This window comes from Rhinolophus sinicus, chromosome 16 (genome assembly GCF_057876585.1).
Source record: "Rhinolophus sinicus isolate RSI-liver-muscle chromosome 16, RSI-T2T, whole genome shotgun sequence".
In the NCBI taxonomy this organism is placed as follows: domain Eukaryota; kingdom Metazoa; phylum Chordata; class Mammalia; order Chiroptera; family Rhinolophidae; genus Rhinolophus; species Rhinolophus sinicus.
The window spans coordinates 164386996-165540428 of NC_142516.1; the positions used below are offsets into that span (position 1 = coordinate 164386996).

The following is a 1153433-nucleotide window of genomic DNA, read 5'->3' on the forward strand; positions in this document are numbered from 1 at the left end:
AGATATGAGAAAGATAAAAACTGAACAACAACAAAAATGAATATTATAGTTAAGAAAAGAAAAATTTTAGCAATATAGTGTGTCTGTAAATTGCCTCATGTGAGACAAGGTCATATAAATTCAGAATAATGCAGCTGGCCACAGTGATCTGTGATTTGAATTACAATGTAGACCCAGAGAATAAGCCAGACTTGAATACAAGTTATATCATAACAAAAAATAGTACTTTTTAATTAAAAATATAAGATAATTCTTCACATTTTTCCCAGACATTTCAAATGCTGAGAAAATTGGATGGATCAAATTCAAAACCAAGTATTGGGAGACTCTACTCTTAAAAAAAAAAGTTTTTTATTAGTTTCAGGTATACAAAACAATGTAATAGTTAGACATTTACACACCTCACAAAGTGATAACGCCCCTCCCCCAATCGATTACCCCTCAGACATCGTATATAGCTGTTACAGTTCCACTGACTCTTATGATGTACTCCACATCCTGTGATTATATATATATATTTATATAAACATATTATATATATAAATATATAAATATATATAATATAGAAACATATTATATATATTTATATATTTATATAAACATATATTATACATTTATATATACATATACATACATACACACACACATATATATATATATATATATATATATATATATATATATATATAAAATTATAGTTGACATTCATTATTATTCAGCTTCAGCCTCAGGTGTACACTGTAGTGGTCAGGCACTGTCCATGAAGTGGTCTCCCTAATAAGACAAGTGCCCATCTGACACCCTACAAAATATTTACAACATTATTGATTACATTCCCCAAACTGCTATTCGTATCCCCGTGGCAATCTTGTGGTTACCGATTGTGATTTCTAATCTTCTCACCTTCCCACTTATCCCCTCTCTCCCATCTAGCAACCCTCAGTTTTTCCTCTGTGTCTCAGAGACTGTTTCTGATTAGTTCATTCATTTATTCTTTTCTTTAGATTCCACATATAAGTGAGATCATATGGTATTTGTCTTTCTCTGTCTGACTTATTTCACTTAGCATAATGTTCTCTAGGTCCATCCATGTTGTTGCAAATGGTAAGATTTCCTTCTTCTTTATGATGAATTAATACTCCATTGTGTCTCCTTACACCATATACAAGAATAAATTCAAAATGGATTAAAGACTTAAATGTAAGATCTGAAACCATAAAACTCCTAGAAGAAAATATAGGAAGTAAATTTGCAGACATTACCCTTAGTGATATTTTTACTGATATATCTCCTTGGGTAAGGCAAGTAAGAAAAAAAATAAACATATGAGATTACGTCACACTAAAAAGTTTTTTCACAGCAAAGGAAACCATCAATAGAGTAAAAAGGTATCCTATTGAACAGAAGAAGATATCTGTCAATGAAACATCTGATAAGGGATTAATATCCAAACCTTATAAAAAAAACTCATTCAACTCAACACCAAAAAAAACAACAACAACAACAACCCAGTTAAAAACTGGGCAGAGGACATGAAAAGACATTTTTCTAAAGAGGACATACAGATGGCAAACAGACATGAAAAAAATGCTCAATCTCACTAATCATTAGAGAAATGCAAATAAAAACCACGATGAGCTACCACCTCACCCCAGTCAGAATGGCCATCATCAATAAATCAACAAACAACAAGTGCTGGCGAGGATGTGGAGAAAAGGGATCCCTCATGCACTGCGGGTGGGAATGCAGATTGGTGCAGCCACTATGGAAAACAGTATGGAGGTATCTCAAAAAATTGAAAACGGAACTACTTTATGACCCAGCAATTCCACTCTTAGGTACCTATCCAGAGAAATCCAAAATGCTAATTCAAAAAAATTTATGCACCCCTATGTTTACTGCAGCACTATTCACAATAGCCAAGACATGGAAACAACAGAAATGCCCATTGGTAGATGACTGGATTAAGAGACTATGGTACATTTATAAAATGGAGCATTACTTGGCCATAAAGAAGATTGAATTGATTTGATCCTCCTCAACGACTTCCTCGTGTGTTCTGTTTCAATAGTCTCTTGGCCCATCCCTTGATTCCTTACTCTACACCAGAATATGCTCAGAGGCAGTGAGATGTAGTGGATAAGAGTGAGAGAGCTTAGTTCAAACTGCCCTGGTTTGAATCTCTGCTTTGCCACTTAACAGTTGAGTGACCTTGGACAAGTTCCTTAACTCATTGATTTTTAAAGTGTGAATAATAATAGTGTTTCATTCACAGTATGATTTGATAATACACTTAAAGCAAGCACTCAATAGATAACTTGATGATGATTTCCAAAATGATCTTCTAAAATATGAATCTGATCCTGCCCCTTTCTTGCTTTAAAAAAAAAAAAAAATCCCTCGAAATCTCTCCATCAACCAAGAAATGCAGAACAAATCCCTCAGCACGCAGGCCCCACGTGATTGATTGGTATCTTCCTTTTGAGCCTCATCTCCCATTTCTCCCCCATTAACCACATATTCCAGCCATACTGCATTACCATGCTTGGACCGCAGCACTCCGTACTACCTTCGTACATACCATTCCTTTCCATTTTGAATTCCTTCTCCCCACTTTGACTTTTCTAAACGGCAAATCTAGCATTAAAAATTTAGCTCAGATTACAATACCCCTTCTCATTGAGGAGCTTTCCCTGAATGAAGATATCTATCTGTCTATCTATCTGTCTATCTGTCTATCTAGCTAGCTAGCTAGCTAGCTATCATCTCTCTTCTTCTCTCTTTCTCCCTTTCATCTCTTGGTTCCCTCAGATCTTTGTACATTTCTCAATTATGACATTTAATTACTTTGATGTTAACTGTTGACTTCTCTGTTCCCCTTCACTGTCATCACTGCCATGGGAGGGGGATCTTCTGACCCTTGAGGACTTGTGTTTCTCAGCTCCACATTCTCATTGCCTAGTGGAGTGACAGGCATGTACTTCACCCCTGATTATTGTTTGTTGAATGAATTTAGGCTTCAAACATGAGTGGTTTTTTTTGTTTTGTTTTGTTTTGTTTTTTGGTTTTTCCCTAAAGGGAAGTTTTGCTTATTAACTGCTATTAAAACGCTGAACAATTTTAAAGATGCTTTGAATTTCACTAACCATTGTGATACCTATGGTGAAGGAAGTGATAAAACAATAATACAAGTATTTATCCTATGAACCCTGAGAAATAATTTGTTTAATAAAAGGCAACTTTAAAACAATAACTATTGCTCAAATGAAACTTGGTAAAAAATTTTTAAACATTGCTATGATTTTGATGAGAGTCATAAAAATAAAGTATAAATTGACTGAATGACAGAATAATTTGTGCAATTAAATGATAAAGCCACAACTACTACCTTTTTTTACTATTAATTTTAGCAGTTAGTCTTTAAGGAACAAGCTTGATATACTGTTCTGTATATAGCATCAACTTGTAGTCTCCAAACATATTCAGAAAGTGTAAAAATCAGAGCAAATTTTTAATAAAGAATTGATCTTTTTTTCCTCTCTTTTCAGAATAGTGAAATCCAGAAGCTGTCTTAAAAAAATTGCACTCTGAAATAACTTAGGTAGAAAATGAGTTCAATTTTAACTGTTTTACTGGACATTTTTAAAATCTCAAGAAAGAATATATATTTGAAATAACAATGCCTTAACGTTTTCAGTATACTGACTTGATTTAGTCACATTAAAATTTTGGGTGTACGATGCCTGTAATTTTTGTATCCTATACTTGTGCAAAGGCTGACTAATACAGAGGTCAATGGTGAAGTAAGCTCTTGTGTTTACGTTATGTAATGCAGGAATTTTTAGAGTCTATTAGTCACTTGTAGGAACAGATAGTGGGATTCTCGATCATCATAGATATCCAAAAGCATAGGGAACCATCCTACTCTGAATGCAGTCGTGTGGGAAGACATACCCACTATTTGCCTCTATGGCCTCCCTGCAAGTCAGTTTGTCCAGCCATGGCCGCAGTGGGGGAGCAATTACTTTCCCTTCTTTACACCTGTGTGAGTGGTGGGCTGTTGACGTCGTGGGAGCTACGTAGCTCCTGGTGCTGGCAGCTCCTTTTGCCTTCCTTAAATCCCAGGAAAAGTGGAGGGAGCCATGTCGGCAGAATGGACCTTATTGGTAACCCTACACCTCAGACTTCCTCTGCACTTGCAATACACATCAAATTATGTAAAATAAGGCAATGGGGAACTTCAATTCACTAAAAGGGAATTGTACCTTCCAGTCGATAATAATGAACATATGCGTATTCTATTCAGTGCACTGAGAAATAATCAGTATAGAGACGCTATGCTAGTAGCACAGAGACAAACAGGAAACTGGAAACGTGTGTGCTTACAAATTCTGGTTAATGCCTATTCCCCATCTGAGATATGCCAGTTATATTGTGCTTATGTTGACACTTTGGTTCTATATCCAGTGATTTATAGGGTAGCAGTCTTAAATTGAGTTAATTTTAGCCAGGTTAAAGATTTTAGCTATACATATGTACATGCAAACATTATACTGGTAGAAAAAAGAGACCTTTCATGTTTATAAATGATGATATTGACCGTAAAGAAAATATCTGTTTTGTGGGGTTTTTTTTCAGGCAAGGCTAATCATTTATTTTATTAACATTTTCTGCATTGATTAAAATAGCTCCCTGAATCAAAGAAAATATTTGAATTTCAAAAATACATTTCAATTTCATAGCCTTGCATTTAACAACGGGTAGAAGGGCTCTGTTCAAACTTCTCTTTGAATAATCAAAATGCAAATAACAGACATATAGTTGCTATGGGGTGAAGGTATGTATAGAACCCTCTTTCTAATGTTTTAGAAAATGTCTTTTTTGAATGGGAAAGCAAGCACAAATACTGTCTACACATAAACATCTGTCTTTGTACACAGTTTACAAAATACAATCTATTCATAGTCCTCAGATAAACAAGGTTTTTGTCAACATTTCTTGGAACTCATAGTCTGTCATCATCAAAATTCTCTATGTTCAGCCTGTCTTCCTTCACCTTCCTGCTCTGAGGGAAACCTGGTTCTCTCTTCTCCCCTCACTGCCTCTCAGGTGGACCTTTTCACTCCCACAATCTTCTTGTCTGTTGCGACCTGCACAACACAAGCCGTGGGAAGGAGAGGGAGGCGGCGAGGGTTAAACTATCATAAAGAGACAGAGACTCAAATATAGTTAAATCACAGAGGACCGAGGGACTCGCAGCCTCAAGGGACTGGAGCCCCAAATCGGGTCGTCTTGGGTATTTATTGATTTCTTACAATAAGCATCGCAAGATTAAAGGCAGGGTCCGCGAAATTCTCATACCACACCTTAAAATTCTTCCAATTCCCAGATATCTGTCCCAAAGCAACCGATGTTTATTGTCCCCAGGCGACTAAGGTGGGTGTGTTCAACCCCCTGGGGGAGCAAGTCTCACAAGGTAAAACCATCCCATGAGCTAAGCAGGAAGAGCGATATCTTATCACTCTAAGAAGTCCTTTGTATAGCAGAGTGCAGGACATTTGGGGCATGCATTAGCAGCTTCCCATAATGGTGAGGAGGAGGGGTATGGCTACCTCCTGACTTTTATTATGTTAACTCATGGGGGTCCCAATGGGGTCCCATCTGGCTTAAGTCGTTCCTCCCCTGAGGAATCATTACTCTTCTTTGACTGCAGACCCAGCTTACAAGGACCAAATAGAGAGACTTAGGATAAATGAACTCAATCCCAAAGAGGGACAGTCCCACAAAGTTTTGTTTCCCTAAGGAAAGATTGGAGGGGACAAATGGCTAGGCTGCTGTGTGACCACACTTGTCTTTAGATCTGGACATGGTTATGTGTGCTTCTCCCTCCTCGTTGCCATTTTCAGATGCTTGCCATTCCTTCCTTACTAAAAACGCCTCATATTTGAAGCTCTTGTCATCATTCAGAAGATGTGTCACTGTACTTTTATTAAACATGTGTACAAATCTCTGCGCTCTTCCTGTCATCCCTTAAAAGTTCTTTCTTTCTTTCTTTCTTTCTTTCTTTCTTTCTTTCTTTCTTTCTTTCTTTCTTTCTTTCTTTCTTTTTTTTTTTTTAGCAGATCACTGTCACTATCCTGTATGATTGTCCTCATTCTTTGTGATTTGAATATTTGCATGCTTACCATTTTAAAGGCTGCCAAAATGTTTTCCAACATAGTTGTATTCCAGTTTCTCTGCATCCTTGCAAATTCTTGGTGTGGTCAGTCATTTCTACTTTTAGCCTTTCTTACAGATGTGTAGTGGTATGTCATTGTGGTTTTCAGGTGCATTTAATTAATGATTAATGTTGAGCATCTTTACATGTGCTTATCTGTCATCTGTATATCTTCTTTGGTGAAGTGTTTATTCAAATATTTTGTCCATTCTTTAAAAATGGCTAGTTTGTTCTTTTAAAATACAATTAATACAATTAGAAGAGTTCTTTTTATATTCTGTATGTGAGTCCATTACCAGATATGACTTTCAAATATTTTTTTTCAGTTTGTGGCTTGTCTTTTTATTCCCTTCATGGTGTCTCTCAAAGGTTAGAAGTTTTTAATATTGTTTTAGTCTAATTTATCAGTTTGTTCTTTTATGGATTGTGCTTTAGGTGTTATAGCTAAGAAATTTTTGCTTAATCTGGGGTTACAAAGGTTCCCTCTTATGTTTTCTTCTAATAATTTTATGCTTTATACTTAGTTTATTACCGATTTTGTATTAAGTTTTGTATATTGTGTGAGTTATGTTGGAAAGAGTATCCTTTTTTCCACTGAACTGCCTTTGTACCTATGTCAAAATCTATTTCTGTATATGGGTGGTTCTATTTCTGGACTCTGTTATGTTTATTAATCTATCTTGATACAGTGCTCTCCTGATTTGTGTAGACTTACAATAAGTCTTGAAATCACAGTTGGTATTAATCCTTCAAGTTTGTTCTTCTTCAAAGTTATTTAGGCTAATCTATATCCTTTGCATTTCCATATTTTCAAATCATTTTGTCAGTTTCTACAAAATAGCCTGTTATGAATTCTATTTGGATTGTATTTAATCTAGATGTATATCAGTTTAGGGAGAATTAACATCTTAACAATATTTAGTTCTAATATTCACATGCTATAGCTGTACATTTATTTTGCAATTATCAGTTGGATTACGCTCAAATCTTTCAACATGCTAAATGTTTTCTATTTGTACCATTCTGTTCTTTGTTCTCTTTTTTCTCTTTTTTTTAACCTTCTTTTTGATTAATTAACATTTTTAATGATTTTATTTTATCTTCTCTTGGTTTGTTTTATTAGTGGATTCTTTAAGTCTAGTAGCATATAATTGTAAGCCTCACAGCTGATCTGTAAGTGATATGGTGCCACTGAACATATATAAGAAACATACAATAGTATAGTCTATTTTTCTCCTACTGACGTTTGTGCTTTTTACATATGATGTAAAGCCCACACAACATTATTACCTTGGTTTAATCTGTCAAATATCTTTGAAAAGTATTTAAATAAGAAAAATGGTTACATATTTGAGTAGGAAGTTACCATTTTCCACTCTTTGTAGATCTACAGATCCTTGTGGTATCATTTTTCTTTTGCAGTAAGGACTCTTTAAATTTCTTGTAGTAAGTCTCTGTTGGCAATGAGTTCTCTCATCTTTTTATATCTGAAAAAGTCTTTTCTTCATCTTCATTTGTGAAAGTATATTTTCATTTGGTGTAGAATTCTAGGCTGACAGTTTTATTTTCTTTCAGTATTTTAAACATATTGCTCCACTGTCTTCTCAATTGCATTGTTTCTGACTATAATCTGCTCTCATGCTTACCTTTGTTTCTCTACATGTAACGTGTTTTTTTCTCTGCCTACTTTTAAGATTTTTCTTTATGACTGATTTTGAGCTATTTGATTATGATGTGCATTGATGTCGTTTATTTTATATTTCTTATGTCGGGTTCATTGAGCTATTTGGAACAATGTGTTTATAATTATCATTATGTTTGGGAAAGTTTTGGCCATTATTTCTTCAAATATTTGTTATATCTCTAGCTCTATCCTCTTCTCAAAGAGCTCCAATTATATATATATGTATATTTTTAAACTCACTTAAAGTTGTCTGGCAGCTCACTAAGGCTCTGTTCGTTATTTTGTTTTGTTTTGTTTTGTTTTGTTAAATTCTCTCTTCTCTCTGGGTTTTATTTTGGAGAGTTTATATTGCCATATCTTCAAGTTTACTCACATTTTCTTTTATAATGTCTAATCACAATCAATCCCATCCAATGTATTTTTTATTTAACACATTGTAAGTTTCATCTCTAGAAGTTTGATTTAGGTCCTTTCTATGTCTCTATTTAACTTTTGAACATATGGAATATCATTGTTTCAAAGTTCTTGTCTGCTAATTTTAACAACTGTGTGAGTTCTAGGTTGCTTTCCACTGATTGATTTACCTCTTTGTTATGGATGGAATTTTCCTGCTTCTTTGCATACCTGGTAAATTTTCATTTGATTCAAGGTACTTTGAACTGTGCTTTATTGAATGCTGTATATTTTGTATTCCTATAAATATTTTTGAGCTCTATCTGGGAGGCAGTTAGGTTACTTGGAACCAGTTTGGTCCTTTTGATCTCTCTTTAAAGATTTGTTGGGTAGAGGTGGAGCCATGCTCAGGCAAGACACTTCTCTATATTTTACCAAAGTTTATGAAATAAGATTGTTCAGTCTGTCTGGTGGGACAGACACGGTTCTCAGCCCTCTATAGGCATCAGGCACTATTATTCTAATCTTTCAGTATGGTTTTAACAGCTCCAACCTCCAGCAGCATGCATAGGCGGACCAGAACTCTGCTGGGAACCCTCTGCATATCTCCAGAGTTCTGTAGCTGTTTAGTTCTCTCCCTTCAGGTAATTTGTCTTGCAATGTCTACTTACCTTAGCCTCATAGGGTTATCAGTTCTGTCTTCGCAACTCAGAGAGTCTGTTGGCTTCTTTCTGAGTTCCCACTTCCTGCACCATGGCTTGGAAACTCTCAACACAGTAATCTCAGGAAATTATAGGACAAGCCGTATTTGTTTCTTATCTCACAGCTATTACTGTCCCTTGATAGCTGATATATAGTGTCTTGAAAAACCATTGTTTCATATGTTTTGTAGATTTTTTAATTGGTTCAGGTGAGAAAGTATATATAGTCCCTATTATTCCATTTTGGCTGAAAGTGGAAGTCTAATGTCCCTAAGTTTTAAATTTCAAGTGTGATATTTTTTTTCTAGAATATCTATTGACTAATTTTCAAATATTTCTGGTTCTTTTTTCCTTCATCTTTTCTTATTTCTTGATCATTTGAATGTTTCCTCCTTAAACATTTCAAATACTCTAATTTTATATTCTATAGCCAATAAATCAATTATTTGATGTTGCCAAAGTGCTAATTCCCTTTTAGCTGTTCCAATTGACTTTGCTTTATAATAGTTTCTTTCTTTATATGTGTTGTAATTAAAAACAATAATTGACTTAATTTTTTTAGAGAACTTTTAGACTTCAGAAAAAATGAACAATAAGTACAGAAAATCTCTGTTTACCTCCCTGCTTCTACCCCACCCACACACAGTTTTCCCTGTGATTAACATTATACCTTAGTGTAGGGCATTAGTTATAATTGATTAAAAAAAAAAAAGTTGATACAGTATTACTAACTAAAGTTCATAGTTTACATTAGGGCTCACTCTTTGTGTTACGCAGTTCTATGGGTTTTGATACATGTATAATGACATGTATCCACCATTACATCATTTTACAGAATAAAGTTTACTATCCTAAAAATCCTCTGTGTTCTACCTATTTACCTCTCCCTCTCTCCCCCTGAACCTCTGACAACCACTGATTTTTTTTTTTTTTTTTTACTGTCTCTATACTTTTGTCTTTTCCAGAATGTCAGTCATATAGTTGGAATCATACAGTATGTAATCTTTTCAAACTGGCTTCTTTCAGGTTCGGCATGTACAGCATATTTGTAAGGTTCTTTCATGTCTTTCCATAGCTTGATAACGCCTTCATTTCTATTGTTGACTACTACATGATTGCATAAATGTATCCCAGTTTGCTTATTCATCTTAGTTGCTTCCAAGTTTGGGCAATTACGAATGAAGCTGCTATAAACATCCATGTGAACATTTTTGTGTAAACATGTAAGTTTTTCAATTCATTGAGTAAATACCTAGAAGTGCAATTTCTGGATCACATGGTAGACTATGTTTATTTTTGTAAGAAACTGCCAAACTGTCTTTCAAAGTAGCTGTACTGCTTTGTGTCCCCACCAACAATAAATGGGAGTTCCTGATGCTCCACATCGTCACCAGCATTTGGTGTTGTCAGTATTTGGATTTTCACCAATCTAATAGGTGCATAGTGGTATCTCGTTTTAATTTGCAATTCCCTGATGACAATGATATCAAGCATCTCTTCATAGCTTATTTGCCATCTGTGTATTTTCTTTGGTGAAGGGTCTGTTCAGGTCTTTTGCCCATTTTTAAGTGCATTGGTTGTCTTTCTTATTGCTGAGTTTTAACAGTTCTTTGTATATTTTAAACGCTTTTTTTTTTTTTATTAAACTTGATGATTTATATCTGGGGATACTGTGAGCTCTAGGCTGAACATGTATTGCTATTGACCAGAATTGTGTTTGCTTCTGTTACGTTCCATGGGACACTATTGATCCCTGATCATTTTAACTTCCTAGCTTGATCTTATCTGGACATTTCTATTGTAGTAAATTCAAATGCTAAATTCAAATGAGGGCAATCTGTGATTGCAGGTAGGTACTTGGGGAAAACTTTTTTTTCCCTATCCTGGGCTGAGGCTGACCCTGATAGAGATCCCTGTCATGTCCCTATTGTGGCAGAGTTTTTTGGTGCACCCTTTCACTAAGGATGAGATGAAACTCTTTGAGACCATTAGCTTTATGCTGGAATCTCAGTTTCATCATCTCATCTTGCTTGGGCTCAAGGCCTTATTTCCTGAGCCCACTAAGCTATTAAAACCCATACGTCTGAGCGAGGTTAATCAGCAAGTTTTACCAGGGTGACCACAGACTCATGTTCAACTTGAATTACCACTTTTGCTTTCAAAGCCCTCTTAGTTTTGTTTTTTGTTTGTTTGTTTGTTTGTTTTTTTTATCTCTGAGGATTCCTCTAATAGGAGCTCAGCTATGAAATTTAAAAAGTAGCTTTGTTACGTTTATCCTTCATTTCTAGATTTTTTTTTTTTGAGTTATTATTATTATTATTTCTAATCTATATATTGCCAAAAACATAAGGTCATATGGGGTTTTAATGGCATGGTTTCAATTTATTTTTCACAAAACAAACAGCCTACCCAAATAGCTGATTGCTGTCTTTAAGAAAGAATTAGATTCCATTACAAACAATAATATTTTCTTGTTAATCTCTCTTAAGGATAGGATCTACATCTGATTTCTCTTTATATACCTCCGCAATTCTTGCACAGAATAGGCATTCAACAAAGGTTGGTTGAGTACATTTTTTTTCAATTGAATGATGAAGTAAATGAATGATGTTGCTTATGCTTGGTATAGCTAAGCCTAATAGACCCTTCAAAAAGGTTCGCTTCTAAGCCAAGAGGTTGGAGTTTCAGTAATTAAAAATGCAGCCTTCAAATACAGCTGGACATTTCTATTTGGGGAAGAGCTTGTGAGGTGCCAGAACAATGTTATATATTAGTTCTTTGGGAAGGTTTGGTATACAACTACCATACAGGTGTTTCCTGTTGAGATTCCAAGTTCCCACACAAGAACTCAGAGGACAGCTGAGAACAAAACTTAGCCCACTTAATTACATTTGCCCAGCGTGCTGCATAAAAAGCCATCGACCAAAAATAACATGTTTAAGTAATGTTTGAGTTGAGATACAAACCAGCAGCAGTCAGGAAATTCAAAATTAAATCTGATCTCCACCCTTCACTTGCCTCATTGTGCCCAGGCAGCACCAAGGTCAGAAATTAATTGGAGGCACTGCAAAACACACAGCCTGCAATATTTCAGCTCAGTGAGGTCACATGGAAAACTTAGTTAAAGCCTTGTTAGAGCAGTTTACAGGAGCACATTACTGTGAATAAGAAATCAGAGTTTTGCCTTGATGGATGTGTCACATACCCAAGGTAATTTGTTGGGAATAATTTGAAAATGTAAGTGAACATAATTAAGCTTCTGTTTTATGGTCGTCTGGTCATTTGTCTCCAGATGCACTTGTCTCTGTAGATCTGACACTGCAAATGCCTAGAATATTATGAGACACATTTCAGCCACTCAGTTTTAAGTTAATATTTGGACATCTGTGAATTAAAAGAGAACTTTAGAATTGATAATAAAGTTGCAATTGATATTTTTATCCAATATTTTCCTCTGTAGAACCATGAGTATAATATAAAATCGCAAAGGCAATATCACCATGAAAATAAGTTGCATACCACCGTATATTCCATACTATAGTGAAGCCCGTGGACAGTCCTCCCCAGAATGAAAGAGGCTACAATCAGCTGGGATTATAAATGCCTACCTGATTGCTAAACTATGTGGAGGAAAGTATTCTCTTCCTTTAGACTCTCCTGTAGGTATATTTGTACTTTCCCTTTAGAAGTCTCTTTAATTCCAGGCTAAATCATTGATTTCTTTCCGTTTTATTAGAGACTATTGCTTAGTGTTAATTAAGGTATTTTCTTAAATAGAGAAAACAATACATCTTTTTTCAAGAAAGAGTAAGGAAAAGACTAAAAAGAAAACGGGCTGTAGAAAATACCAGATAGTACCAGGAATTTTTTTTTTTTTTCCATTCAATGCTTAATCCTCTATGGTATACTAATAGAAGAATAGAACTTAATTTATGCCAAATATTCCAATCATACTTACCAAGATTGGAGCCAAAGATAAATATATCGTTAACTCAGGGTAGCTACTATTTCCTGAGTTATAATTTGTCATTTTTCATTTCATTATATAATTTAACCTAGAATAAATTATTTAAATTTGAATTGAATTTAAACTACTTTTATTTATATTTAGTTATTATACCCCCATATTGTTCCAAAAATAGATTTATGAAACTTTTAAAAAGACATTAATTGATAGTCATATTTATAATGTAACTTTCAAAGTGAGATTGAACATTTCTAACACATTTGCTCTAATTTGCAACTATTCATGGGTGTTGTAACTGCCTCTATTTTTTGGTATGGAAAAGAAAATTAACCAGAAAAAAGTGCAATAATATTAAATATTCCTTTTAAAGTCAAACTGATACTGTGTAAGTAAATGTGTTTCATTACTCTACAAGAGATTTTTAAATATAAATCTAAACTTCTTTTGGCATCAGAGCCGTTTACTTTTTACATTACATGTATGCTTTCGATTTCCAGGGTCATTGTGCTTATTCTTTGCTCAAGAGATCCGGACAAGGGCTTATTATGAGGTTGTGTCGTGTTGCTAGGCAATGAGTTCAGTATTCAGACATGCGAGTTCTTCTAGGGACTTTTCAGTTCTCTGACTTTCCTATTAAATTTTTGTCAATTGCCTTCTATGCTTTCAAACAGCAGACAAGCACATAGTGATAAACTCTACTGAAAAGACTACTTCCCTCACTACGAGGGAATTACCTACGAACAATTCTGTATTCACCATTTTCAGGCACAAAGGACAAACAAAAACCCGCCCCAAATGTGACCTGCTGAACAAAATAACTTTTGTTTTCGACTTAAGTGCTCTTCTGACTCCTCAAACCACCCATTGATAGATTTTTTTTCCCACATGCATAATTTATGTCATCTAATTAATTTTTCATAAGTTAGACAACTGTTAATATTAGTGCCTGGCCTTCATAAATGGCAAAAAATAATAATAATTATTATTTCCCCAAATCCACTTGAAATGCATTCTTTCCTTTCTCCAATGCTAGACAGAGACTTGAATATTTGTAGCCTGAAGTTGAGGAGCAATCTTAAGAGTCCCTGACCAGACAAAAGCTTCTACACTATGAGCAAGTCTTAGCAGAAGATTGCTTAAGGGGAAATCCTATACCACATGATATATCCCTGACCTTTCTCCTCTGTCCTTGTTACACAGAGGACTGAACCCCTCCTCTGTCTCCATTTATAAAGTATTTGACAATGACTGATAGTTTTACTTTTTCATAGCAGTCATTGCATTAAAATGGGGTTGCTGTTACATGGAGCATTGAGAGAGCACAGAGAGAGTCTGAAAGGAGCAGGAAAAAATTTGCACAAAACTTTCATCCGTCTGTCAGGAGGCATCAAGATACACCACTTCAAATGATAAGTAACTTTTAAACTCCCAGAACATAACAAGAATGAGGAGCAATCATATACTACAACAAACAGAATTATTTGAAATGCATACTAGGGCTGTTCTCCTGGCTCCTGGATTGAAGGAGATTAGATGTGGGACTGCATCAGGAGACTTTGATGACTTTCATTTTTACATTTAGGTCAGAGATAAGACTGAAATCCTCAGTTTAGGGTCAGGCTACCGGTTTGCATGAAATAAAGGCCTGGTTCCAAGAGTTAAGTAGAAACCCACTCAAATTTAAAATATGTGGCTATAAAGTACAAGAGTACCTTGACTCCTCCCCCTTCTTTCTAAAGTCACTAAATCCAATTGACGCCCCTTCAAATGTGTCTTTTATCTGTCCATTTCCATCTCCACAGGGACTCCATTATCTCTTCCCTGGATTCTTCCTACTGCTGTTAGCCAGACAAACCACCTCCCAAGCAGCGGGAGGCTAGACTTCTTCCCATGAACACACTTTGCCAAGTTTGCTTGCTCTGATGCAATCGCTCAATAAAAATTTCTCCAATTATTATGTGCAAGTATTTATCAAAATTACATCACTGGTTAGAAAGTCAATAGGTCTGCATTGGTTCTTTTAAAAATAATTTAAAACTGCACAGATTCCCTGACTTAAAATAGTGCTCATGAGAACATTACCAGATCCCAGGTGTGCCGGCCCCAATTAAATGCTGGGTAAGACCCAGGCAGGTTTATCTTCTCAACCTGTTCGTCTTTGTATGTTCAGAAGAGAATGCCGAAACTTCATATGTGGATGCTAGTGTACTTGTTTTGTGCTTATTGTAGATTTTGGGTACTTTTTTTAAATGGTGATTTTGAGCATATGTTAAGTATTGTTCTTCATACAACATTCCAGCTTAAGTCAATGATTCTATATTGATAGAGACAACAAGTTTGTAAGTGCTATATGTCAGTCAATCCTGCAGCTCCCAAGTGGGTGTTGCTCCAGTACAGGGGAAGAGAAAAAGGAATGGGGGCTGTGGCTGCTTGTTTTCACATACAAGAGAAGAGCTGATTGACCTCTTAAGACAGGGTTTAGTTCCACCTCTTCTTTTCCATAAATGAATGAATGACTGAACCATCCTAGGCCTGCATTCTGAAGGCAGGATTCACGCACAGTTATTGCACACCTCGTAGCAGCCTATCACAGTGGCTGGCATATTGTAGGCAGATTCGTTTTTCTAACGCTGCAACAAATTTAGCAGCGTACAGCATTTCCCATTCATTATCTCTCAGTTCTGTAGGTCAGAAGGCTAGGTAGGCTCAACTGGATTCTCTGCTTAAAGACTCACAAAACCGAAATCAAGGTATCAGCCAGGCTGCCGTTATCCGAAGGCTCTGCAGCACACACTTCCAAGCTCATTCATATTGTTGGCAGAATTCAGTCCTTTGTGGTTATTGGACTCAGGCCCCTATTTCCTCGGTGGCTGACATTCCTTACCATGCGGCCCCCTCCATTTTCCAGTAAAGTAATACCTTCTCAACTCCTCCTCACACTCAGAATCTCTCTGACTTCCTCTTCTGCCACCAGGAGAAAACTCTCTGTTTTTGAAGGACTTGTGTGATTAAATTAGGCCCAATTAGGAATCATCTTCCTGTAAGGTCAACAGATTCATAACCTTAATTACATCTGAAAAACACAGTTGTAAGGCCGAGCACAAAGGTCCTGGGGGCCATGTTAGAATTCTGCCTACCACACAAGGGATGGGTTTGTAACCCCTCTTGTTAGACCGTGCTTTGTAGTGCTAGGAGCAAACAAGAAATTCTCCCTGATGTCCAAGTCTCAGGTGTAGGACACAAGTGCCTGTTCTGACTTTTGTGGATTAGTACCACTTATCCCCAAGCAAACAAAAATGTGTGTGTTTCTCCTCTGTGGTGCATAGGGGACATATTTCTCTCCAATTTATACTGAATGGAAAGAGGCCTCTGGAGAGAGGTTGGTTTCTCTGTTCAATGTTCAACATGGTTCTGCCTAGGGATCAATCACTCAGAATCCTTTAAAAGGCTTCAAAACTTTTCTTTTTCTTCTCCTTCTACACGCTTCTTCCTAGGCAATCTCAATCAGACCCTCAGCCTTAAGTACCAGTACACTTGTCCTTGAACAGCACAGGTTTGAACTGCACATGTCCATATATATACGTATATATATGGATGGATGTATATATATATATATATACATGTATGTATGTGTGTGTGTATATATATATATATATATATACACATACATATATACATACTTTTTTTTAAATGGTGATTTTGAGCAAATGTGTGTGTATATATATATATATATATATACAAATTTTTATATATATATACAATTTTTTTCCCCCGATAAACATACAGTTGACCATCGCTGTCCCTGGGTTTCGCATCCATGGATTCAACCAACCCCAGATCAGAGACAGAATTTTCAATCCATGGCTGGTAATCTGCGGATGTGGACGGCTGACTGTCTGCATTGTTCTACCCCATTTTACATAAGTAACTTGATCATCCACGGATGTTTGTGTTTGCAGGGGTCCTGGAACGAATGCCCCATGGATACTGAGGGACGACTCACATTTTGGGGGAGTCCAAAGTTATATGTGGATTTTTGACTGTGCAGTGGGTTGGCACTCCTTATCCCCACATTGTTCAAGGATCAGCTGTATACACTGTGACTATACTATATAGTTCTGATTTCTGAATTCTGTACTGCCTTCTTGAAACACACACTTGGATGTTTAGAATTATATTTATAGCTAATCCTTCACTCTTCATTCTCCATATACCCCAAACCTGCTCTCTCAACTTTCCCCAAGTCAGTAATTGGCAATCCCACAACCTAATTTCTCCAGCCGAAGGCATAGGGGTCATTCCCAATTTCTCTCTTTCTCTGCCTCTCAAAATTCTATCAGCAAGCTTTGTTCATACTATCTCTAAAGTGTATTTCAAAACAATATACCTCTGAATAGTAGTACATAGTGATAATGTATTACCTAATAGATAATAGATTACATAGTACATAATAGATAAGGTATAACACTAACACACTTTGTACCACTGCTTAGGCATCTGAGCAATGATTCTCAACCATTGCTACCATCATGAAAAGAAACAATCTGGTATTATATGCCCCCCGATGGAAGGACACTTGCCTAAGAGAGAAAATAAAAAAATCAAACTTGAATCCAATTAAACTTCTAGCTTTAAATGCCAATTTACAGAAGATACAGGAAATAAAAGGACATGTAAAATGATGCCATTAAGATGTAATTAGGAAAATCCAATAATTGATCAACAGTCTTCAATAAATAAATTATAAGAAAAAGAGTAAAAATTACAACTGGAATCATATCCCATCTTCTTCACCATGTCTCCTTTAATACCCTTCCCTAAGCTTCTAATTCAATTGGAATAAAATCTGAGTTTCACACTTACAAGGTCTTTTGTAACCTGGATCCTGATAATCTCTTCAAATGCATCCTGTGCCATTCGTCCTGATGCTCATGGTCCTGCAGGTACCCTGAGGTTCTTTCTGTCCTTCAAACATGCCATGCTTGTCCCTATTTCAGGGTCTTTGTCCCAGAAATCCCCTCTGCCTGAATGGCTCTTCCCTCGGTCACCGTCCAGACTTCTTGTTATTCTGGTTTTAGGAGGCCTTCATTGGTACCACAAACCGAAAGGAGATATTCTGTCTTTGCCTATCACATCGTCCTGTTTTATTGCTATTATTTTATCACTGGTAGTTAGGTAGCTAGTTTGTTCATCTATTACCATTTTATCCTCTAAAATGTACGTGTTATTAGAAGAGGGACTTTTCTCTTTTTCAATATTGTATCCCCTGTGCCTAGAACTGCCACTCAACAAATATTATTTTAATAAATTGATGAATTGATTTACATAGAATCTAAGTTTCTGTTTCGGTTCCACCTTTGTATAAATCTTGCTTCAATGAGTATGTGATTAGGAAGACTAAACACAAAAGAGTTAATCTTTCATTTTGTAGGCCTGTGACTTTGGGGATTGACCCCTCTAAGCCTCTGTCCATCCCTCTGTGAAATGAGGATCCTACTAGTTTGTTAGGTTGAGTAAATTATTCTCCTATCTCTTTCTCATGATAGTCCAAGCAACTGGTTCCTTAACTAGTTTGTACAGTAGATCCAACCCATTCTTTACACTGCAGCCAGGGTTATCTTAAAATAATTAGATCATGTTAATTACGTTCAACAGCATCCTGTTCCTCCATTAGATACTCTGCTAGACCCTGTGTAATCTGGCCTCTTTCCCCCTTCTCAGCCCTCTTTGTGGAACTCTTCCCTATACTCTCTGGCTCCCAGATCCTGTAAGAACTATTCTCTGTCCAAAGTGCCCACTCCCCTCTCTTCCTCCTGTTCTCTCCTGCTCCTCCTTCACATCGCAGCACTTTCTCAGACCAACTTTGGTCGCCTCGGTCTCCTACGGTTCCATTTTGTTGTTAACAGCACTTATCACATTTTGAATTATATGTATATTCATACTTATTTAGGTTGTATACACCATATGATTAAGTTCTGTCTCATGCTTACTCATGGTCTTTTACTCACCATTGTATCCTAGTAACTATCACACTATGAGACACATTCTATACTCCATGCATTTATAGAATAAAGGAATGATTAAACAAATGAATTCTTATTCTATGTCCTGACACATACATAGTAAGCCCTCTAGGGAAACACTTATGGTAATTAAGGAAATTGTGGTAGTTCTTATAGCATTAACCAAAAGGATCAAGTAAAGGGGGGCACACAGCCAGATCTCTGAGACTGCATGTGTCTCCCGCAACCGCCCGTTGCAGTTAGAGAACTGAACGTGGGCCTCCCACACGCCCACTGTAATCCTGATGCTAACTCCTTGGGTCTGACATCCTGATTCTCTTTTCTTCTGTCTCAGGCCCTGCCGGGACAATCTAGCTCAGCCTGCCTGTTCCTTACTGCTCTCACTTCCTGCCTGCTTACTCATTGTTCTGCCACATCCTGATTTCTATGTTTTCACCTCAGCCAGGTCACCTAGAAATGGCTTTTCTCTGATGAACTCCTGGCTTTCTAGGGTTTACAATCCTGCCCTACACTCTGACTAAATAAGTGCACTACAGGTCCCGGACAGGAATAGTATAATGAAATGGAGTAATAGAAATGAAACACACAGTATTTTCCTTTTGTAAAATAGAGCAATAGGAATGCTTCCTGGTGTCTAACACATTTAGTAGAACATGGTATCATGCCAGCATATTTTATAAAAGCAGTTTATTCATACTTCTTCTTTAGTGAATTAACAACAAAATTTCTTGGGTTATTTTCCCCTACTATATTTGTGTTTAAACTTTTTTGTGCCCCTCAACTTGCTAAATATATTAGCAAGTTATATATTATTATAACTTATAACTTATATATTATTATAACAAGTTATATATTATTAACTTGCTAAATGTATTCTTTTTTAGATTAACCAATTTTTCTCAAGGTCATCTTATATTTTATTCCCGGTTCTGGGACATTAAAATTGCCACTTAATTTAGTAATATCTGAAAATTTGATGAGCAAATTCTCAACTACATATTTTTATATTTATTCATTGCAATTACTGTGAGTTAGATCAGTATGTCTGCCTAAAGTTTGGAGAAGATGAATTGTGTTAAATATTTCAAATATTTGAAAATGGGATTGGAGAATCTTTCAATAATAGAAAAATGTTTTCTCTCTAGAAATATATCCAAAATTGCATCTGTTCAAAGACTTAAATCTAGACCAGACAAAACATAAGTAATGTCATTTAAGGAATGTTTTTTTAATCACCTGTAGGATTAGGTTAAATGATATATTATGTGCTTTCTTTTTACTTTGTAATTTTATAATCCTTTATTTATAGGATCTATAGGATTTTCAGTCTGAATGTAATTCATTTATTTACATTCAAGTTACTATCCTTTTTAACACACAGTAGTTTCCATCCTAATGTAGCATACTGATTTAGCATTCTTTTTCAATATCATTTTAAAATCTCAAGTGTATAAAGGAAAATAGATGTAATATTTTAGTTCTGGCTTATATATATGTTCCACTTGACATTTATATGGAAAGCATGAGAAAACGGCGCCTTTCACTTCAGAATATTTGTCATGTCTTTGATAAGAGAACAAGAAGCCAAACTGCATGCCGGGATGTTGCGTCTTGAAAACAGTCCATGTTTTCATCCAGAGTCATCTGAAGAGGCACACAGACAGCTGCAGACCCGTCTCACAGTTCAGAAGAGCCATCCAGAGTCCTGATGAGGTTGCTTGCAGTCTATGGGGTAATGGCTGACCTCTGACCCCGCCTGACAGCCAGCCCTCTTGTCATCCTGCTGTGCAACAAGTCAAATTAGGCTATAATTACTCTGCAGACAACGGGCTGCAATTATACATTCAAGTCCCAGAGTCTGGAAGGAGGGAGATGACTGTGGTTGGAAGGGGATGAAGAGAAGTTAAAAAGTCACAAGACAAACCTCTTTTTGATACTTTTCTCTGAAAAAAACATGGCTGTAATATGTGCTCCCTGAGGAAGGGCATCAAATCGCACTGGAGAGCAACCGTTCTCTTATTCCAAATATCATGAAGACATTACTTTCATGGACTTTTAATAGATGGATTCACCAAGGGCTATGTGACTATCTAATAAGTAAAAGGAAAGACAACTATGGTTTCCAGAATTTCCTGTGTAAATACTGTTTATTGTTACTGAATAATTTTAATTAAACAACAACAACAAAAATAATAGACCAGATTGGGACTGGGAGATATATGACACACAGTCATATTTTTAAATCTGTTTTAGCAGATCGAATACTTTGTTTTTCCCATTTAATTTATATAAAGTCTAGGAACTGTTCATTAGAGCAAGCCACAGTTATTCTGAGCAAATATTTTTAAAGCCTTATTTTAAAACATGTAAAATATTTTGCACCAGCAAATTAAGTAGGCTGAACAGAGTAGAATTACCAAGAAGTAGCTGCCCTGGCTGCCTTTGAGATAGTCTGCAAAATTATTGGCACCTTCTACCCTCTCTATCTGAAGTTATAGATTGACCACAAATTAGTTTTCTCAAGAATGAGATATCTTGTATTTGTTTACCAAATTTCTGACATTTGCTTGTTCTGTGTCTGCTTGAATGCCTCTAAGATTAAACACCACCTCCTAATGAGCAACCCAGGCCATCTAGAAATAGTGCTATTAAAAACATCTTGCTCATGTTAAAACAAAATGTTTTGCTTTAGTTATCTTTGTATACCAGTCTCTGGCCACATTTCACTTGGAAAATCTTTTAATATTTAAAGATAGCTATATGTTACCCCCAACCACCCTGAACATTTTTTCCCCCCTGTATGACATGATTAGCAACCTTATATAGGCATATATCCATATGCTCCATGGCACCTAGAACTTCAAACAAAATCCCAGAGGTGTTCTGACAAACGTAGAACAGTCTGGTACTCTCTCCTTCTTTATTCTGTTTTTTGTTTTTTTTTCTGTTAATAAGCTTATGATCACTAATATTTGCTAAACACTCACATCAAATTATTGACTGTCTTGGAGCTTACTATAAACTAAAATCGCAGTCTTTTTCACATATGCTCCAATGTGTTGTGTTTTTCCTCACCCCACCAGGCCGTTAACTCAATTCTGACACTATCTACCTGAAGACATCATCAGGTCTCACTCAGTTCCACAGTGCTACCCCCATGTTAGACACCAACTAAGTCCAGGTTCTGTGTCTCTGACTGATTGGCCACAAACTGGATGTTCCCATGACCCCTTCATCGAGTTTGATTACTTTGCTAGAGTGGCTCACAGAACTCATTGAAACATTTACTTCCATTTACCAGTTTGTTATAAAGGGTATTTATAAAGGATATAGATGAAGAAATACATAAGACAAGGTATGTGGGAAGGAACAAGAAGCTTCCACGTGCTTTCTGGGTGCATCACTCTTCCTGTATTTCCACGTGTTCACCAACATGAAAGCTCACTGAACCCCATCCTTTTGGGGTTGTGTGGAGGCTCCATTACATAGGCATTATTGAGCAAATTATTGGCCATTGGCATCAACCTCCAGCCCCTCACCGCTCCCTGGAGGTTAGGGCAGTAGACTGAAAGTTTCAACCTGCTAATAACACTTCGGTTTCCCTGACAACCAGCCCCCTTCCTTGGGTTACTTAGGGCCTTTCCAAAAGTCACCTCATTAACATAACAAAAGATAACTTTCTCACTCTCATCACTTAGGAAATTCCAAGGGTTTTAGATGCTCTAAACCCTACAAAGACCAAATATGTATTTCTTATTATAAATCATAAATCAATATGCTAAGCCACATACATTGCTTCTCTCCTTGGGTGTTCTAACTTTGCTTTCTTGGACCCAAGGGCCAGTTCTTACATTTATCTTTGTTACATTTCATCTTGCTCATTTCAACCGAAAAAAATTCCAATTCTCAGTATCATTCTAGATGCTTATTCTGTCATTCAAAGTGTAAGGGACAAATAAAATGGTATTAATGGAATAAATTAAATAAATTTATCATTTTATATCAATAAGTTTAAATTTTTATGATAATACAATTACATCATTGTAGCATGCCCTCTATATTTTACTCCAGGAAGATAATTCCACTGAACTAAATAGAGCCAAGCTAAACACTAGACTCTTCCATTAAGATTATATTAATCTAGTGATAGGAAGTATGGTCTTAGAGTCAAACAACTTATATGTATATATTGGTACCTCCTTTTACTTGAGTGAAACTGGAAGTTTATTTACTTTATAACCTACAGTTTTTTCATGTGTAGAATTGAAATAGGTTACATTAAATATTACATAACAAAATTAAATGAGATAATGTATATATTTGGTACAATGCCTGGCACATAGTAATTGTTCAATAAGTGATAGCTACTAGATTATTGTTATGTAAACAACTTTTGAATAAAATCATTCCACTCTTTTCAAATTTCTTTGTTTTAAATCTAGTGCATATTTTTACATCTCTTCCACCGATATCGCATAAGAAAATTTATCAGATTCCTTGCTAATGCCTCTACACATTTGTCATATATCTGCTATACATTCCTAATTATTCAGTCAGATAAGCCCATGAAAGATGGACATAAGTTTAATCTGATATGATTGCTTCCAAATGTCTTAGAGAATCCATGTGATAGTCTAGTAATTATTCCTTAAATATTCATTGTCTTTTAAATATCCATTGCAGATCTTGCCTGGAATGAATGTCAAGTTCATAAGTTTGAAATAAATAGCCTTACAAGAAGTTTAACTGAGTTCAAACTTTTTCTCTAAATATTTATTCTCACTTAGAGTTCTTTAACCAAATATCTTGAAAGTTATTTTTAATGACAGGAAGCAGTAAGAGTACATGTAGAATTTTCTAATATCTATAATTCAACTTCCTCACATAACATTCTTTTTCAACCACATTTCTTCTTCTAGAAACCAGAGTAAGTATCCAACACGGATGAATATGTCAATCAGTAGAATTAATTCATGCATTGATTTCAAGGCAATGAATTCATCCTTAATGGAGCAAATGCCAAGACTCAAGAATATTTAAAGTTAAACATTCAGATAAACATAGAACTATATGGATTTCTATCACCAAAAACCTCAAAAAAGCTGAGAAAATATTGTCATATACTGGGGAGAACACTAATTCAGAAGATCTAGTTTTAGCCATTACCTTTCACTTGACTTTACCATTACTTCATCTTAAAAACTGGAATTTCTTTCAATTGACTTTAACATTATTTCATCTTGAAGCCTCATATCTATAAAATGAAATGAGATATTTGGATCAGATGGAATTGAAATAAATATCAATATTAATGACAAAATGAATAATTATTATATAATTACTAAAGCCTCGTCCAGTTCCAAAATTTTGTCTTTGATTTTTTGACTTTCATGGACAAAACAACTCAAAACTGACTAAGCCCAAGTTAGCATTTTTCATCTTGTGCAACATTGATATATCAATGTTAATGAATCCTTCCCTGACTATTCAGCAAAACATGCGAATGTATTATATAAAGATAGATGATCGCAATAACTGTTTGAAAGCAGAGAAAAAGTGGGGGGAAATTATTTCTTAATTGCAAATCCCTCCGTTAATCTCCATTAGTCTTCTCTGGTGAGTCTTTACCTTTCCAGTTCAATACTATCCCCCTTCCCCTTACTTTCTCTACTTCCTTCCCCTTCCGGGTGGCTGCTATTTTCATCCTTAGCTGTAGAAAAGTCAGTATTTGTGGAAAACGGTGTAGCATGATTCAATGACGATCTGGATCAAAGGAAAAATTGATGACTTGTCATGACCATGATTTACTCAACAAAAAAAAGGGGGGGAGTTAATGTTGCAGAACCTTCAAGTCTGGTTGTTCCTGACTAAATTCTCTATAGAAAATGACATCTCACTCTGAAAGAAAAGCTCATTCATTCAGTTACTTTGATAGACAACAAACTTCAAGTGAGGCGTCTATGAAAACCTGCAAGGTGGGGAAAGGCTATGAACAGTACAGGAGCCTGTAGGGCTCTTTGTTTTTCAGGACCCTTTACAAATATCTGGACTGGAAGTTAAATGGGACCACAAGCTCTCCATCATGTGTGATTTAATGACATCAACACTTTAGAGTTAGGCTGGCACGAGTCGATTATATCGTCACTGTGCAAGTTCCTGGAATCCAATCACCTGAAACAATGCAGAAATAAAAAGCACGAATGAAACACAGAAAGAATAATCAATAACCAGGTTTTCTTAGAGCATTAAGATTGTTCAGCTGCTGTTTGGCTGATGCCCCAGACAAACTTCAAGACAGTACTTAGCAGTTGTCAGAGACCTAGCCTTCTTACAGTCCATGTGCCAGTATGCCTGATGTTTCTTCCTGACACTGAGATTAAATATTGTGCATCTAAAAATCTAAAGAAATGAGTAAAAAAGGTGAAAGGGATCCACTGATACCAAGCATAATTGGACAAATCACAAAATGGATGATGCAGATATATCAAATTCTCATTTAATTCTCCAGGTTCACTTCATTAAGCACATGTTTATGGAGCATTTACTCTATATTATGCATTGTGATATGACCTGTGAATAATTGGTAAGATAAGGGTCCTGTCCTTAAAAGCTTACAATCTAGCCAAAGAGTTTAATGTCGCCTCTGGAAAACTACTGATGAAATTGGCATTTACACTTTGCTATAAATTAGAAAAAGACTATTGACTTAGATGAGGCTTCTTTGGTGGCAAGAAACAGACTCACATAATAAATTAATAAGAAGAATGAAAATATTCTAAGGATTCAGTAAAATCTCTGAGACCATCATGGCAAGAACAAAGCCAGGGTTGGCCAAGAGCTACAGCTAGAACTGGGAAACTTTCAGGAACAAAGGCTGCTCTCTAGAATTGAAAATCTAGATATCGTTTTCTTATTGTTCCTAGTTATCCTGTGTCTTGCTGAAGACCAGTTCTCTCTGCTCAGCTCTCAGTGTCTGTTGTCCCAAAGCGGGTGCCCAAATGGCTGCCTCAGCCTCAGCTTCAGCCTCAGCCCTGAGTTTGCGTGTCCTTCAATGTCTGGCCCCCCACATTGACCCGAATTGCTGTGTTCCTATTGCAAAATCTGGGGAGGGAATATAATTGGCTCAGTGATGTCACTATGTTTCAGTCATCTGTAGTGAGCGACAGAGTCACATATTACCAATATCTCACTCCTGTGCGGATGGCAGTTCTGGAAAGAATAAGAACGAACCAGGCAGCAGAAATTGTTTGAGCATCGTGTCCAATCTCCACAACTTCGAACAGATATCTTCTTTGATAAATAATTTATGTTATTTATGTGTTAATATGCAGACTTGATGTAAGTTAAAGAAAAGAGAATAAATCGAAGTTGTTTAAAACAAAGTATTTTTAATTTCCTCATCATATAATCATTCAGGATACTGTTCAAACTTGAAACTGTTTCAAGATGAAATCTCATACTTTTACGCTATTAATGGAAACGCCTTGATTCTAAAAGATTAGATATTTAGAAATAAGATTAATGATTAATGAAGAAAGAATTTGTGATGTTTCCATCTTAAAAAGTGTTCATATGGTCTATAATAAAGAGATTATTTTTCTTGAATGCATTGGTGACACATGAGTACGCTGACATTTTATATCCTTGTAACCATGACTTTAAATATATCTGAATAAAGTATTTATCACAGATTATTATGATATTGTAATGACTTCTTTTTGTGCAATGTATTAACATATCTTTCGCTCACTATGTATAACCTTGAGAATAGTGCCTGTAACCTTTAAGATAAGTAAGTATGCTGGCTTAAATAGATGTATTTACTTTTTCAAATTACATGTTATTCCTTATTTATCTAGGGGAGAAAATATGCAGCAGCCTCAACCATCTATGATAGCTATGATCCTAAAAGTCAGGGAGGAAAACATACCTGCCAGTACTGGCGGCACATAGAAATAATAAAGTACAGAAGTTTAATGCATTTTGTTTCATCGGAGATGAGTAGAGGCAGTCCTTCCCTGTTTCACTTATTATACCTAAGTGTTACGTTTCAAGTCATCAAACTTTCCGGATATTTAAACTGTATTTGAACTTGTTCTGGGTTACAGCCAGGCACTGGGAAAATTAAAAGTGTAGGCAACAGCACAGAAGATGGGGACGTGAATGTACATTTTTAAAAACTGACTTAGAACTTTTAAAATTTTAAAAGTCTTCATCATAGTTCACATTTTAAAGTAATTACTAGCAAAAATAGCTTTAGATTTTGTACTGTATTCTCCAATATATCATACCAACTATAAAATGTCATAGATAAAAATAAACCACTTGAGAAATGGGTTTGTTGCATTGGTATTCGAATGAAAGACTTACCTATAAATTAGATTAATACATAAGAGGTTAATACCAGCTTTCAACAGCAGTAACTTCTTCTCTAAGGAAACAGGCAGTTTGCTTTTTTGAACTAATCCACTCTAACTTTAGAAACTGGAAATGGAAATTAGGAAGAGGAATGCCAAGTTAAGATAATCATTTAATATTTAAATTTTCTCATACAGTAAATGACATGCATTTTGTATTTTAAATACTATTTATAATTCTGATTATGTGGAATTGAAAAAAATGAAGAGTATAAATAACTAGCATGGAATTTTATTTTGTTCCCTTCTTTTACAAGAAAAATGCAAATTAAATTAAGCTCACATCAGGATCCTGTTAAGAAAAGAACCCATAGGAGAAGCACCAAAGTTCATAGAGATTATTATTCCTTCTCGCCTCTGTCAGCAGAGAACTATAAAATGACCAATATTGCTCAAATGGCATGGAAAACACAAAAGGGCCTTTTAAATAATCAAAAGGCATTACTTTTCAATCTGCTTTCTCTGTCTCATCTTTAGAAGAAAAAAAGGATCTTATGTTAAACATTCCATGTCCTGCTCTTGCTGTGCTTCAGTTTTTTCACTTAATATTATACAATGCATTCATCATGCTATTCAAAAGCATTAGTTTTTTTTAGAGACTATTTCATTTATTTCTGCTCTGATCTTTATTATTTCCTTCCTTCTATTCACTTTCAGCTTTGTTCGTCTTTTTCTATTTCCATTAGGAGTGAGATTAGATTGAGATTTTTCTTGTTTCTTGATGTAGGCCTGAATTGCTATGAATTTTCTTCTTAGAACTCCTTTTGCCGTATCCCATAGGTTTTAGGTCATCGTGGTCCATTTTCATTTGTCTCAAGGAATCTTTGGACTTATGCCTTGATCTCATTGTTGACCCATTCATTGTTTAGTAGCATGTAACTTAGCCTGCACATGTTGTAGTTTGTTGTGTGTTTTTCTGTTTTCTTCCTGTAATTGATTTCTAGTTTCATATGATGGTGGTCAGAGAAGGTGCTTGACATGATTCCAATCTTCTTAAATTCAATGAGACTTTTTTGTGGCCTAACATGTGATCTATCCTAGAAAACCTTCCACGTGTGCTTGAAAAGAATGTATTCTGCTGTTTTGGGTGTGAAATGTCCTAAAAATATCAGCTAAGTCCAAAATGTCAGTCTAATGTATCATTTAAGGCCACTCCTTCTTGGTTGATTAAAAACATTCTTTTTAATGGCTATGTGATTATTTTCGGTTTAAAGACAACAAGTTTCTTAATCTTGCCTCTATATTTTGACTTAGTTTATTTCCAATTATTTATTATAAATAAAACTGTGATCAACATCTTTAGACACAATGTTCTCTATTATTTGCTAATGATACATTCTCAAAAGTGGAATTACTTGACAGAGGTGTTTTAGAAGTTTGTGTATTTAAAGTAACTCAGCATAATAAGATGAACAGACATCTTCACTGAAATCTAGAGATGTGAATTCTAATTCCAGTATTTGTTCTAAATTACTTGGTAATATTATTCAAATGAGTTCACTTTGCTTATCTTCCATTTCCTCACCCATAGTATAAGATGGCTAAACTAAGTTATTTTTAGGGTGCCAATTTTGGTTTTCTATGACTGTATCACGAATTACCTCAAAAGCTAGTGGCCTAAAACAATAATCGTCCTATTATTTCTCATGATTCTGTGGGTAGACTAGGCTTAGCTATATGGTTCTTCTGCTAGTCTTGCTTGTATTAAGTTCCTTAAGCAGCTTCAGTCACATGGTGGCTGCATATTCAGTGTCCAAGATGGCTTCACTCATGTGCCTGTCACCTTGGCAGGGAAAGCTGGGCTTAGCTGGGATGCTTGGGACAGCTGAGTCTCTCTCTCTCTCTCTCTCTCTCTCTCTCTCTCTCTCTCTCTCTCTCTCTCTCTCTCATCTCAGGGTGTCTCCTCTTCATATGACCACTCTACATAGTATTTCCGTGTTGTCTCCCCATGTGGTCTGTCCTTCAGAACAATAGGACTTCCTATGTGGCAGATCAGTCTCTCAGAAATGCAAACACATCATCACTTCTATCTCATTATATTGGGAAAGCAAGTCACAGGATCAGCCTAGCTTCAATGTGAGGGGGACAGCGCAAGAGCACAGATATTGGGAGGCATGGTTTATTAGGAGCCATCTTTGGTGAATAGCTACCACATGGTACCTGACTAAAACAGTGTCTTCAGAGCTCTAGGATTTTAATTATTTAAAAATTTGCAATCTATGTGTGGGAAGTTTCATGATAGTCTATGTATCACCTAAAGGACAGTGTGGTACATCTCTGTTGTCAAGGATGCTCATTTTACCAGCACACTCAATTTTCAACCCTTCTGAGAAAAAAAAAAAAAAAGAAAGAAAGAAAATACGCTCTGTAATTTTCACCAAATAATTACACTTTGTGCTAATAATCTCCACATCTACATTGTCAGTCATCAGCTGCACAGAAGATATAACTAGATCGAACAACCCATACCCTTCCCCAAGGAGCGTACCTGGTAGGAAATTCACCAGTGTGTGAGGGTAATTGAATTTCCTCATATGGATTTTAGAGGAAGGTAAATCTGACTGGATTTTATTGATACTGCACATGATTAGGGAAATCAAAAAGAGATTAACCAAAAATGAGTCCCCAGAGTAATGGAAAATGAATCAGCTTTGCCTAGCCTCTCCTAATAAAAGATTACACTCCTTTTCAAAGATTAATTTTATTACTTATAATGGAATATGTACACTAAGCCCAATAGAATTGAGATTGCCAGGCTGTGATAAACCAAATAACAATTGTTATAAACTGATAACAAAGCCAGGCTCAATAACATTTTATTAATCCTCAAAGCAAAATTACATATGCTTTAGAAGAATTTTTTTTCTCCCACCCTACAGAAAATGGCAGCTTTTTATTAAGTTTATGTCTTAAAACTTAAACATTTGCTCTTTCTTCCCACTGCCTAGCAATGAGAGCTAAAGCTTCTGGCGGGGGCGGGGGGGTGGTTATTTATTTACATGGTATTTGCCTTGACGTTTCCCAAGTAATAATACATAGTAACAGTGACAGATGAGACTTCTGGATCATCTTTTCCCTCCGGGCAAACCAGGAGCAAATAGACCTCTAATGAAAGAATCCACAGAGCAGGACAATAAATATTATAAAAGGGCATAAAATGGGGAAAACAGTTTTTGAACACAATCTTCAAAAAATAAAGAAAAGAACAATATTCTTGAATAAAAGAACAATATTCTAGAAAAGGACAATATTCTACTCAAAGTGGGTTAAAGCCTCATCACCTTTCACATCACACAGTAAGTTTTAGCTCCATTACTAGATCCTTTCCCACTAACCAGGTTACTTCTAAATCTGATATCACTTTCTTTGGTTTCAAGAAACAGCAATGACTTTTGGAATGCTTTATTAATAAAATGTTATTTTTCTAAGTAGTAGCTGACATGCAGAGATATGTTTAAATAAAAGATGAATATGATTATTCAAGCTATGCTTATTTTGTACTAAGCAATTATGCATTTAGTCAACAAATGCCTTGCGATTGCCAACTAACTCTATGCCATATACCACACTAGGTCCTGGGAATATATGAGTGAAAAAGATATGGTTTCAATTCTGAGGAAATTTTAGTATAGAGGAAGCAACAGACCCCTATGCAGGGTAGAGCCTACAGAAGTGGTATCCAGTCAGTCTAAACATTCAGGGAAGGATGCTTGGAGATAAATACAGAAGAAAAATACAGAGGGTTTAATCAAGGAAGGGGGTGGTGGTAGTGTTAGGATTCTACAGAACCAAGGGTATACATATATCTTCAAGTATATGTATAGAGATTTACTATAAGGAACTGACTCATGTGACTGTGGAGGCTCACAAGTCCCCAGACGTGCAGTTAAACAGCTGGAGACTCAGGAGAGCAGTAGTGTAATCCAATCCAAGTCTGAAGGCCTGAGAACCAGGAGAGACAATGGTGTAAGTTTGAGTTAGAAAGCTAGCAGGAACCTGGACTCTACAGGAACTGATATTTTAGTTTGAGTCTGAAGAAAGGAAAAAAACTGATGTCCCAGCTCAACCAATCAGGTAGGAGGCATTTCTTCTAACTTGAAAGAGGGTCAGTTTTTTGTTTCATTCAGACCTTCACCTGATTGGATGAGGCCCACCCTCATAAGGGAGGTCAATTTGCTTGACTCAGGTCTACAAACTCAAATGTTAATCTCATCCAAAACATCCCCCCAGATGCACCCGGAGTAATAAATGATCAACTATCTGGACACCTCATAGCCCAGTCATGTTGACACATAAAATTAACTATCACAAGGGATGGCTGTGGGGGCACTGGGCATCAGGGAGGAAGTTTTCAAGCAAAGGAACAGTAAATGTCAGGTGCTAAGGACCAGAGATGGCGCTAGGAGGCCGTTAGACTTTGTTATTCAAAAGATAATACCTACCAGTTTGTACTTCAGAATATTCAATCATATGCTGAGACTGAGAGCAGAAGTCCCACATTCTGAAAAAGCCCTAAACTCGTGTGTGCATAGCCTTCAACTTTTGTATCCTCTATGTGTGACTTGTGTTTGTTTCACCAGTGTGTCCCTCACCTGTTACTGATGGGCCTTAGTTTTCCATAAAGCCCACCCTGTACAATTACTTCTGGAGATCCTCGGAGGGAATTAAATCTGTTCTCGTACATCAATGTTTCTCAACCAGGGAGGATTTTGCTTCCCCCAGGGCATTTGACTATGTAGATAATGACATTTTCAGTTTTCATAACTGGAGGGAGGTGCTACTACCAACTATTGGGTAAAAGCCAGGGATGCTGTTAAATACTCTTTAATGAATAAGACACCCCCATCACAAAGAATTATCCAGCTGATAGACGAGTGCTATCAGCCATCACTGGTACTTCTAGAGTGATGAGACAAGTCTGAACATGGAACTCTTCTTATCTGATATCTCATCTAAGGAATTGTCTCGCACTACTCCTCCAGACACCAGGGCCATAGGCTTCCCCTTATTTGTTCTTGGGTGCACTTTCATGGAAGAGTTTCAGAAACATGCATCCCTGATAGTTTATTCCATTGTGGTCTTCTTGCCTTTGACTTCCTCCAGCAGAGCCAAGACGCAGGGGTGTCCAAACTGTGGCCCGCAGGCCAACTGCGGCTCTCAATCCATTGTTAATTGGCCCGCAGCAAATTCCAAAAATATATTTAGTTTACTTAAATAAACCAGGTGAGGCAATGCGTACTTCACCTCGAGTGAGTGGCCCGGCTGTTTGTGTATTTTACCGCATATGGCCCTTGGTAAAAACCGTTGAAAAAATTTTGGACACCCCTGGCCTAGAGCCTTTGCCTCCAGAGGCATGGCTTGCCCTGAGTACCTGCAATTCTCATCGGCAATGTCTCCAAGTATCCTTTGTTAAGATGTACAATAATAATCAGGGGCATGAATTCCTTAGAAGATTCTGTTCTAAGTGTTTTATAGGTGAGGTCAGGCAATTAAGTTCATGAACCTGTTGCAACGATGTTGCTAACCTTTTTTGATATCAGAGGGATTATTCATTATGAATTTGTACTAACTGGAGAAACAGTTCACCAAGTTTACTATTTGGAAGTGCTGAAAAGACTGCATGAAAAAGTTCGGTGACCTGAACTTTTCGCCAACAATTCATGGCTCTTGCATCACGACCATGCACCAGCTCACAGGGCACTGTCTGTGAGGGACTTCTTAGCCAGTAAACAAATAACTATAGTGGAACACCCTCCTTACTCACCTGATCTGGTCCCCAATGACTTCTTTCTTTACCCGAAGATAAAGAAAATATTGAAAGGAAGACATTTTGATGACATTCAGGACATTAAGGGTAATGCAATGACAGCTCTGATAGCCATTCCAGAAAAAGAGTTCCCAAATTGCTTTGAAAGGTGGACTAGGTGCTGGCATCGGTGCATAGCTTCCCAAGGGGAGTACTTCAAAGGTGACCATAGTGATATTCAGCAATGCGGTATGTGGCACTTTTTCTAGGATGAGTTCGTGAACTTAATTGTCAGAGTTTGTACAGCTGGCATTGAGAAAGATTTGTACAGACAAAGAACCGAGTCAATGAGGACAGAAAGAAAAGCTAGCGTTAAAGCCCACGAGGTGGCACTGAGCAAGTCCTTGGTACCATTCCATTAAATCCTTATATTAAGCTGTAGGGAGCTTAGCAACTCCATTTCATAAATGAGAAAACTGAGGTCCTGCGAGATTAGGTAATTTACCTAATGATCACATCGCTAATAAGTGGAGGAGTCAAGATTTGAATTCAAGTCTGACTATAGACAAGATAAGGTAGGGGAAAAAAGACTAAATATTTATATCAGTGTAATAATATATAATTATTTCCTAGGCACCACTTCAACTGATCATTACAATAATCCTGTGAGGGAGGCGGAGCAGGCATTACTGTTTCTATTTTATAGATGAATAAACCAAGATTGAAGTTAATGATTTACCGGAGGTCACAGGCTGTAAAATGGCCGAGTCCAGAGCCACTGAGTTGAAGTAATGAGATGAAAGTGAAGGAGATCAGTAAGCAGCTGCTGCATGGAGCACATTAGAGCTTTCAGATTCTTGTTTCTGGGACAGCCAGCTAATATAGAGGTTGAGGCTCATTTTTTCAAGGAAGAATTGATAGGACTTTGTAACAAATCATTGTACAAAATGATTAGGAAGAATAGAATAAAGAGGTCTCTCAGCAGGAACAAGAAGGTGGTGTTCTGTTATAAATACATTTCAGGTATTGAGCCTGATCTGAGACGTAAGAGATGCCTCACAAATATGTGTTGAACCAATTGAAATGTCCATTAAGAAGCTGCATAACCAGAACTTGGAAGACGGAGGTGGACTTGACCCATATTTTTAAGAACCAAAAGGAAAGAAATGGAAGTTAATGTCGTAAGATTGAATGAGCTTTCTGAGTGAGAGAGAAGCTATAGAAAAGACAGTCTGCCTCACAAAATAGCATGATTCCCCTGGTTTGAAAACTGTGTGTTCTGAAGACCCCTATTAAAATGCAGAGCAGCAGCTGGTGAGCGGACAGACATTTACACAATGTCAGCTAACACCTCTGAGAGACTTTGCTCCCTACTGAAGGGGGCCACCTAATAATGTTAGGGTAGAGAAAGAATCTCTGGGAAGTCAGGGTATGCGTTGTGAAAGGAACCTGAATAGGAGTTGGGAAGGTGACAAAAACAGACCAAAATAATTTCTCAATTCTATCTTGGACAGGTCCTGCTCTTAAGTGTAATGAATACCATGTTTCCCCGAAAATAAGACCTAGCTGGACCATCAGCTCTAATGCATCTTTTAGAGCAAAAAATAATATAAGATCGGGTATTATATTATATTATATTATATTATATTATATTAGACCTGGTCTTATATTAAAATAAGACCGAGTCTTATATTAATTTTTGCTCCAAAAAACACATTAGAACAGATGGTCCAGCTAGGTCTTATTTTCAGAGAAACACAGTACCATATAGTCTTATCAGAATTTCAATGATAACTAGTAGTCTGCTTTATTTTAGTCAACATTCAGCTCTGCTCAGAGTGTCAACTACATCTTTAAAAAGAAATGACTGTAGCTATTCAAGATGTATGGAAAATTTGAGTTCCTTCTATTTTGGGTTGTGAACGCTGGTTCCAACCTCAGTTAATGAAACTAAGAGGAGTTACCATTTGCTGGAATTTTACCAGGTGCCCCTTCATGTGCCTTGGATAAGTCACCACAACTCTTGTCACAACCTGCTGCATGTAAGTGATGACCACCCCATTCACAGAAGCCAAAGCTCTGATGATACAAATGGTAGTGGTGGAATCAGTACAAATCTGTCAGATTGCAACACTCCTGGAATGTTTTCTTCAAGAGTGAGGGCATCTTTATTTTTGAAATAAGTTGAGGTCCAACTATAGATAGACAATGAGGGAAATGAAAAACTAGAATAAATTTCGAAACTCCCCAGCAACTGCTATCCAGCCTAGCACATCATAGGTGCCTACTATTTATTTATTTGTTGAATTCAGTTGGTAAAGCTTCTGGCTGACTTTAAGCCCTTCTTGACTCTGCTGTGATAATAGATCCCCCAAAATGATTTGGTCAATTAAATCATTTAGCACAACTTTTCATTCTGACAAAAATCCATAAATTAATCACTCTGTAATCTCTTTTGAAGCAATTTATAAGAATACCTTACCCTGGAGATTATCTAGTAAGGGAGAGAGGCAATGCATCCTCCGTACACTTTAGGGATTTGGTTATTATTCTTATTTATTATCTGCAGAGTTCAGAAAATAAGTATGTATTTAGCAAGAACAAAGCATTTGTTCTTTGCGCTACGTAGTTACAGCCTGAACTAGGAAAACAACATGTCAGGCTCAAGACACAATGCCCATGGGAGTGGCTGAATGTCAGAGGTGCAGGCTTCGTGATTATTTATTTATTTTTCTGGCTCTGCTGTGGGAACCTTGGGTCTTCGTTCCTCTGGTTCTCAGAATCACAATCTTCAGGAAGAGATTTCAGCCACGCCCCTCGTCCTAATCCGTAACTTAGTTCAGGAAACCTATAAGCTACAAAGGGACACGCCAGGATGTTTTCTTAACCCTCAGCAGGGACTCCGAGGCAAGAGTGTTATTCATCCCTGTGTTCCCCACAGGGGTTAAGACATTTGACAGGGTGTCACTGTATCCCGGGATAGGTCCCATCTTATTGGCGATCAAATATGTTCTTCATTTTAATATAAAAATGATAACACTCTACCCCTGATCAAAACAGAAGTTTGGTACTCAGAGCCCCGAAGAAAGCACCGGAAGTGTATTATAAACAAAAGGGAAGGAACATATTTTAAGGAGTCCAACAGTTGAAAAAGTGCTTTGCTCTCAGGTAACATTTTGCAAGCAGAAAAAAAAAATATGTTTAATTCCTATGCCTCCCGGAATTCCAAAAAGAACACAAAATCTTCCTAGCAATGATTCTATAAACCATAAAATAGACTTTGTCTTTGAGGCCCTAGGACAAAAATAGAATCTATATTTCAATATTAGTCATTTAAAAGAGATGATCTTTTTAAAATAATGAACCACTGGCATTTAAGTGTTTGCACAATGTCCTAAAAATGTATCCTGAATATTTGAGAGGAAAAGATGCTTGGCAGGGCTACACCTTCCTTTTAATGCAAATCATATGTGCTTTTAAAATAACTTTAATTTTAATTTTTAAATTTATTTCTGCTTTTTCTAGATTTTGTTTTATGAATCATTTCACTTCTACAATATTATTAAGTACTTTTTAAAACCAGGTGGTCAATTGTTTTAGAATTTTTAAAATGCAACTGAAAATTTTAAGCTTTAAATCTAAAATCTATAAAATTCAGTGACTTTTGCAACTCAGAGGCTGTGACCTTATATGATATTCACCCTTCAAATGCTTAACTTTAGTAAAAGGTTACATATGTATATACCTCTATATATACATATATATAATATATATGTATATATAATATATATATATATACAGACATATATAACTAGTCTTACCCATAACACAGATTTTCTTTCCGACAAATCTCTTTAATAATGTCTTAGAAATTATATCTGATAAGAGATTTATTGAACTGTGACACAAGTAGTTTCAGTCAAAAGGAAATTATCCAAAATTGTTTCTTTCTATTTGCATTACTGACCTGTAACTGTGATATCTGTCTGTATACGTATAAGAAATCTAATTTTGGTCAACTGATTACCAATCTGGTAGTAAACCAAAATTACATGTTTAGGAAAGGGAAGAGATGTTACAAATCATGTTCCAGAATATTAGAATTATAATAAAGCTGTCTATATATGGGCAATTGACTTACATTTTGACGAAAGTGTTGCTTAACAGATTTTTTTAAGGCATCTCTTTCTTTACTTGTTTTTACAGTCTATTTAAAAAAGAGAGAAATTAATGTTGTTTTTCCAAGATCTCGGTGTATAAAGAAGTCAACAGCTAATCAATTGCTTAGAGAAATACACGTAGATGCAGCAAAGCAAACACAAACTCCTAATTTTTAGACACTTGGAAGCCATAACCAAGATGGAGACAGAAATAAACATGTTATTTAAATATACAGATGTTACAGTGACAAAACAAAGAAAAAAATTCAGAAGGGCTTGGTTCATCTCCTAGCATGTGTGATAATTTTTAGTAGAGGCCCAAATGCTGTTGTGTATTTAATGAAGAAAGAGTAACACATGTTAATATAAAACAACAGCTTTTTCTCCTTGTGAGAGTCTCTCATTGCAACGTCTCCCTGTTACTTTGGATGATAAACCAATCCTGGAAGGCTGGAGGGAGAATATAGCACAACATGTTAAGGAAGTGTGGATGGAACTGATGTCCCATCAGATGTGCTAAAAATATCACCGTGCTAGGAATTTCTTTTTTTATCAAACAGCACGGGGGCCAGTTTCTCATCCTATGAATGCCGGTGTGCTCTGTGGGAAACAGTCTACCCTTTTTATACTTAAAACTTGTCTTGTGCCTTATCTGGAAATCTGAACAAAAAGTGCTGCTAAATTAAGGGATACCTGGCATCCTCTCTGATAAGAGATTTTTTCCCCTTGAAATAGAGAATATGGCCGTGATAAATGCTGCCTAATATATCTTGAAGGAAACTAAATAGTCACACAGAAAAAAGCTTATTTATACTCTCCTGGAGGAAAGAGGAAATAATTGAAAACTTAAAATATTTTGCAGGAGAAACAAGTCACAAATCTTATCACAGATGACCTAGTAAAAATACTCCTTTTTTCTTGGACACAGATGACATATAATCATGACTTAAGTTCAAAAGAGACCTAAGTTTTATCTGATAAAATAAGATAAAATTTGATAAAACCTGAGTTTATTGGATTAAATCTCCAGGGCAGGGAACTGGATGTCTTATCAGTCCTAAAGAAATGACCCTCAAGCTGTAACCCATAAAATTAAAAACATTTTGCATATGAGAGGAGAATTTCTTAGATGGAGTCCCAAGGCAGATCTGTTGTCTTTTATAGATTTATCAGTGATGAAATTAGATACACTAGAATTTTCCTCCCACTAGTAACATTTGCAGTCAGCGTGAATAGATTTTCTGAGTGCAGAGTTTTCACCTCCTGGTGCCATAGCATCCTCATTTCAAATGATAGCCCAAAACACAGAAAAGTACAGCCTCATTTGTGGGGAAGGACTTTAATTCTGAAACACAGTTTATAGTAATATTCTAAGAGACTTAATAAATTTTGTTTCCAAACTGAAAAAGGAATTTATTATTCATTATTTAATGAACCTTTCGGAGACCAGAAATACAACTATTCTTCATTGTAGGTCACTATTTATTTTAAAAATAGTAGAAACTGAAGAATAGTAACTATAACTTAATTTTATCAAATGCTATTATTCTAGACTGTTTTGAAAGTGCTTCCTATTATTAACTCATCAAGCTATCATAAAACCTGAAAGAGTAGGTACAATGATTTTCAGCATTTTACATAAGGAAACTGAGGCAACCTGCCCAAGATTGCAGGAAGAGTTCAGTAGCAAAGTTAAGCTTTGAAACCAGACAGTTTGATTCCAATGTCCATGCTCTTAGCCACTGTGCTGATTTGCCTATGACTTTTTAAAAGATAATTAATTCCTTATTTTTCTACTTTGTTGATGAGATCACATAGTTCCTGTAAAGCAATTGTTGTTTTCTTTTTCAAAATGCTTCAGATGAGTACATATCATGTGTTCCTCTTTTATTTATGATTTTTATGTTTTATTTTTAATTGGACATGATAAAAAATTACAAATCTTTTTTACCCAAAAGAAAAAAGTTATGGAATGAGCTATTGGGATCACAAATTAGTATTGGCATTATTTTCCATTTTTTGCAGTGTCGTTATCTTACTCTTATAATAAGATTTTTAAGGTTGTAAACTCAGGATTTTGTGTTAAAGAATAAGAATAAAACAATTCCGTGCCATTTCCAGTTCCCACAGGTTGGCTGTTTTTCTTTATAGCACTCACTCCTGTGCTGATCAGGGTTTTAAAAGGATTTTTGATTGATTCCAAGCAATTCACAAAGGGGACCCCTGCATTTTGCCTATTCCCTGTATAGATGAAGGACTTCTGGGTGGTGAGAAACAGGAAAAATACTGTCTGTGAAATCTTGGCTAGGCTGGCTGGTGAGGAGGAGAAAGGGAACTCTAACAGCTTAAACTACTAACTGTGGTTTCTCCAAAAATGGAAGAATCTTCTGTCAACAATCGAAATGGGCAAGTATCTAGTTAGACCACCATGGAAGAGAGACGTGGTGCAGAAGTGCATTATTTCCTTTTATTATACTACATAAATATAGAGACTTGACTTTGGTAGCATTTGGGGTGTTTTCTAATCACTAAATTGTGCACAATTCAGTCATCTATGTTAGAGTATAATCTAGTAAAAAATATGTGTGTTATTTATTATCCCTTTATGCTGCAAATTCAGGAGAGAGGAGCAAGGGAGAGAGGAATATGCTTGTGTTATATTGTTATGAATATAAGAAAGTGTTGCAAATAGTTCCCATTTTCAATAGTTCCAAAACTGTATTTTTTGGTGTTTTTATTATTTAAATTCATCAGACAACAGCTTTACTAAGTATATAAATAGAGAATGACCTTTAGGGCATAATAGATGTATAGATGTGACTAGCAGAGGTTTTTTTTTGTTCTTGTTATTTCTGAGGCTAATCTTCAGCAACTGCAAAACAAATTTTCCTGCACTTAACTCTGTTTAACAAATTTGTAAATATCTTATTCAATTTTTGACCTCTGTCTGTCCCAAACTGTTAATGCCAGTTTTGTTATGATCCCATATGAAGGAGTCTTTTAGGAAGGATACTGTGTTTCCCCGAAAATAAGACCTACCCCGAAAATCAGCCCTAGTTTTAAGATCTCAGCCAGACGGACACATTTAGTATGTTATGACGGTGTTCCAGAAGGTGACATGACTGTATTTGAATAAATGTAGATTGGTGTATTTGAAAAAATAAGACATCCCCTGAAAATAAGCCCTAATGGAGCAAAAATTAATATAAGACCCGGTCTTATTTTCGGGGAAACACAGTAATAGAAGAGATCCTTAAATGTACCTGTTTTGTCAGAGTCATGTGCACACTGTACTGTGATGTTCTGCTTGTGTTCTTCTGAGTTTTCCTAGAGTGCTGGGAGTTTAGAAGATGTAGCCAGTGACAGAAAAGGCTACACTCCACCCTGGCCTTGAACAGACCCAATCCATTCCATGTAGTAGAGCATTCTCATTCATATCTGAGGGAATGGATTGGCATCCAGTCGACACTCATCTCCCCCTGCCCTGCTTTGGCAGGGGTAGCAGTGCACTAGTGATGACTGAGCAGCCATGATTGCAGGGAGTCTGCTAATTCCACTCTTGTGGACACCTGTCTTTAGCATATCATGGGTATTTGGTAGCATATCATGGGTATTCCAATATATGTCATTTCTGTTTCTAAGAGAAGACAACTCCTCGTCAACTAAGCAGGAGTGTGATGAAAGGGTGAGAAATAGGAGTATAGAGTTATGGGAGCTTACTCGGGGCATCTAAAGACAAACTGTAAAGATGGCTGGTGAAGGAGGAGAAGTGGGGAGGCGAGTCAGGCTGCTCAAAGCACAGGCCAGACACACTGATTTCTGCATGCCAGTTATAGGCAATGGCTTTGGGACACTTAGATTGGGGAAGGGAGACAGTGCTCCACCCAAGTCTTCTGACTGCCTCCACCATTGCTACCATCTCCCACATGCCCTGGGAGTACCTCAAAATGCTGTGAAAGCCCTTCTGGAAGTGGGTTGAGCTGCCGTTTGCAGAGCAACAGGTGTCAGGAGATTGGTTATCTACCTGACTGGGATTTATGTAATGTGGATCCAAAATTCCAATGAGCACCTGAGTCTGAGGGTTGATCTGTAAGCTGCAGGGCCCCCAGAGAGCCCAGAGTGTGTTGGCATGCCAGCTGTCACTGTGTGTTCTCTGATGGGCTCATGGTCCAGTCTGCCTCCAGTCACGTAGAGACTGAAGGTTAACGAAGCTGGACAACATCACACTGCAGAACCAGTGCAGGGGCGGCCCACAGAGAGAGCTCTGCATTCATCCTTCAGTTAATCATCACAAGGAAAAGAGATCTCCAGTGCTTTCCTCAAGGCACAAAGTTTCCATTCCAACCTGATATGGTAGCATTTGTTCCACACTTAGTATTTTACATTTAAATTGTTCAGTCCCATATAAAGGATTCCTGATAGCAGGAAGACTCAAAATTGTACTGTGGGCTGAAGGAAAATGCAGGAGCCACCTCTCCTGAGGCTAGACAGTAGGAACCCAACCCTAGGACCCCTGTGGTTTCATAGGAGTTTCATTTCCTCAGTACTTCTGTAATACTTTGTCACTCCCTCTATTATAGTTTGTCACCCTGTATTATGATTTGTTTAGCCATAGACTTTTAACCCCTTTAGAGTAAAGACAGCTTTATTTTTGTGTGCCTACCATCAAGCACTGTGCTTAGTATACAAGAAGCATCCAGTAAATAATTATTCAATAAACCAATGCATGAAAGAATGAATGAAGACACTGCTTGACCATTATGATTTGCTTACATCAACTTTGGATCGATATTACTCAAAATTCTCAAAATACCATATGTAGAGGTATGGATGGAAATATCTTAAAACACTTGACTATAGTAACATTTTAAAATCATAAAATGTTTAGAAATAAATAGAATGAAAGATGCATAAGACCCCTACACTGGAAACTACAAAAAAATCACTGCTAGAAATCAGAGAAGATTTAAATAAATAATGAGATATACCATATTCAGGAATTGGAAGCCTAATATTATAAAAATATCAGGTCTTCCTAAGTTTAGCTCTAAATTCAATGTAATCCTAACAAAAATCACAGAAAGTATGTTGTGGAAATTGACAAGCAAATTCTAACATGTGTTTGAAAATGTAATGGTCTATGAATAGCTCTTGACAAAGACGATTACTATAAGAAGGCAAACCTTACTATAAAGCTATCACACATTAAGACACTGTGATATTGGCTCAAGGATAAACATACATACCAGTGAAAAAGAAGAGCACATCCAGAAACTGACCCATAATTAGAACTGTCACCTGATTTAGATGACAGTGCAGTGAAATGGGGAAAGACGATCTCTTTAAAAACATGGTTCTGGGTCAGTTGAATATCGATATGGGAAAAGGAGAATCATGACCCTACCCCCAACCTCACACAGTACACAAAAATTAGTTCTGTATGTTAAGGAGATCTAAATGTGAAAGTAAAATTATAAATCAGTTAAAAGAAAATATCAAAAATCTTCATGACCTTCGACTAAAAAGATTACTAAAATAAGATAGGAAATGTACTAACCATAAAAGAAAATATTATAAATTAAACTTCTCTATTCTAGTTAAGGATTTATGCTATCAAAACATGATTAATGACTTAAAAGGCAATACATAGAGAGCAGAAGATATTTGCTAGACACATATTCAACAAAAAACTGATTTTGAAGACATATAAGAGCTCCTATAAATCAATAAGAAAATGGCAGTAATGAAATGTAACAATGATTAAAATTCTTAAATAGACATTTCACAAATAAGAATATCCAAGTGGCTAATAAGCATCTGAAAGATATTCAACTTCAATATTCATCAAGGAAATGCTAATTAAAATATACTAATATACCATTTACATATCCACCAGAATGGCAAAAACAAAACAAAACAAAACAAAACATATTTATTGAAGTCACGAAGCAACTAGAACCCTCATATACTGCTATTGGGAATGCAAATCATTTCAAGCAACTTGTGAAACTGTAATATCTACTAGACCTGAATGTACTCATATCCAATGCCCCAGCATTTATTCCTAAGTATATAACCCACAGAAATGTTGTTAAGGACTAAATAAATTGTTTCCCCCACAAAAAATCCATATGTCGAAGTTCCAAGCACCAATGTGACTATTTGAAGATGGTGACTTTAAGGAGGTACCGTATTCTGCTGTGGATAATGTGCCCCTGTTTGGCCCACATTTGTGAGGGAAAAATAAGGATGCACATTATGCATAGGTAGATACTAATTCCGTATCCATATATAAGTTTTTAGTTCTTTTATTTATGCGTATGAGTTAAAAGTATAACTCTAGAAATCAATAACGATATCCGTATGCAAAATAATACCCTGGAATACGATAATCAGTTTTGCTGAACTTACAACAAACTTGCAATGGCACAGAGTTCTTGGCTTTGTGATGCGTAAATATCGTAAATTTGTTACTGGTACATAAAATTTCTTGTACCTTGTATTTGTTCTTGTGTTAATTATTTGTTACATAAAATTTCTTGTACTGTAATATGTTAAAAAATAAATGCTAAAATTCCTTTATAATACAAAAAACAAGTACCTAGATGTAAACAAATAAAAGTTTGAATTAAAAAATTAAGACAAAAGACTTTTCCCCCTGAAAGTTTGGACCAAAAACATGGGCACACATTATCCACGGCACAATACAAAAATTAATGTTAAATGCAGTTATAAGGGTGGGGCCCTAATCCAAGAGGACTGGAGTCCTTATAAGAAGAGGAAGAGACCCTAAGAGTGTGTACACAGAGGAAAGGCCATGCGAGGACATAGTAGCAAAGAGGCAGTTATAATAGTTATCTGCAAGTCAAGGAGAGAGACCCTCTCAAGAAACCAAACCTGCCGACACCTTGATCCTGGATTTCAATTTCCAGAACTGTGAGAAAACAAATTTCTGTTGTTTAAGCTACCCAGTCCATGCTATTTTCTTATGGCAGCGCTAGCAGACTAAGACATTTACATTCAGATGTTCATAAAAAAAAAATAACGTATGAGAATATTCCTAGCAACACTCTGGAGAATAACCAAAACCTAGAAGCAACCCAAATGTCCATTAAGTGTAAATTGTATAAATTGTGGTAATGTACACAATAGAGTATAATTAGGCAGTGAAAACCAATAGATCATGGCGAGAGAGAATCACATAAACATAATGTTGAGCAAAATAATATATATATTGCATAGTTCTGTTCATGTAAAGTTCTGATGAATCAATCAAAATGAATCTGTAGTGTCACAAATCAGGAGAGTGCTCAATCATGGGGGCAATAACAGGAAATGAGTGAAAGGGGGCTTTCTGACATACTTGTAATATCACTTTCAGGAGTACTGCTTACATGGGTATGTATCTTTTGTGAAAAGTCATTGAACTGTACCATTATTTATGCAGTTTTTGGTGTGTATGTTATACTTCGATGACAACTAGCAAGTGGTAAGCCTGGGATTCAAACCCTGGCTGCCTGGCTCCAAATTGATTGATATTTCACTACATTGTTAAATGGTTTTATGTTCAGATCATGTCAGGTAGTCTTAGATATCTGTGTAGATTTTTCCATAGTCTATAATGACAACTTCGTACCATTAAAGATCTTCTAGAAGTTTTGCTCTTACTTACTAGCACCCTGTCATAAAGTTCTCTTCACAGAAGCCCCCTTTATTTTTTCTTTCAGAACATTTTTGTTCTCACCAATTCAGAGAGCAAGTATCTTCCACAGTCACTGTTTTCTCCCATGAAGCTCAGAGGCAGGAAGGGTTTTGCCCCTCACAGAACGCCCTGTGTGCTTACATTGACTTGAAGTTTCCCATGCTGAGTCATCCGGGAATGTTGCAAAGCCATGGCTTTAAAAGTTCTCAGAAACTGTTTAACCTCCAGTTCATCAAACACACTCAGGTTCTAATGTATGGCAAATGTAGTGCATGGATTTTCTATTACTTTTAGCTCATAACTTTCCATTTAAATCTCCCAAATATTTATTCTTTCATTTAATGCTTTTACTTTTGATCTAACCAATTTTTTTCCCCTTGATGAGTCATCTAAGGCATGTTTCTCAACTGAGGCGTAAACCACAGGTAAGCCCCCATGGCCACAGATTTTCTATTCATTTGTTTAAAATTAATTAAACTCCAAAAGTTTTCAAGTCAAAGTATTTAATATGTTTCATTGACTATCAACTGTTCCAATTTCTAAATGTATATTACCTTATGATTAAAAATAATAACTATTTTATCTTGAGGAAATATAATTAAGAAAGCAATATAATGAAAACTCTTGGTAAAAAAATCATGTATTTGTATATGTTTTTTCCTTATCTTCTGTTATATTATGCCACTTTACCAGTTACTGTTTGAAAGTAAAACTTCAAACCTCAGAAGTTGCTGAGTCAGTTTTCATGCTCTTTGCTGTCTTCCTACTGTGAAAGTCACGTTTGCCTCTCTGCCACATTCCCAGAAAAGACATTCATTTACACATATGCTCTCTCAGCTTCTGCACATGTATCCGGCTTCCTGTTACTCTCTCCAACACTGCTGCAGGAAGTCCCCTTGCTCCTGCTGATCAAAGAAAAAAAGTGAAACTCATCTCTCTCTCTCTCTCCCCTGCTGTCTTTCCCCCTCCCCCTCTCTCCATCTTTCCGAAAAACAATTGTATAGGAGATTAGAAAGACCCAAACATATGATATTTTCCAAATTTAACCAAAATTATAGAAGACATACTGTTTTATTTTTGCTTTGGGATGCATAGAACAAATACTCACGTGATAAAATTAAACGCATTACAATGTTTTAACAACAACAAAAATGTAGCTAGACCAGGCATGGTACAAGTCTTAGATGGAATCATTTACTCTTAACTGTCAGGGGCTGTAATCTACAGATCTCTTATTTCTAGCCCATTCTAAAACACATTCCAACTCACTGTTCCAAAATTTATTTTCTTGAACCACTCTTCCCTATCCCATTTTTTATGTTTCTCTTTGCTGCAAATGTTATGGCCCAATTGCCATGTTGCTTACCCTTATCATTTATATCAGCAGATAGCCATTTCCTCAGTGAATCATCAAATATTTATCAAGAACCTACCACACCAGGCATTGTTTTAGGTGGTAGGGCTACAGATTTGAACAATACACTTAAGAAAGAGTCATACTAATAGCTATATGACGTAATATCAGGAAGTGATAAAACTGAAAACCAGTGATAAAATTGAAAAAATAAATGAGTGATAAAATTGAAAACCAATGAATTGAAAACCAATTTGTCATACTAATAGCTATATAACATAATATCAGAAAGTGACAAAACTGAAAACCTATTCTCTATAAGGAAATAGAGAGCAAAGGGGTAAAGAGACTACCTTAGAGAATGCCACAGGGATGGACACCCTCTCTAAGGAGAAGACCTGAGAAGGGAGACTTTAGTGAAGCTGAGGATCAAGACAGTCAAAAATCTGGAGTAGTGTATTTCAGCCTCATGGAGTAGAGAATGGCACAGCAGGAGGGATGCCCCAAGGAAGGATTAGGTTTGGCATCTTCCAGGATCACCAAGGAGGTTGGTGTGGCTGGAGTCGGACTGAGGGAGGGTAGGACAGGAGGTTAGAGAGCTCGTCAGGACAGATCATTTAGATCCATGTAGGCAGTTGCAAAGAGTTAGGAATTTATTTGGCATTTATCTTCCAAGTTATATTTAGAAATATATTTGGACTTTATTCAGTTACTGGAAGACATTGCAAAGTCTTAAAGAGAGGAACAACTTGAACTAACTTAGATATTTATTTGCTCCCCTTGACTGGGGTGTGGGGAATTGGCTATAGGGGCAGCAAAAGTGCAGGAAGACTCCTCAGGAATCCCTCTGTCTCCTGGTCACACAGCCTTGGGTGTTTCTCAGATGTGGTTCCAACACTTCATCTGAGCAGCTCACTCTTTGGCTACTTTAAGTGACAGCCTCCTGCCTCACCCTTCCTTCCTCACTCATACCCAGGACTCTGCTATCGTCCTTCTGCTTCAACAGGGCACTTCACAGCAGATCCCTGCTACTGAGGTGCTACCCACATCCCCACAGCCAATTTACACTTACGGGAATACACCCTACAGCCCCAATACCAGAACACTGGAATGGTTTAGAATTTTTGTTTATTTCTTACATTTGACATTCCTTGTTTTTCAGTGGACTTAGCATTTCAAGCTCTCTAGAGTTCAAACCACCCAAGCTCAATGAACATACATATGAAAACAATTTTGTTTTGGTATCGATTTTAGAAAAGTTTTAAATAAAGCAAATGTTCTTGCCTAAACTTCTACATTGAACAATCTTAATGAGTTGCACAAACCCACTAGAAAATGGAGACACCAGTTCCTGAAAAGTCTTCGAAATTTATCCATAGCTTGAAAAGGCAAGCAGGCATGTTACAGAAACATTCCAATTAATTTTGCACAGGTCAAGAAAAACCACATTTTTTCAAACATCTCTAAACATCGTGTCCCTTAATTTATTTACAACCCCAGATACATGCAGGCTTCTGGTGTTGGTGGAATGCAGCTGACATCAGAAGAATTTCTGGCTGCTCAGTTACACTTTGAAGTTGTTAAAATTTTCCAGAGCAAATATCCCAAATTTCTGATAACACAAGGTACAGTATGTACAGAAAATGCAGTAGGTTCAAACAGAGTCAAACTCTTAAAAACAAAATGGTAGTTTTCCGTCATAAAAACTACTCCTATTATCCTTATGGAATAAAATGAAAGTGGGAGAGGCGAGGGGCAGCTTTGAAAGCAGAATAAGGGTTCCTCATGACTTTTCTTGTGAACAGGGGCCTCAGATCAGCCTGCTGTGGACATCAGAGAGATTCACGTTACCCCAGTGTGATAAATAATGAAACACAATGCATAATTGTCAGCAAGTTCTTAGAACCTTCTCAGACCCAAGCTACCATGCAGAATGCATTACCTCAGGCTGCACAGGGTCACGAGGGAAGTAACCAAGTATTGGGACAAGTAAATAGACATTATTGTACTGAACTCCTGTCGTTATAACAACCCTCTAGAGAAACTGGAATTCCATTTTGCTCAGCTGCTTTCCCAACAGAGTTGGGAAAGAATAAATGGTCTTTGCAAACAGCAATCCTGTGCATACAAATTTAGCTTCTAATCTTACAGTTGCACCACAGCGTTCGCTATAGAATTAACTTTTGAAATAAACATTTTATCTTTTATTCTCACTTACCTGAAAATATTCCTGAAAGATGAAAAATGCTGTATGAAATGTAATATTTACAAAAGAGAGGTGATGACATAGAAGATCCTGCTGACCTTAGGGCCCAGGGAGATGTCATTTCACAATACCTCGGGCTTAAGTAACTCTCAGGATGCTCCATGTTGTGGAAGGGTGAGTGGAGTCTGCTTCCTGTTACTCCTGCCTGTTTATTCAACTTCCAGGGCAATGAGGGGCCTGAAAAGAATGAATGTCATTTCTCAAAATACCTCATTTCTTTTCAGAAGTTTATAATTTTGCCCACGTATCTGTATAAAGTAGTTGATACAGCACCAACTTAGAAAGCAGAAACCATGGGTATGGCTTTAACTCACCAATGACCCTCTGACTATGTGACCAAAGGCCGGGGCTAATTGCCCTGTTTAATGTCATTCTCCACTCCCCCTCATCCCCCAGCATGCATTCTCTTTATTTCCTTCATAGCACTTAATAAAGCTTATAATTATTTTAATTCTCTTATTTACGATCTCTACCACTAACACATACATTACGAAAGGGCACAAAACATGTCTATCTTGTTCAAGTTTCTATTTTCCAGGACCTAACATTTGTCTGGTATAATATAAAATTTTAGTAAATATCTGTTGAGTAAACGAGTCTTTGAACTCAGTTTTCTCAGCTACAAATTGGAGTGGGAGTGGGGAATATTATCTACTTCACAAGATTTTTAATATCAAATGATATCATACATTTAGAGCATTTTATTAAGTAAGTGTATGATTAAAATGAGCTGTTGTTATGATTTACTCCACATAAAAGTCTTCTAATTCTAGAGAGAATAGCATCTCTGTCTCTATAATCAGTGGACAAATAATCATAATATTGCTTAATGTAACAGAGTTGTCAGACATAGGTTTCTGGTTAACTAACCTTCAAATTAAAAAAAAAAAAAAGATAATCTTAGTACAGTAGGCAAATAAATAGGAGAAAATTATCTACTTGTATTTTATGACTTTAATATGATATTTGATTTTGTATAATGTAATACCACTTATAAGGCAATGTTTTATATGAGTTCAAACAATTTTTCATGAATTGAGGGAATGAACTTGAACTGTTCATGGCATACTGTCTTTTTGTCTCATATTTATAGGAGAATGAATTTTGATTCCTCTCTTGTTGGAAACAAAATGTTAAACTCTAATTCAATACCCCTTTGGAAAGTAGACATTTAAAATACAAACTGGAATGTTTAAGCCACAGTTGTTAGTAGACGGACTATTTACAGAATTTCCTAAGAGTCTTGAATAATAAGACATGTCATCCAAGAAAATCTTTTCTGTCCCTTTGGGGATTCAAACTATTTAGGGTTACATAATACTATTTCAATACATATGTAGCTTACTGCTAATAAACTGCACAAATGTCACCATTTCAGCTAGACATTCTCAGAAACAAACATAAATATCAGAGACAGAAAAATAAATTTTTATGCCTCACAACCCAGGCCAGATCTATGCTTATCTATGTTGAAAGACCAATTGCGTAGAAGTTCCAATTTTTATTTTTAGGAGGCTATGAGAAAAGCATCCAAAAGGACATCCATGGGACATTGCTCCCAAGTTTTCATTAAAAATTGGCATTTCACTGCTTAAGAGTTCAGTTACTTTGTCCATTCTAGATAATATCATGTTGAGAAATGCTTGTTAGCATTAGTTATATTTTGTCATTAAAACCTCATTCAGATCAATTAAGTTTCATTCAACAGACATATTTATTGAGCGCTTCATATGTGCTAAGCGCTGCTCTAGACACAGGACAGCGGGAGAACATAGAAGCTTGCAGTGTAGTGGGAAGAAAGGTATGAACTTGGTGTCATGAAAGTACAGCCTGTGCAGCATTAGAAGAAGGAGAGGGTGCTTTGGGGTCAGGCCTTCGGGAGGACCCCACCCCAACTGAGCAGATCAAGAAATGATCCCTGGGGCAAGTGCACCATCCCTGCGTCCTAGGGGCGCATTCTGACTGAGCCCCAGATTGTCATTATAACCAGCAATCCCATTGCTTTCTCTACCAAAGCCTTTCCTGGTTACATTTTAAGAACCCATTTTCAGTATTGAGATCTTCACATTTCCCCATCTCCTGTTTTCCTTAGCTGTGTAATGATTCCAGGCACAATATTTCCAACACAAGCAAACTAATAACCTGACTATTCCCTTAAAGCTCCTACTTTCACCAAAGGGTCTGAAAGAACACAACATGTTTGGGAAGGAAAATTTTAATGTATCTTTGCTCTTCTGATTATTACTTGGGTTACTGGAAATGCCAGGACACATTTTTAAAATCCTAGAGCTCTGGACAATAACAGAATTGCATTTACTAAGCCTGGATTCAGTTCTCTAATCATTCCTATCTGTCTTCTCTCCACATGTGACTTTTTTCTCCTCCTGTTTTAAGCTTCGATTAGTCTGCCTACACCAAAACTGCAGTGTTCTAGCGCATTTCTTAACCTCCCCAGGAAATAAGTAATGTAAATGAAACATGAAAAGAGTCTTTTTATCCAAATGTTCACACTCACCCCTAATGCTTTCCAAAAAACTAACGTCAAAATGTTCCTAACTCTTGATGCTTTGCACAGCTACCACTAATATAGTGCAACGAGACTGAGAGAAGCAGCCAGTGATTTAGGGCTGTGGAATTCTGGGTAGTGTAGTGGTGACTCCAGGAGGACTGTAAAAAAATGATGTACAAATCTTTTTGTGTCTGTGGACATGTGCATTTTCACAGGAGAGATCCATAGCTCTTGTCAGATTCTCAGAAAGTTCTAAGACAGAGGAAAAAAAGTTAAGAATCATTTGATCAGAAGTAATGATGCATAAATAAGGGCACTTAATCATTTGTATTGTGACAATGCTGCTCCATCTTTCAAGTTCTTCAGTTTCAATTCCTATTTACTTTCTCTCTCTGATTTCAGTCCTTCCCCTGTTACCATTCATCAGAGCTAGTCCAGAAGCCAAAAAGTTAGGAAATCACCAGGCACAGAGATGCTACTGAATCTGTATGACTTTCAAGTAATGATGGAGGGTGACCAAAAAGAGTTGCATGTAGGAGGGGCTATATTATCCATGCTCTTCATTATCTCCCTCAGTCCCTCAATAACTGAGGAGACCTGTGGAGGATCATGTGCGCCCTCCTCCTTACTTCCACACCACCCTTCTCTCCCTGAACAAGGCTTTGTCACCACAGATATTGTGCTTCAGCTGCAGGCAACAGACAACCATCTTGTAAATCGATACCCTAGTGCATTCCACTCAAATTACTCAGATCAGATGGGACACTGAAGTAAAAAGATAGTGGTATTTTGGAAAATACACGTGAATATAAACTTTCACATTTACATGAAATTCTTCCTTCACAGCACTCACCTGAGGATGACTCATTGCTCAAAACCTTTGCATCACATCTTCAGATCTGGTTTCTTCTAAATAGTATAAAGCAAAGGTTCTCAGTGATGGCTGCAGTTTGGGATACCCAGGGAAGATTTAAAAATTACTTATGTCAATATTCAGACATAAATATTCTGATTTAATTGGGGTAAAGTAATCGTTCTTACTCTGGCCATACATCAGAATCCCCTGTGGATATTTTTAAAGGTACACATACTTGTTCCCTAACTCCATACAACTGAATATGGATCTCTGGGGTTGAGATCTACACAATCACATTTCTGAAATTTCTCAGGATGTTCAAATATACAATAAGGAGTTTGAGATTCACTATTCTACATTCACACTTCATCATTGGTCCAAAATATTAATAGCCTGCTCTATTCAACAGAATGACTCTATGTGGATCTTGGCTTTTTCCAAAAACTGAAACTACATCTCAGAATTTTTCAAAACTTTGTCTCAAATCCTAGCAATATAGTAAAAAGAAAAAGGTGGTTTTACTGTGAATCCATTTATAATCCTCCTAGGTGATCTATTTTGAGGGGCCAACACTCTAGGAGTTGTAAATATATATTCCTGATCGATATGCCCTGTTCTGAAGCCTTCAAAATTACCCAAATTCATGCATGCTGCCAAAATAATATGGTTTCTTCCATAAAATATATAAGAGTATGAGTGAACAACCACACAAGCAACAGGAAAGAGTTCCTACAGGGCAGTTCATCCAGGATTCCTTATTAGCAAATAAAAATAATAGCTGATATTTATTGAATGATCACTATGTACTTAAGGTTCTCTGAGAACTTTATATGTATTATGCAGTTTATTCTAACAACTGCTTTCTGGGATAGTGTTATTATCCCCAAATTACACACTGGGAAAATAAGGCTTGGGGAATTTAAGTTATAATTCTGCTTGTCATTTTCATAGAACTGTGACGCCTAAGTATTAATAAAATTGTAAATTGCCACATGGAATTAACTTTCTGGATAAAACAAAATAGTCAGAATTATGCCCTGTGTGCCTATAATACTGCTTGCATTCTAGTGAATATGTTAAAATACTAGTCTGTTAACTCTTTTGTATCACATAAATCCATTGACTTCCAAACCTTAAACTTCATGGTGAAGACTTTCCTTTTCAAAGCATGTTATTTTCTTTGTTCTCTCAGTGGGGCTGGTGGAGGACACTTAAGAAGGAATTCAAAGGAAACAGTGACTCAACATTTCTGCAGAGCAGTAGATTCACATTTAAAGAAATACACACATACACACGCTCTCTCTTCAGTGATAGAATTCATTGTTCAATGATTTATCAATATTATATTATTACAGTGGAAAGCATATTGATGGGAAAAAGCGTATTCACTCAAATCTCAAAGACACTGTTGTAGGCAGAATAATGGCCCCCCAAAGATGTCCATGTCCTAATACCTGGTACCAATGAATACGTAACCTTACATGGCTGAGGGACTTTGTAGCTCTGATAACAGTCAAGGACCTAGAGGCGGCAAATTATCCTGAATTTCCCGACTGGGCTCAATCTAATCACATGAGTCACTAAAAATAGAAGAAAAGGCAGAAGAGGGAGTCAGACACATGTGGCTTAAACAAGGTATTACTTGCCTTTGCTGATTTTAAAGATGGAGGAAGAGGCCTTGAGCCAAGGAATGTGTATGGCCTCTAGAAGCTGGAAAAGGCAAGGAAATAATTTTCTCCTAAAGCCTCCAAAACACAGCCCTGCCAATACCTTGATTTTTAGCCCAGTTAGACCTATGTTGTATTTGTGATCTACTGCACAATAATAAATTTGTGCCATTTTAAGCCACTAAATTTGCGGTAATTTATTACGGCAACAATAAAAACCTAATCCAAACACAGTCCTGGATTTGCCATTAAGTCATCTTTAATTGTTGAAGAAGCCTTCATATCACAAAGCCTTCAACTCTGAGTGGAAATAATGTAACATTTTTCAGGAATAAATATACCCATTTGTTAGTTCTTCCCATTTTTTAAATTATATGTTATTCTTTATTTTAAAGTGTCATCAATAGTCATGTCAGTAGTTACAATGTCATTTGTTTAAATTTAGTCACTACTTGAATACCATTCTTATTGTTATTTCAACAGTTAATTGAATAAATGTTTACTGAGTATTTGCACTTGCAAGGCATTTTCACTAGGTATAAATGATTCTTACCTGTAATTAAGTATTCTGTAAAACAATCTTTTTGATCTCAAACAGGAGAAGCAAGCCATTTTCTTGAACTTTTCAAAGTTTTACCTATGTAGCTAGGACTGTTGCATGTCTATTTCTTAATCTCAAATCTTTATTTAAAATAGGCATGTAGGGTAGGGGGAATAGAGTGGTAGAAGAGGGTAAAGGGGGTCAAATGTGATGGAAGGAGAACTGACTCTGGGTGGCGAACACAATGCAATATGTAGATGATACATTACAGAAATGTGCACTTAAAACCTGTATAATTTTACTAACCAATGTCACCCCAATAAATTTAATTAAAAAAATGAGCATGTGCACAATGAATAAAATAAACTTATTTTATAACTGATAAGTTCCAGAAAATTATAAAACTACAACATGAGTTTTGAAGCGAAAGTTAAATAAAATTTATCATGACCACTGTTGAATATTAGTATGGAAAATGACGTATAAAAAATAGGGTGAAGAAGAAGGGGCTATAGATGGGGGTATGACTGATTGTGTTGATGTTGGGTAATGAGTACTTTGGGGCTTATAATAGTCTATCCGCTTTGGTGTAGGCATGAAATTCTCCATGTTATGAAGTTTGTTTAAAAAATACTGCACAATAAAAAGGGTGACCGTATATTTTTTATTTAAAGCAATTGGAAGTAAAGTTGGAAACAACTAATTTTTTCCCCTGTCAATTGATTCTTACATCTGTCCTCTTCATTTCACCTGTCCCAGCCACCCTGGTACAGACATTCGTTACTCGGCCCCTAGATTCCTGCAATCAACTCTTACCTAATACCCACTCTTCAACAGCTCCCCAAATTCATACCTTTTACCACTGCCATACTCTTCTTTGTGCCAGTCCAATATGCAAAAACTTTTTAAGGATCTTCTTTATGGAAATTCCTCCGTCCTATTTTTAAAGTTTTCTACTCTTTGGCCCAAACTGTTTATTTAACTTCTCTCTAACCCAACAAATGCTAGAAAGTACAGTCTCTCATTCCTCTAAAGATGCCATGTTCATAATTTTTGTACATGGACAATCCTTCTCCTCTCCATGTATTTCAATTCTACCAATAATTTTACTATTGATTCATTACCTTGGATATTGAAATAAGTCAATTATAAAAGATACATAAATATAGATTTTAATCTTAAAAATACATCCGTAATATACATATTTTTCATCTTAATAGGCCTATGGCAATTATTTAATTGAATGTACTTAAGAGCATTGATTACTCAGGAAATGATCACTTGAACATTCAATGAAATGAAAGAAACTAATGGAGCTATTTGTTTCCTCAAACCTGGTTTTTCTCAATCTAAAGCAAACAATAAATTCTGCGTTTTGAGATGTTGCTTAGAAGTAGTGGTTTACTTTTTGGTTGTTTCAAAGTATCTTAAGAATAAACAACCAGATGATAAAGATGATGAAAAATACAAGATGAATGTTCTTTCTTTCTCTTACAGTTGGAATCCAGTGCCTATTGGAGATGCCTTTGTCTGCTGAGAATGAAGGCTGCCTACAAAGTGGTGAGCTGGGGGCCTTTGTCCCTTGTATAATGTTTTCCATAAAGCCTTGCCTGGGTTAACCTCAAAGGAATGCAGTTTGCCTGGGGCCAAAACTTCTGCAGCACATCCATGAAAATCAGCAGTGTAGCCCAGGGTACAATTTCAATCTACAGAGCCATACAAGGGCCCCTTGATAAGATAAACATCTTCATTCCAAGGGTATCATGAGATTAAGGATAAAATTGGATTTCTGCTTAAAAAACATAATAACATTATCTAATAAAGGGTCTCTGTCCTCATTAAAAAAATTTTGCTTCATCCAGAATATTTCTATCCTAAAAATACTAAATATTGCTTTAATTTCTACTGAGTTGAATTAACTTCCTGCATATGGACTTTGCCACTCATTTTGCTTTCCTTGGGGTCTTGGCTTCTCAAATACTGGGGGGTGCCAAAACAATGTGTGCAAGTGGACACTTTGGTCAGCGTTACTCAAGCAGTAGTTCGCCGTAATCAGAAATGTCTGGACGCTGATGGTAACCACTTTGAGCACCTCTTGTAATTGCAGAAGTCAAATGTGACTTGTATTAATCTTTTGTTATCAGTGTATATTCAGTATTACAATTTGAATAGTTTTTTCCTTTCTTTAAATGCACATTTTTTGGCACCCTCTGTATTCAAAGATCTAGCAAAATTTATGAACAGCCTTAGTGTGAGTAGGCTACGCTGAAAACCTGTGTGGTCTTGGAGTGCCTTCCACATGTAATTTAGTGAGCCCCTGTTCTTGATCCTTCTTTTGTTTGTAAACCTCTCTCTTGACATCCTTGACACTACTCTTCTTGTTCTCCTCCTACCTCTAACTTCTCAGTCCACCCATTTATGTTGATTTTTTAAAAATACAACCTTTGACATGTGCCCTACAAACTCTCTCACTCCGTTCACTTTCAATTACCTTTCCATTTCGTCCAGTGATCAAGCACCCCATTTTCTCCCAACCAGCTCCCTCCTGGCTTCATTCCCTGCAGTGTTCCACCTGGGCACCTCTGAGATACTCTTTTATCCTCAACTCATTTCTCAAAATACCAATATTGATAGCAAAGATGTGGAGCAGCAAGAACTCTCATTCATTGTTGCTGGGAATGCAAAATGGTACAACTACTTTGAAAGACAGTTTGGCAATTCTGACAAAATTAACATTTTCTTACCATCTGTCTATCAATCACACTGTGGGGATTACCCAAAAGAGTTGAAAAGTTACATCCACACAAAAACCTATAGCAGAGTTATTCATAATTGCCAAAACATGGAAGCAACCAAGATGTCATTCAGTAGGTGAATGGATAAACAAACTGCTACAATGGGTGTATTTTTTTTCCAAGCCAGTGAAAAAAGAAATAGGAAGGAAGATCTTTTTTCTTTCACTTTACTATTTTTTAATTTTATTAAGTTTATTGGGGTGACATTGATTAATAAATTATATAGGTTTCATGTGTACAATTCTATAATACATCATCTGTATATTGCATTGTGTGTTCACCACCAAAATCAAATGGATACCTTATTTAGTGAGAAAAAGAAATGAACTATTAGGCCATGAAAATAAGTGGAGGAACTTTAAATACATATTGCTAACTGCAAGAAGCTACTAGTATGAAAAGGATGCATACTATATGATTCCAACCGTATAATATTCTGGAAAAGGTAAAACTATGGAGACAGTAAAAAGATTAGAGGTTGCCAGTGGTTGGAGGGAGAGGGATGAATAGGTGTAGCAACAGAGGATTTTTAAGGCAGGAAAACTACTCTGTATGATACACATCATTATACATTTGTCAGAAACCAGAAGGTACAGCAAGAGTGAATCCTAATGTAAATTTTGGACTTTGGTTATAATAACGTGTCAATGTAGGGTCATCGATTTTGAGAACGTACCACTCTGGTGGGGCATGCTGATGGCAGGGGAGACAGCGTGGAAGGGGACAGTATGTGGACTCTCAGCTCAATTTTGCTGTAAACCTGAAACTGCTCTAAAAATAGTCTTAGTTTTTTTTTAAAAAAATTAAATCAACTCTGGATCAATGTAGCAGAGGGCTGCTGAGCGCTGCTGGAAAACCAGAAAAGCCAAGTCCGTGGTGCCTCTGGACACTTACCATCTTCTCCTGCTGGGCACCCCATGCACGTCTGCAAGTCCCTCATGGAATCATGTTCACTTTCATCTCCCCACTTATGCAAAACTTTGACTTCTCTTAAAATGTCCTGCATAACCACGTCCTCTTTCACACATAAAATGGTATTCCCTGAGAAAATGAAAGTCAGTAGGTAAGATCTTGTCAACTTCCTTTCTCACAACAGTGTGTTGGCACCTGTTTCCACTCCACCTGCCCCCATTCCTTCTGTGTGCGTGGAAGAGGGGTCCCTCCTTCAGTTCAAGGTTAACCTCTCCATTGTATTTTAGATTCCTTTCCCCATTGCTTCCAGTGGCCCCACCCTGTCACTCATACATATTATTCTGCTGGATCCTTAATCTTTCCCTCTTTCAACTGGCTTTGCCTCCCAGCATAAACATGCTCAAGTCTCTCCCATCTTAAAGGAAATTATCCTTTGATCTCATCACTCTTTCATTTATTGGCAAGCTACAACACAGTTTGGTTGTAGTGGTCAAAACATTGTAATGGCAAATGAAACAAAACCCAACTTGAGCTGACTTAGATGAAAAGAGGAATCTATTTACTTCTACAACCCAAGGAAGTGGTGAACTGCCAAGTGTGAGAAAAGCGGAGATTCAGCCAAGACTCAGGAATCATCAGAGACTCAGTTGTTGCCTGGATTCCCTCTCCGTCTTAGATCAACATCAACCTGTATTTGACTTAATGTTCCCTTGATATAATTGAGCTGTCTTCACATGTTAAGAAACGAGGTTCCTGAATTTTACCACATACAGTTTCTATCATCAGGGAGGGACTGACTGACCTTTTTTCTCTGAATCTCACATTAAAATCCCTGGAAAAGGAGAGAGTGAAGGAAGGAAGGCTGTGTAGGAAGTCTCTGGCTGCAGTGCAGCTCTGAGAAAGTCTCGGCCAGCTCAATAGGGAACTCCATTGCAGACTACTGTAGAAGGGTCATTGCAAAGAATGCTACAGAAAGCTTTGTGTCGGGCAGTGGCCAGGCCCCACTCCTCTTTCAGTGTTCACTCATTTTGGGGGCCTATCCAAAAAGAGTGTAGCATCAGCTCAAATGCTATTAACAGATCCTAAAGTTGCTGCAATTAGAGGCTGTCACCTAAATGACCTCCTCGTTTCAGGTTTTCTCTTGAAGAAAAATCTAAGTGACACACTTGTATGGCTACATACTCTGTGAGACCATATACTGCATAACATTGTCACTTTTGCTTTCTTGTCTTTTCTCCTCCATTAAGTGCCTTAAAAATAAACAGAATTTTAAAAAGCAAGTGATAAACTAAAAAGTATTGATTAATTTAATTTAGTTTGTTAATTTTTCACATATATAGATATTATCTTATCTTTGCATCTCCAGAAAGATGCTCAATGTTTGCTAAGTAAATGAGTGAATTAATAGATCCCATGAAGAACAGTGTGGTAATCTCCATGTTTCACCTCTAAAAGTAAGTATGTTTTTAGCTTTGTGAAAACATTATAAACAATTTAAAAGGGCATATTTTCTTCTCTTACTACCGCTTGTATTAACTTCATCTCACCAACTATTTGGCTGTGAGTTTTTTAGCCATGAAATGTAGAGACGTGACTGCCACATGTCCTGAGCTGTAATAAAAGAAAGCAGAACATCAATATCCTTATAATAAAGACGTCAAGCTCATGTAGACAGGGGCACAAAAGCTATTCTGAACCATCATTTCAATTTTCAGTACATTTGACATTCTTGATAAGCTCCCACTTCCCTGAGAATATAGAAGCCATGTATCAGGTGTGAACTCCTTCAGATTCCCTCATTTATCATTTATTTGAAAAGTTCCTTAAAAATCATGAATATGTAAAGGCATGGAGAATGGCAGAGGCAGCAGGCTCGGAGCACCTTACCATGGACCAAGCACTGCACTGTGCATTTATTCTCAAGCTCTTGTGTGTACATGGGCCTCAGGGAGGTAACCAAAGCCAAGTTAAATCCTATTTTTAGAACAGCGATTTGAAGCCAAATTTCTTTGACTCCCAAACCCAAACATGTTATTCCCACAACACCATTGATTCTAGCATTAAAAATCCTATTTAAGCCCCAAAGAGACCTACTTCAATCGGAAGAAAATCTCTCTTCTCCCTTTCTAGAAGGTTTTTGTCTAGCACATCAGAGACTTTGGGGAGAAGTAGACTGATTCATCCCTAAAAGCAAAATTGTTGGAATGTGACTTGCAAGACACCATTAAGTAGTCTAGTTAAGGCTAAGGTATTTTTTGGACAAAAGCAGTTAAGTTCTCTCTCACAACCTGTACCCACTCTGTTCTATTTGATATTAAGAAAGTTAGAAGTTCACCAAATATATTTGACTGAGATATGTTTAAAAAGTTTTATAGAGCTGAAAATTAACTTGATTTATCTTAAAATTTTTGAGGTGGTCATGCAATTGGACATACAATAAAAACCAACCCCCTTATTCATAGATGAATGCAAAGACAATATGAAATCAATAAAATTACCATTAATGTCATCATATTTTGTGTGTGTTCCTCATAATACAGGGCTCAAATACATCCCAAGTGTAAATCCACATTCTTTAATTTGCTATGCTCAGAGTTGTGAGCAATGTTGACTTTCATAAAATGTCTTTAGAAAGCATTATTAATTAGGTTAAGGCATTTTAAGAATAGTCTAGCATTGCGTTCTCCATCCTCTATCTCCATAGGAATGTGTTTGAATTTTCTCCTCAAGTAAATGCTTGCTTTAAAGAATCATTTCTCACCCTTGCAAGCGTGGAAATAAATCATTTGTATAAGCTTGAAACTGCCTAGTGTGATCCTTATGGAAAGAACAATGGCAGTTCAACAATGGAACTAAGGGTGGGAGTACCGACTGTTCTAAATACATCACTAATCACGTCAGCATGTTTCCCTTGTCTTCCACACAACTATCTCTGGGGAAGTAGCTACTCTGTTACATGCTAACTTGAATTCCTGTCATTGTACTCTCCACATCATTCTCTGTAGTCTCAGGCTTAGAGCCTATGGCTGAGGTTATCATCTACCGGGTCACACCCAGTCACTGACAGAATTGAACTTAATGGAAAGGGGATTTTTTTTTTTTCTAATATAGGAGAGGCAAATGATTCATGAGCTCAGCAATAAAGCAGAGTGAACCAAAAATCAACTGGGCAGTGGGACAAATCTTAGCTGGAAAAACTGGAAGTTTCCAGAGGAAACAATATGAAATAGAAATCCTTTCCTATGTGTTGATAACCATATTTGTTGCAAGTCTCTAAACTATTGAAAGTGATGACACATCTAGCTTCACAACCTGCTAAGGGCATCATTTCCTTCCCTCTTCCCTCGGCACTCTCCCCACCCCAACGTTTAAGAAAAAAGCTGAGGACAGCACACTCTACAATACTGTACTCTAGAACTTTAGTCTGGCTTATCCTGGGAGAGTTTGGCTTTTTCTTTAGATAACAACTGTTCTAGAAGGAAGCAAGTGTACAATTTTTCTGCAGGACTTCTGAATTTGGCTTCTGTGATATTTCTACATGTGTAAAATAGAGATACTTGTGGCTTTTAAGAAAGTCTTTATTTTGTAATTATTAGTGCTTCAAACACGAGTCAAGATTTGTGGCCCAGCAAACCTCAAGGCATGACAAATGATGCTGAGTAACGGCAAAGTGTGACTGTCTTATTAGTGTGATAATTCTAACAGCTGTATCATATCTGAGTCTGGTTCTGATGCCTGCTTTGTCTTTAGATTGTGTTTTATTTCTTGGCTTTTAGCATGCCTTGTAATATTTTGTTGAAAGCTGGACATAATGTATCAGATAATAGGAACTGAGGGAAACAGGCATTTAATGTAATGTTCTCTATTAATCAGTTTAGAAGTTGGATTATGTTTAATATTTGCTGTTGCTGTAGATGCCAGACTTCAAACTCTACTACCATCCTTGATTTTTGTCTTCTCTGTGGATCTGGGTTTCCCTAAGTCCTCTTTCTTAAGAGAGCATCTCAATCTTGCAGCTTGCAGCTATAATCCACTGTTGTTATGCGGGAGCCCAGTCTATGTGGCTTCTGTTCCAGAAAAGCAGATATTGGCTATAGCTCTCTGGATTTACCTGCCTCTCCAGATTTGCATGGGACAGTTTACTGTGTGATTTCAGTTCTCTGACGGGTCCAAGAAAAGCTGATTTTCATTATTTGGCTTTTTGTTTTCTTTTTTTTTTTATTGCAAAGATGGGAGTGATGACTTCTAAGCTCTGGTTTTGGAGCCAAAACCGGAAGTCCACTTTATTGTCTTGGGAATCAGCAAATAGGAGTGTGTATCTGTTTGTGTAATCAAAGTAAGTCCAAATGATTCGCTCTATATATTTTCAAACATAAAATTAAAATCAGCTATACAAAAACACAACACACACACACATCAGTAAGTCATAAATCCCTGAAATTAAAGGTATCAGTGTAGCACTACCACAAGACCCCAGTTATAATCCAACTAATATGTTTTCTAAGACAAAGGGCATTGGGTTCACAGTAACTTCAGGGCATTCACTCCAAATCTGCACCCCTTTCAAGCGTGAGCTTCACTTTTAGATTTTGTTAAGTGATCATTTACCCTGAGCTTGACCATCTTCAGTGTTAGCATTTCATTTTCTCAGGTTTTCTGAAATTTCCTGTGTTTCCCCCAGATTTGTTTTGGTGTAAAAGAAAATAATTATATTATAAAAATTTAACAGTGCTGGTGGCTGTCTTTTTAGAAAAAAAAAATTCTTAAAATTTTCTAGAAACTTTCTAGAAAAATCTATTTACTTACTCAAAAAAAATATGTACCAACTCAGAATAATGGATATATTTGTTATGACTAACATCAAGAAACAGATAAATAATGAACCTTAAAAAGTCCATGGAAGAAAGAAACTAAGATAATGAAGGGGGATGTTGAAGCTTCCGTAAGGAAAGGCCGAAATAATTAGATCTCACAAATCCGAAATAATAAAGGTTTAAAAGGAGGATATGATAAAAATGTATAAAGCCATTAACTTGTTGAACAGAACAAATATGGTTGTGTAAATTTTAGAACAATAAAACTAGGGAACATCCTTTGAAGTTCGATAGAAATCGAAAACAGTACTATTTATCAAATACTTAAACTGGTAAAATTTTTTCAACACACTTGTTTGAAAAATTGAATAGGCTAAAGAAGAGTTTCAGTAAAGCAATAGATGAGCTCCATGGATTCTAAAGAGAAAGATGAAATCCATGAGTATGTAGGAAACTTCCATTGTTATGGATATTACCCCAACAGACTTCTTTAATGCCTTGGGTTTTAACAATAGTCCAGGCTCTATACAGACTCGTAATCCGATGAGATGCATCTAACTTAATAGGTTCAAGTCTGTCTTTATACTAGAGATAATTTAAATAAATCACTGTTCTCAATTATCATATCCACACAGCAAAATATTGCTCTACAGGACAGGGTGTAATACATTTCAGGAACGTTAAATCAAATAACAGCTTTTGTAGGAGGAGTGTTTAACTAGAATGTAATAGCTATAATATGTAGCAATTGCTTAAATCAGGAATTGATTGCTATTGTAGACTGATGTTGCCTTAAATGGCAAGCTAACTAGTTCCATCAAAGAATAAACGTTTATACTTAGCAAAAACAATTTACAATATGTCAGACAGATCTTTGCAAAGGCATAATACTCCCTAAACTAATATTATTCATATAATTAGCATACAATAATTTAAGAATAATGAAGTCTGTTAAGAAAAAGTTTGTGTAATTCAGAAAACAAACGTTTGCTTAGTAACAATGTTTTCAAACAATTCAATTCAATGTTTTCAATTTGTTTGAAAACAATTAACAATATTTGAAAACATTGTTAAAAAATGCCTCCATTCTCAGTTTTCTTTTTCCACTGATTTGAGTCAGTCTTGCTAACCATCTAGACATCTTCGATTAATAGAAAAAAAGTTACTGATATTTTTATTTTTATCTGGATGTTAGGTATGGGTGAATAGAGTCATTACTGAGATTGGATGCATGATTAATTTTTTTCTATGATAATGACAACTGACCTTTATTTGCTGTAAATGATTCAAATTGTCACCCTTATTAATCTGTGCAATGTAATCTAATAAAAAAGGAAAACTATTAGGTAAAGCCTGTTGGACATATCTGAGAAGTATCAGTATCGAATGCTGATAACCTAGTGAATAATGACATGGACCATAGACTCAGGTTTCTTGGGTTTTTGAAACCAGTTTTATCTCTGTACAGCCTTGGGAAAGTTATGTAATCTTGCTTCCCCTGAAATTCTCACCTGGAATTAGCCATCTCTCAGAGTTGTTTGAGTATTAAATAAGATAGCACAGAACGTCAGAAACAGGACTTGGTTCATAAACAGTTAATACATTTAAGATAATATTATTTCAGGCTTTTCCAGTTAATATTAACACACAGTAATAAAGTACTTTGTACAATGATCTTAAAATTGTATCAAATTGCATCATAATATTGACAGTCTCCTTCTATCTCTTTTCATGAATATTTATGAATTGCAACATAATATTGAACTTACCCTATAACTCTATGCTTAAAATGGTGTTTTACATAATTATGTTGGTATTCCCAGCAAGACTTTTTGCTTTATTTGTGCAGTAGTTCAACAAATATTAATTGAGCATGTATCATGTGCCAAATGGATTCCAGGGTATAAAACAATTGTCCTTGTCGTACTGTTCATACTTAGAAGGCTTTCAATAACCAACAACTTATCCTTTAAAAAAAAATTGAAACCGTGGTTCTTGCCATACATTGAACGTTTTTGTTCCTCCCTCCCCACTAAAAAAAAATCGTATGTTGAGGCCCGAACCCTCAATGTGATGGCGTTTGGAGATGAGGATTTTGGTAATTAATGAGGATTTGGGTAATTAATTAGGTTCGGGTAAAGTCATGAGGGTGGCGCCCATTATGTGATTAGTGCCATTATAAAAAGAGGAAGAGACACCAGAGCTTTTGCTCGCTCGCTCTCTCTCTCTCTCTCTCTCTCTCTCTCTCTCTCTCTCTCTGTCTCTGTCTCTCTCTCTGTCTCTCTCTGTCTCTGTCTCTCTCTGTCTCTCTCTCTCTGTCTCTCTTTCCCCACCCCCTCCACCATGTGAGCATTTGGTAAGAAAGTAACCATCTGCAAGCCAGGAAGAATGCTCTCACCAGAACCCAACCATATTAGCAACCCTGATCTCAGACTCCCAGCTTCCACAGCAGTGAGAAGTAAATGTCTGTGTTTAAGCTACCTGCTCTGTGGTCTTTTGTTATAGCAGCCTGAGCTGACTAGACACTTCTGTCCCAGCTTTCCTACCCCAAATCTGATGATCTGTGCCCACTCATGTAACATAGTTTCAGAAGCTTCCTCATCTATAAAAGAATGAGGTTGTTGGGAGAACAGTTAACTAGCCAATGTGAAAACATCTTGTGGACATTATGCAAAGATTAGTTATTTGATACAACACTAAAATAACTTTGACATTGTGTAAATTAAAGAGCAACCAATTAAGATAACAGCAATTCAAACAGTTTCATTTTCCTGTAAATACTGGTTATTTCTAGATATTTATTTTCCTCATAATAGAGAATAGACAAATAGACCGTACCGTCTCTTCTCTTTCAGGATGTTTTTCTTCTAGAAGTCATTGAGTGTCTGTAGCAACTTGAAAACAAACCCAAAAAATTATCCAATGGACTTTTTAATTGCCATCATGCTGAACTTCAGGCTGCTTCTTGACTCTCTTTCCTCCTTTACTTCTCTGACTCCCCTCCTGTCTCTTTGGCCATTTCTTCTCCATCTCTTTGTGGACTGGCTTCTGCACTTACTCCCCAAAACCACCACGGATCAGAGCATCCAAATTGAATGCTGATAACCCCCAAACACATATCTGCATCTAAGGAGTGAGCTCCAGACTCACAACTCCAGTTTTTAACCAGAATTCACACTTGTATATTTCCCAGGCATTATAAATTAAACTAGTCCAAAACTGAACTCATCATCTAAGCCCCCCCACCCCCCAAAAAGCAAACGAAAAACTGGGATTCTTTTCTTAATGAGTAGTACCAAACACGCTTGATGTCAGAATAGCCTCTTCTCATTCTTTTCAACTTATATACCGAGACCACATCTTGTGACTTCTGAGTCATAAATGACCTCCTTAACCTCCATTCGTCTCCTCTCCAGATGTTTGAAGCCCAAGTCTCTTCACCTTGCTCATGGACTGTGACAATTTTATCCCAGTGCTGTCTGTGCATCAGGACTTGCTCCTTCACCACAAATCCAATCCATCATCTACTTGGCTTTGAACGAAATTTTCTGGTAAAGTGAGCTCATGGCGCCCACTGTGATTTCAAATGCTCTTTGAGCCTAAGTGGTAAACACAGTCTTAAGTTGGTGTGCTCACATCTCCATGTCTACCTCACCAAACTTACATCTTTGAATGCCTCTACTATCCTCCATTCTAGCAATACTGACACTGAACTTCCCCGGGTACATTCAAGGTTTTATATCTCTGGGAATTTTGTCAATCTGGCTCATTTTTCTGAAATTCCCTGCCTTCCTCTTTTGCCTAGAGAACATCTGCTCATCTTTTATAGCTCGGATCCATTATAGTCATCCCTATGAAAAATTTCTTAAACTCCTTTCTAAGGTTAGAATTAACAATTCCCTCTTTTGTGCCTGCTCTCTGCCCTTCCTATAACTTTATCACACACCTACAATGAATCTCTTTTATGGTAACAATTGAATCTGACTTCCCTCTGTACATTCAACCCCTAGTGGTTAACGTAATGCATGGAATCTAATGGTTAATCGATAAATATTTGTTTGCATGAATGCATGAATAAAGTAATGAATGGAAAGCTATAGCAATAGTGAATATCAACATGGTGGGCATTCCATTAGAACATGGGTCTGTACATAAGAATTTTAAGTTCAATATGCTACCATAATTTAACCATTTTGCTGCGACTGTCGGATATATCCAAATGAATATATCCGAAATCTTTATCCATAAAAATAATGTCATTTATATACAAAGCAGCTCAAGTTGTTATTATTAAATGCATAACATAGTCAAGATATCAACTTTTTGTGTTTTGTGAATTTCTGACACATTTTGGGGAAAAAAAACTTGAAATCAATTAATGCAGCGAAAGAGTTAAAAGAATGTCTAGGGAAAGAGTCACATACCCTTATTGAGTGCTCACAATGTAAAAATCCTTTAGCAGCATTATCTCATTTAATTTGCACAGCAATCCTTTAAGATAGGCATTGTGGAGCATCTACCATGTACAAGGCATTTTTTTCATGACCTCATTTAATCCTCCAACAAATTTGTGAAGAAGGTATTATTTTGACAAATATACAAATGATAACATGAAAGCACAGAGAGATAAGAAAATTTTTTAAGGCCTCACAAATTAAAAGAACTGAAGTCAGGATTCCAACCTAGTTCTCTGCTCACCAGAATAAATGTTCCACAAGTTAAAATTTCAAGTTCAACCTATCCATGAGATCCACGGGTGTCTTGAAATGCGCATATGAGTTGCTATCATCTTAAGGTTGCTACAGAAACAAATATTTCCAAAAAAGGATATTTGCAGAGTCTTTAAAATAGCCCTGTCATCAACATTTCTTAAATATATACACCACAAGGGAAATTTGCATGTTTTAATACTTGGCAAAACATCAAAGTTTTCTTCTTTAATGTGATGCATCCTTTAGTAGGTCATGACAGATTTATTACAACTGTATGTTTTCCAAAAGCCATTATGCTTCCTAATTTATTCGTTTGTTTTAATCTTGAAGAGATTTGAATTGAACTCTAAATTTGTATATTTAAAACATTAAAGTTGAGCTCTCCCTATAAAGGGATTGAAAGGAAAACTGCTGGGGCCAATACCAACCATTAAAAACAAATTCACTTAGTATTTTTGGTTTTGATTACAGTCATAGTCTTTGCCTATAAGTATGTCAGTGGAAGGCAGACAGAGAAGCTGGGAATGGACCTTGATATGCAGTATCAATGTGAGAATGAGCAAAACATTTGGTTAAGAGCATGGAATTGGAGTCATACAGATTTGGTCTCAGGTTCTCGATGTTTCACTTACTTACACAATGGCCACAGGCACAGGCTTAGCTTCTCTGAGCTTCGGCATCGTCTTTAATGCTGGGGAAATACCTACTTCACAGTGTTGTTTAAAACAAGATTCTAATAAAGTAATATACATGAAGACATTAAGTGAATGATCCATCATTGAGATTTCACTCAATAAATGGAAACTATTTAAATTATAAACCTGCTTAAATAAGCAATAGATACTGATGTTGTCATATCTTTTCCACACGTCACCCATGTAGGTATGTTCTGATAAATTAGACGCAGGGAGAGACACTGCAAAGATTGAGAAAGAGATAAGACTGTCTGTGAGGTTTACTTCATTCCAGAGACTTTGAGTATCTTTGGTCCCCTGAATCTTGGTTTCATCCCCTCATGTTTGCCCCTTCTCCAGACTTTGTTTTCTGAGAGAGACAGTGTGTAAAATTCAGGACATCTATCTCTACCCTGGGTCTATTCCCTCTTCTCAACTGACTCTCTGTTCACATTTTCTGATAATCTAATTCACCAAGATAGTTATGTCTGTGTTATACAATTGGGCTCTGATTATTATTTTTCTTATCTTTGTATATGAGAAATAGAATTGAGTCTTTCAGGAAATAGATGTATAAAATTATTTGTGAGAAGATAATACCTCTTATTAATATAAAAATTATATGTGAGATAATACTTCTTTTTAAAAAGAATAGTTATGGTATGATTTGAGCTACCCTAGCCAATCTATTTAACTAGAGATAATTACATGGAAGGAAATTTAACTGTTATTTAATAATAACATGGAAATTACTTCACTTCAAGTACATATAACTCATCATCCTAGGAAAAGAAAGGACAAAGAAGATACTGAGAAAGCAGTACAGATTTCCTAAAGGTCAGATACCTGGAGGTGCAAACAAATGTCATCCATTTAAATAACTCAGTCCAAGAAGGAAAATAAATTGCTTATATTAGCTAAGAGAAGTAGTCTAAAGGGAATTTGATGCTACATTGCTCTAAAGACTTGGAAGCTAAATCACAATCATGGCACACATTTAGCTCAAAGACATGTCTCAGGGTGAGTTAATAAACAAACATGCTGATTGACAGTCAAGAATAAGATCAAGGTTAAGTCTTATTAATAAGCTGAGGATTAATGCCCAGCTTCCAAATATATCTTAGATGCTTGTTTCTTTAAGTATTTGTTTTAGAAGATGATGTTCTATGCTATTTTGTGTTTTCTCTGTTCAGCTATTTAATTTATTTTCAATTTTTATAAGCTGAGGACAATTTACTGACATACTTCATATCTGGGAAAAAAATGACAGGCCATGTATTGTGGGTCACAGAACCTATGTAGTGGGTGTGTTGAGAACACAAAATAAAATTCTAAGATGATAAAGAAAATTCCCATCTGAAAAGTATAATACTTAATATAAAATTTTGTAGGAATTTTCATGAGTTCCCTGACAGTGTAATTCTCATCACCTCCTTCCCAATATCAACTGTATCCTAATATGTTGTTGTAGGTCAGGTCTCTGTCCCCTCTTCCTACCTTAAACATGGCCACTAGCTCTTCAAGGCAGGCCCTGCTCAAAGGTACCAAATTTGTGATTGGACATGCTTCTCTACCACAGGTGAAAAAGAAAGAGACAGAACTTTCAAAATCTAAAAATTCCAAGGAAAATTTAAAAATGTAGAACATAGCAAAAATGCTCCCAAATGTGAAGATAACTGGCTTCATGGAAATTGATTATCTTGGAGATGGACTGACTTTTTTTTTATCAGCAATTTTAATGAGTGATCACAGAATACACAGAATTCAGTACTGGAAGAAAGCGTCGTCTAACTCAACTCGTACCCAAATCCTGTAGCCAACAGTAAGAAATAACAAAGTCCTTGTCAGACCCATGAAATGACAAAACCTAATGGTTCTGGGAAACTGTAAGTCCCTAAGCAAGAGGGAAGCAGTCCAACATAAAATGTCAACAGAGATCCGAGGACACCACTGAGGGCAGATTAATAAAACTCTAATGTGGGGTCCTGAGGAGCCTGGACTATGCCTGCTTCATAATTTTATTCTTACTGTGCTTGTGGATAGTAAACATTTTTACTGAACACATAATTAAAACAAGGAGATGGGGAGAAACTGTCTAAGATGACTGCATCCATCCATTGGCTAGTGAACTGTTGCCAAAGTCCAGAAAACAGAGTAATATTTAAAACAAACAAACAAAAAACTCATATCTGTGCATGTTTACTCATAGCTGTGATAACTGGAGATCTTCATAACTGGCCGTGCGTTTGCTTTAACACTTTTTCAGTTACCTATTCCACAATATAGTATCTATCTTCTGGTGCTTAGTTTTATTTTAGGGTTTCCCTTACAATGTGATTGCGTCAAATATTTAGAACTGGGAAGAATCTACTTGCAAGCTGGGTTTTCCCGGATAAAAAATGATTGTCCCCAATAGCACAGCATGTACCCTAAGTTAGAGTACATACTGTACTATTGGGGAAAGTTGTGAAAGGAAACACCTGAAGAAACAGTAACCAATTAGGAACAGCTGCATAAATACTCATGGGCCTGACAGATACTCAAAAGTTTCTTGATAAGGGAATGAATGAATGAAATGAAAGCATTAATTTTATTCAATTCAACAAGAATTTTATTAGGAATTTCAGCATCAGGAAAAGAATTATTATATGGGGGAAATATTAGAAAAGTGTAGCACATCATTTGTTCCTCAGATCTGAGATGTATTTTTTTTTAATTAAAATTTATTGGGCTGACAATGCTTAGTAAAATTACAGGTTTTGAGTGTACAATTCTGTAATACATCATCTATATATCACATAGTGTGTTCACCACCCAGAGTCAGTTCTCCTTCTATCACCATATATTTGATCCCTTTTACCCTCGTCTACCACACCCCCACCACCTTACCCTCTGTTAACCACTAAACTATTGTCTGTGTCTATGAGTTTTTGTTTCTTCATTTGTTTGTCTTGTCCTTTGTCGTTTTTAGTTTTATATACCATGTATCAGTAAAATCATATGGTTCTCTACTTTTTCTGTGACTTATTTTGCTTAGCATAATAATCTCAAGATTCACTCATTTTGTCACAAATGACATTATTTCATCTTTTCTTATGGCAGAGTAGTTATTCCATTATGTATATATGCCCCATCTTCTTTACCTAATCATCTATCGAAGGATACTTTGGTTGTTTCCATGTCTTGGCCACCGTAAATAAAGCTGCAATGAACATTGGAGCACATATATCTTTGTGGATAAATGTTTTCAGATTTTTTGGGTAGATACCCAGGAGAGAGATTGCTGGGTCATATGGTAATTCTATTCTTAATTTTTTGAGGAACCTCCACACTGCTTTTCATAGCAGCTGCACCAATCTGCATTCCCACCAACAGTGTATGAAAGTTCCTTTTTCTCCACAGCCTCTCCAACACTTGTTACTATTTGTCTTGTTGATGAGATGTATTTTAAAAACAGCAAGCAAGCTATCATTCACATACCATCACTGCTACACTACCTGTCACCCCCATCCCCAATTAGGGCCACCCAGCATCAAAACAAAAGCTAAAGATATCAAGAAAACCCTCTCCCAAATAACAAAATGACTTGAGTATTCTTACCTAAAGAGCAAAGCCAGGTTCTCATGATAGAAGTTTCCCTCAATCATCGTAGAGCAAATTCTTAGCTGTAAATAGGTGGAATTTTCTAAATGAAATCATATACCTTCCTAATTAGAAAACAAACATTAATGTGTAATGTTTTTTCACTTTTTACTGTAATTGAGACTTTAGTTTATATTTAACTTTAAACAATGTAATTTCTATCAGCATGTCAAATATATGTGTGTCTACGTGTACACACACACATATATCTGGGCTTATGAGTACATATGTTGTATTATAAGTATTTATATATGGCTACATAAAAAGTAAGCCAGTCTACAGAAAGCAGTGCTTTTCTTTGAATCTAAATCAGAATCACTTCAATTTTATAAACAGTGGTGTATGACAATGTTTCTAACCCTTTCAAGTATAATATTAATACCTACAATGTTAATATATTTCCTATTATACATGCTCCCTCCAGGTGACAGGAGTTTTGCTTCTCATATCCATGGATTCTCATATCCACATATAACTACATAAAGCTGCCGTGAATTAAATGTTGTTGTTTTTTTAAACAGTTTTCTCATTCTTTGTATTCATATATATATATTTTTGAAATCAAACTTAATTCAGGCATTTACTTAATACTTACTATTAATAACTATGTTAGTTGCATATTTCTACATAACAAATTCCTCCAAAGTTTAGTAGCCTAAAATATCAAACATTTATTATAGCACATAGTCTCTGAGGTCAAGAGTCCAGGAGTGATTTTGCTGGGTAGTTCTTGTTCAGGGAGTCTCGCCAGACTGTAGTCAAGCTGCGGACTAGAGATTTCATCATCTGAAGCTGACTGAATTTGTGGAATCTACTCCCAAGCTCTTGCTCATGGCTGTTACTAGGCCTCACTTCCTTGCTGGCTGATGGCCAGAGGCTTCAGCTTCTCTATAGGAATCGCATCATAGCATCTCCATAGGGATGCTCATAACATGGCACGGCTGGCTTCTCTCAGATCAAGTGACGAGAGGGAGAGAGAGACCAGAGTGTGTGGAGAAGAGGAAGAAGAGGAGAGGAGAGGAGAGAAGAGGGAAGATGTAGAGTCTTTTATAATCTAATCTCGGAAGTCACATACTATGATTTCTGTCATATTCTATCAGTAACACAGATCAACACTGGTACGATGCAGAAAAGGCCTGCAAACAGATTTAAAACCAGGAGACAGAAACCTTGACAGGAGGAAGGGCTGCCACAGTAACTAATTGCATACTAATTAAAATATATTCTAAAAAAACACATAGTTCTACAACTGAAATGTGAGAGTCCTTCATAAGCTTTCTACACACTTTGCAACCCCAATGTAAGTATTATAAATGATTTGATATATATATTTTTAGATTTTTCTTTATGGTTTTACACATATATTAATACATATATGTGTGTGCATGCCCAGGTGTGTATATAACTCATAGAAATATTCTGGAGCTATACATTTTGTTCTGAAGCATATTTTTCCACATAACAATCTATTGTGGACATCTTTCCATATAGACCTGCTTTATTCAATAATGAGTGACTAGTATTCCATATTAAGAATGTAATAAAATTATGTTTTAACCAATTTTAATGGCTACATGAAGGTTGCTTCTGATTTTTCTCCACTGCAGTTCACTTCAATAAATTTGTATTATGTTAATCACAATAGCATCTATATACATTTGAAATAAAAAATTAGTAAATTTGAGTAATTTCTTTTCCAAAAGAAAAAAAGACTAGAATCTCATAAGGGAATTTTTCATTTAACTTTTAGAGACATTAACCTATATTTTGCTTCAAACTCTGACACACACTAAGCGTATTTGTTCAAAAACTATCATGTTTGTAATGCATGCACATGGCCTCTGATCTCAAGGGACCTACACTCTTTGGAAGTGGTAATGGTAGTGATGGTGATCATGATGGTGAAGGTGATGCTGATGATAATGGTGGTGATGGTGGTGACAGTGGTGATGGTGGTGGCAGTGGTGGTAAGAATGATTGTGGTGGTGGCGGTGGTGGTAATGGTGATGGGCTATAGTTAGGCCTCAAAAAAGCTAGACAGAGGGACTCAAAATCAAAAGAGCTCTTTCCCACCCCTCTAGTTGGCTAGTTGGCTACATTATCTTAACAGTGCCCTGACCCCTGCCATTTAACAGAGGCCACCAAGATCTCCTATGAAAAATTGTTTCCCTGATTTACTTTAAAAGAAACAACAACAAAACTATGAGAAAGACATTGATAGGACATCTTAGGTTTTGTACCTCCCACCAATCAGCTATGGCCACCAAGCCTGGGTCATATGGCACAAAAATGGTCGCTTAGGGAATCCAACCCTGCCTGGTCAATGCAGTTCCCAGAGAAGAAGAGATAAGTATGCATGAAAAAGCTTCTTGAAGAGTATCAATTATACGCCGGTTAATTAGAAGTTTTATTTTTGTTTAGTATGACTTGTTATATGAAATTTGAGAAATTCCTCAACAATGTGAGGAAAGTCAGACTGGGGGGGCATGAATTTAAATATGAACTCTAATACAGCTGAGCCACTTCATCAATGTCCTTACAATACTTATAGTTTCATTTTATTTTATTTCTAATTATGTACATAAGTGTTTTAGATGTTGTATTAAAAATAGAAATCTGGCTTTATAGAATGGCTTTAGGAAAACAGGCTGGAATTATCTTAATCAACAACATTACCATGACATTGGGCAGCAACTATTCAGATGCTGCTTTTCAAAAACAGCATCTGGAGATTGAATTTCTGTTTCTCTTTGGCTTCCAAAAATCATTATTTTGGTGCTAAATATAGGCCTATGTATAATACACATTTAGAATTCGAGTCTTTACCTTATAAGGTAAAAGTAGGTGTGGAAGTGTCATAAAATAGATAGTGCTACAAATTCCACTGGCACCAATAACAAGACCCAGCTGTGCTGGTTAAACTCCTCCAAGACCAAAGTTTAGGCACTGCATGTGTTTCGCCAAGTCTCATTACTTCTGAGAACATCTCAGAATTGCTAAAAGTCCTATTTCCGCACATAACAAATGAATCATTAATGCTGGATTTAAAATTAGCTTTTCGTATGTACTTTTGAAAAGTTAACAAGTTACAAACTATGAAAATTTCTGAAATGATTTTCGTCTGTGCTGATGTGGATGATTTACGTCCACCATTGTGGAAGTTTCTACCTGAAACCATTTTTCCATCACAACACTATTGTCTTCCTGAGAATAAACATCCAAAGAATGAAGAAATCATTTACGCTAATTTGTGGAAACAGGTTACAGATGTTTAATAATATTAAATATAAAATTAAAAAGAAGTATGCTGAAGTAAAATTTGGAAGTCATACCATTGTGGTCCAGTTATCTATATACTCCTCTCCAAAAGTAATTTACTGGAAGCACACTTCATGCATGAATACCAGTGACTGCACAGACTCAGCTATTAATCAGTTCATAAATGCATCAAGTCTATTAGAAGCAAGCCCTTGCTGAAGAGACTCCATTGTGCAGTCTACCAAGTGTACCCACCGTAATATTTACCTTCCAGGAATCAGAAAATATATTATAAAAATGATCTAAGATATTTCCTAGACGGTCATTTTATTCCAGGCATTATACTGAATGCTTTATCAACTTTATAGAATTCAAATTGTTCAGTAGAGTTACTATTCTTATTCCCCCTTTTACCAAGAAGATATGTGTAGGTAAAATGGTGCACATAAGGCTTCTCAGCTAGGTAAATGGCCAGAATTCAGAGTTGCTTATCTTTTTTTTTTGTCTTATCTTATTGCTTATCTTTTTTCCAAGTCACCTCCCTTACACAGGGGCATGATTCTCTCTTGTTTCTAGTCCAAGAGTTTAAAAGGAAGGTTGTTACCAGGATGGTATTTGAAAATGTGCCTAAAGACAAATCAGTCTTTTGAGCCTTGAAATCAAAACCCACATAAGCACTTAGACAATTGATGTCTCATTGCTGTAAACTAGATAAAGCTTAGTCCCAAAATTTAATAGCAAATATTAGCCATGGAAGGGGAAGTCTATTATCATGTACTTTTAGAAAAAAAAAAGGCCGTCTAAAGAGGACAGAAGCTACATTATAAGACCATGCTAAAGCCAATATAGCATTGCTAGGTATCTAGGTATCGACGAATATTCACACATATGTATGGATGAAAAGGTACATCTTACCATGACCAGACCTTATATGTTTATCTTACTCTCCTTTATATTTGTGACTGGAAAGATATTTTGGTCTTCTCACTCATATGCTATGAGGATTTCTAATAATCAAAACACCTCATGGCATTGCTCATGCCACATGCACAAGACTTTTACGTGGTTACTTCCATGGTTCAGTCACTTCCAGAAATCTGTTGTAATAAGCAGCATAATGACAGGAAATGAATCACTAACGTTTTGACAACCAATGTCTGAACCTAAAATGTAAAGCTGATACATGTTGAAATACAACTGAACTACGTTTTCAACTGAAAAAGCCTACCACTGAGTCAGCCATTATTGCTTTGGACTCTACTTCATCTTTTGCTAATGGGCTACACTCTAAGTAAATTTAATACTTACAGAAATTAATTTTAAAGTTGGCATTTGGAAGATGGTTGTTATTGTTAAATTAAGCATTAAAAATATTTTAAGAAATAGTTAAGAAACTCTTCTTAAAGAATTTGGTGAAAATGTTACTAAGACAATGACATTTTGCCTGTGCTTCATATCCTTAAAGCACAGTTAGTGTTTCCCTAGAGGAAAGGTAAGGATAGCATTCTTCTTAGACTAGATCTTCTCTTGATTCTGAGAAGCTCTGTTATGTCTAGAATACCAAAGGAAAAAGGTCATTTTTGTTTTTCAGGCAAATCCATTATATTTCAGATTAAATAACTTAAATATGTGTTTTTAGAGCTAATTTTAAGACAAATACATTACTGATGCCTCCTGTGGTAAACATTTTCAGGAAAAAACATTCCTCTCGAAAACAAAGCTCCTTAAAATATCATGTGCTTTAGCTAATTTTAAACCGAAAAGGAACTGTCATGAAAAAAACCATATAAAATATTTGGTAACAATACCAAAACCACCCGGTGGTAAACAAAAGGGATGAAATATTTTCTCAGAATATTTCTTGGTGGTAAATGAGGACCACCAAAGATCAGGTCACTTAGTTGTTGACACAACACAGTGGTTAACATTACACTGAAAATGTGATACTATATTACAGTGTTAAATAATTTAGATTCAAACACATATGTATATATAATAAAAGTGGTATTTTATTTACCCCCAAATTTTTATAAGATAAAAGGTTAATTTAATTGCTTATTTACCTGCTTGAATAGCAGAGATTAAATATACATGAGTAACAATACTTTTTCTGCAAATACTTAATTCCCTCAAAAGATATAGATTGTTCATCGTGAATATCTGGATGTATGGATGGATAAAGGTGCTAGAAGAAAAAAAAATATGACAGTCTAAAGGTGTTACAGCACTTACTCAGGATAAATTTTATCCAAAGCACTCTAGTGATAATAATCCTTCACCTCCTTTTTCAACTGCTTTGGAATTGGAAAAATAACATAAAGACATTTCTGTGAAGTTCCTGATGGTGAGATTCACCTTAATGTCAGGGCTAGTCTCTCACAAAATCATCAAATTGGGAGAATTTGTATCAAATTTCTACTGAGCACCCTCACCCTTGACCTAGTTCCTTGATACAGACTTCCCCAAGCTTCACACGCCCAGGCGGGTCTGCTAATACCTTTCTTGTGCAATTTCAGGCCTGCACAGCTCCTATACTAATGCAGAAGAAGGTCAGATGTAGTCAAGAGTCCAGCCTTCAACCTACCTCAACTTGGGAATCTCTGCACTTACTCCAGCTCCCAGATCGAGGACCCGATGGCTGCCACAGTGATCCTTACGTCTCAGACTTCTACCACCGAGAATGGAGAACTAGGTAATTAAGAACAACTTTTCTGTTAAAGATGATAGATAATGGAGAGATAGGCAGATACCTTATATCTGTATATGTTCATTTTGATTAGCTTGAAGCCACCAAAGGGTAACAACGTAATGAATTACTGCTCCTCATTCCCAAAAAATTGAGTCTGTCATTCTGAGGCCACTTTTGCTGACCCTGGGCATTTGCCAGTCCAGTTCTGGGAAGAGGCAGCTTTTTCCATCTTTCAGAGCTAGGAGGACAAAAGTTGGAGTCCAGGATAATTTATGGGTGGGAGTCCTGCTAAATGTCCCTCATTTTTATTGTTGCCTCTTAAGAGTAAGGGTGAGCCAGAAGTAAATGAGCTCCCACATAAACAGAAACTCAGCTTCAAGCCATGGGCCAGCAGTATGTGTGAGGGACACCATTGGACCTCACCCTCATGAAAGTTGCTGAAACCCCAGCAAATGGTTCCTGCTTAGCAGTCTTGTGCCAAGACTTTCTACTCTCCTGTCTCTTCTCTGTTTTCCTGGGTGCCAGGCTCAGCATACCTTCTTCTCCCCAGCAGGATGCTTCCTGCATACCAAACTTGGCCAGTGATCCACTCTGGCCCAGGTCAACCAGGTGAACTTCCCCACCACAGAGTGGGCTGCAAGCCTCCCCTCCCCCTTAGGAAGAAGCCCTTTTTCCTAAACGTTTATCCTCCTCGGGTGCTGTCTCTCAGCTCTAGCTTATTCTTTAGAGTTATCTTAATAGATGTAGCAGACAGCCTCTGAAATGGTCCTAATTTATCCCCACCTCCTGTCGTAAATACCCTTGTATAATCTCCTCCCCTGGAATGTGGGCTGGACCTAGTGACTCATTTAATGAATAGAATATGGAAAAAGTGGTGGGATGTAACTTTCAATATTAGCTTACCAAAAGACAGCAACTTCCATATCGGACACTTTCTCTCACCCTTTTGCTTGCTTGATTCGAGGGAAGCTAGGTGCCAGGCTATGAGCTGTGCTATTCAGGAGTCCACATGGCAAGAAACTGATGTCTCTGGCCAGTGAGGACCTGTGACCAGCCAGCAGCCTTGGGAAAGGGTCAGGTGGGGCCTGCCACCTGAGTGAGCTGGAAGCACATCCTCTTCCACTCAAGCCTTGAGATGACTAGCGTCCCAGATGATACCTCATTGTGGCCTTGTGGGAGACTTTCAGCCAATATGGCCCATTACCAGATCCCCCTTTACTATATCCTTCCTTCCTGCCTGGTATTTGCTGCCCAGTATCTTGAATGTTCTTTTTAAACACCATTCTCACATCACCCAACCACTGTCTGTCTCCTCTTGTTAAAACATACAGTTTGAGTACTGTGTTTTTTGTGTTGTCCAAGGAAGATTAAAAACCTGTAGCGTGAATAATATGTTTTCCATTTGAGTGTATTAAATGTATTGAATGTATTGCTCTCAAGAGACTGTGATATTTCCTATTTTGAGTTTTTTTGGGGTTTTTTTTTTAACTGTTGTTTAATACATTAAATGGTGCTGAAAAAGGGCAGGGGGACTTTCTGGCCTTGTCCCTGAAGATTCTCTTTACCTCCTCAGTAGGAAAAACCTGCTCTCAAGAAAGGGCCATGAGCACATTAGTTCTTGACTGTGGAGTACCAGACATCAGGAAGCTGGGGGAAGGTATGCATTTGGGTGATGTAAGAAGGAAAAGTGGTAAAGCTTCACAGAAGCCTTGACGTCCTACTATATTAGAAAGCCAATTACACATCACACTGCCCGAGTGTACATACCTGCCCATTGCAACAACCAAAATTTTCTTTTCTCATATAAGCTCTAGAAGAAAGGATCATCAAGGATTGACGTTGCAATTTATATTGGAAATTAAGTTATGTTTGTTCTTTTGTTTGGCATCAATCCTCTCCATTATCAGACTAAGAAATGAGGGGAGATTTTTGTTTTGTTGTGTTTGTTTTAAAACAGTTTTTTCAATCCTGATGGATTTAAAGAAAGATAGCTATATCATGACATTATAATTTAACTATTCATATTTTCTACTCAATGATTTTATAAATTATTTTCTGAGAGCTAGTTTACTTTAAAATATAAATAGTGCAATTGTAAAAGAGTGAAACTGCTGTGGAAAACAGTATGGCAGTTCCTCAAAAAATTAAAAATAGAAGTACCATATGATCCAGGAATCCCACTTATGGGTATATATCCAAAAAATTAAAAGCAGGGTCTCAACGAGATATTTGCACATCCATTTTGGGACTGCTATGACAAAAATACCGTAGACTGGGTAGCTTATAGACGATAGAAATTTATTTCTCACAGTTCTGGAGGCTGGGCAGTCAAAGATCAAGACTTGGGCAGATTTGGTATCTGGTGAAAACCCACTTCCTGGTTCAGACTGCCATCTTCCTGCTGTATCTCAAACAGCAGAAGGTGTGAGGGAGCTCTCTGAAATCTCTTTTATAAGGGCACTAATCCCATTCATGTGGGCTCCACCTTGAAGAGGCCCACCTCCAAATACCGTCACAAGGGGAATGGTTTCAATGTATGAATTTTGGAGGCACACAAATATTCAGTCTATAGAACATGTTCATTGATTGCAACGCTATTCACAATAGCCAAGATGTGGAAACAACCCAAATATCAATGGATGGATAAATGGATACACAAAATGTAGTATATACATACAATGGAATATTATGGGATACAGTTCAGCCTTAAAAGGGGAGAAAATCCTGTCACATGCTACAACATGGATGAATCTTGAGGACATTAAGCTAAGTGAAATAGCCAGTCACAAAAAGACAAAAACTGAATGGTTCCACTTATATGAGGTATTTAAAGTAGTTGAATTCACAGAATCAAGTAGAATGGTGGCTACCAGGGCCTGTGGGGAGCAGGGATAGGAGAGTTGTTTTTTAATGGGCACAGAGTTTCGGTTTTGCAGGATTAAAAAGTTATGGAGATCTATTATACAACAATATGGATATTCTTAAAACTACTAAATTGTATACTTACAAATGATTAAGACAGTGAATGTTATGTTATATGTTTTTGTTTGTTTGTTTTTTACCACAATAAAAAATAAGCAGTTGTAGGTATCCAAAGGATTAATCACTCTCTGGATTCCCTGTTGCTATATCCTTCCTGCCTCCCTACCTGCTACTTTTTACCCACTACCTCTGCAATTATTTTGATGTTTTAAATAAAATTCTGCTGTGGAAATTCTTCTTTTCCTTATCTCCTACAATGCTCTATTTTGTTTTTTTGTTTGTTTTTTAGAAATCAGACGTTGATAAAATTTAAGAAGTATAGTACCCAGCTGTCACTATACATAGTTATTACCATATTATTGACTATATTCCCTATGCTTTGCTTTACATTCCCATGACTTTTATAACTATGAATTTATACTTAATGCTTACATTTTTCACCCTGTCCCTCAACCACCACCCATCTATCACCCTGATAAATCCAGTCCCCATCTGACACTATACATTGTTATCACAATACTATTGACTATATTCCTTATGTTATACCCTACATCTCCATGACGACTTCTTAACCAATCTGTACTTCTTAATCCTTTCCCCTTTTTCACCTACCCCTTAAACCCCCCTCCCATCTGGCAACTATCAAAATGTTCTCTATATTTATGAGTTTGTTTCTGTTTGATTGTTTATTTTGATCTTTAGATTCCACATATAAGGAAAATCACATTGCATCTGTCCTTCTCTGTCTGACATACTCCACTCAGCAAAATACACTTCAGGTCCGTCCATGCCACTGCAGATGGCAAGATCCCATTTCCTTACCTGGCCAAGCAATATTCCATTGTATATATGTACCACCTCCTCTTTATCCATTCATCCATCGATGGACACCCAGGCTGCCTCCATATCTTGGCCATTGTAAACAAAGCTGCAATGAACATATGGATGCACACATTCCCTCAAAGTAGCATTTTTGGGTTTCTTCAGATAAATACCCAGAAATGGGATTATTGTGTCTTTCTTTGTTACTTCTTATAGCCTTTTTTCAAAGTCTATTTTTGTCTTGTAGAAGCATTGCTGTCCCAGATTTTTTTATTTGTTTGTTTCCATTTTCATGAAATATCTTTTTCATCCCTTATGTTTAGTCTCTGTGTGTCTTTTGATCTGAAGTAAGTGTATTCTAGGCAGCATATGTAAGGGTCTTGTTTTCTTAAATGAATGGATAAGAAAGACCCTTATCTACTTATCTTTTGATTGGAGCTTTTAATTCATTTACATTTAAGGGAATTGTTGATAGATATGTAGTTATTGCCTATTTATTTATTTATTTAGTCTTAAAGCGGTACCTCTAAGAATCCTTGTAACACTGATTTGGTGGTGAAGAACTCCTTTAGTTTTTTCTTGTCTGGGAAGCTCTTTAACTGTCCTTTGATTCTAAATAATAACTTTGCTGTCATGCCAAGCTCTTCTGGCCTGCAAAGTTTCTGTTGAGAAATCAGCTGATGGTCTTGTGGGTGCTTTCTTACAGATAACCAACTGCTTTTCTCATGATGCTTTTAAGATTCTCTCTTTGTCTTTAACATTTGGCATTTTTATTTTGATGTGTTTTGGTTTGGGCTTCTTTGGCTTCATTTTGTTTGGGACTCTCTGCACATCTTGGGCTTGTATGTCTATTTCCTTCATCAGGTTAGGGAAGTTTTCAATCATTATGTCTTCAAATGAGTTTTCAATTTCTTGCTCTCTCTCTTCTCCTTTTCATACCTTGACAATGAGAATGAGGGTATGCTTGATGTTGTCCTGGAGGCCCCTTAAACTATCCTCATTTTTTGGGGATTCTTTTATCTATTTGCTATTCTGATTGTGTGTGTTCAGTGCTTTCCTTCCAAATGATTGATTCGATCTTCTGTTTCATTCTAATCTATTGTTGATTCCTTCCCTCTAATACATTCTTCATTTCATTTATTGTATTCTTTATTTTTAACTGGTTCTTTTTTATATTTTCTATCTCCATTTTTATGTTCCCTATCTCTTTGTTGAAGTTCTCCCTGAGATCATTGAGCATCCTTATAACCACTGTTTTGAACTCTGCATCTTGTAGATTATTGTCTCAATTTTTAGTTCTTTTTCTGGAGCTTCATTCTGTTCTTTATTAGGGACATGTTTCTTTTTCTCCCAATTTTGGCTGCCTCTCTGCGTTTGTTTCTATGTATTAAGTAGGGCTGCTATGTCTCCCTGTCTGGGTGCATCAGGTGTGTTTCTTGGGTGGGTTGTATGTGCCCTGCTATTGTAGTTGAGCCTTGTTTGCTGTTTGCACATCAGTGGGAGGGATTGACCTTCAGGCTGATTGGTTGTGAAGACTGGCCATGACTGCAGAGGAGGAGCTGTTGTGTAGGGGCTGACCTCATGGAGCAGGATTAGCTTTAGCATGGCTCTGATGCTTACCTATTCTGCCCTTTGGGTATATCAACCTTGGAGGCAACTAGGTGGTGTTCCAGCTTGGTCCAAAGCCTACCACTGGGCATGCCAGCTCCAGGGCCTCCTGGGAGAGGCCCTAAAGCAGGCCAAGTTTAGCCTGTGCCCTGCCTGAGGCCACCTGGCATGAGCTGCAAAGAAATCTGCAGATAGTCAACACTTGCGCTGTGTTTGGAGGTGCCTGGAGAAGCCAAGCTACACACAGGCTGGCTGTTGCTAGTGCCAGGCTTGGGGCTAATAGGCAAGAGGTACAAGAAATGCAAAAGCCATATGCTATTTGTTTGGGTTTTGTGAAACTTTGAGAGATTTTAGTAAAGTCTGCAGCATGAGCCAAGACAGCCTGTTTGTATGGAAAAGCCACTAGAAGCAGCTTGGGTAGGCCTGAAAGTTGGGTGTGGCAGAGCCTCAGGGAATTAATGGGATCGGACTAATCAACAGTGTTAGCTACGTTGATAGAGACTCAGACATTGCGGCTGCCTGAGTCTGCGCACTGGGAGTGGGGATGGCTCAACGAAGACACAATGGCTTCTGCGAGCTCCTCAATCCAGGAGAAAGCTGTCCCTCCAGCCCTCACTCTGAAGCCAGACAATTCAGTCCCTCCCTGTATGTCCCTGGTGCCTTTTGAGATGCCGCCCCAGTGATGGAGCTCAGAGCAAGTGAGTCCATAGCGAGTAAGTCTGTGCAAGAGCCCTTAAATGGGAGGACCTGAGACTCCAGCCAACCTTGTCTCACTGAGCCACAATTTCTGCTGGTTTTCACAGCCAGAAGTTATGGGACTTCTCTCCCTGGCACTAGAACCCCAGGCTGGGGGGTCTGGTGTGGGGATGGGGGGACCTCCACAGCTGAGATATCCCTCCCAATTTTTAATGGTACCACGTGAGTGTTGCACCAACCCATTCTGGTCTCTGCCCCACCTACCAGTCCCAAGGTGGCTTTTAATGTATATCTGTAGTTGAAGGGCTTCAGTTCAGTTAGACTTCAAGTGATTCTCAGTATGGTTGTTCTGTAGTTTAGTTCTGATTTTGGATGTGATCATGAGAGGAGGCAAGCACAGTGTTTTAAAATACTCTATTTTGTAATGCAAAGAACTTTTCCTTTTTTAAAAGAAATAACAACTTGCCTTTATTCAACAATAAATTGTTAAACTCCAAAGCTTCTCTTTCTAATTTCCTTTGACTATTTTACATCCCTCTGGACATACCATTAGGATATGCAAAGAATGAAAATAAGGAAAGGTAAAAATTAAAGAATACAGTTAGAGATCCATAAACTCATCATAAATTATAAACCATATAAAATAACAGCCCCCCACATGAGTGCCTTTCATATAGTAGAATTCAAATGTGATACAAGTTTTTGCTCCTATTTACAAATGAAACTTACACAAGATGTTAACTACTGGTGAATTTACAAGTAAATTTATCAATAAGGGATTTTACAAGTCATAAGGTGAAAAAAAACAAAGCAAAACAAAAAGCAACCTTGTATCTGTGGTAGTATTTTGTCCATGATTGAATGGCTAAGAATAATTTACATAAATGTCAAGCATGCACTGACAGACCATGAAAGCACAGGTTGGACTGCCTGTTTAGCCTGAAAAATTTCTAATACATTTTTAAAGTTGTGCCAAAGAGTTCTTGTGAATTCTTTTAAAGAGTTTGTAGACTGGGTTACATTCTTTTTTTTTCACTGATGCTGGTGTAAAAAGAAAAAAAATACATCAGAAAAATGAATATAAAAATGACTTAAGCCATAACCAGGAGAGCAAACCTTTTAATTAAATCCTTTAATTAAAGTAGACCATAGCCCACTAGTAGAAGTAGCTGAACTATGCTGTTTTTCTCAGACAGGAAAAAAGAAAGTGTGATCTTCCTGTTTCTCATAATATTCAGTAAGCAAAAAAGAATGAATTATGCCTTATTTCTAGTTACTAGAAGTCTATCAAATTTTCATGACTTTAGGGGCATGGACTAGAACTAGGCACTATCACACAACCATCAATAAAGTTTCAGATCCTAGATTCTCTCATTTATAATCACACCTCTAATTTATGAATCATGTTTCAGTTGCAGAAGTTGATAATACGTATAAAATAAGTTGCCAAAGCAGAAATAATGTCATAATTAAACTTTTAATAGGAATAGTGTCCAAATCCAAAATAGTCAAATTTTGCTATAATGCTTTAGAAGGATAAATGCATTTTCATAAAAGCCTCATTAAGTGTGCGTCACAGGGATGTACACATTTGTCAAATTTCTTCAAATTGTGTACTTATGCCCTGTCCATTTACCTATATATAAATCATAGCTTAATTTGAAAAGAATTTTAAAACATCCTTAATTGTAGGTTACGAAGAGCTACAGTCAAATAAGAGAAAAATCCAAGAAATAGAAATGCTCAGGCTGTTTTCTGTTGATTTGTGCAGTCATTTTAAATCTTCTTTTCTTCAACCACTATTTGATCATTGGATCTGTTCCTAGGGGAATGTGTGGAGAAGCAATTGAACCAACTCTTTCTGTGTTTTTCACACACCTTGTCCCTCAGCATTCATGATTTAGAGAATGCAAGGTAGATTTTGAAGGGTACATTCATATCAAGGGGACTACATAAAAGTATTAGCTTTTTTTGTGGCTAAAGGGGCTTTCCTTTGTTCTCTTACCAGGGAAAAAAGTTTGCTTTGGGCGAGTTCCCCATGGCAAAGCTCTTTGAGGAATGAATTCTGAAGTGCATTCAACCATTCAACCATGTCTTCAGGACCACCTTTTAGTTAAAGTATTTTAAATGGATACTGGGACATTGTCCTTCACCACCCTTTCTGTCTTTGATGGGTGATTTTAGCCAATCTGAGATTTTGATACACTTCCTAGGACACTTCAAAAAGTGCCTTAATAAAAGTAATTTTGTAAAAGATTCCACATGTACTAAGTCAAAAAAAATTCTTTATAAATGCTAACTACAAAATTAATTCAAACTCAAAAGTTTTCAGTGAAGGAGCATTCAAATGTGATACAAGTTTTTGCTCCTGTTTACAAATGACATTTACACCAGATGTTAACTACTGGTGAATTTACAAATAAATTTATCAATAAGGGATTTTACAAGTCATAAGGTGAAAAAAACAAAGCAAAACAAAAAGCAACCTTGTATCTGTGGTAGTATTGTGCAGGGCATGAATAGAGAAAGCAAAAAACAAGAAGCATGTTCTCACTTTCCTGCTCTTCAGGGTCAGTTTGTCTGTCAGACTGCTGTGTTAGAGCAAGAAGTAACTTTAGAGATCATCTAATCATTTCCGCCATTTTACAAATGCGGAACCTAAGACTGAATTTCTTGTGGCTTGATTAAGGTCATTCACGAGGATCAAATAATAAATCTTTCACATGGTTACCTTTACATTTTCAGTCAATTTAAGATGAAATTTCAAATAAATATTACCGATGTCTAAAACACTGCTCTCTCAAAATAAGAAAAAAATCTGTTTAGACTCTACGTAATTAAATTAATCAAGAATACAGTCTGTGTAACCAGATAGTCTTGGATTCAAATCCTGGCTCCAAATCACAGTCCCACAACTAACTAGCCATGTGCCCTTGAGTGAATTTTTGATACTCTATTCCACTACCTGTAAAATCATAAAAAACAATTTCTAACTCAAAGACTGCTGTGAGGGAGTAAATGAGACCCTGTAATGAGGTGCCCAATATAGATAATAGGCCTTATAATAGGTAGCCGATGATTGTATTTTAAATTCCAGATGAGGAATGTGTATGTTTACCTTAAAATTATTTGGTTTTGCTCTTGAGCCCTGCAGCTAGAGTTACCAAAATATAATTAAATAACTTAAAATGTAATTATCAGATCTATAAAAAAATATTTCTTGAGCTCAACTTGTGGCCCGTATTGTGATGGTACCAAAACAACACTCAGTTTTTCAGGATTGTACCTATCGTGAAAAAGAAATTCACATGAAATCAATAGAAACCCATAAAAATGTCTATGTGATCAAGTGCTCAAAGATGTTTAGCAGTGTTACAGTGCTATGAGAAAAAGGAAGAGGTAGATTTCAGTGAGGCTTAGAATAGACATCTAGGACTGAGTGGAAGAAAGATGAATGCAAGTGGTGGAGAAGATGGAAGAGTAAATGGGAGAGAAAGTGGCCCCATCTGTAGGGTTTCTATGTACGGTGGGAAGAAGGCTTGTATACGAAGGCACGTCCAAAACTGAGCAAAATATTCATACTCCAAATGAATGTATGGCGCACCCATATAATTCCTCATTCACATAACACTGTATATTGTTACTTAGATCGGCTCTGAAGCAACTGAATGTTGACCTTGTTCTTACCCAGACAGGGAGGATAAGTGCTATGCTCAAAATAGCCAGATTTGGAATTAGCACTCACAACCCTAGGCCATATTTTACATTCCTTTCGCCTTACTCCTTAACATGTTCTTCAGACAATATTTCACACTTAAAATTCACCTTTTAAAAATACAAATTGATTTTCCACTTCCACTTTCCCAAAAAGCATTGCATAGGAGTCAAAAATTCAAGATTCTGTCCCATCTATGCCATTACCTAGCTGTCAAGCCAAGAATGAGCCACCTAGTCTCTACATGAGTTGAGTTGCTACATGAAATGGTTCCTTTTGGGTCAGAAATTTCACAGATCCAACAAGTTGACTGCAAGACAGCAGTCAACGTGCATCACACAGGTTGAATCTCTGACTTAAGTTTTATAAAATCGTTGGGAAAAACTGTCAACCTATTGTTTCTCTCTCTCCCATAAAAATTGAGATAAAGGGTGGATAGGAAAAAATTATTTTATGGCTCTGCCTGATAAACATCATCCTGAATTTGTATGGCAGCTTTCTGATTATTTTCCTGTCCCCTGTAGGTATCAGGTCTCTCAACAGTATAAAAATCCCTGAGGTGGTCTGACAATAACACTTCAGGCCATAGCAGGACAACAGTATAGCCGCTGCTAGAGATTGTCAGGGAAGGACTGTAGTCCTCTCCTAGGGTAGTGAGGGGGCTTCAGAATAAAGGGTCAGGCTCTTCCGTGTGGGGAGGGATGTGGACTTGAAATTGAAGAACAAAATAAAAACAGAGCGAAGAGCAGCGCCCCCCAAACCAACCAGGTCTTAGATATCACGAGTGATATTTAATGGAAAGAAAAGTCACAGACATTAAAAGTCCATGTCAACACGTTTAATAGAGAACCCAAGTGCGTCACGGAGTGCGTAGACACTTGTCCTCGTGTGAATAATTCAGAACTGTGACGAAGTGCCTTGCTCATCTCTGGCTGAGAACTGGCTCTCCTCTCCAGAGGGCAGCTCCTGCTGGTGCTGTCCAGGCGTCGCCCAGGGGAAAAGGTTTCTGCGCGGTCGGAAGGCGCGGGAGGAGTCTGGCGGTGACTGATGGGAAAGGGACAAATGAATATAAGTACTTATCTAGGAACAGCAGAGACTGGGAGTCAACTGTAGGGGCTACACGGTCTGGCATTCCCTTGGCGTTTCGTCAGAGCCAGACCCGCCTGCAGCTGAAGGGAGGTGTGTGTGCTCTGCTCCCGGAGCTGGACGGACCGAGCTGTGCGAGCCCAGCACTTTCCGAGACGGAAGTCCTCGCTGGTCGCTCTGCGCCTGGTGCGTCCCATTCGCGAGGTAAACATTCTGGCTTAGTGTTGAATTAAAATCAGTGATTGAACCTTGTCCTGGGGTTTAAACTTGGATTACTAGTTTGGGATATCTATATCTATAGGTATAGATATAGATATCCCAAATTATATATATATATATATATATTCCCCAAATAGTATATTATATAACATACATATATTACAAACACAGCGAGTTGAAGTTGGAGTAAAGGAGGGCGTTTGGAAGGGACAGAAGCTTCGGAATCAATGCTGATAGTCTTCCCAAATCGGAAGGAGTTGGGAAGTCTCAGATTTTCCGAGTTAGCCGGTGCACTCCTGCTGGCGCCGAGGAACCTGCGCGCAGGCAGCCGGAGAGCAGCGGCTTTCACCCACCTGGAGGAGTCTTGGCGTTCAGAGACGCGGTGTCGGAGTTCCCCGCGGAGCCAAATGCAGAAATGGGCACATGCCCTTGGCCTCCTGATGCCTTGATTTCGCCAGGCCCCACGCGTCCTTAGCCAGAATATACAGGCTTACTCAGGGCACATCAAGAAGCCCGAGAGTTTTGCCTTGGATACCCACCCTTTCTTCCCCCACTGGAGCACTGCTTCCCGAGTGCCCCGCCCCACTGCGAGTCATTTACCACCGGGGGGGGGGGGGGGGGAGGCAGGAGGAGGCCGCAGGGGAGAAAAACCACTGGGAAATCTGGTTCAGGAAGGACAGTCGACGGGCGCAGGCAGGTCGCACACGCCAGCTTCCCACTGGCGCCCAAACTAGAGTTACTTTTGCGCGCAGAGTAACGGCGCCTCTGCGCTCGGCGTTAGCGGCTTGCAGGGGCGTGACTGGGATCGCTGACCCAAGTGTCCTGTCTTCCTTCCCCTGCTGGTTTTTCAGACTCTGAAAGCAGCGGAGCGGCCAGCCAGCGCTCACTGGAGCAGGCAGCAGCATGCAGCTGCTGCCAAGCCTGTGCGGACGCGCCCTGGTGGCGCTGATCCTTGCCTGCAGCGCGGCGGGTATCCAGGGAGAAGAGAGGGGATTCCCGCCGACTGGGGCCACTCCGCTCCTTTTGGGGACCGCAGAGATAAGGACGCCCCGCACTAAGGCCTCCTGGCTGAACGGGTCCAACGCCAGCGTGCCGGGGTCGTCCACACCGCCGCAGATGTCTGAAACAGGGACGCCGGGGGGAACCCCGCCACGCGTCCCTCCCCCGTGCCGTGGATTCGTCGAGATCAGACAATCTTTCAAGTATATCAACACGGTGGTGTCCTGCCTAGTGTTCGTGGTGGGTGTCATCGGAAACGCCACACTGCTGAGAATCATTTGCAAGAACAAGAGCATGCGAAACGGCCCTAATATCCTGATAGCCAGCCTGGCTCTGGGAGACCTGATGCTCATCATCATTGACATCCCCATCCACGTCTACAAGGTAAAGGGCGGCCGCTGATATCAGGATGGGAAGCGACAGCTTAGAGGGGGGACGGGAGCGCCTTTGCAGGAAGCTCGCCCCAGGAGATCCATCCCCTCCCGAAAGCCAGTACCCACTGGAACCACATTCCCTTCTGGTCTTCAGTTACCCACTGCTAAGCCTAGAACAAGTATCGTTTCCAGGCCGGTGCATCAACATCACCAGGGAATGTGTTAGAAATGACACTGGGTGGCCTCAGACCTAATCTGGGTGGGGCACTTTTTTTTTTTCCATTTTAAAAGCCCTTCATGTGATTATGATGAACTGTAAAGTTTGAGCATCACTAGTCCTGAAGGATCTTGTTCCTAAGTCCAGCTCACTGGGTACATTCTCTCTAAGGTTTGGTCCAAGGACTGGCAGGCTTGAGAGCCTGTTAGAACTCCAAGTCCACCCCAGACTTGCTAAATCAAGCCTGTATCTTAAGATACCTCGGTGATTTATAGGCACGCTAACCTTGGAAAGAGTTTTCGCGGAGGACCCTGAAAGTAGAGGGGCTGAAATCCATTTTTAGGAAATGGTCTAGGAGAAAGAGACCCAGACCGTTCCCCTGCTGTGAACGACTATACTGTTTTCACTTTTTACTGGATGCCCACAATGGGCCAAGCACTGGGATAGATGTGTCACTTTCCTCCTTCTCACAACAAGTAAATGTCACTTTATGTTAGGATGTTCAAGGTTTCACAATGAGTAAGAGATGGAGGTGGGAATCAGGCTAATCTGTCAGGTTCCAAAGTGCTTGCTGCACCTCGTAGATTACTTCATGGACAAGACCAAGAGAACAAAACTTAAAGTCTATAAAGAATGGTTTCAGTAGCTAACATTATTGTGTGATCACAACCGGCATCAGAGGGAACAGGCGTGGACAGCAAGGGCAGGACATAAACTCCCAGGCTATTGGACTCCAGTTTGCTTTGGAAATCTGGACACATCCCAACATCTCTGGGCTTCAGTTTCCTCAGCTCTACTAAGGCTGCTAGTGTCCGCCTACTAGGGTTTTGTGGTGTTAAGAAAAAGAGTGAAAGAACTGGAAGCTGTTAAAGGGCTGTGCAAATGTGTAAAACTCTGCTTCCCCATCATGAGCAGCAATAAAAAATTACCTATAAAACAGAACCAAAGTGTAAGGGAACGGGAATGTGTTTTACAGATTTTCTTAAAGCTAGTCCTGGATTTGGTACAGGAAAAAAAAAAGGGTGGTTGTAGGGTTGGGAAAGGCTTTTAGTGTATATTTAAATCTTTGTGGCAGGAGACGTTATAAGGAATGCCTTTACATTACCCTTCATGAATCTAATCCAAATAGCAATATTTTAAGGGAAATCTAGATATTTCGGAGGTTAGGAGATAGGATTTGAATTAGGATTCAGGCCCTAAAAGGAAATACTCCCATAAATGAATGATAAATAAAAGAAATTCTAAAATCCTGCATAACAATTGGTTCTTATGAACTCTGAGGGTTACTGAGAGAAGCACAGGCTGAAATGGGTCCCTTATACACAGTCACAGTTCCATTTTGGCCAGATGTGACCCGTTTACTTTTCAAGGAGTCCCATAGATCAAGTCTTACCCTCTCAATTTCGTAGAGGAATTTCAATTCAATTCATTAAAACTGACTTGAGAAACTTTAGAGTACAAGGTTTTGTGAGAAATTTTGAAAGAAGTGAAATACTATCCCTCTCAAAAGGGAAGTTACATGTAGTTTTGCTGGCTCCAACAGAATTTTGTGGAAGGTCTGTTTAGGGAGGTCCCAAGAAGCCCCACACTTCCAGCCCAGTTACAGACCTTCCTAAGTCAGCCAGCACCTGAAGTGCTGTGTGGAAGGTGCTGCTGAGAACATTTTTCCTTTGGTATATTGATTCAGGCAAGATGTAAATCAGCCCTTCCAGGGCCATTTGACTTTCTCGATTGGGTCAAATTATTACACTCATTTAGTCAAAATATTTGACTCCCAAGGGGGAACACAGTTTTTATTTTCATTTCAAATTCCTTGACGATTTTCTAGGAAGTTACATCCTTTGCCTGAAACCATTTAGTCTGTGTTTTTACTTCTGACATAAACAAACTAATGAGTCATTACAAATCAGGCCATCTAGTCTTGTATATTGGTCATAAACAAATCCATTACAAAGAATTAGGTCCCATCTCTAGGTTTACCATCATGGGACCCTACATGGTAGCCTTTGGTTGATTTTTAGAATATGCGTAAATAGGTGTCACTTGAGGCATGATGTAACAGTAATGGTGACTATTTATTATGATACTTGATTTATTTATTAAAGCACTTGCACAAACCTTATGGAGGAGGTATTGTTATCACCCCCCCTTATATGGGGAAACTGCATGTCGGAGAGGTGAAGAAGTAACTTGCCCAGCGTCACACCCTAGAAAGTGATGAAACTAGGCTGGAACCCAGGCCGTCTGGGCCTAGAACCTGTGATCCTCCCCTCCCCCCTGCACTGAGCAAGCTCAGGCACAGCACACCTTTCTCCAACCTGGAGTATTGTTAGGGCCCCATTGGAGTGTGTTAGTGGCATTAAGTGATACACTGTCACACAGTAGGATACTTGGTAAGCGTTTTCGGTTTTAATTTCAGTCATCTGAAGTCATCTTTCTATCTGCTGAAATCCCCTTCAGGGGTTGGTAGTGCATAGTATTGATCACAGCATTGTTTGTTATTCTAAAGGCTTTGTTTTCCAAAAAACGTAATCCAGGACTAGATAAAAGCTATTTATTCCCCTAAATAATTATGACACCATATAAATAAGTTTCTAAAAATGCACTTATCATTTCAGAGTAATCAGGTATTGTACTTCACAGAAAGTTATTTAAGTGAATTATGAATGCCATTTAAATTTATCCTAAAGTGGAGGACTTGAATCTCTAAACCAGTGATTTCTAATTTTCTTTTTGTGGGATGTTACAATTCTCTTTGAGAATCAAGTTATTTGTATTGTATATAATTAGTACATTGTATATAATTTATGTAACTATAATTAATATATAATACCCACACACTCGTGTGTGTGTATGTGTGTGTGTGTACGTGTGTGTATACATTTACAATTTCTGGGGGTTCATAGAATCCTCCAACCCATCTGTTGGCACACCCAAGGGCCGAGAGATATCAATGTAAATCTAGTACATTAATTTGGAGTTCAGTAAATGTGGAGTTTAATAAAATTGACAAACCACAAAATGTCATAGAATCTTGCTGGAAGCCATAGTCTTTGATACTACTATAGAATAAGACAGGACATCACAGGAAGGTGCTGCTGTGAGGGGCTGACAAACCTCAGGAAATATGTCTGCTCTGCCAGACACTCTCAAGGAACTGAATCTCTGGAAACTTCCAGATAGAGTCAATCCTCTCACCAGGTCTCCTGTGTCAGTAAGGGAATCCAATGTAGAAGACCAAAGAAGTATCACAGGACATTCAGCAAACTGAAACTGTTAGAATGCTTCAAATATTCATGTAAGCATGCTGAAAATAAAAGCCTTGTTTAACCTTCTCAGCAACACACACTAGGGCTCTTACGCACTGTATTGCGTAGGACCATCCAGATAAAAATGAAAAATACAGTTATCCAAAGAGGATATTTAAAAAAATATAGTGTATACCGGGGTGCCAAAAAAATGTATACAAGTAGACACTTTGGTCAACATTACTCAAGCAGTAGTTCACCGTAATCAGAAGTGTCTGGACGCTGATGGTAACTACTTTGAGTGCCTCTTGTAATTGCAGAAGTCAAATGTGACTTGTATTCATCTTTTGTTATCAGTATATATTCAGTATTACAATTTTAATAGTTTTCATCTTTCTTTAAATGTGTATACATTTTTTAGCACCCACTGTATATATATATGTGTGTGTGTATGTATATATGTATTTATGTATGTAATGCACATATATAAATATATTAAATGTTATAAGAATGTATAGATGACACATAAGTAGATAGGTGAATATCATTTGGCACAGTGCCTGGCACATAGTAGGCAAATTAATTTGTGTCTGTGTATGTGTGTGTGTGTGAATAAGAATGGAAATTTGTTCAGGGTTGGTTTTTTTTCAGCTTTTTGCCATTATTAACATGACTACAAATATCATCTTTGTACATAGAGCTTTGCACACATGTGCGACTCTATCTAAAGGGTGAGTATCTAGAATGAATTACTGAATCAAGGGTATGTGCATTTGTAATTCTGATAGATATTGCCATATTGTTGTATTCTTACTTTGAATCACTATTTTATACATCTCCATAGAGATATATGTAAATTGATGTCTATCCCTAACATATTCATGGGATACCATGCCAGTATCTGCATGCTTTATGTATGTACCTGATCCAAAAGCCAGGGTTTAAATATCTGATGTGAGAATGTATCTCTCCTTATTCACAAGCCACTTATTTACATCCTTTGTGTATAGACTAAAACAAATGGGGTAATCTAGATATTTGTTGACTGTGATGGCCTATCTGACTATTAAGTTGTAGGAGTGCCAATGTCAAAACTGTGTGGGAAGCAAAAGAGCTGGGTGCAGTTGTGGATACTATGAAGGTTTTTATGTTGTTGGCTGGTTGGTTAGTTGGTTTGGCTTGGTTTGCTTTAGTAGTGATATTCAATAAGCTTGATTTCAGGTTGAAGTTAAAATTTCTTTACCTTTTTTTTTAACTTTTCAAGAAGTTAAAATTCAGCAAATGATGAGTTTTTAAATTAATTATGAATTTTATTTAACAATTTTACTCTGCGATATTTACATGGATAATGGAGTTAATATAGTTAATTCTCAAATAGAGCTGGCTTTATGCACAAGCAAATTGCTTTTGAAAACAAATCTGCTTGTAAACTGATAAAGCAAACATTGATGTGGATATCTGGATCTGAGCATAATCAGATGTCCAGCGGTGGTGGAGAGCTTTTTGAAAACTAGACAGGTGACTCGTTGGAGGGCATTTAGATGGCTTTGCTGTTAAGAGTTGATAGCTGCTGTGAGGGGCAGGGGGACCGCCTTCATCGCTCCAAGAGGCAAAACTGCTGGTCTGTAATGTTTAACTAGTAAGGTGGGGCATCTAACATTAAAATGCTGGCATGTCAAAATGTGGAATTGCTTCACTGAACCCACAAATGAGTTCTGAGTCAAGTGACCTTGTCAGGTCATCAGATATTTTTTGCTTGTGACAATCAAGACTTTCTTTCTGAACAAAGTCACCTGTCTCACTATTTGATCTTCGACTACTTCTAGTACCTAACAAGTTTGTGTATAATTAACTAGTTTCATAGTTAGGAGCAAAAGTGAATGGAACACCATCAAATTTAACTTTTGAAGTTATAATTTTTATAATTAGTAAACAGAAATTTATGTGCATAGAACAATCCAAGAAGTAAAGGTATCATAGTGCCTGCAGCAGTAAATACCAGACAAATGCTTGTTGACCAAAGATGTTATACATAAGACGTGAGGGCAGTGGGGTTTTTCTAACTCATATTTTTATAACTGCCCAGATGACAAAGAAGGGGCAAGTTTGCTCCTCTTTCTCTGTGAGGTTATTTATCATAACTGAATAACAAGTCAATAACAGAGTTCAGATTACCCAGAAACTCAAGATTTCATAGTCTCAATTCACTGCTTCACACATGGATTCCCATGACAGAATGGTTGGCAAACCCTTGACCTTGGGCAATAAAAGTTTCCCTAGGTTAACTCCCTGGTTCTCCTTGTGTTTGCCTTTGATCTGCCACTTGGTTGCTTCATAAATCCAAGCCTCTCAAAAAGCTAAGGCAATGTTTCTTTCAATATCTTAAGGCTTATGTATCAAAGGCTTTACATTTTCTCTTTGCTCACTTTAAGTGAATTGTTCAAGATTGAAGGTATTTCCATAGCTGTACAAGAGGATAACATAGCCAAGACCCTGTTGTTTCAGGGCCAGGGTGACATGTTTTTCATTTCACAAAGAAAACCATATAAGGTTATCTCTGTGTTGCTAACATGTTATAGTTGATTATTTTTATAGAAACATGCCAAATGCTAATAAGTGATTAAGTGCTTTAAAGGGTGTTGACAGTTAAAGCCTGAGCTGAAATCAGATTCAAGATGTAATTTATGATGTGAAACATTCTCTTTCAGTACTTTACAAAGTTAAAAAGAAGTTGGTTATGTTTGGAAAAAAGCTGAGTGTGGTACATGGATATACCTTAGCCAACAGCTTCTCTAATTTTAGACTTCTTTCCTTTTCAATGCTTTTACTTTAGAGAGTTATTATTTCTTTCCCTATAGATCCTCTGGTGTAAATATAAAGAAAGAAGAAAGTGGCCAAAATGTGGTTGTAGAGAAAGAGAGAAATACATTCAGTCAGGAATGTATTAGAAAAGTTGAGTAAGCCATTAGTCAAGCAATTCTCTGTCCCTGAGACTCACAGCCACACTCCTGCCTCCTGACTATGTTCCCTCTCTACTTCTCTCCTGATTAGCTCCATTGTGGTTTCCAGAAGGGAGGAAAACTTATTCTGGATGTTTACATTTTATACTGTCTTCTTCCCCCTCACTCTGTGTTTTCAAATTATTTTAGAGGGCTTTTAGATTCCATAGTAATCAAATGTTTTCTCACCGTAGCTTAGCAATGTCCCGTAAGATCCTCTGTGAATAGAATTAGATTTAAGTAAGACATGAAATGACTTAATAAGATTTGCTGAATTCACTATGCTTGAGAGTCTCTTTCTGAGCCATGAGGCCAGTGGGTTATAATTCTTCAGTTTCTTCACGTGTCCTGGTGACCTTCTCAGAAAAGCCGGTTCACCTATGTGACTCTGATAATAGACTAGGTTTGTAAATAGTATTTCCTAATGCTATAAAGGTGAATCTTTTCAAAATATGTAATGTGTCAGTGAAAGTTTTTAAGTACAAATTGTGGATATATTTTTAAATTCAGATCATAGGAGAGTAGCCATTCATTTATTTATCTGTTACCGACTTGGGAATAAATTTTATTGTAACACTGGTAGGGAAATATGTTTAAGGTGAACTGAAATTTCTCCCAAGACATATTTATTTTTTTATCTTTTTTTCTGTCTCTGCGTCTCTTAGAGATTTTGTTTCAAGAAACTTAATTCATATTCCTGGAGTCATCATTCTATTTCAGCAAGTCATAAGAATCTATCCAGAGTAATGGAAAGCCCTCTGTTTTGTGGGTGTGCATGCAACAGAATCCTAGGGACAGTTTTTGTCTTGCACAACTCCAGGAGCCACTGTTCACTTTCTGGTCTATTTGAATGGACCAGATAAGTCTCTGGGGGATAAGCTGACATTTTTTTTCCTGACCTACATATTACTCATCCACTTGGCCTAATCTTTAAGTGATTAAGTACATTTTAATGGATGCAGGATTGAACTTATATTTTATATTGGTCCCCTAAGGCATGGGTGAAATGTATGTCAAGAAAATATTTTCTATGCACTTGACCAGCAGCTTACCTCAAATTCTCTCTATATGTCTGAAGAAAAAAAGGAAAGGGAGATCTGACATGGGAATCCTTGAATGAGAATTAAAATGCTAGTTCAAATTCATAAAAACTCTTATCTGCTACAGAAAACAGAGATTAAAAACAGAAGAATACACCCTTTTCCAAAGTTGTGACACACAACCACTCCATTATTTCTGTCTTCTGACTCTTACTGTAAAACCATAATACCAGTCATTTGAAAGAAATGTTCACAGTTCATCATGAGATCGAACAGACAACAATCTGGCAAAGTAACGCTGGTTTGTCTTTGTTCACCCTTAAATGATCATCTCTTGCAGTCTCTCCATGCTGACTGCATCCATCTCCACCAAATTTACAACTAAGCTTCCTCATAGAATCCAATTATATAGTGAGAAACACTAAGGGCTATTTTTTATTAGCCATTTCCTTGATAGGTTTGAGTAAGAGAAAGAGGATAGGATAGGAATCTTTGCTTTTCACCATGTCCAGCCTACTTGGAAGGTAGCATTCCACAAAAACAGCCAACCCTCACACCTCCAGGCCCTGGCTCTATGTGTCAGTAAGACCTGATCATCTTGGAAGGGACTAAATGATACAAAAAAATAAATGCACAGTCATCTCAAGTATCTAAATAATTTGTTTCGAATACAAGAACTGAAACACTCATGACAAAAGTTTTATCACAAGATTTCTGCCTTCCAATCAAATTCATTCATTCATCTACTCCTTCATTAACTATTATTCAACGAGTAAACACTGTGAGGCACTGTAGTAGGCATGAATGTCCTATAATATTCTGAGACAAGTAAGCAGTTAAAGCTCATTGTTGATGCTTAGTAAAAAAAAAAAAAGGGAAAAGAAAATGGTACATAGGGTTAATGAGGCAAATGAACCATCGTGAGTTCAAGATGGTTAACTTTGACATTTCCTGACTTTATGGGGCTTGATCCCTTTGGGCATTAAGAGTGGTATGTATTAGAGGGTTTTCTCCATTTGATTTCTCAAGGGTGTGATTTTTAATTAAAAAGAGGAATGAAAAATGTAAATCTTCCAGTTGGACAGATTTTGTAGGGCGCATTTAACAATACCCTTAAAGAAAGGATAGTTATTTCCTGATAGTTTTTTCCTGTTCGGCTACTTATCCTTTAGAAATTAAAAAACAAACAAACAAAACTTTATAATCTAAAAATAATTGTACAATGTAGTATAAAAATAATTTATTTGGATTCTGTTGCCTTTTTTTCCTTTCTCAAGCAGCTGTTCCAACATAAAGTTATGAAATCATGACCATCCCTGAATAGAAATCTTATAATCGTTATGGTCACGTCTGTTTTTTTAATCTAGTGTTTATTTATTTATTTGTGTTTGTTTGCACAAAAGAAATGTGCTAGGGAAGCAGTGTATAGGCCTTAGGGTAAAGGTATTAGCACAAGCATAGGCGATAATTTGTCAAATGGACGCTACCAATGTACATTGCTTAGAGGACCGAAAATAACAAAAGCTCTTCCTTGGATGAGCCATCATGATGTGAAAAACAGGATCAGTTATGGGAGTATTTTCTAACTGGTTCACGTTTGTTAAATGTTAGGTAATATATATTAAAACTTAATTTTAAACAGAACCTAAACAATGGATCTCGAAACAATATTGAACTTTAATACTTTTTTTTTTTGTGATCAGAGAGACTTGTTTGATTACATGATTGATTTGTCTTCAGTATTAAGACCTCACCCTTAAATTGTCTAATTTAATGGGGTAAAGTCCAAAGAAAAAAAACTAAGCATAAGGAATAAGAATGCGTTATTGCTGGGTTTAAAGTTAGAATTGCCCTCTCTTGCAATAAAGAGAGTCAATTTCTGCTATAAAGAGGAAAGCTATATTGTTGGACTTCAGATCATATGTATTGGGTGTCATTATTTTTGTCACTAAAAGTGAAATAATTAATTTCTAGGAATTATCAAAATCTATAATAATTTTTGTGTTGTTTTTTTTTACCAAATTTTAAAGAAGGCATCTTGGTTGAGAGTGATTTTTTTTTTTTAACTTCACAGTTTCCCCCCAACCCAGAGCCTTGTTTACCATTAAACAAGAGGTTGATTTCTTTGCATCTGAAAAAGATCCAAGCACTAACTAACTGAAAGACTTTATTGCTGGAGGCCCCTAAGAGATGAGCATCAGTAGTGGGCATGGTTTCTGTCACAGGCTATCCAGTGTCTCAGTGCTTTCATAAAGGCTTCTGGTCACAGAGGGCAGAGGTTGTCAAAGTTATCTTTCTCACTATAAAATAATAAAACTATCAGTGGGCACTTGGTCACCCATCTTTTGTGGCCACTGAGGACAAGCAGCATCCAGGTCTGACCTGAAATCCTAAAAAGCTGATGAAGCTAACCCTATGTTGTGGTCCCTTTCCCTTTGGAAGGGTAGATTAGAAAATTATAATCTCTCCATTATGATTTGCTGTCTGACTATCACTGTGTTAAATTTGAAGAGAATTGTTATAATTTTCAGTCTGTGTTTCCCTGTCCTCTGTGATAACTTGGGTCAGAGGTTGGGCTGCAGGCCTCCCAGTGGGATGAAGAGCAATAATTCAACTTCTAGGCTGAGCCAAAAACAATAATAACCTCAAAACAGGGCCTTGACTCTGCAGAGCTCATTCTCATTGGCCAGACTTTTTTCCCTGCAGTGGCCTGGACACTCATTCATCTTGATCCATCTGAATGCTGTACCTCTGTAATACGAATATTTGCCTATTGGGAAATAGTTTGAGACAATAAAATCCTTAAAACTATCCAAATTTAAGGATATTATATGAATAAAAGAGTTCTATGACTAGAAGAAAATTTTATTCTCTATCTAGATATTTTACCGTTGTTTGACACATAGCTATGTTCCATACGTAGCAATGGGTTTAAAAATACTAATATTCATTTCATTCTACATATTCTTTTTTTCTAAGATCAGCTTCTCCAAAACACTGCAGACTCTAGAATCAGACCACATGGGTTCACATGTGGATCTATTCCCTAAGTGAGTGACCAAGGACAAATAAATTAGTTGTTCAAGGATGAAGAGCAAATTACTCCAAAACTTAGTGTCTGGAGCAATAAACATTTGTTAACTCACACTCTGTCTGTGGTTTTGGAATTCAGGAGTCACTGGGTCAGGGTCTCTCGAGGAGGGTGCAGTCAAGATATTGGCAGGAGCGGAAGTTCTCTGAAGGTTTGCTTAGGGCTGGAGCATCTTTTCATTCACATACTGGGCAAATTAGTGTTAGCTGTTTTCAGGAGGCCTCGGTTCCCTGCCATGTGGCCTCTGCATGGAGGTATGTGAGTGTCCTCCTGGTGTGGCAGCTGGCTGCCCTCAGAATGAGGGATCCAAGAGCGAGAAAGCAAGGAGGAAGCCATAATACCTATAATGAACTAGTCTTAGACATCACATCTCATCACTTTCACCACATTCTATTTGTTTAAAGCAAATTCAAGGGGAGGGAAGTGAGACTTCACATTTTGAAGGAACGAGTTGCTAAAAATTTGTGGACAAATTTAAAATCAACATAACAAGTTAATAAAATTCTAAATGCCTCAGTTTTATTGTCTATAAAATGGGCGTAATAGTGGTACTACTTCATAGGCTTGCTGTGGGGATTCAGTGATATATATGTAAAGTACTTAAAACAGTGCGTAACCCATTGTGAGTGCCATATAATGTTAGTTTTGCTTTTTATTTTTTTCCTGATATATCTATCAGAACAATCAGAATTATTAAACAAGTATTATCTGGATAATTTATACCAAGCTAGGTCTGGCAGAGTCTGTGTAACTTGTTGTAACCTTTTCATTCTTACTAGTTGTTTCCAAGGGCAATTGGCAGTTCTTTCAAGGCATCTTGAGTTTGTAGCTAGTTCAGACCTGCGGCACCTTGAGTGTTCCCCATTTCAGTAAATGGCTCCACTATTCACATGACAAACCTCTTTGCATTTCCTGACTCCTCACATTTGACATCCAACCCATGGCCAAGTCCTGCTGGCTCTACCTTCAAATATATCCAGTCTCTAAGGCATCCCCCTCAGTCCCAGGGCACCACAGGGTCCAGCTCACCGTGAGCGCTCTCATCAAAGGTTCCTTTCTTGACCCCTTATTCTAGTCTACATTGAGCGGACACAGTGATCTTTTTAAAAACCAAATAAGATTTCCCTATTTTCATTTTCCGAAACCTTACAATGGATTTCCTCAAAAAAAGAAAAAAAAAATCAAACTCCTCCCTCTACGGTGTCATCTAGACACTTGGCCTGGGTCACTCCACTACAGCCCTAAGAGACATGTTCTTGTCCCTTTGGATTACCAGGCTTATTTTGGCCTCAGGACCTTTGCACTAGCTCTTTCCTCTATGTAGAAGGCTCTATGAATGGCGTCTTATTTTAGTTAGGTTTCTACTCAAATGTTACCTCCTCAGAGACCTTGTTGAGAAGCCTATCAGAAAGTACCCCAAATCCCACCACACTCGTTAATATGATGACACCCCCTGTGTGATGCCATATTAAACATATGCATTTTTTTTGTGTGTGTTTCCCTCACTACACTGTAAACTCAGGAGAGCAGCGAGTTTGCCCTTTTACTGATGTACACCCTGTACTCAGACTGGTGTCTGGCACATAGGGGATACTCAATAAATGTTTACTGAGTTAATAAATGAACAAACAGAGTTATAAGTCAATTGATTAATCCAGAAGTCACAAGATAGAAGCTAGTCCAACCCACAGATATATTTTTGTTAATTCAGTATTTTCTTACTGTGTTGTTTTTTTTTTTTTAAACCATCAGATTTAGTTGTCCACTTTGAAAAATTATGAGATTTTATATAAAAATTCCCATTTGGGGCTAGACATCAAGAGATTTCTGTATTTGGACTCTCTTGGCAAAAATCGTGCCAGGTTTATTAGCAGCTGCTCCTTTTAAATAGGATTTATTTATCCCAGACCCTACCACTCCCTATTATCTTCCAGACACCAGTGACCTTCTTACACTTGGCTACCCTGCGGTCCCTGCCTGGTCATGTAGGCTTTCAAAAGCCTAGAATATCCATACTTGTTGTAAGTTTGCCAAGATTTGTCCTACGAGTCAGGGTAACTTTTCATGTCTAACTTAGAAATTAAATTGGTCCGATGTTGGCATTCCAAGTCATACTCATACTGAGGCACATATTTCAGCCCTTGGTGCCATTCTTGTTATAGAACAATCATCCGGCTTGACAAACTCCACAAAGAACCTTCACTAAAGAGAACATGGAAAGAGGCAATTGTGTTTCAAAATAGTTTTCACTTTTGGAAGGTTATTTTTTAAAACATTAAAGAAAGAAACATAGATTTGAAATAGTTTTCTTTATTTTCAAAACCTCATAAACATTCGATCCAAAAGTTTACCTCAAGTGATTCATTTACCAGTTGTCTTAAGAAAGAAAATAACTGAGTTTAATAATACTTGATCTGCGTAGTTTAACAATAACTTGATCTGCATAGTCTGGGCAGATCAAGAGAAATATATGTAAAATAGCCAGAACTCTGTCTTCAGGCCGTTGTCTAGCCAGTGCCTATATATATTAGAGGCTTGAATATTTACCAAGCATCTACTATGTGTCAGGAAGTGTATTAGGCAGTTGCAGAGCCCATATTCTGTCCTATACTCCAGGATTGCCATACAGCAGAAACCGAACAAAACAAATAAGCCATAGGAGTTGATGAGTACTATAGATCCAAAGGAAAGTGGAGTAGGTAAGGGAGATGGGGAGGCCTGCCTCGTTACTCTTCTTCGTAGTGTGGTCAGGGTAGGTCATGTTGAAAATACAAGATTTGAGCAAGACCTGAAGGAGATAAGGGAGTTTGCCTAGTGGATCCGTGGGGAAAGAGCCTTCCAAGATAAGGAAAGACCCAGAAGAAAGCCTGAAGGCAGGCATGTGCTTAGCATGTTCAAGGAGCAGCATGTCTACTCTGGCTGAGTTACTGTGCAGTCAAGTTAACTAGAGTAAAGACTTAAGTTTACCAAAGCACACGCTGTTCTCCGTAGCTGCACTCTATTCTCCCTAGCTAAGGAACATTTATCACCTATTTTTAATTAGACTATATTTTGATTTGGCCATGAGCTGAGCATTGGAGACTCTGTGACGATGTAAGAGACATATTCAGCACTTCAGGTTCAATTTTGTAAGGGAACTTAAGCGACTGGACCCATTTGGCCTGCAGTGGAGACTCAGACCCTAAGCTACTCTAGATGCATAATGAATTCTCGTGAACTGGTTGCATTTTCATTATTACCAACACATTCTCCAGTTCCATATATCGAATACCAGTGCTTTTGGAAAGAGTAGTCCATGAGCAAAAGAATAAGAATTGAAATTTGTTATCTTACTCTGCGTGTTAATTACTCTGCACAAAGAATTGCCGTTTGGAGGGTGCCTCTTGAAAAAAATCGCCTTAATAGCTTTATGTCTCCTCCTAATGCAGCTACTTGTAGAGGAATGGCCGTTTGGAACTGTGGGGTGTAAGATGTTGCCTTTCATCCAGAAGGCCTCCGTGGGAATCACTGTGTTGAGTCTGTGCGCTCTAAGTATTGACAGGTAAGAGTGTATATTTAAGTCATGTATAACGTGAACACTATGCTAGTGATGGTTATGTTACTTAGAAAAGAAACTATGTAGTTCAATAAAACCAGGCTCTACCTGCTTGACAAACAATTCTGTTTTGCTCTTCAGATATCGAGCTGTTGCATCTTGGAGTCGAATTAAAGGAATTGGGGTTCCAAAATGCACAGCAGTAGAAATTGTTTTAATTTGGGTGGTCTCTGTGGTTCTGGCTGTCCCTGAAGCCATTGGTTATGAGATGATTAGCATTGAGTACAAAGGAAATTATCTGCCCATCTGCCTGCTTCATCCCGTTCAGAAAACAGCCTTCATGGAGGTAAATTTTACTTTTTTTTCCCTTTTCTGTTCTTGCCTTGTAAATATTTAGCTATTCACCCCCCACCCCAATCTCCGCTTCTCGGGAACCTATTGATTTATGATTGTCCTTGGTGCAAATTAAGAGTGTAGGTCCCATTATTGCGGAGTTAACACTGACTAATGACCCAAGCTTCAAGAAGCTGGGTCACTACATCTCCAGGAATCCCCTGGCACTCGGGGATAGAGCTAAGCCAGGTTCACATGAGAGAATCGATCTGAATTTATAGCTTTCTTAGTGAAATCCCCAAAAGGACTGACACCTGTTACATAAGACCACACAGGAGTCATTAGAGGGAGTAGATGGTTCAGTGAATGATCAAATGGAACTTGCCCTGGTATGGGTGGATTCTGAATGGCAAGCCTGTCCCCTCTGCAAAGAATGCTGCCATTGTAAAGAGGTTTTCATCTTGGCCATTTATTCAAGAATGTTTCATCAGGAGGAGATCAGAAAAGAATGTCAATGCTGGTCATCAGAAGATAGATCCTAAGTGTAAAAAGGTCTTCCCAACAGAATGGGTAAAGAGGAGTGAATGCAGAGGGGGTGCATCCAAGTGCCACTAGTGATTAGTTTCCAGTTTACATATAAGAAGACGATACAAAACTTTGTAAATTGTACATATCATGGGAAGAATAAAGAGGGACATTAATGTGGAAGGGAGAATGAGATTGCTGTGTTCTTCTTTCTTATTAGTTAAAAGAGAAAAAGTACTGCATAGATTACATAAAGTCTGCCCCAACACAGATATATCTGGAACAACAATTTAAAGAAAAAAACAAACGAGAGAAAAGGCATATGTCCTACGCAGCTTTGATTTTTTAAAATTAATAGGATAGATTTATACATTACTGAGTTAAATGATTAACATAGACCTTTTCATATCTGTTTTTCCCATGAAACCAACTTGCTAACATGTGAAAATTTCCCTTAAACGCTATGATGTCCTTACATATTCAGATGTGACATTTCATACAAAGAATACTGAATTACCAATATTTTGAATTTTGCCCAACTACTTAAATTTCAATGCATAATTAGAACACATTGCCTCAGAGAATTGAAATGCACTTTAGGAAATATTTTTTTCATGTAATTTAATTATTTGTTCAAGTAGATATGGCCTGAAAAATTCTATATAGTATTTATAAAAATGGATCTACTTTAGAATATAATTATTCCTTGATGAATATGATTTTTCTACAATTTAATGTTTTTATATAAGATTTTCTTACAGAGGAATATTAATGATGAAATTCTCTCTTCCCCATAGTTTTACAAGATAGCTAAAGATTGGTGGGTATTTAGTTTCTATTTCTGCTTTCCGCTGGCCATCACTGCATTTTTTTATACACTAATGACCTGTGAAATGTTGAGAAAGAAGAGTGGCATGGACATTGCTTTAAATGATCACATAAAGCAGGTAAGAAAATAGAAATATTTGCTAACTCGCGATTATAATTATGATTATGAAGCAAAAGTATGATAATAAACTGAAATTATTATACACCAAAGCATATCTCCTTTTCCATGTTTCTGTTATTTTTGAATATACAAAGAATATTTTTATATTGTCTATCTAGAGATATTCCATATAATCTAATGGATCTAGAAATTGCCATAACTTTTTAAAGATGAATCTCTCTACCCTTAGTTCTAATTCACATTAACTATTCAATTTAAAGCTCACTGTCCTGAATTTTTACAAATGCCACTGACTTTTTGTAAACAGTATTAAATATTCCTTTTTGGAAAGGAGAATACTATAATTATGAGCCATCTTTTCAGGGTCTGACTATGGTTTTATTTCAGAGACGGGAAGTGGCCAAAACAGTATTTTGCCTGGTCCTTATCTTTGCCTTATGTTGGCTTCCTCTTCACCTCAGCAGAATTTTGAGGCTCACTCTTTATGATCAGTATGATCCCAATAGATGTGAACTTTTGAAGTAAGTAACGTAAAAGAGAAGTAGTTTTGTAATTAAATGCCATGCAGTAGTTTTCCATTGACGCTTTTCATAGGCAGAAAGAGTACCATTTTTCTGATATTAGGAAGCAATTATGATTCCCTTTTTACTTTCACTCCTATTTGAAAAGGAGTAAAGGGACTTAAGAGAATACTGGGATGGGGAGCCAGAGTTGTCCAAATGATGTGTGAGTAGCATGATTGAAAATATCCAGTGTGATTCTCCCTTGCATGTTGTAAATCTTTTGTTTTCAGACAGCCTCAGCACTCCAAATCAGATTTTATTTAAAAAGAGAGAACTGGGCATGATGGGGAAAAAGGGGCCAGTGTATGTAATGATGGAGACAGAGAATGAGAAAGAGAGAGAAAGAAAGGCAGAGAAAGAAAGAAAGGCAAGAGAGAGAAAGAGAGACAAAGCATTATCAGCAAAGACCTATAATAAAGTCAAAACCAGTTTACATGGGCAATTTTTTTTCTTCACAAAAACAAAGAAGTCTGCAAAGGATACATGTTCAGATCAGCATATTTTTCACAGACATGTTTTGGGTTATTTTTGCAGCTTCTTGTTGGTATTGGACTATATTGGCATCAACATGGCCACCCTGAATTCCTGCATTAATCCAATAGCTCTGTATTTCGTGAGCAAAAAATACAAAAACTGCTTTAAGGTAAGTGTATTCTAAAATAAAAAGCTCTTTTAATCTGCCATCAGATATAACACTTCCTATCCAGAGAGCTCTAACAAATTGTTTTACACTTTTCCCTTGCATTACATCATGGATGATTTTTAAAAATATGACTTTTGCTCACAAATTTACGATAGTTGATTTTTGCCAATAAATCCTAGTCAACCACTCCCTATTGCTTCAACCAATCAGTTAAAATCATAGAATTGCACAGAAAATTAATAAAAATTGCATGCATTGATGTCTGACAGACATCATATGATGAATAAGAGCTAAACGTGATTTAAATTCACTGTTTCTGTTTTGGGTAGATTTGGACTATGCAGAACAATTTGGATTATAACTAAATTGGTCTTTTTTTTCACATGGACATGAGAATAGCAAGTCAAACAAAGAAATTTAATTCAGGTTCTATATAATTATTCTTCATGCGGCTGCTTGCATTATAACATCTATCCACCCATCTATTCACTCGTTCAACAATTTAACATGAAATAAAATATTCCCTCACCTTCTGTGGGAATGATCCTTTTGTTCCTGATAGTTCATTATTGGAAAGCCAAGAGTTTAGCTTCTTTGTAAACCCTAAGGCAGTCTATAAAACTATTTGCCCACTTCTAAACTCATGATTTTAGAGCTAGAAAAGAACTCTCATCAAGATCTACTCCCTCATTTTACAGAGCAGAAAAAAATGAAATTCCCTTTTCCTTATACCCATAGATTTTCAGAAAATGAACAGAATGAACAAAGTTTTGAATTTTTAAAAATTCAAGAAAAAAGTGGATAAATAACAGTTGCGTACTTTCTAAACTTTATAATTTTTATAACCTTTATAACCTCTATAACCTTATAACCTTTATAACCTTATTCTGTAATAGCACTGAATATGCATATGAGAATAACAAGTGACTGAAAAAAAAATGGCGATGTGATAGTAAATTCATTGATATGGAAAGATAATTATCATACTATTACTGTTAAGTGAGAAAAAGCAGATCAAACAAATTGTTATAGTACAATTTGTATATATACAGTACAATTTGATTAAAATTAATTATACACACACTTCCACACAGAGGAACATGTACAGTCACGTATATGTATGTATGTGTATGGTAATATTTCTATTTGCATATGAAAAAGTCTTGAGTTACATATTTATCAAATATTAAGAGTATTTCTCAAGTAGTTAAAGTTAAATATCAAGAATTAAGAGTGGTTTTCTCTTTTAATTTTAATTAAAAGGTGGGCAATTTTAATTATACACATTTTTTCTTCTCTGTATTTTCTAGTTTAAAAAGAATTATCATATGCTGCTTATGTAACTGCATGTTTTTAAGGGGAAAAATCAGAGAGCATGGAAAGAAAGTAGCCCAAGAATTCCCAATCATGCAAAGAAATTAAGAACCTTAGAGAATAGGAAGTGTTGTGAATAAAATAACTGATGTAAATATATAATGAGTGACTTTGTTTTATACAGTCATGCTTATGCTGCTGGTGCCAGTCATTTGAAGAAAAACAGTCCTTGGAGGAAAAGCAGTCATGCTTAAAGTTCAAAGCTAATGATCAAGGATATGACAACTTCCGTTCCAGTAATAAAGACAGCTCATCTTGAAGGAAGAAATATTCACTTAATTTCATTTTCTTTATTTTGGCAATGAAGCATTTGCCAAAACAAAACAAAACAACGGTGTGTTTGCACAAAACAATGTAAAAATGTAAGAGTGATTATTTTCCTAACACTCATAGTTACACACATGACATTTTATGAGCTGTTTACAGAATGAGAAGAAAAGCAGTGGGAATTAAGAAAGCTTCACTGTGAAAGCACTTAATTTTTTACAGTCAGCACTTCAGTGTAGTTCTTAATAACTTCTAGTATATTCATACATCTCTTACATTTAAATTGAGCTCACTCAGATTTTCTATTAAAGAGATTTATTTTTAAATTAATGTGAATCTGATATAAAGAAAAAATGTGTCACTGTAAAATGGAATTTTTAAATGAAGTTTAAATCACTTAATTTAAAAATTTTAAAACCCTTTAAAAGAACTCTTTTATTAATAGTATCACACCATTGGTTGGACTATTAGTGAATACAAAATATCTAAGCAGTTTACCTGGTGTCTTTTTTTGACATTAGAAACATTTAAATGATCAGAAAGAAGTATCAGAAAAAGAGACAGAGGTGTTTGAAAATCATTAAACATTTTACATTCAGATAAGAGCAAATGTCACAAAAGGAAAGAGAGAAGAGGTTTGGAACGCTAGCCCAAAAGACTGCTTTGAAATATCCCATTCACCGACTCTGCAAAGAAAAAGCTACCTACAATTTTTTCAAGATTATGAAAACATTCTTCTTTCACTATCACTTTTGTAGTTAAAACACTACTTGTTCGGTTTTGTCATCTGTAAATACTTAGCCACAATACACGATGTAGACTAAACTAAGGGCAGGCCCCGGTGTTCATACTTTGATGATGGAGGGATGCCAGTAACCCCATAAAGGACTGTATGTGAGTTGCCAGGAGCAGGGTTCACGTGGCAAAGGAAACGGCAGCATCCCCTCTCACCCATACTCTAGTTACGATAGTCTCTGGCATATGTAAAATACGGTTAAAATACTGACTATTTTTTAACATCACACAAATTAGTCAATTTGATAGCTACTTGTAAAGCTTGTTACTAATTTTTATATCATTTTTGTAAATAACTAATAGAAAAAAAAGTTCTTGATGTGGTGCTTTTCTGTCACTTACAAGCAAAACTGTTTTTGGAGACAGTAAGAACCTCTTACTTTGTGCATTCTTACCTAATTCTTTCATCTCCCCAGCAAAGTGCCTTAGGTTTACTTGGGATGAGATGTGTGTGAAAGTACAAGAGAAAAACCGAAGAGAGAGGAAATGAGGTGGGGTGGGAGGAAACCCATGGGGACAGAGTCCCATTCTTAGTCTGACGTTCGTCATTGCCCAGTCACATCAATGCAAAAGGTCCTGATTCTGTTCCAGCAAAACACAGTGCAATGTTCTCAGAGTGAATTCAGGAACAAATTGGGCCCAAGAGCTTTAACTCAGTCTTAAAATATAACAGTTTCCACTTTTTTTTTTTTTCTTTTAGTAACGGGGCCACATGTTGGAAATAAGCTAGCATGTTGTTTTCTGCCAGCTTCTAATGTGATGGTACATACAGTAAACCAAAACCCAACAATGTGGCCATAAAGAGAGGACAATAATTAATTCACATGTCACATGGATTCAATCTATTTACAAATCATTCACAGTCTTGTTTATTAAATTCTTCCCAATCACTGTTTCCGATGCTTGTCATCGATAAAGACATTTCAAACTTGGGCTTTTAAGCAAAATCCAAAAACAGACTCATATTTTCACAGTTTAATATATTTTTATTTTTATTTAAGTTTTAGCTCATTTCTATTATCATGTACTGAGTTTTAGTTCTTCCTCCTCATTTACATCCTTAATACTCTTTCTCTATGTCAGAATCGTGGTCTGTCATCATCTGCCAGATTTTGAAACTTCACACAAAGAGTATACATATGCACTATTTATAATGAAATTGTGTTCAGTAGCTTTTCTAAAAATGTTTGGTTCAAAATTTTAACAAACTGATAAAGGTTAGTAAGAAAGAAACATGATTTCGTGACATAATGAAGATCAAGATAGGAAAAGGTGCCACTGTTTAAAACACATTTCCCAGTGTTAAAAACTATAATATAGCAACAGACAAAAATAGTGTTAACATGGATGTTAAAATATAAAAGACTTATAAGCAAATTTAGCCTATTTTCTCCTTTATCCAGTGCTAATAGGGGTGCATGTTCAATACCTTTCAGTATCGACAGCTTACATATGGACAAAGGATATAGTTTATAGCAAAACATGAGTATGCTGTAGTTAACTTTATAAAACTGTAATACGACCTTATAAAATATATATTTTGTTTTTTTATGGTCACTTAAAGTGGCAAATACTATAGTCACAGATTCCTTATTTTGAAAAAAAAAATCAATAAAAATTTAAATTGTTTTAAATAAAAAAGACCAGCCTATTTTTCACTGTGCAGGTAATAATTCATTAAATGCTAATTGAATAAGTGTTAAAGATGTTACAAGTGGACATTATTTGTGTTAAGCATATTATTATCAAGAAAATACGAAAGTTGTTAAATTAAAATGCCCAATTTCTGGTCTCTAGGTTGCATTGTGGTTACATTTTATTGTTGCAAGGAACCAGATATACATACAGATGTTCAGTTATCCAAGGTTGATTATGTGGCTGATAGTTTCCTATGGCACCTTATGTCTGTCTGTCTTTGGTTGCCTGCTTTTGGAGCATTTCATTGTTTAATCAGTATTGTACCGTACGTCAAAGGTGAAAGTTAAAATGAGATTATGGGATTACTCATTTTATTTAACAAGCTTCTTTTGAGGCTTCACCATCTGCAAGATGAGATGAAATTAATAAAATGTAAGGCTCCTACTCGATAGGAGACAGAAATGACAACAAAATTTAACATAAGACAAAACGAAATCAGAACTAAATAACTGCCTACTTACTGCTCTCGAAGTTCTTGTGTCTGTCTCTTAGCACATAATCCCTTTCTTCACCTGCCAAAATAATCAAGAATCATCATTCACTCTTCTTCCATATAATTGTACTAAACCCAGTTCCAGAAGTTTCTGTGATTCATAGGTATAAATGAAACCTTTGCCAGATTTCAGCTTCCTAAACTTAGCTGGGCACTTGGAGATGTAGGTGCTCTGAATTCCAGAGGCTATATGAGAAGTACAGAAAAGAAAAACATATGCGGTACCCTCCTTAAGTAGTCATCGAAAAGAGCTTCTTTTAAACAGTTAGTTGTCAAGTAGCAATAATAATAACAATACCCACACAATTTATTGTAGTAAAAGTAGGCAGAATAAATTTAATTTAGATTCTTGGAAGAAAATCAAGAAATGTGGCAGCCCTAAAATGGAAATATCCAGAAATCCAAATAGTGCAGAGGCTAAGCTTGTAAAGAGCTATGACACTGGACTTACTTGCTCTCAGTCATTAGTCAGCCTCAGAAGTGACAACAGATCAAATAAATATACCCAAATTGGAAAATCCCACTGGACCCACTTGAGCACAGACAATAATTTCATCACGGTAGGAAGGCAGCATGTGGAATGGAAGAAGCAACCTACATCAGTAAAACATAATATCCTTGATTGTTTTGGCAATATGTTTACCTCAGATAATTCCGTTAACATCCCAGAGCCTCAGTTTAATTATCTATAAAATGTAATATTAATATTCCCAGCCTAATTCTTATATGTAATCAACAAATTTTGATTAGACCTAGTATACTGTCTAAAATATAGGTATACAAAAATGCGTTAGTAATACTGTATTTCCCCAAAAATAAGACCTAGCTGGACAATCAGCTCTAATGTGTCTTTTGGAGCAAAAATTAATATAAGACCCGGTTTTATTTTATAAGACCTAGTCTTTAATGTAATATATAATATAATATAATAATATAATATAATACCGGGTCTTATATTAATTTTTGCTCCAAAGGACGCATTTGAGCTGATTGTCTGGCTAGGTCTTATTTTCAGGGAAACACAGTAGTCTGTGCCCTCTAGAAGCTTGCAATCTAATAGTGGAGATAGACATACAAACAAATAAAAGCAATTAACATGTTAGTATATAAATATCTACATGATAAAAATCGGGGAGTTTAGGGAAACTCATCAGAGGAATTGGTATTTGAGATGAGCCTTAAAGGAAGTTTGCCAAACCGACAAGAAGATAATGGCATTGCTGGAAAAAGACTATCTTGTGGGAAAACTGAAATGACTGAAACATCATGGTCAGTTCAGAAAAAGAGCTAAATCCCACCATGCTCAGGGAGGGGTTGTGAGAGGTGAGGCGGGAGAGATAGGCAGGTCAGGGAGGGCCTTGTGTTCCACGCAATGGGATTTGCCCTGTCCCTTGGCCAGTCTTTCTCAAATGTCTGAGGACTGCATGCCACAGATTCATCTGGAATGTTTGTTTAAAATGCAGATTCCTGACTTCCAAATCTGATTTACATAATCAGAGTTCTGAAGTGGAATCTAGAAGTATTTAATTTAACAAAGACTTCAAGTTCTCCTCATGCGCCTAAAGTTGGGGAAGCCCTGCAGTGTAGGCATTTGCAAAGTGCTGAGTATTTTAAAGACGGAATCGCAGGATAACTTCTGTTTTCATAAGACTGATTCAGAAGCATTATGGGGCAGGGATTAGAAGACTGCAAACCAGAAAGCAATGAGACTGGATAAATAGTTACTGCTATTGACAGATGAAAGACATGAGGGTCTGAGAGGAAAGTGTGCCCGGAAGGTGGAAATAAAATAGGTCAGGTCAGATGGAAAGATAGAGTCATCTTAACACTGACCAGATTAAGGTAAAGCTTAATTAAGAGCCTTCTGGCTGGAATGACCATTAACCTAGATCAGAGAACAGCTAACTATGGCCCAAGGGTCAAATCCTGCCTAGTGGTCTGTTTTTGTAGATAAAGTTTTATTGGAGAACAATCACACCCATTTGTTTACATATTGACTGTAGTTGCCTTTCACTATGAGAGCACAATTGAGTAGTTGTGACAGAAACCTTTAGCCCACAAAGCCTAAAATATTTATTTTCTGGCCTTTAAAGAAAATAAAATTGCCAATTCCTGACTTAGATAAACAAGATTAAAGAAAAAGAGAGTCAGCAATTAAATTGGAGGAGAAAAAGAGTCCTAGGATAGAATGGATTCTGTTTTGGATAGAATGAGCTTAAAGTACCATGGAGATTCCTTGGAGACACTTAGGAGATCTACCTGAATTCAAGACAAAAATTTATCTATCATGGTTTACAGGTGCTAATTAAAGACGAATATGAGTGGAAATGCTCAAGGAGAATCAGAAAATGTAGTGGTGGGGGGGAGGAAAGAAGAGATGAAGAATCAAATAAGGAGGGTACAAGAGGAATAGACAGCAAAGAGAAATACAGAAGACACGGCAAAGAACAAGGAAGACCAGTAACACAGAAGTCCAGGGGGAGGTGACACAAAACAATGGAATAGGCAGGGAATCAGAGTAAAATGAAAATGGAAAAGTGACCTTTGAAACTGCCAGTTGATGAAATATTAGAGACCTCCTCTAGAGCAGTGTGTGTGTGTTTGTGTGTGTGTGTGTGTGTATGAGAGAGAGAGAAGATAACAATATATCTCTCTTATCTCTAATTTACTAATGAATATATATTTTGTATATATCAAATCATCTTAGCAATAGAAGGATTAAGCTTTAGGTTAAAAATAAGTGTGCTTATTAAACACATATGCTTTTTTCCTCATCCTCTTCCAAAACTCCACTACAATGACAGAAAAAAAGTAAAATGGTAAATGGTATAAACCCACAGGACAGAGACAAAGAAACAGTCACCAGCAGACGAGAAATGTTAACAAAATTGTGTAAGATGAAAACCAGATAGATGAGCGACAACTTACTCAGATTTCAGCATTCTTTAATAAATGTCTGCCATAGAGACAGCGTGACAAGTTTCACAGCCCAGATGTGACTCAGGAATTGGAGGCAGCCTTGAAGGCAAGGGACTGAAGTGAGGCCAAAAGTGAAAGAATTGATTAAAAGTCTAAGAGATCCGACTCTAGCATCTTGTACAACTGGTGATTGTCCCCTCAACAGATAAAAGACATGTGGCTTATTTTCTGGAGAGGTTGTGCCAGGTTATCCATGAACTTGGTCACAATGAGGACAGCTGGAGGTGATAACGACGTCCACCTTACTGGAATCAAAAGGGTGAAGAAAAACCTGCCTCATAGATGAGAATTTCAGCCCTCATCTCACACTAGGCAGCCAAAAGAGTGCACAGCTTTATACATCCCAGACAAGAGATTGAAGATTCTGTTCTGAGAAAATAGCTAGGTCAAGAAAAAAGTACATACAGGTATCAAGATTGAGAGTGAGGAACGTTCTCACCAAAAGGGGTCATATTCTCCCTTCTGCCTATATACACAGAATTTTGAATTTGCCTCTTAGTGCCACACTTTTAAATATGAATGAGCAGTCAAAGGCCAATAGATATTTTAGATAAACTTCTGAAGTGAAAGACAGGACCTGAAACAAACAATCAAATAGTGGGGAGGCTGAGGAAACTGAAAAATTTCAGGGAACACAAAAAAACTCAACAAAATTATAATTCATTTTCCCAGAGCAATAAGAAACAAGAAGCAAAAACAGGATATTATAAGAACAAAAGGAACATTCAAACATGGAGAAAGTGCTTTTGGAAGTTGAAAATATGTTAGGAAAAATAAAATACAATAAAAGAATGTCAAAGGAGAAATTCAGGAAAAGTAGAATATTAAGCTACTCTGTCAATGTATGCTTCAGCAGAACTAAGGAACCCAGGAAACAGGAGAATCTCAAACAGGAAAGACTTAAAAAATGATTTCCAACATGATAGATGGGAAAAAAAGTACTGTTCAACCTGTCTCTAATGCAATCAATCTGGTTAGGAGCAGAAAAGCAAAGAAAGAGTATCTCCAAGAAAAATATAGAACAGAGAGATGGCCTGTAGTTGTTGACCATAGAAGAGTTGGTAGTTCCATGAAACGTTTAAGGATTAGTGGATAATGGTTCCATAGAAAGTAATCAAACAAAAAGTAATTAGGCAATTATTAATCTCCACCCCATCCCCAATTTTTTTCTTATAGAGAAATAAGTAATCATAGCTATGTGATTTGGATATAAGCAAATTTACCTTATCAAAATAAACATGGAAGATTGTTTTAACCAAAATTGTTATGTAAATAAATTGGAAGAAAAAGGGGAAGGAAAGTGCACATGATGGTTTATGATGCAAGAAAGCTAAATATTAATTTTCTATGGTAAAAATCTAACACTCACTTTGGAAAAAAATTGGAAACTACCTAGGAAAGTTGAAGATATTCCTATTCTATGGCCAAAATTTCTACCTGTAGAGAAATTGCTTATGTGACCAAGATACAGATACCAGAATATTCGTAGAAGTATTGTTTGTTTCTGCTCGAAATGGAAAAATTCAAACTCCACCAGTGATCATTTAAACGGCTGAATTGTGTGGTGTACCTATACAATGAAATGCTCCAAGACAGGATTGACATTTCAGGCCAGAATTTTTTTTTTTTTAATTTTCTTGCTATTCTTTGAACATGCAATTAACTCTTGCCCAACCAAGGCCTTTGTACCTATTCTCTCTGACTGAGTGTTCTCTCTCACTTCCTTGAGGCATCTACTCACATGTCAAGTTTTCCAGACCACCCTGGGTGATACAGCAACCAACCCTCGCCTGGCATTTCCTATCCCCATCTTAGTTTGTATAATAGAATACCATTGACTGGGTGACTTATAAACAACCGACGTTTATTTCTCACTTCTGGAGGCTGGAAAGTCCAAGATGAAGGCCAGCAGATTTGGTATCTGGTGAGAGCCTGCTTTTTGGTTCCTAGATGTCTATCTTCCTGCGTTCTCACATGGCAAAGAGGTGAGAGAGCTCTCTGGGATCTTTCATAAAGTCACTAATCCCATTCCCGCACCCCTCCCCCCCTCAAAGGCCTTGCCTGCAAATACCATCACACTGTGGATTAAGTTCAACATACGAATTTTGGAGGGACGAAGAACTGACTTTGACAAAGAGCCGAACAATGTGCTGCTTATTTTTCACTCTAATCACTACTCCCGGGATTTATATCTTAGACGATCTTTGATAGAATGAGAAATCACTGATATTGAGGTAGTCCAGCTTACCTCCTCTCTCATAGATCTGGAAAAACAGCATTTGCATGCTTATACAAATTAAAATTGAGTTACAGACTCAAAAACTGAAAAATATCATTGACTTCCTTCATGAAGGAAGTCTGACTGGTACATCTGCTATTGAGAGGCACTTTGGATAATTTAAAATATGCCTCATCTTGCTTCCTTCCTTCTTCCAATGAGCTAAATGTTATGGTTACAGGGTACTGGTTGAGCAAGTAACATTTAGTGGTTCCAGATTTTCTTTGGTAAACTCTTCCGTGCAAAAAACCAGCCGTGTGACGTACTTTAATGAAGAGGAATGTATTGTTTATTCTTCTTTCAAGTTTGTCTGGGAGATAACATCACTGTCCTCTTTCAGAAGACTGGCTCTTCAGAGTGCTCACAGTTGCAGGAGATTAAACAGACACAGCATATAGGATAAAGACGTCTACAGAAGTTTGTCTCTTCTGCCATCTATCATTCCTTCCAATCTCCATTGGTTGATTTGGAGCTGTTCTTTACGACTTGTCATCTTGCTTTCCGAATATTCACATTGATTCCAGGAGCTATGGATTGAGACTGGATACAAAACCTCTCAAATAGCAAAGAGGAACCAGTAAAAGTTAAAGATGTTAAAACCCATTCAAATGAGAACTACACTTACAAAGATTTATTTTCTCCACCAGACAAAATTCATTTACATTTCCATAAATAGGAATAATTTACATTGTTGTGGACCTCTGGAGACCCATTTAGCTAAATCATCAAATAAAGTATCTGATAGAAAACTCCTGTGGAGATAACTTGAGACATAAAACAAAGGCCCTGAATCCTAAAATTACTCACTCCTTCACTAGTTTGTAAAGAGCTAGAGCTTTATAGGCTGGTGTTATACTTTAAAGATATTATATCCAAAATATCCTTGTAATAAAAAGTGGAAAAATGCTGTTTTACCACTTTCAGATAGAAAAAAGATAATAATTAGCATATATGGGTTTCTTGAATTTCTTTGTGACAGAGAGCGGGTCTTGAAAGAATGGCCCAGCCTAACCTGGTTATCTTAACAACTTCTTTGAGTGAACATTAAAAGGCCTTATTTCTGTATACAGTTAGTCCCTGCTTATTTGTGGTTTTGCTTTCTGCAGTTTCAGTGACCCATGGTCAACTCTAATCCAAAAATTTTAAGTGAAAAATTCTAGAAGTCAGCAATTCATAGGTTTTAAACTGTGTGCTTTCTGAGTAGCGTGATGAAATCTCGCGGCATCCATCTCCTTCGTAATACCGCCCTTGAGGTGACTCATCCCTTGAGCAGCGTCTCCACGTTATAGATGCTCCCCACCCATTAGTCATTTAGTAGCATCTTGGTTACCAGACTGACTGTCATGATGCTTGTGTTCAAATAAGCCTTATTTTACTTAATAATGGCTCCAAAGCACAAGAGTAGCAGTGCTGGCAGTTCAGATACGCTGAAGAGGAGCCGTAAAGTGCTTCCTCTAAGTAAAAAGGTGAGTACTGTACCATAAGGTATTTTGAAAGAGGGAGCGACCACATTTACATGACTTTTATTATAATATATTGTTATAATTGTACTATTTTGTTATTAGTTATTATTGTTAATCTCTTACTGTGGTAATTTATAAATTAAACTTCATCATAAGTATGTATATATAGGAAAAACAGTATATATAGGGTATATATTGGTACTATCTGAGGCCTCAGGCACCCATTTGGGGTCTTGGAACATATCCCCCATGGATAAAGGATGACTACCGTATACTCATGTATTTGCACAAACACAAGAGCTTTGCTATGACTTGGCACGGTATCGTCAAAAAATTTTAGTTTAACCCAGCCATGCCTTAGCATGAACCCTGAAGAAGTCATGGATATTCTACCTACATCAACTTTATTTCCACGTGAGAGTTGAGGCAGTCCACAACAAAGAATGTATGTTAAAGAAGTTAATATTTTAGAAGTAAGAATATATCAAAAATCTTTAAAATCAATTCAAGTTTATATCTTTTCTATGAATTGGTAGAATTAGTTACGAGCAGGCTAACTTGCCAATATATTATTTTTCAGTATTAGAAAACTAAAATCATAAGGTTATATTAGGGAAGAAAAAGTTATCAGGGGTCCTAAATTATAGGAAATTTTTTATTTAGAACGTATTTAGGAGACATTGACTAACATAGGGGATAAATCCTAAACAAACACTTTAAGAGCAAGTGCAGAATCGTGGCTCATATGATGATTCCATGTACAGATCCCTGAGACTAGGATGCTCCGATATTTGTAAAAGAACAACCCCCACAAAGAACTAACAACACTCTGATGGAAAGGGACAAGTAGGATAACTGTTCACATGTATCCCCACAAAAAATAAGTATGTAAACACATGTGAAAAAATTTTAAGTTATACTTTGGGAAAAAAAAAACACATTTTAAAGTATTTTGATTAACTACAAATTTTACATGAGCCAGTTTTTAAAGCACCATGATTTTAAGTCCATCCTCCACCCAATAATTCATGGAAATTTGTCAATTGTCGTATGCAATGATAAATATTAGTGTCATTGGTTTAAGAATTTATATTCTATTACTTAACATGATTAAGTCATCATAGCAGCGTTTATTTAAGGAAATAAAATTGTAATCTTTTTGACTAGTCTGCATCAAATATAAAATATAAAAAGAATGGGGTCAGAGGAAGCACTTGGCAGGCTGTTCATGGCAGTGACTCAGTGAGCCATGTTGCTAAAAATGAGGGAAAACGGAAGTTTCCTTGCAACATCCTCTTCATTGTAAAGTGATTTTATCTTTTTCCTATCAAGTTTCAGTGTATTCTGATTGAAATTATTAGAGTTGTATGTTTCTTATTAGGAGGCCCATCTTTAAGCTTAGGCTATAGAAGTTCATATTTTTTCTAGCCACCTTAAGTATACTTGAGTTGAAATCATTTACCAGTTTCATTTCAGACATTTATTGCAATCCTCTGTTATAACAGGATATTATTCAGATTCTTTTCAACCAAAAGGGAAAGCTCAAAGAAAACTAGAATTTGTCTCTGTGGTATTTTGTGGACTTTAATTTCCTTTCCATTCAATTTTAGAAAAATGATGATACTTTAATCCTGTTTATGTAACTAGTTTTATTTTTTTTTTACAAAAACATGTTTTAACTTCTTCATTACTAAACTTTTTATTGGAAGTATACATGCTCGTAAGTGCAAAACAGAACTTGGATACTTATGTATGTTCATACACAATAGATATTAGAATAATTCACATACTGATGGCATTAGGCAACTAAAGTATAAACTGGCTAGAATTGGAGGGCTCAAAAGAGGCACATGAATCCTATGGGCAGGCTCCTGATATATCAATGTTTGTTTGTTTTTTGTTGTTGTTTTATTAAATTTATTGTGGTGACATTGGTTAGTAAAATTATATAGGTTTCAAGTAAATAATTCTATAGTACATCACCCGAATACTGCATTGTGTGTTTACCACCCAATTCTCCTTCCAGTACTATATATTTGATGCCCTTTACCCTCTCCTACCTCTCCTACCACCCCCTTACTCTATGATAACCACTAAACTATTGTCTGTGTCTATGAGTTTTATTTGTTTGTTTGCCTTGTTTATTTGTTGCTTTCAGTTTTATATCTCATGTATGAGTGAAGTCATATGGCTTTCGACTTCTTTTTCTGTCTGACTTATTTCACTAAGCATGATAATTTCAAGATCCATCCATGTTCACAAATGACAGTATTTCTTCTTTTCTTAAGTCCAAGTAATATTCCATTGTATATATGTACCACATCTTCTTTATCCAATCATTTATCCAATGACACTTGGGTTATTTCCATGTCTTGGCCACTGTGAATAATACTGCAAGGAACATAGAGGTACATATATCTTTATGAATAAATGTTTTCAGATTTTTTGGGTAGATACCCAGAAGAATTGCTGGGTTACATGGTAATTCTATTCTTAATTTTTTTACGAAACTTCCATACTGTTTCCATAGTGGATATACCAGTTTCTATTCCCACTAGCATTTTATCAGGGTTTCTTTTTCTCCCCAGCCTCTCCAACACTTATTACTTGTCTTGCTGATAATAGCCATTCTAACAGATGTGACTTTATAGCTTTGATTTGCATTTCTTAATAACTAATGAAGTCGAGCATCTTTTCATTTTTCTGTTGGCAGTTTGTGTGTCTTTTTGGGAGAAGTGTCTGTTCAGGTACTCTGCCCATTTTTTAATAGGATTGTTTTTGTTGTTGTTGAGTTATATGAGTTTTTCTATATATTTTGGATATTAGCCCATTATAGGAGGTGTTTGCAAAAATCCTCTCATTCAGTTGGTTGCCTCTTTGTTTTGTTGATGGTTTCTTTTGCTGTGCAGAAGCTCTTTAGTTTGATATACTACCATTCATTTATTTTGTTATGACAATGTTTTTAAAAGACTATCACGAATGAGTCCAAATGCTTGAGAAGTGCAATTCTCTGATGAAAATTGTGGCTCCACGTATAGGATCACTTCTACCCAAAAACAGCAGACATGAGAGATCCTCCCGTGGGTCAAACTAAAGGATTAAATTTGGCATTCATTCAGTGTGGCTCACCTTTAAGTCTATGCAGAATATCTTCTCTACAAAAATCAGAAAGAGAATTTAATTCCATCAAGCATCTGATAAAGTTTCCAAATACCTGAGAGTTGAGAGAAAATCTAAGAGAAGGCTACTTCTGGCATCACTTGGCTCTTCCAAGTTTTTCCTTAAGCCATCTTGCCTAGGACACCAACGCTCTGGTTGCCTACTCATTGGCTCTTTTTCATTTGGTTTGAGTCTACTCTGAATTCCCAGGCATCTAGTCCTACTGGGATTCACCACAGATCCCATAAGTTCTTCTTCAGTGATTAAGAAAAACATTACTTCCCACAAATCCCAATCTAATTTTAACTATTCCCCAGTACTCTCCCTTGCATGTACGTGCGCACACACACAAAATTTCCTTCAAGTGACTCAGTATATTGCGGTAATGGAGAGGTCTGGAGACTCCTGGAAGGACTAGATCTCATTACTAACCCCATCTGCTGCTTCCCATAGCAGCTCTGATCAGCAGGTCAACAGCTGCTACTCTTGCAGTTAGTACCAGGGCTTGGTGGTTTCTCCCTTTTCCCAGCTTCAGCAGCTGTCTCTCTACAGCAGCTTTTGCCAACACACGGGCCCAGCTTATTCATCTGTCTCTTGAGTTGGCTCCTCAACTATCACATCAACACCATTATTATAGGAACTCCAGTGCAGTGTATGTGCCAGTGGAGATTACATCGGTGCACATCTCTTCTACAGAAACGATTTAAAATGTAATGGATCCTAGAGTTCACCAGAGGATTACACTTCCCAAAATTCCCAGAAAAATTCCACTGATGGCAAAGGAGAGAGGATATGTGACTGTGAGGACAGAGCCCCAGAGAGCAGTTTCCAGGCTCTCAGCCTCATGTGGAGGGGTGCTGGCTCGGGTAGTAGATGGCAGCTGTGGCTAGTTGGCCGTCAGCTGTAACCATTGGCCACTCACATAACTGCCGTGGCTACGTTGAGGAGTCGAGGAGAGTCGAGGGAAGTCAGAGAGTCGGTCGGTTGGCAGAAAGCGGACAGCAGGTCGCACGTCGTGTGAATCGAGCCTCCAGTGAGACTATGGCGGTATGACTCCCCTACCTATGGCTCCGTGGGTGTTCCTTCTTGGCCTCCCCATATCCTGCTTTCTTATGTGGAGAGCGGGAGCAGAGACCCTGCAGGCCGCCCCGCATGACCGTGACCTCTGAGATTTTAAGGCTTAACATGAAGTTGCATAGATTTATGAAATTTTGCAGGTATAAATGCCTTTGATGTCTCACATTTTAGCCTAAAAATCTGTGGGATTTTTGAAATTTCTTTCACAATACACTTATGTTTGTTTTAATGGGAAATATTTCCCTCCCCGTCCCAACTCTTCAATCTTTTAATAAAATTGGCCCTCCAGAAATATATGTTCTGTCTATCTTATTGTCTTGCCTACCTAAGAAAAACATTTGTATTTCAGTCCAGGCATAATGATAATGATGATGGTAATAGTGATGATGAAGGTGATGACATTGGTGATGACCACAAAAATGGCTGGTTTTTATTGAGTGATTACTGTGTCAGGAATTGTTTAGTGCCCTTGGCAAGCATTATCACATTTAATTCTTGCAACAACCTTATTCATAAGTATCCTCATTTTGCAGAAGAGTTAAATGAGTCACAAAGGAGTTAAATAACTTGCCACTTAAAAACTTTTAGCTGGAAAGTGAGGATTCACAATATGAACCCCCCACAGTGGTGAAAATTATTGATTTTTTTCTTATTCTTCACTGAGGAAAGGGGCTAACAGTTCCCTACTGTGAATCCCAGTGAGGCTAGGTGCATAGAAATTCAGGAAGGACTCAAACCGACTGAGAAAGATGACCCAACCGTAAGCAGGCAACCAGTGTTACCAAGAGGGCGTAAGGGCAGAACTAATGCCAAAATAAACTTGTCTGTTAGACTCTTTCTCAACTCTCAGATATTGTGAACCCTTATCAAGTGCTGTTTGGAAGTTATTTCATGAAAGATTTCTCTTTCTGGCAGCTGTAGAGCAGATATTTTAGAATGAGCCATATGCTCTCGGGTACATGTGCCTTAGTAAGATTTAGTGTCACACTTCTGGATGGCCAATCAGGTCTCTGTTATTTATGTCCTTAGGCATGACTCTGATCCTTTCAGGTCTTTACCTCTTTCATGTCTCCAAGGTAGCTTTTCCCCTTAAAGCTGTTCACTTTATTTTCATCAGCCTCCCCAGGTAATGGGTGAACATTAAGTAACTAAGGAATTTGGCTAAAGCTGAGATAGATCTTTATATTATCTCTCCATGGAACACTAGGGTACCTGTGCAAATCAGGTCTCAGGAATATTGTTGGCCACTCTATGATTCCCCAAGCTAGATGTGCAAACAAATTCTAATGGAGTAACTGGGATATATATAAATTACATTAATAATTAAAGACTTCCCTCTCTCAGGACTCCTCGCTTCTTTATCCAGTCAAAACTTTTTTCACAGACCCATTTTAAGGATATATCCTTTAATGCTTAACAGATCTCTACAAAAAGCATTCATTTGAGCAGCATGCCAGTGTCTTTTGTAAGGATTTGGTTGAAGCCATGCATCACTACTCAAGACTTTACATGAGAGTCAATCCAGGGAAATTCTATTTTAAATTCCATTCCAGAAATATGTCATCTCTAAAGAAGAGTTTCAAATACTTCATTCAGAAAATAGAAACTATGCAACACGTTCCCCTTTATATTAGTTAGTAGGAACTTTTGCACTCAATTTAATATCCAAATGCATAAGTTTGTGTAAGGTGCTTAGTAGCATGTATTTGAATATTACAATTTGCTTCAAGAGTTCTCAAGCATAGCTGAACATTAGAATCTTGTTTCAAAAACTCTGAATGTGTGGGACAGAGTCTACCCCAGATCTAAGGTAGGGCCAAGGATTAGAATACTTCAAATGCTCTCTGAGTTGATTCAAATGTGGAGAGAAAGTTGAGAAACATTTTTATAGATGCTCTAAATTTGTTGGGGCTATTTTTGTTTTAATTCCAATCATCTTATTTATAAACTAACTTATTTACCCTAAGTCAAGTTCTTTTGAAAGAAAAGATTCATCATGCATAAATACGTACACCATCTTACAATATTGAACAGGACTAGATCTAACCAGTCTTTCTCGACCTTGGCTGTCCTTCAGTATTACTTGTGGAGCTGGTAAAAATTCTGGGGCCCAGACCATACCCCAATCAATTAAACCATAATATCTGAGGAGAATACTGAGGCACTGATCATTTTTAAAGTTCCTCGGGTAATTTGACTCTGAACCAAGGTTGAAAATAACAAATTCATACTCTCTCTTCACTGTTATCTGTATCTTAAAACATGCATCATTTATAGGCAAAATTATTAAACAAGTCAAATTTATGTTTTGTTTCCAACCTAAGCTTTTTGTGGCCTTATTCTCCCCTGGCTATCTAGCACCTGTGTCATGTGTTTTGGCCCTTCAAGCCTGCTGTAGGGGCACTCGCCCACCTCACCCTGATCTCCCTTTTCACTGAATGTGTTCTAAACCCCTAGGAAATGTGTGTTCTCCGTATCTATCAACGTCTGACTAGCTCAGTGCAGTGATGCTCACATACAGAGAGAACCTGCTTTTTCAAATAAATTAAAAATGATGGTACATTTTATCCTCCTCCTCTTTTCAATTTTCTTTTATTTTTCCACACTTTTAACCCCTCCTGACATCTTCTTAGAGAGGTTCTTGGACATCTCTTTTAGCTGACTAAGCTTTAATTGGCTGATCAATTTTGCTATTTAGTTCATTTGTGGACATGGCAAAGTCGCACCCGGATGACAGTGCTTTTTAACTGGGCTCTTTTTGACTGTCTTTTTCCCCTGATCAATTTGTTAAGTTGTCTGCCTCTTTTAGTATCACAACCAGCTGTTGGGCGCCACTAATTGCTGACTGATTGCTCTGTTGTTTAGACGATGCCATAGCCTGATTCAATTAAATTTAGGCCGATTTGCCAAGGTAGTTTTTGAAGTCAGTCTTTGAGGTTTGTTCTGGCCTCAGGAGAGCTCTTTCTATCTCTTTCTCTGGTTCTCGCTGATAAAGCAGCTACACTCCCCATACTGTGTTACAACTACATTGATTCCTTCGGCGAGATTGTCAGTGCTCTTTGTTCTATGGACTGCTTCTCCATCTTAGACAAAGTTTCTGAGCCACTGACCCAGGTTTGAGAGTTGGGTTAGTGCTTGTTGCTCTCAGAGCGACACCTCTGTTTTAGGATCAGGGCTCTAGGCACAGACTATAGCCTCCGGTCTTCTCAGATTCCCTCTCCTATGAGAAGCTGAGGCAAAGGGGATAGGAGCCCCCGTGTTCTCAGCTTGCCACCCAGAATGGAGACTGAATAGAGGAAGGTGAGTGTCCAACCTCTTAGCCACACCCACTTAGAATTTCTCCCTCTGCAACAGAGCTGGGGAGGGGTGGGGAATAAAACATGCTGATGTCCTGTCCCTCCTGAGGGACAGGACACTGTAGCCCTTGACTGGAAGCTTCTGTGTGGGGGGGTCGGGGGGAGGGAAGGTGTAGAAGGAACTCTGTCTTTCTGGCTACACCCATCCAGAGTGGAGCTTCTATCCTCATGAGCTGGGGTGGAGGGGAGAGGAAACAGGTCATAACTCAAGTGCCACAAACTCACTGTTCTTACTAAGATAGTAGATTTTCTTACGTAAATGCTTCTTCATCATCTGTATGACCTTAAAACAATTTCCAGACTTTCTGTTTTCTTTGTCCCTGCTAATTTTCACCAGTGTGGTTGTATCCCAGGGGAACTGGCCTATGAAACTCCTCACACTACCATTCTGGAAGCAATTCCTTGTAGGGCCATCTTGATTCATTAGCTAGGTTCTAGAGTGATTCTCAGAAGAGAAAGCCTGAGGTTCTTGATCCTTTTCCTTCCATGAAGTTTCTTAGAGCTGTATATAAATCTCCAGTACTTTGATACAGTGAGGAGGAATAGCTTTTGTCAAACCCAAAGGAAGTATACTTTTCTGTCCATCTCACAGGACGATAACTATGTACTCTCATTATAGCAACATAACCAAAAATTTACATTCTCTCCATAACAAAGAAACTTAAGAAGTAACATGAGATGTCTATCACAAGACATAAAACTCACTGGCAATAATTAAACTGCAGTTTTTTTTGCTTAATTTTTTTCCATATTCCACATTATTAGTCATGCAGCGATATCTGACCTACTACATTGGTTTAATCCAGTCTTCCTATCTAGAATGTAAGCTCTATGGAGTAGGAACCATTTGGTCCCTAGCTCCTATCATAGAACATCATACGAGGTCTGACAATTAAGTTTGCGAATTCATCTTAAAAAAATCATTACATACCTCATTGCTGAATATCACTATGGTCACCTTTGAAGTCCTCCCCTTGGGAAGCTATACACTGACACCAGCACCTAGTCCACCTTTCAAAGCAATTTTGGAACTCTTTCTGGAATGGCCATCAGAGCTGTCGTCGTAGTACCCTTGATGCCCTGAAAGTCATCAAAATGTCTTCCTTTCAATATTTCCTTTATCTTTGGGTAAAGAAAAAAGTCATTGGGGGCCAGATCAGGTTAGTAGGGAGGGTGTTCCAATACAGCTATTTGTTTACTGGCTAAATACTTCCTTACAGACGGTGCTGTGTGAGCTGGTGCATTGTCGTGATACAAGAGCCATGAATTATTGATGAAAAGTTCAGGTTGTCTAAGTTTTTCATGCAGCCTTTTCAGCACTTCCAAATAGTAAACTTGGTTAACTGTTTGTCCAGTTTGTACAAATTATTAATGAATAATCCCTCTAATATCAAAAAAGGTTAGCAACATCATTGCAACAGGTTCATGAACTAATTATCAGACTTCATATGTATGTATTTATGAATAATAAATGCTAGTTGAATGAACAGATATTAGTAGTAAGAATCAGTATCAGGACACTGATACACTTGAATATTTGGGGGAAATTGGCAATCCTCTTAGGGAACATTTAATTTGAAAGTAGCTTAAAAAGTAGACCATTCCTAAAAATGAATGCAACCTACAGTGTCTTTCATGAGTCTCACCTGCTATGTCCCTATTTCTATACTGTCTTCCCCCTCCATCCCTCCTCTCCCCTCCAAGTAAAATCAGACAACCATTATTATCAAACTTACTCTTAAAAAGGAAACAATATCCCATAACAGATGTCTGGGAAGGAAAGGAAAATCTCATCCACTTGCCTTTGTGACAGCATAAACCTTATGGCTTGATTGTGCATTTGACAAACTCAACGATTTTAAAACAACCTTTTGGCGAAACAAATTTGTTTCCATCATGAGCTCCCTTCTTGATCCACATTTCAGGACCCTGAGCTTTGGATAAATCTGAACTTCCAAGATCAAGATTTTTACAAAATTTGCTGTGCCTGAATGCTATTTGCAGTTCTTCCTCAGAGCCACTTATTCAGCTTTTCTTCCACCTGATTGATTTAGGAACAAATAGCCCCATTCTGAGGTAGGGACTGACGCACAAGATTATCAACACTGAGCCTGTGTTTCACAATCATTGTACTTGTCTTCTGAGAATAGTATGGATGTTTGTTTAGGAATTATTCCACAACTTTCTCAACATTCAGACTCAGCCCAAGTCCCTAGAATGCTCATGATATATACCAGAAACAATACACATCATCCCCAGGGTTATTTTTATGTGGTTTTATTTCTTAGCATGAAATGTTGGAATTGGAAACCCTAAAAGAAACTAATGAATATTAAAATATCAAATAAAATACCAAACAAGCAAGATAACCTGCAGTATATACTTTTATTGTTAATTTGTTAGCTTCTAAAAATGTTGATTTTCCCCACTTAAGAAAAAGGAAAGTGCAACTCTAGTTTATTATGCTACCTACTTAATAAAATGAGAGGAAAAGAATGAAAATTTTTAAGTTAAATTGTAAAAAGGGGAAAGAGTGACAGAGATCACAAGCCAGGCTTCACCTGCTGTGGAATTCCTAGTGTGACGCTCAAAATAGTGGCTAAAAGTATTCCAATGGAACCTCTTTCTCAAAAGATCACAAATGCTACTTAACTATTCTGAGATATTTTATGTTGTTTTGATTTCTACTCTTATACCAAAGCTACCTATATGATACAGAAATAGTCCGTTACTACAATGATTTCAGTCAAATTCATCAATTGGTATGACAGAACTAGATCCAAAAACAAATGGCTTGCCAAAATACCAATTCAAAATCTATAGAAGCATTAATAATATCACCAGTTAATAACTTCTAACAAGGGAAGATGAATTTAAAAATATATAAATAAGCTTGCTGTCTATAAAGATTTTTGCTGTGAAGAACATACAATAATAGTGACATATCTATTTTGGAAATACCACAAATCACAGACAGGCTACAAATTACTTCCAAGGAAAATAACTAGCAAAATAAATCTATGTAAAATAAGGTCTTCATCTTATCTTTTAAGGATTATTCTGGCATTTACTAACTCCAGTTTTTTTATTGCTTCCATTTCTTTCAGCTCTAAAATATTGGACAGTATTTTCTAAATTGCCCCTTCCGATAAATTCTATTTATTTATATTCTGAGACAATCAACAAATGACCAAAAAATTAAATGTTACTGAAAATTACATTACAAATACTTACTGTGGAGAACCTAAATTATCTGTCACCACACAGCATACTGTTTACATCAAAATGACTTTATAATTCTACCGCCTGTTCTAACAAGACTTTACTATTCCAGTAAACTCTTGCCCATGAAGATGAAGTCGCAAATAACTTAATTGTTTTTGGAGCAACTTTCCAAATATCTATTTGTTCCAATAACAGACTATTCAGTTAGCTCTTTTCAGTAAACTTTTTAGAGATTCATGGATTCAGTAATTGGCACTGTAAAGTTTAAATAACCCTACTTTATATTACAAAATCAATGATATTAATTATGTCCATTATTCTCACTTGTGTACTACATTTATAATGATCACTCCCTAGTATGTGTTTTATTGGACTAAGTAGACAAATTTAACATAGAAGCTCAAAAAATACTACATGATAGAATCATCTAATTGCTTTTTACAGGATATAAGGTAATCCATAAAACCATTGAAAGTTCGTCATTGTTTCAGCCTGGGGTTGTTTTATCTACTATTCTTCTAACTTTAATTATAACTCTATTAGGAAATCTGCAATTTCCCTAACTTGATTAACTTACCATAGCAAGCAAATGTCCCTGTGCTTACAGAAGGTATGCAGGGCATTGGACTCACCTTATAATGTAATTCACAGCCTAGTGAAATCTTCTAGACATTTTCTGATATAATATAAATAGAGCAAGGCTTTTGTCTTCTACAATTAAATGTCAAAAGGCTGAACTAGATATTTCTACTCCACAGGGTTGCTCTGTCATGTAACTTTATTCTGAAATCACCTCAATTTCTATTAAACCATTCCTGGAATATATCTTGTTAATTGGTGTTCAAGAATGCCAATAGCAATTTCTGTACTTATTAATATATATGGAAGACTGATAGAGCAGTTCCTTTTCTTAGGTCTAGAGTTTGAGAAAGTAATAAAAGAAGTCCCTTTATTCTCATCAATGTTCTAAACCATTTGGGAGATAGATGCAAATGATAGAACTCAAAACATCGGCATCATTACCGCTAAAGCTCTTGGAAAATGGAGTGTTCCGTCTACTAGACCAGTGAACTTCCCTGGCAAAGCAGATAAATGGTAGCCTCTCATTTTCAGTGCTTACCCCTATGAGTCTCCAAGGTAAAAGCTGCTGATCCTAAAGAGCACAAAGAAAAAGGAGTTCAGTTATGTTCGTTCTGAATTGGGTCCAGTTTTTCTTCCAGTCTCCCAAATCAGATAAGTCAATTGCCCACCCTGAGTGAGGCCTGAGTGAAGGATGGAGCAGGACAAGGTGTATTCCCAATGGAAAATCTCCCTATGCTAACATCAAGCCAAGGAAAACAAGTTTGTGCCTCAGCACACAATACCTACATGGATGACTGGAGGAGTGACAATGGGTAACTACCACTTATTGTTCTACAAGCGATTTCCCTTACTATTTGGGGGAAATGCCTAAGATCTCCGTCATCATACATAGATTTAAAGTAAGTTAATATATCTCCCAAAATTTCCTGTTCATTCGAAAATACATGTTACAAGATAATTTTTAAAGGGGTGAAATCATAACTCTTATATAAAGATAAAAATAAAATGTGTCAAAGAATTTCTTTAACTCATTAATAAGCGAGGGAACCAGTAAGATGCTGCAACCAATTCAAACAACATATGCATATGTAGGAAATCAGGAAGGCTAAAATGGGTGTACACATAGACTTAAAATTGGATAATAGCCACGGGAAAATAACAAATTGCATTTCCACTGATAATATTTATTTGCATTTCTATGGACAAAAGTTATGTCCGTTAGTATACAATTTAGATTGTAAATTAGCTTAAAGACAATGAAAGGCATCGATAACCTCAAAGACTGCACTAGACAGGATACCCAACAATTTTTTTGTATATTTTAAAAGTTCCACAATATTTCTTGACATATCCTATGAATAAGAAAACTAGCACAGTACACTGTTGTCTCTTGATCTACATTATCATGTTAGCATATACTATTTCACAATAAAAAATATGAGCTATGGAAAAAATATGTAAGAACTCCCATCATTTTTTATAAACCACCATGGCCTCCACATTTACTCTGGATTCAGGTTGTCAGTTTGTACTGGTATCAGCTGAGGGTATTCTCTGGCTTGGGGGAAGGAGGATGGGACTGCATGTGGTATTTCTCCCTATCTCTTATCTCCCCAAAAACAATTCTAGGAGAGATTATCTGGCCCTCCATCTGCTCTCTTCCAAAGACAGTCCTGAAACCATTAACTTTATTTCCTGATCCCTCCAGGCCTTTGCTCTTGATACTCAAAACCAAACTTTTACTACTCAAAAAAACCTATCAAAAAGCCCAGTTATTGCAAATCAAAAGCCTTGGCCTTCAACATTGTTTTTTTTGTGTGTGTTTTTTCTTGCTTTTAGTTCAAATTACTATTTGAAAACTGAAGTGAGTAATCCCAACTACTACTTTTTCTTGTCATCTCTGCTACAATACTTATAATGTATCCCAAGGCAATGAATACCTCTGTCAGAAAGGGAAGGCATTTATGTACAAGGAGGTATAAGACTTTATCTTAAGTGCAAAATTGGATTTAAATGATATATTCCACTTGAAAATCTATAAAAATTACTAGTTTTTGAGACATAAAATCTAAACCAAAAATATTTAGAACATGACCAATAAATTTACAAGATATTGAAACAATTACAGAGGGAATAAACATAATTTTAAAAACCTGAAATAAAGTCTATGCACTTGTTAATTCTTTCAATGAGTATTATATAGACAAATTAGGTCTGATAACATAAAAGGAATAATTTATAGATTCAGATAGATGTCAGCTATATTAGTCTGCTACATTGCCCAAAAGAGAAAATCATTTGATTCCACTCTGACAAATATGATTTCCAGGCTAACATTTTTTTCTTTTCAAATGGGTTTTGTTTGGAGACCCTACCTGAATTAACTGTGTTGTTAGTAGGCTAGGATTTGATTCCTAATATCACCTAGCAGATATTACTCACTATGGTAACTGCTGTGATTTACAAAAACTTTTCAGATTTTGAGTTGTCATTATATCTAAGGCAATTGGAGCAAAATAATTAAGGTAAAACAGGAAGATGGAGTTTACAGTTTGAAGGAAGCAACAGCTGTTGGATATCTGGGGAAGGGAATTGAGGACAAAACAAACTTCTGTTGATCGTACATGCAAGCAAAAGAGATAAATGACTCAGTGAAATGACTCACTTCAGTTTTAAGTAAACTTTGTAGCTGTGGCTCCTCTACTACTGTGTTAAATATTTAAATTTATCTTCAATTATAGCCAAAGACTAGACATCAAAACTGAAATTTTTGTAGCTTTCTGCAGAAAAGACATTAAATACTTATTTCCAAAAATAACTTTGTTAATTGCTTTAGTAAGACATAGATTTGGCAGCAGATCCCTTGAAAATAAATATGGCAGAGATCAAATCATCTAATTATTTTAGACAAGCTATAATGTGTTTTAATGTGCCAAAACTGTAAAACTATTGGACACACCCCAGTTTTTTGGGGGGGATTAAGTTACTTCACTTAATTTTTTTTTGCTATCAATAATAGTATTTGTATGTATTCACATAAGACTTGGAACTGTACGCAATATATGATCAAAGAACTCTCAATTTTAAATCGAAAAGAAAAATAAGGAAGTAACGATTAAACACCTTCAAAATGTTTTCATTTTTTAATTTTTGTATTAGCTTTTTTCATTCTTCATTCAACCTTGAAAGCCTCCAACCAAGAGAAAGAAGAACATGAAAAAAGATGGTGGGGAAGCTGAAAGAGGAGGAAATAAGAAGGGAAGCAATACAGAAAAAAAGCAGATGAGTAGTGGATCAAATGGTGTCATTGATTGTAAGCAATGGAAATTGACTTTAGCTAATTAAGCAAAAAAGGGGAAATTATTGGAAGCATATGAGTAGTCCATAGAATGGTGAGTAAAGCTTAGAATCCGAGACTTGGGAAGGAGAGGAGTGAGGGCAGAAATTAATGGCCACATTCTTCCAGGTAGAATAAATCAGTTCCAATGATTTGCTATTCTTCCATCACTGTTGCTTGGTTACAAATATCAGGGCTGGAGAGTCTGACCAACCTAGTTTGAGTTAGCCTATCCCTTGGATAAAGGAGGTCTAGGTGGATTGTCACCCACCAAGACTGAACCAATTGAGAAAATGTAAAAAGAGGAGTAGAAGACAATGCAAAAAAGAAGTGAGAGTGAGAAACAAATAAATAACAATAAGCCTGAGCAAAAACCGTTAGTGAATTCTTTGAACATTGTACACATCCACTAAATTACAGCAAACTTTTTGAGGCTTTTACTTGTTTTTTGGCAGGATAAGCATAGGGAGTTGGGTTGATGAAAATGATCAAAAGATAGGAAGAGGCTAATATTTCTGAGGAAGCGCATCAGTAAAACATTTTTTCAGAATTTTGGGGAAGTAATATGAATAAAAAATATATGTTGTCATTGAAAATTCTGTGTGGAAATTGATTGATATGTGATGAATACCAGAGTAATTTGTAAAATCAGTCTTAATTATAAATTATTTTTTAAAGGAAAGCACTTCTGTTTTGTTCATTTAAACAGTAATTGAGCTAAATGCCAACAAATTTGAAGTTTTCTAGAACTCTGCTGTTTCTGAAACTCTAATTTTGATAGATCATTTAATATACAAATAAATTATACTGAACATATCTATTCTCTTAAAAAGCTTCTATCAGCATTTTTCATTGCATTATTTACTTATTCACTTTTTAAAGGATCTGGCAAAGGTAAACTCCAGCTCAACCTGGATGAAATTTCCATGCCGTTATAATTAGTAGGGTCCAAATTCAAAAGGTTTTATGTTATCTTATAAAAAATACTGAAATTACGTTAAAATCTTTATTTCTTTTAACATAGATTTTAAATATTTTAGAAGCAATTCCAAATATTTGTTCCTTTTCCAAAATTTAGCTTCAAATATTTGGATCTTAAAAAGAAAGTTTCATGAACACAGCCAAAATAATAATAAGACATGAAACAAAAAGGAAAATTATTTTGAAGGACCTCATATAACTAATGTTATTTAAATAGGAGCCACTTCAACAAAGGATGTTGGGTATTATAGGCAAGCTAAAGGAATAGAAGTTGCAAGTGACTGCCTGGTAATTACTCACTCCTTTTACTTCTAGTTATGTAACCTTACTAAGTCACTTAATCACAATGAGCCTCAGTTTACTTACCAGTAAAATAGGAATAATAACATTACTTACCTCATAATGTTGTTGTAATTATTAAGTAATTAAATGTAAAGTGTATATTGCAATGCCTAACACATAGTAAGCATTGGATAGTTATTAAAATTACAAGTGTGACAATATGAAAATGATCTATAGTCTGGACAAAAAAAAAATGAAAAAATGACATCACTCCAGATATGAGATAAAGATATTCCGAACTATGGAACTACAAGGTATGATCAAACTATACGGTGAATGTTTAAATAAAAAATCTTTATTACAGTAAAAGATACATTGCTATTAATCCTCCTCAAAATACCCCCCCCCCTCACTTTGAACACACTTATCCCATCAGTCTTGCCACTTTCTGAAGGAGTTCTGAAAGTCCTCTTTTGTGAGTGTCTCTAGTTACGCTGTCATGGCTACCTTGATGTCCTGAATTATTTTGACTTTGGGGAAGAGCCAGAAGTCGCACGGTGTCAGATCCGGTTAATAAGGTGGATGAGGACACACCATAATATTTTTCTTTGATAGAAATTGCCATATATCAGAAGCAATGTGTGACACGGAGTATTGTCATGATGGAGGATGATTTACGGCACACTTTAATACACACCTTCTCTCAACCATAGCTCACATGTGACTGACTGCACCGAACAAGTTGAAACTTGTCACACATTGTTACTAAGGTTCCACACGCTATTTCCTGTATTGAAGATTCCTGCCTTTCCTTTGGATGGCACTCAGCAGCAGCATTCACAGTATTTTGTGATCACAACGGAAAGGCTCTGTGTCACCCATCACTTCTGGTATAAGGCAATGTCTGTCAAATAAAAACATTACAGTGTGTTCTCATCCACCTTATTCACCGGATCTGGCACTGTGCGACTTCTGGTTCTTCCCCAAAGTCAAAATGACCATGAAAGTAAATGTTTTGACTCAATTCAGGACATTGAGGCAGCCACGACAGCACAAATAAAGACATTCACTAAAGAGGACTTCCAGAACTGCTTTAAAAAGTGGCAAGAACATGGGATAAGTGCGTTCGAAGCGAGGGGGAGTATTTTGAGGGGTATTAATGGCAGTGTATCTTTTACTGTAATAATAATTTTTTTTATTTAAACGTTCGCTGCATTTCTTGATCATACCCATATGTTTCTTATAAATAGTCAATTAATATTTGTCATTGAGCTTGTATAAAATAAAATCTAAGCATACCAAAGCCTCAGTGTAAACTTCCCATCCAGTTCTCCTAATCTTGAACCTAGCAGATGGTGCTAAAATAAACAATGCTGGCAGGCCTTTCTCTGTGTAGCATGAGTATTTCCATTTAATCAGCTAAACATGGTTATATGAATTGCTTCTGATGGGAACCGAAAACCCCTTCATATTCATTCTATCCATGCTCAGCAACTGGGCTATGCTTTTTCGATAATGAAGTCTGTCTCCATTCTCATTCCTAATTGCTAGCTCTTTGAAAACTTTCAGCTTCAAAGTCACTGCAGAGAGTAGCCCCAACACCAAATGCTCTGTTCAAAACCAATAACCATAAATGAGTGTTCTGCCTTGGTGGGAGCTAATTAGCTACTTGGGTGTCAGCTATTTGTTGAACCCTGCATTGCAGGCCCCTTCTATCCATTAGGTACCCTGGGCTCAGTGCCTAGGGCCAATGAACTTGCCAAGGACTACAAAAATGTTTGAGACCTGAAAAGAAAAACCAAAGTTAAAGTAATAAACATTTAAGTAAATGCCAATTTCTATTCAATTGTTATTTCTATTTAATTGTTTGAGTAAATTTATATGTATAAAAATTTCATTATAGTTGCAAAAACCTGCAGATTAGGATTTTGCACTTCACTACTTTACATAACTTTCTGACAATTCACAATGATTGTTAAGGATATCAGCCAATCATAAATTAAATGCATTATTTATAACCAGGTAATTTTAAACTCTATAAAAATTTTTTACAACAAAAATAATCATTTCAATGTGGGGTATGGATGCATTGAAATGCATATGCAATGGTATGGCAAGGTGACTCCAAAGTAAAGTGCTTATGAACCACTCCTGTCTGTTCCTTCTGGCTTGTAGGCTTTTGGAGTACAAGAATGAGACATCTCCTACCGCCTCTCCCCCCCCAACCCCCGCCCCGCAAACTGCCACCAAGTCTAAGAAAAGAGACTGACAAAGAAATCTGAAAGGATTCACAACAGAGGTAAGTACAGTTCTTGTGGCTGTGCATAAGAATTCGACACACACACACACACACACACACACACACACACACACGTGCACTGGAGGAGGATGGAGACAGAAGGCAGGATCCTCAAGTGACACCTTCGTTGAGCTATCAATCCCAATTTTGAAAAACTAAATTTCAGTCTAGTGTGGGAATATTAAATTGATATTGGCATGAATGTGAGTTAAGTGTGATTATAATACAGCATGAAGCAGGAGTTTTCCATGTTGGTTCCTCACCTCCAAACGCATGAATGATGACTCTCCTGTATTTTATTCTTTTATCAGTTAATGTGTATTGAGTACCTACCATGTGAAGCAAGCCTGTTCTAGGTACTGGGAATACCTGTTTGACACTTTCCTATGATTTTGAGGACAGTCCTGCAAATTTTGGAGACCAAAGATAATAGATTTTCACACTGCTTTTTAAAATATGATAGTCCCAAAGCCATAGATTAGTAACTTGCTCTCTAAAGGTTGCAAACACAGATTAAGATCAACTGTAAATTGTGTTCAAGCTCTAGTTCTCTCTCTCCATTCAGGAAAACAAGAGAAAGCTAGTGAGTATTTAGTATTAATAACTCTTTAATTGTAAATAATTTCCAAAAGTCTGTACTAAGTTTTTATTAGCAACACCAGACCCCAGGGCACTTTTTCCTACTGCTCTCAGCTACAAGAATGATAACTATTAAATCAAAAAAGGATGTTGAGAGATAATTAGATTAAGAGGAAGAGGGAACAGATCTGTCCAGTTCCTAGGGTCAGTGGCCATTTGAGTCTTAAGTGTCCCTAAGGACTAAGCAATACTCACTACTGGTGGGCAACAGGAAGCGTAGGGAGGGTTACACCGGGAAGGAAAGAAAGGGAGTGAGAAAGCCAGAGAAGAAGGGAAGAAAAAAATATAGGGAAAGGGAAGGAGAGGAAGAAGAAAACAGGACAGAAAGGAAAGAGACAGAAAAGAAAGGGATGCAGACATTAAAACATTTCTGAGAACTCGGTGGTGCTGAAGTTTACTACCTCCACCTGCCCACCCCACCTCTTCTGTCTACTGCTAAATTTTGCATTTTGTAACGAATGGCAAGAACTAGTAAATACTACCTCCCTCCCCCCACCCCCCGAATTTTTGCAGATAATATGAGAATAAACAAGGTAATAGATATCTAAGTAAACTGAATTCCTGGTCTAAGTTAAATCAAAAGCCTATTTTCTCTAACCTTTCTCTTTTAATGTATTTAAAAGATGGACAAAAGTGGTTATCATCTTCGGTGTTTGGGAGTGAATGCCATTTGATATGGCGAGTTGTATCTTTGAGCCCGGCAATCATCATGGACAGTATGGTTTTATGGAGCAGTGCTTAATAATCATAAAGCAAATGCATTGCTAAATCAGAACAATAGTTATTATTAATCCCCCAAATAAATTAGCATTAGATTCAGTATTCTAAATGGAAATAAACTAATGGGATATTTATCGTATTTGGCGTGGAAAGACATAACTGAAAATGAGTTTTCAACTAGCAAAAGAAAGGGAGATTCTGTCCGGTTTTCTTTTTCAATGTTCCAGTGTATTGAGATTGTAAAATGACATTTTTGTAATAATATGACTTTATTAGCCTTCAAAAAAAAGTGTAAGTTTCACCAGAAGGGATGTTATGTAGGGTACAACATTAATAATATATTATGCAAGGAAACATACAGAAGAAGCCAATAAGTCCAGTCAAAGCTAATTAGTTAGTAGGCAAGTCATCAAAACTGAGTTGAAAGATGTACTCCACACATGAGTTTGCATTTGTGCCTGAGTCCCTGGAGCCCAAAAGGATCACTGCATTGCTCTGTTGGCAGATATATCCAAAGAACTGGCCATGTTGTATCTTGTCACCACAGTGCTTCTTTCTGTTAAATGGTTTAAAATGTTTGACAAGCATATTAAAAAGCTATCCAAGGAAACGCTTCCCTTTCAGGGATTAGATTCTTGAAGCTGACCATTAACACTGGCCTTTGCAGTAATTCAGCCCATATTAACAACAACAACAAAAAAAACCTTCTTACAGACACACTGGACTCTTATGGAGCCTCTAAAGAGAACAGTGAGTGCTTTGTGCTTTGTTACTGCTTCTTCGCGCGTGATTAATGGAGGTTTAACTGAGGCAAAGGGGTTCTCTCCTTGTCCCCAGCAATTTTTTTTTCCTAACAACTATTTCCTATCTTTATCATATTAAGACAGTAGTCTAATCAGATTGCAATGAGACTGATGACTTGATTCCTAATTAAATAGAAAGAAATCATCTAGCAAAATGGTCTTTTTCTCAAGAGTGTACACCTATCAAAAAAAGGCCTTTGGCCAAGTAACTGCCAAAAAAAGAATACTCAAAACCATACAAAATAGGAATTTGGCTCCAGCTGAATTTTTCTCTACATAAGAAGGCAATGAGACAAGAATGGATCCTTAGAGCAGCTCTTCTTTTCACTGAGTATTTGTTACTGTGGAGTAGTTTGATTCTCACTACCAGTGCTTACAAAGAGCAAACTTAATGCAAAATCATAAATTTTAATTTTTCCCAATATTTGACAACTATCTCACTGACATTCAATTCAATATAATTTTTAAATCACTCTTCTTTGTGGTATCTTTCTAATACCCTGAACTTATTTTAAACAGATAATTTCTTTCTTTTCACATTTTATCAGTTTAAATATTTAATTACGTTATCTAATTACAATAACAAGTACATCTAGAATAAACAGTTCAAGGAACTTGCACAACTAACGTACACATTTCTTAGATATGACACAAAAAGCAAGATCTACTTTAAAATATTGATAAATTCAACTTTAAATGAAAAACTTCCACTCTTCAAATGACACTATTAAGAAAATAAAAAGATAAACCATAGACTGGGAGAAAATATTTACAAATTATATATCTCAGAAACCATTTGTATCCAGAATATATAAAGAACATTTATAATTCAATAAGTAAAAGACAAAGAATCCAATTAAAACATAGGCAAACTTTTTGAATTGTTATTTCACTTAAAAAAAGTATATACCAACGTTTAAGGGGAACATGAAAAAATATAGTTTATTATTATAATATCCCTATTTTATGGATAAAAAACTGAATCAGAGAGAGGTTAAATTATTTACCCAAAAGCGTATGGTAAGTAACTAGTGGAGCCAGGACCCAGACAGACTGACTTTCTACTCCCATTTCCAAAGCACTGCATGTATACTGTCTCACTATAAAACAGCCAGCCTGATTGCTTCATCTGCCTTGTAAAGTTTAATGAGATATTTTCTTATACTCCTGATATAAGGTTCCCAATACCTTATATCTTCAACTGTATGAAATTCCTGATAGTGGACCATTCATGACCTCAAAAATGGCAGTTTCATGTGGTTCAATCATAACTTTATTTTTTTTCCAAAGTTTCTGAAACAAGAACCCAAAGTCAAGTACATGCTATTTTAGATTCTAAAACATTCTCATAAATAGAGTCATGCATTGTCTTCCTACTAGGTCCATAAAGCCTTTGGCTTTTTATACAGTGACTGCAAATGGTCCAATCTATTTAAATATGTGACCGCCATCATTGCTGCTTATACAACCTGCTAGTTTGCATGTCTTGGCATTGTCTCTTTTTAGATTTCATTAGTATTTCTGAAGACATCTGCTTTGCCTCTTTTCATTGTTTTCAACAGAAATAGATGGGTGATCGCTAACCAGATACAGTGAAGACTACACCATTAAGGTCCTTCATTTTCAATGACATAGTATTTGGTCACCATTGTTTCTTGAAAATGTTGAATGTTACTTTATAAGCATAAAACTCCGCACTTACTCTTCTCTTATTTCTGGATCTGTTTGTGTGATCTTCTAGATTCATGGTAAGTAAACAAGTCTTCCATTTTGTTACGCTCCTCCACAGACACATGGAGAAGTATTGTCCTATGTTCTATTATTGATACACAATTCAAAATCCTTCCTTAAATAAGCAAAAAGAAAGCAGGTTTTTCTCTCAAATACCCTCACATTTTTGGAATATGCTTTTCAAACTTTTCATTTCATATTCCTTCAACACTTCCAAAACCACTTAAGAACATACAAAATAAAACGTCCAATTTAAAAATATGCCAGTTCTTTTTCCTCTAGTTGCACACTACCTGTTATTTGTTTACACCAAAATTATTCACTATACAGTAAAATTCAATATTGTCCAATCGTGATCGGCACCCTGTTAGCGCCACCACTCACTTCTCGCTCAAGATGTGGACTCTTTAAAAAGAGAGTCTAGGTTTAGGCTTCCTCTTTTGGGGGACCCTCTCTAAGTTCATCCTCTATTTGCCCTGTGGAATAGCTAGTCTTACATTGTAGATTTGTTCCTTTGCCTAGTCTACCTTTGCCCTCTTCGTCACCCTCCCAAGTTTGGAGGTTTTCCATAGACATGTGCAATCTGAAACTGTAGCCATCAGCCACAAGGGGCTCTTGAGCACACGTAATGTGACTATTGTAGATTGGTATGTGCTATAAGTATGAAATACACAATTTCAAATAATTAGTATGAAAAAGGAATGTAAACTATCTCATTCATAATATTTTTATCGATAACTTATTGAAATGGTAATATTTGGGAAAGCTTGGGTTAAATAAAATATATTCTTAAAATTGATTTCACCTATTTCATTTTACTTTTTTAATGTGGCTCTTGGAAAATTCAACATTACATGTTGTTATAATTGTGTATTATATATTTTGTATTATATTTCTATTGGGCAGCACTACTCTATGCTTTCTTAGTAATCAAGCCTCCTTCTTCCCTTGCTCACCAGTTAGTTATGGGATGGCTCCTCATATGCCCCTTTCGAGCCCCTGCTCCCAGTAGCCCACAGTCAGCCAACCCTGTAGCTTCCAGAGCCTATAGTTCAAACATTGTAATATACATACAGTGAAAATTAATCAAGATGAAGTTCAAAGATATGAAGAAGAGACAGGAATTTCGTTTAGTATGTGCAGGAATCTGGCTCTATTCCAGGAGTTTTCTATGAATTGGCTCCTCTGACACTTCAAAGAAGATTCCATGAGGGCAATATTATTATCCCCATTTTACAGAGAAGGGAATAGAGGCTCAGGGAGGTTGAATAACTAATAAAGGGTAAGTGGTAGTGATATGGAAGAGCTCCCTCACTACAAAAGTTTTAAGCCTCCCTCACGATAGAAATTTTAATTCTCCTTTTCCCTAGTTTTTAGTTCCTTAGCCCCTGGCTTTGATTACTCTTCTACTCAGTTTCTGAATCCTAGACTAAAGATTGCTCCTAGCTTGAATCACAGAATGTCTCTCAGATAACTACTTAAAAGCCTGTGACATCCCAACATCCCCCAAGCCATTCCGGACCCCCCAGGCCAGTATACTTGTTGATTGTAATCATTGAAGCCTAATATTATTTCCAACCCATTCTGGGTCCAGCTCCTGGACAATTGATGTCACCTAAATGACTAGTTGAATGTCCACAGGTTCTATAGAGCTAACAGATTTATTAATTAAAATCTACTTTTCCTCATTGGGGGCCTTGGGGATACAAAGGATATCCCAGCAAGATTGCCAATCGCAACCAAGGAAACCAATGCATTCTTCCGGGCGGATCTGGAGACCCCTTCCTCTTATCTAAGACCAGATAGGGCGAGAGTTCTGTGACTTCCCCAATAGGTAGGGACAGCTCTACACCCCTGCCCAGCAGGACGCAGATGCAGAAAAACGTCTTCTGTCCCTCAACTTCCCATAGAGATTTTATGGGGATCACCTTTCAAGGGGAAAACAAGGGAGGCAGTTAGAGATGGACATTGGGTCTCTGCATTACTGCCCAAAGACCTCCCCTCTCAGTCCAAAACTTTCCCTTTCATTGTAAACAAATGGGTAAAAGATACCGAACTAGATCAAACTGGCCACTTACACTTGCGCAGTCTAAAAAGATGAGGTAATAGCCTCTTGTTAATCACAGGTGTCAATCAAGTGGTCCCACTCCCAGAAAGGAATAGCCCATTTGAGGGAAAAAGATGAAAACTGCAAGTCCTCGCCAGTCAGGCCCTTTTTGAGCCGGGCCCTTGGTCCTTTGGGCCTTTTTGCCTTTTGAGCCTCTTCTTTTGTTCAACCTGCTCCAAACTCATTGGAGTGTACTTTTGCTCCTAATAATGCCACCTTGGGCCCTTGAGCCATTCTCTATTACTTGGGTCCAGTTCTGTTTCTTTGAAGTGTACTATTTCCTAAGAAACTACTCTTTCACCACTTTATTTCTGTGTCTCGTTCAATTCTTGGCTCGAGACGCCAAGAACCTGGACATTGTGCCAAGAAGGACTCACTCTCCAGTAACAGTAGGGTATAGACCTCTGTCTGGCTCCAAGCTTATTAAAGTGAATGTTGAAGTACTGAGTTGCTGAGGTGTGGAGAAATAAACTGCTGGAGTGTAGGAGGAATATCAGCAGCTTGGTGTGGTGCAACCATGGCATGCAAGGGAGAGAATGCTAAAGGATGGGAGTAGAGGAGCTGAAATGAGGTGGGATGTGATGTGAGATCTTTTATTTCATGCAAAAAAAAAGGTTTTTAATTTAGTCCGACAGTGATTTAATTTTAACCAGGAGATTAATATAGCCAATCAGATTAACACTGACGTGGCAAGTGTGCCCTGAAAATTTTGATTGTAAGAAAATTTCACAGTAAATTTTCTCCTTAGACTTGGGAATGAGGGGAAAGAAATTGATAATAACTGAACTTCATAAGAGGACACTTTTATCTTAGAGTTTAAATTTATTTGCATTCTACAGTGCTTCCATATTTAAACTTGTACATAGATATTAGTAACAACTGATTAGTTGATTATTGTCTTTTGACTACTTATTAAGAATGATATTTTATTGGCTATTCTCTTTCTCAGTTATCTACACTCGGGATAGTTATACAAGATGGTTAATTGAAGGAAAGTAGTTCTACAAATAAGTATGAATGGCTTCAGGTATCAAATCCCAATGCAAATTTTAAATCTAGTATGTACCAACTGAAATAAAAGAATATCTTGCTAATATAGTTCCTAGGGGATTGTTATTATTGTAATGATATTATTATTATTATTATTATTATTATTATTATTTTGGCTGAAAATTGACCTTGTGGCTTTCATTTAATTTAAGGAGCAAAAAAAAAGGCAAAGTAGACAGTGTTTAATTTTCCTCTTCCATGTATCTCCATATAGAAGGTACTCACAAAATATTTATTTAGTAAGTAAATGAAACTCAAGTCAGGTTGTCTCAAATACTTGGAATTTCAGGATTTGTTGTTGTTACTGTTCTGGCAGAACAAAGATGAATGAGACAAAGTCTCCATTCTATGTTTTAAGTTATCATCAGGCACCAATATTTATTGAAATACTAATTTGGTAAATACAATAAAAGACCGTGGGGGCATAGTTTGGCTACCTAGCCCTGGGCATAAAAAGATCAGAAAAGATTCCTGGAAAAGTTGAAGCATTAGCTGAGTCTTAAAGAAAGGATCAGAGTTAGAAAAGCAATAAGGGAGATAAAGGCAACAGCATGGGGGTATGTGCGTGACCAGTATTAATTTCTCTCAACATTCCAGGAACAAAGATTTAATATAAATTCACTTGGTGCAGATGGTGCATAGTTCACCTGTCAATGCCTGGAGACCATCCCATTCACCCCTCAGTTATCTCCACCCACTCGTACTCCACCACCCCAGTCACAGGGAGTTTTCAGAACCATAAAGAAACTGCTAACATTGATGAGATTTAGAATGAAAGTTAGACTTATACAAAACAAGCAAAGCCACTGGCCTGGAAAAGGTCTTTCTTCTGTGTGTACTCTTCCTACACATCTCCTATAGAAGACAGAGTCCCTTTGGATCAAAGAATCAAAGAATCCTAGAGCAACAAAGAAGAGAGTTCCTTTTGTTTTTGTTCAAAACAGTTCTGGTAAACCAGCCCTAGGCTGCAAATCTCTAAGTCATAAATAATTGCTGTGGTGTTCAGTGAAATGCTAGTGCCTGGGGCAGTCACTAATGTCAGAGCAAAGGAAGATCGAAGTCTGCGCAAGTGTGATCATAAACTTGTCTAAGGATGCAAAAAGTTTGTTGTGGATACATCACTGAGAGAGTAGGATTAGCTTAGGACAAAGGGCACAGGCTTTGGGGTCAGACAAAGGTAGATTGAGTCCTCCTGCTTCTGTAAATAATTATGTAGCCTTGAGCAAATCACTCAACATCCTTGAACTTCAGGGTCCATATCCACAAAATGAGAAGAATAAAAACTTCCTTGCAAGGTTGTTCAGTAATTTAATGAAAGTACATGTTAACCCTACAACACAGGGCCTAGCACAGAAAAGGTTCCTAATAATTGATGACTATTAATTATCATTGCATCACCATCCTAACTAGTTATTCAATAGGCGTAGTTTTGGAGAGGAAGGTAGCAGCCCAGATTCTTCCCTGATCACCTTAACATATTCAGGTTCACTGTCCTAGGCCGGACTTAATCTCCCTTTCTAATTGTCAGTTAATAAAACATCTAGCTAGATCTCATAGAATATTTTCTTACACTCTTGCATAACCTTTCCTCACCCCTCAAACCCTAACACAACACTCACTCTGCTTGTTTGATTAGATGTGGCGTTGGTCTTTCTTTGAGAAAGACTCTTCTCCATGACCCAATTGGCCATGTTACAGTTCAAAGCTTTAGCCATAAGATCTACTAAAAAGACTAACAGAAATTCAGTTTATTAGAACAAAAATTGTTTTATAAAATCAATTCATTAAACAAAATAAAATAGAAAGGGACAATTGCAATCAAAAGTTGGTTTTTAAATATTTTGTTTGGTTTTGTGTTTGCTTTTATTTCACTGAAAATAGAATTAATAGTCAAAGTACCTTCAAGGGAAATTGCATTAAGAAGACTGGGTACCTTCTAGATTTCATATTAAAACAGAATTCATGTCCTTTCAGGGAAAAGTAGCTTCAGTATTTACTTCAGGCCATCTTTTGCCCATTAAATATCTCTGTTTCTACAGTACCATGTACTAAAGAATATACATATTTATCTTTGGGTGATATTTTCTGTAACTTGATTTATCACCTGGAATCTCTTTCCACTCCATTGACTATTTCTATGAACAGATCTGAAAACTGCAAAATAAATATTTGAGGTTTTTTTCTGCTCTATCACTGATCCAGAAATAATCAAACTGTTTTTCCTCCAATCAGTTCAAATTTCTTCTTCTCTGGGGGAAAAAAAATAAAACCATTAATATTATATTTATGTAATATACAAAAAGAGAAAAGCTTATTGTATTTATCTATTTTATATTGTAGTAAGTGAAGTTAGATAATTCAAATTAAAAATCCATGTTAGAGATCTAATGAGTCAGTTGTCTAGGCTGAAGAAATTTGGCAGTTAATTGTCAGATCTGGATATTACTTTATATATTGAAAGCAATCTAAACACTGTGCTTCATAATTTAAACTTTCACTGTTAGTATAGGATGTGTGCCTTGTTCTTAAGCATAAAACAGTGCATCAAAGTTTTACTTTGCAAAGCAAAGGATTTTAATGGTTACATTAACATCTCTCTTGTCTTTCTGACATTACATGATGCTATGGATTGTGGCAGAGAGGACTAGCTGTTCTTCAAGGCTTCACACTCTCTTTCCTTGGAGGAGAGTTGCTGCTGGAACTGGGCTACCCCACCAGAAACTATTATTTCCTTATCCCTCCTCCTTTCACCTACCTATGGGCATGTGATTGACTTGCCCCAGTGGAATAGGAGCAGCAGTGATGTACCTGTACGTATGTGACTGCCCTGCTGGGGTGGTTAAGAAGTGGGTGTGCCTTTCATACTCACTCTCTTTCCCTAGTAGAGAGCAATATCCAAGGAGACCTGGGAAGCCACATGTTGAAGATGGTCTATCCGCCACCCACTCGGACCTTCTCTAATTGAATGGTGCAAAACACCCCACCTCCCCACCAGAAACATCTGCACTGGAGTGTTCCGTGAACAAAAAGAAATAGTTTATCCTGTTAAATGATTAGAATTTGGGAATTTGTGTCTTACAGCAACTAGTATTACCATAACTAAATATGGTAGAGATGTTATAATTGTTCAAAGAGAGAAAGTGAGCTGTAAAACAAATTAATCGCACTCTATCCTTACTGCAGAAGTCAATGCAAATAGAGAATTAGGATTACTGCCCAAAGTGGAGAACAGTGTCAAAGACACCAGCTCAGACAAAGCTTCTTATTGTGTGGTATCTTAGTAGATTCATCATAATACACTTTCTGGTCCTCTGTATTAAGGGGGCAAATTTAACTTTGCTCAGAGGACCTAACTCACATTAGCCAAACACACAGGAGATGAATTTATAAACCAGAATGTCAATATATTCATTCACTATGACACATATACCTATTATATTTTCTTGGTACCCAGAATAACTATTCCTAGAGACATATTCTCCAATTCCAGCTTTTGAGTTCTTTTTCCCCCAGGTTCGATACAAACCACAATTCTGCTAACATAATTATTTTAAATAGTCAAGTTATAGCACAAATGAGTAGATAAATGTTACATCAAATATATCTGACTTACCTAGTAGAAACTTGGAAGTAATTTATTGTAAAATCATATCGTAAGGTGGATTGCTGCACAAACGATTACATGAATCTGCTTTGTGTGTATATTTACTAATTTTTCTCTAAATGACTGACCTTTTCTTCCATTTAAGGGCCACTTTGTGCTGAAAAGAAATACATATGGCTTAAGATCATAGAAGCCAAGAAGTGGGAATGAAGAAAGAGGATTAAACAATTAGATAAGAAGAGATGAAGAGTCCTGAAGAGAGGTGTATATATCAGATTAAAGGGATATTGCCCATGATATCAGCACCTAGTTTGATGGCCAAGAAAACTGAGGTAATTGGATTATTTACAGAATTACTCTGTTTATGTTTGTGATCCGTATTTTGCTATATCACCCTGCATGCCTGAAGTAAATGAACCTTTAGAATGTATTTGTAGAACCACTGCCCCATATGCTATCTCTTCCTAGGAGTCAAAATTCAAGTAAAAAGTGTCTCATCAAAAAGTAAATTTTTCTGAGCCAGGGGATTGGAAGACCAATTTTAAGTGGACAGTTTTTTCAGGATAGAAGAAAAAGGGACAACTGACAGTAAAAATAGTTGCTCTTAATATCAAATATGGGTGACTCCAAGAGAATAGAGCTTATGTATTGAACAGTTCTGAGTGTGCTTGAACTCACTGCAACACGAGAAATATCCTACTACAAATCGAAGTTTTTAGTGAAATATATTTTGAAATCTGTGTTTTTAAGAAAACCCTGTACAAGGACTCTTTCAGTAGAATATGCCATAAAAATATCTTCTCTGTCATTGTACTTCATTGTATTCATCTGGTTTACCAGATAAAACCCAAACTCCATAAAACAGGGACTGCACCTAATTCTGTTATCCCGCATAGCCAAATCTCCAGAATGGAGACAAGGAAGGTAAGCAAGCAATCTACTGGAATGCATGAATCAGAATATTAGAACTTCTATTAACTTACTCTCATTAACTTACTCTATTAACTTACTCTCATTCTTTCACTTATTAAATATGTTTTATAATACAACGTAGTCTTTTATTTATATAATACCTATTTGGGGAGTGCATGCACAAAACTTAATTAATAGTGATGTAGGACTAAAAATTGTATAGACTGCTGTCTTATGGAAATAGTATACTAAAAGAAAAAGAAAAGAGTTGTTAAAATAATGTACTGACTGGGCTGTTGTCATGGTGATGGTGTGGCTACAGAGAAAATGAAATAGATGCCCTTGAATTCATTCTTTCGTTCAGCAATTATGCATTGAACACCTACCGTATGCCAGAGGCTGTGTGGGGCAGCAGCTACCAGAGAAGTGATTGGGTTGTTAAAAATAGAGTGAAGTGACAATAAACCCATTACTATTTTTCCCATTGGGGATTGTCCTTCCCTTTCCTGAAAAGTACTCTGATTTCTTATCTTCACGTAATACATCCCTGCAGGAACCCCACCATTCCTGTTTGGCTGAGAAACTGTAATCTACTGTGGTCACTTAGTGAATACTTATTGACATGATGACAGTTGGATTGTCAATACAGGAAAACAAAAGATAAATTAATTCTATGATTCCAGTATTGCTCAGGATTCTCAAGTGCACATACTTTTCAATTATATGGGCCAGGATCCCAAGAGAGTAAATATGATCCTTATATAGTTGCCATGAATGGTAATTAATAATTCCTCACTATATTCTAACTGCCCTAACAGATACTTGAAAAACCCTAGATGCTACATTCACATATAAACATACAATTAAATATATCGGGGGGGCCAAAAAAGTGTTCACATTGTAAGAGATGTTATCTATGTATTACTTTTCGAAGTTGAATTGAATTACGGTAGCACTGTGTAGTATGACGTTCGCTCAAAAGAAGGCAATAATCAAATGAATGCTGGTGTCACTCATTGTATTACAACTTTAATACAGTTTTTTCCTTTCTTAAAATGTGTATGAATTTTTTGGCACTCTCTGTATATAAATAGAGCAAGATTGTGATATAAGAATTATATAGTAATCCTGAGTTTAATGTGTATGAGGGGAAAAGTCATAATTGACAAATTGCAAACATAAGGCATCCATATGAGATGGAATAACATACTACAAAAAAAGAAATATCTGACACATGTTTGTTTTTTCTTTTGTATTTTCTTTTCTTAAAGAGCATTCACTTGGCTTGCTTAGTCATGTGATTTTCTGTCTTGCAGACATCTGACTGAATACATCATAATGTTGTAATGCATGTTGTGTCTCTCAAAGCAATGTTTCTCTGAAATTCAATCCCTGTTTAAACAAAAGTAATGTTTTCTCTTCTTAGTAAAATTAAGATCCAAAGAAATAGTTTGGGGTATTGTAATGGCCACCAGCATTTCCCATGTCTATAAGTAGGGAACTTTAGCAAGATTTGATCCTTCTTCAATAGATCCACAATACTCAAGGGAAGTCTATTTATATAGAGATCACAGTAATAAAAACCATGTGGTTCATTTGATCACTTTACTAGATGGAAAAGTAGGAATCAGTGGAGCAGTCAAGTTCTACTCCACTCACTTCAAGCATCTAATGGATGGAGACTACGGCAGAAGAATATTGCCTTCCTTGGCTCACAAAGTCTGCCAGTAACATTTTCTGCTATGAAGCACTAGAAAAAAAGAGAGAGAGTTTTGAATGTCACTGGCATTTTTCCATCATACTTTACTAAGTATGTCTGACAGCAATTTTCAATAAATTCTTCAATAAAATTACCAAATAATCTTATCCTATTTGATCCCTATTAGGGGTCCCTATTAGGATCCAATTTGATTTAGAGTTCTGTGTGAATATTCAAAGATATCATAATACTCTTATTATGGAAAGTAATTCAGAATTATCCTATCAAATGTAAAAGAATTGATTAGTAAAAACAGAAACCTATTTCTCAAAAGTATAAGTATAACCTTCAACATACTCCAGTGGATGTATTTATATAAAATAGTGAAAAATAGTGAGTGTGTGTGATACAAATAATATGATATAGACTATGGCTAAAGTTATTTAGTCTTAAATTCCCACAGTCACAAATAAAAAATGCTAGTAGTCTAGCAACATAGTCTTGAAGGAAGGAAAAATGGAAGCAAGCCAACTTAGGAACTGATTAAGTATTCAGCAGAGAATTTTCTGTGGTTTTGTCAAAAGGCTCTGTCAGTGCATTTAATTATCTGGACAAAAAGTTGTCAAAATCACACAAAGCATTTTCCCAATTCAGATGCTGCAAATAAAATGATATTCACAAAGAAGCACACCAGATCTTCAAAGCTTAATAAAGGCCACATCTATTCATCTTATGACTTTAGCTTGTAAGCAGAGTAAAAAAACTGGTATAAAACAAGCATACAGAAATTTCTTTAGGAATGGAATTCCTATTTTTACTTTACATATCTACTTCAAGGCGCACATTCAGGAAGAGGGCAAGTGCTAGGTCAAACATAAAGAAGAGATGTGAGCAGGTTATCTTACCCCAATGTAAGAATAGCATCCATTTGTATCAGGCTTTAAAAGCCTCATTATGTGAAAAGTGGGCAAACACTTTTGTGTTAGAACATTTGTAAAGAGAGATCAGCAGTTTAGCAGAACAGCATGAAAACTTACATTCAAAGCAGGCACATATTCAAATTTGGATAAGGCCTAAAAAGTAAACGAATGACTCCACTATTTAATGACTTTTGGATAAAACTTCTTTACTTTCATGGGTCAGTGGGTACAATAGCTTCAATCAGTATTAACTCAATAGAGGAGGGAAAAAAAACAAGTCAGATTGCCTCCACGAGGTTGGTATGCATTCTGCCATCTTCCTGCTAAGATTCCAGGGCTCACCTTGTAGTTAAATCACGTAAGGTTTCGATTAGAACGACCTTGGTAACATTTAAGAGAGAATTTCTCAAACTATGTCCTACAGACTCCTCAGCTCCACGGGGGCCGGCAGAAGGATGAAGTGAGAGGGAAACTATAAGAGTGAGACCCGAGGCTGGCCTTTGGAGAACCAGAGCAGTTCTTTTATTATTTTTTTTAAACTACTTTGTTGAGATATTATTGACATACAAAAAGCTGTACATATTTAATGTACACAGCTTGATGAGTTTGGAGCTAAGTATACAGCATGAAACCATCACCACAATCAAAGCCATAAACTTGTCAATTACCTCCAAAAGATTTCTCTCCTTTTATTTATTTGTTTATTTCATTTTATTATTTCAATTTTTATTGGGGAATATTGGGGAGCAGTGTATTTCTCCAGGGCCCATCAGATCCAAGTAGTTGTCCTTCAAGCTAGTTGTGGAGGGCTCAGCTCAGCTCCAAGTCCAGTTGCCATTTTCAATCTTTAGTTGCAGGGGGTGCAGCCCACCATCCCATGTGGGAATTGAACCGGCAACCTTGTTGTTGAGAGCTCACGCTCTAAGCAACTGAGCCATCCGGCTCCACATCTGGAGGCTCAGTGGCAGCTGGTTGTCTTCAATCTATTTGTGGAGGGCACAGCTCACTGGCCCAGGTGGGAATTGAACCAGCAACCCTATTGTTCAGAGCTCACACTCTAACCAACTGAGCCATCTGGCCGGCCCATTTGTTTAATTTTTTAAAAAATTTTGTGTTAAGAGCACTTAAGATTTACTCTCTTAGCAAATTTTCAAGTACACAATACAATATTGTTAACCTAAGGCCCTATTTTGTACAGCAGATCTCCAGAACTTATTCATCTTTTATAACTGAAACTTTGTACCCTTTCAGTGACACCGTCCCATTTCCCCTCCCGATAGTCTCTGGTAACCACCATTCTCTTCTCTGTTTCTATGAGTTTGACTGTTTCAGATTCCTCATTAAAGTGGGATCATGCAATACTTGTCCTTCTATGTCTTGCTTATTCCACTTAGCATAATGACACCCAGGTCCATTCATTGTGGTGCAAATGTCAGGATTTTCTTCTTTTTAAAGGCTGAATAATATTCAACTGTATAAATATGCCACATTTTCTTTACCCATTCAGCCATCAATGGACATTTCAATTGTTTCTATATCATAGCTATTGTAAAATGCTGCAGTGAACATGGAAGTGCAATATCTCTTTGAGATCCTAATTTCAAATCCTTTGAATATACACCCCGAAGTAGGCTTGTTGGATCAGATGATAATTCTATTTTTAACCTTTAGAGAAATCTCCATCCTGTTTTCCATAGTGCCTGTACCAATTTACGTTGTACCAATTTACGTGGAGTTTCCTTTTCTCCGCAACCTGGCCAACACTTGTTGTACTTGATTTTGTTTTGTTTGTAATAGCAATTCTAACAGTTGTGAGGTGATCTCTCATGGTTTTGATTTGCATTTCCCTGATGATTAGTGATGTTGAGCACCATTTCATGTACCCGTTGGACATTTGCATGGCTTCTTCGGAAAAATATCTATTCAGTTCCTCTGCTCACTTTCTAATCAGATTTTTTTTTTTTTGCTATAGAGTTGTATAAGTTTTTTATATAGTTTGGAATTAACCCCTTAGCAGATATATGATTGGCAAATATTTTCTCCTATTCCATAGGTTGTCTTTTTAGTTTGTTAATGGTTCCCTTTGCTGTGCAGAAGCTTTTTAGTTTGATTTAGGTCTACTTGTTAACTTTTGCTTTGTTGCCTTCACTGTTGGTATCAAATCCAGAAAAATTATTGCCAAGACCTATGTCAGAGAGCTTCCCCACTATGTTTTCCTCTAGGAATTTTATGGTTTCAAGAATTTAATCCATTTTGGGTTGATTTTTGTTTATGATGTAAGACAGGGGTCCAGTGTCATTCTTTCACATGTGGTTGTCTCATTTTCCCAACACCATTTATTGAAGAGACTATTCTTTCCCTATTATATATATTTTCAGCTCCTTTGGCCCAAACCCATTGACCATATAAGCATGGATTTATTCCTGGACTCTCTATTCTGTTCCATTGGTATGTGTCTCAAACCATACTGTCTTGATTACTATAACTTCATAATATATTTTGAAATCAAGAAATATAATGCCTCCAGCTTTATTCTTTCTCAAGAATTTTTGTCCATTTGGGGTCTTTTGTGGTTCTATACAAATTTTAGAATCTTTTGTTACTTTTGTGGAAAGTATAATTGGAATTTTGATAGGGATTACATTGAATCTGTACATTGCTTTGGGTAGTATGAACTTTTTAACAATATTAATTCTTCCAATCTATGACCACGGAATATCTTTCCATTTATTTGTGTCTTCTTCAATTTCTTTCATCAATGTCTTATAGTTTTCAGTGTACAGATCTTATACCTTTATATAATTTATTCCTAGGTATTTTTTTCTTTTGATACAATTGTAAATGAGATTATTTTCTTAATTTCCCTTTCTGATAGTTTGTTATTAGTGTGTAGAAACACAACTGATTTTTGTATATTGATTTTGTATCCTGAAACTTTACTGAATTCATTTATTACTTCGAACAGTTTTATTGTTTGTTTGTTTGTTTGTTTTGGATGATGCTTTAAGGTTTTCTATACATAATATCATGTCATCTGCAAATAGTGACAGTTTTACTTCTCTCTTTCCACCAATTTGGTTGCCTTTTTTTTTTTTTTTGCCTTGGCTTCCTGTAATATGTTGAATGAAAGTGGAGAGAGTGGGCATCTTTGTCTTGTTCCTGATTTTACAGGAAAAGCTTTTAGCTTCTCACCTTTGAGTACGGTAGCTGTGAGCTCATCATATACACCACTTTTTCATGTTCAGGTATGTTCTCTCTACACCCAGTTTATTGCAAGTTTTTATCATGAATGTATGCTGAATTTTATCCAATGCTTTTTCTGAATTTATTCAGATAGTCATATGATTTTTATTCTTCATTTTGTTAATATGAGGTATCACATTGATTGATTTGTGAGTATTGAACAATTTTTTGATCCTTGGAATAAATCTCACTTGATCATTGTATATGATCTTTTTTATTTTATGTATTATTGAATTCAGTTTGCTAATATTTTGCTGAGCTTATTTACATCTCTGTTCATCGGGAATATCGGCCCACAATTTTCTCGTAATGTCCCTGTCTGATTTTGGCATCAGGGCAATATTGGCCTCATAAAATGAATTCAAAAGTATTTTCTCCTCTTCTATTTTTTTGAAAGAGTTTGAGAAGAAGTGGTATTAATTCTTCTTTAAATGTTTGGTAGGATTCACCCATAAAGACATCTGGTCCTGGGCTTTTCTTTGTTGGGAGTTTTTTGATTACTAATTCATTTCCTTATTTGTTATTGGTCTGTTTAGCCTTTCTATTTCTACTTGATTCAGTCTTAGTAGTCTGTATGTTTCTAAAACTTTATCCATTTCTTTTAGGTTATTCAATTTGCTTGTGCATAATTATTTATAATTATGGTCCTTTTTATCTCTGTGGCAGCAGTTGTAATATCTCTTATTTCATTTCTGATCTTATTTCTTACTTAGTCTTCTCTCTTTTTTTTCTTAGTCTAGCTAAGGGTTTTTAAATTTTTTTATCCTTTCAAAATTAAGTCAACTCCCAGTTTTGTCAGTTTTTTTCTACTTTTTTTTCTATTCTCTTTCATTTACTGCTTTCTAGTCTTTATTATTTTCTTTCTTCTGCTAAATCTGGGCTTAGTTTTTTCTTTTTTTTTATATTTCCTTAAGGTGTAAAGTTTGGTTGTTTATTTGAGTTTTCTTTTTTTTTTAATGTCCATGTTTATTACTATAAACATTCTTCCAGGCATAAGTGAGCCAGAAAACTATATATTCCAATGTGGTAAAAATAAATACATGAAAAAATAGCAAAAATTTTCAAGCTATACAGATCTCAATTTATAGCTGGGCTCTGCTATATCTAAGCTATGTGAATATGGATAATTAGTGTTTTTGAACTTCAATTTCTTCCTCAATAAAATGGATACATTCATAAATAAGAGAGACTATGTAACGGTTTGAATAAATAGGAGGAATTTACTAAATGGTTTTAAAAAGAAAGAAGGAAGGAAGGAAAGAAGAAGGAAGGAAGGAAGGAAGGAAGGAAGGAAGGAAGGAAGGAAGGAAGGAAGAGAAGAATGAAGGGAGGAAGAAATGAATAAATGTATATTTTCCCGTTATTTAGTGTGATACTCTGACTTATATATAAATGTCATATGAGATTGGTTTGGGTAAGACAGGCAAAAATTACCTCTGAAATCAGGCAAATTTTTGTTTGGTGCCCTAATCAATAAACTACCTCAACAGTCTCTGCTCAAGTAGCCATAAGCATCTCAAATGATAGCTTCAGATTGAAAATTCTAGATACCACATCCAATAGCTTTAACAAGTGCTTCATTGTTCTTGAGCCTGTACAAAGAATGACATCAACCAGCTCCCTGACTTCTAGCAGTTATCCTCTGAGATAGTCAACATATACGTACTCATAATAGGTATAAAAATAAAAATAAATCCAAGATGCAAGCAGCGATAGCATGACTAAATTCCAATAAAATATTTTCCCCTCCATTGGAATCTTATTTTGCCTTCCACTGGCAAAATGTAGATTAAAAGTCTAGTCATCTTATTACATCTTGTTACTGAGTATCGTCACAGAAAAACAAACTCTTCTGGAAAATCCATGAATGTAATTAACTAAAGCATGTGGGAGTTTTTATTATGTGTAACAGAGTACAAAATATTTTTCCTTAAGCTAAATAATTTTGCCAAACATCATTTCTAGGTTAAAACAACATTCATTTTGATGTAAGCTGCAAAGAGCGTATTTTGTTTGCAACCTGGCTGGTGGAAGGTGGAGGCACACCACCCATTATTGGGAAAAAAATAAGGGAAAAGACTTTATTCAGACTGGATCACTCCTGCAAACAGCTATCAACCAGGTGGTAGAACAGTAAATTCACAATTTATTAGGAAGATGTAATTGCTGGGCCCCAACTAGTTCCCTAAATAAGATATATTTTTTTTAAAAAAAGGAAACAATAATTAATAGGAATCATAATTACTTGCACAAAGGACAGCTTGATTCCCAATGAAGTGACTTTTTAACATGAATTCAGTATTTTAATAGTTAAAACATTTATCAAACTAACATTTTTCTTCAATGCTTTCTCTTCATAAGTGGAACAATAATAAGTAACTTTACAAAAAAGAGTGGAAAGATCCTTGTAGGATCTAAGCCTGATGAAACAGCATACATTGTTTTACACAACAGTAGTTTATTATGCTTAAAGGAGATTGCTTATAAATTATTATCAGGACAAAAGTATCATAATTTCACCACTGACTCCTCAATTTAAGCTACTATCCTGTCCATAAAACTGTTATATACCTGGGCCTGTGGCTATACAGAAGTAGTCAGTCCATTTCTTAAAGCTGTCATTCACCAAATATTGATAGATAAATCAGGATAGCTAGGTTTCACCTTTTTAATCTACCTCACAGAAAACATCAACACAGAGCCACTACCGGAATTTAGTGTTACAATTAAAAAGATGCTAAACAAACTTTCAAAATTGGGAGGTTTCAGGTAATTCTGCAGCAAGACTTTTTCTTTGACTTGTACATGAAAAACGTAAGAAACCATTGTGCTGTACTGCTGAAAACAGCATTTCCTATCTTTAGGCATATTTAATCAAAATATTGAAGTACGAATATCGCTAAAGCAAAAGGCTCTTTTGATTTAGAAAACTAAATTGGTTATGGATGTTCATTTGTCCATCCTCACCTGATTCATTTAAATATTTGATCTATTTCTACCCACTTCCTCGAAGCAATGCAAGTTGGCTAGGTGATTTTTTAATTTAAATAAGTAGACAGTGGGTTTGACACACATCTCCTCTTATTTTCATTTATGAAATGTGCTTGCTTAACAAAGTAAAAATGCTAGGAGAGATGACAAGTTCAAACTGTGTGGCAATTTGGCCAAATCTGAACTGCAGGGGAAAGATGTAAAAAGGTGGATGAATGAATAAACTGGATGGGCAATTTGGGGTGAGTGCTTTCGGGACGCCAACTGCTAAACACTGAAACCTATAGAAACATTGCTTGTGTGGAGAATGAAGAAGGGTAACCATGGAGAAGAATTAAGAATTGTAGATGAGTCCACTGGATGGAGACAGTTAACAGAGGGAATACACTGAAGTTACCACAGTGAGGACAACTGTCTTGTTAGCACTTAATTAGGATGATAGGTATATCCCTGGTACCCTATCAGGCCCCTTTCTTACTTTTAAATTGTAAGAGTTGGGTTATTAGGCATGGTCTATTTAATTACCTTTATATTCACTTGTCCAATAAAACTGATAACAGTCATAGTGTCCTTCAGACTCAAAACATTAAGTCTACCAGCGGCGCAAATGAGTAAGAGGGAGAGGACCCTGTTCACCTCTAATGGGACTTTTCAACCAGCCCTCTCATCAACTCTGCAGCCTGCTTATTACCGTGAGCCCTGAAGATCGGTAACAATTACATGAATACTGGAAGGGAGACTTTACTTTTTGCCTCATGTGCCCATTTGAAAGCCCAATCTCACCCAATACAACATGTACAAACTATTCAAGAGACTTCTAGGAAAAGAATGCCTGACGAGACCCGGATTCAGTATCTAACATAGAGTCTATTTCATAATATATACTTTAAATCAGAGTTATCAGTTCTTTTGGCAATCAGCGTTATGGCGCTTTAATACTTACCACATGGTTCTGGAATCCAACAACCAGAAGGGATTTTACTGAATAATCTAATTTAAACTTCATCCCATAAGCACTATCCTCCTCAGTCACGTAAAATGAAAGATGAGTTATGCTCAATAAATAAATAAATAGGATTCCATTTCTTTTTTGTCAGTATTAGTGTCAATAGTTTAGCCTTGACTTGATTATAAGTCAATTATGAACAATATAAGCATCAATCTTCTTGTGAGGTGCTATGGCGAATTAAAGTGAAGACGTGATTCCTGACCTCAAGACATTTTCTGTGCAGTGAGAAAGGTAGAGCAAATGTAGGAAGTTAGATATACCAGCTGTAAAAAAGAATTTGCTACCCTCAGTGCTGAAATCTTGATCTACTAAGGTACCCCAGTGTTTATGCTATGGCCAGGTGGCTAAATTTGGCTTCTCTGCACAGCCCCTATTAATTGATGTCTCAGTTGGATTTTCTGTCCCTCGGGATGAGCTCTGCCCCGCCCTGCAGCCATGCCTGGACCAGAATAGTCGTTAGATAGAAAAGATACTTTGGATATAAGAAACTGCAGCCACTGCATCAGAGAGGAGCTGAGATAACAGGGGTGTTTGTACTTTATGCTATTTCCCCAGTGGAAATTAATAAGCAGTGCCTGTCACACCATAAAGTATTTATTAATTGACCCCTCAATCTTCTATTTTCATTTTATACTATCCTAATTCTTATGACGACCCCAGGAAGTTTCCCTATTTCCGGTGTTTTAGTCCCTTTTATATATCTCTTTTAAACTTTTTAAGTCTTCTGTACAACTATAATGTGTATCAACACATATTTATAGCACAAAAAACAAAGTTCCAGCTCTTGTGTGCTATAACTCTAATTCTTAATTGATTAATGCATTGAGTTCCATCATGTTTTGGTAAAATCCAAGAAATTGTCAATCTGGAAGTTCATTCAGTTAGGCTCCTGTCTATAATTCTGTCGGGGGGAAAACTCATTTTATTAGATCAAATAAGATGAATAACTTATTTAAAATAAGCATTATGGAAAAATATCAGATAAGTCTATGCATGGATCGAAATCTAAGATTTCAGTCTAAACAAAGTGTTAGGCATCATTAAAAGTAAATATATTAATAATGTTTCCATATCTGGTCACTATAAAATATGTCACTGAAAAGATCTTTCAGGTCCTTAACCATCCTGTCTGAAGTCTTTAGCGTCGTTATATCATCTACTAACCCTTGTGTGATAAGAACTGTAAATAATGCAATTAACATTTATCTGGGCCACAATGTAATACCAAGGAAGCCCTTACTCTACAAGTATGAAATCTAATAGTAGATCTGGGTCCTACGCCAAATGACCTAAATTCTCAAATTTTGAAACACCTGATTTCAGAGGGTGGTCTTCTGTTCAAATCCTGGGCTCCTTTGGTTATGAGATCTCACTTGGAAGTAAAGGAGTGCTGAGACCAGTATCCATCTGTCCTCAGGGTAACTGTATTAGTCAGGGTCACAGCAAGAAACAGAAGTCACTCCCCATATTGTTCCAATGAAGAGATTTAATACGGGGAATAATTACAGAGTTGAGGGCAGGGTTAAGGGCACCATCAAGGATATTGAGCACTTGAGATATTAACAACGAAAGGAAGTCATTACTATCACTTTGGGTACAGAAGCAAGGGGAGGAAACAGTGTTATCAGCGTACAGTGAGGACTGGAACCACAGGGGAGGATCTGCCAGGCAAGGGCTGTATTTCAGCTCTTGCCAAAGACAAGCCGCCAAAGGGCGGGAATGGAGATGAAATATCCTGACTATCTCTCCTCCAGCCCTTTCATCTTCTGCCAGTGTTTCCCATTGGCTGAACCCAACCAGAATCCAGAAAAGTAACAGTTCCCAGGGATCAGCCTTCTGAGGCACAAAGCAGGGCAGAGAAGAGAAAGGATTGTGGGGAGGACAAATAAACAAACAAACAGAAAAACAGTATAACCACCAAAATTCAGCAAAGCCCAAGAGAAAGCAAAAAACTGTGGAGAGTCTCCCAGGCTGTCTTCTCCAAATTTTTTGAAACTTCAGCTAAGAAAACTCTTATACATACTGGAGAAAATGACCACACCTGTGGACAGAGAGTACTTGAAGATGTTGACCAGACCCATGGAAACAGACACAGTCATCAAATCTAGTTTATTGGTGGCTGAATTCAGAGTTCAGGCTCTTCACACTGAGCAAGCAAGGACCTGAATGAAGATACCTGTCAGCATACTTCAGGGACCTTCTAAAACCTAGAACAACAATTCTATATCTTTTTCTGCTTCTGAACACCTCCATGAAATGGACCATCAGCACTTCCAACTCGACATGTACCAAAAACAAAGTTAGAATTCCTTCCTCTATCTAAACTCTCCTGTGTCATTCTCTACCTAAGTCTACCACCACACTTGCACACACAGGCCACCAACCAAAAATCTCTTCCTCTTAGTGTCTTCCTCATTTCTGTTAATAGACTTTATAATACTTATTCTAAGGAATTTATTGTTATCTCATAATCTTTGATTTCCCCCTTATCCACTGAATCTGGAACCCAATACCTCTAAGAACCAACTTGCCGTTACGTGAGCACCCAACAACAGTAAGCACCAAGCATCGTGCTTTGCTCACCTCATTTTCCTGAAAACTTTTGGTTCTTTCCACTTAAAAATTTCCTTTACAATCTCTTCTGGATCCCATCCATTACTGCTACATCCATTCATTCAAGACCCTGGCCCAGTGGCACACACCTTGTCTCAACTGAGGACATCATTTACGCCTGCCATTCACACTATTTTTGTTTCCAGCATCTCCATGGTAATACACATCCTACCTGATTCTGCCTGATCCAAAAACTGACTCACTTGACTGGTCCTTTCATCAAGTTTGCTCCAGGCTCAGAAAATCAGAACTGAATAATTGTTTCCCACATACGATTATCTCCTAAATTTCATAGATTCTTCGTAAGCAAGTATTCTCTCTACCCACTTTTCTGTATTCCCACTTATTAGCCTTCTTCAAATCTATCTTTACCAATTTTTTTGCCTGCATCCAATTCATCTAACATTATAATGCTGGTGTATCAATCTTGAATGAAGCTCAGCTATAAACACTGAATTTATCCACTCCAATATCTCTCAAGTCTTCCCACCTCTTGTAGACAAAATTACTTAACATGGTCAAAGTCTGGCCTCCACTTACTTTTCAACCTTATTCTCTATTACTTTTCTTTCATCCACCTAATATTTCCAGTCAAACACTAATTTACCATTTATTTCTTAAATATACCTTGTATTTCTGCTTCTAAGATTTTCTTTCCTGTGATGTATATCCTACCATCTTTTTTTTTCTTTAAAGTTTATTGGGGTGACAATTGTTCGTAAAGTTACATAGATTTTTGATGTACAATTCTGTAATACATTATCTATATCTCACATTGTGTGTTCACCACCCAGAGTCAGTTCTCTTTCCATCACATATATTAGACCCCGTTTACCCTCTTCTAGAACCCCACTCCCCCCTACCCTTAACTCTGGTAACTCCTAAACAATTGTCTGTGTCTATGAATTTTTGTTCTTTCAGTTATTTGTCTTGTTCTTTTGTTGTTTTTGTTTTATATACCTCATATAAGTGAAATCATATGGTTCTCTACTTTTTCTGTCTGACTTATTTCACTTAGCACTACCATCTTTATATATGCAAATAATTCTTTTTAACTGGTCAAATCATTCATAGCCTTGCTCAGATGCCACTTCCTTTTCAAAATGTTCTCTGTTATTCTCAGATTTCAAAAAGTTATAAAGTATACAGTACCTGGCATACAGTAGATCAAACGTAAGTGTCCCTTATCCTCTACCACCTTTTCTTATCTGAGGAGTCAAATTATATGGTCCTCTTATAGGATTCATTACTTTCTAAATTATCTCATAGTTACTGATATATTTTATGTACCTCACAAGACTATAATCATAAGAGAAAAAAAGTAGATGTTATTCACTTTTGAATAGTCTACAACATCTAAAAGAGAAAAATATTTAATAGTATTCCTCATACTTTACAAGCATCCTCTCATTTAGGCTCCATAACAACAGCAACTGACACTAATAGCCCTGTTTTGTAGATCAGAAAACTGAATCTCAGAATAGTTAATCAACTTGTATAAATTGGAGCCAGGACTACAATTTATGTCAGACTGTGTAAAAGCTCTTGTTCTTTCCAAAATATTCTGCAGCATTATGTGAATGGCACAGTGATGAATTCAAAGGAAACTTAAGACCCTCTGGTCTGAAGCGCATTTCGATTTACTGGTCATCTTCCGATATAGTTCATCATCAAAGAATTTCATTGATCCTAATGGAAGCAACATCAAGAGATTTGCTTAAAACCAAAATCTGAGTGAGAACATTACAGTCATGTAAAGATATTTAAAAAAATAAAACAAAACAAAACATATTTATTCAAATATAATACACATACAGAAAAAGTTACAGATCATAAGTGTCCAGCTTAATGAATTTTCTCAGTGAATGAAATCCATTTATCAGCACCCAGATCAAGAAACAACATAATCACGTCCTAGAATCCACTCTGGCCACTTCCAGTCACTACTAACATACTCAAGGATACACTGTCATGACTTCTATCACCATGCATTAGCTTTAACTGATTCAAAGTTTATGCAAATGAAAAAAGGAGTATGCACCGTTGTGTGTGCTTTCTTGCATTCAACACTGTGCTTCTGAAATTCATGTATGTTGTTGCATATAGATGTAATGTATGCATTCTCGTTGCTTCATAGTATTAAATTACATGAATATACTTCAACTGATTATTGATAATACTGTTGATGAGCAATTGGAGAAATTTCCAGTCTGGAGCTAATATAAATAATGCCACTATGAACCATTTGGTACATATCATTTCTTTGGGGACTGTAAGTAGAACTGGAATTACTGGGTCATGGGATATGAATATTGATATACCAAATATTTTCCAAAAATATTCCAGTGATTATTTCTACTTACATGCAACCAACAGTGCACAAACATTCTGGTTGCTTTACATCCTCAATACTACTTAGTATTTCTGGTATTTCTTGTTTTTTTTTTTCATTTTAGTCATTCTAGTAGATGCATATTAGATCATACCATGGTTTTAATTTGCACTTTTCTGATGGCTAATAAAATTAAGCACTGTTTCATAGTGCTGGATATTCACTTTTGTGAAGTGCCTATTCTAGGATTTTGTTTACTTTTTTTATTGGTTTTTATACTTATTTCTTATTAATTTTTAGGTGTTCTTACTATGTGATTGGAAATATTTTCTCCCACTCTGTGGATTGTCTTTTTACTCCCTTAATGGTGTCTTGTGATGAACAGAGGTTCTTAATTTTAATATAATCCAATTTATCAATTTCCCCTTTATGTTTTGGAGCTTTTCTGTCCCTTTTTAAGACAGTAACATCTGCTTCAGAGTGGTGAAGATATAGTCCTGTGTTTTTTTCTAAAAACTTTATTATTTTTTTCAACTTGATGTGGAAATTGATTTTTGTGTATGGGTGACGTGGAGTCAAAGTTCCTTTTTTTCCATATGAATATCAGAAACATTTATGCAAAGGATCATCCTTTGCCTATTATGTAGTAGTGTCACCTTTGTCATAAATCAGATGACTATATATAGGTAGGTCTGTTTCTGAACTCTATATCCAGTTACATTGGTCTTTTTCTTTTCATCCTATGCCAGTAACATATTCTATTAATCACTTTCAGAAAGCATGAATGTTTAAACCTGAAAAACCTTACAATGTCTTTTCTCTTAAACAGTACAAATAAGGCAACCATATGTGTCTCTTTATCCTTAACTGTAAAATCTACATTCATCGAGTTACTGAAATCTGTGTTCAGGTGTATTTAGTTAAAGGTTAGCACAGAAGCATCACCATTCAAAGTAGTTGTAGGCTCAAAAGCTGGTCTTGCTTCTCTTGGTCAGAGTGATACTGATATACTAAGTCAGTGTTTTTCTTTTTCATTTAATGAAGACTTATACACAAATATTCCCTGCAACTTGATTTATAACAGCCAAAAAACTATAAACAGTTGTAATACATTTACTAACAGGTTTATCCTCAGCACCTATATATCCATTTTTGACAGGAACCTAGCAATTCATCTACACATAACTGAATCACAGCTCTCCTAAAAGTTCTAAGTTGAAGTAATTTTATGAGTTCTTTTTCTCTCATATTAAAATATGAAGGTTAGAGTCATACAATGCTAGCATTTAAACAAATGAGTTTACTCTCGCACTTCCTAGTGATCACAGACCTTTCTTTGGGTCAGTTGTTCTCAACCTGGGTTGCACATTGGCACCACCAGTGGAGCGTGAAAAAAAATAACTGGTTCCCACACCCACAGATTCTGATTCCATTGTGCTGAATGCAGTCTAGGCAAAGGAATTTTTAAAACCTCCCTTCACCCCCAAGAGACTCTAATGTGTAGCCAAGCTTCAGGATACTTTTGTAGGCTCAGTAAGCATCTCTATCTCTTCTGCAGTGGGCTTGCTCAATTAGAATAATTCACGGGATTATTGTGACAATCAAATGATATCACACATAGAAAACTGACTTACACAGTGAGTGGCACATGGTAGGCACTCAACAAATGTTTTATCCTATGTCCCTACTTCCCTTCCAGTTTTACCCCTAAAATTGCCAGTCTGTCTGGGGGAGGCCATATTCCTTTTAGGTGACAGCTTTAGTATCAAATAATACTCAGGCAAGAACCAACCACTAGAAATAAAAATCCTTTAGGAATTAGAGAAAGAAGAGGCTTGTTCATAGAGACAATGGATAGCTACCAGAACTTGAGTTTACCAAATTCAGACTCCAAACTTATCGTCAGTTTCTTCAAGGAAGTCAGAACTGTGATACATAGAGACCTTTTCCTGGTAGTCAGTTTGTTTCTCAAAGATCCTACCCTCATGGACTCGACTTTGGCCATTAAGAGAAGCATTTTAAACCTGTCACTAAGCAGAAAAAGATGTTTTTCTACAGCTTTCCCACCTGCCTGCTGAAGTCACCTTTCATCCATCAAGGCCCAAGTTAAATCCACACTTTCTAGATCTTCTGGGGTAGAATTATTCTCTCCCTCTACCTTTCCATTGTAACTCTTCATTTATGAGCACAGTATGACTGATCATTAGAGATGTTTATGTGTGACAGTCTCTAACAGACTGTGATCCTAGAAAGCAGTGGCCAGAATTGGTCATCTTTGTATCTTCCACCATGGCTGGTAATGATGCCTGACACATAACAAGTGCTAGATAACTATGGAGTTTAAGAATGTGATGATTTGTATGCCACATATGATTCTTCCATAACGTGATATTGTATATTGCTGTGCTATGCAATATCTTCCAATATAAACCATAGGGCACATGGGAAACTAGGACGTTAGGTATACCACATCAGTGACACGTAAAAACAATATAGGAACTTGGTAAAAACAGTCGCCCAATCTTACACATGTTGAGTGGTTAAGAAATACACAAATACTACAATAAATATGGCACCTTACTTGAAAAAAACCTAAAGTTTGCTGGCAGAAGTGGAGCTGGAAGGATTGCAGCTTGTGAGTCATTGTGGAGTGATGGAAAGAGGGTTTTCTGAAATCAGAGGGAAAGTCATAAAGGTAGCTGTAGACGGGAGTGACTCATAACAGCACAGTGACCAGATAGCTGGGAGATGTTTGAAGTGTGTGAGGTTAAGTTTTATGTATTCCCGTGCTGCTAGGGCCAGCTAAGTGTAGTTTTCTGTGTTGATCTAGTGAAAACAAAATTGTATCTACCTACAGATTTTAAATTCAGAAATCCTCACATTGTTCTCTAATATAGCAGTCATGTTGGAGCAAATTCACATTTTCAAAATAAATGTTATAGCAGAACTGACTTACTCTATTACAAATACAGTGTGAAACATTATTGACTTATATTTAAAAATAGGCAGAAAACTCTGCATGAGTATACATTTTTTTAATGCTTCCAAAGAAAGCTAAAGTAAAATGATAGTGTGAGGTTACGAGCCAAAAATATGGGTGATGATCTCTTTGGGGATGTAATATAGGCAAATCACTTAAGCTCAGTCTGCTCTTGTTTTACATTCTCTAAAACAGGGATATGATGTTTCCTTACCAGCCAGGCGCAATATGGAGGCCGCATAATATTCCACAGACTACTGAAGATGAAAGTCATTCTGATAAACTCTGAGGAACGAGCTTTTATAAACTTCATAACAAAGTTATGTTTTTGCATATTAAAGACTGAGCTTTGTCAACAGATATGTTCTGTAATCTCTAGAAGTTTAGTAGTTCAGCATTTCTATATAAAGTATATAGCCCAGTGGTGCGTTGTCTAAAGACAAATAGCTGGTCATCCAGGGGTCAGTGTATCTTGAGTTGTCCATACTTGCTGTCCAAGTGACCTGGAGCAGTTTGCTTCTCTAGCAGTAAACTTACAGAGTTAGACTATAGTTTAATATTAAATTTGCCTTTTCGTGCAAGGGTCCAGGAGGCAACTTCATTTTCTTTCAGTAAGGAAATGAACTGATGCTCCTCAAAACTGACTTGAAGCAAAAGACGTTAATGGCTCTTCTATTCTCAGAGTAGAAGAAAGTAGAGAACCACATGAATCCTACATGAGATCAGTCAGTCATTTCCTGAGATGCTGGTTTGGATTCACAAGTAATAAAATAGAAAATAACTGTATTGTTTCATCTGTTGGCTAGGATAAGGATATCTGTGTAATAGAATGTTTTATATGTATTTACCATCTACCAAGACATTATTTCTACTGAAATATGGGATGATTTTAATTGTCCTTCATTCTACTCCTTGAAAATTGAGTTTCCTTTGCTATCTATTCATTCCATATTTCTGAGCTATGTATTCTGTATTACTTTCCTAAACAAAGTTGGAAATTTTGTATTGGTTCTTAAAATCTTAAGTTGATATACTTTTCAGAAGTTATTAATTTAGATACTTTAAACTGTTATCTAGAGTCAGTATATTTGTGTTCTAATTTTCATATGACTCCTTACTGATTTTATAGAGAGCTATAGTATTAATAGCAAAGAATTACAAAGTGTTTACTAAGTGATGTACTTAATCTGCTCTATAGTTGCATGTGTAAGGTAATTATTCCTATTTTACAGATGAGGAAACTTACAGATGAGGCATAAAGTAGTTAAGTAACTTGTTCAAAGTCTAAAAGATAGAAGTGTTGGAACTGGTATTTGAAACTAGGCAGCATGGCACCAGAATTTATGTATTTAACTACTGTTATCTTGCCACATACATATTATAAAATAGTATACCTTATTAACTTTTATAAAAGAAAGAAATTTGTAAATTGTTGACAATTCAGGATCTCAATCATGGTTCCAAATCAGCTCAAACAGTTTTTGCCTCAAAACCTACCTACCCTCACTCATGCTTGCACCCCCTCTAAATTTACAGCTCTTGTTTTCTCCGCATTTTAGTTGATTTTGGTGATTAAAGGGAACTGTTCATCTGCAACAAAAGCAAAGACATTTCTGCCAACAGCAAAAAAAAAAAAAAAAAAAAAAAAAAAATGACAGCTGAAACAGCATTTAAAGTACATCTTGAATAAATGTTCAAAAGCGTGGCCTTAGGGCAATTTCCTGTTTTACTGGAAAATCTACTTTGCTAGTGTCTGATAAAATTGTATGAACAGTGGAAGCTTAATTCTCCAAGGCATGTTCTATGAAGCATTTGACAGCTTATCTGATGAAATCCACTCGACTAAGTTCAGAGAGACCACGCGCCCCTCACGACGGAAGCCCAGTCTGAATAGCTCTTGTAGCCTCGGGCTGATGTTATTAGTTCCTAAATGAACTGATTAATGTTTCGTTGACTTATTTCCCAGCAACTGTACATATGCTTGATACACTGAAGGTTTTCCATCTTGTGTAATCGATCCACTGTTTAAAATGACTTGCTTGTGTATGGAAATCTTATTAGAACTATTTAATATTTTGAGCCATTCAGGTGATTCAATAAATTTAGATAAAATTAAATCACAACCTACATGAGATTGAATGAAGTGTCAGTTCAAGCCCGCAATTAAATGTTCCAATTTCGTTAACTGTGGCAGGAATAAGCAATCATTCATAAATGGAGTGCCAAGTGGATGGCTCCAGTGCCTCAGATATGCCACAAGGTGGTAGGAAAGAGTATAACACAGAAACTTACTGTAAACTACTCCCATTGCACAACTAATAATACATTAAGACTAATAACTCTTGAAATTCAAATACAGTTCCCTAAGATTTTCTACCCTAGATCCAGTGATACGTGACAGAGCTACTCGCCTATGCTGAGCTTCATTCAATGTCAAAGTTTATGATTATAGCCATAACCAATATCAGAGTCTTTGCACTCCAGGTAGTTGCCAGAAATTATGCAAGTGCTTGTATATGTGTGTGTACTTGTGTGTGTGTGTGTACTTGTGTGTGTGTGTACTTGTGTGTGTGTGTGTGTATGTGTGTACGTGTGTGTATCCCACCCTCCTTGCATCAAATGCTAACCGGTACTGATCAGCTTGGTTAGAGAGAAAACTATGACCTGCTATAAACCTGATCCTTCCAAAATGGTTTATACTGTATCCTTTGGGTTAAGCTATCCCAGCACTGAGATGGACAACCAAACAGCATTATTTTGGGGTCCCCATAGAATTGTTTCTTACTCACTTAGTCTTTGGTATGCTGTCATATTGTGAGGGAAAAAACATGAAAATTCTGTCTATATTAACCATATAGGTGTTGTAGAGAATATTGTTTCTCACATCACACAGTGTCCTTATTGTGAGAAAAGCCAAGGATACATCACTAAGAGCTCAGAATTGTTTTTCTTTTGAATCGCTGGTTAGTTTTTACCTTAGGAACACTGTGAAAAATGTAATTGTTGTTTCTCTTTTAGACAGTATAAAACCAAAGTTTCAGATCAACTTAGGACATGCACCAGAGATTCTGATCAGCATTTTATGACTGATATCATTCCTGCTTCATCCTACATTTAAATCTCATCCACTCTTGGGATACTTTTCCTCTTTCACTTATTTCACCACGAGTGGCATCAAGCTTCAGAGTGTGTGTTTCTGAGAAATATTTCAGGATATAAACAAATGAATGAGTAAATGTCTTAAGATTAAGCACATCAGTCCTTCACACTCCAAGGTGATTCATGAGCTAGTGTGACAAGAATGAAGATGAGACTGAAGATAGAGTTATTGATGATCATGAAAAACTGACAAATTCAGTGACACAGAAAATTCTATTTGCTGGCTCTCTATCACTAAGAAAATTACTAACTTCCCTGAGTCTCTGTTCTTTATTTTTTTAATGAGAAAGATAGTATTCAATACAGTTGTTATGAACATTTGATGATATAACTCACTGATTCAACCAGTAAAGTTGCTACTATACTATATATGATATATAAAAATAAATATGTATATATTATATGTTACATATTTATATTATATGTATACTGGGGGTACAAAAAATGTATATACATTTTAAGAGATGTTACCTATGCTCAAGCAGTAGTTCGCCGTAATCAGAAGTGTCTGGACGCTGATGGTAACCGCTTTGAGCACCTCTTATAATTGCAGAAGTCAAACGTGACTTGTATTCATCTTTTGTTACCGGTATATATTGAGTATTAAAATTAACACAGTTTTTTCCTTTCTTAAAATGTGTATACATTTTTCTCCACCCTCTGTATATATAAAACAAACTGTTCTACCTGCTGGGACAAAACAGAAAACAAGATAGGAAATGTTTCTTCTCTTCAGCAGTGTATATTCCCAGGAGGGGAGGCAGAAAATAAACACATACGGCAACACATAAACAAAATAATTGCAGATGGTAGCAAATGCTATGAATGCTGTGATAGAGGAGTTGGTCATATAAGTCTTCTTGAGAAGGTGGCATTGAGCTCAGACATGAGTGGTGAGTAGCACTAATTATATGAAGCAGAGGGAGGAGCATTTCAAAGTGGTTCAGGAAAAGGCATCAGAAAATTCAAAACCTGTGAGATGGGAACACATTTGTTCCTATCAAAGGACAGAAAGAAGGTCACCATGCTGAGCATTATGAATGAGGACAGAAGGGTTGAGAAGGAGAATGGATAGATGTGGCCCTTTCTCTGTGCTTGGCACATAACCAGTCTTCTTACAGGATACATGTCAATTAGGGTAGGGCAACATTTTTAAGCAAAGACTGGAAACAGAGATTGCTTAAAGTTATTTTTTTTCATTCCTGGGAGAAAAAATAATACTCCATTTAGTTCCTCCATGAGCCAACACATAAAGCAGAAAATAAGAAGTGTGATGGAAATCATGGGATAATGTTAGCTCACTAAAGAGACAGACAGGAATTGTTCTCCAAGCAAAAGCATAAAGCAAGGGGCCTAAAGGTGTTATCAATACACCTCCAGAGTCTGGACAAAGTTCTGACTCGATGAAGACATAAAACCAGGACTGAGAGCTGAGGTGGGTTCATCCTTAGCCCCACTCCTTCGGTGATAACTGATTCTCTAGTTAACTGAGCTCCAGCTCCTCTTCTGATGAAAGGTAATAAAAGAGAACCGTAATACAGCCTCTACTTTGCAGGTACTTGATAACCACTAAGACAAGACACAGCCACAAGGAAAAATGAAAAATTACTACAGTGCTATAGGAATGATGACTACCCTCCACAAAAGCTGAATAATGATATATGCAGTGCATTCCATGTTTTACTAACACTCTAACTTTGGGGGGGATACAGGGAACATGTCTAGAAAATTCTGTGTAAAATATTTTTTTTTAGAAAAGCAATAGCTATTTATTACATTAATTAACACAATTGTAAGGGACCTTTGGGAGAACATGAAGCCTTTTGATCATTTCAAACCATTTAAACTATAGCCAGCATCCTGAATAGCTTCAAACTCTCAAGTGGCTTTTCTTTGTTAAATGTGAAACGTCGAGTAGCCAAACCTGTATAATTGAACTATCAGAGGCAGCTGGAATTAGGTCCAACATTTTTTTTTTCTGCCATCAACAAGGTGGGCTTTCCCAGTGGTGAGTTTAGTGTTAGAAAACTTCAGATCCCAACCCAGAAAAATGAAGCAACAATTAAGGTGTCACTGCTCATACATGATTCCACTTCCGGCTATAGAAGCGTGTATCTCCCTGAGAACCCCAGGAACTTCAGAGTAGAGGGCACTCCCAACCCTGTTCCCGCAACAGTGTCTCAGAGGCCAAAATAAGCATCTATGGCTGGCGTTTAGGAGAATCTGGTGCCCTACCACTGAGCACTTTGCTCCAGCCATCACACTTGACAATCTCATGAGAAAATACAGTAGATTCCCCTCAGTTCCTAGAGTAGATACATATGTGGACGGAAGAATGTTCTTTATTTCCCACTGGAGGAATAGATAAGTGGTGGAGACAGGACAAAACAAAAAACAACAGACCTGTCAGCTAATGTGACTTCCTGGTATGTATGTGAGTTTTATGAGATAAGAATCATCTGGCAGTTAGTTGTTGGACAGTTTAATTTGGAATTTTGTTCTTATTTCTCTGTTGTTATTGTTGTTCATTTTATGTAGAAAAACAGCAGCCAGAGAGGCTCTTAAGATTTTGCCTTTAACATTCTCCTCTAAAACCTTAGAACTTTCACAGGCAGGGCATAAAGATGATTTATCATGGGGTTCTGAAAACAGTCAAGCCTTTGTTGATTAGCATTCTGCAGAGAGTTGGGTGAATTTGCTTTGGTTCTTTAAAGTTATTGATACTACTTTAAAGAGATCAAACTTAGTCTGAAAATTTCATGTAACCCAGTGATTCACTTAGAACAACAAATACTTTTGTTTGGCTCTTTTACAAACTGTTGAGAAGCTTACACCTGCAGGTTTGTGTTTGTAAAGGGCTGCAACATTTTTAAAATTCAAAGTACTTCCTTTCGTTATAGTTTGTTATGGGAATAAAAAAAAAAGGGTTATTTCTTTCAAATACACAGTTTACTTTGTAAAGATGAGTCTTTCTAATAGGACTTGATTGGAATCATGAGACCCACCACCTGCCACTTGAATTTCTCCCTGCTGCTCAACCTGATGTGAGCTCTGAGATGTAGTAACACTGATGGGTTTCTGTAGTTTCTGTGACAGATGCTTCTTTTCAAAGCATAGATGAAAAATGAAATGCAGGTCGACAAGACTTCAGAGTTTATAAGTTTCTCCCGTTTCAATCTACTCCCTAGCCAGGAACTTCAGCACTGGCTCTGAGTCCATGTTTCTTGAACTTCATATTTCCTGCATTAAACACAACTCAGAGCAATTGCACATCAACTTACATCATTGGTTTTCAAGTAGCCTTCTCCTAGTAAACTCAAAATCTCCCCCACAGACTAAACCAAAAGTTTGCTGCACAAACTTGGGTAAGATTCAAAATATAAATCACAGGTGCTTGTCAAGTTCCTGTAAGCAAGTGAAGGCTCCCCAGGAACTCATGCACAGAAGACCTGCCTGGCTCCAAGAGGCTGAAGACCCCAGCTCCCGTCAATGTGCAGGTCCTATTTCCTTCTGAATCTCTCATCAGTCCTGGGCAAAGCCCACCTCCTTCTTCACAGAGTGGCAGCTGAATGTGACAAACTCAACTTAGGCAAAAACAGAGTCTGTGATCTTGTTCAAGGGATATCTTGGAGCAAGCACATCTTGTCTCTATAGATTTATTTACCTCCAGAAAACAATAAATGAAAGAGTCAGCCCCACCTGCAACTCTCTCAGGAGAGTAATAGCTTTCCCAAGTGCTCTAGGACTCAGCTGTCTGCAATGTCACCATTTGTCACGAGGAACGGAAGTCTTCTACCTCCTGAGCAGGGACTGTGGAGTAACAATGCGAGGCCACAGGAAAGTGTCTTAGAGCCTCTCAGGGCTGAATGACAGACACTCAGGTTAATCGAGCAAGAAGGGTAGGAACTCAGCAGCTCCACAGGTTATTAACTGCTCAAATTGCCCAGCTAAAAACACATTATGCAGAAAGAAAAAAAGCGGTGAGGGACAGGGAGGAGATTGAAAGAGATCACAGAGTTAAGATTCAAAGAAGTTTCCATAGAGTTCTTTTATCATGTTTAGTCACTGTCTGCTAAATAAGAACAGGAATGAGTTCTTCCTGCCTCAACCACACAGAAGCAGGAGCAGCCAGAGGACAGTCCAGAAGTCACCTGGTGGGAAATTCCTGGAAAAAAATCACCTGACACTCTGCCATCTTTGGTTTGAACTATCTCTTTAGGAATTAAAAATGCCCACTTTCCCCCCTAAAACCAACAGGTATTACTTGGAAAGTCAGAAAATAAAATGAAGTAGAAATAAGGAAGAAAAAAGAATAAAAGAGAAATGTACAGAAGGATTAAGGGAGAGAGAGAGAGAGAGAGAGAGAGAGAGAGAGAGAGAGAGAGAGAGAGAGAGAGAGAATACCATAGAATACATTGAACGTCATAGACTAGCTGTGGGGGCAGAGCCCCAGAAAGTAGTTTCCAGGCTCTCGGCCTCACATAGACAGGTGCTGGCTCAGGTAGTAAATGGCCATCAACTGTGATTGCATGGCCATCAGCTGTGGCTAGTTGGCCGTCAGCTGTAACCAGTGAGCCATCGGCCACTAATATAACTGCTGTGGCTACGCTAGAAGAGACAGAGAAGAATGGGGCTAGCAAGAAGATGGCGGCTAGGCTGGCAAGCGTGGATGGCGGTTTGGGGACAGTGTGGATCCAACCTCCAGTGAGAGTATAGTGCCGCCAGAGAGAATATAGTGGTATGACTCCCCTACCTATGGCTCCGTGGGTGTTCCTTTTTGGCCTCACCATATCCTGTGTTATGTGGGGAGCGGGACCAGAGACCCCGCAGGCAGCCCCGCACAACACTAGCCCCTACAGGGAAAGCATTCTCAGCACAGTGACCGTTAACCTTACCCACACTTGGATGAAGCTGAGGCTAACATTTTTAATTGAACTATTTGTATTTCTCCAGGATAAAAGAAGTCCCAGGACATGAAGCCCTTCGCTTTGGCATGAGCTTCAGCATCAGTGACACAGATGGAGCACTGGTGAGACTTTTCAATAACTCCTTAGAGAAGGAAGCTAAGTGACTGTGCCACTAGGCTCTTTGCATACGTTATTTCATTAAATTCTAGCAGTAATTTATTGGCATCGTCAATATTATTCCTACTTTATACAAAGAAACCAAAACTCAAAAGGCTAAGTGAAGGTTGCACAGCTGGAAGGGCAAGGATTTGAACTCAGACCACATGGCCATGGGAATTGCATACAATCTCTTTATCCCACCCTCTCCCTCGAGCCTGAGCACCTGTATCTCAAGAACCCACCTCCTGTGTTCCTTTGTTTTCTAAACTCAAGTTTCACGTAGCCTAACAAACACCTTAAGCTCTGGCAACCTCAGCTATTTTAATTTTAACATTAGTACATTGCTAAACATAAGAAGAACATGGGGGTTTTTGTGTTAAATGCATTTCTTAACCAGCTGCTAAATTGCTAATTAATATCAGTTTGTTCGATATAACCACACCACTACACCTCAGTAACTTGCCAAGGTGACCCATGGTTCCACATTGCCAAATTCAGTTGTCAAGATAGTTCTCACCTCACTTGACATAGTCCACTGCACTTTACACTTTAATTATTTCCTCCATTTTGAAAGTCTTTATTCACTTGATTTCCAGAACATTACACCATCTGGTTTTCCTTCTACCTCAGCTAATAATCCTCAAGAGTCTCCTGTGCAGGCAGTTTCTCCTCTTCTGCCCTCTTCTCTATCCACATTAACTCCTGAGCTGACTTTATCCACTGTTTCAGCTTCAAATACCACCTAGATAGCCTAGTTGCAAACTCTCCCATAAGCTTCAGATTTACATTTTGAATTGCTGAGACATCCTCTAATGAACATATAATAGGCAGCTCAAACTCCACGTATCCAAAATAAAACCTTTGCTTTCCCCTCAAATCATGATCGTCTATCAATCCTTCCAATTTCAGTAAATGGAATCTCCATTTGTCCAGTTGCTGTGGCTAAAAATTCAGGAGTCATTCTTAAGTTCTTTTTTCCCCTTATACACCAAGTAAGACTTTTGACTCAACCTTTAAAAATTTCTGGAATTCAAACACTTCTCCAGAATCTACTTCCATTTTCCTAATCCCAGGCACCATCATCTCTCATGTATACAACTGCAACAACCCCTACACATCCCAGCTTTCTCTCTGACACTTTCAGAGTCTATTCCCAGCACACACAGAATAAAATCCAACTCCTTGCCTACAGGTTCCTACATGATTTTGTTCTGTCTACCTCTATAATCTTATCCCCCATTCTTTCTTCCTCATTCCTTTCCACTAACACTCCCCTTCCTGTTGACCATCAAACTCACACACTCATTTCTACCTCAGGACCTTTGCACTTGTTAGTCCCTTTGCCTAGAAAGCTCTTCACCAAATTTCGTAATTCATCCTCTCATTTCGATGATCCCTTTGCTAAAATGTTATTTCCTTAAAGAGACCTCCCCTGACCACTCAAACCAAAGATATCTTCCTCCATCTTTACCCTAGAGGGCATACATACTGTATTTGAATTCCCTGGAAGTACTCCTAACATATTACATATTGTTTCGTTTATTATCTATCCCCCACTAGTATACCAATTCCATATGGGCAAAGGCTTTGCTGCTTTTGTTCTCAGTGGTATTTACAGTTTATAGAGCAATCCCTAACACGTATTAGTCCCCCCAAATATTTGTCAAGTGAATAAATTAATGAGTTAAAGTAAAAGAATGTAGTACCAAAAGGAAATTGGTGAGAGACAACCTGTAAAGGTAGGACAGGGTGAAGTGACCAGGGCCTTGAAGGCCACAGGAAGTAGTTTAGATTCTACTCTAAATGCAATAGAAAAACCTATATGGGATCTTATAGAGGGATAAGATATCATCTAACTAATGTTTTGAATGATAACTGACTGCTTTGCAGAGAATGATATGCATGATTTCATGCAATTTCTTGAAAATCTGTGCACAAATAGAATTTTGGCAAATTTAGTAATATTCTTAAGGCATTATAGTAATCCTCCATTTTATGAACTAAAGAATCCATGGTCGATGGAACTGCTGTCTATTTTGTTGACACAGATTTTCCTTTTATGGTGGAATAAGAGCAGAAACAATTACAGCTGTGAATTAAGTAGATTTAAAAGAAAAAAAATTTAATACAGAGGAAGAAGAGTTACCCCTCAGTTTTATTCCCTGCAAACTTATGGACCTAAATCTTTTTTATTGCTTGTTTGAACAAACAGATAAACTTCACTTCACTGTCAGACTTTTGAAAGTTACTTTCACCTCTAGCAGGTGGAAAATAATATATGGATAAAGCAGCAAAGGCATAGTGTGGAAAGACCAAGAGAGGGAATTCTAAAGCAAAGGAAGTTATCTTCACGTTTAAGCTTATTTGATCTCATCAGAACAATATAACTTCCCCCAGAATAAGAATGAAGGAATGTAGCTGATTAGTATATTCAAAACAAACATTGAACTACACAGAAGAAACATAAAACATTACATGTTCTTTCTCTGCATCACTGCAATAGGGGAGCCATATTTTGTCATATTCCACCATCTTGAAAATAGTTTAAACAGAAATGGCAACATCCCATCCTATTTATGTACCTCTTTTCTTATCTCCAGCATATGTGAAATAAATAGAGCCATTACTCTAAAAGGGATTCCCAGGATTGGGAAACTGAGGCAAAACACGCCTGAATAGCATGCAAGACACAGCCAATTAATAATGAAATGAGGTCTCAAACTCCAGGTTCTTGCCTTTTTCACATAATTCACATTTCGTTTAAAAATGTTTACATGTAAAAGATGGATTCAATTAAGATAATGGAAGAAACCAACTAAACCCATGAGTCATGCACACAGAAATGTGAAACAGATGAGAAGTTCATTTGCAGTCAGTTGTATTTCAGGGGAAAGGAAGAGTAACAGCTCCCACACCAAAATGATGTGTGGGTTTCAGGCAGACTTCCTAATTAAGGACTAACAAACCCAAACCAAAGATGACGACACATCCCTCTGTGAACAAAAAGGGGGAGTTGAGCAAATGTGAGTGGCATGTGAGTTATAAAAATGTATTTAGAAGGCTTGAATATGACAATGACAATGGTTTTCTTTTTTCACGGAGACAAAGTAGAGCAGAGAATTGAGAATACAATTTTAAATAAAGAGGAAAATGAAAATCTGGGTTTGAAAAAACCTCTTCTCAACTGAATAACAATCTCAAAGTTAAGTGTTATTGTACTGACTGTAAGCTCCTTGAAGACAGGAACTATGTCTTACCATGTTTTTTTAAATTGCAGATATCAGGAAATTAATTAATGTTAAATAATAATAATTTACGAGGAGAAGCAGAGAAAGAGGAAGAAAAAAAAGAAAGTGAAGAAAAACAGTAAGTGTTATTATCAGAGATCCTATCCTTGTAATGAGAAGTAATCAGGGAAAAACAGGGGTTCACAGAAGTATTCACTTAAATATTTGGCCTTAATTGCTAAATTAAAACCACTCTCTTGATAGTGAAGACAATTGTCTGAATCAAAGCAAAGATTTTAAAGTACACATTCCAACTGCAGCTGTCAATTGGCACAGAGTTACAGTTCCTTTCAGAGCTCAACAGACTTAGGACTGTGGTCTGAGTGAAGACCTAGGTGAGGTAAGAGGTGGGACATGGAGCCCATTCCCCTACACCCTGCGAAACTTCCCAGGGTTCCTACCCATGACTTGGCTCCTTCTTTCCCTGACCTTCTCTCTCCACCAAAGCTCTGCAAGGTGGACAGAAGGGAGCTGTCATCATCACTTCTGGAATCATTTCACTCACTCCAAAAATGCTTTACATGTTGCTAAGAAAATGACCAAAACGAATTGTTGATCTCGGTAAGGAAAAACACAACCCCCTTTCACTGGACCTGCATATGTACACAACTCACTGTAGCTGCCTGCATTGCTTCAACTGGATTTGGCTCTGTAACCTGCCAGATGGCAGAATTAGTCTGGCTGCTGTTTTTAAACGCAGATAAGTGTACTCTTCCGTAGTGCGTCTGGATGCTTTTGATGTCAATAATCACACTGAATGATTTGGTTAATCTAGAATAATAATTCTACCCAATGACGCATTACTCGTGTCAGGAGAGACAGGACAGATCAAAAGATTCTAAAAGCAGGAATCTGGTTCAACAGGTGAGCCTGACAGGTACGGCACATCCAGGCAGGCCCTGTTCAAGACCTGTGGCCAGTTAACAGATGAGGAAGAAAGCATGGAGTGCAGATGCAGGTAAGGCACCTGAAATGACTTCTATGAAAACAAGGGGCTGCAATGATCTGGGCTGACATACTCAAGCAGGGATTTCCAGCTAAAGGGACTGGATTAAATAAATGTATTTATGAGTAGCACACACTAAGCCCTAAAATTTAGAATAAAGGATAAAAGTAATACCAATCAATAAGAACAAAAAGAATTGTAGATGAGACGATGTGTCAATAAGAATTTAGGAGTGGAAATTCCAAGGACTAGTTACAACTGACTCAAGGGAGTCCAGAAAACAGGGTCCTACCTGCCTAAGTCAATTCACACCTTAGTTTCCAGCCAGTCGGGCGGGGATATGGGAAGGGGCTGATAGAACAGGACTCATTCAAGTCATTGCAAGAAACAGGGAGACTTCCAAATACACTCACTGACTCTTCCCTCTGGATAACTGTTCCCTCCAACACAGATATGAGACAGAAGGTTTATTCTCTGGTAAAGTTGGACCAAAAAGTCTCTGCTGGGGCAGAGAATAAACAGTGGGTTGTATTACATTCTGTATATTGAACATTTTAATGTTCTGCTCTGTGCGTGAACAAATTTTCCAGGTCTGGGCTTGCAACCTGAGGAGGTGGGCTGAGAATCATGTATAGGGACCAGTAGATATAAATTATCATATGGGGGGAGGGCTCTGTCTTCCTGGGAATCTTACAATGGAGCAATTATACTTCATTTTTCTTGGTTAATTATTAAATAAAATGAGGGGGGGAAATGTAACAAGCAAAACTTTCAGCATACAATTGTTTAATAAATGCTTTATAATAGAGAATTTCAATCACATACAAAAGTAGAAAGAACAGTGGAATGAACCCAGTGCCCACATTCAACAGTTACGAACTTCAGCAATTATTAACTTATGGCCTATTGTGTTTCATGTTTGCACTTCCTTTCTATCCCTTATTATTTTAAAGCATATCCCACTCCTCATGTCATTTTATCCACAAAGAGCTCAGTGCGTTTTTCTAAAACAATAAGAAGTATTTTAAAACCTCACAGATTTAGAACCAGCCTATAGGTATACATATTTATCAATGATCACGTTTATTGGTTGAGTTTTCTATACTCATTTTCTTTTTTAAAAAAAAAAAAGAAAGTAAACCTTAGAGTCAGGATATTACGGTGTTAGAAAGCCACTTAGAGATATCATTTAATTGCCCTTAAATAACCAACACAATATCTTAAGGGCAGGGTGTTTAAGGGACTTCCTGAAGATGAGGTGCTGGTTGGGGGTGAAGTCTAGACTAGTCCGCAGACCTATCTGGAATCAATGAGCTTCAGTTTAGGGCTGTATGGATTGTGTAGTTTAGTAAAATCTGCTATTTACTATGATGACTTGCTATTGTTTAAAATCAGCTAAGCGAGCACCATGTTTCCTTGCATGGTCTGAGTTAGGATTGGCCCAAAGGGAAGTTTATTTGACATTTCCAAGGTGGAAGGTAAGCAGCAGCCAGGGTCACACTGGGAAGATCAGTGAGAGTGAGGCACTGCTGCAACCCATATCGTGCACGTTGTCACCGGTGGGCTGGGTCACCTTGATGGCGTGGGGCAACATCCGTTCTTCCAACAACTCCCTGATCCTCTTCCTCAGCTTCTCCATGGCAAAGCGCACCAGCTCTTTTGCACTCACCCAAATCACCAAAGCAGGAAGCTTAGAAGCCAGGACCACCAGGAGTTCCAGGGAAAGACAGACACAGGTTCCAGTTTATCCTCACAATTTTCACTCTGTTGTTGACCTCCCACACTTCATGCCCGTTTTCCCTTTTCAAATTCCCCCAGCTGACTTAGGCTCAGCACTAGCCACTGAGCAACACACCAGCTCCCATAATTGTATAAAGTCAAATCCTTATAATAAATCCCTTTTATTATTTACTTATTTTTAAAATGTTCAATTACAATTGACATTCAATATTATGTTAGTTTCAGGCGTATAGCATAGTGGTTAGACATTCATATAATTTAAGAAGTGATCCCCTTGGTAAGTCTAGTACCCACCTGGCACCACATAGCGTTATTACCATATCATTGACGATGTTCCCTCTCTTGCATTATCCCTGTGACTGATTTGTAACTGCCAATTTGTACTTCTTAATCCCTTCACATTTTTTCACTCAGCCCCACCCCACTCCCATCTGACAACCATCAGTTTGTTCTCTGTATCTATGTTACATGTATCTATGTTCTATGTTTCTGTTCTGTTTGTTTATTTTGTTTCTTTCAGATTTTACATGTAACTGAAATCATATGAAATTTGTCCTTGGCTGATTTATCTTACTTAATAAGTCTTGGTCCAACCATGTTCTTGTAAGTGGTAAGATTTCACTTTTTTTTTTTTTTTAATGACTGAGCAGTTTTCCATTGTATATATGTACCACGTCTTCTTTATCCAATCATCTATGAATGAACACTTAGGTTGCTTCCATATCTTGTCTATTTATTGTATATGAAATGTCTTTCTTTGTCTATTGTTATAGCCTTTGTTTTAAAGTTGATTTTGTCTGGTATAAGTATTTCTATCTCAGCTTGTATTTGTTTGTTTTCATTTTCATGACATACCTTTTTCCATCCCTTTACTTTCAGTCTCTATGTGTCTTTCAATCTGAAGTGAGTCTCTTGTAGGTAGACTGTGTAAAAGTCTTGTTTTCTTATCCCTTCAGTCACCCTACAACTTTTGATTGGAGCATTTCAACCTTTTACATTTAAAGTATTTGTTGATAGATATGTAGTCATTGCTATTTTATTATTTATATTTTTGATCCCTTTAATATTTCTCGATCCCTTTAATGTTTCTTGTAATCCTGGTTTGGCGGTGACAATCTCCTTCATATTTTTCTTATCTGGGAAACTCTTTATCTCTTCTTCAAATCTCAATTATAGCCTTTCTGGGTAGAGTAATGTTGGTTGTAGGTCCTTGCTTATCATCACTTTGAACGCCAATCCCTTCAGGCCTGCTAAGTTTCTGTTGAGAAATTGGCTGACAGGGAATTCCCTTGTTCGTAACTAACTGCTTTTCTCTAGATGCTTTTAAGATTCTCTCTTTGTCTCTAACCTTTGGCATTTTAATTATGGTATGTCTTGGTGTGGGCCTCTTTGGGTTCATCTTGTTTGGGACTCTCTGCACTTCCTGGACTTGTGTGTCTATTTCCTTCTCCAGGTTAGGGAAATTTTTAGTCATTATTTCTTCAAACAGGTTTTCAATTTCTTGCGCTCTCTCTCTTCTTCTGGTATCCCTATGAGGTGAATGTTGTTTAGCTTGATGTTGTCCCAGAGACCCCTTAAGCTATCCTCATATATTTTTTTTTTTTTTTTTTAAGATTTTATTGGGGAAGGGGAACAGGACTCTATTGGGGAACAGTGTGTGCTTCCAGGACTTTTTTTTCCAAGTCAAGTTGTTGTCCTTTCAATCTTAGTTGTGTTTTTTCCAAGTTCAGGTTGTTGTCCTTCCAGTCTTAGTTGTGGAGGGCGCAGCTCAGCTCCAGGTCCAGTTGCCGTTGCTAGTTGCAGGGGGCACAGCCCACCATCCCTTGTGGGAGTCGAACCGGCAACCTTGTGGGTTGAGAGGGCACGCTCCAACCAACTGAGTCATCCGGGAGCTCAGCGGCAGCTCAGTTCAAGGTGCCGTGTTTAATCTTAGTTGCAGGGGGCAGAGCCCACCATCCCTTGTGGGACTTGAGGGATTGAACTGGCAACCTTGTGGTTGAGAGCCCACTGGCCCATGTGGGAATCGAACCGGCAGCCTTCGGAGTTAGGAGCACGGAGCTCCAACTGTCTGAGCCACTGGGCCGGCCCTATCCTCATATGGTTTTATTCTTTTTCTTTTTGCTGTTTTGAGTGGGTGTTCTCTGCTACCTTGTCTTCCAAACAGCTGATTCAATTCTTTGCTTCATCTATTCTGCTGTTGATTCCATCGACATATTCATTTCAGTTATTGTGTTCTTCATTTTTGACTTCTTTTATGGTTTCTGTCTCTTTGTGTAAGTTCTCACTGATTTCATCTACTCTTCTCCTAAGCTCATTGAGCATCCTTATAAGCAGGTTTTGAACACTGTATCAGATAGATTGCCTCCATTTTGTTTAGTTCTTTTTATGGAATTTTATCCTGTTTTCTCATTTGGCATATGTTTCTTCATTCTGGCTGCCTCCCTGTGTTTGCTTCTATGTATTAGGCAGATCTACTACATCTCCCAGTCTTGGCAGGGTGATCTTACATAGCAGGTGTCATACGAGGCAGAGTGATGCCGTTTTCCTGGTCACCTGAGCCAGATGCTCCGGAAGTGTCTTTTGTGTGGGTTGTTTGTGCCCTCCTGTTGTAGTTGAGCCTTAATTGCTGTTGGCAAGTCAGTGAGTGGGATTGACCCTCATGTTGACTGGCTGTGAGGAATGGCTGTGACTAGAGCAGATGAGCTGTTGTGCAGGGTCTGACCCCACAGAGCGGATTCACTTTATCAGGGCTCTGGTGTCCGCTGAGTCCCTTTGGGTGTGTCATTTGTGTAGCTTATTGGGTGGTGCTCTGGTGTGGTCTGAAGCCAGCTACCAGTTATGTTGGTTCTGGGGCCTCTTGGGAGCGGCTCCGGTACAGGCCCAGGTCAGCGCTGCCTGTGCCCAGCCTGGGCCACCCGGTAGGAGCTGCAAAGTGATCTGCAGTTGGTAGTTTTCTGTGCCAACTTAGAGGCACCTGGGAGAGGCTGTGCTGCAAACTGAGGCCAGCTTCCACTAGTGCAGGGGCTGCTTAGCAAGAGGTACAGAGCATGCTGAGCCCAGCCGCTCCTTGTTTGGGGTTTTTGGATCTTTGAGAGATTTTAGAAAAGTTCACCATGTGGCCCAAAGCTGGCAATTTGTGAGGAACAGCCACTGAAAGATGTTCAGGCTGGGGCACTTGTTGGGTAAGGTGAGTGGTGTACGCCAGGTTAATGGAGAGCACAGATTTGGCACCTGCCTGCGCCAGGCCAGCTGGGTGAGGGGAGGGCTCAACAAAGGGACGACGGCACTTGCCAGCACTTAGTCTGGAGAGAGTGGCCCTGTAGCCCTCCCTAAAGCCAGACAATTCTCTTCCTCGCCATATGTCCCTGACACTTTTCGAGCTGCTGCCCCACTGCTAGAGCTCAGAGCAAGTGAGTCCATTGGGAAGTCAATGTGCAGGCCCTTTAAGAGGAATGCCTGGGACTCCAGTAGCCCTCTGTCTCACCTGGACAAAGTTCCCTCTGATTTTCACGGCCAGATGTTGTGGCTACTCCTCTTCCCAGCACTGATGGTCTGGGCTGGGGAGCCCCATGTGGGATGCGACCCCTCACTCCTCAGAGGGTACCTCTGCAGCAAAGATATCCCTCTCGATTCTTAACTGCCACACAGAGGTGTAGGACCAGCCCATTCCACATCTCTATCTCTCATACTAGTGTTGACGTGACTTATTCCTTATATCCTTAGTTCTAGGAGCTCTGTTCAGCTAGTCTTCGGGTGGTTCTCAAGGGTAGTTGTCCTATAATTTAGCTGTAACTTTGGTGTGATTGGGGAGGAGGAGAGCACAGTGTTTACCTACTCTACCATCTTGATAGGAAGTTCATAAATCACTTATTACGCAGTGTGGTCGCACATCTCTGAACCCTTTCTTATACACCTGCATGGACAATTCCACTGAGATAAATTAAAAATGTATGGTATAGACATATTTGAAAATTGTTATTGGCTACCATGTTGTATTGAAATAGTTCTTTTAAGATAACACATTTCTCAAAATCATGAAAGAAGATGTCTCTGAAATGCACATGTAATTTTAATTTATACAATATTTTAAACTTTCCATAGCCTGCCCACCCCCATTATTTAAATAGATAAATTTGTAAGACTATGTAAGCATTTAGCAGAGGAAGTTTGGGGGGCATCTTGTTAATAATTGTGAACAAGCTTAATTAAATTGAAGTTAGAAAAACTATTTTGTTAGCTCTTTAGAACAGTAGGGTTATTCAGCTTAGTTTCCTATTTGTCCACAGAGACATGGCAGATCTTGAGTGTAGGGGTTTTCTCCATTGTAAATGTGAAGTGTGGGGCCTGGTTGAGAGGATGTACCTAAGGATCTCATGGGGATAAAATACAAAGATTTGGAGACGTGCATTCCAGGTAGAGGGATCAGCCAATGCAAAGGTCCTGATGTAGAAATAAGCATGTGAGTTCAATGTAGCTGAAGCATGAAGAGGGCAAAGAATGTGGAAAGGCAGCCAGCTTACATAGAGTCTTCCGAGCCTTATGACTCTTATGGGAAACTATGAGACATTTTAATCAGGGAAGAAATCTAACCTGATTTACGTACAAATATTAAAGAATCTGTCTTGTTAGAGGAACAAGAACTATAAGGAATAAGACTGGTAAAACATCAGCCATCTTCTTGAAGGCATTCTCCGTGATGTGGTGAATCTTTACAAGAATTATAAAAGACTAGCGCCCACAGGACAGTTTGCCCTCGAGGTTATCCAAACAAAAAGCAGGGTAACAATCTATGGGCATCTTTAACAACTAGGCAGTGGTTGCTGAGTCAACCCCACCACCGTGTAACACTATGTAACAATTAGGCATCAGTGCTGTGTTTCACTGAACTGAGTGGCCAGTGGAAGTGGGTATTCCCCTCTTTGGGGACTGAGGATACCGGCGAGAGCCTGTGAGGCCTGGAGTGGCATTAGAAGGTCACAGGCTCCACTGAGTGTAAGAGTCACTGCTGGAGGGAATTCTTAACCTCTGATCATCGTATGCTAGGCGGGCTCAAACCTCTAACGAATTCCTCTATCCTGAAAAGTGCTGAGAAAACTGTTAGGAACTCAAATGAGGAACTGCCCTTACAGGCAAGGCACTTAATCATTTGAGAACTATCTTATTTACAACTGATTTATCTCAGAAGTAATTTGTTTTGTTACCCTGTTTATTTCAAATATTTTAAGCTCAAGTTTTGCTGTGTAGGAAGACCTCAGACAAAACCTTAATGTCCTTACTTGCAAGGCCTGCTGAGACTTCGAAATGGGTCCTTAGAGATCGGGAAGTGAGCGTGGATCTGCAGAGAATGTGCTAGAGAGTCTAAACTAGCTACAGACTTGGGTCTTGCTAGAATTGCCAGCAGCCCAAAGCACAGTGTCTGAGGGCAAGTAGAAATGCAGATGTAATCCAGGATGCTTTTACTGCTAAGAGATCTGAGCCAGTGGGTTAAGTAGGGCACTTTTTCAGATCCACAAATGGTAGAATCATGGTCCTAAAGACTTTTGAGTGAGGAAGGGAAGGAAAATACACAATCAGAACAGGATATTTGCAGGTATAAGGGCAGGTAGGGGTTAAAAAGTAGTCACAATGCTCGCCAAGTAGATTGTGGTTAGAACTTTATCCCAAAGGGACAAAAGAGGGCAAATTTGGACCCCACTCAGACCAAATCCTAAAAGTACTCCAGAAACCACCTGCTGGTAGGTTTAAAGCCAAATTGGTCAGGATTGAGTAAGGCACTAAGCAAGAATTTAAGAATTCTGCAGTTCCTAGCTGAGTAAAATTAGAGGAGTTATGCCTGAGAGCCACAGGCAGTAGATGCATGCTGACCAGTACAGAAAGCATCCTTTCTTTTGTTGTTCATTATTGCACATTTCCCTTTAGTTTTCCTGTGATAACTCTTTTCCTGCTCATCATGACATATTTTACACAGAACAGGTTGCTAAGATGCAGGATTTTAGGTAATGAGATATCAAGCACTAACTCAAAAGTTGATTTATGATCATTGAGATGAGACAGTGGGCTCTATCCACTTCTAGGCAGAACAGTGATTAAATATCAATTCATGTTGAAGGTGAAAGCTTTTGCTTCAAACTTTTATTGCCTACTTCTACTTCATGGTCTAAATCATGTGGTAGCAAACTTTTTCTGTAAAAGGTCACATGGGAAACATTTTAGGCTTTGCAGGCCTTCTGGTGTCTGTCGCAACTACTGGGCTCAGCTACAGACAATATGTAAACAAATGAGCACATGTTCCACTACAACTTTATTTCTAATATCAGGTGATGGGCCAGATGTGGTCCATGGGATGTAATTTGCTGACCCCTGGTTTATATCAGCACTCTCTAAGCTTGTTTGGTCATACATCTTATATATGCATAAGAACACACACACACACACACACATACTTACATATACTTGATATAACATATGTATGTAATACAGTATACATACCCTGCAGCATGTCCATAAAGTAGTAATTTTTAAAAGCAGAGATTAAAATATAAATGAAAGTTCTCAATTGATCAGCCTGTGTACCCACTGGGGGACAGGCACCCCCCTACGGAAATCCCTTGCGTTAACCCAATGAAAGCATGTGAGTGCACTTGTGTACTGTGCTGTACACATGGAAGTTCTCATGTGCATTATAACCCACTTCATGGTGCAAATGTTGAACAGTAAAATAAAAATAGCTTTGAAGTCAAGTACAAACCTAGATTTAATTCTACCTCCCCCATTTACTAGGTAGGCATGTGACATGGGGGAAATAAATCTCTCCAAGCTTAGTTTTCATCTCTAAAAAAATGAACATAATAATATACAATGACATGTTTGATGAGTAAATTTAGTTTATTTTTAAATGCTCGAGAAGTCCCAGAATACCATGAGAGCTCAAAAACTTAGTCAGTCTCTTTCCTTTCCACCAAAATCAAAAGTAAAGTCTGACTGAAATGTCACATGTATAAGCCACGATCAACAATAGAACTTTCCCATCTTCTTTTTCCAAATGATCGCTCTTCGCCTGCCCCAGTCACTGGCCAGCAGGCCCGCGGACCTCGTTACTCAGAGTAGAAACCACACAGCGCTGCCTCCACTGCAAGGGCTCTGGGGTTCCACTCTTCATCTCTGCCTCCTTAGCCACCCCTACATCATAATTTACTGCCATGTTTCCCCCAAAATAAGACTGGGTTTTATATTAATTTTTGCTCCAAAAGACGCATTAGGGCTTATGTTCAAGGATGTCATCCTGAAAAATTATGCCAGGGCTGATTTTCCGGTTAGGTCTTATTTTGGGGGAAATTCGGTACCTACTATCAATTAAGAGACTGACTGATGTCTTTAATTTCTCTTCATTCTTTAGAACTATTTTTCTTGGCGAGTTAGGGGAGCTGACAGTGAAATTCACATCCACTTGACCACCACTCACCAGCCTAAAGAAGCTGTAAAACTTGAATTATAATCTCCAGGGTGTTTTCTTTATCCTTTGGAAACAATCAAACCATTGGTTGTGAATCAAAGATTGTTATCAGGAATTAGGATGATAATGGCAGAAAGATCTCTGCAGAGTGAACAGAACAAACAGTGTGCAGAAGCTCTCTGGCTCTCTAATAGCTAACCTGTGATATAAATAATCAACTCTAACAGGGCAGTGCTGAACTTGTATTTCTGTCTTCTCTTGCCTAGAGAGAATGACTAACTTGGGCCCATGAGCACCAATTTCTAGTTTTCCCAAATCACCTTGTCGCAGCTCTTAACTACATCCTTCACACAGAGAATCCTCAAAATGTTGGTTTATAGACAAAAACAATGAAAACCCTCAGAAATTTCATGGCAAGCGCTGAGAGAAAATATGCTAATGCTCTGTCACAGAAGTTAATGCCAAGTTCCTCTCAATAACATCCAACAGAGACACTGCCATTGTTCTCGACAGTTATCAATCCACTAATGAGATGAGCCAAAATGCAATCCAGACTAACCTATCTCAGCAGGACTTCCCAGGTCACCTTTCTTAGACCAAAGCCCTTCTGGTTCCGTATTGAACAGGACAAGACTGTTGTCATTAGGCAGAGTGGCACTGGTAATGTGATCTGAATCGGATTCCCGGGACCCCAGCAAGGTGACAGGAGGGAATCTGTGTGAACCTTACTTGAAACTGTTCAGAAGAACAACCAAAAGTTTTGTTACTGATATTTTCAGCTGGATTTGTGTTCCTAGCTGTTGGCTGGATTGGTACAAAAAGATCAAAGATTATCCTTCCCTTCAAAGAGTCTCCTTTTGGGAGGAAATAAAAACCTCCTGGTAGCCAAAGATCTATGTTGGTTTGCATTCCCCCTCCCTCTTGCAGCCTTTCCCAATGATTTCACAGAGGCCACAGCATTGGTTAGGCACAATTTAGTGAAACGGGTTTCTGCTTGAAAAGGCTGATAAACTGAGTCTTTTGACAATAATTTTTATCTGAGGCTTTATTTTTAGATTCATGTCTCTTTAATTTTATTTTTACGTTTTTCAAAATGACCAAAAATTACAAAATATAATACAACAGACATCTGCGTATCCATCACAAAAATTTAATAAATTTTAACATTTTGCCATATTGGCTTCAGAATTTTATTTTTTAAAATATGGCCTTCTAGTTTCAGCTGTACTCTCCATCCCCCATCTGTTTCTCCTCCCACCCCCGGAAAATCAATCTCCTGAACTTGAGTTTTAGCCTTCCTTGTATTTTCAAGTTTTGTAATAATTGTATACAATTTATCATTTTGTTTCAATATTAGCATTTATATAAATGCTATCATTGGCACATATCCTTTGCCACTTGATTTCTTCATTCAAAATTACGTTTTCATTACATGTCAGTTATGTCTCAATAAACTTGAAAATGATAATGTATTCAAGAATTTTTCATGTTACTCCATATATTTTAGATCATTTAGTTTAATCATGATATAGTCTTCCACGGTGCCCCATGTTTTTTCACCCTATTTCTGTTGTTCTTCACCATTTTGAAAAATTACCTCTGTGAGTGTTCTTATACTTGGATCTTTTCATCCAACATACACATGCCTTACTCTGTAGATATTGATTTTATCAGTCTCCTTTTTTTAGGTACAGTTATAAAAAACAAAATAAAAATAGAAATTTCACTTATATGTGGAATCAAAAACCAAAATAAATGAACAAATAAAACAGAAACAGACTCAGATACAGAGAATAAACTCATGGTTACGAGACGGGAGGAGTGTTGGGAGTCTGGGTGAAAAAGGTGAAGGGATTAGGACGTACAAATTGACAGTTACAGAATAGTCATGGGATGTGAAGTAAAGCATAGGGAATATAGTCGATAATATGGTAATAACTGTATGGTGCCAGGTGAGTATTAGACTTATCAGGGGGATCACTGTATAAATTGTGTACATGTCTAACCACTTTGCTGTACACCTGAAAATAATATAGAATGTCAACTGTAATTGAAAAATAGAATTTTTAGAAAAAGAAATTTAAATGCAAAATGTTCAGCTCACCCCTTATTGTGTCATTCACATATGCATCTGTAACAACCTTCTGTGCTTCCCAAACACTTTTTCTGAATTAAGAAAAACTTAGCTTGTTTTCGTCAACTGTAGTATCACCTGTAATGGCAGCAAAGCAACTCAACATTCATCTATTAACTTTCTGAGGGTTGTTATTTTCTAAGGACTTGCTATTCCATGACCAAAGGGAGAATATCTGCATTCACAGGAGAGAAACTATCCAATTTTGAGAATATGGCTCATTTCAAAGTTTCAGTAAAAAGAAAGTTTTTCCAAGAGATCTTCAAACTGTGGTTTTAAAATGGTTGATTCTGGGATCCCTGACTATGGAAATATGTATGATTCCATGTTTCTCTCGTGGCAGGTCCTGAACCACTCTCCTCCACACTTAGACCATAGCTCGAGCAAACTTGTAGTTTGGGATTTTTGTCCCACCAGACAGTGTGTTTCCTCCTCCTCTCTTCCAGGACATAAGGCGCCTCCAAACTCTAGGCAGGGTCCAGGCTGAGCGCCCCATGATCAGAGACCTTTCTGGTGCTGCCCTGCTAAGTTGGCAGCTCCTCCCAAGCCGAAGCAGCTAGCAGGCGTCCTGGGCTTCCTAGAGGTCATGGCACCAGCACAAGGGATGCTAAGCTGAAGACTGGTTGCCTGTCCCTCCCAGAGCCAGAGCATTCAGCTGTATTTGCAACCCACACCGCCCCAAACATCTTCAGACTCTTGTCTTATCAGCAGCGTATTTCGCATTCCCCACAATTTTTTGACCTCAGCTTACCCTGTGTTGGACACTTCTCCCGTCCATACACATCTAATTCCCCATACTCCTGTTTCGTTGGCCTTTTTCTACCTGTAAGACCTTGTCTATCAACTTCTCTATGAGTTACTTCGTCAATCAACTCAAGGTCAACAATAGCATTAGCAGTTTCTGATTTCATTTATACAAAAAGTTTTGTGTGTGCCTACTATGTGCCAGCCACCATGACAGGCTGACAAGTCAACAGGCACCTACAATGCCAGATGATGAGGGGCCATAAAACATGATAGCCACCAGCCAGACTTCCTGAAGCAGGGAATGGAGACAAGGAACGGGCTACGGGAACATTATTTTCAGCAGAGCAAGCCACAAATGCAGAGTCCCAAAGGCAAGAGAAAGCAGGTCAACTGCAAAACCTCTCTAAGTGGCACATTGGTAAGAAGGAAAAATATGAAATTCACATAGTTAGCTGTACTCAATGCAGCTTAGTCTGTTTAAAAAAATGTAGAAACACAATCTGGTTCACCCAAGCCCCCAAAGTAGAACCACCTGAAACAAATACACACTAAGGATCAGTGTTATCACCTGTGACAATACAGGCCTCAGGAAAACAAAGGGCAGGGAATTCATTCCCTATCTAACGACAACATTGAGTTCCTCTTACCCATTTCCTCTTGATTGAGTCACAGGGTGATGTTAAGTCAGACAATGATTTTAAGGTGAAATGTAGTAGTGGGTCCAGAGTAGAGGTGAGAAGAAGGGATTCAAAGCGGTACATTTCTTTCTATAGTCGTAATTAGATTTAAGCCTGAAAGGCCTAACAAATCTAAGAACATTTGATTATGCACCCTGACTCATCTCCAGGCAGGACTCCTTTCTGAGTCTGGCTAAGATAGTGGTATCAATGTACAAAAGTGACACCACAAGAGCCACTGGCTCACTAGGTAGCAAGAGAGGAAGTGGAGGTCATTTCAGTGTGGAAACTGAGAGAGTGATTTTACAATGAATCAAATGTTGATGACTGCCAGTCCCTTAGGGCCCGTGGTTTTTGAGCCTTACCTGACCATCTGTGTAAGGTCATAGGCCTCAGATGGAAAGAGAGGACAAAAAAAGAAAAAGAAAATGGAGGAAAGAAATGCAAGAGGAAAGAAAGAAGGAAGGAATAAAAGAATTCAACTGATTCTCTTGGATCAGACCAAAAAAATAAATCATAGCTCTTTGGATTTTGAAATGAATGATTCACAGTTGTCAAGCATAAACACTTTTTTTCCTATACTAGTACACGATAAATAATTCACTTACCAGAATTCCTACTCACTAGAAAATGGCCCATTTAAGTTAAGCCTAGAATATACCTAGTGCAGATGCTGCCCTCCTGTGGACTGTAGTGGTATTGCTAATTGTCCTGTAATAATTTTAAGCAAACTTTTGAAGATTATGCAATGTGGACCCATTTGCAACCTACAATTTAGCTCATATTAATTTATTCAGAAATAATTACTTTTGCATAAATATATGGGAGGTGTTTTTTTAATAAAGAAAATGTTTTGAGATTACTAATTAAAATAAAAATTTGTCCCTTAAAATCCTTGTTTTTTACATCATGGATCATGAAATACATTTTGTGAAATTCATTTTGAGCCATGATCAGCCTTCTTTTAAAAAGTTATGAAATAGAGCAGAAAAGAATAAATAGAAAATATTAGAAAGGATTGCCCAGATCCTTAGCCCGGGCACACTAAGAAATGGTCATTGTGAAGTGTAAGTGGTGTAACACCCACCTGACAGACTAACATCATAAATGCATGTCTTAGCTAGGAATGGTCATTTGATCTTTTTCTCACTAGTAACTCACTTTATGTTCTGGCGTGTGATCGTTAACTTGACTATCAGCATAAAGGACCAATGTGATAGGCAGAATTCTAAGGTGGCCTCCAAGCTTACTTTCCCCTGGTGGACATACTTTGTATAATTTCCTCTTGAAGGCATTCCGATCACCTGCGTCAAGTGGAGTATCTCTCCCGTGATTATATTACTAACCTGTTGCCTTTCGAGCTAATCAAAATGGAGATCACACAAGTGGGCCCAATCTAATTTAGTCAGCCGTTACAAATACCTGGGCCTCTCCTGAAAGAGGTTTGAGGCATAAGGAGAAAGCCCCACGACAAGGGAGGATGTTTAGGAACTGAGACGGACCCAACACTCATAGTTGGAAGAACAGGGGCCCCGACCCTCCAAATGCAAGGAAGTGAATGAGTGTGCAAGACCCCAAGTTTCAGAAACAAAGGCCGTGGGACATCTTGATTTCAGCACTGAGAAACCAGAGCAGAGAACCTGGACTTAAGACACAAATGGTGAGTTAAAAAACTTGTGTTGTTCTAAGCCCCTGCATTTATAGCAAATTCTTTATGCAGCAATTGAAAACTAATACAGTTAATGTTCCACAGTCTAATTTTATATTTCACAATTAGTTGTAAAGCAAAATGCGGTATAACTTCATCCTCTGTCTGCAAAATTCTCGGGACTTTCCACTGAGTTTGGGTAATGAACTTTCAGTACTTACTTTAGGCTCCTTATCATAACATGTCCTAAGTTCTTGACAATTTTAAGTTCTTCATGATAATAGTCCAATTGCGTTTCAAATTGATAACTTGTTATTAGAAGGTCAAAAAAACAATGTCATGCAAAATACAGAGATATGATTGAGTTCAGATTTAACTGCTGGATCTAAAGATATAAAATATGTATTATAAGAAAAATGTTGACTAACCAGCAAACGTTAACTTCATTTGATTCTTATTATAAAAAAGAAAAAAGTACGGAATTTTAAATTATCTCATTTTTGTTTTATTAATTGTGCAATGAAAATAAACCAGGAGGTACAATCTTTGTTGTATTTAGAAGTATATCATGTAAAGAAAGGAAGAGTAGCTAGCAAAATAAAATAAAATTATCTGACGTGTAGAGATGTTTTATGTGACTTTTCATGCTAAAGAAGATATATGAAAAGCCATATTTGTGGTTTTTTTTTTAACTTTTGACCCCCTTCACCCACTTCTCCCACCCCCCACCCCTTGCCTCTGCCTCTGGCGACCACCAATCTGTTCTCTGTATCTATGAGCTTGGTTTATTTTGGTTTAGATCTGATAGAGCAGTCGATACAATCAGAAACCGTACAGAAGTATTAAAAATCGTTCCAAGCTGTTCACAGTGCCATTTGGAATCACACTGTTAGCCTCTAAAGTATCTAAAGAAATTCTTCTGATTGTCACAGAATATTGACAATCTTAATTTTTTTAAGAGAATCACTGAATAGCCTTCCTTCCCTTTTTATTCAGATTGCAACTAACCATAACCTCTTACTGGATCACATCGAAGTTTTTAGTTGTCATAAGGGACAGCAGAACATGAACTGGATACACAATGCACTTTTTTTTTTCATTGAAGAGCAACATATTTGGATAACAAAATAGACATTTGGTGACATTTTTAACATTTTTAATGAGTAAAATTTGAAATTACAAGAGAAAAATGGTATATTCAGTGGTTCCAAAAGAATTTATTGTAATGTCAACCAAGATTTAAAAAGTAATTATCAAAAAAAAAAATATATATATATATCACCGACAATAAATATGGGAACAGACAAAAATAAATAAAATTAAAAAAATAAAATAAAAAGAAATTATCTAAATTACTATACTCCACATTATTGCAATGTACTCATGAGCATATTATTAATGAAGACAAGGTGAATAAAATAAAATGAGAACATGTTCTATCTCACTTATCAGTCTCTAAGTTTTAATCATTACTTTCTAGAAGAGAAATCTGAACATAAAGAATAAGATAAATATTCATTTTACTTTTCAAAATCTGAAATCAATTATTGAATTTAATTTTCCCAAAGAGAATAAACCATTGTTGCTTGTTTATTAATTTAAACAGAATAACCCAATTATTTATTTACACTGTAAACTAAGTATATCATAATTCTTATAACAGTATATCATCATTTTAGGTTAAGAATGAAGGGGAAGTTCTATAGCTAAATTCAAAAAGACTATACTATTACCATCTATACATAAAAAAGCAAAACACTATACTATTACTACTTGATTAATAAAGAAAAGAAACAAGCTTAGTATAAATGGATTTGAGTGGATTTTTGAACAGTCAGTTCTCCCCATTACACCAAAGGTTTCCTAATTCTTATATTGGATAATTTTATGCTTATTTTTCATTGAGGTATAATTGACATATAACATTAAATCAGTTTTAGGTATACAACATAATGATTTGATATTTGTAGATATTGTGAAATAATCTTCACAATAAATCTAGTTAATATCCATCACAAATATTTACAAAAATTTTTTTCTTGTGATGAGAACTTTTAAGATCTATTAGTAGTATTCAAATACACAATATATGTTATTAACAAGAGTCACCATGCTGTACATTACATCCCCAGGACTTATTTATTTTATAACGAAAAGAATTTATATCTTTTGACCCCCTTCACCCATTTCATCCACCTCCCAACCCCCAATCCCCACCTCTGGCAACCATCAATCTATATTCTGTATCTATGAGCTCAGCTTTTTGTTATTGTTATGTTTTTTGGAGTTTTTTAGATTCCACATATAAAGAAAATCATATGATATTTGAGTTTCTCTGACTTATTTCATTGATTGTTTCTATATCTTGCCTATTGTAAATAGCTCTGTAATGAACGTAGAGGTGCATGTGTCTTTTTAAATGAGTGTTTTCCTTTTTTTTGGATAAATATACCAAAGTGATATTGCTGGATCATATGGTAGTTCTGCTTTAATTTATTGAAGCATCTGCATACTGCTTTCCTTAGGGGTTGCACCAATTTACAATCCCACCAGCGAAGCACAAGTGTTCCCTTTTCTCTACATCCTCACTGACACTTATTTCTTTTTGATAATAGTTATTCTAACAGGTGTGAAGTGATATCTCATTGTGGTTTTTATTTACATTTCCCTGATTAGTGATGTTGAGCACATTCTCATGTACTTGTTGGCCATCTGTATGTCTTCTCTGGAAAAATGTGTTTAGATCCTCTGTCCATTTTTTAATTGGATCGTTTGGGGGTTATTTCGCTGTTGAATTATGAGTTCTTTAAATATTTTACATATTAACCCCTTATCAGATACGTGTTTTGCAGATATTTTCCCCCAATCAGTAGGCTGCCTTTTCATTTTGTTAATGGTTTCCTTTACTGTGCAGAAGTTTAGTTTGATGTAGTCCTACTTGTTTTTGCTATTGTTACCTTTGCTTTTAGTGTCAAATACAAAAATGATTGCCAAGACTTATGTCAAGGAGCTTACCACCTACGTTTTCTTCTGGGAGTTTTATGGTTTTAGGTCTTATGTTCAAGTCTTTAATCCATTTTGAGTTATTTTTTCTGTATGGTATAAGGTAGTTGTCCACTTTTCTCAACACTGTTGAAGAGATGGTTTTATACCCTTGTATAGTCTTGGCTACTTTGTTGGAAGTTAATTGAACATACACAAGTGGGTTTATTTCTGGGCTCTCTGTTCTGTTTCATTGGTCTATGTACCTGTTTTTTTTTATGCCAATACTATATAATTTGATTACTATAGCTTTGCAATATACTTTCAATCAGGAAGCATGATATCTCTACCTTTGTTCTTCTCAATATTGCCTTGACTATTTTGAGAGTTTTGTGGCTCCATACAGATGTTAGGATTGTTTATTCTATTACTGAAAAAAAAAAAAAGCCATGGGATTTTGATACAGATTGCATTAAATCTGTAGATTGCTTTGGATAGTATGAACATTTTAACAACATTAATTCTTCTAATCAATGAGCCTGGAATATCTTTTTATTTATGTCTTCGATTTCTTTCACTGTTTCATCAGTTTAACAGTGTACAGGTCTTTCACCTACTTGGTTAAATTTATTCCTATTTTTTTTCTCTTTTTTTATGCAATTGTAAATGGAATTGTTTTCTTAATTTTTCTTTCTGATAAGTCATTTTTAGTATATAAAAAGGCAACACATTTTTGTATATTGAGTGTATCCTGCAACTTTCCTGAATTCATTTATTCTAACAGTTTTTGGAGGACTCTTTAGGGTTTTCTCTACATAGTATCATGTTATCTGCAAATTGTGACAGTTTTACTTTCCAATTTGAATGCTATTTATTTATTTATTTATTTATTTGCCTGATTACTTTGGCTAAGATTTCCAGTATTATGTTGTAAATATGGCAAGAGTGGATGTTCATGTCCTGATTTTGTTGTTAGAGTCAAAGATTTCAGCTTTTCACCATTGGCTATGTTAGCTGTGGACTTGTCATATGTGGTCTTTGTTATGTTAAGGTACCTTCCCTTTATACCCACTTTACTGAGAATTTTTTTTTTTTAATCATAAATGAATGTTGAATTTTATCAAATGCTTTTTGTACATCTGTTGAGATGATCATATAATTTTTATCCTTTATTTTGTTAATGTAGTATATCAAATTGACTGATTTGTAAATATTATATCATTCTTGCGTCCCTGAAATAAGTCTCACTTTATTATGGTATATGATCCTTTTTATGTATTGTCAAATTTGGTTTGCTAATATATTGTTGAGAATTTTACCATCTATGTTCATCAGGGATGTTGGCCTGTAATTTTCTTGGATTGTCCTTGTCTGATTTTGGTATCAGGATAATGCTGGACTCATAAAATGCGTTTGGAAGTGTTTCCTCCTCTTCTGTTTTTTGGAAGAGTTAGAGGATTGGCGTTGATTTTTTTTTTAAATGTTTGGTAGAATTCACCAGTGAAGGCTTCTGGTTCAGACTTTTGCTTCTTGGGAGGTTTTTGATTATTGATTCAATTTCCTTACTAGTAATTGCTCTGTTTAGATTTTCTATCTCTTCGTGATTCGGTCTTCGTAGGCTATATTTTTATAGCAACTTATCTCTTTCTTCTGTTTGTCTAATGTGTTATCATATAATTGTTCATGGTAGTCTCTTATGATACTTTGTATTTCTGTAGTATCAGCTGACATGTCTCCTCTTTCATTTTGACTTTGAGTTCTTTTTTTTTTTCTTGGTGAGTCTATCTAAAGGTTTGTAAATTTTGTTTATTTTTTCAAAGAGCCAGCTCTTAGTTCATTGATCTTTTCTATTGTCTTGTTAGTCTTAATTTTACTTATTTTTGTTCTTATCTTTGTTTTTCCCTTCCTTCTACTAAGTTTGAGCTTTATTTGTTCTTTTTCTAGTTCCTTGAGGTATAAAGCAAAGGTTTTTAATTTGAGACTTTTCTTGTTTCTCGATGTAGGTATTTATTGAGGTGAACTTCCCTCTTAGAACAGCTTTAGCTGTATCCCATAGGTTTTAGTATGTTGTATTTTCATTCACTTTTCTCAAGGTATTTTTTTTATTTCTCTTTTTCTTTGATCCACTGGTTGTTTAAGCCACATGTTGTTTACTCTGCACATATTTGTGAATTTTCCAGTTTTGTGTAATTGATTTCTAGTTTCATACCATTTTGGTCATAAAAGATGCTCGACATTATTCCAGTCTTCTTATATTACTAAAATTTGTTTTGTGGCCTCATGTATGATCTATACTGAAAAATTTTCTATGTGCTCTTGAGAAGAATGTATATTGTATGCATTTGGGATGAAATGTGCTGTCCACCTGGTCTAATGGGTCGTTTAAGGCAGATGTCTCCTAATTAATTTCTGTTGGGATGATGTATCCATTGATGAAAGTGGAGTATTAAAGTCTACTACTATTGTATTTCTGTCTATTTCTCCCTTTAGGTCTATTAATATGTGCTTTATGTATTTAGGTGTTTCTATGGTGTGGGCATAAATATTACAAATGTTATATCCTCTTGTTGGATTGATCTTTATCATTATGTAATTTATTCCTTGTTTTTTATTACACTCTTTTATTTTTTATATATTTGAATAGTATATTTGACATATAACATTGCATAAATTAAGGTGTACAATGTGTTAATTTGATATATTTACATATTGTAATTGCCACTGTAATGATACCACCTCTATCACATTACATAATTATCCTTTCTTTTTAGTGGCTTGGATAATTAGTTTTAGTCTCTAAATTGTAGTACAGTATAGTTATCTATATTCATTATACAGTGCATGTACAGATCTCTATGGCTTATTTATTTTTCATTGCAAGTTTATAACTCTTAACCAACATAAATCTTATACTCCCAACCCTCCATCTTCTAGTAACCACCATTTTACTGTTTTTTTTTTTTTTTTTTTTTTTTTTTACTAGTTCTTGTTTTAGATTCCACATATAAGTATCATACAGTACTTATCTGTCTCTGTCAAACTTATCTCACTTAGGACAATGTGCTCATTAACTAGCCATGTTGTTGCAAATGGCATGATATCTTCCTTTCTCATGGCTTAGTACTATTCCATTACAATTATATACCACATATTTTATCAATTAATTCATTAATATGGGCATTTAGGTTGTTTCCATATCTTGGATATTATTAATAGTGCCGTACTGAACGTTTGAGTGCATATGTTTCTTATGTAATTCTGTTTTTGTTTCCTTTGATTATATACCTGGAAGTGGAATTGCTGGGTCATATGGTAGATGTATTTTTAATTATTTGAGGAACATCTATATTGCTTTCCATGGTGGCTGTACCAATTTACATTCTCACCAACAGTGCACAAGCGTTTCCTTTTTACTACTACATCCTCACCAGCATCTGTTGTCTCTTATTTTCTTGATGTTAACTATTCTCATGGGTGTGAGGTGATAATCTCCTTGTGGCTTTGGTTTCTATTTCCCTGATTGTTAGTAATGTTGAGCACCTTTTCATATGTCTGTTGGCCATTTTGATTTCTTGTTTGGAAAGAATGTCCTGACCATTTTTTATTCGATTGTCTTTTTGTTATTAAGTTATATGAGTTCTTTATATCGTTTAGATATTAACCCCTTATCCATTATATGGTTTGCAAAATTTTTCTCCAGTTCTGTAGATTCTTTTTATTTTGTTAGTTGTTCCTTTTACTGTGCAAAATCCTTTGAGTCTGATATAGTCCCATTTGTTGTTTGTACTTTTGGCATCATTTCCAAAAATTGTTGCCTCGACCAATATCAAGGAGCTTCTGTTTCTTCTAGCAGTTTTGTGGTATCAAGTCTTATGTATAAGTCTTTGATCCACTTTGAGTTCATTTTTGTTACTGGTGTGCGATAGGGGTCCAATTTCATTGTTCTGTATGTGGTTTTCTGTGTTACCCAGCAGTATTTGTTGAAGAGACTATTCTTTTCCCATTGGGTGTCCTTGGCTCCCTTGTTGAGTATTAGTTTATACTAATTAGTAATACTCCCTTGTTGAGTATTAGGCCATATATGCTGAGATTTATTTTTGGGCTTTCTATTCTATCCCATTGGTCTATGTGTCTATTTTTGAGCCAGTACCATTATGTTTCTATTACTATGGCCTTGCAGTATAGTTTGAAATCCAGGAGTGTGATACCTCAAATTTGTTCTTCTTTATCAAGATTGCTTTGGCAATTTGGGGTCTTTTGTGGTTCTAATTTTTGTAAATTTTCGGATTATTTGTTCTAGTTCTGTGAAAAATACCACTGGCATTTTGATAGGGATTGCATTAAATCTATAGATTGCTTTGGGAATTATGGACATTTTAACAATATTAATTCTTCTGATCCATGAACATGAGCTGTCCTTTCATTTGGTTCTTCCTCAATTTCTTTTAGTAAAATCTTGTAGTGTTTGTTGTACAGATCTTTCATTTAGTTACATTTATTTCTGGTTATTTTATTATTTTTGGTGCTATAGTTGAAAGGGTGAAAGGGATAGTTTTTTTAAATGCGTTTTTTAGATGTTTCACCATTAGTGTAAAGAAATGCAACTGATTTCTGTATGTTTATTTTGTATCCCAAAACTTTACTGAAATAACTTATTAATTCCAACAATTTTTTGGTTGAGTCTTTGGGATTTTATATAGATAAGATCATATCATCAGCAAATAGTGACAATTTTATTTCTTTTCCAATTTGGATGCATTTTCTTTGTCTTGTCTAACTGCTTCAGCCAGGACTCCCGATACTATATTGAAAGCAGTAGCAATGAGAGTGGGCATTGTATGTTGTTCCCGATCTTAAAAGCTTTCAGTTTTTCTCCACTGAGTATAAGGTTAGTTGTGGATCTTTTGTGCATGGCTTTATTATGTGAGGCGTGTTCCTTCTGTCCCCAGTCTGTTAAGGGTTTTTATCATGAAGGGATGTTGCATTTTGTGAAATATTTTTTCAGTGTTTCTTAAGGACTACCCAGGGGCTCCTTCCAGGTGCTGGGGTGGGGTGGGTGCTGCCTTGGAGGAGCTGCTGGGTTCTGTGGGGTGGGGTGCCACCTTGGCATGACTTAGGGGTGTGCTGACCAGGAGGGGCAGGTTGAGCTGGGTGGGTTCTCAGAGGAAAGCCTGAGGGAGGGCAAACTATTAGGAAGTTAATGTTGAGTGCCAGAACTGGCATCCACCAGCATGGGGCCTGCTAGGTGGAAGGAAAGCAAAATAAACCAAATCAAGAGACAACGGCACCTGCCAGTGCCTCCATTCTCAGAAAAAGCTCCAACAGATCCCTGCCCCTCCAACACGTTTTCAAACCACTGCCTCTGTTGAGACAGAGTGAGTTGAGTTTGCATGTGCGCTTTTTAAGAGCATGCTCGGTTTCCCATAACCCTATAGCTACAACGGATGTAAGCCTTGCTGGTCCTCAAATCTAGATGTTACGTGGGCTCCTCTTCCTGGTGCTGGTGCTGGTACCCGGGCTGGGAAGCCTGAAGTGAGTCTCAGATCCTTTACTCCTCAGGGGGGACCTCCTCAGCCATAGTATCCCTCCCACCTATGGGATGCTGCACCGAGATTGTGGTTCCCGACAAGACCATGTCTCTGACACTCTGACCCATCTCAATGTGGTTTTTCTTTACATCCTCAGTTGTAGAGAATCTGTTCTGCTGGCCCTCAGGTTGTTCTCATTGATAGTTGCTCTAGATGTAGTTGTAGTTTTGGTGTGTCATGGGAGGAGGTGAGCCCAGGATCTTCCAACTTGACCGGAGTCCACACCCCAGCTCATTTTATGAATCTAACACTATCTTCATTCCAACACTTAATAGGAACAGTTTAAGACAAATGATAGAATTTAAAACAAAAAAATGGACCAAAAATACCTAAATGAAACATTAATAAATCAAACCCATCTATCTTTAAAAAGAATAACACATTATGACCAAGTTGGATGTATCTCAATAATTCAAGGTTGAGTCAACATTATAAAAACCTATCAGTGAGTCAGCATATTAACTGATTATTAAATGAAATAATCTTATTTTAATAGATGCAGAAAACATTTGTTAAAATTCACATTTTTTACAATAAAAAATACTCTTACAAACTTGAAACAATGGCAAAAGATTGAAATCAGCAAAGAAAGATATGTATTATCATTATTTATATTTAATATTGCATTGATGATCACAGGCAAAAAAATATATAAGAATAGGAAAGGAAGATATAAAGCTAACATTCATACACTTGACTGTGTATGTAAAGACACTAAAGACAAATTTGTATAACATAAATTTAAGGCTGTTGAATAAAACATTCAAACAAACCACTGGAAATGAAATTTTAAAAATATAATTTGCAGTAGTATAAAAAATATCAAATACCTAGAAGTTAATCTGGCAAAAGATGTGCAAATCTTCTATGGAGAACCTGCGTAATTTCATTCGAGTAAGATTCAGGAATATCTCAATAGAAGAGGTACACAATGTTTATGGACTATAAGACTGAACAGGAAGATTTTCTGGAACTTGAACAGCTTGTCAAAAATGTGTGGAAATGCAAAGGGACAAGAATAGCCAAGACAATTGAGAGAAAACAAGATAGCAGGACTGCTCTATTTAGTAAAACTTAATTATAAAGCTATAGTGATTAAAACAATATGCTTCTGGTACAGAAATAGTTCTGGAGACACACAGACATGCATCAAGACATTTGCTTTATGACAAAAAGAAGTAGGGTAAGGATGAAGTTTTCAGTAAGTGTTACTAGAACAACTAGATATCCACATGGACAATATAAAATACAGTTGTAACTCTATCCCATACTATCCACAAAAATGGAATCCAGATGGATTATAAATGTATAGGTGAAAAATAAAATAAAACTTTGAGAATGTATATCAGTATGTGTGTATATACATGTATATGTGCATATATGTGTATATGTATGTGTAAATATTTATATTTATGTACACATAAACGCACATACATTCATGATATACACACACATACATGTAGTCATGATTCCAGGTTATGGAAATATTCTTTAAACAAGATATTAAATGACCTTAAAAATGATAGAATTACTAATCTTAATATAGTACAATTTATCATTAAAACACCCCATATACACAGCTGTCGAATTATAATCTTGTACACCTGAGAATTATTATTAAGCAATGTTACCCCAACAAATTTAATATGAAGAAACACATAAATAGAATTAAAAGGCAATCTACACATTCCAAAAGTATATTTATAACACATATAACTGACAAAAGCCTTATAGCAGACTATAGAAAGAACTACTATGTATTAATAAGAAAACATCAATAAGAAAACAGGCAAAAGACATGAACAGGAATCCATAGAGGATATACGAATGTTCAATAAACAAATGAAAAGGTATTCAGTCTCACTAGCAACTAAGGAAATGTAAAACTAAAACCACAACTCTACTATTACACACCCAAGAGTATGTAGCAAAAGGAATTCTCATGCATGCTCAGACATGTACAGTGGTACAACCATTTTGGAAATTAGGTTAGTATTATCTAGTAATTTATTTTTCCCATTTCACTACTTTAAAATTTTTTTTATTAGTTTTAAAACAATGTACAAAAACAATGTAATAGACATTTATCATTTATATCCCTCATACAGTGATAAGCCCCCACCCCCCCATCTACTACCCCTCTGACATCGCATACAGCCATTACATTTCCAATCTCTATTCCTAATTCTGTACTCCACTTCTTGTGTGTGTGTGTGTGTGTGTGTGTGTGTGTGTGTGTGTATATATATATATATATATATATATATATATATACACACACAAAAGTAGAGTACAGAAAATATATATATATATGTATATAAATTATATACATATATATGTATATAAATTATAGTTGACATTCAGTATTGTTCAGCTTCAGGTGTACAGTGCAGTGATCAGGCATTTACATCCCTGAGGTGGTCTCCCTAACGAGACAAGTGTCCATCGGATACCCTACAAAATCTTCACATTATTGATTACATTCCCCAAATTGACTTTCGTATCCCCGTGGCAATCTTGTGGTTACTGATTGTGCTTTCTAATCCCCTCACTTCCCGCTTATTCCCACCCCCATCTAGCAACCCTCAGTTTTTCCTCTAGGTCTCTGAGACTGTTTCTGATTAGCTCATTCATTTATTCTTTTCTTTAGATTCCACATATAAGTGAGATCATACGGTATTTGTCTTTCTCTGACTTATTTTACTTAGCATATTCTCTAGGTCCATCCATATTGTTGCAAATGGTAAGATTTCATTCTTCTTTATGGCTGCGTAATACTCCATTGTATGTGGTACATTTATCTATAACGTTGGTGGCTGCTTTGCTGGCAGCATCTCAGATGGCCCCAATGCTCCTTGTCTCCTGGCATTAACATCCTCGTGTAATACCCCACCTTCGAATGAGGGCTAGACCTCATTGCTTCCGATCAATAGAATACGGCAAAAGTGATGGGAAATCACTTCTAACATTAGGTTATACAGGACTGTGATTTCCATCTTGCTGGCACTCGCTCTCGGTCTTCTCATTTGCTCGTTCATTCTAAGGAAGCAAGTCACTATGGTGTAAATGCCCAAGTAAGGTCCATGTGGCAAGAAACTGAGGACCGCTTCTGGTCAGTGGCACACAAGGAAAGGAATCCTGCCAACAATCATGTGAGTGAACTTAGAAACAGATTCTTCCCCAGCTGAGTCGCAAGATGAGCGCCGCCTTGTGAAGGATTCTGAGCCAGAGGAGCCGGCTAGGCAGTAGCGAGATTCCAGACTCACAGAAACTGACATAGTATTGCTTAAAGCCACTAAATTTTGTGGGAAATTACTATGCAGCAATACCAATGTAACACAAATGTAAACCGGACCAGGTTGTCCGTGTGGACACAGCACCATGGCTCCTTTCCATGTTTGAGATCTGGGCGTCTCAGCATCTCTTTTCTGCATGAGTCCCACTTTGTTACCAGTACAAGGAACTGACCTAAGATTGAGGGCACCGGTGTCTCAGGCCTCAGTCCTCAGTCCTCTTTTATCTGTCTAAACTCACTTTGGGGATCTCGGCCAGAATCACGGCTTTGAAACCTACTCCACCACAGCTTTCCCCATCTCTGTTGGAGGAACTCCATCCTTCCAGTTGCCAGCCCAAAACTCTTGGCATTATTCTTGATTCTGAACACAGGATATCCAATCCATACAGAAATCCTGATGGTCCTGCTTTTAGAATAGTATCTTGATGTTGGCCATTTTAAATAGCTTAATCTGCATTTGCCATTTTATAGTCTCTTCTCACTAAGTCCAGGGTGAAACTTTTGAAAATAAGTCAAATCATGAACTCTGCTGCTGAAAACCGTGAACAGTTCCCATTCCTGAGTAAAACCAGTCCTCACTGGGGACCACAATGCCCTCCATGATCTTGCCCCGTCACCTTTCCGACCTCATCTCTTCTATTTTCCTCCATGTTCCACCCGCTTGCAGCCACACTGGCTTCTTTGCTCTTCCTCAGACACACCAGGCATTCTTTGCCCCTAAGCCTTTGCATAGGCTGTTCCCTCCTTTCCAGCAGCCTTTCTCAAAGCGGTTTGGCAAATCATCCAGAGGTGTGATTAGTAGGACTGGGAGGGTGGGGTAGGGACTGAGAACCTGAATTTCTAATAAATTCCCAAGAGATGCTGATACTGCTGATGTAGGGAACACACTTTGAGACCCACTACCCTAGGGCATCCGTTGTATGCAGCACAGTGGTACCTCGGTTTTTTAATGTCTCCATTGACGAACATTTCGGTTTATGAACACCATAAATTTTATGGATCTATGGTATCACTAGATAGTAAAATTCATGCTAAATTTGCAGTTTTATGGGTTGATTTTAAAGGTCTGGAACGGATTAATCCATTTTGCATTACTTTCTATGAGGAAACTGTGCCTCAGTTTTCAACCGTTTCAGAACTCAAACGGTCTTTTGGAACTGATTACGTTCGAAAACCGAGTTACCACTGTATATTAAAGTCTCTCTTATGCATCTAGAATAATTGTTATATACCACCCTAGGGAGAATTCACTAACAGCATTTTGTGTTCTGTAGATTCTAGGTGAGAAGGTGAAATAGCTTCAGGACTCTGTTCATCTTGAAATCTTTGCTCAAGTGTCAGTCAACTCCTTAACGAGATCGACGCAGATTACCTACTTATCAGTGTGATCTCTCCCCATCTCCCTTTTCTTTAATTCCTTTTACTTTAATTTCTAACTTTTACTTTCTTTTAATTTCTTTAATTTCTAACTCCCTTTACTTTATTTTCCCTTTTCTCCCATAGCACTTAGGACCTAACATACTGTGATTTACTTGTTTATGGTTTACTGTCTCTATCCCCCAAATTAGACTGTAAAATCTAAGATGCAGGGATCTTTGTTTTTTATTACAAGGGCTGAACAGACTCTTTTGCATATAAGTGAAACATTTGAATTGAAAATGAATCCTTTAACTTCCTCAGCAGAATATAAACTCTTTTAAAAAACGTACTAAACTGTATGTGTTCATAGGATGAGCACAGTTGCGGGGAAAAATAGACTTGAAATCAGGTAAACCTGGACTGAAAAGTCAGCCTCACTATTCACTAGCTAAATGTGTACACAAGGTTAATGTCACATGTCTCAGACTCAGTATCTTTATTTTTAAAAGTGTTAACAGCAGATAATTGTTAGAATTAGAATGTCTAGCTCAATCTTGTCACTAAAGAAGTGCTTCAGAAATATACTTCCTTTCCTCTAGCTCACATTTCATTTAAAGTACAAGCTACTTTAAAGCCAATCTTTTGTAGTTCTAGAAAGAATTATATATAAAGGCACTTTTAAAAAATAAAAATCTTCAATGCTCTTAAGTAAAATGTTTTTTAAACTTGACATTAAAACTTTTGCATAACCTTTCCATAATAGTACCTTCAGGTGAAAAGTTTTCCAGCATATATGAAATATAATATGGAATAATAATATTTTGCTATTTTACTGATACTGAGCAAGCATTTCAAGTTCAACTCCCATAAAATATTAAATGTCCCGACAGTGTTCATCCATAAATGTGTTTCTGGGCAACAGACTACTTGAGTTCTAGTAGCCTTCTAAATGGGACTAATACTAATCCTTACAAGTATTTTAGGGAAAGAAACAATCTTTACAAACATGGATATTCTACCTGCTTTAGCGATAAATGCCCTATACAAGAACATAGCCAACAACACCCACTTTCACGACTGTAGGGAAACATATATACGGGATCCGTACGGTTTATGCTGCACATTCATGCATGACCTGGTATTGCCGAAATAGTCTTTATTTCTGAACATTCCAAAACAGCAGTGTACACTGTAACAAATATTAGGTCATATACCATAAGAAAAGCATCCATTAGTGCAAATGGGTTTTGTAAAAGGTCTATCAAAAGGATTTATTTGCTTTAAAATGCATTCATTTCCAGAAGCATTGTTAATAAAACATTACAGTTTCATCCTCTGTAACAAAGTATTGAAAATCAATTGTGGTACAGTAGCAAACATTGCAGGTATTAAGTGCAATGAGCTTGTGATGCCATTATAAATATGAAACTCATGGAGGAAAATAAATTAATGATGAAAAAGACACCATTTAACTTGCTGTCTGGCTATCTCCTTGTAATGCTTCAGATTACATTGTGCTCATTCAACATAAAATTATGTCTCTCAAATTTTATGGTGGATTTTTGCTGATATATCCCTAGAGCTAAAAAAATAGTACCTTACCACAAAAATATTTTTATGGCACAAAATTTAAGTTGTTCCATAGTGGTTCACAGAGGTGTAAAAAGAAATAGGCACAAAAAATAAAATTCCTGTAAACTATAAAAAAAGGTAAATTTCAATGCATATGTTATAGAACATAGTTGTAAATACGTAAGTATTAAAATACAGAACATGTAATGCGAAGATGTTTAAAACACATGAGTAAATTGAACAAGTTACTTAAAAAAAAACACTCATATGGCAAAGAAAGCATTATTGATACATCTCAATTCTCTCAAAAAGTGTTCAGGTACATAGCAGTTCTACAAAAACTTCCTAGATCTAAGTGTCACAATACTGCAAGCGTGGATTTGGGAGTGCTGCAGTATCTCAGGCAAATACTTAAGTGCAATAATTAGTCTCTGGTGACCGGTCCATTGAAAACAATGCAGTAAGTAGGTTAAAGAATCGCCTGACATCCACTGCTACCCAGCCAGCTAGGTAACACAACCCTCATTTCCACTTCTTTCCCATTCTTCAAGGTACATCAAACTGCGTCAGTAGCAACCATCTCTCCAGTTTCCGTCTCTCAGAGTGCTGAGTGAAGACAGTGGCTTTGGAGGCTGAAGGAAACTGTAAAGGTAAGAAAACAGGAAACTGTTAATAACTCCCTGAGTCACATCCCTTTCTTCCACTTGCTCGCCCACCTATGCTCTTCCACTCCGGTACTGACAACCTCTGGGCCCTTTTCTGCGTGTTCCTTGTGTTTCCCACTTCTGGAGATTCACAACACGCTGCTCTGCAGGAAACCCACTGTCAGCTCAGGGCAATGCATTTGTACATGCACAAGTGGGTCTGCGACATGAGTGAAAGACGCTTTGTATCCTTAAATGTATAAAGGATATTTTTAAATCAGTAAGAAAAAGATCAACTCATTAGTAGAAAAAAGGTCTAAAAATAAGTGTTGCTTCACTGAATACAAATAGCAAATTAATACAAAGAATTTCAATTTTCAATCTTACAAATAATCAAAGATTTGCCTATCAGATTGGCAAAGAATTTAAAAAGAGTAATTTCTAGTAATCCTCTGATAGTCTGGCAGTGACAGTGACACCTTTTCAGGAAGTGAGTTTGGAGACATATATCCAAGGATAAATAGATGGTCCTATTTACATATATGTGTCCCATTCAGCCATAAACACAACACAGCACTGCATTTACTAGGGAAGGGTAAGTCAGAATTTACTGAACATGCACCAAAATCATTTCTATCTGAGCGGTAGGATTATAGGTCAGCCCTTATTTTCTGTTTTTCAATAGTTTCTGATCTGAGCACCTAATCAGAAAATAAAAACTATACAGTGGTACCTTGGTTTTCGAATGTCTCTGTTGACAAACATTTCGGTTTATGAACTCTGTAAATTTTATGGATCTATCGTATTAATAGATTGTAAAATGTATGCTAAATCTGCGGTTTTGGGGGTTGATTTTAAAGGTCTGGAACGGATTAATCCATTTTGCATTACTTTCTATGGGAAAATCATGCCTCAGTTTTTTAACATTTCAAAACTTGAACGGTCTTCTGGAATGGATTACGTTAGAAAACCGAGGTACCTCTGGACATACCGTGTTTCCTCGAAAATAAGACCTAGCTGGACAGTCATCTCTAATGAGACTTTTGGAGCAAAAATTAATATAAGACCCGGTCTTAGCTTAGATTATATATGTAAAATAAGACCGGGTCTTATATTAATTTTTGCTCCAAAAGATGCATTAGAGCTGATTGTCCAGCTATGTCTTATTTTCGGGGAAACACGGTGCCAATGCATAAGGAAAGAAAAATTGTTCCCACATCCCTTTCAAATCTTTACTATGGCTCCCCACCTTATGTCCTCATTTCTTGTAAGAGTTGTCTATATTTACTGCCTCCATGCTCTCATCTCCCAAGCTCTCGTCAACCTTTTATACAATTTTTAAACCATAAAATACAGCAGGATATCCAGATTCAAGAAAGGTACCTCATGACCATGAACTCATCTGACATGTGCCCTAAAAGTAATCTAGAATTTTTTGGAAAAAACCTATCTGGACTATAGCGAACTTACCAACATAAGCTAACAAATCCCATCTAAATATCACTAAGATGCTTTTAAACCTTGAGTGTGAAGGGAAGGTGTGAGTGCATGTGCATATGTACCTAACACAGTTTTGCTCATTTTGATAAAATTATTGATTCAAAAAACATTTGCAATCCTACTGTGTTGGGCATAGCTTTTGGCATTAGGGACACGTGGCAGTGAATCAAAGATCAACTACCTGCCCCTCCACCCCCTGCCCTTTCAGGAAGCTTGAATTGAGGAGAGTCAGACCACACATAAACTAATCAGCAGAATGCACAGTCCAACAGATGGTGATGCATGCTATGGGGAAAAATGGAGAAGGGGAAGGACAAGTTACAACTCTTGCAGGAGTTGCAACTGTGGACAGAGGTGTCATCCGAGCAAAGACCTGAAGGAGGGGAAGCAGGCCATGCAAATAACTTGGGGGAAGGAAAATGCAAGGGCTCTGGAGATGGAGCTTGCTTGGTCAATTAAAGCAAAAGCTAATGGCATCAGAAATTAAGTAACGAGGGAGGGAGGAAGATGCTGACATCAGACAGAAGGGGACCGGAGCACAGGGAGACACCCCCACTCCTCACTTTCAGAGGAAGGCCAGAGAGGGCAGACTGAGACCAACGGACACAAGATGGTGCTGGGAGCAGTTTCTAATTTCAAATTGCAAATGAAGTTACGTAGACCAAGAAACAAAGATTCTTACCTTCTAACAGGTTGTGCAATTTTGCTTCTAGGCAGGTTACTCCCATTTATTGCCAATGAAGGTCTCGGAAGTGCACTGCGACCCATTATCCCAGAAGCTGCAGCTTTGTTTGGTGTGGGGATTCCAGTGTTGGAATATAACGGTAAGCCATTGGATAAAGGCATGTTACTGCTGCCTTGGACAGTGGGACTCACGTAGGCTGTAGCTTTAAGAGGCTGTCGGACGGACACTGGGAAATGTCCCACGCTGTGGATTCTGTGTTGAAGCTGTCCTGGTGATGGAACTAGAAGAGAAAATGACATGTAAGTAAGAGATCATCTACCACTACCCAACTTAGGAAATGTGCATTATATTAAAAAAAGCTTATACTGTCTCCAAGTTATATAAATACAGAGGGTGCCAAAAAATGTAGACACATTTTAAGGAAAACACTATTAAAATTATAATACTCAATATATACCAATAAAAAAAGATGAATACAAGTCACGTTTGACTTCTGCAATTACAAGATGTGCTCAAAGTGGTTACCATCAGCGTCCAGACTCTTCTGATTACGGGGAACTACTGCTTGAACAATGGTGACCAAAGTGTTAACTACTGTTAAAATGTGTATACATTTAAAACGTGTATATATTTTTTGGCACCCCTGCTATACATAAAATGAAATACAAGTTCCAGACAGCATTTAGTACTGAAAATTCTAATTCTTGACAAGTCTTCTATTCTGTCAATCGACAACATTCTTAGTGCCTACTGCATTATTTTATTATATTCTAAGAACAACCTCCTTTTCTTTAACAAATTTGAGTTTTCACAGGACAGTGTCTTCCTTGCTTGCTTGGAAGACATTAGGATTTCTTAATGGTTGCTTTGGGGATTAGTCCATGGAAAATGAAACAAGGGACAATTTAGCTGTAATTACAGAAAGGAAGACAGAAGTGACATTGGTAGATACAAACAGCTTATTACAAATGTGTTTCTTAGGTAAATGCCATAATGAAAACTGTTTACTCATAGGGATGAAGAGATGATTAAATGAGTTAATCTACATGAAGCCTTACAATGGTGCCTGGAACGTACGTAGTAACCACTCAACCTCTTATTACCTTGATAACGACAGCAAAATCCATAAAATGAAGGACACAAATTTCAAAAAGATATTTGTAATTCAATTCTTCCCTTGGAGAAAAAGATTGAAAAATTTGAAAATTTCTGCCAAACAGTTCACTGTTTCTTAATGTGAGATGCTACACACTGTTGGGCCAGTATATTGATGAAGTTTTTAAGGGTTCTTACCCAGAGAGGTATCTTCATTTTATGGATTTTGCTGTCATTATCAAGGTAATGAGAAGCTGAGTGGTTAGGACGTGCACACAGCTCTGTCTGTTTGCTAACTACTCCAGCTTTCGCTGCCTAGTACCTACCATTCGGTTAAAAGGAACACAGCCGGGTTTCTAAAACAGTTTAGCTTATTTTGAACTTACTTAAGCATAGAATATATAACAAATATCTTTTTGAAATAAAAATAGGAGGAGAGAAAAACACTTGAAAATATTTCCTTAAAAACTAGTTTTGCTCAAGAATATAGTAGGTGAAATCTGTATCTAGGAGTGCTGATGTACATGCACAGTAGTCAAAAAGCTCAGTGAAAAATAAAGTCTGTGTAAGATTCTGCTATAGTTCTGGTCCCATCAAGTTTCTGGGACACAGTGATCTTGTATTGGTTGACAAATCATCTTTAAGTTCCTTTCCAACCAATTCTACAATTCCTAATTTAGGTGCTTCTAACCATGCATATTTCAATACATTGGCTTATCAGTTGTAACACATACACCACACTCATGCAAGAAGTTAATAGGAAAAATTGACGGGGTGAATAAGGGGCGGGATATGTGGGGATATATGGGAACTCGGTTTCTTGTTCAATTTTTCTGTAAACCTAAACTAGCTCAAAAAAGTCTATTTTTTTTTAAGTCAACATATGACTTTATCCCAATTTCTTATAAAACAAAAGTACATAAATGTTATGTCTAGAGTACAATGAAATTTCAAAGTGAACACACCGCTGTAACCACTGTCCATATCAAGGTAAAAGCATTAGCAGCACCTCAGCAAGGCCCTCTCAGGCCCCTCCCAGTCACGCCCCCCACGAAGGTGACTGCTGTTCCTTTCCCATTTTGAACCTCATATAAATGGAATTATATATTAGTAGTATGTTCTCTTTGGTGTCTGCCTTCTTTCGCTCAATATGTTTTTGAGATTCATCCATGTTGTTGCATTGCTACATACTATTCTATGAATGTCACACACTACTATTCTTCTGACGATGAAAAGCGGGGTGATTTCTAGTTCAGAGTCTTACGAACTTGCATGAATAAGTGTTGGTGTTCATATGCACTCATTATGTTGGGTATATTCCCAATTCTATTAACTACCAAGGTAAGTAACGTTAGCAAAACTGCTGAATACAGCATCAAAATACAAAAAGCGACTGTATTTCTAAATACCAGCAAACTAGTAGAAACTAACATTTGAAAAAAATATTTTAAAAATCAAATATTTAGGAATAAATTTAACTGTGGATGTATAAAACCTCTGCACAGAAAGCTACAAACACTTTGCTGAGAGACATGAAAGGTCTAAATAAATGAAGGCATATTCCATGCTAATGAATTACAAGACTTAATATAGTTAATGTACCAATTGTCCTGCAATTTATGTACAGAGGCAATGAAATCCCAATCAGTATCATTTGAAATGAAATTATAATAGTCATTCAAGCAAACAGTCCTATTAACTGATATACAATAGATAACCACACTTGACTAAAGTAAGTACCGGTACTCAGAAAACTAAGATATTAAAGAAAGAAACTGAAGAAAACACAAGTAGAAAACTATATATCATGCTCATGGAGAGGAAGAATTAACACCACTAAAATGTCCATACCACCCAAAGCAATCTACAGATGCAAGGCAACCCCTATCAAAATTCCAATGGCATTTTTCAAAGAACTAGAAGAAATAATCCTAAAATTTATATGGAACCCAAAGAAGACCCCGAATAGCCAAAGTAACCCTGAGAAAGAAGAATAAAGTTGGAGACATCATGCTATACTACAAGGCTAGAGTCATCAGAGCAGCAAGGTAATTCACACAGATCAACAGAACAGAATAGAGAGCCCAGAAATAAACTGATGCCTGTATGGTCAATTAACTGATGACAAAGCAGGCGAGAATAGATCATGGAGTAAAGACAATAGCCCAGATAAGGAAGGAACCTAAGTGTCCACTGACAGACGAAAGCACAAGGAGGTGGTACTTATATATGATGGAATAAAACTCAGCCATAAAATGAAATCTTGCCATCTGTGACAACATGGATGGACCGAGAGAGAAGTGAAATAAGTCAGAGAAAGACCATATGATTTCACTTATTTGTGGAATCTAAAAAACAAACAACCAAAACAAACAAATCCATAGATCCAGAGAACAAACTGATAGTTGCCAGATGGAAGGGGGGTTAGGGTGGAAAAGGTGAAGGGATTAAGAAGTACAAATTGGCAGTTATAAAAATAGTCACGGGGACGTAAAGTATAGCACAAGGAATATAGTCAATAGTATTGTAGTAACTATGCATAGTGTCAGGTGGGTACTAGACTGATCGGGGGGGTCACTTAATAAGTTATATAAGTGTCTAATCACTATGTTGCCTACCTTAAACTATTGGATGTCAATTGTGATTGACAAGTAAAAAAAAAAACACTAAAATAGAAACTAGTTAAAATTAAGACATAGTCCCAATTTTACATATGAGAAAATAAGAATCAGAAGGGATCCCTAATTTGCCCGAGATTATGACTAAGAACAAATGCAGCGTTCTTTCTGTGTCGCGCTGCCTTTCCAACTTCCTCTGTCCTTCCTTTGTTCTTTCCTAAAAGTAAAATGGTTCAGAACTAGAAATCTTCGTTATATAATTTGAGAATGTGTAAAGACTGTTTGCTTAGTTAGAATGCTTAAGAATAAAAGTGAGAGTAGAATCTAAGATTTGAATCAAGTTTATGACCGCCTTTCTATCACACATTAATACTCTCCTTGGGTTTTTTCCCCTCTCATTATGATGCTTGGATTACAAACAATGATTTTTCTATTTTCTACATTTCTTTTGCATTTATTAATTGGAATTCTTCCGTAAAGAAAAATTTCCCCTATTCTCCATTTATTTATTCAATTAAATATGGACCCATGGTTATTTATTTTAATCTATGTATTATAATCATTTAATACAATTTATTCTGTGGCTAAAATTGTCCCAGATTTAGTTGGTCATTGGGAGCTCCTTCAAATTGTTTTGTATATCCTTTGGATATGTTCTCATTTTCTGAGCATTTGCATCAAAACTGACCATTCTTTGCAGTGTACATTCTATTCCATTTGGGTTACATACATTTTTCTGGCACTCAAATAATGTTATTAACCCACATAGACTTAACAAAAATTCCTAATTACCACATTTACTACTGTCAAAACCATATTTTCCTATTCTATGCTTATACTATTGACTTTTATACTCAAGCACTCAAGCCTAGAACTGCATATTTATCTCAGATTTCATCACGATCTATTTGGCCTACTGTCCTAACCTCCTGACATAATATTAGTAGTCCTCTCAGTTTCCCACCATTAGCAAATTTCACAGACTGTCATCTGTGTTTTTACACAAGTCATTAATTGAAACATTAACAGATTAAGCCCTAAGATAGAACCCTATAGCATTCATTTATTCATTCAGTCAAACGTTTACTAAGAACTCATTATGTGCTAGGCAGCATAGAGGTGCTCCGGACAGAAAATCAGATAAACTGTGTTCTGAGCCCAGAGGGAGCTGATAATCTGGTGTGAAAGATAAACATAATGACAGCAAAGTACTCGGATGGCAGACTGAATAACAGACGTAAGCACCAAAAACTAATCCGTTCTAGACATGTTTTGGGGGCACAAGAGGGAGTCTATTAGGGTCATCAAGGGAACCTTTTCAAAGTGAGTGGTATTTGGGCTGTATCATAAAGGCAAATAAGAGTAAACTGGTTGAAGAAGGGAAGAAAAGAACAGCATGTCAGAGTCAGAATATCACATTAGTTAAAAGCATAAACTCTGGGGTCATCAGAACTGTTTCCATCTCTGTTCCTTCACCTGCATGGCTTTGGACAAACTATTACTTAACCTATTTAAAAGTTTCCTCATCTGTGAAATGGGAACAACAACAGAAACTACCTCATAGGGTTGTCGACACTAAATGAGAAATGGATATAAATGAGTTAGCACTGTTCCTCGTGTAGAGTAAATGTTGTCATTTTGTCTTTAGGAACTATGACATGAAGAAATGAAAGACCATCACGTGTTGGGGAAATACCATTTGAGCCCCAAATACCATTTGACCTGAGGGAGAAGGGCTACAAACCACTCTGATGCAGCCTTAGACATCATCTGGTTGGTGACTCCAGGCCAGCACTCTGAACACACTTCAGGCCTCCCACTGGGCATATCAACACGACGACTGTGACCTTGAGTCTGCCTCCCAGGGGTGAGTCTCAGACCTAACTCCAACCACCCATATAGACAACATGAGCAGGAATGGGGGGGTTGTGGGGGGGTAAGCCTATAACCACCAATTCCCACACAAAGTAAAAACATGAACACTGGATTGAACGGTCATTGAACTGCTCATTGCTGGGTAAAATGTATAGAGAATGAGTGGCAGACCATGTGCAAGCTGAAAATGAGGAGATAAATAACTACTTTAGACACACTAAAATAACTTCTTTTTTTGAGGAGAAAAGCTATAGACTGGTTAAAAACAACAAGAAAGTAACAGGTAGACAGAATAAGTGCTTTCTTCAGAGTAAGGATATCGAGTAGGTAGTCAGGAAGAGACAGATCCACAACGGAAACAGATTATTTTGTATGATGAGTGGACAAATTACCATTTAGTGCTTCTACTGCTACCCTTAGATATAAAGGATTACATATAATTTACTAATTATTAATTGGTAGCATAGGCACTGAAAAATACTACTCCATTGTAATGGTGAATTATTAAAAAGAAAGTCACAAGACAAGAGGAAAAGTTTCCAGTAGTGGTCTCAAGGAAAACAAAAAGAACAAATAGAATAGTAAGATGTTTTCCTAATGTTGTTACAGCTAATTAAAAAAAAAATCCAAAAAAGTTAAAAACTGTGTACTTACTACAAGACTGTACTCTTGAAATTCCATTCCCAGCGCCATGCAAGCTTGAGTCAAAACTCTGACTATTTCGCACGGTGACTGGAGAACTCACATTGCTACTAACAGCGGTTGTACTTGGCATCCGGGCTAGATTAGGCATACTTCTTCGGAGCTTGTCTAGAAGAGAAAAATATTTTATCCAGTTAAAAATCATAAATTTCATGCCAATTAAAACAACTAGCTTTCAAAAGTAAATACAATTTGTAAATCATATTTTGCTCAACATTATGAATTATAACGAACAGAATTAACACTCTGTATAGGAAAACACACTATCTCCACAAAGGTTCCACCAAACAGACTATTAAAAGAAAACACAGGTTCTATGAAAAGAGGTGGGATTAGCTAATCAGTTATTTGTTCCCATATAATAAATGGATAAAATTGTGTTAAAGTGAGGTTAGACAATAATCTTACACCCATTTAGTTTTTTGAAAAGAACACTAGCAATTATTACATGTTAAAAAAACAAAACCAAAAATCCTAGAGGCGTCAAAGCCCACACTAACTGAATCTTTTGCTAGCATATCAAAATGGAAGAAATTATTAAAATTATAACTTGAGATGTTTTGAGAGAGTCACTGATCACATCAACATGACCACATTAACTTCTGCAACGTTTTATGCACCAAATCTTTGGAGTATGCCACCAAACCTTTGGAGACGTGAGTGCTTCCATTTCTTTGTCCTTGCTACGTACATTTTCTGCCACTAAGGGGCAGCAGAGAGTCACGCACAGATCTCTTGCTGAGAGGTAAAATCAGCGGCAAGACTGCAACACTGCAAGTTAGTTTTCTCTTTATTCACAGACCTCCCCCAAACCATAAAAAAACTAAAGTACATATATCAGGTCACAGAAGCTCAGAACACAAAGGATATATTTGAACACTAAGCCAAAACCCATTCAAGTACAAACCCGGATTCACACACACAGCTCCTACATTATTTACACCTGTTGATAGTAGCCCTGTCTACCAAACCACCTAACCCAGAAATCTTGAGTATCTCCTAAGATGCATGTCCCCTCTACACCCTTGACTCCAAATCCTCATAATTTTGCCTCATAAATATTTAATGAATCTTCCACTAACACCCAGTTCGGACCTCATTATTTATCACACACACTTTCACAAAATCCTCTCAACTAGGTTTGTCTCCCAGCACTTGTTCCTCCAATCCATCTTCCAGACAGCCTGTTCCACTGTTCTCAGAGAACAAGCACACCTCTAGTCACCTTCTAAAAACACTCCAGTTACTCCCTTACCTTCATCTGAAAGCCCAGGCTCCTGGCATGGCCTAGTGAGACCCTACACACACACACACACACACTCGGACACCCTTCCCCACCTTGTGGAGTGAATGAATGAGAAAAGGAACAAATACTGATTGTGATATACTACGTGACAGGTGTGCTAGAAGATGTTGGGGACACCAGTGCATTAGATACAGTCCTCGGCTGTCATTGCGTTTATAGCCTAGGCCAGTGTTTCTCAATCTATTTTTCCATTATCAATCCTAAGGTAGAATACTAAAATTTAACATTAAGTTTAGTTTCTCCCAAATGAGAGAAATTATTAAAGAATAACATTTTGAAAGACTGGGTTGAACTTTGGAGAACCACATACCATTGTAATATCTCATGTAATTCACACACCTCCAACTCTATTAGATCTTTTTATCCTTATTAATAGATGCCCTGAAACACTAATCAGGACACTAAGTTTGTGGTCTTTTTCTCTCAAGCTAAATCAGGAAACAAATGATATATGTGAATAGTAACCCAAAATGTGTTCAAGAGCAAAACTAAATTCTTGCCTCCTTTACACTGCTTATTCAAAGAAGCTCTGTACAGGAAATTGCATGATGACAGGAGACCAGAAAAAGTATTATATCCATCTAACTTTTACTAGTTCTTAAAGAATTAGCACAACCATCCCCTCCTTAGAGATTCTGTATACCACCTAGCTGAGGTACCTACCACTTACACAACTTCCTTACTCCCTGTGCATACGAGTATTTCTAGAATAATAATGCTCAAATACTGCCAATGACTATTAGATTTCTTAACCATTTTCCTAATCACCTCGAGGCCTATTTTTACCAACCATGTCTTATATTCCTAAATTCCTAATAAAGTTCCTATGCTCAAGCAGCAGGCATTTAAAACATTCCGCAAATATTATGTATACATGTGCTGGCAGAGGGTGTATGCACGGTAGGAGTGAGGAAGTAAGAGAGCAGGACTAAAGTCCTAGGCCTACAGCTGGGTCTTCTGAACATCACAATGACTGGCAGGAAACAGTGGGCCTCTATCAATACAGTACGGGACTAAATCACTTTCATCTATTTAAGCAGCAGGAAGGCACAGGGAAATAATTGTATGTTATTTAGAAAATGAAATGAGTTTCTGTATTTTAACAAAATTTCCCAACTATTTATTGTAAGTTTTCATATATGTAAAAGTGTTGTAAAGTAGTACCATAAACATCTGTGTTTCCCACCTAGATATACAACCGTGCTTCCCCGAAAATAATACCTAACCAGAAAATAAGCCCTAGCATGATTTTTCAGGATAACATCCCCTGAACATAAGCCCTAATGCATCTTACAGAGCAAAAATTATTATAAGACTCGGTCTTATTTTCGGGGAAACACGGGAGTTTTCACTTTGCCATATTTAATTCATCTCCATATGTACACATCCGTTTGCTGTTGATAAAGGGAAAAGCCACAGCCCTCTTGACACTGACCCTAAATGCCCTCTCCTTCAACTTTAATATGAGGCTATGACTTTCATTAAACACTGAGTTCCTGATACTACAAGCTTTAATAAATTAGTCACTATGACACTCTTTACCTGCCACTATTTTCTTTTAAATTAGAAACCTGAAGGTACTCAGGTACTTTGAAATCTTAGGTATCTCCTAAGAAAATTCTATAGAATCACAATACTGTCATGACATGTACACATTAACCATAGCTTTTAACAACCCACACACAAAATTTTCCAGCTATCTCAAGAATGTCTTTCATACTCTTTCCCCCTAAACCACAATCCAATCAAAGGTTCACACATTAGACCTGGTTGCTGTGTAGCTCTAACCTGTTAATCCAGATGTATCCATCTCTAACACCTATCTTTACTCATAATTAAGCATCAAGTCAGTTTCACAAAGCTGAAATATGCTCTTTAAAGGCTTCCAAGTGTGTTCCAAATACTTAGAACACTTCTCCTCTGGGGGCTAAGCTGTGATCCCCACGTTATGTCCAGAGAACATCTGGAAATGAGGTCCCCTTTCCTGTGAAACAACTTGGGGTATCTTACTGGCCGCATATACTTTAAATAATGTTCTATTTCTGTCTTCACAATAAATCAGCAATCTATCCTCAAGGACTAAGATGCAGCAGGACACTGGAGGAAGAGATAAAGGAAAGATTTCACAGGAGTTTCCTCATGTGAAAGCAGCAGCAAGACTCACCACTCTGGAACAAAGACTCAAGAATCTTAGGGAATAAAGGAGATGCTCAGTTACTACCAGTTAGCTGTAGCCTCCCAGTCAATACAGGGCCCAGCAGGAACTTTGGGCTAACCTGATCACATCGTGCCACCAACTACCCGTGCCACACCCCAGAAGTTACAGTTACTGCGTTTTCCCCGAAAACAATACCTAGCCAGACAATCAGCTTTAATGTGTCTTTTGGAGCAAAAATTAATATAAGACCTGGTCTTATTTTACTATAATATAAGACCGTGTCTTATATAAGACCGGGTCTTATTTTACTGTAAGACCGGTCTTATATAAGACCGAGTATAATAATAATATAACATAATATAATGCCGGGTATAATATAATACTGGGTCTTATATTAATTTTTGCTCCAAAAGACGCTTTAGAGCTGATTGTCCGGCTAGGTTTTATTTTCAGGGAAACACGGTAGTAAGGATTCTGCAAGATTTAGTCATTTTCCATATCTGGCAAATTACTCCCAATGTGCCTCTTTTAACTCTATGATCTCTTAGAAATATTCTAACAACTTTTAAGAGCTGTCTCTTTTGAACTTAGGCAGTGTAGAAGCTATGGAAGCAGTAAATATAAATAATGCATTTCTGGTTTATTTTTAATTATTTTAAAATGCATCAATGATTCAATAATAATTTCCTCCTATCTATATTATTTTGGTAATTTAGAAAAATATCAGATTAGTTTTATAGTTACCATTCTTATCTCACAATGTCGTTCAAATAATATTCCATGATAACAAATGAAGGCTCTGATAGCTAACTCATGTTTTTTTTTTAAGGGGGTGGCAGAGGAGAGAGACATTTACTCACTTTCATTTACTCCTGGTACTGGACCAGTGATCGTCCCTTAGGTTAGGAGAAGTTATACCTAAGTTTTCTAGGAGAGAGATTTTGTTCACAAAAGTGATAGCCAGGAGGAGCAGTGCTGTGAGCCACGAGGAACCTGTGAAAGCTCCGTGGCAGGACAGGACCTTGTTGGACTTCACAGCCTGTGCTCTCAACCACTGGGCAAATCATCAGAAGCCTAATTCAGAACATTGCTGCTGCGCTCCGTTTCCCTTTGCAGGAGACCAGACTGCTGAGGAACAAAACCACCACAGTGGGACACGAAGCTGTGATCTTCTCCACTTTTCTAATGAGAACCATCACAGCACAGGCTCAGGGAAACCCAGTCCTTTTCATAAGGGTGTTTAACGTAAGGCAAAACCATGTTTCTAAGGCAAGACAAGGATCCTAGACAGTACTAATCGAGACGCAGAGCGAGCACCAGTCTGACAACTAGAACGTGATGTTCTAAGACACCTGACAACACAACCTTCAGAGAAACACCACTCGGTGCCCTCTCCCTTAACCGTAACAGTAGGAAGGCTAGGACTTTCACTGAGCTCATGGAATACTGTCGTCTTCTTGATATTATGAGTGTTACTAAAATAGTCACTATGACATTCTTTGGCTGCCATGGTTTTCTTTTAAATTTGAAATCTGAGGGTACAAAATGAGATAAATTAAGACTAAATTTTTCAATATTTTCAAATCACCTCTCAATTAGCATCAATGAAAGTACAGAGTAATGTAAAAACTAAAAACATGGTTAACAGATAATCACAAATATAATTTGTAAATGGCCTTGCAATATTATAAAACAACCTGCTCGAGCACTTCTGTCCCCAGCTTTGAGAAATGGTGCTATAAAATTAGAAGCTATCCCTGCATTCATATGGTTTGTGCTCCACATTACATGGATTTGTGTGACTGATCATAGCACAAGAACATACCAGGCTTAGAATAGCACATGACTGGTCTCCCTATAGTTTCTTCGAAGTCAAGGAGTATAACTCTTGGGAGTAGAGAAAGAAGACAAATGATGAAGACGGCAGATAGGAAAAACAAAACAGAAAACACCACAAAACAGAATGACACGTTCCAACCCCTGTTGACATTAGGACAGATCAACTTCCCATTAACACGCCAAGTATCAGCCTCCATTTTCCTACTGCTGCACAATCTTAATTCTAGATGTCAGGGAGCAGAGGGAAGGACACATCCCAACTTCCTCTAAACCTGGATGTGACAAGCAGCATCCTCTCCAAGCATCATCGTCCATGCTTCCCATCCATCACTCTGTGCTGCTGACAGGCAGGAAGAGACTGGAGGTTGTGGGAAAGGTGAGGAAAGCGGCAGCTCAGCGCCTCGGGCTCCATGGAGCTCCATCAGATTCCTCAGCTCGCACGACCCTGCCCATCCTACAGCGGAACTAGAGACAACACAAAGGTGCCCCCCCACTTACGACTCATGCTGGGCCAGAAAACCACATCTCGGGGGTTTTCTTGAAGCTGTTACGTCTGTAAATCTGGGACACGTGATCAGAAATTGGTCAATTACAGACTTAAATTCGGACCAAACTGATCAGGTCTTGAGGATGTACTTAATAAATCTGGGAACGTTTACCAGTTATTGTCATTGACCTGAAAAGCATTTCTTGAGCACACATGAAAGACCAACGCACATCAGACACCAAAAGCGCATCGTAAGCTACCTCCATTGGTCCTATTTGGTTGCTGATCTGGAGTCGGGGCTTGAGGTGAATAATACTGTGGCTGCTGGTAATTATTTGAAGGGATATACTGGGAGCTGGGGCTCCGCCTGCACTCCCGAATGCTGGAGAAAGTCTGTGAGTGGGGAATTCCTCTTTGGAACGGCGAACATCTTGGAAGACGAGGCTGAGGTGGTGGCAAATGATCAAATTCTTCCTCATCCTCCAGACTGAATCGATCAAATTCTTGATCGCTACATGTCCCTTTTTTTGCTGAATTCAATGACACACTGGAACTGTGTCTTGACACAGATGCTGACGTGGAAGCATAGTCTTGCCTGAGACCTATAACATAACACGGAACAGTATTATGAGGCATTCCAATACAGCAAAATTAAGTTCCAACTTATCAAATATTACAGGAAAATTTGTGCCAAATGATTCACATGGAGACCCATTATCTCTTTCTTAGTTTATTAAATCCCAAGAAAAGATACATTTATCTACCAAACAGATGTCTAATATTACCGTTCTGTTTTGCAAAACGGTTGTCCCAACTGCAGCGAACATTAACCATTGTACGGCTACAATTCCTCAATCAATGTCTGTCAATTTCCCCCAAATGATCCTTCCTAAAGTCTGGAAGGAGACCTAGGAAGGCTACTTAGTTAAAACTATTCATCGTCATTATAAATACTTTGCTGTGAGTTAGACAATTAAAATAAGCAAATCTCTGCAGCCGTAGGACCCCCTCCTGCTCCCCACCACAACTCTGAAAGTCAAAGGAAAGGTCAAAACCTGCAGTGCAAGTTTTTTCTAACAAGGTCCCCTCTCACTTGTTCTTTTTGCTACTAATATGATCTCTGTCAAAGCATACTGACACTTCAATACGGCAGTAGTTTTGCGTCATCCTAACTGACAACCATCTAAAAAGAGTCAAACTGGAAGTTTCTAGCTCTTCATTTCATTGCAACACCACAATTTTTTTAAAAGTAGTCTATCCCTAACCAGTTAACTTCCGAAAACTGACATCCAATCTTTTAGCCATAGAGACTTAGAGTGACTGTTAGTTTACTGTTACTAAATAATGACACAAAATTATCACTTTTCCGCTCAAAATGTAGCTTATTAAATTCTGCATAAGCGTTATGTTTCTCATAGTAGTACCCTTGACTAATTTTGAAAGCAGGAAATCGTTATGCTCAAATGATACTAGGCTGTTGCCACTTATGTTGGCCTGAAAAGATAACTCCACAACAAGCCGAGCCCAGTTCTGTGAGCTACATCTTATCCGCATTTTGATGTCATTAAAAGCCTTGAAGTAGTTCACTCCCAGATTATTTCTTGTAACTTTGCTGCAGAACCAGGGATAAACTGTCCCATGTCCAATGATCTTCTCTTCCATAATTATTTACCCTGAGAAGTAAATCAAGGCAGTTTAATTGAATTTTTATTATGATCACTATAGACTCACATGCAGTTCTAAGAAATAATACAGAGATCCCTGGTGTACTCTGCCCACTTTCCCCCACTGCTAACATTCTGCCAAATTGGAGAAGTCTATGACAACCAGTATACTAGCAGTGATGCAAACCCATCTCATTTAGATTTTCCCAATTTTATTCATGTATGAATATGTCAGTATTAAGTTTTATGTAATTGTATCACCAGTAGGATCAAATGTCTACCACCAGTGTCAAAATACTGAACACTTCCAAAAACCCACAAAAAAAATACAGAAATCCCTTGTGTTGCCTTTTATAACCACATCCACCTGTCTCCTCAGATCCCATACCATTTCTCTAATCTGTAGCAACCACTAATCTGTTCTCCGTTTCGAAAACTGTCATTCCAAAATGTTATATAAATGGAAGTATACTCTTGGGATCACCTTTTTTCACTGAGCAGAATTCCCTGGAGAGTCATCCAAGCTGCTGTGCTCACCAGCAGCCCGTTCCTTTCTCCTGCTGAGTAGTACCCCTGATACGGAGGTACCACTGTTTGATTAGCCATTCACCTACTGTAGGACATCTGGGTTCATTCCAGTTTGGGGCTATTACAAATAAAGCTGCTATGATCATTCCTGTACAAGTTTTTGTGTAAACACAATTTTCCATTGAGCTGGGATAAATGCCCAAGGGTGAAACTTGCTGGGCCTTATGGAAATTACATGTTTAGTTTTTAGGAAATTGACCATTTCCACAGTGGCTGTACTAGCAATGTCCTTCTATCCATGTATGAGGTCTGCCAATTAAGTTCGTGAACCTGTTGCAACGATGTTGCTAACCTTTTTTTGATATCGGAGGGATTATTCATTATGAATTTGTACCAACTGGACAGTTAACCAAGTTTACTATTTGGAAGTGCTGAAAAGGCTGTATGAAAAAGTTACACGACCTGAACTTTTCACCAACAATTCATGGCTCTTGCATCACGACAATACACCAGCTCACACAGCACTGTCTGTGAGGGAGTTTTTAGCCAGTAAACAAATAACTGTATTGGAACACCCTCCCTACTCACCTGATCTGGCCCCCAATGACTTCTTTCTTTACTGAAGATAAAGGAAATATTGATAGGAAGACATTTTGATGGCATTCAGGACATCAAGGGTAATACAACGACAGCACTGATGGCCATTCCAGAAAGAGTTCCAAAATTGCTTTGAACGGTGGACTAGGCACTGGCGTCGGTGCATAGCTTCCCAAGGGGAGTACTTTGAAGGTGACCGTAGTGATATTCTGCAATGAGGTCTGTAGCCCTTTTTCTAGGATGAGTTCACGAACTTAATTGGCCAACCTCGTATTTTGGTCAGCGTATGTCCTAACACCTTACAATGCTCATGAGAGTGTGAGAAGCATTTAATTGCTTCACCTACAAAGTATGAGAGGAAGAATCTAATTGTTTGCCCGTTACCTGGGAAGAAATACCTGAAAACTCCCCATACCTTTGTATTTCACATAGAAGCCTCTAGTTTAAAAAAGTTATATAGTATAAAAAGAACATACTTTCTTCTTGCAGACGCGCCATGATCTGCACATCAGTGAGGTCCTGTAACTTGTATCCCATGGAGATAGAATCATCTTCCAATTCTGAAGTACTCAGCTCACTGTCTATAGATGACTGGGGGCTGAGAGGGGAGCCCCTGGAGGTGTAACCTAAAAGACAAATGTTTATTATTTAGTCTAAAGAACTGATATCTAGTTATGCTTTATAATTTATGTTATCAACAACCAGAAATTTTTGTCCTGTTTTCTGTCACCAAAAAGCAATCAACACATCACCATTTCATGGTCAGACAATATACACATCTTCATGTGTTTATAATTCATATATATAAAACCATTTATTTTTTCAAATTCAATTTTCACAATTAAAAATAAAAGTCTGTTCTATACACTAAAAACAAAAAACAAACAAACAAAAAAAACTGTTAAGAGGATAGACCTCATGTTTTGTTCTTTATCACAACAACGAAAAAAATGAATGCCAAAATCTGAATCCCATTAGCTAACCATATATCTAAACATATTGTATAAGAATACAAGTTCACTTTCAATTAATAATCAGATATGCTGGTCTCTGGTAGTAATTACTGTATATTTTAAAATTAAATTTTAATCTGGTCTATGTTTTAAATAGTACTATAAATGAATACCACATATAAAAGGCAGGCATACATACACAGAAGCATATACAAATCATTCATAATTGAGAGTAGAAGAGTCACAGGAGACTTGTAATAACTCATGAAAGTGAAAAGGCAATGGCTTGAAATAAGAGAACCAAGGAAGAAAGGGCCCAAAGGACTGGAATCACACCAATGCTGAGACCAATAAGGAAATAGTGGGACCTGCATCTTATAAAAATCTTCTATGGCTATTTTTTTCTATGTAGCACTGACTGCATGCAAAGCTACCAGGAACAAGATATATAATAAGCTTATATTCTTGAATCATAATAAAAAGTACTTGAATCACATTTGCCATTTAATTTTACAAAGTACATTAGGCATTTGGAAACATAACTATATACTGTGTTTCCCAAAAAATAAGACCGGGTGTTATATTAATTTTTGCTCCAAAAGACGCATTAGGGCTTATGTTCAGGAGATGTCATTCTGAAAAATCATGCTAGGGCTTATTTTCCGGTTAGGTCTTATTTTCGGGGAAACATGGTACGTATGTTTTTGCTAACTAGGGAAGATCGCCTACTATACACAATTAAAAGCAACAGATTAATGGAGTTCGAGTACAAATCAATGGTGGCCCTTTTGGTACCCAAAGTAACTGCAGCACAAACTCTCCATTATGATAAGATGACCCTCAAGCTTTTCAGTGAAGATGGATATTTAAGCTGTGTTGAGTGACTGAATGACAAAGCAAGCAGCTAGTCAAGAAGTTGAAATATTACCTGTTCTTTCAGGTGTTAGTATTGCTTTATTTGAGGTTTTAGAGAAGCTGGGTGTATTAATGCCATTGCTATAAGGACTGAGTCTTGCAACAGGACTATAAGGAAAAGCCAGTGAGACATTTGAAGAGAAGAGACTCCGCCATCGGCTAGCTGTCACAGAAGCAGAAAATAAATAGCAGCAATTAGCTATACGGAAGCAGATGTTGATTTGCCAGAGGGAGAAAGGGAAGTGGTTAAAAAAATGAAAAGACAAAGCCACTTTTCATAAGAATATCTTAACTGACTTCCATTTATCTAAGGGAAAATTTGCAAACTAACAAAGGCAATTTGTGAATTAGTGTCCTATTTATAACTCCATCAAGAAAAAGTCAATCAGTCTCACTTTGATTAAAGCCAATATACCCGTATAACAATGAAAATTTGTTTTAAATTTCTATTATTAGAAATGTTTTCTACTTTCTATTTCTGCACAAAGATTTCAGTAGTTTGTAATAATATAAAGCTTGAGTCAAAAGAAAAACTCAAAGAAACTCACAATCTTTACAAACTGTGGGAAATGTTCTTAATATTAATACTATACACAGACTTGTATTTTTTTCCTAAGGTTAATTTTCAACCCATTTAATATCAGAAAATGTTGATTAAAAATTTTTATGGAAACTTGTTCTTAAATTATGGAAGAAATTTGAAATGACTGCTGTGTTTCTGAATGGCCTTGAGTCCCAAAACAGATTTATGGAAAAATGAAACAAAATCACAGAAGGGCACACACATCAAAATTTAATGCCAGCTATTTTTAATGGCAGCAATACAGACTAATTGATCTGTAGGATTTTTTTTTCTTTTTATAAAAAATAGTTTCCAAATTTTCTGTATTGAACATATACTATTTATATAACATTTGAAGGTATGATTATACATATGCTTACTTTAATACTATAAAATAAGGAACAAAAAAGAATTTTACCTGCAATGGGCAGATGATTTAATGTAAGAATCTAATTCTTACATTATGTCTCACCTGGCCTAATTAATACATTAATTACCCTCTTCCAAAATTACCAACCCCTTGCTAGTTCTAAGTTCTTGGGATGATGAAAAAGACTCCAAACTGTAAAAACTGAGTAAGTCACACCAAACATCACTTATTCTCCGTTCAAGAGATGCAGATTACTGTGCTAGTCAAAACCCACTTTCCTCAAAAGCAATCATTTAGACATGTACTAAGCAGGATGAGAGAGAATAAATTAAAAATATAAATTAGGTTAAACTTCACTGTAAACAATAAATAGGTTTATATTCGCTGGAAATTTGACAGAACCTGAAGAAACATATAAAAAGGACTACTTTAAAATGCATTCCCCAAATTACTTTTAATGAGCAATGTTAATGAGCCATCAAACGGATGAAGTGTTTCAAAATGGGCATTGGGGTGGAGAGAAAGAAACTATGGGATGTGGGTAGTCAAGAAAATAATCAGCTCAAAATTGGGATTCTTAAAATCTTTGCAAGATATCACCAAGGTTTATTTAAAAAGAGCAAAATGTTTCCTTTTACTTCAGCAAGAATTCTTGAGATTTAAGTACTATCCCATTCCAACAACCACATAAAAAAAAATACATTTTCCTTTACGTGAGTGAAAGAAGGAGGCAAGGAAACATCTCAATTCACAATGATTACGCTTTCAGAATTCTTAAGTTTCCTTAAGGGGACACTGCCACCCTGGTTCCTAACTGACACCAGTCACATCACTTATCCAATATGCAAGTGTGGCTAGCACTCTTCTCAGTCTGAGCTGAGCAGGGACTTACAGAGCTGGCACTCCCAGCGCCTTCACTTCTAGATAAGTACACCCGACCCCCAAATACACGGAAAAACAGGGTTACTTGGAAACACACACTAGGTAGCTGTTCTCGTATCGTCCATCTCCATTACTCAAAGTTTCTCATTAAAAATTCTATATTAAAAAAAGATCAATAGTTCTTTGTGACTGCTAACTCTCTTCACAGATGATGTTATTTTATACCAGTGTGATCACTCGCCAGGCAAATTACAGTGAATGCGTGTTCTCACTCACAGGTGCAGGCGACGACGCACCAAGTAAACAGCATTCATTTCTCTGCACAGTAACTGCAGTGACCCAGCCTCGCAGCACAATGGCACAGTGATTGTGGCTATGACAGCAAGATCCCAACTAGGCACACAATTAGCATCTATGGCGAGAAAGAATGCTCTACATTGTCTTCTGGCTTTGGAGGCTGTTAAGAAGAGGGAGGAGGGTTATTGCGGGCAAGCTAACAAAACAAAGATACTGTACTGGCACCCAAGGTCGTGGAGGAGGAGAGAGGAAAGGAGCGGAAGCCATCACATCCTACTTATTCTTCACTATGTAGCTGAAGACATGTAACAGGAAGCATTTTCATAGAGAATAAGACAAACAAAAAGCACTTCTCATAGGGCAATTTTATGTTTTTCAAACAATCAATGGATTCTTTTTTTTCATTTAAGGATGTGAAATTATTTGAGGCTCAGGGATGATGACAATGACCCTAAGAAAGGAGGAAGACAACTTTGCTAAAGGAGATAACGCGGGATAAACTTCTGAACAACAGTGACCTAATTCCTATACTCCTAACTCCAAAGTTCTAGCTATAAGTAAGGGGCTTCTCAAACTTGGAGGTGGCATGGACTCTATTTTTTCATTTAATTGCAACCCCTAGAATAGCAGAGAATTGGGCCCACACAGAATGATGCACTGATTAAGCTTCGTTATCATACTTGGCGAGGTTTTCTTTCCCAAATGCCTTAAGTGACACTGCGTCCAGGACACTGCTTCCTGTGTGCTCTCTGCAGTCCTACCGGGTCTGCCTCGGTAAGACACTCGCCACCTCACCACAGATTGCTGCGAGCTGTTCCATGAACTTCCAGCCACCAGCACAACCTTCAGCAAGGCTGTTCTGAACATCACTGCCAAAGCTGTCATGTATTTTAACTGTTACCTTTTCCCATTAAATTACCACATGCCTTTCCATCACACACAAGATCTGAAAGGTACTGCAGACCATCTCATTAGCCATCTAGGCCATGCCCACCTCTGGAGCATTTCCAAAACTTCCTTGTTAAGAATATGCTTGTACTTTTTACTTTGGCTCCTTGTCTAATGAGCATTTTCTATTGAGATAAATGTTATAAATTACTAAGTTGTGGACTGATCCCTCATCTTCCTGCAAAACAAAATAAATAAATAACTTGACAATGTCTAAAGGTCTATTAATTTATTTTCTGTACATCTTCTAAGTTGCCTGACTTAAAAAATAATGTATCTGTGTAGTTATTTTCGTACGTCATTAAGCAAAGTATTACCCCACCCCCAAAAATGGATTTGATAAATGCTCCTGTGATAATATCAAGTGATGAAAAATGACAGAGGACAGGCGGCATGATAGATTTAAGGAAGAACCTAAATTTTTTCAATTCTCCACACTGAGAATTATTCTTTTGGCCACAAAAACAGTTCCCAGAAACAATGCCATTCCTACCATGCCTAGATCATCTTTACTAAGACACACAGTAAACACAATAAATATTCAAATTTTTGTTGAATATATGTCCCTGCATATAATCAAAATCAAATTTAAGAAAGCAGTATGACAATTCACATAAAAGGAAAAAAGGAATTGATCTAATGAAAATCTTAAATGATAATCCTCAAAAGGTCAGTACTGTATCAAGCTAAAAGAGTTCAAAGATAAAGCAACACTATAATATATTTGGAAAACAATTGTTTTCACTCCTTCTTCTCACTAGGGAGATAGCCAGCCCAGTATCTACCTAACACAGTGTCTGGCACACAGGATGCAATCAATACATGTAGAATGTGGTCAAAATCTTGGTAAGTTCACTAATATTTCCTTACTTCAAACTACTCTACCATTGCTACCTTGACATCTAAATGATTTTGTCCAATTTGTTAAACTTACTATAATTTAATATATTTGAAAACACAGGTTAGTCTAGACATTTCAGCCCAGCTAGAGGCTCCATGAAGAAATACACCGACCGGTAGGAGCACTTCGTTAATATTTCCTAGTAACTGCTAAGTTACCGACCTTTATGTGTGCGAATCTTCTGGTTTCCAGCTAAATGATTTTATATTACTAATGACTGAGACCTGTGATTGGGGTAACTAGTTAAACAGGAGTTTAGCCCACCATCTAGGATGAGCTACCATGTTTCCTCGAAAATAAGACCTAGCCGGACCATCAGGTCTAACGCATCTTTTGGAGCAAAAATTAATATAAGACCGGGTATTATATTATATTATATTATATTATATTATACCCAGTATTATAATGTTATACCTGGTTTTATATTAAAATAAGATTGGTCTTATATTAATTTTTACTCCAAAAGACGCATTAGAGCTGATGGTCTGGCTAGGCCTTATTTTCAGGGAAACACACTAGTTCCTACAACGCTGGATGCACAGTTAAAGTGAAGGATTATACCAAGAACACTAGTTGGCAGTAAACCATGCCGGAAGGCAACAAAGCTTCCTCAAATTCTTGAAACGCTACCATGTCTTACAATCAAAGAAGCCATTCACTAAACAGCTGAAAGTGTGTTTAGCGAAACTTCTATAAACCTTACTGTCAGTAATGTAGCACCTGAGCTGGTCTGAGTTGGATGAGGTAGTCCTGGAGGGCACTGCTCTTACTCTTTCTAATGGCTTCTAACACGATGGCCACATTTCTAATCATGGTGCTATGGTCTGAATGTTTGTGTTCCCCACAAATTCATATGTTAAAATGCTAATGCCCAAAGATGCTATTAGTAGGTGGGGCCTTTAGAAGTTGCTTAAGTCATGAGGCTGGAGCCCTCCTGAATGGAATTAGTGCCCTTACGAAGGAAGCTCCACAGAGATCCCTGCCCATTCCACCATGTGAGGATAATAGGGTATCTAGATAGAAATGAGCAGGAGAAGGAGACCTAGGTCCGGTTAGAAAGCCCCTTGCTACACCTCCTACCTGCGTCAAGCCCCCGGCAGCTGCCCAGCAGGACTCCAGGCTCACACATACAGTGGTACCTGTTTTCGAACGTCTCCGATGATGAACATTTCAGTTTAAGAACGCCATCAATTTTATGGATCTATGGTATAATTCGACAGTAAAATTCATTGTAAATTTGCAGTTTTAGGGTTGATTTTAAAGGTCTGGAACGGACTCATCCATTTTGGATTACTTTCTATGGGGAAACCGTGCCTCTGTTTTCGAACATTTCAAAACTCGAACGGTCTTCCGGAACGGATTATGTTCGAAAACCGAGGTACCTCTAAATCAAAAGAGATGTTGTTAGAAGTCAGAGAAGGGGTTGGGGGAGACACAACCTGTTGGTCAGGATCATCAGTTCCTTACTAGCCCAACAGGATTCCAGGTTTTCAAGTCCCCTAAGGGATGTTTACTTATCCCCCAAATCAAGGGGATGTGTTTACTCATACCCTCACATCAAAGATATGCATTGCTAAATGCCAGAGGACTAGGCACCCCGGGGGGAAAGAGACAAGAGAGGGGAAAAGGGGAGGCAATTCTAGCCATAGAAATAAAAGCCTTCATGCAATGTAAGGCGAGGCTGCTTCCCTCTATGGGTCAGGCCATTCCACGTCTCGGAGCCTACTTTCTTTTACTAATAAAACTTTGCTGTTCATGATGCACAAATTTCAGTGTCTTGATTGAATTCATTCCTTTAAGACAAAGAGCCGAGGAATTCAACATCATTTTCCCAGTAACAAGGATACAAGAAGAGGACCCTCACCAGGCCACGCTGGCACTCTGATCTCTGATGTCTAGCCTCCAGAACTGTGCACGATAAATGTCTGCTGCTCATAAGCCACCTGGCCTGTGGAAACGTGTTTCCCCGAAAATAAGACCTAGTTGGACAATCAGCTCTAATGCGTCTTTTGGAACAAAAATTAATATAAAACTTATAGTAAAATAAGACCGGGTCTTTAGTATCATATATCATCATATATAATACCGGGTCTTATATTAATTTTTGCTTCAAAATATGCATTAGAGCTGATTGTCCAGCTTGGTCTTATTTTCGGGGAAACAGAGTATTTTGTGTTATAGCAGCCCAAACAGACTAAGACACAGGGAAAGTTATTCTAGAAAACAAGCCCTATTTCTATCCTTTCACGCCTTTCTCATTTAAGAATAAGATTCTAAAAGGCAAAACTGCAGCTTGCACAAACTATGGCTCACTCTAATTTATCATACTCCATTACCTGTCTCTCAGGCAAAGCAGGTGATCTAGAATCATCACTCCATAGAGGTGGACTGATGCCGGCAGAAGAAATCCGTCTAAAGCAGCTTTATAAATGTTTTCTTTGTTCAGTTTTTATTAAGTCTGATGAAAATTCATTAACAGCAAATTTTAAATTTGTTTCACTAAAATTAACTGAACTTTTTAAATAAGTCATTGTTTTGTATTGCGTTGCTCATGTCTTTCTTCTAGGTTACCCAAATTCATATAATCCTTCATCCTTCCCTATCCCAGGGTCTTCCTTGAGGAGCTGGCCAATTACCATTTAAATCTTAAAAACAAAAAAACCCTGGGTACCCTTGAGCCAAAAAAAAAAAAAAAAAAAGAAGTGCTCCAGAATAATTCAAACCCAAATTTACAGACCACACACAGAGTCATTTCTTCGTTCAACATTTACCAACAGACACTAAAAAAAAAAAAAAAAAAAATGAAAGTCCAGTTTCCAGTAGTTATCTAAATAGCTTTCACAGATACACATAGCACAGTTATTTCCCTGCTCCAGTCATTCTGGGAAATGTGCCTGCCCCCGGTGCTCCCACCTGATTTTTAAAATTCCTTTTTCTATTCATTTGACTAGGTACCCACCAGGGTGGCTATAAAGTACCAGATGCTGAAGATACTGAGATGTGTAAACTATGGTTACTGTTCTCCCCTCCTCCCCACTCCAATTTCTAAAGGCCAGCTAGTGCAGAAGACAGGCAAGTAAGATATGAGTATGATGTGATATGGTAAGTGCAATAAAAGCATCAGGAAGTCCACTTAGAGCGAGGTGAAGACAATGATTGATTTTGAGGGAATCCAAAGACTTCCCTGAAGACATGATATTTAATGTGGCCCTTAAAGGTTGAGGAGTCTACCTCACAGGGGACAATGCAGTCTAGACAGAAATAACATGCAAAGTTATGAGGCATGAAAGAGGAACACATATTCAGGAAATGACAAATGTAGTTAGGATTGAACACGTGGTACACGGGAGAAGGGTTAGGGTTGGAGAGATTCATTAAGATCAATTTCCTCACTGTCACATACAGCATAAGCTTCAATATTCAATTAGCATTTTGACTTTGGGAAGAAGAAAGGCATGGCCAGATATGTATTTTTAGGAGGATAACATAAATAGTCAGACAGATAACGGAAGAATTGGGTGGAGAGTGATGACCAGTTAGGAGGCTTCACAGTAGAGCTGGTGAGACATCACAAGGTATTGAACTAAAGCTTTAGCAGAACGTTTGGTGAGAACAGGTGAAGACACATCTGAGCTAAAGTGGAGATTACTGGTGACCCAGTGACTACAGGGAGTGGAGAAAAAGAAGCTAAAGCTAAAACCATGGTTTCTAAACCACTGATGCCATCTATCCAGTAAGACAGGGAATACAAGCATCCTTCGTGAAAGAAAAAAAAAAAAGGAGTTGAATTCAGGACAGTTATAGTGTTGGTATCCAGTAAGGAGTACCGTGTTTCCCCGAAAATAAGACCAAGCCGGACCATCAGCTTTAATGCGTCTTTTGGAGCAAAAATTAATATGATTTGGTGTTATATTATACTCCGTATTATATTAAATTATATTATACCCGGTATCATATCATATCATATCACATCACATCATATCAAGACCGGGTCTTATATAAGACCCGGTCTTATTTTAATATAATATATTAATTTTCGCTCCGAAAGACGCATTAGAGCTGATGGTCCAGCTAGGTCTTATTTTCGGGGAAACACGGTAAGAGTTCAGGGAAGACTGGTAGAGAGGAAGAGATCAGGGCACATTAACAAATAGGAGTTAAATGAAGCCCAGGTAACATTGAGCTCACCCAAGGAGAATGTAAAGAAGAAAAAGAGGCAGAAGGAAGGACCATTTAAGAGCGGATAAAGGGAGAATAAGTAGAGGAGACTAACAAAGGTCACTCCGGAAGCTCAAGCATCAGTAGAGGCCAAAAGGAACACAGGTACTGAAGAAGAGTGTTGACATGGAAGTGATAGTTCAGAGTGGGAATTACTGCAGAGGTCCTCTAGAATGAGGACTGAAAAACGCTACTGGCTAGGACAGCGGGTCATTTGTGAGAGCAGATTAAACAGAGGAGTTAAAGCAGAAACAGTATTAACAGGTCAAGCAGACAGAAGATGAGGAAGAAATTACTCTTTCTAGAGAGATTTGGCTATAAAAGCAAGAAGAAATAGAGTTGCAACTTGAGGAGCATGAAACGCAAGGGAGGACAGTTTTAAGGATAAAGGAGACCTACGTATTTATAGAACGAGGAGAACGGAACCAAAGGAGACGCGCTTACAGAACAGAGGAACTAAGATCCCAGAGATCAGAAGGAAAGGGACACATGAGGCAGAAGGAAGAGGTAGGGTAGAGGAGGCAGCCTCGGAAAAGGGAGGGTCATTTCTTCCTCTGAAACACAGGTAGACAAACAGTGAGAATGTAGAGACTGAAAAGGATGAAGGTGGTATTTATACCCCGTTTTCTGTAAGTTAGAAAGCAATAAATATGCTGAGAGGCAGGATCTTGTGAAGTAGTCATGGCCTGGCCACCAGTGGGACAAGTAAAAGTGACTGCCTGGGGAGTCTGGTAGCGTGTCTCTGTAACAATACTAATCTCAACACGTAAGCCTAAACAAAACATGTGAAGATATTAGCAAGTGTTTATGTCGTACGAGTCTGTAGAGGGCATTTATGTCTTACAGGTTTAAGCTTAGATAGTTGGAGTGTCGTTGCTGTATTGTTTATAGAGATCTCAAAGTGACCAACTTTGTAACAAATAATTAAAAACAAAACAAAAACCCCTAACGACTGAAGGTTACTTGCCACTGGGAATTTTAGAAATTTAAGGTAAGATCTCGGTAAAAAGAGTTAGATGGTGGTCTGGAAGGGTTGGACCCTGTATTCAATGCCAACGGAAGTCAAACATCACAACAGGCTAACACAAGAGTTGGCAGACGTGCTCTGTAAAGGCCAGCTAGTAACTATGTCAGGCTTTGCTGGCCATGTGGTCTCTGTTGCAACTACTCAACTCTGTCATCATAGCAGTGAAGCAACCGTAGACGATACATAAATGAATGAACGTGGCAAGGCTCCAAGAAAACTTTATATACATGGAGAGTTGATTTTCATAAGAATTATGGGTCATAAAATATTATTCTTTTGATTTGATTTCAACCACTTAAAAATCTGAAAGGGGCCATACAAGAAGAGGTAGAAGGCCAGATATGGACATAGTTTGCCAACCCCAGGGCTAACATACAGACCCGTTTGTCATATTCATGCTGAAACATGCACAAGATTAGAATTCTATTACAACGGTATGTCGGGTATTGAGACATACTAAGGATGGCTGATAGCATACTTCTTTACTGCAATTTTTCCTAACATTGTAAGAAAGCCCGACAAAAGACTACAAGGACACTGGACTAAGAATCCAGACACCAGAGCTCTAGTTTCCATCCTGCCATATGCTAGTATGAGAGTTGGAGCTTGACAATGTAACATCTTGGGGTTGCAGTGTCCCTTTCGGGAAACAGAAAAAAAAAATGTTCGTCAGAGGGTAATAGGCAGAGCTGTGGTGAATATACGACAAAAGTTGACAGCATGCATTCTCAAACTATAAAGCATTAAAAAAAAAACTGCTGAAAAATCACAGCAAATTGTAGCAAAACCATTCTCTAAATTTGGAGGAAAAATGTTCTAGAAGCTAGGTGGGAGAAAGCAGAGTGCAGAAATTTTCTACTGTTTCATTTTCCCTAATTCTTAGGCAGTTTAACTTGTCTTCTCAAAAAGATGGCATTATTTTTACATTGTATGTTATCGAAACAACTTCATAGACTTAACTCAGATGTTACCAACTCAGAGGCAAAGTACTGAACCTTGAACCTTCAACATTTTGATCAGAATATGTCAAAAGTTCTCACTTTTTTATCCAAAAACTATCTCAGAGGAAATGAACGTCCCAAATGCCACATTTTTAAAAAAATATGGTTTCTTTAAAACCACAGGCTCCTAAGGTCGTATTTTTGACTCTTATAAATAATAATGTTCTTTATCACAGAGTCTAAAAGCAAGGTCAAAGGAAGCAAGCTTTCCATCCTTCTGTTTTTATCCTTTCTTTACACAAGAGGGTAGACAAGCTTCAGCTCTAAACCAAACAATTACAGGAATTCAAATACTTGGTTCTTTACTAACACTAGTTACAGAGCTGTCTGAGATCAGTGGAGGGATGGGAGACATCACCTCTTTGTAATGCTTTTTATTCTCCCTTATATTGGCGGGAAGTTTTATCCAGACCACAGCCTTTTGACCTAAACCCACAAACCACCAGGGCAGGAAGACCTTCATTTTCACAACCATCCTCTCCAGTATAAACTTCGTAGGTTTACATCTTTACATACTCAGAGCCTACAGAAATGCTTGGCACACAGATGTACTCAGATGTTTGGACTAAGCTTAAACAAAGGAATTAAGGACTTTAGGCAAAGATAGTATTTTATGGGTTCACTCTTATACACTCTGCACAGACTGAGGTATAAGTTTTCTGGAGAGGCCACACGTTTATATTAAGTAAGCACTGCTGACTTGAATCCAACCTGAGAGTAAGCCCCCTGGAGCAGTAACATATGGTTTGCAGCTTATCTGATCTACTAGTTTTATTGGGTAAACTTGAGTAGCATTAATTTCTCCACAGCGCTCCATGACCTGATAAATAAGCATATGGGATCTAGGAAGTCCTACTACTACACTTTGAAACAGGTGTTCAGAGTGCTCTTCCCAGACACTCACAAACCAAAGAGGGTAAGTTATTCATAACCCTCAAGTCTCTCAATCATCAAATTATAATTGACTCGTTTCCCACAGTTCTAATTCATGCAACCTATGATGACAAATATAATGATTGAAAATTAGTAACCAACACACACACACACACACACACACTACCCTGCCCCATAACATGGTAGATACTCAGTATTTCAACTTCCAGTTGTATTCAAAATGTAACTTACAAAAATATGACTAACAAAAGAATTCATTTATTTTTAAGAAACAGCTAATAAAAGAATTCATTTATCCATTTAAATAATGCCTAGTTAGTCAAGAAAGTCACTTTCAACATTAGGATTAAGTCTTAAAATATATTAGGTTTGAAAGTATACTAGGTTTAAAATATATTAGGTTTGAAAGGGGACCATATACCTCCAATGATTGGCAGATAAATGTTTAATAAATATTCGTTGACTGAGAGTTACAAACTTTCACCACAAAAGAGTATTAATTAAATAACATTTATTCCATAGGGATCAGAGTTTTATAATTGTTCTTCATCTGAAATAGGTCAAATGTTTCCTACGTCTTAACAGTTAAAGTAATCTTACTGGCTAAACTATCTAGCCATCATAATGAAAGCATTAAATCTTTTCTATTTCTCAGACCACGTGCCAAATGCTCTTCTCACTGCCACTCCTGGGTCCTTTGCGGGGTCTTCTCTAACCAGAATGGTTGAAAACTACAGCTGGAAAATGAAGGTTGGGAAAGGGAAATTCTCCGGGTTGTCCACTTGCTTCCACTTAAATCACTGGTCAAACTAAAGGTAAGCTGCCAGCTTTAAGCACACAGACACCAAATACAGAGTTATCTAGGACAGGAGTGATCTCTACAACCTCACAAGTCATAATCACTTTCTATCTGCAGTTAACAGGGGAGATTAAAAAAAAAAATCTAACTTTAGCAGTAATTATACTTCAAAGCATGTTTAAAAATTCCCTTTTATAGAAGCTATTTTCCCCTTAGGCCTGACTGCTAAGAATTAAATCAAATTTAAGGACAGTGACAACAGTCACAGCATGTGACAAGAGGGCCTGTGTGCAAGTAAAAAGAACAAGAGAAAAGAATGACCTAATAATCTGTCATCGATGTGATGTCGTCATGTAGATCCTCGACAGCTTAGACTACAGCCATAATGCCCACTGTGACAATCAGCTGGAATTACTTCCAAGTTCTACACCGCTACATTAGCTCATGTCTAAAAACAGTGGGTTTTCCCTGCCTGAAACAAAGGATAGACTAGATAACCAATAACCAGTAAGAGTACTCCTGCCCTTGACCAAGTACAGTGTGGTAGGAAATTCGAGCCCAGTGGGCTATTAGAAAGCACTAGAAGGTCCTGAATAGAAGAATGATGGAAATGGAATTTGACAATCCTTCCTATTCAGTACTACCTGGGCTAAGTACCGTTCTTCCAATAAGGACACAATGCATGTGGCTTTTATTCCAGTGGCAGAAAAGGCCTCTGACCCACTAATCTTGAGGGGTGGTAGAAAATAAACATATAAACTTAAGAGTGCTGACCAATAAAACACCTGTTTGTTTTTTTGGGTTTGTTTGCTCTAAAACTAATCACTTTCATGATGGTATTACAATATCTGAACACAGAAGAGCATTAAAGTATACATGAAAGTCCACAACAGCCAGACCCACTTTCCAGGAGTTTTGTTTCGGAATTGGAGACAGTTATGCAATTAGTATGTAAGTGTAACATTAAGTAGACAAACCAACACACCTCCTTGTTGGTAGCTGACTCACCAGAGTGCAAAGGTTAGACATGCAGCGCACACATTCCCTCTTGTACCTTCCACTTCCATCTCCAGATTTGACAGTTCTATTTTACACGGTCAAGGTTTATTGTATTTTCATTCTGTTCCATAGCTATGCTTAAGACAGCTTTAAAGGTTCATTAGATGGTAAACCACATAAATGTGGCTCTTCAGTGTTTTGAAATAAATATCGTTAATTGAGGAACTAGATATTATGAAAGAACCAAGAGAAGAGAGGTAATTATTTGGCACTAGACCCTAAGCACTAGCTGAAGAATATCACAAGCCTTCAACCTCAACGCATGTTCTTATTTCATCTTTCCGGGCTCCTCCTAGGCCATCTTGTTGGCTACTGTTTTCTAGATCTCATGGGTCCTTTTCCTTGTACTTTTCCATCATTAAAACAGGGTGCATAAAGTAAAATTTTCTAAGTCTTTGCAAAACGAAAAATCTCTTCCATTTGTCTCCACAATTTGAGATTGCCTGGGTACAAAATCATAGTTTGAAAACAATTTCCCTTCAAAACTTTAGAAAGAGGGGCCGGCCCGGTGGTTCAGGCGGTTAGAGCTCCATGCTCCTAACTCCGAAGGCTGCTGGTTCGATTCCCACATGGGCCAGTGGGCTCTCAACCACAAGGCTGTCAGTTCAATTCCTCGAGTCCCGCAAGGGATGGTGGGCGGCACCCCCTGCAACTAAGATTGAACATGGCACCTTGAGCTGAGCTGCCTCCCTGATGACTCAGTTGGTTGGAGCACGGGCTCTCAACCACAAGGTTGCCAGTTCAATTCCTCGAGTCCCGCAAGGGATGGTGGGCAGTGACCCCTGCAACTAAGATTGAACACGGCACCTTGAGCTGAGCTGCCGCTGAGCTCCCGGATGGCTCAGTTGGTTGGAGCGCATCCTCTCGACCACAAGGTTGCCGGTTCGACTCCCACAAGGGATGGTGGGCTACGTGCCCCCTGCAACTAGCAACGGCAACTGGACCTGGAGCTGAGCTGTGCCCTCCACAACTAAGACTGAAAAGGACAACAAGTTGACTTGGAACAAAGTCCTGGAAGTACACATTGTTCCCCAATAAAGTCCTGTTCCTTCCCCAATAAAAAAAAAATCTAAATAAAAAAATAACAACTTTAGAAACAATATTCATTTTTCACCTAGCATCAAATATCACTTATGAATTGTCTGAAGTCTGTTACCACTGTAGGTAACTTTTTCTTCCTTTGAACATTTTTAGAATTTTATCTTTTTTAAACTTCAGAAATTCAACAAGGATATCTAGTTGTAGGTCATTTTTTTAAATCTATCCTAGTTCATGCTAAGCTTGTCTTTCTTCTACTCAAAGAAATTTTCTTTTTTATTTATTGATACTTTCTTCCCCTCAACTTTCTGTTTCTGCTTCTAAAACTATTAAAGATTAGAGGTTTGGGATCTGTCCTCCATGTCCTCTAACTTTTCTATTTCTATGTCTCTCTCCCCACCCCCTTTCTGATTTCTTTGACTAATTCAGATAAGCAGCTTGTTTTTTAGTCCTGCTCGTTCTTTTAGAATTTTCAAGGAATTAAAAATAACTAAAAAAATGATTTGACTGCTGATTTTCCCAGCAATCTGTTCTTGTCTTAAAGATGTGTTACTCTCTTAAATCAGAGCACAATAAGTTCTCGAAGTTCTCTATCCTCCCAGTTACTTGTTTCCTACAAAGTCAGCTGATCTGTGCATCTTTTTTCTTGCTATTAATTTTCTCAAAAAGCAAGTAGACTTGGTTACTGGTTCATACTTACAAACAAAGACTAAATCCAAAGAGGTAACTAGCATGAGCTTCTTCTGCACCAATGTAGATATTACCCTAATGGGCTTCTAACTTAACAAAAGAAAACTGGCAACAAGCACTAAGCAAATGAGTGAATTAGTCCATAAACAAACTTTCCATACAGTGCCTGGACATGCAGCAGGAGAGTGGCTGCAGACGCCATAATACAAAGTAAGGGTGTTGCTATCCTAGGGGTGGGATGTTTTAGAGTCCGTCTAATATTCCTCCCACCTTCTGCTTAACTAAATGTGGACATATTATGTTACCTCAAACTCTGCTTCTCAATGAGGGGTAGGAATCCCACACTTAGATCTCTTTACCTCCTTTAAAAATAGGTATCTTGTTTTATCCTAAAGACTAGACCTCACCTCATACTTGCAATCATCATCTTCAGCACATGCAAGCAACTCCTACTGCTAGAATATCCTTTCAATGATCCAACTTATCTAAAAAATGCTATGAAAATGGAAGATAACACATAATAATACGCATGTATACATACACACACATGCATATGATTACACACACTATAAATCTGAATTTCAAAAGACCAATACTTTTACACACACACACACACACACACACACACACACACACACCACTCCTTGAAATATAATCTTAACAGCTATGACAGAAAAAAAATTAAACTCACAAGTAGAAACTGACAAGAGCTCCAAAACTTGAATACATGCAACTTGTTAATATATAAAAGTCAAGGCTCCGTGTATTATAAATAAAAGAGAATATCAAAGCCTTATGTTCTCAAAGTAAATTAAGTATCATGAAGAGTTTGGCCACATTTTAAACTACCATTTCTCACGAGGTCATAGAAAAAGTTCAGGGTGTTAATGAGAGAAGCAGAAGAAAAACATTTCCAAATTTATCTAAATTAAAGAATCCCCCTAAAAAATGCTAACACCTAACTAACTTTACTCAAACTCTAAAGAATTTCTACTACTTCATTCTCCACATCTTTCCAGATTTCAAAAACGGCTCAGTCTGGTAACAATTCAGACAATATACCCTGTAGCTTTCCTGTTCAGAATCATGTCACTTCTTTGCTTAAAACTATTCAAAAGCTTCCCCACCATCGTAAGATACAGTCCAGAATCCTTAACTGCCCTGAAAATCCTGCACATCTCTCCAATTTCATCTAGAGTCACGCTGCTCATTTTCTCCCTCTTCATTCCCCTCCTTACACTCCCACCACAACAGTCTGGCAGTTCCTCACATCCTGAGTCTTGTCCCATCTCAGGGCCTTTGCACACGCTGTTCCTGGGGTCGGGGGCCATTCTTCCGCTCCTCTCTCCTACAGAGGTAGCTGCTTAACTCTTGCTGACTCCTCGACATGGGACATTCTTGTGAAAGTATTTCCTGGCCATAGTACTCAGACTCAAGTCTGTTAGCATCATCATACTTGTTTTAAGGGAAAGGAAGAAAAAAGCAAGAGGTGCTATCTTTGTAATCTGTTTGTCGTACTAGACTTCAAAACCTAGGTATTCAATGTGTCTTCCATTGTACCCTGAGTACCTAGCCCTGGGCCTGCACCTAGCAAGTGCTCAATACATTTATTTCATGATCTAGCATTGGAATCGTCTCTCTGACCAAGGCCCAATGTTTCAGAAAAGAAGAGTCTACAAATTCTTGCGTAAATCACTTCTATTTTGTAGCGGTCCCAAGAAACAGGCATGAACATCTACCAAAATAAAATTTTGCTGCCATAGAGGCACAATTATCAGAGTAGTATGAAAATAGTAAACAACTACTTTGGGAGACTCTCTATTTTTTTTTTTTCCTTCTTGGAGTAGGTAACAAAATAGCATTCCAATTATCTATTCGTTATAACAAACATTATGCACTGTCATAAGTTATTGCTTTTATTTTAATAAACACCTTCCATAGTAGAAATGCAAAGCAAAAGCAAAACACAAAGCACACAGAAACGCATGGGATAGAAACTACAAATTTCATAGGAGCACAATTTCAGTTATTTGTCACTTGCTGTACTAAATAGCGTCTCTAATATGGAAGCAAATGTTTGGGGGCTATTCTGAACGTAAGAGCAAAGCAAATGTGATGGAAGCTCACAACCATGCCAACGTCTCTTCAATTTCCAGCACGTGGGAATAGCAAATGTCAAGAGACCCTGTCTGGGCACAAAAATTTCGGTATGGTTCCAAATTATTCTTCCAGTGAGAAAGAATCCTTTACAAAGCTTACCTAAAATGAACTGCACAGACTAAGTTTTAATTTTGTGTTCCAAATTTGACAGAGCACCTCAAGACTGGAAACATGAACTGATGGAGATAGCATCTTGGGCCACGCAAGGAGAGACTGGACAGATGCCAGGAGACAGACACTTGATAAGCTTCTTAATGTCTCGGTTCAATCTGCGTGGCTTTTCCAAATGAAAAGGCCACCTTCAGAGCACCGGATTAGTCGACAACTTTCTTCTTCGTTGGCTAAATTTAGAGAGAAACACTCCATCATAACAAATGAGACAAGAATGGGAACTGGTATCATATGAAGATAAAAGAAAAACTCAAAGAAATAATATCTATCCACATTTGCTTAGCACATAATCCCAGAGGAAATGAGAGGTAGTCATAGGGTAACATGACCCAAGATAGTAATTGTGCAGGGCTTCACCATTTGTGAAAACTATACCCACACTCTTCAAATGTGACCTGTCCTGATTCAATAGTTATGGACATTCAAGTATCTTAAGGCAAGATAAGCTTTTATTAACTGGCCCCAAATTAACTGAGCCACATATTGGGTGTCTCAAATTACTTAGATAAGCTTTTTGATCATTATTTGGTTATTTAACATCCAGGACTCATGGCACAAGATTAGTCTTATTTCAATTTAGGATACCTTGTGAGTTAATGCTACCCATGCAAGTTCTATGGGTGTTTATTATTAATATTCTAAAGGGGTGTGGGAAGTGGAGAATATAGAAAACCACATCAGAAATGGAATATGTACAGATCTAAGAAGAAACAGAAGAAAAGGAATAGATTAACGAGGTTGTCTTGAAGTTTCTACTCTTCTCAAATAAACTACATTCACAAAATTTTTCAATTTGAGATTTTAACTCTAATAAGTATCTTTATGTACAGGTAGAGAAAACAGACACCCCTCAAAGAAAAAATGCTATTAGTTTTCCATAAAGTATAAATAGCCAAACAAAGAGGATTCCCTGTATTATTTGGTTCAGTTTTTGAATAAAGAGTTACATATTAGGAATGTGCCTCTATACTTATATAGCACTTCACATTTTTCAAAGTAACGTCACATTCAACATTTCCTGAAATCTAATATTAGGTTGCTGCAAAATTGTGGTTTTCGCAATTATTTTTAACCTTTTAAACCACAATTACATTTGTACCAACCTAATAGCTCCATGAAATCTGTCAAATGTCTGCACTTACCAAGCGAAATACTAGGAACAAGTGGCACGCTCCGAATCATACAGTTACGTAGAGCTAAGGCACTGTCACTACATCTAACAACTAGATCAAAATCCCTTCCGCCATATTCGTTCATTCAATAATTAGCACTCAACACCTACAATGTGATAGAAGCTATTCTAGGCCCTGGGAGAGGTACAGCAGAGAACAAAACAGACTCAAATCTCCACTCTCAGAACTAACATTTTAATGACCACCACCATGTGACTTTTTTTCTTGGCTTGGCTGCTCGGATACCATTTACAACACCAAACGTTCAATTACTTTTTTTGCTCATCTAAGGAATTTAAATGTTGTCAAATTATTAATAAATCACAAAAACCAAACATTCAGAACTTAAAACACATTCAAAAAGTTATTAAGCTGTTGGCAATTCAACATGAAATTGAGGTATAGGCCCCTAGTCTCAGATGCTTCAAAGTGGAAAATAAGGAACATTGTTAGAACCATTTTCAAAAGAGAAAAAACAATTAAGATATTGAGTTTTGTCTAAGATTGCATATTCAAATCATGCTTTAGTGTTTGGGGGGAAAAGAGAAAATATTATTCTGGGTCTTAATTAATTTTATACCAATAGACTACAGATTTAGAAGTCCCAAAGAGTTAACTTTCAACAATTAATTATTTTACTTTCAACATTATTTTCAGTAGATTATCCAGAAAAGCCATTTACATTATTCAGATATATTAGAAAAGAGACCTACTATTTAAGCTGTTACTATGTCTGCTTTACAAACATCTTTATTTTATCCCTTACAACTCTACAAAATAAATGTAAATGTTAAAGAGGCTGAGAAAACGTAAGTAACTTGCCTATATTGACTACTTGATACCTAAGACTTTATAAATTATGACATTTTGGTATTAAAAAAAGTTTGGAAAAGGGGAAAATTAGTTTGAGATCCACAATAAAATAAGTTTTAATTAATTTAATTGACATTCAATTAATTTTCCCTATGAGAATTTAAGGGTATCAGATACATATCAGTCATCTATAAGACTATACATACCTTACACCAAAGATAATTATCCTATTATAACTTAAACACACACACACATATAACCAATTTGCAAAACTGCAGCTATGGAGACAAAGCACTTCTCTCAGCAGTATCTTAAAACAGTCACAATACAGGTGCTAGCTCCCTATAAAATTAAGTCTTACAAAACATCACTTTCTTTCCCTCATTTACTTCAGAAAAGCAAACTTTCCTCAGAAGAGCAGGATTTTAATAAGCCTGTTCTCACAACCTTAAGACAAAACTTGAACCCTTCCCATACATTCTCCCATAACTTACCAAGTTTTCTTATCTAGATCCACAGTCACAAAGCTGTCAGATACAGCATGAAGGCTATTTGAAGACCTCCCAAATCAAGAACACAGGTAGCAAAAACTCAGCTAGAGGCCCCTTCAAGAAGTTTCAATCCAAAGGAGTTTATTAGCAATTGTATAATTAGAGACCATCCTGGGAGGAATGCTGCCCACGGTACTGCAGATACTGACTTTGACAAACCCTTATACAGATGTCTTCCTGGAGATGCTTCTTCATTAAAGCAGGAAGACGGCTAATGTGCAACCAAGAAAACAGCACAGGTTAAGTTCCTAGGGTATGAAAGGGAATAAGAAAGAAGGGTTGTAAGACCAAGGGACCAGAGGGCGTACAAGGTCCACCCACTAGATATACTTTGGCTCCTCATAACTACGGCCCCTCGTCACGTGTTCTATAGGGAATTAATCCTTAATTTTTGAGTAATTCTCTTCCCAAAACATCAGGGTCAAGAACTAGAAACCAGATATGTAAAATATTTGCTCTCTAATAAGCAGCATCTTACCTGAAGCCCCAGGTAACATTAAAGAACATTTACCTGTCCCTCGGTAAAAGAGTGAGAGAGGATGACTGTACCCTTCCTTCAAATCTAATCTCTAATCTCTCCATGGCAGTGGATGGTCTCACTGAACAGTCTTTAAATTCAGGGGGAACGTATACAACCACTAATCATTTTGCAACAAAATTCGGTAAGGTAAGTAAAAGCTGATTATTTTAAAGTAAAACATGCTTGTGACTGGGAAAACGATGCTGCAAGGTGATACTTCAAATGACGCCAGTCTTTCTTCTGGAAGAAAGAGACAGCTGGTAAGGAAAGTGGTGCAAAGACTCCACCCCATCTTAAAATATTCAAAATGAAAACTGCAATTACAACAGTAGTAGTTCAAAAAGAATTAAAACTGCATTCCTTTTAGCAACATCTATTATAGGTCAGGCTCCCTTCTAGCTGATGTGCACAAAACAAAGAACCCTGTCCTTAGGCAATTTATACTCAAATGAATGGAAACAACCCTGGTCTCAAAGAAAATCCTCAAAACTATTTGTTACTTGAAAATGCTGATTCTTCAAGAGAGAAATGAAATTTAAACAAAAAGAAAACACTTTATTAAAGAGGCACTTGAAACTTCTAAAATATGGAATGTTCACATTATTCCAATTATATATTTATGCTACGTTATGAATAAAGACAAAGTTAAAACCGTAATTTCTGATTATCTGTTAATTAGCTATCACTGGCAAAGGACCCCTTTAATTGGAAGCCTGTAAAAATTCTTTGATATGGAAGACTAAATATGAATTCTTCTCTATTCTTTTATAAAACCACATTAGACTGACAGCTAAACTTAGTCTAATACCCACATGGAAGACTGAATAGGAGAGGAGACCCTATCTGATTTAAGGGGGCACAAGGATCATTTCATTTAGAAATGAGAGAAACAGATAAACATTAGGTAACGGACTTAGGTCTTAGCACTCTCGGCTCTAAGGGCCCACAGTAGGGTATACACCAACAAGAACCTGGAAAGGTTCTAGAATTCAAGGAGCAAAGTACCACAGAGGGTAGGTAGGGAGCTCTATGGCGAAGCAAAAACAGAGGACGACTATTTCAAAGTCTACCAGGAAGGTGCTGAATGAAACTCTGGGGCTCTCCCCCCTGCCTAAGCAGCTGCTCCTCTCCTGCTTTTCCTCAAAAACAGGTTTTATTACTTAAATTGAACAAGAAAGCTGCTAGATTTAAGATACCTTACACAAATAAGGGTACCTTATAAAAACCCAGGAAAAATAAATGAAAGATCAGTGCATACTACTAGGTTGGTGCAAAAGTAACTGCGGTTTAAAGGTTAAAAATAACTACAAAAACCGCAATTACTTTTGCACCAACCTAACAGAAGGTCAACTCAGTGAGGGTAGAGACGTGATATCTGTTTTGATCACGACTGCATCCCCATTACCTACATATGCCTGGCACATAAAAGGTACTTGATAAATACACAGCAAAGGAGTGTAGAAGAGGGTTTGTTTTGGTTTTTGTTTTTGATTTTTAATCGACAAGAAGGCAGAACATCAAAAAAAGAAAAATCAAGGAAAGAAAACAGGAGAGAATAATATAAAATATGAACATCAATCCAGGAGATTCAACATCTGACTAAAAGGAGTATCTAGAAAGAAAGAACAAAGAAACTGGAGGGGAGGAGAGAATTACAAAGAAATACTGCTCGAAATTTTACAGAGCAAAAATTTCCAGGTTGAACTGCCCACTAACAGTCTACCACAGAAAAGTGAAATTTCAAAACACCAAGAAGAAAAGATTCTAAAATACCTGTTGTATTTTAAATAGAAAGGTCACAAGAATCCGAAATGAGAATGGTATAGGACTTCAAAAGCAATCCTGAAGCTAAAATATAATGGAATAAATGCCTTCTAAACTCTGTTGGAAATGGTTTCTAGCCTAGAATTATACACTTAGCCCAAAAAAAGTCAAGTATAAGCATGAGGGTACAATAAAGGCATTTTTCAGACATATGAGGTTCTCAAAGTTTACCTCCCCCATATCCTCTTTCCTCTCCTACTTGCCCTAAACAGCAACAGGAGAATGTATTCTACTAAAAGTGGGAATATAAGGAAAAGGAAGTCTTTGCATCTAGGACGCAGGTGATAAGCACTTTGGGAGGATGGGAGAATTCCCAGGATGAGAGCAAAAGGAAGTCCCACCATGACAGCTCTGCGTAGGCCTGCAGAGAACCAGTTCAGACTGAAGAGAACAGAGGACATTACCAGGAAGAATAGTTAAACAAAAACAAACACACAACCTTGGTGGATTTATATGTCTAACCGTACTGAGAATGGTTCATTTAGAGAGTTTGGGGATAAATTAACGACAAAGACCAAAAAAAGCAAGTGTCTTTTTACAATTAACTCTAGAAAAAAAACAAAAAGTCCGATGGAAAAAAAACAACAATAAAATACTACATGACTTAGATATGACTATTTCTATTATGATCAATTGATGTATCCTAAAATTAGTAAAACGTTACGTGGGAGGATATGCAGAGGAAAAGGTTTAAAGGAATTAAACCTTCACAATCCGAAGCAAAAAGCCAATGGATGTTTAATATTGACAACTTGAGGGACAGCTATATAGGCATGGAATTTATAAATAGAAGCAAACAACTAAATCAAAACAAATAGCTTTTGTTAAGTAATTTCATTTAGGTAATAAAATGGGCATGGGAGAATGGCATAGGAATCTGCTGTTTTCCTTATAATATCCATAAGACTAATACTTTCTAAACTACAGACATATTACTTTATAACATATAATTTTAAAAAAGAATTCATCCAATGAGTAACCTACTCTCCTGGGTTACTCTTCTCATAATGGGATTATGGATCATGGATCTTTGGAACACAAGCATTTATCCTCACAGCAAAAGAGGATTTAGATTTATACAGAAATTTAGCAAAAGACTAATTTTGGTTTTGAAGTGCTGGTTTTCTGCTTAAACTCTCTTCTATGAAATTTAAATAAATTACATCATGAATAAATCTGCAGCATGTCAATTCATTTCCTCATGACCTCACAATTCTGCTTTAGCCCCCTTGTCAATCAAGGGAAAATCAGATGATCAGGCTTACTCTAAAATCTCAAAAGCCACCAGCAACCAGGATTATTTACACCCAATTTAACAAAAGCCTCTCCTCTATTTTTTTTTTTTAATCAACCGTGTATGCAGATGAACTCAAGTAGGAGTTGGCAAACTATGGCCTCCGTGGCCCAAATCCAACCTGCCCCTGCTTTTATCATACCCACCAGCTAAGAATGGTTTTTACATTTTTTTTTAGTACTTTAAAAAAATAAAAATATATTTTGTGACATATAAAAAAAAAAAAATCACAAGAAATTCAAATCCCAGTGTCCACAGATAAAGATGTATTAGAACACACTCATTAGTATTGGGACCTATGGTTGTTTTCTAATGATGGCAGAGTGTGTGGCCCACCAAGCCTAAAATATTTACTAGCATCTGGTCCCTTTCAGAAAAACTTGTTGACCCCAGGGATAAAGAACTCTAGTTCTGAATTTCATTTTAAATAAAATTGAGCCAAATCCATATATATAAAATGTACACATAAAAAGTCCTTGAATCAAGGGATGTTTTAATAAAGAAACAGGGATGGTCTATAAAGCCCTTGAAAGAGAAAAGTCCAGAGGGATTTACTAGTTTGCTTAGGGTCACTTGGGTAAATGGGAACAGAATCAAGACTAGAGTCTCCTGACTCAGACAGTTGCTCTCTCAGATAAGCATCTGTCACCAAAGCTTTAACCCTAATACTCCTTTGTTCCTATTCCACTCTTCAGCCTTCTATTACTAAATCACTTATTTCCTTTTAGTTAAAATGTTAATAAAACATGCTTCTCAATTTGACCTTCCCCAAATATTTAAAACAGATTTCTCTACATATTTCCCTATGACTGGCCAAGAAGCAGTATAGAATATTGGTTAAGGAGTCTTTGGTGTCAGGGAGACCCAGGCTGGCTCTAGTCTCTGCCCCCAGGGTATCACTCTGGCCTCATAATCCTCTGAATTTCTCTAAACTTCACTTTCCTCACCTCCTAAAGTGAGTGTAGTACCTACCTCAGATGAGTGTGGTGAGACTGAATAAAATGAAGGATGTCAAGAATTTAATGTACTGACTGTCACAGAATTAAGAGCTCAAGAAATGTTACCTATTATACTTTGTCTTATCATGTCCAGATATTTTCTCATCATTCATTATCCCCGAAGAGCTTCACAGGCAGTGTTCCCAAACTTCAGTGCACATAAGAACCACACTGGTGAACTTGTCAATGCAGATGCCCTTGGCTATACTCCCACTCGGATTAATTTGGAAAATGGGGCAGGAATCTGCATTTTCAAGTTCAAATGAAATTTGGATACAGGTAGTTCATGGAATAGAAATAGTGCTCCTAGATAATGAAACAGACACTGAGAGGTTAAGAGACAAGCAAAAGCCTAAATAATCACAGCTTTAATTAAGTAGTCTTCTTAATCAAAATAGCAAGGAGCTCATTCCTTTCACTGTTTTTCATTTTAAAACAGTCTTAATTTTGTTTTTTTTAACTTATGTCGGGTTCCATAACTAATATTACATCCAATACAAAGATTATTTCCCCGTTTATAAAGGTTAGGACTTTCAGTTATACATCCATCTAAACATTTAAGGAACTCGAAAGGGTCGGTACTCAGATCCCCATGGAACCTCAGTTTTCTACCAGAATTCAGCCACAAACCTTGTTACCATCCACCGACAATTTAAGACTGACCCATTTTATTTATTGGTATATTTGCAAACAGAAAGAAAAAAAAGAGAAAAATAATATGTATTCCTACTTTGCAATACAAACTAAAACAAGCTATAAATCTGACTAAAAATAAGCAGGAAACTAAATATATTCTATATTAAGAAACCTTGATGTGTATTACACGTGAAGTGAATTGCATGCAACAGCCATACCTCAGGGTAAGGTTTTTTCATTTAAGTGTCTATTCCAAAACCAACAACAAAAGCAGAGCTACCAGTGGCAAGAGCTGGCGAATGTAAATATAGGGGTTCACAATTACCTTGCTCCAGCCTAAAGCACAGGGAGCGCCTTGCGGCTTCCATCTCCGGAGTCGGGTTATCTAGGACGTGTCTACACCATTGCAAAGGGCTCAGGGATTTCTCTGATGATGAGAATGTCTTTGAAGAGCCAACGTATAACCTTAAAAAAAGAAATCTACATTATAGGTATGATATAGTTATGTAGCAATTACTTTTTTTTTAAGAGAAAATAACATGTATTTGACCATTTCTATCAAAACAGAATTCACATTTGATTACTTCAAATACCCAAACTACTTTTTCACAGGTAAATATCCCCAAAAAGAGTATTATGCTTTCTATAGCTTGGTGGGAAGGACTTAAAAAAAAAGAAACTATGAAATTACATATCAGAAAGTCAGAGATTGGAGGCTTCTGTTATTGAACTAACCTTGAACAGACACCATGATATTCTGACTACCTCACTTACATTTTCATTTTTCTTGGCAACAGAATCTTACATGAACGAGGGCTAATATATGTAAACATGACATAGCAAACAAAGTAAATCTTATGTGCTTTAAAAAAAAGTCTAAAAATAAGTGGACGTTGTTTGCTGATTCTCTCAACCTTTCAAATAATTAGGTATTTCCCCTGTCTCAAATCTATACTAAATTTGGTATGTACTTCTTTCTCATTAAAGCCAAACTAACAGCTTTCAAAATGTTTTAGGAAGAGTTCTCTTCCAGCATCTATATCATTACATAGTAATGGGTAGGATTCAAAATTACCACCATGAGGCACTGTAAGTTAAAACAAAGATTTCCGCTCATTGACATACTGTGCTAAGGTAAATTTTAGAGTTTCAGCGATAGGTTATTTAAAAAGGTTTATCTTGAGGATTAACCAAGTTAACTAGAAAAAAGGAGGAAGAAAATTATAATCACTGGCTCCAGTAATTGACATTACTTTATAAAGCTGTATTCTAATTACAGATCTCATTAAATAACTCCTTCAAAGTTACCATAATTCTAATGAACACACTTTCTTTAAATAACATACTTCATTATTCACTCTTTTACTGTTTATAGTCAGGACTTCCACATAGTAGAGTAATTGATCAGTTATCCAAGCTGGTCGGGGAATGTACCATTCATTCTTCGGTAAATTATTCTTTTAGGTCAGGGGTTGGCAAACATTGTCTGTAAAGGGCCAGCGAGGAAGTACTTAGGCCTGTGGGCCACACAGTCTGTGTCCTAACTACTCACCCCCCCATTACGGCCCCAAAGCATCACAGATGATATGTAAATGACTAAGTATAGCTGTGTTCCTATAAACTTTACCTACAGACATTAAAAGCTGAATTTCCCATAATTTTCACATCATGAAATAGTATTCTTTTGCTTTTTTTCAATCACTTAATAATGTAAAAATCTAGGTGACCAGCCATACAAACCAGGCAGCTGGCCCAATTTGCCTGTAGGATGCAGTTTGTTAGCTTCTATTACAGATGAAGATTCTAAAATACTCTGTTAATCAACTTGATAGTAATCCTAACATATCATTATCCCCTGAGAGTGTGGACACTCTTAAAACTTTATATCCCTGGGCCCCACTTCAGCCTACTCTGACAAGAGTATCACCTACCGATATAAATCCAGCCTTTTCACCCTCCCCTGCTAAAGGACGCCTGAACTGTCCAGTACTATGCAGCTCTCTTTACGTCCCCAAGTAAAGGTTAGTCTAGGCCAGTTGTTCGCAATCTTTGGTGCATCACAAACTCTTAGAGGGCTTGCTAAAACACAGGTTGCTAACACGTGATTGCAGGCAGGTCTGACCTACCTGACTCAGTAGGCTTGGTGTGGGGTCCAAGACCTGAACGCTGATAGGGCTGCCCGCAGACCACTCCTGGAGATGGACGCACTGGACTAAGCCAAGCCTGGTAATCCCACTGTGCCCTTTGCCCAGTGACTGCTTTAGGCAGAGGCCCTGGACACCAACCATCCTAGCCAATAAAAACTAAGGAGAAACATTCTGATAGGCAGGTGGTCCAGTTTCTCCCCATTTTTAAAGGGTCACAAAACACCCAATTATATGCTGCCTACAATATATATATACTTTACACACACTTCAAGTATAAACACACAGAATAAAAGTAAAAGAATGGAAAAATGTAAAACCTGAAACTATAAAATTTTTAGAAGAAATCATAGGCGAAAGTCTCTGTATCCTTAGGTTGGCAAATATTTCTGAGATACAATTTCTCATACTGAAATCATAATCCATAAAAGAAAAAAACACACTTATTGGACTTCATAAAAAGTAAAACTTTGCTCTTTGAAAGACGCTATTAAGGGAATGATGAGCCATGGATTGGGAGAAAATATCTGCAAATCATATATCTGTATGTAGAACTTGTATGTCGAATACATATAAAAAATCTGCAAACTCAGTAATAAGCAACCACATTTTTTTCTTAAATGGACAAAAGATATGAACAGATATTTCACCAAAGAAAATCTGCGGTTGGCAAACAGCATATAGAAAATCTGCTCAGCATTAGTCATTAGGGAAATACAAACTAGAACCACAATGAGAGACTACTATGTATCTATTATAATAGAATGGCTAAAATTAGAAAGATTGGCCATAGCAAGTATCGGTGATGATGTGGTACAACTGAAACTCATACAATGCACTGCGGGTGGAAATGTAAAACAGCATAACCACTTTGGAAAAGATTATGGCAGCTGCTTAAAAAGTTAACATACACCTACTCGGCTCCAACCATTCAAAAGTCATTAAGTATTTAGCCAAAAGACATGAATGCACATATCCATAACAAAGGCTTATTTATAATAGCCTCAAATTGAAAACAACCAAATGTTCATTAAAAGATGAACAGACAAACCGTTATGTCCCATACAACCCAACAGCTCTCACAATAAAAAGAGAGCCACGGATTCATGTAACAATACAGATTAATTTCAAAATAATTATTTTAATTGTAAGAAGCTAAACCAAAAACAAATGAAAATGAGTACATACGATATGTTTTTATTGCTATAAAAGTATAGAAAACATAAACTAACCTAGACTGACAGAAAACAGGTTGCCTGGGTTGAAGACAGGCAGGATCAGGAGAGAGGGAATACAAAGGGGCACAGCGAAACTTGGACAGTTGGGATATAGCCACTATTTTGATTGTGGTGGTGGTTTTACAGGTGGATACACATGTCAAAACCTATCAAGTAGTACATCTTAAATATATGCAGTTTACATTTCATTTATACCTTAATAAAGCTTTAAAATAAAAGTCACAAGACAGGAATGGACTGCTTCCTGTTCCTCAATGTTAAGACTTGCGACTCGAGTTGCCATCTACCATGTAGATGAATCAGAGAAGCAGGTGCCACAGCCCTGACATAAATAAGCCCCTAAATTAGTTAAGTGTGAAATTTCATCACCTTTAGGCTTTAAGTTAATACAATTTCCTCACTATTTAATACACAAACTCATGACACCGTTTGAGCCTTTGCTTCTCAAATGTCTCTCAGCTGCCATGTGAAACTACTATCTGAAGCCCTGCTCTGCCCATTACCTCTAGCACAGTAAGGGACAACTGCTCCTATCTTCCTCTAAGAGGAAGCTTTCACCAACTGGCCTGCCTCTGGATTTCAGATACCCACCCCCATTTTTTTTTTTTTTTTGGTAGAGCTTTTCGCTTTTTTTTTTTTTTTGCTGAATCATATGGTCGTTTCGTTCTTTATTTTTAAAGAAATCTCCAGATTGCTTTCCATAGTGGCTGCACCAATTTATATCCCCACCAACAACGTAAGAAAGCTCCCTTTTCTCCACATCCTTTCCACTCATTTATTTTTGCTTTTGTTTCCCTTGTTTTTGGAGACAAATTCATAAAAACACCTCTGAGAAGACCAATGTCCAGAAGCTCAGTGCCTATGTTTTTTTCTATGTATTTTATTGTTTCACATCTTACATTCAAATCTTTAATCCATTTTGAGTTAATTTTTTTGTGTATGGTGTAAGATAGTGGTCCAGTTTTATCCTTCTGAATACTACTGTTCAATTTTCCTAGCACCACTATTAAAAAGACTTTCCTTTCTCCATTGTATATTTGTCTCCTTTGTCATAAATTATTTGCCCTTATATGTAAGGGCTTATTTCTGAACTCTCAATTCTTTTCTATTGGTCTGTTTTAGTTTTTCTAATCAAATAGCATACTGTTTTGATTACTATAGCTTTGTAGTATAGTTTGAAATTGGGGACTGTGATACCTCTGGATTTGTTTTTAGAAGATTCCCTTAATCTCTTAGGCTTATGTCATGTAGTTTTCTTTCATTTGACCACAGCCTCGCAACATAGTCAAAGGCAGTGCTCAGTTCCAACAGGCACGTATGATTGTTAAGTGACCCACTCTGCCATCTTCATTTCTCTTTTTTATACTCCATTGTCCATCCATGCTATCTTGTACTTATATCTCACCCTTACCCTTAAGTTCATACAACATGGGGATGATCAAGTGACTGAAAGAAGGAAATACAGCTGGAAGGCTGCATAAGGAACAAACAGAACCCTAGCCCCCCCCCCCCCCATACAGCCAAGTCCCACCACTCCTTCTCCATCACAACCTAAGGCCACAGGCTTACTATGTGGATAGGTTAACCCAGAGAAGCTCTGACTTCAGGCACACCAGATTTAGCTGAAGCAGGGATGAAGAACCTTACTGAACCAGAGGGACTAAATGAAAGTGTACCTGCTGTCGGTTAGAACCCTAGCCCCCTTTCTTCCTTTACATTCCTAGAACTGACTGTCTTATTTAAATCTCTCAGGAGTATGGAAGGTTTGTATTTGGAAAAACAGATGAACCCAAGAGAAGACCTAGAAATACTGAAACTTTAACTGCTACTCACCCAATAATTTAGTAAAGTGCACCAGTCAGAAAGCACCACCCATACAGAGCTTTAGATCAACTTCAATACCTCCTCTGGATATGAACAAACAACCAATGACACCAGGTAATTGGAATATTCCTTTCAAATAAAACCCTCAGACTAAAAGTAAAGGGGGAAAAAATGAGAAAAACAATGTAGAGAACAGATGAAAAATCCAAGACAATTATAAAATATCACCACAGAGAAAATGTTGCATTCATAAAACAACAGGATATTGAAAAAAAAAGTTTCTTCAAGCTTGGGAAATGAAACTATTATAGCAGAGACAAAAGATTCAATGAGTAAGTTTGGAAAATAAAGTCAAAGAAGTCTACCAGAAGCAAAACAAAGATGCAGATTTACAACAGGAGATGAATAAGAAAATTAAGTGATTGTACCAGGTGGGCCTACATCTGATTACTACAAGTTCTAATACACACACACACACACACACACACACACACACACGTAAAAAAAAAAAAAAAAAAAAGGAAAAAAGAAAATTTCTGAGAGTTAAAGGCAGACCATTGAGTTCTACAGAGAAAGCACCCACAAATGTCCAGTACAACAAATGAATAGAGAGGCCCATACTAAGGTAAAAACGTGACATTGTAGAACACTAGGGATTTAAAAAAAAGAAACCAGAAGTCAAGAAGGACTGGGTATCCAAATCATAATAGACTTCAATATCTAGAACATTATGCAAATTAGAACAAAATGGAACAATGTCTTCAAACATGAAGAAAATTATTGACTTATATGAAGAAAATTATTGACTTAGACTTTCATACCCAGCTCAACTATGACTCTTGCATGAGCAGAGAATAAAGACATTTTCAAATAGGCAGGATTTCAAAGTATACTCCTCGTACCCTTTCTCAGAAAGCTATTGGAGGCTGTGCCCCACCTACAAGAATAAATGAAATACGAAGACAGAGAATTAAAGAAACAGGAGATCCTACATAGGCAAGAAACCTAAGGAATTCCCATGACAACAGCAGTAGGCATCCAGCCTAAGGAGCAAACAGTAAAGACGAGAGCAGTGGGCTTAAGAGTACCAAATGGGTAGTACTACAAAATACATATTTAAAAACAGATTTAAGAGATTATCAAATGTGTTTGACCTTACTGGGGAATTATATGGCTCAAATAGTGTGTTTAGATAAACAATAAGGGATTAAAGAAAGTGAAGAGGAAAAAAGAGAGCTAGACCATTACTAACTCGTAGAGGAACATAGGGTTTAGAGAAAATAAAATATAACATGCATTTAACAGGGCTCGGCTAATAACAATTATAATCATAACACAGGAATTACATGATTTAATACAAAAATTATTTTAAAAAAAATTTTTCAGAAGGGAAAGGAAATATGGTGGTTTGGGGTGAGGGGAAGAGAGCTTAGTCCTCACCTTCCAAAAGAAGTCTACAGATGTTTAAAAGCATATAATAAAAAGTTTAGAAATAAAGAACCAAAGCAACAACTAGAGGAGTTTAAAGTGATGCCTATGTGCAGGACTCAGAGGTAGAAAGAGTGGAAAAGCGCTGCTTTCTGTAAAAAGTCTCGCTTATCGATGGGTTTTGGAACTATTTACATCCTACTTATTGTATTACTTTGATAAAACTCTAGAAGCATTATGCAAATATACGGTATTAAGACAAGTGATCATTTTCAGAATCAGTCTCCAAACAATGCACCCAGGATAGCTTTGAGCCTACTGTGTCTAAGGTTTGAGCCTATGTCTATGGCTAAGGCCTAGAACTGGATTTAAATTAAGAAGGAAAAAGGTGGTTAGTTATGGAGATCACGTAGCTACGAATTCCTTGAGTACCACTCCTACAATTTCCAAAACTAGATAAGCAAAGTAAAATCTTTACTTCCCGTAAATGGTTCTAATCTTTTAAAAATTTCTTTTTAATAAATCACCTTATTCATTGTCATTGCCAATGCCAGCACCATTTACAATATCCTTTATTGCCGTCATTAACACAACATACCTCCTAGTGACTTACAAATTACTTTCAACTTCTATAGTTTCATCGATGGTATATTAGAATCTGGCAAGACTATACGAAAAGCCTTAGTCTAAAACTTGCGAGTTCTTCAAATATTAAAAAAGCTATCACTTGAGTCACACTCTAATTTTCTTTAACTTTGCTTCGATAATTTCCAAAAGCGTATGACTAGAAACTTCATAAAGAAAATATGACTATCATCCTTCTCATAGAATCTCCTTTTGCAAACATTTCATATTCTAGGCCACTTGACTTCATAAATGTGCTACCACTGAGAGGTAAGAAATAATACAAAGCCCGCCATACGCTTCGAATGAAGTATTACAACTGTCTAGAAAAAAAAAATCTGTTATTCTCCAGTAAATATTTAGTTCTAAAGTCATCCTTCTGCAGATAATACAAAAGCAATATATCCAAAAAAGACCTGTCATTGAAAAGTAATATGGGACAATTTTCAAGTGATTTTTAAGAGCCTTCCATCACCACAAGTTTTATTTTAAGGAAAGCTAAAATGTCAGCACTGATGAGCACAATCAATCAATCTCTAGTCAAATTGAACAGTGTTCGATCCACTAGCACCTGCTGGGGTCAGACTGGTCATCCACTGCAACAGAAACTTACCCCCACTAAGCTATTAAAAGACTACACAAAGTCCAAATTTTAGTTACTGAACAATCCTACAGCAGACTCCCCACTGCCTCCACAGTTAGATCTAAACTTCTATTTCAGTGTCTTACTGCAGCGTTTCAACATTTTCATTTTAAAGACACGTCAGCACATACTTCAGTCAACTCCATTTGCTCTTAGAAAACACTGATGCTGTTTTCAATTAGCATTGTCAGAAAGTGAAGCATCCTTTGGTTTTTTCACTGAAAATTAATTATGCAAAAAACAGTTTAGGTGGTCTAATTTAGCCATGCCATATGTATAGTTCAAGGTGTTCAACAGCTTTGATGAAGAATTGGCAAGGAGTTCAGCCAGCTGTCCAGGGTCTTGGTGTTACACATGGAAGATGAAAATTCATTCATTAAATTTTCCTTAATTTGTACATATCACCATTTTTCCTTTGTATAATTATGGACTTTTCTCCTGTCCTTTCCAGTTGGGCAAATTTATAATCCCTGCCATATCCCTTTTACATAAGTCTCAATATCCTGCTAATTGCCACTACACGAAAATAAAAGTCTCCTTATATGACCTATGTTTTGTATATTAACTGGAATATGTGTATCTTTGCATTTTCTGAATGTAGACTTGTCTTTCTGGTTGCAGTGTGCAAAACCCACTGCTCCATTATCTTCAGAGAGCTGTGCTTTGCCACCTGTTTTTCCAGTACATTTTGCTTTCAAACAGTATAAACTGGACTTTTTCTAACTTTCACCATGAGGTACAAATACATTTACTATTTCAGCCCAGGTCACACACACATAAAACTGAAATAAGTTTACCCAAGACAAGTTTGTATTGTACGATATAATGCACTCTAATTTTACATTCTACTGCACTTCATTTTTTTAAAGAAAACTTAAATATCTGTTACTTTTTATCTGATAAAGATGCAAGGTAAATTTCATGAGACGTTAACAATTGAATAAAATTTAAATGTTAAAAAGAAAATAAAATCCACTAACCTGACTTTATAGCCCGCTAATGGTTACATCTGAAGCTGGGGGAAAATACCAATGCTGTCAACACTTCTGAATCTGTTTAAACAATCTGGATTTTGATCTTGACTTTTTCAGTAAATAAATACAGGAGCTTACAGAACTCATTTCACCTTGGAGCTTCAGTCCCTCAACAGTGAAACAAGGGAGCTGAAATATTATGGGATTGTAATAACTGGACTTAAGAATTAAGGTTCTGGCACTGTAATCAACTTTAGTTTTCTGGGACATTTAATTCTAGCATCACTGTGCTGAGACAATCAGGTCGTATTATGGCAAAATTAAATACTTTAAATTCAACTGAGATAAATATTTGAAGAAATCAGACAACTGTTTTGTTTCAAAGATTTTCATGAAAATGAAAAGCAAAACACATAGTTCTTCTTACATCAAGTTTTGTTTTGTTATAAATAGAAGATACTTCCACATTAAATAATTGTTTGGAAAAAAGTCCTAAGAGATCTGATTGACCCATTCATTAACCAATGAACTATCATCAAGAAAATACTGACTCTTTAATTCACTGTTTCCTTGTGCATTCCCATAATTCTTGAGCCAAGTGTTGTCCAGGTTATTACAAAAGGTGAATAGTTATACTCTGCTTTATTAGAAAAAATAGACTTACAATGGAAAAACTTGTAAAATGTTCAGTGATTAATCCACATCTGTGAACTTTATTTCCTGAAGACATCTTAGCAGGCAGTACTACTCAAAATAAATTATCAAATACCAATTTTGTTTAACTTGTTAGGATAAAATCATGATAAAAATGCATGAAAAACTGCAGGTGATGCAGTTAACAGTAACTTGGTTCATATTTTTACTTTAACAACAATGCCATTGCTGCAGGGAGACAGAGGTCCTCCAAGACATGTTCAATTAAAGGTAAGTATAAAAAAACTAATCCATATATATTTACAAATTGATTTGTATGATTATGTTTTTATCTTGAAGGATCTACAGAATGGGAGCAGGGGTAACTGAGTTATGGTTGTAAATTGAGAGTAAGAGAGAAGACTTGCAACTTTATGTTCATTTCTGTGTTTTGACTTTTTTTACATTGAAAATGTAAAACCTTTATTTTTAAATATTTTTAATAATCAGGTACCTGTAATCTACTCCAGTTGTTTCTTAATAAGTGGAAAATACAAATAAGTTGCCTTCCTGCAAACACATCAGGGAATTCAAAGGAAAAGTACCCGGCGGGACCACAAGACGGGGACACACACAGTTTGCAGTGATGAAGGCACTGCAGAGGGCTCTGCAAGCATTGACAAGTGGGTTAAACCCTGTTGATTATTTGTTCATCAATAGCCCAAAATATTGCAATACAAAAATATCTTAATGCTATGAGAGAAACTTTTTTGTAAATCAGGTGACCTTTAAAAATTTTTTAAGTCCATTCCACTAAGATTAATGATCCCTCCCTGTTTTTCCACCTGGGATTCTAATCCTAGGTTTGTTTTGAAGAAGACACAGTACTATAAGTACTGTCCATCTGTCTGAAGGAACACTTGTAAAGTGTCAAGGCAATGATTTATTTATTCACCTATATAGTTGAGTAAAATTAGTAAAACCTGCTACAATTTAGATTTGCTTCAAACCATCTTAAGTGCTAATAGGCTAATCCCACTAACTAGGTGATTTAAGTTAGTTGTTTCAATACTATTTTGATAAAAAAAACCACAAAACTATGAAAGCCAAGTCTAGATATCAAGTACAACCAATCATTGGATAACTAAATATGGTAGAAACCCATTCAAAAGAAATATTAAAATTATATTAGCTATGTATACTATCACCAATCTAATACACTTAATAACAGTATAATTTTTAAGTGCTAATATTTTAAAGCATAGAATTGATCTCCATCAAAAATACAAACAAGTTTCCTTCCACTATTTTAGCACGTTATCTTCAGAAAAGGCCAAATGGGGACTAAATCAATCTAAACTAATATGAGGGCATAAGGGCTTATAGTTACTAGTGATTAACCAACCTAAGAGCCACCAGGAGAGCATCTTCCAGTACCATTTTCAGGCTGACACTGAGATTACAATACAGCCTGGGCTTCACAAAAATAAAGGTGTAGCTTCTAAAGAATGGCTTAAGTCCCATTTAATGGAACTTGAATGGCTTAAAGAAAGAGGTGAATTGTTTTGATTTTTACAACTTGAGCTACTGGCACAGATGCCCAAAAGTAAAGTACTAGGGAGGAGCATGAATGCCTTATATATGAATATTCTCCATGCATTCTGACTCTCAGAATCAAACCAATTAGTGAACACACGTTACAGAGTTCTCACATAAAAGAGTGTAAAGTAAAAGGAACACAGCAGATCCCAGTAGAGTTCTCCATTTCCCATTCCCTCTTGTGCAGTCATGCAACAGGAACACAAAGTAAGGAAAACTCAACTTGCAAAAATAGGAAGGGTCCTAAATAAAGGGACCCAAGATAAAAGGAGTACAACTCAATTCTTCAGGCCACTGCTACGTAGAGGTGAGTGCTGTTCATTTTCCCCATATGAACCTAAGTTCCACCCTATCTGAAGCTTCTACACATCTGACCATATCCCAGTACCTCTAGAGACTGAAGAAAGCATATTATTTCTCTATGAGCAAATAGCATGAAAAATGAAAAATAAAGGAATTAGAACCCCTTCCTCCAAAGTTACTCATTGATGGAAAGCAGAAAGAGCTAAACTGATTTCTACTGGATAAATGCTGCCAGCCTCAAGTTTTCTGATAACTTAGTTTCTGAAAATTAAAGTTTCTTTAATCTCACTTTTCGTCAATCACCAGTTTAATTTATTAAGCAAAGCTCCTTAGTTCCCAAGCAAGAGTGTCTTCAAGTTGCCCACTACATTCCCTGAAAAGCTCTCATTTTTTATACCATTACTAACAGAAAAGCCAGTGAGGTCAGCACATTTAAATAAAGTCAGTCAGTCTCTGAAATGAGAAGCTATTAATGAAAATGAAGGGAATGAGGACGTACAACCGCACAACTCAAACTACAAGAACGAGTCTCTAAGGGGAGATCAATCACTAGTCAGCGTGGGATGCCACAGGGGGAGGGACAATACGCAGATCCTGCCCAGCGTTCGTTTGGGAGTAACAGTCGCAGACTGAGGCCAACCCCTACCCATTCCGCGTCACTACCAAAAATGCTGGGGGAGGGAGGGCGGGGGAAGCAAGACTGAGTAACAAAAAGACAAGATAACATGGATTTTTCAGTTAATAGTATAAGGCGCTTGGGACCCAACAATCAGCGGAAACCTGCACACAAGGAGATGGAGGGGACCAGTTCATCCCCAGTCGGGTCAGCCTGAGCTTTCAGAACCAGGTTTCCGCCCTCGTGTAAAGCCTCCTCCACTCCTCGCCCGGCTCGGCACCTGCTAGGCCACAGCGTCCGGGGCACAGGGGAGAGGGGAGCCCCCCCCCCTTCCTGTCCAGGTCCTCCCCGCCGTCCTCGGGGCCTCCAAGCCCAGGTCCCGGGGCAGGGAGCGCAGCTCGGCCATACCAGGTGTAGTCGTCCTCGTCCCGCCAGGCAGCCACGCTCTCCAGGTCCAGCGGCTCCACCTCATCCAGCAGCGTGGGGGGCGGCGAGGGTGGCGCGGCGGCTCCCCCGGGCGGCGTTCCCACGCCCCCGGGCTCCGGCCCGCCACCCGCGCCGAAGAAGCCCGTCGCAGGCTTGAAGTAGACGAAGGGCGCCTCGGGGGGCTGCGCCAGGTTGCAGAGCAGGGAGGGCGCCGGGCTGGGCAGGCAGTAGGTCCCCGGGAACGCGGGACTGGTGCTGCCACTGCCTCCGCCCCCGGCGCCCAGCGCCAGTCCGAGCCCCAGGCCCCCAGAAGAGGCAGCGGTGGCTGGGGGGCTCCGCGGACCCAACGGGCTGCAGGCCCCGGCGGGGGGCGGCGCGGCGGGGGGCGGCGGCGGCGGCAGCAGCAGCAGGTGCGGGGCGGCGGCCGCGCTGGCCGCCCGGCTCCGCAGCTGCTCGTTTTGCTTCTCCAGCTTGCGCACCAGCTCCTGTAGCTTCTTCACCTCTAGCTCCGCGTTCACCACCGGCCCGGAGCCCGCTCCGGAGCCGCCCCCCGCCGAGGCGCATTTCACCTGCTCCGCCATCATCCTGGGCCCGGAGGGCGCCGCAGCCGCCGGGGGTTGCGCACCTTCGTGCAGGCTCCTCTGGCCGCGGGGAGGCTACGGCTCCTTCCCTGCCGCCCGGCCCGGGGGGCCGACCACGCTGGGGCTGAGGCCGAGTGGGCTGCTCGCATCAGCACCGGGCTCCAGCCTCCCGCCTAGGCAGCAGCCGCCGAGCTGCTCTGCACATGCTCAGAGCGTCTCTCCAGTCCCCTGGGCGCCTCGGTGGCTCCGGGTTTTAGTCGCGGCCTCGGGGCGGGGCGGGGCGCGGGAGCCGGGTGGGCGGGGCCTGAATGGAGGGCCAGCGGGAATGGGGAGCTCCCAAGGGGCGGGGCCCCCACCCCCGCCCCCTCCACTTAAGCCCAGGTGCCTACTGTTGGACCCTGCCTGAGCTTTCCCGCCACAGGCACTTCCTCCCGCAGCTGCGGAGAGTTCGGACTGAGCGCTTCTACCTAGAAGCCCCAGCTGCAGGTGCTAGCCCAAGAGGAGCGCACCTCGCGCCCTCTGGCTTGCTACCTTCCAAGAACACTCTTATGCTTAACCACGTTATCTGCTAGCCACTAGCTAGTGAAACCCATAGGAACCTGAAACTAATAAAATTTTAAAAAAAGAAACCCATAGGAAACCAAAAGGCTAGGGGACATTATCGTAAGAACCTAAAAGTAAATACGTGGAACAGAAAAGCTTTGAAACGATGCTATCTAATCCACTAATTGGTGATACAGAAACAAAATGGTGGGAGAGGGGAGGCCGAGGAGAAAGAAGAAACCCCCCCTCACTAAGAGGGGGAGGGTAGCCAGCTGCTGAAGAGCCACTGAAGTGTTCAACTTCCGTTTATTTGAAAATAGTCTAATTTGAACTATTCTATTTACCACCAAAGTTTGCCCCAATAAAACGATCATATTTTCCACGCTATATAGTCATTAAACAAAAGACTGAGAACCATACTCTGCCCAACACCATTCTAAGACCTGGCCATGCAGGCAATGAACAAAACAGGCAAAAATATGGGAGACATGTGAGTAAAATTGTGTAGCGCTCCATCTATTAAATAATATACAAGCTGTTAAGGTCAGAACTCTACCCTGATACCCCTAATCTTACCTTCAAATCTATTTCTTACATCCTATGGAAAGCACTAACAAATCTGCTTTAAGGCGGAAGGGGAGAGCGAAAGGGCTTTTAAGAAGAAGAATTGAATCAAGTTTCATTCAATTAATATTGACTTAGCATTTTGAGTGTTTAACACAATCAGAGGAAAGTGAGATTTTATTATGAGAAAAGTCCATACAACTAGTTTTCATTTTCAGATGGTAAACTATCTAGTGAAAGTCCCCGCTCAGGGACTTTAGATACCACCAATCTTTGTGGCAATGTACCCATGGCTCTGGAACTGCTCGCGCATTGAACCGGTTGATTTTAGATAAGGCTCTGTGCCTTCCTACTCAGAAACACTTGTGTCTTCTCAGTTGTAAGCCTATATCTCTAGTTTCTGTGTGAAGGGTGGGTGTTCCGTATTTAACTTGCTTAGTGAGCGCTTGCATAAACCCTGAACCTTCCTCTCAGGTGTCCCAGCTTGCTAGACCACCACCTAACCACCTGTATCACCCATCACCTTTCCAAGTTTCAGTCCTTCTTCTGGATATTCTGGTTATTACGAAAACCTGGAAAAGTGGAGTAATACTACCGAAAGCCCTAAGTAAAGAATCTATTGAAGGATTTTTTCCGCATGCTCAGTGGCAGATGCGGGTAGCAGAATCCCTGCAACACAAAGAAAGGGAGACGACAGACACAATGAGAACAAAGAGCTGCTGGGTTCCACATTAGCAAAAGAAATTGGGAATAGGCAGACTAAGGAAGGCAACAAGAATTAAGATGTAAAGAAAAGCAATCACGTTACTGCAAAATTTAAACACTCGAGGAGAGAAATAAACAGCCTGCTCTTCCCCCATTTAGCCAATATGGGCTATGGACTACATCCACGCAACTAGTAGTCAAGCTTCAGAACTGTGTTCTCTAAGTAACACTTGTCATAAGAATCTGTTGCGTAAAAACAAAGTATTCATTGAAATTTAGACATGAAAGAGAGCTAAAACACTCTGGCCTAAACTTCTGTTCTGCATTCTTCTGCAAAGACAAATTTGCCCTCTTCCAAACTGTTTTAAAAGTGTGAAATGACTCATGTCTAGAAAATTTTAAATCATGTCTTTCCTTTCAATTGAAGCACTTCCCCCCTCTTCTGTGAATTATACATGTACACACACCAGAGACACTGAAAACACACACTGATTTTAAGTTGGTATCCTCAGGATGCCAGTCTCTTTAATATATAATTAAAGAGGTTGGTGGTGTCAAAGTTTTAATTAAGCAGTCTTGATTTTTTTTATTTTGATGTAAATTTGTAAGCTTTGTATTTTGAAAGAAATTGTATGTATAGGTGCTCCATTTTAGAATACTTTTTATTTTAAATGAAATATATAAGGTGATTTCAGAGGTTTACAAAGATATGAAAAATGAAAGTGCATGTCTTAACAAAAACTTCACGCTTTACAAATACATTTGAAACACCAGAAGCTCATGAGAAACATCCATATACTACACATTCAAAACAGATAAATAAAAGTGTATTTCTCCAGTGCACCTCAGAACTGTGGCCATTCTAGTGACTTTTTTTAAAATTAAAGTTTATTGGGGTGACTTTTAAGAGAGAAAGTAAACTTATTTCATTTGTATTTTTCACATATACCTGTAATAGTATCTATAGACATCAAATTCATCCAGCCACAGAATTGCAAAAGCAGCATAGTTTCTTCTTCAATTTTTAAATCTAATTTTCCAAGGAAATCTAGGAACAGCTTATTATCCCAGTTTTACAGATGTCCTAACAAGGTTAATTCACTTGCCCAAGTTCAATCATGAAAATAACAGTAGTTCTCAGCACAGTTTCTAGTGGTCCAAACCACTCCTTTATATACCTTTGTCTTAGAGTACAATTCCTCTAAGAGTAAGCTCCGTATGTTTGAAATGTAGATTTTTAATCAGCGCAGTGGACATACCCTAATATGAGCCCTACATTCATTCAAGTTGATAGATCCAATTACTGCAAAGAAAAAAAAAAATCATCTAGGTTTTAAACTAAGATCCAAGATCCCTGACTATGTTTTCAAGTTGATTCATCTGGACTACAGTGTTTGCCTTTTTGTTTGTTTGTTTTTGCATCTGAATGGAGATTTCTGTTTATCCACTCAGAATAGACTTGAATACTGTGGGTCTCCACTGCCCTGTGCAGTGTCTAGCACAGCAAAGAAACATTGAAATAGGTTTTTAAAGAGTAGATGAATAAATAAATAAATCCCCAAACCCTAGCTGAAATTTAGAGAAGAATCTAATTGTTTATTTTCATAAACTCCATTTATCATATGGTAACAACACAGTAGGATTACAAGACTTTTTGCAAACCCCATAATAATTGATTATTTCACATCTCACCCAATTAAAAGCTAGAAAAATATGTGCTGCATCTAATGTGTGCAATTTCATGTAAGGAGATAATGCAGAGAGAAAACAAAAATGCATGAAGCCGGAATTTATGTACATATAGGTATACCTCATGTTTTGTACTTCACTTTGTTGCACTTCACAGATGTTGTGTCTTTTACAAATTGAAGGCTACAACACCACCACCACCACCACCACCACCACCTCCACCACCAGCAGCAAGAAGGTTAGGACTTGCTTTATTGCTGTGGTTCTGAAATGAACCCAAAATATCTCCAGGGTATGCCTGTAATCCTTGTTTGGGTTGCTCCCTTTTGACCCCACCCAACTCTACTACTCAAATCCCTGCCAACAACCCATGTAATTATGCCCTGTAAAGTCACATATAGTAGTAGTTATATTATGAATAATAATAATAAGAATAGTAATTCTGTTTATTTGGCAAGCTATAGTTTTCAGAGCCCCTTTTTAATAAACAGTTATTACATGTCTATTATGCTCAAATCACAATGCTAGATGATTTTTTAAAAGTGAGTAAGACAATGTCTCCGACACTGAGATCTTATCTAGTTGGAGAAAGAAGCACATAAACAACTATAGTACGAGACTTAGTGCGATAAGTATCATGATGAAAATACAAATCAACAGCATAGGGAGTGAGTGTCCAAGAAGGAGCAATTAATTTTGGCTAAAAATGTTGGGAAGACTTCATGTAGAAAGTATGCATTATTTCATTCAGTTCTCCTTATCAAGCTGTGAGACACTATGGCAAGTCTGATATATTCATTTATCAGACAAGATGTAGGATGTATCAAAGCAACAATAGAACTAGGATACAGCACCCAGCTCTAATTCCTAGTCAATATTGTTTCCTCTGGCGTCAATTTGTTATTTTTATGGATAGCTCACATATCTACCACTCCCATTAAAATGAAACTTTTTACAATTTATCTTAGTAGTAGCGATTAGTACTTAGAAAAGGCTAGCAATTGTTCTAAGCCCTTTACTTGTATTAACTCATTTAATCATCAAACAACACTCTGAGATAGTTTCTATTATTATTTTTGTTTTATAAATCAGGAAATTGAGGCACAGTGATGTCAAATAATCTGCCCCAAATTACCCAGCCAGTAAATGACAGATCCAGGACTTGAAGTTTGGCAGCCTGCCTTCAGAATCCAAGTTCACAAACTGCAGTATCTCCTTTCTGGTCTTCAGCAGCACCTAGCACAACACCCTGCTCTGGGCTTAGTGGCTTACCAATAAAAACTATCGATTGTGCAAAACCAATAGTCAAGAATGCTTTGAACAAAGTCTCATTCATTAGCCAGCAAAGATTACTGAAACTTTCCAAACTCAGATTAGAAAACAGTAAATTACCAAGATCAACAAAGTTGCCAGTGCTGGTACAACACTTCTGACAGTGTAATGGCTATTCATTCAATGCTTATTTCTGCGCAGATGACCAAAGAGCATAAACCAGTACTGTTTTGTTTTGCATTTCTAGTAATTTGGATTCTTCAAATCTCAATAACCACTCTCACATCCTATGTCAGACCCACGACAGACCCCAAAATGGTTTGAGAGTTATTTTAAAAGTCAAAAATGTAAAAAAAAAAAAAAAAGTTTAGGAACTTTTTTCAAAATCTGAAACTATTTTTACCCAAAACACATAAACAATTTTGAACAAGATCTGCTCTTCTTGAAAATAAGCATGCAAAATTACTTAAACCTTGAAGATAACATCTTTAAAAGCATTTAAAATTTTCTTTTCAAAATTTGTTAAAAGAAAAATGAATCTGGTATGATTTGGATCTTGATGGCAAAAATTGGTAATTTAAATTACCATCATACTTGGTGTCTACACTAGAAAGTATCTGGATTTAGAACAATCTGTTTTCTTGTTTTCCTCAAATGTTTCTCTCATCATAAATATCAATGTGGTAGCGTATTCTTCCTTTAATTCAGAAGAATTTTCTTTGATACTTTCCAGAGCTTTTATAAAAGTCCCCTAAAAAAAAAAAAATTTCAATCACACTGGACTGTTACAGACCAAAGTCGGAAATCATTTGAAAGTCTGTGTGACATGGCAGGGCAACAAGCCCTCTTATGCTAGTAGACCCTTTAGCTCTTCAAGGGACTGGCACAGTTGCAAGCACACGACCGTTGCAATCTAAGTAAATGGCAGTGGAAGGCAGCATACAGAAAATAGTGCAGCATTCTCTTGGGCAAATCATCACGTTCTAGAAGTTATAAGCCAGCCTCAAAGAAGTTGCTGCAAGTTTCCTCAAAACAAATGGTCAGTGAGTGCCTAATAATGGTCTGTGCACATAGTTAATTTCAGAAAACAATAATACTTATATCATAAACAGGTGATCTGTATTTCAACTACAATATCTTGTTCTAGATCCTTCACAGAGACCATGACAATTGTGTCACAAAAGGATTTGTCATAATGATTACAGACATGTTCTTATTTCTTATCTTCAGGAATATTTTTGTTTATTTTCAAAAAGGAAGATACCTTGTTCCCCCGAACATAAGACCTAGCCAGACCATCAGCTCTAATGCATCTTTTGGAGCAAAAATTAATATAAGACCGGTCTTATTTTAATTAATTTTTAAATATAATTTTAATATAAGACCGGGTCTTATATAATATAAGACTTGATCTTATATTAATTTTTGCTCCAAAAGACGCATTAGAGATGATGGTCTGGCTAGGTCTTATGTTCAGGGAAACAAGATATGTACCAATTAGCAGAAAATATTTTATTAAAGATATGGTTCCCTCCACCAACACAGAATGGAAAAAGCTTCAAATATGAATGCACTCTGTTAATTAGTCAAATGGGTAGGTTGGGGGGGGGTGGGGTGGAGATTAACTACTGGGACAGTTTTCCAGCTTTATAACCAGCTCCAAGCCTTTGTTTTCAGACTCAGGGCTTTATTTGATTGTATTTGCAAGCACTTTTTATTAGTCCCTGCAAACAGTGTCTGAAAGCTCCCAGGTGCTACTAAAATAATGGAGACAGTGGAATCAGTCAAACATGATTTTAAAAGATCAGACACATGAGATGAGTAGGCCAACAGATTGTAAACGTATCTCCAAAGAAGAAAATCTAAAATACATAATTAATCTTGTAGAAGACAGCAACCCAGATAACACCTGTGGAAACCTAACTTGGAAATGAGATGGTGGTAAGCTGTCTCTATGATGCTGTTGCATTGCACATGTGGACAGACAGGAAGAGAATCGGGGGCGGGGGCACAGAAGACTGTCAGGTACCTAGGCTAAGGAAGTCTCCATCTCCACGCTTCTATAATTGGCAAGGTAAAAACAAAGGGTCTCGCCAACTGTATACTATCTCAGAAAGTTCCTGCCCAAAAGTGGCACAAAACTGCTTCTACTTACATGGCATTGACTAAAGCAACTTGGGTTACACAAACTTCAAGGCAGCGGTGGAATGTAACTGTACCATGTGACCAGAAGAACAAGAAATAGTTCGTGTACAGCACTGCCTACTATTATATAGGTCCATGTAAATGTTTCCTGCTGCTAAATAAACTTAAGGCTAAGATTTGCCTGAAATATTTTGGTTGATTCCTATACATTTTGCCATCTCCAGGTTTTGGTTGTTTTTGGCTGTAATTTTACTGTGATTGTGTCTTTGCCTCATTTGTAATTTAAAAATACAGTTTTTGTTTGCTTCTGTGTATATGTATTTTTCATCATCTTTTACTATTGGCTCCTAATTTAATTGCATTGTGATTAGAGACAATGGTTTATACAAATCTGATTCATTGACATTTGATGAGACTTTCTTTGTGCCATAGTATACTGTCAATATTTGAAAATGTTCCATGTATACTTGAATAATATCTGTATGTTCTATTGGTTAGCTGTGGGATACATACACATACACACAATTTATATAAATATAAGCATATAACATTTATATAAACTTATAATATTTATAAGATATATAACTTATGTATCTATATTGAAATCAATTGGTTTATGTTATTCAAAAAAAAATCTTGATTATTCCAGTTTAGAGTTTACCCAATGTGCGTTTTAAAAATCATATTTTTTGCATAATTTCCCATTTCTTTGGAATGATACTATTCCTTTTTTATCTCCTTGATAATGCTAAACATACTTAAAGTCTTTTTAAGATGACACATGTCTTTTCATTTTGTCTAGGATGATTTCATTTCCAAATATTTGATTTTACTTGCTGTCTTTCTTTGTGCTAATTTTGTTTATATGTTTTTGGAATTTTTATTTTTAGATCCACCTTGAGTTGGTGCCATTTTTCTTTTGCACCCTCTTTTCTCCTCTTGATTTAGAGATTCTGTGCTTGGCTCAGCCCAACCCCAAAGATAGATCTTCTCCTGATGCTCAGTGTTGTTATTTCACCATAAATAAGATGACATGTCAACTAGACTTGGTCATGAAGGTAAAGTCTGTCCTCGCATCTGCCTTGGCACTCATACTTTTATCATCTGTAGCTCCGAGCACCAACTGGCAGCATCGTTTTCTGCCTCTGTTTCTAGGATGAGGGGAAAAGAAATTTGGTGGGGGGAGAGTGGCCCCTCCATCCTACTTCTCCAGGGCCCTGGGAAACTGTATTCCCCTGTGTCTATCACAGCTGGTAGTGAGAATGGCAGGCCTGTGGTTTCAGGCCCACATTTATCTTCATTCAGTACCTGGTCCATAAAGATTTTTTTTCTTCCCATTGTTATACGCTGGGATGTGGAGTTTGTGGGTGACTCAAAGTATGAACTTGGAATGCCATTTTGACAAGAAGTCTATGCTCTTTTATTATCTGCTTTTTAATAACCCCAAAACGAACCAGAGCATCTTACCTGCCCGCCCCTGCCCCACAGCAGATGGCTGGCTTGGTGCTACCTAGCTCTGCATTACAACTCTAGTTTCACCTCAGCCTCTAGTGCACCATCCACTGTCCATCCCTGCTCAAAGAGTGAGAGGACACTACAGTGGCTTTAAACTTCTCTCTCTTATATAAAAACTGAAAGATAAGTTACACAAAACATTTTCTCATAAAAAGAAAGCTGAGAAAAATTCACATCCATCCAAGTATAGTGATATGATGTCTTACAACAGTCTGGAACAGTCAACTGGGCGGTGGTAGCAGCTCACCTCCCTGCTACTGCCTCCTGGAAATTTTAGCCTCCTGCCCCTTGTTCCCACATCCTGGTCATCAGCTGGGGAAAGTTGATAAAAGTGAGGGATTAGCTTAAACACAACACACACACACACACACATACACACACACACACACTGTTTAATATGAGTTTCAATGGATTTTGAAACCTAGGATAAATGATATTTTTAGATAAACATCTCAGAATCATACTTGTGATGTTTTTCTCCCCTTTTTTGGCAAAGAGTGGAATGGAGAAGATGAGGGAGGTTTACATTTGGATTTGTTTTAAATTTTAAAAAGCTGTTCTTTTAAATTTACCATCTGCTATTTCAGTGCTTCGAAGTGGCCATGGTAACTACTTGGGGATACCAGACAGAACCATGGGCAAATCAGATATGGCTTGCCCCCTACTGTGCCTTTCTTGTGGAGGGAGACCAACTTATTGTGAGTCTTGTCACATTACAAGAGAGTTTCCCTGCAAGTATGTTAGCCCTCTGGTTAATGCACAGCACAGAGAAGTAGTTATAGACATTCTTCTGAGTCATTTGAATTCCCAGGTGCTAATTCTAAGAAAATTCTACCATCCTGTTCAGCTGGACCACACACACACACACACACACACACACACACACACACAGTACTTCAGCACTTTTACACAGACCTTAAATAACACCAAGTACATATGTTTAAGCCATGCAATTAGTCTTAGCTTAAGAAAGAATGATTCATACCGTCAGTTTTCAGATTCCGTCCCCCTTTCCTAGAGATACTTTTATTGGAGATTAAGAAATTATTAGAAATATATTGCTGATAGTGATGCTGATATGGTTATTTTGAGACTGTGATGTGTGCACTGTGGTATAAAGCAAAGAAGAGTTATGTTTGTGTTATTGAAAACTGGTATTAACGGCATGGGAGTAAAGAGATATCCACTGAGATCAATGAGTATAACCTTATAATCCTGAATTAAACTGAACTGGGATATCAGTGCAAATTCATTTATACTTTTTAGTTATATATATATATATATATATATATATATATATATATATATATATTATAAATATATATATATTTGCAGCACTACCCACTGAAATAACCTTGAGATCTATTGATGAAACAATAGCAATGAGTTACCCTAGTGCCTAGATATTGGTTTTTAAATACCACTATTCATAAAAAGAGAGCAATGGTCTTAAAGAAAGGTGCTGATTGCAAGTCTAAGGTAGGAAATATACTAGATAAGCCTGAAACTTTTTATCAAAGCCTAGTAGGATTATGTCAAAAGGACTTAGGTGCCAACTTGAATAAACTCCCACTGTCCAAAGATTAGACTACTTAAGTGTCGATAGAGTAATAACTGCTATGGATTGAAACACATCAAATATGTTTAAATCCCTGAGTTCAAAATGATACTTAAATATATAATCATCTTTTGAAAATACTAGGGCTTTGAGTTATTTTGAAAACTGGTAAAGGATAAAACCTTTATTCTGCCTTTTCCATACAAATTCAGGAAAACTAAATTGTTGATAAAAGTATATTTTTATAGATATGTTCTGGATGATAAACGAAAAAGGAAAAGTAGAAAGATCACATCACATTTTGTAATCCCTAATGAATTGCTAATGCCACAAAATGAAAGGCATTTTGTGCTTCCCATGAAAGCACTTAAGTAGACTTCACACTCACACACTTAAACACACACGCACACCTCCACCACCACCACCACCAAACCTGAGTTTGATCACATCTCAAGACAGAAATACAAGGGCCAAGAAACACATATGAACAAAACAAACGCAAATATAAGCTGCAGGAAACTGAGACAAGTGATTCAGCTCTCTTTCTACCTCTCCTTCCTGTACTCCTGGTTTTTCCTCTTCTCTTTCTTTGCCAACAACAACAACATTGCAAAAGGTAAAAGGAGATGGAGAAAGAATCTACAGTAGGTTATAAGAGACAACATCACATTAAACAAATGCAATGTACAAAGCTTTTTGAATCATGGTTCAAACAAACTTAGAGAACATTTATAGCATAATTTGGGAAATGTCAACACTGTCTGACTATTTGAGGACATTGAAGAATTAGAACTGATTAGGAAGATATTGATGATACTGTATCATGTTTTTAAAAATTTAAGCATAGTCAGTGCAATATAGCAAGCATTCCGTATTAACTACCAATGAACCGATCTCCTAAGGCTGAACGTAAGTGGGAGTAGCGTGGGAATGGAAAAGTGGAGAGGTAATGCCGGTGGGAAAGGAGGGTCTGTTGCTCACTTTTGCAAGTAAAATATACTGTAAATAATATTTTAAATTTGGTTTTAATTCACCCTGAAGTATGTATATGAGCAAATGAATTGATGATACAATTAAAGAACATACATAACAGAAAAAAGTTTTTCTCTAGCTCATTTTTTTCTCTACTAAAGAAAGTGTAATGAACCTAACAGTGGTCTTGTGGACCTCTTGAATTTGCAATTGGTGTCAGAGGTGATGATGGTCTTGGGGATCCACAAACCATAAGAATAAAAAATAACAAAGAAAAATAAATCTTCAGGCAGAATATTTTGATTCTTATATATTTTAATTTTTCTTCCTATAGTACATATTTCCTTTATCATCTCATGAAATTAAGTACTCTAGCAGTATATTGTTTTAGTATTTCTTGAATGATTTTGCTTGCACTTAACAAGTGTTAAAAAATTTCCCAGGTTGTGACATTCCTGAAAAGGTGAGACCCAGAAAGACATGTAATTGAAGTACCTGGAACACAGTTGGTTTCTGGTGAGTGAAAGTTATTATTGTGCCAGAAAAAAATTATTAATATTGGCATATGGTTTAATTTTCCACGTCTCCATTGGAATTTAAAGGAATGAATTCCAATCTAACTTTTTTTAGAAGAGTGACAAAAAGTAAATGGGGGGGTCATATAATGGATATAATACATATTAATTTTAGTAAAATTTTTATTTGGTCCCAGGGTTTGACTTTTTAAAGCATATCATGTTAAATGGAATTCAAAAGCAGAGTATAAAAAGTAACTGGTGAATATACCAAAATTAAATCAAAATCGATCAAAGACCTAAATATAAGACCTGAAACAATAAGTTGCAGAGAAGAAAACGTAAGTCCTAAACTTCTGGACCTTGTGTTCAAAGAGGATTTTATGAATTTGACCTCGAAGGCAAGGGAAGTAAAAGCAAAAATAAATGAATGGGACTATATCAAACTAAAAAGCTTCTGTACATGAAAAGAAACTGTCAACAAAGCAAAGAGGCAACCAACCAAATGGGAGAAGATATTTGCAAACAACACCTCTGATAAGGGGCTAATATCCAAAATATACATGGAACACATACAACTCAACAACAAAAAACAATCAAATTAAAAAATGGGCAAAGGACCTAAGCAGACACTTCTCCCAAGAAGACATACAAACGGCCAACAGATACATGAAAAGATGTTCAACTTCACTAGCTATTAGGGAAATGCAAATCAAAACCACAATAATATACCACCTCACACTTGTTGGAATGGCTATTATCAAGAACACAGGTAATAACAAGTGTTGGAGAGGCTGTGGAGAAACAGGAACCCTCATACATGCCGGTGGGAATGTAAATTGGTGCAGCCACTATGGAAAACAGTATGGAGGTTCCTCAAAAAATTAAGAATAGAAATACCACATGACCCATCAGTCCCTATTCTGGGTATCTAACCCCCAAATCTGACAACATTTATCCATAAAGATATATGTATTCCTATGTTCATTGCAACATTAGTCACAGTGGTCAAGACATGGAAACAACCAAAGTATCCTTTGATAGATGATTGAATAAAGAATCTGTGGTACATATACACAACGGAGTATTACTCAGCCATAAGAAAGGATGAAATATTGCCATTTGCAACAACATAGATGAATCTTGAGATTATGCTAAATGAAGTCAGAACAAGTCAAGAAACCTATGATTTCACTCATGTGTGGGATATAAAACTGAAAGCAACAAACGAACAAACAAACAAAAACTCATAAGCACAGACAACAGTTTAGTGGTTACCAGAGGGTAAGGAGAATTGGCTTCATGTGGTGAACACACAATACTATATATGGATGATGTATTATAGAATTTTACACTTGAAACCTATATAATTTTACTAACCGATGTCACCCCAATAGATTTAACTTTGAAAAGTAACTGGTGAAAGAAGAAATATATACAAAGCGAGCTAGGACAAAATAAATTTTGCAAATGTACAACAAAAATTGATACAGAATCATAAAAACCACAAGTTAAGTAGGAGTCAGCCGTGTATCACAGTAATTTTAAGTTAATAAAATACTGAATAACAGGATGGCATATGAAGCTTAATCTGTTGCTGTGTTCTATGCTGGGGAGACAATTTTTCAATTATTGTGTTCATTTAAAAGCCCAGATTTAGTGAAAGAGACTTCAGCGTGCTGGTTTCCAATCCTAGCTTTGCCACTGACAAACTGGCTCTACCATGGAACAGTTCAGGGACTCAGGTCCCCAATCCTCTTTGTCTGCAGATCCTGTAAATTGAGGGCATCACGCCAGAATCCTTCTCAAATGGCCACACAGATCTCAGATCCTTTGTTCATCAGGAAAAGGCATCATTAACAATGCCTGGCAGGGGTGGGGGTCTTCGTATGTACAGAGAGATGTTTTATAGGAGACCCTGAGCTACCAATCCACTGATAAGCTATCACAGGGGACGGGTCAGGAGCCCCAGCTCACTGAGACTTCAACCTGCTCCCACAATCCACTTCTCCATCTCCCTTTAGTAGTAGAAACCTCAACATGTGTGAGCAGGCATGTGGGTAGGAACCACATTTCATAAGCTCCCTTGCAGTTAGGTGTAGCCATTGGGATATGAGTGTAGGGAGTGGGGGCAGTTTCTTTATCACATCCTTTCTTTTTATCTTCCCTCTAGCAGAGGTACAGTTATGGAGCTGGTGAGCCAGCTTTGATCATGAGATACAAGAAGATGGCAGAGCAACAATATGCTCTAGACAATTCCGTGAATAGAGAGTACTTCTGTTTTGCTATGAGAAAAAGGAAAAAAATATGTGTCTTGTTTGAGCCACTGTATTTTCGAGGTTCTTTGTTATAGCCACTTAGTTGTACCCTAACTTATTTAGAAATTTGTACTAGAACTAGGGTGCTATCAAACTAAAGCCTAAAACACATGGAATTGGCTAATTACTTGCAGAATAGGGAATGAGGAAATAAATATTGCGGGCTGTAAATCTGATGACACTTGTTATGCCATGGAAAAATATTTGGCAAAGTTCTCACTTACCTTAGCTATGGAGCCCTTGATTCTAGGAGAAGAGAATGGGAAAACTCAGAATATTAGTATATGTTGGCTGCTCCTTACTACATTTAACAAGATACCATGAGAGAGATGAAATAAGGAATAAGGCAGTTTACAAGCATAAATGTTTAAACATTGCAATTCTCCTCTGTCTGGGCGCTGTAATCTGAATTGATGGACAGTCCAGTAATAGAGGGTTACCCAAGCTAGAAAAGCACATTGCAAGCTTATGACAAAGAGCAAGAGATAGCATTGTCTCTCAGAAATTGTGCCAGGGGCTCCCTGAAATGCTCTGCCTCTGACATGGGAATCAACTCAACTGCAAAGCCCACTTAATTGAAGGAGAGAAGGACCAGCCAAGCACAGAGGCCAGAAAATAAAAGAGGAGAATCAGTGGACAGAATACCTATGATCCCCCCCAACTCTTTTGCTAAGGTTGTTTTCATATGGAATTTACCAGAAGCAAGTAGATTGGAAGCCTTTAGTAAGACTGTTTCATACATTTGGAATACAGTTAGATTCATTTGTTGTATTCTGCATTCCATCCTGAGATTCTGCCCATAACCACCTAAATGAGATTTTTATTTTGCATATTTTAAGGTTCATTCTTTTTACTTTAAATTTCTATAGATTTTGACAAATGCATAGTGTCCTCTATTCACCATTATGGTATCATACAGAATAGTTCGATTGCACTAAAAAAAAATCTCCTACACTTCACTTATTCAACTCTCAATCTCCCCAGCCCCACTTTCCCTGAACCCTCAGCAATCACTTAATTGGTTACTATCTTTATGGTTTTTCCTTTTCCAGAACGTCATATAAGTGGAATCATACAGCGTAGAGTCTTTTTCAGACTGGCTTTATTCATTTAGCAATTTGCATTTAAGAAGTGTTCATGTCCTGCATATTTGATAGTTCATTCTTTTTTATTGCTAAATATCACTCCATTGTATGAATGTACTACAGTTTGTTGAGACTTGTTTATTAAAGGCCATCTTGGTTTCTGGTTTCATGTTTTGATGATTATAAATAAAACTGCTATAAACATGCATGTACAGCTTTTTGTATGGACATAAATTTTTTAATTAGTTGGGTAAATACCTAAGAGCATAATTACTGGATCATAAGGAAGACTGTATTTAACTTTGTAAGAAATTATCAAACTGACTTCCAAAGTGGCTGTACCATTTTGTATTCCCATCATCAATGAAGGACAGTTCCTGTTGCTCTGCATCGTGGAAAACAATTGGTGTTGTCAATTTTTTACTTTTCAGTCATTCTAATAGGCATAAAATAGTATCTCATTGTTATTTTCACTTGCATTTCCTTAATGACAAATGATGTTGAGCATCTTTCATACACTTATTTGCCATCTGTGCAGATCTTCTTTGGTTAAGTGTCTGTCCAGCTATTTTGCCCATTTTTGGTTTTTGTTTCCTTATTGTTTCGTTCTAAGAATTATTTGTATATGGGGGAGAAGTCCTTTACTAGATATGTGTTTTGCAAATATTTTCTACCAGTTTGTGGCTTATGTTTTCATTCTCTTAACTGTGTTTCACAGAGCACAAGTTTTTAAATTTAATAAATTCTAACTTATCTATTGTTCCTTTTATAAATTTTATTTTCGGTGTTTCATTTAAAAACCCTTCACCAAGCTCCAGGTCATGTTGATTTTCTCCTAGAAATTTTATAGCTTTGTATTTTACATTTAAGTCTATGACCCATCTTGAGTTAATTTTTGTGAAAGATGTAAATAAAATTTGTGTCTAGGTTTTCTTTTTTCTTTTGCATACAGGTGTCAAATTGTTCCAGCACCAATATTTTAATGACACAAATCTAAAAAGAATAAGTGAATTCTACCAAATGTCAATATTCCTTTGATAATGTAAATTGTTAATGATCCATTATAAAACTTCCAGGGCCTGTCTCTTACCTGCTTCTTCAACCTCATCGCTTCATGGTCACTAATTCCAGCCTCTCGGCAATCTTTCTATTCCTAAATCACACCAAAGCCGCATTTGCTTTAGGGCCTAAACACTTTCTGGTGGGAGACTTTCGATCCCGGCCTGACGGGCCCTTGAAGCTCATGATCTTTCCTTTTCTCTTGGGAAAGAAGGTAACACTATCAATCTGTAATTGTCAAGAAAGTTATGCCAAGATCTGAATGTTCCTTCTCACCAGACACATTCCTCATATTGCAACAAGGGAAGAGCACGTGTAATGTTTATAATACTCCTGTGAGAAGTTTCTCCTAGATCTGAAATGATGCTGCCTTGTCTTCCCATGTTTCTATGTGGAAAACAGAAAGGGACTTGATCCTTGGTGCCCCAGCCGAGATGAGGCAACTATAGTCGCCCGTGGTTCCCATTCCAGATGAGGGCTGGTTGGTACCCAGCTTTGACGCAGTCACCAGAGCATGTGTGGGGCTCCTTACCCAAGTGAGTGTCTTTAGACTGAGGTCCAGGAGGAAGCAGCCACTGGGTATAATGCACCCCTTGGCAGAGGGTTGAAAACGCTGTGTAATATCCGAATATTGTCTTGCATTAGGAATAGAGGATTTTTAAAACTTCTTTGACTGGTCTCTGTCTCTTGGCATCTTGGAACTTCCATTTCATTATGTTTGCAAGATGCAAGGACAGGTTGAGCCCAGAAAATGGTCTGATTTTGGCTGATACTAAGACTTTTTCTCCTGGAATGCTTTTCCCCAGGCTGTATTTGATATCACCTGACCACATTATTTTTAAATCTTCCCCTTCACCTAATCACTGTGTTTCGTTTTCTTCATGGGTCTGCATACTTTCAGAAATTGCTGTGTTTGTTTTGTCTTTCAAACTGCTCCTCCACTGTCTCTTTAGAATGTAAATTCCATGACGGCAGACACCTCGGCAATTTTGGTCATCCCTAAGATCTGAAACATAGGGTCTAAATGACGTTTTTTAAGTTATTGAATAATAGAATAAATGAATGAACAAAAGAATGATGGTAGATTATAAACCAAGCTTGTCTTTTGTCAAGAACAACTGGGCATTTCAATCTATTAATGAGAAGAATGTATCAAAGAATATAGAGGCAATGAAGTAAAAGGTCCTTCCCAGATGGCATTTATAAGGCAATGATGATGTTTGGTTTTCTTATAGTGAAAAAATTGAAACCATTACCTAACTTATGCATTGGAAAATTTCAGGACTATCTTAGAAACCACACTTCTCAAATGGCAGGACAAAGATCCAGTAAAAAAGGTTTAGAACGGTGCCCAACTTTTGTGTTGTGAGAAGCTCATCATGCAATTCTAAAATATATTGAAAACACTTAATAGCCAGTAGGCACCTAACAAAAGGGACCATCTAAGAATGGGGTAAGCAGCGAGAATAGATTCATAGATCCATGCAATGTTTGCGCTGGTGGGTACATTAGAAAGCCAATAATCTACATCTCAAATTTTAAATAGCAGAAAATAGGCCCATGAAGGAAATGGCCTGAGTTAATACAGGTATTTTTGGGTGCCTCTGGGAATTGTTGCATACTATGAAATAGGTGGGATTTTAAAAGCCATTTATTTCCATTGTGCCAAAATAACCGGTAAATTCAGTAGTACCAAAAAAACGTCATTGTTGGTTTGCCATGTTGTAGACCAAAAACAGCCACTTGTTTTGGTAGAGCTCTGAATCAAGCTGAGTAGGAAAATGTTCCAAACACTCATGATTTTCTATTGTAGTAAACAAGTTAGAGAGTGAATGACAGTTGAGAACTGGACCATTTCCTCACTCAGATCTAATTATAAATGTGATTGCAGTCAAACGACTACTTTTTGAAAACATTTTTTTTTCCTGGCCTTATTAAAATAAAAAAAATACTATTTTAACAAATTCTATTTCTGAGATTATGATGTTTCATCCATTTTGCTTTTTTTTTTTTTTTTTTTTTTTTTTTTTTTTTAGAAGGACATTGTCCTGTTGGAGCAATTAATTTTCTTTTAGAGGCATCTCTTAATTAGGAGTAGAATTCAGGATTTGGTATTCTGAAATTTAGGCAATTGTGTTCAGGAAAAGTATGCCAATCATAACACAATTAATTGGCTGCAAGAAGAGATTTTCCAAGTTGTTTTAGGAATCTGTCATTCCTATGGTACGAATAAACCCAGACATAATGAAGTGGCCTTGGTGAATCAGAAGCCCTTCTCTCTCCCTTCCATATTCATTCCATTTTTACAACAGCTTTTGGTTTAATTTAATACATTATTGTAGAAGAAAAGGTCCATTAAACAGCTTCAAAAAAGTGACAAATACGTTCCTTTTAGGTTTTTTTTAAATGAAGCATTATAAAGTAGAAGACTTTAAAAATGATATTCAAATGATTTTTAATTACTACGAAGGCATTGAGATGTTAATACACTTTATATAAAAGGGAGGGATACTATTCCATCTGCCCTTTTCTGCCACGAATTCCAACTCTAAGAAAATGATTTCTTTTGATTCACTCTGATAGCATGTAATAAAAGAACAATAAAACATATGGCTCAATTACCACTTCTTCTCATCTGGCGTGAATTAATGAATATCAAATTATTATTAATTGTTTTTGCTGGCTCCCTTTCCATAGGACAATTATACATTGCTGTATTTTGATAAGCATTTTGTGTTTAACACTTTGTGAACCAGTCTCTAAGAGGAACAGATGCTTGAAATCATTATACAGAATAATAGTTCTTTAAGTTTATCAACATTTGGAAAATACATGATTATCTTCTTTAATCTCCCTTGTTGATGACAGCTTTTCACAACCACCTTAAACTTCCCCCAAACTTACATACCTTTTCCCTCAATGTTCCACATGCCTTCCATTGAGAAGCAGTTGTTATGTCCACATAAAATAGTTTGTAAGTTCAATTCCTCAATCTTAATAATAATACTAGTTCCTCACATATGATTATCGAATTTTCAATTCCTTAAGGAAAAGCTCTTTCAAAATAAAAGCTATAAGTTGAGCAGCTAAAAAATTAAGTTAACCAGTGCGACATAGAATATAATAAACTATGATCCCTACAATTGACAAAATCAATGTCAGTGAAAGGTATTTACAGAAACTCCACAAAAAGATTGTCACTGATAGTTTGATTTATTTTTATAAGCCATCTGTAAATATAAAGTGCTATGTAATATGAATCGACGTAACATGCTAAAGAACATGTCTTTGTAGTCCATAGCCATTATTTTCTCATAGGTTACTTATATACCCAGATTTTGAAATGCATGCAAAAAAATTTAACATATAATATGTAAAATATATGCCATATGATTTTACCCATTACCCATAAATCAATGTCCTTCTGTTTTTAAAACACATTCTATAAAAATTAAATCTGTAATAAAATGAAGGATGACATTAAGGTTAAATTGTTTAGCTGTCCTCTTTAGTTCAATATGATTAACACATTCAGATGTATTTCTAAAGAGCAAACAAAAACTTGCTTTAGAATTAGATAATTTGGGAGCAGAAGGGAAACTTAAGAACAATTTTGTGCAATGCCCCTCATGTTACAGGTCAAGGTACAGGGATGCAGAAAGTTCAAGTGATTTTCTGAGATCCATACAACTTTATATGTTAATAACTTTCCACCAAATTTTATAGGAAAATCTCTATCCACATTTCTTTTGCACATAAAGGAAATACGTCTTACTCTCTTGAGAGTTTGTCAGGACGTCAATAACGTCTGTAAATCCAAATTCTTAGGGAAACACAGGTGAGAATGGAAACCATGGAAACCATGATGGAGCCTAAATAAGGAGCATGGAGCACAGGTGGGCCTGGTGGGTCGACAGTGCTCACTGCCATCAGGAGCAGCGTTCCTTTGACCTTGGTAACTGAAACCACTTGAATTTTTCATGGTTGAATCCCAACAGATAACAGATGGTTCCCTTTATGTATATGACCTTATTGAAGGCAATTAGATTATTTATGCAACAGCAGAAATGTTCATTGTATACAGAAGTCAATCTTCAGTGTAAAAGCTTCTCTAGATTACGCATTCTTAAAATAAAAATTTTAATTCCTTAATGAATGCTTTCATCTTGATTTCCATGGGCCAGCATTATTGAATCCACTTTGCTGAAAATTGTAAAGAAAATAACAGTTAGATATGTGCATTCAGTATGAAAATAAGCTTATAATTAAAAATTTTAAAATAATCATTCATCAAGGGGGTCATGGTAGATTCAGCATTTTACTTTTTCCTTCTACCGCACTCATCGCACTATTAATACAAAGAACGGATGCCTGGTACTCATATTTATGAGATGCCTGAGAGTCATGTCTTGACAACTTAAATGTACTGTAAAAATGCAATGTTTGTGTAGTGCACATAGATGGGGGAAGACACGATGACTTCTGAGTCTTTTGGTGGCCACATTTCTAACCCATATCATGGACTTGAGGGAGAATGAAAGTTTTAGAGCTGCCATACATGTCAAGGCCCTTGATATAATACTGGAGCGTGATAAGGCTACTAAATTAGGAAGAAAATGGGATATGAGAACTTGCTGGGGAAAGCAGAAAATAGAAGGCAAAGTATAAATATAATTAGATTTGTTCTTGTAACTGATTTTGCAGCCTGATGGAACGTGGGTTTCTGAATATTTGTTAGAGCATTTTCCAGATGTAGTCTCCCAGTACCTCATTTATATTACACGTTTCTCACTAAATTCCATATTTTAGATTCCATGTAAGAATCACAAATGTTCCTTTTTCATTCACCACACCAAGACCTTAGGAAACCTCCCTGTCATGTAGGGCTTTGGCCAGCTTCCCAATAGCATCTCAATTGTTCTATTTACTTACCATTGAATTAAAAATAAAATGTTAATAATGGCTTTTCAAAACTAATCAAGGTTCATGGTATTTTATTTTACTAACTTACTGTGCACTGTACACATCTTTTAAATCAACTTTAAAGCTTTCATGCTAAGTTTATAGAAAATGTGAGTTAAAAATTCAGGTCATTAATATTTTTTCCTCACATCATTTATGCTAATGAACAGCCCAAATTATAGTATTGTTGGTCTTAAACTGATAAAAATACTTAGATGCTATATTTAACATAGAATTACATACATTTAAATTTTCCACTTAAAAATAACATTAAAAGGCATTTAGCATAATAATCAAATTAGGTAAAAAAGTATATCTCGGTGCAAACGTAAAGGGTTATTCACAGATATGAACTTCAAGTCCAACAATCATTTGAGCAGAGTTCTATTTTTACTTGGAAAAAATAGAAAATTTTCTAAAGTAATCTCTTTGCTTAGTTGTAGCTGTGTCTAGTCTGACATCAGAAGACAATAATAAATGCTGACTGATTTTATACCATAAAACAAAAATCTACCATACTATCTGCAGCTGAATTCTTAACTAAATATAATTAATAACATATATATTTTTTACTTTATTGAAATCCTTCATTCAATAAAGCAAAAGCGATGGTTTGCTACAGAGCTTAACACTTACCCACAACGTTAGAGTAGCAAGGTTCACAGTGTATTGTCTGTCTATAAATCCAAATGCTGTCTCCCGCTTGTAGGTTTTCCAAAGGCTGTTTGCATATTTCACACTAAACAAAAAAAAATATATAAAGTTCCCGTGACATATACCATCTAGATTCTTAGTGGAACAGGATAAAGGCCTTTCAATTCATTCAGCACTGTTTTCCATAGCAACACTCAGATGAAGCCTCATGAGACTCCACAGGGAAAGTGAGTAGATTTGTCTGTCATCCACATGCCAAACTTTTCAAATACATTCTCACAGCATCTCTCTACTATGCAGGTGTGCATTTCAGGGCATATCTACCACTGAAGTTTCTACTTAACTCACTATAGAGTTAGGTAGAGATGTTCAGAAACGGGTTATACCAACGACAAGATCACCACGTGATGTTTCAAAGAAAAACCCAAAGCTGTTTGCTTACTAAAGGAGACGTCTGCTGCCCAAGTATACAAACTGGACATTAACTAAACATTATGCAAAACAAACTCTGATCTTACATAGGGTTTAGGGGAAAGCTTGTTTTGAGTTGTGTTGCTTTGGAGGCAGGAAAGGGTTGACATCTGCTTTAGATCTGTGTTCAATGGAGCAACTCCACTGCTGATAGGCTGACTTTCAAGCATGAGGTAGTCACTGATTGGTTGGCTTTCAGAACTGTTCATTGAAGCAAATTGTCATTGATCAATTCCACATGTTTAAACCAGTCTATGTGGTTCTCTATTATGATGGCTATCAAGTAATCCATCTTTTTCTAGGCTTGTGGGGACATTTTTATTCTTTGTAGTGTTTAATAATTAAATTGAAAATGGAAAGAAATCATCCAAAATACAATAAATGGAAATTATTTATCAAAAGCAATAACTAGGAGAATTTTCTTGTTTTATAAAGTTTTCTGCATAGTAATTTTAAATAAAGAGCTATAGACTAACTGGTTTTTCATTGAGTATATTTTAATAACTAAAAGAAAATTTCATTTTCTCATAATTAAATAATTATGAAACATTGAGAATATATTTTATATAGAATTCTATATGTTATTGCCTAAAGTTGGATTTTTTTGCTCAAAATGAGGCATATTTCTGATTGCTATGCGTCACTGTCTGAAGCTAATTGGAGAAGAAGCAATCATTTGTCAAAATATTACATCTACTTGACTGAACTAGGTAATTTGCATCGACCATAGAATGTCAGCACAGAAAGACCCATCGATTCAGGCAAATCATTCTCAAGCTGACTGCCCATTAGATCTATCTAAATAGCTTTTAAAAATACCAATGGCCAGGACTCATCTCTGAGATTGATTTAATTAGAGCTGGTCACAAGCATTCTGCTTTTCTCCTAATGTCCCCCAGATGATTATAATGTACAGCCACGGTTGGGAACCATTAGTCTAGTCAGCTACCTCATTTTACAGATGAGGAAACTGAGGCCAAGCTAACTTAGGTGACTGTCCAAAAGTCATACAGTCATTGTTAGTGACAAAGTCAGAACTGGAACTCAGGTCTTCAGATTCCTAGTTCAGTACTCATCCAGTTACACCAAAAACTATGTTGACCCAGCCAGTATTATTGTGAGAAGTAAAAGCAATGAAATATGAAAACATAAACTGTGAAGCATTCTAATACGTAAGCATTATTATTATACTAAGCCACTATTAATTATAACTGATCGTGCCCTCAAAAGCAGACTGAGTTTCAACTATTGTCAAGCCTGTCAGTCCTAACTTCATGATTGAGGAGCTGCTAGCTTTCTTCTCAACAATTTATTTTCCTTCATTATATATTTTAGGTAATGCATGATTTATTCGCAAAAACTTTTATAAAGAGAACAAGTGTTTATCTTTTCACAGATTTAAATCTCTAGGGTAAGAGTAATAAACGTGTCAATAATCAACTCTAAGCCTAAAGCCAAGATAGTAATTATAAACCTTTGAGATTACGCTGCAGAACTCTGAGAGCTATTTAAGTAGTGTATTATTAATGTGGGTGAGAGTGTTTCTGAAAGCTTTAACTTCATCTCATGTATTTCATTAAATATTTTTATTCTAGTAATTATAAAATGTTATATTTAGTTAAATACAACAAACATATCCTTACCTTGAAACAAGTGGAATGGCAGCAAATTTGTAACTCATTTAAAATCATCTTAGTTTTTGTGCCCAAAGGTTTTCGGCAGTAAGTACACATATCTCTTTCAATGACAGACCTATAGAGATGTAAGCAATTAAAAATAAATTTGTCATAATGCAAAAGACACATATATTCCCCATAAAGTCATGTAGAAATGATATGTTAACTTTGTTGATACTTTAGGAAACTGTAAAAATCAAGGAAAGTTCAAGACTTATTTATTCTAGTGATAGAATTGATTCTTGTAGTTACCTCAAAATGATATCAAAGAATTACCATGTAGGAAAGTCTCCAATTATTAATTTATTAGCAATCAAAAGTGCATCTGGCCAGGGCAAAGATAATCACGGTTTCCTAATTGAACTAGGTCATTAGTTCCCCTTGAAGCTAGAAGAGGGTTTTGAATTATTGATTTACATATATTATAGAAAAATTATACTGTAGGTTAATATAAAATTTTAACTCCCAAAACAGTCAATAGGACAAAAATAAAAATCCATTCAAGAATGTGTTGGTAAATTCATAAATGATGGGCCTGCGTACACTAGACTCTAGGATCTAGTCTCTGAAACGCTCCCCTATGACTCCACTCCTGGTGTCACTGTAAGACTGGAAGATTGGGTTCCTTTTTATGACAAAATTTACATTCTCTAACATAATACCCCCCCCACACACACACACCCATGCACACACATTTGATGGAAAAAACGAGTTTTGTTACTTACCTTGGAAACATAATGTTCTATAAGAAATGAACCATAGGTATATTAATATGATCAACAAGTCCAAAAGACACAGGGTCACACGAGAAGCTTAAGAAAAGCCACTAACTGTGCGATCCTTTTCCTTCTGGAAGGTCTTAGGACTGTCTTAGATAGCCCCTTGAGGAGTTTGGTAGTGTCAGGGTGTTGACACACAGGCCTGAAATCTCCAGAGTTGGTACTTAGTGGGGTAGTAAAATAAAAAAGACACTACGCAGACTGCTAATCGGCTTTATATGTGCAGTCCATTTTCCATGGACTTATATGAACTCATTATGAACTCAATAACTCTTCCCATCTCTGAGAAGCAGATGCTATGGTTTTTTTTATCATCATTTCATAGAAGATGAAACTGAGGCACAGAAGGGAGCCTGTCATGCCGCCAGTGAGAAGCACAGGCAGGATTGGAACAAAAGCAGCATGGGTCCAAATCCCTGTGCTCCCTGTGGGCCTGCCCGTGAGGACTATTGGGCTCTACTGAAATGAACTAAACGTGCCCAGAAGCCCCAATCCTCTCACGAAGCCCCAGACTGGGAGCAGAGAGGAGGGAAAAAGGAAGGGAGAAGGAGGTGTGGGACAGGAAAGGGATTAAAGCAAATCACCTTGTCTGGTTTTATACGTTCGGTCATTCTAGTCACTTCCTCCTAGCCCTTATACATATAAGAAAATATCTTCCTCTTTCATCTAACTCTATAGCTACTTGCTTATATATTCCTGGCAAATATTTTCCTGTGGATTATTCATATACATACACACACGTACACACACACACTTAAATGTCCCATATAAGCAATTCAAGAGTAGAAAACAGGCATTCTCTATCATTCTTCTGTGCCAAAGGCACTTAGCTAGGAGCCGGGAATATAAAGAAGAGTGACATGGTCTCCTCCAATGAGAAGCTTCCTGTCCACCAGGGTAGTCAGGTGTGTGATTGGATGATGGCAGCATATTATAGATATGTGGAAAGAGTTAGGAGAGCACAGCCAAGGGAGAAACTAATCCCCGGGAAAAAGGCAGGAAAGGTTTGTCAGAAAAAGTGTCATGTGAGTTATAGCTTGAAGATGAAGGAGCTCTCCAGGTGAGCTCAGTGAAGTGGGGAGGGGCATGCTGGGAGAATTCCACGCAGAGTGAACAGGATGCACCAAAGGGCAACACAATGAGGGGGTCTGGACTGACTGAGCATTAGTCAATGTTCCACAGGAGCAGGTTCTGAAGACCCATAAATAATGCGCAAAGGAATTTGTCTTTATTCTGTAAAGTGGGAATTACTTTAAAGGGGATTCACATGGTCAGATAAGAACTGTGAGGACATGGCTCATTTCACAAACTAATCAACAGAGGAAGTTGTTTGATCTTCACAGAACTGACTTTTGCTCTGGGGACTAAAACAAATTTCAAGGACCACTTGAGGAACAGGGTCAAAATTCTTCAAATTAGGAACAATATTTTTATAAAGAATGGTTTCCTTCCTTAAGTTAACAACAAAAATCTGAGCCCAGGAAAGCTCTGATGTTGATGTTGTCCTTATTAAAATCATACTGTTAGTTAAAGATGTTTTCAAAGCATTATGAGGAACCTAGCTCTGTTTATATTTTGTTTTCTGGACATTATTTGTATCTAATGCTTGTGTAGATGACCTCATTCCTCAAAGAGCAATGACTTAAAGGCAAGACAGAAGGATATTGGTAACGGGCCATATTTTATAAAGGGGACAAAAATGTATAATTTTGAGGCCTGGTCCATCCATGTTTCCCTTTAGCAAATAGGAGATAGGTTCATTTCTTTTTTCTTTTTTTCAGAGAACATTTATTGACTACCTCCTGTTTAGTGCCAAGCACTGCATTGCAAGCTAAGATTGTGCATAAAAATAAGATGTCTTTACTCTCAATGAGGCTTATTTCTGGCCCCTGCTATAGAGAAACACCATCAGTAGAATATATCAGACATGTGCATTACAGCTGATTTCCTGTGGTTGGGTTGAAATGCTAATTATGTATGTTCATTTCTTCCACTGGAAATGTACCGCCCACACTCTCAGGAGAGTCTTCTATGTGCCCCACTGAACATTAAGTGGTAAAAGATGATCACCAACAGCAAAAGCCTGGGGTCAGTTTACCAGCACAAAATTGATACTCATTGTAACCCCCTCCTGGGAACCGAGTGTGGGCCCAGAGTGGGTCACAGCCCCAGATCCACTCAGTTGTTTGTAAAGTGAGCTGGCTTTGGAAACCCTCCAGGAGGGAGGGCTGAGGGCACAATCTAGTGATGCAATGAAACCTAGATTCTAATAATGTGGCAGTACTGGGACTCCTGGGACTCAGCAACAGCAGAGGGGCTGGCCTGGGAGGCAGCTGTAAGGCACAGACAGCTCTATGGAATAAAGTGCATCAGCAAGAGCCAGGAAGCCAAGGAGCAACTTCCTGGATACAGAGGTTGTTGTACTTCACACACATATATAATAACCACCATCGGGAGCACCATTTTCAAGTACAACAGACAACAAGAATGCATATATAATATACATGTAAGTGAGTGGATATAGACTTTTATGTATGAAAGACAGACATACTCACCTATCCGAAGTCGAATAAACAGTTTGTATGTATTTTCGAGAGATATCCTCCTGATATGCATCTTTTGGTGATTTACTAGAAATAACACATATGGACATGTGAGACCTGGGCTATTTCCCTGGTATTGATGTACATACCCGTATGAAGGTGAGAACGCACATATACCTCCTCATGCGACCTTATTATTATTATTCTTATAAGCCAGGACAATGTACCGACAGCTTTTTTTGTTTTTTTTTTAATCTGGAGAAATATTGATACACAAGCCACCTCCGAGTTGACATAAGCTGACATATTGACTGAAGTAAATAGCGAATGTGGCAAGGGATGCAGAAACAAGGGTGCACAGGAAAAGTCATCATTTTTTTGTGAAATTTATGCTTGCACTTCCCTCATTTATTTACCAAATGAAAGCACTATGTAGTCTAACAAAGGAAATGCATAAACCATGAGCCTCTGCAAGCACATTCACACATACACCATTCGCATACAGAACTTTTATGCGAAGCTATAGAAATTTTTATTTTTACTTGAAAACATTCAAGAAAGGTTAGCTTAGTATAAAAGCAAAAAACAAAACAAAATAAAATAAAATAAAAAAGTATAATTTTAAAAAGTTCTCTTTGTCCCATTTCTTAGATTGCTCCTGTCTGTAAATGTCACTTTTTCTTGGAGACAAATGAAATCTGTAAGGCATTAACCAACTGGCTGCTCATAATTGCTCCCAAGTACATATGCTACCTATGAGTATACTAGGACTGGAAGCAATATGTTCCTGTTATTTTACATAGTGAGTGATAACTCCACAGCCCTCATTTGGGATTTTTTTAATGAGAAATATCTTTCCTTCCAAACTGCCCATAGGTAGAGTGCTGTCAGAAATAGACTCTACTTTATGGGACACAGAACCCACAATGCTACATAAGACTTTGCACATACGTAGGCATGATACATATATCATTACTCCCATTTTACTGATGAGGAAACTGAGGCTTAAGAGGTTATGTAGCTTTGCCAAGGCCACATGGTCAGTCAGTAAATGACAAAGATTCAATCCCAAATCTGATTCTAAGGTCTCTACACTATACTGCCCTGTCAGTGTAGATTTTAGGGAGAATTGGATTAAGCAGAAAAATCAAATTTGAGGGTTCTATTTTACAGGGTAGATTATGTGTGGGTTTGAGAAACCTTTTTCTTTTCTGAAAAGCTGCTCACTTCCTGACAATAAATATACTGAATTTTCTGGAGCCCTCTCCCCTCAGAAGCTTTTCCCATGCTCTGCTCTTTGGCCTCCATGAAATGGGCTCTGTTTAACACATGTGTCACCTGTACCTACATTTGCATGCCCCACCATATGTTACCCTACAATTAGGACAATTCTTGTTTCCCTAACTCCTTGAAAATCGAATGGATTGTGAATCCCTGACCTTGGTTAACATTTCTCTCAACATTCGTCACACAACCAGGAGATCTTGTGGTGCATAAGCCCAAAGTTCCACCCTTATTTCACATTAGAGGTAAACAATAGTCGATAGAACCATTTAACTAAAGTATGACTCCAAACTAGCATATAAATACTTGTGAGACTTTATAAAGCTTATTATAAACATAGAGTCATACTCTCATATGTGAACATATGTGAACATTTTCAAATGGCTATCCTGTTGTGTATACATGTGCCACATTAAAATATTATTTAGTCTGTCCACTTTTCATGATTATTTGACAACTACTTAACATTGAAAACATAAAGAATCCTATACCTAGAATTCAATATATGCTTAAATGGTCTTTTATGTGGAAAAAAAAGCAAGCCTACTCTAAAATAATAGCATTGCTTTTTAAACATGGATTATTTTAAAATTGTAAAATAAGTACAGCAAAATATTTTAAATACGTTTGTAGTACCTGTTCTCCACGTACGTCCTCGTGTACACAACAGTATCCTTTGGTCCTGCAGGCCTGCTTTCAGCATCAGAGCTGTGATACAAACCATTTTACTTTATGTTTAAAGTTTACTTACAAGAATCATAAAAATAACAAGACTATCACCCAATCCAAAAAAGAATGTTCATATAGTCCTCCTAAATGATAACCTTTGAAATGTAAATGTTAAAGTGGCACTAATCCATTTCTGCAAAATGTCTTTATGTCTCCCATTTTGTTCTTACCTTCCACTGGCTTGGCCTACTTCCAGAATACTATTTACGAAAATTGGTCACACTCAGTAAATCTGTTGCAGAGGATGAAGATTATTTTGAATATTTGTGTAATGCATTTCAGTGTCTGTTTGCCTGAGGTCCCATTTGTGTTTTCAAACTACACTTTTCCTACAAACCTCACATAAAAATGGATCTTAATGAACTAATATGATAACATCTGATTTAATGACACTTAAATCTACCTAAAGAATTCCAACACCAACACCACAACGATGGTTTTTTTTAAAAAACAATTGTAGATGTTTTAAGGGAAATATCACATTTTATAGTTTCTTATCCAGATGTCATCACTTACTAATGTCCAAGTTGCTGACTCAATACTTGTGTGTAAACCTGTCTAGCCACTGATAAAATTTGAAATTTCTGCATTTCAAAAGAAAGGTTGGGTTGTATGTGAGATGTTTTTTAAAAATAGAGAGTAGTCCTGTGATTTGTTATGTAATTGAGCCAGGGTACTACCTGAAATTCTTCCTGGCTGCATAAGAATATGCAGTGGTTCTAGTGGACTGGTTATTTAAAGCATCAGGAGATCCATTGACTTGGCCATCTAGCCTGAGAAAGCAAACACAAATATTTGGCACTTAAAATCTAGGCGACTTGGAAATTTTTGTTTTACCAAAATTGCGTTCCGCTAACATGAACCTCTTTATGTTTGCCTAGTTTCAGCACAGATACACAAAAAGAATACATGTGCTATTTTACTCCTTCACAGAAACCACTGTCATACCTCCAAGAATAATCTTTAGGCATGTGACACATTATCAAAAGCTAGGATAGAATACATTTTATGAAAGGCAGGAACCATCTGAAATTGGTTCCAGTAACTTTTTCACAGCAGCAGTGCTATTTTAGAAGACTTTTCATGTACAGTATATCTGAAAGTTTATCAATTTAATGAAAATTATCCAGGGGTTGCTTGGAGAAATTCCAGTTTCCATTTTATTTTTAATGGAAAGCAATGCTTTGAAGGTTGCAGAAGAATTTTGACCCAGATTTCTGTTAATCTAAAAATGTCACTATGCTTAACAAAGCATAGGCATATTTGCTTTTATCCTATGAAACAGAGAAAAATCTAATGCAGGGATAGCAAAAGCTTTAGCTCCTTTTCCTCCTCCATGTTAGTAAACTCTAAAATAAGAGAGATATGAAAATCAAGAGGAGTATTTCAATCTTAATAATTTCTTATCATTCGCAAACAGACTGTTCCTTCCAATTCCAGATAGCTCTTAAAACAAGGAAAACATTTGTTCATATATTATCATCTCTGGCATATGAAAAAATCATCTTCTAGTTTTAAGATAGCTGCTTCTCAAAATATGCAGCTAAGTTAAAATGATACTAGGTGATCAGAAAGTGGAATTGATATTATTAGAAGATTTTCTAAGGTGATTATTAAAATATATTATTCCAGGAATAATAAACCTAGCTAGTAACTTTTTGAAAATATTCTAATCAAAAAATTTACAATACAAAACCCAATTTTAACAAATAGACAGCTTCAAATAACAAAGGTTGCCAGTGAGTTTGAAATGTGTTTGCATTGTCCTTGACAATGTAAAATAAAATATTATTAGTTTGTAAAATCTGCAAATAGAAGGAAATAAGTTGCAAATGGTACTGTTGTGGACTGAATTGTGTACCCCCAAATTGATATGTTGAAGCCCTAACCCCCAAAGTGATTTGGAGACTGGGCCTATAAGGAAGTAATAAATGTTAAGTGAGGTCATAAGGGTAGAGCCTTAATCCCATAGGACTAGTGGCCTTATAAAAAGAGGAAGACACCAGAGCTCTCTAGCTATGTGTGTGCACACGGAGAGGAAAGGCCATGTGGGGACACAGCGAGAAGGTGGCCATCTGCAAGCCCAGGCGAGAGGCCTCACCAGAAACCAACCCCGGCAGTACCTTGATATTGGCAGCCTCCAAGACTTTGAGAAAATTAATTTCTATTGTTTAAGCCACCCAGTCTGTGTTTTTTTGTTATGACAGCCCAAACGGACTGATAAAAGTAGCATTTCCTAGTTGGGTTTATAATGAGATTAATGATAATATCTTCATTTAATTTTGATAATTGTGAATAAAACCCAAATGTTAAAAAAAAAAAAAAAAAAATTGAAGGTGGAACAACAAACTCTGTGATGAATTTTGCTCCTCAAGTAGTTTGGAGGATGATAGATTATAAAAAAATAGACTTTTTATTTTGGAATAATTTTAAATGTATAGAAGAATTGCAGAGATCATACAGAGAATCCCTACATACTACTCTTCACAATGTCTGCTAATCCTTAGATTTTACATAACTATGGTACAGTTGGCAAAACTGAGGAATTAACATTGGTACAATACTATTAACTAAACTACAGACTTTATTTGTGTTTCATCAGTTTTTCCACTGATGTCCTGTCTTATTTCTGGAACCCAAATCAGGATACCAGTTCCACATAAATATCATGTCTCCTTAGTCTCCTAAGTTCTGTGATCATTGCCAAGCCTTCCTTTGTTTTTCATGAGATGGCAATAGTTTTTACAAAGGAATTCTGTCTTGATGCTAATAAGTGATAACACTAATTTTTTAATTACTTGGAACCATAAAAATAAATGATACTTGGGTGACTGATGAAATACTGTGTAGTGCTTTTAAAAATACTACTGGGTTCCATATTCACAGATATTCTGATTTAATTGGATTGAGGTACAGCTTAGGCACTGGGATTCTTTTAAACCTCTCCAGTGAGTCTGACATGCAAGTCAGAGTTGAGAGCCATTACCTTAGAGGTTGGGCAGTCCAGCATCATACCCAAATAAGTACTGGTTTTTAAAGTGCGGTTCCTGGACGAGCAGGTGATTCTGACATACACTAAAGTTTGGGAACCCGTACAATAGGGGACTCTGCCAAAGTGTTTCTCTCATATGCCTTGGATAATATTCATAAAAGATAACTCATGACTTACAATGTTTGTCAATTGACAGCTTTATTGTTAAGAAGTTATCCTTCATTGAAATAAAGTGCTGAATTGTAAATTCCAATTAATAGTCATAGTTGTGTTTCTCAATTAAATAACAACTCTATAAAATATAAACCTAAACACTGTGTGGGATCTTACAGAATTAAAATGGGATTACACTTGAGAAACTGTTTCCTGCAGTGGAAACTCTCTTTAAAAATTTACCTATCTGGAACTCTCACACACTGCTAGTGAGAATATCAAATGGTAGAGCTGATTTGAAAAACAGTCTGGCAGTTCCTCACATGGTTAGACATGAAGTTACTATCCAGCAATTCCACTCCTCGGTATATATCCAAGAGAAATGAAAGCAGACTCCACAGAAAAACTTATATACAAATGTTCACAGCAGCATCATTCACAATAGTGAATTACAATCCAATAGTGGAAATACCCCAAATGCCTATCAGCTGATGAATACATAGAGTGCTGTATAACCATACAATGGAATACTATTTGGCAATAAAAATAAATGAAACACTGATTCATGCTACAATAAGGATGAATTTTGTAAACATTATGCCAGTCACTAAGGACCACATAGAGTATGGTTCAATTTACAAGAAATGTCCAGAAGAGGCAATTCATAGAGACTGAAAGTAGATTAGTAGGTGCTTGGCATAAAGTGCTGGGGGGAAATGATGTGTGGCTGCTAAGGGGCATAGGGTTTCTCTTGCAGGGGATGAAAGTAGTCTAAAGTTATGGTGGTGGTTGCACAACTCTGAATATACTCATTAGAAAACACATATTTACTTTGGCATCCAATTGCTATACAAAGTGAGTACATTCATAAAGCGAATCAAGTCTCAGTTTAGCAGACGGGCCTAGCCAGGACTCTTATTTATATTTCCATTGCCTTATTAACTTAACCTTAGCAACCTGAGATTAAACAGCAGAAAATGATTTCACCTGATAACCATCCATATCATTGCAAACTTTATAAATTTCTTTTTCATAAAAAATGAAAATATATTAAGAGCTTACCATTTTGTATCATATATTAGGGTTTACTTCTATAAAACTATCAAGGTCTTGCATCCTTGTAAAAATTACAAATTCAAAATATATAAAATGAAGCAGTCTACTGTAGAAAAGCAAAGAGAGAACACTTGGGTTCATTCTATCTCTCAAATTTACTAACCTTCACAATTCTCTTACTCGCTGATCCTCAGTTTTCTTTCTGTTAAATATTGACCATTTTGAGAGCCAAGTAAACTTTCCTTTCTGTAGCCTGAACACATAGGAACAAAACTTGGGGACAGAGGTTTCTTTTTTCCCCACCCTTTCTCAAATGAAAATTGTATTACAGTTGTTCTGTCAGTGCTTAGGCAGTGGTTACGGTTACTATTTAATTTGTGAATAGCAGAACTGAGAAAAATCATACATGTGCAGGATTGCAGTAGAACTATAGGAGAATGGATAGCACCTGGAAAGAGAACTCAGGAATCCACCAATGGTTGTGTGGTGGTGGTAGTTACAGCCCCTGGATGTAGGAACTGAATGTGACGATCACCATCCCCCCGGGGAGAGAGTGGTGGGGGATGTATGTGATAGTTGGATCACAGCCAGCAAGAGGCCCAGCTGAAATTGCAGAAAGGAAAAGGAGAGTATGTGCACCTGAGAGTCTACCAGGGTGTTTTCCATTTCTACACTTTCTGTGCAGATGGTCACACCCACATTGCCTTGGTGAAGGCCAGACACGCCATGGAAAGCTAGAGTTAGCTGAAGTTATGAAGAAGCAGAAACTGGGCAGCAGCAAAAGTTTTTGGTTATCAAAAAGATGAAGAGCAGAAAATAAGGAAGCAAATAGTTGGGAGGAGCAGGAGAAAAACAGGCAGAAGACAACACAGAAGAAGTAGCTGAGTTATATTAATGACAAAGCAGTAGGGTTCTTGTGCAGGTTTTCCTGATGGAATGTCCTCTGGTCAATAATGAATGAGCTTTCCGTTCACGGACCGTGAAGCCATGCTACCATTCCTGCTCTTGAATTTGGATGAAATTCTATTTCCTCATTAATCCTTCCAATAAACCCCCGTTTCATGTGCAAGTCCAACTGAAACTGGAGCACCTTTCAAATTGTGTTAAATGGGAACTTCCTTAGTTATACCTAATCATTGACTTGTATTTTTTTTTACCTTGATCACTTCCAAGTAATATTTGAATGAGATTCGTTAATTGTAAGCCCAGTCCTACTCCCAAAGTAGTGGATGTTTTTCCAAGATAAATAGATCTTATTGAAAATGTATCCTTTCTTATTTTATCAAAGGCTTGCTTGGGATCACAAAAACAGAAGGCAGAAGATAATTTGGGGAATTAAGGGAACAGAAAAAAACTGCCTACCTGTTAGAGCCAAGAGCCTTTTATACACATTATGGGGGGGGGGGGGGGACTGACCCAGCTCTTTTCCTGATTTTCCATTCTCTGAACAAAATATCAACAATATCATTTTTTACATTATTTTTTGTTGTTGTTAACTGAAAAGGCAACTGCACCTTAGAAAGGTACAGAATAGGACCTTATTGTTCTTAGGTCACCCCCACATGTGGAGGGAAGTATCGCTAAACAGAAAATTATTTCTAAATTCTTTCCTAATTTAAACTGTCTGTAACAACAAAAAGGATAGCTTCTATCCTAATTTCCCTGTAAAAGCAACCAAGGTATAATAGTTTTAAAGCCATTATACTCTGTGGTGAAAATAAATTTCAAAATTAGGTCTTGTTTTGTAGAGGTCAGGAATTCATGTATTCTTTTAGCACTAGGTATCCAACAAAGATATTCTCAGAGTGCTTTCTGCACCACTGGGAGCCTACCAAGCTATGGTAAGTACATATAAATATTCACAGCCCAAGTGCAGAAATTTGAATTTCCATGATGCCTTTTACACTAAGCAATAGAATAGCAGCAGGCCCTTAGTCAGAAATTTTAACAGAATTTGAATTTTGTTAATTTTTTACTATTAAGCTATTAAGTACCCTGTACATTGCTTTTTTTGTATTTAGATATTATTTATATTTAAATACCATAATAAGTTCAACTCCTCAGAAAATCTTCAAAGTTGCATAATTTGTGCAGGCTTATCAGGAATCCATAAGACAAAAGTAAATTATAATAAGTCTTACCTTCCATTCTTATTTTTAGGCACATTAGAATTTACTTCAATTAAATTTTCCCGGTCCCGGCCTCTACAGAAAAAAAAGAAATACACACACACACACAATTTAGTTAAAATATAATTTTAGGAAATAAACATTAAAATAAAACTTGAAAAATCAGTACATAATCTTAGACATAGTCATTGTGGTATACAGAAATGGGACATTGAACTACTGATGTATACAACTCAACTATGAGAGCATGGGTTATGGATGCTGCGAGAGAAAATAAGGAACTAATTCCTTGGAAGGTTTGAAAAATCTGGTCTGAAGAGAAACAACTGATTTATATTCACATTCCGCTAACATTCAATGAGTACCAACTTTGTGTCACAAAGTACTGTGTATTTCCATATCGATTATCTCATTCCGATCTCACAAAATCTGGCAGGACAGCATCTGGGGCTCAGAAAGGATACATGAATTTTCCAAGGCCAATTAATTAATTTGTAAAACAGTCAAGATTTGGGGCCAAACCACCTGTCCACCTAAAATCAATTCTTGAATATTTAGACCATTCTAGCTTTTTGGATCACAGAAATATGAAAAATCAACCCTAATTTGAATCAACAATTCAAAATGTGCAGGATAAATGGGACAATTAGATTTTCAAATTTAGGGCTACAGTTGTGATATAACACACTTTCAAGAGATACAATGCTCTCTGTTATGTTACTTACATATTAGTTATTTACAGTATATATTTGCTATAACACTGGTAATGTTTGATTTTTTTTTTTCTCATGAGTTTGAAAAAGACTTTGTCATGAACCTAGTCTCTTGGGCAAGTTAGTCAACTTCTCTAAGCTTCCTTTTGTAAACTAGGATAATTATATCTAATGTGATAAATTTGTAGTAAGCGTGAATGAGTTAATGTAAATAGAGTTTTTGGACACAATAACTACAATTATAAGTGAACTGAATAAGCATAAATTAATGATAGTTAATAGAACTGTAGTGACACAGCAGCAAGTGTTATTGATTCCAAAATTTTCAGATTACTTTTTCATTTTTATTTCTGCCCTAACTTTTCATATCTTTAGAATTAATTTCAGTTTTTATTAATCTCCCTTCTCCTGATCCTGAATAGTAGATTTAAATAAGGTTATGTTACCTGGAATCAGTGTATGGACTCTCACACACAAAATTAATACTGACAAAATGGAAAATAATATAAAAAGTTATCTTATATATGGAATAAGATTTAATACTCTCTTTGTATAATACTCAAACCTTCAATAATTGATAAATCTGCAAATTAGGCAGCATTCAATAGCTACACTTACACCTCACATTTAAAATACTAGCTTCACGTTTTTGAAAATGTAGAAATCAGTTAAATTATTTTGTAATGTGAATTATAGTAGAAAATATGCCAATTAATATATGTAAAAAGTACAGGATTTCAGAAGTCGCTCAGAAGTATCAAAATCATTTGATTCTGTAGCCTGAATGATGTAAAATTCAAACTGACTTCCTCAGCGTAACTGCTAGAACTGTGTAAGGAAACCTCCCAGATCACCTCCTTCAAATTCAGAGGTGGAGACAGAAGGCTTTGTATTTGCGTAACCCCTGATGGTCCTTCACAACCTACTAGAGCCACCTTTTTGGCCACAGTGGCCCCCGTACTACCTTACAGCTGCTCCAAAAGTACTTGTGGAAATTAAGTTAAATTACGTTAAATTCTCTTTTCCTTCTTCTCAGGGGGAAATCTATTATTATCTTAGCTAGCTCCGGGAAAAGACATTAAAGGGGCCCCAAGGGGAAGCTATTAGACTCGAAAACTTCAAGGCAATCATGGTGCACTCCACATCTAGGCACCATGATTGTGGAGAAAAAAGATCAGCCAAGCAAGTAATGGACGTTTCATCTCTCTGTGTCAATCACCCTGAACCTGCCGAACTTCGCCCCTGAATGGTATGTATTTCTATCCTTTTTTACACAGCTCCCAACCCTGGCTTTGTTTCCTTGTTTTGAGATGTTGTTATCAGAGGAAGTGAACCTGCCATCCACCACCACTATATTCATACATTGAAGTCCTAGGGACAGTATGTCAGAATGTGGCTGTATTTGGAGATAAGGTCTTTACAGAGATAACGAAGTTCAAATGAGGTATTAGGATGGGTCCTAATCCAATATGACTAGTATCCTTATAAGAAGAGGAAATTTAGACTCAGCACACACAGATGGAAGACAATGTAAAGACACAGGTGAAGACAGCCCTCCACAAGCCAAGGAGAGAGGCCTGGAATAGATCCTTCCCTCTTGGCCTCAGAAGGAACCAGCCTTACTGATATCGTGATCTCGGACTTCTAGCCTCCAAAACTGTGAGGAAGTAAATTTGTTTTCAGCCACCTAGTCCACGTCTGCCCTCACAGCATGATTCCGTTTGGTTTCTCAGCCTCAGGCTGGTCATCCTCACTTCCTCTGCCCTTTTCCCTCCTGGCTGCTGCAGACACTGCATCTTTGCTCTGCCTACACCTTTCTCCCCTCCCCCACCTCCACTCCCTCCCCACCCTCCTCCAGGAACCACGTGTTTGGACCCTAGCTATTGTGAAGGAGAAACTAGAATCTTACAAATGCAACAACTACAAGTAGATAACTCCGTATCGGAACCTATGCATACACACCTTCAAAGAAGCATACTCCCAACGTGATATAATTGTGACTCATCAAATAAACCATGTCTTTAGTGCTTTTATAGAAATATTGTTGTTTTTATTAAACAGTAGCACATATCATATGGTAGAGTAGATTATATTTTTGTGAATAATCTATATTAATATTTAAAGGAAAATAAGGGAGTGCCCTTCTCATTGCCAGATGGGATGCTGCCCAATTCATGAATCACTTAATTAAAGCCAAGTAGCTCTTCAGATTTACTCAGCTGAATTTTGTTTTTGTAACAGGTGTGACAACTGTGATTTCCCCAGATAGTTACCCAGTTGTCCCGGCACCATTTATTGAGTGTTCATCTTTTCTCCATTGACTTGAGATGCTTTCTTTATGGCACATTAAATTCTTAGACTCAAGTCTGTGAACATTCTGCTTTGTTCTCTTTATTTAAATCCTAGTGACCGTACTATTATTGAAGGTATATAATATCTGTAGGGCTATATCACTTTTCTTCTTCAGAAATGTTCTCACTTACTCGCTTTTTCATGTGGACTTTAGAATCTGATTGTCTATTTTTAAAATCCTGTTATTTCTATTTTTAAAATGAAGCATTTTGGAAGCAACGCCACCTTCCACCCCACCCCAGTCTATACACAATGCTTGGAGCTCTTTCTCAGCATTTAGCTCAGTACCTGGCTAGAGTTAGAGGACTAACTATTTGTCGAGTAAACAAATGAATAAAATAAATAATAAAGCAAAATAGAAAGTTCCAATTTATGAAAAGTAAAAGCAGTGTATTTGCTTTGGTTGTTCACCCTGACTGATGTCATCAATAGATTTGAAGATCCAATAAAAGAAGTTCAGATTGCTCATAAGCTTCCAGGCTGAAGGATGTAAAAATAAATTTCACTCTTTAATTAAGACCACATCTATTGCCTCGTGTCTTTTACACTGTGGTAAAAGATGAGGAGCTGTGAATCAAAGTGTGAAAAAAAGATTTTTATAGAAGCCCAGCCAAATGCTTCAGGGTGAAGCAAAAGCTTGATTCCAAACCCTTTCGGTGGCAGTTGCCGTGAAAGGAAGACCTTATAATTTTATAGTTTTATTGAGCAGCTGGAATTCACCACCCCAAAAAATCATCAGTTCTCTGTGGATACAGTGAGAAATGCTGAAAAAGAAATTTGTGAACCATAGCAACTAAAATGCTTTTCTTTACGTAGATTTCAAAATGTTTAGGAGAAAATGAGTTCCCTGTTATGTAGTCATAGCACACATTTTGAATATAAGCATTTATCTGCATTGTCATCATGCAATTTATTTTCCACTGTTTCATGAAGGAATGTAACATTCCTTTACAGAGCAGATTAAGGGGGAAAAATGGAGATTCTAGGGCCCAAAGCATTATTGTCTCTTTTTTAATTAAATTTATTGGGGTGATTGGTTAATAACATTGTATGAGTTTCAAGTATGCAATTCTATAATTCATCATCTGTATATTGCACTTTATACTCACCACCAAAGTCTAGTGTCCTCTGTCACTATATGTTTGACCCCCGTTAATTATTGTATCTTATTACGCAACTCTTCCTAGGATGAACTCTATATGAAAGTTATCAGCTCACTGCCAACTCTCTTCCTCTCTAACGAGGGTGTGTGAGGTATTTATTAAAAGCCACAATATGTTTTTCTCTCTACAGCTTACTTAAATTGCTTTTGTAGAGTATCAAACACATTTGCAAAATTAAGAGCCTCCATATAAGAATTTTACGATCGTATTTCTTTTATGCCAAGAAATAAATCTTAGGCATTAAGCTTTAGTTCAAAAGGAATATTTGTCTCTCTAAAAGTATAAGATAAGTGAGATAACTGGTGTAATTCTTCAGCTCTATTGACATTGAATGGGCCTAGCTTTATATATTTTTATAATTCTTTTCAATGAGACTCTTAAAGATTACATATTAAAGAAATTAACAGGTCCCTAAAGAAATTGGACAATTTAGGTATTTTAAATATAAGATGTGACGAAGAATTTTAGTGACTGTAATTCACCATGAGATTATGCCACGGGCAAGAGATAGTCACTGGCGAAAGGAGACCATTTAGAAGATAATCAGATTTCTTCCGTCTGGTTTTACTCTCCTGGCTCAGAATGTTAGAGGTGGAAAGCAATAGGTGTTATCTAGGTGGATGATTGTAGGGCCTTGATTGGTTTGAGATTCAGGATTTAACTCATAGACTACTTATTAAGAACCTAATACGTGCCACACTTTGTGATATGCACTGTAGATAAAGAAGTGAACATGACAGAACCAATCTTACCCTTAAAAATCTGATAGTTGAACAGAGATGATTAAATAATAATTCCCTCTAAGAGACACATGCTATGGGGTAGGAAGGATAGAGAGCTTGGGAACATCTAGAAAGACCTGATGTAAATGTGGAGGATTGGGGATGGGGTGGGGAGGTCGGGGCTTCCCAGAGCCTGAGAGAGAGAGAGAGAGAGAGAGAGAGAGAGAGAGAGAGAGAGAGAGAGAGAGAGAGAGAGAGAGAGGCCAAGCTGAGACCTAAAGGATGCGAAGTTAACCCTGCAATAGCAATGGAGGAGGAGTGAGGGGTGTGACCAAGTGGGGTGGTGGTATCTCTGCTTGTGAGTTGAACATGATAGAGGATGCAGTGAGGAAGCCTGTGGGGGGGGGGGGCAGGCTGAGGTGGGCTTTGGAAACCAGGTTAAGGAGTGTGGCCAGTATCCAATCGATGGCAATGGGAATTAGAAAAATGACGTGATCAGATTTGTTTCAGAAGGTCACCCACTCCCTCGTGTGGCAAATGGATTGAAGGAAAGAAGGTACTACAGGCAGCAGAGGGATCATTAGGAGATTGAACAAGGTCTAGACTGTTATAGTTGTGGGGATGATGAGGTGTCTCTGTTCACGAGACAATTAGGAGAAGCATCCAAAGTGACCTATTGATCAGGGGAAATGAAGCAATGGAAAGAGTCAACGCTGCCCACTTCCCCCCCCACCCCCGCTTTCTGTTTTGAGCAGAAATATGAGAAATACGCAATAGAAAGATACAAAGGAACTCTCCTCTGGTGGGAATACTAAAAACTTGGAGGTACGCCTTAGCAAATAGGAAATTCTTAAAAAGATGGACATATAATACCACAAATAGTTCAAAATACTTTTTTCTACTTCAGATGAAGGATGCTTTTTCTAATTATAAAGGCCTAAGTAAGTGTCACTAGATGCTTCTCAATATTTGTTTGGGAGCAGCAGTTTATAGGCTACAAATAATTGATTATCTCTCTTTAATATCTCTTAGTTCATGAAAATATGAAACCGTCACTGCTAAAAATCATGTGGTTTCTCCCTGAATAAATAAAAATTCTCTTCACATCTGCAATTGTTCAGGTTATTGTGTTCCTAGGGGCCCAGGGACACCTCCTCATCTTCTGATCTGTGACTGAAGCTTATTCCGCCCCTAACTGTGAATTAAATATACAGCTATTGGAAATGTCAACAAAGTCACATAAAAAGAACTCTGATTCACAGATGTTATATTATTAAATAATCAGTATTCATGTCACACTGAATTGGATATAAAAGTGCCCTGGCTGTTATTCCCACTGGGAGGCACTTTAAAATGTCCCTTCTCTTTTCCCGCTGAAATCAAGTGGGCGGCATAGATGTTTTATAGGTACAGGTGGCTGAACCAATGCAACGAAGTCACATTTTTTTCAAACAGGCAGCTTAGTCTTTCTTGTTTGTCTTGTTCTGGGATAATTCTTGAACATCCAAGCTGATTATCATCAAATCTGGTGTAACTACTACAAAAGTATCAGCCCTCACTTAGGTGACATTTGTGACTCAAGCTACCATCTGAAAACAACAAGATGGCCAATATTTTTAAATTTTTTAAATAGTAATCCTATCTGTATAAGAAGAATGTCTTCTTTTCATAGGTATTTTATTAGGAGTTGCTGAAATACAAACTACCTTTTTATAGAATGAGCCTTTTCTAATAAACAAAAGGCAAAACTTGCATGAGAAAGTTACCATTGTCTGTCTGCCTATTCGCTAGAGGGAGGGAGGGAGGGAAGGAGAAGGAAGTTAGAAGAAGGAGGGAGAGAGTGAGAGAGAGATTTTATGGAATCACCCACGGAGGGAGAAAGTGGCTACCGTAGCCACTAGTTATTCCTAACAGTAGCCAGTTAGTTATTCCACATGTAGTTATTAAACCTAATCACTTCCACCATGGTTGGAAACGTCCTAAAACTGTTACAAATAAAAAAGAAAATTTGCCCCAACCAATACCACTATGAAGAAATGGTTCTACTTAGCAAAGCAGGGTTGACACCGAAAGTCTGCTGTTATTTCCACTATTAGAAAACCTCTATGAGACAAGTACTTTCTCTCCTCCCTCTTTAACAGTAATTTTCTAGGGTAAATGTATCTAATTGCAGTCTTTTAACTGCCAGGGCGGGAGAGGGATTAGAAGGGAAGGAACCGTATGGAGTATGAAGAATGGAAAGAAGACAGTCTGAGCTATTTTAGTCACAGATTCCCCCCCCCCCCCAGGTAGTGACATCAGGAGTGGAGTGCAGGTCCAGAACCTGTTTTCTTTCTTGATAAGGTTGTTTCATAGCTTTGAGCTATAGTTTCTTCTTTTATAAAGTAGGGCGTATGAATATATTTCTCATGGGGTTGTTGTGAGGATTAAATGTATATAAATTGTCAGTCACACCATAAGTGCTTAACAAACGCTACTTTCTAAGTAGTAATTGCTTTTCAACTGTCTTTGTACATTCTTGCTTAAGACCCAAACACTGTGATAAAAACATACAAACAGAGAAAGCAAAAAGAAACACTAATGAAAAAAACCCAAAAAAACTAGGAGACACAAGAGCTAGGTTATGAGTATACCACACAGTCCTCTTTCGCCCAGTGGGTTCAAAACACTTTTTGTATGTTCATTTGCTTTCTTCACCTCAGAATATTGAGACTGTGATTCCTAGCTATATATTTATTATGATAAAATTTCAGGTCAGCAGAACAATTTTGACTTTTAATGTAATATACTCTGGTGCATTATCTGTAATCTATTAATAAAGCCCTTTAGGTGAACAATATGACATAAAGATAGTGAATTATAAGATATTTGCAGAACTCAAAATGGAAGCTCAAGGTTAGAATCTGCCTTAATATTTTGTGAGCTCACAGTAGCTGTGGGTCTGTAATTTTGAACACACTGAATATCCTTTCAGATTCTCTGTAAGTATCTATGTAAACTATCAGTTTGGTTCAGCTTCTCCATGATATTTTTCTTATTGAATTTCACCTATTGTCATTTTATTTCACTTTATTTCCTATAGAAAACAAACACAAAGTTGTCTTAGCACAAATAAGAAGTACAGAAATGAGTTAAAAATGGCACAATCGATTACAGAACGATGCAACATGTTATCTTGCTGACCGGAGACACGTGGGTTATAAATGTGTCCTCATTTGAACACTAAGGAAAAATGAAAGCCTTCTTTAGAGAGAAAGAGAGAGAAAGGAAGGAAGGAAAGAAGGAAGGAAGGAAGGAAGGAAGGAAGGAAGGAAGGAAGGAAGGAAGGAAGGAAAAAAGGAAAGAAGGAAGGAAGGAAGGAAGGAAGGAAGGAAGGAAGGAAGGAAGGAAGGAAGGAAGAAAGGAAGGAAGGAAGGAAAAATACCTAACCCAGAACCTTGTGAACACGTCAAGACAGTGAGGTAAAGTCACTTACCTCTCCATGTTTCTGAGAGCTGCAGGTTTGACTTTAATAAGATTGTCCAAGTCTTGGCTATTCAAAAAGAGAAAAAAAAAATAAGTTCAGATCAGTGAAAGGTTTCTTTGGTTGTGCTAGTTCAATAAAGCAATATTATAAACCCACTCTACCCAGGGACAACAGGCAGATGAAAACATGAAATGACTGCTTTTATGTGATTACCTCTGATTGCTTCTGATTGCTGCAGGCTTTACTTTGATGAGGTTATCGAGATCCTGGCTTCTTTAAATAGAAAAAATGAAAAGACTGCCGATTAATCATGAAGTTCTTTTGGTAAGATCATTAAGGTTATAAATCTGCCTGAAATAATAAAACAAAATATTGCTCTTGACAATAGCCCCAAAATTAATATAGTTGTATTACCTTCGGTGGTTGGTGAGAGTTTTAGGATTCACTTTAATGAGCTTATCAAGATCTTGATTTCTTTAAGGGGAAAAAAAAATTAAAGCAGCAAGGTTAGAGATAACGGGATGAAGTTGGTTGGAAATAGGAAGAACGAATTTGGTATCTTATCATTTAGTTTGAGACATATTGGTTTAGCATGGAACAGCCTTGAAATAAGTTTTCTAACCAATCTGGGGGAGGATGAATTATGCTGGATCGGAAGAAAAATTATTCTGACTTCACACGCTTATTGCCAGAGCATATCTACCGTATGTGTTCACAGCAAACATCTGGTGAGTCACAACTTCTCAGCCTGGAATGTTTTAACATTATGAAGATACAAACTGATTTTAATGTCCTCGTTACTTTAAAAATCATATTCACCAACTAAATGTATGTATTTTAAAAAACAATAAGCTCAAAAATTGGGATTACACTTAACATGAGGTTTGAAAGAGAGTTTTAGCAAGCCACCAAAATTGAGTTTTCTTTCCTCTGTGATGACTAAAAAGCCAAATTAAGCTCAGGTGTTCATGGCCGGATTAGTTAACATCCTCTGAAAACTGTCTGATTCCTAGTTGAAGTCCTACCTGTTTCTTTTCCTAGTCACAGAGCAGTGTTTCCTCCCATGTGGTTTGCTGTCATTCATTGCCTCAGTATAGTACTCTGTTTTAAGGGCTGGAAAGTTGTGATTTTTCAAAGTGTTCCTCTAAATCCTTTATTAATGTTTATTCAAAGAAATGCAATCGCTTCCCATAGCAAGAAATCAACACTGATAACATCTGCTTCCAGTACCATATTGGACAGCAACGTGCCTGCACTTCTTTCTCTCCAACAACCTTTTTTCATCATATAAAAATAAAATATATTTTACTCATCAAAAACATTGATGCTAACTTAGGCACTGAAGGGAAGCCATGTAGAGGTTAATCATCAAAAAGGCCTGAGAAAGATGTGCGTTTCCCTCCCCCAGCCCTAGACCTTTCCATAGGATGTGGTTCTTGGCTCATGGCTTCACTCAGTGTGATCCCTTCGTCATCATTCCCCAATCTCTGTGGTAGATAGGAAGCCCCTAACTGAATTTTCACTATTTTGAATTATCTTCAATAATAATATTCTCAATTAAAGATAATCAAGTGGTACCTACAAATACTATTCAAGGAATGAGTAACATATGAAAACTATCCAGAATATAATTTCCAGAATATAATTTTTGTATAAACTGATTGCAAAATCTGTCGTAAAGCTAAAGTCTGCCTGAAAGACAACAGCCTTTAAAATTAGGATAGCTTCATATGTTAGAAGAACAAATACAAAGACTAAAACTTTGTAGAAGAGATAATATGTTCAAAGGCCACAACCTTTCAATATACAAAATCAATCACAAATAGAAGAATTTCCATTTTCACTGTTCTGCTGAGCATAGAAAATTTGATTCATCCAACAGTCTAGAACATTCATATTTAAACGACTGTTTCATAAAGCCCATTCCGAAATACATGTTACAGCCCAATACTCTCTCTTTTCAGACAGACAGACACAAAATAAAACATAAATTTCATGAAATAATAGCCTCAGTGCATAAGAATTCTTATTTTATACTCTATTTAATTATTTGTATTTAATTGGGGGAAAATGCCGAATGCCACTCAGTAAATTAATTACAAGACCTCTTAATGGGTTGCAACCCACAGTCTGAAAAACACTAACTTAGAAAACATATAAATGTATGCTACGTTCGATCAGTATTCCTAAAAAGACAACACAGTATGTTAATACAACAAGGATCTCAGTAACAGTCCTGAATTGCTTTGATTGAGAGCTTCATGCGGTTGATCTCAATGAATTGGACACAACAAATTCACAGGCTTTTTTTTAGGCCCTGGATCCCTGCAAACATGGGAATCTTTTATCTGAATTTTATCCAGTAAAAAAATGTAACATTTTTTTCTACTCAAGTTAATGCTTTCATTTATTTTACCTTGAATGTAGTGAAGGATACATTAGAATATTTAGGTATTATTACTTCCATGTATTAATAGTTTAAAAGCCTTAAAGTACTTTGTAGTCATTTGCACATTTGTGCGATTGTCATCTCTGAAGCAATCATTCAAGTGACGGTGTAAAGCAGTAAAGTACAACTCCTGGCTGTCCTACAGCAAAAGCAACAATCCCAGCTTTACAAGCTGCGCTATTCTCCGAGGTGCTCAATTAACTTGCATTTATTTTAAGATCAAAGTGTGCGTGCTATGGTTTAAAGAACAGGATTTGGGCTTGGAGATAGAATGACTCACAGAGGACTATGAAATTTTTGCCCCCGGCCTCCATATTCTCATCTGTAAAATGAATCATCTCTAAGGCTCTGCTCATCTCTACCATCTTGTACTCTAGGAATCTATGAATATGAATTTTACTGCCTATCTGTTTATTAAATTAGCTATTCAATGCCTCTGTTTCTTTTTTAGATGCAATGCACTGACAATCCATTCTAGATTCAGCAAGCAGTACATGAGTGTGCCAAAATGTAATATATTAAATTGACAACCTATTATTGTCTTAGAGTAATATCTCTGGATCCCTGGTACATAATTAGCTTTAATCTGTGATAATTGCCTGCTGTTAATAAGATTGAGTATGTCTACTGAATTCTCTTTTTGGTGCCTATGGCTTATACGTAATTATATAGTGTGCAGCCAATGGTACCTAGTTGTAAGCTTCAAACCCAGTAGGGGCGTAGTAATTATTCACTGCCTAACAGATCACAGAACTATCAGCCTTCCACTAGTTTTCTCTGTGACCCTGGTCAAATCACCTAACCTTATGGAGTCCTAATTTCCTCTCCTGTAAATTGAATAGGTTCAGCTGAAACAGAGGTTTTCAAAATTGTTCAAACTAACTGGACTATGAGTTCTCTGAGGTTCCTAACTTCCACCACCTCTAAAATTTTGCAATTTTTATATGTACCAACTAAACTCAAGAAGGAAAATCATGAAAAGATTATCTCGCTCTCTCTCCCTCGCTCTATATACATAATATATTATATATAACATATATAATGTATGCTATATATGTATATATACATATATATGTATATATACATGCACACACATATATATGTTATATATAAAATATATGTTATATATAATATATATTATGTATATAGAAATTAGCAGTGTATAATGACATAAAAAGCTTCATATAACCAGAGACAAAAAGTGAATTTCACTATCTTACAGATACTACTTAAATAATTATCAAATTTTAGGTCCATAACTTTGCTGAGAGCAGCAAACCATCTAAGAAACAATGAACCTCATAAAATTTCCACTAACTACTTGAAAACAAGGTGAATGATATTTGCTGGTGATAAGTCTAATGAAGTTCTAGATCTTTTTAAAAATTATTATTAATAAATTTTAATCAATTCCAGAGACATAGCTAGTCTATGTGCTGTAACATAAACAGTATACAGACTACCTGTGTTCCCACCCCTATCACTTCATTCAATTGCTTTACTTGAGGTTGAAAGATGTGAAGCTGCCATTCTTTCTTGTTATTAACAAATAGATATTTAAGTTTCCAGGGAATGTGTAAAAGTTGTCATGATTTTTCAAGACTTAGTATTCAATTTCTATATAGAATGATTATAAGTCAAATAAATATAAAATATCCTTCTCTTACCCGGCCATATTTTTGACAGCTTTGGAGCTTACATTAATAAGTTCATCAAGACCTTGTTTACTGCTAAAACAAAACAAAAGGTCACATTCAGTTGGAAATCATCAACTTTTATGACTGGCATTTTTGCTTTTCACACTTGTGAATCATCCAATGAAATCCTAGATAAAAAGTGATAAATTTATTGAGTTTCTACTTTATATACACTAGTTATCTTTTTAAAATCCTCCAAACAACCTAGTAAGGTATATATTCCCATCTCCCCATTATAAATAAAGAAATTGAACATCTGAGAATTTAAGACACTCCATGGGGTCAGGTACCTAAGAAGTGACTGAGGGCAAAACAGGATTGAAACCATGGCAACTGGATCCCATCGCCTAGCTCCTTCCTGCTAACACCCTTCCACTCTCTCTCTGTTCACAATGAGTCCTTATAGGTGCACAATGCTTTTCACCAACATTATCGTCACAGGAATTGAAAAGTAGCTTGGAGTTACTCTGCCATGCTTTTCTCAACTTTTGTTCCACTGTATAATGGGTCTTCACTTTTCAAGAAGACAGAAGTAACTTCAACATCATACAAAAATATTCTACTCAAGAATACGAATGTTACGTTACCAATTTTCTTAGGAGTCATTTAAAAACTAATCCTTGGGTTTGTGAAGGAGTAGAAAGCCAACATTCTTTAGTTTATTCAGTTTTATATACTTATCGTATATTAACTATAAAATTATAGCAATAAATTAGTTATGCTATTATTGCATCAAAATGAATTTCTCCATTAGCAATTATACAGAATTAGCCTCAATATTATCATTTTAAACAATATTATAATGAAATAAGTGGAAGTAATAATAAAAGAAAAATCTATACAGCATTATTACACATCAACAAATCAATGTGTTCTCATTTTTTTCATGTCCCCTTTCAAAATGTCCTTAGCCAAATAATTAACCTTATTTTTTTGCATGAATTGAAGACCTGCTCAGAAGTCTTGAATAATCTTAATAAGCTTACCTTTTGTTTACTGAGGGGGTCACTTTGATAAGATTGTTCAGGTCTTGGTTCCTAAAATAATGTTGCAAGTTTCAATAGCGGTTCAAATCAATAATAATTTGTATACTTTTTCAAACTTAATATTTAATTAAATGATTGTTGCTAATTTAAAACTTCATCATTACTTGAATTCTCTTTTTAGCCCTATGGAAAAACAGATTGCTACTATCCACTTCTTGCATAATTATGTATATATGAAAATTTATTTTCATTTTATTCTTATTTCTTTCAAGAGAACTTCAAATTTAAATTACTCCATATTATATTTTTGTAGTAAAATTAGCGGAGGTTGTAATGTACAATATAAAATTGCTCCTCATTTCCATGTGTTCCGTATTTCCCTCCCTTTCCCTTCCAAAAAAAAAAACAAAACAAAACTCAGACTTTTTTAAAAACAGTTATTTCCTGATTCTAAGGTATGTAGGTAATATACGTCCATATTATGAATATATAGCACTGTGGCCACTCCAAGATATAAACCTGTGATATTGTAGTGTCACACTTCATATGATGCTAAATCAGAACTAGCAAGACTTCAGATTACATAATTTACTTTCATTCTAAACATGCAAATGGACAATCGTAGCTCTACAGAGACATTTGTCCTATTACACTGTGCTGCCGCACGAGCCCTCAAAAAAGGCCTGAACAAGAAGCTGGATTTGATATACCCTGCATTATGGGGACAATATGTTATGTATCCTGAAGAGAAAAAAGCCTAGAAAGGCTTATATCAGTTAATTAATTTATAGGATTAACCTTGAAACTCATTTTATCATGTACATATCCTCTCATGTTGAACTATATGGAATTGTCACTTGGTGGGTCAAAAATGGTTGAATGTCCGTAATTTCATAAGGTTCAACATAATAGGACCATTTCTTTGGTATCTTCTTTGAATTAGGCACTGAGTGGTGGTATGGGGATACAATAATGAATTAAAAAATAGCAACAGTAACATTAATACCAATAGATGATCTAACAAGTACTTGAGCACTGAGGGCTTTATTAGCTCGATCTTCTGTAATTAGTCTAGTAACTCATGAAGAAGGTAACTCTTACAATCCCCACTTTACAGATAAAGAAGCTGAGGCCCAAAGAGGATTAAGCTATTGGTGCAAGATTACATTGTCGTAAGAATTCTCTGAATTCATAAAATTTGTTATCATATGAAAGAGATAGACACGTGACCTAACGTAATATGTGGTAGGATGTGGGTACTAAACTAGAAGCTCACATACTACACGGGAAAGGTCATATGATTAAGGCCATCTTTTGCTTTAGAAACTAAGTCCTTTAGAAGAGGAACAAAGGAGACCTATCTTTCACTAAATCTTAATCTATAATATAAAGTATTATATGGCCTCTGGATTCAGTATCTGACCCTCAGATAATGTCAAGAATGTTATGTTCTTATTTGGTGGGAAAAAAAAATCTAAGAACAATTTAGCATTAAATATTCAGAAAAAAGAGTGATGAAATCTTTGGGTAACTATAAAGTGAATGAAAATATATGTGAAGGCGGGGGCAGCAGGCTGTGTTTTGGAAGCTACCCCGACTACATTCAGAATTGATCTTTCTCTCAAACCCACATAAAATACTATCTCATCCAAGTGTCAGGAAACTATGGTCCTCGAGCTAAATCCAACTTGAAGTCTGTTTTGTAAATAAAGTTTTATTGGAACAAACCCACAGCCATTCATTTGCAATGTGTTGTCTATGGTTGCTAGTTGATTAGTTAAAACAAAGACTGTTTTGGCCCCCCAAACCTGAAATATTTACTGTCTAGATCTTTAAGCAAAAGTTGCTTACCCCTGATCTAGCATAAGAAACTATGTGATAGCTACATAGTGGAAAAACCAGAGAGCATTCCTATATGCAAAGAAAGATAGAAAATTTATCAGAAAGAAGAGATATACCTTGGGATCTTTTGTATTTAACTCATGCTCAATCTAACATCACAATATATATTTATAGCTTAATGGTTTTGTCATGTCTCTTCACTTACTTAACAAGAGGTGTCTTAGAGAAACTCTTTCACATAAAAGACAAATATCATTCTTTGTATTCCTTATTACTTTAATGAACTAAGAATAATATTTTTAAATGACCTCCCAATTTTAGAATTGTTTGGATAGGAGACAGAGGAGAGGAAATAAATAAATGAGGAAAAAAAGAAGAAGTTTTTTTCACATAAGTCCTTCTTTAGACAATGCTTTGCTCTAGGAAATTGTTTAGGGGTTATGTTTTATCTTATGGGAAATCCTGATTCATTTGGAGAAAATCCCAAGCATGGAACACAAATCCCATACTGATAAGAGATATTTTAAATAATTCTCTCTCCTCCACTAAAGCTTACTGCTCCGCCCTGAGCAAGGACTTGGACAGTTTTCTAACACAGAGCTGTTGATTTTGGGTTCCATCACTGGCTGTCTTATGATGGGACAATGAGTTTTATCACATTTTTAAAGCTGAATAGAAAAAAAAAAAATGGAGAGATAGAAATGTGCCATGAACCTCACCTTTGGTTAGATCTGTTTGTTTCAGGAGCCACTTTGATGAGCCTGTCAAGACTTTGGCCCCTTTAAAACATGGAAGAAATGATCAGACCAATGGTCAATTTACATCATGTGTTTGCAAATATTTATTAAAACTGAGAAACATTTTAAATTATAAAATAATTTAATATTTTATTATGAATATTGAATATCTTATTATGAAACACTTATTAAAACAGAGATCATCTCAAAAGGTTGGAGGTTTTTGGTGCTGATTATGAATATTTATTTTTGGACCCACCTATAACTGCATAGAAATGATAAACAATAGCTAATGGTTTTAGAAATTTGTGATATGCCAGGCATTGATCTAAGTGATTTATGTGATTTAACCCTAACATCAATCCTATGACATAGGAAGTATTATCACCCCAATTTCACAAAGGGAAAAACTGAGACACGGATAGATTAAGTTTTTCCTATATGGCTAGTAATGGGACGGCTAGCATTTAAACCTAAATAAACTATTAATAACTCCAGAGTGCATGTGCTTTCCATTTCTCCAACCATCTCACTGGAACTTAGTAACAGAATTAGCATTGGAAGTGAATAGAGAGCACTTGGTCCAATTTCCTCACTCTGAGAATGAGAAAACTGAAGCCCAAACAGGGGAAGTGATCAGGCCCATTCACGCAGTTAACGAGGACCGAGCCAGGCCGAGACCCAGTAGCTATGGGTTCCAGTCTAGTTCTCGTTCCCTTCTCCTGTGCCATCCCTCTGTTTAAGAGAAACAAACAGATCCACAAATATAAATGTCCTGTCGATTCCGGAAGAACCACTATGAACCTAATTAAATCAAAGTTACCTCTATTGTATTAGAAATCAAGTAGACTAAAATCTTTAGCATTTTGGAGGTTACATGGCTTTTCCTGAACTATCGTTGAGTTCAGTGTCAGTCAGCTGAAATGATTTAATTAAATTTTAAGCATTGGTTAGCATGAAATGATAAAGAAGAACTTATTAAATCTTACCCTTGTACATTTTTTCCAGTTCTTGGATTCACTTTGATGAGGTAATCAAGGTCTTTGAAACTTTAAACAAAAAAGCAAACAAATACACAATAGGTAAAAATGGAATTAACTAAGTATTTCAATTTAAAGGATATATGTACTCAAGATGAATTTTGCTATTAAGTTTGGTACTTGAATTAATACCAGTCTATGCCCTTCATTTAAAAGAGTAACAAGTTTGGCCTCTATACAAATCATCGATGCCCTGGCTCAGTTTCTCATTTACCCGTAAAATGAAACAATAATAAAAGTAGGGCAAGATTAAGTTAAAAAAATCAATTCGGGAACTGTGTAATATTTTGTCAAAAATTCTCACCTGGCCCCTCTAAATATTCCATCTAATGTGGTAGCTATAACCTAAACTCTATTTTGTTAATAATTTATATTTCTAGTGCATTTTTACTTTAAATGGATTTTATATTTCACTTGATCCTCACGATAAGCAAGTGACAAAGGTGGACGAGATATTATGATCCTCATTTTATAACTAAAGACGCCTCAGCTCAGCATGTTCAAGAGACTTGCTCAAAGGTTCCCATCTGGTAAGTAATGGGATCCAGACTTTCTGATTCCAATCCAAAGATTTTTCAACATGGCTTCTCTGATGAGTGCCACAAATTAACGCAGACAGGGAAGGAAGAAAGATAAGACATACTCCTTACCCTGGGTTACTTATGTTTACTTCAGGGGTCACTTTGATGAGATTGTCAAGACTCTGGCCCCTTTAAAACATTAAAGAAATGATGAGGTTAATAATAGATTAATACCGAGCGGGTACAGTTATTTATGAAAATTCAAACACAGTATAAACACTTTCTAAAATCATGTCAAAGAGTTGAAGACTGTTAAAGGTGACTATGCAGACGTATGTAGGGATTTACACGTTTCTGAAACTCATGAGTCCCAGTGAGACAACATTTTAATCTTGGAGCTATAATGCCAGTAGCAAATGCTGTACTAGGACTCAGTCTCTATTACGATTTATTTAGTGCTATACCTTTGCCAAGTACACTAAACATTTTGTAATAGTCTACATGTACATCTCATGGAACATTCCTGAAGGCATCCTCTTAATATCAACCTCCAACATGCTGTGGGACTTTCAAATCAACTTTGGAGAAATATATATATATATTCATACATACATTCTTCAGCAAGTTTTCTATTCACAACTATGGATTAAGATTAATACACCAGCTTATTAAAGTGTATGATATACAACCCGGTATCTGCTTTTGGTACTTATAACTGTGTGTTGAAACCACAAATTTTGAGTAGTTCTGTGTTGGCAATGAACAATAAGAAGATTAAAATCTATAGACTTCTGAAATTTAAGATATATTTACTGTAATATAAAACTCCACATAGTTCCTGAAAACATGTCAGTATTTTATTGTTAACCTTTAGTATATCTGCTTCTGATCTTAATGGAATTTTGTTTTTCTTATTGCATCTTTACGTGTTTTCCATATACAGACCCAACCAATGTGCCTCTGATCTAAAGAGGTTGCCACATGGGTAAAGAACATCCTCAGAAGGTACTTTCACACCCTGTTTCTCCATGCCCTGTGGCCCTACTAAGATTACATTACAAAGTCTCTGTGGTTGCGTCTATACATCAAAGATATTGATATTTGGATTCAACCAGATGTTGAATCAAGTTTTTACTTGTGTCCACGTATCTGAGAATACGCAGGCTAAAAGCAGCCATGAAAAGCTTGGACCTTTTACATACAAATAATGAAACAATTAACCCAACAGAAACAATCATTCTACTCCAGAATACTTCTTATTGATTTTTCAGTCCTTTGTTGGATTTTACTTAAACAAAATATGTGAGATTGGAATGGCAGTGACTGAAAATAAAAGTTCCTAGGATTTTATGTCCATATTTGAGTACTCAAAAAATAAAATAAAATAAATAACACAATATTTAAGTATTATAACTCCTCCCTTGTAATAGTTGTGTTGATTATGGAGTTTGCTTTGATTATGTTGTCAGGACCTTGTACTCTTTAACATATTAAATAAAGTACATATCAGTGTAAGGTTATTTAAATTTCAAAGTTCATAAAAGTCAATATAGAAGACTGTGCTAATTAATGTAGTAATATAAAAGAATATTTTGAGTTAAATTGTGCGAAGTAATGCCTGCTCATGTATATATCTTCATCATCTATGCCTTCTTTCAATCCACAAACAGTTATGGAAAGCCTACTATGGGCCCTACTATGGGATAGCTGTGAACAATAGGCATAGGCTTCACCCTCATGAAGTTTCCATTCTAACATGAGGAGACGCAGGCGATACATCATCCAACATATAAATGAATGCCACAATTCCAGATAACAATATATGCTATTGAAGAAAATTAAAAAGAATGTCTGGTGCCTGTGGTGCTGGGATTGGAGGAGGGGGTGCTGACTTAATTACATTCAAGGGTCAGAAATGACCTCTTTAAGAATGTGACAATGTGGGGGGAGGGCATTCCTCAGAATGGGAATAGCACATGCAGAAGTTATACGGCAGGAATTAGCCTGGAATAGAAAAAGAATCAATTTGGCTGACTTTTGTTGAAACAAGTAAAAGGCCATTACTAAAGGTTAGAATTTTATTCTACCTGAAATGGGATAAGATTGAGAGTTTTTCATAAGGGAGGGAATGTCATCTTGTTTTACTTTTAAAAGATCTGCAGAACCTTGCACTCATAATCATACACACATGAATCCATACAAACATTTGTATGCATGTGTACCCATGTACACACATAGCCGTGCATACACACACACACACCAACATATGAAAACCAATAGGTGATGATTTGAAATACTCTCTTTAATACCAATTAGAAAGGAAAACATGGATTTTTTCTTGGAGAGTCCAAGTAAATTAAATATTTGAAGAGTATCTAACTAATTAAGGAAACATAACTCACAGGATCCTCATTATTGCTAACAGTTACTTGTATCTACTATGTGCTAGGCATGATAGTATTATGACCCTCATTTTGTAGATGAGTAAATTGAGGCACAGGGACACAGCTAGCTAGTGTCAGAGCCAGAATTTGAATCCAGGTCTTTTGGACTCCCTGTCACATTCACTACCTCAGGTGACCTCCCTGAACCAGATAGGTAGCCAAGGAAATCAATTCATTCTTCTCAGACTGTTGGTTGCAAAATTGTACAAGTCTCTGGGCCTCTGACCATCCAAGCTACTGAGAACAGGACAGCCTGACAGCGCGTGCCCCAGCTTTTCTGCCCCAGGCATCAGTGACACATTTTAGAATCTAATAATATCATGTACTGAATTAACTAAGTGGAAAGGAGTTCAAATAAAACCACATGGAATTATTTAGTACACTGTTTTCAGCAACATGCCAACAAGCACAGTTTCAAATATATTCCATCTGCTTTTTAAAAAATAAAAAAGCAAGAGGACATAAGCTTTCCAGATTTACTCGACAATTCATGGGTAGAAGAATTCTTAATGAAGTACACTTTGTTAAGCTCTTCATCTTAAACACACACCATAGTTCATACACATACATATACTATACATGTGAAGACATAGTTCATATATATATACACATATATATGTGCTACTATATATCTACTATGTGTGTATATATATATACACACACACTACTTACACACCCACATACAGACACTTATACACACACACTACTTATACATACACACATACACTTATATACACACACGTTGTGATGGTTAATTTCATATGTCAACTTGACTGGGTCACGGGGTCCCAGATATTTGGTCAAACATTATTCTGACTGTGTCTGTGAGGGTGTTTTTGGATGAGATTAACATTTGAATCCATAGACTGAGTAAAGCAGATTTCCCTCCCTGACATGAGTAGGCGCCATCCAATCAGTTGAAGTCCTGGACAGAGCAAAAAAGTTGACTAAGTGGGGACTTTGCCTACCTGTCTCCTTAATCTGCAACATCAGTCTTCTCCTACCCTTGGACTAGAATTTACACCATCAGCTCTCCTAGGTTCTCAGGTCTTTGGATTTGGACTTGGAACTATACCACTGGCTGACCTAGGTCTCTAGCTAGCTAAATACAGATCTTGGGACTTCTCAGGATAAGCCAATTCCTTATAATCAATCAATCAATCAATCAATCTCTCGATAGATATAGATAGATAGATAATAGATGATAGATGATAGATAGAGATATAGATATCCTATTGGTTCTGTTTTTCTGAAGAACCCTAAATAATACACACATGGACTTACACACACACACACACACACACACACACACACACATTCAAAGAAATAACTCACTTAGCTCAAAGAGGTCAGTCAAAATTCCCACTTAATTTCTCAAAATCTACCTGATCTCAAACTTCACCCAAGAATAAAATGCAAGAGAGATCATTTCTGTATATCAGTTGTACAGAACTGCTTAATATGGTGTGTTTTGGACAAAGGGAGCTCAACTTTGGCTTGAATTTTAACTTACTGTCCTGAATACAAGCATGCAGAATTTTGATGAGCTTATAAATGCCAGACAAAGGAGGAGGAAAAAGTTTTAAATGTCTTACCTCTTCATATTTGTGTTTGTTTCAGGATTCACTTTAATACGGCCACTGAAGTCTTGTGTTCTTTGAGTAAGGAAAGGAGTTTTAATAAATTTTGTTAAAATAAAAAACTAATCAAGTGAACAAATGTTTGGAAAGATTAAGAAGTGGTAAATATTTAAGTTCTCTATCAATGTAATTTTTAAAGTTCCAACTGCAAATGAAAATTTTTCTCTTACATCTTGAGCTGAAGACCATTTCAGCTTCCTTATTTGTTAACAAAGACCATATGTGTTTTTAATTTGTTTTGTTCTCAAAATAAGTATACGTGAAACTTGTTATTTAACAAAATCAATTTTCCCTCAGATACATCTTGTTAGAATATCTCAAAAGGGCATTATTAAAGTAATGCAAGTTAGATAATATTCTATACTGGATCCAGACAGAATATAAATATTTGCTCAAGAAATCAGATGTAACTGCCTATTCTGTTTAAAAAAAATAAGAATAATGTTAATAATAATATTAATTTGACAACATTAAAACTAATAAATATTATCAATAATAAATATTAGAAAGTAGTAAAAGAATATATGCTTTCATGTAAACTCAACCATTCCCCCAACCCAAACCTTTTAAAATAATTAGATTTTATGGTGAGTTATACAAGATAAGAAAACATACATTACATGGTAGAAAATTTTATGATTCTCTTCTCAGGGGACACATATTCCCCTCATTAAAACAGATTGAATAACACCAAAAGGGGCAGAACCTGAACCAGAAGGGGCAGTAGGGATGGCAGAACTATCATGACTAAGTACTGCTGCCATGTCCACACAGACCTGAAAAAAAGGAGAAGTGGTGGAATGTCCTTACTCCAAGTGCATGTACCTGCCCAGCCCCTCCCCTGGGCTGCCTTCGGAGACCACCATCCTTAAAGATGTTAATTTACATGAGTTTTAGTCAAGCCTTACTCTTGGCTATCTTTATTATTTTAGAGATCCACTTTGAAAGTGTTGTCAAGACTGCTTTCTTTAGACACAACAAAATTCAATTAGTAATTCATTGTTAAAAACAAATCATTTGTTTGTCTTGTGAAGAAACAAAAACTCATAGATGCAGACAATAGTTTAGTGGTTACCAGAGAGTAAGAGGGGAGGAGGATGGTAGAAGAGGGTAAAGGGGATCAAATATATGGTGATGGAAAGAGAACTGACTCTGGGTGGTGAACACACAACGTGATATATAGATGATGTATTGAAGAATTGTACACCTGAAATCTATGTAACTTTACTAACAATTGTCACCTCAATAAACTTTAAAACAAAACAAAAAACAACAAAGAATAATGTCACAAACAAACAAAAAAGCAAAACAAAAAAACAAATCAAAGCCCAGAATCTAGGAGAAAAGGCAACTCATTATTGAACATTGGGATAATTCTTCAAAAATAAGCCAATTTTTTGAGAGTAAGAAGGAAGGTCATATGACCCATCATTATTGCCCAATTCCATGCTCATAAAATATGGTTGTGAAGTTAAAATGCCTAGTCATTTTATCTTATTGGCACAGAAATCAGATTTAAAGACACTAATGAGTATATTACCCAATAGTATTTTCCCTTCCTTTGGGATTCACTTTAATATCATTATTAAGGTCTTCACTTCTGTAGAAAAAAGGTTTAGATTAGTTTCAAAGTATTCCCATTATATTATATATATAAACATTCCATGGTATTAATGATTAATTCAAGATGATAGAGAAAATTATTATATTGATGTTAAATTCATTTTTATTATAAAATTGCCTATCAATAATATAGTTAAATTAATCACTGGGATTTTATTGGGCTATATGTAAATGTATATTTAGATAGAATGTACTGCAGATCCTCCAAAGTGAAAGTCAGGGCAGCAGGGATCAGACACAGATGAGAGAAGATAAAGATGTGACCCCCTCAATATCACTGAGAAAAATCACACAATTAATTGAGGAGGAAAAACCAAGATGCAGATACATCAAAGCAGTTCTCATTCTCTGTTAGTTTTATCTGCTCTGTCATTTGCTTTGATGATCCTTTTGAGATCATGGCTTCTCTGGAAAAACACGAAAACTTTATGCCAGTTAGGTTACATTCAATTTTCTCTGAAAGTGTGTCAGATGTTTCCAGGGCCAGACGACCAGAAAAACCTTTGATGTGATTACCCTTAGCTTACCTTTATTAATTTCCACAGCTGTACTTATTTTAAATCAGTTTTGAAAAACTTGCCAACATACCTCTCCCTTTGCAATTTTGTCTTCTATATTTCTTAATTTAAATATAAAATTTGGCTCGCTTTTTAAATTTTTTAAAGAAAGTACAGAATAAGAGACTATGTAGTTCATTTCCCTGCACTTACTTTCATGTAACTCACATATGTTGTCCTATGGAAACAGCATTCACCCTATTCCTTTGCCTACCTCTGACAGGCCTAAAAGTGCAACAGTTCATCTCTGACAGAGGAGAGCATAACACTCCCATTTCTAATAACATGTACAAAGCTAACCCGAAAAAAGAGAGCCCCATCAACGCAGAAGCTTTACTTACCCTTTCTCATTTTTGTCAGTCCTTTGATTAACTTCAATAAGACTTCCAAGGCCTCGGTTTCTTTGTAACCTTGGGGGGAGGGGGGGCAGAGCAACAGAGAGAGGAGAGAGAGCAATTCAATCTCTTTTGACAACAGCAGATTTCTCACAACAGGAGTGAGATGTTATCAGCACCTAAAGCATTAGAATTCCTTAGAGATAATTAATTCAAGTGTCTAGAACTCATGCAAAATGCTGAAGAGATCTACTAATTATCCTAACAATAAGGTCCCAACCATTACTCAGTTATGATTAAATTCAGTTAAAAATATTAGTTCCCTATAGGTCTCAGCTTTTGCTTTCTTTATCCTTTGAGGGTGGGTTGGTGGGAAACTAATATATCTGTTGAGACACTGTCTTCTTTAAACATGAAAATCATTCACATTGGGTAGAAATCAGGTGATCCACATTTGAAATCTGAACACCTTGAAGATTTAGACAAGTCATTTTTAGTAAAAAGTTCAAGGTTCTGAAGTAACCTTGGAAAAGTAGAAATAACTCTATGATGGCTCCAGTACTTCAGATAAATTGACCACAGACAATAAAACGTTCACCTGGCAATTGATCAAAACTATTAGGGAATATAAAAGCTAATTCCTTTAAATTCCCCCACTGTCCAAGCATTCCCCTTTGCTCTTTTCATCTGTCTCTGATTTCACTGTGATAAGACTATTGACATTTTAGTTTCTTTCAGTATAAGAAAAAAGGAAGGGAGGGAAAAAAGGAAAAGGAACCATGGACTCTCCCTACTATACCAACAGTCATTCCTGCATCAAAGCCCAGTTATCCTAGGTTACAAATCACTTCTCTTTTCTCCTTTCTCGCCCAGGAAATGATTACTTGTGATAATCATGCCACTTTTCCTATTTTCTACCATTTTTGTGAAACTTCCCAAACCTCATTTTTTAAATATCTGAAATCTCTTTTCCTGTGACGCACATATAACCACTTAGAGAACTATTCTCCCAGTTCATTTGTTCTCCACTTGAAAAAAATTCACCGCAACAATGCCTGCATATTTACAGTATAATAATATATTGCTAACAAGCATCGACGTCTGTGGGATTATTATTACCAACACTTCTATCATATAGACTTTAAGTGTTGTGCATCTCAGAGAGTTGAGAATGCATCTGTCAGGAGTGGCTTGCAAAGCTAGAATACCATTCTAAGCACAGACTGGCACCGATAAATAATTTTTAAAGATAACCAAGACAACAGACATAATTATCATGTTAGGAAGGCAAACTTAATGACTAATCAAGTACAAGGTAAACAGCCAATCTGAGATAAAAACAGAGATCTCATCAATTCTTCAGTCATTGTCATTTTTGACTGATCTGGGATTTTCTTTAATGAAACTGTTGGGAGTTTGGTTTCCTTCAACACGCAAAATAATATCAGTAACAGAAGTCAATTTTCTAGTGCATCAGTAATGGTCTAGAACTCTAAGTTAACCTCTTACATGCTAATAGTTCAGTTACTGATCATTCGTTAAGCCTTTTTATGAGACAAAATAAATTAAATAAATAAATAAAAGCATGGCCCTTGACTTTGAGGTATTTACAGATATATCTGAGATATGAGATATACATACTAAGTGACCGAACCAAGATTCCAACTGAAAACGGCCTTAGTATATTATAATGATTTCAATGGGGAAGGGCTATGCTCCCAGCATCACATGTCTTATAATAACTATATTGAGTTCAATTGTCCACTACTTATAATAGCCAGATTTCTTCCATTTTTAGATTTAAAGGGAACGTGGAGATCATGTAGGTCATTCATTTTACGGAATGAGGAAGTAGAGGTCTCCAGACGTTAGGTGACTTGACTGGGGTTGCGCAGATCGATGGTGGCAGAGCCAGCACTAAGATATTCACCCCACCTCCTGACCCTGATCCAGGCCTGTTCCACCAGCCTCACGGCCCTTGTTCTGAGCAGGAGGTCTCACCCAGAAAATGGGATCCAGTCTACTACTCACTCAAAGACGCCTGCAAGAGTCTTAATCAGACCTTACCCTTTGCCATCTTTGTCTGTCCGAATATTCAAAAAGAGGAGGTTTTCAAGGCTTTGGGCTCTGTAAAACACAAAGAAATTCAAATAAAAGACTGAATATTGAAATAAAACTGTGTGGTATCTGGAAAGGTCAGAGGCAATAAACGTTCTTCCTGAATTGCTCATTTACTCTTAGTGAATGTAAGAGCAGAAATCCTTCTGGGCAATTATGTCTGAACTAAATGTACAACACTGAGGGCGCTACCCCATCTGCTAGTGCATTTTCATGCCAGAGGGTACAACTCCCTTCCAGCTAATGTCGGAAAGAATAAAACAAGCAATCTGGGAGATCAGATTTTCAGGTTAGAGACAGATACACTCACCTTTTCTCTGTTCGCTCTGCCTTAGGAGTTGCTCTGAAGATACCATCAAGACCTTGATTTCTTTAAATGTATTAAATAAAAAACCTTGTCAGTGGTAATAACGGATACTTAACTCTATAGAAACATAGATCAGTTTACATATAAGATAGGAAATAGAAGCTGGTTGGGAAAGATGAGCCACAATTTTTGAAAGTGCTTTATTCTAAACTGGTATTTTCATACTCAAAATTTTAAATGCAGTGGACCTTAGAGACAATAAAAGATACAATATGGAGATACACAAGCCATAGTAGATCCACGATGTGTTTTTTTGGGGAAGCTCATGGAGTGTTTTTATTTTTAATGTGAGCCAACATTTACAAGATGTCCATGACACATAGAAACCTGGATTTTCAGTATCTCCTGAAAATATCTTGCAATGCTGGGCTCGCATTCTCAGGTGGCAACCATCGGCTGGAGATGAGAAACAACTAGACGCTCTGAACAGGGCACTCCCCCTACGTTTCAGCTAGTCAGCTCCCTTCATCCATTTACACATACCTAGCCTTAGTAGGTCATGGAGTCTGTGATTCTTGATTTAATAGCTCCTCTCTTAATAAATGAGAAAACTGAAAAGCAGCACATTTAAGTGAGTTGTTGCTGGTGAGTCATGTGGTCATATGAATTAGTACTGTCAGAGGAGGGTATAAAAACCACACCTCTTGACCAATGAATTCATTTGACATGCTCTTTGTTTCTCCTTCTCTGTGTTTCTCCTGTCCATTTAGTATGTTACTATGCAAAGTAACAGAGAGATCATTAAAATTCCACACCCCTCTAACACAAACCTCAATTTTTGTAATTTTTAAAGTATGCCATTATAAATGATTCAAACTAAATGAGATAATGTTGACTATGAAAATAGTGGTTTTGTACTAGTTAAATTAAAAGCATTGAGTGACCAAACCAAACTCTGTTTACATACTAACATTAATATTTCAGGAAGAGAAATGTGGTTATTTATTAAGGCAGAAAACTGCCTTATTAAAACAATGGAGTATGAAAATCAAAAATACTTTAATATTAGAAGCTTTAGATTGTAATAACCATTAATAATAATGATGAAATGATGATGATTTCTGCAAGCTTTCTAGTCAAGATTTTGGCGAGCCCAGTATGTGGGTCCTCTTGCTCAAATACTGAAAAGATGTGAGAAATCAATATGCAATTCAGTAATAAAGCAAAAAATAAATGTTTTAAAATCTTACCTATTCAAGCTTTTGTTCATTTTGATGATATTATCCAATTCTTCGCTTTTGGAGAGAAAAAAATATCTCACATCAGTAAAATCCTGCCCAGAGTCAAAGGGCAGATTCACCTTAAAACAACTATTTCTGAGTTCTCTGAAATGCAACATACATGCCCCCTTTAACACCTACAAAAATCCTGTCTATCCTTCAGTGCTCCCCTCCAATACCTTTCTCCAAAGAATCTTTCTCAGTCTTTCAACTGAATAGAGTCCGCTCCATTTTTGGAATCCTTGCAGCATTATTATTATTTTTTTTCATCTTATTTACAATACTTAGATTACTACGCTTTTAATATAGCAATTGCACACTTGTCTCTTGTTAATGTCCCTGCTCCTACACACAGGAGCATGTACAGACACATAGACACACACACACACACACAAACACACACCACTCAAAATTGGTATATAAACCAAAAACAACAAAAGAACAAGACAAACAAATGAGAAACAAAAACTCATAAACACAGACAATAGTTTAGTGGTTATGAGACGGTAAGGGCGGTGGGGGGTGGGAGATGAGGATAAGGGGGATCAAATATATGGTGATAGAAGGAGAACTGACTCTGGGTGGTGAGCACACAATGGGATTTATAGATGATGTAACACAGAACTGTATACCTTAAATCTATGTAACTTTACTAACAATTGGCACCCCAATAAACTTTAATTAAAAAAATTTAGAACTGTATTTTACCTTGGATCCTCTTAAGTCTTTAATGCAGTGTCTTTCATACAATAGATGCTGAATACAGGTTTTTAACTGAATCAACAAATATAGGTACATTGACTAATTATAGATTCTATCTTTGTATAATGTAATTGCACAAAGCAGCTATTAGAAAACACTTGTTTATATGTAAGTCTGGCTTCCTTCTTGAATTCTATTCTACCTTATTCCAGGACAGCTAAATTTGCTATGTTATTTCCATATTTGAAAACTGTAACTTTCTGGATGCTTCTTCATGAACAAACTGTTTAATCTAAACCCTGGATCCAAAATATCCCTTAAAATCACAGGAGCTCAGCTCTCTCTCCCAAGAAGGCAGCCTCAGTGGGTTTCCTGCTCCTGTTCTGTCCTCAACTTTTCTGTCCACCAACTTCACCCCTATTTCTCTTGCTTTCCTCATCCAGTTTTTCAGTTCATAAGTGTTAGTTCTCCCTTCTCCCTGCTCTAGAATCACATGTTTCCCACACTTTCTCAATGTTCCTTTTTCTTCCTGAGTCATCACTGGTGTTGACCAGTAGGCTCAGTAACACAGTAGTTAACGCATTCAGGCTCCCAAGTTAGGGATTCCTGGATTTGAATCTAGGATTCACCACTGATTAGTTGGCGACTCTGGGTGAGTTACCTAACCTCTTGCCTCAATTTTTCCACCTGTAAAATAAGAATACCAGTTGTACCCATCTCATAAAAGAATCAAACTAATGAGTGTAACATGTTTAGCATGATGTCTGGCAAGTCATAAACTCTCAATTAATTTTGGCCATTATATTAAACAGTTCCCGGTCAATACTAAGTTTTTAATTTAATAAATGCTAGCTATATTTATTTTTTAAACTGCATTTAAAGACACCAAGACTTTGGCTCAGTCTTAGAGGTATAGAGTCACTAAGTCACATATGTACTTTGAAGAGGTCTAGCAGAGGTAGTGACAGAGTAGCTGCTGGGGCAGTCCTCTCAGAAAAACTAAGCACACACTACATCAGCAGCCATAGATGATTCCTTCCATGTAATATTGTGCATTCAGTGGTAGGAGGGAAGGCTGAGAATAAATGCTGAAATACAAAAGTTACTGACGGTGAAAAAATTGATTACCGTTCTATTCTCATGTGGTTCGAACTTTACCCAGTCCCCTGACACAATGTCCCATTGTCTTTTCTTGCTTGAAATTCTACCTTCCAACTCTCAGGCTGTGAATCTGCCCATATCCCCAAGGGAAAGGGCAATTAAGAATCCTGTAAATTTTAGCCACAGACCTTTCTGACTGGTTTGAGTCACAATGATGAGATTAGCAGCATTTGGGGTTGCTCATGTTTATCACAAGAAAATTAGCATAAATCATGAGAAGACACTCTGTGGTAAATTAAATAAAATGGAGATTGCATTCTGAATGAGGAAGTTCACCTTTTAAAATGACCTTAAATTGATGAAAGCTTTGGATATTAAGTTTCACCATTGCATTTGCAATAAATTAAATGCTCTTAATCAGATAAAAGTAACAGTCCATTTCACAAAGGAATATCACAAAGAGCAGGTCGGATAAATAAAGCTATTTCTAGTCCCTCCGGACATCCCACAGTCACAACACTCTGCTATTGATGCGACAGACATTTTCCCTGGCCCCTGTCAAAGCAGCAACTTCTCCCTGTGAAGAATGTATCTAGCTGTGGAATTCGTGCATTATGGCTGGGAAAGCGGACAGGAAAGTTAAACTAACTGCCATTCTCATTGTTTTTGCTTGATTTATGACAAACTGTAAGTTCTCTTCAGCATCACTCACTTATCTCTCCTGTAAACCACCCTGTCACCCACCAAAAACAGTCTCTTTTTAATCCCTATTAAAAATGAAATATTGCCACAAACAAAAATAAATAAATAAAATTACAGATCTAGGCACTTAATGAGAGAAAAAATGGAAATGAAACATTAAGGATACTTTCTAGAGTCCCCATCTGCGTCCAGAGCTCCTCTGTTGTTTATGATTTTGCACAGAAGAGCTAACTCGTTTCTGCTTCTCTTGTTCTTTTGACTGAGCCTGCAATCCCTAATAACACTCCAAGCATTGCTAAATTCCATAAAAATAGAAAGAATTTGTAGGCATGGGATTTAAACTACGAAATGTTTATACTCAAGGTTTTGTCACTGCTTATCATTTTACCACATTCTATTATTAAACACCTACTTTGTACAAAGCATCATGTCAGATTCAGCAAATGACATACAGTGAATAAGACAAACTGTCTGCTCTTAAGAGAGTCAAGAAATGATAGACGATGAGACATTTAGACAAATAACATGAAGCAACATTAAATATGATTAGCTGTTCTAAAACATGAATAGTGGGGCTCTAATAGCTTAGAGAAGCAGAAGTCATAGCTCACTTGGTCATGCAGGGAAGACTTCACAGAGGTGATATTTGATCTGGATCTTGAAAAATGGATAGGATTTGGATGGATTGGTATGGTGGCCTCAGGATGGAAAAAACTGCCATGGGGTAGAATGGCATAAACAAAGGCAGAGTATCTGGAAACTGTGGAAAGGAAATGGTTGGATTTCCTATTGAATGTAGGGTAACTGTAAGGGTTAAGTCAGAAATAACTCTGGAATGTTCGGATGGAGCCACATTGGCAAGGGCCTTGAATGAGGTTTTACATCATTGATAGGCAATGGGGAGCCAGTGGAGTGGTTATTCGAGCAGAATCTTAGAAAGAGAACTCTGGCAATGATGGGTAGTAATGGTTTAGTGGGAAGAGAGACTGCAGGAGTGTAAGCAAATAATAACCTGTGCTGGAGTCATGAGAGTTTGCACTGGGCTAAGGCCATGTGAGCGTGAGAGACACTTCTGACATTTAAGCCGTACATGCCTGATACTGCACAGAGGAGAGCAGACACGGATGACTCAAGAATGATTGCAGAAAGGTGAGCTTGCCTGAGTCAAAGAACAGAGAAGACAGGAAATCGCCTATTTCATAAGGAAATTGAATGTGGCCTGGCACTTTCTCAATGGGAGTCCTAGGGAGACAGATAAGTAGAGAACCGGACAAGCAACATAAATAAGAACAAGACACTTAGAAAAAGAGCCGAGAAAAGCCTGATATCGTAAATTGGAATTGGAATTAGGTGGTTTAGAATTAGGTCAAAACCATGGACAGCTGAGGTCATTGGGATGTGTACAGGCACCAGAAGAGGAAGCAGAGGAAGAAAAATATCCATAAATATCAGTACCACCCAATTTTCAGGCACACACCTAAGGACACCGATTCTTTCTTCTTTTAAATTCTAGCCAATAAACAGCATTGGGAGTTTGTTCATATTGGGAACGTTAAGCTATTGGTTAAGCATTTTTGAAACATAAAGAGAAGAAAAAGACCAAGCTCGAAGCTCTGGGATCTCACCCTTTGTCAGTTTTCTGAAGTGAAGTAGCCACTTTGACGATATTCTCAAGATCCTGACAACTTCAAACAATGGAAAATAAATACAAGTCAATGACAGTAGAGCTATCTTTGAAACAGCTAAAATTCATCACTGTGTTCAGTCAAGAAAGTGATAATTCAAGTGCTATTAAGGAATTACTGAGTCTAACTGAATAACAAAATATCGTCACACACACACACACACACACACACACACACACACACACACAAACGCTAGTATCGTTCCACCTGGCACTGCCTCTGCCATCCAGTGCTCATTGAAATAACTACAGTTTCTCCTAAAGACTTGCAATTGTTCTGTCCCTACAAAAGGGACAAAGTTCTGTCCCTACAAAAGGACATGGAAAAGAAAATACACTTAACTGCACAAGTAAACACAGACCTGTGTTCAGAACTTTTCCTAGGAACCAAGATTTATGTAACATATTCGGATGATTAATTCATCCCTCACATGAGGTGAGAATAGCTATCTTCTTAGACTTCCAAAGGGAAAGCACATTATAAACTATAGGCTAGGTGGAAGCCCCTGACACATAGATGGTTTAAATCCATGCTGGTCTCTCTAGATCATGAAAAGGAATCATTGGGAAAATCTTTATAGGTTTCCCTGTAATTAAGATGTTCCACAAACAGTGTATCATAGAAGGTTAATAGAATTCCATGAAGAAAACATTTTGTAGTCTAGTAAATTTGGGAAGTATAACCAACGTTTGGAGATTCAGAAGGTATATAAGTATACCGAAGGCTCTGACAAGCCTTGTGTCAGAGAACTCTCATGGTGTTTCCTCAGTTCGTTGGGCCATTAAACCTTCTTTCACAGAACACACACCAATACCTTGTGGCACACGGGGCACACTTTGGGAAATACTAAGGTAGAGTTGCATTTTAAATTACTCGGTACTAGGCAAACATTATTTTCCTGAAGGTGAGGTAGCCTTCTGATGCATGTTTCAAACTGGAACTGTTCTGAGAGTCAAGAAAGATGATTTTTGAAAAATTAAAAGTATGTACGTTTTGAACTTTGAAAAGTGCTTTCAGTCAAAAAAAGTTTTGACTAAAAATTTGGTCTATCATAATGGTTAAAATGGTAAGTTTATTACATGTTTTTTACCATAATTAAAAAATTGGCTTATCATGTTCATAGACCTATAAAATAGCACTGTTCAAAAATTAATTTCAAAAATAGTGTTTTTTTCCTTAAAAATATATAAATAAAAACAAGATATATCCAAAACAAGTACTAAACCAGATGGGGTGTGCAAGACGACAAGAGTCAATCCGGACTGTCATGGGGAAAACTTACCCAAAATGATCAGTACAAATTGTGAGCCTCTTCCTGATGATACAGGCAGAGCTGAATGTGGCCATATTTTACAGCCAATTCTAGACAATGCTTTTGCATAACAAGTTCAATCAAATGACTATATTTCCACCTATTCATTTACAATCAACACTAATTATATCATTAATCTTGGGACAAGTGCTGGGAATAAAGAGGTGTTTTCTTGTCTTAAGGGGTTTGATCTTATTCTGTTATCATGTTCAGACAATTTTGGTTGTTTTCTTAATGTAAAGCTTAGAATAGAAATAAAAAGAATAAAATTCTTAGGTACATATAAAAATATTATCCACTATATTGAAGTCAGCTGGAAAACTGATTTTATCTGTTTTATTATAAATTGTTTTGTATTTTTAAGTGTTCTAATAAAACATACTTTATTATTTCTATAGTTACATAGTTATATAAATAGTTCACTGTACCTTATACTTCTTTCAGCAGATCTGGTTTCTGTATATATACCTGCTTTAGGTGGACAAACCTGCCTATATTTTAAAATAAAGATAATGCTTGTTAGAAAACAAAACAAAACACTTCTCTGTTAAATTTAAATTTATAAGAAAACATTTACATCCAAAAAGATCAAAGTGTATTGCAACAATAGCACGACTTGAGATAACAAACTTCACCTTAGCTCTTTTGGGTTACTGGAACTCAACCATATCCTATTTCAAATTCTATAATCCAATATACTAACTTTGCAATTTAGCCTATCTCTTTTAACATATTTTTAAACCACTGAATATATATATTTGTTCTAAATATGTTCATTTCATTTTAGTTTCCAATCATCAATAAAGTATTTTCATACTTATCTCTATTAGATAATGATATAATATTTTAAAATATTAAGAATCATTTTTTGTTATGAGGCATCGGAGGGATGCTTTTTCTTAAAGACATTCCATTTGAATACTATCAAGAAATATATTTGCTCAGATATGATGGGAAATATTTTTCAATTTCCAGCACACCCACTACATCAAGAATGACTACATTGAGGTGACAGAATTAAATTTTACAATATTAGGTGCTGTCACAATTTATGATATAAAGCTTTTCTCTGGTCTTTTTCTAAGTATCTTATTGACCTACTTATACATTCTTGCTTGTTCTCAAGAAACTATATTGAACTACATTTTTGTACTCTTGAGGACATGTGTTAATTACATAGGAAACACTTCCCTTTCATATTCTTTCATTAAAGTCATCTTGCTGTGATTAAAGTAATCGGGACGTAAAACATGCAAGTTGTCCTAATTTTATTTTTAAGATTATTAGTGGAAGAAAAAAATTAGAGTTGTAAAAATGGATTAGACAAATTCTCATGAAATTTAGCTTCTTTTAAATCTACATAAGTTCATGGCTCTAGAGTCGCTGATTTTAGATTAGAATTTAGGAGGTACTAAAGTCAATTTACGTTAGCTCTTTAAAAAAAATTATATTCAAATTAATATTTAATTGCTCAATACTAAAAATGGAAATATAATATAAGATAAAAAGCTTGAGAAGTGTATAATTATAACCATTGTACAAATAAAAAGGTATAAATCTGGCCTATATTTTTTATTAATTCAATGAAGAAGTATTCTCTTGACTCATTAAAAAAATCTATCCTCTTATCCTAAGGGCAAAATTTCAAATGTCCTGTGAAGTTTCACTGAATAAACCTTGGCTTTTAACTCACCATGCTGAACACCTAGTGTGATATAGCCCTGCTGCCTGATCAGCATTTTCTAGCTGAAGTTATACTTTTCCCGAAGAATAGTTCTACAATTGTCTTACATGTTATGAAAAGAATCACCATCAAAAAGCAAAACTACAAAAGCATCAAAGGCAGGCAATCAAATGGATCTAATGTATCGTCCTCATTGATATATCACTTTTTAATTTCACAATAATAATGGAAATGTGCAATGCACGTCTTGAAAAATGGTTTGAGATGATTAAACAGTTTAATAGGCACACACAGGAAGACTTTCAGATCTCTGAATTTGTTTCTAAGTATTAATTATAGAATGTCAGAGATTCAAAGTAGAAAAGCAGTGTCTTTTTTTCTTGATTTAGAGACAAGTTAATTAGAACATTTTTCAAAATTTGTGATAGTTTTGAAATAAATTACAAATTCCTTAGCTAAAACAAGACAAAAGAACTATCCAAAGGTATTTCTAACATAAGGGGGGATTTGAGCAGTAACACAAAGTTTCAAGAATACCTTTTATCAGAAACTGTAGGTCTTAGTGAGAAGCTTAACTATGAGTAAATGTAAACCAAATTTTTGGTTTATATTTATATTATACACAATATATGTTACATATATATATATATATATATATATATATATATATATATATATATATATATATATATATATATATATGGAAAAAAGATAGAGAGAAGTTCATTATGTATTGGTTCCAAACACATAAATTAGAGGAAGCCTGAGCATGAACACTTCTTGGACATGCATATTGTTTAGTTTCTTGAAGATTTATTTCCAAAGACAGGTAATGACCATAAGTATTCAAAGGCAAACATAAATATATATTTGTGTTGACAAATAGAAGTAGAAAAGCTTTACAAGTGCTTCTTCAATGAATGTGCACACAAAACATACCCATGTTTTGCACCAAACAGGTCAACATTCATTTGCTTTCCTTTCCTTTGAACTTCTGTATTTTGGCAAGAAATTCTGCAGTGCTAGGTCTTACCTGTTATCCCTTCTCAGCTGGTTAGGAGATAAAACAGGAGAAGTAGGCTTTGGAGGTATTGGAGGGTGAACAGCTGGTTCCCTTTAAAACAGAAAATGGCAGTTCATTTCACCATGGAAACATAGTCGATTTTAGCATCTATTAGCTGAATGCATTCATTAACTACATGGAAATACCTTCTGCATCTTAGAACCACCATACATGAGGTACCTGAAAGGTCGAAATCTACAAAGCACTAAACTTTACAGAAGTCAAATATTTAAATTATAGGTATTTTAAAAGTTCATTTAATCAGGTTTTTGGAAACTATATCCTCTTTAACTATCATTTGAAAAACATAATGTGTTCTTTAAACAGCTTAATATTTTGCTAGACTTTGTAGCTCAAGTCATGGCATTTTGGATCAGCAGCACACAAGCATAGTAAATGATTCCTGGGTATTAATATATAAGCTTCTTTAGGAATTATGTCAACTATCAGGCAGCTACAGACACAGCAAGAAAGGTTTTCAACTGCACAGACTTCAAGGTAAAGTTGATTTGAAGCTCTTAACTAAATCCAACTTAAATATTGTCAGTACAGGCCAGTTTGATGCTACAAAGCATATACATATACTGTCAGCTTTATCTTGGCAACAAAATACCAAGGTCGTCTCTGAGCTGGCACGATTAAATGACCTAGGAATTGGAGACAGGCAATTCTGTGCATATTTTAGATGGAGTCAGCACCCTACCGAGGACATGTCAGTTCCCATACCACCACAGCCACCCCAGTTGTTCCCTATTATCCTCAAGTTAAATTCACTACCTAGTAAGAGTACCCTTTTGATCTAGCCCCAATGTACTCCTCTGGCTTCTGCAGCATGCAAGGTGAGTGTGTGAGCTCTGGACCCCTGCTTCCTGAATTGTCAGCTGTGTGACAATGGCTTTACCTGATTGTTTATTCATCTGCAATAACTTTTCCAGTAGGATTGCTGGGTTGTTGTTGTCAGAACTGAATGAGATCATGTTTTTATTAAACATTTATTGGTAGCTTTCTATATATAAGGTACAGCACTCTACAGTATGGATAAATTTAATTCCCTGTTCTCAAAAGGCTCCCAATACACAAATAAATATATGACAGATGGAGAAAAGTGCTATGAAGAAAACTAAAACAGAGAAAAGGAATATAGAGTGATGGGGTGGGGACACTATTTTATATAGAGTGGCCTGGGAAGGCCTCTCTGTGAGGTGAAATTTGAGCCAAGACCCAAAGGAAGTGATGAAACAAGCCAAAAAGACATCCAAGAAAATGTATATAAATATGAGCATCATCAGCTTAGAGATGGTGTTTAATACTGGAAACTGGACGAGATCACCAAGGGCATCTGTGTAAGTAGAGATGAAAAGCAGGCCAATTATTGAACCCTGGGCCCTGCAATATTTTTAGATATCAAGAGTATGAGTAGGAAAGAGCAAAACAGTCTGAGGAGAAGTGGCCAAGGAGAAGAGAAGTATGAGGGTATCCTAGAAGTATCCTAGAAGCCAAGTGAGGAAATTATTTCAAGGAGTAATTGGGCATGTCAAATGGTAGTGACAGCTCAAATACAAAAAGGATTGGGAAGTTACCATGGTTTTGGCAAGTGGTCATTGGTAACCCTGACAAGACCAGTTTTGATGGAGCAGTGGTGAAAAATCATAGGAGTGGATTTAAGAGAAAATGGGAGGTAGAGGCATTGAAGTGTTTTGCAATGAAGGGGGAAGAGAGAAATGCATAGCCACCTGAAGGTTGATAGGACAAGGAAAGTTATTAGATAAGTAGATTTGATGATGGGAATGAGCCAGCGAAGAGGCTACATTTGATGGTGCAGGAGATGAGGAATCGGAATAAGGAACCTGGCTCCATAAGCCCTCCCCGTGCTATGTTGCCTCTCAAAGGATCCTTGAGCAGCACCAACAGCTCAATTGTGGTCAATAATCATGGGGTTAAAATAAGGCTAGTTGACCTTGTTTTATCTTGCTATATTCCGCTGCTTTGGGGGCAGGAAGAGAATATTCAGAGAGTTGGATTTAACTAAGTTTATGTTTTAGCCAAGTGAGCACAACAAAAGAATAATGTCAAGGGAGGAGAAGGGGTAGACAAGGAAGTGGTTACAATGAGGTACTGTGAGATCTAAGATGGACATGGAGATGAAGACATGAGGGGTGAGCAACTGTGAAAAGATGGTAATATCAATGGATTGGTGGTTGTGGTGGGGCTGAAGACTTTCTGGAATCAGAGGACTAGATGGAATGAGATGGACAGATCGAAAGTAGAATCCAGAGGGAGAAAGCTTTGAAACTGAAATTTTGTAGTGTGTGGTTACTTATAAGAGCAGGATCTATGGGTGGCTCAAGTAGGGTGAAGGACAGGAGAGGAGGTCAAGAAGGTGAGAGGTCAGGGTGGGGAAGGATCCTCTACATGGATTTGGAACTCACCAAGCATTATGACAAGAGGGGTGCTTGTGAGAGACAATGGATCTGGGGCCAAAATCTTCGAAGAGTGAAGGTGAGTGGCTGAGAGACCTTCAGATAAGTCTACTGAGGAAGAGAAGCTCATATGGCATGGCTTTGAAGGAGATGGGGCGTGTTAGAAGGATGGAATTAAAATTGATAGGAAGTGGCAGAACCTATGACACATAGGCTGAGGGAAAAACAGCCTTCATTGAAAGGAAGGCTGTGGGAGCAGTGTCCTCTGGGAGAACCGAATAAAGAGGTGAGAGGTCATTCAGTCAGACATGAGGCTAAAGAGTAGTAAGTTTTGATGAAAATGGATGACATATCCAGGAAGGCACTGTGGGAGGGTTTGAGAGATCAGGGTGATGTTAAGTTGGGTCAGGTTCAGTGATGCATAGTTTTGTGGGGATGGTCCAGGTGATAAAAAATTGATCTGACTGTGGTTCCCAAGGGGATCCATAGCCACAAGCATGGAGGACATAGTCGAATTAGTCCCGAAGCTTTCTCAGCAATGTGGTAGTGAGGCTCTGGGTGGTGGGTAGTGGAGCAGCAGACAACAGAGCATGGTGGGTCTCCTGACTCTTGTGTTGATGCCATCACCGAAGCCAGTAGAAGGGCATGCAAAGCCTTGGAATATTGCTTGGCTCACCGTAAGTGCTCAAGAAATGCCTAGTGCTGCGATTGTTGTTCTCACCCCATGTGAACCCAGTACTGTAGCTATGCCAAACCACTTGCATTTCCTAAACCACCACCACCATTACCAGATTCTCGCTCCTTTCTGGCATACCTCCTCTCCCTTTCACCTGGATACCGAGACTTTGGTTAGGGTATTACCATCTCTAGTGATACACAAAGCTGTGCTGGATACATCCTTACGTTTCTCCATAGCAGTCCTCCTTCACAGAACGTATCATGCTATTCTGGATTACAAACAATTTTCTGTCTCCACACTGGACTAAAAGCTCCTAACAGGATAGTTATAGCTCAAGTACATAGGGATTTACGTTATAGCTCAAGTCAATTGTATATGACATGGGTGCCCACTAAAGATGTGTGAAATTAATGAAAGAAGGAGTGATTGGATGAATTACTATTTGGAAAAGAAGGAGACGGGTACTGAAGAGGGGCCCGAAACTTTCAAAATCTGTTAAAGTTGAGCTGTGCCATAGAAGTCCATTGTTAATTCCACTATTGAGTACCTAGTAGGTGCCAGGCACTCATGAGTTATTGTGTTACATGATATGCCTGGAAAAACAATTTACATGAAAATGGTATTCCCCTTCTGGTTTAGAGTTAGATTTTATAATCAGGTAGTATTTTATTTGTGTTGCCATCATTTTGTCTTCTCAAAAAATATTTCTGTTTTTTTGGATAATGTGATATCACTCACATGATAATGTATCTTTAGAGTATCTGTGTGGATTAGCGGATTATATGCTTTTCTCCCAGGGGCGGAGGAAAGGCGAAAGAAGGTGGTCAGTCCTGGGTAATAATGGGTCTGCACAGGGCACTGGATACCTAAGAACAGGCAGGAGAGAGGTACGTAACAAGAGGAAAAGGAGGATTATAAAACAGAGAAATAGGATGATGCCAAACTTTGCTGATGCCAGAATCACGTTGATGAAAAGCTAAGTTTCTTCCAGTTTGGAATGGCCAGGGCTTCAAAGAGGCGGGTAAATACTGATTGGGTGTGTCTGGGAGACAGACATGGGTCGAGAATTAGATTTGGATACGCAGTGTGGAGATGGTTCGGAGAGCATCCAGGAAAGAAAAGGTGGGTGTGCAGTTGTGAAGGCCAAGAAAAGCAGAGGAGGGTATTTTATTTCTGAGGGTGATGCATTTACACCCCTGCTGGGCAGGGGCCAAGAGATGCCACATTGACTTCAATTCACCTCAAAGGAGCTTTCATTTGCATCTCTGCAATGACAGTCACAAATGACAGAACCCAAGCCCTGAGGGGGTAGGGGCAGTGAGAGAAATCATTCATGCTGTGCCAGGAGCTCGATGTGATGCCAAGCAGGGGGATTAAAATGCAAGAGTGAAGCAGGAAGCTGTGGCTGAGACCATTTTGAAGAGAAGGAAACAAGAGACATTCATGTGGAATGACCCTGTTTGAATACACTTTGAGACGCACTGTTTAAGCTTGGATAAATTGACCCCAGCTCTCCCCTCTGTCTTTCCCTCAGTCCCAGGAGACCTTTGCAGGACCAATGCCACCACATTAGTGGCTATCATTGTAAAGAATAGCTCTCAGGGATAAAATGGCCGTGCTCACAAGAAATGTGAAAACTTGCAGATAGTAGCCCAAGTGCCAGAACTAATAGAAATAACACTGTAAAGCCATTGATATGACTTCATTTTCATATGCTGCTGCAAAGATCACTTTTTATTATGCCATTTTTGGATAACGTGCTTGGTTCTGGGACTTCTGTTTAACACTGACTTTGCGAAGAACGTTTCTATTATTGCAGCACACATCTAAGTTGAAACAAGAATAATTGACTCTAAAATTTAATAGTGAGTTTCATTTTCACTGTCCGTTGTGCTTAATCTTTTGTATCCCACAAACAGAATTTTTATTCCAACGATGGCAAAAGGAGATAGAAGTTATATTTACTGAGTTTCAGTAACATGTTAGCGTGCCAGGCTCTCACATACATTATTTTGTTCAATCCGTGCATCTATCCTGTGGAGTGTGTATTATTATTGTTATTTTCCACTGAGTCTCAGAAAAGTAGAGTAATTTGCTCTGGGTCACACAGCTAGCTAGCAAGTGGTTCAGCTAGGGTGTCAACCTAGTCTTTCTGATGCCACATCTCATGTTTTTTTGTTTTGTTTTGTTTTGTTTTGTTTTGTTTTGTTTTTTCCCATCTGTATCATACTAGATCCAACCAATACCGTTTCAGGTATTTTCCAATGAAAATCTAATAGCAATAGGTTGTCTTGCAATATTTCCTTACCCAAGGAAGGAGTCATTAACTCAAGCACTGCACAACTGCCCCAGTCCTAATGTTAGGACACAGCAGTGTATGAGGCCAAACACGGCATTCAAAGACTGGAAAAGGTATGGTCCATACTCTCAAAGAGTTTGTAGAATGCAAGGCACGTGTTCAAAAGGATTGCAATGACGAAGCCTCACTTTCCAGCAGCCAGTGGCCATTTCAATAAACCGCAACACAGCAAAGGAGCATGCACTGGGCTAGAATTCCGGAGATCTAGGTTCTAGACTAGCTTTGCCACCAACTTTCATTTTGGCCCTGGAGAGAGCTCTGGTGGTCTCTGAACCTCTGCATCTTCATCTATAAAAGGAAGAGACTGGTCCAGATCTGTGGCTGGCAAACCACTAACAGGCTGTGGGTGGGCAGAGGTATTGTAAGGAGTCCCCAGCACTTGCTATAGACTAAGTCCCTTGCACATTCATATATTGCACTTTCCAAATGTATGGAGATGCTGTTGTGGTTAAAAAAATTTAAATGAGCATAATCTGGGTCAGATCTATAAGAATACAAATAAACCTTTTAGCTGTTCAATAGGCACAAAGAGACACAAATTTTTAAGTATTGCTGAATTTATAGCATCTTTTGGTCCTTAGACATTGTCTCAAAGATATAGTAAGAATAGCCCAACTATTATCAGGAGAAATTACAAACATTTTTAGCATTAAAAATGAATCTACTCCAAGTGCATCATAGATCTACATGTAAAGCATACAATTATAAAATTTTAGAAGAAAAATCTTTGTGACCGTTGATTAAACAAAGAGTTCTTAGATATGACAGCAACAGAACAATTCATTAAAAGAAAAAACTTGATAAATTGGACTTCATTAAATTAAAAAACTTTCACTTGGCAAAAGGCATTTTTAAGAGGATGAAAATACAAGCCACACACAGGGGGAAAAATATTTGCAAATCACATATCTGACAAAGGACTTGTAAACATAACATATTTTTAAAAAACTCTCAAAACTAAACAATAAGTAAACAAATCACCAATCAAAAAAATAGGAAAGTAAGTTGAACAGATATTTCGCTAGAGAAGATGTATATATGATAAATAAGCACATGAAAAGATGTTCAACATCATTAGTCTGCAGGGAAATGCAACTTTAAACCATGGTAAGACACACTGCACACCTATTAGAATGGCTGAAATATTTTCTTTTAAACTGACAATACTAAGTGATGTTAAGAAAGTGAAACAACTTGAACCCTCATACATTCCTGGTAGGAATGCAAAATGGTACAGTCACTTCAAAACGTGTTTGGCAGTTTCTTAAATAGTTAAACATAAACTCACCACATGACCTATCAATCCTACTTGTAGTTTTTCAAGAGAAACAGATGGCATACGTTCATATATGAACACCTGTATATGAACATTTAAAGCATCTTTGGAAACAACCAAAATGTCTTTCAAACTGTGAATGGATAAATGAACTGTGTGTCTCCATACAATGCAGTACTACTCGGCAATAAAAGGAATGCACTATTGATTCATGCAACTGCACGGATGACTCGCACACACATTATGCTGAGTAGAAGAAGCCAGATTAAACAAGCTACATATGCTGTGTGATTCCACTGACGTGACATTCCACACATATCCGAGAGGAAAAAGAGAGATGAGAGGGAGAAGAAGTCCCCCTTCCCATTAGTCAAATATGCGGACAGTCCTAAGGAAAATGATGGCCCTCGAACCCTCCACTTACAGGAGTACCCCTTTGTTCTCCCACCAGGCTCTTGGAAGCACAGTCCCTATGTCACAGCATGCTCCTGTCACCTACACTATGCCACATTCAGTCTTCTCTGCCTCCCAGAGTCTGCTTGCTCCAAAGCCATCTCCTCTCTGCAGAATCCAAACCACCATTCCCTCAGTGTGTTCCGGTTCTGTCCCAAACCTGATTTACGTAACTGACACTATGATTTGAATGACCACAGACAGCCCCTTTAGTCTGTCAGCGTTTTCAGGCTTTTAGTTGAGGTGAGACTTACACAATCTTCTAGTTAGTTAGACCTTCAGGCAATACTACTTAAACGGTGAAATAATAATTTTTTTTTTTTTAATCAAAGAGTGGTTTTTATGGCTGGGCTAGATGGAGTTGTAGCTTGGAGGGTGATGTTTTTGGCAGAGTTTGCGCCAAGGTATCCTGATTCACACAGCGTTTTCCCTGCCCCTACTTCTGAACCTGAAGGTTCCCTGCTTCATCGTCCTACAAGGGGCTTCCCTGTGGATGGCAGAGGCTGCAGGGGCTCCAAGGGAGGGAGGGGCCGCCGAATCTGGACTGAGAGGGAGCAGCAACGGTTTTCCTTTGTTGTTGTTGGAATGTATGTTACTTAAAACGAGTGTCAGGAGCTCAGAGACTATGTAGACCCCACTGAACTGAGGGAAAACAGCTCAATGCTAAATAAAGGCTCAGACCTTTACTTCTACATCGTGAATTAGCTTCCCCCTCATTCTGTTTGAACAACACGTTTCAAAAATAATAAACCTTAACTCAGGATAATGATTTATTTATTTTGACTGTTTAGAATGGGCATTCTAGGCATTCAGATAAGATTTCAAAATCACTGCAGTTAGACATTTACTCAATGTCTTAGAATCTTAATTTTTACAAAACAGATTCTAGTTAAAATAGAGATTTTTGTTTGAAATCTTTTCTTTTTTTTTAGCATGACAGCAAACTTTGTAGAGGATTTGGTAGCCATAGAGTTAAAAACATTGCAGCATAATTAGAAAGGTTACATTTTACCATTTATAGTTACAGACAGAAAAATATAACTGTAGTGCAAGGCTGCCATGGCAACTCACTTCTCATTAGGATTTTTTTTCCCCCCCAAAATCTACCAATCAGCTAACCGGAAGTGAAAACCGCTGAAGGAGAAGAGGTTGAAATAAATGTGGATGAGATGTTATGAAAGGACATAACAAGCCTTTAACTATATGTCCTAGGTTGTTTCCACCATTTTAATTTTACTAGATATTATGTATTTTCTTCTCTGTCTTTAGAAATGAATTGAGAAAAAAACACATTGTTTTTGTTTTCATTGCTGGTGGCAGTGGCTTGTTAATCCTGAATCACTAAAATGGGTAACAACCATAAACATTGATCTTGTCTGTTAAGCAACCACCTTAATTTGTTTTAGTGAGTTTCTTAAGTGAGCTTCGCACGGCATTTAGCCCCTGAATCTCTAAGTCACCTAAATTCATAGTCAGAAGCATTTGCGTTTACTGTAAACAGAATACCAATATTTAACGGTGGGTTCTGAAATCAGACGCAACTTCAATATCAACTTTCCACAAGTGTTTCCATATTTCACTGTGAGGAGACGGAACACGTCTTATGAAAGGCACCTCTTATCCACTCTATTGGTTCAAGCCTGGCAAATGTTATCACTCTTTTGAAGGACCCAAAGGTGAGAAAAAAGTTGAAGAACTTGAAAAGTTAAGACATACTAATGATTGGTGACAAATTGTTTTGCAGCTAGCTGTCTCAAGTCTTCAAATAAAAGAAATGGGAAGGGAAAAACTTTCTCTGGCTCTGACCTAATAATTTTCCATAATGATGACATTTGTTCTTTCTTTTATATAAACTTCATAATTTCTGGCACATAGAGCTCAAATTACATAACAGCAAAGCAGTAAGTCTTAAAACAGAAACATGATGTTCTGAAAAGATACCTTAGCTTATCGTAAATTATAATTCAGTATTTACCCAGAATGTCTCATACTAAGTAACCTCTTTCCACATGACATTAAATTTGGATTTACTGGTTTTCCTGCTACCACTAAAGGTAACTGATAAAGGATGCAGAGAATGCCTCTTGAATAGAAATCCCATAGTTCTACACACACAAATAGACACAGGCATACACACATGCATGCGTGTACACACACACACACACACACACACACACTCACACACACCATGCTCTCTGGCACTAGAACATTTGCTCGTCCTATCCTTTCTGCTTGGAATGGCTCCATCCTCACCTCACCTCTGCACCTGGCTTACTCTTATTCCTTCTTTAAGTTTACCTCAAGCTTCTCCTCTTTTGACCCTACTGTACCTCAAACACATCCTCTACTGCCTCCCTTTCCATGCTTCTACAGCCTTTGTGCTTATCGTGCCCCCAAGGAACTGCTCAGTTGGGGCCAGCCTTGATATTTAGATCTCCTGGATCAAAGTGACGCCATGATACACTTTGAATTTCTTGGAATAGGGACGGAGTCTTACACGTCTCTATATTCCTGGATTCTAGCAAAGTGCTTTCCTAGAACATAGAGCTCAACAAGTGTTTTGGGAAGAGAGAGAAAAAGAGACAGAGGGCAAGGGTGGGAAGAGGGAGAGAGAGAAGAAAGGAGGGGGGGAAGGAGGAAGGGAAGGAGGGAGAAAGAGAGAGAGAGACAGAGACTGAGATAGAGACAGAGAGAGAATAACTTAAGCACGTAAAATAAAGCCTAATTACAAAGAGACAAATGTGATTGATAAATTGAGGGAAATTCCTTATCTTGTAGATACTAAGAAATATTAAAATTAATCAATCAATATGTACTTATTGACAAATTAATATGGATAAATTTATTGATGATTTAAAGGATTATAAGATGATGCCATCTAGTTGATGAGTACACCTCAAAAGTAAGTAATGTTTCAAGATCCTGCACAGTGAATTCTCAAGTGAGGACTGCAGACAACAAGCCTTCTGAGCTCAGATGACAAAGACAGCCCCTTGGGTTGGGAAAGCTGTGTAAGTAAGATTCATACCAGACTTTGAAGAAGGGGCTGGTTTGGGATGGTGGAATACACCTACTTTCTCTTGCCTTCACCCTTCCTACCTCTCCTTACATCTCACCTTCACCCTGTAATTGCACTAGTTATGGTCTCATTGTCTGGTTCCTCCTCTACCACCTCATGCTAGTCAGACATCAAGGCTCAACTTTCATTCTCTCCTCCTTTCATATTTTATCCACAGGTAACTTCACTCTGAAGAGACCACATTTAATTTCTGGGTTCATTCCCAAATCTGGATCTCCAGCACCAACCTCTTGCCTGAGCACCTTCCCCATTTCTCATTGCTTAGAAAGGACTTCCGCAAATATATCCTTCCAGTATCCCAAGCTCTACATGCTTGAATCAAAGCATAGTCAGCATCATAAGACCAAGTGTGTATTCCTCATTATTCTTCCTACACTAATTGGTGACATGCTTCAAATCACCCTGGGCTTGAAAACCGAGCATTGTGTAATTTCTCTCCTTCCCGCCCCACCTCTTTTAGGACCTTGCCCCTGAATCCCTTGTCAGAAGCTCTCCTTCCCACCTCAGAGCTCCCAGAAAATATTGATGATCCCACAGTTGATCTTGTGTCATGGTTACTTGTGCATCCATATTATCCAGCGTTTGAAGCTATGAAAGACCTCAAGCTGCTGCTACGCTGTGGAGTTCCCTGACGCTGGAACGACCCACCAGACTGCTGACTGGCCTCACCCAGACGTATAAGCTTCATCGCTGATCCCCTCTCCCTCTCTGTTTGCGCTCCTCTCCCTCTGGGTGGTGGGCCCTGTGCAGTTGCCTTTGGAAGGCCTCATGCTGTGAGTGACGCCCTCCTCATGCAAACCTGTCAAAACACCACCCAAATAAAGCTTTAGTGCTACTGCCACCAGGTGGTCGCATCCTTTCCCTTGATCAGAAAATCCCTCCAAGTCACTACAATGACGGAAGAAACACAGTAAGGGAGACAGAGAGGTCAGTGACAGTTTTGATGGTTTAAGTGTGGGTGACTGGATGTTTATATTATTGTGACATGAGAAAATAATTTTATTTTAAAAGGTAGCATAGAATGCCTCCCAAAGAATGGGTGTATCATTATGTCCAGTTATGAGGATGAGATTCTCTGAGGATAGCCTAGCACCGCACAGGGAGAACTAAACTACCCAGCATAAGTACTTCATAGGAACTGGGGTTTGGGGGAGCAGAGGGGAGGGGAAGAAGAAAAGGAGGGAAAGAGAGATGGAAGGAGAAAGGAGTGAGGGGCTGCTAAGAAAACAGCAACAGGGTCAAGGCTGTAGAGAAATGTCAGCCAGTGAGAAATGACAAATAAGGGGGGGGGAGCAACGAAGTTACAAATAAGAATTTGTAATGTGATATTTCACATAGCATGGTCTGGGCTTCCACAATGCATTACTGCCACTCCCACCACCCCACATCTTTATTAAAAGCTTGCACAAGTGGTATTTGCACAAATCAAGGAAAATAAATCGCCAGAGTCTATGCCTGAGTTAGTGCAGAGCAGAGAGAACACGACAGAGACGAGTCAGAGGTGACATTTTAAAGAGAAATCAGATCAAAACATGGCGACAAGAGCCTAAGTGCCCCAGAAGGGAGAGAAAACAGCATTCCACACAGAAAAAACCTCATGTGCTAAGGGTCTGTGGGAATATGGTGCATTTAAAACAGATTAAATAACTGGAGCAAAGAGCAAAGGGGAATTATGAGGGATGGAGGTAGGCAAGGGCTGGCGGTCAACACTAAGGATTTCGCTCTTCATTCTAAGAACAATGAAAAGTCTTAATTTTTATTTAGGAGAGTGATGTGTTCCAATTATCTTTTTATAAATGTCACTCTGGCAACTATGTAGAGAAGAGATTAGGCGAGTGGCTATCTGGGTGAATGAAGGGAAAATACTTGGGTAGCAACTATCGTGGTCCAGGATAGAGATGATGACAGAAATGGAAAGAGGTATATGGATTCAAGAGACAATAGGGAGGTAAATTGACAGGATTTACTAATGGACTGGATTTTGGTGGTTAAGGATAGAACGGTGTTAAAAAGTACTTCAGGGTTTCAGGGGTGTTGACTGGCTGAGACAGAGAACCAGCTTTGTATGGAGAACTGTGAATTTCATTTTGAACATGTGGAGTTTGCAGTGCATTTGAGACGTCTAAATAAAGGTGTCAGGCAGGCAGTTGGCTATGCAAAGGTATGTCAGAGTAGAGGTGTGAAGTGGCTACAAATGAAGGAATAGAGAGCACACATGCGGCCGTTGGAGCCCTGGGCATGGATGATGCTGCCGAGGGCAGGACAGAGACTCAGAAGAGAAGCAAGACTTTGAGCCTATAGGAGCATCAACATCTCCTGGCTGGTGGAGGATGATGACGTAGTCAAGGAAACTGAGAAAGAGTGGGTAGAGAAATAAAAGGAGATCCAAGAGAGTGCATTGGGGGGATGGCATTCCTCAAAAGACAATAAGGGAGATTTCATAAAGGCATGAATAGTCAGTGGTGCTTTTTGAAAGGTCGAGTAGTCCTAGGGACTGATATGTCAACAAGAATTTATCAGCAAGCTCATTACGTCTGTGAACTAAGGGTGGCAGGAACCAGAAAATGGGTGCAGCTTACACTGTGCCTGTAATAGATTTCCATCCAAACGCAACACCAACAGTAGTTTCCAATCCAAACTCAACTAAATTTGATTGTTCCACATTATGTAAGTCAAGAAAGGAACAATGGAAGGATGGGGGATCCATGGTCCCAAAGGCCACAGAGAGGTCAAGGGTTACAAAGTTCAGGAAAAAGACTCATTCCTGTAATGACTGGGAAGTCTTGGGGTCTTTTCAAATGTGCTGCACAGACAGGGGTACATGGGAGAAGTGAAATTTCTGGGAAAGATTATGTGATGGAGATAATGAAGGTTTATAAAATGAAGAACAGAAAAGAGAGTGAGAGTGTCAGTACTAAGGGGAAACTCTTTTGCAGTAGGTTGGAAGGGAGAGAAGGGGAAGGAGATCAGTATAAATGAAGAATAAGAGGGAATAAGGTTCTCATTGAGCTATTAGCTAGTACTAAAAATCATTGTTATCTGTTTTTGACCTATTTTCATTCGGGGGGCTCTTCTGGGGACAAAGCCTTCTTTTTGAAGCTTTTGCTTGCTTTCATCATTTAATAATTGCTTCTATTTTTCAGCTTTTACTAAAAAGGCTATTTCTCAGCCTTGGGAATGCACTGGCATTAAAGGTGAGAAACAGAAGCTGTACTTTGAGCTCTTCCAAAGCAAAGCACTTTTAAAATCAGAGGCATTGCTATATTGTTACTATTCTCTCCTTCTCTGAAAGCTTGGCATGACATTAGTTCTGATTCTCAAAGAGAAGTCTTTCAGTTTAGCCATTATATTAATAATCTGTGACTCTAAAAAAGGGATGGATATCTAAATTGATCAACCGAGTCCAATAATCTTCACTTTTCCTTCTTTCTGGTGCTATGGATCTGAGCCCGGAATCAGAAATGGAAGCATTGTAACTCATTTATCTTCCCTGGAAATCACACCCAGCGACGCATTCATTGTAAGGGCATAGAGCCAAGCACTGTCAGTTCTGTGCAGGGATCCACACGTTCCATGGGCACTGACAGCATGAGATGTTCCCTCATGAATAATCCTTCCATATTTTCACAGTTATATAACCAGTTGCTTGTTATAAAGATAATTTACATTAATATTGGAATAATGAACAGAAGACAAAAACACGAAGTTATTTTGGAAATATGTAATATCTATTTCTAAGTACCAGTTATTTATCAATTCCTCACAACACTCAGGAAACAATAGTAACTAGCAAAACTCCTAGTTAAAATTTCCCCCACTTAGGTAGCTAAGAGAAAGGTATCACTTATAGAGAAATATCTAAACACAGCCTGAGGAGAAAGAGGGTTTTAAACTAGAAATATAATCCATTCTTGGCAGTTCAACTGGAAGTCAACTGTAGATAAGCAGGTTTCCAAAGAAAATACTTAGGGAAAATGTGGATGTAATTCCAGACTGATTGTTCATTATGTTCAATAATGTTATATATAATATATATGTTACATATAAATAATGCAATGTGTATATACACGCACACACACATATAGATGCAGCAACAGATGTGAAAAAAGTAGTTTGAGCTCTTTGTGTCTATTGGTCGACGGAAGTTTATTTATAACCTTATAGTTCCAACCTAAATTAAATAAAGGACATTTCTTTCCAAATGTTTCCATCATTTGGAAATAAAAGAGACATTAAAAGCCTGCACAGCAGATGAAAATTTGGGGAAATAAACCAATCTAACATTAGACAAGCATATCATTTAATAACTCTCTTTTCCAATTGTTGAATTGGGAGAATAGTCCCATTGAAACATGGAAGTATTTGGTGAAGATATTCTATGGGTCGATGATATGAAAACAGTTTTGGATACCATAAGGCAAAAACCAAATCGGAGACCCATTTTTCTCTGTGCATTAGTGATGACACAGATTATAATTCTACACTTGCTTCTACTTCTTTGAAAGCCAGAGTGTGGATTCCATTTTTTGTTCACTAATATGTTCCAAGATCCTAGAACCATATCTGGCACAGAGTAATCACTTTGTAAATATTTATTAAATTAAGTTATTGCCGACATTCTTATCATGGAAATTGTAGAACATGGTGTCCTCCACACGGCCTATAATTTTGTTTTAATTATTGCTCTCAACAACAACAATAAATAAAAATAGAACACATTCATCTAGCACTTAAAGTGTACAAAGAACTTGCCCCACACACCCCAATTCAGTTTTCTGGGTCCATCACAACCTGGAAGGGGCTGTGCACCAGGAGCCCATGTGGGAACCCCTGCCCCCGTGCTTGACCCCATTCTCTCCTCTGCCACTGTTGTGGGTTAGATTGTGACCCCCAAAATTCACCTGTCGAAACCCTAACCCACAGTGCCTCAGAAAGTGACCTTCTTTCGAAATAGGGTCATCACAGATGTACTTAGTTATGATGGGGTCATACTGGAGTGGGATGGGCCCCATATCCGATATGAACTGGTGTCCTTATAAGAAGGGGGAATTTGGACACAGACACACACACAGAGATAACACCATGTTAAGATAAAGGCAGAGAACAGGGTGATGCTTATACAAACGAGGGAATGACAAAGATTGCCAGGAAACGTTTTGTAGTACTTTGCTATGGCAGCCCTTAGCAAATTAATACAGCTACTTACTTACACCTCGCAGCTTGTCGGATTTCCTACAGGGGCCCTTGTACCCTGACCTCACTCCCACTGGACACTGTCTTATTCGGTGCTCAGAGTTAACAAAATTGCCTCCATTTTATTCCAAAGCATCCACAATTACATGTTGTCAATATCTAATGCATTCTTCCATCAAATCACATAGTAATTACATCTGACATTTTTTCCCTTACCTTCTGCTTGCTCCTGTGCTTGGAGTGGCATTATAACCAGGAGGGGGTGGTGGAAACCAGGACTGTCTGTGAAGAAATGACATCAGTTATAAACACAGTCCTTAAAAGGCCGGATCCCACCCACACATCTACAGGAAAAGCTGAAAATAATTTGACAGTAAGAAAGGCAAGGAGATGACTTTTCCACAAGGCCTGAGAAATCAAACAAAAGCTATTTCATAAATGCAGTAGAAAGTAACTGTCCTATACTGCAGGCTATCTGCTCTCCCAAGGAAACTCCTTTTCCCATTTCCTTTAACATTAAACATTGTGAACATTTCTTTAAAAAGAAATCTAAAGGAAATCTGGACCTTGTTTTTACCCCCCTACCTGTCTTGACATGGCTTCTTCTTTATATCCTTAGTTATCTGAATTCTATCCAGCTAGTCTTCAGATGGTTCTCAGTGATGGTTGTTCCATAATTTAGTTGTAATTTTGATGTGTTTGTGGGAGCAGGAGAGCTCAGAGTTTCCCTACTCGGCCATCTTGACTCTGTCTCATGCTTCAAAAATTTAAATCCAACTCTCCTGTCCTTCTTATCCTAGCCTTTCTTCCCTATGCTATGTCATTCTCCTCTGAATATCTTCAGTTTGGTCTGTATCTTAGATAACCCTTGGTTATCTCTACCAATTAAAATTATGCCCTAGTAATATGAAGGCATCTTTCTAATTGGATATATATGTATTTGTGTATAAACATATACATATGTAAAATTGAGATTAGCATTGCTGTGGTGTTTATTTATGCTTATGTTTTCATTATCATAACTTGTCAGAGTTTTCTATCGCACAGTTTTTTAAAGCCATATTTTGAGTAGAGCGTAAGATTATTATTTCATTATAAAATATTTCAGATATGCAGAAAACCAGAGAAAAGGAGGTATTTTTATGATAAACACCCATGAACCTACTATCTAGATTTATCAAATGTTACTACTTTCTTTATAACCCCTGTACATCCAGTGCCTTTAAAAAGAACCTCAGTCTGGAAGCAGAGCAGTCCACTCCTAAGAGAAAAACCTGTTCTCTAAGTATTTCTGGTGTCCTTATACCCGGAGTACTAAAAACAAAACAAAATTTTTTAAAGCAGCCTGTATTTTTTGAGGCACCACAGGATTGAACTAAGATGAGATGGGATAGATCAAAGCAGATTTCACCTCTGTGTAAGTAGTAGATGCTCCTCAAGAGAGCTAGTCAAAGAAGTGAGAGTCGTGTTGCTGGCCCCAGTGGTCCTGAACTCTGCCTAAACTATCAGGGAAATGTTGCATTGGGAAGGAGACAGAATTAACTGACCTTAAATTTTCCCTCTGCTTTTAGGAATCTGTTCCAAACAAAGGGTCAGGGCATATGAAATTTGGGTCTAAGAGAAAGATTATCACATTTTCTGAGACTCTGCAGGCACAAACAGAATTCCAACTACAGGAAAAATAGTATCAGCCATTTCTCTCTAGGAGGCGTATGGCAGTCAGCCAGTCCATCAACAAACACTGAGCACCTACCCTATACCAAGCATGGTCCTAGGAGCAGGCAAAGAAAATGAATGTGAAAATCACTGAGGTTCGCAAATGCTTGCATTTCATTAGCATCATGCTTCAGTAGCACTGTGTCCTCCTCGGGATGCAAAAAGTGCTTTCACCATCCCCTTCTGTCTCATGAAGAATAGTCTGCCACCATGTGTCCAGGACTTCTCGATGCCTCCTAGGTACACGGAACTCAGCACAGGCAGAACGTGGGAGGCCACACAGGGGAACTTGGAGCAGGAGGCAGACCCATGTCGTGGGATAGGGCCTGTGACTCTATAGTTGGAAGTAGGATCAGCTCCATCCACGGTGCACGGGAGGTGACCACAGGGAAGGCTAGTCGCAGAAGCATGGCGACAGATGGCCACACCACAGTCACGATTTCAGGATAAGGCATTTGCTATCGTCGGACTGTGTCAAAATGTGATCCCTGAAATAGTTGATCTTTTAATGTCTTGTCTCTATCATCAATAACATTACCTAGATATTCAAGACCCTAAGAGAACTGGAGAAAAGTCTGCATATTCAGAAAGGAGATTGGGGGAAAGAAGACCAACATTTGAGAACAACAGAAACCACTAGACGCTGGGTCCCTGGGAAGGGAGGAGAGAACAAGGCGGAAGGGCATGGGGTCCTTGGTAGATTATTTGGTTCAGAAATTAATAAAGAACAATCCTTGACAGAATATTGGCAAGAGGCAGATGCAACAAGCCCACTGTACCTCTTTTTCTTTACAGGGCTTGTAGCAGAGCTGGAAGCTGGGGTGCTGGTGGCGCTTGTGCTGAAAAAACTTCTAGGTTGCCTATAAAATCACAAGAACAAGTCATCACATTCCTGAAACATTTTCATTCTATCCCACTTTTAAAGGGCTTATAATCTCTTCACATTGTCACCTGCTCTCTGTCTGCCACAAAATGATTCACTTGAAAACAGGACAACAAAAAGAGTTCTTCCTCAGTTTATGCACTTTATAAATTGACAGGCTCTCATCTAAGTAACTAAAACTGAGGGAATTGAATGACGACATCATTTATCATGTGACCTTAACTGTGTGTCTGAAATCCAGACTGATCCAGGCCTGTTTCAACTCCTGAGAGGTGGGGTCCATTGAAAATTACTTTATTTGTAAATACAAATTTAAAGACTAATTAAGTTTTCAAACTCTACCTAGTTTGGGGAGTTTATAACTGCCAGTAGTACATTCCAGGGAAAATACATTTCATCTAAATAGATTGCTAACAAACCCATGATTTCATGACTCAATTGAGTTGTAGATGTGATGGGTATCTTGGGAGGCATGCGTAATACGGATTTGAAAACAAAACAAAAAAAATGAATTAAGCGTTGGTGTTTGATTAGAGCAGAGGTTGGCAAATTTTTCTGTTAAAGTCCATGTAGTAAATATTGGAAGCTATGCAGACCATTTTAGTCTTTCTAGTATTTAACTCTGCTCACACAATTGGGATGTGGCTGCATTACAATGAAACTTGGGCCTGAGGGCAGTATATCCTGGTTATTCTTGAACACATATGAAGAAATATACTTTATTCTTAAAATGTAGCTTCAGTTAGAAAAGTACATACGTTGTTCTTGCTTCTGGTGATCTAAATGCAGGCATGTATCTGGAAAGAAAAATAAAAGCAAAAGTCTGAGAAACAACAAAGAATTAATACTTACATCTATTTGCAATTGTCTATGAATTTAGAGTTATTATTAAGGGTTAGACATTATTTGACAGAAAGTAAAAGAAAACATCAGTATTTGAATAAATTTGGTAAGGTGATGTCATGATCTTTTTACATCTTGTACTAGATTGCAAAAACAATTATTTTCTTTCAGAAAATTTAGTATCTTTTAAGCCCAATGTTTTTATTTGTTGAGGTCAGTAATTTTCTTTAGCAATAAGAATGAATAATGGACATTTACATGTATTTCATAATCTTTCCATCAGGGTAACTTAAACAGAAATATAAATGTGATAAGAATAATGGCCTGAAGCAATGAGTTCTCTTGATTCCGTTTTCGTTTTTTTCATTAGTTTCAGGTGTACAAAACAACATAACGATTACATATTTACACCCCTCATGAGCTCTTTTGATTTTTAAGTCATGCAACAAGATTTTATTTTTCTCTAACCATGAGCAGGAATAAAGGTTATTACTCCAGACTTTTTGTGTTAAAAAAAAAAGAGGATAAGAATTTACAGAAAGATATTAAGTAGGTTCAAAGAATTGTGAGTAATAAATAATGCTTAGAAAAATATTGTACTTGAGTTTTTCCCAAAGTTAGTAAATACTGGTACCTATTGGTTAGTTGGTTATCCAAGGTTTTGGCCTTATACGTTTTAGCAGCATCATGTCTGTCTGAGATCCTTTATAATGAAAGAAGACAAAAGTCTGGATGAACATTATATTATTAAACTGTTTTTAGACCACTTTTGTGCTAGAATACCCTCACAATGTAACTTTTTTCTACTAAAAAGAAATGTTTTTCAGATGTTACATTTTAGAAAATTTACAATAAATAAGTCACTTGTGACAAAATCTATTTATAAGAGTATTTTGATAGAGTTTGGAATTTTTAAAGTTTATACTTTTCAACTAGCCTTTCTGTCTCACTGGACATTTAACACATTAACTATTTATATTACTTATTGTTTAATAATACATATAGCCAATGACAATACTTCCTAGGTTGCTAAAATGTATCAATAGAAGACATACTTTTTTTTCTTTTTTTAATGTTTTGTGGCATAGACAATGCTATGTGTTTGCCAAACTCATTTTATTTTCCTTTTGAGCACATAGGAAGACCACATTTCTCAGTTTTCATTGCAATTAAGTTAGACCATGAGCTTGAACTCTAAAACATGCGGCAGAAATGTTGTCTGCCACTTCCAGACTCATCCAGAAACCACTTGCGTGAGCCTCAGTGCTCTTTCTTATTTTTCCACTAGGGTTTTGGTGCCGAAGGATTGAAGGTCGCAGCATTAAAACATGGAAAGAACTTAGGTCCCTGAGTCGTTTCATGGAGCAAAGATGTTCCCTACTCTTCCAGCTAATCACACTGGCGTCTGATGAAAGCAAGCGGTAATCCATTGTACTGAACCCCAGTGCTGTGGGAGCAAGAGAAGGAACCCATTTTACCCTCGCAAATTAATTTACTTTGACTAACACATTTTGTTAATAAGGCCTACTGGCCATCAGAGGGTTTCATCTCTCTAATCTCAGGCCTCTTCAAGGAGGGAAAGTCTGCAAAAGGGGTGTTTTTTATCCCATGGGTCAGAAACGACAAATTAGGAATCCTGGTATCTCCATGCCCTTGGCAGGATCTCATAATTGCAGCTCCTGTTCCTTTTCTTCCCTCACTTACACCAGATAGAAAAGTTCTTTCTGAGACATGAGGCGGTCTTCTGGAGCATTTTTCAGGCTTGCACAAAACTAGGATGTAGCAAAATTAGGGTCAGGAAAACAAAAGGTCAGCAAGACTCTCCTGTTCATCCCACACTATGGGTCTACTACAACTTTCTCTAAACTTTCACTTTTACCATCAACTTTATTACAGGCCTTTATATAAACTATTCCTGGGAAGATGGACACTAAATTTCCTCACTCTAAAAAAAAAAAATTGGGAAAAAATGTGACATTTTCATAAGTTTAAAATAATTTTAATTCCGAGATGTCATTTTGACATGTGTAACTAAAACATTTGGTAAATAACATTAAAATTTTATGAGTCAACTCCAAATACAGTTTCTGTTTGTGGTAAATAATACTATAAACTGATAACTCTTGAATGCAAAAAGGAAGGCTGGCATCCTCTGCAGCTCCATATTCTCAACAGACTGCTCACAATACAGGCATCAGCTCGTGCAGAGTTTTAGAATCCATGTATAAAAAATACTCTTATCTAAAGTGATCACCAGGCCAAAAGACTATGAACATCTCCCCCGCACTACTACCGAGCCTCCGATATGTTTATATTTAAAGGGCTCTGCAGTAAACCTCTGTGAATACCACAAGTAAGATGACAGGTAACTTACATCGTAAATGTTCCTTAGAAACTCTACTCAGACTTTATTTCATAGGCGTCTATGAAACCTTCATATAAAATAAAAATAATCTTGGGAAATGTACTCTGTAACACTGAAAGCAACAATCAGTCTAAAGCAAACAGAACCTTAATAGCAAACATCCTCAAGATTTAAATAAAAGTGAGGTCTGATGTTAAAGTCAAATGAATCAAAATTCTACAGTGTAAACCTTTGCGGGCAGAACTGCATGTAAAAATAAAAAATAGGTACCTACTACTCTTTGCTGCTCATTTTATACATTTTCCTCTACTCGTTGAAACATCCCTACAAGGTAGGCATAATTATTTTCATTTCATAGATGACAAAAATGGAATCTCAGAGAAGGTAGATGACTTTCTCTTGGCTGTACCACTAGGAAGTCGTCTGTCTCCAGTCTTCCCAGTAGAGCCCGATTCTATAGAGTGCTTATCCCACTACTCAGGTATTAGGTCAACATGTTGTCCTTTAGTTATTATTCTTCAATTCCACTAGGGGGATCGGCCTACGGATAATAATGGGGAGAACCGGAAACCACCATTCCAATATACGTCAATTTCTTAGTACTTAGAGATGAACTTTATGCTTCTCTTGGAAATTAAGTTACTGCCAACTTGTGATATGAAATAAGTTGTTTTAATTGGAATCAGTCTTGGAGACGGGAAATACCCAATGTAATGGGCGGTGTTATCAAAAGAACCAAAGGAAAACGTACACTTCCACAACAGAACACTAGAGGTCACCCTAACCTAGGTTTTCCAAATTAGTCATTAAACCACCTCCAGGATTTGGGCCACGTAATACGCTACCTACACTATTATATACTAAGGTTTCTTTAGAACACCTCATATTTTTACCTACCTGTGTCTATTTTTAAAGGGAACCCTTCAAATGTAAACTCAGTACTTTTCTCACACTCATTTAAAATAAATACATCATTATTGAAATGCACTTACACTCACACACCAGATATATTTGATCATCTTCCTCCTAAAATGTTTTCACATCTTGCATTTGGAGCGGCCTGCATTATGGAGTCCAACTCCTGCTAACAGGACTAGCCGTTAGCCTTTCCTTACTGACCCCTGTGTCCTCTCCCTTATATTTGTTTCCACACTTTGAGAGACATAGCTTTCTGTTGGGAGACAGAGCTGCCTGGGGAATGAGCTGACCAGCATATTTCTCCCAAACATGTCACTGAAACTCTTTGTAAATAAAGTAGGTGACCTTTGGCTTCATTGTCTAGAGTGTAAAATGAAGGTTTGGGGCTAATTGGTGGTTCTTAATTTGGGGACTAATCGATGGTTCTTAATTCACATTAGAATCACTTTATAAGCTTTAAAAAATGCCTGGGTCCCACCTCAGACTAACTAAACCAGAATCTGGGGGATGAGAGGTGGTGGGAACAAGTTGTCAGTCAAGTTTTGAAGCTCTCACAGTGACTCTCATTTGCAGCTGAAGCTGAGGGTGAGTCAGCTAGTTTGCCTGTAAAGTCTGGTCTAGTCTGTTGCTAACATCCCAAGGCTCTCTTGACTGGCCCGATATAAACTTTTAGATACACAGCCTGCAAAGACTGCCACATACTTAGCTTGCTTGAGGCATAAATATCTCACTTTCAAATTCATTCCTAGAAATAGGGTTTCCTTCTTCAATTCATGGTGCAATAGGACATCCTGCAAGGCCAAGGTGAGTGGACAGAGGTATTTTGACTCCTCTCTCCACTCAGTGCCGTGGAGATGAGATCTCGTACATATACTTCCACAAACTCATCTTTGCCAAGGCTGTTCATTACAAGACAGAAGTCAACTCCTTAGGGATTCCGTGATGACCATCCCCCTTTAGGGCTACTGACTCTGAAAACCTATGAGTAAAGTACACACATGTGCTACGTTGATTAACACTGGCATGGTCAGCATATAGAATCTACGAGATGCCATAAGTTTCAGCACATCTGCTTAAAATGCAGCAGGTGACATTTTTGTTTACAACAGCAGCACATGTTTAGCTACAGGGAGTGACCTCAACTATCAATGGCCCCAGGTGTCCATCGTGCTTAGATTCCAGTTAAAGATGTTAACTTTGCTCTTTTCTTATGCTTACTGAGCATGTTTACTAAATATAAAATTGAAATGTGACCTGTAGCATTTACACCTCAACCTGAATAGACTTTCTCAATTTTCTCTATAGAGATGAGCCCTTTCCCTCTGTGTAAGAGTGGACTAACAACATAATGGACTCTTTCTGTAAGCCATACGATGACTCCAGTCCTGAAAAAGTGTTTTACTTTCTAAAGTAAAGAGCTAATGTCTTTATCCTAGAGTGGATCAAAACTGTTGTGTTATTAAAATTTACAGTCTCTCCATAAAGTAGTTGTAGAGAAATTACCATCAGGATGGAAAGACCAAATGTTAGAATAAGGACTGACTCTTCGTATTCATAAAAATATCTATAGTCTCCATTTTAAATGGAACTGATTCCACTGAGCCCACCCCTACCTATACAAAAACCAGTTTCTTCAGAATTTTTTCTATCTACTATTAGCAGGATTTTAGGGAAATAGTGCTATTGAGTCAAGATTTCGTGAGTGTTGAAAAAGATAATTTAATCCCTATAGCCCTTCTGTCCCTGGAGATAAAATATCATGGTTGAAAGCTTACCTTGGTAAACATTTCAATATCTCATGCTTTATAAGAAATGGGATTTAATATATGTTACGCATTCTGCTTACATAGTTCAAAAACACCTTACCTGTCCAAAGTGTCATCAGATCTGTACCGACTAATTGTGGCTTTCAGCTCATGTATCTCATTTGCTTTCCTGTAGCAAAACATAATTACAGAAAGATCAAATAAAATACAAAAAATAGTTTAAGAAATCCTGTCATGCATTTGATAAAGTTTTGGACTATTCAGTAGAAGATGTATATGTTACCAAGAAAAGACATATTTAGAGTATCTAAATAGTCCAAGGTTTTGACTTGGATAGAACAAATTATGGCAAATTCAAGTCCTTCTGCTAATAAAGGAATTCTTTTCTAAGTCCAATTATTTCTAGCTAGAATGTAACATACTCAATTTGGGGATATGGATACATAAAAGAAACAACTCAACATGCAAGATGGCTAAAAACTAATATGTACTCCTGTCAGTATTGTTGATTTTTACATAATAGGAACTTGACCCCTTAAAATCAGCTGTTTCATGGACAGAGTTTTAGCAGCATCGTAAGCCAGCACAACAGGCTAACTACAAACGGCTTTATTTAAAGTTCAGCACCGTGGACAGGGTTGAAAGAGGAGAAGTTGCTGGCAGAGGGGAGCCAGGGAGAGGGACGAAGGGAAGGAGAGAAACAGGAAAAGCTGGAAATAAATGAAACGAAGAAAATGGGAGAAGAAAGAACAGATAGATGTTGGAAGGAGAGGAGAAGGAAGAAGAGATGGGAGAAGTAGGGAGAGGAGAGACAGAAGGCAGAGAGAGTTGAGAAAGACAGATAAACAGAAAAAAAAAAGGAAAGGGTAGAAAAGAATATAAGGGAAGAGAGGCTAGAAGGCTCAACAGTAGGAATTATGATCATCAAAGCAGTGGAAATATCTTGATCGGAGTGATAAATCAGAAAAAAGAGTCCCGTTTATAACCCTGCGATACATACATACAACCCTGTAATACAAGGAAAACAAGCTCTTCAGAGAATGATACCACGATCTACTGTGTTCGCTTATGAACACATCATTTGAAGCTGACAGATCAAAGGTATTAAATCAGAGAAAAGCACTAAAACAGTATATTTAAGATTTAATTTTAACTTGCTGTCGCATATTTTTATTAAGCAAATATTTGGAGATAATGCACAATGCTCTGGGCTGATGACTACGAGAAAACAAAAAATGAAATAACTGTGGACCCAACACACACAGAGCTAGAGGGACAAATGAGATGTGCACATTCGAAATGGTCACTGTCAGAAAAGTGGACCAAGTAAGGTGCAAGGAAGTGCTAAGTTGAGAAAGCTTATTTCCAGAGATAGAGATCAGAGGAGACTTTATGGGTCAGGTGAAGTGAGATCTGGTCCTGGGAGAATAAATTGATGGAGACATTTTCAAACAGTGGTAGAGGGAACAGTGTCAGTTCAGGCTAGACAAAAAGTAAAGAAAAATGACTAATGCAATTCCTCAAGTTTTTAAGGATGCTGAGAGTGAAATCATGGTATATGGTTCACCATCGTGTGTAAGGCATGAATATAAATCAGTGCTGCGGGGCTCTCTGACCCCCTTCCATGCAACAGCCCCTTCTCAGACATGATCACACTACATCTCATAGCTGGCTTTATTCGTCCAGCCACTTACCACAGCACAATATATTATACTGTGTTCATTGCTTTTTAGTCTATCTCTTCGTCCTTCACCTTCAACTAAGATGCAAGTCCCATGAGAGCAGGGATTTTGTTTTGTTTCCAGAACTTACAACAGCATCTGGCTCACAGCAGGCCTCTCTGCAGGTATGATTTGTGCTGTCAGGCTTATTTGACATGCTTTAGTGATTTGGCAGAGAAATACACACTAAAATTCCCTGGTTTGCGATACTATGAAACTTGTTATCTAAGGTGACGAGAATGTATTGTTCGCTTTCCTTTTCCTTTATTTTCAGTCTCTGCTCATGAGGAGCTCTTTGCACACATTGTCACTCCTGCCGGAAACACTTCTTTCTGTGCCACGTGCCCACCAGCCACCCTTTCCTGCTTGGAACCCTTTCCTCCTCCTCCTTCAAGCAGCCGCACCACCACGAATAACTAGTTCCTCGGTGAGATCTCCAGTGTATTCATGCAGAGTTAGTCTCTTCTTCCTCTCTATTCCCACAACACGCTCACACAGTTCTACAAGAGCACTTCCCGTGGTCAATTTTATTTAGTATTTTAGTTTATGGATCCATCTTTTGCCAAGAGAGTTCCTTAAGGTCAAAGGTGGTGTCTTATATATCTTTGTATTCCCACTGTCTGTCACAATGTCAGCACGTAGTAGGTGCTCCAAAGTGGTGTTGAGTGAACACCAAAGTAGCTACAGCCTCTGCAAAAGGCAGAAAAGCATCAAGTGGGCATCCACATTAGCAAGTGCAAGGGAAAATATAACCTACCCTTTTAGGAAAATGTAGTTTGAGACACTGGTAGTAGGTCAAATGGAAAATGTCTCAGACTTAAAGATTTTTGTTATTGACAATAAAAGCTCAGTGTGCTGTTTTAGCCAAAATGCTGTCCACCAGCTGGAAAGGTTCAGGAAACCAATATAGTTTCATATATATAAAATAAGCGCAGAAGGCATTAATTTTTTGTTATCCTAAAACACACTGAGAACACGAAGCTTAGTTTTCCTAGTCACACTTCAAAACAAGTACTGTGTTTCCCCGAAAATAAGGCCGGGTCTTATATTAAGTTTTGCTCCAAAAGATGCATTAGGGCTTATGTTCAGGGGATGTCATCCTGAAAAATCATGCTAGGGCTTATTTTCCAGCTAGGTCTTATTTCTGGGGAAACACATTATGTTTGTTCTTTAATAGTTCCACAGCAAGACAAATAACATGGAGGGAGCGATTTCCATGGTGGCTGGATTCAAATGATCAGGCTCCCTTTGTTTGGTGATAATGAGGGCAACTGAGGACAAAGCTGTGATCTTCCGAATCAGGAAGACAAAGGAGAAGGTACAGGTAGAATCTGCCAAATCACAGTCAGTCAGTCAGTCAGATGAACTAAGGCCGGGAACCAGGAAACCCAGCAGGTGCTTTGTACAAGGGCTTCAAGCCCAGTACCCTTAGAACAGGTTAAAACTATGAACAGGTTTAAAAGGATTTAGAAAAATTCCCAAATTAAAAGTTTCCAGGATAGGGACATTCAAGGCGACTACTTCACTTTTTAAAGACCATACCATAAAAGACAATCACGCTCCCTTACTAAGTACCCCTTGGTGACACACAGACTACTGGACCAGATAAAACTTGTGTCTGATAAATAATTGGGTGCTTCTGATGGGTGTGGTTGTTGGCGTGTGTGTGAGTGCAAATGTGGTTTTGGCAAGACTATTATCTATTTATTTGATCAATCTTCGATTATTTCCATCATTGGGATTACTGGCTTTGCCTAAATTATCCTACTTTGTCATTAGGAAATTTCCTGTCTTTGTCAGTATAGTTGTTACTGAGTATCACGTATTGGTCTTCTAGAAGTTTCTAAAAAGTGTACTCTCCCAGAAAGCAAGTGAACTCTGGAGCTTATATGTCTGTATTTTCAGATTCCTTTCCTTAAGGTTCAGAGATATTTTATCTGGTCATGTTTCTGTGGGAACTCTTTCCCTTTCCCAGTGGGGGGCGGGGGGTAGAGGATTGGGGGTTCTATGCCTACGAGCTGTAGTTCTGGAAGACGTGGAGCGGCAGAAGCACAGTTTGCCCTGTGGAAACACCTAATGATAACATCACAGAGTCTCATTCACGTGCCCAGCACATCAGCAAAAGCCTGAGGGTAGCCACAAACATCCAGCCTGTCTTGAACAAGTCTTTTCAAAAACTACCCTCTTTGTGTTTCTGCTAATGATGTAATTTGTCTGAAACACCCACCTGTCTAATGCATCATGGGAGTTATGTCGGCTGAGCACCACCCTACCATAATTTTCATCTCTGCAGAGAAAGAACAAAATTAAGTCACATGAAAGGTTACCACAGTATTTAGTAAGCACTAAATAAAAGAGAAAGAGCTCACAATTTTTGGCATGGTTAACCCAGTTTACTTCAGAAATAAAAACACAATTATTTATTTTAACCAGTCACTACTGGAAAGAGCGTGGTAAAAAAACAAGCTTGTCAGTACAGACGATCATTATTCTAATTTGCCCAATGAGATTTCCATGTGATTCAATAATAGAATAAGTGTTTGTGGTTTTGTTTTGTTTCTTCCATGTGTGAGAACAGGAAGCCCTCTACTTCGTATACATTAGAGGAGTTCTTTTCTGTAGGAATGCAGACGTTTTCTACAAAAATGTTCTACATTGAATTAAGCCCATTATGTCTGGACATTTTCATTTTATGGACTTGATAGTTTTCCTTGACAAAAAGTAGGAAAATAATTACCAATACTTGTGGTTATGGAAAATGATCATTCACAGGAGACTTAGCTCATTTTTGAACCATGAGAATACAGAGTTTGCTTTGTTCGGTCTTTAAAATAACCCTATGAATTAGGCAGGGAAGACACTGTCATATCCAATTACAAATGAGTAAATTGATCAGGGATTGTGTGGCTTTCCTAAGGGCAAAAGATTAGCAAGTGACAGAGGTGAGTGTAGGACCTAGATCTTCTTATTTCAAACCATTGCTTTTCTTATTGGGCAACACTGTAAAAGACTTTCAAACATAAAATCCCAAAGCCATGTCCCTCTTATTTTGTACAGCAGACCTGAAAGCACAGGCAATTTTAGGAAATGTCAAAACATGTAGTACAGCCTGTGGCCTTACGCCAAGGCAGAGAGTAAGTACCTGAACCTTTTCCATGTCAACCCAACCAAACCTGAAGTACTACATTTCTCCTGATTCTGCTCTACTAACGTTACTCAACACTCTGAAACCATTTATAATAAAGCTATAAAAGAACTGTAATAGATAATTAAAAAGAAAGAAGAACAGTGAAACTGGAACAATTGCAGCAAATATACACCCTCAAAAATCCCAAGAGAACTTTTCCGTCTCTCTTGGTATCCCTTCCCTAAAGTCATGAGAGAGTAGCAAACACCAATTGTGTTTTTACCTTAAGAAGAATCATAATACATAGCCCAGAACTGAGCCACTGGGAGTGGGGGAAGCATCAGAGCCAATTTCCCCTTCATTCCGCAGCTGCCATGCCATCAAAACTGGCTTCCCTGGGTCTTTCTAAGGAGACATGCCTGCAGAAAACCATCATTCCTGCCAAGTGCAATTTGCCTTAGACATCTCTATCTTCACCCATCTGTGCAAATATTTGCAACCCAAAATTTATGATCTTCATTTCATATCACTCTACCACTGCGAAAAAATAAAAATGCCATATTAGGCTCTGACAGAAACAATAAATGTTGCTTTATAGAAGGAAATGGTTGTTGTCCAAGAGTATTAACTCTAAAAGTTAGTGTGAGTCTCTGAACACCCCTATAGTCCCATAAAATAATAAGAATTAAAAGAAATCAATATACATTTTTTTTTAACAGTTACAAATATGAGGTTGGACAATTAAGTTCACGAACTCACCCTAGAAAAAGTGCTACAAACCTCACTGGTAAATATCATTATGGTCACCTTCGAAGTACTTCCCTTGGGAAGCTATGCACTGATGCCAGTACCTAGTCTACCTTTCAAAGCAATTTTGGAACTGTTTTCTAGAATGGCCATCAGAGCTGTCATATTACCCTTGATGTCCTGACTGTCATCCAATGTCTTCCTTTCAACATTTCCTTTATCTTCGGGTAAAGAAAGAAGTCATTGGGGGCCAGATCAGGTGAGTAGGGAGGGTGTTCCAATAGTTATTTGTTTACTGGCTAAAGACTCCCTCACAGACAGTGCTGTGTGAGCTGGTACATTGCCATGATACAAGAGCCATGAATTTTTGGCGGAAAGTTCAGATCGTCTTTTTCACGCAGCCTTTCCAGCACTTCCAAAGAGTAAACTTGGTTAGCGGCTTGTCCAGTAGGTACAAACTCATAATGAATAATCCCTCGGATATCAAAAAAGTTAGCAACATCATTGCAACAAGTTCACGAACTTAATGGTCAGACCTCGTGTACTCCTCAAATAACCATGCATAGACAGTTTAGTAGTAAATTGAGAGTAAGTACCATGTAATACAGGGTTTCTGAACTCCAGTGCTACTGACATTATGGATTTGATAGTCTTTAGTTCTGGGAAGTATCAGCGCTTTGTAGGATGTGTGGCAGCACGACTGGCCTCTACCCACCAGATGGTAGGAGTACTCCCTGTTTTTTGACAACTAAAAATGTCTCTCCCTACCTTGCCAAACATCCCCTGAGCGTAAAGGTGCTCCTGATTGAAAACAGGGTGTAAGGGAAAGACAATGGGTCATGTTAAAATCTCAACTCCACCACTTAACAGCAGCGTTCCATTGGACAAGTTACTTAAATGTCCCGAGCCTCAGATTCCTGGTCTGTAAAATCAGGATGGGATACCTACCCTGTGCAATTGTTGTGAGATTGAGTAATGCTTCATATGTAAAGTACAATTGCACAAGGTATTCCTTTACCCCCAGGTAGTAATGTCCTTGAAAATCTGATGTTACCAATTTATGTTTAAAAAATTAGGCCAGGCAACAAAGTGTTTTAGAAGGAAAGTATTTTCTTTTCAGTCCATTAGCTTCCCAAACAGAGAATGGCTCTCTCTCTCTACTCATCCACCCACTCCATACCCTCTTACCTTTCTTCTGCAGAACAGTTCTTTATCCAGCTGTTATCCTGTAAGAAAGTCCTTCTTTTGTTCAATTCAAGAAAAGCCTGTTGTCTCTGTGTGGTCCCCTGCGTAGTACTCTTCATATCTATCAACAGAAAAATGAAAAATTGGGAGACGTCATTGCGTGGAGTTGAGTGTGGGTTTGTTAACCTAGAAATCTCGAGAGGCACATCTGATTGGCCAGCATCAGTCTTCTAGACTGGCAAGTCTAGCACTGCTTTAACGTAGGATGTGCCGGCAAGAAAGAACAACTCCCACACCCATCATCAAAGATAACATATTAAACTGCTCAGGTGCCAACTGAAACTGCCCATGCAGCTCATGAGGCCCCATCTGGCACCAGGGCCTGGGATAAACCAAGCCAGGGTTTAGTGGGTGGCCATTTTACTCAAAAAGAAAAATGCCTCAGAAGCACACATGGACTGTTGGACTGTTTTAAAAGCACTTAGGAAATAATAGCCAATAAGTCCTGGTGCTTTTGATTATAAGTAATTTCATTCTTTGATCTCACAGGAGCCAGAAACACAGAAGGTCTCTCTCTCTCTCTCTCTCTCTCTCTCTCTCTCTCTCTCTCTCTCTCTCACACACACACACACACACACACACACACACACACACACACACATAGGACATTTTTACGGATTTTAGTTAAAAATTTTTGAATTGCAATTACATGAGTAAAAGCTGTTGCACTCTTACATTTTTCTTAAGTCTAAACTTAGCAGTGCTAATTAAATTAGACTGTTGCTTCTATGCATTCAATATCTATATAAAATAATTAGGAACTGTAAGTTATTTTCCCCAGATTTTTAAGTTTTCTGAGTAAAAGAAGTATCATCTACGTTACCATTTCCTGTGGGAGACGTTTTTCTTAAGGTTAAATTAGACATGCTGCCTTCCAGTACAGATCTGAAAGGAAAATAAGGGTGGGAAAAATACAACAATGACTAAGAATCTACAAGTGATTCTTCAATTGCTAATGAGACCCATTTTTCAATGACATTGACAAAGGCACAGGACATTATATAATGAATACATGACATAAAGTGCCCCCAAGAACCCGAGAGTTCATCTATCCCAATGTGTTCATTTTACAAATCAAGAAACTTAAGGCCTGAAGCGTTTAGTGTCTCCAATATTATAGAACAAGCAATTAATTGGCTGAATCAGGCCACTAGTTAATCCAGTTATTCAATCAATCAATATGCACTGATTACCTATGATATGCCTGACACTGAGCCAGGAGTTGGAGACAAAGAGATGAGTAAGATAAGTGTCTGGTCGGGTCAGTAAGGAGACAGAGACATGGAACTGACCCTACAATGTGCAGTGGCCTCAGAAGGACGCATCGGCTTCTTCTCCGGGGAAGCCGAAGGGAACCCAGGCAACTAATGTGTGATTAGAAGGGATGCAGCCGGAAACATGGAAATCACAGATCCGGGAAACACTGATGATGTTAGGTAACCTCTGCATGGGAAAGTCCACAGTTTCTTAGCCATGATCAACCACTATATTTAACCTGTTGAGGGGTTAAGGCGACCCACAGTCCCCAGAAATGACTAGGGTTCCAGGGCTGCATGATGCCTTCGTGAATCCTGTGCACTTTTGCTTTTGTAGGCGTCATCCTTACACACACACACACACACACACACACACACACACACACACACAAATTATACTTATGACTGTGTTAGCATAAAGATGAATAATAATCCAGGCTAGTTTCACTATTATATATTCGTTATTGTTATATTCATTTTTTTTTCTGCTGGTAAAAGGAATTAAAATTAAAACCCTTTCATGGGCTCCTACAGGTATTGTGGTCCTTTTCTGCTTAATGGATAAGTCAGCCCCAGCTCTGGGTTTCCCTGAGTGCGAGACTTTCAGTTTTAAAACTGGAAAATTCTTGGGCCAGCAGCTATGCCTGGTCACCCCAGGTGGGGTGTGTTTTTTTTTTGAAGAGTTCATCTACCCAGACAGTGTATGGCATGTCTTAGAGCTCACATTGGAAGTAAGTTCTAGGCCCAGTTTGATCACATCCAAGTTCTGTAATTCAACCACTTACTCTCACTGTAAGACGGGGATTATAAAAACGGCCTTTGGCTCCGTGAGGTGGTTGTGAGGAGCCAATAAATAATGCACACAAAAATCACTTTGTTAAACTATAAATGTTATCTGGACTCAAGGTAGTGTTATCAGACAGCAGTTCATAGGCATAACTGAGGGTCTCTAAACGGCCCCATCTCCCACCTTCTGATGCCAAAATGTTTCCTATAATACCTTGTCATAGGACCTGAAGTGGTAAAGACACATGCCTTTGGAGCAAGGCATTGTTTCCTCGGGAGTCTTCCTTCAGAGTGAAACGGCCATAGAGTCAGTGGGAAAGTGGGGGCCTAGAACAGGCCCCCTTCACCAGTCTGGTGCTCGGGGGCCATGGGCTCAGCCTGCCCCTCCGCAGGGGAACTGCCCTTAGCCGTACAATCCATAGCCAGTGACTGGCAGACTCAGGAAAAAAGAGTCAATCTCTTGCCTCAAGGTAGGCAGGTGATTTGTATGTCAGAGATCACTGGGGTGTCAGGCTGAAGCTAGATCAGCAGAGAGCACATCCTGCTCAGCTCCTTTCCGACTCCCCTTCCTGCTGCCCTTTCTCCTTTCTTCTGAGATCACACCCTCAGTAAGTCAGAGACCCCCGCAGGCCCTGCTTCTAAGGAATCCAACCTAAGACTAACAACCAGAGCCATGGATCAAGGCTTTATCTTCACAGAGAGCAGCAGCTCTTCACTCCACCGAGAGAGCCGGGAGTCTAAAGGTTTTCAGAAGTTAGAAAGGTTTGCATTGAACGCATGCTCTTTACTGACTGTATCACCTTGGATATGGTATAGCTCAGCTCCCTCATCTGTAAATGGAGATGAAATTGAACTGTTTTGAAGATCAAATTAGATGACATATGTAAAGTGTCTAATTATTGCCCAACACACAGTTGATGCTCAGTAATTCTTAACTTCATGGCTCTGTCACTTTGGAAAGCAAAGAGCAAAGACATAGGGAGGTGTGGTTAGGTGTGGGGAGGGAAGGGAGCAGCCTTGAATTTGGGCCGCTGGGCAAGCTGGGAGTCTGGGTAGCCCTGGGCTGGCTGTGTTTGGCAGTTCCTGAAACTTTGGCAGGAAGGGATGTAAAGAAGCCTCTTAAAGGCGAACTTCAATCTCAATTACTTGTTCATTTTGCCTCCATCTGGCCCTGCTTCTCTGAGTTCTTGGCTAATCTATTTCCTGTTTCTAAAAATGGGCTCTAATAAATTCTTTTCCTCTAAGCCGGTGAAGACCTAGAAAGTTCACAGCTGATTGAACTGGGATTCTGAGGTGGTCAACCTGCTGAATATCTATTTATTATTGCATTTGCAGTGCCTGCAAATTCAGTTGTGAGACATGGGGCAGGGTGAATGGAGAAAAGGCATTTTATAATTATCTGCTTATTATCTGTCTCTCCCAAAAGATTGAGTTTCCTGTGGGTACGGCCTAAATCTTTCTTTTCTGTATTCACAGTGTCTGGGGCACAGTACAAGCTCCTAAGGGTCTTGTTCTGGGCTGAATCGTGTGTTTCCCTCCCTCCCCAGATTCATATGTTGAAGCCCTAACCTCAGTAGCTCGGGATGGGACTGTTTGGAGATAGGATCTTTAAGGAGCGATTAAGTTAAACGAGGTTGTTAGGGTGGGCCCTAATCCAATGTGACTGGTGTCCTTATAAAAGGAGGAATTTGAATACACAAAGAGACACCCACTATATGTGCATAGAGAAAGAGCGATACAAGGCCACAGAGAGAAGGTGGCCATCTGCAAACCAAGAAGAGGGTCTCAGGAGAATCCAAAGCTGGCAACAATTCGACCTTGGACTGCTAGCCTCCACAGCTGTAAGACTACAAATTTCTGGTAAGCCACCCAGTCTGTGGTATTTGGTCATGGCAGCCCTAAGAAACTAATAGAGTACTGATGGGCAAAGTGATTTAAACTTTTCTAAAATAGCTAAGTCATTCCAAGAGCGGTGTGCCACACTGTCTCTGGCCTGGGCCCTTCTGCCTTCGATTGTCCTACTGCACAGGGCAATTGCCAATAGCATAAATATCCATTAGTTGAGCGCCTGTTCTAAACAGGTTACCTCACCGGCATTGTTGCTCATCCTCAAATAAACTCTAGGAGGCAGCTATTATTACCTTTACCTCCCAGATAAGACACCTGAAGCTCAGGGAGAGTATGCAGCATGCCAAAGGTGATAAAAAGCAGAACCTGACTTCTAAACCAAAGCCAATTGCTTCCCTAGCGACCAGAAATAATGCTCAACATGAGTCCTTGCAAGACTAGACTGGTGCCCTGGCCTTCCAGTGAGAGAGGGAAAGCAGACAGCAGGGCTCTGCCTGACTCTTGACATTTCAATCTTTGGAACTCCCATGACCTCTGCCCCCAGTGCCCGGCAGCAGGAGAACCAGGGCAGCCTCTCAAGGAATCATTGTAGCAGATAAAGCCTCACAGAGCTGTCTTCTCTGAGAGGCCTTTGGCATATGTCCACAGAAAACACCTGTACATGAATGATCATAGCAACATTTTTCAAAATAGCCAAAAAATAAAAACAACCCAAATGTCCATCAGAATGAATGGATTCATAACAATGGTACATCCATACAAGGGAATATTACTCAGCAATAAAAAGGAATGAAGTACTGATACATATTACAACATGGATGAAGCTTGAAACACGCTAAATGAAAGAAGCCAGGCTTAAAAGATGACATCTGTATTATTCTGTATGGATGTCGTTTTTCAGATTTTCCTTGGTATCCTCACCTCAATTCTCCTTCCTTTTGGCTCTGCTGAGTAACAAGGAGAGTCCAGACAATAATAATACTTCAAATGATTTTATAGTAATTTATAATTTATCTCATTTTGTTTCCACAACGTTTTAAAAGTGATAGAACTCCTATTTTACAGATGCAGAAACAGAGTCATCTTGAGTAGCTGATGAGTGGCAAAGCTGGGACTCAACCTGAGGCTTTCTAGCTCGAAGCTCTTCATTTTTTCTTTTATGCTGGGACTCCAGATTGTCAGCCCTTCTTGCAGAGAGTTGTATAGAGAAAAGCAGGTATCTCCCATTTACCTTATATTTGGGGCTGGCTCTAATCAGATCCAACATCCTGCTAGAGGGCCTGATATTTTTATGCCATTGGTAGCTAGGCATTCTCCAGAAGGCCTCGTTAAATAGAATCAAATTAGATAACACATCTAAATAGGCTCATGGCCCTTAACATCTTTCTCTTTGCCAATCATTAGCCTTGGATATCATATAACACCTCACTACCTCCATCCTAGGGTCTTTGATATATTTTCTAGAAATGGTTTCCAACTAAATAGTTTCTAAACCCACTTGATTTCTCTGGGATACCCTGGACTTATCTTTTTGCCTCCGCCATGAAAATCCCGTGTCCTTTTGCACTTCACCCTTCCCTTTCTATGAAACAGGGATGCCACACGGAAGGTAGGAGCAGCCATCTCGGGGCCATGGACGAACCACACGGACTAAAGTCACACATTCAGAATGGCAGAGCACAAAGTTAGGAGCAGACTGGTTCCTTGACAGTATCATAGAGCTGCCACAATAGCCCTAGATTAATCTATCTCTGGACTTCTCCTTGCAAGAGAAAAATAAATCTCCTAGTTTGTTCAGGAGATTGTTTTTCCATATTTCAGTTACTCAAGCCTAATGTTCTTTCTACCATTTATGAAGCTATTGTGGAGCAATTAGAAGGTTTAAAAGGCCATGATGGCCTACAAAATATAAGATTTTAGTGATTCTTTTATTAGTAAGACAGTATTCCTGCAATATGCTTATTTGTTCAATGTTCTCAGCAAAAGGGATTACTTTTTAATCTCTACTATGAGATTAAAGTCTCTACTATGTGCTTCAGATTGTGTCACATGCCTTATGCATGTTACTTAATTCTTTCTAGGTGAGTATTATTATCTTTAATTATAGGAATTAAAAACTCAGAGAGATTAAATAATCTGTGCAAAGTCACACAGTAAGTAGCAGGACGAGGAACTATAATTAGGTCTATAGGATCGCAGCACCAGGGACTCTTTTCAGTACATGATACTATATGTTGCTCAAAATACCACGTGATATGGCCAACACAGACACTCAGGGAAATGCCTTGGCATTTCACAGGATGGGAAATAATGGGAGAGTAGCTGGTGGAACAGCAGTAATGAATGACTCCTCCACCATCACTGGGCAGGTAAGTCTTGACCCTCACCCCGCCCTGGCCACGCTGAAGCCATGAGTAGTAACGTAGTACTATTCCTGACTAGACTCCTTCCCTGGATCTAGCTCCCTACTCGAGAGCTTGATAATATTTTCTACTCTTTCCTAGCCCCATGCTGTCCATTGACACAAGGTAAATGAGAAAGGGAACTACAATGTGTTCTATTTTCAGGTGATAAAATTTTTTTAATGAAAATGACCAGAACTGTGGGAAAATAAAATGTTTCTTAATAAATCTATGTGTGTTTCTCCTACATCTCCTGCACAACCTCCCTCAGCCCCATCTGCTCTATTTTTCCCCCCCTTAGAACCCATTGGCCCTGTCACGGTAACCATCTGCTCACTGACATGGATAGCCCCAGAACCACTGGGTGGCCCCAGAACCATTTCTAGGAACTCCAATCTAAAGCGGCTAAAGTGCAAGCTTCTATTTCATCAACCTCTAACTCCACAGAGATTTTACTACAATGGAACTGTTTTTTCATCTTGCGCAGAACATAAAGCAATATTTTTATACATAGATATTTCTTGTTATTAGAAATGGATCAACAGTATATGTCTCTGTGAATTATGCCCTTGTTAAAAATAGCCTTTTGTTGCGTGTATTAGAGATTACAAACCTTTCAAATTTGTAGTATCAAAAAATACATGCAGGAAAATCTTATTTTTATAATGTTTTTTAAATAAATTACTTATTTCAGGGACTTAGGTTATCCTGAGTTTGAAAATTTACTCATCATCCGACTAATGACACCTTAGTAACTTCAATTCAGCCAACTGGACTTATTTCTAAGTACCATCGTTCTGTTTCATTCCAATTCAGTCATTTGATTCATTGGTAATAGGGAAAACTCTGTAGAATTTTGAAAAGGACAAATTCTGTTAAATCATTTTCAATAGAAGAATAAGTGGGCCCTGATAATTATAAACCAACAAAACGGAAGCATTATCTTCTGAAAGATAAATAAAACAAACCATCAAACTGATTGTCACTTAAAAGAACATGAAATACTATGTAAGGAGAAAATAAACAGGGTTTCATGAATTATAAATGTCAACTAGTCCATTTAAATTAGTGGTCTGTGTTTAGTCTGAATATGCAGTGTAGAAGGAAATACAAAAATTATCAGGCAAAGACTCATTTAGCCTGCTACTAAGGTTGCAAATCGGCTATTTCTTTAGGCACATGGCCTCCCAGTCTGAGTTCAGCATTGGGAAACTTGCTTATTGATGGTGAAACTGTTCGGAATACAGCACAAATGAAATCTTTTAGATAGCTAGAGGTCTATATGCTACCAATTTTCTGAGTCTGATAACCACCAACTGTAAAATTTTTCTTACTGTTGGTTCTTGTTTTTAACATAAGGCCCTCACCCACCCTTGTTTCTATCGTCTCTCTTTTCTGAAGAATAACATCAGGTTTTAACACGAAGTATCCTACTCTTTGGGACCGTTATCTGTTTCATTTTACAGAAGACATTGGTCTAATATTCATGAATAAAAAGGCTATCTAACAAAAATGATCTATCACAGGCTAGATCCAGTTCTAGCTGAAAATACTTGTTAAATGAGTGAAAACCCAAATGTTGACCACAAACTATAAGCCAAAACCTGTGAGTTACCTTAACTACCTTATCATATTTCATATTCACAACAGCTCTGTCATGTGGCCATTCTTTATCTCAATTTTATATATAATCTTTCTCATTATATTAGTAATACATATTCATTACAGAGAATGTGGAAAACACATGAAAGCACAAAGGAAACAAAAATCAGGTACCTTCATCCATCACTGTTATTTTCTTTCAGGGTTTTACTTTACCTATTAAATCCGACTGACACACATTTTTCAATGCCACTTAAAAATAATTAAATTATTATTTCATCTGCAACTAGAGAATATTTCAACTTATGGGTCTAGGTATCTATTAATATAATGTAATCCCTCTGTCCTTTGCAACAAAACCATACGAAATCATTGAACACATCTCTGATTATTTTCTTTGCATGGATCCTTAAAAGTGAAATTACTTGCCAATGGGTATAACTTCTAAAATGTTCTTGATCCCCTACTGTCAAATTTGTTTCCATAAACCTTATGTCACTTTATAATCACCAGCAGCATATGTGTCCATATGGTTGCCAGCACTAGAGTGATCATTTATTAATCTCTTTAATAATTTCATAGGTAAAATTGTTATCATTTTTTTGCTTCAATTACATATTTTCTAATTTTATTGGTTATTTCTTATTTTGTAAATTATCTATTATTACTGTGAATTTCTTATTGCTTTCTTTTTTTATGTATCAGAAGTATTTATTTATGCTTTTCCAGTTTTTTGTTTAGCTTCTAATTGAGTTATTTTTTTGATTAGCAGCTTTCAATTTAGCATTCTCTGTCTTTCCCCTTATGAACTCTTCCATTCATTAAAAATCCCTGTAGCCCGTCCAGAAAACTTCTTATTGACCTCAAAATCCAGGCAATCATCAAATCCTACAACTCTACTTCTGTCTATCTCTTGCTTGTATTTCTTTTTCTTTCCAAGATACCAATTCAAATTACCATGATCTTACTATTTTAACAGTTTCCCAGCTCTAGATTTACTTTCTTCTAATCCATTCTCACTGGTGCCAAAGTAGTCACTGCCTTGCTTAAAACTCTTCAATGGTGCTCTATATCTACCAGGATAAAATCCAAATTGTTAATATGGTTTACAAGTCCACACGCTCCAGCCTCATTTCTTCCCACTACCCATTCTCACTCAAACTCTAGCTTTATTCAGCTACAGTGAGTCATTCCAGTTCTTTGAGGGCTCCATCCTTTTTATCACCTTTAGGCTATTGTGCTCACTCTATGCCCTGTGCCTAAAGCATTCATATTTCTGAGCTCCCTTCACCTCTTAATTTCTTTTTTAGGAAAGATTTCTATTTGAAGTCATACATTATATATCTTTCCGGAAGCATACAGTGGCACCATCCCCAACCTGCCTTACCCCCACCTCCCCAAGCTGAGTTGAGGGCCCTAAGAGTCCAAATAGCAAAGAGTGCCTCTCTATAAACATTATCATATGGACTGCCTGTTTGTGTGGCTGAATATTCTTTTCCCACCCCAACATTGCGCGCGCATGCACACACACACACACACACACACACACACACACACACACACTGTAAATTTTGAGGGCAGTAATCAAGACCCTCTTCTCCACAGTTGTATTTCTAAAACCTATTACAGTATCTGGCACATAATCAGTTATAAAGTAGTGTTTGTTGGACAAATGAGATAAATATTTACACATTTTCTTCTAATTATTAAAAAATATTTTATTGTTACATGGAAACTCTAGTCCATATGGGTTCACCTTGATAATGGTGGAGTGAACCGCTTTCCCATTGATATATGATTCTTTGTTTGTCACATATTAAATTCTAATATATCCTAGAATGTGATTTGTATCTCTCTGTTCTATTCCAGAAATCTATCTTTAGTTTCTTGCAATAGAAACAAACTTTTTAAATTATTCTTTTTTAATAATGCATTTTAATATAGTGTAAGCATCCCTCATTAATTTCCTTTGTAGAAGTTTTATTAGCTATTTTCTCTCATTCATCTCTTTCAGATAATTAAAATTATTTCAGATAATTAAAATTAAATTAAAATTATTTTCTCTGGTTCAAAAGAAATATTCTGTTGGAACTTTTGATTGGAATTGCACAAATCCTATCTAATGACTTGGGAAGAGCTGACATTTATGAAATTAAATCTGTCCAGACATGAACAGTACACAAACATGCTTTTACTCAAGAAAGTCTTTATGTCTTACAGTAAACTTTTATATTTTCTTCATCTGAGTCCCACATTTTTCTTGCAAAATTTTTTTTCTTGATGTTTTACATTTCTTTGTGCTGTTGTGAAATAGTTATATACGTATACATATACACATATACATATATATGTATACATATACATATATATGTCATATTATGTCATATGGTATTATATTGTGTGTATGTGTAATTCAGTAAGAATCCTAAATTTTCTTTTAATCAGCTAGCTGGTGCTGTGAAATAAGCATGATCAAACCACAGTTACCCTTGGCCAAAGTGGGACCATGATTAAATCCATGCCTACCTGGATTCCAGACTCTTACACTTCTTTTTATATAAATTCCTTTCAACTCTTTACCTAATGACAAAAGAGAGAGCACTGGGAAGGAGTGGGGAATAGGGCAAAGTTTCAGGAGGGCAAAACATTTTAACTAAAGTTAGCACTCAATGCAGATACACCATGTTTATCTTGTGGCTTCTGTGCATTTTCTGGAATGCTGCCACAGTCTCTCGGGATGTGTGTATCCCAGTTTAAAAAGTGTGATCTACAGTTCACCACTTTCCAACAGAAGGTTCCATATAAAGGAAACTTCATCACATTTCAGTCCAGGCAAATTGGGTCTAGAAACACAAAATAAATTATTTAGATTCATAGAGCTCTCAAATATACAATTACAATGAGTACTCAGAACTATTGGTTCTCATGTCTAGAAGTAAGCCAGTTGTCTTTAATGGATAGCTATAAAATGCACTTTTCCAACTAATGAGCACAATAAAAAGATGACTTATATATCTATAAAGTTTAGCAACTAACATAAAATGCAAACTTAATCGCTCAACATTTGCAAAGCAGTCAATGTGATACACCACATTAACAATATGAAGGACAAAAATCATATGATTATCTCACTAGATGCAGGAAGAGCATTTGACAAAATTTAACACCCATATCTCACCCACTCAGCAAAGTGGGTACAGAGGGAGCGTACCTTAACATAATAAAGGATATATATGACAAGCCAACATTTAACTTCATACTCAATGGTGAAAAGCTGAAAGCCTTTCCTCTAACACCAGGAACAAGACAGGGGTGCCCATTCTCACCACTTTTATTCAACATAGTATTGGAAGTCCCAGCCACAGCAATTAAGCAACAAAAAGAAATAAAAGGCATCCAAATTGAGAAGGAAGAAGTAAAACTGTCACTATTTGTAGAGGATCTGACTTTACACATAGAAAATCCTAAAAACTCCTTCAAAAAAACTGGTAGAACTAATAAACAAAGTCAGTAATGTTGCAGGATACAAAATCAATAAAGAAAAATTTGTTGTGTTTCTATATACTAATAAACAAAATATACTCAGAAAGAGAAATAAAGAAAATAATCCTGTTTACAACTTCATCAAAAACAATAAAATACAGAGTGCCAAAAAATATATACACATTTTAAGAAAGGAAAAAACTGTACTAAAATTGTAATACTCAATATATACTGATAACAAAAGATGAATACAAGTCACATTTGACTTCTCATTTATAAGAGGTGCTCAAAGTGGTTACCATCACCATAATTTTAATACAGTTTTTTTTCCTTTCTTAAAATGTGTATACATTTTTTTGGCACCCTCTATATATAGGAATAATTTAACCATGGAGGTGAAAGCCCCATATATTGAAAATTATAAGACATTAACGAAAGGAATTGAAAAAGACACAAATAAATAGAAAGATATCTGTGCTCATGAATTGGAAGAATCAATATTTTTAAAATATCCATACCACCCAAAGTAACATACAGAGTCAATGCAATCTCTATAAATATCCCAATAGCATTTTTCCAAAGAAATAGAACAAAACATCCTAAAATTTGTGTGGTACCACAAAAAACCTCAAACAGCCAAAATAATCTTGATAAAGAACAAAGCTGGAGGCATCACACTTTGTAATGTTTTAAACAATATTACAAAACTATAGTTATTAAAATAATATGGTACTGACATAAAAACAGACACATAGATCAATGGAACAGAATAGAGAGCCCAGAAATAAACCCATGCATATATGGTCAACTAATTTATGACACAAAAGCCAAGATATACAATAAAGAAAAGTAGTCTGTTCATTAAATGGTGTTGGGAAAACTGGACAGCTACATACAAAATAATGAAACTGGACCACTCTCTTACACCATACAGAAAAATTAACTCAAAATTGATCAAAGATTTGAAAGTAAGACTTGAAACCATAAAGCTCCTAGAAGAAAATGTACGCAATAAGCTTATTGATTTAGGTCTTGGTTATGGTTGTTTGAATCTGATACCAAAAGCAAAAACAACAAAAGCAAAATAAACAAGTGGGACTACATCAAACTGAAAAGTTTCTGCATAGGTAAAGAAGCTATCAACAAAATAAAAAGGCAACTTATGGAATGGGAAAAATACTTACAAATCATATATCTGATAAGTGGCTAATTTCCAAAATATATAAAGAACTCATGCAAATCAATAGCAAACAACAACAACAAAACCCCAAATAATCAGATTTAAAAATGAGCAGAAGATCTGAATAGACATTTTTCCAAAGACATACAGATGGCCACCTACAGACACATGAAAAGATGTTTAACATTACTAATCATCAGGGAAATGCAAATCAAAACTACAATGAGGTATCACCTCACACCTGTTAGAATGGCTAACATCAATCATACAAGAGACAACAGATGCTGGCAAAGATGTGGTGAAAAGAGAACCCTTATGCATTGTTGGTAGGAATGTAAATTAGTCCAACTGCTATGGAAAACAATATGGAGGGTCCTCAAAAAATTAAAAATAGATCTACCCTACAATCCATCAATTCCACTCCTTGGTATATACCCAAAGGAAATGAAAACAGGATTACATAGAAGATATATGTACTACCATGTTTATTACAACACTATTGATAATAGCTAATATATGGAAACATCCTAAATGCCTATGAACAAAGTAATGGTTAAAAAAGAAGTGGTATATATATGAAATGGAATATTATTAAGCCCTGAGAAAGGAGGCTATCATGCCGTTTGTGACAACATCGATGGCCGTTGAGCGCATTATGCTAAGTGAGATGAGTTAGACAGGCAAGTACTGTATGACATCATTTATATGTGGAATCTAAAAAGAAAATAAAACGAAAACTCATAAATACACAGAACAGTGGAACAGTGGTTGCTAGAGGTCAAAGTGTTGGATGGGAGAAATGGGTGAAGAGGCAAAAGGTAAATTTTTAAAAAAGAAAAAAATTTTCAGTGGTTAGAGAAGACAGGACATCAGATAAGCAGCATCTACAAAATGGTAGTTGAGGTGAGTATGTCCCCAGTTCGGTGTACCACAACCTATACATACATTACCTTCCTACAGAGGGGCTGACCATTTCTGAGATTAAAACCCCATTTGTATAATAAATAACAAGACTCCATAAACCACAAATTAAAAATATACCGTATTATGTCATATTTATATCATACATACTGTAATAACATTTTCAAGTATCACTGGGTAAGAAAATTCTCATTTCCATATCATTTATAGTCAATTTATAAAGCCAGAAGGAAGCTCAGTTATTGCTACTAGATATTTTATGTGAAAGAAATTTGAAAACTCATTGAGGAAATTCAGTAAGACAAATGTCACTTGATCTGGCTTCTCATTCTGGTTCTGTTACTCTGATCCCGGTGAGTTGCTTGACATGTGTATGTTTTGTTGTCCTCTAGAAAACTCATGAGTTAGACTAGATGAGCCTATGTTCATTCCAACTGAAAATTACGTCAATTGGATCTAAGATTTACATGAAGCTAAAATTTTAATAAAAATTCTGGCCTGTTTATCTACATTCTCTGTCTATCCTGACATTTAGAATCAACCAAATGTTTTGCTAAAATTTTCACTGATGTCATACCTCAATTTTCTTAAATTGATTTTTCCAATACTTCAAACACTGGAGTAGAGCAAATATCAGAAGGACTGTATCTTCATTATAAACTGTGGAAGTGAAAGCCAGTTTTAAATTTAATCACACTTCATGAAAAGTAAAATTATAATCCATACATTAAACTTTAGCTCTCTGATTACTATAAATGTTTGAAAGCCAAGATATAAAATTCTTTAGTAAACCTTTGAGAATTGAACTCTAAACCTCTCTGAGATGGTCAGCCAATGGGAAACAATGAAAACTCTGGAACTTAATGCAGAGCCTGGGTCCGCTGTGGGAAACAATGCTCTAAAGGACAGAGCTGCTAGTTGCACACTGCGAATGATTCTGTGTTTGATCCTGCAGCTCTGTATCAGGGCGGGAATGGAAATGGTAGAGGAAAAAACAGGAGTCAAACAAGTCAGCTGAGCTATTAATGATAAAGGATAGTCTGGCTAAAATAACTTTTCTATTGTTATCTAAGGACTTCCAAAACTGGTTTTTCAGGACTAGGATATGAAGAGAATTTGAAAATTGCCCCCATTTATATTAATCAATTCTTAGGTTAGAACTCAGGCTATAGCATAGAAAAGCTGGTACACGAATCCCTTTGAGAAACAACACCCCCCCACTTAACCCCTACCCTGCACATTCCTGGGTATGTATTCATGCAAGAAATGTGATTTTCTTAGTGGGAAAGAACTTTGGCAAGTCTCTCACAGCTCAATGACTTGCGATGTTTTCAGCAGTCAAGAAAAACAAACATGACTTATTCTCTATAAAATAATAGAGTTCATCATTCACTAACAACATCATCTATGAAAACAGGAAGGTCTTTTTAAAAAAGATTTTCATAGTCACTTGAGAAAATAGACCAGCGGGTATTGGTTCTTGACTTAAAGAATTTACTATCTTTACATATGACAGGATTCACCAGCTGACAGCTCCCACACAGAAACTCAGAAAGGCTTTCATTTCTGTGATGCTCGTACCTGTGTAAAATTGCCAGGAAGTTGAAAGCAATGTGATCTAAAATCACAACAAGGAACACCAGAGCTGTCAACAAGCAGAACAGCCCATGGGAAACTGTCAAAATTTAACTTGGAAAAAAAGAAAGTTAATACAATAAGTTATCATTTTAATCATTGGGACATCAGACAGAGAAAGTTATGCAAGTAAAGCATACGAATTTATGTTTGCAAATATAATTCACTTACCGCTCTTGAGCAGAAAACCAGCACTTGTTTTCTCAACAGCCGGCAGTGACTTCCCCAGGTGGATCTGGCTGAAACTTCTGTGTACCTGGAGTTTACTGAGTATAGTTTCCACCTCTACCTGACTGTGTTAATGAACAGTTCAGAGGCTTCTCCCTCAGTGGCTGAGTCATCCAGGGAGGAGGTGGGTGGTGTGAAAGAGGGTGTCACCTTGTATAAATACCAATTCAATTAAAGCAGGCTCGCTCATGGACCTACTGTCTTTGTTTAATGAATTTTTCTATAATTTATGGTCTTGTTTGGCAAAAAAAAATAAATAAAAGTGCTCCTGTTATTACTCTTTTAATTGATAACAACACATACGGTCATATGTGTGGCATAGATTGCATAGTACCCAACCTGTTTTGGATTCTCTTTTTAAAAAGAAAACAAAAAACTTAAGGTGGGAGGAATCTCTACCTGCCCATTGTGCCTGGAAGGCGGAGGCACAGATAAACAGCCAGGATGTACACTGCTTGTAGGAACCAAGATCCTTTAGGAGGGAAAAGTTCTTTGGAATCCTCAGATCAGAAACTAGGAAAGGAATCTGTTACACAAATTCTACACATGGAGCATTTTGTAAAATTATCACAGGAAAAGTACATTCTGAAATATAATATGCCAACCCTTTTATTATTTTACCATTTACAAAAATGTGGAAAGGATGTTCAAAACTCCTGTCACATCTGAGGGCAGCAATAGACTCCATTGTCAACACCTGCTTCTGGCGAGGAAGGAACGATGCAGAAGGGCCATGCTAGGTGGGGGCTCTTATTACAGGTTCTGAAACGCACCTTCCATAATAGCCAGGGGGCACGAAAGAAGCTTAGCAAGTCTGCACGATTGCTGAGAGAAGCCGGGTGATTAGACTTCCCTGGGTCATCTTTATTTATTTGACACACCAACAATTAACCAAATCCTCCCAGTTTCAAGACAGCGCCGGCAAACTACAGTCCAGGTGAGCTATAGACACAGAAGGGACTATAACAAAAAGTAGACACATTCAAATTAGAAGGCACAAGCAATTGCAATATGCACTCACTCTGAGCTGAGACATCACCTCCTGAATGCGCCCTTATTGTAGGCTGAGGAATTTGAAAATATGAAATAGAAAATGCTCTTTAAAATAGTGTGTGTGTGTGTGTGTGTGTGTGTGTGTGTGTGTGTATGAGAGAGAGAGAGAGACTATTCAGCCCTTTGATGAAATTTTATGTATGCAAAATGTTTTAGAAATATGTATTTTAAATGTCTGTGATGCCCATAAATGTGGATTAGATTGAGGTTGGATATTAATACCAGAGATGAGAAAGTTGAAAAACCAAGATGTGACATGGCTGAATTAAAAAATAAAATAAATTAGAAGCTATATTCAGCATTCATTTAGCCAAATGAAAGGCTAAAACAGTTTCTGAACTGGCTTGTAGAGACAAGCAGTAACTTACTTTATAGAATGTTTAACTGTACGTTGTTGTCCTTCATAAAATACAGAACCAGAAAAAGAAGTTTCTACCTTGTAATGAAGTAAAATACACAGCCCAAAGTGCATTTAAGGCTTTTGAGCTTTTAAGCAATTATGTCAGCATGTAATTGAGGGTTTCTCTTAATTTTACATACCTGGAACCCATACCGCTAAACCACACCAGTGTCTTTTCATTTAGAACTAGATCTTGATTCAAAAAAGGGCTAATTGTAAACACTTGGGCAAACTTCAGACCTCCTTATGGCTGAAAGTTTGAAGAGTCTCAAAGCTTGAAGAGGTCCATCAGGAATGTGCAAGGGTGTGGAGGTGGCTGAATAGGTTTGGCCTTGGTTTCACTTAGGACTTGAACTGGGAAGCCTTGAGCATACTTAGAATAACTTCACTCCGCCACGCCTGTTTCACTGTGTGCATCAAAGTTCTTGAGGTCTCTGTAGGGCACCAGCTCCCGGACTTGAATGGTAAATATTTTCCTCAGGTGCCAGGGCTCACTGCCTGGTGCTGGCTGCCCGGAGAGATATCAGGAAGTTTGTAAGGCCACTTTGGACTTACACAGGAGAGGGCCATGGTTAATTAGCAAGGTCTCAAGTGGCGGGCTGCTTGCTCACCCTATCTCTTGAAACAGGAAAGTGCTTTTTCTATGTGTTGTATCCAATGATACAATCAGCCAAAATAAGCACTTATTACTACATAATAATGTAATTAGAAAAACGTATATAGCATTTTTCATGTGCTTATTGTTCTAACCGGCTTTCATACATTAATTTGGTGATTGTTATTCAACGATTGCTACCTCCAGCTGTGGTCTGAAGGTTGACGGTCCCCCACCAAACCAAAAATTCATATGTTGAAATCCTCACCCCCCTCAAAAATGGGGCCTTTGGGAGGTGCTTAGTTCGTGAGGGTGGAGCCCACATGAATGGGATTGGTGTTCTTACAAGGGACCCCACAGAGCTTTCTAGCCCTTTCCACCATGTGAGGACACAGCGAGAAGGCCCAGCTATGAACCAGGAAGAGAGCCCTCACCGACCACGCTGGCAGCCTGATCTCAGACTCCCCACCTCCAGAACTGGGAGAATCAGGTTTCTGTTGTCTTTAAACTGCCCAGTCTGTGTTTTTTTTTTTTTTTTTTTTTTTTTTTTTTATAGCAGCTTGAACAGACTAAGATACCTCATCGCCCCAGAAAGATTTCAAAAGGGATGATGAAAATGCAAAAAAACACAAATTGGACAAATCATATCTCAAAGCTCTCTATTTTATTATGCCAGGACTCTGAGGGGTTGAAAGATCAGAGCCTCTCAGATGGAGAAAATAAATGTTATATGCATGTTGAAACAAGAGAGATGTGGTTAGGATGATAATTACCAATTTCTCCTCGGCTGGGAGCAGACAGATGCCAGAATTAAGGACTTACCGCCAGGGCTGCACGAGCAGGTGTATTGCTAATACACTTTGATGGCATCAGCACGACGCGGGTGGAGCCTGGATTCCATTTTCTGTACGGACTCGCTATTCACCATGGGCACATCTCTTATCCCTCACGCCCATGTCTTTCCTGCTGCAGTAAGACTGGTCAGGGCAATCTCCTTACCAACTGGACAGGTCACAATGAAGATACCAGGTTTTTAAACCAGGACTCAAACCTGTGCCCCACGACAACATCAGGAGGGACCAGGAGGATTCGGCCCGGAGTCCTGAGGTTTTCTCAAATCTTCTTCATGCTCCAAACAGGCAAGTATCCTTGTCCATAGCACCCAGCAGAGATTAGGCATGGCTGCTGCTGATAAATAGGCATTATGATGATGATGATGATGATGATAAAAACAATAACACACAACAACAACAGTAGTTTAAGGACGTGCCTTAAGTGTTCTACGTGTATTATTTCATTTGGTGTCCACAAGTACCATAAACTAGAGGTACTGCTATCATATCCATGAGAGAGATAAGAAAACAAAAGCCTAAGGTCTGCCGCTCGGAATTAGATGTGTGCAGAACTCCAACCTAGGCAGGCTGGCTACAGAGTCCACGTTCTCAGGTATGAAGCTCACTGTCTGTTCAAAGTGCCAGAAAGGAACATAGGCCTGCGAGCCAGGAGATTGTGGCTGGACCACAAGGTGAGCTAAATTTATAGCAAGCCTGAGCCCTGACTAAAGGTGACAGGTAAGTACCATGTTTTTAGCAGGAAGTGTGTGTGTGTGTGTGTTTGCGTGTGTACGTATGCCCCTATATCACCGATAGCATCAAGAATAATACTAGGTCTAACAATTAAGTTCTCGAACTCATTGCAAGGATGTTGCTAACCTTTTTTTGATATCGGAGGGATTATTCATTATGAATTTGTACCAAAGGGACAAACAGTTAACCAAGTTTACTATCTAGAAGTGCTGAAAAGGCTGCGTGAAAAAGTTAGACGACCTGAACTTTTCACCAACAATTCATGGCTCTTGCATCACGACAATGCACCAGCTCACACAGCACTGTCTGTGAGGGAGTTTTTAGCCAGTAAACAAATAACTGTATTGGAACACCCTCCCTACTCACCTGGTTTGGCCCTCAATGACTTATTGCTTTACCCAAAGATAAAGGAACTATTGAAAGGAAGACATTTTGATGACATTCAGGACGTCAAGGGTAATGTGACGATAGCTCTGATGACCATTCCAGAAAAAGAGTTCCAAAATTGCTTTGAAGGGTGGACTAGGTGCTGGCATCAGTGCATAGCTCCCCTAGGAGAGAACTTCGAAGGTGACCATAGTGATATTCAGCAGTGAGGTAGGTGGCACTTTTTCTAGAATGAGTTCATGACCTCAATCGCCTGACCTCGTCTACCACAGCCACATACACTAATCACCATGTCAGACCAAAGAATGGCCAGGAGTAGCTTCAGAATCTAGGGTCCTTTAATAATAGTGTAAATCTAACTCACCAGTTTTCTTTTTGTTTTTCCTCTTAAATAGACTATTTTTAGAGCTGTTTTAGGTTCACAGCAAAATTGGGAGGAAGGTACAGAGATTTCCCAGATCCCCCCTGCCCCCCTCCACACACAGTCTGCTCTATTATCAATGTCTCCCACCAGAGGGGTACATTTGCTATAACTGATGAACCTACGTTGACATGTCATTATCACCCAAAGTCCATAATTTACATTAGGATATTATCTTTGGTGTTGTACGTTCTATGGGTTTTGATGAATGTATCTACCATTGTTGTATCATACAGAATAGTTTCACTGCCCTAAGAACCCTCTGTGCCCTGCCTAGTCATCCACCCTCGCCGCTAACCCCCAGCAACCACTGACCTTTTTACCGTCTCTATAGCTTTGTCTTTTCCAAAATGCCATATAGTTGGAATCATGCAGAATGTAGCCTTTTCAGATTGGATTCTTTCACTTAGTTATATGCATTTAAGTTTCCTCCATGTCTTTAATGGCTTAATAGTTCATCTCTTTTTAGCACGGAATAATATTTCATTGTCTAGATATACTACAGTTTACTTATTCATTCACTTAATAAAGACACTTTGTTGCTACAAAGTTTTGGCAATGTTTATGAATAAAGTTATTATGTCCAGCCATATGTAGTTTTAAGAAATTATTTATGCAATATTTTGACTCAGATATATATATATATCAGAAATTAAAAGCATAAGATGAATACAATGAAAAGTCTCTCTCCCTCCAAACCTCGATCTCCAAAAAAAGCAGTTATTTGTTTCTCCTGGGTTCTTCCAGATACATTTATGCCTACATAAGCAAATGTGAGATACAGGTATTTCCTCCATTTGTATACTGTTGTTTGCATCTTACACTGTTCTGAATCTTGCTTTTTTTCCTTTAATATTATACCTTGAAGATCTTTCTACATTGTGTTTTTTACAGCTGCTTGGCCTTCCATAGTATGGATATTCCATAACCTATTTCATCAAAACCACTATTAATGGACATTTCCATCATTTCTCAGTCTCTGCTAATAAGTAATGCTGCAGTGAATAACACTGTACATAAATATTTGGCATATGTGTATATATACCTGTAAGATTAATGCTTAGAGATATAATTGCTGGATCCAAGGATTCGTACATTTTAACTTTGGTAGACAAATATTACTAAATTACCCTCTGTAATGGATTTACCAATGTATTCCTCTTACCCTCATTTGTCTTTTCAATCATCTGTTCATTTAACAAATACTAAGCACCTAATATGTTTCTAGTACTGTTTCAGCCTAAAGGGACTGAAAAATTAGTGAGACTGGTGCTTGCTCTCTAAGAATTCACCATATTTGGGAAGTCAGATATTGAGTTAAATAGCTATACACCAGGATAGAGTAATAATACAGGGCAATTTTCACAGCTGGGTATCACACAGTAGAGAGACTAAAGAATTCTACCTGAAAAAAATAAAAAATAAAATAATTTTTTAAAAAAGAATTCTACCTGAACCCAGGAGGTGATGTTGACTGAATTTTGAAGTGTGAGTGGACATAATAAGATGGTCAAGAGGAAAAAGAGCCATCCATCGTCTCTGCTTTCCGGGATCTTCTCAATGTATTCCACATTTCTGGTAAGAATATAGTTCTGGGTTTGGCAATCTGAAGCAATCACTAATCTCTCCAAATAATGAGAGAAGTAAGAGCAGAGATATTATTGGGCTGGTGAGACTCTCAGCCAAACTCTCCTCAATAGAGTCAAAGTTGAGAAACCCTGCTTGAAAGTCTTTCTGCTCATTCCTATACCCGCAAAACCCAGCATTTTTGCAGCCCAGCAATACTAGTTCCTCAGGATATGATGTGTCCACATTTTCCTAGTCTCATGGTCTTCTATAGAGAAATGTGAGATACACTGCAAATATAGTGCAATCTTCCTAGCCCAGGATGAAACAAACAATTCCACAAAGATTGGAAGAATTGTTCTCTTTCTTCCACTGAAAAACTTAGAATTGCAAATCGAATTGTATAATTAAAGTCTTACTTTTAAATCCAGATTGTTATTTCATAATTTCATGATCATAATTTCTGACTTTCTTCAAATTGCAGTCAGTTCATCCACTTTATATTAGTTTCTTCATTGTCAAATATTTCATGGGATTACATAAGCCCCTTGAGATAAGAGACCAGGCCTTCAAATTTGCCTTTATTCTAAATACATAGTACAGTTCTTGACTCATAATAGCCCTCAGTAATTGTTGATTGAATGAAGAAATAACGATCCTAAACAATAAGTGTGCATACATAAGGGGTACTCACCATTTGCAAAAAATCTGGTCTATCTGTTTTATAAATCTGATCTAATCAGACTTTGCTATCTCTAGCTAAACTATAGACTATAATAGGCTGAACGAGAGACTATAAAGTTAGCTCTTAAACTCACTGTAACACTCACTGTTCTCTTAAAACAAGAGATGATTTCTCTGGATTAGATAGAGATTGCTCAAATAAAAATTACCATAGCTGCATGTATTGCCCAAGGTTCAAACCTCCCTCACTCTCTTCATATCCACATCAGTTAGATGTTCACTGACCCATCACTGTCAGTTCTACCTCCTAATTCAGTCTGACTCTCCCTTTCCTGTTGACTCGCACCACCCCTGCTTTGGTTCCAATCTCATCACAAGGGAACACTACTTCAATCTCCTGCAAACCTGGGTCTCTTCCCTGTTCAAATCTCTCCCCTTCTGTGTCAATCAGGCTCTTTCAGGTTGTAAAGGTCAGAGACAAGCTCAGGAAAACTCAGTGAGTAGGAGTACACTAACAGTGGCAGTTCAATAGGAAGACCCAGTGCCCAAAATATTAATTAGAAAATTACGGTTTAGTACAGGAAAAAGATACAATGTAGCAATACATTAGAGTACAGTAGTACCTCGGTTTTTGAACATCTCCGTTGACAAACATTTCGGTTTACGAACGCGGTAAATCTGGAAGTAAATGCTTCGGTTTTCGAACAAGCCTAGGAAGTCGAACATGTCACAGCATCCGCTGAGTGCAAGATCCTGAGGCCTAACTGTCGGCTGTTTTCGAACGTTTCAGAGCTCAAACGGTCTTCTGGAACGGATTACGGTAAAGATAAGTATCACAGCTGAAGACTTTCACATAGTAAAGGCTTAGAGAAACCTTTTGCAAGTTCCAGTTGTCTTCCCTCTGGAAGTGTTTTTGCAGGATCCACTTTCTCTCTCAGTTCAAGAACCAGTGACTTGTGACTAGAACACCCAAATGGAGTCTCAGCTGGAATTCCTTACACCCTGCTGGTCATATTGGCATATTCCTGCTATGTGACCAGGCCTTCTGGGGTCTCACCAGATAGAAATTATCAGTCTCACTGCTATCTATAAACACTGCTGACGACCTGGTACAAACCATCCTGAAACTCAGGGCACATGGTTACAAAGCGATGCTATTAATCAGTATGTTTCAAATCAGTGCTGTGCATATTCATTTCTTATTTTTGTGGAATAACTCAGGCTAGTTCCAGGACTGCTGAACTTAACCCTCACTGTCCTGGAGGTTCAGAGGGCTACAATGAAGACAGGATACAGTGTCAGCAGCCTTTCTTAGAAATTAAAGATTTCCTGCTGGTTACTTTTCAGAAGCAATACTAGTTGTCCGGTGCAACTCTAGGCACCCAGTAGCATTTCTGTGAGTCTTCCTACCATGACTTGGTTCCCCTACCTCTGATTCTCCTCCTGCTTCTTCTTTCTACCATGTCACCAATGTATTATAGTCTCTGCATGCAGCAGTTTAAATCCTCTGTGAGAGATCTGCTTGAGTTGGTCAGCCACCATCCTCTACTGGGTTTCTATAGGCAGAGCTCTTCCACCAGGCCATCTCTTAGGCTTCTGGAGAGCTGTTAGGAGGATAGTTTAGCTCAAACACTTACCTCATCTCAATCAGTGTCACCAAAGCAACAGCACTGCATCATTCAAAGCATGGTTCCCCTAAACCTTACAACTGCTCAGAAGTAGACTACAGATACAGCACACATCCAGTTAGAACTTTCTCTCCAATAAAGACACATCACACCTTAACATTAGTTTTCCAAAACAGATGTAATCATGTCACTCCCCACCTTCAAACCCATCATAGCTTCTCCATGTCCCATAAAATTCAAACACCTTACATTCATGTGTTGTCCAACGCAGCAGTCCCCAGCCATGGCCAGCTATTTAAACTTAAATTAATCAAGATTAAATTTTAAAATTCTGTTCTTTAGTTGCACAAGTACATTGCAAATACCATATTGGAAAGAGCAGATAGCATAAGCAGAATGTTGGTCTAGATGCACTTTTTAAGCTACTTTCAACTATTCCAGGCTCATCTTCCACCACGTCCCCGCATACACCCTAAGCTCTAACCACATAAAAATTTCTGCTGTTGCCCAAACGTATAATATACCTTAGGCCTTTAATATTTGTCCTTATGCCATCCTGTGACCTGAAATATTCTTGCCTCTTGTGCACCTGGTAATGTCTTACTCATCTTTAAAGGCCCAACAAATACATAATCTGCTCCGTGAAGATTTTCCTACCATCTCACTCCCCAACCACAGGCAGGTACCCTCTTCCTTTCTGCTCCAAGGGAATTCTGTACATGGCTCTATTGCAGTACTTAACAACATTATATGATAAACTCGTTGTACCCACATGCCACATATATTTCTAGAAGATCTTATTTTTTTTAAAATTAAAGTTTATTGGGGTGACAACTGTTAGTCAAGTTACATAGATTTCAGGTGTACAATTCTGTATTATATCATCTATATATCACATTGTGTGTTCATCACCCAGAGTCAGTTCTCTTTCCATCACCATATATTTGATCTCCTTTACCCTCATCTCCCACCCCCCTCTCCCCTTACCCTCTAGTAACCACTAAACTATTGTCTGTGTCTATGAGTTTTTGTTTCTCATCTGTTTGTCTTCTTTTGTTGTTTTTGGTTTATATACCAGATATCAGTGAAATCATATGGTTCTCTGCTTTTTCTGTCTGACTTATATCACTTAGCATTATAATCACAAGATCCATTCATGTTGTAACAAATGGTCCTATTTCATCTTTTCTTACTGCCGAATAGTATTCCATTGTGCATATATATCACATCTTCTTTATCCATTCATCTATCGAAGGACATTTTGGTTGTTTCCATGTCTTGGCCACCATAAATAAAGCTGAAATGAACACTGGAGCACACTTGTCTTGATGGAAAATGTTTTCAGATTTTTTGGGTAGACACCCAGGAGAAGGATTGATGGGTCAGAAGATCTTAATAATGGAGACAATATGGCTTAAGAGCACAGACTCAGGTGCCAAATGGTATCTGCCAATGACTACTTGTGTCACCTTGTACTAGTCATTTAGCTCCTCTTGTCTCAGTTTCCTCATCTGTGAAATGAGGATGATAAAATACTTCCTACACAGCGTCATGGCAACAATAAATTGTGTTACAGATAGAGAAAGCACTTAGAATAGGTCCTACAATTTAATAAGGTGCTACCCCAAATTTAGCTATTAATAAAATATTAATGCATTTTGTTTATTCACACATGAAAAGTATCTGAGAAGAACAAGAATGTAAGCACAATTAACAACTGTACTCGCCTCGATACATTTACTGTATCTAGTGGTTAACTCTTTAATGAACAATGTATAATTAGTTGTCTATGACTAAACATAGGTTTTAGAAAGTATATGAAAAGATCCTGATCGAGAGCAGAGTTTGCCATCCCAAAATATGCCCTTTTTTGATATTGATTATTTTAACCTAGTTATTTTTTAAGAAACAAAAGACTCAGGAAGAGCCTTTTACCTCCCCCTTACCTGTCTAAAGGGATTCAGATAGAAAAACCTGCTTAAAGGAAGAGAGCTGTCACCTTAGCATAGTATGAACTAAGTGAGGCAGACAGGCAGGAATGTAGCGAAGTCGGTTTGTCAGACTCTCTTCTGAGTCCCATTGTTTTTGGGTGGTGTGGTAAGAATTGATGTACCAAATGTTGCTCCTTCTCATCTATCTATGAATTGCCTACCTTCTCTTTGAAGTCCAAACTACTACCCCCTTTTCTCCTTAGCTCAAAATGGCATACAAGTCTAAATTGCCTGATATGTCCTATATTCTTATGGAGCCCCCATATATACATATGTAATAAATCTGGTTATTTTTCTCCAGTTAATCTGTCTCATGTCAATTTTTTTTAAAATTTTATTTTATTAAATTTATTGGGGTGATAATTGTTAGTAAAGTTACATAGATTTCAGGTATACAATTCTGTATTACATCATCTATAAATCCCATTGTGTGTTCATCACCCAGAGTCAGTTCTCCTTCCATCACCATATATTCGATCCCCCTTACCCTCATCTCCCACCCCCCACCCCCCACCTCCCTTACCCTCTGGCAACAACTAAACTATTATCTGTGTCTATGAGTTTCTGTTTCTCATTTGTTTGTCTTGTTCTTTTGTTGTTTTTGGTTTATAAACCACATATCAGTGAAATCACATGGTTCTCTGCTTTTTCTGTCTGACTTATTTTGCTCAGCATTACTCTCTCAAGATCCATCCATGTTGTCACAAATGTTCCTATATCATCTTTTCTTACCGCCAAATAGTATTCCATTGTGTATATATACCACAACTTCTTTATCCATTCATCTATCGAAGGACATTTTGGTTGTTTCCATGTCTTTCTCATGTCAATTTGATTATTAGACCAGCCAGCAGAATTTAGAAGGATAGAAGAAAAATTATTTTTCCTCCCCTACAATCCTCTCAAGAGTCAGTCCTAGAACTTATTGCTGAATTACCGATGGATTTATAAAATGCTTGTCATGTAGAGGAGACTTTCCTTTTTTGACTGAGAAGGCTAATTTATAAACAGTAGAATGGGAGGTGCCACGTGTATTGCAGTGTTCACTGTAGTATTCAGTAATTCCTTCTTCTTAGATGACAACTTGTTATTCACATTTTCTCCTATTTGATCAGCTTGGCATTTCTCTCTTCTTAGTCCCAATCTTTCTTCCCTTTCCTCAGTGTTCCCATATACATCTTGGTAGAGTTTTTTAAATTTATTTTTTATAATCTATTTTATGTCTCTTCTAATAATTCACTATTGTATTAATTTCCTATTGCTGCTATAATGAATGACCACAAATTGAATGGCTTAACATAATACTATTATCCATACAGTTCTGGTGATCAGAGAGGTTCATCAGACTAAAGTTAATGCATTGGCAGGAATGGTTCCTTTTGGGGGTTTGGAGGGAAGAAGCCACTTCTGCCTTGTTCTGGTTCTCGAGGCCACTTGCATCCCTTGGTTCATGACTCCTTCCTTGCATCATTCCAACCTCTGGCTGTCATTACATCTCTTACTTCTGACCTGATTCTTCTGTCTCTGTCTCATAAAGACACGATGATTATTACATGGGGACCACCCAAATAATCCAGGACAATCTCCACATCCCAAGATCCTTAATTTTTTTAAATTAAAATTTATTGGGGTAACAATGGCCAACAACATTACATAGGTTTCAAGTGTACAATTCTAAGATACATTATCTGTATAATTTTATCATTTCTACAAAGTCCCTTTTGCCATAGAAGGTGAAGTATTTACAGGTTTCGGAGATTAGGGTGTGGACATCTTTGGGAGAACATTTTTCCGTCCACCACACCTATCATATTTTTAAATTTCTCGGCATTCTCTATCATTTTATCTTTTTTTATAATTTACAAAACTAAACATTTTATTAAGTGAACAAAAGTTCAAGATGCATGCAATTATTTGATTTAATAAATAAATCCAACAAAAAAATCTGTGCTCTTAAAAAATAGGTGACATCTTTAGGATTGCATCTAAAAGTTTATATTTAAACATCTTGTAAACAAGTGCTAGAAACACATGCAATTTTTAAAATAGTCATTCTCTACAGTCCACTCATGAGTAATATAAACATTAACAGGCATGTTTTCAAATGACCACTGGATACTTGAGTATTGTTTGCAATGGTCATGTGCAATGTGTTCCCAGCTGAATCTTGGGGAAAACATACCTAAGCTTTGTATATTACCCGTGCAAACACACATGAATACTTCCATATATATATATATATATATATATATATATATATATATATATATATATATATATATGGTATATATATATATATATATATATATATATATATATATATATATACCTCCATATATTCAAATTTACATAGTATGTAGTATTAGGTTGGTGCAAAAGTAATTGCAGTTTTTGCAATTATTTTAACGTTTAACCCTCAATTACTTTTGCAACCTAGTACTTATGTTTATATATATCTATCTCATATACATATTAGATTTATACATTAATACACACGTCAATACCTCTACCTGTATTTGTCTTCCCTATTAGAATGTAATCGTCTTGAGGGCAGGGCCCCAACCTAGTTTTCCCCTAAATGCTTAGGGTCTATACTGGGCCTGACCTAGCCAGTTCTCAGTGATTGTTTCTTAATTGAACATATTTGAATTACCATGTGACACATGGGAAAACGGAATAGATAACACCTGACAAGAAAAGGAAATCACCGGACCCTTTCTCCTCCCGCATCTACGTTCTAAGTACCTCAGCCTTCCATAGAATAGACTAGAGAAATGTTCAAATCATCCTTCTCATTCATGCTTATGTTTCTGTTGCTATATTCTGTTACCTGTCTCCCATTCTGACTGACTGACTCTCTCAAACCACCTGGCGTTCCCACAATTGTGTCCTGCTCCCTCCCCACACGCAGTATCTAAAAAGCTCCCACTTACCATATTGTCAGCCTCTCCCACTCATGTCCTCCACCCACCACTTCATTCCTTCCACCCACGTCTTCCACGTCTCCTGTTTCTCCTCACAATTCGTCTTCAGATTGTCTCTCATTTCCTTTACTTTGTATAATCAAAGGATAAATCCTGCAGAAGAGAGCAGAGACTTGTAGAAAAATATTAATTTCCAAACATTATTTAAGCTAATAGATTATCCTTTGCTGAAACAAATTGGTGATATCAATGATGTCCCTAGAAAAGAGTGATTTTCAAATATTTTGGAATCAGTGTCCCTTATTATTGCTTTGATTTCACAATAATTCTCCCTGCCAACACTCCATTCCTCTTCTAAAATATTATATTCAGATGTCTCCCATAAAAACAAATCTTGGCTTTTACCAGTTCTAGCACTAATAGCTGAAGAGTAAAGAAAGTGAGAAATGTTTCAACTAACAAACCAGTCAAATTCCCAAGACAGGCTAAAAAGTAATCTAAAGGCTTGATTATATTCATTTTTTATGCTTAAATGCGTAATACTGACATAGAATTCTAAAGTTACTATCTGTTTAAAATATGGCCGTTACAAAAAAAAGTACATTTTATAAAATATTTCCTCCCAATCAGGGGAAGTTTCCAAGAAGCCATTAAGATCCCTGTTCACAAGTCCTACATTAGCAAATAAAATATGACACCCTTTGGCCCTGGGCACAGATACAGACTGAGGTCGATGCGATACTAGTATCAAAGAGAATAAAAATATTATAAAATAAAAATAAATAGCTTTTATTACTAAAATAACTGATGCTACTCAAAATCAACTCTCCTTTTTTGTCCTTTTTCTATGGCCAGAGGTCAGTAATCTTTTTGTTAAAGGTCCAGATAGTAAATATTTTATTTTCGGCTTTGTGATCCATATCCAAAAACTCAACTCTGCTGTCGTAGCAGAAAGCAGCCCCAGACAATACACAAAAGAATGGGCATGAGCAGAGCAGCGCGCAGAGGCTGGAGCTGGCAGCACTGCGCCAACTTCTAGTCCATGCTAACCAAGCCTGCGGGAAAAACATGCCTTCTTTTTCCTCCGCTCCCTGTGGAGGGGAATGCTAAATGAGAAAAAATAATACTAATAAACATCCAGTGAAAAACACTGAGGTTCTGAATGGTTGGGTGACTTGCCAAGGTGCAAGAACTTCAGCTGTGAGAAGTGATCACTGACTGTGTTGGGTAAGCTTGGAAGTACTTACACCTTATCTGATTTCATCCTCTCAACAACTTTCTAAGGTACTATTATCCTCTTTAGTTCACAGATGAAGGAACTGAGATTCAGAGAGGTTAAGCAACCTACTTAGAGTTTCACAGCAGCCACATGGTACAGGGAAGAGCCAGGGTTTTTTACTCTCTGCTACTTGCTGCTGCCACTCCTGCTGCTGCTGCAACGTCCCCACCATTCTGCTTCCCACTGTGTACCATTCCAGGATCCTCAGGAGAAGCCTTTTCATTGTAGTGCGTGTATTTTCTGTTCTTGAAAGACAACGTGAAACTTTCCACTGTCGTATCTGACGTAAGCTGTCATGGTGAGGAATTTTTCCCCCTTAGCAGAACCCACATAACCTGACTTGTTTATCCAGTCTAACTATAATTCTGCAACACAGAAACAGGGAGTAGACCTTGACTTTACACACCCATGGCAAACCCCACATAGAAAGGCTCAGAAACCTGTGTTTGATCTTTGCTTGCGCAACACCAATCCAAGGAGACACACGAAAGTGTCCTTCTTACTGTGTTAGATGCCTGCGGCAACTCTGTCCACAGTGTCCACAGCCACCAGGAGTCCAGGGATGGCCCCGGACAAACTGGACTGGAATTCCCTTTTGTTTCACAGCTCAAAGGTATGATTCGTTTGGAAAGTTCAGCCCTTCCTGCACCCCTAATATTTCATTACATTACGATCCACCCACTTCACACTCTTTCTCCATAAGCCCTGTCAAACCAGTAGGTGTAGAAAATGTAGAAAGAAATAAAGAGACATTCAATGCATGGTTCTTTTCCAAATAAATTTATTTCCTTATGAAGGTTTGGCAAGTGCCACCCACATAAAGCCTCCACTATGAAAAGAAAAGCCATCACAGGCTAGATGGCAAGCTCTGAGCTAGAAACAGAAAGTTTTATAAGCTGACATATTCATGTTACAGAATCAAATATTAGTCTCCATGTTCCTGTGCATGAATGTAAGCCACGTTACTTGTCCATTGACTTAAGGAGAAGTTATGCAGTCTACGCACTTTTATTTCCATCTCAGACTCTAGAAAAGGGCATATATAAAATGCATGATCCTCACGTTACTGAAATCTATAAGCACATATTCTCTCTCTGTCTTCCTTTTCCAACCCCACCCCATTTTGCTTCTGTTAAAACAGATGGGTTCAAATGACAAAAAAAAAAAAATTAAATGGGAGCAAACTTCCGTCTTGCAGCAAGGGTAATCCCCAGTGGGTCTAATGAAGCTACTTGATAAGTCCTTTATGCTTTCGTCCAAATCTTTATGTCTCCAACAGTAAGAAAAAAAAATCTGGAGTCAAATTGGGTGAGGCAGCCCAGAGGAGTCTACACACTAAAGTGAGACAAGACTGGGATAGTGAATCAATGGGTCGTATCATCCAAACGCTGTATTAAACACCTTCTTTCCCTTTTGCTCACTCAGCAGAATCCATGGCAGCAAGAAACAGTGGGGGGCTTTTTCAGGGGCTTCCTCAGATGACTACAAAGATTAGAAGAAATCCAACATATTTCACATAACCGTGAGATTTGCCAAGACAGAAGAGGCAGATCAAGAAACGTTAAAAATTATGTCATTGAATTTGATAGAGGGTAAACAGAGTTCTTTGAAAATAACAATAGAAAAGTTACCATCAAGTGATTTCACTGAAGCACTTCAGACACCTTAGGCAAATGCTTAACCGCTGTAAACAAATCCTCAGGTCGTACCTGAAGTTCCCACTGCCACAGGAGTAGCCAGGCAGCTCCCTGGGTCTCCCAAGGGAGGTATGCAGCCCGCCCTGTGGGCTGACCCACCCTTCACAGCCAAATGTGACAAGGCCTGAGCAAACACACTGGCAAGGCAAAGACATTCTTTAGGGATTGTGCAGAGGAATTTGGCAGCTATGTCTTCCTCACAAGGTTTGGCACAAAGAACAAGTTCCTCAGCCAGGGGCAAAGGATTGTCTACAGCCTCCCTAGAAGAAATCACTTCTAAATTGTCTTTGTCCAGAAATCCACATTTACCTTAAATATCTGCAGCGTTGTGTTCCTCTGCTACTGACATCTTAAAAACATTCAAACAAAAATCAAAACCGAATCACGCTTCCCCTGGCAAAGTTACTTGTACTGAACCCAGTACAGGATGGAATGAAAACAAGATCCTTTGCATATATATCATATTGTATCGACCTCTCTCTTTCCGTCCTTCCATCCCTTCCTGGAGCAGCACACACACAGCTCCTGACATTCCAGGCGTTGTGGAAACAGTAAGGATGACTCAAGGACCTCCAACATCCCAGGAGGGTTGACAGGCCTCCGAGCCAGAACAGACCCTCCACAATGTCCTTTTTCAATCCTAAAAGGGCACTGTGTGTACAGAGAGATAATCACGTCTCTTCATAACCTTGTTCTCACAGGCCACATCAGCCATGGAAAAGCCAAAGACTTGAGAGGAATTGGTTTCCAGCCTTTTTCATCTCAAGGATTCCTATTAGACTCCACCTAAAGTCACTATCCTTCTATTTTTGTCGTGTGGTTCTGCTTACTTTGGACACGTTACAATACTGGGTAATAAAGGTGCTGTTTCTCTGTCACCTGCAAATGGTTAAAACTCCTTCTCTCTATTGGAGGGGAGGAATCTCATGCTGAGTGAGAGAATCAGGGAGGCTGATGAGGTGAGTGAGCTGTCATTGTGGGCTGAGGGCTGAGGCTCATTCTCACTGGGAGTCAGCTGCCATGGTCCGGTGAATCACCTGTGCACTAGGCATGACCCTCTTGAATGCCAGCATTGAATGGGTGGAGCACTGAAGGGTTTTTGTTGTTGTTATTTTGTTTTGTTTTGTTTTGTTTTCAATAAGGAAGACTCTCTGACTCGTGCATGGGAAGGGGTAGAGGAAATAAGCCAGTTCCTGGAAACCGGAAAAACAAACTAAAAGACAGTAAGGATGCTTGGAGAAAGACATCATACAAAGTGTCTGTGGGATGGTATCAACCCTTTAGGTCTAGACTAGAGTTACCTCAGGGACAGAAAGCTGTACCGTGTGTCACCATTTCTGTTTGTGTGTGCTGGAGTTAAATTTAGTAATGAAGAGTGGTTTACAGCCTTTCCCTCTTCCCAGTCCTTCTTAGAGCATTTGGGCGTTGCCCACTCAATTGTACCCTCTACAGTCCATATTTCCCACATCAATTTTCAAGAAGAAAGTACGTATAGCCAAAGATCAACTACACACCACAGAACTGCACAAGACGAAGGAGAAGGAAACTGATGCATCCTGAAAGTCTGCTGTGTCCTAGAAGTCCATTGGACTTACCTTTTTGAAGTATGTGGTCAAAAAGCAAGAAGACAGAGAAAAGGATTGTGAGTTAGAGAGTAATTGGGGGATAAGAGAGTGAGAGACTCCCTAGAGTTATTCGGTTCTAGAGAAGTACTATCTAAAAATTTTTGATTGCCTATATCTACCAGCATAAAAACATTCTTAGTATATACCACCTATGTAGTATATTGTCTTCATTTTCGTACTTTTGTGTATTTTGTGTTGTGCAGATTATCTGTGGTTAAATCAGCCCATTTACCTCCCAAGATCTCCTATTCACAAGGGTAAGAGATTAGGGACATTTCTTAGAATCCCTGCAGCAGAGTTTTACATTATATTCTGCCTATGAGATAGTCACAGGAGCTTAGGAAAGTGGGAAAGAAGCAGAAATCATAATATTGTTCCTGTGTCCCTGGCAGACACGCCATGTGCTTTGGCAGATTGTAGATATAAGATGTTTCCAGAAGCTTCTGAGCATCCTCCTGTAATTTATTTCTTTTCAGTGGTAAACAGATAGTAGAATCATGGTCAGCCATTCCCTGCAATTCCTTCGAGTCTTGATTTCCTGAAAGCCATCAGCAGATTTGTTCTATATTCTACCAGCCTTTCTGTTTCCTTAGCAGAAATTTGACTGATACATATTTCTGATGAAGCATAATAGCAAGAAAAAAGAATAATATAAATACTGTTTTAATTACTTTATTTTATAAAAAGCATAAAAACTTTTTCTCAATAAAAATATTAGTTTGTAATTAATTTTTTTCAATTAATTAGCATACAATTAGGATGTCTGTTTCTTAAATTCATCTATTTCAATATTTACTTTTTAATAGCTATTAGAGCTGAAAAAAGACATCTCACAAAAATATATAGACTCAAATGAAAGATGGACTTCATTGGCTATGCTTAGTAAATTGTGATGTGCAAGAAAATTATGATAATGTAGAAAATCATGAAACTTTCTAAAAAGACATCAAATAATAACTAAATAAAATGGAAACAGATCTTGTGTTCTTGGACAGGAAGATTTAATGTTAGAAAGATAGTAATTTCTCATCAAATAATCTATAGACTTAATGCAGTTCCAATCAAAACATCAACGGAGCTCTCCACGGAAGTCAATGAGTTGATTCTAAAAATAACATAGATGAGAGAAAATACCGAACAACTTTCCGAATAACAAGACAGTTTTGGGATGCAAGAGTTGTCTCATCAGACATAAGCACTTATTATAAAGCAATAGTAATTAATACGGTGCTGAATAGGGATAGAGAAATTGATTAATTGGACAAATACCACAGAAAAAAACCCACATGCACATTTAACTTTGTTATACAACAGAGTTGTATGTATTACGTTACGGCAGCCCTGGCTAACTAATGCAGTCTCCAAGCCAAAATCTCTAACTGTCACTCCTCCATATTCCCAGGTTTGCATGAGAGTACAGTGAAGCCTAAAACAGACTCACACCGTCTACAGAACGACTTCTGTGTAGCTACTTTGGCATCGTTACAGAAAAAAAGAAAACTGGGAAATATTATTAGATTCTAAACTCTCTCACCAAATTCTCTTCTTATGATTATAAAATTAAAGTTCACCTGATCGTGTGAATGTGTGCATCTGCCCTGCATTTTGCTCCTTTTTTGGTGATCATTGCACGTGAGCATTTATTATATTGACAACAGCTCTGTCATTATTAATAGCTAAATAGTATTCCCTTATGTTCATGAAATGTATCAAATGGTTGGCATGAAAAGGTTATGCTGCTGTTACCAGAAATGGTTACCAGAAAATGATATGAATCACACGACTGCGAGAGACACTGGAGCCAACCTCAAAACCACACTTCCCATCAAAGCCAGCCCGCTCCAGGCTGCTACTCTCAGCCTTTCAAAGCCAAGAGAAACTTAACACAGCAGAGCACAGAGGCAGCTGAGCAACAAAGACACACAGTTCCAGAGCACAGCTGCACGGCTGCGCTCAGAATAAGAGAAGCCGTTCTCCCAGTAACAAAACATTGGCAAGAGAGTTTTGCGGAGGATCTTAGGGCAAAGCAGGTGATTTAATGCATGGGGATAGAGATCACTGTCCTGAAGATGCAGAGAACGAGAATCCTTTGTCCTGACAAATCAGGGCTCTGATATAAAACGTGACCCACCCATCAGAGCAACACACATTTGTTCCCTGAGCTGTGTTTCCTGTGGCTGCAGAAAGCTAAGAAGACTATGTGTCTTCCCAGAAGTCAGGCCCAGGAGCATGGCTCCCATTCACAGTCAGAGAACTAGGAGGCTCAAGGAAGAGCAAGCACCACCAAGAAAACACAACTTAGAGGTTTCCTAATCTGAACTCAGTGGGCAGGCCACTGAGAAGAGTTCAGAAAATCTTCTCAGCATTGTAGCTGTCAGGGGAGTATACAATGCAGAAGGAAACTAGACAAGTTAGGAGTAAAATGGTATTTGGGTAAAAGGTCATGATGTATACAATTTAATACCATTGGTAATACAATATAAAACATGTAAAGAGAGTGAGACAGCAAATACAAACAAATGGGATAAAGTGTTAACAATAAATGAATTTGAGTAAAGAGTATAAGAGGTGTGCTTTGCATTATTCGTGCTCATGCAAATTTTTTGTAAGTTTGAAATTATTTCCAAAGAAACAAAAAGTTGAAGAAAACAGCGTCTAATGAATTAATGGTGACAATTAATATTCTTCCACTGGATTCTTATCTCCCATCACCTAGACAATGCCATTCATCCTATAAAATAGACTGCAGAGGCATTGCTTACTCTCTGTTACCTTCCCCAACACCTTTCTCTCAAAACAAACAAACAAACAAACAAACAAACAAACAAACAAAAACTACACATTCCACTTGAAATTGCATTTAGATTCTAGTAACAGAATGAAAATAGCCATGGCTTAAACAAGATAGAGATGTATTTTTACCCCCCAAATTAAGGGAGAGGCAGTCCAGGGTTCTGCTGTGTCATCAGTGACCCGACTCCTTCTATCTTTCTTCCTCGCCATCCTTCATACATGGCTTTCATCCTCAAGGTCACGTCATCCTCCAGTATTACCTCTGGAGTTCCAGCCATCACATCCACATTCCAGCAAGCCCCAGCCATTTGTCCCCATGCTAAGTAGACTCTCCAGAAATCCAATCCCAACACTTCCACTTGCATTTCATTAGCCAAAACTTAGTCCCATGGCCACATCTAGTGGCAAGGGTGGATAAAAAATGGAGTTTTTAGCTGGGCATTTTTCTACCTGGTATAAAATTGGAGTTCTTTTATAAGAAAGAGGAGAAGGATTAATATTGGGTAGGCGATTATCAGTCTTTGAATACCCTCCTGTTGTGAAATTTGCCATTATTTTGTACATATTCCCTTACTTGTATCATATTATATTTTGTTTGTATTCATGTCACCAGCCTAAACTATAGCATACAATTTTTAGCTATGAAATATCTGTGTTAGCTTTTGATTGCCCCATTGCCTGGCTCAGGTAAGGTTATTGCTCATGTAAGGTTGATAAAATTAAATGAGTTAATAAGCAGCCATTTGAGATATTTCAGATACATATATTTGATATTCCACAGGATTACCCTGTGATTGTGGGAAGACCCCAAAAACCAACTTCTCAAAGTGTTCTTTGGTTGTAAGACCCAAATTTAATTTTAGTGCTGGCAAAACTCACTGATGATTACAGGTGATAGATTATAGAAGACAGTATACAAATGGAGGTTTTAAAGGCAGAATGCAGTCCTTTTTCCTTAGCTTTGATGGCTCTTCCCTTTATGAGAATTCTGAGACTCCCTTCACTTATTAAATGTCATAAAACAATCAGTGAAGAAGTAGATTCTTCACTTATTAAATGTCATAAAACAATCAGTGAAGAAGTAGATTCAGAAACAATTTCATTGGCATGCTCAGCAATGTGCAACCGAATAGGAAACAGGAAGGAAGGAACGTCAGATTGCTGAGCGATGTTTCATCCTCTCTAGCACACAATACAGGGTAGAACCCAACTAATCTTCACAAAAGAGCAAAGCATCAGTCTTTTCATACGAGGACACTAACTCAAAAAGAATTTTCCTGCCCAGAAAAAGAAACTTATCACTCACGGAGCTCCTAAATATACGTAAGCTTTTCTTATGAGTTAGGCAATTTGCTAGATACAGACGGCAGCATGGCATAAAAGAAGAAAAAAAAGACTCTTCATTTCACAGAGTCTTTAACCTCAGAGAGTTCTCCCAGCTAGTAAGTGGTGGAGCATGTTTTCAGCCTCAAGGTTGTGTACTTCCAAAACCCATGCCCTTGACCACTACACTTTTACATTAAGAATGAATAGTCAGTAAGCACAAGATGGCCACGGGGTTTTGAAAATTAATTTGGGGAACGTAATCAATAATGTAAAGTTGTTGTAGGGTATCTGATGGACATGTGTCCCATTAGGGAGACCACCTCAGGGATGGTGTAGATGCCTGATCTCTGCACAGTACACCTGAAGCTGAACAATAAGGAATGCCAATTGCAATTTTATATATATATATATGTATGTATATGGTTACAGGAAGCGGAATACAGCATTAGGAACAGAGACAGTGGAAATGTAATGGCTCTGTGCGATGTCAGAGGGATAGTGGATGGGGGAAGGGGAGTTCATACAGTGTGAGGGATTTAAATGATAAACGTCTAAGTATTGCTTTGTCTTGTGCACCTGAAACTAATAAAATTTAAAAAAAGATAAGAATGAACTCTTCTCGAGTATTTCCATCCTAAATTTTGGTCTGCAGTCAAGTAATAGTTGAAGATCCTAAATTGTTGCCTTTATTACTTGTTATGTCCATTAAAAGGTAAAGCTGGTGGCACTGGGTAGGAGAACTGGAATAATTTTTTAAGTAAAGTACAATGTTCATCGATATTTTATTTTATTTTTGAAGTCTCATTTCACTAATTTCTTCATAAATGAGTTACCAAAATTTGGGAGTTTTCAGAGTGCTTTATGGTTGTCTCAACGTAACAACCAACATTCTGAATTGCAAAGCAATCATTTCTCTGATGGATGCTCAAAACTTAAATTACCCAATTTTTTTTCCTAAATTGACCAGATAATTTGGCACTGTGAGCAGCCTAAGTACAGCTGCCAGGAATATTGGAGGAAATATTACCCCAAATAAAAGGTGGCTCCAGAGTCAGTAAAGAAAAGCCATGCCAAAGAAAGATAAACCACACTCTCCTCTGAAGATTACTGCCAAGTGTCTTTAAAACAATGCCAAAGAAAACTTCTCTTCCAGGTTTATTTCACCTCAACCTTGCCCGTCCTAATTCTAAATATCCAGGATGTCACTTGCAACATAGCAGTTCTGTATTGGGCTTTACAAACAAATTAGGAAATTGATCAACTGAAATCCGAGTGATGCTGTTTTCTTGTGTTTCCTGACTATCGTCTGATGAAGAACAAGCAAGGAGTGTGAAGTTGAGGTGTCTGGCCATGTATTTAAGACCACAAAAGGGCAGGGCTGTACAGGCTCACAGTGCATCTGTGTGTTTCCCTGCTGGCCTGACCAGTACCTTCTTCTCTGAGAAGAGGACAAAGGCATCCCTGACTGGTTGTCACACCTGAATTCTGTGATTAATAAACTTGTCATTGTGGGGAGTTGTCCACCCTGAACTGTGAGATCATCAAACCCTAGAAAAGCTACAGATCTACTGTTTGGCCATATTTATACTCTGCCTCCTGCCAAAAGGAGTTCTAGTGGCTATGATTCACAGTTCTGGAGTGACTACAAAGCATATTCTCCCTCATTTAGAGTATCAACAAGGAAATAATTCTCCCCCGCAAGTAATAACTTTTGTTATGGTAGCAAGCAAGACCAGGGGAAAGACAGACACCTGTTGCCTCAGATGCTCAAGAATGACCAGAAATATGACAAGGATAGTGTCCCTGGGTCAAAAATAGAATGCCTGACACCTGAAATCCAAATATTACTCCAATTTCCCCCTTCAAAAATTGCTATCTGTTGGGGTGGCCCGTTAGCTCAGTTGGTTAGAGCATGGTGTTAATAACACCAAAGTTGCTGGTTCGATTCCCCACAGGGGCCACTATGAGCTGCACCCTCCCTAAAAAACAAACAAACAAACAAACAAACAAACAAATAAATCTGTAAAAAATTTACCATGTGTTATTATAGCATAATAAAGTGAACATTTGATTGTATTAATCCTATAAGCTAATTCGATTATATTAACCTGGAAGCTAAAAATTGTTCCAACTTGCACATCATTATAATTTGTAGCATTACTGAATTCAGACAAAATACCAGGACCAGGCAGAAGACATGGAAACATACAAGATCATGTACTTGGTCCCTGGGAATCTGAGTACTCCCAGGGAAAGAGGTGTTCAGTGGTGCGGTGAACTGGGCAGGAGAAGGGATGCCAGACTATAGACGACACATCGTCCTGAGAGGGGCAGTCACGCCCGGGTTCTAAAAGGGACCATGAGAGTGGATATTCCCAATTCCTTTTCAATGAACAAAAGCCTTTGAGTTGGACATAGTCTCCATATAAATTCCTCATGTACTTTTCACTTTGGGGCACTAGAGGGAAACAAAGAAAGAAAAATGAAATCTAGTGTATCCAGCTGTTACAAGAGCACTGCTTCCTTTCATCTTAGTGATGTATCTTTCTGTTTCTTTAGGGGAGAAAAAAACTTTCAAATCATAGCCTGGTTTCAAAATATACCAGTTTGGATTTTAGTTCACAATATTGCAGTCCTACTTCTCAGGAACAACTCTACGGCTAGAATCTCAGAAGATCCATTATCTCCAGTGAAGGCAGAAAAAAAATAGTGAAGATGTAAGTCAGATCCGAGAAGGGTTTGGGTTATACATGTTTGTTACTAAAGGTCTATTCAAATTCTTTTTAGGGAATCACTCTCCCAATTACATGTAGGAGCGCATTTTCCAGCATATTAAGAACAGGGGCAACAAACAACCCACTTCTGACTTCGGCTTCCTTTTAAAAAATACCAATAAGAAGGTCATGGCTTTCAGAACTAAAAGAAAACTGTGTATCACAATTTAGTGCACACATTTCATCCCATCTTCCCATAAAGAAGATGTGCCTGGGATTTTCGTCATTGATTTAACAAGTATCGTTAAGCCCTTTTGGGAGTTCCCGTCTGCTGTGCATTTCCACCTTCTAATTTCAAGTGAAGGAAGCCCCATCTTCTAAGTCTGCTACAGTGATTATTTTAAATCATGTTTTACATACGGAATAATTATAGGATTAGTTTGATCTTGAAATATACTAATATTGTTTGAGCTTGAACTTGTAAATAGATTCATCCAACCTAACTTCAAACTAGAAATGATTCTTACTGAGAGGAAAAAAAATCCTACTCAGGCCCAGTAAATTTACTCAAAGTATTTGGTGAGGTAATACTTGATTTTAAAATACATACATCTAATGTGTGTGTTATAGTTTTTTTTAAAGAGCCAGCCATTGTTAAATTAGAAAACAAAGTGATAAATGCCAATTTTACTTCTTTGAATTATTTTTGTGAAAACAAAGTATATGCATTTTGAGTGCTGGTGTACATTTGGTATTTATTTGCAGAGCTGAATGATTATAAATTTAATCCTTAGTCTTTTCTGGGTCCTTATCATCTGGGGATTGATCAATTAAATGGTGTTTAATGCCTCCAAATTTTTCCATGTAGTCATAGGATGACTCTGAAAACCTAACATTGCCCTTGTGTTTCATCTATTCCTGAGCTCCCAAACTTAACAGCTTTCGTAAATCCTATGGGTTACTAGAATTAAAGTAATAATAATAATAATAATAATAATAATAATAATCCTAGCAGCATTTTTTCTTCTTCAGGTCTTGTGTTTGTATGCTCAAATAAAAGTGATAGAAATGCAGCAAGCCATGCCCTACAGAAATTTGTCTGGAACAGAAAGGAAAAGTGAATGTTGCAATAAAATATTGCAGATACACTTACAGTTTGTATCGCTATCACTAGAATGTGAGCTCCACGAGTGTAGCAGCTTTCTCTGTCCTGCTCAGTATTATGTCCCTATGACTAGGACAGTCCTGAGCATATAGATGGCTCTCAGTCTTGGTTGAATCAAAGAGAGTCGGGTTTGGGCAATGGAAAATAGAAAATCTGCCGTCATCTTGAAAACAGAAATCAACGGGAGAGTTTACATTACATAAATTGCAAACAGTTTGACTAACATAGGCTAGTCTGAGCCAGCCACTCAGGGTTCCCTAGGAAATGGAGTAGTCACACAGAGCCTTGTATCTGACACTAAAAGCTGTGGGAGGCCTTGCAAGATTAAATGGGAAAAGAACCATTCATAGAACGCCCACTTTACAAATGAGAAAACTGATTTACGCTAGTTTTCACAGAGGTAACTGGCAGAGACAGAACTTAATCTGTTTCTGTTAACCCAAAGCTTGTGGGTTTTACCACTACTCCAGTTCAAGCCAAGATAAGGAACAAAGTATGGAGTGGAGTAATTTAAACAGTGATGTTCTTTTCTCACTGAAGGCAAGATCAAAGGTCCTGTCTCATGAATTGGAGAGAAGATAGAATTAGGGAACATAGAATCTTTAACAAATTGGTTGAAAAAGACAGTGAGTTCCATCACTCTGACATACATGATGTCAGGTATTCTCAGCTCAATGCCTTCCTGGGGATCTTGTCATAAAGCAGATTCTGATTCAGCTGTTTGGGGTCGGGCCTGAGATTCTGCATTTCTAATCGGCTCCTGAATGGTGCTGCTGTACTGATCTACAGACTGTTGTGTGTGTGGCAAAGCTTTACCTGATACCTGTTTGAAATACCAGGTAAGAAGTTCATCTCTCTGCTTTGTCAAATGAAGTAAGACCTTTTCAGGTTTCACCAGCTTGAAACAGGCATGGTAATAGCTGGTTGTACCAGAAATCAAAGCAATCACCACAGGCTTAAAGTGAGATTTTGGAGATTAGCATTGGGATTTAGGTGGAGTAATAATTATGCAAATATTCCAGAACACCTCCCTTTGGGTTTCCTTATTAGACGTGGCATATTCCCTCAACTCATCACTTTTAAAACTAGAATATAAATACCACAGTAATGATGTTTAGTACAATATAATGGTAGAATATGGTAAGAATCATGATTTTTCCAAGAGGTTAGATTTGTGGTCACTGGAGGCAGAGGGTAGGAAGAGGAAATTGGATGAAGGTGGGTGGTCAAAATGTACACACTTCCAATTATAAGATAAATAAGCACTAGAGATGTAAAGTACAACAGGAAACTATAATTAACATTGCAGTATGATATGTATGAAAGTTGTTAAGAGAGTAGGTCCTGTGAGTTCTCACTACAAGGAAGAAAATATTTTTTATTGTTTTGTATCGATATATGATCAATGTCAATTAAATTTATTGTGGTAATCATTTCATGACATATGTAAGTCAAATCATTATGCTGACATATTAAATTTATACAGTGCTGTCTGTTACTTATATCTCAATAAAACTGGGGGGTGGGGGAGAGAATCATGATTTTTCCATGTCATCTTAAGAGTACTATGAAGGATCGATCAAACTGTGTATTGTTTTTGTTTTTTTATCTGATGCGCGATTCCCCACCTGCTCATTTTAAAAATAGCAATGAAGTCGTAGTTACATTAGTATCTTCCTTGCTTTTTAAAGCTGGTATTTATTAAGGGCATACAATGTGTAGATAGTATACTAAGTACTTACATGAATGATTTCCTTTTTCTTCACGATAACCTTATACGTACTACTATTGTGTCCGTTTTAAACATGAGAAAACTGAGGTTTAAAGAAATGATGGAGCTTTTCCAACGTAACAGCTGGTAAGTGAGAGTCAAGGTTCCCTGAGATCTGCCTGAATCCAAAGCTCGTGCTCTTATCCACTGTCCTGAGAGCTCCTTTTCAGAAAGAAAGGAGGACATGTTCTTTTGAATGTTTGCAAAGACCATGTTTGAGGAGCCTTTTTTATAAGCCATTTTTCAAGCCAAGAAGGCTTTCCTGGCTTGCGGTGGGAAGTGATGCTACTCAGCCCGATTGCATCACCAATAATCTCAAGTGTACCTGACTTTAATTCACACGATGATGAATTCTGACAGTGGGCATGTTTGTGCCTGTGGGGAGTCCTTTTACACTATGCATAAATCAGCTCCAATTTAATTTGCAGCTGCAGGTACCTTAAGCAGCGTCCACAGCCAACTATTCCATCTTGAACTGTGCCTCTCCAACGACAAACATATAAGTACTTCGTTTTTTGTTTGTTTGTTTTATACCATGCAAATAGGACTTAGAATGAGTCGTGGAACCTCTCTCTTTTCATCTGGATTATTAGGTATATAAAGACACAGGCTTTCTGGAAGGGGCTGGGAAGCGAGCAGTCCAGAGAGCACCAGGCAGTGCCCAGAAGCCCAGAGTGGCAAAATGGTCCAGCAGTGGGTACCTCAGCTATCTCAGCACCAGGTCACAGAACTGGTTCTCCAGGGAATGCACAGCTGGATGTGGTTGACTTCAGAGACAGATGCTGACACAGCCTCAGAGAGAGGCTTAGGGCACTTGTCCCTCAGAGGAATGATGAGAACTTTGGTCCTAGATGACCCATTTAATAAAGTTCAAGGCAAGGGCTTGTTTAAAAACAAAAGTTAAAGTTTAGAATCAAGTAAACAATCTGAGAGGGAAATACGCTGCATGCGACCTGATGAGTGCCCATGCCATAGACCTACCGTAGATTTCCCTAAATGTTTTGCAGCTTAAAATGGAATGAATCCTCCAGTCAGGCCTGCACCTGAGCCTGTTGGGGACCCGTCATGGGAACTTAGCAAATACTGGTTTCGGAAGCCAAGCAGATCACTAAAATTACGTCTTCTTTGCTTGAACGTCTAATTCACGGATTGAAATATTAATAAATGAGCTTCTGTTATGGTAATTAGTGAAGTACTAAACTTTAAGAAACTGAGCAATTGGAGATGCCTCCGAAATACTTAGATGACCATTTACGTTCATGTTACATCGTGTATTATTTTATGGGTTGACTCATAGTCACCCTAAACTCAGAATGGCAAAGACTGCTATTTGTCCCAAAATAGCCAGTCTGCCTTCTTCCTGGGCACATAGCCGTACAGAATAAAGAGTGTAGCTCTCGGTTTCCCTTACAGATAGACATAGTTCTGTGCCTAAGTTCTGGCCAGGGGGATGGGAATGGCATATTGTGTGAAGCATGTGTCCTTACATGGGTGGAACGTGCCCTTCTCCCTTGGCTCATTCTCAGTGTTGGATGGGGAGACGCTGGCATGATTGGAGAAATGGAGACCATGCATGGAGGAGCACCAAGAGAGAAGCCTGGAGCACTTCACAAAGCAGAGCTGCCTGCCATCAGAGCCCTGGAATCCCTAGATCCGGGGATTAACGTGAGAGAGAAATGAACTTTCTTGATTAAAGCACTGTCATTTGAATTGTACTGATCGTCATGACCAAACCTAATTCTAAGTAATCCATGTGCCACCATCTTTGCAAAAGTCCAGAAAGAAGTACTAAAGCTAAGTGGTCACAGTGATTCTCAATGTACAAAGTGGTAGGAATGCAGATAAATCTGAGGGAAATCAGTTCTAAGATCATCCATTTCAGACACTTAACATTGCACTTAATGCAGCATACAAGCTGAGCAGTGACCTTGACATTCCCACAGTACGGCATCTGTACTTCCATCACTGTTCGAGAAATTTTCAGTCACCTAATTTTCTTAAGTAGACATACAACAGGCATTGAACAACATTTATAGTTCTAATGCTTAGTACGAAAAGTTTTGTTATCTTAATGGAAATGAAGTTTTGAGAAATTTTCAGTCACCTAATTTTCTTAAGTAGACATACAACAGACATTGAACAACCTTTATAGTTCTAATGCTTAGTACGAAAAGTTTTGTTACCTTAATGGAATTGAAGGGGAAAAAAATACTAACTAGGGAACCAGAAAACTCTCTCACTGACAAACAAAAGGGTTAGTGGATCATCAGATGAGAGGGAATCTTTCTCTGGCATCCACAGTGGTAAAGGAACTTCAATCAGTGGCTGGATGATTCTCTACGAATTTATGAAAAAAGGAAAATTAACAATTGACACCCACCACATTTCTGGGTGGGCTCTTCATATTATTTTCTAGCACTCCCACTGTTTTCAGCCCTAATGTTCTTATGATATCCCTTGGCTGCCCTCTACACACACAAACACACACACACACACACACACACACACACACATTATACCTCACTAAGATATGACTCCATTCTCCAAACTTCTCCTCTCATTTCATTAACATAATAGGAGTTGATACTCATACAGTCTTTACATATATATTAGTTCATTCAACCCCATGAAGTACATGACTGCAAGTTACCCTTATTATCCCCATTTTAAAGACAAGAGTGTGAGTCACAGAGCTAGTCAGTTGTGAGGCTGGACTCTAAAAGCAAGCAGCCTGGTGCAAAGTGAGTCTGTTCTACAAATACATCCCATTCACCCAGGTATATTTGTGAAATATTGGCATTATTTACCACGTAAGCACATCTTCCATAAAACACAACCCCTAGCCTAACTAAAATGTGTCTTCTCAAGGAGACTCAGTAAAACAGAAAGGAGCAGTCTATTGGAAGAGAACTTCGGGGAGGCAGCTGTCTGTACCTCTCAAATCACATTCTTTAGACACTCGACCAGTTAGCACAAGCTAGTCTTCCATCAGAATCTTATGTGTAACTATGCTTGAGCTATTAATATACAATATGAACATTACAAAGGAAGTTAATTTTGCAATTTTTAAAATGAGGTTAGTAAGAGTGAGCCCTGCTATCCCTAAGCCCAATATATTCAAATTTTCAAAATGGTTCTTTTTTCTCTGTTATGAGGCCCAAGTCCTTGATCTAAGGAAACTGCTGGAATTTTATTATTTCCAGCTTAGTGTTAAGCTGCTATTCTTCAATGTCATTCATCTTCATTGTGATCTTCCCTCTACCATTGATTTTTCCTCTGTGCTACTAGCCTTTTGATTCTAGCAAATACAGACATTAAAAGACTTTTTATCTATTGTGATCATGACATACTCTGTATTTCTGAATTCTGATGCTGAGTTTTTCAGTACAGGCGCTATCCAGGGAGGCTACTCCTTGCAAAGAAGTATATTCATATAATAACTGCTATTTTGCATTCTGTGAGATGGATATTTGTCCCTGTTTGCCGATGACGAAAGTGATACCCACAGAGATATCACGCATTGCCCAGGATTAACCAGTGGTAGAGGGCAGGAACCAGAACTCAGCCAGGTCACCGGACTCCAAACTTTGTACTCTTTTTTATAATACTATGATGTCATATCTTTCCCAAATTTAAAGGGTCTGTGTTGGTAATAGTAAGAAGTCCATGAATTTTATCTTTCAAGTTATGAAGTCTATAAAAATCATGATTCAAGTTATAAAACTCACTAAAAATCCAATCAGTGTTTCTAGCAACATATTCCCTTACATCTTTACCCAGTATATGTTCTATGGTGTCTGTTACCCACCCTCTCTTCTGTTGGGAACTGGGAAACTGACTGACCATATCTGGTGAGAGACAGCAGCCATATTGCGTACGTGGGGTTCCACCCCAAACCCCTGTACATGGCAGGACCAGAGCACGGTACTTGCATAAAAGGCAGCCAGCCAATCCACTGGCCTGTCAGGAGCCGATACCAAGGTGGCTCAGCTTAAAAAGATGAACTGAGCCAAAGAGATTCTCCCTTGAGAATATGTGACTGAGTTAGTGGCAAGGTCAGAGCCATCTTGTAGAAAGTATCAGGATAACCATGATGGTCCTCAGGCAACTGAAGTTATGAGGAAATGGAAATCAGTTAAGAGCCACCATTTACATGGTACTTACTACGTGTTTCACTTTCTTAATGTATTTACCTGACAAAGTAATAACCATTATTAACAACTCCCCCCTCCCTCGCCCACCACCACCACTTTACTGATGAGGATACTGAGACACAAAGGAATTTAAAAACTTGTCACACAGCTAGGAGGTGAGAGAGTAAGATTGAAACCCAAGCCATGTATGTGACTCTGCTGCCAAATTTGATTTTACATAAAGGCAGGTTAATGTACACACATAGAGGAGATAATAAATGACAATATACATGCAAAGAGAAACAGATAGTCATAGGAAAGACTCAGAGAAAAAAGAAAGAGAGCGTGACACACAAAAGGCATCCAGTTCTCAGAATCCATGACTATGTCTTACCTGGGACAGTTTAGTGTATATGTTCCTTGTAAATGAGAGGCTACTAAATGACATAATATGACTTATTTTGGTACTTTGTAAATACTGTACTCAAAGATGATCAAAGTTATTATCCCTGTGTATTTCTTGTTTGAGGGAAAGATTGAATCTCTTAAAGATTTATGATCCAATGTGGAAGAGAAGGTGGAAAATATGCACAGAAAAAAATATTTACAACTTCAAGAGCACAATGAGAAGATGATGCAGACTGGAGTCCAAGGAAGCTGAATAAATTTAAAATTGCTCATAAGAAGCCATGAAAACTTCGTGCAGAAATAAGGAGTAATCAGGGATGTAAAGGAAGGTAGAGACATGTTTGTTTAATATGCAGCTTGAACCATGGTGGATGGAATACTTTTGCCTCAATGGAGAAGAGAGAAAGGCATTGGCAGGGTTGGATGATAAAAACTGTGAGGGCGTGTGTGTACGCACACACATGTACATACATGCGCATGCTTTTGAAATGTAGAAGAGAGAAAAAGATAAAGCAGAAAATTTAAAGATAAAGCGAAAAAAGACAGAAAGCAGAATGTTAGGAGTTGTGCAATCGTACAAGAGTCCAGAGCAGAGTAATAAAATTCTCTGGTATTATAAAAATCTGATATATTTTTGGCTGATGCTTTAGTAAACGCCCTTAAAACAAACATAACATTCTATGCTCACAGAACTGTCACTAAATTCTTAGTTTATGACATTTAAACAAATAATCAGACATCCTGAAATCAAATGCCTCCTTGCTCGGTGTCTTCCAGCCACAGCGGTGCCTTTTTTGCTCTCCTATGTATTGGCACATAGTAGGCATTCGATAAATACATGTGTACTACATAAATAAATGTTAGTGTTAGCTTCTCGTTCAAACATAAGACCATATCTGTAAAATTAAAAATGTCACATGTTTTTTAAATGAATTGCCCACGCTCATGTCTTATGAAACCCAAAAGTTCTTTGTTCACACCCTCTTGCTTTCTGTACCCCCACCAGACTATCTATTCACATTGTCATAAACTCTTTATGATTGGAAAACACATCAGTCAAAATATGAATTTTTAATTGTTTAAGCAGATTAGGGTTTGCCCTAAAACACTGTGCTGGCAATCCTGTGTTTGCACATGTAGTTGAAACAACACCCCAGGCCTATTGAACCGGGAAAGGCCAAATGAGTTGGATTCAAGGATGCAAAAAATACAAACTAACAACACTAGCAAATAAAAAGAAAAAAAAGCAATTCACAAATACGTACCCTGAGAGCGACCGCCATATAATATATAGTTGAGAATCTCCTTTGGGCCTCCCAGGTACCTGTACAGAAGAAGAGCAGAATAAAGTATCTCTTTTACTTTTTGTCAGGACATACATATTCTCTTTGCTGACCTTCTCCAACTGAAACAAAACAAAAACAAAACCAGTCTGAAGAGCTGTACAGATAGATGAAGAGTTATGAGATTACAGCTGAGCATTTGTATGTACAATGTTTACCAGCCTAAGTGATCTGGCAGATAACTCTTAGAACTTTGATATGATCTCAGGATGAGAGAGCAGATCAAATAAAATTTTGGAAACAAAGATTAATGGTATATGATATTTCAATATATTACAAAGCTATAGTATTTAACACAATCATCTTTGCTTAAAATATAAATGTACAGTTTTATACTTATATATATTATTTTTATATTTACATATAAACAAATAGAACCTTAACCGTATCACAGATAAAATATTCAAAGTAGTTAAAAGATTTAAATTTAAAAATTAAACCATTAAAAAAAAGTGCTGCAAATATTCATAGAAAATCACTATGTCAGACAAATGGCAAATTTGGAAACACATTTGCAACAAATTCAATAAAGAGTTAATACTTTTAAAACATATGCACAGCAATGTAAACATACTTAATGCCACAGAACTGTACATTAAACATGATTAAATGATAAATTTTATGTTATGTATATTTTTACCTCAATAAAAAAATAAATTCCTAGGAAAAGTACATTCAGAACCTAATAGAGTCATGGCAAAGAGATGACTAGGTACCACACAAAGTAAAACAATACTCATTATCAAACATTTGAGAAAGTGATCAAGCTCATGAGTAATCAAACGATGCCAAAAGCATGGTACTACTAGAGTTCATCCAAAAATGTTCGTCCTGCAAAGGTTTTTGAGGAACGATACCCAACTATAGGGCACAGTTCTATGAAAGTAGCACTTTCCCATATCATTCTTTTCAAAGCAATTTGACAGCATGCAGTTTGGCGGGTGTGGTGGATTGGCACTGAACAGCCACTCCTACATCCTTCTTGACTAAAATAGCTTCCTAACCTGCTAAACTGCCAAAGCTGGAAAGTTGAAAGTCAATTTTTCAGATTCCTTCATAGCTGCGATTCTCATATGATTTGAGTTGATCCAAGTCAATGCCCTTGGTGAGGTTTGGAAAAGCAGACTTGAGGCAGTGGTTATTCTTGGCTGCTTTGGATTGTTTTTTTGTTTTTTGTTTTGCTAGCATAGATGTGGAGGCACTTAAGTTGACAACGACAGGGTGAAGAGAACTGCCAGTCTCCCTTCACTTTCTTTATGGATGTCAAATATGGGGCATCCATTCGCTGGCATGGGTTTTAGCCAGCACAGAATGGTTCTGCATCCAGCAGCTGTAGTGGTCATATGTCAATTCCAAAGGTGGAATATAAATATATTTCCAATATAGCTACAGAAGTGTCTATACTAGAACAAAAAGTAAACCATAATTTTAAAATCTCAAAAATCTGACAAATACTGCTAACATTACAAATATCCAGAAAAATAGCATAATGCTTTTAGTAATCAGTTGTCTGATTCTTCTTTAATATGGTTATAATCTATACAAGTTTTTTACATTTTGGCTGTGCATTCTGATCACCTCTTATATAAGACTATGAATTTATAATATCACTGCCTTGAGAGCAAAATAGAAATGTAATGCTATTTTGCTAGAGGAAACTAGAGTCTTTCCTCTAGTGTGGATAACCAAACAATTATTTTTTAATTCGTGATAGTTTAGAAAACTTTATTTTTCACATCTCATTGAGTTTCCCTGAAGTTCAGGAAAACCTCAGTCAAGGTGTCTATCACATAAAAGCTGTAAGATTCAGAAATTTAAATATTATCTCAGTGTGTTCATATAGCTCTACATTTCTTTTTTTATAGTCTACAATTAGCAAGTCTACCTTTAATTGGCAAGACTATCAAATAATATAAGAGTCAATTCATGGCTCTTTTCATGGAAATTTATCTTTTCTTCTTAATGAAAGGATATGATTTTGATATAGTATGAATTTTTCTACAATTCACTTCTTAAGGTCAAAACAATGTCTATTTATTGTATCACATTTTCCTTATCATTTTTGTTCTATAGTCTATTATTTATATCTACATTTTCTTTCAGTTCTATGATAAATACATAATGATGTTCCATGGAGGCCAAGCCTAGTGAAACATGAAGAAAGGTGTGTGGACTTTCGTAAAAGTAATGGGAATAATCAATTGCAGGCCTCAGAGTCGGCACTAGAGGGGGTGAGCTGGAAAGCTAAGAGGATCTCAGTTTAGGTAACATCTCCTTTAGGGAAACTCCTACGACTCCCCAAAACTGGGTTTGGTATTTATCCCTCCCATAGCAATCTCAGTTCATACCACAAGTAATACACATTACACTATACTGAAATTGTCCTTTAATGGGCAAGACATTTTTTTGACAATAAGCTCTTTGAAGGCAGGGTCTTCTCTGAGTGTAGTCAGCACTCAATGAATGTGCTAATTCCTTGAATAGATGAATGTATGATGTTTTGAAGACTTTTAATAAACCTGGAAATGGCTATGATACAATGATAATGATAAAGGAGTAGACTTCCGAATGATGCACTGCAGAATACTCATGATTATTGTTGAAGCTGGATGATGGAGTTCATGGAAGTTTAATCTTTTCTTTACTATCATCGACATTTGAAACTTCAGTAATAATAAAAAGGAAAAACGTTATGCAAAATGTAATACCAACTATGTTAAGAATACTCTACATGGGGAACAACAACAAAAAACAACAACAACAACAAAAACATGGGAAAGAAATATCTTAAAATTTAGGAGTTGTTATTAGAGATGATTTGAGTAGGTTTCCGTTTCCTGTGGTTGTTAGAATTGTAAGATGACCTGTGTGTGTGTGTGTGTGTGTGTGTGTGTGTGTGTGTGTGTGTGTGTGAGAACTGGACCTATGAATATGATGATACCAGACCTGTGATCAAATTACATTATTTGGCAGAAGTGAAGGGATTTTGCAGTGGTAATCAAAATCCCTAATCAGTTGGCGTTGAGTTAATCAAAAGGGAGATTATCCCAGGTGGGGCTGACCTACTCAGGTGAGCTCTTTGAAAGAAGGCCTAGCTCTTCCCTGAAACGAAGCTTCCCATGTCAGTGTCCATCATGTGAAGAAGCAAGCCACCACGGAGTCCTACAGCTGTAGGAAATGTAGGAAATGAATTGTGCCAACAATCACTTGAGCTTGGAGTCAGACCTTGAGCCCCAGATGAGACCACAGACCAAACACCACGAGGAGGGCAGCCTCTGAGCAGAGAACTCAGCTAAGCTGTGCCCACACTCCTGACCCATGGAAACTGTGAGATAATAAATATGTTGTTTTAAGCTACTAAGCCGGTGGTTATTTGTCATGCATCCCCAGAAAATTAATGGATTTCCTTTCCATTTTCTGGATTTTTCAGGTTTCCTGTAATAAATATGTTTATTTTATACTAGAGGAAAAAACTTTTTGTAACAAATTTTTTTTTTAAAAATTACTGTAGATGATTCAGGACTACCAAGCCATATTTTGCAGACAAGTGAACTGACATCATTTTTCTCCATACTGTTAGCAAAGAGCTACATTAAATAGGAGGAAATCTTCTCTCTGTGTTTTAATGGTTGGGACCAAATCCAAAGTTACCCAGCTCAAGGACAAAAGCTAATCCATTCTATATAATTAAACTGGGTTGGTTGTGAACACAAATGTGCTGAGAGATAAACCTTTGCATAAATCATTCTTCTCTTACTGTACTAAGCTTCCATGAAACCATCCTGAACCAACAGATTTTAATTTCAGTTCAGATACCAACACCCAGCAGACTATCCCACTGGTTAATGATGTTGAAACTGATAAAACTGAGTGCAAAGGGAAGCCATTCATGAAACAAACAACATAACAAGCAATCAGGCTCACAGCTGATAATATTCACATACTGTGTAGTACTGGACTCTTGAGCACCACTCCTTGGAGACCCGCTGAGCTGCTAATCACTTTAAAATTATTATCAAAATAATCAATGCAAAGGTTCACAGTATCAATTAGGATGAGGACTCAAAGATATAACGTGGTGTTTACTGATCACCCCAATGAGCTGGATTGTCTCTGTTACATGCTTAGCTTAAATCCAAATATAGACACACAAACACTCTTCTCTAACACCCATCTGCCTCTTGCATCTGTCACATAGACAAGTTAAATGGAAAGCAGACAGGAAGTTATCACCCCTGCATCTTTTCAGTCCGTGCTGGCGACCATGTGAAATTGTGTGTGTTTTTTTCATTTATTTTTTTTTTGCACTTGGTGCTATGTATTATTTCATTATTCCCTCCATCTATATTTACAGTTGTCACCATCAGACATCCCGGACCCCGACATCAGGTCCCGTCCCCTCGACACTAATCCCAATTAGCAATGTGAGAAATGAAGCAACTCATTACAGAGTTATTTTTTCCATGGCACTGACCACTACCTGACATACCATATACTTCACTTATTAATTTGTTTACCACTACCTGACATACCATATACTTCACTTATAATTTGTTTTTGTCCTCTAGGATTTTTGCTCCACTAAGGCAGAACGTTTTGTTTGTTTTGTTCACTAATAAATGACCAGTGTATAGTGTCTGACGCATAGTAAGCAATCAATAAAAATTGTTGACTGACTGACTGAAGGAATGAATAGTATTATCATTTGGAAAACATGAGGAAGAAGAATTCCAGGGGCTTCTATTCAGCTCTTCTTATCATAATTACCTCCACTCCAGGTGTCAGGAAGTCAAGAACAGGATTTTGTGGTTGCTGAGGGTTTTCAGTACCGTCATAAAATCAGAAACAGAGTAAAGAAACAGAGATGAGCCCAGGTTCCACTGAGGTAAATTCAGCTCAAAACCCCACTGATCGCTTGCCTCCCATAAGCCCTCACTCTGACTGATAGGCCTCAATGGCGTTCTGGACCCCCAGGAACTCGTGTTAGCTCAGAACAACTGTTGTACTACACGTGAAAGGCCTGGCTTTTCCCTTTCCCGAAGCATAATCCTCCCAAGAGCTGAAGGTCCCTTTGAAGAAGACTAGAAGAAATACACGCTTGTGATATTACCACAAAATTACTTTTCAAGACCATCTAGCCTTCCTTCTATGTCTGGAATTTAACACTGGAAACTGGGTAAAAGGCCAACGCTTTCTTTTGTGGTAGTTCAAGTTGGGCGACTGATTGCCAAGACCTAGAGTTTTTGTGCTTTGGTTGGTGTTGGTATTGTTTTACAAATCAAATGTTCGCTTGGTGGACTGTACATACAGTTTATTTCTAGAATACCTATGACCGATTAGCAAATACTAAAGATCTTTGAGGGTCAGACCATTTTGATTACCACACTGACTTGCCCTCTCCCTCCCCACGCCCACCCCCTGCACCCTCCCAAAGCCCAGTTATCTCCGATGTTTACATGGTGTTACACGGCTTGTGCCACTCTGGGATGCTTATATCCCAGTGAAATCAGAGAGCTCATTTAAACTGTCTCCTCTCATTGCATTCTAGGTCCACAAAGAAGAGCCTCTACAGAGATTTTCTAAAAGACTGCTACTCTGCTCACTAGTAAATTTTTCAATGCATGACCCAGTGAGGGCTTTAGGGCCACTGTCAGAAGTTAACGGAATGGATGGCACAAAAGAAACGCACTCCCACTTTCCTACATCTTAAGTCTTTCACTGTCTTCTATATTATACCAGAAATGTCAAGCCCACTGTTGAGTCCAAGTTTTGTCGGTAGGCTAAGAAAAGAAACGAAAATCACCCCCAGTTGCATGCAGAACTGCATATAGGTGCATGCACATATAATGACGCACTCTGCTTGATATAAATCTCAGTCTTCCATCCTTGACCAACAATCTCAGCATTCCCATGTATCAGCCAGTTTTGCAAATATAAGTCTACAAAAGTTTGCAGTTCTTTTGGGTTGACTTTGTAATAGTCCCCGGGGTGTGCTTTCACTGAAGGAAGAAGAGAACGGGGGCATAGTGGCATTTTGGTTTTCTTTTGGGGGATCAATATATTTCCCATTTTTACTGGGCACATGCATATACACAGCATATTTTTAAAATGGACTTTATAATACACTAAATTTTATCACCTGGTTTACCACTAAATATATTGACACCATTTTCTCTCTTTTACAAGGTTAAAATTGCATAGTATGGAGAAAACATAATTGATTAAGCAATCGTATTGGGAAAATTTAGATACATTTGTTTTCCAAGCAGACTTTATTCTCTTGGCAATGCTTTAAGAGCAAAGGGGTGTTCTTGTCTTTTATAGCTTTCTATATGTGATAGAACGTTGCCCCTCCACTTAGCTTCTTAGCGTGCTTCTCTGTGCCCATCTAATCACCAATTGAGTAATCCATTTGATTGTTTCCAGTCTCTCTCCTGTTTGTCTCAGCACTGTGGCTGAAAGACATTACATATCCTTCTTTTAGAACCATCTTAGACAGTGACTGGTTTTCAATTGGTGCCTTGAGTTGAGGGTCGAGATCTTTGAATGTGTTATTTGTTGCTGGTAAACTGTCCATTACTATATCCAACAATCCTTGAATTGCTCACTCTCTTCAATGGCCCTCCTGCAGCAATCACTGTCTCACAAACCAGCCTTCGATGGGACTATCACTCAAGTGGACAGCGGGATCATTTAATTAGCTGTCTTCTTGCTCATTTCAATAGCTGCTCAGGTCCAGTTTGTCGACATCAACTTGATTTCCACATCCCCTTACCCCCTCCCAGAACAAATAATAAATTCCAGTTTCCCAACTTTTTTTCTGAAGATCTATTGCCTGTACCTTCTCCTAGTAGAACTTTCGGTAGCAGTCAGAGCTTTGGGATGCTAATAAAAGAAAGTGACTCTGGCTAATTAAAGCAGAAACGGAAATTATTTAAAAGATGTGGAATAGCTCACATATTCTCTTGGGAGGGCAAACTCAGGAATTTCAGAGCTAGGAACAGTTCCCAAAAGCAAACCACAGGACTTCTTGAAGTTCCCACTGGGCACAGACACCGCAGCCCAATCAGGCAGCCTTGGTGACCAGACCCCCTCAAACCTGTGTATTATCCAAATATATTCTGGGTGGTCCCTGCTTCTGGGTGTCACGAGTTACTGATTCACAGCCTGGAGAGCAGGTGGATCTGATTGGCAGAGCCTAGACCCACACCCTAACGGCAAGGAGCCAGGAAAGGTATCTGGCAAGGCATCATAAGAGTGTCTATTTCCTAAACATAGAAAATGGGTTCTGATGCTTGGATGGACAAAAAAATTGATCCATGTCGTCTACAGATGTTTTATGAGAAATGGAAGGGTCTGTGGCCACAGACAGACCCAGGTTTGAATTTGTGCACTTCCTTCACTTTCTATTTTAGTTTGGGCAAGTTAACCTCTCTTAACTTTGGTTTTTTGTTTTTGTTTTTTTCCTTATAAACAAAATGGATATGAAACCTCTTTGGGGGGAATTAAAAGTAAAGTGTGTGGACCCGATGTTCAAAAATTGAAAGCTATTACTTGAAAAATTATTCAAAATATACACTATTTGGGGAAGCCTCATCTTTGCAAATTATTTTATTTTTTTATTGAACTTTTTATATATTATTCATTTTCTCCCTAATTAGAACACTCTAGATTAGTGACTTGTTTTACACTATTTTTATTTTCCACAGCAATACACACTCACACACACACACAATAAATAAACTAATATCTCAGATCTCATAAATCAAAATGAGAGATAGTATCGCTTCATTCTACAGCAATGAATGAAAGAATATATAAGTACAGGTTATATCACATTCCAACTCTGAAGTAGGTTCCTACAGAGCTTCCACTGATGACCAAAATGTAACAGGTGAGGCCTGAAACTAATATAAAATAATACTGTCAACTGTAGTTAAATATATACATATATATATGTATGTGTGTGTGTGTGTATATATATATATATATATATATATTTTTTTTTTTTTTTTTTTTTTTTTTTAAGTAACAGGTGTGTTATTCTACATCACATTGGGCTCTAAAAGACTACTGTTCATGAATGATACCAAACAAGTCATCACTATTATAAGTAACTCAAATAAAAGTTTCAACTTTCTGAACTAAGTCAATTTAAGGAGAAACAAATGGCAGTATCTGGAAATATGGTAGTAGCAAAAAGGTAATATATTTCTTATATAAGTCAAAACAAAATGAATCATGCAAATAAAACTAGCCTGAATTAATTAAAAAAAACACAGTGAGAAATATTTTTAAATGCATATGGTTTTTTTATTTTATTTTACTCATTCACAGTCTGGAAGAATACTTCCTACTAGAATAACTTTCTAAAGTTATCTAATCATATCTAACTTTCTAAAGAAATCTAATCATTTCACTGTCCTCAAATTCCTCACCGATCTTCAAAAATAGACCCCATACCACTTGAAATGGAGATTATACACAAAACACAGGTAAATGAAACTTGAGTTAATTTTTTAAAAAATTCCTCTTCCACTTACTCAGTGGTAGAGAATGGAGTTTTTTCTACTGTCTCTACCAAATATTAATGATTCTATAATGATTCAGCCAAGGGAAGAAAATGTGGCCTCCTATTTCTGCTCCTGCAGTGTGGACTTGGCAAGTCACTTGGTCTAAGTTCAGTTTCCACATTTGCAAAATAAAGAAATTAGATCAGACTCTTTCCAGCCCTGAAAGATTGTCAACTCTGTTTGGCCATAGTCCACTTGCCCCTGTCCCACCCCCACCTAAAGTAGACCCTGTTTCCATTTGGCTTGAGGGATCAAGGTAATCAGCCAAAGAAGATAAAACACAAATTGTAAAGTTGCCAACTCTGAGTCACATAAGCAAAAAATAATCTAGTTACTCAGCATTTCCATAACGTGTTATTATTATATTTTTGAACACTATTTAGCCACTCATCCACACAAATTGTTGTCACAAACTATAAAGGAAGACACAGAGATGAAGACAATTGTCCTTGACAAATTTTTTTGAACAAGCCAAAGCAGAGGAATGACATTTTTAAATTGTGGGTGCACGGTCCCTTGGGGGCTGGGTGAGTCACGTGCCTGGCTGGTTGGTACAGCGCACACAACGGAATGCTCGCATGGGAGAGAGGCTCCACAGTCCGATTGGGCTGTGCCTCTTGGGTCCTCATCCCCATTCTATCCCACTCACCCCGGCGTGCCGAGAGCTGGGATCACGACACTGACGCTTTCACTAGACACCCAGGAACCACTCCTCTGACCCTCCATGCATCCCTCCGGATGACAATTAGGCAATTCATTCAATGTGCCCTGAGAATCTCTATGCATGCCGAAGTTCCATTTAAACCCCCAAATTAATAAGCAATGGAAGTCCGTCTCCCTCATGCACAGCACCTCTCTGGCCTCCAGCCTCTCCCTTATGCTGCTCCAGTCTCCCTGGCTTCTCTTCCGTTTCACATGGTAGAGGCCTCAGAGCGTCCTCGCCTCCCTCCCGCCTCCTCCTGGGACTACACTTACCCCTCGTGTGTCCGGGCAGCTCCACCTCTGTCTCTGCCTGTGCCACTCGCCCTCCTTTTCCTCCTCGGGGCTCAACCACCCCCAAACCTTATCTCGCATGTGTGGGATTCCTTCCAGCTTCCGTCTGATATTTCCCTGACACATCTCCCTCCCTTCATTCAAATTTCAACCAGAACTAAAATAATATTGTGTGTTAGCTATAATAAAAAAAAAAAATTAAAGAATGTATTGGGAGAAAATGTATACTATTATAAATTAAAGGTAACAATGGTAAACAGTAACTGAACCTTAATTTTTGGTAAGGAAGTAACCTGTGGAATTCCAGAAGAAAACTTTTGCTCTCAAATAGTAATAACTTATTAGGAATGACATCTCTGAAAATTAATAAAGTTTTTCAGTGAAAATATAATGAGATCATCATTTATTCAACAAATATTGGGTGTCTAATATGTACTGAGGATAAAAAGATGAAAAAGACATATTCTCTCAAAACATATACAACCTACAAAGAGAGGTAGACGTGCAAACAACTAAATTATAATGGCATAATTGCTACAATAGAGGTATGATTTAATGGAAGAAAATACACGGCAAGGTGCTACTCGTTTGTAGCTCTATCACAGTATTTACGGGCCGACATTAAAATTGTCTACTTATGTCTCCGCTTCTTCCTTTAGGTGATAAGCTATAGAGGAACCAAACTGACATCTTTTATATCTCCAGAACCTAGAAAAATGCTGCACTGTGCAAAACAGTCACTCAGTAAGTGTTGACCTGAATTATAAGTTCTGCCTAGGGCAGGGAGAAGATTCATGGATGGATTTGCAGAGAAGGTCAAGGTAACGTCTGAGCTGGATCTTAAAATATGAGTTGGAATTTTCTATGAAGAAATAGAATAGCATTTATAAAATGAAGGGAAACATGAAATAACAGTAATAATGACAACTAACATGTAATATGTCAGGAATTATACTAATCACTTGCATGCATTGTGGTTTTATTGTTACATCAACAAAATGACATAGGTATAACTTTAACAAATGAAGAAAGTGAGGCTATAGTGATTAAAAATTATGTCCAAGTTCACCCAGCAGGTGAGTAGTGAAGCCTGTATTTGAATCTGAGGGACACACATGATTCTGACTCCAAAGCTTGCGAACTAGATAACACGGAATTGAGCCAGCTCCAGTGTCCCAAGCCACCAGTTGTCTCACCACCCTGAGAATGGACACCAATCCTTCTGGTTCTCCTCTCGTGACTCTAACCTTTTCATGACACAACTTCTCTTTGATTCTCTCTCATCTTTGCTTCTCTCTGTGATTGCTTCTCCGTTCCTATTGCTTTGTCCTCCTTCTCTGTGCCTTGTGTGCTTGCTCTCCAGGAAGCGACTCATTGTGTTAGAGAAACATCTAGAGTCACCATTGGTTGGTTTGGGCTGCCCAGCATCCAACCTCCTTTGGGGGGAATCTGCTGCTGTGTGTAGATGTGCAGGTGGAACCCACCTCCCACACAGTAGCCCGTGAGCCAATACTCTCTCTTCCTGCCCAGCCTGGCTATGGGGATACGTGTCACTTGGCCTAGGCCAGTCAGACAAGTGTAAGGACAGCTGCAGACTACCATTACTAAAGGAGCCGCAGCAAAAGTAGGAAGCTGAACATGCTGCTCTTCTTGTATAACTTTTGCTGAGCTTCCCCCTGCAGAGCTCTTCAGAGCACCTTGGTTTCTGCCTCTTTTCTAAGCCAGGTCCTCTAGGCCCCTGTCGATAGGAGAGCCACAGACAATCTTGCAGGGAATATCCTACTGAGGGTAAGTTAGCCAGAATCCACCTGAGCTGCCTCTGGCCATGGCCCTAACCCATAATCCACCCCCTTGAGGCCAGGGTGGCATGGCTACACAACTGAAAGCATGGCGGTTTCTGTCAAAGCAGCCACCTGTGGCCTCTGTGTTCCGGAGGAACCTGGGGGCCCTCGTTTGGACACTCATGGACTGTAAATCAATACTACTCTGGGAGAGACTGTGTCATGTTTATGTGCTGAGAGCATTGAGTCAGTGACAAGCAGGAGGTGGAAGACACAGTAGAGAGAAGACACAAGGATGGAGGAAGGGCTCTGAGGAAATGGGAGTGAGGTGGAAGGACTGGTCTTGGAAAAATCGGAGGACTTTCCTTGTCTCCCACCCCCACCCCAATCCGGAGATTGCAGAGGTAGGTATGTTTATTGAGTGGAAGGAACTTGAAGGAGTTATTGTAAATAGAGTCTATTTCCTCTCTGAGGTAAGAGCCAAGGTAATCTTCTGACAGTGAGTGTAGGAAGATGGGGACATAATTTACAGACAGAGAGATGAAGACTGGGAAAAGCCATAAAGAGAACAGGAGAGGGGAACTTGCAAAGAGACTGTGAAATTGCACCGTGGCAACTGTTCTCTTTGCATTCACCAATAGCAATTAGCCACTCTGCAGACATTTTTGAACATAAGTGTTCCCTGAAACTTTTCCGTGCAAAATCGTGGACTTGACAAAATCTAACAAATTTCACAAAACAGAAAAACACTTAACTTAGCTTCTCAATTTTACAATTTTGTAGCTTTGGAACTTTTCAGAGTGAGTTCCTTTGCTGGTCCAGAAGGCAATATTTATTGGACTAGAAAAGAAAGTTTAAGATAACAGAAATTTGTTCTTAAGGAACCTGAATTCTATCTGATTTAGTTCTTTTGGAAATTACAAATTTGCTCCATTTTATATATAAAAGTACAAAAGAAAATTTAGAAAAAAAGACTTTTAAGGCCTCACAGAAATATTAAGTAGTGATAATTATATTGACAGATTTATTCAAAGTGGTCCTTATTATTATGGGTGAAAAATTTAATGACCAAAAGGATCTTGTTGAAATGCAATAGATAAAGAAAAGCTCATCTCTAAAGTCTAATAACCACAACTTATGGGTGTGGTTATGTTTGATGATTCAGCACACTGAATAAATCTTAAAATGTCCTGCCTGCCGGTTCTGGTGAGCAGCTCAACCGATACATAAATTATAGACTTCATTCTAGATTACTGGTTGGATTCAGGAAGTAAAGATGTGCTTCTGACATGTTATAAGTAAACAAACCATTGTTCTGCATCAGTTGGCACGTCCTACAAGAAGACAGCATCTGGATAAAATTTAAATGCAATTTCAGCTTTTGTCACATTTTGAATAAAAATAGTTGGCTGAACGACTACCTATTTAAATTATTGAAAGCTAGTGATTACAAATAAGCATCCTGGATGACGATTAGAGTGGCAGCAAAAATTATTCAGAGTCTGAAGAGCTTGGATAGGATTCCAGAAGTAGTTTTCCCTTAAATTGAGTGGTACAGACAAAAGCAGTTTGTTCTTCAAAGAGTGAGTAAAAACCATTACATTCACGAATGGAGGAGGCTGCAAGACGTGGGTTAATTTACGTAACACTTCAGAGGTTTGGGGTTTTCCAACTGCAGCAAAGATGAGTCAAAATAGAGATTAAAATTCATCATTATCCTCTTCAAACATGAAAACACTGTGTTCCTTAAAGGACGACTCCCAGCACACAGGTTTTTATTCGAGGCACGGTAAAAAAAAACAAAACAATAAATTCTCTTTTTGAAACATAATATGATTCAAAACAGCCACTAGAGGACAGTCAAAACACTGGCGATGTGACAAAGCAAGTCCTTAGATGAGAACCTTAAAATGAAAGCTGTTTTTGCAGGATTTTGAAAGGGGAGGGTGGCGGGGGAGGGAGAGAAAGAGAAAGGGAAAACAAAGTATCTCCTAGATCATATTAATGTAACATTAATGGGAAACAGCAGTAAAAATATCCCACAAGCCTGAAAGGACTTCACTAGCACATATTTGCATGACGATGGGATGACAATGCTTAGTCTCCCGATGCCTTGGGGACAACAGTTGTAGGACAGTGATTCAGCACATATAATGTAATGAGGTCGTTTCCCCAATACACTCCGACTTAACGCTGCCTCCAAAAGATCAAGGATAACATACCAAAACCCAAATCACTGGTCTTACGGAACATTTACAGGCAGCTGCACTGGTAGGTCATTTGCTGTGTGTGTGTGTGTGTGTGTGTGTGTGTGTGTGTGTGTGTGTGTGTGTGTGTGTGTGTTTAATGTAAATGGCATCTTTTTAGATTCTGAAGTCAGAATTATTACTGTCTATGAAAATGCTCATAGCTCTATTTCACCCACGTGATTTGTGGGAGGTGAAGGAGAAATGCCTCACGTGATTGCTAAAATGCCTGTGGAAATGCAGATGAAACGATGACAGACATTGGAGTACTCAGCTCTTATTCTTTAAAAATCTTTCCAAAAAGAGAATTGGGCTCGAAGTAGGGAGGCCATGAAGAAGAATTCTGGGCATTATGCAGCATCCTAGACTTTAAATCTAAAACTATTTTAAGGTCCTCAGCACATAATAATTTCCATTATTTCCAGCCTATAATTTTTCTCTTAGCCATTTTAAAGCAGAACAATCTGTATACCATGATATTACATACAACACGCATTTTCCAAATTAGCAACTGCAGAATTGCCCACGGAAATGTGGCTACAGATACAGTCTGCAAATATTCAAAGTAACTAAGAATCATTAGTTATTCTAGGCATAAACGTAATGAATAAGGACAGAAGTTAGGGCCCATCCATTCTGATTTGCTGAAGCAGAGCACAGCTGGCTGGTGTGGGGGGCTTCCGGGATCAGCTCCCTGGCTCCTTGGAGGAAAGGGCTTTGGGAACTTGAAGCTGAGACAATGGGAAATAACCACATCCTTGTTCTTTCAGTTTGAGATGACTAATCCTCATTTGTTGACAGTACAAGGAAGTAAGTGTGATACTTGGTCCAACAGTCTCTTCAACCATCTGTCTAAAACATAGCTGCGATTAATAGATTGACTATATTTACTCATGTTTTTGTCAGGAAATACTTATTTTTCATACGAACACCAAGAAAAGCAAATCATTTAGTCTAACGTAAGACATCTTATCATGGGATGTCTGACCCCATTGTATTGTAATCTCCTCGCTAACAATTTGTGTAACGTTAAGGTTGCCTTTCGTTTCCCTTCCATAATAGAGAGCGGCATGGGAGCAGTACGTCAGGCATGCTTTCAGTATTTGGCCACTTGGAGTCACAAGACCTATCCTACTTACTGGAAGAGACAGGGAAAACTGAATTAGTGATTCCTAAGATTCCTGATGAGGGCTCATAAGCTATAGTGGTTCTGAATACCAAAGGGTTTTTATATATCTGGTTCTACTACAGGTAAAAACCCTAGCCCCTAGGACAGGGTGTAAAGTAAACTAGTCATACGCAAGAGTAATAGATAGTGCGGGGGGCCCAGGTAAAGGATGCGGTGGAATAGATCGTAGGGATTCCTCTCTGAAGTTTCCCTGGGATGACCAGAACAGAGCCACGCACCTCCATAGCTCCTGACTGTCTCTCTCAGATGGCCCCATCCATCCTGCGGTCACTGCACGCTCCTAAAAAGCAGGCTGTGTCTCACGCATCACTCAGTTACCCCGGCCTGTCTTGCACATTTGTAATTGCATAAAGGTTGACTGGATGAATGAGATTGCGAGGTAGAAGATAACCAAGCATGGGGCTCACCCAATACACTTCCCTGGGCACTTTGCTTCTAAAGAAACGTAATCCTTCATCCAGAAGCAAGACCCAGAGCAGGCGTGGATGGCTCTCTACAGAGCAGGCGTGGTGTCTCTGCTGCCTCAGGCCATGTCCTCTATGTTCACTAGCTGTTCAGCCTCTTCGCCAGTGATAGTTAACTTTAAGGTTCTTGAACAGCTGGGCAGTGTTAACTGATGTTCTCAATGGGTTATATGCACTGGGTCATGTCTAGAACAGCATCTCTCACATCGGAGGTGCTCTACACAAGAGGAAGGAGCAAAAGGAGGACTAGGAGGACTAGATGAAAAGACATAAGCTCTAGTTTCGTGAATATAGAAAGAATTTTCAAAACCCAGTCTGCTAGTGAAGGCAGTTGTTGTTTTCCTCTGAGCCCCTTCTGTCTCTTCCATCTTCACACTCGATCATGCCATCTGAATGGGCCATTTAGCGGCCATGATGATAGTTTTGTAAAGCTGGGTGTTTTAGGAAAATGTGGGGCTCTTTGATCTCTTACCCGGTTTGTAGCTATGTTTCTACTTATTTTTTCCAGGCTCTGTTTGCTTTTTTCCCCTTACCTCCTCCAGGTTATGGTGTTTTGCTTGCACTTTAATTATTTTTAATGTGCCCTCCACCAGAAACCCATAGTATGCCTGTACTAGGACTGAATCTTGCCTGGAGTGAATGCTCATAGACAGAGGTATAAAATGGTATAACTAAAAGAAAAGAAAAATAATTAAGCCTGATGTCAAAACAAACATTGAAATAAAATTCTGCCTGTTTTTTTTTTGTTTTGTTTTTTCAGTTTGGAGGAAATTTTCAAAATTAATGGGATCAATCACTTAAGAAAACAGCACCAAAATGGTCATGAAAAATAAGCGTGGGGGTGCTTATGTACTGATTTTTTATTAAGTTTATTGAAGTGACATTGGTTAGTAAAATTACGTAGGTATCAAGTGTACAATTCTGTAATACATCATCTACCTATCACATTGTGTGTTTACCACCCAGAGTCAGTTCTCCTTCCATCACCATATGTTTGATGCTCTGTACTATGATTTTGTCCTTCCTTCCTTCCTACCTTCCTTCCTTGCTTCCTTCCTCCCACTCTTCCTCCCTCCCTTTTTCCTTTAATTTATTCATTCTTCCTTTCATGATTACATAGATAAGCAGATAAGACAAACAGGCTTTTTTCCTTTTGAAAATATGAAAAATGAGAGAACTGGGAAGGCTCAAACATTCTGTTAAAATGGCAAAGTGTGACCAAACTGTCTTCAATGTATGCTACAATACTGTTTTGCATGAGAATAACTAGCAGAGTCACAATTGATGTATTGGCAGAATCACAATTCTGGTATATCAACTACGTACATTTTAAGTTTCAATATACTTTCATATATTAACTTCATTTCTGTAACTCACACCGAGTGTAATGGTTACACAACTATAAGAATCTTTGAGGACTTTGTACATACCCTTTAAAGCTTCCATATTTTTTCATAACATTTTAGGTAGAACCATTTGACTAATAGAAACAGAGACACACATGTGGCACCTGTGCCAGCAACTAGGTATTGTTCACCAAATGATTTTTCTTTCCTTCCCAAGTACACTGCTGTGTGACATGTCATAGCTACCTTTGCACTTGGATGTAGTCTTGTGATTGGGTGTTGGTCAATGGAATATGAATGTAATGAATAGTATTGAATAGTAATAGCATATGAATAGGAATATATATGACTTCCAGGCCTCAACACACATAATTCTCCCTTTTTTCCCATTTACACCCATTGAGTGGAAACATCTAAGGATCACAAGAATGATCTATAGCCTACATTGCTGCTTGGAGGAATGTGGCCCAATAGAGCCAGCCAACCAGACTAAGGCTGTAATGTGAGTGACAAATAAATACCTTCAGCCTTCTCTTCATCATTCCCCATCTTCTTTAATCTTCGCTCATAAATCTGATTTTGTAACCATTTAATTATTTCATTCCCTGAGGTCTCTTTTAAAATAGGTAGGCTATTACCTGGTTTTGCGTAGGCAATTTCAATTCTAGTCACCTAACTGGATACAAGCTAAAAGATTAACCAGGGGAAGCACTTCCTAATATTCCCTGAGGTCATGCTCCAGAGTTATACTTCAGGGTACACCCAGGTACCTGGCTGGAGGCTGGAGGGGACTGTCATACCAATCAAGCAATAACAACCTCGGGATCCTTTCCTGCCACAGTGAAACACTGACCATAATGCAGGACCTTGGGCGTCTATGCAGGTTGTTTTTTATTTATTTATTTATTTTTTTCTGTAAGACACGAAAAAAGAAAAAATCATACCCTAATTTTTGTGATTCTCTGGAGTTGGCTGCCACAGAGCAAGCTTGAGCAATCTGTTTCTCTGAAGGAAACACCCATCGTTCTGGGAAAATTTAGGCGCATTCCTTCCTAGAAGAGAAGGGAAAGACTAAGTGGCCTTTGGCAGAATTTTAAGACCTAACTATCTAAAAAAAAAAAAAAAAAAAAAAGACATTTCACAATGATGAGATGGTGTGGTAGTGAACATTTTGATTTAATATTGCCCACTGCCTCTGAAAGATTCACAGTGGTTTTGTATGCACCTACTTTAGCCCTAAGAGACTTAGTTTGGCGATGGCCTCACTTGCAGAGCCAGATAAATTAGTTTGTCCATGGTTTCCCAGAGACTATTATAGACCTAGAACTGGTTCTTTCATTCAAGGAATAACTAGGCAGAGGCTGGAATCCTCATGTTCTCACTTTTGAGTCAAAGGGTCTTGAGCAGTCTAGGTAACTCTGATCTCTGCATCTTCGTCTGTGAAATGGGAATGGGTATCTGGACCCTTCCCCTTTCACTCCTTTGCCTTGTCTCCTCCATTCAGTGGGTTCTCTTAATTCTCATCCTCATCTTTGGTGGAGAGGGGGTCTTGTAGTATAATGTTTCAAACTTTCCTGACCTCCTAAACTAAAAGAAACATTCAGTAATTCTCCATCACATTGCCCTGGTTTATTTTCTTCAGAGAATTCATCATTATCTGAAATTATTCTTTTTTTAAATTCTTGTCAACATTTTGCATGACCCCCCACCCCATATACACACACATTAGAATGTGAACTCCATGTCTGTTTTCTCACCACTGCATAGTACAGTACCTAGCACACAGCGTTACTTAATAAGTGAATAAATCCAAGATATGCTATAAGAAGTGATTAATATTAGTTTTTGTTGGTCCTATGGGTACTTTGCAAGACTGGGGAGATCCAGTGCAAAGAGAACTTACCAACATAGGTAAAAGTAGTACAGTGACATGAAGTCAGAATTCAGGGAGAGGGCAGAAGATGAGGGGGACATGAGGACCAGCGGGAAGAAGACCGGGGAGGAGGGACTCCGTGAGCCCCTCTGAGGGCACACTTGGCAGGGACTGGAAGGCAAGCAAGGGGAGCAGTAGAGAAACATCTGCACTTGCGTTTGTACTGAAAGGAGATTCCTAAGAGACACGAGTCAGCCTGGGGCCATTCTCATCGGACTTCCAAGCCTTTGGAATATAACAAGGTGTTAAACACTGCAATACGTATCCCTAGTGGTGTTGTGAGGATTAAAATGGATTAAAGTGTATAATACCCTTAATACCCTGATACAGAATAAGTAGGGGCCTCAACTCCTTGAATCCCTCCTCTCTCAGGAGTCTTCAGCGTCTCCTGTCCTCATCTTTCCCATCAACATTCAGACATGCTCATATCTCCTATCTTTTAAATAAACTCTTTGTTTCTGCATCCATCTCTGTTTACCTCCCTGCTTCTCCACTCCTCTTCACAACCAAGCTTCCAAAAAGAAATACCCTTGTTCTCCCGCCCCCTGATTGGTCAACCACAACCCAGTAAGTAACGACAACAAAAAAGCCTGCCTTGCTAAGGCCACCGATGGCTGCTCTGATGACAAAAACAAGGAGCACATTCAAATGCCTCTGTCCTGGCTTCTGTTACTGTTCTCCTACTGTTACGACCCCTCGTTCTCACTCCCCATTGCTGCCTCCTTTCCCTCTTCTACCTGATTTTTAAAGGGTGAAATTCCTGAAGACTCAGCCTCTGACCTTCCTCCCTATCTTCACTCTTTCAGTGTTCTCGCCCATTCCTATGCCTTAAATCCAGCTACATGACAACTACCAAATTGATAGCCTCCAAATTTACATCACAACTCCGGATCTGTATATCCAGATGTCTACTTGGTATCTACTTGGGGATCCTACAGACATTAAAACTTAACATGTCCAAAGCAAAGCTCTTGCTCACCCTCACCCCTACCCAACCAAACGCTCCTCTTTCAGGTCTTTTCATCGTGACAAATGCCACTTCTATTCACCCAGAAAATAGCAAGTCTCTCCCACAGCTGCTGTAACCAATCCATGACGAAGCCCTAAATGTATTTTGACTCTATCACTTTCTCTTCATTTTCATTTCCTTCCCTCTAGTTTTTCCTCCCTCTCTCATCTGAAATAGTTTTATTTCCTTCCAACTCCAATTCATTCTTAGAATTCCTGTTATATCCTAGAATGATAATTTAAAAATTAAATTTGAGCCTATCACTCCCCAACAAATAGAATAAAATTTGTCTTTTCTATGGCCCGTTCAAATAATCTAGCCTCTGCCTCCTTCTAAAGCTTCATCTCATCTCAGTTTCTTATCCCTTGTTACGTACCAAGTACATGCTTTTCTTCCATCCCTCACATTTGCCAAGATTTTTCTTACCCCTGAATATTTGTACAACACGTTTCTTCCAGATGGAATGTTTTCCCCACCCCTTTCACCTGCCTGCTCCTAGTAACTCTGCAGGTTTCCAAATTATTTTCCTGATTCACTAATCTAACTTAGATCACCGCCATTTTTTCCTGAACTCTGTCCTTTTCTTTCAAACCATGTAACACAATTTGCAATTATTTAGCTGTACATGTGACTATCTATAATATCTATCTATAATTATGTATAATATATAATTGATGTATTTAACATTAAGATAATATATTATATACAGTATTACATAATTATATATCAAATTATATATAAAACATATTTAATTATATATCTGGTATATATATGATTTTAGATATATATTATATATATTATATATATATATATATATATATATATATATAATATATATATATATACATATATCTGTAATTTTACAGGTACACATGTGATTGTCTCTCCGACTACATATGTTTTCCTTGCTATTATATATCCAACACCTAGCACTGTGCTTGGCACATAGTATGCATACAATACGTACCTATTTCATGAAATAATATTAGTACTTAGTAGTGATAAATTTTTATAGTAGTATAGACCTAAATTCCTTTTATGAATCCCTTAGAGCCAGAAGTGTATGGGCATTCAGAAATGTTCTGATTTTTAGAGTGATGTGGTGGACATCCCACATTACAGGACCCCCTGGCAGGATCTGGGTCCGCCTCTGTAATCAAACATTAATGTTTCCACAAATGTACAAACATTTATAGGAAGTAGAACCAGATAAAACTATGAATAGCCCCACATCAGGTCCGGCCCAATATTACCACCAATAAAGTTCTGAAAACAAAGTTTTCAGAGGGGTTTGGATTTGGGAATTCCATTAAGGATTGAGTTACTGCCCTATCCCTGCCATGATATCTGCTTTCATAAGAGGTGCCCACAGAAGAACTCACTTTCACCATGTGAAAAAACACTTGAAAAAGCACTTGACATTTACTCGACTGACACAAAATAAATGCAAACCACTCACGAGGAAACAATTGATTTTCAGTGGACTCCTGTCACACAGCCTTTCCACCATGAAATTCACTCTCATTGAAATAACCTGGAAGCACTTAAAACTCTCAATTTTTCAACAGTATTGGGAGGAAAAAATAATGAAGTAACTCTTGTCCAAAGCCAGGGTCACTTACCCAAGATGTATTTAACAATACAAGTTCTGCCTCATCCCTGCCCCTGCTTTCTACTCATGACATATAGAGAGTACTTCTCTGCTAACAACTTTCTTGAAACTCCCAAGTGTGTTTGTGTTTGCATTATCAATGTTTCTCCTTTAAATTCAGTATGGTGTTTCCAGTTATTGATTATTATTTGTAATAATTGTCCTATTTAATTTTTTATCTATAAAAGAATTAAACATTTATGAAAATTTTCTGTCAAAATTTAATAACACACATAATACAAAGGGATTAATCAAAGAGAAGTTTTCAAGATGCTTTATATTCTGTCAAAAATATGTCTATGTCTAGATGCCTGGAGTCATGTCTTCTCACCTATATTTTACCACCATTCTGTGTGTGTGAAAGGGTGAGAGGGAGGCGGGACTCTCCTAAAACAAATCTCATGCAAGTTTTTGAATGACAGCCAGAATTTTAAAGCACTTCTAAATGATTGTGACTTGACTTTTTAGAAAAATGGAAAAATCATTCTCACTTTAGTGTTGTTGGCATGAAACTTTGATGCATAAAGGTATTCATGATAGTTATTACATTAGAAAATAAACATAGAAATAAACAACTTTTGGGATATTATTAACCTATTTTAAACACCATAAAAAGGGTAAAAGAACAGCAAGAGTTGATCAAATATTCATAAGGGAACAAAAAGCAATAAGTGGGGTTCCCTTTAGCAAATAAGAAAACATAAGTTTCTTTTCTTATTATCTTTATTAAATTTATTGGGGTGAAAATGGTTAGTCAAGTTACATAGATTTCAGGTGTACGATTCTGTAATATATCATCTATATATCACATTGTGTGTTCACCACCCAGTCAGTTTTCCTTCCATCACCATATATTTGATCCCCTTTATCCCCCCTTACCCTCTGGTAACCACCAAATTGTTGTCGCTGTCTAAAATTTTGTTTGTTTGTTGTTTTCAGTTTTTTCTTTTTTCTTTGTCTTTATTTTCTTTTTTTCTTTTTTATTGTTGTTATTGTTGTCGCTTTCAGTTTTATATGCCACATATAAATAAAGTCATATGGTTCTCAACTTTGTCTGACTTATTTCACTTAGCATGATAATCTCAATATCCATCCATACTGTAGCATATGGCAGTATTTCGTCTTTTCGTATGGCTGAGTAATATTCCATTGTATATATGTACCACATCTTCTTTATCCAATCATCTATCGAAGGACACTTCAGTTGTTTCCATGTCTTGGCCACCATGAATAATGCTGCAATGAACATTGGGGTACATATATCTTTATGAATAAAGGTTTTCAGATTTTTTGGGTAGATACCCAGAAGAGGGATTGCTGGGTCATATGGTATTTCCATTCTTAATTTTTTGGGGAACCTCCATACTGTTTTCCATAATGAATGTACGAATTTACATTTCCACCAGCAGTGTATGAGGGGTCCTTTTTTTCTACAACCTCTCCAACATTTGTTATTACTTGTCTTGTTGATAATTGTCATTCTAACAGCTGTGAGGTGGTGTCTCACTGTGGTTTTTATTTTCATTTCCCTAATAGCTAGTGAAGTTGAGCCTTTTTTCATATATATGTTGTCCGTTTGTATTTCTTCATGGGAGAAGTGTCTGTTCAGGTCCTCTGCCCATTTTTCAATTGGCTCATTTGTGTTTTTGTTGTTAAGTTTTATATGTTCTTTATACGAGGACTGACAACTAAGTTCGTGAACACATGCTAGAAAAAGTGCTACATACCTCACTGCTGAATATCCCTACGGTCACATTTGAAATACTCTCCTTGGGAAGCTGTGCACTGACACCAGTGCTTAGTCCACCCTTTGAAGCAATTTTGGAACTTTTTCTGGAATGGCCATCAGAGCTGTCGTTGTATTACCCTTGATGTCCTGAATGCCATCCAAATGTCTTCCTTTTAGTATTTCCTTTATCTTCAGGTGAAGAAAGAAGTCTTTGGGGGTCATATCAGGTGAGCAGGGAGGATGTTCCAATACAGTTATTTGTTTCCTGGCTAAAAACTCCCTGACAGACAGTGTCGTGTGGGCTGCTGCATCGTCGTGATGCAAGAGCCATGAATTGTTGGCAAAATGTTCAGGTCGTTTTCACATACCTTTTTCACACAGCCTTTTCAGCACTTCCAAATAGCAAATTTGGCTAATTATTTGTCCAGTTGGTACAAATTCATAATGAATAATCCCTCTGATATCAAAAAAAGTTAAAAACATTGTTGCAACAAGTTCGCGAACTTAATTGTCAGACCGCATATAGTTGGGATATTAGCCCCTAGTGGTGTTTGCAAATATCTTTTCCCATTCGGCTGATCGCCTTAAGTTGCTTGATGTCCAAATGTGCATTTTTAAGTATTTTCAATAATAAGAAAACATGGTAACATCACATCTTTAATGTAAAAATTCTCCCAAACAAATAGCAATTTTCCAAGATGATAACATTATTTTCTTAACTTACTTTCCAATATTTCTAATTGCAAAACAAAGGCTGGATGTAACTCTAATCTGAACTGAGAGCCACAGAGATATGTCTCGGAACCAAGCGGCTGACTGGTAGCCTCTCTTTAAAAGAGGCAAAAAATAGGTGACATTTTATTTAGCTTTAAAGCAGTAGAGACACAGAATTTTGGCGAAATGGAGCTTATTCCCCCCTTAAATTAGGAAAAGGGATAAACATGAAGGTGAAGTCACTTTAAACTTTTTTTCAATTTACTTTTTTTAAATTGTGATAAAATATACACAACAAACTTTTCCATTTTAACCATTTTTAAGTGCACAGTTCTGTGGTTTTAAGCACTTCCACTTTGTTATGCATCCATCTCCAGATTTTTATCTTCCCAAACTGACACTCTGTACCCATTAAACACTAACCTCCTATTCCCCTCTTGCCAGCCCCTAGCAATCACCATTTTACTTTCAGTCTCTGTGATTTGGACTATTCTAGGTACCCAATATAAGTGGAACCATACAATATTTGTCCTTTCTAACTGTCTTATTTCACTTAACATGATGTCTGCAGGGTTGATCTATGTTGTAACGAGTCAGAATTTTATTCCTTTTTTAAGGTGAATAATAGTGCATTGTGTGTATAGATCACATTGTGTTCATCCATTCATCTGTCAATGGACACTTGGGTTGCTTCCATCTTTTGAGTAATGAGAATTCTGCTGCTTAAACTCTTTTAAAATGTTTTCTTGTAAAATACTGGCTGGAAAAATTCTCAAAAAGATAAAACTGACACCTTTTGCTTCAAAAAGAAATCTATTCAGTCAGGGAAGAATGTCCAAGTGGTTCAGTAATCCTACAATCAGCTTCCCACAAGTTAAGTGTTTTTTCATTAGATGAAAAGCATATGGCCAGCTTAACAACTTCCCTCCCAATCACCAAACTTAGTTTTAGAATTCATGTAATATAATGGATGGATATTGAGAATATCATGCTAAGCTATATAAGTCAGATGGAAAAAGTCCAGAACCATATGATTTCACTCATGTGGGATATAAAACTGAAAACAACAAACGAACAAGACAAACAAAGAAAAACTCATAGACACAGACGACAATATGGTGGTTACCAGAGGGGAAAGAGGGGTGGAGGGAAGGTAGAAAAGAATAAAGGGGGTCAAATATATAGTAACGGAAGGAGATTTGACTTTGGGTGGTGAACACACAATGCAATATACAGATGATGTATTATATTATAGAATTGTACCCGTGAAACCTATATAATTTTATTAACAAATGTCACCCCAATAAATTGAATAACATTAAAAAAAGGAATTCATGTAATACAGAGATCATAATAAAACATCCTCCTGTTGATACTAAATTTGTGCCACTGAAATGGAACAATGATTTGCCAAATTCACCAAGTTAGTAACAAGAACAGAGAGCAAACCCTCATTTTGCAGCAGGTCAAGAAGCACTATTTTCCCATTATATTATACAGTCAGTTGCCTCAAATCATTTTAGGAATAAAGAGGGAAATGAATTAATTAGTAACATCTTATGTTTGACCTATTTCCTCCTTTTGTGTCTAAAGGAAGATTGTAGCATAATTTGATGGTTTTCAAGGCACCATACTAGAAAGTGACTAGTTTTTATTTTCAGGCCATAGAGATTGAGGGCCATGAATTTGAATTTCCTTGAAAGAATCCAAACCTTTCATCTCATGAACCGCTATTAAAGTGGATGTGTTTATCAAAGGCGAAATCTTGTTGATAGCCAACCTGATTGAATGCTTTTTGAAGATGAACTGTCCCTGTGGGAGAGTCATCATATTGCTCAGTAATATATGCAATTGCCTTCTCGAAAGTCTAGTGCTGTTGCCTTAGATGAAAATTATACTGCCCTTCTCATATCCGCCTTTCCTCCCAATCACTGTCTTAATGCTGCCTCTCAATGTGATTTCATCATGAAGGCACAGAGGAATAACTTTTGGGTTTCGCACTGTAAAGAAATCATAATAACACAACTCTACTGTTGCTACTAAATTTGTGCCACTCTAAGGTGACACCTTGTTATCTGTTTAAAAATACTGTGCTCAGTCTCTCGAACAATGTCACATAAAAAGTAGCTAAAGGGAAAGAAAATTCATTCATCTTTTAGTCTAGTAAAGGATTCAATCCTGGCAGCAAATACTGCATAAGCAGGCATTCCTTACTTGAAAGGGGAAAAACCTTTCCTTCCCAATTCCAAACTTCTAAAATCAATACACTGGGAAAATTATTATTTATATTGCAAAGGATTTATTTTCCATAAATGGGTTCACTGAGCCTCATTCTGCCTTTAGAATCTTGCATGAGTTCATTTCATTGACAAAACATAATTTACACCCAGAATATCAAAAGCAGAAGAATGTCTGAAACAAGACTCTCAGGCTTCCAGCCCTTTGATACAGAGGAAAGCATAAAAGAGTGTGGAAATAAATGCTGATAGATAGATAGATAGATAGATAGATAGATAGATAGATAGAATAAGATAAGATAGATGATAGGTAATATAGATATAGAAAGAGAGAGTGTCGTATAGAATACACTAGAATATATTCATGTGAGGGACGCCAAGCACACTTTCAAGTCGAATAAAACATAGTTCAGCTAAGGGTGGCAAGTAGATGCAGATCTTGTGACCCAAGGTAGAGGTTCTAAAAATATCTTCATTTCTGCCCTGGTTCCCACCACTATAACCTTATTTAATGTGACCCTCAACGCAACTCCAGCCACATACACACAGAGTAAGCTTCTATTCTTCTGAGATGAGGAAAGGCAACTCTACGTTGATCAAATGATAAGATTCTTCCCAAAGCCACACCATAAGTCAGCTCAGGATGGGCAGACAAAAGCAAGAGAAGAGGATCATATGTCCTTGTCACAAATCTAATCATCCCTTCTACTGAAGGACTAGGCTAAAGGTACCTAGTAACTCCATCAAGGGGGTTCGTGATTATCATATATGTTTACATGAGACGAATGTTTCTTAAAATTGGCATTTCTTGGCAGTCACTCAAGAATCACTCTTAATCTCTTACTCTTCCCTCTTTCCCAATGACTAAGTTCTAATGTACTTATCTCCACACAGTTCTAGGTAATGGCCGATGTATCTCTGAGATTTAATCACTTACGTTATTTTTGTACTATAATTAATGGTTTGGACCTGCCTGTCCTCCCTATTCATCCAGAGCAAGAACTACCTTGTCCTTTTTGCTCCTCCACAGACCTCTGTCTTCCACCCTCCTTAGGGGTATAGACACTCAATGGTATTTTATAAACAGAAATCCCAGCAATCAAAACCCATATTTTAATTGCTTTTACTTCTTTTCTAATCTCTGAAATATGCATTTTAATGTTCTCTCTGTTATTCCCTCTTCATTAATATCACCAAATCTTTTTATATGACATCAAGAAGAAATACACAAGCAAATTCAGATTTTTTAATTAGAAGTTTTATTTCAACACGTAGTATAATTGTCAACTTTCTTTGTTCCGAATGTGAAGTGACATTTACCGCCAGTTCCCAAGGAAATATCATTGCTTGCATGTAAAGGTCATCTAGTAGCAAAATTTGAATCACCATTATTTAATTTCCTAGTATGAGTCTTGCCCCTGCAGGTTACTAATTCTCTCTTCTGTGCATGACCTCTCCGTTCAGTCCTTAACAGGTTTTCCTCCAATTGCAACCCAACGTATTTTCTACATGGCCTAATGTATCACATCCTTAAAGCCATCCACCTATTTATCTCTACATTTCAAAAATATGGACATGAGGCCAGCATACATTTCCGCTCAATATTTAATGGTGAAATTTAAGTAAGTACAATAAAATGTGAAAACTATAAAAAATGGCATTCATACACCATTACTAAAATCATATAGTTGTGTGAAATGAAGAGTAAAGGTGTCAGAATACGAGGAAACATTTTGCAGAGCCAAGCTCATTTTTAGTTTACTAAACTATGTATTACCTGTCCACATACACACATAAAGAATTCACCCTGGTCTCAAATGTAATGTATTCTTCCACAAACATATTACGTGAGGTGCTGTTCTACTAGACTTAAGGCAGCCAAGCATTTGGGCAAAATTTAGGGAGTCAGAATCTGTGTTAGATAGAGCTACCATTTCAACCAGAAAGGAATAAAGAACCTGATTTGTTAAGACCCCATTAGGTGTGTGGTAAGCAGAACGCCCTCCCTCCCCACACTGTACCCACATCTTAATCTGGGGATCTGTGAATATATTGTCTCACATGGCAAAAGAGATTCTGAAGATGTGATTAAATTAAGGATATGGAGATGAGAACTTCATCCCGGATTATCCAGTGGACCCAATGTAATCGCAGTGTCTTCATATAAAGGAGGGAGGCAAGGGGGTAAGAGTCAGAGGAGCTGTGATGAGAGAAACAAAGTCAGAGCAATGGGCACAAAACAGACTTGACTGGCCATTGCTGGCTTTGAAGAAGGAAGAGGCCGCCATTGAAGGAATACAGGCAGCCTTTAGAAGTATGGAAAGGGAAGGAGCAGTTCTCTCCAAGAGTTTCTCAAAGGACACAGCCCTGGTGATACCTTGATTTTAGCTCAGTGAGGCCCATTCTAGACTTCTGATCTCCAGAAATATAAATAATACAATTACGTTGTCTTAAGTCATTAAGTCTGTGGCAATTTGTTACAGTACCAATAAGAACCTAATACAAGGTCACTAAGCCCTCTAAACTCTGGTCCAGATACATGATGATCACATGGTAACAATCACATTGAGAGAATTACTGCAAAATGTATGCCTAGAGGAAGTCAGTGTGGAAGGAAGGAAACCTAACACAGCAAGTTCACAAAAACACTAGGTTTTCTAAAATTTCAAAGCTTGTGGGGTTATGTAGAAAGGGGCTACTGAGAGGAGAAATGGTATTAAGCCTAGTAAGTAATTCAAATTTTTAAAACTGAAAAAAATAATTTAAAAAATTTTTAACAGGAATGTGTGAAAAAGTGTACAGATAAACAGCCTTACTCGATAGCTCTAAGCATTTCAATAGTGGGCTGAGATTCTTCGGGAGCAGGTATTGAGTTTTACTCATTTTTATATACTCGTGCCACAGCAGAGTACCTAACAAAGTCGGCACTTAATAAGTGTTTGTTGCATGAATCAAACACAGGCTGTAGAGGAGCAGCCTGTAGAGGAAGAGATAGCAATACAAAACAAAAGGTCATTCATTCATTCGGTCATTCATTCATTCAGCAACTATTTATTGAGTGCCAATTTTGTGCAAAGTGATAGAGTAATAAATACCAAAAACATAGTCCCTGCTGTCATGAAGTTTCAAAACTTCTTCCGCCCTCAAACAGCCTCCAACCTTAAGCATCTTTGACAGCAGTATCCCAGGGAGATACAGCTTGAATTTCATAAATTACCATTTCACTGTCTCAATATTTTTACATTCTCAAGAATCTGAATAATTTGAGGTCAGAATTTACTTATTTTCCCACCTTGTGCCAACAGAGCTAAGTTATCTCAAATAGTGTTTTTCAGAGTCTACAAGAAAAATAAAACAAACAAACAAACAAAAAACCCAAAAAACAACAACAAAACATTCCCCAAACCTCCCCAGTCTACCAAGCAACTAACTCTCTAAGGGAATCCTCTGCCTCTGGCTCCAGAGCTTCCATCACTTCGCTGAGGCAAGTTGAGAAAATCCAGGCAACCCAGTGACAGTGGGTGTCCCAAGCACAAAGTGAAAAAGGAAAGTACTTCAAATTAATGAAAGAAATGTGATTGAATTTCTTTTGAACTTCATGGATGGTAATAACTGAGCTAAAGAACATGTACTCGTATAATCCCCATTAAGGCGGGGATTTTGTTGCATTTACAGGGTACTCAGGGCAGTGAGCAGTGCTGCAGAGTATATATGCTCAGTAAATGATGAATGTCTGCTGAGCAGGGCCAGAGCCAAATTTTTCTTCCCAGAGAAAAACCCGTCTTCTTGTTTAATAAACAGTATACCCACTGTGAGCCCTAGAGACGAGGAGGGCACTAGTCCATTTCCAGTTTGAGGGATGACGGAGAAGGCAAGCAGAGGTAAGCATTTGGCTAACAGTTTAGTCATCGCTTCTTTAGTTTACCACCCTTCACCCTGGCAACACTCCCTCAGAGCCAACTCCCACTCAGAGCCAGGAAGGCCAGCTCTTCACTGCCTGTGGCAAATTCAAGCAAGGAGACAGCAGAGTGTTGCAACATTGTACAGATTTAGAAGGAAGGCAAATGGGGAACTGTTACTTGTACCTCGTGACTTTGGCTAGATTAAACATTTTTTAAAGAGCACTTTCTTTTTTTAAATTAGAAAATATCTTGAATCCCAGCCTAAGGATATTTGATGAAGTTGACAAAATGATTTTGGTCTTCTCAGGTCTCTTGGCTTCCTCCCTAGAGCTGTGGCCTGGCTCAGCTCAGAGAGGTTCTCCCTGCACTGCTTCCCGGGTCAAATCTTGTAGCTAAGGGCTTCGCCTCATGGGGAGTACGGTCTCTGTTAATTCCCAGCTGACTAGAAAAATGCTCTGCTCCCCAACTCCATTTCCAACTTGCTGTAACTGTCAGCAGCCTAAAGTGTCCCTCCTAAGGAATCCTGCCCTCAACATGGAGTGTATGAAGGAGACCTCTCCTTGGCCTCAAGAAATGCAACTCAGTACACACGGTTCTCACCAAAAAGGCTCCTGACCCAGCAGAAGTCTTATTGTAACTTTGATCACGGCTACCCCTCTGGAAGTCCTGTCCACGTGACCGTCATCCTCTAGGAGTCAGACAAACGGCATGATAGTGGGCAGAGACCAAATCGTGTACTAGACAATCCTCTCTGTTGGCTTGCAAATGAACAAGATGATGGAAGAAGAGTGAAACTATATTTTTGTCACATGCTGCTCTACGGTGTTTTTTTTCCCCAAGTATACCAGGTTCATTTTTGGAATGTCCAATAAACATCTCAAAGGTGTTTGCTTCTGGGTCATGCTTCTATAGAGTTAATATTTTCCTGCTTACAAAGATATTCCTCTTTCATCCTTGGAAAGAAGTCTAATAGAATTTCACTGTATTATGAAGAGCTCTGCCAAAGGTGTATTTTTAATCTGCTTTAGAGCCTTCAGTATATATTTATGCCAGAACCACCAAATTTTAAAATAATTACAGTTTTGTTTTTTTTCTAGGAACTGATACTGTTTTCAAAATGATACAAACCATGTAAATGCTGCTGCTACATATAATGTTATGCTGATCCAAGACATCCAGTTAATAGAAAATTCACTGTGGGAAATAATTTCTGTAATGTAACCAGTATCATCTTCCTTACAGCCATTAGTGTTTTACAATGGCGCATGTGACCCGAGGTTGACTCGTTGAGCCCTGGGAAGAGGTTTATTAGCGGAATAGGTTTGTGTAGGTGGGTGGTTTATCAATATGTCTAAAGTGGCACATGTAGCAATCATTTTTATGGTTACAAGCACTAGAGGGGCTATTTTAAAATCACAACTGGGAAGAGATAAAAACATGGACTGTAATCATTGTGGTTGTTACCTGTCCTTTTAGATCTATTCTTTTGTTGGTTGCCACTAGCAACAAGGGAATCAAGCTGAAGAAATTTTAATCAAGTAAATGCCGTTCCTTTACTTCCCTGATCATATACTCTGTTGCACTGAAAAGTAGGCAGGTTCAACAGAAATCAATAATCTAAAATATGAATTCTTTGGATGAAACTTTAAATCTTAAACCAACAATCATCAATCATAAAGATTAGGTCCCTGGAGCCATGACAAATAACCTCCATTGAGCTCATAAGCGTCCTTCTGCTCTGCGGTGTATGGTACAATGAGACTGGCTTCTCTAGCCCTCGTAAAGAGAGGCAGACAGAAAATTAAATATCCAATATTTGGACCAGAAATCGATCTGAGCTCTGCCATTGCTGATTGTACTCCTAAGGGCTTTAACCATTAGAACACAGTGAAAATAGAAGGGGCCTTGAAAATAACTCTTAATAAAAAAATCTTAATAGCACAAAAATGATATAACTGAAGCTACTCTGAATTAAACCTTAATACACCAGGCACTGTGCTAGATGTTTACGTATCATAGCTCATTTAATCCTCATGTGTCTGCAGATACAATCTTCCTTTATATGTAAATATATAGACAGAGAAACCGAAACTCAAAGACGTTAAGTAATTTGTCTACAGTCAGACAGCCAGTCAGTGGCACAGGAGAGTGAGACCAGTTTTGTGCAACTTCAAATGCTGGGCTCTTTCCACTCTGCCACACTAGCTCTCTGAAAATGCAGAAAGCTCCTAGTCTTTCATGATATAGTATATTAGAGGTCAAGGAAGGAAGAAAATTGAGGCCTTTCTGTGTGCCAGGCACTTTACACACGTTATCACCTCTAAAGCACACTGCAACCTTGTAAAGTAGGAATATTGACATTTGAACCCTTTAAGGGACATAATCAGGATTACAGAAATACTAGGTGGCACAGCTAGCATTGAAACCAGGTCTGTTTGACTCCAAGGCATGTTCTTTCTGCTCTCCCATCTCACTTCCTACAAAGTGGAACTCTTATATAATGCTGGTATTTGTGGATTCAACAAAGGTCAGCTTAGATGAGGCTTTTTTATTGAATGTAGTTATATTTTAGAAAATATTTGACTTATAGCATGGCCAAATCTATATAGATTATTGATTCCTGTATAACAAAGTTCTCCTATATTTTTCTAGTTTCCATGAGAGGTCAGAAATCTCCTTAAATTTTTTTTTTTTTCCTTGTTCTACTTCCATGGGGAAAAAAGGCACAGGGGAGCCAAAGAATGTTATGGTCAAATGGCATAAGAATAAAATGCAATTGCTTATGCATAATCTACTTAAATTTTATTAAGTCTTATAAATGCCACTTAAGAAAAAAATTTCTAAAATTTGGAGCTCAAATTCAAAGGGAAACTAACCAAAAATTAATTGATCAATTGCCATTTCCTATAGACCATATTGTAACTTACATTCTTACAAAAATGCATGGCATTTGCAAATTTCAACAGCATGTTTTACTCAAACAAGAACAGGTAGCCCTGTCTTCTAGATAGTGTTCACCTTGGAAACCCTTTACTGAGATGAAAGCCAGCCTTAAAGGCAGTGAATTCTGAATGCATCTACATACATTTGTATATTTGTGTGAACCAGCAATGGTAATGGCAGTGAAAAAATCTAGTAGAGGTTCTTGTCAACAGTGCTGAGTGGCAAAGAGAGAAATTAGAAGCATAGAAAAGTGGAAGCCACTACCTTTATTTTGAACAATAGCTAATATTTTAAATTCTAAAATACTGTGAAAAACAATACATGCCGCACAATACTATGTGTACATAGTCTGAACTACTGTGTTGACAAGACCCTTCACGTGACTAGGTTTTTCTACAAAGACTCGATGACATTATGGGGCATTGTCTCCCCTCAGACCCATCTTCCTCATGGCTGGCATCCCCACGTCACCTAGCTTCTTTCCCTCTAACCCTTGGCTTTGTTAAATTTCTTGTTTTCGTTTTTGTTTTCAATTTCATTGATTTGTGCTCCTATTTTTATTATTTCTTTTCTTCTATTTATTTTCATTGTACTTTGCTTTTCATTTTCAACCTTCTTAAGATGAAACGTCAGGTCATTAATTTTAGACCTTTCTTTTTTCCTAATGTAAGCATTTAAAGATTTAAATTTCTCTCTAAGTTCTGCTTTTGCTGCACCTCACAAATTATGATACATTGTCATTTTGTTATCAGTCTATTTTCTTTTCTTTCTTTTAAATTAAAGTTTATTGAGGTGACAATGGTTAGTAAAGTTACATAGGTTTCAGGAGTACAGTTCTGTAGTACATCACCTATATATCACAGGATTTTCTAATTTTCTTCAATCCATAGGTTATTTAGAAGTCTGTTGTTTAATTTCCGAAATTTTGGATTGTCCTAAACATATCCTTCTTGTTGATTCTGTGTGGGAGGAAAAATAATACTTCTACCATTCTAAGTTCTTCTGGTTGGTCCAATGATCAAATTAACATGAATCAGATTAATAGGAGAAAATGACCAAACTTATTATGCATGTACATACAGGGGTTTCCTAAGAATATGAGACCTGAGGACAGATTGGGCAGTGAAGGCTTATATGTCTTGACCAAAAGAGAAGAGGGCAGGAGCAGGTTTGTGGTTTGGGACTTCAAAGGCAGGAAGGCAATTTCACATGGAGATGGAAAGGCAAATGTTTGTTAAACAAATGTTTGCTGGGCCATCTTTAACAATGGGACACAGACAGGAATTTGATCAAATAGGCCTTGCTAGATTCCACCCTGTCTGTCACACTTAGTTCACATTAAACTATAGTTTTCCATGATGACATTTCCCTGCCTGGAGCTGGTCTTCTATGTAAATTCTTTTAGGCAGTTAGGGGGAAAGTCAAAGGTTTTTCCTGAGGCTTTCATTTCTTAAAAGTAACCAGCTTAAAATAATCATACGTTTTTAAAAAGGCATATTTGGGTGTGGCAAACTCTGCTTCCGCTTAATTCCTAATTAAATTGTTGTGGTTAGAAAACCTACTCTGTATAATTTTAATATTTTCAAACTCATTGAGCCTTGTTTTATAGCCCTAGCATAGTGTAACTATCATGTACATTTTTTAAAAAATATGTGTTTTGCAGTTGTTGGGTGTAGTGTTCTATATACTGTGTTTCCCCGAAAATAAGACCTAGCTGGACCATCAGCTCTAATGCGTCTTTTGGAGCAAAAAATAATATAAGACCCAGTCTTATATTATACTATATTATATTATACCCAGTCTTATATTAATTTCTGCTCCAAAAGATGCATTAGAGCTGATGGTCTGCTTAGGTCTTATTTTGGGGGAAACACAGTATAACACAGCTAGATAATAATGTTTAATAGTGTTATTCACATCTTCTATACCCTTATTGATTCCTTTGTCTAGTTTCTCAATTGATTAGTGAGAGCGGAATATTAAAATCTCCAAATTGATTGTGGAATTGTCTATTTCTCCCTTTAATTCCGTTAATTCTGCTTCATATATTTGAAGGCTCTGTTACTAGCCACTGTGGCATAAAAAAATAAATAAATATTTGACCTTTGTCTGAGATTCCTGGCACAGAGCTCCTAAAACCCCTGGAATTTACCACCTTTTGTATGTTTATAAGATGGCTCATGGGAGGGCCCTAACTCCAAGAGAAAACAACGGAGTGATTAGAGTATTAGATCTCCAGGAGGCCAGCAGAGCTGGAGACTGAGTTCAGTCACTAATGGCCACTGATTCAATCAGCCATACCTACATAATAAAACTTTCATTAAAACCCCCAAGGGGCCAGGTTTAGGGAGCTTCTGGATTAATGAACACCTCAGTGTGCTGCGAAGGGGGTGTACCTGGAGAGGGCATGGAAGCTCTACAATGCTTCCCCCTCTACGATGCCCTAACCATTGCTTCCATTTGGCTGTTCTTGAGTTGTATCCTCTATAATAAAACCAGTAATTGTAAGTACAATGCTTTCCTGAGTTCTGTGGTTCATTTTAGTGAATGATTGAATTTGAGGGAAGGTTGTGGAAACCCCCAAATTTTCAGTCAGCCTGGAAGGAGTGTCGGTCTCCCAGGGAACCCATTCGTGGCTGGTGTCTGAAGTGGGGCACGCTTACGGAACTCAGCCCTTAACTTGAGGGGTCTGTACTAAGTCTGGGTAATTAGTGTCAGAACTGAACTGAACAGAATTGCAGGACATCCAGTTGGTGTCAGAGTGTTGGAGAATGAGTTGGTGACAGAAAACACACACACACACACACACACAGGTGTATAAACATATAATTGTGGTTTCCTGCTGAACTGATTGATTTATCATTACGAAATATTCCTATTTATCTCTAATAATACCCTTTGTCTTGAAGCCTGTCTTATCTGACATTTGTATGGTATATCTTTCTGTATCTTTATACTTAAACTGTATGTCTTGTACACAATACATAATTGGGTCATGCTTTTTTATTAAAATTCAATTTGACCGTCTCTGTTTCCAATATTGTCTAGTAGAATTTTCTGTGATGATGGAAACGTTTTATATCTGCGCTATCCAATATGGTCACCACTATCCACATGTAGCTATTGAGCACTTGAAATGTATCTAGTGCGACTGAGAAAATGAATTTTAATTATATTTAATTCTAATAAATTTAAATAGCCACATGTGTCAGTGGCAGTCATATTAAGCAGCACTGGTTTAATCATTAATATTTAATGTAATTGCTGATATGGTTGGATACAGGTCTACCGCTTTGTTTCTGTTTTGTGTGTCTCTTGGATAATTTCTATCGACCTATTTCCAAGTTGTCTGACACTTTATTTTGTCATATGAGCTTTAACTCCCCTTCACACTCCCTTCTTCTCCTCCATCATTTGGAAGCAAATATTCACCGTTCAATACTTAAACGATTTTCAACTCTTTGAAGAATTTCCTGAATTCCCATAAGCGGACCTGACCATTCCCCTACTATATTGTACATACTTATTTCTCCTGGTACCTCTAATCTTATTATTAGCTCTGTCTCTTCCTCCTAGCTGTCTATGTCTTATTCATCTTTTATCTGTCCTTCTAACACTGTGATATGTTCTCTGAACACTGTATTGATTCTTCTTTAATCATTTTGTAAATCTCATGATAAGATCCACCAGAAGCAAAACTATTCCCTAGAATAGAACTTTTCTCTGTCATCGGCTGGACAGATGTTAACAACATTATTCTCACAGTCATCGGACTGAGACATTATGGAAGTACTGCCTCTCAGAAAACCCCTACCAACAGCATATCCTTTGTTAAGACAGTGCCTTGCTGCTATTAGGTTGAATTGAAATTCAAATTAATGGAAATAATTTAACCATCTAAGGGGATTCTGGACTCTAGCAAAGAAGAGAATGTAGGATTCCCTCAGAGGCTGTGAAATTGGCAGCAAAATATTTAGTATTCACCAAGGAGACAAAACCATGTGCTGAATTTCACTACCTGTAAGTGGAAGGACAAGTTACTAATTATGCAGCCTTTGAGGTGTTTCTTAATCTCTCTGAGCCTCCGCTTTGTCTATAAAATAGGAAGAATGATACTTAATTTGTGCCACTGTTATAAGTACTTAAAATTATATATTTAATGTCCCTGGCAAATAAAGTTTGCATTCAACAAATAGAAACCATTAATGTTATTAGTTTATAAGCATTATCATCATCATTATTATTATTTTTTAAAGATTTTATTGGGGAAGGAAAACAGGACTTTATTGGGGAACAGTGTGTACTTCCAGGCCTTTTTTCCAAGTCAAGTTGTTGCCCTTTCAGTCTTACTTGTGGAGAGCGCAGCTCATTTCCCGGTCCAGTTGCCGTTTATAGTTGCAGGGGGCACAGCCCACCATCACTTGTGGGAGTCAAATCTGCAACTTTGTGGTTGAGAGGATACACTCCAACCAACTTAGCCATCCAGGAGCTCAGCGGCAGCTCAGCTCAAGGTGCCATGTTCAATCTTAGTTGCAGGGGGCGGAGCCCACCATCCCTTGTGGGACTCGAGGAATTGAACTGACAACCTTGTGGGTGAGAGCCCACTGGCCCATGTGGGAATCGAATGGGCAGCCTTCGGAGTTAGGAGCACAGAGCTCCAACAGCCTGAGCCACCCGGCTGGTCTTATTATTGTTTTCATTTATAGTATATATCTAGTCAAGTTTATTGGAAACAATTTAGGGCATATTAAGGTTGATTTGGTAGCTACTCTTGGTAATATATTCATTTTTTTGCACAAATTCAAAAGTCTCCAAAGTTTTATTTTATTCTAGCTATTTCTAGGATGTATAATTTGACCTATGAGAAGGGAATTTCAGACCAGAAAAGATACTTCAGGATCACATATCAACAATAGAAAAAGGTGTCGCTTACCAACCCTGATCACTTGTCAGGCACTATGCGAAGTGCTTTACCTGCATCACCTAATTTAGTCCTTACAGCAACCATTTAAGATGGGGGCTGTCGTCGCAAAAGAAGAAAACAAAGCCTTTGAGAGTTTGAACAACTTGCCCAAGCTCATAAAGTAAAATACAAAGCTGGGACTCAAAGTCATGGCTCTAAATCCTCGCCCGTTAATTACCACTCAGTACTATTTTCTAGATGATCCAAACCCTCTGTTCTCCCATCCTACTGCTTACCTGGAAGCCAATCCAGGGTCTGTACCTTCCTAACAGTAAAGCTCATGGTAAAGTCAATAGGAACCAGAAAAGAAAGTGCCTGGATCTCAGGAAACCGCGCCATATTAAACAAGGTACTACAAATTATTTTTTCTAACTAAGCAGGAGGAAGCCAATGGTGGTAGGCATTAGCAATCCTAACACTTGTCTTCCTAACACTTAACTATGGATTTCACTAAAACTCAGCAGAGCTCTCCTGACTGAGTTGTCTCTGCCCCTGTCTATCAGTAGAGAACAGAGCGAGCTTCTATCCACAGACACTGCCCACACAAAAGAGGGACTCAGTCTCAGACCTAGTGAAGGTACAAGTCCTGTCCTCTTCCTCATCATCTGAATTCTTTCCACTTTGTCGCTTCAGCTTAATGGATGAAAAACGTCCATATAAGGGAGAAGATAAGGATTAAAGGGAACAACTATAGAGATCCATCCACAGAGATCACGTTTGTATATGCATTTAGAAACATGAAATCAATGTTCTAACCTGAGGACTTGCAAGCTGAATGAAAATATTCTCTTCCCCCCAAAATGTTTAAAATTGAAATCTATTCTGTGATCCTTATTAAAAGTAAATACAAACATCACTCTTAAAAAGTATGCTATAGCAGAGCAATAATCAAGGCCAAAAAAGGGTTTAATGGGCAAAGCGATGATGATTTTAATTCCTTATTTTTGGAGAGTATCTAAGAAATATGAAATGGAGTTTTAACATTTCAGTTTTAATAAACTCTTTTTTAGAAACTCTTACTATGATGATCATTTGCAAAGTAATCCAGCTGTCCACAGAGATCCACTAATTACAAAAGAATTCCCATGTTTCTCACTATGAATCAGGTTGCCCCAAAACTCTCACTTAGCACGGAAAAGCTCTCTCTCTGCGTGTGTGTGTGTGTGTGTGTGTGTGTGTGTGTGTGTGTGTAGGGGTGAGGCTCTGAAAGAGAAAAAAATGACGTCATGTCTTTTAGACTCTTGCTTTAGCTAATATTTTTTTCTAGTAGTTCAACTAACACAAAAGAATGGCACAAGATCAGTAGAAAATTCACAGATTGTTCCAATACTAAAATATCCAGGTTTGGAGCTCAATATTTTTGCTTTCTAAAATTTGATCCTATAAAAATTGTTTATAGATTACTGTATAAGGAGAGAAGGAACTAATCTACCTAATGCACTCTCCTTGAGAACTGAAAAGACTGACTTGGATGTTTAATCAGGTGTAAATCAATAGAATGCAATTATTTTACATCTTTTCAAACTAGGCAGACTGGTTCTTTCTTGATGAAGAAAGACAAAAAAAATTTGCCTTTCCCCCCAAAATCAAAGGGAACATGAGATAAACCAGACCACCCCATACAGTTGTATGTTTTGTGCCCTGCTTAAAAATGGCTGACCAACGGGGCAAGTGGGTTAGAAATCTAAGCTCCATTTGACTGGCTGGACTCCTTGGCTGTCTGGAACAGCTCTCTGCGGGGTGGGCCAAGTCAGATGGAGCACATCTGCCAGTGGGTGACATTTCCTAATTTATCCATGCAGACGGTAGACTTCTTCTAATTTGTAAAAGGCAATGTAGAGGCTGGCTATCACCAGACGAAGACACCACGTTCTTCAAGATACACATTTTCTTTGTTTAAATTTTAAATGGCTTGTGTTCAATTTCATACGTGCTTCATTTATTCAACAAGTATTTACTGAGTCCTTTGGCTATGCCAGACATGGATACAACCAAGAACAAAGCATAGCACCTGACCACAAGGAGATTTTTCTCTATGTGCATAGAGACAAGTAACCAAAGATTACAATGCAGTTACTTTTCACCTTTTGTGGGATCATGCTCCTAAAATTACCATGACTGTCAAAACTGAAAGCTGGCAAAATTAAGATCTGGTAGGAAATAGGAGATTTGGAAGGCTCTCATTTCCACAACAAATCAGATTCCCTCATGTCAAAAACCTGTCCCAACAGGCAACATTTCTCTTGACTAATTTTATTCAGCTATTCGGAAATCATTGCTGCATCCCTGTCATCTGGAGGTCTGGAGAACTGTAGAATTTCCTACCAATTCCACAATTTGTGGACTCTCTAGATCTTATATAAACTCCATGCTTTATTAGTTTATGGACAGGGGCAGATTCTATGCTTTAGATTCTCACTTGTTAAAGATGGATTATAATAATACATTTCCATTCAAAATTGTTGTGAGGATTAAATTGTACAGAGTGACTAGTACATAATAAATATTCTGTATTTTCTGCATTTATTTTAAAATTTGTTAATCTAATTTTGCTGGCAAGTTTGAATTTAATGGGTGGTTTTTGGGTTTTTCTTTTGTTTTGTTTTTCCCTTTTTTTTTTTTTTCACATTTTCACAATTTTCAATAACATTTTTATTTTTTCATGAGCCTTTCACAAGTATGATAGTTAACGAATGATTTTCTGAACCTGAAGAGCAGAGAATAGTGGTAAAAATATTAGTTCTGAAGTCAGACCTTCCTGAGTTCAAACTTGCCTCTGCTACTCCTCAATTCAAATGCATTTGACATGAGGGTCACCTTAGAATTAATGTATGTATATAAAACCATGTTTCCTTGAAAAGCTATTGCTAAAACAATAGTTTTAGTCGTTACTATTTTGAGTTTTTGGTGTTAAGGTCTTTTTTTTTTTTTTTTTTGCCTTGTTTTGTTTTTATAAACTATGGTGTCTTGACATTTAGAAAACAGTAATTTGTGTAATGGTAAGCAATTGCTTTAAACTTCTTAAATTGCTGTTTCTTCATTTGTGAACTTATTTTACTCATAAACTTATTTCTTAAAGTTAATGTGAGAAGTAAATGAATAATGCATACAAGGTCTGACAATTAAGTTTGCAAAGTCCTCCTAGGAAAAGTGCTACATACCTCATTACTAAATATCACTAAGGTCACCTTCAAAGTACTCCCGTTGGGAAGCTACTGTGTTTCCCCGAAAATAAGACCTAGCCTAACATTCAGCTCTAATGAGTCTTTTGGAGCAAAAATTAATATAAGACCCGGTATTATAACATTAATATAATATAATATAATATAATATAATATAATATAATATAATATAATATAATATAATATAATATAATATAATATAATATATATACCCAGTCTTATATTATAGTAAAATAAGACCGAGTCTTATATTAATTTTTGCTCCAAAAGACGCATTAGAACTAATTGTCCAGCTAGGTCTTATTTTGGGGGAAACACAGTATGCACCAATGCCAGCTCCTAGTCCACCCTTCAAAACAGTTTCGGAACTCTTTTTCTGGAATGGCCATCAGAGCTGTCGTCGTATTACCCTTCATGTCCTGAATGTCATCCAAATGTCTTCCTTTCAATATTTCCTTTACCTTTGGGTAAAGAAAGAAGTCACTGGGGGCCAGATCAGGTGAGTAGGGAGGGTGTTCCAATACACTTATTTGTTTACTGGCTAAAAACACCCTCACAGACAGTGCAGTGTGAGCAGGTGCATTGTCGTGATGCAAGAGCCATGAATTGTTGGTGAAAAGTTCAGGTTGTCTAACTTTTTCATGCAGCCTTTTCAGCACTTGGAAATAGTAAACTTGGTTAACTGTTTGTCCAGTTGGTACAAATTCATAATGAATAATCCCTCTGATATCAAAACAGGTTAGCAACATCATTGCAACAGGTTCATGAACGTAGTTGTCATCAGACCTCGTATATGATACCTGGCATTGTGCCTGGCATGTATTGAATGATTTATACATGTTAGTCATTAAAAATTTGTATCCATATTTTGCATTGAGAGGATGAATATAAACAGATTCTCTTTCTCTACAGTAAACCTTGGAGACCCACCAGAAGGGTCTATATGAGGAAGAGTCATTATCGCTTCCTTTTTTAAAGGGAAACACATTAGAAGATTAGAGATCTCAAAGTTGGGTATTTATATATAAGTGTGGGATTACTGTAGTGTGAAGCCTACTTTGAAAAGAGGAGTAGAACCCAGAGAGAATTCGCAGATCAGTCCCGTGAAGATCATCCATGGAAATCAAACTTGAGGAAGTGACACAGACTAAGCGCTGGAGGAGGAGGAGGAGGAGTTAGCCAGGCCAGCACAGGTGAAAGAGATCTGCAGGCAAGAAGAGGATGTGCCAAGTCATGAAGATGAGAAACAGTGGGGTGTGCTAGAGACTAACCAGTGCTATTCATAAAGCTGTACTGAATATCTGACATAAGTAAGGAATGCACTTCTTTCAAAATTAGGGGATCATTCTTAAATCACAGAACTTTAGATCTTAAAGAACTTAGCAATCAAATTAAAGCCTTTCCTCTTTGAAATAAGGAAACCGAAGTTCAGAGATGGATGAAAGTGAACAGGGGGGATGGAGAGGAGTTAGCTAACATAATGGACCCCTATTATGTGTCAAGTAAGTGACGTTAGCATATATAAGAGGAGGCTGAGACATAAAGATGTTGAATAACTCATGCAAAGCCATAGCTTCAATAAGCACAGAACCAGAATTCAAATTCAGATCTATGATCCTCCAGATTCTAGGACCATTCTCACCATACACCCTGGAATTTGTGTGAATTTATCTCCACAGTGGTATTGCAATTATTTATTTGTGTGTTTACTTCTGTACTAGTCCATAAGTTTCTTGGGAGTCTTTTTCTATTTGCAAGCACATTTCCTGGCAGATGGATGAAAACAACAAGGTATCAAATGATTGGATGGATGGATGGATGGATGGATAGATAGATTACTTGGGTGGAGTCTATCCAATTACCCTTCAAGCATATTATGATACACTCAAATATATTTCTAAATCTAATTAATCACTTACATTTCAAAAAGTCAATAAGAAATCTACCATAATTTTAAACTTAAAAAAGAGTAAAACAAAATGGTTTTAAATAAAGTAATAAGTGGCAAATCCAGGAATAGAAGTTCTGCATAGTGAGTTCCTAGCAGACACAGCCCATGGCCAATTCATCCTTTGTCCCCAGTATCTTGCCTCTGAGCATGTCTGGCATGCATACTGAGCAATTCTGACTGGACTCATGCATGGCTGGCCTTTGAAATGACAGAAACAGTCCAATTCTGAAAACAGTATTTTTTGGTGGACACACAATTCTAGACTGATCCTTAAAGAAAGAGAAGAGCTAATATTTTACCACACAGAGGATCTCCATTTACTATCTTCATACTGAGATTCCAATGATGCTATTGGGTATCAAATTAAATGTTTATTATGGGCAGGAATGACATGGAACACATCTAACCCCTGGTCCATACAACCATCAACTAGTCAGAAGGATGCTATGGCCCAGCAGAAGGATGCTTCACTACATCAGAATAGATACCATGCAAATAAATAGTCCAATGCACTACGCGTATATAAGACACAGTTATCAGCTGTGCTCATAGGTCCTTGGAAACGAGGCGCAGAGATGTGGTACCTGAGGAGCAGAGAGAGGACCACAGAGCTAGGCAATAATGTGAGGACATGTTTTTAGGAACAGGATAGAGTGCAGTTTCTAGAATTTAACTATTAACCTATATCTATCATGTAGCAAGGCGCAAGGGTTACTAAAAAAAAAAAGTTAGCACAGATTAGATGCTTGCATAATTATGAGTATCGACCTAGAGGTCCTGACAAAGGACCGAGTTGGCCGAATTGTCTCTAGGATTAAATTAAACCTCTAGGTGGAGTTATGTGATTCAGCTGTGGGGGAAGAAGAAAACTAATCTGACTTCAAAAAAAAAGAAAAAACATCATATGTGTTAGCAGGGCTGGCTTTCTTTCTTCTTTCCTCCTTTTGTTTCTTTTCTGAGTGACCTAGAATCAGTTTCTGTTGCTTGCAATCAGGGAATAATTATTATATAAGATACTTTGCCTTATTCTTGACACAATATCCCTGTTAATTCTGTTTAAGCTTATCAGCTTGTTGAACAACCCACTCCTTACTCATTAGGTATTTCTACAGATGCTCATGTAATTTGTGGGGTTAGCTCTATTTGAGTAAGATTTAGCATTATCACTAACAGACCTTTTCCCACTGATTTTATATTGAAGAGGCCATTGTCAGTCATTGATCACTGCCAAATTCTAACATTCTTTCTCTGCAGACCCATCGCTTGGTTCATGCTGCTTTTAGTCCCAAAAATGATCTTGCTAACATCTCTACCTATAGAAAGCATATTTATCCTTAAAGGACTTATTTAAATATCAGCTCTGCAAACCCTTTCCTATTTCTCAAGATAGAACTAATCACTCCACATCGGTGACTCCTGGAAACATCCCCACTGTTGGATCAGGGCCCTGGTTTGCCTTTTTGGCAGATAACTGAATTCCTCAAAGAATTCACCTTAGGTTACCCCGGGCTGCAACAAATATTAAAAGTTTTATTTATGATCATTAGCATAAAGATGAGTATATTAATACTATACACTAAAACATTTACTTTGACCTAAAAGTTCATTTTTTTCTTCCAATTTTAAAAGAAATTAAAATATTTTCATGGACTTCTGAAAGCAAAGTAGATCCTTGGCCCTGAGACCACAGTGTGTAATGAGTAAGGTTTCCCTGTGTGGATGTGTTCCCACTTACACGAGTACAATTTTCTCACAAACACAATCTACAGCTTAAAGGGCTTCTCTAGAGAAGGACAGGATTGGTTCCAGAACGTGGGGATAGGACCATACTTGACTTGAGGTAAGGATAAAACGATTCAGCTTCAAGGGGGTTCCATTAAAGGAGTCTTATATTTTTGCCCTAATTGAATGATTCACACATATAATGATATATTTTTTTTTTTTTTTTAAGATTCTAAACCCATTTACAGTTTGCTAACTCAAAGTTTTCTCTGAAGAAAACTTTTCTAGATAGAACCAGGGCTACTACGGGCATTAGCAGTCATTTGCTTTGTTTGAGGAATATTTGAATTAATCTGAAATTAAACAACTGTCTTTTGCATGATGCTTAACAATGTGCAAAGCACTTTCACATATATTACTCATTTAATCTGCACACCCAACCTGAAAGGTTGGTATCTTTTATTTTTTCATTTGAAAGGCAAGAAAAACAATTCTCAGATGGATTGAGTGACTTACCCAAGGTCACAGAGCTGGTAGTACAGAGTCTGGGACTCACGCCCAGTTCTAGTTCCAGAATCTCATATTGTTTCCACTACGCCTTGGTGCCCATAGGGGGAAAAAAAGGTCTATGCAAACACATGCATAAAAATGTTGAGTTCATACTTCTAAGTAGATCAATTTTCCTTTAGAGAAAATGAATGGCATTTCTGGAGATGTAATTGTGTGGTGGGTTTATCTCTAAAGCATTTTAACAAAAAGATGGTTGACAAAATTTGTTTACAATGTGAGTCCAAGTAAACTGAACAATATTTTGCATTTACATGAAATTCTATGGATTATGAATTCTGGTCAAAATTATGATAAATATAATGGGAATGTACAGCTAAGTGTGTATTTTTTAATTTCAAATTCCAAGGCTTTGTTCTTTGGGTTGTTCAATTTCCCTTTTCTTCCTTTGTCTTCTCCGTCTCTTGAGCCCCACATTGAAGGTAGACTCCTTTCTGACTCTCGTTTGGTAAACAAGCTAAAACAAACTGGATTGTGCCCGAGTTATCTTTTATCAACTCCTTTCTTCCTGAAAGGGGTAATTTCCTTACAAAGGAAACAAATGGAAAGAAGGAAATGGCACTGAGCAAGTCCAAGCTTGAAAAAGGCAAAATTCTGCAAAACAAGAAGACTAAAGCATACATTACCTAGAAAGAAAAGGAAGGTTATTAAAATTGGTCAGCTTGGATATTCACTCATCACAAAGAATGAGATTTCAAAAATTTCAGGAAGACATGTGACTCAATGCCATACTATACACAAATTAATTCTTTGAAGTATAACTTCAATAGTAGTTTTCCCAGTTCTAGAATCTAGTCTGACCTAAAATTATATTAAGCTAAGTTTGCAAAATCAGGAAGTGAATAATTGTGTAATTGAATGTGAACATGTTTATCTCAGTTCAATTTCATTTTGATTATCCATGGAAGAAGGGTCAGGAAATAGTTATAAGATTTTTCTTACATGTGTTTCTGAAGTTTTAAAATATTTGTGTATTATTGTTTTCAGAAATAAAAGTCAAATTAATTTAATTTCACAATGATTTTACATATCTTACCCTATATTATTCTCATTTGCCATATGAATATAAATAATTATTTGTATGTTTTCTAATTATACAAGCTAATTTCATTTCACATTCTATATTACTCAACTTTTTGGTGTCTGGATCACACACAAAAGGCCTATTTTAGGTCCAGCTCCATGAACCTAGCACTGCACAGACTATTTATATAAGGCTGACATCCTAACCAGAAAAGTCAGCAATTCAACCAAATGCTGCATTACAATCCGGCTGGATACAGCAATGACGTCCTTGAAGCAATGTTTGCACAGTGTGTGTTCCTTGTATCAGGCAATTTATTGCCGTACATAGTAGTGAATTTCATTTGAAAATCTAATAACAATATTTGTTCCCCAATATTTTACTGATTGGTACACAGAATCATTCCAAGAATTGGAATAAACACTAAGACAACACAGTCAATACAGATGGGCAGCTTCACATGGCAGATGGGCTTTTGGAAATACTTTTAGAAACAATTTATGAAAGGTCTGATATGGGTCAGGTGTGTGTCAAGCACTAGGGCTGTAAGGGTGAAGAAGACCTAACTCCAAACCTCAAAGAACTAAAAAGGACTATCATCTTATCTCCAAAATCTAGCATGCTGATTGGCACATGAGAGGTGTTCAATAAATCTTCTGAATCAGAAGAAGACCTGCTACTATTGGAAAAGGCTGCTAACAAACACAGACATGCTTGGGAGCTCCTAGCCAGAGGGTCAGAGTAAATAAAAGGAGGAGACAGGAATGGAAGGAAGGGGGCAATACAAGGTGTGACTGGTATTAGACAACATAGAAGAGCAATGTGGTGTGGAAAAACATTTTTAAAATGAAAAATGTAAGTGAATTTTATTGTAAAGTGTAAAATGTAAGTGAAAGGAAAAAAGAAGTTAATGAAGACACACAAGAAAACCAAAGAAATGTGCAATAAAAAATTTACCCTAGAAAAACAAAATTTACTTTGAAACTGAAAACTTCATTGGTAAACATAAAATATTGTGTCAACTTAAAGCATAAAATTTTAAACAAAATTTAGGGACTTTAATCATGACTTGCCATTATCAAAATCATCAATGTTTTAAAACTTGCATTTTTCCAATGATTTGAGCTTCTATGCTGCATAATGACAGATTATTAAACATTGTTCTCCCATAGTATTCCTTAACTAGTTTCTAAAATCTGTTTTAAAACTTAGGGAAAGAATGTTGTGCTATAGATATGGTGATGGAAACTGTCAAAAATAAAGTTAATAAAGAACACGCTTTGGGAAAAACTAGCACTCACATAATCTATGACTACCCCCAGAGAACTTGTAGTCCAATTTCTTGTTTGATTTTACTTTTAATAAAATTACACAAAGCAATAAGTAGAAATGATTTGCATAAGTCTACTGAAAATATTTTCTTTCATCTTCACAATGAACTTTTCGTCTATTTAAATTAAGAGGATTGGAATTGGAAATACAAGGAAGTCATCAATTTGACTTAGTTGTTAGTATCTGCCAAGGTTCAGAAAGCAATTGGGAAATCAGACAAAGCAGAAAATGCAAGAATTTGATATTTCAGATCTCAGTGACAGTTTGGCTATGGGAGTTACTTGAATTGGGAAGCATGATAAATCTTAAAAGGACCATTTCCATGTAACCTTTGAGATATAGGCATTGTTGACATATAAATATAAGATTGACAGAGATTTCTTCATTCTTACGGCCAAAATGTAGCCAAGGATGAAAGAATTATCTGCTGCTAAGACAGCTTCATGTTTGTTACCGCCAACAGGAGATTTCTGTTCTAAAATCCTAACAATGTCAAAGCCCTTCCAAAAAGGTCCTGACTTCCCAATAAGATACAGTTACGCTTTCTTCACACAGTAAAATAATATAGGCATGACACATACTTTCCCAAAGATCTGCACAATAATAAATGAATTTATTTCATTTTAAACTTTTTTTTCGTTAACCAGAGAAACTCTGAATTGCAAAAGAGAAATTTGACTTGCTATTGTTTAGTAGTGAACTTTGACATTTGATAGTCTACGGTTTGGTCTTGCAATTGCTTAGCCACTTACACATTAGTTAGGTGAGACTTAGTGTCTCAAGCATTTCACAGAATAATATATTACATTTTTTTTGTTTATTGGAATAAATATAGATTTGCTTTAAATCTATACCTACTCTATTCTTGTGAAAGCTGGGGACAAATAAAAAGACATATGCCAGTAGCATCATATTGCAGCCAAATTGTTAAGAAAATCTGGCCACATTTGATTCTATTCGAGAACAAATTTTCGTTTTCAAAAGATATAATGGCAGCTATCCAAATTAGTAAAAATTTCTATACACATTGGCCCGTCATAGCCTGTGGACTCCAGTGTACCCCGGGGCTGCATTAAAACGTTTTACTTTTTTTTTTTTTTAATAAAAATTGATTTGGACCTATCAGAGCATTTTGCAAATAAAGGGAATAATTCCATTTGAACCAATAATAGCAGTACCTGGAACAGCGTCTCTCGCATTGGACACAAAGCAAGTATTTTCTACGATGCTGGGAAGAGAACACTGAGAATGTGCCAGTATTCTGAAGATATAAAGAGAAGTCTAACCAAGAACAAATGACCTGCAGAGGGTCGAGACACGCAAGGTGTTGCAGTTCCAGAAAGCACTGAGGTTCAGAAAATTTAAGAAGAGGTCATAGGAATAGGGCAGAGGTAGGTTTGGCTCAGAAAAGAAAGATTGCTTTGAATTCAATTGAAGGACAGTTACTTCTTTTATGCGAGTATCTTCTCAGTGTCTTAAGGAGAGCCCTAGATCTCCATTTGCATGTCTTCCTTTAAGTATATGACATCTCCCTGACTACAGGAGGTGTATGGCTAAGAGGCACATTACTGTGCTACCGTAGATCTACCACAGAAACCAACACCATCAATGACAATAGTTATGTGACATACTTCTTTCCTACCTGGAATTAGCTAGGGGTTGTGTGTTAAAACCCAACAGACTCTATCTGGAAAACAATGTGATTTCAAATGATTTGGCATTCTTAGAAAACTTCCAGTAACTCCTACTAAAAATTGTACACTATCATTAAATAAATTCACATGTTGCAAGCAAATAAGTACTCTTTAGACAATTGAATTCAACTACTCTACAATCTAAACAGGAGTAGTGTTAGAAAAAACAGCATTTTAACTGTCATTTCTAAGTAGCCTCCCATTTTTCCATTTTATTTCTTTGCATGAAAATATTCATTTTGCCTCACTAGTATTATTAGTTGAGATTTGAAAACTAAATTAGTTTTTCAATCCTCTTGTCGCCTGGGAATGGAACTGAAGATCTGTACCAAAGGACCTCTCTACTCTGAGTGCTTTTCATGAAAGAACGCAAATGTGTCCCATCATTTTATTTACCATTTCCATATGACTTCACCAGGATTGTCTCATTTTTGTCTCTGTGTTCTCCAGGAGGGATGGCTCAGTCTTAAACTAAACATACAAGGAGTTCCTTTGATTTTTAAGTGAATTCTACTATTTGCAATATATGGAGTATCTCACAATTCTTTGAATTTTCCCAAAGCAATTTATTTGCAACTCTTTTATGATCCTTAATATGTATTATGTGCTGAATTATGGTCCCCCAAAATTCATATGTTGAAGTCCAAACCCCCTGAGAACATGGCTATATTTGGAGATAGGGTCTGTAAAGAGGTAATTAAGGTAAAATGAAGTCATTAGGGTGGGCTTTAACTCAATATGAGCTGTATCCTTATTAGAAGTGAGGATTAGGACACAGATATGCACAGAGGGAAGGCTATGTGAGGACACAGGGAGAAGACGGCCGTCTGCAAGCCAGGGAGAGAGGCCTCAGAAGAAACCACTCTGTCAACACAGATCTCAAGCTTCCAGCCTCCAGAACTTCGAGAAAATCATTTCTGCTATTGGAGCTACCCATTCTTTGGTACTTTGTTATGGCAGCCCTAGCAAACGAATATAGAGTGACACCTTGGGCCACGCTTACGTACACATATATATAGCTCCTAGGGGGTAAGCTTCTGAATTCCTTGGAACCAAATTACACGTCCTAAACTTCTGTGCCCTCTACAACACATTCCTTTTAAGACAGTACATATTCAATAAATATAAACTGACTGATTAAATTTATTAATTTTAAAATATGGAAAGGGCACGAGATTTACCTACAAAAAGATAGGTAATATATTTTTTAAAAGACATTTAGAAATATATTTTTTAAAAGACATTTAATATTTAAACACAATATTTTTTTAAAAAGGTACTACGATGTTTTACAGTGAATAATACCTATTATGATGTTATAATCTTGAGAGGGATTTTATATATATATATATATAATATATATTATATATATCTGTATATATGTATATATATACACATATGTATATATATATATGCATATCTATATGCTAATAATTAGTTTCCTATTGCTACTATAACAAATTACCAAATTAGTGACTTAAAACAAAACAAATTTATCTTCTTACAGTTCTGGAAATCAGAACTCTAAAATCAAGGTGATGTCAGGACCATATCCTTCTGGAGGCTTTAGGGGGAAACTTGTTTCTTTCCCTAATAGCTTCTAGAAGCCATCAGCATTCCTTAGCTTATGGCCCCTTCTTCCATCTGCAAAGGGCATCACTCCAATCTGGTTCTTTCCTTAAATCTGCTTTTTATGACTTTGATCCTCTTGTTACCCCTTATAAAAATTCTTCTGTGTGTGTGCAATTACATTGGGCCTACCTAGATAATCAACGATAACCTCCTTACCTCAAAATCTTTAACTTAATCACATCTGCTACATCCCTTTTACCATATAAGGTAACATGTCCACATGTGCCAGAAATTAGGACATCTTTGGGGGACAACTAGCTGGCCTACCACAAACTTGGTCAGGTTCTGCAGCTAGTAATGCTGTAATAGAGGCAAGTAGAGAGACAGAGGCAGCCCTGGGGACTGCACACAACAGAAAGTGGAGAAGGGAACCTGCTAAAAGGTGAGTACTAGTCAAGGCAGCTGAGCAGGCTGAGGGCCAGTGTCTAAAATGCTCAAGAATGGTCTCAACGTATGGAAATAAGGGTTATTCTCAGTTTCCATCAAGTCCGTCATCACAGTAAATTAGCTTTCGATTTATTTAGTGGGATGGAGATGTGGAAAATATATATCTGCTAAATTTAAACACTAATTTCATTCAGACCATGAATTCTGGCAATCATTCCAGGTCCAGGTCCTAAAAGGCATTTAAGCAAATACAAAAATAATACGAATAAGTAAAAACCATAGCAATTTTGGTTTTGGAAATAAATGGTTTTGGAATTGAGGTCCATTTGTTTTGTTTTACCTTGCAAAATTTTTCTAATCCATTCTCTTCCTAATTATGTCCAACCTTATGGCCATTAAAGCGAACATAGTTTATGAATCTCTTTGATCTTTTTACCAGCTTCTATTTACCAACTATAGAGTTTTAAGTTTCTCATTAAATATACAACTAAATAATATGTTTATGACTTAGGGAATGTTGAACCTACTAAAAATTATGCAAACTTTTACACACACACTTTCCTCATAACTTAAAAACATTCTAAACATACAAAGTCATCTGAATAATTGTGAAACCCTTAAAATATGTATACCAAACATCACCCAAACTTTTTTAAAGTCACTATTTTATATATATATATATATATACAAATTCAATATATTATATTACTGGGTAGAGTAGAACATAGTTCTTTGCCAAGTTTTAAGTCTTTATTGGCAGGATAACCATAGGCAAATCACATAACTTCTCTAAGCCTCAATTTCTTCCTCTGAAAAATGAAGGGATGACATTAGGAAATTGCATAAATTGCTTTCAACTCTCAGATTCTGTGATTGTAAGTCTGTATGTCCTCATTACCCACACAGTAAAATCCTATTATAATGAATTTCATAGAAGCTTTACAATTTTTGGTCAAAATAAAATGTTAGAAAAGAATTCAATACTAGAATTCTAGAACAGTTAGAACATATTGTTCCCATAGGACCAGATATGAAATAGCCAAAGAGATATATTAAGAGAAAAGAAAGCCTTGGAACCCATTATTTAAAAGGCAACGACCTCAATTACCTTCTATTTCAATCCATCTTCCCACAAGCTCCTGGACGCTGCCTGTGGAGTGGATGCTCTGGAAATCGTGTATTCTCCCCAGGAGAGATGAAATTTAACTGAGGCAAGAAAGCAAACACGGAAGGATGGTGTTAATTGATGTCCTTGAGGATAGAATTCAAGAACTACATAAGGGTGTGAACTTGGTTCTAAGATACAAACAGTAGACAACAGCTGTTTGGACAGTGTGTAACAAAGACCAAGGAAACCACTGTAGAAGCATTTAGAGTATACTCATGGAGGAGTGGGCCATTAGACTATGGGCCATTAGCAAGGGCAGAGAAGTAACTCTCTTATGGCAAACTCTTTTCTGTAGTGGTTTTCTTACAGTTACACATTTAACTATAAAGCCTCCTTTTCCTGGCTGAGGCCCGCACGGCCTGTCCTTGCAGAGGATACCACTTGTACCCACTGGCTGCATGGAAAAGACCGAGGCATGTTTGTGGAGAACAGATGGATGCACATGGCCGAAGGCAGTTCTGTCTTCCCAGAAGAACCAGCTTCTTCTGGCAGAAGGGTTTAGAAAATAAGCTGAAGGAACCACTCTGTTCAAACAAAGCAAAAGCATCACCATTTCCCCTTGTGCATGCATAATTGGAGACTACAAGCTTTATACGTCTCGATTACAAAAAGCCAGTAAGCAAGTGGAATATCTATAATTTTCTGTACCAACAGAGAATTAACTTTCATTAGATTTCATAGATAATGAACTAGATTACTGAGGGATTAATGTGGGGAAGGGCATTTTGCTTCACGAAAGGTTGCCTAAAATAAAACAAATTTGGTCATGGATGCTAGCTACTAAAAGCCTTTCTAAAAATATCCCCTGACCACTAATCGAAGTGTGGCCCATGATGAAGATAATGTTTGTATAGACTAAACAAAAGCAAAATTTATGCAATAGCCTAATTATTTATATCAAAAACATAATCTGAGTTGCTTAGACCACCAACGTTTGCTTTTTTGCCCCTCTCCCAATCAGGCACATTGTATGGAAAATCTAGGTAATTGCCTTTAAGGTATAGTAGGAAATATATAGATTTTTAGGAAAAATCAAATTCTAAAGTGAGTACCAAAAAAGAAAACATTCTCCCTCATTTGTTTGTTTGCTCGTCTTTTCTGGCTTGTTACTCATCACCTCATCACTGATCAGAGGGACAAGCTTGGCACATTTACTAAGGGACAGGTCCTTCATTAGACCTGGCATGCTGATGACAAAGGAAGCTAGAAAATATAAAACCAAAAGAACATAGGCAATCAATCCTGAACACAGTTGCTCAGAATCTGTTTAAGGCAAGCTGGTGGATACAGGCAGAAGTCCAAGTTGCTCAAATACTTCAAGTTGTGCAGTATCACAGAACATTAGATCTTGAAGGGTAGGCTGCTGTCTAACAGCCACGTGTGAAGCATTTGAAACAAGTGCCCAGGCACAAGATATAGCTCTCTCGCGGCCTGGCTTGCCCCAGTGGTGAGGCTTATTATCTAAGAAGAGAGAGAAATGGCAAGTGCACGCCTATGAATATTAGATGCTCATACATATGAATCTTATTCCTTTAGGCTGAGTTTTAAATATTAGACATTTACATTTATTAATTCTGTTCCTCTAAGTGGGGTTTTTGAAAATGACTGAGCAGCAGAATTTTCAGGGTTAGAATTTTTGGTAGGAAACAAGTATAGCAAGTCTATGTTTCTAACTATGGGCAGATCAATAAGTTTAAGAATAAACTGAAACTAGTGACTATCTTGTATCAGTGTAGAAAAGCTGAACTAGGATTCCTGGTCACGGAGCATCTGCATGGAGGAGCAATGAAGCCTTGTCACTGTGGAGGTTGCCCCTCAAGGGGCCAGTGAAGAGTCACTTTTGACAAAGCATATTACTTAAACAAGCAAAGGAAAAAGAGAGCATTGTAAAAATACTTTATGATTACTTTTTATTTTTCTCTAAAATATCTCTGTTATGCTATTTCATTGAGATCAGGGAGGGCAAACAACTAACAAATTGAATTTTCCACTTTCAGCCAATCACATGCTTCTGCTTCAAAAAGCTACCAGTAAATCATATCAACTCTCTCATCTGCAGAATGGTACAAGTCTTAAGTTGCAATTTCAAAATTCCTTCTGAATATCAGCCCTTGAGCAACAAAATCTACAAATTACCTGCTGCTAAAAGACAGACAAAATTATATTTTCTTCCATGTGACATCAGACAGATATCACTCAAATTCAAAATAAGACATTAGGTCTGTGATATAACCAGATTATCTTAATTGTATAAGCCAAATGCTTTCCTATTCCATTATGGAAGCGAACAGCAGGGCTGTTGCATGTTCATAGCTCAATATGCAGCTTCTTAGAGTTGCTGATGTGAACATGTAATAATTTTAAAATCGGAAAGGTTGCCCCATTTTTTCCTGCAGAAGAAAAAGGGACAATGTCATGAACATATCTTCTCTACCATAATCAGTTCAGCGCTCAGATATATTTTAAATTTTATTCAAAATTGTTTTCCGCTACAGTCTTATGTGTAGCACTCTATATATCCATTAAATGGGGGGAAAAAAGATTTAAGGTAATAGTATACTCATGAGCTGCAAAGCTTCTAACAACCAAAGGTAGTTCCTTTTAAGCACATGAAAGTTTCTGCTAATATTGTACTTGCCCTGTTCTGCATGGTTATGCTGCAAGAACGAAAGGTCCAATCGTGAAAAGATTTCACAATATTTAAGCAGATGTTTAAACACCTGTTTCTGAGTAAACAAACAAAAAGGCCCTTCAGAGAGGTGCCCCAAGTGAAATTAGTTTCCATCTTGTGACACTGCTTACTCTGTGCTGTGCACTCGGTTTTGCATATTGGAAAGTGTGCCCAGGGGCCTGAAACAACTCAAAGGTGAGATGTGCCTCCACCACAAATGATGTTCATAACTGTTTAGGACGCTGAAGAGGCTGGAGTCAGAGAAGACGGCAGAAGTCTCACGTCTGTGAGCACGACTTAGGAAACAGGAACCAGAAGGTTTTAGGACGCGTCACTCAGCGAGAAGGAAGGAAAGCTGGCTCCCGTGGAGACAGCCCGAGAGTTCCTTGCCTGTCTCTAAGGAGGAGGCTGATGTAATGTGGTATAACCTTCAGGTCACCTCCACAGAGAAGAGCCCTGGGCGCTCTAGGCAACGCTGATGTTGCTTTTTATCTGGTCTCATGGGGAAACATGTAAGTGGGAAATCAGAACTGAAATGGTTGCCAACGTAGGAGCCAGACAACCTGGGTTTTGTTATCTGTTGTACGTGTGCTCTGGGTGGGCCGATCCCATCCCAATCTTGAGAGGGTCAGTGTGGGGCCAGTGTGGTGGGATAATGGAACCTTTCAGGGGGCTTTTTGGAAAGAGCTCTCTGGGTGGAGAGTTGGGATGTAGCCTCAGATGGGTCCTCACCTGTGAGTCAGACCCAGCCATTCCACTAGAGTTCCATCTGCCAAAGTCTAACCTCCTCTTCGTCTCTGCCCTGGGCCAGTCCCCCCCCCCCCCCCAATCACACTTGCCAAGGCCATAAGTTCTCCTAAATTATCTTCCTGCCTCTCGTCTCTCATAGTTTAATCATCCTTTGAGAATTATCTTTTCAAGGTTACATGAATACAAAAGTAATACATGTCTATAACAGAAAAGATGTTAAATATTAAAAATAACAAGCGCCAAAATCACTCATAACCCCACTTTTATTTTTTTAATGGATCTGAAATGACAAGTGAAATTCCTCCTTTCATTCTCTCCTGCCTTTTCAGTCCCCAGCCCTGTAGCCACGATCGAGAGATCCTTTTATATTCCTCCAGATTTTGTTCTATGTTTATAGGAACATATTTTTGTTGTTTTTTTCCCAATGAAAATAGAATCAAGTTATGAATACGATTTTGCAATGTGCTCTTTGTTTTATTTATAATGAACGTTTTTCAAAGTCAGTACATATGAATCTGCTATTTTCTTTTTAATTGTTATAAGAATTTCCTTTCATCAAAATTCTATAATTGATTCAACCATTTTCCTATGGATTGAGAGTTCTCCCCCAATTTTGGCCAGTAAACAACACTGCAGTGAGCGTTGCTGGACATGTACTTTTTGTGTAATTAAACTAATATTTCTATAGGATAGACCCCTAGAAGTAGAATTTCTATTGAAATTGCTGGATCAAAGGTCATACATATTTTAATTTTGATAATGTCAATTTGCTTTACGAAAAGCTATATCCATATTCTTTCCAATCAATATGAGAGTGACTATTTTCCCTCACCAAGGGTTGTCAATCTATTGAAATGCTGCCCGTTAACTAGGTAAATCAGATATCTTGTTATTTAATTTCCACTTATTTAATAATTACTGAAATGAATTTGTTAATTGGATGTTTATATCCCTTCTTTCATTAATTTTCTGCTTGTATTTTTTGTCAATTTTCTATTTGGCTGATAGTCTTTTTCATACTCACAAGCAGAATGTTAGTAAAATATTTTGGATATTAATCTTTTGTCTTTACATATGTTTTTCTCCCAATCTCTCACTCACTTATGTTTTAACTTTATTTTTATCTTTTCAAATAAAAGTATTTTAATTTTTAATGTGTTGACTTTTATGTCACCTTTATAGGTTTACATTATGCTAAGAAAGTCCTTTGTCATCCTACAATTATAAATCTATGTTTCATTCCTTTTCTTCTAGCTTTTCGTAGTTTGGGTTTGTCTTTTTTTTAATGTCTAGATCTTTAATCTATTTGGAATTTATTTCTGTAAAAAGATGTGGTAGAGAGAGCTAACTAGATTGCCAAGTATCTTAACATCCTTTGAAATAATCCTTTTGCCTATCATTTCTGAAATTGCACAATTGTTATTATACTAAGTTCCCAGATGTTAGTGGATGTTTTTAATATAGACATAGTGTGTGCGTGCGTGCATGCATGTCTGTGTGTGTAGCTGCAACATATACACATATGCTTTAATATCTGGTAGGCAAGTTTCCTATATTACAGACTTCATCCTAAAGGTAGCAATACTGTCTATGGTCTATGGAGCATAAAACAATAAATGAAATTATGCTCGAGACTCTGATTTACTTATGAAAAATGAGGCTATTCAAAAGCCCACAATACATTTTTAATTATTGCAAAATATGGAGTTTGATGTGTAAAATAGTATTACAGAAAGTATTCCTTTTTTTAACATTATCTTACCATCTGGTTGAAAGCTTTTTAAAAGAGCAGATAATTTTCTGTCATTTCTTTTAGCTGAGAGTAAATTATTGCTACTACATTTTACAGTTCACGTCATGACATAGCTTCAATTAGGAAACAATTTATTCTGTCCAGTGAGACAGAATAAATGGCTCACAGTGCCAGTCCATTTTGCCATTGCCAGGTCTCTAGTCCAACAGAAATATAATTTTTTCACAGATGGGTAGTTCCCAAGAGACCAAGTCCCTGGAATCTTCCCTCAGAATCTGCATTTTTAAAAAAAAAAAATCTTTGTTTCAACACAGAAGGAACAATTTTACACTAAGCCTTACTCTTACGAACACTAAAGTATAGAAAAGGAACTTTTTAGAAAGATGATTTAATAAACCAGACAGAGCTAGCAAGGACGTGACTGGTGAGGGGTTGCTAAAGGCATAAGGTAGTATCAGTATAAACCCGAGCACTTCTTCAGCTCCAGGGATTGTTCCTCCCACTGTGGCTGAAGTCCCAGACATTCTAGAAGAGAAAGGACAGAGTACCAAAGAGACAGCACAAGAAACATGACTTCACCCCAAGAGGCTGGTCTTCCCAACTCCTCCATCCCTGAGCCATTGCTATGCAGTGCAAACATCTTCACAAGATGGAATGGAAATGTATACAAACCAATGAATGATTAATGTTCTTCACTCTGTGAAGTTTAGTGATGAAATATTCCCTAAGTTAGTTTGACATGAAAATGTGGTTCTTGTCACCACTAGGCTGTCTTTGTAGCTGCTGAGGAACATTCAGGCAAAGGAAATACATAGCAGAACACTGTTTGAGAACAGGCCCTCTGCCACATTGTTCTTAAATTGAAAACAATGAGCACACACAACCCCCATAAAAAAGACATAGATACAGTGCTTCCAAGGGGGTGTTAGCATCTGTCTGGACACCAGAGTGTCTGCTTCTTTGAACTGATAATTAAGCCAAGCGCAATTTGCATCTCGAGTACATAATTATTCTTTTTCTTAGCCAAGATCATGCCATTATGTCATTATTATTAAAACTGCTTTATTGTCCTTTAAAGAGTGTATTGCCTACCTGCTTTGTGCCCATGTCTATGTGTAACAGTCTTAACCCCTCCATACTAAGGCCAGGATTGTGGTTTACTCGTTTGTATATCCCTTACCTATCCCATACTCATTTTTATATCCCTTACAGCACACTGCCTTGCACAGAGTAGGTGTTCAGGAAACATAATGGGTGAATTATATGAAACATCAAATATTTTCTAGAATAGTATGATCTAGGTGGTCACCTGGTCCAATATGATTCATATGAGAAGTCAGTACTCATTCAAAAATGTAAGGTTTAAAAATACAGTCATCAGACATTTTAAAACTACTGTATAGAAAAACAGAGTATGGAGATATAAAATGTAAATCAGTTAAGTCTCAGATTCTTTTGGATTAATACCGTGCTTCCCCGAAAGTAAGAGCTAGCCAGACCATCAGCTCTAATGCATCTTTTGGAGCAAAAGTTAATATAAGACCCAGTCTTATATTACATTATATCGTATGATATCATATGATATCATATCATATGATATCATATCATATCATATCCCCGGTCTTATATTATTGTAAAATAAGACCGGGTCTTATTTTAATTTTTGCTCCAAAAGACGCATTAGAGCTGATGGTCCGGCTAGGTCTTATTTTCAGGGAAACACGGTAGTTCTTGTGTTATACACCAAAAGGGAAAAATGTGTATCTAACTCCTTAAACATATACCTGGCCTGCTCCTCTACACATTAAGACTTTAATAAATTGTTGCTACACTACATAGGTTCTTTTGCATATTTCTTTATATTCCTATGCTTCTCAACACTAAGCAGGAAGAAACACTTCAAACACCTTAAAGAAAGGTAACAAACTCCAGGTCAGTTAATCTGATATGGATGCTTGGGTGGCCCTCCTTAGAATCACAGCCATGTCAGTTTTGTGGTTCTGAGACTTGTTTTTTTGCCCTTCGTGGTTGTTTTAAAGAGAATTCCCCAAAAAGGGGTGACAAGGTTTAGGAAGAATGTAGGGTCCCAGGCATGAGGGCTGAGATTAGAAGCAAAACATTCATGCTGAAGGTGAAACTAGAGTACAAAAAAAGAAATCATGAGGAGAATTTTGTTATTTTACAATATACTCATCATGCTGTACACCTTAAACTTATGCAATGCTTATGTCAATTATGTCTCAATGAAAATGGGGAGAAAAAAAGAATTTTACCATAAGATTTGCGCAAACACCATGAGAGGATTGGGGGTCAGGATGATGGTTGAGGGGATGGTTCACAGGGATATGCTACCAAATTAGGCTCATTCCAGACCCCACTATCAGCTATATTTGAGCCCGATGACATACTGTTGCCTTGCATGGGATGAGAGGCTGGGCAGGAGAGGAGCCTCCTAAGGGAAGGTCCTCTTTACCTGCCGCTGAACAGGCACGGAACAGGCAGAAAGGACCAACGCATGAAATATATGAATGGACCAGTGTTCTCTCCCCACTATCCCACTCATACCAGTGACCATATCCCCTCAGAACAATTTAGTGTTGTGTGAACACAGTTCAAATATGCTGCTTTAAAAATACTGGGGGGGGGGGGTGCCAAAAAATTGTACACAAGTGGACACTTTGGTCAACGTTGCTCAAGCAGTAGTTTGCCGTAATCAGAAGTGTCTGGACGCTGATGGTAACCACTTTGAGCACCTCTTGTAATTGCAGAAGTCAAACGTGACTTGTATTCATCTTTTGTTATCGGTATATATTCAGTATTACAATTTTAATACAGTTTTCCTTTCTTAAAATGTGTATACATTTTTTTGGCACCCTCTGTATTTATTTTGAATCATCACCATCACCATCATCATCATCATCATCATCCTCTTTTGAAGATAATAGGAGTTGATGAGGATAAACAAGGAGAATAGATAGGAATAGAAAAATGTTTACAAACATTTGTCAAACCAATTTTGTGGTTTTTAATTGCTACCGTGACACACTGTCCATCGAATTTATAAACAAGTGTGTGAAGTGAATATCAGTATAACACTGCCCTTGGGGCCCATGCTATGAAATCATCTTTCTGTGAGACAATTTATTTAAACACTTACACACCATTTTTTACACTTCATCCAATAAATTGAGATAGGAGTCCATGTTATACCAAATTTCCCTCCATGAAGGATTATAACTAAGTACCATGGACTGGGGTCTGGAACAAAGATCTTGGCGTTGGCAATCAAAAATCAGTATTATGGTAAAACACCGTAGGTCAAGGCCAGTGACCTGAATCAGGATATCCAGCAAAGTGATGGGAGTAGCAAGCAGCGTGGAAAACAGCCACGAGAGGCAAAACTAGATTCAGAGCCTAAAATAGAATAAAAGTCCAAATAAGATTTCAAGGTAACTTGATTCCTAGATCAGAATGCCAGGAAAGCATACAAAAGCCAGTGTTAGATTCAGGGGGTTTGAGGCTCTCATTCTTTATAAAGAATTTTAAGACTCTGGGTTCGAAAGTGAGAGATGGCCAAGAGCAGGTATAGGACAACAGCTTGCCAGCCCCTTATCAGAGACAGACTACGTAGTTAGTCCCCAAATACTCTAGATAATTAATAAGCTTGAAAATTAAAACACACACACACACACACACACACACACACACACACCTAGCCCCAAAGCATTTTATGAGAGCATATTAGAAAAGCTTAGAGTAAAATCTTATGTTTGCTTAAGTCAATCTTATCTGCCACCACTCTACAATATGAGCCCATTAAATACATTTCCTCCTATCTCCCAAACATGCTTTGCACCTTCCTACTATTTACCCAAGCATTCCCCATCCAAGAAGACCAATTCAAATCCCACATCTCTTGTGAGGTCTTCTTTATTCATCTCAACTTGAAGTGATCTCTCACTCCTCTGAACCCTTAGGTCGATCAATGGAAGCTTCACATATATTGCCTTGCATTATTCATTTTATTTTCCTGTCTCTGTAATTAACCAGATTGCTAGCAATTTGAGGAGGCAGTATTTTATCACCTCTGGATCTCTATTTAGCTACATTAAAGTACTCGATAAAGATTTACTGAACCAAACTTGAAGTCCGAGGCCTTGCCTTAAAGTGTGTATCTCTCCAGCTCCAGCAAACAGCTTGCTATAACGCTACACAACTCAAAACAGTACCCAGTACTGGCTCTGATGGGTTAAAATACAAACACATTTAATATTCTTTTTTTTTTGCCAGTACATTTTATCTTTTCCAAAGCAACATCATCATATTGCTAGAATTTGGAAATTCTCTACTAAATGGGATCAGACCAAAACTATAACACTAGAGAGGAAAAAGTACAAATCACACTGTAGTGATCTTATTTCCTCATTTCACAAATCATACATAATCATTACAGAAAAGTTAGTAAATAGAGAAACAAAAAGAAAAATAGATATTTTTACAAAGCATTTATAATCCCATCATCCAAAGAGTGCCACAATTAATTTTCTAGTGCCTAATCTTGCCTTATTAGAATTACTTTATGCTGCCATCTGCCCAGGGCTTCTAAATGAAATAGTGCCTGAAAGTTCTAAGAAGGTGGACTGTAATATATTTATTTATTATTATTATTATATTATTTTGATACGATAGTATACCAATTTTAGAAATATGTCCTCAAACAACATTATTTTGGAGGGGATCATAGTTTCTGGAAGGAATGCCCTCTTAGCCAACCTGAAGACATATGATGCCATTTGTCCTTTAACTAGTCTGACATGCTCTAGGCAGTAAAGGCAACTGTGAGCGTCACCAGAATAAAGATTTGTGAGTTCCATATTTATCCCCAATGCAATGCCTGATCCAGGTGGCACATGCTTGGAGCACCGCCAGCACTGCTATGACAATTAAATTGCACCTACTCATACAGAAATGGGTAATAGCATTTTCAGGCTACCACCACTTAATAGTAGTATATTCTAACATAAAATCCCTTTAGTTTACCATGTTTAAATCAGTGGTTGTATTTTATTTCTCAAAAAACGAATGATGAAGGCATATCAGTAGAAAAAGAATCCATTCTATACCAACATGAACTTACAGTAGACAATACTTTTCTAAATCTCACCTCCTGCATTCTTTAATGTTTCCATACCTGAGAAAGTTTTAGAATTAATTAGCACTTAGAAATCACAGCAAAGTTTTCATCACTTAAAAATACTCAAGAATAGCAGGAAAATAATTATTGTGCCAAACAAGTCATTTTTTAAAAAGATATGTTTGATTAGTAGTTGATTTTATCTTTTTTCTTTCTTGTATCTCAAAACTGGACTCAAAATACAGGTATTTTAAATTAACCTAACCAGAATATGGTGCCCATGTTTCACTATATAACACCTACCAAGAGGATAGAGTTCAAGCACATTAATAGTAACAAGCCATATTTCTTCTGATTTTGTCCTCCCAACCACAATTTTGGGATCCCCAAATTCTTTCAAAATCCCTTCAGTTTTACCTGGAGTCCCTGGGAGCAAATCCATTCTGCCTCTGCTGCTTGCAAAAGAGCAGCCACAGAGACTTTGCATCTGTAGGAGACAGCCCTGGTGCTGCTAAATTCTTATGATGCTAGCCGTGGAGTGCTCTATGGAAAATTCTATGAGCCAAAGCCATGCTGTGTTCCCTCCAGAAAAGGGAGCATGAATCTCTTCCTTTCTGACTTCGGGCCCAGAGACCACAATAGAGATGCTTAGTGCCCTCTTGTCTTAGAAAGAGGTTATGGACACCTATTCTCAACTCCTATCGTGTGTAAGACCTAAGTAGCTCAGGACCAGGGACATTGCTGAGAGGCTGACAAGATGCTACACAGAAAATCAAGGCTCTCTTTGATACCTGAGACATTTTAAGAAATGGGGCATCTTAAGCCAAGTCTTCCCTGACTGACTTTTCCTTCTTAACCATGGTTTCTTTCCCAGGAGGCTTTGTTTACTCATGGAAAAAGACCCCTGGCAGGCACATGCACCCAGCCCACCAGGCACACAAGCTTGAATCCTAGCAGGAAATACAGCCTGGACGCAGTGGGGTCCCCCAGCATGCTCAAAAAAGAACTAATGTAAAAATTGGCTGCCATTCTTATTTTTTAAATTATCAGCACACTGTTTATTTATAGATAAAGGAGACCCATCACTTTAATTATCAAAGGTCCAAATAGGATTTATAGAAGAGAAAGGGGAGAGGGGGAGGGAAACAACAACAAAACAACTGCAGCAGCCTAAGAAGAATGACTATATGGTACACATTTTCTGGGCGCTCTGATTAGCTGGCATCAAGCAAATAGTTCTGTGTGGACTGCATCCTTGAGGAGACTGGCTAGGGGCATCAAAGAAAACCATTCCAGTGTTTATGGAGTCTCTGGGAGGCCTGGAGAGTGTAGCGGTGGAACATACGTGGCAGATGGGGCACCTGTGAGTATGGAGGGATTCAGAGAGAGCTTCCAGGCAGAGGGAAAGCCCTGAGGTTGGGAGGAACCTGACATAATCCAGGATCTGAAAGATGGCTCTTGTGGCTGGAATACAGAGAGAGGCAGGGAGGCCATAGCTTCTGCACAGAAGAGCCTCTGTGGGTCCTTGAGTCGACAGGCTGTGCCAACACCAGAGGTGTTGCTGCATCATCATTACTATAAATCCACGTCATCACAGCTGTCATGCATGGAGCTCTCACTGTGTACTAAGGACAGTGGTCGGCACTTTCCATGCATTATCTTATAGGAACTTCCAAACAACCCTAGGAGACTGGCGTTGTCATCCCCATTTTACCAATGAAGATACTGAGGTTCACAGAGGCCCCCGGCTTACCCAAGTCATACAGTTAATAAGTGGCAGAACGGGCTTGGAAACCAGTTCCATTGTACTGCACACAACCTCAGTCCTTCTACTGGACACATGGCTCCTGGCTGTGGTCTTCTTTCTCCTTAATTCCAGCACTCAGCCACGTACAAGTTGGTATTTGCTCAGCTGATTATTACTATAATTATCATTTTGCTCAGCAGATTTGGCAGCCATTCTTAATTATTGTTACATAGTCAGTGCAGGATAAAAGGCTAAAAATTGGGTCGGGTGAATTGAGACTGTAGAAGGTAAAGTGAAAATTTTTGTAACCATTTAAAGGAATTTCATTGCTTCTATTATTTAGAGGATCAGGACAAGGTATATTTACCTATTTATAGATATGCTCTTAAAAGATGAATTCCAAGAGATGATTGCTACATATAATCTAAAAATCTATCACCTCGGTTAATATTTGAAGCCAATAGTAACCACACGGAGGTCCAATATTCAAAAGAAACGAACTGCTTTGAACAGCACAAGAATTTACTGTGTTCTTTTCTTCTCTTTCTTTGTGTCATCAGGAATCATCAAGAGTTGTCTTTCCTCCAAAGCTGGATGGCTTTACAAGGACTTTTTTCCTTTCTATTACATGCTGTCTGTCTTTTTATTTCCAGAAATCTGTTATAGTTCTGTTAGAAAAAAACCACATTAAAATCTCTATAATTTAAGATTTTTGACATGTACTTTGCCATGGGACAGCCTACGAAGATTTCACAATGTATTAAAAAAAAAACTTTAAAAGAATGATATAATCATATACATAGATGTAGAATTTGACAAAATCCAAATTCATTCTTGATAAAAATTTCAGCAACAAAGGGAACTTCCTCAAACTTCTAGGTGATATCTATAAAAAATCTACGACATCATACTTTATGGTGGAAGACAGAATGCTTTCTCCTTAAGATCATGATCAAAGCAAGGGTGTCCACTCTCAGCACTTCGATTCAACATTATACTGGGGATTCTAGCCAGTCAAATGGACAAGAAAAAGAAATAAAGCCCTCCATCTTGGAATAGGAAAACTGTCTTTATTCAGAGATGACACATTGGTCATATAGAAAATCCTATAGAATTTACAAAACAAAAGCTACTAAAACTAATAAGTGAGTTTGGCAAGGTAGTGGGATATAGGATTGACAGAAAAAAAATCAATTTTATTTCTGTATATCAGCAACAAATAATAAGAAATTAAAACTGAAAAGACAATATCTTTCATAATAGCATAAATATATAAAATATGCAGGGGTAAATGTGACAAAAGATGTGTAAGATTTATACATTGAAAACTATAGAATAGAGTTCAGAGAAATGAAGACCTAAAAATTGAGAGATATACCATGTTCATAGGTCGAAAGACTCAATATTGTTGAGAGATCTGTTTTCCCCAGATTAATCTATACATTCAACACTATTCCAATAAAAAAAGGAAGTTTTGTGTAGAAATTGACAAGGTTCTAAAATTTGTATGGAAATACAAAGGATTTAGAATAGCCAAAACAGCTCTGCAAAATAAGAAAGTTGAAGGACTAATGCTATCTGATTTTAATATTTTTGATAAAGCTACAATTATCATGGTAGTGATCCTGATGTAAAGATAAACTAAGAGGAAAATAGAAGAAAAGCCACATACATGGAGAAAATATAAAGAATGTATTTTTAAAAACTCTCAAAATTGAATATTAGAAAAAGCAAACAATATAAGTATTTTAAATTGGTCAGAATATTTGCACAGACACTTCACCAAACAAGATATGTGGATGGCAAATAATCATATGAAAAAAGTGCTCACCATCTTTAGTCAACAGGGAAACACAATTTAAAACCATAATGAGGTGCCACTACAGAACTATTAGAATGGCTAAAATTAAATGACTGACCGTACTAACTGTCCATGAGGACATGGAGCTCCAACAACTATTCCCCTCTGTTAGTGGGAATGGAAAATGTAAACTGCTTTGGAAAACAGGTTGGCAGTTTTTGAGAAGTTAAACATAGACCTACCACATAGCCTAACAATCTATTCTTAAATATTCACCTAGAGAAATGAAAGTACACGTGCATACAAAGATTATACAAGAATGTTCATTGTGGCTTTATTGTAATGGCCAAAACTGGAAACAACCCAAATCCATCAACAGATAAATGGACAAACACATTGTAGTACATACATATAATGGAATATTGCTCAATATAAAAATGAATGAATTATTGATACACACACCAACATAGGTGATTCCAAAATAATTATACCAAGTAAAAGAAGATAGACAAAAAAGAGTACGTGCTGTAGAATTTCTTTTATGTTAAATTCTAAAACATGCAAACTAATTTATAGTGACAGAAAACAGATCATAACTTTTTAGAGCTATGGGGTGGGAAGGAAAGGGCGAGAAGAGAGGTTATCAAGAGGCAGAAAAAAACTTTTGGATGTAATAGATGTGTTCACCATCATGAGTATCACAAGTCTATAAATAAGCATTATCAAATTTTATATTTTAAATACATGAGTTTATTATATGCCAATTATACCTCAATACTGCTGTTAAAAACAAAACACACACACACAACACACAACATACTTTCCCCAGACTATTAAATGACAAATACCACTTGAAGTTTCAAACTTGGCATCAATATTAAGAATTACTAACATTCATATCACCTTCCTAACTTCTAAACATTCTGCAAAGCCTGACATAAATGGATATTTGAAATTATAATACTCTGAGTCACTAATAGTTTCCTTTTACACAATAGTGAAACGATAAAATGTTAAAATTACTAGTCTTTTTGAAGGAGTGAAGTGTTAAATTACTACCTTTTAACTTGAAAACGTTGAATCGATTTCATGACAATACATAGAAATTCTGGAGTAGGGGGTCTCCTTGAAGGTTTACTTTAAATGCGTAGGACAAAATGCACACCAGTGGGCTATGCCAGTAACTCAAACTCTGAAGGTTTTAACCACCCACTAGGTACGTAGCAATCTAGCCATGAAGTGAGTAAAGAAATCCATTGATTTACCAATAGGATGATAACACTTTTCTCTCACCTATTTTATACCATGTTTCCCTGAAAATAAGACTGGGTCTTATATTAAGTTTTGCTCTAAAAGACACATTAAGGCGTATTTTCAGGGGATGTCTTATTTTTTCCTGTACAGCAATCTACATTTATTCAAATACAGTCATGTCATCTTCTTCTGGAACATTGTCATACCGTACTAAATGTGTCTGTCTGGCTGACGATCTTAACTGGGGCTTATTTTCAGGGTAGGTCTTATTTTTGGGGAAACACAGTAGATCATTCCTTCTACTTTGTTCCAGGCCTATAATGTATACCAAGCATACAAGAGTGATTAATAAGGTCTCCCTGCCTTATGGGAGTCATAGTTCTGTATTATCTTTATATCAATAAGCAATGCAATCCTGTAGTGAACATAATTAGCAACCATTGCTAAAGAATACAATGCAACTCTGTAAATGCAGAAATAATTACTTCAAATTTATATGGTTTTACATCCATGGAAGAATAAAGATTGCTGGTTTTGATTTGTGAACACGCTGCCAATCAGACATTTTAATACAAAAGAAATTAAGCACACTGCAAGGATAATACAAAGAAAGACGGAAAATATAACACTGTGCAGTAAATTATCTGTTCACTAGGTCTAAATTACCTTTAATTTGAATTTAGTGTTGCCAAATATGAAAATTGCTGTTTCCATATAGACTTTCTTTTGACATCTGTAGAATGTTTTCAAGTTGATTCATTACCTTGGTGGTAGACTTCAAATTCTATTTCCAGGCAAATTTTTTTTTTTTCCAAATTCTAAGAAATTAACTGCTTCTCAAATAAGAAAGTATTTTTGCAGCATTCGCATAGATGTGTCCTAGATTATGGTCAGCGAATTTAAATAAACAAGTGCACTAATGGGTGTAGTACAGGTATAATGAGTATGATTAGGTAGCACTTTCCTGTCATTAGTTTGTAACCTTCCACAGTAATCCTCACTCTTATTAATAAGCCTTTTTTTTTTCTTTTTTCTTTTTTTTTTTTTTTCACTTAACTCTGCTTCTGAAACTTGATTTAAATTCTAAATGCTCGGGCCATAGCTACACAGCACAGCAAAATGAAGGTCCAAGGAAGTTTAGCTGGATCCAGTAAATCTAAATGATTCACATTCGTGTATATTGCTGATTTTTGAAAGCTAAATCACTATTCAGACCTAAATGTGTCTCTTTCACTAAAAGAAAAAAAAAAAATGACTCAACTAATACAGACTAGAAAGAATTGTGTATTGTACCTCTGCTTAACATGCTCAAGCTTAATTAGAAGAATTTGGTCAAATAAAGCTCTTGAGGTGTCTCAGCTTATTCTGTAATTTCAAATATTCTACCAAGTAATATGAAAAGAAAGTGCAATAGAAAAATTATCATCTGAGTTCGGTAGTACAAAATAACCTATTATTTTGCAGACTATGATTAGGTGGGCTAACAACTGGACTACCGTGTTCATACATAGAATACTCTTAATGAGATTGTTTCACTTCTCTCATTCTTCTTAGTCAGTGTCAATCATAGCAAGCACAGTGCTGCTGTAAAAACTTATTTCTATCATCCAGAGCTAAAGTTAGATCAATAATCACTGATTTAGCTTACTGAAGTACATTGTTAGAATAAACAGATACCAACTTGAGTTCAGTTTTCTGTTTTCAACTTGCTAATACACTGAATACATGGCATAGTATTTTCAATGCTAATAAACGAAATGCATGTTGATGCTATTTGAATTTTTGTAATACCATATAATATTGTAATTAAGGAAATTTTATTATGTTGAAGTGAGTGAATGAGAATAACTGAAATATGAGCCACCTTTGGGAATTTCTAGAGTGCACACTAAAACATCAGCAAGAAAAATGAAAACAAAATCTCATTTTAATGATTCTGCTTTCTTTCTAGTTATCCCTTCACTAAGAATACAGCAATGCCAGTTTTCAATCTATTTCCAAAATAAAAATAAAATATCCTAAACAGGAACTGATCTGTGCAGTGTTACATAGAGAATTACAAATAGTACATTTATTTCTCAGTGTTCTCCACCCTCTTCAAAACATATTTCGATTGCATTAACATTACTTCTCTTGGGAATTTTTGATTAACTGATCAATCTGTCCATTAGGGTATTTTCTCTAATATAATATTGAGCTCCTGCTCTCATTTGCTATTTTCCCCCCATTAATGCTAATTAGATCCCCTGGGATCAGGGAGATAATACTGTTCAATCTTAACTTTCTCTCTCAAATGCTGTAGACAATGATGCACATCTTTATTTATTATTCATTGAATACTTTTCAGTTGTCCTTAATAATTCTGTCTGAGATTGTAATTATGTTGACTTGCCCTTCCTTGAAAGTTCTTAAGCTTTCTGATCTTTTCAAAGCTAAGGTATTTGAAATTTGCTATATTAGGAAAAAATTGTCAGCATCCACAACAATGACTTCTGATTGTTGCTAGAGAAGAAGATAGATAAATAAATGACAGATAAATAGATAGACAGAGAGATAGATAGGTAGACAGACAGACAGACAGACAGATAGAGAGATAGAGAGATAGATAGACAGACAGATAAGGGAGGGAGGAGAAGGGAGGAAGGAGAGAGAGAGAAAGAGAAAGAGGGAAAGAAAAGAAAAAGGTGTAATTTATCAAAGAACATTACATGCAGAATTTACCACAAAATATCATTAACATAAAATGACCATTTTAACTATGAAATTAACCCAATTTCTAATTTAAAGTAAAAATATTAGAACTTTAAAATTAGTCCAGTTCTTACATTTAATGAGCTTAAAAATTTGATGACTTTGTCTTTTTCATTTTCATATTCCTCTTTTCTTCTACTGTTATTCTCTCACAATGTCTTTCACTCAATCTTAGACATTCAGTAAATACTGGATTAATCGACAAGTATAGTATTGACGAAAAATCAGGGGAAGAAGTACAATTATGATTAAAATGCTTATTTCCATAGGATTTAATGTGTGACAAAGGTTGCCATATAATTTAATAGCTATGGCAATCCATGTTTGAGTTCTTTTAATAACTACTAAATTACAAAAAGTCAATGGCATGAAAAAAATGAAACAAGGGAGATTGTTCTAGGTTAAAAGAGAAAAAAAGATCTAAAAATTAAATATAATGTGAAAACTTAGTTTGAATCCTGTTATAAACAAACCAACTATAAAAAAAGATATTTTTGAGACATTTGGCAATTTGTCAAATTGGGGCAATTTGATTACGGACTGGGTGTTGCATGATGCCCGGGAATTATTGTCCATTTGTGAGCTATGATAATGGCACTGTGGTTGTGTAATAAATTTTCTATAATTCTTATTGACACATACTGAGTTAGGAGTGAAATGGAATGCTGTCTGAGATTAGCTGTAAGACATTTACCAAAGGGGAAAAGAAGGAGTGGAGAAAGTATGAAGTAAATATAGTAAAACACTGATCATTGCTGGCTGTACTAGATGATACATATACGGGGATTCATTATTCTATTTTCTACTTTTAAATATATTTAAAAATTTCACAATAACATGTTTTAAATAATACAAAAATAATATATAAGCAGTATGTAAAAGTACAAATAATGTAAGGTATACGAGTATATAAGTTAAAATGCAAAGGTCGTCTCTCACCATCACCCAAATCTTACTCACAGGAGGAAACCACTATTAACGCTTTGTTGTGTACACCAGTATGGACATTTCTATCTACATCTATACCTACATACACATATTTTATATTTTTTTATCAAAAGGCTTTTTAACCTTTTCTTTACTAAAACTGTATCTTGGATATTTTCCATGTCAGTACGTTTAGATCTACATTACTCTTAAATGATGCAAAATATTCCATTGTTTAGATATTTAACATGGATGATTTTATTTTTACAATCCCAAAAGAAAGAATAGTCTATTCCCAGTTTTTAACTATTACAAGTAACGTTACCGGGAAGCTTTTCGTGCATGGCTCTTTGCACATTTGTATGACTGTGTCTGTAGGGAGAAGTTCTAGAAGCAGAACCGAGAGGCCGTCTAAATTAGGGGGCCAGGGTGTGGACACTCCAGTCAGGTTCCCCGGGTCCTAACCTCAGTGCTGTCACCCATGGTCCGAGTGATCTTGGGCATATCGCTCAACTCTCTGAATGTCAGTTTTTCTCCTGAAAACGGGATTTATAATACTCATAGTCACTTAATAACACTATTGTGAGAATAGTACATGTAGAGTGTTTAGATTAACTGTGAAATAACAATATATATGTTGGTCTCTGTCTCCATTTCCTGCTAGTATTTGGCCTTTGACCTCATTTCCTGACACTGCGTTCCTAAAATCTTTGTAATTTCCTGAGTGATAGGAGGCTCTGAGAGAGAATTCCTAAATCCTTGGGAATTTCCTGGGTAATAGAAACATCTTTTGTTCTAATGAGGTGACTCTTGGTGGATTCGTGGATGAAGGCTGGCACTAGAAAGACGAAGCCATCATTAGGAGCTTGGAACTTTCAGTCCCATCTCCCATTCTCTGGAGAGAGGACAGGAGGTTAAATTGAGTTAATAATCAACTTGGCTGTGATGAAGCCTCCATAAAAATCCCTAAAGTACAGGGTTTGGAGAGCCTCCGGATTGGTGAACACGTCACATGCAGGGCGGGTGGCACACCCCATTTCCATGAGAACAGAAGCTTCTGTACTTGAGACCTTCCCAGACCTCACCCTATGTATCTTTTCATCTGGCTGTTCATCTGTATCCTTTATTACATCCTTTATAATAAGCTGGTAAATGTAAATAAGTATTTCCCTGAGTTTCGTGAGCCTTCTAGAAAATTACTGAACCCGAGGTGTGGGTCCTGGGAACTTCCAATTTATAGCTAGTCGGAAGCAGAGGTGACAACCTGGGACTTGTTATTGGTGTCTGAAGTTGGGACAGTCTTGTGGGATTGAGCCTTTTACTTGTGGGATCTGATGCTAAGTCCAGGTAGACAGTCTCAGAACTGAACTGAATTGTAAGACACACAGCTGGTGTTAGAGAATTGGTTGGTGTTGGGAGAAAATGTACACAACTGGTTAAAAAAGTATTCTGTGTGAGTGTAGTAAGTAGGAACAAAACAGAATGTTCCTTTAGTTGGTGTAGAGAGATTTTTCCTTCCTAGAAAACAGGACACAACAGAAAGTGCTCAATAAATGTCAATTATCATTAATGGTCATGTAGATTGGGTTGATTTACATTCTCTCCTTTGTAAGAAAATCACTTTTTTAATCTGATGGGAGAAAATTCTCCTTGCTTCAATTTCCATTTTCTTAATATTTGTTGAGGTTGAACATTTGTTTATAGGTTTCCTGACCCTTTTATATTATTTCTCTGAAGTATTAATTAGTTTCTTTTGCCCATTTTCCTGCTGAGATAAAGTTAGTGATGGAATATTCCAGAGAGATGAAGAGCTCCATACAAGTTCTGATCAGATTGGAATATCCAGGTAAGAGAATCTGCATACTTTAACCTCACCCTGACCTAAAAATATTACAGAGGACGTCTACCTTCAGGCATGCATCAGATGAACACTCGCACCATCAAGCTGGACAAAATATTATCAAAGAAATAAACTGTTTGAAGGCACTAGAGAGCAATGTAGGCAACCAACACTTAAAGGGCCAAGATCACAGAGATAAGAAAAGCACACTGATGTAAGCTCAACATTCTTTTCCACTTTGTCCCTTAAAAAAAATGTGCTAATACTTAAGCAGCACATGGCTTAGTGGCCAAGCAGAGCATTCAACTTTCAAGTCCAGAGCATTCAGCTTGTTCACAGAAATAAAAAGATAAAAATTGATGCTCATGAACCAACAAGGTAAACACCTTGGTTTTGCACTAGACCCCAAAAATGCTATGTCCCAGCATTTGGAACAAACCAAAATATGCCAGACATGGACTAAAATTCCAACACAAATCATCTTAAGTGTTGATTAAATCAAAGAGATCTACCTTTACACAAACTGCCTACCAACAGAAAAGTAAATCCTCTCTGAAAGGAGTATAAAATCAACCAAATATCCACAATTTGTTATTCCTAATATCCAGTATTCAATAAAAAATTACTAGTCATTCCAGGAGACAGGACGAAATTACCAACAACTAAAAGCCAAAACAACAACAGCAGCACAGCAACAACAAAATGGACAACAGAAATAGATCCACAGATAATCAAATAATGAAGTTATCATTGTGGCAAAGAAACAAGAAACATCTCCTTCAAATGAGCAACAATAATATTGACAGCTGACTTATCATAAATATTGAAAGAAAATAATTGTAAAGCTATATTTCTATACCCCCCACAAATCAGAAAAAGCAAAGAAGTTTTGACAGATGAAAAAGTTCTAAATATTGGTTGTATGACAGTATAAATATACTTAACACTACTGAACTATACACTTAAAAGTGATTAAGATGGTAAATTTTTAAATTGTGCAATTTACTGCAATTTTTTTAAGTGAAGAGAGTTAAAAATGAAGTGAAAAAGAAAGTAATTTTTATGGTAAGTAAACTGCACCTCAGTAAATCTGTTTTTGTTTTTTCTTGAAAAGTGAAGAAGAAACAGACATTTTAAAACAAGAGAATTCATCATTAGCAGATGAGCATTAAAAGGAATATTAAAGGCAGTTTTTCAGACAAAAAAATAATCCCAGTAGAAACACAGAAATGTAAGACATGGTGATAGGTAATAGAAAGGAACTATAGCAATTGTAATGGTAGAAAATAATAATACTCTATGGTGGAATGGTAGAAAAATAATACATATATATGAAAACATAAGGAAAAAAAGCAGGAGTGTAGTATATAGAGTCAAAGTGTTCTAGTGTCCTGACATTGTTAGGAAATAGTAAAAGTATCAACTTTTATATTAATATAACACTCTAGTAAGTCAAGAATGCATGTTGTTATGTCAGTGATAACCACTATAAAATATTATAAAAATAACAATTCATGCAGGAGAAAATAGATTTATAAAAATATTTCATCAATTCAAAAGAGACAAGAACTGAAAGGAAAGGAAGAACAGAGGGACAGATGGGAAATTAATAATAAGATGATAAATTTAAAACTAAAAAGCTCAACAATTTGAATAAATTTTCTAATTAAAGCAACCATCAGATTGAATTAAAAAATAAAACTCAACTATATGTTCCTTATAAGAGACACACCTTAAACATAAGGACACAGTGGTGTTAAAAAGAAAATATTAGAAAAATGTATACAATGCAAAAATAAAAAAGTTGCTGTAGCTATACTAAATCAGGAAGAAAAGAAACATTACTAGAGATGACAAATGTTTTATAAAGATAAAAGAGTCAACCCACTAAATTGACTCAATGAGTATAAATGTATGTGTTTCTAATAACATACCATCAGAAGAAGCAAAAATTGACAGAATCAAAGGAAAAATGGTGCATCACAATTAGATTTGAAGAATTGAATGCATCTCTTTCAGTAAAGCAAAGAACAAGCAAAAATAAATCATAGGATTTAGAAGATTTTCTCAACATGATTAATGAGCCTCATTTAATTGCTATCTACAGTATAACAGCACACATATTTTTTTCAAGTGCACATAAACCATTTGCCAAAATTAAACAAATGTTGGACCATAAATCAAGTCTCAACAAACTTCAAAGCATTTTAATTATTAATCTTATGAAATAAGGATGCAAGTCAAGAATAAAAAAGTAACTAGAAAAGGCCCAAATATTTGGATAAAAAGCAGTACAGTTCTAAATAACCCGCTGGTCAAAGAATCACTCACAGTAAAAATTGTGAACTGAATTATAACAGAAAATATGACATACCAAATATGTGAGGTGCAAAATGTGTGCGGAGCATTTAATAGAGACTTGAAAGCTGATATGAGGGAAAGGGAGGGCTACCATTCAATGATCTAAGTATCCATCAAAATAAAAGGACACACATTTTTAATATGCACACTTTTCAGTGTGTACGTTCTACTTGGATTTTTAAAAGTTCAAGAAAAAGAAACTCCTCAATGTCCAGTCTCTGGTACTACAAGATTAAAGATCTCACAGTCTGTGAATGGGCTTGATAAAGCCCTGAGCTCTGGATCTTTTGCATGTGTTTAAAAACCTAGGCATACACAACTCTCCTAGGGTTTGGGGTTTTTTTTGGTGTATTGGGCTTTTTTTTTTTTTTTTTTTTTTTTTGCCCTTTTATGTATGACCTAAGGTCAGGTTATCCTCTTTAGAACCATTCTGCAACAGAAAAACATACCCAAACACTCCATGGTTCAGACTTATACTCCCAGAAACAGGCAGACACAAGCCTCCCTGGCTTACAGAAAAAACCAGTTACTCTGCAGCATTTCATCTCACCACACCCATTCAGCAAGCAATTCAGCATATGTGTTACCACACTAGCCTCAAAACGAGATTACCCTATTATGTTGCATAGGTAGTATCTTTGAAAGTTTCTGACCTCTTTTCATAACATAATATAATACAAAATTAAAACGCATTAGTTGCATGTTTCAAATTACTTAGCAGCCGACATTTCATGACTATAATCCACCACGATTGACACAACTACTATAGCTTATTCATGAAACTATTGTTTTGAGAAAACTATGAATTCGGTATTTCAGTTCCAGAACTTCATAATTAATGTACTAAAAGAGCATTTTCATTTGAAAAAGTATTTGGGATGTGGGTGTGTGTATATTGTAAAGGTATTCAAATTGATACCCCCATAAATAAAATTAGGTGACCTGTGAGTGCTAATTAGAAAGATATATGAAAAACATCAGATTAACATACGATCAATATGATATAATTCCCAGCCATGCTAAATACTCAAGAACTTTAAAATGTTCTTGCTTTCTTTTTCAAACACTAGTGTGACATTCGTCCATTTATAGTTTGGTTAAGTAAAATATAGGAAATTGCTTCTTTGTTGAAGTTACTAACTTCATTTTGAATAGTCTCCTACTTATAGAAATTATGATTAGAAATAATACTTGTGATAAAACTGAGGTCAGAGCTCCTCATTGAGTGTAAGGAATGTATTGCCTTAAGCACAGAGGGGCGAAAAAACCTCACCCTGCCCTGCACGTAGGTTCCTGTGGGAGCAGTTCACTTCTGCCGCCATTAACAAGACTTCTTCTCGAGTCAGGACAGGAAAACCAGGGGTGGGGAGGAAGTCTCTGGTCTAGCCATTTCTTCTTGGGAGGAAGGCCCAAGTCTTCGTCCTCTGTCATGTGAGTGACTGTGAGAGGAAGATTCTCCTCCTTCCCACAAAACATGCACACACAGAATTATCTTTGTAGGTTCCAGACAGACTAGCAAGCAGGAAGCGTGACTGGGTAGGAGGAGTTTCGGGCAGATATTTTACCCCAGACATTGATAGTTGCCAAAGAGAAGGTCTGTGCCCTTTTTGCAATACTTGTGCATGGAGCACCACCCTTTGCTGAAAGATAATGAGCATCTTGCAAATCTTTCTCCACCTCCTCACTGCTCACCTCCCTTGCACATTTAAATGTAATAGTTTCCTACAGGTGTTCTCCTCACTCCTACGGCTTCCACTAATTCTGATCTGAACTGTTCCTTGTCTGAATTCTGCGCCCATGTTTGAATGCACCCGTGGAAATTACCAATACCTTTTTTCTCAGTCGAAGCTATAGCTCTCTTTTAAAGCAATTATCTTTCAAAAAATCACTACCTATTTCAGTGTTCTTGCATCAAAATATGTTGAATTATGGAATCAAACATCTGTCAATTTGCAAGTAGAGCCCTAAATACAGATAGAGAAAAGAACCCTGAATGCTATTCAAAGTATTGAGATCCTACCGAAAAACAGTTCTAAATGACTATTTAAAATGACATTTTAACAGTGTGTTTTTTCCACTTATTTGTCAGTGTTTCATTAAAGTGTCTCTAATACCATGGTAACTCATTCCTAGTGAAGAGATACATTTCAGAAGAAAAAAAAAAAGTGCTTTTTTTTTTCTTAGAAAGCTAGACAGGAGGCGAGTCAACTGATAACATCTTATGTTGTATAGCATCCTAGTGACATGTCTTTTTCACATGCCTTCTGTAATTTAATCTTTCAAGTAACCACATGAGATGGGCAAGGCAAGCCTCATTACTTGCATTCTACCACCAGAACCATCAGGATCTTGTGGCTAATACAGTGTTCGAGTCCTTCCACTTCAGCACGTACTCTGCCTTTTGAAGCATCCACAGCAACTCAAATATTCATAGCAACTATCCATCACTACAGATAATATCTAAGCAATACTAAACAAACATGACATTTTCATTTTCTGTAATATCTTTAAACCAGTTAGAAGGATGCTAAATATGAAGTCAGTCCAAGGACTATAGGACCTGGAGGATATCACTTGTTTGTCCTTCCTGGGGAAAAGACCCACAGATGGACATAAGCACATACCCCAGAGTCTGCTATTTGTTCGGAAAGGTATGCATCCATAGCCTTTTGCGAAGGAGAGGGCTTATGGAAAAAGTCATCATGGGTTACCAGGTTTGCTGGTTTGTGACTTCATTCCAAAGACTCGAGAGGGAGGAGTGCTAGCACCTCAGCATATGTGGGTCTATGAGGTCTGCCAATTAAGTTCGCGAACTCATCCTAGAAAAAGTGCTACACACCTCATTGCTGAACATCACTACGGTCACCTTCGAAGTACTCACCTTGGGAAGCTGTGCACTAATGCCAGCACCTAGTCCACCCTTCAAAGCAATTTTGGAACTCTTTTTCTGGAATGGCCATCAGAGCTCTCGTTGTATTACCCTTGACGTCCTGAATGTCATCAAAATGTCTTCCTTTCAATATTTCCTTTATCTTCAGGTAAAGCAATAAGTCATTGGGGGCCAGATCAGGTGAGTAGGGAGGGTGTTCCAATACAGTTATTTGTTTACTGGCTAAAAACTCCCTCGCAGACAGTGCCGTGTCAGCTGGTACATTGTCATGATGCAAGAGCCATGAATTGTTGGTGAAAAGTTCGGGTCGTCTAACTTTTTCACGCAGCCTTTTCAGCACTTCCAAATAGTAAACTTGATTGACTTTTTGTCCAGTTGGTACAAATTCATAACGAACAATCCCTCGGATATCAAAAAAGGTTAGCAACATCGTTGCAACAAGTTCTCCAACTTAATTGTCAGACCTCGTATGTGCAATGAAGCCGTTATTTCTACTCTCCCTCTCTATCCCCACCCCAGCCTTTAAAGCGAGGGCTTAAGACTTTACTTCGTGGTGGGAAGGAAACCCCAGAAGGGTAAGCTCGCCTAGAGAAGAGCCCACAGGGAATGAAGACAGTCACTGTCACCCATGATCAGAGCTGATTTGAGAGGCCTGGAAGTGAATGGTTGAGTTTCTCTACCAAAATGACATACACGCTGCTTCTGATGGCTCTCCAGCCTCAGCTACCCTGACATTTTCAAGGTTCCTGAATGCATCCTGCTCTCTCTCAAGTCACAGGATTTGCAGAAACCTCAGGTTTGGTGGTTTGGGGTTTTCTTGTATTTTGGATTTTTTTCATTTGCTTGTTTTTCTCGTTGTTGCACAAACCTCAGTTTAGAACAATCTTCACCTTTACCTGCCGACCTTCTATGCATCCTTTCTGACATGTCTCGATCATTGTGCCCTCCAGGAAGCCCCCTTTCCCGGTCTGCATTCCTCACCACCATCTCGTCTGCTCCTGGAGCGGCCTGTGCTTATCCTCGCATTGTTCTTACCGCACTTGATTGTAATCAGTTTGTTTCATTTACCGACAAGGCTGTAAATTATTGGAGGTCAGGGGCTATGTCTGATCATCTTTGTATCCCCAAAACCTAGCGTAGAGCCGAGCGCATATGATGCACTAAATAGATGAAGGAAAGAAGGAATAGCGCCATCCGGCACTTCTGATACCTTTTAGCCTCTCAGTTTGGCCATGTGTACAAATCTCTCTGAATGACTACACTACCTTTTGCATTACTCCTGCTTATTACTCACTCAAGACTTGGTCTAGAGGCTCTTGACCAACACAAGTGATGGGACACCCCTAATCAGGGAAACACTGTTTTCCAGCCAGAGGAGGGAGATATAAACAGCCCTATTCTTGCTCCAATTGCTTCTAACATCACGGCCATCAGCAGGCAGAGTTCCACCCAAACCCAGAACAAACTGGATTATAGTTTAGTAGGTTATTGGTACTAGCTCTCTCTCCACCCAGTGTGCTTTGTTAAACAAGTCTGATCAGACACCCATTGTCTGGTGCTTTGTTTTGCTATAGTTATTCTATCTACCCTTTGCTGCCAATATGCCCGAATAATCCCTCTGCTCATATTTGTTTTTCCCAGTCTCTGCCATCAAGCAAAACTTTTCTTCTATTTTCCTGCATTTAAAATCAAATGGTCTTTCCTCTTAACAAGCTATGCTTCAAATCATGTGTGCCCCAAATTGCTGAAGCCCTCTCATCCTATCCGTCCTCTTGGATTGCCCTCCATCTCCGCCCTTCAGTTTCCACACCTCCTTTTGAATTTGGTTTATGACAGCAAGTTCTGCTCTGGCACCAGGACCCGTACTCCACTTGGATTTTTATTTCCCACTCGTGTTTGGCTTTTATATTCCAAGTTCAACTTCCAGAAGCATGTTCCCACTGAAAAGAATAATCTAACTGAAGGGTGACATGTGACATTATACACTTCCATGATACTTAAACTACTCCTAAATGTTCCCCTTAAAATAATATATATTTTTTTATTTTTTTGTAGATCCCGCCAATAACATTGATAGATAGCTGACCGACCATTGAGAAGGGCACTATAAATTGGACCAAAACTAAGAGTCTGAAAGAGCTGGGAATTTTCTCCACAAACTTTCGGGTGTTCACACTGTGACCATTGCGTTTCATGGCCTATCCACTTTTATAAGTCTGTTTATGAGTACCAGAGGTTTAGCCACCACTGCTTTGGCTTGCCAGCTTGGACTGACTGCGGCTATTTTAACCACATTCCCCTTTAGAAAGAGCACAGCAAACAGTTCCAAATTCCTGAGGGAACCGTAACTGTTTATACTGAGAAAACTGAGTGACACATCATTTGGAAATTTGTTACTATTTAAGCCTCTAGCGACTTCTTTTTTTTTCCCCCCAGAGTGGTCTCTTAAGGCCTACAACCATACTTCCACCCTGACACTCAAGGATTGATCCAAGGAGCATAAGACTCTCACGGAGAAGAAAGTGGACATCTGGACACCAGGAACCAACACACTCTAAAAATGTTGGCTCAGCCAACATTCCCCATCAGGCAAAGAATGCCACTTTCTTAAACATGAATAGTGAAAATGACTAGGGTCTGCAATGTCTGGAGCTAGAACAGACCAACGACTTAGCTTAGCAACTTGAAGAACTCAAAGTTTTACCTACGGGTCACTTTTGGAGGAGGGGAAAAAACCCAATCTGTATGAAAAGTCATGCTCTAGAATAGAAAGGAATCAAGTGGTTACTTTCTGCCAACCTGTTCCTCACCACTTGTGTCTGGGGTATGTGCTTACCGGAGCCATCCTGACCTGAGAGGGCTACCCATTTCCCAGTCTGACCATTCATTCAGGGCCACTCTGAACCCAGCAATGGTAACTTTTCTTAGATAATCAGACGAACCTTGTTCACTTGATATTCACCTCAGGCTAGTGTTGGTTTTCCTGCCAGATTCAATGCCACCCCACCCTGATCATCCAGCAATGATCCATGTCAGGAGTTCTGACCCAGAGCCAGCCCTGATGACGTCCAGGAAAAATCCTTCCAAACCAATATCCCTGAAGAGGATGCCTCTTTGCAAGTGTCAAGAACTGTTACAACTCTGAAATTTTACCATGCTGTGCAAGCTGACAAGTAGTCTACCATAGCTTCATGGATACTGGCAGAAGACACAAGACTTATAGGTCAGAGACAAAGAATCTTATTACTCACGGCACAGTCAGGACCTTGAGTTTTACGCTTCTGTTGGCTCCCCTTACCCCTCAAGGCCTGTGGGGGTTACACAGAGCAGCCTAGGTAGATTCTGTTCACACACTGATAAGTTTGCATCACAGCTGAGAATCTCTGAGCTTTGGAAACCCCAATCTTTTATTATAAAAGATCAGGCTGCAAGAAAACCTGTCTAAAGTTGCTCCAGAGGGAGACATTATTTTTATTATACTAGACAGCAAAAGAACTGGCCCCCTGCTCCAGAAGGAGATGTTATCTTTATCTTCTATTCACTAGCAAACATATTTGAAAAGATCATCCAGAACAAAAGGCCATCAGTACTTCTGCTTACAAGAGGTAAAGAAACATGAGAAACCTGTGGGAAATTGTCTCTTAATAGTAAGTTGAAAAAAATCAGTGAATAAATGAATGAATGTCATAATTTTTTTTTTCACGTCAGACGGGTAATGTGCCGATGTCGTAACAAGGTTTGTGGGAGGCACATCTCACGCAAAAGCGTGACCACCCAATCATCACATTTACGAACTACAAAAGGATCAGAATGAATGTCATAATTTATGGACATCTTAGAGAAACAAAGTAATGAGTGTTCAATACAAATAATTCATCCATTTTCTACTCCTCTAAATAACACTTAATAAAGGTCAATTCTGTTCACCCAGGAAGATTCTCATTTTATTTTATTAATTTAAATGTATGTTGCTCTTTCAATTTGATAAATGCACTCATTTGATAAATCCTGAAAAACTTAAAAATTGACACTTTTTAAGTTACCAAATACTATCCATTTTGTGGAAACTATTTGTTTCCAATATTGTTTTGTCATTCTACACATAAATGATTATACATATCTCTTTGCTAAAAGTCTTTATCCCAAAGACTAAAAATGCAAATGACACAGGATTTTGAGGTTGCCATTAGTCAAAATAAAGAAAGAATACAGGAAACTAGTACAGAAAGATTGTGCTTCCAACTTCATAGTAGAAAGTTGCTCACAGGCCTTAGAGGGTGATATACATAGGTTTGGGTCACAAAATTAGTTCACAAGCCCTCCTCATCCTCTATGGCTTCCTTATTATATGTTCCTTGGAAGGTCTTTTTTAGGATGGGGCCTTTTCTAAACAAATTAAGTTATTCCAATCAAAAATGGAATGAGCAACACTCAAGGAATTCCAAATATTACGATAAATAAACAGCATGTTGCACACTGTATTCTAGGGAACACAAGTATCCTTTATGATGTTAATAAATATTCTACCATCCCCCCAAATTCCATGGCCAACTAAGTTTGGTAATCTATACATTAAAGTGATTTTTCACTGTAGAACTTTTCAGAGCCTCTAGTTGAGCTAATATAGTTTAAATTGAGCTAATGAGGTTCATTTATCATTGAACTTCCAATTAGTAGATTACACATATGGTATGAAACATTTCCTGAACATGTTTCACCACGTAAAATTTTCAAAATCAGATGTTTTGTATGTAAGGACACTAGATGCTTTATGTTAGGGGATACTAGAGGTCCATAGAACACAGAAAAACTCTGGACCACAAGCTAGGCTAGATGTGGGACTATTGAGACAGTTGGGTGTTAGTTTTGCAAAGGACCTTGAATTATGCTCAGATATTTGGACTTTACTATGTAGGCAATGGGGAAATATCTTGTTGAAATTCTTCTTATCTATTTGGCATGTTTAGGTGCAGTCATTTTAGTCAGAAGCATACTGAAAGATCCAATAAAGTTTCCATTGTGTAATAGATCCCTCCAGAGAAGAGATCTACAGAAGAGAATAACCTCTGTAAACACCCAATTTCAAAATTTAACAGCCTTCAAGCTTAAGAAAATCTTCTTTATACCTAAGAATTCCTATGTAGTAGTCTAAATTAATTTTATTTATTTATTTATTTATTTATTTATTAATTTATTTATTATCCATTCTGTATTCATTGTACTTCCTCTTCTCTGAATTCCAGCTCTAGAACAGAGACGAGCTGAAACACCAGATCCATTTACGGATTGTCCCAGTCTGAGCAAACTTACTCTCCAAGCTTTTATCATTGAGGTTTATTTTCCAGAGTTTGATCATAGTCAAGACTATCTTGGATGCTCTAACCAAGTTTTCTTTGTCCTGCCATTCAAAGAGTATTTAATGAGCACCTACCTGAAGCAAGGCATTGTAATAAGTTCGGAGAGAAATAGAAAGAAGATTTAGACATAGTCCCCTTAAAACTTGTGTACACTTTGGCATATTTTGCTTTAAGATCAAATCAACTTAATTTCTTTACAGCTTTTATTCATTTGTGCAGCTAGTAAGGACCAAGTCTGTAAAGAACTACTCAGTGCGCCAGTCAGTGAATATTTGTTGAGCTCCTACTACATGCCACGCATCCTGTTAGGTGCTGGGGATGCAGCAGTGGCGAGACCGGCTTAGTTTCTGCTCTCATAGAGCTCGTAAATCTAGTTGCAGCTCAAGACAATAAAATGGGTCTGACATATTTATTAGTTATCTGCTCTAAACTCTTTTAAAAATGTTATTAGTTATAAAGGGGGATAAAACATACATGACAAAATGTTAACAGCTAGTTAACCCAAGAGACGAGCATGTTGATACTCATCTTACTGTTCTTTTGATCTTTCTGTTGAGTTGAAATTTTTCAAAGTAAGTTGGAGGAAAGTTTAATACGAATAATTCAGAAAAAAAAACATTTGGAGTCCGATTTCTTCCATAATTTAATACTTTCTTTGCTTAGTTGTAACATTTGGTTGTTTCCATATGAGAACTCCCATGGCAGAAGCCAAATCATCACCACAAGAATAAAAGCAAAAACTTGGAGGGCATTTGCCCTACCATAGACGGTCGTGCCACAAGTGAATACTCCATGCCTCTTGAATTTGGCCAACATTTTTGTTAAACACTCTATAAAACATGTCAGCATATTCAGTCTGTGGCTAAGTAGATAAGGAGAATTACAATGTCCAAATACGCTATTTGCTGTCATTCATTTGGCACTTCTTAAGCCATTCTTGAAGGCAAGGATATATGTTTTAATGATTCTAATAACCTATAACAATTAACAAGCTCAATGTCTTTGGTGTATTAGGCTAAAATATACCACGTGAAACTTCTTCATTTTACTAGTGGCAGGGACAGGATTGACACCACCTGTAATATATCCAAATAAAACAATGTTATTTAGATTTAGGATAGATTTAGGTGGCTTTTAACAATGTCTTACCATGACTAAGCAAATAGATATTATCATTATTTGCGTTTTTATTTTCTCGCCATTTCAAGTTGCCAGATACATCTTGGTCTCTGATGCACGAGGCAGCTGTATTTTCAGCAAGGAATGCATAGAGGAGAAAACCAGTGCATACAAGTGAAGGCCAGTGATTAAAAGGGAAAAGGAACATGAGGGAATTCTATGGGGGGGGGGGGGTTAACATGAAACCAAAGACCTACAACAGGTATTCCTAAAGAATAGGCTAATGGGTAATTGACATTTTCCCTCCATTCATTCAGTTAAAAAACATGTTCCGTGTCTGCCGTGTGCCAGACACTGCCAGCAGAGATAAAAGAATACAATATAGTCTCTATCTTAAAAAAACTAAGCCGATTCCAGCTGAGTCATCAGACCAGCAAAAGAGAAATCAATGTGCTTGGTGGAGATAAGAGAGGTGATAGGTGCAGTGGAAACAGCAGCGTGGGCCTAGGACGCAAACCCAAATTAAGTCTCTGTCATTTATAACCTATTCCCTTGGCCACATTACCTAACCTCTCGGAGCTTCGAGTTCCTCATTTGTAAAATGAAAATATACCTACCTTGTCCTACAGCTGTAAGAATTAGGGATAAGGTAAGCAAAACATGGGGCACGTAGAAGAACTCAAAATTCATTACAAATACTGCAATAGAGGGATGTGTATAATGATTAACAAACACAAAATTTGTTCCTAATATTTTACAACCTGAAAAATCCCCAAAGTTGCTATCAACCAGTGTCCTAAAGGAAATCGAGATTTTGAGTAGAATGCAATGAAGGGACTCTTTACAGGGATGAGGGAAGAGTGCAGGGACCCAACAGGGCATGTTCCCCAGGAGCCAGCAAGAGAAGGGTGTCATTTTCACCCCCCAGGTTTGAGCCTAGTGACAGGAAGAGACTTGGAAGAGGATCATTCCCTCTACAGGCACATCCCTGCTGTAGAGATGACAGCTCAGACCCTTTGAGTCCAATGTCATCAAAATAATACCCTCGCTTCATAATCAGCAGGCTGATTACAATTTCATTTTCCATTTAGGTTGCCTGCAAGAACAGAAGTGGCTAGCCAGTGAACACAGCAGTTAACTCTGCTCATTGAAAAATAATGAGTTGGAAATGTGTGGAAATAAGTACTCAGACAATCAAATAATCTAAACAAGCACGCTGTTCCAGATGTGGGCTTAACCCAGCAGAATACTGTGGCACCATTATCTAGCTATTATGCACTATTAATTCTGGTTATATTAGCTGTCATGCAGCCTATAATTAAAATTCTTAGGTCATAAAATTTTATTCATGAAATGCTGCTCAGCTATGGTTCTATAGCAGATTTTTAAAGCTAAATTTTACATTTTATCTTTATCTCTGTTAAAATAGCTTTATTTCAGCACTTCATTTCAACATACTAAGATACATAATCAATTTAAGTTGGCAAAGCTTTTGTCAGCTACAAATGTGATAAGCATGTCTTTCTATGTCTTTTACGAAGTCACTGAAAGACAGGTTGAATGCAATACAAATAAGAACAGAACAATTTGTACTCATTCAATTGAAAAACTGTGAGCACCTGATACGTACTAGGCTCTACTAGGCTCTATATTAATTTCTGGGAATGCAGATAATGCAGAAAGAAGTAATAAAACTTTGGTTAGTGAAGAAGCAAAATACAGCAATAAACTAATGACTGGATAGGGTATAGGCAACTTTAAACAAGGGACAAGGGAGGCTTTCCTGAGCCCTAAATGAAGTGAGACTGTCCTATGCTTACCTGATGGAAGAACGTGCCAAGAGGGAAGCAGAAGTGCAAAGATCCTAAAACCGAAGGAGCTTGACGTGTTGGAGGAAAAGCAAGACAGACAATGTAGCTGAGACAGAGTCAGCAAGGGGAAGAATAAAACACTGTGAGGTTAGATGGGTAAACAAAGATCAGATTACGTAGGGATATGTAGTCTCTAGTAACGAGTGTGAATTATATTCAAAATGCAATGCCATGTCCTTCTAAGCTGGCACTGATTCCACTGATCTACTTATGAATACAGCTTCAGAACAGTATCCTTATTGCACTAACGATCAGCCTAGCTAAACATCAAGAATCCAAACATCATAGAAATCATTCATGGCGACAGAAACAACGAAAATTCTCTGCCAAACAAGAATTTAATCTTCCTCAGAAACTTATTCATTACTTTAATCTTGTTTACATATCAGGGTTCTACACAAGCAATCAGAAGAGAACTTACATAAGCCCCCCACTCCATCTACACACCTACCTGCGTCTGGGCCCGTGGATTCTTTCTTGCCCACTGTGACTGTGGCTGAAATACCTTCCTCCTGAGACGAACCCTTCCACCTGTGCGTGCATGCCTACCACTTCTCTCTTAACAATATCGCTCCAACTATTCTTTTTTCTCTCTTCTGCATCTTGATTTTTGCCTTTTGTAGGTTCTTCCCCATCAGCATTAAATATGCAGTAATTTATCCCATCTTAAATACATACCTAAATACTTCTATACACACATCCCTCCCTAGTTACCACCTCATTTCTAATCTAGCTTTTATGGCAAAACGTATCAACACAGTTGTCTACACTTGCTGTTTTAATTGCTCTCTTTTTCATTCTCCTTTGAACCCTCTCCAAGTACATTTCCACTCCCACTCCTGCCATAGAACTGCTCATGTCCAGGTTAGCTGACCTTCTGCTTCACACATTGTTGGTTGTCCAGGCAACAGCCATTTCTTTCTACCAACGTCCTTGCTCATAAAACAGCCAAATGCTTTAGGAGACTTGGGCCTTTTTCTAGCTCAAGGGTCAGGCATCATGATTAGTCTCTAAGCCATTCGCCGTACCACCACTGTTACCAGGCTTAGGAAAGAGAGACATGTCACATTTCTGGCCAACGAAACCTGAGGGAGCTTTTGCTCTTATAATAAAGTGAATGTACTAGCTTGTTTAATCAGTGCCCCAATGGTGAACATTACATTGATTCCTGGTTGGTCTTAATTATTAATCAAAGAGTGACAAACATCTTTTTGCACGTAGGGGTTCTGTTTCCATTCATTTTATTGATTGGACAGAATCCTGGAAGGCATCCTTTCAAGAATCACTTCCCACTCCTATCTCCATTCCACCATCCTCCCTACCATCCTACAAACTGTTTTGTAGCCCTCAGCTTAAACTCCCCACTTCAATCATCCACTCTTAATCAGGTTTTCCACCTTCTTAGGAACATATTCTTTTCCTTATGGCTACTCATCTTTATACTAATATAATGGCCAGCATCCTTATTTGATAATATCTCCCCTGTAAAATTGTAAGTTCCAGGAAGGCAGGGATCCTCTCTGTTTTTCTTATCATTGACTAGTCAGCACTTCTCACCATGTAGGCACATAGTAGGTACTCAATAGTTATTTGTTGAAGACAGGACAGTGAGCCAGAAAAAAGGAAACCCACTGCACAATAATCCATGAAAATGTTTCACACACAGAATCGCGTGACATTCAGACAGTCTGTTCCTTGTAATGAGAATGAGTGTATTTTATTCATATGGTACATTAGACAAACTTTTTTTATTCTAAGTAACAGAAGTAAATTCTGGATAACTTAAACAAACAAACAAAAAAGTGGGGACGGGGATTTACTGATTGAACACAGGCTCAGGGGAAGAAGTGGACGACCAATCCCCAGGAAGGCAGGAGCAAGGACAACTAGGAAACCTCAGAGCAAGAGTTCAGGCCTTATTTCTAGGCATTGGCATTAATATAACAGGCTTCCCATCTTACCAGTCTGTATGCTTCTCTCTTACAAGTTCCAAATTGTCAGAAGAGAGAGTCTGAATGGCCCAGCTTGTGTCAATTGTCTGTGTATACTTGGATCAATCAACTTTGGTTGAAGTGACAGTGTCACATAGTATAAGCATGGCCACCCCTGTGTTTTGATCCATTCCTAGAAAAGAGAAACTACTGAGATCCTCGTGGCTGCTTCTAATGACATCCCCTTTCGGGAAGGAGAGGAGAGACGTTTATATTGTCTAGCAACCATGCTAGAGCAAGAGAAGTGGCAATTTCAGGGGTGAATTCTGTTAACGAACAAGTATTTGAATACATCTATTGTTTATACATATTTTTACACATCTATATCTATTATTTATAGTTATATATAATTTATGCCTATATTATCCATATTTATAATATAACTTTGATTATGGAACTTTTCAAACACATGAAAGTAGAGAAAAAATTGCCATGACGCCGAGTTGCTCATTACCCAGCTTTAACAATTACCAATATTTTATTGTCCTTATTTTATCTTTTCTGTAACCCAAAATGTGTTTCCTAGTGTATTTTTAAATAAATGCCAGACCTCATATTTCATCTTGTAAATATTTTAGTATATATCTCTATTAGATAAAGAATTCTACAACCATAACCATAATATCATTATCAGTCTAAACTAAGTAATAATTATTGCATGTTCGGTGCTATTGGTGTAGATCCAGTTCTATAAGGCTTGCGCCCTGCTATCAAAGAGTTTACAACCGAGAAGGAATTATAAGACTTTTACTTAAATAACCAAGATAAATAAATGCCCTAAGAAAAGTAGAGATGAGTGCTCGCTATAGACTGGTCAGAAGAGGGAGGTGGTCATGAAGACTGATGAAACAGTATATTACAATATGATCAGGAGCCCCAAAATAAGTATGTGATAAAAAGAAAATAAAAATGAAGGGGGTCACTAGAAGCTGAAGTGGAAGACTCAAAATTCAGATCAGCACCTGGGACTAAAGGACTAGAAGGAGAAGTGGGAGGTCAAAGACCCTGGACTACTCCAGAAGTACAGGAACAGAGGACACAGAGATAAGGGAGGGAGACCCAGCTGTCCTGGTCTCAACTGAGGGACAAGTGAAACTCCCCAGTGAGTATCTCAGAGGCTACAAGTGATGAAACCAAGAAAAGTCAGGTCTTGCGGATTCTCAGCTGGGATGCACTGGTCCAGCTGAATCTGTTCACTGCTGGCTTTGCTTCTGCTTGTATGGGACTGTGATGAGTTGTTAAATATTTGACCGTCACCCCTGATCACAAGTAATAGTTCCATGACATTGGCTTTTACTGAAAGGCATCGATCATTAGCGCCTAGTGTGGTGCCTAAAACAGAAGGCACTCAAATGTATTGGGATAGAACAGATGAGTGCATTCATTTTACATTGCTGTTTAGACATTTTATTCAGCTCTTTCTAAAGATATATAGAACATTTTCATTCATTCAGTTTCCTTATGTTTTTAGAGCTCCAACTATGATAGCTTCCAGCTATGTTGAGAGATTTTTTTCATTAGCTCAAGCATAAATTGGTTCCAAGAGAAAAATGAAGAAAGAACATTCTAGAGAAATATTTTTCTCAATATGCCTCAAAACGTATACATTCCTAGTACTAATTGGAAAACAACCTTAAAAGAGTACTTAAAGATTATTACCAAAGTAACATTGTTGTCGTTTAGATATTTCTTTTAGTTGCAGTAGCATGAATGTAAAAATCATACATCATAAATACCAGTAAAATATCTGATGAAGGAATGCCTTTAACATTCCTTAAAAAAAACATAACAGATGTTATATTTTAGATTAACTTATTTTTCTATAAATCAAGAATTTCCTAAAGATTATATAGTTCTGTCATTTCTAGTAGTAATCTTTCCTATGACTTACTACTTACTATTGCAAAAAAAAAAAAAAAAATGGAGTCAGTGTGACCGTCATCTGTTATTCACACAAAGAGTTAATTCACACACTCATCTACATAACTACTCATAGTCAAAGGGGTTCCTGAGCGAGTTTTATCTTGTATGAAAGGGCTCAGTCAACTAAGCTTCAAAAACAATGTGTTAGAATGAATAAGGCTGGTTAATAATGGATCATTGAGTCATTGGACAGGAACCATCTTTGTTATATAAACAAGTTTATAAAAGTACAGTGTTGAGTAAGAAATTTGGGTTGCTCCAGAAATCACTGAAGGTCATAATTTAAAATTATATGCAGTCTCCTCAAGTATCCATCTCAGAAGGTTGTGCATCTGTTTTGGTTTGTTTTTCTGAGAAGTAACTATTCACGTTAAATTAGAAAACACTGCTCTACAACAATAAAAATAAAATGCAAATTGTGATCTCCAGAGTTACTCAGAAAGTTATGGCCATCGCATATGTCAGTAAGAATCCCAGCAAGACATAAATGAGTACGGAGAGAGTTTAATGGAGAAATATTTAGAAGGGGTAAGCAGGGTTAAGAAAATTAACAAGTGATAATAAGGCGCTTCAAGGCTAAAATAATTGGGAGTGTTAACTATACCTAGATCTGAAGGTGCCAGAGCAGAGACTGGAACCTGAAGAGGGTTGTCGCTGTGTGTGTAGGAAAAGGATACTCAGAAGAAGTTGTGGACGCAGGTAGAGGAAAGCAGATTTGAGGCCAAACAGAGAGGGCACTGGGTGAATAACCTCACTCCTTCTGCCCGTCCAATTTCCTTCCAATGCCTCCTATTGGCTGAAACCGAGTGAAAGACAAAGGACAACGGAGCAAATTGATACAGTCCATAAAGGTCAGTCAGAGTAGAAAGTGAGTCTGGAAGGGAAATGGAAAATTTCCAACACATATTCCCTTCCAACATTATAAAGCTAGTTTGACCAGACTTACATATTTTTCAATAGCTTCTCTCATCCTCATGATGGTCAAATCAAGAAGCAATCTAATAGGTATTTAGGAAGCTCTATCTAGATTCTAGCACTATACTAAACTCATATAGAAAAACATAAAGAAGTATAACACATGGATTCTGCCTCCAAAATAAAGACTGTGGAATAAATATGAGCAAGATTTTTATATACGAGGGGGAGGGGGTGCCAAAAAATGTATACAAGTGGACACTTTGGTCAGTGTTGCTCAAGCAGAATTTCACTGTAATCAGAAGTGTCTGGACGCTGATGGTAACCACTTTGGGCACCTCTTGTAATTGCAGAAGTCAAACATGACTTGTATTTATCTTTTGTTATCGGTGTATATTGAGTGTTAAAATTTTAATACAGTTTTCCTTTTTTAAAATGTGTATACATTTTTTGGCACTCCCAGATATCTATATCTGTATCTGTATCTGTATCTATATCTATATCTATATCTATATCTATATCTATATCTATATCTATATCTATATCTATATCTATATCTATATCTATATCTCTATATCATCTATATCTATCTATCTATATAGATCTATCTATCTATCTATCTATCTATCTATCTATCTATCTATCTAGATAGATAGACAGATATTCTGCATTTTGCCCTGTATAATGTGCACTTTTTTGCCCACATTTGTGAGGGAAAAAGAAGAATGCGCATTATACATGGGTAGTACTAATTCCGTATGTATATAAATGTTTTTAATTCTTTTATTTATGCTTATGAGTTAAAAGTGTAACTCTAGAAATCAATAACGATATCTGTATGTAAAATAATACCCTGGAATACGTTGAACTTACCACGAACTTACAATGATGAAGAGTTCTTGGCCTTCTATGATCCCTAAATATTGTAAATTTGTTACTGGTACATAAAATGTCTTGTACCTTGTATCTGTTCTGGTGTTTTGTAATTATTTGATACATAAAATTTCTTGTATCATAATATGTTAAAAATAAATGCTAAAATTCCTTTATAATACAAAAAAACACAAGTATCTAAATGTAAACAAATACAAATTTGAATTGAAAAATTAAATGAAAGATTTTTTTCCCTGAAAGTTTGGGCCAAAAACAGGGTGCACATTATACACAGGAGCGTGTTATACATTGCAAAATACGATATATATGTGTTTATGTGCACACCCACATATACATACATACTTAGGTATATACTCATATGTTACACACACATATACATATATACACACATACACATATATACACATATGTGTTACAAGTTATAGATCATGAAACAATTGAAGATTTGGCTTCAGGCAAAAGCAAGAGTGTCCTCTAAGGCAGTTTTTAGACGGTTGTGTGTGTAAATTGCAGTTTTTGCAATTTTTATATATACTGCAGGAAAAGAAAGTTGTAGATCAAAATGTTCTTTGGAAGTGACAGTAACCTAACATCCTTAGAAACACTCTAGCAGCAACCTGGAACTTTGCCCAGCCTGTTTTGCAGGGTAACCTATTCCAGGAAAGAAAAGAAGGCTGAAGGAGAAATTGCCTATTCTTTTCGTCATATTAACATGCACATTTCCCTAAACAGCAAAGACGGAGAATCATCATAATACCGTTTTCAACATCTGTAGGACTATCACATAAAAGCTAAACCCAACATCAACTGGTGAAGGATAGCTATTTCCTCTACCTGAAGTGCTTTCCTTACTTCTTCATTATGCAAATTCCTATTCATTCAAGATTCTACTCAACCATGAACTCTAACATAGCTTTTTCTGAGTATCCACAATTCAGGCAAAGCCAGACCCTCCTCTGAAATTCAACTTCTAAAATGATTAAAAAGAGTTACTTTTCAATGGTATCCTGGTTCATATAATTACATTTGAAGAAGCTACCTGGCATTTTCTTTTACTACTTCATTCCAGTATAAAAATTTCATAGAAGATATATATGACTTGCTTTGTTCAGAATGAAAGCATTACCCAGAGAGATCTTTCATGGGTAATAAAATTTTCTAAGAGAGAAAAATAAGAACTTGCAATAACCATTGTAACTTCTAAGACAATAACTCTAAATTTGAACATATGAAAAATTTAATACAGCATTGAAAGAAAAACTCTCTTCGCCCTTTAAATATCTCATCCTTTGTTGAATAAAAAGCTATTACCCAACCACCATTCATTTCTCTTTTAGTAGATTTTTCATAGAAATAAGGTTATCATTTTTTTGTTCTGTAAGCACACCTACAGGATTTAATGACTTCATAACTTAAGCCATCTTTGATCCTCATTAGTCTTAAGAGAGGAAATAGAAGCACTTATAGATTCTCAATAATTACCTTTTTATTTGAAAACCAACCATGATGAAACTGAGGAGAATGTGTCCTGAACTATATAAGGCAAAACAATCTAAATGGAATGGAAAGCTAAATAAAATGCATACAAATATGAAGAAACAATATTGTTATATCAAATTTCCATTTAAGATTCTAGAAAGCATGACTATTTGGATTTCAAAACAAGTTGGGGATGAAGGAGATGGTGAAATGGGTGCAACTTCCTCCAATTTTTCCATTTGAATCAGGCATATGTCTGGTTTGAATACAGAACTATTAACTTAAAGCAGGTAAAAAGCCACCACTGTCAAAGAAATTTGGGAAGAATTTAGAGCTATTCATTCAATTCTCAAAGACTTGTTAAGTGCCTGGTCTGGGCCAGACACTACCTACATCTCTCTCCTTACCTGTATCATCTAGTTGGAGTGTCATGGGGGAGACCCTGCTCGCTGCGCCATGTGTCATGCAGGGAGGCCTGCGGGGTCTCTGCTGCCGCTCCCCATACAAGAACGCAGGATATGGTGAGGCCAAAAAGGAACACCCAGGGAGCCATAGGTAGGGGAGTCATACCACTATATTCTCTCTGGCGGCACTATACTCTCACTGGAGGCTGGATCCACACTGTCCGCAAACCGCCATCCACGCTTGCCAGCCCAGCCGCCATCTTCTTGCTAGCCCCCATTCTTCTTCTCTCTCTAGCGTAGCCACAGCAGTTATATTAGTGGCCAATGGCTCACTGGTTACAGCTGACGGCCAACTAGCCACAGCTGATGGCCATGCAATCACAGTTGGCCATTTACTACCTGAGCCAACACCTTTCTATGTGAGGCCGAGAGCCTGGAAACTACTTTCTGGGGCTCTGCCCCCACAGGGAGATATAATATAAACATGTGAAAAGTACACATTTTAAGCTGCAAGGGGAAACAAGGAGTTAGCATGTATTAATGGGGCAGCTACATTGTATACAGAATCCTATTGACTTCACAATGACCCTATGAGCTAGATACTAGGTTTACAAATGGGAGACTAAGGTTGGAGATTCAATGAATCACCAAGTTTATTAGCAGTTAACCACCTGCTAGTGAGTAATGGGATTTACATTCAAACTAAGATCTGTCTGACTCCAGAGTACATTCTCTTTTCTCTACCCAATGAGAGATGAATCTTGAAGAACATGAGGAGAATCTTGAAGGACCTCTGCATACAGACCTTAGCGTGTGTGCAGTGTGACAAACTACTGGCAGACACCATGCCTAGTGGGGTAGAGCATGGTGGGAACACAGAGCTAGGAGCCATCGGTCCTGTGTGGTGGAGCCAGGTCTGTCTTCACAGAGAACATGAACAGACATTGGGCAGGGGAAGGGAAGAAAAGTAGCACCCACTTTTTACAAACATTAAAGACCATGGCTAATTTGGGGAATATGGAAAAGACTATAATCTCTGTGGCTAGAACACAGGAGGAAGTGGCAGGTGGTGCAAATGGAAAGTGAGGTTGGGTCAAATCCTAAAGATTTAAGAGGCATTTTTAGCCATGCTGACAAGGAGTGTGATGGGATATCATGTACTTGAATTCAGATGTCAGAAAATATAGGAAAGATTACAAAATATTAAGAAAACAAAATGTATGTGTCCTACAGAGACCAAACGTTTCATTAAAAGAAAACCAAATGCCAAGCTTTTCTAATACCGAACAAGTGATTGTAATGCAAATCGCTGTTGTGTTTCTGTTAATTGGAGCTTGTTCTCAGCAAAAAAGAAAAGTTATCTTTAAAAATGGAAATTAAACCAATTTTAAAGTATACAATGAAACAATAAAATTGCAGTCTGTTTTTCTATAATTAACACTTTTCAGTGACCTCATTTTCTATGTTGTCAGTATACAGTGTTCCCACAATTTGTGTTGTATTTTTTGCCCTTCAGTAATTCGGTAATTTTGTCTTTCAGTAATAGTAAACTCCCATCACTGGTTTAAACTTATACAAGAAAATGAGCTGATGCAGTGGCGGAAGACACAAGTAATTGGTCAAAGTTAAAAAAGAAATTAAAAAAAAAAAACTTATACAAAAAGCAAACAAAAGTTCACATGCAAGATGAATAAGCATTTAACACTTTTAGAAATTCCTCGCAAGCTAAATGTTAAGGCTAGAATTTTTTTTCCTTTTTTCGCAAGCCAAATGTTAAGGCTAGAATTTTTTTCCTTTTTTTTTTTTTTTTTAAATCCTGGCTGATTGGATCTAGACTCAGTTCTGTAACCTATGTTTGATACTTAAGATAAGATAAACTTTCGAAGTCCATGACCCCTAAAACTGGAGCATTTTCCTCATGCTCAACTGTATCTTCTAGTCTCTGTGGCTGGTCTTATGGCCCAATTCCTGTCTCCTGCAATGAAATGGGGGTCTTTAACCCCGCCCTGCTAGGACTGGGGTTCTAATATTCTTGCCAAATGGACGTGCTAGCTGCGTTCTGCCCCACATTGAATATACCTTTGCAATTCATGATGCCATGTCTAGCCAGATGGTTTGAGATACTCCTGCTGCTATGCTTATAACAGTACCACTCACTCTACCCTTACCTCAACTTCCAACCACCCTCCATCTGGCTTTCTTCTCTTCCTAAAGGTATGTACCTTGAGATGTCAGCAGGTCTCATGACATCAGATGGCTTTTATCATTGTCACTGAACTCACCCAACTTTGCGAAAAGTGAAAAATGTAGGGATTTTGTTTTATGTTAATGATCCTTAGCATGTAAATGAGGCAAAGGTACTAAGGCTAGCAAGGGCAAATGCAAAAACGGAAAAGTTGAATTCTCTAAAATCATCAACATTTTTATCTTTGTATAATTTACATTAAACATTCAACCCTTCAAACCCTATTACCCAAAACATTTTTGCAATGGCAATAACTTTATTATTAGTTGATAACCACTAACATTACAGTTTTTTTTTCCTGGCATATAATTTTTTTGTTGATGTGATATACTTCACATTCCATAAAATGAACCATTTGAAAGAGATTCAGTGATTTTCAGTATAATAACAAGGTTGTACAACCATCACCACTAATTCAAGAACATTTTCGTCACTCAACAAAACAAAACAAAAAACCAACAAACAAACAGAAAACAACCAAGACTCCATAACTTTGTAACATCCTGCTTTGGTCATTGGCAAATATGGGCTCACTGAGGTATCCATATCTTCAAAATGTTGGCACAATTCATTAAATATATTTTTCAAAAATCACACCCATTAATTTCACCAACAATCTCATTAGAAAATTCTTTAAGTGTTAGGATTCCTTAAGTGTCAAATTCATGGGGGCAGATACAAGTTCTTCAAAATTCTAATTTTACCATTGACAACAAAAACTATTATTTTCCTAATGTGACAGACGTATTTCACTCTCTTTCAAGAAAATACCAGACAACTAGCTAGCTACAGCTCAAAAAATCATAGTTTGTCTGTCAGTTGTTCTTTCAAGGAAAAATGATGTCTTACTGGAGGCAAAAAAGCTAGTTTGGCTGGCAATTCAAACAATCATGCAAGTGTTTTCCTTGAGAGAACTCACATTCTGGTTTGCAGGAGAAGTGTTTCACTTGTACTTACCGCTTCATTACACTTGTTATTAAAAAGCTGTGTACTTAAAACTCAAAATTTAATAAAATTAATACTTTTTACTGCATCATCAAAGAGATTCTTAAGTGAAACAGCTTTTTTTCACCCCCTACAAGCATGTGGGTGAAGGACACAATGACTATGATGCACTACATCATTAGGTGCTATGGTTTAGTGCCACTTCTTCGATTTGGGCTAAGGAGCTATTCTAGCCACTGTTGCTTTTGCGTCATTGGTGTAAATGTCACCATGGTGGGAAAGGGCAAAAAAGCATCTTAGCATTCCTATCAAAATAATTTTATGCTTGCAGAATTTGCTGCAAGGGTCTTAGGGACCCCAGCTATTCACACGCCGAGCACTGCTGCCCTCACTAAGTTCACTGTGGAATAGAATACTTCTGAAGGAGATGCTGGCATTGATCCTACCTAGAAGGCTCACAGGAGAAGACTTTGGTGAGAACTGGGTTCTTTAAGGAAGCTCTAGAATTTAACGTGTACAATTCTCTCACCTATTCTTTCACCTCCTTTGCTACAGACACTGTCCAAGTTCAGGCACCTCTCACTTTACATTTAGCTAACTCCCTGGACTGCTCGTTGGTTTCTCCGCCTCCAAACCCCTCTGTCTCCGAATGCTCTCCTACACAAACTGCTGCAGATTAATATTCCTAAAGCCCACTCTGTGCAGAAATTTCCAGGGACTTTTTCTGCCTACCAAATAAAGGCTAAGTGCCTTAATTTGATTTCCAAGTTTCCCCTTGTTCTGGGTCCAACTTCCAGAGTGTTTTCCCCAGTTTTTTATCCATGCTTTGCAAGCCCAGAACATACATAACATTTCCCAAGTGATCTATTATCTGAACACCTCCCCCCTTTCATGTCTGAGGCACATCCCCCACTTTTGGACTCCATAGGCGGCAGAGTCTACCTCCGAGTACAGAAGCCTGGATGGATGCTTGCTGTCCCAGGAAGGGCGGTTAGTTCATGGGTACCCGAGCAAGGCTCAGCCGAGCACCAGGATGAAACTCACTGGGATTTTTGAATCTAGAGCTCGTGCCATAAAGAGCCATGAGGAGAGTCAGGTGGCAGATTCATCTGACGGCGTGGGAGCAGGGCAAGGAGCCACAATGAGCCACACTGCAGTGGCATCTAGTGTCTAGGGCCCCTGGGTGTGAGCACCAGCACCAGCAGCAGCAGCAGCAGCAGCAGCAGCAGCAGCAGCAGCAGCAGCAGCAGCAGCAGCAGCAGCAGCAGCAGCCCTGGACCTGCAGGCTGTCATCTGGCTCTTCACAGCCCTGGGATGAACTTGTCAGCAGTGACTGCTCCCGACTAAGAGGAAATAGGCTGCTGCAGTCAAGTCAAGCGGCACCACCGGCGGGCTCAAAATAAATGTGTGTGCACTTTTGCCATGTAAGAGGAAAAAACATGGGACAGTCAAATAGAAGATTTTATCTTCAATCAGTTACTTTGGGGTAGTTTAGTAGAGCTTGGAACTACTAAGGCTAGGTTCACCATTCCGAAGGCCAAAAAGGAAAGTCAGCTGTTGTGAGCTAGGGCAAGTGGTCATGCTGTGGTCCGAGGAGAAGAGAATACCTGGGTCAATGTGCTAAGATCATGCTAAGATCTCTCTCTAAGTGTAACACGTGGTTCAATGCATCAGTGTCAGCGCTTTACATACATTAGCAAGAGTCCATTGATTGCATTTGTCCCTCAAACTTAATCTGGCAGGAAATTTCATGAAATTTGAATTGGCACTTACTTCCTTGCTACATACACCAGTATACTAGGGGAACTGAAACATTTCTTTCCACTAGGTTCATGGGATGACTAACAAAACAGAAACCATATTAAACAAACCCTCTGCTGCCTGATTATTTTTTATACCAGAAGGCTGAGGGGGTGGTTATGGAGCCTTTCCTAATTTCTTTCATGTCCTAAATTTGCTTTTGTTTTATAATTCCATGGACCTCTTGATCCTAAAAGAATACAGATGACTTAACACTGCTCAAACAACAATGCATTAGTCAGAAATTTTGTAAAGTTCTGCACGGCAACTTTGAGAAAGCACATTACAAAAGAACAGATATAATTTAAAATTTGGGAGTTAGGAATGTGAGTAAGGGAATTGAATTTATATGACCTGAAGTTAAAAAAAAAAAAAATTAAGAGAAACTGACTCTTGTTTTTGAGTATGAAAAGGGTTCCTATACAAATGATAGAAAACATTTATTCTTAGTATCATGTGGCAGACAGAAATTACAGCATGGAGAATTTAAACTAGATAGTAGAAGAACTCTAAGGATTATGAAATGTGGGTACATATTGCCACAGGATTATAGAGCTTTTTAAATATATCAATTTTAATTTAAAAAATGGTCGTTCCTAATAAATAATTACAACATTGTGTCCTTGGTATAACTTGAATAACTCATACCTGAGCGAAAGATGTTGGTTCCCTCTGAGAAAAGTGACAACACTAAATGGTTTTTAAAGAAACAAGAAACAGGATAGAGAGGATAGTTATTATCAAATAATTTTAATATAAGCTAAAAACAGGACGACTCAACTCAATTTCCTAAAACAAAAACTCACACTGAGGCTCTTTGCAGGGATGGAGCAATAAGTAAGATTCATCTCTGCGCTCTGAGAGCTATAATATTGGAACAAGGGTGAGCAGAATTAGCCAAATATAAAAACAACCACAAAATAAAGCAAAATATAACGGACATGTACCCAAACCAAAATCCCATATTTTTGCAGATCATGTCACTGTAATGACAACTTATAGGTTATATTGTTGGTGACAAAACGATGATTCAGATGTCTCAGCCCATAGGGCTATGTGTGCTCCTCAAACGGAGCTGAGCATTGTTTAAATACACATAAGATGAACTCACTACAGAAAGTAAAAAGAAGCTGCCATTGGACTATGCTGTACAGAAATGTCATTTAACACAATTTGGTAAACAGGGTGAGCATTATTGGTTTTCTCTTCTTATCTTTGAGGAAGTGTATAAGGAAGGGTGAGGCTTCAAGTGAGCAAAGCTTGTAGAAGGAAGAACATGTGCTTAAAGAAGAACCATTGCGTTGCAAAAATTCCAATTTCAAAATAGGCCTAGAAGAAGTATAATTTTAAAATTTCTACAGTATGTCCACGTAGAGGTGACTGTGGTAATAGAAAGCATGACCATTTTAAAAATACCATAAGGAAACTTCTACAAAGGAGTCGAGTGGCAATGGAAGCAGAGTTTTAAAACTCGCTCCATGTTCAGTGCAATGCTTTGGATACTTAGTACATATATTCAGATTCACTGATGAAAAAATACTTACTAAAACCAAATGTCCACTTAGAAATGGCATTGACTTCTAAATCAATGGGCCTGCCCGATTCTCATATATATATATATATATATATATATATATATATATATATATATATATATGTGCTAGAAATAAGCCTTCTGGAAACAAGATGCAAAGAAACACTTTCTTCCACATTTCTCAGTGTCCCTCTAATGCCGGCAGGATCATGGAAACAGCCTTCTTCAAAAGTCAAACTGTAAAAAATAATTTGCACTAAAATATAACCTGATACATGGTTAGTCAACAGCCATTAAGCAAATGCTAAAACTGCTGTAGAAAAATTGGCAAAGCATGACCAAAACAATTTATAGAAAAAATACAAATCTCTAATTAAAATGAAAAAAAATGTAATCAAAGAAATACAAATCAAACATTTTTCTATTATATTAAGAAAATACTTTTTTAAATTATAATGACCAGTGTTGAGAAGTGTGATATTTAACTGAACACTCACAAATGCAGCTGGTGTCATTGAAATTTGGTACGATCTTTGTGGAAAGCTAACCTGCAATTCAGAGCCTAAGCCTTAAGAAACTTTATAACTTTGACTAAGTTTTTCTACTTTTAAGAATTTCCTTCAACGGTATAGCTGCTATGGAAAACAGTGTGGAGAATCCTCAAAGAATTAAAAAGAGAACTACTACATCATCCAGCAATCCCACTTCTGGGTATATGTCCAAAGGAAATAAAAACAGGATCTCAAAGAGATAGCTGTACCCTCATGTTCATGGTAGCATTATTCACAATGGGAAAGATATGGAAACAACCTAAGTGTCCATCAATAAATAAATGGATAAAGAAGATGTGAGACACACACACATATACACAAAGGAATATTATTCAGCCATTCGAAAGAAGGACATCCTACTGTTTGCAACAGCATGGAAGGACCTTGAGGGCATTATGCTAAAGGAAATAAGTCAGACAGAGAAAGACAACTATTGTATGATATCACTTATATGTGCTGCTAAACTCACAGAAACAGAGATGGTGGTTACCAGGGGCTGGAGGGTTGGGAAAAGGACAGATATTGGTCAGAAAGTCCAAACTTCTAGTTATAAGATGAATAATTCTGGGGCTGTAATGTACAACATGGTAATTATAATAAATAATACCATATTACATACTTGAAAGTTGCTAAGAGACTAGATCTTAAATGTTCTCACCACAAAAAAAGAAATGGTATAATAACTATATGATGTGTTGCATGTGTTAGCTAACTATGGTGAAAATGATTTTGCAATATGAAAGTGTATCAGATCCACATGTTGTGTACCTGAAATTTACACCATGCTGTATGTCAATTATATCTCAATAAAGGGGTGAGAGAATTTACCTTAAGTAGAAAGATCTAGATTCAACAATATTCAGTATTTATAATAGTGAAAATTTGGCCCCATGGGTCTTCCATGGGGAAGGCAGCTATGGGAACACTGAGTAGGATCACCATTGCCGGCATTGTGACAACTGCACAGAAACAGCAATAAATATGCTGCTCAATGTCTTTCAACTTGTGTAATTTAGAGCAGAAGGTCATATTTCTTAAGAAAATGTCTGGCAATATGTGAGAAATTTGGTAAGAGTGGGGGTTCTATAATATTTAGAAAACCATACATTAGTCTACTCAAGCTGCCACAATAAAATGCGATAGAGTAGGTGATTTAACAACCGAAATTTCCTTTCTCACAATTGTGGAGGCTGCACATCCAAGATCAAGGTGCCAGTGTGGTCTGGTTCTGGTGAGGGCTCTTTTCCTGGCTTGTGGACAGCCACCTTCTCTCTGTGTCTTCACATTGCAGGGGTGGCAGGGGAGGACGAGGAGGGTGGGGGTGGGGAGCGCTCTGGTGTCTCTTCCTATAAGAGCACTAATCCCATGATGGCCCTCATGACCTCATCTAAATTTAATAATCTTCCAAAGGCTTCATCTCCAAATACCATTGCATTGGGAGGTTAGGGCCTCAATATATGAATTTTGTGGCAATACAATTCAGTCCATGGATAGCATTGTACAAAAGAATAATGTTTTTAGGTCAACCTAACTATAGAATAACAACAAATGATTAATTATGTTAAATTTAATTCATTCATATAAGCTAAAGATCGAGCATCCTGATGCAATTCTTTAAAACACAATAAAGGTATTGAAAAAATTTCCCTTTAGTATGACAGAATTAGAAAACCAAGGTTTCACAATACCTAGTAAATGGCTGCTAAAATCATTGAATGGAAGGTTGTTGGGAGAACAGAATATTCCCACAGTATCGCCTCACAGATTACTTATTAATTCCAAAGGGTAAAATACACCATTACAAAGTGGTGATCTGGCAGTTGCTATCTGAACTGAACAATCACAAGTATCACTAGTAGTGGAACAACCTGACACTATATGTCTCCTAATTAGATGTGAAGTCACAATATTACCTGTGTTGTTAATGAAGAATTCTGGACAAATAGGTTTAATCTGAATTTCATCAAGTCTAGACCTAAATTTCAGTCTACATGAAATACAGGGAATAAAGGAAAAGATTTAGTAACATCATGGGAAACAATCAGGATATAGACTATACTATATAGGACAACTGGCCTGGAGTTTTAAAAAATTCAATGTCATGAAAACAAAGGGTGAAAAATTGTTCTGGATTGAAAGAGACAACCGTCAAATTCAATATGTCAAACCCATACATTCAAATATATATATATATATATATATATATATATATATATATATATATATATGCACACATACACACACACACATATATAATAGTATTGGATTTGACATATTGAATTTGATATATATATGTATATATATACATATATGTATGTATAACATATTTGGAGACAATTGGGAGAATATAAATATGGAGTGGATATGAAATAATATGAAATTATTACTAACTTTCTTGAGTGTAAAATGGCATTGGGATTAAGTAAAACATTCTTATTCTTAGAGAGCGTATGCTGAAATATTAAGGATGGAGTTTCATATGTCTGCAAATGACTTTCAAATAATTCACCAAGAAAGCAAATTTAATTTGGTAACATGTTGAATTTAGTGGAAGTATAAGAATTTTATTTTGTGTTATCTTTTCAACCTTTCTCTATTTAAAAAATTTTTTAAATAAAAAGTTGTTGGTAAATTAAATTAAGAATTTTTAATTTAAAAATAATACTAAGTAAATATATGTAATAGATATGTAAGTTATAAAACATAATATAATAAATACCGATAACTATACCACCCAACCCACGATCTATAATAGAACACTAACAATATCATTAAATCTACATATATATTCCTCCCTGAACTCTTTCCCCAACTATCTTAAATTCTTAAATTTTGTTATGGAAATTTTCAAGTATATACAATAGCTCAAACCCCAGATTTGCATTTGTAGTTTTTTTTCTTTTTATCCTTAGAGAATTCCCCTATCATTTGCAAAACCAATAATGCCTCAAAGGTTTATACTGTCCAGAAGCTAAATACTCTGTAAAGGAAGATGCTCTAGGAGATATTTAGACCAACATAATATTAGAAGCGGAAATCCATAACGCAGAGTTCTTAACCTTCCTGTGGGTGAATATACATTCTAGAATATACATTATTTCAGTTGGGATCAGTGCTAAAAAGCAGCATTGTTTTGAATACAATATTTTATTCTATACAGAAAAAATAAATTTTTCATATGAAATACAGACTATATAGGTAGCGTCACTTGAAGAATCTATTCTGGTACTTCATTCAGCTTAATTCATTGATATTATGAAACGAGCTTGTAAAACAGAAATGAAACTTAGTTCTCTGCCCTGAGAACCAGTTGAATGGTAAACAAGTATGCCAATCAGAAGACTGATATTCTTGGAGTTTAATAATTTAAATAGCTAGCACTTAGTCAAGGATGAAGAATTCTAGTTAGTAAATGAAATGAACCTAGCAGAACATCGAATGATTAAGAACAAGAAGCATTAAAAAAAAAAGACATGAGCCAAAGTTTAGAGTACTGTTAAAGAGGAAATTAGAAAAGGAAGTGGTTTATAGAGTCAGGGTTTTTATGTATTAACTTGAGATTTTTACCTCTATTGACAGGAAATGTAAGAGCTACCATTTTTTTTCTTCTTTTTTTGAAGCTAACACATTACGGGAAGAAACTGTTATAGCATCAATTATATTTTTCCACTAGTCAGTTTTCCATTGTGTATCTAAATGTTCTCCTATTGTTTGACTTTAAAGGGTGATGAATGTTGTATAGGCATTATGGTCTGCATTTTCTTATGTACCTTCTAATTGTCACAAAAACCATAGAAGACAAAGATCATCTGCTCCCTTTTATAACTGAGTTAACTGAGGTGCGAAGAAGTTATGTTTGGATACAGATCATGGAACCAGTAAGTAGTAAAAATAAATTTTGAATTCAGGTTTCTCTGGCTCCAACTTAATACTTTTTATATGCTAGGCTAAACTACCTCAATAGCCTAAATAAGAGTTAATAAGTTAACGTCACAAGACATGGGATTTCTTACCTGTTAACAAATGTAAGATTGGACAATTTGATTATTATTTAATCAAATCTGAAAAATAGAACTTAGTAGAATGAGCTTTTAAAAATTACTAGTGATGGTTAGAAAAGGAAAGAATACAAGGTCAGACAATTAAGTTTGCGAACTTGTTGCAACAATGGTGCTAACCTTTTTGATATCAGAGGGATTATTCATTATGAATCTGTACCAACTGGACAAACAGTTAACCAGGTTTACTATTTGAAAGTGCTGAAAAGGCTGCGTGAGAAAGTTAGACGAAAACTACCTGAACCTTTCACCAACAATTCATGGCTCTTGCCTCACAACAATGCACCAGCTCACACGGCACTGCTTGTGTTGTGAGGGAGTTTTTAGCCAGTAAACAAATAACTGTATTGGAACACCCTCCCTACTTACCTGATCTGGCCCCCAATGACTTCTTTCTTTCCCTAAAGATAAAGGAAATATTGAAAGGAAGACATTTTGATGACATTCAGGACATCAAGGTAACATGATGACAGCTCTAATGGCCATTCCAGAAAAAGAGCCCCAAAATTGCTCTGAAGGGTGGAGTAGGTGCTGGCGGCAGTGCATAGCTTCCCAAGGAGAGAACTTTGAAGGTGACCGTATTGACATTCATCAGTGAGGCGTGTAGCAATTTTTCTAGGATGAGTTTATGAACTTAATTGTCATACCTCATAAACAGTTCCCAGAAAATAAAGTACAAAAGCTACACACACACACACACACACACACACACACATATGTATATGTATGCACACACACAGTTATACATATGCTTTAAACATAAGTGTATACATACATACATATACGTATATATTTTTAAAACACCGCTCTAGTAAACAAAAATGACAAAAATAATCATACACCCATTTTGCCTATTAACTTGGAAAATTTATCTTAATGCTAGCAAGAGTGCAATGACACAGGTGCTCCATGATTGTTCTTGGGAGTCAAAACCGATATCATCTTTCTTGACAGCAATGTACAGTATGCAAAGCTTTAAAAAGAAAACCTGTTCATCTAGCATGTCCACTTCTAGGAATCTAGACTATCAGAAAGAAAATTGAAGATCATAGTAAAATTTTATGGAGAAAAATGTACACCTCAACATTATTTATACAGGTGAAAGAATGGAAACAATTGAACATAAGAGCGATTATTGAATAATTTATGATACTTTCATATATTGCTCATTATGTAGTCATTAGAATAAATTTTTCCATCATGAATTATATAAAAAATGATTACAACATAATTTTGAGTGAAAAAAGCAAAATGCAATGTTGGATATACAGTATAATCATAAAATATTTTTAGAAATACATGTATACAGAGAATAAACATTAAATGAAAATACACCAACATATTAAGATGTCATTTGTGGGTTGTGCAATTATGGGTAAATTTTTATACTTCATATCAAAATTTTCTATAAATAAGCACATGTCAATTTTATAATACAAATTATAAACATGAATTTTTAAATGTCAAGGTTTAGTCATCTTGAATTAATGTTGTAGTAATGTTTCCTATGAAAGAATACAATCTCAATCCTTAGATTTATTTATGTATTTATTTACGTATTTATTTATTTTTTATTTTTTATTGTGGAAGGGGAACAGGACTTTATTGGGGAACAGTGTGTACTTCCAGGACTTTTTTCCAAGTCAAGTTGTTGTCCTTTCAGTCTTAGTTGTGGAAGGCGCAGCTCAGCTCCAGGTCCAGTTGCCATTGCCAGTTGCAGGGGGTGCAGCCAAGCATCCCTTGCGGGAGTCGAACCAACATCTTTGTGGTTGAGAGGACGCGCTCCAACCAACTGAGCCATCTGGTTCAAGGCTCAGTTCAAGGTGCCCTGTTCAACCTTACTTGCAGGGGGCAGAGCCCACCATCCCTTGCAGGACTCGAGGAGTTGAACTGGCAACCTTGTGGTTGAGAGCTCACTGGCCCATGTGGGAATCGAACTAGGAGCCTTCGGAGTTAGGAGCACAGAGCTCCAACTGCCTGAGCCACAGGGCCGGCCCTAGATTCATTTATTTTTAAAATGTATTTGCCCATAACAACATTTTGGATATTTTCAATCTCCCTACTAGTAATTAATTGGTCTTCTCAGATCTTCCAGTTTTTTTCCTAATTCATTCATGGTAGGTTGCATATTTCTAAGAATTTTTCCATTTCTAGATTGTCCAATTTGTTTGCATATAGTTGCTCATAATAGACTCATTATACTTTGTATTTCTGTGGGTTCAGTTGTAAAGTCTCCTTTTTCATTTTTAATTTTGTTGATTTGGATCCTCTTTCTTTCTTGATTAGTCTAGATAAGGGTTCATCAATTTTCCTTACCTTTTCAAAGAACCAACTGTTAGTTTGCTTAATCTTTTCTTTTGTCTTTCTGTTCTCTGTTCCATTTATTTCTGGTCTAATCTTTATTATTCCCTTCCTTCTGCTAACTTTAGGTTCAGTTTGTTCTTCTTTTTCTAGTTCCTTAAGGCATAGGCTTGGGTTGTTTATTTGGGATCTTTCTTGCTTCTTAATGTAGGCATTTATTGCTACGAACTTCCGTCTTAGAACTGTCTTTACTACATCCCATTAGTTCTGGCATTTTGTTTGTTTGAAGAAACTTTTCTATTTCCCCCTTAATGTCTTATTTGATCGATTGGGTGCTCAGAGCCCCAATTCTTTACTCTCCCTATAACCATACCCTTTAAGATGACTTTGAAGATTCTTTCACTGAAGACACAGAATCTATTTCCTTATTCCTTGCATCTCAACTTGCCTTGGGATTTCTTTGTCTCAAAATGGTTTTGTTTTATTTAATCAATGTTATTTCTGGGTTGTTTTTGGTCAATGGGTGATTAGCAAACATGACACAAGCAGGGACCTATGAGGCAAAGAAGACTTAGAACTGGATTCAGCAAACAATAAACATCCTTCTTGTGAATAAAATCTCAAAGTTAACAAACAAGTCACAGATATTTGCAACACTGCAAACAATTAGTCCTTTATTGCAACCAATATCGGATTAATATTTAAACTATATAAGGGATTCCTTAGTATCAGTGAGAAAACACTGGGTGATTGTGGTTGCTATGGAGATGCATTACTCAGATCTCCAGGCAAGAGAAAAACTCTAGCAATTAATAATAAATTTTCTGTATATGTTCATTTTGGCACCTGCTTCCCAGAAGACCCAAACTGACAGAAAATCCAATTAAAATAGCAAAAGATTTAAACAGACAATTCACTAAAAGGAAATGTAATGTAGGTTTACAAAGATACACACACAAATGAAACTAGACCTCTTTCCTACACCATATAAAAAATTAACTCAAAATGGGTTTAAGACTGAGACCATTCCAAGGAGAAAACATAGGCAGTAAACTCTTGGACATTGATCTTAGCAATATTTTTTGGGACATGGCTGCTTGGGCAAAGGCAACAAAAGCAAAATAAACAAATGGGACTGTATCAAACTAAACAGCTTTTTCGCAGTGAAGGAAACCATCGACAAAATGAAAGGGCAACCTACTGGATGGGAGAAACTACTAGCAAATGATAGATCTGATAAAATATTATATCCAAAATACCATGTTTCCCCGAAAGTAAGACCTAGCCAGACCATCAACTCTAATGCATCTTTTGGAACAAAAATTAATATAAGACTGGGTATTATATTATATTATATTATATAAGACCATATATAAGACCCAGACTTACAGTAAAATAAGACTATGTCTTTCAGGGAAACATGGTATATAAAGAACTCATACAACTTAACATAAAGAAAAAACAAATCCAATTAAAAAATGGGTAGAGGTTAAATAGACATTTCTCCAAAGAATACATACAGGTGGCCAACAGCACATGAAAAGACACTCAACATCACTATTTATCAGAGAAATGCAAATCCAAACCACAATGAGATATCACCTCACAACTGTCAGAATGGCTACTATCAAAAAGACAACAAATAAGACGCGTTGGCAAGGATGTGGAGAAAAGGGAACCCTTGTACCCTGTTGGTAGAACTGTCAATTTGTGCAACCACTATGGAAAACACTATGGAGATCTCTCAAAAAATTAAAAATAAAACTACTGTACAACCCAGCAATTCCACTTCTGGGTATTTATCCAAAGAAAACAAAAACAACAATTCAAAAAGATATATGCACCCCTATGTTCATTGCAGCATATTTACACTAGCTAAGATATAGAAGCAACCTAGGTGCCCATCAATAGACGAATGGATAAACGTGTGGTACATATATACAATGGAATATTACTCAGCCATAAAAAAGAATGAAATCTTACCATTTGTAACAACATGGATGGATCTAGAGAATATTATGTTAAGTGAAAAAAGATGGAAAAGTCAAATACTATATGATTTACTTATATGTGGAATCTAAAAAACAAAATAAATGAACACACAAAGTGAAACAGAAACAAACTTATAAGTTGCCAAAGGGGAAGGGAGTAGGAGGTTGGGCAGGAAAGGGGAAAGGGATTAGGAAGTACTAACTTCCAGTTATGAAATAAGTTGTGGGGATGTAATGTACAGCGTAGTGGGTAGAGTGAATAATATTGCAATAACTATGTACGGTGACAGAAGGTACTAGACTTACTGTGGTTATCACTTTGTAAGGTATATAAATGTTGAGTCACTATGTTGTGCACCTGAAACTAACTTATTGTACGTCAACTATAATTAAAAATAAACAAAGATACACATACAATACACACACATAAGTAAAAGTATGGAAGACAAATTGAAAAGAATCTACCTCAAATATATGACACTGAAGACCTACCAGAGGAAAGAAAACTGAATTAGAATTCAGGAAAGTAAGGCTGTCCCTCAAAAGGCAGGATTCTTTATGTGCTGAGAAAAGGACTAGTGCTCTCAGATTGCAATGGTTGACATTGACTGAGCACTCTATGTGTCGAGCGCTGTTGTATGAGTTTTCATGAATTAACTCACAATCCTGTGAGTCAGGTACTATTACTACTTCCATTTTAGAGATGAGGACTTTGAGGGATGGAGGTATTATGGGCCCAAGTTGTTTAAAAAGGATTCACTCACATTCATTAAAAAGGTTGTATACATATAAGTCTAAGGGCTCTGTTCTAAATGACATTTTTAAAATATCATGGGAAAGTGTCTGGTTAGCTCAGTTGGTTAGAGGATGGTGCTGGTAGCACCAAGTTTGCCAGTTCGATCCCTGCATGGGCCACTGTGAGCTGTGCCCTCCTTAAAAAAAAAAAGAAAGAAAAAAAAATATATATATGTATATACACATATATACATATATACATATATAAACATATATATACATATATGTATATTTCATTCTATATTTCATTCTGCTATCGTTTCCATATATACATATATATATATATGTGTGTGTGTGTGTATATGTATGTGTGTATATATATATATTTGGAAACGATAATAGAATGAAATATAGCAGTCAGCTACATTTTAATTTTGTGACCTTGGGCACAATTTTTAACCTTTCTGGACTTAGTTTCCTCATCTAAAACATAGCAAGAGTACTTTATCATTTGCAATTATATTTTGGAAATTACATTTAAAACTATAGCATGCTATATAAATATGAGATATTAGTAATATTTATGTGCTACAGAGACTGTATTTTAAAAAGGAGAATAGCAATGAAATATAGTTTAGAAAATCCTAAATTTGGAGGCATGTGATAAATAAAGCCAAATATGAACTGCAATTTTATTTTAGCCAAATGTTTTCATTCTTTATGAGATATTTGTTTGTGTATGCATACATGCACAAAGATTCTATATCGAAGATTTGTAGTAAATATGTAATTTACTACATGTAATAATAATATGTAATTACCAGAGCTGGGAATAAGTAACAAAGTTTAAATGTCACTACCTTCCAAGTTCACTCCCTTGGGAAGAGAACAGTAACAATGAATCATCTTATTGAGGTTCTTTTTGACAAATAATTTATAATGCTCATAAAGCTTAAGCTTCCATAGCAATGACTTCCGTGTAACATTGAATGGGAAGGATAAGAATGGGATGTTTTCATTGATTCTACAAAATTCTGCTAAACCTCTAGTTATCTTTATGCCCTATCTTCTCACATTTTATCTCTCCAACCCAATTATTTCTCTTTATGAACTAGGACAGTTTTCTTTCTGAATGTTAGCTGTATTAAAGTAGCCTAATAAATTAAACAATACAATGGCCCCAGAAGTACTTTGGCTTTTTAAATTTATTAACAGGGCTACATCATGATCGCACATGGTAATAAATTCATTTCATATGAGACAAACCGTGACTGTGGTATTCTACAACAATATAGTTCTATCACTAATTACACTGAGTATGAATCATGGTGAGCTTTACATAATCTATCCAATGTGCAGTTATGTAAAACTAAGAACTCTAATAAGTTAAAAATCCATAAAATAACCTTAATACCGTGTTTACCTGAAAATATATTATTATATTATATTATATTATATTATATTATATTATATTATATTATATTATATTATTATAAGACCCGGTCTTATATAAGACCAGACCTTATTTTGCTATAAGTATATATGTATATACTTAGACTTTACTATAAATATATAGTAAAATAAGACCGGGTCTTATATTAACTTTTGCTCCAAAAGACGCAGTAGAGCTGATTGTCTGGCTAGGTCTTATTTTCGTGGAAACACAGTATTTTGAATATTGGAACTGTAATACTACTACTGACTAATGTGTTTATTATTTTTAGATGTCTTGTGCTATACTTTGAATTGGGGGATGCATTTTCCTTGGATAGAATAGAAAGTTGATTCTTTCCTTTGTATTATTCTATGTTTTTTTAATATCAGAATAAGGAAAGCAATGTAGGCGTGATGCTCTCTGTTCTGTGATGATGGCTGGGAAATGCATTCGTGGGGCAAGATTTTGTACATACACATGCACACACACTTTGAAGCGATGCTTCTGTTTGTCAACAGAATTAATTTTCTCTTGCATTCTGTAAACATCCATAGAACAGGCCAACGTTCACTTTTAGAAGCTATTTGAAATAAAAATAAAGAATGTCAGAGATATAATATTAACTCAAAAAGACTATACACCTATATTATAAACAGTATTGGTGGGTTGGCTTCTAAAATTTACTATTATTTGGTCTTCTTGCTATATTTTCCTTGATGCAAAGGTTAAGTTAACTTTTTAACCCACCAAAGAAAGACTTTATGATTTGTGTGGGAAGAAAAAGGAGGTAACAAAGGAAATGACTGTATCAAAAAATATTTGTAATAGCTTTCAATATTATATGTTGCCAGTGTTTTAAAAAAATAACGGTTAAATTAGTCACTATTTGTACTTATAAGGAGCCAGACTAAATTTTCTCTTGCTACAATAGAACTGAGGCTGACCTAGTTCCCCAAACTAAAACTGAAATAGACGCAGTGGTTGGCTTAGAGTGGGGATTTTCTGTCTGTGGTCAAACATTCATGGGGTTCCCACACCAGTCTTCAGTTGTCTAAAGCACGTAGATAAAGCTTGATGTGAAGCTGGATTTCTTTTGCCCCTGCTCAAAATAGTTTAAGAAGGAAAATGATAGTGTTTACCTGAGCCTATTGTAGCAACAGTAGTTAAGTAATCCTTTCCATGATATACTTCTCAGGGGCCATCCATGCCTTACACCACTGGTAACTAACAGAATTATTTACTCTGTTTCCTGAGCAGAAGCTGAGTGATGATTTATAGGACTATTTTAGTTTGAGACTTTGCTTCTGTACTTCTCTATCAGAGCAGAAGGAAAGGCAACATCTGTCTACCAGACCAGGGAAATAACAGCTCCGTATCTATTAAACAAGGAAGTAGCATTGTATCAACGACACCAGGAGGAAAGAATCTGCCAATCAGACCAGCAGAGTAGCACTTGTCTACTAGACAAGTATATCTGTCTAGCAGAACCAAGGTTAGCATCTATCAAACTGGGAGGGTAGCCTCTGCCTACCAAACAGGGGCAAAGGGTAGAAGTTTTCAGAGCCCAGAGCAAAGGACATTAAGTTATTTGGTTTTTGTATCTGTCTAGTTGATTAAAAAATTATATTATGGGAAATGTTGATGATTTAATCATCAAAGACCTGTTTGTATATTTTGGTATGAAAGTATAAATATTAGAACACAAACCCTCGAAGTACTTATAAAAGCACTAGGAGGGCACAGGAATAGATAATCAGTAGTTACAGGTCTGTAGAATTTAGTCTCAGGTGGTAAATATATTCTAAGTACAGTATTTATTCAACTTGGTACTTTAAAGGAAGCTATGTAATAAGAACATTTGTACAGAGGCTGCCTTCACTACAAGGTCTAATAATTTTTTCTTCTTGAGAATATCTTAATATGAAAAGCACTTTGCAATGTCAGAAATCTAAAATAGTTATGTATAATTTGAGTTTGATTCCAAAAATATTCTGTAGTAGATAAATCAAGAAACTATTCATAGTAAGGTACACCAATAAAATATAACAGTGTTATATGACACATGTCTAGACATTTTTTATTAATCTGGTTCAAATTAGAAAGTAACAAATAACATCCTGTGGGATAAAAATCAGTTTTAAAGATAAATACTCTATTTTCTACAAGCATTATACACTTTAATAATTGGGAAAAATATAGAAACAGAATTATTTACTTATTGATTCATTCATTTATTTATATCCCCCATGTTATTTCTCAGAGATTTGATTTAATTTGTGTGCAGAGAGTACATATTGTGAGTAAACAAAATATTAATCAAAGTAAAAGATTAAGATAAAAAAGAAGACAAATATAAAAACCAAAGGGAATGCCAGACTATCAGTTCAGTTCCCATAGATTAATGATTTTTCAACTATATTACCCAATATTTACTATAAGGAGCAGGTGTGGTCACAACTTCATTACTACCCTGATGTAATTTAATAAGTATAACTTATCTTTATATGTAATTATAAAAAATACAATGCCCTAATATAAAGAACAATTAAAATGAAAGTTTGTACTTATCTACCCTTCCATCTATCTACCTATAAATATTTTGGTGTTATATAGAAATATATTTAATATATTTTTAATAAATAAATTTAATATATATTTAATAAATATATGTTACATAGAAATGTATAAATATTTTATAAATATATTATTTTATAAAATATAATTATTTTAATATATAAATATGCCTAAACTATAAATATACTATAAATATACTAAAATGAAATACACATACGCACACTCATACACATCAATATTTTGGCAAGATTTCACTAGAAGACCTAAGAAGTAATCAGATATGTGGATCTAAACGTTGACTCACCATGAATGTGACAACTCTAAAAAGACAGACTGACGTAGGTATGTTATAGTGGTGACTCAAATACAATGCGTAAAATTCCAAACAAAACAAAGGTCAAAGTTGCCTTTTTTCATACCTTTGTTATATGTCTGGAAAATTCTTAAAACTGGACAAAACTCACTTAGTGTCCGCTGTATCTACTCTCCAAAGATGGCTCCCAATATTCTTCTCCTCCCTGTATACGCACGCTGCCTCTCACATCAATAGGTGGAGTTTATGTGTCCTCACCTGGACTGGTCTTGACCAATGGAGAGCAGCCCAAATGCTGTTCTGGGACTTCTGAGCCCAAACCTGAAGGGGACTGGCAGCTTCCACTTGTCACCTTTTGGGGACCCAGTTACGATGTCATGAGACATCCAAGCCACATGGAGAGGCCACATGAAGCAAGTCTGAGCTGCTCTAGTTGACAGCTCCAGATCAACTACCACCCAAACTCCACTCCAGCAGTCTGAGTGAGCCATCTTGGTTGTTCAAGGCCAACAAGTGAGCCCAGCTGACTACAGCGACAGTCAGCATCACTTGGAACAAAACCGCCCAGGCTGAGCCAGTCATCCCATAGCATCTTAGGAGATTATAAGCATCTGTTGTTTTAAGCCCTACATTTTGGGTTATTTTATTATATAGCAATAGACACTCAAAACAGCATTTGTATGTAAAACTGAATTAGATTCTAGGTTTAGGCAAATGTAAACAGATTATTTTTTCATCTATTTGAAAACCTATTGGGACATTTGAGAGTCTTGCAGGATAGAAAAGACTTCCTCACTGTGAGGGACTGTCCTATATATGCAGGATGTTTATTATCGCTCATCCTTACCCTAAATGTCAGTAATGTTTCCTGGTTATTATAACAACCAAAAACACTTCTACAAATTGCCAAAATGCTCTCTAGAGGGATGGTGCTGACTCTGCTAAAAACCACGAACTAGAATAATCATATGTATAATGACTACAAGTGGTTAGGTACTGGGGACGCTAGAAATGAAATATAACCCAGGCCTTCGAGAAACTTACAGTCCAACTGATAACACGAAGAAATGAATGAAACTGTAACACAGAGTGATAAACGTTGCGATGGAGATGTTTTCCTGGCACTGTGTAGGAGGAGAACCAGTAGTTCACTCAGCCTCGGGAAGGGTCAGGACAAGTTTCCTGGAGTTCATCGTTAAGCTGAGTTCTGAAGTGAGCCAGGTGCCGAAGAGGGAGAATGGAAACTCAGACAGAGGAAACGGCTTGTGGAAAGACACAGCATGAGACACCAGCAGCCATAAAGGTAACAAGGTAGGCTGGTGGCGATGTGGATTTTATGCTATGCTAAACAGTTCATTTAAATCTGAAGGCGATTTTGTAGTACTAGCTAGAGATAACGTCCTATGTTCACCACACTACTATCCCAGCCTCTCTTGCCGTTGGCTTGGGGACCTGTGACTTGTTCTGGGCAATGGATGTGGGTGGAAGACATATAAGCCAGTTGCAGGCCTGACTCTTGATAGCATACCATGCAGTCTTCTAATTCACTTTTTTCCTGCCTGTGTTGGAGGCCACGTGGTCCAGGTAGCAAAGCTCCAAGATAAAAGAGGGCTAGCTGACTTGTCTCAGATATGTGAAGAGTATACATTACTGTATGAGGCAACTGACATTTGGGGGGTATCAATAGGAATTCTGTCCAGAAACAAACCGCCCCATATGGTTCAAACGAAGAGACGCTAATGAAGGAAATCCTTTCAGAGGTGTGGACAGGGTAAGGGAAGAAACTGAGGAGTCAGGAAGCTGTTCCCACTCCTAGAACTGAAGGGGTAAGGAGAGGATTTGGAGTCATTGGAGCCCTGAGAGCTGGTGCCAACGAGGAGGAGCCACCCAGCATGAACTCTAGTCACAAAGGGATGTCACCACTGCCAGAGGAAGGGGGAGAGCTGGAAAAAGCAATATCCTGACCTGCCTCTTCTCGTGTCCTTAAGTCTCCTGAGTGGGTATCCCGACTGGCCAAGCCCAATCAGAATGCAGCCCCGAGGGAGCCCAGGTAATGCCGTGCACAGGTGCCAGCCTCCTGGGGCACAAAGTGTTCAGTGAAGGGAGGAGAGCAGTTCTGGGGGGTGAAGAAGACACGCGATTCCGGAGGTGTGTCTGTTGTGGCAACTAGCTTTAATTTCTCTCATACAAAATCACTGAAGGATTTTAGGCAGGTTTTTAAAATAAGTTTTCTTGAAACATAATGTACACACCATAAAGTTCATCCTTTCAAAGTGCAATTCGTTGGTTTTCAGTATATTTACACAGTTGTGCAATCATCCACGCTCTCTAATTCTAGAAATTCATTACATCCCCACCCCAAAAATCCCCTTGCCCGTTAAGTAGTCCCTCCCCATCCTCACTCTTCCCACAATCACTGGCAACCACCAATCTACTTTCTGTTTCAATGCATTTGTCTATTCTGGATTTTTCACATTAATGAAATCTTACAAAATGTGGTCTCTGTGTCTGGCTTCATTTTAGCATAACGTCTTCATGTTGTAACATGTATTCCTTTTTATTGCTGAATATTTCATTGCATATGGTACAGTTTTCGAAGACTACAGCTGTATAGAGAATAGGGTGGAGTGAGCCAAAAATCAATGGCAGAGGAATGTGTGTAAGTTGGGGAGTGATTGCATTCTCTAAAAACATTGTCTCAAATTATTTTCAGACTCAGAAATAAGCTAGAGAAGATAAAAACCGCCTGAAACAGCCTCCTTTTCCTGCGTTGCCATCTCTATGAACGACACCATTATCCACCCAGAATGTGGGAGTCGCACTAGACTCCTCCATTTCTCTCACCCTCCACCCTAGATCCCTTCTGCTGTGCATCCTACTCCTTGACTAGGCCTCCCCCCTCTGTGCCGACTGCCCTAGTGAAGTCCTAGGGGGCCATGCTGGACACAGTAACTGCCTACCTGGTGTCCTCTGTTCTGGCACCAGCAACCATCTATCGTCAGGTGGGGCAATGATAACAGAAAGATGGGAAGATGCGAGAGGTGCCTTGTCTCATTGTTGAGTCAGGAAGCAGACAGAAGTCAGGCGTTGATAGCCTAGCCGCTTCTTCCTTTCACCCAGCTGAGTTACTAGTTGCCTTTGGTGAGCGCACAATCTCTTCCCTATTGCGTACGGAGGACGGCCTGCCGGTATTAAAGTGAAAAGATGGCTAACACTGCTACTATCTGGGGTTCAGAGAAGAGAGCTGCTTTAGCTTCACATTAAGCTCTGTTCTCTCAGCCATTATTATCATAAAGATGAGGTTTTGTTTCCATTTACTACAAACCTTCTAATGTTTTTTTTTTTCTTGTTTTTTTTTCCCAGAACTTGGGAGAAAAAGAACTATAGCAAACACCAAATGTATGCTGTTTCTCAGTAGCCAAACGTAAATGGAATCATGGTCAATTACTATGAAATTTTTAAAATAAAAAGGAAAGAACAGGTTTTAGGAAAAGGAACCTTTTTCTGAGTACTTAACTATATAAGATAAAATTTGGAACATGACGTGTCATGAACAATGTCATCAACATTTCAAGCAAATGCAGTGACAAATTTTATATCTTTTAATCACAGTAACTGTCTTAGTTTAATTTCCCCTGGAACTCAGCTTTGACACAAAAACTTACATGCAGGAAGTATACTAGGGAGTACACTTAGAAACAATCTGTAAAGAAGCGAGGGAAGCAAGTTTAGGTAGGTTTGGGGAGAAGTTGAACTGAGGATCAGTGAGAAAGAGAAGCATTAGCTGAACCCACAGGGAGCTCTGGAACTGGGGTGGTCCTGAGAGTTGTCCCCAGGTTAAGGCAACAGGGTGAGGCCTTTGGACCACTGCGGTGTTGTCACTGAAGCAAACTGCATCTCAGGGAGCGGACAACCCCATGGTCTGGGCAGCACCCTTCTGCTGAGGACAATGCTTAGAGAAGTGCTCAGCTGTGACCTGTCAGCAGCCAACACTCCTGACAGACGAGAAATAATTGACTCAACCCCAAAAGGGCAATCAGGACAATACACCATAGCATCCATTACAATCTCGCCCTAGCATTGCTCAGATTCACTCGCTTCTTTAGAGTCACTCCATATCTAGGATGCTGGGTAGTATTTTTCTCCTGCAGAAATTTAAGAGAGGAAGACAAGTGGGATGAACCACAGACCTTGTTGATACCACCGACCTCAGGGCTACAGCTGAAAGTCACATTGATTCTCCTCCACACCAGTCCCAGACTGCCTTCACCTCAGCAATGACCTTTGCTACCCTAGATGGTCTACCCTTAGGGCCACCCACATCCTCATCCTTGAGAGATGAGGACTGTACTTGTTCATTTAACAAGTTGTGTAAGGAGTACCAAGAGACACATCCATGGCTCCCCTAAGGACTATGCACACTCTTCCCTGCTCCCATGTGTAAGACTCCTATCTACTTCTGATGATAGCAGTCGGTGAGTCCTGCCAGGATAGGGACTCCTTAGTGGGTCTGATGGACTGAAAAGCATGAAGTGACTGAGCAACCAGAATTCAAAGTCCAACAAGCCTCTTACTGTGTCTCGAGAACCAGGAGCTCTAGAGCTCCAGAGCCTGAGAAGGACAGAAAGCATGTATTCTCTAAGGGTCGCTGGAGGTACGGCCACTTCTGCTTCCACCCTGGGTTCTTAAACTCATATGTTCTATCGATTAGGAAGCCAGTACCATGTATTCGCTGTTAATTTAAAGTGGATTAAGTGTAACTTGTGCCCCAGCTACACCATCAATTCTATCAAGAGCAGGTTCAGAGTGGTATTACGTGTTATAGGATAAGGGTCCCAACGGACATTATATTAGTTTCCATTTGCTGCTGTTAACACATTTACTGAGTGAAAACAAATCAAATTCACTAACTTACATTTCTGATGGTCAGAAGTCCTACAATCAAGATGTTTGTGGGACTATATTTCTTCAGGAGGCTCTAGGGGAGACGTCATTTCCTCGTCTTTTCCAGCGTTTAGAGGCCACCTCTATTTCCTAGCTCATGGTCCCTCCTCCACCATCAAAGCCAGCAGCACAGTACCTTCAAATCTCTCTTTTCTCTGCTTCTGTAATCACATTGCCTATTCTGACCCTCCGCCTCCCTCTTATAAGAACTCTTGTGATGACATTGGACCCACCTATGTAATAATTCAAAACATAATCCAAAACAATCTCCCCATCTGAAGGTCCTTAACTTAATCATGTCTGCAAAGCCCCTTTTTCCACATAAGGTGAAAAATTCACAAATCCTGAGGATTGCAATGTGGATAACTTTGGGGGGGTCATTATTCAGTCTACCACAGACATATAGATGCCACCATACATCTTTTACTATAAAGAGGGCCCCTTAGTCTGAGACAATGTTTTCCAGGATCCCACATCTGTGACACAGAATTTTGTAAGCCTTCAGTAATGGTTCTGGCCAATGTGTGCAAAAAGGCAAACCCATAGCAGAATATGTATAAATTCCAGCCAAGTTAAATCACTGGCCATTCCAGGGTGGAATGTACTCAACTATCCAGCCAAATGGCTGGTTGGTCTCCTTGAAGGATCTGTGCTTTACTGAGGGCTTGGTGTTGGTCTCTCTTGCTGCCAGGCTGTGCATTTGAAAGCAGCAGTAGCTAGATCCGCATTGTTAGGGGAGCCTTCCCTGTAAGTTCCATGCATAACCTCCACCCTTGCCACCATGTATTGCTTCCATCTCTGCACCATGATTACTCTGTGCATTTGCCCTCTGTGCCCCCACTGGGTGCACAAAAGCAGAGGCCAGCTGATATCAACTGGTGAAGTCATCTTCTCTCTGTGGTCATTTACAGTCTCTTCCATGGCGGGATGTTAACTGGTGGATATCACCACGTCAGTCAAAGATAGTTACACTTAGTGCTCACTCGCATAGGTCCATTCACACGCCTCTTCCACAGATCTCATGATCCCCAATACTTTCAGGCCCCTACCAAACAGTCAAGCCATATGCCACTACCCAGGAATCTTACATGCCTTTACTTCCGGCCACTTCTGTCTGTGCAAAACGGATGACCATGTTCAATGCATGACGTTTGAACCATTGGGAGGATTTTCCTCATCACTGTCTGCCAGATCATAGCGCAGCAGCAATTTATTTCAGCTCGTACCTACTTACCAAGTCAACTTATGCTTGATCCGAGCTCAGCCCTTTTTCTCCTGCACGATTCGGTCATAAGAGACCCTCCAATCCCATGCAGTCATATATTTGATCTTAGATATAGGTACCAGTGCAACCGTGGTTGATGACATACTGTGTCTCCCCAAAAATAAGAACTAACTGGAAAACAAGCCCTAGCATGATTTTTCAGGATGGCATCCCCTGAACATAAGCTCTAATGCGTCTTTTGAAGCAAAACTTAATATAAGGCCCGGTCTTATTTTCGGGGAAACACGGTAGTAGTCTGGCTACGCATTCACGCGCTTTACTTGTGCTCCGGCCCTGCTCATGCCAGATCCTGGGTGTATCATCTCCATCTCACCGCAGGTTTTTGCTTGGTCCGCTGGACCTTATGAGTGCATGGGTGTGACAAAACCCAACTCCTGATGAGCAGTTCTAGCCACCTGACTTCTCATGCTGAGGTGCTCTGTCTCTATCAGGGCCCAAATAGCCTGTCAGGAGTCATATTTCAATAGTGTATGATTTGTTTTTGCTATAAATGTTTTGCCTTGCTTCAGAACTCTTAGACTTTTCCTTGTGATTTTCCCATTGAAACTTCCGTGCCATTCATTCCACAGCATCTTTCCCCACCACCGATACATCTACTATCACAGGTCCTATCATATTGTATGGTCCAAGAAGAACTGCTTGCCCCACAGTAAAAAGAGATAATGCAGAGCCCTTTCCTGCTCTGGGCACCACTTAAAGTTGGTAGCCATCTGTGTCACTCAGGAAATGTGTCAGAGCAACATTCTCAAGTAAATGTTATGCTTGCAGAACCCAGAGAAGCCTAGCAGGTGTTGTCCCGCCTTTGTGGTAGGAAGTATGAGACGTGATGACTTTGTGGAAGATGTCTGGCCTGTTAGACCAGTAGAACCCCACCTTTCAGCATCTGTCTTTCTTCAGCGCATCTACAGCACGCACAGAGCAATACAGCTCAATGTCTTTATCATTAACGATTGCCTTGAACCTCTCAAAAGCTTGACCTATTGCACCTGCAAGTGCATTCCCATCTGCAAGCATCTCATCTTAGTTACTTACAGTGACATTTCAGCAATTGCACAGTCCCACCCACTGCACGTCAGGGCTGTCAACGCTGCATCTGTCATCAGTGGTAGTCTATTAGTTTTCTATTGCTGCACAACAACATTACCAAAAACTTAGTGGCTGAATACGACACACACTGGTTATTTGACAGTTTCTGTGCTTCAGCAGACTACGCGTGGATTAGCTCTGTCCTCTGTAAGGCTGTAATCATGGTGTCAGATGGGGCGACAGTCTCATCTGAGACTCAACTGGGAAGGAACCACTTCCAAATATATGTGGTTTTTGGTAGAATTCAGTTCCTCCTAGGCTGCTAGGCTGAGGGATTCCATCTTTGTTGGCCGCTGGCCAGAGGCTGCCATCAGCTCCTGGCCATGTGTACCTCTCCATGTGGTGGTTCGCAACGTGGCAGCAAGGAAGAGAAGATCCCAGCGAGCCGGGAGTGATAATACTATGTAACTTAATCATATATGTATAATCACGCACATCCTTCTACTTTTGCCGTATTCTACTGCTTAGGACATATTTGCAGGTCCTACCCACACACAATGGGAGAATTTTATACAAGGGCAGGGATATTAGGAGACAGATATCATGGAGTCACCTTAGAAACTGTGTAGCACAGATGGGGTCTTTATTGTCACCTGAGCAGTGGATCATCCAGACTGCTCCTAACTAATTTGTCGGTTCCCTGGTAAACAGACTCCGAGAGGGAGACTGGCCCGCAGGAAGCACGCTGTGGAGTGCTTTCAATAATGCTGCCTGCGAATGAGTGAGCAAAGCAGGATCAGTCAAGAGAAACTGAACTGCAATGCAGTTGCAGCAAAGGCCTTAGCTAATTCCATGGGGAGTTCTGGAGCTGGGATGACTCTTCTGAGTCATCTTGAATTAAGGTCAGAGGGCCAGGTCTCTGTACACCACACCGACCAGTTACGTGAAGTGGGCTCCTGCTGCGAGGCGTGGGGTTTTGGGGGAGACAGCTCCTTAAGGCCCAGAGCAATTTATGGGAAGGGGCTTCATTGTGAGCAGCCAGCAGCCAATAGTCCCAGCAGCTGGGGGAATAAATGCCTCAGACCTGGAAGGGTGTCTGGGAGGTACATCCTGTAGAAATCTTTAATAAACCCAAAGGCATGACGGAGAACACAATTTTGTGAACTTTCTGGTGTTTGACTTGAATAAAGCAGGAAAATTTAGGCCCCAGGGGAAATAATCAATTTTATGCTTTTAATTATTTTCCATAAATATTTCTCTCTCTCCTTTTTTTTCTTTTCCCCAGAAAGGCTACGGATAGAAATGAGACAGTGTACTCTTTGACAAGCTGCTGGAGTTGGTATGTCGGCTAAGAACATTTTTAACTAAAAGTAACAGAATACTTCTATCATAGTGTCCAAGACAACTTGAAGTTTGTTTCTTTTCTTACATAAAAATGAGTTTGAAACTTTATTCATTGGCTCTACAATGTCAAGGCCAAGTCGGTGATGCTCTTGGCCTTTATCTCAGACCTCTTGTCTCGTGGCTACAAACATCAGCCTGTTGATTTTTAGGGTGGAAAGAAAGAGAGACAGAGCAGTACCAGCAGATTTTTCTTCATCTTGCTGGCCTGAATTGCATCCCAGAGCCAACCCTAGATGCAGGAGAGGCTCACAGAGAGAATATTTCAGTTTCCCAGTCTCTAGAGTAGAGGCAGGCAAGGAAGAAGGAGATTTGGAATGGGTACAGGTGAGTCAATCAATATTGTTTTCAGAGCAGGTTTCTGTTTTGCTTACTGAGATCAGACCCACAGACTTTAAAGACCAGATAAAAGGTGACAGAATGCTAGCATTTGGCTGAGAAGTCTTTTGAGATCTATTATTTGGATGGTAGACTATCTGCATACCTCCAGACCCAAACAGGAAAGCAGACAAGTGCAGGCCAAGTCATTAAGGCAGGGAATTGACTACATTTAGGGAACTATTGCAGCAGTATTAAAGGAGCTGAGAAGTCAAACAAAAATTAGTATCAGCAGGAAGCCACTATAATCCCTAGAGCTGGAGAGACCAAAGAAGAAGATGGCTGTTACCAGATTTCAGGAGCTGGGGCTTCCCAGTGAGAACTGGTTCCACAGTAGGGGATACTGGGCTGGAGTTGGATCAAGGCAGGAGAAGCTGCCCAGCAGGAGCTGGAACCAGAGAGGAGATAACTGCCCAAAGGCGAAAGAGAGGCAAAAAGGGTGGGGAGTGGGGGAGACATGCTTTCTCTCCCTTCCCACTTTCCAATCACCCATCCCACCCCACAGACTGCACCTAACTTGAAGCTAGCTGGCAAGGGAGCCTGGAAAATGTGGTTCGCAGGGCTCATACCCCAGCTGTACAGAGTAGAGCAGGGAAATGGAGAGGAATGGACTCCAGAGCAAACAAGCAAATTACTGTCACACCATTCCACCCCCACACAGAGATGGACCTGTAGGGAAGCCACAGTTTTTCTCTGGAAGCAGTGTTGTCTTTGCTCCACCACATAAATAATTAACCCAGCTCCCAACATTTGACATCATAAGATTATTCTGCCTAAACTAAGAAAACACTGTCACTTATCACAAATTGATTTAGGAAAAGTATGAACGATTTTTCATGAATTATACGTTCTAAAAACTTTTAAAACAGCTCCTGGCCCAGTTTGGAGGCAAACCTGACATAAAAAAAGGGAGGGACAAACTATTTTTAAGAGAATTACTTATGAAGAACTAGCAAATCGGATCCTTTTTACTTTCAAATATAAAAGTAAAAATATTGATCAAAACAGGAAGTTGAACTAGGTGGGGCTAAGATTTTGATGTTAATTACAGTAAATTATCAGAGAATGTGAGCCATGGATGATTAATAAGTTTTGAACCATAGAAATCATAGCCACAAGCCACTTGAGAAGAAACTATAATCTGTTTTGACTTCTACGTGTCAAAATGCAGGCATCAATTAAAATCCCCAAAACTCACTACATTGAAACTATACCTAAATTTTCAAGGTTAAAATGCTGTGGTTCTTACATTTCTCTCTTTCAAAGAGTTATACTTTATATGACTTTCTTTATCAGTTTTGAAAACTTCCTCTAGTCTAAAACGCATCACAAAAAGGTTTTTAAAAATGTGATTTGCAGTTAAATATGCATTATTGAATTTACATACTTCAAAGAATATCCTCACATAATATTTTAGAATAATTTTTCAGGGACAAAATACGCCATATGTAAGTCAGGTCCCCTAGAATCCATATTTTTTTATTTGTAAGAAAACTTACATATAATTTGTATCTTCTAAAAGTAATATGAATAAAAATGAAAAAAACATTAACTCTTCGTAACTACAAATTACTGAATTTTCCAAAGCTCTAAAAAGAGTTATTTAAAGCAAGAGATCAAGATATCTAGGAAATCCAACATCTAATTTATGTGTAAAAGAATTTCAACTTCCATGTTGAATTTTTCTGTTCAATTTGGAGTATTAAATATATCATATGAAATATATTTCAAAGCTCGATATGGTCATATTTGTCAAGGATGCAAAATTCTGGGTCCTTAAACAGCAAAGATTACTGAAGAGTGAAGCATTTCTTCCCTCTTTAAGCTTGAGCATTTTTTTTCCCCAAATTGTTCTCAGCTACCAAGTTGCTTTTAAAATGCTCTCAACTACCAATTTTGTTTTTAAATGGTCCAGCACATTACTGTACAAATCTGGGCAACAAACTCAGACTCCTGACCACAGCATTTTCAGCTGTCTTGATGTTCCTGATAATATACATGCTCCCTGTGTTTGTAATCTTGAACTATTAGGACAATATTGACCGTTAAAATGAAACGAACAATATCCAACATCAATTATTGTCCTCTTACATACACCTAATGGTTTCTGCCCTGCTTTTCATACATTGGTGCTGATGGCTTTCTTTAAAAAACAAAACAAAAAAAGTAGCCTTAAAGAAATGTAGTACAAAAAATGTAAATCTCTAAAGAGTTTAGAAAATTATAGCCTCAGGTTTGCAATTTCCAGTGTAAAGAGTGACACAATCGGTGACCATCCATCGAAAGACGAAGCCATAGTCTTTTATGATCATAGACAAGAGAGATGCTTTTGAGAAATGAATGTTACCAACCACAAAGATTACAAAATACCTCATGTGTTTCACTAATAAAGCTGTTAATATCACGATTTGCCTTAGTTTGTTATTGAGGGCGACTGTGTCCTGAACTCCTGTCTAGCCAGTTCTGACACCCAACCTTCGCAGTGGTCCTTCCTCTCCGGCACGCCTCTAACACTCCCTCCTCATACAAATGTACACACACGCCCAGCCTGGCCAGAAGATAAAGCTAAGATGGCAGCGAGGAAAGTACAGGAGCCGCACTCAGTGGGGCTGGAAAACAAAAGCGAAGCCCTCTATATGTTTTTATTCTCCATATTTCCTTGAATAATAAGAGTCCCTCCCTCTAAATTCCCCCCCCCCCCCGGCCACACACACACACAAACACACACACAAGGGCAGCATAAGACATTCAGTAGTTGTGCGCTCAAGACTGGCGGGAGGGGACGCTTGCTTTGCACATTCGGAGAAACCCACATCTCCCGTCAGCAGTGACGGTTCAGGTGACCCTCGCTTCTTGCTTTGGGGACCACCCTCCCCTTCGTGTCCCCTTGACAGTGGAATTAAAGGCGACTCCAAACGACCTTCCCTTCCTGGGATGCACCCCGTATCCCGCCACCCCAGGGGAACCTTCCAAGGTCCCCAGCTGCCAGGGCAATAGCAGTAGCAGCTGCAGTGACGGGGAGTGCCCATTGCAGAGGCAGGAAGAGGAGGAGGAGGGACAGAAAACGCTGCACTGGCTATCAATTTAGAGTAGAGCGGCCGCTGCCGCTGCCGTGGAAGGAAACGCTGCCAACCGCAACAAACGCCACCCTCGGATACCTAAGTGAGCATGTGTGCGGCTCTGCGCACGCCTAGTTGCGCCGCTCATGACAACGGATTCCTTAAGGAAATGATCCTGTTACCGGGTTTTGTGTGTACCCAGAAGGCCCAGGAAGGGGCCTGTCTGGGACTGAAAGGTAGGGTACAGACCGGAGTGAAATCGAGGAAGAGGTGGGAAGAACTGGAGACCAGTGCAGCCGCTCTGGTCTGTCCCCACTAGAAACTGTAAATGGGCAATGACTGCTCGTGCCACCTCCTAAGCCGAAACTGGAAATGTTTGCCTGTGCAGCCATCATTCATTCATTCAACGAATATATATTTCCCTCCTGCTTAGAGCTAGAGTCTGTTCTAGGAGCTGGGGATGTAATGGGGAAAGAGACCCAGACACCATACCTGTCCTTATGAAAAAGTCTAGAATGTTTTGTTTTGTGTGTTACCATTTGAGAAAAGCCGTGTGCCAAGGAGGACATCCTAGATACTTGAGGTCTTTCCATAATCTCGTATTATTTTGACCATTATTCAGAGGACAAAACTTGCCCAAAGGTATACAAGTAGCAGGGTCAGGATCCAAATTCTAGCCTGTCAGAGCCTTGGGCTACCTCCGAGACTCTTACAAGGAGAATGAGCCCTTGCAGCAGCTTCTACATGTTCAGACTATTAACTCCACCAGCCTTTAGCTGCCTCTAGGCCTGTGTCTTGCCTCTGACCCTTAGGAAATTAGGGTTGGGCAGGGGGCTTCCTGTTCAACAGCGAGCTTGTAACTGTGCTGAGATATCAGGACAGGAATCTAGCCTAACATACTTGTTGGATACTTATTCTGTGCAAGGCTCTAAACTAGGGGCTGAGGAAGACACAAAGATAAATGAGAAGCTCTGAGGGAGCTTATAAAATAGTTGAAGAAACAAGACAAGGACAAAAATTGTTGAACGGAGTTACTCACTGTACTAAAATACTATGATTCCCCATGGCTGTCCTTTATCCCTATGTTTTCATTTTCTCTTTTGCTCTTTTTATTTTGTAATCAAAGTGACATCCATCAACCATTTAAAGCCTCAGATGAAATGGACTCCTTCAGCATTGCCTCCCCTCTAGATAACTAGAATCAATTTACTTCCCTACTTCTCAAAATACTAAATAGGGCTGCTTTTTTTTAAGAGAAGGATGTTCAAAGAAGAGGTACAGACATAAGAAGAGTTAGTAAATAGATAAAGAATATGGTAATGGGATGATAGGACTTAATCATTTTTGTCAGGAGGACACATTTATACTCTTCCAATTGAGAGTCAAAAGGATAAAATTAACAGGAATCGGGGTGCACTGGCACATGTATTTCTAGAGCATTTACTTAGTAGTGGTCAGTAAAATAGGTTGGAAAAGGGGACTCAGCAAATGTTACATTTTTATAGATAACAATAAAATCTTTGGTACATATGGCATTTCCAGATGTTATACATCGTCACAATCATAGTTTCAGGTCATAATATAGAATTATCTTTAGTAATTTAAATCTGGGAAGAAAAAGATAAACCATTAAGTGACCACTGTCAAGAGATAAGATTGCACTTTTATGGTGAGTATAGAGTCAACAAAATAATACTTAAGAAAAGTATTATTGTGTTCAGATTTTGGCTCTGATGTAAATGTTGAGAACAAGAACTTAGGAATGACTCTGGCTTGTGGATACTCTCATATCTGTGAATTCTACTTTCACAGAAAAAAAAAGAATGCACTATATTATACCTGACTTTTGTAATTAAAAGCTATTTTAAACAGACTTAAATCCTACTGACAAGAATTGCAAAATAATAGCACCTAAGGGACTTCTATCTCAGTTGGCTTTCTCTGCCTTGAATTCGGAATTAACTAGCACTATTCACGGTAAATCTTCCTGTTGGCAGCACACGCTTTTGGGGAAGGGGAACAGGAGTATGTAACACTCATTCTCAGTCGGTGGGCACATTCCCTCTTTTTTCTTTTAGGTCCCAGTTCTCCCACCTGAAGGGAACCCGTTACCTGAAGCCGAATGCCTGTAGTTGACAGCCTGCCTGCCACTTTCCTTACTCTTCCTCAAGCTGCTAGTAAAATCCGGAGAAGTGGATTTCTTTCAGATTCTGTAAGGCTCAACCCCGAGGCTGAGGGAGTGGTGGAGGAGAGGGGGTGGGAGGGAAAAGGGCTGGAGTGACTGAGCATGTGCGAGGAGTGGCGCATGCCCAGTGCGGCCCGTAGCTTCCCATTGCGGGCAGCTCCGGCGGTGGCAGCGGTGGTGGCGGCGGCGGCAGCGGCGGCACCGCCTCCTCCTCACACTCCGGAGGTGGCGGGGTTAGATGAGCGGCCCCAGTAGCGGCGAGGGCGGTGCGGGGGGGAGGAGGAAGAGAAGGAGGAGGAGATCGCTGTCTTTGTAGTCTCCCTGCTGCGGGAGCGAGAGGCCACCGCCGGAGCCGTCGTCGTTGGAAAAGGGCTGTGTGTGCGCGCGCGTGTCTGCCTGCCCGGCCCGTGGGGACGAGGCAGTCGTGGCGGCGGCGAGGATGATGATGTGCGCAGCGACTGCCTCCCCCGCCGCCGCCTCCTCGGGGCCCGGCGGGGACGGATTCTTCCCAGCCGCCACCATCTCTTCCTCCCCGGCGCCGGGGGCGCTGTTCATGCCGGTTCCCGAGGGCTCCGTGGCTGCCGCGGGGCTGGGGCTGGGGCTGCCGACCGCGGACTCTCGGGGTCACTACCAGCTGCTGCTGTCAGGCCGGGCCCTGGCCGACCGCTACCGGAGGATTTACACCGCTGCGCTCAGTGACAGGGACCAGGGGGGCGGCAGCGCTGGACACTCGGCCTCCAGGTGCGTCTCCGGGTGCCCGTCCTTGCGCCACATGGGGCATGTGCGTGCGCCCGTGCGCGTCTGCGTGTGTGTGTGTGTGTGTGTGTGTGTGTGTGTGTGTGTCTGTGTCTACGTACTTATTTACTGAGCTGTCTTCCAGCAAGCGCTTGATGCTGGATGATAGAAGCACTTAACTGAGATAGGAGGGTGCGGTGGCTGCAGTTTCTGCTCAAAATGTGTGTGCCTGGCTTTGTGTGTGTGTGTGTGTGTGTGTGTGTGTGTGTGTGTGTGATGGGGGGCCGGTTAGTGAGGGTGGGAGGGTAGCGTGTGATGTTAGAAAAGGTGATGGTTCGGGTCGTCATGACACGTGTGTGTATTGTTGAGGAAGGAGGAGGAATGGATAGTGGGTTAGAGAGGGTAATACGAGAAGAGAATTTGCAAGAGTGGTCAGGGAAGTGGCGTTTCCAGTCTCTGCCGCAATCGTATTTGCACGTATTTCTCACACCCCCCCCAACCCCCATGACATTCCATCGTCCCCCATCCACCGCCCTTAAAAAAATCTGCCTTTCACTTGAGGGAGCAATGGTGTAGGTTAAAGATAGTGTCATTCATATACATATACATATACATATATATATTTTTTCCATCAGGCTGTCCGATAAGGCATGGGGTTTCAATTTAAGAGAAAAAAGGGATGCAGATGGAAATTTATGTGGATGTGAAAGGTGTCTGATACGTATTTTTAGAGTTGTACTTTGATAACTGGACCTTTAATCTTCTAGAAATGCCATTGCAATTGCTCTTGTGTTCTGAAGTTCCATCAGCCATTTCCCTTCATCTTGTGTTCTATTTCCTCTGTCACTTATAGGTTCTAGAGGAGAGGGGGTTTTGTGGGGAAAAGGGGAACACTGAAGAACTTCAAAATATGACAGCTGTATAGTGTTCAACTGCCACCAACTAGAACATTTGAGTAGCTCCTGGATCTCTTCCTAGGCTCACTACACTGTCAGCTTCTTTGATGTAGGAGATGATAAATCACTTTCATTTTCTTTTTCTTAATATATGGGTGTCTTTTTGCTAAGTGCTTTTCTATTGTGTGTGTGTGTGTGTGTGTGTGTGTCCATGCCCTTACATGCCACACACCCCGAAGGATGGTGACTGACTTGTTTCACCAGCTTGGCTTTGACAGTGGTAATTGGGAATTGGCGTCATCTTTTTTCTCACAGCTTCTTAAAATACCTGGGGAAATGGGGAAAGCATAGTAGGATTTTGTTAAATGTTACAGTGTTTACTGTATTTACTGAATGCAGTTTGTTAGGTAATAACCAGCTGTCGTTTTCTTCTATTAGTGAAAGAGGGTAGGCTGTAAGTCAGGTATTTGGTATTTTACCAGTATGTATTGTGGCTCTTATCTCTCAGAGAGAGTTGTAAATGTGGAGCTTTTTTCACAGTTTTTCTGAGTAAACCAGTCTCCTCATGTCTGTAATTCAGGATTGGGCACATGAGTAGTAGTTTAATCATATGGATGCCTTTTGCTATCTAAGCTGAAGGCCACAATGACACAAGTCTGTTTCTTCCTCATGTTTTAAAAAATGGCACAAAACCTCATTAGACAGTTTGTTCTGATAATTAGCTATAATTATGAGCTGTGAGTCTCTAAATCATGGTACTGTAGGTACATCTTTACAAAGAATTTGAATTTATTAATACTTTGTATGTTGTTTCCAGAGTTACGCAGTATTTGTGACTGGTATATTTCCATGTTAACTTTTTACTACTAGTGTAGTAATACTATTTCTGTGTATCTAGAATTATATTAATAGTTTTAGGCAAAATTAATATAGATTAACCACGTATATAAAAGTTGGGGCTGATTTTTAGTTTTTGGCCCATTTTTACAAGCTGCCAATTAAAATTAATGAATTAGTTCAAGTATTTGAAGAGGTACTTATGGAAACCATCCTTAACTTGTATAATATTGCTGTCTACTGTTTCTTCAGAACATGATTTTTTATTCTCATTCACATTATTTTTTCTAAGTCTTAGCCTGCAACTATTCTTTGTTGAAAATTTGCTTAAGCATTCAATCATATTTCTTATTAAATGTGATGGGACAGTGGAGCTAGAGTTTAGGTTCTGAATGAAGATTATTAGTTGTACAGGGGCACTAGCTGAGTTAGGGGAACAGATGTGATCTTTCAAAGACAGATAATGGAGCAAGAATAGAAGATGAAGCTTTAGCGAGCATCAAGTTTAAAAGTATGAGAAAAAGGAAACAGTGAAGGAAGCTGAAAAAAAGATAAAAATATTAAGAAGAGAACCATGGGATGGATAGTAGCACCTCTGGTTCTAAGAAAGTGAATTGAAAGTCCTCAGCATTTTTAAATGCTGAAGAAAGTGAGAACACTTTCCAGGTCACTGATGACTTTTGAGGAAGTGGTCACGATAGCGAGATGTGGTGAGGACTCAGTGGGAGATGTTAGGCAGGGCTGAGGGAAGGATATTCAAGTATAGAGAGGTGGGTAGGAAACATTCAGTAAGTGGAGAAGGAGAAATTAAAGAAGTGAGAGGGGGATAATTGATGGGGAGAAGACAAAGGGAGATTTCAGGGACAGGTTCAAGGTGACAGGTGTACAGATTAGCCATTGAGAAAAATTAGGAACTAGTCTTCTTTTAACATGGAAGGGGAGGAGGTAAGTATTTATAAATAAACATAAGACTAGGAATTTATTGAGGATAAGAATCATGTCCTATTTATTTTGGTAATTGAAATATCCAGCACAATATTTGGCATCCATTCGGTAAATATCAGGTGCCCACTGTAAGCTACGCACTGTTTTAAGTGCAGAACACAATAGACAAGGTCTCTGCTCTCTTGGAACTTACACTCGTTGGGAGAAATAAACACTGATAATATCAGGTAATGATAAGTAGCTATGAAGAAAATAAAACCAATATCATGTGATAGACGATTTGTAGTGGGGGGGCTATTTTAGGTAGGGTGGGCAGGACAGGTCTCTTTGGGAATTGACATTTCAGTTGAATCAGAATGATGGCAAGGCAGGTCTAGAGGAAGAGTCGCTTAGGGATTGTAAAGGCTCGGGGGTGGGAACACTCTTGTTCAAGGAACAAAAGGCGAGTTAGTTATCAGTCAGTGTTGAATGAATTAATTAGCGTGGGTTGTGTTTTAGGTGTACAGTAGAGAAGTTGAGGGGTTCAAGTCTAACGGAGTTCATGACTTTGATGGCATTCTAGTGAATTGGTTAAGAGCTTAGACGCTGAAGTTCCACTGGTTTAAATCTAGGCTCTGCTACTTTTTAGCTGTGTGGCATTGGGTATGTTACATAAGTTCTGTGCCTCATTTTCTTAAATTGAGATATAATGGCATATAACATTAGTTTCAGGTGTACAACATGGTCGTTTTGTTTTTGTGTATGTTGTGAAATGGTCACTATAGTGAGTCTAGTTAACATCCATCAGCACAAATAATTGCAATTTTTTTTCTTGTGATGAAAACTTTAAAGATTTACTCTCAGCACTTTCAGGCATACAATACTGCATTTTATTAACTGTAATCACCATGCTGTACATCGCATCCCTGTGACTTCCTTATTTTATAAGTGGAGGTTTGTACCTTTTGACCATCTTCATCCATTTTGCCCAACCTCCCCTTCTGCTAATCTGTTCTCTGTATCTATGAGTTTGTTTTTTAGATTTCACATTTAAGTGAGGTCATAGGGAATTTTGTCTCTGTCTGACTTATTTCATGCCCTCAAGGTCTATCAATGGTGTTGCCAATGGTAAGATTTCCTTCTTTTTATGGCTGAATAATATTCCATTGTACATATGTACACCACATTTTCTTTATCCATTCATCCATCGATTGGCACTTAGGTTGCTTCCATGTCTTGGCTTTTGTAAATAATGCTGCAGAGAACATGGGGTAGGGGGCAGGGCAGATGTTGTGTTTTCATTTGGGTATTTGGATAAATACCCAGAAGTAGAATTGATGGATCATGTGTTATTCCAGTTTTTTGGGGATCCTCCATGCTCTTTTTCATAGTGGCTGCACCAATTTACATTCCCACCAACAGTGCACAAGGGTTCCCTTTTCTCCACATCCGCACTAACGCTTGTTATCGCTTATGTTTTTTGATAATAGCCATTCTAATAGGTATGAAGTGATATCTCACTGTGTGGTTTTCATTTTCATTTCCCTGGTGATTAATGATGTTGAGCACCTTTTCATGTACCTGTTGGCCATTTGTATATCTTCTTTGGAAGTTTTTAATTGGATTGTTTGTTTTTTTGTTATTGAGTTGAATGAGTGTGTGTATGTATGTGTGTGTTGTGTGTGCGTAATATTATGTATATAATATTTCAGATATTAACTCCTTATCAGATATACTTGCAAATATTCTCTCCCATTCTGTAGGTTGCCTTTGCATTTTGTTGATGGTTTTCCTTGCTGTGCAGAAGCTTTTTAGTTTGTTGTCGTCCCACTTATTTATTTTGCTTTTGTTTATACCTCAGTTTTCTTATATGTAGAATGGAAGATGAATCCATATATGTAATGTGCTTGGCACATTTAAGTGCTACTAAATATTAGTTATTGATTTCTGCTGAGAGTGAGTAGGCGATGGAGTTTGGGGACTTAAAGAGAAGGCAAGGATCATGTCTTGCTCTTATTTTTGGTCTCAGTGATCGTTAACTGTGGAGATAACTATTTCATTTAGTCAGTGATTGAATAAATACATTTTTGTATGAATGAACCAATCACAATTGGAACATTCACTTGGGGAAAGGGATTGATAGGAAATGAATAAAGCAATATTTGATCAGTTCTGTGTGTGCATGGCAGTATAACATTGCACTTGGAAAGAACTGGAGCCCAGTGGCTAAATCTGCTCTGGAGGCAGCATGAGCGCCTTAGTTCAAATCCCAGTTCTACCTTTTTCTGTCTTAAGTTGGGCAAGCTGATCAGTATTCCCTTGTCTCTTTCTGTGCTTAGAACCTTATCGGGTTATTGAAAGGACATTGTGCCTATACATGGTAAGTGCTTGTTAAAGTTAGCTGCTGCTGTTGCTATCATTTATTATTAAAGCTGCAAATTTAGAATTCCAATCAGCATGATATTGTATGTTTTTCCACTCCAAAGAGAAATGGAAAAAAACTGCTAGTTCAGTTGACTCAAAGTTGAAGTGTGATTGAAGGTCAAAGGAAAAAAGAAAGTGAAGGTTTTTGGTGACCCGATGGACCATATGGTAAAAAGGAAAGTGATGCCGGAAGGGAACTGAGAGATTGGGAGATAATGAGGGTCAGGGTGTCTGGGTTGAAGTGGTGGAAGATCAGTGCTCGTAGAAACAATAGAGGAGATTGTGGTGAAAGGGGGGAATTGCTTTTCTTCTCTAAGCTAAACCCACTAAGTTCCTTCAGCTTCTTTATCTCTTTGTTATTAGAAATGGTATTTGAGCACATCGTTCAGATGCGTGGGATTTTGGTTATGAGAGGTTAAGTAGTCAGTCAGTCCAACAGAAGCTCAGGGATTACTCCTTGGCATAACCATTGGCCCAGTAAAGATGTATAAGACAAAGTTTGTACACTTCAGTTTATTGTCCGGTTGGGGGGAGATGAAAGGCACAAAGGCAGGTACTGATAAAAGTGTTGAATGAAATCACTAAGAAAGCATAGTCTATTATGACAAAGGGATGGTATTCTGAGCTGGTGCAAAAGCAAGAGCAAGAGATGAGACAGGAGAAAGCACAGTTTTTGTGCAGGTAATGGTAAGAAGTCTGTAGCAGAGCTGCTGGGTGGGTTGAGTTCTCAGCAGCTCTGCTCTGCCAGTGTCAGTGCTCTGGTTAGAAATGAATGGAGCACTGATTCTTAGGACGGAACGTCTGAGTTGATGCATTTAAAAACCTTAAAAGCCCAAATTCCCTTGAGCCATGTGGGCTTGCAGAAATGGCCCTCTTCTTGCTAGAGGGTAGTTGCTTGAAGAGTGTGTTGTTCCTACTACCCCCCGTCTATTCTCCTCTGCCCTACTGGCTATCACCAAACCAATAATTAGAGTTAAGTTGTTAAAACCTTTTGGGAGGTGCTGGGCCTGCTAAAGGAGGAAAGGGACTTCATGTATGTACTTGTGCATGTGTGTGTGCGCATGCACACACACGATTCTTGAAGGCTTACAGAGTGTTTGATCCCCTAGCACAAGGCCCCACATAACATCTTTTCAAAGTAAGAGACCCATTTTATAGCAAAGGAGGATGTATGGGATCCATGTTTCCCATCATGTACCATCCCACCCAGAAGCTTTTGACCTGATAGAGCAGTAAAACAGTCTTTGATGGCACAACTGATGATGAAAACCTGGAGTTTGGACAGGATACCCTGCAAGGACAAGGTGCCATCCTCCAGGATGTCCTTGCAGGGGATCCGTGTTCCCAGTGGGAAGAACACATGCAAATGGTAGTGGCTCCACTACGCATCACTGTCGGTGATCCACCAGGGAACTTATGCTTCCCGTCCCGGTGGCTCTGCTCACCAGGGAGTAAAACGTCCTGGTTCTTAGAAGGGAATCATTCCAACAGAAGACACTGTGAGAGTCCTGTTACACGTTAAGGCACAGCTACTGCTGGGGCTTTGCGCTCCTTTTCCAAGGAAAGGAGTCGCCATTTTGACAGGGCTCATGGACCTAAATATCTGGAGGAGGCAGGGCTGCTGCTCTCCAGTGGAGCTTGGGAGTTTGGCACACAGGTAAGCTGCTAGGTGTCTCTTTGTACTTCCTTGTCCAGTTTTGATGGTACATGGACATGAGAAAGGCCTGATGACCACCTCACAAGATCAGTCACCTGGACCAGCAAAAAGGCTAGCAAAGATGAAGGGAATCTAGGATGGCTAACAGAAAAGAGGTTGTAACTATAATTTTGGCCTTGAGATTATCTGAAACTGGTGGGGCCTGGGTCAGGGTGGGGAGAGCTGTGGTTTGTCCTGCTTTACTTCCTATGGAAAGTTTCTCTAGGAAATGAGACTAACCAGAATTGTGGAGGAGTTTTATTAGAAGCAAGTGGATCTTCCTAGTGTAATAGGTAGACTGTAATAGGTGCTGTGGATTAATTATAATAGTTGTTTTGTAGATTCTCTGGGATGGTCTATATAATCATACTATCATTCTTTCTGATGTCCAGATACCCCCACTCGCCCCCCACATTTATTTTAATAACAAGAACTTCCATAATAATACTGAATAGAAGGAGTAAAAGTTGCATTCTTCCTTGTTCCTAATCTGAGGGGGAAACAATTACAAATTATTCTTTCAGTCTTTCAGTATTAAGTATGATAGTAGCCATAGGTATTTTGATGGCCTTTGCCAGTTTGAGGAAGTTATTTACTATTCCTACTTTGCTGACACTTTTTTTTTTAAATCCCAAGTGTGTTTTGACTTTTGTCAAATGATTTTTCTGCATTTATTGAAATGATCATATATTAAGAGAATAAAAGAAAAAAATTAATTAGCTTTTGAATGTTAAGTCAACCTTGCATTCCTGGGATAAAATCTCCTCGTGTGTGGTATATTGTTAAATTTGATTTGCTAATATTTTGTTAAGAATTTTGGGGTGTATATTCATGAAAGATACTGGTCTGTAACCTCCTGTTGTTGCTGTTAATGTCTTTGTCAGATTTGGGTATGACACTTATCCTTGTCTTACGTGACAAGTTGGACATAATTCCTTCTCCTGTATTTTTAAAAGGTTTGCATGAGATTGGTCTTACTATTTTTTCTTGAATATTTAATAGAATTCACCAGGGGTACCATCTGGTCCTGGAATTTCCTTTTAGGGAAGCTTTTGGCAAATTCAGTTTCTTTAATAGATATAAGGATAGTCAGATTTTTTTGTTACTTCTCATGCCAGTTTTGGCAACTTGTTTTTTTTTTTTTGAGAGGTTTGCCCATTTCATCATTTTGTCTAAATTGTTGAAATTTTTGGCATAATGTTGTTTATAACATTTTTTTCTTATTCTTTGAAATGTGTGTGGGATCTGTGATGATCATTTCTTTTCCATTCCTCGTGATGGTGTTTTCTCTTTTGTGCTTGATCAGCCTGGCTAGAAGTTTGTCAGTTTTATTTTTAAGTTCAAAAAACCAACTTTTGGCTTTGTTAACTTTCTCTATTGATCTGTTTTCTATTTCATTAACTTTGTCTCATTATAATTTAATTCTGCTTGCTTTGAGTTAGCTTTGCTATTTTCCCTAGTTTGTTAAAGTAGAATCTTAGATCATTGATTGTCGATTTTTCTTGTCTTCTAACATAAGTATTTAAAGCTATGAATTTTTATCTAAGCATTGCTTTAGTTGCATCCCTCAAATTTTGATATTCTGTATTCTTTGTCATTTAGTTTAAAATTATTTTATTTACACTTCAGATATTTAGGGTTTTCTAATATACGTTATTGTAATTTATAATGCACATGTTGTGTGATTTTCTAATTTTTTAAATTTATTGAAATTTGCTTTATCTCCCAGGATGTGTTCTGCCTTAGTGATTGTACCATGTGCACTTGAAAAGTATGTGTGTTCTGCCATTTTTGCATGTAGAGTTTTTTAATTGTCAGTAGTTAACAGTGTTATTTTGATCTTTTGACAGTGTTATTTGGATCTTTTATGTCTGTAATAATTTTTTATATAGTCCTAACAGTTGCTGGGAGAAGGGTATTAAAAATATTCCATTCTAACTGTGGGTTTGCATTTGTCCCTTTAATTTTGTCAGTTTTGCTTCATATACTTTGGGGCTCTGCTGTTACATATACATTTAAAATTGTTAAAACTTCCTGTGAATTTTTAAAAATTAATTATGACACATCTCTCTTTATCTGCAGTAATACTCTTTGTCTTGAACTTATTTTATTTGATGTCAAAATAGCCTCTTACTTACTGTTTTCATGGTAAATTTTTTCCCATAGATTTACTTATTAGCTCTATCTGCAATTTTATTTTTAAAGTTTCTCTCCTTTGGATAGCATGTGTAGGATTCTGCTGGTTTTTGTTTGTTTGTTGTTTTTCTTTTCTTTTTTTTACTTAGTCAATCTTTGCCTTTTATTTGGAGAGTTTAGACCATTAATATTTAATGTAATTAAATATTGATATCGTTGGCTTTAGGTCTACCATTATATTGTCTTCTGTTTTCCTCTTTGTTTTTCATTTGTCTCTTCTTATTTTTCTACCTCCTTTTGGATTGTATTTTAGTATTCCATCTTAATATATCTATTGGCCTTTTTGGCTTTATCTTTTTGTTTTTTAATGAATGCCCTAAGGATTACAATATATGCCTAATCTTTTACAATCTACTTAGAGTTACTGTTGTACTGCTTCATTTAAAAATAGAGAAACCTTGCAATCATATAGATCTTTTTTTTACCCTCTGCAACTCCCCCCGTGCCCCCTCCCAAACCCCGCACAAAATTTATGTTATAGTTGGTACCGTGTTTCCCTGAAAATAAGACTTAGCCGGCCAGTCAGTTCTAATACATCTTTTGGAGCAAAAATTAATATAAGACCAGGTATAATATAATAGAATAGAATACCCGGTATAATATAATATAATATAATATAATATAATATAATATATAATATAATATAATATAATATAATATAATATAATATAATATAATATAATTATATTATATTATATTATATTATATTATATTATATTATAATATAATACTGGGTCTTACATTAATTTTTGCTCCAAAAGACGCATTAGAGCTCATTGTCCGGCTAGGTCTTATTTTCGGGGAAACACGGTATATGTGTTATGGCTGCATACTTTGCAAACATTGACATGCAGTATTATAGTTTGTGCTGTCAACAGTCCTATATGTTTTAAAGAACTTAAAGCAAAAAAGTAGTATTTTATGTTTACCTATATATTTATTATTTCTGTTCTTCATTCCTGAAATAATACATTTCCTTTCAGCCTAAAGTACTTACTTTAGCATTTCTTATAGAGCAGTCTGCTGGGGATAAACTCTCTTTTTCTTCATCTGAGAATGTCTTTATTTTGCTTTCATTCCTAAAGGATATTTTAGGTGGACATAGAATTCTGAGTAGACACTTGTTTCCTTTCAGCATTTTAATAATTTTCCACTCTTTTGTTTTTTTTAAATTAGTTTCAAGTATACAAAGCAATGTAATAGTTAGCTTTTTACACCCCTCACAAAGTGATAGCCTCTCTCCATCTACTGCCCTCTGACATCGTGTACAGCTATTACAATACCATTGACTGTATTCCCTATGCTGCACTGCACATCCCATGATCATACACACACACACACACACACACACACACACACACACACACATTTAATTATCGTTGACATTCAATATTATTCAGCTTCAGCTTCAATATTATTCAGGTCAGGCCTCTATACCATCTATGACGTGATCCCCCTGATAAGTCTGGTGTCCGTCTGGCACCTTCCATGATCTTTATAACATTGTTGATTATAGAATATTGTAAGTGAAATAAGTCAAACTGAGAAAGACAAATACCATATGATTTCATTTATATGTGGAATCTAAAGAACAGAATAAATGAACAGACGAAACAGAAATAGACTCAGAGATATAGGGAAAAAAACTGATGGTTGCTAGATGGGAGGGGGATGGGGATAGGGAGAAGGTGAAGGAATTAGAAAGTAAAAATTATTAGTCACATTATAGTCACAGGGATGTGAAATACAGTTTGGGGAATATAATTCACTGTCTTTTTACCATTATGACTTTTAATGAGAAGCTTTTGGTAATTTGAATCTTATTCCCCTCTATATAGTATGTCATTTTTCTCTATCTGCTTTCAAGAATATTTCCTTTGTTTTTGGTTTTCAGCAGTTTGATTTGATGTGTCTAGTCATTATTTTCTTTGAGTTTTATCCTCTTTGGAGAATGCTCAGCTTCTTGAATCTGGAAATTTGTCTTCCACCAAATTTGGGATGCTTTCTGCCATTGTTTCGTAAAATACTCTGCCCTAGTTTCTTTTTTACTTCCAAGATTCCATTGATAATATGGTAAAACTTTTGAGATTGTCTCACAAGTCTCTGACTGTTCATTTTTCCTTCCGTGAATCTTTTTTCTCTTGTTCTTCAGATTGGATCATTCTTATTGATCCATTTTCAAGCTTATGGAATTTTTTTCTCTGTCGTCACCATTCTCTTACAGAGGCCATCCAGTGAATTTTTTAATTTCACATATTGTATTGTTCAGTGTCAAAATTTACATTTAGTTCGTTTTTTAAATAATTTGTCTTCTGAGAACTTTTTTCCATTCAGTTCAAGTGTGTTTGCCTTTACTTGATAGATATTTGTAGTAGTTGCTTTAAAAGTGTTGTTGAATAGTTATCTCTGGATCATCTCAGGGTTGGCACCTGTGAATTGTTTCTTTCCTTGAAATTGATCACATTTTTCTTGCTTTTTGCATTGTGAGAATTTTGAACTTTATTTTGGACATTGTGAATGTTACGTTTTGTAAACTCTGTGGCTTATAATTCTCTGGAGAATGTGAATTTTTATTGTTTCTTTAGCAGACTATCAACCCATTTAAGTTCAGATGGCAAATTTACTCTTGCCTTTCGAGAGTGGTGGTTCAAATTTCAGTTCAGTTCTCAGAGCCTTTGCTATGTTGCTACAGGTCTGTCCCATACCTGCACAGCCCCAAAGTAGTCCAAAACTTGTGTCGGTTTATAGACAATTAGAGAATCCCTTTCTCTCTTCCAGGATTTCTTCCACATTCTCTAGCAGGCAGGAGCTCCTTTTCCCAATTTCTGTGGCCAGAAAATAGGGTTTCTCTTAGAGTTTTAATTTCTGGGTTATTGCTCTGTATGAAGTGATGGCCTCCTGGCCTTGGGACAAAGCTGTTAGAGAAAGGGAGGGAAAAAGCGCTGGGAAGCTCACTTTTCTAAGTTTGACTCTCCCCTGCAATCTGCTTCTGTTTGTTTCCCAGAGTCCTCAAGTCATTTCCTCCCTTCCTCCTTCCCTCCCTCCCTTTCTTCCTCCCACTCTGCCTTCTTTCCTCCCTCCCCTCTCCCCTTTCTCTCCTCCTCCCTCCCCCCCACCCATCCTCCCCTCAGCCCCCCTCTTTCTTTCGTTTTGTATTTTGTCCACATTTTTAAATTGTAAACAGTGGGAAACATAGGCTATACTTGGGTTGATGCCATCATACGATAACCAAATTTTTTTCTCTGGCTGCTTTTAAGATTTTTCTCTTTCTCTTTGATTTTTGGTAATTTGATTATACTGTGCCTAAATATGTTGTGTGTGTGTGTGTGTGTGTGTGTGTGTATCCCATGCTTGGTGTTCATTGAACTTCTTAGATCTGTGTGATTTTTATTTAATTTGCACATTTTGGCTTTTATTTCCACTAATATTATCTCAAACCCAGTCTCTTATTTCCTTCTGGGAATCCAGTTATACACATATGAGACTGCTTGATGTGGGTGAGGCGTCAGCAAACTTACTTTGTGACGGGCCAAATAGTAAATACTTTAGGCTTTGCAGGCAGTATGGTCTCTGTTGCAACTGTTCAACTCTGTTGTTGCAGCTTAAAAGCAGCCATAGACAATATGTAAACAGATGAGCATGGCTATGTTCCAATATAATGTATTTACAAAAATAGGTGGCAGGCTAGGAGTGGCCGGATGGCTCAGTTGGTTAGAGTGTGAGCTCTGAACAACAGGGATGTTGGCTTCATTCCCACATGGGCCAGTGAGCTGTGCCCTCCACATTGAAGGCAACGACCTGCCAGTGAGCTGCCGCTGAGCTTCCAGAGGGGTGGCTGGATGACTCAGTTGGTTAGAGCGCACGCTCTCAATAACAAGGTTGCCGGTTCAATTCCCGCATGGGATGGTGTGCTGCACCCCCTGCAACTAAGATTGAAAAAACGGTGACTAAACTTGGAGCCAAGCTGCGTCCTCCACAAGTATATTGAAGGACAGACTTAGAGCTGGTGGGCCCTGGAGAAACACACTGTTCCCCAATATTCCCCAATAAAATAAAATTTTAAAAAAAGAAATAGGTGGCAGGCTAGATTTGGACTACAAGATGTAATTTGCTGACTCCTGAGGTGGGCAGTGGTAGTTGCTGGAGCTATAATACATTGTGAATTCTGGGGTAAAATCAAAGGAAGTGCAAAACACAAGTATTGGCAATAACTAAAGTGTGGGGGCTGGGGAAATAAACCTAAGAGTATGAGAGAAAACACTAGAAAGCTATGTTAGGACCAGGTTATTATTCTGTTTTAGCTTTTGCTTTATTTGAACAGTAGTGTATCTCTAGTATCATTGTAGAGGATAAAAAGCAGGACTGCCATTAAAGAAGCAATTGCAGTAGTTTTGACATATGATAATGCAACCCGAGAAAAGGCAGTAGGAACAGATGGAATAGAATGGAGTTGAGAGACATTTGGTGTTAGAAGGGTGAAGGAAGAATGTTAGGTCTAGCAGCTAACTGGATTTCACGTATAGAAATAATGCCTTTCCTCTAGATCAGGGGTGTCCAAACTTTTTTCAACGTTTTTCACCCAGGGCCATATGCGATAAAATACACAAACAGCTGGGCCACTCACTCGAGGTGAAGTACGTATTGCCTCACCTGGTTTATTGAAGTAAACTAAATATATTTTTGGAATTTGCTGCGGGCCAATAAAAAGTAGATCGCGGACCGCAGTTTGGACACCCCTACTCTAGATAGTAAGGGAGGAAGAACTAGTTTTTCAAGAGTCCATTCTGGGTACCCTTTTCTCTAAATATTCTTTCTTCGTTCTTTCAGTCAGTTTTGTGATTTAATTGTTACCTAAATGTTTTTGACTTCCTGGTCTGTGATTTGTAGGTAAAACCTTTCCCTAGACGTGTATTTTGCAAAGTCTGTTGGGAGTTTCAATCCTGTCTCAAGTAGATTATGTTCAGTCTGTTCACAGACTCCTCATGAATCTACTGTCGCTTACAAACTGCCCCTTTTTCTGTAGGTCAGCTGAACAGGAGTCTGAGACATCAACTTGAAGTTGGCAGTAAAGGATCATAATGACCTAACACCCACTCGCTCCCACCTTTTTGCCAGACGGCAAGGAGAAGTCACATATCAGTAGGAAAGGGAATTGATGGTAGATGGAGAAGGGAGTATTTAGAAATTAGCGATTAAAGGAAAAGAGGGAAAGAAGGAAACAAAGAATGACTTCATCTTTTGGATGAGACGCCGTAGTAGATGTTCTTAGTGTTCTGCCCATATGCCTTTGGCATTCATCTCTCCACTGTCTGCTTATGTCTATGGCTTTCTGCCGGGGAACTTTCTTACTGGCCGCAGAGACACACTGTGTGTAGGGCAAATCAGAAAAGCCAGAGAGCTAATGTCTTCAGAAAGGCCTTCAACTGGTGATAGATGAGGAAACGGTCGATAAATGCCTCATTTTTCTCATCCTTCAGTTGGGATGACTGAGCCGTCTTCTACACCATCTGCCTGAATTCTCCAGTAGGGCCGAGCTCTAGCTGCCCATCTTAAGATAACCAGCTTAATAATGCACTCTTTCTTGCCTGCCTTCCCTTCCCTAGCTCACTTCTGATTCCCCCCACCCATGTTTTTCCTGAATCGCCTCTCAAAACAACTTCTTGGACTTGAATCAAGTCTGCTTCTGGGGAAATCCAAACCAAGGCAGACACTTTACTTCAACACATTAAGAATAACAAATACAATTTCTTTAGCTCTTACTAAATACCTAGCATAACTTTAAGCGCCTCGTAATCCAATGGGAGAGGTACTCTTTCATCCTGTTTTACAGATGAAACAACTGAGGCACAGAGAAGTTAAGTAACTTTCCCAAGATTACAGAGCTAATAAAGGACAGAACGTGCATTTGAACCTCGGCCGTTTGCCTGTAAATTCTGTACTCTTTTTAACTTGGCAGACTGAGGGAAAGGGGAGGAATGATGAACAAAAAAGGGAGAATGGAGTTAATTAATGGAGTAAGGCCTTGTAGAGATCAAAGTTCGTTAAGAAAAGTAAAGGGAATATGTTCCTGATAGTGTCTCCGTTTTAGCATGTAAGTAGAGGGTCAGATTATCTGTCATGAGCTAAATGGGTGGTTGGGGGCATTGCAGTGACTAAGAGAGGTTGTCAGTTTTCATGGTGGATGTACCTTTCTTGTCAGAGAACACAGCTGGCTCTAGACAAGCATTCCGATGACGTTTATGAATTCTCAATACCATGTTTCCCCGAAAATGAGACCTAGCCGGACAGTCAGCTGTAGTGCATCTTTTGGAGCAAAAATTAATGTAAGACCTTGTCTTATTTTACTGTAAGACCCGGTCTTATGTAATCTAATAATATAATATAATGCCCAGTATAATATAATATAATGTAATGTAATATAATATATTATGATGTAATACCCAGTCTTATATAATATAACAATATACCATAAGACCGGGTCTTATATTAATTTTTGCTCTAAAAAGACGCATTAGAGCCGATGGTCTGGCTAAGTCTTATTTTTGGGGAAACGCAGTAGCTATTGTTGTTTAGGGTTGTTATAGCTTATTGAAAATGAGGTTTGTAAGTTACCAATATAGAAATAAATATGAACAGCTAACGCTCATGAGTTGTAATATAGATATACTAAAGATTTAAGGGACAAGAAAAGAAAGTAAAAGGAGCTAGCAAGACTGAAAAGGAATCATCACCAAAAGTAGAAGAAACACTGAAAATAGGGGTTGTTCTACAAGATGGGAAATTCAAGACAACCAACAAAAAATGTGTGGTATTAAGAAGTCTCACACACTTCTAGGAGTTTGATAGTGAGGGCCTGAAAAAGTTCTACACTGTTTTTCATCAAGAAATTTAGTTATGAAGAGGAATAGGGAAATCACTTAACTTTTTATTATTTTTTCTCATTTGGAGGAGGCCAGTAGGCCTCTCAGGTTAGAAGCCATAGAAAAAAGAGAGATTAAAGAGTGAGCAAAGAGAGGGTTTAAGTGGTTGAGCCAAATTCCAAGGACGGTGGATGCGATGGGGTCCAGTGTATTCGGAAGGGTATACTTGGATAGGGTAAGGGCTGTCTCTTTTGGGATTGCGGGGGGAGATCAAAGGAAGAGGTTTCAGATTGGGAAAAAGTCTCAGGGACATACTTGCAACGTTTTTATCTTTCTGTGCTGAATTCTAGCTATTTTCAATTCTCTGTTCACCTGTGTTTAATGTATAGTAAACCTACTTATTGAGTCTTTAGTTTCAGTTATTATATTTTTTATGTGTAGGAGTTTGATTTGATTCTTTTTTTACATGTGCTGTGTTCTCAATAATCTGCAGATATTTCAAAGCTGGTCTTTTATTTCTTTGAATTTGGTAATTGTGTCTGAAAATTCCATCTGAAGTCTGGGTGTCAGTTTCTACTAGTTCTCACCCGTGGTGCCTTGTGTTGCTTGTATCTGTGCACCTGGTTATTTTACTACGAACTCTACTTAACCTCGTGGTGGCTCTCTGAAGCCTGGCATGAAGAGATAGATGGTCATCAGAAAGTTTTCCAGTTGTTTCATTGCTTGAATTTTCCTTCCCTACTTAGGCCATGTATACCTTAGAGTATAAAGCTGCGTGGTCTAAAGTCATAACTTTGCAGCGATTTCTTCCCTCACTCTCGACTCCACCCCCCTCCGGCACCGCCCCCCACCTCTTTTTCCTTTTCTCTGCCTACTGCCAAAGGTAGCTTTATTCATAGTTCTTACCTCTACCCCCTACCGCCTTTTGAAGACTTCCAAATAAGACCAAGAGACTGAAACTATATAGGGAATCAGTTTGCATCTTTCCCTTAGATCAACTTGAACTGTTAAAAATCTCTTTTCTTGTTACTAATTATCAGCCTAGGTTAAGTAAATAAAAGTTTTCTACCTGGTAATCAGACTACTGTTTCTCCTGATTTATTCAGTGATGCTTGAACACAATGATAAGAGTATCATTGCATTAATGACACAGGAGAAATCAGTCTAGCTTCTATAGAAAAGCTTCAGTTTACATATGGTATTTTACAAATTAGTTGATTTTTAAAAAATTGGTGTTGTATTTAGTTGATAATTCACTTATTAATTTTTTATTTGTGGGTTGTTTTGCATTTTCCATAAATATAGTTATGTTATCTACAAATAAAAGAGCTTTACTTTTTCTTTTCAACCGTTCTGACTTTTATTTCTTTTACTTGACTTAATTCAGTAAAAAAGAAGTGGTGATAGTGTAAGTCCTTAATGTTTTTATCCCATACTTGTGGAAGTATTTAATTTTTCATCATTAACATTTTAAGTATAATTAAGTATAATGTTAGCTGTAGGTTTTATTATAGATATTCTTTATCAGATTAAGTAACTTTTCCTACTTTAATGAGATATATCATCACAAGTAGATGTTGAGTTTTATAAAATACTTTTTCTGCTTCTGTTGAAATGATCATAGTCCCCCCTTATTTTGTTACTCTTTTTTCTTTTTTAACTAAAGTTTATTGAGGTGACAATTGTTAGTAAAGTTACATAGATTTCAGGTGTACAATTCTTAATACATCATCTATATCTCACATTGTGTGTTCACCACACAGAGTCAGTTCTCCTTCCATCATTTGACCCCGTTTACTCTCTTCTAGAGCCCCTTTTCCTGGACTCTTACCTACTGGTAACCACTAAACTATTATTGTCTGTGTCTGTGAGTTTTTGTTTCGTTATTTGTCTTGTTTCTTTGTTGCTTTCAGTTTTATATTCCACATATCAGGAAATCATGTAGTTCTCAACTTTTTCTGTCTGAGGTATTTCGTCTCAAGATCTATCCATGTTGTCTTAAATGGCAGTATTTCATCTTTTCTTACGGCAGAGTAGTATTCCATTGTGCATATATACCACATCTTCTTTATCTAATCATCTATTGAAGGACACTGGTTGTTTCCTTGTCTTGGCCACCGTAAAATAGTTGAACATTTCATATAAAAGGAATCATACAGTTTGTGACCTTTGGTGGCCTTTTTTTTTACATAATGTTTTCAGGGTTCATCCATATTGTAGCATGTGTCTACCTCATTTCTTTTTATGGCAGAGTACGTAATATTTCATTATATGGATGTATCACATTTTGTTTACCCATTCATTGACTGATGAACATTTGGGTTTCCACTTTTTGGCTACGTAGTATTTTTGCTTCTATATTCATGGGAGATAGTGGCCTGAAATTTTCTTACTTTGAAATACCTTTTTCAGATTTTGACATCAGAGTTATGCTCACCTCATAGAGTGATTTGGGAAATGTTTCTTCTTTTTATATCCTCCGGATGAGTCAGTCTAAGATTGGTATTGTTTGGAAGAATGTACTAACAAATTTTTTAAATGTTTGGAGGAATTCACTGGCAAAGCCATCTAGGTCTAGAGTTTTCTTTGTGGGAAGGTTTTGATTAAAGTATTCAGTTTCTTTAACAGATATGTCTATTCAGGTATTGTATTTTTTTTCCTTGTTAGGTGTTGGCAAATTACATTTTTGAAGGAATTTGTCTATCTTATTTAAGTTGGAAATGTATGGGTAGATCTGTAGTGGTATCTCCTTTCTTATTTCTCATATGGGTAATTTACAGTGTTTTTTTCTTGGCCAATCTTGTTAGATGTTTATTACATTTATTAATCTTTTCAGAGAACCAATTTTGGCTCCTTGATTTTCTCTGTTGAATGTCTGCTCTCTATTTCATTGATATCTGCTCTTATTTTGTATTTTCCTCTTTTTACATTCTTTACATTTAATCTGCAATTTTTTTCTTAAGTTGTAAGCCTATATCATGTACTTTAAAACTTCCTTTTTTCATTATATGCATTTATATATATATGCAAAATCCTATATATTTCCCCAAATCACTTCTTTGGATGCGTTCCACAAGTTTTGATATGTCGTATTTCATTTTCATTTAATTGAAAATATTTTCTAATTTCCATTGTAATTTTCTATAGCTCTTTGACCCATAATTTATTTAGAAATCTGTTGTTTTAGATTTCCCAACATTTCGGAATTTTTTAGTTTTCTTTATGTTGATCTCTAGTTTAATTTTTCTATAATCACAGTACTTGGAAATTTGTTGACTCGGTCTGTGGTCCAACATATTGTCTATTTTGGTAAGTATTCTATATGCATTAAAAAAGAATGTGCATTCCGCAGTTGTTGGATGTGTTTTCCTATGTATGCCAATTAGGTCATGTTGATTAATTACTTTAAAATTTTTTCTATGTCCATGCTATTTTGTCCTCTCCTTATTCTATCAATTAGAAGAGATGCTAAAATTTCATTTTTTGTGAGTGTCTTTTCTCTTATACTCCCAATTTTGCTTCATATATTTTGAAGCTATGTTAGTAATATAGTTCAAATTTAGGACTGTAATATTTTCTTTTGAATTGACCCTTTTAGCATTATGAAATACTTTACTCGTCTCTAACAATACTTCTAGCCTTAAAAATTACTTTATCAAGTATCATTATAGCCACACCAGCTTTTTTGGGGAGGCCAGTAAGTGTCTTCAAGATACAGCTTCTCTAGTCCTTTTACATTTTAGTCTGTGTCCTTTTATTTAAAATTTTGACACAGTAATTATTAAAGGAAGACTTTCCTTTTGTATTTCTTGTAGTATTGGTATATTGACAATGCATTATGTCAGCTTTTGTGGGTGTAAAAATATCTCTATTTTTGTCTTCATTTTTAAAGGATATTTTTGATAGGTGTATAATTCTGGGTTGCTAGGTGTTTTTTTTTTTTTTTACGTCCTCAGCACTTTTCAATTCAAAGAATGGAAGCGATCAATCTTATTGTTGTTCCTCTGAGTGTATCTTTTTGCTCTGGCTGCTTTTAACATTTTCTCTTTATCCTTTGTTTCAGCAGTTTGACCATACCTAGCTTTTGGTGTGTCTAGGTATGGTTTTCTTTGCATTTTACTACTTGAGAGTTCCCTGAGTTTCTTGACTCTCAGAGCTGTCTTTCCTCACTTTTATAAAATTGTATTAATTATCTCTTCACATATTGCTTTTGTTCCATTCTTTTTTTCTCTCTTTGTCTTAGATTACAGATACATGATTATGAGACCATTTACCTGTGTCTCACATCTCATATTCTCTGTTTTGTTCATCCCATTCTGTTCTCTGTGCTTGGAGTTTAGGAATTTTCTCTTGGCCTGTCAGCAAGACCACGGATTCTGTTTTCCTCTGGTCTATTCTCTTCTTACAATCATCTGACAAGTTCTTAGTTTCAGGTATTTATTTTTCAGAAAATCCACTTGGCTTTTTTTTTTTTTTTTTAATACTAGGTTGGTGCAAACATAATTGCGGTTTTTACAGTTATTTTTAACCTTTTAAACTGCAATTACTTTTGCACCAACCTAATAGATTGTATTGAAAAATTATGTCATTTCATCTATTTTGTTTCATCATTGTATCTACTTCAAGTTCTTACCTCCTCACTTTAATACCTGGGTTATCTTGAGTTTGCCTAATTGTGTGGTTTTCTCTTGATTATGTGTCACCTTAATTTGTTGCTGTCTCTTAATATGTTTATTGTGTACCTAACATCGCGTGTAAAAGGACAGCATTTTTTCCATATGATGTTACTTTCTTCCAGAGAGCTTTGCTCTTTGTTGTGTTAGACAAATAGGATGAGGTGTTGACCACTTCAGTCCAATCAGGGATTAAGTAGACTTCTCCCTCTACTGGAATTCTGTCTTCTAAATCAATACCGGGAGGCTGGGAAATCGACCCTGACCTGTTGGCCTAGCCTCCCTAGCCTTCTTCTGTGCCCTATCACTACACAGATGCACCATGGGGAAACTGGCCACATATTTGGGGCATTTCTAGATTCCAGTCTTTCATTCCAACTCCTGCAGACATCTAAAAGCATCAGTGGTTTCCGGTTTCCTTTAGTAGAGTTCCTCTGTTTAAGCCAAGCTCAGTCTTCACTTGACCTGAACTCTGCAGATGCCCCCGTGGAGGAAAATGCCCATGGTCTGGGCTCACGTTGGAAGTGCTCTTCCACCCCAGGATTTGTAGTTTATCTACTATTAAATTGCTTCCAAAGCTTTCTTACGTTAGTCAAGTTTTTGAAGGGAGAGCAGTGGCTCGCTCCTCTCTAGTATCTTACTTTAGGGAAGTAGAAGTCAGAGGTCAGGAGTTTATCTTTGCAAAAAGAAAAGGAGAAAAGGCAGATAATTTTAGAGTGCTTATTTGTATAAGCATAGTGCTGTTTTAAATAGTTTTATCTGTGTTGCATAGTAGTAGTTATATATATATATTTTCTTTCTGATATGAACGTGCTCTAAACTAGGAGTTAGCAAACTCAAACTATGGTCTTCGTGTTTTCGTGTGGCCTGTAAACTAAGAATGGTTTTTAGACTTTTAAAAAGTTAAAAAAAAAGAAGAAAAATGTTTTGTGGCACGTGAAGATTATATGAAATTCAAATTTCTGTATCCAGAAATAAAGTTTTATTGTAATACAGCCACATTCATCTGTTGATGTGTTGTCTGTGGCTGCTGTTGCTGTGACGGTTGGGTAGTTGCAGCAGAGATCCTATGGCCTGCAAAGCGTGAAATATTTAGTGTTTGGTCCTTTACAGAAAAACAAAACAAAAACAGCCTAGTCTTGCCTTAGACCATAGATTCAGGACTTTTCTTATCTCATTACTAAAGGAAATTAAACAAAGGATTGAAATCCTCTTATTCCTGAAGTTCTTTGAATTTGGACTTACTAAAATTCTAGCATTTTAGAGTTAAAAGGAACCTCTGAGATCATCTCTTTAATCTTGTTACTTTACAAATGAAGAAACATTCAGAGTGAGAGAGGTTTTTAAATAAAATTACGACTAAATTTTGTTTTGTTAGAAAACAGACTTGGTAATAAGCTGATAGGAAAACTAATGATCTATATCATCCAACAACTTGCAAAATTTATTTCTTCTCATATTGCAGAAATATTTGGTTTTTCTTAAGCAATGGTAGCTATTAAGAATATTTCTTGTTCGGAATTTTTAAAGTAAATATTTTAAAATAAATATTTAAAGCACATTAATAGCCTTTGCCTTTCATTACCCCCCATAATTCTTTCAAATCTCATGGGTATGGGGTTCTTTTTGTGAAAAGACTAAAAATTTTATATGATCAATTCCAGACATTCTTTGTGAAGCTCCTGTTTGATAAAGGATCTAAAGTCCTAAATCATCAGAAATTCCAACATGAATTATTGATGTGTAAGGCTGGTTTCTGGAGTTTTTCTTTTCTTTTATCAAAGTTTAGTTCTCAAATGAAGTCATATGATGGGATGTTCTATTACTAACAAACAGCATTTTTTCCTAATGTTGAATATAAAGTTTCTTCATATAATTTTTAATTTATTGCCGGCTGTATTTGACAACCCTCTACTTCTAAAAGTAGCCAAATCAACAAAAAACACAATAAAATCAATTTGTGGGGATTTGGGGAAAGCTGATTCTTTAACTGATCTGTATTCAAGGAATGGTGGGTTCAGATTCATTTAAAATGTTATAACTAATTAAATGCCAAATATGGAGAAATAAGTATTTTAGGAATATTAGGAATACATATAAAGTCATTTGAACTTGAAAGAAGGATATTAAACAAAGCAGACAAAAGTGTTGGTGTATACTTGTGAAAATTTAAGTCCATGATAACTAGCCTTCAGGAAATTCATCTTAATTTGGATTTGTGTATTCTGTTTCTCTGAAGTTTGGTTTTGAGTGAACCTTGATGTTTTTCTTACGTTGTATAAAGGGGCTAACCTTTTAGCAGTTACATACTCCTGTTGCTCAAATAACTGATTTCACTCAAGTAAACTTTAGTATAAAGGGAGATTGGTTTCTGAAGCCATATATGAGAAGTACTCATTGCCTTTCATGAATTTGTTTACCTGATATTTCTTGAACATCCGTGGTGTGTCAGACACTGATGCAGGTACTGAAAGTACAGAGTAGAAATAGACATTCTTCATGCTCTCACATTGCTGGTAGTTGAATAGATTGTGTAAGCAGGTATAGCTGTTCATGTGTAGCATTTGGTAACTATTGACCACTCTCTTTACTTCTGGACCATACTATTTGGAGGAAATCTCATCCACATACATGGTTTCCATTACCACCTTTGCACCAAAATCTGCTAAAATAATCCTGGGGTAATTCCTTAATAGACATTTCTGGCTAGATATCCTTTAATGTATTGGTGTATCTATGGATCTATCCTTGGTCCTCTGCTTGTTTTTCTCTGAGTAAGACTTGTAGCTATAGCTGTGAACGTCCTTCTTTTCTGCCCTTCCTCTCTCCTTCCTCCTACTTTCTCTTTTTCTCAAAATAGTATTGAGTACCTTTTTCCAGGCTGTTTTCTGGGCAAAGATGTTAGAACAGTGAACAAGGAAGGCATGGCCTCTGCGTTCTTGGAGCATACAGCTTGGTGAGGGAATGATGCGTGAAACAAGTAATCCCATACCTAATTACAGTTTAGATTACACATGAAACACAAGTATACATGAAATGAGAGTGTATATTAGGGAAACTGACCCAGTCTGGGACATTCCCGAATAAGTGACGCTTATACTGGGACATCAAAGATGAGTAGTGGTTAGCAGGAGAAGATGAGGGAGAGAATTCCAGGCAGAGGAAGAACCTTTGTGAAAGCTCCTAAAGAGCTTAGCAGGTTCAAATACTTGAAAGGATGTCCTTGTGGCTGGAATATGGTGAACAAGTTGCAGACGGGTATAAAATGAGGCAGCAGAGACTGGCAGAGGTCAGATCTTGGTAGAGGATCTTTTAAATGATGTCAGTGCTTTTGGACTTTATCCTAAGAGAATTGAGAAGATACTAAGAGTTTGAAGTGGGGAATTGCCTATTTAGATTTCTATTTTAAAAAGTTGGCTTGAGGGGCGGCCGGTTAGCTCAGTTGGTTTGAGCGTGATGCTTGTAACACCAGGGTTGCCCGTTCGATCCCCGCATGGGCAAGTGTGAGCTGTGCCCTCCACAACTAGATTGAAACAACTACTTGGAGCTGATGGGTCCTGGAAAAACACACTTAAAATAAATGAAAGTTAAAAAAAAAAAACACAGAGACTTGTGTTATGTGGAGAATGGATTGAAGAAAGGCCAATGTGAAAGTGCAGAAATGAGTTAAGCTTTTGCAGTGATCCAGTCAGAAGGTGGTAACTTGGATTATTAGCATCACAGAAATAGAGGTGATATAGACAGATTCAGGAACTGTTTATGAGACATAATCGACAAGATTTTGTGATTATTTTGGTTTAGGGAGTGAAGCTGAAGGAAATGTGCAGGGTAAAGTTTTCATATGCTTGTTCACATCTATCTTGTTGACATTTTATTTATCCTGAACTCAGACATCTTCAAAATTGAACCCATTTTTTTCCTTTCACAAACCAATTATTCCCCTTCCTTATTTTTGAGAAGGGCATCTCTACCTCCAAGCGAGCTAGCCTTGCAACTTATTTTGGTTCACAGCTTCCACTGAGTTACCAAGTGTTAAGGACTTGACCTCCTTAGAAGCATCTAGTCTCTTGCTCTGCCCTTCTCCTCTTTCTCTTTCTTTACCCCCCTTTACCTTTTTCTGTCTTTGTCATTAATATATCAGTAGCATCCTCCTGCTAAATCATTCAACTATGCTTTATATCCAAGTCTCTGGGCTACTCGAGGGCAAGAATTGTCGTTTTCATCCAGTATCTTTAGTACCAGCAGTGTGCACCTCAGCCTGGCAGACATTAAACAATTATTAAATGAAATGAAAATAAAATACAGTGTTTTCCTTGACTCTTGTTTCTTTCACTATAATTCTCATTTTTTGTCACATATTTTTTCTCTTAAAGTCATTTAGGTGCTTCCTTTTGCTTAAATAATAGTTTGGTCTTAGGGCTGTGAGGTAATGAAAAAATTGGCTGCTGGATATGAGAAGTGTATGAGTTGGGGTTTTCATATAACAATTTAGTAAAAATGGACTCCTGACCCTTGTTACACTGTCGCCCTTACTACTATAAAGAGCATATATTTCTGGGAAGAGATCATAGTTGGTATTTATTAGCATCTCCACTGTTGAATAAAGTTTAAAAACCTTCATTTGATGCCTTTAAACATTTTTAATTTTATAAAAGTATTTGCACAATTGATTTTTTTATCATTTAATGTGAATTTCTTAGCTGTGCAGTATTGTGTTATCTCAATAGCTACATTATATGGTAGTATCTGATATGTACATCTAGAGTATATTATTTCATAGAAAGTTTGTAGGATAAATATTCAAATGTCTACTTTGGAAATACCTATTTTTAATAACTGTATGCCCTAATATGAACTTTCATAATTCTTTTCTTCTATTTTTTTCACATTTTTAGAAATAAGAAAATTTTAAACAAGAAGAAGTTGAAAAGAAAACAGAAGAGCAAATCAAAAGTGAAGACAAGAAGCAAGGTAAAACTGGCAATTTATAGGGAGTAAGGACTTTTTGATACAGTAATTTGAATCAAAATGCCAAGAATAAAAAGGTATGAGTATAATTAGCAAACCGTTTCATTTCTATGAGCCAAAGTAATTTTTTAGAAGCTCCTTATTATTTGGTTATACTGTTTAGTTTCATTTGGACATTTCTTGACCAGTAGCCTGGAAGTTATATCTGGATATTAAAGATTATTTATTATTTATTATTATTATCTTTGATCAGTCCTTTGGGAGAACATATCCATTTATCTTTTTAGTCACTCTGACTGTCTAGAAACTGAGTGAAATTGGCTTGTGAGTGTGGACTTGGATTTGGGCTCCTCATCTGCATGTGATCTGAATTAGGGAGAATCTTGGTACATCTGTATTGTTCTGAGCTTCTTTTGACTGTGGCTGGCTGAGCAGAAGAAAATGCAGTATAGAATATTTGAATTAGGTGGGACCTTAGAAATCAAGGATCTCATTTTCTACCTAATAAATCTTTACTATAAAATCAATCTAGTTTTTTCTTAAACAATTTCAGGGACCAGATTCCACTTTCTGTAAAAGAGTCTCTTGAACAAGTGCTAAGAAGCCTAGACAGGAGGAAAAGAGCAGCCATAACTATGATTTCTGAGCAGCTCCACTTTTGATTAAAGAATACTATTCTGCCATAAGAAAAGATGAAATAGTGCCATTTGCGACAACATGGATGGATCTTGAGATTATTATAGTGCTAAGCGAATTAAGTCAGACAAAAAGTAGAGAACCATATGATCTCACTGATAATGTGATATATAAAACTGAAAACAACAAAAGAACAAGAAAAACAAATGAAGAAACAAAACTCATGGACACAGACAATAGTTTAGTGGTTACCAGAGGGTAAGGGGGAGGGGGGTGATAGATGAGGGTAAAGGGCATCCAATATATGGTGATGGAAGGAGAACTGACTCTGGGTGGTGAACACACACTGTGATATATAGAGGATGTATTACATTATTGTACACCTAAAATCTATGTAACTTGACTAACAATTGTCACATCAATAAACTTTAATAAAATAAACACACACACACACACACATATATATATGTGTGTGTGTGTATATATATATATATATATATATACGCACACATATATACTTAAGAAAAAAATGGTATAAAAATGAAAACATGCAATATGTAATGTTTTGGGTGGCTTTTTCCGCTCAGCATCATTCCCTTGAGATTTATCCAAGTTGTTGCGTATAGCAATAGTTTGTATCTTTTTATTGCTGAGTAAGCATTCCAAGATAGGGATATACCACCGTTTGTTTAACCATTCATCCATTAAAGAACATCTGAATTGTTTCCATTGTTGGTTATTTATTTTGAATAAAACTTCTATGAATATCCATGTGTTGGCTTTTTGTATAAGTTTTCATTTCTTTAGTATAAATATGCACAGGAGTACAATTGCTGGATTGTGCTGTAAGTACATGTTTAATTTTGTAAGAAACTGCCATATTTTTTCCAGAGTGGCAGTATCATTTTACATTCCCATGAACAATGTATGAAAGATCCAGTTTCCCTATATCCTCACCAGCACTTGGTGTTGTCACTATTTTTTATTCTAGCAAGTTTGATGGGTGTATAGATATCTCACTTTGTTTTAATTTACATTTGTCTGTTCATGTTGTTTGGCCGGTTTTTTACTGGATTGCTTATTTGTTTTTTACTGTTGAGTTTTGGATTTTTTAAATATATTTTGGATGCTAGGCCTTGTCAGATATGTGGTTTGCAAATATTGTCTCCCAGTCTATAACTTTATACTATTATTTTAAAATTACATTTTTCAGTTGTTCACTCTTAGTATGTAGGTATATTACTCATTTTTGTATATTGATCTGGTATCCTGTGACTTTGCTAAATCCACACATTATTTCTAGTGGCTTTTTTGCAGACTTCTTAAGATTCTTCACATGTCTTCTGCAAATAAAGGCATTTGTTTTCTAGAAGATACTTCTTTGTAACTATACCTTTTAGTTCTTTTTTTGGCTTATTGCACTAGCATATCTAGTACAATGTTCAAATGAATTTCTGAGAATATCTTTGCCTTGTTTGCAATCTTAGGGTATAAGCATTGTCTTTTACTACGTAAGCTGTGGATATTTCATAGATACCATTTATCAAGTTTTGTAAATTCTAATTTACTTAGGCTTTTTATCATGAATAGGTATTTGATTTGTGTTAGATGCTTTTTCCATCTTTATAGTGTCTTATTTATTTTCTCTTATATTTGTTGGTGTGGGGAATTACTGCTTTTCCAATGTTGTGCCAGTCTTGTTTTTGGGTTGATCATGCATAATGTATCTTTTTATGTGTTGCTGGATTTGGATTGCTAATATTTGCTTGTTTTTAATATCTCTAGAAGATACATTCCCATTTTATGTAAATTAACTTTAGTAATTTTTTTTTTTATTTAACAAGGAGTATTCCAGTTTTTTCCCCAATTATTTATGTAAGAAGGGTAGAATTTTGAGACAAAGCGTTTTTGGTACTTGAGATGTCATTTTATTTATCTTGGATAGTTCCTGGACATACTCTAATTGTTGGAACTTGCATTTGTAGAATATCTTAATCCAATTCTGTATATTTCTAATATAAATGTTGATATCAAAAGTGTGATTGCGGTCTGATGAATGAAATGCTGGGACAAAACAGAAACTGACTATTTAGTTTTCACAATTGAATTACCAAGCATGTGATTTTTAGTATTTATCAAGACTGATAGCTAAAACAGAGCCTTAGGAAAGCAAATGTCCGTAATCTGCAGTTTTCTTAGCATTACCATTATTTGAATGGAATGAAATTAGAAGAAATGACTAAACTGAAGGGTTTTTCTTTGTAGTCCTAATTTCTGTTTAAGTCCTTATACCGTGTTTCCCTGAAAATAAGAGCGGGTCTTATATTAATTTTTGCTCCAAAAGATGCATTAGAGCTTATGTTCAGGGGATGTCATCCTGAAAAATCATGGTAGGGCTTACTTTCCAGTTAGGCTTTATTTTTGGGGAAGCAGGGTATCTACTTTTAGCATATCTACTTTTTAAAAAATGAAATCAAAGTGTAATCCAACATTTGTAATAGGTCATTAAGATTCTACAATATATCTGATGTCCCTTAGAAAAGCACCCAATAAATGTTTTTGGATACCTCAGTAGTTAAGCTGTGCTGGCTCTGTTCCTATCACGGGATAAAGGGATGTTCCTGTTAAGTTCTCTGCCTGCCCCTTTCCCGTCCTTGTCAAGTGGGTTATTGCTGTTACTCAGAAAGTAGTGCAGTGTAGTAGAAAGGATACTATAAGTTGAGTCAACAGATTTAGATTGTCTTTGCTTTGCCAATTACGTGACTTCTACAAGTCATCTAGCATGTCTAATTTTACTCTTTCATTTTTTATTTAACATGAGAATTGATGGTAGAAAGGAATATGAAATTGAAATGTTATATTTTGCATTTCAGTCCGAAAACTTGGAGAACACAGTAATCATACCAGATATCAAACTACATAGCAATCCTTCTGCATTCAATATTTATTGCAATGTACGCCACTGTGTTCTGGAATGGCAGAAAAAGGAAACATCATTGGCAGCTGCATCTAAGAACTCAGTGCAGAGTGGAGAATCAGATAGTGATGAAGAGGAGGAATCCAAAGAGCCCCCAATCAAGCTTCCAAAGGTAAGTCCCTAAGTTCCACTTAGGTGCATAACCTGGGGCTGTTTGGGCTATAGTACATATTATTGCATTACTAAAATAGCTGGCTTTTTATAAAATTCTGCACTAAAAATAACATGGCTTATGAGTAAAAATAGATTTGGGGCAGAGCAGGAAAGCTCTATGCAACTTTAACTGCAGTGCTAGCAAAGTCAATAATTGGAAACTCAGTGGGGAGCACTTGGGAAGCCCAGGCAGGGGAATCAGTGGGCTGTAGTCTGTAACAGGGGCGATTAAAAATGTACAAAAGCAGTAGAGTCGAAATGGTGGCTTGAAGGCATTGAGTCGTTGCTGATGGAAGAGGAGCTCTGCGCCCGTGGGCTGCCGTTAAGGTGGGCCCAAGAGGAAGTGCAAGCTACCACAGCCAATAGCCACAGAAAGCTGGGCGCTCCCTTCTCGGGGGGGAGCTCTGGGTACAGGTGTACATTTTTCTTTTTCTTGAAATAGAACTAGAAGGGCTCCTGCCTGTGCTGCGGCTGAGCTGAGAGCTTTTGCCTTTTCTGTACTCTTGCTATTCTGGTTCCCCTTGCCCTGGAAAAAAAATATGAACCAACAGAAAATCCACATTATTCTGCTATCACTCCCGTATTTACCAGAGGCATATAAGCTAATTTATGTTGTAGAAACATGTAGTATAGTAGAACAAACTTAAGGTCCTCTTTCTATTTAAGTATTGGTATATTTCAAGACTGTAATGTTACATACACACACACACACACACACACACACACACACACACACATATGTATAGGAATACTACTATATAGGACTATATATATGTGTGTATTTATGTTGTAGAAACATGTAGTATAATAGAACAAACTTAAGGTACCCTTTCTATTTAAATATTGGTATATTTCAAAACTGTAATGTTATATATATATATATATATATATACACACACACATATACACACACACACATACGTATATATATTCCTATATAGTAGGTATAGTTAGTATTTCTAACAAAAGAATGGGTGCAAATAGACATACTTTAAAAATGATACCTTTATCATAAATGGTTTATGCATATTGCATTTTTCTAAATATAGACATTTTTAAATGATTTTCTTTCATAAATGATTCACGTATATTGCCTTTTTACTAAACTAGTATCTTAAAACTATGCCTTGAAAATGTCTTCATGTGTATACATAAGATGTCATGTAAATATATTTTTTCATTACTTGGAAATAGCAGCCAAGATAGAACCTGTGTTCCTGATCTGATTTCTTTCACACATTTCATGATGGCTGTTCCTAAGTGCACCGCTGTCCTTAATTATTACTGTCAGGTTCTTCTCAGCTGATTCTCAGTAGACGGCTTCCTTCCGATTTCATAGGGTAATGGAGGTTTTGTGACCTTCCTCAGCCTCGTAACCAGCTATCTTCGAGTGTCCTTTATCGCCTCCTCTTGGCACCCCTCTCCTTTCCTTCGCCCCTTTCTTTCTGCGGTCCTTAACGGTACCTTCTCTACTAGCTTCTTTCTTCAACCTAAAACAAACTGGCTCATCTTTCCCATGTGAGCCCCTCTAGGTGAAGATCATGGTCTCTAATTCTGATTTCTTATACTTAGTTAGGAAGGCTGAGAGAAAATATATTAAGTTAGGATATAAGGCTGTAAGACTTATGTAATATACTTTTGATAAGAATTCCATTGTACACGGGGTGAGTCACACAATACTAATTACCCAGATTAAGGTCAGTATTGGGAATGAAAATAAGAACCCAGAGAAATCTTTCACACATCTTTGAATAGTAAACTGTCATTTAAACTAAACTTTATTGCACAGTCAAGAATTGATTCTTAGACTGGTTTTAATGAGTATTAAATACGTATTAAGAGTTAAAATATCAGATATTCTTAAAACAGTGGTTTTTAGTATTATTAACAATGTCAAAAGATACGCAGTCAAAAAAGGATCTTTCAAAGACAATTAAAAGAAAACCAGATAGCCCAAGTAATAAGTTTTTCAAGTACTGACTCATCAGGAAACAGGATATACTGATTAAGAACATGGGTAGTGGAGTCAAACTGCCTAGGTTCAAATCTCACCATTAAAAATAACTAGCTGTGTGAAACTGAGAAAGTTATTTGACCTCCCTGTGCCTCAGTTTTGACATCTATAAAATGGGGATTATACTTACCCATAGGGTTGTAGTGAGGTTTCAATGAGTTAATAAATGTTGAATGTATTATGCCTGCTCAATAAGTGATAACTATAGTTGTATCAGCTTAGGTGCAAACCAAAAAAATGTGTAGGTGCAACTGAATTTGAGTTACTTTTCGAGGAAGTCTTCAATTTATTAAGACCTACTTTATATCCAAGGGAATGAAACTTCTGGACAATCAGTGAGATGGAGGAAGAAGTGATGATATTATGCAGAGGCAGTAGAATGCTATGGGTTAGGGCACAGGAGGGGAGTGAGGCCTTCAGGTGATGTTTCTGGCAGCCATCTAAGGATTGACACAAAAGAAGAGATGATGAGGTCTTTAGGGTTTGAGGTGATGGGCATTTGAGGGCAGGTGGGAAATGCTGCCCTGTGCTCCTGACGCTATTCTTTTGTCAGGTCCTTCCTTTCTTTGTTCTTCCTCTCTTGCTCCTCCTGCATGTGTCGCTGTTGCTTTCTTGCTCCTCACCTAGTTTTCTTCTCATTTTTTCTCTCACATAATTCAGATCATTTTAATGTGTTGTTGAAGTATCATTTTGACACAGTTTTTCCCCCTTTTGAATTTTAAAAGGTAATTTGAATTTGACCGTTATGCTTATCACGTTGTTTTGCTTTTTGTTTTTTGTGCATCATTAATCACTGACATTTTAAAAAGGACTTCCTTCCTCCACCTAAATGCTTCTGTAGAAATTTTCTTTTCCCCAAAAACACAGTTTTTACACAGCCCAAACTGTCTTTCATTATCCAATTTCCAGATCCACTAAAGAGTTCCAAATTTTATAGCTACATAATTTTGAATACTAATATTTAGGATTTATACTTCCCATCCAGTCGTGTTTGAGGCTAGTGATGCCACATATTTTGTTAAAAGAGGTAGACTTACATAAACTCATTTATTTCCTTCTTAAGTCAGTACATTCTTTTTGAGTTTATAGCAAGTATTATGTTATATCATGAACAAAATGATGAGACGCAGTCCCTTCCCTAGCAGGGGTAGCAGGCATGTCTAGTGCCGTGAGGATGGAGAGGACATACTAGGTATGTGGGACACAGAGGGGAAAGGATGCAACATTGACTGACGCTGCATTTGCAGACAGAGGGAATAGCTTCGTTAGGAAAGTACCTGTGCTCTGTTTTGCCTAGAGAAGGTGAAGAGGGCAAGAGGCAGAGCAGGAGCTCTGTCTCAGGACACGTCTTCTGTGGCGTGCAACCATTTTCAGGTTTTGTCCTGTGAATTGGAATTATTGCAGATTTTAAGAAAAAGAGTTTGATCAGGCTTGTATTTTAGTAAAGTTACCCGGGTGCTAGTAAGATAATACGTAAGAGGGTGTTGAAAGTAGAGAGGGGACCAGTTAGGCAGTTAACATTGCAGCTGTGTAGGAAGTGTTAGTGAGGGTTGTAATTTGGGTAGTGGCAGTGTCGGGCATACAGGAAATGTTAAGGAGGCACAATTACTAGGAATTGGTAATGAGTTGGATATAAAGGCTGAACGTGAAGCTGGAATCTAAACATGTCTAGTGCCGTGAGTTTCTGGGTGGTAATGCATTTACCGAAAGAGGGAGAACTGGAAGAGAAACAGGGCTTTGTTGTAAAGATGAGTAAGTTTAGTTCCGGCCATACTGAGTTGAGGTAGCTGTGAGGTGTCTGTAGAGTTGAAGTTCAAAAAAAAGGTCCTAGTTAGAAGTTCAAAAGAAAGGTCCTAACACGAAATACAGATTTGGGAGTTATCACAGTGCGGTGGCAGAAGTTGAAACAAAATTCTGTTAAAGATGGGATTGGGAAAGTGGATGAAGAACATTGTTTAAAATTAAATTAGCTTCCTCCTCCTCTGCTGCCTCTGCTGCCGTTGCCTCCAACTCCTCCCTTCCTCTCAGCCTCTGGATTTTTATTATTATTTGTAAATGTTGTCTCTACCAAATAGTTACTTTATACAAAAAATTTTACAAAGCAGTATACATCACTCTATAGTAATATATAAAAATCTACTTTTGGTTTCCTCTTGAGTATTTTTGTTTTTATTTTTTTAGTTTTTAGTTTCAGGTATACAAAACAATGCAATAGTTAGACATTTACACCCCTCACAAAGTGATAACCCCCCCCAATCTACTACCCCTCCGATGTTGAATATCGCTGTTACAGTTCCATTGACTGTATTCCCTATGCTGTAGTCCACCTCCCGTGACCATATGTATGTATTTAATTATAGTTGACATTCAATATTATTCAACTTCAGCTTCAGGTGTATTTTGGAAGTAGTAAAACTGACTCTAGGACTTTGTAATAGAATCAGATACAATTTCTAATGGCAAAGAGATAATTATTATTAAATTTAAATGTGATGTAGTTAAACTCTTATGTTCACACTTGTTAGTAAAACCATAAAGTCACCTGTGGAAATGCATTATTCTAGCAGAGCAAAATAAAACCTTGTAACATTCATTAGGTCATTTTTCTTTGGCCACATACATTTTTATTTCACTTTTCCCAGCAGTAACATTGGACTGGCTGTATCAGGTAGTTAGTTGGGTTTTGTGTGTTTTCAGGTATAATAGAGAGCCTTCAGAATTTAATTATTTGAAAGCAACAGGAAAGGTGAAATTCAGTAAATTTACAAAAGCTATTTTCTGAAGGTAAGTGGCGGCTATGTGTTGGGTGGTTAGTTATGGTTTATCATTGAAAGTATTAAAGCTTAGTGTGTTATCAGACTATTATAGTGAACTATTTAAAAGTTACATTTATTAATTTATTTTGCTAATTATAAAGGCAGTATGTATTCATTGTAGATAATTTGAAAAATGCAGAATATTTTTCATAAAGAAGAAACATGAATTAGAAATTAGAAATTATTTCTAAAATCCTATTAACCAAAAAATATTTACCAAAAAATATTTACTGTAATTTTCAATACACACATTCAAATGTATTTATTTCTGCACCAGTGAAATCACACTGTATTTGACATAGCATATTGTTTTCTCCTTGTGCTCTTCCTAATATTGAGGGAAGAAAAAGTATAATGTCTTCTCAGTGACCATGAGACAAGCTTCAGAGTGTAAAGTGTAATTTCAGAGTTCCTACATATGGTAAAACACTCTCAGCCAAACCTCAGAAAAAACCTTATTTCACAACATGTTTTGTTCCTCTGTTCAATAATTCGAAGCTAAATAGATTGGAAAACTTGAGTTTGAGTTTTATTTTGTTGTATATTGAATACATATTACTGCTCTGGAAATGAGTTAGTTTTCCCCCTTTTAAAAAAAAAATCTACAGTGAACTAAGCTACTATAGATAATTAGTGAGATTCCACAGTGGTTAACCTAGGCAGGTGAGTAAGTCTTTGTCAGGACCTACATGACTAATGTTTTGTGGCTATGTCTCACTAAAATCAGCTAATGCTCTGTTCCTAGGCAGCCTACTTGAGTTGTCTGTTGTCATATGTTTATTATTACCCCTTAAACTTATCAGAAAGACAACTCAGGAACTTGTTGAGTAAGTAGCCTTACAGTTTTTTGGAAAAGTTCGGTACTTGTTGTATTACTTATAAACAAATCCTAGCCAAAAATATCATCTGTGAAGAATCTTCTTTGAATAATGAAGTCAGGATTGGTGGTTGTAGAGGAAGTAATCTTACAGACTGATGGGATGGAGTAGTCTCCCACTGGCCTGAGACTAGAGCGCTGCATTTTGTACTTAGGAGATCTTTGACTTCAGATTTGTTTCCTGTAAGTACCTAAGCAGATGGAAAACGTGGACAGCATGTTTTTATTTTCTACTCTATTCCAGGAAAGGAAACTATATCAAATGGAAAATTTTCATTGCCTAGTTCATTTAATCAATTGAAACTCTATACAAGCATTTTTGTAATCTTAGCTATAATCAGATCTGCTAGGATTTTAGATATATGTAAAGATAGTTCTACTAGTTATTTTGACTTCTCAGTCATATTTATATTTTCCAGAAACCTGGCAAATGGTAATCAGAACTACACGTGACTTGCCTGCAAGATTTGACTCTTGTCTGGAAAATATATTTCTGAGTTGCACTTATTTTTAGCACACAACTGAGAGAGTAATTAAACAAGTATTTATTGTGTGCCAATTATATCTGAGGCACTGTTCTAGTAATGGGAAATATTAAACTAATTAAGACATGCTCCTTGTCTATAAGGCAACCACAGTTTAGTTGTGAAAATGAAAACAAAAATAGTCAGTTACACTATAAGTATAATAAATGCTATAATAGAGGTCTGGACTGGGTAAGAGTTATACACAAGGTTCATTTACCCTGTTTGATTATAAACTCTTAGAGGACAGGGTCTAGTGTAATATACCTTTTTATCCATTGTAGTGTGTTGCACAAAATAAGTGCTTAGGAAATATTTATGTAATATATATGAATTAATGCACAACTCTCAGCAGAGAGAATATTCTTCCATTGTTATGTCCAATAGAATTAATGCTTTGGTATGTTTCTACTAATTAGTATTATTTTAATTTTTTATGTTACTTATTTCTCCAAGTAATGTAACACCTCCTGAAAAGATCTGATATATTTGGTTCTCAAAATGTTGGCATTGACTGAGAAATAGAATTTCATTGTCTATTGTTATATTGATCTTCGGAAGGTATTGCCTTATACCAGTTCCTCACATTTCTTTTTCACTCTTTACAGATTTATTTATCTTTTGCGAGATGCCGAATAAAATTTTTCTTGGTCCTGATGAGGAATGATAAGATAGTTAAAGTAAAAATAGCAGTGATCTTTTAGCTAGGCAGTTTTAAATTCCTTTCATGATAAATCCCACAAGAAGCTGGGACACCGTCTATAAATAAATAATATGATGATTGTACCATTATAGGAAAGGCTAAGATGAAAAACTCCTACTTTAATCTTTTCACTATGTTTGCTATGTTGACTTTTTTTTCTGGCTATAGGTAAGAATTGACATGACTGTTAACCGAAGAATGCTGATTTTTGCTTGAGTAAGGCCAAATGAACTTTGTAAATTAATAGTTTATTTTTTCTGAGTGAATGAAATCTGTATCCAGTTCACTGTTACAAACAATTTTCATATTTTGTTATGGCTTCATTATGATAAAAACCACTTTATAAACAGTGCACTATTTTTTAACCTTCAATATAACTGGATGGTTTTCTAAATCTTGAAGTTAAACATACTGGGTCTTTTTTCTTTTTTTAAAAATTTGTGACCTTTTTGTGTTTTGAGTTTTAGATATTACAGCCTTAATCATTTGCTGTGGAAATAAGCTGCACCCATTAAATTGCCTGGGAAGTGCTATTAGCTTACATGCTAATAAGGTATAATTTTATTTTTCATCTTAAATAGATCATTGAAGTTGGACTTTGTGAAGTTTTTGAATTGATCAAGGAGACGCGATTCTCTCACCCGTCCCTGTGCCTCAGGAGTCTCCAAGCCCTGCTGAACGTGCTTCAGGGTCAGCAGCCAGAAGGCCTCCAGTCAGAACCACCTGAGGTTCTAGGTAAGAGCTCAGGGGCATTGAATGAAGCCATTTATGTAAACAGCTTCTCTTACAAAGCACATACAGATGCCGACCATGCAGTCTGTGTTTAATTAAGCCCTGAAATGGCAGGTGTATAAATTTTAAGGTATTTTGCTATGTCCTACTGGAGGTATGGTTCAAGAGTTACAGTTCATGCATAGGTATATTTTGATTATTGTAACGATGGGGAAAATGCAAAACAAATCCTAGGCACCCAGAAATAGCTTCAAGCCTTATAGTCACTATTAACTTAAATTATTCTTATTAAACCTTTGGCCAACATAGCTCACATTGATTTTCTCTAACTTTATATGTTACTCTGGATAGTTTAGTTAAAAAGATAGGAAAAAGGAAATAAATGCTACCAACCGAAACAACACAATAAGTTTCTAAACAAAGAGGGCTTTCTTTTGAATTCATCATAAATAAGAATCAATTTTTGTTATAGATAAAGCTTCTGAATTAGTAGCAACTTCCATTAAATAAAAATCTTTGCTTTTTGTAAAGTGTATTTGAATTTTGTGAATACCGATCTCATGCGTGTGACTTAGGTGTAACATAATCCTGTAAGCAAGATAGGAGCTCTGAAAAAATAGAAATAGAGATGAAGGCATAATTGTGAAATTGGCTAATTGCTTTTCTCTGATGCTAACTATGGGTCTTTGTCAGAGTCTAGATTTTTCTAAATCTCAAGCCTTACCTTGTGTCAGAGTGTGTCACATGGGCTCTACCTGTGGAGTTTCTGACTCCCTTTTGTTGGTCTGTGGCTCAAGAATTTGCATTTGGAGTAAGTTTCTGGGTGATGCTGATGCTTTGTCCTGAGACCACACTGCTGTCTGGACTGGAGTTGGATCCTTTTTCTCTCCTCGCCTGTTGGGATTTTATTAGACTCGCGTGTGAGAACCTAATTACATTGTCAGATTGTGCTTTTTTGGGGTCATATATGGTGATTAGTTTTTGTGTTTGATTTTTTTTGTTTTATTTTAGTAGGGAAAGGGTGTGCTGGCCATGAACACAAGCTGAGGATTTCTAAAACCAACAACCCACTCAACCCTTCCAAACCCACCCCATGTTGTTAAATGCTACTACCAAATAAAAGCTCTTCTCCTTGTTGGTCATTAGCACCAGTGATCGTGTTACTATGGTGATGCACTAATACACACTTGGCGTCATGGCATTTACTGAAGATTTTAATTAATTAATTTGATTTAAGCGTAGTTTGCCAGTTATTCTTAGCTCTGGTTTGTCAATCAACAAATAATTGAAATATTTAAAATATCCACTAAAACCTAATCATGTCTTTCCTCCTAGATCTACCTTTCTCTTGTCTTTTGTCAGTTCAATCTATGCATAAATATTCCCTTTTATTCTTTACAAAATAAATCTTTTATTAATACTGATTTTTGTAATTATAATGTGTGCTTTCGATTAATCATATTCTATGAAAACTTGTACCTGATTAGTTTCTTTTTTCTTTTCTTTTTTTTAAATTAAAATTATTGACGTGACAATGGTTAGTAAAATTACATAGGTTTCAAGTGTACGATTCTATATACATCATCTATACAGAGGGAGCCAAAAAAATATGTACACATTTTAAGAAAGGAATAAACTGTATTAAAATTGTAATAATCTGTAGTGATAACAAAAGATGAATACAAGTCGTGTATACATTTTGTTTGGCACCCCCAGTATTCACATTGTGTGCTCACCACCCAGAGTCAGTTCTCCTTCCGTCACCATATATTTGGCCCCCTTTATCCTCTTCTATTCCTCCTTCCCCCTTAACCTCTGGTAACCACTAAACTGTCTGTTTATGAGTTTTTGTTTCCTTATTTGTTTGTCTTGTTCCTTTATTGCTCTCAGTTTTATATCCTACATATGAGTGAAATCATATGGTTCTCAACTTTTTCTGTCTGACTGATTTCGATTAGCATAATAATCTCAAGATCCATCTGTGTTTTCGCAAATGGCTGTATTTCATCTTTTATGGCCAAGTAGTGTTCCACTGTGTATATATACCACATCTTTAGCCAATCATCTATCGAAGGACACTTGTTAATAGTTTCAAATGTTTCTGTACTATCTTTGTTATCTCTTCTATTTTTTTAATGCTTACTTCTGATCACGTCAGTGCTTTGACTTATTTTTCTGTTGAGGGATTTACCATCACTTCATATTTTTTTGCTGTTTAATCAGCTCAAAGATGTAAGTGATTTGGTTCTTTAAAACTAAATTCCTATTGAACTATGTCTCAGCTTTTTTCCTTTGATCTAATATCATAATCACATTAGTTATACTCTTTTCCACTTTGTTATTTTTCATGTTATTCATGAATATATGTATATATGCATCACTCTGATTATTGGAATAGCTTGACATTATACATCAGGCTTCTTCTCTTTGCAAGCTTCTTCTCTTTGGATTTGATTTACAAATCGTTTAGTTAAAAAAAGTATTCCCTTCTATCTATTATTATGTTCAGTTTAAGGATAGAATATATGTTCTCAAGTATAATAGCACCTTCAAGTATAATAGCATATTCTGTGTTAAGAGCATATCATTCAGAGTTAATCAATCCAGACATTGTTGCTGTTATTCTGGGACTTACTATTAGACAGTTGGACACATGTATGGTTGCAAATGTGGATAAATAGCATAGGGGAAAGTAAAGGGAATTCTGAGAGTCAATACCAGGCTTCCCTGAAGATATGACATTAAAGATTTGAAGGGTGAGTAGGAAGGAGTTAACTGAGTATCCAGGCAGAAAAGACGGCATGCAGCAAGGCTCTGACAAAAGCCTGTATGCTAGAATGAGAAGAGGGAAGGGAGGGAGGGCTTCGCACAGGTGAGCAAGGAGTCAGGGTCTAGATCATGTGGAGCTTTACAGGCCACGTTAAAGGAGGCTGGTTATTGTTCTAGGAACTTGGAAAGTTCCCCTCTACCTCCTTACACTTAAATTCTTTATTTTATAACACTTCTACTGTTTCTTCCACTTGAATTTAACTTTTTTGATGGCAGAGACATTCTTTGTCGTGTTTGCCAATGTACGACCCTAGCCTAGAATAGTTCCTGATATACAGGAAGAATTCAGTAAATATTTGCTGAATATTCATAAAACATGAAGAGGCATAATGATGTAGGTAGGGAAGGATGGACAAACAAAAGGATAGAAGAAAGGTTGGAGGGGAGGGAGGATAGTTGGAAAGGCGGAGGGAAGGCGGAGGGAAGGTTAGATGGAAAAGAGGGGAGACTGAAGGATATTGAGACAGTGAAGAAAGGTGGGAGAATGGAAAAAGGAAGAGGAGCAGGAAGGAATTAACAAAGGAGCAAATAGATATTAAGTAGAAAATCAGATTTTTGATTTAAAAATTCTCTGGCTCTATGGGGGCCAAAGTGAATGGCTGTATAGGAGCTAATTGATGAACACTTTAGTAGTACAGTTAAGAGATGCTGCTAAAGAACAAAAAAAAAGGTGGTGAAAGCATGGATTGGGAAACTGTTGTTGACATAGAGAAAGTGGAAGAATTGATTAGAAAGCAAAAGTGGAGGAACTTAAGAATTAAATATGGATGATGAGGAATAGACAGAGGAAGCCTAGGTTTCTGTGAGTTAACAAAATAACCACAGGTAGCCTTTTGGTTTTCAGAGACATTCAATACATTAGTTCTCTTTCTCTTGCTCTCCTCCTTCCCACCCCTTTCCCTCTTCCTCTCTTCCTTTTCCTCAATTTTTCTGTCTCTGAATATTCATTCTTTAAGGATTTTGAAACAGTAGAGATACCAGAAGTCTTGATTCAGTCTTGGGCAGGGTTGTTGAGGGAATTTTGTGTGGAGACTTCTGATGGCCATAGAATATTCATGTGTTATGTTTTCATCTTTGCCACTAAGTGGCTTTATGATTTAGGGCACGTCTTTTAACCTCCCTGTGTCTCAGTTACATTATGCATTAAAGGAGAAGGGTATCTGTTGTATTGACTTGGAGGTTTTGCTAGGGTATCAAATGAATTGCATATGCCCTCTGTTGATGTGAACTGCTGTTATGTTAGCCATAAAGCCAAATTTATATTAAAACAAATTATAGCATATGTCTTACGTATTCCGTTGTTGTTTGCAAATAAATATGTAATATTCTGGACACTTAACATTTTAAGAGGCCTGTAGTCTTCCTAGACTAAAAGGTAAAATAAATGTAATGAGTAGTCTATTACTTGATAGGTATTTCTTGAATATGTGAATACCTCAAGGCAAGTTGCTTTTAAATGACTTTGGATAGATTCCATTTTTTTCTTTACGAAAATAAAGAGTTGAACTAAATATGTTGTAGGGTCCTTTTTATATAAATAGTATAACTTTTTTGGGGAAAGGTAACTGGAAAGGAACTAGTGAAAAATAAGTATTCAAGTTGCCTTAAATATTTTTTTTTATGAGGCGAGGTAAAAATAAATAAATCTACACATAGAATGTTCTGTATGTTGAATGAATATAATTGAGTTCTGTTTTATCCGCAGAGTCTCTCTTCCAGCTTCTTTTGGAAATCACTGTGCGAAGTACTGGGATGAATGACAGCACAGGACAGTCTCTGACGGCACTCTCCTGTGCTTGCCTCTTTAGTCTGGTTGCTTCGTGGGGAGAAACAGGAAGGACGCTTCAGGCCATCTCGGCTATCCTCACCAACAATGGCAGCCATGCTTGCCAAACAATTCAGGTATTTCATATTTCTAGCTGCTTAGAAAGTTTTAAGGTGCCAAATTGTAATTTCATCTCAATTTCTGTCAGTAGGAATTCCCTGCTATTTCTCACTCAGGACTGTGGTTTGATCTGTCCAAGGTAGATATATACATAATCTACAGTATTTGAACTAAGCTACATGTGTGTTTTACTCTATAGCATTAAAGGTAATAAAATGAAATTTGGCAAAAATGCGAATCATTAGCATAATTTTCTGTCAGCCTCGTCTCTGTCTGCATTGTCTTGCTCTCTGACTTTCCCCACTTCCCATCATGCCCTGAATTGTCAAGAATGGAATTCCTTCATAGTTTCCAAGCATCTTATCTCTGTTGAAAGAAAAGGGTATGTTGTGATTCTACTATATCTTTCATTGGTTGATTATAGTTTGTCATGAATTGATTTGTTCATGAGCTACTTCAACTTCGCATATAACATTTTCAGCTTTTAATATTTGTGGAATAAACTCTTCATCATTGTTAGTGGTGGGAAATATCGTCCTCCTTATAGGCAAACTTGATTTAGTTCTTTGGACAGTTCTGGAAATTGAGTAAGAAGTTCAGTTTTAAGTCTGTTACATGCTCTGCTCTGGCCCCTTGGACAACCTCCAGAACAGATGGAAGGGCTGCTTAATCCTGTTATAAGCAGATGAAAGATAGCAGAAGGAGCCTATGGGTCATTTTCTGTGACTTACTCAGAGGTATTGAACTCTCCTTGTCAAACATAAGCCGTCCCCTTACTCTAATTTTCTGTTCTTATTTTTCCCCCTCTTCCTGCCCTGTCTGAAATTCTCTTTTCCCTTTTTATGATCCTTAATTATTTTGAAGTTCCTCTGTGCAGTGCTTTTCAAACTATGTTCTCCAGCTGTGCTATGAGGGTTTGACAACATTTTTATTTAAATATATGCTTAAAATATACAAATACTCTTTAAATTTTAATAAAATAACATTCTGATATCATAACCAAGTTTTAGAAGTATAGTGACCACAAACACATGAGCTTATTAGACGTCCACGTGATTTATTTTTGTATAGACTTACCCCAGAGGCTATGAGGGGAGAGCTAAAGGATGAGTTGAAATGAGCCAGTGCAGAGGGAGAAGGTATCAGTGTTGGGGGTGAAGAGAGAGGATGTTCTTGGCACCCATGTGCTAAAGCATGGAGATAAAAGTAAGAGTGGAATGTTAAAAGCTGAATGAAGTTTAGTAGACTTGTAATTTAGAGGGCTGTCAAATACCAGAGACAGGACTTAAATGCATATCTGTCTGAGTGAATGTTATGTTCAAGCACTAGGCTGCAGAAAACCACTAGATCCCCTGAACCAACAGCTGTGGTTCTCTGTAGACCTACCTCATCACTGTATCCCCAGCTCCAGCCCAAACACTATATTAAAGCCTATTATCTTAACATGGCTTACAGTGTTCATGATTTAGCCCCTCTATTCCACATGCCACCTCTATTTCACAAAACTCTCTTGGCCAGGGTATGAGTAGGGGAGAATCATCTTCCCTTAGAATGTGTAACTCTAATATCTCAACTTCTTTTGGGATCCAAATAAATGCATGTTACCTATCTTATTTTAAAAAGCTTAAGCTGAGAGTTTAAAGTAGGGTAGGGGAGGTAGTACTGGGAGGGGTTTTATTGAAGGAGACTGAAACCTTTCTGGTGGCGTGAACTCCATACTTCAGAGGCTTCCCATTGACAACACACCAGTGCATCTAAGCTCACAAACAAAAAGCACATGGAAAAAGGGCACCATTGCTGAGAGCTTGTGTAAACAAATGTAGCAGAAACAATCCTTCCAAGCCTTTATATATTGAAATTATTTGATATAGAATATAAATGTATGTGTATGTATGTACATGCTTATGTATTTATTTAATATGATTAAAGTAATAAAGTAAAATATCAAAAGTATTATTAAAGAATAACAATATAAAAAGCAATCACATCAGAAACAAACTAAATTGAGCTCCTGGAAATGAAAAACCAAATAATTGAAATTTAAATACCTAAATGATGAGTTAACCAGTGGATAATATAGTTGAAGATAGAAATAGTGAAGAAATTATTCAGAATGCAGCACAGAGACAAAGAGAAAAATTTGAAAGATAAAATAAGAAACATGAATGGAGAATGAGCAAGTCTAATGTGTTAGTGTAATCTGAGTTCCGCAAGACAATAATAGGTTTGTGGAAAGGCAGTACTTGAAATAATGGCTGATTTTCCAGAATTGGTGAAACACATGGAATCCTCAGATTAGGGAAGTCCAGTTTATCAGAATAAATTTTCTAGGCCCTGCCACTGTGTTGCAGAGTGAAAATCAATCAGAGAGGAAAAGGGATATATCTGAGACTTCTTATTATAGCACTGGATTTTCTTAAAACTTTAGTACCCTGTTAGAAAGCATGAGAGAAACAGAGCCATGCTGAAGATGCATGTTAAGTTCTGCTCTCTCCCCAGTCTCCGCTAAGGTTATAATAAATTATTTATTTTTAAGTATAAACTTTTAAAAATGGGACACATTTTTGGATGATAGAAATTGGGGAAAGCTTAAACTTAAGTTCCTCATTGGGCTAATGCCCATAGCAAGTAAGTTGGTTTTCCCCTAAAATTCCAAATAGGATTCAGAACTGGAAATAATAGTTACTAGAAAGTAGTGATGAAGGGAAGTGCTAAAAATTGATTTGACATCTGTATAATGAAAGGTAGAGAAACTGAGAGCCCTTCCTCTACCCTTCCCAACCGGGAAGCTGTCCTCTCATATGTCTGAGAGATAGGTTTGCTGTCTAAAGAAATTGAGCCAGAGAGGCCAGGGGAAACCATGCGCATTTGAAAGTGGAACTGAAGAGCCAGGCTGAAAATGGACATTAAGTGAAAGTTTCCATATTGATGATGAAATTTCTTAATCACCACTAAATTCCCAGAACACTGACAGTGAGGCTTATTTTACCTTCTAGGATAAAGACTGGCAGATTCTACTTTGGAGAAAGAATGAAAAAAGACCCACAGATGCAGATATTTCTGTGTGTGTGTGCGTAGGGGGTGATGGGGGAGGAGGGAGGTCCTCCAATGAAACTGTTAACCTTAGTGTGGGTCAGTCATTTATCCCTTTGAAAGGTGTGCCCTCTAGAACAGTGCTGTCCAATAGAAATACAATGTAATCCACATGTGTAATTAATTTTTTTTATTAGCCACTTTAAAGGGTGAAAAGAAGCAGGTGAAGTTAATTGTAAGAATGTATTTTACTCAACTCAATATATCAAAAATAAAATTTTCAGCATGTAATCAATATAAAATTATTAATCATATTCTGTATTCTTGTGTTTATACAAAGCCTTCAAATCCAGTGTGCATTTTACATGGAAAGCATTTCTCAAGTCACACTAACCACATTTCAGGACCTCCATAGTCACACGTGACTGGTGGCTGCCATAGTGGGCAGCGCCCATGTAGAACCGTGGCTGAGTACATGCCCTGGGCTGTGCCCTGCAGTCACACACGTGGCAGTCCTCCTTGGGTGGTGAAAGGGGCAAAAGATAAGGAACAGAAACTCTCTGGTGTCAGAGTGTTGGTCCCATGCTCTTGACTGTTGAGGACTTGTTTTACAGCCCAAGGTACTTCGCAAGTCTTTGGTAAATATTGGTTAAACGAATTCTGAATGAATACACTATTAGCACAATTAAGTTTTTATATCATGGAAAATTGTTGATATTAATGGGTAACAGGCATAATGGAGAAGCAAAGTTGAACAAAAACACTGGAAATTTTATTTCATCTGTAGTAGCAACCCTGGTTTCTCTTATGCTAAATTTTGCACTTCATTATCATGAAGCAGATTCATGATTATCCGTATCATGTGAAAGATACCGTTTGGCTTGTGTGCACTCTAACACAAAAATAATTTCATTTATGTCCAATGTTTATACTTTTTACTAGTCTAGTATGTTTTGTCCACAAAACTTAAAACAATAGAAGTATTGGTTACTTGGTGTTTTGGAGAAAGAGGCATATTTCAGTGTATTTTTTTGTCAAAAATACAAGTTAATATTATTTGGATTTGACATTTTTATTTTGACCTGCTTGAGATTTGCATCTTATAGATGAACTTCTAGTTTATGCTTTTTGCTGACATAGCAAACACGATCATTTTGAACAATTTGTTTATTGAAATATGGTTGACATACAATGTTATATTAGTTTCAGGTGTACAACAAGTGATTTGACTTACAAAATGATCATCACAATAAGTCTAGTGATTATCAATAACCATACTGACTTATCACAATATTATTGATTGTATTCCCTATGTTGTACATTACATCCCTGCAGCCTATTTATTTTATATACCTGGAAGTTTGTACCTCTTTAATCCCCTTTATTTTACCCATCCTCTGGCAACCATGAGTTTGTTCTCTCTGTTTATGAATCTCTTTCTGTTTTGTTTTGGGATTCAATATGTAAGTGAAATCATACAACATTTCCTTTTCTCTGACTTATTTCACTTAGCTAATGTTGCTGCAAGTGGCAAATTTCATTTTTGTAATGGCTGAGTAATATTCCATTGTGTATATGTGCTATGTCTTCTTTATCCATTCATCTATCGATAGATACTTAGAGTGCTTCCATATCTTGACTATTGTAAATAATGCTGCAGTGAACATAGGGGTGCATATACCTTCGAATAAGTGTTTTCATTTTCTTCAATTTCCAGAAGAAGTATTGCTGGATTGTATGCTGGTTCTCTTTTTAAACTTTTGGGGAACCTCCATACTATTTTCCATAGTAGCTATACCAATTTACGTCCTCACCTACAGTGTTCAAGGGATTCCTTTTCTCCATATCTTTGCCAATACTTGTTATGTTTTGTCTTTTTGATAATAGCCATTCTGACTGGTGTGAAGTGATACCTTATTATGGGTTTGATTTGCATTTCCTTCATGATTAGTGATGTTGAGCACGTTTTCATGTGTTTGTTGGTCATTTGTATATCTTTGGAAAGATACTGTGTTTTGCCATGTATAATGCACACGTTTTTGCCCAAATTTATGAGGGAAAAATAAGGATGCGCATTATACATGGCTGGTATTAATTCTTTACCTGCACAAATGCTTTTAATTCTTTTTTTACACTTGTGAGTTAAAAGTGTAACTCTAGAAATCAGTAACGATATTCGTATGCAAAATAATACCCTGGAATATAATAATCAATTTTGTTGAACTTAAGATGAACTGGCAACGAGGAAGAGATCTTGGCTTTCTATGATGCGTAAATATTTTAAGTTTGTTACTGATACATAAAATTTCTTGCACCTTATGTCTGTTCTTGTGTTTTGTAATTAATTGTTACATAACATTTCTTGAACCATGATGTTAAAAAATAAATGCTAAAATTTCTTTATAATACAAAAAACAAGTACCTAAGTGTAAACAAATAAAATTTTGAACTGAAAAATCAAAACAAAAGATTTTCCCCACCGAAAGTTTGGGCCATAAATGTGGGTGCACATTATACACAGCAAAATACAGTATCTGTTTATTCAGGTCCTCTGCCCATTTTTGATCAGATGGTTCTTTGTTTTTTGCTATTGAATTGTATGGGTTCTTCATATATTTTGGATATCGGATATATCATTTCAAACCATTCAGTACATTGCTTTTTCAGTTTGTTGATGGTTTTCTTCATTGTTCAAAAGCTTTTTAGATTGTTGTAGTCCCTTTTTTATTTTTTTATTTTTATTTTTTTTAATTAAGATTATTGGGGCGACAATTGTTAGTAAAGTTACATAGGTTTCAGGTGTACAATTCTGTAATACATCATCTATATATCACATTGTGTATTCACCACCCAGAATCAGTTCTCTTTCCATCACCATATATTGGATCCCTTACACCCTTATCTACCACCACTCTCCTGCCTTACCATTTGTTTATTTTTTATTTTGCTGCCATTGCCAGAGGAGACAGATCCAAAAATACATTGCTAAGATGGATGTCAAAGAGTTAACTACCTATATTTTTTCCTAGGAATTTTATGATTTCAGATCTTATTTTTAAGTCTTTAACATTTTTAGTTTATTTTTGTGTATAGTATAATAAAGTGGTTCCAGTTTCATTCTTTTGCAGGTATGTATCTGTCCAGTTTTTTCAACACCGTATATTGAGGAGACTGTACTTTCCCCACTGCATATTCTTGGCTCCTTTGTCGTAAATGAATTGACCATATATGCGTGGGTTTGTTTCTGGGCTATCTATTCTGTTCAGTTGATTTATGTGTCTGTTTTTGTGCCTGTGTCATACTGTTCTTATTACTATAGCTTTGTTGTATACTTTGACATCAGGAACTGTGATATCTCTAGCTTTGTTCTTCTCAAGATTGGTTTGGATATTTGGTGTCGTTTGTGGCTCCATACAAATTTTAGGACTGTTCTAGTTCTGTGAAAAATGCCATTGGTATTTTGATAGGGATTTCATTGAATCTGTAGATTTTTGGGGATAGTACGGACATTTTAACAGTATTAATTTTTCCAATCTGTGAACACAGTATCTTTGCATTTGTTGTATCATCTTCAATTTCTTTCATCAATGTCTTGTAATTTTAGATTACAGGTCTTCACCTCCTTGGTTAAATTTATTCCTAGGTATTTCATTACATTTGATGCATTTATAGCAACTTATTTTCTTATAAATGATGATATATGACTGAAGTATATTTATTTTGTCTGTTTTGTGTTTGGGACATTTAACAATGAGTTTTTGTTTTTTTCCCTTCTCTTTTGAATAGGTGCCAACGATTCTAAATTCACTACAGAGAAGTGTACAGGCAGTGTTGGTGGGCAAAATTCAAATTCAGGACTGGTTTAGCAATGGCATTAAGAAAGCAGCATTAATGCATAAGTGGCCATTGAAAGAAATAACAGTTGATGAAGATGATCAATGTCTACTTCAGAATGATGGATTTTTTCTTTATCTGTTATGTAAAGATGGACTGTACAAAATAGGCTCTGGATACAGCGGAACAGTGAGGGTAATGTGATTTCTTACCGTTCTTAATCGTAGCACAAGTTACATCCACACTGATTTTGTTTCTTGCTACATTTTTAGAGGACCATCTAATTTTCACATAATAGTATTTCTTTGAAAATCGTAAGGGAAACATGCATTAAATGTTATTCATCCATTTGTGTGATTTTTTTCATTGGTTGTTAATTATGAAATTGTTGATAGACTAACTTTTGTTATTTTGCAGGGCCATATATACAATTCTACATCTCGCATCAGAAACAGAAAAGAAAAAAAGTCTTGGTTAGGGTATGCTCAGGTAGGAGAATATCCATGATAAACCAAACTTTTCTTTCTCATCTTTTAAAACGTGTGGTTCGTACTTGTTTAATCAATAAATCATATCATTTCTATGTAAATAGATGCAATATATTTTTAATAATATGGCTATTAACAATGGTATAATGTAGTGTAAAGAACATTGGCTTAGAATTTATAAGAGGTTTACTTTTAGTTCTGGCCCTGCTTCTTACTAGCTGAGACAGTTTGGACAACTCAGTTAACTTATTTCATCCTCTGATTCAGTTGTAAAATGGGAATAAACATGTCTTCTGTTGGCCTTCTTGTTTAAGTAAGCCTCTAGATAAGAATCAAAGATGGCCTTTATCATTAGCAAATCTGAATTGGGAATGTACCTGTGACCTGAGGCCAAATTAGAGCTTCTTGCCGCAAACTCATTGATTCTACATTTAGATCAGTACCTTCCAGGGAATAGTGTGTGTCCTTTCCAGTAGATAGTTACCTGCGTGGAGGATCATGCAGAGAATCAACAAAGGAAAAAAGAGCTGGGCCTGTATTGCTTTCTTAGTGCTGGGATCTCATCACCTGACTAACGTGGCCAAATGGATGTCAGCAATCAGATACATCACTCCTCCTCCTATGGAGAGAAGTAAATGAATGATGGACATAGGAGCCAGAAGTGATTATTTCTGTGCTGTCCCTTCCTGAGAGGTGAAGCCAGGTTCCCGTGTGGAACGATATAGAGTCAAGATGTCCCTTGCCCAGGTTACAGCTTGTTGTCAGCATCAAGCAATAAAAGATACTTGAAAGCCTTTTGAAAATTAAAGAAATTGTTACATGAGAAATAATCCTGTTATATCAACTATTGGGAAGATTTTGAAATTAAAATTTTAAATATCAGTTTCTCAGTAATTGTCTCTTAGCACTTAATCTGGTTTAAAATGTCTCATCGAATTTTTATTTGCCACTGCTGTACTTTATCTGACAAGTAATGCCATGGAAAATACATTATTACAGAAATGTGTTCAGTGGCATATCACTCCATCTAAAACCACTCCTCTGTTTATTTTTAAGTATTAACCTAAATATTTCAGTTATTTTTTCCTTAAAATATTGTTAAAGTAACACTGGTCATTTCCATTATTTACTTAGCAAATGATACATTAATTTTGAACAAAATGTTTGTACTGTCCTATGTAGAGTGTCTAATATATGTATCTGAGAATATAATAAGTTAATTGGTACCCAGTGGTGTACAATTATTAAAGTTTACCCATATTCTTATATTTTTAGTCTTTAATCTGTTTTAGACCTCAGTATTGATGTATCATTATACCTCAAAAAACTGTAATACAGACGTGAATGGCTAGTTTTTCTGCTAAGTTGGTAATGAAAAAAATATTTTAATACGTAACATAGCAAAATTTTTTGTTGTTACCAGGGTTATTTATTGTATAGAGATGTGAATAACCACAGCATGACAGCCATAAGAATAAGCCCTGAAACACTGGAACAAGATGGTACTGTAATGTTACCAGGTATGTTATGCAACTTGTCGTTTGTTTTCTTCACAGTTGATCTAAGAGACCTGCATGTTAGGCCATTTAGACATACAAAGGGTGATTAGCAAGGAATAGTGCTTGCTTACAAATAGGTTAAAAAAGTCTCGACATGCAAAATATGTTAGAGTCTATAGAAAGTTAATGCATGTGAGGAAAACAGACATCAGAAATATAAGTGTTTTAATTTTTGATTTTAAATTCTTGCCCATCTGCAGCCTGATTCCCCCACTACCCTCTCCCCACCAAGACTGTCTGAGATGCTGAATTAGTTTGAACTGCTGAATTAGATGTTACTTTGTTCCTCTTAATAAAACCACAACTTTGGCTCTCATATAACCTGGTATAAACAGCCTTTTGTTTATTTTTACTTTAACAACAGTACACTTTGGGTTTTCCTCTTTATTTTAAAGGGTTTTCAGAAATAAATATTTGGGTGGGTCAGGAATTTTTAAAAATTCCATCATTTGTGCTTTTTAATTATACTCTGATAAGGTACTTTGGGGACAGCTCATTTTGCTTCCATTTTGAGGTTTTACATACACATATCACTTAAATCACTGCTGTCTATGGCAGTGGATCTTAAATTTTGTGGAACAGTGGGCAAATGCATAATATAGTATCTATTGTAAGGTCTTTGAATTTATTATCCTTAATACATTCTAAAAGACTTTGTTTATGTTAAAACCCTGAATGCTTAATGTGTCTGTCAATTTCGTGGTAAGCAACAATAGTGCTTCTGTGTGCTAGACCACCTGAAAATGATAGAGAACCACTGCTTGAGAAGCATAGTTGCTCCCAGGCTGCTTTTAATTTTTAAAATATTTTATAACTTCATCAAACATTTATTTGAACACTGATATATATAAATAGATCCAAATTAGTGTAAATGACACTATGTTAAGGTAAATGCCACATTTCATGCATAAAGCTACTTTGGAAAACAGATGAGTTACTAACGCAATTTTGTAAGTAACTGTCTGTTTTCAGATATGTGTACAGATTTTTCTTTAATCATCACAAGTCCTCCTGGGCCATGTCTCTTGTCTAAATAATAATAATAATAATAATAATAATAACAATAATAACTTTAAATAACGTGTACCCCCATACATATATACACCATTAAAAACAATCGTATTTATTTTATAAGTAAGTGTCATAAAAACAAAAAATCAAAATTGTAACCCTACGTCCCATATATAAACACTATAATGTGTTGGTGAATATCCTTCCTGTCTTACACATGTATGTGTGTTTATATGTGAGAAAAAGTGATCATATGCTACATATTGCTTTTTAACATATCCCTTTCCCTCATTAATCTGAATATAATTTCCAGGCCATTAAATAGTCTTTCACAGTATCATTTTAATGTTATAAAATATATTCCATTGAATGGAAGTCTCTTCTAATTTTTTGCCATATACATTACACTGTAATGAGCATTATTCTCGCTCTGTCTGTGCACGTCATTTTAGGATAATGTACTGGTAGAAAATTCTTAATCCTCCTCCCCAACAAATAGATACTAATATAAAGGATTTACTTCTGAGAAACCCTCATCATTTCATAGAGATTATGACTGAGAAGACCATTTTCAAATGGTCTACCTACCATCTGTTGTATTTATTCCACCATGATGGAAATGAGTTGCTAATGTCCTTATTCATTTTAAATACTTCTACACCATTTAACATATGAAACGCAACTTTTAACAATATCAAGTGTGGCTTTCTGTGTTTCATAATAAATATGTACCATATCACGGTGAAGAATGAATCAGACTTTGGGAAGATAGTACCATGTTGCATGTCTTCCGAACTGGCAGATGTTGCTTGATATTTTCCTGAAGATGCTGTCTTATAACATGACATGATGGATGAAGAAAGGATCAAGAGAAGATCTTTTTGAAACCACACAGCAGAAAGACGTGCCCTCAAGTGTGAAGAAACCTCTTGTCATTTTTCCATTTCTTTGACCTGGACTGCAATTTCTTCAGTAGTACTTTTTTCCTCCCTAGCTGGGGGCAACTCTGTCCTGTCGCTTTTCAACTAAGAAGGAGCAGAAGTGAATTGTCAGCTTTATAGACAGCAGTGAATACCATGTCTAAAACTGACATAAATCTGGTAACTTCTTGAGCTTCGTGTTCCAGCTTGTCTTACAATCTAGTGTATAAATAAGTTGTTTTCAGTCTAGCTTTGATGAACCTAAAACATACCTTTTCCTGTTAATTGTCATTTTAACCTTTATATGTTGCCATAGTTCTTGTATTGTATCCTGATGTCATTTACGCTCCATGCCTGGTGACAGGCTGCCTCAGATCATGAGGCTTTTGCTACTCTTCTTGTGCCACTTCACTCCTCACCCCTGCATTTATCTGAAATTATAATGAGTTTTTCTTCTTTGCTTTTTAGTTTAAAATCTTACTGCTTAGAGCTTCAGAAGCATCTTTCTTGCGCCTCTTTGTATTCTGTACAGTGGACTAGGAACTCTTTCTTTCGATTTCTCCTCTCTTTGATTACCAAGTCTCTTGGGCTACCCGTGGGCCTTGTCTCCCAGTTTCTATTTCCAGTTTGTGATCACTGAATTCTCTATTTGGTAAGGGTCTGCCTGTGTTTTGCATATTTATGATAAGGAAGTATGCTAGTATGAAGCTCCTGGGCAAAGATATAGAGTAATCCAGCTTATTTGGGTGGGCTCCATTACTTCATTCCAAAAACAGAATTTTATGTTTTGTTGATTCAGGTGCAAATAGAAATAAAGTATTATTTTTTGGTATTGTAATTAATGGAGAGATTCATCCTAGTTCTCTGCAGTTATTTTGGGAAGTGTGTGTGCTTTTTTACTTGCTTGCTGAACATATCTTTTTCCAAAAGGCTACAGTTTGTACATAGATGTTGATTTTGCTTGTAGTTTCATGTTATTTAGTAGCAATCACTAACACATGTCCCAGAGGTCCTTCTGTGATGCTGGTATCCCTTGCTACAATTGCACTTGAGCATTATTTTGATCAAAGTATGTTGTGCACTATTCCACAGATACATAGAGTGTTGATAAAACATGGTTTTCCAGCCAAATATGTGAGCACTTTCAGGCAAAAAGAAATACAGAAGTTTAGATCTGTCTGTTTTCTGAGGGATGAACATTTAAAAAGTGTATAGCATGCTAAATGCTCAAAATGCTGGAGATAAGCATTAAACTTCTAAGTGGAAACTGGACAACCAGTTCTATTTTACAAAGCAAGGGATATCTGTAGTTGGACACCATAGACTCAAATACAGAAGCTTTAGGTCTGTCTGCATTTTCCTGTGACACTAATGACTGTGATGTATGTCTGAGGTAGAGTGTTGCCTACATTGCATGTGATTGTATTGAAATGATTATAACCAACATTATAGTTTGTTCATCGTGGTGCATGTTTGTTATCAGACTTTATCTAATACTAATTCATTTTGAAATTAGGCGGGCTCTGAGTTCCTTGGTTATGGAAGATTTATAAGTGTAAGCACAGAATGTAATAAATATTATTAGTGAATTATTTAGTTTCTGCTAATATGTAATTCTTTGTTAAAAAACACAGTCTCCCTTAGAGTTTGTTTATCCTTATTGGTGGAGAACTCTCATTCTGACTTCAACAGAGGAGAAAGTCATTTTTGTGAGCTGTTTATTTATATTGTAATATAGTTACTTTCTCTTCCTTTTGCACAGATTGCCACAATGAAGGTCAAAATATTTTATTTACTGATGGCGAATATATTAATCAGATAGCTGCTTCAAGAGATGTAAGTACTCTGAATCATGAGTAGCTGGGGTAAATGGAATCCCTTTCCTATAAATTGATTTTGATTAGATGGAATATAGATCGTTAAAAGGCCAATTTATGCAACATAATACTGTGGATGTTTTGTTCTAGGATGGCTTTGTTGTCAGAATATTTGCCACAAGCACTGAACCTGTGCTACAACAAGAATTGCAACTTAAACTGGCCAGAAAATGCTTACATGCCTGTGGTATCTCACTATTTGATCTGGAAAAGGACTTGCATATTATAAGTAAGATTGTCAAATAAGCCTTTCTCGCATATTTTAATTTTCAGATTCTTTATTCTTTTGAAAACTGACATTGTATTTTCAGCAGTGTAGCTTATATTTTAGTTGCTATTTTTCTGTCTGATATTATAAAGCACACTTATGAATTAATATGTATGAGTAGATAGGAAATATGGTCTTTAAACAGAGTAAGATATATGAACACCGTTTTAAGGAAGAGACTGATAATTTTCCATTTTCATTCTGAGTAGAGCAAAAGAAAGTAAACTTACATTTGATAAAAATTATAGACAGACAACACTTGTGGACATCACTAGTTTGTATGCTCCTTCTGTATTCAATTATTTAAAATTTTGAAAACTTCTATTGTAAATGTTACTACAATGATATATATAGTTCTCTCATTGAAACCGTTAATTTTGATTTGAACAGATTTCCAGGATAGCCATAGAGTGATCCCACAGGTTGTGAAAATGGTAATTGGTCTAACAAACGGATTCATCTTTCATTTGGATGTAGAAGTACAGGCAACCAGAGAGTATTTCTCAGACTTAATATACTTACTCTCGCCGTGTCATGGTAGTAATTGGGATCACCAGTTCCCACGAGGGTCTCACTTTGGTTGGCCATGCTGCTGCAGGTTTAATAGTGCTGTTGTTTCACTTAGGGATTCTTTGCATAACCCATCTTTTTTGACTATCTCATTAAATTTCAGAAACTTGACATTAGTGATTTACTTTGCATCTTAATTATTTTTGTAATTCTTTCATAGAAAAATATAGAATTAAATTATAGTTTTAAATTTAAAAAAGCCCATGAACTAATTAGTAATTTGTATAATTGGCCAAAATTATAAAATGTGCCATATATAACTATTTACACATAGTTTTACAGTTTGAAAATGTGCGTAAGGATCTGTGTATATGTGTATGTACACATACGTATTCAGATTCATAAAGTAGCTACATGAAATGTTCTGTAGTAAAAAAGCATGGAGTGAAGAATCTGAAATACCTTAATTCAAACATGTACATGGTATTGTTCAAGCCCAAATGACTTGGGTTCTGGACTAACCTCACCAGCTTTATATTTATTCATTTATAAAACAGGCAGTATGGTTGTGAGGATCACATAGGATAAGGTTCATGTGTTCTGTAATCCCTGCTACCTAATAGATCGGTAAAAATTTGTTATTTGTTAATTCAAGGTATATTGCTGACATTGCTTTAAAAATTTTTTCATATTAAAAAAGTTAATCTGGCACTAGTTTGGAACAATTAAGAAGCTTATAATAACCTTATGTTTCCTTGGAGCAGTGTACCTATTTATACATATATGTGTGTGTGTGTATATAGATATGTATTTTAATTCAGGTGTATGACATTTTGTCATCCTTGTTTTTGAGTTATATTAATTGAATTGACTCTTTAATCACTCAGAATAGTAGCAGTTGTACTTGAAATTATTCATATTAAAAAATAATAGACTTTCTTAATCATGCATTATCAGGTACAGGATTTGATGAGGAGTCAGCAATTCTTGGTGCAGGACGAGAGTTTGCACTAATGAAAACAGCAAATGGAAAGGTAAGTTACTCTTTTAGGATTAAAAATTAGCATTCTCTGCTTTAAGAGAGAGTTGGTACATCAGTTGATTAGTTTACATAGTTCACATGTTTAAACGTAATCATATTTTAGATTTTGATTTAAATTATTTTATGTTTTTATATGGTAAAATTTTATTCATGTTGAAATATGAAAAGGAAATTGACATTTAAGAGTACAACACTTTATAAACTTTATAAAATGTTATACTTTTATAAATATTTGCTTTGAATTATGGAGCTCTTTGTGTAATTTTTTGAGTTGGGGTGAATTCACATTTTGTGTTTATTTTGATGAATATGACATCCATTGCAACTTTCTGTAAATGAGCAGAAATATACAGACTACAAGTTGGGGGAAAGAGGAGAATGTATAAATAAGTTATCGATTTAGAGATCAATCTACAGAGATGGAAGTTTCTTATCTATTGGGTGTGAAGATGAAGTAAGATAAATACAGTATGTTTGTATGTAGGGCTTTTTATATTGGGGAAAATTAATTGGGAATTTTATGAATTTACTACTGTTACAAGTTTTGAGTATATTTATAAAGTATATTTTTTTGTATCTATTCAGGATACTTATAAAGTATCATATAAAATTGAAAGGTGAGGGATTATAAGTATTCTGAATAGATAGAAAAAACTATTATGGGCTCTTGTCCTTTTGGAAAAATATGCCTATTTGTCTCCTTTTTAGCTCACAGAAATCAAATGGTATTAAAAAAAAAATTTGGGTTCTTGGTATTTTTGCTTTTCAATAAAATATGGAAGTTTTTTTTCTCCCATGTGAAACCTGGTACACTACTCCAAAAGGCACTATAACTCCCTTTTTCTTTCTTTTCTTTTTCTTCTCTTTTTCTTATTCCTTTTCTTTTTCTTCTTTTTTTTTCTTGTATATATAAGATATATTACACCGGCAAATACCAGAGTCTTGGAATCAAACAAGGTGGTCCTTCAGCAGGAAAATGGGTTGAGCTACCAATTACAAAATCTCCAAAGATTGTACACTTCTCAGTTGGACACGATGGCTCTCACGCCCTTTTAGTTGCAGAAGATGGAAGCATATTCTTTACAGGATCTGCTAGTAAAGGAGAAGATGGAGAGTCAAGTAAGTTGACTGATCAACTGAACATTCAGTAAAAATAGTATGGAATTTGGTAATATATGGTGTATCTGTTTCAACAGTACTAACCTCACAAAGTTAATAGAGGATTTTACATTGGGGCATATTCAGTTAATGGTGGTGGTATACTGTTCAGTAAATAACTGGGATTGCTTATTTCATTCTAGAGTTCATATTCATCAATCTTATATGCGTTATGGATACATGGCTATTGATTTGTTTTGCCAGTTCATGTTATTTAAAAAAAACGTATTCTGGTATATTATTTTAGGTAACCCAAAATTTTTGAAGGAACATATATTTTGAAATGAAGTAAACCTTATGTAACCTTGTGTAATAATGTGAGTTATGGATCACGGTTCTTGGTGTCATTTCTCTATGATGAAAGTATTCCTTAAGTAATGAAAAAATAATTTTGTTTATTCCTTATCTTTTCTATGCTTCTGTTCAGTCTTCCTCAGTGTAATGTTTCTCTTTTTGTAACTTCTCATCTACTTTATATATTGTAGCACAGTAGGGTAGCATCTTATGAATATTAGGTTTTAAGTCAACATCTAATGTAAAAATCATGTATAAATAAAAGTTACTCTGGAAGAAATCCCTTAAAACAGCATGAAGTGTATCACCATATTTCAGAAACTTGCACAGCTAGTTTTTCCTTCTAGCATTCAGAGAACATTGTTCTTTCTTTGCTTGAGCACCAGATAGCATAGTTGTTGTATATACCAGTATGATGTGGATCGTGTTATATGAAAAAATGTAATGGTATTTTAAGTCCCCGAATTGTACCCAGCATAGCAGTATGTTTTTATTCTGAAAAGCATGCAACAATTGAGGTTGACTAAAGGAAGATAAGATGTATTTATATTTCCCATCTTTTGCTCATTTGAAGGATTTAGTTTTTGAGAGCAGAGGCTGCTTGAATCATCCATGTTTACATTTATTCACTGTCCCTCCGTACAATCTTTACAATCTTTCATTGGTAGGTGTTAGCTACTTAATACGTATGTGTTGAATGAATGAGGAACAGATTTCACTTTCAGGAGTCTACCATAAAAATACACGTAAGTTAGAGTTTGAGAGGAAAGGTAATTATGGAATAGTATTGATAATATAAATAGCTGATCTAGAGATTGGACTCCCCAGAAGTTTGGTAGAAAATTGTTGTTTCCCATTGGGAATTTCAATATGTTACCAAGAGGAGGATCTGACAATGATAGCCTGAATATTAATTAACCAGGTGAAGCTTGCAGGTTTACTCATTTTAATTGACATGTTGGGAAGTTGAGGCCTTTGTGAAAATAAATAAGTAAGTAAATAAATAAATAAATAGTATCATAAAGCAAATAATATATTTTTTACTTGGGCTTTATATACAAACTATTATTTTTATTTATGCATAGGTGCCTTAATTTAACTTAATTTAATTTAATTTTTTTAAGCTAAGAGCAGACGGCAATCAAAACCCTATAAACCTAAAAAAATAATTAAGATGGAAGGCAAGATTGTGGTGTATACAGCCTGCAATAATGGAAGTAGTTCTGTTATTTCTAAAGATGGAGAGCTATACATGTTTGGAAAAGATGCCATTTACTCTGATAGTTCAAGTAAGTTAAACACCATTTCACTGTTATGCAAAGTCCAAAACTAGACATTATGTATTGCAAAGCTATGACTAGAAAATTAACATTTGTAGCATGCTTTTTCCATGTTTTTCACCTTTCTTTCCAAATACAATGCTTTGTGATTCCTTCCTGTCTTTGTGGGGACCACTGTTACTATTAGATTGGTGCAAAAATAATTGTGGTTTAAAAGGTTAAAAACAAATGCAAAAACCGCAATTACTTTTGCACCAACCTAATAGTTTCATGCAGAGCTAATCACGGGGCTTAGCTGTCTAGCAGTTACTTGTTCTGGAGAGCTTCCTCTAGACCCAGATGCTCATGTGATGTGTTCATGGTAGTACCCCAGGGAAATGATTGACATAACATAGCTGATTTATGATTGATAAGTTATTTAGCGCCACATTAGGTAGTTAGGAGGGACTATCTCTCTCTGACTTACTGTTATCTCCCCAGTACCCAGCAGTGTCTGGCTCATGGCACCGTCTCAAAAATTACTTGTTAAGTGACTGAGTGACAGATAAACCAAAAGTTTAAATAGTGGATAGGAAGGATAGAACTGGTCAGATAAAGAGTATATAAACTCTGATCTTAAAAACTTGTCATATTTGGTTGCCATATTTTCTTTCTGGCATATAGAAAAGAGTATAACGATTGCGGCAACCCGCTGGAAGGTTTTTATATGAAGTAAATATGTAAATTTCTTTGTCAAAAGGAAACGAGAATTAATGAAGTTTCTGATTGGAAGTTTAATTGATTGTCTCAGGCTGGGGAAATGACATATATTGAACATTTATAGCAATTATATATTGAAATGTACTCAGGTAATATTTGAGTTGGCTTAATTTGGTAATGTTTAGATTCTCAGTTGGCCTCAGTGTCAAGAGTGAAGCAAAATTTTTCGAATGGGCTCATATATAGTTTAAAAATAATATTCAGTGTAACTATTGCTTGATAAAATTCTCTGGGAATGGGCTGATCAAAACTTGTTCATTTAATTCAAGTTTAGGAACTAGCTATGCATTGGATTGTGGAAGAAAGTATTTTAGGTTCAAAAGGATTGAAAACTACCTCTTTGGAAAATCTCACAGGTTTCTACAAAAATGTTATTCAGTATACTCTGGCGAGTGTTTTCCTTTGTTTTGCTGAGGCAGGTCAAAGCAGGTAAAGTTTGAGAACTAATGACTCTTCTGAGAATTGTTGAGAGCTGTTGCCATTTAGAGCAAGTATTCGGGAGAAGAGAGCTTGAGCTAATGCCACAGTAAAGATTTGTTCTAAGTCTGGATGATAACATTTTAAGATTTTGAAGCTTCATTACAAAATTAGGAAATTAATTTACTGGTATTTTGCCAGTCTTTTGGCTGCTTATTTTCCGTTTTGGTGGGTTATTGTATCCTAGAAATGAAAAGTTCTGCATTGAGGGGTCCTTTTACGTTACTGATGATTCACTACTAGGCTCAGAGAGGCTTTTTTGTTGTTTCTTACCAAATTTGCATCTTTCCTATAGGTTTGGTAACCGATTTGAAAGGCCATTTTGTGACTCAAGTGGCTATGGGCAAAGCTCACACTTGTGTTTTAATGAAGAATGGAGAAGTTTGGACATTTGGTGTAAATAATAAAGGACAGTGTGGACGAGACACTGGTGCCATGAACCAAGGGGGGAAAGGTAGGTCTTGAGTATGTGGTCATGAACCTGTACCTTGTCTTTTCGTTAGTTTTTCAGAACAACATAGTGAAGAATCTTATTCTTTTCTAAACAAGTGACTCTTTGATTTCATATTTACAAATTAGGAAAACCACTGCCTTTTTTTATTTATTTGGCAATTTATCACTGGAATAATCAAATATACTTTAGACTTATAATTCATGAACAAATGAGCTTGTTTACTTGTAAGTTTTTCTTAATATTATATGAAATACAATAGCACCTCTTTGATTTAGCATTATTGGTGAATAAATTATTCTAGACTTTTTCTGTTTGACTTATTTCGCTTAGCATAATAAACCTCTGTAACTTTACTAACAATTGTCACTCCAGTAAACTTTAATTAAAAAAATTATTCTAGAAAAGTGCATTTTCAAACTCTTCATCATTAGCTTTTTATACCATGTTTTCAGTTTTAAAAATTTTGGCAGCAGTCAGTCTGGCAAAGACTATCTTCCTGTTTAACAGCATGTGCCTAACCTCTAATTTAATCAGTTCTTGACAACTAAGAATGATCCTCAAGAATACTTGACCCTTTATCAAGAGCTAAATTGTAGATGTCTCTTATTCACTGTATCCTTTTCTCAAACAGGCTTTTAAGGGATGAGAGGGGTTTATCCATGCTCGTTGTGGTATTGTTTTTGTAACAGTTTGTGTCTGCTTCATTCTTGCTGTCACTTTTTATCTTAGCTGCTGTCAGTACTATATATACCCTTCACTCCAACTTCTGATTTTCTGCTTTTAATTTTGTGTGGGCATGAGAGTGAAAAATATATATTATTAGAACTAAGCATTGAACTGTGTTTAAAGTACAAATGAGTTTCAGGATTAATACTTGTGTAAATTAACAAAAACAAGTTTAGCTCTTTGGGGGCCTTCTTGATGGCAGACTCATCTAGACATCAAGAGCCCACTATTGTTTTTCCTTACCTCATTTATATGTGTATGTTTTTAAAATGGCTTTTAAAAGAACAAGTCTGTTAGAGCAACATTGATTTTAAAAAAGAAGGAAGAACAAAAGAAAGAAATGGATTACTCCAAAATGGAAATATTTTTTCTTCTTGTTAAGCCAGTGAACCATAGTTTTAGACAATACCTACTAGTCAAAGAGGAGAGAACCAGATCAGTTTTCTCCTTATAATATATACATATTCAAATTATGTTTTATAGGAGTTCTGAGGTGAGCAAACTTGTTTCTTTATTATTCTGAAACTTTTGTGAAAATTTGGCATACATTTATACTTATTATTCTGGATTCTTAGTGTAAATTTTGTAATAACAAAATTAAATTGTTAGAAAGATTTTTCACTTAATAGAAATGACACCCACTCAGGAAGTGAATTGGAAAGCAGGCTAGTAGTGTAGTACACGTAATGAGTATAGATTGCAGTGTCATAAAAAACATAACAGGATATTTAAAAGTTTTAAAAAAATAGGAAAAGTACAGAAAATAGTGAAGTATTAAAAAATTATGTACCTACCACTATTTCTTTCCATTTTTCAGTGAAAAAAAAATGTAGATAAGATTGTAGTGTCCTGCATTCCCCTTCCAGGGCTTATGATTATACTCCCTCTCTCTCCCGAACCAGCCACCTTTACGGCTTTGATCAATGTCCTTTCAGTCACGTTCCCGTACTTTTACTTGTTCCTATATATTTTAGATGTAAAATACATTACATATATTTTACACATAAAATATATTTAGAGTAAGTGCTAATCTATTATTCATATTTTTCTGCAAAAAAATAATTGTCTCACTATTGTTTTTGAAATATGTCCATGTTGGTACATATAAATCTAGATGATGGATGTTAACTACTGTGTAAAAAAAACCATACCACTAACATACCACAGTTTATGCATTCTCCTGCTGATAAATGAGTTTATTTCTAATTTTTCAATATTATAATTATAAAACTTTTATACGTGTCTCCTGGAAAATGTGTGAGACTCTAGTGAAATTGCTGTGTTGTAGCTGTCAGCTTTGCTAAATTTTTCTTGGAAGATTAATCCAATTTATTTTACTCTTACCAGTAGAGTTTGATTTTCCACATGACTCAAATAGTTAGTATTGACAGACTCTGATTTTTGTCATTGTGATGGCTGTGACATTCTATTTCATTGTAACTTTTTTTGTTATACTGAAGTGTAACATATATGCAGAAAATACACGTCGTAAGTGTACATTTTGATAAATTATTACACACTGAACACAGTCATGTAATCAGAGCCCAGATGAAGAACTTGTTCATGAACAGCAGCCCAGGTAGTCCCCCTTTATGTTCCTCTCTAGTCACTATCCTCCTTTCCAGTTAACACCATAAATTACCTTTGCATACTTTATAAATGTTATCATGTAGTATGAATTTCTTACGTCTGGTTTCTTTTCACTCAACTCTTCGTTTATGAGATTCATCCATGTTGTTACAGTTAGTTATAGATTGTTTGTTCTCATCGTGGTGTAGTTGTAGTATTAAATTATGTGAATATACCACAGTTTTAAAATCTTTTCTAGCGTGGACATTTGGGTAGTTTCTACTTTTGGTTATTATGAATAGTGTTGCTCTGAACATTTCTAGTAAATGCCAGTGAAAATATGTACGCATTTTTTGGGGGCGTGTAACTAGGGGCAAAATTGCTGGATCTTTCATTTTTCTTTAGATTTGCATTCCCTTGGCTATATATAGTTAATTAGACTGTCTTTTCAAACTACTCTTATTTTGCTTGCCTTTTTCTTAACTGATTTATAGGAATTGTTTATATATTATGTTGTACGTGTTGCAAATATCTTTGACTGACTTGTGGCTTATTTTTTATATGTATGGTTCATATGTTGCATGTAATTTTTAAATTTTGAAGACGAGTATTTCTTTTTTTTCTGTATAAATTTTTGCTTCATGTAGTCAGGTTGGAGCCTTTTTCCTCCTATATGAATTAGAGTCAGTTTTTCTGCTTGGCATTGTGATTGGCATTGCTTTGAATTTAGAGATCAATTTGAGGATAATAGTTACAGGACTGTTAGATGATTAAATGAGTAATACCTGTAGACCTGGACAGAAGTAAGTGCTCAATCTATTTTAGCTATTGTTGTTATTAAAAATAGAGTTACTTGGGCCTTCTCCTGGATTGCTTTATTGTAACTCTAGACATACGTATATCCAGTACTTGGTTATCTAAATTTTCAGCCTGTCCATAGATTAGAAGTGGCAAAATTTTTAAAAAGGCTGTATATTCTGTTGAGTTAATTTATTGATTAGACAGATCTATACTGAGTCTGTTATAAGTGTAAGTGATAGGAGAATAAGGTTGACTAAGATAAGAGGTAAGGTGAGGAAGGTGTAACTTTGTCTTTGAGGATCTAAGTTTAGTAAGAAAGGCAAACATAAAAAATAACTACTCGATTCCCACTGATTTTCTCTTTCATTGTATGCTCTTGTAACACTAAATGTTCCTTCATGATCATATCACAGTTGTATAGTTACACTTTTCTGTATGGCTATTTGATTAATGTGTATCTTTCTAAATTATAAGCTTTATCATGGTTCATCGTCATAGTCCTCAGTGCCCAGATCAGGCGTCTACAAACTATAACCGACCCCATATCTGCTCAGTGGACTGTTTTCTGTGTGGCCCTCCCAGCTAAGAATGGATTTGACCTTTGTAAAAAGTTATTTTTTAAAAATGTGGTAGGGACTATATGGCCCACAAAGCCGAAATTATTTACAATATGGACATTTACAAGAATTTTTGCTTAATCTTTCCCTTAAGGTGAAATGCCTAGGGCATAGTAGGTGTTCAATAGTAGTAGTAGTAGTAGTCGTTGTAACAATAATAACAATAATAATAGGAATTATAGCACAAATCAGTTGTAATCGGGTATAAACAGGTTTTGAAGAGATAGAGGCTGGCTCTCTGGGAAAAGTGGTAAGTGTGTTCGCAGGAAATGACTTGTGAGCTGAGTTTTTGAAGGCTAAAAAGAGTTTCTCTGGTAGATGAAGAAGAAAAAGGCATCTGGTAAATGAGGTAGGAACATAACAGATGGAGCAGAAATGAGCCGGAGCAGGTGGAAGGACATGGGATGTTTAGAAAGCGGAGGGAACTGAGGTCCAGGTGCAATGTAGTTTGTCTGGACAAAAGGAGGTGGGAGCTACAGTGGAACTGCCTCTATCTTGCCGAGAACTTTTGTTCTTTTAAAAACCTTAGAAAGACATTGGAGCTTTGTAAATTGTGAAGTCATAGGATCAAGTATATGTTTTAAGAAGCTGATTACTAGCAATGGGAGGATGTTTGAGAGTGGAGGGACTCAGCTCAGAGCGTCATCAGGAGACTTTGGTCTGTTGCACAAAAGTGCTAGTCGTGAGGATGGAAAGGAGGGACTAAAATCAGAAAATATTAAAAGTATGATCTACAGAAAGTAACAGCTAAGAGATGTTCCTGCCTCTCCCAGTTCTTTTTGCCGAAAGGAAATGAGGGGGACACTTAGTAGTAGTACCTAGTGGTCCCTTTGTCACGCTTATATTTTAGTATTCCTTTGTGTTACTCACTTGGATTAGTATGTGATATATATTTTTTAATTGGGAAATCTAATTACCAGATTTTTAGACATGGGCATAATCTACATAAAAATTATAAACTGATTTGTCAAATAGGGTTTGGAGTTGAAAATATGGCCACTGCAATGGATGAAGACCTGGAAGAAGAGCTAGATGAAAAAGATGAGAAGTCCATGATGTGCCCTCCAGGCATGCATAAATGGAAGCTGGAGCAGTGCATGGTGTGTACTGTCTGTGGAGACTGTACCGGTTACGGAGCCAGCTGTGTCAGTAGTGGGCGTCCAGACAGAGTTCCTGGAGGGTAAGAACGTGATTCACACTGAAAAAATAAAATAGTAGTAGAAAACGTGCAGAACACATTCCAAAATGATTGCAGCATGTTCTAGTATGTGTGTCTTAAAGGCATATTGGCATATACTTATAATTCTCATAATTGTTCTCTATTATAATAATTTCTATTTTAGTTTCATTTTTACTTAAGTTGCTTTTCTTTCATTTGATTCATTTAAACCATTATTTAAAACAAGTGATAAATTTTTTGAAGGCTTGGGCTGTACTTTCGTTTGTATTCTTTTCCTAAGACTGCTTCGATGCCAAAAATCTATTCATTTTTGTTGAACATGAATCTTTTCTGAGTAGAATTATCAGATACCATAGTCAATTAGGGATATATAATTTTCTTTTAAATTAAATTTACTATTTGTAATTTTAGGAGTTCTAGGAACTGTCACTTCTAAAGTTGCATTTTACCTGTTTGTCCTTTTTACTCTTATTTCTACCACTTATTTTTTTCCAGGGTCCTATATTGTCATTTTAAATTTAATGTGTGAGTTTGGCAGAATCAGAATGCAGGTTTTTCCCTAGAATGTTGGGGAGAATTTTGGTTCTTATTTTTGTATTGACATTTATAGCCAATGTAACATAATGGGGTATCCTTTGTGAGATCAAATTAATTATGACAGATCTGATCTTTGTAAGATTAGATTAATTATGATAATTAGCTGACTTTGGAAAGTAAGGGAAATTTTGTGAAGAAAGAGTCTTCTGACCTCCCCCCTCCCCGCCACTTCTGACCTCTCTATTTGACACCTCTTCAGTAGTCAGGTGCTTCTTCCCATGTAATTTCTCAATCTACTATGAGTATATTCCCTTGTTTATATTATGGCCTAACACAGTGAAATAGATCATATATAACAGGCCTTTTCTCTTAGGCTATTGAAATATTATGAGTTTTAAACAGTACCTTTTATTTGCGTTTTTTAGCAATGTACATATATTTTGGCTCTCTTCATGAAACGATAATATTTCCTCTACAAGGAGTTGAAATTTATCCTCCTGGATCTCTCTCAAGCTATTTCCATTAAAATTGAGTATCTCTAACCTCAGAACTGAAGCAACTGATAAATATCATAAATGAATTTATAATTCTCTGGTTCTTCCTAAAATTAATTATTCTTCTTTATATGCTTTCCCCCAGAGATTTATTATCAGTTTCCAGTAATTATAGATTTAAATGGACAGTTCCTAACCCAGTACAATAATTTCTTTATTAATGGAGCAGAAGTGAATACACGAATAAAGTCAACGTAAGAATATGTTCCAGGACACTAAGCACTATTAAAAATGACTTCAGTTATTATAAAATTGTGACTGCATATCTTAGATTATATTTAGAATTAAGCGTTATTTTTTAAATAGTGCCCACAGACAATTCCGCAGTTTTCACTGCTGTAGTTAGGGATCCTGCACATTGTCATTAATGCTTCCGTTTAAAAGCCAGGATTCACAGGGCACCTAGCTGTGTCTTTCAAAACTCCTGCCGGGTAGATCCTGGATAACCAGAGGCTCAACGAGGCTGTCAAAGTTTTTTGGGACTGAGTCAACAAATACTAATATAGCTACGACGTCTGCATTTATAAAATGTGTGACTAAGAAGTTAGTTGTTCACTGACCCTCTTGCCAACTTCTAGGCGTGTTCTTGTCTTCTTTATGTTATAATCAAATGCCATATGTTCAAACTAATATGAAAAGGACAAAGAAGAGGAAAAATAACAGGTAACTGAACACAGTGAAAGGAGCGAATGGAAGATGGTAGCATGTAAAGGAGAGGGAGGGAAAAGGAGTCGTAGCGTATGAAGCTGCAAGCCGGGCTCACTCACTGAAGGCTGCCCAGACCTCTCTTAACTTACCTGGTAGATAAGAATGTTTGTTTATTTACCAACCAACCCATCCAGACCACTTAGTAGTAAAACTGCTGGTGGTTATCTTAATTGTGAAGACTTTAAAAATATTTGTTATAGCATCTTTGAAGATAACAGAATACATTTGCATTTTCTGTAGAAATATAGCAACTATGCCTATCAGGAGCTTAATAAATTCTTGTTTTTAATTATTCATCTATTCATACCTTTTCTTAAAAATCTACATCCTGACCCTGATCTGAAGGGGTGATTTTATTGCTGACTCATTTAACTTAATCTTAAAACTGCATAAAAAATGTTATAGAAAGAGTTTTAAGGAAAGAGTAAAAAGATTTCAGTTAATGGATTTTGTTTGTTTTTTGTTTTTTAGGGTCTGTGGTTGTGGTTCTGGAGAATCTGGCTGTGCTGTGTGTGGATGTTGCAAGGCTTGTGCAAGAGAGTTGGATGGTCAAGAGGCAAGACAGAGAGGAATTCTGGATGCAGTGAAAGAGATGATACCTTTAGATCTTCTGTTAGGTAATTAGCTTTACTGTACTAGACATCTTGCCCTCAACTCAGTAATTTGGATAGCTTAAAAAATTTCTATTAGGTATATGCTAGAAAATTAAGATAGTTAATTATGCAATATTGCTTTTATGATAATTGACACTATGTCATTAATTAAAGGATGAGGTTCTTTTTCTGTTTTTTGCTAAGATTCTTACAATAAAAATAACTTGTGTTTTAGACAGTTTTGTTAGCTTTTATTTCCCAAATTTCATACAGTTCTCTCATATCTTATATAGTGTGTGTGTGTGTGTGTGTGTGTGTGTGTGTGTGTGTGTGGATGGATATAGATATATAGATATCCATCCACACACACACACACACAGAATTTATTTATTTATGTATTTATTTATTTAATTTATTTTTCCCCAATCATCTAGCTGTCCCAGTACCCGGGGTTAACATTGAAGAACACCTTCAGTTACGACAAGAAGAAAAACGGCAGCGAGTAATCAGGAGACACAGATTAGAAGAAGGAAGAGGTAAGAAGTAGCTGCAGAGAAAAAGTATATGAAAATTTGTTTTCTAACCCTATACTGAGAGACCACTGAAAGGTTTGCAGAATAGGCTGATTTGGTAAGAAATACAAATTAAAATTAGTGACCTTCTAATAACTCATGAAAATAATATGAAAATATTCGGGATGTTTATGATTGTGCTGATAACGTACGTTTAATTCAGTAGAATATTTATAGCATATATAAATATTTATATATGCTATATAAATATAGCATATAGCTGTTAAAAAAAGAAAAAAAAGAATTGTTGTACTATCTGCCAAGCATCAAAAACTATTAGCAACTTTTTAAAAAATACAAATTTTAATAATTTTCCTTCACCCAGATTTTGGACTCATCTATTTCACCATAAACAAGTTTAATATAGTATTTTATTTCCTATTTTCCTGGTCATTTATAATCATCACTTGGGCATAGTCCTATGACTCTCTATTCCAATCCAATGCATAATTATGCCTTTATGTGTCTGATTTTATTCTGGAAAAATCTTATTTTGGTTATGTACAAGAAGGGTAAGTTGGAGAGTCTGCAGGTTTTAATTGCAAAGATAGATTTCTTATGTTTTCCTCATTGTTGATAATCATTTCTCAGCCTAAAAATACATTTAATTGTGGTTGTAATAGGTATTTTAGTATATATCCAACAAGTAGAGATAAATATAAGTATTACTAAAGCTATTTTTGTTCAGTAGAACCTTTTTTGTAAGATTAAGACAAATTATTATACAGTTCTGTGATTTTATTCCGCTGCTCAGCAAACTCTTGATTAGAAATAGTTGCTGATATTGTATATTTTAAATACTTACTAAAAATGACATGATATTTGATACATGAGATAGAATCTATTACCTATTTAGCCATCAGCATTCTTTTTTTAATGTAAAATGGAATAAGTAGTAAAATACGTAGCACACATGGTACATTCTGTTTTTATTAAATTTAAGTTGTAAAACATATGCTTGGAACTTAATGATTGTTCTTCATAGTACCTTACAAGCAATGTTTATTAATTGATACAGTGAATATTTGCAGTTAGTTTGGCTTTGTTTACATAAAAGTATTGACTTTAATGAGATTAATGTATATACTGTCATTATTTACATAATATAAATATGTGGGGAAATTACACATTAAATGTTTTGTAGAAAATTGGATAAAAGTTAAGTTCTGGGTTTTTATGACATGTTAATTGAGTGATAATTCCTTAATGATATGATTTGCTTAAAGTTAATTTTTAGTGTATCTTTTTACTATCTGTTTTTTCTTTTTTTGGACATATTAGGTTGACTCATATGAATTGACCTACAAAACCCAGCAATTGCTTATGTTTCTACCAAAGTATAGCAAATTCTTATGACAACTTTAATCACTTGCCTAATGCTGTATACCTTGTTAATCTTTTTTCTTTCTCTATGAAAAGCTATTCTTCTCTAGCTAGTATATTTCTGCATATCAGAAGTAAAAGGACATTGATTTTGCATTGATTATTCAACAAAACTTTGTGATTGCACAGTGTTCTTTTGCCATTTGTTTTAAAATGCATCAAAGACCTTTAAAACAAACTCTAACCTTTTAAATGTTAAAGAAAACCTCCATTTAAAATTTTATAGAACTTACATTATAGTATCTGACTTTATAAACACAGATTTAGGTTCCAGGCAGTTGGTTTGTGACAAATTAGTTTCATCTGCACTCCTCAATATATACAAACACTTCTTCAAATTACTGGTGCACAAAAGGTTTGTCTTATTTTTATTTTTCGGTTGAGCTCTTTCTTACACATACCATCCTCTTTCATTTTTGTTAAAACAAAATATGTAGTAAATTTCTTGATGGGTTAAGATCTTCGTTATGGACCTTAATTATGGCAGTTGTTGCTTTGCCTGCTACTGAAATTAACTGAAATTCGTGCATATTAGAACTATGTTCTTATTTTGCAGTCACCATGGTTACTGTGGAATCATGCATGTGTTTCAGTTAATACAGTACTGTGCAAGGAGAAGCCTGCTTGTGCATTTTATTTTGTAAAAATAACTTTTAAACAAGAACATTTTTTCCGTTTTTAAAAAGTCAAACTTCAGATTCTTATTCAGTGGCTTTGGAAAATCTTTATACTATAAAACAATACAGTGATATGATACTTTTATGATCTTTATGTTCCTTCTCAACACTCCATTACAAGCAATTTCATAAGAAAACAAATTTTTATAAGAAAACAAAATATAGACAGAGATATACCCACATTTACATAGGAAAAAGTTAGAAAGATAATTATCAAAATGTCAATAGTTGTTTTTACTGGAAAGTGAGTTTATAGGTGATTTTTATTTGGTTGTTTACAATTTGTTTCCTAAATGGTTTCCAATATATGCATATTACTCTATAAACAAAATAAGAGTTGTGTTTTAAAACTGAAGCCATTGTTTCTAAAAAACATAGTCTAGTTCTAAGGCATTTATGTTTTACCTTTGTTCTTTAAAAATGGTTTTATTGTCATTGGATGGAGGAATCTCTTTCAGGTACTATGCTTTTCAGTATTTTAGGGCAGTGATTTTTCAAGTGATCTCAGCGGGACCAGCATCACTTGGGTACTTGCTACAATTGCCTGTTCTCAGGCCTCACCCCAGACTTACGGAATCGGAAACTTGGGGAGCAGGCCCAGGAAACTGTTTGAACAAGCCCATTAGGTGGTTCTGATGGTGCTGAAGTGTGAGAACCACTGCTCTAGGGCAGTAATGTTCAAAGTTTGTTCCATGAACCTCTACGTAAGAATCAAGTGAGTCAAAGGAAGCAGAATTTCTGCGTGACGTTCCTGGATACAGATTTGAGTCACATGCACAGTGTTGCAGGGCTCTTGTTTGGCACCTTGCTAGAGACCATTGTTAGTCCTGTTTTGTCCTCATGAGGAACAGGAATGTCAGACAAATTTTAGCGCTCCAACTGCCACACATCTTGTCTTTTTGTTTCTTGGCCTACACTTGTTACTGTCTATTTATTATTGATTGATTGATTATTATTTTTTATCTTCATTAGATTTACTGGGGTGACATTGGTTAGTAAAATTACACAGGTTGCAGGTGTACAATTCTGTAAAATACATCATCTATATATCACATTGAATGTTCACCATCCAGAGTCAGTTCTCCTTCCATCACCATATATTTGACCCCCTTTATCCTTGTTACTTTTTAGATACTTACAGTTTAGTAATATGTTAGTAATTATACTCATTAGTAATTGGCTTTTACCTATGTAGAAATTTCAGAACTTCAGGATTATATTATGTTAAATCATTTTGCTCATTTTATCTATCTCATCTTATTTATTGTTTCAAAGTTGATTAGAATTTTAGGACCTCATTCTTATACCATGTTTCCCGGAAAATAAGACATAGCCGGACCATCAGCTAATGCGTCTTGTAGAGCAAAAATTGATACAAGACTTGGTCTTATTTTACTATAAAATAAGACCGGGTCTAATATAATATATGTAATGTAATGTAATATAATATAATATAATAATATATAATGCCAGGTCTTATATTAATTTTTGCTCTGAAAGATGCATTAGAGCTGATGGTCCGGCTAGGTCCTATTTTTGGGGAAACACGGTATTAAAACTTTGCTCAGTGAGCCTTAGGCCTATTGATGTAATTCAGCTCCTGTTTATGACACATAGTCTCTATAATGGAATGTGCTATTGAAACCCCAAAAAAGCAGTCTTATTACAGCTTTTTAATAAATTTGGAACTTTGTCTTCAATTTTTTATGATATTAATCTTCCACATACTATTTTTCTTAAATACAGAGTGCCAAAAAGATGTATACACATTTTAAGAATGGAAGAAAACTGTATTAAAATTGTAATACTCAATATATACTGTAAACAAAAGATGAATACAAGTCACGTTTGACTTCTGCAATTATAAGTGGTGCTCAAAGTGGTTACCAGTAGCATAATTTTAATACAGTTTTTTCCTTTCTTATAATGTGTATACTTTTTTTGGGGCACCCTCTGTATGTAGTCAATAATATTCATTTGCAGATTTATTTCATTGACATTTGTGATAACTTTTAGTTTGTGGTAACTTTTAGATTACATAGGGTTGATTAATGTATAAATTCTCTGAGAGTTGTATTAACTTTATAAGTGAAGTGCTTGTTCAGTGGAATTTTCAAGTATAGCTCTCTAAGTTGTTAGAAGGACTACTGGGAAATTGTATCAATGATCTTATCTTTAAATTCCTGTCAGTGCTGTATTGTAAGAAAAACTAAGCACAAGTAAGCTCCCTTCTTTCTTTTCCCCCTAAATGTCAGATCAGAGTTTCATAATGGTGAGCAATAGATGGGGTGAGCTTATGCGTATGTCTTGGTTTGCCTGGGAGCTTATGCATATGTCTTGGTTTGCCAATCCCATTTTATGCCCTCTGTCTGGGCATATTTCTTAATAGCGCCTTCAATAGGTTCTCATTTGGATAATAAGTTATATTATTATCCAACTGTATAGCATGGTGGTGAAGGGCATGGGTTCTGAAGTTAGACTTTGGTTCAAAGCCTGGCTTCTTAATTTTTACTGGGAATTGAACCACTCTGAACCTCAGTTTACCTTACCTTTAAAGTGGGGATTACAACTGTACCTACTTAACTAGGGATGTTAATGGGAATTAAGTGATATGTGTGAAAATTCCTGACATACTACTGAGCTCTAAGTAAATGTTTGATGATGATGCTAGTCCTTGTAGGCTGTTCAGTTGACTTCTATTCTTCCTGGATTTGATTCTTGGCCTTGGCTGGATTGCTTTTCTCACAACGTTGGGATGCTAATCACAAAACTTCGGTTATTATTAACAAAATCCACCACAGCATATGTAGAATAAAACAGATTCCATTTTAATAGAAATACAATCAATTTACCATAGTTACAAATTAGAATGTAGAAACAAATTTACTATAGTTTGTCTCTCTAATTTCAAAGTAATTGAATTGTTGTTGTATTATCATTTCACACTACTGTGATACAGTATTCTGTTTTTTCCCCTTAATGTTATATCAGAAAAAAATTTTCATACTTTATTGCAATGCCATATTAAAGTAATACAGGAGTTTAGGTCAAAGGATTTCCACAAACCTATCCTTTAATTAAATTATTGTTTTTATTTCATTGTCATCTTCTAATCAAGTTTTACACATTTCTAATTGCACCACTGACTGAATTTTGTGTTTTGAATATTTGCTTAGTTACAGTATATACATTTTTATATGTTACTAGTGTTTTTTCCTTGCCTTGCCATTTTCCTCCACCAAGCAAATGAGATTTAGTCCAATATTTATACTTCCATGTCTTAATCCATTATAATATAATTATGGGTGGATATCTATGCATGTGTGAAAAAATAGTCATATGTTTATTTACAAAAATGATACTGTATTATATATGCAATCTTTGTAACATCTTTTTTTCATTTTATAATACACACATTAGGTCAGTAAATATGGATCTACCACATTCTACTTAGTAGCTAGATAACATTTCATAATATGGCTATACTTCAGTTTTTTCAACTGTTATTTTGTTGATGGGCATTCAGGTTATTTTTTAGGGTTTTGTATGTTTTGCTATAATAAATACTCTTAAACTTCTAGCCATATGTATTGGATATATTGGAGTTTTTGTTCATAGTTTCCCAGAAATAGACTATCTGGGCCAGAGAATGTTTATGTTTTAAATTTTTAATAGATATTTCAAGTTGTTTTTTAAATGTTAGTTTGGAATTTATCCAAACTAATGTATGAATGTGGCATTTTCCTCTAGCATCACCTGTATTAGTTATTCTTATTAATTTTTGCAACAATTAACAGTGTTATTTCTATCTAGTCATGATAGATAATATTCTTGGTGTTTCATAGAATTGGTGCTGCTTGTATTTTTTATACATACTTAAGACATAATTAAAGTATACCTTTTCTACCAATTTTTTAATATTTAATGAAGGGTACTTTGGTGTTTAATTTGACATATGTCAAATTTTATAACAGGGCAGTAGTTTCATTTTGTTCCATTGTGTTCCATGGTTAGAAAAATTCATTATAGCTGAAGATCTGTAGAGAATCATGATGAAACTTGTCTTAATTAAAAATGTTCAGTGCTCATATACTGTCAATTTTCTTTTCAAATACTGGTAACTTCTCAACTGTCATACTTAGAGTGTTTTGAAATTTGCAGGTATTTTTAATGTTGCTAAAACTCAAGGAAGTTGTAGTTCTGTTCTATGAGAAAAGAACTGAAATTTTAAGGTATAAAGTTTCTTCTCCAGCTAAATGATAATGGGGAAAGCAACTTTAAAATTTTATTTAAATTAATTGTGTATACATTTTTCCCTTGAATATTATGCAGGGGAAATAACTGTAATCTATATGAGTATGTATTTGTGTATGTATGAATAAGTTCATAGTGGAGCTTCAGAAAGAAATGATTTAATAAATGTTATTGGGTTTAGATTCCTGGGATTCTTTAGCATAAATTTGAAGCTCAGTTTATCCGTGTTCCTGTTTTTGTGTATCAGGTTACAGACATTATGCACAAAATTATATTTATCATGTTTAGAAAATCAAATACAGCTACAATTCTGTCTTTACAAAACAGTGATTTTCTGTGTGTGTGTGTGTGTGTGTGTGTGTGTGTGTGTGTGTGTGTGTTTGTGTGTGTATCAGATCATAGTAATTTTTTGTGTCTGTTTTGTGTTTGGCCATCTTGTTTTCTTACCTCTATGACAGAATGTAGTTAAGTCAAAAGCATTTATCTTGGTTTTGTAGCAAGAGTGGTATGTATATTTAATCTTGACCTTGTTTAAATTTGATCATTAATATAAAAATTAGTTGTTTTTTGGTACATCAATAGGAAAGGTATCTGTTTTTAATGAATGTATGCTTTAGTAAGTTTGATATGTTAAAATATTTGTAAAATAAAATTTGTAAGATTAAATATTTTATTTATTGTAATTATACTTTCTTATTATTTGAGACCGTTACTATCTGATCATTTTATAACTATAAAAGATTTTTGCTATGTAACTATAAGATATTAAAGATATTTAAGATACTGAAATTGTGTATGGAATGGTGAACAGGTTATGGTTGGGGGTGGAGGATTAACATGGGGGATTTGGGAGAAAAGTATAATGTCCAAAACAGTAAAGAACAAATTTCCATGCTTTTTAGTTTGAATTATTTTTGTTCATTGTAGTGTTTTCATTTTGTGAGCTTTTCTATGCACATACAAAATGTTTCTCCTCAGGCCCCCTTGTATTTGCTGGTCCTATATTTATGAATCATCGAGAACAGGCTCTAGCCAGACTCAGATCCCATCCAGCACAGCTAAAGCATAAACGGGACAAGCACAAAGGTATTTGGACTTCCTTATCAACTAGGTGGGAAACTTTCCCAATTTCTTCCACTCATTTGAATTTTGTCTCTGGGAAAATGCACAACCCTAATTCTTCTACTTTACTTCTGTCATTATTATATAGCCTGAGGAGAAAGAACATGTTGAAAGTCGTACTGTTTGTCAATGACTATCAATTTTATTTCATTTTTTTTGTTAACTTTAAGAAGACATTTAAAAATTTTTTTTTTTTTTTCCATTTTCAAATTCAATAATGTTAAGGGAAGGTGGAAAAAGTAATAATTGCTTTCTGTTTTTATCCTTTATTATCTGTTCTTAGATGACTACCATCTGGCATTGTACTTTTTTTGTTAATGCTGTTTATTTGCTTTAGAATTAACAAAATTACTAAATTCAGTGTATAAAGTAATAATGAGTTGACTGCTATGACACTTTTCCATTGTTTTAATGTTAAAGTTTATATACAAAACACACGATTTATTTGATGTTTGAAGGTCAAATATGATAGGTGTAAGCAGAGACTGAGTTATGTTGACCGTAGTGCTCAGGAACTGTGAGAGGTCTCAACAAGTCTGGAACTGACTAGGAATCTGTTATACACAGTTCTTTGAGGTATAAGAGTTATGGCTTAATTTAAAATATTCCTAAATCAAGCTTATTTTCTTTTAAACCACAGGTTATGGGTCAACTAAAATCAGGAAAGTATTTCATACAGATAATTTATAAATTTATATATTAATTCTGCCTTGAATCCTGGCATGTGAACCAGGCCTCTTTGATTAGTGCAAGTTACAGTTACTATTTTCCTAAATGTTTAAGGTAAATTTCACCAAACAGAATAGAACGTTTTAAAAACACATAGTCCACATAGCCAAATTAATCCAACTAATGTTTTGTGTTTTATTTTTTTTGCTGTAAAACTGTATAATTATAGACTAATTTTATTTTTAAACTTTCACATACAATATATTATAATCACTTTATTTGCTTCTCTAATGTTATCAGTTTGCCACTCAAAGCAAAAACACAAAACAGACAAAAATTTCTGGTTTTAGTAAAAGCACACACAAATAGAGTACTACTTATTTTCAGTAGAATTAAAAAATGAGAGTATTTTAAATCTATTGCTATTAACCATAGTAAAATTTGTGATTGCTGTATATACTAAGTGCTTTGTCAATACCATAAATATTTAAATATAAGGAACAATATTTTGGGTATGCTATGTAAGTTATTGTAGTTATTGCCAGAATCTCTGGTCTCATATTTTCTACTATGCCACTGTTAGAACAGATTTTCTTAGTGTCTTTTTCCTCCCAATTATAAAACACTGAAGTTTTCCTAATACTTTACCTGAGGTTAAATATTCACTTTTTCATGAAACATTTTAAAACTTTTTCAGGTCCATTTTAGTATCTATGGACAAACATCTTCATTATTCCAAAAATTTAAAATGAAATGCTAAGTGGAGACTAAATTTGCAAATTTAAAACAGACAATGTCACATTGATTAGCTATAGAAATTACTCAACAATAGCTACACAATAGACTTATTCCATCTCGTCTGTCACAGGGTTACTTGTAGTAACCTCTTTGGAAGGACTTATTTTATAGTATTATAGTGTAGGTCCAGTTTTTTAACATCAGATTTTATGGTTTTATTGAGTGAAACAATTTAATCTCTTTACCACGAAAATTTAAGTTTAAAGTGTAAGCAATGGTGCCCTATTTTATACAGAGTATTAACTTGACAGTTACTAATTTCTGTGCACCCACAAATTCTCTCCCCCCTTACCGTCTTTTACATTCATTTTCCCTGTCATTTAATCATCTCATCATTCACTGCTTTTTACTCTTGCTACATCTTTTAATAAGTGTTTTTTGTACATATATTTTTCTCTATTTTCTTACCCTATTTGTTTTCCACTTTGAAATTTATTGTGTTCTGTGTTACATTTAATTATATCGGTGGTATAAATCGTAGGATGATAATAGTTAAAATTTCCTAGAGTATGACTATTTTGTTTGGATGTGTGGAAGGTAAGAACTGTGGATTTATTGTTAACAAGAGTGAGTTCTAAGATGGAAAGTTGGAGAGCTTCTGGCTGATTGGAGAGAATTCAGAGAAGGTCATGGAATTCATTCTATACAAGCAAATTTTGACTAGAGGCAAAATAAGAGTATGTAAGGCTGAATCAATAAGTATAACATCTAATTCATATAACATACAGTAAGTTATTTTAAAAGTGTAACCATAGACTATATTTCAAACAGACCCCTGGGTTAACATTTGTTTCAGCTGTTCAGCACCTTACATAGGAAAAGATTTTAATACAGTGTTCCTACTTAGGAACATCTGAATTGTTCTGGAGACAGTCTTGATAGCTGTCTTGAAGTGACTGGTGTGAAAACCCAGCACACTTACAAACATCTGTGTGTTTCTTCACGTCTGTTTCTGTTTAGAAATGGAAATATTATAGCCTTTGGAATTAGGCTTTAGTTTTAATCCTAAAATTATCATTTACCAGAATTGTGTGGCCATTCATAAATTTCTTAATCTGTTTGGCTTTCATTTTCTTATTTTAAAAATAAGAATGGTAATTCCTAATTGATTATGTCGATATGAAGTTTAATATAAGATACAGATGAGGGTATATATAAATACATACGTGTGTGTACGTATATATATGAATATATATACATATATACATATATGTATGTATTTATATGTATTTTTTTTTACAACTAGAAATCCTCCATGAATACTGCTTTAATTATTTGAATTGAATTGCTTTCTCTTTTAGAATTATGCTAAAAGTACAAAATTTGAGGTTTGTTAAATGTGTAATTAGTTTATTTTTACAAAAAGATTGACGTTGTCAGTTATTTTTGGTGGTAAAAACGCGTGAGTCTTATTTTTTATCAAACTCCAAAACTGCTCTACCATTTATTACTTTGGGATGGTTACTTATTCCCTCTAAGCCTTAGTTTTCCCAACTGTAAAATGGAATAACAATACCTATGTTATCAGATTATTATATTGATTAAAGAAAGCAAAAGTAGTGGATATTGATTGAGCACTTTTCATACATTATCTCACTTAATCTTCGTAAGAGCCTTGTGAAGTAATGTACCGTTATTGCTATGTTAACAGATGGGAAAGCTAAGACTTGCAAAGTCCAATGTCCAGTTGTCTAGTAAATAGTAGAACCAGAATTCCAGTCCAGCTCTCTGAGACTCCAGTTCCCAAAAGCACTTCCCAGTTTACTATTTAAATTTTCACAGTGTTTATGTAGCACAGATTGTTTAGCAAATTATAGTTGCTACTACTTTGCTGTTTTATTTTAGTGATTTTGCTCAAAGTGCTCATTGTGTTTTGTGATACTTTTTGTGATATGCATGACCAAAAGATTACCCCAAAAAGTGTAGATTTAAATGAAAATTAAAATTAAGTCATTTTGATACTGAATCCTCTTTTCTCTATGTGTATACATAAATATATAAATAAGCTATATATAACGTATATACACACAGAGACAATATTTTAGATACATATCTGTTAAAACTTTATAGCTGTTAGAGTTTCAATATCACAAGAAATATGTATGAACATACTTATATTAGGGTAAATATGGATATACTTATTCCTAAATGGCCATTTATAAGAATGTTCAGACCAAATTTTTCCTACAAATCTGAGATTAATTTTATTGCTACTCATTAACACTTCACTGAATAATAATGAGCTTGAGCAAAATTAATCTTCCTGAATTTCACTTGCTGATTCTTGGAATTCACACTAAATTTTTAGCTACTTATTAGGTACCTTTTTTCTTTGATATACTTTTATAAATTTCTAAATTATTAGAATTATACTTCATTTTTTAATTGGCATCAAATACCAGATATAGTTGTGTATGTATATTTTAAAATTCCTCCACTGCTGCTGCTAATGATCAACAACCTCATCCCTATTTATTTTTACTTGTAATAATATTTTCACCATTTGTAATAATTAAGAAACTATATAGATAACAGGTTTGTTTAGATGAACTCGAACAAAATGTTTCTGGTATTATTTTTACCTTTAAATAATAGCTATAACTCTTTTAATTGCTATGGTTTTAATCAGTAAATTACCAGCCTTTTATTTCTCTTTCCCAGATTTTATGTCTCTATTGTAGGATTTGTGTTTATATTTAATCGTTGACTCAAGGGAGTGGGCAAATTCCAAAGTAAAAGATTCTAACTAGGCATCAATCCATTTATATAAAGTGGAATGATACTTGTAATATTGAATTTAATTAAGTCTGGCAAAATCATATAAACACAATTTGTTTTCTGTGTTAAATCAGGTTTGGTTTTAATAATTAGATATTTTTACCAGTTGAGATAAAGCTGTGAAATTTCTACACATCTGTCATCTTATTTACATTGTCTTTGGAAACTGCATATTTATTTTTGTATAGGCCCTTGTTTGTATTTAACTATTCTACACTCTTTCCAAGATGAGGAGTCTTTGAACTAAGAGTATATTTCGTTTTGGATAGAATAAAACCAAATGCTCTGATTCTTTATTTTTTATTTTTTTTGTAGCCCATCCTTTCTTGCAGCTTTATTTGGCAAACCCACGTTAGATAATTTAGCAGAAGAGGAATCATATTCTCTATCCTATTTATAGTAAAACCTCTCACTAATTCAGAATTTATGATATTTCAGATGTAGTATTTGTGATTTTTTTTTTTTGAGTAAAAAATTCAAAATAATTTCTTCCTCTGAATTTTCAGGGTCATACTTTTAAGGGGAAACCTGTCTAAAATCACTAGCTTTTCAAACCAAGGGCTCAAGAAATGAAGGATTCCTTCAACGTGCCTTCAACCTCTGGGTCCAGCAATTAATTCTTGTATGTTAAAGGACTTTTATGTTTATGGTACATTTTTATGTAATATAGGCCTATTTTGAATTATAATGTAGGTAACCACCTTTTATTTATTGTAGCATTTAGTTTAATCTATAATCTGTACTGCTTGAAGGTAATAAAATTGAATTTGTACTTAAATGTTCTCTGATTAAGACCTTTTCAGTATGTCATGTAGGCCAACCCATTCTATGTTATTCCGAATTAGTGAGGTTTTACTGTCCTAGTGTTATGAGTTTAAAGCTTTTCAAAATGATAGTCATTTAGTTATAGAAGTTAGGCTATAATTTAGGCCAATTTTGTCTTACCTTGTTATCACTAGAGGTTAGAAATATTAGCTATAAAAGGGTAATGTGAACCATGAAATGATTTGATGTTATTCTGCTTAGTGTTTTAAAATGGGCAATGAAAATACAGAATTAATAATGTGTCTGTAGATCTACCTGTGTATCTGCATATTGTACACATTTATGTAGAGTTGTTTTGGCACAAGAGAGTGGCTTAGACTAGTTGACCATTTGAAATTCCTGTTAGTTTTACATGTATTCAATGTGCAAGGAATTTGAATCTTGATGATATGGAGGTCATAGTCTAGTGATGTGTAGTTTTAGATGAGGAAAAGTAAGTTGTCTCCCTTATTTACACATTCCAAATAAAGGTTGTATATTCTGGAATGTGTTGGTTTTTATGTTACAGTTAGAATGCCAGAATATTCAAAGCCAAGTGTAGAAACCAGGGAAGGGCTAAAGAAAGCTTAAGGGAGGAAATGATAAGAAGGTAAGGAGTGAAAAGAAGAAAGGTTTGGTTGAGAGGAGTTAGTGATTGTGAGCCAGAAGAAGGCCACAAAGCAGAATGGCTGAGGAGCAGGTGGGACGGGAAAGATGAATCAGAGTAAGCCATTGAGCTGTAATATAATGGATAAAACTATTTGGTGTTTACAACTTTTTTAAAGTTTAATTGAGGTTAGTAAAATACTGGTGGACAGAGTAGCCTTTCTGTGTTTGGCCTTTCAGCAAGGCCAGTGGGGTGTCCTCAAGCTAAAGTTGTCTTTGGAAGAGTCCCAGGTGTTTGTGAATCAACTAGAATTTTTTTTTTTAATGACTAGTACTAACAATATCACTAAGTTTAAAATAATTGTTAAATGACTTTGCATGCAGTTATTTTTTGTGCAAACTAAATTTTTCCATATAAATTATTACATGTAGAATTTTGTTTCTATTTAATGACCTGTTTACATTACATAACTGATTAGCTTAATAGGTTTTATTCATAACCAGATCTTTGTTTTTATTGATTTAGTGATATTTACAAACAGAAGTATATAGTATTATCTTTCAAAATTGCTTCTTTGCAGGTAGATTCTTGATCTATCACTTCTAACAGCTGCAGATTCTTCTTGCTTGTTTCTTTTAACATGTTTCTCTTGTTCTTCCATAGTAAACTGATTTGAAATTTTATTGTGAAGATGAATAATGGCTTAATTACACATTGTAACACTTACAGATGGAAGTGGAGAACGAGGAGAAAAGGATGCAAGCAAAATCACAACGTATCCTCCCGGCTCTGTGCGGTTTGACTGTGAGCTGCGGGCTGTACAAGTCAGCTGTGGATTTCACCATTCAGGTAGCAGCTGGAACTTTAGGGTATAACGACATTTTTACAATTGTGCTACATCATTTGTTTGTTTAGTTTAGACAGTGTATCTGTTCATTGTGTGTTAAAAGCTATCGTGTGGCAATATCTCTCAAATCTATTAAAGCTTCCTATTTATTACAGAATTCCTTTTAAAACCTTTGGTATGATGTAGTGGGTACTTGTGCAGAGATCTGACTGTTAGTGTCTTCTGATGAACTTATAATTCAGTTCAGGAAATTTCTGAAGATGAAAGAATCCCTGAAATTTCTTTTAACTCTAGAATTCTGTGATTTTTATACTCTAGTCTCATATTTTGTTACGCAAGGAGAAATGTGCACCAACAAATTAACTTTTTTAATGTTAAAAAATAAATTTTTAGTAAAGTATTGCATTTGGGTTATGTGGCTTAGGTTGTATATTTAGCCTTTATAAAAATAAAAAATGTTAAATTCGTTGATGCTAGGTATAATTCCTTATTTGATAAATCACTGACAGGTATTAAAGTTCTGACATTTCATTGATATTGTACGTAATTAAATAGAGTGCAAATATATCTGCTACCTATATAATTATCCTAGATATGAGACGACAATATTTTATATGGAGTTACTCATTAAAAAAATTTTACAGTTGACCCAAACCAATGTTTTATTAAATATTAGTGTTATTAAATGGAATTTATACAAATTTTAAAGTATGTATCATGAAAAACATTGTATTTTTATAGCCTATAAAAATATTTTAAAGAACTGAAATCATATTTATTTTTTATTAAATGTAAATTTGTGCTCAATTGCCCATGTGAGCACAAATAGTGCTCAAAGTGGTGACAATTACACTGCTTTCAGTATGGTGTGATAGAAATATAAACTACATATAATGAAAAAATAAAACTCTGTATTTTGGTTTCAGTGGTTTTAATGGAAAATGGAGATGTCTATACATTTGGATACGGGCAGCATGGGCAGTTAGGACACGGAGACGTCAGTTCCAGGTACTATAACTTGTGTCAAGATACTGTTTTCTGTTTTCTTTTCTTCCTGTTTCTTTCTAACTATATATTTCCATACCTAAAATAGTATTTATACCACTATTTTATATAGTGTGGTCCTTACATTATTGGTGGTTCTTGATTTTGTGGTTCAGTGCTTTTGTGGGGATAGATGATTTTGTAATTTCAGAAGAAAAGTTGATTTACATCTTATACATTCAAAATGTGAGTGATTATGATTACCACAAAATTCTACTGTGTTCTTAATAATTATTGTCTTTTTGAAGGTTGTCATGGCCATAGAAAGGACAATGACTATCCCCAAATTGCATTTAAAAAAATGAGTAGTAGATTCATTCATATTTCTTGATGTTGTCTGTTTTGAAATTTTGGTCTAAAATTAACAGAAAGTCATTGACGCTTTTGAATAATTTTCAAACTAAACATAATGGTCTCTCAGAGAAACTGTTTTGACTTATTCAGCATAATAAGGAACTAATCGTGGTAAAGACTACTAGCCATTTCCTAATATTTGTTCTTCCCCATTGACTTGATAGTGGAGTTTGAGTTGGTGACATGACCACGCAGCCAAAGACTTCACAATGTTTCTACTCCCATTGCAGCCAGATAAGGCTGTGTGAACTAAAGAGATAGGTGCAGCTTTGGAATCCTGCTGTTAGAGGGGTGGGATATGCTTCCATTTCCGCTTCTTCCCTCCCAGCTCTCTGCCTGGAATCCATGCATGGTGTTGGGAACTGGAGAAGTCATCACAGCGATCTTAAGTTGGAAACCATGTATTGAGAATGGCAGAGCTGCAAAGTACAAGGAGTCTGGACCCTTGACACCATGGAGCCATGTCAGCTCCTTCCTTGCAGTTGGATACTTAACCAAGAGAGAAATAAACCTTTATCTTGTTTAAATCCCTGTTATTTTGGCTTCCATTACAGCGGTTGAATCTATATCCTGCTAATATAGTGAAGGTGTTTTTGGTCAAACGTATAGAAAATCCATCTTTATTAGTTCAGTTCTTCCAAGAAGAAGATGCTTAGGATTAGATGTGCGAATAATTTATTGGTAGAAAACTTGTGCGAAAGATAGAAGGGAAAAAAGTAGAACTAGACAAGGAAAACCTCCAGACACAATGTAAGTCTGACCCCTGTGGGATAAACAAAGCAGGAAAAAGGATAGATAGAGCAGGAAGAGTCTAGATTATAGTGCAGCTCTAAGATAGTTTCAGCAAGGCCAGTGGGGTGTCCTCAAGCTAAGGTTGCCTTTGGAGGACTCTTAAACTGGCAGGATGGGCCTGTCTTAATACCTTTACCGTGCTCAGCACAGGTGTTAGCATCCAGGGAAAGAACGGCCATAGGGACCCAAAGGGGCAGCATGGGGGGGGGGTCAACTCTGCTCCCTGTAGCAGGTTGTCTTAAAGATCTGAGTGATGCACGCGTGTGGCCTCCCACCACTGAAACCAGGCTTGTTTATCAAGTCTGGAGATAATTAGGGCAGCTTCAGGCCAGACTTGACTCATTAATTCAGTTCGCCACAAGAACTTTCTTTCTTTTTGTCTTTCTACTCTGCCTCATTCTCCCCTGTAGTCATTAGTTACCTGCCAGAGTCAACTGGGCCTGTATGGTTTCTCATTCATGTACAGTAAATTAATCACGAAATAAAATCCAATATTTTCATTTTGTTCTGGAACCACTCCATGTCTGTGGCAGGGATGGAATTATGCCATTTACATAGAAAAGACCAGTGATTCTTCATCTTGGCTGCACAGTGGAATTACTTGGGGGACTTCAAAAATACTATGTCTGGATTCTACATCTAGAATTTCTAAGAAGTATGTGTTGGGGATGAGGGGTGGTATTGGAGGCAGCAAGGGTAGTGTTGGATAGGATGTCAGCATCAGTCTTTTTCTAAAAGCTGTCCATATTCTGATACTCATCCAGGATTGAGAACCACTGTCTGCCCCTAGAGAGCAGGGTCAGATCCATTTGTGATGCATGCAAAATGGAGATGAAATGGAATGTAAAGTTACTTTGGTGAATGTTCCTAACGAGAAGAGATGATTGGCGTATCTTTGAGTGGAACTTCTCACTAAAAACACAAGTAAAATCTACATTTGACACTGTTGTCAAGAGGTTTGTAAGATTAGCACAATCTTAATGACAAATATTGTGCTTATAAAGAGAGCAAAAGGTCTTTGGCAGAGTTACTTTATCAAATGTCACTGGATGTGGCATTTGGATATTGGACACTGGATATGACAATATGAGTGGCTTGCAGGGTTGGGCAGTTCCTATCACAGGTGTTGGAGGCCACCAATATTTTGCTTCAGTCGAATGACCTCACTGATACGCAGAGACTGAGTCAGGACTTGTAGTTTGTATGGAGAAGAATTTGGCAAAGTTTTGTTCTGTTTCTCACTGAAGATTCATGACACAGGAGAAGAGGGTTTTTTATTATGATCATCATCATTATCATGATTGTTATTTAGCTGGTGATCGATCCTTTTGTGAGCATGCTATAAACTGGGGAGGTGAGACATAATGGAACATCATCGTGTGTGCAGCAAGGACGGTACTTCCTCACAGATCAAACTTCGTACGTGATGTCATTCCACAGGAATGGGCAGATAGCTATATTTCGTGGTCTTGACTGAGTGGAAGAGAAATAATGAAAGTCATGACTGTAATCAAATCACAGCCCTCAGGTGACTGCAATATGGAGCATGAACAGCATCAGCACAGCGTCCTGCCACATCACATGAGGTGTGATGGCTGTTGGAAGGGAAGTTACTCCTATCAGCCTTTAAAATGAACAGTTTGCCTAAAAGCATTGCCTCCTGGTCCAGATTATACCAGTGAGCACCGTTCCTTGATGTGCAGTGACTTGCTCAGGTGACAACGTCATAGCAATCAGCTAAGGATGTTGAATAGCTTGAATGTATCCATTTCATGAAATTTGGTATCTTTTAATGTTGAAAATAAAATATTAGGGTTTCTTAAGATAATTAAACTCTGGTGGGATTTGCTTTAACTCCCCAAAGTTGTTCTTCTCCAACATGTAAATTTTCACTCCTGGTTCCATTGATTGAGTCGTAACTAGCAGACTGAGTGCCTGTGCTATGGGAAAGCTAAATGGGACAACCCAGTGAAATAGTGCCCACACCAGGCCTGAGGGCATAAACAGAATTAGTCAAAACCAGCTCTGCTGGTTACCCTTTTTGTCTGGATCTATTGGGACTTGGAAGGTAGGAGTCAAGAACTGTGTTATTAATTCAGAAGGGAATTGACCACTTACATGGAGGAACAATCCCAGGAGGGACAAAGCCCCTATAGCATACATATTAACTACCACAGAGCAAAATATTTATAGGTAGTTAGCGGAAATAAAATTGGAGGGTATTTTTTTAAAGTTTCTAGTAATCAAGTGCTTTTAAATGGAATTTATTGTATAGCACACATTAATGTGTGATTAATGTAAGATAAATATTGTAGTATGCATGATGATAAAGATAGAAAAATGTTATTGATTTTCTCTTTATTTAATGTTTTGTCTTAAAATGACTGAGTTTAGTCTCTACTTTGGGTCCTGATTTTATCACTTGTACCTATATGACCCTGGCCAAGTTCTTAACTTTCTGGTGTCTCAGTTTCTTTATTAAATGGGAATAAGTATATTTCCCTGAGAAGGTTGTTGAGAGAATTCAGTGAGATGATGCCTGTTACTTAGCACAGAGCCCTAACCCAGAGCAAGTGCAAAAAGGATGAGTAACTTGTTCAAAGTCATGGTCATGTTGCTATTATGTGGTAGAGCCAGGATTCACACCCAGGCAGTTTAGTTGTAGAGCTTAAGCTTTTAGCCACTACAGCACTGCCTCTCATGATAGAGTATTCTGATTCAGTAACTACTGTGTTAAAATCTAAAATTATAGCCCAGTGAAAACAGGTAGAAAAGAGTACATAAAATTGTTTCATGTAGTTCCTGGGTTGAATTCCTGCTAAAGCATTGCATAATTATTTCATCCAACAAATATTTATAGAGATCACTAATGTTCCATTCACTGTAAAAGATTTAAAATTTTTTTGTTTAAAAGCAAAGGTAATACCCGTCTATCAGAAAAATTAAAAATTATATTGTCTATAAATAGAGCAATAAATTCAGGAAGTCTTTTTTTTAATTTATTTTAATTGGGGAATATTGGAGAACAGTGTGTGTCTCCAGGGCCCATCAGCTCCAAGTTGTTGTCCTTCAATCTAGTTGTGGAGGGCGCAGCTCAGCTTCAAGTCCAGTCGCCGTTTTCAGTCTTAGTTGCAGGGGGCACAGCCCACCGTCTCACGCGGGAATTGAACCGGCAACCTTGTTGTTGAGAGCTCGCTCTCTAACAAACTGAGCCATCCGGCCGCCCCTCCAGCAGCTCAGCAGCAGCTCGTTGTCTTCGATCTAGTTGTGGAGGGCACAGCTCCCTGGCCCATGTGGGAATCGAACTGGCAACCCTGTTGTTCAGAGCTCGTGCTCTAACAAACTGAGCCATCTGGCCGCCCCTCAGGGAATCTTTTTAATAATCTCCTTAAAGTCAGTGATTATGTCTTTTTCATCTTCATATCCGAGCACCTAGAATGGAGACCGGCATATAGCACCTAAATAAGTTTACTGAATATTCTTATTAATGCCTGTTATCTCTTATTCTTATTGCATTCCTTATTCATTGTTTTTTATTTCAGTTGGTTCTTATAAGATATTGACTTAATTTTTTTTTTTTTTTTTAACCTAGGGGATGTCCCACTCTCGTTCAAGCATTGCCAGGCCCTAGCACACAAGTTACTGCAGGTAGCAACCATACAGCGGTACTTTTAATGGATGGACAGGTCTTCACTTTCGGAAGTTTTTCTGTAAGGAATTTTTAAAGTATTAATTTTATTGCATTGTGTCTACTATCTTCTTAATGCATTGCCTTCAATTTATCTACATTAGCTTTTTTTTTTCTGGTTTCAGTGAAATTCTTGTGTTATAATTATTGCATATTCATATTTCCTGTCTCCACCCTCAAAACATACAAAACCTGAATATTACTTTGAAGTAATTTTCTAGTTTAGCCTAAGAATTTACTGAATTTAACAGATATGTTAGAATTGGACATGTCTATTGCAGGTCAGAGTCCTTTAAGCATTCGGTAGAACTAATTCTGTCATTTGAAAACTTATTTCTCATCTAGTTTGTAAAGATTTATTCTTCTTAACATATGGAATTATTTCTACTTTAGAACTTTTTAAAAGCCTAGTTTTCTTACTAGATTTGTTTAAAATTATACTTTCCTTTTTCCTCTCTCTCTCTCTCTCTTTCTCTCTGTCTGTCTGTCTTTTTCACTCTTTCTGTTTTTTCAAAACTTGAGAAGAGTGAAAATGCTCTGAGAATTTTGTATAGTGTGAGCATAGTAGAGATCAAGGAAAAACTTCATAAATTTACCTATTGTTAACATTTTCATCTACTTGCTTTATCATTTATACCTATATGCTCTCATCTCATTCACACACCGTGTGTGTGTGTGTGTGTGTGTGTACATCAAACATTTTTTTCCTGAATCTTTTAAGAATAGCTTACATACATTATGTGGGTTATGTGTTCCCTTCTGTTGTAATTGGGCTTTTATTGCTGCTAGCACATCAGTGCGTGGTGGAGTTGTATTTATTCTAAGTCTTTGTTGAAGTTCTCACTGAGTTCATTTATTCGTCTCCCAATTTCATTGACATTCTCATTACCAGTGTTTTGAACTCTGTATCTGGCACATTGCTTGTCTTCTTTTTGTTTAGTTCCTTTTCTGGAGTTTTGTTCTGTTCTTTCATTTGGTACATGTTTCTTTGTCTCCTCATTTTGGCTGCCTCCCTGTGTTTTTTTCTATGTATTAGGTAGATCTTTTATGTTTCCCAGTCTTGACAGGGTGGCCTTAATGTAGAAGGTGTGCAATGGAGGCCAGTAGCACAGTCTCCCTGTTCACCTATGTTGGGTACTCTTGGGGAGTCCCCTGTGTGGGTTATGTGTGTCCTCCTGTTGTAATTGGGCTTTTATTGCTGTCAGCCCCCCAGTGCCTGGTGGAGGTGAACGTCATGCTGACTGACTGAGGGCAGGCTACAACTACAGCAGAGGAGGTGTTGTGCAGGGTCTGATCCCATGGAGTGCGAGTCCTTTAGCAGGGCTCTGGTACCCGCTAAAGGTGCCCCTTGGGTCAGCTCTGGTGTGGTGTGCTGTCAGCCACTAGGTGTGTTGAGTCTGAAGCCTGTTGAAAGTGGACCTGATACAGGCCAAGGTGTGCTGCTGCTTTTGCCAGGCTTGGGTCTGCTTGGGAGGAACTACTAAGTGATCTGCGGTTGTTTGCCACTTGTGCTGGGATTGGAGGTGATTGGGAGAGGCCAGCTACCATTCGTGCCAGGCTGGGGACCCTTTGGTGGGCACTGCAATGCAAGCTGAGGCCAGTTGCCATTTATGCTGAATTTATGGCTGCTTAGTTGGAGCTACATTACAGGCCAAGACTGGCTGTTGCTTGTGCCAGGCTTGGGGCCACCTGATGGGAGTTACAATGGAAATTGAGACCAATCACTATTTGTGCGGAACTTGGGTCCAGTGGGCGGGAGCTACAGCGCACACCAAGGTTGGCCACTACTTTTGTGGGATTTGTGGACCTTTGAGAAAGTATGCAGTACAAGCCTGGGACAGCCACCAGTCATGCAAGGTTTGTAGATTTGGGGAAAATTGTGCAGCTCATGTTGAGGCAGGGCACTTGTGTGGAGGAGGGGTGGAAGAGCCCCGGCCCAGTGAGTGGGGTGGGGCAGGTTGTCAGCGAGTCACCAGGGCAGGCTAAACAGTGTTAGCCAGGTAAGTGAAGAGCACAGATGCAGTACTTTCCTGCCTCCTGCCCGCTGGATGAGAGGAGAGCTCAACAAAGGCACAGTGGTACCTGCCAGCACTTTTCTCCCTGGAGAGAGTTGCCCTGATCCCTTACCCTCCAGCCCTCTTCCTGGAGTCAGTTTAGTTCTAACTGGTATGTCCCTGGCACTTTGTCAGCTGCTGCTCCTGCGCTGGTGCTTAGAGTGAATGAGTTAGTGAATAAGTGAGTTCATGCATCAGCCCTTTAAGAGCAGCATCTTGGCCTCCTGTATAGCCCATTGCCTTTTTCAGATACAATCCCTGCTGATTTTGACAGCCAGATGTTATGGAGACTCCTCTTCTCTGCATTAGTTCCCTACGCTGGGAAGCCTGTGTGGGACTGGGGCCCTTCGCTCCTCAAGGGGCAATCAGTGCAGCCGAGATGTTCCTCCCGTTTTCTTAATTGCCACACCGTGGGTGTGGGACCAACCTGTTCAGCATCTCTGCCCCTCCTTCCAGTCTCAATTTGGTTTCTTCTTTATGTCCTTAGGTACAGGAATTCTAATCAGCTAGTCTTCATGTGGATCTTAGTGGTGGTGGTTCTATAATTTGGTTGCAGTTTGATGTGGCCATGGTAGGAGGCCAGCTCAGAGTTTACCTACTCCACTATCTTGACTGGAAGTCTTGAGATTGCTCTTATTCTCTTTTTACCTCTACATAGTACTCCGTTGTGTGTATGTGCTGCAGTTTATTCAGTTAATTTCTTATGCTTGGACATCTAAGTACTTCCCAATATTTTGCAGTGATAGCAGTGAATATTGTTAGAGGTATCTGTGAGGTAAATTTCTAGAGGTAAGATTGCTGGGTCAAAATTTAATACCTATGTAACTTTGTGATTATCAATTCCCCTGTGCTTTGCATTCTCACCAGCAATGTAGGTGGATGCCTATTTCTCCACAGTCTTGTCAACAGAATGTGTTGTCATACCTTTTGATTTGTGTCGATCGGATGGGTGAGAAATAGCCTTGCACACTTGGAACCTTTATTTCTTTAGCTGGTGCTATGAACCTGCAGGTCTTTACTGGTATTTAGTATTTTGACATTAAAGGTTGAATTTTCTGTTTGGGGGATGGTTTTGCCAGTGCCTTTTCTTAAGTCCTCTATACTCCTCTGATTTCCTTCTTAAGCCTTCCCTTTTGCCCTCTCCACCACCTCAGGCTTACAGTGGTGGGTGGATGGAGAACAGTCTGTTGCTATTTGTTTTGTTCTCTGGTTACAAGATAACATGAGATCTGCTGTTTCTTAAAACTGCTATGGGCTTGATACATGTGTGATTTTATTTGCTCTGTGTGTTGGTTTAGGGGGGTACTGTGAGTGGTACTACTTGAAATCAGACAGTCATTATTATTCTCTTGCCCCAAAAGTCCTAGTGGTAAAATTTAATGAATTTAAATGTGGTTTATTTCTAACCATATTTTGAATCCTTATGAGACTGTCCGGGCATCTATCATATTTTTGGACTGCTGCTCTTCACATTAGTTGGTTGATAGTAAAGGAATACATATTTATTTCAGTAGTCAATACAAAAGATAATTAATGTCTTTTCTAACCAAGAGCATAATATATCTACTATATCCCCGAATACGATGTACTTTGCTGACTGTTTTTCTTTGTCAGAAAATAAGGATAGACATTGAAAGAAGCTGAGAATAAATGTTGAATTTTTTTGGCTTCTTCTCTAATCATGTGCTTTCCACTTTTCCTTACCCTGGCTCATCCCAGGGATTGACGCTTGGTTGCTTTTCTGGTTAGTTTGTGGCTGTTTTCTTGCTCTGGTGTTGATGAAGTAATAGATAGAACTCACTAGAAACCTGGTAGTTGGGTGAGAACTTAACCATGCTATTGGCTGTGCTCCAGGCTCTCTTGTTCTTTGGGTTTTTTCCTATGGTTCTCATTCCCATTACTTGTAGTAACCCTGTTGCCATGATGCAGGATTTTCTGCCTTCCAGAAGGTTTTTGGAGGGGAATACTTCGGGGAGAGGGAAAGCTCCTGTGCCCAGGGGTGGATGAATATTTACTAATCCATCATCATTCTTTTACTGATACTAGCTTAATAGAAACTTGCTATTACTTTTTCAATTAAAGTCTTATCTAAGTAGGTATCTATAGACATCCATGCTTTTTAAGAGAGTTAACAGTTATCTGCTTAAGACATCACACCTTACTATTGACGCTGCTGTTTATCTTGCAACATAAATGAAATAACTTACTAACACATGATCATGTGAAAAATATATAATTTTCTAATTGTGTTCACAATTGCTGCATTTATTATTTTGGCCTTTACCCAAATATTATCAGACTGTGTGAATTCAGTAGTAACTTTCTATGGTACTGTCAACTTGAAATGTCAAAGTGACTTTTCAAATGAACAATTGTAAGGCTAATTTTTTTAACATTTGTGTATTTGTTATACTTTTCATTTAAATGTATGATAGATGAAGGCATTCACAGTATTTCAGGGAGATTTCTTACATGGAAATATATTTCAACTTTGTTATTATTTTTTTAATAATGTACTTTGTGGTTTATTAGGGGAGGAATGCCTGGGAATAATAAAAGTAATTTTATTTCTTCAAAATGTTTGGTACAAATTTCATATGAATTTAATTTATTAAAAAACTAACAACTGATGAAGAATAATGTCTAACAGAGCTATTTTTGTCTACTGCCTTTGTAACTTTATAAAAATTATAGATTGTTTATCCAGTAATATTGCTAATATGGTTTATTTAATCTTTTAGAAAGGACAGCTGGGTAGACCAATTCTGGATGTGCCATATTGGAATGCAAAACCAGCTCCCATGCCTAACATTGGATCAAAATATGGAAGAAAAGCTACCTGGATAGGTGCAAGTGGGGACCAGACTTTCTTACGAATTGATGAAGCACTTATTAATTCTCATGTGCTTGCTACATCAGAAATTTTTGCCAGTAAACACATAATAGGTAATACCCAAAACAAACCAGATGTCCCCTCCAAAAATCCTTGTCTCAATTGATAGTAAATGGTTCATCTTTCCCTATTAGGAGATACAATCTTGTAGCTTTTTGCTTTCTTTCTGTTTGAGGAAATTTCAAAGAAGCTTCTAATTGTCTCTCTTTATATTCTGTGTGCTGGAAGAAAGGAATACTTGGGAGATCTAGAAACCAAAGTGTTTATTTATAAGCTAGAGAGGGGTGGAAATATGAGCTAAACTGTAGTAGGGTAAAACTTAATTGAAAGGAGGAATTTTTCTATATTTGTTCTTGTTAATAAATGATAGAAATTAATTTTTGTGGAAGGTTACATAAATCAAACTTTTAAATTTCAGTAATACCATAGTATCAATCCATACCTGTATCCATGATATCCTTAATTATGTAATAGAGTGGGATAGCATAGAAATTAATAGCGTATAGCATAGAAATTAATAGCATGTGTTGTAGATTTAGACAGCTTGAGGTTTTAGTCCTAATTCTGCTACTTAAAGATTTTTAATTACTTAACCTCTTTAAGTCTCAGTTTCTTCATCTTTAAAATGGAGATAATAATAATACTTGACCTTATAAGTAGTATTTACCTTATAAGTTGGGGAAATATAAAAAGGTAATGTATAATTAAGATATATAAATATTTTTTCTCAAGGCTTGGTACCTGCTTCTATATCAGAACCTCCTCCATTTAAATGTCTTTTGATAAATAAAGTGGATGGGAGTTGTAAAACTTTCAACGACTCTGAACAAGAGGATCTGCAAGGATTTGGAGTGTGTCTTGATCCTGTGTATGATGTCATTTGGAGGTAAGCTTCCCTGATTATAAAATAAGTAAATACATTTTGATCAAATTATGGCCTTGTGGTACTTACAGAATTTACGTATGGACACACTTTACAAATGAGAACTCTCCTGTTTAACTGTTAACTACACTTCTCCCATAGTCATTCACAGGGCCTCTTACAGTATAGGGTAGTGGTTAAGAGGATGTGTGCTGAGCCAGACTACCTAGGTTTATCCCACCTCCACTATTAGCTTTCAGCATGCCCTTGGAGAAGTTACTTTAGCTCTGTGTGCCTCACTTTGCTCATTTATAAAATAATAACAGTATTACCTCATAGATCACTGTGAGGATTGGGGAGCTTAGAGCCCAGGCACACAGTAAGTGCTATTAGAAGTGTTGGCTACTGCCATTATATTTAGCAGTTTCACTTTCAGGAGTTCTATTGTTAATTATTTTTAGTCTATCAGCAATCCTATCTGTGTTATAAAGAAGTTATTCTATTTCTCGTTGCCATAAATATCTAATTATTACCAGCTATGTAGAAGAAAGTATACAAAAGACAATACAGAATAATTAAGATAAATGAGCCCTTCAGGAATATACATAACAAAATTCCCATGTTGGTAGAGAAATGTGCAGGTTTAGTAAAACTTTAGAAATTATAAAAATGTAGAGATGGATACAGGTACACAAGAGACTCAAGAATTATATTGTATTTGTTTAAAATTTATTATGGTGCTTTATATATAAAATGTGTAAAGAAAAGAGTTAATTGCTCTCAGCATTTCTAGTGTTGAATAATAATAGGGGGTATACCCCTCCATTACCAGAGGGACTCATCACAGGACTTAGTTTTTTCCCTTCCTGCATTGTTTATTTGGCCTGCCTAGTCGTCAGGCAGTCAGATAAGTTGAAAGGTTGAAGTGTGGTATAGGTGAGAAGAGGGAAAATGCTTTTCTCTGTTTTCCTTCTGCCTATGCCTGCTTTCATTTCCGTCAGCCAGCCAAGTCTTAAGGGGCCTGTTTTCTATCAACCCTGAGGCCTGCATTCAGAGTGAAGGAATTGTAGTGCTTCCCAAGCTGCTGACCAGCTTACTATCTTATTTGGGCATTTTGTTAGAAGTCCTGGAGGCCATAATTGAGTTAAGTAGTGCTTTCAGGCCTCCCTATCAGCATTATACAGTATACATTAGACAACAGGAGACTACAGGTGAGTCGTCTTGTAGAAGTTCTTATGAAGACATAAGGTAGTAGTAAGAACCAAAATTAGAGTGGTCACGATGGGATTGAATGGTGGGGATAGAGAGGTGAATGGTATAGAGATAGAATTGTACTCAGTTATTTACTGATTGGAAGTCAATATAGAAGAGACTTAGTTACCAAAGAGTAAGCTCTGGTTTAGACCTGTGTTTAAATTGATGTTTTATTTTCTGTAATTCTTATGTGTTTTATTTTTAAATGAAGTAAATTTGCACTAACAAAATAAAAATTTGCAGTATGGAATTTGTTTCTGGGTACATTCACTAAATTAGCAATGCATTCTCTAATTAGAGACACCAGTAGAACGACGATTCTAACAGTATAACTGGAACCATTTCCCTGGGATCTTGACAGAATTCAGAAGTGGTATCCAGTTAGTTGAATCTTGCCTTTTCACATACGGTGCTAACAATGGGACACATGATCTCAAATGCCTTGCCAGGTCCTGATCGTTTACTCTCTTGTTCCAAAGCAGATTAAAAGATGAAGGACAGTCTTCTCTTGTGTTTCAGTGAAACGGCTGGAAGGTGTTTTTCTTTAATCAGGATCAGAGTTTCATTTCATTATCCTGACTCCTGGCTGCTTTGTGTCCTTTGTGTTTTTCAGGAGGGTGCGTGTATTTTACAGCTATAGAAGACATTGCACATGCAGTATTAGCTTACTTTGACTTTCCTTCCAGCCTGAGTCTGCTTCCTTTTGTATTCTTAACAGCTGACTTCTCCTGAATAATTAGAAACTTCGCATCTAGAAAGCGTAGATAAATGTTAAGAACAGCAATTTTATTTCCCACTTCAAAATTTATACAAATAACACATGAATATGTGTTGTTATTTTTAAAAAACCAGAGCAAAAATACAGGAAAATATTGTGTGGTCGTTGTTCAAATCTTTTTCTTCCCATACCAACTCCTATTAATCTGTGGGTCACAAGGGTCCAGTTTGGTTTATATTGTTTGATACCTTTTAAAAAATGTGTGGTTTAGTTTTCATATATATATGAATATATTTATTTTTAAAGTTAGATTTTTTACTAAACAATAATTTGTAAATCTTTCCAGGCTGGTACTTAAAAAACTGTGTAGAATTCTGTAGTCTGGATTGTACCAAGATATACTTAACTGTTTCCCTATTGATGAACATTTTAGGTTGTTTAATGTTTTGGTATTACCTTTGATGCTACAGCGCACACAGGCATATATACACACAGTTTAGTATCCATGTGAGCGTATTTCTGTAAGATAGCTTTCAAGTAGTGCAATTGCTGAGTCAAAAGACAGAATCATAAAATTTGATATACGAGGTCAATTAAGCTCGCGGACTCATCCTAGAAAAAGTGCTACACACCTCATTGCTGAATATCACTACGGTCACCTTCAAAGTACTCCCCTTGGGAAGCTATGCACTGACGCCAGTGCCTAGTCTACTGTTCAAAGCAGTTTGGAACTCTTTCTGGAATGGCCAACACAGCTGTCGTTTTACCCTTGATGTCCTGAATGTCATCAAAATGTCTTCCTTTCAATATTTCCTTTATCTTTGGGTAAAGATGGAAGTCACTGGGGGCCAGATCAGGTGAGTAGAGAGGGTGTTCCAATACAGTTATTTGTTTACTGGCTAAAAACTCCCTCACAGACAGTGCTGTGTAAGCTGGTGCATTGTCGTGATGCAAGAGCCATGAATTGTTGGTGAAAAGTTCAGGTCGGCTAACTTTCATGCAGCCTTTTCAGCACTTCCAAATAGTAAACTTGGTTAACTGTTTGTCCGGTTGATACAAATTCATAATGAATAATCCCTCTGATATAAAAAAAGGTTAGCTATGTTGTTGTAAGAAGTTCGCGAACTTAATTGTCAGACCTCATACACTGTTGGTGGGAATGCAGATTGGTGCAGCTGCTATGGAAGGCAGTGTGGAAGTTCCTCAAAATAAGATTAGAGTTACCATATGACCCAGCTATCCCTCTCGGTATTTATCAAAAAAATCTGAAAGTATTTATCTGTAAAGATATATGTGTTCCGATGTTCATTGCAGCTTTATTTATGGTGGCCAAGACATGGAAACAACCAAAATGTCCTTCCATAGATGGTTGGATAAAGAAGATGTTGTACATATGCACAATGGAATACTACTCTGCCATAATAGAAGATAAAACTGTGCTATTTGCAACAACAGGGATATACAGTTGACAATTTTTAGTTTATAGGTGTGTGTAAAGCTATGGTGTTGAAATGAGATCACCTAGGAAGAGAATTTAGGTTGAGATGAGAGTCCTGGACCAAACCCAGAGACCTTCCAAAATTTAGAGGTTAGATGGGAGAGGAAGAAGTAGTTAGGAGACTAGCAGGAGCAGACAGTGAAGTCTGAGGAAAAGCCAGGAGGGTGTGCTGACAAGAAGCAAGGACAGGAGTGGGTGGAGGAGCGAAGGCATGCTCGGTGGTGGTGAACACTGTTGAGGGCTTGACTACGTAGGTGACAAAAAAAATCCCCTTGTATTTGGACACTTAGAAGTCATTTGCACCTTTGAGAAGAACAATGTCATTAAACTGTTACATTTACAAACTAGATTTGTGCGGTTTGAAGAGTGAATGGGGATTACCACTTCTGGCAAGGTGAACTAAACACTTTGAAGGACACTATGTTGTTTATGTTGTGTTTAAGTTTGTATTTTATACACTGCTTGGTACTCAACCAAGATATCACTGATATAATTCTGCCCCTGTCTCCCACCCCCACCTCAAAGAAAAGCAGTGTAAAAGTAAAAGTCTCAAGCTCCCTGAGGTGACCCTTGAGCACTTAGTAGTCAGCACTATCAGCACAGGATTTTGCTGAGGGCAAATGCTGATATTAGCACTGCAATTTGGAAAGCAAGCACTGTGCCAGCTGCAAGGTAAGGAGATGGAAACTGATCTTGGGACTCTCAGATTAAGCTTCTGCCCTCAGAATGATGCTAAAATGGGATCAGATAGGTAATACCCCTTTATCTCCAGCAGAAGGCAAGTGTAAATAAACTTTAGAGAAAATTCCTGTCATTTAGACCCACAGATTTTTAATCAGTTAAGATTAAATGAAAGAAAAGCTCAAAGTCTAAGATTGCTAAACACATAAGGAATATCACTGTCAGTGAAATTCAACAAAGAACAGGCAACAAGATGAATTTCAGATCTTGTAACTGTCAGAAACAGAGTGTAAATTAACTATGTATGAAATGTTTAAAAAATAAAAGAAGTAATCTCCAAATTAAGCAAATGAGACTCAAAATGATGAGACATATTTTAAAAACAACCAAGTACAACTCTCATAAATAAAGGATAATTTTTTAAACAAATGCATAGGTAGATTGGGTGATTTGAGCAGGGGAAAAGAAAGTACTCAGAATGCACAGAAAGATCACAATATAAACAATATGAAAGTTAAGATATTTAAAGAATATAATGAGAAGATCTAGTAGACATCTAAGAAGGAAATATTGGAGATTAGATAAAAAAGAGAAGAAGCAATATTTGAAGAGATAATGCCTAAGAATTTTCCATACCCAAAAAGAGATTTGAAGCCACAGATATTAGAAATTACATGTTTTCATTATCTATAATGAAGATAAGATTGTAGTAAAATTATAGAACACTAAAGACCAAGAGAAAAATCTTAAAAGTAACCAGAGAGATAACAGTGATCACCTACAAAAGAACAACAGATTAATCGAACTTCTCAAAAGCAATAATACTATAATATTAATGCTAATTAGAGCAGCTACTTTAAAACAATTTATTCAGGGGTGGCCGGTTAGCTCAGTTGGTTAGAGCACGGTGCTCTATTCCACTGATATAAGTGGAATACTACAGTATTTGTCTTTTTGTGACTAGCTTATTTCATTCAGTGTAATATCCTCAAGGTTCATCCCCATTGTAGCCTGTGACAGGAATTGCTTCCTTTTGAAGGCTGAATAATATTTCATTGTATGTTTCTACTACATTTTGTTCATCCATTCATCCTTCATGTATGCTTGGGTTGCTTCCACCTCTTATCTATTGTGAGCAATACTGCTATGAACGTGGGTGTGCAAATATTCTGAGATTCTGCTTTCAGTTGTTTTGGGTATAAACCCAGAAATGGGATTGCTAGATTTAAATGCTTTTGTATTTAGTGAATTTGGATCATCAAACTCCATTGATTGAGAAGGTCATCCTTTCTAACCTAATCTGAGATGCCAGCTACATCTTACATGAATCAATTTTCAGTTGGGCCAATGTTTTCTATAGACATAGTGGCTGTGAAAATGAGGACTTTCTCTTCCTTCCCATATACTTATGAGTTAGGAGCTTTGTATAAAATCATCTACAGCAGCATTTTTTATAATGGAAAATTGAGTGGTTTTCATATTTTTTGCTATCAATAAAAGATGGACAAATAGTTGTGATAAATTCACTTGAGCTAATACTTTGCAAATGAGAATGAATGAACTTCCAGCCATGTGCCACAGTATAAATGCATTTTAAAAATATTCTGTTGTTGGAAGAAAGCAAGGCATGGAAGAATACATAAAGTGTGTATCCTGTTCACATACAATTAAAAACATGAAACTTAACTAGTATACTATTTTGGTACAAACGTGAAAAATCATAAAGAAAGCCAGAGAGTAATCGCTTTTAAAATTCAAGATAATTGTGACTTTTGAAAAAAAAAAAAAAAAGGAAAAGAATTGAGTAGGGGGAGAGACAGAGGATACTTAAAAGATAATGGTAACGTTCTTTTTACTAGTGCATATTGTGTCTTTATTTTCCATACCTTGTTTTGAAAATATTTTGTTAACTATTCTTTTGTGTGTACTTAATATTCTTAAATGTAGCTTTTCCAAAACAAATTCAAAGAATAAAAAAGGTAAAGAAGTGGAGACAGCTTTTCGAGAATTTTGTTATGAAAGAGATAAAAGGAATGAGATTAGGGCAGGAGGGCATTGAGGGCATTGTGGGTTCCTTATAGTTTTATTGAAGCTTTACTGTTTATTTGTCAGGCTGAACGTCTGTATACATTCTATTTGTGCTTCCTTGCTAAGATCAGCATTCCGTGTCTTTTGCCCACTTTTAGTATTGGATTGATTTTCTTTTACTGGCTTGTAAGAGCTCTTACACATTGCGGATATTGTTGTTTTGATTCATGTGTATGTTTCACATATTTTCTTTGGACCTGTCCTTTGTCTTTAAACTTTATAAATGGAGTTTTCGTTATACACAGTCTTCATATCTCTTTGTATACATGAGATTGTTAAATGTATTATGATCTATATTACTGTTTTGTTTAAATTATTGTACTTATAACTGACATAAATTATTTATATGTTTAGTTCAGACATGGAAAATAATACGCTACATTTTGTCCTGTTTAAGCTGGCTGTATTCTCTTTGGATCATCAATTATGCTTTAGAAATTCTATTTTTAATGAAACTATATGTTCAGGTGCTATAATTACTCTCTTCCTTGAAAGGTTTCGACCAAATACTAGAGAACTGTGGTGTTACAATGCAGTAGTTGCTGATGCCAGACTTCCTTCTGCGACAGACATGCAGTCCAGATGCAGCATTCTAAGTCCTGAACTTGCATTACCAACAGGATCAAGGGCTCTCACCACCCGATCTCATGCAGCTTTGCACATTCTAGGTAGTGTTGTTATTTGATGATTACATAATTCTAGCTAATTTTCATTAATGTGTGCTAAGTATTCTCTTAAGACTATTTAGATCCATGTATTATTCTGTCATGTTTGTTAAACAATAATATGCTAGGTGCAAAATAAGTTAAACTCTCTAAGAGATTTATCCTACAGAAAATAATACATCAGACTTAAACCAACATTGAAAGATTCATATATGCCCTGAATATAATTTTCCTAATAGGTAGATCTTTAAAAAAACCTCACATTTTTGCTTAACTTGACTATATAAAGTTTAGAGATGTAAATTGAATATTCAAATGTATAATTATACATTTAATTTATGTATGTCATTTTAAAATAAATTCTGTAAAATATTTTATGAATTTTATACATATTAATTCTCTCTCTTTTTACATGACAAAGTTTTCCACAGCATGTCAACTTCACTTCTGTTTAATTAATTTGATATATGGCATTTTTTCAGTTTATGTTGCTGGAAACTTTATACTAATTCACATAACTACTTATTTTATTGCTTTTAAAAATTATCCTTAAAAGATTCAATTATGTTTATGTAGAATTTCTGATTATGAAATCGTATTCCTAAGCATAATTACTAGATCATAACTATAATTAGTGCTTCTTTTTTTCACAAATTTTATCTGGTAACCGTTGTAAACATCCAGAACTAGCATTGGTTAAGGTTGTCTTAGGCTATTGTGTCTTCCTCAAATAGTACTTTAAGAATCAAACTAAACTATTCAGAGAGTTTCATAAAAGGAAGAACCTTATAGGGACTCAAAGATTAAGTGATTCCAACTCTTCAGAGACACAGTTTTGTGAAAAATATTGTCATATAGTATATGTTTAAATATGATAAATACCCAGACAGAGGAAAGTGTTTATTGGTTGTATTTGTCCATGAAACGTTTTAAGCTCAGAATACATTTGTGTTGAGGACACTCTGTTTAATTTATCCCTACGGCATCCCGTATCATCAATATTAGGGGAAATTTTAATGTCAAGGAATTGAGTTCTTGTTTGTTTGTGTTTAGGTTGTCTTGATACCTTGGCAACTATGCAGGATTTAAAAATGGGTGTTGCCAGTACAGAGGAAGAGACTCAAGCAGTAATGAAGGTTTATTCCAAAGAAGATTATAGTGTGGTGAACAGGTTTGAAAGTATGTATGCTTATATTTAGGAAAAACTGTCTTCTAACTGAAATGAATATGAATATTTTAAAACATAAATTACCTTTTTTTTTTTTAAGGTCATGGAGGGGGCTGGGGTTACTCTGCTCATTCAGTAGAAGCTATACGTTTTAGTGCTGACACTGATATTTTACTTGGTGGTCTTGGTCTGTTTGGAGGTAGAGGAGAATATACTGCTAAAATTAAGGTAAGCAGCTCTGTGACACTCTTGCCCATTTTGTTTGAAAATGTTGGTTTTGACTTAGTTTATTATCTTATTTGCTTTCAAAAAGGACGAGGGAACATTGCTAAAATCTAATAAATGCAATAATACTGTCACTAACTCATTGAAAAATCAAAAGTTAAATAAGAAGGGCGCAAATGAATAGAAAATGATTTTTCAATAATTTTTGACTGAGAAAGGCTTTCAGTTGATCTCAGTCCTTTGTGCTGAACTCCTAGTGGCCTAGGAACAGCAGTATCTTTTTATGTATCTAGTTGCTTATAGCCTAAAAATGTAGGAGGCACACTGTTTTGACGGAGGGACATTTTAATGTAGCTTGTAAAGATTTTAGCATTTTAAATACCAAATACTGTGCAAACAGACATGATCATCCCAGGAGTGAGAGATAGAATGTAGGGAATGGATTCCATTTGGTAGATAAGTTGAAAATAATAAAAAGTCGTAAGTTTACTGTACCGAGTCATCTCAGCAAGGGCCAACAATTATTCTCAGTGAAGGTTATGTTTATCCATTGAAAATTTACTAATAGCTTGAATGTTCTCCTCCTCAAATTATCTGATTTTGCTCTTAAAGTAAAATGGAAAACTATAGTTGGTGCCTTAATTTTAATAGCAGGCTTCATAAAATATCCTCAACTAAATGCTCTCTGTTCAGGAAGTATTTTCTTAGTTCTTTCAATAATATCTAAAAATTACATTAGTATGTTGAATCTCCCTGACAGTTATGGTTTCTGAGGACACTACTCGTAGAGGCTCAACCAGACTGACAGACGTAAAAAATATTTGCTTATTTCTGGTTATAATTAGATTACACGTGCTATAAAAGTTCAGAGAATATGGAAATGAAGAAAGTAAAAAATTAAAGTCCCTGGAGTTATATAGAGAGTAGGGATGGAATAATAAAGGACACCTGTAATGTATATATGTTGTAGTTACGAAAAATAGTAATTTTAGTTTTGGCTCACTTCAGAGCACTTGCTCTGAAATGGGTGTTTTAAGATGTGTTGATTCAAAGTCAAGATAGAGAAGCAGACTCAGTGATTTGTGCAGTTCTGGTTGGCAATATCTAAGCTCGTCAGGAGAGTAATTTTTTTTCCTGCCCCTGAGAGGTTTTGTTTTATAATATTGAACATCATAATGGGCCTTATCTCCAGTAGTTGTGATTGAGAATTATAAAGGCCTTCCTTAGATGTTGTTCTCATATTGGCCCTATTTTTCTTTTTTAAGTCTCAAATCCTGCTTTACTCTTCTCATTCCCTTGAAGGGATTTTATCATTGTATTTAGTTATTCAACAGGTGTCTTTGTTTTTCTTTCTTCAACTCGTTCAGATATGCGTTTTATTTCTAGTAGTAAGCCTCTTCTTTATTTTTTGTTTTGTTTTGTTTTGTTTTCATATTTATGGTTGTTTCTCTCTTTCCTTTGTAGGTTTGTTTTCTTCCGCCCTGGCCACTCAGTGTTGGAATTCTTCTAGGCTGAGCTCTAGGCCTCTGTCTTCGCTCTGTATTTTCTCCTAGGCATTCTCTTTAAGTCCAAAGTTTCAGTGTTCCATTATGCCTAAATTTATATCTCCAGCTCAGACTTTTTCTTTGACCCATTTCCGTGTAAATGTTTTAAAGGCATACCAGTTGTCAGTCTTTATATCACAACTGAGTTCATGCTCTTACCCCAGGACCTGGCTTTCTTCCAGTGATTCCTCCTTTGAATAGTATCGCCCACATATGCTTGTTACATAAGCCAGAGACCTAGGTGTCTTTCTTGACAGGTCCTCCTTTGTCATTTTCTTCTACCTAAAGGGACTCTTTCATCACTACCCTAGGCAAAGCTACTTGTCTTAGACTAGTCACCTCGCTGGTCTCTGTGCATTGTTCTAACTTTCTGTACTTTCTGTCTCTATTCTCTCTCTTTCTGTTCCTTCTTGAACCTACTCTACTCAGGTTTTTGCCCCAACATTCCACTGAAACGGCTGTTGTCAAGGATATCAATGACTTCTTTATTGCTAGCCAATGGCCAAGTCTCAGCCCTCATCCTTCTTAACCATTCAACAGGATTTCATCCAATCGAGCTTTTTTCTCTGGTCACTCTCAAACTTAGAGACCTTCAAAGTCACGTATACAATTATCTACTCTGCATCTCCACTTGGATAGCTAATAAACCTTTCAGATACAGCACATTCAAAACTACGTTTCTGATGATCTCTCTAAAACTGCTGTTCTCCTGTTCTTCCACAGCCCAGTTCACTGACTTGGAATAGAGTTAACTTCATTCTTCCAATTGCTCAGGCCCCAAATCTTGGAGTCATCCTTGACTTTTCTCTTTCTTTCATACCCCACATCCACTTTAGCAGCAAATATTGTTGGCTGCACTTTGAAAACAAATCCAGGATCTAACCACTTCTAAAAATAGCCGCTAGTGTCAAGTTGGTCCAAACCACAGCCATTCTCACCTGGATTATTATAGTAGATTCCCAGTTTGTATCCTGCTTCTATACTTGCTCCCATCAATCTATTCTCAGTACAGCAGAGTAATTCTCCTGAAATATACACCAGAGTATGCCATGCCTCTGTTCAGATTCCTGCATTGACTTCATATATTAGAATAAAAGCCAAAGGCTTTGCAAGAGCTTTTGTAAAGAACACCATCAGAACTGCCATCACCACTCTGCCCTTGTGTTGTACAAGTTGCTTCACTTGAACTCAGCCACTTTGTCCTGTTCTTGCTCCTCAGACATGCCAGGCGTAGTCAAACCTCAGGACCTTTGCACTTGCTATTGTCTTGATTACAATTCATTTCAGTACCTGCTTGGTTCCGAAGGTTCACTTCCTCCTCATTTTCAGGTCTTAACTCACTGGTGAGCCTATTTAAACTATAAGTCCTCTCCCTTATCACAAACTTACTCCTAATAGCCCTTTGTTGTTGTTTTTTTTGTTTTTTTGTCTGCATCATTCACCCTTGCATGCTCAATTCTTAGAACTGTGCTTGCCATACAATATGTGTTCAAAATTATTTGTTGAACATAACCAGGGGAGCCAGCTTAGGGGCAAATCATTAAGGACCTTTATATCATGCTGCAAAAAGGGAAATGAGAAACTACTGAATAACTTTAGCTTAAGAAAGTATTCTCATCACATACTCATTTTAAAACATTAAAAGCAAAAGACTTTCAACTTTGTGGAATATGGGTTAGAGCAAGGGGAGGATGGAGACAGGAAGACATTAGTTGTTATTGAACTATTCCAGCTAGTAATAGTGAATATGGATGAATTGATAAGCTTTGGTTCCAGCAATAGGATATAGTGATGGCAGAGAGAGATGGAAATAACGGTTTTTCCAGATCTTTTATCTGAATGACTAGGTGAGTGATAGTGCCTAATATTAGTCAAAACAGGGCAGGCAGGAGGAGGGAAAGATGAGTCACTTTAAAGCTAAAGCTAGTGAGATTGAGCTGCTCAGGGAATTCAGTGACTGGAGAATAAGTTCTGAGCTGGTGATGGATTTCAAATCATTAGCATGTATGTCTCAAAAATTGAGACATATAGCACAATAATAGTCCAATAAAATTTGATGCCTCCTTCTCTTCCTTCTTAGTATTCTATCTGCCTTTTTTTAATAGTTTGCCCGCTATAATTCTCCAGAGAAATAAGGGTTTCTTTTTATATGTATTAATCCATTTTTTTAAAAAGACCTCATCCTCCTAATTTTTCCTTTATTTTCACTTAGTTTTATAACCTTTTTTTATTTGTTATCTTCTCTTTTTTTCTTTACCCAGACAGTCTCCTTTTTTCCCCCACACCCTTCATCTCTCCTTTTCCCATGCCACACTATTTTTTTTTAATTAAAGTTTATTTGGGTGACAATTGTTAGTAAAGTTACATAGATTTCAAGTGTACAATTCTGTAATACATCATCTATATACATCACATTGTGTGTTCACTCCCATGCTATTTTGAACTATTTTTTGTTACTTTTTTTTTAAAGTATCCTTCTGTTATTCCTCTTTGTCTCCATAGCTAATATTTTTGTAGGTTTTGTTTTTGCTGGGTATTTTTCAAGTGTTTCACGAGTAATATTTCATTTAATTCTCACAATTACTATGAAATAGGCACTGTTAGTATCCATCTACTTTTTATGGAAACGGGGGACCCTAGGATCTCACAACTAGTAAGTGTTGAAGCAAGATTCTATCTCATTTAGATAAACGCTTTAGTTGAGTTCTCTCACCTTGTTCCGATGTTTACGTTTGGTACAAAGCTATTTGGAGCACTTGATATAAACAGATGAATATATAAGGAAGGAAAACTGACATTAATATAGACCATAAGACATTGTATATGTTTCTTGATTTAAATATGTTTGTATATTTTACTTAACGTTAAAAAAGCAGGTGCTCTTATTCATTTTTTTTTTCTTATATGGATACACACTAAATCATGAACACAGTATTCAGTAGACTTGAATGACTGAACAGTTGGGCACAATCTGTTTCTCTCCTTTCCCCAGCTGTTTGAGTTGGGTCCTGATGGAGGAGATCATGAAACTGATGGAGATCTACTTGCAGAGACTGATGTGTTGGCTTATGACTGTGCTGCTAGGTAAAGATTTCTTCGTTATTCAGTGTAATTTCTATATACTTAATCTGAAAAATTCATTATAAATCAATAAATATAACTTAAAAAGGAAGTTTTAAATGTGCTGTGACCAGACACTTGATAAATTATATATGTAATGTGTTGCTTGCAACAATGCTGCATTAAAACTAATATCTTTCATATTTGTATTCCACAAGATGAATTGGCTATTTCTACAATGAAGATAAGTGGGAAATACTGTATACATATATTTTGCACCACTTTATTTTCATGCATCACTTAGAAAACACCTAATATGCTTGTGTTTTAGGGATATGATTCAATGATTTACTACCTGTAGCATTATGTATGTATAGTGTCACATAGTCATAGTGGCCATAGTTCAGATCACATGTATACTCTAACACCATGCCTTTGGCATATGCTTGATGATAACACACTTGGGGAAGTGGCCAGCTTTACTGAAACCTCTTAGGAGGTTATCGGAATTAGGATGTTTATTTATGAAGGTGCATTAAGTAAGAAGAGACATAGATTTTATCAGTTCTCTCTGTATAATCCTAAGAATTACCTCATAACTTGTCATAACACAGTTATGACTGTGTTATGACAAGTTAGTGATTTGAATCAGGAAATATGATGATGAGAAAAAGAAATTGAGCTTAATAATAATAATGATAGCACACTGTACTTTTCAATGAGAACTATGTTAAGAAAACCTTGTGTGGTATGCATAAGCTTTTCATTAGTGAAAATGTATTTTTACTGAAAATGGTAGTAAGGTATTAAGTTTGCTTTTAACAGACAACTACTTTTGAGAATGAAATAGTAAACCTAAAGAAAATGTTGACTATTTCTTCACTTTAGGTATTAACCAATATCAGGAGATACTTTTTTAGTAATTTTTTTTATGTTATATACACATGAAGATTAGAGAAGTTTCAGGAAAGTTGATTGACTAATTTTTAACAAAGCCTTAGGATGCCATTGTCATTTAGCATTTATTTTTGAGCATATGATTATGAGTCAGAAATATAATGTATGGTTTCATGTGTAGAGAATCATCTAGATTTTCTTCATTTGCCTATGAACAAAGCCCAGAATCCTAAGGCTAGCATTAAAGGACTTCCAAAATCTTTCTCAGAATTTTTTTTTAACTTTCTACCTAGTACTCTTTGTATGTCTGTTTAATGCTTTAACCTAACTGAACACCTTGCCGTTTTCAGACCCTGCTCTGTACTTTCATAACTTTGCAAATCCATTCATGACATTCTTCCACTTCCTCAAATACCTTTTATTCTTCTCTCTGTCCCTGCTACAACCAATACATCCTTCCCCTCTGTTACCTAGAACTTTGTAACTTGTATATGCCTTATTTATATACATTCCTTTTCTCTTTTCCTAATTCAGTAATTTTTGTGTGTGTGTAGTTACTGTGTGACAGACGCAGTTCCAAACACTTTACCTGAATTGCCTCAATCCTCAGAACCCTATGAGCTAGACATTGTTTTCACCTGCTTTGCAGATGAAGAAACAGTTACAGAGAGGATGTAATAACTTGCCCAAGGTCAGGCAACTAGCAAGTCACAAAGCTGGGCCTCCAACCCAGGCCATCTCACTCAGAGCCATTTTCTTCACGTGCTGCCTCCCAAAAACTTTAGTTACATAAATGAACTTTAAAACTAAAATTCAAAATTTCATTTTCCAACAAAACTAGCATGGATTTTTAACAACAATTAAAAATTTTTTGGTCTTATTTTAATATGAGTGTTTTATAACATTTAAGTACGTTTTATAATTCAGGATGGAGGGGAAAGAAATGCAATGAATGCCATTACCGTAACAGAAGTAACTTATTATTTGTATTCTTGTCTAGACTTTTTAAAATAGAGTGTTTTTAATGTTTGACAAGAATCTTATAATAAATTTCATGTTTTGTTTATAAAGGATTTTTTAAAATAAATGTATGTAACAGGGAAGTGCAAAGGCATTGTCTTTGACCCACTAAATTTTCTCTCAGAGAAAAATATGCAATGATGTTTGATGAACCAGTTCTCTTGCAAGCTGGATGGTGGTACGTAGCATGGGCTCGAGTGTCAGGACCCAGCAGTGACTGTGGATCTCATGGACAAGCTTCTATTACCACAGATGATGGGTAAGCGACTTAACACTTAAACAATCTTTATTAGTGAAATATTGTTGAGAAAGCTCAGAGGTCTTCCAGTAGGATAAAAATCTCGGTAAGGCTAGAGCATAATATGATTGCTACCATGTTTCCCCGAAAATAAGACCTAGCCGGACAATAGCTCTAATGCGTCTTTTGGAGCAAAAATTAATATATTACATTATATTATATTATATTATATTATATTATATTACGTTATATTATATAAGACTCGGTATATTATAGTATGTTATGTTATGTTATGTTATGTTATGTTATGTTATATTATATTACATTACATTATATTATACCGTGTCTTATGTTAGACCCTGTCTTACATTATAGTAAAATAAGACGGGGTCTTGTATTAATTTTTGCTCCAAAAGACGCATTAGAGCTAATTGTCCAGCTAGGTCTTATTTTCGGGGAAACACTGTAAGAATTAAATCCATAATCTCATGCCAAGGTGAAGTCTAGACAGAAAAGGGAGATACTGAGACGGCAATTCTTTGTTCTTGTCAGATGGTATTTGTATGCATTTCTGGTTGTTAATTGTTTAAAAGCTTATTACTAAATTAGAAATAATATGGAGGAAAGTGACAAGGATAATTCAGATTTGGGAACAATAAAAAAGAAATATTAATATATATAATACATTCTATAAAATTTGATAATATTTATGAAAACAGTTTATAAATTGCAAAGCTTCAGCGATATGAAATGGTATAGTTTTAGTAACATGTCAGGGGAAATTTACTTTTAAAGTTCATGTATAGAGTGCTTTTCAGTTTATGAAACACTTTCATATATATTATCTCATTTGATGCCTTCAACAACTTTGTGTAGCAGTTGTCAGTGCCATTTTACACTCAGGAATTGAGAGACAAAAGTTGAAATGAGTTGCTTCGAGTCATATGGTTACGTACATTTGGCAGAACCAAATCTAGTCCTGGAGTCTCTTGACTCTAAGACTAAACTTCTTTATACTCTGTACTCTGATTCACATGTATGAAAGGACCACTGTTTATAAGAGAAATTCAATTTATTTTTCATTATTCTTGAGCAGAAATGATTTGAAATGGGCAGAAGTTATATAATAGTATATTTCAAATAGTTTTTTCAACTCATAACAGAGCTGACCAAAAAAAGGACAGACTAATTTATGAAGTGAATTCCATGTTACTGAATGTTCAAGTAGAATGCTGTAGAAAAATTAAGTCTGTTGTATGTATCCTTTTCAATTTACTGCAAGACTGTATGCTGGAACTGTGGAGACTGCTTCCGGCCTGGACTGTGTGATTGCCATATATAGTTCATTCAACCTTGGAATATATTAGCATTTGAAAGCTAAAGCTTATTATAGTGTATCTAGTTGAGTAGATTTTACACTGTAAGTTGAAATATTCTGTTAAAATCTTATTGCTCTGATTAAAGTTGAGCAAGAGGGGCCAAGGAGAGGACAGGACAGCTACTCACCCAGTGGTCCCTGATCAAGTTCAGTGCCTTCATTTTACTGATTAAGCCATTCAGAGCTAGACTAAAATTAGAATAATATCTTTTTACTTGTATTGTTTTCCTTAAAGAGTGAATCTCAGTTCATTAAGATAAGATTTGAAAACGTGATTGTTAAATTACTTATTTCCTTCAGTGAATCCTGAACTATGTTGGTTTTGGTATTATTGTTATTTTTTTCCCCTCTTTTTTAGGGTTGTATTTCAATTTAAGAGTTCAAAGAAATCAAATAATGGCACAGATGTAAATGCTGGTCAGATACCTCAATTATTATACAGGTATTTAGCATATTTATAATTAATTAATGAGGTTTATTCTTTTGCTATAATGAACTAAGAGCACTATAAAATATATGATATAAAAAGGAATAATTTATTTGAAGCATTCAGGAAGTTATAATATACTAGTATATATATGGCTACATTTATCAAACACATTTAATGTTTTGTGTATTTTTAAACATTTTCTACATCAAGCTTAATTTTAAACTTTACCTCATGATTCAGATTATCTGTATTATGCCAATAACAATATTTTAATGACTTTCAGTGTTAATCGCTCTATTGATATTTTACCAATTTCAGAATGTTATAAACTAATAAAATTTGTCTTAGAGAAACAAAATCAGGGTGCTAGATTGAGATTTTAGATGTAGGCCTGATTGGTTTGCTGCAGTCCTATGTTTCTTGTTCATCTTACCTTGTGATGGAATGAGTTGGAAAAGCCCTCATTGCTGAAAAATTTCCACCTTTAATTGAAATATCAAATAATAACTTGTTTATGTGATAATATATTTTAACCATTATTTAAGAATTTTAATTACTTTATGGTAATTGAGTCACATGGAAGCATATGCTTTATGTGTGTGTCCATCTACTTCTAGGAGATTCCTGCAGTAATTTTTAAAGTATGCAAATAGATATAAACCCTCATTAAAAAATGTTACTCTTACGTTAAGTAGTAAAAATCAAAGGAAATACCTCTAGAATTGATTCTCTGTCTCCTGTATCTTCCTTTCTTGTAATTGCTTTAAGAATCTTAATATAAACTTCACTTTTCCCAAGAAGGGATTTTTGTTTGTTTCTATGCTCTCTATTATAGTTAGTATTTGTAATATATAGCATTATGAACATAACGAGTTGCTTAGACTACTCCTGGGTATGCTTGTTGAATAACTTTTAAATGGAATTTAATAGTAGCATTACTAGAGAACATGCTACATATGTTCTCTAGTAAGAGAAGAGATTCTCTACTACCCAGTCTTAGACAAAGGTGGGATTTAAAAAATGAAATGCTCACATGCTAAAAATTTTGCTTGGTATTGCAAAATGTTTCTAAAAAGTTCCGTGTTGGCATTTTACCTAACAAAAATATTTAAATATATAATTTAATTATTTCACTATTGCAAAATGTTTTGCAAAAATATTTTGAAAAGAAAAATGTTATTGGGCTTTCTAACATAACTTATGTATGTCTGCTACCCTCAGACTTCCAACCAGTGATGGCAGTGCTTCAAAAGGCAAACAGCAAACCAGTGAACCTGTACACATTTTAAAGAGATCTTTTGCAAGAACCGTCTCAGTGGTAAGCCATTTTTTAAAATGTCACCTTTTCTATGCAGTGCTCAGTTTCATTTTCATGTTTAGTGTTCAGCCACTATTCCAAGATGTTATCAAAGCATAGCTTTATGAACTCGATTTGTTTTTGTATTAACATTGACATCCCAGACCAAAGAATTTGCACTTTAAATAATGGGAAAATAGAGATTGTGACAGATTTTAACATGCCTTGCTATTTCTAACATAACTGGTGGATTTTCTAATAAATCATGTAGGAATACATATGCTGAAGGAGTTAGAAAGAGAAGGAAAAGTGAAGGGTGTTGTTGACCAAAAAGTGTTACTTACTTGAATGCTTGAGGAATTAAACAGAGGAGTCGCGTATCTGACTAGGGACTTTATTGAACTACTTGACCATCACTATTCTATGCGTAAGATACATGATACTTGGGGTTACCAATATAGAATGGAAAATCAACAGGATGTAATTGAAATATCATGGTATGTCTGCTCAGGAAGTCTTGCTCTTTCATTTGTTAGTTGAGGATTCTTATGCAGCTTATCTAAATAAAGTACATCATAATGTCATGAATTTTAATTAGATAAGGGATACAAAAATTCTTTTTAAATTGTGAGGCACTATATGAATGTGATTTATTAATGTATTAATAGCCGGCAGCCTGTTGTGTTGGTTAAATGTAAAGGGAAATGCTTTTTTTCTTTTTTATTCATTTTTTAAACCACAGAATTACGTCCCTAGTAGGAGTAGGATAGAGTAGGGATAAAGCTATACTAATAATACATTAAAGTTCTTTTCCCATCACCCTATTATTACTATATATTTACATTTGATGTTTATCTTTCTAGACTACTTTTTATAACATCCACATATTTATCAGTCTGCCTCTACAGTACACTATCCAACCTTCCTGTTTATGTTTGATCATACTTAAAGTTTTGCATCTTCCTTTGTATAAATTTTATAGTATGCACTGTGGATCTATTCCATGTTTATACATTTGGCTCTGTTTCAATCTTTTCTAATAATTTGCATTGTATACCCTAGAATGGTTGTACAGTAAGTCCTGACTTAATGTTGATAGGTTCTGTGCCTTTAAGCGAAACGACGTATAATGAAACCAGTTTTACATAGGCTGATTGATATTAACAAGCGTAAAGCTCCTACACATCTTGTTGATGTTAAAACGAAATGATGTTGAATAAAACAACGTTATTTGAGGACCCTCTGTATTCTAATTTATTCAACTCTATTCCTATCAAAGGACTGTTTGTTTCTTCTTTTTTACTATTATATTCATACATATGTGTTTTTGATTACTTCTGTATTTATGTGATTATTTTACCTGAAGTAAATTTAAATTTTGATATAATATTATGTCAAACTAGCCTTCCAAAAGAGCTATGGCAGTTTACAGAGAGTGTGCTTTGAATAAGAGACTGTAAGAATTTTGGCTCCTTGGTACCTTGGATCCTTTTTGTATTAATATCAGTTCGGTATCTTTTGATCCAAATAAGTATCTTTCTCTGTTGTGTCTTTTTCAGTGATCTCTTTTTTATATGCTTAATAATATTTTTATATTTTTGTCTAAGTGATTTTGTGGTCATTAGGTCATTTTAGTCTTTATCTCAGAAACTTAGTCAATCATTTCTTTAAAAACTTAAGCTATAAACTATTATTCTTGGTATTGCTACATCAGAGAACTGGAATTTGATGGAGATGAGGGAATAAGTAATTTTCTTTTAGATTCATGTAGTATCTATCATCATGTAGGCATGGTAAAACCTGCAGACCAACTAGAATTACAGGGGATGTTCACCCCCTAAACCCATATTTTAAAAACCCAAATAAGAATGCTTTAGTATTTTTCTAGTCAATTTTTATCTTCTATTAGCTTCTTTATCAAAAGTTTAGTTTGTATTCTAAAATTTATTATGTAGATATAAAATAAGTGCTTTGATATTATTGCTGCTGATGCCTAATACTAAAATACTTTATTATATTAAAAATTATTCAAGTGTTTAAAATAATTTTGGTTTATTTACACAATACTGCTGTGAGAATGTAGAGTTTAACCTTCCTTTCAAGTAAACATGTATTTATAAGTGTGTTTCATTTTCTTTCCTTACTTATATGATAAACTAGATAGATTGGTAGCAGGGAAACTTAAAAATGTATTTTTAAATAGGTAAATATTGAAGAATGCTGTTTTTATAGATGCCTAACTGCTTTACCGTTTTTGTCAAGCTTCAGGATGCTCCTAGTAACACTAATTTGTGAATGAACTAATGAAATGTCGTTATTTGGGTTACCAAAACTCAGTGAAAAATTTCAAGATAAAGTTTTGAGGTGGAATGTCATCTTTCCATTTGATTCAACCTATGGTATCACTTGAATTAATTGTTATCTATTTCTTCATATTCTGGATTAGGAATGTTTTGAGTCATTGTTGAGTATTCTTCACTGGAGCTGGACCACCTTAGTCTTAGGAGTTGAAGAACTTAGAGGACTAAAAGGATTCCAGTTCACAGCTACACTTCTTGATTTGGAGAGACTGCGCTTTGTGGGTACCTGTTGTCTGAGGTTACTACGTGTCTATACCTGTGAAATTTACCCAGTGTCAGGTATGATGCATTTTTTGAATGACTTTTGGGAGAAAATATTTGAGAATTGAGAAGGTTTACATAGGGATAACCAAGAGTTGAAGATCCCCAGCTTTATTTAACCTGCTTCTTAAACAAGGGGAGAAGGTCAGCTTGCTGTGATGCTTATGTGTTGACTTATCCGGAATAAAATACATGTTACACTAATAAGAAAAAAGTCATGTTAGGCTCTAATTAACACTCTAATAAAGTATTATTTTAAATAGAGTCTGTCAAATGGAAATATTTTGAACAACTGACTGGGACTTACATGCTGAAACCAGTGTTTTGTTTCTTTTTTTATTTAGATTTTAAAAAGAAATAATTTTGGACCACACTTAATCTCTAAATTGTTTCTTTTCTAAGTTATGAGTACTTGTGATTTTTAGCTACATAGGAAATCACTTGAATTATATTGAATGTTTTCATATATATTTATTATTCTATTTAACCTGCTTTGTTCCCTCAAAGCTACAGGAAAAGCAATTGTAGAAGAAACTAGCAAATTAGCAGAATGCATTGGAAAAACTAGAACTTTGTTAAGAAAAATTTTATCAGAAGGAGTTGACCACTGCATGGTGAAGTTGGATAATGATCCTCAAGGATATCTCAGTCAACCTTTGAGTCTCCTAGAAGCTGTTCTTCAGGAGTGTCATAATACCTTTACGGCCTGTTTTCATTCTTTCTACCCAACTCCTGCCTTACAGTGGGCTTGCCTGTGTGATCTGCTGAATTGTTTGGATCAGGTAATTAAAGTTTGTAAAATGTTAGTTGAAAATGATATATTACTTAATACTCTTCAAGAAAATAAATTACAGTTGCCTTAATCTTTCTAACTTTTATAAAAAATAAATCAGGAAATCAGTGTTGGTATATGTGACTTAATAATCAAAGTTCAAAAAAAATTTTCTGTTTGCTTGATCATTTTTCAGTTATAAAATGGGCAGGCACAATGTGCAGCTGCTGATTCACTCTTTGAACCTATGAGTGAGTGTGTGTGTGTAAGAGAGGGAAGAAACAATAGTGAGTGAGTATATGAGCAAGGACAGCACTAGAAGGGCAGCCCCACACCCCGTTTCTGAAGAGCAGTCAGGAGAGAGAGCTGGGACAGAACTTGCATGCTAACATCATTCATTCCTTCAGGTGGAAACCACAACCCTCATAACTGTGTATGCCCCAAATCACAGTTTCAAAATAGCTGAGGCAAAATACTTACAGAACTAAAGGGAGAGAGAGATGAATTCACATTGATAGTTGGAGACTTCAGTGCTTCTCTTTCAATAATTAATAGAACAACTAGACAAGAAAATCAGTAGGCATACAGAGATTTGAACACTATCAACCACCGTGGCCTAATTGGAATTTATAAAACAGAATATGCAGTATTCTTTCCAAGTATACATAAAATATTCACAAAGATAGATCTTAGATCATATGCTAGGCCATAAAATTAAGTCTTAGTAAATTTCATAAGATTAAAATCTTAAAAGTGTTTTCAGAACACAGTAGAATTAAATTAGAAATGAAAAGCAAAATATATCAAGGAAACACAAAATATTTGGAAAATGGACAATACTTCTAAGTAACCAGTGAATCAAGAAGCAATCCAAGGAAATAGAAAGTATTTCACACTGAAAGATAAAAATGTAATATATAAAAATTTGTGAGAAGTAGCTAAAGCATTACTTAGAGAGGAGAAGTATACTTTTAAATGCTTATACTAGCAAAGGTTTAAAATCAATTATCTGAGTTTCTATATTAAGGAGCCAGAAAGAAGAGCAAATCAAACCCAATGAAAAAAGAAAGTAACAGAAACAGAAATAAAGAAAGGAAATAATAAAAGTAAGAACAGACTCAGAGGGTAAGGGGCGTGGGGGGTGGGAGATGAGGGTAAGGGGGATCAAATATATGGTGATGGAAGGAGAACTGACTCTGGTTGGTGAACACACGATGGGATTTATAGATGATGTAATACAGAATTGTACACCTGAAATCTATGTAATTTTACTAACAATTGTCACCCCAATAAATTTTTAAAAAATTAATTAATTTTAAAAAAAGGATATTAGAGATTAAAAAAAAAGTAAGAACAGAAGTCAGTGAAATAGAAAATAGAGAAAATTAACAAAGTGAAAATAAAACTTAAAAAGTGTAGAAATAGGATATATCAGTATAGATCCACCAGACATTAAAATGATAATAAGGGAATAGTATGAATGAGTTTATACCAATAAATTATAACTTTGGGTAAAGTAGACAAATTTCTTTAAAAATACAACTTAATCAAAACTTGTACAAGAAATAGAAAAATTTGAATTGCTTTATATCCTTTAAATAATTGAATTTATTATCAAAATGTTTGCCACAAAGCAAACCACTTGCAGATATTGTCATTGGATAATTCTATTAAATATGTAAGAGAGAATTAATATCAATCTTTTTCAAACTCAGAAAATATAGGAGGCAACATTTTCCAACTTTACCAAGTTAGCTTTATCTTGATACTAAAACCTGAAAAGGATATTAAAAGAAAAAATTATTATAAACCAATATTACCCATAAACATAGATGCAGACATTCTTGCTAGTATTTGTCAAATCAAATCCAGCAATATAGAAAAAAAAGTATCATACCAAGTGGAGTTTATTTTAGAAATGCCAAGGGTACTTTAACATTCAAAAATACGTGTCATTCGCCATATGAACTGAATAAGAAGGGAAATTGTATGATCCTCTCAATAGATACAGTTGACCCTTGACCAATGTGGGCTTAGATGTACTGATCACCCACACAATGGAAAATCCACATATAACTTAGACACTTCACATACTCAGATTCCCAAGTGCAGAACAAAAATAGTATTTGACAAAATTGGCACTTATTCAGTGATGAAAATTCAGCAAACTAGGATTTAAGGAAACTTAAGGCCTATGTGAAATATTTACTGCTCTCCTAAATTTGGGAAGAGCACACGAGGTATCTGTTCTCACCACTTGCACTCAACATTGTACTGGAAGTTCTAGCCACACTCCCTACTTTCTGCAGTAAAAAAATTCACTGTCATCACCAGGGCATCGTAGCCTCGTGGAAGGTGTTCCAGTAATGACATCTGGGTACAACTTTGTTTTTATTTATTTATTTTTAGCTATTTACATATTGAATTTATTCTTCTTGGCATTTAAAAAATATTTTATTGTGGTAAGAACACTTAACATGAGCTCTACCATCATAACATATTTGAGTACACAATACAGTATTATTAACTAAAGGCATGACGTTATATAGCAGATGTCTACCACTTATTATCTTTTATAGCAAACATTATACCTATATTGAACACCAACCAGTTCCCTATTTTCTCTTCACCAGCTCTGCTTCTGTGAGTTTAACTCTTTTAGATACCTCACATATGTAGAATCATGCAGTATTTATCTTTCTATGACTGTCTTACTACCATAATGTACTCCAGGTTCATCCCTGCCCTATAGCAGGGACCAGATTTTACCATGCAATATCCTGAGTCAAGATTATTGCCTAGACTAGTACACAACTTAATTACTCTCCCACTCTCTCAATTTGCCCAGTCTGATTTGGTTGTATTCTCCCTTTGTTACTGACCACGCTAGCTTTAACTAATACTGGTTTAACATATAGAATGTTACTTTACTTTTTAGCCTGACTTTGTAACACAAATTTTTAATTAACTAAATAATATGTACAAGGAATAAAAATTCTGTTGTAAATTAGGATACCCTGTGTTGGTAAGTTTTTAATATTTGGTTATAAAATTTTACAAGTTTGCTCCTAATTTTTCTGAATAAACTATGTAATGTGATGACATAATCTTCTCATCTTAGTGAAATGTTACTATAGACATTAGCATTAGTGAAATGTTATAGTAGCACAGAATTACAATTTAAATTATTTGAGGAAAATAGTTTCAGCGCTTGCTACTGGAAATGTCTTAGATGTATACTAATTGGGGCCTTTTTGATGTCTTTCTTTGACAATAGTGCTGGAGAGGACTGATTCTGTGGATATATAAATATATAAACTCGCTTACTAGGGGACGGGAGGCTGATTTTTCTTGACCATATTTAGTAATTTTCCACTTCCACTGGGTAGTAACTTAAACAAATGTGGTATTGATGTAATATCCTTTAATAAGACAAGTACAGTGATACAGTGCTAAAAAATTCTGGTATGATTTTAAAGGGGGTTCACCTTTTATATATCCAGAAACTTGGATTATACTGATACAGTATTTCTTTGGTGGGGTACATATTTTTGTTTTTAAAGGATATCCAAGAAGCAAACTTCAAGACATCAAGTAGTCGACTCCTTGCAGCTGTTATGTCAGCTCTGTGTCACACTTCTGTTAAGCTGACTTCTATCTTCCCTATTGCATATGATGGAGAAGTACTACTACGATCAATTGTTAAACAAGTTAGCACAGAGAATGACTCAACACTAGTTCACCGTTTTCCCCTCTTAGTAGCACATATGGAAAAACTCAGCCAGGTAGGTCTTCTGAAATACCTTTTATATTGAAATAATAAAACCATAAATGAAGGCATATTTAGCTTGGGTGCTTATTCTTCTATGTCAGTAAATATATTTATCAAATGATTATGTTTCACAAGAAGAGCTAAATTAAGAGAAAAAAATGTCATGCTTACCCCATGAATGTGCAATCTTTTTTCTCTATTTTTTTTATTTTGAATGATCCCTAACCTGTAAAGAATTTCAGAGAATATGTAATGAATTCCTATGTATTTGTTTCTGGCTGAACTATTTGAAAGTTGCAGATACTATAAGCAAACTTTCATATTCTAATATAATATTTTAGATTGCCCGGATAGAATTCTAAGGAAATAAATAACTTTTAAAACATTTTCTATATCATTTTGGTACATTAAATAAGCATTATAAAACAATAGCCATAGAAACATTCTTTACTAGTTTATTAGAAAGCACTGTAGAGATGGATTAACTTAAATATACATGAAAACCATATATAATTACTCCCAAGTTGATGAGAATTAATCTTTAAAATAAAAGTGTAAAAAGGAGTAGAAAATAGAAAAAGTATCCTTATTGTACAATAGCAATTTTCTGTTGACTGAAGCAACAGAAATATTAAGTGAAAAATTTCAATGACATATAAAAACAAAAATTGATAATAGCAGAATGGAAAGAAAATTTCCAAAGTTAATATAATATCTTTGTAAGATCTCAGTAGAAATAATAAAAGTAAATATAAGGACTAGAGTAAGCCAGCATGGGAAAGCTTTCAGCCTTACTAGTACCGGTAATTAAATGTGAATGAAAGTTCTATTAAAGTTATCGCCTTATTTGTAAAAAGTTAGGGAAAATAAATTTCCTATAAAGTTCTATGCTGGTGAAAGTATGAGGAAACCTGCTAAACTTAGAGATGGCTGATGGCATTATGTAATTAATATAAGTAATCTTTTCTTCCCATCCTACAGCAAGTATTTATTGTGCATCTATTATTTATTGGGAATATAATTAGGTACTAGTTGAGATGAGGAAAAAATAAATATAGCTCTTAAACTGGGGTATATAGAAGATATTTTTATGAGCTAAATTGTCAATTTAATATTACGTGCAATGAGTATTTATTTGCAAGGGAAATAATCTGGGGAAACAATTTAAAGACTAAAGATATATGTGTATTTTATTAAAAGGAAAAATTAAAAACCTTTAATTAAAGGCATGCCTGTACATCATTAAGTGAAATGTTAGGTTGTTGCAAAAGTAATTGCAGTTTGAAAGGTTAAAAATAAATGCAAAAACTGCAATTACTTTTGCACCAACCTAGTAGTTGAATTTAGATACATCTACTTGATAGAATATGGCTCAGCCATTAAAAATAAATATATGTATACTAAACATCAAGATATATTTTTAAATTAAAAAGTCAGAAACAAAAGTATATATGTTCTATGATGACTGTTTAAAATATAATGCAGAGGCATATATATTTTGTAATACATAAGTAATACATATTTTGGAAGAGAATACTGGGAAATGAAACTAATGCTTTAGTGATAAAGTTATGGGTAATCTATTTTTTTCTGTTGGAATTCCCTTTAGGGTTGCAGTGTTTTCTTTAAAAATACAGTAAAATTTAACAATATTTTTAATACATTTTTGGAGAACTAACATTTGTAATTAATAATTAATAATTGAATATTTTTATATCTGTCTTAATATTCTGTGAAGATATATCCTGGTTAGTATATATTCTACCTTCTTTTTAATGGCTATTATAGAATTCTACCATTTGAATGTAGTATGATAATTTAATCAAATGTATATATTTATGTTGTTTCCCCTTAATTCAATATTTTAAACAATGCTGTTGAAAATATCATTGACTAAATTTTTATGTATATTCATGTTGATTTTTTTTAGGATAAACCTTCAGAAATAGAAAAATTCTTAAATCAATGGGAAGCTTGTTAATACTTTGTTACAAATTGGCAAAATGCCCTCTAGAAAACTAGTGTGAGCTTGAATTCCCCACTAGTGAATAAAATTACGTTTGTAAAAAATTTTAATGGCCAGTGATGTGCTACTTTTTTTTTTTTTTTGTCTTTTAACAGAAGCGTATGGACACTGTCAAATCTGCCTTAAGATTATATGGAAAGCTTTTTCTATTAATCTTGTCAATTACTAATTAGACACTAAGTGGGCATAACTAAAAAATCACTCCACCTATCTCCCACCCGTCACCCCCCAAACAAAACCCTACAAGATTATTGATTGTGGAAGACAATAGGGTATGGAATTTTATCAAGAGCTCGCTTTCTGAGATGTTCCAGAAAGTAAGGTTTCTGGAGATGAAAGTGACATAGGGATAAAAGAATTATAATTTTTAAAAAATCAGGAATTGATTTTGTCAAGTAAATAAATTGACTAAAATGTTATAGTAATCTTATTCAAATGATAATATAAATAACTTAAAGATGGAATATTATCACTAAGTGAGTTATTTTTTTTAGCCTAAGGTTGTACATTAAAGAAGACATTGAGAATGATTCACAATAATATTCATAATAATTTTATGTGAAAATTTACTTAATTATCTCTAATGGATTGAAAGTATATTCGTTTACATATTTGATCTGTGTTTGGAAGAGTGATTTAACTTTATGGCCCTTTTCTACGCTGAAATTTTATGACTTTATGAAATCTGTTGAAACTTATATATACTATAGCTTGTAAAGCAGTGTGGAAGAACTTGCTTGCTCAAGGGGACACAAGTAATTTTGGTAATTGAATCATAGCAAAGAATCCCCTGACTTTACAGATGAAGAAGTTGAGCCACTATGAAAAAACTGGAACTAGATGCAAATTGCTTGATTTCCTAGTCCCATAGTAAAACTGAAAGGATCCTTGGTTACAGTTGGCCCCTTGATGAAATTAAATGCGTTTTTCTCTCTGTCCACGATAGGCTAATAAAGGTGTCCAAACTTTTTTCAACTTTTTTTACCAAGGGCCATAAGCGGTAAAATACACAAACAGCCGGGCCACTCACTCGAGGTGAAGTACGTATTGCCTCACCTGGTTTATTTAAGTAAACTAAATATATTTTTTGGAATTTGCTGCGGGCCAATTAAAAATGGATCTCCGACCGCAGTTGGCCCGCAGGCCGCAGTTTGGACACCCTGGGCTAAGAGATACTAAAGATGGCAAAGGATGGTAAATAATGTTCATGCTGGATTTCAATTAAAATTAATTAATCTCTTTTCCCTTTTTTTCTGAAAAAAAGGAAAAAAATATTTTCCCATGGTCTTTATTTAATGGGATTCTGTAATTTCTTATCTTGAATCTTTTCCATTGGTAGGGGTTGGAATTTTCCTATCTTCGCTTCTGAAATCAAATACATAGAATTTGTAAAATTGTGTAGGAATAGTTATAGAAGTCCATATTTTTAATATTTCATGCATTTACAAAATTTTGTTAGAAAATAGACTTCTAGACTATGGTATTTTTTACCTCTAACTATACCAGAAATAATTATCTCAGATTGGAATCTTGTGCTATAGAAAAACCTTTTTAAAAAGGAACAGTTTTATTATGTTTGCCAAATAGGATTGTTTTTGAAAATTAAGAGAGTGACAATTACTTAAAGCTAATAAAACACATGAACCTTGTAAACGTGGTGTTTTTATAATACTGAGACTAATTCAAAAAGAGCTTCTAAGTGAGAAACAGATATAATTACTCCACATATAGCTGGATAGATTTATAGACATAGACTACAGTCTGAACTTTAAGGGTGTCATCTAGAAAGACAAGATTTTGCAATTGAGTGCTCACGTGAAGGAAAATAAAGCAGTATCTTGGAACTGTTCCTGTTCATGTGTCATAGAGTGAAGAGAATATCTCAGGCATGACAAGCTTCCGTGAAGTTCTGGAGAAAATGCTGGTCATCGTTGTGCTCCCAGTCAGAAACAGCCTGAGGAGGGAAAATGAGCTCTTCTCCTGCCACCTGGTTTCCAACACCTGTGGCTTACTGGCCAGTATTGTCAGTGAACTGACAGCGTCTGCCCTGGGATCTGAGGTAATGTTCTGTTTTGAGATTGGATAATAAGCACATTTTTAAACTTTCCACATAGTTTCTTTTTTCATTTATTTTGGTTCTGTTAAAATTGATTTCAATCCCGTTGTATTTTTCTTTTTCTTAAAAATATACCTTTGAAAAAAAAGAATAAAAAAACCATATATATAATTGAGCTAGGCTGTTTGTTTTTCCTTTCCTTATACCTCTTCTCTGCTCTTATTTCCTTCCTCTCTCTCACCACTTTACCCAGGATGTGACAGTAATACAAAGCATATACATTTTTCTCTTAGCCGCCCCACTGCACAACCCCACTGCCATGTCCCAATGAAAGCAAAAATAGGTAACGTTTCTGGGTAATGAGTAATAGAAGTAGGAAGGATTACTGCTAATGGACAGACACATGGTGTGGAAAAGGTAAAGAGCTTCAAACCTTTGCTCTGCCCACTTAATTGAACCTAGACAAATAAATACGAGTATGTAAAATGGGGATAATAATTTTTATCTCACCTATGTCGTAAAGTTTGTTTTAATTGTAGTAAAATAAAGAGAACATAAAATTTACTATTCTATTTTTATGTATACAGTTCAATGGCATTAAATAAGTACATTCACATTGTTGTATAGCCATTATCACAAATTTTTAAAAGGATCAAATATTGTATTTCAGAAAACCATTTTGAAACATTTTAAAGTGCCTTTACATTTTGTAAAGTAGTATTATGTTTCACCATTTCACTGCCCTACTCAATATGTTTTATTGTTTTATTTATTTATTTATTTATTTATTTATTTATTTAATTTATTTAAATTTTTTAAATTTTTATTGGGGATATTGGGGACAGTGTGTTTCTCCAGGGCCCATCAGCTCCAAGTCATTGTCCTTCAATTTAGTTGTGGAGGGCGCAGCTCAGCTCCAGGTCCAGTTGCCGTTTTCAATCTTAGTTGCAGGGGGTGCAGCCCACCATCCCATGCGGGAATTGAATGGGCAACCTTGTTGTTAAGAGCTTGTGCTCTAACCAACTGAGCCATCCGGCCGTCCCATGTGTTTTATAATTTGAATCATTCTGGCTGAATTTAGTGAATGTTTCTTTTTCTTCCCCCAAAAGCAGACAGTACATTGGTTATTAAAATCATGTCATAATATGAAATATCTTACATTATTCAAATGAATATTTAATAATTAGCATATACTCAGTAGTCCCAGGTCTCAAGTTCTTACAAAGGAACTTTTTCTCTATTTTACTTTTGTAATTCCTATTCTTTGCTTTTCTTTTCTTTTCTTTTTTTTTTTTACTTAATAGATTTATTTTAGACTCTATTCTAAATTAACCCATCCAGTCAACATTCATTACTGATTTGTACTGTGACAGTTAAGTGTTTGTTTAGGATTTCTGAATGATGACATGCACCTGAGCAGATCTGAGCATCTCACCCTGGGAAACACTTCCTCCATTTCTTGGTTAGCTTTGGCCTCAAAGGCCATTGAAGCCCTTGTCAGAAATTTTTAATTATTTCACTTATTCATTCAGCCTATAATATGCTTCCCTTCTATAGTAGATCCTGGAGGAAAAAGTCTGTAGTACTTAGGTCCCTCTCCGAATGTTACTACATGGTTATCCCCTTGAACTGCCTTTCGAATGAAAAGAAATACCCAGAATTACAGGTGCCTAATATACAATCTTTGGAGTTCCCAAGGAGGTCCGGTCTTAGATATCCATATTTCTTTCCCGGAGCAGTTTGTGATTCTTGCTAGAATCATAAACTACGATTTTTTTCCTCTCATAGGTCTTCCAAATTTCTGCAGCCGGCTTAGATCAGCAGCAGGCTCTGTTACTAAAAAGAGTGGGTTCAAACCAAAATAAGTTTCTCTGACCCTCTCTAATGAGAGTCTGTAATTAGTGAAGTTGTATTTGTACACATATATTTTAAAATATTGAATGCCAAGTTATAATATCACTGTATACATTAGTGGTATTCAAACTTAAGACAGAATGTTTTCTGCAAATGAAGTCTTAACTTGAAAATTCTCAGATAAAAGGAGGAGGGATGGTCTGAAGAGGTGAACCTGAGTCCACCTCTTTCTTGAATACCTATCTCTGCTGAATTCCTAGAGTTCCGCGTATCATAGTGTGAAAACTTTTGGCCTATAAAACGTTGATGAAATTTTTGGTATCTCTTTTCAAAATGCGCAATAATTCAGTCATATGGTATGATTGGGATAACTTAACAAATTTATACTTCTGATATAAATTAAGTGAAATGTATAGTTTAGTATGACTAAAAGAATAAAATATTCTTAAGTGATACTGATTTATGAATTTAGAATGATGAAATCTGGTGTTTTGCTGGTTAATCTCTTAATAGAATATACCTTTAGGAGAGTTTAAACCCACTTGTTAAATGTAGGTTACTTTATTGCAAACCTTTGGATTGTTTTGTTAAAGGCATGTTATTAACACTCAGGTACAGACTACTGATGGCTTTTGTCATTCACAGATTGATGGACTTAATTCTCTGCACTCTGTTAAAGCCAGTGCTAACAGATTCACAAAAACAAGTCAGGGAAGAAGTTGGAACACTGGGAATGGGTCCCCTGATGCAATATGTTTTTCAGTAGACAAACCTGGAATAGTTGTGGTTGGTTTTTCAGTCTATGGAGGAGGTGGAATTCATGAATATGAATTAGAGGTGTTGGTTGACGATGTAAGTATCACTCTTACCATGTTTATGTTGCTTTGTGAATTGTGTGTCAGGACTTACTATCATAGTCTGATAGTCCAAATCTTGGCGGGTTTGTCGGACCAGTCATAGATGGACAACCTTAAAGAAATTGAAAAAGAGCTATTCTACCTAATTGCTTGTGTGCCGTCTTGGATCACTCCTACCTCATTTTTTTTTTACACTTCCAGGGAAGATTTTAAATGAAAAGACTAGAGATTTTGTAGCTAAGGTTCTGATTACAATCTTGAGTAATTTATTTTTCTTTTGCTATTGTAAGTTTTCAGGTAGCAAGAACAATATTCAGACTGATATTACCTGTATCTGTGATTAAGCAGTTTTGTCATAGAGGGCTAATAGATGATTCTTAGTAAAGATAATATTGATTGATTGATTGATTGATTGATTGATCGATCGATCGATTGATCGATTGATTGATTGATTTTAGCTGTATTTGCTGTATTCTCTAAATTACTTAAAGCACCTGAGTTTTCATACAGTTTTATTAAAATTGGACAGAAAGGTAGTTTTTCATAATAGCAGTCTATCTGTATTTGATTCTTTTGAGCAATTAATTTAAATTATTTCCCTGCTTTATTAGGCTCTAAAATTGCATATAGCACTCTTCTTATGAAAGAAGTGGGAATTGTTTTAAGACATCAGATGAGAAAAGCCCATTTATATGATTTAGGTTGTAGACTTCTCAAGAAATCAGATAAAAGAAGGTCCCATTTTTACAAACATATGTATAAATATGTGTATTTAAATATAGTTTATAGAGTACCAAAAATAATTTTTTAGTATGCATAGGGTAAATGCTAATAGCTAATTTTATATGCAAGGAAATAAACTACTTTAAAACAATAATTGTTTAGAAGTGAAAATTGTTTATATAATAAAGAGTATGGTGGATTCTGTTTTGGATTGTTTTAATTAGAGCGAACATGCAGGAGATTCAACTCATTCTCACAGATGGACATCTCTAGAATTAGTCAAAGGAACTTATACAACAGATGATTCACCCAGTGATATAGCTGAAATCAGACTTGACAAAGTTGTTCCTTTAAAGGTAATTTTATTAATATTTTTCTTTTATAATGAGATGAATTATTATGTAGTTTAAAAATAGTCAAAAGTGTTCCTTTATGTGCTGCTTTAAATGTTTATGGGGTACCTACTATATTCCTGTTATTGTACTGTGTTATATTCTTTTTTGCAGAGCTCTTAAAATCTGGTATAGTGAAAAGAGTTGTTAGGTTTTGAAGTCAAACAGACCTACTCAGCTACCTGCTCTTTTAGATATTAGCTCTAAGGCATTGGGCATGTCATCATTTAACCAGTCTGAGTCTTACCTGTAGATTGGGAAGGATAATACCTACATTGTCATGTTGTTCAGATTAAGTTAAATAATGGAATAAAGTATTTGTCTCAATGTCCCGCACAGTATAGAAACTCAATAAATATTAGTTCCTGTCCTTCTCTTACTGTGCCAAAACTCATTTAAAAAATAAGTGGTCTTAACCATACCATTAACTATTAAGGTTATTATTAGTTTATATAACTTAATTGTCTAGTAGTAAATAGCTATTTAGCAAAACAGAAATTGTACTTAATATTAAAATGATTATTAGTAGAGTATTTCTGAATTCAACTACAATAGTGTTCATTATAGAAGAGCAGAATTTTGGATAAGGTAAGTTTACTAGAGACTTCATTAAAAAGTGTTTAGATACCAAAAAAGAAAAGAAAAAAACCGTCATTGTGAAATTTATATCATAAATCATAAGGCACCGATATGTATTTCTCACATTTTCTATGTACAGTGCATCATATTTTGGACAACTTTTTCTTATGGATATTTCTTTCCTTGTCTGCCTATCTATCTGTCTCTGATTATCTCTTAAAAATATAATGGAGTCACCATTATTTTCTCCCTTATATAAAATTATTTCCAAGGTTAAACGCATCAAAGAGAAATATTATGTATTTAAAATCTTGTATTATGACTAACACTCTACAGTCTTGTTAAGAGCAGGAACTGACGTCACTCTGCCCATATGCAAATCCTAGTTCTGCCACTTGTTAGCTTTGTGACTTTGGGCAAGTTGCTTAATTTCTCTGTGCCTGATATTCCTCATCTGTAAAATAGGGGTGAGAATGGTACTTACTTCATGAAGTCATTTTAAGGATTAATTTAATTAAATCACATAAAATATTTAGGACAGTTTTTGTTAAATAATAAACATCACTAAGTGTTAGTTATCCTGTTTGATTCATTAAAAACTCATTTAACGAAGTCGTGTGTCTGTGTGTGTGTGTGTGTGTGTGTGTGTGTGTGTGTGGCAAAGAAATGCACTATATTTGCCCAGTTTACTGCAGTCTTTTTGTATATCTTCGGTACGTTATGAATAATTATAAACACGTTTTACATCATTATTGTGAAGGAAAATGTTAAATATGCCGTGCGCTTGAGGAACTATGGAAGCCGTACAGCCAATGGAGATGGAGGAATGACCACAGTTCAGTGCCCTGATGGAGTGACGTTTACATTCAGCACATGCAGCTTGAGTAGCAATGGCACTAACCAAACCAGAGGACAGATTCCACAGATACTCTACTATAGGTAGGTGTGGTATAGAGATAGGGCACTATTTTCTAGTGGTAGAACTTGCATGACTTACTGCCAAGGTACAAAACACTAAATGGGTAGTTGTAATTAAGTTATACAATGTATCATTCTTGCACATAGTACTTATACTAATTTATATAGAAAGGTCTCATTATATACATTCAGTTTTACTATAAAGATGAAAACTTTAAAATGATTTGTTGCCATTATTTTTATAATAGCTTTGAAACTTTTATGTATTGAGCAGGTGTGCTGCTTGTTGTCATTTTTATAGTTCGTGGTCTGCAGTTTCAAATTTAAATGGAACATATTTATTTCTTTTTCAAAAATACCTGAAGCTGATGCTCATTTAACTCTACCAAGAGTTAGCTGGTATTGCCTTGATCCTGTTGTCCCGTCTGCAGAATATTTTGATGTCTGTGAATTCAGTTCTTGGGACCCTAAAATATATAATGATGTATTTCTTATAACATCTTTGACAAAACCATTCCTTATGTAAACAGTAGAAAATAAAAAGTGGTAACAATTTTGGGTTAAAAACCTTTTAAGCATACATTTCTCACTGAGTCTGAATTTTTCTTTTAGCAACTTAGCTGGAATCCTAGGGAGTAGTGAGTACCAGTCACCACGTCTGTCCTCAGCCTGATTTAGCAGCAAATCACTGAAGTTGCATATCACTTTCAGAGGCGCTCTGCTTCCGCTGTTTCCTTCATAAACAGTCTGGGACACTTGCCTAGGCAGATAGCACAAAACAGTTTCCCTAGATGCAGATTTCCTGCCTCCTTTCTCCATGTGGAATTGAATAGCGATAATAGGCAGTAAATAGCTACATAGGGGCATATTGCTACTGAGATACCAAAGCTTTCTAGTCCTTTTACCTCAATTATGAAAACTTTTTTTGTTATACAGCAGTATAATAAACAGTAGATTATTCACTCTCTCCAACCATAGATTAAAAACCATATCATGCACCAGAGAAGAGTTACATCTTTCAAAAAGCTAGAGAGCCCCTTAGAAGCGTCTGCTATCCAGACTTTATATTTCTACAAAATACAATGTTTTAGATATCTTGATGTTTTTCACATTCAAAAAGATTAAAATCTCTTAACTTTAAATGCCATCCTACTGAGATGGCTCCCAAGTTTATATCTCTAGCTTTCATCTCCTCTGGGCCCTAGACTGAATATCCAGGTCCTTCCTATTTGATATGTTTATTTGAGTGACAATGATCGAGATGATGATGATGGTTAAGGTGTACTGAGCACTTACTGTGTGCCACACAACGCTCTAAGTGCTTTACCTGTTAGTATCTCAGCTAGTCCTCAGTCACCCCATGAGGGCAGCACTTTTCCTACCTGCTTTGTAGTTGAGGCAACTGAGACAGAGTGGTTAAACAGCTTGTCTAAAGACACATTTGTAGTCATTTATGGCCCTGAGGTTTGCAGGCAGGGAATGGAATGACCCACTCTTACCCACTGTACCGCATACCACTTTAAGGCTGCTCTAGGCAGTTGGTAATAGACAGCTTAGTTTCATGTGTCCAGAGTCATCCGTCCTCCCCATCCACAGTTACAGCCAAACATCTCGGAGTCATTCTGCACTTCCTTCCTTCCCTCACTTTACATCTAGTTCATCAGGTTCTGGCATCTGTACTTCTAAAATGTCCTAAGTGTGACTTTGTGTACCCCTCCCGTAATTAACAGTCTAGTCCAAACCATCACCACTCCTACCTGGATAGCTGCAGTAGCCTCCAAACCAGTCTCGCTCCTTTCACGTTGGCCTCCTACAGTCAGTTCTCCACAGCACAGCCAGAGTGATCGCATAGAAATGTAAACCGTACCAAGTTTGGCCCTTGGTGAAAATCCTCTCCTAACTTCCCTTTCCCATTCCAGTAAAAATGTAAAGTCGTTACTGTGGCATACAGACTTCACGTGATCTGACTCCATTTACCTTTCCCACCTCGTCACCCTTCTCTCTCCTTTCATTCCAGGTACACTTGCCTTCATTCTGTTCCTTGGACTCACCAGTCTTGTTTCTGTCTGAACCTTCTCTTACTACTCCTTTTGCCTGAATACTTTGCCCTCAGACCTTTTTTAAAGACATAATTCAGGCCTTTGTTTAATGTCGGTTCTAAGATAGTCTCTCCTTGATCTTATTTAAAATAACTTTATGCCCTTATCCTGCTTTATTTTTCTTTGAGGCCCTATCACTCCTTGAAATTATATTATTACATAATTTCATTTTTTAAACTTTTAAGTTTTTTAACTTGAAATGAGGACTCTGATCTAGATGTGATACTTGGAGGTAGATCGTGTTTTACCTACCATGTAAAATAATCTCATGTGTTACTCATGTTGTAGGAGTGAATTTGATGGAGATTTACAGTCCCAACTTCTGAGTAAAGCCAATGAAGAAGATAAAAACTGTACCAGAGCGCTCTCTGTGGTAAGCACCGTTGTTCGAGCTGCAAAAGACCTCTTGCACAGAGCTCTTGCCGTGGATGGTAAGACTTTCTTTCACTTTCTTAATAGTCATATTTTACATTAATTATGTACACAATTACTGAAGAAGAACCATCTTACAGAATTCCAGAATGTCTTATTCATTATAGAGCTATACATAAATTTATTTAGGTTGAGTTATATTCTCCATATTGTTAATGCAAAATTTTTTAGAATGTTCAAAATGTTTATCTGGTAGTTGTTATTAGTTAACCTAGTAAGAGAAAAACTCCTGATTAAACTCAGTCTTTGCTTTAACCTTCTTTCAGTAATCAAAAAGCATTTGTTTTCACCTTTAGACCTGTCTTTCTTCCTGTGTCCTATTTCCCATAATGGTGTCGCCATTTACCCAAAGGTCTGAGTAACTCTAAATGTTTCCCCTGATTCAATTTTTTAAATTGAGTTCTGTGAGTTTTTCCACTGGAAACTCTTCAGTTTGTATTCTCCTCTCTCTGTTCTCTCGTAGTTCAGGCTGCCATGGTGTAAGCACCTGTCTTCTTTCTCACAGATGGATAGCATCCTAACCAGCTTATGGCCACCTTTCCCCCTTCCCTATCTTGTTATCTAGTCATCCTCCACACTGGCAGTAGAGTTATATTTACAGAAACATTCACTGTTACCCACCCCACTTTACTGTTGTCTATATTTGATTTTAAACCTAGCTGCACACCAGATTCACTTGGGAAACTTGCTGAAAATTAAGAGTGTTTGGTCCATCCAAACTAGGGGTTTAGGCTGGGGTAAGAAACTGCATTTTTTAAATAAATCCCCAGCCTATTCTGATGCAACAGCAGATCTAGAAACAAGTATTTGGGAATAATTGATTGACCTTTAATATAAAGGTCTTCACAGTCTAGATTCAATGTATCTTCCCAGCACCATGTTCATGGATGAATGATTAAAATGTTCATCAGCAAAGTGCTTTCCTTGGAAAAATAGAAGGCATTATATGTAGGTTAATAACAGCAAACATTTTCGGAGTGCTTATTGTGTGCAGGCATTGTTCTAAGTGTTTTATGTACATTAACTCAAACTTCACAACATTCTATGAGGGAAGTACTATTATTTTCCTCTATTGTAAATGAATACTGAGGCACTCACAGATTAAATAATTTGCCTAATGTCACATATGTAGCCATGTGTGATACCAAGAGCAATGGTTTAAAATCATGACTGTTACTCTAGGTTCTAATCCTGGCTCTATGATTTTACAAATGTATGATTTTGGGCAAGTTACTTAAACATTATGTGCCTTGATTTCCCCTTCTAAAAAGTGGGGAGAATAAAAGTTTTTTTATTGGTTAATTTAGATAGCACAAGTAAATAAAGCCCTTTAAATAGTGTCAGTTCCTTTATAACAACTCAATGTCAACTGTAATTTTGTTCAAGAAAATAGAATATAGATTTAGTATAGCACATATACATTACAATGAAATTACCTTCTAACTGTAGTTTTAATGCCTTTTTTAGCTGATGACATTCCAGAACTGCTTAGCTCTTCCAGTCTGTTTTCCATGCTGCTTCCCCTTATTATAGCCTACATAGGACCAGTAGCTGCTGCTATTCCCAAGGTGTGTAATTTAATTCTATAACTTTGAATCTTTTTTTAATATCATTTTTTTAGACTTTGTATTCTTCCTTTAAAAATACTTTAATCTTTGAGGCACCAGGGTTATAGGTAACAAACAGAGATAGACATGATAAATGGTAGAAGTTATTATTATTAGTTGAACCTTTCTGTTTTATTAGTATTGTTTACTGGATTACGGTGCTTACTTATTGGTTTTACATTTGAAGAATTTTGGAATGGGAAATGTATTTTAGAAATATGATATGTAAGGAAAGCTTAAGATAACAGATTTTTTTTTTAATTTATGAGGTTGATGCCAAATTTTCTTCATTTTGAATAAAAATAACAATGTAAAAGGATAGGAGTGTTTTGAAATTGAAATATTCAAGACAAGGAAGAAATCATAAACTATTGATTTTTTTTGGCATAATTATTGAGTAAAAGCTAGTTTACTGCAGATCACAAAAAAACAAAAGTGTTTCAAAATACACACTAGGTTATTCATATACCAGTTAAGACATCTAAGATAAATCTTTTTTTCCCATAGAACAAATTCCTCGTTAAACAGAAACTTAGCCAGAAGAAACTCTATATGGAAATTCTTAATAATAAAGATAACCAACAATTATAGCAATTAATAATTTTTAAGCAACTTTCACATTTATTATCTCATGTAATCATTTTTTTTATACTAGGTGGCTGTAGAAGTCTTTGGCCTTGTCCAACAGTTGCTTCCCTCAGTTGCCATTTTGAATCAGAAGTATGCGCCCCCTGCATTCAATCCTAATCAGTCAACAGATAGCACCACAGGAAACCAGCCTGAACAAGGCCTCTCTGCTTGTACAACCTCTAATCACTATGCTGTCATAGAGAGTGAGCACCCCTATAAACCTGCATGTGTGATGCACTACAAGGTAGGCACTGATTCCTAGGGAGAGTTTAAATTTAAAACTTGGTTTGATGTTCTATAATGATATCTGAAAGGATACTTTGCCTCAGCTCAGAAGTATAACTTCTTCTATAGTATTTAAATATATAGAATCAGAACATAGTTAGGCACTGTCATACACAAAAGGGTTTAAGACAGAATTTTTATCGTTAAAGAATTTAGTTTTGTAGGGTTTATGAGAGCTGTTCTCATAGCTTTCTGTAAGTACAGTGCAATATACAATGCTAAACTGCATATTATATATTGTAATAATGGATATAACCATTAAAACCTAAAAATCATGCTTTTTGAACTGATACTATTTGTACCACAGCCTGAGCTCTGAAAATTTACATACCCAATGTAAAATTTAAAGTATTCTATTGAACATAATGTAAAACATTTACAAATATAATGTTATTATAGGATATTCAGAGTCCTTATTCCTTACATTTTAAATTGTATCATGTAAATTAAGAAGGAAGATTCATCTACTTTATCAATTTAATTATAAGTTTAAATTTTATGTGCTTACAAAGTATTCAACTTTTTATTGTAGAATATGGTAAACGTATAAAAGGACAAACTAGTATAGTCACCTTACTTATTCATCGTCCCAGATTCAACAGTTATCAACTCTTGGTCAAACCTGTTTCATTTATTTCCCACCTGTTCTGTCCTTTCCTATATTGTTTTTAAGCACATTCATAGATATTTCATTCTGTATCTCTAAAATGTAAGGACCCATAAAAATAAGCATACTATTAGCATATTTAAAAAACTAAGGATTCCTTCGCATCATCAAATATGCACATTTTTAATTGTTTGAATTAGAATCCAAATAAGATCCATATATTGTGATTGGTTATGTCTCCTAAGTTTTTTTCAATCTATAGGTCCCCCTTTATCTCGCTCCTTTTTTTTGTTTCCTGAATTTTATTTGAGAAACTGGACCGCATGTGTGTTGGACAGGAGCCTCTCCTGCCCGTCTCCTGAGTCCTTTAGACACACCCCTTAGTCATTCACAGTAACCTGGCTGTCTGGTGTAAGATTTCCCACGCTCATCTTTTACATTTCCTGCCTCCGATCTTAAGACATTTTTTCAAAGTGCCCTGATTCCTTTTAATGGTGATAGGCATTTAAAAGCCAAAATCTGGCACTAGGAATGCTCATTTCTCCTGAGGTGGTTATTGTTTCTAGATATTTTATAGTGCCCAGAACTAGTACATATACATACTCACACATATCCTTATACACACAGGCACATATTATTTTTATGTATGTGGATATATATTTATATATGTGAATATGTATGTATTTATGTCTAGACAAATTTATGTGTATATGTATTTTTTTAAGATAAAGTATCTTATGAGTTTGTGCTGATGCTACTAATTCACAATAAGGACCATAGTATGTTACACCTATATCTCTTTTCATATACTTCTAGAAGCCCTTTTATTGATGATACTGGAAATTTTAGAATTAGAAAATCACTTAATTATTCACCGTGTGTGTGTGTATGTGTGTGTGTGTTTTCTTTTGTCTTTTGGATATATCCCAACTATGATGTATAAAGAAATAACTGCGTTTTAAAGTAAGTTGGAATAATCCCTTTTCTGTGCAGTTATGCCACTAATTTAAATACTTTTGGCATCATTTGTTTTATTTTAGTCTAGATTTTTAATAATTGCTCTTAAAATCTTGTTTTGTTTTGTAATAATTTAAGTAATTACATAATCCTAAGTCAAAGCTGTAAATTAAAGTATATTCAAAGAAGTCTAGCTTTTGTCTCTGTCCCCTCACTCTGTTCCCTCCTTCCCTGTCATAGGTAACATTTTAACATAATTTTGTAGTTTATCCTTCCTTTTTTTTTAGTATAAGTACACACATACACAGATATAGATGAAATGTGTGTGTCTTCATTTTTCATGTTTTTCAACTTTTTCTTTCAAAAAATTTGAAACCTGTAGAAAAAGGTAACAAGATTTGTACAGTGAACACCCATATGCGTTTCACTTAGCTTCTTCAGGTAATATTTTGCCACATTTGTGGTATTTATTTATGTATTTATTTATCTCTATTTATTATTACTGAACCATTGAATAGTAAGTTGCAAACATCTTGCTCCCTCACCTTGTTCCTCAGAACAGTAAAGTTTCCGTATAACCACAATAGTGATCAAATTTAAGGAATTTAACATTGATGTAATATTATCATAATAAATAGTTGTATTATATCATGTTATACACTAAACATTTTGTCAGTTGTCCCAGTAGTGGCATTTATGGCACTTTTTTTAAACCACGGTCTATGATAATAATGACACTCTTACATTATGTTTAGGTTTCAGGTCTCTGCTGTCTCTTTTAATCTGAAACAGTTCCTCAGCCTTACTTTGTCTTTTATGACATTCGCATTTTTGAAGAATACAATCAGTGGTTTTGTAAAAATATCCTTGGTTTGGATTTGATTGATTGTTTCCTAATGATTAGACTCAGGTAACACATTTTGGGCAGCAGCATGTGTGATGTATTCTCAGTGCAACCCCATCAGGAAGCACTTAGTTGATAGCTGGCGAATTTCGTTATCAAAAACATCTCTTTTTTTCCTTTTGAAAATGTCTATGGGTAGACATCTAAAGACTGTAAAAAATACTGTTCCCCAACAAATTTTCACCCAATAGTTTTAGCATCCATTGGTCATTCTTACCAAATCACTTTTATAGTGGTTGCAAAATGGCTTTCTAATTCTGTTATCCTGCCAGTTGGTGTTCTATTATAAAGGAGAGTTTTCCCTTCCCTTCCATTTTAAAAAATTTATTCAGTTATTTATTTTCTGTGTTTATGTCATTATGAGCTTAAGTATTCTTTTTTTGCTTAATGTTATAATCCTTTGCTGTCATTATTCATTTTGATGCTCAGATTTTGCTTTGGCAAGTGAAAGTTCATTGAAGTTGGATTTTTATGTCTTTGTACTCTGTTTTCATTAGTTTTTGAGCACTCCTTACTAGTTTCAATCAACACCATAGAGGTCTTTTCTTCATACCCATTCCACTAATGTATGTCACTATGAATAATGAAGCTATTAAGTAAAATTAATGATTTCTTTGCATAATATTTGTCTTTAGAATAAATCTCCCTGACATTATATAATCAACCTACAATATTCAAAAGTTATGTGGAATAGTTCTTTTTGTATATATGTGTAGGGTGCTATATGATCAGTTTGATATAAAGTTAGGTTTATTTGTTTACTTGCACTCAATTTTTATGAGTATTTTTACTGTCCTATTTGACTTAATATTACTTTTAAAGTATGTAAAATATTAATGTGGTTCCACAAATAAAATTATACGGAATTATATACTCAGAATTATAAGTCCTTTTCTTTTTCTGCTTCCACTTATTCTTGTATGTATCCTGATGTATCCTCCCTGTCTTCCTTTTTGAAAAAAATTGGTGTAGGTAGGTAGGTAGGTAGGTAGGTAGATAGACAGATAGATAGTTGTAGATAGATGTATTTAAAAAAGGTAACACACTTAATATACTATTCTGTTGTGCTTTGTTTTTTAAATTGAACAATGGGTATAGAAATCTCTCCACATCCATTTAAAGAGATAGTCCTCATTTTTTTCTTTTTACACCTGCATAGTACTCCACAGTGAAGATGTATCATAGTTTATTCAGCCAGTCTCATGTGTGAGCATTTAAAGTGTTCTCAGTATTTGGCGGTTTTTTTGCAATGAATAACCTTATGCATATATTTGTTTTGGTTTCGTACTGTTGGAAGCATATCTTCAAAGCAAATTCCTAGAAGTGGTATTACTATGTTAAACAAATGTAGAATGAGGAGCCTTGTGCTTTGTAGATCTGGGATTGCTGTCAGAGGGTGAATGCATATGTAGTTTTGCTAGATGTTGACAAATTCCCTTCCCTGGAGATTATGCTATTTTGTGTTCCCACCAACAATGAATGAAAGTGCTTGTTTTCTCTCAACTTCCCCAACAGGTATCCAATGTAATGGGAGAAATGGTATCTCAATGTAGTTTTAATTTACATTTATGCTATTATGAACAAGGTTGAACTTTTCATTTAAATGGAGAATTTTAAAAATCCTTTACTGAAAATGTTTACCGTTTTCCTAGGTGATTTTTTTAGATTAATACTTAAGGCTCATGTCATATCCTACAACCAATTCATAATTTACCATTTGACAAGGACCTGCTGAATTGTTCTTTGCCTATCATGACAGAATTCTGTCTATAATCATGGTGACAGAAGCTTAAAAGTGGCCTTAAAAATGCATGTAATTATGTGCCATCACAAACTCTATATATGTTAAAACTTTAGATCAGGAAAATACACAAATCTAGGTTTTTATTGTGTGTGTTTATATTTATTTCCAAATATATGAAGGTTTTTGGCAAAGGAAAAGAAGCATTTGTAACAGATACTTTGAATGGTATATAACCTAAAAGTGACTAAAACCTTACATTTTGGTGATTTATTCATTTTTCCATCAATATATCTTTATATTTTATCTATCACATTGTTTTAATTTACCTGGTTATATTTCTTAAACGGTACTTACTGAAATGGAAAACTTACCATATAAATAAACTTCCACAGGAAAATCAGCTAAATATTTATGGGAACTAAGCAGCTTTATAGTATTTTTTCTATGATAATAAATGTGTAATTTCAAATATTATTAATGCAATATTAACCAAATATTAGGTAGAAAACAGTAAATATTGCAAGTGGGGTGTAGGACCAGTTGATACTGAACATTAATACCTTCATTTCTGATCATGTTAAACTACTCTGTTATTTACTTACTTAAAATTTATTTTATAAATACGTTGAAAGCATCGTCTTTCCAGATGTCCTGTTTCTAAGATAGACAAAAGGCAAAAATCTAATTCTTCTTAACAAATGCAAGTTTTCTCTTGCCTGGTGACTTCAGGTGACATTTCCAGAATGTGTACGGTGGATGACAATCGAGTTTGACCCTCAGTGTGGCACTGCACAGTCGGAAGATGTTCTTCGTTTGTTGATTCCTGTCAGAACTGTTCAAAATTCAGGATATGGACCAAAATTGACATCTATTCATGAAAATCTTAATTCCTGGATAGAATTAAAGAAATTTTCAGGATCTTCTGGGTGGCCTACTATGGTTTTAGTATTGCCAGGTAAGTTATTTTTTCTTCTTCTATCTTATATGGTCAAATATATACATTTATGATAACTATGTTTAATAAGGATACATCATTGAAAATGATTTAAGTTTTAGAAGAATTTCATCAAGACCTATACCATGTGTCTGGATTGTAGTTGAGTAAAGAAGACTCTGGGGAAGGGACGGAATAACATAACCAAGCTTTAGAAGAGAGACTGTTTTGAGGATCTTGTGAAAAAAGATTAGCTTGTCCAAAGCAGAGTTAACATTGACAAATGTCTGTCTGTTTGGTGTGACCAAACTATGGAAAAAGTGGGTTAGATCTTTTATTTTCTCAGTAAGTGCTAAATTTTAAAAATGTAATAAGGATTCCCTCCTTTCAAGAGAATTGGTGAACCACCTTACCTCCTGAGTTGTGTTAAAACTATTGTTTTCAGTCTTTCAGGCTTGAGAGGGTGTGTGTGTGTGTGTGTGAGAGAGAGAAAGAGAGAGAGAGAGAGAGACAGAGAGACAGAGAGACAGAGACAGAGAGAGAGAGAGCGAGAGAGAGAGAGAGAGAATGAGAGAGGGAGAACACTTGTATTGCTGTTATGGGTATTTTTCTTTAAAGAAAGTTTGTTAAGTTTTTAAAACTACATGTAGTGTGTTCCCTTTTCAACTAATTAACCGTAACTATACTTGTAATCCCTCAAAGTAATAGTCAATTTGAATTTAGAAAATTCTTTCTTCTAGTCAACATGCTTTTTTTGTTTGTGAAGAGATCGGACAAAGTCAGATGCCAGGGTGAAGGATTGATTGCTCACTCTGAAACAGAAAAGGCTAACGTAGTTCACTTCAGTAATTGACAGAAAATTGCAAAATGATTGCTCATGTAACTTAAAGGTAGGGTATTTGATTAAGGAGAATTTGATCATAAAGAAAAAAATAATAGTTCACTTGGGATGGTTCCATTGTTTTTAGTGTTGTTTTTAGCGCAAGTTTATTCAAATAGATACAGGAACTGCCCCCCTCCCAAAGACTAGGGTTTTATTTAGTATTTGATTTGTATTGTTACCTATCTTGAAATGGATAAAAGAAAAAGTTGTTTCAAGATTTTGAATTTAATGTTAGCTATTTTTCTTAGGAAATGAGGCCCTTTTCTCATTGGAGACTGCATCAGATTATGTGAAAGATGACAAAGCTTCTTTCTATGGTTTCAAATGTTTTGCAATTGGATATGAGTTTAGCCCCGGACCTGATGAGGTAAGAATTAATTATCTTCTAATTCTGTTAAGGAAGATTGTGTTTCTAAGGGCTGCTACTGACTTAAATTTTTTCACTGCCTTTATTTAAGAAGTCTGAAATTTATTTTAAGCTAGGGTGTATAATTTAAAATGTTTTGTACTGTAATTGTGTGCAGTCATTGGTTTTTGCTACTTTCAATACATAAAGAGAATGGAGTCTGTGTAACATGACCGAGCCTTTGAAGACTCAGCAGGCTTGTAGTTCTGCCTGTTCCAAACCTGCTCAGGTCGCTGTACCTTTCTGAGTAAATAATAGAACCTGATTTCACAATCAGGCCAATTCAGTATCTCTTCTAAGTATTTCAAATCATACAATAAAACAAAATCAAGGTGAAAAAATGATCATGTTTCCTCAAAGAAATGAATGAGAAATTCTTTGGACCATGAACCTGTGGGCCCAAGCCTTACAACCCAGCATGAGACATGACATTGAATCTTTTCCACTCTTAATTGAACCATGTTTCCCTCTACTTTCAAAAGTTATGCTTGTATGCAAGTCACATTTGTTGATAGTCCAAACATTTTTTAAAGCAGATGATATGTTTGTGCAATTCTACAGGGAGTCATTCATTTGGAAAAAGAATTAGCCAATCTTGGTGGTGTTTGTGCAGCAGCTTTGATGAAGAAGGACCTAGCACTTCCTATTGGTAAGCCTGGTCAAGTATTAGGTATTTATAAATGATTCTTTTTTAATTTTAAATATAAACTATGTTTATTATAGAACATTCTGAAAATAGATTAGCAAAATGAGTTCCGTAGTCACATAATGCTCATGAGCAATAACAATTTAGTATGCTGGTAGTTTGGGATTTTTTAAATGAAGATGGAAGAGTATCCTCTAGTCTTTTGTGTTCACACACACATATACCACAGACGCCTTCCTTTATCCATATCCATGCTGTGTGCCAGGCACTGGGTTAATCACTGAATATACAGTATTAAACCATAAGTTTGAGATACTTCTTAAATTTTCTAGTGAACATATCAAGTAGACAACTGGAACTCGTTGAAGCTCAGGGAACAAGTCAACAGAAATGTGATTTGACCATAGTTGATATTTAAAGACATGGAAACAACCAAAGTGTCCTGCAATAGATTATTGAATAAAGAAGATGTGGTACATATATATACAATGGAATATTACTCAGCCTTAAGAAAAGATGAAATACTGCCATTTGTGACAACATGGTTGGGTTTTGAGATTATCATGCTCAGGAAATAAGTCAGACAGAAAAAGTCAAGAACCATGTGATTTTACTCATATGTAGAATGTAAAACTGAAAGCAACAAACAAATACCCTGTTTCCCCGAAAATAAAACCTAGCCAGACAATCAGCTCTAATGCATCTTTCGGAGCAAAAATTAATATAAGACCTGATCTTATTTTACTATAATATAAGACCTGATCTTATATGATTTGATATGATGTATGATATGATATGATGTGATATGATATGGTATGGTATGATATATGATATGATATGATATGATATGACATAATACCGGGTCTTATATTAGTTTTTGCTCCAAAAGACACATTAGAGCTGACTGTCCGGCTTGGTCTTATTTTGGGGGAAACACAGTAAGACAAACAAAAACTCATAAACACAGACAATAGTTTAGTGGTTACCAGAGGATAAGGTGAGAGCGGGGTGGAAGAAGAAGGTAAAGGGGGTCAAAAATATGGTGATGGAAGGAAAACTGACTCTGAATAGTGAACACACAATGCAGTATATAAGTTAGTCAAAATAAAAATGCTCATATAGATGATGTTTTATAGAATTGTACACTTGAGACCTATATAAACTTTTTTAAACAATGTCACCCCAATAAATTTAATGAAAATTTGAAAAATAAAAAAATTTAAAATAAAATCCTTGTCAAAGTAAATAAATAAATACATGGGACCATATGAAAGATGAGCTGAGAAGAGAATGCAAATGAGGAAGAGAAGAGCCCAGGATCAAAGCTGGGCCAAAATTTCAAAGCTGGGCTTAGTAGGAAGAACAAAACTGCAGAAAGACTGAAGGAGCAGCAGCCAGTGAGGTAGGAGCAAAACCAGGAGAGTGGATATTCGTGGAATTTTTACATGCTGCTGAGATGTCAATTAAAATCTGTCATTGGATTGAGTAACTTCTTGATTGTTTATATATTCAATAAGAAATACATCAGTAAAATGAGAGAAATACAAAGGCTTTTTAGATCAGAGTGAGAAAATGGAAAGTCAGGAAGAGTGGGGAGTCAGGTTGAATATAGATAGCTCTTTGAGAGAGTTTTCATGTGAAGGAGAACAGAGAAATGAGGCAGTGGTAGAAGTGATACCTCTAAATATGATACAGATTTGTATGATATAATATGTAAGTTGATTTATAATCAAGATAGCAAATAAGAAAATAAAGTTAAAAATATTTCCTAGTTCTGTGATGTTTACACATGGTTTAATATTGTATTTTCGCAGTATTTGGGCATAAAAGGCATTAAAGTTTATCTATATCTCTTCCCTTTGAGACTGCCCTTCCCACTTGATCCTTTCTTTCTTCCCTTTCTCTACTCTTTTCTTCCATTTCTATCCTCTCTTTTTCCTGCTCACTTTCGTCCTTCCCAGTTCCCTCATTCCTACTTAATTTTGATATATGAATGAGGAAATGAGACATCTTGTATTCTATTCACATAATGAAAATTAGTACAACCACTTTTAAGGAAATTTGTCAATAACTGTTCAAATTTTACATGCATATACTTTTTCATGTAGCAATTCCTTATACATACTTGTACAAATGCTCAAAAAAATATGTTGTAAGATAGATTAATATAACAGTGCTTGTGATTAGAAAACTTAGAAATAACCAAAAGGTGTATCAATTGGAAACTGCTTAATAAGTAATGGTTTGTCCATACAGTGGGAATGTATGCAACTGTTAAAAAAATAAGAAAAAATAGACCTCTATGTCTTGACCAAGAAAGATGTCCAAATTATATTCACTGGGAAAAGCAAGTTGCAGAAGAAGGTCCCATTTTTGTGAACATCATCTTCTATATATATAAATATGTGTGTATGTGTGCACATGTGTGTATGTTGACACATACATACATTTATTTGCACACAAAGTTTCTAAAACAGTACATAACAAACTGCTGACGCTGTGTATGTTTAGGAGGGGGGAAGTATCAAAATTATTCATTCTGTACTTCAGTATAATTTGAAAATTTTCCTTTGAACATTTATTACTGTAGTAGTAGTAATATTTTATAAATTAAACTATCAAAGAAAATAATTAAAATATGTTCTATGTTAAGCAATAAAGGAGAAAATGGCTAGAAGGTGCAGTCACTACCTTAGATTTTCCTGCAAGTTATTGTTGTTTAGTAAATGTACATCGCTCTTCTATAAGTTAGTCAAAATAAAAATGCTCAGATTCTGAGTAATTAGTTTCCTCATTTTTTGTGTGTGAAAAGTGAGGAATACTAAAAGTTACACATTTATATACATAAATAAATCTTTTGCAAATCACTTGGATACATTTTGAATATTGAGAATTACAGCTTATATTCACACTGAAAATTACATTTTAAAATGTAAACCACTGAGATTTATGCAGAATGATACTAGCTCTTTTCAATTTAGAATATCAGGATTGTGTAAAAGGTATAAAGAATGCAGAGGACTAGAAAGTTAAACTAAGTATTGATATATTTTAGTAAAACTTTTATTTACACAACAGGTAATGAATTAGAGGAAGATCTTGAAATTCTTGAAGAGGCTGCATTACAGGTATTGTCCAAGTATTGTAAGGATAAACTTTGTACATTAATTTAAAAGCTATGTATTCATTCAGATCCACATTAATTTCCTTGAAAGTAGGACTCATTCATTAAATACTTCATTCTAGTTATTGGCGATTATACAGATAAATAACTTACCATTTCTCCCATTGATGGGAGAGACACATGTGAGCCCTTGCTGTACTGGGGTGGGTGCTAACTCTAGAGTGAGCCGTGAATCCTCCAGAAGAAAGAAGAGCTACCAAGTGCCGGGGGTGTAGCGGAAGGCTTTGCAGAGCTGTGCACGTGGAAAGTGGATCTTGAAAGTTTTATTTACCAGTTAGGAAAAAGGGGAGAAAAGAGTTAGTAATTATTTAAATAATGCCCGTAGAGCACTCTGTAGTTTACAATATCTTTATTATTTACTTATTTTTGCAGTTACACTTTGAGGTCAGTAACCTCTTTCGTATCTTGCAATTACAGTAACTAAAGTTCAGAAAAGTTATGTGACTTCTCTAGAATTCAGCTAATTGAGATGTAGAGGCTAGTATCTAGGTCTTCTAATACCTGGTTTATGTATAAACGACTAATGCTTTATGTGTGTTTCCTGAGATAAATTGATCACAGCAGTAATAATAAAAGCAAACATTTATTTGTTCTTCATTGAGTACTGTTTCATACACTTAACATATTTTTAACTCATTTAGTCCTCGCACCAACCCTATGAATTAGAGACTCTTACCTGCATTTACAGATAAGGAAACTAAGGCAAGGAGAATTTAATTTGCCCAGAATCACACGGCTAGAAAGCAACTGAGCTAGAATTTGACCTCTGCCAGTTTGGTAACAGCCCTTGATTTAGATCACTATGCTCTAATCGTAGGGAGTCATGGTGTCCTCAATAATGTTAAGAAACTTCTGGGTTTTGAAAACCCACCAGCTTATGTTTTTGTTTTTTAAAAAAGAAAAGTCAAATCTTTGTACCTTAATATACAAAAATGAAAATTCAACAAACATTTAATAAATATTAATACAATATTTGTCAGACAGCATGCTAGTTAAGGAGATCCATGAAAGAGTTCATATATTATTCATAGTTACAGGGATTATTATGGTTTATAAAATGTCATTTAGGCCAGATATAAAGAGATCTTTATTATGCTACTTGTCCCAAATTGCCCACCATTTTGGCTTGTAAGGTAGTCATTGTGGTGATCTAACTTGTGTATTAAACACCTACTACTTGTTAGGCAATGTGGTGTGCATTTTATGTGTGTTATTTAACTTAAATTTTCTAATAACCACAGAATAGAGATATTATTTGATGACCAGTTCATACCTTTTACATTTTCAAGAAGGTCTGTAACTTGTTAGCTCATAAGCACATAGCAATAACTTGACCAAAACGGGGATTCAAACTCAGGTCTGTTTGATTTCAAAGATTATGATTTTCGAAATTGCATAATTCATAGAAAGCAGAAGTTACTGTAGTATAAATTAGTACTGGAAGTATAATCCTTTTCTATGAGAAATATTTTGTTTTGAAATTTATTATATAGCCATTAAAAAGTTTCTAGAGTTTCAGCATTTAAAGCAGGTCTTTCCAAAACATAGGCTAGCTTGCCAGATAGGTAAGGACTAACCTTTCGATTTTATCTACCTCTTTTTCTTAACTTTAATCAGTTTTAGACAGGCTAATGCAGTTGATGTGCAGCCACCATTAAGTTTCCATCCACTTTTTGCCCAAGTCAAGACCTTGGTACCCACCCACCCAAGAGAGCAGATACAACCTACCCATGATAGCTGCCTATAATGGGGACGCAAAAAGAGGGAGACCTCCACAGCTGCCCTCAGAATGGTGCCCTGGCCCTGACAAATGGGGAGGTAATGTGTAGAGGGCTAGATAGTGTGGGAGGAGATGCACCATTTCAACTACGATGCAGATCTCTGATAAGTCACTTATTTTTGTGAGAAGAAAAACACTGGAAGTATTCCATATTTTTTTCCTCCTGGAAATTTTCTGCTTTATAAGCTACAGGAACACTGGGACATGGGAAGAAAATTATGTCCCCAAAATGGCCTATCAAAAATTGTGTGCAAGTTCAGAAATTCCTGTAATTAAGCTTTTATATTTTAAAGTATATAAATGTTCTCTTTTACCTAACAGGTGTGCAAAACCCATTCTGGTATTCTTGGAAAGGGTTTAGCTCTTTCTCATTCACCAACTATATTAGAGGCACTGGAAGGAAACTTACCACTTCAAATCCAAAGCAATGAACAGTCCTTCCTGGATGATTTTATTGCTTGTGTTCCAGGATCTAGTGGTGGAAGGCTTGCAAGGTAAGGCACTTTAAGTACAACAATCAGTTTCTTTCAAGGGTTGCCTCAGTCTTCATTGCTGAAGAGAAATGAAAGGGGAGTCATTAGGATATTGACATGCTGTCTCAAATAATCTAGTTTATGCCTTTTGAACTTGCTGAAATATAAAATGGTAGTTAATATTTCAAAATATATTTAAAATATATGAGAATTGTTAGTTGATTATTTTTAAGTTTCCTACATGAACTTTTATTTATTAAAATACACGTGCAACATGTATAATTGAGAAGTCTGCGTATTGGATAGTAGTATTTCATATCTAATTAAATGCCCAAATTTATCACTGTATTTTATTTTAATGTGTGGTTTTTTCAAATCTACAGTTAATACAAATATAAATTTAGAATTTAAATCAAATCATTTGATGTTATAGTGTTCTCAATTATTTTGTTGCTATTTGCTTTTTTTTTTTTTAAGATAAAGAAAAAAATATGCTGGCTTGTGTGATTATACTAGTAAATGTAGAAATCTAACTTCTCTCTGGTTTTAATTTTAAAAATGCAGAGATTACTCTTTAGTTTTAAAAACCAAAATGGTGATTAGAGAAGAATGGAAAATCTTTTGTCAGCCTCCTTGTTGTCTTTGTAGATTTTTACACATAGCAGAATTATTACTTATCTCACAGAACAACTTGAATGTAGATCATGGGATGAGTTCAGGAATGGCTTTCACAAGTATAGAAAAGTGGTAAAATTTACATGGAAGGGAAGGTAATGAGGGAAGATAGTAGAGAAATTATGTAAAGTGAAGATGGACAAGGCATCTACATCTTTAACCTGACTGCTCTCAAGGAAACAGAATGCCAATTTTGCCCCTAATTTTGCAGAGAAGCTGCTCTTTTGCAGGTTTTCAGGCTGGCAAGTTAAGGCAGACTTCCCTTAGTAAGAATGAGTGTCGTTGGGACTTTAAATTACATTCAACCTAAATTCATTTCCTTGGTTATTTTAATTCGACCATAGTTAAAATTTTGTTTCCTAATTTTAAAATTATTTCTGTTTTATTTGTAAACCTCAGAAATCTTCATGTGCTTTGGCATATTTTAAAATTAATTTGTTATTAATGATTTCCAAGGAAGATACTTGTGATTATTGCTGAATCAAAAATGAAGATTATGATTTAGTATTTTGTTTGATACGTGTTTTATTCTTTTGGCTTAATCATTGAAGACGTTGATGACTGGTTTTTTTGTTTGCTTGTATCTGTCCTTACTGCTAGGTGGCTTCAGCCAGATTCCTATGCTGATCCGCAGAAAACATCTTTGATCCTGAATAAGGATGACATTCGCTGTGGTTGGCCAACTACCATAACTGTTCAAACGAAAGACCAGTATGGGGATGTGGTACATGTTCCCAATATGAAGGTAATTATATCAAAATTAAATTAATAGACATCAATTCACTGACTGTTGTAACTAATAAAATTTTAGAAATGGCAAGTACCTAGAGTCCATTTACCGAACCCTCTTTACATATGTATAAGGGAGGAAGCCAAAAAGTTGTTTAAATGACTTGTTTATATTACTTAGTATGCAGTTTTCCAAGATATATTATGTTTGTTTTTACATTTTGCTAGGTGCTATGATGATGCAAAGGAAGGATAAGAAGGTGTCTATAGAAAGAGTGCTAAGCACGTAGCAGGGAGGCCCTCAATACATAGTGATTGAATAAATCAATGAAAATACTTTTTAAAATGTTGTATTTATTGTTTAAAAGACTCAGATATATTCTGCACTTGGTACTATTGAAATAACATTTGAAATATCATGATACTTACTGAATAAATTAGGAATAAATGAATTTGGATTGTAAAAGAATGAGGACTGGAAATAGTCACATGTTGTATTGATGAATATAGTTCTTTGTATATCTCTTCCATGAGACATTAATTAATAATAACAAGAATATACTGTAATGTGTAAAATTATGTCCTTTGTTATATAATCTATTAATATAAATATCTCATTTAAAACCTATTGTATTTCTCAAAAAATCAACATTGAATGAAAATTTTAGGCAATCCCCAGCTGCCCCTACCCCTCAAAATTGTATTGCAAAGTAATTTGATTGGAGCTTAGAGTTGGTTAAGCAACAAAATCTCGTTTACTTACAGAGCAGCTAATTTTACCTCATTATTACTTTTAATAGAACTATTTCAACTACTTGGTACATGCTTTGATTTATACCATGAAGAAGTACAATGCTAATGAAACCTTTTACCTGACTGATAGTAAAAAAGACATGAGATATATAGTTCACATGTCTTAAGACCAGTAAATAAAACTGTGTGGAAAAGTATTTGCCCCTGATCCTATACAAAAATTAAGCTTTACCAGTGGCTTTCAAAGTTTGGGTCATGACCCACAGTAAGGATTTCAATCATGACTCAAACATAGCATGGATAGGATGGAATAGGATATACTCTTAATTACATACAACATTTATATATTTATACAGTATGGTGCACTACATTTTCTATCTTTTTTAAGGACGATTGTGCCCCATCAAAGTGATTTCATGCCTATTATGAATTCACTGGAAAGCAAAAAAGCAAATTATAAGAAAAAAATGAGTAAAGAATAAAGTAATCCTGATAGTGATACAAAAAAGAAATGACTCCAAGGACAGAATTTTCATCACAATACAATACACTAATATGTTAAAAGGCTAATGTATTTATTTACTGATGAATTTCTCACTTAAGTGTATGTAGTAAATGGTTAAATCCAGTCTTTGGCCCACACAGTAAGTTCCTTATTTGTGTGACTACCATTTTCCTTGTCAGCCTAACATTTCTTTTTAATGTTCATACTGTTATGCTTTAAGTCTTTCTTTAGTTGTATTTTTTTTTTTTTTTTTTTTTTTTTTAATGTCGCCTCCTCTGCACCGTTTGCTGTCTCTTACTCCATTTTGGTATCTGGGTTGTTCATAGCTTACATTTCAAGTCAGACTTTATGCTTTATCTTTTATGCTCTCCTCCTTTTTGGTTTTTCTTTTTTTCTTTTTTTCTTCCCCCCACACGTCGTCCTATCTCTCTTTCTGTCCTTCCTGTTTTTCTCCTGTATATTTTGCTTCTCCTACTCTGCCCTTTTTTACACTAGACTTCTTACTCATTATGCTCAAAATCCATATCAGATTTATCTCTATTTTAGAAACCATATCTAGGAAAGTCCTGAAAATATTGTTTAGGAAATGTGATTTGCATACCTATTGATTTTTAATTTATTAATATCATATTATCATATTAGTTGAAAACAAGATTAACTTAATCTGTTTTTATTTTCAGCCTAATAGAAAGAACATGAACCTTTAGGAGCATTTTAGACTTACCAAAATTTGTTTAAATATGTTTATGTAATAACAGCCAGTTATTTGAAACATAAAAGTTGGTTGAAACATAAAAGTTGTTGTTTCAGTGAGATCTAAAATGCTTTTTTTAAGTAGCAAGTGTTATTGTTACTTTTTAACTTATAAAAATGATTATTCCAAGAAAATCTTATTTAGTGAAAAGAGACAGTCACATAGGAAATAAAATAACAAAAAATGTTTAAAGAAGCAGTTTATAAAAGAAAGCAGAATATTTATCATTCTATAATATCTCAGTAGTCAGCATATAAAATTGTTCAGTTATTTACTTGAGGGTTCTTAGTACACAGCCAAGTAAGTATACTTCAAATGTTAATTTACTTAGAGTAAATATAGTATAGTTGTTTAAAGAAAGATTGAATCAAGATAGTATGTATATAAATAGTAGCAGTGTATATGAGTTGAAGAATTTTACTAATACACCTTTAAATTTCTATGTTTTAAATATATAAGATGGATTTGTAATGTTTTCAGGGCATTATGTCAGTTCAAATACTGATCTCTCATAACCCCAACTAAAGGTTGTGGTTATTTAATGGAACATATTTGCCAGCTGCACTTAACTTTATGTTGGTAGTCAGAGTCGCAAAGTACTGACTCCGTAGAATTGCAGTAATAAGAATAATAAACATTAAAGGTATTCCACAGTTCTGGGATGCTCCTGGATTACTAAACTCATGCTGTTACTTTCATCAATACTACCCTTACTATTTCTGTCAAGATCCTATTGTTGAATTAGCTGTTCTTAACAACCATAAAAGTAGTGTCTGAAAAGAACAGAAGAAGCTTTGAACTTGAGAATGATGATGATACCTGATGAGCTAAAGAGGCATTTAAATTGCTTAGCAGGTGGCCTGTTAGCTCTCAGTGGGTCAGAGCGCAGTGTTAATAATAAATTGCTTGTAACTTTGTGGTTGTCTATCAAGTGGTTTTTGCTCATGCATAAACAAACGTACAAGCAACAATAAAATGTTTTATTGTAATTCCTGGAAAGTATTTCTGAGTATTGTTTATAAAATAATTTGTACTTTCACTGTTTTAATATGCATTAGCAAATCTATTTTTTGCATCTGTGCAGTAAAGTAGATGAAAGATAACCTCATTTTATTGTTGAAGAAGGTGAGCTAGAAAGCTTAATTAGATCGCTTAGATCAAATAGGTTATGTTGATGACAGAGCTGTCTAACAGGACTCTTCCTTCACTAGACTAAATAAAATTATTTAGGCATTAGGTATGAGATTTGTTTTATTATGTGTTAATTTTTAAGACTTATCAATGGAGTACATTTTCTTCTGCAGAATGGTTAAAATTGAGATTAGCACTTCAAAATATGTGGAGATGGTGAGAAAGTATTTATACTTAAGTTACCTGATAAAATAATTTAATGTTAGTCCCTGCAAAAATTCAATGTAGATTCATTCTACTATGCATTCCTGTACTTTATTAATGGTGGCATTTATTTTTATTTTATGTTTTAATATCTATGATTATTCTGAAAAACAAGTTCTCTCTTTTACACTGTGTTCATATCCATATTGTGGAACCATCTTAAGGTCGTTCTGGCACTATTAAATAAGCCATTGAAGAGAATGCCCACGATGGGCCAATGATAACAAAAAAATTATAGAATCGTGGGTCCATAGCTGTAAATTGCTTTTCTTGATGTGTCATGGACAGTTATATAATAATAATATTTGCTTTTTATAATATCTTGGTTTAGGTGGAAGTGAAAGCCGTTCCTGTTTCTCAGAAAAAAACATCTTTACAACAAGAACAAGTAAAGAAATCTCAAAGGATTCCTGGCAGTCCTGCAGTAACTGCTGTATCTTCTAACACTGACATGACTTTTGGCGGGTTGGCATCACCAAAGCTGGATGTTTCCTATGAACCAATGATAGTGAAAGAAGCTCGATACATTGCCATAACAATGATGAAGGTAATTTATTTTACTTAACCAGAAAAAATTTATTTTTCACCATTTCTTCATTTAACAAACACTGCAGTGATTCAAATTCAGACACAGAATTACAGATGTAGAGAGTTGTTGATGTAAAATTTGCAGCATATTTTTTAGAATGATGTTATGTTCCTTCAAAGAGGGTTTTCATTTGTTTTTGAAAGATGTCCAGAGGGGATTACCAATAATAGAACAAGTTAATCCAATCAGAGACTGAGATGGTTGAAAACTGAAATTCATTTCCTGCAAAAGTACTTGTCTATATTCAATTTACCATTATTCTTAGGACATAGCCCTTCAAGGATTCAGGGTTTACCTTAGCCTCCTTCAATTTTGGGGTTCTCCCAAATGCCAGGCTCATCTCTTGGTTTCTGACTTCCGGCTTGTTAGCTTACTGATGCTTTTAGATGGATATAAAATATATATAAATATATTTTGTCCAGCTTTTTTATTAAGATCCAGAGGCAATGTTAGTCTGAATTATAAAGATGGTCATTATTTAAAGCATAAGTTAGGAATTTTGCCATTATCAGAGTAAAATGGTGAGCCATTCAAGGCATTCATTTAGAGAAATGACACCATTAGATTTTTTGTAAAGAATATGGAGAATGTAATGGGGCAGATAATCAAGAGACATGGTTTTGTTTAAATCTCTATAGGAGACTGTTGGCTTAGTCTGGTGAGATACGCTGACCCCTTGGACTAGTGAGTTGTCAGTCAGACTAAACTCAAGAGATGTTTAGGTTCCATAGGGCTTGGTGGCTAATGGGGATGGAGTGAAGAGAAAGAGGTAGTACTTAAAAGGTGAAGTTCACATTTTGAGTTTGAATAGTAAGATTGATCATTTTGGAAGAGGGGCAGGTTATGGTTGAGGAAGGTAATAGTTTTGGATGTGATGAGTTTTAGATATCTCTGAAATATCGATATGAAGATTTATATGAAAGGACATTGGATTGCAAACCTGAAGTGATCACAGTCCCTTCTTTTCTCCAGAAAAGAATTTGAGAATAATCAGCAGTTGGATTACTTAGAAAGGTAGATACCTACCTACATGAGTGAAGAGAGAAGTACTAGGACAGGATCCTGAAAAACACCAATATCAGTGATTCTCAAACTTTTGTCTACATCAAAAAGAATAAATAAATAAATAAATAATTACAAATAAATAAAAAATTTCACAAACACAAACTTTTGTTTATATCAGTCATTGGGAGCATTTATTAGAAAAGATTTTTCAATCATCAAAAGATTTAGATTCATTAACTCTAGAGAGATTCAAGAATTTGTATATAAAACAAATATGCAGAGTAATTCACATTCAGAACCTAACCTTTGAGAAACATTGATTTACAAGATAGATAAAAAAAGAAAGAAAGAAAAAGAGGGGGTGGAGGAGGGAAGGGAAGGGAAAAAAGCGAAGGCAAAATCAAGCATTGATAAGAATACTAGCCAAAGCGATAAGAGATTAAACTAGGACCATGTCGTGTCCAGCGCAACAAGGGTTGTGGGGAACAAGGAGGGCGGTGCAGGGTTAAGAAATACAGTAGCCAAAAATAGAGTGCGAGCGGGGCCAAGGGACTCCAGCCTCAAGGACTGAGCCCGGAATCGGGCCAACACATAGCTTTTATTAGTTAGGTGAGGAAGTAAAGTTTGTTAGTCTCAAGATCTGTGAATCTCACACATTATACTAGGAAACTGATGCAAGCCAATCACCTTTGCCTGCAGGCAGCGGAACCGTAAGTCTCAGGATGTATGTACCTCCCCAAGGGACAAAACCTTTATGCATATGAATAGATGGAGAGCACATCATTGAGTCACTGCCCCTGCAGGTTGTGGGAAGGAATGCTGCCACAGAGGCAGAGGCTCTCCTTAGCCTGGGGAAGGTAGGGGGCTGTACTCATCCATCTCTATCAACCCTGCGAGTTCCCCAGATGGTCCCCATGCTACTGTGTCTGGCTTAGGTCGTTCCCCTGGTGGGGAATCATACCCGTTATTGACTAACTAGCCATCCTTTGGGGCCAAACAGGGAGACATAAGGTGTAAGCACAAAGGTGAAGCTAAGTCCCTGAAAGGATCCGTCTCACAGACTCTCCTTTCTTTAGGGGCAGGTGCGAGGGGACAGACGGGTAGGCAGCTGCGTGGCAACAGGACCAGAGCTTACTTTTGCGACTTTCACTACCACATTACATATAATAACTCGTTTAATCCTCACAACAACCCTATAAATTCTGGTTTTATTCCCATTTACAATTGAAATATGGAGAGGTGTTAAATAACTTGTAGCCACACCAATGGCTAGGAGTATGACTCCAGATTTCATTTTCCTAACCACCTATGGCATGTCAAAGAAAGAGTGGTTTAGGAAGGTTTAACAATGTTATGCTGCAGAAGTGAAGCTTTGAAAAGGATCTTGTGACCCTGAACTCATGATCTTGGCAGGAACAGTTTTAGAGGCATAGTGGATTGATGAACACCAAGTGAAAATAGCTGGAGACAAGATGTGTATAGATTAAGTCCTTGAAGATGTTTGGTTATGAAAAGAAACAGAGGACATGGAATTGAGTGAAAGCTTTTGAGTTTAGAATTGAGTATACAAAGACTTACACATTTTAATACTGATGAGGACACAATTGAAAGAAGGAAACTGTGAAGATAATCTTAGATAAAATGATATCTAGAGTTCAGGTGGAAAGATTAGCCTTAAATAGGAAAATTGAATTACCAGACCTGAATGTAGTGTTTTGCCACTTTCACTCTTTCAGGAAAGAGAAAAGAAAATAATATGGATGTAGTTAATTTGTAAGTTGTGCAGCCGAAAAAATTATTTCTAATAGTAATTGAATGCTTCACTTTGGAGGTAGGATTGATGAATCTTAGGGTCAAGATTTCGAAACAAAGGGGAAAAATAAAACAGTCATTATGGAGAATTAAGGAGGACTAATCAGAAAGATTTTTAAGACATCCTTGAAGAATTAGTTGAAATTGAAGATCATGCAGTACAGTATGAATCATATGAATAGGGATAAGATAATCATTGGATTGATTCAGCTTTGAGGTTTTGCCTGATAGTTCAACAAATGAATAGTGAGAGAAGCGAGTTTAGCATTCGGTGATTAAAGAAAGGGCAGTGGAAACTTATTGGTTTGGAAAGGAAAATGAAAGGATTCAGAGAGAGAAATTTGAGGGGGTGAGGACTAGAGATTTAAAAATTGATATAGTAGGGGTTACTGAGGCAGAAAACTGAGCAGGCCATTACAATTCTGAGTAATGTCATGGGTTTATGACTTTTTGTGTGAGTGGCCAAAATAAAGTTGAAGTTAAGATTATTGAGGTTGATAAAATGAAGGAGCTGAAAAGCTGGAGTTTTGGATGAATTGTCCACTATTAAAGAATTCAAAGGTAAACATTCTCATTCATTTCAATTTTTATTTTAGGGATTTAGTTTCTGGCCTCTTTACCTCCCGGATCATTCTTAGTTTCCTGTGAATATGCTTCCATCTGTATAATTTCTTTTGAAAATCTAGTTACCAGAACTGAATATAATATTTTAAGAATGTTCTGAGTAGCTCAGGGTTAGAGCATGTACAGAATTCCATTCCCAGACTGTCTCTGAGATATTAATTCATGTTCCAGGAAAGGGGATCTTATTATATCACTGACTCACAGGTACTGTGTGCTACTAAGTAGTGATCCAAGTACTGTGGAGGAGGAAAAATGAAATATGATATATTCTTTCATTATTAAATAAATAATGTATATTGGAGGGAAAGTAGGAGTCTGGAAACCTGGGTTTTCCTGCTGTTACCACCTTTGTACTCTTACTAGACTTAATCTTAAATTACATTTTTCTCATTTGTAACTTTTTACCAGGTGAAGGCAGCTAGATCATTTCTAAATCACTTTTATGAAAATGGAAAGGGTGGGGAAAAGGAAGGGGGGCACTGAGTGGGGTGGGTGTGCTTCCCTTTACTAATTATAGTACAAGTTAGAAGTGAATGAGCAGTTGGAGAACTTGACCTGAACCCTGAAAGATGATAAATATGGTAATGTTGTAGGAATACAGAAGGACTGGGAATAATGTGACAAGTTTCACGTACCTGCAGTCCATTTTTGTCTTTACATTTCACCATAATTTTTTCAGATATTTTCATTATTTTTATTAAGAAACGTATTGTTACAGTTGTAATTGCAGCCCTGGTCCCATTTCCACCCCTTCCCTAAAGGTACCCATTATCCTGAATGTAATGGTTCTCATTCCCAGATGTTTTTTTATACTTTACTGAATACAAATTTATCCATAAGCAATATATTTAGAATTATTTGTTTTTCAAAAGTTTATAAAAATGGTATCATATGCACGTGTCATTTTGCCAGTGTTTTGCTCAATCCTGTTTTTAAGGTTTAGCCATAGAGCTGTAGTTCATTCATTTTAACTGCTTTAAATTGAGTATGCCAGTGTATTACTGTTTACTGATGAGCACTTAGGTTGTTTCTAGTTTTTTTCACTATTATAAACTGTACTGAAGTAAACATTCTTGTATATGTCTCCTTTTGTACATGAGCAAGAAGTTTTTTCTCCAAGATATGTATCTAGAAGTGGAATTGCTGGAATGCATGTATTTAGCTATATTAAATATTGCCAAAACTTATACTCGCACCAGCAGTGTTTCTAAGTGCTAGATACTTAATGTTCTCATCAGCACTTTTGTTGTTGTTTTAATTTGCATTTCCTTGATTCCCAATCTAGTTGAATAACTTTTCAAATATTTATTGGTCTTTCAGATTTCTTTTTCAGTGACTTGTTTTTATTCACTTCTGCGTTGTTTCTCTCTTTTGTATTGATTATTCTTTACATATTATGGATTCATTTCCCATTTTGGTTATGTAAATTACAAATCCTCTTCTCCCAGATGAAAGCTTATCTTTGACTTTTTATAAGTGTCTTTGTTTTGGAGAAATTCATAAGTTTTCAGTGGACTCAGATTTCTTCTAAATTTGTTGATGGTGTTGTTTATTACATTTGGGTCTTTAACACACCTAAAATTTATTTTTTGTAAATGGTGTGATGTAATTTTATTTTTCTCCTATATGGATAACCATTTGTCTTAGTACCATTTATTGAATATTCTATCACTGCATTAATCAAGAATGTTTGTAAAGATTTTGTGATTCTCACTGGTGTCTTTCTTAAAGGTTTACGAAAACTACTCATTTGAAGAGCTGCGTTTTGCATCACCAACTCCTAAGAGGTAAGGATCATTTCCTCAAAGTATATTCAAAACTTGTGTTGTCAACTGCTTGCAATTAAAATCATCCTGAATTTCAACTTTGTTTTCCAGAAATAAATATTATATAGCATGTTTTAAATTCCCAGTAGAGATTTACCACAAATTTTATAAAGTGTAGATTTTCAGGTAGGATTTATTTATATTCACTGTAATACTGCCAATATGTTTCATAATACTAAGGTAGTAGAAAAAAAATAACTAGCACCCAAAATATATAAATGGGCTTGTTTAGGGTTGATTAGCTTGTTTTTTCTAGTTTTGCTTCCTTTACCTAATGAGTTGCAGAGCAATTTCAGTTATGAGATCTTAATTTTATGAGGACTTAATTTTTCAGCCCCTGAGTAATTCTGTTAATTCCAGAATTAAGATTTTTTGACTTACTATTTTATTTGCTTATTAGAAGTACTTTCTAAAATAATGCTTGAAAAAAATTATTAGATGGATTATATTTTCGAGAGACCACCTCCATAGAATTTAGAAAAAGTTCCAAAGTGAATCTTAGAAAGCATAATTACTTACACGTTTTATTATATCATGTATCACATGACTTACTAGAAATTAGCAGGTTAGTATGACTTTATGCTGACATGTATGCAAAGTAAAGTTTTAAGGCATAGTTTAGTGAGGTTTCTGTCACAATATCCAAGTTTTGAGACTGTCTAGAAATAGGGAAGTAGCATTTTGTCTCTGGCTTAATTTTAGTTACAAAATGTCTATACAGTGGAAACATATGATTTTATAAAATAAATATGAACTGTATAGATGTATAGCATGTTAAATAAGAACAAATTGGCCATTTACCAGTAAACAGGTTTTCATATTTATTGGGCATTTTAAACCTAATTAAAATGGTCTCTTATCTAAGTAAACACGTTTATTCATTCATCAAACACTATTAAGCATCTACTCTATGGAAGACATTGGTACAGGCTGTGGGATACTTGTATGAACAAGACAAGGTGCTGGTTCTCATGGCATTTATATTCCTGTGGAGAAACAAGCTATAAATAAGTAAACAAAATAACAATATAATATAATAATAATAATAAATACGGTTACTTGATAGTGATGGAGTGGGGAAAGCTCATTCTAGGCAGAGAAAATCAGGGGTGGATGGAGCTTTTGATGTGTTGAGGAACAGAAGTATGAGGGGCTAGAGACTAGGAAGCAAGAGGGGAAATGATCAAAGATGACAACAGAAGTATGTGACGGCCATATTATAAAGGGACTTGTCCGCCATTTTAAGGAGTTTGAATTTTCTTCTAAGCATCTTTAGTTAGAGGGTTTTGAGCAGGGGAGTGAGATATGATTTACATTTTTAAAAGATCACTCTGGCTGTTCTCTGGAGTACGAATTGTGGGGGAGCAAGAGTAGGAACAGAGATGAGTTTGACTATAAGCGGCTTGGACTAGGAATGGAAGGAAGCAGTGGAAATGAGGAAGTGGATGGATTGGGGCTATACGAGTACTTAGAAGGTAAAGCCAACAGCCTTGCTGCTAGAATAGAAATAGGAGGTGAGGGAAAGAGAAGAATCAAGAATGATTGTAGATTTCTTCAGCTTCATTAGCAGTATGGAGTGTATAGCAGTACACGGGCTGGCCAGCTTTGGCCTGCAGGGCAAATCAGGCCTGTTTCTGTAAATAAAGTTGTATTAGAAAACAGCCTTGCTCATCAGCTTATCTTTTGTCTGTGGGTTCTTTCCCACTACAATGTAACACTTGTGACAGACTAAAGTATTACAGAAAAATGCTGCTGACCCCTGGTCTAAGTTGTCATGATTTTTACGAGGATCAATAAGCCTGAAAAATGAGCACGTGTTTTTGTTGTTGTTGTTTTGTTTTGTTTTGTTTTGCTGGGTGAGAGAGAAATAAGAGTTCTTCTTTAGCTATATTACAGTTGAGATGCCGAGATGCCTCTGAGTTATGTAAGTAGTGGTATTTCCAGGGCAACTGGAAATACAGTTTGAAATTCAGGGAAGAAATAAATTTTAGAGTCATCTATATGAAATAGTATTTACAACAGAGGAATAGATAAATGATCAGCTAGAGAACTGCTATTCAAAGAAAAAAGAAGACCTAGACCCAAATCCCGGGGCATTCCATAGTTAAAGGTTAGTCAGAAGGGAGAAAGCCAACAAAACACTGAGAAAGAGTGACCAGTGAGATTAGAGGGAAACGAGGAGAATGTTGCAAAAGCAAAAAGAAGGCATTTCAAGAAGGGAGGAGCTGCTGACTATCAAGTGTTACTGACAGATTGCTCAGGATGAAGAACTGACCATTAAATTTGGGGATGTGATAGTCATCAATGACTTTGACATAAGCAATTGCAATGAAGTGTTGGGAACAAAAGCTGGTTAGGATAAGTTGTGGAAGAGAATCGGAAATGAGGAAATGGGGAGGGTGATTATAGACAATTATTTAGATACGTTTTGATATAAATGGGAAAAGAGATATGAGACCTTTTTTGAAAGGGCTGTAATGTCAAGAGGAGGTGTTTAAGGTGGGAGGGTTTAAAGTCTGTATAGAGATGAAATAGAAATGGAAATGATCCAGTAAAGTGGGAGAAACTGACGATGAGTGAGAGTACAGTCTGGCATCATGGGAGTGCTGAGGGACTGAGATTCACAGCACAGACAGAGGGGCTTGCTTTGACTAAGGCCCCAGACACTTCCTCCATCGTAACAGGAGAAAGGGTTGAGGAAAGTCGGTTTATTAATCTGATTGCAACTTGGAGTTGTATCTCTTGCATCTGTTTCTTACTGAAGAAAGTGATGTCATGATCAGCTGAGAGTGAGGAAGAGGGTTGACAGAGGTTTAAACTAAGGAAGAAAAAATGAAATTGATTCATTTTGGAGAGTAGGAAAGCATACTATACAGGGCAGTAGGATTGCATTCATTGAAATAATAGAGTCAGAAATTAAATGTTGGCTTATATGTCTTAATGATGTTGTCAGCTGTTTAACCAAAAGTAAATTTTCTAATATTCATTTTATTTCTTTTCAGACCCAGTGAGAATATGCTGATCCGTGTCAATAATGATGGCACTTACTGTGCAAATTGGACTCCAGGGGCTATTGGACTCTACACTATTCATGTTACCATTGATGGCATTGAAATAGGTATTTTTTTTTAAGTTGTAAGAACTAGAATCAAAATCATCTCTCTGTTGTAGTTTGCCCTTTAACTTGTATCATAGACATGGACAGCTTTCATCACTTATTTGGGGCTTCGTTTCCTCTTTTACAATGAGTACTGATTTAGTACATTCATACGGTCTTAAAATTCTGTAATTATGGTGTCGTTATAGCCCTCTTGAGTCCTTCTCTCCGTTCCCTGATGTGACTGGTCAGGTATGATCTCCATGTTGCTGTATAACTGTGCACACCTCATCTCCGCCGCATGGTATATCTGTCTTCCTTTCCTGGCTGTGAGCACAGACCATCTGATTCGTTCATCTTTGGATCTCTCAGCCTAGCTCAGTACTTGAATGAATGAATTTTCTTTATCCACCACTAACTTTGAAACCTATATTACTTTTTCTTTGGACATTAATCTTTTTTTTTCTTTTAATTTATTTTAAAACTATATATATAAAATAGGACAACAGTAGAACGAGAAAACTCTAATAAGTTTATCAATATAAATTTATTTTGATACTCTCTTTCCCGATGCTCCTGAAGAAAAAGGGTTCCTATGATCAGGAAGATTTAGAAAAGCTAGTATTTTGTAGTCAGTCTCATCTTAGACATTCATACAATTTACATGAACATAGTAGGGATTCTGAGAAGTCCTGAATTTAAGAATCTTGTCTTTGTTTAACCTAACATGAGACCCTTGCATCTGGGGAAGAGGGAGACAGGGTAGAGATAAAAGTAATACTCCACTTAAATACCTTTGGGTAACTGGTATATGTAGTTTGTTTTTACAATGAAAGCGAAGAGGTACTTTACATTGATGTAAGTGTATAGAATATACATTAATGTAACTATAGAAAATCAGGTATATCAAATTCATCTATACTACTCCAGAGACCTTTATCCTCAGCCTTTGCTACACACTCCTTTATTTCAGCATATCGGTAAACCCTTTATTTCAGAAGACTGTTATTGGTTCTGAACAAAACATTGTTTTGGGTGAGACAATTCCTAGCAAGTATTAACAATTTACTGATGATTGCAAGATAAAACAGGCAAACAAAATCAAGTAGAATATAAGTAACGACACTCAAGAGGTACAAATTACAGGAATTCCAAAGTGGAAATAGTCACGAATGACTTCATCGTCACTAATAGTGGGATGAGGGAAACTGATACAAAGTAGATTTAAAAAAATCCACTTATATTTGTTTTTTTTTCTAATGAAATTAGAGAAAAGGATTCATACTTACTTGGAATCATCCGTTTTCTTCCCTACCTTTCTATTTCTAAGTCAACTTTCTCCCAAGGTGACCAAACTGTCAGTAGGCTGGGACCTTGCTTGACCACAGGCAAGGACAGATAATAATTCATTAGAATAATTGTGATTATAATAGCTAACATTTATTGAGCACTTAGTAATATATCCAACATTGTTTTATGTGCACTTTATATATTTTAAATCATTTCATTCTCACAACAGCCTAGTGAGGTAGGTGGTATTCCCATTCCCATTTTATAGATGAAAAAATTGAGGCACAGAGAGTCAAATAGTGGCAAATGTGGGAGCAAACAAGACAGACAATCTAATGGGAGAACCCCAGCTTTTAACCACTATGTCGTGCTGCCTGTTATTCATAGAGGTGACTGGTACAGACAAGTGGTACTCTGATGTGATGTTGTGAGCTAATGTTTAATCACATGAGTGTTTCTTTTTTTATTATTGTTTTGGTATGATTTCATATGTTCCAGCTAAAGAATGTGAGCCCCTCTTCTTTTCCTTGAACCCCTAAGACACCCATTTGGAATCCCAGGGCCATTTCTCAAATATTTCTTTTTTTAGCTGTAAATGTCAATTCTCTTAAAAGGGCAGAATTCAGATATTTGTGTTAGTTGTTTCAAATCACTTGTGAATGGGTTAGGTTTAAGGCTCTTGTATTCTCAAATGTTACAGTTCCCTTCCTTTTCTTACAGATGCTGGCCTAGAAGTGAAAGTAAAGGACCCACCCAAAGGGATGATACCACCGGGAACTCAGCTGGTCAAACCAAAGACTGAACCTCAACCAAACAAGGTTAGGGGAGGATGAAATCAGAGCCCTAATCTGTCAAAAATTTATAAATTTTCTTCATTGATGCTTCAAGGTGGCCATCAAACATCTGATATTGTACTTGGTTTCAGTATTTGAATTCTAAAGATCCCTAAGTAAATTTGAAGAGAAGTTCATGGAAATTCTAATCATTTCAAAATTGTAGGACCTGTACTTTTTGGCTTTTTTGTGTAATGCTGTAGTAATTTATAGGCCTTGTGTACTTTCTATTATTGATAATTTACAACTAACAGAGACTACTGAAGTGTATAAAGTCTGCAAGGTTAAAGTATCCTGTGCTGCTAAGAATAATTTCCTCAGCGTAAGTAGAGGAATTTCGGTAAACTACTTATTAAAAAGGAATATATATTATGCCTTTCTAAAAAGAAAAAAAAAATAGCTCTTTTCTCCTTTTTATCATATCTTCAAAATTATAAATATATATTAATTTATAATTTTTTTCAGTAATGCACATTTTAATACTTATAAAAGTTCTGTTGTTATAAATAAACCACGGAAAAGTAGTTACAAAAAATTATGGAAACTTTCTCGGAGTTAATAATACTTTCAAATTTGTTTAATTGTATCTCTTGTTACTTTATAAGATCTGTGTTCCATGATTTTCCCTGTCTGTCTTTGCCTTTCTCAGGTTCGAAAATTTGTGGCCAAGGACAGTGCAGGGCTCCGTATCCGAAGCCACCCTTCCCTTCAGAGTGAGCAGATAGGCGTTGTGAAAGTCAATGGAACCATCACTTTTATAGATGAGGTAATTTTTAAAGAAACACCTGGGAATAAATTTTGGACGGAACGTTGTTGTATTGTTTGCACAATAATGTTACTAAATTTTCTATTAGAATATATTTTAAGCAGTTTGGGCAGTGTTTGGAAAATTGTTTGGCAAAATGTGTTCGTTGTGTTTCAGACATTTCATTTACTTTTCTTTATCAATAAAAAAGTAACTAAAATTATATTTTTAACATGAAAGGAACTCAGTTAACGTAGTAGTCAGAACCTGTACAAGTACAGAGTGAAAATAGGTACAGTGTTTCTTGAATTTTCTGTTTGTTTTTAAATGTGTTTACTATATTGCTTTAACGTGGATAGTATATTGTTCTAATAATACAACCAAGTAACTTCTGATTATTAAAATCTAAATTGAGGGGAAGGAAAACTTGTGTTCTTTTGGGAACCATCCGATTTTATGTTTATACTGTCTTAAAGTGTGTTTTCTTTGAGCTTTTACTCCTAAGTGGTACTGTTTTTACAATCTCACCATGTGAATTATCATATTGCTTGGCCTACCTTGCTGCTTTTTTCCTTAACGATTCTCTCTTACTTACATTCTGTAGAAAACTAGATGCTTCATCTCCATGTGCACCATTATTTACTAGCTTTGTAGTCTTCCAGCCTTTGCTAGCCTCATAGGAGGTACAGGAGGGCATGGTTGTTTTTGTTGCTTATTTCCCATAGATCCACAATGATGATGGTGTATGGCTGAGACTGAATGATGAGACAATAAAGAAGTATGTTCCTAACATGAATGGTTACACTGAAGCCTGGTGCCTCTCTTTTAATCAGCATCTTGGCAAGAGTCTTCTGGTCCCTGTTGACGTAAGTAACAGGAGGTTTTCAAAAGCATTATAGGAACACTCTGTCCTCATCACAGGGCTTTCTTTAATTAAGGCTTCTCAGTTCTGAGGTAAACCACAACTACATAGCTTTTACTTTAAAGTGCTTGAATTCTTGAGCACTTCTGTGTAATGAAGTTTGGCAAGGTTAAGGATCTCAATACTTATTATGATCCATCATAGACAGAAAGTAGTAAATTAAAACTAGGTCAACTGAGTTCCTTTCAAAGAGGTAAGGAATGAGAGTGGTTGCATATTTGTTTTCCTTTTTCAGTCACTATTTGGAATGAATTCCATGCTAAAATTTGTGAATTCAGTATTATCATACATTGAAAAACATGTATAACATATTTGTTTTTTATGTTTGTATTTTGTAACTAATTCTCTGTGTTGTGTGTAAGCTTGAATCTTTTCTTTTGTGACTTGTAATACTATTGTATTAAAATAAGATGAATTTTTAAACTTTTGTTGCTGTAGTGTTCTAGTTGAAGCTAAATCCTCCTGTCTGAGAGAATTCATTGATCCTCTTTGACAAATGCAGTGGAATCCTTAGAGCCAGTGTTCACAAGATGGCTACAGTCACTAAATCTGATAGTAAACCCACACTCTTTTTATAATTTAAACAGAAAACTATATAATTTTTCATTTTTGTCATCACTCCTTATGACACTGGTAATAAATAACACTTAACTTAAAATTTTCTTTTAAGAAACCTTAGTATTTTAAACAGCTGAATTTCTTAAAAATCAGTGCATAAAGTTAGCTTATTTACATCAAACAATTCAATATGTTATTTTTCTCCTTGACAATCCAGAATAATGTTCTCCAAAGGGGTGGTTATATAAGATGATTCTTTGGGAAAGGAAGTAGGGAACTTCTATTTATATTTCTTGATCTCATTCTTTTTTATATTCTTTTGTATATGTTTTATAATAGTACAGTGGGGAGAGATATACCCATATATATTTTTTACTAATGTGTAATGAAAAAGTTTGGAGAGTGTTGGCCTACTACTGCTTTACTGAAATTAAGCTAATGACAAATCTATAATTAAAATGTAAAATTTTAAATAAACCAGATCTTAAATTTTCCTCAGATTTGTATCTGTAGGTAAAAATGAAAAGGAAATTGACCCTGTAGAAAAGAAGTACTACTCTGGAAGAGAGATAATAATTATCTATTGTATGTGGCTAAAACGTTGGCCTTAAATGGTTTGAGACCATTTTTCAATTATAGTAACCAAATATTCCTCAGGATTATGAAAATTATATTTTTAAAGGACATAACCTTAATAGCCATTTTATTTCTTTTGTTTACAGTTTATTTTTGAAATTCTCACCAATTTATACTTTTGTATATTTTAAGTTCTTAGTAAGGCATTATATTATCTTTACTACCTCACCCATTCCAAATTTTTTTTTTCTAATTCCTTTGTTTGTTCGTTTGAGGAGATGCTTTTGAGGGAGGAAGTTAGACAGATGAACAAAAGTAGAAAGGAAGAGCAAGAAGTGCTGTGTGTTGAAGTTCTAAGTCCCATGCTTTTATTTTGGAAACTTGGTGCTGTTATTTGATGCTTTTATACCCCATCTAAGAGCCAGTTTGTAGTAGACTGTCTTCTCGAGGCGAGAGAAGGGCAGTAACAAAGGTAGGAGGGAAAGCTAAAAAGAGTGAACCATATAGATACTTGTTGATGGGTTTGCACCAGAATGTGAATGAGGAGGTTGTCAGTGACTTACCTGAAAAATCTAGATGCAGAATATTAGAGAGAGAAAGTAAAATGAAGTAAGTGACTTTTGGTATTTTCTAGCCTTTCTTTATGTTTAAGAATGACATGAGTTCTATTTTAATGTAAATAACTGAGTGGTGTCATTAAGAACACTGAGGTTTTTCTGGTTCCTTTACTTTAAGGATGGTAGTGACTTGAGGTTTTTATAAATTAAAGGAAAGACAACAGTAGAAAAAGGGTAAATTACAGATGTAGATTAAAGAAATCAAAAAAATCTGAGGTCTTAAAAGGAGGAGAAAATGGATCTATGGCCATATTTGAAGAGTGGTTTCTGTGAAGGAGGAAGGGTTATGTATGGCAGTAAATAAGTTTTTAGGGATGGAGGGAGGAAGGGAAGAGGTTGAAGGAGACCATGATATTTCCATAAAATAGAAGAGAGGAAAGCCATCAGCTGAGATTGAAACAAATTAGTTAAATTAGAGGGTTTAGAAATGTCGTAAAAATTTGGAATAATACATACTGAAATAGAAGAGGGATCTGATGTACAACGACTTGTTTGGGGATTATTGAGCCACTAACTACTCAGTGAGGCCATTGGATGGATCCGTAATGGAAAAGCAGTTGAGATCACCAGCTGGGATCCGGTCTAAGTTAGAATGTGAAAGGACAAATGCTGGGCCCAAGGGACTTGGAGGACTTAATAAAATCCTGTAACAAATAGTGAGTGCACTGTAGTTAAACAGCTGGAAGGATATAGGCAGTTTGTGTGATAAAGTAGAATGTTTGAATTTGATTTCATAGTAAGAGCTTTTTATTGAATGGCGTGGCTCATTAATATGAAAGGGTAGCTGAAGTATAGTTGAAGTAACAGCCATTAGAACTGCCCAAGTCTAAGAACTAAAAGGCCAGGCAGTTCCCTGACTATCTACATGGACAGGAAGAAATAGTTGGAAGACGTTCCCATTAGATACACAATATAAAGTCATGGGACGAATGGGGATAGTTTGATGTTGCATCAGGGAGAAGCATAGAGCAGTTTGGGTATAAAAAGAGAACAAGGATTTATATTTTATGTGGTGACTTAATGACAGCGGATATGGTGTAGCAAAATTAGCTAGTCTATGGCTCCAAACAGATCTGATGTAAAGTTGCTTCAATACCATGTTAGATGAGTACCCACACAGAGTCAGAACCTGGCATAGGTACCCTGTTTCTCCGAAGATAAGACCTAGTCTGACAATCAGCTCTAATGCGTCTTTTGGAGCAAAAATTAATAGAAGATCTGGTATTGTATTGTATTGTATTGTATTATATTATATTATATTATATTATATTATATTATATTATATTATATTATATTATACCTGGTCTTATATTATAGTAAAATAAGACCGGCTCTTCTATTAATTTTTGCTCCAAAAGACGCATTAGATCTGATTGTTCGGCTAGGTCTTATTTTTGGGGAAACACTGTAAGAACAGGCTAATTTTCCAAGGTTTTGTCTATAGGGACAGGGGCTGGCTATTTCTACTCTCAGTAAGTTTTTAATGAGTACCGTACTCTGGAGGGCTAAACAAGATCGGACATACAGGGAACAATGATATTCTATAATGGGAATAATAATTCCATCTTATCCCCTAAAGGAACTAATACAGCTAAATAAATGCTCTTGCTACTTCTTCCTTTGCATCTCTTACTACATTTCGTACTGGAAAAAACACTACAAATATTCTCCCTTTTACTTCAGTCCTTTGTGAATAAATCAACTAAATAAAGAAAATGAAGTCTGGGAAATTTGAAATAAAATTAGAAATAACCAAGGATTAATGCCGCTAACTTAAGAAGCACAAGTACCAAAAAGTTGCCTTCATATATTTTTACATCTACCTCTTCAACCTTTTCAAGTTAAGACAATTTTACATTCACATCAGTGTGTGTACCTTATTTCTATCCTGACTCAAGTCAACTGTTGGGAAGAGTGGGGGTGGGGGTTGGAAGTGTAAACTCTGACTAAATATTTGATGAACTACGTAAAAAATATTTCCATAAATTTTATTTAGAATAAATTTTAAAGTGATTTTTGTTGCACTATCTTGTTTATTTATTCATATTATAGAACTCTTGTTTTCACTGTAAATATGTATTTAGCTAAATTTTGGCCTGCAGAGCGAGCAATAGTTCCATTAAATATCATTACTAAGAAATAATGACATCCCAACTTAATATCAAATGGGACTTTAACTCTCTTTTGGCACGTTAGTAATGCTCTAGTGTAGAGATTAAATAGAATTAGACATTCATATTACGACTGTATTTTTAAAAATATTTTTTAAATTAATGGGAAGAATAGGGATAAATATGCAGGATGCAATTCCTTTTTTGTTAGGTGCTCATGGTCTAGTAGAACTTATTGCCCTTTTTAGAACACTGTGTTCAATTTTACGTCTTGCAATCTGTATGTTGTTTCATTTATCTAGAATGCTTTTGCTTCCATTTTTTTCCCTAATTTTTCTCATATTTTCCTGGTTGACCACATTCAAAAACTTCTCATGACGCTTTTCTCATCTGTACTTCCCAGTAATGCTGTAGCTATATAATTGTTCATGTAACAAATGTTTATTGAGTCCTTATTCTGTACCTAATACTAAGCTGGGAAGTAGATATTGGGTGGAGAGACAGAGAGGAGGGATACAAAATAAATAAGATGGAGTGCAGTTCTTGCTCTTGAGGTACTCACTATATAATGTGATAGACATACTATTAATATATTCAAATAATTAAGTTGCATTGTGATAAGTTGTAAAATGGCTTCATTCAGGAGGTGACGTTTGAGGAGGTCTTGAAGAAAAGTTGCAGGGAAAAAGGGAAGGACTCTTTTCTGTTTTTTTTTTTATTTTTAATTAAAGTTTATTGGGGTGACATTTTTAGTAAAGTTACATAGATTGCAGGTGTACAACTCAGTAACACATCATCTATATATCACATTGTGTATGTTCACTACCCAGAGTCAGTTCTCTTTCTATCTCCATATATTTGATGGGAATGAATTTCTAAATAGAGTATTAACTGTCACAAGTTATGGGACTGATAAATAGTTGATATGAATGAAACAAAGAATTGGGAATAAAATGCATGTAAGTACTGGGGCAATTAGGTTTTTCTCTCCCTTCTCAGGTAGCACTTTGTCTGTAAAAATTGAAAAGGCTTATTTCTTTCTCCAACTACCCATAATGTTTAGTTGTTTTTCTTGCCTTCAGCCAATTTGTATTTAAATACCTCTTATTTCTGTTGTTAAGCTCCTTAAGGGTAAGGACTCATTAAGGATCCCTTTTTACTCATATTTGTTTCTTCTGAAGTGTTAAGTATTACTTTTTGCATACAGTAGGCTTTCACATTTGTCGAATACTAAATTTTAATTCCTGGCATTTGGTATGATTATGCTTCTTAAAATAATTCCTAGCACATATATATATGCTCCTTAGCTTAATTCTGTCACTTAATTCTGTGTTACCCTGTGAATTTAAGTATTTTATCATTCTCATTTTTCTAATGACAAAAGATAGCTACTCTCCCAAGATCACAAGTAGAAACGGTTCTGGAATTCCAGTTGATGTGATTAAAGCCCATGCTTTTATGTTTAGTCTGCTTTAGTCTAATGGAGAGATAAGGATTAATAAAGTTATAAAGGAATAAATATACCTATAAAAATCCTATTACTTTGCCTAAAGCTCCCAAATTAAATAAATATGAGTATTCGTAGCCTTAATGGTTGAATGAGTATGAATACCATGATATATGTTAAAGGTGACATGAGTCAGCCTGAGACGGCATACCTGGGGAATGTTGATTGAAAATTAAAATTCTAAAGATTTGGAAACTACAGAATGTAAGCTAGAAGGATATTTCATATATCAGGGAAAAATACAAGTAAAAAAGAAAATTAGTTATGCACATGACATGAGAGACATTTGACTGCCTAGAATAGATCTTAAAGTTTTTTAAAACAAGTTTACGTCTAGAATAGGAGATATCAGTGATTTGAAACTTAGAGGCACCATTCTGTGGATACTTTATCAAAAATGAGTTCTTCAACATTGTGAAGGAGGTTAAATAGTAGAGAAAGTTTCTATCAAGGAAAGTAGATAGCACCTCATTTGAAGTGTTTGTCAGATTATCTTTATAATGCCCATATTGTCTGAATTCTTGCAGAAGCAACTTGGGTTTCCGAACATCTCAATACATCTATACAAACCACTTCTCACCTACTTAGGCTGATTGGTGTTCACATATAGAAAATAGGTTGATTTTTCTGAATTTTGAGAGATCCCGAAGATTTGAAGGAGATGAAGGAGAAATATAATTTGGCAGTCTCTTACAGTATTACCCAGGGTAATTGGTAACATTAGAAAGTGTTTTCCTGCATTTTATGTCCAGTTTCATTCTTTTGAAATATCTACTGATGCCTGGTAGTCAACAGCTTCAACATGCCCCAAATTTCTTGGTTTTGTTAACAAGTGTGTGTGTGTGTGTGTGTGTGTGTGTGTGTAGACATAACCTGTTTTTGAATCCTAGTAATTACTAATATTTACTTAATACACCGTTTGAAAACGTGCTGTCCAAATGGTTGTCAAAAGCTTCATTTCACACTTGAGCTTGCTGTTTAAGTTTCCTAATCAGAATGAGATTTAGGCAATTAAAATAACATTGTAATGGTTTGTATACTCATATATGCTGTGTTTAATTTTCCAGGATATTTTGCCTTTTTCACATTAAAAATGGCAATTCTAAACTCTGTGCTTATCTAGCACAGTGGAAGAATTAGCATTGTTTTTTTTTACATGAGCTTTTGGCATCTTTGGTCATGTATTTTCACCATGAAAATTATTCACTTATTTACTCTCTTCTGTGCCTTGAAAGATTATCAGCTTAGAGTTGCAATTTGATGTTCATTAGTTTAGTTAGGTTTTTAATATGCTTTAATTCCTAATTTTCTTGCCAGAATATTTTTGCCTTTAAAATAATCTTTTAGAATAAAATGATTTAGATTTTTGTAAATATGTCTGTATGTGTGTGTGTATATATACACAAATACGTATACATATAGTGGTGTTCATATTAATCTGTGAAATTATACAATATGAAAGCTAATTTATATATTTTAATAGTGAGAAATTAAGACTTTGGAGAAATTAGTATTTTTATGCATGTTCATATCTTTAACTTAACTTTCCTAAATTTTCAAAAGAAAACTGTAAGTCTGTTTTTAAACTCCAGCTTCCTATTTGGTACATTTTTTTTTCATTCCTGATCAATATAATTTTATTAGGTTACCACATTTTGAAAATAATCTTATAGTAAATCAGTGCAGACTAAGAATTTTCTGTAAATTCAAAACAAAAGTCAAAAAGTGTCAAATTTGATATAATTAACATGTACAAATGGATTTAATTGCAATATATTACCATGGTTAGCAGTTGCATCACTTTAAAGTATGCTTGTACATGTTAACTAGTACGCAGACTTTGAAAGCATTTAAGTTTACACATTGAAATAAAAGAGAAGTACAAGCTTCAAATATTGTCAGTCAGTACATTGCTTCCTTATCATTAACTTCATCTGCATTTTTATTCACATTGCTTTTAGTAAAAAAAATTAAGCTAAAGAATAGAAAATGATTTGAAAAATCTTGATATTGTTTTATGTGAAAGATCTGCACCACCATTTTCTGTGGAGAAAAACCATTGGGCAAATATTTCACAAATTCTTACATGCATTGATAAACCAGTAAGGATATATTTTTCTTCAAAAAAGCATTTCAAAATGCTTTGCAACATGTTTCCACTTTACCTAAAGAGAAAGGACCCTACTCTCTATCCATTTTCAAGTGTGGAGGGAGGTTTAGTTTGGGGTTTTGTTTTGTTTTACATTTAGTTGTAGGCATATTATTGGAAACTCATTTTTTCTGGCTCTTAAATTTATGAATTAGTCTATATGTATGTATATGGGTGTGTGTCTACACCTATATACATATATACATAAGTAAACTACAGAACTAGCGAATATTAAAATAATTGTCATCTAAAATGGCTTATAATTGGTTGGAAATTGTGTTGTTTCCTTTGTGTTGAAGTCTTGAATGATGACAGAATCTATTAACAATTTGAATATCCTCTTTTTTGTCCATAATAACCATTTATCACATGAGCAGTAAATTATATAATTGCTACTTACTAGAAAGATTTTAATTTCAGATTAAATAAATATATTCAATAGCATGATATATCTGTGTAGAATGTGTATCATTTAAATTTTCATTATAACAGTTTTGTGAAAGTGTTGATTTTGGGGGGAACATGCTACTGTGGATTGGTTGTTATTAACAAAATATTTTTAGACTTTAACATGTGATTAAATGCTCTGTGCATTTCCTAAACTTTGAAATGGAGAAAGCTAGGCCTGTCTTTTGATAAAAGATTCAGATTGTATGTTTTTCTGTATGTTTTCTAAACATATTGCTAACAGCTCTTGGTAACATTTTCAAATGATTTTTTTTTCCATTTATAGAACAGAGGGAAATTGAAAAATGACTTAGATTTTTTTTCTTTTACTTTCTTCTTTTTTTCTTTTTGTACTTTAAAAAGTGATAACTAGTTCACTTATGCTACATGCCATTATTATTCATGATAATAGTTGAGCTATCTATACAATCTATATTATTCACATTTTCTTTATAAAAGTACAGACTATTTTCTGTCATAAAACAATTCTGGGTTGTGTTAGAACAGATACGTTGTTAAAGGAGTTTTAAGGTTTCCTTCTTGCATTGACTGTCTTAAGCCTTAAATCAATGTCTGGTTCTTAATTTTAGCAAATGGCATGACACACTATATCCATGGAGAGCTTTTGGCAAAAACTCTTTTATCAGAATTTCCTTGATGTGTGCTTTACTCAGGTGGCTTCAGTTTCCCTTTAGTAAAATAATATTTCAGTGCTGGTGCTAGAGTACAGAACTATGTTGTTACTATGAACGCATCTTCTGCAGCTGATACCTGTTCCCTTTCTTTGTTGATATTTTTCTTTCTTAAACTTTGTCGCTCAGAATATCTTTAATGCTAGCCAAGGAGTCAGGGATTTGGACGTATTTTCATGGACTTCCAAAGCTTTTTTTCCCCAGGTGAGTTAACTGTAAGGAACATACATTATTCAGGTATTTTAGCATGTATAACAGATTTACATTATATCCTTTGAAGCCTTTGCTTTAGATTAATATTTTTTTTACCCCAAAAGATCTATACAAAGAGCTGCAGTTGAGTTTCCCCTGTAATCAATCCTTTTCTGTCTACTTCTGCCAAAGAATGTATTATTACTTAAGTTAAACTTTTATGTGACTTCAAATTTAATATGTTTAATTTTATGATTATCTTCTCCAACAATTATATCCAAGTCCAGCCTTTTCAGAACTAAGCTTATTTAGATGGGAGAGTCCCAACCCTATGGCACTTCTTTGTTTTCCTATTTTTTCACAATACCCTTTTGAGTGTTCATCTGAGAATGGGGAGGGAATATATAGAGAAAAAAATAACATTGCAGTTCATCACTTTTATATGCTGGTGCCAGATCTTACATTCCTGTATTGAATAAAACATATATTCTAGGGTTACTTGAGAATGAAAGACACAGTTGTGATTTTATGTCCATTAGATCTTTCTATACTATTTAGTATAAAAAATTGGATAGACTTTGTTTTATATTTATTATATAGTTTATTTAACTATTTAATAAAATATTAAATATTTTAATAAAAGTTTTCATACATTGCCTTTCAGTGAATAACTTGCAATTATTAGTTTTTGCCAAGACTTATCTCTCGATGTTACCCTAAATGATCAAAAGTTGGAAATACTGTTATACTTAGTTAAATGCTCTAGTTGTAGCATTAAAAACCAGTGAGATTATTTTTTTGCTAAATCTATTAATATTTGCTTGTGATTTTTGATGTCATACCGTGTAACTTTTTTAAAAAATCAGTTGCAGTAAGGACTAACTTGCCTCTTCCAACTATGAAATAGCATGATATATTTACTAAAATTGATTATTGACACGTAGACATTTTACAATATTTACTGAAACTCTTGTGAGTATAGTAGCACAATTTAAATAAAGTTCAAACCTTACTCTCCATTTTTATTTTGAGTGTTCTTTGTATTCATGTAGTTGTGTATATATATAAGTTTTTACAGGTATACATGCGTGGGTATAAAAAATGGGTATTTTAAGGTTATTTTAGATTGTAAATCAAGTCTGAATTTTCCAATTATTTAAAATTCTCATTAATATTAAATTGCTGATATATACCTAAAGAATTTTAGATAATATGGTATGATGATTGCAGTAAACGTAAATAAATATTGTCCGTAGTATATATTTGTATAAATAAAAATTGGTTATTGAGTACCATGATGAAATTTACAATATATTATGTGAAGGTTAATAGTGGCTCTAAAATTTTCCGTGACCAACCATATATTGAATTAGAGTCACAGATACAGAGAATTCTTGAATCCACGTTTTCTTAACATCAGGATTTTATTTTGAATTTTCTGCTATGTAATGGACATGTTTACATACCCCTTAATATGAGATTATTTATAGGGACAGAACTATTTAATAATATTTTATCTTGCATAACATGTTAGTGGTTTTTCATTTTTTATTCTAACATTACTAAATATTAATTTTAATCTAATATTTGAGTACATTCCATTATGATCATCTTTTACTTTATTTGAATGTAAAACAATTTGTAGAGTGTATATGACTGTATTTAAAAGTGGAGGTTAAGTTGGTTTTAAAGGACTCATGATGACAATGGAAGAAGCCCCAGTGTGGAACTTTCATTTACATTTACTTGGGAGGAAGAGCAAATAGGTTATTTTTTTCCCCATTGCATTCACATAGGAAACAACTTCATCACAGCATTAAGATTCAACAGAAAATTTAGGGCACATTCTTTTCTTTCATTTTAGAAGTAACTTTTATATCCAAACGTATTATATTTACATAAAAATTCATCTTTAATGGTAATCTCTCCTCGCTACTAGAAGTATAATCATCTTTTTCTAATAGCATTAATATTTATCATTGTTTAGTAATGGCCTAGGAAATGTAGCAAGACATTTTTATTTGTCCTATATTAAGAAAGCAGGAGTTGTTAAAATCTTATAAACATTCTTACTTCTTTCATAACTAGTAAATATTAAGATGTAGCAGTATTTTATGCCCATTTTTTTCATCATTGTTATCTCTGTTAATAGTTAAGTCTCCAGAGTCTTCACACCTATTATCTCTATTTATATGTAATTGTTACAGACATAAGTAGAAGGTAATGAAGATTTTGGCTTTTTAACCCATATCAACATACAGTAATACAGTACTAATGATTCAAAATTACTCAGTTGTGGTTCACATAGGAAATTATTTTTGTTTCTCCTACTGTTAAATATTTCATTAAAAGACGAAAGAAAAATCAAGTACTACTGTATTTCTCAAATTGTGGTGGGCAAAAGCCTGGGGTTCAGTTGCTCTCCTGCTATAGTTTCTTCTCCTCAACTTTATTTAAATTATTATTCAGCATTGAAAAACTGAATGATTCTTTAATGACAGTGGTGACTAACTCTTTGGTTATCTTTGGAAATGTATTTTCTTTTTTAATTGACTGTATTATGGAATTGTAAAAGATGTTACTAGGAATATGTTGGAAGTGATAATAGATTGTATTTTGTTTATTTATTTTTTTCCTATTCAAATTTTCAGGAACCTAAAACTAATACTGATGACTTTTTCAAAGACATGAACTCCTGCTGCCCACAGGAAGCAACAATGCAAGAACAAGAGATGCCGTTCTTGCGAGGAGGGCCAGGCATGTACAAGGTAGTGAAGACGGGACCTTCCGGCCACAACATCAGAAGCTGCCCTAACCTTAGAGGTATCCCCATTGGAATGTTAGTTCTGGGAAACAAAGTCAAAGCAGTGGGAGAGGTATGGATTCTTGTAGCTTCATGACTTCTAAGAAACTCATTTTTATATAATACTACCAAATATACTATCTCTTTCTTCCAAAGGTTGCCATTTCCATCCCAGGTTTTTAAATGTTCACGTTCTTTATTTGTATTGAAAATACTAATGTAATTTTTCTGTGCTTCTTGTGTACTAATTTTATTCTCATAATTATCCTCATGAAAATAATACATTAACAAAATGATGTGGAGGTTAAGTTGGTTTAAAATGATGTGTGTTGTATATATAAATGTTTGGTATTTGCATATATCTTTTTATTATTGCAAATGTACTACACTGTAATGGACTAACAGCAGTTTAAAATATTTGCTATGGATTGGTATGGAGATGTAATGTATACAAAGGGTTTCCTTTTTGTTTGTTCCCATTCATGAGTCTCACTGAAGTCCTGAGCAAATAAAATTACTCTTTTGTCAACTGTGGCATTTGCCTCAGCTGATGAGCTTGAAGATGTAGTGTGTCATGCTATTTCTCAGTGTCAGGGTCATTTTCAAGTAGCATTATAGGCACTACCAAACTAAACAATAGAGTATGCTGTGCTGTGACATTTTAGGTGAAAAAAAAAAAAAAAAAAGCCATGTGTTTTGGGGTAATGTTTAAAATTATTTAGGAATTATCTGTGCCTTAAAAATTATTATTTTAACTGAGGTCATAAAGAAGCAGTATTTTACAGAACTTTTTATTGATTTCTGTCTTACCTCAGGCTGTGGTCTTAATTTCAGAAACTTAATTTCATGGTAGATATTTATTGGAATAATTGCACTAATCAAACTCTTAAACATTTTGCTCATTTTCAGCCTGAATGCCCTAAAAGAATCAAGCCAATCAATCATGCTTTTTGTTATGTACTAGGTAACCAATTCTGAAGGGACATGGGTGCAGCTGGATAAGAACAGCATGGTAGAGTTCTGTGAGAGTGATGAAGGAGAGGCATGGTCCTTAGCTAGAGACAGAGGCGGAAACCAGTACCTCCGACATGAAGATGGCAAGTTGGCTTAAATTTGTGATTTATTCCCATTAACCTTTGAAATGCAGAAATTTAAAATGTATTTCTTTTTTTTGTAAAGAGCTTTCTGTGTTTTTATTTTTTAAGCAAAAGCAAAACTAAGGGTTAAAAAAAATCTTGTAATTGCTAAAATTTGTGAAATATATAGGTACTAAATGAATGCACATCAAAGAAGAGAATTAAAAGAAAATGTAGGACATATGAATCCATCTTTGTAAAACATGCTTTTTATTTCATTACTATGATTTGCATTATCATTTTTCTGTGCCAGTCCAGGACTGAATGTTTTACACTTTCTACCACTAAATGGAAGTTTGGTTTTCAACCACCAGTCGTAGTACTTTCCCTAGGCAGTTTCATTCGATTGAATTTGATTGAATTCGATTGAATTGAATCGAATTTCATTCGATTGAATTTGAATTTCATTTGATTGAGAATTTCATTCTCAGGAATGAAGCACTGAATAAATGCAGAGCATCTTTTGGGGGTTTCCTATTTTGTTAGAATTTCAACTTTAAATTCATTTTACCTTTTTCAGCAATGTTCTCATTTAACTTAAGATTTTCCATTTTGTCCCTCTCTTCATTCTCCTGGTAGCAAAAACTTATTCTTCAAAGTTCAGACCACATCATCACTTAGTGAAGCTTTATTTCTGATCATTATTAACTGATCCTGGCAGAGTCAAGAATTCTTTCTGTGTTCCTAATGAACTGTATTCACCACTGGGACAAAACTGATATATTAAAGTTAATTTTTATTTCTTCATACACAGATTGTGAGTCCTTTGTGGACAGGAACAGGGTTTATATCTGTCTATTCCTAATTCTGAAACAGTTTTCACACATACTAATTGCTAAGTTTCTTTCTACAAGTTGAGTCACAAAAATATTAGGGCATCAAAATAAATAGATAAGTCAAGCATAGACTTTTCTACCAAACTCCAAAATTATAGGATAATCTCAGATAAAGAACAAGGACATGCGTCTTTATCCAAAACAGAATGAACTTACAATACTCCTTATCCAAGAGGTAATATGGCCATAAGTATAAATAGATTCAAGAAAGTTTTGAAACTTGCATTGATGACAAAGTACATGTAGCTCTATTGACATTACACACTAAACCATCTCCTCTTTTCCCCCACAATAAGTGTTTGAGATAGGTTATATAATCTTCGTTTTATAGGAAAAGAAACTAAAATTCATATCATTTAAAATGACCTACCTAGGGTTATACAATTGGATACATGGCAGATTTAACGCTTGAGCCAAAATCTTCTTTTATATTTCAAAATATGTGCTCATTACAGCATACCATACTGCATCAATAATCCACTGAACACAATTTGAGAATCTACTCCCTCCTTTGTCTTTACAGATAAACTTTTCTTACCTAAAGATGATGTGGTCATAAAATGATGTTCTGAGATGGTAGAACTATTCTTTATTGTGTCTTGAAAAAGAAAAAGCTTCATTTGACATAAATCAGACATTTTACAGAATGACCTTCCCATTTATAATATACTTACTACATATTACAATGTATTTCTTACATATTCATAAATTGTTAAATATTTTAATGTGTATAGGAATACACACACACACACACACACACACACACAGTCATGTGAGTCTTAATTTTTTTTAATTAAAGTTTATTGTGGTGACAATTCTTAGTAAAGTACATAGATTTCAGCTGTACAATTCTGTAATACATCATCTATATATCACCTTGTGTGTTCACCACCCAGAGTCAGTTCTCTTTCCATCACCATATATTTGATCCCCGAGTCTTAATTTTTTAAACAAAACCTGGGGTGATAGGAAAGAAATGATAATTAGTGCCTTAAAACCACTAAGATTAGTCAATGTAGTATCCAAATAGTCTGCTCATTGGTATTAGTATGTAACTATATTTAATATCTAAATAAGAGGATTTGGCACTATAGTAACTTATTCATATAAAGTAGTATAAGTAAAACAAAAGCTTTCCTCTTTGTAAAAATTTGTTATTGGCCTTTGATATCCATAGATAAACCTAGTAGGCAAAGTTACTGCTGTGGTCAAAATAGACTCCACACTGGGTGCTAGACCATTCTGAGTCTAGAGGGTGAGTGCGAAGCTGTCTTTTCTGTTCACATGACTGCTCACGGGTATTTTGCAGAAGAAATATTCCATTGCTGAAATTCTTATACTGAAGAGCATTGCCTAAGGGAAGTGCTATGACTGATTTGTTGAAAAAAGTCTAGAAATGCTTGTAAAGGGTTAGACCATACAGTAATACTGGTACAGCAGAATTCTGATTTTCAGGTGGAAGAAAACACTCCATCATGTTCTTCTAATTCTTTTTTCTATTTAAAGGAATATTGGCTTTTAAAAAATATATTTAAAACACTTCATTTTCATAATGTTATTCTAAAGGGATAAATACTTTTTTCTCCTTTTTACTTTACATTACATTACCTTACTTTACATTTAGCAGATTTTATTTTAGCAGATTTTATTTTATTTTTTACCTGGCATTAATATGACTATTTTATTAGGATATTCGTGTTTATAGTATTATATCAGATAGAATGTGATAGCTACTTGATTGTTAGTTGGGGAGTAACAGAGTATTCATTCATATGTTGCATTCTTGCCATTTGTAAACTAGATAAAATATTGGCCATTTCCTTCTTGAAATAAGAATTCTGATACATTTGCTGACTTCAAAATGTGTTAATAGCCCTTATTACATGATGTGGTTTATCTTTTTTTATTATTATTTAGGTAGAACATCCTTATATAATAAGTAAAAATAAGTTAAAAGTTAAATTTTCCATAATTTCACATTCAGAACTTAAAATATTTTACAAGTCAAAATTTCCTGTGGTACCATATACTTAGACATTTTGAAGACTTTTTTCTCCTTGAATACTGATACGGAAAATATTTTGTTATCTGGTTTATATTATATCCATTTTTGTTTTATAAAATGCCCTTGTATAAAATTTGTTACAAATATGAGTTCCTGGTCCAGAAACATTAGTCTACATTCAGTTATATACACTGCCACAATAAAAGTAAATTGACTCCATAAGAACATATCCCATTTCCAAATTTAACTGTATATTTGATAAATGAAAACAAGGATTTGTTATATATTTTGTCAGTGTCAGTGCCCTAATTAGTAAACGTATCAAATCTAAATGTGAGGTTACTTTAAAGTCTGTCCATCATAAAATCTTTCTAATTTTCTCTTTATTCTATGAATAGGTCATAGCACATAAGAAACTAATTGTATAGCTATGCCTTTTATTGTAGAACAAGTTCTTCTGGATCAAAATTCTCAAACTCCTCCTCCAAGCCCTTTCTCAGTACAAGCTTTTAATAAAGGGGCGAGTTGCAGTGCCCAAGGATTTGATTATGGACTTGGAAATAATAAAGGTAAGTGTTTAAAAGTAGCCTTTTACTTACCTAACTTTAGTATTTTTATTACCTTCTCTTCTATCCATTTTTATTACTGTTTACCAAAAAACTTTTTTAAAGTTTGTTCGTAGAAAACTAACAATCAATGTTTACGAAGGTGTTCCTTTTATATTATTATTTTTAACAGTTTAACCTTAAATTTATAGGAATTCTTGCCTATTTGTTCCTATTTTAAGGACACATTTTGAATTCACATCATAAAGACTTTGTGTCACTATATCTAGTAAATGAACTTTTTTGTCTCATCTTATTATTTTATGAGTAATGTTAATGAGCATAAAAGAACTTTCCAGAATGATCTATTTAAAATTAAAATGTTTAATATTTTTAAGTAATATTACACATGACCTTCATTAAATTTGTGTGGTTTTTATGTCTAACTGGGTTTATCTTAGTTACCTTAGAATAACATGACATGATATGTATGGTTTTGGTATTTATAAAGAAGTGACAACGTAGTAAAAACAAAAATAAAAACCTAAACCATATTAATATAAAATGTATACTACTTTTTTGGCTGCATTAATGGAAGATATCAGCATCATGGACAATCCAAACATTAGTTATTTTGACATAATTTATACCTGAATTTCATCCAGAATTTCATTTGTATGCAAATTCAGACACATTCATGTTCTGAATCATGAAAATCAGCCATATTGTCAGCAGTTAGCGTACAGTTGTATGATGGGTAAGAGGGAGAAGACAGCCTCCATGGAAGTAGTCTTATTTTAAAGTGTATTTAAATTAATTCACAGGATTTGATTTCAAGAAATAAATACAGTTCACTATATACCTGACTTGCAGAGTAAGTGAAATAATGAAATAGTCTGCAAAATACAAAATTACATCAATATAGAGGAAATAGTCAATTTAAAATAAAACAACTTTCTGTTTGATATCTTTATTACTTTCCACAAAGTATTTTTATGAAGGAAGCCTAGACACAGATTTCTCTTGGGCTTTCCCTACTCTGTTGTGTTGGTCTATTCTGCAGGTTTGGGTACTATATGCTCGCTTGTTTCTGGTGGCTCAGATTTCAGCTAAAGCTAGATTGTCATACTTAAGTAGGATAAATTCTTGGTGGCATTTTCTTCATGTCCCTTTCCCTCTACCATTGTCAATCCTTAAAATCTCAGTGTTTACTTACCACTAGTATACTTCTATAGTAATCTGTTTTAAACCATGTTTAATTCAGATTGTATGCTTTCAGTCTCTAAAATGTCTGAATTATACTGGTGGCTACTTTAAATCAGTCTTTAAAATATAATTTCTTAAAACATCATAAACATCAACTTTCTAGAGATGCAAACATTTCTGACAATGTGTATTAAACAGAAATAATTACTACTTTTTAAAAGTGTGATTTTGCTACTATTGCTCAAAAATAGCATGTAGTTATTAATAGGCTTTTAGAATATTTATTAATAGATGTAGCAAAGAAATAATAAACTTTAATCTGATTACATATATTTAACCTTTATTTAACAATTTAACATTACCTTTAACAATAGTTCCCATTTTCTTTAACTCTTTATACTATCCAAGATCAAGAAATTATTTTTTGCAAAAATTCTTTTTCTTTAAAACCATTTTATAAAATTCTCCATAATTGCTAAAACCCTTTCTGTAACATACAAGGTTAACTTTTTTTAAATAAAGACATGTAGCTTGTGTGCATAGTTCTTTCCATATAAATCTATTCTTTGTTGGTGCCTCTTTTGAAATTTTCATTTATGAAGCTTTATTATATTTAGGGAATATGGCTGGAAAGGTACTGTTTTCCAGTTTCTGCATATGTCTGGATACGTTTTTTTTCCCCTCTTCTTTAGCATCATTTAAACTATTTAATATATATATATGCATACACATATATATATATATATATATATATATATATATGTATATGCATATATATATATACATATATATATATACACACACAAATAAATGAGGAGTGATGATCCATTCAATTATATTATTTCATAGTGTTAAAAATATTTTTCTGTTAATATCTTTTGATTTAATTTTAAGGAAAAGTGTCAGAATTCATATTTGAGATACTATTTAAATTAGGGAGCTCATATTCATTTTTATATATATATGTCTTATAGACTTGCACATTCAAGCAAAAGAGTTCATGCTTTTAAAAATGTATAATTTCTTTTGCAGTAACAACTTTAGAAAGAAAAAAATTATAACTGCAATGTATATATGTTACTAAATTAATAACATATATTTTGCCTCCCTTGAATCCTACATTTAAAAAAACCACTCATATTTGCTAATTTTCTGCATGAAGTGTATTGCATATGAGGCAGGGTGATACTAGTCATGGTCAGGTACTATGTACAAGACATCATTTACTTAGATCTTATTTATACGTGTATGATATTGAATCAACAATTCATAGATTCTTCATAGCCTCTGTTCTCCCACGCTGCTACTAGATGTTGTAAATGAATTCACATGGATTTGGGCTGTCATATAAGATCTGGTGGGATGCTTCCATTAAAACAATATGAAACATTTGGTCCCTAATTTGAGGATAACGATCACCAACTTCCACGCATTTCTGAATTGGCATAGTTTTATTTAGTTGTTTAACTTTATCTGAATGTCGTAAAGCACCATTTACTTTGCCATTTTGGATGTTAATTAATAACAAGTTGTAGTTTTGACTGTTTTGCCCACTGCAGGTGACCAACTGAGTGCCATATTGAATTCAATTCAGTCACGGCCCAATCTCCCAGCTCCTTCCATCTTTGATCAAGCTGCAAAACCTCCCACTTCCCTAGTCCACAGCCCATTTGTGTTCGGACAGCCCCTTTCCTTCCAGCAGCCTCAGCTTCAGAGTAAGTCTGTCAGTCTTACCTGCCTCATCAAGCCATTTCTGAAGCTTTGTTCTGAGTTGTGTATCAGTTACTAATTATTTATCAACTCACCAGATTGGTTTTATTTAATGAGGATGTTATCCCTTCCCATCTTTTTGAAGCATTTAAGCTATTCTGAGCTAAGACATTCTGCAGCTAAGACATTTGTTTTTAATCACACTTTTTTAAGAGTACTTATTAAAATATGACTAGTCTAATTCCTGTATTAGCAAATATATACTATAAAAAACCATTTGATTTAAAATTCTCTTTTATAATATGCACAACTATGCTAAGCATCAGTTGTAGGGATAACTTCCAATGTTTTACGTTGGATTTTTGTTACTTTGAGATGCCCCAAGAGAATAAACCTATTTCACTACACCAGTAGGTAGAGGAGAAACTGTGCTGGGCAGGTTTATTTGCTTCTTTTAAATGAATTTTGTATCCATAAGATGTATAGTAACTTAGGTGTCCAGATTTTCTCAAATTGTCGTTTCTTCTCTTGCTTTTTATTGTTTTGTTGTTCTTATACTTCACGCCAAATTGATCATTTGATCCCAGTTCTGCCTCCTAGGATTGCTCTAGCCCTTCATCCATGATAGTAATTCACACTGATATGGAAAATCAACCAAATAAATTACACTTAACTGAGTATTCTTTTTTCTGAATAACGTGCTGAGGCTCCCACTTCAACTTCTCAAAACTCCTTGCAATATGACAACATTCTTAGCCTTCAATTCACATGTTGTCTGTGCAACACATAAACATGCTCATTGAATGAGAGAGTTCATGCAAGTCTCAGCTTACACACCCTTTGTTTGGATTCCAATGCATGACTTGTTTTCTTCAGCAAAGTACATTCACATGGAAGTCCAAGTTATTTTTTTCTACAAAATTGGTAACTGTTATTAGTATTACTTCAGAGACTGTCCATCATTTTGTTTTTATTAGGAAGCAGAGTAGTGTGTAGTTAGCAAATGATGTTATTCACTATGATACAATTCTCGACCTTGGGTAAAGAGTGCACAAGAGTGTAAATTTTTCTAGATTTGTATTATACATTAGGCAAATTCAACTAATGAAATTAATTAGATTGGAAATGTAAGTAGTATCAATTTTTAGCTAATCATCATCTCTATTCATATATGATATTCACTTTAATGTCTCTTAAAAGAAGAATTTCAAGGAAACATAATAGTGGCATGTGTGTGTGAAATAGTTTCTTCCTTCTTGATAAGAATTACAGAAGAATGAAAGAGAACTGAAGGCTTAGTTTACTGATTTTATGGAGCTCCAGACTTTTTACACTTAGATGTACACAGGTTGCAGGACGTTCTAAAGCTAAGGACAAGGAGAAAACAAAAATGGAAAAAAATATAATTAGGCAGAAAATTCATATTACATATAAAATTTTTAAACATAAATTAATAATGTCATACTAGCAGCAGACGAGAAAACTAAGGAAAAAGCACCTTTTTGTTTTACCTAAAGGTTCATTACAAGTCTTAAAAACAAGTATAAGTACTGTTTCTATTTTACCAAATTATTTAATGGAATAATTTGAAACAAAATATAAAAACCATAATAAATTAGATTTGTCTCCTTGAAGGGATAATAGGTTTCCAACTGACATTGTTTCAGTATAATTTTATGTGTGTTGTGTCTAAATATTATCAGTACCACCACTTCTTTTATCACCATCTTGGAGCAAATTTGAAATCATGGCCTAGAAATGTCTCAATTACCAATTTTCTGAATCATTACTTGACTGTACTGCAGCAATGGGAATTCCTTCGATCTTTCTACAAACCTCTAATCACCAGCAGAGTATCACTGAAGTTTGACTTCCAAATTTCGGAAACCATAAGTCTTAATCTTTAGCTTAACTAAAAAAGCTATGTAATCTAAAAGTAGGTTTAATATTTTGGAAATAAATTACAATTATATTAATCATATCTTATTAGGAAAATTAAATCTGGCAGAGTGCTTATTGTTGACTACCTGAGTGAGTTATCCCTTCCTGAACTTCACTGCCATCTACCCCACCAGCATTTCATCTTGCTTTAAAAGATGAATTATGCATACTAAACTTCCTTTACTAATTACTAAAATTAGATTTATTTTTGTTTTATACTTTTGTGATACTAAAAACATTATGTACAGAAGACCATAGTTGTAAATTTATGCTTATACTGCTCGTCACCGCTATGCACTAAACACTGTACCTTAAGCACTTTAATATATCCTCATTTGAGATAATGTTTTCATTTTGCAAGTAAGGAAACAGGCTTAGGGAAGATAAATGATTTAGCCCCGAAACATACATAGTAAGATGGTATAACCCGAACATGAGGCTGATTCCACTGACTGCAAAGGCCTTGTTTTTAAATATTCAGCTTTGCTTACTGATAAATAATGCAAAATCTGTTCATATATATATATATATATATGTGTATAATTTTTTTAATGTTCTGCTTATATTTTGTTCTAGCACCTAAGAGTATTAGCTTTATTTGGATTGGTTATTTTTTCCTTTATAGTTTAATTTTAAGAATATAGCTTAGTTTGAAAGAAAAAAGATTTCCTGAATGTCATATCACAAGTTCCCAGCTAAGTAGACGAGCTCCACAGAAACACACATAACCTGGCCGTCATGTCAACTTTTAGCTAGCATTTCTAGCATTATCATGAGTAATTCTTAAGAGTTTTGTTTTGTTTTGTTTTTTCCTGAAGCATAGTTTTTTTCACTAATCTCTGGAATTTGAAATGATCTGGCACATTAAATTAATTTGGTATTTTTTAATTAGCAAAATTATTTTATTATAAATGCACACATACCTATATATACAAACAAATTATTTCACCTGCTGTTCTAGTGAAATAGAATACAGAAAGAAAAGTTACAAGTTTTCCTTGTCTTACCATACATATGTACACAGGCAGGAGAGAGAGAGAGAAGTGTGTATATAGACTTTTTCTTAATGTTCTATAATTTACTTTTTCATTTCAAAATTATATCTGTAGTTTTTAGACTTGGTAAGCTGTTGGGCAGTAAGAGTCTAGTGGATTGAGACAGAGAATGGTATTTGTGCCTGTTTTCTTTTAAGAATATTGCATTCCTTATTTTTATTGTCTTTCTTCATTCCTTTTGAAAGTATCATTTTTTGTCTCATAGCCCCTGACAGTGTCTTACACGTCATAGACTTTCCAGGAGTATTTGTTGACTATAGATACCTAAGATTATCACTTATTTAGTGTAAACCATGAATTGAAGAGTATGTGTTTCTTGTTATGATGTACATTCCAGTATTTACTCAGAGTACATCATCAAAGAAGAAAAAGAATATTTCAGTAGTAACAAACCAGCTATAAGGTAATGATATATGACCTCTAATGTATTGAATTTCTGAGCAACGTCCTCCAGCGAAAAAATGGTATTTCAAATGACTGTCCTTATCATAAGCATTTTCTGCCTACTATCCAAGAGGCTATATAGTTGACCTTTTTTGGTAGAAAAATGTTAAAGCATTAAGAAAGTTTATTCTTCTTCAAGAGATTTTAAACATGTAACATAATATATGTCAAAATATATCATACTTTCAAGCCCAGATATGAGAGCTCTAGGTTACCTTGCAACAAGAGTATTCTGTTATACCTGTTATATCACATTCTTAAATGAAACAAAAAATTTGCTAAATGTGACAAAAGACGCCACTTGAGTATCTGCATGCATCTTTACATTTCAGAATGCTTACGTATATATATTAAAACACTGAGTTTACTTAGAATATAGAGATGTAGTGATATAAAAACTTTAAGTTCAAATTTCTCTTCCAGCCACTTCCTTGTTTTAGTATTTTTGTTTTATACTTTTTGATACTAAAGTATTTTTGTAGCCCCGAAACATACATAGTAAGATGGTATTAGTTACTTGACACATCTGAGCCCTTTTTACCCCATCCATAGAATGGTGTGCCCAATAAATGGGGTACTGATACCATTGTTGACTTTTGACGCAGATATTTCTCTCTCATGCTCCAGGGAAGACTGAAAGAAATCAGTTTCAGAGAGAAGAGTCTGTTCTCTGTGGAAAGAGTTGCAGGAAGGAATTTCAAAAGGGACAAGTGAGGTTTCTTAGCTATTTCTCACAGCATAATTTCATTATTTGTTTTGAGATCAAGTCTTCATATAGTAACAATATATTCAGAAGTTAGTATGGATGTTATTATAAAAACCAGGTTTGTTTCTAAGACTTAGAGATCATATCTATCCTGGACTGGAGTCATACCACAGAATCTGTTCGTTTTGATCCTTGCCTGCTATGAGATGTGACAGGGAAGAAGGAGACCTGTCTTTTTCAGTTTCTGTTCTCCCCAACTAGTTTTGTGACACTAAGCTGATTTCCGAGATCCTTTTCCTTTTTATAATTTTTGTAAAGAAAAAGTGTATGATGATTTTCAACAAAGATTTTATAAAATCAAGATCAGCTTGTTCAAGTATTCAAGTTCAATTAAATTTTTTACACTTGAACCTATAGCATCTATCACAACAGCCAACATACTTATTTTAGTTTTGGCTCTAACATCTTTAGCATCCTTACAAATCCCTATCACTTTAGTCATAGGCCAGAATGTATCGTCACTCAGGGTCACCATATTCTCTGTGGTATGAAAGTTGTGACCCATGTTCCTTTGCCTCTTCATCAACAATTTTTCCATCAACCCTTCACTTCATCCTAGGAATTCAAACCAAAGATAATGCTGCCGTTGTGAGAGAGTATCTCTTCATGCATCTGTTTGATTTCTCCTGACTAGATTTGGCTTTGTAGCTCTCCCTCCTTATTGGCTACTATTCTGTCCACCCTTCATTTTGAAATATTGTACAAGGCAGCCCCAAGCATGTCTTAAGTACTGCAGGAGCAACGTTCACAGAACGCATGAGAAACATAGGAGAAAAAGCTCCGGGCTCAGCTAGGAAAGGGTAGAGAAGGCCTTTTTAAAAGAGGTATCCCCTGATTCGAGTGTTGAAGGACTCGTAGGAATTTATCAGGCAATGAAGGGGCAGGGGAGGGCAGTGCAGGAGCATTCCCACTATGAGAATAACGTGATCTAGTTATAGAGATCCGCTGAAGCAACAAATGTTTATGGGGCACCACCTAAGTGTCAGGCACTATTCTAAGCACTGGTCATGCAAATAGTTCAGTGTGGGAGGCTGTTGCAGTAATCCAGGTGAGAAATGATGGTGGCTTTACCAGAGTAGTAGCCAAAGATGGTAGTAAATTGTGCAATACTAGATATAATTTGACAGGGAATCAACAGGATTTGCTTACAGATGGAATAAGCAATGAGTAAAGGGTGGATCTAAGTTTTTTTCCTAGGCATTTGGAAGAATGTAATTTCCATTTACTATGGCACTCCTGGAGAACTAGGTTTGGTGAGCAATAACAAAGGCTACATTTTGGACATTATATTGGTAACCTGCTGTTGCATAACAAGCCACGCCAGAATCTATGACTTAAAATGAACACCGTCTAGCTCACAATTCTGTGAGTTGGCAGAGTAGACTGAGTTCAGCTAGGTAGTTCTTTTGGTCTTGGTTGGTTTCCTTCATGCATCTGTATGTCAGCTAAGCAGTTTTGCCTTGGGAGGTTGGCTGGGCATTGGTTGATATGAGAAGGGTGCTTGAGCCAAGTGTCTCTTAGGCTAATCTGAGTTTATTTGCTTGGACATTGCTGGATTCTAAGAAAGCAAGAGCATGCACAATCTTTTGTGCCTTAGGCTGAAATTAACAGCATTACATCTGCTACAATCTGTTCGTCAGAGCAAGACACTAGGAGAGTCTGTATTCAAGGATACACTTCACTTCCTGATTATTATAGAATTGCTGTGAAGGGGCGTAGGTACAGGGGTGGGGATAGTTGTATCCATGTTTGCAAATAATCTATCCCAGATATGTTAAGTTTGAGATTCCTATTAAATTCGGGGCAGATACCGAATTGAGATCGATATATGATCCTGGAATTCAGGAAATGTCCTGTAAATTGTGACTCCTTTGGATTATAGCAGAATAACTTGAGAGTTGTTATATCTGGGTGATATATAAAGCCATAAGGGTGGATTAAAGCAGCAGGAAAATAGATATAGGTAGAAAAGAGAAGAGGCCTAAAGACTGAACCCTCTCCAGTGTTTAGAGGTGGGTAGTAGGAGAATTCGGCAAAAGACACCAAGAAATGGACAAAGAGATAGGAAAACCAAGTGAGTGTGGTGTTTCTGGATGCCAAGTGAAGAAAATATTTCAAGGAAACTTTTGTATCAGATGTTACTGGTGTGTCAAGTCAAGTTAGGATTGAGAATGGACTTGGGTTTAGCAATGTGACAGTCAGTGATGATCTTGATAAGAGCAGCTTTGGTAGAGTGAGCTACCAAAGCTTAATTTAGTGGGTTCAAGAGAAAAGGGGGAAGAGATTGGAGACAATGAGTATAAATAAATCTGTCAAGAGGTACTTTAAAGGGAAAGAAAAAACAAAATGAAGCTAGGACAGAGAATGTGGGATTTAGAGATGTTTTTGCTTTGTTTGTTTTTTATTGGGAAAAAAGGTAACATCAAGGATGTTTTCTAAGGAGAATGATCCAATAGAGAGAAAAATTGCTGATGCAGGAGACAGAGGAGAACTGGTGGAACAATACTCTTGCATAGGAGAGGGGATGAGATCTAGTGCAAAGTGGAAAGGTTGGCTACGTTGGAGCACAAATAGTTTATCCATCATAACAGGAGAGAAAGAAGAGGTATAGTTGTCAGGCGCTTGAGAATGTTCTCCTTTTGTTTGTTTTTTCTCAGTAAAATCGGAAGTCCTCAACAGCCCAGAATTAGCATATTATGTAAAGAGTGTGTTGGTAATTTGAAGAAAGGGGAGAAGATATGAAATAGTAATAGCTAACATATACCAAACATTTACAATATAACAGGCACCATTTTAACCACTTCATATGAATTAACTCACTTGATCACGTTAGACAACATGATTCAGTTGAGAAGCTTCACACATTTGTAACTTAGAGTGTTAGTACCCTAGTGGCAGAGATCATGAAGGGTCTCTGTAGTTTAGACTTTGTGCTGTAAGTACAGTGAATAAAATGAAGGGAGCCGGTGAAAGGTATAGTTCTGCAGAATTTTAAAAAAGGAGTGATACCTGTTTTACACTTGTAAAAGATAACTGAAAATATTATTTAAAAGGCCCTAGAGAAAGGGAGAATGTTAGAGTCAGGGAGTCCAGAGAAAAGCTTAGTATGGCTTAAACTAAGGTAAATTACAGTGGGACAGCAAAGAAGGAACAAGTTTAGAAATATTTAGGCAGTAAAATGCACAGGACATGCTAATCACTGTGGGAACAAGTCCAGAATGATGTCTAGTTTTTTGGCTTTATTTTGAAAGAAAATCCTTACCCGATACCAATAAACAAAATAAAAAGCAGGTTTTAAGGAGAAATGAGTTCAGATGAGTAACTTAGCTCTAGTAAACTATAATATAATTTGAATATGGGAAACGTTTAGCATTTTCATAATTAAAGATGGCATTGTTGACTGACAAGTTGAAAGTACACCATTAAATTATTCGTATATATATATATATATTTTTAGTAAAAATGAATCAAAGTATTTTCATGATTTTTGCAAATTTAGAAAGCATTTTTTAAAGTATTTCAATTATATTTTTGTGTTAGGTCTGCCACTTTTCTCTAAAACTTACACCATAGGCTTAGTAAAACTAAAACTAAATGTTTTTTAACAGCTTTACTGAGGTATAATTGTGTACATTTGATAAGTTTGAACATATGCATACACCTGATACCATCACCATAATCAACTAAACGTTTATCTTTTAAATCAGGCTTTTTATCTCTTACCATTAGGTATTGTCTTTCTTCTCTCCAGTCCCTTCAGTTTTTTTGAGAAATATGTCACAGGATGGTATAATTAATTTCTGGTGTTCAGGGGACCTCAGAAGTCATCCAGCTCTCATTTTGGAGATAAGGGAATTCTCAGTGACTTGCCCAAAGTTATGTAATTAACTGGCAAATCTGACTCAGACGAGACTGAGTTTTAGCTGTCCTTGTACTTCATAAGCGTATCCTCCTGAAGGCAGCACATGGTTATGGTTAGTGTTAATCACCTGATAAAAAGTCTAATTTCTATGACAAATAGATACTATTTTTTCCCTTGCAACTAATAAACAGTTTGTGGAGCACCGGGTTTTTTATTGCTGAGAGTATCCCCAGCCCTCATGTGCCTCAAATTGTTGCTCAAGGAGCAATGCTGAATCTTTTCTTGGAAGTTTTTGAAGTGATTTTTTCCAGGGCCTAGCATATATACACATCAAATTTTGCTCCAAATTTTCCTCTCTTGGCCATCACAAACTCTGAAATTATATGCTAATCTCTAATGTTATATCCCTTAACCATATTTACTAGGGGTTTACTACAGAGGGTGCCAAAAAAATGTATACACATTTTTAAAAAGGAAAAACTGTATTAAAATTGTAATACTCAATATATACCAGTAACAAAAGATGAATATAAGTCATGTGTATACGTATTTTTTACAACCCCGGTATATATTCAGTAATATTACAAGCAAGTTTTATGTAAGTACAGTTACGTCTCGAAGTCATTTAGAGACACATCATATTTTGGGGGTTATCTATCTTACATGTTTTCATGTACCTTCCTTTCTACATTCATATCATGTGGATTGATGTTATATCCCAGTGAAAAGCTTATTTCTATTTTGTCCTTAAGTTGGAAATTTTGTTCTAACTTTCATTCTTTTATGATTCATTTAATATACTAACATTTATGTAAATAATTTTCAGTTTTTATTCCATGTCATAAGCTCCTTTAGCATTCATGCAATTCCACGTTTCTCCTGATACATTTACTAGGATTCTGGATATATCTGATGCAATAATATTGCCTGCCTTGCAGTGTGTCTCTTAAGGATTGCTTCTCTTTTTAAAATTGAAAATACAAATCTTTTAAAAAATTAACTATATCAAGGTATATTTAAACATAAAGAGCAAATTTTGTAAAAATTAAATGCATAGCACAAGTTGTCTGCAGTCATAACTTAATTTCTTTAGGCATTTAACTATAACCTCTTTAGACTTTTAAAAGATTTTTCTTATTCACTACAAATTATGCCTAGGAATTCAATCTCTCTAGGTTTTGTGACATTTTGAAAAAGACTTCAAGGCTGTTTTGGCTTCAAAGCCTTTTCTAGGAGTTTGTCCTTAAACCTCTTAACATCTTATTCTACAAGTATCCTTGTAGTTTATCACATTTATGTTTTTGGGTCCTTCCAATTAAGATAGTATTCTGATTTCCTGCTCCTGTTTCCTCCTGCCAACCCCAGTCTTCACAGATTTTAGCGACTAAGCCCAACTATCTCCTTACATTGGCATTTTGAATTCCCCTTGAATTAACTCTTCCAATCAAAAGCTGTCGCCCTCCTAACTGATATTTTCAATAAGAGTTGCAGACTATGTGTTATATGAGATTTAGAAAGCATATGAATTTATTTTGTAGTAACTGGTACTTTTTGAGTTTTATCGACTTCAAAAAGAAGGATGCTCAAAAATATTAAAAATGGAACATTTTTTAACTTAGATAAAGATGATTTGATGGCATGTATGTCACGTTTCTCCACCCACTCCCATCATTTTCTCTTGAACCCGCTTCAAGATGTTCTTGCAGTTGCCCTTATCCGCAGAAATTGCTCTAGTCACTCTTTACTTGTTTTGCTAAGTTCAGTTGTCCATTCTAAGGTCTCATTTTACTTGATCTATCAGCAGTGTTTGACAGAGTTGACCTCTCTTTCCTCCTTGAAACACCATCTTCCTTTGCCTGCTGTATATTTCCTACCTTATCAGCTGTTCATTTTCATTCTCTTTTCTACATCCTCCTCTGTTCTGTATTCCTTGGAATGTCCCAGAACTTTGGGTTCTTCTAGACCTCATCTCTAAGTAGTCTTATTCAGGCATAGAATATTGCCCAACATCTACAAGCTTATGACTCCCAAGTCTATCACCACTTGATCAAGTATACGCGTATACTTACTTGTTCATTTCTTTTTTCACCTGAAGATAAGCTCCATTAGAGCAGGAACTTTATTTCTGCTCATCATTTTATTCTCAATGCCTAGAGCACTATCTGAAACACGATACGTACTCAGTACCTTGAATGGAATGACTTTTTGGTTTATGAGTAGTTCACCTTTAATCTTGGTCATAGTAATGAATCAGTCAACTATTACTTTTCTGTTTTGGGAAAAGTATATGTTGTATCCAATTTTTTATTTAAGTAGTATTACGTTGTCTCATTACCTGACTTTATTTCACCTCAATTGATTACATTTATTTTAATTGCCATGAAGTAAAATTTTAAATAAATTGGATTTTTTTTTCACTTAGATAAGGTGGGATTTTTTTTAGCATACTGCTATTAACCTTAAGGGTTCTATTAATCCTTTTTAAAAAGATAAATTATTTAATGTTAAGTACTTCATTTTCTGCATGGTAAATCATGAATGTGTCTAACATTTTCAGTGACTTGTCCATTTTCTTTGCTTTGTGTTATGAAACTTATAAACAAAATGTGGTGTCTCAGTAATAACATATACAGAAAAACACTAAATATTGGGATTAGTACTAGCATTGTTCACTGAAGATGCACTCAGAAAAGTAGTCAACCATAAATGTCAACTTGGGTCCGAATTCTGAGTTACATAATGGAAAAATCATAGTCATGTGCCCATACGAAAAACCAGGTGACAGTAGGTCAAACTGTAAGTAACATTTATCTCTCATTATTTACCAAAACAGTTTTACTTACAAACTTCTATTTATATGGAAATGAGGACCAAATTGAAAAAAACCGACTTAAAGAAGTATTAGTCTAAAAAGAAATGCTCAAATTTGATTTATCAGAACGATGAGCCTTATCTAACTTTTAAGTTAACATATTTGTAGCTATCATTATTAATCTAAATAAATTTAATTTGACTATTGTTTCAGTTTTAATTTTCGAGAAATATAAACTTGTTGATAAATTTAGTGGAATATAAACTTTTTAATAATAGTTAATATTCACACATAACCATTTGAAATGCTTTGTTTCTGCTTGCATTCTCTGCCAATTTTTTTTTTCCATTGAATCTGTGCTGCTTCTTTGCCAATGTTTTCCACTATAGAATCTCCATCTCGCAACCTTGCTTCTCGTGAGCGCATTTACAAAAATTATGGTGTAGCTGGGCCTGCCTCTGCTCTCTCATCTCTGTCTCACAAAACAAAGGGTGGGTATGTGTGCATTCATGGATGGGCCATTCTTAATGAACATAGGCGGTTTCAATAAGGAAATTTTAGTTCACCTCACTCATTTTCATCCCATTCCATTTTTTAAGATTCAAGTTTATCATTTTATTTCAATTTTGATGTTTTGGGGTTATTTGTGATATATCGTCAGTATTATAGTATTCATTACCCTAATTGATAATGCATGTTTACTATAGCTATAGGTTATATATTACTCCTATTTAATTTCAAACCTATATGATATCTTAAAAGGTAAAATAGGTAGTATATAGACAGAAATGCCTGATTTGGAGAGCTGTAAAATCTTTATTATCAGAACAAGATGGTATATATCTAAGTCATGAAGCACATTGTGATCTATAAAAATATAATAATCTTATGTAACTGGTTAGTCTTAAACTCATTTTTCTGTTATACAATGTAAGAATCATTTTTCTATTTTAGATTTTTTTATAAGAAACACTTTGATAATTAGTTAAAGTTTTTTAGTTTAACTTCATTATCAGGGTGCATAAATACACACACACACACACACACACACACACACACACACACACACCCTACACTGACCTACTTACCTGTCTGGCATGAGTCTTCTTTGTAGTACTAGTTACTTAGTTTTAAATTTTTAAACTTAGTAATGTTTAAACTGTATTGACAACTGATAAAATTTCAATTTTAAAATATGCTTTTATTCTTTTAAAATACTATCTATACCTACTCACATTTTCATCTTAAATTAATATGTAAACTTTTAAAATCCTGTATTTTAAGAAAATTTTATCAAATTTTGCAGCAGTGGCTAATATATTGCATAAGTTTATCAAGTAATTTTTTTTTTGCCCCCACCCCCCCTTCTCATCCCCCCCAGTTTTTAAGCCGTTGTTTCTCAGTCTAGATGTGTAGGACACAGCTCCCTGGCCCATGCTGGTATTATGAGCCTTGCGCTCCCCCCAGCTGAGGCAGTCAGTCACCGGTTGTTGGTCGGCTGCTCACAGCCGTTCTTGCCGGCTGCGGGCCACACACCAGCTGCTCACAGTAGCACACGTCAGCACACAGCAGCCCCATGGCAGCTCACAGCAGTTCACACCGCCCTCCGGCTGTTCACAGCAGCCCAGATCCAGGGAGAGCAGTTGTTCACAGTCTTAGCTGTAGAGGGTGCAGCTCACTGGCCCATGTGGGAATCAAACCGGTGGCCTTCGGCGTTAGGAGCACGGCGCTCCAACTGCCTGAGCCTCCGGGCTGCCCTCAAGTAATTATTAGTTTTCTTTTTTCTTAGAAATGGGTAACAGTTTTACATTTGTTTGTACAATTGACAATGATGCCATAAGTATTATCGTATAATAAATACTTTTATAGAACTTGATCTCTATAGTACATAGTGTTATATAACCTGATATATACTATATATTATTGCATATCATATCACAGTATAGTACTACATTCTGCTGTATTATAGTGTGGTATCATATAACGTGATGATTTACAATTTTGGCATGAAAGCAATGATGTAGGTCAGTAATGAATGAATACTTAACATTTAACATGTTTACTAATTTGTTTGAATGTACTAAATTTCTATTCTGTCATGTATTTTTTTTCAGAATTCCTTTGAGGTTAGAAAATATTTTGCCTATTTTAATTAAACTTATATATGATAAACAATCATTAAACTCAAGTGATGAAGTGAAAGTATGTATGATCTAAAGATTTTTAATGATTTGTTTATTGGTATTTCAAGCAGCCACAACGTGACAATTAGTAACACTATATGCTTCAAAACTTTTGAAACCCAAATAAAGGAGATAAACATTAGTGCATATAGATTTACCACACTTCACTTGACATATTCTTTTTTAAAAAAATATATGAGATATATTTTGGAAAAGTAAATTTTTCAAAAGGATTTAATTATAATTTGACAAATCTCAGGAAGAAATAATTGCACATTTTTTATGCACTTGGACTCCAACAGTTCACCACTATCACACAACAGTACTCAACTATCACTATTTAGAGATCTTAAGAAAAGATTCACCACTACTAGAGGTAGAGAGATAAGGTATACAGATGCCTACCCTCTCTAACCCTCTCTGTTTAACACTTTTGCAATAACATGACAAGCGTGTTCCTGCTATTTGAAAGATTCCATTGTTCAACCAGTCACAGAGGAGATTTCCTTTGTGAGGATTTGCACACCATTAATTTAGAAAGCAAACCTCCTTCGATGTACAAATCGATCTTTTAGAGAGACAGGTGCAGGATATAAAAGGTTTACTACCTATTTGTCTAGATTCACCATTATATGTGGTTCAGCTTCCAAAATAAATGTGATGATGAAGGCTGTCAGATTAGTAAAAAAAAAATTAATACTCTAAACATCACACCCTCAAAATTAGTGGCAAGGACTAAGTTGATGTTTAATTCTACCAAATTCAATATATTTTTTTATAAAATTTGCTCTATGGATCAAAATATGGTCAGCAGTTTCTTAAACTACTTTTATATAATTTGAGAGCACTTATAAGATTGTAACTTCTTTTAATCTTTGCTCTACCACGAAAGCATCAGTATCTGGATTTTTGTGTGTGTTGTGATTTGTTTACCCATTTTTTTCCCTGAACTTAGCCCAGTTTCTTACAGTGCTTTTATAAAAAGAACACATACATAATAAATGAAGTTCATGATAGAATAATAAAGGATTGCAAGAAACTGAGGAACGTTATATTTAATAGTTACTTTTATTCATCCAAAGAATGATGAATGGCATGTTGCAATTAAATATTCAGTTCATCAACGCGCCCTAAAGAGGCGATTTGCCATATTTCATTATTTTACCACAGAATTATTTTACTTGCAAGCAACTGACCCTTACACAACAATGGCTCTTGTCACCTCTGCCCTGTGGCCTTGGGAGCCATAATTGTAAAAAGTGGATTTTTGCAGAACCTGAAGATTTGGGACTAGCAGAAGAAAAAAATATTTTAAAAAATAGGAATTCACTTCCTCATTCAACAAATATTTATTGAGCACTTACTATATCCCAGGATCCATTTTTAGCATTACATGAGTGAAGAGTAATAGACAAAAATACCAGTCCTTGCAGACCTTCCATTAGAAGGGCAGATTCTATGGCAATATCGTCTTGACTTGTAGTTAGCTGGAGCGTGACTACAAACACACATGGTGCGCTTGCATGCATGCACACACACCCAAGCCAAAAAACATTTCCCTGTGTCATTCAAATTTGTTCACATCCCTTTTTCCAAAAATAAAAAAGAAAGAAATACCTGCAGTGTAACCGGTTAACAGATTGTTCCCAATTTACTAGGTACCCTTTTTAAAAATACATAAATACTTCCAGCAAGGTTTATGGATTTTCAATTTTTCGTACCACATAAATCACTTTAATCAGGTTGTTTTCCTCCTAACAAGTAACTAATATCACTTGCATTATGACTAGGAGTTCTTATTTTAGGGAGGAGAGGTTTAAATGTTAGGTTTTAACATTTACTAGCGACAAAGACGACTTGGCTGTAATGCCTCAAAGGCAAGTACGAAGTATTAATAGTAGGAAGGAGAAACACTGAATGAGTGAGGGTCAGGATACAAAAAAAGAAAAAAGAAAAAAAGTGCCCATGTAGAAGTATCTAATGATTTGCCTGGAAAATAGGTGGAATATTTTTCTTTTTATATTTGTATCTGTTATTTTCCTGACTCTTTATTTCAAGCCCCCCACCCCACCCCACCACAATTCAGACATGTACTACTGATTCCGAGGATCCTCTTTTTTCCAATGGGACACAAGCTTGAATTCTAACCAACTAAGTTTAATGAGCTAAATAAGTAAATTTTTAGAATAGAGTTTATTTAGAAACAATAGATTGCCTGAATTGCATGTAATTAAATAATACCTTTGGGCATTCATATGTTAATTATAAATTATTCTAATCCAATCATTAAAATAGTGTCTCCTAAGCAGCTCTTTATTAGCCTAATGTATTTGTGTACTAAAACGATAAATTATATATAAATTCAGTTTCCTAATTCAGTAAGTCCGGCACTGTTACCCTAACAAGTATCACTCTACTGGAAATTTAGCCTGACTACTTTATATTTAAAAATATATGTGTTTTCATTTTTTTTATTCCAAAAAATTAGCTGTGTTTTTTTTCTTTTTAATCCCTCACTGAATTCAAATTCTCAATTAATTATTGTACTAAAGGTGAGGTTCGGATATGACAGATAATTTATACTGGTACATAGGTACTATTTGTTCAGTCTCTTTTGCATCCATGAAAATTGTTTTTGGTGGAAATGGTTGTATAGTGATGAAATAGAAATGTTATGAGAAATATTTCCCTTTTTTCCCCTTTATTCTTCAAGTGTTTTTGTCTGTAACAAGCAGTATAAATTTTTTAGCTATGTTTTGTATTTAAGTGTTTAGTAGCTAAATTATCAGTAAGTTATAATTTTATTAACAAGTTTTACTATGAAATGGACCATACAGGTGACCGAGGAACTATCTCAACATCTTCTAGACCGGTCTGTACATCAGGAAAATCAGACCTATCGTCCAAATACAGCAGATCGCTTAAACCTGATGGGCGTATGAGCCGGACTCCCGCTGATCAGAAGAAGCCAAGGGGCACCGAAGGTTTATCAGCTAGTGAATCCCTCATGTTGAAATCTGATGCTGCAAAGTTGAGGTCAGATTCTCACAGTAGGTCATTGTCCCCCAACCATAACACCTTGCAGACGCTGAAATCTGATGGGAGGATGTCTTCTAGCTTCAGAGCTGAATCCCCAGGACCAGGTTCTCGGTCATCATCACCTAAGCCAAAGACTCTCCCAACCAGTAGGTCTAGCCCATCGGGTACTAGTTCCCGCTCCTCCTCACCACATGATAAGAATCTACCTCAAAAAAGCACTGCTCCTGTTAAGACAAAACTTGATCCTCCTCGGGAGCGTTCCAAATCGGACTCGTACACACTTGATCCAGATACCCTCCGCAAGAAAAAAATGCCCCTCACAGAACCATTAAGGGGACGATCAACATCCCCAAAACCAAAACCAGTACCAAAGGACTCAAAAGATTCCCCGGGATCTGAAAATAGAGCGCCTTCTCCCCATGTGGTACAAGAAAACCTTCACAGTGAGGTGGTTGAAGTCTGCACTTCAAGTACTTTAAAAACAAACAGTCTGACAGATAGCACCTGTGATGAAAACAGTGAATTTAAGAGTGTAGATGAAGGTTCAAATAAAGTTCATTTCAGCATAGGAAAAGCCCCACTGAAAGATGAACAGGACATGAGAGCATCCCCCAAAATAAGTAGAAAATGTGCTAATAGGCACACCAGGCCCAAAAAGGAAAAATCTAGCTTTCTCTTCAAAGGAGACGGATCTAAACCTTTAGAGCCAGCCAAGCAAGCCATGTCTCCCTCCGTGGCGGAGTGTGCCAGAGCTGTCTTTGCCTCTTTCCTGTGGCACGAAGGCATAGTACACGATGCAATGGCTTGTTCTTCTTTCTTAAAATTTAATCCTGAACTTTCCAAAGAACATGCGCCTATAAGAAGTAGTTTAAACAGCCAACAGCCTACAGAAGAAAAGGAAACCAAATTAAAAAATAGACACTCACTGGAAATATCATCTGCACTGAATATGTTTAATATTTCACCTCATGGACCAGATATATCTAAAATGGGTAGCATCAACAAAAATAAGGTGTTGTCTATGCTTAAGGAACCACCTCTGCATGAGAAATGTGAGGATGGGAAAACTGAAGCCACTTTTGAAATGTCCATGCATCACCCAATGAAGTCTAAGTCTCCTCTTCCCTTAACTTTACAACACTTAGTGGCTTTTTGGGAAGACATCTCTTTGGCTACTATCAAAGCAGCTTCCCAGAATATGATTTTTCCAAGTCCTGGTTCTTGTGCAGTTCTTAAAAAGAAAGAGTGTGAAAAAGAGACTAAGAAGACCAAAAAAGAAAAAAAGAAAAAAGAGAAGGCAGAAGTTCGGCCCAGGGGTAATTTATTTGGTGAGATGGCCCAGCTGGCAGTAGGAGGACCAGAGAAAGACACCATCTGTGAGCTGTGTGGAGAGTCACACCCATACCCAGTGACGTACCACATGAGGCAAGCTCACCCAGGTAAATGATAATATTGAATACATGTAAGTAGTGTTTGTTAAGAAAAAATGAACTAGGTAACTTCTAACTTGAGCTGTTCTATAAATTATGTTAAAATATAGGGAAGCTATTGCCCAGAATTTATAGCATCTTATAATGTAATTTTTAAAGTGCACTATCAGTATAGGTTTTTTGTGAAAAATAGGTAAAGAAATTCTATTAGTGTGGTGGCAAGGCAATTTAGTACTATTTCATTTCTATGTATTACATTCTGAAATATTGTTTATTTTTTAAATGTTTTATGCATTACCCAAAGGGTGCTGTTAAGGCATCTCCACAGTAGAAATAATGACATATCCATACACTCAGGAAAGATCCCAACATTAGGTCTCCTTTGATTTTAGTGTTTTCCTGCTCAAAATTGCAAATTAAATTAGATTATACTGATTTCTTTGGCATTTTCTTATGGAAGTGATATCAACTGTGTCATCAGAAAACTGTTCTAGGTAAATGTGAGGATTTCTATAACAATTGATTAGTATTCCAAAATTCACCTATTACAAGTTTAGTTAATTTTTTTCTCTTTGTACATATTATACCTGATACCTTCTGTAAAATATATCATTCCTTAAAATACATGATTCTTACAGAACATTTTATACGTATTTTGTTTAATATATTGGCATACTTAAGTAAATCTAAATGTACCCACATCATACATGTCTTTTCATCTGTCTTTGTGGAGAATTTAGGCATCATTTATTTGATTACTTTTGAGTCAAGTATGCTATGTTTCTGATATAGTTAATAACCTGAAAAGAAAAAAGTCAGATACTTACCTCAGGATTTTGCTTCCTTTAAGAAGGTAAATCTGTCATTAATGTATAAGTGGCAATGGTCAGACAACTAAGGGCACTTAAAGTGTTAATTCTTTATTTTCTTGTTTCAAGGTTGTGGCCGGTATGCTGGTGGACAAGGTTACAATAGCATTGGCCATTTTTGTGGCGGATGGGCTGGTAACTGTGGTGATGGTGGCATAGGAGGGAGCACTTGGTATCTGGTGTGTGATCGCTGCAGAGAAAAATACCTCCGTGAAAAACAGGCCGCTGCAAGGGAAAAGGTATTTTTATTCTGTTCTGGCTGTGTGTTAATAATAAGGATAAACCTTATAAAAAATCTCTTTTTATGATCACCTTATATCACATAACTCCACATAGTTGCTATTAAAGATCGGCTTTATAGCAGGAATAATATACAAATTTAATATTTGCACTTGGCCAGCGATTTTTATTACAGAAATAAACTATATCTTGGGATAATACAAGACGGCAAACCTGTGGCATATATGCCTTATTGACAAATTTTACTGTTTAATTCATTATTACTACTCTACGCATATACGTAGCTGTCTCTCGAAATGCTGCCTCTTTTTTCTCTTCCCTTTTGTTACTCTTTATCTCCTCTCTCTTTTTCTTCAACCGTAATTATGTCATAGGACTTGTGGAAAGGCAAGATCATTCACACCAGTGGCACACCTGACTAACAATTTTTGCTGAATATATGCACAGCCACACAGATTATTTACTCTTTTTCCAAAACAGTTACATTTAGACTTTACGACTTAAGTTTTTAATTTGCCCAAGGAAAGGAAAGAAATATAGTTTATGTTCAATATAAAATAGTTTCAGTCAGCTCAGGAGAAGCATGAAGTGAATGTTGGTTTTGGTAATCACTGTTATTATTTTAAAATGCTTCCACAATGTTTAATAATTTTTATTAGAGACTCAACATGCTTAGGTTAAGAAACTTAGAACCTGAATATAAATAGGAAAAGATCACTCCACATTTTTCTTGGCCAGGTCAAACAATCGAGGAGGAAGCCAATGCAGGTCAAGACTCCCCGCGCCTTGCCCACCATGGAAGCTCACCAGGTGATCAGAGCCAACGCGCTCTTCCTGCTGTCCCTGAGCAGCGCCGCGGAACCCAGCATTCTGTGTTACCATCCTGCCAAGCCTTTCCAGTCCCAGCTTCCCAGCGTGAAAGAGGGCATTTCTGAGGATCTTCCTGTTAAAATGCCTTGTCTCTACCTGCAGACATTAGCTCGGTAATATAACTTGGTTGTTTTCCTCAGTCGCTTTGGATTAACAGCTATTGTTGATTAACTGATAGCATGCTCCGAATACCCATGCTACATTACATACTGTGTACAATAAGAGACCTCTAGGAGTTCATTTTCTGAGTCGCCTTGGCCAACATATGACGGATAGGGTACATACACACTTTATGGTAGTAGGTATTTTTTTAAAAACCTGTAAATACTATGTCAATTTGTATTATTACCAATGCAGTATATGTCTTAGAAAGTAAGACTTGAGCTATCTTTTACTGTTTGGTAGACTGACTTCATCCTATTATTAGCAGGAAGTGCTGAAGTGGAAAGAAACTATTTCCTATAGAAGTCTTTCATTTTTTAAATTACTCATTCTGGTAGCATTTAAATGAGTACCAACTGGTTACTGACTTTGTGCTATACCTTGAAGACACCAAGATGATTATAATAAAAGCTTGACTTCTTTGTGTTCGCCCTCTGATAGGAAGTCAGACATATAAATGAAGTATTTAAATGTTACGTGATGAGTACTATAATAGAAGTATGTGCAGGATACTGGTAGCACATAAAAGATGGAGTGTTCCTGGATTCCCAAGGAAATTAGGAAAGGTTTATCAGAGAATCTGAAGCTTTACCAGAGTCTTGAAGGATAAATAGAAATTAATCAAGCGGGTAATGGGAGAAAAGCGATTCCTAACAGAGTAAATCACGTATGTGAGACATAAAGGATGAAAAAGCATTGCACGTTTAAGGAATTACATGCTAAGGTTGGATTTTATCCCTTAGGTAGAGGAAACAGTGGAAGAATTTTAAGCAGGGTAATGCATGAACTGGCTTGCAGTTAGAAGATCACTCAGCTACTAATGTGGACGCTGAATAAAAGGGTATGAGTGAAGATGGAGACGAGCCTATTAATAGTATATGCTATACTCCTGTACTGGAGTTGGGTGATGTAGACTGTACTTTTACACATTAAACACTGACACTCTAAAACAGGCTGTCGTATACTGAATTCAAATTTTTTCCATCACCTGACAAGTGAAGATTTCTAGACACTGCCGGCTGGCATGACTTACCAACCAACAGTTCCGTTTTGGCAATGTTGTCCTTTTTGTACAGCAGAGTTACGTAGTTTTTGTTTGTTTGTTTTTTACTTTTATCCTTACTGTTTCAATAAAATGAATGGGAAACAAAAATGAAAATGTGAAACTAAGTAGTTTTGAGATCAAGATGGAAGTCATCAGGTATGCCAAATGCAGCACATCTTTAGCTTCAGTCAGTCCACTTGGTAGACTGAGGTTAACAACTCATTGTCCAACTTTGCAAAAGAAAGAATCTAATTGTAAGACATGTAAAAATGCTGATGTACAATAATTATGTATTTTATATTTTTAGCTCTCTGGGAAATGGACACTCCCCTACCTCGTGGAACATTTCATATATCTAGTCTTTCTCAATTTTGTCTCATATATGTTCCTATCAAACAAGTGACTACCTATATTTCAATAGTCCATGTAAGAAACAGGAACCTAAACCAAGGAAATAATGACAGGGAATGAGAAGAGAGAATGATTGTCAGAGGAAACCTACTATTCTTAGACCTCATGGCTAAGGTCTAGCCCGCTGTAACACTGAGATATTTTAGCCTAGGCGTCTAGATGGTTGGTGGGATCATTCACCAAAACACTCGAACACAGAAAAGGTCTTGAAAGAAAATGAGTTCACTTTTGGATTTGAAATATTTGTGGTACCTGGAATATCTATGTGTAAAATTGTCAGACTTTTATGTCCTCCCACTGACATCTACTGTGTTTCCCTAAAAATAAGACCTAGCCGGACCATCAGCTCTAATGCGTCTTTTGGAGCAAAAATTAATATAAGACCAGGTCTTATATTATATGAGACCGGGTCTTATAGTCAAATAAGACCAGGTCTTATATCAATTTTTGCTCCAAAAGATGCATTAGAGCTGATGGTCTGGCTAGGTCTTATTTTCGGGGAAACATGGTATGATTATTTTAACACTTCACCCTTACAGATTTACATGTGCTGCTTTTACTTTTACAAAGGAAATTAAAATTAGAAGGTATCGATATTGCCATTATACTTTAACTTATTGGGTTTTATTTAATGTAGGCATCATCATGAAAATTTTGTGGGCTATCAAGATGACAACCTATTCCAGGATGAGATGAGATACCTGCGTTCAACATCCGTACCTGCCCCATACATATCAGTAACTCCTGATGCAAGTCCTAATGTGTTTGAGGAGCCAGAGAGCAATATGAAGTCTATGCCACCAAGGTATTTGAGTTATCTCCTGTCTGCTGAAGAGCCAATATTTGGTGGAAGAAACACTTTGAGCTACAAAAGAATGCTGTAAAATTTTTTTTGTATATCCTTCCATGTCAGAAAGCACCTGAGTCAGCTCTGCTAACTATTAGAGCAGTAAGAAAAAACATACATACATGAATAAGATAAGGTCCTTGATGGCAGAGACAGACTAATGGGAGAGAAAAGATCAACTCATGAAGTGATAATAAAATATTCCATTATATGATATGTCATTTAGTGCTATAGTAAATCAGACTAGAGAAAGGTCACTTTGAGGCTTTGCTTAGAGATGGTTTCATGGAAGAAGTAGCACGGAAAATGTGATCTTCTTGGATTATTGCTTACAATTCTCCCCTCTCCCCTCACTTAGGTATGGTAATATCAGAGTAAACAGCACCTTCAAAACTGAATAGATGCATCATTAAAGTAGAAACACCAACAAATATAATAGAAAATTATCTAAAAGAAGAAATAACAGGTGACTGTAAAAAATAAGTTATTTAAACTCCAAGAAAAAAAAACATTAGAATTTTTCAAGTATCTGAACATAGACAAACAAGGCATCTTTCAAACAGAAAAAGTTAGACTGTGTTCAGACTTCTGTATTACAACTTGAAGTGAAAGAAAAAATCTGAAACAATATCTCTAAAGCTGTAAAAGAAAATATTACCTTAGAAAATTTACCCAATCATTTAGACATACTAAAATATAAAAGATCTTGGGAACATTAGAACATAAATCAAATGATTAATTAAAATCATATTAAAAGACTATACACTATACACATAAGTGTAATTTTCACAAAATTGTAAATAAAAGAAACTGTGACCCAGTGTTTTATATTCAGCCAGGTTGGGACATTTTCAAGCATACAGTAATTTGGGGAATGTAGCACCTTTGAACTAGTCTTAAAAAAAAGTCTTGACAAACTCAGGCTATTATAAAAGGTGATGGATAATGAATCCATTAAATCTGGTTCCCAGTGGGGAGGTGATTTTTGCCTCCCAGGTGACATCTGGCAATGTTTGAAAACATTTTTGTTTTTCACAGCGGGTCTAATTCAACAGGCGTTCCAGTGGATAGATGCCAAGGATGTTGCTAAACATCCTACAGTGTACAGGACGGCCCTACAACAAGGAATTCTCTGCCTCAAAATAGCAGAGGTCCAGTTGATGATGGCCATCTTTACTTCCTTTGGGTTTTTTGTGTTGCTTGAGTTTTTTCACAAGCATGGTTGCCTTTATAAGTAGAAGTCATTATTTTTTAGATTGTATAAGTTGATATGGTTGTATAACTTATTTTTAGCTTGGTAGATAAAGTTCCTCTGAAAACAGAACAAGTGTTTCATGTGCTTTATAGTAATACCATATAGAAAGTGAAGTAATTAACATATCCCTATACTCTGCTAACTTGGGAACCAAAACAGCCCAAAGTGACATCGAGGCACATTTACCTCAGTCAATTATGTACAACACTTATAGTCATTCACACAAGAATGTACATACACTTAGGGTGGTGAGTAAAGAAAATATTCAGAGTTACCCACTTACTAGAAAATATTCGAGTATAATCTTTACTGAGGGCCATAGGATTCAAACCTGTCTTGAATGATGGAAAAGAAACAACTCCAGAAATCCCAATGAGCAAAAATGTCCCAATTTGGGATGAGGCAACAGCAGAAAGAATACATGAAAAAAAAACAGTTTGTAAATTTGTCTTAGAGAAGAAGTAAGAGAAGGTATTTCTGTTTTTTTTATAAAATACTTCAATAAAGAAAATTACATAACCATCCTAATAACTTTCCAAGTGTTTTTTAATGTTGCTATAGTAAATAGGAAAATTGTTAGTTTACTTAAACCTGAATGAAAATCACTGAATTCTTATATAAACTGTAAATATAATTTAACTCTGATGCCGAAGTCAGTTTGTTACCACTCAGTACACATGGGTGTGGCTGTGCTCTAGAAAAGGCCTTGCAGCACTTCCCAAGAATAAGAAACCTAATAGAACACTCAGGTACCAAAGAAAATTGAATCATTTCACTTTCCATGTTATTAAGGTTCTGTATGTATATATCCATTTTCTTTGTATTAGGTGCTTTTATGAATATATCTGCCTGTTTTTCCAGAATATCATGACACATGACTTTCACCACAGTGCTTCTGATTCTGAAAGGAGCTTAGAACATTTGATACCTTTTTTAAAAAATTAAACTGCAAAGTACGTTTAAGAAAACTAAAAGTTTTAAGATACAGATCTAAAAATCAATTAAAATATTACTGTATTTGGAAAAATCAAATTATGGCTTAAAGAGATAATGTTAAGTTGGCTTTGAATTTGTGTTTTTCCACATGAAAAACAGGTTCACCTATTTGTCTGCAGTATTACAAACTAAATATAGTTTCACTTCATTTACTGTTTCCTATCTGTTACCTTGTTTTATCCGCAGTTTGGAAACTAGTCCCATAACTGATACTGATCTCGCGAAGAGAACTGTCTTCCAAAGGTCATACTCAGTTGTTGCTTCTGAGTATGATAAACAACACTCTATTTTACCTGCACGAGTTAAAGCCATTCCTAGACGAAGAGTTAACAGTGGAGACACTGGTAAGTATAAAGATAAAAAGGAAGATTTAGTGATCCAAATGGTTTTATATGCAGATATTTTTTAAAATCTAATTTTTGAAGGAAAGAAATGGATTTCTTTTCAATTGTGGTAGACCTTCCTTCTGTGTTTAATAGCTATAAGTGTGCCTCTCTAAATTTTTCCTGTCAGTTGGAAGAGACACCCAGAGATCATCCAGTGATTATTCAAAAATAAATTGACGTTTAAAATCTTACTTGTTAGGTATCTAAGCCAAAAGCTGCTACCATAATCCTTTCCACTAAACTTCAGTGAACCAGCATTTCCAATGATTATACTTTTCACAATTCTCACTCCCAATAGAAGCTTGTAACTCTTACAGCTAGAACCGCTCTGAATAAATAATAAAATTTGGGGATTTAAGTAGCTCTTAATCAGTAAAAAAGTTAAATAATGTGGACAAATTCGTATCAGCAGTCCCAGATTGGGGCTGGTTGATTCTGTCTCAAGGATAAAGAAAGAAACTCAAGAGAAAAGGATAATATAGCGATGATTTATCAGGTAGATCACTTACTAAAATAAAGATCTGGCCTAATACTTACAGATAGGTGATTTTGTATCTTATTGAAAATCTTCAAGGAAAATGTATATTAAAATATGTAAACCAATGATTCATAGGTTCATTTAAGAAATATTTTTGAGCTCTTATTGAGACACCTTTGTTATAAAGCAGTCCTTTAGAAAATGATGGGGATGAGTTATAGATTCCATTTCAGGAGAAAATAAATCATTTAGTACTTAGTGTTGTAGAAAGCGTGAACTTTAGATTCAGCCCTGGATTCCAAACCCACCTCTACAACTTAATAGCTGTGTGACTTTTAGGAAAGTAAGATATCTCATCTTTCTGAGCCTCAGTAAGAATTGAATCATTATGATTTTGTATCATGTGCAAAAAAAAAAAAGCTCTAAAGTAAATAAGCTAAATACTACTATTTTAAAATAACATCTTAAATATATTAATCATATATATTGCCTATGAAAATTAATACTTTTTTTTTTTTTTTTTTTTTTTAACTAGAAGTTGGTTCTTCCCTCTTGAGACATCCATCTCCTGAGCTTTCCCGGCTAATCTCAGCCCACAGCTCTCTTTCCAAAGGAGAACGAAATTTCCAATGGCCAGTTTTAGCTTTTGTTATTCAGCATCATGATCTAGAAGGTCTTGAAATAGCAATGAAACAGGCCTTAAGGAAATCTGCTTGTCGAGTTTTTGCTATGGAGGTATGAATACATTAATGGGGTTATTGATTCATTGATCATGCAAATCATGTGATGGTTCTATTTAGTGATGGCTTTTCTACCGAACAGAAATTGAGACAAATTAAGAGACATTTGCCAACTGAAAATATCAAGTGTTCACATCAAAATTAATCTCTTTAGTTATGAATATAAGTGAATTTAGAGTTCCATATTTAAGAATTATAAAGGAATTTATTTCTACATTTCTTTATTTGAATCCTGATATTATCTTTTTTAAAAAGCTTTTTGTAATCACAGCGTCATTTCAGTTAGTATAATTATGCAAAGGGGATGAGAAGTAGGGCTTTTGAGTATATTTAACAGTAATAACTCTGAGTTTCTGTTCTCTGGAAGTGATAGGTTTGCTGTATGTCATAGACTTTTAGATCCTAAATCTTTTTTCTTTATCATGGCATGATAAATAACTTGCCATTTCACTGATGGAAACAATATAATTATCTTTAAGTAGGTGGTATCTTGTGTAGAGCTTGAGAAACATCCTATGTTGATCCTAAATGCAAGTTGGAAAAAAGTGTGCTGGAGTAAATTAATATTAAGACAAATTTTTTCAATAGAAAAGGGTTGAAGCGTATTTTGGTATTGCATTTCATAAATGTTATTTTCCCTATTGTTTTGTTTTTTTAAAATTAGGCCCAAATTTGTGACTATTTCAAGTTCAGTGTGCTTTCAGTGAAATGAAGGTCAGACTTCCTAATATCTTTCCTTTGAAACACATAGGAACTTTGTTTCTGAATAAGAAGAGCCCTGCAGTTTTTACTCTTACTGTGTTTCCCCGAAAATAAGACCTAGCCAGACAATCAGCTCTAATGTGTCTTTTGGAGCAAAAATTAATGTAAGACAGGGTATTATATTGCATTATATTATATTTATTATATTATATTAATTATTATTATATTATACAAGACCCGGTCTTATAGTAAAATAAGACCGGGTCTTATATTAAGTTTTGCTCCAAAGGATGCAGTAGAGCTGATTGTCAGGCTAGTCCTCTTTTCGGGGAAACACGGTAGGTTTCCTTTTTATCTTGGACTCATTTAACCATTATTTATTCAGGCTTTCAACTGGCTTCTGTGCAATGTCATCCAAACAACTTCCCTCCATGACATTCTATGGCATTTTGTGGCATCATTGACTCCTGCTCCAGTGGAACCAGAAGAAGAGGAGGATGAGGAAAATAAAACAAATAAAGAAAGTGCAGAACAAGTAAGTGAAATTTTTGTTTTTTAATTGTCCATATTTTTATAGAAGAGTAGAACCCCCTTCAGATAGTACAATATTTTGCGTGAGTTCATGCACAGATTATATAACCTAAAAGCAAGAATAAAATTTCAGTGCTATGAGCAACATATTAACTATTTTTAGTGAAAGTTTTCAGTAAAAGTGCTCAGTCAATTCTGATTTCTCACATTATTGTCATGAAGCAATCAACTGGAAGATATAAACTATTGCAGTACAATGTAAGATAGGTAAGCAGGGTAACATTACTACATAGAAGATCAGTCTACTTTACAGCATTGCTGTAAGATAGCAGAGAATAAAAATGATACTGTGTAGGATCATGAAATTCAAATATGTTTGTTTAGCTTGAAGGGACTTGAATTTTATTGGAGGCAGCCTGCGTCATGGAAAAGCATTGAACCAGAACACTGGAAGCCTGATTCCAGCCTAGTTTTTACCTCTATAGCGATATGACTTGTGGACCTCATTGCCATATCTGGAATACAATTAGAGAACTAAATCTACATTTAAAACACAAAAACTGAAAAACAATTTTTATAAGCATCACATCTAAAACATAAGGATACAGGAAGATTAAAAATAGAAGCTAAGAAAAAGATATACTGGATAAATAAAAGTAAAAATTGACAGAAATGCAAGGAAAAATAGAAAAAGTCCACAGTTACAATGCTAGATTGTCACCTACAACTACTATCTATCCCTGTGTAATTAATTGGGTTAAAACAACTGCTATTGACTCACAACTTTTGCTCAGCAATTTGGGTAAGGCTCAAATGGGAGGAATGGCTCATTTCTACATACACATATTAGATTCACCCCGCTAATAGATTTGTGAATACCCTAGAATAGATACTTGTATGTGGTATTCATTTTGTTCGATGATTTTACTTATAAGTAACGTTATCACTTTTCCCTAAAAATAAGAGACATAATTAGCTAATCTTAATGTATGTTTTGGGTATGGTTTAGTTTCGTTGTTTATATTTCTGTTAACAGGGCTATCTTGAAAGTATATGCAATACTTTTAAGTATCTATAAGATTCTTTTGTGGGGGAAATTCTTTTCCGCACACAAACTGATGACCTTGCTTCCAATTTCTGTCGTAGGAGAAAGACACAAGAGTATGTGAGCATCCACTCTCGGATATAGTGATCGCAGGTGAAGCTGCGCATCCTCTGCCTCACACGTTTCACCGCTTACTTCAGACAATCTCCGATCTTATGATGTCTCTCCCCAGTGGCAGCTCATTACAGCAAATGGCCCTAAGGTAACTTTATATCTAAGTATTCGAAGTACCTTGGAGAAGAGATTTGATGGATATTCAAAGCTTGAAATGCTTGGAAGCCCTCTTTAAATAGGAAGACGCAAAGAATCCCTATAATATGTGAATAGTGCCTCCCTCATTACTATCATCAATGAGAATTGTCCATCTTAGCTTGCACCTGTTTGTCCCTCGGTAAAATGTGGATAATATACTTCCTAGTGCTCTAAATTATCACAGTTTGCAACAAGCTTCCTCACTTTCCCTTTTCTGCGGACCCAAATCCCTTGTCTGAATGCTGCCCAAGAGTAGCATCTTAAATGTCACAGAAAGGGAGAGGGAGAATGAAATCTCACAAACAGAAATCAAAATAGGATTTTAACGTGTAAAGAGTCTTAAGAAAAATGAACGGTACTTAGTTATATGTAAACAAGCCTAAAACTATCTTGAGGCACACCTCCTCCTTTTAAGTCCGAAGCTGCTGAGATTGTTAACATTACCTTTACATTGTGAACCTTGTTACCAGATCGGCATAGTAAAGACAACACATATAAATCAATCCTTCATTGATTCTTATAAGAAATAGGTTGATGGAGTGATTTTTGTCTGCCCACATCCCTAATGATAACACCAGCAGATGGGAGCTTTTTTCTTTTCCTCCTCAAAAGATTTTTGAAGTACAAGATATGTTATAATCTGATGAATTAGTATGGAATCATGAGACTAATAAATTTGAGAAGCTGTTATAATTGGGGTAACACTTGTCTACAAAACTGATTTGTTACCTTTTTTACTTCTATAGCCTTAAATGTTCATGTATTCAATTTTTCTGTATTTAAAATGAGTGAACTTTTCCTCAGAACTAACCTAGTTTCAAAGAAATTACCTTTATTTTTCCCAAAAAAAAAAAAAGCCAGTAGCAATGATTTTGTTCCCTGAATTTTTTTGATTTCTATTTTTTTAACTAGATCCTTAAGAATTTTTGAAATATTTGCTACTGAGTGCTTTTTTACAGGAATTCCTTAGAAATTTCTGGAAAAGAATTATTTAACATATTGCTTATGCCTTTTTAGATGCTGGAGTCTGAAATTCAAGCAATCTGATCATCAGTTCCTCCATCAGAGCAACGTCTTTCATCACATTAACAATATTTTGTCAAAATCAGATGATGGAGACAGTGAAGAGAGTTTCAGCATCAGTATACAGTCTGGCTTTGAAGCTATGAGTCAGGTCAGTCATTTAACAGTTACTCTGTATTATCCTGTTAATATTCAACAATGTATTGAAGGAGAAACTGAAAGTTACTCATAAATAATTTTATTCTTTTATTTCTTATCTCATGTCTGTTTTATTATCATGGGAGATTTCCAGTTGAGTATTACAATTTATTTTATTTGTTTCTGGTAGGAATTATGCATAGTAATGTGCTTAAAGGACTTAACTAGCATTGTTGACATAAAAACTTCAAGCCGACCTGCCATGATTGGCAGTTTGACAGATGGTTCCACAGAAACTTTTTGGGAATCAGGAGATGAAGATAAAAACAAAACTAAGAATATCACCATCAACTGTGTAAAAGGAATCAATGCACGCTATGTATCTGTTCACGTGGACAATTCCCGAGATCTTGGGGTAAGAAAGGAAACTTAGTTTGTGTCTCATTAGTTCTTTCCAGACCATTAGTAATTATGCACTCTCACTTCTTAGTTTAGCAAAATAATTTTCAGTGGAACTTCACCAACCAAACAGCATTTTTATATTTCTCAAATAAGTCTCAAGTCTGAAAACAGGTTAATATGACTAAGGGACTATAGAATAATAATTCTAAAAAGAGGTATGATTACAAATATACCATGGCTAAAGCTAAGCAACAAAGTAAATGTCTACTCATATAATTTTCTACCTCAATGCCCTTGTTCAAGTTGTTCTCTGGGTCTGGAAGTCATCCCCTTAAACTGCCTGTCGTATTCTCCCCGTATCTCTAAGACCCAACAGAGAAATCCTCCCCAATATCTCTTCTATAAAAAGTACTCTTTCTCTTCTCTGGGTTCTTCTTTATATTATTCTGATGGCATTTAATGCACTTTGATCTATACTGTACTTAGCTTTCAGTTTCAAATCCTTACTGCCAGCCACGGAGGGAGTGGATGGAGTTCCTGGACTAACTTAACTAATCGTAATTTATATTAGTTAAGTAGTAGTAATTTATATTCTCCCTATCCCTAGCCTCTCCACATTAAGAATTAAGCACTCTTTTAAATGGGACTAAATAAAAGAAAAAGAGTCCTATTTACTTGAGTGTTAAGAACCAAGAAGAAAGCACCACTGCTAAACCCTGATGTTTCCACCCCCATTCCTACTGAAAGATACTTCTTGAAATTTTTTCCCTCAGAATGGATGTGGCTTCCTAGCAGATACAATATTAATAAATCCTCTTGGACAGTTGCCAAGCTTCTTCCATCCCATTTGCATATTTCCTTTCCCAGGAAGAGCCAGAGTGGCGGGGTTGGATAACCTGGATGGAATGCCAACCACAGAGGTCCGGTCTTTAGTCAGAGTAATCTTTGTTCCCCCACACCCCCAATTCCTGTCCATCAGTGCAGGTTCCGTTTTTCCCTGATGGTGAATAAGAGAAGGGGGCTTAGCTAATATATCCTGAGCTTACCTTCTCTTCAGACCCAAGAGTTTCAATTAGTACAACTACTTTATCTTACCAGAAAGTCAGGTGTAATAAAACATTTTTCTGACTAGAACTCACTGCTCAGTACAAAGTTATCTTTGATTCATGTACATTTTAAGCCAGGACATAATCTTCCTCAAAACAATGATTCTAATCCGTTTGAAATGTTTGCCTTTTAGAGGAGACAATCATAACATTCATATTCAAAAGTTTCAGAATGTGAGCTGACATCTGCCTTTGTACCTCTGTGGCCTCCAGCATGCCTGCCACAGTGCCTTAGAGTCAGCGTTTGGTGATTTGAATTGCATCAGTATATAGCACCTAAAGTGTGCAGCTCTCCAAGGAATTAGTGTTCAGCTATTTCTTGATGTACTGTGCATAAAATTTATTCAACCTTAAGGTCTGTGGCTGTAGTACCAGAGTGACTCTTTTCAGTACCTTAAAAATATTGGAACTTCTACTGTTTGATATTTATTTTGTGTGTTAATGTTCCTTCCCTAGTTTTGCAAGGCTCTCAAGGGAATAGAACCCATCATTCTCATATATCCTGCTCCGAGTCCATAAGGCAGTCTGGGTACATTGTGACACAAGTATTTGTTTAATCTAATTACCTCCCTTCCCTTTACTTCCAGAGCAATGAGAATGTAGCGATGAGAGTGGGACATGAGTGACAAGCAGAGTTGTTGAAAGACTTCATGACAGAGAGAATTTAAATGTTTAGACCTTGGATAAAAAGAGGGAGTGCCAGGCTTCTCTCTCAGAGCCCGTGGAGAAAGCCTGAAATGTGAGATTTACGATGGAGTTTGTGAGAATGAGAAAAGACCAGAGTTGTAGGCATTGTGGTTGGTCGGACAGATGGAGTGAGGTCAGTTAAGAAGGACCATTAAGACAGGCAGAAAAGTTGATGTGATATTGGTAGGCTGTAAGAAATTTTAAGTTCTGGAACAGGAATATGGCATAGTAACTATTTTAAATTCTCTGTTTTAGAATAAAGTTACCTCGATGACCTTCTTAACTGGCAGAGCAGTAGAAGATTTATGCAGAATAAAGCAGGTAATTAAAATTTTGACACTAAATGTTCTGCTACCCAGGGAGAAATTTCTTCTTCTCAATCTCCACTCTCGCGTTCCAATTTTGGCATGCTACCAAGTATTATAGGAAATCATCTATGTACTTAAAAAACACTAAATTGCCAAGAGGTCTCTATACAGGAACAGTTACAACCATCCCTGTACTAAACATCTTGCCCATCATTGCCCTAAATGTTCTCTAGTTATGAGCAATTATGCTGTGCCCACAGTCAGTCCGCCACCCTGCCTCCTGCTCCCTTACAAAGATTTGGGGTTCCTTAAAATGTATCATAGATCCAATGCACAATTAACACCTGAATTCACCTACACTTCAGGTTAAAATGTAGGTGTTTGTCCTCTAGACTGAAAAATCTGTCACTTGTAATACTGCAACTATATCCAGGTTGCAAGTCAACTTACAAACCAACTCTAGAAACAAGTTAGGTTTTATCTGGGCATGTATCTGGTATTCTGTATAAACTCACTTGTGTTGATGAAACTTTATAAACTTTATCAAAGCTGTTCTTCTGTAGCTACTTCGTCTCATGAATGTCAACCATTTGTTTTTTTTGTTGTTTTCCAATCATATTTAAGGAATGAATTGAGATTTTGGATTAAACAAATAATAAATTTTATTTAAATTGTTAAAGAATTTGGGGAAATAATATTATTCAGTGAGATAGTTGTTTATGTTTAATGGTCTTTTTAGAAAATTGACATTATCAATTAAGGTGATATCAATTTAGATGTCTATATAATAACATAGGCATCTCAAATCATTTCTTGGACATCAAATGCTATAAGAACAATTTTCATTTTATCAAGTGAATAGTGTCAAAAACCATTTCACAGTGCATTGAAAAAAAGAAATTTAATCTTTGAAAAAAGTTATATCCTCCATGAAATACAGTAAAATAAGGAATCACAAATTGGAAGTTACATATTGTATAATTTTTTTAAAAGGTAAGACATTAAGTAACTGCACATCAAAAACGCTGATCTTTAAATGGTGCTTGAATGTGAAGATGCACAAAACAGAACCTTATTGCTAATCTTGTGAGCACTTTCTACTTGCAGTCATGTAAATTGTTTGTAATGGCTTCACCCCTATTACTTGTGCCTGGAAACAAATAGTAATCAGACCTTCATCCTTCAACCTGTGTTAACCTCACTATGTTCATCAGCTACGCTAGCTACAGCTGCAATAGTATTACTTATCCAAACAAAGCTTAAATGAGATAATCAATGTGAAATTACCTAGTAAATTTTACTCTCTGCAATTGTTATGTAAGCTTGCTGTTGTTAGTGCTAAGTCTAAGACCGTGATAACAGGGTGATACGGCTGCATCAGGTTTCTTTCTCTGTCCCTTTTCTGCTCTGCTAGGTTGATCTGGACTCCAGGCACATTGGTTGGGTGACAAGTGAACTTCCAGGAGGGGATAATCATATCATCAAAATTGAATTAAAGGGCCCAGAAAATACACTGAGAGTTCGACAAGTAAAGGTCTTGGGCTGGAAAGATGGCGAAAGCACAAAAATTGCTGGCCAGATTTCAGCCAGCGTGGCCCAACAGAGGAACTGTGAAGCTGAGACTCTGCGCGTGTTCAGACTGATTACATCTCAGGTGGGTGTCTGTGTCCTTGCTACATATCCCAGCACAGCATATTTTATTTCAACAGTAATATTAAGAGGGTCACAAAATATTTTGTAGAACTTATTAGAGATTGCTGGCTATAAATGTGGCCCATTTTTTCTTCTCATAGCCCTAAACTTCTGTGTTTCGTTTTACATTCATAATTCTGAAAAGTAGTGGTGTATAGCAGGAATAACAAAGTAATATTGTAAAGCCTGCAGAACCAGCTCATGAGTCCTCTAGGTTTCACAGTGGTAATTCCTGCCATTAATTTCTTCTCACGTCCCTGTCTTCATCAGGTATTTGGGAAGCTCATCTCGGGAGATGCTGAACCTACACCCGAACAAGAGGAAAAAGCACTATTGTCATCACCTGAAGGAGAGGAAAAAGTATACAATGTATTTATTTGTATTCCAAAAATATTTATTTCCCTTTTTTCATTTTCTTTTGTTCAGTGAAATAATCCATGCATTGCTGTGTATTTTAGTGGATATGTGATATTAGCTCATCTGCAGTTAATAGTTTTTACTTTAATTAGAAAAAAGATAAAGTAACTATCAAAAGAAATCCATTATCCATGTGTGATCTAGCTAGTATATTAAGTAACAACAAAATGTGCCCTGTACCTTGGGCTGTTGTATTCAAATGTTAGTATTTATAAAATTAACTTACTTACTGTGCTGGGCACACTCAGTTATCTTTTCCTTCCTGTTTTATCTGTCCGTCACAGTCCAGCTAAAAACTACTGTCTTCTCCATGAACCTTCTTTATGCTTTCCCCCAAACAAAAACCTTTTTCCCTTTGCTAAACTTCATAGGAAGCTCTATGTATCTCTTCTTGGTTTTTCTCTTGTTATGTTTGTTTGGATACATGTTTTATCTCTTCTTCTACTGAATCATATCTTCTTAAAGACCAAGTACGTGCCTGGTTTTTCTTTGTATCCACTATGGCATAAACACACATGTGTTCAGTAAATTTTTATTGGAATAACCTCTTCTTTATACTGTTCTTGAAATTTCTTCTAAAATGCAGTTGCTTGGTCTTATTTGGTGTAAACTAAAGCACTATACCTAAGAGGAAAACATCATTCATTTCCAAAATGTGAAGTCAACTCTGACTAGTCTCAATATTGTTGTGTCTTTAGATGTTACAAATAATCGCCTTGGCAGTCTTTTGAAAGATAATTTCACGGATTTGCCTAGTCTAGCCCTGTGCCTTCTGCTGCAATAGTTTCTAAATCATCCACATATTTCTATTTAGGGTCTGTAAAAAAATAAGGTTTCATAAACTCTGGTAATTTCTTTCAGCATCTTTTGCAGATATCATTTGAATGACTATATGACTATGTAACTACTTATTAAATCTACTGAATTTTAGCAAATAGCAATTCTATGCTAAACAACCATGAGAATTGGTACCAAGGCCTCAAAAACCTTGCGTGCTGTTCTTAGGTATGAACCCTCTGTGCCCCCCTCAATAAATCAACAAGGATACTATATAGTCTATAATTAACTTATTAAATATATGAAAAAAATTGCACATGTGATAAGATTTCAGAATACATTGAGTTATTGTGCCCTGAAGTGTTCAGAAAAGCCTTCTAGGGGATACTGAACATAAGTTAGACCGGAAAGAGAATGAATGAAAGTTAGATTAACAGAGAAGATGGGAGCCAGAGTGCATCGGAGAGGCTGGAGAATGTATGCCGCGGTGCTATGGTTAAATAGGAAAGATTATGGAGGCCCGTGTAATAACATAATGTTAAGAGACTCATTTTTTAAGTCAATTGTTTAACATAAAGTATACATACCAAACAAATCATCCTTTTCATAAACTTTATCATTCAGTGAATTTTGACCAATGTATACAGTAGTGAAATCATCACCACAATCAAGTTTGAAACACATCACCTCATGCTCCTTTGCAGTCAGTGCCCTCATCTCGTGCCGAGACCCTGTCAGCCACTGAACTGTGTGCTGCCCCTGTAATGTTGTCGTCTCCCAGATGTCATGCAAATGGAACCACATAAAATGTAGCCTTTTTATCTGGTTTCTTTCACTTATTGCAATGCTTTTGAGATTCACCCATGAAACAGCATGTATCAGTTATTTGTTGTTTTGATTGCTGGGAAATATTCCATTCTGTGGATTTACCATAATTTGTTTATCTTTTCACTTTCTGATGGATATTTACGTTGTTTCCTCTATTTGGCTATTATTAATAAAGCTGCTGTGAACAGTTGCATACAGATCTTTGTATACATGTTTTCATTTTTCTTGGTAGGATTACTGGGTTGTATGGCAAGTGTAAGAAACTTCCATACTCTTTCCAAACTGAACCATTTCACATTTTTACCAGTAGTGTGAGTATTCCAGTTGCTCCACATCCTCAACAGCCACTTGGTATTGTCATTCTTTTTAATTTTAGCCCTTCTAGTAGGTGTGTAGTAGTATCTCATTGTGGTTTTGATACGGATTTTTCTGCTGATTAATAATGTTGAGTAAATTTTCATGTGTTTATTTGCCATCTGTTCTTAGTGAAGTATCCAAATATTTTACCCATATTTTTATATTGGGTTATTTATGTTAGGTTATAAGAGTTTTTAAATATATTTAGGACCTATATACCTACATGTATGTTAGATACTTTCTCCTAGTCTGTGGCTCACCTTTCAGAAAGCAGAAATTCTTAATTTTGAGGAAGTCCAATTTGCCTATTTTTTTCTAAGCGACCCATGATTTTTGTGTCCTATCTAAAACTTTAGGTCACAAAGATTTTCTCATGTGTTCTTCTAGAAATAGTTTTAATTCCTTTGTTTAGAGTTATATGCATTTTAAGTTAATTTTTCTATACAGTGTGGGGTAGGCTTGCGGTTTATTTTCTTGTGTACATGTCCAATTGTTCACCACCATTTGTTGAAAAGACTATTCTTTATCAATAATCAATTCACCCTAAATGTGTAGATCTGTGTGTATATGTACACACACACACACACACACACACACACACACACGGTGCCAAGGAAATGTATACGCATTGCAAAAAAGGAAAAAACTGTATTACTTGTAGTACTCAATGTATACCAATAACAAAAGACGAATACAAGTCACATTTGACTTCTGCAATTACAAGAGGTGCTCAAAATGGTTACCATCAGCGTCCTAACACTTCTTAAAATGTGTATACATTTTCTGGGCACCGTGTGTGTACGTATGTCTCCTTACACCAACATCAGACTGTCTTTTTTTTTTTTTTTTTTGACTTCTCTTTTTTTTTTAGATTTTATTGGGGAAGGGGAACAGGACTTTATTGGGGAACAATGGTCAAATTGTTGTCCTTTCAATCTTAGTTGTGGGGGGTTCTGTTCAGCTTCAAGTTGTTGTTCTTTCAGTCTTAGTTGTGGAGGGCGCAGCTCAGCTCCAGGTCCAGTTGCCGTTGCTAGTTGCAGGGGGCACAGCCCACCATCCCTTGCGGGAGTCGAACCGGCAACCATGTGGTTGAGAGGACAGGCTCCAACCAACTGAGCCATCCGGGAGCTCAGCGGCAGCTCAGCTCAAGGTGCCGTGTTCAATTTTAGTTGCAGGGGGCGCTGCCCACCATCCCTTGCGGGACTCGAGGAATTGAACTGGCAACCTTGTGGTTGAGAGCCCGCGCTCCAACCAACTGAGCCATCCGGGAGGCAGCTCAGCTCAAGGTGCCGTGTTCAATCTTAGTTGCAGGGGGCAGAGCCCACCATCCCTTGCGGGACTCGAGGAATTGAACTGGCAACCTTGTGGTGGAGAGCCCACTGGCCCATGTGGGGATCGAACCGGCAGCCTTCGGAGTTAGGAGCACGGAGCTCTAACCACCTGAGCCACCGGGCCGGCCCAACATCAGACTGTCTTGATTACTGCAGCTGTATAAAAAAATCATGAAATCAGATTCTAACCTGCTTCTTTTTCAGAGTTGTTTTGGCTATTCTAGGTTCTTTGCGTTTCCATGTAAAGCTTAGAATTAGTTTGTCAATTTCTCCCGACCTCCCCTTTCCCCCAAAAAGAATGTGCCGGAATATTGATTGGAATTGTACAAAATTGATGTCAATTTGGGGAAAGTTGACATCTTAATCATATTGAGTCTTTCTTTCCATAAGCGTGATACAATCTCTCCACTTATTTAGATCTTTAATTTCTGTCAGCAGTGTCTTATAGTTCAATGTAGAGGTCTTGTATACATCTTATTAAATTTATCCCTAAACATTTCATGTTTTTGATACTATTATGAATGGTACTTTTTAATTCACTTTCCAGTTCATTTCTAGTATATAAAAATACAATTGACTTTTCTGTATTATAGCCTGTGATCTTCTTAAATTCACTTATTAGTTCTTGAAGCTTTTTTATAGAATCTTTGGGATTTTCTTCATAGGTAATCTTCTGGTCTGCAAAGAAAGTTGGTTTTACCTTTTCCTTTCCAATATATATGCCTTAAATTTCTTGTGTTGTTGCAATGACTAAGACCTTCAGTACCGTGAGCTTGATTATATAACACACACACACATGCGTATGCATGTATTGTATATATTTTTAAAAACTCCACATATAAGAGAAATAATTCACTATTTGTCTTTCTCTCTCTAATTTATTTAACTCATCTTAATGCCCTCTAGATCCATCTATGCTATAGTAAACGGCAAGATTTCATTCTTTTTTATGACTAAATAATATTCCATTTTATATATATACCACAATTTCTTTATCCATTCATCGATTGGTGGACACTTAGGTATCTTCCATATGTTGGCTATTATAAATAATGCTGCAATGAACATAAGGGTATATATAACTTTTTGAATTAGTGTTTTCAATTTCTTCAGGTAAAAACCCAGAAATGGGATTACAGGATCATGTGGTAGTTCCATTTTTAATTTTTTGAGGAACCTTCATGCTCTTTCATAGTCACTGCAACAATTTACATTCCTACCAGCAGGGCACAAAGGTTTCCTTTTCTCCTCATCCTCACAACACTTGTTATTTTTAGTCTGTTTCATAGTAGCCATTCTAACAGGTATGAGGTTATATCTCAGTGTGGTTTTGGTTTGTATTTCCCTGATGATTAGTGATGTAGAGCATCTTTTCATGTACCTGTTGCCCATCTGTATGTCCTCTTTGGAAAAATGTCTGTTCAGATCTTTTACCCATTTTTTAAATGAGATTGTTTTTTTCTGTTGTTGTTGTTATTGAGTTGTATGAGTACTTTGTATATTTTAGATATTAGCCCCTTATCAGATACATGATTTGCATATATTTTCTCCCTTTCAGTAGGTTACCTTTTCATTTTGTTGATGGTTTCCTTTGCTGTACAGAGCTAAAAGATTGGATTAGTCCCACTTATTTTTGGTACTTTAAAATGTCAAATGCATCAATTTTATTCAAAGAGTTTCTTTGTTTTCCTTTTTTTATGTAAAGGCAACATCTGATGCTGACTTGAAAGAACATATGGTTGGAATCATATTCAGCAGGAGTAAACTAACTAACTTACAAAAACAGGTTGGTTTATAGCCATTCCATTCTCTTCTTCAGTTTTGGTTTATTTTTAGGATGCGAAGTATTTTCTAAAATTTATGGAGGCTTTTTTATGCTGACTCTTTTATAGGCCCTGCAGAATGTATCCGCCTTTTTCTAGAGAAGGAGTGTATTTGCATACCTGTATCACTTTAAAGATTAAAGTTATGAGTGTTAACTTTCTTACCTTACTGCTCTCTTTTATTTCTTATTTTCAGGTACATTTTTTTTACTGTCAAATGCCCAGCTATGTCAGATTTCATTTGTATTTCCTGTGTTCCTCTTCCCACCGTTTTTTTGTTTGTTGGTTTATTGCTGAACAATTATAACTAAACCAGTATTAATATTTTTAATTATAAGGAGATGAGGAGTAGCTCTACATTATTCATGTAGTGGAATACCTAAACGACATAAAAATTAGCTTTTCAAAAATCAAATGAAATACTGGTTTTAAATTAGCCCATTATTTTAACTTTCAATACCATTAAATCTTTTCAATAAATAACATAAATTTTTTTTGTGCTTTATTTTTTCAACATCAATTCATTGAATCTCAGATGCTACCAGTTGTAAAATGTGCTATTATTTTATATATCACTAAAAAAAAAAATTGCTGCCAATTAAATTGTGAATCCCATTAATTATAAAGCACATTTTGAATAGAAATGTTATAATGTAGGGAGAAATGTGACTTAGAAGTGATAAAATGTGGTAATTTGTTTTTGTTTCGTGTCTTAAACCATAGGCAGGAGCATTGATAACTTGTCTATAAGTAGTTTCTGCATAGTAGTTGATTGAAATATTCCCATTTTTAATCATGGTTCCCCGAGTTTTCCTTAATTGTTTTTTAAGATGAGTTGAAAGAATGATGTGATGAAGAATTCACTAGAATATAAATGGATAGTCTTGTCTTACTTTTTTGAACTAGGAGTAGTAAATCAGACTCACAAATGTTTTCACATTTTCTTTATGTTGCCCTCAAATAGGTATGTGCTCACATAGTCCAGGCTATTCGCATGGAAGCCACCAGAGTTCGTGAAGAATGGGAACATGCCATATCAAGCAAAGAAAATGCCAATTCTCAGCCCAATGATGAAGATGCCTCCTCTGATGCTTACTGCTTTGAGCTGCTCTCGATGGTTTTAGCACTGAGTGGCTCTAATGTGGGCCGGCAGTATCTGGCTCAGCAGCTGACTCTGCTCCAGGATCTCTTTTCCCTGCTCCACACAGCGTCTCCTCGGGTCCAGAGACAGGTGATTGACTAGTCATGCCACTTACCTTTTGGTTTATTTTGTTACTTGAAACTTTGTTAAAAGTTGAACTAGTTAAGTGTAAGGCCTTAAGTACAGAGTTTTATTTTATTATGTCTCAGGTTTTTGGATTGTATTTTAACTCCATGCTTTTTATTTTTGACTCATTATAATGAGAATATGGAAGAGCAAAATATATTTAAAGTCATAGAATGGAAGCTAGATTCATTTTTTTTAAATGAAAACTAAACACCAATCTTTAAGTGGAATTCTTTCCTTTTTTTTTTTTACCAGGTGACCTCCTTATTAAGACGAGTTTTGCCTGAAGTGACCCCTAATCGTCTAGCCAGCATCATAGGAGTGAAATCGCTCCCCCCAGCAGATATTAGTGATATTATTCACTCAACAGAGAAAGGAGATTGGAATAAGCTAGGTATCTTAGACATGTTTCTAGGATGCATTGCCAAAGCTCTCACAGTACAGCTAAAAGCCAAAGGAACCACCATCACAGGAACAGCTGGCACCACCGTGGGCAAAGGAGTTACAACGGTTACCCTTCCTATGATTTTCAATTCCAGGTTGGTCCTTGCAGCTGTTTTAGTACTGAAATAGAACAGAATGAACTACTGCTTAGAGAATTAAGACGTGATTTAAAATTCTGCCTTGTTTACTTATTCACCAAAAGAAGCCATAAATTACTGACCCATATATAAAAAAGGATGCTAGACATAATAAAAGTGTCATTTTGAGTTAGTGGGCAAAGGAATATGCTGAATATTTGACCTTGGAATACTTCCCATGTAGAACAAAACAAAATGTAGGCCCCCACCTCACACCATATACAAAAATAAACTTGAGATCAGTTAAAGTTTTGTATATATTTCTTTTAAAACTCTACTAGGACAAATTATAGAAGAATATGTTTTATAATCTTCAATTTGGGGAGACCTTAAACAAAACACAGAAGCCAAACATCAGAGAGGAAAAGATACACAGATTTATTTGGCTGTGCATTTTCAAAAATGAAAATTAAATGATAGACAGTATTTTTTAAATGTTTTAAAATACAAGCAACTGACTTGGAAAAAATATTTATGGTAGACCTATATAGTAGACAGTGAATTATTAGGCATAATATTAGAAGAATGAGTACAAGTCAATGAGAAAAAGACAAACAACTGGTAGAGAAAAATAAATGACAAGAAAAGTTAGCTCAGAGAAGAAAAATTACAATGGCAGTAAACAAATGAAGAGACTTCAGTGGTAATCAAAGAAATGTAGATTAAAATGACAGTGTCTTTGCATTGGCAGCATTATGAAGAAATAGGCATTTTTAAATGATACTTACTGTAAATAGCATGTCACTATACTTAAAATATTCATATTTTTGCCTACCAATTCTACTTTTGCAACTATTTCCCTCAAAAAATGTTCATATATGTGCACAAGATTTTATATATATATACATATGTGTGTGTGTGTGTGTGTGTGTGTGTGTATATATATATATATATATATATATATATATATATATATATATATATGTATGTATGTATATGTAAAGATGTTTGTTACAGAATTGTGTGTACCAGCAGAAAATTGGGAGACATCTGGAATAATGCTGGTAGAAGAGCCAATCCATGATACAAAGCAAGTAACACCAAAATATAAATCAGTGTATTGCTCCCTTCATCTCCATAGACTTGCCAGGGGGAAGAAATGTCAGCTGATCTAAACAGAGTATGCTCTGGAATATAGTTGACATATTCTGGTGCAAGCTCTTTATTATCTCTATGTAGACTAGTAACAAATCTTTTGTGGTCTATGGATATACTTTGAATAACACTGTTCTAGAAGATGCATACAAAAATATAAACAGAAATATTTCAAGGGGAGCACATATCAGAATAGCTACTCTCTTGAGGTTGAAGAGACAGATAATGGGTAATGTTTCGATTAATTTTCTTTTAAAATGCTTTAATTGATTGACTCATTTAGAAAATTAAAATGCTACATGCTGAAATAACAGTTTTCATCTTATTCATTTGTAACTATCACTGATTAGTTTGTAAATGCTGACTTTTCTTTGTAGCTACATTCGACGGGGTGAAAGTCATTGGTGGATGAAGGGCTCAACTCCTACCCAGATCTCAGAGATCATCATTAAACTCATTAAGGATATGGCGGCAGTAAGTTCCCATCATGTTGGCACGAATGTCAGTGAAGTGCAGTAGAAATCTGATTAACAGAACAAGCAGCTCATTCTCCTGAACTGACAGAAGTGCATTACGTTGTTTTGCTTACACTGAAAGGCTTTGTTTAGTAGGTTAACTGTTGCACCACGTAACTTTTCAGTTAGTGATAAATTTGTCCTTTGTGTAAACTCTGTTCATTTCAGGCTTCCCAATTAATTTACTTGAAGTTTTTCAATATTTTAAAACTTAAAAAATAATAATAAGTATATATTCTTTGAACCCTAAAAAAAACAGCCTGACTCCAAAAACTTAAAGGAAAAAAAGGAGCTCCCCAAAGTGGAAGTTTCTCATTCTCTTCAGTTCTCCTGGTTGATACTTTCCTTTATTGATGTCCTATACCACTGTCTGTAGATACTGTCTTTATGGGGAGGTCAGGGAGTGTGAAGGACAGGAAATGACTTATCAGAGACCCTGGCTCCTTTTGGGTGCTCCACAAGGTTGCATTCCTCACCTTCCCTGATTTCCAGGAGTCCCAGCCCGAGGAGGTCAGAATCCTGTGGATTATAGGTTCCTGAGAGGTAGAGTAGACAGCAGGCATTTTAGAGGAGGGGAAATCTGAACTGCCCCTTGAAAGATTGATAGCATGTGGATATGAGATGACGGGAGATATTCTGGGAAAATATGTGAAGTCGTATTACTTTTCCCAACAGCATGGACATTTCCTTAAGTAGAGAAATGGAGAATTTTTTTCAATTCTCAAATAGGCTTTCTCAATACATTCACTGAATGAAAATGTTTAGGAAAAATGTTTAGGCACACCTAAATTCTAGTAGTAGTAGAGTACTGGTGTCCAGTAAAAATCAAGTTAGAAAATTTAGTTGTAATTTGAACCCATTTGTGCTCTTGGGTTCCATAATACTCTTCTAAAGCAATTATCTTAGCTGTATAAATTTCATATTAAATAACAATGTTTTATGATCAAAATTTCTCCAGCATATATACTACCTCGGTACTTGTTTTTATCTAAATGTAAAAAGAGAGGCCCTTGAACTCTATAGAGAAAGGGTATTGAGAACCTAAATTTGTATTTACTTTTCTTTTGAATCATCAAAATAGTGATTGAATAGAAGTTGAATTTTTCATAGGGTTGTGAAGGATTTTTATTTCAAAAGTATATCCCTTGATCTACAATTCCACTAATAAATCTTTTGGATGAGAGATGTTATTTAAGAAAATAGAACTTACTACTATAATTATACATTTCTGGTTGCTTATTAAATTATTCTGTCCTACTCAACAGGGTCATCTGTCAGAAGCATGGTCCCGAGTAACAAAAAATGCCATTGCAGAAACCATCATTGCCTTGACCAAGATGGAGGAAGAATTTAGATCTCCAGTGAGATGTATTGCAACAACTAGAGTAGGTTTTTTTTTCATTTGTCTGTATTGTTTCATGTTCTTTTTCAGTAATGGGTTTGAACAAATTTGAATCAGTAAGTCAGCTTAATCCACTTTTTTTTTTTTTTTTTTTTTACCAAACATTTTATTTATTAAAAAAGCACAAAGGGCTTCTTTGGATTATGAACTAAGTACAGGGGCTATTAATAGTCCCTATTGTGTTCTTCATCACTTGTTTTTGTTATTATATAGGAGGCTAAGGATAAACTAATTAGAAAAGGCTAAACTACCTTATCTGTCAGTGTATTCTCTTTCTAATGGTGTATTGACTGTAGCTTACGCAGTACATTTACTATGAGCATTGTGCTTTGATAAACTGAAGGTCCTTCGAAGACCAGACCTTCCCTGCTCCATTTTTGCATGGCCCAGTTGTCCTAAAGTAGGGCCCAATCTGTGTTTACAGGCCTTACCTTTAAAAAGCAAACATTTTGTGCCCAGGGTAGAGTGAGGCAGAATCTCTTAGCAAGTGGGACTGCATCAAGATGAGACATCTATGGGAATTTTTAACCTACCAAATTTCACATCCCACGAGCTTCTGGCAGAGTCGAGATTTCCTTGAAGCAGGGCAGTGTGACAGCATGAGGAAGTAAATACTGGTGGAAATTGCTTAAGTTAATCGTCAGAAGTCTGAAAAAGAAGATAAATTATATTTCCCTAGGGGAGAAAAAGCCAGTGTATGTGTGTTGTTAGTGAATGTAATCTCTGAAACAGTTGTTTTCACAGGAACCAACCTGTGAAAAGGCATGTATTCTTTTCTTTCATTCTGCACTACCCCTTTTCCTGATGTACTTTATTTTTCTTTTTCTGGTCTGTCCCTATTTTTCCCTCTTTTACTTTTCATTTCCAGTGACACTCAGTGCACTTCTTAGAGTTGAGACAGTTAATTTTTTTTTCAGCAATGAAGAAATATACCATTCTGTGTAAAACTGAAGCTTGCCTTTTCAGCCTCAGGAAGTTTTTAAGTATTTTTAGGGCAATATTGTCAAGTTTGTTAGACTTTTATTTATTTCTGACAGAGTGCACCACACATAGTGCTAGGTCATTAGGGGCACACAAAGACTTGTGAGGAACTTTATTGTCTACTGTAATTTAATACCCGTCTACTCATGGGACTAGACAAAATTAAATAGCCATTATACTCATTATACCGTCTTCCTTGGAATTTAATGGCTCAGGCAGATGATAACCAGAAAAATTTGCAGGAAGCATTAGTACATTAAATGTGTAAATTCATGTATTGATATATTGTTTACATAGTAGACCAATAAAGGATAATTTTATATATCAGGTAGGAAATAGAATGGTTCCTCAGATCATTTATTCAGTAAACATTTGAGTGCATGCTGGGCACATGGCACGTACAGCAGTGAGCATGTGTGCCTGGTGCCATATCAGGAAAACTTGGGGACCGCGGGGTATTTACATAGTTTCAAATCCATCTGTCATTTATTGAGCTATTATCATGTGCACCATTTTAGAAGCCTTTCCTGAAAACTCAGCGGTATAACAGCCTTTCCTTTCAACAGCTCTGGCTTGCTCTAGCATCACTGTGTGTTCTTGATCAGGACCATGTCGATCGTCTCTCCTCAGGGAGATGGATGGGAAAGGATGGACAACAAAAACAAATGGTAAGATCAGATGATTTTATATAAAATTGTCTTGTTTTTCTTTAGAGTCAGCTTTAGCTTAGGTTTAGAATCACCCTGCAAGTCCAAATACACAATTAGTGGAACTCTTGAAAAAGTTGTGTCACATAGCTCAACTTCATCGCACAAGGGTCCCCTCTTCATCGTGTATTAGGGGCTTTAATTACATAAAAGGGCTTTCCTCTTCTTTGAGCCATGTTTGCACCATATCGAAATTTGTTTTTAGCCAAACTTTGATTCTGTATCTAGCTTTTGTACTAAAAATGTAATCAGTCTTATGAAGAGGGAAATACAGCCATCAGAGAGGCAATATGGCATACCTTTATTCACAAATGCACTTCAAGTAAGCTTGATAGGTATCCCTGCATTCACTGGAAGGGAAGCCCTTATATAGGCCCTTTCAACGTTTTCTTACTAATGTTCAAATTTCAGAAATGAATAATTTGTCTGTTTAGCATATGGAATATTGGGATAGAATGAATAGAAATATTCTTAAGTCGCTAAGCAAATTATACATGTTTATTTTATTAATCATTGAATTGGGAGTTTACAGTGGCCGTAATTCTGTAAATGGTTGGATGCTAAATTCTTAATAGGCTTCAGAATAACATAGTTGTAAATAAATTACTTTCAACTTGTATGAATATGGAGGCTATCCTGTTAACTGTATGTAACCTCTGGAAATGTCTTATTTTAGCCCATGTGTGATAATCATGATGACGGTGAAACTGCAGCAATCATTTTATGCAATGTTTGTGGAAATCTATGTACTGACTGTGACAGATTCCTTCATCTTCATCGGCGAACCAAAACTCATCAAAGACAGGTGAAGATTTGTCTTTAAACACAGAACAGCATCTGAAACATAAAATATAGTCAATAAATGTTGAGAAAATGTGGGAAGGAGAGTTGGTGTAATAGGAAAAAATGGATTGTGGAATCAAAGACCTTGGTGGAGTTCCTAACTCACTTAGGAACTATATAAATCAAGCAAGTTGTTTAACCTCCCTAAGCCTTCGTTTCCACATTTTAAAAATGGGGTTGTTGTAAAGATTAAAGACAAGATTGAAAATATCTGCAACTTCTTAGAGTACTTGGTAAATAAAAGCCATTATTACTGAATAATTGTATGCTCTTCTTTCAGAGTGATAAATATACTTTTCTTTAATGATACAATAGGTCTTCAAAGAAGAAGAAGAAGCTATAAAGGTTGACCTTCATGAAGGCTGTGGTAGAACCAAACTGTTCTGGTTAATGGCTCTAGCAGATTCTAAAACAATGAAAGCAATGGTGGAATTCCGAGAACACACAGGTAAAAAGAAGACTTAAGATTGAACCATGCCTACTGATTATGATTAAACTAGATGTTAGTTTAATTATTTAATGTGAATGATTTTGAATGTATTCTGACAAGTGATTATGACATCAATGATGACTGTCTATTATATTTACTAGACAATGTAGAAAGAACATGAGAGTAAAAGTCAGGAAACCTGTTATGTCACTAACTAGCCGTGTGACCTTGGACAGGTCGTTTTGTCTCAAACGTTTTTTACATTTTGATTCTTTCATAAAGTGTGTCGAGTTGCATTAAATCTTACAAATTCTCAATTTTTAGCACCTCTGTAGTCTGCCATTTATCTGACACAAATTTCTGATGTTGGAGTTAAGTATAAACCTGAACAAATTTAACTCTACATATGAGTAACTTTTCATGCTACAAGAGCATGGTCTTTTTTTCTCATAGCTGATTTTTTCCTCCTGTAATCTGCCTGTGCCATATGTAACAGTAATAAATATTCTAATGTTAAAAACATCATTGTATTCATGATATAAACTATCCTTTTTAAAACATATTTTCTGTTAATATTGCTGAATTCAATGTATTACGCTTATATTTAGAATTTTTGTATCTGTTTTTAAAAATGAGCTTAGTCTGTATTTTTCAAATCTTCTGTTCTTTTTCATGTTTGTTCTCTCCTTGTTTTTATGCGTTCTGTTCCTTCTTTAACTATTTCAAACATTTAAATTCCTTTTCAAATTGATCTATTATCTCTAGTTTCTTGGGTCGGAATTCTGCTTCTCAAGTTTCATGTTCTCTGATGAGGTTTTCTCCTCTGCCTTTTAATATTGTCATTGTGGAAAGATACTTAAAGCTTTCCCTTTCTTCTGTGTATTTTTAATTTTTTTTTGTATATTTTGTCTGGTTTTGTGCTTTTATAGTAGAGGGTCTTGCCATATCTGCTCAACCTGCTGTCTTGACTAGAAGTTTAATCTATTTGTTTATCCTGAAAAGTATAAATAAATCAGTTAATAATTCATTTAGCTTTTGATATGTCTTTAGTTTCTTGTCCCTTTATTGGTGTGATTATTTACGTATTTTGTAATCAGGGCCGCTTACAACCCTCCAGCTATAAATCTGCCAGGCTGATTTTCCAGTGATAACAATTAATGCAAACATGGTTTGCTTGTTTGTTTTTAATTAGTTATGCTGAAATATGTAGAAAACATTCTTAAGGAGGGTTTTTCTTTTTTCTGTTTGAACCTAGGCAAACCCACCACCAGTAGCTCGGAAGCTTGCCGCTTCTGTGGTTCTAGGAGTGGAACAGAGTTGTCTGCCGTTGGCAGTGTCTGTTCTGACGCGGACTGCCAGGTGAGTGTCCCAGTAGGACAGCACAGATCCCACATGATACCTTTACTTCGTATAAATAAGAGTTCGAGCTCAGCATCACTCGCTTTCAAAATTAGAGTATTACCCGTGTCCAGAGTTAAATGCTTTATCCAAGCTGGAGAAGGGCTCAGGTAAAGCTCTCAAGCCCAAACCAGACTCCTTTTGTGTGTTTCCCAATTACCATCATCATATATATTTAACTTTTCTGCTAGGAACAGTTAAAAATCTATAGACTGTATTTCTTTTGCCTCTTACACATTTTATTCACTTGTTTCCCGAAAATAAATTTCCAATATCTGAAAGTTCTTTAATCCTGAACATCTGTACACAGTCCATGCTATCCAGATATTTTTGGTTCTTCAATTTAGTTAACAAGAATTTGGATAGCACCCAGATAGTGAAAGATCCATGTGTTTTTTTGTTTTTTTTTAAATCCCCATTTTGGCAAGGGCATGGGTGGTGATTGAGAGATTATATGTCAGGAATTTTTTTGCTTCATGGCTATAACAAATAGATTAAAATTATAATTCACTTTTTTTATAAACATTCCCTTTATGTGGAGTGAAATTTTCAAAAAAACATTATAAGAAAAGACTTTATTAATAATCCTAAGTTAATTCAAACAAAGAATAAAAATAACTTTACTTTGTTGTTACTTAGCCTTCATATGTATTTCCTGGGGGATAATATCTCGGAAAATTAATGTAATTGATATAATTACCAGGATGTGTGCCTTTTTGATATTTTGTATGCCTTTGTAATTCACTTTTCATAGGAATATGCTAAGGTAGCCTGTAGTAAGACACATCCCTGTGGCCATCCGTGCGGAGGGGTGAAAAATGAAGAGCACTGTCTGCCCTGTCTCCATGGCTGTGATAAAAATGCCACAACACTGAAGCAAGATGCGGATGACATGTGCATGATATGTTTCACTGAGGCGCTCTCGGCAGCACCAGCCATTCAGGTTGTCTTGGCTTTTAAAGTATTAAGTGTGTCTAGATTATCATTAGGAGAAAATGTCCTGCTAATAACTACCATTTTATTAATGAGCAAATTATGTCTCGTATGTTCTTTTTCCATTTTGTGTGCTTAGCTTTAATTTGAGATTTAAGTGAGCCTATATAGTCAATAGCATGTGTAAAATGTTCATAAGGAAGGAAAAAATGATTAGATTATACAGTAGCTACTCTTTTCTTAATCTACAAAGTCCAGAATGGTATTTTATAACATTATATAATTGATCTATACACACTGATATAATGATACATACCTCTATACATAATGTATATATATATATATATATATATATATATATATATATATATATCTGCCTATAATAGTACTAATATTATAGAAGTTACTATATACTAAACACTTTTTTTTACTTTTATCAGTTGTTTATATTTCCAGTTCTTAAAATTCCAAGGTAATATTCTCAGAAATAAATCTTTAAGTCAGTAGTTTCTTCTTCTTTTTATGAGATACAAACTGAGTAATTTTGCATTTCTCCCTAACCCAGCTTACTCTTGATAAGGTGGCATTAATATATAAATGGTAAAAAATTATGAGAAACTAAAGACTTGGTTAATAATGTCCAATAGTTGAAAAGTGCTCAAATTGCATTGTACTAAATTTCTTGAATTTTTTCTGTTACCTGCTTTAAATAACACCTTACATTGAATAATTTACCAGTTACTCAAGTGTCTATCATTATTACATTTGCTTATATCCTTCTCTTTTCTTTCTTTAAGCTGGACTGTAGTCACGTATTCCACTTACAGTGCTGTCAACGAGTTTTGGAAAACAGATGGCTTGGTCCAAGGATAACATTTGGATTTATATCATGTCCCATCTGCAAGGTATGGAAAGAATCAAAATTTATCTACTTTCTATTTACTTTCATCTTCATCTTTTAGAATAAATGTGAGTCCTTCCCAGTTATCTTTTACCACCAGTTCCCATCATTTCTGCTCTCCTTATATAGGTGGTACCTGAGAATATTATAGATCTCTCTATTACAATACATTTCAAAACAGCAATTGTCAATTAGAAGCTAGTTAAATTAAGCATACTGCATCACAGAATTCATTTAGATATCATCATGCACTGAAGGGCATGCATCACTACTTTCAGACCCCCTAAGAGTTCAGATCATGTGACATGGCAATGGGTGACGACTGAAAAGAACAACGAGTCTATGGTGCTTGTAGGTACTGATACCTGCCATTAAAGAGTGAAATCTGAACTTCCAGTGCCATCAGGAAAGATTCTTTTAGAGCTCAGATAAAAGAAGGAGAAACTTTTTGACATATCTCTACAAACATAGTTAATAAACAAAGTAGCAAGTTGTTTTGGCAAGCTAATAATGATTAACAAAAACCTTTGTTTTAGAATGTGATTGGCAGTGCCTTCTCGATTATAATTCTTTATTTCTTTTTCTGTTTAGTTCTTCCTATTTTCTTCAGAATTGCAGACTGGTATATAGAGTATAATATGGAAACACTTAGCACAATCGTTGTTTAGTGAGACTGAGAAATAATCAAAAAAGTAGTATTTGCTCTCCCATCTCCTATGGTACCACCAAAAAAAGGTCACATTTAAGAAATGATACATGGAAGATGTATAGAAAATACTACCTGCTCATTTCTACCATCTGACATTCTACCCCAGCTTCTAGGGACCAAAACACAGACACAGACACACACACACACACACAATACACAGGAGTATGTCTTATTTGTGGCAGCAAGGGAATTCTTTATTCCCAAAACAGTGGAGGCCACAGGAGATAGGTTCCATACTCAGGAATATGAAGCTAATAAAAAGGAATGTTCACATTCTGTGCTCCACTTCCCTCATTTCCCTGCTCTTGGTAAAATAGAGGCTTGTGAGGACTTTACAAAATTATTTTTTTTTCTTTTTAGTATTAGTTTCAGATGTACAAAACAATGTAATAGTTAGACATTTATACCCCTCACAAAGTGATAGCCCTCCTCCCCTAATCTCCTACCCCTCTGACATTGTATATAGCTGTTACAGTTCCTACAAGATTATTTTTAAGTGACATTTTATTTAGAAAATGTTTGGTTATCTAGCACAGTGCTTGGCACTTTGATGCACACTATTTGTTGAATTAATAAATAAATAATTCTGTTAAAAAATGTTCATTTTTTAAATTTCAGAACAAAATAAATCATATAGTATTAAAAGACCTGCTTGATCCAATAAAAGAACTCTATGAAGATGTCAGAAGAAAGGCCTTAATGAGATTGGAATATGAAGGTCTGCATAAGAGTGAAGCTATCACCACTCCTGGTGTGAGATTTTATAATGACCCAGCTGGCTATGCCATGAATAGATATGCATATTACGTTTGCTACAAATGCAGAAAGGTATGCTATAAATAACACTAAGAATGTTTTATTAAGTTTACTGGGTTGACATTGGTTAATAAAATTACATAGGTTTCAAGTATACGATTCTATAATACCCCATGTGTATATTGCATTGTGTGTTCACCACCCAAAGTCAAATCTCCTTTCGTCACCATATATTTGACCTCCTTTACCCTCTTCTACCTCCCCTCATCCCCCCTTTCTCTCTGGTAACCACTAAACTGACTAGAGATTACCTATATGATTAAGAAGTTGAACTCTATGCTGATGTCCAATTATTCTGACGTGTTATCTGAAGTTAAAAATGAGAAAGATTGTGCTGTATTTCAAGTTGAATTTATTTACTTTGTTTGTTTTGGGATTTTTTGTTTTTGTGACCTATACAAACTATTACCAAACCATGAAATACGTCTGACCACTAGCTACTTATTCCCATCAGTAAGAACCCCGTTTGCCAAATCCAGTTGGTTCTTGAATAAACTTCTCTTACTTGACTCTTTTGAGCATTTCCTCCTTAAACTCTTACTTCCTTGGCTTCTGGGACAATACTTTCTTGTGCTGTCCTCCTTCCTTTCTGGTCATTTGTCTTTAACTCCCTCATAGGGTTCCTTTTCATTCACCTGCCCCTTACATACTTGTTTCCTTGTCTCTCCATCCTGCCTAATAATAGCTCCTTACCTTTGGTGACCTCCTGTACACCCATGTCTTCGCCTAGTACCATCTATACCATTCTGACCATCTAAAATTTTTGAAATTTAGATGCCAATTTCCCACTGCCTACCAGACATTTGGATTTTTCACAGGTACATCAAAGTCCATATGTCCAGTATTATATTCTCAACGTTAACTCTCCGAGGTCTCCAGTCTTTATTTACAAAGTCCTGTCAATTGTATCTCCACATCTCTCTTGAGGTTTTTTTTTTGTTTGTTTTTATTTTTTTTTCCTTTCTTTCTATTATGTCTTTAGCAACCTTAATCATTTTCTTTGGTAATTGCAGTAGCCTTCTTCCTGAGCTCTTTTTGTGGATCCATGAATCCCTCTGTGCCATCCTTTACACTTACACTACTACTCATAGGTTAATATTTCTGGGTCTCAAATCTGATTGTGTCATCATTCTGCTTATAATCCTGTAACCCTGTCCACCTCTCCAGTCTCATCTCCCAGGGTGCTACCGCTCACACCTCATGCTACCAAATACTGAACAACTTGCAACTCCCCACGCTCGGCCATGTCTGCTCCCTCATTCACACCTCCATACCATCACATAGGTGATTTCTTTTCATGAAATTCTCTTCACTACTTCCTACTGTGCATTTGACTCTCACCTGCCACCCACACCGTATACACATGCTCAAGTGCGGAGCCAAATCTGCCTGATCACACCTTCAGATTCAGCTGGGGACTCACCTCCTCTGTAATGTGCCCATCCCGCTCTCACCAGAACCACAGGATTTTGATACATTGCACACATCATTCTTCAGGGCACTCGTTTATCTGCATTATGATTACTGGTTCATTTGTCTCTCTGCCTCACTCCGTAAGTTCCATGAGGACAAAGACTATGTTTGTTTTTTTTCATTTCTCTGTCTCCAGTTCTTGGCATTTATTAGACACTAAGTTAATTCGAAAATGAATAAATGAATGAAGGATTCAATACATGAAAAATGCATAGTGTCCCTGTGTAACATAAAGAAAATACAGATAATGAAAGGAAGGCTAAATAGACAGATTATAGCCAGAAAAGCAGACAGATATGCATACACCCAAGGAAAAACCAACAGTGTGTATTTGTGAATTGTATTGTTACAGATAATAAAGTATTATTTCTGTGTGTTTAACGTACTAAATATCACAAGTGGCATGTAAATATGCCACCACAGGGATGACAATCAAATATCCAGGAAGCCAAGCAGGGGATCTAGAAAAGTGAAACAGCTGGAATAGGCCCCAGGGCAAATGAAATACTTCTGAGGCCAAATTTAGCTGGAAGACAACCATTAATAACCTCTGTCAATGGAGCCTATCTTTTGACCTATTTTTCTGGTATAAATAATAGATTTATATTGACTCATCTTGTTTATCCTCAATTATGGATATAGGTCTTTGGCTATGGGACATGTGCTTGTGGATTGCCCCAAATACAACTGGCCTCATTTATTTTGTCCCCAGAGCAAATTCAGATAAATCATCTGTTACGATAATTTCATTTATTCAAGTGTCTATATTGGATACTGTTGACTTCTTGCATATAGGGTAGCTTTATAAGAATAAGCAGTATTCTGAACAGAAATACCAAATTTGCCTTTCCTTTTTAAAAGCTTTTGTAAGATTAAAATCAATTTTTTTCTTTCCCATTAGCCTGAGAATTATAATTATACAGTCATATTTACTTTAGACATATTTTTTGTTCTATTGTATTAAAATTTGGGAATTTCTAATCATATTTTTTAAGGCACTAGAAAGGAATATGTTATTTACTATTTCAAAATGATGAAAAACTATTCAAACTTTGCCCTGAAAAAGCAGTTTCTCTTTACTAGTTAATATCCTATTTTTGATATGTATTTTGAATATTATACATTCTTTTGTTATTTTGCTTTGGTAGTACAATGTTTGAACGGCATACTGTAAGCAGAATCCGTTCTAGGATTGAAGGACAGCAGCTTTATTTCTTACCCTGATCTGTCCTCTGGGCAGCGATATGGACACCCCCCGTGGCATTGCAAGGGAGTGTCTAATACACAGTCGTGTTTGCTAAGACCTCGTTCTCTGACTCCCACCTCGCCCAAACTGGATCTCCTGGCAAAGGGTTTTCTCACTGCTGTCATCTAAATGTGCTCTCTTCCAGGCGTATTTTGGTGGTGAAGCTCGCTGCGATGCTGAGGCTGGACAAGGGGATGACTATGATCCCAGAGAGCTCATCTGTGGGGCCTGTTCCGATGTGTCCAGGGCGCAGGTGGGTAGCACATTTGATTAGAAAAGGTAGTTTAGAAATGTTCCACTTCCATTTTTCTAATAATAATATAACCGGTATGGTAGGAATGATATAGCAGGCTTTTTCCCCAGTGTTTTCTAATGCTTTACAGCAGTGTATAATTTTCCAAATTATTTCATATGTGTTTCTTTTGGATAGGATTTGCATTCTATAATTTTGTCTTCCATAAAATAACCATCATCTTTCAACAATTAATAAGTGTACTTATATCATTTTCTTAAGCCTGAACTCACACTTTCAGATTTTCCCTCTCTTCAGTGAAATCTTCACAGTACATCTATGAAATTGTGAGATATATGAAATATTATTAATTTTTCAATTTGGCTGACCAGGAAACATTCATAAGGAAGTTAAGTGGCTAGCTTATTAAATAAGATTAGTTATGATGGAGCTGAGATTAGAACTTGGGGCTTTGTCCAGATCTTTTGGGAAAAGCCACACATTTATTCATTATTTTTTTAATGTGTATATCATCAATTTTTCAGTCAGTTTTGAGAGTTGTGTGTACTCTCAAAATACGAATCACTAAGCTGTGTATATAGCTATCTTAAGTATAATTGAAATACACTCACTATAATCTTGTGTCTATTTTCTTTTTCTATAGATGTGTCCGAAACATGGCACAGACTTTCTGGAATATAAATGTCGCTACTGCTGTTCAGTGGCTGTCTTTTTCTGTTTTGGAACAACACATTTTTGTAACGCTTGTCATGATGATTTTCAAAGAATGACTAGCATTCCTAAGGAAGAACTACCACACTGTCCTGCAGGTATGTTTTCCATACTTTTAAATATGATGTCTGTGGTATCTAGTTTCATTTACTGATCACATGAGAATACTTTTATTTCAAGTGGCAGACACGCAGTTCAAACTATCCTAAAGAATCCGAGGGGTTCCTTGGCTCTTGTGAACATCTGTCTTTGTGAGTGAAGTAGGAAGTAGGATGCTCACGGTGCGTGAGGGGTTAGGAGCCATGATGGAGCAGGTTGTTTGGGGAATGAGGATGAAGTCAGCTAAGGATAGTGAAAGGATTGCTGTTCAGTGAAGTCTGAAATTACAAATGTATAATAGAACATTTAAAGGGATTTTGGGGGGGGGGGCAGTTTGTTTCATTTTGTTTTCTTTTTTTAAGAAGCCTGGAACCGGCACCATAAAATGAACAGGTGATTTAATCTAGAATGGCTGGGAGCTAGCAGCATAGTGAGCATCAGAAAGCCAAGGGAATTAAAGAAGCCTGAGAATACAGGAGAAATGATTGTCTATGGAGGTCAGGCTGAAAACAGTCAGTATGAAACCAAAAAAAAGACTGAAAAATTGGAAGAGGTCAGGAGGCTGTGGATCACAGTAAGGCAAAATAACAGGCTTAACGTCAGTGAGAGAAGCGGAAAGAGAAGTAAATGTGACCGTAGTGAAATATCTGAAATTAGTGAAAACACATTAGAACTACATATACCACAATATACAATGTTGTTAAAGGTGGGAAACACACACTCTCATTCATTGCTTATCAGCGTGCACATGGTAGAACCCAATGGTGCTTCTCAAAATTACAAATATATCAATGCCATTTCTGGGGATATACCTACATATGTGAAGAAAATAAACAAGGGCTAATGTACAAGGCTATTCCCTGCAGCATTGCTTATAATAATAAAATTCATAAATAATACAAGTATCCAGTAGGGGGCTGATTAAACACTAAGTAATATGCACCATTATAAAATGAAGATGACCGAGCATGGAGTTTCTAAGTATTGACATGGAAAGATCCATAGGAGATAGTATTAAATGAAAATTCAAATTATATAAGAGTGTATATAGTATGCTCCCTTTGTAGGAAAGGAGGAAATTTATATATATATATATATATATAAAATGTATATTCATACTTGTTTATATTTGCATAAAAACATTGGAAAGATACACAAGAAATTAATAAAATTAGTTAACTGTTGGGGAAAACAGGAAAGATGGGGTAGAGGTTGGAGAAGGTGACTTGCATATAATTTTTTAACATTTTGATTTTTAAACTATGCGAGATACCATATATTATCTATCAAAAACAAAGATAAGACGAATAGGAGTTATTTTTAAGTATGGCTACTTTTTGCTATTTGCACATGTCAAATAAAAACTGTTATACCATTAAAAACTTTTTTTTTTTTGTAAGTAGAAGTAGTGGACTTTGAAAGAGACAAGGTGAGAATAATGTGAGGCCAGAGTGTTTAGGTTAATGGCCAGAATAGAGATGTAAGCGGTCATTAGCAAGAGGAAGGTGGGCTGGAGGTCAGCAAATGAAGGGAATGGAAAGGGGGCAGGCAGTGTTCTAGATCATTTGAACTTCAAGGGAAGTGGGATTATTGAATAAAAATTGGAGGTTAGTGGTCTGGAAATAAACAGGAACTAGGAAAGTCAATCTTGCTTCCTGGCCTTATGACCTGGAGAAGTTGGGAGATAGAGAACCAACTTCTAGTGGAGAAAGTTGAGAGATAAGCTGTGTCATCAGGGAAAATCCAAACATTACTGAATGAAAGTTTCTTCTTTGTTTAAAAAAAAGAAAAGTACAAACAAAACACTAAAAGCAATAAGGAAGTTAGCTAGTAATGAAACAAACGTTGCAGAAAACACAGCAGCAGAGCAGTCACTGAGAGGACAAGTCAGGCGAAAGCAAGGCTGCCCCTCGGACATTCACGTGACCATGCAGGTCAGCCCACAGAAAGGACTTTGCCCTTGAAACTCGTGTGAATCAGGAAAGGAATGAGGCAGGAAAAGAGTTAGGGTGATGGCAAAAGGAAGGAACTGGCATTGATGCTGGGCATTTTCACATATATTTTCTCACCTAATGTTTACAACCTACAAGGTAGATAATACTATCCCCCACATTCACAAATGGAAAATTGAGGTCTGGAAAGGTTAAATTCCTAGCGCTCTCCCAGCTTCACACATTCCTCCAGCTCATCCGTCCATTTAGGGAACTGGAAGAGAATTAAAGGAGACGTCACAGTGAGTCAACAAGGAAGAGGCCCATGCAGTTTACTCAGAAAGACAAGGATCGACTCTCTAAACTGTCAATTTATTCATTCTATTTTTTATTAACATGTATGAAAACAAGAGTCCAGATTAAGAAATTGAAGTAGATAATCCCTCTCTCTGTCCATTCCTTTCTAAAACATTTATTGATGACCTTCTTGGTGCGAGGATACTTAATCTTTACAGCACCCTGTGAGATAGCTATTGCTGTGCCTATTTTAAAGATGAAGGATTTATAAATCAGAAAAATTAAGTTAACCTTGCCTTACCTGCAAAATAGGGATAATATTTCCTACCTCTATGACTATCAGAGGATCAAGTGCGTTGATGTATTAGAATAGTGCCTCAATAGTAAGCACTCAAATGACTGCAGGTGTTTTTTCTTTTGTATTTACTTTCACTTTTTTCTTTCTTTTTTTTTAACCATAACATTAGATTATGAACTCCTTGAAGATAGGTCGTGTGCATCTTTACTTCCTAAGCACCTACCACAGCACCATTCACACCTTAGGCACTCAGTAAATATTTGGTGACTAAATGACCCTGTATTTTCTCCCCAGGACTGCAGTTTGCAGGAGCCACCATTGATAGTGTTATAGACCTGAACTAGAGCTGCCATTGAGGGGCCCCCTCCTGCCTACCCACTGGTGGGGCGGGCAGAATACCAGTGTGCAGTGTGGTCTGGGGTGGGATACTGAGCTACTTGATCACTTATAACAGGAATAATTACCTTTCCCACAAACTGCCGGCATCCTCCCCTCATGACCCATCCTGAGGTCACGTGAGGCTCTTAGCCGGAGCCAGCAGTTAACTTCTCCCTCTAAGGTTAGCTGTCTTCAGTTTGATACTGACCTTCACGCCCTGGTCTCCCTCTTACAGGGAACTTACTTTTTATTCCTCCAGATGAGGCCATAGTTTGTTGTTGATCAGTAATAGTAATAATGGCTACTGACTCTTATTGGGTATTTATTTATACTGTGCCAGGCTCAGAGCTTCATTAACACTAGCCTTTTATCCCTCCTGTTTTTCTTGTACGTCAGAGAAGTTTTGAAACCTAGAAAAGGTAAATTAAATGAGCTCTCATTCCACATTGATCTAGATAAGCTCATCTCATCCAATCTGAATACTTTTCTCTCAAACGAAATAAAAACTTACATTTATTATTTTGGAAACTTGCTGTGGGAAACTAATGCTAGTTCCTTCCTCTGCTGTTAATAGGAACACTGATTCAAGTTATAAACCCAGCCTATATTCCCTACACAGTGAAGCTCCTCATTTATAAAAGAGCTAAAAGTCTTTTTTTTTAATGCTATGAAACACATGGCATGAAGCACATTAGTATAACAAGTCTTTCAAAAAATAGAAAATACAGTTTTTTGGTACATTTTATGCCTAGTTTATTTATTATCTACAAATTTATTTTTCCCAAAATGTTTCTTCTGCATTACATTATATATTATTTTACTCTCATATTTTTAAGGTGACTAATTTTTATTTTTTTACTAATCTCTCTCCCATTTACTTTTCAAAAGAACAGTAATAATCAGTCTTCCCATTTTACCAATGTGTGCTTTTTCTTCGGAAAAGATGAAAGGGTAAATGGCTTATTTACATATAAATTTCTCTTTACCTAGAGAAAAACATTCTATACAAAAGTATCCATATTTTCTCATCCAGAATAATTTTGTTAGACTAAACTGAGGGATTTTTGTGACCACTTTTGTTCATTGCTCTTTGCTTTAAAATGGTGTACATAATTCATTTATTAATAGAAAAAGATTGGTGGCTCATAGTGGTTATCTCCAGGCAGGATGTTGTGGGTAGGGGACCATGTCCCTTCTTCTATATGTATGTCTGGTGTGTTGAGTTTTTTATGGTGAACATTTTACTTTTGTGGTTAGAAGAAAAAAAACTTTTTAATTTTATATTTGCATAACCATAATCATGTTATTTTTTGAATGACTTATCAGTGATTTATGTTTACATTAGGTTTGGGGTGTGTGTGTGTGTGTGTGTGTGTGTGTGTGTGTGTGTGTGTAATATAATATGTATTTTTTTAATTATATTCTCTTGCCTCCTTCAAAATGTATGCAGGTCCCAAAGGCAAACAATTAGAAGGAACTGAATGTCCACTCCATGTTGTTCATCCACCCACTGGGGAAGAGTTTGCTCTGGGTTGTGGAGTGTGCAGAAATGCTCACACTTTTTAACACACTCAGATTCCTTTGTCTATAGAGAGAAAAGTTGCCTTCATCCCCCAAGCGGATGTGGTGAAGTTTAAACTCTGCTCAGGATAAGGACGGGACCATTTTTACATCCATGAAAATGAACCATTCACAGTGCAAGAAGGATGCCAAATACCATGTACATAATTCTTGCGATGGAAAGTTTCCCCATTATTTTGGTTTATTTTCTTTTGAGCCAAGACATCAAACTTGTGAGGTGTTTGCATGTGGCCATGACCGTCATTGGCCTGTGAAGCATTGGACATTTATAGATAATTGATATAAAAGAATCACCATGCCCATGGACTCAGAATGATGCTGGCTTTCAAGCAAAGAAGAAGAATAATCATTGTTGATTATATACTGCCTTTTTGTAATCCTGTACAATTGCATCACGGGTGGGGATAAAAAGAGGAATATTCTGGTTTATTTCCTAGACTGTTATTTAAAAAAAAAATTGTGTTAGGACAGCATATAAATGTTATAAGTATCTCACTGTATATAAAGATATCAATGTTTGTCCTCTATAAGAATTACTAAATTACAAATGCAGTTTCATTTAAACTTCTAGGTTAAGTTTGAGCCTGAAATTTTAATGAAGTGCAATACTGAGTGTGCCTCATTATCTTGCAGCTGTAAACATATTGGAATGTACATGTCAATAAACCACTGTACATTTTTATACAGTGATAAAGTCTAACAATTGTGTAAGGTGTTGCTTGAGAAACAAAATTTAAATATCTTCAAGGTCTAAAACATCCAACTTTCTTTGAAAAGAAATTTACTGACAGCACAATCATAACTTGCATAATTGTTAGGTAAAATAAGAGTAGCAATGAAGCACAATGTTGGAATCTTAAACACTAGGTAGAAAAAAATACACAAACACACACACATACACAGACACACACACACAGACATAAGCCAAAGACAGAAGAAAACATTTGGGAAATTGACCAACCTCCACCTTATTAACCAGCACATTTTAGAACTTTTATAAGTAATCAACAAGATCACTATTCTCTTTACTATAAACTACAGTGTGTTTTGGTAGTTGTCTTTTTTTTTCATATACAGTTAACCCATGAAATTGCTGAATTGTGTCTTTATGACTCATCATGAAATCAGATGATATTTATTCCACAAGTCTGACGAAAATTTTGATTGGTTTTATCCTAAATTTCCACTGTTGGAAATATATTTGTTAAGCATTTGTGAGAAATTTAAAATAATTTGTGCCTTGAATGACCTTAAAATATAAAGAAAAGATCAAATCAGAGCACAGATAACTATTAAAAGAATGTTCTAAAAAATTTCATTAAAATGCCCAAGCCAAATGCTTCAGGATTTAGGAAAGATTGTTTTTCATGGTTTCTGTTTTTGTTGTTGTTGGGAGGAGTGTAACTAAGAGGGCATTGGAGCTGCATCTTGAAGAATAAGTAGCATTTCAAAGAGCAGAGATGTAGAAAAAGGCATGAGAAAAAAATAGGTAAGTAGAAAATTATAGAACGTGATGGAATCGTGAGTAGTCTAGCTGTCCTGGTGTTAGCTTACTGTAAAAAAAAAAAAAAAAAATCTGAAGATCATAAAGACTCTGATCTCTTCATGACGCTACTTGTTGATCCACTGTTGAAGCATATGGGTTCCTGAGCAAGGAAGGACTTTGAAACTGTACAGAAGGTCGGCCTTTATCTAAATCAGATGCATCTGAACCATCCCTGTAAAAGAAATGCTAATACTTTCTTTTATAGAGAAGGTTATGCAAACCTCCTTTGTAGTATGTGACAGTATCTGAGACTTGCAAGCAACTTTTTAATTGCCCGATGTGTTTGAAAGCAGGAGGAATAATTGGTTGTCGCTTAGGGCACTGACAGTGGCCCCCAAACCAAGCTGGAGGAGTTGCAGGCAGCATTCATTCAATTCCAGTCTCTGGAAAACTTTGGATTAATTCGTGCAGAAACCCTGATCCTTAAACTGAAAAGGGTCCTGAAGGCATTCATATGTTTATATCCTCTCACATTTTTGTCTTTTGACAAAGTGCCAGTTGGGACACTACTTTTGTGTTCAAAAGAGATTCCAGAACCTTTGGCACAAAACAGCCTTTTTCTTCTGGATGTGTCATTCTGCCCTGAGGATGTTGGGCGACAAGGCATCATGAAGGGATGACCCCACTCCCCAGAAGACCCTGCTCCTCGCCCCAGCTTCCACCTCTCAGGACCTGCTGAGAAGCTTTGCCTCAGCTGCTTTTCCCAACCCACGCCAATCACAGGAATCTCGTTCCATGCCCAGGCCTATGGGAGGAAATTGAGGGCACAGGGTGAGGATTGGCTCTAAATGTCTCCAGAAAACACACAGTAGGTACAGAGACGGAAACTGTTGGTAGGTATGCCCCAGGAAAATGAGGGGAGAATGTGATAAGGCCATTGTAAGTATAGTTGACGTAAACTAACAGGACACAGGAATGAAACTCACCTTGAGTGTGCCACACAGATAGGAGACGTCACGGACACGTGAGAACTGCACAGAGTATCATTTTATACCCTTTAACTTTGCTGGCACGTTGATCAGCTCGTGTCTACTGGAGTGGAAAAGAAAGGAAACGGGAAACTATCGTGAAAGCTTGACTAGCATGAGCCACTTCAAGTTAATATCCTCGCAATAAAAAGGATAAAAGCAATAAAGCCCTGTAACATACACTCACAATGACCAACTTATCTTCATTTATGAGGAAGTTATTTTTAATCATAACCCAACCATTTCAAAACCAGAAAACTTAAAACATTTTAGGACTAAGTTATGACAAAGTACAGAAGACAGAGGCTGTGGCACACAATTGGTTCAAGCATATTGTACACAAAGACCATTGTCAAATGCTATGTGTAATATACTAGGAAACAGAAAGCAAAATCACAGTTGGAGCATCTGGAAGGAAACTCACTTTTTGTTGTATTTTCAGGCCGAGGAAAAGCCATTTTTCTTAAGCAGTTTTCTGGCTAGAATGTTTAGGGCTAAAAACTCCTTATTCTATCAATAAGCTTATTTGAAAAATATATACAGTACTCTCTTTATTCCCTCTGAATTCACAATGGTTATTGATTTGCCACCTTTTTCAGATTTTCAGCCCTAACATCTCTCCCTGCCCACTTTGTCACTTAACTCCCCCTATACGCGGTAACGTTTTTCTGAAGGTGGCTATATGATGAAATATTGCAACTCAGTTTCCTAAAAACTGCCAACAGTGCCGAAAGGGCACTGAAACTGAAACCAGAAGATTTAGTTCAGCTCCCAACTCTGCCTCTGTTTTGGCTATGTGACCTTCCGTCAGAACATTTAACCTTTTTCAGTCACATTTTTTAAAATACCGAATCTAAATCAAATGAGAAAGTATTAACAAAAGCGCTTTATTCCATAATAAAGTATGATTCAAAAGTGAAGAGTAAAGCAGTACATTTATTGAACACCTCCTAAATGGCAGACACTGAATTATAGGCATTTTATTTAATCCTTTCAGAAACTCTAGGGTAAAACATTACTATTCTCATTTTAGCAGATGACTTGAAAGGCTTAGAGAAGTTAAATAACTTACATTGGATTCTAGCTAATATAATCTAGATTTGGGATGTGAATCCAGATCTTTCTATCTCTCAAATCCAAACTCCACCATATCATGCTATTACTATCACATTACCAACTTTTCTGTGAAAAGAAGTAATTTATGAAATGGTAACTGGATATTGCAATATGGGCAAGATGGCAAAGGCAACAAGACCGTCTATGCCTCAAGCAGTATTCATATAAGTCTGTAGGTGCACGGCTCAGATCCCCCTTCTTGGGAGACCCTACCTGCAGGAAGGAGGTGAGCTGACAGCCTCCAGCTGCAGCCGTGAGACCCACCACAGCACTCGACCTAAGCCCCCTCAGGGCAGCCCCAGTCAATGACAACATTGCAGGGGTGCTAGAGCTGGCCATTTCTGCACGAGGAAGCACTCCCTGCTCGGTGATCTTCCTTCTCCCTGTCCTTGCATAGGTGCCAAACCCACATCACACTCTGAACACTCTCCCCGCCGACTCCTGCTCCCTCACCCCTCACCTCTCATGGGCACTACACCCAATAGATTTCTTGTACCTCTAACTTTATCTTAGCATCTGCTTTCTAGAGGATCTGACTGACCAAACCAAACGTATAATACACTTTAAATGACTTACTTATGGGTGCTCCATTTCACAAATAACATAGCTTTAAAAAAATACATAGACGATAAAGGATACACACTGGATGGAATTACAGTGAAGAGAAATTATGAAAGAAAACAGAAGCCAAGGTTTGAGATGAGTGTCCCAGTAAGGAACCATACAGTCTTGCATTGTTGCTAGACAACAGGCCATCATCTTCTCAATAAGTTTCTTAGCTAACAGAGCAAGGCAAGAAACATGTTCCGTTACAATCAACAATGTCCATTTCCTTTTTTTTTTTAAAAAAAAAAAAAAAGGCGACAAGCCCTCAGCTCATCTCATAATTAATGGTGAAAAACTGAAGCCCTTTGCTCTACGTTCAGGAACACGACAGCACTGTCCCCTATCACCTCTGCTTTTCAACATAGTGTTGGAAGTCCTTGCCAGAGCAATCAGGCAAGAGAAAGAAATAAAAGGCATCCAAATTGGGAATGAAGAAGTTAAATTATCACTCTTTGCAGATGACATGATGCTATATATATAGAAAACCCTAAAGACTCCACCAAAAAGCTATTAGAAACAATCAATGAATACAGAAAGTTGCTGGCTACAAAATCAACGTACGAAAGTCCATTGCATTCCTATATACTAACAATGAAATCTCAGAAAAAGAAATACAAAAAAACAATTCATTTTGCAATTACAGCAAAAACAATAAAACACCTATGAATAAACTTAACCAAGGATGTGAAGGACCTATATGCTGAAAACTATAAGACATCTTTGAAAGAAATTGAAGAAGACACAAATGGAAAGACATTCCATACTCATGGATTGGAAGAATCAATATAGTTAAAATGGCCATATTACCCAAAGCAATATACAGATTTAATGCAATCCCCATCAAAATCCCAATGGCATTTTTAAAGAAATAGAACAAAAAATCATCAGATTTGTTTGGAACCACAAAAGACCCCGAATAGCCAAAGCAAGCTTAAGAAAAAAGAACAATACTGGAGGTACCACACTCCCTGACTTTAGCTTGTACTACAGGGCTACAATAATCAAAACAGCATGGTATTGGCAGAAAAACAGACACATAGACCAATGGAATAGAATTGAGAACCCAGAAATAAAACCACATAAATATGGACAGATAATTTTTGACAAAGAAGCTAAAAACATACAATGGAGAAAAGACAGCCTCTTCAATAAATGGTGCTGGGAGAATTGGATAGCCACATGCAAAAGAATGAAACTGGACTGCTATCTGTCACCATGCACCAAAATTAATTCAAAATGGATCAAAGACTTAAGCAAAAGACCTGACACAATAAACTGCACAGAAGAAAACATAGATACTAAACTTATGAACCTTGGGTTCAAAGAGCATTTCATGAATTTGACTCCAAAGGCAAGGGAAGTAAAAGCTAAAATAAACAAATGGGACTATATGAAACTTAAAAGCTTCTGCACAGCAAAAGAAACCATCGACAAAATAAAGAGGCAACCAACTGAATGGGAGAAGATTTTTGTAAACAGTGCCTCCGATAAGGGGCTAATATCCAGAATATACAAGGAACTCATGCAACTCAACAACAAAAAAAACAAACAACCCAATTGAAAAATGGTCAAAGATCCTGCAGAGACATTTCTGCAAAGAGGACATACAAATTGCAAATAGACATATGAAAAAATGCTCAACATCACTAATCATCAGAGAATTGCAAATAAAAACCACAATGAGGTATCACCTCACCCCAGTCAGAATGGCTATTATCAACAAGACAAATAGTAACAAGTGTTGGAGAGGCGGTGGAGAAAAAGGAACCCTCATACACTGTTGGTGGGAATGCAGATTGGTGCAGCCGTTATGGAAGACAGTGTGGAGATTCCTCAAAAAATTATGAATAGAATTACCATATGACCCAGCAATTCCTCTGGGTATCTACCCAAAAAATCTGAAAACATTTATACGTAAAGACATGTGTGCTCCAATGTTCATTGCAGCTTTGTTTACGGTGGCCAAGACATGGAAACAACCCAAATGTCCTTCGATAAATGAATGGATAAAGAAGTTGTGGTATATATACACAATGGAATACTATTCGGCGGTAAGAAAAGATGATATAGGAACATTTGTGACAACATGGATGGATCTTGAGAGTATAATGCTAAGCGAAATAAGTCAGACAGAAAAAGCAGAGAACCATATGATTTCACTGACATGTGGTATATAAACCAAAAACAACAAAAAAACAAGACAAACAAATGAGAAACAAAAACTCATAGACACAGACAATAGTTTAGTGGTTACCAGAGGGGTGGGAGATGAGGGTAAGGGAGGTCAAATATATGGTGATGGAAGAACTGACTCTGGGTGGTGAACACACAATGGGATTTATAGATCATGTAATACAGAATTGTACACCTGAAATCTATGTAATTTTACTAACAATTGTCACCCCAATAAATTTAAAAATAAAAAAATAATAAATAAAAAAATAAAAATTAAAAAAAGGCAAACACAAGTGCAAATGTTTGAGCCTAGTCTTGAAGGAAGGTTTGACAAGCAAAAGTGGAAAAGAGCGTTCCAGGGAGAAAGTGTGGTGAGATGTGTTCCTCAGAAGAGTAAGTAAGCTGTTTTGCTTCATTAATTCATTTAATAAACATTTGAGCACCTGTCCTATATCCACACGTGACAGTACAGGCTCATGAAAGTGGGAACTATGTACCCAGTTGCTCAGTAACCATGACTTACACACAGAAGGGGCTTGACGAATGAACTCTGAGTTAGCGAGTAAACGTGTGCAGTGCACTGTCAGGTGCTCGGGATGTGACCCTCACAGGACACAAAGACAGAAACGTAAAGAATACGAAGTTTTTAAGAACTATAGTCAAGGTTTCCCAATAATCAAAGATACCATTTGTTGAGGCTGACAGTGGCCCACACTGTGCTGATGCATGGGTGTGGCAGGCAGAATAGCGGGCCTCAAATACGCCCATGTCCTAGTCCCAGGAGATGTATGTTACCTTACATGCCAAACAGGACTACTTTGCTGATGTGATCAAGGGTGCAGACCTTGAGATGGGGAGATTTTCCTGCATTAACACAATAAACTCAATGTAATCACAAGGGTCCTAATATGGGAAAAAGGACCCAAAGTCCAACACCTTGTGTTTAGCCCACATTGGACTTTGGACCTCCAGAACTGTACAATATGAAATTTGTGGGGTTTTAGGACACCGAGTCTGTGATAATTTGTTACAGTAGCAACAGGAAACAAATACAATGGGCTTCACATGCATTATCACATTTTCATCTTCTATAAACCTATGAACTATTATTTTCCTTCAGCAGATGAAGCAACTGAATTTCACAGAGGTTAAATAACCAGCCCACGGTTTTGCAGAGAGTAAAAAAGACAAAAAAATTAAAATATCTCAAAAATTGTTTTAATTACTTACACAGTAAAATGCTATTTTGGATATATAGAGTATATATTTAAATTAAATATTAAAATTAGTTTCACCTATTCTTTGTTGCTTCTTTAAATAACTGACTTCTAGAACATTTTAAATAACGTCTGTCACTTGCATATAATTCTAATGAATAATGCTGGCCTAGAATCTCATTCTCAACAGTTTGAATTTTATCACCCATCTTTGGACTTTTTTGAGCAAGAAACATGTGCTTTAGAGAATATAATGCAGGAAGCAGGTTAGAAGGTGGCTTGAAAAACACTGTCCCTGGTTTGCTGACCAGCTGGAAAGTTTTAAGTGTGGTCTTGGAAAGAGTTGATACAGGTTCACATCAGTCTCAAAACACACTTCTCTCTTTTGAGGAGTTTACAATTTAATCCCAGGTGGGGTTAAAATCCAGAGAAATGGCCTGAAATGGAATGGTTTTGTTAGGCTAATGTGCCAGAGAGGGAGGTATATGCTGGAATAACTAACAGGAGATGTGGGGTTGCTAAGGCAAGACGCCAAGTTGGAGTGAGTGTTCTCACTGGTGGAGTTAGAGCCAACAGTAGTAACAACAGTCATGTAGCTAGCATTTACTACGTCTGTGCCTATGCCTTACATACGTTAACGCATTTAATTCTCAGGACAACTCTCTGTGGTAGAGTTGTTATTATCATTCCCATTTGGCAGATGAGGAAACTGAAGCACAAAGAAGTTAAGTGGTCACTTGTCCAAACTCGCATATCCAGTCAAGGCAGAACTAGGATCAAAACCGGAGCTACGACCCAACCCACATCTCCATTCCGATCTGGAGCAGTTTTGACTGAGCAGTGGAGACATGGGGCTCTCAAGTTTGCAAGATCCAAGAAGGGAATGGAGGAGACAAGGGCTTCTCCTCCTGTTGGGAAACACTACACGGGGGGAACTGAGAGAAGACAGCTTCAGAAAAAAGGAGAGGAATTGGGGAGAGAGAAAGTCAAAGAGTGGGAAAGGACATTCTAATCTCAAAGGCCCTCCATTTCCATGAATCAAAGGAATAACTAAGGCAGAATTAAAAGCTCTGTTCCTCCCCCACTCAACTGCGCTTCAGAGATCTACCTGCCCCTCAGGAAAGAACTTCATACCTCTTTCTTATAGTAAGGCTGGTGGTTGGTCATGTCAACTTGGAGGCAGGAAATCCATCAAAAAGGGGCAGGTGTAAGCCCACTTTCCTGGGGCTCCATCCAAGACCAGCCAGCCCCAGGGACCATCACCCCTATGTTACTAGGCAGAAGTGTCCTTGGTGAATGGCAGCTATGGAGAAGATGCCACACCCAAACTCACTCCCAGAAACAGGACACAGTGACACCAAATTTCATGACTGCCTTTCACTTAGAAGGAAAAGTCATTTGAGATCCAAGGAAGAACCTTTCCAGATCAAGTTTGCACTGGTAAGGAGTTTTGGTAGCAAGCAAAAGAAAACAAATTCAAAATAACTTTAGCCAGTAAGAAAACACGAAATCACTGTGATACCTCCAGGCCTTGGAAACAGAATAGAACCAGGGTTGGAGACTCTGGCTCCCTGGCTCCCTCTAGGTCCTCTTGCATCTCTTTTGCTTTTCTTTTTTCTCACCACAGAGCACCTTTTTCCTGATTTCCAGACCATGTGGTAGGAAATGACCACCTATAGTTCCTAGGGTTATCTGTTGTAAATCCAAGCATCCAAGGAAGGGATTAATAAAGCTGACTAAAGGTTGGTTTGCTTTTTTGTTTGTTTGTTTGTTTAATCACATGCAGTGACAATTCTCAACAGGGTCAGTAATAAAATATTCTTCTCTGCTGGACCCAACTACTCCACAGCCACCCTTCCTCTCCACCACAACTGATAAATGTAAATAAGTATTGACTGATTAAAAAATAAATACAAGTTTCTTTTAAAAAAATAAATAAAATCTTTTCGTAATAATAGGGATGAAGAGGGAGCATTTGCTAGGTAAATTGCACCAAGATCCTTTAGGGAGAAGATAGCCTGTAATGAGGAATTTAAAAAGGACTACAATTGGAGTGTGACAGTCTGAATGTTGTAATAATATATACTCATTATGTTTGCTGATTTAATGTGCTTTGCTGATCATTTATAATGTTAACCTAGCTTTAAATAAATGGGCCTGTATCTGTTTTTCTTCCTCTAGTAATTACCATTACCTGTCTAAAAACCTGCTTCATCATTCAGTCACTGAGGGACCTAAAAAAATGTTGCAGTTCAGGTACAACCACAGTATGTTATTAGAGACTTTGTTCAGTTTGACTTGATGATTCAACAGTCAGGTCCTAACAGAAAACACTGGCATTTTCCCAAGTGAATCCAAATATAATTTTACACATGGCTTCCTAGCTCAGTTTGGGGGGGGTGGGGGTGGGGGTGGGGGTGTGTGTGTGAGGTGGAAGAGTGGAGCATCACTCCCTTCCAGTCTCCTACACATGGGTCAAATCCTTGAAAAGCCATCTTTGGATGGAAAATCACTTTCTTTTTATTTTTGAGGCAGGCAGGGTGGTGTATGACTCAAGTTATGATTTCGCACCTAAGGACATTCTAACTTTTTAAGAAAACCCACTATCCAAAAATCCAAACGTTTAAAACAAGTTAACTAGGTAGCAGGGACGAAGCTGCATCGATTTACAAAAGGGTTCAGTAGAGGTTTTAAGTAACTAGTCCCTTACATTTCCCTTATTGTGTTTCAGAAAGCTACTTACAGACTTCAGGAGTCTATTTCATAAAGGAGGTTTTTAAAAAGTATTAACTCTGATGATAAATATCGTTTTTAGAAAAATTGAAAACTATATTTTGAATATAAAAATCATCTATACTCCCAGCGTCAACACTGTCACCATTCTGGTGTACATCCTTGCGGTTTGCAAACACACCTTATGAAGACCGGTATATGAAGTGTGGGTATTTTTACAGTTTGTATTTTAACCTCTTGGGCTCCGCGGCGCAGGGGTGACCATCCGAGGCGGCGCCCGGCCGCGGAGGTGTCAGGGGCTCACAGCTCCCGTTTATCCTTCTGCCCCACGACCGGCAGCTGGGCTCCTGCAGGCTGGACACACTCCCTCCTGTCCTCATTCCGCGCCACCTCCTGAAACTTTCCAGTTTCAACCACGATAGTCTCTTAGACATCTCGTTAGCTCCAGCCCTCCCACTGTGGCATCAAAACCAGAAATCTCCTAAAAGCAGCAGTCACGTGGAACCTGGAGGCGGAAGCCCCCCAGCTGCGCGGGGCAGTGCGCGCTCCTGCGTGGGCGCCGCCCACTCGCGCCCGCCGCGCGTGCGCGCGCGCCACTGCGGACACGCGCCCCCTTCGGGCGGAGACGCGCCAGGGAAAGCGCGCGGCCGCGAGCCCCGGGCGCCATTTTGAAGTCGGTGTCCGGGCCGAGGTGCAGAGGGTCTACGCGGTGGCGGGAGCTCGCTGAGGAGTTTTTCACCGCGACGAGTGGTCTCGGGGGAAGGACGCGGACGGCGCGGGACTGGGAAGGAAGGCTTCTCTCTGGGCAGCCAGAGCCGCAAAGGTGGATCCGCATTGGTGCCCTGCGCGGGACCAGCGTCTCGGATGCGGGCGGAGCGCGGGGGGCCGCGGCGGCGGGAACCCGAAGCGCGGGGCCCGGGGGGCCTCATGTGAGAGCCGCGGAACCAGCCGCCGCCATCCCCGGAGCCCGGGGTGGTGTGTGGGGGAAGCCGCCGCCGGCAGCAGGTAACGGCGGAGGGTTAGTGCCGGAGCCCCGCTGCGACGGCGGGACTGGGGAGGGTCGGCCGACGGTGGTGGACTGCAGGGGGCCCGGGGCCGCGGGGTTCCGGGCGCGCGTGGGCCGCCCCTCGCGAGCGCAGGGCGGGGCGCAGCGCTCAGACCTTGGAGCCTGGAGCCTGCTTGGGGGCGTTGCCCCGCTCGCCAGCTTCAAAACATGTCAACAAGGCGTGGTGCGTGTGCGGCGGCCGCGTGCAGCCTCCCGCCGCCCCGGGGCGCCGCGGCTGCAGCCCGGCATTATTATCTCGGCAGGGGTTGATGACAGGCACCTTTGAGCTCGCGCTGGGGCAGGGCCACGCCCGTGCTAATAGCTGGAGAAATGAGGGGCATTAAATGTCAAAACAGGCTGTCCAGGTAGGGCGCGCGAGATAAGTCGGGGAGGTGGCGCAGGGAGGAGGGGATGCCCGCGGCGCGTAGCCAAGTGGAAAACTTGGTCAACTTGTGATGAGCAGCCGCTTCAGGTCGGGCCGCAGACAGGGATCAGGAAGCAGCCTATCAAATGATGGGCCTGCATCTCAGAGCTAAGAAGTGCGATTACTACTGTATGTGTTATCTTGTTGCTGATGATATCCAGTGGCCCAGATCTTTTAATTAGGCTTTTATTTTCTATCATTCCTGAAATATTTATAAAAATGCCATTGACTGCCAGTTATCTACAAATGACCACTACACAGATTTTCACCCGTACATTTTCCCTACCTTCTAGTTCTGAGAGGTAATCTCTTTCCGTGGCTTTATTTTTGTATGCCAGCCAAAGAATGCATGTTAATTTTGATATTAGTCAAAGCAGAACATAAATGGAAAGGAAATATGCCAAAGCAGGCTTTTGAGAGCTAAGTATAAATGGGCTTTTAAAATTACCACAAGCCCAGTGTACTAAGAGTGCCTGATACAATGAGGGACGCGTGGCTAAGTGGTCTCTTGTGCCCTTCATCTGACACAAGTGTGACTGCTCCTTTCAGAGGATGTGGAAATGATGAGTTAGTTCAGTAACTCCCTGCGCTGCTCAATTAATCTGCAGTTTTTCTTCATTAGTTTACTTTTTGGCCCTTCACAGTAGTTATATCAGTCCCTCACCAAATGCTCTAGTGGCCCAAGTTGCATCAATTATTTGGAGCCTGGAAAAGTTGCATTTTGAAATTGAATTGCTAGAGGCCTGCCTGGTTTTGATGCTCTACAAAGTCACTTGGACATTGATTGTCCAGCTTCCTTTTTTTTTCACTCCTGTTAAAATATAATAGATGTTTCATTTTGACGAAAAGGCAGAGATAATCCCTTGATGTAAATTCTTGGCAGACTGGTGGGTGCTTTGAATTGTTTAACTTTCTCTACAGGAGAACTTCATGTGTAAATAGATTTAATAAAATAGTTTTGAAAGCCATGTAAATTTTTGCATGGATAAATGAGATCATCTTGGAAAAAACTGACATTTAAAATTTTTATTAGATGCCCACTGGGTGATCTCTTTTTTCATGCACAAATGAGGATAATACAGAGACCATTTTTATTGGTATTTGCGCTTAGAGTTTTTTCTACTTTTAATGTACTAGAATTCTGAAAAATTATAGTCATATTATGTATGGTAATTTACAGATTTTGTTCTGCTATTTATAAAGTAGTAAGTGCCTAAAATACACTTTGGTGATCACATAATCTTATATCTGGATGAAGTGTTGCATACTTCTTTTTAATATGTCAACTTTTTTCTCCCCTCAACTTGGAAAGGAACCGAAATATACTTTATTTAAAACAGGGCGGTAATAGATAAAAGAAAGTATCTATTAGGATCAGCAAAGTATTAGTAAAGATAATTGTGTGAATAAGACTGTCATTTTATTTTCACTTATATGTCCATATATTCTAAAGTAAGATGAATAATTTCATCTTTAAGTTGGATAGTTCTGGTTTTAGACGACTTCTCCAGAAAGAGGAGATCAGCATTCTATAATGAGGAGTAGAAGTTATAAAGATGGCTTCGTCCTTTTTCCAGTCTCTGTTATCTCAAAATTCTGAAGAGTTTTAGATAGTCAGAAGAGAAATTATAAGCCCTAGGTAGCAAACTCTTTGTTCTTTGACCCAAATTTTGTATGCTAAAATTAAAGCAAGCCTTCAGAATAAGTTAAAGAAAAACAGGTCATAATGACAGTGTTATTTCAACCTCTAGTGGGACATTGTTACTGGGAGAGATATTTTTAAATTAAGATTACATTGTAGATTATACTACCCATCTCTAAACGTATTTTTAGAAAAGCATTCTTAGATTCACATGTAAATTTTAGTCTTCCGTGAAACTACCCTCTTGCCATCACCTCTGTCACTGTTTTCTCCCTTTCTTTACCCCTACTATTTCAATAGGATAGACACCATTTAATTCACTTACGTAGAGCAATGAGGGAAAGGCAGTTTATTGCACATGTGCTGAGACCTCCTGAGCTGATTTCAATGGCATGAAGAGCAGGGGTCGCTGCCATTGTTTCCCTCCAGCCCCCAATCCTTTTTCACAAAGTTTGCTAGCTACTGGGTAGAGAATCTGCAAAGACTTATTTGGTTAGGAGTCATACATATGCACATCCTTTGTCCCACACTGGAATCAGAAATTCGTGTCTGCTGATGTGCCAGAAGAAGAGAGTTGGAGCCACAAACTATCCTTTTCAAAAGCTACTATGACTCCAAATCCAAACCACCACCTTGCTAGAACTGCTCTCCAGAGACAAAAGTATTGCAGGCTCTAAACTAAATAGAGGTACTATTTAGTGGTCCGCACTTAGTTTAGAGCCTGCGATACTTATTTTTCTAAGTAACGAGTCAAAACAATTTTATCTGATTTACTTTTTTACCTGATTACAACGTAATTCATTGACATTAAAAGAAATACGTAAAATATAGAGAGTCATTGGCAAAAAAAAAAAATTACCTGTAATCGTACTATTAATATATTATAATCCAATTAACTGTTATAGTTACTATATTACTGTGGCGAGTCTACTTCCAATGTGTATTTCTCATACATAAGCTTCTTCTGTTCTTGCCCTCTCTCACACACACTTCATTTTAAAACAAAAATAGGATCATTTTTTCCTGTTTTTACTGTGTTGTGCACTTGAATGTCTTTAATACTGGACTGCTGTCCTGTACCTGTTGGACTGCATTACTGTACCTAAGTTCAACAGTCACCTATCTCCTTTCAGAAGCCCTGGTGTTTTTTATTAAATGCCTTCAAGAACTCTATGTGTTAATTATTTTCATTTTACAAACTGAAACACAGAAAGGTCAAGTAATTTTGTTCACGGCCACATAACAAGTGAGGTAGAGCCAGGATTCAAACCCAGGGAGCTTGATTTCAGAGCCCATACTATTTTGCAACAAAAAGACTATTTTCAAAGAAACAAATGGGATGAAGGTAATACAAATACATGTAATAAATACTTATAATTCAGAAACAACTTGGGGAAAATACTGCAATAGTAAGTGATGTGTTGGAAGAAGAAACCACATTCCAGGCCAAATAATGCATAGTAAGGATGAGTTTGCTTATTTTTAGCAGATTGGGTCTGACAGTAACATGTATCACAGACTGAACATGGAAGATCTGTTGGCTACTCAATTCAGTTCCTCTCTGGAGGTTCCTGGGACTCTGGTTTGCTTTGAATTTATGAGCTCGAATATAGCAGATATCTTCAGTTGACTTTTGAGAAACTTTTAGAAAGTGTCACTGTAGGTTCTCTCTTATATTCCTTTTAGTTAGTTGACTACAACTTTTGAAATATAAATTCTTGGTTTAGTTTCAAAATGATGATACTTTTCCCCCAAGTAAGTACAGTATAAATACAAATGTTTGAAAAATCCTGTATAGAATTTATAAAATGATAGTTGGTCTCCACTGGAATTTTTCATTATATTTTGTTTTGATATTCACCTGGAATTACTGTTTCGGTTCTTTCGACATGTTTATGTTTACAAATACATATGTACACATCTCAGTGACAGAAGAATGAATTTTGGATTTAGTTCTATTTAAAAGTTAAGTATGAAAAACATTATGTATTTTTTTCCAAATAGGATGAAACGAGGAGGAAGAGATAGTGACCATAATTCATCAGAAGAAGGTACTGCAGAGAAATCCAAGAAAATGAGGACTACAAAGGAGCATTTTCAGACTTGTGATTGGGGTAATCTCCTGCCGGACATTATTCTCCACGTATTTAAGTATTTGCCTCTTCTTGACCGGGCTCATGCTTCACAAGTTTGCCGCAGCTGGAACCAGGTATTTCATATGCCTGACTTGTGGAGATGTTTTGAATTTGAACTGAATCAGCCAGCTACATCTTATTTGAAAGCTACACATCCAGAGCTGATCAAACAGATTATTAAAAGACATTCAAACCATCTACAGTATGTCAGCTTCAAGGTAATACTTTAAATTATTTTTAAAAATAAAGCGTATTTAGTGGCTTTTGTACCCTAAATCAGTACATCTTCTCATATTTTTGAAATATTGCCTTTCTAGGGAAAGTACTTAAAATATTTAGAATTATCGTGTACCTTAGAAGCTGTCACAAATAATATTGAAGCTAAATTACTCCACTTTATTATAATTATTAATTTCTTTCAAAAGTAGAAGCACTAAGAATAAATCATTGACCAAAGCTGTTAATCACGTTGAATTATTGTGAACAATTTGAAGAAGAAATATACAATAAAAATTTTTAAATGTGCAGATTATGATTGACTAAAACTTAATTGTTATTTCTATCTAACAGGGACTGAGCTTGCTTATTGATGGCTTTATGACATGGGGTCTTCAAAGAAAAAGGAGATAGAGAAACTTATGTAAAAGGTTTAGATGAATATATTTTAGAGAGAAATACAAAAATGTATGTGGAAGAATGCCAGAAAGAACTTTTTTTCTTTTCATTGCTGGAAGGGACATATTGGAAATCATGCAGTGATGAAATAAATGAAGTGGGGTGTCTTTTTGAGATGTCCAGGATAGTTCAAGGAATCACAGTGGTTTGTATGAGTACAGAAGCATGTAATGTTTTGTTCTGGGGATTAGTAATGGATTATGGGCATGTTTACTAAATTCTTAACACACCTGATAATTATTGTTCAAAAGTAACGCATGAATAGCTGATTTACCTGTGTCTAGCAATTGTTAAACAGGTCAAGTTAAACCTAGACAAAGCAATAGTGCGTAACCCAGAGTTCCTTACCAAAACTAAAGTCTTGTCTGCTCCCAAGAATGTCATTCCTTCTTAGATGGAATGTCATTCACCTATAGGTGTCCAAGGAGGAGGAAAGACCTGGTGATGGGAATGGTTGAATATTATGGCCTCCTTCCCACAAAAATGCATACAGACACTCAGGCCACTGGGGGTAGGATTGCTAGGTTTAGCAAATAAAAATAGAGGAAGCCTAGTTAAATTTGATTTCAGACAATCAACAAATATGTTTTATATAAATATGTCCCATGCATTATTTGGGACACACTTAATACTTACTTAATTAGATGTCTTACATGTTGCCTAGTAACCCTAATGAGGGACAAGGATAGGGTAATGGCAGAAGGATTGAACACACAAAATCCAGGAGCTCCTCAGGTGCCGTTCCTCCCCCACATCCCCATGAAGAAACCTGAAGAGCCTTCCCTTTGGTTTCAGTCATCTTTGAGTTGCCTGAGAGCGTTCTAATGCTAAATACTATAAAAAGATGAGTATAACACATTAATCTTAACAGGCCTAACGACTGCTTCCATCCTGTGGATTGGCTGGGTCGGTATTAATCTTTTATAGCCTGTGGCACTATTCAGCTGTGTCCAACTTGCATAACCCTCACAAAACCATTTGTGCTATAAATTAAACATTTTTATTGTCTATTTTGCTGAGGAAATAATTTTTGATTTGCAAAATGAGCCACGTCACAGGAATCTTTTGTGCTCTCTTGGTAATACATTTAATTCATCACTGACTATAGGCCAAAGAGGCTTATAGTTAGTTATTAGTGAGACAGTGGTTCTCAAACTTCGTGTTCGTCAGAACCACCTAGAGTGCTTGTTGAGGCAGAGATTGCTGAGTCCACCCCCAGAGTTTCTGATTCAGGTGGTCTGGGTTGGACATGAGAATTTGGGTTTCTAGCAAGTTCCCAGGTGATGGCGATGCTGCTGGTCCAGGGACCACACTTTGAGAACCACTGGAGCAGAGAAACTGAGTCGAAGGGTAGTATTAGGTTGGTGCAAAAGTAATTGCGGTTTAAAAGGTTAAAAAGAATTGCAAAAACCGCAATTACTTTTGCACCAACCTAATACTAAAATAGCTCTGAAACTTTAGTATAGATCGGTATGTCAGTTGTACGACCTTCAGAACATCTTTGGTTAAGCTAATGAACATTAATCTGGAAATAAAAGTAATGGTACTACTTTTAACTGTTCTAAGATGCTTTTTAGCCCAGAGAACAACTTCCTTTTTGGTAAAAGAGCTCCTTACATCCTTGAGGAGTTTTTTGGCCACCTTTCTCCCAGGAATCTATGCAGAAGAGCAGATACTTCTCATTTGGTTCAGATTTTCACGCTTGACTGGTTGTAGGCCCTCATTGTACTTCACATTCGTTTTTTCATTAATAACATTAATGATGAATCCCAGGTTGTGATTCACTTGAACCTTCTGATTACTCATTCAGTTTCTGGAGTCTTGAAACGTGTACCTTAGACATTGCCTTTATATGTGTGATTGGATCTACTAACAAATACTCGTATAATTACTTTTCAATGATAAATTCATGCATCCCATTATGTTATTAGTCAGTTTGGAATAAATCAACTTAAAAGCCAAGTCCTTTGAAGATTAAGTATATATCTTACAACAAAAGTTAAGTCTTGACAGTTGCCCTTATAATTTCTCAGGCATACTCAGAAAAGACTGATGTGGTATGTGAGGTTGGGTGATTGGAAAAAATCTGTATTCTTTAAATTATAATGCAGTAAATTAATAACTATATTTCTTGGCTTTTATAAAGTTAAGGTATGCGCAGAGAAATATAAATATATCCGTGGGTAAATGATGTTTTCTCTTCGAAGGTGGACAGCAGCAAAGAATCAGCTGAAGCAGCTTGTGATATATTATCGCAACTTGTGAATTGCTCTTTAAAAACACTTGGACTGATTTCAACTGCTCGACCAAGTTTTATGGATTTACCAAAGGTATCTTGCTGGTTTTGTTTTATTAGCTGTTACTGAGAAATCCATCGAAACCCTACCTGTTTCTTGTACTGATGATGGGAGTGCAAAAAAAGTAGTATATATAAAATGGAAAACTGGTTACTATTTAGAATGCTAAACAATAGGTTTTTTAAATCTTTTCTTTATCCTTGTGCTTCTTCATGGGTAAAGTTGCAGAGTGAATGAGTTTGACAAAGAAACGAAGAAAAACTGAGATGCAAGCATATTAGAAAAAAGACATACAGATGCTCCTTTTTGGACTTTTAGTGCAGATTGGTGAAATTATAATCAAAGAAAGTAGACAGTGCCAGTATTGAAAGTAGTTATAGCTTGCTTATAAAAGCTTCTGGTAAGGGTGTAAAGATGTATTCTTGAGCAAAGTTAGTATCAGTACAACTTGGACTAATTTACAGATTTTATTTAAAGAAAACTTGGTGAAGAGTTAATTTATATTCATATTGATGTTCTAACATGATCCTACATGTAATTAGAAATAGTTTCTCTCTCTCTAATAAGTATTCTCTTAAAATAGTAAGAGCTGTGCATTTTTAGAAGGGCAACTAATAAAGGCCCTTGAGTATGTTAGCTAATGTTCAGTAGGTTAGTATCCAAAAATAATTTAAAAGGTTTTCAGAGTGTACCACCAACTGAAATGTAGACATCCCTTTAAAACACCTAATAGTTTAATTTACTAGGATGATTCAGGAGGAAGTACTACTAAATTGAGTGTATGTTGTAATCCAGGTGGTTCAATGGGCTATCAGTAACAAACGTATCACCAGTTAATTTCAAAGTCTTAATTGATTTTACAAAAGACCACTAACTGTACATTTCAGATAAAATGTTTGCCTTGTGTGTAAAATAAGGGAAATGGGCAAGAGAATCTGTTCATTTCAGCATTTTAAGATTCTAAGTACATGAGTTACTGTGGTTCTCAAACTTAATGTGCATAAAAATCATCTGAGGAACTTTTGAATTTTGGATTACTATCCTTATTCCAATTTTCCCTTCCTAAGAGCAGTCCAGTCCTAAGGTGGTTCAAAGACCTCACTCTAAGAAACGCCAAGCTACATGGTATTGGTAGTACCTCGTTCAAGCTTCATATGGGAAATGAAATGTTATGAATTGATTTTTTGTAATGTACATACCATAGTTAAAAAAACATACATATGCTGTGTATGTAAAACATACCATATTAAAAGGTATTTTGAACATAATTTATTTTTTTCTTATTACTCAGGGTTATTATTATGCATATTTACTACTGGTACTGTGCTTGTATGTAGCGGTTTTGTGTTTGGGAACTATGGATGTATCTAGGACTGCTTCCTTCCTTGTTAAAGGGGCCTAGGATGCTTATACTATTTTTCTTTTTTTTTTTTTTCCTTTTCCTGTTATGGCTTATATAGAGATTGAGTAGGGTGTTGCTGTATCTTGCAAATCCTGGGAGAACCAGAAAGAAGTGTGTTTGACCAGAGCTAAACCTGAGAGAAATGGGAAAAAGAAGGCAGTGATGCAGTCATGAGTATACTAATGAAGAAATGTGATCAAGATATAATTGAATTTGATATTAAATATTAGGAGAAAGATGTTCACATTTAAATAGTAAAACATTTAATCAAAATTTAAGTAGTTAATCAGTTACTTAATTATAGTAGGGAAAAGTAAGCTAGGGATAGTTTTTCATTGTACAGTTTGACCCTTGAGCAATGGAAGGGTTAGGGGCATCAACCCCCAAGCAGTCAAAACTTCACATATAACTACAGTAGGCCTCAGCATATGCGGACTCCCAGTCATGGATCAAACATAGTTGACCCTTGAACAACACAGGTTTGAGCTGCATGGGTCCAGTTGTATACAGATTTTTCAGTTTTTTGATTGGCCTCTTCCCTTACTCTCCTGGATCTTTTGTCTATTGGTTATGGCTTCTTAGTTCTTACTATTCAGAGTTACATACTTTGGCCATACTTCAGTTCCTGTTTCCCTACAGTGGTTCCTTTAGGTCAGATTCTCTGTCCAAGTGATACTTAGTATATGTGTATAATAAATGGAATGATATTGGTACATTTGTGGAAAAAAATACATTGAAATAAAACAGGCTTGAAAATACTATACATAGTTAACATATTTAAAGGCATTTTAAATTTGGAATTCTATTTAGGTATTACTTTTATTATTTTAGAATCAGATTTTGTATGAGCTTCTATATTCCAAATGAGTCTTTCCTAGCTTCTGAGTTGATTGACTGTTATTTTAATTTTTAATGATTATGTTTATAGTTATTATTTTAATGGTCAATACTATCAGATCAAAAAATATTGAGTATTGTAGTTCAGTGTTATCAAACACTAGGGTTTCCGGGTAAGATGATGTGGAGGGTCTGAGAAGTATTTTCATCCTGGATTCCAGAATTCCTCTTTTTTACTAAATCATAATTGTTGTGATTTAGAGACACTAATCCTGAGGCTTGGTGTCTTTTTTTTTTCTCCCACAGGTAAAAAGCGCTCTTCTCAGAGATGGCAGATAGTCAGCTCTTTCTTACCACAGTCCCGACAGCAGAGTGAAGGGGATGCTACCCCTAAAACAGTTACAAAATACATCATTAGGGTTCAGATGAGCCATGTATGTATTAAAGACAACCCATGAATTCTTATTTGTAAAGTTAAAACGTTGTATTTGTTTTGCTTTTCAGTCTCACTTTATCTCTGCGCTCACGGTTGTGTTTGTAAACTCCAAATCCTTGTCCTCGCTTAAGATAGATGACACCCCAGTGGATGATCCGTCCCTCAAAGTCCTCGTGGCCAACAACAGTGACACGCTGAAGCTGCTGAAAATGAGCAGCTGTCCTCACGTCTCTCCAGCAGGTATGTTGTGCTTTGTCAACATTTTAGTGAAAATATTGATGTGTTTCATCAAATGGAGAAAACCTGACCATTAACCTTGAAAGCAGGTTAAAGTGGTTATTTCATCTCTTCTGCATAAAGGTATTTTTAATGTCAATGCAATAGCATAAATTCTGTAGCATTGACATTTCAAACTTATTTTCTTACCTTTTTATTTGGCAATTTATGTCCAACCTGTGCTAGAAAACAAGCAAAACAGAAAAAAAAAGGGAAAAGACAATATGAGGTCTGTCTGAGGCGCCCTTATAGATAAAACTGAATTTTCTCTAATCGTAGTTGAGCTAACGGTAGGTTTTTGAGTCAGTGCAATCTCATAATTGCTTTTCTTCTCACTATGTAAAGGAAAAAAGGTTGTGCTGAAGTTGTTGCCTTATTGCAAGACAATGCTTTCTTTCCTCTGTTGAATTTTGGAGCCAAGAGCTCATCAAATGGGGCAATAGCATTATAGAGGCTCTTGCCAACTTCTCTTGTATAGATTTTTTTAACTATTCTACATTATTATAGTTTAAGATCATTTAAATTCCAAATGGTTTGTATCACAAACTAAGTATAAACCTGTACTTCATATTACTCTGTGATGCTTCGCTCCTGACTCATTCTCCCACCATTGACTTTCCTCGCAATCCTTTCACTGTGTTATTTGGGAAATCTGGTTTTAAGGGAGAGTGTTAAATCCTTGAGCTCTTTACAGAACACCTCCCACCTTTTTGACATAATTAAATCCTGGCTTTCCCCCAAGAAAATGATTTCCCTCTTCAGTGGAGGTTACTTGCTCATTCTCTGTCTCCCACATGCAGGATCTTGGTGATGAGAATGACTAGGTCTCTTGCAATGCAGTTGGCCTGTATCCACGGGTTCTGGGTTCCACAGCTAGGGATTCAACCAACTGTGGATTGGAAATACTGGGTGAAAATGTTACATTGTTTCTGACATGTACTGTGTACTTAGGCCTATGATGGTGACATCTGTACTGAACATGTACAGATTTTTTTCTTGTTACTATTCCCTAAACAATGCAGTATAACTATTTACACAATATTTAGATTGTATTGAGTATTACAATTAATGTAGAGATGATTTAAAGTATATGGGAGGATGTGTGTAGATCATAAGCAAATACTGTTCCATTTTGTATAAGGGACTTGAGCATCTGGAGTTTGGTATCTGCGTGGTGGGGTGGGATGGGTGTGTGGGTTCTGGAACCAGTCCCTCAGGGATACGAAAGGATGACTATATTTTCTTAGCTGCTTCTGCCACTTCCAGATTATCACTGAAGATGATAATTGAATTTAAGGGTTACCACTTGGTCAACTTTTACTATCACTCTATAGATTTGCTATGAGAGTAAGGTCCATACTTCATAGCTTCATGGTGTACAAGGTCCTTTGTATCCTGACCTCCCCCTGGCTCTTTAATCGTGTTTGCTACGCACACACATGCAGCTTTTACTTGAGCCCTATGTAACTATAGTTCTTTGTACCTGTGTGTCATCAGTGCTTTATACCTTTTTCTTTGTCCCCTTCTTCATCTAGATAACTCCAGCCCAGCTTTCAAAATTCAGCTCGTGTTCTGGTTTTATTCCTGTTTCCTCCTCCACTCTGGTTTAGATACCCACCTGTTGTTTTCATCGCACTCTGAACGTAACTTGTAGCACTTAACCACACTGTATGAGAGCTTTTGGGTCTCAGGTTTCTCTGAGACTGAGCTCATTCTCGCTATCCCGGTACATCCATGTTCATTTATGTTTATTAAATATACACAGCAATTCTGATAGTATATGGTAAGCTTGCTTGGTTTGATCTGATGGCTTTAGACTAGTTTTTCAGGAAGGGAAGAGAGGAGAAAGTACTTACAAGACATTTTAATTTAAGAGTATAACAATAGAGGACTTTAAGATTAACATATTTGCATATTTTCTTTCCATATTTTGCACATTTGTACAATTTCTTTAACTTGAAATTAAGAGCTATTTTCTGTCTTTACTGAACATCTTGTCAAACTTTTATCCCATTTCATAAAGTCCTTATAATTGTCTATTACTGGACGCCTAGGCACCATTTGAAAATTGATTTTCCTCCTTCCTCTGATTGTTCCTACTGTTTCCTTTGCTGGTTTTTCTTTTCATTCCTTAAATTTTGATGTTTAACTGTGTTCTGTACTGAGTCCTTTTTTATTTTACTGTGTAAACTCTGGGCTCTGTCATCATCTATGACTTCAGTTACGTTCTATGTTAATACCTGCAGAGCTGTGTATTGAGCTGCTAATGGCCCAGTGCTTCTAGAATGTCTCCCTGATACTTCAGACTAATGAATTTCCTTTCCAGATCTCTTTTTTTTCCCCTTTTTACTATCTCAGTGAATGTCACCGTCCATCTGGTTTTCAGGAACCTGACAGACATCCTTCCTTGATTCCTCCTGCCCTTACTTGCTACATTCCTTCAGTCTAGGAGGGCTGGTGACTCCATCACTGAAATATGCCTTGAATTTCTATGTTGCCATAGAAGGAATGTTTGTGTTGGCTCCCTCAACCCAGGTCATGTGTTGAAGCTGGCATCCCCAATGTGATGGTACTTGGAGATGGGTTGGGAGGTAATTAGGTCATGAGGGTGGAGCCCTCATGCATGGGATTAATGCCTTCTAAGACAGGACTAGAGCGATGATCTCTCTTTCTGCCATGTGAAGACACAGCCAGAAGGGGGCCATCTAAAGTCAGGAAGCATTCTGGCCTTCACCCAAACCCCACTGGTGCTGGCACCTTCACCATGGATTTCCAGCCTCCAGAACTATAAGAAATACATTTTATTGTGAAAGCTACCCCGTCAACAGGATTCTGTTAAGTGTTCCAAACCGACTAGGACACAGTACTTTTCTTCATCTCCACTCGTACTACTCTAGTCCAGGCCCCTACGATCTCTGTGCTGTACCCTCTGAACTGATTGCCGAACTCGCAACCCTTGCTCTTCTCTAATCTGATTTCCATGCTACAGCCACAGTAATCTTTCTAAAATATAAATGTATGTGTTTTTTCTTTCCCCTCCAGTTTCCTTCAAAACTTCTCACTATGCTTTGGATAAGATCCAAACTCCTTACCATGGCTGACAAGGTCACACATGACCCGGTCCTTGCCTGTCTGTTGGGCTTCATCTTTTAAGATGTTCTCTTACTTGGATACTGTATATTGAGCTTCGGTCAGTTCTTAGAACGCTTGCGTTTTCTTCCACATCTCTGGCTTTTCACACAGGATATACCATTCCTGTATATTTGCCTTCTCCACTCACCTTTTGCCCTAGCTTGATCCTTCCACTTCTGTAGGTTTCACTGTGTTAGTTCTGGCAGATCTTCCCCAGTTCCCTTGTTATGACTCCCACAGCATTCTTGTTTAATTATCTGCTGCCTTTTGTTAGGATCAGGATGTTTTGTTCCTGTTGTATCTTTACATGTCACTCAATTATCAGCTGAACTAATGAGCATTAGTTACTTGGTATTCTATCCTGTTGTAAGCCAACATTTGCCTTATAGTTCTTTTAAGGTTAGACGCTTGTTCCACATTTTTGCTGCGATTATTAAAATTAACTATTTTGGCATGTAGCAGTTTGCTTCTATTAATTTCTTCCTTAGGACAAACTATTAAGAAGTGGAAGAACTAGGTCAAATCTTTTTTATGCTTTTTGCTGTGTTTTCTTCCAAATGAGTTGTATGAATCTGTAACTCCACCAGCAGTAGATTTTTATACCAGTTTTATAACAGCTTTATTAAGATACAATTTAGATACCATACAGTTTACAACTTGGTTTTTAGCATATTGACTGAGTACTGCATCCATCACTGCAGTCAATTTCGGAACATTTTTATTATCCCCAAAAGAAACCACATATGTCTTAGTTTTTACTCCCCCACCCCACCCCTCAAACCCTAATCCCAACCAGCTTTAGGCAGCTGCTAATCTTTCTATAGATGTGAGTATTCTGGACATTTCATGTAAATGGAATCATAGTTTATGCGGTACTTTGTGACTGGCTTCTTTCACTTAATATGATGTCTTCAGGGTTCATCCATGTTGTAGAATGTATCAGTATTTTATTTTATTGTCAGATATTCCATTGCGTGGCTATGCTACATTTATCTTTTGACCAGTTGGTGGAAATTTGGGTTGTTTCCACCTTTTTACTATTATGAATAATGCTGCTATGAAAAGTCATATACAAGTTTTTGTTTGGACCTGGTTTAATTTCTCTTGGGTATATACCTAGCAATGGAATTGATGAATCATAGTAACTCTGTTTAACCATTTGAGGAACTGCCAGACTGTTTTCCAAAGCAGCTGTACCATTTTACATTTCTGTTAGCAGTGTATGAGGATTCCAATTTTTCTACATTCTCACTAACCCTTATCTGTCTTTGATTTTAGCTATCCTATTGGGTGTGAACTGGTATCTCATTGTGGTTTTAATTTGTATTTTGTTAATGACTCAAATGTCTTTTCATGTGCTTATTGACCATTGTGTACCTTTGAAGAGATTGCTATTCAGATCCTTTGCCTGTGTTTTAATTAGGTTGTCTTTTTATTATTTAGTTGTAACAGTTTACCAGTTTTATTTTTGTCACTATTGTGTTAAGTATTTAAACACTTGTGACTATGTATTAGTTTCTATTGCTGCATAACTAACAACTACACATTTAGCAGCTTAACCAACATTTATTACTGCTAAGATTCTGTAGGTATGGCTCAGCTGGCTGCTGTGCTTAGACAGAGAAGCTCTGAATCTCTCTGACTTGCACTTCTGCAACCAGCCAGAGAAAACTTGATTTTGCAGGGACTCATGCAGTTATATTAGGATCACCTGGATAATCTTACTGGAGAGCCAACTGTGCTATGTAATGTGATAAAAGAAAGGGAGTGATAATCACATTCACAGGTTGCAGGGATTAGGGCATGGGATTTGGGGACCACTTTTAGAACTATGCCACAACTCTTTTAGTAATTATTAAATGATATCTCAAAGTTTCTTTTATTTGCATCTTTGGTTACCATTTCCCATGTGTGTTTTTATATCAGGCTTTATGAGATTTCAAAGAACAAAGGTGTGTTCAGGTTACACTGGGAGATCAGGCTTTATTTTAAAGTATAGACATACCTTGTTGAGAACAGAAATTTTGCAGTGGCTGAATGGTGCAGTACAGATGTCTTTTTTTCCTTTTTCTGGTGACTCTCTTATACTGGTGACTTTGTTTATCTCCACTAATTCTATTGCCTGTGTTCTCCTCCCACTGCTAGGAAGCTTTTGGCTTATTGGTAGCCTCAGTCTTATCACAGCTTAAGTGGTAGTTAAGGCCGTGAATTTAAGACTCACTCATCACTGAGTCTCTGAGTTCCAGCTGTGCTGTCTTTAGTTAGCTGCTTCAACTTCAAAATAAAAATAATACTTATCTAGGTTTTTTTTTTAGTATTTGTGGGATAACATATCTAGTACCCAACATATCTACAATAAATAGTAGATAATATGATGTGTGTTTTGTTCTTATCCTTTCTAAATACAAGAACGAAATGGTTTCAGTGGATTATTTATCAAATAGTATTGGGTCTTCTATGCAGATTTCTTAGTAGGCCACTTTAGAGATCAGATATTGACCTTTGGTAAATCCACTGCTGCCTTAAGGGTTTGGGACAGTTTTGAAGCATAGTGCCCTAAGCATAAGAACCATTTAAAGAGAGCTTTAAAAGTCTTAATGTATATTTCCATTAATGTGAATTGGGTAGTTACCTTTTGACTCATTTATATAATGGTATCTTGGTATTATTTCTTTATAGAAATTTTACAAGCTTATTATATGTGTTATTAGCAGTTAAACCCTGCACATTTGATAGAAATCTTTTTTTTTATCAAATGTTTTATTTAGTTACAAAAATCGTATATTATATGTTTTTACCTTATTTTGATTAAGATTAGGTTTTGAATTTCAAAAAATGTTCTTTGGCTTCTGTTGCAATACTCATGTAATTTTTCTTGCTTAACCTGTAAGTTTAGTATTAATAATCAATTTTTTTTTAAAATGCTGTACATTACTGGGATAAACTTAGTCATGGTATATTTTAAAATGATACAATTATTAGTAATTTGATTTTTCTGAGTTGATAAAGTGAGCTTCATTTCTTTTTTAAGGTATCAGATTTAGAATTAGTCTCATTAAAATTAGTAATAGATTTCTAAATGTTTGTGACCTACTTTCTGCTACAACCATACAAGTAAATTTTAAATTGTATAGCTTTGTGCTAAGGGAAATGTTAAGATTTTCTTGTGGGATATGTACTTGATTAAATTTTTGAACATATGATGAACTTTCACAGAAATCTGTAAATAATTAGGTCTTTTTCCTTCCAAGGTATCCTTTGTGTGGCTGATCAGTGTCATGGCTTACGTGAACTGGCCCTGAATTACCACTTGCTAAGTGATGAATTGCTGCTTGCTTTATCTTCTGAGAAACATGTTCGATTAGAACACTTGCGCATTGATGTAGTCAGTGAGAATCCTGGACAGACACACTTCCATACGATTCAGAAGAGCAGCTGGGATGCTTTCATCAGACATTCACCCAAGGTGAACTTAGTGATGTATTTTTTTTTATATGAAGAGGAATTTGATCCATTCTTTCGGTATGAAATACCTGCCACCCATCTGTACTTTGGGAGATCAGTAAGCAAAGATGTGCTTGGCCGTGTGGGAATGACATGCCCTCGACTAGTTGAACTAGTAGTGTGTGCTAATGGATTACGGCCACTTGATGAAGAGTTAATTCGAATTGCAGAACGTTGCAAAAATTTGTCCGCTATTGGACTAGGGGAATGCGAAGTCTCATGTAGTGCCTTTGTTGAGTTTGTGAAGATGTGTGGTGGCCGCCTGTCTCAATTATCCATTATGGAAGAAGTATTAATTCCTGACCAAAAGTATAGCTTGGAGCAGATTCATTGGGAAGTGTCCAAGCACCTTGGTAGAGTATGGTTTCCAGACATGATGCCCACGTGGTAAAGACCACATGATGTAGGGCCTGATGAATAGCACCTTAACTCAAAGCATATTGTATTATAATAAAAGTTTATTTCCTGTAGTTCTGATGTTAATTCTACTATTTTGTGGCACAGAAATTTGATACCTACATTGAGTATATAAGGATTGTTTATTAGAAGACCCATGGACCAGTTTTGGTCAGAAAACTTCATCTGTTTCTTTAGCCTCATAGCAATCAAATCGCAGAAAACTAAGAAAAAAATGTGGTTCTAAACTGAAAGTAATAACCTGTTATAAAGATTAAAAACTTTACGGTCTGAAGGAACAAAACCTATATAATATCCAAGAATTGAGTACTGATAGATTTTCCAAAATGTTATGCTGTCTATGCATTTTTTAAAAATGTAAACTTGACATTTTAGGGTCTTCAGTTATACATACACCTGTTATAAGGTGTTTAATATAGCTCAGGAAAGTGAGCATTTTGTGAGAAAAATGTAGGATATTTCATATCTAATGAAAAAGATTGGTTTATTGTTCTCAAATGTTATAAAGCTGTTTAATGACATATATATATATATAGTTTATATATATATATATATTATTTATATATATATATATAAATCGAACACTTCGAAAACATATATGTCACATAGTGGTTATTACAGAAGGATAATACACAGCCAGGATCATACTAAAAGAAAATAAACAGAAGGGTCGCATTGTTTAGCTTTGTATACGTTTAGATTTGCTCTGTAATCTGCTAAACCATATAAATTTCTGTTCTGTGATATGTTACTATGTATGTGGCGCTTGAGGCAGCATATGTAAAGTAAGGAATGCTTCACCAGTTCTCCTTGGTTTTGTTTATCTTTATGTAAAATAGTTTTGAAGTGTTATACAATCATTAAAATGAAAAGCTTACCTATTTTAAAAAGCTAAATTGAAATAATTAAAGGTAGAACTTTAAAATGTTTAAAAAATTATTTCCATGAAAGAATATTAGTCACCAGTGAATCTTAGTGATGGCTCCTTTTTTTCCATTTTGGAATTATATAGTTATGTAAGTAGGATTTTCAAAAATTATAAAAGGAGCACCAGTGTACAGTTCAGCATAAACAGTAAATTTAAAAAAGGATCTATTTAAGTTCATAGTCATATTTTTGAGTAAATATTGTTCAGTGGACTGGAAAATTTTGATAGAAAAATGTCTGCAGTTTTGTGATTGTTAATTTGGTTAAACTAATATTTTATATTAAGTTACGTAGCATTTTTTTATTACTTATAAATAAAGGTAATCCATACATTGTAGAATCTGTAAAAACATTAAGTTTTGGGCTACATTTAGTTTTTTTAGATATTATATAAACTTTGATTCTGAGCACTAGTGCTTGTCGATAGTACCCTCCTAAAGGAAATTAGAAGTGATTTACCCCCAGTGGAATATATTAACGCTTGAAACCTTTACAAAGCATTTCATTACTTATGGACGCTAACAGTCTTACAGATCTAATCTATTTTTAAAGTAGATTACCTACCTAAGAATAAAGTAAAAAGTGATTTTCTACATAAATCATGCTTTTTAAAAGTGATGGTATTCTGGCCACATATAAATGAGAAGAAAAAAGGATGATCCAAACTTGGAAATTATTATAATATTCCCCCCTCTTACTAAATAGTAAAAAACTTTGTACAAGAAATACCTGTGTTAGTGAATGAACCTTTTTTCCCTTGAACAACTTTTGGAAAATGGATTTGACAGTGCATATTCAGTTCTAACCAAAGCTTTATTCAGAAATTTACTTTTTGTACAAATGGAATTATATAATGCTTGAAATACTTTAAGTCTCTTTATAAGCAAAATGTATAGCACTTAACTTGTTTATACTTGTAATCTATATGTTAAATGCTTTTATCAGTTTAAGAATAAAGATAGTTACTAATGCTGTTGTATTACAATTTTTAAAAACTACACTAGCCTATATACTTGATTTGAAAACAAGTTAAACTTAAATATTTATAGTTTAAGTTTCAAATCTATAATTGATGTTTAACATTAAATAACATTTATAGAATGGCTTATTTGAAGATACAAGATTAGACAAATGTAATCTATTCTTGAAATAAGCTCTGATGCTTAAAGTGATAGTAAATTAAAAATTGACCATAAAATGTAAATTTATTCCTCAAATTTTATTAAGAAAATGGTTATATTAAAAATAAACAATAGGTTCTTTCTACATTTAGAATAAGAATTTATAAAACAGATTATTTAGAAATAGAATTCTGAGACTTTTTGAACTCTGACAGCCTTTTTAGAGAGAAATGTCTTTATATCAATCCATAATCAGAACAGTTTTTAAACTATTGAAATTATCTCCTTTAACAGCTTCCCTAAAATAACTTCAGTTTACTTTGGTAATCTAGGCTATATTATCAAAAAACTGGCACGATCGAAGGTTAAATCAATTGATTGCATTTAAATAATTTATAGAAAAGCTTAGGAAGGGGGAGGGGAATTGGTGTGAAGAATGCTCAAGCCTGAACTAAGTCCTTCAAGAAGCTGTCAGTAATCTCTACCCCCATACATAGCTGGGAACAATCTTTGCAATCTAGACTCCAGCAGCAGTGGGGCTGGTTTTAATGTTACCAAGCAGCCAGAAAAAGTTTACCTGTTTGCTGACACCCTACTTTAAAAAGGACAGAAATAAGGAGCCAGCCCCGTGGCTCAGGCGGTTAGAGCTCCAGGCTCCTAACTCCGAAGGCTGCTGGTTCGATTCCCACATGGGCCAGTGGGCTCTCAATCACAAGGATGCCGGTTCAACTCCGACTCCTGCAAGGGATGGTGGGCTCCGCCCCCTGCAACTAAGATTGAACAGGGCACCTTGAGCTGAGCTGCCGCTGAGCTGCCGGATGGCTCAATTGGTTGGAGTGCGTCCTCTCAACCACAGGTTGCCGGTTGGACTCCTGCAAGGGATGGTGGGCTGTGCCCCCTGCAACTAGCAACGGCAACTGGACATGGAGCTGAGCTGCACCCTCCACAACTAAGACTGAAAGGACAACAACTTGAAGCTGAGCTGCGCCCTCCACAACTAAGATTGAAAGGACAGCTTGACTTGGAAAAAAAGTCCTGGAAGTACACACTGTTCCCCAATAAAGTCCTGTTCCACTTCCCCAATTAAAAAAAAAAAAAAGGACAAATATATAAAAAAACACAGAGCCTTTTTCTTCAAAGTAAATTAAGAGCTTATCCTTAGAATAATTAATCCAATAATATATGATTAACATCCTCTTGTTTTAAAAAGGGGAGAAAATGTAGAAAGCTTGCGGAGCAGGAGGCTACTTAGACAATAAAGGGTAAATATGAAGAAGATGAAGTCCACATCTTAAAGGAACTACTGCCCCAGAGAATTCATTGTCACCAGAGCAGATTATGAAACTGGATGAAACTTCCTAATGTTTTTTTTTCTTCTGATTTCTGAGGAGCCAGTTTTGATTGAGGGTTCCAAATCTTCAAAGTTTTTTTTTTTTTTTTTTTACCTTTTGACTATATTCCTGTACCTACAAAAATATAGATTGCCAAAAAAATGTATACGCATGACTTGTATTCATCTTTTGTTATTAGTACATATTGAGTATTACAATTTTAATACCGTTTTTTCCTTTCTTAAAATGTGTACATTTTTTTTTTTGGCACCCTCTATAGGGTATACTTACCTAATACTTCGCCGTAATTAACTAATAAGGATATATTTATTGTAAAACCCTAATATAATTCAAACTTCAATAACATTGTTTATCTTAGAAATAGAGGAAATTTGACACAACTTAACAGAAAAGTAGAAATCACATACAAGTTTTATAGTAATTCAAAAGTCCACAAAATGTAATTGGCAGATTCCTGCCTGGCCATGTTTTGGTTTCCCAACTCCCATTTTGAAACCATATTCTTGAAGCACTGCTACTCGAAAGCCCTACTTCATCTTGTAATTAGTTGACAGGTTTGGTAAGTTCTTAAGTACTCACTTACATGAATGCTATGCTCTCTGTGCTGTAGTCACCTAAGTCTAGGAAAAATGAAAAATCCTGAATGCTTTTGTAACAACTATCAGAATCCTAATTTAAAATTCAAGTTCCATGTACAGATGTCCTCAGTTGTCTTAGCTATGGAACCAAGTTCTGTGATTCACAATTAACACAAACTTGGCACACGAGTTTTTGCTTGGTACTCCAGTGCAGTTCTGTAAATCCAAAATCTGTTTTCCCAAGGATCCAGTAGCAGTTAGGATTGTCCAGCTTTAGCCACTAGATGGCGATAATGCAAAGAGCCAAGTTCTCCCTGTGTACTTGAGCAAGACTGAACCTAACTGCAGGTTTTCAAGCTGTCTGTATAGTAAAGGGCTGAGTTTATTTTCAGATTGTGGTAGTACCCATAGTTTTGCAAAATACAATAAAAATGAATTCCTAGACAGACAAAAGACATACAAATTATAAGCCCCAATTTTTTATTTTATTACATTCAACAGAAAATCACTCCAACAAGTTGCTTTAAGTTTTTAAATGCTTGTTGTCATTATCTGTACTTATCTCCTACAGGCCATAACATACGGTGTTAGTAACACAGGACGCAGGCACTGTCTGAGGACCACACTGAGGCGTGCTGAAAAGCTGGCTTGACAGTGCATCCCCTTTAGTCAGGAGAGGCTGGTTGAAAATGTGGCTCCGTTACCACTAGCTGGGTAGCTGTGGAAAGGTCACGTAACCTGTCTAAGCCCCAATTGACTCATTTGCATCAGGTAAATAGTATCTATACTTAGGCTTTTTATGAGAGCTCAATGATCATGTACTAACCTCTGAGGAAGCACTCAAATGTTAGTAGAAACTATATATTTGGTACAGTAAATATTAAACACTGGTTTTCTTTTCCACTGGTCTCTGCTTCATCATCTTACTGGTGTTCTTTTGTCCATGAATAGAAACACTGTTCATGTGTTCGGTTGATCATCAAACACTTAAAGGTCCTCCTAACCCTGTTTGATGGCCCAGTGGAAGCACAGCTACTTGGAGATCCTTGACAAACGTGTCCTCTCTCTGGGCAGTTTACCCTCTAACATGAAGCTGGCAGCTTTCGTGGGCGGAGGGAGGACTCCAAGAACAGTGAGGGAGTCAGAGGGCACCTATTCACCCAGATGTATCTGCAGTCAGATGCTTCCCCGCCCTACAAGTTTGAAGAACTACATAAACACTGTGCTGCCAGCTCAAAGTCTAGGTGGTTCGTTACAAAACCCAGGAAAGGCTGGCATGGAAACATGAGGCAAGATCATGGATGGCAGTTTGTTCTTTAATTAATCATCATAGCTACCATTTCTTGTGACCTTACTATGTCAGACATACATGGCTTCAGTTGTTACAACAATCCTGACAGAGAAATCATTTTTGAGATAAGGAAACTAAGGTTCAAAGATGTTAAGATGCTTAAATCACACAATGCCACTTACTGGTTCGCTCTAAAAGGCTAGCCAGAAACTTGTGGTCTTCATCAATGTATTTACTACATCTGGAAGCACAACCGCTCTAGCTGTGGTGTCCAAATTAGTCTTTAAGGTTAAGTGAATGGAACAAAAACTAACAGTACAGTTTCAAAAGTTGTAAGAGCTGTAAAGTCAGTCTAAACTACCAAAAAGTACTTAAATGAAAAACCTATAAGTACCATACCAGAAGAAGGTATCCCCCACCATGAAAATGTCACCGAGGGTAATTTTAAAATCTTGGCACACTTTAAAATCTTGGCACATGGTATCCACAATTTTAAAATGTTGGGTCCAAAAAGCCTATATAGTTGATATAAACTATAATAATGCTCTGTATTAACACAGTCTTGGAGATTAAATCAAGATCATGTAACGTGCTCACTTTGGCCAACACTGTAAGAGTTTCAACTTGCCAAAACAATTCCTGAGATAATTATGCAGCAGTTCTGTCCATCTTCGTTTTACCTTTCTGCCTTACCGAAGAAAGGCCTAAGAAACACAAATGTAAAAAACACTTCCTGGAAAACCGAGCTGCTGGTGGTAGAAGGAAAAAAAGCAGTAGAATTAAGGTTTTATAAACCAGAGTGTCTTGTTTCTGTTATATAAAGGGATTTCTTCGTATGTTATTTTAATAAAAGGGAATTTCATAGGTAAAAACCAATACTCAAAATTATAAAACAAATAGAAGTGTCTGTGTATAATCACTGCTTCAAAAATTTGCAAGAGATTCAACAGAAATTCTTTAGTTGACAGATGTGGTTTGAAGGGGTAATAAAATCTTTTTATGGCTAAAGCAAGAGTCTTGTTTCCTGTTGGCCCAAAAACAGATGTTTCATTTCCCAAATAAGTAGGTTCTCCACTGTAAAGAAATATTCTTGTGTAGTTGGTTTCTATCTTCTTGAACTCTGCTCCAAGTTCAGCCAACTTCTTATACGTCCTTAACACAAATTTGGAACAGTCGTAGGATTCAAACCATGTCTCCGCCCCTTGTTCTGGGCTGGCTTGGACAGTCCATGTCTCATAATAAATCCCTGTTTCATTGTCCTGTTTTACCCACTTCGCCATTTTGTTAAACGTGTTACCTAGTTAAAAAAAAAAAAAATCGCTTATGTGACTATCAAAGCTAATCATGTTAGTTTAAAATGTTCTAACCAGATTAAGGCCATGAATGGACATGAATAAACAATAGTTTTTGAATTTCCAAACCCGTATCTCATATTAGAAATCCAAGCCCAGTCAATTTTTATTCCATTTTTCAAGGCACAAGATATTTTTGAATTGTAAACATAATATATAACATAATAAGTGATAAAGAAAAATCTTGTATACTAATTTTATAATCCCATAAAGGGATTTCTTCAGCTGTAGTCAAAAGCAAAATTATACACATGCAGAAGCCCTCCTTCTTTACCCCACTCAACAAATCTTGGATTCAGAGGCAAAAGAGAAAAAGCAAGGGAAACATTGTGGAAGAGTTTAAGAGCGAGCGGGTCAGTCAGTGTAAGAGGCCCTGAGCGGGGTGAAATGCAGAGCTTCCCTGTTGCCAAGCATGGTGCGTGGACAGTACGAATGGCTGCCTGAGGAACAGCTCCTCCAGAGGAGAACACCGTCTACTAAGCTGGTCAGAGGAAGCTCTGTACCCATCCATCCACCGTGACTATCCGGTATGTCCTCCCTGTACTTGCACCTTTTGGGATACTACTTACACCTTTCTCTCCACCACACAAATTCTTCCAGTGAATCCACTAAAACGGGAAATGTTTTTGGCCAAGTTTATGGACTATACGGACTCCTAGACAGCTAATTCTCTCTCCTACCACCTTGTACCAGAGCAGAAAAACCTCTCGAAATGTTAACACTGTGCTTTGCACAGATATACCCTCATCTGGGTATTTATAATGCCTAAAATAAAAGGGCTCGGCCCCAACATTTCACTTTGTCACTGTGTGCCCCAATTTGAGTTCATAAACTCAGTACTTCATGTACTATAAAAGAATAGAGTGGCTGCCTTGATCAATTTTTACGGAATTAAAATTGTGCAATAATTAAAAAACCTGTTTTCTTACAACGAGGGATACTGTTCCTAGTTTTCTTCAACTTGGAAAAGCCAGTGCTGTAATTAAGAGACAAGCATGCTTCAAAACACTATTTTATAACATGAAAAAAGGTCAATGAACAGGATTAATCCCAAGGCAGACGGATAACTTAAAAGATTTAAGTACTGGAATATCACAAACCTACAGAAACTAGTGATCACTTGTTCATATGTTCACACATTTATGTCAGAAGGAAGGACTGTCAGATAATGAGGTGGGTGGAAACAGAAATGAGAGATGTGAACTGGCCTAGAATGAAAGAAAGAGTTGCTACTTACTATGCCAAACATTGTTAAAACAGAGGGACTTTTACATTTGTTGGGATGGTTTGGGGCACATCAATGAGATAGAAGGAAATAGCATGGTGCAGTTAAAAGACTCAGATTTAAGAGACGCCAGTGCGATTCCTGGTTCTACATCCAGCTCTGTGACCTTAAGAGACAGGTAAGTCCTGCCACCTGGCTGAACCTCAATTCCTTAATTGTAAAAAGAAGGGCATCTTACCCTCCCCACTGAACATTCTCCACAATGCTTTGTAAAGAGCTCTACAAGTGGAAAGCATGGTAATTTTGAGTCCTGTGATTCACTGAATAATTCCTATCACAAACAGTGCTTTCATTATGATTCCATTTTTTGGAGAACAACAGTTTATAATGTAGAGCTCTATAAATGATGTGCGCAAACTCCCTACCTCTAAAAGCAGTGGTAGCCTCAGCCCCAATCTACACACGAGGCAATCAGTCAATGAGGTAAAATGTGACCAAGGTCGCGTAACCAGTTTCTGAAAAAAGTTCTGCTGAACAACTTTCTTCATCACGAACTAAATGCAACTTTACTGTTTCGGCAACTTTCAAATATTACACATCCAAAAGAACAAAAAATCTCAAAAGATAAAATATTTAAATTGCTCAAGAGTCCTCAAATAAATAAGATCCTGTATGTTTTGGGAGGCAATGTAGCAAAGTGGTTAAGAAAATGGCCAATAGGGCTTGACTGCCAAGGTTGTAGTCTCACTTCCTTAGTTGAGAGATTTTTAACTCTTTGTTCCTCAGTTTCCCCATCTGAAAAATGGGGAAAATAATAGCAACTACCTCAGGACGGTTGTGATGATAAATGACGTGATTTATGTATGTCAGAACACTGCCAGGCCCAGAGTAAGTCCACGTGAGTGATAGCTATTATTTCTCGACACAAAAACATTTTAGTTTATCATCACTGAAAGCTTCCCAGATACACTTAACTGTTCCTTCAATCAATTATTTTTTTCAGGTACATCAAATACTGCCATATTTTTTCAACTTACCTGATATGGTTGCTACTTGAACTAATGTCCCATTTTCCTTCCAGTGATTATCATCAATTCCTTCAAAGAAGCAGGCAGCTCCTTGATTACACCAGAAAGGGGCATTCATTTCCGGTCGGAGATGGGGAAATGTGCAGTTTCCAAGTTGGAAAAGTTCATACCATTCCATGGTGTAGTTCTTGCCAGTTAAAGCACTCCTGAATCCAATCGCATCATGCATAATTTTCTGTGTAAAGACCACACATGTATAAAAGTATCTGTGAGGTCACCACTGGTCCAGGAACCAGGTGAGAGAAAATATGATGAACCCCAACTGCCTATCAAGTAGAACAACTGCTCAGCTGTCCCTTCATGGCGCTATTCTTGTTTGCGCTGCGTGGCTCCTCAGATTCCAGGCCCTCACCCTCTCTGGTTTTCGCCACTGCAGCTCATTTCAATAGGAAGGACATATGCTACGTGGACATGTTCATAATTTCCTTACATCTTAGAATGAGTACAAGAAGCCTCCATGCCACAGTCCCAGGAAGGAACTGTATGTGCCACCCAGGTGATGAGAGGTTCCATGGTGAGCTAACCTGGGAAAAGTGCATACAGCAGGGCCTGGAAATGAAGACGTGCTTCCTGCCTGCCTTGCTCCTTCCTCTGCACGTCCTCCCTTCTTACTCTCTAGCAGCTGGATACAGGAGTTGGGTTTGGATTCGGAACATTAAAAGGGATTAGAGCAATTGCATTTGTTATTGTCAGGATCACAAACCCTGATAATATTTTTTTTTGACTACTCATTTTAAATACATTAAGAGGAAAACCAATAAACATGATCTAAAATCAGTCATTTGAATAGTGACTATTCCCTCAAATGCAGTCAATAATGACATCGTTTTATTAATTAACATTGTAAGGTCAAGACACATCCTTACCAAGTGTCCCAGGAGGTCTCCATATTTAAATTCCCATACTGGGGCTTGTAACCGAAAGACGTCAACGACATCATCATCCTTCAGAACTGGGATAGGTGAGCCCGTTGGACAGAAAGTATACTTAGCTTGACAATAAGGATCTGGTGCCGGACGGAAGGAAAATCGTCTAATAAATAAAAAGAAACCATCAACTTAGATTCTAATAGGAATTTGGTTCTCGCACATTTTAGAATCCAGATTTTCAGTTCACTGTCAATAACATTTTTAGAGAAAACATTCAAAGCTCAGCCCATAGCGTATAAATATACTTTATGTGTTATCCTGTGAACAAACTCCAATGATGTATTTAGTAGCAAATTACATATTAAAAGCACTTTGATAAATGCCTACTTCCCTGTTCCCTGATCCCACTGTGAGAATTTGGAAGACGGGAACCATATCTTAAAATGTTTTATAGCTCCAGCTCTTATTTAGTAAACAAATATTTACTGAATAAAGGAATATTTTTCAAATGATGCTTAATTTCCCAAACAGTCCATACACTAAAATTATTCAAAGATAATTATGATTAAAAAGAACATATTTTCTTAATAATTAACCAACATTCCTTAAACCAATATTTATTGAGGCTCTACCCCATATGTGTAGGACATACTAGGAAGAAGGGAAACAAAATTATAATGATGTTCCCTTCCTCAAGGAGCTCTGGGTGGGGGCTGGGAAGACGTTAAATAATGAAGCGCAGTGTGGTAAGTGCTAAATCAAAGAAATATACAAAATCCTATGGGCACAAGAGAGGGATAAATTTTTACCTGTGTGGATGGGTGGGGATGGGGAGGGCAAAGAAAGAGATGAAGGCCAGGTCTAGGTTTTTAAAATACTTTCGGAGGTTAGGACAGAAAAGGAGAGAAAACACCTACTACGTATTATAAGACAAGCACAGCATGTTGGAAGATTCTCAGGTACAGAAGATTGGCATTTAGGCTTTAAGGTAGGAGTGGTGAGAGGAGAAGCAGGCAGGGACTTTTACTGCACTAACACAGTGAGAACCACAGCCCCCGAAGTCCAACAACTGGGAGGTCTGAGCCCAAGAGTGAGCTTAAAGAATTTTAAGAAGCAGATCTGATGTAACTGAATTTGCTATACAATAAACTTTATTTCATGAATTAGAAGAGTGTGGGGAGAGAGGCCAAATTAAGTCTGAGAGGTCAGTGAGGAGGACTGCAATAATGCAACAAGTAAAAAAGGCAGCCTGAGATGGCCACGGCGACAGGACTAAGGTTGAATTTTCAGCTCAACAGACACTGGTCACCATCTATACTAGACATTGGGAGACAAAGATGAAAGAGAGAACCACGCTGCCTGTATCTGTCCTCTAAGAAGCCTATATCCCTAAGGTCGTAGCCGGATCTATTGTTTTACAATCCTAATACAACAAGAAAAATTTCTCTTTTACAAAGTTAACAAAATCTTGATGTTAACCAAAAATATTAACGACCTTCCCAAAAACTTACGAGATTTAAATATACTTACCTGTTATAGGTGCTTACCTGATTTAAATAAAAACATAACTATATATATATAGGTTTCACCTGCCCACAGCAAAATATTTTAGGTCAAAGGTCAAGGTAATTTCTAAAGCGTAATTTGTGAACTTAAAAGGGATACATTTTATTATATTCAATTTATGGGATTAGATGGAGACATATACTTAATACTCGAAACTTAAACATAAGACGTCATAGTCAGTGTCTTGCCCTTATGTCAAATGGTTTTGGATTTACAATCTCTTCCTTGTTTTATTGTATATTTAATGTTTACTTCTTATGAACATTTTATTAAAATTTTCCAGAAAACCAGCTTCAACCCCAAACTTCTCTTCTCATGTGTATCAAGCAAAAGAAGGAAGTGGTGTAAACCTTATACAGTGAGCAGAATACACTAATATCCAGGTTTGACAGTAGCTGGCATGTACTAGATTTAATCCTCCCAACAAACCTGAGGTAAGTGCTACCACTTTCCTACTTTCTGACTCAGGACATATGGGCACAGAGATATTGAGTAACTTTCCCAAGATCACACAGTTAACTAGTCAGGGGTGGAGCATGATTTGATCTGCAGCAGTCGGAGCCCAGAACTCGCTCCGGACCACTAGGTTATCCTGCCTCCCATCTCACTATTTCGTCATCCAAAATAGCTGCGCGTTTTCAAAGCTGCTGGCCTTCCCCCTGCTTGATGTTGACACAGTTTTCTTTCTGTGTAGCCATCTGACAGTGTCAGGCCCTCTAGATACTGTTCTAGATCAAAGGCTGCAATCAGCTTCACAGGTTTGCAGTCTCCGTCCCTGGCTTAAGACCAGAGTCCTACCTCCAGGCTAAAAATAGTGGACAAACGAGGTCACCAGGCTTCCTGGTTTGCCCGGGGTCGAGGGAGCGGGAGATTCCCGGGACACGAGACTTTTGGTACCCAACAGGGGAAGTCCCGGCGAAACAAGGCGAGTTGGTCATTCTGTAAATTCTACCAAAGGTTACTACGCACTCATGATAACTGATGACAGTGCATGACATACTAAATGCGAAACTAGGTCTCCCCACACTATTCAGCCTAAAAGTCACGCGATAAAATAGCACTACTCCCTTTTTCTTCCAGAATTCATGTCAGCCCTAAGCCTAGGTCACCTCGTCATTGGCTCAAGTGTCCCGAGACGAAGAAAGGCTCCAGAACGGCGCGCAACAAGCAGCTGCCACTCCCGAGCTCTCAACTTCGTTCTACACAGCCTTAGAGTCGCCTGGCGCCGCCTCCGCACGGCCGCGTGACCCGGAAACAAGGCCTGCGTTGGGGCGCGGGTCCCCCCACTCCCCCCCCCCCCCCCGCCGCACCGTCCCCTCCGACCCCGGCCAAGCACGCGCCTGCACGCCCCGCCGCGCCCGCGCGCACTCACTTGTAGGGTACCGGCCACTGGCGCCGGGAGGGGACATCCGCCGCTGTCGCCAGCCAGAGCAGCGCTAGGGCCCAGAGCCAAGGCGCACCCCGCAGGGCCGCGCCCGCGCCGCGATGGCCACCGGCCCCTGGGCCAGTGTTACCCGCCTGCGCCATGTGGTGGCTCCCGGTGCTACCGGCGCCTCCCGAGCCCGGCGACCGCGGAGGGCCAACGAGCGGAGCATGCGCGGAGCCACTTCCCCGCCCCGCGCGCACCCGGGACACTGGCCTCCCTCGGCCGAAGGGTCCGGCCCTCTGTCCCACGCCCGCGCCGAATACTCCGTCCCTCCCGGCGCCACATGCGTTCCTATGCGTGAGGAAGCAAGGCGGCGGTTCTTGGCGCGGACTTGTCCTCCCTTCTCCCTGGCGACCAGCACTTTGGGGGCTTCCAAACTTTGCGGCCCGGAAGGCGCTTGGGTCCAGGACCCCAACGCTCTCCTTCGTGCCTTAGGGCCTCTTCTTTCTCAGACAGATTTGTAATGCCCAGGTCTTCTCGCCTCACGTCTGGATTTAAAGATCATCGCTTCCTTGGAGCTTCTTCTGACCTTCCCGCCCACCCCCAGCCTCCCAACAACCACGAAAACCAAACCAGAGGAACAAACAAATCCAGCTTTGGGCACCTAGCTGTAGGGAGCTGGAGCATTAAGGGTTAAGAAAATGTAACTTCAAGCAGAGTTTGGGAGGATGGCTGAGGGAAATTCCGATAAGCATAAAAAACAAACAGACACCTGCTGTTCTGGGGATGAGAAATTACCAAAGAGATAAAGACAGTCAGGGCCAAACTTTGAGAAAACATAACTAATCTGTACTTGCTGCCTCAGCTGCTCTATGTAACCTTCTTGTTTCTGTGTGTATAAAAGAAAGCTGGCTTCATGATAAAGTTCAAAGTATGAGAGAAGCTAAACCCTTGAAATTTGATGCAGCTCAGGCTGCCTCTGAGTTTGTTGATGTTCTTAGGAGTGTTTTGCCCTCTATGCCTTATATTACCCATTCTGTTATAATATTTCTTACATTGGACATCTGTGTCTGTTTGGTTCTGTGCCTACTCCCCATCCTCATCAGATATTTCATCAGCAGGATGTTAGACTTACGAGCTGACATCCATCAGCTTGAGCTTAAGGCAAGCAATAAGCTTCTCTCTCCTGTGCATTTATGAGGGACGGGTTAGTCAACGACGGGTAAATACTTGGGAGCCGCTTCAACACCTAAGACAGGGCTTGTATTAATAAAATATGAGTACCAATGACGGGTAAGTTGAGGCAGGCGTCCTAAAACACCTAAGACAGGCGCCGTCACCTCGCCATCCTGGCTGGATGGATTTTGTTCCTATAAAATAAAAAAGGGGGAGATGTGGGGAGCCATGGTTGCAGTTAACTCTGAGCCTTAACAGAATGGCTTGGTTTATACTTAACCTATTTCCTCCCCCTGAAGCAATTGTCTCTGCCTGCATCTGGAGAGTGCTTGCATGCTGCTCAGGAATGTGGTGAGGGTGGCCAGTTCCCAGAACAGAAGGCTGATGCCTATCAGGGCAATTGATAAGATAATTACATATGGGAGTTTCAGTAAATTTTGTGTCTCCTGTGTTAAAGTTAAAGATTTACTGTTAACTAGGTAATGCATTTTTGTGCTTGCTAAACTGCACGTCCACAGAAGGTATAAATTCTGGGGACAAAATAAACTCAGCGTCTCCAGGATCACTGGGGTCCGCGATCGCCATCATCAAAGTGTGAGTGCCTTCTTTCATTCCCACTCCCCTTGTCAGGAACCGTTCGACTCGTGGCGGCTGGCCCACCGCACCTAGCACAGAACTCTTCTTACCCCGCACCACTGGGTCCAAACTAGGTGATAGCACACATTTGAGTGAAGGAGAATCTTTCTTTGGAGTGGCGAGTGCAATGAGGAAGACAGTAATGGGGGTGTGGGGACAGAGCCAGGAATGGTTTCCAGGCTCTGGGCCTCACATGGAAAGGTGCTGGCTCAGGTAGTAAATGGCCATCAACTGTGATTGGATGGCCATCAGCTGTGGCTAGTTGGCCGTTAGCTGTAACCAGTGAGCCATTGGCCACTAATATAACTGCAATCGCTATGCTAGCAGAAAATGGGGGCTAGCAAGAAGATGGTGGCTGAGCTAGCAAGCAGCGGAGTGAGGGTTGCGGATTGTGTGGCTCCTGTTTCCTGTTTCTCCAACCCAGCCACCAGCGAGACAATAGTGGTATGACTCCCCTACCTGTGGCTCTGTGGGTGTTCCTTTTTGGCCTCACCATGTCCTGCGTTCTTATGTGGGGAGCAGGACCAGAGACCCCTGCCTGACAGCCTGCACGACAGGGGGAATGACTTGTCCTCACCAGACCTGAGTCAGTGATAACAATGGCCAACAGTAACAATATATAGCCCAAGCCACTACTCTAAGCGCTGTATAATGCACACCCCCTCCCAACGTGTTCTTCCTTGCTTGGATCTACCACTTAAGTGGGGAGGAAGATCCTACATTACTCTCTCTTGGACCTGTCAAGCACCTCAAGGAAACAATGGGATCAACCATCCTGCTTTATGGCCTACCATGCTGTTAGGCACAGATCTTGACGTATATCTATAAATAGAACATCAAAAGCGTTGCCACTTACAGTCATTTGTTTCACAAGAGCCCAGCCTGCTAAGCTCTTAGACCAGAGCTTTCCAACACCTTCACTTTACCCACAACACAAGTGAACCATCATATTTGTAATTATATTGGAATAACTGAGATGGCTGCAATGGCCAGAGTTGACCACCACGACTTGTGGGTGGGTGGAAGGGGGGTTGGTAGTGTCAGTGGCTTCCCCACGCTGGCCAGGCCTTCTGAGGGCTGATGGCAAGTAGTTCTCCTCCCTGCTTCCCATACTTTTGCCCATTTGCTGCACCAGAGAGGGGAGCTCTGGGGGTTCAGGCAGGACTCCATTTTAACACCCACTTATCTAAGCATTTAGGTGGCTCCAGTCCTAGCCCTCCAAATCCCACTCCAGTTCAAAATCATCTAGGCTAAACTGGCCTCTTCTAAGACCCATTCAAGATGAGAGGGGAACACATCCTAACCAGGAAAGCTGAAATGTAACGTTTGAAGGGCAGCTGCAGGATTTGGTGTGGACTAGCGCTTAAGCTTGAGCATGGCTTAAAACTAAAAGCAATGTTACAGCTTTTACAAATCATGGGACCATGCACTAGAGGGCCACAGTGGAATTTCCCATCCTTCTCAGGACTTCCCAGAGCTACAAAAGTAGGCTTCAGATCGACCTTGGTGGATGGTTGGGATCTCCTCTCCTGGGTCTGAAGCTCTAATGGTGAGAAAGTATTTCCTCATATGAGCCCTAACTCGGTGCCTGAGTTGCTCCCATCTACTGTGGTCTGGCTCTGCCTTCTGTTCCTCTTGGCTATGACTCCAGCAACCCAGGCTAAAGATGCTTGCAGATTCTTGTTGCCTGATCCCTCATTGCACTGGTTACTTCTCTCTACCCCGGTTGTTGTTAAACCTTGAGGGCCCATCCATAGACTGAATTTTAACCCAGTTGGTTTCCCTTGAGTCCTTGCCCAGTTAGTCTGAGGCCACTATGAAGGAACATTCAAGTAGTGTGATAAAAGCAGGTTTATCAACCATTGCAATGTGGGAGATTGCACACCAGAGGAACTGTGTGGCGTCTCCCCAAACAAGGGAAAAGATAGATTCTGAGGTAGGGTGGGGTTTAGGTGAAATTTAAATGAACAGTATTTTGGTAGGCTCCAAGCAAAGCAAGGCTGCGTGTCAACACGCAGGGTCAATGTGTAGTCTACACTACAAAGTGGACCCAGGGTCCTATTTCCTTGGAAACTATGAAGTTAAAGTAAAGGTAGAATTTTGTGTCTGTCTAGGGACCCCTTATTTGAAGCTCTGTACCTGGGTTGTAAAGGTTGTACATTGAGGCTGCTTCTCTGTCAAGCAAATGAGATTCTCTGGACAAAGGTAAGATATTTCATTCTTACTATAATAATAATCATATGATAATAGTATATTAATAATAATAAGAAGAATTTCATTCTTACTATAAATATAATTTAAAATGGCAAAGTCTCTCAAAGTCTTTAATTTTAGAGAACAAATTTTCTGAGTGAGTCAGAAAGTAGGAGGTTTTCAGAACTGAACACAACACTTTGGAGAGAGAGAGAGAGAGAGAGAGAGAGAGAGAGAGAGAGAGAGAGAGAGAGAGAGAGAGAGAGAGAAAGAGACAGAGTGAGCAGGAGGTTGTTATTGACACTTTACAACTCAATTGTGTTACTGTGTTTGGGGAGAAATATTGTTATCTGCTAATTTTGCAGCTGGTTTTTATTTGCTGTTTTTTCCAGGTTCATGATTGGCAGGGCAGATTTTTACAGTCCAAACTAATTTTTTCTGACTTAAAATCCGATGGTTTTTAATTATTATTTTAGACATTAGAAAACATTAGTCTGAGAAGGGATTTCACCAGGCTGCCAAAGAAGCCCAGGGAACACACAAAAAAAGGTTAAGAGGCCCCTGCTCTGGACACACTAATTTTCTGCACTAATTTTAATGCTAGAGGTTAACAATATCTTGATGTTAATCAAAACATTAACACCTCCCCCTTTCCCCCAAAGCCTATGAGACTTGGGTACAGTTACCTGTTTTACAGATGCTTAACTGGCTTAAACAATACATCAACTATATACATATATAGGTCCTATGTTCAGATTTTTATTGGCAGTTTCACTTACCTACAGCTTAATTTATTTTAGGTCAAAGATAATTTAAAAGAACAAGTGTGAATTTAATAAAGTTAAAAATTATAATATTCACTTGAAGGAATTACAGGGGTTATTTACTTAATATGTAATACTGTGAAACAAACAACCAACTATGGAACTATATTGGTTAACACCTCACCCTAATCCTAAATCAAGTAATTGTAGATTTCACTCTTTTACGTGTTACATTAAATCTCTTAAGTCTTTACAATCTTGTACATATTTATTAAATATATGTTTTATTTCTGCGGTGAACAGTTTATTAATATTCTCAAGAAAAGCAGCTTCAGGATGAAAACTTTTCTTCATGCATTCAAGCAACATGAAGCAGTACCTACCATTCAGTAAGAGGAACTACACTAGATTTTGACACAGCTGACATTTGCAATATTTAATCCTCCCCACACCCCTATGGAAAGGGTGTTATTTCTACTTTCAGATTGAGGAAATAGAGGTACAGAGATGTTGAGTAACTTTCCCAATATCGTACAAGGTAGATCCCAGCAGTCACACCCAGAACCTGCTCCTAAGCATTTGGTTGTCTTGTTTCTCAAGTTCACTATTACTGGGCTCCTACTCATCCTCCCCCTCCCCTCCCCTCCCCTCCCCTCCCCCTTCCCTTCCCACTCTTTTTCCTATTCAAAGATGTGGGTGGATACAGGTGTGTATTCACAAGCAGCTGATCTTTCTCCTGCCTGGTGTTGATATCCTGTTTACTTCCTCCTTATAACTGTGGGCATCACTGACAGCCATGTAAATAAATATGCTTCTGGGTCAACAGCTAGAATCGTCCTCATGGGTTTGCAATCTTCTATCCATGGCTTATTCGTCATAAGCATCCCACCTCCAGGCTAAAAAGGATTGATTTCTTGTTGAAAGTTGAGGCAGTGTTTTATTTAGCACCTGGCACATAAGAAGAAGGGCTTAGTGAGTTTTTGTTGGAGGAAGACGGGGCTAATAATTTAAAGATCCAGTAGGTCAAGTAGAGATGCAATTAATGAAGATTGCTGATTTCACACCCTTTCATAATAAAAGCCTAAATTTCTTTCAATATCTGGTCAATATATGGAGTTGTACAGAAGAAAGTTAGGGTGCGTCCTAGCTAAACAATGTAACCACATTCTTTGCTATTTCTTTCCTGTGATCATATAAGAAAACTAGGCTTATGTGGAGATTTGGACATTCTGAAAATTTGATATATTTTGAAATGCAAACTATCATGAGGAGCAATTGCATATTAGCTGAGACTGCCTCATTTCACTGCCCTGAGTTACAGCCCATGTTGTATCTGGACCTTAGCCTCTCTCCATTTTAAGTGTCCTAAGAATTATTTGTCCTTCAGCTCTGATGCAGATAAAAGAGTGCAATGGCATCTCTCACTCAGTTTTCTGTCAAAACACCACTTCGATTTCCAGCTTTGGGGCCGAGTAGTTTAAAAATCTGAACACAATTAAGACTGTGTTTTTTTCAATTTAAAAATTATTGTATATAAATATTGATATTCTCTTTTGAAATAAGTTGCATGGAAGTTACTGTAGTCCAGTTAAGAGTATAATCCATTTTTTCCCTTTGTTCTTTTATTTAAAGATTATTTTCAGATGGAAATTGCTGGTTAATCAAATCTGGTTTATGGCGCCCTGGCAGGATCTCTCTTCCTTCCCAACAGAAAGGACAGAACAGCTGCGGCCTCCTTAGGTCTGGGATCCCTAATTTCAGCCGGCGCGTGGTGTGTCCCACCCGGCTGTGTCCCTGGCCAACAGCCCCTCCGTGGGGCTGCCCGCCGGGCTGTGCGCTAGAGCCTTATGCGCCGCCAGGGGGCGCGCGGGTGCAGCTCGCGGCCACCGGATCCTGCTGCAAGGCTCAGCCGCGGGTGGCCTCATCCTGGCGGTGGGGCGTCTTCAGTGGCAGCCAAGTGCTCGAAATTTCTGCATGCCGGTGCATTTGAGGCCGCGAGGTTAGGTCAAAACAGCCTGGGGCCTTTCCGCGGGGGAGGAGGGATGGGAGGGTACGCCCTCTTCTGTAGCCTGTGGAATTCCGGGGACAGACACTTCCCAGTAATTTTTTTTCCTTTCCTAGGGTTTACTTCTTTCTATAATTTTAAACTGTATCCAACGCTCATCCCTCCATCCCATCCGCTTGGTTATCAGCTACAGAACTGCGCTTTAGACAAAAATGGGGGGTCTGCCATCCAAGCTGAAAGCAGGGCTGAGGCCAGAGGCGGCCCACCCTTCACGTGCAGCAGCCTCAGACACACCCCCAGGCTGCTGCCCCTTGGTCAATAGCATGGTTTTGGTTCAGGGTTGGTTTTTTTTGTTTTGTTTTTTGTTTTTTGGTAGCAAAATACACGTAACAAATTTTACCATCTTAACCAATTTTAAGTGTGCGATTCAGTGGCCTTGAGTACATTCACAGTATTGTGCAACCATACCCCTCTCCATTTCCAGAACATTTTCATCATCCCAAACTGAAACTGCCCATTTGTGGTATTGTAGTTTATGATAAATATGTTTAGTCTCGGTCCTGTTTCTGGCACAGAGCTCTTAAAACCCACGAAGTTTCCTAAGTAACAGGAGCGTTAAAGGTGTCTTTCTTTATGTTAATGAGGTGACTTTTGAAAGGCACTGTGGGATAGAGGGCTGGTTGTGCCGAGAACTGATATGTGATTTAAAGAGTTGGAACTTAAAAGCCCATCTCTTGTCTCTAAAACTCGGAAATATTTAAACCTGGCACCTGTTTAACTTGAGGGGTATTAAAATGAAGGTGGCAATTACTCATTCATTTGTTCAATAAGTAGTTCCTGTAGGTGAAGGGTAATGTTCCACCTGCTCTAGGTTGTTGTTTAATGAACCCAGGTTGCTGTGCTTGACATGAAGTCCCTTAGAGGTAGAGAAACTTGTTTACCCTTGATGACAATGCAGCACTTTGTTAAAGGTTCCAAGGGACATGTGAGTGTCGAAAGTGTGTTTCACCTTCACGTCCACTTTGTGCAGGTGGATCCCATTAATTCTATGAAGCAACTCCAGGACAATCTGTTTCCAGAACTATTGGTTTAAAATCCAGTCTTATGTTTCTTTACATTTGTCTTTCTCACCCTTCAGAATGATCTGTTTGTTCACTATTAATGGTATATGTGTATGCCTACAATCTCTCACATGTATCACAAATAGGAGATATTAATTACGTAAAACCAAAAAATTGCGAAGAGAGAATGTTGAGAATATTAATGTATGTTTTAATCAAATACAGAGTTTAGTGATAGGAGGTTAAGTGTCAGGATTGTAGGCTTTCTAGCCTAATGACACTCTCAGAGAGTCAAGGAACATTTGACTCAGCCATTTCACTTCCAGGTGAAGTGGACCTGTGAGATTGGGGGTGGAAAAGAAGGCCGTAAGAAAGCTATGACCCACAGCCCCCCCAGTATACAGGTGCCTACCAGCTCCCTTCCTTGCCTCCAAATCCTCAAGTCTCCCCAGATCAATGCCCCTGCAGGATCCAAGGGTTAGCAGCAGGGGAACTGGAATGATGCCCTCCTCTTCCAAGTGTTTCTGATGGCAAACTTGGGGTGTTCCCCCAGAGCTCGGTGGGGCTGGATGTGCGGAAGTGGGTCAGGTGAGAGCTTCTAACTAGTCTGCTTTGGGTTCTGATATTAAAGCTGCTGGGATTTTAACTCAGAGCCCTGAGGTTGTGAGTTTTGTCTCCCACTTGCTTTAGATCAGTGGTTGCCAACCCTGACAAATGATAGAATCACTTGGGGAGATTTTAAGACACACCAATGCCCAGGCTCGTGCTTCACTCCCAGAGATTCCTATATAACTGCTCTGTTTGGGCCTCAAACAATCCAGGCTAACATGCACCAAGGGTTGACAATGAACTGCTTTGGAGAGGTTTCAAGAGTAGATTTAATCAATTCTCCCTTATTTTTGAGCCCTATCTATAAAGCAGATCCTCTCTTTAAAAAGCATATAAATAGATACATACATATATAGGAACACACACACACACACACACACACACACACGTATTTGGAAACCAACCTCTTTGTTCTGCTTTCTTCCTGGAAGATAATTTATAGCTCTACTTTTTATTTTTTCTTTCTGTAAGTCCCCTGCAATTTCTTCCTTGAGATTCAGCTTTCATATTTGCTGTTGGTGTTGGCCCTGAAGACCTACAGAATTACTTAGTGGTTTTTTGACTTTCCTTTCTGGTTTTAGCTCTGAGATTGATTTGCTTGATCATTTTCATGTAGGCAATGACATCATTTGTTTTTATTTCTATTTTTGAAGGTGAAGATAATTTGCTCCTAATACCAAGCAGATGCACTTGAAAGGGAGCCCAACAGAAGAGAAGAGAAATGTGCTGGAGGAAAGTGCCAGGAGAGTCCATGGGGACATACACAATTTGGCAGACCTGAACTTCAGGGAGCTTGATGCTGTCATTATACCCGGTGAGTTAGCTGAAAGCTGTGAGGCCAACTGTTCATTTTAATTAATGCTCACTGACTTCAAAACCCTCTTCTCGAAAGGTTAGTGCAGGCTCAGCTACCCTTTTGAACCCTCTGGGCCAGACTCTAGGTCTGCAGTTTTCAAACTTTGCTGCACATGCTTGGAGAGTTTTAAAAATTCCCAATGCTTGAGTAACACTTGAGACCGGTAACATCACACTCTCTGGGGGTGGAAACAAACATTAATTTGTTTTGATGCTCCCCAGGTGATCTTACTATGCAGCCAAGTTTGAGAACCAGTGCTCTACTGTGGGGACAGAGTCCCAGAGAGCAGTTTCCAGGCTCTTGGCCTCACGTGGAAAGGTGCTGGCTCTGGTAGTAAATGGCCGTCAGCTGTGGCTAGTTGGCCATCAGCTGTAACCAGTTAGCCAATTAGCCACTGATATAACTGCCGCAGCTGCGTTGGTTGGTCAGTCGGTTGTTTGGCAGGCAGAGAAGCGGACAGCAGGTTGCAGGTCGTGTGGCTTCAGCCTCTAGTGAGACTATAGTACCACCAGTGAGACTATAGTGGTATGACTCCCCTATCTATGGCTCTGTGGGTGTTCCTTTTTGTCCTAGCCACATCCTGCGTTCTTATGTGGGAAGCATGACTGGAGACCCCACAGGTCGCCCCGCACGACATCTACCTAGAGTGTCCAGTGGGTCCCAGACCTGGCTGCACCTGGAATCACCAGGTGGGCTTCAAAACCATCAGTGCCTGTGTCTGTATGGTCTGGAGTTTGGAACTTTTAAGATTCCTAGAGGATTCTCGTACTCAGACTAGTTTGGGGTCCACTGATCTATACCAGCATGGCTCTAACTTTAATGGGCGTATGCATCACCTGGACGTCTCGTTACAAGGCAGATTCTGATTTCAGCTCCCAGGTTGACAGGCGGCATGAGGCATGCAGCCCACAGTTTGAGGCCTTAAGGCTCTAGAAATCACAGTGCAGGGTTGCCCGTTTCTGGACCTTTTCAGTATAGGAATCATTCATAGATAGGTGACTACTTTTCAAAGTAAAAGATTGATTTACAAGTATTATTGTCTTAGATATTTTTAATTTTCCTTTTTTTAAATTCCCTTCATAAAGAGCTATGTGTAATATATTTATCGTTTCCAAACTAAACAATAAAATCAGTTGTATTTTAAGATTATTTTAAATGTTCACAATATTCTTGAAAATTTTGGGGGCAATTTGGAGATGTTCCACAAGGAGAATCGGGAATCATTGTTTTAGATCAGGAGCGTGTTACTTGTAGATACTAACACATGTTTAAATAGGTTGCTTACTGCTATTTTACATATAAAGGAGTTCAAATATCTATTGCTATGCAACAAATACCACCAAAATTTAGTGTTTTAAACCACAATCTATTATCTTTCCTGGTTCTGTTGGTTGACTGGGCGTAGCTGGGCCTGCCTTGAGGTATCTCGTATGTGTTGCTATGCTAAATTTTTAAAACAAGGTTAATGAATTAATCAACTCCAGAAGACTTAAAAGAAATGCCATTTTTCCATTTTAATCATGTGTTATTGCTTTTATATGCCTCAAGTCTTTGCTTATTAATTAATTGTTTATAGGTTCTTCTTGTCAGCTGCTTCAAATAATTCCAGGGTCCCCTGTCTCTGCAGGTAATCTTGGGGTGGCCCAGAACTGCACTGTCAACCATTCTGTAAAGGACTGTCAAGCTTCTCACTGTGCTAACAAGCCCATCAGCTGGTACTACATTTCCCCTGTGCTGGCAGCTAAAACCTTCCTGCTTGTGAAGTCACAGTGGGTCAGCATAAAATGTGGATGGGAGGGGAAGAAAAGGATGAAAAGCTTACTGTCAGGTAAGCAGGTTTTACAGTGTTTTCCTTTCTCCTTCCTCCAGATGAATGTAAATGTAGCCGCTTTCCTGATAGCTTAACAAATTGTCTTTCCTTATGGGGCTGTGGTATTTGATGATTGGCATTCGGATGGGGGTGGGAATGCTAACGGACTATGGTTTAAAGTCATAAGACCAGATGGCTTTGAATCATAGAGAATGTGTATTCTTTCAAAATACACTGACTTACTCTGTAATAAAAAAATATCAATATAGCAATTCTCTTGCATATCATTCAGCTGTATGGATCAAATTGTGCTTGCTTTAATTACTTCTTATTGATCCTAGTACATACCACTTTCATTTCTCTTGCTAACTGGATATTTAGATGAAGCCTCACATTGGAACAGATTTCGTAGGGCACGGTGCCTGTGAGCTTTCATCCTGCATATTGCAGTGTTTGAGAGGCCAGAGGGAGCTGATAATTGTAACTGTCTTTACAGTCATGCTGTCAGGTGCCTACGAAATGCTGTCTCCCACTCGGTTAGATCTTCTGTTCTGATAGGTTTGCTGATGCAGACCAAGCAACTGACATAAAAAAAGCCTAGACACAAACACAGCTGCAAGGATGTGAGTGAATTCTGCCAGGATGCCACCAACACATGGGGCAGACATGCACTTTCATGGTATGGCCCCTCTGTGTGAAATGTTTGATGCAGTAGGAAAAGTGGTGGGGGACGGTTTAGAATGTATTTGAAAAATGGTACATTAGTTGTACTATTTAGAAGACGTTGTTCAAGTAAAAATATTTTAGCTCCGACCAATTGAACTGCATCCTCGATCACTTGATGATAGGTACTTTCAACCTGATCGTGACTCAAGGATGAAAGGACCATCATTGAATTATTCAGACACACATGGTTTCTAGACAAGCACGTTGTCATTTTTATTTTTTGAAGTCAGAAGCAACCCTCTCATGCCATTTTCAAACAGATGGGCGCTGGGATGTTCCAAAGGCTTTTTCCTGAACTTCCTTCCAGGTTGGCTCCTATGTGGGCACCAACTGTAATTGGGGTGGGTTGACTTGTTTTTAATAATAACAGCAACAAAAAGCAGGAAGACTTTTTTAAGTGAGAACGATGATATCTGATGTTCATTTCTGCCGTACTGAACTAGATGATGAGACTAATCTTCATTATTTCTGTGAAGGTATTTATTCTGTTCTTTGATTCCAGTAAAGCCATGACACCTTTTTTTGTTTTTCTCTTTTTTAAATTTTTTATTGGGGAATATTGGGGAACAGTGTGTTTTTCCAGGGCCCATCAGCTCTAAGTCGTTGTCTTTCAATCTAGCTGTGGAGGGCGCAGCTCAGCTCCAAGTTCAGTCTCTGTTTTCAATCTTTAGTTGCAGGGGCACAGCCCCCCAGCCCATGTGGGAATTGGACCAGCAACCTTGTTGTTAAGAGCTCGTGCTCCAACCAACTGAGCCATCCAGCTGCCCCTCTGGAAGCTCAGCTTCTGGCTGCTCGTTGTCTTCAATCTAGTTGTGGAGGGCGTAGCTCACTGGCCTGGCCCATGTGGGGATCGAACTGGCAACCCTGTTGTTAAGAGCTCGTGCTCTAACTGACTGAGCCACCCGGCCGCCCCCATGACACCTTTTTTGTTATTATGTGCCATAAATTATTTTGATGTGCTGTAATGCCATCAACTCCTGGGCACCCAGAGTTTAGCAGAAGCCAGAGTAGAATAGCTACTTCTGCAACACTCATTTGCTTTGGATGTCTTTTGAATTACCACTTTCTGTGAACTATTCCTATGCTATTTTTTTAATGTAGGGAAGGAGAAGGGAGGAAGAGTGGAGCAATTTCACTAATGAGTGATAAAAAAACTTCCGTGTTGCTGATACCGTGTTTCCCCGAAAATAAGATCTAGCCAGACCATCAGCTCTAATGCGTCTTTTGGAGCAAAAGTTAATATAAGACCCGATATTATATTATATTTATTGTGTTATGTTATGTTATGTTATGTTATGTTATGTTATGTTATGTTATGTTATACCTGGTCTTATAGTAAAATAAGACCTGATCTTACATATATTAATTTTTGCTTTAAAAGTTGCATTAAAGCTGATGGCCCGCTAGGTCTTATTTTTGGGGAAACATAGTAGATTCATATTGGTGGGAGGAGAGCACATACAAGCACGTACCTGCACACACATGCACACCTCTGCTGGAAGGAAAAGCAGTGACTTGGTCCCCTACCTTCGGTTCGCTATAGCTTTGCTCTGTTCAGGGGAGTCCTTCCAGAATTGACAAGGAAGCTACGTTTCTATAGAGCCACAAATCTTTTGTTGTCACAGGTTATATTATAGCCCAGGAAGAACTGGAAGTTAAGGAATGTTTGCCTGCTTTGGATTCCCAGTTCAGCCTCCAGAGCTCACATTCCCACCAGGGGAAGAATGACAGAAGCACAACTGACCAGATAGGTGCAGGGCACGTTCCCGTCCTGCTTACTTGTCTTGCTTATCTCTCTACTCACACTAGATTGTAAACTCACGATTTTAAAGGGTTGTTGCCTATTTTGTTCACTGCTCTGTCACCTGCACCCAGGATGGCCTGTGGCACATGTTAAGCCCTCAATACACTTTGGTTGAATTGAATGGATGCCCAGCATTTACTCAGTGATCCCAAAGTTTCCCCACATAAGTGATCACAGACCTTAACGTGGTCCCACATATCGTAAGTCGGACTTATCCGACTGTGATATCAGTTTTAGATAAAGACTTCCAAGTAAAGTTGTTATAAAATTAATATATAACAATTCCCTTTAAAACTCACATATTATCATTTAAATGCCTGGGTGAAACTCATTCCAGCTTTTTGGTCTCTGACATCCCTAGGCCTACCAGGATCAGTTTTAGTTAATACCGTGATAAGACACGTAGCTTACAGAGCTTACTGCTGCCGAGCAGGGACAATTCCTAAGGTGGAGGCAAAGCCCAACTTCTCTGTATCATTTTTCTACCTTACAAAGCCACACAAACAGGAAAGGAAGGCATTGCAGGATGGGAAAAGTTGAGCCGAAAAGAGATAACCTAGTTAGTCAGAGCCTGCTGTCCTTATTAGGACCTGTTTATAAGGTTGGTCCTTGGCTGGCGTCTGGGATCTTGATGCTGGACCCACTCCCTAACTTACAAAAGCAGGTCAGTTTGCCTACACTGTGCAAACCATGTGAATTATGCTGGACGCCTGCTTTCCTTCTTTGAGTTTGGAGGTATGATTGTTGCCGGCCAGAGGGTGCCTACATGACCAGCCACTAATAAAAACCTTGGGTGCTGAGTCTCTTCCCAGGGCAGAAACATTGTGCACACTGTACTGAATTTTGTTGTGCTGGAGAAAGGAGCATTCGTGTGTCTCCTCACTGGAGGGAGAGGGCTTCGGAGGCCTATGTGTGGATTTGTCCAGACTTTGCTGTCTTTGTCTTGTTGGTTCCGTCATGTATGCTTTAACTACAATAAACCTGAGCCACGAATACCCAAATGTGTGCCTGGTCCTGGGAGTCTCCAAAACATAAACAATAGTCTGCACGAGGGCTCCTCAGAGCTGGCAAAGGTGTGTCTGGTGACTGAGGCAGTTGGACTCAGGGCCCAGGATATGTGCTGAGGGTGTAGAGACACAGAGGGAGCTGGAATGAACCTCTCTCAGGGAGCTGGGGTCTCTATCCCGGGTGGGTGTTCTCCCTGGTGGTCTGGCTGGATCCGTGTGGAGTACTCCCTTGCCTACCCACAGGGCGCATCACACTGAAATTGGGCTGAGCATCATCCTTTGTTGCTGTCTCCAAGGGAATGGAAGGGTAAGAGCAAGCATTTGCCTCAATATCTAGACAGCAGATCAGAGCTGTCTAAGCCCCATCTTGGGCTTTCTCAGGGTAAGAGAGCTCACAAACAGTTCTTGTTTTTCAGGCTCGTGGAGGGAAGAAACAACAGGCTCAGCTTTAAGTTTCCCCTTCCATCAAAAGGTCTCTGCTAGCACTGTGGCTCAAAAATGCCCTAGCTTTCAACCCTCATAGAAAGGAATCAACTAGAAAGGAATGTGGGGAGCCAAACTCTCTTTTCCTCGTCTACTTTTTCGTTTTTTTTTTTTTTTTTTTTTTGTATATGGTGCTGTAAGGGTGAATATTGTGCAGGGCTACCCATGAAGAGGACACTTAAGCTCTCCGTACAGACCCCTATTCCCTCATGTTTTCTCCTGCTTTCAGTGGGCATTAACCAATATCAAGGTCACTTTGAGTGCTGTTATGTCCCTAAGGAAAGGCTGTCTTTCCCAACCACAGCTGTTGGTCTGACACATCCATTGGGCGGTGTTAAAAGATAAGTCGAGGCATATTAATTTTTTTAGGAGTTTGAGCAAAAATGGATTCAAATTGGGCAACATCCAATTAGCAGATAAAAAGGAGCTCCTAGGAACTGTGCAAAATGAAGGACTCTTACAGGCAGAAGGGAGCAGGAACAAGGAAGTTATGCTAGGCAAAAGGTTGGGTTGGTTGTTATTGCAAAGCTGACTTTCCTTTAGGGGATGGCAGGGGTCTAGCAGGCAGATGGCCTAACCAGTGTGCTGATCAGGCGATTCCTGACTGACTGGCGTAGATTCCATTTCTGGGCAGCCGAAACCGTCATTAAGTCTGGGTTTGGTTATATGGGGCTTAGCATAAATGACTCCATTTTGAGTCTATTGTCTTGCTTTTAACAGCGGTTATCTGAGGATATTATTAGTGGCCCTCAGATCTTGCCTCTAGAAAATTTTGAAATGTATCAAGACAGGATAATAATGAAATTTTATCCCAAGATCACAGTAGAAGCTACCTCCTCTATCTTCGATTAGCAGTGTTCAAATAAATTCATCAGAGTTAACATGATATATCTTATGGAATAACATGATCCAAGTAATACAGAGCCAGCAATAGAAAATTCTGCGCATTCCTAAGTACTGCTTTTGCTACATCCTACAAATTTTGATATGTGGTATTTTTGTTATTGGTTAGTTCTAAGTGTTTTATAATTTACATTATAATTTCTTCTGTGATCTAAGAGTTATTTAGAGGAATGTTTGTTTCCAAACACTTTAGGCTTTTCTGATTACCTTTTTCAGATTGATTTAATTTAATTGCATTGTGATTAGAGAAAATGACCTCAGTGATCCAGTTCTTGGAAAAGTTGGCTGAGACTTGTTTTATGGTCCATTTTTGTACAAATTCTGTGAGATGTTTTTCAAAGATTATGAATTCTCTAGCTGTTCAGTGCAGAATTCTCTCTATGTGCATTAGATAAAACATGTTAATTGTGTTTAAATCTTAGTCTATTTTGGGTTTCCTTGAAATATCAATTACTAACAGAGAAATGTTAAAATTTTCTCAGTATGGTGTTGGATTTATCTGTTTCTCCTTGCTGTTCAATATTATTTAGATGCATGTACGTTTAGAATTATTTTAGTTACCCAGTGATTTGAATTTTTATCATTATTATTTTATTTCTAGTAATGTTTTTTGCTTGAATTCTTTTTTTGTCTAATGTTAACTTTTATTTATTCCAGCTTTCTTTTGTTAATATTCTATCCATATTTTCTCCATCTTGCTACTTTCAACTTTTCTGCATCCTTATGTGTTGTGATAATGGAGAAAATAAAATGGAATGACATTGCTAAGAGAGTCACTTAACATAGAGTCAGGAGGCTGTTAAGGAACTGGGCCCATGCAGCCTCTGCACATCTTATACCTCAGTTCCCAGAACTGCTATTAAGTTGTTCAACTCAGCTGAACACATCCTGGAGCCATAAACAACCTGGAACAACTGCGTGGCCACGTATGGACTTCTTACTGTAATTCTCAACTCCCTCATTTGCATATTGGACTAACCAATCCCTGTTAACCTAGCCAGGAATCCTTCATTTGTGTGAAAGAGTTACATGTTGTGGTTTTTGCCTTTATAAACCCTGCCTTTCTTTGTTCTTCCCAGAGCATAGTATGGTTACTACCTGCATCTGTCTCTGGACTGCAATCCTTTTGCAAATACATGCTTCTTGTTCTTTATTACTGCCTGAACCTTGTCATTGGTTAAAAAGTATATAACTGGATTTTTTCTTTTAAAATTGCCTTCTGATTACACCCAAAGCAGGAACAATATATATTTTTTTTAATGGTAAAATGGATTTGATCAAAATTTAAAACTTTTGCTCTTCAAAAGAGACCCTTAGAAACATGAAAAGACAAGTCACAGACTGGGAAAAATATGTGCAAAACATTTATCTTATAAAGAACTTGTGAGAACTATATAAAGAATTCTAACAATCCAACAGTAAGACAACCTAATTAAAATAATTGCCAAAATAGGCAAGAATTAGTCATTATGGAAAAGCCAATTAAAACCACAATGAGACACCATTACACACTCATTAAGCTAAAATAAAAAAGATTGAAAATTCCCGGCGTTGGTGAGGATAAGGAGAAACTGGAACCCTCAGACATTCTGGTGGAAATATGACTTGATAAAGCTACTTTGAAAAACAGTTTTTTTTTGTAAGCTTTAACTTGTACTTACCAAATGATCCAGCTTTCCCACTCCTAGGTATCCACCCAGGAGAAATGGAAAGCTATGCCCATAGACAGACATGTATGTGGATGTTCATAGAGGCAGTATTCATAATAGCCCCACACTGTTAATAAGCCAACTGTTTATTAACTAATGAATAGATAAACAAAAGTGGTATATCCATGCAATGGAGTACTATTCAGCAATTAAAAGGAATAAAGTACTGATACATATGTAGAAAATCTTTAAATTATGATGCTAAGTGAAAGAGCCAGACACAGAAGACTACGTGTTGTATGATTCTATTTTTATATCAAGTGTCTGGAAAAGACAAAACAATAGACATAGAAAGCAGATCATTGCTTGCTGAGGGCTGGAGGTGGGGTTGATTGCAAGCAGTCATGAATAATTTTTTTGGAGTGATAGAAGTATTCCAAAACTGGATTTTAGTGATGTTTACACCAATCTACAAATTTACTAAAACTCATTGAACTGTACATTTAAAATAGATGAATTAATGGTATATAGAGTAGATGATAATAAAGCTATGAAACATTTTAAAAAGTGAGTTCATAGTCTTTGTCTTCTTTAACTGAATATTTAGTCCATTTACTCTTTTTGTAATTATAGATATATTAATATTTAGATTTTTTTCTATCATTTTATATCTGTTCTGCCTTTTCTATATATTCTCCCCCCCTTACCTTCCTATGGATACTTGTTTCCTAATTCCATATTTCTCCCGCTATACGCCTTCTTTTTCATAATGATTACCCTAGAAATGTCAGAATGCATGCTTAAAATAAGAGTCTAGAGTTAATAGCTTTGCCTTATCTTGAACAACATAAAAGAAATTTAGCAAGCGTTAACTATAACTCCATATATGTGTGTGTGTGTGTGTGTGTGTGTGTGTATATACATATGCATATACATATATATACATATGCATATACATATATATACACATATGCATATACATATATATATATATATATATATATATATATATATATACACACATGTATAGCTAATGTTACAATTTTTAACCACATAAGACATTTTTATTTTATATAGTCAATATTTATTTAATTACAGGTATATATACTTTTTGCTGTCATTCTTTATTACATCTCAGACTGTATCCATGATCTAGTTCTCAAAAAATTTTTTTGTAATGAAAGGTGACATTGTAGTGGTTAAGACCATGACTTCTGGAGTCAAAGTGCTTTATTTTTTAGACTGCTTTTTATTTCTGCTTTATAAAGAGAGAAACTGAGGCAGAAGGATAGCCAGTAACATGCCCAGGGTCACATCTAGTAAGTGGCAGAGGCAGGATTTGAACTCAATAAGCCCTTATATTTAAACCCAGTAGCATCCCCTCCACTGTGGGGAGCTTCTAATAACCCGTGGTCTGAAAAATCTGTTGGTGGCACAACAGATGAGAGCCCGTCTCCACTGTCAGCAGATACATGTGCAGGTTCTAATTTCTTTCATTCCTTGAAGTTCCTACAGTTCATAAAACTCCTCTGAAAAGATTCACATTATAAGAAGATCACAGGTGACTTGATTTTCAGCCATACGGATGCTTGTAAAATCAATTTCTCTGTGTTTCTTGCATATACAAGTTCTGACAATTAAGTTCGCAAACTTATTGCAACCATGTTGCTAACCTTTTCTGATATCAGAGGGATTGTTCATTATGAATTTGTACCAACTGGACAAAGAGTTCACCAAGTTTACTATTTGGAAGTGCTAAAAAGGCTGCATGAAAAAGTTAGACAACCTGAACTTTTCTCCAACAATTCATGGCTCTTGCATCACGACAATGCACCAGCTCACATGGCACTGTCTGTGAGGGAGTTTTCAGCCAGTAAACAAATAACTGTATTGGAACACCCTCCCTACTCACCCGGTCTGGCCCCCAATGACTTCTTTCTTTACCCGAAGATAAAGGAAATATTGAAGGGAAGACATTTTGAAGACATTCAGGACATGAAGGGTAATACGACGACAGCTCTGATGGCCATTCCAGAAAAAGAGTTCCCAAATTGCTTTGAAAGGTGGACTAGGCACTGGCATCAGTGCATAGCTTCCCAAGGGGAGTACTTAGAAGGTGACTGTAGTGATATTTAGTAATGAGGTATGTAGCACTTTTTCTAGGATGAGTTTGCAAACTTAATTGTCAGACAGCGTACATTATCTTGCTATAGGTAATTGGAACAGTCTTGTAAAGTTACGGAGCAAAACTCCTTCCATGTACATCCAGTTCTGTGTGTGGATTCTCTCCACCAAGCTGCATTTATTCCTGGGCAGGCCAAGGGCAGACCTTGGTTCTATAAAGCAAAACATTGAATTTCCCAAAATATAGTCATTAAGATGTTGGTGAGCCTCAAGAGAGATTGTATGATGAAACTGTTAATTGCTAGATGGATTTTGAAACCATCTCTGGTGGAGAGGGTCCTTTCAGAAGTGTGGTTAACAAAGAACAGTCCTCTAGGTCTTCCAGGTTTTCTACTATCTCTATGAATCTTTCTACTGTGTCATGGGACAGCATCCTGGAGGCATTGGCTCTGAACTTCTCCTGTAGGTCCTTCTGGCTCAGTGGCTTCCTCCAGTGACCGTAGAAGGTATTGGAGCGCTCGGTGAAGGTGACACCATCCTTGAGGGTGACACTTATCTCACAGTAGAGTGTGTTGAAGCTTGGCAGGTTATCCTGAGGATGCTGCAGCTCCACCTTACTGAGCAACTCTCTTACCTGAGGCCTGTTGACCTGGCATTTGTGGAATGAAGGGACAATGATGCCACCATCGAGCAGCGTGGCACAGGCCACATATTGGAAGGAGTGACGGGCTTCGTGCTCCGTGCCAGGGAAGGGCCTGTTGACATACTGGACATCTGGAATTCTGAGTACAATTCTGTCAATGTGGTCCACAGGAAGCAGGGCTCTGTCTGTTACAAGGTGCTTTCTCACTGACGCGGCTGCATCTTCCACCCAGTGGGTGGCCAGATGTGCGGGGAATCGCTTAAAAGCCACATCCTGCTGTTCCAGCAGCCATGTGTAGGAATCTAGGCTTGGAGGGACTTTGGGGGAATAGTTGGCATAGAAGGCCCCAAAGCCTGCCTGTATGTCCAAGACCTGCTTGTTTCCTTGGAGACCCAACATTGCCAGAAAAACAGCTTCCATCCCATGCCTGGCAGCATTGCCGATATGGAGAGGCTTGGTCTGAGTGGCAGCATTTGCCAAGGGCGCTCCCGCGTGAGAAACAGCGATAGCCAGGGCCTCTTGGCACTTTGTCATGCTGAGCCCTAAAATCTTGGATGCAGCAGCAGCGCTACCTAAAGTTCCTACCACTGAGGGGGGATGGAATCTGAAAAACAATGAGAGCAAAGAGTTAGAGGTTTACACACCTCAGCCAACAGGAGACAGTAGAGTGTAGCGCTCAGGAGCTTAGCTAATGGAGCCACACGGCCTGGGTTCAAATCTTAGCTCTTCCACTATTAGCTGTGTGATCTTCACAAAGGTATTTAACTTCTCTGCACCTGTTTTCACTTACATAAAACGGCCATAATAATAGTATCTACCTCATATGGTTTTGTGAGTTTTGAATGAATTCACATGCTTACATCAGTGCCTGAAACACAGTAAATTCTGTATAAATGGTGCTCTTACAATTATTGGAAAAAGGTAAAAGTTATTGATTGCTGAAAGCCGATGTAGGTAACTATAAAAATTGAGGGCCTTGTAGAAACTGTGAAAGTTCACTCAATATTCCAATATACTCCTCTCCTAGCAGGCTATACCAAGTGGCAAAAATAAAGATTAGATTAAACCATATAACATGGCCAACATTTGACCATTTTTGTTCTATAGGTTAAACAGCCAGGTTTAGGATATTCTGAATGTTCTCATTAGTCTGAAGGACCCTAACAAATATCAAAGTAGATTCCACTTGGGTGGGATCAGGAATATTCAGAGTACCCACGGATGCCAGAATGACTTCAGTCACCCCAGACTGAGAGGTCCCCGTTTATTTTGTGGTCCTGGTCACTTGATTGGCTCTCTAATCCCAAAGGAGATATTTTCATTAGCACTTCTGAAGTCTCACATTTGTATATGGACATACGGTTTGATATGTGACCGGTGACTTGACTTACCTGCTAGCACTAATATTAACATCTTCAACTGAGCAACCTTTATATCAGGAAGCTCTACAGAGATAACAACTGACAGACGAAGGGGAATATGACGGTCTCTCCATGGGGCAGATTTTTCCATACCTTTTTGGTATGTCATTGGCTTCCTTGGAGAAATGCATTAATCGGCCTTGCACTTCAATTCCAACATTGAAAGCCAGCAGGAAGTCAAGGCCAGAAAACTTTGGACTTGGAGGCAGGGCTTCTGATAATGCCATCAGGACAGGAAGGACAGCTCCAGAAGGGTGGGTGGCAGGGTGCCATGTGTCATCAAAATCCATTGAGTGAATCTATGTAAACAGACACATATAAACAACCAAAACCCAAAATGTACTTCCCTTAATGCAATGGCTTTTGGACCAGTAAGGGTTTAGTTTAGTAATAACCTGGTTTGATGTGAGATTTTCAGACCTGATTCCCTGAAAATAAAACCTATGAACTGGCTGTGATTCTTAATCACATGGCTAGGCACTGGACATACTGTCCCCTGCCCAGATCAGGCGGCACCTTGGGGAGCAGCTAATGAGCCCCAAGGAGCGTGGGTCTTCCCCAGGTGGCCAGAGATCTCTTCCACGGCCCAAAAGATCAATATCCCCCTTATCAACAAAGCTGTGGGATTAGGTGGCTGCTCCTTCTTCTCTCCCATTTTCCTCCCCCACCCTTCAAACAACTCCTATTAAAACTCTAATGTTGGGCCGGCCCGGTGGTTCAGGTGGTTAGAGCTCCATGCTCCTAACTCTGAAGGCTGCTGGTTCGATTCCCACATGGGCCAGTGAGCTCTCAACCACAAGGTTGCCAGTTCGATTCCTCAGGTCCCTCAAGGGATGGTGAGCAGCGCCCCCTGCAACTAAGATTGAACATGGCACATTGAGCTGAGCTGCCTCCCAGATGGCTCAGTTGGTTGGAGCGCATCCTCTCAACCACAAGATTGCCGGTTTGACTCCCGCAAGGGATGGTGGGCTGTGCCCCCTGCAACTAGAAACGGCAACTGGACCTGGAGCTGAGCTGCGCCCTCCACAACTAAGACTGAAAGGACAACAACTTGACTTGGAAAAAAGTCCTGGAAGTACACACTGTTCCCCAATAAAGTCCTGTTCCCCTTCCCCAATAATATCTTAAAAAAACACAAAAAACTCTAGTGTCATTTGTTCCACATCAGGCCATACTGGGGTTGCCAAAAAAATGTATACACAGTGTAAGAGGTAGTCAGCGTTGCTCAAGCAGTAGTTTGCCATAATCAGAAGTGTCTGGACATTGATGAACCACTTGTAATTGCAGAAGTCAAACGTGACTTGTATTCATCTTTTGTTATTGGTAATATTGAGGATTACAATTTTAATACAGTTTTCTTTTCTTAAAATGTGTATACATTTTTTGGCACCCTATGTATGTTTTTGTACCTTTTTATTATGAAATAATTTCAAACTTATGGGGAAGTTGCAAGAGCTCTTGAACCCAGATTATATACTAAGATATATTTTTAAATCATTATTTTCTATCATAAGGTTTTATTCCTCTTTATCCCAGCCATTTGCTTTTTCCTTATATGAAATAGTAGTTGAATATATGAATAGCAGTTCATTTAAAAATAGAATTTTATGTCTATTCAATATGGCTGGCGCATGTCTCACTGCTTACTGGACATTTAATCCTGGATGCACTATTGGGTTTGACTTTCAATATTCTGAGCTACTGTCACCCAGAACCATAAAAATACCTTAAATCCCAACACATTCATGTCCAGATTATATCTTGTAGATGGCCCTTGACACACACAAAAAAGCATAAAAAGTGTCTGTCGGACAAGAAATGATGAATTTGGGTTCTGCAAATATAGACACCAAATGTAGCCATTGTATCTTTCTGAATAAATATCTGTTGAATGAATGAATGAAAGCCTGGTTACTGGATAGAAAGTGGTGCTGGCCACAACAAAAGGAATTGAGAAGGAATTGTGTCTGGATATTGGGTTTTATGTTTTTTGCTGTAAGCAGAGTTTAGAGTTGAGATACCTTAGGGGTGTTTTTTATCGAAATCCTTCTCTTATTTCCTCTGCTTCACAATTTGTTTAGAAAGCATCAATTCACTATTAAAACCTGAAAACTGACATTACTACATAGGAGAGAGGGCAGGCCACTTCATCTCTCTGAATTTCAAAGATGTCATCCGTCAAATGTGGAAATTGGGCGATTTCTGAGATATCCTGGCTCTGAAAATTATTACGATTGTATAACAGTTGAAAAGACATGGAAAGCTCCTTACAGCCACACCGTTAGCAAAAGCAGCATATGTCGGTGGGAGCCTGAAGTCTGGCCGGCCCCACACGGTACTCGTCGTGTTGGAGCTGTAGATCTGGAACAAGAAGAACGTCAGTCAGTGATAGCGAGTGTGAGCACAGCCTGCCAAGTCACCATTTCAGGAGCCATTCTTCATCTTTGGAGGGGTTACATTAATAGTCCTTACTGGAACCCTCTGTGCTAGATCGAAGCCTGCCTTACTCATTGGGTGCTCTCTTCCTTGTAGAAGAACATACAACTTTCACCATGGAAGTGAAGAGACATGCTGTTGCTCGGCCCCAGACCATGATCCACAACTGCTCTGTGGCGTGGAGTCTGAACCTACTCTCATTTACTCCATCTGTGTAAGTACTGGGGAAGGTGGACTAACCACCTACCCAACACCTCCTTTGGATGCTGCATCTCCGACCTACACACCCACCCTCTGCTCAGAGTGCTGGCCCAGCCTTTTCTCCAAATCATCCGGGGTAGGTGCTATCACTTCTAAGACTCAGGTAAAAGGTACTTTCAGTCATAATAGTGATGAACTGTGAGACACTACTAGACGGTGACTTAGTAAGGGATATGGATGACTATTAAAGCTCAGATAATAGAGCGTAGGAAAGCATAAGACTACATACAACAATGTATGCACCCAGTACGATCTCTAAGACGAAGAGCAGGAGAACACATACCCAGCTCTGGGCACACTCACGAGCAAGTATGTGTGCACACTTGGTTTTATCGCTAAAGTAGACATTGAGCTTCTTACTTTACTATATTCGCTGGCTTTGTGAAACACTTCTGTGCTGGTTCCCAGGAACCCAACGCCCAGAGTATCCAGAATCATCCTCTTGCTCCTCTGAATAACACGATCTGTCAGGTGTCCCACGTTCAAGCCGTGAATCACTTGGGCGAAGCTTTCTGTGACAGACTTGGGAGGGAAGAGTGTTAAACAGTGCTACAGTCACTTTGTATTTGCATACTTCCTTTATACATGAGAACCCAAAACACTTTTGTAGTTTACTCCACTGGAGGGAACCCTGTTGATCATGTTCAATTTCTAAAAAATAATATCTACAGAGCACGTACTGTGTATGAGAAAAAGGGATGTGGAAATGCACCATGGCCAGTCCCTGTCCTCAGCCAAGTTGAGGACACAGACTAGCAAGCAGATGATGACCACAGAGTGTGGTGGGGGCGACAGTGGAGGGAAGCACAGAGTCAGCGGGGGAGGAGGGGAGGGTCATCTCCCCCATAAAGCAGGTATTTAGACAGTCGGTAACTGCCATTATTAAGTATGTACCAGGTATTATGCTGACCTTTAAAAATGTTTCCTAAAATGTGGCCTGATGAACACGCACATCAGAAATACTCCAGGGTTCTTGTTGAAAATGAACATTTCTGTCCCCACTCCAGGCCTCCAGCATTAGACTCCCCAGCATTAGAAACTCGGGAAGCATAGTACAGGGTTCTGTGTTTTCGTTAAGGTGTCCAGGTGATTCTCAAGTGCTCTCGTGCTGTCATGTCCAATGTGGCAGCTACTCTCCATGTGTGCTCTTGGGCATTTGTAATTCAGCTCATCCAAATGGAGACATATCATAAGGGGAAAATAAGCACTGGAGTTTGAAGACCAGTAGGAAAAAAAGCATCTTTTTCATAGTTATAAAATATTAACTGCATACTGAAATGATAATATTTAGGATATATTGTTTAAACAAATACATTATTAAAATTAAGTTCATGAGTTTTTCCTTTTTACAATGTGGCTACTAGAAAATTTAAAAGTACAACTGAGACCTGCTCTTTCCGTTGGTGGAGAATACCTGGAGGTGTTGATACATGAGCTGGTTATGAAAATTTAGGGTGAAACGTGTCGGGCATGGGAAGGGGCGTGAAAGCCAGAGGTAGCAGCGTGGGCCAGGGCTTGCAGGTGTGAGGAATGCAGTGAGTTCAGCAAACTCGGAGCAGAGCTGCCTGCAGGGTACAGAGGAGAGAGGGGGAGTGGATTCTCAGGCTAGGACTGAATGGCGAAAGTTACACACACTAGAGACTACGACGTCAGTGGGGAGCCATAGTGCTGTCTTAAGAAGGCAGGGATATGGTCAGAACTGTGTTTTGCGAACATCTCTGTAGGTAATCGTGCAGAGAAGGAATGTGAGCTGGGCAGACAAGGGCAGGTAAGAGACTGCTGCAGTAGCCCAGGCTCTGGATGGGGAAACGGCAGTGCCATTTGCCAACGGAGGGAACACAGGACGAGGAGCAGACTTTTGGGCAACCGTGATGGATTCATTGTGAACTTGGTGAATGGGAAGTGTGTGTGGTCATCCTAGTGGAGAAGACCAACCTGCTTCTAACCCACAAACCAGACAATCAACACCTATTGGATGATTTGTGTTTCATAAGCAGCAGCGTACTGTGCATTTCCTTTAAGTGTCATATTCTTCAATGCATAGAGAGCTATTTGGCTTTTAACATGTCTTACAAGAGAATATCCATTGGATTAGAGCAGGGGTGTCCAAACTTTTTTCAGCGTTTTTCACCAAGGGCCACATGCGGTAAAATACACAAACAGCCGGGCCACTCACTCGAGGTGAAGTACGTATTGCCTCACCTGGTGTATTTAAGTAAACTAAATATATTTTTGGAATTTGCTGTGGGCCAATTAACAATGGATCATGGGCCACAGTTTGGACACCCCTGGATTAGAGGATCTGGCATTTCTGGGGCGCTCGGATGCTAAGCTCGTGCCCAGGCAGAGATACAAAGATGGAACCAGTACCCAGCTGAAAGTCCTTCAACTTGGCTGCTGACTAGTCCCATATTTTCAGTCTCCACAATATCAAGTTAGGAAAACCCTGCCATTTTCAAAAGAATGGGCTACTGTGTATGCCTCTGAAGCCTTGGTAGAGAGGTGAATGTATACGGAGTGGTAGAAAGCCAGAGAAAAGATCTCTTGGAGAGAAAAAGGGCGCTGGCATGTAAGTTTCAGATTAAAATGGAGAATAACAATAACTTTGCTTTTCATGCTGCTAGAAAACTGGCTAAACATATTTAGGGGCAAAGGGAAGGAAGGATGAAAGAAAACTGGTTTGATGATTGCCAAGTAAAACTTAGTTTCCAGTGCTAGTTGGATTCCTTGTTCTAAGTAAAAATGCCTCTTTTCCACCTCTCTTCCCACCCCTACAATTCCCGCAGGTGAGGGGATTTGGCGTTTGGCTGTTCCTCTCTTCATTGTTAGATCTAATGTGGGGTGATGCATAGGCCTGGGGAGCCTGTGTTGGCAGGGCGCCAGCATGGAGCCTGGCAGGTGACCATGACATCCAACCACACGATCCAACGGTCTCAGTGACTTAATGAAAGTAGGGCTTTTATAAAAAGTGTGGGCAAAGTATGGAGGTCTGCTGACAAGTCCCGCACCCCATCCCATGTGCCAAAGAACAAACGGCCTCTTTCTGGGCCCTGAGGAAGGAAGCATGAGGACATAAACATGCAGCGGCTCAGCTATCTGTAGACTTAGGCGCATCTAGTCCTAAAATATTATTTTGGTCTTGACTTTCTCCTGGCATTTACATCTCTCTTTAGTAAAATACCACGATTGATGTATACATTAAGGCAAAGTATGCAGTCGTTTAATAAATATTTCATGAGTTCTTGCTATGTGTCTGGCACTGTGCTAAGCCCTCTAGAATACCAAACCAAGATGCTATGGTTCCTGCCACAAAAAGCTTATCTTCTCCAGGGGACTATGGACAGTAAACAGACAGTTAGAAATACACTCTGGCAATGCCATAATTGATATATACAAAACTAGGGTGTTAACATTCACTGAACTTATAATGATTCATTTTCTTCCTAATTTCATACAAAACACATAATATCTATTATTTGTAAAATATTGATTTAAAAAAAAAAAACAGATGCAGTGAATTAGATAGTCTAGGGGCTTTGAGAAATGGTAAAATGCCATTTTTGAAGTAAAGCAGATAGCTCTTAAAAAGAGAAGGCAACTGAGGAAATTGAGAAAAGAAAAGTAAGCTAGAAAACCAATTTAAATAAGCCACATAAAAAATAAGAATACCTTGAGCTTCATGGTCTAAAGAGGAGGTTTATCTCAGGCGTGAATCCGAGGAGTGATTCGTTTCCTGTGTGCCAGCCTTTATAGCCTCATTCCTCTCCAAACCAGTCTCTTTCACTCTGTTCTAACCCTAAAATTTCCACCATTTCAACACCTCTCAACTAGACTTCAACTTCCTCTGTGATGTAGTTAACTCACCAGTAGATGAAAAATTAAATATGTCTGAGACGTACAGTAGTGATAATCAAATGACTTCTCACAGGCATCAGAAAAGTTTATTGACAACAAAACTAGGATTGCATCTTGTACCTAGATACCATATGCCAAAATTAGAGAAGTATTCACTCGCTTTTATCTAGGTACTACACTGCTCAAAATTCAGCCTAAGGAAATAAACAGGATGCATGGAAAAATTTAGCAAAAAAACAAAAAATGAAATTTGTAGCCTTCCTTATAAGATTAAAGACTGGAAACAATAAAATGTACACAAATAGTGGATTGGTTAAGTAAAAGATGACATGTACAGTATTTTTTAAATTTACTTAAATTCTTTTTTTCAATTACAGTTGATGTTCAATATTCCATTAGTTTCAGGTGTGCAGCATAGTGGTTAGACATTTATATAACTTATGAAGTAATCCCCCTGATAACTCTAGTACCCACCTGGCTCCATACATAGTTATTACAATATTATTGACTGCATTCCCTATGCTGTACTTTACATCCCCGTGACTATTTTGTCACTGCCAATTTGTGACATGTCCAGTATTTAAGGCACACTTTCAGTTTCCTCTTCTACTTCATCCGTGCTGGTCACCACTGTTCGGGGACAAATGTGCCAACCAGCAGTGGCTGGCAGCCTGAGAGGAACAACCTAGCAGGGCGTTGGAGTCAGTCACACTTCTTCCCAGCTTGTTCCCTTTTTTGTTCCTGAATTTCATTTTCCATATATGCAAATCTCTGGTTCCTGGTCCTCTGCGTGGCTCCTGAGATATGCTGCCTGCCTCTCTCGCCGCCTACTGTCGGTCCAACTGCTTCAACACAGCTTGTTCGGGCCTCTTCGCTTGTGATCAGGCACGGTGGCTTGTCTTGTCTGGGCCTAGCTCTGCTCCTCTAGAAAATTGCCATTTCCTTTGGGCTGTGCAGTCCTGGCCAATTGCTTTGTGCTTATCGTGGGTACGAAAACCAGGTTATGTAATAGCTGAGCCTCTTGTTCCAGAAGTAGTGGCAGAACATCCTTAGGAAAGGTTGCATTTCAATTTTGGAGGAAATCTCCATGAACCTTGAGTTCTCCTCCAATCCTATTCAGAAGGGAGAATTTGGGACAAAGGAACTAAACTGCTCTGCATTAAAATTCAAAAGGCTGTCTTTGCTGTGGGCAGGTGATATCTCTGGGAGAAGAGGTTAAGTCGTTTTGCTTCTCTTGGTTGGACCCTATGGAGAAAGAGTGTCTAGATGCTGGATACAGGCCCAGGGCTGAGTTAGTGGGAACCCCCATGAATTAGGGGGGGTGATACCCTGGTTATACGAGTAAGCCAGAACCACACACAATGGTGGGGGAGGAGGTCAGCAGGGTAACCCATGTGGAGGGACACAGGCAGACAAATTTAGGGAGCAGTGAGATCAAATATCTAATTCAAAGTTTTCCTTCACAACCTAGTCATTCTCTTACGTCATCCTCAGGCAAGTTTGTTATGTACAACAACCTGGTGTCAGCCATGCTTTGGGGAATGAAGGCACGGGTAGGTGTTTGTGGGTGGAGTGCTGGAGAGAGAAGCTCAGGGTGCCAATGAGAGGGAGAAGGGACCAGCAGCAGCCTGGGGGAATGGAGGTCCTCTCTGGTTATCCTACTCAGTTAAAGAAGACTCAAAGGAAAGGGATGTGATTGACTTACTTGATGGTGTAAGGAAGAGGAACTTGGAAAGATGAGGACTTGGGGACATTTGGATTGTACTCTTAAGCCAAATGCTGGTATAGTGGGCTTCCCAACAACTGTGGTTCAGATTGGGGAAACCCAGAGGTAGTTTCAGTATTGGCTCACGTGTGCACCAGGGTACCATTTCAGGCGATCTTTATTTTATATCAGTGGACTCCAAAGCTAGCTTCCAGTGGAAGGGTAGATTTCTATATCCAAAGGATAAGATGGGTATTTGAGGATGGGGGGGGCAAAAAAGGTATTTGGGGGCCATTTGTACAGGTTTTAGCAAGTAAGAACACCCATATTATAGGATTTTGTGATTTATTGCTGGACTGTCTGCATAAACTGGTGTTAAGAGTAATCTCATCAAGTTGAAAGAAAATAGACCTGTAGTTTGAGAAGCACTTAAAATAGAACTCTCCTAAGCATTATCCCAGTTGGGAGTTCTGGAGTTTTCAGCTTAATTGTCTATACTTAGACATTTAGAGATTCCTACGACCACTTTTACATGAACAAGAAGAATGGTCTATGATGGCCTCAACCATCTCATGGTGGAAAAGCTTGATCAGGAATGAGAAACTTTATCAAGTCTGATGATCTTTAATGGAAGTTCCCTCATTCAGATTCTTTAGGCCTCAGGCTTTACCACTGAATTCAGAAGAATCAGTTCAATAATGTGCTAGTTTAATTACTTTGTACCTTTATGCAATTGTGACCAATTTAAACACTAAGGCCCTCTGTAATTATAGTCACTTTCTCACTCTCCAGGGATTTAAATGATAAATTGTGTATTGGCTGTACCTCACCAATCAAAACCAGGTGATGACTTCCTGTTTCTTTTAATTGATTAATTAATTAATTAATTATCCATTTATTTATTAATTTTATTGGGGTGACAATGGTTAGTATAGTTACATAGATTTCAGGTGTACAATTCTGTATTACATCATCTATAAATCCCACTGTGTGTTCACCACCCAGAGTCAGTTCTCCTTCCATCACCATGTATTTGATCCCTTTTACCCTCATCTACCACCCCCCTCCCCTCTTACCCTCTGGTAACCACTAAACTGTTGTCTGTGTCTATGAGTTTTTGTTTCTTTATTTGTTTCTCTTTTTCCTTTGTTGTGTTCAGTTTTATATCCTACATATGAGTGAAATCATATAGTTCTTGACTTTTTCTGTCTGACTTATTTTACATAAGACCTGAAACAATAAACTGCATAGAAGAAAACATAGGTTCTAAACTTATGGACCTTGGGTTCAAAGAGGATTTTATGAATTTGACTTCAAAGGCAAGGATAGTCAAAGCTGAAATAAATGGATGGGACTATATCAAACTAAAAGCTTCTGCACAGCAAAAGGAATCATCAATAAAACAAAGAGGCAACCAATGAAATGGGATAAGATATTTGCAAACAACACCTCTGATAATGGGCTAATATCCAAGATATATAAAGAACTCATACAATTCAACCACAGAAAACAAACAATCCAATAAAAAGTGGGCAGAGAACCTGAACAGACACTTCTCCCAAGAAGACATATGCATGGCCAACAGATAGATGAAAAGATGCTCAACTTCACTAGCTATTAGGGAAATGCAAATCAAAACCACGATGAGATACCACCTCACACCTGTTAGGATGGCTTTCATCAACAAGACAAGTAATAACAAGTATTGGAGAGGCTGCTCTAGGATTCCTGACCCTCAGGAACTGTTGAGATAATAAATGTTTGTTGTTTTAAGTGGAAAAGTCTTGAGGGTAATTTGTTACACAGCAATAGGTAGAGAATTAATGCAAACTCCAATCTGTTAATATGACTTACACAGGCCCTTAGAACGGTAGTTATCTCTGCGCTCTCGTTTGGGGCTTAGCATCTCCCCTGCACCTGAGGGGCCAAGGTCTTTACGTCTTAGGGACCTTTGTACCAGTGAGTCCCTCTTACTTCTCCTGTGTCTTCTCCACTTCTCCACACCACACTACCTTTTGCTCTCCTTACCGCACAACTTTCATCTCCTCATCTTCCATCTAAGTCAGTAGTTCTTAGCTGGAGATGTGTTTTTGTCTACCAAGGGATATTTGGCAATGTCTTGGAGACATTCATCAAATTGTGACATATAGTGTGTAGGGTCCAAGGATGCTGCTAAACACTCTACAATGTTCAGGACTCCCCCCCCCCTCCCAACCCCAACAAATTAACTGACCCAGAATGTTAATGGTATCAAAGTTGAGTACCTGTGCACTATCTAAGTGTACAGGTTACATCTGAGAGCCCACCAAAACATCCGAAGCTTAAGTGCCTTCGTATTTCTATTGGGCAACAGCGTTCCATCTTTGTGGACTTTATTAGATTGGAAAGTTCTATTAAGTGAGTAAACTGATTTACTCTGTTGATCATTACATCCCAGGGTCTCACAAAGGGTCCACACATAGTCGGCGCTCAATAGACTTTTGTTGAATGAATTAACGCAAACCTGATGCTTTTGTTAAGTCAATCATACTAACACATAATGAAATTTAAATACTCACTTTTTCCTAGTGGAAATGTGCCAGGAAGTTATATATTTTTTTAATGGCTGTGACTTTTATTCTACTATGGGCCGCTGGTCTGACAACAAGTAGAATACAGTGAAGAGATTTCTTGGCAACAGCAGTCCCAGTTACAAGGGATTATTTGTGAACGTAAACTCTCGTTCCAAGGAAATCAGGCATATTTGAAAGAACAAATAGGGAATGTGAGTGAAATGAAAGAAAAAACATTTAATCTGATCAGTTTTGCCCAGAATAGCTGATTTGGGGTATTTGAATTTCAGTTTCTCTTTTCCTGCCTTGTACTTCCTGTGCTACTATTGAACAAAATCTGATGAGACAATGTCCGGACTGTAATTATTAAGTTTCATTTTTTTAAAAGTGTACCGTGTTTCCCCGAAAATGAGACCTAGCTGGACAATCAGCTCCAATGCGTCTTTTGGAGCAAAAATTAATATAAGACCCGGTCTTATTTTACTATAATATAAGACTGGATATATATATTATATTATATTATATCATATCATATCACATCACATCACATCACATCACATCACATCATATTATATTATATCATATTATACCCAGTCTTATATTATAGTAAAATAAGACTAGGTCTTATATTAATATTTACTCCGAAAGACGCATTGGAGCTGATTGTCCAGCAAGGTCTTATTTTCGGGGAAACGCGGTATGTTTTATTGGAGGACAAAGTGGTAGCAATCGGGGCTCATTTCCCTGATTTGTTCTTTGTTAATTCAGTTAGGATATTACAACATACTTACCATGAGCATGTTTTTGTAAAAGAGGAAATTTGGGGGCAAAGTATGTTTAATTTCCTTAAAAACAACAGCAACCACAGTAACAACAGCCATCAAAATCTTCTCCACTACTTTATGTATCTTTATGATACATTATGTATCTGCCATTGTTCTGTCTCCATTTCCCCAGCTCCTCAGCAGTAAGATTAAAACCAGATGTTAACAGGGAAGATGAAAACTTCAGTCAGACATCAAGAAAGAAATCTTAAAACAATATTTAAGAGAATGCCTCACGGAGTCAGTGATTATTTTGTGTGTATGTGTTCTCTGTAGGTTCTCGTGTGTGTGTGTGTGTGTGTGTGTGTGTGTGTGTGTGTGTGTGTGTGTGTATACCTTTCTTTACCAACTGATTAAACTTTGAATGGAATTTTTTAAATGCACAGAAGGGATTAGGTTCCAGGAGCTATGAAGTGAGGAATTTGAACTATTGAATGAATATATGGCTGTAAAATCATTGCTTAAATACACTGACTCTACATTTTCTATTGTGACGAAATCTTTCCATTCGTGGAAGCTCAGTGTGGTTATAATTTATTCTCTAAATCACTCTACCTAAAAGAAAAGTATCGTTTGTTGCTTTTCTCATAAGCATAAAATAGTCCATTTGTGTTTCTTAGTGAACTAGCAAATGCGGAGTGATTATCCATCCCCTGGCTCTATTACCCTGCACCAGATGTTTGCAAAAAGCAGAATAAAATGGATGGATACCTTATTTGAATGAATCTGACAGACATTTAAAAAATATTCCATGCAGAAACTGCGCATGCACATTGAGCAGACAGAATAGAATCTACGTATTTCTTCCTCTTTTGAAGCTATATTTAAATATAGAATTATCATGGACCTCAAAAGGAATGCAGTTAGGCATTTCAACAGCAAAGGTCTAGTTACCTCCTTTTGAGATTCCCATTTCATATCAGAGGCTCTTTTTCAGATGATCAAGTCTTTCTTCAGCTCAGGGAATTTTTCTTCTATTATTTTCTTCATTCAATTCCTTCTCTAGTCTCCTTCTGAACCTATATTAGGTAGATATTATGTCTCTTGCATTTATTATGCATGTCTCTACTTGATTCTGGTAATTTCCTTATTTTGAAATTTCTGTTCAATGCCCTAATAAAGACTGTATGACTTGGTTTTCCCATCACTAATTCAATCTTCATCTGTGCTGATTCTGCTATTCAGCACTTTTAATGAGTTTCTTATTTTGACAATCATGTTTTTATTTTATAAGAACTCTTTCTTGTTCTCTTGTTAATATTTTACATAGCAGCTTCTTCTTGTTTTATGAATACTGTAACTTAATCTCCTTGAGAAAAACTACTTCAAAAATGAAATGTTTTTTCCTGTTTCTTCCAGGATCATTCACAATGTTTCTTCCTCTTGGTACCTCTTTTTCGTGCTATTGATTTTCTTCTTGTTGATTCATGATAAATTCCACATGATTCAGACTAGTTACTCATGTTGGGACATACCCTTGACTGCAGAATCACTCTGTGATGGATGCTTTTTGTCCCCTCAATCCTCCAATCTGGAGTGGCCACGCCTAGGCTTGGAGACCATGGGGGTGTGAAGGAAACTCTCAAACTCAGCTCAAGTGTGAGGTACTGGTAGGGTACAAAAATAGGACGGCTCATATGATCAGATGTGCTTGTGTATTACAGTTTTAATGTTAAAAAATATCTATAGGCCTTAGGACCTACAGAGAGAATTCAGGTTTGCTCACTGTCATTTCACTTTGGTAGAATTTTGAATCAAATAACCTCCAGACCACTGGTAGTGTCTAGATTGCTCTCCTAAGATCAGCGTCCACTGCTGGTCCAATCAGTCATGGCCAGGGGTCCTGGGGTCTCACTGGACCCCTTCAGAGGAGGACCGTGGTCACTTCATCTTCAGAGGGGGACCATGGAGTGCCACTAATTATTTGGCTTGGTTTCTCATGTATGATGATATTTCCCCAAGAATTGTCACCATCTACTTTTTATATTTTTTTGTTATTTTTCATGTGGTTTTTTTTTTCCATTTAGTTGAACATAGACCATTAAATAGGGTATTTTGCTGATGCCTTAGTGATTTTATCTTTTATTCCCTTCTCTGTTTGCACATTTTATTCATAGTTGATAAATTAAAGTTCTAAAACTTTATGAAATTAGAGGGGAGAGAGAGAGAGAGAGAGAGAGAGAGAGAGAGAGAGAGAGAGAGAGAGAGAGAGCTCACAAAGAGACATGAACTGATTCCAAGTCATTCTGAGGATGGGCCCCATGGAAGCATCACCTGTGGGCCCACCTTGTCAGCTGACCACGTTCACAGGACTGTTTTATAGGTCTTGATTTTATCGGTGCACCCAAAGTTGACTAGAGTCCTGGGGACTGACTTTCACTAACCCAAGTTATATGAGAGTGAGGAGTGAATCAGAATTTCAGTTTATAAATTTACCTTGTTCAGAATTTTATAATTGCTGGTGTCTGTAGGAGTCTGCTATTTAGGCCCTTTTCATATCAAGGTGCCTGAGAAGGCGATTTAGCAATGCTCACCTGGTGAATAGCAGGGGAGTGGATGGAGAACTACCTTACACAGACCCAGGAAAAGCCAGATGCTATTCTTGCTCTATGAAATCATCCATCTCTGTGGTGCCCAGAATGCCCGGCTTCACCAAATTCTCTGCTAGAAGCACTTGGCCAAATTCTTATTTTGCTTCCCATAATTATCATTATTTTGTTTACCTTTCAGTCTTTGCTCTATGAAAGCATGATGGTAACTTACAACACAATGTGATCAGATGTTCCTGGATTTTAAGTTTGACACCCCAAACACATCATCCTGGTCTGTCAGTGGGGTGGGTGAGATCTGTTTTCTCCGAGTTTATTGCACAATAAGACACAGACTCTGGATATCAGTGGGATTACAACCAACAGGAAAATACACTATTGTCATGTTTCAATGAGAGAAAACTTCTTGTCAGCTGAAATGCCTATCATGACTCATCCAAAGTATACAGGCATTTCCACATGTTAATAGTCCCTCAAAATTTTAGAAAAGTATTTAGAGTTAATGTGGCCTCTTGTGATGTTGGACTTGGTATTTTCCTGGGACTGCTTGGGTTCTACCTTCTGGAGTTCCTACTTAGCCCTGTTCCTTTCCTTCCTCCCTCTATACTCGGTCCACAAAGAACATTATCCTTTTTTTCTGAAGTTTAACATTCATCATAAAATCTAGTTTGCAAAGATTTTTAAACCCTCTGACTGTGGTTTCATTCCTTGAATCAGTGATATTCTTTTTTCCACCAACTAAAAGAAATTTTTGCCTTAGTCTCAGATGTGTAAAATATGGGAAAAGGAGTGATTAAAATCAAAGAATCTTCTATATGTGAGAAAACACTGTGCCTAGGACTCGGATGTGGAAGGAAAGATGTTTTTTATAACTGAAAACAAAAATCAACCCTCAACCCAGAATCCTCTCCACAGAGACAAGAGAGAAGGAAAACGCTAATTACTTGATAAGAGTTAAACCAGGATGTAATGTCCATCACAGGCAGTGCCCTAAGAGATTGCAAAGAAAAGAATCCTACCTCCTAGCATAACCCCTGCCAGTGTGGCAGGAAAGTCAGATGAGTAATGGGGTGTTGCTTGCTGAATGTGGAACTTGAATAAAGCAGTGGCAGAGATGTGAGGGACATTTACTGTTTGGGAGAGCTGGACGGATGGCCACATAATAGATGCTTCTCTATTGGTCTCCACCAGATGCAGAGTCTACAGGACATGCAAGGCAGTCTCTGTCCACTTCTTTTTCTTTGTTCCCCTTTGAAAAGTCCACGTTGATCATCTTCCTCTTGTTGCAACACTCAGGCACACGACCGCACAGACAGAAGTCACTCATTTTATGTGGAGTTTGCTAATTCAGCTTTGAGACATGACCTCTGTGTCCCAGTCCTGGGAGAGCCATAGGTTGTTCTAACATGCTAGTAATAAGGATTAGGCCAGGGAGTGTATGGGACTAATCATGCAAAAGCATCAAAATCTTAGGGTAAATGATGAGTGGAAAGTTGAGGTAGAAGAAGGAAACTAATTAGGACTGGGGTGATTGAGAAAGATAGATTGAATAGGGGACCAACAAGAATAGGGAAGCTAGATAAAAATCTAAAAGCTGAGACACAGTTCCATAGGGTACAGTTGTGCAGGTTGTGGACTGCTCAATGATGCTATGTAAGAGGGCTCCATGCACATCACAGACATTGTAATTTTGCATAGTTATTCTGATAATTGCATAGCGGAGGACAGAAAATTTTTTGTTCTAATGAAGTAAGTATATTATAACATTTTTCTGACAGTGAAAGTAAAGCATGCTGGAAGATACTTCTCCATGGCACTCATATTTCTTCACATTTTGCCAGCAAACATACTGACTGTTTTATTTCAGGTTATCTTTTCAAGGATTTGTATAATCAACAGCCTTGGAAAGTAGAAATATTATCTCTCTGCCCATTTATAAGAGATTTAAGTTCTCTAAGTTCAGGTTTTCTCTCCTGTAATAAAACTAACTGTATGTGCATATGTCACCTGGCCCTCTGCATTGTTGTGGGAAAGGGGAATTAGTGCAAGAAAAAGCTGATACTCTGGGTAGTGCTATTTCTGTGAGTAAGGAAGTCCTTTGTTTCTGATCCAGGAGTCTCATGTCTTTTTCTTCATGAAAAACGTGGTAGGCTAATTTGTTAGCTCTCATGCAGGGTAGCATTGCAGACCCTTCTCAGTTCTTGACAGAGTGTCTCTTGAAGAAGGGCGTCATTTTTCTCAATAGGCAAAATGGCCCTCCATGAACTGCTAGCAGCTGGGGAGGAGATACGTTCAGAGTACAGTAGTACCTCGGTTTTCGAACGTCTCTATTGACGAACATTTCGGTTTACGAACTCTGTAAATTTTATGAACCTATGGTATCATTAGATAGTAAAATTCATGCTAAATTTCTGTTTTAGGGGTTGATTTTAAATGTCTGGAATGGATTAATCCATTTTGCATTACTTTCTATGGGGAAACCATGCCTCGGTTTGCGAACGTTTCAGAATTTGAATGATCTTCCGGAACGTTAGAAAACCAAGGTATCACTGTATAGATATAAAGAGGCGAGAAGGTGGGGATAAATAATCAGGGAGTGTGTTTTTCTAGACATTTTTGTTTCTCATTTACCTACAGTTGGGCCCCTCTCCGCTTCTAAGATCAATACTGACAAGCTTAAAGGAGTGAAGACGCTTAACCCTGGTTATCTAATAAAGTCACTTAGGGAAGAAATCTGATGCCCTGGTAATTCCCAGGCCAATTAAACAGACTCTCTAGGGGTGAGACTCAGGCATTAATAATTTTTAAGCTCCTAGGTGATTCCGTTTGCAACCAAGGTTAAAGTCAATGATCCATCCTGAAGTTTTGAGATTTACCCCTGAGGTTACCACCCCTGAGGTTACCACCCCTGTGGGTGTCCTGCACTTATAAATCTCCTGACTTACCAGCTGGGATTTCAGACTTACTGCTTTTCCTGATATACACTTGACTTTGCAGAGCCCCATGGTTTTTCTAGTTCTAGCCTGCTTTTGCTGGGTTTTTTCTGGGACCCCCCCCCCCCCCAGAGCCTTCCATGTATTGTTTCTTGTCTCCTTGCATTTCTCACTTTTGTCTGATTTCTCACAAGCTGTGTCAGGCTCTATTGGTGAACAGATTAATATAATACTTTTAAGTCCCTAAATACTGGGGGGGAAAATGTAGGGCCCTTCTGCCCTTTCTGCTCACTTGTTTTTTGTTTTTTTAAATTCATATATATTTTTTTAACTTTTATTTATTTTAAGTATATTTTTCCAGGACGCATCAGCTCCAAGTCAAGTAGTTGTTTCAATGTAGTTGTGGAGGGTGCAGCTCACAGTGGCCCATGTGAGGGATCGAGCACCGCGCTCTAACCAACTGAGCTAACCCGCCACCCCTCTGCTCACTTGTAATAAACATTGTATATGAAGCAGTTATTGAAACCCAGGTACTATTCTAAGAGCTTCACCTATATTAATGTAATGTTTAAGTCTCACAAAATGTCATTGTCCCCATTTTATAGATGACATTGAGGTAATGAGAGAAGAACGGTTTACCCGGGCTTACCCAGCTGGTCCATGATATAGCCAGGATTTAGAGACAGGCAGGCTAGCTCCAGAGACTATATTAAGCCACACTAAACAGTAAAATAAGTGTGAAGAAGTCAAATAATGTGATTTTCCCCATCGTGTCTACGTTAATACTTTGTTTTGAAATGTTAAATTCTTTCAAAAATTGTTCTCTCATTATTTTGATGTCCCTGCTTAGCAGATGCCGTAAGCACATACCTACTCCATCTTGGGCAGTTCAGTACTTCTCTGGTATCTCACGCCAGCCTTCCTCGGTGCTGAGTGCTTCCTTCAATGCCACCTCTACATTTGGATGCAGAGAACATATCTGCTTGACGAGGTTTCAGCCAGTACCCTGGCTGGGGTCTATGTCCCCAAAGCCCACTCAGCAGTGTGGCCAGTTTGTTACGTGTTCCTTTCCTGTGGATAAGTGACATTCGCTTGGCTCCCTTTCTCATGGGACCAACACAATCCTTAGGCCCATGAGGCAAGCAGACGTGCTTGGTTATAGCCGTGGTTTTCAAACGTGGTGTGTATGAGTTACAGGAGGCCTTGTCCAAACACAGATTAAGGGCATTGACCGCAGAGTTTTCTCACTTAGAAAGTGTGGGGCCCGAGAATTCGCATTTTTTTTTTTTTTTACCATTTCTCAGCTGGTGCCATGCTCTGGCCCCTGCCCACGCTCACCACCGCCTTCGCCCTTAGCCAGGTACTGCTGCAGTGTGGCCTCCAGACAGCAGGGGTGGCATCGCCTGTGAGCTGGTTTTTGGAATGTTAAATGCAAACGCAGAATCTGGGGCCACAGCCCAGACCTAGCAGAATAGAATCTGTGTTTACCAGGTTTCTCAAACTGATTTGTATGCACATTACAGTCTGAGAAGAACTGGTTTAGAGCATGTGTTTTGATCCTAGTTAGGACTTTTAATGTCAAACAAAGGTAAACCTTATTTGACAGCACTATCCAAAGTCGTCACCACATTAAACAATACTGGCCACAAAGGAGACCAAATGTAGTGTTATATGGGCAGCTTGGGGCACATCTATCACAACCCACTCCAAATGGCTCAGCATTATGTCCTTCAAACAGAGGGAGGATAATATGTCCAAATTAATAGCAATTTAAAAGGTTGTGAATATGCGCATGGTCAGTCCATCCTAATGCCAGGTGGCCGGCGATGGAAATGAGCTTTTTGGCTCCTTCTCTATCAGTAAAACAATGGCTGGCATAAAATATACACTCAATTGAAAGGTTCTTTAGAGTTTTAATACTTTGAAAATCAGTCAGTTAGAAATGAAAACTGTTAGTTCTGGGTCACTGATGTTAAGAGGTGGGAAAAAGGGAAAGCTATTTTCACTTTTGCATTTTGGAAAAAAAGGATAGCAGACAAGATAAAGTATAACAAGTTTGTTCCTTAAAAAGGGAAAAAAATATTGATATTATTGTTATTTTTCCTAAATCTTGCTAAAGATTTTTGTATTTTGAAACTCCTAAGATGAATGACCAGAATGAACGCAGTAAGAGAAAATAATTTTCATCCATCAATAGATTCTGACATGCTACGTGAGAATAATCAAGCAGTATCATCAAAGCTGCTACTTCAAACCAGAAATGTGGAAAATGGAAGCATTTAATAACTGGTTCCAAAATGTAAAACCTTAAGTGCTACAGAAGTCTTACACTTAATAATCAAAATAGCTGTCTACCTTGAGTGCTTACTATGTACCAGGAGCTAAGCTGAGTGGTTTACCTCCATTCTACACAGTCTCATTAATTCTCACCAAAACCTATGGTTGTCTGGCTCTTTGTATTTTGCAGATGAAGAAATTGCAGCTCAAAGAAGCTTAAGAGTGAATGTGTATATATGCATAGTTATACACATGAATATAAATGCATGTTTATACATGTATATGCATATGTATATACATACATTGCAGTTATAGATATTCTGCATAACCTACCTCTTGAATAAATAATTATTAGCTTATTTTGCCTGAATGTTGCCGATAGGAAGTTAACAAGGAAAAACCTTCACAGATTTACTTAATGTGCCTTTTGTGAGGATGAGAACAATGTTTCCTGTGCCCAGCTGTCTCGGTTTGCCCAAGACTGGAGTTTCAGCACTGACACCAGGAAAGTTCCAGGGAAACTGGGCTCATTGATCAGTCTCCGCAGATTTCAGGGAACTGAATGAAGCATTGGAGCCAAGCCTTTGACAGCAGATTGCTGGTGCTTTTCTCGAATCGAACGAACACGTGGTTCTTATGATCAAAGGGAACAAAAAGCACAGACGTTACTGAAGGTTTATTCCTAATGGATTAATGAATGCTGAACCTGCTGTCACTAGAACTGTCTTTCTTGTTTTGTTGTGTTTTTCTCAGCAGTGGTGATGGATTTGTGTGAGACGGTTGGCTGGAGAATCGGTCAGATGTTATAGAGCTGACTATTGTGATCTGCCCCACACAAGAGAACAGGGACAACCCTTTGAATGGACCCTCACTCTGTCTCCAAGGCTACATGCCCTTTGACTTCTTTAGCTGGCAAGTGAAAGAGCCTGCCTTGCTTGCTGGACACAAGCACACCTAGGTTTGTAATTTGGGGTTCTGAGTTCATCATTAGTGAGGTGTTGTTTGTGGACCTCCCCAGTGGCCTGAGGGCTGAAGACGTGACCCTCCCGCCCAGAGCACGTTTGTAGTTGCTTCTCTAGGAGTCCTGGGGTATCATGGTCTGGGTTGGGGGAGGTGTTTCTTATGCTAATTTCTGGCCTGGTAGATAAGGATCATGCAGGTAGTGTAAAGTAAATCATAAATCCATGTAAGGGCAGGCCTATAATTGCTCATTCCTCGGGGGATAATTTTTCTATTTGATGATCAATTTCTGTTACCTCGACTAAGTTACATGAGGGCAGAGACCCCACCCAATCAGCTCTCTTCACTGCATCTTTACTGCCTAGTATCGCATCTGAAGTTCGATGGTACCTGTGTCAGTCGAGATAAACCAACTTGTGATGCAGTAACGAGCAGCCTGGAAATCCCAGTTGGTCAAAAGAACACAGGGGTTTTTTTTTCTTGCTCACTTTACATATCCATCGCAGAGGTTGGCTGTAGCTCTGCTCCACCTCATATCCACTGGAAGATTGCCATGGCGAAGAGAAAGGAGATCTGACAAGGCACAAATCAGAGCCCGTAAGGAGATAGACAAGCATTCTTGTTGACTCCCTATACTGGTGAGTGATTTTTCTGGTGTACCTAGGGTAGCCGGACGAAATACTGAATTTCAGATAAACAACACATACTTTTCTAGTATAAATGTGTCCGAAACACTGCGTTGGACATATTTATATTAAACATTTATTTGTTGTTCATCTGTAATATCCATTTAACCGGGTGTCCTATGTTTTTATTTGCTCAATATGGCAACCCTAGGTGTATTGTTTACTTAGACTGAGGTCCTTTGGGGGGTTCAGCTTTATTTGGGGTCTCAATTGTAACTTCTCATACTCTCTGCATAATCTACTTCTTGATGATATAATTTTTAGCTTATTTTGCCTGAACCTTGCTGGTGGGAGGATAAAAGGAAATCCTGCACAGATTTCCTTAATTTGCCTTGTATTAGGCGCTCCCCTTTCGGAAGCCTCAGCCCTGGGGTTGTAATGCTACCAGGGAAAGCTGGAATTCACGTGATTGCTGCTGTCTTGGTTCTCTGACTTCCTTTCGTAGTTTTCATTTTCGGCCCCTGGAGTTCCCTTATCTTCTTCTAAGCTCAGGCATGCTTTTAAGAGAATGTCTATTATATTCTGCCCAGGATTTTCAGGCGTTTTGAAATGAAAGTTCTCAGCCTACCTACCCAGTCTACCCTATCATAGGAGATGGAAACTCTGACACAGGCTCTGTAACAGTTAACAGAGGCCTCTGATAGTATATATTGGTGTTGGGAAAAGTTAATATACTGCTCTTCAGATTTGCTGAGCTCTTCATGGGAGGGAGATATTACACTGGTGAAGTATATTTGACCTAAGTGTAACCCCATCAGTGGTATAGTGAGATACTTTGAAATCAAGTTACTATAAAACAAACAAATTTGAAATGTAACGAAGGTTAAAGGTACATGGGCAGACATAATTAAAAAGTGCCTAACTAAGAAAATGTGGTTTGTAAGTCCAGGTAACTTAATTCCTAGGGTGGTGCTACCCTGTTTCCTGAAAATAAGACCCTGCCAGACAATCAGCTCTAATGCGTCTTTTGGAGCAAAAATTAATATAAGACCCGGTATTATATTATATTATATTATATTATATTATATTATATTATATTATATTATTATAAAGACCCGGTCTTATAGTAAAATAAGAACGGGTCTTATATTAATTTTTGCTCCAAAAGACGCATTAGAGCTCATTGTCTGGCTAGGTTTTATTTTTGGGGAAATACGTTATAGACAGTATTACCATTCACCAAATAGTATGTTTCCTTCCTGCAGGGCCCCTCCCTGGGAGGGTTACACAACCCCTTTCTGCCCTTATGACAGCGGTTTGGCTAGTGAACTGAAAGTCCTAGCAAGTGATTTGTGCCTTGTCAGCTCTCCTTTCTTGTCAACCCTCAGGCGCCATACTAGGCAGTGAAAATGCAACAGAGAGCTGATTAGGTGAGGACTCTCTCCTCATGGAACTTAGGTTCTAACAGAGGTGACAGACATTGATCATCAAGTAGAAAAATTAGTATTAAAATAAAACTGAGATAAAAGTTTTGAAGGAAATCAGTTCTTGGTGAAAATTAAAATGTGTTTCTTTAAAATGATACTTCAGCTATTTCTAGAAAAGCCTGAGGCTGTTTACAAAATGAAACACCATGCATAATTCAGACCAGAGACACATTAATATAGCAGAGCATTCAGTGTCACAGGGTTGTTGAAATAAGTCAGTGACTGCAGTAGGCACAATAAGTCTACTTTTCTGGAGCTAAGGCAGAAAGGGAAATAGTTGGGTCATATAATTCTTGTTTGACAGCAGGACGTAGGTTAGCTCTTTGAGGAGCTAAACTTTTTCTTGCTCTGAATCAAGAAGCAATTTACCAACTGGGTCTTCACTTAAGGGACATTTCACAGCTTAATGGGCACTACGTCTAACCTTGTCCTGCAAAAGTCACAGGAACATTGTTTAAATGGATATTCCTTGTAACTGTCGAAAAGCTGAAGAGAGCACAAATCGTAATGAAGGGAAGCCATTTTGGCAGGGAGCTTAAGTGATACGAACGATTGTTGCCTTCTGCTCTCTAACCCATTGTGGGGGGGCCGTACTGGAAGAGGGGCAAGAAATGCTGCATCGTTAGATGACCTTTAGGACTCTAAATATCAGAGGTCTCGCATGAGCCTTTGGGAAGTGCTAGTTTTAAATTGGTTTCTGGTTGAGTTTTTTCAACCCAGACCTTAAATTACGTTATGTGTTGTTGGCAGAAGAATCCATCCATTCCCTTTAGAGCAGGGGCGTCCAAACTTTTTTCAACGTTTTTTACCAAGGGCCATATGCGGTAAAATACGCAGCAAACAGCCGGGCCACTCACTCGAGGTGAAGTATGTATTGTCTCACCTGGTTTATTTAAGTAAACTAAATATATTTTTGGAATTTGCTGCGGGCCAATTAAAAATGGATTGTGGGCCGCAGTTGGCCCGCGGGCTGCAGTTTGGACACCCCTGCTTTAGAGACCAGAAGGAGGCAGAATTGCCATGGTGTGATTGAAGATCAAGAGCCTGATACCTGCTTTATGTCATAGGTCAGTCATACAGGGCCCTGTGGGAAAGGACAGTATTTCCTCAAAAAGGAGCATTCAGTTCCCTCAAGTACTTCAATATGTTAGTTAGGAGACCAGCGTTTACACCATAAAACATAATGGTGTAAGTGATACGAACGACTTGGGTCTGACATTTGAAGAGCTTTTGTTTACAATGGACTGCTTCGGCCAAACTGGACCCCAGCAGGCCATTCCTGGCTCATGAAATGGAGGATAGTGAACACTTGGTCTAGAGAAGCATTTGGTCTAGATCAGCACTGATTATGGGCGAATAGGACCTCCGCAGTCAAAAGCCTCTCGCTTCCTCCTTGGAAAGCTGGCTAAGCTGCGTGGACCAGTGTGAGGCCACGTAGCACAGTGCTATGTGGTTTTAGCAGGACAGTGTCAGTTTCCCATGATGTTTGTAGCAGGCAGACATCTCCACCCATAAAATCAGATATTTATGAATTCTTTTGTAAATTTTCTATAATGGGATGGCTGCATTTTCTCATTGAACCTCCATTCTGCTGAATGACAGAAGCTGACTCTCAGTTGGTCCCAGCATCTCCCCCTCCCTCATCTTTCTGTACATTGTAGGCAGGGAGGCACTTATATTGTCTCAAGACATTGTTGCCAGGTCTCCGGGATCAGGGCTAGATTGTCATCGTTTATCTAAGCTGGCTTTGGAGGAGGCATCCTTGCTTCTTCTGGCCTCTGGTTCTCCTAAGCGTAGAGACCTGCTTTACAACATGGTGTCTACAGTTAATGAAACTGTATTGTGCACTTAAAAATTGGTTAAGAGTAGATCTCATGTTAAGTGTTCTTATACACACGTGTGCACGCACATGGATACAAGGAAACTTTTGGAGGTAATGGATGTTTCTGTTACCTTGAGTGTGGTGATGGTTTCACATGTGTATGCATATGCCCAAACTCATCAAATTCTATACATAATATATGTGCAGGCTTTTTGTATATCAACTGTATCTCAATAAAGCTATTTAAAAAGCTGTTTAAGTAAAGAACACAATATGTGGCAGGTAGTAGTCTAAATGTTTATTGCACGATCAAAATAATTTTATGAGATGGGTGCCCACCAATATACCCATTTTATAGATGAGGAAAATGAGACACAGAAAGTTAAAAATAATTGACTCTACTTCACCCAACTATTAATAGTGCTGGAGCGGGACCTGGCATGGAGGCAGTCTGACTTCAGAACCTGTGCCCTCAACCTCAGCACTGCTCTCCCTCTTGAAACATCCTTCCTCTGTCTGGATCCCTTTGGAGCCTCTCGAGCCACGCTCTCCATCTTCTCCATGTCTTCTCTTCCTTAGCCAATCCATTTCACCTGGTGCTTGCTCTCCAGAGCTCTGTCTAGCCTTTCTTCTCATGCTAACCAGGGGCTCTTTCTAGGTGTCAGGGTCCCCAACTCCCAGTCAGAGGCAAGCAACTCCCAGATCTGTCTCCTTGGCTCATTCTGCTGCCCCAGCCTTCAGGTTCAGACATTTAGCTCCCTCTTGAATACCTCTACCTGGACGTCCATAGGCACCTAATGCTCTGTATGAAAAAGACTGAATGCATCATCTTTCCCCATAAATTGACTTCTCCTCTGTACTCCATATCTCACTCGGGGTCCCATCCAAGCTGGAAAACTAGGAGCCATCTTTGGTTTTCTCTCATCCTCCAGTCTACCTAATCGCCATGTTTGAGGAGTTTCATTTCCCCTGACTATTGCTCTGGTTGGTGCCCTTATCATTTCCTAATAGACCACTGAAAAGGCCTCTCTCTGCTTCTAGTCTTGTCCTCTTAAATGTATCCTTTTTTAAGCCATGAGAGTGTTCTTCTAAAACCCAAGTCTTTATTTGTTTGTGTAACTGCTTCAAAGGCTCCCCATCGGTACTTACACATGTGGTTCTTGCATCAGAACAACTTGAGCAGTTTGTTAAAATGGAAGCTTTCTGACCCTCACCCCGACCTACTAGTCAGCACCTGTGGGCGTGCAGCCGAGGGGTGTGACTGTTATCATGCCACTGGGGTGATTTTAAACCTGCCGGTTGGATAAAATCAAAGCATCCTAAAAGGAAGTGAATGTTCTGATCTCTGCTCTTCCCTCTGACCGTGTGCCTTCCCAGTCTGCCCAGGTTCCCCCAAACACCCAGCTGTTTTTATTTGCCACCCAACCCCATGGGGGCAGAACTCACTAAGGACCTTTCCCCCGTCCCCTCTGCCCAGAATGCCCTTTCCTCCCTTCTTGCTGTTGCCCATCTCAGGCACCCCTGCTGCAGCCAGGCATCTCCTTCCCAGGCTCAGTCATCTGGGCCGCTCTGTGCTTCCCTAACACTTCCCTTTGCACATGCTTTCCATCCTTAGCTACCGTCCATGTAATCATGTTACGGGCTCCCCTCTAGGCTGCCAGCTTTGTGACAGGGGACCCCATGCACCTTTCATCTTTCTCTTTTCAGGGCTGAAGACAATGTCTGGCCCATGGCAGACGCTCAGTAAATATTTATTAAAGAGATACATGAGTGAGTATAAAGTGTTAGTGCAGCATAGCACAGGGGATTGATAGAAAGCTGAGGAACCACGGAATATGGGATTGCAGATTGTACCTGGGAGACCAAACAGGTGTCACAGGGAAGGTAACATTTCGTGAGGCCCTTGAGAGAAAAGGTTGAGTAGAAATGTGCTACGTAGAAAGGGGAAGAAAGACATTGCCGGCAGAGGGCACTTTCAGGGAGAGGTGGGCACTCGGGCATGCGGGACACAGGCGGCCTGTAGCAGGACTGGGGAATCAACGCTGCTTCCCTGAGAAGGGCTCTGTGGGGCCCAGAGGACCCTGACTGAGAAACTGAGGGGAGGCAGTGCCACCTGCTGTGCCAAATTGGTTTTCCAGCCCGTTGGGTGGGAAAAAGCTAGTAAGTCACTTATTATGCAGTTAATACGATGGAAGTTTTAAGTTAAAACCTCTCATCGAATTAGAAAATCCACGCATGTGACATATGGAACACATTCAACAAGTGACAATGAGCATTATTCAAGTTTGAGACATTTTCTTGCCATCAAGCATTTTAAAAAGGTCTTGTCCTTTATGATTTTTATGGAACGTGCCTCGCTTGCGTGATCGTCCCTTTAACCTTCTGGACATTTTCATTCGTAAAGTTATATAAGCATCTGAGGCTTCATGGCTGCTGCCACTTTTAATAACCTTCATTCACGGTTGAGATTTTTAATTCCATATAACTATATTTCACCTGGTAAAACCCACCTGTTTGTGGGGAGATGGGCCCCTCATGGCGGGATCATTCAGACGGGAAGCACAGCCTGAAGTCAATACCTCGATGGGGTCCCTGAGAACAGGGAAAGGGTGAGGCCCTTCCTCTCTTTCCTCCCAGGAGTGCGGGAAGTTATGGTCGCTCCATCTCAAAGCAGGGCTCAGCGAAGCTCGTGCATTTATTGAGTATACTTATTTGTTTTACAGAAAGATATTGCAAGGTCATTGAGCTCCACTGAGTTGTAAGAACTAACTAAATAGAAAGATAAAAAACAAGTCTATGATCATAATTGTCTGCCATAGTAATGGATAACATCACAGTAACTAATAAAGCTAATAAAAGTTCAATAAAGTTTAATGAAACTAAAACAACTGCAAAAGGTACAAATTTGGCAGTTATGACATTGATCACTGAGGATATGTTTTATTTTCTGAATTTGTTCTTGAGTTTTAAAACAACGTACAATTAAAAAAGAAAAAAACTATTTTAGTTTTAAAATTATTATCAACATTAAGTGAAATATTAAATGTATATATTAAAATCTGTAGTCACCAAACAAAAACAATACATCCTGCAGTTTGCATTCTGGCTATTTTAAATTTAAACATAAAATAACAACTCTAAGCAGTTACAGAGAAAGAAGGAACTGAAGTACAGTAGTACCTCGGTTTTCGAATGTCTCCGTTGACAAACATTTCAGTTTACGAATGCCGTAAGCCCAGTAATGCTTCAGTTTTCGAACAAGCCTCGGAAGTCGAACATGTCACAGCTTCCGCTGAGTGCAAGATCCTGAGGCCTAGCTGTCGGCTGTTTTTGAATGTTTCAGAACTCGAATGGTCTTCTGGAACGGATTACATTTGAAAACCAAGGTACCACTGTAGTTCAATTTCTGTTTCTTTCCTGTACTATTATTGTTTACTTGGAATATGCTGTTTAAATGCAGGAATATATCGTTGCACTGGAGCTGGAGACATAAATTGTGCTTGAAGGGACTTTGGAAGATTTCAAACTGTTATGAACATACTCTTGAAATGAACAAATTCTTCTGTGTTGGGAGCTAAGTTTCTTGAATTGATTTCCGAGTAGAGGACCATATAATTAGAGAATAAGGAATAAAAATGTGTTCATTTGAAATGGTTTTTTCAGGAAGGAGAATTCTATCAATGGACTGTTTAGAATTGTTGGTGGATGGTGACAATAAAAAGCAGCCTGGTTTTACGTTTATTTTATTGCTTCTTAAAAATGTGTCTACAGATAATGCACCCCTTATTGCCTGCACCCCAGGCTAAAGAGATTTAAGTGAGCATGCTGTGTGGGCCTTCGGCAAAGTCTGCTTACAGGCAACTGACCCGGTTGTGAGAAGCACTCCTTCTTGCTCCATTTCTCTTCTGCTCTCTGCAGTGTGTTAGGTGGACATGATGGAGAGACCTCTGGCAGCCTTTTTGGACCATGAAGGTGACACGAGGTTGAACGCTAGTGATAGGGCAGAGCAGAAAAAATAGAGGACCCAGGTCGTCCCTGATTGTGTGGACATACACTGAGGTGACCTCCAGGGAGTCGCGCCCTTGTGGGATCCCCTCTCACTGAGTTGGGGTGACACCTATGACTTACTGCTGCTACTCAGTAGAAAATGGCAAAGGAGATGGGGTATCAGGCTCATGATTATGTTACATTACATGACCAGGCTAAAGGAATTTTGCAGATGTAATTAAGGTCCCTAATCAGTTGACTTGGACTTTATCAAAAGGGACATTCTTCTGGTAGGTGTCACCTAATCAGGTGAGCCCTTTAAAGGAGGGCCTATGCCTTCTGTGGATTCACAGACTCCAAGCATCTGAGACTTTTTCTCTGTTGCTGGCTTTGAAGAAGTAACACTCCATGAATTTTATAGCCACTGGAAATGAATTCTGCCAATAATTCAGTTCTTAATGAGCTTGGAAGTGGAGTCTTCCCTACTCTCCTGATGAGAATGCAGCCTGGCCCACACCTTGATTTCAGCCTCATGAGACCACCCACTAAGTCTTAGCCAGATTCCTGACTCACGGAAACTATGAGATAAAAAATGTGAATTGTTTAAAGCTGTTAAGATTGTGAATTTGTTACTCAGTATAGAACTCTCACACATTGATTTCCATGTTGTTGCTGTCACAACTGGGTAATGCCTACCTCCCGGCTTATGTACCTGAGCAAGAATTAGATTTCTCATTTCTTTATGCCATTGGGATTTTAGATTTTCATTTATTTATAGGCAGCTGAACCTAACCTTAACTGATTCATGGAGTAATGAGGGAGGATTTGTGGAATATCCATCATTTGTGGTTGAATGTGAAAAGTGGATACTGTTTCAGAATGTAGAAACTGGGTGGCTGGAGGTAGAAAAAGAATTTTCATGGGGCAGATTGAATAAGGGAAAGTAGTAGGCATTTTAAAGAAATAAAGAATAATTCAGTTTCACTTGGCTGGGTGAGATGAGGTACATTAGAGTCAAATCACGAATCCAAAAGAGTTTGGAGATTATTTTTCAAGGAATGGAGAACATGGAGGTTTTCTGATCAGGGTGGTAGTATTATTAGAGCTATGGCTTATTTTAAAAATGCAACATGAATCAGTTCTCTTTAGGTTGCAAGAACATATCTCTAAATAGACTTGTCTCAAAGAGATATATGGGAAGAGAAACAGGAACAGGAAACAGGAGCCAAGGACCTCAGCAACCAGAACCAGAGATTCATGCCTTAGGGCTCTGTCTCCTGCCCTCTCTCCTATTCCACTTCCTTCTCTGCTGTGATAAGTCTTATAGCTGGAGCAGCGCCTGGTACAGCTGTCCACCAAAGGGGAAAGAAGGGACTTCCCTGCCTGCTCTGCTTCCAGATGTCACTGCTGGTGGACAACATTAGAATAGTCCCAAAGGGCAAGGGGAGGGATGTGGTGATTGGCAGGGCCTGGGTGTGTGTGTGTGTGTGTGTGTGTGTGTGTGTGTGTGTGTGTGTGTGTGTACATACATTTGCAATGTCTGCTACTAGAAAACGGAGTTTGGGAAATAAAAACAAAATGGTTATAGGTGGGATTTGAATTTCACAATTCTATCTTCATATCAGGGTTTCAAAGACAGAGGACACTCTCATATGATTATACTCCACCAGGGAATAAAATTTTAGTTGAAAATGCATTTAATTTAGGAATTGAAATATGCACAAATTCGTAATTTTTCCAATTATTTCTCGTTATCACTACCAACGTCAACCAAACTATAAGCTACATAATTAAAGCTAGTTTCCACTATCAAAGGTTTTAAGTGCTCAAGTATTGATATATTGTATGTCCAAGAGGTGTAAAATACTGTTATGGTTATGGCTTCCATCACTGGAAGAAAAGAGAATTTCAGAGTAGCTATGTACGGGTATTTCCAAGTTCTTGAAATAATCTGAGTGAAATACTAATTCTTGTTTTAGAAAGCAACACTGTTTTGCTCAAATGTATTAGTAGACTTAAATAATTGTTATATAAAATCTCAGGTCATCTAATAACTATACTATTTTAACCTCATTTTACCTGTGAAATGTTTGAAAAGTTTAGGTACTTTTAAATCTATCTAAATTCTTGGATATATTGATCACCTCTACATTTTATTTTGGAAATATTCAAACACATGAAGTTGACTCAAATCTGTAATTGACCTGATAAACATCCATCTCAGGAATCGAAGATGTCTGCCTTTAAAATACCTGAAGTGCGTTTGGTTTTTTAAATTAGTTTCAGGTGTACAAAACATTAGTGATTAGACATGTACACACCTCACAAAGTGATAACCCCAGTGAGTTACTCATCTGACCCCGTACACAGCTGTTACAACACCACTGACTATATTCCCTATGCTGTACTTTACATCTATGTATTTTATACATGACTATGTATTTTTTCAATTACAGTTGACATTCAATATTATTTTATATTAGTGTCAAGTGTACAGCGTAGTGATTAGACATTTATATAATTTATGAAGTGATTCTCCCTGATAAGTCTGGTACATATCTGATACTATACATAGTTTTTACAATATTACTGACTATATTCCCCATGCTGTATTTCTCATCCCCGTGACTATTTTGTGACTACAAACTTATACTTTCTAATCCCTTCGCCTTTCTCACCAATCCCCTCAACACCCTCCCATCTAGAAAACACCAGTTTGTTTTCTGTATCTATAAGTCGATTTCTGTTTTGTTTGTTCTTTATTATGTTCGGAAATGCGTTTTTAAAATGTGGCTGAAATAACTCCCAGGGCGACATCCAGTCGGCCTCCTAGTGGATGCAGTTTATGCTTTTGACCACTAGGTGGTACTCTTCCTCCATCATATCTGAATCTACAGTCAGATGCAGTTTTGTGGCTGCAAAATCAACCTACTATTTTTTATGTCCTGGCTACTGTTTAAACACAAAATATAACTTTACCTTGAGTCTTTACCCTTCATTGTAACCCTACACTATTTTGAAAGTGGTTGGCTAAGCACTTAGCACTGTGGAAAGTGAAATTTATATCTGCTTTCTGTAGTATTTCAGAAAACTAAAGACTATCAATACTGCTAGCTGATAATTAATTCTTATTAATCCGAAGGAAGCTGCAGGGTTGTAATCTCATTTAGAAGACAGTTGATATGCCCATGATTTTTCCCCCAAAAGGTCACATATTATAGTTTCTAAACAATTTTACATGTGAGATAATAAAAATACAAAATTCTAGGTTATTAGTTATGTATTACTAATCACCCAAAGGTATTATTGGTATAGTGTACAGCTATGAAGGAGGAAAATATATGGAATCTGTGTATAGTCTCATGCTAAATGTTTGTTGTAGATGGTAAGCAGCCAAGAGATGGGGATTCCTGTTTGTTTAACTTCCCAGGAAGCATTGCTCCCACCCACTGCTTGTGAATGCACAGCAAACATTTTGAAGATGAAGACGACATAAACCGCCTTCATATTTATGTCCACTGGGACCTTTTGAGAAGAGATTTATATATTTTACTTAGGCATCTGATTTTAAATTCAGCAATTCTAAATATTGAAACTTTGAAATTTTCTCTCCCCAGTGGATAAAGACATACAAGGCAGGAAATAATTAAAGGCTAAGCAAATTTATCATATTCATAACATGTACTCAACAAACAGTGGATAGTTTAAAAATTAAAACAAGCTGACTGGGCAAATTAGGTGCTTGGAACATATTTATTCACTTCTTGCCTTGGATTCACCCATCTGGTTTACTTGTTCATTCACTGACTCCTTCAATCATTTATTGATTGGGCAAACTCATGTGTTTCAGACACAAAAATGAAATGAAATGGCCTCTATTTTGTGCAGGCTTAACATTTAGGGGAAAGTGGAGCTGCTGAGGAGGAGGCGAGTCAGATCTGTAAATAGGAAAATGATACAGTGATAGCTCACGGTGTCATGCAGAATGTCATGCAGGGTCTCTGGTCCCCCTCCCCACATAAGAATGCACATGGTGAGGCCAAAAAGGAACACCCACGGAGCCATAGCTAGGGGAGCCATACCACTATATCCTCTCTGGCGGCTGGGTTGGAGACACAGGCAGCAGGAGTCACACTATCTGCAACTTGCTGTCTACTTCTCTCTGCCAACCAACCTCACTTGCTAGCTGCTAACTGCAATCCGCTCTTGCTAGCTCAGCCACCATCTTCTTGCTAGCCCCCATCTGCTGCTAGCGTAGCCACGGCAGTTATATTAGTGGCCAATGGCTCACTAGTTACAGCTGACGGCCAACTAGCCACAGCTGACGGCCATCCAATCACAGTTGATGGTCATTTACTACCTGAGCCAGCACCTTTCCACGTGAGGCCGAGAGCCTGGAAACTGCACTCCTGGCTCTGTCCCACACACAGGGTCACCTTTCATTTGGGTATAATGACTGATATGGATGTAAGGACCCTTTGGTGGCTTTAACAGGCCTTGACGATAAGTGGATAAAAATGTTCCGCTGTCTGGGTGGATGTGTTGCTGAATCTGCCGGAGGCTTTGCTGCCTATTTCCTGTTGGTCCTCCAGGTAGATTCCTCCTATGTATCAACCTTATCATGCAGCTGCACCTGATGTGGCCGCGCAACTAAGTTTTGACCAAAGATTGATGTGAACATGTTAGGTGAGACTCCTGGAACAGGTGAGTTGCCAGGTGTCGCCTGCCTTCTCCACTGGGCCACCAGCAGGTGCCCCAGTCAGGAGTGGTGAGAGCTACTCCCTTCCATTCTCATTGGATCACAGGTTAGTCAGGCATAAAATCAACACTGGCTTTTGTTCTGTTCCTATCAGTCAGTCTAGTTTCCCTGGTAAGGGCCTACTTGATTATGGGAACGAGAACCTGCTTTTTCTTCTTACTTTGGAAGCAGGATATTCATTTTCAGCCAGACAGAAATAGATAGAAATAACATCATGATCAAATGCAGCAATTCAAACTCTTTCACACCAGCAAGAGTGCAAGTCACCAATAAAGGTTACTTTTGAAGGTCAAAAGAGAATTTAAGTGAAAGAAATATTGATGAATCCAGGAGAAGCTGGAAGGGCTGTGCTCTCCTGGCAGACTCCCAGCTGCCAGCTTCAGACGTGTCATGTTAAAAGAAGCTAGAAACAGCCTGGACAGTAAAGGCGAGAGGTGGGCAATGATCTTCCCGTTGTCCCCTCTTGGTTAGAAATCCCATTATATGCTCTCCTGACTCCCTAACCGCCTCCTTTGAGCAGAAAGGAATACCAGAGCAAAATCCCCTGTCTTTAAGTGCTGTTTTTGAGAAGACTCCACTTACATCCTTATTTCCTTCCCTCTTTCACAGCTTGTATTCATTCTATCATTTTAATCACACCCTTGCCTACACCATCAGCTCCCTCCCTAGATAAATCCAACTCTTAGCTTCACCTGAGTAGCTGAAAATAGCTGGAGGGGAAAAAAAGAAAAAGAAACAACAACCCATGGCCTTTCATGTTCCTGTACAGGGTGCGCTGTTACTGCCTTATCCTGCTGATCAGAGGAAAGACAGAGTTCACTCACTGCTGCTCTTGACTGAACATCTGAAGGTTTGCTCAGCACATTTAAAACTTTACACTTAGCCTTCTTGAAGTGCTCTGATGAAGCATTCACCAATAATCATTTGGTCCACAGAAGCTGTTAACTAGAGGAAAAGATTATTCTTAAATAAAAAATAAATAAAAAAATAAAAAATAAACAGGGCTTTTTTGAAACTTACAATATCAAATAAGTGATTATACCAATGTTTTGAAGATAGTCAGTTTCAGCAGTTTGACTACGCATACATTATTCTGTGCATGACGTTATTTTTTCGTAGTAAACTCTAGGTGGTGTAAAGGAAAAATTTGACTGAGTCCAGGTTGTTTTGTTAATCAGTTGAGTTCATTCATTCATTTAACCAGTATTTGTTGAGTGCATGTTATGTATATGATAAACACAGGGTTGTTTATTTATTGTAAAATTTGTTTACTGTCTGCATTCTCTATTGATAGTAACTCTTTCTGCCTTACATACAGCTGTACCCCAGAACCCAGCACAGTGCCTTATATATGACATGCACTCAATGACTGGAGACAGCACCCCTGAATACTTAGGGCAGTTTAGGATGGGTCAATATAACTTCTAGTTAGCTGGAAATGTCAGAAGGATGATGGAGATTGTTTCAGGAAAAGCAATCAGGTAATCCAAATATATATAAAATTCTTATCCATGGAACAACTTTCCCACTGTCCTTAGAATATACTAAGGACACCTGGTCTTATATTAAACTGGGTAGGATAAAGTTAAACTTCCAGATTGTGACAATGGCACACCTTTGGACAATTCCTGAGATAAATGAAATCTTTCTTTCTTTCTTTCTTTCTTTCTTTCTTTCTTTCTATCTGTCTATCTCTATAAAGGTGAGCTATTTGTAAACAATTATGAATGCTGGATGGTGGACCCTTTTAGGGCATGGACCAAGGCTAGGGGGCTGGTGAAGGTTTGACTGCTTTAATTTTTAGAAAATTAACAGACTTCATTTTTTAGAGCAATTTAAGGTTTACAGAAAAATTGAACAGATAGTACAGAGAGTTCATTTACTCATCCAACCCCCACAGTTTCTGCTACTGTATTTTCCCAAAAGTAAGACCTAGCCGGACCTTCAGCTCTAATGCGTCTTTTGGAGCAAAAATTAATATAAGACCCAATCTTACTTTACTATAATGTAAGACTGAGTATAATATAATATAATATAATATAATATAATATAATATAATATAATACTGGGTCTTATATTAATTTTTGCTCCAAGAGACGCAGTAGAGCTGATTGTCCGGCTAGGTCTTATTTTCAGGGAAACAGCATATTAATGTCTTGCATTAGTGTGGTACATTTGTCACAACTGATGGACCAATATATATACATTATTTTTAACTAAAGTCCATATTTTATCTTTTGAATTTACTCTGCATTGTACAGTTCTGTGGGTTTTGCCAAATGCATAATGACGGTTCCCATTTTTTATCCAGCATAAGGGCTAAATAATACAAGATTTTAGTGGCATGAACAAGTGAGAAATCAATAAAATTAAAAAATAAATGTGTGCAATAAAATGATTTAAATTATGTGGATGGGTGCTGTATTGTTTAATAGGGTTTTACTTCCTCTGTGATATACTTATAAAAGTAGATTTATTAGTAAGTGTTCACTTCTTACACTTGTGTAGTTGGATTTATTTAAATAAGTGAGTAAAACTGATAATACAACACTTTGGAAACATTTGTTAATAATAAGAGTATTGCCCTTACATTTTTTCAAAGATTTAAGAGCCAGAAGAAAGCTATGCCACTTTTCCAGATCTGCTAATTCCTGGGTATTGAGACATTTAAGACATGTCTACTGAGGTCTACTGTTTGCCATATATCCTGGCCGTTGGGGAGTGTATAAGACATGCTAACTATTGATTGATTATAGTTCTCTAATATTAGAGGTGTTAAATCGAATTTTGATCCCTGGAAATGAGAGAGAAGATTAGAAAAAAAAGTACCTACTCTTGTGTAAGAAGTAGGTTAGGAAAATTGTTCTCTGAATAGAATCTTACAAACAGAAAAGAGACCCCCCCTGGGGCAGCTTCTTAACACACATCAGGGATTCGTTCTGTGTCACCTGGCTTCCATGGGTCCACATACCTATGGCAGGTCTGTGGGAGCCCAGTTCTGGGTGAGGTGGCCTTTCCTATCCATGGGTGGCTAGAGTTGTTCGAAAGGTTTTTCTTAAGCTAAACCTGGACTTTTCCTTTTAATAAGTTCTAACTGCCGGTCCTAGTGTTGCCCTTTGTTGTCAGAAAGAATATGGCTGGCATGCTGCCTGGTCGTATTCCCCTTTAGGCTATTCTGTTCTAGGCTAAAACAAAGACAATTCTTGCTATTATATTGTTTTTGGATTCCACGCAATCTGGCTTATACTCCTTGAAATGAGCTTTGCCTATCAACATAACGTTTTTCTTTCTTTCTTCTTCTTCTTACTATCATTTGTGATAGGAACCATTAACACAAGACCTACCGTCTTATCAAAACTTTAAGTATTGCTAAGTACAGGTACGAGGCTGCACTGTAGCTCTCTAGGACGTACTCATCTTGTGTAATTGAACTATCGTGTCCTTTGACTATTACGCCCCGTTTCTTCCTCCCCGGCCCCTGGCCACCACTATTGTGCTCAGCTTCCATGAGTTTGATTGTTTTATATTCCTCATATAAGTGAGATTATGTAGTACTTGTCCTTCTGTCTGGCTTATTTCACTTAGCCTAGTGTCCTCCAGGCTCATCCATTTCCCAAATGGCATGATTTCCTTCCTTTTTAAAGGCTGAATAATATTCCATTGTATGTATATACCACCCACATTTTCCTTATTTGTCCATTGATGGATATTTAGACAACAAAAACCAAAATAGACAAGTGGGATTATATCAAACTAAAAGCTTCCGCACAGCAACGGAAATAACAAAATGAAAAGGCAACCCAGGGAAGGGGAGAAAATATTTGCAAACCGTACATCTAATAAGGAATTAATGTCCAAAGTATAAAGGAACTCCTATAGCTCAATAGCAAAAAAAAAAATAAAAAAATAAACCAAAAAACCCAACAACAACAACAACAAAATCCCCAAACAAAAATGACTAAAAAATAGGCAAAGGGATTGACTAGAGATTTAGGTGCTCCAAAGAAGACATACGAGTGCCCAACAGGTATATACACAGGTGGTCAACATCACTAATCATTAGGAAAATGCAAACCAACAGCACAATGAAATAACCCTTATGATTGTGAGTTCTACAATACAACATACATGAATACCAGATGTTGTTTTGCTCTCAGTTATTGTGTCTCTTATTGCATAGGCAAGTTTTACCTGTAAAATGAGGGGTTTGAGTTGAATAATTTCCAACGTCCTTTACAACCTTTACAAGCTGTTGTACTCAGTGTGTGTGTGTGCACACATGTTACAGACATGCCATTGTCGTGGCTTCTTGAACTTGCAGTTGATGCAGAGTCCCAGATAACTTTTCACGTGAACTTCAGCTAAGCTGTGTTTTAAGCAACTGCGTGACTTTCCTGTTATGCTTATTACATCCTCCCTTGTTTGTTTCTCTTTGTTGGCTGAAACCTATGTGGATGGTTTTGAAAGTTAATTCCATATTTGTTGAACTAGTTAGCCCACGAAGATCTGTGTCATCTATACATTGTATTAGCACAATTCCCACATATTCATTGAATTTGTTGATAGAATAATAGTTCAGTAGAACAGGGCTAACGTAGAATTTTGTTCCTAGCCCTTTCTGTTCAGTTCAGCATTGTTCCATTCATCGACATCTTTGAACAGACCTGTCTTGCCACCAGTGTGTCCATCTAATTAATATTATTATCCAGCCCACCTTTCTTTAAAATGTCCAAAGTGGACGGTCGAATACCTTACAAAAATATAATACACTCTGTCTACAGTTTACCATACTCATCAGATTAGCAATGCTGTCCAAGAAAGAAAGGTAATCTGTTTGTTTGACCTGATTTACTTAAGGTGAGCCCATTTTGTTTCCCACACGTCAGTGTTCTCCCTTTCTCTCTCTCTCTCTCTCTCTCAAAAGGTCATAAGCAATCTATTTAGTAATCCATTCTGGAATTTTTTTGGAGTAGGCATGTCAAGTTTTCTAGTCTGTATTTTCTAGAAACCATCTTTTCTCTGTCCTTGGAAAACAACATTTGTTTGCCCCTCATTCGTGGTTAGAAAAGATCAATCCTTAAACACCTTGTTCATATAGAGCCTAGAGACCAAAGACATGGAAAGGTATGTAGTGGGTGGGAGAAGTGATTTTTGGAGGGGACGGGGCATTGTCAGTATAGTTATGAAATGCTTCCTTATTCTATGATCTCTTCATGCCTCTTTAGTAGAGTCACAAATAAATGGTGCATAATAGATGAATTGCAATAGAGAATGTCTTCATAAATGAGCATTTATGTACCCATTGCAATGTAGCCAAACACCTAGTTTCTCTCTCCTCATGGTATTATAAATATAGTTAGAAATAAAACTATTTTATTAATTGTCACCTAAGTTGCAAAGTCTAGGACGAGAAATAAGCTGAGAAACAGAGTTCTAAGCTCTCTAGTTTTTACTAAATCTTTCAACCAGAGAGCAAATTTGTGTTAGAAATGACTGACTACTGTGGAGAACAGGGAACTACAAATGAAATGTCATTTACCTTGTCCATTTTTTATTTTTTTAAGATTTTATTGGGGAAGGAGAACAGGACTTTATTGGGGAACAGTGTGTACTTCCAGGACTTTTTTTGTTTTTTCCAAGTCAAGTTGTTGTCCTTTCAATCTTAGTTCAGCTTCAAGTTGTTGTCCTTCCAGTCTTAGTTGTGGAGGGCACAGCTCAGCTCCAGGTCCAGTTGCCATTGCTAGTTGCAGGGGGCGCAGCCCACCATCCCTTGCGGGAGTTGAACTGGCAACCTTGTGGTTGAGAAGACATGCTCCAACCAACTGAGCCATCCGGGAGCTCAGTGGCAGCTCAGCTCAAGGTGCCGTGTTCAATCTTAGTTGCAGGGGGCGCTGCCCACCATCCCTTGTGGGACTTGAGGAATTGAACTGGCAACCTTGTAGTTGAGAGCCCACTGGGCCATGTGGGAATCGAACCGGCAGCCTTAGGAGTTAGGAGCATGGAGCTCTAACCACCTGAGCCACCGGGCCAGCCCTTACCTTGTCCATTTTAATACTATTGAAGAGATGTCATCCAAGAGAAAATATAAGAAAAGTAGTAGAAGACCAAGGTAAGCTCACTTAAAAGAGGGAACTGTTGGATTATAGAAGTGCCGCCACTATGGAAAACAGTATGGAGATTCCTCAAAAAACTAAAAATAGCTCTACCATATGACCCAGCAATTCCACTTCTGGGTATTTATCCAAAGAAAATGAAAACACTAATTTGAAAAGATATTTGCACCCCTATGTTCATTACAGCATTATTTACAATAGCCAAGATATGGAAGCAAACTAGGTGTCTATACATGAATGGATAAAGAGGATGTGTGTGTGTGTGTGTGTGTGTGTGTGTGTGTGTGTGTGTGTGTGTCTATGTCTATTAGGGTATTATGATAAGTGAAATAAGTCAGAGAAAGACAAAATACTGTATGGTTTCACTTACATGTGTAATCTAAAAAATCAAATGAACAAACAAAACAAAACAAAAGACTCGTAAAAACAGAGACCAAGGGGATGGTTGACAGAGGGTAAGGGAATGGGGGGATGGGTGGAAAGGGTGAAAGGGAATACAGTCAATACTAGTGTGATAAGTTTGCACGATAACAGATGATTACTAGAATTAGTTGGGTGATCACATTGTAAGGCATAAAAATGCCAAATTGCTATATTTATTGTACACCTGAAAACAATATAACTAATATAATATTGTATACGGACTATACTTAAATTTAAAAAAGGTACAATGGAAACAGCAATGGGAAGGTGGAGGGAGAAAGTTACGTTTATGATATGTCCATCATGGGCCGGACACTGAAATGACATGCTTTATATCTCATTTAATCTTCCAGGGGTCTGAGGAGGTTTTTGCTCCATTTTAAGAGAAAGAGCTGAAATTCAGAATTTTTAAATAACCTTGCCCAATACCTTAGATTTTAAATAACAAATCCAGAAGAAGAATATAAGTTCATCCAACTCCAAAGTGTATGATTTTCTCATCTATACTTCACTGTAGGAAAAGAAATGTATTTTCTAAAAATAAATTATATTAAATAATATACATTTAAGTTTAGCATAGTTTGGGGCCATTTCCCTACTGTGAAATATCATGTATATTTCTGTAGGAACTGGAAAGCATATTGGGAAAAGAAAGGTTTTTTTTCCCCTCCTTAATTATATCAAACAAATGATCTTATAATTGTTGCCCATTACAGTCTAGCCAGTGGCTTGGCTTCTTGTCCAAACCTCACAGTGAAATATGCAGACTTTCTGGAACCACATATTAAAATCTCTGCAGTTGAATCAGCCCTTCTTCTCTCTGCGTAACCTAAACTTAATACTATTCAGCATGTTAGAGAACTCCAGGGATGAGGTCTTTAAAACCCAATGTCAAAAGGTGAATACCTGATAATCATCACCTTGGTTTCACACTCATGAAAACTGGCTTTGTCCTAATTTATTCTCAGGCATGTGGGGCTGTCCTGCAGCGAGGTGCCCTGTTTCAGAGCCTTGTAAAAAGAGATCAATCCGACATTTGGCATAAGTATAAAGTAATGGAATGCTGTTCTTGTGTGAACTGGCTCTGAAGAAAATTCCTAAACAGATATGCCAAAAATGGTGAGTGATTCTGACGTCTCTAAAATAAGCATATAGTCTCCAAGGTGATCATTTTGAGTGACAACCTTCATTGGGGGCATTAAATCGAGTAGATTTGGTAGGGTTTCTGACGGGCTCGAAGAGCATTGAATGAGGAGTCAGGAAGCATCCATTTGCATCCCAGCACTGCACCCCAGCTACCCGAGAGGCACCCGTTGCATTCTTCATTTAATTTGGAGCCAGGGACATTTTATTATTTTCCAACTTGTACAAACCTGGGCTTGGTGTCCATCCACAGCCAGACCTAGAGATTATAACACATTACCAGGTAGGGATTCATTTCCTGGTATTACCTTTTTTTTCAATTTTTAAAAATTAAAATTATTGGGTGACATTGGTTATGAGTGTACAAATATAGGTTTCAAGTGTACAATTCTCTAATATATCATCTGTATATTGCACTGTGTGCTCACCATTTGAACTCAGATCTCCTTCTGTCACCCTTTGACCCCCTTTGCCCTTTTCTACCTTCCTCCCTCCCACCTTTCCCTCTGGTAACCACTAAACTATTGTCTGTGTCTATGAGTTTTTGTTTGTCTGTCTTGTTCATTTCTTGCTTTCAGTTTTATATCCCACACACGAGTGAAATCATGATTGATTTTTTTCCATCTGACTTATTTCGCTTAGCATGATCTCCTCAAGATCCATCCACATTGTCACAAAATTCTGATGCTGAGAGGCAGCATAAGTCACCTGACCTTTCTGAGCTTCTTTCTTCACTTGTGACACTGTTGAATGACACTTCCCGAAATGGTTGTGATAATTGAGTGAACCTGACAATGTGAAAGCCCTCAAAACAATGAAGCACTAGAATAGAATGTGAGAACTCATTTGTACTTCACCTCTAAGTTTACTATCACAATTTGAAACCAAGGCCTTCAAATTCTTAGGAAACATCAGTGATGTTAATAATTAGCTTTGGTCAGAAATTCCAGAATCCCCCACAGGTGAGGTCCACTTGTTTTTGTGCTCAGTGTGATATGTGAAGCCACAAGTAGAATATATTTGCTCAATTTTTACAAGCCCCAAAAGACCAGTAGGTACTGCTGGCTTTTGAATATAGGAACTTAGATCTCAGCAGTTTCCACAGACTTGCTTTATCCTTGTCTGGAGTTAATAAGATCAGAATAAAACTGAATAAACATACTCAAAACCCAGTACTTTGCAAACCATAATGGTATTTTAGAGAGCTAGAAACAAAATAATACTTCCTGTGGATAGAACTGAGTCGGGTGAGGAGTGGACAGTAATGTGTCCATTCTGTCTGTGGGCTCAAATGTGTCCTGGGATAGTCTTTGTTGAGGCAGGATTGTGCCATCCATAGGAGGCAGAGATAACAGCCAAAGACTTAACTCCTTTCAAGTCCTACTTGTTTCACAGTAACTGCTTTGAGTGTCTGGTTACTAAAACTGCAGAGTATAAGCACGTGAATATGAGAATACCATTTCCTCCCTTAGCAGGGATAAATAGTTGTGACCTCGGTCAAGTTACCTAACCTGTCTTTGCCTTGGGTTTCTTATCTGTGAATGGGGAAGATAATAGAACATATTTCTTAATACTTGAAAGCACTTACAGAGGTGAGAGGCTATAAAATACAGTGTTTAAAAGTGCAGATTCTAACGTTAGACTGTCAGGGTTCAAATCCCAGCTCTATGACTTATTTACTCATTCAGTCTTCTAAAAACCAGGTAATAACAGTAGCTACCTCATAGAGTTATTGTGAGGGTTAAATGTGCTAATACATGTGTAGTTCTATTAACAGGGCTGTCACATAGTAAGTGCTATATAAATGCTTGCTATTATATTGTTACTTGTTTCCTGGAAAAGCTTTAAGTGCTATTTATAAGAATATGGAAATAAAAATTTCTAACATTACTAACCTTTGTTTCTCTGGTTCTATTTGGTATAAAAATCATACTCGTATAATAGTGATATTGAGACTTTATGTTCTAGACCTAATATTTTGGCAATGTCCCTCATATAACATTCTCTCTCTGTTTTTTAAAGATTAAATATTGGCACACCTTTTACCAAATCTTTATTAAGATCATTTATCTCCTGATTTACTTAAACTTAATGTTATTTAATCTCTGTATCCAATTCCTTTCTCCTTCCGAATGCAAAAAAATCAATGATTTTTAAAGCCTATATACAGAAAAGATGCACACAGTTTGGGAGGATGATAAATGAACTAAGCATTTATTTAGGACAATTTCTGATCCTGTCTCTTCTCCCCTTTCCTCACACTATTCATTTTAATGTTTTTGTTATTCACTTATTCATTCAGTATTGAGCAGACTTGTCAGACACCATGATAGGTGGTGGAAAATCATGATTCCGACACTTGAATGGTGTTTTCCAGTTTACAGATCATTTTCACATATATTAAATTCATTCAATCCTCAGAGGCGCTCACTTCACTTCGCTCCAATTCTTCTTCCCCATTTAACTTTATGTTTCTCTTAATCTTCCTCATTCCTTTGTCAAATCTTTGGTGTGCAGAATATTTACTAAGTACATTGGGGGTGGGGTGAGGTGGGAAGCTGATTGGAAGAGAAGGTAGTAAGTAGGTCGGGGAGGAGATACTAATGTGATTGATGAGAATGTAGGTCTGGAAATGTTTCCAAGACCCCACCCGTTAGAATAAAAAGACAAAGCACTGTCTCTTGTTTAGGAAAGGATGAGCAACTTGAAAAGAAACAATGACTATTCAATGTATCCATCACTAAAAACTGTATTGATAACTAGACACAGGGCTAGTGGTTTCCCAAATTCTCCCCTCCCCTCTGACACTTAGCATATTTAACGTACTGAAGAAGCTAAGGCTTTATGTTCTCCCTTCCCCCATAAACACTCCTCCCAGCATTGAAGTTCCCTAATTACAGTTCCTCTTGAATTTCATGACACCAGCCAGTAGGCAAGAAACAGAACATACAAAATTAACCAGAAAATTCTTCTTTCAGTCTCGTATCACCTGTTTCATTCATTATTATGCCTCTCCAGCACAGCCAACACTTCTAGAAGGAAATACCAATGGCGTCCTGCAGTAGACTAGCTCATGGTGGGTGAATATATTACTCGTGTGTCAAGTGGTCAAGAGGGCAGGTAGGATGCTGCTGTGTGTAGGCAGGCAGTGTCTCTCCCAGGTGAGCTGGTACTGGCCTCTTCAAGGGTACTTTGGAGATTCACAGGGTAGAAGCAGATGATACAATGGATGGACTTCTGTGAGATGTACCAAGCTCATTTCTAACCCAGGCTCCTTTAACTTGTTTTGCCCTCTGCTTGGAATGCTCTTCATCCAGAAATTCCCGTGGCCGTCTCTTATTATTCAGCTCAATGTCATCTTTGTGGGAAGGCCTTCCCACCCAGTCAATGTAAAGTAGTATCCCCACACTCCCTCTATCTTGTTTCACAATTTTGTTTTATTGCATTTATTTCTACCTAAAGTGGATTTACTTATCTATTTACTATCTGTCTCCCTCACAAGACTGTAAGCTCCTAAAGAACAGAGATTATTTTTGAACATGCTGCCTGGAACATAGTAGAACCTTAATAAATATGGGTGGAATAAACAAGTGGGCGACAGATATTTATCAAATGCCTATTATATGCCAGTTCTATTCTAGGCATTGGTTATGTACAGTTAGTCCCCCCTTTATCCACTGGGGATACGTTCCAAGAGCCCCAGTGGATGCCTGAAACCATGGATAGTACTGAACCCTATATGTACTATTTTTTCCTATATATACATACCTTTGATACAGTTTAATTCATAAATTAGGCACAGTAAGAGATTAATAATAATAATAATAATAAAATAGAACAATTATAATATACTGTAATAAGTTATGTGAATGTGTTCTCTCAAAATATCTTATTGTACTGTATTCACCCTTCTTTTTGTGGTAATGTGAGATGGTAAAATGCCTTATTATGTCAGGAAGTTCACCTTTTCTCTTAAAGGAAGCACTTTATGGCTTCTCTTCAGCATGTCTGAATCGTCAGCTTCAGTACTCTTGCACTTTGGGGCCATTATTAAGTAGAAGAAGGGTTACTTGAAAGCAAGTAGTGTGATACCTCAACAGTCCATCTGGTAACTGAGATAGCTGCTAAGTGACTAATAGGTGGGTACTGAATACAGCGTGAAAATGCTGGACAAAGGGATGATTCACATCCAGGTGAGATGGAGCGGGAAGGTTTCGAGATTTCATCAGCTACTCAGAACAGCAGACAATTTAACACTTATATATTGTTTATCCTGGAATTTTCCATTGAATGTTTTCAAACTGAAGCCATGGAAAGCGAAACCACGGAGAGGGGGGACTACTGTAGCAATGAATCAAACAGACCAAAATCTCTAAACTCTTGGAGTTTATATTCAAATGCAGGGAAAAGGACAGTTAACAATAAAACCAACAAATGGAAGCTGCTTGGGTGGGGCTGTGCTATATTAAATTCGGTATTAAGGGAGGGTCTTATTGCAGAGACCTGAAGAATGTGAGACAGGAACAAGTTGAGGAAGATAAAAGGGACCAGGGGAAATTAGTCTTTTAGCAAAGGGAACAGGAAGTGCAAAGGCCCTGAGAAAACAGAGGGTGATAATGTGGCTAAAACCAGGGAGTTCCTGGGAGAGTGGTAGGAGATGGGTCTGAGGGTACTAGTGGGGCAGTTTCGATCATGTAGAGTTTTGTAGACCACGAAAAAGACTTTGATTTTTATTCCTTTGTCAGATGGGAAGCCATGGAAGGGCATTGAGCAGAGATGACATGATCTGACAGGTTATAAGATCCCTCTTTTTGTTCTGGTGATAAAAGACTACAGGGGGCAAAGATGGAAGCAGTTAGGAGACCAGTGCAATAACCCAGGCAAGAGATAATGGGTGGCTTTGTCCAGGGTGGTGGCAGAGAGATGGTGAAACATGTTAATAATCTGGAAGTATTTTGAAGTCAGGACTGACAGGAATTGCTGATACAATGAGCAAAATAATGATACAAAAATATGTACAGAAAGATATAATGAAGATGTTTCTTGGATTTATAGAAACGAGACTGGTTTTGTCAAGCCCGTGTCACTGATATAACAAATAGTAGCACACCTGTAAATTCAGCATTGGAACTTGGAACTTTTGTGTCATCTATCATTTATCCCAAAGAACACACACAAAAAAACAATGGCCAAATATATTTAGTATTAAAATCTGTAGTTGCAATTAAGTGAGCTTGATCTTATTTTAGCACACTGACATGAATGAGATAATTGTTCAGCAGACATAAACATTTCAAAGTAAAAATGACACTTATCCGTGAGGAGACTATAAAGCTCACTGGGTAGTTACACAAAAGGGTAAACATTATTATTAGGAACAAAGATCTGGCCTGATTTATCCTGACAGTCTGTACTTCCACCTGATCTGATAACTGCTCAGACTTCAGATCCTTTGCCTACCTGGTTACACTGAAAGTGCCTTGGAGCTTATTCAACCTGGCATTCTTTACCGCCTGGCATGGGCACATAGCAGGTGCACACCAAATACTCATTGACCTGATGATTTCTTAACATCCTTCACTACCCTCCCTTCTGTCCTCTTTCTGCAGCACTCTAGAGCACTTTATTTTATTTACCAAAGTCGGATTTCAGATAATCACTCACAAATACGAAATTTTGGAATGTGTTGCGCTTTAGGCAGGGCATGGGGAGGGAGCAATCCGGAGACCCCATCTACCCAGGAAGCCAGGGAAGGCTTCCTGGGGGAGGAGAAGTCCTCTGGGTTACAAAGTGACAGGGTGAATGCCACTGTGGAGGGGGCAGGAGTTAGAGGACCAGATGCGATCAAGGAGAGGGCCTTCAAAGGTACAAAGGCCCTGAGACTAGAAGCCACCTGGGAAGCACTGAATGAAATTACAGGCTCACCTGGAGAGCAGGCTCACCTGGACCTTTGGGAGAATAAGCACGCAAGGGCTAAAAGGTTGTTTTTGCAAATTACGTTAGTCTGCAAACTCTCGCGAGTTTTTTTGGCACCATTTCACCAAGGGCTGAGGGACTGGTAGACGGAGCGTTCCCTTAGGCCGCTCTATATTATCGGTACGTACTGCAGACTGGCCTCCAAGGCGGTGCGGGAGAAGGGGCCGCCTTCGGGAGTCACCCCTTTATCTCACCCAAGTCTCCCACTGCCATTCCAACTTATTTCCTCCAATTTTGAGGTCTCCCAACCAATGAGTTTGCCTCTTCACCCAGAAGTAAACAAACTATCTGAAAGCGTCCTACGGCAGGATACCCAGGTTAGCTTTTTGTATCTAGTTTTTCATGTCTGCTCCTCAATACGAACAAAATATGGCTGCCTCTGTGGTGGGGTGACCCCATCGTTTCTCCAAATGTTTTGTCTATGTCGAGAACCATCAGCAACACGACAATCGACTGGGGCAGCGCCACAGCCCTAGAGCTTAAAGCGGCCAGTTCTGTTGGCCGCCGGGGCCGGAGGCGGCCACCCACTTCCACTCCTCGGGCGCGGCCAGGAAGTTTACGGCCTCCTTCCAGGCGCCCGGTGGAGTTGGGAGGGGAAGGGGGTGCAATGACTATCCCTCCAAAGAAGGCTCCTCTTCCGAAGCGGCCTGTTCCATGCTCTGTCCACTTCGGAAGAGGAAAAAGTTGGGCAGGAGTGGGAAGGGGCCGAGGCGCGGGGCCAGGACGGGTGAGGGCGGGCAGGTAGTCCGGTCGCCTGGGGCGCGCGCGAGCCTGGGTGGAGCCAGCGGCCGGGCGCGGCGTCAGCGTTTAAGATGCAAATCGATTCCCCGCTCCTCCGTCCCCCTCCCGCCCCGGGCGCGCGGCTCCGCAGCCGCCCACGCCTCCTGCGCGCTGCGGCGCCGGAGCGGGCGGCTCTACTTAAGCGGCGCGGGGGCCGCGACCCAGCACTCGCCTGGAGCGCGCAGGCGAGGCGGGCGGAGCGCACCGAGGCTCTCCGGGGTGCACGGCGGCGCGCTCGCACCGCTCGGCTCTGTGCGGCTCTCGGCGGCGGCCGGGGCACAGGACTGAGCGAGCGTCCGGAAAAGGCGGCTGCAGCTCCTGTGCGCGGCTCCGCTCCCTGTCACTACCCCAGCCCGGCCACCTCTTTGCCATGGCTCTGGCGGACAGCACCCGTGGATTACCCAACGGGGGTGGCGGGGGCGGCAGCGGTTCCTCGTCGTCCTCTGCAGAGCCGCCGCTGTTCCCCGAAATCGTGGAGCTGAATGTGGGCGGCCAGGTGTATGTGACCCGGCGCTGCACCGTGGTGTCGGTGCCCGACTCGCTGCTCTGGCGCATGTTCACGCAGCAGCAGCCTCAGGAGCTGGCCCGGGACAGCAAAGGCCGCTTTTTTCTGGACCGAGACGGCTTCCTCTTCCGCTACATCCTGGATTACCTACGGGACTTGCAGCTCGTGCTGCCCGACTACTTCCCGGAGCGCAGCCGGCTGCAGCGCGAGGCCGAATACTTTGAGCTGCCCGAGCTTGTGCGCCGCCTCGGGGCGCCCCAGCAGCCCGGCCCGGGGCCTCCGCCGCACTCGCGGCGCGGGGTGCAAAAGGAGGGCTCGATGGGCGACGAGCTGCTGTCGCTCGGCTACACTGAGGCGGAGCAGCAGGAGGGCGCCTCGGCCGGGGTGCCGTCGCCCACGCTGGAACTGGCCAGCCGCAGCCCGTCCGGGGGCGCCGCGGGCCCGCTGCTCACGCCGTCTCAGTCGTTGGACGGCAGCCGGCGCTCCGGCTACATCACCATCGGCTACCGCGGCTCCTACACTATTGGGCGGGACGCGCAGGCAGACGCCAAGTTCCGGCGAGTGGCGCGCATCACCGTGTGCGGCAAGACGTCGCTGGCCAAGGAGGTGTTCGGGGACACTCTGAACGAGAGCCGAGACCCCGACCGGCCGCCGGAGCGCTACACTTCGCGCTATTACCTCAAGTTCAACTTCCTGGAGCAGGCTTTCGACAAGCTGTCGGAGTCGGGCTTCCACATGGTGGCGTGCAGTTCCACGGGCACCTGCGCCTTCGCCAGCAGCACCGACCAGAGCGAGGACAAGATCTGGACCAGCTACACCGAGTACGTCTTCTGCAGGGAGTGAGCTCCCCAGATCCCTCGAAGCTCCAGCTCACCCATTCCCTTCCTTCCCGCCCTGGAGAGGATTATAGATCTTCCCTCTCAGCCCTTGCCTTCCCCGTCCTGTGTTCCCCACATCCAGTAGCTGGGCCAGACCCCCTTGTCCCCCACTTCAGAACCTGGAGCCACAAATCCTCTTGGCTTCTTCGTCTTCTTTGGACCCCACTAACCGAGAGAGTCCAGTTGCACCCCCTCCACCCCGTGCTTCCTCTGGCCCCTGCCTCAAACACCCGTCCCCCGGATTGCCCTTCAGTCTGATCTAGTGGGGCAGTGTGGCCACAAGTCACCAAGTACCTGGGAAGGATGGAATTGTTCAGAACCTGATTGGACCCTGTCCAGTGTGGAGAAGATTCCTTGAAATCTTCTCAAGCCCTTATGACTCATTCGAGAATAGTGTTTTAAAAAGTGATATCAGTCTTTTGGCCCTCTTAAAGGTCAAATTTTAGGAGGCTGAATGGAAGACTCGGGACCTGGAATTAGGATCCCAGGGAGGCAGTTCAGTGACTATAAATGAATAAAGTTTTGAAAAGTTACAGGTAGAAAGTAGGAGAAGACTCTAGTGCTGGCACAGTTAAGGGTCATATCTTCTCCACGTAGAAATAAAGGTCTTTGCCTGTGGCTTAAACTTGTAGACAGTTACCCTCCAGGCTGTGGAGGCCACCCTTTCTGGCTCACTGCCAGAGCCTTTGGTTGGACTGGTTGATACGGCAGCCCTTGTTGGCACGAGGAAAGAATGCTGCGGCTGACAAGGGCGAGACAGCCCAGGCCACCAAGCACTGCGGGCAAGTCACCAGGCAGTGAAAAAATGGAGCTGGGTATTAATGCACGTGGGGTGTTAGGAAAGGCCAAGTATTTTTGCGATGAATGGCAGTAGGACTTTAGCTCTTAAGATTTGGGGGTGGGGGGGGGGAGGAAGGAAGGCAGGAGGGGTGGGAAGGGAGGAACAGACATAATCATTTATTATTTGAAAGTTGGAAGTTTGTACCATCCTTTTGAGTACATGCACATAAGAACAGTAGTACACAAAAACATGCAAAGCATTTTTATAAAGACTATGAATATCTACTCTTAACTGGCAGTTTATTGAACTAACTGTTTTGAGTCCTAAACTTAGAAGTTGCTGATACTCATATAATCTAACCAAAGAGTTACCCTGTAGGGATTTTTGTTTATTTTTATTTTTTTTAGTTTTTGAACTTTTATTTTCTTGATTATAAACCCTAAGTTAAAAATATATTTAGTTGAGCAAAATATGTTGGATTTTGATTACTTAGACTTAAGATCTCTTATTAAAAATACTTATTTTCTCCAAGCCCAGTCAATGTTGACTTCTGGGCAAACCTGAAAACCAGAAAATGCCACTTCTTTCATGCAGATGATTTGAAGTTAAGGTGGAATCATTTTGATTGACAGGACTGCAGAGAAAACGAAGCAACAAGGGCTGCCCATCTGTAGATAGCTGTAAAATGGAAAATTTTAAAAATGAAGACAAGTACTTAAAAGTGAGCTGAGCAATAAAATGGTGTTTTAGGTAAATGCAACAGAAACAGAAGGAGACCTGGTTGCCTTATACCTTTTCTCTAACATGGAATAAATTCCCACTGCATATCCTATCTACACCATAAGTGAAGGAAAATGAATCTTTATCTTCCATGCTGTGAGGCTTTTTTGAATATTCTGTGATGATGGAGAAGCCTTCTCTTTTTTTCATTTGTTTCAGCATCTTTCTCTGGAGTGTGTTTCTAAAGATTTTGTAAGTCTGTTTTCAGTGTTTAAATCAGCACCATTTCCCCTTCTTTTTAAAAATGAACCTGGTACTGTATCTTACTATGTCCATAACAGATGTTAAGAATCAGAACAGTTTTATTCTTAGACTCATATGATCCAATCTGTATATATCATATATGAACATTTTACATGAATCATTTAGTTTTTTAATTCATTTACTAATGCTATAAAATTTCCTATATCTGCCCTCACTAACTTGCATTAGATGGTGTATATACTAAAGCAACATGTTTTGATGAGTTTAATATATCCTCTATGGGAAAATTGGGTTAGGAAAAAATACTAATTATAAAACTAAGTTTGCTCCATACTTTTGCTTGGATATTAGTTGTATACTAATATGCTGATTAACTGTCTACTTAAATCAAGGTACCTGTATTTTTAATCCACTCTTTTTTCTTTTTTTTCTTTTTTTGTTAGTTGGCAAAGAGAAAGATTTGAGGTCTTTTATTATTGTAGTTGCAGTTTAAGAAAAGTAAAGTTAGCTTTATATAAAGATTGTAATTGTAAGGGAAGTGGAAGCAGCAGAAATCCAGGAAGTCGTGTTTGCTTTTGTGTTGAGTGTGTTCTCAGACTAGATAATGCATCAGAACTTACCTCTGTTTCAAGCCTGAAATGATTTAGGAATGTCGCTCACTGGCCAAGAGTGAGTATCACAGAGATTTCTCCGCCCATGTGGTATTCTGTTAGATTGCTCAACAAAAATCACATAATTGAGAACATCTTAGAGGGAGGGACAGATCAAAACCACTGACATATGGGAAGACTGAGTTTCTGATTTTCCTTGCTAAATCTGCACCACTCCAGGAGTCATGGGAAACGGCTAAAGTTTTGTCTCTGTCACTTAAATTATAAATTTTATTTTGTAAAACTTTGCCTTGAAGTATTCCACTGCTTTGTGCATACACATTTTACTCCTCTTACTCTTTTCATTATCGGAAAGACTGGAAATTTAATGGATGGAGACAGTAAACCAACCTCTTTTTCTAGCCATGACTGTCCCCTTTAATGTTTGAAGTGGACACCTGGAAACGTTATATTTTTAGCCCAAAGTGAAGGCTGGTTAGGAAACTCATTCTACATTGGGGAGACAGTATAACTGAGGTAAGATAATTTGGCATGAGCACTTTTGGGTCCCTTCCCCTCTGTGTGCTTAGCCACAGGACCCTTGGTGGTCTACAAAGTAGGCTGGAGTGTTTGTTGGTTGTCACCTATGAGCTTGGATGAGGTATTGAGGGTCCATTTGAATAAATCCTGTAAAGACACCATTCAGGTTACATGGGAGAATATCATATATTATTCAGATAATTATGACTGCATTAACCTCAGTTTAGCATGTATTTACATATGTAGTGGCTGCGATTACCATTTGATTTACAAATACAACTGAGTGACATTAGATTTTAATAACAAATTTAATTTGAAAGAATTGTTAACAGTGGTTAAAAAAAACAGGTACTGTGTTCAACGCTTTTGCACCAAGTGTTTGACAAGTTGTCTGTTTTTTAATACATGTAGAATATGAACTATATTCATCCTAATTTTTCAAATTATATGTTGTGGAAAATATTCTTTGAAGGTGTGAGACTTTAAAGTTTTTCTCCCCTTTAGTACCGTTTTTATTTTTGTGTTTCTTATTTGGCTTTTTGCATTGATAGCAAACTGATAATTTATAATACTAGCCTAAATTGTCTTCTCTTTCAAACCAGATACATATATATATATATATATATATATATATATATATATATATATATATATATATATGGCTTGTTGATTCTCTGAGGAAATGCATAACCTGTGAATTCTCAGACAACAAAATGGGCAACTGGCAATGCTCATAACATATTCCAATATTTTATTGGAATTTTCTATGGAATGTTATTATTACATTAAAGCCATGTAAGGTGAAGCTTTGATAATTTCTTACTTTTTAAATTATAGTAAATTCTATCTAATATTCAAACATTTTTGTATTCCACATGAAAAATGCTAAATTATACTGCAGGCATTTAGAAAGTATTGACTGGAGGTGTTGAATTCCTTAAGAATTTCTGTTTCAGTCTAAATCATAAGTGCTTTTCTCAATTGACTTAAATTTTTAAAATAGTAAACCGAATATTTTTATTGTAAATCTACCAGAATAAATCCTTTGGACTTCTTTTTCTTTTTCTTTTTCCCTTACCATAGCTAAGTTTAAAATGGAATTAGTGTTCTTAGATGACCTAATCTTCTCTTGAGAAATAAATAAAATACCCTTGTGTTTCTAGTGGCTATATAGTACCTGAAAAAAGGATTCCTAGAGCCAGAAACAAGTTATGTTGAAGTTAAATTTTCTTTGTCACAAGTTTGGATTAAAAAAAAAAATCTTCAAGTGTTAATGTTTGACGATTTAGATTTTCTACTGGGGCCCTTGAAACTTGGAAGAAATTCAAACAGAATATCTACATTGGAGTATAATCTTGTGTGGTAGGAAGATGGACTAGTTGACCAAGAATTCTTGTCACCTTATATACCTTGTGTGATTTTTTTCCCCAAGCCAAGTTTTTTTATTAAATGTGTTTTGAAGTATGTGAACATTAATTGTAATGTAAACTATTACACAACTGTCTTTGTGACTTTCTAGGCAGGCATATTTTGCTATTACTGTTGAATACAAATGATGACCGTTTATGACCACACAAACAACATTAGTGAGATTTTATGATAAAAGTTTAAAACATTCATCACGGATGTTAATTTTGAAGATGTAAATTATGTTAAAATTTTCCAGGCATCTGAAAAACTCTTACCTGCTAAACAAGGTAAGATTCCCACAGAGCTATCTAGTATTATAAAATGATTGAAGATATCTTACATATCATTGAGCCATTTTCTCAAAATAGAAGGTGAAAGGAAAAAAATTAATGATACAATTATCAGGTTTTTTTCACGAAACAGAAAGCCAAGGGAAAAAAAATTCTCTATATTTAAAAAAAGGCACTGATGAAGTCTTTTCAGACATGCCCAAACTTTAAGTGAATTTCATCAACCATCTAAATACTCTAGAGATTTTTGTTTTCCTGTTCACAACCAGTTGTATAACAGAAATACTCGATACTGTTTTCCTCCCAGTGTGTGAAGTAATGAATCATTGATTATGTGACTTGTTATGTATTCTATTAAACACTAAAGAATAAAATATTCACTCCTTTACTTATTCCTCTTGGCTCTTGGGTATGAATTGGCTTGAACACTGGTCTGATTTCATTTAAAGGGTCCTCAGAATACTGAGAATGCTTCCCAAATGGTGGGGCTAATGATGAACGTTGTACCATCAGAAGAACTCACTGTGTAACTGGCCAGCTGGGCCAGCAGTGAACAGGCTGTTTCCTCAGAGTTTGTTGTCAAGAACACCTCCTGTCAAGGTGGATTGCTACTCAATGCGGAGGACAAGTTTTTACAAGCATTAGCTCTGACTTCAGTCTTTGCAGCACATGCAAATTAATTTGAACATAGGCAATGTAGGTAGAGATGACCTCTTCAAGTTTGTAGGGAAAAGGAAATAGAAACTATGAGATAAGCCTAAATTACAAGTACAATTCATGAAAGTACAACTCTCAAGAATATTGGGAGAGGATCTGCATTTTGGGTATAGGAGCCCTTTCCTGAATCATCTCCAGTCATTAATAACCCCTCCTTTTGAAAGAGCACAGCGCTGCCCTGACAGAAATGTCAGCCAGACAGAAATGAAGCCAGTTGACACCAGCCGGGGCTGCTGGGTTGTGGCGCAGGAAGCCCTGAGTCGGGCGGGAAGAGTGAGCCAGGCTTCGCCCTTCCTTTCCGCTTTGCCTGGACTTCCTCTAGATAGCTTTTGTTTCGGAATTGTGCTTGAGTATGAGTATAAATACCCACACATACACAATTTAAGCTCTGAAAAGTTTATGGTGAAAAAGCAGTACAAGAGTAGGATGAAATAAAAAGTAACTCTCCCTTCTCCAGTAACCCCTTGTTTTTCCCAGGGGTAAACAACCATTGGTGTATCTTTACAGGAATACACACACACACACACACACACACACACACACACACACACATTTTACTCTCCTTTTTTCAATTCAGTACAAATTATTCCTGTTTCATGCCTTGCGTTCTTTTAACCACATATCCTGGAGCCCTTGGAATGCAGGTGATGGGGTTCAGCTTAGACTGTTCCAGAATGTGTCACTTTGGCATGTGGATTATATTGAGCTGAAAACAATCAAGGCCCATCAGACTCATAAAGAACTTTTCTTTCCTCTCCCTTAACTGCCTAAAATTGTTTAGATGGGAGGCCTGTACCAGGAAGAAAGCTATTAGAGATAACTTTTTTCCTCTTGTTAATCTAATTATAGATCAGCCAAAGAACCTAGAAGGGAAGAAGGAAAAAGTTTTTCCTCCCTGCTCATTCGTGAACACGTAGCAATGATCTGCCTCATTTTATTTAATGGCTACATGATATTCTGCATGATACGCCATTGTCTAGATGTACTTCATTTCTTACCAGTTCTTTCTTGATGGGCATTTAAATTTCTAGGTTTCTTTGTTTCTACTCTAAAGAGTGCTGTTTTGAATATCTTTTTACTTATATGCAAATATATCTGAGTCTTTTTTTTGTATGAAGTGAAGACAAATCACCTGTTTTTTTCTCCTTTAGGGCTATGGAAATAATACAATTCATTGGCACCTCTCACGAGGATGGGGATGATGGTGGTATGAAATAACTCGAGAGTCATTTTAGAAACACAAGTGTGAAGTTTTATGTAGTTTTAATATTGAGGACAATACCCCCCCCACCCTTGATATTTCTGAAAGTCCTCCTTCCATTTTTATTCTAGGATTTTTTTTCATTAATTATGGCCAACACTTGGTTTTTAGGAATACAGTATACGAAGAGGAGCCATATGGATCCCATACATCTTAATGAGGTACACCATGGGGAGTTAGATGGGAAGCTGTAGGATCAATATGGGGCACCTTTCTGGAATTTCAGACTAATTGAGATGTGTATATACGAGATGGGGAATTACAGTCATGTGTCCCTTAATGATTGGGATATGTTCAGCAAAATGTGTCATTAGGTGATTTTGTTATTGTGCACACATCCGAGTGCACTGACACAAACCTAGATGGCATAGCCCACTACTCACCTAGGCCGTATGGTATCGCCTTTTGCTCCAGGGCTACAAAACTGTATAGCATGTTACTGTGCTGAGTACTGTAGGCAATTGTAACAATAGTATTTGTGTGTGTAAACATATCAAAATGTAGAATAGGTACAGTAAAAATGTGGTCTGAAAGATAAAAAATGGTACATTTATATAGGGTGTACCATTGAGCGGACCTGGCAGTTGCTCTGGGAGAGTCAGTGAGTGTTGAGTGAGTGTGAAGGCTAGGACATGACTGTATGCTACTGTAGACTTTATAAACACTATATTTAGGTTATACTAAGTTTATAAAACAACAGGAGGTTAGATCAAGCGAAAGAGAAATGATGCAATCAAGAGAGTTGATTAAAAATGAATTGTATGAGGCTGTTACCCGTGTGATACTGAATGCTGTTTTATAGCAAACATTTTTTTTTGTAAGTAGGAAGAGTACACTCTAACATAACAATAAAGATATAGTGTAGTAAATACATAAACCAGTAACATAGTTGTTTATTGTTATTATCAAGTATTATGTATTGTCCTTAATCCTATGTGCTATACTTTTGATACGATTGGCAGTGCAGTAAGTTTGTTTACACCAGCACAAATACGTGAGTAATGCGTTTACTTTACGACATTACATTATTACAGCTCCAACAGCACTAGGCAATGGGAATTTTTCAGCTCCATTATAATCTTACGGGACCCGCTGTTACATGATTTGGTCCACACGTCACTGACTGAAATGTCCTCATGCAGCGCAGGACTATAAGTCACTTAACTGGTAAGTAATTTACAAAGATCTGTTTCATTTTATGGAAAGAATGATACATTTACAGGAATTTACAAGACAAAACCCTAAACATTAAAGATATTCTTAACTTGTAGAATCCCAGAGATGAGTTTGACCTCTTCTGCGGTTAAGAACTCTGTGGTGGTGGTGGTGGTGGTGGGTAGAGAACTTCTGCTGGCATATGCTGGACTTGCTTTGTGATGGATAATTCAGGGGAAATGGTAGTCTCTTAAGATCTCTGCATTATTTTGCTCATATAAGAAGTTTAAAGGTCAATGACCCTTTGGAGCTGGAATGCACCTCTTTTCCACTCACAGACCTCCTAAGGGTGACCTAGGGGCTAAGTAGAAAGGAGGTGTTCAGGGCCAATTTAGGCCATTAACTCTTAACTTGGCTGCTGCAACTTTTTCCCACACACCGCCATTCAGTGTTTATGCATTCATTCAAAATCTCTTGAGAACCTACTAAGTGCCAGTAGGGACACAGAAAGGAGTAAGTGTGGACAATTAGTAAGGGAGCTGAATAGTGAGTAAATAACTTGGTAGTACCATGCGAAGGTAGTCTGCGTATTCACAGGAGTAAGAAAGGAGGATCCTAACTCATGTCCTAGGCTTGCTAGAGGAGGAGATGGCAGGACAGACTTAAAGGTGAAGAAGAGGAAGGGAGAGGCCTTCTAAGCACAGGCCAGCTTCCTGAGGAAAGACCAGAGACAGCAAGAACCAGAATCTCATTGGAAAATATTATCCCCCAAAACAACAGAAAACGAAAAGCCAAACAAACAAACAAACAAACAAACAAAAAACAGCTGAAGAGGCAGCGAGAGTCAGATCAGGGTGAGCCTCATATACCATGATAAAGATTTAGATGCTAGTTTTTAGAGTTTACTGAAGAAATTTAAACAAGGTGTCAAATCATCGGGGAGTTCCATTTTGCAAAAACAACTTGGGGCCTTGTGGGGGAGGCATTTGATGGGTGGAGGGAGTTACAAGCTACTTAGGCAGCTGTGTGTAGGGTTCGGTTTATGTACCTTAAGCCACGTATGTGCAGAGCACTTGGTTGCAGGGGTGGGGTGAGGTTTCATTCACCTTCTCCCTTCAAACCTCTCAGGCCATGCAGCTTTACGCATGATTTGTTTGCAGTAATATTGGGAGCACCGTGTTTGAATGAGGAACTTCTTTCTTCTCTTAATCCCCATGTCTCATCTTTAAGAGACAAATTATGGAGTCTTTAGAGAGACCTAATCAATTATTTATTTAGTAGGTTCTTTATGGAGCACCCGTTATAATGCATCAAGAAACCTGAAAAACCTACTCATCCTTTCAGCTTCCAACAGTCATTATTTGAGCTCCTAATATATTTGAGACACAGCCCCCTCCTTTCAAGTATGTTTCCTTTACCTTCTATAGTAGAGTAAAATGGTGAACTGGCCAGTTAAAGGGCCTTTACTTCAGGAACAACCAAATATCACAGAAAACTTAGCATTGTTGGGCCTTATACACTTGGCATTTTGGAGTTTTATGACCACTACCTTTTCCCTGACAATTTAAGAAGAAATATGTCAAATAACTACTAAGAATGATCTCTCCCCAATCTTGCTTTTCCCCTTGCCCCCCCTTTTTTCAAAGTGATAAAGATGAAGCAAATTAATGACAGAATCTAAAATTAGTTTTTGGACTTCTCTTTTGTAACTGACAATATTTTCCAAGTTATTTACAAATTATTTCTCATTAATTCATTATGTTTCTCCATTCTAATACTTTCTGGGTGGGTGAGGGGAAGAATCCAAGGTAAGAGCAAGCCCTCATTTCTGTATACAGAAGGAAAGGGCGGTAGAAGTATCTTCTTGTAGCCTTTATTCTTTGGGAAGTATTGAATAAAAATCACAGGTTAGAACGAGAGGAACACGAAGGAAATGAAACTAGGAATTCAGACTCCTTGGTGACTTGGGTTGTATGCTTCTACTTTATGGTGTGGTCTTAGTCTTCACTCACCCTTGACATCTATTTGGCCATTCAGAGGAAGGAGAAAAAAATAGTTATTTCTTTACATTTGTCTCAGAGCTTAACACAGTATCTAACAAATAATAGACGTCAATAGTAGCTTGTTGAATAAATAAATGAATACTTATTTTATTCATTTTTGTGTATTAGGGAAAAAACTAACTGAAAATTTGCCCTTTACTTTCTTTTGTGACATTACCAAGAATCAATCCTTCTTTATACATATTTTTTGAGAAATTATAACTATACTTTCATAAATAAAATGTTTTTATGTATTTTTCATGTATTTATGTGTAGTTTCTTTTTCAAGTTTTTTTTTTCTTATTTGAAAGTCGCAGAGGTTACGATGAGACCTAAACTGCGTTGGGTATTTTTTTCTGAATAGTTATTAGGTGGCAACTGCTTTAATGCCCAAAACGCTTGACAACATTTCCATTTTATGATGGAAGTCAAATTCACTGACAACCATATTATAGGCTTTTCTCTGGGGCTATTTATTATAGGGTTATGAAAATATTAACTGGAAAATTTCAAGAGGTGCCTCCTTAGAGTTGTAGAAAAGAAATTTGACCTCTCTGAAATACTGGAGTATGCTGTTCCAAGTGTTCTGCTGGTGAGAGTTGTGGGTTTTTAAAATGACAGTTGCAAGGACTTTTAAAAAATAAATCATCTGTGGAATGATGCTATGACCTTATAATAGTAGTCACGTTGGTTTTTTTTCTCTACTCCAAACCACATGTTTTCAAAGTGTAAGTTCTCTCCTGAGTTTATGTCAGAAACACAGCGGTTAGGTCAAAGTTTTGCCTGCTAGATCTGAGTGTTACTTTGAAAACGTGAGCAAGAAACAACAATGTTATAGACTGAATGTGTCCCCCCAAGGTTCATATGTTGAAATCTTAACCCCCCAAGGTGATGGTATTTGGAGGTATAGCTTATGGGAGGTGATTAGGTCATAAGGTGGAGCCCTCATGAATGGGATTAGTGCTCTTATAAAGGAAACCCCAGAGAGATCGCTCATCTCTTTGGCCATGTGGACATAGGGAGAAGACAGCCATCTATGAATCACAAAGTGGCCCCTCATCAGACACAGAATCTGCTGACTCTTTGATCTTGGACTTTCCAGCTTCCGGAACTGTGAGGAATAAATGTTGTTTAAGCCTCTCAGTCTATGGTATTTTTGTTAGAGTAGCCCAAACTGACTGTGGTAAGGTTTCACAACAGTGAAACTTCATTATATTGTTATATTTCCCCTCTGTAAAGTATATTCTCCTTCTTCTAGTGTCTTAGAAGAATTCTCCAAAAAGTTTTATGTTATTATCATCATACAGTTTAGTTCTAGGTTTGAGTCAATTTGAGGATAAGTAAGGCAAATCACTACTTTTGTTTTAGTTTCTGTATCTAACTGGTGAAAAGAGCCTTTAGGGCTTGAAATTTTTGACATTTGTCTTTGACCCACTCTACTTTATGAACCTAGACATAACTGATAAATCTACCAGTGACTTACCTTTTATTTAGCTATAGGAAATTAAGCATAAATGGTCATTAACCAAGAAAGAGCAGAGAGCAGGAACTCACTGTCTCTTAAAAAAGGTTGAAGGTAAAATTTCACTGTAGTGAGGAACTATGGGAAACTCACTCCTTTAATTGTGACATGCCTTTTCCTTATAAGGAAGTTTTAAAACTAGGGCTAGAGTTCTGTGGGGATTATTGTTAGCAGTTCTGTGAAGGAAATTGATCTTGGAGATATGTTTAGTGATTGTCATGGCCGTCTACCTCATTCTTTGTCTCTCAAAAAATGGGAGTGCCTGTGGCGCTCATGCAAAAAAACAATGTAGAATGTTTTTCTTAATCCTGAAGTTTGGAATTTTGTGATAGTTGGGTAGTATTTTATGTTCCAAAGAAGTTCCATAGTCTTTCTGAGATATGTACAGCTAAAATAAACTTTATTAATGAAGCTTGGACTAAAAGAAACTAAAGTAAACTTTATTAATAAAGTTATGGCTACAGGAGGCTAAAATAAACTTTATTAATAAAGCTTTATGAGACTTCTGTCTTCCTTAGTAGTTAATACTTTGCATCTGCTAAACTAAAAATGGTCTAGTTTAGAAGCTAAAGACTTTAAAGAAAAAACAAAACAAAACTGGATGAGCATGCCTTTGTTTAATTACCTTTAACCGATGTCCATAATACCTTTTAGAGCAAAATGAAGTATATTTGTTAAAAATAACTTTTTAATTTTGCAGATACAAAAATGTACTTGTCTAGTCAACAACCCTGTACTCTGTCTATGTACTAGTCAACGCAACCTGAAGCTGTTTGCCCAGGGGAAGTTCCCCTGGGCTGTTGACTGGGCTGCTGGGAAATGAAGGAAGGATGGGGTTAGTTAGGTATTGAATGGTAGGAATGTAGGAAGCATGACTATGAAAAGAGAAGAATTCTCCCTTACATATTGAATGTTGAATTCACAAACCTATATAAATGCTGTCCTTCAATCATGCATTTCAATGACAGCTACAGGAAATTAGTTTAAAATGATACATAGCAGATTATTAGTAGCAGTAGGGAGGGAATATCTACTAAAAATTGTTGATGTTGGAGAAGATGAAAAAGTTCTGGAGATGGATGGTGGTGATGGCTGCACAACCATGTGAATGCACTTAATGTCACAGAACTATACAGTTGAAAATGGTTAAAATGGTAAATTGTATGTTATGTGTATTTTACCACAATAACAAATAATATGAGTTTAATGAAGATAGCATAAGAAATATAGAAAATTATAAAAAGAATAAAAATTCTTATATAAACCTATCAAAAAACTGTTGACATTGAAATCACCTCCAATTAGAATGAATAACTATGGAAAGTCACCCTCCTCTGGTTGTGTGATATCAGTAACTTAATCCTCAAACATATTAGCAGTCCTGCATGTGGATGAGTTATGAGTCATACAGTAAAATCAGTCTCACAACTTTTGGTGACCTTTTAATTTCTAGAAATTTGAGAATATGTGTTTGTGTCAGTATGTGCTTAAATTTCTGTTACATGAATTTTCTATTTTTGGTGCTTCATCCCTCTCCATTAGCTCAAATAATTAAGAGTTGTTACTCAGTTTGAATTGAAATGAAGTTCCCCATAATTTGGAATTTCAAAAGGCTTTGCAAGAGCATTATAATTCCCATTCCACAAGTCAGAGGATGGAATGAGTAATTGTTCAGGAGGGTAAGTGTGTTTAGAGTCAAAAAACAACTTAGCATTTCTTTTCTTTTTTTCAGATTTTTATCAGGAAATATAGCTAACATACATTATATCAGTTTCAGGTGTACACCACAGTTGTTCAACATTTATATAAGTAAAGAAATGAGCAGCATAAGTCCAGCAACCATCTGACACCGTACTATGCTATCACATATTATTGCTATATTCTCCATGCTATATATTAAGTCTCTGTGACTTATTTTGTACCTGGATATTTGAACTTTTTATTCCCCTTCACCTTTTCCCCCACGTTTAAAATTTTTCAATTACAGTTCACATTCAATATTATTTTGTGTGAATTTCAGGTGTACAGCATAGTGGTTAGACATTTGAATAATTTGAGAAGTGATCCCCTTGACTAATCTAGTATTCACCTGGCACTTTACATAGCTATTACCATATTATTGACTATATTCCCTGATGAGACAAATAAAGAGTTAACAGGAGTGGGCTTGTGAGTTGGCAGGATGGGACAGGCAAAGAGTTAACAGGAGCAAGCTTGTAAGCTAACAGGAACGGGCTATACATTAACCGCTTGGCTCTGAATCCCCTCACTAGCTCTGCACCTGCAAGCTGACAAGAACCTTACATCCATCATAGGTAGGAACAGAGCAGTTTCCAGTCATAACAGCAACCCCCTGCAAGCTGACATCCATCATAGATGGAAACAGGACAGTTCCCAGGAGAAGATAATTGTAACGGCAGCCCCACTGCAAGGTGACAAGCACACTAGATCCTGCTTAGAAAAATACAAAATCCCATGGGTGCAGCTGTCTCCATTAGACTCTGCCCTGGCAAACTTCTGCCAATATCTCTCTTACCCCTCTGTCTCGGCAGCTCTTTCTCTCAGACTGCCCTGGCAAAACTTCTGGCAGTTCCAAACAGAACTCTCTCTCTCTTTTTTTGACTTTCAATAAATCTTTTCTTATTCTTGTAGAATCTCATAAATACTTTTACATTCTGTGAACGACCAGGGGTTAATTCTACGCCAAGACATTCTCTATGTTTTACCTGACATCCCCATGACTATTTTGTAACTACCAATTTGTACTTCTTAATTCCTTCACCTTTTCCACCCTGCCCCCAACCCCCCTCCCACCTATCACCCCGATAAATCTAGTACCCATCTGACACCATACATAGTGATTACAATATTATTGACTATATTCCTTATGCTATACTCTACATCCCCATGACTGCTTTGTAACAACCAATTTGTACTTCTTAATTCCTTCCTGTTTTTCATGCACCCCTTCAACCCTCCTCCCATCTGGCAACCATCAAAATGTTCTTTGTATCGATGAGTGAGTTTCTGTGTTGTTTGTTTATTTTGTTCTTTAGATTCCACATATAAGTGAAATCATATTACATCTGCTTTTCTCTGTCTGACATACTCCGCTCAGCACAGTACCCTCCAGGTCCATCCGTGCCACTGCAGATGGCAAGAACCCATTCCCTTCTCTTGCCGAGCAGACAATTAAGTTTGTAAACTCATCCTAGAAAAAGTGCTACACACCTAATTGCTGAATATCACTATGGTCACCTTCAAAGTACTCCCCTTGGGAAGCTATGCACCGACACCAGTGCCTAGTCCACCCTTCAAAGCAATTTTGGAACTCTTTTTCTGCAATGGCCATCAGAGTTGTTGTCGTATTACCCTTGATGTCCTGAATGTTATTAAAAGCTCTTTATCTTTGGGTAAAGAATTATTTAATATTTCCTTTATCTTTGGATAAAGAAAGAAGTCATTGGGATCCAGGTGAATATGGAGGGTGTTCCAATACGGTTATTTGTTTACTGGCTAAAAACTCCCTCACAGACAGTGTCCTGTGATCTGGTGCATTGTCGTGATGCAAGAGCCATGAATAGTTGGCAAAAATTTCAGGTCGTTTTCATTTAACTTTTTCACACAGCCTTTTCAGCACTTCCAAAGAGTAAACTTGGTTAACTGTTTGTCCAGTTGGTACAAATTCATAATGAATAATCCCTCTGATATGAAGAAAAGGTTAGCAACATTGTTGCAAGAAGTTTGCGAACTTAATTGTCAGACCTTTTTATATATGTACCGCTTCCTTTTTATCCACTCATCCATTGATGGACACCCAGGCTGCCTCCACATCTTGGCCATTGTGAATAAAGCGGCAATGAATATATGGATGCACATATCCCCTTGAAGTAGTGTTTTGGGTTTCTTCGGATAAATACGCAGAAGCGGGATTACTGGGTCCTTCTTTCTCTTTTTATACCCTTTGTTTTAAAGTCTGTTTTGTCTGGTATAAGTACTGCTACCCCAGATTTTTTTTTTTTCCATTTTTATGAAATAACTCTTCGTATCCCTTTACTTTCAGTCTCTGTGTGTCTTTCAATCTGAAGTGAGTCTCTTGTAGGCAGCATTTGTAAGGGTTTTATTTTTTTATCCACTCAGCCCCACTGTGTTTTTGATCAGAGCATTTAATCCATATATATTGAAAGTAATTATTGATAGTTATGCAGTTACTGCTATTTTATTCATATTTTTTATCTCCCCCCATCTTAAAGAAGTAATTCTAACATTCCTTATAATACTGGTTTGGTGGTGATGAAAGCCTTTAGCTTTTTCTTGTCTGAGAAGCTCTTTATCTGTCCTTCAATTTTAAATGATAGCTTTGCTGGGTAGAGTAGTCTTGCTTGTATGTCCTTGTTTTTCATCACATTGAATATGTTGTGTCAATCCCTTCTGGTCTGCAAAGTTTCTATTGAGAAGTCAGCTGACAATCCTATGGGAGCTCCCTTATAAGTTACTAGTTGCCTTTTTCTTGCTGCTTTTAGGATTTTTTCTTTGTCTTTAACCTTTGCTATTTTAATTATAATGTATCTTGGTGTGGGCCTGTTTGGGTTCATCTTGTTTGGGACTCTCTGTGCTTCCTGGGCTTGTATGTCTATTTCCTTCAACAGGGTAGGAAAGTTTTCAGTCATTATTTCTTCAAATAGGTTCTCAGTCCCTTGCTTTCTCTCTTCTCTTTCTAGTACCCTTATGATACAAATGTTGTTATGCTTGATGTTGTCCCAGAGGTCTCTTGAACTATTCTCAATTTTTTTCCTTTTGCTATTCTGATTGGGTGTTTTCTGCAACTGATAAGGCCCTGTGTGCTAAGGAATTGGGTGTGGTGGGGTCCCAGTGAGTCACCAGGGTGGAGTGGGCAGAACTCAGGAGACCAATTCAAACACAGATTTGGCCATGAGCATGGGGGAGGGCTCAACACAGCCTGCTGGCTGCCTGGGAACAGGACCCCACCCGGGGAAAATGGCTACTACCTTTCAGCCCTTGCCTGAAGCCACACACCTCAGTCTTCCCCTGTATGTCTCCAGTGCTCCCGGAGTCACTTTCCTTCCACTGGAGCCCAGGCTGAGTGCCTGTGAACGAGCGAGTCTGTGCACAGGCACTTTAAGAGGATGTCTGGGTGCCCTGCAGCCTTCTGTCCCACCCAGATGGTTGGAATCCCCCTGATTTTCACAGCCAGATGTTGTGGGGAATCCTTTTCCCAGCACCAGTACTCCTGGCTGGGGAGCCTCATGTGGGGTTGGGGTCCCTCGGTCCTCTGGGGGGAACCTCTATGGCTGAGATACTCCTCCGAATTTTCACCCACCACATGGAGGTTTGGGGCCAGCCCATTTCATGTCATGCCTCAAGGTGGCTTCTTCTTTATATCCTTAGTCAGAAAACTTCTGTTCAGCTAGACTTCAGATGGTTCTCCACATTAATTGTTCTATAATTTAGTTGTAATATTGATGTGTTCATGGGATGAGGCAAGCGCAGTGTTTATCTATGCCGCCATCTTGGATCATTCTTCAATTTAGCATTTCTATTGTTAAGTAAGGTCCTGGTCTGTGTGCTCTCTATTAGTGCTGCTCTCATTGTTCTTAAACCAAGTTAGTGTTTACAGAGCTTTAGCATAAGGCCAGTATTTATGGGACAAAGGTCTGTAATGGAGAAATCGTAGTCATTCATCTGCAATAGGAGGGTTAAGGATGACCAGCAGACATGAGAATCTGTCTTAGCTGCTTTGGCCTCATTCGGGAAGTTGAATCAAAGCTGAAGGTTGCTGACTTAGGAGGAAGAAGATGCCTCAGAGTAACAGTTTGTAAACTTGGGTGGAAATTGAAACTGGGAAGTATATATATACCAGATGGCAGAGGAAACAACTCCATTGAAATAATTTGGGAGCTTAGACAAACAGATAAAGCAATGGTTCTCAGTGGAGTTGAGTGTGTGGCAATTCTTCTCCCTCCCTAGGGATCATTTGGCAATGTCTGGAGACATATTTTGGTGTCACAAGTTGGGGGAAGGGTGCTGCTGGCATCTGGTGAGCAGAGACCAGAGATGGTGCTATACATCCTATTAATGTACAGGCACAGCCTCCCACAACAAAGGGTTATTTGGCCTTGCATAGTGGTAGTTCTAAAGTTGAGAAGCCCGGTGATAGGAAGGAGAATGCATAGGTGGGCAAGGGAATAGCCGTGGTAAGGCGTTTGGTCCAAATGTGGACCATGGTGTTGAATGTTAGGAAGTTTCAAAAGGAAAAGATTATGTGACTTGTCAGATTTGAGATGGGCTAAAGTGAAAGAGGGAAAGGGCAGGTGGGTAGGTAGGCTCTTGCTAAAGTACTTTTGTCATCTTGGTGGATTTTCCATTGGTCAAGCCAGTGGAAGCCAGGACCTGGAAAAGAAATAGATTGAAAGTTTTGCCAGATAATGTATCAAATCTGGAGAAGAGCAAGGCAGTGCCATAGTGTCAGGCAGCAAAATGAAGGTTAAGAGATTCTAGATGAAAAAAGTGCATAAATATGGTGGGCCTGGGTAGATGAGCTTAGAAAACAGTCTTGGAAGACATGGAAGGTAAGAAGTAACAGAAGCTGGCAGGTAGAACAATGGTTCTCAAACCTGCCTGCACATTAGAATCAGTTAGGAAATTAAGAAAAAATAGTGATGCCTGGGCCCCACCTCAGACCAATTCAATTCAAGTGTTTGGTGGTGGGTTCTGGACTTCAACTATATTTCCAGTCATTTTCCACATATTTCTAATATGCCGCAAAGATTGAGAATTGCTGTCCTAATAGGTCAATAAATGCAAGGAGGACTAAACAGGGCACTTAGACCAACACTCTGAAATAAGCTGCCATCTGAGATTAGGGACCGCTTATTTTCTCTCCCAATGTTTCGCTACCTGCCCTTTGTAGGGAGGTATGGGGGCTCTGGCGGAAAGGATCACGTGCCAGAAGCTTCAGGCTGGGTTTCACTTACAATTTGATGATAAGGAGGCAGAGCGGGCAGGCAGGACTCACGTCTTACTAGTGACTAATGAGTGAGACTTGGATTTAAACTTTCAGAGAGTTCCCACATTACCTTGTGATATAAAGTAATCACTTAGGAGTGAAAGTAATATTAATTAAGTTACATGAGCAATTAAAAATCATTTCATATTTTATATATACAGTCAAGTGCCACTTAATGGCAGGGATCCATGCCGAGAAATGTATCATTAGGTGATATTGTCGATGTGTGAGCATCGCAGGGCGCACCTATACAAACCTGGATGGCATAGCCCACTACACTCCTGGGCTCTGTGGTACAGCCTATTGCTCCTAGGCTGCAAACCTGTACAGCATGTTACTATACTGCATACTGTAGGCAGTTGTAACACAACTATAAAGATTTGTGTATCTAAAAATAGAAAATGTAGACGAAAAATAAGGTATACAAGATAAAATATGGTACACTGATTGGGCCCTTACCATGAATGGAACTTGCAGATCTGGAAGTTGCTCTGGGTGAGTCAGTGAGTGAGTGTTGAGTGAATGTGAAGACCTAGGACATCACTGTACACCACTGTAGACTTTATAAGCACTATACACTTTGGCTACCCTAAATTTATAAAACAGGATTAAATCAAGCATAGCAGAAAATAATGCATTTAAGAGACATAATAAATACAAGATGTATGAGGCGAGGGCTGGCATAACATGGCATGCTGTTTTACGGCAACATTTTTTTATCAGTAAAAATAGTATACTCTAATGACAAAAGGAGTATAGTATAATAAATACATAAACCAGTAACATAGTTGTTTATTATCATTAGCAAGTATTATGCACTGTACATATTGTATGTGCTATATTTTTGTATGACTGGACATGCAGTAGGTGTGTTTACACCAGCATCACGTGAGTCAATGCACTGCGTCATGACGGCTGCAATGTTACGTGGCAGCTGTGTCACTAGGTCATATACATTTTTCAGCTCCATTATAATCTTATGGAACCGCCACGGAATATGTAGTCCTTTGTTAATCAAAATTTTATTATGTGGTGCATGACTGTAAGAATGAGAGTGACATTATAAGAGAAGAAACGAAAAGCCATGAAACCAGGGATATCCTGTAGAAAGTGTATCATTTTCTCTACAAGCAGCTGATAAAGGCAGCTTGTTTTCTCACCCTGGTGCCCAAAGAAGGATGATGAACTGGTCCGGAGAGTGGCTCTCATGGCCTCCTTTTCAGATGGGCCTTCCCCATCTGCCCTTTCCAGTTTGGAAACATTCCTGAGAAAGCACTTCTTTCTAGAAGAAAGAGAATATGAGTGAAAGCATTCTTTGTCTGCTGATTCCTGAGACAGTTTCAAACAGATGGAGTAAGTGACTGGTGGTGAGAATCTGTTCCATTTTCATTTGTCTCTGGCAAGGCCTGGTGGCGGTTTAATATTCTTTATTATTATTGTACATGCAACTTCCTTCCTAGCTTATGATTCCTGTCAGGACTGTGTATTAGTACCCATTAGTCATTTTTCTTGGGTTGGCCTATAATGCTTCAAAGGAAGGCTGGTATATTTCAGTAATTTTGCTTACAATTTGATTTGTGTTGTCTAGAATCCCAATTTAGTTTCATCAGCACATTTCAACATACAACAGCTGGGCCCCTGGATGGGCTCATTTACATACATTAGCAGTTGAAAGCTAAGCACCAGCGACCCAGAAGATGGCCGGATATTTTCCCAGAGCTTCACCTGACATTTTTTTGAAATAAACTCTGCTTCCTTCTTTGTAACTGTCAGTGACAGTATTCTGTGAACGATAAAAAAAAACAACACAAAAAAAACCCTTGGTCTCCAGGCAACTTTGAAGTTAAAATGCTTTGATAATCGGAACATATTTTACATACTTCAGTGTCAGGTAAGAATATTACCCCCTCCCATTACCAATATCTTTATTATTAGATAAATGGTAAAGGAATCAGCTTCCTAATTGATCAGTGATTGCCTACAGGAGGCTAATCCATTAATCCATAAACACCAATGTGACTGAGACGCTCAGCATGACTCTCCAGATCGCTGACATTACACAGTCATGGCATGAGAAGGACATTCTGTGAGGCTTGTGAAAAACTCGGGTTTCTTATTTCCATTTTCTTTGCTTATGTTTAAGTTCTTGAACTGTAGTCTTGGTTTGTGTGAGCCTGAAAAACGTTCCCCCTTGACCCTACCCTCTCAAAGATATCTCCATCCTAATTCCTGAAACCTGTAATTGTTTAAAAAATATCTTTGCAGATGTTCATTGAGTTGAGGATTTTTTTTTGCAAAGTGCGTTTTTCCAGGACCCATCAGCTCCAAGTCAAGTAGTTGTTTCAATCTAGTTGTGGAGGGTGCAGCTCACGGTGCCCCACGTGGGAATCAAACTTGCAGCCCTGCTGCTAAGAGTGCCACACTGTAACCAACTGAGCTAACCGGCTGCCCTGAGTTAAGGATTTTGAGATGAGATTATTTTGGATTATCCTGGAGGGCCTTAAATGCTATCACCAATGTCCTTATAAGAGAGAGGCAGAGGGAAATTAGAACACAGACAGAAGAGGACGAGGACATGTGACCACACAGGCAGAGGTTAGGGTGAGGTGGCCACAAGTTAAGAAATCTGCAGCCACCAGAATCTAGAAGTGTCAAGGAAAAGATTTTCCCCTAGAGCCTTTAGGGGGGCATGTGGCCCTGCCAATACTTTAATTTCAGCCTAGTGAAACTGATTTTGGACATCTGGCCTCTGCACTGAGAGAATAAATTGCACTGTTGTTTTAAGTTACCACGATTGTGGTAATTTGTTATGCAGTCATAGGAAACTAACGTAGTCTGTAAAAGTCTACCCTGTGGTTCTCGGACAGGTTGCTCATTTATTTTAGTATATATTAATATCAGTGTCAGCATTTTTTAAAAACCTTTTTTTTTTTTTCTGGAAATGAATTGTTAATTTGCTTGCTGTTTTTCCTTTGGTATCTCATTTATGATCCATTTATTCTACTGAATCCTGTCTGTTTGGGCAAATAGGGAAGAGGAACTGCAGGATTATTTGATCTGCTGAAGAGATCCTCAGTTATGGGAGTTATGGGACAAAACATTTGTGAACAAGTAACCGAGAAGATTCAGCATTCCAGGAAAGAGACAGAATATTATCTGCTATGTATTGAGCTTTTATCATATCACCATTTTATTTCCCTTTCCAGTTTCTATGAGATAAACAGACCCATTGTATTTTATCAACATAAATAGTGTTGTACAAGAGACCTTAGAATTGGAATTGCACGCTGTGGAATGGCTGTTGGTATGAGTTACAGATTGTGATGATTCTGCACTGAAGTGGGGGAAACACAAGCAGGATGTCCTTATTCTCCTTAGCCAACAGCAGCATGCTGTCAGACTTCTCCTTTACTTCTTCTGCCTTTACTATTTGACCATGATGCACTGGGGCCAGTTCGTGAATCATGGGACTCTGTTCTATAGGTGTCACTGAGGATAACGTGGGCCGTTGGGGGAGCCCATTTCCATACAAGTTGTGATGCCCAGTGAAATGTTTCAAGAAAAGTTAATAGTGTTCTGGTTTTAGACAAAGGTCCTAGAACTATGGGTGAAACAAACTGCTAGAAGTTTTAAAAATGTTCTGCATAAAAGCACTTCATGAGTTTTTCTATTTAAAAAAATCAGAGAAACATAATTCCTTTTATAGTCGTTGACAATGTCCTTACTGTTAAATGTTTTATGACAACCCTTATGATTTTCAGAGATACAAAGCAGTGGTGACCAAGGTAGGCCTGAGATCAGATTGAGATGGGAGTAGCTGTTTACCTCAGAATGGATCACCCCAACCTCTAACAACACTCGAGAATAAGTTACATTTCACTATGTTGAAAGACGGGTTATGCACATATCATTTTTTATTTATAAAATAAACCTTTGATAATGAAAATGCTGAAGAACAATTACAGGCTTTGCTCTGAAGGGTCAATATGAGACTTGACTGGAGAGATGGCATATGAATTATGGATTCTCTTTTCCAGTGAAATCTCTTTTATCACAATTCCCTGAGAAATTTTATATTGTGCATATTGAAGAGAACGAGAATTAATTTAATTATCCATTCTCTGTTCATTATTTCTTTATTTTTTTATCCAAAGGAAAACACTCAGTTTTATTGTACAACTAATTCAATGCAATTACCATATGACCAGTCAAAAAAGGTGTCAGAATAGCACGCTACAGATATTTGTTTCATCTGATCAGCGTTTCAAAGGAGGTATAAATACAATTTTGTTAAGTAAAGCTATGATGAAAGCAGATAGAATTTTTTTGTTGTTGTTATTCAACATGTTCTAATCTATAAGGAGAATATTTTCTTTATCCGAGCCAATACTTATTGTCTTACTTATCTTAATATATTAAAAATATAGGGAGGTGGATAGTAAATAATAATATCATCTAAAGTTGAAATAACATCATCTAAAGTTGAAATAATATCAGCTAAAATAATTAAATAGGTGATTGAGTTCTGGAAAGAGATTTTAAAAAGGGAAATAGAAAAGCAGTTTCTTTGAATTTGGGGTGAAATGGCTTTTATGTTTGAAGAAGTAATGTGGGTACCTGGTCTGTGTGTGGAGGGAAAAGAAGAGGAATTCGGCTGTAGGGAAGGTGAGAAATCACAGGGTTTTATAACTCAGATTTCAGTGTTTCCTTGCAATCCTTCAGTGGTCCTGTCTTTGCTGCACACTGTGAGTCTGGCTTCTCATTTGTGACTTCACACAGTTTTGAGTTCTGAACATTGGTACCTCCTAGCTCCCACACTTTGTCAGAAGTCTTGGCTATCTGAGAATCAAGCTGTTGGAACTGAGATTCTCATCTGATTGTCAGCCAAAGAAGGTGGGATAGAGTGCAAAACACAGGACTTCCACACAGGAGACCTAGTTTTGAATCCTGGCAACTAACACTTATTAAATCTGTGACCTTGGCAAGTCATTTATCTTCCTTGTTCTTCAGTTTTCTCACTATAAAATGAAAATACTTCTGTTTTGTTTTGAGCACTGCATAAGATAGCATATATAAAAGCAGCTAGTAGTGATTTATAAGCAGTAGGGACTCAATCCTTCTGTGTTTTTTTTTTTTTAATGTTTCAATGAGAGTTGACATTCACATCATTTTATATTAGTTTCAGGTGTATGGCATAGTGGTTAGACGTTTATATAATTTGCAAAGTGATTCTCCAATTAGTCTAATACCCAGTAGCATCATGCATAGTTATGACAACATTATTGACTATATCCCCCAAGCTATACTTCACATCCCCATGACTATTTTGTAACTAGCAATTTGCACTTAATCCCTTCACTTTTGTCATCCAGCCTCCTAACCTCCCTCCCATCTGGCAACCATCAGATTGTTCTCTGTACCTATGAGTCTCTTTCGGTTTTGTGTGTTTATTTTGTTCTTTAGAGACGACATATAAGTGAGATCATATGGTATTTGTCTTTCTCTGTCTGACTTATTTCATTTAGCATGATACCCTCTAGGTTCATTCATATTGTCGCAAATGGTAAGATTTTGTTCTTTTTTATTGCCAAGTAATATGCCATTGCATGTATGTACATCTTCTTTACCCAAGCATCTATTGATGGACACTTAGGTTGCTTGTAAAAAACACATTGTTCAGCCTGTCATTGAAGCACCTCCTCTTGGAGGCAGTTGAGATAGCCTAGAGACATTTCACAAATATTTGGTTATTTTGAAATAATAACAAATGAGCACAAGAATTAAAGACTTTGTATTGTGCATATGCCTGAGTATATATACATATAAAATTTTTTAAAGGGAACATCTTATCTTTTCCCTCTCTCTTTTTTCCATATTTTTTCTCAGACTGGACTAAGTGGATTTGAAGTTAGTGAGATTATTTCAAATTTGGATGTTGTCACAGGGCTGTCAAGGGGGTCCCAGACAAAGTTATAAAATTTGTTTTGGTAGAAACTTCCTGGTATCCCTTCATGTGAAAGCCCCACTCTTGCTTCCTACCATTTCCCATTTCCATGCCTAGAGACTATCATGTGGCTTTTGGCAGTTGACCAGGCCAAGGGTCTCAAAATCCCATTTCTTGAGAACAAGGGCATGAATTAGGCTTATGGTGCTCAGGAGGAATTTCTCTTTATAAAGAGAGTGGGTTAGCCCATTTGGGAGGATTAGCAGGGATGGGGAAAGTCTTTCTCCAGTTGTTTTCTTCCTCCTAAGTGCATTCTCTTCTAGGATTTGTCGGTGGTGCTGAGGATTTGCAAATGTAGGTAACAGATGTAATTTGACTTAAATAGAATTAAAAAAAAGTGAATCAGCTGCCAATTTTCAAACTCAATATATTTCCCATCCAAATCTACATTTAGGTTTTTCCTGAAAAATACTTGGCAACATTCCAGTAGGGAAAAGATCAATAGCAAATTAGAAGGGCAAGTGATCCCTAGTTGGGACAGTTCTCTCCCACCGGTGTAATTGCCTAAATTACCTGTTTGGCTCTTTAGGCATTTGGATTTGCCACATCCACCCACACTGAGCATTGTTTACCCCCCTCAACCTCTCCTGGCCGCATCTTCCTTCTTCCTGCCCTGGCATCCACCCACACATACATGTTTTTCCAGCAGAGCCCATGAGCTCAGTAAAAACAAGAACTGGTCTTTCGAGAAAGAATAGGGTTTACCATGGCAAACCAATGATATTCAACACCACAAACCATAATTCCAGAAATGCCAGTTGTGGTTCTTTTGAGACATGAATAATCTTATTTTTGAAGCTAAAACTATAATTAGAATATAACAGTGGTAGTAGTATTATGTATGGGATCATTTAAACACAGTGGAGATGATAAAGATTGGAATTTAAAGGATGGAGAAAGATAAATCAGGCAAATTCTCATCAAAAGAAAGTTAATGAAGAAGCTATATTTATAAAGAAATAGACTTTAAGGCAAAAAAGTATCACTAGAGGTAAAGATGACATGTTCCATCCCTTGAATGACACAACAATTTTAAATGTGGATGCTCCTAATAATACCGTTTGAAAATATAAAAAAAAAAATTGATAGAACTATGAAGAGAAATAAGCAACTCTACCATCATAGTGGGAGATTTTAACACATCTGTTTCAGTAAGTAACAGAACTAGTTAACAAAACCAATAAGGAGAGAAAATTTTGAACAACGTGTTAACAAATTTGATTTAGTGGTCATGTATAGAACATCCAAGAACTGAAGAATGCATTTCTTTTTAAGAACAGATGGGTCATTTGTAAAAATTGATATATCCTGTGTCATAATAGAAGTCTAAACAAATTTAAATTTTAAAATCTTGTAGAGCATGTTTTCTGACCACAAATGTAATTAGTTATAATACATTAACAAAAAAAGGTAACTAGCAAAAAAGTCAATATATGTGAAAATTAAGAAAGAAAGTTCTAAATAACCCATGGGTGAAAGAAGAAATCATAACAGAAATTAGAAGATATTTAGAATCACACTTAAATAACAAATGTACTACATATAAAAACTCATGAGGGTACAACCAAAGCTGTACACAGAGGGGAATTTTTAGCCTTAAATTTATATTTCAAAAAACTTTAAGTTAATAATTTGAAAATATAGATAAATTCTTAGAAAAATGTAACTACCAAAACTTACATAAAAGAAATAAAAAGCCCTTCTACAAAGAATGTTCCAGGTCCAGGTAACTTTACCAGGAATTTTATTAAAATCTTAAAAAAGAGAGAAAAACCTATCCAATACTTCCAATACTATGCAAACTTAGAGAACAGAAAAAGAGGAGTAGGAGTAGTGTCTGGAATAAAAAATTCCTTAGAATCAATATAAAAAAGACAATCTCATGGAAAAAGAGGTAAAAGACTTGAACATTTCACAAAAGAGAACTTTTTCTTTTTTGTATTTTTAAAAACAGCTTTCTTGACATATAATTAATATACAGAACAAACTGGACATGTTTAATGTATACAATTGGATGAGTTTGGAGCTATGCGTATACCTGTGAAATCATCACCACAATCAAGGTAATAAATGATTCATTACTTCTAAAAGTTTCCTCCTGCTCCCCCACCTCCCTTTACACTGTGGTAAGAACAATGAATGAGATCTATACTCTTCACGTATTTTTAAATGGACAATACTGAATTGTTATCTGCACACTACGTTGTGCAGGAGATCTCATGAGAAGATCCTCAACCTCAAACCCTGTCCTCCCCTAGACCCCTCCTCCCCTGCCTCTCCCCTCTCTTATCCAGAGACCTCAGTGGTCTTATTCATTGGCATATTCCCAGTGCATAGAAAACAAAACAGGATCTGGATCATAGATTTTCCTTACAATTTTTGTAAACTATAAATAAATATGCATAGTTGAAATCATTCAAATGGAAGAGGCACAAAGAGAAAGCGAATGGAATAATAAGAGAAGGAGACCAACAATGAAACTGTCCAGAGCACTGACATGCAAGGTGCTCTTAGTGTTCAAGAGAGGGCCTGACGGGATGTAGAAGGGAGTCCAGGAAGGGGAGTATTATAATATCAACTAGGATATCTTTGGCTGCAGGGAACTGAATAGCTAAGAGTGACTTACACAAAAGGCTTTTATTATCTCACATAATAGCCTGAGGGTAGGTAGTTCCAGGGTTGGTTAGTTGAGTATTTCTTCCATGCTGAGGCTCTCTCTGTATTAACTTTTGGTGATTCTCCTGGCTTTCGTCTTGTGGTCACAAAAAAGGCTGTCACAGCATCAGATATCAAAACCTGAGCTCAAAGACAGGAACTTCTCCTCAGGCCCCATTGGCCAGTACCAACACCTAAAGCAACTACAGAAAAGGAGAATGGGATTGCCTCAATTGGTTTAGGCCAACACAGCTCGTCTCCTGGGGCTGGGGGAGAGGGCTAGTCTGCTGAGCATCTTGCTGTCCCACACCGGAACACAGCTGGCACATCAGCAAGGCAGTAGGCGTGCATGCGTGTGAGCAACGTGTCTGTCACAGAATTCAAAGAAAGATGCTCAAGGAAGGAGTCAGTTGGGTCAGTCAATTGTAGCTGAATGGTCGTTAATATAAGAAAAGGATTCACTGTGACCACCAGGTTGGACAACAACGAGAACATTGATGGCAGTAGTAAGAGCAATTTCTGTGGAGTTGGGGGAGGAAGTTAGGGGGAACAGACCAGGTTATGGTGAGTTAACCAGTAAATGGGGATGGGGTGTGAAGGGATGGACAGAAGGCAACTCTTTCAGGGGTCTTGGCTGTGAGGGAGACGAGAGACGATGGAGCGGGCCTGGGCCTGTGTCCTGTTCCTAGCTGGGAATCCTACGCATTTTGTTCTCAGCCAGACTGTGTCAGCTGTGACAGCCCTGTTTGTGTATTTCAGAACTTTTTGAATAATTCCCAGATCTGATAATGTTAGCTTATTTCCCACTCTCCTGACTATTCTAGTTAGTTTTCTTTGACCCTTCTTAGTCCCAACATTTCCTTTATGAGATATGGGAATGAGAGCTATACATATGCTTTTGTTGAATTCAGAAATGGTTCTCATAAAAATGGTATCTTTTCATCAAAAAACAAACAAACACAAAACAATAGAAAGATACAGAAGGAAAAGTAAAATATATATATGATTCTAATTCACACAAATAATGAGAGATAACATACTGCTGTGTTTTTCTTTTAGCTTTTTTCCCATCCACATATATATATTTCCTTTATGTAGTGAAATACTTTATATTCTGTTTTATGACCTGCTTTTTTCTTGATATTATGTGACAAGTTTCTCATCTCATAAAACATTCTTGATGAATATAGTTTTTTTTTACTGAAAAGTACTAAATTGTATGAATGGATCATTTAATATTCCTTAGTTGTTGAACATTTACATCATTTCCTTTTTTTTTTTATTGCTACATTTGTGTCTGTCTGTGGCATATTACCTTGGGATGGGTTTGTAGCCATGGGACAAGTGGGTAAAAGAATATAAAATGATTTTCAGGTTTTGGACAGGGTAGTGATTTGATTAAATGTAGGTGCTCTGGGTTGTGCTTGGTTCCAACTCACATTCTGCCATTTTCTCCATGTGTGACTTTGCATAAGTAACTGACACAAGTCTCAGTTCCCTAATCTGTAAAATGTGGGTCATAGTATCTGCCTCATAGCATTCTTAATAAGTTAAGTAACATAATTTGTGAAGACCTTTTGTTATAATGTCTAACAATAAATATGAGCTATTTCTATAAATGATGTATCAATTTATGTCTCTAAGCAGAGTCTATTTTATTTTTAATCTACTATCTATAAAGCTTAGCTTATGGGTTTTTAAAAATTCTACAATAAAATATATGGCTGATGTGTTCAAAGACACTTAATAAATTTGGAGGACAGTACATCTTTAGTCTTTAGGTTTTTTTCCCCTCAGGCCCAATACTTCAAGTTCAGAGGTAACATTGAGTTGGACACAGAATGTTCCCTAGAAAATATTTGTTTCACCCTTCACTGGGTGTCTCTAGCTAATGCTTTCTGTGTAGATAGAATCTCTTACATTTGATTAAAGCATTTGAATGGATGTGAGTATTGCTTAAACTATTTATTCCTCAAAGGGCTTTCTTGACTCCTAACCTACTTGAGTTCTGTTGTATATTAAGCCATTAGGACTAAACAAAGCTATAAATTGGCTTTGAATAAAAAATAATGCTTAGATCTGAGACAAAAAATCACTGATCCCAAATGTAAACTTTATGTCTTCTGGAATCTCTCAGAACAGAGAAAAGGCAATCTTATAATTTGCTGAGGGCCAAAGGATTTTCAATAGCTGGTAAAGTGCTCCATAGATGATAATGTCTGACTTTTTCACTTTTGCCCCGAGGCTCAGTTCTAGCTCCTGGAGGTTTTCTGGCCCAAGGATTTGCTTTCGTGTGGCAGTCGTGGAGCCTGGAGTTTGAAACTCACATAATAATGTTTTCTGGATTTGAGAGTATTCTTTGGGGGAACAGAGAGGCAAGTTTGTTCACCTGGCACTTTTATGTACCAGAAATAACCCCTCCTGAATTTTTAGTTAACAAATAGAACCTTAGATATTCCTTTTTCGTATATAAGCTAGTTGTCAATAGCTCATTTTATTATTTAACAAGCTTCATATATAAGCTTATTCTAATATATTTTTCAATATAAGCTTATTTTCCTTTTGTGATAAAACATAAACTTCAAATAATTAGAATAATTATTTATTATGTGATTTGTTTTTCAGAACTTTAATTTCTTAATCTCTGCAAAGGGTTTTTTGCAGTAGTCTGCTGGATCTGGCACACATTAGCTCATCAGAGCCAATTATTATTTTCACAAATTGGTTAAGGTCATGTTAGTAGCCTGAACTCGGCCAATGGTAGGAGTATTTACATTAAGAAAATTAGCAAATACTACAACTGAGGTTGTTCCCCCCTTCATGGGCCACCCCCTCAAGCTGGTTAGTAAACATTTACCAGCTGACCACTGCTTTTCAGATTGTTTCAAAGGCATTACAAATTTTAACCTATCAGACTAAACTTCAATATAACATATTTGAGGGAGAATAAAAAGATTTTCAGGTATTGAACATTCTACCAGTGGTGGTTTGTGAAATGCTATTATTTACTCAAAAATAGTCATTTAGGACATGACAGACAAATTGAATGTGGGAAGAACGGAAACCACAAATAGGAGGCACACATTACAGTAAACGTAGAAAACTAGACAACAGAGGTAAGAAAATAGAAAGCCTAAGGAAAAAAATCTTGAAGAATGAAGGACAGGAAGAAGACTGTGCTAAGCAAAACTGACACTAAAATTGAATTTGAGAAGTGCCAAGAGGTTAAAAAAAGGCATCAAAATAAAATAGTTTTGAAAATGGTCAACAATGCCAAGTTGGTGAAGTAATGTCTTTTCAAGGTGGCATTTGCTGAGATGGAAAGTGGCACTAAAATCACCAGCCTCTGAAAAACAACACATTTTGCCCTTGGCATTTTGAAACACATTTAGAGAACAGGATTATGGGTAGGTAGCCGTATATTTATTGTCCAAACCAAGACTTTTGTGAATGAAAGAGGACTCTATTAATCATTAATTCTGGGCAACAATCTAAACCAGCATCACTGAGGCACACCACGATCTGTGTACACATTAATTTTAGGTTATACTATTGGCCACTCATTTTCCAGTACAATAGGTTAAAAGAAGCTGACTAATAAATATTACAATGAAAACATTAAAATAAAACATTTTTAGTCTGTAATTATATGTAATTAGGTGTTTTCCCTTTATGAGAAAGTTAAAAAGTAACAAGAGGTTATTCATAATACTGTTGACTAAACAACAAGAAATATGTGAGGACCTGGTCTCCAGTTGTCACAGCACAATCCTGAAACCCCATCTGCCTCTTGTGCCTTCTGACCTTGGTGGGGTCCCGGGGTAACTGTTCTTATTGTAACTGTCAGCCCTAGAAATTGTAGGTCCAGAAACTCTCCAACTTCAGTTACTTACCAAATCCTCTTCCTGATACTGTTTCTTGTAATATTTCTAGGCTTTTTCCTTTGTCCTGCTTAAGTGCTTAAGTTTCTCACCTCGCCCCACAGCTGGGATCCTCAATACCATGTGAAAAAGAACATGGCTGCCTTTGAGAGAAGGGCTCATAAACTCTCTGTTGAATTCCACAGTTTTCCTTCCTCAAACTTGCCGGCCTTTATTTTGCGTGTATGTTTTAGCCAGCTTTCAAAAATCTTTATCAGAGACCCATACAGGGTTTCTCTGGAAAATCACCGATTTTCTGATTTTTGTAGCTTCGATAAGGGCGGCTAGTCTACGATGTACATGAACATTCAGCAGAATTTGGACAGCCCTGGTCAAACTCATTCTCCCACAAAGATTATAAACATTTCTGAAGGCTCCTCCATCTAATGTAAGATTAAAATAGTAGGGCTCATGCCAGTACGATCAGCACTGTGAATACTATTTGTATTGTTCCTAACAACACTGGGAATACTGCCATCACCTCTGACTCAATTCCTCTCATTACTGTGTCCAGTAGAACTTCCAAGTCTTCTCTGTCGCCGACAGTGACTGAGGACAGGTCAGAAGTAGCCACTGATGGTGCCAACCGCCCCCTCCACAAGGGTGGGCAGAGAGAACTCCTTCTCTAGTCATCATCTGTGGCTGCTCCCTTTTCTGCCAATGCCTTTTTCTTCTTTCCTAGACATGTCATCATGTACTCTTAGCTCCTTCCAATGGAAACATTTTTACAGCCCCCCATGAAGAAGCAGTGTCAGATGGCCATGCTAGACATCACATGATTCTTGCCCTCAATTGTAGTCCATTGTCCCAGAGATGGGTACCTGTACTAAAGGCAGCCAATTCACAGATAGTTCAGAGACCTATACCATGATCTGGCCCAAAAAGATGAGCTGGGCCAACTCAATACTCTCTGTCAGGAATGTGACCTATGAATTGTAACGATAGTGGAGAAGTCAGCTGTGGAAGTTGAAACTGAAAGATTGCTTAGAGAAAAGCCATGGAGTAGTGTTGGTGCCATGAAGATTAACAAACCGAAGTCACGGGGATGCATTAATGATGAGGGAGATGAAAAGGCAGAAATTATGAGTAAGCAGAAGATACAGGCACTGATAAACAGAATGGCAAATGAGGAGTCAATCTGTAGCTCCTGGAGAATGGCAGAGACATGAAGGGAGCAGCACAGCCACATTGATGGCAAAGCCGTAGAACAAGAAGTACAAATTCATGCTGTTGAGGCCCTCGGTGAATGGGCATCTGAATGGTCCTGGTCTTCATGAGCCTGATTCTACGTGAGGCAGGGCTGATGCTTTCTCCTGGGCTCCATAGTGTGGATTTGTATTAGGATTTCCCAGAGACACAAAGTCAATTACATACACACACACACACACACACACACACACACACACACACGTAACTCCTTCAAATGATTGGGTACTGACCCATTCACATTATGGAGTGGAATCTGGTTTACTCAAAATCGATTGATTTAAATGTTACAACTAACAAATGACCTTCACAACAACATCTGGACTGGAGTTTGACCAACACTTAGGTAGCACACCTGTCCAAGCTGACACATAAAAGTAAGCATCCGAGGATCTTTACTAAAAATCTGTCGCTTGAGGCAACTTTAATCTCTGTACTTTTCTCAAGTGTTTTCAGCTACTAAGCATTAAAGAAGGATTTGAGTCCAGCAATCTGTCTCAAAATGTGCATTTTTAACTACTAAGTGCTTATATCATTTTGTCTCATAGCTGTCATTTATTAATTCATTTATTTATTCAGGAACATTTATTGGGGACCTCTTACATAGTTAGCATGATACTAGGTTGTGGGGAGACAGTAATAATGAAAATATATATTTATTAAATATAAAATATGATTAAATACAATGTCACATAACATATTCAATGTAATTTAAATATAATTAAAATAAACTATAAAACATTTAAGATATAAAATTAGATCTAATGTAATAATAGATGAGTGGAAGGCCAATGAGGAGAAGCAGCTACTCTGGTTGGGAGGGGGATGTAGGGAAGGTTTCTATTGGGCAGCACTAGATGTCAAATCTGAAGGATGAATCAGCACTAACTAGTTGGAGGCAGTGGGGGATGGGGTAAGAAAGGACACTTCAGCAAACATGCCAGCAGAAGCAGAAGCACACCACCTGAGAGAACAGAGCCCATCACTGAAATGTTAGCTGTTAAGTTCCTTGAAATAGTGACTTATTTTTTCGTTCTTTCCTGTCTTCCTTCTTTCCTCCCTCCCTTCTTTTTTTCTTTCCCCTCCAATTCCATCCAGCCCTCAGCCACTTAATTGAGGTCTTGTATATTCTACTCTCTTTGTTAAAATTATTGAATGAATGACTAATAAGAAATATACACTTTATCTTGATCACTAAATGCCTCTGCAAGTCTAGTTGCTATCTACAGAGACCAAAAAAACTGAGACACAGGTCTCACCTGGTATAATTCTTGTTCTTTCAAATAATTTTCTTCTGATGATGATATTTTAAATGATTGCTGCCCCTGTCCCATTTCTTCATAGATGAATCAAGAACGCTATGACTGTGAACGAGGTGGGTAGAGCAAGCACCTGATGAGTCTTTTGAAACTTAGACCCAAGCAATGGAGTGTTGCAATTGACCGTGGGGGAACAGCTGCCACAAACAGCTCCTTCTGGCTTCCAGTAATTAGGAAAGAGGAATCTTGGAGTTCAGTTTGAACAGAACCAGTGGGCCATCTGGCGGACCAAAAGGCAAGGCGGAGAAGCGTGAATAGTGCTGGAAGCCGTGTGTGTATTACACGTGCGTGAACGTATACTGGTATGTGATGTGTCAGGAATGTTTCAAGTCATGAATGGTTTTTATTTAAAGGAGTGTCAAGACAGAACAGTGACACGGGGACTATTGGCTTAAATAATATGAGGAAGTTTTGATCTTTTAATTATATATTTTAAAATTGAGAAGAAGCTGAATAATTTAGTTTAATGCAGTATACTACTTAGAGGCAATAGTTAGTAAAAATCCGTACAACTTTTTTTTTCATATCCCAATAGCCTAGCATATGTGACATAAACAGATTCATATACACACACACTATTGGGACTATGCAGAATAATGAAAACTCACAGCTCCAACTCACTTCTCCTAATTATAACCTTAGAGTGAAGAATAGTCCACAGGTTCAGATGGAATTCAAAATTCTTCTCAGGTTGATATTTTTTAGTCTCCAGCTTGGAAATACTATTAATAATTTATGAGTAAATTCTTTAGGTTTTCTGAGCCATAATTTCTTCATCAGTAAAAAGGGGGACCAAAGCGGTTGATCTTTTCAATTCATAAAACGGTGTGTTTATCAGAGGAGGTTATATTAAAAAAAAAACAAAAACGGTTTGAAAAGTGTGAGACCTCATACATATGTAACAAGTAGAACTAGCTTTCATACATTTATTTATTCAATATATTGCACTCATCCCACTGCTCATATATGTATAATTATGTGCTATAGGCTATGCTAATTTCTGGGGCCACACTGATGAAAAAAGACAGATGTTTCTGTCTGTGTGGTCTCTTTGGAAGGGATAAAGGCAATTGGAAAATGCTTGTGAGTTTCTACATTATCATTTAATAGGTGTGTGATTTCAGGTGGGTGTAGAATTGAAGGTAGTAATACCTTTCAGGACTATGTCATAGGATGGCTATGAGAATTAAATGTGATAGTTATTGTAAAATGCATGCAGTGCTCTGCAAACATGACCCTACTATGAAATACCAAGTGGCGAGAGAAAAGAAATTGGATGAAGTTTGAATCATGGAAACGTCCCCAAACTAAGGATGGGGATAAAGGAAAAAAAAGGGTAGAAAATTTATAAAGAGGGAGGTAGAAAAGTGAGAGCAAGTAATAAAGGGGAAATATAAACAAATTGTACTACAAGTAATTTTTTCAGATTTTACCTAGTTCAATATGTTAAATTCTGAGGTCTTATTCCAGCGATATTTCCTTCAAAATCCAGGTTAAAAGTACATTAAAAAAAAAAAAGAAGAAAAGAAAAAAGAAAAAGAAAGAAAAACCCTCTTTGATTCTTACATTCAAATTCTAAGATTAGTTTATTTCTGGCATAAAGGCAGGTCCATTCTATAAAGACAGTTTGCATTTGTGCTTTATCCTGAACCTCTCTATTCAGCAACTTCTCTCAAAAAGATCTTTGTTCTGGACGTGGAAAAAAGGGCAAGTGCTATTGCAGAAGAATGATTCTACCCAGTAGAACCTGGATTTCTACTTGTCCATGGGAGCACACATTCTGGCTAAGACTGACAGTAAATTTCACATTTCTAAAGAATAATGTGGTCGATACATGTAATTTTCATTGGTTTTGTTGAAGGAGGTCATACAAGATTAAGATGCTTTGTTGATGCAAGAACAAAAGTAAGGTAGGGAGCCTGGCAAATATGGAGGAATATATTTTCAAAGTGAATAGACTTTTCTCCTCAATTTTTATGATTCTTCTAGTCACATTTTAGTTGAAAATCGAATCCTGTTCTAAGACTAGAAGGATAAATTGATAACTCTCTTGACAACATATAAGTTGTTTAAAGGCAAAACTATTTGATTATTTTTACTCTGATGTGTAGAGAAACTGACATTTTAATCAAAAAATGAATTAGTATGATACTATATTTGAAGCTTCCATAAAAGTAGAAAACTTGTTTGTGAGTAGTAGTTTTGCTGGTTATTATCTAGTCATCTCTCTTTTTTGGTCTCCAGCATTTTGGCTAATGCTTTATAGTCATTCTCTTGATTTAAACTCTAATCATTACCTACCTTGATTTCCTCATGAATCTCAAAATTGTTTTGCTGAAATAAAACCCTGGATATTTAGGGCACATTTTAATAATCTGTCTTTTTCTGCAGTGACTAATTTTAAATGCCAAGTCATATTCACACTTTCCATGCATGCAGTATTTTGTAACAAATTTTCCCTGAACATGAAGGATTTCTTTTTAGAGCAAAAACTTGTAAGAATAGAAGTGCCAGAGCCAAAGCATCTACAAGTGGATTGTCTGTAAGGGGAACAGCTTATCTTACATTTATGCTGCCATCGAATGCAGGTAGATAAAACCTCACATAGTTACCGTAGGGAGGAAAAGAACAAAGAATACTTTTTGCTTTGTATCTCTTCTTACATATCTTGCCAGAAAAAAGATTTTCCTGGTCAACTCGCCTTTGCTAAGTTTATCTCCGAAGGGACAGTGCTGTTCACTCACATCTTTGCAAGATTTTACCTTGATGTTCCAAAAAGAAAAATTACTCAGTGTGATGATATGACTTTTTTTTGATAATTCCAGGAATAGCTCATAAAAATTTTGGTCAGAAACTGTTCCTAACCGAATCTGGGAGATTAAGTTGCCATAGTAAAACAGAGAGATTACAGAATCCTTGTCTGTGATGGTTAAACTATTACTGTGTCAAGTGGGCAAGTACCTTTATGTTTATTTCAAAGAATGAAACATAGAATACAGTTTTGCTTATGCTCAGCTTTCTCATTTTAAAGTGAGAGGATAATCTTTTATAAAAAAAATTTAGAAACATTGAATTAATTCCTGAGAAGTGTGGTGAAGTATGATTTTTTTTTCTGTAGCACATACATACATCAACTCTTTCTTTCGTCTATTTTGTTCTAATATGTGTGTGTGTGTATGTGTATATACAAACATATATGTGTGTATATATATGTATACACACATATATGTATATATACACACAGAACAAATACACACACATTCTGACAATTAAATTCGTGAACTGGTTGCAACAATGTTGCTAACCTTTTTTTTTATACCCGAGGGATTATTCATTATGAATTTGTACCAACTGGACAAATAGTTAACCAAGTTTACTATTTGGAAGCACTGAAGAGGCTGCGTGAAAAAGTTAGATGAAAACTACCTGAATTTTTCACCAACAATTCATGGCTCTTGCATCACGACAGTGCACCAGCTCACACGGCACTGTCTGTGAGGGAGTTTTTAGCCAGTAAACAAATAACTGTATTGGAACACCCTCCCTACTCACCGGATCTGGCCCCCAATGACTTCTTTCTTTACTCGAAGATAAAGGAAATATTGAAAGGAAGATATTTTGATGACATTCAGGACAACAAGGGTAATACGAGGACAGCTCTGATGGCCATTCCAGAAAAAGAGTTCCAAAATTGCTTTGAAGGGTGGACTAGCCGCTGGCATTGGTGCATAGCTTCCCAAGGGGAGTACTTCAAAGGTGACCGTAGTGATATTCTGCAACGAAGTATGTAGCACTTTTTCTAGGATGAGTTCGCGAACTTAACTGTCCGACCTCGTATATATCCCCACTTGATCTGTATTCCTCCCCCACCCTCACTTTATTCCTCAAATTTTGAAGCTAACAGCAAAAAGTACCCATTCTCACCTCAAAATTTCAATGTGAGAAAATATTGCCTTACAGGCTGCTCATAAATAAACTCATTGGTAGTATCTGTGTGCCTTTTGGATTTAAAAGAATAAAACCAAAGTGCTTTGTGTGTGTATATGTGTTTCCTTTTTTTCCTCATTGTTTTGCATAATTTATTACTTGTAACTGTAAAACTGAAACTCATGTGAAACATCAATATCAAAAGTTGATTTACCTGTTAAGGTTCATGAGCCCTCAACAATTAAATAATTATTAATTTTAAGAGTTTTCATTGTGTCAGTTAAAGATCTCAATCTCTATGTACAATATATGAAAGCAGGATGAATAAAAATAAAAGGAACCATCCTCAAGTTTAACAAAGGTCCTGTATAGAAAGGCAAAAAAAAAAAAAGTTCAGTTAAAAGTTTAAGATTCTTCCTGCCAAGAATCCTGATTGTACCAGAACTGTTGGTAAAGATTCCCACTCTCTATGGTAAATCAGTTGACGGAGACAGTGTTTTGACCTTAGCGGAGGAAGCATATAACCCGTAACTTTTCTCCTATGTTCTCAGCTGGATGTTACATATGGTATAAAACTTTGGAATGTTAGGAGGTCTGAGATATGAATGAGCAAGACAAGTAGAATTTCACTTTGTAGGAGAAATTAAATAACCTCGCGTCGGCCAGAGTTCACTCAATCTTTTTTTCCCCAGTCTAATAAATAGTCTCTTTCCAAGTTGTGATAAACTTAGTGCATGAGTAATAATGAGAAAAATACTTGCAGATTATTTGTTGAGAAGATTTTACTTTAACCAAAATTATGGAAGGTTTTTTTCCTTGGATCAAGTGCTGGGGACTTAAAACGGTGTTGTCTCGTTTGCAGCTTTTTGATAGTGGACTTTCATCTGAACAAGTTGGAAATTTTAAAATGAAATTAGCCTTCCAATTTCATTATTAATTATTTATTAAAGTTGTCAGGGCGAACAGAACTTTACCTTTTGCTATTATATGCCTGAATTTTTATTTGTGGTTTGCTATTAGAACTTGAGTGCTTCCAGTACAACTTCTGCTGGAATTGATATATTGAAATGGAATGCCATTCCAAGGAAAACGATGGCTGGTACAAGGGAGGCTACAAGTATTGGAATTTTCCTGTGACATTCACTTTTATATAACATTCTACAATTTTGCTGTAGTTCCTATCCACTGTCTTAGCTAAAATCCATCTCATTTCCTTTGTTCCACCATTTTCTTTCTGGTTATAGGTATCAAGAACTTTAGTGATTTGTAAATGGTTTTCTAAACTAACGTAATAAGTACGCGTCAAATGTATTTTTTTTCCATTTTAGTTTTTAATTATTATCCCCTGATTTCATTTCCTTGCCATGCTAAAGGCAATTCTAGGATGGGTTCTATTTCCTTAGTGTTGAAGTATAGATCTCTGAAATCTCATGCTGTGGTACCCTGTCACCTGACTGGTTCTGTCCCTGCCAGGGAATCACGTGTCAGAACTTTTCTTGGTGAAGTTCAATTTGTATCTGTAGAGTAAACCAGAAGAGTCAAACCAAGAACTCTTATCTCCCCTCTCTCAATCTTAAATGGAAAAATTAAAGACACTCCAGGTTTCTCTTTCTTGTCTAGTGTCTAATTTATTGTCCTAAATGAGCCAATCCTCCCCCCACTCTTTTCAGAAGGGTTCCACTTCGAAGCCTGGCTTCAGTCCTTCTGTGCCTCCTCAGGCTGTGTCATCTCCTGGGTGACACGGGATTCTCAGGGCTTTGATGCACGTCCCTCCAACAGCTTCCACCATAGCCCCTCTTCGTCAAGTTGGTACCCTGCGCTATGTCTTCACTGAAATTTTATATCCAGACATACGCTTTCTTCACGTAGCCTCTGGCAAAGAGCCCCCCTTTATCTAGTATCTCCAGACTCTTGATTCCTCTACTGACAGAGAAAGATGTTTTCTTTCTCTGTGACCCACTTCACACATTCAGTTCATTTCCCAGCCCACTTAGAGTTTCTGTTCCATCACTTTATCTCTCTTTGACAGTATCAACTCTTTTGTCCCCATGTCCCTTTTTCATCTCTGCTGAGCAAAATCGCAAGCCTGGATGAATTCAACCATTATTCTTCCATACCCGAGACTTGCTGATTAGAAAATCTCCCCATAAGAAGATTGGTGCTGCTGAAAGTTTAATGGGTTTAACTGGATTCTCAGTCCTTCTCGCCTTGGCTCCTTGCCACACCCAGGAACATGGCATGAATCTTCATGAGTTGGAGACCCTTTTTATGCCTCAGAAAAAGAAGTTGAGGCTTTTTTTTTTATACATGCATTTGCATATTTCTTCTTCAAGTTCCTCTTTAGTATTGGCAGTTCAAATTGTGATTTTAAAAGACCTGGGGTAAATTTGGGTCCAATCTCCAATGTGGTGGGATATCCTTGGACAGCAATGCTGATATCAAAAGTCTAACGGGAGGTGGCATGATGGTGGTTAGAGAGCTTTCTGGGTCACGGCAGGATCCTAGTTAGTAACTGAATAATAGGTATCAGGAAATAGGCTGGGAAATTTGTTGGGGCCTCAGTTCAGTGTCTGGACTTAGGGCAGAACAGGAAGACTCAGTGAGAAACTGAACTAGAAGACCACACATATTGTGCTCAGTGGTAGGGTAGGGTTAATGTCAGAGAAAGGGACCGCTCAGCTCTGGTTCCCAGAGTTCACCCAGGCACACTAGGTATTGGTTATCTTGCCAAGGGATTGATTTGAGAACTTACTGTGGGGGCAGAGCCCCAGAAAGTAGTTTCCAGGCTCTCGGCCTCACATAGACAGGTGCTGGCTCAGGTAGTAAATGGCCATCAACTGTGATTGGATGGCCATCAGCTGTGGCTAGTTGGCCGTCAGCTGTAACCAGTGAGCCATTGGCCACTAATATAACTGCTGTGGCTACGCTAGCAGAAGGAGAGAGAATGGGGGCTGGCAAGAAGATGGTGGCTGGGCTGGCAAGCGTGGATGGTGGTTTGCGGACAGTGTGGATCCAGCCTCCAGTGAGAGTATAGTGCCGCCAGAGAGAATATAGTGGTATGACTCCCCTACCTATGGCTCCGTGGGTGTTCCTTTTTGGCCTCACCATATCCTGCGTTCTTATGTGGGGAGTGGGAGCAGAGACCCCGCAGGCTTCCCTGCATGACACTTACCCACTGCTTCCTTTGTTAGGAATGGTTTAGAGAAATGGGTGGAGCTGAGAGTACAGGTGGGCGGGTCTGGTGAAACTCTCGGGGTGACAATGGTGGAGTGTCATCAGAGATGAGGCAAGAGAGGTAAACTGAGGTCAGCCTGCAGAAGACTTTGCCTATGTAACAGCCTAACCTGATAGTCTTGGAAGTACATTCTCAATTGTGGAATTAAATTAGATGGAAGCTAAATAAATAGGAAGGGGTCAGTTATAAGGTTTTTTCCAATAATATTATTGTGTTCACATAAAAGGAATGAGAGGGAACTTTTAAACCAAGAATAAACTCTTGGTTTGCCATGTGAGAAGCTTGTACACTTTAAGGATATTTTAGACAGGGCATAGTTTTTTGGGTCTGTGGCCTCTTGCCTCTCTCTCCTGCACGCTAATCTTCAGTTTCAGTACATTCAGGGAAAATAAACTAATTTTAGCATTAGCCTAATCAAAGTACAGGAAGGCAGATCTGCTGTAATAACATAATATGGTATAATCCAAAGCTTAATATATTTGTATCCTGCTTTAGGCAACTATAATACATTAATAGATAGCTACATAAAAAAATCAATTGGTGGATAGTTATTTGCTTTACAAAATTTTCATCATAAGATTTCTGTAGAAAACCCCAATTTCCTTTAGGACATTTAAAATCTGATTTGGTGTGCTAAGATTCCATTTGCACATATATTTATCCCGATTAATAATCAAGTGGGACTTATTAATAAGGATAAGTATACGTTTTTGAGTTTAGGCTTAAAAATGTCAGCATATGGATGGAGCTTAGTGCTCTGGCTTTTCAGCAGATCAAGAGGCTAGTTTTATTAACTGAAATCTACGTGTAATGCAACAGGGTAACACAGATGCCCCCAAAATAGGGATGCAACCTGAGCCTCAGTTAATAGAAATCAAGGTGCAGAATGAGAGGGTCAGTTACACCCCTCAGACCATATCCAGGTACTTCCTGCCCCACTTTTCTGGGGGAACCGACAAACTCAGTGTCTGTAGAGGCAGGTGTTGAGGATGATGAAGGAGCTGGGGCCCCTTCAAAGTCTTAAAGGATGAAGACGTAGAGGATGCTTAGCTTGAAGAAGAGAAGGTAGAGATGGTTCCTTAAAAAGGGTGATGGATCGTCATATGGAAGCAGAGTTGGATTTACATATTTATTGCTGCTTCAGCTTTAGAAATCAAGGTGGGAATTACAAGGCTACAGTTTCCCCTTCCTCACACTGTCAAGGGTTTTGTTTCTTTCTTTTTTGTTTTTTTAGAGGATTCTTGTATGAGATAAGAAATTAGACTAGAGGCTTCCATAGTTCCTTTCACTCACTGATTCATTTAAATTTGTCCCATCTGGTAGGCTACTCAGCTGGAATTGTTTGTTATTTGTACTTATATATCACTTATTATGTGTCTGGAACTGTTCTAAACACTATGCAAATATCAACTTATTTCACTTATTTCAACAAACCCACAAGTTTTATAGATTTCATTTTAGATGTGGATACTAAGGCCCAGAGATGTTAAATCGCATGCACAACGTAACACAGCAAGAGCCAGATCCCCACCCAGGCTGTCTTCTTCTTTATTTCAGAAACATGTGTCTTGAGAATTATATTATGTTAGAATTATGTATGTGATGGATGGCTCCATTCTTGGTATATTATTGAGCTATTGACTGAAAATGACTTTTATCTTTATTATTGTGATGATTGAAAGTTCTTCTTACGTGGGAAGTATTTGATTCACCTCCATTCACATATACATGTGTTGCTAGAAAACAAAATATTGTTTTGTGTCCCCTGTGGCCTAAATCATTATCAAATAGTAATTTGAATACTTTGAATACTTTATTAGCTCAATCCCTCCCATTTGTAAATTATAGGGAATTTTAAAGAAAATGACATCTCTCGCAATTGCTTCCTTCATAATCTATGTGATTTCTCTATAATCACAGGGTCTTATGTTATGTCTCTGTGACTTGGACAAACTGTTTTTATTTTTCTACATTTTAACTCCTCGTCAGGGGTACTCTCAGTACTGGAGGGTATATGGCTTATTAAACACAGAATGGTTTCTGCTGTTCCTTCAGCTTACAAACTCAAAAGCCTCATCTGTTAGCAGACAGCTATAACACACCCGTAACAGCCTTCCCAGGTTTATGTTTAGTTCATGAAGCAGAAAATATGACAGGTTCTGTATCTTTCAAAACATCTCACCCCAAATGGTAGTTAATTCCCTGACTTTCAAAGGCCAAGAAAATTTATCTTTCTGCTGGTAGCAAGAATGTAGTTTCTTTTTCTTTTCTTTTCTTTTTTTTTTTTTTAAGGCTTATGTAGATATTTACTGACACTAATGTTTAGCCAAGATAACTAGCAGTTTTCTTATGATATTAGGCAGACAAAGTCTTGCTTCCAGATTGAACTAATTTTATGAAGAAAAATTTATCAATCACCTAGTCAGAGTTCCAGTTTTTTTATTTGTTTTTTTATATTGAACTGGTTGAATAATTTTAGATCTGAAGAAGTACTCTCTTAAGTACATAGACAATTTAAAAGTAGTTTAATAATGTATTTATTTCAGTGAACAATTTGACTGTCTAACAATAACAAAGTGACAATCGGATACACTCCTTGGTAACACTGTTCATAAACTGTAGCTTTTACCAGTTTGATGTTATTATCTAGAGAGCTGTAATTCAACTTCCATAGAGAGCAGGAAGGGGCTGAGGACTGGTTGGGCAGAAAGGCCTTTGGAAAACCGTTGGGGACTGGAAAAACCAGCCAAGATAATAAAACTGATATGGTGGAGAGAGACAAGTGATGGGAAGATACATGCCCCATTCCTGGGTTGAAGAGAAATCTTGTGAAGTTTGTGTCAAGCGTAATGAGTCGCACCAATAACGGGTCCACTGGTCCCTCGGAATGCGGCTTTCTGGAAGGTAAGAAATGAAAAGCCTGCAGAGCAGCTGGAAATGGGATCAGTACCCGAGAGCAAGAAGATGGACCGGGGAAGACCTGGAATGAAGGGCTTTCTGGATATTTCTGGGATTCAAGTTATGATGGGAAAGGCTGGACGTTTAGAAGCACAGGCGCCAAGGATGTACTTTTTCCTAGGAAGAGAAATACGGCTCAGCGGCAAGGAGTGGGTATGAGTGCTGCAGGCTGATATTTCTCTGATATCCTCATGAGCAATGCAGACAGTCTGTACATGTATGAGTCAGGAATGCTTTTGGCTGCATGTATTACAAAACGGGAATACTATATCTTAATTGTAAAGGTTTATTTTCATACATGATGAAAACTGTGTGGGCGGATTGTTGCTGGAACTGGTTCAGGGGCTCAGCAATGTTAATGCTGACATCTCTGATTGTTTTGAAATTTCCTTCACTGGCCAAGGGAGTGTCCTGCAGCCCCGCCATCATGTCAGCAGGAATGAGAAGGAAGCAGCCTTTTCCTGCTGTGCTGTGTCATGTGGAGAGTCCACGCTGGAAGAGGCCTAGGGCAGAGGCTGGAAGTGGGGTCATTCAACCAACAGCGTCTGCCACATCATACATTTCTGCTAACTCATCTTTGTAGTACAATCTTCAAAGAAGAGCGTTTTTGTTCTCTTGTATTTCAAACCAAGAAGTGCTGGAAAGGGAGGGTGTGGATGTGAATATGAAATGCTCTGTGATAGTCCATGAAACTACTTTCTGAGAATTAGTGAGATTAATGAATTATGGTGACTTATAATAATGATTATGATAATACCAACACTAGCTACACATACAGCTTCCTATGTGTCACTCTCTGATTTAAATACTATATATACATTACTTTTTAAAGTCTTGTCTACCACATTAGGAGATAGGAACTAGTATTATTATCCCCATTTTGCATATTGGGTAACCGAGACCTTGAACGATTAAATGACCCATCCAAAATCATCTAGCTAGTAGGTGGGGAAACCAAGAGTCACACCTTGCAGTCTGGTTCCAAGACCCATTCACTTTGCCATGACACTGCTTGCTTTAAAAAAATTTTTTTAAGTGTCACACTTACCTCTTTAACATGATTCTAAGTTTTATCACATTATTATTTTTCCTAGTGTCTACTTAATTCTGTGGTCCTGAAAAGATGAAAAGCAATGTAAATATAGACACATGCCTCATCTCCAACAAGTGATGTCACTGCTAGGAAAACAATATCTGCGCAAATGAGATGGAAAAATGAGAGACTGCATCCAAATACGGTGAGGTTGGCAGGAAAAGACTGTGGTAATCCAGCGTCACCCATTTTGAACAGTCTGGCCCAGATTAGGAGCCGTTAAGGACATCAGTGTGCCTGGTTCAGGTTGGAGGCATTTTATATTTAAAAGGCAGGCAATTGAATGATTCCAGTTAATATATAACCTTGAGTATAACACCTGCCTGAGCCAAACAGAATTACTTCCTGCTGGTGTTTTTCTTCTGTGTTAATGGTTTTGTACATCTAGCCTAAACAATTTATTTTTCAAACTGAGGCAAAATTTTGCAAAATGGAAACATTCAAATCAACCAGCTTCTCACCTGTCAAAATTAAATAAAAATCTGAGCGTGTGTGTGTGTTTACGAGGTGTGATCAGAAAATATGGTAAATGTTTAAATAAAAAAATTATTACAGTAAAAGATACATTGCCATTAATCCCCCTCAAAACACTCCCCCTCACTTCGAACACACTTACCCCATTGTTCTTGCCACTTTCTGAAGCGGTTCTGGAAGTCCTCTTTTGTGACTGTCTTTAGTTGCACTGTCGTGGTTGCCTCCCTGTCCTGAATCGATGCAAAATGTTTACGTTTCATGGTAATTTTGACTTTGGGTTAAAGCCAGAAGTCACACAGTGCCAGATCCAGTGAATAAGGTGGATGAGGACACACCACAATGTTTTTATTTGACAGAAATTGCCGTACCAGAAGTGATGTGTGACACAGAGCATGGCCATGATGGAGGATGAAGTAAAGACACTCACAAAAGAGGACTTCCAGAGCTGCTTCAGAAAGTGGCAAGAACAGTGGGATAAGTGTGTTCAAAGCGAGGGGGAGTATTTTGAGACGGATTGATGGCAATGTGCCTTTTACCATAATAATTTTTTTAAATTTAAACATACACCGTATCTTTTGATCACACCTTGTATAAAGCAAATAACTGAAGTGGTTGGTTGCAAATGAAAAAAATTATTTAATATTTTACGCTAAAATACTAAGAATATAAAATACTAAGACATAATAAACAATACATTTTCCTGACATTATAAGCTATAATTAGAGAAAAAGTGTTGTTTTCTGGAAAGACAAGTTAGCTAGGAGTGAGAAGAAGTAGGTTCCTAGCCTTTAATTCTAGGGCATTTTCAGTGCCCTTTTCATCTTATTACCATGCCTCGATAACACTGGTATTTGTCAGCTGATATGGTTTAGTACCTTCAGGAGGACAGATCTATGCCATAGGTCTTGGCAATTTGGAATTAGAACATAGAATATTGGCTGGAAGGGATTTACCTCAGAGATCGTTTTCTCCAATATTCATCTGTAGAGATCAATGGAATGTTTGAATCAGTATCTTAACAGCCATGTGGACGAGGATTCTATGGCATTGAATGAAGTTGTGGTTCATACAGAATCTAAGCTGTTCTTACTTTGCATATTATTCATAGGTCTTGGAAGCTGCAGGAGGTCTTTCAAGGCTAGATAGACATTCTCCATTTGTCTTTAGGGTAGATTCCAAGGTTTTTAGGACAGAAGCTCATCAACTAACAAGAGATTAACACCTCTGTGGAGGAAACCTCATCACTTCTTGCCTCTTACTCTGCAGACTTATCTAAGCTCCTCCCCTATACCCCGAGATCAGTTACCTCTACTGTCTCCTGGCATACTGCTTCCTAAGTGACATCAATCTTCATCTTTCACTTGGCTAATTCCTTGCTAACTCTAAGGCTCAGCTCAGGTATCACCACCTCCAGAAGCCCTCCTTGATTGCTGAAGGTTGAGTTAGGCAGCCCTTCCAATAATACCCTTTGCGTGTGTACTCTAGTGCTGTATGTTCCACATTGTGTTAAAATGATCAGTTTATATCTCCTCCCACTAAGACTGTGAGCAACTTGCTGGAAAGGACATGCCTTAATTATCTTTGTATTTCTGGGGCCTACAGCAAGACTCATTGTTAATTCTCAGTATTATTTATGGACTTTATGAAGGGGAGAAAAACCACCCCTGAATTTTCCTACTGCAATGTATGGGGTTATTCCATGCAGAAGTGGTATGTAATGAGTTTTGGGACTGCTTGTACCATGATAGAAAACCTATATACAGGAAGGTTACATGTTTTTTGCTTGTTTGTTTCAAATATTCTCATTAAAATATAGCTGACATACAGTATTATATTGGTTTCAGGTGTACATCACAGTTATTCAACATTTATACACCTAAAGGAGTGATCACCATGGTAAGATCAGCAACCATCTGAAACCATACAATGCTATTACAATATTGTTGACTATATTCCCCATGCTGTATGTTACATCCCCATGACTTATTTGGTTTATACCTGGAAATTTGAACATCTTGTTCTGCTTTCCTACCCCCCCTTTTTAATTTTTCAGTTAAAATTGACAATATTATTTTATATTAATTTCAGGCATACAGCATAGTGGCTAGACATATAATTTAAGAAGTGATCCCCCTGACTAGTCTAGTACCCACCTGGCACTACACACGGTTATTACCATATTATTGACTACACTCCCTATGCTTTAGTTTACAATACTGTGACTATTTTGTAACAACCAATTTGTACTTCTTAGTCCCTTTACATTTTTCACCCTGCTCCCATCAATCACCCTGATAAATCTAGTACCCATCCGACACCACACATAGTTATTACAATATTAATGACTATATTCCATATACTATATCCTACGTCCCTATGACTACTGTATAATAACAGATTTGTACTTCTTAATCCCTTGCCCTTTTTCATCCACCCCAATCCCTCCCATCTGGTAACCATCAAAATGTTCTCTGTATCTATGAGTTTGTTGCTGTTTTTTTCATTTGTTTATTTTGTTCTTTAGATTCCACCTATAAGCAAAATCACATTGCATCTGTCTTTCTCTGTCTGACGTACTCCATCCAGCACAATACCCTCCAGGTCCATCCATGCCGCCATAGATGGCAAGAACCCATTTCCTTTCATGGCCTAGCAATATTCTATAGTATATATGTACCACCTCCTTTTTATGCATTCATCCATTGACGGACACCCAGGCTGCCTCATCTTGGCCATTGTAAACATGCTGCAATGAATATATGGATGCACACGTCCCCTTGAAGTAGTGTTTTGGGTTTCTTCAGATAAATACCCAGAAATGGGATTACCGGGTCCTTCTTTGTCTCCTATTATAGCCTTTGTTTTAAAGTCTATTTTGTCGTCTGATATCAGTATTGCTATCCCAGCTTTTTTTTTTTTTTTCATTTCCATATTTATGAAATAACTTTTCCCATCCTTTTACTTTCAGTTTTTGAATCTGAAATGAGTCTCTTGTAGGCAGCATTTGTAAGGGTTTTGTTTTCTTAACCTTTCAGCCACCTTGTGTTTTTGATTGGAGCATTAATCTATGTACACTGAAAATAATTGTTGATCGATATGTAGTTATTGTCATTTTATTATTCATGTTTTTGGTCTTTTTTTCCCCCCCATCTTAAAGAAGTTCCTTATAATACTGGTTTGGTGATGATGAACTCCTTTAGCGTTTTCTTGTCTGGGAAGCTCTTTATCTGTCCTTGGATTCCAAATGATAGCTTTGCTGGGTAGAATAATTTTGGTTGTAGGTCTTTGCTTTTCTCATTTTGAATATTTCCCGCCAATCCCTTCTGGCCTGCAAAGTTACTATTGAGAATCAGCTGACATTCTTATGGGAGCTTCCCAGTAGGTAACAGACGATTTTTCTCTTGCTGCTTTTAAGATTTTTTTCTGTCTTTAACCTTTGGCCTTTTAATTAGGATGTTTCTTGGTGTGGGCCTGTTTGGGTTCATCTTGTTTGGGACTCTACACTTCTGGGGCTTGTATATCTATTTCCTTCCCCAGGTTATGGAAGTTTTCCATCATTATTTTTTTAAATAGGTTTTCAGTTCCTTGCTCTGTCTCTTCTCCTTCTGGTACCCCTATTACGCAAATGTATTTATGCTTGATGTTGTCTGAGAGGCCCCTTAAACTACCCTCATTTTGTTTGGTTTCTTTTCTTCATTTTGCTGTTTGTTTTCTTCTACCTTATCTTCTAAATCATTGATTCAGTCCTCTGCTTCACCTAATCTACTGTTGATTCCCTCTAATGTAGTCTCCATTTTTGTTATTGTATTCATCTTTTTCTGACTGTTTTTTATGTTTTCTACCTCTGTTTTTATGTTTCTTATCTTTTTGTTGATGTTTTCCCTGAGATTACTGAGCATCTAGTAACCAGTGTTTGGACTCTGTGTCTGGTTGATTGCTTGTCTCCCTTTTGCTTAGTTCTTTTTCTGGAGCTTTGTTCTGTTTATTTATTTGGGACATGTTTCTTTGTCTCCCCATTTAGGCTTCCTCACTGTGTTTGTTTCTATGGATTAGGTAGGGCTGCTGTGCCTGCTGGTCTTAGTAGAGTGGCTTATGTAGTAGGTGTCCTGTGGGCCCCAGGGGTGCAGTCTCCCTGGTCACCAGAGCCACGTGCTCCAGGTGTGTCCCATGTGTGGGTTGTGTGTGCCCTCCTGTTGTAGTTGAGCCTTGGTTGTTGTTTGCACATAAATGGGTTAATGGGAGGGATTGACACTCAGGCTGATTCATTGAGAGGACGCTGGTGGAGGAGATCTCTGTAGAGAGCAGAATTCACTTTAGCAGGGCTCTGGTAACTGCCTAATACATCCATTGGATGTGTCATCCTCGGATGTGGCTGGGTGATGCTTCAGCTCTATCTGAAGCTGGCTTCCAGCCATGCCAGTCCCCAGGGTCTCCTGGGAGGGGCCCTGCCACAGGCCAAGTTCAGCCCTGCCTGGGGCCATCTGTCATGAGCCACAAAGCAATCCACAGATGGCCACCTCCTGTGCTGGGTTTGCAGGTACCTCAAGAGGCCCAGGCGCAGACTGAGACCAGCTGTGGCTAGTGCTGGGCTTAGGGGCTGCCCAGCAAGAAGTGTGAGACACTCTGGAGTCACATGCTTCTTGTTTGGGTTTTGTGAACCTTAGAGAGATTTTAGGAAAGATCGCAGCATGACCCAAGATGGGCTGTTTGTATGGCAAAGATACTGGAAGCAGCTTGGGTGTGCCTGAAAGTTGAGTGGGGCAGGGTCTCAGGGAATCAGGGTGAATGAATGGTGTTAGCCAGATTGATGGAGACTGTCATGCAGGGACTCTGGCCCCGCTCCCTGCACAAGAACACGGGATATGGTGAGGCCAAAAAGGAATACCAATGGAGCCATGGTTAGGGGGATTCATACAACTATATTCTTGCTGGCAGCTGGGTTGGAGATACAGGAAACAGGATCCACATGATCCGCAATCTGCCCACTGCTTCTCTGCCAACAACCAATCCCCTAACATAGCCACTGCAATTATATTAGTGGCTAATGACTAACTGGTTACAGCTGATGGCCACATAATCACAGCTGATGGCCATCTACTACTCAAGCCAGCTCCTTTCCAAGTGAGGCTGAGAGCCTGGAGTCTGCTCTCCTGGCTCTGTCTACACAGAGACTCAGATATGGCGGCCTGCGTCTGTACACCGGGAGAGGGAAGGGCCCAACAAAGAAACAATGGCTTCTTCCAGCTTCTCCGTCTGGGAGAAAGTTGCCCCTCCTGATCTTGCCCTGAAGCCGGATAATTCAGTTCCTCCCTACATGTCCCTGGTGCCTTTTAAGCTGCTGTCCCAGGGCTGGAGTTCAGAGTGAGTGAGTTCGTCAACAAGTAAGTCCCTGCGTGGGCCCTTTAACAGGAGCGCCTGGGAATGCAGCCACCTCATCTCACTCAGCCACAATCTTCACTGGTTTTTATAGTTGGAAGTTAAGGGAACTTCTCTTCCTGGCCTTGGATCCCTGAGCTAGGGAGCCTGGTGGGGAGCTTGGACCCTTTGCTCCTCTTGGGGGAAACTCTGTGCTGCGAATTCCTCCCAGTGTTTAATGGTCACACCCTGGTGTAGGACCAACACATTTCACATCTCCGCCCCTCCTATCAATTTTGAGGTGGCTTCTTCTGTATGTCCATAGTTGTAGGGTTTTGGTCCAGCTATTAGACTTCAGGCAATTCTCAGTGATGGTTGTTCTATAGTTTAATTGTAATTTTGATGTGGTCATGAGAGGAAGTGAGCAGAGTGTTTACTTACTTCTCCATTTTGCCTGGAAAAAAACAGCCTTATATGCTTTTATTTTCACATCGTAGGCCTGGAGTTGGCCACTGATGCATTTTGGTCAATGGCAGCTCTTGGTAGCTGAGGGATTTTATTTGATTAGTTGTCCTTAGTAACAATGGTATGAAGTGCTTCTACTTACATTCTTAGTTGATCCATGATATTATGTTGTACTGCTTTCCATTTTCTGATATTTATTTTCTCTAGTTATTTAATATAGTCCCGATTCTGTTTATACAGCATGTTATCTTACAACTTTGTTCAGCATATTGTAAGTTTTAATACGAGCAAAGCTTAAATGTTGTAAAATTTTTACTAGTTTCAAGACTTAGATTAATAGGTTTTATGTATTATATATAGTTTGCCATCAGAGACCTAAATTAAAGCCAAACACCAAATATTTGTTGAATTTATTATGTACACAGCTCTATGAGATGTACAAAGGCACGTGATGGGAGACGAGGCAGAAGTACTCGGAAAGTTATGGGTGAAATAATGATTAAATAATAAAACAAGAACAGCCATGACATTGGATAAATATGCAGCTACACAAGTGCTATAAAATTTAGAGGCAAGGGAGAACCTTTGGGGTGGGGAGATCTGCAAAACTTTTGGAGAGGAGATGCTCGACTGAGACTTCGAGAAATAGGAATGCTGCTTATAGGTAGAAAGGAGGGGAGAGAACTTTACAGATGGTGGGGAAGGTGGTTGGCGGAGCAAAGGCCTGGAAGCCAATGTGGTCCAGTTTGGTGAGAGCAGAGTATTCATGGAGGGCTAAGGCCACAAAGGGAGAACCTTGAAAGAAGTTTCTCTAACACCGAGACTGATAAAAGCCGTTTACTGGGTAATGCTTTAAAACTTGAATGTAGCTACAGGTTCTCCTGAGGATCTGGTTAGACTGCAGTTTCTGATTCAGTTATTCTGGGGTGGGCCACAGATTCTGCATTTGTAACATACTACTAACTCATGGACCTCACCTTTAATAGCAAGGGATTGGAGGGTTAGGTTAAAAAACTGAAAATTTAACTGGAAAAATGCTCACCGACATTCTTGTTATATAACTGACTACTTCAGGGTTTTACATAGCACTTTGGAGGCGTGAAAGAGTTATAGTTTCCAAAGGTACATAATATTCAACCAAGGAGTCTCCTAGATAAAGTCTTCAGTGGGTATTGATGTACTTCCATGGAGGATAGAAAATTTGGATTAATTGATGTAAAATATCATTATAAAATAATTTTACTGAATATTAGGCAAATTTAAAAACCTGGAGGAATTACTTCTTTAAATCAAACTGGGATAAATTTTAAAGTATTTGTCTATCCAAACAGTCATTACTCAGCAATTATTTTTTATATTATTTTGTTATACGCTCAGCATTGTGCATTTCTTGGGTTGGATGATAACCCTGGGCTCACGTTTGAACGACCTGTAGAGCTTAAAAAAAAAATTACTGTTCTGCCTTCGACCAGCAAAAGTAGAATCTCGGGGGCTGATGCCTGGGGGTTAGTCATTTTTAAAGTCTTCCAGAGGATTTGAATGTGCATCCAGGATTGAGATCGACGGGATTAACTGATCAGATTGTCTAACACTGAATTAAAGTGCTGGAACTGGGGGTTTTAACTAACACACTGCGCTTGGCAGGATGGAAACCAGAGTTGGTGCTGAGAGTCACTCTGCGACCCACGAGTCAGGATGCCTGGCACCCACCTCTAAGTGGTTCTCGTTCACTGGGGAAGATGCAGAGCAATAGGGCTGGTGTCAGAGGTGTGCTGGGGGTTGTGAGCACTGGTAACTAGGGAAGCAGGCAAGGTAACCGGAGACGTGGATGTGGGAGCAGTTGCTGGTGGGAGGCAAAAGTATCCTGACAGATGGTGCCTGACATCTCCATGGCATGGATCTGTTTTTAACAGGCGAGCTTGTTCTTGGAACACAGGCTTCAAACTGCCATCCCGGTAGGCAGTTCAGAGCACAGAGCCCTTGGATGTGGACAGGCAACATGAAGATGGGGTTCTATACACAGAAAACAGGGAGAATCTTCCAGGGGATTTTACAAAGTGGAGGAAGGCTCTAAGAGAGAGGAGACGCCCAATACAAACTTCATATACTTTCTAATCCTCCTTAGTGGTGCTGCAGTAAAAGTTCACGCTCAGTGCCCAAGGCTGTGTCAGTATATGGTTGTTCATAAGACACAGATCTTGGCATTCAGATTCTTGCCATGCGTTCATATCACATATGAGCTGATGGTGTTGAGCTTCTGATTGGCATAGACCACGATGAGTGACTTTGGTACCGAAACAAATCTTTCAGAACAGAGTGAAACTAGATGGCTTAGTTCAGTTCATTGCTCTCTAGGTGTAAACATCTTATTTCATATAAAAAATACGTTGTTCTTATTTTTCAAGGACTGAGGGAGGCAAACATTTAAAAATATTCCCATATACTTGTGCCAATGCCCTTGAAGTGAACTTGAGAATCCAGCCTCGATGTCCGACTGCATCTGCGTGTGTGGTGATGATGACGACTTGGGCCCTTTCGAAATAAGTGGGATGCAGTTGCCATGGAGCAGATTTGACATGTTGGTTCCCCCCTGGAGTCCCAAGTATAACAAACAAATAGACAGAAAGGTAAAGAAAAGCACTTTCCAGGCTGTGGGGGAGTTAGGCAAACATAAATTATAATTTGTTCTCAGTTTGAGACTGAAATAGGCGTAGGGGAGACCATTTTTATTCTTGGCAAAAGGCTCTGGCTTGTAAAATGTGTTTTCGCAGAGATTTATCTGAGCCCTCCTAACATGGGACCCTAGATCTGACATCTTTCAGGGCAGGAGAAAATATCTGAGACTTTGCTTTGGTGGAATGATTGTGGCTAAGAGCTGATATACGTCCCCACTCCCTGCCTTTGCCCTCAGATGGGTAGGAGGCTTTCGAAGGCTGGGCAAGATATAGCTCGGGCTTGCTGGATGGGGTGGGGGCTGGGAATGGAACAGTTAAGCCAGTTTTGATGAAAAATCTAAAGGATGGGAAGAAAAATGGGTGAGGATTTGTCAAACCATCAGCCTCTAACTTTGCTATTAAATTTATGGCCAACTGTAAACTCAGTAGTTCCTTGGTTATCAGGCTTTGGTTATTTTTTCACTTTTTATTTTTATAGATCAGAAAGAACAAAGCCATTTAAAACAATTATTTAGCAAAATGTTCCAAAGGTTTGGATCAACTGCTTTTTAGAAAGCAGTGCTCCTGCCATGCAGGCCCAGACAAAGCCAGGCTGTGCAGGATATCTGTTGTCACAACTCCCCTTTCTACTTTTATTGAAGCACTTTGTTCTCCTTATTCAAATATGTTACCTGGGATAAGGTGTGAATGCCTGATAAGAGTTCAAAGTGTTATCTCCATCAATTTTATAGGAATCCAAACCTTAGGCCACAGGGTAATTCAAAATCTAATTAAGGCGGGGGTGGGGGGGCCGGGCTTTAGCTATGCTGGCTCCCCTTTCCTATGAGCTGGAAAACTGCTCAAAGGGCAGGTGAGAGGTAGTGAGACCAATTCATGCTGTTTGTTGAAATGCCAGATTCTCTGTGGAGTATGGTGTCACTCTCCTTTCCCTTCTTGTGCCAATGGAGATCTCCCTTTTCCCCTCCTTCCCACCCCCAGTCAGTCCTTGGAGAGACTGCAGTCTTTCATGTAACGAGTCCAGCAACTCCTCTCTAGCTAAAGTGAGGCCGTGGGGCCCTGAGACCCCTTGAAGAAAGTCTATTCGGGGCTTCATGTCATGTGTAATCCCTTGAAACTGTAGGCAAGCAATTTCACTTACTTTTCAAAGAGAATTGATTCGATTCTCAAAAGCCTCTGTAACACCCTCCACACCTCCCCTTATTCCCCACCCATATCACAGATGTTTCACGATGGCATTTCAGGAAGCAGGTAGCAGGTGGAAGAAATTATGTGTGGTCTCTGGCGTCTTCTTGGTGTACAGATCACATGGGTCAATGGTCAGGTCCTGCGAGTATCTACCCACGCGTAGTCATCCATTAATGTCCTCCCACAGTTGTTCTCTGTCACGTGGACACTCAGCATTAACATGTGTGCCTCTTAACTGAGCCTCACAGTAGCCCTGGGGATGCCCAGATTGATGTCTGAATTATTCAGCATTAGTTCAGTTGCAAGTTAGTTTAAACAGAAAAGAATATTAATTGGCTCACATAAATGGAATATTTTGGGGGATGAAGTGGATTTCAGGGCTGATTCAGTTAATGTCATCAGGAATCGCTTTCCCTCTCAACGACAAGGATGGCTACCAAGACTGCAGGCTTTCATTTTGCCAGTTTAGTAGCTGCAATGTGAAGACTTTCCTCTCTCTCTCCCTTTCTTCCTTATCTGACAGCTCTAGCATATGTCCTAGAGAATGAATTCTCTTATCACTATCGTAGCCTCCATGATGCCTTCATTGTGGCCAAGGGAATGAGGTGTTCTGATTGGCCAGACTTGAGTGACAAGCCCACTTCTGAAACTGGGGGGGAGATGGACAATTTTTCTTGCAACATCCGGACTGAAAATAGGAAGGGGGTGGTTTCACGAAGGGAAACTAGTGCTGCTACCTAAAGGAAAGGGAAAGGATGCTGGGCAGACAAAAGCAATGGATACCTATCACAAAATCCTTCCAGGTCAGGTACATTCACTATTTTATAGATAGAAGGGATCCTAGAACATCTTATAGTCAAGAAGGGATTTATGATAAAACAGTCTGGCTCATTTGTAAGATGTGTCTAGTTACAGGGAGGGGATCCATAGCTTTGATCAGTTTCTCAGCTAAGAACCACTGATGGAGTCTCTTCATTTTTCAGAGGAGGAAACCAAGAGCTCAGAACTCCTAGGCGACTTGTCCTAGGAGACACTCTGTGTAGCATCTATCGACAACCTCAGAGTTTTCTAGCAGAACACTAGTCTATGGATATTCTGTTAAAAATAGGCTTCTTGGATCAAATACATTTGGGAAACACTTCGCACAGTATCCATTTCTGGAGATTCACAATGCATTTAGGACTATTGGAAGCTCTGAGAAATCTTAGCCTAAAGAAATATATTTAACTCTGTTTAACCCAGAAACCTATTTGACTACTTTTCTTTCATGAGCCACCCGTCAAACCCTTTGGGAAAGTGTGTTGTAACACTTTGCCTCTCCTTTAGGCTGTCTAGTAATCCCGTGGGTCCTTTTTGGGTATCCAGGACACTGTGTGCTCCCTATTTATCTGGTTCAGTTTCAGAGATTCCAGGACACAGTGGCTTTCTAATTTATGGAAGCTTCTCCCCACTACGCTCTCCTGAATTTTATTATGCCTCATTGGCCACAGCAGAGCAGTTAGACAAATGCTTCTGGATCAATCAACCCAGGCGGGAAAGGATGGCCACAATTGAGTGCCAGGCCCTCAGTGGACCTCGGGAACGCCATGTGTCTGGGACGTCGGCAGTGTCCTCAGGGTTGTTCTCTATACACTTGTGTGGTAGCAGAAGCTGTTCTGCTCTCTTTCCCTTGCAACCCACGACCCACTTCTTCCCAGACCCTCCCCTTCAGCATCACCCCATTGGGAACTTCCTGCTCCAGTTCTATAGATCTTTCTCCTCTCCCATTACTCATGTGTTTTCCCAGTCAACAACAACAACAACAATAATAATAATAGTCAATATTTACTGGGCGCTTATTCTATTCCACGGTCAGTTCTAAGCATTTTAGATGTATCAATCGTTAACGCTTCACAGCAACGTGATGTGCAAGGTACTATTCTACCCACTTTATAGAGGAAGATTCCTATTTCCTTTTGCATCCAGGGCTTACACAGCTCTGAGAATATAGCAGAGCACAAAAGAAATATTTGCCTATGGTTGGACTTATTCCCTTGGGAAAGCTGACTCAGGTGACTACCAGTACAATCTCCCAGTGCAAATATTAGGGGGCACTAAGGACGTACTGTGTTCCTTCCCAAGAAGTGTCCTGTTTTTATCAGTTGTCTGTGGAAGGTAGGATGTCTTTAACTGAAGAATGAGCCTCGTGATGAGAGTTTCAGACCCTGAGCAGGGGTGATGGGGAGATGACTTTGGATTGGGAAATTTTTTCTCCCCCATTAAAGTGGACCACGCATGTGCCTGCCTAAGGTGGGGCTGCGTCTTACAGGCCACCCGTCTCTTCCTTTTCTCTATTTGGGATTCCTAGAGTGGGAGAAGCAAGTGTACTTACAGTGGGGACATAGAGAGAGAGACAGTACTTAAAGATCCATTTCTGGCCTGTAACACAACTTAGGAATTCCTCTCAGTTCCCTAGTAATTCTTGGCAGGGGCCAATTTGAGTAAACACTGCTTGGTCTCTGCTTACCCACGTGCACATTGTTCTCCTCCTTGCTTTATGTTAGGGTCTTTTTGTTCCACAGAGGAGCCCAGTGCCCTAATATGACCCCTCACCCTGCAATCCATACAAAGGAGTTAGTGGCAAAATGTATCACCTTTCCCCAAAGTTCTTACATTTCATATAAGGACTTGGGCTTTAGCATAGGAACGTGAGGACTTTTGCTTCAAATGAATTAAAAAGTCCTTCTTACCACTTCTGTCATTTTTTAATACCTTCTTCTTGTTTGGCAGAGTATAATGATTTTAATACAGCTGCTATGTAGTTATGGGTCTTTGGGTTAAGGTATCAGATTAGGAAGGAGGGAAAGGAGAGTATCTGGTGAGTGCAGGGCTGGTGATGCAAGGCAGGGACAGGGTGGATGGGGGGGGGGGGGTGAGACAGACCAGGAAAGGCTGAAGGTGGCTATCATGGCCAGTGCTAGAATGGGGAAGTGGAGGAGTCGGGAGGTTTCTAAATGATGGATTTACCTATGCTTTAACTCTGGTGGATTATATATAACCCAGAAACTGTGGTAAAGCAGAAATTGTACTCTAAATAGCTACCTACTAGTTTACAGTTGAGGAAGGGCACTAGGCTGCCACCTCTAGGTAGAAAACTAAGGGGGGGTATTATGGGTTGAACTGTGTCCCCCCAAAAAAGATATGTTAAAATCCTAACCCCCAGTACCTCAGGTTATGACCTTATTTAGAAAGAGAGACTTCAGGATTAGGTTAAAAATGAGATCTTTAGGGCAGGCCCTAATCCAAAATGATGGATATCCTAATAATAAAGAGGGAAATTTGGACACAGACAGACCTGCTCAGAGAGGGAAGGCTACGTGAAGAGACACAGGGAGAATGTGGTGTGAAGATAAAGGCAGAGATTAAAATTATGCTGCCACCAACCAAAGAATGTCTGATGCTACCGGAAGCTGGAAGAGGCAAGGAAGGATCCTTTCTCTACAGGTTTCAGAGGAAGCATGGCCAAGCTGACACCTTAATTTTGGACTTGTTGCCTGCAGAACTGTGAGACAATAAATTTCTGTTGTCCTAAATCACCCAGTTTGTGGTACTTTGTTATGTATGGCGGTCCTAGGAAACGAGTCTCAGAGGAGAAGTTAATTACATTTGCTAAGACTTCCTATGTGCCAGCCACTATGATAAGGGCATTCATATTCAGTGCTTCTTTGAATCTTCAAGGGAGGTAGGCATTGTTATGATACCGAGTTTAAGGAATTGCTGGAGGACATATAATTAGTAGCAGTAGAGGTTTCGAGCCAGATCCTGTCAGCACACCACAGCTCTCAATCCCCTGGGCAGTAGTAATGGAATTGTTGGTTAACCTGGGAAGTTCTCAATTTGGGGTCACCTGGGAATTTGGTCTGAGACTTTACTTCTTAATGATCACAATGCTTACCAGCCTCTCCTATGTTCACCTGAAATGGTCATCCTCTGGTCTGTTACGCTCAGTCAGAAAAAATCTCTGTTCTACCTTCTTACAGTTTTCCACATGTATCTCCACCCATTTCTCTAGGTTTAGTATCTCCTGAATCAGTTCTAGCCTGGGGCAGGCCACATACATTTCAGGAAATGTCTAAGAAAAGAAAACTTTGATTTGAGAAACACAATGATCAACTATTATTTTCAGGGGTCTCTCTAATATCTTTGTTATTCTTTGTACTAACATCTAAACCTCTAGGGGTCCTATTTCAGTGTAGGAAAGACTGACCTGAGATGGAGGAAACTAGGATTATCAGCCTCATTATCTGCATCAAAAATAATTGGTTTACTGCATGGAGCCTGGTTCTTTCCTGGACACTGTAGGCAACAAGTTAAATAGGCAGGAGCCTCCTTTGTATAAGCATTTCAATTGATTAATGGCCTTTAAATTTTACAAGTAGTTTAAAGTAGACTAAAGAAAGTAAATACACAATGAAGTAGTGAAACCCAAATTTTAAAAATGGTAGAAACAAAGGGGAAACATTTGAGTATATGTCAGGGAGGAAGAAAATACAATGTGCACGTGTACTCAGCGTCTGGGTCTGATCAGGACAGAGAAGCCACAATCACTTGAACGTGGAAAGTTTAATATAAAGACTTATTAAAGGTAACAAGGGATTGAAGCAACAAAGGGTTGCCTGGGAAGAAGTAAAGAGAACTCTACACAATGTAGGAATAGTGGAGAAAAGGGCAGCCGCTATTCCGAGGGCAGAGCTGCATTGGGAAGACTTCCTCCATCCCCCCAACCTGGAGCTCAGATTCAGATTCCATTGGAAAGGGCGCAGCTGCCACTGAATGGATAGCAGAGAAATCATTGTGATGCTGTGTTGTTAGAATTATCTATAAATGGTTTGTGAAAATTTACTTAAACATTTTTAGAATATACTCTTTCTGTGGAGACCATGATGGAGCTGGCAATATGAAAGAGAGTATCTCGGTCACTAGCTAGTGGTTAAGATCACTGCCTTTGGAGCCAGCTTGCCTGCATTCATTCAGTCTGTCCCTTACTCAGTGAGTGACGTAGGCTTCCCATCTATAAAACGGAAAGAATGGCATTTACTTAATGCAGTTACCATAAGGATTTGTGGGCTCTCATTATGTACCTAACAACTAATCAGCACAATTCAGATAAATATTGGACCAATGTTCCCAAATTAATGAGAGCTGCTGAGGTGGTATCTCTGTTCCTGCCAGCACGCTTGCTGGGGAAGAATCAACTGCTGACTTCTTCCTCCCTGACTCCCCTAAGAAAGATGTCCTACTTAAGAAAATGCACAAGTGTCAGCATGTGGAACAGGGCCATGCTAATAAGCAAAGACATGAAAAGTCACTTTGATAGGTAAAAACTCTGTGGAGTAAATTAAAAATCTTTATTGACTGCCTATATAATGCACAAAGCCTTTTATGAGATGCTATGGGAATTCCAAGAATTCCAAGACATCCTTGTTTATGCATAAATAAATAAATAACAAAAGACACAAATAAGAGTTTGAGACACTGACAGAAGTGATGTCACATGGTACATGATCTGTTGACAAATGGATTATGAAGGTAATTCCTACCATTGACATTTGAAGAAGAGAAACACGTTCTACCTATTAAGGAGGTTATGGAAAGTGATGGATGTAGGATCAGAACTGTGTGTAGGATGTAGGATTTGGGAAGGCAGAGGGGACGGCCAGTGGCCCTGCAGAGATATGAAATCAGCAACAATGACCAAGGTAAAAAAATGTGCTGAGTGCATACTGAAACCATAGCAAGAAAACAAAAAACGAAAACCAGTGGATTCAGAACAGGAAGACTTGTGTATAATTCACAGGAACTCAAGCAAAGATAATGTAATTTCATGGTAAAATCAAGATTATTGATCTATAAACCCTTACCTATATACAAAGAAAATAAAATTTTGGTAACAAAAGTGAGACGGGATTTTCTTTCTACCAGGAAAAACACACCATCCACCTAAGTGTTACTTCTTGACATTTTGCTAAGGCATGTATTAAATGATTAAACCTACGTGACTTGCTCTGCATCTCAGTGTATTCCCTGAATTTGGAGTTTTCTTCAAATTGTTACTTAGCATAACTTATGATATCATGGGGTGGAAATTCATAGCACTGGTTTGCAGTACCCTCCTTGTTAGAAAATCAAATATTGCTTTTACTATTCATTAAATTTCACTAATGTTGAATTGAAAAAAAAAAAAAAAAAAAAACGAAAAAGAATGTATTGAGTCTCAGAACATGGGGAGCAGAAGCCAACCAGTGTGGTTGTAATAATGCGAGAATTTTGGAAGCCAAATGGAGAAATGCTGAAATGGTGGGTTGGGAAAACTTTGAATGGTGACCTAAGGACTTTGCTCTTTTTCATGAAGGCATTGGGGGTACTCTTGATACTACTGAGAGTTTTTGAATCTATATAACTGGCCTTTTTTATTCTCTTAGCAAAGATAGAATTTAATTTTCTAGGTAGCAAAGCTTTCCCTGAAGCATTGCTATAGGGCAGCAGAAGTAGTACAGCATTTTGGTGGCAGCAGTGCTCCCAAGGGAACCTGTTCCATTGTTTTTGGCTGCCCAATATTCACAAGTAGAAACTATGAATATTGTGTCCGTGATTGGAGAATTCCTCAACTCAGAGACCAACCAGTTCCCCAGAGTCCTACTCAGAATCCCTGCAGTTAGGGCACAAACATGTGACCAACAAGACTTTTAACTGGAAGCTGGTGAAACTATGGATCGCATGAAATCCATTTTGGCGGGGGTAGTGGTAAGGTCATCCAGGTTCTGGAGGCCGTGTGGCAGAGGACCGAGGGGAGCCTGGCATGCCCACATTGGCAGTACTGGTTGTGATGGCCTCGTTCTCTCTAACCACTGGGCTGATGGAATATGATTTGGGGGATTTTCTTGGCTGCTCAGCTTCTAAGCCTACTGCTGGCGGTTCTAAGGATCGTGTGAGCAAACTAAGCTCCTCTTTCAATAATATTATTTTTTCTGCCTAAACTGTTTAGAATTGGTTTTAGATGATCTCAGAGAAAACTAACAGGCAAGCTGCTCAGGGGCCAGAGGGGACAGGCACTCTGCGTATCTCACCATCACGACAGGGAACAGCCATACTTCTTGTATTCTTAATTTGGACACCCTATGTCCTCTCTATGACCCCCTTCCCCTGACCTGCTGAATAATTTATAGATCTCAGTGCCTTGATCTATAAATCAACCGTGGTGACTTATAGACCTTTGGTGCCTTGGGTCAGCTGTCTTGGCCAGTTTTATAGCAAGAGTGACCAGTGTCCCCACTTCTCCTCCTGATGTCATGTTATCTTGACACACTGGAGGCCCTGCCTTGAACGCATAGTATGTGGAACCCAAAGTCTGAGCTCAGGGTTCGTGATGATTCGGAACTTACAGTATGATGAAAGTAACAGAGTGAGTGGCCAGACATACAGGAGGGAAGATGGAAAACGAGAGGCCGACAGAGTATCTGCAGCCATTTAGTGCCTGAGGCAGAGTGGGAAGTGAGAAGGGTTTCCCGATTCAGGGTCAGACGCATGAGGAGAAGGAGAAGAGAGGGAGTTTGGTATCAAAGGCAGGCTGAGCGGTGCCTCCCTGCCGGCTCCTGCCTGTATCCTCTGCTAACACAGAGTGTGTGTCCCCAGCTGGGGTCCAGGCCACCACGGCACCCTTCTGCCAAAGACTCAGCTTCTCACTTGGGTTCTCCTTCTCACTCCATTGTCCTGGCAGAAGTTTTGGAGGGAAAGAAATGCCATCTGGTTACTTTTGCCAAAACAAGTCTATGTTTTATTTTTAAACAGAGAAAGCCAGCTTCTGGGGTCTAAGAGCTACTGAGACCTAGGCTTTGCCGTCTGGTGTGGGAATGGCTGCTCTGAGAGGAAGCTCCTGGGCAGAGGCTGAGAAATTTCGCTAAGCAGCCTTTGGGAGGAAGACAATTAGAGACAGCCCTGGAACCCACCCACCAGCCAAATGGCTGGGCTGGGCAGGGTTGGTGGCCGTACTGGCTTCATTAAGGATCTGGAGACCGAGAGGACGACTTGGGGCTTATAATACATGATAGCGTGGTCGACTAGCTCTATTTTATTTTTTCTATCAGATATGTCTTCTAAATAATACATTTTTATTGTGGTAAAATATGTATAAGATACAATTTACCATTCTAACCATTTTTAGGTGCACACTTTAGTGGAATTAAGTACATTCACATTATTGTGCAACCATCCCCACCATCCATCGCCAGAACTTTTTCTTCTCTCCAAAATGAAACTCTGTACCCATTAAACCCATTTCCCCATTCTCCCTTCCTCCCAGTCACTGATAACCACCATTCTACTTTCTGTATCTAAGAGTGTGACTGTTCTAGTTGCTTCATATAAGTGGAACCACAGAGCATTTGTCGTTTTTGTGACTAGCTCATTTCACTTTGCATAATGTCTTCCGGGTTCATCTGTGTTGTAACCTGTGTCAGAATTTCTTTTCTTGTTAATATTCCTGAATAATATTCCATTCAATGTATATACTACATTTGTTTATTCTTCTTTTGAGGGACATTTTGGTTAGATCCACTTTTTTTTTCTTTTTTCTATTCTAAATAGAGCTGCTATCAACATGGCAGGGTAGATATCTGTTTGAGTCCCTCCTTTCAATCTATTTGGGTGTATACCCACAAACAGAATGGTTGGATCATATGGTAATTTTATATTTAACTTTTTGAGGAGCCACCACAGTGTTCCTAAATAACATTTTACATAAACCTTCTTATTAAGGAAAATGTAAAACACAACCAAATAGACAGAATAGTATAATGAATTCTCATGCATACAACGTTTGGTTTCAGTCATTGTTTAGGATGATTATGGGATATGCAGCATGGGTCAATTTATTAATTCAACAGACATTTATCTAGCAGTTGAGTATCACATGATGAATCAGACATGATGCTATCAGCTGAGGTGGTGGTGGTGGTGGTGGTGATGAAAACGTGCAACTCTGATCCCCTGCTCTGGGAGCATGGTGGAATGACAGCCGCAGTTGCTGCCCCACTGGATGTACCATTGCGTTTGTGCTGAGTTCACACTTTCGGTGGGCTGTTACCAGCACTGTGGGGGTACTGTTGCTGTCTGTGCGATGCAGGACTCCACCAACAGTGACTTTGACCTCAAGGACTTTCCATCAGCCTGGCTAGGTCTTTCTCAGAACTGCTCTGTGATCTGAGGCTCTGTCTACCCAACTTTCCTTCCTCTTTTTTTTGGACCTACATCTCTCTCTCTCTCAAGTCTCTCCTATATCTCTCTCTCTCTCAAGTCTCTCCTCACTTTCTCCAGCTCCCTCCCCTGATTCCTTCACAGGTATTTCCCCAGTAAGTCTCTTACACTTCCAGTCCTGTCTGCTTTTTGGTGGACCTAAGCCAACATACCTGGGTTTTGAATTTTTAATAATATAGCCTTTAGCCTTTTTTTGCACATATCCTGGGAAGCCCAAGCTCATCAGTAAGATTTCTGCAAATTCTTGGAGGTTTATAATTCCATTGCTGCTCCAGGCTGTAAGTCCCTGAGCTCCCACATTCAGTTCTGTCTCATTTCCATTGCTCCCCTCTTCCCTCTACTTCATCTTAACTCCTACTCCTAACCACTTACCATTATCCCTCTGTGTGTGTATTAGGCACTATTTAAATTTGGGGTCTTTTTCACATCTCAGAAATGCAAACAGCTTGAACTAAAGATGACTGTTCTTGCCTTAAATCTCGTTCAGCCCCTGCCACCAGGAATCTCTCACTGGCCACCTTTCCTCTGACTTTAAATCTTTATTTATGTTATTTGACTGCCTTTCCCCATTCACCTAACTTGTTTTTACTGCTCACCTGATCCCCCCAAATGTATGCATACCTCACGCAGAGGAGTTAGATCTCTCTCTTTCTCCTGAGTCTTTGTGACTCATCTTTCCTCCCAAACTTACCTATCAAGGTATTTCCTAAACAAGGTAATTTCCTATCTGAGTGGGCTTCTGATATCAGTTATTAGAATGTGTTTTGCACCCGACTCCAGAGAGATAATAGATAGATAGATGTATGATAGATAAAATAAACAATGAAGTAGGTGCTATGATAGAAATGCCTACTGGGTGGTGTGAACCACGAAAGGAGGGGATGTTAGATTTGAACGGGAGGTGGGTGGGTGGGAATCAGGAATCCCAGCTAGGACCTTGTTTATAGCAGTTGACTGGGTCAGAAGGTGGGGGCCAGTGGGCTGGACGTAGGGGCTGGACAGGAGTTGAAGTACAAGTACTAAGGAAGCACCAATATAAACGAAAAATCTCTGTCATCTAAAGAACCGATGCTTATGTAGTATTTTTTATGTGCCAGACACTGTTCTAAGTACTTTCTGTGTAACTTAATAAATCTGCATAACAGGCAGTGTTACTAACCTCACCTTCCAGATGAGGAGAATGAGGCACAGAGTGAGTGACTAAGCAGTTTGTCAAGGTCACAGTGTGAGTAAGAGTCAGAATTTGGACTTCCGCTGGCTCCTGAGGCAGTGCACTGCTCCCCACTCCTCTCCCTGGGAGCACCAGGGCCACGTGGCAGGCCTGCTAACTGATTGTATGTGGGTATTAGAAAGAAAGAATCGCCAGAATTCACCATCTTAGAAACGGCACACTAATCTTCATTTGACCTCAAATGCAGAGATAGTAGCATCATTACTAATGCTTACTCTAGTATAAAAGACAACATTTACTATTTGTATGTAGCAAGCCAACACCATTTATTTAAGCAGATGTAATCAATGGCATGACTGCTTTGTATCTGTTGCAATACCATATACAGGGAATTGACAGGTATTTCTGAATTTAACTTTCATGCATCTTTCCATGCTCCCATCTCATACAGCTCATAACTGATTCAACGTTTTTCTTTCTGAATTGTAATGAAATGTCTTCACTATAGTGTGTCATCTTTACCTGCAATTAAAACAGAATAAGGATATGAGTCAAACAGTTCATTTTTATTCTTTTCCAGGTCTCATCTCTATGAACTATGGGATAAAATAACAAAAATGACAAGAGATGGTTGAAATATGAGTCTGTAGATTGATTTCTGTGTCCTATTTCTAAAGCAAGCTAGAAAATGTTCATATTAAAGTAGATTTCCTTTCCAGAAATGTACAGCTTCTCCAAAGATTGCAAGCACGGACATACAATTGCTTCTAAGTGTGAAATTATTTTAAAAGTAAAACAAATACTTCTAATTTATAAATTTCCTGAGCTATTCCTTCAAAGCCTTATTTATTCTGCCTGAAAGCACTCAGCAAACGCTGAATGCAATAAAGAACAAATGTTCTAAATGCAAGCTGGAACCAGGACAACAGCTATTAATCTGGGATGTGTGATATATTGACTCAATACATAACATAAACTATCTGTATTCTTTGTTTACAATCACTTAAGTCTAATTGCTTTGGAAGTTAAAGATAATTTTTGACTCTTATAGAAAACCTGGGGGAAAAGTTTCTGAGCATTTTCAAAAGATGTTCACAGCCAGGGTCTGAGGCAGTCCCATCCTGGTGTGAAAGTGTCTCCACGGTTCTTACCTTGGTTATTTCTGCCCTTGTTCATTACTCAGACCACAGCTATAGCTGTTACCGTTCAGTAAACGAGGCCCCATGTCATTGCACTGATACTACGCTATGGGCTTGATGGTGGGACACAGAAGCCTTCTCACAGAAGGTCGAGACATGAAGCTGGCTCACCAGGGGACTGTGCCCTCTGCTCTAGCTTCCCCCATTTGGAGTCACGCTCAGCACGTTATCAGGGACACTGTTGGCCATGCACCCAAGGTGGAAGTTTTGTTGACTTCTTTCTCCAGCCTGTCAGCTTGGCTTTGAGTTTGGTGAATTATGACTCAGAGATTACTGATTTCCTGTTGTGGAGAGCAGGTGTTGCTTCTATTTGCTAACAGGTGCTCTTCTTGAAGCAAATGACTCCCGCAGCCTCTGAGCCTCTTCTTCCCTGAAAGAGAGGAGACAGTAAACCCTTATTGGGCACTACAGGAGGAAAACCAGTTCTCAGAGACTCTGCTTCCCATGTGTGCTGAGTCCTCCATGGCAGCTCTTTGGGAAAGCTCTATGGGAATTTCAGTGAAGAGCGCTGTATGCTTTCACAGGACAGAATTTCAAAGGCTTTTATCCCTTCTCTTCCTCTTCCTCCTCCTCCTTCTTCTTCGCTTCTTTTTCTTCATCATCTTTATCATCATCGTCTTCATCTTCATTATAGAGATTACACATTCAGTAAGAACCTAACTTTGTGTGATTTTCTATTTAACGCTAAACAGTCTAGATTCCTCTGTCTAGGACTATAACCTATGAGGCCTGACAATTAAGTTCGCGAACTCATCCTAGAAAAAGTGCTACACACCACGTTGCTGAATATCACTAGGTCACCTTTGAAGTACTCCCCTTGGGAAGCTATGCACCAATGCCAGCTCCCAGTCCACCCTTCAAAGCAATTTTGGAACTCTTTTTCTGGAATGGCCATCAGAGCTCTCATATTACCCTTGATGTCCTGAAAGTCATCAAAATGTCTTCCTTTCAGTATTTCCTTTATCTTCAATGTGGGTACAGAGTCCCAGAGAGCAGTTTCTAAGCTCTCGGACTCACATGGAAAGGTGCTGGCTCGGTTATTAGATGGCCATTTGCTGTGGCCGGGTAGCCATCAGCTGTAACCAGGTGTGGGGGCAGAGCCCCAGAAAGAAGTTTCTAGGCTCTCAGCCTCACATAGACAGGTGCTGGCTCAGGTAGTAAATAGCCATCAACTGTGATTGGATGGCCATCAGCTGTGGCTAGTTGGCTGTCAGCTGTAACCAGTGAGCCATTGGCCACTAATATAACTGCTGTGGCTACGCTAGCAGAAAGAGAAAAAATGGCGGCTAGCAAGAAGATGGCGGCTGGGCTGGCAAGCGTGGATGGTGGTTTGCGGACAGTGTGGATCCAGCCTCCAGTGAGAGTATATGCCGCCAGCGAGAGTATAGTGGTATGACTCCCCTACCTATGGCTCCATGGGTGTTCCTTTTTGGCCTCACCATGTCCTGCGTTCTTGTATGGGGAGCGGGAGCAGAGACCCCGCAGGCCGCCCCGCACGACACCAGGTATCCATTAGCCACTAATATAACTGCCATGGCTATGCTACGGGGTTGGTTGGTTGGCAGATAAGCTGATGACGGATTGTGGATCGTGTGGCTCCTGTGTCCTGTGTCTCCAACCCAGCCACCAGCGAGAATATAGTGGTGTGACTCCCCTTTCTATGGCTCCATTGGTGTTCCTTTTTGGCCTCACTATATCCTGCATTCTTGTGCAGGGAGCAGGACTAGAGTCCTTGCATGGCATTTAGGTAAAGAAAGAAGTCATTGGAGGCCAGATCAGGCGAGTAGGGAGGGTGTTCCAATACAGTTATTTGTTTACTGGCTAAAAACTCCCTCACAGACAGTGCCGTGTGAACTGGTGCTTTGTCGTGATGCAAGAACCATGAATTATTGGTGAAAAGTTCAGATCATCTAACTTTTTTGCACAGCCTTTTCAGTCCTTCCAAATAGTAAATTTAGTTAACTCTGTGTCCAATTGGTACAAATTCATAATGAATAATCACTCTGATATAAAAAAAAAAATAGCAATATCGTTTTGACTCTTGATCTGGACTGACAGAACTTTTTTGGTCATGGAGAATTGGCTGACTTCCATTGTGCACTTTGACGCTCTGTTTCAGGGTTGTACTGATACACCCATGTTTCATCACCAGTGACAACACAGCTCAAAATATCGTCTTGCCTGTCCCACAGGTCCTTGCAAACTTTGACTCTCCTTTGCTTTTGTTCATCGGTGAGCTTCTTCGGAACCATTTTGTGTACACACCTTTCTCACACCAAGATTTTCGGTTAAGATATTCCTAGCTGTTTCTCTATCAATGTTTAGTTGATCTGCTATGCTTCTCACAGTCAGCTGATGATTTTGACGTACAATTTGTGGACTGTTTTGCAATGTTTTCATCAGTTCTGCTCGTTACTGCTGCCCTGACCTCTCTCCCCTCTCTCCCCTCATAAAAAAGTTTAATCCATTCGTACACTACCATTTTCTTCATGGCATTATCTCCATAAAGTTGGACTAACATGTCCCTGATTTCACTTCCACTCTTGCCAAGTTTAACAAGAAATTGAATGTTTATTCGTTGCTCTAATTCAAGCTCAGACAGTCTCGCGACGGCACACAAACACACACAACAACAATAATGAACGCCACTCAGCAAGACACTGCCACATGTCGATATGAACACAGCTGTGAAACACTGATATAACAAGGTTATGAAACCTTACCGAGCTGTTGGTACTGGGCTGCCAGAGTAAACGCACAGGGGCAAGTTCGCAATGTAATTGTCACATAGTAGACACTACTATAACCAAGGGCATGGGCATAAACATAGGAATTACAGAAAGTTGACAGCAGTTTGATATCAGCCAGCATGAGGAGCTAATTTTGAAAGTAGGTCTGTGATTGGCATATCAGAAGGAAATATGTAGGTGTCAGGGGGTATGTGAAAGAAAAGGAGGTAGTTTGTCTTTCTCTTACTATTTCCGGGGAGAGTGACAGTAGCGTGCACCTTGGCTGAGTCTTGGTGGCAAAGAAGAGCGGGCTAGGTAGGTGTACGGGGAGCCCTATCTGCCAGCTTTCAGGAGAAGAGGAATGAGTTGATTAAGTGAGCTTTGATCAGCTGTGTCTGGGATGAGTGCAAGGAGCAGCACCGTGAAAAGTTTCAGTCAGACCTGGGCTTGAATTGTTACCTGTTTCCAGATGTGAGATGTGGGGCAAATTATGCAATCAGAAATTCTTGACCTCAGTTTATTCATCTGTAAAATGGGAATTCTAACATCTCCTTTGCCTGATGTATTTGAGATCCCTGGCATATTCTACAAAGAGAGATGATTGTTACCTTGGCGCACAAGAAGGGACAAGGTAACTAACAACATCTGGAAGACCCCCAGGAAAAATGTTAGAGATTTGGATTTCACCATGAGTATGCATTTCCTAAAGATGGCGCGACCCTAGGTTAAAATCTAGGTTTTGTGCTAGATTTCTTTAGATCCACAATCTAAAGAAGATGAAACTGTTTTTTTCCTTTTGTACCTTCTTAAAACCCTGTTTGAAAACGAGTTAATGGGACTGTTTCTGCCCTCGGCAGAGAAATCTACTTTATTTCACACTAGCGTTTGAACAGCCCCTGTGCAGGACTAGGACCACTGCAGCTGCAGGTTTGCTTAAAGCCCTGACACTTGGTCTCGGCATGTTGTCTGCTGTGCTGCGCCACAGCTTCCCTTTGTAAGTTGCCTTGTGTTTCCACTGTAGCTGCAGGCGGCCCCAGCTGCAGGAGAGGGGCCTGGGACCCAGCGGACACTTCCTTTGGGCCCAGAGTGAGCTGACTTCTGGGAACTGCCCCAGGCATTCAGAGCTGGCACGTTGCAACTGGGACGTGTCTTTGAAGCAGATAATTAGATGCTTCGTGAGGAGGGTGGGCAGAACAGATTAATGCTCCACAATTTCTGATCAGAAAACCCTTGGACTGGACATTCTCAACTCGAACTCCTGATGCTGTTTACGTCCTGTCTCTTCTAACCCCATGCTCCTGGGGGCAGTGAGGAGTGGTAGATGGAGAGGCAGCAGGAAACCTGAATTCTAGTCCTGACTCTGCTCCTACGTAATCTTGTGTTCCCACTGTGCCCTCCAAGCTGGCTTTTCCATCAGTAAATGATGAAGGTAGACCAAGGTCCCTTTATGTTGAAATGCCTGGACCTTAAACTCTCAGGGCACTTGGGAACTCTCCCACATTTCCCCCATAATGGCCCACGGATCTGGTGCACATGCCCAGGCCTTTTTGTGTCTCTGCTCCGCTGACTGCTCCACTGACTGGCTGTTTGCCACCCACCTTCTGTGTGGAGCACAGGGTGCTGAGAGCTTGTGCTCAGGAAGGAAGTGGGAGAAGTCAGAGCCTGTTGCAAACCCTTGGTTGCCTGGGAGGGCGGGGAGGATGGTGCAGGAGAACATCTGCATTCATTTCTATTTGCCTGATGGAAATTAAGACGGGGGTGCTGGTGGCCAGTGACCGCCTAATAAACACTGTTTCTGGGACAGGAGTCAGGGGCTCCTCTCCCTGAAAATTTCACTTGTCTGTTTGAACATTTTCACATGAAGCCTTTCAACACTGAGTGCTTAGCTCAAGTTTGGCACTATTCCTCAGCCGCTGGCCTTCCTGTCTGATTAGCTAGACTGCCAAAAGTAGCTCATTGTGTTTTGGGGCAACGGGAGTTTAGTGAAACCTATGATCTCATTCTCACACTTTCCTTCTTGCAGTCCACACTGGAACACCAAACCTCATGCCCAAGATGGGGCTGAATAAACTGAAATTCAAGCTGGGTCAACACATGGGAAATGAAGTAATGGATTATGAGAAATGTCATAAAAAAAATATCATCACATGGTACCTTTATTCTCTAGGTATTCCAGATGGAACCTCCAGAATGACTTGCTTTCTTGAATGGACGTAGGTACATTTAAAGACATTGAGATTCTGTAATTCTCTGCCTGGTGCTCAGTGATATGCTCTATGAGGCAAAAATGCAAAGTATGGCCTGTAATTTTTTTTTTATGGTTTCTTAGAAATGACTGCCATCCATAGCACTTAGCACATGAAGTGACAGATGGAGTTGCATATTTCCCATAGGAGTAAGGACGTGTGCAGAAATTTCTTTCTTGTACCAGCGCATTTCTTACTGAGACATAGGAAGGAGCATGGAACTCGATGCCTTTGCTCATCACTGCTCAAGACTAAATTCAGCCCAAATTACTCCTGTTAGAGAAGTGAACTTAGATAGTTCCTTTAATGAGGCAGGAAGGGGAAATTCCATTTTCTGCTTGAGTTCAATGCAGCCTGCCTGAGGGCTGAGGGGTCCGGATGCTGAGCCGGTGACGGACTTGGGTTTGGAAGGAGCTGTGTCAGCAGATCTGGAAGCTCAGCCTCAGCTTGGAAACAGATGCCGTTAAAGCAGAATGGAATCCACCCTGAACAAGCTGCCACCACAGCTCACATGGCCACCATCTGCTGTAGTAGTCCCCACCATGACATGCTCCCCGCTTCTTCTGGTTACCTTCCCATGTAAGTCGTCATGCCTGATTTGGGAGACTGTAAGCTATAAATAATGCCTTTAGCATCCCAACTCAAGACAAGAGCAGAAGTCTCCACTCTAGGATTGGTTCCAGCAAAGGGAGAAGTAGGTGGTTGCCCTCATCTGCCCTCCCCTTACTTCTCCTTTCTCCCTCTTGCAAGTTCTCTTCTTTGAATTTCTCAAAGCATCTGTAGGTTGCTTGCCTTGCCAGCTGCATCTGATGGGCTACCTCAGAGACATGAGCATCTGCCTCCCAACTCAGTGGAATTTGAAAGAGAGCCTCAGGAAGGGAGCAGTCTTGTTCTAGAAGAATGGAGTTTAGTAGCTCTGCTTGCTCCTCCTGGGCCAGTGAAATATATTTGCACAGGTGGCCCCTACAGTGCTCATTCTTCAAATCAGACCATCTAGGTCATTTGCTACACATTCAGGGGTAGGGTTGACACTGACTCAAATTCATTTCCAATCCTGCCCTCAGAGTAGCAGCACCTAAGAAGTAGGGCTGTTGGATTTCAGCAGGTTGCCCTGGGGACAATTTCTTTAGATACTTGTAATTTCAGTTGGCCTATATTTTCAGCACAGGGTTCAGACGTGGTACTAACTGCAGAGCACTGGGTGTCTTAGTTGTCTCAGGTTGCTCTAACAAAATAAATGCTGGGTGGCTTAAACAATAGGCATTTTTTTCTTATAGTTCTAAAAATTCAAGATCAAAATGGTAAGGGCTCAATGCCTGGCTTGCAGACAACTGCCTTCTTGCTCTATCCTCACATAGAAGAAAAATAGAAACAGAAGCTCCCTGGCTTCTTCTTATAAAGACATTCATCCTATTATGGGGAGGAGCAATGATCCCACTCACATGGCCTCATCTAAACCTAATCATCTCCCAAAGATTCCACCTCCAAAGACCATCACGTGGGGGGAGGGGTGCTTAGGGCTTCAACACACGAATTTGGGAGTATAAAAACATTCTGTCCGTAACACGGGGCAAATCACTCAACTTCTCTGGACCTCAGTTTCTTTATCTGTGAAATGCAGATGAAGACAGAACCTACTCTTAGAGTGGTTTTAGGGGTTGAACGATGTGGTGTGTCAAAGCACCTGGAAGCTGGTACAGTCACTAGTAGCTCTTTTACTTCTCCCATCTCAGACATGTTTTTCTGTAGTCTGCCATATCATCGCTAGTATCTTAGAAGCATAAAAATTTAGAGCAGAAAGGAACTGTGGAAATGATCTCATCTAGCTGTCTTCCTTTCTAGACAAGGGAGGCTAAACGTTTGCACAAGAAAAAAAAAAAATGTTTTCCAGAGCTTTAGTGGCTGAACAAGGTCAAGAACCCAGATATTCTGCATCTCAGTCTATAGATATTTCACCTCCTTGCACCTCAGGTACTAGTTTAGTTACAAAAGCTGCCATTCCAGACTTCCTTTCATAAGGACTTTGTGCTTATGAAGTCAATTTAATAAGAAGAATATTTGTCTCCTCCATGAATGTTGAATCCCTGAGAATTTGCTAATGAGACCATCAGATGAGTAGCCCTTGCATCTGAAGCACGTCAAATACAACTAGCTCTGAAGCCAGGCTCCACAAAGTGACTTCTGCTTTCAGTCTGGATTTCCACATTGCATTCTTCATCAAGGAGGCTGGGCCGGCCAGAGTGACAGGCAGGAATATCCCCAATACTGCAGGACTTGTTTGCTTTCTTGTTTATCCCTCAGTGTCCCATGAGCTTAGAGTCCTCAAGAGCTGCATTCATTCTCAAGTGGTGACAACATAAATTATCATAGCCTATAAAAGGGAGGAGTTAGGCTTGCCTGAGGTAGAAAGCCCTAGAGTAATGTAGGGTCACATGGCCTTAAGCCTGGCAGCCCTTCCAGAGACATTTCTAACCTGAATATTCTTTAGATGTAATCAGAGCAATTATTTATATACAGTGTAATTGAACTACATTTCCTCCAGCTGCATTAAACTTAATTTCAACCTATTTTTCTCATTTTTAGCTCTTGCTCTGCTTTCTCCTCCCAAGTCCTGTTTTTCATTTCAGTGGTGGCTTATGAGTGTTCTCCTGGTTGAAATAATCTGGAGACAGTGAAGTGTGACTCATCACCTGCTAGCCTTACTTGCGTGTGATATAGTCTTCTCTTGGACAAAACGAATGCCTTATTACTCTATTTTCTAAGAAATTAACCACTTGTGGGTGTGTTTCCAAGAAGCAGTCAATTTAATAACAAAAATATTTGTCTTTATTATATTTGTCATTATGTAATATAAGAATATTTATCTTAATAATATTTTGTTTATCATCCATAAGGGTTGGGTTCTCTTACACCATCGGCAGTGTTTTCAGAAGCACAATTGCCTGATGAAACGCTCTAGTGAAAAATGGTGTAGGAACATAACCTCCATGAGGGGCACCTCAAAAAGAAGGTGCATATGAATTAAGGTAGATTCATTGCTGTAACAAACAAAATTGAGTAAAGAACGTATAATGGCTCAAACAGTATAGAAATTTATTTCTTGCTTATGTGATATTGTGGGGGCAGAGCCCCAGAAAGTAGTTTCCAGGCTCTCGGCCTCACATAGACAGGTGCTGGCTCAGGTAGTAAATGGCCATCAACTGTGATTGGATGGCCATCAGCTGTGGCTAGTTGGCTGTCAGCTGTAACCAGTGAGCCATTGGCCACTAATATAACTGTTGTGGCTACGCTAGCAAAAAAAATGGGGGCTAGCAAGAAGATGGTGGCTGAGCTAGCAAGAGTGGATTGCAGAGAGGTGGATGCCGCCAGCGAGAACATAGTGGTATGACTCCCCTACCTATGGCTCCGTGGGTGTTCCTTTTGGGCCTCACCATATCCTGCGTTCTTGTGTGGGGAGCGGGAGCAGAGACCCCGCAGGCCGCCCTGCATTACAGATATCCTAACTGGTATTCTTTAATCGGAGGCTCCTATTCAGGGACCCAGGTTCCTTCTATCTTGCGCTCTGCCGTCCTCTCCATGCAGCTTCCGAAGTGTTTGTTGCATCAGGCTAGTAGACGGCAAAAGAGCATGAGTACTGTGCTTGGAAGCTTCACGAGCCAGACCTGTGTGTGGTGCACACCCCTCACAATCACTTGTTAGAGCTCAGTCTTGCGGCTATACCTAACTGCAAAGGAGCAGGACGGTGAGATCCAGCGGTGTGTCCAGGAAAGAAAAGGGAAGAGGCAACCAGTCTCTGCCACCTCATCACAAAAAAGCACAATTAACTCGGCAGCATCAGGGTGTCCTGTGAAAGGTACATAACATCAGCATAGTGGTTTGGGAGTTCTGGCTGCAGTATTTTGTGGAGTAAAGTAAGGAGAGGGTTTCTGAAAGAGAGAGGAGCAAAGGTGAGGTCAGGAGAGAGCCCTAAGTCAGTCCTTACAAGAAGGGGCAAATCTGTACGCAGTGACACCGACACACAGGAAAGTGCCATGTCACAACGAAGGCACTGATTGGAGTGATGTAGCTGCAGGGCAAGGAGCACCAAGGATTGGGAAGCACCGGGAGGTAGGAGACAGGCGTGCAGTGATTCTCCCTCAGAACTTCCAGAAGAAACCAACCCTGCCAACACCTTGCTTTCAGACTTCTAGCCTCAGAGCCATGAGGGAAACAATTTCTGTTGTTTTAAACCACCCAGGTTGTAGCGCTTTGTTTTGGCAGCCCAATAGGAAACTAACGCTGACGGTAATATTGAAATCAGTCCTTTCCTCCATCAACTTTGTGTTACAGTTGTGCCTTGTGTCATGGAGACTCCGGGAAACATCTCCTGGTGGGAAAATGACTTTGATATAATACTGCTTCCACTTGGAGCCATGACAACCCCACCCCACCCCCTTTCTCTTTCCTCCCTCCTTCCCTCCCCTTTTCTCCCTGGCATCTGAAGATCTCACTAATTGGAACAAAGCATCACAACGATGCCTATACTTTAAACATGTGTGTTGACAGGGGCTTATGTTTTCCTCTTTCTTTTTCAAACGCTAAAGATTTTAGTGAGTTCTTTCTTGTCAATACTACAGCATTTCAATCAAATAACACTTGAAGTCTTTTCAAAGACCTACACGATTGAAAAAGATTCTAGCCTGTTCGAATGGGGAATAATAGGTGTCATACATCCTCCTCATTCCTATAAGTATCTTCTTTTCCTTGCTGAGTAGAATCGTGAAGGAGAAGGGGCCTTGTGCTCAGAAGAGATGTGTGTGGGGGGGTAGTACACGGCAGCACAAAGGAGAAGGTGAACTGACAGTTGATGGATTCTGCCGATTTACTGATTATCCCAGAACAGTCTGTTGAATCCAAAGAGCCTGTTACAAGCACCCCAGTCGTCCCACTTTGGATATTTAGAATTGAGAGGTTGAGGTAAAAACCTTGTCCAATTAAGCATGTGGTACTTTAATAAAATAAAGATTAAGGACAAGCCAAGACAAAAATAGTACCTTCCCTGATTTCTGGGAGATAATTAAATCAGACTTACTGCACAGGAAGCGAAAGAGTGTTACAAGTTTATAAAAGAGAAGACCTTAAATTCTGCAACATTAAGATGATGCTTTGCATCAACAAAGCAAAGAAATCCCCTCATTGCCTGGTGATATGGGGGAATGAGGATAGTTAGTAACTATTAAAAAAGATCATAAAAAGCGAAATATCCTTAGCCATTTGAGTGCAATAAGCCACACATATATTGAATAGTTAGATCAAATGCTATTTTAACTTGCTGCATAAAATGCCGAATTTTTCTAAACAGAGAGGAGACTCACTTCTTTGGAGTTCTCACTGAACGACACTGCTGCCAATTTTAGTTGATATTCCAGTAAAGGTACTAATGAATTTTTAGAACATATCAATATGTCTGGAAATATATATATTATGTATACATATATTTAAGAATATATATATGTGTATATATATATCATATATATGATATATATTCTGAAAAAGATGCTTTCTCAGCTCATTTACTCCCCATGAGAGCGCTATGGCAGCCTTCCTGCCTGAAAATTCAACTTCTCTGTATTCTCTTTATTAATTGATCAACAGGATGCATCTTCCCATAAACACAGATTGCCCAGAATGTAAATAATATATTTAATGTATGTTCTTACTCAGTGATTATTTCATAAGTCACCATAATGGTTAGGGTCTTTGGGTTGCAGGCAATGGAAAATGACGTAGGGCAATTTAAGAAGGGAATCTCCTGGAAATTTACTAGGAGCTCAGTAAATCAACTGGAAAGCTGAGAACAGGATTTGGTAATAGTCATTAAAGCTGTTATGAAGGGCTGGGAATGTTTCCAGACTAGGAATAACCATGTCAGGTCACCACAGCTGGGAAGTATGGCATTCCAAAAGCTTCTTCCAGCCTAGCATCTGTCACATAAGATGAAAATCCTGCAAGACAACAGCTGATTCCCTGGGTTTCTGGCTCTTCTGAGAAAGTATGAGGGAAGCTGGTTTATTTGAGATTCTTAGTGGGAGGCAGGCACCTGAATTTACTGGTCCACGAAGGCAATACAATAGGAAAGAATTTTCCAAAAGAAAACGTGTATCCTATAGAAAGAAGTGTATGCTAAGCTGCCCAAATGCTAAACATACATGCATACAACTATCTCCTGCAATAATCTGTATTTATATATTTACATTTGATTTAAATTATATGTCTATGCACACAGACATATATATATAGTCTACTTTTAATAGTATCTTGCAATGATAATGCTTAATTAATTCTTCACACTCAGAGTTTTACAGATGTGATATAGATTTGGAAAGCCATGAAACACTTCTTTGATGATTCTCTTCTGGAAATAATTCCCCCTAATCTGAATGATTTCTTCTTTAAGGTCTAGCAGAGAAGGAATGATGGTAATGCATTCAATCAAAATGCATTTGTGGATTTATGAGGTGCTTCAATAGTGACTCAGAGATGAACAGATTATTAATTTGATAATTGTTGTAAAGTTGGATGGAAATGCACAGAGAGAGAGATGTGGCCTTTTGACACATTCAGGAAAAGGATTTCAAGTGTAAAGGGGTCTGGCTTATGATATAAAGCAGATAGTTTGAAAGAAAAGGGGAATGAATATGAAATCATCTAGTCTAGGTAATTTTTAAGACTTGTAAACTACATCTTATTAGACTTCAGTTTTAAGACTTTAAAACTATATCTTTGGTCTTGATTTTGTTTATAGAAGGAGTTAGTTGTTATTGAGGTATATTTATGGATAAACACCTTGATCAAATTCAATAAAGATACTAAAATTTTATTTAATTAATAAGTGAGGTGATTTTATTAAGTTCATATACAAATACAATTAAGAGGTCTAACTTGTTTTTGGTGTTTGCTATTAAAGTAAGGTATAGTAATTTGAAAACACTGAGACATCTTTGATAAAAAAAACAAACAGTTCTAAGTTACTACATTTTGAATCCTGATTTTTTGTTAGTGCCTTGATCTATAATTAATAATACACATTCTCTGAAACTAAGTGCTTTCAGTAGAAGAGAGTGGGCATTTCAAAGCTACTGGTAGAGCTAAATGTTATTGAATTGGATGGGCCAAAAGAAATGTGTTTTTCTCTGTATCATTTCCTGTTTTTAAATTAAAGTATCATCGACATATGGTATTTTATTAGTTTCAGGTATACAACATGATGATTTGATATATGTATATATTATGAAATGATCACCACGATAAGTCTAGTTAACATTCGTCACCATACATGCTAGTTACAAAAAATGTAATTTCCCTTTAAATCCAATCGAGGTGCAGCTTTATTTTTTTCACTATTCTGCTATGATGGTGTTCAATTGAGGTCGGTCTCTTTTGTTTCCCCCGTAGCTCTCCAATGGTGGGTATTACTTTATTATCTCCAAGGCTGACTGTATATGTAAGAATTACAGGATGGTTACCCTGTAGATCAGCTTTTGCGTTACTGACATGAGCTTGTCAGCCCCAGGAAGTGAATGGGGTTAAAACAGGAAGTGAATGGTAATGTATTTGGTTTCCAAGGTGAAAAGTCAACAGATTCCACATTACTATAATTTTCTTAATGAAAGACTCTTTAGCCATGCCATTAACATATTTTGTGTAGTCTTGAAAGCAGCAATGCATATATAGAAATGTGAAAATCTCAAACAAAGTTTTGAGTAAGGGCCCTTACTATGGGGATAATAGTTCCCTGGGACCTGGAGGAGGTGTGATGGAGAAACTGCTGGACAGAAGAAGTAGATCATAAGAGAGAGCTTGTATTGGAGAAAGATAAGCTGGGATGCTATATCTTGGGGAGAGGTGGGCTGAACGCCTTTCTTTGAGTTTCCTTCTATCATCCCACTCCCTCTGTGCCCCCTCCTATTCCTCCCAAATCCCTTAGAAAGCTTCATCTATGGGGGTGGTTGCTATAGCTGGGCTTAAAGTCTTTTTTTCTATTATTCTTACAAAATCTCCCTGGAGTAGGCTAATGTTATCACCATGTTACAGATGAAGGAACGTATGCCAGTAGCCCACAATTATAAAGAAAATGGCAAAGCAGAGATTAGAAAATTGTTCTGTGCTTAGTTACCTAAAAAAGATTCACCATGTCCATATGATTAATCCCAGAGTAAGTGGTGTGAAGGTTCGGAAATATCTGGAAAATTTCAGAAGGAAAATTGTAGTCACCCCCCTCCAGGATTCCTTTTTCTTAAAAAACAAATTCAGTGGAAAAGTTCCCAATGATCTCAGAAAATAAGAAAGAAAAATATTGTCCACCCCCCTCTACCAGTACATTTTTAAAAATATAGGTTTTCAGACCTTAACCCGTACAGTGAAAAATTGGGTCCTGTCTTGAGACCCAGTATATTGTTAAAAGGTCCTGTATACTTACTGGAAATAGGTACCTGGAGTCAGGTTTCTGCAAAAAAGAGCAGAAGGAGGTGTGGCCACCAGTAGGTAACAAGACCCCCTTTCATGCATAACCAGCAGCATTCGATGGCCTCTCTCTCTCCCTCCAGTTAGTGAGGCCAAGATTAGGGCTGGCTGCCTGGCAGCGCCCTGGTCGTGTATTCAGCCATGACGTGTTTTCAGGCTTCTTAGAGTCCTTCTTCCTCTCTGTTCCTTTTGCCTGTGTCACTTGTCAAAATCTAGGGCAAGTAAAAGCAGAAGTAATTTTGTAATATTACACTTCAGAGAGGAGAGACTACAGTGAACACTAAAGAATACTATAATAAACACTTAATGTGGTATACCGAATCAGTGACTGATTTATTTCTTATTTTAACTCCATTTGGTGATTATGTGAGCTTTATCTGGTCACAAGTCTGCAAGCTTCAGGTACTATCTATACAACAGAACTCATCTTTCTGGTCTTGACAGAATGTTTTGAAGAATAACTAAGTTAAGATAGGTAAAGGTTAAAAAAAAAAAAAAAAAAGATAGATAAAGGTGCCAGACACAGTAGAAGCTGGATCTAAATTGAATGCTTTGGTCTAAGCTGTGGTTATAAACCAGGTCTTTCAGACGAGGTCAGAATTCCATCTTTTGGAGTTACGTGTTAGAGTTATCTATCTAAATAACAATGTGGAAATGTGTAGAAAGAGCGCCTCAGCATTCAGAACTTAGGTCTATGGTTTCATAGCTTGTCATTTACTTCAATCTCTCCCAATTTGTGTAATTGCACAAAATCAGTCAAAAGTGGTATCTCATGTTCTCTCTTTGTAAAAGTATCACTTATCCACCTAGGGCTTAATAAATTGAAAGTTTTAGTGCTTAGAAAATAATCAGGTGTTAAGAGAAGCACAAAATGTACTATAAGTTTCTGAAGGTTTAATAGGCGTTTTCTATTTCTGTTTTCCCCTCTAGATCATTACCATCTAACATGAGGTTGCTTCTTCAGATGAAGCAGAGATTGAAATGTCACACAACCATGATCAATTAGATAATGTAGAACAGAAGATGTTGCTACCTGACCTTAATCCGCAGGGCAAGAATGACTGAATGGAGGAGATGAAATATAGAGACTAAAAGGCAGAGGAAATCAGCAGGGTATAGTTTAAACAAACACAAAGCAATATAAATGTTGACTTTTGATAAAGAACATCCTCACAATAAATGCTTATTATGATGTACACCGGTTCACTTATTTGTTTGACTCTGAGTGACTGCAAAATGAATGTAAATATCTTTACCAAATGAAATATGGTAGAAAAGGAAACATACGTTTTTTAAAAACTTAGATTTTGTATCACTTAAGTTGCTTAACAAAAGTGATAAGGAGAAAGATAATGTAAAATACATGCGGGCTGGAAGATGTTCTATGGAGAAGACAATAGGGGATGCGACTAAGAAGGGAACATGATAGCTTTCTTCCTCTATTTAAAAGCTTGTCATTGGAAGAAGGATTAGACACCTTTTGGTGGGAATGGCAGAGAGGAGGGGTGTAAGGACTTGACTTTCACGTAGTGTGAGAAATAGCTTCCCAATATTTGGAACTTGATTACTTGCTAAGCTCTCCATTGCTGAATCAAGAGATAATCACTGTTGTAGAGGCATTCTTGCATTAAACAAGATGACCTTATTCACCCTCTAGTATGCCCACTCTGGAGCTTTTAATTACCTTGGAGAGGTTCTAAAATGGTTTTGAAGCTTCTTTAGGAGCAGAACCGAGTGAACTTTGGCGCTGCTTAGGCCTTGATAGAAGTAATCCTTCTTAGCAGCATTTATGTACATCAGAGGCTCAGGAATGGTGGCTGATCTGGGTCGATTATGCACAGCTGGTGTTAACGAAGGGATTTATTGCATTAGTGATTCCTAGCAACGATGATATGAAGGGTTTCTGCCTGGATTATTAGTTGATATCTGTTTTGTTCACTCTTTCAGTCTTATATTTATTTTTCTTTTCCATTCAATCACAGTTTAATATGAAAGCATTTTACATTATTTAATGTAAATTAGCCGAAATAAGCCACCATTTTCTCTAGACTCCATTTGGTTGTTTCTATTTGTGGAGTTCAATTGTGAGCCATCAATTTATCATAGCAGAGAATGCCTTGGAAATGATGAAGGACTAGAAAAATGAAATGTTAACATGTATCATGGAGAAGTAAGGTTGGGATAATGATTACACTTGTTTGCATGCCACTTTTCCTAGCACACCCCCTCAAATTATATCTATATCTACATCTATATCTATATCTATAGATCTATATCTATATCTATATCTATATATCTATATCTATAGCTATATCTATATCTATATCTATATCATCTATCTACATCTATCTATACCTATGGCTATATCTATATCATCTATATCTTTCAATCTATCTATATCTATATCTATATCTATATCTATGTCTATGTCTATGTCTATGTCTATGTCTACGTCTACGTCTACGTCTATCTATCTATCTATCTATCTATCTATATATATATATATATCTATACTATATCTATATATCAACTTATTTACAACCAGCTGTGGTCTTTGAGTTTATTAAGGCTAATGTAGAGGATATTTTCTATTGAGACATGGCCATGAGATTGAAGATATTCATATAGTATATACTCTATATTTAACAAATATTTACTGGATTAAATTGAATTCAATGTTAGTTTCAATATAAGCATCACACTAACAGTGAAGATCATTAAACTTTAAAATGTGTTCCCAAGGAACACTGTGCCATCTTCATGTGAGAACGTCTTTTAAATTGAACAGCTAATTATCTGTTTAGAATAAAAGTGGAGGAATAATTCCGAGTGCTTCATAAGGACTCATACAATTCTTGATTTCACTTGTGTGCTTTGCTTGTGTGTAAGCAAATTACTAAATCCATAACTCAGAGGTGAAATAGCACATACATAAAAGATGACTAGGTAGAAAGAATCTTCTCATTGAAATCTTGATTTTCCTAAAATCACAAAGTATATATTAGTCATAGTTCTACACTATCAAATTTCCTGATAAAAAAATTGTCACATACATTCCTGAGAGTGTCCAACAGGTATTGCAAACATTGTAGTCCTTGGGAGAGATTTATTCTGAGGAAGAAGGGATAGAATGCAAATTTGAACCCCACTGGATTGTAATTTATAATCTTTTTAATATATTGTTGTATTCAATTGGTAGTATTTTATTTGGGATTTTTGCATCTGTATTGATCAGAGATAGGGGTCTGTAGTTTTCTTTTTTGTGTTATCCTTATTAGGTTTTGGTATCAGGGTAATGTTGGCCTCATAAAATGAGTTAGAAAGTATGACCTCTTCTTAAATATTTTGGAAGATTTTGAGATGGCTAGGTATTAAATCATCTTTGAATGCTTGATAGCATTCACTAGTGAAGCCCGCTGGCCCTGAACTTTTGCTTTTGAGAAGGTTTTGAATGATTGTTTCAAATTTCCTTCCTGTTTATTGGTCTATTTACATTTTCCCGTTCTTTGTGATTCAGTCTATGAAGGCTACATATTTCTGAGAACTTGTCCATTTCTTCTAGGTTGTTAAATTTGCTGGCATATCATCTTTCATAGTATTCTTGTATGATTCTTTGTATTTCTGTGATATCCGTCATGATCTCTCCTTTTTCATCTCTGATTTTGTGTATTTGAGTCTTTTCTCTTTTTTTCCTTAGTGAGTCTAGTCAAGGGTTTGTCAATTTTATTAATCTTTTCAAAGAACCAGCTCTTTGTTACATTAATTTTCCCTATTGTTTTTTTGGTTTTCCATTTCATTTAATTCTGCTCTAATTTTTATTATTTTCTTCCTTTTGCTGTCTTTGGGCTTTATTTGTTCCTCTTTTTCTCATTTTTTTTAAAAAAATTTATTGGGGTGATAATTGTTAGTAAAATTACATAGATTTCAGGTGTACAATTCTGTATTACATCATCTATAAATCCCATTGTGTGTTCACCACCCAGAGTCAGTTCTCCTTCCATCACCATATATTTGATCCCCCTTACCCTCATCTCCCACCCCCCTTTTTCTCATTTTTTAAGATGTAATGTTAGATTGTTTATTTTGGTTTTTTCTTCTTTCTTGAGATAGGCCTATAATGATATAAGTTTGCCTCATTGCTGTTTTTACAGCATCCCCAAAGTTTTGATATGTTGTATTTTCATTCTCATTTGTTCCTATGCATCTTTTGATCTCTACTTTTATTTATTCTGTGACCCAGTCATTCTTTAGTAGTATGTAGTTTAATTTCCACATATGTGTGGTTTTCCAACTTCTTTTTGCAGTTGATTTCCTTTCAAAGCATTGTGGTCAAAGAATATGCTTGGTATGATTCCAGTCTTCTTAAATTTGTTGACATCAACTTTACTAGCTAGGGTAATGCCAATCAAAAACTCAATGAAATACCACTTCACACCTATTAGAATGGCTATTATCAACAAGACAATTCATAACAAGTGTTGGAGATGTTGTGGAGAAACAGGAACCCTCATACACTGCTGGTGAGAATGTAAGTTGGTACGGCCACTCTGGAAAACAGTATGGACGTTCCTCAAAAACTTAAGAATAAAATTACCATATGACCCAGCAATCCCTCTTCTGAGTATCTATCCAAAAACATCTGAAAACATTTATTTGTAAAAATATATATATCCCTATGTTCACTGCAGCATTATTCATGGTGGCCAAGACATGGAAACAACCAAAATATCCTTTAATAGATGATTGGATAAAGAAGATGCGGTACATATATAAAATGGAATATTAGTCATAGGAAGGAAAAATGAAATACTGCCATTGCGACAACATGGATACGTAGATCTTGAGATTATCATGCTAAGTGAAATAAGTCACAGAAAAGTATAGAACCATACTTATATGTGGGATATTAAACTGAAAGCAATAAACAAGATGAACAAGCAAAAACTCATAGACACAGACAACAGTTTTGCGGTTACCAGAGGGTAAGGGAGAGAGGTAGAAGAGGGTACAGGGGTTTAAATATATGGTGATGGAAGGAGATTTGACTTTGGGTGGTGAGCACACAATGCAATATATAGATGATATATTATAGAATTGTACACTTGAAACCTATATAATTTTATTAACCAATGTTACCTCAATAAATTTAATAAAAAAATTAAAAAATTGTCATTTGTTTCAAAAGTAACTGCACGGAGGGCATAATGTTCCAGAACTAATAATGCCAATAGAAATTAATTTCAAGCTGGAATCTGATTACAATTATACTGTTGGAGAAACTTTCTATTCTTTTTCTGGCTGATAAATACTGTAGTAGACATTTGGTGGTCACCTCTCCAGCATACATTATCCCCCTTTTCTTGCTACCTCCATTCTCAGCCAGGAAGTTTAGGGGACATTGACCTTACTTATACCTCCACATACTGTGTTTCCCCCAAAATAAGACCTAACCAGACAATCAGCTCTAATGTGTCTTTTGGAGCAAAAATTAATATAAGACCCAGTCTTATTTTACTAAAAGCCTGAGTCTATAATATAATATAATATAATATAATATAATATAATATAATATAATATAATACTGGGTCTTATATTAATTTTTGCTCCAAAAGATGCATTAGAGCTGATTGTCCAGTTAGGTCTTATTTTCCAGGAAACACAGTATATAATCAGGCAGTTCTAATTGGTTTAGTCTAATAGGCATGTCCTAGTGTCCCTGATTGCATGGGAAGAACTTGTAACACAATCAGGCCAATGGGCATAAGAATTCCTGAAGAGATCTTTTCCTTTGGATGGTGTGGTAGGAGATGTGAAGGCTGACGCTGCTTCAGCCATTTTACTACTAGGAGTGAGAGCCCGAATCCTGCCAAGATAAACCTGACTGGCTCTCTGTTCTTTAGTTTCCTCATCTTTAAAATGGAGATGATTATAGTACCTACCTCTTGGTTTGTGAAATTAAATTGTTCAACTTATGTAAGATGCTTAGAATAGTAAGCACTCAATAAATGATAAGCTTTTGTTAGTAGGTAATAGTGGATTTCTTCTACTTAAACAAAGAACAGGGATCATTTCCCCACCTGAACACGATATGATAATTTTGGGATCTGAGCGTTTGGTTACCTATATTTAATTTTTTTTTCCATGAGTGTGTTTTATTTTCATTAATCATACAAACAATTTTCTACAATACCCCAGAGCAAACTGGAGAATTTGGCAGTCCAACTGCAGGCAGGAGGGCGGTGGGGGTGGGGTGTGCCCTCAGGGACCCCCCAGGCAATGGCATAGATGTGGAGGGCCCGGGTTCACAGTGCACTTGTCACTCTTGTCATCTTGCAGGTGGCTCCTTCTCCACAGCACGACTGGAGTCACCAAGATAATGGATGTGGGGAATCCTCCAGATTGTTTAGAAATTTCACTCCGCTTCTCTTGCTCAATGGTCTCTTTGGTCCACCTGGTGTTCTTCTCCTGCATCTCTGTCTTGTTCAGTTTGGCCTTATCCAAGCTGACAATTTCCCTAGGTTGAGCTTCTCTGCTATTTTCTTAAAACAATCCCTGGTCTTCGCTCCGAGCCAAGGTTCGCCCCCTGGTTACTCCTCGCATCACTGCAGCAAGAGACCTATTTAATTTTTAAATTATTTTTTTTCTCCTATGAGCTCTACACTTCAGTGATTTCTGCAAAATCTTCATTGATTTTTAGACTTTTCACAGAACTGATTTGGTCAGTATTACACTGTCCATGTCAGCATTTAAATAATGAAACCTCAGTGACTGATTTCTAAGAGCCATTGCAGGACTTCTAGTACCTCCAAAATACCAATTCTTCCTCTAGAAACCACAGCTCTTTCTGGGAATAGTTTTGCACAGAAGGAAGAGTTGAGAGTGAGAAGAAAAAAGAGTGAGAAGGAAGATGCTGTTTCTTAGCAGTGCACACAGATGGCAACTATCCTGGGGGCATCTGTTGAACTCAGTTAAGCCTCTGAGCTAATAAAGATCTGTATGTACTGGTGCCTGAGAGGCCAAAACCTGCACAAACACATGCTTTGATGGTGTTCTTATCATCCTAGTAACATTTCTTCCTTTAACATCCTATTTGTTTGCTTATTATTTTAAAGATAACTAGGTCAGCAAATATATGAGGTCTGACAATCAAGTTTGCAAACTTGTTGCGACAATGTTGCTAAACTTTTTTTGATATCAGAGGGATTATTCATTATGCATTTGTACCAACTGGACAAACAGTTAACCAAGTTTACTATTTGGAAGTGCTGAAAAGGCTGTGTGAAAAAGTTAGATGACCTGAACTTTTCACCAAAAATTCATGTCTCTTGCGCCAGCTCACACAGCACTGTCTGTGAGGGGGTTTTTAGCTGGTAAACAAGTAACTGTATTGGAACACCCTCCCTACTCACCTGATCTGGCCCCCAATGACTTCTTTCTTTACCTGAAGATAAAGCAATATTGAAAGGTAGACATTTTGATGACATTCAGTACATCAAGGGTAATAGGACGACAGCTCTGATGGCCATTCCAGAAAAAGAGTTCCAAAATTGCTTTGAAGGGTGGGCTACGAGCTGGCGTTGGTGCATAGCTTCCCAAGGGGACTACTTCAAAGATGACCGTAGTGATACTCAGCAATGAGGTATGTAGAACTTTTTCTAGGATGAGTTTGCGAACTTAATTATCTGACCTCATAGAGAATAATGGTTAGAGTCAATTCTGGAAGATATAAATAATAGGTCTTTCTTTGAAAAGCAACTATTCCATTTTAGTAAGAAATGTGTCAAGTTTTTTGGTTAAATTTGACAGAACAAGACATCTGGTATTTACAGTTATTCTTGTCATGCTTTGGGAGAACTAGGTCTAGGTTGGTAGGAACCATGAGAAGATATGTACATTTAACACAAAAAGGGTCTAAAACATAAGTTACCTGTGGGTAGAGGAGTGGATGGCAGAGGTTGAGACTTGAAGAGGAACTTATTTTTTTTAACTCAATGTACATCTGTATGATTTGAATTTTAATTTACAATGAATTTATGTATTGTATAATTTTAAGAAATTAATTTTGAAATGTTAATAATTTCATCCAAGTTAAGGGTCATATTTTCTATGGTGAATTGTTCAGATCAGATTATTGTAATCATTTTAGATGTTTATCCTTGAATCACCTGATGATTCAGGTGAGTTCAGATCCTATCAAACTTAAAAGTTTGATAGGTATAGAGCTAACTCCTTATTTATGTTTGGGATATTACATATTTTAATGTTTCTGAAATACCACCTTGCCTATCTCTTTTTTGAGCCCCCGTATCACCCACCATTTTCAATCCTGTGGCTATTTGGGCTGTATTTACATGTGCTATGAATATTTTGCCTGAGAGATTTGTTCTGAGATAAACCAGCATGTTGGATCTCCTGGATATTTATGACTCTTGGCTTTCACCACTTCCTGTTGAATGAGAATCATTGCCTTGTGAATGGAATTTTGTGGTAACTTCACACTCATGTTCTGCTGCAGTTGGTTCTAGCAGCTCCTGAAAAGCAGAGATTTCAAGGGAGATGGGCCTTTGGTGTCTTCCAGCCCAACTTTTCAGTTTGTATATGGAGAACAGTTGGCCCAGGCTGCTCGGAGGGATTTGCAAGGTCCCTGCATTACTACTTGGGGCAGGAGAAGGACTAGAAGCCAGTTCTTTTGGCTCCTTCCGCTTCCTGAAACCTGATATGCTGAGGAGTCACCCAGAAGTCAGCCTGCTCCCTGCATTTGCATCCTGGCTGCTGGAAACAAATTTGAACCATGTGGGACTTGGGGAATCCAGATGATAGGAAGTGAAGGTCGTGGAGTAGACTTTGGTGTAAATAAACAATAAAACTCAGGTTTAAACTGAGTAATAGCTTACATTTGTGTAGCAGTTTGAAAAAGATTTTTTTTTCACTTACAAAAATAATAAATATTCGATTTAGTAAGTTTTTCAGTGCATCAAGATGAAAATTAAAATTATTTTTAATTGCATTTCAAGATATGATGAAGCTTAGTATTTTGAATTAGACACACATACATATATATAAAAGCAAATCAGATCATACTGCATACATAATTTTTATCCTGCTTTTTTTTCATTTAATATTTTAGGATGAGTACTTTCCCATGTCACTGAGTGTCTTACAAAAATATGATTTTTAAATGGTTAAATAATATTCTCAGAGAGTTCTTTTTGATGTTTATTGTTTGAAGTGATGGACCATTACAACTGGATGATGCGGAATAAATCCTGATATAGAACTAAAAGAAAGGGGTACTAAGGTTTGGTGCTGTGATCTCAGATATTGGAATGGAATGAACAGTATCCTATCAGCTGTCAGCCTTCTACAAGCAGCAACATGAGGTCAGTCCGAGGTAGGTGACAGAAAAGTCAATTAAAAACCACACACTTAAGACGATGTAATGGTTTTTTATTTTGTCCTCTCCATCAGCATAAACTTACAATACAAAGGACTCTTTAGGCCACAGACTGGTCACTCTAGGCTGCCACAAGATAAAGGCCTCATATTCCAGGTAGAAGTGCCTCAGATGCATAACTGACTTCAGAATTCAGACATTGATAATACAACCCATTTTGTCTCCCTTCAACACATGGCCTTTAGACCACGTCACTGCTTATTACTTTTCCACCAGAATCAGGGTAGCTGAGGAAGAAGAGGTGAAATTCAAAGCAGACCACTTGGCTCCATGTTAATAACTTTGCTAAAAGGCGTAATGAAGAATATGGTAAAGTATTTGAAGTAGTTGTCTTCCTTTACTTCACATATTCCCTGTTGCCATAAATAATTGCGAACTTGCCGAGTAGGAAACACCAACATAACCTCAAAGATGAATGTCCAGCATCAAGGCCGATTGATCCTGTGGAGCTGTGAGGCAGCTTAAATCATTAGAGAGGCCCCATTTCTGAAAAGTGCTAACTGGGAAAATGGGGCTGGGACATAGAGGAACCCCTCCTCTCTCTAGGGCTCAAGGCACTATTAATAATCCCTTTCCTGTTCTCTTCCACCATTCCCACACATTTCTAGCATATTAATCATTAAAGAAGCTAACAATACCTCTGTTCTAGTGAACTAAACAGAATTCAGGTAGGGAGCACAGTACGTTGGGTGAAAAGAGTTTATGTAACGATTCCAGAAAATGTTCCTAAGTCTGATAAATGCTCACAAGCTACAGAAAGCAATAAAGATGCAGGGGTATTTTGCTTTCTTTGTGTTTTCACTGTGGGTTGGATTGATGACGAGTCTGTTGCCAGCAGGGTATGGTTGCCCTCGGTGTGTTGTTGCCAAATGTGTAGCTCTTGGTGGGGGATGAGCTAGGAATGTGATTTCTTCCTTTCTCCGGCAATTTTCTGTCCGCCTGCGTGAATTGCTTATGAATATCTCACACATGTCAGCAGTGAGATGTATCCTTATTTTACCGTTTTGGGCAGATTCTGACTTTGCAGAGTCTAGGTCTTCATGGAAGATTGACGAGACCCTTCTAGCATACCCGTCTCCCTCCTCCTCCACATTTGTGCCCCGGATGGTCCTCTCTTTGTGCTGAGCTGATGTGTTGTGTCTCTGATTTGAAATAAGCTCTATATGTATTGCTATGGCGTCCCTGCATCCCATCTTATTCCACCATGTCTCTGTGTCCAAGTCTATGGGAAATTCTAGCTCCAGCTAAGTCAGCCTTGAACTATAGTCGTAGACAAATTCAGACCTTTATTATTAGTTGTGAATGAGTAGTATTAAATCCAGATTTTATTTACTTCCTATTTTAACTATTTGGGGGTGAGATAGGACATGAGTAGGGAGTTGAACATCCTAATGGGCTGCAGGTTAAATGCCTAAATGATTTTATAACTATACCTCCAATGAATTTACTTACAAGAGGGACTTGAAGTGAAAACAGAGCTTCTGCTAATCAAATTTTGATTTAGGGACTTAGCTAGTACTAGTAGGGAAGCTTAATTTGGGGCATGGTGACCTTAATTTGTGGAATTAATTTGTGGTACTCTGATACCCTCACCACATCTGCAGGAGAGCCACCCACAGATTCCATGAGTGACAAGAGAATTCATGAAGCTCGAGGATTAAACTTTGCTAACTGCAGAGACAAACAGAGATGCTGCTTTGAGGGGACTATTCCATCAGACACTGACTGAAGAAGAGCCCAAACATGTGAAGTTGGGGTTCACCTTGCTTCCTGTTTGCAACCCAAGGCTGCCTGTGGCAGTTGGGCACTCTTTATTTTTATCATGGAAGACAAGAGAAGAAAGAGATGGATTTTGTAAATGCCATAAAACTTAGAAAGATCCAGGACAGAGAGAAAGATGGGCCTGGGGTTACATTCCCCAGCATGAATCCAACTTGTTCAGGGCCCCCTGGTCCTGAGGTTTAATTCAGGCTCTGTGTCTCCTTATTTCTGTTCCATCTTCACCTTTTACTCTCCTCATTTATCTTCTCAGTGACCTCAGAAATTCTAGTGTTTGCTATTAAAGTTACTATCCAAAAGTCCATGGCTGCAAAATATGTCAGCTTTGATTGCTACTATACCCAGAACAAAAGGTTCCTCTTTTTGTTCCTCTTAGTTTCTGTCATATAGGAAAGAAGTGAAAAGATGCCACAATGGGATAAATAACTTTGGAATATACTTGGTCTGCTATAGACGGCATCTCAGAAGAGCTTAAAAGAGCAAACTTGGAATAATTATAAGTACTTAAAAAGACAAGTTGGAAAGGATCTTAATTTTTCTGAAAGCACTTCATTTTTCTGAAAGCTAGAGAAAAAAATTAATAAATTAGCATTTGTGGCTAGAATAGCAAATGCCAAGAAGGTTTTATTGAGTATAATGAAAGTGTGAAGAATATAGATTGAGTTGACATTCACTGGCCCAATCCAGGAATACCGGAGAGGAGGCAGAACTTGAAGCTTGTGATTCTATTGTGAGAAGTAGAATGTACTTTTCACAGAAGAATAAGAATATGAAATATAAAGGGATTCAACAAAGGCTTAGAGAAATACCACTAATGGGTTATAAAAGAAAGTTATGGGTACGTGGAGGGTGCAGTTCCATCTTTGTTTTTAATATTATAAATATTACTTTTAAGCAGTTTAAAAACCAAATTCTTTTAATAATTTGGAAAATATAAAAAGGAAGAAGAAAATAGATTAACTATAATCTCATTTTACAGACATTTGCCATTTTGATGTGTTTGCTTTCACTTTTTCACCCTATTTTAAAATTATCCTACATACCTGTGACTGTTTGCAATTTTGTATTCTGCTTTTATGTTTTTATTTAAGCCTAACTGTTCCTGAAATCTCCAGGAAGTCTTTATTTTAAATGTGTTTTTAAGATACCATTGACTTTAGGACACATTATTATTTTACATACTGTTATAAAAGGGCAAAAATGTTTGCAATAAAGCTGTGTCACAAAGCCTTAATGATCGCCTACGTGACACAATTGTTGGTCATACCAGCCTTTCAATGCTTTGGTATTTCTTTCATCTAGTCCAGGGGTTTGGCAATTCTTTTGCTTTTGGTTGCATAACATGGCCTCTAGAAGGTGTTTCTTTTGCATATCCTTTTGCAAATCGTCAGAAAACAAAATGAAGCATGGCTTCCTCTGCTTAGGTTCCATAAAGCACTTACATGATTTGTTGCTTTGGAACACAATATGGAGTAGTGCTCATTGCTCCTACGGTGAATATTTGCTTCACCAACATAACATTTATCCACTGCTGCTCTTTTGAATACACAATGACTTTTCATCTCACTGCTGAATCATAGTCTTACTTTTAAAGATGTTTTAAATAGCAGTGAAATCAACATGTGTAGTACCAACAATGTATGTAATTCAATTGAGGTAATGACAAGATGAACATCTGTGACCAAGCTGATGGCAGTGATGGTTACTTGGTGCCTACTGTGTGGCCGGGAGATAATAAGGTGCCAGCGACTGTAAGACACATTCTAATATAGAGACATTAAAATGTGGAAAAAATGAATCTTAGCATCAGTGGATGCCCCTGAATTTAATTAATCATTTTGTTATTCTGGATCTTTTATTTATAAAAAACGATTTAGATATAAAAAACAAACTTTTTTTCTTTTATAAATACAAATGATTCTTGTATTTGTGACTATTTCTTTGGGATAGATTCTGAGAAGTGGAATTATTCAGTCAAAGAATATAAACATTTTTCAAGTTTTTGGCACATGTTTTCAAATAGCTTTACAGAAAGGTAGTTGCAATTTTATAGTCTTATGAAAAATGTTATTTCAGCTTCCTAAATTTGGCTTTATGGAGGAAAACAGTGGTAAGCAGCCTGCAGGATGGCACAAAGGATCCAATGTGATGGCATGTGGTTTTGAGGCTGGATCATACAAAACTACAGCTCCCACCTTGCTCTTTTGGACCACACATTCTGGGGGAAGCCAGGTGGTATATTACGGAGATACGCTACAGCCTATGGAGAGGCCCATATAGTGAACGGAGCCTTACAATGAGAACCTACAAGTACATGTGAGTAAGCCACCTTGAAAATGGATCCTTTTGTCCAGTCAAGTCTTAACAAAGAAAATCACTGTGAGAGGGTTTCTGGATCCCATGAAGAAAAGGAAATTCAGGTCAGTATCATGTAATATTACATCCCTCTATCAATATGCATTATCTTCTATATTACACAGAGCAGTTTAAAATAATACACATTCCTTTCGATGTTTCCATTTTCCTTGAGTTAATACGTCTGATCTGTGTGGCTTTTGGTTTTTGCCTTGCAGATGCTCAGTATGGGTGGGATCCAAATGCATGTCAAATTGAATATTGCTCGATGTTGAGAGTTCAAGAGAAAACAGAAGGGTCAAACATCTGTGCATTAGGGATGAAGATCACGGTAGCAATTTGATTCAATTCAAGAAATACTCATCGAGTGCTAACTCAGCATGTGCCACGCAATATGTGTAAAGCGGTCACTGAAACTCATGGTGTTTCTGGCCTGGTGGAACTTACTATTAAGGGGCAGAATGACCCATCCCAACTTTCCCAAAATGTACCCTCATCTTCTGTCATAAAATGTAGGTGTTGAAGGTGTTTGAAGGGTGGTGAAGCCGAGAGAGGATTGAAGAATGTTCCACTGGTAGAAGGAGTTTTTTTCTTTCTCATATAGTTTCTTAGAATTCATTATCTCATATTTTTTTTCACTCATACATAATTTGTTTTTTTGAGTTCTAAGTTGTGTCGGGCACTGTTGGTCTGAAACTCATAGCTCCCATCATATCCAGCTGAACAGCATATCATCAGTATAATTTTCTAAGATCCTGAGACGTTCTCAAACAGGGTCTGTCTTCTTTAGGTTATTCCAGGATCCCAAAGGTACATGTCTCATTCTGGGAATAGAAACACTGCTTGAGTTGGTGTCTTCCTCCTATTTGGTACCTTCCATCTGCATGTCATCCTGGTCACCCTCAGAGGTGGTGTGATATAGTGGAAAGTTACGGAAATTTGGAAATTTGGAATTATAAGAACTAGCTTTGAATCTGGTTCTTCTACTTCCTAGCTGTGTGTGATCTTAGGAAAATTGCTTAGTTTTTCTTGGTCATCATCTTTTGCATTGTTTTCACAGCAATCTTATGATATAGATATTATGGAGCCCATTTTACACTTGAGAAAACAGAACTTTATGGCAAGGTTAAGTAATTTTCCAAAGAGCTGGAGTTCAAATACGTGATGCCTGACTTTAGCATCTATTCTTAAGGACTCCTCTGTGTCAAGAGCTGAACACAGTACTTGATCCATAGAAAACCTTCAATAAAATACAGCTGCTATTATGGCTGCTATGACTCAGGACCATGATAATGGAAGTATCCACTAAAGGTGGAAACAAAACCTCAATGGAAGACCTGTGCCAGAGTTATTTTGAGGCAGAGAACCATTCTCATTCTCATTCTACTGCAGATCCCAACCACATGGAAGGCTACCCTTGATTAGAGTGGTAAATGTCATTCGTAATTGAAAGATCTAATTTTTATAATTCTATTTCCACTGTAATGAAGAATTACACTTTTGACATTTTAAGTTAATGCTCTAAATAGCCCTGGATTGATGTATGTGTACTACAGGCCTTAAACCAAGAATTGAAATATGGAGATGAACGCTTAATCAGTGAGTTATGGGTCCTGTTAAAAGGTTAAAGTTAAATAAAATATTTGCAATTAGTGCTGTTTTGAGTTGTTTAGAATGGTTCGTATTTTACATGCATACAAAATAGGGCAAACTGTATATAGACTTTCATATATGGCAACACTTATAAAACTTCTTGGCTAATGATGCATTTTTATCTCTTTGGATCAGCCTAGAGAAATGAAGTTTAATTTCCTTTTCCTTCCCTCCCCCATCTTATTAGCATTTCTGGTGTTAATCTTCTGTTAACACATCTCAGAGTGCTCTTGATTTTACTCATAAGCGTTATTATTTTTTTAATCCACTATAGAGAGATATTGTCATCATATTTTGGTTGAATTTAGGTAGGGGATAGATGTTGTTCAAGTGTCACGTTTAGAATGTCTTTCCCTTTCCTTCCCATTCCTTTCCCCCCACCGTCAACTTTTCTGTTGCATTTGGAATAATCTATAAGTTCCTGGAGAGGATAAAAACTCATTTTACGGCAAAAGGTAGAACAAAAACTACTACAATTATTTTTTCTTCTTTGAAACAGAGACTCAAACCTCAGTTTTCTATACAATTTTTGACCTAAATAATCTTGTTTGGGCAGTGACTTGGCTGTGAACATATCCACCCTCACAAGTCCCTGGGGAGGGTGAAGAGCTAGTGACATGAGTACCAAACTGTGTCCTGTTGATTTTTCACAAAACTGTGAAAATATAATTCAAATACTATCCCTTAATGGACCCATTTAAAGAATGACTTTTTAAACTGACACCTAGTCAAGATAAATATATTCAGGGGCTGCTGGGAACACCTAACTGGTTTTTCAGATTTCCACCAGCATCTTGACACGATTCCAAAGCATGGGAAGACAATGAAAAATGAAAATCTAAGCCAAATTATTTCTTTTTGGAGGAGGAGAAGAAGAAAATCCATTGCTTCACACTTACATAAACACTTACAAACAAACATGTAAGAGAAACATGCAAGAATATGTGTCAGTTCTTTTGAGATGAGAAAAGTCAGATTTTAGGCCTGGAATCTAATTAAAATCACTTAGTGTTCATGATTTAGTGGGGTTTCCCCCCTGAGAGTTCATTACTCTTCAAGGTTAGCTAACAGCAATAAAAAACAACTTTTTCTTTAATTTTACATCACTGTAAATGAGAATATACTGTGGATTTTGTCAAAAAGAAATAAAGGAATTTAGAAATCCCACTTGTCTGTAATGTGTCTAGGCTCAGTACATCATAATCCTTTAAATATTTTTTTCTAAATAAATTTAGACAGATGAATAAATCAAAATATTTTGTTTGGGGCCTTGTCAAGAAACTCCAAAGTTGTGATTTTCAGTGTGTGTTTATTAAAAAGAGTCAAGAAAGAGAGAGTCAATTTTAGGAGCCTAAGAATATATAATGAAATCACTCAGCTTTGTTCCATAAAAGTGACTGAAGACTAACAATCCATTTTCATCTCTACTGTAATACTGTTTGTGATAGAGAAAATTCATGTGACACAGAAGTTAACCTGCCTCATGAAAAAAAAAAAGTAATAAGGCTTTCTGTTTCTGTTACCTAATCACAATCCTTTCAAACTCTTCACCCCAGTGCATTTATCTGAACTAGAGAACTCTGTCAGAAACCCCCTATAATCTGGGTGGGTAGACAGGCGTAAAAGTTCCCTGGAGTTAATAATGAGAGGGGAAATGGAAGATTAACTTCTTTTTTCAAAACTAAAAAGCATCTCAGTACATGTCCTTTGATTTTACCTAGGGACAAAGATCTGGAAAATGTCTCTTTTAAATACACAGGTATTTTTATGGGGCTCTTAAATCTTTATCTTACACTGTAGTTTTCTCCCATATGTTTATTGTCAACGAACAGCTTAGAACTGATGAGCTGTGTGAAAATATTTTGTAAAGCTGCAGTTCTTCTGTTCTAACAACTGCTTTTTTTGTGTAACTCAAATGTCTTCTAAAAAATAATACAATTTATTTATTTATTTATTTGTTTATTTATTTTTGGTCGACAAAACACGGCCATTAAGGGTACCTTTTTATGTGAAATGAAAGGAGATTTAGTTAGATACAGTTTCTTTTATTGTGATTAAAATCAATGAAATCATGCTCATGCTTTGGGAAGATCACTCTGGCCATAGTGAGGGAAGTGAGGGAAGACTGGAGCCAAGGAGACCAGATTGAAAGTATTACAACATTCCCTGGAGGAAATACTAATGACCTGAATTAGGGTAAGAGGACGGGGGTGGAGAAGAGGGAATAGAATTCAAGAGTGTTTTAGGAAACAGATTTATTGGAAGAGTGTATTGAAGGGGAAAGAGGATATATTATGACTTGGGAATGTCTTCCTTGGATGACAGTAAATATTAGGTTGGTGCAGAAGTCATTGCAGTTTAAAAGGTTAAAAATTGCAAAAACCACAATTACTTTTGCTCCCACCTAGTAACATTAACTTAGATAGGGAATGCAGAGGAAAGATGCTGCTGTGACATTTTGAGATTGAGATGCCTTTGAAAAGTACACATGGTTCAGTTAGTAGTTGAGTTGGGAAGAGAACTCTGCATTGGTGATACAGAATTGGTAGTCTCCTTCTTCATGACAGTTGAGAGTGTGCATGAGTTGAGCAAAGAAGGAGTGGAGGTGGGAAAATGAGAAAGTCCAACATAAAAGGATGGGTAGAGGAAGAGAAGGTTGTGGAGGAGTGTGAGAGAAGGGAGGCAACAAAGCTTGAGTCTCCTCCATGCCCATCACGTGAGGAATGGTTGAGTGAATGGACCATGGTCGGCTCTAGGAAGAGCAGATTCTTCTGAGGGTGGCATGATGTGCCTTTCAGTCTTTTTAAAGAGGGCACTGAGCAACATTGTGGAAGTAAATACTGTTTTTGTTTATGGATTCACTTCTAAAGAACAGAAACACACAACACTGGCTATAGCTACCTCGAAGCATTTTTAGCTGCTTCCCCATTAAAAGCAGCCTTATTGTTCATCAGCTAAGAAGTAAATCCTGATTGGAGAGGGCTGGGTGGGGACACTAGGTGACTTCTAAGAATCTTTGAATTTTAAGAGCAGATAACAAAATCTATGAAAAGTCATACATTTTATAAAAGTACTTTGCAAAATTTCAGCTCAGCTTCAAGGGGGCAGTACCATGCTACAGTGACAGAACACACATGCCCAGTGAAGAGAAATAGTATTTCCCCTTCATGTTCTCCCCACATTGTGGTACCTTGGTCTCCCTTTTCTCACGTTGTAAATATTCAGGCTTAGATATTGCCTGAATTAACCATCCTGAGGAAAGATCAGACAACTTTTCTTTCATTGTTATCCTATTTGCATTTGAAAATAAGGAGGTATGTTTATAGTGGTTTGTAGTCTGATGGTAAAGTGAACAATATTGTTTTTCCTGCAGACATGATGTTTCGTAATACAGATTTGATACTAATTCCACATTAGAACCTCAATGTGTCTCAGAGAACTTCATTCTTATTGTGGCACCATCATGCTGTGTCTGTTGTACCAAAGACTCAGAGAGAAACATCCATTGTTCATGGGGAATCCTTGAGGATACATTAAATGGCAATAACCAAACGTGTTGGGCACATTTAATCCTATCCTAGCCAGACAGGTGGGCCTGGGTTGGGAGGGATGTGATGAAATACCTTTCTGATGGGACAAATAGGTTGATATTAGCATGTTGGGATTAGAACTGGAGTAGACTTGACTGGAAGTTGGGTTGTTCATATATAATTTCTTCTTCTCAGTTCCATAGATTTTATTATACTAAATTACAATTTGCCCCATTCAAATGCAAATGAATTTTCAAAAGCCCTGTGTGGGCTTCATGCAATTCTTTTTGGGCAAGAGCTGCTCAATGTTTCACTTATTTGAAAGAGTTCAGTGATGCAACTGATTCTAAGGAAAAACAAAATGTGAATTTGAAAGTGCTTTTCCTATTGGAAGGGATGTTATAATCATATCAAATTCACATCTGGTTTCATTTTGCTGACTGTCTCTCCTCTTCACTTCCCTAAAGCATATGTGACCTATGAGACATGATGTGTTTTACCCAAGTTTCCCTTGTTTCTCAGAGTCTGGATAGTCCAAGGCTTATGACCCCAATTAAATATTGACTATAAAAGTAAGGAACACAGAGGAAAGTTGGGAAAGCATAACAGGCTAACAATGTTATCATGGAAATGTCGAAATTCATTCAATCATCACACTTAATTTTTGGCCTTTATGAACCAATGTTGCAGCAGATCAAACTGCTCATAACACAGGACACTCCATAAGTCACCAAACTTCCCTTGGCAGTTTATTTTAACATCTTTTGTTTCAGAAGGTAAGAAAATATTCACCCAGCTTTTAATATTCTCCATCTGTTCATTGGTAAAGACCTCAACATGAGCCTTGTTAGGGAGAAAATCGTGCTCAGATTAAATTCTAAGGGTCTCTCCAAAGGGCCTGCCTCTCTAGCCTCTGCTCTCAGGAAATATATCTTCTCTCATTAGCCCCGTGACACTTGTACTGCTTCACTGTGTTTCAGGGCTGATTCTGTGCTCAAAAGTTCAGTCACTTCGTGAACACTCACTGGTGTGAGCTCCTCTTTAGATCTTTTTCTGACCTGGTTCTTCCAGGTGAAGATTATTCTAAACAAGTCCCGAGACCATGGGTCATACAGCATGCTTCACGGTAACGGGTGAATGGGACAAATCAGGCTGGAAAAAAATTTAGAGCTTATAATTAGAGACAGCATATGAAAGGGTCTGAGAAACTCTGCAGTAAAGAATTCCTGCTTCACTCTGTTTAACCCAGCAGCAGAGCACAGTATTTAAGGGGACCAGCTTTGCACACAGATAGACTTGGACTCAAATCTCAGGCTTACTATTAGCTTGGCAAGTTACTTCCCCGTACAACAGGAAACCCCTTTATGTAATGTGTGCAATGGGAATAATGAATCCTACCTCCCAGGCTTATTGTGAAGAGCAAATAACAATGTATGTGAAACATTTGGCAGCGAGCCAGGATCATAGTTAGTGCTCAGTTGCTCATTTTTAGTATAATATTATTATCTTATTTGACTGAAGGACTCTTTGGGGTAACACACAAGAAACTGATCTTTTAAGGAAACATGATGGGTCTGATTGAGATATGTATCAATACTTTTAAAGAACTGAGCTAGTACCAATTATATCATGTGAATTCTCTATTAAGTTAGCTGATGCTTCTCTCCCAGTGTTGTTTCATAGACGAGATGTATAGAATTTTTGGTGAATAATGTGACATTGACTTTGAAGTAGAATCCACAAAAGTTGTTACGAACAAAGCTGATTAACTGTCTTGAATATCAAAAGCTAAATTCTAGGACGTAAATGTCTGGGAAGAAGCCCCGAGAGGGTGAGTGAGAAAGAAGAGACATTAGTTTCCTTATGGAAAGATGAAGTTAATGGAGAATTTGAACACCTGTGGGAGGAGGATTGGACCCAAGTTCTCTTCCAGAACAGAGACGGGGTAACAGGCTGATTATTAATAAGGCTCTAGTAGGTAATTGGTGTTTTAGCCCAAGTGAAATGTTAGAAAGGTTTGTGTTCAACTCCAATAACTGCCCTTTTTAGTTTTATTTTCTCCCTCTCAGGTATCTCCTGTCCTTTTTTTAATTCCTTCTCACCCTAGGCACCTTGCTCAGATTAAGCCTTGTGGAAACCTGCTCTGAGTTACCTAAACTTTTGTAAGGATCTGATCGTTAATTCATGTGCAGAGGGTTTCTCAACCTGTGCACTATACATCTGGGACTGGATGATGCTTTATTGGGTAAGGAGGGGCTGCCCTGTGCGTTATAGGATGTTTAACCAAACCTCTGGCCTCTACCCGTTAGAGGCTGATAGCACTCTTCCCCCAGCTTGTGACAACAAAAAATGTCTCCAGGAGTTGCCAAGTGATCCCGGGTGGCAAAATCCCTCCCTCCCCATATTAAAACCCGATAAGCATCAATGTTTTACAGCAATTAAGTCCATATCACTTTCTGAGTTAGGTTCCCTTTTTATCACCTGAATTTTTTATTTACCCAAGATGGAACTTTGAACAGAAAATCACATCAAGGAAGAACGGTTTTGTACAATCACATCACGGAGGTGAACGCCTCCTTTATTTAAACCAAAAGGCCAGGCCTGGTACTGTGAGCAAACTCTCCTCAGAGGACGGCTTAAGACTGGTTGGAGGCTTTGTCCACATCTGCATTAAAATTTGAAGCCTACTTCCCACCCTCCACTCCAAATGTTTTTAACGGTTGAGTATTAAACACTGAAAAGGGTCTCCGATATCTATCTAACTTGGTCCTTAATAAAGCAAAATAGATCGATTGCTAGTTTTTTGTCCTTTGGTAACTAAATTAGGTTTATTGTTCAACAAATCCGGTGGCAGCACAGTGCTTCCAACAACGGCAAAAAATAAATTCTAAATTGATGATATTTCAAGGTGTCTTTAAATACACATTTGGCACTAAATCTGGAAGAATAAAGGCTGAAGCCCAAAGACTGCTGTTTTTTTTTCTTGAATTTGCATTTGGCTTTTTGCTTTCCATTTTGTCACATGTGTGTTCCCTCCCCCCGCCCTTCTCCGCCTCAGTTGCAGTTCTTTGTGAACTTTTGTTTAACAAAGAGGAACACGTACTGTGCAATGAAAACATTGGTTGTAAATCATTTCAGCTATAAAATGTAGTTTTTTAGAGACTGGTAATTGGTTTTGTGGTTCTGAAAATGAGAAAGACTGCCAACATCTGAATGTGTGGGTTAATTGGTCCCCAGAGAGAGACGCTGGGAGTGTCCAAGAGATCAGTTTTTGACTTTTTATTGTCCTAGTTTTTCTCCAGGACTTGCAGTATTCCCTTGCTACTTATTTACCACAATTAACTGTTTATTTTGTGTGGTAAAATACCATTGGCATCACAGAATTCATAGTTCTGACACTGCAGGAACCTTTCAAAGGCTTGAATACTTGGCAGGCGAAAATATGTACTTTGTAGATTCAGTGTAAAGTAAGTGGGAATATTCCTTTATGGCCACAGTGTGGCTTGGGACAACAGTTACAATGTTATCTGTGAAACCCAGGCTGGTAGGTATGCAAAATTCTTGCATTGGTCACAGAGCAAATAATGAAGTAATTTATTTTAGATATTTGGAATGTGCTCAGAATCCTCGTTGCTTCATGAAATTTGTAGTTTAAAAATAAGGATGTATGCTATGTAAATGTGCAGATTTGAAGTAAAAATGGTCAAAACATTGAGGGACTCGATATGAGTTTCAATGATTTATTCTCTGAAAATCAGATATTAAGGAGATGGTCTATATTCTGACATTTGAGAATATGAATTCCCTGCAATGAGGTAAGAAGAGAGTTTAGTCCTCTTTTCATTTTGGCAACCTGAGAGAATGTTTTCAAATACGAGGTGTGATTTAAAAATATGGTGAATGTTTAAATAAAAAAAAAAATATTACAGTAAAAGACACATGGCCATTAATCCCCCTCAAAATACCGCTTCGAACAGACTTTTCCCATCATTCTTGCCACTTTCTGAAGCAGTTCTGAAAGTTCTCTTTCGAGAGTGTCTAGTTGCATATTGTGGCTGCCTCGATGTCCTGAATTGATCAAAAATGTTTACCTTTCATGGTCATTTTGACTTTGGGGAAAAGTGAGAAGTTGCATGGTGCCAGATCTGCTGAATAAGGACACACCATAATTTATTCATTTGACAGAAATTGCCATACCAGAAGTGATGGGTGGCACGGAGCCTTTCCATTTTGATTAAAAATATGGTGAATGCTGCTGCTGAGTGCCATCCAATTGAAAAGCAGGGATCCTCAATATGAGGAATTGGCACATCGAAACTTAGTAACAGTGTGTGACAAGTTTCAACTTGTTCGGTGCAATCAGTCGGGTGTGAGCTACGGTTGAGAGAAAGTGTGTTTTAAGGTGTGCTGTAAATAATCTTCCATCATGACAACACTCCGTGTCACACATCACTTCTGGTGTATAGCAATTTCTGTCCAATAAAAATTTTACAGTGTGTCCTCATCCACCTTATTCACCAGATTTGGCACCATGCGACATCTGGCTCTTCCCCAAAGTCAAAATGATTCAGGATATCGAGGCAGCCATGATAGCGCAACTAAAGACACTTATGAAGGAGGACGTCCAGAACTGCTTCAGAAAGTGGCAAGATCGATGGGATGTGTTTGTTCGAAGTGAGGGGGAGTATTTTAGGAGGATTAATGACAATGTGTCTTTTACTGTAATATTTTTTAAAATTTAAACATTCACCATATTGTTTGATCACACCTCATACTTAAAACTTTGCACTTCTATCTTTTAATTAATAAATGTTAATCCTGAGACTAAGAATTGTGGTTCCAGGGATGTCTATTCAGAAGCAAAGGGAGATTCTGGGGAAGGTCAGAATTGAACCCAATTGAACCAAAGGTTGAATATCAACTTCCCCTTGACAGGGTGGGGGGCAATAGTGGTCCAATGTTACTTTCCTCTCCTGGGTGTTAGGGTCTGGCAATCCTAGCATCCAACATCACAGGGCACTGAGTAAGTGCTGACTGAGTTAGTTGACAGTAGTTACTGCCTTCATAGCATTCCTTCTGGGCCAACAGGCCTAGAAAGGACTCAAGAAGGTGGCCAATGAGAGGCAGGTGTGTTGATCAACCTCATGGAGAATGAGTCATAAAGAAGATTGATTATTTGGATGAAAGTAATGGAAACTCTATTTAAAGCAGCTAAACTGAAAGGGAGAATTTATTAAATACTGAGGAATCTCACTAAACCCCAAGGACAGGATTCAGTCAAGACTCAGGAAACTCGCTAGAAGCAGGGACTCAACCACCATCAGAAATCTCTCTCCAGTCCTTGATTCTGCTTGTTTCTCTTCAACTGCCCCGTCTTTTCTTTATTTGAACATTAGCCTTCTCTGCCTCTCTTTTACCCACAGCAAGAAACATGGCAGTTACCAGTATCAGTATCCAACTTGTCTTTTCACTGCCTCAAATCTCTGGTCACTGAGTCTAAAAATCCTGGGGAAGAAGATCATTGGCCTAGTTGGATTAGAGGCACACCTGCTCCATGGAATAAGGTCAGTAGTGGGATGTCATGTTATCAACAGGGTTGCTCAGGCATTAGCCTTGGACAAAGTGAAAGGGACAGTTCCTAGGAGGGACCACCGACCTGATGATACCATGTCCACAAGTTTCAACATAATTCAAACCATAGGTAGATGAGGAGGAAGAAACAAAATTTCCATCACATGGAGGTTTACTATCTGTAAAGAAAGAAGTAAGGAACTATATCAATCATTTCATAGGAATTCATTAAGGGCTATTATGTACTGGTAAGGTAAAAAGTGGCTCATATAGGTTTGACTGTGCCCTGGAAGGATGCGCTGAATCTGGAGAAGTAGAAGAGAGAGGTTATAATCTGTGCCTGCCTAATATTAAAGAAAAGGGCCAGGAAAGTTGATGTTAATTATGGTTAATGTACAAATTGGTGAATTCATCCTGATGCCAACTGTACACTATACATAATAGAAAGAAGTAACTATACGAGGTGTGACAATTAAGTTCATGAACTTGTTGCAACAATGTTGCTAACCTTTTTTGATATCAGAGGGATTATTCATTATAATAAATACAAACTGGACAAACAGTTAACCAGGTTTATTATTTGGAAGTGCTGAAAAGGCTGTGTGAAAAAGTTAGATGAAAATGACCCGCACTTTTCGCCAACAATTCATGGCTCTTGAATCATGACAATGTACCAGCTCACACGGCACTGTCTGTGAGGGAGATTTTAGCCAGTGAACAAATAACTGTATTGGAACACCCTCCCTACTCACCTGATCTGGCCCCCAGTGACTTCTTTCTTTGCCTGAAGATAAAGGAAATATTAAAAGGAAGACATTTTGATGACATTCAGGACATCAAGGGTAATACGATGACAACTCTGAAAAGAGTTGGAACTCTTCCAGAAAAGAGTTCCAAAATTGCTTTGAATGGTGGACTAGGCCCTGGCATCAGTGCACAGCTTCCCAGGGGAGTACTTTGAAGGTGACTATAGTGATATTTAGCAATGAGGTATGTAGCATTTTGTCTATGATGAGTTCATGAACTTTATTGTCCAAACTCGTACATTAGACTATTTTCTTATATTATATATTATACATTTATAATATCTTACTTTATGTAATATACTATTTTATGCACTATATTATCATATGACATATTGTTATGGGCTAAACTGTGTCCTCCCCAAATTCATATATTGAAGTCCTAACCCATAGTACCTTATCATGTGACTGTTTTCTTTCTAGCTTTATTGAGATATAATTCACAGATAACGTTGTGTAAGATGCACAATGTGTTGATTTGATACACTTACATATTGCAAAATGATTACTAGGGTAGCATTAGGTAACACCACCAGTGTTACTGTATTCAGAGGTAGGTTAAATTAAAGAGGTAATTAAGTTAAAATGCGGTTCTTGATGTGGTCCCTAATCCAGTATAACTAGCCTTATACAAAGAGATCATTTGGACACAGACACCTATAGAGGGAAGACCATGTGAAGAAATAGTGAGAAGGTGGCCAACTGTAAGCCACGAAGAGAGACCTCAGATAAAACTTACCCTGCAAACACTTTGATCTTGGACTTCTAGGCTCCAGAATTGTGAGCAAATAAATTTTTGTTCTTTAATCTACCCAATCTATGGTACTTTGTTATGGCAACCCTAGAAAACCAATACACATATCATTTTTATTATGACTAGTGCCAACATGACGATTAAAATAATAGTTTCTATGACTAGACTTCATGGGTTCAAATTCTGGCCTCACCATTCCGAGGTTTAGAAGAGCTTGGATAGTTCTGGCTCCACCACATGGAGTAGCCCTATTCCTCCCAGGTCCCCCCTTCACAACTAAACATCTCTGGATGTAATACAACACACAAGCCTAGGAAATCTCTGGAAGGTGAAAGAAGAGTGGGCTCCTGGGGACCTTGGAACTTGAGGATTGATGCAGCGGTGAATTCCTGGGTCAACTTACGGACTTTTAGATATTTTGCATAGGCACTGCAGAAGCCTCCAAAGCAGAGCCACCAACAGACACAGACACAAAAAGCTCCCAGAAAATCCTGTCCCTCCTAGGCAAAGAACCAGGAAGCTTTTTTAAAACACCTACCCTACTCTAGCCAAATGCCAGCCACCAATAAAAAAATGCCTCCTGTCCCCTTGGCCCCCTTGCTGTGTGGAAGTAGGGAGCATGCCCCATAGCTCACAGGGCGGTTGGTATCAGCAGGGCTGAGCAGGAAGCTAGTTTGTCTAGTGCACGGCAGAAGAAGGCAGTGCTTCTGTTCTGCTGTGTCATGGTGGTAGGACCAAGTGGGCAGCTGGACTTTGATGCACAGCTCAGGGAAACCAGACTGTGCAATTTTCCTGCCAGAGTAGTGTCAGGAAGGCCCAGTGGTAACATGAGTCTCCATCTTCATTCATCAGCAATGAGACTTAAGGAGGGGGTGCAGCCGGGGTAGTCAGAACCCCACTTTCCCCTGGGTCTGCGGGGCCCAGTGGGGAGATGAACCTCCACCCCATCCAGTAGCAACAAAACAGAATTCGATGATTGGAGGTAGGGCTTGTAAGAACCCCTCCTCCCTCCTTCTTTCCCTCCCCTGGTGGCAGCAGAGCCCAGTGGAGTAGGAGGCGGTGCCCCACTTTTATCTGGAAGGTGTCATTAGGGCAGACGGGGGAGCTGAATAGGAACCCCTCTTTCTGTAGCAAAGCAGTGTGAGTCAGTGCCCTACTCTTACTAAGTCGGTCTTGTCAGGGACCAGAGGGATCTTGAACATACACACCCATCCTTCCCTCACACTGTACCTCACCAGGGGAACAGCCTGTTAAAAACAGGAAACTAAATAGGATGCAGAGTCTCATAGCAGAATATCCAAAATGCCCAGCATACAACAGAAAGTCATTTGTCATACCAAAAACTGGAAAAATCAAAATATGAATGAAAAAAGACAATCAACAGATGCCAACACCAAGATGAATCAGATTGAAATGATCTGACAACAATTTTAAAGGAGCCTCATGAAAACGCTTCACAAGCAATTATGAATTTTCTTGAAACAAATGAAAAAGGATATCTGTGCAAAAAAATAAAAGTTATAGAAAGGGAACCAAATGGAAATTATAGAACTGAAAAATTTAATAACCAAAGTAAAAACTCATTGGATAGGCTCAATAGCAGAGTGGAGAAGACAGGATAAAATCAATAAATTGGATCAATAGAATTTACCCAATATGAACAACACACAACAAAGACGGAAACAAAAAAAGACCTCTGACAAGTTACTTAAACTTGTCTTTCCTCCTATTGAGAATGAAAGTCATGATTGTAGCTATGTCAAAGGAATGTTGTGACAAGTCATTGAGATGCATATAAAAGGCTTATTTGGTAGAGTGTGGGCGCATAGTAAGTTCTCAATAAAAGATAACTATTATAATTATTATAATTACTCTGTGCAGAGAGCCATGTGATTTCATCTCTTTGTACAGGTAATTCAATTCAACTCACTACAATTCAATTAGCATTTATTAGTTACCAACTGTATACCAGTAAGAAATATAATTTAGGCTGCACGGTCTAATGGAAAGGTTCTAAGCTTTTTAAACTCAAAAGCTCTAGAGTTATATGCAGAATCTGCCACTTTCCAGCTGGGTGATCTTGGACATGATGTGGAGACTCAGATTTCATATCTGTAAAATAGAGATCAAAGCACACATCTAAAAGGGTTATACTTTTTGGAAAGAGGAAGTGGGCATCTGGTACATAACAGAGGGTGAAAATATTAGTGCCCTTAAGTTTTCATCAAAGACTAGTTTCCCCAACTTTTTATTAAACATTTTAAACATATAGACAAGCTGCAAGAATAGTACAAAAACCACTCATAAAACTTCCACTTAATCGAAGGCTTTTTGAGTAACAGTTTTTGAGCATGGCATTGTACCAGTTTATGAGAAATTTAAAAGAAAAAGAAGGTAGGCTTCCTTCTTTTGACAAATTTATACTTGAAATAAGAAGGTAACAGCATTGAGTCATAGACTTTTAGAGTTCGTGGGGACGTTCTAGATGTACAGATAGCAAATAGCTAAATTTGTAATTCAAAATGATAAATGCTATTTTTAAAAGCGGAGGGAGAAAGCAGTGTTCAGGGGCACTGGGTAGGGAAGGTTTCTCGGAGAAAGTATTTTTAATCATGGATTGGAAGAAGTCACGGGCTTGGATGAACAAGTGGAGTGTGACACCATTCCTGGCAGAGGTAGCAGGGCGTCTGCAAATGAAAACGACCTGGTCAGGAGCTCATAAGTGATACTACTAGAGTTCCTTTTGCCTTTGGCTATCAAAGATAAAAGGAGCAGAGAACAGATTGACAGGAAAGCAGGCCTCGACCTCTAAGGGACCATTTAGGAAATGCCTATGGCACTGAATGTGGTTCTGATCTAAGAGATCTCATAAGATTCACGTTGCTATGCTAATTATCCCTTCGATATTTCCATTCTTTGTCTTCTTCTAGGCCGTGGGAATGTCTCATCCCTTTGGTTTATTGCAAGTGTTCTGCTGTCAGCAATAGCCCCTGCATATGTTCACATGTGTTCCTATGCACACATACCCTCCCACCCACACTCACATATACACTCACACACACTTTCACACATTCTCACATACACACTCACACATCCCCTCATGTACATTCACTCTCACACATATACTTGCGTAGACTTGCATATAGTCACAATTCCACACGTGACAGACACTCACAGATACAGGCACATATACTCTCACACATTCAGATACACTCATATACCTATGACACACATACATCTACACTCGTATACATGGGATACACATACACATATACTCATATGCACAACCACACATAAACACACTTATGTCATAAAGATACATAAACACATACACGTAGATGCAGCCACATACACATACTTTTACCCCTCACCATACGTATATACATAAACACACAGGCACAAGCACCTTTTGAAAGATCACAACATATTTATTGTCATGATATGGCATAATATTAATATTTAGACAAATTTTATAAATTAAGCTGAAAATGGTCAGGTAATCTAGCACTTAGTTAAAAATGAATCTCTACCAGTAATAACAAGAAGTTCATTGAGTCACTTTTCTTTTTGTGATTTGCCAAACTTTATTTTTGTAGGCAATCACCCAAGATTCTATCAATTCTCCTAACAAACAACAAAAAAATTTAGTACTTCTGAAAATAAAAATGTAGTGCTCTGTTTTTTTTCTTTATTTGCTTTTGGTCACTGTTGTACTTTTTAATAATGACGTACATTCTAGCAATAAACCTTCTTAAAATAAATAAGTAAAGTTTTGGTTACTATATCCTTTCTATCTTTTCAGCATTTTCAATTTTATTTTATTTTCTGGAATGGTCGATTATTTTTCAATTTGTATTACAGGGTTTTTCTGTTTGTTTGTCTGTTTGTTTGTTCGTTTTCTTTGACAATCATCTTTTTGTAGTGGTGGAATTAATCTCCCAAGCCTTTGGATTTTCTATCTTTGATCTCTGTAATCTCTGAGACTTTTTTCTTATAATCAATTACTTTCATTTTATTCTCTTTTCCTTCTACTTGTTTTTATTGGAACACTGTTTTTCTTATTTTGGTATTGCCTTTAATATTATTGCTTCTTCACTCAGGCTGTGAACAGTCTGCACAGGCAGATAGAGAACTAAAACACACGATAAAAACCTGGTGTTATGTGCACAAGTTCCCAAATATACATTTGTCACCCTGTGCACTTAACGGTTGATTCTATCACCAATGCAGTACAGAGAGCATATTAAGCAGATATGGTATTGTGACTGAAGATGGTTGCTTAAAAGAGTATAAATAAATACAACATTTCTCAAATAGATGAACATCACCTGAGTTTCCAACTTAATAATGACAATTGGGAGCCATAATGTTAAACAGAAATTCTGGAGCTTTATGGGTTTCTTGATTTTTAGTTAGATAAAGAAGGGTCTGCAATTTAGATCAGGGTCATTGGCTTCGTAACAGTCAAACAAACTAATAATAATGGTTAAATAAGTAATATAATAACTTGTCTCTGACCCAGGATAGTATTATTTAGAATGAGAACGTACTTAGGTAACTAGGTATATTTAGCCAATTTTTTAAAAAACTGGGTCTGCTAACCTAGTTAGACAATTTTAGACGAGCTCAGTAAGAAAATTAGGTAAATGTGCAGTGACCCAGAAGTCAAATTGTGCTTTTCAGGTTAGGGGAGGGTCAGGGTCTGCACTGGTTTGCTTCAGTGCTGTTGCCTGCCTCCCTACTCTGCCTCCAAGTGACATGATACAGGATGCTGCCAATTCTTAGGTACCCAGCCATACTGGCTGGCCCATTCCATTGAAAGAAACTAGTCCAGGCCTGTCATGCTTCAGCTCAGTTTTTATTCTTCCCCTAAGTGTCAGTGACATTAGTTGTGATAGACACAGCAGCAGTACCCTTTGCTAGGGCTCTTTGCAGTGTATAAGGTCTTCCCATTAATCCTCTTAACCTTGTGAGATAGCTTGAGTCACCTTTCCCACTTGATCAATGAGAAGATGGTCTCAGAAAAGTTAGATGACTCGTTCAAGAACCACGTTATTCCCACTCGTGGCTGAAGTAGTCACTGAATATTCGTGGTCTTCCCCACATTGATGAGTGCCCTTGTGATAAGGTGGAACATTTAAGACCTAATGCATGACTCTGCAATCCCTGGCTCCATGGGTCTTTGTCGCCATAATGATCTAGAAGCCACATCTTGGGATGCTGGAGACTCAAGATGCAAGTGGACCGGATTTCTGATTTGCTGCTTGCAGGGAACTGCCCTGAAGAGCTGCCAGACTTACTCGTTATTTTGCCTGAGTGAGAAATAAACCTTTGATGTATTTAGTTACTGAGACTTTATTTATTACTTATTCTGAAACATAGCTTAGCCTATCCACTATAGTAAAATAATCCTTATTTTTATGTAAGTATGTAGTTTAAAATATGTTTGTGTATATATCAAATTGAATCTCCACAAGAGCTCTGAAAGTTAAATATTATATTTATTTCTACTTGATCAGTATAAATAATAATGTTTTCAGGTTATTTTCTGCTCTTTTAGGATTACATACCTTTCTTTCATTCATAGCATTTATCACAACTGGGATTTTATATGTATTTATATTATTCTCTGATCAATGTCTGTCTAAAATTCAAGCTCTACGAGGATACTATATTTCTAAGCCAGAGCTAGGAGTTAATGCCTATCTGTTGAGTTCAGCTAATAAATGGATGCATGCGAGTATCAGCCAGTAAGTGCAACTTATCCCTATAGACACGCCACAAAGATCCTTAGAACCAGGAAAGTTAGTCGCATTATTTGAGTGATCCATGGCATTTGGCAAAGGGAGCTAGATTCATTCACCTTCACCATAGGGATGTATCTACCCCTGGAACTGGATGGAGCATGCCCTTGGGCCCAGGCATCCACCCTTTTGGTTGTTTTGATACGGGAAATATCAACTTTAGATTCTTTAAGTTTCCATGTAAAAATGATCTATATTGGTGTACAGCCTTAATACCCAGTTTATTAATATCATAAATTCTGATGGCATGCTAAACTTAGTCACAACTACTCTGGGCACAGAGCCAATTCCATTGCATTTTATGCTTCAAGACCCTAGAGAAAATCCACAAAGCTTTGGTTATGGTGACGTCATTACTTGTGCAAATAATGTGAACATTAAACTCTGAATGTTTGGCACAATAGATATTAATTACTGATATTAGGTATTAGTACAGGTGTTGGTTTGGAGTTGTATATACACATTGGGTGAATGGCATGCTTAACAGACTCTTCTATATTCAATGCAACTGTTTACACAAAAAAGACTTTTTCTTAGGATGGGTGCTTTTGAATTGTTTTATCTCTTGGGATGGTGGATTTATGCAGACCTGGCCACATTTTCTTAAGCTGGTCTTCTTGGTAACCTATAGTCATTTATGAGACAATTGACTAGGACTAGTATAGTTTGTGATCATGGAAGTGAGTGACATTAATGGACAAATGATCAGATTGATGACTCTGGACTTATTAACATAATGTGCTAATCATCTAAATAGAAGAGCACTGACTTCAAAGAGAATTCTTGGAACCAAGAAGAGCTACCAGGAGTAAATGCAAAACTCAAAATCAGCATATGTTTTCTCCGGATTCATCCCGCATCAGAAATCCTGCTCAACTGTATTAATCTGGACACCCATAATTAGGTAATCACTCAATCTAACGAAGAAAGTGCAACAGCACTCTGCTTATTTGGACACCGCTCTTCTGTGCCTGTGGACAGGACGTGTGATAACAAGATGTCAAAGCAATTGCTGCACTGTTTGCTGAAGGGCAGTCTGCTCAAAACAATCAAGGACAAGCACGAGAGCCAGTGACAGCAAGGAGACGACGGCTCCAGACGGACTCTGATGACTTGTCACCTAAGATGGGGCCATCAGCTGAACATGTTTTGTCTGTGGAGCAGAATCCCAGGACCCCCAACAGTAAGTAGCCTGATGTCTTTCATGTCAAATACGGGCCAGAGGTCTGGAACGGAAAGGTACAAAAACTAATCTTTTCATCAGATTGGGAAATTGAAGAGTCATGGTTGGCCACATAGACACCTCAGCTCAGAGGGCTAGCGCCTGTGTCCTCAAGCTTGCAGGAAGCAGAGTGTATTATGTTATCCTGTTTAGGAAAACTCTTTCCTCTCTGACCATACCGGTGTTTAACAATTTATCTGGTTTCTTTCATAATTTCCTGAACATATCTTTTCATTTGAAGTTGCAACACGTGTGGCAGTGTTGTGAGTGACTGCAGTGAATTATTGTGGAAGCATGTACTTGTGAAGCTGCAGGGAGCAGAACCCACTTCCTGCCTAGAAGTTTCAGAACTTTTCTCAGTGCACATATAGTGAGGCAAGAGTTAAATGTGAATAATTTAAAATTCATGGCTTGGGAAATAGATTCTGAATGAGGAAGATGAACAGTTCCCTGAAAAAGCAGGAGGAAAAATAGAAATTTCCATCCACTGAGGTGAAAATTGTCAGTGGATTGTGCAATGAGATGGGATAACATGTCTTAGCAGTCTATTTCCTCTAACTCTCCACGGGAGTTACATAAACAAAGAATACTTTTTTTTTTTTTTTTAAATTGTACTGTTCTCTTTTCTTTTTCTTCTCCTAAATTTCTTTCTAAAAAAGCCTAAGCAGTAGCATGCAAAACATTCAGAATAATGCAAATTTCCTCTCAAATGTAAAACAGCGTTTTTATTTTTATTTTTGCATTTGAACGAAGGGCATTTTCTTCTACTGTGGAAGTGGAAGTTCTCGTTTTGTGGTAGTTTGTCGTTTTCCTCATAGTATAAAGACTTCAACCAGCTTGGCTATTACTGAACATGAGGCCCATGACATTTTTCAAAAATTTCCCTTTAAAGAATCTTTCTTTGTTTAGCCTCACAGAAAGAAATATTGGTTGCACAGAGGTCTTTTAAGGAAGAAAAACACTATATAAATAGCAAGTATTATTAAATCAACCCAATTCTCCATCCTATGAAGCGGAAAACAAACTTTCTTGAAAACCGGTGGCAGAAAGTGTTTCTAGACTGAGAGGAATTTGCCAACAGAGGAGAGGAGAGAGCCGATCTCCCTGTTTCCATGCCAGGCAGTGAGCGTGACATTTAATAATAATAATAATAATAATAATAATAATAATAATAATAATAGCGAGCATTTATGTAGCAGTTACCTTGTGCCAGGAATTTTTCTAAGTGTCGCTTTCTGTATGTAGCTCAACCAATTGTCTCACATCCCATGAGGTAGATATATTTTTATCCCCTTTTGCACGTGGGAAACTGAGGTACAGAGAGATGACATGACATGTCAGAGATCACACAGACATTATATTATATGCCCTTCTGTGGTGGTAGCCAGCTTTGCTTGTAAACTAGGATAACTGCTCAGGGAGTGTGATTGGTGGTCTGTCAGAAAGAAGTGAGATTCCCACCCTCCACCCCCATAAAAAATGTTTCTATAATGTCCTCTGAGATTCTTATCTTAGTGTCTGAAACCTGAATAATAAAAGCTTCATTTGAGTTAAGTAGTAGACTCTATTAAAAAGAACATCTCTGTAACTGACAAATTGCATTTCCTTTCCTACATGATTGAGGGAAAGGTGTTTTGAAAGAGGGAGAAGAGGTAAATTTGCGTGTGGAGGCTTGCAGGCTGGGGAGAGATTGTGAGGTTAGGCAGCTAATGGGCAGTAGTGTCTCCTTCTGACAGGGGACGGGCGTAGGAAAAGGGAGCAGAGACCAGAAGAGGCCACATGGATGGGCCCTAAGAGTCAGGCCAACCAGAGTTTGAAACCCTCTCTACCACTCTCCAGAGCACTTACTTCACCTCTCTAATCTTCAGTTTCCTCTTCTCTTACCTCTTGGGGTGGTTTTAAGTATTTAATGAGATAATTGGGATAGCATATTTTAGCAGATATTAGCACAAAGTGGGGAGGCAAAGTGAAGAACAAAAACTCCTGGGGGCCTCATTCATTGGCTCTGTGTCTTTGGACACACTACTAAACTCTGTAATCTGGAGCACATTCTAGTATCTACCTCCTAGCATTGTGTGGGGAGATTGGTTGAGTTAATATGTAGACAGTGTTTAGAATCATCCTTGAACATAATATGTGTTTTATAATTGCTGGTTATTTTCATAGCAAACACTCACAATACGAATTGATATCAGTAAGGAAAAAATAAATTAGACTACTCAGAATTTTTTTCTAGCATGCATTGGTACCTGTTAGCCTGTAAACAAGCTCTCCTCATTGGCTTTAACTTTCTTATACTCACTGTGAACTGTTTGCCTGTTGTTTGGATTAAAGTCAATCTCATACCAAGTGTAAGGTTGGTTCAGAAGTATAATGCAGTGGGTAATGAAGTGAGATGTTATTCTCTCGGGCTTTGGGAAACAGTCATTGTAGGAGTGAAGGATTCTGCCTTTGTGTTTGGATTGACAACCAAAGGGCGGGTGTAAATTGTACATGACCTCGTTCTCCAGGTTTTCAGGGATTGATGGGCTTGCAGTTTCCTGTTTAGCTTCCTGAGCTGCATGTTCCTCTGTGACACATCAGAACTGGGGCAGCCCCAGAGTTTTGTTCTAGTGGCACAGAAATGCAAGGACTCTAGCGGGTGGCAGAGTGCACTATTGATGTGAGCACTTACAGATATATAGCTGTTTTTATTTTCCAGGAGACTTTTGCTCTTGGTGCTTTGTTCTGGCCTCCATTTCAATGTGCTCCACATGGCATTCTTTATAGAGACCTTGTGAACAAACATGAAGTGCTGGCAACCATAGTTTTCTAGTTAGTGATTGTTTACTTGTCTATGCATCCATTCACTCAAGACATATTTATTGAGCATCAATTATGTGCCAGGAATTATTCCAGACACTGGGGATTTGGCAGTGAACAAAACAAACACATGTCCTGGCATCAAGGTGCTTGCATTGTAGTGAAGGATGAGAGATAATAATGAAGATAAGGGATGTTAGGTGGTGACAATGGATTAAGCAGGAAACAAAGCACGGAAGGCTGGTAAAGAAGTGGGTGATGAAATCTGGTGCCATCCTGCTCCACCCCACCTGGGGTGTGAATCATTCCTTTGTCCTGTGTATTCACGCTGTGCACACTACCTGCTCATTCGTCACTTAAGAGCCATCTCGGTTGTTAGAGAGAGGGAGGGAGGGAGGGTAACTTTTATTACAGTACAATAGTTTTATTTTACTATTAGTTATTGTTAGTCTCTTACTGTGCCTAACTCATAGATTAAACTTCATCACAGGAAGAAACAGTATATAAATGATTTGGTACTATTTGCGGTTCCACTGGGAATTTTGGAATGTATTCCCCATGAATAAGGTGTGACTGCTGCATATAGTTCCATTTATATGACAATATCAAAATGACAAAATTAAAGAGATAAGAAACAAATTAGTGGTTTGCAAGGGTTAGGGGTGAGGGGAGATCAATATAATTGTAAAGCAGTGGCACCAGAAAGTTCTTTGTGGTGGGCAGAGTTCTGTGTCTTGATTGCAGTGGCAGTTACAGGAATGTATATATAGGATTAAATGACGTGGAACTATACCCACACACCAATGTCAGTTTCTTGGTTTTGATATTGTGTTATAGTTACAAAAAAAAAAAAATGTACTCATAACATTGGTGGGAATTGGATAAAGGATACATGGGATCTCTGGAGTATCTTTGCAACTTCCTGTGAATGCACAATTATTTCAAAGCAAAAACTTAAATAATATAGTTAGTTGATGTGGTGCCGGGCAGAAGCATCGGGGGAGGCAGGGACTGAGGAGGACTCTGAGTGTCAGGCAGAGCCGTGGCTCTTTCCTGGGGTCTTATGGGTTCTTTGGCATTCTTGATAACCTTTGTGGTTCCTTTTGAATTTCTGTAGTCGCGTGACGCTTGGAGTCCTTTACTAATAATAGATGATGTTAATGAAGGCAAAAAACAACTGGAGTCAACAGAATTTGCTGACAGAGCTGATGTAGGGTGTGAGAGAAGAGGGGGCTAAAGATGAATCCAAGACTTTTGGCCTGAGCAACTGAAAGAATTGTTAACTAGCAAAGTAGCTAATCTGGGGTAATATCCACTGAGAGCTCAGTTTTAGACATGATAAGTTTAAGATGCCCATTTGACATCTTTAGAAGTCAGGAGCATGAAAAGCATGGTATTTCAAGCTGTAAATATAGATGAGATCACCAAGAGAGTGAGTATAGATAGAGAAGAAAATTGAGGCTGAGCTCGGGCTACTCCAACACTTAGAGATTTGGAAGATGAAGAGGAAACAGAAAAGGTCAGATGGGGTGTCCAGACAGGTAGGAGAAAATCCAGGAGAGTGTGGTGTCTACAAAGCCACCGAGGGACATGCTAGAAGGTAGTTATCACCTTTTTCAAATGCTGCTGAAATATCCAGGAGAAAAGGCAGAGATTGGACCATAGCTTTAGCAATGTGGAGGATATGGGCACCTCAGTGGAGTTTTGAGGATAAAAGTATGACTAGAGTGGATTCAGGATACATAGAGAGCTAAGTTGACAACATTGCTCATGACAGCTCCTGGAGAAACTTACTATAAAGGGAAGGATAAAATATGGAAGTGACGGGGGAGAGGGTTTTCTTCTGCTTTGTCTCTTCCTCCTCCTCCTCCTCCTCTTTCTTCTTCTTCTTCTTCTTCTTCTTCTTCTTCTTCTTCTTCTTCTTCTTCTTCTTCCTCCTCCTCCTCCTCCTCCTCCTCCTCCCCCCCCTCCTTCTTCTTCTTCCTCTTAAGATGGGAGGCAAAGAGCATGTTGATTCTGATGGAAATATCCAGTATAAGAATGAAAAGTTCATGCTGCAAGAAAGGGGAGAGAATAGCTGAAGAAGTGTTCTAGAAGAGGCAAAAAGGGCGGGATCTAGGGCACAGGTGGAAGAGTTAGCCTTTTGCAGGAGAGAAGGAGAGCCTAAGGGTGCAGCTGTGGATGGGTGGGACATGAGTGTGGAGGTGTGAGCTCATGGGAATTTTCTTGGGGTGGATTCTGTCTTTTCCATGATAGAGTAAGATCACAGAAGCTGAGGGTAAGAAGGAATAAGTGGGGCTAGATGTTAGAGAAGAAAGCAGAAAGTGGGAAAACTAGACAGAATGCACCAGAGGAACCTAATATGCTTCTTGGGCAGCACGGAGTGTCCGGTTGCTGAGTGATCCTGAGTGTGGACGTGTGCTTTTCAAGTGCAACTTCATTCAGCTGCAGCATGTGTGTTGTACGCAATGAGGTCTCTACCACAAGTTTGGTTTATCATGGCAATAATTGTACTTCCTATTTAGGCAATGATTCTGCAATTCATGCAACCCCTGTGATCTCAAGAGTCTTTTAACCATTTGAATTGACAGGTTAATTTTGAAATTGTAGACTTTGGGGAAAGAGAAAGAAAAGAGGGGATGTCTCATGAAAGGATGTATGGAAATCAGAATCAGGGGAATACAAAATAGAAGAGCTGCTTTTTTCATCAGTTAAGGAAGTTGTGAAAGGGTTTTAAGTCACTATATGGAAACAATGACAATTTTATCTAAATGGAACAGTTGGGATATTTTTACTTGTATGATATTCTTTCAAACAAATATTTACTGGGAGTCTAGTATGGGGCCAGGTGCTGTGTTATGTCCTGGACATGTGAAAACAGGTGGTCACTGCCCTTGAAGGTACTGTGGAAACAGAAATGTAAAAAGTGTGTTAAGTGCAAGGAAGCAAGGATAGAAATATGCATTTGGGAACCAGAAAAGGAGGAACTTGAATCCCATCTGGGCAGTGGGTGGGAGTGATTCATAACAATGCCGAGCTAGTGATGAGGGAATTGAGATCTAGGAGAGGAGGGAGGGATCGCCAGGTGATGGGGATGAGTGGGGGGAAGAAAGGCATTTCATACAGAGGGTGAAAGGAAAGGTGAAAGGGTAGCAGGGAAGACAATCAGGGAAATAAGGCTCCAAGGGACAGTTTATAGGGCGAGGGATCAAATAGCCTAGATGGTTCCAGAACACGAGGAACTATTGGTGAGTGAGGAAGAGAGGAGACTGGTGGGAGAAGGGCTTTGATCCTGAAGACCTGCGTTTTATTTCTAAAGCCATGTAGTGCTGCATGTTCTTGCAAGGCTGGCTGACCTCCGAGGGGAAGAGGAACTGACCAAGAAAGAAATGAGGAGGGGAAAGGAAGGATGTCAACTTACCAGCAGCTGCAGCTGGGATAGTCCCCAGGGCTGAGCCCACTTTTCTCTGCCCTCTCAACTTGAATCAGAGTTTGTACAACTTGTCAGTAAGCCAGGGAGTTGTGAAACAACTAGACATAAGAAGACTTGGGTTCTGTGTTTGATGTGAACTCATTAGGCAAGGCATTTACTGCTGGGCCCTACTCTCTTCATCTGTGAAGCTAGGTGGTTGGGCCTGAAGCTCAGACGAACCATTCCTAAAGAATGTTCTTTTGAACTAAATGTGAAATCTTAGTGACTTTCAGATGTTATCTTTCATTCCCCACTCAACACCACAATGCTAGGCCTCATTCATGCTTGTGTTCTATTCTAATTCAGGGCTCCGGTGCAGTGCCTTGTTGAGCCATCTGCTTTTGTCCTCTTATCCTCCTGTCACTTAGTGTTACTGGTTGCCACAGAAGAAGATTTGGCAGTTTCACAGAGAAGCTGATAGCCTGTAAGACTTGTGAGTAGTTTCTCTTAGAGGAGTGAGGAATGTGTGTAATAATGACGAAGGTGGTGACCGTTATGGTGGTGATTCTAATAGCTAATACGGATTGATCACCTGCATATATTAACTCACTCAGTCCTCACAACAAACATTTGATGTAAGCATTTCCATTATGTGCATTTAACAGATGAGGAAACTGCGGTATATAGAGGTAAGGTCATTTTCTTAAAGTCGCACAGTATTTGCATACATGTGTTCTGACCGTGAGCTTACACTTCAGCAACACAGTAGGCTGCCTCCCTGTGTAGGGGATTGGCAGCTCTGTGTGGCGACCCAGAGCTCTGTTTGAAGGTCTGATTAGAGGAGGGAAAGAGGAAAGAAGGGTGAGTGTTGGGGAGTATATCATTCTTTTGGTTCCGTGGTAGGCTCCCAAATATCTCATGCTGCTAAGCGTTATCCTTTCTGTTATGTGACTCTCACATTCTTTTAAGGGTTAATATATATTACAAGATGAAAATGGTAGCTGTACCAGCAACACAATGACTTTCTAGGAGATAAGTCTCTTCGGCTCAGTTAAAATGGCAGAGGGAGATTGGAACCTGTGCCTCTTCCTCCCCAGCTCTGGAGGGCACCTCTCTGTTACTTCGGCTTTCTTTAGCTGGACAGGAAACTCACCATTGTTTTGTCATGTAGGTCTGTTTACAGAAAGGAAACATGTTATTTGAAAGCCGTGATAAGCTGATTCTGTAACCATTCATTCATATATGATAACTTGCATTTGTGTCATAATTGACAGTTTGCTAAGTGCTCTCACATTATAATTATAGTTACTATTTACTGAGTACCTACTGTGTGTCAGGTACCATGCCAGGCAGTTTTACATGTGCTATTTCACAACAATCCTCACAACAACCCTTTCAGGTTGCTTTCTCCATTTTACAACTAAGGAGACTGAGACATGAAAGTTAAATGAGTTGTTTAAAGTCACATGGCTCGTATACCAGGAATCGGACTCAGCCAAAATGACCCCCTATAAAAAAGATGCAGATTTGCTGTTTGTTATAAGGAAATTTCCTTCGTATGTCAAATTCAAGATGTGGCAACAGGGCTATTGTTAGTTTTTGACTTTACCAGTGACTCTAACTACAACTTTTTCATTCCTTAGAAGTCAAAACCTCCTCTGTTCAACGATAAATCTATAATGATTTTCAGATCTTTTCTCTAACACGCTGTGAGTCATTTCTGCAACTAATTATCCCTTCATTGTAAAAATCCTTCAAAAGGGGTCAATGGGTAAATGAAAAAAAGTGACACATTTCCAAAACTCTGCTTTCCTCTTTCAAGTTCTTTTTTGGCCACTTCTTTTTCCTGTTGTGTAATCAGACAGTTCTCGGTCTGATGAGGCAAGTTTGCACCCTCTTGCTATAGATTTTTGGTGGTTGATATTTGTTGACATATTGGGACCGAAATTAGACAAAAGACCCACTGGGCAGCATTAACCTCTGCTAGGCGCTTGTGTATGTACCCGTGATGCTCAGTAAATATTAATTAGCAATGATAATAACCAGGCCCGTGACATCAGCTGTTCAAGCTACTCAGCTTCCTTCTTAGCGGAGGGAACAGACCAGCATGAAGCTGAAATGGTGGCCACTTCCCTGTTTAACTCAAGGCTCCTTGGCTGCTGTCTGCAGCTGTCCATCACCATTTGAATAATCTATTGTACTAAGAATAGAGGGACTAATTTAATTTCTGCAGCACTACCAGGATCTGCATAACTCATTTTATAAGGCTACAGTTGCTTGCAATTGTCTTGCTGCAGCATGCATACATATTTGGAAAATGTAATCCCTTGTAGCGATGCTGTTGTTCATATTTTGCTTTGAACTCTGCTGAATAACATGGTTCTCCCTCAGCCTCCAAGTTCTTTATGAAGCCTCTGTGCATAAAAGTGACGCCACCTGTAGGGAAGGGAGGCTATGTTTTCCCTCTTGTGTTGTTCTCAGTGCAATCTGCCTCCTGATTTGTCCTGTGGCTCCAGGGGCCCTGTCACGTGGCTCCTGAGCCTTGAATGTGTCTTTCGATATCTGTTTTCTCACTGCTATAATTTCTGTTATTGAAAGCAGTAGGGGAAGGCTTTCTAAGAATAAACTTAGACATAAAATGAACCTATTTCCTGATTGTATAAATTTTCACATACTAAAACTACTCAATTTTTAAGTCAGATGATACAAATCTAAGGTTCTTTCAGTAATTTTTTAAATATGTAAGAATGATTTGTTTGGATGTTCAAGGAACAGAGTCCTAAAGTATGTGAATTTGTGACTCTTGATCATTCAGTTCAACTCTTGCTTGGGGCAGTGGTGAAGCGAGAGGTTCTATTACCATCTCTGCAAAGATGCAGGGAACAAGAACCCACTTCCCATGTTGAGACTGAGTATTGTGCTCTGGAGAGAAGAAAGCTGCCTCTGGGATCTGGATTGGCTAACGTGTCTGTCAGGCTTTGCGATCCTTCACCAATGTTTGCAATGAGGCAATGAGAGGTGACTTTGTACTTGTGGAAGATGGACCAGTTCTCAGGATACGTGGATAGGAGAACATAGTACTTGGAACCTCCTGGGGGAAGTCCAGGCTTCTTAGAACATGTAGTAGTTAATTTTGCATGTTAACTTGGCTAGGCCGTGGTGCCCAGGTGTTTGGTCAAACACGAGTATAGATAGTGCTGTGAAGGCATTGTTTTAGGTGTGGTTACCATTTACATCAGTACACTTTGAGTACAGCAGATTCAGATTCCCTGCCATAATTTGGGTGGGCCTCATCCAATCAGTTAAGGCTTTCAGAGAAAAGACTGGGGCCACTGGAAGAGGAAGAATGAATTCAGCTTCCAGTCTGCCTTTGGACTAAAGACTGAAACATCAATTCCTGCTGGAATTGCCAGGCTGCCAGTCTGCCCTGCAGAATTTGGACTTGCCAGTTCCTATAGTCACTTGAGCCAATTGTTTAAAATAAATCTCTTCCTCTCTATGTATACATATCCTATAGGTTCTATTTCTTTAGAGAGCCCTGACTAATACAGAATCCTACTGGATCTTGGGTTAAGATTTCAGCATGTGTTGTTGGGATTGCTGGAGGAAACGTTGCCTGGAGCTGTGGCCAGTCATGGGAATTCCAAGTGTGGCTGCCCTTCCAAAGTGACCTCAAGTTCCCAGTTTGCTCGGGCTGTCCTTGACTTGGACTTCAGTGTCAGTGGATTATGTTTGCTTTTGCCCCTTTGGCTTCCAAGTCTCATGGGCGACCAATGGGGGTTCTTTATATTTGCAGTCAGGGATTTATTATCCTACTCTGAGTATACAGCAATGTCTCTGCATCCCGTTTTCTTGTCTCTTAAGTATTAGTGGCTGTCCTGACAGAGGTGGAGAGTCTGTTTGGTAGGTAGCAGAAAAGTCGGGGCAGGAAAAGTAACACATTTCAACACCGGAAGGTGTAGAGTACTTTTGTGGGACAGGAAGAGATGGAGGAGTGTTGTTGAAGATGGAAAACATGAGTTGTAATAAGTTAACCGATTATATTAGGACAAAGAAGGGCCAGTGAGGATATGGGTGATGATTGCATGTCTCAAGCACTAAGTAGGAGGAAGTCGGGGAGAGCTTCAAATAATGGAGCAGCAGGGTGATCGCCAGCCCAGAGGTCAAATGAAGGTGGCTCCATGGCATTTTCTCTGCCATGTGCACAAGGTTTGCCTATTAGGCTCGCAGTACCACAACAGGTGATTGAAGTTTGTACAGAAGAGATTGCATCCTTTTCATTTTCCCTTTAGGGGCTGTTTCCTCTTCATCTTTTACAAGTCACCTTGTTTGCTTTTCCTTAAGTTTCCCCTACCAACAACCTCCACAAATGTGAATTTAGCCAGATAATTGGAGGTGCTGGGGCATCTGTATGTTGCATGCTTTTAAAGCCTCATAAACCCAGGGCTGGAAAGTGAATTTCCCATAGACATGGCAGATTTACTTTATGACACCATGGGAAATTTATGTCTTGGAGTAAAAACTATACTATTGCAGTATAATTTAAAAGATTAGTTAGAATGATTTTTATTTATCTATTTTATTATTTTTATTATTCATTATTGTATTGTTCATTTATATTATTATTATTATTTGTTATTCATTTACTATATGTAAATGAGGGGCACTCCAGGTCTTTCTTATTATATTTACACTTGAATTTTCAGTCTAGCTTTGTTTACAAGAGCAAAGTTACATGGATTATACCAAAGTTTTCATCTGTAGTATATAAAGGAAGGGATGGTGGGGCATCGGGGAAGTTTTTGTAGAACAAGAAAAGATGCTGGAATAGATGAATCCATCTGCTCAAGTCTATTGGAGAGGATGGCATTAGGGAGCTGCAATTGTTGATTGGTGTGGGATCTTTGTCCACTTGGGAGATACATGAGGGCGCTGAGTAACTGGTGATGAAAAAGGACAGTACACGATGTGGTCTCTGTTGTTTCATGAGAAGAGCAGACGGAAATGTGACAAGCCCATTTCATCTATCCTACAACATATCACCCAGTGATTTTGTCATTTTTATTTGAGCTGCGTGGTGTATATTAAATCTTCTATGGTCTGAATTATAGATGTGACTACACACTAGTGATTCTAGTGCCAGCTAACAAGGTAGTATAACAAGCTACTAGGGATAGCCCAACTTTTACACCCAAATCACAGGGCAACTTGGTCAATGGAAATAGAGACCTGGTATCACCCTGAAAGGGCAGCTACACAGAGGATCCCTACTGTGGCCCAACAATCCAGCTTCAGGCTTGATCTAGACATTCGATTAATTCACATGGTTACGACTGACCCCAGAACTCAGGAGAGGCTCTAGAAGTTACATTCTGTTAGGTTACTTGGAGCCAATTGCAAATTTCATAGGAAGTTTCAGAAACCCCCACTCTTCAGGTACCAGATTCTGTATTGGAAAGGATTATACCTGTTTGTACATGACAGCAAACCTAAATTTAAAGTTGTTTAAACACACATGGTATTTTTTTTCTCATGAAAAGTTAAGAAGGAAGCATTCTATGATTAGTATGGAGTATCCCAAAGTCACCACGGGTCTGCCACTTCCTGCTCTCTGCTCTAAAATTCCTAAGGTGCAACCTTTATTCACATGGTCCCAAACGGCTGCCAGCACTTTGGCCATCACTTCTAGTTTTAGGCAGTGGGACAGAGGAAGGGTAAAAAAGGATATGCTCCCTCCCGTTAAGGACATTTCTCAGCAGTCAGACACAGCACCTCTGCTTACCCCCCATTGTCCAGAATGGAATCACCTGAGCACACTGAGCTGCAAAGGATCTGAAAATATACTCTTTATTCCCAGTGGCCAAGGGCCCAGCTAAACATCAGTGCTTAGTCACTAAGGAAGTAGGGGAGAAGAGATATTTTAGACAGCTAGCAGTCTCGTCCTCCTTTACACCACATGTTACTTGGTAATATTTAAATTTACATATTTTTAAATGTAAGAATTATTGAATATGGAGAAAAAGAAACCCTTGTGCACTGTTGGTGGGAATGTAAATTGATAGAGCCACTGTGGAAAACAGTATGGATTTTTCTCAAAAAATTAAAAATAGAACTACCATATGACACAGACATCCCACTTCTGGGTATATAGCTGAAGGAAAGGAAATCACTATCTTGAAAAGATATCTGCACCCCCATGTTCACTATTGCAGCACTGTTTACAATAGCCAACCAATTATAAATAGGGTTCCAACCAATGAAAACCACCTAAATGTCCATTGACCTGGATAAAGTACACGGTACATATACAAAGGAATATTTTTCAGCCATAATATCAAAGGAAACACCATCACCTGCAGCAATATCCATGGACCTTGAGGACATTGTGCTAAATCAAGTAAGTCAGACAGAGAAAGACAAATACTGTATGATCTCACCTATATGTGAAATCTTACAAAATGGAACTCACAGAAACAGAGAACAGATTGGTGGTTGCCAGAGGCGAGGGAAGGGGCTGGGCAAAAGGGGTAAAGGGGGTCCAAAAGTACAAACTTCCAGTTATAAGATAAAAAATCCTGTATAGCATATAAGGTTCAGCATAGTAACCGTAATTAGCAATACTACATTTTAGATTTGAAAGTTGCTAAGAGAGTAAATCTTGGAAGTTCTCATCGTGAGAAAAAAGTTGCAACTACGTGAGGTGATAGATGTTAACTAAATTTATTGTAGTGATCATTTCTTAATATAAATGTATATAAAATCATGTTGTATACCTTAAATTAATACAGTGTTGTATGTCAATTATATCTCAAAAAAAAAAAAAAAAAAGAAAACAACTGGAAAAAAAGGAATAAATGAAGGGGGAAAAGGAATTATTGAAAGTCTATCCTGTACTAGGATGGGGTCAGGTCCTCCAGGGGAATTAAATATGACTAAGAAAAGAGGCTATACAAGATCATAAAAAGGAAGATACCAGAGTTTGTGAGACACTTGTGTTATTTATGTACCATTAGGCAAGAAAACAACTGCCAGTTTTAATTGTAATGAACCTTCCATTGTTAGAGAACGCTAACAGTTTCAGAGATGTTTAAATGGAAAAACGATGTCTCTTAGAAGTAACGCAATGAAGTACTTCAGAGTGCAGATTCTGCTATCAGGTTTTTGGAGTGGCTTATTTCATCTCTCTAAACCTCAGCACCCTCATCTGTAAAATGAGCATAATAATAGTTGCTAATTCGTAGTGTTGTAAAAAGATTAAACAAAATAATTCACAGGAAGCTCGTAGCCCAATATCAAACATATTCTAAGTGGCTTTGAGTAGTTTTAAGTAAAAGTCCTGTCTTCAAAATAGCTCAGTGGGAGACACAGCTAATGTAAGAGAGCCAACAAAATAGGGAGATGAGTGGGAAATTCCCCAGCCAATGTGATCCAAGTGGGAAACTGGTGTTTGGATGTGGGCTGCTTCTCCAACTACACAGAGAGACATGATTTGTTTAAAAGAAGTCAACTGTAAGCGTCCTTTTAAAATAGTTCTAAGATAGCTAAAATGTGTAAATAAACATTATGCTCATTTAAATGGTCTGATAAAAATCTTCCTAAGTAGCAGGGGAGAAATATAAAGCATTAGACAATTCCATTATGTCTCAGTTTCCCTTAACTGCCTAGAGTACACCCATCTGGGGAGTCTGCCTCTTGCATGGAATTTCAGTCATTGGAAAGACCTAAATGTGTCTGAGGGAGTGAGAGTCTTCTTGATAGGAGACTTACAGACACGTTCTAGTGAGTTCTCACATTTTCACTCATGACTGGGTAGATAAGTTCCCAAGTAGTATTGTCCCTGTGAGGCAACTATTCAGGGCAGAGAGAGAAACTCCCATTTGTTTTCAAGGGAATGTTGACTGGTACAAAAGAATGGAATCATCCCTCCAGAAAAAAAGCTAATTATAATCAGTTCTATGATTCTTTGAAAAAGAATCCTTTCCTAACACATTTTCTTTGCAATGTTTGATTTAGAGCAGAGAGCATCTATCTCAAGTGTGTTTATTCCTTTTGCTTAAGTGGTGCCTCTGACATTTACAGCCCAGAAAAGTAAAACATATCTGTTATGCCTTAAACAAACGAACCAGCCTAAAGCTCTTGAGACTTTGGTTTCTTAAAGTATCTGATCTGTTTCTATTTGGGACAAAAAAGTTGAAAATCCCAGTTTAAATATATATCTCAAAATAGTCTGTTATTGTATTCAGGGAAATTTAAAAATGAACTAGTGTTGCACAATAATGTCTTTATTTCTTAGTTTTATATTACTTAAGAGCTAGCCTTGGGATATTGTTACTTGTTAATAATAGTCATGCACAATATTTTCATTTGTATCTGTGGACCTTGACTACTTCTTAGATTCCACAAGCTCATGGAAGTAGCCAGGGGAAGGTGATTTTCCCAGTAGTAGTCGTCCTCTCGTTTCATGGGTCAGCAGCCACTTCTCGGGAGAGGCAGGCTCTGATTTGGTTACTGTGTTACTCAGGGAATTGTCCAGAAGACTGAGAGGAGAGGGGACCTTATCATACAGTCACTGCCTGGGGGTGTCTGTCTCTGTGCCCTGGGTGTTGCTGGTGCCCTCACGGAAATGCCGCTGTCTTGGACTCTCTCTCTGGTCCTGTAGAGTGGCTGCTGCTTCTTTCCTTGGCACGCAGCACTTGCCCTTGACCTCTAAGGACCTGGAGTGTTTATACTTCGAGTTGCCATAGCCTGAATTCTGACTCCTGACCCACAGTGTTCGTCTCACCCTTTGGTTAACAGGAACCTTCCCTCTTTTTAGAGCCCAGCTCTCTCTTTCTTGGACATGGGGTGGGTGGGAGATGGCTCATAAACAGACTTCAAGAGATACAGCTGTTTCAGTTATATTTCCAAGCTCTCCAGTAGAAAAGTGGCAAAATTCGCACAGAAGAGTGGCTTAGGATATTAGAGACACAGCTTTGCATATTAAAGATTTTTATCTATGTATTTCTGTCTTTTTTAGGATGCACAGGCAGTCCTGCTTCCAACATTTTTGAGGGCCATAGGAAGAGAAAATGGAGGCCCACATATAAAAGTTTAAATATTTAAGAGGATAAATCAACTGAACATACTCTTACATAAAATATATCTTATCCCCCTATCTTGACAAATACCGGTATCTCTTCATTACAACAAAATTTCTATTTAAAAAATGTTAGCCTTTTTACTTTTCTGAATTCTAGTTTGTATTTCCTTTTTTAAACATTATTTTAATTTTTCAATTTAGTTGACATACAATAATATATTAGTTTCAGGTGTACAACATAGTGATTAGACATGTACGTAACTTACAAAGTGATCACCTCGATAACTCTGGTACCCACCTGACACTATGCATATTTATTACAATATTATTGACTATAGTCCCTATGCTGTACTTTATATCTTTGACTATTTGTTTTGCATTTTCTAACATGATTTTAGCTCGTTCTCAACTACAATAATGTAAAGTATGAAAAAAATGAAATGTAGTTTTATTTATAGTATATAAAATTTGAGAACATTTTTGTAAATATCAATTAAAATACATGTGAAGATTGAAAAATAAAATCATATTATTTTCTGAGATATTAAAAGAGAGTTACTGAAATTAAAAGATATAATTCAGATTGGAATTAATGAATATCATAAATTTCAATCAACATTTAAAATAGAGCTGGCATTTTAATTTTCTGAATATAAATTAAATCAGTGAACTATATCTCTACAAATAAAGCTACCGTATTTCCCTGAAAATAAGACTGGGTCTTATATTAATTTTTGCTCCAAAAGACACATTAGAGCTTATTTTCAGGGGATGTCTTATTTTTTTCATGTACAACAATCTACATTTATTCATTTATTCATGTACGAAAATCTACACTTATTCAAATACAGTCATGTCATCTTCTTCTGGAACATCGTCATAACTCCCCAAACCCCGAATTCTGGCTTGAATTTCTTGCGACTCCATTTCCCATAGAATCATTGGCTCCAATCTCTCATGTCCAGCAATAGAGCTCTCCTTAAATGAGCACTTCTTGTCCATGTAGCCTGCTCGTAGTGCATTGGCAACACAACTCTCAGTGATTTTATCCCACAAATTCTTCACCCAAGTCACGACCTCTTACAGGCTAGGCTTCGCAAAGCTTCCACGTTGATTTCTCTCCATTCTATGTTCAATGTAGTCATTGATTTCTATGCTCAAATGGTCCTTGAATGGCTTGTTTATTGCAATATCAAGAGTCTGGAGATAGGCAGTCATTCCTGGGGGAATCATTATTTGATCTAGTCTTCTCTCTGCACAGTGAGTGTTGGCTGAATCCCGGACTAGCAGACCTCTTTGGCCACCTCACAAAACAAGTGGCAGCATTAAATCGACCCACTTCCTTATAACTGCTTGTGTGCACCAAGCTTTTTCGGTTTCAAGAACACAAATGCCTGAAACATGTTCAACCTTATCTTTCTTGCCCTTAGTGATGATTAAGGGTGGAGCTTTCTTTCCATCCAGACGAATTGCCAAAATACAGGCAACACGTGCATTTTCGTAACCAGTGGAGGGAATGTAGATTGACGAGGCACCCCTCTGATCAATTGTCCTTTGAGATCTTTGGTCCGTAAACATTGCAGTTTCATCCGTAGCAATCATGTTGGAGAGTTGGTATTTAGAAAAGTCGATGCCGTCAACAAAGGACTTGAATGCAAGTGCACATTTAATAACTTCAGTATCTTCCAGCTTGAACAATGTTGTCGATCTTCTTAGAGACAGTTCATATCACTGAAGGAAGCCATCCAGCCAGTGTTGTGATACTTTGAATTCTTCTGGGGATATTTCTAACTGTGGTGCCATTGCAAGGGCAAATGCTTGAATATCAGCCCTGCGCACAACCAAGGTCTTTGCTCTCCTGTCAGCAATCTATTCACAGATGATGTCTTCCAGCTCAGGAAATAATGGTCCACACTCGCGCTTCTTAGTGTTGCCCTCGTCCACCTGTTAACGAGGCGAGCAGGTTATCGTATTCTGCTCGTCATTTTTGGACCATTTGGAGATCCAACTTCTCTTTGCAGAAAGCTGTGAGATTCTTGCCCTGGGGGTCCTCCATGATTTCTTTCTTGTACTTGACAGAATAGCTCTTTCGTTTTGCACTTATCTTGTCTGGGGATCAAAATATTATACGCTTTAAATCTGGCATTAAATCAAGTGTTAGTTGAAGACTTATGAGACAGGAGTGGCAACAAAAATGATGACAGTTAAGAATGATGGTCCGCACAAAAGCAATGAAAAATTGCAGGCACCAAAATTCAGAAAACATTTTTTTATTTCACATGAGTGCATTAAGTACGTCTGTTACAACACATGACATATTGAATTATGAAGGTTCATATTTAGACACAACCACGTCCGTTCGTTATGAAGTTCGCACATTATTTGTATGTTGTGTCTGTACTCTGGTCATTCGGCAATAAGTCTCAAATTCATCTGTTTACATAAGTGTTTACCTCTTGTCCAAAAGCACCTGCTTGGGTATTTACAAATACTTAGTTATAATTTATAGTATCATTTATTTTAAGTATTAATGTCATTAATATTACTTATTTATATTTAATTATATATTAATGTTATTATTTTATAATTTAATATGTCCATCGTGTGTTGCAACGGACTTACTAAATGCATCAGTCTGGCTGACGATCTTAACTGGGACTTATTTTGGGGGTAGGGCGTATATTACAAGTATCCTGAAAAATCATGCTAGGCTTATTTTCCGGTTAGGTCTTATATTCAGGGAAATACGGTATTACTACTCCTAGTGTTCGATATCCATCTAGTAGCCAATGTGAAGAAATGATATTTGCTTCATCCATGTTAGGTCTCAATCATTATGCATAGTGTAAAATAATAAACTTATATATGTGACATGAACTATTTAACATTGAAGAATGTCCCTCATGTTCCACATGCAACTGTTGTGAACAGTGGGCTAATTTGTGAGTACCTACAGAACTCCAATTTGGAACATGAAGAAAAGAAAGACAATGGTTGCTTAGTAGCCAAGGGGAAAGGATACTTCATGCAGGAGTCCACTATAGTCATAATATCGGAGAGGATTATGACACATTATTTAATTTGTTTTTCCCTTATGTAAGCACTTTTTGTTATTCGAATCCTCCCAGCACTCTGAAGCGTTGTCAATCTCTGAGGTTAGCAGTGGCATAGCCCACAACCCTTTATGACATTTGGATACAGTTGTCATTTCTTTCAAAGATAGGGTAAGAAATGTGAAAAGTTTCCTGGGGCTTGAATGGCATTAGTAATGCAAGCAGATATTTGGAATTATGGATTGTGTTAAAATTCTGAGGCTTGGATCCCGGAAGAGAAAGACACCCAAGTATTCTTTAGTGAATTCCTTTGGCTTAGGCTTAAGGACGCCACCGAGACTGAGTTTTAAGGGTGTGTGTCAGTGCATTCCTGGCACTGTACCCACCAGAGCTTTCCTTTTGCATACTCAAGTCTTGGGCTGCTTCTCACCCCCCCATGCTAGATTCTCTCCTCACGTACAATGCTTCTCTGAGGGTTTTGGCTGTTCCTTTCTGACATCTGGCTTCCTCCCTGCTTTTCCAGCAGACATATTTCTAATGTACCTGAATGTTATTGCTGTCACAGCTCAAGTCCTTTCCTATGGGCATGTGGCGAGAATTTTTTTGGCATGTCCCTGAACATCCTGTGACAGTGAAAGTCACTTTTTCTTAGAGTCTTAGAGAAGACCTTAAGTACTCCCAGGAGTGATGCTTAAATCCAAATGCTGGTCCAACACAATCTGTTTCAGCCTACAAAAACACCGTGTTACATTTAAATTATTGTTTTTCTAAATACTCTCTTCTCAACACTCGTGGTCTAAAAAAAAATGGCAAAATGTTCCAGATGTTAAATTTAGTGCTTTGAAGGTAAGCATGATATTGTTAAGAGAACTGAATTGCTCTGGACCTTGGTTCTGCTATTGATCTCACTTCCTCATAGGAGGTTGTCACCACCCAGGTGTAAACATAGAGACTGTTTCTCCTTCTTGGGCCACACTAGTGGAGCTTCTAGTCTTGGCTTTCTCTGAGAAGGTCACTTTCATAGCTTATGTATAGCCATGCCAAGAAGAGCCCAAACAGATAATTTAAGAGTAGAGAATTTAGGGGGCTCAGATTATTTATAGCTGAGACCAAGCATTTAACTTTCTAGGTATTGCTCATCAATTCTGTGTCTCTCTCTCATCAGCTCTGAATTCTTTAATCCTACTTCTTCCTTAATCATCCTGTTGCTTCAAAATGACAGAGTAGTTGTTTTGACACCAGTACCATCTTTTCAGTTCCCCCCTTTAGTGTTAATTTCATACCCTCCTGTAGCCTTTCCTCCTTTTCACTTTCTCCACCTTCCACATTGAAAGTGGCATGGTGGTTAAGAACAGGCCTTAAATCCTAGCTCCATCACTCGTTAAAATGTGACTTTGGGAAAATTACCCAAACTCCATAAGTGTCAGTTACGTCATTTATAAAACGGGGATTATAATGCCTGCCTCGTAGAACGGTGGGAAGGATTAAATGAGATAATGCAGATAAAGTACTTGGCACAGATCTAACATAAGAAAGATATCAGTAAATGGTATCTATTATTTGTCTTCCCTTTTATTGGTCTTCAAGTTGGTTCACAGCTTTACCTGAACATTGGCTCAATTGAAGGAAGAAAATTGAAGGGGAATTTCAAAGCTAAACAACAGAACCAGCAGTTTACAATAACCTGCAGGATATAATTTAAACACAGAAAAATAGGGTGCCTCCCCAGAGATACTGCTGTAAGAAAGAAGGGAATTCTTTCATGCATGTTACCAAACTTAGTGAAATAAATATTGTCCTCTCCAAGTTTTTTTTTTTTGGCACTATTTCCATTTCCAGTGGAGTTGAAGTTAAGAAATTAATAGAACGTATCCCCACCAAACCCTTAAAACATCAAAATGTAAACACAGTCCATCTGGCTCCCATGCTCACAGTCACTCTGCCTACCTAGTCCCCTATTCCCCAACTATTAATTGTCTGGGCAGTAAGTGTGGACGGGTAGTGTGAGGAATATGTGCCTTTTCATGTGTGGTGTCTGCATGTGAAAGAGGTCGTACTTTGGTTATGAGGAAGCACTACTTCAGGTTCTGTGTGTAGTTTACTACAGGAAAAAAAGGGAAATTGTGCATTAAAGGAAACAGGTTTTGAGATAAATGAGAAAAAAAATATTCAAAGCTTTTGATGCCCTAATGAGCAGGAAAATGATCCCTTTTCAGAATTAAAATAATTGAATCTCTCTTCTAACGTGCTAGTTGGCATTCTCTGCTTCCTTCTTGGGTTTACTGGGTGTTCCTGAAAATTCTCAGTGATTCCTCCCTCATGGCTTTCATCTTGTCATTCCCAGGCTGGAGTCCCTTCTCTCTACCTCTCCAAGAATCCTCATAATTCAAGGTCTTGCAGGCATTTCTGTTCCTCCTGAGACCTCTTCCTTCTGCCCAGGTTTTCATTGCTCTCTAAATTGTTGCAGTTACACTTTTAAATAGGTGCAAGGACTATGTCTTGTATTTTAAAAAATGCCACATCCCTTACAATGTCTGTTTACAGTTCTGTGCACATAGTAGGTGTAAATTGAATACATTTTATCTGATAGGTTGACGACCTTCCTCTTACTTGATCAGAAAAAAAGAAAAAAATTCCAAGTATTGTATCTCTTTCAAAATATAATTGATAAGATTTTGAGAAAAACCCTGCTTCTTCTATGTTTTAAAATTTATCTGCTCATAGTGTTCTCGTGTTAATGCAGGGCAGCCTCAGATAATAAATGTTATGTGTACTTTCACATATCACAGGGAAGGTGGAAAAATCCAATTCAAATTCATCTGGAAGTGTGCAGGTGGTAGAAACATCACAGTAGAAGGTAAATTTGTAAGCATTGTAGAGATTTTGTAGTTTCCCTGAAGAATTGTCCCGAGTGTACTAGATAATGGCCTCAAATTCCCATGACACTAAACAAGCAGAACTTCTGGAAAATAATAGCTTTGGCTTGCCTGTTTTTTTGATGCAACAAAGAAAACAACATGTAAATGGTGTATGGTGGGCAAAGGAAAACGGAAAACCCAAACTCAGAGGGCCAGGAGTGTCAGATGACCTTTGTTACTTTCTCCTTTTTTTTTAATCTCCTGCTTTTTGTGATTCAGGAAAGACAGCTCTTCATGTTGTCTCTGCTAAACCTGCAGTAGATTTTCTTTCCATTTTTAAAAGTCTCTCAGCTGATGCTATCATCTAGAAAACACAACAAAACAAAAAGCAGAAAGCTGCAGGTAATTCTTCCTCCAAGTACCAAACCAGGCATACTCTACAGTCAGAAAAGAACACTTTGTCTTTCTTTTTATTTCTCTAGATGCAATGGTAGCTTTGGGTATGTACTTCTGTTTTTTAGAGTTCTTTTTTTTGAAGGTATTTACGTGATGTTAGTTTTTGGCCAATTCACATTAGATAATATAGAAAGGGAGGGGTTCTACTAATTACTGCATACGTCATTCTAGTGACTACACAAATGAGGTTGTTGATAGACGGGATGATTGAAAATGAAACACTTTATCATAATTTTCTGTTCTCTTGGCAGAAATGGAATTTGTATAAGAAAAGTAGGCTTGGTTTGTTCTGTTAGCGCTTTAATCCTTCCTCTTCCTCCTTCCTTCTTCTCTCTTTGCCTTCCTTCTATTTCTCCTTCCTTATTCTCAGCCTGGTCTGCAGGGATTCTAAAGTATAATGACCTCACAGTGTCTAATATTTGCCCACTTAATGTAGGAAGCAGTTCCCTGGCCCGGGTTTGCTGCTTTCTTTAATATGTAATTCCATAGCTGCATTTTTAGCTCATGGACAAATAATAATAAAAAATAAATAAAGTTTGGCTCCCGTTGTTAGCACCTCTCAATGTGATCCTCTTTCATGTCTGACTTATTGTGTCACATATATTTTCCACATATTTTAACGTGCGTTTTTCCTCCAGTACTTGTTGACTTAAATTTCATTGCTCTTTAGTTCTTGCTGATGATTCTTTTCAGGAAGGGTGTCATGTTAACTAAAGAAACAAACAAACTAAAAGCCTGGGAAATAATTTGACATTTGTAAGATATATTGTGATTTTGGTAAGAAAACATATGTGATTTTTTTTTCATTCCCTGCCCAACTATTCGAGAAAAATCAGAAAGTGGAAGCTAATTAGTGACTAATATGTGCTCAGAATGCCATGAGGAACACTAAGTAAGAAGTCCTAAAGCCTTGGAGTTTGCCTACCATGATGCTAGACCAGTGACAAATAATAATGTACCTGTAATACTGTATCAATGTTAGCTGGAGTTGTGAATACCCTTGGTTTTGAAACTAGCTTTGAAACCTAAGTGTAATAACAATAGACCAACTCAGATCCCACCAAATGTGTCAAACTGGGAATGAAGAAGGACCCAGGACTGTTTAGCTTGCAGAAGAAGAGATCAAAATGAGATGTGACAGGGGAGCAGACTCTTTCCACATTGTCCCTCAAGACCGTCTAGAAATAATCTAGCAGGGTTGGGTTTACTCTCTTCTAGAAATAGCCTAGCAGAAGCTGAGTAACTACAGGAATGTTACAAACAGAATTCTTTCACTGGGTGAGAGTGTGCGCAGGTGGCATCTATTAGAAATGGGGAGAATTCCTAGTTGCTTAGTTTACGAAAGTATGGGATATCATTGGGGCAGATAATGGAAGTCTGGCATTGAGCTTTCTCAGTGGCTTGGGGCTCTGACCCCATTTCACGTAGTGGGTTTCCCTGCTTCCTGTTTGCTGTGAGTTGTGAGGTTGTGGTCCTTAGTGGTTGTCAGGGAAGTCCGCAAACCTATACCGGAAGAGTGAGCTGCAGGGAGCCTGGGTGCCTCACCCAGGCTGGGCTCAGCAAGTCAGCATTAAATATTTTGTTTATGTGCTTGCTTCAGCAGCACATGTACTAAAATATTTTGTTTATTGTTACCATGCCTACGTGATTCTTCCACTAAGATCACAAGAGTTTTCTGCTTGTTAATTTTAGAAAAGTCAGGAGGGTAAAGGTAAAAGTATTTGTGGAGGTTGTTAAAAAAGCTACAGACCTTCTCAGTTAAGCTCCTGAGCACAGTGTGAACTCAGTAGAAAACATCAGTGAGACCTATCTGTTATCCGGGGACTCAGCTGTTATGGAGATTGTCACTAGGCATCATAGAAACCACCTATTCCTATAATGGCTTTGGTATAGTAAGCTAATAAGAAAAGCAAAGACAGGGAGGGCCTGGGAGAGTGAGAGAAATGGTATGAAAATACATGGATGTATTGAGAAAAAAACATTTTAGGATGGAAATTTGAAAAATGGAAATAGGAAAGGAAAAACAGATATTCTTTGCATGTTAACAGATCAAAGAACTAGGAGATGAGATTGGCTTATAGAAACAAATCCATATTGATTAAATAAGAGAAGAAGCAATGAAAACACTTCTAGCTCACCTGAAGTAGGAGTCAGCTCTTCTTTTTGTGGTGCCTCATCTGTGAAATAGGATTTTCCTTTGGTGAAAGATGTATTGTCTGGCCTACCTTCAACTTCCAAGCTCTAGAAATAGGCACTTGTGATAGTCCTTGTTTGAATCTAGGACCTCAGTGGATCAATCATAGTGAACAATACCTAAAGTAGACCTGATTTTTTTAAAAAGTCACTTAAAGATATCTTTGCACTCAAAATATCATGTCTGTAGAAATTAGGAAGCTTAAGAAGTCCATGAAGAAGATAGATTTAATTTGGTTTCCATTTTGACAAAATTTGATTTGAAACACAAGAACCTAAAGATTGTTTTTGAAAACTAGTAGTGACAATAATACTTGTGAATGACATATTCTGGCTAAGTCAGGGACCAACCTAAGTCCCAGTTGCCTGGATTCTCACATTTGTGGCAACTGGTTGGAAGGATTCTCACATTTGTGGAAGGGGAAACAGAAGTCAACTTGTTGAATGCCAACATTATGTCTGGCTCTAGGCTAAGCAGTTCAATCTATGATCTCATTTACTCATCACCACCCTGATATGAAGTATCATTGTTATTGTTATATGGAAGAGGAAACTATGGACTTAGGAAAAAGTCCATCACTTAGGAAAAAAAGAATAAATAGAGACACACTTTTTGAATTATATCTATTCATTGGGTCTGTGGGGCTGGTATTCAAGCATAAGATTTCTATAGCTTGACTTTTAAATGCATGAGATTTCTTTGGAGAAATTGGCAACTCCTTTCTTCTATGAGAGTATATTGAAACCCTACGCTTCCTCCCATTGCCATTACCTGGACACTACTCTTCCCATTAAGATGGTAAGAAGGGCTAGAGATTTTCAAATCATATACCCTGCCATCCTGAAACTTTATCTGCAGCTCCTAATGGTGACACCTATTGAAACTTGGTTAAGCCTGTAGGTAGACAGTGGGACTACTCACCTGACCTTCTATTGACTCATGTTAAGCAGCTCCCACACCTGTAGTGGAGAGTCCTGGAGTTGCAGCATGGAACTGATGTCCTCTCCTGGAAGGTCCTGTCTTAGGATGCTATTATGGATTGAATTTTGTCCTCCCCTTGCCACAATTCACACATTGAAGCCCTAAGTCCCAGTGTGACTGTATTTGGAGACAGGCCTGTAAAGAGGTGATAAAGGTTAAATGAGGTTGTAAGCGGGGGGGGGGGGGGCCTTATGCCATTAGGACTGGTGTCCTTCTAAGAAGAGGAAGAAATACTCTCTCTCTCTCAGAAGAGGACATGTGAGACCAGGACCTTGGGCTTTGAGCCTCCAGAACTGTGAGAAATAAATTTCTGTTGTTTAAGCTGTCTAGTCTGTGGTATTTTGCTATGGCAGCCTGCGCTGACTAATACACGTGGCTTCTCTCAGAAGCTGAAACAGAGACATGGGTTTGAGTGCAAGTAGTTTCTTTGGAATATGGTCCCAGATAGTACTGTTAGACAGTGGGGAAGTGAGATAAGGAAGGGAGGAAAACCGGTAAAAATTGTTATGAATGGACTGCTGCTATGAGGAATTGGGGCTCAGTCCTCTGGGCAACTTCTGAGGGACTTTGGAACTCATCTCAGAATTCTCCTACTGCAGAGTGTTTACCCACTGACTCCCAGCCCTCATTCAGTTAGGGTTCTTCCTGGGGCAACTTCCAGCCTGCCAAGCTGCTCCCACTGTCAGGCACTGCTGACAACGACAGACAGATGCAGAAAGCCATTTAAGCATGAATAGTCTATCTCCTGGATGGACAGAGGGAATATGGTGGGGCAGCAAAAGGATCTGCCCAGCCCCCCATTCAGTGGCCTCTGAAACCACCCACTGGCTTACCTCTTACCACTACAGGAGATAATACTTCTCTTCCCCCGCCCACACTCCTGCCTTGGCCCACAGAGAAAGAACACGTGTGCCTATTTTTCTGCCTTCTACTACTTGTTTCCACGTGGGGAAGGCTGGGGAAGGGAACTTCTTGCTTCTTTCTACTCCTTACTCAGGCTCCCCCAAGGGATGGAGAGGAACAATATGATCTGTGGAGCCTGATACAACTTGAGTAGGGCTGGTCCGTGTGGTAAGGCTCCCTTTTTTGTTGCATAGCCCTGTACTGTGCCAGGGCCAGGGCACTCCTCACTTCTCCTCACCTGGGAGGTAAGCACAGACCTGGGGACGGGTCTACAGGAGATTTCTTAAAGCAAACAGAGCCATTTTTCTCTTGATCTCTCCTTCCCACCAGCGTGTGATTGTGTGAGGCTAGCCTCTATAACTAAGAAAATAAATTTCTGTTATTTAAGCTACCCTTTCTGTGGTACTTCGTTATAGCAGCCCTAGAAAACTAATATACCAGGACTATTTAAACCACTTGTGGGAACTGTCAGGAGTAAGGCACGATCCTTTCGTTGAGGTCATTAGGGTAAAAGAGTATGTATGCCTACAGCTGCTGGTGGCCATTTTGCCAAACTGGTGGGTAGTCGCTGCCTGAGAATCGGGCCAACACAGATGGGAGAAAGAAGATCTGAAAAACATTTTTAAGTGCTAGGCCACAGCCATGCCTGAGGCTAGCTGTACCCTTTGAACTCCTAGTTGTTTGAAGGGATACTTCTCTTTTTTCTCTAGCAAGTTTGAGCTGGAGAGCTTGCACTTGCAATCAAAAAAGATTTCTGACTTCTTTTGACATGCTAATTTTCCCACACTGCATTATAATGGCTATCTGATACCTTGATATTACGGTTTGCTGCTATGGACAATTTGACATTCATTTTTATTTTATGAGCTTAAAAAACAATGTCATCTGACTATTACATTGTTTTGTACACCTGAAACTAATGAAACAAAGCAAAACAATATTAAACTTTCATCTGAAAAGCAAATCACTGTATAATGTATGCAATAGATACCTCGCTCCATCTCTATGCCAGTAACTTATCCTGGGTCCTTATCTGATTGTCAACTTTATCCTATTCCTGAAACTCATCTTCTCCTGATCTTCTCTGTATTCTTCAATTCTCCTATCTCAGCTGTGGTGATAATACTTAGCGATGGAGGGTAAGTCACAAAAGTCCCTATGTCAGAACCACGTGGTCAAAGATCCCCACATTGAAATGAAGAACTTTGTAGTGGGATGGTCTTGACAAACAGTTGATAAGTACTTGCCAAAGAAGTCTAAAAAAGTCCCCACCCCTGCCTTGCATTGGTCCATGAAATTTTCACCTTTACAATTTTTCCTTTATATGAAGGCATTATGTCTACCAAAAGGCTGACCAAATGCAACTCTGAAGGGAAAGGATGAACAACACGAGTACACATTATTTCCCATTAGCCCCCATTATCAGGGCAAAAGGAAGGGCAGGTAGAGTTGCTTGTGTTTTATTGGAGCGGGAAGACAGATCAAGAGTAAAAGCACTTCTGGGGTGTCAGCTGGTTAGAGGGCAGCAGCAGCATCCTGGGCAAATCTCACTTCCCCCCCTATTGCTTTTGTCCTGAGGACTCCATCCTGAAATGAAGTTTACCTTTAGTGAAATTCTATGGCAGTTCTTAATAGCAACAGCATGTTCAGCCTTTCTCACTAATTGTTTAATGTGTGTTCTTACTCTTTGCCTCCCTCAAAAACTGTAATTGTAAATCACTTGAGTGTATGCACTGAATCTTTACCTCTTTCCACACCTCCCTCCCTCCTTTCTTTCTCCTCCACCCGTTTTTCCTTCTCTTAGTATCTAAGTAATGTAAAGAATATTGACATTATCTTTTAAAAAGTTATACTTGCTCACCATAAAAAGATCAAGCAATATTGAAAAGTACACAATTGAAATTAAATACCTTCCTAAGTTTCACCACCTGGAAATAACCAGTGGTTTTTTATACTTTCATATGTATATTGGAAAGATAGATATGTAGAGATAGAAACACTTTTAGAAAGATGGGATTATTCTATACATGCTATTTGAAAATAATATACATTAACTTTTGTTTAATTTCACACAAAAAAAAAACCCTCAAAAAACACAAAAAAACCCTGGAATGATTAAAATGAAGTATTGCTTCATTTAACTTTAGATACATTTTCACCGAAAGGCACACTGGCTCTCAAGGAAGCTTGCTAAGAAAATAGAATGTCATCATTATTTAAAACTACAGATTTAAATTTTGGACAGTATCTATTGACTCCTTGCTCTATAGATTAAAAAATTAGCACACCACTTCCTTCCTTCAGCTTTCATCGCTCCTCCAGTATTTTATTATTCCTATTACAATTTTTCTATTGTTAAGATTTTAAAAATATGTATTTTAAGCTTAGATTATTTATTTATTTATAAATTGAGGTATCATTGATGTATAGCATTGTATGTGTTTTAGGTATACAACATAATGATTTGATGTATGTAATGTTGCCAAGTGATTGCCACAATAAGTTTAGTTAATACCCACCGTCTCACATAGAGGCACTGATTAAGGGGGGAGGAAGATTTCTCTTAGTTTTTCATCTTTGTTAGAAACCAGCTGGGCTGTGGCAGGCCTTTTCCAAGACTAGGGCTGAAAATCCCAACTACAGATAGTACACAGCAGTATTAATCACTCCTGCATTGCCATTTCCAGACAGAGATTAGTTGTGGTGATTCACCAGGCTAGGCAGTCACTTCCTAATTTGCTTACAGCAGACAGTGGGTCTCATTGCAGCCAGACTGGAACTTGTCTGGGTCTTTCCCACACTGCTCCTTGGACCAGCTGGCCTCTTTACTTTATCTAAATAATTTTTTTGTTTCAGCAAAATTGGCTACAGATATCTTAATTTATATTTTTCTATCAGAGGAAGAAGGCAACAAATTAATATAATTTAAAAAGATAATATTTAGGAAAAATGTCTTTTCGGAAAGTTAGCTATTGTGTTTTTATTGGTCCCACGTTAGAGTTAAAAATGATCTTTCAAGGTTGTTGGGAAAAAACCGATAGGCCTTGTCAAGACTTATTGTAGCATCTCCTTTTTCTGAGGCTCGTGAAAAAAGGTTAAATAGGAATAAATTTTGGTTGGTTCAAAATCATTGGTGTCTGGAAGAATGTGGATTTGTTGACAGGTTCTTTCCAGATCTATGATTACACAGTAAGTCATTCCATGTTTTCCAATGTGAAACTACTACTTATAGAAAATCAGTACAGGAAGAGACATTGTAAATAATTTCTTATAAAAAATCCCAGACTGAGTGCTTTTTTTGTTTTCTTTAACAACTCATTTGAAATACTAAGTGTAAAAATTATTTTGTTTTTCTGTTTAAAATCTTTGTCTCACATATAAATCATATGATGAATAAGTTCATATCTCAGGTAATTCTGTCAGGTCAATAAATTATTTTTCTTTTAGATTTGGGTATTCTGGAATTAGTTGTCCTTAAATCTTCATGTTTACTACAATATTTTAAGGGTCAGCACTTTAATGAGACTAGCATGTTACTTTACTTGATATTTTCCATTTCCTTTTTCTAAAATGCATTTAATTTTACTATGTATTGTATCTATTTAACTTAGTTTTAAATAGCTATAGAAATGACATAGTTGAGATGTACTAATCATTTCTTCTTCCTTAAACTACGTCTATTGTTTCATCTGTTTGTAGCAACTTAAACATAAAATTTAAGCATGCACTTTATTACATAAGGATCTTTTCTTGTGCTTATGAGTGGTTCCCTTCCTTGTTCCTTGCCCTTTTTCTTTCTCATCTTTTACTCCTGTTCATACTCATCCTCTGAGTCAACATTTTTTCACTGTGGAGTGGTTGTATATAATTAATTGTTTTGCAATTGATGGGATTGACCATAGGACTCCCTAATTTGATATTACAGTGGGCCAATAACTTTGATATAATCCAGACAGTACTATGAAACTGAGAATATCGGGGCAATAATGTGTGTAAAAATTAAAGAACCAGTATTAGGTAAAAAAATAATTTTTGTATGCTCTCATCACGTGGCTTTGATCATGGTATTTTTTTAATGGTTCTTCTTTACCGTAATTCCTTTTTTTAAAAATTTTATTAGTTTCAGGTGCACAAAACAAAGCAAAACTTAGACGTTTATCATTTATATCCCTCATACTGTGTGAACTCCCCTCCCCCCATCCACTATCCCTCTGACATCGCACAGAGCCATTACATTTCCACTGTTGTAATTCCTTTTTGAGTAGCATGGACGCTTAGCCCAACATAGGAGTTTCTCTCCTTCGAGCCCTCCCTCCCTCTTATCAAGCTCAACTTTCATTGTTCTCAGGAGAGGGATTATCAAAGGAGTAGATTTATGATTCATGAATCTGCTGGTCATGAATAAACATAGTAAAGATAGATGTGGTAAAGTTATATCACAAAATTGTTTAAAAAGCTCATCATTTTGCTTCTATGGGAATTTTTCTATTAAATTTACTTTCGCAAATAATAGCATTCATTAAAAAATTAACCCAAGGGCCTTAATAAAAAGGAAGCACCAACACTCACCATGTTATGTTATGAAAATAATAGCACTGAGAAGTTAACAGGAAAGCCTACTGCTTCAGGTTGACTTGGGATATTTAGTTTCCCAGTCTTTCCCCCCAAGTTCATACATGCACACAAGTACATGCGTGCATAACACACACACACAGATTAGAATTTGGGTTATTTTAATTCACTAATTATGTTTGTTATCAAATTGCTAATTTAAAATAAGTAAAGTTAATGGCAGTCCACTTCTCTCGCATTTGGTCCTCCTCCCCAATCTTTATTTCCATTGTAAAAGGAACTTATTCTTCCCAAACAGTAGGTTGCAATGGGGAACATGATTTGAGTTGGTAGGTTCTCATTGCGACTCTGAATAAAAGACAACTGTCTGCCATAACGTCTTATAGAGCCACGAGAAATCAGGGCGCATCCCTTATATAAAATAAACTCTGCTGCTGCTCTTTTTCTAGCTTCTTTTGAACTTTCTCTAGCACACTGTTCTGAAGGGCAGTATAGTAGACGATAAAAAACTGAATTTTGAGAGATACAGGCTGAAATTCTGACTCACCATGTGGCAATGAGTAAACTATTTAACCTTTCTTAGTTTCAGTTTCCCCACCTATCAAATAGTTATTTGTGAAGATAAAATAGCATAATGCATGAAGGAATCGCTATCATAGAATAAAACTTCAGTAAAATGTGTCTGTTATTGTTGTCTTATGATAATACTAACTTGTGTTTGCAAGCTACTTTTATCATTTTTAAAGTATTGCACACCCTTCTGATTCCCACTTCAAAGGTAGGAGTCTGAAAGAACACTGCCGTTGTCTACATTTAACAATTATGGTATTTTTTGAGCATTTATGACTAGAGCAACAATTGGACTGAGCTCTTTGGTTGTTAACCCAAAAGAATAGACTCCATCCATTCTCTTCATGTGCTAAAGGTCTGCCCCAAGCTAAATATAGAGGCCGGGCGATTCAGTAAGGGAAGCAGACTTCTTGGAGAGAGGAATGTGCATTTAAAATTCTGAGAAAAAGGCAAGGTTTTTCCTCCTTGCACAGAATGGACCAGGAGTCCAAAGACCTGCATTTTAGGTGCATCTCTGATACTAAAGAGGTGTCTTACCACCTAAACTTGGAATCTTCTTTGTTGATCAGGTTAGTTTTCCAAGAGGACTGATTCAATCCTGTTCTGCTTCGAAGCCTCTCCACCGCACACTGAATGCAAGGTCAAACTCTGTCCTTGGCATTCACACCCGTCAGCCTGTTTTTCTGACCTTTCCCGCTGTATGCTGCTGCATGTACCCCATACTCTATTGTGGGTTTCTGAGGGCTTCCTGTGCTCTTTTGTCTTGGCCTGGCCTAAATGCCCTTTTCCGTCTCTTCCATACTCTCCTATGGTGAGTGAACGGCACTGCTTCCCACCCAGCTGCCAAACGCAGAGATGTTGAAGTTCCTTTTCACAATCCCTCAGTGTCCCTCATCAATCAATTATTTGCCACCAGCCCTATTAATTTTCCCTGATTAAAATCTGTATATGCATTCTCTGTGTTCCCTCTGTATTCCATGCATTAGGTTGGGCCTCCTTCATATCTTGCCCAGATTATGGCACTAGCCTCCTAATGCTTTTTGCCTTGCGTGCTCCCTTTACATCTGTTCTACATCCTTCTGACAGGGTGATCTTTCTAAAATGCAATTACAATTATGTCCCTTTCCTGCATTTAATCCTCCAATGCATTTCCATTAGTTTATGGAAAACAACCAAAAATTTTTCATAGCCCACTTTGTATTGCAGTCGTATGTGCTTTTGTTTTGTCTTTCTTTTTGATTAAAATCTACCAGAGTGGGGACTGTGTGTCTCTCAGCTTTATATTTCCCCAAGCACTGAGCAAAGCAGCCTGCATTCTGGTAGGTACTCACGACATGCCTGTTACGTGATTCTATCAAATGGAACTAATATTGTCGACTTTACCTTTCTCAAGGTAGATGTGAAAATTCAGTGACGTGTTATATGGAAGAACATTGACAAAACTATAATGCTCTGTCCTTAGCAACATTGCACACAAAGATAAGTAATTCATAAGTCCATCTGAAAAATTCATCTTTCAACAAACTAGCCGACAAAAACTCATCTTCACATGATGGATGTTGGAGACATGATGAACTGTTGCCACTCTCAAAAATAATGGCCTAGCTTTCTAGATGGAGTTCAAGGAAGGTAGAGATGGGATGGAGTCTATAGGTTTATCAGCAGCAAAACAGAGAAGCAGGACTTGAAATCTAGAGCTCCCTACAGATAGCCAACAAGCATTTAATGAGCATCCCAGAGGGGGGCTTAATGTCCCATACTATTACTCAAGGACCTCTTTTTCTTTGCCAAGATTAAAGCCAAGTGCCCTCTTGCCAGAGCTCAAATATTCTTTCTCTCTTGTCAATTCTTCCCTTCCTCTCCTAGCTGCAAGGCATGGCAAAGAGGATATGAGATGGGACCACTTGCCCTGCTCCACTTTAAGTACTTGTTCACCATAACAATGGAACTCTCCACTGCTCCTCTTAGCGATGAGAGCTTTTCTGCTTAGAATTCAGTGATTCATTCCACTTGGACACATCCCATTCTTTCTAGGGCGGAAACCCTGAATTCAAGTGCAGCTGGCCAAGTTGGGGAATAAACTTTAAGTGGTTTCTGGGAAAGAACTTTAAACTTTTCTCCTGAGGAGGAGAAACAATTTTCACTCTTTGCAAAGGGTTAGAAGCATAAATGTGCTAGTAAATGACAATCTCGGAACTAGCCAAAGAATGGTTGGGTGGCATTTTGATTACCATTATTATTATTTTTTTAATTGAAGCATCTAAGATCCTGTATTCATATGACAAATTTAATTCTGGAGAAGCATCAAAAAAAGAAGTACAGACTGGAGTGAAAATAGGGGTGGTTTACCAGATAATTGAATTGGCAAAGTATCTTTTTGCTATACGTACTCTTTTTGTAGCTAAAGCCAGAATGTTCGATGCTGTATGTCACTGGGGATAGTCACCACATGTGACTGCTTATTATATGCCAGGAACTAAGCTAAGTATTACCCTGCAAAACTTCATTTAACCCTTGCATAGACCCTATATGATGGACAAACGGTAATTGTCAAACTGAAAGTACATTTGCCTGAGAGACCAATGGGTATTTATTCAGCATCCTGGTCGAACTATTTAGGGACTACAGTGAAGCTGTGACAGAGGAAGAAGGGCACAGGACCGAGAAGAATGTGGTGTTTAATAGAATCCCAGAGGGAAGGGATGTTGAAGGAACAGGCTGATGCTAAACTCTCTTGGACAGGAAATCATCTCTTCTAGCTTTTAGAAGTCACGGAAATGTATTCTGAGTTTTTGTGGTCTACGCGTTTCTATAGTCTGCTAAATCCTTTAGGATTGCTTAGCACCGTGCCGTGCCGTGCCGTGCCGTGCTGTCACCCAGGTGAAAGAGAACCCAGAAAGAATGTAATTAGCCTCATTATCTAACCTAAAACCTTGTGCAGCAGACCTAGACACTCCTAAGTGCCTGCTATGGTTTAAAGGCTGTATTTCAGTAGCTAACCGAGGCATTTTTTTGTGTATATCTTGCCAAAATCCCTTAAGAGGATCTACACACCTTGACAATTTTCAGGACAAATCCATTTCAAGTGTTAAATAAACAGGGATTTAAAAATCTTTTTTTCTGTTTTGGACAGAATTCCCCATCTGCTCCTTCCTTCCCTCCAACAAAAACAAGACAAGTGACTTGTATTCGTTTACAGTTCACGAAGTTTAATCTTGGTGCTCTCTTACAGGATGTATCCCTATTGCTGTTTTTCCTATATTGGTGATTTCCTCATGTTCTGAGGAATCTCTGTGGCCCTCAGTGCTTCTCCATACTCATTGCAACTCTGCTAGTTGAAGCCTGTATTAATTTTCCTATTGCTACTGCTTATTCAATTTTTTTGTTCATTTTTCCAGTCTTACCGTTTTTCTACTGACTCACTGTGTGCTGCCACAGTTGCCTTTACAAAACACAGCAACGTTTTGCCTGCTTTAAACCTAGTGATAGGTCACTACTGTTCCCTAAAGCCTGTAAGATAAAGCACCAACTCCCTGGCATTGGGGTTTAAGGCAGAGCTTAGTTACTTATCCTTCCTTTCCAGATTCCGCATCAATTGTGCATTAGACACACAAGCCAGATGGGGATGAAAATGCAGTATTTTATTATTGCTGATCTTGCTACATGGGGGGTTTGCGCCAGAGACAAGCTAAAACATGGCTTCCCTCCATCCTTTCTTTGAAAATACCATACATTTCAGGAAGAGCTCCTGGGAACTAAAGCTCATTTCCTTTTGGTGCAGGTTTTGGTGTCTGGGGATTGGTTGCCTTAGGGATTAGGCAGTCAATCTCACGCCTCTTTGTAGGGTTTGTGGAGTTCTGCAAAGAACACTTCCTGAAAATCTCAGAGGGAGGCCAGCCTATTCAATTCTGGAAATCCAATGGGCTAGCAACTAAGATCAGCAATCATACCAAGGCATGGTCCTTGAATCTAACCTGGTTTGGGAATTTCTGTCTCTTAGCAATAAGTTTTTACCTGCTTGCCTCCCAGTGTCTGCCCTTGGGACAGTGGGCTGGGATAATGAAGTGGGGTTCATGTCTCTTTAAAATGAGGAAATAGCTGCCTTCTTGAGGTGGGTAGCATATAGCCAGGAGTGCTTGATAAAGACCTTAGGTTTCCCCAGCACCCTACTTCTTCCTGCATCCCAGTATTATCTTCTTTTGAAATAGAAAAATCAGTCTTTGTGTCTTCAAAAGGATTTCTGGAGGAAGAAATGATCTTTTTGGAGAGGGTATGTCTACCCTTCCCATTCTGCTTTCAGAGGGCCCACTTGGGCTGAAGCTTTCAGGACTGTCCCAAAGACTGTGAAACATGGTCAACCCGGTTTTAACTTTGTTACAATCGGTTCCACAGATACATGGAAGCGAACTAGATTGACACAGAAAGGAAAAATCTGCCCAGCTGCTTTGTTACCACCTACCAAGCTCAATTGTCCTCCCAGGTAATGGAAGGTCATGTTCATTGCCTGGCATCCCACGTTTTCTCAACGAAACCCACACTGTAATGTCTGTCAATTCCAACACCCCACTTCCAGGCACTGATCTCTGCATTAGACAGAATTATTGTGGGTGCAAGTGAGAGAACCCAACTCAATCTAGATTATGGCCAGAAGTATGGAAGTCCAAGACAGTCTTTTTATTACTTTTATAACTGCTTCTAGTACCAGAGAAAGAAAGACCCTTCTTTTCCTAGAGCCCTTATATCAAATATGATGGAGAAGGTCTGATAAGCCCACCTTGGAGGACATGCCTCTCCCTTGACCAACTGCAGTGCCCAGAGGGATGTGTTGCTCTGAGTAACCAGATCTGGGTCACCTGGCATGTGCCTCCCTCTGGGACACACAGAGGTGAGCGTGGGGGAGATCACCATGTCTTAACCACTCTAGATGGAGGTTGGGGTTTCCTGAAGGAAGAGAGCAGAACAGGCAAGAGATATACGCCTCCTCCATGGGCCTTATCTCATCTTATAGTAATTGTGCTAATGTGTCTCATTTAGCTTCCACGTTAGATTCAGAGATACCATGCGACAAAGATCACAATTTTTCACTCTCACCAAGTCAGAAGGAGATGGCTAAGTCTGGATTTCACTCTCTCACAAAGGGAACAAAAGAGAATCCCCAAACACCTCGGCCTTGCAGCCACGTGACATTTGCTGTAAGCTCCATAGCCAGCTGGGTCAACACCCCTTCAGTCACACTGAGAAAGGATGCTGGCGCAGCCACTTGCCTGCTGAGCCTGGCGCCTTCCCTACTGAAGCTGAGGCTCAGTGTAGCTGTTGCCTGGGAGGTCTGCAGAGACCGGCCCTGGCCAAGCCACCTGCTCTGGTTTTTCAGTGCCCCACATACTGCCAAATTTTCCTAGGCCACAGGGGTTTCTGAATATAGGATGGAGCATTCCCCGTGATGCACCCAGTGAAGGGTGCTGCACACCAAAAAGCCTGCACCCCAGGTTCTTTTGCATAATGTTCCTTTAAAAATATACTTATTTTGAATTCATTTTACTTTTACAGAGCAGTTGCAAAGCAGTACAGTTCCCATATGCGCTTTACCTAGCTTCTCTGCTTATTAATATCATATAACTATGACGAATTTGTCAGAACTAGGAAATTAGTATTAGTATTAACTAAAATAGGGACTTTATTCAAATTTCAGCAGTTTTCTCACTGGCCTCATTTTTCTTCCTCCAGGATACCATATTGCCTTTAACCAAGTTGTTTTGATTTACTCACAGAATGAATTCTTTTAAGTCAAGAGGCAGGTGGGGTCGATTAATTGCCCTAAAGGTCTCCATTGATCACCCCTCCCCCAACAATCCCCTAGCAAGGTGAAATTTTAGTACCTTTTATAAAGAGGTGGAATCTAAGTCCCCACTGTTGAATTATGACTTGCTTTGGCCAATAAAATGCAGTGGATATGAAGATGGGCCCATTCTGAGCCTGGCCCCAGGAAACCTCGGGTGCTGTTGCTCACGCCCTCGGACCCCAGCCTCCTTTATAAGGACAATGTGGGGCCAGCCTGCTGGCTTGAGATAGACAGCCAATGTCATGAATCAGATAGGGGTATCCCAACTGAATACTGAGGACGTCTGAGACAGCCAGGCCCCAGCTGACTGCAGCTCCATGCATACGTCCAGCCAAGACCAGCTCAGCCGGTCCCAGAACAGCAGGACTACCCAGATGGCCTGTGAACTTGTTAGCAAAATATATGTTGATTACTGTGAGCCACTGAGGTTTTGTGTTTGTATTTATGTAATAGTATTATGGCAACAGATAACTGATACAGCTGGGTCAGGATATATTCTGATAAAGACCATCTGGTGGCTCAGGTTTCACGGTCACCAACAAGTTGGGTTCAATTTGTTGAGTTTTTCAAATGGTAGGTCTTCTTGGGGCTGGACTTAGACTTCTGTAACCAGGTGTAGTGAGCACTTTTTATAGGACCAGCTCTATTGGTCTGAGTGGGTTTGAATAGGAAACTCCTACCTGGAAAAATATTTCTCCTGTAACACTGGGGAGTTTTGGGTGCTTTGCTAACCCATGGTGTCACTGGCGTCTGCATATTGATTGAAGTTGGGAGTCACCATTATATGTCCCCAGGCTTTTTTCCATCTAATTTCAAGGACAAGAAATCTATGCATATTTGCACTAGGATTTTGCTACTTTGGGTATTTCCCAAATAAGCTGTCTGTGTTGGCAAGGTTTTTTGCTGACTGCAGTGGGTACAAGTCTGGAATTTAAATTTGATGTTTTCAACCATCGTAGATTTTTTTTAAAAAGTTTTTTTTTTTTCCTCCCTTTCCTAGGGCAGCCAATGTCATTTTATTTTTCCTGTTGGGGTAAAACCAGTTACAGAAGATAATTATATCATCTAATATAATGCCCATTAAACAGCTTTACTTTCTCAGTCTTGGAGCTAAATTCTGGTTCCCCTAGAGAAAGCTCCTGTCCTCTCCCTTCGAAGGGCTCAGGCTTTTCCTCTGCCCTTTCCATTCTCTTGGATTCTTCCTCCTTCCTACTGGGAGAGTGGCAGTTTTCCCAGGATGACAAAGGTGCAGGTTGCAGTTCCAAGCTTTTTGCCATTTTCCTTCATACCTTACCCGTAACTCCCTTGCAGAGGGAGCTTCAATATCTTTTGGACGGGGAAGCAATAGAGGCAGCTGCGACATGTTTCTGAGCTCTGAACAGCAGCAATTGCCTGAATGTGTCACAGGAGGAAGGGGGGCTAGAGACCTAACTCCCGGTTAAGCTTTCAGATGCTCCGCCTCTGTGTGGTGACCTTGACCAACTCTTTGAGGCAACTGTGCCCCTAGTGCCTGAGACTTCGTGGGTTTTGTGGAATGAAGTGACTTGTCCCACCTACGAGGGCATTTGTTGTTCAGCTTTCTTGGTTCTTTATCACTTTACCGTCTTCCAAAAATGTGTTGACACCTCTTTTTCACTATTGTATCCTCTTACATTCTCTTGGTCCTTGTGGGTTTCTATCTTGATTTTAGTTTTCCAGTCATGTGTTAGTGAGATTTTTGCAAGAGAGCAATACCCATGTTCCATCTGCCAGGTTTAGCCTGAAGTCTTAAGACTTTTTAGGTTTTTATGAACATACATAAATTTGTTCTGCTATCGCTCAATAATTGTCTTCTTTGGGAATCTCGTCTTGCTTTAAACAAAAAAAAATCACATAAATTATCTTAATAGAAAAAGGGGTTGGAACTAGAGGGTTTAGAATTTTAAAGAGGATTATTTTTTACCTATAGGGATTTCAGTCACTCTTATAGTTATAAGAAAAACAAAAAACAGACAAACAAACAAAAAACCTAAACATCTCTGAGCATCTTTAGCGTTTGATTATATATAGCTTTTGTTCAAAAGAATGGGTTTTCTTTTCTTATCACTATTAGTTCACTCATTAACACAGAGCTCATATTGATTCCTATCATCTTAGTTACTCATTTTACCTGGAAGTCATCATAGGAAGCAGCTTTGGTGCTACGGTTTCTCTTCTGTGGACCTACTGATGGCCGTAAGAGTGACAGTATAAAGCAAAGTTTGTTCCGTATCATATCAAGGCTATGACACTATAGTCAAATCATACATAAGCTTTCACACATGCAAATATTATTTTTTAAAAATATAAACTGGATCATAACACATCCACTGTTTTGCAACTTGCTCGTTTCTCTTTATAGATTGTGAGCTCCCTTCCACATCAGTATATAAAGAACTAACTCATTCGTTTTTTCTAAAACAACTTCTCTGGTGCTTTCTAATTCAAAGCAGTGTTGCAATAAATGTGCTTTAATAAACTTCTTTGCTTATTTGTTTATGTATTTCTGTAGGATATTTTTTTCTGGAAGTAGAATTCTGAGTCAAAGGGCCTGTACCTGCCACATTTTCATAGATAAGGCCAGAGTGCCTTGTAAACAGCTATCAATTTATACTTTCCAAGCAATTGTCAGAATGCCTTCTCCAAAGCGGTGCTTATTTTCCTGGTCATCGTTGCCTATTTCATAAGTGAGACAGTGTTGTCTCAGCACAGGGTCTTGATCAGCATAGCAGTGCTGTTCTTTGTTCTGCTTCCAGTTTCCATATACAGATCATTTTCTCCTATTTCTGATAAAAGGTGGAGGAGTGAAGTCGCCCTAAGGTTTTCAACAAGTCCAGATGCTTGTTCATTAAAAGGTGGTTTTTCTTGCGAACAAGAGTGATCTGAATAGCTTGTCTACCTCTCTACCTCTGTCACTCGGGTAACATTTTAGGAATCCACCAGGTCAGGGCCCAGATGATCTCTCCCTGGTGACCTCTCCCTAGTGCTCTCAGAGAAGAGTTGGAACCGGCAGTAATAATTGCCGTTAGCCAGAGGGAGAATAAGTTCTTTAACTCCCTTTCTTGGTGCTTTAGTCTCATCTTTGCGACCTTCTTTCTGTATCAGTTCCTTGTGGCAGTCACTAGAGATATGTTCTGATTCTTCCTTTTGAGGCTTTTGGAAGGTTTGCATACTCCTCCCCCCTTCTGCCTCCGTGAGATGTGGCCATGGAGATCTTCCTCTTCACCTGAAGCCCTGTGAAAAGTATTCTAAGGATTTAAGAGTAATGTCTGAGAAAGAGAAACAAAGTGGCTAAATGCCTTCGGATTGGAGCAAGAAATACATTGGATACCTACTATGAGTCACTTCAGATTCTCTAGGCTTTACCTCTTATTTGAGCCATGCAGGTTTCAATCAAATTTCAGAAGTGAAAATTGACTGTACTTTTTGCCAAACCTCTTGCTTCCTGTTCTGGGCTTTCTTTTGAGGCTGTGCCATAGGAGGCCATAGGAACCCTATTCAGCATAATGCACATGGGTCGTGGTTTTATCGGGGAGTTCACACTCTGGGGAAAACCTTGGTTGTAAGAGAAGGTTGCTGCTAGATAAATTTGTTTCCCTTTCTTCCCCTAGATAGATGGTTCTCAGATATATTCTGCAGCACTGAACTGCCCATAGCAGTGACCAGTCCATCTCTGGTAGGCTGACTAATGACACTCTAAAGATGGTCACGTACCTATCCCGAGAATCTGTAAATAATCTTAGATGGAGAAAGGGATTTTTCAGATGTGATAAAGTTAAGGATTTTGAGATGCATAATCTTAGATTTTTTAAATGGGTCAAGTGTAATCACAAGGGTCTTTATAAGAAGCAGGCAGTAGAGTTAGAGGTTGTAGAAGGTGTGGTGACAGAAGCAAGAAGTTGGGTCATGCGAGAAGATGTGAGAACGGGGTCATAAGCCAAGGAATATGGCAGCCTCTAGAATCTGAAAAGAAACACACAGACACACAAAGGAATAGATTCTACTTTTAGAGTCTCCAAAAGAAAGCAGCCCTGTCAACGCCTTGATTTGAGCCTGTAAGACCCATTGCAGACTTCTGAACTCAGGAGTATATGGTAATACATTTGTGTTGTTTTAAGACATAGCAGTAATAAGAAACTGACACAGTATCCATGGTTCATTCCCTCATTCCTCACTCTCAATCCTTGGGATCACATTCCTAAATTAAGTGCTCTTGTAGAAGCTTTGTCTCAGAGTCTGCTTTGGGGGGAACCCAGGCTAAGACAGGAAGTCACTGGACTTCAACTGACAGTTTCTATGGTATGTTTTCTCTGAGGACCAGTTCTAGAACGTGTGCTGTTGGTTGATCTTAGATTCCAACCCAAGAGGGCATTGGCAAGGAAAGAAAGCCTCCACTGAAAGATGTTCATGTGTCCCCAATGACCATGGATGGAGGAAGAAGCTGCAAGTTATTAGCCAGAGTACACCTCCATGTCAGGGAGTTGAAAGTGAGGGGAGGCAATGTATGTGTGTGGGGTATATCATTGGGGTTTAACTAGGAAAACAGAAACACTTGCAAGTCTACAGTGGAGGGAATATATTGTAGGGGATTTTTTTATAGAGGTGACTAAGGATGGAGAGGTAGGGGACAGAGAGTTAATCCAGAGAATGGTAAGACAGAAAGTTACTACACCCTGAACTTGGAGGACAAAGTGAGAGGTGGTGTTACTGTAGCTCAGAGTCTGAGACACTGGAAAGATGCTGGAATCAGAGTGGGCATCTTTAGTAGGAGCTGAGCTTCTGTGGATGCAGGAGAGGCCACTGGAAGAGCAGTGAGATGGGCAGGAGTGCCCTGGCTTATCCCTTCCCTCCCGCTTTCTAGACCCATTCAGTGCCTCCAATTGTCCAAACCAAAAAAAGTCAGCTCAGCTGAAATACAGAGCCAGTGAAGTGTGAGGGATGGATCTGAGAGCAAGCAGACGTTGGACTGACAGAGTGTATGCTGCCAAAGAGCCTATGATGAAACACCTATGGGAGAAAGAGTGCATTTTAAACACCTGCCAGTTCCTGTGGAAACCAATTCCAGAGTGGTGTCAATTGAGCAATATATTTTCCTGTCTTCAGCTCCTCTCCCTTTCCATGCTGCAAACCCTGAGGTGTCAGAACCTATAGCCTGTAGGTAGGACGTGTTCCTGGAGATGCCAACGGAATAAAGAAGGAATAATCTGCCTTCTCCATCATTTTCCACTGTTGAGCTCCTCCCCACCATCGGCTTGTGTTAGAGGAGGCAGAAGCCTTAACTCCGAGTGAAATTTGGATTTTTTGGTTACTACGTTGGATCACACATTAATTACTAACACACACATGTGTTAGGCAGCTCTGACATGACTGGAGGACATTATCTAAGAAACGTCAGATGACCTGTGCGACCTGCCCTAGCGTACATCTAAAGGAATGAGAATAAGGAAGTTTTCCCTCTCCGCGCTGGACAGAAAGCTGTGCGAGAAGAACACTATGTAGTCGAATCTTTCTAACCTCATCTGTGCGTACAAAACTTTGTGACTGGTCCCGGTGAAACTCTTCTCACTTGATTTGAGATGACAAGAAAGAATCCACATTCTTCCCTTGATAGTCACTAGTGGGTTAGGGGCAATGGTCACATAACTTTTTGTTTGTTTGTTTTTTCACTACCTCCAGTATTGTGGGAAGTGAAAGATGGGAATGGCTGGCATCTACTGTTTTGGAGCATCAGCCACAACTTGGACTGAAACAATATTTTTAATATTCTTTAATATCCAAACTTGGAATGATTATTACCCTTTTTTCTGCATCAGAAAATGTGTTTAGTTATGGAGATATAAGGACGCTCTACCTCTGCACAGCTATCTTTTGTGATTGTTGAAATGAATGTCCCTTATACATGGACACTTGACTAGAATTCTGAAGTATACTGTATAAAGGCACATCTGCTCTGCAAACTAATGTAATCCCAGATGAGAATTGGAACAAGTCAGCTTGAAATCAGAGTTGTGACCCTATGAGAAAAGTGATGTGCAACAAGGAAGCAAATTCTCAGAGCTCCGGGCTGATTTTGGAACAGCGACTGTCATAAGCCCCTGATTGAAATGTATCACAGAAAGGGATGGGCATGGAAAGACACCCAATTGCAGATGCTGAGGTTCTGAATGTATTGAATCTCTTCTTGAAGAGGGAATGTTATCCAATCTTACATGAGAAGTACAGAGGCATATTAGGAAGGTCTTCACTTTTAAGGAGGAGATTGTAATTCATAATTAGGCAAGGAGGTGATCTTAAGCTAGGAATTGGGATGTTAAAGCAGGCTTGGGAGATCTGTGGGGGGGAGTGGGGATAGGGACAACAGAGGCTCCAGAAAGTGGAGCCAAAAACTACTTCACAAACTAGGTGACCACACCTCAGAGATGGAATGGCAGGAGACTGGGTTGGTGATTCACCCAGTACTTCCCTTTGCCTTTAGCAAGGTCAGCTCTTCATACTTACTGAGTAAGGACTACCCAAAGCTTGTCCACTGTCAAGGGGAGCCGTGTCTACATATGAGGTGAAGTAATCTGGGTTGGGCGGAGTAGGTGAGGTCAGTGATGCTCGGAGAAAGGAGAGTGTCCCGAGAAAACAAGTACAGATTCTCTGGTGGAAAACTATGAGCACTTCACTAGAATTTGGGTCTAACCTATATGTTCATGGGTGGCCTAGTACTCTGAAGAAACAGATTCCAGCTGTTAACTTTGTTCCCAGTTCTGGGAAGGGCAGGTTGTGTGGGGATGCACTAAGCTGCTGTCACATGTCAGTTATAGGAATGCAAAGCTTTGTTAGGGGAGAAATGAAGCAGGTTCACACACACACACACACACACACACACACACATACACACATGGCAGAAAATGGATAAAGAGCCTTGCCAGACTAGATTAGAGTGGTCAGTGTTGCTGGGTGGTATAAGAGGAGTATGCATGGATTTTGGTACTTGAGGAGGTTGGTGGGCCATGGAATGAGAGGAACAGGCTTGGAAGGACGCATGAATAAGAGCAGAGGAGCCCTGAGAATCTGTCAACTTCTGCCATGTGGACACCGTTGAGGGCATGGTGGTCCAGTCAACGCCTGCCCAGCCCTATCCACATGAACTGTGTCTGCAATTTGTGCAGCAGAGCCACAGCAGCTGTCCTTCTAGTGGGTATCTGGTGAGGCCCTCCATCAAGAGCTGACATGAAGGGCAAAATTGATGCCTGTTGAGCTCTGTTTGAATTCCTCAGTATGGATTTTTTCCTTGTAATGACCCAGAACAGCTACAAGTTCCAATGTCACTTCCAACCCCATCTACAGAATACGAACAAAAGCAGAAATTTAGGCCCTTGACACCCAGGGATAAATGGGGCCCGGGAGAGAAAACCCTAATGCCTTTACTTGGTATGACTGAAGAGAACTTGAGATTCTTTCCCAGAGCTGGGACATGTGGAAACGTGGCCATGTGTACCATCTCTGTGATATGAGCAACAAAATAGCATTTTCTGAGGTCATCGCTCTACCCCATAACTCACATTGCTATTTATCGAAACCCAATTAATATTCTGCTTCACCTTTGATTTCTAAAGTGGACCTAAAATATGGGTGTCACCAAGAGTTTTATCATGTGCAATTCTCTTTGGCACTGCGGTACACTTTATCTCCATAATCTCAGTATCAGCAAATGTTATCTAGAACTTTATAGTTATTGCTAAAACCATATGCTTTCCGCTCCCACACCCTGGCTTGAAGTATGGTTGGTAAGTCATCTCTAAAGATAAGATGCAGGGCTTCTCGATAGAGCTTGTCCTAATTTGAATGATCCAGAAGTATAGGCAGGAAAACATCAAAGGTTATCTTGTAATTATCATCAATTTATGAATATTTAATATAATCCTACATTGTACATAGATTTACTTGGCTGTTTTAAAAGTGCTTTCATATATAAGTCTAGAAATACATTTGGCCCAACTCTAGAAATTTTACACTGAAGATGTTAGAGGAGATAACTCTGCAGTTGCTGACTTTAAGCCCAGTTTTGGTCAGGGGAGAGAAAAGCCCTATCTCCATCATGATCTGATACAGAAGGGTAAGTAAGATCTCTCCTGAGTGGTGCCACCGAGGGTTCACTCCTTCTGAGCATATTTGAATATTGTACTGGAACCTCTCAAGCTGATAATGAAAACATTAGGAAAATTCAGCACTAGGAGCATTCTACCTACTTGTTTTTGTGGTTTAAGTAGATGGAGCAATCAGACTGCTATCAGAGATAACTAGCTTTCTAATTTCAATTTGTCAAAATTAATCTCTTTTGAGCTATACAAATACAAACAAATGCAAACCTGCCCCAAAGATTTTTAACTAATTTAAAAATTAGCTAATTATTTTAATTTTTTGTTTTTTAACTAAAAGTGTACCAAGAGTGAATGTGAATTTGCAGATTAGTTCTTAAAGAGGATTTAAAGCAAAATCTCAGTAAGGTCTTAAATCACAAGATAATTTTTTAATGCAACAATTCATCTAACCTTACAAGCATTTGGAGAAAAAACAATTTCCTTTTAGGAATTTTTATATAAGACACTACTAGTCTCATATAATATCTTACTTTTTTTTTTAGACATGATTTGGTGAAGTATGAAAGCAACTAAATGTTTTTAAATTTTGCATAGGACTTTTTTCTGGGGGGGAGGGGAAGATTTTTCCTTCAAAAAATATTTTCAGATTTCCTTCCAATGTAGCTGCAAGATTATAGAGAGAAATGAACATGACTGTAAAATCAAAAATTGAGACTCCATTAACTTAGTGATCGATTCCCCTTTACATAGAGATCGACACTGCTCTTCCCAGGTTAGCACACATTGGTTGCTAGCAATGGAGACCCACTCTTTCTGATTTAAGCAAATAAGGACTTTGCAGGAAGGATTCTGGATAGCTCACAGATTCCAAGGAATTACCGAATCACCAAGCCTCTGGAAGGGCAGGAGCTGGAACAGCTCCAGGAAGCTGTCAGAGATTCATTGACACTGTGTTCTCTGGATAATGACCTTAAAAAAACTCAGCCCCAATGGCTTCCATCTGTTTTTATGCTGTTATAGATAGGTGCCGTCTCCCAGGAAAGGAAGTCCAGTTGGTTTGACCTGGGACACATGTCCTCCTTTCATTACCCTTGAGCTAGCCCCATGGGACTAGAAGAACAGGAAAGGGTCCTTCAAAGGAGGTTGTTGCCAAGAGAAGGGGACACGAAGACTGGACCAGCATCCCTTGTACTGTGGCAAAGCAGAACCATCAAGCGGAGTTTTATTTTCTGTTGCCCTTTGAGCCTTATCATCTAACACAAAGTCAACAAGATGCAGGTAGAAAGACAATATGTAGACTAAAACTCTGCTTCTTCTGATGTGCTTTCTATGTTGTTCTTCTGATGTTTTTGTATGGATTCTCAGTGGAAAATTCTGATAGGAAAGCACTGAGTTGAATAAAAGGCATAGATTAGGAAACTTGGGTGGTCAAAGCATGCATGTTTTTTTCTCAGACACTCACCCCTCATTGTTAGAAGAATTTAGAATATCTACTTTCTGCTTATTTTACACCCATATTATAATAATAACATCGCTGTAATTCATGCAGGTTATCTGCAAATCTTAATAAGAGAAACTGGAAACCAGTGTAAATGACATTCTATATATACTTACCTGATGCTGGAGAAAATACCATGTATTTAAATGTAATGATATAAACTGCTCCTATCTGATTATAGCAACATAATGAGATGGTTTCTATATCAGACATGCATTTAATTAAAAGAATATGTCGATGATGGGTATATAGGAAATGATTTAGATAACTAATGATAAACATTGACTTCATAAAGAACTCTATTTTTATACATTCTTATCCTTTCTCCACTCCATCCAGAGTTCTAAGGTTCCTGACTTTTGTGAAAAATAGTCTCGAACAATATTTGTATTTGTTTCAGGAAAAGTCCCCACAATTTGACTGACTTTCAGGCAAAGGTGGATTTATTTTGTAGGAAATGAAGCTTTTGTACCTCACTTACAGGTGTTCCTCCCAAGGCCCTGTAACGAGCTTTGTATTTTTGTGAAATTTTTTTCCTGAAAATAGAATCCCTCAAATTGTATTACCTTAGGCCCAGGAGAACCTGGATCTGCCTTAAAGATTTTGTGTATGTAACCAACCCAATGTCAGCGGTCCCCTCAGCCACAACCTGATTCTGTTTCACGCTGCATCTACCCAGGTTTGGAATATTGTTCATTCAATGGTTTTATCAAGAAATCCAATAAACATCAAGGATTTTAATGTGTGTGTGTGTGTGTGTGTGTGTGTGTGTGTGTGTTTTAATTTATTTTCATTTTATTTTAGTTTTTACTGAAGACATGGGGGAGGATGCCTGGGGTGAAGGGGAATGGAGATTGAGGAGCAGTAGGAGATTCTGTGACATAAAGCATTTAAAAAAGATATACTAGATATATATGTTCACTGGATTTCTTTATTGGTCTTGCTGCTACCAAGCCTCAGCTGCTGTTTCAAGCCTCAGCTGCTGTTTCTTTCTCTTGTTTTCTTTGCTTTCCCTTCTCTGGATCCTCTTTCTTCTTTTGAATTTTCCCCGAGCTCTTCCCTTGCCCTCTATGGGCAGAGACGTCCAGCTCTCTCACTACTCAAACCCCTGGTTTGTTTGCTCAACTGTCACAAGACTTAGGAAGATACAGCCACATTTAACTGGCCTCTGATCCTTAGGAAACACGTCAATGAAAGTCTTTTACTTGAGTTTGTTCTCTGGTGTTCTCCAATCTTACGAAAATGACTCATCCAAGTATTTCGTTTCTCAAAAATGTACAGTGCTTGCACCAAGAGGAATTTTGGGAACTGGAATATTCTCTCCCTCCACCTTTTTACATGCATGTTTTTACATTTGAACTGTATTTAATTGAGAAACACTGGGGATTACATGATTTGCTGTCAGATTACTGTCTTGTCACTTCATGTCCTAGCCCAGCAGTAGTAATACATAATAGAGTCTCAATAAACAAATGTTCAAAGTTTACTGAATGAAATTACCATTTTTATAAGAGGTGGCATCTTGGTATCTGCATTTTTTAATTTGTCTTGATGCAGAAGCTGTAGGACACTCACACATTGACTGGACCTTTTCCCCATAGCTTTCACAGAATCTATATCAATTGGAAGAATAAAGAAAGGAAAAGAGTAGAAAACCAAGCCAAACTAATCTATTTACAACTTAAGCGATGAATAATAGGGTGCTTTGAACTAACTCTTACTATTGACATACATATGCCTTCATGACATTTTATAAGCAATGCTTTTCAGATGTTGGAATTCTCACAAAAAGACAGTCTATAGAAAACTAATCTAAATTTTGGGGGGCTTTTTTATATTGCACATAAGAAAATACAGAGACAGAATACACAAAATACTAAAAAATAGACTTTTTGTTAAAGCTAAGGGCTAACAAGTCTTTTTGTTCATCTCAAATATTCTGAATCCTACTGAAGATTATAATACAGGGAAAAATTATTTTAAAATAGCAACTGAAGAAACAAAGTATTTTTAGGCCCCTGGAATGTCTTTCTACTTTGTAGGGCGTTTGGTTTGTAATAAATTATAACTTGTATTTCCCTTTAATTAGTGCTAATTCTGTTCTCAAAAAGAGACATTCTTTAGATTCCACTCACTTGTCCCCTTGGTATCATCTGACATTGTTGTCTCATTGTTGTCTCAACCTCAGAATTGACTGGGACCAAGTTTTTTATTCTAGTCAGAATACACTAGTCGGGGATAAAGCTTCAGGCTGATGTGGGATGGGATTCTATCAGATAGGTCTAGATCAGGATTTTTTTTACTTCACCATTTGATTTGGAATGAAGAGAATGAAGGCCAAGAAGGTGTAATTATCATTGCTATTGGAAGATGTCATTGGGTATGCTGAAGGGATGTCAACCATTTCCTTAAATAAGCTTGGAAGATTATAAATAAATCTACTTTTCAAGCCTGATACCACTATTTCTGAGAGACAACATTAACACCAGAATTTTCCATGATAAGTCATGACTTAGGGACTTTTTTGGTTCAGCATATTTTATAAGGTATAAGATTTAATAGACCAACACAGAGATTAAAAGAAAAACACATTTTTTTTTACAGGTTCTCTCGACTCTATTTATTGCAATTCTATCTCCCATTTCTCCTCAAGAAGTTTAGTCATCATACTTTTTCTTAGCAAAGACACAACTGAAAATCTGAACCTAAGATATTTTTAGGGACAGATTGACAGGAACTGGATTTAGTGTTAGGAGACATTGTTAGTTTGGGATGATATGTTCTTTTAAAAAATACACAGAGCCTGGGACTTCTGCAATAATTCATTTTATAAATTCGAAAGTAAATAAAGTAAACATAAGAACAATTTTCCTTTACCTTCGTTTTTTTCCTTGTCGTTATAGAAATTCTTAAAAAAAAAAAAAAAAAGATAGCAGCTTCCATTTATCGCTTAATCTAGTGAAGTAACCATAGTGGTATCATTGATTTCCAATTTTCAGGCAAACTGTTCTTGCTGGTGGGAGCCCCAGTCTATTCATTTATTATTGTGTGTACTCAAGGGAGGGAGATAAGTCCATTGATCCAGTGGTGCCCCGTCTGGTAAATATTTAATGTCTATGCCCATCGCTGAAATTATTTCAACTTTAGATATTGATAGTCACACACATGCACAGATCGGTGTGGCCTGCAGCACACAATCTCCAGCAGACGACAGCTACTTTCATCTTTGTAGCTTGACTTACTTTCCACGTGTAGTTAGTTTTGCAGCAGTGTTTTCCAGACGGCTATCCTACAGTCAAGATCTGAATTTCTGTTAACCTGGATGTCTTTTGGTGGGAGGATTTTGTAAATGACACTCGATCTCTACTCCTCACCAATTGAACATTATTCAAACTTTAACATCCGCGAGTGTACTTGAGAATTATTCACCTTTATTATTGCTATATCACCTGTATCTTTTCATACTATTTCTTACTAGGGATCCTTTGCTGCACCAAGAGAAAGATTCTGCTTTCAGATATTAACCATGGCAACAGACACTTTGCTCCATGCCATTATAGTTATCCACACTTAAGTACTTAAACCTTGGTTTTTATTTTGAGATCCTTGGTGGTCTGCCCAGCCTCAGTCTTTGAAGCCATCGTACACCTGCTGGCTCCTTCAGGGCACCACGAATATCCAGAAGTAGTGGAGAGTATTTTCCTGGAAACCCATGTCCTGTTGGGCTGCTTCTGATCAGCTTGAATTTTGACCTAAAGCTCAACAGGCTTTTTGCCCCTTGCGTTGATTCCTGCCTTTACCCTTAGATTTGACACTTGGCTTCTGTCTCTTGGGCTTTGAACCACATTTTTCGCCAATTGTTTTTGGTGATTTCCCCCTGGTTCAGAGTGTTTACAGTTTCTACTGTTTCCATTTAAGCCTAGGAAATCTGATCCTGATCCCAAACAAATACTTGGTCATCGACCCGGTTGAGTTAGACCAGCAGGCCCTTCAACAGGAAAAATTTATATACCGTTTGATCACGTTAATGCCCTTTACAACAAAACAGATGTAAGACCTCACTTTCTGGTTAGGGCCTCCAGATGTTCTGTGCTATTATAGCAGTGTTTATACTTCCATCTTTAAGATTGTAAATTAATATTAACTACATCTTATTCCACTGGATTCTCTGCAAAATTAGTTCTATTATTTCTCTCATCTTTGGGGGAAGTTCATGAGTGTCTGAGGGAAGTAGAGTGTCTAAACAAACATTTGTCAAGCCATACTCAAGAAATGAACAGAAGATTGGGAAACTGCATAATACTCTACCTATTATATGTTGACTTCGTCATTTCATTTTTAAAGAAAAGAATCTTGTTGCTTGGTTCTAATAAGGGATTGTTAAAATAGTCTAGAAGATAATGTTTAGTTAAAAAATAATTGTGCCCTGGAAACAGACTGCCTGGATTCCAAACCTAGCTGTGTGTGATCTTGGACAAGTCACTTAATCTGGGGCCTTTATATCTTTATCTCTAAATGATAATGTTTTGAGTAGAAAATGAGATAACATATAACATATTTAGCATGGGGTCTTGTTCCTAATAAAAACTAAATAAATGTTGGTATGATGTATATACCAGTTAGAGTACTTTTATCTAAAAGCAGCAAAATTCCTGACTCAAACTGGCTTAAACACTATGGAAATTTACTTTCTCATATAACAGAAGACCAGTTGTAGGACTGGCTACTGCCCTTAAGGGATGTTTGAGTCCATAGCTCAATGATGTTGTACAGAGTCACAGTTTTTCTATCTGTGATCTGCAATTCTTAGTGCTGGCTTCATGCATAGATAGTATCATGGCTACTATGTTTTCTGGACATGAAAAAAATCCAGTAGAACAAAGGAGTCTATTTCCTCTTGCAGCTCTCTTAAGCAGGGATACTTTTCCCAGAAACTCTCAAGAAGACATTTTCATACTTTTTTTTGGTCTGAGTTGAGTCACGAGCCTGTTACTGAGTCAATTGCTAACAAAGGAAGTTAATCCCCCTTAGACTAAGTAGACCTTATATACCTGAAGATGGGGGCAGCTTTCTCTGAGGGAAGATGTGCATTATTTAACTTATAGACACGGACAATAGTCTAGTGGTTACCAGAGGGGAAGGGGGTGGAGGGATGGTAGAAGAGGTTTAATGGGGTCAATATATGGTGATGGAAGGAGAACTGACTCTGGGTGGTGAACACACAATGTGATCTGTAGATGATGTATTACAGAATTGTACACCTGAAACATATGTAACTTTACTAATAATTGTCACCCCAATAAACTTTAATTAAAAAAAAAGAACATAAATAAACACTTTGGAAATTGAAAAAAAAATGATTGTACAAACAACCACAATCACATAGAGCTTCAGAGTCTGGTGTTAAGAGTAATAAAGAGTCGACTATATCTTTGGGAAATGTGTCATATTGACATCACTGAGGGAAAAGAACCAAGAAATAAATAGGGCTTCCTTGTTAACCCTTATGATGATTTTCAAAATTCTAATTTTTTGTAAAATAAAGAAGTTCAATATAGAAATTTGGCACCTGTCACATTTGAAATAGGATAGTTAGTAAAATGTTGATTCTTTATTATCAATTTTTAAACTAAATTCTCCTAATTTAGTTTGCCTGAGCATTTCACATTCTTTTGATCAGATCCTTAATATATCCAAGTAGGAGGGAAGAGCAAATATAAGTGTCTTTATTTCACAGTTGTAACCAGGGAGAGAAAGGTAAAGTGATTGTACCTAACATCGTATTTCTGACACTGAGCCCAGGCTTTTTCATTATGCATCACCGGTCTATTGTTCTCCCTTGATGTTCTGCCTCCTCAATTAGAGGACGTACTCTTTACGGTAAGGGATGTATCTTCTATGTAATCTAGTGTCTAGTATTTTAGGATTCAGGAAATATTTGTTGACTTTAAATTATCTGTTGAACTAAGGCAAGATAAAAAATCTTGAGTTTGAATCTTTCTTTGACAGTGATACACCTCTGGACAAAGCAATTAATGTCCACCTGGGTCAGTGTTAGAGGACATTTATTCATATGCAAGAAAACCCATTCTCTTAAAAAAAAAAAAAAGGCAGTTTGGTACTTTATTTCCTCTTCTTGACTTTTTGTGGCTACTTTATAGAATTTCTCACAAACTGAACTGTATTTTAAAGCTATGAAGCCATTGACATACCAGGAAACCTGCAGATTATAAAGTAACTGAAGAACAGATATAAACAAAGCCAAAATCCAATTCAACCAATACAAACAAAAAAGAAAAACAGCAGCCATTCCGCAGAAGCAAACAGAATCACCAGCTTCCAACGAAGGCCTTTCCAGAAAAGAAGAGCACAATCATTTGGAAATGGACCAACCTAATATTTGTAGTTCAGGATAAGTTAACAGTATTTGTATCAACAAATCTCCCATAATTAAGGAGTTTAAGACTTCTAAGATCCAACACTTTCTATCATAAATAAATTTATTCTATTAAATTATGTTATTGCATTCGAAGACTACCTTTCAAAATGAGGGAAATCGCATAGGGCTAAGTTTTGCTTTGGCTCCCATTTGTGACTGGTGTGCCATGGATTCCAATGGAAACACCTGCCTGAATCCTTCTCAAGCCACAGGTATAGTGGGAGCATTCCTCCATGAGTAGCCAACGGTGATGAGCCAAAGGCTAGAATCTAAACCCAGATGGATAAAGATGTGGCACTGTACCAACATTTACGTTTCTGGAGTCATTTGAAAAGTAGGCTACTCATTGCTGTTGCTGTTGCTTTTTTTTTTTTTTTTACCTTGAAGTCTCTCTCATTCCAAAATTGTTTTGGTTTTATCAATGCTATGATTACAACCAAAGTCAATGAGGTCATCTGCATGAACAGTTGCTGCAAAGGTTTTTATAGGTGATAGAAGTCTTTTTTCTGTGATGTGTGGTCTACACACATTCACAGGAAGAGAAAAAGTGACATAAAAATATATATTAGCATTCAACCAGTAATATGTGAATAAAATATAAGAATAAAATGTTTCTTTCCAACTATTAATTAAAATAGAACATTAGTTAAATGTAGTATAATGTATATTTTTATGAATGCTATTTGTATACAAAATCAAAGTTTATAATTTTTTTGTGGTGAATGAAAGAGAAGTTTGGGGGCGAAGAAAGAAAAAATGTACTATTTTTATTGAAATGTACTATTTTTATTGTAGTGCTTATGCCTTTAGTTTTGATTAAAAACAAAGCAAAACAAGACAAAACAAAGCATTTTAAAACCAAAAAGTGGGTTATTTCTATAATATTGAGTTCATGGATTATCTGATTCCTTTCGTAGGGACGGAGTCCCAGAGAGCGGTTTCCAGGCTCTCGGCCTCACGTGGAAAGGTGCTGGCTCAGTTATTAGATGACCATCAGCTGTAATCAGATGGCCATCAGCTGTAACTAGTTGGCCATTAGCCACTAATATAACTGCTGTGGCTACGCTGGCAAGGCGGTTGGCAGAGAAGCGGTGGGCGGATTGCGGATCGTGTGGCTCCTGCTTCCTGTGTCTCCAACCCAGCCGCCAGCAAGGATATAGAGGTATGAGCCCCCTATCTATGGCTCCCTTGGTGCCTTTTTGGCCTCACCATATTCTGTGTCCACCTGCCGAGAACGGGACCAGAGACCCTGCATTACACCTTTATTTTTCTCCTGTTTAAGCCTGATTTTCTTTTAGTCACTTTACCAGAGAAAATGTAAGTGAAAGATTTAAAAAAATGAACTAACTATAGTGACTAAATGAAATTATATTGTCTGAAATACATTTTAGTGATCTGGTCTGGCCTTGTCTCCTCACTTGTTAAGGCCACCTGCAACCCTGAGAGGCACTAAATTTTAATGATGTGCTGAATTACTTGTGCTAGCCTTTTATCTGTTTTGGTCTAGTAAAGCATGGCCGGTCCATTCTAATTGACGGCGATTCTATCCCAATTAACTGCAAACGACACTAACAAGTTTCTTTTTGGCCAGTACATTTTCATGTTTTCAATATTTCTTCACTCTAGGAAAAATCAAATTTGAAATCATAGTTAAAGAGGTATTTGAGAGTCCTGATAGAATTGCTGATTCCTTCTGGGAAACATATTAGCTGTAGTTTCAGCAATACCTTTTATTATTAATCTTGTTGCTAAATTATTAAAATGTTTCTTAGGAAACTGGATTAATTCATTAAATCTGACAAGTTCTATTGATTTTAAATGGTAGGTAGATCTGTAAACACTAGGGAGTCCTTCAATTATGTAGCACTTTGGTAAGTATTGCCCTGAACTGTGAAAACTAGATATTGCTGGGGGCGAGGGAGTGGATTCTTCTTATATGAAGGAAGGGTGTGAAGGAATGCTGTTTGCTGTGATAGTCTGAATGTGTCCAGGTTGCAATCAGGGCAATGGGCTAAATGACTTCAGAGATTTCTTCTAGACCAAAGACTCAATAACCTTTTCCTATAATTAACTCTAATTGACCTAATTGTTTAGTAGTATCAGCCGTTTCAATCTCCATATTCAGGCCCCTACCTGGTCCATTGTTTATATATGTTATGTATCCCAGATGTGAAATAAAGCTTCTCATGCTCCTGGTATCTAAATATTGTTTCCTAAGACCTTTGCCAAAATCATAGTTTTGAGAGACTAAAGCTTGCCTCATGGTTTCTGTTAATTTTTGGAAGCTTTCACTCATATGGCCTTTCCTTTGATCTCACAACAACCACAGATTTCAAAATTATTTTGTTTTTTTCAAAGTAATTCTTATCCCCACCCCCCACCAAACTTGCATACTTAAACCGGTAACAGTCGTCAGAAGAACAAAGGCAGCTTCTTTTCCTTACATAGCAGTCGGGGATCATAACATAAAAGGTAAATAACATCTCTTAAAATGTGTATACATTTTTTTTGGCACCTCGGTATACACAGGAATAGGGAGGATAGGAGAAGATGAAAGCTCACCAGGCTATCAGTGTTTCTCTCTTCATATTTTTTAAATAAAAATTAAGTAATGACAGTTGGTCAAACGTTTTTCTAGTCTAATTCAGAGAGGTAACTTGTCACTTTGACAACAGTGACTTATTAAACATACATCGTATTTGACTGTTAGCTCTCCTTTCTCAAACATCAGCTGCAAAAGAATCCCTTCCTCTTTCCTTTTATAGTCTCTCTCCCTTTAAGATTATCTTAAAAACTTGACTCTGTGACATAGCAACCCATCTGGAACCCTTTAAGTAGAGCCTGCCTGTTTATTAGTGGAGTCATCTCTGGGCGTAATCTCTGATCTTTGTAACTTCACCACTTACATGGGATATGGTCTGGGAAAGTCAGGCCAAAGTATTAGGTTGGTGCAAAAGTAATTGTGGTTTAGAAGGTTAAAAATAATTGCAAAAACTGCAATTACATTTGCACCAACCTAATAAAATTCCAACACAGCTCTGTCCAGTTGATGTTGATAAGCCTTGTTATTTCACTTTATCTCTGTTAGGAATCAAAATGAAGCTTTAGCTAAAAGGTAGCATATCAAGATAAGTTAGAAAGATAGGTTTCCAGGATATAGATGTTTCCACCGCAATATTTCCCTCCTGAACTTGTAATCAAATCCTCATTAAGCCTATGGGACCACGTGGTATTGCTACATTGAATGATAAATTCAGTACGGATAATGCATCCAGCTGGGAATATTTAAGAAAATTCAAATGAATGCTTTTTGAAGTTTTTAATACAAATAGGTTTTAATACTCAAATGAAGAACTGTACAAGATTTGGGTTTAATTGGATGCTGGTCTAAATTAGAATAAATCACAGTTGAATATTTTCTTATAACTTGAGAAATGCTATTGAATGTCTTCTGATTGTTTTCCTAGTCATAGCTGAGTGTAATAATTTGTTTCTGAACACATTTGAGAGTTTGCAAAACTTTGCTTGCAATAGGACTTAAACAATTATAGGTTTGAATGCAGTTAGTAGGACTGTGAAGCAATTACATATTTAAATATATAGTGTGGAGCTCTGGTGGTTGTTTAGCTGCATGCTTCAGCAATGCGGCAAATCAACTATAAATTTATCTTTCTTTTTATTAAGCTTGCATTTACCTGCATGATACACTCCCCCTCCCCCCCTTGGAAAATCTCTGTTTTTATTGCATTCTGAGATTTGTTTCATCTTTCCTTAATTTTTAAAAATTTAATCCAAGGATTAACTTTATTATCTTTCTCCTTTTTCCTCCCTAAGAACTGCAATATTTTCATGAAGTTTTAAATCTCACAGCATTCAATAGACTATAAATAGAATTCCAACAAGCAAATGCATAATCTATCACTGCTTTCTGAGGCTGCCAAATATCAAAGGAAGTTTATTCCTTGCTTTCATGGTTTTTATAATACATATACATATTCTTTTCATTTAGGCATTTAAAACACTTTATTAAGTTAGTGTTTTCTGAGGCTCTTATTTTTATATAAACTGAGATTTTGAGTAATTTCTTTCTTCCGGAAATTCTGCAATTGAACTACTCCAAAGAAATAGCTCCTTTGTGAGGAAAAACAATGCAAGTGTGCTTAATTTGGACTTGCAGGGCCAGCAGAAAAATTATTCAACACTAGGGTTTCCAAGTAATAGGACCAATCTCCTCATTTTACAGAAGAGGAGCTGAGATTCCTAGAAGAAAAGTGACATTTAAGCTAGTGGTAGCGCTCAGTGCTCTTTTGGGTACAACCTGTTGCCTCTCATCTAGAAATTTTCCACATTCATTGAGCTTCTACTGCATGCCAAGATGGTATAGGGTTTTTTTCTTAATTAAAATTTATTTTCAGGTTTATTGAGATACAATTGATATATAACCTTGTGTGCAATGTTATATAACATAGGTGTACAATGTGATGATTTGATACATACACCACACACATACACACAAACACACATTTTCTTTATCCATTCATCTGTCGGTAGACATTTACGTGGTTTCCATGTCTTGGTCATTGTGAATAGTGCTACAATAAACACGGGGTACAGCTATCTCTTTGAGATCCTGATTTCATTTACTTGAGATATATACCCAGAAGTGGGATTGATGGATCATATGGTAGTTCTATTTTTAACTTTTTAAGGAAACGCCATAGTGTTTTCCATAACAGCTATACCAATTTATATTCCTACCTACTGTGTACCAGGGTTACCTTTTCTCTACATCTTCACCAACACTTGTTATTTCTTGTCTTTTTGACAATATTTGTAGGAGGTCATCAAGACGATGTGACCAAGAGCTAGACCTGAGCAATTAGAGGCTGCTCACCCTGTCTCTTGATCTTGGAATGTATATTCTGCCCACTGTGCCCACACTAGGAGCTATTTCAAAGACAGCCTTGAGAGAGGTATGTGTTGTTGAGACTTTCTGGACTGAATATGTAACTAAACCCCATTAAGGCCTCTATATAAACTTTTACCATTTTGGCAGGCAGGGTCATGGAACTACTGGTCTTGCCCCAGACAAGTCTTGTAAGTTCCCTTGCTTGTTAAAACTGCCACTTACCCATCTGGAGTGGTCTGCTTCTTCTGTGAGTCTCTTCTTGTCTTTTGTGTACGGGGGCCAGTTTGTAAACCAACAATAATGGCCAAGAGGCTCTGGAGCCAGTTCAGGGTCCATAGCCAGGACTGAGGTCTGTATGTCTATTACTCAGTGTGTGGGTAAGCGTGACTTCTCCTGGGTCCCTTAGTGTATGGTGATGGTGACAGACTAAAAGCCAGATGGGGCATAGCCAAGTTGCCAGGGGTCTGGAGCTGTTTCCATTTCTGTAGCCATGACCATAGTTGGAGAGTCAGATGCCTGGTTTTGAGCCCATCTCCTCAAAACAGTTCTCCTTGGTCTTGGAGAGCACCAGTGTTTTACAATCTCCTACCTGGATCCTCAAACTTCCACAAAACACTTTTATCCTTGGAGAGATGACAAATTATTGTTTTGGGGGGAAGTACCTACAAGGTACATCTTATTCAGCCATTTTGCTTGGGGATGATATTTTTATATGGTACATATTTCTGCTTAATCTTTATGGCTTTGCAGACTTCATTATATGGTGAGAGAATCACATTGATAGTTATTGTTTAAATAAATTTTGTTTAAGAAACATTGGACCTAAGCAAACCAAACAAATGACAGTAATAATTCACCTAAAATAAGGACACTAAAATACAAAGTAATAGATAGAGTTTGTTATATCAGGAGTAATAATTCTAGAGAAATGTTTTTGTATACACACTTTTTATATACACATGTTTTTGTATACATTTTCAGATAAGAAGCCACAACATAAAAATCAAAAGATCATAGGCTGTGATCTCAGAAAGGCTCAGGTGAAAATCCCATCTCCATCTTTTATAAGTTGTTTTTCTTGGCCAAGTTACTTTGACCTGGGGGAGACCAACATACAAATAGAAATATGTAATATATATAGTCTGTGCTATGATTGGGTCATGTGCAGGAGGCTATGAGAGCATGGAGAGGGGCCCCAGGCAAGGCTGGGGCATGTTGGAGAAGTCATACCTGACTCTGTATCATTGAGAGGGTAACATTGAGAATGGTGGTATAATTTGTGAGGTACAGAGTAGCTTTCTTGTTCAAACAATATCTCTCTCCGTCATCAACCATCACTCTCAGCAACATTTAGGACCTAAAATTGCGATGGTTGTAATAACTTCTTTGGGATGAATATTTCTCTAAAATGCCTCAGTGAAATACAAATATGTTCAAAGAGCAGGGTAACACATTCAGCACATACCCACCTTGCCCTCTCCTCTCTCCCTTGTTACCTGGAGGCAGGTCAGGGGTTTGGGAAAATGAACAAAGATAATAGAGTTGTGGGGAAGAGACTGGGAGAGGTTTGGTGAAAGGATTGAGCTCCAGATGTCTGGAGTGGTATTGCTGTGGAGGAGGGAGGGAGTGTGTAGTGGGCACGATGGATGCTAAGGATAAACTTTGCTGATTTGATTATGTTCCTGAGACTCCGCTGAATTTCTTTAGAAGAGATAAATTTTCAGGACAGTGGCCATACAAGACACTGACAATTGGAAACCTGAGAAGGGTTTTCCTTTATCTACAGCTGTAGTATGCACATTTTATATTTCAAAAACAAAAACATGAGAGTCATTATGTCTACAATGTGGAAGATGTAGAAAAGTAGCTACTACGAAGAAATTACTTTTCACATGAATAATATTTTATATATTTGCCAAAACCTAAAAGCAGGGTTGAATGAAAACTAGCATATGAAGAGAATCTTTGGGAGAACGTATCTAAGCAATCTCAAAGCAATAATTTTCAACCACAGATGTTTTGTTACACTGAGCTGCTGGCTGGGTGCTGGGAAATGCCAGCATTTCCATCGGAACTCCCAAGTGCAGCAAAGCGTACTTGGGCCGCCATGTTTGGCTCAAATATTCTCTTAGACTTCCATCTTAGCCCTTCGAAAGCCAACTTGCTGAAGGTTTACTTTATTTCTGGAATCCTGACATTTGTGCTTCTAACATGGTAGATTTCCACCATATCTTGTCAACATAAGAAATCAATGACAAAAGAAAGACAAGTTTTTGGAGTCATTGTTAATGATTGCACTTTCAGCATAGGTATGCATGCTAAGTACATCTTGGAGTAAAATAATATCCTTATGTGCTTTACATGTTGAAATTCTACCAGCTGTCTGAAGTCAAATGTGCAGTGATAAAACATGATTAAGGAAGTTGTTAGATTTATATGAAAAGTGATAAAAAAAACAAACAAACTTTTAAATAATTGAGAAGAGAAACAGACTGGCAGTTACTAAAATATTAAGAGTGTTTTAATTTGGCAACTTCAGGAAGAAGAGTATGTACATTCAGATACATGTTTATAGACATTTAAATAATGCAGTCCAGAATAACTGAGTAGAAGATATCATTTTAACCTGTGAAACATTTGGGGTATTAGCACTCATGAACGTAAACAAAATAACTTGTAAGAACTGCATTTAATTTTTATTGATTTGATTTCATTTAAGGCTTAAGTCTTTCAAGAAAAAAAATTGTTTCTTCACATTTGTGAAGAAAATATAAAAGCAGAAGGTCAACTGTGCCACGAGCAGATTTTTAAAGGCAGGAAAATCTTCAAAATTATTTATGACATCCGTGAAAATCATCTCTGATACAGACAGAATGAAGGCTATAACAAATGTGAACAAGAAATTTTTAGATGTTGTTTGGCTGAGTAGTTATGATGATAACCAAACACATTTTCAAGAAAATCGATTAGATGTAAGTTGAGCAATTCCCGCAGTGATTTTAAAATACGCATTTGGCTATTCAGCCTTCTGAAGGCCAAGGCCAATGCTAAAGCTGATGGAGAATTTTGGGGAAGTTTGTGGTTGAAATCGAACAACTTTGCATCTTCAAATTTGAAGACAATAAGGTCTGCCTCAGACACCACCATATCCCAAGAATTAATAGCAGTAACTCCTATGATGAGTATGTATGCTTGTCATTTAGAGTGACCTTGAACAGTTCTGAGGACAGGCAACCACTGGGAATCTTTTATTCAGTTTAAGCATGTTAGGGAAGGGCGCTTATAGGAGGGAACACAAACAGGCACAGGCACACAGAGGCAAAGACTCACCTCACCTTAGAGCAGGCGGGCTTGGTTTACATTGCAGTTAGAAAGGAATTATCCAGGTAAAATTCATGATCTTAGCCTCCAGAATGTGATTTACCGTATTCCTAACATAAATACATATTTTCTCCATTTTCCTTTCTTTGCTAGTTCTAATGGCCAGAACTCAGGTCATCAAAATCTAACCAGCCGATACATTGGAGATTCTTGCTCCCACAATTTCATTGAATCACTTGTGTAAGCTGCCCAAGTAAACTCTAAAGTTTGAGATTCCCTGCTGTTATGGAATGCTCTAATTCCAGGCACTTTGATGACTAAAACAGGAAAAGAGAGCTGGGTGGTGGTGATTGGAATATGCATAATATTTTCAATAAAACTACTGATCAGTGAGATGGATAGAAGAACCAAACTGCAGATGAGTGTTTTAGGTTGAGGCTGACGTAATGAGCCTGACTACCTGGCTGTCACTCTTCTATTGTGCCACCTGGCATGCATGTACGTCAGGGTGTTCAGCTCCACTTGGCTCCTTAGCAAGGTAGGCCATTGGTATTTGTGTGAACCGTATCATTCCCTGGATATAAACAACTCTACTTCCATGACTCCTGACAAAGCTTGCAGATGTTGGAGACCGTGAATTCTTAAATGCTCCGTTCTCTTTAAGTGCTTGACAGAACTTTCAGGGGAGCAGTAGCTCTGGTTGCTGTCCTCCCTTGGAGCAGAGGCTGGGAAATCTAGGAGGGCAGGTCTTGTTTTCAGGCCACAGTTTATGGAGCTGAGCATGAGTTAAAAAGCAGCATGTAAGGTGGAAACTGACTGATAGCAAGACTGTCCAATGGAGTTTTCATTCAAAGCAAATAATCAGGGGTGGAAGTGGGGGGGCGGATCCAAGTATGACGCCATGGGACAAAGAAAAGATAAAAGAAATTCAATGATTCAACAAGGTTTATTTCATCTTCATGTACAATAGGATATACCAGGTCCAGGATTACCTAAACCTGCATTATTAAACCTGCATAACTAGAGTATATACTTATGTGGTATGTTAAGGGTACAGTAGAGGGTTTAGAGCTTGGAGAAGTGTTTGTTCTGAAGAGTGTAGCTACAGCGGCTTTGCATATGACATCTGAAGCTCTGGGCAGAGCAGCTTGGGGTTCAAAGGTCTGATTAATGGGGTACATCCAATCTCTTTAGCATGACTTCTAATACCTTTCTTGATCTAGTTCTCACTTAACCATTTAGCTCAATTATTGCCATGTCTGCTTCAGAGTGGTCATTCTAGCTATAATGAACTATTATATTTACTCTTTTATGACAATGCCATATTCTTTTTTGCCTCTGGAATTATGAACCTGCTCTACTCTCTGTTTTGAATATTTCTGCCCATCCCCTTCCTCCATCTGGATACTTATTTCCCAGTGAACTCCTACTTACTCATACTTTCTAGGTCAGTTGTCCCTTCCCTTTTGAAGTTACTCCCAATTCCCAGGCACGCTTAATGAATCTACCCCATGGACTTCCGTGGAATTGTGTATTTACCACCATTATCATATAAGACACATTGAATTATAATTTCTGGTGTTATGTTCTATGTTGACCACAAAACTGTGACTTATTAAAGACAGGGATTCTGTAAGTATTTCTCCAGACCTCAGCACAGTGACTGAAACATGGCAGGCACTCTAAAATATTCGGAGAATGTTTGAGTGGTCAGCAACATCTGAGAGAAACAATCTTCAGTGAACCAAATGGAGGGCAGAGAAATGTATTGTCCTGAATCATTCTGAATTAACCAGGTGAAGTATTTATTTATTTATAGCCAAACTTGGAAAGCATGAAGCTTCATTTTAGGGGCAACTTGAGGGGTTATTTCAGATGCATCTGGCACTCTAGCAAATTGTGTTTTATAAATATGGTTGCACCAATATATATGATCATAGGACATTGACAATATTAATTCCCATTAAAATTAGATGTGTGCTTGCAACTGCTGTGACCAACAGAATGGCAGAAGTGATGCTGCATGGCTTTTAAGTCGAGGTTATACGCTTGCCCGCTTTTAGAACCCAGACGCCATGTTGTGCAGAAGCCCAGGCCACGTGGTGAGACCATGTGTATGTGTTCCTGACCAACAGCCCGTAGCTGAGGTCTCAGTTGACAGCCAGAGTCAAATTTCAGACTTGTGAATGAACAAGCCTTTATATGATTCCATGTGCCAGCCTTTAAATCTTTCAGCTAAGGCCCCAGACATAATGGAGTAGAAACAAGCTGCCCTGCAGTGCCCTGTATGAATTCCTAAACCATAGAAATTGTGAGAGATAGTAAGTGACCACTGTTTTAAGCCATTACATTTTGGGGTGATTATTATGCAGCAGCAAATAACAATATAGGCAGCAGAGTAATTGTCCCACCTCTCACTTTGCTGGCTTTTCCCACTATAGTCAGAACATGTTTTCTTCATAAAGAAAGTCAATATATTAAGGTGGCATAAAAGAAGAGGAAGTTGAAATGGAGTTCCAAGAAGAGGATAAAAGAGTGATAATTTAAAAAAATGAAGTGATTGAAATGAACAATTAAATATTAAAATAAATTAAAACCATAAAGATTAAGAATAAAAGTAAAATAAAAGTTTTAAAAACTAGACTAAAATAAAATTTAAAATCAGAGCTAGGAATAATATAAATAAAATAAATTAAAAAGGTTAAAATGAGAAATCCACTCTTTGTTTCAGTGTTTCTTATCCCTATATTCTGCTTCTTCCTTCCTCCCTCCCTTCCTCCTTCTTTCCTTTCACAAAGAACCAAATTTCAAAAGACTTAAACTATGAAAAGATAAATCAGTTTCACTTGTGATTAAAGACATTCAAACTCCAATTATATATATAATACGCATATACATATACATTCATTATATGTAGGTATACACATCTATCTATATATAAGTATGTAAAATTATATATAAAAATTTATATGTATATAGAAATACTAAAGTCCATCCTTTATTCAGATTTCCTTGGTTTTTACTAAATGTCCTGTTGTGTTCCAGGATCCCATCCAGGATTAGATTTAATTTCCACGTCTTCTTATTTTCTTCTTGGCTACGACGGTTTCTCAGGCTTTCCTTGTTTTGATATCCTTGACAATTTTGAGTAGTACTGCTCAGATATTTTGCAGAAGGTCCCTCAGTTGGGTCTGATCTTTTTCTCATGAATAGACTGAAGTTACCTGTTTTGGGGAGGAAGACCCCAGAAAGTGCCCTTCTTGTCAGAGCGTTTCAAAGATATGTATTATTAACATATTTCATCCCTCTTGATCACCTTGATGGCATAGTAGTTTGTCAAGTGAGGTTGTTTCATATACTTGTAATACAGTTAGATTCTTTTGTTACACGCCACATTTCATTCCAGGATTCCCTGACCTCCTAAATGTTTTTTTTGTTTTTTGTTTTTAATTTGTATGTAGTAATGCTTATTCTTTGTGCTGTAAAGCTGAGTTTAGTGTTATGTATCAATCATACAGTATCATAACAAATAGACTCACCACTGTAAAACTCTCCCATGCTTGATGCATAGAACACTCTCTGATGTAGTTGGAATAATATCTACAGTAGTTGTAACTGCTTTCTATTCATTACATTTATTCTTTGTTTCTTTCCCCCCTCTTTAACTGAACATTTTATATGATTCCATTTTATTTTCTCTCTTAATGTATTAATTATAGTTCCCTAAAAAAGAAATTTTGTAATGGAGATGGTGTGGCCTCATTCTGTTGATCGATGGTAATGGTGTCTTATTTTATTTGTCGGCCTACATAACTGAGATTGCATAACAAGAAAAACTATAATTCACAAAGTGTCACAATTGCTGAAGTAACATTATACATGTCAAACTTCGTTGACTCACTGCCTCTGCAGAATTTCAGTTCCAAAAGTCAGGTCATCTTTGTTCCTGTGAAGATGAGAGAGACATGGCCAAGACCCAGGCATTTATTAGGTTGGTGCAAAAGTAATTGCAGTTTTTGCAATTATTTGTAACCTTTTAAACTGCAATTTCTTTTGGACCAACCTAATAGTAAGCTCAGGTAGAGGCTCATAGTCAGGCCAGCTTGGTTGCTGGTCCTCTCAGAGCCTTGGTCTAGTGAACTGGCCTTTCAGGACCTGGGTCTCAGCGTTACTTCTCCATATGTTTTTCTACCCGGGCATCTTGCCTAGGATGACCAAAGTTCCCCCTGGTGATTGCCCATCCTCTCAGGTCTGAACTCTTCTCTCCGAAGGCCAGGCATCAGGACTGGGCTCCAGTTCTTAGGAGTCAGCCCCCTCGGCCTCGTTTCCTTCCGCTTTACTCCCTACCTGGCACCAGAGCCACCTGAAGTCTCCTCCCTGGGACTGTGCATGGTCTGCCAAGAATCTACTCTTGGTTTTTCACAGCACCAATTCTTTGCTGCTTTTGACTTCTCCCTAGAGACAATGGTAAGAACCTTTCCTCATGACCTGGTATTTCCACTCCATTTCCATACCTGAAGCGTAACATCAACTTCTATTTCTGTAAGTAAAAGACAGAGGCAACCTTGAAAAAGATGTTTCTCCATTGGTATCTTTATATTTGGCATATTATTTTATGAAATACATGCTTATATCAAACACCTTGTATAGTAAAAAGTGAACAACCCACCTTCTCTCTCCTCTGCTCTCACTCTCTGAAGAAACCAGAGTTAGCAGCTTATCAGTAGTAGTTTTCAACTCCGCCTGCATGTTAGAATTATCAGAGGAGTTAAGAAGAAATACTCACACCTGGTCTCCGGGTCTATGGGTGGGGGGTATGGGAGTGGCTGGTTCAGGAGCCAGAGTGAGCTGGTTCCAGCATCCACAGCCTCTCCCCTCGTCCTATCCCACCTCACCATAAATAAATCAGAATCTCCGAGGATAAATCCAAGGAAATCTCTCACACAGAGCCCTTGTGAGGCAGTGCTTGGTCTCCCAGGTTTATATTTTTCTCTATCACTTAATATCTGTGTAACTTTGGGAAACTCATTATGCCTCAATTTTCTCCAGGTATATAGTATGGTGATTAATTGTCCCTAGCTCATAGGGTAATGACAAAGACTAAATGATTTTGTGTAAGGCCCTTAAATGAATGCTGGGTATGTTAGCTCTTATTAGACTCTCCTAGCTCAGTTTCTTCCTCTTAGTGGGACTCTTGGAGAATACAATGCAGACTTGAATGGCAATTTTTGTGTGTATTGGGTTTTCCTGAGCAGTTCAGGGGTCTGTGATGGGAAGAATTTAAGATGAGTCTAGGTTAAGAATTTAGACTGAGAACAAATAAGAATTTCAATTAAAATGACAACTGAAATTCGTAGAACATTGTCTTTCATTTCTTGCCTAAGGCCGGAGTGAGGAGGTTAGAGAATGTTTGATCAGCTTGAAGCATTTCCTGTCGACTTAACCCCAATACTGTGAACCCAGGTTAAAAACGCGTGCTGCTTTGGCAGTATGCATCAGCAAGGCATGCTCCTCTCAAGAAGCTCGGCTCCAAGGAGTAAGTACAGGCTTGGTCTTTGATGAATACTGAAAGCAGAAATCAGTCCCTTGAAATGAATTTCTGAAGAAGAGCTTTAGGGTTCAGACCACTGCTCATATCATTAAAAAGCTCGGTCTTTTTTAAGGGACCTCCATTCACTGTGAATCATAGAAATTTAGAGCCAGAAGGCATCATAGACATCATTCCTTATTCACCTAAAAGAGAAGAACTTACTGCTAACTAGGTCTGAGGTTTAATAAGCAAGTTCTGAACAAGCCCCTGGCATTTTCTCAACTGTTCTTCAGCTTTCAGTTCTTCCCTCCCTCAGCTGTGCCTTCTGAATGGATTTTTAAAAATTTGCTGCAAGTGCCCCTGAACTTTGCCACTCTCAACAAAAGGAGACATACTAAACAAGAAAATAAAGGAACATAATGGAAGGTTATTTCTAAATAAGTATATTGGATCAGCTTGGAAATACATCCTTTTGCAGCAAAGCAGATTTTGCAATTATAGGGAGGATTCCCCGCCCAAGCAAGATGTGGTCTGTGTTAAGTGGTAATGAAAGATCTATCCTGTATCGATGGCCCACATTCCCACAGCTCTTTAGATAGGAAAACTGTTTACAGTGGAAGAAATAGGATAGCAGTAAGATGCAATTACTGTGTGGGCTGCCCAACAGAGGAGCAATTATGCTCCCAGATTTGGACATCTTCCTCTGCGGTTCAGAAATCTGGAACTTTATCTTTTAAAAAGTATTTTAAAATTCCACTTATGACATGAAATATCATGGAGGGAAGGTAAGAGAGCAAGCATTTTTTTCAAGTTCTTATTTCACACAGGACACTTCAAGTCGTGATTTTCATGTGTTCTCACACGAAGCCACATGACAGCGATGGAAGTTAGGTTTCACAATGTGTTAAAGTCTTAAGGCTAATTAATACTTTTGGCAAAACTGTTTTGCCCAGTTGGATCTGACTCCAAACCTCTTGGTCAGTATTATTAGACCCACGTTGCTTATGAAGATTCTGGATGATGCAGTATTGTTATAAGGAGTTTAGGCTTTAGGTGCATAAGGCTTTTTGGCGTTTGCTTTGTCTGTTTTGCTATAAGCTTCACTGAGAGTAAAAACACTGTCTTATTCATCTTACATCTATCACCAGGCATTGTCTCCTATTACATAGGAATGTACTAGGTCTGCAAGAACTGGAAAGATTGCAATATCAACTTACGATTACATAATTATAGGCCCTATCGGATATTCAATAATTAGATTTTCGAATGTCTTGTTGATAGGGCAGTATGTTAAGTCCTATTTAATTTCCTATCTTAGAAGTTAGTAACTGCTAAATAAATCTTAGTTTTCTTTTTTATGCAGCTCTGGAGGTGGAAAAGGAAAGGTATGTGTGAGGAGGAGGTACGGTGAAGTAGGTGATGTGTTCTGGATTTCTGAGCATATATAGCTGTTTACTACAATGAAAACGGTACTATTTGTGTCAAATGGAATCAAATGTGCTAATGAGGATTGGTACTGTCATTTAAGCGTCATTTATATCACTGTCTCTATGAAGACATTCACTGAATCCTAAGTAATTTACAATAAACTTTTGGATGAACACTAGTTTATATTTTGACTGAACTGCATAGGACTCAATAGCATTTCAGTTTATACACATGCTGGGATTATTCAAGACGTTAAGGCTTTCTGAAGAAGACAAATAATTTTCTTTCCACATTCATTATTTAATATTCATTTGATAATATTTTCATGGCACAAGTTTACACAAGAAATGTGATCGTGATGAATAATGACTAAATATGGTTTCAGTTGGGAAACATATTACAAGGTAATAGACCAGATGATGCTTGCAAACACCCCATGTTGTGTGAAAAGCAGGTCTGGAGAAATTGCCTTTAGACAGTACCTAATCTTAAACTCTTGCTTAGAAAACATGTAGCAATTCCTTGCCAAAGATGTTTCTACTTTCATAAAAGGCATGAGGTGACCAGACGAAAGTCTGAAACAAGAAGGAACGAATCAGCTTCTTCCACACAAAAAACCCAGGTTGAGTGTTCCACGGGTCAGGCTGAAACAGGAAGCCTGTACAACAAACCAGGTTCCACCTCAGAGCTGTAGCTTCACTGAGAAGCTAGAAAACATGCTGAGGAAAGGTTCCCAGTGACACGCCTTTGAAGCTGCAGGAATTTCTTCAAAGTATTGTGAGGGTTAAGAACCTCATTCTTTCAAGTGCCCGCTGGAAGATTGGGACTGATTGAACCCAGATGGAACCAGAGAACTTATCTTTTTTTATCCCCACTCAATTCTCTAGATAGAATTCCTGGCGATCTAACTGTGTGTTGAAGTGGTTAAATGCGGCATCTGGATGATGAGAAAACTATTGTTTTCCTTTTGGGTGATTAAGATGTGGGAAGAAGCTATTGGGGGCCTTCAAAACAAAAAACAAAACAAAACTCCACCAATAACCCAAAATCAGGAGTAAAGGAAAAAATCAACATGCTGACCTTGGAGAATCCTGTGAAAACCTACCTTATGACACTGTTATTTTGCCCATTCTTGATAGGCTTTGACTCTGTCTCTTTCATTTTTATTTTCTGGCAGGTTTCATTGTCCCTGAGTTTGCGATCTCTTATGCTGATGTCTAATTTGTGCTAATGTCAGTAATTTTGTGTGGGGCGGAGAGGTGCTTTGGGGTTCCCCACTCCATGACTGATTCTAATTCCAGACTCTAAAAGTTAATTCCAGCCACTAGATGGCTGTTTAGAGATGAGAGGGAAGAGTTATAGTCTGTAAGAACCGGAAAAGCACTGTGGTGGGAACAGCCAGGCAGAAGAGGCCGTGGGCCAGGCAAAGAAGCTGGAGACCAGATTAGGTACATGTATACATATTTCAAAGAGGCCCCCAGGTGAGATGGACTGAGCCTGGGGGAAGGGATAGAAGTAGGTTGGAATTAGAAAGAGAATTCACACACGTTGGGATGTTCACGAAGGGAGGACCTAATTTAGAATAGTCTGTTTTGCTATGGCCAAAATAGACACAACCAAAGTCTTCTAAGCAAAGTTTTTCTCTGCAAGTTGTTTTTCCTCTTGAATTCTAATTTCTCATCTCTACCTTTCCATTGCATGATATTACCTCTATTACACAGCACTTACCACCTTGTAAGTAGGTAACTGGCATATCTCTTTCCCATGCAGGAGTGTGTGCTCCTAGGGGACGAGCCATGTCCCTTTTACCTGTGATGTTCCAGTGCTTGCAACATACTGAACACTGAGATATATGTTGAAGTAAAATGTTGCATTGGTTTGAGGGTGTGGTTGATATTGAACTGTAACCACTGAAAGGAAACCCAAGACCTTGGCTTGAGATAGAGAGGAAGAGAATATGCTGGGATATTTCACGTCCCTTCTCCAAATTTCATGCTTTCTCTTAAATTGTAACTGAATATTCTTTTATTTAAGGTTAGCTTGGAAATATAATCACTGAATGTTGAAATGTGTCGCGTCCAGCACGGCAAGAGCTGTGGGAAGCAAGGAGGGCAGCACAAGGTTAAGACAGACAGTAGAGGAGAGTATTGTGCAAGTGGAGCCAAGGGACTCCAGCCTCAAGGACTGAGCCCCGAATCAGGCCAAGGCATGGCTTTTATGAGTTAGTTGTGGAAGTAAAAGAAGTAAAGCTTGTCAATCTCAAGATCTGTGAATCCCATACATTACAATAGGAAACTGATTCAAGCCAATCACCCTTACCTGCAGGCAGCTAAACCAAAAGTCTCAGGATGTATGTACCTCCCCAAGGGACAAAACCTGTATGCATATGAATAGATGGAGAGCACATCATTGAGTCACTTCCCCTGCAGGTTGTGGGCAGGAATGCAGCCACAGAGGCAGAGGCTCTCCTTAGCCGGAGGAAGGTGGGGGGCTGTGCCCACCTCTATCAACCCCGTGAGTTCTCCAGATGGTCCCCACATGGCTGTGTCTAACTTGGGTTGCCCCTCCCCCCAAGTGGGAGTCGTACCGGTCTTTAGCCATATTTTGGGGCCAAACATGGAGACATAAGGTGCAAGCACAAAGGTGAAGCAAAGTCCCTGAAAGGATCCGTCTCACAGACTCTTTTCTTTAGGGGCAGGTACATGGAGACAGACAGGTAGGCTACTGCATGGCCACAGAAATGTGGTTGAGAAAGTTGACAAGGACTATAAAGGAAAGTCTCAAAGTATTTATATACCAACTTTTCAGACATGAAGGCCAAGTGGTGCCCTGCAGCTGACAAAAAAGTGTAATAAAAAAATCAAAATCCCGGAGTGGGGGGTGGTAGGTGGGAATGGTCTATAGGAGGCAGAAAAGCAAAAGGCAAGTCAGAATTAGTGAAACTTCCAGGGGGAGTTGAATTAGGTTAAATATGCTTATTGCATTCTAATTGGACAATCTTGAGATTTATTGGTAAAAAACATTTAGGCACATTATCAAGTGAAATAGAGACAGTATACATTTCTCAGTGATGACCTAATGATAGACTTGATAGAGTCATAGCAGGACTTCTCTAGCTATTGTGACAAGAGCATTGATTTTTTTTTTTTTTTTTTTTTTTCATTTTTACAGATAGAATATAGCTCAGGCACTTCCTTCCCTCAGAAAGATACAGTAGTATTTAAAAATCTAAACCTAATATTGATGAAAGGATTTTTATTGTCATTAAAAAGAATTCATTTCAGAGTTTCTTTAAATAGCAAATAATGGGAAGAAATCTCCTTTGTGTACTTAAAGTAGAATTCCTACTGTCTACATTTTCAGAAAGATCTTAATTCAGGCTTGCAGAAATTCTACAAATATTTGCTTGCTTCTTATTCAATGGATTTGTACTACTACTGAGGTAGAATTATGGACAGGAACGATCAATTAGTAGCTGTGAGATCTTGATCATGTTATTCAACTTCTCTGCTCTGATCTAATCTATGCAAGAAAAGAGCAGAGATACATATTTCTAAAATGGCTGCCAGTTATATACTCTGTAGGTCTATACTTCTGCTACATACAAATGTTTCCTAAATAATAAAATTCTCTTTTATTATTGTGCAAATGTATTTCTGTGTATTAAAGGATGGCCTAGCCAAACAGCAGAAGAAGCTTGTCTCCCTGTTCTAACACATTCGCCCCTCTCTTTGCTTTGGTTTCTATCCTTGCAGTAGTCATGCTCTGTGGTGGGATGGGAAGAGGAGAAACCCATAGATCTATTACTGAATTCTTCCAGGTTCTTTTGTTCCAACAGTGCCCTTTTAAGGAGCAATCATCTTCCAATGCCTCTTTCCACACCACATGGCTCTGGGAGGCTAGCGACTGTACTTGTAGAATGAGTAAAACAATACATATGCCAGAAACTTAGAGGCGAACAGGTTAGCATTTGCATGACGTTCATGTTCCTACTCCTGAATTTTAAATCCAAATTAACACTTTTTTTAAAAAAAAAATTGACTGTTTTACTGGCTAGGCAATATCTTTACCTCTCTACATTTTTCAGGAAAAGAAATTTATTTTTAACACAATTTTAATCCAGTAGGCAAGGTTCATGGGGATTATCCAGAAACTGATGTTGCAGAGAAAGAGAATGCATGAATGCAACATACAACCACTGTTTGCAATGTCTGAAATGTTGACCCTTCTCTTTGTTCACCTAGCAAAGCCACTTCTCTTTCTCCAGGATTCTCCTCCAAATGCTGTCAGTCCAGGTAGCTGGTTACTTTTTGTTATTTCAAAATGTGCTTTTGCAAAAGCTACTTCCTTCTAGAAACTCAATGTATGTTACATTAAAAGATTATCTCACCCTATTTTAATGTTTTGATTTCTGTATCTGTTTCCTACATATTTTTCTCTGAATTTGTAGGGGGATTTGGTACCATGAATAAGTGAATAAGTGAATTAGAGACCATAAACTTGGGAAAGGAATGGCTATGAGAAGGAATTAGCAGAAATGGTTCATTCCAAGAAATTGTGAGTTAAATTTACTAACAGGGGAGATAGAAAAGGGATAAAAGAGGGCAAAAAGAAATCTGGATAGAAATAGAGAAGTTAAGGGAAAGAGTTTATTTTAGAATGTGTAAGATCAGTAGGGTTAAATGCCTATTTTTAATCAGTCGGCAAGTATCCTAGAAAATGTACTTTAGTACAAATCTATAACTATAAAATACGTGTTCATTGAAATTGGTGAAGCAATGTAAAGATGCACTAAAAAGATTATTTTTCTCATTCTCTCTACTCCCAGGTTTTCCAAACTAGTATGCATGTTGGATGTTAAAATTCCACTACTTTCTCAGTGCTCATAAAAATGTATACACATACACAAAATCTCATTGGCTCCTTTACAAAAAAACATATTATACTATATTTATTCACCTGCAAATTAACAATACATCTTGGCTATCCCTGTAAGTGAATAGATGCTCATCTGTTTCCTTTCCTTCCTTTCCTTCCCCTTCCTCTTCCCCTCCTCCCTCCTCCCCGCCCCTCCCCCTCCCCCTCCCTTCCCTTCCCTTCCAATTAAATTTTTTATTTTATTTTGGTAAGAACACTTAACATGAAGTCTACCCTCTAGATTTTTAAGTGGACAATACAATATTTTTATCTATAGGCCCAATGTCGTACAGCAGATCTCTAGAACTTACTCGTCTTGCGTTACTCCAACCTTATACCCGTTTGTTAGGAACTCCCCATTTTCTCCATTTTTTTTTTCTTTTTCAAGAGCCCCAGGTACAGAACAGATATTCCATTATCTATTTCACTATTTCTGTATTGGTGACATTTGTTTCCAGAGGCTTTTTCTTTTATTTATTTTAAGCTCCACAAAAATTGTTGAAACAATCACCCTTGTATTTATCATCACAAATTTGGTGCTTTTGTTTCTGTAGGATAGATTTTCTAAAGTGACATTACTTGGTTAAAACGTATCTATACTTCGAATGTTTATAGCAATCGCCAGTCCTCTTAACATTAGCTTACTATGAGGAGCTTGAACAATTCATAGCCCCAGCAATAAAATAGGAGAGTGCCCGTTTTCCCATATCTTCATCAGCACCAAATGCCATAAATCTTTTTTTTGCTGATATGGACGAAAAATGCCACTTTAATTGTGCTTTAGTTTCAACTTCTCTAGATACTAGTGAAGCTGAGAATCTTTCTACTTTTATTGACCAATTGGGTTTCATCTTCTGTGAATTGCCTGTTTATTGCTTCTGTCCATTTTTCTTAAATTAGAGGCATTCTTTTGGCTTGTTAGATGTAGTAGCCCTTTGTCACATGAACTGCATGTTTTCCTAGTTTATCCTTTTTATTTTGACTTTTTTTTTATAGTGGATTTGCCATATAATATGCTTTAATTTTATAACTCAAAATGTATCTCTCTTCTATTATTTATGACTTCAGAAAACTATGTTTTGCATTAGAAGTTTTATTCTCCCCCAAGTTTGTGAAAATATCTTAATTTTCTAATTTTTAAAGACTTAAAAATATTTTTGCATTTAAATTTTATCCATCTGGAATCATTTTGGCATATGGTGCGAGATTGATGGTCTAGATGATTTCTTTCTAGACAGATAGCCAATTATGCAAGGATAATTTATGAATAAACCAATTATTTCCCACTGAATTAAAATGTCACTTTTCTGAATTTATTTCTGGACTCTCTATTTTGTTCAGCACCTATATTTTCTATTTCTGTGTCAGAACCAGAGATTACAGGGACTTTATAGTAAATTTAAATATCTGGTAAGTTATAGATTCCCCTTTCTATTTTTCTTTGTTCATAATCTTCTTTTCTATTATAGACACTTCTTTTTAAGCTGAAAACAATTTTATCTATTCCATCCCTCAAAACCAACAATATCATCAAAAATCAGGATCTTGCTGAAATTGCATTAAATTAATAAATTAACAAAAAATTCTATAAATTTTATTTGGGTATTTGTGTATTCATCAGAATATTTTTGTTTACTCTCTTAAATGACTTTCTATTATACCGTGTTTCCCTGAAAATAAGACCTGGCCAGACAATCAGATCTAATGCATCTTTTGGATCAAAAATTAATAAAAGATCTGGTATTATATTGTGTTATATTACATTAAAAACTGGTCTTATATTATAGTTAAATAAGACTGGCTCTTATATTAGTTTTTGCTCCAAAAGACGCATTAGAGCTGATTGTCTGGCTAGGTCTTATTTTCAGGGAAACATGATAATATTGATACACCCCACCATTTATTTTTTAACTAGTTGTACCTTTTATTGTGAACAACACTTTCCATACAAATCATAAATACACAGATTAGTGAATTATCACAATGGCATTATCAACCTTTTAAATTTCTGTCATTCTGGTGGATTTACAGTGTTATTGATTTATGATCTTAGCTTGCATTTCCTCAATTACTATTGAGATTGGACAGTTTTCATAACTTTATTGACCGTTTAGTTAATTTTTTGTGTAAAGCTTATTTAAGTCTACGGGTTGTCTCTTTAGTGATGATTTGTAGTTCTTTAATCTGCATATGGGCCTTTTATTGGTTATAAGTGTTACAAACATCTTCGCAAATCCTGTAATTTGCCTATTTAATTTTTTGTATCGGGATCTTTCAATAGAAGTTCTTAATTTCACTGTAATCTATTTACTCAATCTCATTCCCTACCATTAGGACTTTTTATATTCAGTTGAAACTACCTCAAGATCCTAAAGACACACACAAACATCTTCATCTAGGAACTTCTCTTAGCATTTCATGTTTAAATCATCAATCCACCTAAGATTGATTTTTCCATATGATACGAGGTAAGGATCTAGTTTCATTTATTTCAAATCAGATATCCAGTTGACCCAGGACCTTTTATGGAAAGAGTCTCATATTCCCCTAGTGCTCTGCAGTGTTAGCTTTGTCATAAATCAAGTCATCAAATGTGTGTTTCTTTTTGGCCTCTTTCATTACTTGTATTGGTCTACTTGTCTATGTTGAGGCAACACCACACTGTTTTAGTTACTGCAGTTGTATAGCTAGTTGAGTAAGTACTCTCACCTTGGTTATTCTTTGTCTTTTGCATTTTAAGATGAAGTTTAGATCATCAACTTTTACCAAAAGCTGTAGAAATTCTCATCCATAGACAAATTTTGAATCCGTAGATAAATTCTGGAAGAATTTACATTTTTATAATATCAACTTTTCCAATTCATGAAAATGATTATATGCTTCTATTTAGTTAGGTTTTATTTAATTTCTTTCCATACTATTTTATAATTTATTGATTCCTAAGTATTTGATATTGTGTTTATTATAAACTCAATTAAAACATTTTATAATTATTTATTATATAGAAATAAAATAGATTTTTACATACTGATTTTTGTATCTAGAACTCTTGCTAATATCACATAATTTATTAAAAATTTTTTTCTGTGTTACAATCACATCATTATAAGTGGGATATGTGTGACTACTTCAGATAAGGGAGCCAGGGAAGGCTGTAGAGAAAACAATTAGAAGAAAACTTGCCTCTACCTTTTCATTCTCTTCTCACAACAGAGGCCAGAGGCCAGAGGCCAGAGGCCAGAGGCCAGAATGTCCTTTAAAAATATGTTAGGTCATGTAATAGACTTGATTTTATACCTTTTTATTATGATATTTTTGTTTCTTTTTCTCTTTCCATTTCCCTACTTTCATTGGATTGATAAAATTTTCCTTCTTCCCTTTTTATATGCTTGTGACTTTGGAAGCTCTGCTCTACTTTTAAGTTTTGACAAAGGTAGAAACCCATGTAACAATCACCACACTAAATATATAAAATATTTCCATCACCCCAGAAAATTTGCTCAAACTCCTTGAGAGTCAATCTCCTGACTTCCGGCCCCATGCAACCACTAATTTTTTTGTCACCTTGGGTTACTTTTGCATATTCTAAAATTTTATATAAATAGATTCCTTCATTATGTAGTCTTGATTCTGGTTTATTTTGTTTAGCATAATGATTTTTGAGATGCAGCTAGGTTGTTGCATGTAACAGTAATTTATTTATTTTTTTATTATTGAGTAGTACCCCATTATATAGATGTATCAATTTGTTTATCCTTTTATCTTTTGATGGACAATTTGAGTTGTTGCATCTTTTGGCTATTAATAGAGCTTCTGTGAATATTTATGTCAAGGATTTTTATAAACACATGCTTTCATTTCTTTTGGGTAAATATCTAAGAGTTCAATTGCTGGGTCCAAATATTCTCCAACATGACTGTATCATTTTGAGGCAGGTTAATTAGCATGTTGTTAGGTAGACAGGGAAGTCCCTGGTAGAATAAACAAAGGCAGCCATATCCTGAAACTCTAGGTTTTGAAATCACTGCTTCGCTCCAGAACAAAATGTAACAGAGCCTTGAGTTAATCATAAAATTATTTTTGGCCAGACAACTGGAGCAGAGCTGATAGATAGGAGTGGGGTATTTTGTTAATCCCCTCAGGATGCGCAAACAGGACAAATCTGATAGACAAATCTCATTAGAAGGCGCCAGGGCCCTTCTTCAAACGGGCAAGAGAAGATATAAGAATAAGAGTGTTTGCCCCCTGCTGGGCACCCCATTCAGGACCCCCTCCCGTTCAGGAGCTCTGACCCTTTGCTTTCAATAAACTATCCTCTTTTTAAAATCTCCTCTCCTCTCCTTGGTCTGTGCTTCCATTCTTCCATTTCACAAGACACCATCCTGGCATTCACTCAAAAATCTCCTACATCAATTTTACACTTCCATGGGTAATGTTTAAGAGTTATACTTGCTTCACATTCACAACAACTGGTACTACCAATCTTTTTATGTGAAAAGTTGCAGTGGGCTTTTAGTAGCATCTCATTGTCGTTTTAATTAGCATTTCCTTGATGACTAAAAATGTTCAGCACCCTCCCATGTACTTATTAGCCATATGTATCTCCTTTTTTGTGAAGTATCTGCTCAAATCATTTGCTCACTTTGTTTTCTTTCTTTCTTTCTTTTTTTTTTTAAATTGGGTTATCTTATTGAGTTGTAAGAGTTCTTTATATATTCTGGACATAAGTCTTTTACCAGATATATGTATTGCAAATTTTTTTGTCATCTACTCCAAGGATATTGTCACATAGGGCATCTCTACTATACATCCCTTACATATTTTATTTTTCAGTTTTCAAAAGAAGTATTTTAAATGTTCTGTTGAACTCTTCTCAACCTCTTGTTTATTCTTAGCTGATGACTTTCTCTCATATTTCACTATTGAAATAGAAGTAAGCAAATAAAACTGTCCAAGATCCCAAACTACCAACCTACTTAATCTGTAGTCAGCTCTCTGACATGTCCTTACTGTTGATAGAATGTCCCTGTGCCTATCAAGGGGATAATACCTCAATTTGTTGTGCTCTGAGTCATAATTTTTCTTCAGTTTTTAAGGTCTTGGCTCCATTGATTACCCCTCTGTCTCTTGAGAAACAAGGGAACAAAACTGGAATTAAGGGTAAGGATGAACCAGAAGTAGACTGAAAATTTATTTATAAGCAGAATATATAAAGAACTTGTACAAATCAATAAGTTAAAACAGACAATGAAATAGAAGGAAAAAGATAAACAGGCTCTTTGCAAAAAGGATGCCAAATGGCCTATAACATGGAAAATATTCAATTTCATTGGCAATAAGACAAATGTAAAGTAAAACCACAATGGGTACCATTACATAACTAACAGAAAGGTAATTAAGAAGACTGAAAATAGCAGGTATTGTTGAGGATGTGGAACAACTGGAACTCCCATATGTTTGGTGAGACTGTAAATTGGTGGGACAAAGTTTAATATGATCTTCCAAAGTTCTAGTTATGCAACATCAACAGAATTGCATGGGCTGATGTACCAAGAGACACATACAAGAATAGCCAATCTTATTTGTAACTTCCAATGTTTCTTCTGTTCCTGTCTCTCTTCTGCTTCTGGTATTCCAATTATGTATATGTTATATTTTTTTATATTGTCCTAGAGTTCCTGCATGCTCTGTTCTTTTCTTTTAATTCTTTTCTTTTTTTTCCTCTTCAAATTTTAGTTTGAATATTTTTGTGTTTTGTTTAATTATCTTGAAACTCATTGCATCTTTCACTGGCCAAATCCAGTCCAGTAATGAGCCCAGTGAAGGGATCCTTCATGTCTATTGCAGTGTTTTTGACTTGCAGCATTTCTTTTGATTCTTTTAGTTTCCATCCCTCTGCTTAATTTTAAATGACCTATTTGGTCATTTCTAACATTTAAGTTTGGTTCTGATGATTGCTTTGTCTTTTCAGATTGTCTTTTTTCTTGCCTATTCATGTGCCCTGTAATATTTTATAGAAAGCTGAACATATGTTGGATTAAATGAATTGAGTTAAATGGACCCTTAGTGTGAGAATTTATGTTCATGCGGTTACAAGTTGGACGGTGTTTAAAGTTTGTGGCAGCTATAGGTGCCAGTGACTCCAACTTCCTGTACTATCCTTGATTTATTCTTATCTTTGGACTTTGGCCTTCCCTAATTATTCCTTAAAAAGAGTCTGTGTCTTGTAGGTCTTGCAACTGTAATCTACTGCTATTATACTAGAGCCCTGTTGATGTTGTGGTAAGGTGTGGGGAAGGGGAAGCATTTTATAACCTTCTGAATAAAGCTCAGGTTTAGTGGACCTGTGTCTTGGGGCTGTAACCTTCACAAGTGTTTCTGCAGTGGTATAACTTTTGTCCTCCTCAGCCTCCTAAACCCTTCCCTGACTGCAGCATTCTCAATTTATGAAGCTCTGATTTCTGTTGACTGTGCGTTTTTTGTTTTTATTTTTTTCCCTCAGTCAGATAAAGAAGTGGTAGGCTGGAGTGTATATGAATTCCCTTCCCTTAGCCAGGAGGAGGCTCTGGTAATGTCCTTCCCTCTGGAGAGGACACCTTTGTCATAGACAAGGCTCTAAGTATATTTCACAATGATTGTTCTTTCCTTTCTCCCTGCCCAAACTACCACAAGATCTTTCTCATATCTTCACTACAAAGTTCTGGCAAGATTCCTAGAGGATCATGTTTGGGAGCCCAAAAGTTTCTTACTATCAGTATAATTCATACTCAGTCTCCACCAGTTTGGCAAGATTACGATTTAAATGTTCCTACCAATTTATGGCTCTAGTAGCTTCAGTTTCAGATAAGAAGATCTTGGCTGTGACTTTCTGGATGTTTCCTGTCTCTCCAGATTTGGGTGGGATATTTTGCTCTGTGACCTCAGTTTTCTGATGGCTCCAAAAACAGTTGTTGCTTTTTGGTTTGCACAGCTTTTTTGTGTGTGTAAGAATGGGAGTGACAACTTCCGAGCTCTTTACATTTAGGAGCAGAAACTATAATCTCCCTATATTATTTGTAATGGCCAAAACACAACGAACCTAACTGACCTTCACAATAGATTATATAAATATAATGGAATAATATGCAGGAATAAAAATAAGCACCCAACAGATTGATAGTCATAATGCTGAGCAACGCAGAAAAAAAAAACCTGGAAAAATCACAGAAAGAAAACTATGGAATAGAGTTAGAATTACAGGTAGCCATTACTTTTAGGGAGAGAGAAGGAAGTACCATATTTTGCTGTGTATAGTGCACCCTCGTTTTTGGCCCAAACTTTCAGGGAAAAACTTTTTTTTTGTTTTAATTTTTTAATTCAAATTGTTATTTGTTTACATTTAGGTACTTGTTTTTCATATTATAAAGGAATTTTAGCATTTATTTTTTAACAATAGTATGGTACAAGCAGCTTTATGTAACAAATAATTACAAAACACAAGAACAGATACAAGGTACAAGAAATTTCATGTACCGGTAACAAATTTATGATATTTATGCATCTTTTTGTTGCAAGTTCGAGGCAAATTCAACAAAACCGATTATCATATTCCTGGGTATTATTTTGCATACGGATATCGTTATTGATTTCTAGAGTTACATTTTAACTTATAAACGTAAATAAAAGAATTAAAAACATTTATGTAGATACAGAATTAGTACTACCGATGTATAATGTGCATCCTTATTTTTCCCTCCCAAATTTGGGCATAAAAGTGCCCATTATACACAGTGAAATATGGTAGTTATTGGAAGGAAGCATGAGGACTGTATTCTATTTCTTGACCTTGGTAGTGGCTATGTAGGTGTTCACTTGGTGATATTTCTTGGGGTACAGTTTTCTGTTAGTGTGTTCTATTCCTGATGAAAAATGTTTGAAGGAAGTGTAACTTCAAAAGTGACTGCTGTAACTTTTGGTCATATACATTTTCTGAATATCTGATGATCATTAGGAAGATAGTTTTTCCTATCACATACTGTAAAGTTTTGTTAAATAGTTTGAATTTGCTCAGAGATAACTTGACTTTTATACACAAAATCAAAGTCCACCTTAGAAAAATCAATAGTGCTTTTTAAAAGAGATTTATGGTTATAATATAATATAAATATTCTGAAATTTAATAATTTGAGCTGAAACTATGTAATAGAGCTAGAGTCCATTTCAGGATGCAAAACATGGAAGACAATAACATAAAAAATTTAGTAAATGTTCCATAATCTTAGGTGATGGGAAATCATTTTAAGGAAACTGCCTCTGTACTCCCACCATGTGCCTCATTGCTCAGCATTCTTGCTACACTGACAGCTCTGACGGCTGAACAGCATCTCTCCTTGCACCTTCAGTGTAGAACCCATCCCTCCCTCTTCTGGTTACTTTACCACTCTGGTGTTTTAGCTTCTCTTTGGCTCTGCTTTTCCATCCCCTTCTACTCTCATATTACCTTTATTACTTGTGGCTTCTACTCACTGAGGACTTCTGTGTAATGACTGTTGCTTCTTACCTCTTCCCTGGGTAACCCCTTCAGTTTCTGCTCCTGTCTGCTGTGTCTTTTGCTTTCTGAGTCCCTGGAAAGACCTGCTCAGATTCTCTGGTCATACACCAGTATGGAGTAGTAGTGTTTGACACACTTCTCCTGTCTGATGCTCCACAGAGGCTGCTGACTCTCTTCCCATCTAGCCTAATGAGAAAGGCTTTTGGGTCAGAGGTGATCCCTGGGCCCTGAGCCCACAGTTCTTTCTGAGCATGAATTGGTATTGTAGCTCTCAGATAGTATGATGCGTTGTCACGTACTAGGGAAATGTTTGGCAGAGACTCGCATGCTGTTAAGTGCTAAGGAAGATGTGGAAAGAAGCACAATTTGTGATTTGACAAGAAATGACAGGACAGCATATCTGGAGATCAAGAGGGACCTCAGAAGTCCTAGTTTTCTCAGAGGAAAGTGTGTGCTCTTCACTCCAGGGACTTAAGTGGCTGCAGGGAAATAGCACATCCTTCTTCGATAGGGAGGGCAGAAGTCCAGGGGCTGGGAATTTGGAGACAATGCTCAGACCTCAGTATTTTTGTTCTAAATAAGCAGGGTCAATAAGAGCAAATTGCTTTGACAAAGCATTGTGTTCACAAGTGTAGCAGCTATGCACTTGGCAGACCATTTAAGGACGTAGTTCCCTACTGCACTAGCTGTAGGCATGTTACTCTTGTGTAATCCGGATTCATCATTAGGATTTCATTCACAAAGCTACTCGGGACACCTTGTAGCTATCTAAATTCCTCCTGGTGTGTGAATTACATAGGTGCTTTTCCAATTTCTGCTGATAGAATCTCTGAAGAAGACTTTGGGAGCATTTTCTGTATCTATAGTTGGACTTTGCTGGAAGGGAGTAATAGCCACAGTTCAGTTCACCAAAAGTCCCTTAAGGAAGTTAAGAACATATCCTGAGCTAACGTATAAACTTTCTGTAATGCAAAATGAGTAAGTCCTAGAGATCTGCTATATAACGTAGTGCCTATAGTTAACAATACTGCAGTATGCCCTTCAGAATTAAGGGGGTAGATCTCACATAAATGTTCTTACCACAAGGGGGAAAAAACAACAACAAACAAAGGGACAAGGAAACTTTTGGAGGTGTTGGGTATGTCTATTACTTTGATTGTGGTGATGGTTTCACAGGTGTTTGCACATGTACAGATTCATCAATTATATACATTAAATATGTACAATTTTTTTATACCAATTATATCTCAATGAAGAATTAAAATAAAGAATGGATTTGTGTCTGTCCTGGGAGCAAAAAGGAATGAGGTCAGCTGAGAGGATGTTGAGGTGACTCAGATCACAAAATCTTTGAACTATTGTTAAAGAACTATGGAATATATATGGTAGGCAGAACTTCTTGGACAGGTCTTCAAGATTATACACCCCCTAATCCCTTGAACTGTGAAGGTGATGAGATAATTCTTCTTTGATTGTGCTATGTTATATGGCATATCAGTTTACTGGGGTTGCTATAAAAAAGCAACACATAGTCATGGGTTGTAAAGTATAGGGAATATAACCAATAATATGTTAATAACCACGAATAATGCCAGGTGGTACTAGTCAGAGGAATCACTTCCTAAATTATATAAATATCTAACCACTATACTATATATTTGAAACTAATATAAAATAATATTGAATGTCAACTCTAATTGAAAAATTTTAAAAGGGGGGAAAGATCAATAATATTGTGATAGCATGGTACAGTATCAGATGTTTGCTAGACTTAATCACAGTGATCACTTCTTTAGCATAAAGAATATAATCAATAATGCGGTAATAACTCTGTACAGTGCCAGGTGGGTACTGTCGAATAACTTACGATGTATACCTGAAACTAATATAATATTGTATGTTAGCTTTATTTTAATAAAAATCTTTAAAAAGTAATAAAAACAAACAACACAAATTGGATAGCTTAAAACAACAGAAACATATTGCTTCTAACTTCCAGAACAAATGTGTTGTTCTGGAAGGTAGACGTCAGAAATCAAGATGTCAGCAGAACTGTGCTCCCTCTGGATAGAATCCTTCCTTGCCTCACCCTAGTTTCTGGTGGGGGAGGACAAGCCTTAGCATTCCTTGACTTGCAGTTGCCTCAGTCTGATCTCTGCCTCCGTCTTTACATGGCATTTTTCCTGTGTGTCTTTACAGGGTCTTCCTTTTGTGCCTGTCTCTAAGTCCACATTTCTTCTTTTTATAAGGACATCACTCATATTGGATTAGGGTCAACCCTAATGACCTCATTTTAACTTGATTACCTATTTCAAAGTAAGGTCATAGTATTGGTGGTTAGGACTTGAACCTACCTTTTTGGGGCACACAATTGAACCCATAAGGCATGGTTGACTCTAGAAAACAAAGATTATCTAGGTGGGCCTAATACAGTCACATGAGCCTTTCAAAGGAGGAGAACTTTCTCTGGCTGGTGGCAGGAGAGGAAGTCAGGTTGGAAGTACGAGTGGGATTCACTGTGCCATTACTGGCTTGAAGAAGGAGAGAGCTAAGAGGGGCCAACATGGGCACCCTCTAGGATTTGAGAATGGACTCGGGTTGATAACCAGAAAAGAAGGGAACCTCAGACCTAGAACCACAAGGAAATGAGAGTTCCGCCAATAACCTGAATGGTTTTCAAAGTGGATTCTTCCCCTGAGCCTGAATAAGTGTCCAGCTCATTCAACATCTTGATTTTTGGCCTAATGCAAAGAACCTGGCTGAGTCCACCCAAACTTCTGACCTACAAAACGGTGAGATAAATGAATATTGTTTTAAATCATGCAGTGTATGATCATTTTTATACAGTAAAACACAACAACAAGAACAACAAGGAAAAATGAATACAGTAAGGCATAAAATGCTATAAGCTCCTCCAGAGAATTGATGATAAGAGAGCCACACTGGGATTGAGTGCCATTCTTAAATGACAGTTAGATTCTCCTACTCTATAATAGCTGCTGACACAATCAGATTTGGGGCACAGACTATGACTAATAGCAGAAACAGATTCTGGAAGCTGCTGGGAGCTAAGGGACAATTTGAGAATTTGCTGTGCTGTTATTGGGCCCTGAAAGCCACCATGGAGCCCTGCTAAAGACTTCTTCTGGGAGTGGCAGAATAAATATACTAACAGGAGCTGTCACTAGAAACAATGGAGACTGTTTTAATGGGAAACATCTAGTCTTTTATATTATTGCTTCTAGAAATAGGGGATTGCCACAGATTAGGTAAGCATAGCTGTAGAAAAGAAAGCTGGAGTTAAGAGCAAAAGGCAAGAATCAGTAGAGGAACTTGAGTAACAACAAAGAATAAGAAAAGAAGCCCTATCACATGAACGGGACACACCCCGTAAGGCTCAGATGTAAGCCTGCAATTTGAGAGCAAACAGGTCTTCAAGGGTTCACTTGAGACAGACTGAGCATGGAACTGAAGCACCTATACATGGCAGGGCTTGCTTATCAACTGAAGGGCTGGCGAGGATGAAGCAAGCAGCCTGGAAATCTTCAATCCTCACTCTTGCGCAGGAACGTGTGGAAGCTGGCCGGATGTGACTAGAGACCCAGAAATCCTGGATGACATCTATTAGTGATGAATCCTTGAATTGAAACTGATATTTATATTCTTAGCTTTTCAGGTTTTTTTGGTGGGCAAGGGGACTTGAAAAAGGAATCTATGGATGCCTATTTCCTTAGATACTTTATCTAAATTCTAAATCACCATTTTCCCTGAGATGTACTTTTGTCCTTTACTTAATAAGAAGAATCCAGGGCGAGTAACTGTTCCCTTAAAAGGTCAAGGTTGTATGCTCCACTGTGAAATAGAATTTGGCTTATTTATATTTAGTTTAAAATTATGTACCAGTAACTTATGTGGTCAATGTAATGTGAAGGAAACAACCTCTTAAAAACTGCTTGGTCTCAGCTTCTTAATTTCTCTCTCTCTCTTTTTTTTTTCCTTTGGCTGGGGTCATTCGTCCCCTCAGCCAATAAGCCTGGTCTCAGCACTTGGATATAGCTGGATTGTGGCCAAGTTAGGTTTGCTCAGCATCAAGTCAAGGTTGCTGTTCAGTTGTTCCTGCCCTTGGCCCCCAGAGTCTTCTCCTAGACTCTGCATCACCTCACCTCAGTAGGCAGGTTCGGCTCCTGTCACCTCATCCAGCTGCGGTCTTCAAAACCTAGCCTGCTTAGTAAGCCTTCTGGGGGTCTTCCCTGGGCCAGGCTGTAGTTACTGAACCTACTCTTTAGTACTTAATATCGGTAGTTATTCAATACTTAGCATCAGTGACTTTGTCTAGATATTTATGTGTTTTTTTAAAATCTAAACTCATTGATGTTTTAGAGCTATGAGAGGTCTAAGCAAGCATCTATTCTAATTTCCCCATTTTTAGAATTTGAAATCTGCCTTGAAGTATTAAGCTGAAATCATATCAAGGAAGAGCCAAGACTGGGACTCTATCAAATAGAACTCCTGTCTTCTGTTATTTTTCTTGTATAATGATGCCATAAATATTTTGTATTCTCACTAGAGTATTAGTCCCTCAAGGGTCCAGGACCTATCTTTGTTACTACAGTAGATAATATACTGATGTCATTGAGGAGCAAGCTCCCTGATACGTACTTAATCATTTTACGTGGCTATTTAACGATCATAATGATTATGGCTACCTTTATTTATACAGTGAGGATTGACATCAGTTACATAAGTATTGTTCCCTTTACTGATTTCATGTAGACATTGTCCAAATTTTAGCTTCTCTGTAAGTAAAATGGGAACCAGTCCTGTAGCAAAATTCCATATAGGTCATGATTTTGACAGAAGGATGGCATTAGCCAATATATGTTTCTTTAAAAGATAGATTGGTCAATTTTATCAGCTTCATTGTCACTGAGAACACAGGCATTTTTGAACTAGAAAGGTTAATATAATTTCTAGACATTTGACAGTGGGATGGAAATTTTTGTTATATATTGACTATGAGGCAGTTTCACACTACACTTTCTGATGGATAGAGTAAATGTACGTGTACAATGTTTTCTTAATAAGTCAGTAATGTAAAACATTTGTTATTTGCTGTAGACTGGTAATGAGTCCTATTCATAAATTTAGTCAGAAACCTAGATTTAATTGGCAAACTTCAAATCAATGGTGTTCCTTGATTAGAAAGGTTATTTCCTAGGTACCACTATTAAGATAAAAGGAAAAAAAAAACAAGGTTGACATACCTATTTATTTAAAGGAATCTGAGTTACCTGTGCAAGAACTGAATGCTCTTATGGTAAGTTATTAGTGTCTGTTCTGCATTAGGGAACAGATTTCAATCAACAGTCCCTTTTTCCTCTTACCTTTTTAAAATGACTACTCTTGTGCTATATTGCTTACTATAGGAATCACATTAAGCAGTTGTTCAATATTTTTCACAAAATTTGGCAATATAGAGTTGACATGTAAAGTATTTATTTGAGAGCTTTCTACTGACTCATCAGCTGGGTCATAGAATGGAAGACTGAATAGAAAATTGCAATAAGCAATAAGCAAAAAGTAACAGCTTAAATCAACCCTGGTGCTTGGTGGGGAATAGCAGGTGGTTTATGCTAGGGTATAGTTTATGTCTTTCAAGGTCTTTGGTATGTCTAGTTGTAGAGTTCAGAGTCATAGGCTTTAGGAGCATGGGGAATATTCTGTACAGCCATGTCAGTGATTCAGACAACTGGTGAGCAGCAATCAGAATGACTAGAAAGAACCACATCAATTGGAAAGTTTGCCCATGGTGCTGGGCAGCATTTTTTTTTCTACTGATACTCAATCTGATCTAAACCAATGTGTAATTTGTTTAAGTTTCCTGGAATTGGCTTAATCAGCTGTATCATTCTAAAGTGAATTTATCAATAAAATTGAACATCCTACAGGGAGCCACAGCAGTCTCTTGGAAGGTGGATGTCCCTTTGAGGTTTGTGGCCTGTACATACAGCCAGAATCCCACGGCCTGCTCCCCACACCAGGCCATACAGGCAGCACTGCAGTCACCCCTCATCAGGAGATCATGGGGTAGCTTTTCCCTGAGGCCACACATGGCTTGGTGTCATGTGCAGCATAATTCTGGGGACATACAACCTGAAGCATAAACATTTTTGGAAAATGGTCTGTAACTGTACATAATGAACCATAAAAGAATCATTTCTTTCTAAGGAGGACACATGTTTTTAAGGTTCTTTTAGTTCAGTAATTAGGTTGCCAATATGAGAAATTTCTACTGGAATTTACAAATTTAGTAGAGTTATACAATGGTGTAAAACATCAGCCTATAAATTACTGTTTTAGATAAAAAGAGAAGTGTATGGACTGAAAGTGGTCCATCTAAAGGAAATGTTGTGCTTGAACTAGTTATTGGAATCCTCCAGGGCTCCTGTTTTTGCTTTCCCTGGGAAGCACTGATTGCTGGGAGTTTCCTCACATGTAGTTTTTCTCCCGCAGGAAGCTCTCCTCATTCTTGATACCTTTCCAGTCACGTGCATCTTCACTTCTGCTCCTCCCTGTTGACGCCATTTTCCCTCCACTCTCATCGCATTTATGAACTTTTTCCAACAGCTTGATATTTTGCTGATATTTAATCATTCCATATTGATTAGTTTTGCTTCCCAAATTAAGCTTGCGTTCTTGCAAACTCTTGGAAGTTAAAAAATGTCCTTTAAAAAGGGAGCTCACCGTGGGACTAAGATTCCCGGATAGAATGATCGGTGGAACATGACATAGATAAATTCGCAAGCCATGATTTATTGCACCTAACACTCCTACTGGGCCTATGCTGATAACGATATGTTTGATTGGCAACATGCTTGTGAAAATTTTGATTGTTTTGCTTTCTAAATGTGACTCATTATTTGGCTTAAAAATCTCCTGTTATCTAGTTTCTCTTGTTTCAAAAAAAAAAAAAAATCAAAAAAAAAAAATCTCAACCATGTGGAACAGGCCAAAATATTCTATGATGCTAAATAACGTAATTGATAAAAGGTGGCCAGTTAAAGTTTACCAGCTGTGATCATAGAGACAAAGAGAACTTTCATGGTCAAGGTCAGGGTCTCTAATATACTTTTGATGTGAATAGAAGCTTTATGAGAGTAAGAAATAAGAATACAATGAAATACTGTATCAGCAGAATAATTCTGAATGCTGGGAAAACTGAAAACTAGAGTCATTTTTTAATTTAAAAAGGCACCTACATTCCTCATAATAACGCCTTACTTTATTTCCCAATTTTTACTCATAGATGTAAGGACTTACATAATGAAAGAACCATTTTCTTTACCAAGTATGAGATGATTGATGGCCAGAGTTAATGCAAAATTATTTGGGAAGCATAATTTGTTCTTACTTACAATAATGACATGTGTTGTTTAGATTAGTTATTCTGTAATGTTTCTTTGGAAAGAGTGAATTACTTTATTTTCAAATGTGTTTTAATGCAACATTTATTTCTTGAAACCATATTAGAGACAATGAGACTAGGGCTTCAACTTGACAGATACTTGATTTACCAAATTATATGTCACAGAATTGGTAGAAATAAAAATATTCCTAAGCCAATCAGACAGATAAGTGTTGCCTCTACGTTTTCAAAAAGTCAGATTAGGAGTGCTCATAAGGACTTCGGTGGTTTTCCCATACAGGAAGTCCTTCCTTAACAGTGCTGGTAGGCTCTGCCACTTTCAGTGAAACAACGTACGACGAACCTGATTTGACCACAGGCTAACTGATAAAAACAAAAGTTGTACTAGATCAATGTTGTACTAAAACGACACTGAATGAAACAACATTATTTGAGGACTTGCTGTATTTGACAAGAACTTTGGTTTCCCTGTTACTAATATTTATGTTGGAACTAGGCATGAATTTGATATTCTTTTCTCCTCCCTATTGTGGTAGGGGAAAAGAAAAAGGAAAAGGGCCAGTAATCTTTTACCTATTTAAGGTAGTGCCCTATTTCTCCCCTTCGATTTGTCACATTTCTTCAAAGGTTAAGATATTGTTCCATATACGTATTGTTCTCTGATTCCTTGAAATCTTATAATACACTAATAAAAATATAAATACATTTACATAGAGCTTGTGTCAGGCAGTGATCTCAGCACTTTAAACATAGTAATTCATGTCATTCTCAAGTCAACTCTCTGAAGTAAGTGCTATCATTATCTCCATTTTATAGGTGTGGACGCTGAGGTAGAGAGAGAATAAATAATCTGCCAACGTCACAGAGCCAGCAAAAGTTTCAGCGAGGATGCAAACCCAGGAAGTCCCACTCTAGAGTTAACTAGGCTTCCTCTGGTCAAGGTTTACTTGAGTTTTTAATTACCATTATCAAAATATTTTTTTCCAGTTCTCCTGTTATTTAGCATTTTGATATTACTTGGCTTCTGTGACCATGAAGTCATCTGTTTCTCCTACTTTTCTGCTTTTTTTTTTAAATTCTACTGTTTACATTTCTTGTGTCCTAATTTCATATATTTACAAAGGCACTGTCCTCGTTCTTCGTATTTATTGTCTCACTGTACTATTAACTCCTTTGGAAAGCTCTTCATCTATCTCTGCTTTAATGATTCTCGTATATCTATGCCACCCCCAACCACATCCCAAATTGTTTGCTACATATTTCTCCTGAAATGTTTCATAGGTACTTTAAAAACAACAGGCCCTCAAATTCATTATCTCCACTATCCCCTTCCCTCACAAATGTTGCCCTCACTCTGTGTCTGCATCTCAGTTCACTTACTGGCACCACCATCAGAGTTATCCTCAAAAGCTCTCTTTACTTCTTGGATATAGTCAATTTACAAGGAATTCTAGACAGAAAGAACAATTTGAGGAAAGGATAAAAATATGTATGTTCTTGACATGTTAGGGGAATGATGAGTATTCTGGAGGGTCAGAGGAAAAAAGAAAGAAGGAAGGAAAGAAGAGATTAGAAGGGGTTAACTGAGTATAGTTTACTGACCTGCCGTGTCTCCCCGAAAATAAGACCTAGCCGGACAATGAGCTGTAATGCGTCTTTTGGAGCAAAAATTAATATAAGATGCGGTATTATATTATTATATTATATTGTATTGTATTACATTACATTACATTATAGAGACCTGGTCATATATTGTAGTAAAATAAGCCACCTGGGAAGCCAATCAAGTCTTCAGAATACCTTGTGAACCTGGAGATAGAGAAAGGGTAAGTGTAGCCTGGAAGCAGGGAGCGTGGTTTATCCTCCATCTCCCAACCCTGAGCGTTAATGAATGACTGCTTCCCACAGGAGGGTCTGGTGACCAGCACCCACCTCTCCTGTACCATGCCAAGCACACCTGCCAAAGGTTACTTCTGCAAATTCGATTCCATACCCTCATTCCGGTCATCCGCTTTCCAGCACACATTCTCAGGTAGCTTAATACCATTGGTGAGCTAGAGGAGACAACGCCTTACGATAGAATTGTCTATTTTTATCGTAAGATCAACTCTTTCCTCAATTTAGAGGGGTGGATTTAGACAAATACATGAAATTTTAGCGAGTCAGAAGAGGCAAATACTTTATCTTGAACAAAGAACCTGTAATTGTTAATTAGGCCAGTGGCCTTGATGGGAGTCTCTAGCTGATATCAGACTTAACAGACCAGAACGGAAGTCTAGGGGAGAGCTCTGAGTATCTGGGGAGTTGAAGGAAGGCAAAAGAACCTCAAGTGAAAGGTCCTTGCCTACTATTTTTGTGAGATCCTGTTTAGACACTTAGATGCTAGGGCAGGTTTGGGAGTTTCCTGATTCAAGATGTTTTCTTTTTATTTTGATAAAGCCAGAATAAGAAAACATGTTCTCTAGCATTGCTCAATAATCTTTTAATTAGTTCCTTTGTGCTTCTTTTTAGGAAGCTGGCTTGTTTGTAAATTGCACAAATCTCTTCTACCCTAACCCCGCCAAGCAGATACAAAACAGAACCTGCTGTAGCTCTCAGTGTCCTTTAGTGCTCCAGGGATTCAAAGGTTGAAAACAGACCATCCCTCTGTGATGGGACATATTTTGATATACTATTTCTCATGACTTTGTTTTTTTTCTTGGTTTTGGTTTCCTCACTATGGTTCCTTTACACTTAGTCTGTTTTATAAATTAAGAGTTGGCAATTTGTCAATGAAAAGAAACCACACATTGTTAAGGAAAGGGGAGGAGAAAATAGAACTAGTAAAACATAGACATCTGAACATATGGTGACCATATTCCTGTAGAGAAAATCAGTACACATGGTCTGACCAGTGTGTGCCTATATGGGGACAATAACACCAAATATATTAGACAACTTGCCTTGTACGACTTCTCGTTTCACACAGGCCTTAGAATAAGGAACTTGTTTGGCACCTCCCGCTGCCGGCTGCAGAGAGCACAAATCATCATGAGGATTAAACTCTTCCACTAGTGCTCTCAAGGGGGTATTGGCAGAAAAGGCACATTTCGTATGCCCCTGTTCCTATGAAAGCATCAGCGAGCTTCGAATAGCAAAATCTCTCACCAACATTCATATGTTTGACAGGCCTGAGTTTTCTAATGTAAAAACTTCAGGAAAGCATCCACAAGGTTACCAAGAACCTAAAACTGCATGTCCTAGTAACCTGACTGTGCATTAAAAAGTTGATTAAAATCAGGCTTGATTCTCACGGTATCATTAGGCTCTTTCTATGTAAAAGAGATTCACGCAGAGGGATGCACTTAAAACGCGCTGTGTGGTTTTCCCACCAGCAGATTTCCTGTTTAATGATAGGTTCTTAGCACCTCTTATGCTTTTATGTATCTGTGTAACTTTTTGTATTCCAGTTCTTGGAAACACGTCCGTGACAATTAAACAAACAAAAACAAAAAACACGTTTCTCTAAAGATAAGTCTTGTGAAAGTTCTCTTTCTCGATTTTAATTTGCACGAGAAATTCAGACTCTTATCCTGCCCATGCTGGATAAGACTAGAATGATAACGAATGATTAAGGACTGTTTTCAATTATTTATATATATGCCACATGCTCATATTTTTACGTTTTATCTGAAGCTGCTCAAATACATCAAAAGACAATACTGTGGAGATGGGAAGCTTAGGTTTTGTGACTGTGAAGAACAACACATTCCTTAATAGGTCTTTTTCTAAACTGTCATCTGAAGTTCATTCCTGGGGGAGCTATTTTGGCTTTGATGTTTTAATAGGTCTGGAAGTCATTTTGAAAGAACCAGCTTCCTTATTCTGTGTCTTGGTTCTATACCCTCCTTCACAGTCAGAACACTGATGAAAATTAAAAGACATCAGTCTAGTGGGATGAAAAAGGCCTCTTCCGTTTTAGATCCCTGTCCTTCATCCCCAATCCTCCTCAACAGGAGAGCTAACATCATATCTCTGCCGGTTGAACTTAATGAAAGGCAAAGAGGAACTCAAGTACAAGACTTATAAGTTGTCCTAAGCTACAGCCAGAAATTATAAAGGACATTCTGGTCTCCAGGGTGAGGAATTCATTTTACTTCTAACTCAGACAAACCCCCTGAGAACTATCATAATAAGAAAGAAAAGATTCAATTCTCACACCACAAGTTCCTCAACTGCCCCTGTTTTTAGCCAAGAAGTTTCATGTGCTTCCTGCCCCCCACCCCCTGCCCACTTCCCCCAATTCCTGCTTCTTAGAAATTCCCACTGTGGTTTGGGCTTCCAATGTCAAATACAAACACAAGCTGTACTTACTGCCGGAAACTAAATTCGTTGGTTGTAGTGAGTGCCTCTACTCCCATCTATTACCAAAAGGATAGTTTTAGGAACCCTGTTTTGTTAAGTATCTGTGGCTAGCCTTGTCCGAAAAAAGCACTTTTTAATACATTCTAACAGCTGTGCTCAAAGGTGAGCGGTTGTCTCTTCCTTATAAAGAACTTTCAAATGCCTCATCTATGTGTCTGCATACACGGTACTCTTCAGACGTAACCCCTAAAAATATTAGGATACAGAATCCCTTGGTCTTACTTCCACTTTATCACCCTTTGTGTTGTACCCACATGAAGTTCCCAATACAAAAATGGGCCCAATATAAAAATTGACTCAAAGGATGGACTTACACATACAAAGGGCTTTCAGAATCTTGGTTGTGATGATTAATTTTATGCGTTAACTTGACTAGGCTAAAAATAGTTCTGGATAGCTGGTAAAATGATTAGGAGACATTGGTCCCATTCAAAACATCCACAGAGACATTTGGTCCATGGCAAAGGTCCCTGATATTTTCACTGGGGCGTTCTGTAAGATTCCAATCCCAAAGCGTCTACATAACCCCGTGTGCCGTGACCAGTTAGTTTACCAAGAACAAGAAGGGTTATTATTGACTACACAGCCATACAATTATTGGACCAATAAAACATAATAGTGCTTTTTAAATGTATTAATCCTATAAACCTATGGGCTATTCGAACCCAGGGCCATTTGCTAAGAGTGGACATTTTTGACAGGAACAAATATCAAGTACCATTTGGCGTGAACCAAATGTCTCTGTCAACATTACAGACAGGACCAACTGTCCTGCAAAGGGTAAAACATTGTTTCTGGATGTGTCTGTGAGGGTGTTTCAGGGCTAGATTAGCATCTGAATTGGTAAGCTGAGTAAAGACGATGACCCTCACCAATGCACGTGGGCTTCACCCAACACACACGCCCGAGGAGAACAAAAATGCAGGGGAAGGGTGTTTGTTCTCCTCAACTGGGACATTCATCTTCTGCTTTCAGACATTGGTGCTTTTGGTTGTCAGGCCTTCAGGTTTGGACTGGAATGACACCATTGGCTTTCCTGGGCCTCTAGCTTCAGATCATGAGCCTTCTCAGCCTCCATAATTGTGTGAGGCAATTCTTCATAATAAATCTCTTTCTGTATACCTACCTGTACCTTTATTTTATATACTTATGTATAGGTAGTGGTCAACTACAGATGTTTACAAGTCTAATAATTAGCTTATTTGCTCATTTAGACTTGTCATCATCATCATCATCATCGTTCTTATTTGAAAAAGAACTACTTTGTGAGCAATTTCCCTGGCATGTTCCTAGATTTCTGAATCCTAATGTAGCTACAAGGTCGACATTACTATTCCCTTTTTACAGATAAGAGAACCCAAACTCAGAAATTAAGTGACTTGCCCAAAGGCAAGGTTTGTCCTTGGGATTTGAGCCTGACTGTGCTCCAGGCCAGTCTGGTTCTGAAGGTGATGCTGTTGTCACTATAGAAATAGAATGGACGTCGGCGGGTCTATGTCCCTCCTCCCGCTGGGACAAGCACAGGGCAGCAGGCTGTGTTGGCCTCTCCCTGTGATCATTGCTGTTTCTAGCCCAGTGCCTTGCTCACAGGGTCCCACCACAAGTTTGTGGGAAGAATAAATAGATGTGTAACGCATATGTCAAGCCTGTACCTTTTTCAAGGAGTGAAATGTGACCAATGACTCTGTTGGCTGGATTTATTAGTCATCATATCATGGCCTTGAAAGTATTAGGGAACTAAATTACCTCATCTACTATTCACAGACCATCTTGGCAACATTAGTAAATCAGAAAAACCAGGTATCTGAATCCCCTTCATTTGTACCTTATACGAACAGAGTGTTCTACAATTGCAAACAACGTATGATAATTATATGAGTAATCTGACCAATAATAAATGTGTACCCACTTTAGGATGAAATGATCTCACTAAGGCAGTCCCCCTGTCCAAATTAACTGATCTTTGTCAGATCCTCAACCCTCTTTGTGCTTTTCATGCCCAACCATAGATGGAGTAGCCTACTGGTTTCAGTTTTACTGTGTATTCTGAGTGCAGTCCTACTGGCATCAAATTTAGCATAGTGGGTGGAAATGTATTTCTCATTGCATAGTAAGGCTATTGCAAGTTGCATGGTGAAACCCTGTCAGTGCTTGCTGTGATGAAAATGAGTCTCATGGTGTCCTGTATTTTACTGCCTTATGAACCAAATTACTGAGCTAAAATGCAAACAGTAACAAGAAGCATAGATCCAGTGTCACTACAAATTTCTGCTCCAAAGATTAGCTTTCTATTTTAAAACAAAAGGGTGGTACGTGATACATATCCAAGAGGTTTATTTTTGATGTTTTGGACTTTGCATTTTTTAAAGAACTCAGAAACATTTTCTTACTTTGATAGTGTTCAAATACAGTACATAGCTGAGACGTTAGAAGAAGAATGATGCTGTGTCTCTCTTGAGTGATTTCTAACTTAAAAACCAACAAAAAATATAACTATAGATTAAAACTTGAGGGCAAAGATTACATATTTCATACCATGGTGTATATTTTTTAAAGTCCAAATAAGGCACATATTTGGAGTTCAAATAAACTGCAAAAGCAAAACAATAAGTTATTTTAAAAAATCTATTTAGAATTCAAAACTAGTTTTTGTCACTCTGAATTAAATTGCACAAGAAGCAACTGATAATCTATGCTTGGAGACATGCAGAAAAACCCAACCAAATTAAAAAACATTAATTACATCGTTAGGAATTTGTATGGTATTTTGTTTTTTAGGCTTGTTTCCTTTTGGGAACTTTGTTGTGTTCCCAATGAAATGGTTCTAAGGCTTTTTTAAGTTAGTAAGCCTGGTGCATTCATAGAAAAGATTAAAATTGCTTCCAAAAAGGCAATTACAATCCAATAGTTCTACAATCAGCCAATAAAGGTAGACACACTAAAACTGTATTTTCTCTTGCTGAGCAATTGTGAGAAAATATTGCTGTAAGTTATTTTTTACTCCAAATATAATAGTAAAAAAAAAAAGTGCTTACTTTTCTAGTCTCTTCTTTTGGGCACTGCCGATTGTGCTGATACATGAGTTACTTTCCATATATTGATTTTCTGTTGATATGAGAATCTGCCAGGAACTCTGAAGCGGATAGGCAGGGTCTTAACATCTGTAAACTGGTGTGCTGGTACCAATTCAGAGAAGCTTCAGTTTTCAAGCTGCACGTGCCTCAGGGAAGAAAGTTGGCTCGCACTGCAGACTGGGTGTTGGTGATGCCTGAGGCTTCAGTATGTGCCCCGTGGAGTGACTCTGTCACATGGGCATTCCTGAGGCAAGGGAACACTGCACAGGGGCTACGCACAGGTGTCTGTCACTAGTGTGACCACTCAGGTCATTCAGATGCTGAGTTTGGTCTATTTATAGTTCAATATAGCTACAAGGTCACCATGATACAAAGGGCATGATGTTCATCAGCAAAATAAAACCTAGGACCTCTTGGGTCAACCTCTGGAGAGAACCTCCAAAGGGCAGGAGTCGGCATCCAGCGCCCTATCTTTTCTCTTTATTTCAGAGTCCTCTCACTTTAATTCTTAATCCCATTAGAGATATGCTTAATCCCTCAAGAGGACAGATTTTCTCATAGAACAGCAGAGATAGACTACAGTTTTCCAAAAGGACTTTTTAAAGTACTAAACAAATTTATAAAATACAAAAGTTACAGGCATGAAATTACAGTCCACATAAACAGTATTCAAGTTTTTCTGCTATGGCTAACCTGACTGTTGTTCCTAAAAGAACACCTTATCTGAAGTCTTCATTTCCCAGTTTCCTGATTGCGTTTCGCTTCTTGTTTCCAGAAAAAAAGAAAAAAGAAAAAAAAAGCCTTTTTTTTTTCCTACTTGGTCCCTTTGCTACAGGATCAAGAAAGGATGTTTTAATTCTGATCCTCTTCTGAGACTTTCTAATTCTTTCTATTTTTAATCTGAGGGACAAGCCTTTATCCTAGGAGAATGCCAGAACAGGATACATTTTCAGGTGAAAATTGGCTGTAAGTGTAGGAAACAGCCTGGCTTCTAGAGCCACAGATGTAATAGTCCCCTAAACTCGCATCAGAGCCCGATGCATCAAGTTAGTCTCACTATTTATTCTTCTTTGAAAATTGCATGCCCACAGGGCCCTGAGGACCTAAACTTTTTTTTTTATAAGATGAAATAATAAATCAATCTGATATCGTGGGTCATTTATTTTACATAAATGGCTTTGAGCCAGCTAGATAATAGATGAGATAACTCTTGAAGAATCTTTTTAAATTTCCTGAAGTAAACATCTTATATAAACTTGCTTTGAATTTTAGAAGATTTTTAGAAATCAGAAACTTTCTATGTCTAATTTAAAGAGATAGCCTAATATGATTTCATTCCTTACATTATTTCTAAGACACTATTGATACATTTTAAGTCAGTAGCACAAAATATGTAATGACAAACATGACTAGAATTTAGGATGCTTTTAGAGGTTAGTGTTTTCTTTTTTGTAAATTAAATTTACTGGGGTGACAATGCTTAGTGAAATTACATATGTTGTACAATTCTATAATACATCATCTATATATCATCTGGGTGTTCACCACCCAGAGTCAGTTCTCTTTCCCTCATCATATATTTGATCCCCCTTACCATTTTCTACCATCCCTCCTCCCCCCCTTACCCTCTGGTAACCACTAAACTGTTGCCTGTGTCTAATTTTTCTTTATTTGTTTGTCTTGTTCTTTTGTTGCTTTCAGTTTTATATCCCACATATGAGTGAGGTCCTATGGTTCTCAGCTGTTTTTGTCTGACTTATTTAGCTTAGCATAATTTCAAGATCCATCCACGTTGTCGCAAATGGCAGTATTTCATCTTTCCTTATGGCAGAGTAGTATTTCACTGTGTATATGTACCACATCTTCTTTACCTAAACATCTATGGAAGGATACATTAGTTGTTTCCATGTCTTCTCCACCATAAATAAAGGTGCAATGAACATTGGAGCACATATATCTTGATGGAAAAGTGTTTTCAGATTTGGGGGGATATACTCAGGAGAGGGATTGCTGGGTCATATGGTAATTCTACTTTTAATACTGAGTCTTTTCTTAGTTTTAGCTCAGTTATCTTTATGTGATGGCAGTGATAATTATTGTCTATTACACAGAAAGTTTAAGCAACAAGCTCAAGGTCATGCGATTTGGTCTGCTTGGATGATAACGTACACTCTTTCCATTGGACCAAACTACCTGCATTGATCACTCCGAAAGCCTTTTATTAAAATTGAAATGTTCCCTTAGCCTCCATGAACTCTTTCCTATTTGGGGAAATAATTAGTAGACACTGAGAAAACATTTAGCTGCATTTGAATAAAATGGAAAAAAAAAAATGATTTTGTAATCTCAATGCCAAGGAAGAATGCTAAAAAGGATTTTGTTATTTTTGAAAGGACACCCACTGCTGCATTAAATACACACTTGTTGACAGAGCTTGTTGACTCAGGGAGTAGTCTACCTCATTTTTGTTAAAGGACAATGCTGTTCCCTTAAAATTATAGACTGATTAGTTTCTTAGACACTCGATCTGAAAGGTAACTCGATGCCAATTACCTAGTTGATATATTGCAAACTTCATTTTCCCAGGCCTATATTTCATGAGAAGGAAAAGTTTAAGTTGAGAGAGAGAAAAGCAGCACCTGACTGCTAGGAACTGGCCTGACACTGTCAGTCATTGGTGATGCTAGGAGCTGACCTACAACTCACAGCAAAGCCTTGGTGTGTTGTCCTGTTGGACAAAAAAGCTTTCACAGAGCACCAGCATCTGACCAGGACACTCTGTGACCATGGTGAAGTGAGACACAAAACAAGACCACTGTGTAATCATGTCTACACACAAACAAAAAAAAATGTCAGCGTGGAAACCACAGAACACCAAACATTCTCTTATCTCAGCTATTATGATCGCTGCTTCTCTACTAATCACAGCTTCTGCCCCACTCTATACTTCCTTCCTTCTATAGAAGACAGCATTCTAGACTTGTAGAATTACTCCTACTTCCTGAAAGCATCCAATCCACAGCAAAGCTTTGCTTCCTGGAACTTCCCCAAAGTCACCTAACCTAAGCTTTATACCTATAATAAGTTCTTATAACATCGTCTTACTGAGCTGTCCCTTGGTTCTCCATGCTGTGTGCTTTCCCTATTGCAATGATCAATAAGTCTAACTTGTTTAAATACAAATGTGTTTCTCATTGATTTTAGCTGGAAGGCACTGACAAAGTTTAGTTACTCAACCAGAAGCAATATTTAAGTACAATGTATTCCACCATTAACCTCTTTTAGTTATACACTTTATTACCTGGGAGAAATCTTCTGGGAATAATAGGAGGTATTTGTGGTTTTTGTTAATAGAAATCGTTTATGGATTATCAAGACGATCTCTATAGAGACCACACTCCAACCTGGTTATTGACGCTTATTTAGAACTTGCTCCTTAATGCAGGGTCAATAGTAAAGATTTTGGATGTTTCTTATGTCAGTTGCAATGGGTAACTAGAGCTATAACTTGGAACTCTTTTTAGTGTCCAGGGTCTAAATCGAACACCCACTATTACTAACTTGGTGACACTGAGAAAGATGCTTAACTATTTGTGACATGGTGATGATGATAGTACTTAATTCGTAGAGATGCTGTGAGGATTGAGTGAGATGATATGTCGTGTCTTAAGCATTCAATACATTTTAGCAATAATAATGATTTTTATTATTGTCATGACCTAGGAGTGGTATGTTAGTCTGCTCAGTCTGCCATAACAAAATACCACAGACCGGGTGGCTTAAACAACAGACATTTATTTCTCAATGTTCTGGAGACTGGAAGTCTGAAATTAAGGTGCCAACGTGGTCAGGTTTTGGTGAGAGAGCCTTTTTCCTGGCTTCCTTCTCATTGTGTCCTCACATGGGAGGGAGAGAGAGAGAGAGGGAGGGAGGGAGACAGGGAGGGAGGGAAGGAGGGAGGGAGGAGGGGAGGGGAGGGGAAGAGAGACAGAGAGACAGAGACACAGACAGGGAGAGAGGAGAGAGAGATAGAGAGACAGAGAGACGGGAGAGAGGGGAGAGTGTGAAGAGAGGGGAGAGGAGAGCTAGGGAGGGAGGGAGACTTAGAGAGAGAGAGAGAGAGAGAGAAAAAGAGAGAGAGAGAGAGAGAGAGAGAGAGAGAGAGAGAATGAGCACAAGCTCTCTCATTAGGACCCCACTCTCACGACCTCATCTAAACCTAATTACCACACAAAGGCCTATCTCCAAATTCCATCACACTAGGGGTAATGGCTTCAACACATGAATTTTTAGGGAACATAATTCAGTTCATAGACAGTAGTCTTATCATTGTACTCATAAAAGAGCTACAAATTAATTATTTTAAAACCCAAATAATAATTTTTGGTGGTTAGTTCCCAATATTGAGCTGGTTTATGTTAATTATTTGATACAGGAATTTCTGTAGGATATAGCAAAAATTTGTATGGTTCAAGGTTATTCTTTCTATGAGTCCTCAATGGAGATTTTTTAGGACCTTTCTCATCCTTCCGTCCTCCAAACTCTCTGGGCTTAGGCAGTGTGGCTTTCTATTAGGACTGGAACATTTATCAGACTTCTCGGCTTTTGTAAGAGAATGGCAATTCCACCCCAGCTGGATTGGCTTAGAAAGCAAGTGGCTCTGCATGTAACTGGAATAATAGAATATGGCACTCCAGGTACTTATTGGGGAGTATTATCTCAAATTCTCTGCCACTTACTATTTATTAAAAGCTCAGCTTAGAGAACTAATACTAATATTGTGACCTATTTATTCCTCTACACTTTCTAAAATCCATCCCAAATTTAAGTCAGAGCAGAAGATAGCTAAGTACCTGGGCTATATTATTTCAGTTCATGTAGGATTGACTTTACAAATTGTACTTTGTCACTGTGCCTGCCTTGTTAGATGTTTCGGACGAAGGTCTTCTGATACTTACTGCTAAATCCAGTGATGGGTAGAGTGTACAGAAAAATAGTAAGTGCTCAGTAAGTATTGTTACATGAATGAATAAATGAAGAAATAAACAAATGGATGAATGATTACATGGATTCATCCTTAGGATATTTGATATTTATTATGTTCATTACACTACATTCATTAGGACGCTCAGAGAAATTTATCATAGGCCTCAGTACTAAAATTAGAAGCATTTCCTCAGTATTTTTAAAATTTCATTTTTGAAATTAACATAAAGTAAAATTTGCTTTTTGAGGAGTAGAATGTACAGTCCGTAGGTATACAGTAGAATTTTAACATGTCTACTTTCAGGTAACCATCACCACACTGGGATACAGAACAGTTCCATTACCCCAAAATACTCCCTTGTGCTTTCATTTTGCAGTTGTACCTTTCTCCCCACCAACCCCCAGTCACTGATCTGTTCTCAGTCACTACAGGTTTGTCTTTTTGAAAATGTTATATAGATAAAATTATACCGTATGTAATCTTTTGAGACTGGCTTCTTTCATGTAGCATAATGCCTTTGATATCATCCAAGTTGTTTTGTGTATCATTAATTAATTTATTATTGCTGAGTAGTATTCCATTACATGGATGTGACACTGTTTATCTCTTCACCTATTGAAGGATAGATGGGTTGTTTCCAGTTTTTAGCTATTATAAATAAAGCTGTTATGACCATTTATGTAGTGTGTGTGTGTAGACATAAGTTTTTGTTTCTTGGGTGAAATAACTAAGACAGAATGTGGGATCATACGTTAAGTGTATATTTAACTTTGTAATAAACTGCCAAACCGCTTTCCAGAGTGGTTGTACTGTTTTACATTCCCACCAGTAATGTATGAACATTCCAGTTGTTCTGCATGCTTGCCCACTCTTGTTGTCAGTAATTTTTTTTTTTTTTTTTTTTGGACATTCTAATAGATATGTTACATTATCTCATCAAAGTTTCAATTTACATTTCCCTAATGGCTAATGAAGTTGAATGTCTTTTCATGTGCTTAATTGACTTCTATATATCCTTCTTTGTGATGTGTTTAAAAATGTCTTATTTAAAAAATTTGGTTATTTTCATACTGTTTATTTTTGAGAAGTCTTTACATATTTTAGATAAATGTTCTTTACTGAATATGTGATTTGCAAATACGTTCTCCCAGTCTGTAGCTTGTTTTTCTTTTCTTAACAGTGTTTTTCACGGAGTAAACGTTCTTAATTCTGAATTGGTCCAATTTATTGTTTTTTTCTATTGTATTTAAGAACTGTTGCTTATTTTATGCTTTTGCCATAGAAAATGCTTGTCATAAATTTTCTTCTGTTTTTGTGTGAAAATTTTATAGTTTTGCATCTATATTTAAATCTGAGGTCCATTTTGAGTTAATTTTTTCATAAGGGGTAAAATTTAGGTTGCAGTTCTTTTTTTTCTGCGTATGAATGACCAGTTGCTCTGCAGTATTTGTTGGAAAGACTATATTCCTCCATTGAATAACTTTTGCATCTTTGTCAAAAATGAATTTGTGTGGGTCTATATCTGTACTCTCTATTGTGTTCTGTTAATCTATATATCTATCTTTTTCCTCATTATCACACTGTCTTGACACTATAACTTTATAGTAAGACTTAAAATTGGGTGGTGGATTACTTCAACTTGATTCTTAGTTTTCAAAATTGCATTGACTATTTCAGTTCCTTTGCCTTTCATACAAATTTTAGAATTAGCTTGTCTGTATCTACCAAAAACCATGAAAAGATTTTGATTAAAATTGCATTAAATTTAGAGATGAGTTTTGGGGGAGAATTGGCATCTTGAAAATATGGTGTCTTCAAATCCACAATCACAATATGACTCCATTTATCAAGGTCTTCCTAGATATCTTTCATCAGCATTTTGTAATTTTCAGAATACAAATTCTGTACATGTTTATTTAGGTTTGTGCCCAAATATTTCATAGTTTTGGAGCTATAATAAATGTCATGCTTAATATTTGTTTCTAATTTTTCTTATTACTAATATAAGTATGATGGATTAGTGTGTTGACTTTGTATCCTTATTAAGCTCACTTATTTGTCTTAAAAGATTTATTGTAGATTCCTTGAGGTTTTCTATGCAGACAATCATGCCATCTATCCATAGTTTTATTTCTCCCTTTCCAACATGAATCATTTTAGCTTTTGTTCTTGCCTTATTGTCCTAAGAATTCCACTACAATTTTGAGTAGAAGCGGCAAGATGGACTTTCTCTATTGTATCTTAGGAGTAAAGTTTTCAGTCTTTCACCATTCAGTGTGCTGTTAGCTGTGTGTTTCTTGTAGATGTCCTTCATCGGGCTGGGGGAATTCTCTTCTGTTCCTAGGTTGCTTAGAGTTTTTATCATGAAAGGATGCTCAATTTTGTCAAATGTCTTCTCTGCATCATATTATGATCGTGGTTTTTTTTCTCTTTAGAGTGTTAAAATATGGTAGATACATTCACTGATTTTCAAATGTTGAACCAGCCTAGCATTTGTGGTAATGTGTCAGACATTTTATATCTTGTTGGATTTGATTTGCTAACATTTTGTTGAAAATGTTTGCGTCTGTAGTTTTATCTGTAGTAGTCTTTCTCATTCAGTCTTTGGTTTTGGTATGAGAGTAATGCTAGCTTTATAAAATGACATGGAAATGTTACCTCCTCTTCTGTTGTCTGTAAAATATTGTGTAGATTGATATTATTTCTTTTATTTACTTCAAATTTTTTGAGGATTTTCTTTTAATGGTCCAGGATATGGTCTATTTTGGTATATCTATGGGCATTTGAAAATAACGTGTATTCTGATGTTGCTGGGTGGAGTAGTCTGTAAATGTTCCACTTCTTGCCTCCATGGATTCTAATGAGAAATACACAGTAATTAAAATTATTGTTCTCATGTAAGTAATGCATCACATGTGTCTGGATACTTTCAAGATATTTTCTTTGTTTAGTTTTCAGCAGTTTGATCATAGTATGTTTAGGCCTGAATTCCTTTAGATTTATCTTATTAGAGGTTCACTGTATTTCATCAAATTTAGAGAATTTTATCCATTGTTTATTTTTGTTCTATACTATGCTCTTTCCTTTTATTCTGGGCTTCTAATGACATAACTATTAGACTTTTTGGTGTTGTCCCATAGGTCCCTGCAGCTCTGTTCATTTTTAAAAAATACGATTTTCCTCTCTATTGTTCAGATTGGATAATTTCTATCCATCTACTTTCAAGTTCATTGAATCTTCCCTCTGCCATTTCCACTTTCCTGTTAAGTCCATACAATACTTTTTTTTTCTCCTTACTTCAGTTACTATATTTTTTCAGTTCTAAAATTCCTATTTGGTCCTTCTTTCAATGTTCTATTTCTTTACCAACATTTCCTAACTCTCTGTTTGTTTAAACTGTTTTCACAATTGCTTGTTGGTGTGTTTTTATAGTATCTGCTTTAAAGTCTGTCGGATAATTTTGACATGTGTGTCACCTTGGTAATGACATCTCTTTATTTCCTTTTCCTATGTAGGTTGAGCTTTTCCTGTTTTTTCATATATTGAATACATTTGGATTGTATTCTGGACATTTGGAATATTATGAAACTTGACATATTATTTAAATCCAATGCAAAGTGTTGTTACTTTTGTTTTAGCAGTTGTTCAGCTCAGTTGGACTCAGGCTACCCATTTACACTCAATCTCTATTGAATGCAGTTCCAATATGCTCCCGTCTTTAAAGCTTTTTCAGTGCTATTCAAATCTGTCTCACATATGCATTACCCAGAGGCCAGCACTGAAACCTAGGTGGTGGTCTGTATCTTGGTTCAGTTCTCAAAATCTTTTCTATGTTATTAGGATTAGATCCACACATGTGCAGCTTGAGGGGAGTTTGTGATCATAAACTACTTTACGGAATCAGTTTCCTGAGTTCTTCCTGTTCAGTGATCTCCCTGGCAATTTCCAATGGAGATATTCTTTTCAACGTTTTGGACAGAAATTTAAGACTTTTTTTTTAACCTCACACTAACCGTATACTTCTACAAATGTGTCCATGTCTGGGGCCAGGAAGTGGAAGGACAGGGAGAGAGAAAAAGCGACAGGGTTTCACCCATTCTCTGCGTAAACACAAGCTCCTCCAGTCATGGAAGAAGTTTCTCCTTCCACAGAGTTTTAGGAGCCTGCTGTTTCCCGTGCTGCTGCTGTTGGTGCCACTAGACTTCTTTCCTATGCCTTGACCCTGAACTTGTAGGCTTCTTCTGGAGCTATCTCAGCCCTCATTGATATCCCTTCCTGTGTTTTCTCCAAGACCTGGCTAGAGCTACTGTAGAAAAACAAGGGTAAACGCACCATTAGTTCAGCAATACTTTGGATTTTGGTCTGCTTTTCAAATATACTTGCTACTTTTCAGAGTCCCTAAATGGTTTCTTCTTGAATTCTGTCAAAATTTTACAGCTGCATTAAGTGGGAGAGACAGAGCAGTGAGTGCTTACTCCCTTTTACCTGGAACCCAAATCCTCTTGTGGTTTGCTTTTATATTCTAGACATAGCGACTCATGTAACTAAGTTTCTCTTTCATTGCCTTTCAGAGATTTTAGAGCCAAGTTTTGGCTGACCTATGGCACAACCCCAGCCCAAGTTACTTTGTGGTATTTTAAACCTTCAGCCACTATGTCATGTCTTACAGGTTTGAGAAAGGTCTAGGAAAGCTAGGTAAACAGCATCATCTCTAAACCTTACCCCTTTCCCTCGCTGCCCCCTTGAATCTTGTGTGTATTCATGTGTGTATGTGTTTTATACTCTGAAGAATCTTGTGAACTAGCTAGGTGAAAGGAAGACATTTATAAAATAATGTGATTCTTTCTTGCAAGATTATTCACAATTTTCTGAATATAATGTTATTTAATACTTTCATGCTAATTCTCATAGTGTATTTTTTTTTTTTTTTTTTCGTACCTAGAATGCTTTTTTCATCCTTTTATGACTGGAAAGCTGTTTATCCCACAAAGGTTTTTGGAGCATGTTTTTATCTCTTTCAGCCTCTTTAACGATCTGCTATAGACACAACTGGTTGCCTTTTTTCAATCCTTCAAGAAACATCATTGACATACCAGTATTTTTTAGCTGTGGTATGTTACATTATTGTTTCCCATGATCTGTAAGATTAGCATATATCTTCACCCTTGTCGTGACTCCAAGCAGAAGATGTTTTTCTGTCCCCTTGTCAGGATGTGCCATATGACTTTCTTTGGCAAACAGAATGTGGGTAGACAGGATGTATGCCTTTTCAAACAGCAACTTATATATGCTGTGTGGTTTGGTTCAGCCTTTTGCTCACTCTCTGCCACGAGAACAGAATGTCTAGATAGGGGCTGCCCTTTCAGCCCATGTCATGTCCTAGAATGAGAAGACGCGTGGAGCCGAGACTGAGTCCCAGCTGATTTGCAGACCTATAAGTGAGAAATAAATGCTTATTATTGAGGAAGCCACTGGGGTAGTCAGGGTTTTTAAATAGTTGTTTCTATGCCAACATCTGACTAAGAAAACGTGTGATTCCCCAGCTAAACTGCTATATAGGGCAGGAAACTCCATGGGCAAAGCTTGAAATGAAAGAGGTACTTATGAAGGCCGTCAACCAAGAGACCCAAGAAGATAAGAGAACCAGTGAATATTTCATACATAGGAGTCCCTGGGACCTGTGGAGCTTCTAGCCTGGATCCCTTGGGGCAAGTTCAGACCAAATGGACCCCCATTAGGTTAGGCTCAGTCTAAATATACACTGTGGAATGGCACAGCGTTTCTGATTCTGAATGAATCCAGGGGTAGCCAAGTATGATTCACAAGGGCATATGCAAACATGATCCATGATTTAGTGGGATTTGATCTAGAAATCAGATGGCTTAAGTCTACTCAGATACTGTTAAGCTGGATGACCTTGAGCAAATCACTAATCTCTCTCTTCCTCATTTCAATCCTTCATGAAGAAGAAGGGGATAAGGGTGGATAAGAGTTGGATTTCCCATTTCAAAGGTCCACTTTTTTAGTGTTATTATTCTCTGATCTTTCTTACATTTTTTTCTTTGGCTCTTTGCCTGCTTACACAAATTAGATGAACCCACAGAATGAGTCAAGTTATTGTACAAAAGGCTCCTACATAACACAACCATTTCAATTATTTGGCATTTTCTTAAAGAAACACAGATTGCATCACTGAACAGAACCATCAACAGTTCAACTGTATTTGGTGCCTATCTGGCTGGGAGTGTGCAGAATCTCCGGAGCATCTCTGCATCTTGGTTGTAAGCTGCCTTCTCAACTTCCTCCCTAGTTTAGTTTGGCCCCTGCATGCCACTCTCAATGCCCAATTCTATGGAGTTTTGGCCCTGGCCCTGGAATGGACAAATAGAGCTTCACTCCTCTTTACTGCCTGCGGCTTCTGCTCAGAAAGAGAATGTATTTTTGGCTTCTCATGTGCCATGAATGAAAATGTAATTGGTTCCTCACTGTTCAGCAATCTTGGAATTATACATGAAGACTCACAGAAACATTGAGTAGAAATAGAGTTTACCCAGTTCCATGAATTTAGAGAGAAGGCATCAAAACCCAGAGATTTTGGCTTCACCCAGCAAAGCTGACTAGTGGGAGGGTTGGGGATAGAAATTGTGTCTGTGACACCCTCCTATACATTAATGCAATAAAGATTGAATCTCCAAGAATCTGAGGAAAAATAAACTACATAAGAAAATGCAAAATGATCCCCAAACAGAAAAGTGACTGGATCGTTCAGCTACTAACTTCCCAATTCAGCTCCTTCTCTGTCCTTAAACATGTAATTTTGATCAGACCACTTGATGACAATCCATCTTTAAAAAGACCTTTGCAGATAATCAGCTTTTAAATAGCAACAGCACACACACACACACACACACACACACACACACACACACACACACGGGAAAAAAAGAAAAAGAAGCATAGCAAAAAAATCAGTAGACTGCCTGTTTTTTGAGGATCACAAGAAAATTGACAAATCACTCAGCCCCTAGCCTCAGCTATTTTGTTATCAATTATATATTATAATTCTTGCTTCAAAAACCCTTTGAAATACTCAGCTAAAAGACTATGAAGGGACAAAATAATTAAGATGATTAGTTACGGCAGAAAAAAGTTTAAATAGATTTTCTGTGTAGTGTCTTTCATATTACATTATTCTTAGTTCTTATCCTCCCCTTTGCAGATACTGGAGATGGACTAAGAGACACAGAATGGGTGGGATTCAATGGGGCGCAGGTTGGGGGACAAAAACTAGCCCTGGCTTAGCATCTGTCATGTGTGTTTCATGTATTGGCTCATTTTGTATTCTAACGAGCCCCTCTAAAGAAGAGGTAAGGAAACTGAGTCTCGGAGAGGATATATTTCTCAAGATCACACAGAATTTGGACTTGAACAGAAACCTTTCTAACTCCAAAATCTATGCTCTTGAGGTAGGTTGCTTTCTTCCATTGCTTTGTGCATTCATCTTAAAAGCAAGTGGGACACGTGTGGTGAGGTGAGAATTGATACACACACAAAGTGGCCTGACTCTCTGTGCACATCTAATTCACTGTCTTGTGCTTTGCTTGCTGACTATTCTTGGGAACCTATGAGATAGAGATAAACCTGACGCAACTCCATCTTCCAGATACTTGGAGTCTTGTAAAGGAATGCAGACACTGAACAACTACAGGAAAGGATTCTAAGCACTCGCATAGACGTGTACAGAGCAGTGTTGTTCTGAAATTGCTAGATAGGAGGGGCAATTTGGTGTTGTCATTTGGCTGTAAACATCCATTTCCACCTCTTTCTATGCCCTGTCTTGTATGGCAAAAGCCTAGAAAACAAAAGTCTAGTTCTCCCAGACTTATGCTCTCACTGTTAGATAGGTTCCACCAAACAGATGCCTTTGTGTGAGACTTGGAAAGCAGAAGAGAGGCAGATGCCACGTTCTTGGCACAACTGCCGGAGTTGTGAATGTGGAGAGGCAATTATAGCCCCTGAAAGCAATCTCTGTTGCCTGCATTGTGGGAGTCGTAGGACAGTTGCAATGGCTGCAGCACTTGCGTCAATGGCAGAGTCTTCTTGATTTTTCTTGTGGAGTGTTCTTGAACCCAAAAGTTCCAGTCACCCCTGGCTCCTCCTCCAGCCCTTCCAACAATTTTATAAGCACTTAATCCTTATAATCAAACCCTTTCTTATGTATATATGAAGGGTAGGATCTATTTCCTGTCCAAAGGCCTGACAGATACAAACAGATTTAGGGAGAGAAATTGGTTGGAAGTGGGAGATCATAAGGAACTTATCTTGAGATGTTATTTGCATGGTAGGCACGTTATGTTTCTGTAATTTATTTTGATTGGCAATAAATGGCTTTCATTGACAGACTTGCTTCAAACAAATAGCACCAACATTTTGTCTTTCTGCTCTTACGTTGTGGTTTAAATCTCCTGTATATCTTAATTTCTCAATTGAGTATTGGCAAGAATATCGAGCAAAGCAGATAAAACTATCCCATTTAGATAGTGGATGGGGGAGGGGGTTGACACAGTGTGAGGGATATAAATGATAAACGTCTAACTATTACTTTGTTTTGTGCACCTAAAACTAATAAAAAACAAAACAAAAAAACTATCCCATTTATATTTTGTTTTGTTCCTCAGACTAGTACTTAATTGGACTTATTCTCACGCACCCCAGGTCAAGAATGTGTGAGCCACGGGACTGAAGTACTAAATTAAACTTACTTTGAAACCAAAACTAATCTTTAAATCAAAAAGTATAATAGTGATTTGATACGCAATAAAACAAAACACACTAAGTTTTAAGATTATAGGTAGACTATGTTTGTTTCGCAACAAGACATCTGTATTTAATGCTGAAACCCATAAACCCATTTCAGTATGACAATAGCATGTTTTTCTGTTTTATGCTTGTTTGTTTTTTTCTGACTAAAACAAAGAAATAGCTGGTGGTTTGCTTACATCTATTTACCATATGGGTTGGCTGGGTTTTATCAATAATTATTTAGGTAACATAAGATCTATAAGTATAAAATATATTCTGTTTCTATTGGCAATGCATTGAAAATTATTTCTATGAAATGCATTTTGTTTAATCAGATAAGCTAATAAGTGAATTGGTTATATCATCTGTATTTGTTAGCCAACTAAACAAGAACTGTGCCTGGTATATGCCTGGCTTTTAGTAAATAGTCTTTGGTTAAAATGCGCTGTTTTAAAAAAAAAAAAGTTTTAGAGAGTATCAAAGCCATCCCGAACAATCACTTGTACTGTCTCCTTAACCTCTGTAGTCTAGAGAGAATAGTCTTCCGTTATCTGCGGAAGGACATGATCCAAGACTCCCAGTGGATAGCTGCAACCATGTATAATACTGAAATATTATATATATATATACATATATATATATTTATATTTATATATGTAATTTTAATATACAAACTTTGGGCAATTAAGTTCACGAACTTTCCACTGTGCTCTCACACTGATGAAGTATTAATAAAAGTACTGATAAAGTACTAATGAGGCTGGTCTATGAGATGTGGGTTGCGGGGTAGAGAGGCTGGTCAGGAAAGATGCCAGAAAGAAGGCAACACTTGAGTCTTGGAAGATGTGGCCCTTTTCCTGGCAGACATGAGGCAAGGTGGGTATCCAGGTATAGGAGTACAAGGATCAGAAGCCTGAAAATAAAAGAAGCATTGGGAATCTGCAGAACTGCCAATTGCTCAGGGGGTGTACGCAGAGGGAAACCTAGAGCAGGCCTCAGTAGGTCAAACTTTCAGGGTCAGCTCCGCCTTACTGTGGAGTTGGCATTGCATCCTGCAGGCAATAAGGACAGTGTTATGGGTTTTAAGTCAGGAAGTGACATGATTGATTTAAACTTTGGGAAGAACATTCTGGCTGCAGCAGTTAGGAAGGAGAGTAAGACTGACCAGAGGCAGTAGGATATTTGGGAAATTCAGTGAGAGATGTGCAATGACAGAAACTTGATTCTAATGACTAAACTGTGAAAGATGAGGTCATATTACCAGGAATGCAGACTGGTTCCAGAGAAGCTTAACTGGGAAGCAAATGGGTAGGGATGTGGGGGGCAGTAACTAGAAAAAGTTACAGGGTCAAGTGTGCTTTTCATTTCTCTCCCTCTCCCTCTCCCTCTCCCTCTCCCTCTCCCTCTCCCTCTCCCTCTCCCTCTCCCTCTCCCTCTCCCTCTCCCTCTCCCTCTCCCTCTCCCTCTCCCTCTCCCTCTCCCTCTCCCTCTCCCTCTCCCTCTCCCTCTCCCTCTCCCTCTCCCTCTCCCTCTCCCTCTCCCTCTCCCTCTCCCTCTCCCTCTCCCTCTCCCTCTCCCTCTCCCTCTCCCTCTCCCTCTCCCTCTCCCTCTCCCTCTCCCTCTCCCTCTCCCTCTCCCTCTCCCTCTCCCTCTCCCTCTCCCTCTCCCTCTCCCTCTCCCTCTCCCTCTCCCTCTCCCTCTCCCTCTCCCTCTCCCTCTCCCTCTCCCTCTCCCTCTCCCTCTCCCTCTCCCTCTCCCTCTCCCTCTCCCTCTCCCTCTCCCTCTCCCTCTCCCTCTCCCTCTCCCTCTCCCGTCTATCTACCCATCTAATGCATGAGAGTTCAGTAAGCTTATTGTTTAAATGGACGAAACAAGGAAAGAAAGCACTAGAAATATAACGGAGGCAAATTTTTAAAAATTTTTAATTAGTTTCAGGTGTACAAAACAATGTAGTCGTTAGATATTTATACCCCTGACAAAGTGATAACCCCCCACCCCTGTCTACCCCGTTTCCCCGAAAATAAGACTTAGCCAGACAATCAGCTCTAATGAGTCTTTTGGAGCAAAAATATAAGACCCAGTATTATATTACATTACATTACATTACATTACATTACATTACATTACATTACATTACATTACATTACATTATATTAATTATAACCGGTCTTATATTATAGTAAAATAAGACCGGGTCTTATATTAATTTTTGCTCCAAAAGACGCATTAGAGCTGATTGTCTGGCTAGGTCTTATTTTCGGGGAAACACAGTACTACCCCTCTAACATCGTATCTAGCTGTTACAATTCCACTGACTATTTCTTATGCGGTATTCCACATCTGTGACTAGTATATGTACATTTATATATATATTCAATTATAGCTGACATTCAGTATTATTCAGCTTTTCAGCTTCAGCAAGTTTATTTGTTTATTTTTACAAAGTTTAAGTAAATGATATACTATAGTAAAATGAAGTCCAGGTTTTTCTAATTATAAACATTGAAATCACAACATAGTAGAAGATAATATGGGTAATAATGTTTAAAATCTTTTGATTGAAAAGTGTGGTAGAATTATGGCCCCTCAAAGATGTCAATGTCCTACTTCTTGAAGCCTGTTTATATGTGTTAAAAAGCAAAATTCAATGCAGTAAAACTGAAGAGCTAATTGGCTTTATTAAGTGATACATGAATCAAGCAGCATCCCATCTGGCAACCAGAAGGGAGTTCTGAGGAATTGTACAACATGGAAGGTTTTTATAGGAAGACAGGTGGGACAAGGGAGCCATTAACAAAAGAAAAGATTATTTTAGACCAGGACATCTTTGGGGGGAAGAGAAGGCCATTTGGGGCCTGTGGTTTTCTCTTTAACATGTTTCCTTACATAGCCAAAAGGATTTTGCAGATTGATTAATTTGGGAATGTTGAGATGAGAGATTATTCTGGGTAATTCGGGTGGGTATAGTGTAATCACCAGGGTCTTTATAAGAGGGAGGCTAGAGGGTCAAAGTCAGAGGCAGGTGGGAAATGTGATGAAGGAAGCAGAGCTGTGTGTGTGTGTGTGTGTGTGTGTGTGAGAGAGAGAGAGAGAGAGAGAGAGAGAGAGAGAGCGAGAGAGAGAGATTTGAAAATACTACACTGCTGGACTTAAAGATGAAGGAGGAAAGGGCGATGAGCCAAGGAACTTAGGTGACCACTAGAAGCTGGAAAAGGAAAGGAAATGGATTCTTTCCTGGAGACTTAGAGGAAGGCAGCCATACAGACACCTTGATTGTAAGACTTCTGACCTCCAGTACTATGAGCTAATGTTTTCGTATTGTCTTAAACCACAAATTTCTGGTACTTTGTTACAGCAGTATAGAAAGCTAATATAAGAAAATATGAGATGGCAACCAGGAAACAAAGGGAAAAATGGATATTAGTTCCAAATCATATACCTGCTGAAAGACAATTGAAAACCAAGAAAGGTTATACGAAAGGCAATATATGTGCTGACACAAAGGATTAACAACAGTGATATACAAAACATACTAATATCAGTATAAAAAGGCTAATCTAATTGAAAGTAAGCAAAGAATAATAAATTGGTAGTGTCAGAAAAAAATTTAAAAAATGAAAACAGAGGTAAATGTATTGCCAAGTAGTACAAATTAAAACATTGAAGTAACCTTTTTTCATCTGGACACCCAGCAGTGGCCAGGGTGTAGGGAACAGGCATTGCCATGAACTCTAGATGAGCCTATGGCTTGGTAAAACTTTCTGGAAAGCAATTTGGCAGTTATTACTTAAATGATAACTGTACATACTCTTTGATTTAGCAATTCTATTTCTAGGATTTTATTCTTTAGAAATGCTGACTCAAGTGAACAAAGATACACACATAAAAGTGTTCATAATAGCGTTGTTTGTATAGGAAAAAAAATGGAAACTACCTATAATGGGTATGATTAGGAGATTGAAAACATTTGTTAAATTCAAATTGTCGACGTTATGTCCAAATCTGTAGAGAGTTTTTATGACTTCATTTGAGCCAAACTGACAATTACAGAAAGCAAAATCTCAACACATTGAGAAAATGCTCCAGAAAATGGCAGTTTTGCAGTTTGTTTTATACATTAGAATCAAAGGAGAAGATGTAAGGAAGGTTACATGAAATCCATTGGTGGTAGATTCAGGGGGTTGGGGAGGAAAACAGTGGGAGGGGAGGATCTCTGGACTTGGATAAAAAGTAGAACAGAGAGACACATACTTCTTTTATGTTGGTGGGTACAGGATAGTTAATAATGAACACTTACAGCACATAGAGATGGTATGCAGAGAGCTAGATAACAAGCAGTTCTGTGGTCCTGTGCTCTGGTGTTGAGATTGTGCCCTGAGGGGTCTGGATATTTCAAAGGTGTGTTATCTTAGATGCAAAAAGACAGTAGACAGCCTCACTGACGGTAAAGTCTGACCTTTGTCAAGGAAGCTTCAGGCCTAGCACGACCCACTTTATATTAGGGATTTTTTATGTTCAGATCATCCTATTATTTTCAGTCTATAGTTTGTAGGGCCCGCCCATGCCGGCCGTCCCGGAGCTTGTCAGGTTTAGCATGTGGCCCCTTTTTCATCCACAAAAGAATGGACTATGATGTTGTCTTTTAAAAGATTGAGGTAGATAAGAGCAAATATTTATAATACATTGATAAGTGATGACATATGCTTTATATTTGAGGAGCGTTTAAGAAGATTAGGCCTAACAGCTGAAGTTTTAAAACTGTTTTTATAAGTGATGAAAACCAGTTGCAAAATAACATGTAGATTTTGATTTTATTATAAAAATGTGTATGTGTCTTATGTGCATTTATATATTTATATAACATATAGATATATATTTGTGAATTATATGCATATATAGTTTGTATCAGTATATGCATAGGAAAAATCTATCAGAGTTTACAAGCAAACCGTTAGACAAAAGGATGTGATTATGAGAGACTTTTACCTTCTGCTTTATTTATTTCTCTATCATTTAAATATATATATATTTTACAACACATGTTTTTTGTTGTTGTTGTTGTTCAGGAATAAAAAACTTATAGGACTGTGAAAATGTATTTATGTTAGATGTTTAATGAATCTCAAGTGACTCATAATTGAGCACCTTCTCTTGGTAACAAATGACCAATTTGATTACATGTGGACTAAAAAAATCTAGAGAATTATTTTTGCAGAGTAGACAACAAATAACTACTTGCTGATTGAATAAATGAGTAAGTAGCTTTGGTGGCTAAGAAAGGAGGGCTCTATAAATCTCCCATAGGAACCAACAATCGTTTCTTGATGCTACCTGAGGAAAGAAGCGTTCAAATATCTCTGACTATTTCTTTCCCTCAGCTTGTAATTCCTGAAGCTATCCTCAGTGTCCTGACATCAATTTGGAACCTTCAGATAATACAAGCTATAAACATCACCTATTAGGGAACTCAAGCACAGTTTCATATTGATTAAGTATGAATTATTTCAGGAAGAAATTTCAGAGGCCATCATCTCTGGAGTCCAATATTCTGAATTATATGAACCCAGTGGCAGTAACCGAATCAAGTAAGATTTTGAAAGGCATTTAAAGACTTCTCATTTTAAATGTGATTATGCTTAATTGCATAGCACTACTTTAAAAATATATATCAACCTTGACAGTTTAAAAAAGTATTTTGGCCATTAGCTACATTATGAAGGTGAGTGAGGTTGAACATTCATATAATCAAATTCCTATGGACAAATGAAACCCAGTGATTGAAGTATGCTTTATATTTGATGAGAGTTTAAGAAGATTAGGCCTTACAGTTGAAGTTTTAGAACTCTTGTCTATTCACATGCTCCCGAGAGCCCCAACTACCCCCACCAACAGTTTTTGTCCACTGTTGGACATGGCATAGACACCTGGTCCATTAAGCATCTCTGTCCAGGCAAATTAGAAATATATTCAGAGAGGCCAGTTCTTCTCTGGATATGAGTACAACCGTAACATAAAGTCAGGAGCACTGGTGGGTTCATGTTTCTCTATGTGCATGGAGAGTAGAGAAAGCCTGTTGGGAGGAAAGGAGAGAGGGGAAGTGGCAAATGAGGAGAAGGAGGAAGAAGAGGAGGAGTGAGAGGAGGAGGCAATAAAAAGGAGGAGGGAAGGTGTGGGAGAAGCCAGCTATGGTAAAAGAAGCAGAGACCAGAGACTAAGTAGGAGAGTACCTCAGTGTTCCTGAAGGATTCACAGTTCCACTTCCTCCCTAGGTCCAGATTATATTTGTATAACCTTTTCCACCTTTTTCCTCACGCTACTTTGGTATGATTTCTACTCCCTGCAAAGGAAAAACCCTAATTAGTATTAGTGAGGAAATAGAAGTGCTTCTTGTGCAGTTTCTTTTTCTCTTTTTTTTTCAAATAAGTCTGGAAACCAAACTGTCTAGGTTGCCAGAGTCTGCCCGAGTCTACATCTTATTTCTGGACTCTGGAGCTGAGTAACCACGGTGTCCCACCCCCAGCCTCAGATCATTTCGGTTGTTTCATTCCAACACTTGCATTTCCCCTGGAAACGGGACAGTTCGCTGTACTGGGGGAATCACATGATTACACAAGCTCTACCTTCTCCTTTCACTCCTGACCACAAACGCACCCACCACGGAATATGGGAGCTGGAAGGGGCCTCAGAAATCATCTGGTGCAACTTCTTAATTTAATAGATAAGAAAACAGAGATTCTAAGGGATGAAGAGGCTTATTCAACATGACACAATAAATTAGTGGCAAAACCAAAACAGAAACTTCTAACAGCTGACTCCTTCCTGTGTACCTCGAGCTGAAGTGAGCATGTGTGATGGGTCATAGCCAAGGGAAAGGAAAAGCAACGACAACGACAAAGAAAAACCCAAAACAAAACAAAACAAAACAGTGCTGTGGGGAAATGATGATAAACTTCATTAAAACAAAAAACGAAAAACACCAGTCATTTGCATCATCTCTCGTCTTCCTGGGCAGCAGCTTAGAGCTCTGTTTCCTCTTACAGAGCATTCAGACCCTTTTCACAGCCTTCATTTCCAGGGTCAGGATAGCAAATAAGAGGAACGCTCTGAGCTTAATTGGAACTTTTTTTGTAAAATAGAGTGGAAGGGTCACTAAAATGTCAAAACATTTTCCAGCAATATGGGCAACTTACCTTTCCCTTAAAGCAATTGCCAAATTTTTCAGCATGACATTTTCTTTGTAGAAAGCCTTGCGGGGAAATAGAAATCACACCCGTCCAGGTTACCATCCTCTGCAATGATGGAGAGAGGGAATTCCCACAGAGGTTTCGCAATATTTTGGTTTTGTTTCTTTCAATTATTTTTGGCCTTAACCTTGGTATCCAAGCTATTTCACGAACCATACTTTTCCTATGTGGAAATTGCTGTCATTCAATCGCAGTTAGAGTCTAAATTTCAAGAAATTACTGGGACAAAGTTGTTCATCTCAAAGCCATTCAATGAATATTCACTTAATAACATTAATAATCAAACTGACATCAAGCCATATTCATGGAGATGTTGTAATGGACGGTCACATATGCATTATTCATTTTTAATTTTAATTAATGGCCACTGGCATGCACTTTTAATTAATCATTTCCTATCTTGTGTATTGAAAGACGGCCATGAATTTCATTGAAGTCTATCATTTCAGGCCTTTATTATTTAGGACTATGCAATTTTCAGAGCTAAAGCTTAGCTTGCTTGGTTAAAAAAAAAAAATCATAGTTAAATTTATAGTACATACGAGGTATCAAGGCGAACAGTTAAAACGTTTGCCTCAACCCTGTACAGTAGCATTGTTACCCACAGCTCCCCTCATTTTACAGGTGAGACAAGAGGCACTCAGAGAGGTTGAGGGCCAAGATCATACAGCTACTGTTTGGCTGAGTTGGAAAGTGAAGCCAAGTTTCTCTGACTCTGCTACAGTCTGGGCTATTTTCTCTGCCGAGATGTATTCAACAACCATTCAACAGCAGTTTATTCATTCATCAATTAACTTCCTCATCAAACATTTCTTGAGCTTCTATAATACGTGGACCAGACAGGCTCTGGCAGGATCAAGATAAATAAGATCCAGACCTTACCCTGCAGGTGGGAGATGGAGATGGTTATGCATGGAAGCAGATGGTCACCAACCAGTGTGGCCACCTCTGTCACAGAGCTATATGCAAAGCAACCATTATAAGAAGCACTTTATTTGCTAATAATAAGCTTTACTTATTTCTCCACTTAAGTCATATTGTTGGCATTCTTTGAGCTGCTTTGTATAATTTAAAAATTGTAGAACTAACTTTATTTCTTTAATAGCTTTCAGATATTTCCTTAATATACTTCAAGTTATATTACTTATTTACCAAGTAGCCCACCATTAGTTAGATTTTTACCTTATTTACCTTGTTGATTTCTGAGTAGGGGTGTTGTAAGATACAGTAAGCCAGGGTGACATTTCACTCAAAGGATGACTTAGGGTCAGAGTCTGAGTCAAGACTTTTTATCTCTCCTAGGAAGCTAAAAAAATCAAAACCTTGCTGTGACAGTATTTGACATGCATTATTCTTGCAAACATTGTTCTTTGAAATCCCTTAAAATATAACTTTGAAAATATAAATATTTTTTTCAGGTATGTGTCCCCCCAAAAAAAAACGTTTATTGAGCTCCTTCTAGATTTAGGTACTGCTAGAAGCATTGTTATATGCAAAGAAGAAACATTTATTTGAAAGAACTCTATTTTCACTTATTATAACAAGTAATTTCACCATCTATAAATTGGAGATAAGAGCTGCTCTGCATACTTAACAGTGGTGTGAATGGGATCAAATGAGAAAAGATATGCAAAATTATTTTGGAAGCTCTGTCTAATAAATATGGTAGCTCTTGTAAATGTAAACTTATGCGCTCCAAAGCATATAGTTAATAAATTACAAAGTGTGTGGGTGTGGTTTAAGTGGACTGGAGGATTTTATTTTTGACAAATTCTAATTGATTAGACACTTTAGTGGTGAGAAGGACTTTCTCGACCACATTTGTTTTACAGTTTCAGGTATTGAAATTTCTCATAGCAGGGCACACTTGCCCTTCCTTTTTTAAAGCACAATTGTTTCAATGAATTTTTATGTCATGTTTCTGATTCAATGCCACCAGATACCAGTTTGATCATTGTATATTTGGTTCTTCTAGAACTCCAGTATATATCGAGTGACAACAAAAACAAATCAAAGCTTTCAGCACAGTAAACTTAAAGGTCTGAAAGTTTTTGAAAACCAGGAATATAACTTTTCACAAAGCTAGACCTTTGGCTATGAGAATAACCGATCAACAGTGTTGTCACCATCCCAGATCTGTCATACTGTACTTAAAGGCTGTTACAATTTGTTAGAGAAAGTGCATCAGAATTAAATGATTAAATCTGAGCTTTGGCTGCTGTGAAAGTTTCAAACAACCACATGAAAGGACACAGGCTTGTGTTGGCAGCACCTACAAGTGCAGCACAAATGTGCTGAAGGAGTAATTAATAATTTTGGAGAGACTGGTGGGCTGAGCAAAGAATGTTTCAGGGCAGGGCTGTACCTGTGGATGGAGCTAACTGGTGTTAGTAAAAGTTTCTGCTGGAGCTGAGGACTGCCTCTGGGAACTTGTCAATACCTCCTCCTAATTCTAGTTACTATTTCCAAAGGCTGTAAAAGTAGAGTCAATTTTGTGCTGCCTGGATAAAGAAAGTAAAACATCCAATGGGCAATTGGGATTATAAAGTTATCACATAGAATGTCTTTTAAGAATGAGGGAGAAAAGAGCGGGCAGAGAAAACCTATTCTTCTATTTCCAGATAAATGGCAGGGTCTGACAATAAAGTTTCATTGTTCATGAGTGCTTTGATATAACAACTCTAATAGAGGCTTAGAGTGCCCTGGATGAATTCTTTAAACCACAGCCACCACCCATAAGGATATGCTGGGACAGGCATTGATGGAAGGCAGGGAGAAGAATACTGGAAACTCAGTTAGGTTTATTGGATAGGCTCTGTCATTCATCCAGCAATGGTTACCTTTGTTTCCAAGCCTTTTTTCATTCTTGTTGTGGAGATTTTCATTTGCTCTCATATTGTTTTTGAAGTGCGAAGATCTTGTTTTGATCTCAGTGTTCTCAGATTTATAGCCTTATCTTTTTATTTTGTGGATTAATTATACTACCTTACCTCTCCAAGGGTTTCAATTATAGTTTATAACTTTCTGTCTGCTAACTGCAATATTTCAGTTTCTCATGAGTTATATTTTACTTTTTTTATACCTTAACTTCTCTCTTTTCTGTTGGAGACTTTCTTCAAATGACGTACAATCTTTGGCTTCCACTCAATTTTAAGAATGAAGCAATAGAAAGGTGGTTGATAACTAGGTATAAATGTCAAGGGCTTATCAATGGATGGCATCTTTATTGAGGGACCCTCATCTGTGAGGTCATGTCAGTCTTTTCTCTTGGTTTGGTCAGTTTCCTATCTGAAAGGTGCAGGCCTTCCTACTGTCATGCTGGAGGAAGCTAACAGAGAGCTCACCGTTCACTTAATGCCCATATTTTCAATGTAACATGCCAACACTCAGTTCGGCCGAGGCATTGAGCTCAGAGTCTTTCTGGTTCACTCTTTTTAGAGAGTAAATCTGTCTTCTGTGGGGGTGGGAGAAACTTGTGGGGTGCTAAACGCAGTTGGTACAGATTTTCAATCCTCTTGTTTTCATAGCCCATTTGCACTCCTGCCCTCATATAACAGGGCGCCTCCAATTCCTGAGGATCAGGAATTGTTTTGTGGATCAGCGGCTTCCCCCTGCTGCTAGTGAGCAGGTCACTTTTCTCAGCTCTATGTCATCAATTACCTCTTAGTCACCAACATTTTTATTTTCCAAATTTCGATTTGCTGTTGTCTCTTTTCCTATTCTTTTTTCCTTTGTGGGTTTATGCCCTTTAAAAAAAAAAATCTCTCTACTGTCATCAACTGCGGTTTTGGGAAGGAAAGGTTAAACCCTATGTGTAAATGGTCTCAGTGTTTTATTTTTAATGTTGCCTTTAAAAATCCAGTTGTAAAAGCAATTTTATGTTATTATAGACAATTTGCTAATTAAATTATAAAGTGTATTACAAATAATCTAGAATCCTACTTGCGTGGGCAATTAACATTTTTGGTTATTTCCTTGAAGCCACTTTTTCCTAGAATTATTTTTCACAGAGTTGAGACTATTTTGTAGTTAGACTACTGCATCTTATTTCTTTTATTTGTTACTCAACATTATAAGGATTTTCCCTGTTATTAAAGAAATTTGTAAATGTTATTTTTGTAAGCTCCGTTATGTTTATTTCAAACCACAGTTTATTTAGCGATGTGCCTATTACTGGGCATTTGGGATGTTTCACTTTTTATTTTCTTAAAAAACAAACAAACAAAAAAAGCAATTTGGGGATGAAAATATGTATATCAAGCCTTTTTTGTATCTTGAAATAGTTTCAAGGCCTAAATTCCAGGAAGTGAAATTATTAGGTCAAAAAGTATGAACATTATTAAGGCTATTAACATAATAAGGCAAGAGTTATATATTTTTAGCATTTATTAGAAATTAAATCAGCAGAGTCGTTACTTGGCCATTTCCGATTACCGGCTCTTGTTTCCGACTATGCCATGAAGAAGCCAAGGGCAGCTCACGGTCATACCTGGTTTTGCCTTAGTCACTGTCCACAGGGCAAGGTCCACCTCTGACCTTTGCAGGACATACAGTCAAACACTGAATGGATGCTCTCAACCCAGAGGCCTCCCACCTTCACCTCCACACCTGGCTCTGACCTGGAGTTCATGTGTGTAGATGTTCCAGTCTCTTCATCCAAGTGAATCCATACCTTCTACAGCCCCATCTTGGGCATCTGTCAGGGTTAGGGGTGTTTACACTGGCCGTGCCATCCATCTTTGTGGGGAAAGGCTTGGTTGGGGCTCTTTGGGTAGGGAATTCAATATTGCAGGTCCCCAGAATGCGGTCGAGAATGGGAGGCAGAAGTGCATGAGCTCTAGGGAGGCACATTCCCTGACCCATGGACTCTGCACTGTGGGGAAAGGTGCAGTGGTAGTAAGGCCAGCGTGGGTGCCTCCACAGTGGAGGACTCAGGGTGGGGACACCGGCAGCCTGGGTCTGAGGGCAGCATTACTTACAGACTATGGCTACCCTTTACTCCAGAAACAATTCCCTATAAAGATGGCCCAGTTTAGCAGGAGATGGAGGTGGAGTGGGGGATGATACAGAGTGGAGACATTGGTAGGACTAGGAGGAGGAAAAACGACAATGAGTAGTCTCTTATCCATGGTTTCCCCCTAGAAAGCAAAAATAGACTGATAATCTAACGGTCACTACATGTAGTTCTCCTGCATGTGAATGAAAAACAGATTTCATCAAATATAATACTACAGCATGACATAATGATTAATGACCACCCAAAGATACTACGTCCCAATTCCTGTAATTTGTAAATGGTAACTTAACTGGGAAAAGGGTCTTTGTGATGCAATTAAGTTAAGGATTTTGAGATGAGAAGCTTACCCTGGATTAGCTGGGTGGTTTCTAAATGCCATCACAAATAATGTTATAAGAGAGGCAAAGGGAGATAGTACAGAGGACAAAGCTATGTGGAGACAGAGCAGAGAGATATAGCTACAGGCCAGTGAACGCTGACCGCCACCAGAAGCTGGAAGGGCCAAGGAAAGGATTCACTTCTAGAACCTCCAGAGAAAGCATGGGTCTGCTGACAACTTGGTTTTGTTCTTCTGTCTTCGGAACTGTGAAGAAATAATTTTTTTTGTTGTTTTAAGCCACACAGTTTGCGATAATCTGTTAGAGCAGCCATGGGAAACTAATACCAGTACTATTCATTGAAACTGTCATTATCACCTTCCTGTCCGTCCCTAATACATGGGTTTCAAGAAACAGAAAATGAAATTGTTAGATTGTGCTTTGTCTGGCCAAGGATTTTGGAAGAACACCAGTTAATATTTTCAAGTTTGGAGTAGCTGTCATTTAGGACAAAGACATGCCATTATTCCTGGGATTGTTGCCTATTATCAGAGATTAAGCTCTCATTTCTGTCCCCCTAAGCAATACAATATAGGGTAAAGACTAGAGCTTTGAAATTAGATCTTGACTCAACTCGTAGCTCTACCATTTACTAGTTGTCTGATCTTGAGCATATTGCCTGAACTTTCTCCTTGCTACATGGAGATAAAATTGTCCTGGTACCATCTTCAGAGACACTTTAAAGGAGCCATGTATCCTTCATGAAGATCTTTTTTGATCAAGTCTAAGCTTCACATATGTATTCCTTTAAAGCAGTCCAGGGGCTCATAAACTGAGTATGCAAAGATTGTAGCGTGAAGAATATTGTTTCTAAAATTTTGGATAATTTGGTTCATATTAAAATGCGAATGGTTTAATATAGAACGTTTTTAAACCAAAGCAAATACATTATGGCTGCCTAATGAGAGTGATTTTTTTTAGTCAGAATAGCATTTTATGTGTAAATTTCAGGAATGACCTATTGATAACTTAGCACTTTCATATCAGTATTTCTGCCTATTTAGGCACAAAAACATGGGGGAGAGAGCAAAAGGAATGCAGTTATAAAAATAAAGAAAAGTAGGATTCATCCTCTCATGTTATAATTGCAGTCTAGAAAGGTTTACACTTTGAGCAAGGCTTATTTCCCTTTTTGTGGAAGAGAAATCAATCGAAAACCACAAGGGATAAACAGTCCCTGTTATAGGTCTTAAAGTGGAGTTATGACCATTACAATTTCCACGAACAGCAGCAAACCATCCCTAACTGATCAAGCTGGATGGAAGCTAACACTCACAGTTGCTCTGCTCGATTTTGCAGAAGCAGCGTCTGAGGAATTAGCCTTACTCTATGTTTCTTACGGGGACTGTGCTCCTTTTGACTTAGTCTGGAATTCAAATTCTTATCACTAAATATTTTCAAATGCCCACTTTTAAATTGAAACTTAAAAATAAAAAAATGTGTCCCTCCTTTTGGAGGACCTGGAGTGGTGAGGTTGGGTTGAGGAATGATCTTAGTGGTAATAGCTGTTACTGCTGTCAGAGTATCGTAAGTGACGGATACACTCTGATGTGTGGCCCAGATGTGCTGTTGGTAGGAGCTACAACAGCTGATCTGCATTATGTCTTTGCTCTTCCGTGATAGACAGAGGATGATAAACAGGTAGATTCAAAAATGGAAGGCATTGAGAAGTTAGAACTTGCAGAGCAAGTGACTGGACAATTCAAGAAATGGGATATCTCATTAAAAACCAAGGTCACTCTGGCTGGTGCAGTAGGGCAGGAACGGGGTCGGTGGTGCTCTGGCAAATGTCTAACGCCCAGTTCTCTGGAGAAAGAAAGATCTTGATTTGTAGTATTTGCTGATGCTTGTGAAATAAATACTCCCAAGGTGGCTGATTTTAAACTACAGTGTGAGGTCAATTGGCTCACAAAATTTCTGAGAAGTTGACATTTGACAAGCTGGTGTAAGCCAGATCTAGCACATCCCTGGCAGCACATGGGCTGACATGTGCTTTTTTGTTTTGTTTTTGTTTTGCATGATGGAATCCTTCACTGTAAATGGAAGTGCTTTAGTCTGAGACACAGTCTAATGGCACAGAGTCTTGGGGACATTTGGATATTGGAAACTCAGGAATCTGTGTGGCATTTCAGTTCTTTTACCCGTAAGTTTTGCAGGTAGTGACATTTTGAGCATGTATTGGTGGATGCAAGGCCTTTGTGAGTTTTGTGGACCACGTGAAGGGCTCTCAGGACCGGCCAGGTTGACATCCTGAATTATGTGCCTCTGTGGCCAGTGACAGTCTATGTTATGTTCTGCCTTTGTAGAACAGGATACCAGTGTTTTTCCTTTCTTTGGTACCACAAAGCCCTGATATGCACTCTACTGTCATTAAGCATTTGTTCGGTGGTAACATCAGAATGCCTGTAAGAGCTGCTGTGTGGCTGTAGACTTACATGGGTTTCTGCATCTAGATACACACACAGTATGGATTCCCTCTGCTTAACACGCCACTTTTGTTTCTGAGAAAGGACATGTCTATGGCAGTTTGTCAACAAATGTTGAAGTGTGACTGCCAGCACACACTGAAATTCTGAGGGTTTCTCATTTGTTTCAAGAGGCAGAGGTGGGTCTTAATGCATCTGTAAGGGATACCAGGCTCCTTGGGGTGAGGCCGCCATGCCTTGAAGGTACTGTCACTGACCATATGGTTCTCATACACTGTCACTGACTGTAGCTGAGACCCATTTTCTGGAGGAACAGGAAAAGAAAGAGGTCGTTAGAGTTCGTGTCCTCCTGGATAGGATGTTATCCTCTTCCATGCTGAGTGCAAACCCATGGAGAACCTCATCAGAAAGCACCATGGGTGTTTGAATTATGCTCTAGACTAGGGGCTTGCAAACCATAGTCTGCAGGTCAAATCCAATCCCCCTCCTTATTTTTGTAAAGTTTTATGATAACGGGTCCTTGCCCATTTATTTGCATATTATCAACGGCTGCTTTTGTGCTACAACTTTTGACAGAGACAGTAGAGCCTGCAAAGCCAACAACCTTTATTATCTGGCCCTTTACAGAACTATTCCAGGCTCCCTCCTGCTCCTCTGCTCCACCGCCCCACGTCTTCACTTTCCCGATTCCTCTACTTCTATATTGGCAACGAAGTGACGTGATAGAGGTGTTAGCTAACATGACAGTGATGATCATATTGAAATATACAAATGTATCAAACCAACACATTGTACACCTTAAGCTCATGTGATGTTATATGCCAATTATATTTCCAAAAAAAAAAAAAAAAAATCAAAGGACTGATAGGATATGTTGGATAGCATATTGTGCCTATTTCTTTCTTGGGTTTTATCTCAGGTTTTAGTGCCTTCCATCATGATAGTGAGAACAGAAGAATTCAAAAAATGATGAATGATGGTCAATGTTAAGTAAGACATCCTCTCTGTTTTAAAATTCTCTTTTCCAAAGCATGATAACTTGGGAAGAGGAAAACAGAGAGACATTTTAAGAGGACTTCATTAAATCAAGTTTCAGAAAAATTAATTTTTGTTCCTTTTGAAAGTTTCTCAGAAATTATTGAGAAAACCATGTACCCCTCGTCCCCCACCTTTTGGAGAATATTTTTATTAGCAATTGTCACCAGATATGTTCTTGACAAGAGATAAGGACACTGGCTCCCTATTCTCACAATTTCTAAAGGAAAAAGTTTTCCCACAAGCTCAGTCAGAGGGCAAAAGTACCATTTTTTGGATATATGACACCCTCTAAACATTTGGATAAGGATTGGACATTTGACTAAAGTGACTGTATTAATTTTCTAGGACAGCTGCAATAAAGCATCGTGAACTGAGTGACTTAAAACAACATAAATGTCTTCTCACAGTTCTGGAGACCAGAAGTCCATAATTCAGGTGTCGACAGGGAGCTTGTAAGGAGGGTCCTCTTCCAGCTCTGGTAGCTGCAGGCATTCCTTGGCTTGTGAAAGCATGACTCCAATCTCTGCCTCCATCTTCACAGGGCATCTTCCCTCTGTGCCTGTGTCCAAATTTCTCTCTCCTTATAACAACACCAGTCATAATGGATTAAGGGACTACACTAATGATCTCATCTTGATTTGATTACATCTACAAAGACCCTATGTTCAAATAAAGTCATATTCACAGATATCAGAAGGGTTAGGACATCAACATATCTTTTGGGGGGGACACAGTTCAAGCAGTAACAGTAATCAAATATTTGTGAACAATGACTGGACACAAAAGAATGAATTGAGCCAACCACATTCTCTACCATGGGAATTTGAAAACAAAGCAACAATAGGAAATTTTTATTTTTTATTTTTTGAAAGGATATCATGGGTCAGGACTGTGATTAGCCAAAGCCATCTGCAAACTGAAATTATAAGGGAGCATAAACGACACAGTAGGTAGGTGGGGAGAGTAAAAGAGATGATGTGCTCAGAGAAGTAGGGATGTACACAGACAGAGGGAAAGAGAAAAGTTTGCAGAGCAGCTTTAATTCTGCAACTGAGCATTTTTATATTTAAGCTCTTTCCCCCCAGATGAGATAACCCCAACGACTTTTGTAACTTGAAGACAATAGAACAAAACCCTCACACCTGTCCTTGGTCCACAAGATTCAAGCAGGGAGGCTCAAATTGGGAGGCAAGGAGAGGGACAGGCACAAGTGAGAGGCAAAAGCTGCCAGCTCCCTAATTTCCTATTTCGTTTGTGCCTTGCTGCTAATCTTTGTTTTCTGCCATGGATTCTCACAGGCAGCATTTGTTGGTAAAATCACACTGACCTTCAATTCCAGCTGGAACAAAGGACGAGGAAAAGCTCTCACTGAAATTATATCCCTTTATTAAGTCATGCATCTCTTATTCTCCTGGGCTCAGCTAGATGAATACATAGGAAAATAAGTACACTCTCACCCACACATGTGCGCGCATTCACACACACACACACACACACACACACACACACACACACACACACACACTATCATTTTTGCTTCTCAAACTCACTTTCCAGTCTTAACTAAAATTTCCCTTTCACTGTATATTTTGTACAATAGGAATTGTTTGCTGAGTCAATAAAAGACAAAGTGTTGGAAAAACCAAATATGACACATGTCCTAATACACATGCTGACACTTTCTACGTAGGAAGCATTGTCTCAGGTGTACCCAAGACTTGCTTTTCAGGGGGGGAGCCCAGCTGTACGCTGGAGGTATACTCTTCCTCACAACTGGAGACTGATGTCACTCTCTCCTGAAGAATCTGCATATTAATATTTTTAAGACTCTGGAGCACAATCCTCTTGTGCACTCATAGAAATGGCAAAATCATTCCTATGTGGCCTCAGATTTTCTTCCTGATTAACATAGGCAACCAATCATGTGGTTTTTCAGCCCTATAAGAAGTGGTGTAATACTCTGTTCCATTAAAGTTTCCTATATAAAACTCCAGAAAATCTGAGAATTTTCTAGAAAGAATTTTAGTTCTCTTGAATGAGTTTGCTTTTTGGCACTTTTAACCTAAATGGGAAACATGTTTTTATTCTTAAAAGCTTTCAGGATGGAAATTTTCATCCTTGTTCTCTTTCCTCTTGTTTGTGGCTGGATTTTGAGGTACAAAGCGAAGTTGAATCTTACAGTGTGTTTGCTACTGTTGACTCTGTCAATTTCCATCCAAATGCCTTTCTTTATCTCCCAAATCTTTCACAATAGCTATTTCAGGTGCAAGGGTGTTCCATTTTATTGAGAAGCCTTTTACCAATTGCAGGTTTTTCTTTTCTGTGAACCTTGATTTACCTTACTCACTTGGTTGCAAAATTTTTACAATCATGTTATCTGTCAGGATCTGAGAATGATGTATGAACACTGTCAAGTAGAAGATATATCTTGTGAGAAAAACTATATTATGTGGTTGCCTGGCACATTTAAATCAGTAATGTTTTAACTCAGGGAAAATAGTTTCTGTGTTTAATAAAACCAAATTGTGTTATAGAAATTCAACATAACATACACTGAGAAGTTCTCATAGTCCTGAAAATTTTACTTTAATTATACATAGATGAAATTTTAATTAGATATAAATTAAATATGAAAATTTAATTTTTCATATATGAAAAAAATCAGATCAGATACAGCATCCTCAGGAAGCCCATGAATAAAAGCAACAGAAAAATAACTGTGTCAGTAATTGTCTTTCTTTTAGGATATTTGGTATATTCTTTATAAATTGAGATTTTCAAGTATTTCTGTTTTGTCATTTATCAACTTTAACTTTATGGTGCTAAAGGTAAAGAAACATATGGCAAAACAAAATTCATACTTTTCTTTCACTGAGTTTCATTTAAAAGAACTAAAAGTGAAAAGCTGTGTCTACTAATCCCCTCTAAAGAAAACTTTTTGTATAGATTCGATGTTGTTATATTAAAGAAGGAATAATTGCTACATAATTAAATTTGCTCTCCCAGATGCCATTGTCAATTTATTTTGTTTTATATTTTTAAAACCTACTAGAAAATATATCCAGTGCTTGTTTCTGAAAGACTCAGCTTGGATAATAAACTAAGTCCTATACCAAGTATTTCTTTCATTGTAGATCTCACAAACTCTACGTTGTTTTTTCTCTCTCTTTGATTTGGATCTCTATTAAAAGAAGCAGTCGAGCCCAGATTCTGGCAGCAGACTACCTGATTTCAAGTCCTGGCTCTGCCACTTATTCGTTTTATGACCAAGGGCAAGGTACACAGTGTCTCTTTAACTCAGTTTCCTCATGTGCAAAATGAGATAATACCAGGAATGTTATTTTTCCCATAGGGTTAGAACAGTGCTGGGCAGAAGTTGCAGGGTGAATAGACAACCTGTTGCACATGGCAAACATTTGATAAGGTGCACTTACCTGGTAAACTCATTTGTCATCTGCTCTCCACGGGGACACCATGTTGCACAACATAGACTATAATGTGAGTGACACTCCCTGGGACACAGTGCTGTGTTATGTAAGAATGATGTCCCCTGGTGCTGTGTAACTTGAAGGATCTGATCCATCTTCTTCCACTTGATACCTATCAAAGCAGACCATCAAGTATTTTGCAGATCTTCTCAACCATATTAAGAAGATGAGTTTCTTCTCTGCATTCTAAAAGAGGAGAGAAAAAGAATCTTCCATTGTAGAAGAAAACAGACATCATATCTATAGAGACGTGACAAATTGGACTAAGCAATGTAGTCAGTTTGATATTCTGTAGTTCATCTAAAACAGGGAGATGATTCTGGGGAGACCGCAGAGAACTGTGTGTGCTGCTCAGGCGATGGAAAATTGCTCTTAGGGAATTGGTATAACCACCTGTTTGGGTTCTATTATCACTGCAGTGTTTCGAGCGGGGGTTTGCCATCCATGTTGCTTTTGGAAGGGGGCCATTTACAGGGTAATGGTGGGGGAGGGAGATATTTTGTTTCTTATTCTGTATTTCAGACTTGGAATCTGGGATCCAGACTGATGACGTCACTCACTGTGTTAGCACTTCAGAGCTCACCCATGAACATTGATACTCAAGGGACATTGATACTCATTTGAACTAAATTCAAAAGAACACTTTAAACTTTAAGGTATGGAAATATGTGTTTATTTTACTGTTTCAAAATGATAGCCACCTGCTGCCTTGCCAAAGTTTTGTTTCTTCCAGTCAAAATAATGTAGTTCTTAAAAATTCATTTTCTCTACTGAGAAGCAGAACATTAGGAGAAAATGTTCTTTTCTATTTCTTTAGTTTCTGTTTGTTCCCCAAGTTCATCACCAAACCCTGGGGATAACAAAATTTAATCCAATCATCATAAATATAGCATGAGGCACATTTAGGAATTTTCTAGTTTATAATCCAATCACATCCTCCTTTTCTGGCCCAAACGAGACTGTTGCCAACAGCACAGAGAAGGCATCTGAAGTTTCCTCTTAATAACTTCACATTGATAACAACCACTTACAAAAATAGACTGTTCAAAGATGAAGTGCTCCTTCATATTTCCTCAAAGAATTGTGAAATTACTATGTGCAAATGTTTAGGCTTTAATTAGCACCTTAGGATTTCACATCGAGTTCTGTACGCAAATGGTGGATTGATATTTAAGAAGTTATTTTTTGAAACCCTTACTGTACACAATAAAGGTACAGCTATTAATTAAGTCCTAACACTTCACCCTGATTGTTATTTTAAGGAACTTTTGAAATTCTGTATCTTCGTTTCTACTGTCTCTTTCTCTGTGCATTCTTCTTACTTCCCACCTTTCCAATTGCCTTTTTCTGCGTCAGCTTGCCATTTTATTATGGACTGACCATGACTTCTCCCCTGGATCCTAAATTTTCTGCCTATATTTGATTTTGTCATCATACATTTATTTTGTGTGCGTGTGTGTGTATGTTTAAAAAGTTTTTTATTGCATAGCTGAAAAAGATTGTATGTAAAACACATACATGTAAAAAGCATAATGATAAGATGAATGCCCAAAGATCTGCCTTCCAGCTTAAGACTAGAGCATCAGCCATACCCGGGGGACTTCCTGTTTCCTCTCTTCACAAGGTCCCCGACTCACCAGTGCAGAGACAACCATTGTGCTGTGTTTTGTGTTGATCATCCTTGCTCCTGTCTCTCAAAATGGCTCCTAGCACGTATGTGTCACTAAGCCGCTTCTGGCTTGCTTGTTTGAGGGCCTTCTCAAATGCTATCCTTTTGCATGTTGTCTTCTGCACCACGTTGCAGGCTCAGCCTTGCTTGTGCTCTCATGTCTCAGCCTCCTCCACCATCAGACAGGCCCTGAGAGCTGAATTTATACTGTCCCCAAGTTTCCTCTTTTTTTAATGATGAAGAAATGGGAATTCTAGTTTTTGATTACTGCAACCATAAAATTTCGGTAGCAACACCTCAAATGGTAAATCAATCTGTCCAGAATGTCTCATAATTTATTTAAAGAATTCTCTTTTTTATGGGCCTTTAGATTACTGCCCAGTTTTTACTATTAGAGAAATCAACACAGTGAACATCCTGTTGCATGCATCCTGGTGCGCTAAGCCACTTATTTTCCACGAGATAAAATCCCAAGAGGTGAAATTGGTGAGTCACAATGTATATATATTTAGTGCTTTGAAATATGCATTTATCATCTATTTCAATAACACTTTTATATATCTAACCTCCTTGACTTTCCATCATATTTTCACTTATTTATGTATTTATTTATTTTAGTTTAGTTTGTTCTACATCCTAAATTTTCTATGCTGTCTGCTCTTGGATTGCTAGAGAAAGTCATGCTAATTAGGTGCTCCAAAAATTCACGGCATGTAACTGTGGTCGAGCCCTCAGCAAACCCTGCTAACCAATTGCTGCATAGTCCTTACAGCTGCCATTCCAAAGATTTTTTTGTTCCCTCTTCACACCTCAAAATCCATCCACAGCCCCTTTTATCTTCATCAAGATGAATAATATCATCTAAAAAAACTCATTTCATCGTCTGAGTCCAAATAATTTCCCAACTCATACTCCCTTAGATATTTCCCACATTACATTCTTTTTGTATTTTCATGTGTCATTCTATTTTTAATTCTTTTAATGGAAAAAGAAGATCCATATTCCTTCTCAAAGCCAACAGTTTATTCTGTGCTCACGATGTCATCCCTTTTGCAGGATTTGCTCCATTTACTTAGTCCCTTTATTTCACAACTTTAAGCAATCTGTTTTCAATTTATTTTTGTCTTCCAATTAATATATTTGTGTCTTCCCTTTAAAGTGCTGCTTTTCCATGTTTCCTTTTCAATGGCAGTATATGTCCACTAGCTCCATTTTTAATAACTTGCTGAGTCCATAAGCACTTACAATTAGATATCTAGCATTCCATTGGGAGAAATACTCTCTGGAAGACATAATCTCTGAATTGTAATAAATTATCTTGTATTTAAAATAAATCTCATATATCTTTACATGCTTATTGTCTAGCTCCCCAAATAAGAATATAAACCCCTTGAAGACAGATTTTCTCTGTCTAGTTCCTTGTTATATCTCCTATATCCTGTCTAGTGCAGAGTCAGCACTCCATGACTATTGACTGAGTGACTAAGGAATCACTTAAACCTACAGCCCCTTCTCAAACCTCCTTTCATTTTCAGAGGCTTCGGATAGTAATTCTGTTCAATACTAAGGTTATTGAGACAACACATTCTTTGGGCGGTCATCTTTTTCATCTTGTATTTCCATCACTGTATCCACTCAGCCCTCAATTTCTTGTTCTGCAAATTGTCATCCATATTTCTATTCTTATCCATTCACATTTAAGAATTCTCAGCTGGAAAATTTCGCCACCACTTCCTAGCCTCTTGCCATGACTCTTGTCCAGTCCATCCTGCATTGAGCTACCAGTGTACTCTTCATCCGAAACAAAGTTCTGGTCATGCAACTCTCAGCAGTTTCTGATGCTCACACACTAGAATTGCAGGAGTTCTATGATTTCGTTCTAACTGGCCTTTATTGCTGTATCCTTTAATAATTCCCTACATGAACTTTATGCTCCAGTTAAGCATTTTCCAAATGCACTCCATGGTTTTTATAAATATAAGTAAATAAGTTAAGTAAGTAAATAAGGAAGGAAGTAAATAAATCAGTCCAGTTCTTCTGAATTTTGTTTTTTTCCTTAGCTACCTAACTCATCTGTCAGGACAAATTCAAATGTTACCTCTTTCAATAAGGTCTGTCAGAGCTCCATAAATGGAAGTGACCTCTTTCACCTATAAATTCTCATACGGTAACATTTTGCATTCTTTTCATGGCATGCCTTATATTATATATTTATTAAACATATCAGTAATTTTCTCTTGTTTACAAAATTATATAACATTTGAGTACATAGATATTGTCTTGATGTCTTTCTATTTCCTTGATGCTTAGCATAGTATCTTTTTTGCCAGCTTTATTGGGGCATAATTTAGATACAATAAAATCTACTTTTAAATGTTTAGTTTGATGAAGTTTGGTTGTTGTATACAGTTTTCATTCCACAATCAAGATATAGAATATTTCTAATACTGTAAAAAATTTCCTCATACATCTTTGAAAACTATCCTCTTCCTTTAATCCATTACCTTAAATGATTACACATATTTCTGGGACTATAGTTTTGCCTTTTCCAGAATTTATAGGAATAAAATCATACAGTGTACAGTCTTTTGTGTTTGACTGCTTTCACTTTGCATAACATTTTTGAGAGTCATCCATGGTGTTTCATATTTCAATTAATTTCATGCCTTAATACTCCATTTTATCGCTGAGTATGAATATACCACAATTTGTTTATCCATTCACAAATTGATGGACATTTTAATTGTTCTCAGCTGTTGGGTATTGCAAATAAAGCCGTTATGAACATTCACGTACAAGTTTAGATATGCACATGTGCATTCGTCTCTCATAGCTAAATCATATGGTAGGTGTGTGTTTAGGATTTTAGGAAACTTTAAAAGCATTTTACAAGTTGTGGAAAGACTTTAATAGAGTATGGGGTCTGTAGGGTCAAAATAGAAGTGTTGTTGAACATCCATAATCAGAAGAAGGCACAAAAGCTGAGAGCAGTCTAATAAAAAGTCATAATCCCTTGTTGGTTCCTGGACCTGAGTCAGCTTTCAGGATAGGAACTCATTGACTAAAAGGTAGCCTCATTCTTAGGAGGAGGGTCACAGCAACTCTCTGGCAACTGCACATTTTAATGATTCCCCAGTCCCTTCCCCGAGGACCTATGTCATTTGCTCAGATGGCTGTATACTGGGGAGAGGGACATGCTCAGATATTTCAAGGACTATTGGACACAAGTAGGAGTTGAATTTGATGCTTGGGGAACCAAAGCATAATCATGGCTTCCCTGGTAGAGTGGTGGTTTATGAAGATCAGATAATAAATAGAGTTCTGACTAAAATTCAGTTTCCAGTGGGTCTACTGGTTGCACGGACCTACTCAATGGTCATTTCCTGAATGTATAACTGGGATGGTCAGACTTGATAGTAGAAATAATCCTTTCATTGCATACCTGGAACTATCAGGTAAGAGATAATATAGTGAGAAAGGTCAAATGGAAACCTCTGTAATTATCTCCACCCATGCTGGCTAATGCATTCTGCAGAAAAGGGGTAGTGAGAGTATGGTAAAGACAGTGGGGTGATGGTCCCTTTCAGTCCCTTATCTCTTCTAGTCTGGTCTCTTCAGTTACTGATGAATTCTAGAGAATCACTATAGATCACCGCAAGCTCAAACATATAGTAACCCTGTTTGTAGCTGTTATGACAGACGTTTCATTGTTAGATATATAAAGTCTTAGCTACATGATACCACGTCATTAACTTGATGAATGCATTTTTTATTCTAATAAGGACTATCATAAATTGTTCATATTTTCATGGAGTGTACACAAATATTTATTAGTAGGTTTGCCTTACCTAGAACTATATTAACTCATCCTCTTTTCCTCATAACAGGGTATGAAGAGATTTGGAGCCCACAGAACATCACATTTATCCATTTTATCAAGGACATTATGCTGATTGGACAGGATAAACAAGAGGCGACTAATATGCTAGAGGCTCTGGATCCCACATCTGGATCCCCTCACTTCTTTAAGGCTAATTCATGGATTTGCCTACTCAGAAATCTTGTGCTGTTGATTATACTTTCTTTTTCTTATATATTTAATATCTTCCTCTCAAATATTTTAGTCAATTTCTGAAGCTCTCCATTAAACAAACCCCAATAATCCTTCCTTTACCCCAAACTTCCATCTACACTCACTCCCATCTCTTTATACTGTCCCTAATTTTTTCCAATTTAGTTTTATCTCCTATCATGTAATTTAAAAAGCTGTCTCTAAGGTCAAGAATGACCTCCACGTTGCTAAATCTGGACATTTTTCAGTCAGTCTTCGTTGGCTTCTCAACAGCAGTTGCTATGATATTGCAACTTTACAATCCCCTTGAGCTCCTGATTGATATAGTTAATTGCCTACTTGACATTTTTTATTTGGATGATTCAAAAGTAACTTAAACTCAACTCATTTAGATCCAAAGTCATGCTCTATCTTCCAAATTTTGCCCTTTTTCTCCAGTGGTTCCTGTCTCAGTCACTCCAGAAACCCAGAAGTTAATTTGACATTTCTCTCTCTCTCTTATTCTCAGTATGTGATACAGCACTAGGAAGGTTCTGCATTCCTCCCCTGCTTTTCAAATGTGTCCCTTTTCCTTCCCTTCTGCCTCTGCCCTTGTTCAAGCTACCTTATCTCTCACCTAGATTATTATAATATGTAGTTTCCTAGAGACCCTCCCTTGTTGTCAGTTGCATTCTTCTAATCTTTACTCTATAGTCAGAGTTATTTTTATTTCCTCCAAACAGAAACCTGATCAAGTCACACCTTTCTTATAACTTTAATCAAATAAAAACCCACGTACTTAACGTGGCCAAATATGCCCTGCATCGTTGGTCCTCCCTTTTTCCATGTTCCCCTTTAATCTTGTACAACTCCCTCACCCCTTGCCCTTTACATAGGTTACTCTTGCCATCCAGTCAACAGTTAGGCAGGAAAGGCTTCACTGACCACATCAGGCATATCTCCCTATTAAGTGCTCCCGATACAAGTACTTCATTCATTCTGTTCATTTATTCATGGAAAATTTAACTTGAGGTTACTGTGTGTCAAGCACTATTATAAGCACTTTAAATATTAATGCAATATTCATTATAATCCTATGAAATAGATATTAAAAAATTCAATTTTACATATCAGCAAATCGAGGACAGAGGGGTTATGTATCTTGCCCAGAGTCACACAGCTAGTATGTGGCAAAAGGGATCAATCCCACACATCGAACTCCAGAGTCCACACTTTTGAGGACCTCACTTATGCTGACTCTCTCCCTTAGTGACAGTTTTAAATGCTACAATTTACATTTATCTGTGTGATTGTGAATGTCTATTTCCCCCCTGTAAGAAAAACTGCCTGTTTTACTCATTACTATGGTACATAGTACAAATAGAAATGGAAGAATGAAAACAACTGAATGAATCAAATACCAAACTATTATTGACATCACTCTCCATTTTAGATGTTAACTTCCTCTCATCTGTGTGCTGTGCTTTGGTGTTTCATATTGCTAGGTTAAATTATTTCAAAAAAATGTCTAAATGAATATTGGCAGAGGTATTTGAAACCCGTAATACATATTTTCATCGCCTTACAACTTAATAAATTGAGGGACTAAAGTAGAGAGATCAGCATTTCAGAAATATTATGGAAAGTATTTGTTTTTCATTCATATTGAAAGTTTTATGAACCAGAATGTTTCATGATGTTTCATTTACCTTCCTCCAATTAATTATGACTTCAAACTCCTTGTCAAGCTAAAGCCAAGAGAGTAAAGAAGGTAACATTTTTCTGATTATGAAATAACACATGTTCGTTATATGGAATTTTAGAAATGTAGGTTACTAAGAAGAAATTAAAAACCAATTACTGCTAAGTCTACCAAGAAAAGGAAAACCAGAATTAACATTTTAGTGCATAAATCCTTTTATACCTATATGCATATATAGCATAGATAATATTGACACATACATATATGCCGAATATAAAGAAATGCATATACATATGTATGTGTATGAATGTGTATACTTTCAAAATTAGCATGTTACCTTAAATGAGTGCTTGTTTAACTTAACCTTATATAGAAAGCATATTTCACTATTGTTAAATGTTTTTCAAAAACATCATATTTAATGTTTGGAGAATATGCATCCTATGGCTAAGCTGCATTTTGCTTCTTATTTTCAGTATTTTCTTTTAAATAATAATTCAATGTTTTCTTATGTACAAGTATAAATCACTATCACATTGCTAAAATTTTACTCAAGATAGAGTCTCCAAAGTGAAGAGACTAGATCTTAAAAGTTCTTACCACAAAAAAGAAATGATAATTATGTGATGTGATAGAGGCATTGGCCAAAGCTATGGTGGTAATTATATTGCAGTATACAAGTGCATCAAATCAACACATTGTACGCTTTAAACTTACACAATGTTACCTGTCAATTCTATCTCAGTAAAAATAAAAGAGTGAACTTGTTAAATTTCTTGAGTCACATTGCCTGATTGCTTGCCAGAAAAGTTGTAGGTAATTAAACAAAAATAGTATAAAGGGTACCTATCCTATTGTACCTTTAGCAGCATTAAATATTACTCCCACAAATAAAATCTTTGATGATCAAAAACTTTGATAACACTGTGTCAATGAGTGTTTGAGAAACAGACATTCTCATAATTTGTTAATATGTGTACAAATTGCTACAAACTCAATAGAGGGAATTTCTGCTAAAATTTAAAATCATCTATCTTTTGATAGCAATTTAATTAATTTCTAGGAATTGCTTATCCAGATATATTCAAGCTTGTTCTCAAAGTCACGTGTACAAAAATATTCATGGCAATCATGTCGGTAATAGCAAAAGGTTGTAAGCAACCCAACTATCTTTCTAAAGGAGGTTAACATGGCAGACAGAGACTACTGGATCAATTAGAGATGTTTGTTTTGAAAATAACAGAACTTTAACTCAAAGAGGCACACATATAAGAAAACACATTGATAACTTGAAAGTCCAGAGGTAGAGTGGATTCCACAGTGACCTTAACCCCTTGATTCCCACCATCTCCTAAGACCTAGGTTATCTGCTCTGCTTTCCACGGTATCAGCTACAACCCAGGGCTGGATGGCTCCTCTTGTGATTCCAAGAGGCCCTGTGCTTCTTTATCTCATGGAGAGAGGGAGACTCTCCCTGAATCATCAATAAACCTATGTTTCATTTTGATTAGACCAAACTAAATTATAGTTCATTGAGTTTTATTCCTTATTGTTTAACATGAAAACATTTAAAGTTATGTTTAAGGGCAAACATTTTTGACCTAAAAATTTAACACAAGCCAAGTTAATGTTTGTGTGCTACAGTAATAGAAATATCTTCTTAGATACAGGAAGGAATAATATCCACTTGCTTCTTAAAAAATTACATGAAGATGTGTTAGAGTTGACCAAAAAAATGTTCACAATTAAAATTTCAATAGCAAGCAAGTAGTATTATAAAAATGAAATGATGTTATTCATCAAAACTACCTAAACAGAGATTTAGTCAATAAAATTGATATAAATAAGTACATTTATTGAGCCCTTGACTTTTTGATGATACGTTTCTATTTCTTTCATTCATTAAAAACAATTCACGGAGGAAGTAGATTTAAGCCACATTTTTCCCCTTCAAAATTTCTTT

At 37.4% G+C, this 1153433-nt stretch overlaps 9 protein-coding genes, 2 long non-coding RNA genes and 1 other non-coding gene across 38 annotated transcripts; 5 read left to right on the forward strand and 7 right to left on the reverse strand.

The window, feature by feature from the left end:
* Positions 1 to 88345: 88345 nt before the first annotated feature.
* LOC141571008 (uncharacterized) lies at positions 88346 to 89321 on the reverse strand. The gene is made up of 2 exons (XR_012495458.2): positions 89181 to 89321; positions 88346 to 88566 (listed from the first exon to the last, which is right to left on the reverse strand). It is a non-coding gene; the product is annotated as an uncharacterized LOC141571008 (long non-coding RNA).
* EDNRB (endothelin receptor type B) lies at positions 88621 to 111571 on the forward strand. Of its 2 annotated transcripts, XM_019742581.3 has the most exons (8): positions 88621 to 88812; positions 89679 to 90210; positions 104224 to 104336; positions 104472 to 104676; positions 105986 to 106135; positions 106525 to 106658; positions 107235 to 107343; positions 108842 to 111571. In XM_019742581.3, exons 2-8 carry the CDS (start codon positions 89731 to 89733, stop codon positions 108974 to 108976), a joined length of 1326 nt encoding a protein of 441 aa, XP_019598140.2. In that variant the 5' UTR covers positions 88621 to 88812; positions 89679 to 89730; the 3' UTR covers positions 108977 to 111571. The 2 variants fall into 2 exon arrangements, with proteins under 2 accessions (XP_019598140.2, XP_088649038.1); XM_088792912.1 differs by lacking the exon at positions 88621 to 88812 and having other exon boundaries at positions 89453 to 90210.
* A 95987-nt stretch (positions 111572 to 207558) lies between these two features.
* SLAIN1 (SLAIN family member 1) lies at positions 207559 to 265647 on the reverse strand. Of its 2 annotated transcripts, XM_019742586.3 has the most exons (8): positions 264820 to 265647; positions 252711 to 252850; positions 227574 to 227723; positions 226169 to 226318; positions 223164 to 223505; positions 217066 to 217221; positions 210821 to 211103; positions 207559 to 208636 (listed from the first exon to the last, which is right to left on the reverse strand). In XM_019742586.3, exons 1-8 carry the CDS (start codon positions 265419 to 265421, stop codon positions 208561 to 208563), a joined length of 1899 nt encoding a protein of 632 aa, XP_019598145.2. In that variant the 5' UTR covers positions 265422 to 265647; the 3' UTR covers positions 207559 to 208560. The 2 variants fall into 2 exon arrangements, with proteins under 2 accessions (XP_019598145.2, XP_074185517.1); XM_074329416.2 differs by lacking the exon at positions 227574 to 227723 and having other exon boundaries at positions 264820 to 265607.
* An 18905-nt stretch (positions 265648 to 284552) lies between these two features.
* On the reverse strand, positions 284553 to 383239 carry SCEL (sciellin). Of its 8 annotated transcripts, none has more exons than XM_019742553.3 (33): positions 383102 to 383239; positions 368641 to 368702; positions 367761 to 367878; positions 364926 to 364985; positions 361078 to 361146; positions 356563 to 356631; positions 355844 to 355882; positions 354982 to 355062; positions 352703 to 352768; positions 336998 to 337078; positions 334709 to 334771; positions 332909 to 332968; positions 328749 to 328793; positions 327502 to 327561; positions 327141 to 327200; positions 325080 to 325148; positions 324099 to 324158; positions 322514 to 322573; positions 318604 to 318663; positions 317903 to 317962; positions 316896 to 316955; positions 314335 to 314385; positions 313319 to 313381; positions 309617 to 309676; positions 309416 to 309475; positions 309212 to 309268; positions 300799 to 300861; positions 295137 to 295229; positions 294364 to 294435; positions 292456 to 292530; positions 289089 to 289197; positions 286957 to 287059; positions 284553 to 285561 (listed from the first exon to the last, which is right to left on the reverse strand). In XM_019742553.3, exons 2-33 carry the CDS (start codon positions 368681 to 368683, stop codon positions 285545 to 285547), a joined length of 2106 nt encoding a protein of 701 aa, XP_019598112.3. In that variant the 5' UTR covers positions 368684 to 368702; positions 383102 to 383239; the 3' UTR covers positions 284553 to 285544. The 8 variants fall into 8 exon arrangements, with proteins under 8 accessions (XP_019598112.3, XP_019598118.3, XP_019598116.3 ...); XM_019742554.3 differs by having other exon boundaries at positions 285412 to 285561; positions 313319 to 313378; XM_019742559.3 differs by lacking the exon at positions 356563 to 356631.
* Positions 383240 to 394005: 10766 nt separating this feature from the next.
* LOC141571007 (uncharacterized) lies at positions 394006 to 545649 on the reverse strand. Of its 2 annotated transcripts, XR_012495457.2 has the most exons (6): positions 545499 to 545649; positions 468920 to 469017; positions 434184 to 434291; positions 416570 to 416628; positions 396403 to 396546; positions 394006 to 394993 (listed from the first exon to the last, which is right to left on the reverse strand). It is a non-coding gene; the product is annotated as an uncharacterized LOC141571007 (long non-coding RNA). The 2 variants fall into 2 exon arrangements; XR_012495456.2 differs by lacking the exon at positions 434184 to 434291.
* On the reverse strand, positions 498561 to 498664 carry LOC141571441 (small nucleolar RNA U13). Its single transcript, XR_012496183.1, has one exon. It is a non-coding gene; the product is annotated as a small nucleolar RNA U13 (small nucleolar RNA).
* Positions 545650 to 545702: 53 nt separating the features above from the next.
* On the forward strand, positions 545703 to 790177 carry MYCBP2 (MYC binding protein 2). Of its 15 annotated transcripts, none has more exons than XM_074329400.2 (86): positions 545703 to 546312; positions 571708 to 571783; positions 575290 to 575505; positions 583062 to 583215; positions 587747 to 587943; positions 594746 to 594988; positions 595211 to 595282; positions 596705 to 596801; positions 600534 to 600607; positions 600739 to 600877; positions 602384 to 602460; positions 603383 to 603587; positions 605045 to 605209; positions 606732 to 606890; positions 611579 to 611783; positions 614054 to 614199; positions 614610 to 614711; positions 622040 to 622147; positions 628569 to 628688; positions 629613 to 629694; positions 634469 to 634586; positions 639360 to 639564; positions 640244 to 640397; positions 647108 to 647280; positions 648331 to 648456; positions 648546 to 648673; positions 653207 to 653298; positions 655316 to 655450; positions 657166 to 657249; positions 658459 to 658555; positions 660981 to 661173; positions 661663 to 661937; positions 665491 to 665712; positions 669593 to 669784; positions 672281 to 672487; positions 673440 to 673571; positions 674947 to 675125; positions 677492 to 677634; positions 679103 to 679203; positions 679898 to 680116; positions 685099 to 685324; positions 686435 to 686553; positions 687154 to 687241; positions 690317 to 690366; positions 692524 to 692696; positions 693951 to 694095; positions 697818 to 698033; positions 703248 to 703303; positions 706345 to 706460; positions 708450 to 708547; positions 709212 to 709328; positions 710033 to 710173; positions 719016 to 719090; positions 721730 to 721954; positions 722846 to 722978; positions 726305 to 726427; positions 729145 to 729324; positions 740589 to 740690; positions 745220 to 746860; positions 747790 to 747959; positions 748699 to 748943; positions 751086 to 751253; positions 753733 to 753890; positions 754946 to 755145; positions 756238 to 756387; positions 757530 to 757690; positions 758758 to 758914; positions 759092 to 759316; positions 761352 to 761417; positions 762819 to 763058; positions 763367 to 763465; positions 768512 to 768592; positions 769594 to 769860; positions 770152 to 770435; positions 771950 to 772046; positions 773353 to 773472; positions 775037 to 775138; positions 775854 to 775982; positions 776336 to 776468; positions 777706 to 777809; positions 778603 to 778791; positions 779579 to 779686; positions 781010 to 781219; positions 784072 to 784179; positions 784823 to 784988; positions 789344 to 790177. In XM_074329400.2, exons 1-86 carry the CDS (start codon positions 546011 to 546013, stop codon positions 789457 to 789459), a joined length of 14391 nt encoding a protein of 4796 aa, XP_074185501.2. In that variant the 5' UTR covers positions 545703 to 546010; the 3' UTR covers positions 789460 to 790177. The 15 variants fall into 15 exon arrangements, with proteins under 15 accessions (XP_074185501.2, XP_074185503.2, XP_074185504.2 ...); XM_074329402.2 differs by having other exon boundaries at positions 763367 to 763456; XM_074329403.2 differs by having other exon boundaries at positions 729169 to 729324.
* A 10347-nt stretch (positions 790178 to 800524) lies between these two features.
* Positions 800525 to 818110, forward strand: FBXL3 (F-box and leucine rich repeat protein 3). 3 transcript variants are annotated; one of them, XM_019738170.3, is made up of 5 exons: positions 800525 to 800658; positions 804951 to 805299; positions 807964 to 808086; positions 810797 to 810968; positions 817388 to 818110. In XM_019738170.3, exons 2-5 carry the CDS (start codon positions 804952 to 804954, stop codon positions 818029 to 818031), a joined length of 1287 nt encoding a protein of 428 aa, XP_019593729.1. In that variant the 5' UTR covers positions 800525 to 800658; position 804951; the 3' UTR covers positions 818032 to 818110. The 3 variants fall into 3 exon arrangements, with proteins under 3 accessions (XP_019593729.1, XP_019593727.1, XP_019593728.1); XM_019738168.3 differs by lacking the exon at positions 800525 to 800658 and adding an exon at positions 800707 to 800840; XM_019738169.3 differs by lacking the exon at positions 800525 to 800658 and adding an exon at positions 800707 to 800840 and having other exon boundaries at positions 804951 to 805155.
* Positions 818111 to 822498: 4388 nt separating this feature from the next.
* On the reverse strand, positions 822499 to 831218 carry CLN5 (CLN5 lysosomal BMP synthase). Its single transcript, XM_019738173.3, has 4 exons — positions 830799 to 831218; positions 827858 to 828023; positions 826941 to 827166; positions 822499 to 824623 (listed from the first exon to the last, which is right to left on the reverse strand). Exons 1-4 carry the CDS (start codon positions 830951 to 830953, stop codon positions 824106 to 824108), a joined length of 1065 nt encoding a protein of 354 aa, XP_019593732.3. The 5' UTR covers positions 830954 to 831218; the 3' UTR covers positions 822499 to 824105.
* Positions 831219 to 837445: 6227 nt separating this feature from the next.
* Positions 837446 to 855661, forward strand: LOC141571005 (uncharacterized). The gene is made up of 4 exons (XM_074329399.2): positions 837446 to 837560; positions 839890 to 840050; positions 841720 to 841920; positions 855195 to 855661. Exons 2-4 carry the CDS (start codon positions 839921 to 839923, stop codon positions 855314 to 855316), a joined length of 453 nt encoding a protein of 150 aa, XP_074185500.2. The 5' UTR covers positions 837446 to 837560; positions 839890 to 839920; the 3' UTR covers positions 855317 to 855661.
* Positions 849576 to 859166, reverse strand: ACOD1 (aconitate decarboxylase 1). The gene is made up of 5 exons (XM_019738127.3): positions 859029 to 859166; positions 855720 to 855881; positions 854934 to 855023; positions 852756 to 852961; positions 849576 to 851845 (listed from the first exon to the last, which is right to left on the reverse strand). Exons 1-5 carry the CDS (start codon positions 859038 to 859040, stop codon positions 850900 to 850902), a joined length of 1416 nt encoding a protein of 471 aa, XP_019593686.3. The 5' UTR covers positions 859041 to 859166; the 3' UTR covers positions 849576 to 850899.
* Positions 859167 to 900210: 41044 nt separating this feature from the next.
* On the forward strand, positions 900211 to 906496 carry KCTD12 (potassium channel tetramerization domain containing 12). Its single transcript, XM_074329398.2, has one exon. It carries the CDS (start codon positions 900501 to 900503, stop codon positions 901476 to 901478), a length of 978 nt encoding a protein of 325 aa, XP_074185499.1. The 5' UTR covers positions 900211 to 900500; the 3' UTR covers positions 901479 to 906496.
* The last annotated feature ends 246937 nt before the right edge of the window (positions 906497 to 1153433 follow it).

Bases quoted from the DNA above. Each gene is read 5' to 3' on its own strand.
- EDNRB (XM_019742581.3), top strand. From the start codon at position 89,731: ATGCAGCTGCTGCCAAGCCTGTGCGGACGCGCCCTGGTGGCGCTGATC. The intron at 104,677-105,985 runs GTAAATTTTACT...TCTTCCCCATAG, and splicing joins AGAAAACAGCCTTCATGGAG to TTTTACAAGATAGCTAAAGA. The intron at 107,344-108,841 runs GTAAGTGTATTC...TGTTTTATACAG, and splicing joins AATACAAAAACTGCTTTAAG to TCATGCTTATGCTGCTGGTG.
- SLAIN1 (XM_019742586.3), bottom strand. From the start codon at position 265,421: ATGATGGCGGAGCAGGTGAAATGCGCCTCGGCGGGGGGCGGCTCCGGA. The intron at 223,506-226,168 runs GTATGTTCTTTT...GTTATGTTATAG, and splicing joins GGCGCGTCTGCAAGAAGAAA to GTCTCAGGCAAGACTATGCT. The intron at 211,104-217,065 runs GTAAGTACACAG...TTTCTCTTCTAG, and splicing joins TTCAAGAGTACAGTCTTGTA to TTCCATCACCAGGACAGCTT.
- MYCBP2 (XM_074329400.2), top strand. From the start codon at position 546,011: ATGATGATGTGCGCAGCGACTGCCTCCCCCGCCGCCGCCTCCTCGGGG. The intron at 740,691-745,219 runs GTGGGTATGTGT...TGGACCATACAG, and splicing joins TCTGTCTCACAAAACAAAGG to GTGACCGAGGAACTATCTCA. The intron at 751,254-753,732 runs GTATTTGAGTTA...TTTTATCCGCAG, and splicing joins ATGAAGTCTATGCCACCAAG to TTTGGAAACTAGTCCCATAA.
- SCEL (XM_019742553.3), bottom strand. From the start codon at position 368,683: ATGTCTAATTTAACCTTAAGAAAAACGTCTCCCACAGGAAATG. The intron at 327,201-327,501 runs GTGAGTGTATCT...TGTGTTTTACAG, and splicing joins GCAGAGCGAACAGAGAAAAG to AGCCCAAAGCCTTGAAAACC. The intron at 309,476-309,616 runs GTAATACAACTA...TTCTATTTAAAG, and splicing joins ACTCTCACCAACCACCGAAG to AAGCCAGGATCTCGATAACC.
- ACOD1 (XM_019738127.3), bottom strand. The intron at 855,024-855,719 runs GTAAGAAGCTCA...TTCTTGTTCCAG, and splicing joins AAGCCAGCGAATATAGTAAA to ATCTACAGCTCCAACACGAC. The intron at 851,846-852,755 runs GTATGGAAAAAT...ATTGTTTTTCAG, and splicing joins GCCAATGACATACCAAAAAG to ATTCCATCCCCCCTCAGTGG.
- KCTD12 (XM_074329398.2), top strand. From the start codon at position 900,501: ATGGCTCTGGCGGACAGCACCCGTGGATTACCCAACGGGGGTGGCGGG.
- LOC141571005 (XM_074329399.2), top strand. From the start codon at position 839,921: ATGCACTTGAAAGGGAGCCCAACAGAAGAGAAGAGAAATGTGCTGGAG. The intron at 840,051-841,719 runs GTGAGTTAGCTG...CTGTCTCTGCAG, and splicing joins TGATGCTGTCATTATACCCG to GTAATCTTGGGGTGGCCCAG. The intron at 841,921-855,194 runs GTAAGCAGGTTT...TCTTCCTTGTAG, and splicing joins GATGAAAAGCTTACTGTCAG to AAGAACATACAACTTTCACC.
- FBXL3 (XM_019738170.3), top strand. From the start codon at position 804,952: ATGAAACGAGGAGGAAGAGATAGTGACCATAATTCATCAGAAGAAGGT. The intron at 808,087-810,796 runs GTATCTTGCTGG...TTTGCTTTTCAG, and splicing joins GTTTTATGGATTTACCAAAG to TCTCACTTTATCTCTGCGCT. The intron at 810,969-817,387 runs GTATGTTGTGCT...TTTCCTTCCAAG, and splicing joins TCCTCACGTCTCTCCAGCAG to GTATCCTTTGTGTGGCTGAT.
- CLN5 (XM_019738173.3), bottom strand. From the start codon at position 830,953: ATGGCGCAGGCGGGTAACACTGGCCCAGGGGCCGGTGGCCATCGCGGC. The intron at 828,024-830,798 runs GTGAGTGCGCGC...TTTATTTATTAG, and splicing joins CAGTGGCCGGTACCCTACAA to ACGATTTTCCTTCCGTCCGG. The intron at 824,624-826,940 runs GTAAGTTGAAAA...TTTTTTAACTAG, and splicing joins TCAAGTAGCAACCATATCAG to GTAACACGTTTAACAAAATG.